Here is a 1,112,532-nt window from a genome sequence, read left to right as displayed (position 1 = left end):
TCCCCCCCCCCACTCCAATCCCCCCCCCCCCCACTCCAATCCCCCCCCCCACTCCAATCCCCCCCCCCCACTCCAATCCCACCCCCACTACTCCCTCGCACCCCCCACTCCCTCGCCCCCCCCACTCCAATCCCCCCCCACTCCCTCGCCCCCCCCACTCCCTCGCCCCCCCCACTCCCTCGCCCCCCCCACTCCAATCCCCCTCCAGTCCCTCGCCCCCCCCACTCCAATCCCCCCCACTCCAATCCCCCCCCACTCCCTCGCCCCCCCCCCACTCCCTCGCCCCCCCCCACTCCCTCGCCCCCCCCACTCCCTCGCCCCCCCCCACTCCCTCGCCCCCCCCCACTCCCTCGCCCCCCCCCACTCCCTCGCCCCCCCCCCACTCCCTCGCCCCCCCCCACTCCCTCGCCCCCCCCCACTCCCTCGCCCCCCCCCACTCCCTCGCCCCCCCCCACTCCCTCGCCCCCCCCCACTCCAATCGCCCTCCAGTCCCTCACACTCCCCGCCCTACTCGAATCCCCACCCCACTGCAATCGTTCTCCAATCCCTCACGCTCCCCACCCTACTCCAATCCCCCTCCACTCCTCACCCCACTCCAATCCCACCCAACTCCTGATATTCCCCACCCCAGTCTAATCCCCCTCCACTCCCACCTCACACTCCGCACCCGGCTAATCCCACTCTCCTCACTCCCCATACCCTTTAATATCCCATTCAGTCTAATCCCACTCTCCTACTCACTCCCCTTTAATATTCCTCTTTTTTCAGGCAACTATCTAATTCCCTTTTAAAGGAATTTATCAATTGCTTCAACAATGATTTTTGGCAGAGAATTCCACATTCTAACTTTGTAACGAAATTATTTCTAACCTCCCCTTTAATTCTTATTGTTTTAAATTCATGCCCCATGGCCACACTGACTGGTGGGGACAATTTATCCATTTACTTCATCATCTTGAACACCTTTACCACATGACCTCTTAACCTTCTCAGCTCTGGTGAGACAAGCCTAGCTTCTAACTTTTAATAGCATTATATCATGTACAGTGTTCGCTATGAATAATGTTCTCACTATAGGACCTACAAACTGATAACCTGTCTCTTTCCAGATGCTGACTGACCGGCCGTGTATTTGCAATACTTCATGTTTTTATTTCAGATTTTTTTTAAATTAAGCATCTTGCAATTATACCACACAGACTGGGCAGACTCTAAAACACGTACATAATAGAAACATACAAACATAGAAAATAGGAGCAGGAGTAGGCCATTCGGCCCTTCGAGCCTGCTCCGTCATTCAATATGATCATGGCTGATCCTCTATCTCAATACCATATTCTCACACTCTCCCCATACCCCTTGATGCCCTTTGTGTCTAGAAATCTATCTATCTCCTTCTTAAATATATTCAGTGACTTGGCCTCCACAGCCTCCTGTGGTAGAGAATTCCACAGGTTCACCACCCTCTGAAGAAATTTCTCCTCATCTCAGTCCTAAATATCCTAACCCTGAGACTGTGCCCCCTTGTTCTGGACCCCCCCAGCCAGGGAAAACATCCTCCCTGCATCCAGTCTGATAGCCCTGTCAGAATTTTATATGTTTTAATGAGATCCCCTCTCATTCTTCCAAACTCAAGTGAATACAGGCCGAGTCGACCCAATCTCCTCATAAGACAGTCCTGCCATCCCAGGAATCAGTCTGGTGAACCTTCGCTGCACTCCCTCTCTGGCAAGTATATCTTTTCTTAGGTAAAGAATTTAAAACGATAAGAATTAAATGGGAGGTTAGAAATAATGTGAGTGATGGTGGGGATGGATATCGATTCCAGCATCATTGACGTGATCAAGTGGACTACACTGTCCTGGGTGTGTCGAGCTTTTTAAGTTTGCTTGAGTGTTGTTGGGGCTGCACCCATCCAGGCAGGAGCTGAATCTTCTATCACACTCCTGATTTGACCCTTGTAGATGGTGGAGAGGGTTTTGAGGGGTCAGGAGATGAACCACTCGTTGCAGAATACTCAACCTCTGCCGTGCTTTTGTGGTCATGTTGATATGGCTGGTCCAGTTAAACTCCCGCTCAATGGTGACCCCCCAAGATGTTGATGGTGGGGGATTTGGTTATGGCCATGCCCTTGAAGGTCAAGGGGAGATAACTGGACTTTTTCCTGTTCGAGATGGTCATTACCTGGAACTTCTGTGGAGCAAATATTGCCTGTCACTTGTCAGCCCAAGCTTGGATGTTATCCAGGTTTTGCTGTAGGTTGACATGGGCTGCTTATTATCACAGGTTTGGATCTGAACATGTGGAATTATCAGGGAATAGCTTTTTTTATTCGTTCATGGGATGTGGGCGTCGCTGGCAAGGCCGGCATTTGTTGGCCATCCCTAATTGCCCTTGAGAAGGTGGTGGTGAGCCGCCTTCTTGAATCGCTGCAGTCCGTGTGGTGAAGGTTCTCCCACAGTGCTGTTAGGAAGGGAGTTCCAGGATTTTGACCCAGCGACGATGAAGGAACGGTGATATATTTCCAAGTCGGGATGGTGTGTGACTTGGAGGGGAACGTGCAGGTGGTGTTGTTCCCATGTGCCTGCTGCTCTTATCCTTCTAGGTGGTAGAGGTCGCGGGTTTGGGAGGTGCTGTCGAAGAAGCCTTGGCAAGTTGCTGCAGTGCATCCTGTGGAGGGGACACACTGCAGCCACAGTGCGCCGGTGGTGAAGGGAGTGAATGTTTAGGGTGGTGGATGGGGTGCCAATCAAGCGGGCTGCTTTGTCCTGGATGGTGTCGAGCTTCTTGAGTGTTGTTGGAGCTGCACTCATCCAGGCAAGTGGAGAGTATTCCATCACACTCCTGACTTGTGCCTTGTTGATGGTGGAAAGGCTTTGGGGATTCAGGAAGTGAGTCACTCGCCGCAGAATACCCAGCCTATGACCTGCTCTTGTAGCCACAGTATTTATGTGGCTGGTCCAGTTAAGTTTCTGGTCAATGGTAACCCCCCCAGGATGTTGATGGTGGGGGATTCGGCGATGGTAATGCCATTGAATGTCAAGGGGAGGTGGTCATTGCTCCCCCCACTTCTGACCTTTTGATGGAGGGAAGTTCACTGATGAAGTAGCTGAAGATGGTTGGGCCTAGGACACTGCTCTTAGGAACTCCTGCAGCAATGTCCTGGGGCTGCAGTGATTGACCTCCACCACCATCTTCCTTTGTGTCAGTTAGGACTCCAGCCACTGGAGAGTTTCCCCCTTGACCCCAGTTGACCTCAGTTTTGCTGGGGCTTCTTGGTGAATGCTGTCTTGATATCGAGGTCAACTTCTCTTGCCTCATTCCTGGCCTGCAGCTCTTGCACCCACGTTTCAATCAAGGCCATGACTCGGTTTGGAGCCAAGTGGTTCTGGTGGAACCCGAACTGCCTGTCTGACTTTTCCTGTGGTTCCGATTCCTTGGTACTATTCGAAGGTGGAAAATTCTCCTGGTATCCTGATCAAACAGTGTTCTCTTAATTAACACCACCAAAGCAAGGTCATCCACTTCTAGTTTGTGGGATCTTGCTGCATGCAAATTGGCTGCTACATAGATAGATAGAATCTTACAGCACAGAAGGAGGCCATTCAGCCCATTGTGCCTGTGCTGGTTCTTTGAAAGAGCTGTCCAATTTATTCCCACTCCCCAGCTTTCTCCCCCATAACCCTGCAAGTTGGTCCTCTTCAACCACATGTCCAATTGCCTTTTGAAAGTTCCTATGGAATCTGTCTCCACCGCCCTTTCAGGGAGTGTGTTCCAGATCTTAACAACCCTCTGTGTGAAAATATTTCTCCTCATCTCCCCTCTAGTTCTTTTGCCAATTATTTTAAATCTACGACCTCTGGTTACAGACCCACTAAACAGAGGAAACAGTTTCTCCCGACTCGCTCCATCAAAATCCCTCATTATTTTGAACACCTCTATCAAATCTCCCCTTAACCTTCTCTGCTCTGAGGAGAACAATCCCAGCTTCTCCAATCTCTCCACATAACTGAAGTCCCTCATCCCTGGTACCATCCTGGTAAATCTCCTCTGCACCCTCTCCAAGGCCTTGACATCCTTCCTAAAGTGTGATGCCCAGAATTGTACACAATACTCCAGCTGAGGCCTAACCAGTGATTTGTAAAGGTTTAGCATGACTACCTTGTTTTTGTATTCAATGCCCTTATTTACAAAGCCAAGTATCCCATACGCTTTCTCAACCACCTTATCAACTTGCCCTGCCACCTTCAACGATTTGTGAATATGCAACCCCCCCACCCCCCAGGTCCCTCTGCTCTTGCACACCCTCAAAATAGGACATTTAGATTATTTTGCATCTCCATGTTGTTCCTCCCAAAGTGCATCACTTCACACTTACCTGCATTAAATTGCATCTGCCATGTGTCTGCTCATTTCACCAGTCTGTCTCTGTCCTCCTGAAGTCTGCTACTATCCTCCTCACTATTTACTACATTGCCAAATTTTGTATCAGGTGCAAATTTGGAAATTATACTCCCGATCCCCAAGTCCAGGTTATTTATATATAACAAGAAAAGCAATGGTCCTAATACTGACCCCTGAGTGACCCCATTGCATACTTCTCTCCAGTGAGAAAAACATCCATTACCACTACTCTCTGCCTCCTATCCCTTAGCCAATTACGTACCCAAGTTACCACCATTATAATCCCATGTGTTTCTATTTCCCAAATAAGTCTGTTATGTGGAACTTTATCAAATGCCTTTTGAAAGTCCATATAGACAACATCCACTGCACTACCTTCATCAACGCTCTCTGTTACTACATTTGCCTACAAAACAAGGAAGTCCCCTTCAAAGTAATTCACTGCATGTGAAGTGCTTTTGGATGTTTCTGGGGCATGGAGAAGGTGCTATATTGGTGCAAGTCTTTCTTTTATGCACACATCATACACACGCTGACACAGGCTCACACTTGTACATCCACAACCATTCACACATTCCTGGATGCATTACATGCACAGACTTGTCATATAACAAAGACTCAACACGTGCTTAACACGGATAACGAACAAGAGATGGAGAGGCGAGAGAGAGGGAGAAATGGAGACAATAGATCCTGAAGGAGGGAGGGAGAGGTGGAGAGAGAAAGAGAAATACAGAGAGGGAGGGAGGAGCAGCAAAGGTGAAGTGGTTTTAGAAGAAATTCCAGAAGGCAATGGTCAGGTGGCTGATGGTACGGTTCGTGTTGGTGAAAAGGAATGAACGTTGGCCAAAAGACCAGGAGAACTCCTCTTCATGCCGAGGAATATTTTATGTCTGGCAGATGGGACCTTGATTTAATGTCTCATCTGAAGAATGGCAGCTCTGACAGTGCAGCACTGCCTCAGTACTGCACTGGAGTGTCAGCCTAGATTATGTGCTGAAGTCTCATACGATCATCAGTTCTTTCTGTGCTTTCTGAGAATGTTTGTATCACAATCTTCTCCATTTCATCTCCCTGACTGAGCAGGCAAATTTAATCCCTTGTTTTTGCAATCGCTGTAATTTCAGTGCACACCTATTTCAACATAGACCATAGAGCAGCTGAAAACTGCAAAGTAAGTTGCGCTCTACAGAGCAAGACATAGATGAGATGTGCTTAAGTTTAGTGTAGGAACCTAGTTTCTGTCTTTATAGCAGTTAGAAAATGCATTATATTTAATGCATATAATGCATTATATTTAAACGGGCGATGGCGAATCGGCCCTCTCAAGTGGACGTAAAAGATCCCATGGCCACTAATTTGAAGAAGAGCAGGGGGAGTTCTCCCGGCGTCCAGGCCAATATTTATCCCTCAACCAACACCACTAAAAACAGATGATCTGCTCATTATCACATTGCTGTTTGTGGGATCTTGCTGTGTGTAAATTGGCTGCCACGTTTCCTACATTACAACAGTGACTTCCACATCATGCACTTCAAAAGTACTTCATTGGCCGTGAAGCGTTTTGGGACGACCTGAGGTGATGAAAGGTGCTGCAGAAATGCAAGTCTTTCTATTTTTATAACTAATAAACAGAAGTCTTAAAAGGAACTGAAAACAAAGGCACAATTTTTAATGCCCCAATTTCTCCCTGGATTATCTGCAGCAGTGCCCTGAAGATTGCTGGAGATTTCAGGAGAAGCCTAAAGGGGGAGTTGGTGATCTGCCAGAGAGCGGGTCGCTTCTCCCCGCACTCTGGAAGTGAGCTGTGTTTAGCCCGGACTCTCTCGCTCCTGGATTGGAGCCTGGGAGGAATATCCAGCCCTCCCGGCTCAGCTGATGGGCTGCGGTTCATGCGCAGTGCTGGGACCTGCCTGCAGTGACTTGGCGTTTGCAATGTCGGTCTCAACTGCACTTTATTGGAATTTCCAGCAGGATGTTTGGTGGGAAGTGGCGGCGGAGGGAGAGAAGAGTTTGAAGAGGAAAAAGTAAAAAGAGAGAGAGAGAGAGAGAGAAGGGGAACAAGAAAGGGGGAGAGAAAAAGTTTCAATGCAGGAAAATTAGGGATAGGGAGAAGATACTAAACAAAGGGAAAGGGAGAGAGGGAAGGAGGAGATAAAGGGAGGAGGAGGAGGAGGGAGAGAGGGAAAGAGAGCAGAGTGAGGGAGGAAGGGAAAGAGGAGAGGAGAGGGAGGTAGAGGAGGGGGAGGAGGAGGGAGACAGGAAGGAGGAGGAGGAGGGAGGGAAAGAAAGAAGAGAGGGAGGAGGGGAGAGGGAGGAGAGGAGGGAGCCGGGTCCGGGCCGGGGGCGGGGGCGATGTCGGCGGCGATGTCGGCTCTGGAGAAGGCGGCGGGCGAGCTCTCGGTGATGGATGTTTACGATATTGCGGCGGTGGTCGGCCAGGAGTTCGAGCGCATCATCGACGTATTCGGCTGCGAGGCGATCGCCAAACTGATGCCCAAAGTGGTGCGGGTCCTGGAGATGCTCGAGGTGCTGGTCAGCCGCAACCACATCAACCCGGAGCTGGACGAGCTGCGCCTGGAGCTGGACCGGCTGAGGGTGGAGAGGATGGACCGCATCGAGAAGGAGCGCAAACACCAGCAGGTGAGCGGCCGGGACCCCGACCCGACCCGGGACCCCACCCCGACCCGGGACCCAGACCAGGACCGGGACCCCGACCCGACCCGACCCGACCCGGGACCCGACCCGACCCGACCCGGGACCCGACCCGACCCGACCCGGGACCCGACCCGACCCGACCCGGGACCCGACCCGGGACCCGACCCGACCCGACCCGGGACCCGACCCGACCCGACCCGGGACCCCGACCAGGACCGGGACCCCGACCCGACCCGACCCGGGACCCAGACCCGACCCGACCCGGGACCCCGACCAGGACCGGGACCCGACCCGACCCGGGACCCGACCCGACCCGACCCGGGACCCCGACCAGGACCGGGACCCCGACCCGACCCGACCCGACCCGGGACCCGACCCGACCCGACCCGGGACCCGACCCGACCCGACCCGGGACCCGACCCGACCCGACCCGGGACCCGACCCGGGACCCGACCCGACCCGACCCGGGACCCGACCCGACCCGACCCGGGACCCCGACCAGGACCGGGACCCCGACCCGACCCGACCCGGGACCCAGACCCGACCCGACCCGGGACCCCGACCAGGACCGGGACCCGACCCGACCCGGGACCCCGACCCGACCCGACCCGGGACCCCGACCCGACCCGGGACCCAGACCAGGACCAGGACCGGGACCGGGACCCAGACCAGGACCGGGACCGGGACCCGACCCGGGACCCAGACCAGGACCGGGACCGGGACCCGACCCGGGACCCCACCCCGACCCGGGACCCCGACCCGGGACCCAGACCAGGACCGGGACCCACTCCCGGTTTGTTTTAAACCCCACAGGGGAGTGGACTGTGAGCAGCGGGAGAGTAACCCGGCCGAGCCACAACAAAACAAGGCTTTGCTAAACCTCTGTTATAATATCTCGGATTAATAGTCTGATGGAAGCTGATTGAAGGATTGTAAATGTTCATTAGATTTAATTTGGATAATAGTGTAGAATGTGTTCTCATAGATTGTCCCAGCACAGCAACTGGGGCTATCAAATCAGTCCCACCCAGTCTAATCCCACTCTCCCCCTCGCTCCCCGTACCCTTTAATATCCCACCCAGTCTAATCCCACTCTCCCCCTCGCTCCCCGTACCCTTTAATATCCCACCCAGTCTAATCCCACTCTCCCCCTCGCTCCCCGTACCCTTTAATATCCCACCCAGTCTAATCCCACTCTCCCCCCTCGCTCCCCGTACCCTTTAATATCCCACCCAGTCGAATCCCACTCTCCCCTTCACTCCCCGTACCCTTTAATATCCCACCCAGTCTAATCCCACTCTCCCCCTCACGCCCCGTACCCTTTAATATCCCACCCAGTCTAATCCCACTCTCCCCCTCGCTCCCCGTACCCTTTAATATCCCACCCAGTCGAATCCCACTCTCCCCTTCACTCCCCGTACCCTTTAATATCCCACCCAGTCTAATCCCACTCTCCCCCTCGCTCCCCGTACCCTTTAATATCCCACCCAGTCTAATCCCACTCTCCCCCTCGCTCCCCGTACCCTTTAATATCCCACCCAGTCTAATCCCACTCTCCCCCTCGCTCCCCGTACCCTTTAATATCCCACCCAGTCTAATCCCACTCTCCCCCTCGCTCCCCGTACCCTTTAATATCCCACCCAGTCTAATCCCACTCTCCCCCTCGCTCCCCGTACCCTTTAATATCCCACCCAGTCTAATCCCACTCTCCCGCTCACTCCCCGTACCCTTTAATATCCCACCCAGTCTAATCCCACTCTCCCCCTCGCTCCCCGTACCCTTTAATATCCCACCCAGTCTAATCCCACTCTCCCCCTCACTCCCCGTACCCTTTAATATCCCACCCAGTCTAATCCCACTCTCCCCCTCACTCCCCGTACCCTTTAATATCCCACCCAGTCTAATCTCACTCTCCCGCTCACTCCCCGTACCCTTTAATATCCCACCCAGTCTAATCCCACTCTCCCGCTCACTCCCCGTACCCTTTAATATCCCACCCAGTCTAATCCCACTCTCCCCCTCGCTCCCCGTACCCTTTAATATCCCACCCAGTCTAATCCCACTCTCCCCCTCACTCCCCGTACCCTTTAATATCCCACCCAGTCTAATCCCACTCTCCCCCTCACTCCCCGTACCCTTTAATATCCCACCCAGTCTAATCCCACTCTCCCCCTCACTCCCCGTACCCTTTAATATCCCACCCAGTCTAATCCCACTCTCCCCCCTCGCTCCCCGTACCCTTTAATATCCCACCCAGTCTAATCCCACTCTCCCCTTCGCTCCCCGTACCCTTTAATATCCCACCCAGTCTAATCCCACTCTCCCCTCACTCCCCGTACCCTTTAATATCCCACCCAGTCTAATCCCACTCTCCCCCTCACTCCCCGTACCCTTTAATATCCCACCCAGTCTAATCCCACTCTCCCCCTCACTCCCCGTACCCTTTAATATCCCACCCAGTCTAATCCCACTCTCCCCTTCGCTCCCCGTACCCTTTAATATCCCACCCAGTCTAATCCCACTCTCCCCTTCGCTCCCCGTACCCTTTAATATCCCACCCAGTCTAATCCCACTCTCCCCTTCGCTCCCCGTACCCTTTAATATTTGTCTTTCTCAGGCAACTATCTGATTACCTTTTTAAAATAACCTTTTGGACTCTGCTTCAACAATAGTTTGCGGCAGTGAATTCCACATTCTAACCATCCTCTATGTGAAGATTTCTTTCTCTCACCTGCTCTTTAATCTTTGCTGTACGTTATACACTAATGTAATTTACAAGGTGTTAAATGAGATAGAACAAGAATCTAAAAAACATAAATATTGAATAAAAAGTATCGATACACTTTAACAAAACTGCCATCTTTGCTCCTGTTCACACTACAGCCGCTGGGTCACTTCTGGATCCCGTGTTCAGATAAACCAGCCCTCTATGGCCAGGAAACTCTGTCCTATTTGTGTTTGTTTCTTACTCGCTGGTTTGTCCTGTTTTGAATTTTGTGGACCTGGGGGTTTTGGAAAGGGCTGTTCTTAGTGCTGTTGCCTCATTGGTGGATAAATTCTAAATCCGAGCCCTGAGATCGGTTGGTATCAGTAACTCGAGATATCTGAAAATGAATGGGATTGTTGATTTAAACTTTATACCTGGACTCGTGAGACACAAAGATAAAAAGCCAGATCACACCTGTAGATACTGTCTGCTCCTCACACCGGCTCTGTTAATTGGCCAGTGTCTTCTGTGCAGCATATTCAGGATTTTGGTTGCAGTTTCTCCAGTCATGTGCAGTATTAACGTTTGCGTTTTTTCCACTCAAACAGTCTCCTCTCCTGAAGGTGCTGACTCATTTGCTGGGCTTCAGTTTCATGACTGTCAATTGCCTGAGTGACCGTTATTTATTTGTGGGTCTTCTCAGTGAGTGTCAGCAAGCTATTCGGTCACGGTTGCTTCACAGTGGCGCCTGACTTCAACCAAAGTGATCACATTCATCGCAGGGGCTCCCCGGGAGGGCGTGCGTATCTGCGGGGGCTCCCCGGGAGGGCGTGGGTATCTGCGGGGGCTCCCCGGGAGGGCGTGGGTATCTGCGGGGGCTCCCCGGGAGGGCGTGGGTATCTGCGGGGGCTCCCCGGGAGGGCGTGGGTCTCTGCGGGGGCTCCCCGGGAGGGCGTGGGTATCTGCGGGGGCTCCCCGGGAGGGCGTGGGTATCTGCGGGGGGCTCCCCGGGAGGGCGTGGGTATCTGCGGGGGCTCCCCGGGAGGGCGTGGGTATCTGCGGGGGCTCCCCGGGAGGGCGTGGGTATCTGCGGGGGCTCCCCGGGAGGGCGTGGGTATCTGCGGGGGCTCCCCGGGAGGGCGTGGGTCTCCGCAGGGGCTCCCCGGGAGGGCGTGGGTCTCCGCAGGGGCTCCCCGGGAGGGCGTGGGTCTCCGCAGGGGCTCCCCGGGAGGGCGTGGGTCTCCGCAGGGGCTCCCCGGGAGGGCGTGGGTCTCCGCAGGGGCTCCCCGGGAGGGCGTGGGTATCCGCAGGGGCTCCCCGGGAGGGCGTGGGTATCCGCAGGGGCTCCCCGGGAGGGCGTGGGTATCTGCAGGGGCTCCCCGGGAGGGCGTGGGTATCTGCAAGGGCTCCCCGGGAGGGCGTGGGTATCTGCAGGGTTGTCCTCAGGTTTTGGTAACTGCTGCTGTAGTTTGTATGAACTTTGTATCTGAAGCTCTGTTGCTTACATGAAATATTCTCGTGCAAAACAAAATTCTCAAGGTCAGTTATAGTGAAAACAAAATTCTCGTGTTGCTTTTGGTATTTTTGGGAACATTGGGTTTGCAGAGTTATCAGGAGGGTATAGGTGAGGGGTGTTGGTGGGTAGATTCATTATTTGCGACTTGTCTGTGGAATTGTGAAAACAGCCAGCAGTGAAGGTTTGCTGAGACAGATTTTGTCCTTTTTGAGGTTGGGTTGTGTGGGGAGGAAGCTGTTGCCCTGGGGTCCAGTACTGGTCACTCTGTCGTGGTCGGAGGAATTAGAGCTGATGGATTAAAGGTGTAACCCCGCCCCAGAAGCATATTAGCACAGCATTGAAGTGTTTTGGCTTCACTGCAACATTTCCTGTGGCATGTTGGTCCTAAACTGCTAAATGAGTGAAGTGGCAATTCTGGTTTTGTACACAGCATTCCTGTGGAAAGTAAGTGACCCATTGCCCCTCATCTCATACCTTGTTTACTGTGTCTGTCATTGTTTCTGGGTTACCTGGGAAACCGGGCCAGAGTTGATGCGAGTGGGACTGTGCAATTGAAATCTGCCCAGATACCAAACTGCAAAAGGAAGTTCCCAACAGAGAAACAGGAGAGTCGCCTAGATAACAAATTGACGTACCTTTATCTGGCCAACTATTAATGAACACATCTCTGTTCTCATCAACAGCAATGCCATTTTAATGAACAGGAACAGGAGGAGGCCATTCAGCCCCTCGAGCCTGTTCCACCATTCAGTTAGATCATGGCTGATCTGCCCCTCCACTCCACTTACCCGCCTTTGCTCCGTATCCCTCGATACCCAACAAAAATCTATCGATCTCAGTCTTGAAAGCTCCAATTGACCCCCAGCACCCACAGCTTTTTGAAGGAGTGTTCCAGATTTCCACTCCCCTTTATGTGTGGAAATGTGCTTCCTGATTTCACTCCTGAACGGCCTGGCTCTAATATTAAGATTATGTCCCCTTGTTCTTGACTCCCCCACCAGAGGAAATAGATTCTCCCTATCTACCCTATTGAATCCTGTTAACATTTTAAACACCTCGATTAGATCACCCCCTAATCTTCTAAACTCAAGGGAATACAAGCCCAGTCTGTGCAACCTGTCCTCATGTTTTGATCCTGTTAGCCCCGGTATCATTCTGGTGAATCTGTGCTGCACCCCCTTAAGGCCAATATATCCTTCCTGAGGTGCAGGGCCCAGAACTGAACACAGTGTCCAGATGGGGTCTGACCAAGGCTCTGTACAACTGAAACATCACCTCCTCCCTTTTGTATTCCAGCCCCCTTGAGATAAAGGCCAATGTTCCACTAGCCTTTTTGATTGTTTTTAGTACCTGTCCACTGGATTTCAGTGATTTGTGTACCTGGACACCCAAATCCCTTCACTCCTCCACACCTCCTAGTCTCTCGCCATTAGAAAATATTCCGATTTGACTTTCTCTGATCCAGAGTGGATGACCTCCCACTTCCCCACATTAAACTCCATCGGCCAGAGTTTTACCCACTCACTTAGTCTGTCTACGTCCCTTTGCAACTACCTGCTCCCATCAACACTACTTACTGTGCCTCCTAACTCAGTGTCATCTGAAGACTTGGATATACAACTCTCTATTCCTTCATCCAAGTCATTGATAAATATGGTGAAAAGCTGAGGCCCCAGTACGGACATCTGGAGAACACCACTGGTCACATCCCAACAATCAGAGAATGTTCCCTTTATCCCCACTCTCCTGCCTCTCAACCAATTTCCAACCCAAGTCAAAAGGCTACCTCCAATTCCATGCGCTCTCACTTTTGTTATTAATCTCTTGTATGGAACCATATTGAATGCCTTCTGGAAGTCCTTACAGACAACACCCATAGACACTCCCTTATCTACCTTATTAGTGACCTCCTCAAAAATTCAACTAGATTAGTCAGACATGACTTACCCTCAACAAATCCATGCTGGCTCTCTCTGATCAGCTCATATTTGTTCAAGTGCTCAGTCACGCAATCCCTAATGACAGATTTAGTAGTTTCCCCACAACTGATGTTAAACTGACAGACTTCTGTTCTGTTTTTCTTCCTTTAAAATTCTGGGATTGCTGAATGCCAGTTGTGAGTGTATCTAGATATTTTATAGGCCAGTGATACCACCAGGATTGTGTTGATGCGAAGTAGCTCAAGATATGTGTCAGTGCACCACTGAAAGTACAACTCAGGTATCAGTTTAGTGATCTGACTGTGGGCCCGCTCTCTGGGGAGGGGGAAGGTGGCCCTGCTGTCTGGTGGGGGGGGGGGAAGGAGGTGGGCCTGCTGTCTGGGGAGGGGGAAGGTGGCCCTGCTGTCTGGTGGGGGGGGGAAGGAGGTGGGCCCGCTCTCTGGGGAGGGGGGAGGTGGGCCCGCTGTCTGTTGGGGGGAGGTGTATCAACAGTCTGTTTCAAAGCTAGTTTTAAAACGTTGTCCAACTAGACATGTTTTTGGGCCAGTTTTGTCTCTTTCCCCTGTGTGGGCCTAGACGTTGACTGTAGGCGGGCGATCTGTTCAGGGACGTCGGTAATTCACGCCCTCCCCCCTCCACCCGGGCTCACTGGACAGTGACCAGGAGTGGGAAAACCAGCTGATTTTCCTGTTCCTAGCCCAGGGATGCTGGGAACGATGGCAGTGCTGATCCTGCACCCGGCGATGAGCTGGCACCTTGGGTTGGACGGCCTTCGCCAACCGAGTCAATGGGTCAAGTGCCTCAAGCTTGCGTAGAATTTACAGCACAGAAACAGGCCATTCGGCCTAACTGGTCTATCCCGGTGTTTATGCTCCACACGAGCCTCCTCCCTCCCGACTTCATCTCACCCTATCACCATATCCTTCTATTCCTTTCTCCCTCATGTCCCTTAAAGGCGTCTACGCTATTCGCCTCAATACTCCTTGTGGTAGCGAGTTCCACATTCTCACCATTCTTGACTTAAACTTGATGTTTAACTCCAGAAGAGAGCAAACGGGACAATTCTAACAGGCACAGAACCCTGTAAGCAAAGCTGTAAATGTTCAGAGCTCCTTCCAAGGGCCACAGGGAGGGATACGGAGCCAGTAATGGAGCTCGGATCAGTCAGCCCCAAGACTATTTCACATGTAATTGGCACCTTAAGAAGGTACCTGCATTATTTGGAGCCTTATCACATTCTCAGAAACATTTTAAAGTGATTCACAATGAATTGTTATGAAGGCAGTTTTCAGAGTCATGCAGAACAGTGCAGGGGGGAGTCACCAGAAAGATGGCCCCTCCGGCAGTGCAGCGCTCCCTCAGTACGGCCCCTCCGGCAGTGCAGCGCTCCCTCAGTACGGCCCCTCCGGCAGTGCAGCACTCCCTCAGTACGGCCCCCTCCGGCAGTGCAGCGCTCCCTCAGTACGGCCCCTCCGGCAGTGCAGCGCTCCCTCAGTACGGCCCCCTCCGGCAGTGCAGCGCTCCCTCAGTACGGCCCCCTCCGGCAGTGCAGCGCTCCCTCAGTACGGCCCCCTCCGGCAGTGCAGCGCTCCCTCAGTACGGCCCCTCCGGCAGTGCAGCACTCCCTCAGTATGGCCCCCTCCGGCAGTGCAGCGCTCCCTCAGTCCTGCAATGAAGTGTCCGCCTGGATTTTGTGCTCAAGTCTTTGGCAAACGACTCAAATCAATGACCTTGTGCCTCGGAGGTGAGGGTGGGAGTGCTGCACAAAACTCATCTCACATAGAAAGTGATCTGATGAGAAAACAGTCTAACTTTGTAAAGTTAGAATAAAAAGTAGCTGAGTTAGTTTGAATGCCTGGAGTCTCTGGTTTAATTTTAGCAGTATGCCAGTCACAGACCCATTTTAACATGATTGCATGTTTGGTCTTGAGCTGTGATTATGGGATGACGTACACATCTAAACAACTGGCAGCAGTTCCAGTGTCGTGCCAGCTCCCGAAATAAACATCGGCCTGGAGGAAAATACTTGACACGGTCAGTAATAGGTTACAGGGTAAACACCCGTCTCCAACCATCCACTTTCATCCTGGGCACTGCGTGTTTTTTTAGCACATCTCAGCTGGACGTTAGAAACACCCACGTTTCGACACTTGTGTTTTGATCCAGATATAAAGGAGCCAATCTCTACATAACTAACTTTCCTGTCTGAGAGAAATTTCCTGAAGAGTGTGATTGGATAACTGACTGTCCTTCTCTGATACGTCAGTCTTGTGCTGTTTCTAAAACTGCCATGTGTGTCTGAAAATCAAATTACTGAATACAGATGCTGCTGCCGGTGATCGCACAGCTGCTGCCGGTGATCGCACAGCTGCTGCCGGTGATCGCACAGCTGCTGCCGGTGATCGCACAGCTGCTGCCGGTGATCGCACAGCTGCTGCCGGTGATCGCACAGCTGCTGCCGGTGATCGCACAGCTGCTGCCGGTGATCGCACAGCTGCTGCCGGTGATCGCACAGCTGCTGCCGGTGATCGCACGGTTCCTGTCTGCATTGGCCCTAATTACACAAGCTCAGTAACAACACAGATTTACCATCGAGCGGTTTTCAGTGTGTTAATGACTGATGTGCAGGGATGTCAGTCGGTTTAATTGCTGTTTTTTTTTGTTGCTTTGGTGTCTCTATTAACTTAATTTGTAAATTTGTTTACAATATATTAACAGTGATAGATTGTATTGTCATCTGAGAACACACACCGTTTCATTTGATTTATTTTTTGCCGGCGAGTCTGGTTACTGGGCAATAAGGTATAACTGCCCATTTTTCATGTTGGATGTCTTCAGAATATTGTAGGACACGACATGCCCCTTGGCCAAGATAGAAGACACTTCCATCCGCTGCAGCTGTACTTCAGGCCCCGCTGTAAGTGTCAGATAGTCACTGTACAGAGTTGTCTGTTCATTCCAGGACACGTCTGTGCCCATCGCTAAACAAAGACCAAATCTCTGGAGGATAATCTATTATGTCGGAGTAATTTTGTGCCTTGGGGTACATCGATTCCTGTGTTCAGAGTCCTGACTTCCCATCTGTATAGTCGTTGTGTATCTTGTGTGTACACATCACACTCGCTCGCATCGAAGGTAAAGGCTAGTGCCCCGTTATAGCTGGGCAGTCTCCGATCCAAGTACAAACCGAGCCTAACGCTGCTTAGCTTCCGAGAACAAACTGGACCGAACACAACCAGAGCACCGTGGAAGTGGGTTAGAAATGACGGCGACTGGACTGGAACCTGTGATCTTCTGACAGCATCACGATTAACACCACAGTCAGACACCTTATACATTAGACCACACGGTCACTTTTTAAATGGCATGAAGTGCGATGGCCAGGCTTGCTGTTTAATTGACAGGAGATGGGGAATTTGATGAATTTTGAAAAGACCGTGAATTTGTGGGCAATAATCGCTCACCTTTTTTCTGGTGTTGATGAATCAGGGAAACTAAATGTCGAGACGGTTGTTTGCAACTCCCAGCTTCATCGGACGCAGATATTTTCAGAATTATTTGATGTTCCCATTTTATTCTCTCCTTTTCTCATTGTCCTTGTCTGAAGTTGCTGACCTGTGTCGAGGGATCGCTGGGGGCTGTCAGACCCTATAATCCCGCTCCCCGACTGCCTGCCCGTCCCCCCCGACTGCCTGCCTGCCCGTCCCCCCCGACTGCCTGCCCGTCCCCCCCGACTGCCTGCCTGCCCGTCCCCCCCCGACTGCCTGCCTGCCTGTCCCCCCCCGACTGCCTGCCTGCCCGTCCCCCCCCGACTGCCTGCCTGCCCGTCCCCCCCCGACTGCCTGCCTGCCCGTCCCCCCCCCGACTGCCTGCCTGCCCGTCCCCCCCCCGACTGCCTGCCTGCCCGTCCCCCCCCCGACTGCCTGCCTGCCCGTCCCCCCCCCGACTGCCTGCCTGCCCGTCCCCCCCCCGACTGCCTGCCTGCCCGTCCCCCCCCCGACTGCCTGCCTGCCCGTCCCCCCCCCGACTGCCTGCCTGCCCGTCCCCCCCCCGACTGCCTGCCTGCCCGTCCCCCCCCCGACTGCCTGCCTGCCCGTCCCCCCCCCGACTGCCTGCCTGCCCGTCCCCCCCCCGACTGCCTGCCTGCCCGTCCCCCCCCCGACTGCCTGCCTGCCCGTCCCCCCCCCGACTGCCTGCCTGCCCGTCCCCCCCCCGACTGCCTGCCTGCCCGTCCCCCCCCCGACTGCCTGCCTGCCCGTCCCCCCCCCGACTGCCTGCCTGCCCGTCCCCCCCCCGACTGCCTGCCTGCCCGTCCCCCCCCCGACTGCCTGCCTGCCCGTCCCCCCCCCGACTGCCTGCCTGCCCGTCCCCCCCCCGACTGCCTGCCTGCCCGTCCCCCCCCCGACTGCCTGCCTGCCCGTCCCCCCCCCGACTGCCTGCCTGCCCGTCCCCCCCCCGACTGCCTGCCTGCCCGTCCCCCCCCCCGACTGCCTGCCTGCCCGTCCCCCCCCCGACTGCCTGCCTGCCCGTCCCCCCCCCGACTGCCTGCCTGCCCGTCCCCCCCCCGACTGCCTGCCTGCCCGTCCCCCCCCCGACTGCCTGCCTGCCCGTCCCCCCCCCGACTGCCTGCCTGCCCGTCCCCCCCCCGACTGCCTGCCTGCCCGTCCCCCCCCCGACTGCCTGCCTGCCCGTCCCCCCCCCGACTGCCTGCCTGCCCGTCCCCCCCCCGACTGCCTGCCTGCCCGTCCCCCCCCCGACTGCCTGCCTGCCCGTCCCCCCCCCGACTGCCTGCCTGCCCGTCCCCCCCCCGACTGCCTGCCTGCCCGTCCCCCCCCCGACTGCCTGCCTGCCCGTCCCCCCCCCGACTGCCTGCCTGCCCGTCCCCCCCCCGACTGCCCGCCTGCCCGTCCCCCCCCCGACTGCCTGCCTGCCCGTCCCCCCCCCGACTGCCTGCCTGCCCGTCCCCCCCCCGACTGCCTGCCTGCCCGTCCCCCCCCCGACTGCCTGCCTGCCCGTCCCCCCCCCGACTGCCTGCCTGCCCGTCCCCCCCCCGACTGCCTGCCTGCCCGTCCCCCCCCCGACTGCCTGCCTGCCCGTCCCCCCCCCGACTGCCTGCCTGCCCGTCCCCCCCCCGACTGCCTGCCTGCCCGTCCCCCCCCCGACTGCCTGCCTGCCCGTCCCCCCCCCGACTGCCTGCCTGCCCGTCCCCCCCCCGACTGCCTGCCTGCCCGTCCCCCCCCCCGACTGCCTGCCTGCCCGTCCCCCCCCCGACTGCCTGCCTGCCCGTCCCCCCCCCGACTGCCTGCCTGCCCGTCCCCCCCCCGACTGCCTGCCTGCCCGTCCCCCCCCCGACTGCCTGCCTGCCCGTCCCCCCCCCGACTGCCTGCCTGCCCGTCCCCCCCCCGACTGCCTGCCTGCCCGTCCCCCCCCCGACTGCCTGCCTGCCCGTCCCCCCCCCGACTGCCTGCCTGCCCGTCCCCCCCCCGACTGCCTGCCTGCCCGTCCCCCCCCCGACTGCCTGCCTGCCCGTCCCCCCCCCGACTGCCTGCCTGCCCGTCCCCCCCCCGACTGCCTGCCTGCCCGTCCCCCCCCCGACTGCCTGCCTGCCCGTCCCCCCCCCGACTGCCTGCCTGCCCGTCCCCCCCCCGACTGCCTGCCTGCCCGTCCCCCCCCCGACTGCCTGCCTGCCCGTCCCCCCCCCGACTGCCTGCCTGCCCGTCCCCCCCCCGACTGCCTGCCTGCCCGTCCCCCCCCCGACTGCCTGCCTGCCCGTCCCCCCCCCGACTGCCTGCCTGCCCGTCCCCCCCCCGACTGCCTGCCTGCCCGTCCCCCCCCCGACTGCCTGCCTGCCCGTCCCCCCCCCGACTGCCTGCCTGCCCGTCCCCCCCCCGACTGCCTGCCTGCCCGTCCCCCCCCCGACTGCCTGCCTGCCCGTCCCCCCCCCGACTGCCTGCCTGCCCGTCCCCCCCCCGACTGCCTGCCTGCCCGTCCCCCCCCCGACTGCCTGCCTGCCCGTCCCCCCCCCGACTGCCTGCCTGCCCGTCCCCCCCCCGACTGCCTGCCTGCCCGTCCCCCCCCCGACTGCCTGCCTGCCCGTCCCCCCCCCGACTGCCTGCCTGCCCGTCCCCCCCCCGACTGCCTGCCTGCCCGTCCCCCCCCCGACTGCCTGCCTGCCCGTCCCCCCCCCGACTGCCTGCCTGCCCGTCCCCCCCCCGACTGCCTGCCTGCCCGTCCCCCCCCCGACTGCCTGCCTGCCCGTCCCCCCCCCGACTGCCTGCCTGCCCGTCCCCCCCCCGACTGCCTGCCTGCCCGTCCCCCCCCCGACTGCCTGCCTGCCCGTCCCCCCCCCGACTGCCTGCCTGCCCGTCCCCCCCCCGACTGCCTGCCTGCCCGTCCCCCCCCCGACTGCCTGCCTGCCCGTCCCCCCCCCGACTGCCTGCCTGCCCGTCCCCCCCCCGACTGCCTGCCTGCCCGTCCCCCCCCCGACTGCCTGCCTGCCCGTCCCCCCCCCGACTGCCTGCCTGCCCGTCCCCCCCCCGACTGCCTGCCTGCCCGTCCCCCCCCCGACTGCCTGCCTGCCCGTCCCCCCCCCGACTGCCTGCCTGCCCGTCCCCCCCCCGACTGCCTGCCTGCCCGTCCCCCCCCCGACTGCCTGCCTGCCCGTCCCCCCCCCGACTGCCTGCCTGCCCGTCCCCCCCCCGACTGCCTGCCTGCCCGTCCCCCCCCCGACTGCCTGCCTGCCCGTCCCCCCCCCGACTGCCTGCCTGCCCGTCCCCCCCCCGACTGCCTGCCTGCCCGTCCCCCCCCCGACTGCCTGCCTGCCCGTCCCCCCCCCGACTGCCTGCCTGCCCGTCCCCCCCCCGACCGCCTGCCTGCCCGTCCCCCCCCCGACCGCCTGCCTGCCCGTCCCCCCCCCGACCGCCTGCCTGCCCGTCCCCCCCCCGACCGCCTGCCTGCCCGTCCCCCCCCCGACCGCCTGCCTGCCCGTCCCCCCCGACCGCCTGCCTGCCCGTCCCCCCCGACCGCCTGCCTGCCCGTCCCCCCCCGACCGCCTGCCTGCCCGTCCCCCCCCGACCGCCTGCCTGCCCGTCCCCCCCCGACCGCCTGCCTGCCCGTCCCCCCCCGACCGCCTGCCTGCCCGTCCCCCCCCGACCGCCTGCCTGCCCGTCCCCCCCCCGACTGCCTGCCTGCCCGTCCCCCCCGACCGCCTGCCTGCCCGTCCCCCCCCACATCTCTTCCTGCTCTATGTGGGAAATCAGGGACCCTTCCGGTGTCCCTGACGACCATGTGTGCAGGAAATGTATCCAGCTGCAGCTACTGACAAACCGCATTGCGGCACTGGAGCTGCGGATGGATTCATTATGGAGCATTCGCGATGCTGAGAACGTCGTGGATAGCACGTTTAGTGAGATGGTCACACCGCAGGTAAAGGTTGTACAGGCAGGAAGTAATTGGGTGACCACCAGGCAGAGTAAGAGGAACAGGCAGGCAGTGCAGGGGTCCTCTGTGGCCGTCCCCCTCTCAAACAAATATACCGCTTTGGATATTGTTGAGGGGGATGACTTATCAGGGGAAGGCAGCAGCAGCCAACTTCCTGGCACCAGGGGTAGCTCTGCTGCACAGGCTGGGAGGAAAAAGAGTGGAGGAGCTATAGTGGTAGGGGATTCTATCGTAAGGGGAACAGACAGGCGTTTCTGTGGCCGTAAACGTGACTCCAGGATGGTTTGTTGCCTCCCTGGTGCCAGGGTCATGGATGTCACTGAGCGGCTACAGGGCATTCTCAAGGGGGAGGGTGAGCAGGCAGAGGTCGTGGTCCACATTGGGACCAATGACATAGGTAGGAAGGAAGATGAGGTCCTGCATCAAGAATTTAGGGAGCTAGGTAGCAGATTAAAGAGCAGGACCTCAAAAGTTGTAATCTCTGGATTACTCCCAGTGCCACGGGCTAGTGAGTATAGAAATAGGAGGATAGAACAGATGAATGCGTGGCTAAAGAGTTGGTGCAGGAGGGAGGGTTTCAGTTTCCTGGATCACTGGGCCTGCTTCTGGGGAAGGTGGGACTTGTACAAGTCGGACGGGTTGCACCTGAACCAGAGCGGGACACATATCCTTGCGGGGAGGTTTGCTAGCACTGTTGGGGGGGGTTTAAACTAACTTGGCAGGGGGATGGGATACAGAGTGGAGCTACAATAGGGGGTGATGTGCAGCCAAATATAGAGAAAAAAACAAGTCAGCTTGGAAGACAGGGCAAATATGTAAGGGCAAGGCTGAATGGCATCTATTTTAATGCAAGGAGTCTTGCGAATAAGGTGGATGAACTGAAGGTGTTGATAAACACATGGGAGTATGATATTGTTGCTGTCACAGAGACATGGTTGAGGGAGGGGCAAGACTGGCAGCTCAATATTCCGGGGTACAGAATCTTCAGGCGAGACAGAGGGGGAGGTGTAAGAGGAGGGGGGGGGTCGCAATATTAATTAAAGAATCAATTACTGCCATAAGGAGGGATGATATATTAGCAGGTTCCTCTAATGAGGCCATATGGGTGGAGCTTAAAAACAAAAAGGGGGCAAGCACTTTGATGGGAGTGTACTATAGACCCCCAAACAGTCGGGGAGATAGAGGAACAGATATGTAGGCAAATCTCAGAAAATTGTGCAAATAATAGGGTAATAATAGTGGGGGATTTCAACTTCCCCAATATTAACTGGGATACTCAGAGTGTAAAAGGCTTAGAGGGTACAAAATTCTTAACGTGCATCCAGGAGAGCTTTTTGAGCCAGCATGTAGAAAGTCCTACAAGAGAGGGGGCGGTACTGGACCTAATTCTAGGGAATGTGGCCGGCCAAGTGGAAGAAGTGCTAGTAGGTGAGCACTTTGGTGACAGTGACCATAATTCAGTGAGATTTAAGGTGGTCATGGAAAAGGATAGGGAGGGGCCGGAAATAAAGGTTCTAAATTGGGGGAAGGCCGATTTTAATAGGATAAGGCAGGATCTGGCCAAAATGGACTGGGATCAGCTGCTTGTAGGAAAATCCGCATCGGAACAATGGGAGTCTTTCAGAAGGGAGATTGAGACCATACAATGGCAACATGTTCCCGTAAAGGTCAAGGGTGGTTCCAAGAACTCCAGGGAACCTTGGATGTCAGGGGATATACGAGAATGGATTAGGAAAAAAAGGAGGGCTTTTGGCAGATACAAAAGGCTAAAGACGGAGGAAGCCCTAGAGGAGTACAAAAAGTGCAGGGGGATACTTAAAAAAGAAATTAGGAGATCAAGGAGGGGCCATGAAATAACACTGGCGAGCAAAATAAAGGAAAATCCTAAGATGTTTTATAAGTATATTAAGGGTAAGAGGATAACTTGGGAAAAAATAGGGCCCATTAGGGACAAAAATGGCAATCTGTGTGTGGAGCCGGCAGATGTAGGAGGGGTTCTAAATGAATTTTTTGCATCTGTTTTCACTATGGAGAAGGACGATGTAGACATAGAAATACGGCAGGGGGACTGTGATATACTCGAACATATTAACATCGAACGGGAGGAGGTATTGGCGGTTTTAGCAGGCCTAAAAATGGATAAATCCCCAGGCCCGGACGAAATGTATCCCAGGCTACTGTGTGAGGCAAAGGAGGAGATTGTGGGGGCTCTGACACATATATTCAGAACCTCTCTGGCCACAGGGGATGTGCCAGAGGACTGGAGAACCGCTAATGTAGTACCATTATTCAAGAAGGGGAGTCGGGAAAAACCGGGGAACTACAGGCCAGTGAGCCTAACATCAGTGGTAGGAAAATTATTGGAAAAAATTCTGAAGGACAAAATTAGTCTCCACTTGGAGAAGCAAGGATTAATCAGGGATAGTCAACATGGCTTTGTCAAGGGAAGATCATGTCTGACTAATTTGATTGAATTTTTTGAGGGGGTGACTAGGCGTGTGGATGAGGGTAACGCAGTGGATGTGGTATACATGGATTTCAGTAAGGCCTTCGATAAAGTCCCCCACAGGAGACTGGTCAAGAAGGTACGAGCCCATGGAATCCAGGGTGCCTTGGCACTTTGGATACAAAACTGGCTTAGTGGCAGAAGGCAGAGGGTGATGGTCGAAGGTTGTTTTTGTGACTGGAAGCCTGTGGCCAGTGGGGTACCACAGGGATCGGTGCTGGGTCCCTTGCTGTTTGTGGTCTACATTAACGACTTGGATATGAATGTAAAAGGTATGATCAGTAAGTTCGCTGATGATACAAAAATTGGTAGGGTGGTAAATAGCGAGGAGGATAGCCTCAGTCTGCAGGACGATATAGATGGGATGGTCAGATGGGCGGAACAGTGGCAAATGGAATTTAACCCGGAAAAGTGCGAGGTGATGCACTTTGGAGGGACTAACAAGGCAAGGGAATACACAATGAATGGGAGGACCCTAGGCAAGACAGAGGGTCAGAGGGATCTTGGTGTGCAAGTTCACAGATCCCTGAAGGCGGCGGAACAGGTAGATAAGGTGGTAAAGAAGGCATATGGGATACTTGCCTTTATTAGCCGAGGCATAGAATATAAGAGCAAGGAGGTTATGATGGAGCTGTATAAAACACTGGTTAGGCCACAGCTGGAGTACTGTGTGCAGTTCTGGTCGCCACACTACAGGAAGGATGTGATCGCTTTGGAGAGGGTGCAGAGGAGATTCACCAGGATGTCACCAGGGCTGGAGCGCTTCAGCTATGATGAGAGACTGGGAAGATTGGGTTTGTTTTCCTTGGAGCAGAGGAGGCTGAGGGGGGACATGATTGAGGTGTACAAAATTATGAGGGGCACAGATAGGATGGATACTAAGGAGCTTTTTCCCTTCGTTGAGGGTTCTATAACAAGGGGGCATAGATTCAAGGTAAAAGGCGGGAGGTTTAGAGGGGATTTGAGAAAGAACTTTTTCACCCAGAGGGGGGTTGGAGTCTGGAACTCACTGCCTGAAAGGGTTGTGGAGGCAGGAACCCTCACAACATTCAAGAAGCATTTGGATGAGCACTTGAAATGCCATAGCATACAAGGCTACGGACCAAATGCTGGAATATGGGATTAGATTAGACTGGGCTTGATGGCCGGCGCGGACACGATGGGCCGAAGGGCCTCTATCCGTGCTGTATAACTCTATGACTCTATGACATCGGTGAGTCTTTGCCAACCGCTATTTCACTGTTGAGCAAATCACAGCTGAACTTATCAGCAATGACGGACAGGATGGTCCTCACAACTGAGATACCTTGTGTATCACAATATATACACTCCCCAACCCACCCAAAACCATGTGATCTCCTGGGAGAGGCGAAAAACCAGATTAAAAACTCAGACGAATTGTTGGGGGTGGGGGCAGGGCGGAAATCTTGGAAATTCCTTTCTGAGCCCCCCCCCCATGTGATTGAAATTAGTCCAGGAAATCACTCTGGCCCTGAATTCTATACATTATCTACCCTTTTAAACGAGGTGATCTCCGCCACAACCAGAAACAGGTCCAGCTCTCCAGCTCTCGCTTGAAGGAATTCAGCGAATCGGTGTCCACTGCACGAGCCGACAGCCTGCTCCACTGGTCTTGGGACTGATTACATCCGACGTCTGATCGAGAACGTTTTCCAGCATAGGTCACGGGATGGTGATCAGACCCAGAACACTGGTTGACTTCTCTCACTCCCCACCCCCACCCCCGGGACACTTGGGCAAGTTATAAAGCTCCAATCTCAGCCACAATTGAGATCAGCTGACAGCCGTGTCTCGATTATTGACGCATCCGTCGTCAGCACAAAACATCCAACTATCTGCAGTTTAATGGGTAGTGTAATGTATCGTTCCCCCACTTTGACTGGTTTCAGTGTAGATTATCATCGTTCTGTTAAGTCGGGTCACTGGAAGAAAACTCCATACAGAAGAACTGTAGCAAAATAGCAACATGGGTGATAAAATGGAGGATTTAATAATAACCCTTCTGCTTATCTCTGGTCAGGTGGCGGTTTCTTGGGACAAACATTGAGTTCGGTTTCTGGGGAGCGGGTGTACTTGTAATGTGCCCTGCGCTCTTAAAAATGACCAAATTGTCCTAGAAATGCTAGGATTGTTGATGGACAAATCTATGATATTCAGCCATTCTCGGGATGTGCGCGTCACTGGCAAGGCCGGCATTTATTGCCCATCCCTAATTGCCCTTGAGAAGGTGGTGGTGAGCCGCCTTCTTGAACCGCTGCAGTCCGTGTGGTGAAGGTTCTCCCACTGTGCTGTTAGGAAGGGAGTTCCAGAATTTTGACCCAGCGACGATGAAGGAACGGTGATATATTTCCAAGTCAGGATGGTGTGTGACTTGGAGGTGGTGTTGTTCCCATGTGCCTGCTGCCCTTGTCCTTCTAGATGGTGGAGGTGGCGGGTTTGGGAGGTACGGTCAAAGAACTCATGAAGGAAGAGATCTAAAAACTCTCCATCTTTAGAAGGACAAAACCATGGATGTCAACCAGAGAAAGCGAAAGGAGAATGTTGGGGTGTGGGATCAAAGGCATGGCTCAAACAGCAGGGTTTGGAGGAGGTTTTTGAATGAGGAGAGGACGTAGGTGGCAAGGCAGAGGGAAGTAGGCAGGAATGATGTGCACCAACAATTGGCCACCAATACTGGTGAGCGATACAAGGAGAAACCCGTGTCAGCAGAGCGGAGAGTAGTTCCAATTACCAGGATTTACCGATTCAGGTGATCTCCCCATCGGGATACTGGAGCATTGGCCTTAAACTTCATCACTGTTACCAACTACACCTGACAACTGTAATCGAGACCCATGATCACCCTGTGCCTTGAGTCCTGCCAGTAATTCTGTTTATGACTTAGTTAATGGTGGAACGTCCTATATTCTTAAAATGGTTGATCATGTTCAGGGGCTGACAGGACAGTGTGAACAATAGAATCCGTGGCAAATATTTATTACTTCCCCTCTTCAGGTGCCATGGGACCAGTTTACTTCCTCCTGCCCAGTAAGGGGGCGGTAGTGTAGTGGTTATGTTAATAAGTGGACTAATAATCCAGAGAACATGAGTTCAAATCCCACCAATGGCACTTTGAGAATTGGAACCCTAACCTCTTTCCAGAGACTTGCCCGGGCCTCGATTTTCCTTCTTGCCTGGAGCTTCGTTACCTGGTTGTGTCTTGTTACCAGGCCAACTTCCGCAGACCGTACTGATGTAAGCAAAGTTTTGCCTTCTCTACTTTTTCTATGTTGCAAATTGAATTGTAATTCCCATCGGCACACTGTACATATTTGAGGTTCTCTCTGAATTGTCTAAGCTCTCGACCTGGACCATTGCAAGACTCCAGTGTGGGAGGGGAGCAGATGTAGAGGATCGGAGTCTGAGGAACTTTGTAACGTTGCTGTCTTTGATCAGGAGCTGGTGCTGGTGGAGGATGTATGGAGAGGGGAGGCTCAGGATTTGCTGACCCAAATCGCCCAGCTTCAGGAGGAGAACAAACAGCTGCTGACGAACCTTTCTCACAAAGACGAAAACCTGACCGAGGAAGAAATCCTGAAACAGGAAGGTAAAAACAAAAAAAAGTTTTCTTTACCGACTAATCCAGCAATCACCCAGGGAAACCCAAACTCAAACAGCAGAATGATTCAGTGCAGAACGTAGTTAGTTAAGTGTTCGGTGCTGAAATTATGTGCTTATAAACCACCCAAATTAACACAAACCAGATATTCAAGATTTGAAAGCAAAAAGCATTCATGTTCAGGGGCTGACAGAACAGTGTGAACAATAGAACCTGTGGCAAATATTTATTACTTCCCCTCTTCAGATGCCACGGGACCAGTTTACTTCCTCCTGCACAGTCAGGGGACGATAGCGTAGTGGTTATGTTACTGGACTAATAATCCAGAGAACATGACTTCAAATCCCACCAATGGCACTTTGAGAATTGGAAGCCTAACCTCTTTCCAGAGACGGGCCCGGAGCCTGGGCCTGCGATTTCGATTTTCCTCCTTGCCTGGAGCTTCATTCATCTGGGCTTCATTGCCTGGTTGTGTCTTGTTGCCAGGCCAACTTTTGCAGACCATTTTTGTGTTTTGTCCACCTCAGCAGCACGAGGCTGAGGGAGGGACAGGCTATGGGGCAGGACGAGGCTGAGGGAGGGACGGGCTATGGGGCAGGACGAGGCTGAGGGAGGGACGGGCTATGGGGCAGGACGAGGCTGAGGGAGGGACGGGCTATGGAGCAGGACGAGGTTGAGGGAGGGACGGGCCAGGGGGAGGATGAGGCTGGGGTAGGGATGGGATGGGCTAGGGGCAGAGGAGCTACCTACTTCTGCTGGGTTCCAGGTGACCTTGATTGAGAGCCCACAACACATGTGGTGATGGCTATTGAATTGCACTCAACCGAGGGAAAAAGACGAGGTATGCAAAATAGAAATAAAATTAAAATCTATTCAACCCGATTATTGAAATAGTCAGTACACTGACGACACCCAGCTCGACCTCCCCACCACCTCTCTCGACCCCTCCACTGCCTCGATCCTGGATGAGCCACAATTTCCTCCAATTAGACATTGGGACGTCTGAAGCCACCAATTCTACATTGCCTGTTTTTGCCCCTGCCTCTGCTCACCTGTTGCTGAAATCCTTATCCAGGCCTTTGTTACCTCCAGACTCGACTATTCCGATGTTTTCCTGGCCAGCCTTCCACCTTCCACCTTCCACCCTCCACAGACTCTCGCTCATCCAAAACTCTGCTGCCCGTATCCTAACTTGCACCAAGTCCCTTTCGCCCATCACCCCCTGTGCTCGCTGTCCCACATTGGCTCCCGGTCCGGCAGCACCTCAATTTTTTAAATTCTCCATCGTCGTGTTCAAATCTCTCCGTGGCCCTCACCCCCCTCCCTATCTCTAACCTCCTCCAGCCCTACAACCCTCCGAGATCTCTGCGCTCCTCCAATTCTGGCCTCTTCCACCATTGGCGGCCGTGCCTTCAGCCAGCTAGGTGCTAAACTCTTTAATTCCCGCGCTAAACCTCTCCGCCTCCCTCTCCCCCTTTAACACTTTCCTTAAAACCTAACTCTTTGTCCAAGCTTTTGGTCACCTGTCCTAATATCTCCTCTTTGGGCTCAGTGTCAATTTTTGTCTGATTTCGCTCCTTTGACGAACCTTGGGAGGTTTTCCTATGTTAAAGGTGCTGTATAAATACAAGCTGTTGTTTCTAGTGAAATTATGGATTTGATGTTTCCAGGTACACTTTCCTTTCACAAACACGGCCATTCTTGGTCAAGTTGTTAGATAGAAATATAAAACTCCAGGCTCTTTTTTTTTTATTCGTTCACGGGATGTGGGCGTCGCTGGCAAGGCCGGCATTTATTGCCCATCCCTAATTGCCCTCGAGAAGGTGGTGGTGAGCCGCCTTCTTGAACCGCTGCAGTCCGTGTGGTGACGGTTCTCCCACAGTGCTGTTAGGAAGGGAGTTCCAGGATTTTGACCCAGCGACAATGAAGGAACGGCGATAAATTTCCAAGTCGGGATGGTGTGTGACTTGGAGGGGAACGTGCAGGTGGTGTTGTTCCCATGCACCTGCTGCCCTTGTCCTTCTAGGTGGTAGAGGTCGCGGGTTTGGGAGGTGCTGTCGAAGAAGCCTTGGCGAGTTGCTGCAGTGCATCCTGTGGATGGTGCACACTGCAGCCACAGTGCGCCGGTGGTGAAGGGAGTGAATGTTTAGGGTGGTGGATGGGGTGCCAATCAAGCGGGCTGCTTTATCTTGGATGGTGTCGAGCTTCTTGAGTGTTGTTGGAGCTGCACTCATCCAGGCAAGTGGAGAGTATTCCATCACACTCCTGACTTGTGCCTTGTAGATGGTGGAAAGGCTTTGGGGAGTCAGGAGGTGAGTCACTCACCGCAGAATACCCAGCCTCTGACCTGCTCTCGTAGCCACGGTATTTATATGGCTGGTTCAGTTAAGTTTCTGGTCAATGGTGACCCCCAGGATGTTGATGGTGGGGGATTCGGCGATGGTAATGCCGTTGAATGTCAAGGGGAGGTGGTTAGACTCTCTCTTGTTGGAGATGGTCATTGCCTGGCACTTATCTGGCGCGAATGTTACTTGCCACTTATCAGCCCAAGCCTGGATGTTGTCCAGGTCTTGCTGCATGCAGGCTCGGACTGCTTCATTATCTGAGGGGTTGCGAATGGAACTGAACACTGTGCAGTCATCAGCGAACATCCCCATTTCTGACCTTATGATGGAGGGAAGGTCATTGATGAAGCAGCTGAAGATGGTTGGGCCTAGGACACTGCCCTGAGGAACTCCTGCAGCAATGCCCTGGGGCTGAGATGATTGGCCTCCAACAACCACTACCATCTTCCTTTGTGCTAGGTATGACTCCAGCCACTGGAGAGTTTTCCCCCTGATTCCCATTGACTTCAATTTTACTAGGGCTCCTTGGTGCCACACACAGTCAAATGCTGCCTTGTTGTCAAGGGCAGTCACTCTCACCTCACCTCTGGAATTCAGCTCTTTTGTCCATGTTTGGACCAAGGCTGTAATGAGGTCTGGAGCCGAGTGGTCCTGGCGGAACCCAAACTGAGCATTGGTGAGCAGGTTATTGGTGAGTAAGTGCCGCTTGATAGCCCTGTCGACGACACCTTCCATCACTTTGCTGATGATTGAGAGTAGACTGATGGGGCAGTAATTGGCCGGATTGGATTTGTCCTGCTTTTTGTGGACAGGACATACCTGGGCAATTTTCCACATTGTCGGGTGGATGCCAGTGTTGTAGCTGTACTGGAACAGCTTGGCTAGAGGCGCAGCTAGTTCTGGAGCACAAGTCTTCAGCACTACAGCTGGGATGTTGTCGGGGCCCATAGCCTTTGCTGTATCCAGTGCACTCAGCCGTTTCTTGATATCACGTGGAGTGAATCGAATTGGCCGAAGACTGGCTTCCGTGATGGTGGGGATATCGGGAGGAGGCTGAGATGGATTATCCACTCGGCACTTCTGGCTGAAGATGGTTGCAAATGCTTCAGCCAGAACACACGTGCTGGACTCCGCCATCATTGAGAATGGGGATGTTTGCAGAGCCTCCTCCTCCCGTTAGTTGTTTAATTGTCCACCACCATTCACGACTGGATGTGGCAGGACTGCAGAGCTTTGATCTGATCCGTTGGTTGTGGAATCGCTTAGCTCTGTCTATAGCATGTTGCTTCCGCTGTTTAGCATGCATGTAGTCCTGAGTTGTAGCTTCACCAGGTTGGCACCTCATTTTTAGGTACGCCTGGTGCTGCTCCTGGCATGCTCTTCTACACTCCTCATTGAACCAGGGTTGATCCCCTGGCTTGTTGGTAATGGTAGAGTGAGGAATATGCCGGGCCATGAGGTTACAGATTGTGCTGGAATACAATTCTGCTGCTGCTGATGGCCCACAGCGCCTCATGGATGCCCAGTTTTGAGCTGCTAGATCTGTTCTAAATCTATCCCATTTAGCACGGTGGTAGTGCCACACAACACGTTGGATGGTGTCCTCAGTGCGAAGACGGGATTTCATCTCTACGAGGACTGTGCGGTGGTCACTCCTACCAATACTGTCATGGACAGATGCATTTGCGACAGGTAGATTGGTGAGGACGAGGTCAAGTAAGTTTTTCCCTCGTGTTGGTTCGCTCACCACCTGCCGCAGGCCCAGTCTAGCAGCTATGTCCTTCAGGACTCGGCCAGCTCGGTCAGTAGTGGTGCTACCGAGCCACTCTTGGTGATGGACATTGAAGTCCCCCACCCAGAGTACATTTTGTGCCCTTGCTACCCTCAGTGCTTCCTCCAAGTGGTGTTCAACATGGAGGAGGACTGATTCATCAGCTGAGGGAGGACGGTAGGTGGTAATCAGCAGGAGGTTTCCTTGCCCATGTTTGACCAGATGCCATGAGATTTCATGGGGTCCAGAGTCAATGTTGAGGACTCCCAGGGCCACTCCCTCCTGACTGTATATCACTGTACCGCCACCTCTGGTGGGTCTGTCCTGCCGGTGGGACAGGACATACCCAGGGATGGTGATGGAAGAGTCTGGGACGTTGGTTGAAAGATATGATTCTGTGAGTATGGCTATGTCAGGCTGTTGCTTGACTAGTCTGTGGGACAGCTCTCCCAATTTTGGCACAAGTCCCCAGATGTTAGTAAGGAGGACCTTGCAGGGTCGACTGGGCTTGGTTTGCCGTTGTCGTGTCCGGTGCCGGGTGGTCCGTCCGGTTTTATTCTTATGATGACTTTTCGTAGCGAGATTTTACAACTGAGTGGCTTGCTAGGCCATTTCAGAGGGCAATTAAGAATCAACCACATTGCTGTGGGTCTGGAGTCACATATAGGCCAGACCGGGTAAGGGCGGCAGGCTTCCTTCCCTAAAGGGCATTAGTGAACCAGATGGGTTTTTACGACAATCCGGTAGTTTCATGGCCATCATTACTGATACTAGTATTTTAATTCCAGATTTTTATTTAATTGAATTTAATTAATTAATTGAATTTAAATTCGCCAGCTGACGTGGCGGGATTTGAACTCATGACTCTGGATTTAGTCCAGGCCTCTGGATTACTAGCCCAGTAACATAACCACTATGCTACCGTACCCTAATCTTGTAATAATATCCACTTTATGTAACGCCCTTTATCCTAAAACGCCTCAAACAATGATTGACATTTTGAAGTACGTTGTAACTACAGGCTGCATTTTCAATATCTTGGGATGTGGTGTGAGAACTAAAATAGCAACAGAATTAAAAAACTGTATCTAAAATTTGTCTGCTATTAAATTGTAATGTTATTTTTGTTCTTGGGGTGCTTTAAACTGGGAATCAGTCTCGTGGCCCTCCTCTGCACCTTTCCAAAGCCTCCTTAGGTTCATGGATGTTAGAACCTGATGGAGAGAGTCCTTTTTCCTCAGTATGGTACAGAACTCTGACAGTGTGAGTGTAAAGTCTACGCCTCAATACATAGATCTGCAATCATGCTTCTGCACAGACCCTGACTTATATTTGACCTGCTGTACGTGAAAAGACGTTAAAATACCAAAGGTCAAGTCATTGAGCAGTGTGTGATGCAACCCCTGTAAGTAATATTCTGTGTATTTTTACCTCCAGCAGAATGTCTAATAATAATTGGTGAAGTGAATTTGAGTGCTGTCTGTCTGTGGGATCTGATTCCAGCCCAGTCTGATGCGTGGCAGATCTCCCCTCTCCTGACTCTCTAAGGGGGTGATTTTAACCTGACTCGCGGGGTGCGAATCCCATGGGATCGGGTGGAAAGGCTGGTTTTACACCCCGCCCAATATTACACCCACTCCAGGGGAGAGTAGAACCGGACAGGGTGTAAAACCAGCAGTGCACCCGATCCTGTCTGTTCCCCGACGGGCGGCTTAGATTAAAATGGACCTCGAAGGGTCCTAAATGAAATGGACTCGGGCAGTGAGTTCAGCTCCAAGTTCAAAACTGCCCATAACTGGGCACCGATCACTCTCACAGGCCAGGAAGGAGAGCAGGTGGGGAATCATTGTGCTGTTCTCAACAGGTCGTTGCTCCACCGAGAATGTGGATAAAAACCAGATCCACAACCAAAGGCTGATTATTCCCCGACTAATATGGACCAATAATATACCAATAATCGTAGAAAATCAAGGGGCAAAGGGGAGGGAGGAACTAATAACTATCACTAGAGAAAAAGTACTAGGTAAACTAATGGGTCTAAAGGCTGACAAGTCCCCTGGACCTGATGGCTTGCATCCGAGGGTCTTAAAGGAAGTGGCTACAGAGACAGTGGATGCATTGGTTGTAAACTTCCAGAATTCACTAGATTCTGGAAAGGTCCCAGCGGATTGGAAAACCACAAACGTAACACCCCGATTCAAGAAGAGAGTGAGACAGAAAGCAGGTAACTATAGACCAGGTAGCCTAACATCTGTCATTGGGAAAATGCTAGAATCCATTATTAAGGAAGTAGTAGCAGGACATTTAGAGACTCATAATACAATCGAGGCGAGTCAACATGGTTTTATGAAGGGGAAATCACGTCTGACAAATTTATTAGAGTTCTTTGAGGAAGCAACGGGCAGGGTGGATAAAGGGGAACCAATGGATGCAGTATATTTGGATTTCCAAAAGGCATTCAATAAGGTGCCACATAAAAGATTACTGCACAAGATAAGAGCTCATGGTGTTGGGGGTAATATACTGGCATGGATAGAGGATTGGCTAACTAACAGAAAACAAAGAGTCGGGATAAAAGGGTCATTTTCAAAATGGCAATCTGTAACTAGTGGGGTGCCGCAGGGCTCAGTGCTGGGGCCTCAACTATTTACAATATATATCAATGACTTGGATGAAGGAACAGAGTGTCTTGTGGCCAAATTTGCTGCTGAAACAAAGATAATTGTAAACAATTTTACAACACCAAGTTATAGTCCAGCAATTTTATTTTAAATTCACAAGCTTTCGGAGATTTTCTCCTTCCTCAGGTAAATGTTCAGGATCTCCTTGAAGCCTACGCATTTATACATATTGAACAATACATGGTGTTTACAGACTGCCCCTGCAACTGCCCGTTGCCAAGGCAATCACCGTGTTCAGACAGAGAGGTGTCATCTGCAGAACCCCCGAATACACATTCAACAAAAAAACAAACAGGGAAAAAAAACAGAGAAAAAAAAAAACACAGAGAGAGGCAGAAACATCCGGAAGGCAGAGAGAGCCAGCAAATGACCCATTATATTAAAAACAGATAACATTTGTTCGCTGGTGGGGTAACGTGTAGCGTGACATGAACCCAAGATCCCGGTTGAGGCCGTCCTCATGGGTGCGGAACTTGGCTATCAATTTCTGCTCGACGATTTTGCGTTGTCGTGTGTCTCGAAGGCCGCCTTGGAGTACGCTTACCCGAAGGTCGGTGGATGAATGTCCATGACTGCTGAAGTGTTCCCCGACTGGGAGGGAACCCTCCTGTTTGGCGATTGTTGCGCGGTGTCCGTTCATCCGTTGTCGCAGCGTCTGCATGGTCTCGCCAATGTACCATGCTCTGGGGCATCCTTTCCTGCAACGTATGAGGTAGACAACGTTGGCCGAGTCACAGGAGTATGAACCATGCACCTGGTGGGTGGTGTCATCTCGTGTGATGGTGGTATCTGTGTCGATGATCTGGCATGTCTTGCAGAGGTTACCGTGGCAGGGTTGTGTGGCGTTGTGGACGCTGTTCTCTTGAAAGCTGGGTAGTTTGCTGCGAACGATGGTCTGTTTGAGGTTGGGTGGCTGTTTAAAGGCGAGTAGTGGAGGTGTGGGGATGGCCATAGCGAGGTGTTTGTCCTCATTGATGACATGTTGAAGGCTGCGGAGAACATGGCGTAGTTTCTCCGCTCCGGGGAAGTACTGGACGACAAAGGGTACTCTGTTGGTTGCGTCCCGTGTTAGTCTCCTGAGGAGGTCTATGCGATTTTTTGCTGTGGCCCGTCGGAACTGTCGATCGATGAGTCGAGAGTCATATCCCGTTCTTACTAGGGCGTCTTTCAGCGTCTGTAGGTGTCCATCGCGTTCCTCCTCGTCTGAGCAGACCCTGTGTATTCGCAGGGCCTGTCCATAGGGGATGGCCTCTTTGACGTGGTTAGGGTGGAAGCTGGAAAAGTGGAGCATCGTGAGGTTGTCCGTGGGCTTGCGGTAGAGTGAGGTGCTGAGGTGCCCGTCTTTGATGGAGATTCGTGTGTCCAAGAAAGAAACTGATTCTGAGGAGTAGTCCATGGTGAGCTTGATGGTGGGATGGAACTTGTTGATGTTATCGTGTAGTCTCTTTAGTGATTCCTTGCCGTGGGTCCATAGAAAGAAAATGTCGTCGATGTATCTGGTGTATAGTGTTGGTTGGAGGTCTTGTGCAGTGAAGAAGTCCTGCTCGAACTTGTGCATGAAAATGTTGGCGTATTGGGGTGCGAATTTGGTCCCCATGGCTGTTCCGTGTGTTTGGGTAAAGAACTGGTTATCGAAGGTGAAGACATTGTGATCCAGGATGAAGCGGATGAGTTGTAGGATGGCTTCCGGAGATTGGCTGTTGTTGGTGTTGAGTATTGATGCTGTCGCAGCGATGCCGTCATCGTGGGGGATACTGGTGTATAGTGCCGAGACGTCCATCGTGGTGAGAAGTGTCCCCCACGATGACGGCATCGCTGCGACAGCATCAATACTCAACACCAACAACAGCCAATCTCCGGAAGCCATCCTACAACTCATCCGCTTCATCCTGGATCACAATGTCTTCACCTTCGATAACCAGTTCTTTACCCAAACACACGGAACAGCCATGGGGACCAAATTCGCACCCCAATACGCCAACATTTTCATGCACAAGTTCGAGCAGGACTTCTTCACTGCACAAGACCTCCAACCAACACTATACACCAGATACATCGACGACATTTTCTTTCTATGGACCCACGGCAAGGAATCACTAAAGAGACTACACGATAACATCAACAAGTTCCATCCCACCATCAAGCTCACCATGGACTACTCCTCAGAATCAGTTTCTTTCTTGGACACACGAATCTCCATCAAAGACGGGCACCTCAGCACCTCACTCTACCGCAAGCCCACGGACAACCTCACGATGCTCCACTTTTCCAGCTTCCACCCTAACCACGTCAAAGAGGCCATCCCCTATGGACAGGCCCTGCGAATACACAGGGTCTGCTCAGACGAGGAGGAACGCGATGGACACCTACAGACGCTGAAAGACGCCCTAGTAAGAACGGGATATGACGCTCGACTCATCGATCGACAGTTCCGACGGGCCACAGCAAAAAATCGCATAGACCTCCTCAGGAGACGAACACGGGACGCAACCAACAGAGTACCCTTTGTCGTCCAGTACTTCCCCGGAGCGGAGAAACTACGCCATGTTCTCCGCAGCCTTCAACATGTCATCAATGAGGACAAACACCTCGCTATGGCCATCCCCACACCTCCACTACTCGCCTTTAAACAGCCACCCAACCTCAAACAGACCATCGTTCGCAGCAAACTACCCAGCTTTCAAGAGAACAGCGTCCACGACGCCACACAACCCTGCCACGGTAACCTCTGCAAGACATGCCAGATCATCGACACAGATACCACCATCACACGAGATGACACCACCCACCAGGTGCATGGTTCATACTCCTGTGACTCGGCCAACGTTGTCTACCTCATACGTTGCAGGAAAGGATGCCCCAGAGCATGGTACATTGGCGAGACCATGCAGACGCTGCGACAACGGATGAACGGACACCGCGCAACAATCGCCAAACAGGAGGGTTCCCTCCCAGTCGGGGAACACTTCAGCAGTCATGGACATTCATCCACCGACCTTCGGGTAAGCGTACTCCAAGGCGGCCTTCGAGACACACGACAACGCAAAATCGTCGAGCAGAAATTGATAGCCAAGTTCCGCACCCATGAGGACGGCCTCAACCGGGATCTTGGGTTCATGTCACGCTACACGTTACCCCACCAGCGAACAAATGTTATCTGTTTTTAATATAATGGGTCATTTGCTGGCTCTCTCTGCCTTCCGGATGTTTCTGCCTCTCTCTGTGTTTTTTTTTTTCTCTTTTTTTTCCCTGTTTGTTTTTTTGTTGAATGTGTATTCGGGGGTTCTGCAGATGACACCTCTCTGTCTGAACACGGTGATTGCCTTGGCAACGGGCAGTTGCAGGGGCAGTCTGTAAACACCATGTATTGTTCAATATGTATAAATGCGTAGGCTTCAAGGAGATCCTGAACATTTACCTGAGGAAGGAGAAAATCTCCGAAAGCTTGTGAATTTAAAATAAAATTGCTGGACTATAACTTGGTGTTGTAAAATTGTTTACAATTGTCAACCCCAGTCCATCACCGGCATCTCCACATCGAAACAAAGATAGGTGGAAAAGCAAGTTGTAATGAGGACACAGTGTCTGCAAAGGGATATTGACAGGTTAAGCAAACGGGCAAAAATTTGGCAGATGGAATATAATGTGGGAAAATGTGAAGGAATCACTTTGGGAGGAAAAATAAAAAAGCAAAATATTATGTGAATGGAGAAATACTACAAAATGCTGCGGTACAGAGGGATCTGGGTGTCCTCGTACATGAAACACAAAAAGTCAACATACAGGTGCAGCATGTAATCTGGAAGGCAAACGGAATATTGGCCTTTATTTCTAGGGGGATGGAGTATAAAAGCAGGGAAGTCATGCTACAATTGTACAGGGTGCTGGTGAGACCACACCTGGAGTACTGCGTACAATTCTGGTGCCCTTATTTAAGGAAGGACATACTTGCATTGGAGGCAGTTCAGAGAAGGTTCACTAGGTTGATTCCGGGTATGGAAGGGTTGTCTTATGAGGAAAGATTGAACAGGTTGGGCCTATACTCATTGGAGTTTAGAAGAATGAGAGGAGATCTTATCGAAACATACAAGATTCTGAGGGGACTCGATAGGGTAGATGCTGAGAGGATGTTACCCCTCATGGGGGAATCTAAAACTAGGGGGCATAGTCTCAGAGTAAGGGGTCGCCCGTTTAAGACGGAAATGAGGAGGAATTTCTTCTCCCAGAGGGTTATGAATCTTTGGAATTCTTTACCCCAAAAAGCTGTGGAGGCGGAGTCATTGAATATATTCAAGGCTGAGTTAGACAAATTTTTGATCAGCAAGGGAGTCAAAGAATATGGGGAAAGGGCGGGAAAGTGTAGTTGAGGTAAAAATCAGATCAGCCATGATCTCATTCAATGGCGGAGCAGGCTTGAGGGGCCGAATGGCCTACTCCTGCTCCTATCTCTTATGTTCTTATGGTCTTATAACTGTATTAACTGTCTGATTTGATAGAGAATGGGGGCGATATTAGAATCAAACTGGCAGGAATGTGGCAGCATAAGTGGGACATTAGGATATGAAGTCAGAGGCTCACAGCTTGAACTGCAGACTGAGGAATTCCCACCCAAAGATATCCTTTGGATCCACAATTTCTAATCGTTCTAAAACTCTTACTGGCAATATGACCAGATGGAATATTATCTATCGATTGATCATAAAAACAATGTCCAGTATGCATTTCCTGTCTGATACATTTCAAGTTTCACAATCAAATTTCTCTGTCAACCTTCCAAAAAAGTGTATTTTAAGAAAGCAGCTCTCCTGGGACCAGAGCCGGAATATCTGACTGCTGCATGAACTCAGAAATGATTTAACAGAAATTAATCTGTGTAACTTTAAAGGGACTCGCATCCACACTTCAGCTCAAGAATAATTTATTGTGTTTTAAAAGATATCTTCCTGTCCTTATGACATTGTCCAACTTGCCATAAGCTCAACAGATGTGTGTATTTATACCGTCCTCTTAATTCAAAGATCTGATAACTCGATCTGCTCACATTTACCGCTGTCATTATTGGTGCTTAAGCTGTCGCTCGATGGATAGCATTTCTCATCTGAGTCAGAAGGTTGTTGAAGTGGTCGAACAAGCTACTGAGTGTAGAAAACCGCTAACTTGGTAACGAGGGATGGGCAATAAACGCCGGCCTTGCCCATGACGCCCACATCCCAAGAATGAGTTTAAAAAGAACTTAATGGAGAGTAGGAACAGAAAGTCTGATTGTCAGCTCTCTCTTGCTAATATTTCTCATTTCTCTTTTAGCCGGGATGTCAGAAAGGGAACGGCAAGTGATGAAGAAGCTAAAAGAAGTGGTTGATAAACAGCGGGATGAGATCAGAGCGAAAGACCGAGAACTAACTCTGAAAAATGAAGATGTCGAGGCAGTAAGTGCTCCTCCCCCTCCCCCCCCCCCCCCTCCCCCTTCAGCACAGACCGAGACTGGCAGGACCTCCGATTCAGGGCACGTCATGTGTAATTGTCTTATCGTTTGGTCTTCCACTATAACATGCTCCCAAAGACGTCGTAATAGGGAGAGTCTCCCACCATTAATCGAAGCTGAACACTTTGGGTAAAGTGTATTAAAATCCCAGACGTTGCTACGTCCTATTTACATGTGCCCGGCCCATTGCAATGAAGAGAAAAGAAAGACTTGGACTTAGAGACCATGTTATCGCGTCTCAGAAACGTTCCAAAGCTTCTCTCTCAATGATTTACTTGGGATTGTATTTACTGTTGTACTGTGGGACCTTTGACAGCCCTGAACCAGCAGAGCAGGTTGTTGGGGCCCAGTACAGGAGCACAGGTCATAGAGTAAGGTAGTGGATATGTTACTGTAACAGTATTCCAGAGACATGGACTAATCATCCAGAGAACATAGGAACAGGAGGAGGCCATTCAGCCCCTCGAGCCTATTCTGCCATTTGATAAGATCATGGCTGATCTGTGACCTAACTCCATATACCCACCTTAGCCCCATAACCCTTAATACCTTTGTTTAACGAAAATCTCTCAATCTCAGATTTAAAATTAACATTTGAACGAGCATCAACTGCCATTTGCAGAAGAGAGTTCCAAACTTCTCCCACCCTCTGTGTGTAGAAGTGTTTCCTAACTTCACTCCTGAAAGTCCTGGCTCTAATTTTTAGTCCCCTAGTCCTAGACTCCCCAACCAGCGGAAATAGTTTCTCTTTTTACCCCATTAGATCCCCTTAATATCTTGAAAACTTCAATCAAATCACCACTTAATCTTTTAAATTCCAGGGAATACAACCCCGGTTTGTGTAATCTCTCCTCGTAATTTAACCCTTGAAGTCCAGGTATCATTCTAGTAAACCTACGCTGCACTCCCTCCAAGACCAATATGTCCTTCCTAAGGTGCGGTGCCCAGAACTGCTCACAATACTCCAGGTACGGTCTAACCAGGGTTTTGTATAGCTGTAGAGTAACTTCTGCCCCCTTGTACTCCAGTCCTCTAGATATAAAGCCAACATTCCATTAGCCTTTTTGATTATTTTCTGTCTGACATTTTAATGATCTATGTACACAGACCCCTGAGTCTCTTTGGACATCCACTGTTTCGAGCTTTTCACCATTTAGAAAGTACTCTGATCTATCCTTTTTAGGTCCAAAGTGGATGACCTCACACTTGCCTACATTTAAATCTATTTGCCACAGTTTCACCCATTCACTTAATTCATTACTATCTCTCTGTAATTTTATGCTTCCATCGACACTGCTTACAATGATGCCTATCTTTGTATCATCGGCAAACTTGGATATGTGGCGCTCGATCCTGTCATCTAAGTCGTTAATAAATTCAGTGAATACTTGAGGCCCCAACACAGGTCCCTGTGGGACACCACCAGTCACATCCTGCCAATTTGAGTACCTGCCCATTATCCCTACCCTGTCTCCTGCCACTCAGCCAATTTCCTAAGATGAGTTCAAATCCCACCATGGCAGTTTGAACCACTGCAGTCCGTGTGGTGAAGGTTCAGTGTTCAGTCACTCCCACTGGAAAATGCCAGCAGGTGAGGACAGGATTGGGTTCTGCTGCGATGCCCACTGTGGTCAAATAGCCAGCTCACACACTTACCCTCCAGTCTCGTCCACGAAGAATCTGCCTTTGGCTGCGGAGCCAGAGGGTGGGAATTGAATCCCGCAAGGGTGTGGGAGAAAGTTTGAATTGTTAACACAGCGGAGTGTACAGATTGAGAGCTCAGGTAGTGGTGAGTCTCCTGTACGATGAGTGTGTACAGATTGTGAGGTAAGGTTGTGGTGAGTCCCCTGTACGGTGAGTGTGTACAGATTGTGAGCTCAGGTTGTGGTGAGTCTCCTGTACGGTGAGTGTGTACAGATTGTGAGCTCAGGTAGTGGTGAGTCTCTTGTACGGTGAGTGTGTACAGATTGTGAGCTCAGGTAGTGGTGAGTCTCCTGTACGGTGAGTGTGTACAGATTGTGAGCTCAGGTAGTGGTGAGTCTCTTGTACGGTGAGTGTGTGCAGACTCTTTCTGCCATCGATTTCATTACAGTGAACCCTGGAGGGTGAGGGTAGCAAGAATGTACTCTGGTTGGGGGGACTTCAATGTCCATCAAGAATTTGTTGTGCTTAGGATGGGATTGAAATGCGTCACTGAGCGACTCACTGACCCTCCCCTTTCAGTTACAGCTGCAGCAGAACCGGTTGATGAAGATAAACCACGACCTGCGGCACAAGATAACCATGATCGACGCCCAGGGGAAAGGGCTAATCGAGCAGAAGGTGGAACTTGAGGCGACTTTGCAAACCAAGGAGCAGGAGATGGGAAACATGAGGACTGAGATTGGGAGACTGAGGGAGAAATTCCAGGGGCAACCCACACAAAATGGAGACGAGGAAGTGAAGGTAATGGTCGACAGATATTTTTCTTGGATGTTTGTGATCGTCTGTTGGGGCTTCTCGCTGGCTCGGGGGGTTCCTCCAATGAGTAGGAAGGTTCCAGGTTTGATCTCTGGCCTTCGCCGTGTTGACTAATCTCAGCTGGGGCTTAACACCCCGAAGTGAGCAAAGAGAAATTGGGTGAAGGAGAATCCAGCGGCACCTCCTGGAAAGTGCGTTTTGTGTGGTCATCGGGCGACGGCAGGTTCGGGTCAGGCGTGATGCCCCCATGGTCAAAAAGCTCAGTCAAGGTTCATGCAGGAAGAATGGAATATTAATGCCTTTCGGATGGAACTGGCGAGGGAAAAGTAGTTGAATAGTCTTGGATCTGGTGCCTTGCCTCTGTGTCCAATTCATCCTAAACTAGGCCAATGTATCCAAATGGTGGGCATGGGACCAAACGTGGGCCTGGTCCTGGTCCTTTATTTGTGCACTTGGAAAGTGGGCAGTAGGAGAGACTTGAGGTCCCTTCATTCCCGTTGGATGCTCCCAGGTCGAGCCTCGCCTCCCGGGAGATCATGGCCGCGCTCCCGACAACTTCCCAACCTCCTGCTCTCGGGCGAGGCTCGGCATCACAACGACCCCCTCGGGAAACTGGCCCTTCTATTTCATTAGTTCCATTTACCTGCATTAAAGACTTGAATTTCTACAGTGCCTTTCCCAACGCCAGGATGTCCCAAAGCACTTTACACCCAATGAAATACTTTCTGATGTGTAGTCACTGTTGTAGGAAACATGGCAACCAATCTGCACACAGCAAGATCCCACAAACAGCAATGATAATGACCAGATAATCTGTTGTGACTACACTTCAAAAGTACTTCATTGGCTGTAAAGCGCTTTGGGACGTCCTGAGGTTGTGAAAGGCGCTGTAGAAATGCAAGTCTTTCTATTATTTATGGTTTCACTTTATGGTCCAGCTTGCCCTTGACCTGATGTCCATCTTTGCATTTATGGCCAGGGTCACTGGAACACAATTGGGAGCAGGAACTGATTTGTTTTTTCCCCTTTTCCCGAAGCCTGGGCACGGAGGCCAAATGTCTCCTCTCCCATGGTCACACAAGCTCAGCTCAGCTGATTCACAGAGCAGCAATCAAACCTCGGAGCCTATTCGAGGTGTTCAGGATGATGAGGGGTTTTAATGAGGTAAACTGGGGAAAAACTATTTCCCCAGGTGAGTCGGTAACTAGAGACAGAAATGTAAGATCATCACCAAAAGAACGAAGGGGGAGGGTAGGAGAAACGTGTTCTTAAATTCAAGGGTTTTTAGGGAGTGGAATGTCAGGCCAGAAACAGCATAACCCAGAACAGAAGAGTGAATCAATATTTGAAAAATAAATATTTAAAAGGACAGGGGAGTGGGCCTAATTGGATGGCTCCTTGCGAGAGCCAGCACAGGCAGGATGGGCCGAATGGCCTCCTGTGCTGTTTTAAAACAAAAAGCAGCTGTTTGCAGCAATTTCAGAAATACATTTGGTGTAATATTGCCTCGGGCTCAGAGACAATGCTGGGATCCATTTACCACACTGCCCGTTTATAATCCGGAATGGTTTCACCAACAAGAGGAGAGAAAACCCAACTTCTTCAGTCTTCCACTCTCGCTGAAGCACTGACCATAAAACTGGCCCCCCACCATTGGACTTAAAAAATAGATTTAATTTAAAAACAGGCAAGTTGCACACACATATCTGTGGCTGTGAAGTATATTTCCAGAATGTGAGTAAGATCTGGTTCATTATCCCCCCCTCACAATACGCCAACCTTAAATCCGTTCCGTGAAGGGTTTCGCTGTCCACAAACAGTTGTCTCGAGAGTAACCTGTTGTTATTGCCTCTGTTCATCACCTTCAGGTACAGCAACTGGTCGTCTTCCCCACCTTTGAGGAATATGAAAGGGAGTATTTCCTGGTAATCATTTGGATGTGTTTGGTTATTTTGCATTATTTCATTCTGCTGTGATTGCCTGTGTGCACGGACTGCCTGTGTTCGGGTTTTAAAGCTGATCTCTGTCATTGTCAGTCATGGCCAAGAAAAGCTTGAAAAATAATGTGTGTCGTTTGTTTAGCTCATGATGGAAAACTATCAGAACTTCAATCATTTTAAACTTTTTTTAAAACTTCTTTACTCTGAAAGCAAAAGAATGCTGAATGTTGCAATACTGGCATCAGCCGATCCCAGGACTGGTTGGACCAATGGACATAGGCATCTACCATTTTTTGCGGGCTGGGGGGGTTTGGCGGTGATTGGTCTATGGCAAAGGTAGAACCAAAAAAACCCAGGGGGGAGTTTAGAGAGATTGGATGTGTGCCTCCTGCATTTAACTGTTTCTTGGAGATGCAATTAACAATTTTAAAATGCCATGTGTTTCAGCTCCCTCGCTCTAAAAACATACTGGGTCTACAAATTTTTAATTGATCTAGGTACAGGAGGAGGCCATTCAGCCCCTCGAGCTTGTACTGCCATTCACCTGACGAAGGAGGAAGCCTCCGAAAGCTTGTGAATTTAAAATAAAATTGCTGGACTATAACTTGGTGTTGTAAAATTGTTTACAATTGCCATTCATTTAGATCATGGCTGATCTGTAACTAAACTCTATTTTCCCGCTTTGCTCCGTATCCCTCGATACCCTCGCCCAACAAAAAAATGGGAAGTTTCAGCTCTTCAAACTTCCTGAGCCTGGGGGTCTGGGAAAGGCAGCTTCCTGATTGGTGGATTTTGACTATTGAAGTTGACTTTGTCCCCCAGTGTAGAGATGAAAGTTAAGGCAGGAGCTTCAGATTCTGGAGCGAAGGATTCAGCCACGTTACCCACAGCCTGGACACCCCCAGAGTAGGGGGTCAAACACCTTCCCATCTCCCCCCACCCGTGACTCAGTGCTGGTCCATCTGCTGCGTTACTAAGCTGACTTTGACAGCACCTGCCAGCCCCACGATCTCTACCACCAAACAGGACCTGGGACCACCATCACCTCCGAGTCACTCACCATCCCGACTTGGAGATATATCGGCCGTCCCTTCATCGTCGCTGGGTCAAAATCCTGGAACTCACTGCCTAACAGCACTGTGGGAGCAACCCCTCCACACGGACTGCAGCGGTTCAAGAAGGCGGCTCACCACCACCTTCTCAAGGGGCAACTAGGGTTGGACAATAAATGCCGGCCTCGCCAGCAACACCCACATCCCGAATGAATACAAAAAAAAGACCATCATATCCATATCAATTCTGTATGAACTTATGGACAGGGAGAGCAGTGTTACATAGTATTTGAAATCTTCTGTTCTGCAGCAGGTAAAGAAACCTCATCAGCAGCGTTGTATAGTGCTGCAGACAGAATTAACCTTGTCTGCCCTCATACTGTGCTCAGACAGAATGATTCAGACATTCCTGTTGTCCTAGTGCAGTAACTGCAGTATTTTTCTCTGTTCTGAAACAAAAGGCCGACTTTCTGGTTGGTGCAGAAAATTAAAGTGCTGCCGTTGACCTACGCCTGACGTGAATGATTGGACGTCTAAAATCTCCCAGGGCCTCCGATATCGCTGCGGGAACTTCCAAAAATACGGCACAATCTAAGAGTGTTTGATCTCGCTTTTCAAAGTTCTGATACACTATTAATTTGGAAAACATAACTATATATAGAAATAAAATCAACTAATATTAGTAATTATGACTTTCTGCTTGGCCAGATGCAAATTACCTATACTATAAACATTTAATTTGGAAGCAGTTTTAACTTTTCATAGAATTACATGGAATGTTCAGCACAGAAACAGGCCATTCGGCCCAACTGGTCTATGCCGGTGTTTATGCTCCACACGAGCCTCCTCCCTCCCTACTTCATCTCACCCTATCAGCATATCTTTCTATACTTTTCTCCCTCATGTGTTTATTTAGCTTCCCCTTAAATGTATCTACACTATTCATCTCAACTACTCCTTGTGGGAGCGAGTTCCACATTCTCACCACTCTCTGGGTAAAGAAGTTTCTCCTCAATTCCCTATTGGATTTATTAGTGACTATCTTTTATTTATGGCCTCTAGTTCTGGTCTCCCCCACAAGTGGAAACATCTTCTCTCCGTCTACCCTATCAAACCCTTTCATAATCTTAAAGACCTCTATCAGGTCACCCCTCAGTCTTTTTTCTAGAGAAAAGAGCCGCAGCCTGTTCAATCTTTCCTGATAGGTATAACCTCTCAGTCCTGGTATCATCCTAGTAAATCTGCTCTGCACCTTCTCCAGTGCCACTTGTTTGTAATGGGCGGTTTTCAGTCACAATATAGTCACTTTATGCTTAATTATGTTTAATACTTTTGTGATGTGAAAAATCTACAAATGTTGTTCTAATGCAGTTCCAAAATGATGGGATGGCTTAGCTGCACTTGTAGGGGACAGAAACCATTAAACACCTCAGCATCGCTACATTGTCCTGCTCCTCCCTTCACATCATGCTGCACAAACCACTGGCCCCAGTGCCACAAGTGTCAGCCGTGGCTCAGTGGGTAGCAGGCACGCCTCTGAGTCAGAAGGTCGTGGGTTCAAGTCCCGCTCCAGAGACTTGAGCACACAATCTGGTCTGACGCTCCTAGTGCAGTACTGAGGCAGTGCTGTACTATCAGAGGTGCCGTCTTTCGGATGAGATGTTAAACTGATGCCACTATTTCGAAAAAGAATTCTCCCCGGTATCCTGGTTAATATTTATCCCTCAACCAACATCACTTCAAAAAAAAAAAAGCAGATTATCTGGTCATTATCTCATCGCTGTTTGTGGGATCTTGCTGTGCGCAAATTGGCTGCTGCGTTTCCTACATTACAACAGTGACTACACTTCAAAAGTACTTCATTGGCTGTAAAGCGCTTTGGGACGTCCTGAGGTTGTGAAAGGTGCGATAGAAATACAAGTTTTTTTTTTATTGCTTCTATCTTCAGAATGTGTAGATTTGAAGGACCCCCCACCCCAATATCTGCAACCTGGAGCTACCCAGGTCTATTCTACTCAGCTCTGATCTCCTGTCGTTTTCCTATTGGACTTGCTCCTCTGTGGCCCGTGTGTGTGTAACATTGGTCTAATTTATAACCCACCAGCAGTTCTTCTCCTTTCTTTCCCCCGACTCACCGCTCTGCCCGCCTGATCTCTGCTTCCTCCCTCAAACTTTTTACAGTTTCTGTTCCTTGAACTCCATTCCAACTCTTCCATCATACCCTGATCTCTCGGGGCTGCTTCGCTCCTCTGCTGACTGGGAATTGTTTCCAGGTGTTTGTTGTACTGCTGACTGAAATATTTCATCTTCACACATTCTGGCAGCCGAGCGTTTTTTGGAGGAGGGGCTGTGCCCTGCGACTTTGAGCTAGAATGTCACCTAATACCGCCCATCGCAGCCTGTGCAACTAACTGTCTGTGAAGATATTCCTGTGCTTGTATTTTTTAATTTGTTCTTGGTATGTGGGTCACGCTGACAGTCGCAATAAGAAGATGACAGCTTATCCCTAGGCCTGTTGCTTGTGCAACTGAATCGGTTGCTGGGTCACTTCAGAGGGTATTAAGCGTTAACCACACAGTGTGGGTAATGTCGTCAACCCTCCAGGATTGTCCTGGAGTCTCCAGGAATTAAAGGTTAATCTCTAGGGCGCTCCCGGGAGAAAAATCATAGGGATAGTAAAAAAATAAATTCTGCGGGACTTTCTCATTTACTTTGAGCACTTTCATTTATTTATTAGTTATAAAAAATATTGCCAACAGGATAAAAAGGTTGTTTGGATGATTCTTGACTTTGTCAATCAGATAATTAAGAGCCTGTTTGCGTTCCAATTGGCTGTGGGAAGGTGGAGTGCAGTGAGGATGGATGTGTCGGGCGACCAATGGCGGGAGAGTGGAGGCGGGGCAATTGGAGGCAGGCAGTCATGTGATGAAACCTCCAGGAATACATCCAATCGGAGTTGGCGACCCTAAGTGTGCGACTGGAACCATATGGCAGTCAGGTCGGGTTAGACGATGGGTTCCTGCCTCTGAAGGTCATTAGTGAACCAGTTGGGATTTTATGACAATCCGACAGCTTTTACAGTGATTTTGTTTCTCGTAGTGCCAGTAGATTTACTGAATTTAATGAACCTGCCATGGTGGGATTTGAACTCTCCACCCGGGGGTTACTGGTCCACTGTATCTGTACCACCCGGTTCAAACTGGAACGACAGTGATTTTCATGGTGTTCCTGTGATACTGGGGAGGAGGGGGTTAATATTCTCTGTGTTTCACCCCACTGGTTGTGCTTATTATTTTATTGCTTCAAATATAGTTGTTGATATTGAGGTGCTTTTTCTGTGGGATCCTGTTTCACCCCCCGCCCACGCGCACAGGGGTTGGGGGGTTTGGGGGGGGGGGTGGGGAGACGTTTCTCAGGTTTCAGAAGCAGAATATGTTTGGCAGTCGTGTCCTTTGTCCAAAACAATGTGCGTCTGATGCTGCCTCACGAGGTGATCAGCTCCCCCTTGCTCCGTAATGGAGTCCGCGGGGAGATACACCCCATCAGACCGGCCGCACCTGCTCAGTAATCGGATTCCCTGTTCCCAGGTCCCACTGTCAGTTTGTGACAAACAATATAACGGAGACCAAGCCTTCGGGAGAAGTTTGTGTGATTACGAGAGGCAAAGACGACCATTGTGTAATTAGCAAACCTCTTTATTTTCCTTTGTTGGGGGAGATGTGAACTTGACCCCACCTGAGTGAGAGGTCAGTGCCAGAAATAATAATACTTCGGCACGTGCAGCAGTTCAAGAAGGCCCACCAGCACTTCAGGGTAACTCGAGATGGGCAATAAATGCCGACCTCCCCAGAATGAATTTAAAAACAAAAAATACTGCACACAATGAACATGGGTTTGTTTTAAACTCTCACAGTCTGTGATGGACTCCTGACGATATCTACCTTCCTCCATTTTCTGCTGGTACATTGCTGGGGTTAAGTGAAAAATATTTAAATATTATTTGAGTCTGGAGTTTCTGAAAGATCCCTTTTATTTCCGGTGGCCTCTGCGGGCAACAGCTCTCCTCCAAAAGGAAATGCACCTTGTTACTCGTGGTCATTTAAGTTCAGTTACAACATTAGAAGGAATGTAACCCAGCCAAGTGTGAGGGAGAGAAGCCTTACCATTCAACAATGTTATTGTACAAACAGCTTTAAAGTAAAGGCCTTGGTTAAAAAGGCAGAGAGCAGGAATGTGGTGACCTTTGCTCACCATGAGAACATAAGGAGCAGGAGTGGGCCACATGGCCCCTCGAACCTGCTCCACCATTCAATAATGGCTGATCTTCAACCTCAACTCCACTTTCCCGCCCGATCCCCATATCCCTTGATTCCCCTAGAGTCCAAAAATCTATCCATCTCAGCCTTGAATATAATCAACGACTCAGCATCCACAGCCCTCTGGGGTAGAGAATTCCAAAGATTCACAATCCTCTGAGTGAAGTATTTCCTCCTATCTCAGTCCTAAATGGCCGACCCCATATCTTGTGACTAGTTCTAGACTCTCCAGCCAGGGGAAACAGCCTCTCAGCATCTACTCTGTCCAGCCCCCTCGTAATCTTATACGTTTCAATGAGATCACCTCTCATTCTTCTAAACTCCAGAGTACAGGCCCATTCGACTCAACCCTCGCCTCCACAGGCCAACCCTCTCATCCCAGGAATCAATCGAGGGGGTTGTTCCTCATTAAGCATCGATTTATACATCGAGATTTTAAAGGAGAAATGTGCAGGGCTATGGGGGAAGAGTGGGACTAATTGGATAACTCTGAGAGCTAGCACAGGCACAGTGGGCCAAATGGCCTCCTCCTGTGCTCAAAAGATTGTATGGAGAGGAGAGTGTGAGACGATGTTTGCCCCATTGTTCAGATCTCTCTAATCCTGAGCTACTGCTGTGTGATTGGTGCGTTTGACCCTTTTAACTTTGTGAATAATTTCATGTACGGTTTGTTTCCCTTCCCTTTGCATTTTGCTGAACTGTGTGATGGTTTTTTTTTTGTAACCCGAAGAAACTTCCTATTGCGTTACTCTGATATGACTGTTAATCTGCTTGCACTAACCAGTTCTTTCCCTCTTAAAGGGACACTGCCTTTACTCTGAGGGTTGGAACCGCTCGGTGTTATGACATTTGCTGTCAATAGGTGTCACTGCATTGCCCCGGACATCATGACCAATATTAGATGCAGTTCTTGACCGTCTCCACTCTGGAGCGAAAGAATTTAAATTGGTTTGTTGTTGTGTTTTCTGCCGATGGTGCGGTAGCTTTAGAATCAGAGAAAAAGTAGCAAGCCTGAGGATTGGGAGCAACTTAGAATTCAGCAAAAAAAGACCAAGAGATTGATTAAGAGGGGAAAAATAGAGTATGAGAGTAAACTTGCAAGGGACATAAAAGTGGACTGTAAAAGCTTCTACAAGTATGTAAAAAGAAAAAGATTAGTGAAGACAAATGTAGGTCCCTTACAGTCAGAAACAGGAGAATTTATAATGGGGAACAAGGAAATGGCAGAGCAATTAAACAAATGCTTTGGTTCTGTCTTCACGGAAGAGGACACAAATAACTTCCCAGAAATGCTAGGGAACCAAGGGACTAGTGAGAAGGAGGAATTAAAGGAAATTAGTATTAGTAAAAAAAAATAGTGCTGGAGAAATTAATGGGACTGAAAGCCGATAAATCCCCAAGACCTGATAATCTGCATCCCAGAGTACTAAAAGAGGTAGCCGTGGAAATAGTGGATGCATTAGTTGTCATCTTCCAAAATTCTATAGATTATGGAACAGTTCCTGCAGATTGGAGGGTGGCAAATGTAACCCCACTATTTAAAAAAGGAGGGAGAGAAAACAGGGAACTACAGACCGGTTGGCCTAACATCAGTAGCGGGGAAAATGCTAGAGTCTATTATAAAGGATGTGATAACAGGACACTTAGAAAATATCAATGGGATTAGACAAAGTCAACATGGGTTTATGAAAGGGAAATCATGTTTGACAAACCTACTGGAGTTTTTTGAGGATGTAACTGGTAGAATAGATAAGGGAGAACCAGTGGATGTGGTTTATTTATATGATCAGAAGGCCTTTGATAAAGTCCCACATAAGAGGTTAGTGTGCAAAATTAAAGCACATGGGATTGGGGGTAATATACTGGCATGGATTGAGAATTGGTTAACAGACAGGAAACAGAGAGTAGGAATAAATGGGTCTTTTTCGGGGTGGCAGGCAGTGACTAGTGGGGTACCGCAGGGATCAGTGCTTGGGCCCCAGCTATTCACAATATATATCAATGATTTGGATGAGGGAACCAAATGAAATATTTCCAAGTTTGCTGATGACACAAAACTAGGTGGGATTGTGAGTTGTGAGGAGGATGCAAAGAGGCTTCAAGGCGATTTAGACAAGTTGAGTGAGTGGGCAAATACATGGCAGATGCAGTATAATGTGGATAAATGTGAAGTTATCCACTTTGGAAGGAAAAACAGAAAGGCAGAGTATTATTTAAATGGTGATAGATTGGGGAATGTTGATGTACAAAGGGACCTGGGTGTCCTTGTACACCAGTCACTGAAAGCAAACATGCAGGTGCAGCAAGCAGTTAGGAAGGCAAATGGTATGTTGGCCTTCATTGCAAGAGGAATTGAGTACAGGAGCAAGTATGTCTTACTGCAGTTATACAGGGCCTTGGTGAGACCACATCTGGAGTATTGTGTGCAGATTTGGTCTCCTTACCTAAGAAAGGATATACTTGCCATAGAGGGAGTGCAGCGAAGGTTCACCAGACTGATTCCTAGGAAGGCAGGACTGTCGTATGAGGAGAGATTGGGTCGACTCGGCCTGTATTCACTCGAGTTTAGAAGAATGAGAGGGGATCTCATTGAAACATATAAAAATCTGACAGGGCGAGACAGACTGGATGCAGGGAGGATGTTTCCCCTGGCTGGGGGGTCCAGAACGAGGGGTCACAGTCTCAGGATACGGGGAAGGACATTTATGACTGAGATGAGGAGAAATTTGTTCACTCAGAGGGTGGTGAACCTGTGGAATTCTCTACCACAGAAGGCTGTGGAGGCCAAGTCACTGAATATATTTAAGAAGGAGATAGATCAATTTCTAGACACAAAAGGCATCAAGGGATATGGGGAGAGAGCGGGAATATGGTATTGAGATAGAGGATCAGCCATGATCATATTGAATGGCGGAGCAGGCTCGAAGTGCTGAAAGCCCTACTCCTGCTCCTATTTTCTGTTTCTATGTTTCTATGTTACAGCACAGAAGGAGGCCATTTGGCCCATCAAGCCCATGCTGGCTCTTTGTAAGAGCAATCCAGTTAACCCCGTTGCCCCGTTCTTTCCCTGTAGCCCTTCCCTTCAAGTATTTATCCAATTCCTTTTTAAAAGCCATGATTGAATCCGCCTCCACCACCCCCTCGGGCAGCGCATTCCAGATCATAACCACTCGCTGCGTAAAAAAGTTTTTCCTCACATTCCCTTTGGTTCTTTTGTCAATCACCTTAAACCTGTGACCTCTGGTTCGCGAACCTTCCGCCAATAGGAACAGTTTCTCTTTATTTACTTTATCTAAACCCTTCGTGATTTTGAGTAATTCTATCAAATCTCCTCTTAACCTTCTCTGCTCCAAGGAGAACAACCCCAGCTTCCAGTCTATCCACGCAACTGAAGTCCCTCATCCCTGGGATCATTCTAATAAATCTTTTCTGCACCCTCTCCAAGGCCTTCACATCCTTCTGAAAGTGCGGTGCCCAGAACTGGACACAATATTCCAGCAGTGGCCGAACCAGTGTTTTATAAAAGTTCAACATCCTTGCTTTTGTACTCTATGCCTCTATTTATAAAGCCCAGGATCCCGTACGCTTTTTTAATCGCTTTCTCAACCTGCCCTGACACCTTCAAAGATTTGTGCACCTATACCCCCAGGTCCCTCTGTTCCTGCACCCCCCCCTTTTAGAGTAGTACCATTTAGTTTATTTTGCCTCTCCTCATTCTTCCTGCCAAAATGTATCACTTTGCACTTCTCTGCATTAAAATTCATCTGCCATGTGTCTGCCCATCCCACCAGCCTGTCTCTGTCCTCTTGAAGTCTATCACTATGGAACTAGGGGAGGGGGGTGAAGTGGAGGGGGTTTCCAAGCTCTGATTGGCCCGGCTTGGCAGGAAGGGAGGAAGGGGGTCGAGCTGGGGACTGGGGAATGCCGACTTACCTAGGCCGAAGGTCGAGCCGAGAAACGCACAGTCCTGGAGGCCAAAGACGGGGTGACAGCGGTTTGTGGGAACAAAATGGAGGTGTTCCCCAAAGCTGATTGGGGGTGGGGTCATGACCCTTACAGGTGCCGCTACTGGTGTGGAGTTCCGTGTTACTGAGCGTAATGTTGACTTCGAACTGTCAGCGAAGCTCTCCGTTGGGTAAAGATTGGCAATTACTTCTGTTCTTTTTTTAAAGGCGGAACCCATGAGCGAAGAGGACTTTCGATCAGATAAGACGCTTGTAGATTTAAATGACCCTAACCGGCCTCGTTTCACGTTGCAAGAGCTGAGAGATGTTTTACACGAGAGGAATGAACTGAAGGCGAAGGTTTTCCTCCTTCAGGAAGAGATGGCTTATTACAAAAGGTAGCGACGACCTCCTCCCACCCGGCTTTTCGCGCTCGGATTGTCGGCGAGCCCTCTGTCGCAAGCAGCTCCCGTTAATTGTCCGCCTTGTTTTCACAGCGAAGAATCGGAGGAGGACAACGGACCCCCAAACCCTCCTCCCTCCCCACTGGTGCAGCCGAGAGCAGCGAGCCAGCCAGAATCTGGCATCAGGCGACTGTAAGTAAAGCCAAGTTGCCTCTTTGCATGACTTGTGCCCTGAAGATGAATTGACTGGCTCTGCTGCTCTTTTGATGCAGGTGTCTGGTTTGAATGGAAGTTGTGTAGCACGGGGAGCTGCAGGTCACTGGTCCAGTTCTCGTTCTTCGGTAGAGGCCTCGGCCCCAACTGGTAAACAGCTCTCTAATGGTCGCCAGCTTTCCTTTCTGTTCGTTGGTCCACACTCAAACAGGGTTCCACACTCGTTTGTACACTAGCATCGTCACAAATATCAAATAGCTTTTCAGCCAGTGAGCGCTGGACAGCTGGTCCTTTCTGGCACGGAATCTGATAGACCTGCTTTGCCAATACAGTGATATCAGCACAGATTACGTAGGAACAGGACGAGGCCATTCAGCCCCTCGAGCCTGCTCTGCCATTCGGTCAGATTATGGCCGATCTGTATCTGAACTACATTTATCCGCCTTGGTTCCGTCACCCTTAATACCCTAACCCAACAAAAATCTATCAATCGCAGTCTTGAAAGCTCCAATTGACCCCCGGCCTCAACAGCTTTTTGGGGGAGAGAGTTCCAGATTTCCACTCCCCTTTGTGTGAAGAAGTGCTTCCTGACATCACCCCTGAACGGCCTGGCTCTAATTTTAAGGTTATGCCCCCTTGTTCTGGACTCCCCACCAGAGGAAATAGTTTCTCTCCATCTCCCCTATCAACTCCTTTTAACATTTTAAACAGCTCGATCAAATCACCCCTCAATCTTCTAAACTCAAGTTTATGCAAACTGACCTCATAATTTCCACTCAGAGATATTTAAAACTTGCTTTAATTGCTGATTTACATGGAATACTCAACTGAGGAAAAAATCCTGAGTGTAAAAAATCTTTTTCCAAATTGTTACTGGTGAGTTTTTATCAAATTTCTATTTTAAAAACTTGAAACACACCATTCAAGATTATCAATTCCATTTAGTTTTTTTTTCTTGGATGTCCAAAATGATTTGAAACCAATTTCCATTAAGAGCCAATGGGGTATGTTTTTAGGAGGAGGTGAGCCATTCATCGCCTGCCCCTTTAAGAGCAATTGTCTGGTACCGTCAACAAACGAGTCCCGTTAATGGACCGGCTGCACCGCGAGCACGGAGTGCGGTGACCTCCGGTGATAATCGCACCTCAACTGCAATAACTTGCTTCCTGTCACCCTCGGGCAGGTCGTCCTCCTCCGGGTGACGTTAGTGCAGGTAAAATAAAGGTGGTGACCCCTTCCTGATTGCATGCAGATGCTCAACTGGCCAATCACTTTGAAGCAGCATCGTCGTACTGATTGTCTACATCCCATAATGTCTGCTGCCTGCTATGTTTTACGGTGGAAAGCAAGGCATCTGAAATTTATTAACTCATTGAGTAACAAAGGATCTTCAGCCCTTCAGCTGTTCACATCTTTCTGGTCATTATCACCGTAGACAGAACATCTGTCTGGTCAGTGCGGAGGGGCCGCCGCGCTGTGGGAGGGGCCGCCGCGCTGTGGGAGGGGCCGCCGCGCTGTGGGAGGGGCCGCCGCGCTGTGGGAGGGGCCGCCGCGCTGTGGGAGGGGCCGCCGCGCTGTGGGAGGGGCCGCCGCGCTGTGGGAGGGGCCGCCGCGCTGTGGGAGGGGCCGCCGCGCTGTGGGAGGGGCCGCCGCGCTGTGGGAGGGGCCGCCGCGCTGTGGGAGGGGCCGCCGCGCTGTGGGAGGGGCCGCCGCGCTGTGGGAGGGGCGGTGCAGAGGAGAGCACCTTTTGGATGAGACGTTAAACTGAGGCCCCGTCTGGCCACTCAGGTGGATGTAAAAGATCCCATGGCCACTATTTTGAAGAAGAACAGGGAGATCTCCCTGGTGAATATTAATCCCTCAACCAACATCACTGGTCATTACCACATTGCTGTTTGTGGGATCTTGCTGTGCGCAAATTGGCTGCCATGTTACCCACATTACAACAGTAACTACACTTCAAAAGTACTTCATTGGCTGTAAAGCGCTTTGGGACATCCTGAGGTGGTGAATGGCGCCATATAAATTGAAGTCTTTCTTTCTATCCTATAATTAACCTATAGGTTTTACATTTTTTTTAAAAAGGCAAGTTTAGAGAATCCAATTGATTTTGCCCTCCCTTATTGAGTTGTGCATCTGGACCCCATCAGTATAACCTGCTTAGCACATCCAGAATTCACGAAACGTTTGAATTACAGCTCTGGAGGAGTTGTAGCAGTTTGAGATTTTCAAGATTATCAAAGGTTTTGAGAGGGAAATGAGAACAAATAGTGTGTGTCTGTGTGTGTGTCTGTGTGTGTGTCTGTGTGTGTGTCTGTGTGTGTGTCTGTGTGTGTGTCTGTGTGTACGCACCTGTGTGTGTACTGCCCTTAAGTTAAAAATTTCCTGTGTTTTAGCTAAGAGTTACAGACTATAATCTACAAGAACTGGTTTTGTCATTTTATATTTTAGAAATATCCCACCAGGGATCAATAAATTAAAGGAAAGATTTATAGGGCCACAGGGAAAGAGCAGAGGGAATGGGACTAATTGGATAACTCTTTCAATGAGCCAGCACAGGCACGATGGGCCGAATGGCCGCCTGTGCTGTATTCTATTAATACCTAAATACACTGGGTTTATACTTTTTTTTTAAACCTCTGCCGTTGATTGTACAGCCAGGAATTCGTAATGAGGACCAAAAAACAGCAAAATATTAATATTTGAAGCTGAATTTAATGTAAATTATATAGACTTTTCCTCTGTGTGACTGTAGAACAATTTTTCAATTTGAGCTTTGACTTTGTGTAATGGATTGAGGATGTCGATGGGCTGATTCAGTGGCTGTGAGGAAGGGCATGCATTTCGTGTACCAGCAGATCGTGTGTTTGTGTGAAATTCCTTTGCTCCTCCCTTTAATGGGATGAGAACATTTTGCCACCTGTGTTTTTAAGGCCCAGCGAGACCTCCCTTAACTGAAGATACTTCTCTTTGAAAAGAGCATGTTTTATGTATAAATAGAAATTATACCTGCTCTAAATAAGGATTCTCTTTCCTGAGGTTCTGCCTGAGAGTTGTTTGGACATCTGTTCAGTGTCTGCTTATTACGACTTGCAATGAAAACTCCTGTATGGTTTATGGAGAATAATGGATGTTTTAAAATAATTTTGATAAACCAAACCATTTAAATTTTTAAATTTATTATAACACCAAGCTTCTTGATGAATATTTAATTCGGGTGGCCCTTTTTGTAATTCTCCCTGATCACCTTGAGCAAGAAGAACACAAAAGACTAGCCTGAATTGCTGAATTCCACAGGGAGCGTTGTCACATATAGCTCCATGTGACTTTTCAGTTATAGGCTGAGCTCCCCAGGCAAGTGCCCCGTCCTGTGATTATAACTGGAACATGTTATTTTCCTATTCCTAAGTAAGAAGTTTGGAAATAAAAGATCCCTTGAACCCGAGTGAGAACGAACAAGTGGTCAGAGGGAATTAGTCACCGGAACACTGACCTTCCTTCCCCATCTACACTTATATTTGTAACAGTGTTTGTTTTATTCCTGTCGCACTCGATGTTTCTCACACTGTTCGACTGCAGGTAGCTGGAGTATTGTTGGGGAGAGTGTGCTGTACACACAATAATTGCAGCACCAGTCCCCTGTCGTGATGTTTTTGACTGGGCTCTGATGCTTTGTGTTTATTATTTCTGGGGACTGCAAACAAAATGAGCAAGAGGTTTTACTTGCTTTGTCACCAACTTTCCGGGGTCCAGTCCACGGAGTGGGTACAGGCAGAACTCTGGTACCTCACTCACATGACCACTGTCAGCAGGCTATTTGACCATGGATTGCATCGCAGCATCATCCTGCTCTTGTTCCATGTTCGTGTACACGTTCCGGCAGGAGTCATCGTTCAGGAGGAATTGCCGACACTGGAGGGCCAATTGTAACATCCCGGCTGGTGCTGTGGCTGAGTGGGCAGCACTCTCTCTCCTCCGAGTCAGGGCCATGGGTTCAAATCCCACTCCAGGGACTTGAGCACATAATCCAGGCCGACACGCCCAGTGCAGTACTGGGGGAGTGCTGCACTGCTGGAGGTGCCGTCTTTTGGATGTGACTTTAAACCGAAGTCCCATCTGCCCCCTCGGGGTGTAAAAGATCCCACGGCACTATTCGAAAGAGAGCAGGGGGGAGTTCTCCCCGGTGTCCTGGCCGATATTTATCCCTCAACCAACATCATTAAAAACAGATTATCTGATCATTATCACATTGCTGTTTGTGGGATCTTGCTGTGCGCAAATTGGCTGCAGCATTTCCTACTTTACAACAGTGACTACACTTCAAAAGTACTTCAGTGGTTGTAGAGTGCTTTGGGATGTCCTGAGGTCGGGGAAGGCGCTATATAAATGCAAGTTAATTCGTTCTTTTAACTCCACCCACACCAAGGGTTGAAAACAGGCCCGTCTGGCATCTGGGGCTCAGTATACATCGTGCACTGCAGCAGCCCAGGGAACGGTTAAAATTAATTTTATTAAGTGCTTCAGTTCCCCTACCCTTGCACATCCTGTGTTGGAGTGACCTCACCAGCTCACAAGTGCTGATAAGACGAAGCACATCAGCAGAACAAGCAATGAGTCACCTCCTGATTCCACCCCTGTGCAGCAGCCTGGCAAATCCCCCAGCTCTGGACCCACTTGCTCTCGCACTGTACTGCCTGACTTCTACTGTAACCAGATTGAATCACGTTGCTCAGGAACTGCAACTTCTGATTTATATCATAGAATCTTACAGCACTGAAGGAGGCCATTCAGCCAATCGAGCCTGAGCTGATTCTTTGAAAAAGCTATTCAATTATGCCCAAACTCACGCCCTTTCTCCATGTGCTGCAGATTTTTCCCCCTTCAAGTATTTATCCAATTCCCTTTTGAAAGTTACTATTGAATCTGCTCCCACCGCCCTTTCAGGCAGCGCATTCCAGATCATCACAACTCGCTGTGTAAAAAAAATTCTCCTCATCTCCCCTCTAGTTCTTTTGCCAATTATCTTAAATCTGTGTCCTCTGGTTACCGACCCTCCTGCCACTGGAAACAGTTTCTCCTTATTTACTCCATCGAAACCCTTCATGATTTTGAACACCTCGATCAAATCTCCCCTTAACCTTCTCCGCTCCAAGGAGAACAATCCCAGTTTCTCCAGTCTATCCACATAACTGAAGTCCCTCATCCCTGCAATCATTCTGGTAAATCTCTTCTGCACCCTCTCTAAGGCCTTCACATCCTTCCTAAAGTGTGTGGCATATTTTGTAGATCAAAGAAACTCTTTCAGCCCAAGTGATGATCTTTGAGGATATGATGTGATTTCTGGGGTTGCAGATGCTCTCGTTGTTTAATACGGGTGATTTCTCACTGCTTGTCCCATCTCGGTCACTGTCTGTTTGGATGTTGCCGGGTGTCCTGCCGTGTATTTAAATGCATTCAAGATGATAAGATGGACAAACACTTCTCTCTCTCCCTTTTAAATATAATGCTGAAAAAATGATTGAATGATTTGAGCTGTACCTACTCCATTTTTCTGCAGACTGTGGAATGTTCTTCATGTTTATTCCATTTTTTTTCTACATCAATAAGTTAGCTTCCATCATTTTACTGAACATAAGAACATAAGAAATAGGAGCAGGAGTCGGCCGTACGGCCCCTCGAGCCTGCTCCGCCATTCAATCAGATCATGGCTGATCTTCGACCTCAACTCCACTTTCCCGCCTGATCCCCAAACCTCACTAATGTTTTGAATTTCTTTAAACTGTGAGTGAGTGATTCCCCAATGTCCCTGTGGGTCTGATCACACCTCACTTTATATATTGTACGTGTAGGTTGCAGGAACTCAAATGCAGAGAAGGGTTTTCTCTCTTTGTACTGGAACTAATTTTGAAAGCAGTAACTGTTCAGTCACAATCTCTTGCTGTGCTGTACTGGAATGAGCATCTGTTTGACCTTTTTCCTGCTGTTTATTCTGTGTCTGTTACTCCCTGACCAGGATCTTTACTGCCATAATGCCTATGGTAGCAGCTGGATTGATTCCAGATGATCCCACATTACAACCAATCAGAAGACTTGTTTCCCTTGTAGGATCATTTTTTTTATTATCTTCCCATTTTTTGCATGAAACTGACCTCGGCTTTGACCTCCACTAATCTCATTCTGATTGGCTGATCGTAAAATGCAAGGGTTGATAAATCAGCCAATCAGAACTATGAATGCATGTGATTGCTAATCAGACACTTTGTCTTCAGTGTTTTCACCTTTGACCTGCGTCCTTCTGTGTTTTCACCTTTGACCTGCGTCCTTCTCTGTGTTTTCACCTTTGACCTGCGTCCTTCTCTGCTTTTTAATGCATCTGATTTAAGAAATTGACCAGTGTTGGTGAATTTGGTTTAAAAATAACGAAGTTATTTGTAGAAGTAAAGCAAGAGATTTAAGTCTTTTTTTGTTTCTTTGACAAGTTGCTACATTTCCCAGTCCCATAGCCGGGGCCCGTTGGATCAGACTCTGTATTTAACGGAGTGTAGGACGCAGCTGGCTGCTCGCACACACTCTGCTCACACTCGGTCGCTGAGTCTGTCACCGAAAACTGCAGCAGTTCTTCCGGTTATTATGTGTGTATTCCTTACGGGGAGGTCCTTCTGTCCCGTTATAATGGCCGAGATATTGTTTGCGGTGGGGGGAGGGGGAAGGTTGTGCTGCATCTCATTTCCAATGTAATTATCCAATTCATAGAATGATACAGCACAGAAGGAGGCCATTCGGCCCATCGTGCCTGTGCCGGCTTTTTGAATGAACTGTCCAATTAGTCCCACTCCCCCAGAGCCCTGCAAATTTCTCCTTTTCAAGTATTTATCCAGTTCCCTTTTGAAAGTTACTATTTATTATTACCCTAGTCTCTCTGTTCCTGCACCCCCTTTAGAATTGTACCATTTAGTTTATATTGCCTCTCCTCATTCTTCCTTCCAAAACACATCACGTCACACTTCTTGAAGTTGTGAGTTAATGTATTCATAAAATTGTCTGTATTCATAATTTTTTTTCATTTAGAAGTACTTAGTGATTTTTGTTTCTATATTGCGGGTAAATCATTTCAGAGTGAATGAGAAGTTCCTAAGTTGTATGAGGACCTGGGTCGGGTTAAGAACACTCTGAAGATTTTGTATCTTTGGAATCAGTTCACTCCGGGTAGAGAGCAGAAGAGAAAGACATTCTTTGAAAATGTTTATAATAAACCACCTCGGACACTTGTATGTGAAATTTAGTAGCCCGTCAGTAGGAAGCTAAACTTTAATGTTTGGAGTGAATTTAGTTAGTCCTGCTGTGCGTCTGAAGCCAGTAACCCTATATAATGACTTAAAATATCAAAACCATTCATGTGTGCAGATCCTACCCACCACATTTTGTTATGGCTGCTTCTGAAACTGACCAGCACACCTTCCCCTTTCTGTACATCACACTGTTAAAACAAGCATAATGAACTCAAGGCAGGCAGTTGATGCAGGAGCCCCTGAATGAGCTCACTCAATCATCACATATTATTTTAAAAAAAGAATGAAAGCCAGGGTTTAAACCTGCGTCCTGAACAGCAATTAAACTCTGACCTCACCCAGTGCTTACTTAACAGCAGCTGGGTTTTGGGTCCTTAAAGGGGCAGAGCTTGAACTTAGCAGCAGATGAATACATTTTGCATCACATGGTCCTTTTAAATCAGTGTATCATTGGCTAATTGTCCTCAAAGCCAATTGTTGACCTGGAGCTTGAAATTTACAACTAGTTTACTGACCTCTAATTGACCTGAGCAATTTATGGGCTGCAGCAAATCTGCATTCCCACATGGAATGCTTGAGTCATGGCCTTAACGGGACAGGCCATGTTAGAAGCGAAAGATCACAACTGTACTCCAGACCCCAGAATACACATGAGCAACTCCATGGGAGATCTGCTAGTGGTTAATAATAACAGAAAACCTTTGGCATGAATAAGCACCTTCACCCAGTTAAAGTATCAAACAGTCTGCCAAGACATGAAATTTAATAGAAACATAAGTGTTTAGGCCATTCGGCCCTTCTTGCTGTGTGAAATGTAAGCCCTTCACAGAGGCTGAAGTTTTCCATGGGCCCATTTTCCTGTCTCTCCAGACCCATTTATATTCTTTAAAGTTCTCCAGTGCCGTTTTGATGCTGTAATTGATTCATGATTGAGCACTGCTTGTGGGAATTCATTGCCCATTCTGATAACTCTTTACAGGAAAGTTTTTTTTTCTGATCTCCCCCGTTTATGTATTGAATGCTTCTATTGAGATCGGAGCCTCGATTCTTCAATTTACGAACCATTTGAAATTAGCTACGTTTACCTCGTTGATTCCTTTCCCTGTTTTGAACCTTTATCAGTTTCCCCCCTTAATATTTTCAGTTGAAGAAAGTACAGCCTTTGTTGCTTTAACCTTTCTTTGTAATTCAAACCTCTCATTGATGTTTACAGCACAGAAGGAGGCCATTTGGCCCATCAAGTCTGTGCTGGCTCTTGGGCTGGAGAATTCCAAAACTAACCCCACCCCACTGCCCTGTCCCCATAGCCCCTGTATCTTATATTTATCCAGTTTTTAAAAGATGCAATGGTCTCTGTCTCACTCACTCCCTGTGACAAAGCATTCTATACTCTGACAATCTGTGTATAGAACCTCAGAACTTTACAGTATCAGCCCTGCTATTCTCCTGCTAAATCTGTTACTATTCTATCTTTCCTGTAGTGAGGAGCCTAAAATAGTCCAGAGTAATCCAGATGTGGCCTCACCATTGTTTTATGCAGAATTACTTTGACCCCTTTACTTTTGTATCCAATTCCTCTCGATATAAAAACCAACATCTAATTTGTCGATGCCTTTTTCTACCTCTTCATTCTGCCAATTGAGGGTTTATGTAACTGTCCACCCAGCTCCCTCTGCCCCTCCATATTATGGTGTATTTCCATTCATTACGCACATTCTCAAAATACATTAGATTTTTCACACTTTTTTTTCCTATTTAATAGCACCCTCCACTCACTCACCACTGTCTTCACCTGGCTCATTACAGAGAATATCCAGTATTGTTAGGATCTAGACACTCAGCGCCAATAATACGGGCATTATGATGTTTATGGATTTTCCACACCTTTTTGTTTTAAAAATCCAAGCTGTGTTGCCTTATAAACCACCAATTACCATCTCCCACTTTATAACCTCCACTGGTGCATATTTACCAGCAAGTTCACCCACAGAATAATGCTGCTTCCTCTTGTATTTTTCCTGTTAATAAATCATACGAAAAAGTATTCAATTCTCACCAGGTAATTGGTTGTAAATTTATTGTGCTTTAAAGTTTAACATTTTTTGAAACAGTAATACTACGTCAAAAATATATATTTTTTAAAAAGGCCGGGGCCTCCCATTGACTGACTCAGTGGGTGAATGCACCATCGATGTGCACTGAGGTTTGTGCTGAGTTAACTGATCTGACTGGGTCAGCACTTGGGCTGCTGATGTTTCCCATGGTGACCTCAGCCTGCAAAGTGCAAACATCAGCCAGGCTTCCTGCTCCTGATTCCAACAATGAACCGGTTCCCACTGCCCATCTGTAGATTTCACCTCCGGGCTTAGCAGTAAATGCCCTCCACAGTCGAATAGTTAACACTCACTCTTGAGGCACGAGGAACGCTCCCTCGGGCGAGGAGCCAGCGGGTGGGCAGCTCCCAAGCGACTGTGCCCCAACGAGAGTCACCACTTCGGGAAATGGGGGAGGGGAAAATCAAAAAAAAAGTTTATTTTAAAAACCCAAGAGTTAAATATTGATAGAATATTCTAGATTTACTTTTAAATTATGGAACATATATATTCACCTCCACAATCACCTGAGTAAATATAAACCCGATTTGTAACAATACTTGGGGCATGTATGTTAAACACAGCTGTGTTTTATTATAGTTTCTGAAAGCCTTTGATTGCAGCAATAATTTTTTTTACGCAGCGAGTTGTTCTGATCTGGAATGCGCTGCCTGAAAGGGCGGTGGAAGCAGATTCAATAATAACTTTCAAAAGAGAACTGAATAAATACTTGAAAAGGAAAAAATTTGCAGGGCCATGGGGAAGGAGCCGGGGAGTGGGACTAATTGGATAGCTCTTTCAAAGATCCAACACAGGCACAATGGGCCGAATGGCCTCCTTCTGTGCTGTGCTAAATGGAAACTGTCATTTTTTTTTTAAAAGCCCTTGCAGTAAAGGAGAGTAGTATTTTTTTTGTAAGATAAACTTTCTGAGTGTGAGGGACGTTGGAGAGAAATCCAGCCTTTCGTTACTGGGTGCTCGGTATACGAGTTGTTCAAAACCGAGCAATGGTGATAAAACATCCTGCTCTCTGCTGAATTATTTTATAGTCGAGTTCGTTTTGGTTCCATTTTTATTTTGAATGGAATATGAGATAGTAAATAAGGAGGACTTTGAAATACACTTTGCTGTGAAATAATCGGTTTTTTTGTCTCTTGTCCAGGTTTAATTTATTTTCACGGGACAAACGAGCAGAAAACCGCCTCCGATTGCAGGGATCAGGTGGAGTTTGGGGAATTTCAGATCAGGAAGGGATCGTCACAGAACAAGGTCAAGAAGCATTGCAACATTTATAAGTGCCCTCCACCCCTGGACACTTCATTGGTTTAAGAATCTTTTTGCAAATGAATAATGCGAATAATTGGAAGTTGACTTTTCTCACACATTTAACATTGAAAGTCCAAGTGCAGGTTAACTGTTAATGGGTCACTGGCTCTGGATTACCTGCGGTGGTGAATCGTTGTATTCTAATCACTAACCTTTGGAAAGGTAAATGGATGTGGTGACCTTATGGTATCACGATAGTAACAGTATTGGCTTTTCTTTTGTATGTAGAAACTGCAATGTTATAAACCAAACCCAGAAGGTATTTATCTGCGGATTATACAGCTGCTGTCCTCTAATAACCGTCTTCAAAAGGCAATTCTAACGCGTGCTTTCTGAGGAATTATGCAGTCTATTTCCCAATTGTATATTGATTCAGATGGTTCAAGTAATGGAGTCCGGAGGAGAGAGATTGATCAACAAGTTTGCGAGTTTCAGGTGATCATAAGGAACTGAACAGGATTTTAATTTGAAGCTTTCTCAGTTTCCAGCAAACCTTTCTGTGTTGTGTATCATTCAACTCAACACGATACATCGGCAGTCACCTGTGTACAGATGTTTCACATTTTATTTAATTTTTTTATTATCCTTATACTGTAAGTTACTAGTTTGTAGATCACCTGCACATTCTACAGATCTTCGGCTGAGGAAAGCAAAATAAAATATGCCAAAGTTTGTTAAAACTGCTCAGAAACATTCATGTTTTATGTCCTACGTCAGCAAAAAAAGTTCATTGAAAAAAATTATAAGATAAAAGTTGTATTTTTTTCCCGCTAAAGTTACAACTACATCACTAGATTCCTAACTTGGAAAAACTGAGTATCAAATAAATTAAATGGAATATTTCCTGCTGTAATTGCACCCTCCTGGCGGTGGAGGCGCAGCAGCATCACCACTGGTGGGAGGATGGAATTACAGCGTGACATGTTTACACAGGTACTTTCCATTGTAAATGTGTGTCGAGCCTGTAACTGACTTCAGTGAGGATGACTGTATCTGACCTCTGAACTAACCTGAGTGCTTGCTGAAGGTGTCTAATCAGTAAAAGTTGAGGGCTTGTTCCATTTATTTAACTGCCATGTAGTTCAAAGCCTCATTACGGCACAGCTACACTTAGCTTTAAATTTACAGCTGGCGATATAAACGGTTGGCGGGGTAAATTACTCATCGGCAGTAGAATCTCCCCCCGTGACCCTGGAGGCTGTCTCGAGCAGTGAAGCAGATTCTCGGCAAGGTCCTGTTGCCAAAACTGCCATTGTTTTCTATGGAGGCGACAAGAAGTAACTGGCTCGATCCTGGACCAGATGTTTAACGCTGACCTAATCAGTCAGGACATTGGTTAATGGAACCCAGGACACTGCGATCAATTCACTGTGTCCTGATCTGTACTCGATGCGAAACTGATGGAAGCACAGCAGATTTCTGCTTAGTTATTATACACCTTGAAAGAATAGATTATAAACGAATGTTCATCCACAAATTAAATCTATACTTAAGTGGAATAGACTGTGTAGATTCACTTCTGTTATTTTGTAAACTGTAGGTTTTAACTGTGCCTTTTAATATTTCTTCAAACAGTGTAGATAATGTAGATACTACATGGAAGCTCCATCTCACATATACCTTCTGTTTTGCCAAAGTAATTGTGAAGTATTAACTAATAACTGGCTGCTGAATAAAGTACAATGTAATCTTTTCATCTGTCGGCATCTAATGTGTATCCACCTGCAACAAAAATCTTGCATCAGCAAGCATTTCCTCTTAAATTTTGTGTGTAATTACAGCGTGATGGTTTACATAGGCAGTTTCCATTGTAAATATGGACATAGGAATTTATAATGGAAATATAAAAATAAAGAACAGAGAATATACGAATTTCAAATGGGGATTGAATTATACTGTCTCCTGGTCCAATTACGCCTGACTTTTATCCCCACTTCATCTGAAGACCACGCTTGTTCTTGACTCCTCGTGTGCCATGGAGATTGACTAGTATTTATGAAAAGTGCAATTCACTTAATTATTTTATTCATGCTCATATGGTTGGTTTAATTATTAAGTTGAAATCATTTTCAGAAATGGATCGAATCCAAAATGTCTACCAATTGATCTAAACTTTAGTTGGAATAAATTGTGAGCAAGTGGCCAATCTATGGAACTGGCTTCCTGGGGAGATGGTGGGAACATGTAGCATTGATTCATTTAAATGCAAATTAGATAATATTTTGGGGATCCAGTATTTGAGTAACTTCAGACATGACGTGTGGTGAGTAACAGGTGACTTTAGACCTCTGGTTCCCAAAGCTGTCCACCACTGGGGGTTTTCCTCACCTCATGTCTGGGTCTGTTGGAGACTCATCGATAGAGATTGATTAGCCAACAACTCCATTATCGTTGCATCGCGCGATGGTAGGAGGTGAATTAGTTGGACCTTAGTCATAGTCATCCAGTAATTCCTCCAGCCTTACATGCTTGCTCTTCTAACACTCAGGACACTGGGAGATCTCCCTGCTCTTCAAAATGGTACTGTGGGATCTTTCACATCCACCCAAGAGGGCAGACGGGGCCTCGGTTTAACGGCTCATCCTAAAGACGGCACCTCCGAGAGTGGAGCGCTCCCTCAGTACCGACCCTCCGAGAGCGCAGCGCTCCCTCAGTACCGACCCTCCGAGAGCGCAGCGCTCCCTCAGTACCGACCCTCCGAGAGCGCAGCGCTCCCTCAGTACCGACCCTCCGAGAGCGCAGCGCTCCCTCAGTACCGACCCTCCGAGAGCGCAGCGCTCCCTCAGTACCGACCCTCCGAGAGCGCAGCGCTCCCTCAGTACCGACCCTCCGAGAGCGCAGCGCTCCCTCAGTACCGACCCTCCGAGAGCGCAGCGCTCCCTCAGTACCGACCCTCCGAGAGCGCAGCGCTCCCTCAGTACCGACCCTCCGAGAGCGCAGCGCTCCCTCAGTACCGACCCTCCGAGAGCGCAGCGCTCCCTCAGTACCGACCCTCCGAGAGCGCAGCGCTCCCTCAGTACCGACCCTCCGAGAGCGCAGCGCTCCCTCAGTACCGACCCTCCGAGAGCGCAGCGCTCCCTCAGTACCGACCCTCCGAGAGCGCAGCGCTCCCTCAGTACCGACCCTCCGAGAGCGCAGCGCTCCCTCAGTACCGACCCTCCGAGAGCGCAGCGCTCCCTCAGTACCGACCCTCCGAGAGCGCAGCGCTCCCTCAGTACCGACCCTCCGAGAGCGCAGCGCTCCCTCAGTACCGACCCTCCGAGAGCGCAGCGCTCCCTCAGTACCGACCCTCCGAGAGCGCAGCGCTCCCTCAGTACCGACCCTCCGAGAGCGCAGCGCTCCCTCAGTACCGACCCTCCGAGAGCGCAGCGCTCCCTCAGTACCGACCCTCCGAGAGCGGAGCGCTCCCTCAGTACCGACCCTCCGAGAGCGCAGCGCTCCCTCAGTACCGACCCTCCGAGAGCGCAGCGCTCCCTCAGTACCGACCCTCCGAGAGCGCAGCGCTCCCTCAGTACCGACCCTCCGAGAGCGCAGCGCTCCCTCAGTACCGACCCTCCGAGAGCGCAGCGCTCCCTCAGTGCGGTACTGGGAACGCCAGCCCAGACTTTTGTGCTCAAATCTCTGGAGTGGGGGCTTGAACCCATGACCTCCTGACTCAGAGGTCAGAGTGCTGCCCACTAGGATTTCATACAATAAATGTTGGCATCCTATGAAGACATCCCTTCTTATGGTTTCCTTATCTTCCAATCATGCCTTCTAGTTCTATAGAGAGTGGGAATAATGTTCACCTTCACCGCCTGTGTGGTAATCAGACAGAGTCCGTCACTGCCCATTGTAGAATCCGCCCGGTTTTCATCCCATTCTCAGCAATAGAATGAAAATCGGGCGGGTCCGACAGTGGGCTGGCGATGGGTGAGCTCAGTTTACTGGCCAGCTGATGTAGGTGAGAATTACCTGCAGAATCTCTCTGCCTTGACCATTATCCCTTTGGCATCAGAAAACTTTGATCAAATGACCGTAAAAATTGTCACACTCAAATTATCCTGATGAAACCGAGCTTAAAAATTAAAACGTTATTTGCAGGGGGTTAGGATACAATGTGAGGAAGTTATGCTTCAGCTGTACAGAGCCTTGGTCAGAACCCCTCTGGAGACTGCGTTCAGTTCTGGGCACCGCACCTCAGGACAGATAGATTGGCCTTGGAGGGGGTGCAGCACAGATTCACCAGAATGATACTGGGATTAAATTGAAGACGGGTGCATGTATTCCCTTGAGTTTAGAAGATTGAACGGTGATCTAATTGAGGTGTTTAAAATGATAAAAAGGTTTGATAGGTTAGATACAGAGAAACTATTTCGTCTGGTGGAGACGAGGGGGTATAATTTTAATTCATGGGTGAAATCAGGAAGCACTTTTTCACACAGAGTAGTGGAAATCTGGAACTCTCTCCCCAAAAAGGCTGTGGATAATGAGGGACAAATTAAAGTTTTAAGACTCAGATCGATAGATTTTTGTTGGGTGAGGGTATTGAGGGATACGGAGCAAAGGCGGGTCAATGGAGTTGAGGTACAGATCAGCCATGATCTAATTGAATGGCGGAACAGGCTTGAGGGGCTGAATGGCCTCCTGCTGTTCCTATGACAATATCCCAGTACTAGCACCTGAGCACAAAACATAGGTGGTTTCTCTGAGAGTTTGTGGGTGAGTTCATTTCCGTTAAACTGCAACTTACTAAATTCTTTGGAAGATCAGGGATGCGAAGGGAAGCTTGTCCATCTGCTTCCTGTGAGTCAGCCACAGCTGGACGGTTCTTGGAATTCCACACAAAGGCTCTGAGTTTTTTTCTTCCTCAACTGTTTTCTTCTCTCCCGCAGACATTGGTTCCTGTTATGGGCGGTAGGAGCCCTCAGACCAGTGGGCATTGTTCATGTGTGAATTCGGCAGTGAGTTGCCAGTGGGCTTTTAGACTGTAGAAGACATCACAGCCAATCCTGTCGATTTCCAACACGTGCGCGATTATATAAATCACAGATGTAAACATTCAATACTTCATTCTCCCACAAGGGTTGCTGATTAATGATCAGGAGTAAGAACCCTGGACAACTTTCCCTTCTTTAAACCCGGGGAGCCGGGACCAATTGTAACACCCCTACTGCTGCTCAGCTAAAGATCACTTAACTCAGGACAGACCCAGCATCGAACCTGGGCCTTTTCCGGTCTGTACATCCCAGTTACTCACTGATTGAATCTCGTTGACCTTTGGGAGAGGACGGTAACTCTTTCCTGATTGTTTATGAATCTATAAATGAACTGATAGTTCCACTATCCTCACAATCCCCTCAATTTGTGATAATTGCAAAGAAAGTGAAGTGTTAGAGATTGAGATTACACCAAATGTAAGGGAATCCATTTTATGCTCATCGAAAATTCTAACAGGACGAGACAGACTAGATGCAGGGAGGATGTTCCCGATGGCTGGGGAGTCCAGAACCAGGGGTCACAGTCTCAGGATACAGGGTATGCCATTTGGAACCGAGATGAGGAGAAATTTCTTCACTCAGAGGGTGGTGAACCTGTGGAATTCTCCACCACAGAAGGCAGTGGAGGCCAAGTCATTAGATGTATTCAAGAAGGAGATAGATATATTTCTTAATGCTAAAGGGATCAAGGGATATGGGGAAAAAGCGGGAACAGGGTACTGAGTTAGACGATCAGCCATGATCATTTTGAATGGCGGAGCAGGCCCAAAGGGCCGAATGGCCTACTCTTGCTTCTATTTTCTATGTTCTATGTTTCTATGTGAAAAAATCACTTATTTTGCTTCCATTTTATGTTAGTTCCATAGTCAAAACACTTCGAACCTAAAAATCAGCAAATGTAGTTAACAGTATCTGCAAAGGTCAGATCAGCCTACTTTCTAGGCCTGGTTACACATTGTTTACATTTGGAGATTAGGCTATCTGTAACTAACCATAATAATATCTGGGTATGGTAGACTCGTGTTTATGTTACTGGACTAATAATCCAGAGTTATGAGTTCAAATCCTGTCATTCAGTTAATTAAAAATAAAATCTGGAGTGAAAAGCTCGTATCAGGTATCAGTAATGGTGAGGATGAAACTACCGGATTGTCGTAAAAACCCATCTGGTTCACTAATGTCCTTTAGGGAAGGAAACCTGCCGTCCTTACCTGGTCTGGCCTATATGTGACTCCAGACCCACAGCAATGTGGTTGATTCTTAACTGCCCTCTGAAATGGCCCAGCAAGCCACTCAGTTATACAATCTCACTACAAAAGGACATAATAAGAATTAAAAAACCAGATGGACCACTAGGTACCGGACATGACAAAGGCAAACCAAGCCTTGTGTCAAAATTGGGAGAGCTGTCCCACAGACTAGTCAAGCAACAGCCTGACATAGCCATACTCACAGAATCATACCTTTCAGCCAACGTCCCAGGCTCTTCCATCACCATCCCTGGGTATGTCCTGTCCCACCGGCAGGACAGACCCACCAGAGGTGGCGGTACAGTGATATACAGTCAGGAGGGAGTGGCCCTGGGAGTCCTCAACATTGACTCTGGACCCCATGAAATCTCATGGCATCAGGTCAAACATGGGCAAGGAAACCTCCTGCTGATGACCACCTACCGCCCTCCCTCAGCTGATGAATCAGTCCTCCTCCATGTTGAACACCACTTGGAGGAAGCACTGAGGGTAGCAAGGGCACAGAATGTACTCTGGGTGGGGGACTTCAATGTCCATCACCAAGAGTGGCTCGGTAGCACCACTACTGACCGAGCTGGCCAAGTCCTGAAGGACATAGCTGCCAGACTGGGCCTGCAGCAGGTGGTGAGCGAACCAACACGAGGGAAAAACCTACTTAACATCATCCTCACCAATCTACCTGTCGCAAATGCATCTGTCCACGACAGTATTGGTAGGAGTGACCACCGCACAGTCCTCGTGGAGACGAAGTCCCATCTTCACACTGAGGACACCATCCAACGTGTTGTGTGGCACTACCACCGTGCTAAATGGGATAGATTCAGAACAGATCTAGCAGCTCAAAACTGGGCATCCATGAGGCGCTGTGGGCCATCAGCAGCAGCAGAATTGTATTCCAGCACAATCTGTAACCTCATGGCCCGGCATATTCCTCACTCTACCATTACCAACAAGCCAGGGGATCAACCCTGGTTCAATGAGGAGTGTAGAAGAGCATGCCAGGAGCAGCACCAGGCAAACCTAAAAATGAGGTGCCAACCTGGTGAAGCTACAACTCAGGACTACATGCATGCTAAACAGCGGAAGCAACATGCTATAGATAGAGCTAAGCAATTCCACAACCAACGGACCAGATCAAAACTCTGCAGTCCTGCCACATCCAGTCGTGAATGGTGGTGGACAATTAAACAACTAATGGGAGGAGGAGGCTCTGCAAACATCCCCATCCTCAATGATGGCGGAGTCCAGCACGTGAGTGCAAAAGACAAGGCTGAAGAGTTTGCAACCATCTTCAGCCAGAAGTGCCGAGTGGATGATCCATCTCGGCCTCCTCCCGATATCCCCACCATCACAGAAGCCAGTTTTCAGCCAATTCGATTCACTCCATGTGATATAAAGAAACGGCTGAGTGCACTGGATACAGCAAAGGCTATGGGCCCCGACAACATCCCGGCTCCAGTGCTGAAGACTTGTGCTCCAGAACTAGCCACGCCTCTAGCCAAACTGTTCCAGTACAGCTACAACACTGGCATCTACCTGACAAAGTGGAAAATTGCCCAGGTATGTCCTGCCCACAAAAAGCAGGACAAATCCAATCCGGCCAATTACTGCCCCATCAGTCTACTCTCAATCATCAGCAAAGTGATGGAAGGTGTCGTCGACAGTGCTATCAAGCGGCACTTACTCACCAATAACCTGCTCACTGATGCTCAGTTTGGGTTCCGCCAGGACCACTCGGCTCCAGACCTCATTACAGCCTTGGTCCAAACATGGACAAAAGAGCTGAATTCCAGAGGTGAGGTGAGAGTGACTGCCCTTGACATCAAGGCAGCATTTGACCGAGTGTGGCACCAAGGAGCCCTAGTAAAATTGAAGTCAATGGGAATCAGCAGGAAAACTCTCCAGTGGCTGGAGTCATACCTAGCACAAAGGAAGATGGTAGTGGTTGTTGGAGGCCAATCATCTCAGCCCCAGGATATCGCTGCAGGAGTTCCTCAGAGCAGTGTCCTAGGCCCAACCATCTTCAGCTGCTTCATCAATGACCTTCCCTCCATCATAAGGTCAGAAGTGAGGATGTTTGCTGATGATTGCACAGTGTTCAGTTCCATTTGCAACTCCTCAGATAATGAAGCTGTCCGAGCCCGCATGCAGCAAGACCTGGACGACATCCAGGCTTGGGCTGATAAGTGACAAGTAACATTCGCGCCAGACAAGTGCCAGGTAATGACCATCTCCAACAAGAGAAAGTCTAACCAACACCCCTTGACATTCAATGACATTACCATCGCCGAATCCCCAACCGTCAACATCCTGGGGGTCACCATTGACCAGAAACTTAACTGGACCAGCCACATAAATACTGTGGCGACAAGAGCAGGTCAGAGGCTGGGTATTCTGCGGCGAGTGACTCACCTCCTGACTCCCCAAAGCCTTTCCACCATCTACAAGGCACAAGTCAGGAGTGTGATGGAATACTCTCCACTTGCCTGGATGAGTGCAGCTCCAACAACACTCAAGAAGTTCGACACCATCCAGGACAAAGCAGCCCGCTTGATTGGCACCCCATCCACCACCCTAAACATTCACTCCCTTCACCACCGGCACACCATGGCTGCAGTGTGTACCATCCACAGGATGCACTGCAGCAACTTGCCAAGGCTTCTTCGACAGCACTTCCCAAACCCGCAACCTCTACCCCCTAGAAGGACAAGAGCAGCAGGTACATGGGAACACCACCACCTGCATGTTCCCCTCCAAGTCACACAGCATCCTGACATGGAAATATATCGCCGTTCCTTCATCGTCGCTGGGTCAAAATCCTGGAACTCCCTTCCTAACAGCACTGTGGGAGAACCTTCACCACACGGACTGCAGCGGTTCAAGAAGGCGGCTCACCACCACCTTCTCAAGAGCAATTAGGGATGGGCAATAAATACCAGCCTTGCCAGCGACACCCACATCCCATGAATGAATGTAAAAAAAATATTCTGTGGCTTGTTGACCCTAAACACCAGCCCGTTAGTTTTGGGACCATAAGGTGCCAGAACAGAGAGATACATGTTTAGGTAGCCTGCAACATCCTGATACACATTGATATGGCCTGGTCACAACAGTGGGTCAAGGGTTATGGAACGCAGAGGCCTACGGGTTAGTGCAGCTCGAAACAGAATAAATGAGGTGAGCTCATAGCATAAGTGGGAAGAAATCAGAAAGAGTAAGTTCAGTTGTAAGGTGTGTACTTCTTGGTGACACCTTATGTTTGTTTAACCGGTAATAAACCTCCAAGTGTTTTTGACTCCCATGTTTGAACTCATTATTATTAGTCACAGGACTGCAGCCTTTTTCTATGTACTGAAACAAAAATACATTCCTAACGAAAGTGAAGGCCATCGGATTATGATTTGCAGAAGAATTAACCTCTGGAGCGAGGGTAAGAAAGGGATGTGAGCATTCATAACAAAATAATTCCCATCACAGGAGAGAGCACTTTTTTATTCAACAGCTGTTAATTTATCAAATTCAAAAAGTCACCAATGCTGTCGGGGACTCTTATGTGTCCATAGAACTCAACGCTGTTCATGAAAACTTTACAGGGATCCACACCATCGAGGTGTACTGCACGGCTCTGCATTCACAACCATATAATTCTCCAATTACCATCCCTGTGCTCGCTGACAATTGGCTCCCAGTCCGGCAACGCCTCGATTTTGAAATTCTCATCCTTGTTTTCAAATCCCTCCATGGCCTCGCCCCTCCCTCTCTCTGTAACCTCCTCCAGACCCTAAAACCCTTCAAGATCTCTGCGCTCCTCCAATTCTGGCCTCTTCACAGCCCCAATTTTAATCGCTCCACCATTGGCGGCCGTGCCTTCAGCTGCCTGGGCCCGAAGCTCTGGAATTCCCTCCCTAAACCTCTCCGCCTCTCTCTCCTCCTTTAAGATGCTCCTTAAAAACCTACCTCTTTGACCAAGCTGTTGGTCACCTGTCCTAATATCTCCTTATGCTGCTCGGTTGCAAATATTGTTTGACAATATTTCTGTGAAGCGCCTTGGGATGTTTTATTACGTTAAAGGCACGATAGAAATGCAAAATACAATGTACCAGTTTCTACATTTAGAACGCTGATTCATTTGCTTCTTTTCAGGGTCATTGGGTGAACTCTCCCCCCGAGTCAGAAGGTCATGTGTTTGAGCTCCAAGGCCATTCTTGAACCATAATCTAGGCGGCCACTTCAGTGCAGTTGGGTGAGGGGTGAATGTTGGGCAGGGCACTGGACATTTTCCTGCATGTACTGGCCAACAATCACCTCTCAACCAACTCCACCAAATACCAGTTGACCTGGTCATTCATCTCGTTTGCTGTTTGTGGGATCTCACTGTGCGGAAATTGGCTGTCACGTTTCCCTACAGAACAATGAATCAAAGTAATTCATTGGTTGTGACGTATCGCGCCCCCCCGGGGTAGGTCCAATGCTTGTGAGCCCTCTGACTCACTCAGAAAGTCTGTGTGCCTAAACCAGACGCACCGCCACCAAAACACGCTTGGAATCCACAAGCTGCGCGGACCCCTGGCCGAGAGATGTGAAACCCAGCCTGTGCCTGGCCACTCAGGGACGCCTTGCACCAACTACACTTCCTCTCATTGTGCAGCAGGAGGCGCCCCTGCATTGGCTTGCAGGCCCAGAATTACCTGTGCTCCTCCTGTGTTTCCGACTCCCCATTCCTCAACAACAACAACTTGCATTTATATAGCGCCTTTAATGTAGTAAAACGTCCCAAGGCGCTTCACAGGAGCGCAATCAGAGACAGTTTGACACCGAGCCTTGGAGACATTAGGACCGGTGACTGAAAGCTTTGTCAAAGAGGTAGGTTTTAAAGAGCATCTTAAAGGAGGAGAGAGAGGCGGAGGGGTTTAGGGAGGGAATTCCAGTGTTTAGGGTCTCGGCTGCTGAAGGCACGGTCACCAACCCAATCTTGAAGCTTTGCTCTGATAGTTTATGAACCTCATTTGAACCCCTCACTTGGAGCATGGTCACGTAACTTCCTTATAGGTAAAGCATTTTAATTATTTTATTCCAAAATACCTCCCATGATAACACGCACAGATAGTCTGGGGTCTGGAGCACGTTTATAATCCTTAGCTGATAACATGGTCTGTCCCTTTAAAGTCACTGCTTAGCCCACCTAGTGGGAAGGTGGTCTACATTGGTCCTGAGGTTAAACACAGGTTAATTGCTGCTTGCTGAGGAAAGTTTGCAAATTACCAGGTGGTGATTGTAAGTTTCCATTTCCAGGTCAGAAAAAGACGGCTTGAAATTACTTCCTTTTTCTTTTTAAACTTTTGACACTTTGAAGTGTGACCTCTGGACTGTGACAGGTGACAGGGATAGAAAGTGCTGAAACTCAGATGTGTTGTGCTGGAAGGGACTTTGGACCTAATCATGTCTCGTCTGTAACCTTCACCTGAGGAAATCCAACCCCTTCTCTCCAACCTCTGTTACCAGGCAACTGGCATCAACACAACTCCTCAGTCTAAGCCAGTCAACAAAAGGTTCCATCCCGCCTGCTTCCACTGACGTGAACTTTCAGTAAAGGAATAAGGAAGTCAAGGGGGGAAAATCGCTCAGGTGATCGTGTGAAAAGAGTTTTGTGACTGGATACAAAAAAAGTTACTTCTCCAAACGACGTTATTATCTGTAAAAATTGTAGTGAATGTTTAACACGGATCAGTGCTTTGGTTTTGTTTCAATTGCACTTCCTGTAACTTGAGATCGGTGAAAGAGTGGAGGAGATGGAGACTGGATCCAGTTCAGCCTTTGATAAAGATCCATTCGAGCTGACTGTGGAAGATGTCTATGACATGTCCTACGTTATTGGCCATCAGTTAATGAAAATTAGCAGCTCGCAAAGTTCATGTGCAATTTCTGAATTGCAGTTCAAAGTCCTCAGAGTTTTAGAAATGTTTGAAACGTCAGTAAACAAATATAACCTGACTGTGGAAGAACTAAAACTCGAGCGAGACAATCTTAAAACAGAAGCAGAAAGACTTATTGGAGAACTTCAGAATAAAGCCAGTGACACAGAGGAAGAGGTATGTATGGATTTTAAAATTTTCAATTATTACTAGCTGATCCCCTGTGGCATTGCTCGTGGATAGTACAGGATCTGGGCCCCGGTTACAATATTTCACTGCTGAAGTAGAGGAGCCTTAACCTGGCCTGTCCCTTTAAAGCCATTCCTCTGTGTGTGTGTGTGGGGGGGGGGGGGGGGGGGGGGGGAGGAGAAGGGAAGTAGTCTAAACTGGCTGATTGCTGACTGATTTCTGTAGATTGGCAGCTGCTTGTAAATTCCTGGCTTTTAATCTTGGACATAAATCCAGGTTATGAAAAGGTTAAAAAAACAGGATATAACTGGCTTCCTTCTTATTTTATATATACCTTTGACACTTGGAAACGTGACACCTCAGGTGTGATGGAGAGGCAAGTCTTTTGTCTGTATATCATAGACTCATACAGCACAGACCATTCAGCCCATCCTGCCTGTGCTGGCTCTTTGAAAGAGCTATCCAATTCGACCCATTCCCCTGCCATTTCCCCATAGCCCTGAAAATCTTTTCCCTTCAAGTATTTATCCAATTCTCTTTTGAAAGTTATTATTGAATCTGCTTCCACCGCCCTTTCCAGATCATCACAACTCTGTGTAAAAAAAATTCTCCTCATCTCCCCTCTGGTTCTTTTGGCAATTATCTTAAATAGATGGATATCTAAATATCCTTTAACACCTTAAAAAATATATTATACTTCTTTTCCACCCCTGAAGTCAGCACCCTTCATCCACATTCTCCTTCTTGGTTGGGACCCAAAGGCTAGAATGATCCAGAACAGAGACATCTCCACAAATGTCACTGCTCATCCACTCGGGCTACATGGTTAAGTGGCAGGGTAAACAATACCACCCTGGTGAGTTTCTGCTCCTGCCTTGAGACAATCTGGCCAAACCTGGCACTCCTATTATCTCTAGAAACCCTGACTGTGACTGCCAACTAAGATTGGGATTCAGAATTGGGTTTTCTAGTTGACAGTCTAAGACTCCTATGTTTTAGTGAGTACCTGTCCCGATAGATGTAACATTTTTAATGTTAAATGTCTCCTTGCTTTGTTTGAATAAACTACCTGCTCAGTTTTCTACCCAGCCATTGGGATGCGCGCGGGACCTGCCGCTGACCAGTCCTCCGTTGGGACGTGCGCGGGGACTGCCGCTGACCAGTCCTCCGTTGGGACGCGCGCGGGACTGCCGCTGACCAGTCCTCCGTTGGGATGTGCGCGGGACCTGCCGCTGACCAGTCCTCCGTTGGGTTGTGCGCGGGACCTGCCGCTGACCAGTCCTCCTGTGCTGATGAGTTTTCACGTGGCGTTTTCATCAGTTTAAAGTTTGATTTCCGTTTGCAGCAAAGTGTTGGGCCTGACAAGCTTCTCATAGATCTGAAGAACTCAAATCGTCCACGGTTCACGTTACAAGAACTGAGAGAGGTGCTGCAGGAACGCAATTATCTTAAAGCTCAACTACTTGTTACACAAGAAGAACTCCAGTGTTACAAAAGGTGGGCACAACCTCAGGAGATATTCTTGCTGCAGTCAACGTTCATTATTACTAATGTTTCCAGTCAATGACCTTTCAACCATTCTGATGAAAGGTCATCGACCTGATCTGTTAACTCTGATTCTCTCTCTCCACAGAAGTTAACTGACCTGCTGAGTGTTTCCAGCATTTTCTGTTTTTATTTCAGATTTTCCAGCATCCGTGGTTTTTGATCAATGATTATTTGGTTAGATTGGAACACAGGCCCTGAAGGGAAAAACCTGTGACACTGTTACTGTCTGTCCCGGCTAGTACTTTCTCTAACATAATCGTTCATGTTGTACGTAAGTGAGAATCATTAACCACTCCTGAAGAAACAAATGACTCTTTAATGCTCTTCCACTGCCTGGTTCCCTGCTCCATAGCCCCATGTCCCGAATTCCATCGCTATCAACTACAAATTGTTCTTTTGTTACTTTCTCAGCTGCAGGATATTTATTTTAATACCTTTCTGAGTGAACACCTGGGTTTGTTTAATTTTGTATAACCGAGCAGATTTTGATGAATAGGGTTGATGGAAAGCTGGTGCTCTGATCAGTGCCAATGGAACTGTGCAAAGTGTCTTCACCGCCATCTCCTGAGGAGGGGAAGTTGACCAGGATTCCTGCTCATCACTATCCAGTAACCCCCGCTGGAAAAACGTGCATGAGTGTGCAGTTATCACATCCAATGGACAAGATCATTAACCACATGGTGCAAATCTAATAGACAGCACCTCCCAAACCACCGCCCTCTACCACCTAGAAGGACAAGGGCAGCAGGCACATGGGAACACCACCACCTGCCGTTCCCCTCCAAGTCACACACCATCCCGACTTAGAAATATATCGCCGTTCCTTCATCGTCGCTGGGTCAAAATCCTGGAACTCCCTTCCTAACAGCACTGTGGGAGAACCTTCACCACACGGACTGCAGCGGTTCAAGAAGGCGGCTCACCACCACCTTCTCAAGGGCAATAAGGGATGGGCAATAAATGCCGGCCTTGCCAGCGACGCCCACATCCTGAGAATGAATAATTTAAAAATTTTCCAATTTAATATAAGTCATGGTACTTGTTTATCATTTGTTGGAGTTCAGTTGAGATGGGGCCACTATGTTATTTAGCAATATATTGAGCTGCCAATTTCTGAGTGAAGGGACAGAGAGATCGAGGAATTTAGATACATGGATCTTTAAAGGAGAGAATACCAGTAGAAAATAGTTTTCTAATGTGTTTTGCGATTGGGATTCATGTTTACAAGTACAAAAGATGTCACTTTTAACAGACAGTTAGTTACCTGCATGCTTCAGTCACATAGCACAGTGAATTAATCTTTAGTCAATTCTGTTGAGGTGACGTCCATGTACTTGTCTCAGTGGAATCATCGCTCGAGACGAGTCTCAGGTTGTGGAGATTGACAATGAACCGAGTACTAGCGATGGAAATGGATAAACTACACCTACCAGAATGTGAGTAGATGGTATCATCGTATCCAGTTGTAATTGGGTGTTTACTATGGGGACAATTCCATGGGAAGCTACAATCACATGGAACACGAGTCAAGTATCCTCCCATGTACAGTCACAACTTCACACACGTACAACTGAATTACCAAGAAAAGTTATATTTTGATCTGGGAATTCTAGAAGTTGTTGGTAAGCAAGAACTAATTGCTAAATCTTTGTCCAACACCCCATTTAATAATTCGCTCAACTATTCAATGCAGCCAAAACCAACAGAAAATACTTATGGTAGAAAAACTTGCATTTATCTGCTTGTTCAGATTTCTAAAGTATATTGCTGTCTCCAGATGAAGTTTAACAGTGAGCTTTAAAAAATGCAAATGCTGGAAATCTGAAATAGAAACAGAAACCGCTGGAAATACACAGCAGGTCAGTGCATCAGCAAATAAGATCAAAGCAGCGAAAAATGGTAAAAAGTTAAAATTAAAGGCTCTTTATCTGAATGCACAGAGCATTCGCAACAAGATAGACGAATTAATTGCACAAATAAAGATAAATGGGTTCGATCCAGTGGCCATGACAGAGACATGGTTGTAGGTGACGAAGGTTGGGAACTAAATATTCCAGGGTACTTGACATTTCGAAAAGACAGACAAAATGGAAAAGGAGGGGGTGTAGCCCGAATAATAAAGGAAGAGATAAGGACAGTGGTGAGAAAGGATCTCTGCTCGGAGGATCAGGAAGTAGAATCAGTCTGGGTGGAAATAAGAAATAACAAGGGACAGAAAACACTGGTGGGGGTAGTTTAAAGGCCCCCTATTAGTAGCAATACCATTGGACAGAGTATTAATCAAGGAATAATAGGAGCTTGTTACAAAGGAAATGCAGTAATCGTGGGGGACTTTAAACTTCATATAGACTGGGCAAATCAAATTGGCAAAGGCAGTCTGGAGGACGAGTTCATGAAATGCATTCGAGACAGTTTTCTAGAACAATACGTTGTGGAACCAACCAGGGAACAAGCTATTTTAGATCTTGTATTGTATAATGAGACAGGGTTAATTATTCTCACAGTAAAGGATCCTTTGGGGAAGAGTGATCAAAATATGGAAGAATTTCACATCGAGTTTGAGAGTGACGTACTTAAGTCCGAAACTAGAGTCTTAAACTTAAATAAAGCCAATTACATAGGTATGAGGGGCGAGTTGGCTAAGGTTGATTGGGAAATTAAATTAAAGGGTATGACGGCTGAAAAGCAACGGCAAATATTTAAAGAAATATTTAAATATTCTCAATGAATATACATTCCATTGAGAAATGAAAACCATGGGAAAAGTAATTCATCCATGGCCAACTAAAAAAGTTAAGGATAGTATAAGATTAAAAGAGGCTTATAATGTTGCGAAGAAGAGTAGTAAGCCTGAGGATTGGGAGAGTTTTAGAAACCAGCGAAGGACGACCAAAAAATTGATAAAGAGGGAGAAAATAGAATATGAAAGTAAACTAGCAAGAAATATAAAAATGGATTGTAAGAGCTTCTACAAGTATGTAAAAAGGAAGAGAGTAGCAAAAGTAAACGTTGGTCCCCTGGAGGCTGAGACAGGAGAAATTATAATGGGGAATAAGGAAATGGCAGAGACATTAAACAAATATTTTGTATGCTCAGTCGTTGAATATATTCAAGGCTGAGATAGATGGATTTTTGGATTCTAAGGGAATCAAGGGATATGGGGATCGGGCGGGAAAGCGGAGTTGAGATCAAAGATCAGCCATGATCTGATTGAATGGCCGTGTGGCCTACTCCTGCTCCTATTTCTTATGTTCTTATCAGGGTCTTTGTGAAAACAAATTCTAACTTCCCTTCATTCCTCTCGTGACAATCCTCAGTATGTACCCCCCTTGTTACTGATTCGCTAACCAGTGGAAACAATCTCTCACTATTTCCCTCCCAAACCTTTTGGTATCTTAAATCAGATTCTACTTCATCCTCTCTGTTCCAGTGTGAAAACAATCATTCCAGCAAAATCTTCACTGTCCCTTTTCCATGGTTTTAATTGCCTTCCTATAATGGGGTGTCCAAAACTGCACACAATACTCCAACTATTACCGAACTAATATCTCCCTCAAACTCTATCTCTTCCTTGCTTCAATATTCAATGCCCCCTTGTATAAAAACCTAGAATCCCATCTGCCTTTTAATGGCCTTTTCTACTGGCACTCTCATCTTTAAAAGATCCAGCTATCCAAATCTCTAGATGTCTTTGTTCCTCCATCAAGAATCTCCCCATTTGAGGTACATTTCCTTTCACTAGTCTTTTTCCACATTTCTCTGCAATAAACTGCATCTGCCACCTTTCTGCCCACTCCACTAACTGGTTATGTATTCCTGCATTCTTCCTCAGTTTTCTAGGACCCCTAATTTAGCATTAACAGATTTCACTTGTTGATATGTCCAAGTCATTTATATCAATAGAAAATGGAACTGACTGTACTATAGACTTCAATAAGCAAAAAAAAATCTTCAACATAACTTGACTTGCAAATAACTTGCAAATAATGGTTGTACTAGGCACTGACTACCTCAGCAACAAATCAGCACTTGGAAAAATTGGCTTCGAATCACTGGATGGTTTATTCATTTGGGTTAGGATGGATTTCACAGTCAATGAGCTGGCACAGTACCATTGTGGAAATACATGGCTGTGATCTAATGTTTTTTCTCTTCAATAGTTACAGATTTTCATTTGGAAAAGACACTTAATGTTTGAAAATAGTTTGCAAAATCAAAATACTTTTTCAGAAAGAATTGATTTTTGTTAATTGGCAACAGAATGGGCTTCTAAATAATTTGAATCCAAATTGGGGCCACTAACAAGATGATTGGTCTTCCTCCTGTGATTGTCCTTTCAGCCCATCTCAAGTCATCCATCCTACAGTCCCCCCATCAGGGCATTCGATTTGTCTCTCAGACAATTCCCTTGTTTCTACCCCCACTGCTATCAGGAAGCCCACTGCATTTATTGATCACTCTTTGTGAAGAACTTCCTGATTCAGGTGTATGGATTTTTCAGAAATTGCACAACATTAATGCATGTTTCTTGTAATTACAGCTCCAGAGTTTTGAATGTGAGCTTAACTTCAAATAAACCTCTGAAGGTGGACAAGAAAATTATTCGAATGTGAAGGAATCAGAATCATTCAGCACAGTAGGTGGCCATTCGGCCCATTGTGTCTGTGCTACGAACCCAATTAAACCACCTGGGATTAAGTTACTTGAACACTTCGTCTTGTTCAGAACCTTGGAATAATTTTGCATTATTTTACAATTTTGTATAAATTCAATCCCAATGACAGTGCTCAGAGACAGAGTAAAACAAAGTAGAGTTGGATTATAATTCTGAAAAAAAAATTAAAATGTGTATTTAGTTGACTATTAAAAATGCTTAATTTCTCTAAAATGCTGCTAATTATACTGATTTACAATGTAGCTGGGAATGTAAATTGTTTCTGCTCCATTAAATAGCAATGAGATCAAGAGTGACTTGGGGGAGGGTAGTCCTGATCAACACTGGGCTACCAAGGGTGGGGGCAGAGGGGAAAGTTGCATTTGGAGATTCCATAATCAGACGCAAAGCTAGCACGCCGTAGACCGTAACCGCGAGTCCCACTCGGTCTGGTGCCAGGGTGAGGGGTGTCATAGGAACAGGAGGAGGCCATTCAGCCCCTCTAACCTATTCCGCCATTCAATTTGATCATGGCTGATCTGTACCTCAACTCACTTTACCTGCCTGTTTCATATCTGTTGATACCCTTACCCAACAAAAATATATCAATCTCAGTCTTGAAAATTTCAACTGGCTCAGAATCCAGTCTTTTGGGGAAAGAGATAATCTAATCACAAATAATTACATAGAAAGTAGAATATCATAATGTGCAGCTTCAAACTATAAACAGGATACTTGTTAGGATCATAGAATCACAAAATGGTTACAGCACAGGTGGCCATTTGGCCCATCGAGCCCGTGCCAGCTCTTTGCAAGAGCAAACTAACTAGTCCCATTCCCCCGCCCTTTCCCTGTAATTTCTTTTCCTTCAAGTATTTATCCAATTCCCTTTTGAAAGCCACAATTGAATCCGCCTCCACCACCCTTTCAGGCAGTGCATTCCAGATCATAACCATTCACTGCGTAAAAAAGAATTTCCTCATGTCGCCTTTGGTTGAGTGGTGAGAAAGGATCTTGGCTTGGAAGATCAGGAAGTAGATTCGGTCTGGGTGGAAAAAAGAAATAACAAGGGGCAGAAAACACTGGTGGGAGTAGTTTATAGGCCCCTCCAATAGTAGCTATACTGTTGGACACAGTATTAATCAAGAAATAATAGGAGCTTGTAACAGAGGTAATGCAGCAATCATGGGGGACTTTAACCTGCATATAGACTGGGCAGATCAAACTGGCAAAGGTAGTTTGGAGGACAAGGTCATGGAATGCATTCGAGACCGTTTCCTAGAGCAATACATCATGGAACCAACCAGGGAACAGGCTATTTTAGATCTTGTAATGAGTCAGGGTTTAGTAATCTCACAGTAAAGATCCTCTGGGGAAGAGTGATCATAATATGAATTTCACATTGAGTTTGAGAGTGATGTACTTAAATCCGAAACTAGAGTCTTAAACATAAATAAAGCCAATTACGTAGGTATGAGGGTTGAGTTGGCTAAGGTAGATTGGGAAATTAAATTAAAGGATATGATGGCTGAAAAGCAATGGCAAACATTTAAAGAGATATTTCAATATTCTCAACAAATATACATTCCATTGAGAAATAAAAACTCCACGGGACACGTGATCCACCCGTGGCTAACTAAAGAAGTTAAGGATAATATTAGATTAAAAGAGGCCTATAATGTTGCCAAGAAGAGTAGTAACCCTGAGGATTGGAAGGATCCTCAGGGTTACTGAGCAAAGGATGACCAAAAAATTAGAATAGGAAAGTAAACTAGCAAGAAATATAAAAATGGATTGTAAGAGCTTCCACAAGTTAAAAGGAAGAGAGTAGAAAAAAAACATTGGTCCCCTAGAGGCTGAGACAGGAGAAATTATAACAGAGAATCAGGAATTGGCGGATGCGTTAAACAAATATTTTATATCTGTCTTCACAGTGGAAGACACAAAAAACATACCAGAAAGAGTGCTTGGGCCTCATTTATTTACAATCTATATTAATGACTTGGATGAAGGGACTGAGTGTAATGTATCCAAGTTTGCTGACGATACAAAGCTAGGTGGGAAAGTAAGCTGTGAGGAGGACACAGAGTCTGCAAAGGGATATAGACAGATTAAGTGAGTGGGCAAGGTGGCAGATGGAGTACAATGTGGGGAAATGTGAGGTTATTCACTCAGGTGGGAAGAATAGAAAAACAAAATTTCTTCTTTAAAAATGGTGAGAAATTATTAAATGTTGGTGTCAAGAGAGACATGGATGTACATGAAACACAATAAGTTAGCATGCAGGTACAGCAGGCAATTAGGAAAGCAAATGGCATGTTGGCCTTTATTGCAAGGGGTAGGAGTAGAAGAGTAAGTAAGTCTTACTACAATTGTATAGGGCTTTGGTGAGTCCTCACCTGGAGTACTGCAAGGTTTTGGTCTCCTTATCTAAGGAGGGGGTGCAACAAAGGTTCATTGGATTAATTTCTGGGATGAGAGGGTTGTCCTATGGGGAGAGGTTGAGTAGAATGGGCCTATACTCTCTGGAGTTAAGAAGAATGAGGGGTGATCTCATTGAAACATACACGATTCTGAGGGGGCTGGACAGGGTAGATGCTGAGAGTTTGTTTCCCTTGGCTCGAGAGTCTAGAACCAGAGGGCATAGTCACAGGATAAGGGGGTCAGCCATTTAAGACTGAGATGAGGAATTTCTTCACTCAGAGGGTTGTGAATCTTTGGAATTCTCTACCCCAGAGGGCTGCGGATGCTGAGTGATTGAGTATATTCAAGGCTGAGATGGATAGATTTTTGGACTCGAGAGGAATCAAGGGATATGGGGATTGGGCAGGAAAGTGGAGTTGAGGTTGAAGATCAGCCATGATCTGATTGAATGGCGCAGCAGGCTTGAGGCTGTATGGCCGACTCCTGCTCCCATTTCTTATGTTAGTTACCTTAAATCTGTGTCCTCTGGTTCTCGACCCTTCCGCCAATGGGAACAGCTGCTCTCTATCTAGACCCCTCATGATTTTGAACACCTCTATCAAATCTCCTCTCAACCTTCTCTGCTCTAAGGATGCCAAACAAAAGAAGGAAAGATGAAGACCACAATAAAATAGATTTCTCAAGTGAAATCAGAGACTTTTATATTCAGCAGGAAGTTTTTAACATGTTCTATCTGTTCATCATCCAGACCCAGACAAGGGAAATCTTTAAGATTATGAATTCTCTGAGCCCTTAATCACAGAGCAGCTGCATTCAATCAGTTCATTCTACTTCTCCTTTGACACTGAGACTTTCAAGCATGAGCTGAAGTTTCTATTTATCTAATGGGTCAAAGTGTTTCACCCTGAAGAAATAGACTTAGTGAACATACATTCGAATATACCTGCAGAATTTACACCACTGTTACCAGCCGTTACCCCCATTGTGTTTGACCCTACTCATCTCAGTGCACAAACCCCTCACTGCACAATATAGATTAATCTTTCATCACATTAATAAGATGACACGTCAGCACATGTAGAATTCAAGCAGGTCATGGACGTTTGTTACATTTCAATGAAAAAACATCAGTTAAAAAAATCTGGAAGTAAAAAGCTGGCATCAGTGAAAGTGATCATGAAGATATCAGATTGTCATAAAAACCCAACAGGTTCACTAATGTTCTTTGAGAGAAGGAAACTTGCCGTCCTTACCTGGTCTGGGCCGACATTTGACTCCAGTCCCACACCAACATGGTCGACTCTTAACTGCTCTCTGAAGTGGTCTAGCAAACCACTCAGTTGTATCAAATCCCTAATTGCAACAGGTCAAGACGTCCCGCTACCTTGCTGACCCTGCCAGCGATGCCCATATCCCGAGAATTTTTTTTTAAAAAAGCACAAAGTTAGTTAAACAGTAATTAAAACTAGCAAGGCAGCTTTCCTCAGAAGTACATCATTTGATCATTCAGCAACACGGATAGCACCTGCGAATAAACTACAGCGTTCAATTCCAGTGCGGTGGAAGACACTGAAACAAGCTCTATGCCGAGTGTTTCCACGAGCTCTCTTTAGGGAGGTGGATGGATAGACTGGATCACCACAAAGGCCACATTATAATTAGTTGCTGAGCTTAAGTTGCACCAAATGGCTTGGTTCCCCGTTGAGGCAATGAAGCATACATCGGAGTGTATTCCATTCTGGTCACCCAGGCTCCCCAAGGTCCAGTATAACACCGCACGTTGCTGAGTAAGGCTCCCTCACTCTCCTCCAGCATCACTTAGCCAGACCGGAAGGGCACCCACTAACACACCAGTGTAACAATCCATCCTTTTCGACTGTCCGAGAAGGCAGATTTATGCAGACAATCCATGCCACGCCACCAAGAACTGGATTAAGATTGCCAAACCCCTTTTGACGCTGGCTCGTCACAGCTGGCAGAGGGAGGAGACCATCATTGTCCCACTGGGGACATATTCAAACCCAAGTCTGTGGGGTGGAATGTGTGGAACCCACTCCAGCTACAGTACATCTCCTAACTCTCCATTAAAACTAAGAACCAAAACACTGCTGCAATGCAATTAAGTCACAGAGTTTATTTAAATATTCTTCAACATGAAGCTTCTGTATACAAACTTTAAATAGCTGTTTACAACAGAGGTACAGGCATGTGCTGTGAAGCCCTGCTTTAAAACTGAATCTCAGCTAACGCAATCAAACGTTAATACTTAGTATTTCAAAACGTCCAATCGCAGTTGGAAGAGATTCACCAAGTTCATTATCCAGCATATGGAGGCTTTCTAAAAATGGTTCATGACTTTATAAATGATACCATTCGATTTTTAAATATGCAAAGTAAATTTCTAACGCAGAGCACAAAAGTAGACCTAAGCTGCGAAAACTGTACAACAGCTGGACATTCTGAAATAGTTTATATAAAAAACATAACTTGCCTCATGACTGCAAGCTCCTAAAGCACACCTGTGTACAAAATATACAAAAGCATTAAGATATAAAAGTTCCAATGATGCAAGACCACCTCCTCTGTGCTTCTCATAGAATCCAGTAGCCTGTGTTGGTGGTTATGATTAAATGCCCGTTATAGCAAGCATCAAACCAAATACTTTAAACAGTTTTTCTTTCTTTTTTTTAAAAAAAACCTGAAGTTTGGCTCACTGCTTCAGCCAGGGATGGGCTGCAATCGAGGCCTTACTTCGATCTCCGTAATCATAAAGCAGCTCCTCGCCCTTTTCGATGTCTCGCGAGGCGACAAGTATAAGGTGTGGCTTCCCGTTGAAGTCATGTAACTTGGTCTGGCAGTTCCCATTCTTGCTGTGGTTGATCAGCCGGCCAAGGCGGGCAGTTTCTGCTGTCGCATCCACGCTAAAAAAAGTTACATTTAAACTTTAAACAATATATTAAAAAAGAGAAAAAACTACCCCTCAAAAAAGGTGATAAAAACATTTGGCAGACGGCGGGATAATGTGACACAGCAGTCGACCTGGACTCGTGCACGATTCCCCAGCAATTTCAGCTGCTGGTCTCGAGATGATACCTACAGATGAGGCAGAGGTGACATCCCGACAAACAGAGTAATACAGACCAAAGCTGCTTCGTCTTAAAAACAAAAACTGTCAAAATGAATGTTCTGATGAAACAATCCACTAAAAACTGATAGTTAATATTGTAAATGAAAATAAGGAAATGGCGGACATGTTAAGTAATTACTTTGCATCAGTATTTACAGTAGAGGAAGAGGATAACATGCCAGACACCCCAAGGAAACTAATTTTGAATCAGGGACAGGGACTTGCCACAATTAACGTAAGCAAATTAACAGTAATGAAGAAAATAATGGCACTAAAGAGTAATAAATCCCCAGGACCAGATGGTTTCCATCCCAGGGTTTTAAAAGGAAGTAGGTGAGAACATTGCAGATGCCCTAACTATAATCTTCCAAAGGTCTCTCGATTCAGGAACCGTTCCTTCAGATTGGAAAATTGTACGTCACTAGATCCAGGACTTTCAGGAGCGAAGTTAGGAAACATTTCTACATGCAAAGGATGGTAGAAGTTTGGAACTCTCTTCTGCAAATGGCAGCTGATGCTAGCTCAATTGTTGCACTACCACCCGGATCCCCAGGCAGGTCAACTTTTAAATCTGAGATTGATAGATTTTTGTTAACCAAAGGTGTTAAGGGATATGGGGCTAAGGTGGGTCACAGATTAGCCACAATCTCTTGAGAACAGACTCGAGGGGCTAAACGGCCTACTCCTGTTCCTACAATCATCGGCACATAGTCCAGCAGAAATTGGGCGACAGCGAATTGGCTGGCTGCTTCACACCGTGCCCGATTTACACCGCGCAACGATAAAAGTCAAAATTACCCCAGGGAATGACAACCAAGTGTGGTCTTCAGGTGAAGCAGGTTAGAGGGCAGGGGATAATTGGACCAGGGCCTGCAGGCATAAGTCAGCCCCCATTTTCAAGTAATACATGCCGTCCTTATTTTTATTCTAAATTCGACTGTCCACATTTTAGGTAGGAAACTGCCTATGTAAATGTCATTTTTTAAAATGAAAATATACAAATAAGGAAAGAATGAACGAATAAAATAATCATCTGTGTCAAATGGGTGTAATTACACTGTGACAAGTTTACAAAGGCAGGTTCCATTATAAATGTGGACATAGGAATTTATAACGGAAATACTTGGCAGCAAGTACGTGCAGATACAAGATTTTTAATATATTCGAAATAGAAACAGCGCTGCCCGAGTGAATTCAGCAGATGTAGTGCGAGCACGGCGTACTTGTGTTGATCCAACCACGAGGGAAGGAGAAAAGGCCAACAAATACACAAGGACACAGACAGCGAGTGCAGGATGGAGGGCTCACCAGTAAGTTTTACTGAGGTATTGGAAGTAGTACATGTAGCAGCCAGTCGAGGGATCTTGTGCATACTTAGCCTCTCGGTCCTTGGCGGCTGTAAATTCAATGAGCTCCCCGTGGTACTCCACCACAAACTCTCCGCGTTTAAACGGCTTTGTAGCCATCACTCCACGACCTTTCCCGTCAATTACACCAACCTATCAGAATGGACACAGTTAGAACAGGGTTATCCGATAGAAATCGCTGACTCGCCACAGGCGACACTATTTGACCACATGCACTAATTTTAGTAGAAAACACCTCACACACAATCCAGGTAAATATACTTCACACGTGGATATTTACTTAACAAACATCTCCCACCATTCAGTAACCAAGGAAGTGAAACACTCAAAGATCAAAAACACTCGAACAACCTGCTTTACATATTATCATTTACCAATAAACACACAAAAAAAGGTTAAAATACACACACACACACACACACACACACACACACACACAGAGAATCAGCGTCAAGCAGGTGGGTGCAGAGTAAAGCTCCCTCTACGTTACCTCTTGTGACGTGTTTCAGCCCCAACTTCAGGACAGCACCCTGCCCATTATTGCACCAGTGCAGCATTTGCCATCCCCAAAACCAACTGTCCCCAGGTACCGGAGAATGGCAATTAGTACCAGTTTTGTGCAGGCCCAAACCCAAAATAGATAATGGGCCAAACTGCTTTCACATATCGCCCTTACAGCTAGCACACACGCTGGCATCCCATCAATCTGGGCTAGGTTTGAACCCATGACCCAGAGGTGAATGGCGAGAGTCCAGCCCATTGCACCACCACCACCCGGATCCCTGGGCAGGTCAACTTTTAACGTCACACTTTTCAGCATTTTAACTGTACCTTCATTCCTTCTTCTTTCGCATTCTGAATCAGTTCATCGATTATTTTCTTCTCTTCCGACTATTGGAAAAGAAAGCAGATTGAGTCACTGGGTCTTTTGAGTTTCAAATGCCAGTCTGTTTTCAATGTGCAGGTTACAGGCAGTATATGTTGCTCCAGCCCCACCATCACAAAGACCCACGTGTGTCTATGATCCCACACAAGAGTAGCACTGTGAAAGGCCGAGGGATCACTGCAATGCAATAGGCCGGGGAGTGGGGGGTAAGAGGTTGCCGCAAGGCACAGTGCGAGGATGCACATCAGCGTTATTAAATGAACCTTTGTGTAAATGGAGATGGAAGTGGTAGGACCCACTCCCTCAACATCACTGCACCGAACTCCTAACCGCTCTCCCCGGCAAAATCAGGCAGTGGCCGGAAGCACCCTCCCTGGGGGAAGCTGACTGAAAGCTGTGACAGATGATCCATAAAAACAAAACTACAATTCAAACTCCCAGACACCGAAAGGATAGAGAAATCCAAATCTCACAAACATGCAAGCATTGGCCGTCGATTGGGGTCAGGTTCAAAACCTGCATCTTTCCCAGAAATTATTTCGATACTGCCCCGCCTGAAGCTCTGGCCCAGGGGCACGAGCAAACCTCTGGCAATATAAGAGCACAAAGCGATTCAGAGCAGCGCAGCCACAGATTTCCATCTGTCTGTGGGCAGCTCCTGGTCAATTAAGCCAAGTCTGGGAACTTAACACGTGGGGAAATCGCAGACACAAACTGACATCCCATCCCAGCGGCACGGAGGCCGACACATGTGACTTTAAATTAGGACCCGACCTCTTGTGCCACACCATGAGTTCCAAATAAAGATTTACCTTCAGTTGCCCTTCACACTTCCTACAACTCCTTCGAATAGGATAGTAATCAGTGACCTTGTGATACTGGCCTGCTGGGCTTTTCGCACTGATCGGGGGTGGGGGGGGGGGGGGAAAAACAAAAAAGGAAAAATTTGCTTAAAGGAGAAAACAGTCAGAGGAAAAACAGTCATTGTAGGATGGCAGCCAGAGAGAGAGAGAAATCCAGCCAAATAGGTGTTTAAGTCACTCCCTCCATCTGCTAAATAATTAAACAAGAATGACTTCCCCTCAGCCAAACAGAACCCAGATCTGGTCCGTGATCTGCGCTGAGTCATCCGATTTCAGCCAGGGAGCTCCAACTGGCCTTAGTATTTGCAGCTAGTGAGGGGGAAAATATCAGCCAGGGTTCCTACTCCTGCTCGCTACCCAGTGACCGTCCTGCTTCAAAGTGGGCGTGTGTAGATGTTGGGTGAAAATAGGAGCAGGCTAACAACGAAGCCCCACTCTGGTGAGCTGCCGATCAACACACACTGTCCAGACTCTCATCAATAATGGGATAATGGGCACATCATCGTAGATACAGCAGAGACAACCATTCGGCCCATTGAGCCTGTGCTGGCTCTTTGAAAGAGCTATCCAATTAGTTCCACTCTCCTGCTACTTCCCCATAGCCCTGTAAATTTTTGAAAGTTATTATTGAATCTGCTTCCACTGCCCCTTCAGGCAGCGCATTCCAGATCATAACAACTCGCTGCGTAAAAAAAAATTCTCATTGCCCCATATTACCATAAATCTGTCCCCTCTGGTTACTGACCCTCTTACCAGTGGAAACAGTTTCACCGTATCTACTCTATCGAGACCTCATCATTTTAAAAAAAACACCTCGAAGTTGTGCCCTTCGCTGGAGAGAAAAAAGCTCAAACACAGCAGAGGACAAACAGCATCATCATGAATAGATAAACTTACGGTGTGCGGCTCGGAGGTTTCCCTTTACCCTTCCTCCGAACATATTTTGCGTTTGTTTTAGCATCATTCTTGCCCACAGAAGGCTGAGCAGTGGACTTCTTTTTAGCGATTTCACAGCCGGTGTGGGGAACAGTTGCTGCAGTCTCCGCTCCTTCCTCGCTGGCCACGTTTCTCTCACTGTTCGGCTCCTTACTGGACTTAGTGGAACTGTCAGCATCGAACACGCAAAGGTTTTGTTCATCTGCAAAAACAACAGATTTATTAAAATTACAAGCCTAAATAAATTAAAGGACCAATTCAAAATGCACAGTTTTGCTCTCAGTAATCAGCTGTATGTTTTTGTCAGCAGAACTAAGATAAGGACCAAATCTCTTATCAAGACTATGACTAAAATGGGAAAGAGACGAGACTAAACCTAACCTAGAATTACTATTTCCAGGAATAGTGACTCTGGTTAGTGGCCCCAACGTTTAGCACAGACGTTAGAAATTGAAACACAAGCAAAGTCTCAGTTATCATTCAAATCCTAGTTATTATTTCTCAACAGTTCTTGGATTGAGTGAGGAAAGTAAATGGTGAAAGAAAAATTCCAAAATATCAGAACAAACATAGAAAGCAGAAACTACACTTCTTTTGGCTAATTTCTTCTCGTTGCAAAAGGCTAAATCTAAAGTCACTTCTAGGACGAAGCCGGTAACTTTGTAACTTCCCTCAGTCCTTGCTGTGTCTGGAGAACTTCTGAAGCAGTTAGTGTAAGTTTTAATAGGTGAGGTTACACCGAGATGTATATCTCCAAGCTCGTACAAATCATTAACCAACACAAGGTAGAGGTAACAAAGTCTACCTCCAGCCCTCCCCTCCCCCACAACAGACCACGGTCACCAGTTTATCGCCATGAATCACTGTGTCCCTGCTCCAGTCTGATACACCATCAGCCAGTGGAGTCTTGTTGGAATAAATAAGTGTGTGAATAGGTGGACAGATAACCAGCTGGAAATCTGCCCGATAAGCCTACTCACAAATCCTACACGGTTATGTTAAGGAACACAGTTGGGTATTTGACTGTGAAGTACTTTACTAAGATGAGGAATGTATGGCGTACTATTTCTGTTTAGCACTGCTCCAAAGTTGTTCCACTTCCTTGAGGAGCTCATGTTACAGTATAACTGGAGCCAAAGCCTAACCCAACTCTGGAGAGAAGTCGCACAAAACCACTAATTGAGCTCTTTAATATCATAAAAGGATTTGACAGGGTAGATACAGAGAAACTATTTCCTCTGGAGGAGGAATTGAGGTCAAGATGGCGCAATCTTAAAAATTAGAACTAGGCCATTCAAGAATGAAAACAGGAAGCATTTTTCCAGACAAAAGGTAGTGGAAATCTGGAACTCTCTCCTATGGATACTGGGGGTCAATTGGAGCTTTTAATACTGAGAGTAATAGATTTTTGTTAGGTAAGGAAATCAAGGGATATAGAGTTGAGATACAGATCAGCCAGGATCTAATTGAAAGGCGGAACAGGCTTGAGGGGCTGAATGGCCCACTCCTTTTCCGATCTTCCACTTGGGTTTGAACTGGGTTTCAAAATGCTGTAGAGCTCTTTGGATCTCCCAGGCACTTTTAAAATCAAGTTGGAACAGATTTATTTAAGTGGTTAGAGTTCAGGCTCTCACTGTCGGGATGTTTGAATTTTAAACTGGAGCTCTCTCCCACGCAGGAGAATTGCAGTTCAAGCCAAGCAGCATACACAAGGCAGGCCTGGCTGAAAGCCACGCTCAGCAACCAGTCTCAGACCATTATTAATGCACCATCACTGCAGAGTACGCAGCAGGCAAAACTATAGGCCACGCAACTTAAGTCTTCTTCATTCAACTCAGAATAAATCAGAATAATGACATTACATCTGTCGTGATAGAAAGCTTTTTTTAAAAATTCGTTCATGGGATGTGGGCATCGTTGGCGAGGCCGGCAATTATTGCCCATCCCTAATTGCCCTTGAGAAGGTGGTGGTGAGCTGCCTTCTTGAACCACTGCAGTCCGTGTGGTGACAGTTCTCCCACAGTGCTGTTAAGAAGGGAGTTCCAGGATTTTGACCCAGTGACGATGAAGGAACGGCAATATATTTCCAAGTCGGGATGGTGTGTGACTTGGAGGGGAACGTGCAGGTGGTGTTGTTCCCATGTATCTGCTGCTCGTCCTTCTACGTGGTAGAGGTTGCGGGTTTGGGAAGTGCAGTTGAAGAAGCCTTGGCGAGTTGCTGCAGTGCATCCTGTGGATGGTACACACTGCAGCCACTGTGTGCCGGTGATGAAGGGAGTGAATGTTTAGGGTGGTGGACGGGGTGCCAATCAAGCGGGCTGCTTTGTCCTTGATGGTTTTGAGCTTCTTGAGTGTTGTTGGAGCTGCACTCATCCAGGTAAGTGGACAGTATTCCATCACACTCCTGACTTGTGCCTTGTAGATGGTGGAAAGGCTTTGGGGAGTCAGGAGGTGAGTCACTTGCCGCAGAATACCCAGCCTCTGACCTGCTTTTGTAGCCACAGTATTTATATGGCTGGTCCAGTTAAGTTTCTGGTCAATGGTGACCCCCGGGATGTTGATGGTGGGGGGATTTGGTGATGGTAATGCCGTTGAATGTCAAGGGGAGGTAGTTAGACTCTCTTGTTGGAGATGGTGATTGCCTGGCGCGAATGTTACTTGCCACTTATGAGCCCAAGCCTGGATGTTGTCCAGGTCTTGCTGCATGCGGGCTCGGACTGCTTCATTATTTGAGGGGTTGCGAATGGAACTGAACACTGTGCAATCATCAGCGAACATCCCCAGTTCTGACCTTATGATGGAGGGAAGATTATTGATGAAGCAGCTGAAGATGGCTGGGTCTTGGACACTGCCCTAAGGAACTCCTGCAACAATGCCCTGGGGCTGAGATGATTGGCCTCCAACAACCACGACCATCTTCCTTTGTGCTAGGTATGACTCCAGCCACTGGAGAGTTTTCCCCGATTCCCATTGACTTCAATTTTACTAGGGCTCCTTGGTGCCACACTCAGTCAAACGCTGCCTTGATGTCAAGGGCAGTCACTCTCATCTCACCTCTGGAATTCAGCTCTTTTGTCCATGTTTGGACCAAGTCTGTAATGAGGTCTGGAGCCAAGTGGTCCTGGCTAACATCTCCCACTCCCAACAGCATCCTGACTTCAACGATTGCCCAGATCCCAATTTAAGTCGTCCATGCTATTTATTTCAGTATTTATATAGTGTATCTGTAATTATTAGCCCCACTAAGCAACACTGGCTTTGATGTCCTGCAACAACCATTATAGCTTTACAGTAAATTAAAAACAAGGCATTTTTGAAACAACAGCTGTGTTTGCTTTCTTTACAGAAACACTCCTGAATCATCCGCAGCTGTTAACCTCACGTACCTCCTTCCTCTTTCTGCATTTCACATTTTACAGTACATTTGACTTGGGACTTCATTTGATTATTTGAAGCAACAGAGTTTTCATCTTGAAGTGGGGCACGAGGAGCAGGGGTTTTTGCAGGGCTCAAGCGATGAAGGATCTTTGATTTAGCGTGCACATTCTCCTGTTGAAACACATACATTGGTTAGGAAGAAAGGGAAAGAGTCTGCAGTCATAGCGCCTTTCATGTCCTCAGGTCGTCCCAAAGTGCTTTACAGCCAACAAATTACTTTTAAATGCTTTCATGTGGGCAAACGTGACAGATAATTTGCATGCAAGGTCTCCCAAATAACAATGAGCTAAATGCCCACTAAGGCCGACTAAATGACCATCTTGATCAATTAGATATTGGTTGGAACATGAAAGTCACAGCCGATAGGCATCGTTGTTTGTAAACAAGCAAAGATCAGACTTGGTTACTAGGGTATGGAGGAGTTACCACACATGGCTAGGTGGGACATCCCATTTTAAAACACCAAAAAAGTGAATTTTAATGAGCATTTATAATTTTTGCAGCCCAAAGAATGAAGCAGAAAGTACTGTGCCATGAACTATCAATGGGAAGTGGAGAATCCAAGAGCTGGGTTTTTTGCTTTAACTAGTATTTTAGCCCAGAAGTAATGAATTTGTATTCCAAGAGTTTAAATGCTAATCTGCCCCAGTAATTCTGCATTTAAAACTCACACTGTACACATTCCCATATTTTTCCATGAAAGAAATATGAAATAACCAAAAACTACTCAGTTATTAAGCTACTTTGAGGTGGTGAGGAAACTTCCGTGATATGAGCATTTGTAAGTAATTGAATACCGGATTCTCCTCCCAACTAACATGCTTTACAACTCAAAAATAACTTTCTTACTTGTATCTGCCTGTCATTTTAACAACTACGTCACCTTTAACAGAAAAAGAAACCCCACAGAAGTGCAATCAGACAAAAATCAACAGCACTCCTTGATGCTTAAATCGATGTAATTTCAGTATAAAACAAAATCACTTGCCTGGGGGCATGAACTGAACTAAGGGACTGGGCAGAGGTCGGGAAGAGAGAGCTGTCATGGGGTGTCCTGCATTGTGATGGCGAGACGCTCCTGCTGGAGAAGGAAGGGAAGAAGCTGACGGGGCAGCTCATCCCACTCCGAGCCCACACCCCATGCAGCAAAGCAGCAGCCTGGCTGTGGGCCGAGGGAGCTCGGCCGCAGTGACAGGCGGGCGCTTGTAGCAGGTCGAGGTGGTGGTCCCCACCGCCACCATTCGCAGGGCAATCAGCAGACGGGCGATAAATGCCAACCCCAGAAATCTTCTTCAAAAAGGGGCAAAATATCAGAAGTAAAACTTCATTATTTTAAAAGTTAATTTTACAAACTCAACTCTTCTTGAAGATGACCAATTATATTTATGCTTTTAACGCTGGTTTTATGATTCTTTTGTTTTTAATTATGATTAATAACTGCACCCTTTTTAAAAAAGTTTAAAAGCAGCAATAATAGTCAAATAATGTCAATCACCTGAGACACAGCAGCTTGTAAATCGCTCACCCTCGGTTCACATTAAATGCTTTTTAAAATAAGTATCATTAAATAGAAAGTTAAATTTATTTATTTATTTATTGTTTATCGGCCTCTCCTCATTCAGGGGAGCGAGGAAACGGTGCGTTCAACACCCAGGGCTTTAAATGAAGCGAGAAGCCCGGGGGTTCGGTGACGGGCCTCGGGTGCCGGGCCTCCCTTCCCCCCCCCCCCCCCCGCCCCCCGCCCCCCGCCACACGTACCTCGTTCATGGCCCGCTGGTTCTCCTTCGCCGCCGCGGCCTTGCCTCCGCCGCTTTTTTTCTCCGGCCTTGGAGCCGCGGCCTTGGTTTTCCCTGAAGGATTAAAACATGTTGAGAAAGCTCACCGCATTGTGAAGGAGCGCAGTAACACCGGGCGGGGCGGGGAGGGGAGGGGCGGCTCGCTTTCCTGCCGGGAAGCTGGTCCGGGGCCTACTAGCGCAACGGCTCCGCCATTTTGAAAATTACCGTATTTACTCGAAACAACAAACACTTTTTTAAAAAGCGAACAAGCTGCAGCGCCGCCCGTCGGCCACCAGATGGCGCCGGTCACATATAACGGCAACAGAAATTACATAAAATAACAAATATTCTTTTTACCCATTTCTACTGCAAATAATTTACCAAAGGAATAGCAAATAAAAAGCTACAAATTCAACTCCGGTTTGAAGAACACACAATTTTTCAACCCCTTATAGTCTGAGCGCCCAAAACCTTCATCAATTTAAATGGCCGCTCTGTCCCTCACCCTAACTTAATACCTTCCCTTAATAAAAAAATTGTTATCCGCACAAAAAGGCCCGCCTCAGGCCGCCTCTGATTGGACATAGCTAGCTGGCAGCGCCCGCCGCCGCTCCGGATATTCAATGCCCGTTGGCCGGCCGAGCCGTCAATCACGGGTGTCCCCGCCCACTCCCCTTGCCAGCAAGTTAGGCTGATCCCAACGGCCCCGGTGATTTTTGAATTACGCGCTCGTTTTCTATTGGCCACGCTGACGTCAAGGCGGGCGAGGATTGGCCGCAGTGGGCGACTCGCTGCCTTGGCAATCGGGGACGGTCACGTGACCGGGAATTGCCGCCGGTGATTTGGGGAGATTTAGAAAACGTAAATTCAACAAAATTATGCCACATCTTTTAACTTTTTTACGCGTTTGTCTGATTCCGGTGGCACCGCGTCTGGCTGAAACCGTCAGCAGCCCGGAGCCCGAGCGGACCGTTGGGGGAAGCGCTCGGCCGGGGGTCACGTGATGGGAGATGGCGGCTGACATGGCGGCGACTGGCTAGAGAGCGACGGGCGGGCGGCCGAGCGGATCCTGCGCGCACTGTGTCCTCGCCTCAGCGGAGCTGTAAGTGTCACGGCCGCTTTCTTTTCCCGGCACCGAATTGTACCTAAACCCACCGGGACACCGACAGGAGGGGAATTAGCGCGAGTCTGAAGTAAAAATCATGAGGAAAAAGGCCGTTTTTCGCTTCCCTCTCCTGACGGAGCGCAAGGCGCCGCTCGGTCGGCTCGGGATTTTTTATTTGTCATCGTGCGGTCCCGGGCGGGGTGCGCGGGGTCTTTTTTTTTTGTTTTTATTTACGTATAAATTTTTTTGTAAATGTCGATTTTAGGTCAGTACTCGGCGTGAGGCTCTGGGCCTGGTTCTATTGGAACTCCACCCTTCGTGTGAGTGGGTTGCGATCGGTTTATTTTATTCCAGTTTCTCCCCCCTTCCTGTTCTCGGTTGCCCGAAGTCTCCCAGTTTCGACCACGCTTCCCTCTAACCACCATTACGCAGCCACAAAACAACCCGGAAGTTTGTAGTGAGCACGTGTTATAAGTAGAAGGTTACGGTTTCACTTTCTTTAAATGATCTTCCCCCTCCCCTTTGTATTAATTTATTCTCCTTCCCCAGCCCCCACCCAATTTAAGTAGGATCTACTTTATCCCCCCCCCCCCCCCCACTCTCCACACTCTGGGACGGTCGCGCGTTTAATAGTTTAACCGTCCTGAGAATGTCTATCTTTGTATGAACGGCCAGGGTTCCAGAATTGGGCAGCGAGGGCTGTAAACAAAGTTACCCGAACCCGAAGGAGGGTACGGGTGGAGCTGAGTGTTTGCTCAGGAGGGGGACTAAGTGGCTTGGGGGAACCACAAAAGTTGAAACTTTTTCTGTGTTTTTTTTTCTAATTAAATGTAAGGAGTCCTCTCTCTCAAAACAAAAACGTGAGGGTTGTTGACATGTTTCAGTCTACTTTTTATAGGATGGCCCATGAACTAAGCTTTAAATCCCCGTGTGTATAATTCACCCCAGGCAGAGAAAAATAAACACCCTGGTTTAATAAGATAATTGTGTGTGACTTTTAAAACGCGTGGGTGTGGAATGGGGCGAAGGCGGCGTGGGAAAGAGTTTGAAGGTTTACTTTGACCCTTTAGGTCTGTTTGCTTTAGACGGTATTCCGAATTACCAGTTTTGTGGTTCTGATTAGTTTCTGATGGGAAAGTACAAGTGAGAGAAACTGGTGTTTTATTGAAAACTCCTCTTCTAATGCGGGGGTAAAGAGGGGAGGTCTGCAAAACCTCAATTACTGGTGACCTTGTGCTCAACACGTGGACAAAATGTTTTTCGTGATTCATAACAATTTTCAAAGGGACCACGCCATTTATGGACAGTGGAGCACTTATTTCAGATTATTATTTGAGCAGTTGGAGTGTTTATGGATTTAAATATCTGGGCAGATTCCAGTTATGTTATGTTCAGATCCTTGAATATCTCTGGTTACAGTGTAGATGTTATCTCAACAGGATGCTTTTTAACTTGCTATTCCATCATCTAGATTTTAAGATTATGTATTCAAATGTTTTTTGAAAAGTGGCTGTTTTCAAGTTTTGCACATAGGAAAGTTAATACTTCCAAATAGAATCAGCTTCATTTTTTGTTAATTTGGCTGTCTGGGGGGCTATACATTATTTTTGTTAGAGATGTGGATGAAACTTGCGAGCCAGTATTGCCCATCCTTACTTGTCCTGCCGGTATTAAGCTACGTAATGTGAGACTGGAGTCGGTGTAGGCCAGACTGGGTAAGGGTGGCAAGTACGTCCCTTAAGGTTCCAATTGGGTTTTTCTGACAATCTGGCAGTTTTCATAACTTGCCATAGTGGGATTTGAAGTCGTGACTTCTGGTTTGCTGGTCCACCAGCTAAGATCCCTTGGGCTGTCATACCTACTAATGGTTTTTGATTGAAGGGTGACCAACTATTATTTTCTCGGTGTGTGTCGCTCTCCTTCGCAAAATAAAAAGCTTCCAAGCAAATTTAATTATAACGCCACAATAGAAGTATGTTGAATTCTGATCAACGCAACTCAGTTCAACTATGCTCAACAAAATATGATCAGGAGCAGCCTATTTGGATGTACTGTATCATGGCTTTGCTCTGCCTGTCATTGGGGCACGCGTCTATCTCGAGAGATTTCTCCCATTGTCTCTTTTTCCATGGATATGCCCCAATTCTTTTGTGTTGTGGATGGAATTATATCCTTTATTGTGGTTTGTGAGGAATGCCCCCCTTGATTTTGTGGTTCAGTTTACATTTTGGAGTTTTCTGAATTGATGGCCGAGAGATTAGGAGACTGCTCATTTTTTTGAGTAATAAACGGCTAAGTTTCACACACACCTTTCCTCTGAACTTTTTGTAACGTGTTCTGTTGGTATCCTTTATTAATAACAAATTTGTTGGGAGGGATCTATGCCAATTGGTGTGGATGAAGTGCATTTACACAGTAGTTTGGTTGTTAGATTTACTTTAATTGAAGTTGCATTGAATATATTTCACAAAGTGATTTAGATTAAAGGAAATTATGCCTCAACTCACTTTACAAGTTCACTTTAATTTTAAAGAAACATTTCCATTTTGGTCTTAACAAAAAAGCACATTGGTTTGGAACTGCAATGTCATTAAAATTTTAATTTAAAAACCTGTGCTGTCATTGGCACCTCTTCTCCTCAGTTGTGAGTAGATAACCTGCTCTGTTCTTTGCTTAATTTGCTTTTAGTGTACCAATCTGAAATTGGGAGCTCAATATCCTGGGAAACAAACTCTAAGTGAGGTTAACATTTCATTGCAAGTTGGTTGAATTTGACAGCAAAGCTATCACCAAGTTAAAATTAAAAGACTAGCTCTGCATATGGAAATGAATTGTGACAATCATTAATGGGCGGGGCACGCTTGGATTTAGTTATTGAAGATGTGTTTAAACTTACAAATAATATAAATGGATTCAACAGAAGAACTAGATTTTTTTTCTGGGAAAGTACGGGTTTGAGTGATATGGTGGGAAGGTGGGGTTGAGAACTGAAAAGAAATAGGCTTGTTGGACCAAATGCCCTTGTGGTTTCCTAAAATTTCCCTAGTATATATATTCTTCATTGAGCAATTGTTTTAGCTGAGCTGGTTGATTGTGGACGCTGGGCCTGATTCCTGCTGACTGGTGCAGCGTTTGTTTGGGGATGCCATTGTTCCAGTGCTAGATCTGGTTGAGAAGGTGATCAACCTGCTTTCGGGCCTCCAATAATGGTGCTTAATCCAGCTGCTAGAAGAGAACCTGGAATATTTTTCCATTTTCCCATGGCAGTACAGTTACACTACATGGTGCACCAGGAAGTTTTGCCATTGCTATACCCCATCCAATGCTGTCCATCTTGGGTACGGACCACTTCAGTACTCTTGTGACTGCAGAAAAACTAAAGCAATTGCAGAATATGGATTCAAAGCTGCTGCTTTTAACAGTCACTTTTACTTTGTCTAATCAGTAAATGTCATTTTTTGGGTGGGCCTACTATGCCTAATGGAGGCTTTTTAAAAAAAAAATCCCAATGTAACACATTCTACTGTTAATCTACAGATGACAGACCCAGGCCAAGATCTTCTACTTGCTGCTTTGAGCGAAAGTGGAATTAGCCCTAATGACCTCTTCGATGCAGACCCACTTGACACTGGCTTGATGTCGCCTCTGTCATCCAGTGGCATACAGCAGGTAAAGATGGCTTCCTAATCTTATTTGGTATTTGCATTGTTATTCATTTTAGTTAACATTTAGATAGTATTTTTCTTTCTTTATCTTGAATGTGAATTTATGCAATCAGTTGCCATTCTACATTGTAACTTTTCTAATAGTTCATGCTCTTCATTGAATTGAAGAGGAAGCTGAGGATTGAAGCATCAATATTGTATGCATCTTTGGCCCATATTTTAATTGTGGAATTCTTGTAAATGCATAATATGCAAAAACATGTTCTGGTGCAAATTTGGGCCAGATTACCTGCCATAAACTTCTTACAGATCATACATGTTTCCTGGGTTGTACTGCTATTTGTATTGTTTCGTCGTATTATGATAGTGCTCTGACTTTAGTCTTGAAGTGTATGTGATTGGTCCATCTACAATTTGCTTCAAAGGAAACTTATTGTAGCTTTGTGTATTTTTAGCCATAGTTGCAGTTTCCATTATTTAGAACTCATTGAGTCAGTTCCTGTTTTTTGCTAATAATTTCTGCATTTTAACTGTTACCTCTAGCCCTACAACCCACCGCGAGCTCTACGTTCCCCCAACTCTTGCCTCTTATGCATCCCTGACTTCCTTCGCCCCACCATTGGCGATTGTGCCATAAGCCGTCCATAATATCTGGAATTCCATCTCCATCTCCCTCTTCCCCCTTTTAAGATGTTGCTTAAAACCTATCTCTTTGACCAAGCATTTGGTCACCTGTCTTAATGTCTCCTTTGGCTCAGTGTCAATTTTTGCCTGGTTACACTTGTGTGAAGTGCCATGGGATCCTTTACTATGTTAAAGGAGCTATATAAACGCAAGTTGTTGTTAACCGATATGTAACATAATGAAAGTTGTTGCACACATCATGTATGATGTCAACTGCATCAAGAAGCTTGTACTTTTAAATTAAAATGAGTTGGTTAACACTCAACAGGCCTGGCTTTCATTATATTTTTAAATAAATGATATTTTGATATATTCATGCGATGCTGATAGATTTCAAAAGTGGATGGAAGATGTTTTACAATGTACAGAGTCTTTGGTTTAGTTTGCCCTTTTTTATGTAAATTTTGCTTTAAAAGTCATTGGGTTAAGCATGGATACCGACTTGAAATTTCAGGTATTTCTCTCAGTGGTGAGTCAAAATCCCACCAACTGATTCCAGGTAGAAATCATTTCAAACTTATTTCAGGGGCTAGGATTGGAATATGTGTGGCAAAACTTGTAGGAGGCATGTTAACAAAAATAACATTTTGAAGACCTCATTTCTAGAGCTGCCTATGTTTTTCCATGTGGGACAAGGCAGCTCCAGACTTTAAACTGCAGTATCACTGAAAGGCAGGATCAGTAGCTAACAGAAGTTGCTTCTCTGTAGTGTAAATCATTTGATATACTTGACAAAATCTAAAACAATAATGTGTGTATTGGGGTGAGTCCTGTTTGAGAGAACAGTGTGCAGGAGGTATATAATGACAGAAAAACGTTACTAGTTTGTTGGATCAGTCACAATTAGTGGGATGTTGCTAACACTATTTGTCTCTGGCTAAGTAACGTTGACTTTGATAATATGATGGGTAAGGCTGCGACGTCCTGTGATTTTTATACCAAACTGTGACTGGTACGATTTTTACTTCTATAAATTTGACAATTCATATGATTTTGTTCCAGTTTTCTGGCGCATTTGATCATAAAAATGAATCTGAAATACAGTGTGTTCCGTATAAGTTTTCATGTATTTGTGCACACTTTGTACGACCATTGCAGTATGCTGTTACATAGGAACATGAAGCCATTTAGCCCCTCGAGCCTTTTCCGCCATTCAATGAAATTATGGCTGATCTGAATCCTAACACCATTTAAGGGCTCCATATCCCTTAATACCCTTGACTAACAAAATTCTATCCATCTCAGATTTAAAATTATTAATTGAGCCAAGATCTACTGCTTTTTGTGGGAGAGTGTTCCACACTTCTACCACCCTTTGCGTGAAGTGTTTCCTAACTTCTCTCCCGATTGTCTGCCTCTGACTTTAAGACTATGTCCCTATGTCCTAGACTCCCCCACCAGCGGAAAAAATGTCTCTCTATCTACCCTATCATTTCCTTTCAAAATCCTAAAAACCTCAATCATATCACCCCTTAACCTTCTACATTCCACAGAATACAAACCTAGGTTATGTAAAATCTCCTCATAATTCAACCCATGGAGCCCTGGTAACATTCTGGTGGATCTGCGCTGCACTCTTTTCAAGGCCAATGTATCCTTTCTAATGTGCAGTGTCCAGAACTTTGCACAATACTCTAAATGGTGTCTAACTAGGGCTTTGTATAGCTGTTGCAGAACTTCCACCTCTTTATATTCTAGCTGTCTAGATATAAAGGCTGACAGTCCATTAGCCCTTTTGATTGTTTTGTACCTGATCATGTACATTTTCGTGTACATGGACCGCTAAATCTCTTTGGACCATCACTGTTCCTAGCTTTTCATAATTTTTAAAAAAAGGTTACCCTTACCATGAGCAAATAATATGCTTCGACCTGTAAATAAAAAATAAAGTAGATTTTATATTTGCCTTTTATTGCATATTAATTGACTTTAGCACGACTTTTCTGAATGTGGTCACGACTGGCCTCCTGATTTTTGACATTTTCTTGTGACAGAAGTTTAATGATAGAGTGTCGCCCACTCCCCCTTCAAAGTGGCAGTGAAGAGTTAGTTACCTGTTAGTCAGGCAGCAATTGTCTTCAAAAGCTACACAGTCAGAATAAACTGTATTTTGATCAAAGCATAACAATTTTTAGCATGGTTAAAGACAGTAAACCATTTGACGGTTGATGTTGTGTATATGGACATTGAAAAGGCGTTTGATAAAGTGCCACATTATAGGCTTGTCAGCAAGATTGAAGCACATGGAATAAAAGGGGCAGCAGCAGTATGGATATGAAATTGACTAAGTGACAGGAAACAGAGAGTAGTGGTAAACGGTTGTTTTTCGGACTGGAGGAAGGTATTCAATGGTGTTCCCCAGGGATCGGTACTAGGACCACTGCTTTTTTGATATATATTAATGACTTGAACTTGGGTGTACAGGGCACAATTTAAAACTTTGCAGATGACACAAAACTTGGAAGTGTAGTAAACAGTGAGGAGGATAGCAGTAGATTTCAAGAGGACATAGACAGACTATGGGCAGATGAAATTTAATGCACAGAAGTGCGAAGTGATACATTTTGGCAAGAAGAATGAGGAGAGACAATATAAGCTAAATAGTACAACTCTAAAGTGGGTGCAGGAACAGAGGGACCTGGGGGTTTATGTGCACAAATCTTTGAAAGTGGGAGGACAGGTTGTGAAAGTGGTTAAAAAAGCTAAATAGAGGCATAGAGTACAAAAGCAAGGAAGTTAGGTTGAACCTTTATAAAACACTGGTTCAGCCACAGCTTGTGTATTGTGTCCAATACTGGGCATCGCAATTTAGGAAGGATGTGAAGGCCTTAGAAAGGGTGCAGAAAAGATTTACGAGAATGGCTCTAGGGATGAGGGACTTCAGTTAAGTGGATAGACTGGAGAACCAGGGTTTTTCTCCTTAGAGCAGAGGAGATTTGATAGAAGTATTCACAATCATGAAGGGTTTAGATAAAATAAATAAAGAGAAACTGTTCCCATTGGTGGAAGGGTCGCGAGCCAGAGGACACAGATTTAAGGTGATTTGCAAAGAACCAAAGGTGACATGAGGAAAAATGTTTTTACGCAGCAAATAGTTATTATGTGGAAGATGATTCGATCATGGCTTTCAAAAAGGAATTGGATAAACACTTGAAGGGAATAAATTTGCAGGGCTACGGGGGAATGAGACTAACTGGATTGCTCTCACAAAGAGCCGGCACGGGCTGAATGGCCGCCTTCTGTGCTGTAACCGTTCTATAATTCTATGACAAGCTTAGTGTTTCTTCAATTGCCAAAGCCTGGAAATTGTTGTATGCAGTATTATCGTACAAAAGTGGAATGTGTTGCAGTAAGCTCTCTTGACCACTGTTTTAGGAGATAACTCGTTAGAACTAAACTGGTAGACAGAATAGTTTGGTACAAACACATTAAGCTTCAGTGCAGAAATATGGCACAGTTTAATTTCTAGCCTCTGGTTATTACTCTATCTGTCTCTTCAGTTTTTTTTTTTGTTTCCTCTCCTACAGCTTCTTTTGTAAACAATTTTACAACACCAAGTTATAGTCCAACGATTTTATTTGAAATTTACAAGCTTTCGGAGGCTTCCTCCTTCCTCAGGTAAATGTCAGGAACTCCCTGACATTTACCTGAGGAAGGAGGAAGCCTCCGAAAGCTTGTAAATTTCAAATAAAATCGTTGGACTATAACTTGGTGTTGTAAAATTGTTTACAATTGTCAACCCCAGTCCATCACCGGCATCTCCACATTACAGCTTCTTTGTCATTGTTCTGTACTTTTCTTTGCTCACCTGTGGGTTGAGATGGCTTTCAGTAAGGAGAGCATAGGCTTCATCACTCTGCCAAGTGGAGGTTTCAGATTATTCCTGTATTGGGCTGGAAAATTAGACTATACTGCCTGGCTTGGTACCTTGATCCTCCTGGGTCTGGCCAAAGGAGGTATTGGTGGAGGTCTGCAGCAGGCCATTTGCCCATTCATCATGTCAGCAGTGGAAATGAGAGTCTAGAAAGACTTCAAAATAAGCGGATAAAACATTTTTTTAAAAAAAGTCCCCTTATTGATGTGTTTTCTCTCTCTTCCATCCTGGTCTTTGGTGAATGCTGTAGATCAATCAAGTCTTGAGCAGGAATGGTTTATCTCAAATTAAAGGATAGCTTGTGTCATGTAGTATTCCCCCAGTCCTTATTTGGAGAGGGAATGGAGCTGCTCAGACCTCAATCAGTACAAGGGTGGTACCACATTATTCACAAACTAATTACTTCAGATTGTTGCTGGTCTCCTTGTAGTAAGCTTGTGTTAATTTGGAGCCCTAAGGCCTGTAATTGTCATAGTCCCCAGATAATTTTATTAGGAGATCACGCCACTGGAATCACTGAACAGAATTACCTTCCCTTCCACCATTAAAGCAGCATCTAGATTTCCTGCTAGTCTACTTAAAGCATGCAATTGTTCTTTATTTGCCAGGTAACTGCACATACTAATGTTCTGTTTTGTACAATGCAAAAACACAGTGAAAAGAGCATCGTGGAGTGTTTTTGTTAGGGTTGCGTACACCTAATTCATCTACAAAATCTGAGTCTACAAAATGAACGGACTAAGAATATTGAGATTTTGATCGGTACTGTTGGAAATTTCAGTAGCACCTCATTTTTCCAAGCCGCCCTATTAAACCAATTTAGTTTATCATAGAAAGGTTAAAGCATGGAAGGCGGCCATTTGGCCCATCGAGTCCGCACCAGCTCTATGCAAGAGCAATCCAGCTGGTCCCACTCCCTGCCCAATCCCCGTAGCCCTACAAATTTTTTCCTTTCAAGTACTTATCCAGTTCCTTTTGAAGGCCATGATCAAATCTGTCTCCGTCATCCTCTCAGGCAGTGCATTCCAGATCCTATCCACTTATAGTAGATGGAAAAGTTTGCCCTTGCTTACACATAGTTTGTGATTATCTGAATTGAAGCATGTCTTGGTTTGTCAGCCTCTCTCTTTTTAAAAAAAAACGCCCTCCATCTTCTGCAACTACTACCCAATACCTAACCCTCACTTTCCTTTCTGCAGTCCTCAAATGCGTTGCTGCCACCCAGCTCTGCACTCTGCCACAATTTCATGTTAAAATCCCATTTTCGTTTCCTCCATGTCAGTATCACAGATTACCCGGATCAACATCACCACTGACGTTCTTGGGACTGCATCTGTAACACATGAACCCACCTTGCCTCTCGTGAACTCTGCATTTGCTGCAGCCCAACCATTGCATCGTTCTCCATAGTCTCTCCTCCATGGCAGAACTGTCACTTGGTTCTACTTTGCCTGCCCTAATATAGCCACCAAATCTCCTTCAATAGCTGCCACCTCGGAAATGCCAAAGTTCCATAACAACTCGACAAGGCTTCTTCGACAGCACCTCCCAAACAAACATGACTTCTACCATCTAGAAGTAAGGAATCTTACAACACCAGGTTATAGTCCAACAATCTTATTTTAAAATGTGACACATTGTGTATTCAGCATACTGGGACCTACTGTTTTCCGTGGCTAACCTGTCTGAACACCAATGACACCTTTGATTGGTGTGATGGTGTCCCAGCCTAATATAAGATATGCGATTTGAGAACCTCTCCTTCACTACTCACCTGATGAAGGGGATAATCTCCGAAAGCTTGTGATTTTAAAATAAAACTGTTGGACTATAACCTGGTGTTGTAAGATTCCTTACATTTGTCCACCCCAGTCCATCACAGGCATCTCCACATCATCTAGAAGGACAAAGGCAGCAGACATATAGGAACACCATCACCTCTAAGTTCTCCTCCAAGTCACATACCATCCTGACTTGGACATATATTGCCGATGGGTCAAGATCCTGAAACTCCCTACCTTACAGGACTGTGGGATCACTTTCACCATACAGACTGCAGCAGTTCAAGAAGGTTCATCACCACCTTCCCAAGGGCAACTGGGGTTGGGCAATAATTGCTGGCCTTGCCAGCGATATCCATATCTCAAGAATGAATTAAAAAAAAATTGTTGGCCGCCTCCTATTCCTTCTTTAGATGCTGCCCCTTGGTAACATTATCCACAGGCATGGGACCAGTTTCACAGTGTGTCAAGGCCAGCTCAGGCTACTGTCCAGCATGAGTCCACGATCACCATTAAGCCATCTGATTGCTTCTCTGACATGGAGTAAAGGATGAGCCAGAATTTGCAACTTAACATTCGACAAGACCCAGCTATCCTGTTGGGCTTCTGTTTTTAAAAATTCCCCACCCTAGCCGGATTGTGTCCTCCTTACTGGTTGTTTGCTTAGGCTGAACTGAAGGTGCACAGTCTCAATGTCCTGTTTGAACCCGAGCTTCAAACACCATATCCAATCCATCATCAAGAGTTGCTACTTCCACATCTGCAATATTGCGCTCCTTCACCCTTAACCTCAACCCCACCACTGCTGAAACCCTCATTAATGCCTTTGTTGGTTCCAGGGTCGACTTCTCTGGCATGTTCTTTGCTGGCCTCCCCAGCTGCACTCTACATAACCTCCAACTCATTCAGAACCCTGCTCCTTGCATCCTATCCCTCAGGTACATACTGCTTGCCTATCACCCCAGTGCTCGCTGAGCTCCATTGGCGCTCTCATGCCTCCCACCAAGTCCCAACGCACTGAATTTAGGATTCTTGGCCCCACCTTACCCAACTGTAATCATTTGTGTATCTCCTCTGCTCCACCCTCAGTGGCCAAGTGTTTGGCTGTCTTAGGTGTACAATCAAATTTTGTTCACAAATGCATGTGTCCTGTTGTGTCTCTCCCACCTTCAAATCTGGTCCACCAGGCTTTTAATCATCTCTCCTAACTCCTCTTCAGTTTGTTTCTACTTTGGGGCTTGAAATCGTTACCATATTAAAGGTGATAAGTTGTAATTATGAGCACTACTTAACAGTATTTCGAGTGTAGTACAAAATGAGTGATTTTTTTAATGAATTCTATATGTATTCAGATATATAAATATAGAGGAACTTTGGTTATCTGCTTTGGAATTGACCTTGCAGTTGTGAAAACAGGCAGTTACTGGGTACTCTTGCTTTTCCACTGTTTTTATTGTGCACGTGCACGCTGTGTAATTACAGTCGGCATGCAATATGCAGATAGAGGCCAATTCTTTTTTAGCAGTGCATCCAGCGTAAGATTTTAAACCGGCACTTACAGCTCTAAGTGCAACAAATGCCATCACTCCCCGGGGCGCTCGGGTAAACTGAGCTGCTCAAAAAATGGATCTAACAGCAGTAATGGTGGTCGGGATGGTCACAGTCACTTCATTTGTAGCATTAGTCACATGGTAGATGAACGTGCAAATAAACCAGTTCTACTGTATTAGATGTTGAGAATGGCCACATGAATCGCAGTGCTCATTTCTGGTCCTGTACATTGCCCTGTCCCGTTTAATATGCTGGAATATTTACATAGTATATAGAATACTAGAACTGAATAGCACACTATGTAATTATGTTAGCGGAATGCATTCTTGTATTTAATTTATTGTGTACCTAGGAAGGGGGGACAGATTTAGTCCTAACACCTTTTCACAGAGAATGTAGTCTAATACTTCAAATGGTTTTCCTGTCTCTTCAGTCAGTGCCTATCAGTTCTTTAGAGCTTGGTATGGGAACAGGACCACTTTCTGCAGTGAAATCAGAGACTGTGACGGGTACAACAATGCTTAATGTGCAGGTAGGCGTTTCTTAAACTTCACGATGAGTTCATATGTTGAGGTTGTGCAGTTTTTGTCCCCAGAATCCGTACACCCATTTCCCAGCAGGGCTTGTTGGATATTGATCGGCAGCAGGAACTCTAGCTGCCTTTTTTCCACATGTTGGTGTTGAGACCAATTACAATGCAAACTCAGCACAGAATAAACTTGGGACTCCTCTGGCCGATAGGAATCAGCTACTCATGGGATAAAGTTGGTAACCATCAGGGCAGTGGAGATAAAGCTATATTTAACTGGACATCATGCAACCTAATTCGATCAAGTGCAGCATTTGCAATGTATAAAATCTAATTGTGGTCTTAGTATAAATGTTGTACTGTTTGGTCTTGTTGAATTTTAATTGGAAGTCATGTGTTGATGTTATTGAAGGAGAATATACTAGCTGTTTGCACTTTTAAAAATACATCTCTCAATTGGTGAATTGGACAAAAGAACTCCACTTTATACAGCGCTTTTCACAACGCGCCAAGGCGCGTTACACTGAATTAAGTACTTTTGTTTTGAAGTGTGGTCACTGTTGTAGTGTAGGAAATGCAGCAGTCAATTTGCACACACCGAGATCCCACAAACAGCAATGAAATATATGACCAGATAATCTGTTAGGCATTCGGTGAGATAAATCTTAAAAGAAAGACAGACTTGCATTTATGTAGACTTCAGGATGTCCCGAAGCGCTTCACAGCCACTGAAGTACCTTGGAAATGTAGTCACTTTTGTAATGTTGGCCAGGACACTGGGAGAAATCCCCTGATTTTCAAAAAGTGCCATAGGATCTTTTATATCCACTTGCGAGGGCAGATGCAGCCTAGGTTTACTGTCTCATCCAAAAGACTGCATCTCAGACAGTGCAGCACTCCCTCAGTACTGCACTGAAGTGCCAGCCGATATGTTCAAGTCTCAAGTGGGACTTGAACCTACAACTGTCTGACTCAGGCATGTGTGCTACCACTGACCCAGGGCCTAAAGAAGACTTCACTTTGTTTTTTTAAAAAAATTGTTCCACATGTGGGGTGCACATACATAAATCTTTGAAGGTGGTAGGACAAGTTGAGAAGGCTGTTATAAAAGATCCTGGGCTTTATTAATAGAGGCATAGAGTACAAAAGCAAGGAAGTTATGTGAAACTGTTATAAAACACTGGTTAGGCCTCAGCAGGAGTATTGTGTCCATTTCTGGGCATCACACTTCAGGAAGGATGTGAAGGCCTTAGAGAGGGTGCAGAAGAGATTTACTAGAATTGTGCCAAGGATATGGCACTTCAGTTACGTGGATAGACTGGAGAAATAATGAGGGGCACAGATAAGGTAGATAGTCAAAATCTTTTCCCAAAGGTAGAGGAGTCTATAACGAGGGGGCATAGATTTAAGGTGAGAGGGGAGAGATACAAAAGGGTCCAGAGGGGCAATTTTTTCACTCAAAGGGTGGTGAGTGTCTGGAACGAGCTGCCAGAGGCGGGTACAATTTTGTCTTTTAAAAAGCATTTGGACAGTTACATGGGTAAGATGGGTATAGAGGGATATGGGCCAAGTGCAGGCAATTGGGACTAGCTTAGTGGTATAAACTGGGCGACATGGACATGTTGGGCCGAAGGGCCTGTTTCCATGTTGTAAACTTCTGATTCGAAGCTGGGGTGGTTCTCCTTAGAACAGAGAAGGTTAAGGGAAGATTTAATAGAGGTGTTCAAGATCATGAATGGTTTTGATAGAGTAAATGAGGAGAAACTGTTTCCAGTGGCAGAAGGGTCTGTAACCAAAAAACACAGATTTACCGGTGATCAGCAAAAGAGCCAGAGGCGACACGAGGAAACATTTTTTTATGCTGCGGCTTGTAATGATCTGGAATGCACTGCCTGAAAGGATGGTAAAGCAGATTCAATAGTAACTTTCAAAAGGGAAGTTTTTAATGAATCCTGTGCTGTGCCTACTATGATGTAGCCTGGGTATTCTCCAACCTAATTGATACCACAGGAACCATAATTTTAGATGACTGTTTTATTTTAAGAGGCAGGCATCCTGTTTCATTACTTTGTGTTTACATGTTCAACATACAGCACCCATACCGAGTCATGCTACACCCATGTTGTGAAAAAGCTGTTGAACAGGCTTTATAATCTGCTTGTGTGCTGCAGGTACTAATCAGAGATGCTGCTGCTCTTGTAAAATGAGATCACATATAGCACCAAATTGCTTCCCCATGATCTTCATTAATAAAGTGGCAAAACCTTGAGCAGTTACCCGATGCCATAATGAGGACAGGTGCTTTGTAAAACTTGACCTGGTGATTATTTGAAGCACAATACAATTTGGAGAAATAGCATTGGGGTTTGTTGCAGATTTGTTGCAGCCCAGTGTACACAGCAGTTGACTCTGTACTTAAACTTCCTTATCCATGTGATAATAGTGGGACTTAGTTCCAATAGTAGGGAAAGTTGTGAGAGAAGTTCTGCTGCTGGTATGGAGATGGAGGGCTGGTTTGAAAAGTAGTAAATCTTGTAGCATTGTTCCAGCCATAAGTTCCACAAAGGACCAGGCTGGCCACATCTCCAAAGTTGTAAAGCATGAGATAGATTGTGCTCATCAAATCACTGAAAGTTAGGATCAAGAAATACAGCTTGATAACAGTATTCCTGCCATAAGGTTCCCGTGGATTGAAAGGTAGTAAATGTAACCCCGCTATTCAAGAAAGGAGGGAGAGAGCAAACAGGGAACTATAGGCCAGTTAACCTGACATCATTAGTAGGAAAAATGCTAGAATCTATTATTAAGGACATAGTAACAGGGCACTTAGAAAATCATAATATGATTAGGCAGAGTCAACATGGTTTTATGAACCTTGGGAAGCAGTGATCATAACATGATAGAATTTCACATCCAGTTTGAGAGCAAGGATCTTGGGTCTGAAACTACTGTATTAAACTTAAATAAGGGCAATTATAAAGGAATGAGGGCGGAATTGGCTAAAGTGAACTGGGTAAACAGATTAGATGGTATGATGGTGGATAAGCAGTGGCAAATAATTAAAAAGATATTTTATGACTCGCAACAAAAATATATCCCTGTGAGGAGGAAAGACTCCACAAAAAGGGTGAACCAACCATGGCTAGCTAAGGAAGTAAAGGATGGTATCAGGTTAAAAGAAAAAGCGTACAACATGGCAAAGCTTATTGGTAAGACCGAAGATCGGGAAAACTTTAAAAACCAGCAAAGGATGACTAAAAGGGGGAGAAAATAAATTGAGAGTAAGCTAGCAAGAAATATAAAAACTGACAGTAAAAGCTTCTACAAGTATATAAAAAGGAAGAGGGTAGCTAAAGTAAACATTGGTCCCTTGAGGATGAGACTGGGGAGATAATGGAAAACAAGGAAATGGCAGAGGAATTGAACAGATATTTTGCATCTGTCTTCATAGTAGAAGACACTAATAATATACCAATAATAGTAGAAAATCAAGGGGCAATGGGGAGGGAGGAACTAAAAAACTATCACTAGAGAAAAAGTACTTGGTAAACTAATGGGTCTAAAGGCTGACAAGTCCCCTGGACCTGATGGCTTGCATCCGAGGGTCTTGAAGGAAGTGGCTACAGAGACAGTGGATGCATTGGTTGTTATCTTCCAGAATTCACTAGATTCTGGAAAGGTCCCAGCGGATTGGAAAACCACAAACGTAACACCCCTATTCAAGAAGGGAGTGAGACAGAAAGCAGGTAACTATAGACCAGTTAGCCTAACATCCGTCATTGGGAAAATGCTAGAATCCATTATTAAGGAAGTAGTAGCAGGATATTGAGACTCATAATGCAATCAAGGAGAGTCAACATGGTTTTATGAAGGGGAAATCACGTCTGACAAATTTATTAGAGTTCTTTGAGGAAGTAACGGGCAGGGTGGATAAAGGGGAACCAATGGATGCAGTATATTTGGATTTCCAAAAGGCATTCGATAAGGTGCCACATAAAAGATTACTGCACAAGATAAGAGCTCATGGTGTTGGGGGTAATATACTGGCATGGATAGAGGATTGGCTAACTAACAGAAAATAAAGGGTCATTTTCAAAATGGCAATCTGTAACTAATGGGGTGCCGCAGGGCTCAGTGCAGGGGCCTCAACTATTTACAATATATATCAATGACTTGGATGAAGGATCAGAGTGTCTTGAGGCCAAATTTGCTGCTGATACAAAGATAGGTGGAAAAGCAAGTTGTAATGAGGACACAGTGTCTGCAAAAGGATATTGACAGGTTAAGCGAATGGGCAAAAATTTGGCAGATGGAATATAATGTGGGAAAATGTGAAGTCATCCACTTTGGGAGGAAAAATAAAAAAGCAAAATATTATTTGAATGGAGAAATACTACAAAATGCTGCGGTACAGAGGGATCTGGGTGTCCTCGTACATGAAACACAAAAAGTCAACATACAGGTGCAGCAGGTAATCCGGAAGGCAAACGGAATATTGGCATTTATTTCTCAGGGGTGATTGAGTATAAAAGCAGGGACGTGTACAGGGTGCTGGTGAGACCACACCTGGAGTACTGTGTACAATTCTGGTGCCCTTATTTAAGGAAGGACATACTTGCATTGGAGGCAGTTCAGAGAAGGTTCACTAGGTTGATTGCGGGTATGGAAGGGTTGTCTTCTGAGGAAAGATTGAACAGGTTGGGCCTATACTCATTAGAGTTTAGAAGAATGAGAGGAGACCTTATCGAAACATACAAGATTCTGAGGGGACTAGATAGGGTAGATGCTGAGAGGATGTTACCCCTCATGGGGGAATCTAAAACTAGGGGGCATAGTCTCAGAATAAGAGGTCGCCCGTTTAAGACGAAAATGAGGAGGAATTTCTTCTCCCAGAGGGTCGTGAATCTTTGGAATTCTTTGCCCCAAAAAGCTGAGGAGGCTGAGTCATTGAATACATTCAAAGCTGAGTTAGACAAATTTTTGATCAGCAAGGGAGTCAAAGGATATGGGGCAAAGGCGGGAAAGTGGAGTTGAGGTAAAAAATCAGATCAGCCATGATCTCATTGAATGGCGGAGCAGGCTCGAGGGGCCGAATGGCCTACTCCTACTCCTATCTCTTATGGTCTTATGAAAGGGAAATCGTGTTTGACAAATCAGTTAGTTTTTTGAGGGTGTAACTGGCGGGGTAAGTCAGGGGGAACCAGTGAATGTAGTATATTTGGATATTGAAAAGGCATTCGATAAGGTGCCACACAAGAGGTTGTTACACAAGATTAGGGCTCATGGGATTGGAGGTAATATATTACCATGGATAGAGGATTGATAACTGACAGAAAACAAGAGGGTAGGGATAAACGGGTCATTTTAGGGGCGGCAACTGTAACTGGTGGGGTGCCGCAAGGATCAGTGCTTGGGCTTCAGCTGTTTACACTTGGTCTCCTCATCTAAGTCATTGATATAGATTGTAATGTATCCAAGTTTGCTGGTGATCGAAAGCAAGCTGTGAGGGGGATGCAAAAAGGCTGCAAAGGGATACAGACTGGTTAAGTGAGTGGACAAGAAAGTGGCAGATGGAGTATAATGTGGGGAAATGTGAAATTACCCACTTTGGTAGGAAGAATAGAAAAGCAGGATATTTTTTAAAAGGTGAGCCATCAAGCAATGTTGGTAGTCTGGGATTTGGGTGACCTTGAACACGAATCACAAAGCTAACATGCAGGTGCAGCAAGCAATTAGGAAGGCAAATGGTATGTTAGCCTTTATTGTAAGGGGTTTGGAGTATAAGAGTACGGAGGTCTTGCTGCAATTATATAGGGCTCTGGTGAGACCGCACCTGGAGTATTATGTACAGTTTTGGTCTCCTTACCTAAGGAAGGGTATGCTTATCTTAGAGGGGGTGCAACAAAGGTTCACTAGATTGGTTCCTGGGATGAGAGTGTTGTCCTATGAGGAGAGGTTGAATAGAATGGGCCTATATTCTCTGGAGTTTAGAAGAATGAGAGGTGATCTCATTGAAACATATAAAATTCTGAGAGCTTGACAGAGTAGATGCTGAGAGGCTGTTTCCCCTGGCTGGAGAGTCTAGAACTAGGGGTCATAGTCTCAAGATAAGGGGTCGGCCATTTAGGACTGAGAGGAGAAGGACTTTCTTCACTCTGAGGGTTGTGAATGTTTGGAATTCTTTACTCCACAGGGCTGTGTTGCTCAGTCGTTGAGTATATTCAAGTCTGAGATCGATGGAATTTTGGACTCTAAGGAAATCAAGGGTTATGGGGATAGGATGGGAAAGTGCAGTTGAGGTCGAAGATCAGCCATGATCTTATTGAATGGCGGAGCCGACTCGATGGGCTATGTGGCCTACTTCTGCTCCCATTTCTTTTGTTCTTGAGCAGGTAAGGATCACTCTAAGTGACGTGCATTGGGTAGGTCCGCGTTTGATTATAACCGACAGATTACTATGTCCGTGCAGTATAACTGTCTGAGTGGAGTACATTGTTGAACGGAAAACCAGTTGGTTGCTGTATGTTCAACAAGATGTTCTGCTCACTTTAAACACACTCCTGTTTCGAATCAGAGTTTGAAACACTGAAAAACATGTTAAGTTACAGGAACGTATTGGTGTTGCATTCAACAATGGGCTGAACTCACTAGCACTTCAAAATTTTAAACTTTAATTTCAAAGAAGAGCACAGTTAAAGTGCTGGTGAGTGGAGTGTATATTGATTGCTGTATATTTAACCACTGTGCTCACTGGATAACGAAGCACCATTTCCAGACTTGACATTACAGTCTGGTGGGTGGACGGGGAGAGGCAGAGCACTGCGAGTCAGGCCATGAGCACTCCCAAGCTTCAGTTGGATATCTTCTTTACTTAGTAAAAACAACTAGATTAGCAGCCGTGTACCTACAATCATGGTCCATTGTTTCAGGACAGGAAAGAATTTCAAATATCTTTCCAATGGTGAAAAAAATACCATGATTAGAGATACAGTACCACATCAATAAATCCAAAACCCACTGAAATTAATGCAACACAGTCAAGGGCAGATCAATTACAACCAGATGATCACTATATGTGGTGATCATGAAAACTGAATTCCATTCTAGGCTCTGTAGAACTAAAAATTACAGATGAGGTGGTTATGGTCAAGCTTTTTTTTTTAAAAAAGAATTCCCACTCTTAAATTTTTTCACTCTAGTGTAAATGAAATATGATTCTAAAGCTAGGTACGTCAATACTTGTGATCTTGAGTACAGATGGATCTTGTGATCTTGAGTAGTATTGCAATGATCTTCCTTCATAGTGTTATTGGTTTTCTCGACACTTAATGGTCTTTACCTAGGTGCATAGGCCAAACAAGAGGAGATAATCCTAGAGAGAAGCTTGGTCTTATATCTTGGACATCCTTTAGATCATAGTTTTTTTTTAAGCGGGTCCCTGCCAACCAGTTGGTTTCTGTACGTTTCTATATTTGTTAAAATGCATGTTATTTCTGTTATATACTAATGTTTGCTGCAGTGGTCGCACAGTTTTCCTTTTGGATAACTGACTATCTTTTGGCATGATGTGGAGATGCTGGTGATGGACTGGGGTTGACAATTGTAAACAATTTTACAACACCAAGTTATAGTCCAGCAATTTTATTTTAAATTCACAAGCTTTCGGAGGCTACCTCCTTCCTCAGGTGAACGATGTGGATCTTTTGGCAGTTAGAACTAGTGGTCTCTGGGAATCTATATTAGTGGGATAATCCCGAAAAGAGGAAAAATTGAAACCATTCTTGTATCTAGCTGAAAGAGCTCCGCTTTGATTGCGAAATAGTCTTTGAGGACACTGTCACGGTATGAAGCTGTTCATTCTGCTCTGAGTAGTCCAGCTGCTTAACCGTTAGAATTGTCTAGTGCAAGAAGTTTGGCACAACCAATGCCATATCTCTGCGCACAAAAGGTTTCAGTGTGCTAACTTAGGCGTTACCTGCTTTCAAAGGCAAGAAGTTGCAATGCCCTGCTGCTGCCTCCAACCATGAGGGAAAGTCATGCATTGACACAGGTACCGACTGTCTGGAAGAGGTGGGTGGCTAATACTGTTTTTTTTTACATTGGGATTTGTTGGATTGAAAACCACCATGAGCACATAGAGAACTAAATTTGAAGAATGCATACTTATTAGCTGTGATGAATAATGTCTCTTTAAAACAATTGACATTTAGGTTTTTTTTTAACATGTAACATATATACTTTTAGATGTTGTATTTAGGTTGAAAATATTTTGCATCCTGCTGCTTAGAACTGAAGCCCTTACAAAAAAAAATTGCCCAGGATTCCAGCTCCGGATTGCTACCCAGCTATTCCTGCTTGAAGTTTGGATGTTGGGTGAGAATGAGATTGGGCTTGGCTGTGATGCCCCCAAAGGTTGTGTGGAATGTGTGGAACTGTATCCCAGCAAGTCGGTGCCTCTCTGGAAGGAGGGGACTAGGTGGTAATCATGTCCCAACATCAGATCTTTAAACAGCCAATTTAATTTCTACCAAATTCTTTGCTGGTTTATGTTCCTTTGTCCCTTCTTTCATTTTTCAAGCTGTCAGATTAAGTAGGGGAAGTGATTTTAAACAAAAGTGCTTTTTTCTGCATTATTTATAAATGCAAAAGAGTCTTTGTAAACCAACTATAAAATTGTGACTTGAGAACAATACGGCTGCTGTTTTGCTTCCCGACAATATAATTCACATGCTACAGTTGTGGCCCCTTCAGGATTGTAATGAGTGGGAAGAGTGCCCTGCTGAATTGTAAATACAAAATTGATAATGCTTCTTCAAAGAATATTGAGCCACATTGCATGTGATTTCTATTTCCTTGTATTAATCTGGAGGATTGTAAGGCAGTTTTGAGTAAGAAAGTCAGGTATACGTTCGAATGAAGAAGCAGTCAGAGCCAAGCAGATATCGGAGTAGGCCCCTGATTACATGGATTTTGGTCTGACTAAATGGGAGGAGGGCACATTGGGTTTTGAAAGCGCTATGATATCCAAAAAGAGAATGATTTGTGTTACAGGGGAAATTAATCAATCCCAACGCAATAGCATAAATTCAGTTTCTGAGCGCAGCTGAGGGAGTGGTGGGATGGCTGGTGAGCTAACAAACTGGAGTCTATAATACATTAAGGTCTTCAGGGACCTTGGAAGCGAAAGGTGGGTGAAGCATTACTCCATTGTATGATAGGGGAATAATTAAGAGTGATATCCCATGTTTGTATATATGGTATACCGACATTTGTATGTTTATTACTGTGAAACTAGGTTGAAAGTAAAAATAGATACTAAATAAAAGGAATTAAAAATTATGGGGGAAAATTCAAGTACTGAAAGTTAATTGTGCCACTGGGGAAGTGATTCCCATGTTTTCCCAGTTTGTAGATTTAGAGTTTGTTAGTCGGTGACATCCAATGTAAGGCTGACTGGCCTGTGATTGCTGGAGGATGGGAGGCTACTAAGAGGTGTAGAGGATGAGCGGGACATTGGAATGCATGTCCACAGATCCCTGAAGGTGGTAAGACAACATGCGCAATACTTTCCTTTATTAGCCGAGGCATAGAATATAAGAGCTGGGAGGTTATGCTAGAACTGTATAAAACACTAGTTAGGCTACAGCTTGAGTACTGCGTACTCTACATTACAGGAAAGATATGATTGCACTAGAGAGGGTACAGAGGAGATTTACGAGGATGTTGCCAGGACCGGAGAATTTTAGCTATGAGGAATGATTAGATAGGCTGGGGTTATTTTCTTTAGAACAGAGGAGGCTGAGGGGTGACTTAATTGAGGTGTGTAAAATTATGAGGGGCCTAGATAGAGTGGACAGGAAGGACCTATTTCCCTTAGCAGAGAGGTCAATAACCAGGGGGCATAAATTTGAAGTGATTGGTAGAAGGATTAGAGGGGAGCTGAGGAAAAATGTTTTCACCCAGAGGGTGGTGGGGGTCTGGAACTCACTGCCTGAAAGGGTGGTAGAGGCATCACATTTAAAAAGTACTTGGATATGCACTTGAAGTGCCATAACCTACAAGACTAGGGACCAAGTGCTGGAAAGTGGGAATAGGCTGCATCGCTCTATTTCGACCGGCACAGATATGATGTGCCGAATGGCCCCCTTTGCTGTAATTTTTCTATGATGTGGAGATGCCGGTGATGGACTGGGGTTGACAAATGTAAGGAATCTTACAACACCAGGTTATAGTCCAACTGTTTTATTTGAAAATCACAAGCTTTCGGAGGCTTTCTCCTTCGTCAGGTGAAGTGACGAAGGAGAAAGCCTCCGAAAGCTTGTGATTTTCAAATAAAACAGTTGGACTATAACCTGATGTAATTTTTCTATGTTCTTGTGCTGGGTTTATGCCTCCCCCCTTTTTTGAACAGGGGCGTAACATTTCCAATCCTCTGGCACCACCCTCATCCAAGGAGGATTGGCAGATTGTGGCCAGAGCCTCCACAATTTCCACCCTCGCTTCCCTCAAGAACCTAAAATGCATCTCATCTAGATCGGGTGACTTTTCTACTTTGAGTGCTGTCAACTTTTTAAGTACCTCCTCTTTATCTATTTTTATCCTATTCAATATCGCTACTATCTCCTCCTTCCACAAGATCTCCTTTTTTGTCCCTAAGTGGGCCCACCCTTCCTTTGACTACCCTTTACTATTTATATGTTTATAAATACTTTTTGGTTCCCTTTTATGTTAGCCGCTAATCTATTCCCATACTCTCTTTGCCCCTCTTATTCCCTTTTTTAGATCTCTTCTGTGCTTTCTGATATATAGCTTGGTTCTCTACTATATTACATACCTTACATTTGTCATAAGCTTTCTTTTTCTGTTCCATTTTAATCTGTATATCTTCAGTCATCCAGGGAGCTCTAGCTTTGGATGTCCTTCCTTTCCCCCTCGTGGGAATGTGTCTACTCTGTACCCAAACCATCTCCACCTTAAAGGCCCCCCATTGTTCAATTACGATTTTGCCTGCCAATTTTCAATTCCAATCCACCAGGGCAAGATCCTTTTTGAAATTAGTCCTCCTCCAGATTGTTCCTTGTCCTTTTCCATAACTATTCTAAACCTAATGATATGATCACCGTTTGTCAAATTCTCCACTTCATTCCCCAGAACTAGATCCAGCACTGCTTCCTTCCTCATTGGGCTGGAAACACACTGCTCAAGAAAGTTCTCTTGTATACATTCTAAGAATTCCTCCCCCTCTTTGCCCTTAACAGTTACTATCCTGGTCTATATTGGGATTATCACGACTCTATAGTTCATGCATTTTTCTGTAATTTGCCTGGAAATTTGTTCCTCTTTCTCCTTCCCACTATTTAGTGGCCTATAGTATACGCCCAGTAGCATAATAGCTCCTCTGTTGTTCCTTAATTCTAACCAAGTAGATTCTGCTTTTGGCCCTTCAACTACTTTATCCCTTTCCAGTGTTATAATAGTATCTTTGATCCATATTGCCACCTCCCCACCCCTCCTATCTTGCCTGAATATCTTGTAGCCAGGGATATTAAGTACCCAAATCCTCCCCTACTTTGAGTCACGTCTCGGTTATTGCCACTATATCATAGTCCCATGTAGTGACTTTTGCTTGTAGCTCACCAACCTTATTTACCAAGCTTCGTGCATTTACGCACACGCACTCCAAACTCATCTTAGACTGCCTCGCATTTGCCCCCTATTTGATCCTCCATTTCTGAACTATTCTTTACTCAAGTGCTATTTGTCTCTCCCTGTCCACTGTGCACCTTATTTCTCCTCTCTCATGTTTCATCCTGGTGCCCATCCCCCAGTCAAATTAGTTTAAACCCGCTCCACAAAACTAGTTAACCACCCCGCGAGGGCATTGGTCCCAGCTCTGTTGAGGTGCAACCTATCCGTCGTGAATAGATCCTTCCTGCCCCAGAACCGGTCCCATGCCCCAGGAATCTGAAGCCCTCCCTCCTACACCATTTCTCCAACTATGCATTAACCTGTCTTATCCTACTATTCCTATACTCATTAGCATGTGGCACTGGGAATAATCCAGAGATCGCTACCTTTTGAGGTCCTGCTTTTTAACTTTCTCCCTCGCTCCTGATGCTCTGCCTGCAGGACGTGAATCCTTTTCCTTCCTAGGTCATTGGTTTCCACATGGACCATGACTCCCGGCTGTTCTTCCCCCCCCCCCCCCCCCTTCAAAATGTTCTGCATCCTCTCAGTGAAGTCCTTTACCCTGGCACCAGGAAGGCAACACACCATGCAGGACTCACGTCGGCAGTTGCAGGAACGCCTATCTGTCCCTCTGACTATTGAATCCCCTATAACCACTTCGCTGTGCAGTCCTTTGCCCCACGGTGCCGTGCTCTGGACTGGCACTCCTTTGAGGTGCGGTCACCCCTCAAAGGAGTGCCAGTACTGGAAACCGGTTAGTGAGCGCCACACACCTTCCAGGCCAATGACAGAGTGTAACCGCTCACTGGGAAGATCTGTATCGCACTGGATGACCAGGCTCCCTGATCCCTCCTTGTGGAAAGGAGCCTGTCCTAAAATCTCAGAACAATGCAGCTGGAGATTGAGCACTCCACATGTTGTAGGTTGTCTCTGCCATTCTGGCCCAGTATTTTAAAATCCCAACGTACTGAGTTGATACCATGTAATTGGGCCAATGCTGTGGCTGTCGGAACCAGCTCGTAGCATACAATTGTCTGGACCATGGGTTTTTGATTGAACCCAGTTTCACCACCCCCCATTCCCCAACGAGCAAAACTTCAATTTTCATTTCTTACATATATTTAGTTAAGTTAAAAATGATTGTAATTTCTTTTGAAGTTTTTGAAATGGTGCTCGTTATTGGTAATTACCATAAATTGTGAAATTGTGCAAAGAACATTTTGAGCAACTCTGTTTTCAAACTTCAGCACTAAATTTAAATAAATGAATGAGGCAAAATTTGACATCACGAATAACCTGATTTACTGTAGTGTCCTGAAGAGTAGAGAGTGACCAAAAACCATTAACAAATGTTGCTCAAGCCTAATTTAAGTAGTGTAATTTTGAATTATTCAGTGTAGTTCAGCACGCCTACTCTTTTAGGTACCTAATTTTTTTAGCGCTTTTTAGTTTTTCACTGAGTTTAGATTTACTAGAACGCTTCCAGGAATGAAGGACTTCAGTTGCGTGGATAGAATGGAGAAGCTGGGGTTGTTCTCCTTGGAACAGAGAAAGTTGAGAGGAGATTTAATAGAGGTATTCAAAATCATGAAGGGTCTAGACAGAGTAGATAGAGAGAAACTGTTCCCATTGGCAGAGGGATCAAGAACCAGAGGACATAGATTTACGGTAATTGGCAAAAGAACCACAGACGACATGAGAGAGAACTTTTTTACACAGAGGGTGGTTATGATCTGGAATGCACTGCCTGAGGGGGTGGTGGAGGCAGACTCATTTGTGGCTTTCAAAAGGGAATTGGATTAGTACTTGAAGGGAAAAAAATTGCAGGGCTATGGGGAAAGGGCGGGGGAGTGGGACGAGCTGGATTGCTCTTGCAGAGAGCTTGCACAGGCTCGACGGGCCGAATGGCCGCCTTCTGTGCTGTAACCAGTCTATGATTCTAACTATGATTCTATTGGAATCATACCAGCTAATTTATTTCTAGTAATTCTTGCAAATGCTTTGGCCATTTATTACCACATGACCTATGTCAATCCATCCTATAAAGCAAACCTTGATGTCAAGCACCTTTTGAATGCAGTGAATGGGAAATGGTTTATGTGGAGCCACATAGAGTAATTGATGTTGAGCAGTGATCTCAAGACTGCAGTTTAATTTCCAGGTTGGTATATAGGTATCCTTTAAACCCAGAGATTTAGATTACAGGACAGAAAAATGTATAACGCAAGGAGAGTGCATCAAGTCCTAATCTGTGCCTGCTGGTCACTTCCTTTTATGTTGTAAATATTATTTTTTTTTCTGTTTTGTCATGATGGTCTGGTGTCCAGAAGTTCTGGATAGGTTTCATTTTGACAGTTGTTTTAAAGCACTTGACTATGAAAAATATCTTTCTCCCAGCAATAGTGATGAAGGAAAATTGGTGGAAGATGATGTATCATTTGGTTATTCTTGATGTATCTCTGTGTTAGTCTCTTTATGGGATTCTGTAAACTGACTGCAAAGTCGTGCAGGAGGAGGTTCCCACAAAAGTGTGAAGTGTTTGATTACCACAAATGTAGGAGAAAACTGCAAGGACAGAATATAGATAAGGATTATCTCTTTCCTTTTTCCAGGGAAAAAGGCAAGGAAGCAGCTTATTCCTTATCCATTGTGTTATGTTTGTCTGTATTTGGACTCTGAATAATTAGATGTTTTCAAATTCTATGTATAATCACTGCTTCATTTTATTGAACCGACAGCCTCAAGAGAATTTAAATTTTAGAGAAGGATGAGAGGTGTAACCTTTTGAGCTGTTAGTATATAATGTGATATGTTTGATCTATTTCTGAACTTTCTGCTTTTTGTTTCCTAGTTATATAGAATTTCATAGAATTTTACAGCACACAAACAGGCCATTTGGTCTATGCCAGTGTTTATGCTCCACACAAACCTCTTTCCACCTTACTTTATCTAACCCTATCAGCATATTCTTCTTTTTCTTTCTCCCTCATGTTTATCTAGCTTCCCCTTAAATGCATCTATGCTATTCGCCTCTAGTGAGTTCCATATTCTCACCACTCTGACTAAAGAAGTTTCTCCTGAATTCCTTCTTGGATTTATTAGTGAATATCATATGTTTATGGCCCCTAATTTTGGACTCCCCCACAAGTGGGAACATCTTCTCTACGTCTACCCTATCGAACCCCTTCATAATTTCGAAGACCTCTTGACACATCACTTCTTGGTCTTCTCTTTTCTAGATAAAAGAGCCCCAGGCTGTTCAATTTTTCTAGTTATTCTAGTTGTAACATGAGAAAATTAGCATTTTTATAATTATTTATATTTTTCTCAACAGCCACCAACAGCTACCACTTTTGTGTTAAATCAGCTGAATCAGCTGCCAAACCTTGGAACAACATTAATTGTGACAAAGGCACCCATTAATGCGGTGTCTCGTCCCACAGTTAGTGTAGCAAAGATTGTTCAGACCAGCTCACTTGCACTAACATCTACAGCTGCTCCAACAGTAGCTACAGCATCAACCAAGGACCAGATACAGCTTAAAGACTTACTTAAAAGCAACAGCTTATCTGAACTGATGAAAATGAAGCCGCCGTCCAATATTGTTCAACCCATTTCAACAGCAGCCAGTAAGTTATTTTCATTCAATCCCATTTTATTTGAAATTGTGTATTTCGTGTAGTTTTAGAAATATTCAAACCTATAAAATACAAAAGTATCCGCTTAAATGTTGTTACACAGCCTCTTCATTGGTAGCTTTGTTTACATGTGGTTCAGAAAAACTCTTATTCAATGAATAGAGTGGGCAAGTTGCATTGGATGCAAGTAGGTTCCATTGGTGTATCTGGCATTTAACAGTTTTTTGATCACAGATTTGTTTTGGGAAAGGTACTAAGGTTTGGCTGAATCTGTTTGAATATGGTGCCATATATGCCTACAATCTGCTTGATATTTATTATGCATGTGCATTTGATAACAATTAACGCACAAATATGACACACAACTGGAAATTGTGGTTTACTGAAAATAAATTGCACAGTGACATGGAATGCACAAGCCCTCAATCCCAAGCCATGTAAGTTAATGAAGGCTCCACCTTTTCTATAAGCCTTTAAGCTCTGTTGCATATCTCACTTATACAATGGCTGATTGTACACATGCAAAGTTTTTCAAAAATCGAGACAACACAGCAGCTTTCTCCTTTTTGTATTTGAAGGCTGATGCATGCTCCATGATCACTGGCCTACGAAGCAGTCGTGTGGCTGTTCATTAGTTTAGTGTGAAGAGGCTGTGTGGTTGTTGTCTGGAAAGAAGTCACTTTGTTCTAATTTTTCCATCTTGTCCAGATTAAAAACTAATGGAGACAAAACGTTAGTGAGAGCACTTTATATGGTTGCTGTTGTTAGATGTATGCATGTAACATATTGTGCAATCCATAGTCCACAAAATGTTTCAGAAACAATCCACAGCAAAGAAGTCATTCGGCTCGATACGGTTTGAAACATTAATGCAAAGTTTTTATCTTTTTAATCTAGCGATTATTTAGTTTTATGTTTAGCTATTTAACTGAAAGAAACATTTAATATTAATGATGCAAGCTACTTAATAGTACAAGAGAATTTCCAGCACTGGGTATTAGAAACCTTTTTTCCTAATTAACTTTCTTACAGAAATTGTACTACTCACTTCTAAGATGATGAATAAACCAGGTAAGGTAATGATGCCATCAAACCATAGGAAACAGATGGGTGCACGCTTCATTCCTGTATGGTGGGGAGATCTCCAACTTGATAGCAGTTAGCTGCATAACATTTCTTATAGAAAGGACATCGATCCACTCTGAAGCCTTACTCTGGTGTTTATCGGGTGCACGTTAATAAGTAAAGATCTAAAGTGCTTTTACAGTTTGAAGGTTTGAATTATACTACTGTTTTCACACTGGCAGTCTCCTGAATCTACTTTCAGGAACAAAACTGCGCACTCGCTACATTTCTTCTGGAATCTGAGAATTCTCACTTGTGTCTCTTGCCTTATCTGGGTGTCACTTTTTCCATTTTGTGTTTAGGCATCACTTATAGAATAGGTTGTTCTTGCACATGGTGTGGGGGTGAAGTATATTTTCCTAATTAATTGTACTTGACCATTTTTATATTAGTTCCAGAGTGTGCGCTTTTCATGCAACATCATTTAGTAAGCTGGAAAGGATATGTTAAATGTTTTATTGAATAAGACAACCCTGGTTGAGGGGCTGTGGAATGCACTGCCAGAATTAGTGATTGTAGCAGAGATCATGTCAACATGTAAGAATAGATTGTTGAAGGAAAGGTCAATTAAAAGGATATGGGAACAGGGCAGGCACATAGGATGAAGACTACTGTTCATGTGTAGGATAAACACCAACACGAACTAGTTGGGCTGATTGGCCTGTATCCATGTTGTGTTTTTTTTATGTAATTGTATGTAAGTTTTATAATAGACGATCGGGTTCAAAGCAGCCTTGTGACTGCCTATAAATGTAGTTATAATCTAATTCTGGTATTTTATTTAACCATATTGCAGCTGTTTGTTAATATTGACTATGTGTAGCTGAGTTACATGAATAGCATGAATGAGAAAAGCCAAAAGTTATATGCCATTTATATTTGGATTTGTATCTTCTGTGTACTTTTTTTGTTTTCCACCTGAAATCAGTTATCCCATGTCTAGGGGCCTAAAAGTTTAGAGAGGGCAGTTTTTAGTGAAGTTGCCTTATTGGGAGATAAGTCTTAAATCAGAACACCAAGATATGTTAAAATCAGCATCTTGAGATGTATGCAAATTTGTGCAATCATGGATTAAATCTTTATCAGTGACTGCCCAGCCAACTTGATGTGAACTATGCAAGTCACAAAGAGAAACCTTGGACACTCTTGCTGTAGGCCATTCCATTGTAGAGGAACTGACATTCCAAAGCATTCTTTTCAAGAAATCAATGTGCAGTGATTTATGTATCAATTTTCCCTTTTCTACTTGCTCCTCTCCTAAAGGCACTGACTCACTTTGGCGTACAATCCCCCAGACATTGGTTGTGTTCTGGTGTCTCACCCAAATGAGCACTCTTCCCATGTGAATTTTGGCTTATCCTGCCTCCACTCTTCAGCCTAGGTTCTTGCAGCATCTAGCATCCTCAATTATGTTCTCTTGCAAAATAGACTTAACAAAAAAAATTGTTATAGCCTAGACTGTAAACTTATTCTAAAATAATTTTAACATAAAACAGCTGGAAATAAAGACAGTGGTCGACACTGAAGTTTTATAGTGTACTTTAAGACGATTAGCAACCTGTCTACTCTGTGTGTGGTAGCATGGTGCAAGTTTAGGATCTCCAGTTGTGTAGTGGAGCTCTGAAACAGATGGATAATGATTAGGATTGTAATACAAAATTTTCTGACTTTGTTTATTCAGATTTAGAATTTTTTTTATATTGAATGGGGTTAAGTTTACACGGTATATAATCTGATTGCACCAATTTTAGAAAAATATGGGTGAATGTGCTTAAAAATACAAGTGACCAGTAAATCAAATTAGGTACATAGTACATCAAATACAAGTGGAGATCTCTCAGTAATGTGTGTTGGAAAATTCTGAAAGTGCAAAGGTAGGAACTTTCATAAAACAAAAGCAAAATACTGCAGATGCTGGAAATCTGAAATAAAAACAGAAAATGCTGGAAACACTGAGCAGGTTGGACAGCATCTATGGAGATAGAAAGAGATAATGTTTCAGGTCGAAGACTGTTCATCAGAATGGTTGAAAGGTCAGCAACCTGAAACGTTAACTCTGTTTCTCCCTCTGCAGATGCTGCCTGACCTGCTGTGTTTCCAGCATTTTCTGTTTTTATTTGTGAACTTTCATATCCAGACTCATTCACAAGAAAACTTGATTGATACAACATGTCTTTCTGAATGCAATCCTAAAGATTCATCCCACGTAGGTTAAGTCTCCTTCACTATTGTTGGATGAGCAAGATTTCTGATTAAATGCATTTTTTATTGTTTAGTCTAAATACAGTCAAATGCAACCCTAACAAAAGTGTTCTTGAAACTTGGGTTTAGTCACTATGTAATGCATAAATTTCAAAGTACTATCAACAATATTTCATAATTGGAATGATTTATGCAGTCTGTTTAGAGTTTAAACAGTTGTACTTTATCTGCAGCTGACTTGAACAATGGTGTTGTAAAGAAGGAATCATTGAGTAAAGAAGTGACTCGGATATGGGTCAATGAGGATATTAAAATGCGAAGCTTTTCTCCGACTCCGGTAAATACACCTTTATTCAGAATTTTGAAGTTCATTTTTACCAATTTTCTGCCTCTGCTACAAATTTTCAATAGGAACATTCAAACAGAGGACTTTTCTAAGCATGCTTCTATTGAGAGTGCTAGTTTCATGATCAGTAACTCTCCATTTAAAGCTGTGTGTATGTGTGTGGTGATCTAACATTTATTTCTTGTGTAGAGATCCTTGTGCTGACAGCCTGGCTCACAAATGCAGCACCCACTTAAAAGTTGATTAAATTGGAGTCGGATGTTGTGCTGCTTCACCTCCTCTCCGTGAGCATGTGAAATAAATGTTCTGCTGTCGTGTGAACGTATTCATTTCATGGATGGCTTTATAATTTGTAATTCTGTGCAAATCTGAGTGAATTTATCTTAAAGCTAAATTGCAACACCTGAGTTAACACATGATTATGGATTCCCACTTAAATATTGCCTTCATCAACTTGTGTAAACTGTTTCAATTACATTTTTAAATTAGTGAAAACCTGATTTTTTTTTTTGTGTGTGCATTCACAGAGGAGTCCATATCATTATAGAAGCATTTTCTCCACCTCTACAATCCTCAGCACCCCCTCCTCCCAAACTCTTTGTTCTTCTGCTTCTGGCCTCTTGTACACCCCCACTCTCCACTCCACCATTAGCAGCTGTAGGCATCTCTCATCTGTGCTTATTTTGATCTATTAAGGTAGTATCAGCATTACATTAAAATTGATGTTTAAACCCTAATAATGTGGTTGTTTACCACTATAAAAAGTTCATGTACCAGTAGTATTGGACAGAACATTGTTCTTGTCTAACTGCTATTCCTTACAGAAAAGAGAACCCTGGTAACATGAATGAGATTTCCCCCCCCCCCACTCACATCATAGCAACATCTAATTGAGTGTAGCTTTTCACTGAACAAACTTCACAGTGATATTCATTTTTGAAGTCAAAATTTGTGCCATTTATTCTTGGTGGGGAAATTTGTGCTGTGCATGGAGATATACAACGTGCATGAGTTCATGGTTGCCTTTGCCCAGAGATGTCTTGACTGGCAATCCTGGGTGTCAGCCAATTCAGAACTACTTTTAATGCATGTAAAACTAGTAAAATTTGGTAAAGTTAGCTTTCACAGTTGATGGGATGAAGGAAATGGAAGCTTCAGTTCAAGTAACATTAACTTCTCTGGAGTAGGTTACCAAAATGCTCCATCTATCCACTCTTGAGGTAAAGAAACTTCAGACTATGGATTCAGCTTGTACTCCTATTCTCTTATTTCAAATGATTAATAGAAATTGCCTCCGAAAGACGAAGACGAACCCGAGGAGGAAGATGATGAGGAATTGGGCCATGCAGACACATATGCTGAATATATGCCAATGAAATGTAAGTCTCCCCCAAAAAGTGCAAATTGAATTGTCCACGTCCAGGGTATCTGCTTGTTTTAAAGTAATGATTGGTCCATTATAAATTGCATTGTTGAATGTGTGGTACTGTAATTAACGTCACTGAAATTATCGCTGTTGAGAGAACGGAAATTGAAGACTGCATTGTGTTCTTTTTGTTAATTAGATTATAGGTAGTAACTTGTATTAAATGGAATTTCTTTTGGACCGTATACATTTTTACAGCCCAAATTTCAGTTGTATTTTGATATGACTAGTTTCTGACTTTTCCCCCAAATGAATGAAATACCATACCATCTGTTTTGGTGGAATATATTTTACAACTTATTAATGCGGTATATCGTAGCTCTAGCGTTGGGGTGTCCAAACTATGGCTCGTGGGCTTTCTGTATGCAAGCCTGGGCAATCCGGTACGCAGACTCCAGTGTCTCAATTTTATATATTTCTTATGCTGCTAATTTGGCCTATTTAAATTTCTGATAGTTTGGAAATGGTTGATGTTTCACTTGTGGATTTGGGATTTATCTACCAATGAGGGAGCAGTGACTGATAAAAGTAGTGCCCTCTTCAGTGAAGTTCTTTTGTATTTTAATTGTGTATGTGGCCTGTGGCACTCTATGGTAAGCAACACATTGGCCCACGAGAGAAAGTTTGGACATCCTGCTCTAATGTCAGTGACAACAGGGGAATTCATGATCCTGATTTTACATAGTTTCATATCAGTCAAGTTACTATGAGGTGGTCAAATGGCCCAACCATTCAGTGACCGAATTTTGTGTAAGTGTCAGCCTTGGCTCAGTGGTAGCACTCACCTTTTGAGAAGGATGGTCGTGGGTTCATGTCCCATTCCAGAGACTTCAGCACATAATCTAGGCTGACACTTCATTGCAATGCTGAGGGTGTGCTGCACTGTCAGAGGTGCCGGCTTTGGGATGAGACATTAAACCAAGGCCCTGTTTGCCCCCTCGGGCACTATTTGAAGAAGAGCAGGGGAGTTCTCTCCAGTGTCCTGGCCAATATTTATCCCTCAACCAACATCACTAAAACAGATTATCTGGTTATTATCTCATTGCTGTTTATGGGACCTTACTGTGTACAAATTGGCTGCCACATTTCCCTACATTACAACAGTGACTACACGTCAAAAGCACTTAATTGGCTGTAAACCACTTTGGGATGTCCTGGGGTCGTGAAAAACGCTATATAAATGCAAGTTCTTTCTGTAATTATCTGTTACGTATACAAAGAACATTTTTTGCTTACCCCTTTTCAAGTTTGAATTCTTTTCTGAAAATTACTACTGTTTTTGGTGGGACTCTTGACTGATAAAATATAGAACTTACATGTAAAAGTAGTATTCCCAATGTTAGGTACATAAAAATACTGGAAATCCAAATAAAAACACAATTCAGGAAATACACAGCATAAGTAAAGGTCGTCAATATAAGTAAAGAAACACGGGTTAGAGTTTTGGGTGCACACTCTTCTAATGAAAGGTAAACACCCATAATGTATTTTTCTCTTTACAGCTCTTAAGTGACCTGCTGTGTATTCCCATATATAACAGTCTGGTGCTTGTTGTTTTTGAAGTTCTTCAGTGAAGTGCCCCATATATGTGAATAAAATATATTAACTTTCCAAACGTAAATTCAACATTGCTATTTATAGAATGCCATTGTGGAATATCATAGTTACCTAAAGCCGAAATATGTTAGTAGTTTAATGCATTCAGTTCACCAATAAACTTATATGCATTTATTTACAACCTCAAATGTCTGCACCGTGTTGTTAATAGTGAAGGTTGGTTTGCGCCATCCTGATCCAGTTGTGGAGACCAGTTCCTTGTCAAGTGTAACACCTCCTGATGTTTGGTATCGGCTGACTGTACAAGAGGAGACCATCGACAGTGGTTGGCTCTCTGCTTTGCAGCTGGAAGCAGTTACATATGCTGCTCAGGTATTACGTTTTTTTAAAAAAAACATTAGTTTTACTTACAAAAAAAAAATGATATGCAAAGATCTGTGGTATTTTCATAATTTAGTGTGTAGCTATTGTTAGACCAGGTACATTGATTGTTTGTTGTTTGAACCATAGCAACATGAAACATTCCTCCCCAATGGGGATCGAGCAGCCTTCCTGATAGGGGATGGTGCTGGTGTGGGCAAAGGAAGAACCATTGCTGGCATTATTTTTGAGAATTACCTTCTAGGTAGAAAACGATCAATATGGTAAGTGGAAATGAGCATTTATTCAAATTCTAAAAAACAGATGTATTGTAGTTAGCTGCAGTTGTTGAAGTTCTGTGCTTATTACAGGTTTAGTGTATCCAATGACCTGAAGTATGATGCTGAAAGGGACCTGAGGGACATTGGAGCAAAAAATATCCAGGTTCATGCATTGAATAAGGTAAATTACTGAACAATCCCTCCTTTTATAAAAGAACTCCTTCATATTGAATCAAAAATGGTCCATGTGTTTCATGCCTGCTACACTCTCATCTTTCTCCTCTGCTACACACTGTCCTAGATAGCAGGTTTTTTTTAAAAAAAAATTCTTATTGCCCTCCCAGGGACTAAGTTCATTAATATACCCCTCCACCCAAAAATAATTATCCTTCCCTTCCTTTCCTGACAAATGTTTTTCTTGTTCCCATGTTTCTGTTCATGGCTCCTTGAATCACCCACAGGAATGCCTGGGTTGGGTTAACTTGACTTAGCCTGGCCTATGAGTGGATATTTTTCTCTGTGGGACGTTCCTCTTTGGATAGTCAAGAATTCCTAGTGAAGGCTCCATCCTGCCACTCTCTGGCCAGTGAATATTACAATATTGCACATCATTTTAACTTAGATGTTACTCGCTAAATTTTAACCACATGTTTAGTGATGCTTCTTTAAAAAGCGACTAATTGCTGTAGTTTTTATTTATAAACACTTGTTGCAGTAAGCATTCTTTGAGATGTGCTCCCTGCGTTACTTTTGCTAAAAATGTGTGCTGTCATAAAGCCCTTTTTAAACTCTTTTAGCTTTAAAGTCAGCTGAAATCTAGCTCAGAAATGGAGCCCATATTCAATAACTCAAAGCTGCTTAATGTGAAATCACAAAATCTGTTTGGCCAGGATCTGAATGCAGTATAACTGCAAGTGGGATTTGGGTTCCAAAATGTGTTACGATGTCATGATATTGTGTATTGTATTCCGGGGTGTCTAGAAATTTACTGCACCTCTTCTCCACCCCACTCGTGAAGGTGCTCACTTACGTGATTCCACGGATGAAGGTTGCCCTATGGTGCCTTGTTCAAGTGGCCATTTTTATTGTGTAAACCTAAACGGTGATTGGTTATTTGATCCCTGGGGGCAGGGGTACTGCAGCTGGGTGCACATTTTCCAGCACAGTGCAGTGGATACCCTGACTGATTTTCCCTTTCCTAGCCTGGGGTGCTGAGGCCAACTGTAATATCATTACTGCAGTTATTGCAGCTGACCCAGTGCAGATCAGAAATTGAACTGGCGAGTTCCTGTGGCTGTTGGATGTAGCCTTTGCCAACAGCGTTTATTGAGGCATGTGATCCTACCCACAATTGAACAGCTTCCCCACACTCACTGTCAATCAAACTTGGGTCAGGTACTGGAGTGTGGAATGGTTTGCTGGCAGCAGTTAACCCTCAGAGAAGAGAAGGGCAGAAAATTGAAAGTTTTTGTTAGACTAAAAAGCATGGGGTTGGGTGGGGGGGGGGGGGGGGGGCGGGTGGATTGGTTTCGCCCATTTTTTGTGACCATGGTATCTAACTTTCTCAAGTGCTTTCACACTTGACTTGTGGCATATTGTTAACTCATTGCCAGCTGCTCCAAAGATTCAAATCATCATAGACTCAACATTGTAAGCTTTTTGCTCACATTCTGACTCAAACTAAAATTTACAATAAAAGCTGCTTCCTATGACAGCATTAGTTTTATTAGTCAATATTTTACCAAAATAAATGCTTAAAATTACATTTATTATTTGTTCTCCAGCATTCTTCCCAATTTATTTTAAATTCACATGTGTAACATACTGTGTTCTTTGTTTTGAATCTTTCCTTCAAAAATATACTTGCCTGGTTTTCTTCATGTCCTGGATCCTGCCATCCAGTGTTGGAAATGTGTAGGTTAACAACCATGCTGCTGTCTCATTGCTGTGTCAAATCACTGTAGAGATGTTAGCGTATTGGCAGATTGCAAGAATGAAATTTAATGATTACAATTGCAGTATATTATATCAGTGTAAATGTGCTGTTTTTATTTCAGTTTAAATATGGAAAAATCTCTTCGAAACAAAATGGAAGTGTAAAGAAAGGTGTAATTTTTGCGACCTACTCTTCACTAATCGGTGAAAGTCAGTCGGGTGGCAAATATAAAACTAGGTTAAAACAGCTTCTGCACTGGTGTGGTGAAGACTTCGATGGAGTGGTATCCTTTTTGGTTGTGCAGAAATTGAAGTATAATGGATGCACTGCATTACTGAAACATGCGTCTGCAAGTGACTTTCTGAAATCAAAATGTCCATTTTGCACAAAGATCTGTTTAATGCAGAAATCAAACATTAATTAGTTGCCGTAATTACTAGCTGCTTCACAGGCACTCATTTCACTTAATTATGAAGTATGTGATTATTTAATTTGTTGTCTGTAGTGGACGAGAGGATCCACTTTCTCTCACTGTATCTCTACAGGGACACTGTTGACTATATCATCCTCCTCCAAAGTTTCTCTGTTCTCCAGTTCAGGAGGTACTGTCCCTCACTTGTATCTACTCTTGCCTATTGGACCATAGCCAGAGCATCTCTACCACTAGCTTGTCTTCCCACTCCTGTGCCGCTATCTCGGAAGCCGTCCAAGGATGCATCCTTGGCCCCCTCTTCCTTGTATACACGCTGCCCCTTGATAACACCATTATCCGCATATATAGAGTCAACTTTGACACAATGACACCTAGCTCTATCTCTCCGCCACGTCTCTTGACCCTAGCACTCTGTGCTGTCAGACTGCTTGTCCGTCATCTAGTTTTGGATGAGCTGCAACTTCCTCCCGATTAAACATTGGAATGACTGAGACCGTCGTCTTGGGCCCTCACCACAGATTCTATTCCTGTCTCAGGCCAAACAAGACTTTTGGCAACCTCTGTCCTATTCAAGCTTGAGCTAAGCAGCCAACCCCATATCTTCTCCAATTCAAAGACCACTTATTTTAACCTCAGTAACGTTGCCTGCCTTCGCCCCTACCGTAGCCCATCTGCCGCTGAGACCCTCATCCATGCAGTCGTCGCCTCTAGGCTTATCTATTTTAATGTTCTCCTGGCCAGCCTCCCATCCTGCATGCTCTTTGCTGCCTGTATCTTATCCCACGCACAGTCTTGCTTACCTTTCACCACAACGCTTCCAATTTAAATTCTCATCCTGTTCTTCAATCCCTCCATGGCTTTTCCCCTCCCATTCTCTAATCTTGCCCAGCACTCAAACCTCCCACCATCAAACATTCCATTCCTCTGACTCCAGCCTCTTGTGCACCTCCCTCCTGTCACCCCAGCATTTGTGGCTGTGCTTTCAGCTGCCTAGATCATGCTCTCTGAAATGCCTCCCTAACACTCTGCACCTGCGTCTCTCCTTTAATACCCTCCTTAAAGCCCATCTCTTTGACCAAGCCATTCGTCGACCCACCTGATATCTGTTCCTTTTGGCTTGGTGTCTATTTTCTTCCTTGCATCTCTGTGAAGCGCATTGGGACATGTTAGTAGTATGGAGTGGAATTCGGCCATGGAGCTGCAGCACCTCGCCATTGTGTGTGTGCATCTAAGACATCTGTTCAGAACACCAGTGAAGCTTCATGCATTTCTTCTGTCTCTGTACACTGCAGACATTCAGCTGCAGTTTATTACAACCTTTCATGGTGAATTTGGGTTGCTGGAGATGCTGCAAGAAGCCTTTGACATGCTGTTGGTACCACAGTGAAACTGCTTCAGCACTTGGTGCTCAAACATAAGATAAATCCTCATTATAGTCGCCTCAAGTTGCATGGTCACATGCTATTTATGGTACATAAGTATAACTTTAAAAAAAAATCCTTGACTGCATCATTTCAGATAGTGTTTGATGAATGTCACAAAGCTAAAAACTTGTCTCCGGTTGGTTCCTCAAAACCCACAAAAACAGGTCTGGCTGTATTGGAACTGCAGAACAAATTGCCAAAGGCCAGGGTGGTGTATGCCAGTGCTACAGGTATACAAACTCCATTATGTTTTTTTGAATTTTGTTCAGCTGTGTAAAAGTAAATTGTAATGACACGCTGTTGCATTTTTGAGCACTACAAAAAATAGTGCAGGAATGTTGGAGAGAGTTTTTCTGTAAAGCTTCTTCACATTTCAGGACATGGTTCGTCTGTGATCTGTTAACAATGTAGCAGTTCCCTTTTTGTTGGGGCAGTATTTTGGAATGCTGAAGTCTTTGGGACTTTAGAACAGTGGATTCTTCTGTTGCACTTCAATAAACTATCATTCCTCAATAGGTGCATCGGAACCACGAAACATGGCTTATATGAATCGACTTGGAATCTGGGGTGAAGGCACACCCTTCAAGGAATTCAATGATTTTATTCAGGCTGTGGAAAGGAGGTAAAATAAGACCCACTATGTTCAAACAATACAATACCCAATTTCACATATTCCTCTGAATTTCATGATGAGTTGCAATGGCTGTTCTCTGATGTTTCTGACCATTGTTTCCCAGTGTAGTAATTGCTGAAGTCCCTTAATCATGGCAGCCATGAGTTCAGATCCCATCATGGGTTTTAAAATTGAATTAAATAAATAAATCTGGTGTTTTGAGGGCAAGTACATAAATTATCATGAAAGCTGCTGCGTTGTCTTAAAAACTCACTAATGATCTTGATGGAAAGGAGCCTGTCATCCACCAGGTCTGGCCTACATGTGATTCCAGTCCCACTCTACATAATTGACTTTTAACGTCCTCAGGGCAACTGATGGGCAGTAAATTCTGCCTTGCCAGTGTTGCCCATATTCCAAGAACAAATAATTTAAAAATCTGTGAACCAAATCCTGTCCTTGCATACATCCACACACATGTTCTTCAGGGGTTGCTGCTTGATGACTCTTCCGTGACCCAGAAGCATAGAGGCTAGTTGCAGTGCTAACTCCACAGACTGATGGAACCTTGAAACCTTCCTGGTCTGTGTGACTCAGTGGTACCCTGGAGAAACTTTTCAGTAGTTATAGCAGTTTGTATATAGTTTGTGAGGGTTTCAGTGGTTTAATTTCAGTTTCCTTTTGAAGTATAGCATTCAGCCAATCTTAAGTCACCTCAAATTTCTTAACTAGAACTCTTTGTTGTGTTAAGATTAAAGGTGATGTGCATTGTAATGGTTTGTAATTTTGTGTTTCCAGTTTAATTATTACTGGCTGAACATCATGAAACTATTTCATTTTAAATTATATTCGAATTAGTCCGTTCCACAAGATATGTGGCACTTTTTCCTTTTTTTTTAAACTCTGAATTAAATAGGTTGTAAAAATGTCTCACAGCAACTTCATGTATAAATAATTACTGGAGGGAGGGGAGCAGAAGAAATGATCCCCACAGAGTGCTGATTTTACCTTAGCTCCGAGGATTCTTTGGAGACCTGCTCCTGGGGCTACTCTTTCGGCTGTTGCCATTAAGTGCCCCTAGTGGACTTGGAGGGGAGCGTGGAGAGAGAATCACTGTTCCTGTTTGTGTTTTGCGGGGAAAATACCTGGCCCCTCCTTGGCAGCACCTCATAGCAGCCCAGTGCGATTGGTAATCCTTATCTGATCAAAATTGTAGACTTGAATCGTACTCTTCACTCTGGAATTCAGCTATTTTTGAAAAAAAATTATGATGTTTTCACAACGCCTATTTATTTTGTGTGTGATATAAATATAAAATTATTAGAAATATATGTATGCAATGATTTTGTTTATAATTTGTTCTTCAATAAACTAGAGGTGTTGGGGCAATGGAAATTGTTGCCATGGACATGAAGCTAAGGGGCATGTATATAGCAAGACAACTGAGCTTTTCTGGAGTAACGTTCAAAATTGAAGAAGTTCCCCTCAGCCAAGATTACATCAAGATGTATAATAAAGCAGTTAAGCTGGTAAGTCATTGTATAAACTTCAGACTTTTCATTGGATACTTGTAAAAATAGGAAGTGAAAGTGCTGTGGCCCATAGTCACCACTTTGTTCGTGTAAGGCTCTTTAGCAGTTTTGTGAACGTTTAAGTTTAAACGGGCAAAGTCCATTTTAGTAGCATCTGGTTTGTGCTTTGAAGCCACTGATTTTAGATCTTCACTGTTGGTGGTTTCCATACATGGTCATAAACCCCTGCTCCATAGTGTTAGGGAAGTAAGAAATCAAAGCTGTAGCAATAAGTTGCCTGTAAACAATTTGAATTTACCCAGCACCTGAACAGAATACACCATCTCCTGTGAACATCTCGTACCAGGGATATCATAAGAGCTTTGCATGGTGCTGAAGTGTGGAGTAGATGAATTAGACCAGTCTCTGAATCTGAGATAAATGTTGGATGAATCTAAAAACTATTGCTGACTTCTGTGATCCTTCCAAGATGGGAGGCAGTGATTGGGTCGTCTAGGGTATGGTAAGAGCAACCTAACTATTAGCCTTAGTGTAGGGAGCACTACTCTTGAATTTCCTACATAAGAAAGCATGGCGCTATTTTCTGCTTCTACAGATAATATAAATAGTATTTCCTACTTATTTATCTTGCGGGAATGTTCTGTGTAAATCCTTTCTGGACTGCAAAGGTAATTAATCAAAACAGTAGATTATGTATAAAGAAAAGGTAAGGACTTGCATTTATACGGTGCCGTTTTAAAATAAAGCGCCTTACAGCCAAGGAAGCACTTTTGAAGTGCGGAATGCATTGTTGTAATGTAGGAAACATGGCAGCTAATTTGTGCATAACAAAGTCCCAGAAACAGCAATGTGATGACCAGATAATCTGTTCAGCGATGTTGGTTGAGGGATATTGTCTCATCTGAAGTTTGGGTGGAGGAGTGGAAAGTGAGCGATTTCTTCTAATGTCTGTTGAGACTTGTTAATTTTGAGCTTGCAGTCCAAATGAAATAGTTTGCTTCCATCTACAGTATCTATGCCTCTGCATTTTAAAGACCTAAATCATGCTTTCCTAATGTCTCAGTTGGTCAAGTTAGAGATTAGCCGAGCGTTACCGACCAGCCGTGTCCCAGGTTCGATTTTTGGTTCGTGCTGAGTTAGCTGATTTCAACCTGGTAGCAGACGGGGTGCAGCAGTTGACCTTGATGCCCCTAAGGAGAAACAAATTAGCCAGGGTTGCCACTCTTGGTACCCAGCAACCACTACAGGAAATGCATGTGTGGACATTGAGTGAAAACTGGGTGTGGCTGTGATGCCCCCATGGAGGACCATGCATCAATGACATGAGAGGTATCTTTGAGAGGAGGAAGGAAGAAAATTAATGGAAAAGGTGGAAGTAAAAGACCTGAATCATATTTTAATCTTTTTCTCTTCTCCACACCCCCCCCGCCCCCCCACCAAATTAATGTGCAATTTAATCATAAAACTGCAATTTAACAGCACCGAAGGAGGTCATTTGGCCGTGGTCACTGTTGCTACACAGAGGTCTACTGTAATCCCATTGCTCTATCGCTGTAGCCTTTTATATGTTTTGAATATTTATCTAATTTTTCTTTAAATGATTTATTGTCTCTGCCTCAATAGCTATTAATGGTAAAGCACTCCATGTTCTAATAACCTGTGTGAAAACATCTCTTGTAGAATTTACTGATCAGTCTAAAACTTTGTACTATAGCAGTGATGGGAATATTAGGACTGGAAGGCAGTGACATACTGAATGAAGCAGTTTTCTTTCCCTTGTAGAATGAAACTGTCTTGAATTGTGTAAAAGTTTAGATTTCAAAGCTGACTCGTTTTCCTTTTCAGTGGGTGGAGGCCAGGGAGAAATTTCAGATGTCGGCGGAGCTAATTGATGCAGAACAGCGGATGAAGAAGTCCATGTGGGGACAGTTCTGGTCGGCACATCAGAGGTTTTTCAAATATCTCTGCATAGCTTCCAAAGTTAGGAGAATAGTACAACTCGCCCGGGAAGAAATCAAAAATGGAAAGGTAAGGGGACACAGGTTCAAGCTAATGAACGACAAATTTAGGACTGATGTCATGAAATTCTCCCTTACGCAGAGCGATCAGTGTGTGGAATGGAATCTCCGGATAGACTTGGAAACCCTGGTATTAAGGAGCAATTGGATATTGAAGATAAACAAATTAAACGGACCGAATGGTCGTCTTTGTAATTGTCTTGTGAATGTTATATTTAAGCATCTGTTTTACCTTCAACTAGAGTAGATACTAACTGTGAAATTAATTTGAGCTTAAAGGCTGTGTACAGTTTTTTTTTACCCTACTGGGAAGAGCAAGTCTAAATTATGGAAAAATGTTATTGCCCACAGGTGAACTCTGCATCCATAGTTCCAGTAAGGCTGAAAATGCTGCAGGTTGTCATCATACAAAGCAAAATGTAGCAAACTTAATGCCAGCAATATTACTCTTCAGCTGTAAATCACAGTTGCCAGTAACAGCACTGTAAAATGCCTATTAGTGTTGGACCTTTGATACAAAAACCTGCTTGGGAATGTGACTTGCCCAGTGCAATTTTCTAGCAAGTTGTTCATTGTGGTGCATTTGAAATGGTATTGAATTTGGTTGGGGGGGATTAAAGAATTTCCACAGATTGGTTTTAAAGAAAACTGACCCCTTTTTAGAGCATGTTATTTTTGCTTTACACATTTTAGTTCCAGATATCTGCAGCAGTACGAGGAGTATTTCCACTACTGCAGAGGTGACTAAGAAGAGGTCTGTTAGATTTTTTTTAAATTGAGGTTTTGAGAGTGAATAGAGAAAAACATTCTCTTTGGGGGAGTCATCACTTCAAAATTGTCACAAATAGTGAGAAAAGGTTAGGAAATATTTCTTTACACAGAGCGTTGGAGCATGAAATGCTTTGCTATAGGTAATGGTTGAGGCACAGACCATTGCTCTTTGAATGAATAGTTGAAGCAGGGAAAGATTCAAGGCCATGGGGAGGCAGTGGGGCAGTAGAGTAGTTTGGATTGCTCCAACAAGTGTCAAAATAGGCAGAATGTGGGTTGACTGACACACTCTTGTGCTATAAACTTTTATGGTTCTATAGGGTAGGGTCTTCATACTAGCACATGGGTTTACTGTGCTTGAATACATTGCGGTCATTCATTTTCAAATGCCCCCCTCTATGCAGTATGTAGCCCCTTGTTTTGAAGAGTCTGTATAGCTATTCAATTACATTCCTGCAACTACACCTCAAGATCTGTGCAATGAACCCGTCTGGTCCTGGAGCTTCATTGCGATGATGGCTTCACTAACCATGGCAGTTGTAGGAATCTTAGCCGGGTTATGCTGTGGCTGCAATGTGACTTTGTTGAGGTGTTTGTCACAATGATGGACTGTCCATTCAAAACTTTATCAAAAGTGCTTGTGCCATCTCTGCCTTGCCAGTGAAGAAAGGTGACACTATCCATACTCTTTAGAGTTGTACTATTGGTATACTTGGGCCTTTAGCGTATCATGGAGCTTTTTGTCATTCTGATCTGGATTGGATTTTGCAGCTTTTATATTCTCACCAATGATCTTTCATTTGCCACAACTTAACTTGGGCCAGTGCACTAATATTTCTGTAGGGTGCTTTCTTTGCAGTAGAGTTGGCTGTTCTGTGCCCTCTTCAAGGAATGTTTTGATTGGAGTGGTCGTTTTTATCAAGCCAATATTTGACAACGCTGATTGTGGTAGCAGTAGCCTTGTAAGTCTTCCACTTGCTCTCACTGTCCTGAGTTCGACACTGGGGGCAAGCACTGCAGTGACTGTGATGCATGGCTCCTGTTCGGGTCCTTCAGCTGCTTCACATCTAATGGGTTTTGAGGCAGTTTGAACCAATGTGGCTGGATTGTCAGCAGCGGTTTGGATTGTATCTAATATTCATTGGTCCAAGTTCTGATCCACACATGGCTCTGAGTTTTTTGAACCATTCAGGTCAAATTACTGTACAGTGGTGCAATCGATCAGATGCCAGTTCTTGGATCGAGGATCCACCCACTATGTTCAGTGTGTCTCATGATTGTGAAAATTGTTGACTGGCTCGTCCTTGATGCATTTTGTTGTCCTAGGAGTGCCCAATGACACCTCCCCAAGAGAAGCCATCATTGTTAACCTGGTACATTAAGGATTCATGATGATTGGTTTGTCTGCTGGCGGTGGTGTTAGTCAGCCTTGCCTCAGTGGTAGCAGAAGGCTCTGGGTTCAAGTTCCCCTCCAGAGATTTGAGCACGTAATCCAGCCGAATGCTGCACTGTCGGAGGTGCCCTCTTCCAGATGAGATGTTAAATCGAGGCTCTGCCTGCCCCCTCGGGTGGGCATAAAAATGATGCCATTGTGAATTGCAGTACTACACCAGTAAAAGATATAGTCACTCCTATCACCTACCAGCTGTGTGTCTCCAGCCAGTCGACTCCATACAGCAACATTGATGTCTTAACAAATCACCTGTTAAGCTGCTGGCTCCATTAAGACCTTTATGTCGTGGCTGTCTAGAAAAATTCTGTTACTCCATGAAGCCAATGTCGAGTACAGCCCTTAAGGTCATGGAGGCACTCTGGGTGCTTCATCTCTCAGATTGTAATCGAGGGCCATAGAATGGGTAGGGATATTCTGGTCATTAGACGTCAAACTGAATTGTACTGCAGTATTTATAGGAACATCATGCAGTGCTTTTGAAAATCCACCCTGCTGGTATAAACACATGTCTGTTGATGGCCTCTTAAAAGGAATTGCAGTGAGTAATATTTGCTCCCGCTAGTGAGTTTTAACTGTTTTGGTTTTTTTCTATAGAGGCTGTTTGTAACTATATGAACCATGACTCCATGGTAGCATTATTGTCTCTGAGTCAGAAGGTTGTGGGTTTAACCCCCACCCCCAAACTTGAGCACACCATCTAGACTGACACTTCAATGCTGTCCTGAGGGCTTCTGCTGCATTGTTGGTGCTAGCATCTTTCAAATGAGATATTCAACTAAGGCTTGCTTAAGTGGATGTAAAAAAAAACCCATGCATATTCAGAAGAGAGTTAGGAAGTTCTCCTAGTGTCCTGGCCAATAGTTATTTCTCAACCAATACCTAAAACAGATGATCTGGTCATTCATCTCATTGGAATTTACGGGACCTGCTGTAAGCAAATTGCCGACAAAGCAAGTGACCCGACGTCAAAGTAATTCATTGGCTGTGAAATAGTCTGAGATGCCTTGAGCTAGTGAAAGGCCCTATATAGATTAAAGTTTGTTCTTTCAGTTTAGAGGAGAGGGTGATAAATGAGCCAACTGTGTCCTATTTTTCAATGCTGTGGCTCCTCAGTACCCCAGCTGCCAACCAGTGAAAACTGGATTTCACTGAAGACCATTATTGAGACTTGAGATAACAGCATTTATATTTCAAGACTCATTTGATGTGGCTTGTTAGTGCATTTTATGAAAACAATTTATGAGCATTCATTAGAAACCATCAGAGTTTCTATGAGCTTTTCCATTAAAGTGAAAGGTGCACTGTACTTTCATGCCAATGAAAGTTACTTTGAGGTAACTGACCCAGTGCATGTGGTTCTTTCATCCTTGGGGTGTGGGTTTGAATCTGGCCCAGATTTGTGGGATAAAAGTCTCTGCTCATTGTTAGTGCCTACTTGAAAGGAGTTTGGTGATCTAAGCCCAGTTAATCATGAACATGAATCTACAGCATGAAAAAGCCCATAATTTAACACTAACTCTTTAGTGTCAGAGATCACACAGATAGCTGATGTGGACAGTGGAACGAAAGTGGTACTGTGGGTGCTGTTCTGAAGCTGGAGTTAAAGTATATTGTTGGGACAGAGTAGAGAGCTTTGCTCAGAGTCTGGCCTGTGCTATACCTGACCGAATACTATCACAGTAAGTGGTAAATGGGAAATTGTACAGACAGCTGTAAATTAAAATGATGTAACTTATTCTAATAGCTTTATTTTGGAATTACTTTTAGTGCGTGGTTATTGGTCTACAATCCACTGGAGAAGCAAGAACTCTTGAAGCCCTGGAGGAGGGTGGTGGTGAACTGAATGATTTTGTTTCAACTGCTAAGTATGTTTACACAGCATGATTGCCTGTATTTGTAAAATATTCAATAATGTTTTCAAAAAAACTAGTAATTTATAGAAAAACTATTGACTGAACTCTTCTGTATAAATGGAATGTGGGAGTTATTCTGTCTACTTGAGATTTTTTCCTGCAACCGTTGCCAACGAGAATTTTATTTGTTTGCTACCTGTGCTTCTATATGTAAATAACTAACGCAAGGAAGGATAGGTTTGTGTGAAGGGCTAAGTCTAGCCTTGATGGCTGCTGCATTTGCCGTTGTAAGTTCATAAAGTAATTAATTAGCTGTGAAGCCCTTTGGAGTGTCCTGCAGATGTGCTAAAAGCTCTATATAAATGCATGTACCTAGCATGCTTTGTAAACGTTCTGAAGTATCAGAGGGATGGTAAATGTAAGGAAGTTTCTTAAATAGCTGTTCACATTGAAGTACAGTGTAATTATTTTGTTTAAATAGTTTGCATTATAAGATCCAGCCCTTGTCAAACATTTGAAATTATATGGATTAATGTGGTTTGTTAGGACAATTTATGAATGCCGTATAGTTTTAGGATTGCTAACAATTACTTCCTGCACTAATTTTTGTTACAAAAACTTGCCATTTCATAGATGGAAGTTAAGTATTCTCTTTTGCCCAAAGTTTCCCTAATACCATGTATGGGTGGATCTGAGGCTCACTACTGTCCATGGATCAACCTGAACGCGCACAGGACTGGTCACTTGAAAGTGCACTCGTATAAACAAACTTTTAAAAAGAAAGTCTTGTGTTTATATAGCTGCTTTCACAACCTCAGGACATCCCAAAGCGCTTTACAGCCAATGAAGTACTATTTGTAATGTAGGAAACGCAGCAGCCAATTTGCACACAGCAAAAGAAAAATCTTCTGGTTTTAATTAGAAGACCCACTGGCAAGGATTTCTTCTTTACAAATGCACAAACTTAATCATTATTAGCAGGTCTTCTGTTGCTTGAAGCATCGAGATATGTGCTTTGTTCTTAAATTATGTATTACATTTTTTTATTATTTGGTTGAGGCTGCCCATGGCTCTGAGTGTCAGCCGTACAGACCAGGAAAGATCCATCTCTGATCTGTGCTGAGTTTGCCTTTCTCAGCCAGGGCAGTCGTGGGGGTTCTACAGTTATCCTAACTGTCCAAGGGCTGGGGCTAGGAAGGAGAGGGGGAAATCATCCCCAGTACCCAATCCTGATCATTATTCACTGACTCCTTCGGGAAAGTGCATGGATTTGAACACTGAAGGACAGGATTGGGCTCAGCCCTTAGGACAAATAACCTGTCAACTCACTGAAGACTGGCATGTGAATAATGGCAACTAGATGAAGCTGAGAACACCCATAGAACTAGACCCCACTACCAGTTGTGGTAGGAGGAAGCTGAAAATCTGTTCAAATTGAATAATGTAGGATTAATCCTTTAAAGCAATCCTTCCACGTAGAGTTGAGTTAGTTAACTATTTTATATCTACAGGTGTTAATGGGTTGTATTACCATTTAATGGTATTTGTTTTACATAATTCACAGTTCTCAGCAAGCAAGCACAAGGCACTGGCATACAGCTGTTGAACACAAACTTAAATGTATTTGTTTAATTATTGCAGAGGTGTCCTTCAGTCTTTAGTTGAGAAACATTTCCCGGCACCCGACAGAAAGAAGTTGTACAGTTTGTTGGGGATAGATATGAGCATGCCCAGCAATCATAACTCTCCCATTGACAGTCCATCAAGACCGAACAAAGGAAAAAAACGAAAAGGTATGACCTTTCCAAATATTTATGTTGATGTTGGGATGCTCATCAGTGTACAAAGCCCAAGTTCTTCCAATTAAGATCGCACTTTGTTTGATGGAATGAATGCAAATTCTGCAGCTCATCAGATGAGGCAAAGTTATTTAGTGGGATTAGATTATATCCAAACTATATAAAATATACAAGAATGATCCTTGAGAATCTACTAATTGCTGCTTATCTAGGAGTTCCTCGTGTGATATTTGTATAGGACCAACCAAAGGCTAATTTACAGAGAAACCTGTTAATAGACTGCATGGAATCGAACATGGTGTGTAGACTTATAAATATTGCAAGAGAAAAAGCTGCAGCTTGTCAAAGACAGGGTGCAACAGAGCTTTGAAAAGCTGTTCCAAACGCTGTTCTAAATCAGATGGAATTATATTCAGCAACACAGTAAATAGTGGGCGTGGTTTGAGATCTATTGAGGAATGTAGAAATATTCCAAGAGTTCCTGTCGTATTTTTTCTAATAATTGAATATACAATTTGTACATTGTATGGCAGCACAATATCTTATATCCATACAGTTTCTTTCTATTTGATTAATATTACTTTGGAAAGTTTCTTTCCCCTACCACTTCCAATTCTCCCACTTTACCCGATGTGCACACGTTCTGCCATGGAGAAAAAATTACGGGCCTCTGCAAATATTCTATGGCCACCAGCAGGAGCACAGGAACAACCAAGGATCATTCTCTGATTAATGTAAACTAAATCATTGATTTGTTAAGCCATTTCCAGTAAAAAATGAATCTGAATACATGTAATACAGACATTAAAATTATTGTGTAAGTGAGCTGTTAAAAATTTTGTAGGTTTCACAAGATACTTTGGTTCAGGGTAACTGGCATTCCCATAAGCGGATGTCATATCTCCTACTTTCTAGTTAAATGATAGTGTGACTGGGGGGGGGGTCATAACATAGAGCACTTGTTGCATATGCTGGCTACTGTGATCTCGCAAATTTTCTCTGTGCATTCTCCTGTCTTTACAGAAAGTGGATTGAAAAGCACTAACAATACAAGACACATGTAAACCAACAAACTAATTTATTTCACATAAAATATGTGATTGGATAGAAGACAGCTTTCACCATGAAATCCAACAATTTGTTTTATTCGTTCATGGGATGTGGGCGTCGCTGGCAAGGCCAGCACTTATTGCCCATCTCAAATTGCCCTGGAGAAGGTGGTGGTGAGCCGCTTTCTTGAACCGCTGCAGTCGTTGTGGTGAAGGTTCTACCACGGCGCTGTTAGGAAGGGAGTTCCAGGATTTTGACCCAGCGATGATGAAGGAACGGCGATATATTTCCAAGTCGAGATAGTGTGTGACTTGGATGGGAACGTGCAGGTGGAGTTGCTCCCATTGTGCCTGCTGCCCTTATCCTTCTAGGTGGTAGAGGTTGCGGGTTTGGGAAGTGCTGTCGAAGAAGCCTTGGCGAATTGCTACAGTGCATCCTGTAGATGGTACACACTGCAGCCACGGTGTGCCGGTGGTGAAGGGAGTGAATGTTTAGGATGGTGGATGGGGTGCCAATCAAGCGGGCTAAATTGTCCTGGATGGTGTCGAGCTTCTTGAGTGGTGTTGGAGCTGCACTCATCCAGGCAAGTGGAGAGTATTCCATCACACTCCCGACTTGTACCTTGTAAAAGTTGGAAAGGCTTTGGGGTGTCAGGAGATGAGTCACTCGCCGCAGAATACCCGGCCTCTGACCTTGTAGCCACAGTATTTATGTGGCTGGTCCAGTTAAGTTTCTGGTCAGTGGTGACCCCGAGGACGTTGATTGTGGGGGATTTGGCGATGGTAGTGCCGTTGAATGTCATGGGGAGGTGGTTAGATTCTCTCTTGTTGGAGATGGTCATTGCCTGGTGCAAAGGTTACTTGTCACTTATCAGCCCAAGCCTGGATGTTGTCCAGGTCTTGCTGCATGCAGGCACAGACTGCCCATCACCCGTTGCATAAAATCAATAAAAAGCAGAGCTCCTGTTGTTCGAGGCGAAAACTCACTTTTGAGATGACTTGCTATGCCTCTGTTTCAAGCTATATGTGCTCATATATCAGTTGGATTACTTGGCTAGAGACAAAAAAATCGTTCTCTGACCCCTCTTGGCAGCTCCGTGGAGGAGATTGGCCTACCAAGCTATCAAAGTTACGTGGCCCCCCTTTGACGTGGGAGCTTGGAGTACTCGTTTGCCTGTTTAGCTAAGCTCCCTGAATGAAAACCATTTTATCACAATGGTGAGAAATGCTTAGAATTACATTGTAATAATCCTCGTTATCTCGAGGCTAAAGCAACATGCAAATGTAAACAGCTGTTCCACCTCTCTTTGGGAAACTTATTAATGTTTCCAGTCACTCAGGCCTCCACCTATTTTCCTATTTGACATTCCAAAACACCGTAGCTCCATGTCTGCTGGTTAATGTTGCGTCAATAAAATGTTATATTTAATAATATGTAAGGAATATAATTTGACAAAATTCTGCTCAGGAAATACTGAAAATTCAATGCTACATGAGTTAATAGCTATAAAAGTACTCTATTCTGCACAATTTGGCTGTTACTGGGAAATACGATATCCACATACACATTTCTCAGCAGCAGTTACAGGATAGTAATCAGACATAAGAATCTTGGTTCATCCTTCTTTTCCCCTCACTAGTTGAGAGATGTTGAGGTCAGTTATAGTACTTCAACTGCTGACCTAGCTAGGATTAGCTTAACTCAGTACAGGTCTGGTACCAAACTTGGGACCTTCTGGTGTGTTGTGACTCCTTTATATCATTTGGGGAGGGGTTCGCTTTTGATATGTGCACTTTTGACCACATAACCATCTAAAGAACATTGCAGAGGGTTTCAAGTTCAGTATGACCAGATGGTTACAGAACCTGGGGCTCTTGTGAAGGGAAGACAATAAAGCTGAACTTTTATCTCCTCAAATCTTTTTTCAAAAAAATGTATATTTTTAAAATGCCAGGAGGAGTAGATAATGTATAGAATCATAGAATGGTTACAGCACAGGAGGAGGCTATTCTGACCATCGAGCCCGTGCCGGATCTGTGCAAGAACAATCCAGTTAGTCCCACACCCCTGCCCTTTCCCCATAGCCCTGCAAGTTTTTTTCCTTTCAAGTACTTATCCAATTCTCTTTTGAAAGCTACGATTGAATCTGCCTCCACCACCCTTTCAGGCAGTACATTCCAGATCATAACCACTCGAGGTGTTTGGCAAAAAAACCGAAGGCGACTTTTTTTTTAAATCACCTTAAATCTGTGTCCTCTGGTTCTTGACCCTTCTGCCAATGGGAAGAGTTTCTCTATCTACTCCCCTCATGATTTTGTACACCTCTATCAAATCTCCTCTCAACCTTCTCTGCTCTGAGAACAACCCCAGCTTCTCCAGTCTATCCATGTAGCTGAAGTCTCTCATCCCTGAAACCATTCTAGTAAATCTTTTCTGCATCTACTCTAAGGCCTTCACATCCTTCCTGAAGTGCCCAGAATTGAACACAATACTCCCACTTGTGGCCAAGCCAGTGTTTTAAAAAGGTTCATTGTAACATCCTTGCATTTGTACTCTATGCCTCTTTATAAAGCCCAGGATCCCGTCTGCTTTTTTAACTGCTTTCTCAACCTGCCCCGCCATCTTCAATTACCTGTGCACATATACCTCCAGGTTTCTCTGTTCCTGCACCCCCTTTAGAATTGTACCATTTAGTTTATATTGCCTCTCCTTGTTCTTCCTACCAAAATGTATCACTTCGCACTTGTCTGCATTAAATTTCATCTGCCATGTGTCCATCCATTCCACCAGCCTGTCTGTCATCTTGAAGTCTTATCACCACCCTCCTCACTACACTTCCACGTTTTGTGTCATCTGCAAATTTTGAAATTGTGCCCTGTACACCCAAGTCCAAGTCATCATTATATATCAAGAAAATCATAGAATCATAGAAGTTACAACATGGAAACAGGCCCTTCGGCCCAACATGTCCATGTCGCCCAGTTTATACCACTAAGCTAGTCCCAATTGCCTGCACTTGGCCCATATCCCTCTATACCCATCTTACCCATGTAACTGTCAAAAGCAGTGGTTTTAGTACCAACCCCTGGGGAACACCACTATGTACCTTCCTTCAGTCTGAAAAACAACCGCTCACCACTAGTTCTGTTTCCTGTCTCTTAGCCAATTTAGTATCCATGCTGCCACTCCCCCTTTATCAAACGCCTTTGGAAGTCCATATACACAACATCAACCCTCGATGTTACCTCATCAAAAAAATCAATCAAGTTGGTTAAACACGATTTGCCTTTAACAGATCCGTGTTGGCTTTCCTTAATTAATCCACACTTGTCCAAGTGACTGCTAATTTTGTCCTGGATTATCGTTTCTAAAAGCTTCCCCACCACCGAGGGTTTCTGGGTTTATCCTTACACCCTTTCTTGAACGAGGGTTAGGGTAAATTCAAGCAAATTAATTAACTTGGATTGTGAGCCCTGAACTTAAGTTCAAGATTACAAAATTCTTGATCCTTGAGCTAGATTTTAGATTAGTTTTGGAAAAAAGAATTCTCCCCCCACAGTGAACATCTGCCTGGATAAATCTGTCTGCTTAGGAAAGAAAGAACCTTCATTTATATAGCACCTTTCATGACCTCAGCCAATGAAGTACTTTTGAGGTATAGTCACTGTTGTAATCTAGAGAAATGCAGCAGCCAATTTGTACACGGCCAGGCCCCACAAACAGTATTGAGATAATGAAAGGCAAGATTTTTATGATGGTTGAGGGATAAGTGTTGGTCAGGATACCAGAAGAACTCACCTGCTCTTCTAATGTCCCATTTAGTTTATGTATTTTCTCAGGTTTATCATTCATTCTGGCCCTTTCATACCCTCCAACAACCACCCCATCTCCAACCTCCATTTTATCTTTATAGGTTCTTGACAATATTGTCACCTCCTAGCTCTATGTCCATCTCTGCCGGAACTCCCTGTCCAAATCTCTCCATTCCAATCCTCTGCCCTTCTCACACAAAGTTCTGTTTACCCATCACCACTGTCCTCGCTTCTATATTGGCTCCCTGTCCCCAATGCCATAAATTCTTAAGCCCTCATCTCTAAATCCCTCCATGGCCTTGCCCACCCTATTTTTGCATTCTCCTCCAGCCCTATCTCTTCTCTCTTCACCCCCACCCTCCCAAAATTCCATTCCTCTGGGCTGTATATTGCCTCTCCATACCCCACCATTGGCGGCAGAGCCTTCAGTGGCCTGTGCCCTAATACTTGGAATTCCTCTCCGTGACTTTGCAAACCTCTTCAAAACCCATCTGTTTTTAGTCCATCTCCTTTTCGTGGCTGGATGTCTTGTTTTCTTTACGCCTACCTGTGAAGCAATCTTGTTTAAGGTGAACCTGATAGGTAGCTTTCTACAAGTAAGCACATGCATGTAAATTCAGGAAGTATTTTGCTAGGTTTTATTTTGTAGTAATTTTTTTTTACATGGGAACCTTTTTAAATTGTTTTATTGGTTTTTAGCTAATGAGGACAAAAGGGAAGTTAAAAAGGCCCGCAAGAGCAAAGGTCTTGCTGGGAGCAGCTCTTCAGAAAGTGAATCTGAAGTATCTGAAAGTGAAGGCAGCGATGAAGAAAGCTTTCACTCAGTCAGCTCTGGCGACGATGACTTCAACCCTTTCAGAGATGAATCTTCTGATGAAGAAGATGGTAAGTTGGTGAAAGTAACAGATGGAATTTTGGAAAATGTTGTGATCTTTAAAAAAAAAATTGTAAGCATAATTCAGCATTGCCAACCTTATGGAAACTCACTTTGAGCTCAGCATAAAATGGAGGCTTAACTAATGTCGGAAAGCTAACAGAATTTAAACCATACTGTGAGCAACTTGCATAGTATCTTTACTATACCAATCAACAAAAGACATACTTGCTCTCGAGGCAGTACAAAGAAAGTTCACTCTGTTAATCCTGGGGATGAGGGGGCGGACATATGAGGAGAGGTTGAGTAGATTGGGACTCTGCTCATTGGAGTTCAGAAGAATGAGAGGCGATCTTATTGAAACATATAAGATTGTGAAGGGGCTTGATCGGGTGGATGCGGTAAGGATGTTCCCAAGGATGGGTGAAACTAGAACGAGGGGGCATAATCTTAGAATAAGGGGCTGCTCTTTCAAAACTGAGATGAGGAGAAACTTCTTCACTCAGAGGGTAGTAGGTCTGTGGAATTTGCTGCCCCAGGAAGCTGTGGAAGCTACATCACTAAATAAATTTAAAACAGAAATAGACAGTTTCCTAGAAGTAAAGGGAATTAGGGGTTACGGGGAGCGGGCAGGAAATTGGACATGAATTTAGATTTGAGATTAGGATCAGATCAGCCATGATCTTATTGAATGGCGGAGCAGGCTCGAGGGGCCGATTGGCCTACTCCTGCTCCTATTTCTTGTGTTCTTATGTTCTTATCCCACGTCCCTGAGCAGAAATTGGTTGAAGAGTTAGGAGGTGAGCAAAGGTGGGGTGAAGGAGTAAGATTTTAGAAGGCTTTGGATGATGGTGAGGGAGCTATCAGTGTGGATTGGGTTTCTTACAACACCAGGTTATAGTCCAACAGTTTTATTTGAAAATCACAAGCTTTCGGAGGCTTTCTCCTTCGTCAGGTGAGTGTGGGATTCCATGGAAGGTACCGCATATATAGTCAGAGAACACTCACCTGACGAAGGAGAATGCCTCCGAAAGCTTGTGATTTTCAAATAAAACTGTTGGACTATAACCCGGTGTTGTAAGATTCCTTACATTTGTCCACCCCAGTCCATCACCGGCATCTCCACATCATGGATTGGGTTTAGGAGAGACAGCACAGCTGAAGACTCTGCCACCACAGGTGGTGTCTGAAGTGAGAAGGAGTATCACATAGTTGGCCAGACTGTGAAGAGTGCAGACTGATATTCAAAGATGGAGGTGGTTTCAGGAGTAGTGTGAGGTCAGGAATGATTTGTAGGTGAGAACAATAATTTTGGAATCTATATGTTGAAGAATGGGGAATCATTGGCGACCTATGGATTGGGGGGGGGGGGGGGACGATGTTGTGGGACTGGGGATGGTGATCAGGACTTCGTAGAGGTGGGTGTTACTGATGTGGAAATTCTACTGTTTCAAATAGATCCTTGGTTAGTGAGGAAGGACCGCAAGAAAGACAAAGACAAGAAGAAGAAAAAGAAAAGTATTGATCCAGATTCTATCCAAAGTGCCTTACTGGCATCTGGCCTTGGGTCAAAAAAAACGAGTTTCTCCACAACCACAGTCAGCAGCACAACAAATAATGCACTTCCTTCAGGTACGAAGTTTGCAAATATCAATCATGGTGAGGAATTGAAAACTGATTTGGTGCGATGTTCTGTATTAGGTGGAATTGAGTTGGCATTAATACATATTTTCTGGCATTGATATTCAGACTAAGGACTTTTAAATCTATTTTAAAATTAAGTCCCTTCCTAATAATGTATTTTAATTTTTTTCTTCCCCACTTTCCTCTTGTCTCCCAAAAAACACCCTAGGTAACAGCAGCCACAGTATTGTAGCCAGCCAGGATGCAGTAGAAAGAGCCCAGCAAATGAAACGAGAGTTGCTGGAGAAGCTGGAGAGGCTTGCTGAGGATCTGCCTCCCAATACGCTGGATGAACTAATAGATGAGCTTGGTGGTCCAGATAATGTAGCAGAGGTTAGTTTGAAGAAATTATAGTAGGAATATGCGTGCATTTAATGTATGTTAACACTTGTTAGCATTGAAATATGAAGTGCGTCATTGCATAACCTGTTTTTTCAATGCGCCTTCATGTTTGTGGTGCCATTTTAGCTCTGCAGATATCACTGGAGCGTTGAAACGATGCACGTTTGCCTTATGGTGTTTCAGTACACTCAGAAGTAACTTCAAGTAGTTAAGTGACTTGCTGCTCCTCTCTTGTTGCCACTGCCACACACCACGTTACTGCTGCTGCTCCCAGCTCTGCAGAAAATGCTGGTGCTCACTCCCACCCCATTCCCCAGTCCCCTTCTTGGACTGCAGCGGTTCAGGGAAATTAGGGATGGGTATTTAATGTGGCCTTGCCAGCGTCATCCACATCCCAAGAACAAAAATGATTTTTTTTTTTAAAAGTCTACAAAACAGCAGGACTTGCTCCGCACTGCTGGCTAGGCTGTGCCTTCTCCCTCTTCTGTTCTCCCTCCCCACCCCCAAATCCGTGTTCCTAAACAAGTTAATTGTATTCCATTTTTAGTACAGTACCAGCATTTTTAGTGATTTCATAAAATAACTATGTAAGTTGGCTGAATCAACAGGTTACAGCACGGAAGGTGGCCATTCAGCCCATCAAGTCCGTGCCGGCTCTATGCAAGAGCAATCCAGCTAGTGCCACTCCCTCACCCTATCCCTGTAGCCCTGCAAATTTTTTCCTTTCAAGTACTTATCCAGTTCCCTTTTGAAGGCCACGATTGAATCTGTGTCCATCCACCCCTTCTGGCAGTGCATTCCAAATCCTAACCACTCACTGTGTAAAAAGGTTTTTCCTCATGTCACCTTTGGTTCTTTTGCCAATCACCGTAAACCTATGTCCTCTGGTTCTTGACCCTTCTGCCAATGGGAACAGTTTCTCTCTATCTACTCTGTCTAAACCCTTCATGATTTTGAATATTTCTATCAAATCTCCTCTCAACCTTCTCTGTTCCAAGGAGAACAACCCCAGCTTCTCCAGTCTATCCACGTAACTAAAGTCCCTCATCCCTGGAATAATTCTAGTAAATCTCTTCTGTACACTTTCTAAGGCCTTTGCATGTTTCCTAAAGTATGGTGCCCAGAACTGGACACACTACTCCAGTTGTGGCCGCACCAATTGTTTTATAAAGGTTTATCATGACTTCCTTACTTTTGATGTGGAGATGCCGGTGATGGACTGGGGTTGACAATTGTAAACAATTTTACAACACCAAGTTATAGTCCAGCAATTTTATTTTAAATTCACAAGCTTTCGGAGGCTTCCTCCTTCGTCAGGTGAACGATGTGAAAATGAAAACCTCGAAATGAAATCGCATTTATAATTCACAAAACAATGCTTGGTGAGTACAGACAGTTTTTTCAACTGCCCGTTGCCAAGGCAATCAGTGTGCAGACAGACAGGTGTTACCTGCCAGCTCTCACAGAATATACAAATCACCAAAAAAAAAACAACAAACAAAAAAAACAGAGATAGAGAGGTAGAAACATAGAAAAGACAGCAACTGACCCGTTATATTAAAAACAGATAACATTTGTTCGCTGGTGGGGTAACGTGTAGCGTGACATGAACCCAAGATCCCGGTTGAGGCCATCCTCATGGGTGCGGAACTTGGCTATCATCGTCGACCAGAAATTGAACGCCAAGTTCCGCACCCATGAGGACGGCCTCAACCGGGATCTTGGGTTCATGTCACACTACACGTAACCCCACCAGCAAGGGGAAAAATTTTTTATCTGTTTTTAATATTCTCTCTCTCTGCCTTTCGGATCTCTCTCTGTCTGTGTAATTTGACACATTGTGTATTCAGCATACTGGGACCTACTGTTTTCCGTGGCTAACCTGTCTGAACACCAACGACACCTTTGATTGGTGTGATGGTTCCCAGCCTAATATAAGATGTGCGATTTGAGAACCTTTCACCCACTCACCTGACGAAGGAGATAATCTCCGAAAGCTTGTGATTTTAAAATAAAAATGTTGGACTATAACCTGGTGTTGTAAGATTCCTATAATTAAAGGGTTGTTAGACTTGGTTAATCGTAACTTTGTTTCCTAGATGACAGGCCGGAAAGGCAGGGTTGTAAGCAATGATGATGGCAGCATATCTTACGAATCTAGATCAGAACTTGATGTCCCTGTAGAAATCCTCAATATCACAGAGAAACAGCGGTTTATGGATGGAGAGAAGGTACGAGTAATGGATTTCAGCTATTCCTTTTAGAAAGGAAGCTATGCATACAATAACAAACTGTCCTATTTGCTTATCAGAATATTGCAATCATTTCGGAAGCAGCCAGTTCTGGTATTTCATTGCAAGCAGATCGCAGAGTTAAGAACCAAAGGCGGCGAGTGCATATGACCCTAGAGCTGCCTTGGAGTGCTGACCGTGCGATTCAGCAGTTTGGTGAGATATCTGCAATTTTGAGTTTATTTCCCTAATCTTTTTAAATCTTGTATATCTGTGTAGTTTAGCAAATAGTGTACTTCAAACAATTAGTAGTTATTGAAGAAGGACTAGGCCATTTAGGAGTGACATCAGAAAGTGCTTTTTCACGCAAAGGGTGATGGAAACCTGGAACTCCCTCCTCCAAAAGGCTGTGGAAGCTGGGTCAATTGAAACTTTCAAATGAGATCGATAGGTTTTTTGTTAATGAAGGTTATCAACAGAAATGGAGCAACAGCAGGTAAATGGAGTTGAGCTACAGATCAGCCATGATCTAATTGAATGGTGGAGCAGTCTCAAGGGGCTGAATGGCCTACTTGTGTTTCTATAATTGCATGCGTGCTAAGGATAACGATACACAAAATGATAAGAGTATACTGGGACCCAATGTATACAGGCATCTGGAGCAATTCTGGTATGCCTTGCTGCAGGTGTTGTTTAGATCAGTAAATGTACTGGCATTTTACTGTGACTTAACCTTTGATAGTTTTTTGAACTATGTAAAGTTTCATTACTGCCTAACAGATGATGAGGTCTGTAGCATGCCTATTGCTACCATGATGTGGAGATGCCGGTGATGGACTGGGGTTGACAATTGTAAACAATTTTACAACACCAAGTTATAGTCCAGCAATTTTATTTTAAATTCACAAGCTTTCGGAGGCTACCTCCTTCCTCAGGTGAACGATGCGGAAATGAAGTCCTCGAAATGAAGTCGCATTTATAATTCACAGAACAATGCTGGTGATAACAGACAGTTTTTTCAACTGCCCGTTGCCAAGGCAATCAGTGTGCAGACAGACAGGTGTTACCTGCCAGGTCTCAGAATATACAAATCACCAAAAAAAACAACAAACAAAAAAAAACAGAGATAGAGAGGTAGAAACATAGAAAAGACAGCAACTGACCCGTTATATTAAAAACAGATAACATTTGTTCGCTGGTGGGGTAACGTGTAGCGTGACATGAACCCAAGATCCCGGTTGAGGCCGTCCTCATGGGTGCGGAACTTGGCTATCAATTTCTGCTCGACGATTTTGCGTTGTCGTGTGTCTCGAAGGCCGCCTTGGAGTACGCTTACCCGAAGGTCGGTGGCTGAATGTCCTTGACTGCTGAAGTGTTCCCCGACTGGGAGGGAACCCTCCTGTTTGGCGATTGTTGCGCGGTGTCCGTTCATCCGTTGTCGCAGTGTCTGCATGGTCTCGCCAATGTACCATGCTCTGGGGCATCCTTTCCTGCAACGTATGAGGTAGACAACGTTGGCCGAGTCACAGGAGTATGAACCATGCACCTGGTGGGTGGTGTCCTCTCGTGTGATGGTGGTATCTGTGTCGATGATCTGGCATGTCTTGCAGAGGTTACCGCGGCAGGGTCGTGTGGTGTCGTGGACGCTGTTCTCTTGAAAGCTGGGTAATTTGCTGCGAACGATGGTCTGTTTGAGGTTGGGTGGCTGTTTAAAGGCGAGTAGTGGAGGTGTGGGGATGGCCATAGCGAGGTGTTCGTCGTCATTGATGACATGTTGAAGGCTGCGGAGAACATGGCGTAGTTTCTCCGCTCCGGGGAAGTACTGGACGACAAAGGGTACTCTGTTGGTTGCGTCCCGTGTTAGTCTCCTGAGGAGGTCTATGCGATTTTTTGCTGTGGCCCGTCGGAACTGTCGATCGATGAGTCGAGCGTCATATCCCGTTCTTACTAGGGCGTCTTTCAGCGTCTGTAGGTGTCCATCGCGTTCCTCCTCGTCTGAGCAGACCCTGTGTATTCGCAGGGCCTGTCCATAGGGGATGGCCTCTTTGACGTGGTTAGGGTGGAAGCTGGAAAAGTGGAGCATCGTGAGGTTGTCCGTGGGCTTGCGGTAGAGTGAGGTGCTGAGGTGCCCGTCTTTGATGGAGATTCGTGTGTCCAAGAAAGAAACTGATTCTGAGGAGTAGTCCATGGTGAGCTTGATGGTGGGATGGAACTTGTTGATGTTATCGTGTAGTCTCTTCAGTGATTCCTCGCCGTGGATGAACGGACGGATGAACGGACACCGCGCAACAATCGCCAAACAGGAGGGTTCCCTCCCAGTCGGGGAACACTTCAGCAGTCAAGGACATTCAGCCACCGACCTTCGGGTAAGCATACTCCAAGGCGGCCTTCGAGACACACGACAACGCAAAATCGTCGAGCAGAAATTGATAGCCAAGTTCCGCACCCATGAGGACGGCCTCAACCGGGATCTTGGGTTCATGTCACGCTACACGTTACCCCACCAGCGAACAAATGTTATCTGTTTTTAATATAACGGGTCAGTTGCTGTCTTTTCTATGTTTCTACCTCTCTATCTCTGTTTTTTTTTGTTTGTTGTTTTTTTTGGTGATTTGTATATTCTGAGACCTGGCAGGTAACACCTGTCTGTCTGCACACTGATTGCCTTGGCAACGGGCAGTTGAAAAAACTGTCTGTTATCACCAGCATTGTTCTGTGAATTATAAATGCGACTTCATTTCGAGGACTTCATTTCCGCATCGTTCACCTGAGGAAGGAGGTAGCCTCCGAAAGCTTGTGAATTTAAAATAAAATTGCTGGACTATAACTTGGTGTTGTAAAATTGTTTACTATTGCTACCATGAAAGTGGGTTTGTAGTAACTTGATCATGGTGGGAATTGTATGATTATCATGCTCAAGGTCAACTTTAAAACTTCTACCCAACAAAGTCAAACACAAGTTAGAAATAGTGTATTGTTTATTTTGCCAACTGGCTTTGAACAGCTGACTTTCTGCACGTTAGTGGGAAAATTGGGGCTGTTTCTGTTAGAACAAATGAGATTACAGCATGATTTGTTAGGGATGGGACAGAGTGGATAGAAACATTGTTTCCAGTGATCGAAGGGTCTAGAATGAGGGGGCATAGATAGAAGACTAAATGCAAGAGATCTAGGACAGAGAACAGTTCAAACTTTTTTTAAACACAGGCTTGAGGCTGTGGAATGCACTGCAAGAGTTAGTGATTGAAGCAGAGACCATATCAATATTTAAGAATAGGTTAAATAGGTGGTTTATGGGGTACAGGAATAAAGGGATATGGGAACAGGGGAGGCACATGGGATGAGGATATTGCTCACGTGGAGTATAAAAACCAACACTGTTCAGCCCATCTAGGTTGGGCTATAATTGGCTGGGGCTGCGGAGTGTATAGATACAACATGGTACTGCTCCCTTAAAGTAACAGAGTGTCCTAAAATGCTTTGCTGCTAGTTGAGGTTGATTACAAAGTACTGGCATATCACAGGTGCCATTGAATCAATCCTTGATGTTTTTAAGTGTCCAGATGCAAACATTGCTATGAAAGGAATGGCTCCTCAGTTCAACAACACCTGGGCAAGTGAGCTTGTTTTTTATTTGGAACTGTGAAAATGATCTGATTTTTATTTTGTTCACAGGTAGAACACATAGGTCAAACCAAGTAAGTGCTCCCGAGTACGTTTTTCTCATCTCAGAATTGGCAGGAGAACAGAGATTTGCTTCTATTGTTGCAAAAAGACTTGAAAGTTTGGTAAGTTGATGCCTTTCAAAACAATACTTTAAACGGGGTTGCATTTTCTCTGTTTCACAGTAAGTTCAACTGCTGGGTCAGACAGAAACAGAGCCCTAAAATTTTGCCAACCTCTGCTCAGTTATTTGTTTGCTTATTTGCCCTGCCTATCTTTCTCCCCCATGCTGTGTAGAGATGACTGACTACACTGCAAGGGCATAAGATCATTCCTTTGTTGGCAAGATATGTTTGAGTCATATGTTACCTTTGCCTGAACAGAAAGGGGTCCTTTCTGATGTGGTTCATGACATGTTCTCAAGAGTGTAAAAAATGTACCAGAGCTTCCATTGAACTTTCTTTCCATCACAAAAATACGGGATGGGAAGAGAAAGGAAATAAACATGCAAATTCACATCTTATCCCTTCTTCTGAAAGTCATACTGGTTCTACAAGTCTGACTTCCAGCAGAGAGAAGAAAGAACTTGCTTTCTTGTAGTGTGGAAGATCTATTTGGGCAGAGATTGAGATATCCTTTCATAGGTTGGTGTTTAGGAGACCATTAGAGGCACTTGGCATAATGATTCACTGATATTTGACGCCCTGTTTTCAAAAGAACTAAATGTTAGACCAGCTTCATAGAAAATAAGTTTATACAGTCGTGAATAAATATGTATTAGATTTTTCCCATTGCTCTATCATTGCCCCTTTTGTATTGATGGGATACAAATGTCTATTCTGCTATACTTAGCATAATCAAAGGAATTGATACTGAGGCGGGGTTAATGAAATTTCCACTGGTTCGAGAGATGTTTGTGCTAATTCTCCATTATACCAAAGTTACTGCTTTGAGTCAGTCATTTTAATAGAAAACTGCATTGATAATATGGCGCCGATTTACAAGATGTCTGGGCCAATGGGGTAGGTTCTGTATTTTAATTTAACACCAGAGGGCATGATGAGCAGCGAGGTCTGTTTTATGGGGAAAACTTGCATATCAAAGTTTTTTTAAAATTGATATTATAGAATATTGACTTTGTTTTGCCTTTTGGAAAGGGTGCTCTCACACATGGTGACAGACGAGCCACTGAAACCAGAGATTTGAGCAGGTTCAACTTCGACAACAAGGTAACGTTCTAGTTATCTTGACTAGAAGCAGTTAGTAGGATTTTACTGTTACGTATTTATCTTGACTAATCTTTTTCTTTAACGACGGCGTTTATCTTGTATTCGATCACTTCTGCGTAAGTCACTTTGTGCACTTTGCCTGCTTCAAAATTGGATGATGTGAAATCATACAGCCTGCACATGAATACCGACCAAAAAGGATTAACAAATGTATTTGTCCAGCATCCTGAACACTAGAAAAAAATTGGCCAGGCTGCTGCAATGCTACTCCATGTTAACTTTAACATGAATAAAATAATATTGTTGTAATGTATTGCATGTATAAGATTCTTGCTTTTAATGAGCCGCCAGTATTATAATGTGGTGACTGACTGTTTGACACTTCTGCAGTATGGAAGGAATGCCCTGGAAATAGTAATGAAGTCCATTGTAAATCTGGATACTCCACTGGTGTCACCACCTAAAGACTTTCCTGGGGAATTCTTCAAAGGTAGAGTACAGATTCTTGTTCAACCTTTGTCCGTTTGGATCAGAGTTAATGAACTCCATACCATTTTCACTTCGTTTAAGCTGTTTCCTGTACAATACTAGTTACTGTCCATTAATCTTGTTAATATAACTTATTGCCTGCAGCAATTGTGGTAAAATTATTCATAGGAATCGCCTGTATTTTTTACATGCTGATACTTGTTCCCTATAATGTTCTTTCCGAAAAGTGCAGTCTTGGTTCAGTTGTAGCACTTTCACCTCTGAATCAGAAAGTCGTGAGTTCAAGCTTCACTCGAGAGTTGAGCACGTAATCTAAGCTGACACTTCAGCGCACTACTGAGGATTGTTGCACTGTTGGAGGTGCCGTCTTTTGAATGAGAGGTTTAACCGAGGCCCCGTCTACCCTCACGTGGATGTAAAAGATCCCATGGCCTATTCGAAGAAGAGCAGGGGACCCCTCCTGGTGTCCTGCCAACATTTTATCTTATTGCTTTTGTGCGACCTTGCTGTGCACAAACTGGTTGCTGCATTTCCCTACTTCATAACAGTGACTACGTTTCAAAAAGTACTTAATTAACTATGAAGTGCTTTTGAACGCCCCAAGGACATGAAAGGCGCTATATAAATGTTTTTTTAATTGTCCAACTTAGAGCAGCAAATTCTGGTAATCCACCTCACTATTTCAGTTCAGTAGAGGGAGCCACATCATCACTGCACATAAACTCAAGATGTTTAGTACATTGTTTATGGTGAAATCAGACTGCTTTTTTTTTAATAAGTCATGCTTTATCTGTCTAATTGATAAACAATGCAGGTTTCATGTGCAGTTTGTTTTAAAAAGATGTATACTTGAATTAGGTGCCAATATTAGATTTTTGGATTACCTATGTTGATTTCTTCCTCTTCACTTGGTAACTTTCAAACTGCTTTTCCCATTATTATATTCCTTTTCCTTGTATTTGTTCAACAGTTACACATCATGCATTCAAACACTGTAAAATCTTTCTGTCCTGCTAAGGCCTGGAACAGGTTTGCTGGTCATTGTTGATGAAGTAGATATGATTGAGAACTTTCTCTGCAGTGCTCTGGCTTCGAAACAAACTTGTTCCATGTTTCTTAAAAGCATGTCTTTTTTTTAAGAAAAAGACAAACTTGCCTTCTTTCCAACAAAGCCCACAAGTGTTTAAAAAGGGAGAAAGGGATAGACCAAGTAATTACAGGCCAGTCAGCCTAACCTCAGTGGTGGGAAAATTATTGGAAAAAATGCTGAGGAACAGTATTAATTGTCATTTAGAATGGCAAGGCTTAATCAAGGACAGTCAGCATGGATTTGTTAAGGGAAGGTCTTGTCTGACTAACTTGATTGAATTTTTTGAGGAGGTAACAAGGAGGGTCAATGAGGGTAACACGTTTGATGTAGTCTACATGGATTTTAGCAAGGCTTTTGACAAGGTCCCACATGGCTGACTGGTCAGAAAAGTAAAAGCCCATGGGATCCCAGGGAAAGGGCAAGTTGGATCCAAAATTGGCTCAGTGGCAGTAAGCAAAGGGTAATGGTCGACGGGTTTTGTAACTGGAAGGCTGTTTCCAATGGGTTTCCGCAGGACTCAGTACTAGGTCCCTTGCTTTTCGTGGTATATATATCAATGATTTGGACTTAATCATGCCCCCTATATTTAAGAAGATTGCAGATGATACAAAAATTGACCGTGTGGTTGATAGTGAGGAAGAAAGCTGTGGACTGCAGGAAGATGTCAATGGACTGGTCATGTGGGCAGAAAAGTGGCCAATGGAATTCAATCCAGAGAAGTGTGAGATAATGAATTCGAGGAGGTCAAACAAGGCAAGGGAGCGCACAATAAATGGGAAGATACTGAGCGGTATAGAGGAACAAAGGGACCTTGGAGTGCATGTCCACAGATCCCTGAAGGTAGCAGGACAGGTAGATAAGATGGTTAAGAAGGCATATGAGATACTTTCTTTTATTAGTCGAGGCATAGAATATAAGAGCAGGGAGGTTATGCTAGAACTGTATAAAACACTTTAGGCCACAGCTAGAGTACTGCGTACAGATCTGGTCGTCACATTACAGGAATGATGTAATTGCACTAGACAGGGTACAGAGGAGATTTACAAGGATGTTGCCAGGACTGGAGAATTTTAGTTATGAGGAAAGATTGGATAGGCTGGGGTTATTTGCTTTGGAACAGAGGAGGCTGAAGGGAGATTTAATTGAGGTGTATAAAATTGAGGGGCCTAAATAGAGTGGAAAAGGAGGACCTATTTCCCTTAGCAGAGAGGTCAATAATCAGGGGGCATAGATTTAAAGTGATTAGTAGAAGGATCAGAGGGGAGTTGAGATTTTTTTCACCCAGAGGCTGGTGGGAGTCTGGAACTCACTGCCTAAAAGGGTGGTAGAGGCAGAAACCCTCATCACATTTAAAAAGTACTTGAAGTGCCGTAACCTGCAGGGCTACGGACCAAGAGCTGGAAAGTGGGATTAGGCTAAATAGCTCTTTTTCGGCCATCACAGACACGATGGACTGAACGGCCACCTCTTGTGTGTAAATTTCTGTGATTCTCTTCTGTACCTCCACAGGCTGACTTTGCCAATCATAGAAACTCCACACAATTCTTCCTCCATAGTTATTGGAAGATGGAATGTTTTACCACATTGGGGCAGGGCTATAATATAATTTCAAATGGGACTGGGTTAATATTTTAAAATGAAACCTATAAAATGATACAAGAAAAGGCCAGGAAATTGCATTAGAGTACATTGCTCCATTTAAAAAGCTAGCAACACCATGTGAGATGGGCCGAATGGTCTGGTTCTGTGCTGTAATTTCCATCATTCTGGGATAATGGAAGGACTCTGAGAAGGCACTGGGGGTGAATTGGCATCTTTAAAAATGAACTGGATTGATTTCTGTTGACAGTGGGGACGGAAATCAGTGCTCCCTAAAGTAGGGGTCAGTAGGTGATAGACCCCTATTGTGGGCCCTGGATGGAGTGGGCTTGAAGGGTTAAATGGGCTTTTCTCGATCTGTATTTTCTTGTTACATATTTTGATGAAGTGGGAGAAGTTGGGTTGGTGACGGTTGAAGGGTGGCTGTTTCTTGTTGAACGTGGGCAGTACAGACCGTATTGTAACTGAATAACAAATGGTCAAAAATTTCAAAGCTCAGAAATGTTGCCTTTTCAACATATAAAAGTAATTTGTGGCTGCTCATTTATGTTAATTTTGTCTAGTTTTGTAATACTGTACTGAGTCTATCATTGGTCCAAGTTAATGGCATGACATCACAAACAAGTACAAGAGGGTTTTTTTGGATTTCAACTTTTATATTTAGGTTTTTTTACTTTTTTTAAAAAACAAAAACTGTCTTGGTGACCAGGTCCTGACCCGTTCAGCCTCTGCTCTGCCCAACTTGAATCTCCTCTTTTTATACAGCCCACTTGGCCTCCGTGTCCTGTCTCAGCCTAACACAGCCTCTGCCTAATCTGACACTTGTAAACAATTTTACAACACCAAGTTATAGTCCAGCAATTTTATTTTAAATTCACAAGCTTTCGGAGATTTTCTCCTTCCTCAGGCAAATGTTTCAAGATCTCCTTGAAGCCTACGCATTTATACATATTGAACAATAAAACATGGTGTTTACAGACTGCCCCTGCAACTGCCCGTTGCCAAGGCAATCACCGTGTTCAGACAGAGAGGTGTTACCTGCAGAACCTCCGAATACACATTCAACAAAAAAACAAACAGGGAAAAAAAACAGAGAAAAAAAAAACACAGAGAGAGGCAGAAACATCCGGAAGGCAGAGAGAGCCAGCAAATGACCCATTATATTAAAAACAGATAACATTTGTTCGCTGGTGGGGTAACGTGTAGCGTGACATGAACCCAAGATCCCGGTTGAGGCCGTCCTCACCCATGAGGACGGCCTCAACCGGGATCTTGGGTTCATGTCACGCTACACGTTACCCCACCAGCGAACAAATGTTATCTGTTTTTAATATAATGGGTCATTTGCTGGCTCTCTCTGCCTTCCGGATGTTTCTGCCTCTCTCTGTGTTTTTTTTTTCTCTGTTTTTTTTCCCTGTTTGTTTTTTTGTTGAATGTGTATTCGGAGGTTCTGCAGGTAACACCTCTCTGTCTGAACACGGTGATTGCCTTGGCAACGGGCAGTTGCAGGGGCAGTCTGTAAACACCATGTTTTATTGTTCAATATGTATAAATGCGTAGGCTTCAAGGAGATCTTGAAACATTTGCCTGAGGAAGGAGAAAATCTCCGAAAGCTTGTGAATTTAAAATAAAATTGCTGGACTATAACTTGGTGTTGTAAAATTGTTTACAATTGTCAACCCCAGTCCATCACCGGCATCTCCACATCATAATCTGACACTGACTTATCTTCCCAGCCACATGATCCCGAATAGCTTCACATATGGAGTTACACAGATAAGTGTTGCACCGTTTGTTTTTCATCTGCCTGGTCCACGAGCAATATAGGAGGGCGTAAATTTATATTTGAGCAGTAAATTGCTTCCCAAATGTTAACTAAATTTCACTTTTTTGTTTGAGTTTTTGCTTAAGTTTAAGTTTTTTTTTTAAAAATCTATTATCTGTTCGTGGTATTTCTTGTCCAGTAAGAGTAGATCCTCTTGTGCTGGAAAGGACATTGAGATTTAAAAAAATTTGTTCCTCGGTGGTTGGCAAGCGCTGCATTTATTGCTCCTTCACAGCTATCCTGAGAAGGTGGTAGTGAGCCATTAAGATCAACTACATAGTATGGAACTGGAGTCACGTGTCGGCCAGACCGGTTCCAGGTGGCAGGCCCCTTCCCTGAAGGACATTGGTGAACCAGCTGGGTTTTTATGATAATCTGACATCTTTATACTTGCATGGTGCCAGCTTTATTGAGTTCAGTTTCACAACTTGCCTTATTGAACTCTAGCTTGTTAGGCCAAGACTATAACCACTATACTACAGTACACAACTAATCTTTCTACTTTAAGATTTATTGCAATGGAGTATGCTCTTACCCAGCATGTAAAAACAAATATGGATTTCTGATAGAATAGTGTCAGGGATCATTAATGGTCATCGGAATGGATAGATGGGCCTGGGTTTAATGTAAGAATTGTCGGGTGGCATCTTCAGCAATGCATTTTTTTTACTTTACTCGAGCATCACTCTAGATTATGTGATCAAGTCCTGGGGTGAGGCTTGAGCTTTCAGCCTTCTAACTCCGAGCAAAAGTGTGAGCAACTGCCATGGAGCTCCCCCCATTGTCTAGTGAGCGGCTTTACGCACTCTGCCTTTGGAACAGCTCCACAACTGCCAATGATCTTCCTCGTACACTTCATTGTTCCCATTTTTTATTGAGTACATTTCATGCAACGTAATGTTGTGCTTTTGTGTCCCTAGATGTTCGACAGGGATTAATTGGTGTGGGTTTAATAAATATGGAAGACCGTTCAGGACTGCTCACGCTGGACAAAGGTAAAATTTGCATCAAAACTTGGCCTCGTTGCTGCTGGTATTTTTGTAACCCAGGTCCCTTGTCTAACTATGTAATGGATCTATTTCAGATTACAACAATATTGGCAAATTCCTGAATCGAATCCTTGGTATGGAAGTACACCAACAGAATGCACTCTTCCAGTATTTTGCAGACACATTAAATGCTGTCATTCAGAATGCTAAGAAGAATGGAAGATATGATATGGGAATCTTAGGTAAGTCCTTAGTTTTACACTATCCTAATTAAAAGTTTCTTATACGACACCTGCTGAATTGCTTTTGATTTTGGATAGATCTGGGTTCTGGGGACGAGAAGGTGAAGAAACTAGAAGCGAAGAAATTCTTAACTCCGGGGTATTCAGTATCAGGACGTGTTGAACTTTATACTGTAAGTGTTTGACCGTAGTGCTTTGTATTTTGCATCCTCTGTTGCTTTCCTCCCCTTTACCCTGGAGATGCTGACTTCTTACTGAGGTACAGTTCCGCAGGTCTTCCAAGGTAATGCCAAAGCATTAATGGAGCCAGGTCCTCATTTGAGGCCCACGTGCTGGCGCGAGTCGCTGGGCAGCGAGACCCAGGTTAACTTAACCTCCCTAACTCTGGATGCTGAGGCCAATTGCAACTCTGTCCTGCTGCCCAGCTTGGGTCCTGGTCTGTGCTAATCCCAAGACCTACCAGATCTGCGTAACTCAGCTATTTACTGGTTGTTCCAAGTGGGAAAGTATCCCTGAGCACACAATTACCAAAAAAAAAAATTAATGTCTTAAAAGGCATTAAGCATTCGAATAGAATTTGTGGTATATCAACTTATATGGCTAACTTTTTGCTTTGTGAACTGTAATGGGATGTGTTAACAAAACATTTTATTTTTGTAGATAAGTGTTGAAAGAGGGATGTCCTGGGAAGAAGCTACAAAGATTTGGGCAGAGCAAATGGGAACAGATGATGGCTTCTATCTGTCAATGCAGGTAACCAGAAAGAGAAATGGAAGGGACGCCAGCTCTTGTGGTTGTTACATGAGATACATTGGTGTCCCAAGAGTCCCATTCAAGTTAATGTGGTGATAGTTACCCTTTAGTAAGGTGGAACTGATGAAATTAAGCAGTGCACAGTGTGGTTCAATTTACTCTGACTGCCTGTGTGGTTTATTTCCCTGTGTGATTCAGTGTGGAAATTGTTCTGCAGTAGGAATAGATGGAACCTTCCATTAACCAAGTGGTATGTGTGTGGTTTGCAATCCTGTGGTAAATTCAAGCCCCAGGGTTGATGGAGCTTCTAGTCTGCCAGTTTCGGTCACTGTCTTATCCATTCTTGATCTGGATTTCAAGTAGACTGCATTTCCGAGGATGTGGAAAAGCTAGTAAGGCATGACGCAAAATCAGAGAGCTGTACTGGTAAGGTCTATAGTTGGAGTTAGTACTGCTGATGAATACAGCATGGAAATTGCAAAATACTACAGGTGCTGGAAATGAAACAAAAAGAGCCGGTCGCGGGAAACGCAGCTGGTCAGTCTGCATCTGTGGAGAGAAGTAACAAGCTGGTTTCGCTGTAACCCTTGGGAACAGTAGAGGGGCCTGCACCGGAAATGTAAAGTTGTCTGCTCTCCTCAGATACCGACTTACCTGCTGCATATTTCTAGCCTTTTCTGTGTTACAGCATGAAAATTGTAGTGGGGGAAGTGAATGATTGGGTGGAGGAAATGGAACAAGGATATTTTATTCCCAAAGAAATCAATTACTCGCCTTGAACATAATAAAATGTCCGAAGTTACACTTCACATAGGAGAGAACAGACTGAGTGGTAAAAGAATTGTAAGAGTTGATTGACAGCATGATTGGAAAAATAGGTTTTGAGGAGGCTTTTAAAGACAGGGAGAGAAATAACGAGTGGGGATGGAGGAGTTTGAGTTTGAACCTGAACCCTTCAGTGCTTAACCTCAGTTCTGAGAAGCTTCCCTGATTCAGCATCATTATTCAGAATTGACAGAGATCCAATTCAATTGGAAAAAAGTTGGTCGCTCTGAAGCTAGTTAATTTTCTAGTTTAACTAACTACTGTTTGCTGAAATTGAGTGTTTTGTGCTTAGCAGTGGTAGAAAGCTACTTACGAATTGGACAATTTCCCAAAATATCTTTTTTGGAAAACCTTCTGTTTTCTCAGACCAGAGGATTTGGGGGAAACCAAAGCAGGTAGAACAACCCAAGTGCACATTTTGCATCTTAATGGCATTTGCTGCTTTGCTCTTGTTATCTCCGTTAGCTGGGAAAGGATCTAGGCTTCTCAATGTTGACTGAAACCGATAAATTCTCCATTATGGAGTTCTATACCTGTAAAAAGAACATTGAATCTTGGGCATTGAGCTCAAATAACTCAAAAGCAGGAACTACTGAAACCCCTGGATTAGAGTCAAATGCACCACAGTGAGAGCTTGTTGAGCTACTATGTACATCCTAACTGCCTTGAGTTTTTTTTTAAATTGCAGCAGACAGTTTTATTAGACTTTAAGGTGTATTGGAATTATTTGGACTTACTACCGATAACTAGCAGCGTGAGGAAAGACCAGGAACCCCACCAATTCTCACTGGTGGGTGGTGAATTCTCCATCACCAACCTGATGACTGTTTGGGGAGATGCAAAACCTGTAGCTAACTCCAGGAAAAACTTGGAGGAAAATCCTCCCCGACTCCCTAAGGCATTGAAGCAAGCTCCAAGAGACCAGTTGCCATGAAGCAGCACCAAATCCTAGCTCTCCTGGAGATATCAGTCCTGTGGAACGCAGGATTACATAGGCCCAAAAAGGACCAGATTTTATCCATGTAAATCCCCTTCAGAATTGGTCTTTGGGTTCTGGAGTCAGGTTTAATTCGCCAGGGCTTAGTCATACGAAAACATTGGTGTTTCTGGGGTTTATAAAAAGCGCCTGGCACAGAAAGCAGCTGGAACAAGGTTGGTTATTGTTTGTTGCTGAAAGGCAGTGTCCCAATATCCTGGGTCACTGCATGACTCTGGGTTTAACATTCTTGGAATTTAAATTTATTTTGGGAAAAGCATCAGCACGGAAGGAGGCCATTTGGTCCATCGAGTCCGTGCCGGCTCTATGCAAGAGCAATCCAGCTGGTCCCACTCTCCCGCCCTTTTCTTCTGGCATAGAAAATAGGAGCAGGAGTAGGCCATTCAGCCCTTTGAGCCTGCTCTGCCATTCAGTATGATCATGGCTGATCCTCTAGCTCAATACCATATTCCCACACGCTCCCCATATCCCTTGATACCTTTTGTGTCTAGAAATCTATCTAGCTGCATCTTAAATATATTCAGTGACGTGGCCTTCACAGCCTTCTGTGGTAGAAAATTCCACAGGTTCACCACCCTCTGAGTGAAGAAATTTCTCCTCATCTGAGTCCCTAAATGTCCTACCCCGTATCCTGAGTCTGTGACCCCTCATTCTGGACCCCCCAGCCAGGGGAAACATCCTCCCTGCATCCAGTCTGTCTCGCCCTGTCAGAATTTTATATGACTCAATGAGATCCCCTCTCATTCTTCTAAACTCGAGTGAATACAGGCCGAGTCAACCCAATCTCTCCTCATACGACAGTCCTGCCATCCCAGGAATCAGTCTGGTGAACCTTCGCTGCACTCCCTCTATGGCAAGTATATCTTTTCTTAGGTAAGGAGACCAGAACTGCACACAATACTCCAGGTGTGGTCTCACCAAGGCCCTGTATAACTGCAGTAAGACATCCTTGCTCCTGTACTCAAATCCCCTTGCAATGAAGGACACCATTTGTTCGCTGGTGGGGTAACGAACAAATGTTATCTGTTTTTAATATAACTGGTCAGTTGCTGTCTTTTCTATGTTTCTACCTCTCTATCTCTTTTTTTTGTTTGTTGTTTTTTTTGGTGATTTGTATATTCTGAGACCTGGCAGGTAACACCTGTCTGTCTGCACACTGATTGCCTTGGCAACGGGCAGTTGAAAAAACTGTCTGTTATCACCAGCATTGTTCTGTGAATTATAAATGCGACTTCATTTCGAGGACTTCATTTCCACATCGTTCACCTGAGGAAGGAGGTAGCCTCCGAAAGCTTGTGAATTTAAAATAAAATTGCTGGACTATAACTTGGTGTTGTAAAATTGTTTACAATTGTCAACCCCAGTCCATCACCGGCATCTCCACATCAAGTATATACAAAGGAAGAGATTAGTGAAAGTAAACGTGGGTCCCTTAGAGGCAGAGACAGGAGAAATTATAATGAGTAAGGAAATGGCAGAGACATTAAAAAATATATTTTGTATCTGTCTTCACAGTAGAAGACACAAAACATACTGGAAATAGTGGGGATCCAGGGGTCTAATGAGAGTGACTCACTTAAAGTAATGAAAAAGAACTGAAGAAACTAGTGGGACTCAAAGCTGACAATTCCCTGGACCTGATGGCCTACATCCAACGGTTTTAAAAGAGGTGGCTGCAGAGATAGTGGATGCATTGGTTTTAATCCTCCAGCATTCCCTAGATTCAAGAACAGTCCCAGTGGATTGGAAGGTAGCAAATGTAACCCCGCTATTCAAGAAAGGAGGGAGAGAGAAAACAGGGAACTATAGGCCAGTTAACCTGACATTAGTAGGGAAAATGCTGGAATCTATTATTAAAGACGTAGTAATAGGGCACTTAGAAAATCATAATATGATTAGCCAGCGTCAACACGGTTTAATGAAAGGGAAATCGTGTTTGACAAATTTATTAGAGTTTTTTGAGGATGTAACTCGCAGGGTAGATAAGGGGGAATCAGTGGATGTCGTATATTTGGATTTTCAAAAGGCATTCGATAAGGTGCTACACAAGATTAGAGCTCATGGGATTGGGGGTAATATATTAGCATGAACTGAGGATTGGTTAACGGACAGAAAACAGAGTAGGAATAAATAGGTCATTTTCGGGTTGGCAGGTTGTAACTAGTGGGGTGCCACAAGGATCAGTATTTGGGCCTCAGCTATTTACAATCTATTAAAGACTTAGATGAGGGGACCGACTGTAATGTATCCAAGTTTGCTGCTGATACAAAGCTAGGTGGGAAAGTAAGCTGTGAGGAGGCACCAAGAGGCTGCAAAGGGATATAGACAGATTAAATGAGTGGGCGAGAAGGTGGTGGATGTGGGGAAATGTAAAATTATCCACTTTGGTAAGAAGAATAGAAAAGCAAAATTTTTTTTTAAAGTGAGAGACTAAGAAATATTATTCAGAGGGATTTGGGTGTCCTTGCACACGAATCACAAAGTTAACATGCAGGTACAGAAAGCAATTAGGAATGAAAATGGTATGTTGGCCTTTATTGCAAGGGGATCTTGCTGCAATTATATAGGGCTCTGGTGAGACCACATCTGGAGTACTGTGTACAATTTTGGTCTCCTTACCTAAGGAAGGATATACTTGCCTTGGAGGGGGTGCAGTGAAGGTTCCCTGGATGGATTCCTGGGATGAGAGGGTTGTCCTATGAGGAGAGATTGAGTAAAATGGGCCTATGCTCTCAAGTTTAGAAGAATGAGAGGTGATCTCATTGAAACATATAAAATTCTGGCAGGGCTTGACAGGGGAGTTGCTGAAAGGCTGTTTCCCTTGGCTGGAGAGTCTAGAACTTGGACTAGGGGGTCATAGTCTCAAGATAAGGGGTCGGCCATTTCAGACCCAGATGAGGAAAAATTTCTTCATTGAGGGTTGTGAATCTTTGGAATTCTCTACCCCATTGGGCTGTGGATGCTCAGTCGTTGAGTATATTCCAAGATTGAGATCGATAGATTTTTGGACGCTAAGGGAATCAAGGGATATGGGGATCGGGTGGGAAAGTGATCTTGTTGAATGGCGGAGCAGGCTCGAAGGGCCATATGGCCTACTCTCGCTCCTATTTCTTATGTTCTGAAAAAAGGCACTCACTTTTTTGAGAAGTTTGAAGTTAAATCAGAAACGTTTTTGAGAAGGTGGAATGAATATAGCATTTATGTAAAAACCATTGAAAATGATTATGAATATCTTTTATAATTGCATTTATAAACATTGAAATTGAGAGTCAGGCCCATCAAGGATCACACTGTCCATTAGGCAGTGCATTACACATCCCTCCCCCCATATTCCTCATTTATGTTGGCTCGTGTGGAGCATAAACCTGTTGGGCCAAATCGCTTGTTTCTGTGCTGCACATTACTTTGTAATTCTATGCTAATACCTGGGGGGAAGGCAAGGCATGTACTGCAGAAATCTCATCTCGAAATCCTAAACCCAAATTAACAAATGTACTTAATAGATGATCTCTGGGAATTCAGTTTGTTGGTTTTTTGAGCTTGCCACAAAATGAGTTACAGTGGAATACTGTGGAAAAAACCAGCTTATCTTCAACCGCGAATAACAGCACCTTTTAATTGTCCTTTTTGTTCCAGATAAGGAATAATAAAAAGACGGCAATTCTGGTCAAGGAAGTTAACAGCAAGAAGAGACTGTTCATGATGTACAGACCAAACACTGGCAAACAGCTCAAACTAGAGAATTATATTGATCTAAAAAAGAAATACAAAAAGGTGAAGGAACATGGACTAAAATTAGCTAATTAAATGCATTAAGCAATAAGCAGGCATGGTTGTGTTACAACATTGAATTGCGTTCACTTTTGAAATAATGTTGCCTACATCCTGAATTACCTTGTTTCCTTTATTCCCACCTGTCTGGAGTTTTGAGTTCAAGACAGGATGGTTAGGATCCAGATTAAACATGTTGAACAAAAAATAAATTGTAGGGCTTGGCAAAGGTGGAACACTGCTGCATTAGTAGTGTTTATTTTAATTCTTGAGAGAATGTATTGATGGATGTCAGCAGGTCTATTGCCATAGTAGTAATTCTGTAGCTGATGAAAACTGGGGAAGGGAGCTGCATGTTTTTTTTACAATTGAGAAACATTTCTGATTTAACTTCAAACTTTTTTATAACTATCTTCACAGGTTGCCTCTGGGGAAGCAGAGTCACATTGGGTAGAACAGTACAAGTCATCTGCAGACACTTGTACTCATGCATATTGGTTAGTATGGTCATGTTTTTAGAAAATGGTAAAAAAATTTGTACTATTTTCCTCCAATTGTGCAAACGGTGCCTCAAATCCCCCCTGACTCCTCTGTCCTTGCAAACTACAGCCCTGTCTCCAACTTCCCTTTCCTGTCCAAAGTCCTTGAATGTGTTGCCTCTCAAATCTAGGAACATCGGAACAGGAGTAGGCCATTCAGCCCCTTGTGCCTGCTGCGCCATTTGATAAGATCATGGCTGATCTGTGATCTAACTCCATATACCTGCCTTTGGCCCATATCCCTTAATACCTTTGGTTGCCAAAAACCTATCTATCTCACATTTAAATTTAGCAATTGAGCTAGTATCAATTGCCGTTTGCGGAAGAGAGTTCCAAACATCTACCACCCTTTGTGTGTAGAAATGTTTTCTAATCTCGCTCCTGAAAGGTCTGGCTCTAATTTTTAGACTGTGCCCCCTTCTCCTAGAATCCCCAACCAGCAGAAATAGTTTTTCTCTATCCACCCTATCTGTTCCCCTTAATATCTTATAAACTTCGATCAGATCACCCCTTAACCTTCGAAACTCCAGAGAATACAACCCCAATTTGTGTAATCTCTCCTCGTACCTTAACCCTTGAAGTCCTGGTATCATTCTAGTAAACCTACGCTGCACTCCCTCCAAGGCCAATATGTCCTTCCGAAGGTGCGGTGCCCAGAACTGCTCACAGTACTCCAGGTACGGTCTAACCAGGGTTTTGTATAGCTGCAGCATAACTTCTGCCCCCTTGCACTCTAGTCCTCTAGATATAAAGGCCAGCATTCCATTAGCTTTATTGATTATTTTCTGCACCCGTTCATGACACTTCAATGATCTATGTATCTGAACCCCTAAGTCCCTTTGGACATCCACTGTTTTTAACTTTTTACCATTTAGAAAGTACCCTCTTCTCTGCCCATCTTTCCTGCAACTATAAGACCATAAGACCATTCTATGTTTGAATCCCTCCAATCAGGTTTCCACCCTACACAGTAGTGAAAAGGTCCTTACCAAAGTCTCAACCGACACACTGTGGCTGTGGTGCAATATCCCTCCTTGTCCTTCTCAATCTCTCTGCAGCCTTTGACACGGTTAACCACACCATTCTCCTCCCACACCTCTTGTCTGTTGTCCAGTTCATTGGGACTGGTTTGGCATGGTTCCACTCTTATCTATCCGATCGTAACCAGAGCATCTTCAGCATTGGTTTCTCTTACTGCCCTTGTACGCTTGCCTGCAGAGTCCTTCAACCATCTCTCTGTGGTCCCCTTATCTACATTCTCCCCTTGGCGACATCGTCTGGAGACTTGGGATTCAGTTTCCACGTGTATCTGATGATATCCAGCTCTGCCTCTGTGTTGTCAGCCTGTTTATCCAACGTACATTCTTGGAAGAGCCGTGGTTTCCTCCAGCTACACATTGGGAAGATCAAAGCCATTCTCTTGCCCTATAACCTCCTCCTGCCTTATCACCCCCCACCCCCCCCAAGAACTCTTGTGTAACTCCTCTGCCTGCGTTCCACCTTGATCGGCCATGCCTTTTGGCTGATTGAGCCCCAAGCTCTGGAATTCCCTCCCTAAACCTCTCCACCTCTTTCTCCTCCTTTTAAATGTAAGGAATCTTACAACACCAGGTTATAGTCCAACAGTTTTATTTGAAAATCACAAGCTTTCGGAGGCTTTCTCCTTTGTCACCTGACGAAGGAGAAAGCCTCCGAAAGCTTGTGATTTTCAAATAAAACTGTTGGACTATAACCTGGTGTTGTAAGATTCCTTACATTTGTCCACCCCAGTCCATCACCGGCATCTCCACATCATCCTCCTTTTAAGACCTGTGTAAAATCCACCTCTTTGACCAAGCTCTTGGTCACCCTCCTGATATCTCCTTCTTTGGCTCAATGTCCACTTTTTAAATTACATTTCTCTGAAGCACTTTGGGGTGTTTCTCTGTTCAAGGTGCTATATAAATGCATGTTATACCTTTTTTATAATGGATAGTTTCCAGCCCTCTGTCCTTCAGTGTCCGAGCAGATGTAGCAGTACTGTCAGTTGACTTGCCTTCTGTTATAGACTTTCAACGTACAAAGTTAAGCACATATGTCTCAAGATATGATTCCAGGTATAGAAGGGTTGTCTTATGAGGAAAGATTGAACAGGTTGGGTCTATACTCATTGGAGTTTAGAAGAATGAGAGGAGTTCTTATTGAAACATACAAGATTCTGAGGGGACTCGACAGGGTAGATGCTGAGAGGATGTTACCCCTCATGGGGGAATCTAAAACTAGGGGGCATAGTCTCAGAATAAGGGGTCGCCCGTTTAAGACGGAAATGAGGAATTTCTTCTCCTAGAGGGTTGTGAATCTTGGGAGTTCTTTAACCCAAAAAGCTGTGGAGGCTGAGTCATTGAATACATTCAAGGCTGAGTTAGACAAATTTTTGTTCAGCAAGGGAGTCAAAGGATATGGGGAACAGGCGGGAAAGTGGAGTTGAGGAAAAATCAGATCAGCCATGATCTCATTGAATGGCGGAGCAGGCTCGAGGGGCTGAATGGCCTACTCCTGCTCCTATCTCTTATGGTCTTATTTGATTGCAGGAATTAATTAATGGACAAGTCATTGGGTGGCTACTTACATTCTCTAAAGGTAATGTGCTGTCATTGCATAGACAACTCCAGTTTAAATCACTAATCATTCAAGCCTAGTTCCTCTCAACGAACTAGTTCTGTTGCTTTTGGTGGTTTACTGGATGGGTCAGAGTTTGAATGAAAGCTGTACTATGGGAGTATACCCCTTTGAGTGTCAGAATGCAAACACTATCACACATGCAGAACCAATGAGGTGCCTAAAAGAGGAATAGATATTTGGGAAACGGATGGGGAATTGGAATTAAAAAGATACAGCCAGTCATATCTAAGTGAGTTCCAGAACAGGGTGAATGGGCCGTGTTGATGTTGTGAAGGAACTCCTGTAATTCACCAACAAGGGGGTGTGTTTATTTGGCTTGGCTTTTGATTTTGATTGAATGGTACCAGTGTGCTGTCTCACAGTGCCTTATTTTCACTTGTTTTAAAAAATGTAATTCTTTTCCTGGCTTTACACTTCACTGACTAAATTTCCCAGGCAGAGGCGACATCTGTGTTTGTTCTGTTAACAATTGCGTCATGGTCCATCTAGTAGTTACCCATAGGTTTAGTAGATATCAGATGTGGTAATTTGGACGTAGGCTGCATGTGTTGGAGCTGGAGCTATATAGCAGCCAGTTTAATTTAGTTATATCTTAATAAAATTCATCAACAATGTAATTCTGTGTTAACATGGAAAGAAGTTGTGATTAAATTTATCCCCTTGTATTCGTTTCATACCACAGACACAATTGAATTTCAACAAAAGCTCAGCAAAGTAATGAGCCAGAGTATCCACCTCATTCCTCCGGATACAGGCTTCATGATGATGGACCAGTGTGTGCATCATCAACTGCAGACAAGTCCTTGTGGACTTCTGATCCAGAGGCTAATATCTTTGAAGAGTGAAACTGCTTCTTTTGTAACCTATTGTTTTATCTTCATAGGCGTGGAAACTGCAAAAAAGTAAGCCTTGGAATGGTTTGTGAAGTTGGGCTACGGTGCCGCACATATCACGTCCTCTGTGGTTCAGTTCTTAGTGTCTGGACAAAAGTGGAAGGAGTTTTGGCCTCAGTGAGTGGGACAAATGTAAAAATGCAGATTGTACGATTAAAAACAGAAGATGCACAAAGGATTGTAGGTGAGTGAGTGCAATGGATTAGTTTTCTACTGAAAGTGGAAGCATATTATACGTGCAGGTTTGCTTTATAGTAAGGCTGGCTTGTAATTTGCTTGTCAAGAAATACAATGAACCAGTTACTTTCGGCTAATTAATCATCATTGGTGTGATGAATGCCACGATTGTGCCTGTGGGGGTCTTGTGGAATGATGACTACACATAAGGAATTCCACTGCCTTGTAGGGAATTTGGGTTTGTAAAATTAGGACTGTTTCTCTTTGATCCATGTTCCCATCACGAGTTCCATTCTGGATTTTTTTTTGTGATTTGAGTAGGTGGTTTCAACCCTTGGAGTGGAAAATCCCTTTTACCTTCTATGTGTTCAGGACAGAAACAAATGTAAATGTTTGAGCACTTTAGCTGTACTCAATTCCTTTGATCACTTGACTTTTTTTAAAAAGTACATTTCCTAAACCAGCCTATCTAACACAATCAAGATATCCTGCACCTGTAGAACTGTATGTGTTCAGTGCTTCATATAGTGACTTGAATGTATACCAAGTGGAATGTTGTATCTGGTCATCAAGCAGATGTGATTTTTGGTGCAGTTTATTTTCTAGAATTTGAAGTATTGGTTCAAAGATGATTTTAAACCCCCTCTATTCCTAATGGCCAGGCACAGCCTCATTGGGAAATTACCGTACTCAGTTTCTCATCAAGTAATGCCCATCAGAGGCGAAATCTATATGCACAAGATACACTACAAGCTCACAATACTAACTGTCAGTTTACTGCCAGTTTGGGACACTTGCAACCTCGTTTGCAGGTATAAAATCCAGTTTGTGGGGCAGCTGTTCTCTATCGGAACTCTTTGAATTGCATGTAGGTCCATCCTTCAGTTTGCCCAAACTGAGGTGCTCACATGCCACAGCACTGATAGTTTTGAGGTAAGAGCTTTATGGCAAATTTACTGTTTGGCAAAAAGATACTTGATACAGGCTGGTGGAAAACCTGTTTTATTGAAGATAGGAAGACAATTTGATACAAGCTGTACTTGGATTTCTCTGGCGCCTTTTCATTTTTTTTTTGAAGAACTTGACCCAATCAATTACCTTTTGAAGTGGAATGGTTGGTGTGTAGGCCACAGAGACCAAAACTTTCACAAGAAAAAACATATTTAGAACAGGAGTCCTTTCTCAGCCAGATTTGAACACCCTGTTCTAGTTACAGCATTACAAAGAAGAGTCAACGGATCCAAGTACATCGCTTGCCTCCCAGTAATGCCAGAGCTTGGCTTCTCAGTAGGGATTATCATCATCTTACTCCCAGTTGCAGATTAGTAATGTTTTAGTTTGAAAGATTGTGTTTATAGGCTACTCTGCTTTGGGGGAGCATATCCAGAGGTTTTGCTTTGTCCGTGCAAGGTTCCTCCTAGTCCAGCTTCATACTTGTACCAAGGTTCAGAGAAGCGAGCATTGTGTAGGTTTCGGGAAGTGAGAGATCAGACCGAAAAATTCATCAAATTCCTCACAAGTGTGCTCAGATTCCATTGATCTCATTGTTTGGCCTTCCTCTGTCCTGGAGAGATTCCTCCTCACTGACCAGTGTGACCGGCAAGGATGGAGATTTATTTCTGAGATTGAAACCGCGGGTGATTACAGGCTACTGACAAAATCACGTGACTGAAGCAGACAGCCGTGAGAGACTCCTCCGTGTAATTTTGTATATTTAATCCCCACATCTTAATGTTTGAACATTGTGTTTTGGTTTATCGGTTGGTAACTGATGTAAAGCTTGTGTTCGATATCTTCACTAAAATGCTTGGGTTTGATGTAAACCGGAAATCTGACCAGAACGTTACTTTTTACTCTCAGAAAATGAAGCTTGTAATCGTACTGAAGTATTTTTTTATTGTGTTTAACCTACATTTTCTAACTTTGTTTAACAGGTTTGATCATTCCTCAGAACTGTGTCTCGCCATTGATGAACATTCTGTCAACATCAGACCAGTCACAGCAGCTGGCACTGCAGCAGCAACAGATGTGGCAGCAACTCCACCCTCAGAGTATGAGTCACATGAGCAACACATAGTGACTGGCCACACATACCGGGGGCTAACCTTACTTGAAAACTGTAATTTACAGAAGTGCAACACCGTGTGACCTTCACTATTTTCAGGAATTCAGGGTCGTGTTCCAAAGAGATTCCTTGATTAGTGAAGTATCGGTGAAAATAGTGAATCTGGGATTACCTGTAATTAAATCAGAGGCTGAAGTTCTGATTAACAAACGGGCAAGAGTTGAAGGCCAAGAAGTTTGGACGTTTTATTTGTTTTTTTCTTTCCCCTCCTGAGTCTATTCATGTTAGCACTTTGTTCTTTACTGACACTAGCTGCTATAATTCTCCACTTCCATTTCCACTGTTCAAGTAATGGAAAGCAGTGTGTGCACTTGCACACCAGTCAAATGCGTCATCTTCGAATTAATTTCACTTTTCATTTCCTATGTCCTGTTTTGTAGCATAAGTGAGGACATTTGTAACTACTTTGTTACAAATGTGAGTGCACTGGTTGTGGAGACATGCCGAGGGCTACGTCACTGCTGTACGTACCTAGAATGTTTCATGTTAAATACAAGCTTATTGGAATTACAACCCTGTAAAATTCTTCCTAACTCTGGGCTGGGTTTGTAAACCTTGCAGTCTTAAAAGTGAACAAGCTTTCATTCAGGGTTTGATTATCATGTATGTCCTCTGAGCAGGATGTAAATATGATACAAAAAATTACAAAAATCCTGCCCTATATTAAAAAAAGCAGTATAATTGAAAATTTATGGGGGGGGGATTTAATTACTTTATACAGAAGCTGTTTTGAATATGTTGGTATGCTTTCTTTCTCCACAATGTGTAATTTCTGGGTAACTGCAAAATGTATGTTCTGTATTTCAGTGTTTCATGGCACAATCTTAAATTATCTGGTGATTTTATATTAAAATTCTGAGAACCACTTTAACAGCTCCATCATATTTAATCACTCATCTAGTATTGGTTACTTATTTTCTACAGTGCAATTTTCTGCAACATTTGCTATAGTTTAGACAACATCTTTAAACATAGTGGATTGCAGTTTTTAAGTAAAAACTAATTTGTGAAGCTTAATTGAATATTCCAGATGAAGATTAATCTCAAGTGCATGTAAGCTGTGGCTGGTGTGGGAAGTTCAGACATGGCCACCAGTCAGTCATAAAGTATCAAAGCTAATAATTCAAGTTTTAAAAAAAAGTACATCTAGTACTCGTATCTTCGTACGATTCACAATACGTTGGTTGCACGTTTTAATTGTGCTGATAAAGCCAATTACTTAGTCAGGTGTAAAATGTAAGAAGGGAGCCTCTCTGAAGACAACTAACTGCACCATGTGCGGTTTCCTCAAGTGCTGTTCACACAGTTCAATGCTATTAAGTATTCAACAGAGCGTAGATATTACTTCAGTTAGTAAGATTTGTACTGTACAAATGTGTATAGTCTCAGCTATGATATCAATACTTTGTTTTGACTATAAATAGTTTTGTCAACTTTATCAGAATAGTGAAGGAAGTTTTGCCATTTCATGCTGGCACAAGTTGCACTACTAAAGATACTGAATTGTTTGTAACTGTATATTTAAGTTTAGAATTGTCAACAAATAAATTACTGCAAGACACGGGCTCTTGCAGCAGACTATTAATAAATCATATTGTACTAATGGAAACTAGTGGTGTAGAGTTTTTAAAAATGAGAAAAGTGATAATGTGCATTCTTGAGGATACAGAGCAGGATCCTGTTTGGTGTGTGTGTCTATCCCAACTAAACAACATTGAAGTGGTTAAAAATACAGTGGAATGTTCAATGTGAACTGGTTACGTTTTCTAGTTTTGCTAATGTTGCTGTGGTAAGTATTGACATTGTATGGATTTTTTCCTCATTATCCAGTAGTCCAATTGGGGAAAAGGGGAGAGAGTGGAGAAATGTTGAGTTGTCATTTCTTTTGACTTTATCACCATTTGGGAGACATTATGATCTCTTTTTCTAGAGGCATACTTCCCCCTCTCTGCTCCCTGTAACTGGAGAAGGTTTGCCTCTGGAATTTAAATCTTATTTTGCACCAATTCATGTCTGAGCCATCGAATCCATGGACCAGTCAACTTTGTGATGCTAGCTCTGATTTTAGCCTGAGATTTGTAAGCTTTATTCTCCACTAGTAGGTCCATCTTTATTTGACATTTGAATAGGACACTCGCAAAGCTTTATACTTCAATGTGTATCCCAGTTTAATTTCCCTCCGACATGGTGTCTACTCCACGGATCTGTATTAAAAAGAAGCTGTTTTGTTTACGGATCTTTGCCATTATATTGACCAGAATGAAGGACATTCGGTCTTGGTAGTTTTGGAAATGTGCCCTCCCCTCCCCCAGGTATTTCTGACTTGCTGCATTTGGAGCTTCCTGTTTCTGTTTCAGTTCTTCATGTTGTCCTCAACTACTATCTTTTTCAAAATAACTAGTGTGCTTCTAAAATAAAACCGTAGATACCTACAACAGGTTTGATACCAACAAAGTTTCTATGTGGTATCAAATTCTTGGGAGCAGTGTATTTTATTCTTTTTCCTCCCCCTCTCCCTTTCCGAAGAGAATTTCTTGGTGACCTATATATGGAGGTTAAGCTACATTCAAAGAATAAGGAAGACCAATCAGAGTAGGTAAGGTATTCTGAATATACTGGTTTACTTCAGCTAAATATTGAGGACCTTGTTTGATTAACTGTACAGCAATTGATATGCCAGTGTTGTGTTTGGGAGGGAAATTTGGTGACCAGTGTTGTGCAGTTTTTGCAGTGTAGATTGTGGCAATTGAACATTGAGCCTGCGACGGAAGCTTTGAGACGACAGGGAACTCACACTGAGGTAAAAACAGAAAATGCTGGAAACACTCAGCGGGTCAGGCAGCATCTGTGGAAAGAGAAACTGAGTTAACGTTTCAGGTCGATGACCTTTCATCAGAAGATTGAGGAGAACGAGCTTTATAAGCCAAGATGCTCAATGTGACATGTATTTTTGAAATCCCAATTTATGATGGGCCACTGTGTTGAAGTTTGTGTAAATGTTTTAACTCTGAAATCGAAATATCTTGTGGGAGGAAATCTTAGCTGGATCCATTGTGCAAATGTAAAAGCATCTTAACCTTTAGTCTACTAAATTGTACACGTGAAAATAGATCAGTTGACGTTTACTGATAAAATCTTCACCAAAACTCTCATTTATTTCCCTTCGAATCCCCTCTGCCTCCTTTTAATGTACGCATCAGCGTTTTTTTAATCCTCCAACTAGCTGTATAGAGACATTCACAGGTACCAAAAATATCCCTAAACAGCTACAACAAATGCTTCCCGTGTAATTGTATGTCCTGATCTGAACATCCCGAAGTGATTGCCTTATTAGGTGCATATAACAATGCTGTACTTAGATCTCCAAAAGATCAGGCCACAATTTCAAAGCCCTCAAACTAGGACAAAAGAGGCCACCTGGCTATTGCATAGAATTAGAGAAATTACTACGTGAAAATGGACCATTTGACCCAACCAGTCTGTGTTGCTGTTTATCCTCCACACGAGCAGTATCCTAATCCCATGTACCCACCCTGTTCCAATATCCCTTAATTCCCCTTCAATCACCTATCCAACCTATTCTTAAATGTTGACATGGTCTCTGATCAATCACTAACTCGGGTAATACAGCCTTAACCTGCTGTGTATTTTTTTTTAAATCTTGCTCTTTATCTTAATCTCTCATTTATTCTTGTATTGATGTCCCCTTGTTCCACACCCCTCAATCACTGGAAAAGGTCTGTTTCTATCCACTCTGTCCCTCTCATAACCTTAAACTTCTCAAATTATAGCATAATCTCTGCTAACAGGCCCTTAATTTTCAAGTCTTCATAATTGTGTTTCCTCATTCCACTCAGCATCCTAGTGATTCTGCTCTGTACTCTCTCTATTGCCTCAACCTTCCTATAGTGTGGAGCCCACAGTAATCCACCCGTGGCCTTACTAAGGTTTTATTTAAATTCTATGTTACATCCTGACTTTTATATTCTATGCCCTTTGCCATAAAACCCAATATTCCATTAGTTTTTTTTATGGCCTCATCTACTTGAGATGCAGATCAGCCATAATCTGATTGAATGGGCTTAAGGGGCTGAATGGCCTATTCCTGTTCCTATTTATCTCTCTGCTCTTCCACATCACCCAGCTTTCCCCCATTCACAGGATAGTTATTACTTTTACTTTTATTTTTATTACCAAAATATACCATCTTGCTCTTGCATTGAATTCAATCTGCTACTTTTTTCCCCCATTCCATCATCTTATCAATATCCTCTGACAGCTCCCTCTGATCCTCAATTATTTATTGTGCCTCCTATTTTGTATTGTCTGCAAATTTGGACATCAGTCCCTCTAACCCTATATCCAAATCATCGGTGTACACGGTGAACAGAAGTAGCCCCAGAACTGAACCCTCAGGGACACCATAACCCACTTGCAGCCACTCTGAGAAACTGCCCTTAACTCCTATTTTCTGTTTCTTCCCTTCTAGTCACCTGTGTGGTACCTTGTATGACAGTCCATGTAAACCACAGACACTGCATTTCCCTAATTCACCAAATGTCACCTCCTCAAAGGAATCTATCTGTTTTATCTCGTTGCTCTAAAGCTGGTCAGTGTGTTGGTGCTTATCGCTGGTGGCCATAATAAACTTCAGCAGAAATGCATACATTGGTGGTAGAGATGTTTCAAGCTGTTCTGTTGCGAGGGACTTTGAACATTCCTTATGCTCCCCAAAATAACTTGCCAAACTATAGTGCCTACTTCACACCAAAGCTTATAATTTATAAACAAAAATTTAAAAACCTGAGGCTGGAAATCTGAAACAAAAACCAAAAATGCTGGTAATACTCTGCGGGTCAGGCAGTACCTGTGGGGAGAATAGACCAGTTAACATTTTGAGTGCAAGCTGAAACAGGTTGCCTGAAGGCGGTGGCTGAGGTGGGGATACTGAACTCATTTAAGAAACAGCTGGATGCCATAATGGGAGCAGGTGAGGTCAAAATGGGCCCGATAACTTCATTTCAGTCTGAATTCTGATCCCGTCCTCCATTTCATGAGCATATAGGTGGAAGGCCACGTATTCTGCTTGTAACTGAGCAATAAGAAACAATTGGTACATAGTAAATACAACATCAAATTCCCTCCACTCACCAAACTGCTGGAGATTATACAATAGAACTAACCTCCTTCAGCATGTGCTTTGGATTGGTCCGAGTTCCAAAACACAAGTTTTAATGCTGTACAAGAACTTGGAGGGGGAGGATCCAGTTATCGTGGTCCACGTAGGAACCAATGACATAGGTAGAACTAGGAATGAGGTTCTGCTGAGGGAGTTTGAGGAGCTCGGGTCCAAATTAAAAAGCAGAACCTCAAAGGTAATCTCTGGATTGCTATCTGAGAAATGTGCAAATTAGCACAGGGACAAACAGATTAGATGGTTAAATGCATGAGTGAAAGAGTGGTGTGGGAAAGAGGGAGCTGTTCTGTTGGTACGGGCTCCACTTAACCAGTGGACTGGGACCAGTGTCCTGGCGAATTGAATAATTAGGGTGGTAGATTGGGTTCCAAACTAATGAGGTGGGGAGAGGGTTCAGGTAAGGGTAAATTTATAAGTCTAAAGAGTCTAAATTGTATAGATTTTGGAACAGTTCCTGCAGATTGGAGGGTGGCAAATGTAACCCCACTATTTAAAAAAAGGTGGGAGAGAAAACTGAATTACAGACCGGTTAGCCTAACATCAGTAGCAGGGAAAATGCTAGAGTCTATTATAAAGGATGTGATAACAGGACACTTGGAAAATATCAACGGGATTAGACAAAGTCAACATGGATTTATGAATGAGAAATCATGTTTGACAAACCTACTGGAGTTTTTTGAGGATGTAACTGGTAGAATAGATAAAGGAGAACCAGTGGATGTGGTTTATTTGGATTTTCAGAAGGCCTTTGATAAAGTCCCACACAAGAGGTTAGTGTGCAAAATTAAAGCATGTGGGATTGGTGGTAATATACTGGCATGGATTGAAAATTGGTTAACAGACAGGAAACAGAGTAGGAATAAATGGGTCTTTTTTGGGGTTGCAGGTGGTGACTAGTGGGGTACCGCAGGGATCAGTGCTTGGGCCCCAGCTATTCACAAAATAAATCAATGATTTGGATGAGGGAACCAAATGTAATATTTCCAAGTTTGCTGACGACACAAAACTAGGTGGGATCGTGAGTTGTGAGGAGGATGCAAAGAGGCTTCAAGGCGATTTAGACGAGTGAGTGGGCAAATATGTGGCAGATGCAGTATAATGTGGATAAATGTGAAGTTATCCACTTCGGAAGGAAAAACAGAAAGGCAGAGTATTTAAATGGTGATAGATTGGGGAATGTTGATGTACAAAGGGACCTGGGTGTCCTTGTACAACAGTCACTGAAAGCAAATATGCAGGTGCAACAAGCAGTGAGGAAGGCAAATGGTATGTTGGCCTTCATTGCAAGAGGATTTGAGTACAGGAGCAAGGATGTCTTACTGCAGTTATACAGGGCCTTGGTGAGACCACACCTGGAGTATTGTGTGCAGCTTTGGTCTCCTTACCTAAGAAAGGATATAGTTGCCATAGAGGGAGTGTAGCGAAGGTTCACCAGACTGATTCCTGGGATGGCAGGACTGTCGTATGAGGAGAGATTGGGTCGACTCGTCCTGTATTCTCTCGAGTTTAGAAGAATGAGAGGGGATCTCATTGAGACATATAAAATTCTGACAGGGCTAGACAGACTGGATGCAGGGAGGATGTTTCCCCTGGCTGGGGGGGGTCCAGAATGAGGGGTCACAGTCTCAGGATAAGGGGTAGGACATTTAGGACTGAGATGAGGAGAAATTTCTTCACTCAGAGGGTGGTGAACCTGTGGAATTCTCTACACAGAAGGCTGTGGAGGCCAAGTCACTGAATATATTTAAGAAGGAGCTGGATAGATTTCTAGACACAAAAGGCATCAAGGTGATGTGGGGAGAGTGTGAGAATATGGTATTGAGATAGAGGATCAGCCTTGATCATATTGAATGGCAGAGCAGGCTAGAAGGGCCGAATGGCCTCCTGCTCGTATTTTCTAAAGAGAAAAATCAAGCCTGTAGAGCAGAGTAGCGATTTGGGTAAAAACAAGCAGTGTGTCAGGAAAGACCAGAGTTTAACAGGTAATAAGGCAGTAGTGTAACATCAGGGAAAAATAGTTGTTAAAATCAGAGGAATTATATCTGAATACATGAAGCATTCATAATAAGATAGACAAATTAGTTGCACAAATAGAGATAAATGGGTTTGATCTAGTAGCCACTACTGAGACGTCGTTGCAGGGTGACCAAGTTTGGGAACTAAATATTCCAGGGTACTTGACTTTTAGAAAAGAGAGGCAAAATGGAAAAGGAGTGGGGGCAGGGTAGCCCTGATAATAAAGGATGAGATGAAGACAGTAATGAGAGAGGATCTTGGCTCAAAATCAGGATGTAGAATCAGTATGGGTGGAGCTAAGAAATAACATGGGGCAGAAAACACTGGTGGGAGTAGTTTACAGGCCCCCCTAACAGTAGTTATATTGTTGGACAGAGTATAAATCAGGAAATTAGAGGAGCATGTATCAAGGTTATTGCAATAATCGTGGGGGACTTTAATATTCATGTAGACTGGGCAAACCAAATTGGCAAAAGTAGTTTGGAGGGCAAGCACATGGAATGCATTCGAGACCGTTTTCTAGAACAATATGTCGAGGAACCAACTAGAAGAGGCTAATTTGGATCTAGTATTGTGTAATGAGACAGGGTTAATTAGTAATCTTATAGTTAAGGATCCTCTGAGGTAGAGTGATCATAATATGATAGAATTTCATATTGAATTTGAGAGTGGTGTAATTAAGTCATAAAATGTTTTAGATTTAAACAAAGCGAATTACGTAGGTATGAGGGGAGAGTTGGCTCAGGTAGATTGGGAAATTAGATTAAAAGATATGCCGGTAGATAAGAAACGGTGAACATTTAAAGAAATAATTCATAATTCTCAACGAATATACATTCCCTTGAGGAATAAAAACTTCACAGAGAAAGTGATCCAACCGTGGCTAACTAGAGAAGTTAATAGTAGGTTAAAAGAGGCGGCATATAATGTCAAAAAGAGTAGTAAACCTGAGGATTGGGAGGGCTTTAGAAATCAGCAAAGGATGACCAAGAAATTGGTTATAGATAGAGGGAGAAAATTGAATGAGAGTAAACTAGCAAGAAATATAAAAACATTGTAAGAGCTTCTACAAGTATGTAAAAATGGAGAGTAGCAAAAGTAAACATTGGACTCTTAGACAGAGATGGGAGAAATTATAATAGGGAATAAGGAAATGGCAGACTTTAAACAAATATTTTGTATCTATCTTCACAATAGAAGACACAAAAAACATACCGGAAATAGTGGGGAACCAAGGGTCTAATGAGGCACTTAAAGTAATTAAGATTAGTAAAGAAAAAGTACTGGAGAAATTAATGGAACTAAAAGCCGACAAATCCCCTGGACCTGATGGCCTCCATCCTAGGGTTTTAAGAGGTGAATGCGTTGGTTTTGATCTTCCAGAATTCCCTTGATTCTAGAACGGCCCCCATGGAATGGAAGGTTGCAAATGTAACCCTGATATTTAAGAAAGGAGGGAGAGAGCAAACAGGACTACAGGCCAGTTCGCCTGACAACATTAGTAGGGAAAATGCTAGAATCTATTAAGGACATAGTAACAGGGCACTTAGAAAATCATAATATGATTAGGCAGAGTCAATGTGGTTTTATGAAAGGGAAATTGAGTTTGACAAATCTATAAGAATTTTTTGAGGATGCAACTAGCAGGGTAGATAAAGGGGAACCAGTGGATGTCGTATATTTGGATTTTCAAAAGGCATTCGATAAAGTGCCACACAAGAGGTTGTTACACAAGATTAGGGTTCATAGGATTGGGGGTAATATTAACATGGATAGAGGATTGGTTAACAGACAGACAAGAGAGTAGGAATAAACGGGTCATTTTCTGGTTGGCAGGTTGTAACTAGTGGGGTGCCGCAAGGATCAGTGCTTGGGCCTCAGCTGTTTATAATATATATCAATGACGTAGATGAGGGGACCGAATGTGATGTATCCAAGTTTGCTAATAATACAAAGCTAGGTGGGAAAGTAAGCTGTGAGGAGGACACAGAGTCTGCAAAAGGATATAGACAGGTTAAGTGAGGTGGGCAAGAAGGTGGCAGATGAAGTATAATGTGGGGAAATGTGAAATTATCCACTTTGGTAGGAAGAATAGTAATGCAGAATTTTTTTTATATAAGGTGAGAGACTAAGAAATGTTCGTTCGTCAGAGGGATTTGGGTGTCCCTGTATATGAATCACAGAAAGTAAACATGCAGGTACAGCAAGCAGTTAGGAAGGCAAATAGTCTGTTAGCCTTTATTGCAAGGGGGTTGGAGTATAAGAGTAAGGAGGTCTTGCTGCAATTATGTAGGGCTCTAGTGAGACCACACCTGGAGTACTGTGTACAGCTTTGGTCTCCTTGCCTAAGGAAGGATATACTTGCCTTAGAGGGGGTGTAACAAAGGTTTACTCGATTGATTCCTGGGATGAGAGGGTTGTCCTATGAGGAGAGATTGAGTAGAATGGGCCTATGTTCTCTGGAGTTTAGAAGAATGAGAGGTGATCTCATTGAAACATATAAAATTCTGAGGGGGCTTGACAGGGTAGATGCTGAGAGGCTATTTCCCCTGGCTGGAGAGTCTAGAACTAGGGGTCATAGTCTCAAGATAAGGGGTCGGCTGTTTATGACTGAGATGAGAAGGAATTTCTTCACTGAGGGTTGTGAATCTTTGGAATTCTCTACCCCAGAGGGCTGTGGATGCTCAGTCATTGAGTATATTCAAAACTGAGATTGATACATTTTTGGACATCAAGGGATATGGGGATAGGGTGGGAAAGTGATGTTGAGGTAGATGATCAGCCATGATCTTATTGAATGGCGGAGCAGGCTCGAGGGGCCCTATGCCTACTCTTATTTCTTATGTTATGTGAACATTTCCTGGTAGAAATGACTATTTACCAGAAATCTGCCACCTGACTGAATTCACCAGCACTGGAAAAAATTAATTCCTTTGGTTTGTTATTTTGGATCCAACCCTCCTGTAATCTGATTTTTGTTTTCCTCTCCTCACTTTGAAATCCATTTTATGTGACCGATTGATTCTGGCCGTGAACCCTTGCAACACACCCTCTGCTCCTCTAACACTGCAATTTATCCTATCGTTTGCCTCATCATTCATGGCTGCCCCTGCAGCTACTGCACTCCTGACTCTTGCCTGGTTCCCTCCACCTTGCTACCTCCCTCCCTGCTTTCAAAAACCTCCTCAAAACTCTTTTCTTCATTTGTGTCTTTGGCCCCCAATCTGAAATTTGAGTGCCAGCCGTGGCTCAGTGGTATCTCTCACCACCCGAGTCAAAAGATTGTGGGTTCGAGCCCCACTCCAGAGCTTTTTGCACGTAATCCAGGCTGACACTTCAGTGCAGTATTGAGGGAGTGCTGCACTATCGGAGGTGCCGTCTTTCGGATAAGATATTAAAGCAAAGCTCCGTCTGCCAGTGCGGATCAACAATACGGATCCCTGGCAACTATTCCTCCCTCAACCAACACCTAAAATGGATGATCTCGTCTTTATTTCATTTCTGTTTGTGGGATCTTGTACACAAAATGGTTGCCGCATTTCTTCTAAAGTACTTTATTGGCTGTAAAGCGCTTTGGGACGTCCCGAGTTCCTAAATATACTGGTTATCCACCTGTTCACCTCATGGTCCGTGGCTCAGTGGTATATCTCTCCTTCGGAGTCAGAAGGTCATGGGTTCAAGCCCCACTCCAGAGCCTTGAGCACATAATCCACGTTGACACTTCAGTGCAGCACTGAGGGAGTGCCTCCCTATCGGAGGTCTTTATGTACATAATAGACACTCCATGCCAAAGTAATTTGTTGTATGTGATCAGGTACAATATTGAAGGTGCCTTTCTTGATACTCATGGTCCTGGTGATCTTGAGTCAGGTGGTCCCAGCAGTTTCTCCTCGATTATGAAGCAATGTCCTCTCACTGTACGCGTCTAGTTTTAAGGTACGTTTATCTGTCCAATATTCACAAGTTATTTATCTGGGACAAGTGGCACAGGCCTTGAGGGAACAAGGACAAAATTCATAAGCTCCAGGCAAGGTTAGAGATTAGAAAAAACTTATTGACTATCTTGTAGGGGAAAAATATGTGGAACAGACCAACAGAAGGAGGTTGACTCCAGGTCAATTGGCACCTTTAAATGGAGCTGGATTGATACCTGTTGAGGGATTGAAGAATAGAGAGAGATTAACAGTACTGTGAATTTTTTCAGGGATGTTGGGGAAGGAAATTAGTGCCCATAAAATGGGGGATTAACAGGTTGAGGGATGGGAGAGACCATGATAGAAAAATCAGGCATGGACTCTGGATAGAGTGGGAAATTATTGGGCCAAATGGCCATTCTCACTCCAGATTTTCTAATGTCCTTAATAATTTTGAACAATGAAGCATATATGAATTGTTCTACAACTTAAATCCACCTTTAAAAGATATAAATAACAAGAGTTTCTGCAGATTAGTGTTGAATATTGTACCATGGACTCTTGATCACAGGAATACCTAATTGCTATTTAAAGAAAATATAATAAACTTATGCACAGCCTTTATTTATACAACAGTTAGTCCCACATAAAGTGACTGTTGCCTTTTGTGACCCAGGTCATAACCTGCAGTAAATGCCAGAGATGCATCAATTGGATTGCAACGAGTGCGATTATGCAGGGGCCAGTGTCCGGGGGTCAGAGCCCTTGTGCAGGGGTCAGGGGTCATTGCCAGTGTCCTGAACCCCAGCACCACTGGAGGTTTTTTGGTGCCATATTTACTGGCCCGAAGACAGGTCTCTGGAACACCAGGTCTTCAAGGATGTCTCACAAACCAAGCCCGGGCCCCAGCCTGTCCATAAGCCAGGGTAATGTCCCCGCTTTGAGCTCCCTCCCTCCGATCTCAACCTCACTTCGGCCGCTGCTTTGTATGTTTGTAAAGTTGAACGGCCCATGGGGGGCACCAAAGACTCTGGCTGGGCAGGGGTTGGGCGGGGTAGATGTTGGGTGGGTCCGGATACAGAGTTACTCTGGGAGTAGTGGGTCTGGATACAGAGTTACACTGGGAGTACACTGCGCTTACAAATTTCCAACAGTCTAGCCTTTGGCCCTTCATTCACCATAACATTCCTGCAACCAGCAATCTGCTCAATTACATCCTCACCTTCACCTTGGATGTCCCCGTCCCCAATAAAACCATTACTCTCACCCGGGTCGTTCCCTCTGGTATGGGCCCCATTTCCGCTCCCTTATCTCCAAGGGAAGCAGACTTGAACGTTTTTTGGGGGACAACTGGTTTAGCCATTCATCGTCTGTGCTTTATGTGGTCCAGCCAGATCTATCAGGTCCTGCTCTCTTCTGCCAAAACTGCTCGCTATTCCAGATAACCCCGGCTTCTCTTCATTACAAACCGTTATCTCAGACCCCTGTCTCCTGCCCCCTCCAACGAAAAATGCAAGGAGCTCATGGACTTCTTGGTCACTAAGATTGAGACCATCCGTTCAGCTGCCTCTACTGCTTCCCTCCCTTCTCCTAGCCCACCAAGCCAAATTTCCCCTACGCTTCCCCCCTGAACTCACATCTTAAGTTTCTGTCCTAACTCCCCTCATGCCCTCTCTGAGCTAATCTTGACCATGAGAACCACCTCTTGCTCCCTCGACCCTATTCCCACCAAACTGCTGACCACCAAATTTCCTTTCCTGGCCCCTATGTTAACTGATATTGTTAACGGTTCCCTCTCCTCAGGTACTGTCCTCCTCCCCTTTAAATCTCCCTCCCGCCCTCCTTCAAAATAAACTCCACCCTTGACCCCTCTGTCTTTGCAAACTATCACCCCATCTCCACCCTCCCTTTCCTCTCAAGTCCTTGAACGTGTTGTCGCCTCCCAAATCTGTGCCCATCTTTCCCGCAACTTCATGTTTGAATCCCTCCAATCACGTGTCCGCTCCTGTATTGAAATGACCCTTATCAAAGTCACATGAGATCCTATGTGACTGACGATGGTAAACAATCCCTCCTCAACCTCGACCTGTCTGCAGCCTTTGACACAAGGATGGTTGACCACACCATCCTTCTCCAACGCCTCTCCTCTGTTAACCTGCTGGGAGGGACTGCACTCGCCTGGTTCCATTCTTATTATCCAGTTGTAGCCAGAGAATCACCTGCAATGGCTTCTCTTCCCACTCCCCCAAGGATCTGTCCTTGGCCCCTTCCTATTTCTCATCTACTTGCTGCTCCTCGGTGATATCATCCAAAAACACATCTGGTTCAACGTGTACACTAATGACACCCAGCTCTACCTCACCACAACCCCTCCACTGTCTCTCATTTGTTACACTGCTTGTCTGATGTCCAGTACTGGATGAGCAAGAATTTCCTCCAACTAAATGGGAAAACCGAAGCCAGTGCCTTGGGTCCCCATCGCAAACTCCGCTCCCTAGCCACCAACTCCAGACATCTCCCTGGCCGTTGCATAAGGCTGAACCAGACCATTCGCAGCCTTGGCATCCTATTTGACCCTGAGATGAGCTTCCGACCACATATCTGATCCATCACCAAGACCGCCTACTTCCACCTCGGTGACATCGCCCGTCTCCACCCCGCCTCAGCTCATCTGCTGCTGCAACGCTCGTCTATGGCTTTGTTACCTCTAGATTCGACTATTCCAATGCTCTGCTGGTCGGCCTCCTATTTTCCACCCTCTATAAACTGGAGCTCACCCAAAACTCTGCTCCCCGCATCCTAACTCGTATCAAGTCCTGTTCCCCCTTCACCCCTGTGGTCAATGACCTACATTGGCTCCTGGTCCAGGAATGACACAATTTTAAAATTCTCATCCTCCCCTCCCTATCTCTGTAACCTCCTCCCACCCTCCGAGATCTCTGCGCTCCTCCAATTCTTTCCTCTTGCGCAGCCCCCATTTTAATCGCTCCATCATTGGCGGCCGTGCCTTCAGCTGCTTAGGCCCCAAGCTCTGGAATTCCCTTCCTAAACCTCTCTACTTCTCTCCCCTCCTTTAAGATGCTCCTTAAAACCTACCTCTTTGACCAAGCTTTTGGTCGCCTGTCCTAATATCTCCTTATGTGGCTCAGTGGCAAATTTTGTTTGGTATCCCTCCTTGGGACGTTTTACTACGATAAAGGTGCTATAGAAATGAAAATTGTTGAGGGCTAGAGAGAGACAGCAACAGCGGAAGAGAAAGAGAGGGAGACAAACAGAATTATCTCATAAAATTGAAGGAAATAATGCCATTGTTTATTTCAGCAGCTAACTCCGATTGAGTTGGGTTAATTTAGTGAATTGACTGGTGTTTAATGCGGGAACTGCAGCAGCTCTGACCCATTCTCATTAAATGAGCCACAGATGGTGTGTTATGGAGAAAATAAAGTCAATCCAATTAAATCGCTGCAATTAACCGCACCTTGTTTAGATTTATTGTAAAACGAATTTTCAGCAAGTCGATCGTTTGTGTCCGAGAGCGAAAGCTGCAATAATAGAGAAGTGTTGAATAATTTGCCAATTTTGTATCAATAAAAATGGCATTAGTATCTGGTTAAGTCTGAGCACCGCCCTGGGACCCTCACACCGTCCACATTAACCGGGTAACAGACTCACCACAGACAGGGACACATTCTCAGCCTCGCAAATCCGCGTGAACCATGTCATCAATGCCAATAAATCAGGTTACATGGAGTTTTTGTGTGTGTGATGTAGCCCATAATATGAAGGCACATTCACCTGGTAATAAAAAAATCTCTGATCACAGCCAACTGGCAACATTAACCAAATGATCCCTTTTTATTGAACACAGATTTGTCGAGTTTATACCAATAATTACAGAACTGCTGTAAAATGGGAATGGTTAGAATTGAATAATCTGTAGTTTAATTTTAAAACCCAGGGATAGAAAACATAAACTCAAATATTGCAGAGAGGCTGAACCTTTCTCGCGGACCAGCAGCAAAATAACTTGCTTCCTGAAATTATTGTTCAGAAATAATGTTTTATTCGCGTTAAACTTGACCCGAAGATTTTTATTTTTCACATGTTTTTGAATTGTGCTGGGCGAGGCGACTAGTGTCTGTTTCCAGCAATAGCAGCACATCTGGTGGTTTAAAATGTGCACCGATTCTGCAGCGGAGGGTCGAGATTTAACGACAGGTAAGGTCAGGATCCGCTCTCAGGGGGGGGTTTAAACAGGAGGGGCTGAGACTGGGGGGGTGGTTCTGGGCGGTCGGTGTGAGGATTTCGGAGAGCGGTTTGGGACCGGACCGGACCAGGTCGCATTGCTGGAAAATATTTGAAGCAGAGGGTGAGGACTGGGTTGTGAGATTTAACCGTGATGGGGAACAGGGCGATGGGCTGCAGTCTGGGGGAGCTTCGCAGAGGTTGCAGATTTCGAGGTTGTAATTGTGTTTAAAATTGTCTTGCACCAGCTCGGGTGTTGCTGTGACTGAGTGTTCTGCAGGAGACTCTTTATCTGCTCCATTACCTCGTGTCACATTTACCCCATCGAATGATGGTCAAAGCTTTGCTTAGAATAAAACGAGCTGAGTGAGTTTTCCCCTCTTAGTGTCGCAGTTAAATCCTTCTCATCGCTCAAGAACCCTGACGTTTTACAGCAGAATTGTAAAATGATCTGGAATGTTCTTCAAATGTCACGCCACTGAGTGTCAGCAACAAACTGGGAGGAATTGGGAAGAGGCAGAGTTACTGGTTACTAGTTAGTGTTCTCACCATCTGCTCAGTCTTTAACCCCTGTGTGTATTATATGGTGTGTTGTGTAATATAGTGTCTGTTAATCTGCTTAAATATAAAGCTATTCTAATACAATAAAACTGGAATTTTAAAGAGTATGTTTATGTAAGTGAGTATTAGACGAAGGGTTAGATACAGAGTAAAGCTCCCTCTACACTGTCCCATCAAACACTCCCAGGGCAGGTACAGGGTTAGATACAGAGTAAAGCTCCCTCTACACTGTCCCATCAAACACTCCCAGGGTCAGGTACAGGGTTAGATACAGAGTAAAGCTCCCTCTACACTGTCCCATCAAACACTCCCAGGTGGTGCTGCAGTGGTTGAAGCTGGTAGAAGAAAAATTGGGACTTAACATTAAAACACCCCTGTCTGATCTCCATTTACTGCCCCCTCCAATAGCCGGGTCTGTCATTGAGGATGGGGAGATCCCTTACTCAGCAGGTTAGTCCAGCAGCCGTGAGCTTCCTTGGTATTGGGGAAGTGGCAGTATCATTTTAACAGTTGTGTCAAGCTGTGGAGATGCCAGTGTCAGTACTGATGAGCCGGGGGAGGGTCCCAGGAATTCAGGCTTACGTGGCCATTCTTCTCATGTGCCTTACCCATGAATGTCAGTGGGCTATTCAACTTGGGGATCTTCACAACCCAGTCTGAGCTGATCCCATGCTCGGCTGCACATTTTCTCGCAGAAGCCATTGTACAATTCGTGATCCTGGTTGATTTATTTTTTGCTCCCACTCTCTAACATTGAGGCCAATTATAGCAACACTACTCCCTATCACAACACAACAACTTGCATTTATATAGCACCTTTAACATAGTTAAATGTCCCAAGACACTTCACAGGAGCGTAAGCAGACAAAATTTGACACCAAGCCCCGAAATATTAACAGGTGACCAATTGCTTGGTCAAAGAGGTAGGTTTTAAGGAGTGTGTTAAAGGATGGGAGATAGAGGTGGAGAATTCCAGAACTTGGGGCCTAGATAGTTGACAACACAGCCACCAATGGAGGGGCGATTAAAATAGGGGTTGCTCAAGAGGCCAGATTTGGAGGATGCAAGGTCGGAGGCCGGCCAGAAGAGCTGTCTAAAGGTAATGCGGTCATGGTGAGAGTTTCAGCAGCAGATGAGCTGAGACGGGCGATGTTACAGTGTTGGAATCACCGGTCAAAATCAACTCTTGCAGCACAGACTGGGTTGCACCCAGGACTTCATGGTCTGAATTGCTCAATTCTACACTAGGCAGGGTACAGCTGAATCATCAGACCCCCTCTGGCTATGTCAGCTTGCTATCTTGGATGCTCATAAGCTGCAGCACATTACAAAATGATGGGTTAGGTAGAGCTTTTACTTTTTACAAAATAATATATTTGAGAACTTGTGTTGTTTCATAGAGAAATTGGTGAATGTTCATTATTTACAAACTGATAGTCATTAACCCACCTCCTTCTCCAACAGTTGGGAGTGTTCCATCTCCTTCTACGAGTATGGGGAGCTCAGTGCAGTCGTTTAGGCCACTGTTCAATGACTACGGACCTCCATCTATGGGTTATTTGCAGGTACAGTTAATATTTGCATCACATGTATAGGGTACAGTAGCATCATGAGTAGGCACTGGATCAGCAATCAATTGGTGATTGGTTCAAATCCCAAATAGTGAAATTGAATTGATTGAAATCCAGAAATTTGTGAGCTGTTACCAGAAGAAAATGACCATAAAGCTGGCGGGTTGTAGTGAGAATCTAACTGGTTCTCTAATACTCTGCCACACCCTCTCTGGCTTGTATGTAACTCTAGCTACTCCACATTATGTGATTGATTCTTAACGTCCTCTGGAATAGTCTAGCAAGGAGTGATCCGCACTCAAGTCTCAAGTCCCTGAGGTCAGAGCAACTTGGCAGACATTTTATTGGACAGCACACGAGTGATACAAACAAACAATACTCACCAGCAGGAGACTCATCGGAGGCTCGGAACGTCACTGAAGCAGGCTGGTCCGTATGTGGAGATCGCCTGAGCTAAAGGTTTCATACTACAGTTATACCTTTTCTTGTAACACACCTACTTGTCTGCAGCTGTCACATGACTTGTTTGTGTGAAACTGAGGCCCAAATTCTTGTCTGTACTTCTGAAGGCTGCTGAATCCAGCACTCCTTACCTTGCTATACTGAACTCTTCCATCAGTACTTTTCAATATAATATTGTATTTAATTGCCTAACTCTGGCATTTTTAAAATTTGTTCATGGGATGTGGGCGTCGCTGGCGAGGCCGGCATTTATTGCCCATCCTTAATTGCCCTCGAGAAGGTGGTGGTGAGCCGCCTTCTTCAATCATCTCTTCACATTGTTCATTTTATGGTTATCTAAACCTAATTCTAAGATTATCTAACACTCATTCTAGCCCTACCTATCACTTAATTTAATTATAAACAATTTTACAACACCAAGTTATAGTCCAGCAATTTTATTTTAAATTCACAAGCTTTCGGAGGCTTCCTCCTTCGTCAGGTAAATGTTCAGGAGCTCCTTGAAGCCTACGCATTTATACATCACAGAACAATACATGGTGTTTACAGACTGCCCCTGCAACTGCCCGTTGCCAAGGCAATCACCGTGTTCAGACAGAGAGGTGTCACCTGCAGAACCCCCGAATACACATTCAACAAAAAAACAAACAGGAAAAAAAAACAGAGAGAGGCAGAAACATCCGGAAGGCAGAGAAAGCCAGCAAATGACCCATTATATTAAAAACAGATAACATTTGTTCGCTGGTGGGGTAACGTGTAGCGTGACATGAACCCAAGATCCCGGTTGAGGCCGTCCTCATGGGTGCGGAACTTGGCTATCAATTTCTGCTCGACGATTTTGCGTTGTCGTGTGTCTCGAAGGCCGCCTTGGAGTACGCTTACCCGAAGGTCGGTGGATGAATGTCCATGACTGCTGAAGTGTTCCCCGACTGGGAGGGAACCCTCCTGTTTGGCGATTGTTGCGCGGTGTCCGTTCATCCGTTGTCGCAGCGTCTGCATGGTCTCGCCAATGTACCATGCTCTGGGGCATCCTTTCCTGCAACGTATGAGGTAGACAACGTTGGCCGAGTCACAGGAGTATGAACCATGCACCTGGTGGGTGGTGTCATCTCGTGTGATGGTGGTATCTGTGTCGATGATCTGGCATGTCTTGCAGAGGTTACCGTGGCAGGGTTGTGTGGTGTCGTGGACGCTGTTCTCTTGAAAGCTAGGTAAGTTGCTGCGAATGATGGTCTGTTTGAGGTTGGGTGGCTGTTTAAAGGCGAGTAGTGGAGGTGTGGGGATGGCCATAGCGAGGTGTTTGTCCTCATTGATGACATGTTGAAGGCTGCGGAGAACATGGCGTAGTTTCTCCGCTCCGGGGAAGTACTGGACGACAAAGGGTACTCTGTTGGTTGCGTCCCGTGTTGGTCTCCTGAGGAGGTCTATGCGATTTTTTGCTGTGGCCCGTCGGAACTGTCGATCGATGAGTCGAGCGTCATATCCCGTTCTTACTAGGGCGTCTTTCAGCGTCTGTAGGTGTCCATCGCGTTCCTCCTCGTCTGAGCAGACCCTGTGTATTCGCAGGGCCTGTCCATAGGGGATGGCCTCTTTGACGTGGTTAGGGTGGAAGCTGGAAAAGTGGAGCATCGTGAGGTTGTCCGTGGGCTTGCGGTAGAGTGAGGTGCTGAGGTGCCCGTCTTTGATGGAGATTCGTGTGTCCAAGAAAGAAACTGATTCTGAGGAGTAGTCCATGGTGAGCTTGATGGTGGGATGGAACTTGTTGATGTTATCGTGTAGTCTCTTTAGTGATTCCTTGCCGTGGGTCCATAGAAAGAAAATGTCGTCGATGTATCTGGTGTATAGTGTTGGTTGGAGGTCTTGTGCAGTGAAGAAGTCCTGCTCGAACTTGTGCATGAAAATGTTGGCGTATTGGGGTGCGAATTTGGTCCCCATGGCTGTTCCGTGTGTTTGGGTAAAGAACTGGTTATTGAAGGTGAAGACATTGTGATCCAGGATGAAGCGGATGAGTTGTCGGATGGCTTCCGGAGATTGGCTGTTGTTGGTGTTGAGTATTGATGCTGTCGCAGCGATGCCGTCATCGTGGGGGATACTGGTGTATAGTGCCGAGACGTCCATCGTGGTGAGAAGTGTTCCTGGTTCAACTGGTCCGTGGGTACTGAGTTTTTGTAGGAAGTCTGTAGTGTCGCGACAGAAGCTGGGGGTTCCCTGTACGATGGGTTTCAGGATGCCCTCGATGTATCCAGAGAGGTTCTCACACAGGGTTCCGTTGCCTGATACGATGGGACGTCCGGGTGTGTTGGCTTTGTGTATCTTTGGGAGGCAGTAGAAGTCTCCCACGCGGGGATCACGTGGGATGAGAGTGCGTAGGATGCTTTGAAGGTCTGGATCGAAGGTCTTGATCAGTTTGTTGAGCTGGTGGGTGTGTTCTTTGGTCGGATCTGCGGGTAACCGTCTGTAGTGTTCCTGGTTGTCCAGTTGTCGGTATGCTTCTTTGCAATAGTCTGTTCTGTTCTGTATGACTATGGCTCCTCCTTTGTCCGCTGGTTTGATGACGATGTTGCGGTTGGTCTTGAGAGCGTTGATGGCGTTGCGTTGTGCTCGGGTGATATTCTGGACTGTCTTCTGAGTGCGGCTGATGAAGCTGGAAAAGTATGTCCTCAGCTGGACATGTATGCTCAAGCTGTCAGGAAATGCGTCAATGCCAGATTCATCAGCCGCACTCAGAAGACAGTCCAGAATATCACCCGAGCACAACGCAACGCCATCAACGCTCTCAAGACCAACCGCAACATCGTCATCAAACCAGCGGACAAAGGAGGAGCCATAGTCATACAGAACAGAACAGACTATTGCAAAGAAGCATACCGACAACTGGACAACCAGGAACACTACAGACGGTTACCCGCAGATCCGACCAAAGAACACACCCACCAGCTCAACAAACTGATCAAGACCTTCGATCCAGACCTTCAAAGCATCCTACGCACTCTCATCCCACGTGATCCCCGCGTGGGAGACTTCTACTGCCTCCCAAAGATACACAAAGCCAACACACCCGGACGTCCCATCGTATCAGGCAACGGAACCCTGTGTGAGAACCTCTCTGGATACATCGAGGGCATCCTGAAACCCATCGTACAGGGAACCCCCAGCTTCTGTCGCGACACTACAGACTTCCTACAAAAACTCAGTACCCACGGACCAGTTGAACCAGGAACACTTCTCACCACGATGGACGTCTCGGCACTATACACCAGTATCCCCCACGATGACGGCATCGCTGCGACAGCATCAATACTCAACACCAACAACAGCCAATTTCCGGAAGCCATCCTACAACTCATCCGCTTCATCCTGGATCACAATGTCTTCACCTTCGATAACCAGTTCTTTACCCAAACACACGGAACAGCCATGGGGACCAAATTCGCACCCCAATACGCCAACATTTTCATGCACAAGTTCGAGCAGGACTTCTTCACTGCACAAGACCTCCAACCAACACTATACACCAGATACATCGACGACATTTTCTTTCTATGGACCCACGGCAAGGAATCACTAAAGAGACTACACGATAACATCAACAAGTTCCATCCCACCATCAAGCTCACCATGGACTACTCCTCAGAATCAGTTTCTTTCTTGGACACACGAATCTCCATCAAAGACGGGCACCTCAGCACCTCACTCTACCGCAAGCCCACGGACAACCTCACGATGCTCCACTTTTCCAGCTTCCACCCTAACCACGTCAAAGAGGCCATCCCCTATGGACAGGCCCTGCGAATACACAGGGTCTGCCCAGACGAGGAGGAACGCGATGGACACCTACAGACGCTGAAAGACGCCCTAGTAAGAACGGGATATGACGCTCGACTCATCGATCGACAGTTCCGACGGGCCACAGCAAAAAATCGCATAGACCTCCTCAGGAGACCAACACGGGACGCAACCAACAGAGTACCCTTTGTCGTCCAGTACTTCCCCGGAGCGGAGAAACTACGCCATGTTCTCCGCAGCCTTCAACATGTCATCAATGAGGACAAACACCTCGCTATGGCCATCCCCACACCTCCACCACTCGCCTTTAAACAGCCACCCAACCTCAAACAGACCATCATTCGCAGCAAATTACCTAGCTTTCAAGAGAACAGCGTCCACGACACCACACAACCCTGCCACGGTAACCTCTGCAAGACATGCCAGATCATCGACACAGATACCACCATCACACGAGAGGACACCACCCACCAGGTGCATGGTTCATACTCCTGTGACTCGGCCAACGTTGTCTACCTCATACGTTGCAGGAAAGGATGCCCCAGAGCATGGTACATTGGCGAGACCATGCAGACGCTGCGACAACGGATGAACGGACACCGCGCAACAATCGCCAAACAGGAGGGTTCCCTCCCAGTCGGGGAACACTTCAGCAGTCATGGACATTCATCCACCGACCTTCGGGTAAGCGTACTCCAAGGCGGCCTTCGAGACACACGACAACGCAAAATCGTCGAGCAGAAATTGATAGCCAAGTTCCGCACCCATGAGGACGGCCTCAACCGGGATCTTGGGTTCATGTCACGCTACACGTTACCCCACCAGCGAACAAATGTTATCTGTTTTTAATATAATGGGTCATTTGCTGGCTTTCTCTGCCTTCCGGATGTTTCTGCCTCTCTCTGGTTTTTTTTTCCTGTTTGTTTTTTTGTTGAATGTGTATTCGGGGGTTCTGCAGGTGACACCTCTCTGTCTGAACACGGTGATTGCCTTGGCAACGGGCAGTTGCAGGGGCAGTCTGTAAACACCATGTATTGTTCTGTGATGTATAAATGCGTAGGCTTCAAGGAGCTCCTGAACATTTACCTGAGGAAGGAGGAAGCCTCCGAAAGCTTGTGAATTTAAAATAAAATTGCTGGACTATAACTTGGTGTTGTAAAATTGTTTACAATTGTCAACCCCAGTCCATCACCGGCATCTCCACATCTTAATTTAATTAAACTTGGCTACCCTTTACACCAGCTGTGCTTGTTTATCTCTATCTCCGTGTCAACCATTCTTTGTGCTGCATTGCATGTACACACTTTGTTCCTTCACATTATATGCTAACTATCCCATCTTGCTGTCTACTTATGCCAAGCCATTGTACGCGATCATGGTACATGATCCTACATATCCCATCACCAGCTTCTCTGGACTATCTGGCAGCTTTCAATGTTATTTCTTCTAATGCGAGTGATTCCAATTTCACAACTAGGGACAGGCAATAAATGCAGCCTTGCCGACATCTTGAGAACTTGGAACAGGAGGAGGCCATTCAGCCCCTTGAGCCTGTTCTGCCATTCAGTTAGATCTTGGCTGATCTGTATCATAACTCCATTTACCTGCCTTTGTTCCATATCCCTTAATACCCTTACCCAACAAAAATCTATCAGTCTCGGTTGTAAAATTTTCAATTGACCCTCCCCCGCCAGCTTCAACAGCTTTTTGGGGGAGAGAGTTCCAGATTTCCACTCCCCTTTGTGTGAAGAAGTGCTTCCTGACATCACCCCTGAACGGCCTGGCTCTAATTTTAAGGTTATTCCCCCTTGTTCTGGACTCCTCCCCCCCACCAGAGGAAATAGTTTCTCTCTATCTACCCTATCAAATCCTTTAATCATAAATACCTCAATTAGATCACCCCTTAATTTTCTATACTCCAGGGAATACAAACCTAGTCTATGCAACCTGTCCTCATAATTTAACCCTTTAGCCCCCTTTTATAGAATAGAATGATACAGCACAGAAGGAGGCCATCTGTGCCTGTTCCAGCTCATTGAAAGAGCTATCCAATTAGTCCCACTCTCCCTGCTCTTTCCCCATGGCCCTGCAATTTATTTCCTCTTCAAGTATTTATCCAATTCCCTTTTGAAAGTTATTATTGAATCTGCTTCCACCGCCCTTTCAGGCAGCGCATTCCAGATCAGAACAACTCACTGCGTTTAAAAAAAAAAAATTCTCCTCATCTCGTCTGCGGCTCTTAGATTTCAATTATCTTAAATCTGTGTCCTCTGGTTACCGACCCTTCTGCCACTGGAAACAGTTTCTCCTTATTTACTCTATCAAAACCCTTCATGATTTTGAACACCTCTATTAAATCTCCCCTTAACCTTCTCTGCTGTAAGGAAAACAACCCCAGCTTTTCCAGTCTCTCCACATGACTTTAGCAGAATAAATATTTTTTTAAAAACTTCCAAACAGAAGGCCACCTCAGTAGCTATTTGCTGATGTTGAATATTTGTTTAGTTTGTCACTTTTTAGAGAGAATAACAGTTGACGAGGCTGCAACTCAGGAGGGTAAGTGGTTTATAAATGTCTTCCAGACCTCGAGTTGCAGCCTTGAACACGATTTTTATTATGATTTGTAACATAGGTTTCCAGATTTTACTGTTTGGGTTTTATCGGTGGTGAATTTTGCCGGGCGGCTTCATGTCTTGTCCTACGTCCTTTGTTTTTAAACTTATAAAATCAGCAGACACAATAAACTGATAGCAAGCGTACGCCGCAACTGAATGGTGCTTCCACACAGCTGAGGTGCTCAGGAACGATGTATCTCCTGGGAGTTCCCTCCCTCCAGGAAAAAAAAAGTGCTGTGTTAAGAGTTGGATCTAAAGAATTGCTCCAGAATATAAATTATCTACAAAACGAAACAAGTACTGCTGGAAATGTTGTTTTGGTAATTGGAAACTGCATGTGTTCGGTGCCTTGGGACATTTTACTGTATTAAAGGTGCTATATCTTTGCAGGGCTATGGAGGAAAATCAGGGCCATGGGACTAATTGGATAGCTCTTTCAAAGCACAGTCACAATGGGCCGAATGGTCACCTCCTGTGTCCTATGATTCTATGATGTAAATGTCACTGCTATCTCTGGTACTCAATATTCAGTGTTAATTGTGCATTTCCTGGCTTGTAATTCTTTATTTTCTGTTAGGGAATGAGCAGTAGTCAGGTGCCACAGAGTAAATATGCAGAGTTGCTCGCTATAATCGAAGAACTGGGGAAAGATATCAGACCAACATATGCTGGAAGTAAAAGTGCGATGGAACGCCTGAAACGAGGTATATAACATATCAACACTGCGCTTTCTTAGTGTTTGTAATCGCATGCCGTATTGTTTCTGATTGATCAATTACTTAACAGATTCTACAATTTGTTTAATAGATTGTAGAATCACAGAAGTGTAAGCACAGAATTGGGCCATTACACTGGGTACAGTAGTGTAGTGGTTATGCTACTGGGCTAGTAATCCAGTGGCCTGGACTAATAATCCAGAGAATGTGAGTTCAAATCCCACCACAGCAGTTTGAGACTTTGAATTCACAATTAAAAATTTTTTAAAAATCTGGAAATAAAAAGTCGGTTTAAAAATGACCATAATGCTGTTGGATTGTCGTTAAAAACCCAACTGGTTCACTAATGTTCTTCAGGGAAGGAAACCAGCCGTCCTTACTCGGTCTGGGCCTATATGTGACTCCAGTCCCACACCAACATGTTTGACTCTTAACTGCCCTCTGAAGTGACCGAGCGAGACACTCCATCACCAGTGGTTCAAAAAGACCCACCAGCTCCTCTACCTCAGGGCAACTAGGGATGCTTGCAGTAAATGCTGGCCTGGCCAGCAATGCCCACATCCTGAGAATGAGTTTTTAAAACTTCAGCACATCATGGCAGCGTTGGTGCTTTCTGCAGACTGGAGCGAGCTACTCTTAAACCCATTTTCCTGCTCTCTTCAAACCCTTTGATGTTTTTCTTCATGCGATTGACTTCGCTTCAATAATTCCTTCTGGCATTATATTCCTTGCTTTAACAACTCTTTCCCTCAATTTAAAAAAAAATATCTCTTCCCCCGCCCCCCCCTTCATACGTCCTTGCACTGATCCCAATTCTGTATCCTCTTGTTACCAATTCACTGACCCAGTGGAAATTATTTCCTATTTACCCGATCAGACGCTTTCATAATTTTGAACAATTCAAGGTTGCAGGACATTCTGTCTAAAATCTGTTAAATGAGATGTGCTGTACTGAATGGTGCCAGTTTGTGCTATGATACAGTGCAAGGTCTGTGAATTCTGTGCTGAGTTGACTGATCTCAGCTGGCCCTGGATGGCAGTTGAGGTGTTACATTTGGCCTTGTGTTAGGGACAGAATGAATCCACTATGATTGCCTCTTCTGAACACTGTCCAGTGACTTCTGCTGGAAATGATATAGAGGAAGAGTTGTGTGAGGACCAGAGGGTTTGATCCTGTTCCCATGGTCAACACTTGCTGCCTAAACTGACACATGAAGATTGTTGTCCTGGGAGGGAGAGAGGAGCGAGCTGTTAGTGACCCATTTATGTGTCAGGAGATGAGAGAAGAAAAGTAGGGAGGCAAAAATGGGTGAATGCTGCTGTTTAGTTCTTAGGACCAATCGATTTTAGTTTCTGAACTCCTAAGTAGGCTAAATACTTGTCTTTCTCTTTATATTTAGGAATTATTCATGCTAGAGGATTGGTGCGGGAATGTCTAGCTGAAACTGAACGCAATGCAAGATCATAGCTTTAGCATTGTTTTGAGGTTATAATGGACTTCCAAGAAGATTGGCAAAACTTTTGAGCAGTTTATTTCTGGAGAAGTGTTACTACTTTTTGTAACATTCTTTTTGACCACAGTGTTTTCTGTAAGTTTAGGTATTTATCATTTTTTGCATTTGAGCCAAAAGAAAAAGGTGATGTATGTTTTACCCCAGGAGATACTCGAAGAAAACTTTGGCATCTGACTTCTCAATCCAACGTTCCTTCTTCACAACTGACAATCGACTCATTGTTGCAAAGGCCAAGTTTGAACAAACACACAGCCTGCCGGAAACGACATGTCTCGTGGTTGTGTTTAACATTGCCAGGCCAATCGGTGTGTGAGTTTATTGGAAGCAAGGTACGGGGATGCGATTGGGGGGAAAAATAAATATTTTTGCACACTTCAGAAGAAACTGGAGGATTGGATCTGCCTGGAACTTTTCAGTACAGGATTTAGTTTCCATGGAATTATAATTTACATTTTGCTACTGTACAGAAGGTAAACTGGCATCTTTGTATTTATTTCTTGATGTAATAAAGCTTATTTTCATTACTTTTTTCTGCTCCTGACTTGAAAAAATTGCAGGTCTCTTATTTTAATAGTCCAAGGTCACCCCAGGTGTTCTGGTTAAATGGGTGCTGAGTTTAGTGCGGTGTTCCATTCATGCTGATTTCACCTGAGAATATTAAAAAAACTCAGCCCATTGTGCCTGTGCCAAGTCTTTGAAAGAGCTATCCAATTAGTCCCACTCCCCCTTCTCTTTCTCCATAGCCCTACAAATTTTCCTTCTCAAGTATTTATCCAATTCCCTTTTGAAAGTTACTATTGAATCTGCTTCCACCGCCCTTTCAGGCAGAGCATTCCAGATCATCATAACTTGCTGCATTAAAAAAATTCTCTTCATCTCTCCCCTGGTTCTTTTGCCGATTATCTTAAACCTCTGTCTTCTGATTACTGACCCTCCTGCCACTGGAAACGGTTTCTCCCTATCAAAACCCTTCATAATTTTGAACATCTCTATTAAATCTCTCCTTAGCCTTCTCTGCTCTAAAGAGAACAATTCCAGCTTCTCCAGTCTCTCTGCATAACTGAAGTCCCTCATCCCTGATATCATTCTGGTATATCTCTTCTGCACCTTCTCTAAGACCATCACATCTTTCCTTAAAGTGCGGTGCCCAGAATTGAACACAATACTCCAGCTGAGGTCTAACCAGTGTTTTATAAAGGTTTAGCATAACTTCTTTGCTTTTGTACTTTGTGCAACTAAAATGATTTCTTTTCATCTCCCATCCCTGCCAAAACAAAATTTTTCTGATTTTTAATCCTGTGCTATTTCCTGTCAACTTGGCTGTAAGCAGCACCCTGAGTCAGAAAATTAGGGGTTCAAGCCCCACTCCAGAGCTTGAGCACTAAATCTAGGCTAATGCTTCAGTGCAATACCAAGAATGGTGTAGGAAGAGTCCTTCAGTTGAGATGTTAAACCCAGGCTTTGCTTGCCTGTTCCACTGGTTTAGGACAGATTTAACCCATGCACTTTTTTGAAGAGCGAGGAGTTCTCGCTGTGTTCTGGTCAATATTCCACCCTTAATTACCACTACCAAATTCTGGTCATTCTTCTCGTGACTGTGGGATTTTATCATATATAAGTGGCAGGGGGTTGGGAACCTGAGCAGGGAGAGAGAGGAAAGCGTAACAGGAAGGGACAGAAGGTATGGAGTAATAGGTAAAGTGTTAAAAAAGGAAAAAGCAGGAACTAAGCGTCACAAAACAGATTTGAAAGTTCTTTATCTGAATGCACGTAGCATTCGTAATAAAATGGACGAGTTAACGGCACAAATAACTACGTATGGGTATGATCTTGTGGCCATTACAGAAACATGGCTGCAGGGTGACAACGACTGGGAATTAAATATGCCAGGGTATTTAACAATCAGGAAGGACAGGCAGGAAGGAAGGGGAGGTGGGGTGGCTATGTTAATAAAGGAAGGAATCACTGTAATACAGAGAAATGATATTGGGACAAAGCATCAAGATAATGAAACAGTTTGGGTGGAGATAAGGAATAATAAGGGAAAAAAAACATTAGTGGGCGTAGTATATAGGCCTCCTAATAGTTGCAACTCTGCTGGAAGAAGTATTAATCAGGAGAGAGTCGGGGCATGTAATAAGGGAACAGCCATAATTATGGGGGATTTTAATTATCATATTAACTGGACAAATCAAATTGGGCAGAGCAGCCTTGAGGACGAGTTCATTGAGTGCATCAGGGATGGATTTCTTGAGCAGTATGTAACTGATCCTACAAGGGGGCAGGCAACCTTGGACCTGGTCCTGTGTAATGAGTCAGGATTAATTAATAATGTCCTAGTTAAGGATCCCCTTGGAACGAGCGACCACAACATGGTTGAATTCCATATCCAATTAGAGGGTGAGAAGGTTGATTCTCAAACAAGCGTACTGAGCTTGAATAAAGGAGACTATGATGGTATGAGAGCGGAATTGATTAAAGTGGACTGGGAAAATAGATTAAAGGGTAAGACGGTACATGAGCAGTGGTGTTCATTTAGGGAGTTATTTTACAACTTTCAAAATAAATATATTCCACTGAGGAAAAAAGGGTGTAAAAGAAATGACAGCCATCCGTGGCTAAGTAAAGAAATCAAGGATAGTATCCGACTAAAAACAAGGACATATAAGGTAGCCAAACTTAGTGGGAGGATAGAAGATTGGGAATTCTTCAAAAGACAGCAAAAAGTAACTAAAGGATTGATTAAGAAAGGGAAGTTAGATTATGAAAAGAAATTAGCAAAAAATATAAAAACAGATAGCAAGAGTTTCTATAGTTATATAGAAAGAAAAAGGGTGGCTAAGGCAAACATAGGTCCCTTAGAGGATGAGACCGGGAAATTAATGGTGGGAAACATGGAGTTGGCAAAAATGCTGAACAAATATTTTGTTTCAGTCTTTACAGTAGAGGACACTAAGAATATCCCAACACTGGACAAACAGGGGACTCTCGGGGGGGAGGAGCTAAATACGATTAAAATCACTCAGGAGATGGTACTCAGTAAAATAATGGGACTCAAGGCGGATAAATCCCCTGGACCTGATGGCTTCCATCCTAGGGTCTTGAGGGAAGTGGCAGTAGGGATTGTGGATGCTTTGGTGATAGTTTTCCAAAATTCCCTGGACTCAGGAGAGGTCCCGGCAGATTGGAAAACTGCTAATGTAACACCGTTATTTAAAAAGGGTAGTAGGCAGAAGGCTGGAAATTATAGGCCAGTTAGCTTAACATCTGTGGTGGGTAAAATTTTGGAGTCTATTATTAAGGAGACAGTAACGGAACATTTAGATAAGCATAATTTAATAGGACAAAGTCAGCATGGCTTTATGAAGGGGAAGTCATGTCTGACAAATTTGCTTGAGTTCTTCGAGGATATAACGTACAGGGTGGATAAAGGGGAACCAGTGGACATAGTGTATTTAGACTTCCAGAAGGCATTCGACAAGGTGCCACATAAAAGATTATTACTTAAGATAAAAAATCACGGGATTGGGGGTAATATTCTGGCATGGGTGGAGGATTGGTTATCGAACAGGAAGCAGAGAGTTGGGATAAATGGTTCATTTTCGGACTGGCAACCAGTAACCAGTGGTGTTCCACAGGGGTCGGTGCTGGGTCCCCAACTCTTTACAATCTATATTAACGATTTGGAGGAGGGGACCAAGTGCAACATATCAAAATTTGCAGATGATACAAAGATGGGAGGGAAAGTAGAGAGTGAGGAGGACATAAAAAACCTGCAAGGGGATATAGACAGGCTGGGTGAGTGGGCGGAGATTTGGCAGATGCAATATAATATTGGAAAATGTGAGGTTATGCACTTTGGCAGGAAAAATCAGAGAGCAAGTTATTTTCTTAATGGCGAGAGACTGGAAAGTACTGCAGTACAAAGGGATCTGGGGGTCCTAGTGCAAGAAAATCAAAAAGTTGGTATGCAGGTGCAGCAGGTGATCAAGAAAGCCAACGGAATGTTGGCTTTTATTGCTAGGGGGATAGAATATAAAAACAAGGAGGTATTGCTGCAGTTATATAAGGTATTGGTGAGACCGCACCTGGAATACTGCATACAGTTTTGGTGTCCATACTTAAGAAAAGACATACTTGCTCTCGAGGCAGTACAAAGAAGGTTCACTCGGTTAATCCCGGGGATGAGGGGGCAGACATATGAGGAGAGGTTGAGTAGATTGGGACTCTACTCATTGGAGTTCAGAAGAATGAGAGGCGATCTTATTGAAACATATAAGATTGTGAAGGGTCTTGATCGGGTGGATGCAGTAAGGATGTTCCCAAAGATGGGTGAAACTAGAACTAGGGGGCATAATCTTAGAATAAGGGGCTGCTCTTTCAAAACTGAGATGAGGAGAAACTTCTTCACTCAGAGGGTGGTAGGTCTGTGGAATTTGCTGCCCCAGGAAGCTGTGGAAGCTACATCATTAGATAAATTTAAAACAGAAATAGACAGTTTCCTAGAAGTAAAGGGAATTAGGGGTTATGGGGAGCGGGCAGGAAATTGGACATGAAGCTGAGTTCGGATCGGTCAATGCCCTGTGGGTGGCGGAGAGGGCCCAGGGGCTATGTGGCCGGGTCCTGCTCCGACTTCTTGTGTTCTTTAGATTTGTGGTTGGGATCAGATCAGCCATGATCTTATTGAATGGCGGAGCAGGCTCGAGGGGCCGATTGGCCTACTCCTGCTCCAATTTCTTATGTTCTTATAAATATAATCCAGCCAATTACCGCCCCATCAGTCCACTCTAAATCATCAGCAAAGTGATGGAAGGTGTCGTCGACAGTGCTATCAAGAGCCACTTACTCACCAATAACCTGCTCACCAATGCTCAGTTTGGGTTCCGCCAGGACCACTCAGCTTCAGACCTCCAAATATGGACAAAAGAACTGAATTCCAGAGGTGAGGTGAGAGTGACTGCCCTTGACATCAGGGCAGCATTTGACCGAGTTTCGTACCAAGGAGCCCGAGTAAAATTGAAATCAATGGGAATCAGGGGAAGACTCTCCAGTGGCTGGAGTTGTACCTAGCACAAAGTAAGATGGTAGTGATTGTTGGAGGCCAATCATCTCAGCCCCAGGACATTGCTGCAGGAGTTCCTCAGGGCAGTGTCCTAGGCCCAACCATCTTCAGCTGCTTCATCAATGACCTTCCCTCCATCATAAGGTCAGAAATGGGGATGTTTGCTGATGGTTGCACAGTGTTCAGTTCTATTCGCAACCCTTTAGATAATGAAGCAGTCCGTGCCCGCATGCAGCAAGACCTGGACAACGTCTAGGCTTGGGCTGATAAGTGGCAAGTAACATTTGTGCCAGACAAGTGCCAGGTAATCACCATCTCCAACAAGAGAGTCTAACCACCTCCCCTTGACATTCAACGGCATTACCATCGCTGAATTCCCTCATCATCAACATCCTGGGGAGTCACCATTGACCAGAAACTTAACTGGACCATAAATACTGTGGCTACAAGAGCAGGTCAGAGGCTGGGTATTCTGCGACGAGTGACTCACCTCCTGACTCCCCAAAGCCTTTCCACCATCTACAAGGCACAAGTCAGGAGTGTGATGGAATACTCTCCACTTGCCTGGATGAGTGCAGCTCCAACAACACTCAAGAAGCTCAAAACCATCCAGGTCACAGCAGCCCACTTGATTGGCACCCCATCCACCACCCTAAACATTCACTCCCTTCACCACTGGCGCACCGTGGCTGCAGTATGTACCATCCACAGGATGCACTGCAAGAACTCACCAAGGCTTCTTCGACAGCACCTCCCAAACCCATGACCTCTACCACCTAGAAGGACAAGGGCAGCAGGCACATGGAAACAACACCACCTGCACGTTCCCCTCCAAGTCACACACCAGCCTGACTTGGGAATATATCGGCCGTTCCTTCATTGGCGCGGGGTCAAAATCCTGGAACTCCCTAACAGCACTGTGGGAGAATCCTCACCACACGGACAGCAGCGGTTCAAGAAGGCGGCTCACCATCACCTTCTCAAGGGCAATTAGTGATGGGCAATAAATGCTGGCCTTGCCAGCGACGCCCACATCCCATGAATGAATAAAAAAAAGATAGTCAGCAATAAATCTAATAGGGTTTTCAGGAGAAACTTCTTTACCCTGAGAATGTGGAACTGACTACCACATGGATTAGTTGAGGCAAATAGCTAGATAAACACATGAGGGAGAAAGGAATAGGATATGCTGACAGGGTTAGATGAAGAGGGGTGGGAGGAGTCTCGTGTGGACCATAAAAGCCGACAAAGACCAGTTGGGCTGAATGGCCTGTTTCTGAGCTGTGGACTCTTAATTCTATGTAATAATGGCTGCCACATTTATCTATAGAACCAGTCGCTGCACTTCAAAGTAATCAATTGTATGCAAAGCGCTTTCAGGTGTTTCTGGGAGACACGATGAGATGGTTTACAAATACAAGTTGCAAAAAGTAATTTGCATTTTATTTTGGTGCCTGGAAACCTTTCAGTTAATTTGGACTAATCTAACGCATGCAATGATCAACCATACCGATCACATTAATTGAAACATAGTGTTTAATATTTGCAGTTTTACAAATATATTTAATCAGATGTGGTAATGTATTATATAAATGGAAGTTTTATTGTTAGTTTTACAAACCTATTTAATCCTTTTGACATCAGAGAGAATATATCGATTTGAAAGCTGTTACTAGCAGGAGTGTCACTAATGAGCTGTGCACAAAAATTGCTTTTTAACATTTGATTTTGCTTACATGGATCCACGATGAAAAACCGGCCAATTCATCTCATGATTGTGGGATTTTACTGTGTACAATGGCTGCCACATTTGTGTACATAACAAGTCACTGCACTTCAAAGTAAATCATTTCTAGTAAGTGAACAATGCAATCTTTTACATCAATCAGCTCATTCTAACTTAGGACACAATACAATTTAATCGCTGAGGTAAGCAGGAAAGACCGTCTGCGTATGAGTTGGGCATCAGCTTATCAACCGTACACAGATTCAAGTCCTAGTTTGCCTGCTTGAAGCAGTCAGTCACAGCTGTGATCGGAAGGCAGCCTTTAATACTGACTGAATGTGGTTGTTAGGTTTATCATTGTGGAAATTAAGTTGTGGAAATATAATGTTCTGTTCCTAATCAATTAGTTAGTAACAAACTGCTGTGGAAGAGAGACTGGGTGGCACAGTGGGTCAGAGAATTGGGTTTAAATCTAGCTTAAACTGATAGTCTGAATGTCTCCTTTGTATTCAATCCATATGGTCTTATGTGAAATGAATTAGGCATTCTCAATCCAGTTCCAATAGGATAGCATTTAGCTGCCCCTAACTTGGCACTATTTAACACTAAACTGACATTCTCTTACATAAAGGCTGTGATGAAAATGAGAAAAAGTCACATGGGTAACACTGAAGCATATTATTAGACTAATTAGAAGGAGCTTTTCTCTGACTAATTCTGCTATACCTGGGCTGGAACTGCTTAATGCTGACAATGTGTCCCAGCACTTCTATTGACCAGCATAAAAATTCACACTTTAAAATGGAGAAAAACTGCCGTGGGTTCCTTAGCCTCTAAAATGTAACACATTCCTGCATCACTATTTTATACCAGCAAACCTACTATGCAAATCACAAAGAGGTGGATGTCTTGCATTCTGTGAACAGCTCCCTTAGTTTTCTCATCGATAACCATCCAGTACCTCACAGGAGATCAGTGCCTGTAGCCTCAGTCAATGCATGTTTAAAACTGCAAGGAACATGGACAAAAGAAGTCTATGTTCACGACACAGGTGCTCAATAGTTTTGCTGGCATTTATGAATGTGTGTACGTTCACGAGACGCTGGCAGCTATAGTTTGAAACTATAAAAATATGGGTGAACACATGGCAACAGAAACTGGGAAAATGAAAAGGAAAATGGAGGCAGATCAGACACCACCTCAAATATTAGGTCACCTTCATCCCCAGAATGTCAAAATGTTGACTCCGAGTCATCCTTAAAGTACCACATTTATCATGTTTACAAACAAAAGTCAAAAATAAAGTCCAATCTTATTTGGTTGCCAAGCTTCAGCGTACTGATATCTAATTTTAAGCAGTTTGTGTTTTTACAGCACTAGCTGATTTCCTGTGGTGTTGGTCACAAAAAATAAAAGCGAAGTAAAATTTGTCTTCCTGTAACTGTGTCGCTATATATCTCCTTTTCTCTTGTCTTGTTTTCTTTCTGTCTCAACATTCTTTCCCTCTTTCTCACATTTTCTCTATTGTCTCCTTTTTAGTGAACCTGAAACGCTTAAGCTGACTGATTTTTTTTTAATGACCGCATATAAGCAAAAAAGAAAATTCTATTTGTTGCCGATCTTGTGCTGAGGTGCTTCAAGTACAGATTAAGATGAGATTGGAAGTATTCTGGATGTATCAAAACACACATACTCCTTCCCAGCCTCAACTTGGCAGGCGAGATCTCCATCAAGATGGAAGTGCGCAAGATTATCTCGGCTGTAGTGGTTATCTCCCTCTCTATTAGTTTTGATTCGTAAATGTATGTATAACAGATCAGTCAGCTAGTACAAAAAAAAATGCAATTCAACTAGCGTAACTATTTTTAGGTGAGTATTTATTGTAAACTATAATGGGTCCACTTTAGGTTTTTTCCCACAATTTTAGTGTTGACATCCTAAAATTGTAGCAGTGACTTTTTCCAATTTTTATCTCCTGAATGTGGCAATTCACACTGGCATACGGTTGCACAGTCCCTCTGCTACCTAATACAATCCACACTAGCGTACGGTTGCACAGGCCCTCTGCTACCTTATACAATTCACACTGGCATACGGTTGCACAGTCCCTCTGCTACCTAATACAATCCACACTAGCGTACGGTTGCACAGGCCCTCTGCTACCTTATACAATTCACACTGGCATACGGTTGCACAGGCCCTCTGCTACCTAATACAATCCACACTGGCGTACGGTTGCACAGGCCCTCTGCTACCTAATACAATCCACACTGGCGTACGGTTGCACAGGCCCTCTGCTACCTTATACAATTCACACTGGCATACGGTTGCACAGGCCCTCTGCTACCTAATACAATTCACACTGGCATACGGTTGCACAGGCCCTCTGCTACCTAATACAATTCACACTGGCGTACGGTTGCACAGGCCCTCTGCTACCTAATACAATCCACACTGGCGTACGGTTGCACAGGCCCTCTGCTACCTTATACAATCCACACTGGCGTACGGTTGCACAGGCCCTCTGCTACCTTATACAATCCACACTGGCGTACGGTTGCACAGGCCCTCTGCTACCTTATACAATCCACACTGGCGTACGGTTGCACAGGCCCTCTGCTACCTTATACAATTCACACTGGCGTACGGTTGCACAGGCCCTCTGCTACCTTATACAATTCACACTGGCGTACGGTTGCACAGGCCCTCTGCTACCTTATACAATTCACACTGGCGTACGGTTGCACAGGCCCTCTGCTACCTAATACAATTCACACTGGCGTACGGTTGCACAGGCCTTCTGCTACCTAATAAAATCCACACTGGTGTAGGGTTGCACAGGCCCTCTGCTACCTAATACAATCCACACTGGCGTACGGTTGCACAGGCCCTCTGCTACCTAATACAAGTGGCTATGCATCATGTGTACACCTGAGCAAGGAGTATCAGCATATATCGTAACTATATCTATGGACTTTCCAGCAAGTTACTGGGGTGCAATCTGCAATGTAAGCCTCCTGGTTTCCACCCCCTGCCATAGCCCAGGACACAGGCCAACTGTAGCAGCTCGATTGCTGCTCCAGTTGATATCAGTTCCACACTACAGCATTGACCCACTGAGTTATCAGGCAAACCAACTGATGCTTGATCCATACGTGAGGGATACAAGGGTAGAGAGGGAGGAAGCTCGTATGGAGTATAAACACTGGCATGGACCGGTTTAGGCCGAATGGCTTGTTTCTGTGCTTTGGATTCTATGTAACATACCCAAACACACGAAACAAGTTAAATAGCCAGTTAATGTGTTTTTGGTGGTGTTGGTTGAAGGATAAAGTTGGCTAGGACCACCCTTGCTTTTTCAAATACTGCCATGAAATCTTTTATGTCCATCTGAACACAAAAGCAGGGCTGTAGTTTAACATCTCATCCAAAAGACAGCTCCTCCAATATTGCAGCACTCCTGGCACTGCACTGAAATATCAGACTGGATCATTTGTTTAAATCCTGGGGTGATACTTGAAGCTACAACCTTCTAACTCATAGGTGAAGATGCAAAGGTGAAACTGTTTATGCTTTAAATCTACATCTTAAATATAAATTTATTACATTTCCAAACCTAGCCAACACATTAAGGTAAGTTTTCACTTAAATATACAACATAGATCTTGTGCACAGTCTTAGACACTAGGCTTCAAATATATTGTTTATTATTGGTTAAGTAGATGCTATGGTTTGCACTCTGCCTTTGCTTACACTGAAGAAAAGTCATTCCACAAATGACCAAGTTACTTTTTCAGTTCAGTGTCATCAGAAGATTCCTTTAAAATGTCTTTAAATTGTCTTTTTCTTTCTAAATTCTCTTTTGCTTTTCTTTTCTTCTCTTGTTTTTTCCACTGCTGTTCTTGTTTTTGCTTCACAATTTCACTCTTTGCTCCTTTGTAATGGACATCGAGTTTTTCTTGCAAAATTGCTCTGGCTATTTTTCTGTTTTGATCTACTGATCTGGTTTGATGGCACTGAAAAGGAAATGCATACAATGACTTAATACGTAGAGTAGAAAGCCTATTTATTTACTGTTTAAAAATATTTGAACTTACAACAATAAGAAGCATGCTACTTCATTACCAGCGTTTATGTTACCCTGAATCCATTTTACAAACAGTTACCTTCACTACAATCCCAGATGGAACATGCTTGAGCACAACGCAGTTACTGGTTTTATTGGTTGCCTGACCTCCAGGTCCACTTCCTCGAACAAACTGTTCGTCTAATTCATCTTCAACCACAATGTACAGGTCTAGAAAGCCCTTTTTCCCAGCAATAGGCAACAATGAAGAAGAACGTTTGAAACCCAGAAACTGCTTTGTCGAATTGCTTGAATTCCATTGCCGCACAGAAAGTGCCTGTGCTCTTGTTAATGACAGTAAGAAATTGTATAAAATGGAGGAAGTCATTGGGTTTTGATGGCAGTTTTCTGAAAAAAAACAAAATCATGTTAGTGAACAATGCAGGGAAGCAGAGCCTGAAATGCCGTCTATTATCTCTCTGGTATGGTCAATGCCCCTTTTGTCAGTTCCTGTAACATTCTATTGGATGTAGTTCAAGTGTGATCGGCTTGATCATTTGTCCTGGAATCACTGCCTGCTAACTGCAGAAGCAAAAATCACTTCCATCTTTGCTTGGTTCTCAGCTATTCTTCCAGCATTGTTTCCTACAAAATACCTTGTTCTTAAATGTTTCTTGCCTCAAGCCTACACCAACTGCTGACACAAAATTCTAACCATAAGGCCATCCATTCCTTCAAAAAAAAACTCTCAAATGATTGGTCCTACTGGAGAAATACAAGTTAATGTACAACAAAAAGCTAACAGCAGCTTACTTTGAAGAAATTTACTCACCTTAAATTCCTGTGGTAAATACTTTCCTGCAGATAAGGACATCCCTCTAATATTTTACTGTTATTGAGATCTCTGGCTTTATTCTTGCAATCTCTGTTATTGTATTAGCAGCAAATGCCTGCTATTTCCACAATCTGCTCCCATTGCTTCCTGGCGCTCTCTAGAGTGGTCACTTTCTTGTCCAAACTCTCTCCTTCTCAACCATGCGTTATTCTCCCTCTTCACTTTCTGTTCTCTCGTCATAAGCTGTCAGTTTCTATTATACCACGAAAAACATTGCTCCCATTTATTGCCGCTACAGTATTATTTTTATACACCATTAAATCTATTGTACTGGTTACATTTGGACTAGCCTGCAAAAAACTCAAGACTAGTGGATTAGCTGTGCTCCAGGTTTGCTAGCCAAAGAAATCCACATGGAATGTGATCTCTACTTTAAAATGAGCAATCACCAAAATATCAGTGTATACACTTATTTATATTAGAAATTGAAAAAAGTATGTTTTAGTTTGGATTAGCTCAGTAGCCAGACTGAGATGCAAAACCTGCTCCAGGCACATTTTCTACCTGCTCCATTGTAAAACATAATTGTACACAACTCATTGCACTACGAGACCAATCTTTATAAAGCATATAGAAAGCACAGGGAAAGCCTGGCTTATCTGTAGGGAAGTGGATGTCAGTATTATCAAATTCCATCTTCAATCATTGGCTTATTAAAAGTTTACCTAGTTAAATGTCTGTTACACACAAAGTGCCCTCCTGAAAGTGGTAACTCATGGTGGGATACGGTTCCATGGCTCAGTACCTCAACCAAATAAGTTCTTCATTTTGAAATCTGTGCAGTGATGGTGAGACACAAACACATTGCAGCTTTTATTTTAATGGACCATCTTTTCTTAATTCCACTTGTCATTGTTAGTAGGCTACACTACTGGAGCAAGAGGGCACAGTCCAGCCTGACTGAGCCACATATGCACTTTCCAGCCGGGAATGCTCTCGAGACGGAACACTTGCCTTTTTCCTCTCCCTCCCTGGCAATGAGGCCAACTGTAGCATATCTAGTACATGCTGTAAAAATAGAAATTGCTGGGGCAACCTAGTGTTAGCCTTATTTGATTAACTTAAAAAAAATCTGTGGAATGAACAGTGAAGTTAATGTTTCAGGTGTAGACCCTTCATTAGAATTGAAAAAAATTAACAGTACAAAGGGAAAGGGGAGGAAAACTAAAACACACGGGAGAGGGGAAGTACAGGGAGAATGAACTGTAATGTAAAAAGACTTGCATTTATATAGCGCCTTTCACAACTCAGGACGTTCCAAAGTGCTTTATATCCAATTAAGTACTTTTTGAAGTGTAGTCACTGTTGTGATGTCGGAAATGCAGCAGCCACTTTGCACACAGCAAGATCCCACAAACAGCAATGTGATAATGACCAGATAATCTGTTTTAGTAATGTTGGTTGAGGGATAAATATTGGCCAGGTCCGAAAAGATGATGAGATAATTCACAGTGAAACATGGAATTTTGTCACAAGATCAAGACACTGCTTGCAGGTGACATCAAGACAAGTATCACCAAAGCCACAGGTCTGTCACTTTGACAGATAAAATGGATGGGGACTGTGGAATTCAGTCCTCAAAACACCAGTGAAAATGCCAGTATCCCAAGTAATTTGAAGAAGTCAGTCACCGTAAGCCGAAGGCCTGAAAAAGGACGACGTCGCCTTTAAGTACAGCGCAGCTCCGCAAAATTAACCATCGTCGTTTCTTCTGCTGTATCGTCGCTTCGGAGTTCACATCGAGATTAGAGCCGAGTACAGAACAGGAGGGTTACTGTTCGCTCAGCGACCGTAGAGAGGAGAGGCAGCGGCTTGGAGCCCGACGCCCCGAAATGGGGCCCGCCGGAAAGCGCGGGCATGCGCACGCGCACGGGCACGGGCCAACCCAGGCAGCCAATCGGCTTCTGAGGAACGTTTTACCGTTGGCGGCTCGAGAAGGTTGAAAAACAAACGGCCGCGCGCGCCCGGGATTCGAAATCTAACGGCCGGCGGGCGGGCGGCCTTCTAGATATACAATTACTTGGTTTAAAAGTCGCCCCTGGCATCCGTTTTGTTTGACGTGTTTACTGCACTGGAAAGTTTAAGCTGGAACCCGTTAGATGCTGTACCTGATCCTGCGTATTTTCAGCGGGGAGGGGGGAGGGGGGGGGGGGAGGGCGTGAGGCGATTACCGCCAGGGCCCCGGCTGCAGCTGGCCATTTGGCGGGTGATTGACAGATCGACCGGCCACTCAAGAAGTGCGACCTACCTGGAAACGTTCTAAAATAGAATGTTGAGGCGCCGTCTAGCGAATGGGCGCAATGGGGGGCGGGGCTTCCCCCTCCTCTGAACCGAAATTCGGTTGAAACGTGGGCCCGAGTCAGACGCAGGTTGGTGCAGGCGATCAAGTCCAACGAACGAACGAACGAACGGGCGGTGCCATTTGTTTTTTTTCCCCCATGTCCAGCGAGATGCTTATTAAAGTCACGGGGCACGTAAGCGATCTGCATTGGTGTGGAAGTGCGGTGTTTTGCTGTGTTGGTCACGGTCAATGAACAGGGCATCTTTCCCAGCTTCATGAATGCTCGCCTCCTCTGGACCTACTGGCACGAAACGCGGGCGTAATTTTCATTAACTTTCAAACCTCTCAGAAAAAAAGTTTGTGAATGAAATTCTCTCTCTGTACATTGTTGCCTGCTGACAGGAATGTGCATTCTCTGCCTACGCACGTTCTTGCCTCACTTGTGATCATCTATTGCCACCCAGCTTATGAAAGAAGCATCTGCACGCAGTGTCTTGCTCTAATTCAAACGCTTTTGGAAGTCCGCAATTTACGCTAGGAGCTGAGGGCACCGACAGGAGCTGGTGCAGCGATTGGATAATCGTCTAACTTAACATATCTATCTGTTGCTTTTAGTAGATGGCCTTCGAGTTAATACAGACAAACTCTCTCGTAGATGACGATATTCGTCCACACTCCGGAGGACCATGGGGGACTCTGATTCTGAGTCCGTGCGAACTGCTAAAGAACAGGCCAACAATTCACCGAAAGCTGCAGTTCATCAAGATCTTGATTATAAATCCGTGGCACAGCGCACGGATGCTGCACCGCCTGCAAACAGGTATGAGCAGAACACTGATCTTGGAGGCTATTAATCAACCCTGTACTGGGTTTCTTTAATTATGCATGGCTTTAAAAGTTTTTTAAAATCTTATTGAGCAAGTCCGATGATTCGTGGTTTTCGCTCATAATAGGTAGAAATGTGGAATAGAATAGCCAAAATACCATGACTGAATGACTAAAGGACGTTGATAATGCGCATTATCAATCTTCATTGCAAGATGTTACTGTGTAAAAGTGGGGTTACAATGTGTCTTTCTCCTAACCCTCACTTTTAATATAAGGGTATGGTAATCTAGTGTTTACGGAACTGGTCTAATAATGCAGGATCATAAGTTGAAATCCATCATGTTACGTTGAAATTGAATTTGATACCAGAAAAAAGCTCTGATTATTGTAAAATCCCAATTTTACAACTAGTTCACTAATGTCCTTCAGGGAAGGGAACCTACCATCCGTACCTGGTCTGGCCGAGATGCGACTCTATTCGGACACTCCATGATTGACTGTTAATGCCTTTGCCAATGTTCATTTCGAGGTTTTCATTTTCACATCGTTCACCTGACGAAGGAGGAAGCCTCCGAAAGCTTGTGAACTTAAAATAAAATTGCTGGACTATAACTTGGTGTTGTAAAATTGTTTACAATTGTCAACCCCAGTCCATCACCGGCATCTCCACATCATGCCAAGAACAAATAGCTTAAAAAACACAATCAGTTTTTTTAGGTTTTGAATAGGAAAGAGTTTTTGAGACGATTCCGTGGCTAGTCTGATATTTGTTTTAACTGAATGTTGCTTGAATGTTTTTTTTACATAGAATTTACAGCACAGAAACCGGCCATTGGGCCCAACTGTTTTTTTTTGAAACCCTGTTCCTTGTTTTGTTTTTTTCTTCTAACGTGTGAGCTGCTCAGTTGTATTTAATCTTGAGTGTTCCTTTTCATATATATGTGAAAATTTCTTAATCCCTTCAACATGCATTCTGTTGGATTTAATTTGACCGTTTTTCTTTAAAAAGAGGGAATTCCTCAAATTGTTTATCTTTTTCAGGGATTGATCCACCTGAGCACTTTGCACCCAAGTCCTAGTTCCACCATCATTCTATTTTTAAACTTTCATTGTAAATAAAACCATAATGTCATGGCAGAACTAGACACCAGTTGGAAAGACTTGGAGAGGCAAAAATGAGAAGGGATTGTAAAAAGCAGCGATTTCCTCTCCAGGCCAATAAAGAACCAAAGCAGACATGATAATTATGTCGAATTTCTGAAAAATGAACTGAAAGTAAATAGAAAACATTGGAATGAAATGCAATTAGGAAGAAATCCCACTTGGGAAGAGAGGAACAGTACAAAGATCGACACTTCAGTGGTATTTTTAGAGTGTGATCTAGTCAAATCAGTAGAGAAGTCCCTTTGACTGTTCCCTGACCGTTGCCTGACCTCTGAGAGGTTGAGCAAGATATTCTCCTGGAGCCTCTGATAGCATTCTATTCCATTACACTTGCTTCTAGAAGGGTATTTCAAGAGGTTGAGAGCAATGGGAGGGCTGAAAAGTTGACCAGCACTGGGAGAAGTAGTGTTTATTGCAAGGGGTGAAAATCTATCCTTATTCCCAGTAGTGAATGCTGCAGCTACGTACCAAAGCCCAATATGGTAGGAGTGCACAAAAAAGACTTTTTCCTGGGAGAAGGAAGAAAGATAAAAGAAATGATAATTGGATTCTCAAATTATTTTACTGTATTTGTTCAAGAAGATTCCTATTTCTATAATAGAATTATTTAAATCCACTTTAGTAGAATCATAGAATCGTTACAGCACAGAAGGAGGCATTCGGCCCATCGAGCCTGTGCCGGCTCTTTGTAAGAGCAATCCAGTTAGTCCCATTCCCCTGCACTTTCGCTGTAGCCCTGCAAATTTTTTCCTTTCAAATATTTATCCAGTTCCTTTTTAAAAGCCATGATTGAATCTGCTTCCGCCACCCTGTCAGGCAGCGCATTCCAGATCATAACTACTCACTGCGTAAAAATGTTTTTCCTCACGTTGCCTTTGGTACTTTTGCCAATCACCTTAAATCTGTGTCCTCTGGTCCTCAACCCTTCCGCTAACAGTCTCCCAGCGACTGGGAACAGTTTCTCTTTATTTACTTTATCTAAACCCGTCATGATTTTGAACACGTCTATCAAATCTCCTCTTAATCTTCTCTGATCTAAGAAGAACAACCCCGGCTTCTCCAGTCTATCCACGTAACTGAAGTCCCTCATCCCTGGAACCATTCCAGTAAATCTTTTCTGCACCCACTCTACAGGCCTTCACATTCTTCCTAAATGCCGTTCCCAGAATTGGATGCAATACTCCAGTTGTGGCCAAACCAGTGTTTTATAAAGGTTCAACATAACTTCATTGCTTTTGTACTCTATGCCTCTATTTATAAAGCCCAGGACCCCGTATGCTTTTTTAATTGCTTTCTCAACCTGTCTGGCCACCTTCAAAGATTTGTGCACATATACCCCCAGGTCTCTCTGTTCCTGCACCTCCCTTTAGAATTGTACCATTTAGTTTATTTTGCCTCTTCTCGTTCTTCCTACCAAAATGTATCACTTCGCATTTCTCTGCATTAAATTTCATCTGCCATGTGTCCGTCCATTCCACCAGCCTGTCTATGTCCTCTTGAAGTCTATTACTATCCTCCTCGCTGTTTACTACACTTCCAAGTTTTGTGTCAACTGCAAATTTTGAAATTGTGCCCTGTACAAGTCATTAATATATATCAAAAAAAGCAGTGGTCCCAGTACCGACCCCCGGGGAATACCATTGTATACCTGCTTCCAGTCTGAAAAACAACCGTTCACCACTACTGTTTGTTTCCTGTCATTTAGTCGATTTCATATCCATGCTGCCACTGTCCCTTTTATTCCATGAGCTTCAGTATTGCTGACAAGCCTATTATGTGGCATTTTATGAAAGTCCATTTACGCAACATCAACTACATTGCCCTCATCAACCCTTTCTGTTACCTCATCAAAAAACTCAATCGAGTTAGTTAAACACAATTTGCCTTTAACAAATCCATGCTGGCTTTCCTTTATTAATCCACACTTGTCCAAATGACTCTTAATTTTGTCCTAGATTGTCGTTTCTAAAAGCTTCCCCACTACCGAGGTTAAACTGACTATCCTGTAGTTGCTGGGTTTATCCTTGCACCTTTTAAAAAACAATTTGCAGTTCTCCAGTCCTCCGGCATCACCCTGTATCTAAGGAGGATTGGAAGATTATGGCCAGCACCTCTGCAATTTCCACCCTTGCTTCCTTCAGCAACCTTGTATGCATCCCATCCGGACTGGATGACTTATCTACTTTAAGCATAGCCAGCCTTTCTATTACCTCCTATATCAATTTTCACCCCATCCAGCATCTCAACAACCTCCTTTTACTGTTGACTTTTTTGGCAGCATCTTCTTCCTTGGTAAAGACAGATGCAGAATACTTTTTTAGTACCTCAGCCATCCCCTCTGCCTCCATGCATAGAGCTCCTTTTTGGTCCCTAATCCGCCCCACTCCTCCTCTTACCACCCGATTACTATTTATATGCCTGTAGAAGACGTTTAGAGTCCCATTTATGTTAGCTGCCAGCCTATTCTCAAACTCTCTCTCTTTGCCCCTCTTATTTCCTTTTTCACTTCTCTTCTGCACTTTCTATATTCAACCTGGTTCTCACTTGTGTTATCAACCTGACATCTGTCATATGCCCCCTTTTTCTGCTTCATTTTACTCTATCTCTTTCATCGTCCAGGGAGCTCTGGCTTTGGTTGCCCCACCTTTCCCCCTTTTGGGAATGTACCTAGACTGCACCCAAACCATCTGCTCTTGAAAGGCTGTCCAATGTTTAATTACAGTTCTGCCTGCCAATCTTTGATTCCAATTTTCCCCGGGCCAGATCTACTCAACCCACTGAAATTGCCCCACCTCCAATTAAGTATTTTTACTCTAGATTGCTCTTTGTCCTTTTCCATAACTAATCTAAACCTTATGATACTGTGATCTCTGTTTCCTAAATGTTCCCCCACTGACACTTGCTCCACTTGACCCACCTCATTCATAGAGTCATACAGCACGGATAGAGGCCCTTCGGCCCATCGTGTCCGCGCCGGCCATCAGATCCCCAGAACCAGATCCAGCAATGCCTCCTTCCTCGTCGGGCTGGAAACATCCTGATCAAGAAAATTCTCCTGAACACACTTCAGAAATTTCTCCCTATCTTTGCCCTTTACACTATTACTATCCCAGTCTATATTAGGATAGTTGAAGTCCCCCATTATCACTACTCTATAGTTCTTGCACCTCTCTGTAATTTCCCTGCAAATTTGCTCCTCTGTATCCTTCCCACTAGTTGGTGGCCTATAGAATACACCTAGTAGTGTAATGGCACCTCTATTGTTTCTTAACTCTAACCAGGTAGATTTTGTCCTTGCCCCCTCAAGGATATCCTCTCTCTCTCCAGCATTGTAATATTATCCTTAATCAGTACTGCCAACCCCTCCCCTCCTTTTTCCTTCTCTATCTTTCCTGAACACCTTGTATCGAAGAATATTTAGTACCCAATCCTGCCCTTTTTTGAGCCAGGTTTCCTTTATCATATTCCATGTGGCTATTTGTGCCACATGGGACATTGACATTGTGATGGAATTTAGTTTTGGAACCCAACTGAAATTCACATGGAGCAACAGACAGCATCACACTGGTAGTACTATACAGTGCCTGTATTTTGCTAATCCATTGCCAACAGAAAATATGGAATTGAGCCCATTTCATCCACTATACACATACAGTTTACCCTGCTGTAGTCTCCAAACAAACCATTTAATCCCACGAAGGAGGCAACCAAACATCAGTTAAAGTTCTTAAATTTCTTAACACTCAAAAAGTAATTGTGCAAAATGGCAGGACATTAAATCAATGTTAAACTTTACAACCCCCATTATTCAGCTTTGGCCAGTACTATTCACAGGTGAAGTATTAATCATAGAATGGTTACAGCACAAAAGGAGGCCATTCATCCCATCGAGACTGTGCCAGCTCTTTGTAAGAGCAATCCAGTTAGTCCCATTCCCCTGCTCTTTCTCTGTAGCCCTGTAAATTTTTTCCCTTCAATTATTTATCCAATTCCTTTTTGAAAGCCATGATTGAATCTGCTTTACCACCCTTTCAGGCAGCGCATTCCAGATCATAATTACTCGCTGCATTAAAAAAAAGTATTCCCTCACGTGGCCTTTGGTTCTTTTGCCAATCACCTTAAATAAGTCCTCTTGTCCTAGACCTTTCTGCCAGTGGGAACAGTTTCTCTTTATTTACTTTATCTAAACCCATCATGATTTTGAACAGTTCTATCACATCTCCTCTTAACCTACTCTGCTCTAAGGAGAACAACCCCAGCTTCTCCAGTCTATCCATGTAACTGAAGTCCCTCATCCCTGGAACCATTCTAGTTAATCTTTTCTGCATCCTCTCTAAGGCCTTCACATTCTTCCTAAATTGTAGTGCCCAGAACTGGACACAATACTCCAGTTGTGGCTGAACCAGTGTTTTATAAAGATTCATCATAGCTTCCTTGCTTTTGTACTATATGCCTCTATTTATAAAGCCCAGGATCCCGTATTTTTTTTAACCGCTTTCTCAACCTGTCCACCCACCTTCAAAAATTTGTGCACATATACCCACAGGTCTCTCTGATCCTGCACCCCCTTTAGAATTGTACCATTTAGTTCATATTGCTGCTCCTTATTCTTCCTGCCAAAATGTATCACTTCGTACTTCTCTGCATTAAATGTCATCTGCCATGTGTTTGCCCATTCCACCAGCCTGTCTATGTCCACTTGAAGTCTATTACTATCCTCCTCACTGTTTACTACACTGTCACCAGTGTAGAATATGTCCTTTTCTTCATTAGATATTTATCCAGCCTATGTTCTTACAGTTAATAAGCAACACTGACTGTTGCATAATCTCAGCAGACCTGTGTTGCACTGCCCTGGTTGTATATTCCTACATTTTATTGGCTTTTTAATGGTCTAGCCACATTGTTCAGTTATTGAGTTACAAGTCCACAATTACTCTCAAGATGCTTTCTGAGTCAGCCTGAGCTAATTCTAATCCATTCATTATGTACTTGTTTTGCAAATTATTTAATTTCAGTATTAAATTTTGGTTGAAATCAGTTTGCCTATTTGTAAAAATGATCCAGATCCTTGCTGCATCTCCTGTTTTCTGCCACTAGATGTTGCAAGTGCGCTGGCAAATATAGTCGAAAGGGAAATGAACGGTACAAGTAATTTGTGCAGTTGTCCTGATGGAGACATTGAAACTATATGTTGTGTTTAATGCATTGAATCACATATCCATTAGTGAGCATGTTCCTCCGATTCGGTAAGGGAAGGTGATCATCGAATTACAGACAGTTACGGCACAGAAGGAGGCCATTCAGCTCATCGTGTTGGTGCCGGCCGAGAAGGAGCTATCCAGCTTAATTCCACTTTCCAGCACTTGGTCCATAGCCCTGCAGGTTACGGCACTACAAGTGCACATCCAAGTACTTTCTAAATGAGTTGAGGGTTTCTGCCTCTACCACCCTTTCAGGCAGTGAGTACCAGATCCTCACCACCCTCTAGGTGAAAAAATTTCTCTTCAGGTCCCTTCTAATCCTTCTACCAATTACTTTAAATCTATGCCTCCTGTACACTGACCTCTCTGCTAGGGGAAATAGGTCCTCCCTATCCACTCTATCTAGTCCTGTCATCATTTTATATACCTCAATTAAATCTCCCTTCAGCCCCCTTTTGTTTCAAAGAAAACAACTTCAGCCTATCCAATCTTTCCTCATAGCTAAAATTCTCCAGCCCTGTCAACATTCTCATAAATCTCCTCTGTACCCTCTAGTACAACCACATCTTTCCTGTAATGTGGTGACCAGAACTGTACGCAGCACTCAAGCTGTGACCTAACCAATGTTTTATACAGTTTGAGCATAACCTCCCTGCTCTTATATTCTGTGCCTCTGCTAATAAAGGAAAGTATCCCTTATGTCTTCTTAACCACCTTATCTACCTGTCCTGCCACCTTCAAGGATCTGTGGACATGCACTCCAAGGTCCCTCTGTTCCTCTACACCTCTCAGTATCCTCCCATTTATTGTGTACTCCCTTGCCTTATTTGCCCCCCCCCCCAAATGCATTACCTCACACTTCTCTGGATTGAATTCCATTTGCCACTTTTCTGCCTACCTGACCAGTCCATTAACATCTTCCTGCAGTCTACAGTTTTCCTCCTCATTATCAACCACACAGCCAATTTTTGTATCATCCATAAACTTCTTGATCAAGCCAAGTCCAAATCATTGATATATACCACAAAAAGCAAGGGACCCCACTGGAAACAGTCTTCCAGTCGCAAAAACACCCATCAACCCTTTGCTTCCTGCCACTTAGTCAATTTTGGATCCAACTTGCCACTTTCCCTTGGATCCCATGGGCTTTTACTTTTTTGACCAGTATGATCAGTGATACCATATGTGATGAATGGTAAACCTTTGTTTTGTGAAGTAGGTTGAAACCTATTGGCTGCTTCCACCTGATTGGAGAGATTTTTTTTGTACCAGTGCTTTACCTGCAGCCTTATAGGTTTTTATATAAAAATGCAAATTTTGCAGAAACTTTTACAGTAATGGTAAATATTGTATATTTAACAATTCAAGTTTTTAATTTGTTTACTGGAAATGTAAAGGACACCTCATGAAGAACACTTTGAAAAACTATGGATCTCTCTCTTCTCCGGTCTCCCAGGTCCCAACTCTCTCTCGTATGTGTGTGATCACCTCTTGAGGGTTGGGTAATCCACTCCCAAAATCTTAGCTTTGAGTCTGCTACTGAGTGTGACAGTAGTACAAGAATGATACCCCATTTCTTCTCTTTTCATCCCTCTTCCATGCCTGAGATTGGAAAGTTTGACATCTCTAAAGTCTTTGTCAACCTTTCCAGCCATTATCTTAATTATGTAATTATTAAAAAATCAACAGAAATAGATATTGGTAATTTTTTGCACTTTTTTCACTTTTTGCAAGTTCTGATGGTAAGACTCCCTCTTAAGATGGGAACATGGCTACCACATTTCAGACCTTGAAAGTTTTGAAGGGCATTAGGGTTTAATCTTAACTAAAATAAAGTTGTTGCTTGAATACTAACCCTTGGTATTACCCAAAAGCAGTCCCTTTTGAAGGAACATGCTATAAATTTTAAAGCACAGAGAAAGATTTCCTTTGTGCTATTTGTAGGAAGATAATATATTTGTAAAGAATGTATTTACAATTTTGTTACAAATAGTGAACAGAGGACATCTCTCTCTATATGTTACTATTCATTCAGTAACTGTATAATGGGATATCATAGCTGTTTGGAGTCTTGAGGGTAGAAGTTACAGCCGGAGCTATTCTTGTCTGGATGCTGAGAAAATGTCTCTATTTTAACACAGGCATTAACACATTTTGAGTTAATGCCTCCATTAAAATAACAAAATTTGGTACGAGTTTGTACAAGAACAGTGCTGACTGTAACTTTGTATCCTTTGACAATTCCAAAATGATTGTCAATGTTTAGCTGAGGTCAGGTCATTATATCTTTTTAAAATATTAATAACTACTGTGGTTAACTTTTTAAACAGATTATTAAGAACATAAGAAATAGGAGCAGGAGTATGCCATACAGCCCCTCGAATCTGCTCCGCCATTCAATAAGATCACGGCTGATCTTTTTTATTCGTTCATGGGATGCGAGCGTCGCTGGCAAGGCCAGCATTTATTGCCCATCCCTAATTGCCGTTGAGAAGCTGGTGGTGAGCCGCCGCCTTGAACCGCTGCAGTCCGTGTGGTGAAGGTTCTCCCACAGTGCTGTTAGGAAGGGAGTTCCAGGATTTTGACTCAGCGACGTTGAAGGAACGGCGATATATTTCCAAGTCGGGATGGTGTGTGACTTGGAGGGGAACGTGCAGGTGGTGCTGCTCCCATGTGCTTGCTGCCTTTGTCCTTTTAGGTGGTAGAGGTTGCGGGTTTGGGAGATGCTGTCGAAGAAGCCTTGGCGAGTTGCTGCATTGCATCCTGTGGATGATACACACTGCAGCCACTGTGCGCCGGTGGTGAAGGGGGTGAATGTTTAGGGTTGTGTATGGGGTGCCAATCAAGCGGTCTGCTTTGTCCTGGATGGTGTCGAGCTTCTTGAGTGTTGTTGGAGCTGCACTTATCCAGGCAAGTGGAGAGTATTCCATCACACTCCTGACTTGTGCCTTGTAGATGGTGGATAAGGGTTTAGGGGAGTCAGGAGTTGAGTCACTCTCTGCAGAATACCCAGCCTCTGATCTGCTCTTGTAGCCACAGCATTTATGTGGCTGGTCCAGTTAAGTTTCTAGTCAATGGTGACCCCCAGGATATTGTTGGTGGGGGATTCGGCGATGGTAATGCCGTTGAATGTCAAGGGGAGGTGGTTAGACTCTCTCTTGTTGGAGATGGTCATTGCCTGGCACTTGTCTGGCGGGAATGTTACTTGCCACTTATCAGCCCAAGCCTGGATGTTGTCCAGATCTTGCTGCATGTGGGCATGGACTGCTTCATTATTTGAGGGGTTGCAAATGGAACTGAATACTGTGCAATCATCCTCACTTCTGACCTTATGATGGAGGGAAGGTCATTGATGAAGCAGCTGAAGATCGTTGGGCCAAGGACACTGCCCTGAGGAACTCCTGGGGCTGAGATGATTGGCCTCTCAACAACCACTACCATCTTCCTTTGTGCTAGGTATGACTCCAGCCACTGGAGAGTTTTCCCCCTGATTCTCATTGACTTAAATTTTACTCGGGCTGCTTGGTGCCACACTCGGTCAAATGCTGCCTTGATGTCAAGGGCAGTCACACTCACCTCCCCTTTGGAATTCAGTTCTTTTGTCCATGTTTGGACCAAGGCTGTAATGAGGTCTGGAGCTGAATGGTCCTGGCAGAACCCAAACTGAGCATCGGTGAGCAGGTTGTTGGTGAGTAGGTGCCGCTTGATAGCACTGTCAACAAACCTTCTATCACTTTGCTGATGATTGAGAGTAGACTGATGGAGCGATAATTGGCCAAATTGGATTTGTCCTGCTTTTTGTGGACGGGACATACCTGGGCAATTTTCCACATTGTCTGGTAGATGCCAGTGTTGTAGCTGTACTGGAAAGTTTGGCTAGAGGCGCGGCTAGTTCTGGAGCAGAAGTCTTCAGTACACGCAGCTGGGATGTTGTCGGGGCTCGTAGCCTTTGCTGTATCCAGTGCATTCAGCCGTTTCTTGATATCACATGGAGTGAATCGAATTGGCTGAAGACTGGCTTCTGTGACGGTGGGGATCTCTGGAGGAGGCTGAGATGGATCATCCATTCGGCACTTCTGGCTTAAGGTGGTTGCAGATGCTTCAGCCTTGTCCTTTTCACTCGTGCTGGACTCTGCCATCATTGAGGATGGGGATATTCACGGAGCTAGGCCATTTCAGAGGGTGATTAAGAATCAACCACATTGTTGTGGGTCTGGAGTCATATATAGGCCAGACCGGGTAAGGACGGCAGGTTTCCTTCCCTAAAGGGCATTAGTGAACCAGATGGGTTTTTACGACAATCCGGTAGTTTTATGGCCTCCATTTCTGATGACTAGTTTTTTTTAAATTCCAAATTTTATTTAATTAATTGAATTTAAATTCCCCAGCTGCCGTGGCAGGATTTGAACTCATGACTCCGGATTACTAGTCCAGTAATATAACCACTATGCTACCGTACCGTACTTCAATCTCAACTCCACTTTCCCGCCTATCCCCACATCCTTTGATTTCCTTAGGGTCCAAATGTTAGTGGGAGTAAATAACTAAAATATTAAGGACTCCATTAATGGTAAGGAACCGTATGTGTTTAGTAAATTAGTGGGGCTGGGGTGGGGAGGAGGAATCATACATCTGGCTGTATTGTGGATTCACTGCTGTTGCCCACGGGAATATTATAGATATTGCAAATTCATTTCTAATTCTGGTCAGGAACACTACTCAGTGAGTAAACCTTAACTGTTTCCTTGTATCTGATACTTATAACTTTCCCCCCTCCAATTAGGTACCCCTTTCATGAAAATTTGAGGAAAAATTTACCATCGATTAATCCAAGTGCTCTTGAAACCTTGGGCACTCTAATGCAAGAGATTCAAAACATCAGTGGGGCAGATCCTGAGATTCTGAAGAAATGTGAGGTTAGTTGTCAGGTTTAGTTTTGGAAATTAAATAATATTGTTTACTATGCTGTGTTATTGAGAATTAATTTATCTCTGGGCATGTGGGTAAGCCCAGACCAGCTAGGTTGCAGGCTTGATTCTTGGTCTACCTTGAGTTAGTTGATCTCAGAAGTAGCCTTGGCATTTTTTTTTAACATTTTGGATGACATGCACGTTCTCGAGGTGACCTTTCTAGTTTGCCTTTTTATCTGTCTAATATAATTGGAATGGTAAACCTCAAAACACTCAATTTGTTGCTTCATATAAGGATTCACTTGATTTAAATTTGCTCCGTTCTGAAATTTCTTTGCTTCCCTTCCACCCTTCAAAAAAATTGATGGAAAGACTTTTTTGAAATTTAAAAAAAATACCAGTTTTCTGCCTCCTCCCCTGAAGGAATTGACTGTTGCTGGGTTACAGTTAGAAAGAAAGAACTTGCATTTCTATTAAGCCTTTCACGTCCTCAGGATGTCCCAAAGTGCTCCACCGCCAATTAATTACTTTTGAATTGTAGTCACCATTGGTTTGTAGGCAAATGTGGCAGCCAGTTTACACACAGCAAGGTCCCACAAACATCAACTGAGATGAAGGATCAGTTAATGCATTTTGGTGGTGTCATTTGCGGGACAAATGTTGGCCAGGAAATTGGCCAACATTCCCTGCTCTTCTTTGCAAATGTGCCTTGGAATCTTTTTATGACCATCTGAACGAGGAGTCGAGGCCCAGTTTAGTGTCGCATCTGACAATGCAACACTCCCTCAGCATACTGAAGATGCTACTTGGATTATGTGCTGAAGTCCTGGAGTGGGACTTGAACCCACAACCTTCTGACTCCGAGTGAGTCTGCTCCCACTTAGTCAAGCTGACATGAGCACTGTCAGCCCTCCAATACCTCTCCCAGTAAGCATCATTTATAGTACTGAGTTGCAGAGCGATCTGTGGGAGAAAATTCATTGGTGAGGAAAAATTATCATATATTCTTATCATTGAATAACCTTTGGTATAGATAATATATGTTACATATTTCTTTTTGTGGGTTGTTAGGCAAGATGGCTGCAGCTGTTTAAACTAGTGGAAAAGCAATACCAGGACCAGATATTGTCTCAGCAGGACCAATACCAATACCAGATCCAAGTGAGTAAAGCATATACAGGAAAAAGGATGCTTTAAAAATGTATTTTTGGTGAATATATTGAGCTCATTAAGGTGAGGAATGTCAGTAGTGGCTAATGGAGCACTCTGCGGTCAGATATACCATGGGTGGATACAGAGAAAACCTCTGCTCCTGTGTAACCTGAGCATTCCCTACTGCACCAGTTCCTTTTTCCTCCTCTTTCTAGCTATTCCTTGTGGTATTTCTGATTGCAGTTAATAATTTGGTGCAGATTCTGGGTGCGAAATGGTACCTTCTAACCACATTAAGGCTGTCAAAGTAATTTCACATTCCTACCTTTTTTGATCCTAGCTAGTATTCAAGCTTTTTGTCTTCATGAGCCACATGGGTGCTTACCATGGAGCCTTGGGTACATAGGAACAGGAGTAGGCCATTCAGCCCCTCGTGCCTGCTCCGCCATTTGATAAGATCATGGCTGATCTGTGATCTAACTCCATATACCTACCTTTGGCCCATATCCCTTAATACCTTTGGTTGCCAAAAAGCTATCTATCTCAGATTTAAATTTAGCAATTGAGCTAGTATCAATTGCCGTTTGCGGAAGAGAGTTCCAAACTTCTACCCCCTTTGTGTGTAGAAATGTTTTCTAATCTTGCTCCTGAAAGGTCTGGCTCTAATTTTTAGACTGTGCCCCCTACTCCTAAAATCCCCAACCAGTGGAAATAGTTTCTTTCTATCCACCCTATCTGTTTCCCTTAATATCTTATAAACTTCGATCAGATCACCCTGGGTGGATATAGGGTGGATACAATATATTCACCCTGGGGTACCATCTATAAAGTTTAAATCAGTGTGCCCATTAATTTGTATATATTTCTAGTTGGGAATACTATTAGATCTTGGTGTTCTGAGTTAGGGAAAATCCACCCATCATGCAAAAGCTCTTGGGAGAATCCTTTCCAGACATCCAGGCCCACAAAATTCAAACGGGACAAACCAGCGAATGAGGAATAAAAAACACAAATAATAGAGTTCCCTGGGCTTTGTGGGCTGACATGGTTACGGTCATTCTTGTTCCAGTTGGATTTGAACGCAGATCCTGGAGGGGTTGGGGGAGGGGGAAGGGGAAGAGAGGCGAAGGAAAAAATGGTGGTGTCAGTTCTTTACTAAGTGTGGAAAATGAGTTTTATTTCCTCTGATCAAAGACTGCGCAAGTATTCAGCTGGTTTTAATAGTTGCAAGTTTGTCCAGTGAATTGCTAGAAAAGAGGAGTGTGTTTCAATAAGGACAGATTGAATGAATTTGTAATGGATAGTCAAATTATTTGTTGTACATGTTGATACAAGAGGATAGTATTTCGTACAGTGCTATAGCATTTCTTAGTATGTTGGCAAAAGTTCCCTTCAGAGGGCTGAGTGAAGAACTTTTAAAATTAGTGACAATATTTTCCATCCTATGTGAAGTAAAGGAAACATTTTCAATTTGTTTGGTGAACTTTTTGCATTGTCCTTTCAACTCGGGTATCTGGGCAAATCAATCTCCGAAGAACTAAGGGGAAAAAAAAATAAAAATGGGAAGCACAATGGTTTAGAGCACTGGCTCTGGTTATAGCCCAGACTGATGGAATAGAAGTCTCCTCTCTGATGGGTGTAAAGGTCGTCTCAAATGAATTAGGGCGGTGTCACCCCAGTTCCCGGTGGGTATGAATTTGCAGGAAAGACAGACCATAATTTGGTACTAACTGATTAGGTCTCACATTAACCACAGTGATTAAGAGAAGTGAATTGGCATAGCATAGCATGGCGCAACATTTATGACCGTGCCACATGTTTCTATATTTGCCAAGTGTAGAGCAGTTTGCTGTCCGAATATCAGAATTTTGTAAAGAAAATCTCCGAGACGGTGAAAATGCTGATACCCGAGTGGTAACAAATCATCTAATAATGATAGATTGTGTGAGAAATGAAAACATTGCCCTGCAAGAGTGCTCTGCTGATGTTGAAGTACAGGTATGCTGGAGCAGTGTAAGGAGGTTGGGGTACAGAACATACCACATCTTTACATTTATATTTACCACATTGAGCCATATTAATTTTAATATGCTGACTTTCTTCATTAGGGTGTGGTATTTATTTTAGAACTTTTATCCCCAGATTTCTGGGAATCTGTTTCCCAGTAGAGCCAATCCCACCTCCCTCCAGGTCAGCAGGAGTGATGAATGCAATAGTGAACTTGTTTGACCTGTACCACGTGCTGGCAATGTAATAGGGTACTTTTGAAGTGCCCTGTGTAATTTACACCCCCACACATTACAGTGCTTCTGTTCAGCAACCCATTCACCCACAGTAATTAGTGGCATTAATGGAAACTAGGTGCAGGTGGGAATAGGATTGTAAATAATGTCAGAAAATGTATATTAAAAGAAGTGACATCCATTAGCTTAATCTTAAAAATGTTTTGCTGTGTCTGAAATGTTGAGCACCCACCCAGTGGTTGCACATTGAAGCATTTATCACTGCTTGGTGCTGTATTCAATGTAACCAAGCAGGGGTAGGGGTGGGGTGGGGGGGGAGGGGAGGGGAGGGAGAAGGATAGTTTATTCCCCCTTCAGATAACTGTAAATTGAATTTTAATGGAGTGTTTTAAAACATTATTGAAATAATGTGAATACAAAAAATTATCTAATGCACTAATGTGTAATACTATTTGCAGCATAAATTGTGCAATCTGGTTTTCACAGAATTGGTACAATGGATACGGGCAAACTGAATGCTGCAAATAGTATGAATTAAACCTTTCTTATATAAAAAAAATTTGGTATGATCAATGTAGCAGCTACCTCATCGTATTTTTTCATCCTGTTATTTCTAGCTTATCCAAGATGAAATCAAAGCACTAGTTCAGCTACAAAATGACATCGGTGTCACACACTGTACAGCCAGATTACCATCCTTTTCAAAACTCTCAGGTGACTCAACTGCATTTGTTCTCAATGGCCACCACTTGGAGGAGCTGGAATGTAAAGTAGAATCTGATGTACAGTCTGATTGCAGCGAAGCAGAGGAACAACTAATAGCTACCAGCCAATGTAATCATGAACAGAAAGAATTTCAGGACAACACACAACTGACCAGTGGGTATGGGACATTTTCAGTGTCTGCACAATCTAGTTTTCACAGTCTTGATACAGTGAATAAGGCCAGATTGAATGCTGCAAACAGTATACAGACTATGAAGGAAAAAGATTCAATTCAGTTCCAGCATAACCTCTCCAGTTTTCCTCATCTAAAAGAAAATGGACAAGGATCATTCACTTTTGCCGTTGAAGATGAGCACGCTTTCACACTGAAATTTCCAAGCAAACCAATTCAAGACTTGAGGACTAATCAGGAAGCAAGTAACAATAAATCTACTTTGGAAAGTAAAGCTGTGACTGAAAGTCTGCTTGGAGAGCAGAATAAGACCAATGGGTATGTATCAAAGTTTTGAATGAAATATGGAAGAGCTAATATTTTTTTAATTAATACTTGTCTCAATCTAACTTTCACTTGTCCAATTAGGAATTGGTAATAGAATCTGTCTTTTGGAAGATAGAAGTATCAAACTGGATAGTCTGTAATTGAAATGCTTAAAAAAAACCCCAAATGGGCCTCCTCTAATGGCATATGTTTATTAGTAATAATTTTTTGAGACTTTGCTCCTAGCATGGAGCCTTGCTAATGTCTGGAGAGGGTTGGAAAATAGGGGCTACAATGTTGTCACCCTGTCTCCACTATCACACTCCCTGCTGGTGAGGCTCTATACCAAGCGCAGAGCCTCGCAAAATGAACCATTGTACTGTCTGATGTGGTTCTGATGCAGAACAGCAAGGTGTATGGTTTGATCCCTGGTGTGTATTGAGTGATGTGATCGCAGCCAGACTCTCATTGGACACTACAACTTATCTATCTCTTAAGTTAGGGAATGGATTCTCTCCCCTGACTGTAATCAAGCAATGTCCTGCTGAAAAGTGTTGATTGCTTAAGGACAGGAGTGGGTTCTGCTGATATTCTCTTTCACCCCCCACTTCCCAAACCGTCAAAAAGCTCGCCAACAATCAATGTTGATGTGATGAATCAAGTTGCTAGTACCTGTGAAAGTATTTACCATGATTTGACATTGTCAGAAGAGAAGAGAAAAACATATGGACACTACAAGCCACACATTACACATTTGTGCAATAAGACTGGGTATGTTGTTTATCTTTTAAAATCCTATTTTGCTTCAGCCATTTATTCTGTCGATGGTTGTTCTTTGGCTGTGCAGCAGTTGTCGGCACACTCCATGCTCTGATGTAGAGGATATTGTGACAGAAGATGTAGAACCTATTCTGATAACCTAGTTCCTAACACCTGAGGTTCTTGATGCTCTGATTACAAACAGCTGCAAACTATAAATGAAGATCCTCTGAGCTTCTATAAGCACCTGCCTGTGGATGCACATCAGACATTCTTTCGTGCAAGTCCACAGGAGATTATCAGAATAAGTGGTATTTTTGCCTTTCTGGAACTAGTCATGATATCCTTTTATCCATAAAAGACAAAGAAGCCTCTCCATTCTGAAATGTTTCCCCTGCTCTGTGTATTTCTTTTTAATGGATTGGAACCTGGTGCCACTGCTTTTGGATGTTCACTGAAACAGCCAATGCATAATAAAAATTTCCAACTTCAAAATGACACATTATTGTAACTGAGAGTTGTAGCCTGATATACATGTCCTACCCTGTACGCAAGAAATGTTGCTGCCAGGCACTTGTGAGCTGAAACTACATTGGATCATAAGAACATAAGAAATTGGAGCAGGAGTAGGCCAATCGGCCCCTCGAGCCTGCTCCGCCATTCAATAAGATCATGGCTGATCTGATCCCAACCACAAATCTAAAGAACACAAGAAGTCGGAGCAGGACCCGGCCACATAGCCCCTGGGCCCTCTCGGCCACCCACAGGGCATTGACCGATCCGAACTCAGCTTCATGTCCAATTTCCTGCCCGCTCCCCATAACCCCTAATTCCCTTTACTTCTAGGAAACTGTCTATTTCTGTTTTAAATTTATCTAATGATGTAGCTTCCACAGCTTCCTGGGGCAGCAAATTCCACAGACCTACCACCCTCTGAGTGAAGAAGTTTCTCCTCATCTCAGTTTTGAAAGAGCAGCCCCTTCTAAGATTATGCCCCCTAGTTCTAGTTTCACCCATCTTTGGGAACATCCTTACTGCATCCACCCGATCAAGACCCTTCACAATCTTATATGTTTCAATAAGATCGCCTCTCATTCTTCTGAACTCCAATGAGTAGAGTCCCAATCTACTCAACCTCTCCTCATATGTCCGCCCCCTCATCCCCGGGATTAACCGAGTGAACCTTCTTTGTACTGCCTTGAGAGCAAGTATGTCTTTTCTTAAGTATGGAGACCAAAACTGTATGCAGTATTCCAGGTGCGGTCTCACATCATGAAATGTCTGATCACTTGGATTAATGCCCACACTGTACAATGCTGTATTTCTATTTCCCAAAGGGAGAAGAAGAATTAGATGCAGAGGATCAGCTCTTTTTGCTGCTTGAAATCACAATACTCTGATTATACATAGTCCCCTGATGAAACATCTGGATAGGAATGTTCAGACAGGACCTGTGCACCTGTTTTGCCTTGAGTTAATAGTTGTGATTCTCCTCTCAGCAGTGGTGCTCCAGCGGGGTGTGACTTCCGCTCACCCCTCCAACACTGCCGGGACCCGGATTATTTCCCTGGGTCAGGATTCATCGGATATGCATGGTGGGCTTCCAGCGGGATTCCCGCTGCCATTGTCCACCTGTAAAATCCCGTGATGCTGCAGTAAGACTGCCACTGCAGCATTAGAAGAGTCGAGAGCACCATTAAAGGGGTGGAAATGCCCCAAGGATTGAACCAGCAGTCCCACTGAAGACCATGGCTGAGACTGGGGCATTCAGCAGCTGAGTGCTGGAGGCAGAATGGAGAGAGAAGAGGCCGATACAAGGCCTTCTCTCTCCATAGTGGAATGTCAGCCGTTACTGTTGCTTTCCGGGGCTTACTATCACTTCCTCCATGGTGGTCCTAGAAAGCGGTGGCCAGGAGGGAAATCCGTTGGGGACCTGGGTCCTGCCCTCACCGCTATTTACATGCAGCAGGTGGGGAAGGAAAGGTTAGCAGTAATCCCGGCAGCAGCCAGAGGGTGGGTGGGGGGGAATGTAGTTCAGGCAGTGAGGCAGCAGCAGGCCTCACCGACCAAACTTTCCCTTATTTTCTGCTGTGATCCTCCCTGATTCTGGGTGGTATTGTCAAGGAGAATCAAGCCCATTGTGTCCTAAAGTAGAAGAAAGCAGGGACCCAATTTTATAGACAGCCTAACTTAGTTTACTTGGGCAAGTCTGTTGGCATTAAATTAATTTTCATTTTTTTAAAGTTTGACATCATGGGCACAAAAAGTTAAACCGAAGAATCGGAAGTCAAAGTTTGTAAAGGGAGCTGTAGCAGAGAGAATAAAGCCACGAGGATCTGGGCAATCACAGGAGATTGAAACATCAGAAGATGTAAGTGTTCTGACATTATTTGAGCTACAATTAAAATTCCTCTTCAGGGAATTTTCTCTAAGTATTCATGAAGTCTGCAGTCATTATTGCTTATTTATGCCTATGAAGCAGAAGACTGCTTTTGAATGATTTCGATGCTCGTCAATTGTAATTTTATGCTGTTTATAATGCTTTTTTGATGTTTCATAGCTTTATGCAAATTTGCATCACAATAGACCAAATTCCATTTAAAAAAAATAAAATTTCATTGATTAAATCTTAATTGCTTCCTATTGTTGTTGTTCCCTCAGTTAGGAGAGTGGGCTGATCAACCATGGTGAGCCTTCACTGAGTCAATGCCACTTAGGTGATGCATACTGCAGGTTGCAACTAAATTCTGCTAACTCCATTAGCAAAATGCTCTATCTAGTTGTGTGTATTTCCTGTACTATACTCCATGTATTAGTTGATCTATGGAGGGATAATTGGACCAGGCCCATTTTGAAGCTATGCCTTACTTTATATTTCCAGTATAAATTCAGTGTCCACATTTATAATGCAAACTACTTAGGTGAACTTGGCAAGTTCTAATTGTACTCTCCCACCAGTGGTGGCACTGCTGCATTAATGGAATGAGGTGAAATTTCTGCTCTGTCCAAAGTCAAACAGTGTAATGGGCAATTTTCACTGAAGACTGGATAAAATCTTCCCTCTACCCTAAGTTTGCACTGAGTATTGGCTAAATATTTACGTTGACAGGTTGCGATTCTGTGAAATGGATGTGCTGAAGGGAATTTATCTGACTGGTTTGTCCCCAACTGAGGTTACTGTGTACCAAGGGTAAGACATGGATGTGGATTAGCAACTGGTTAAAGGGAAAGAAGCAGAGGATAGTTATAATAGGAGCTAAATCACAATGGAGGTTCCAGGTCTGTGCTGGGACCTCTCATGTTTCCATGTTCCTGGAATACATAAGTGACATGGAATTACAATGTTCATGTAAAGCAGTTAAAGACAGATGACATTAAGCTGAGGTGAGGTGGGGGGAACTGTGACTCTGAGTAGGCAGCTAAGATCTCACAAAGGGAGCATGATAGGATTTGCATCTGGGACGATAAGTGGCAAATAAAGTTTGTGCATTTTTGCATTTTGGAGTTAAAACAGGAGGCACATGTACTGTGTGGGTGGGATAGAACTTGCCACAAATGTAGTTCAGAGACCCACAGAATAAGGGGCCTTCCATGCCCTAGAGGCAGTGCAGAGTATAGCCACAATGCTGATCTCCAGATTCAGGATGGTGCAGGGCAAAACTAGGACAGAAAGGAAGAATTATTTTTATATAGAGAGTGTTTGGTCGGGGGGTGGGGGGGGGGGGAGTTTCTAGGGAGAGTGTTTGTAGCCAGGTAGTTGAGAAACAACTAGATTTTGTAATTGGAGAATAGTAGTGTTAGGTATTCTGGAAGAATGAGATCAAATAGGTTGAAAGGCCACCTTCATCTAAGTCTAGTTTGTATAATCTTGTCCTTCTGCTTCACACAAATTTCCTGAAATGAATATTTGAGAGGAAATCTGTAAATGAACATTTAATTATTGTGGGTTGTGAAGTACTGACTGGTGATGAAACTTCCTGGAGGGTTAAAGCAGCTGTTGGTTAACTAGTTTTGATGAGATTTGTCAATATATCTTGAGCTTTATTTAAACATGAATCAACCAAAGGCTCTCTGTTTAACAGCTAGTTTCCAGGAATTGTTGATTCCATGTAAAAGAAGCAGGTTTGTTTCTTCTTTAAATAAATTTTAATCAACTTCTTGACCAGTTCATTTTCTTGACTCAATTGAAAGAAGTCCTGCTCTACTGCACACTATATGGTTATAACTTAACTGGACCAACCATATAAATACTGTGGCTACAAGAGCAGGTCAGAGGCTGGGTATTCTGCGGCGAGTGACTCCCCTCCTGACTCCCCAAAGCCTTTCCACCATCTACAAGGCACAAGTCAGGAGTGTGGTGGAATACTCTCCACTTGCCTGGATGAGTGCAGTTCCAACAACACTCAAGAAGCTCGACACCATCCAGGACAAAGCAGCCCGCTTGATTGGCACCCCATCCACCACCCTAAACATTCACTCCCTTCACCACTGGCGCACAGTGGCTGCAGTGTGTACCATCCACAGGATGCAATGCAGCAACTCGCCAAGGCTTCTTCGACAGCACCTCCCAAACCCGCGACCTCTACCACCTAGAAGGACAATGGCAGCAGGCACATGGGAACAACACCACCTGCACGTTCCCCTCCAAGTCACACACCATCCCAACATGGAAATATATCGTTGTTCCTTCATCGTCACTGGGTCAAAATCTTGGAACTCCCTACCGAACAGCACTGTGGGAGAACCTTCACCACACGGACTGCAGCGGTTCAAGAAGGTGGCTCACCACCAACTTCTCAAGGGCAATTAGGGATGGGCAATAAATGCCGGCCGCGCCAGCGATGCCCACATCCCATGAACGAATAAAAAAAATTATTCAAATACTCGATTCAAAAAAGGAAATAAGAGGGGCAAAGAGGGAGTATAAGAATGGACTGGTGGCCAACATAAAAGGGAATCCAAAAGTCTTCTATAGGCATGTAAACAATAAATAGGTATTAAGAGGAGGGGTGGGGCAGATTAGGGACCAAAAAGGAGATCTACTCATGGAGGCAGAGGGCCTGGCTGTGGTACTAAATGAGCACTTTGCAGCTGTCTTTACCAAGGAAGAAGATGCTGCTAGAGTCTCAGTAAAGGAAGATGTAGTTGCGATACTGGATGGGCTAAAAATTGATAAAGTGGAGGTACTAGAAAGGCTAGCTGTACTTAAAGTAGATAAATCACCTGGTCCGGATGGGATGCATCCTAGGTTGCTGAGGGAAGTAAGGGTGGAAATTGCGGTGGTACTGGCCATAGTCTTATAATCATCCTTAGATACAGGGGTGGTGCCAGAGGACTGGAAAATTGCAAATGTTACACCCTTGTTCAAAAAAGGATGTAAGGATAAACCCAGCAACTATAGGCCAGTCAGTTTAACCTCAGTGGTGCGAAAACTTTTAGAAATGATATTCTGGGACAGAATTAGCAGTCACTTGGACAAGTGTGGATTGATTAGGGAAAGCCAGCACGGATTTGTTAAAGGCAAATCCTGTTTAACTAACTTGATAGAGTTTTTTGATGAGGTAACAGAAAGGGTTGATGAGGGCAATGTGGTTGATGTGGTGTTTATGGACTTTCAAAAGGCTTTTGATAAAGTGCCGCATAATAGGCTTGTCATCAAGATTGAAACCTATGGAATAAAAGAGGCAGTAGCAGCATGGATACAAAATTGGCTAAGTAATAGGAAGCAGACAGTAGAAAAACGGTTGTTTTTCGGACTGGAGGGGGGTGTAGAGTAGTGTTCCCCCGGGGTTAGTACTAGGACCACTGCTTTTCTTGATTTTATATTCATGACTTGGACTTGGGTGTACAGGGCACAATTTCAAAAATTTGCAGATGACCCAAAACTTGGAAGTGTAGTGAACAGTGAGGAGGATAGTGATAGACTTCAAGAGGATATAGACAGGCTGATGGAATGGGCGGACACGTGGCAGATGACATTTAATGCAGAAAAATACGAAGTGATACATTTCGGTAGGAAGAACGAGAGGCAATGTAAACTAAAGGGCATAATTCGAAAAGGGGTACAGGATCAAAGAGATCTGGGGGTATATGTGCACGAATCGTTGAAAGTGGCAGGGCATGTTGAGAAAGCGGTTAAAAAAGCATACGGGATCCTGGGCTTTATAAATAGACATTTATAAATAGAGGCATAGAGTACAAAAGTAAGGAAGTTATAATGAACCTTTTATAAAACACTGGTTCGGCCACAACTGGGGTATTGTGTCCAGTTCTGGGAAAGATGTGAAAGCCTTAGAGAGGGTGCAGAAAAGATTTACTAGAATGATTCCAGGGATGAGGGACTTTAGTTATGTGGATAGACTGGAGAAGCTGGGGTAGTTGTTCTTGGAACAGAGGAGGTTGAGAGGAAATTTGATAGAGGTATTTAAAATCATGAATGGTCTAGACAGAGAGAAACTCTTCTCATTGGCAGAAGGGTCAAGAACCAGACGACATATATTTAAAGTGATTGGCAAAAGAACCAAAGGCGACATGAGGAAAATTTTTTTTACGCAGCGAGTAGTTATGATCTGGAATGTGCTGCCTGAAAGGGTGGTGGAGGCAGATTCAATTGTGGTTTTCAAAGGGAATTGGATAAATACTTGAAAGGAAAAAAATTGCAAGGCTATGGGGATCGGGCAGGGGAGTGGGACTAGCTGGATTGGTCTTTTATAGAGCCGGCACAGACTCGATGGGCTGAATGGCCTCCTTCCGTGCTGTAACCTTTCTATGATTCTATGTCACCAAACTTGTCAATTCCCTGCCTAGCACCATCACAACAAGGACTGCAGCGATTCAAGAAGGCCCACCACCATCTTCTCAGGACAAGTATGGATGGGCAATAAATGCAGTTTTGCCAGCATTAGGTAATTTAAAATGACTTTATGCAAATATCTTTGTTTAGAACAAAGTTTAACACTTAAATTACTTTTCTGAATTTCAGGTTCATTTGCTATCTGCAGGCTCGTCTCCCAACTGCTCCTTCTACCTCAGCAGACCTTCGAGCAGTCCAAATTCTTTGGTATCCAGTGTTTCAGGTAGATACAAACTTCAGCTTCTCTGACCCATTGAGTTTAACTTCTGGATTATTGTGATTGGTCCTTGTATCCTTTTACATTCACCTGCCTAGAATAGGCTGTTTCCAGACCTTTGCAGTGCTTCCTTTTACTGGATCTTTGGAGACCAAGCTATTGTTCCGACATAATGCATATCTGTTTATCCGCGACCTCTGATCTGGGTACTATTGCACCTCTCACCGCTTAGAGGGGAACTAAACATAGTGGGGAATCAGACCTGCTATGTTTCCGTTCCAGAACTGTACAAGTTGGTGTTCAACATACAGCATAACTACACCATTATATTGAGCTTAATCTTTATTAGTAGGGGGAGTGCCTTTTCTAATAGAGAATTAAAATATTTAAATCTGAATACAATATTTGTGCATGCATTGGAACTGCAATGTACAGCCAGTGGTGCACCAGACTTTCAATATCTCCCTTTGTTCTTTTGATGGTAGTCTTATACTTATCACTGTCTAGTTACTGACACACTGACCAGTGGAAATAGTTTTTCCCAACTTACCATATCAAAACTGTTCATAATTTTGAACACTTCGATCAGATCCCCTTAATCTTGTCTGCTGTAATAAAAAGAGCCCCAGTTTCTCTGGTCTCTCTGATACCCCTGGGTATTATAGTGAATTGCTTCTTCAGTCTCCCCATAGCTTTGACATCCTTCTTGCAGTGAAGCACCCAAAACTTGGTAAAATATTCTTGCTCTCGCCAATGATTTGTGCAGGTTTAACATTACCTCTTTGCTTTTATACTTTATGCCCCTATCTATAATACCTAGGATTCTATGTGATTTATCAGCTTGCCCTCTCTCACTTAAAGATTTGTGTTCCTGAACCTTTAAATCTCTCTGCTCCTCTACTTCATTTAATGTTTTACTATTTACTGTATATTCTTATATATCTCCCTAATTGCCTCCCATTTCTCTCTTGAATTCTAACTGACATCTGTCTGCCCAGTCCTCAAATCTGTTTATGTTCTCCTGAAGTTGCATACAGCTCTCTTCACAATTAACCGTGTTGTCTGCAAGTTTTCATGTTGCGCCTCCTATGCTCAAGTCCAGATCATATATGTTGAGAAGCGTTATGATCCCAACCCTGACCCCTGGGGGACACCGCTCCAGAACGACAAACATTTATTAACCACTACTGTCTGTTTTCTGTCCTTTAGCCAACTTGGTTTATGCTGCACCTTATCAAACACCTTCTGAAAATTTGTCAGACTAAACTTGCCTTTGTGCTGGCTATCCTTAATTAACACATAATTTTCCAAACGAGTATTCATTTCATCCCATATTATGACCCCCAGAAGCTTATCCACCACCGACGTTAGCTAAGTGATCTGTACTACTACTACAACTACTAAATTCCCATCTGTCAGCTCAGCAACGATGATGAGGTTGAATAAATTCACTCTACTCGCTTCTGAACTAGCCTGGTCACTTCAGTCATCAGTATCCCTTTCTGTGAAAGTCACTCTTGACATTGTCTATCCAGCACTTCCTTGGTCTTCCTCGGCTTCTTGTTCCACGTACCTCTATATGCAGGGCTGTGAAAGGTATTTTAGCTGTTTATATTCTTGACACATGCCCAGAACATCACAGTTGTCTTTCCTGGATCTTCTGTAGAAGTGTTGTTTCTTGTCCAAGCCACGTTCGTATTAAATCATTCTTGATTCTTTGCATCCCAGGTACTCCCAGTACTGACCTACATTGGCTCCCGGTCTGGCAACACCTCGATTTTTGAAATTCTCATCCTTGTTTTCAAATCCCCTCCATGGCCTCGCCCCTCCCTATCTCTGTAACCTCCTCCATCCCTCCGAGATCTCTGCACTCTTCCAATTACGGCCAGTTAAGCATCCTCAATTTTCATCACACCACCATTGACGGCCGTACCTTCAACTGTCTAGGCCGTAAGCTCTGGAATTCCAACCCTAAACCTCTCCTCTCTACCTCTCCTTTTTAAGACTCTCCTTAAAACCTATCACTTTGACCAAGCTTTTGGTCACCTGTCCTAATACCTCATTGTGACTTGGTGTCAAATTTTGTTTGTAAATCGCTCCTATGAAGCACCTTGGGATGTTTTACCACGTTAAAGGCACTATATAAATGCAAATTGTTGTTGTTTGGACTAGTTATTGTTGGAACCTCATTGCCCCTGTGTTTATGTTTAGTTTGTTTTACTTTTGTTTTTAGGACTAACGTATTGGAGGCTGGATGAAGGGGAGCTGTACCACTCTTTACCGAAGAATAAGGAGGTTGACCTTGCTGACATTTTCTCTCCCTCCAAAGGTGTTGACAGATGTCAGGTATGTCGGGAAAGTTTTATTAATCAGTCAAATGTTATTAGTTATGTGAAGTAGAAGATCTGTGTACCTGAAGAAAAGCAGGAAATTGAAAAGACTGCTAACTCTCCCAAATAAGTTAATTTTCTTTACAACAGTTTCTTCTTGTATGCCTTGAATTCTCAGTGCATTCACATATATTTTATGAAGCCATTATACATTTTGATTGCTTGTGGTGGGAATGCAGCAATACAGCCAGATTTCTTGGCATTATTTGCCTTCTATAATTTTTCTTCATGATTTAATTTTTCTCTTCCTCTTGAACCTAAACAGAATTATGAATGTGCTTAGCTGCAATTGAGTGGAAAAACAAAGAGTGAGAATAAGATCTATTGTGTGGGTGGAGATTAATGGGGATGGACCAATGGAAATGAGAATAGGTAACAAATTGAAATGTTGAAGCTGAGGATTGGGTGCAGAGTAAAGAAAACCGTTGTTAACTCCATCCTGATTGCTGTTGTCATGATAATGTTAAGTCAGATGCAGCAGAATACATTTATTTTCTGTATCTGATGAGCCCTGATAACTGGATGGAACATAAAACAAAGTGTGGTGGTGCAACTCTCAAAACTTTTGGCTTGGATTGTTTGTTTTTTCAAAATTGGGTTGGTTTGATCAGGAAAGTTACAGATTATTGGAAGTCATGCGGCGTTAATGGCTTAACTTTCAAATTCCCCATCATAGAGAATGCACAAGTGGGCATCAGTCAGCTAGTGAAAATAAACAATTGGTAAGGTAAAAATCATAAATTAGCTGGCACAGTGCTGGACCATGTCATAATTGTGAGAAAAAAAAAATCAAATTTATTTTTAGCTACCAACAGGCTCCCAGCGGCAGGTCCCTTCGCTGAAGGAGATTTATTGTATGAAGCAGAAGGACAAAAAGATTCTACCTGGCTGGGGATTGGGTTCTCCTCCACTTCATCAGTCTCCCCCAGAGGTACGACAGTTCCAGGCAATAACTGCAACTTGCCCTTGTATAGTAGCTTCAACATAGCAACACAGCTCAAAGCACTGGGGGGGTGGGGGGGTTGCTGCTGATTAACAAGCATGAATTGCAAGAGCTGAGAACTAGATTTTGAGGCTTTGAAGGTGGGGTAAGTGTAGCAAGGTGGATGGGTTTAGGAACAGAATTTCAGAAAGCAAGGCCATTATTATTAAAAGCTGTGGAGCAGAAGGAGATGGGACGCACGCATGTAAGGTCATAATCTGAGGAGTGGAATGTGTGAGATGGGGCGTAGGGCAATATTAGTGTGGGGCAAGACCATTGCGGGGGATGGGGGGAATGGGATTTATAGATCGGGACAAAACTTTTGAAGTCGATGGGCAAACCAATGGAAGTCGGCAAGGGCATGGTAGTGGGTGAGGGATACTTAGTACTGGAGAGGATGGGCGAGCTGAGTTTTGCAAGTAGCTTGAGTTTAAGTAGGGTGGAAGTTGGGAGGCTGACGTGGAGAGAGTTTTGGAAGTCAAACCTGGAGGTAATGAAGGTGTGATTGAGGGTTCTACTGGCAGTGAGGGCGAAGTATGGACTGAATGTTAAAGGAGGTAGAAAAGGTGATCTTAGTACCTCCAGGTCTTGAACTGAGCTTTAAATATCTTCCATCCATTTAAATAAAGCCATTCTAAATCTCTGATGTTTATATATGTTGTACCTGGCTGCAGGTCTACTTACTGGTACAAGACTACAACCTAAGGGAAGGGTTGGAGGTTTGGACTTGTGCTGGGAGGTAGATAGATGAATGCAAATTGGCTTTATGGGGTATCACGCTGAATGTTGCTTTGCTATTTGGGAATGACCACTACTGTAGTATTAAGTCATCTATTTCGTTGGTATTAGTGCAGGTGGAGCATGCAATCTGAGTCACTTAGATGGTTTCTACTGATGTTTTAGAGTTCAATGTATGCTGCTAATAATGGTGCGAAAAACACCTCCTAATGTAGCAACATGTCAGAGTCACACTACATGGATTGTTTACCAGCAGCTAGGCAATATAATGTCCAATATTTCATTTGAAAATGTTGAAATTTACTTTTTAGAAATGTACCTGTGTTAATTTAGAATGAGATTTTACTTTAAAAATTAATCTTTCAATTTTTCTCTCCCCTAAATAAGGTTTTAACTCTTGACCCCACTCTTCATATGAAGCCATCTGCTGCATTTTCTCCACGTTATCATTTTAGTACTCCAGTAGCGGTTTCAGAATCTGATACTCTATCTTCAGTTAGCCCAGACTCTATCGTGGGTGTAACCATACACAGCTATTCTGATCCTAATTCAGATTTGCGTGTAGATACTGCTCCGGGATCAGAATTGACCAGTACTTCCAGATGTTGTCCACAGAAAAGCTCATCACCATTGCAGAACTGGAATCTCCATCCTGTTCCTCAGTCTTCCTCTGCTATGCATGGTCAACATTCTATAACCTTAAAGCACACTAAGAATGCAAGCTCATCACACGAGCAAGGGGAGGATAGTAGTTCCACATTGACTCCACCAGCTGTGCCCTGTGTTGGGCAGTCAGGGATTACAAATAGTGTAAGTGGCTCATTGGACCATAATGTATCTGCATCATCTCTTGAAGATCCTATCATGTTATCCATGTAAGTGACTTTTAACACTTTATAAGAAATTCCAAAATTTAAGAAACTTTTTATTTTTGTATTGCTAAGAATCTGTTCAGACCTCCCAAATGCTTTTAGACTACTTTTGATGTGTAAGAGCACTTTAATGTGCTGTGACCTAGTGCCAGCTATTTTCAGTGGGTGCTAACTCCGACCTTCATCACGGTAGCCCAGTACACAATTGCAGAACTTGAAATTTGCTAGATATTGTTTGCATAAACAGATAATATTTCAAATGTTAAATGTGATAATACTGTACAGTCAATCCAATTTGCTTCTGCACTGTAAACTTAAATTCAGATTCTCTTTTTAATGGAATTTTATTTCCAGAGCGCGCCTAAACCTACGTGAGAAACATGCGCGTCATGTGGCCGACATTAGAGCCTACTATGAGGCAGAAATCAACAGCCTTAAGGAAAAACTGGAAACCTTAAAAGGACCTTCTGTAATATTTGAAGCAGAGAAACACAACAAGAATCTTTTAGAAAGGTGATTTTTGCATTCATAGCAATAAAAAGGTACATTTAAAGTGATTAAATATATTTAATTTCCTTTACCTCACTTGCTGTTCCTGCGTTTAATTTTTTGTTCAAATGTGTAACCAAGATATATATTTTTCTATAGTGATTAGTCATAACTGAAGATCATAGAAAAATATTCCTTGTACTACATGCAAATTAAAAATACCTTACTTGCTTAAAATAATCAGCATTGAAATAAGCGATTTAAAGCCCCCCAAAAGAACAAGTGAATTTGGACCTGCTTTATAGTTCGCCAATGCACTCAAACAGTGTGTTACGGGGCAACTACAGATGTGTTGGAGGAGCTACAGATTTTGTATTCTGTCAGATTGCTATTGCTGGAGAGTGTAGGTAGGTATAGATTACTGTGATATGAAGAGAACTACAGAATTTGCGAAAATGGGGATGAAAAAAATCTGGACTCAGTATCAGTTGAGGCAAACTCTGCCACATTCTGGAATCATGATGTGGAGATACCGGTGATGGACTGGGGTGGACAAATGTAAGGAATCTTACAACACCAGGTTATAGTCCAACAGTTTTATTTGAAAATCACAAGCTTTCGGAGGCTTTCTCCTTCGTCAGGTGACAAAGGAGAAAGCCTCCGAAAGCTTGTGATTTTCAAATAAAACTGTTGGACTATAACCTGGTGTTGTAAGATTCCTTACATTCTGGAGTCTTAGTGAACTTGAAGAGCAAATAAATCGATGAAAACTTGATGACAACCTTCAAGAGACAACGGCCAACGCAGTTTAAAAATATGAGATGGCCATTGTTTATATTTTGTCCCAACTTTCTCTCCTGAAGATGTGGACTAATGCTAGGGTACAGTTCCATGGGCATCGCCAGCCCTCTGGTACCTTATCCAAGTGGCCATTCATTATACAGTGAGTGATAGCAGGCTATTCAACTTTGGGGGAGGAGGGCCATCACAGCTGATCCTGTTTTCTCCAGATATCCACAAGTGTACGTTTCGCAGCAGTGACAGTGATCAGGAATCAGTGACCTGCTAATTATTTTTTGTTTCTTCCCCACATCCTTAGCTTAGGGTCACTGAGGCAGATTTGATTACCCAAAATACATATCTTGTGAGTAATATTGTAATTAGCATTGTTAATAACTTTGTGTAATCCTTTGCAATAGTTGTAACAATTATTTTGAATTTTTAGATGTGAACAACTAGAAAGAGCTTTAACTGAAGCTGGAAATCGTATTCGAGACCTAGAGAACAAGAATTACTTAATGGAAATGCAACTGGTGGGTAGAAGTCCTTGAACAAGAGATCAGCACTACCTCGAGCAGGAGATTTGTGCATAATGTTAAGCAAGTACTTTAGTCAGAAATCTTGAGGAAGCTGACCTCATCAGTCCTGAGTGAAGACTGTATAATAGCTTGGAAAGTATTTGTACAGTGAATAGAGCCTGGAGAGTATTTAAACTGCTTGTAGCATTCATGAAAAAGCCAATACTAACTGGCCAGTTTATATGTTTCAAGTCATTTTATTTCCTAACTGTTCAAGTTTACTCTTGTATTTTTGGTTAGGTTGACTGGCCAGGGCGCTATGATGTAGTTAGTACCACGGCCCAGGCTTTACAACAGCGTCTTGATGAAATGCGAAAAGACAACAAGGATAAAGATAACGTGATCAACAAACTTAATGGCAGGCTGAAAAACCTAGAAGAGGCTTTTGAGAAAGCTTACAAACACTCTGATAATAAAGACGCCAGAATGAAACATGAGCACAAAATATTACAGGATGTAAGTTGTGTATTCATTTCCATGAAATAAGTTGGTTTGAGAGAGTAACCGAGCCAGTATCTACTAATCTGTTCATCTTACTTTGATACAGAATTTATGCAAGAGTCCACCACTCTTTAAGTTAACAGAATTTGTAAATGCAGCATTTCATTTTTGGTTCAAATGTAAAATCTAAACTCCTTTTTCCATTGCAGCTGCTTACAGAATATGAGTCACTAGGAAAAGAGCATGAACGAGTAAAGGTAATTTCACATCCTTGCAGAGTTTGGGAGACTGCATATCCGCCCCATCATCAAGACCGTCTACTTCCACCTCCATAACATCGTCTGTCTCCATCCCTGCCTCAGCTCATCTGCTGCTGAAACCTTCATCCTTTGTTACCTCTAGACTTGACGAGTCCAATGCTCTCCTGTCCGGCCTCCAATCTTCCACTCTCCGTAAACTTGAGCTCACCTAAAACTCTGCTGCCCGCATCCTAACTCGCACCAAGTCCCTTTCACCCATCACCCCTGTGCTCACTGACGTACATTGACTCCCAGTCCAGGAACTCCTTGATTTTTAAAATTCTCATCCTTGTTTTCAAATCCCTCCATGGCCTCTCCTCTCCCTATCTCTGTGATCTCCTTCAGTCCCACAACCCTCCGAGATCTCTGCGCTCCTCCAATTCTGGCCTCTTGCGCATCCCCGATTTTAATTGCTCCACCATTGGCGGCTGTGCCTTCAGCTGCCTAAGTCCTAAGCTCTGGAATTCCCTTCCTCTACCTCTCTCCTCCTTTAAGATGCTCCTTAAAACCTACCTCTTTGGCCAAGCTCATGGTCACCTGTCCTTACGTGGCTCGATGTCAAATTTTGTTTTGTTATTTGCTTAATAATGCTCCTTGGGATGTTTTGCTACGTTAAAGGCGCTGAATAATTACAGGTTGTTGTTATAATATGAAAGTTACCGTTTATTGCCATAAATCCTGATGATTTTGCCCACATGGAACATATAAATGTGGACATCTTTTTGCACTGTCAGTAAATGTTTTTTTTCCCCTTCTTGACTAGGAGACATTGAATACCACAGAAGATAAACTATTTGATGCAAATTCTCAGATCTCGGAGCTGAAAAGGTTGCATGATCAGATCTTGCTTTTGTTACATGATGCTGTATAAGTCTCTTGGGAAGCATGCTTGATTTAGACAAAAGTTGTTTTCTTTATATACTTTGAAAGTGAGGGGATGCTCTTGGCAGCAATGATGTATGGGAAGATTTTCTTTTGAGTTAAGATCAGGCCAAAGAATTCATGATCATCACATGTGTCCCATGGTGTTGAGGCACACTGTTACTTGTCATATTGCCATGGTTACCCACTGTATTCTTTACAAACTTAATATTTACAATTCTAATGTTTTTACAAAATAGGCATACAGAGTCTAGATGGTGGCCCTTCAATATTTTAGTTTGGGAAATGTATAACTGGGTAATGGAATTGTTTTAGATTGCTGTACTAAAGTGTTGTCACAGGAACAGTGGGCCAAGCAGCCTCCTCCTGTACTCTAAACTTTTATGGTTCAACCAACCAGCTGCAGCTTATATCTTAACACATCTGTAGTAGAGATTTCACCTTTGTTCCCACTCTTGTGCGTTCAGTGACCAATAGTGCTGCTATAAATAATTGTGATGTGGAGATGCCGGTGATGGACTGGGGTGGACCAATGTAAGGAATTTTACAACACCAGGTTGTAGTCCAACAGTTTTATTTGAAAATCACAAGCTTTCGGAGATTATCTCCTTCGTCAGGTGAGTGAGTGAAAGGTTCTCAAATCGCATATCTTATATTAGGCTGGGACACGATCACACCAATCAAAGGTGTCGTTGGTGTTCAGACAGGTTAGCCACGGAAAACAATACATCCCAGTATACTGAATACACAATAGGTCAGATTACACAGACAAAGGGAGAAAGAGACCTGAAAGGCAGAGAGAGAGAGAATGAGAGAGAGAGAATGTCCAGTTGTATTAAAAACAGATAACTTTTTTTTCCTGCTGGTGGGGTTACGTGTAGCGTGACATGAACCCAAGATCCCGGTTGAGGCCGTCTTCATGGGTGCAGAACTTGGCACCCATGAGGACGGCCTCAACCGGGATCTTGGGTTCATGTCACGCTACACGTAACCCCACCAGCAGGAAAAAAAGTTATCTGTTTTTAATACAACTGGACATTCTCTCTCTCTCTATCTCTCTCTCTCTCTATCTCTCTCTCTATCTCTCTCTCTATCTCTCTCTCTATCTCTCTCTCTATCTCTCTCTCTATCTCTCTCTCTCTCTCTATCTATCTATCTATCTATCTATCTATCTATCTATCTATCTATCTATCTATCTATCTATCTATCTATCTATCTATCTCTCTCTCTCTCTCTCTCTCTCTCTCTCTCTCTCTCTCTCTCTCTCTCTCTCTCTCTCTCTCTCTCTCCTCTGCCTTTCGGGTCTCTTTCTCTCTTTTTGTCTGTGTAATCTGACCCATTGTGTATTCAGTATACTGGGATGTACTGTTTTCCGTGGCTAACCTGTCTGAACACCAACGACAACTTTGATTGGTGTGATCGTGTCCCAGCCTAATACAAGATATGCGATTTGAGAACCTTTCACTCACTCACCTGACGAAGGAGATAATCTCCGAAAGCTTGTGATTTTCAAATAAAACTGTTGGACTATAACCTGGTGTTGTAAGATTCCTTACATAAATAATCGTATATACAAACAGTTAAATCTGGGAAGTGGTTCAGTATCTAATCCAAGTTATTTTTTATTCGTTCATGGGATGTGGGAGTCGCTGGCAAGGCCAGCATTTATTGCCCATCCCTAATTGCCCTTGAGAAGGTGGTGGTGAGCCACCTTCTTGAACCGCTGCAGTCTGTGTGGTGAAGGTTCTCCCACAGTGCTGTTAGGAAGGGAGTTCCAGGATTTTGACCCAGCGACGATGAAGGAACGGCGATATATTTCCAAGTTGGGATGGTGTGTGACTTGGAGGGGAACGTGCAGGTGGTGTTGATCCCATGTGCCTGCTGCTCTTGTCCTTCTAGGTGGTAGAGGTCGCGGGTTTGGGAGGTGCTGTCGAAGAAGCCTTGGCGAGTTGCTGCAGTGCATCCTGTGGATGGTACACATTGCAGCCGGTGGTGAAGGGAGTGAATGTTTAGGGTGGTGGGTGGGGTGCCAATCAAGCGGGCTGCTTTGTCCTGGATTGTGTCGAGCTTCTTGAGTGTTGTTGGAGCTGCACTCATCCAGGCAAGTGGAGAGTATTCCATCACACTCCTTGTGCCTTGTAGATGGTGGAAAAGCTTTGGGGAGTCAGGAGGTGAGTCACTCGCCACAGAATACCCAGCCTCTGACCTGCTCTTGTAGCCACTGTATTTATATGGCTGGTCCAGTTAAGTTTCTGGTCAATGGTGACCCCCAGGATGTTGATGGTGGGGGATTTGGCGATGGTAATGCTGTTGAATGTCAAGGGGAGGTGGTTAGACTCTCTCTTGTTGGAGGTGGTCCTTGTCTGGTGCGAATGTTACTTGCCACTTATCAGCCCAAGCCTGGATTTTGTCCAGGTCTTGCTGCATGCGGGCTCGGACTGCTTCATTATTTGAGGGGTTGCGAATGGGACTGAACACTGCAATCATCAGCGAACATCCCCATTTCTGACCTTATGATGGAGGGAAGGTCATTGATGAAGCAGCTGAAGATGGTTGGGCACTGGTCTGAGGAACTCCTGCAGCAATGTCCTGGGGCTCAACAACCACTACCATCTTCCTTTGTGCTAGGTATGACACCAGCCACTGGAGAGTTTTCCCCCTGATTCCCATTGACTTCAATTTAACTAGGGCTCCTTGGTGCCACACTCGGTCAAATGCTGCATTGATGTCAAGGACAGTCACTCTCACCTCACCTCTGCAATTCAGCTCTTTTGTCCATGTTTGGATCAAGGCTGTAATGAGGTCCTGGCGGAACCCAAACTGAGCATTGGTGAGCAGGTTATTGGTGAGTAAGTGCCGCTTGATAGCACTGTCGACGACACCTTCCATCACTTTGCTGATGATTGAGAGTAGACTGATGGGGCGTTAATTGGCCAGATTGGATTTGTCCTGCTTTTTGTGGACAGGACATACCTGGGCAATTTTCCACATTGTCGGGTAGATGCCAGTGTTGTAGCTGTATTGGAACAGCTTGGCTAGAGGCGCAGCTAGTTCTGGAGCACAAGTCTTCAGCACTACAGCCGGGATGTTGTCGGGGCCCAGTGCACTCTGCCGTTTCTTGATATCACGTGGAGTGAATTGAATTGGCTGAAGATTGGCTTCTGTGATGGTGGGGATATCGGGAGGAGGCCGAGATGGATCATCCACTCGGCACTTCTGGCTGAAGATGGTTGCAAACGCTTCAGCCTTGTCTTTTGCACTCACGCACTGGACTCTGCCATCATTGAGGATGGGGATGTTTACAGAGCCTCCTCCTCCCGTTAGTTGTTTAATTGTCCACCGCCATTCAAGACTGGATGTGGCAGGACTGCAGAGCTTTGATGTGATCCGTTGGTTGTGGAATCGCTTAGCTCTGTCTATAGCATGTTGCTTCCGCTGTTTAGCATGCATGTAGTCCTGTGTTGTAGCTTCACCAGCTTGACCCCTTATTTTTAGTTATGCCTGGTGCTGCTCCTGGCATGCTCTTCTACTCTCCTCATTGAACCAGGGTTGATCCCCTGGCTTGTTGATAATGGTAGAGCGAGGAATATGCTGGGCCATGAGGTTACAGATTGTGCTGGAATACAATTCTGCTGCTGCTGATGGCCCACAGCACATCATGGATGCCCAGTTTTGAGCTGCTCGATCTGTTATGAATCTTTCCCATTTAGCACTGTGTATGGTGTCCTCAGTGCAAAGATGGGACTTCGTCTCCACAAGGACTGTGCGGTGGTCACTCCTACCAATACTGTCATGGACAGATGCATTTGCGACGGGTAGATTGGTGAGGACGAGGTCAAGTAAGTTTTTCCCTCGTGTTGGTTCGCTCACCACCTGCTGCAGGCCTAATCTGGCAGCTATGTCCTTCAGGACTCTGCCAGCCCGGTCAGTAGTGGTGCTACCGAGCCATGCTTGGTGGAAGGCCATTTATAAATTTTTTTGATCTTTCAGATTTATAGTTCATGACTTTCTCTGAGCCCCTTAGCTACATATTTCACTACCCTATATACAATGTGATACTTTATTCAACATCTGTTACAACAGCCTGTCAGCAACAAATCAGTGTCATTTCCACACTAGTTTTAACAGTCCTTAGAATTGTATTTGGTTTGTTGAAACCATACTGTGTATTTTCAAAATGAAACTATTTTAATGTGTAGCAAAAGGCATTAATATAATTTGGGATTATGCAGTGTCCAGAACATAACCCAGAATAACTCTTGAAGGTGTGGGCAGAGGTCAAGCATTTCCTAATTCGGGGAGGGAGAGATCTCTGCTTTGGAGCAGCTTTTAATGATCAGTTCATTGACTATTTAATAAACATTCCATTATGGACTTCCCTGCATTTCAATATGTAACTTTTGAGGGTGGATTTTGTTTAATTGAATATTAATATAACCTAAATTTTAAGTAATCATTGTATCTTGCCAGTCATGAAATTGCTATTCTTGCACTTCAGGGTTGCTTCAAAACTTGAGGCTCAGATTAGACAAGTAGAACATGAGAGAAACTACATGAAGGTCCGGCCTGGTGCAGATAGCTGTTCACGGACATCAAGCACTAGGTAAATGCAAATTTGTCTTCTAAATAAAACATAAGCAATGTGTCACATCTGCTGATTTCACCATCAAGGGAGCTCATAACTTTTACCTCTTTTAATATGATGGCTAATGCAAAGAATGTATTTTAAATATTTTGAGTGTTGGAGCATTAACACACATTAGTACAGCAGTAGTGAGATACAGCTTTAATTTCCCAAAGGTGCTGAATACTTGGTCGCCAGCCCTGTTGCTGGAGAGAGGAACTGACCAGAAACCAGGTGCTTCTTTAATGGGAAGGAGGTTACACTAGACGACAAGTTACTTCTTAGCTGCTGTTTAGCTTCTCCTAGTGTCTGGTTATAGAGGAAGCCTGAGAGCAGGTAACCCTCCCTCTTTGTAACAGTTAACATATGGCCCAGATGAGAGAAGTGAGTTTAATCTCCTGACATCAGTTGTCGGGAAAATGCTGAAATCCATTATCAAGGAAGTGGTTACAGGGCACTTAGAACATCATGATATGAGTAGGCAGAGTCAACATGGTTTTATGAAAGTGAAATCGTGTTTGACAAATCTATTAAGAGTTTTTTGATACATAAGAACATAAGAAATAGGAGCACGAGTAGGCCAATTGGCCCCTCGAGCCTGCTCCGCCATTCAATAAGATCATGGCTGATCTGATCCTAACCTCAAATCTAAATTTATGTCCAATTTCCTGCCCGCTCCCCGTAACCCCTAATTCCCTTTGCTTCTAGGAAACTGTATTTCTGTTTTAAATTTATTTAATGATGTAGCTAATAGTGTAACTAGAATCATAGAATGGTTGCAGCATAGAAGGAGGCCATTTGGCCCATCGAGTCCATGCCGGCTCTCTAAGAGCAATCCAGCTAGTCCCACTCCCCAGCCCTTTCCCCGGAGCCCTGCAAATTTTTTCCTTTCAAACATTTATCCAATTCCCTTTTGAAGGCCACAATTGAATCTGCCTCCACCACCCTTTCAGGCAGTGAACACCTATCAAATCGTCTCTCAACCTTCTTGCTCTAAGGAGAACAACCCCAGCTTCTCCAGTCTATCCACATAACTGAAGTCCCTCATCCCTGGAACCATTCTAGTAAATCTTTTCCGCGCCCTCTCCATCTTTCCTAAAGTGCGGTGCCCAGAATTGGACACAATACCCCAGTTGTGCCCGAACCAGTGTTTTATAAAGGTTCATCGTAACCTCCTTGCTTTTGTACTCTATGCATCCATTTATAAAGCCCAGCATCCTGTATGCTTTTTTAACCGCTTCCTCAACCTGCCCTGCAACCTTCAATGACCTGTCCACATATACCCCCAGGTCTCTCTGTTCCTGCAACCCCTTTAGAAAAGTATTATTTAGTTTATATTGTCTCTTCTCAGTCTTCCTAACAAAATGTATCACTTTGCGCTAAATTTCATCTGCCACGTGTCTGCCCATTCCACCAGCCTGCCTATGTCCTCTTGAAGTCTATCATAATCCTCCTCACTGTTCACTGCACTTCCAAATTTTGTGTCGTCTGCATATTTTGAAATTGTGCCCTGTATACCCAAGTCCAAGTCATTAATATATATCAAGAAAAGCAGTGGAACACCACTGTACACCTCCCTCCAGTCTGAAAAACAACCGTTCACTGCTACTCTCTGTTTCCTGTCACTTAGCCAATTTCAAATTCATGCTGCCATTGCCCCCCTTTATTCCATGGGCTTCAACTTTGATGACAAGCCTATTGTGAGGCACTTTATCAAACGCCTTTTCTAAGTCCATATACACAATATCATCCGCATTGCCCTCATCGACCCTCTCTGTTACCTCATCAAAAAACTCAATCAAGTTAGTTAAACACGATTTGCCTTTAACAAATCCATTTGGCTTTCCTTAATTAATCCACACTTGTCCAAGGGACTATTAATTTTGTCCCGGATTATTGTTTCTAAAAGCTTCCCCACCACTGAGGTTAAACTGACTGGCCTATAGTTGCTGGGTTTATCCTTACACCCTTTTTTGAACAAGGGTGTAACATTTGCAATTTTCCAGTCCTCTGGCACCACCCCCGTATCTAAGGGTGGTTAGAAGATTATGGACAATACCACCGCAATTTCCACCCTTCCCTCAGCAGCCTCGGATGCATCCCATCTGGACCTGGTAACTTTATCTACTTTAAGTACAGACAGCCTTTCTAATACCTTCTCTACCTAGCAGGGTAGATAAAGGGGAACCAGTGGTTGTAGTATATTTGGATTTTTAAAAGGCATTCAGTGAACATAAGAAATAGGAGCAGGAGTAGGCCAATCGGCCCCTCAAGCCTGCTGCGCCATTCAATAAGATCATGGCTGATCTGATCCTAACCTCAAATCTAAAGAACACAAGAAGTAGGAGCAGGACCACACAAAAGGCTGTTACGCAAGATAAGGGCTCATGGGATTGGGGATGATATATTAGCATGGATTGAGGATTGATTAACGGACAGAGAACAGAGAGTAGGAATAAACTGGTCATTTTCAGGTTGGCAGGCTGTAACCAATGGGGTACCGCAAGGATCGATGCTTGGGCCTCAGCTATTTACAATCTATAATAATAACTTAGATGAAGGGACCAAGTGTAATGTATCCAAGTTTGCTGTCGATACAAAGCTAGGTGGGAAAGTAAGTTATGAGGAGGACACCGAGTCTGCAAAAGGATATAGACAGGTTAAGTGAGTGGGCAAGAAGGCGGCAGATGATGTATAATGTGGGGAAATGTGAGGTTATTCACATTGGTAGGAAGAATAGAAAAACAGAATTTTTTTAAATGGTGAGAAACTGTTAAATATTGGTGTCCAGAGAGATATGGGTGTCCTTGTACACAAAAGTTAATATGCAGGTACAGCATGCAATTAGGAAGGCAAATGGTATGTTGGCCTTTATTGCAAGGGAGTTGGAGTACAAGAGTAAGGAAGTCTTTCTACAACTGTACAGGGCTTTGGTGAGACCTTACCTGGAGTTCTGTGTTCGGTTTTGGTCTCCTTACCTAAGAAAGGTTATACTTGCCTTAGAGGGGGTGCAACAAAGGTTTACTAGATTGATTCCTGGGATGAGAGGATTGTCCTATGAGCAGAGATTGAGTAAAATGGGCCTATATTCTCTGGAGTTTAGAAGAATGAGAGGTGATCTCATTGAGTATATTCAAGGCTGAGATCGATAGTTTTTTGGGCTCTAAGGGAATCAAGGGATATGGGGATTGGACGGGCAAGTGGAGTTGAGGTTGAAGATCAGCCATGATCTTATTGAATTGCGGAGCAGGCTCGAGGGGTCGTATGGCCTACTCCTGCTCCTATTTTTTATGTTCTTAAAGGAAAAATCCTGTCTTTAGAGGTAAATTCTAATCATCCACAGAATCCCAATTACTCCAAATGAACAATGTGGCTGCTGCAAATGCCACTGTAATTATATTTATAAACTTCATGCTCCTAGCTTTCTTTGCGTAGGAGTAAAGAAGAGTTGATTTTCACTCCGTGTGCTTATGTTAAGTTCAAAAACTACGATTTCTTCAAAGTGTTCTGCCAGTAGTCCAAGAAATAATTTCTGTAATTTAAGTTTTACCTGTAAACCTTAAAATTTGTGTAGTGATAAATGAGTTAGTCTGGCATTGCAGTGCTCCTCCCAGCGGGAGGCTTAATATTTAAGAGGCAAAGTGAAGTAATATCTTGTTTTGTGGAGAGTCTGTTTTACCAAATGGTATAATTGAAAACATTTAAGCATAACTGCATTCTACAGTGTTAATTTGATGCATTAACTTTTAGACTGGTGGCATCAGCCCAATATTTCTTGTCCCCTGGACTGTCTAGATTTTTGTAACCTTGCCCTGTAACTCAAGTAGACCATCTGTATAGTAAGTCTTAAGATTAATCCATACAATCAGCTGTATGCAAGATCTTTTGGAGGTTTTAACTTTATCAGTAACACAGGCCTTTTTCAGGATGATTTTATGTAAAATTGTAATGAACTACATTTGCAACCACTGTTGATTGTTGTTTATATGGAAGCATGCATCCTGTCACTCCTTCAGGCAACCACAAACTAATTTAAAAATTATTTTTCACTACCTGAAATTTAATCTCCTTGTGTCCCCTCTTCAAAGCTGAAATCTAGGGCAAATGCTGGCTTTTCTCCTCTATCAGTAGAACCAAGTTCTGACTCTTGGTCCCTCCACTATAGTTCTCCCATGCAGCATTTTCTCTGAGAAAATTACAAAGCCCAGGACCTGATTAAATTAAATTGGTTGGGCTTTGACTGGCTTCAATGGGTTTTGTAGTTATTGTAAACAATTTTACAACACCAAGTTATAGTCCAGCAATTTTATTTTAAATTCACAAGCTTTCGGAGATTTTCTCCTTCCTCAGGCAAATGTTTCAAGAGCTCCTTGAAGCCTATGCATTTATACATATAGAACAATACATGGTGTTTACAGACTGCCCCTGCAACTGCCCGTTGCCAAGGCAATCACCGTGTTCAGACAGAGAGGTGTCACCTGCAGAACCCCCGAATACACATTCAACAAAAAAACAAACAGGGAAAAAAAAACAGAGAAAAAAAACACAGAGAGAGCCAGAAACATCCGGAAGGCAGAGAGAGCCAGCAAATGACCCATTATATTAAAAACAGATAACATTTGTTCGATGGTGGGGTAACGTGTAGCGTGACATGAACCCAAGATCCCGGTTGAGGCCGTCCTCATGGGTGTGGAACTTGGCTATCAATTTCTGCTCGACGATTTTGCGTTGTCGTGTGTCTCGAAGGCCGCCTTGGAGTACGCTTACCCGAAGGTCGGTGGATGAATGTCCATGACTGCTGAAGTGTTCCCCGACTGGGAGGGAACCCTCCTGTTTGGCGATTGTTGCGCGGTGTCCGTTCATCCGTTGTCGCAGCGTCTGCATGGTCTCGCCAATGTACCATGCTCTGGGGCATCCTTTCCTGCAATGTATGAGGTAGACAACGTTGGCCGAGTCACAGGAGTATGAACCATGCACCTGGTGGGTGGTGTCCTCTCGTGTGATGGTGGTATCTGTGTCGATGATCTGGCATGTCTTGCAGAGGTTACCGTGGCAGGGTTGTGTGGCGTCGTGGACGCTGTTCTCTTGAAAGCTAGGTAGTTTGCTGCGAACGATGGTCTGTTTGAGGTTGGGTGGCTGTTTAAAGGCGAGTAGTGGAGGTGTGGGGATGGCCATAGCGAGGTGTTTGTCCTCATTGATGACATGTTGAAGGCTGCGGAGAACATGGCGTAGTTTCTCCGCTCCGGGGAAGTACTGGACGACAAAGGGTACTCTGTTGGTTGCGTCCCGTGTTAGTCTCCTGAGGAGGTCTATGCGATTTTTTGCTGTGGCCCGTCGGAACTGTCGATCGATGAGTCGAGCGTCATATCCCGTTCTTACTAGGGCGTCTTTCAGCGTCTGTAGGTGTCCATCGCGTTCCTCCTCGTCTGAGCAGACCCTGTGTATTCGCAGGGCCTGTCCATAGGGGATGGCCTCTTTGACGTGGTTAGGGTGGAAGCTGGAAAAGTGGAGCATCGTGAGGTTGTCCGTGGGCTTGCGGTAGAGTGAGGTGCTGAGGTGCCCGTCTTTGATGGAGATTCGTGTGTCCAAGAAAGAAACTGATTCTGAGGAGTAGTCCATGGTGAGCTTGATGGTGGGATGGAACTTGTTGATGTTATCGTGTAGTCTCTTTAGTGATTCCTTGCCGTGGGTCCATAGAAAGAAAATGTCGTCGATGTATCTGGTGTATAGTGTTGGTTGGAGGTCTTGTGCAGTGAAGAAGTCCTGCTCGAACTTGTGCATGAAAATGTTGGCGTATTGGGGTGCGAATTTGGTCCCCATGGCTGTTCCGTGTGTTTGGGTAAAGAACTGGTTATCGAAGGTGAAGACATTGTGATCCAGGATGAAGCGGATGAGTTGTAGGATGGCGTCTGGAGATTGGCTGTTGTTGGTGTTGAGTATTGATGCTGTCGCAGCGATGCCGTCATCGTGGGGGATACTGGTGTATAGTGCCGAGACGTCCATCGTGGTGAGAAGTGTTCCTGGTTCAACTGGTCCGTGGGTACTGAGTTTTTGTAGGAAGTCTGTAGTGTCACGACAGAAGCTGGGGGTTCCCTGTACGATGGGTTTCAGGATGCCCTCGATGTATCCAGAGAGGTTCTCACACAGGGTTCCGTTGCCTGATACGATGGGACGTCCGGGTGTGTTGGCTTTGTGTATCTTTGGGAGGCAGTAGAAGTCTCCCACGCAGGGATTACGTGGGATGAGAATGCGTAGGATGCTTTGAAGGTCTGGATCGAAGGTCTTGATCAGTTTGTTGAGCTGGTGGGTGTGTTCTTTGGTCGGATCTGCGGGTAACCGTCTGTAGTGTTCCTGGTTGTCCAGTTGTCGGTATGCTTCTTTGCAATAGTCTTCTGTTCTGTATGACAATGGCTCCTCCTTTGTCCGCTGGTTTGATGACGATGTTGCGGTTGGTCTTGAGAGCGTTGATGGCGTTGCGTTGTGCTCGGGTGACATTCTGGACTGTCTTCTGAGTGCGGCTGATGAATCTGGCATTGACGCATTTCCTGACAGCTTGAGCATACATGTCCAGCTGAGGGCAGCGACCCTCCGGAGGAGTCCAGTTTGACTCTTTCCTCTTCGGTTGCTGTACCGCGGATCCCTCTGTCTGCTGTTCCGGATCGTCGATTGTCTCATTGGGTTCGCTGCTGAAATCTTGGGGTTTGTGGTAGAATTCCCGGAGCCTCATTCTCCTGATGAATTCCTCTGTGTCCGCCGCGAGACTAGTGGGGTCCATTTTGGTAGTGGGGCAGAAATTGAGCCCTCGGCTGAGAACTTCGATTTCGTCTGGTTGAAGGGTGTGGTCGGATAAATTGACAATAGACTTCCCTGTAGTTATGGGAGGGAGAACAATGGTGCGAACAGCTAATCAGCAAACTTGTTAAACTTTGACCTGATTGCATCGTGAGAGTGACAGGCCATATTCTAACAAAAGATTTTGGGTGCCAGAAATAGAAGCAGCACTGCAGAATAAGAAAACTTGTCAGCAGCCCGGGTAGGGATTTCATTGAAACAGTTTCTCTTTGGTTACAGTCAGTTAAGTTACAATATTCTGAATGTTGAAAATTTAGAATACAACTTTACGTATGGGTGAGATGATCCTTCACATTTAGACTTCTGGAGATCCCAGGATTATTGCCGCTAGCAAAGATTATAGGAAGAATGACTTTTTGTTAATGCCACCTTCAGAGAACTTAATGCATACAAATCCTAACTGAAAATATGGATTAAAAATTAAACAAAATATACCGAGTTATAAGGTCCACAGGAGAGATGGGGAAAATGGAAGAGGGGGAGGAGTAGCCTTAGTGATTAGAGATGAAATCACTTCAATGATAAAGCAGGATATAGAATCATAGAATCATGAGAAAGGATCTAAGGCTATAGTGGGAGTTGTGTATAGGACCCCTGGCAGCAACTCTGAAGTGCTAGATTATGTAAATGCAGAGATTAGACAAGTGTGTAAGAAAGGCATAGTGGTCTTAATGGGAGTCTTTAACCTTCACATAGAGGAAAAGCAGACTGGCAACAGTCAGAAAGGTAGTGAATTTCTTGAGTGTGTCCAGGATAGTTTTCTACAGCAGTATGTCCTAGAGGCAACAAGGGGCAAGCCATACTAGATTTAGTAATGAGTAATGAACCAGATTTAGTTAACAGCTTAACTGTGCGTGAACATCTATCCAATAGCGATCATATCATGATCGAGTTCAATGTAGTGTTTGAAAGGGATAAAAGTGAATCAGCTGCTAAGATTCTAGACTTGGGCAAGGCCGACTTCAATGGGATGATGTGGAGATGCCGGTGATGGACTGGGGTTGACAATTGTAAACAATTTTACAACACCAAGTTATAGTCCAGCAATTTTATTTTAAATTTCGTTTCGTTCACCTGAGGAAGGAGGAAGCCTCCGAAAGCTTGTGAATTTAAAATAAAATTGCTGGACTATAACTCAATGGGATGAGACAGAGACTGTCCACAGTAAACTGGGCAAATCTGTTAATGGGTAAAACGACTGATGATCAGTGGGAAATGTTTAAAGAAACATTTAACGTGATACAGAATCGGTTTATACCCCTGAGGGGCAAGAACTCTACTTGCCAAAAAAAACAGCCATGGACAACGAAAGAGGTAAGGGACAGTATAAGACATAAGGAAAGGGCATACAAAAAGGCAAAAAATGGCACAGATCCTGGCGAATGGGAAAGATACAAAGATCAACAAAGGGTCACAAAACAGATAGTAAGAGCTACAAAAAGAGAGTATGAAAAGAAACTTGCAAGGGATATCAAAAACAATACGAAGAACTTTTATAGTTGTATTCGGAAAACGAGGGTGGTCAGGAGCAGTGTTGGCCCCTTAAAAACAAAGTGGGGATATTGTCATTGACAATAGGGAAATGGCGGACATGTTGAACAATTAGTTTGCTTCAGTATTTACAGTAGAAAAAGAGGATAGCATGCCGGAAATCCCAAGAAAACTAATATTGAACCGGGGACAGTGACTCAATAAAATTAACATAAGTAAAACAACAGTAATGAAGAAAATAATAGCATAAAGAGTGACAAATCCCCAGGACCAGATGGTTTCCATCCCAGGAAGTAGGTGAGCACATTGCAGATGCCCCAACTATAATCTTTCAAAGTTCTCTAGATTCAGGAACTGTCCCTCTAGATTGGAAAATTGCACATGTCACTCTGCTTTTTAAGAAAGGAGAGAGAGGGAAACCAGGGAATTATAGACCAGTTAGCCTAACATCTGTTGTGGGGAAAATGCTGGAGTCTATAATTAAGGATAGGGTGACTGAACACATCGAGAATTTTCAGTTAATCAGAGAGAGCAAGCATGGATTTGTGAAAGTAGGTCGTGCCTGACAAACCTGATTGAATTTTTTGAAGAGGTGACTAAAGTAGTGGACAGGGGAATGTCAATGGATGTTATTTATATGGACTTCCAGAAGGCATTTGATAAGGTCCCACATAAGAGACTGTTAGCTAAGATAGAAGCCCATGGAATCGAGGGAAAAGTACGGACTTGGTTAGGAAGTTGGCTGAGCGAAAGGCGACAGGGAGTAGGGATAATGGGTAGGTACTCACATTGGCAGGATGTGACTAGTAGAGTCCCGCAGGGATCTGTCTTGGGGCCTCAATTATTCACAATATTTATTAACGACTTAGAGGAAGGCATAGAAAGTCTCATATCTAAGTTTGCCGATGACACAAAGATTGGTGGCATTGTAAGCAGTGTAGACGAAAACATAAAATTACAAAGGGATATTGATAGATTAGGTGAATGGGCAAAACTGTGGCAAATGGAATTCAGTGTAGACAAATGTGAGGTCATCCACTTTGGATCAAAAAAGGATAGAACAGGGTACTTTCTAAATGGTTAAAAAGTTAAAAACAGTGGATGTCCAAAGGGACTTCGGGGTTCAGGTACATTGATCATTGAAGTGTCATGAACAGGTGCAGAAAATAATCAAGAAGGCAAATGGAATGTTGGCCTTTATATCTAGAGGACTAGAGTACAAGGGGGCAGAGGTTATGCTACAGCTATACAAAACCCTGGTTAGACCGCACCTGGAGTACTGAGAGCAGTTCTGGGCACCGCACCTTCGGAAGGACATATTGGCCTTGGAGGGAGTGCAGCGTAGGTTTACTGGAATGATACCCGGACTTCAAGGGTTAAGTTACGAGGAGTTACACAAATTGGGGTTGTATTCTCTAGAGTTTCGAAGGTTATGGGGTGATCTGATCGAAGTTTATAAGATATTAATGGGAATGGATAGGATGGATAGAGCAAAACTATTTCTGCTGGTTGGGGATTCTAGGAGTAGGGGGCACAGTCTAAAAATTAGAGCCAGACCTTTCAGGAGTGAGATTAGAAAACATTTCTACACACAAAGGGTGGTAGAAGTTTGGAACTCTCTTCCGCAAATGGCAATTGATACTAGCTCAATTGCTAAATTTAAATGTGAGATAGATAGCTTTTTGGCAACCAAAGGTATTAAGGGATATGGGCCAAAGGCAGGTATATGGAGTTAGATCATAGATCAGCCATGATCTTATCAAATGGCAGAGCAGGCACGAGGGGCTGAATGGCCTACTCCTGTTCCTATGTTCCTAAAAACACCAAATAAACAAACATGGTCTTAGCATAATTATTTTGATTTTGTTTTTATGTGGCTTTCCTGAATTGTTCTATTATTGTGTTTCCAAAAACAGCCTTTTCCATCATCCTGATGAATATCATTCTCCTACAAAAACTGCTGCTGATAACGTTGCAAGACGGAAGTGGCTGACTCCAGGTTCTGACTATTCCATCTTCACAGGACAACCTTTAGAAAGTAACTGCAATACTTCTGGGAATGGATTTGAGGAGACCCACCTGCAGCCCAGAAGGTCAGCCCAACATCCTATTCCAGTCATTCTTTCAGCTTTTTGTGCTGTTAATATTTTAACCCAAAGAACATTTTCAAATATATATATATGGTGTGTAATATCTGTAATTTTAAGGGACTAGTAGATCTCTCAGGCTGTGGGACAGTGGTACCCAGCATTAAGTACTGGCTTTCTTAAAAAGATTGTTTTGCGACTGTAATAAAGTGGAATATTTGGTACAGCCTAAATGTACCTTTTGGAATTTTTTTCCTTGGTTTGCTCTGTGCATCATACCATTGGGTGGGCGTTTGCTCCTTGGTCTCTTGTCAAAATTACTCTGATAATGGCAGCAACAAGTGTTTGGCAGCATTGGGGATGAGATCCCAGGCCTCTCTGTTCCTGATCCTCTTTTTAAAATTGTACATCTCCTCATTCTTCCTCCCAGAATGAATCACTTCACACTTCTCTATTAAATTTCATCTGTCATATGTCTGTCTATGTCCTCCTGAAGTCTGCTACTATCCTCCTCACTTAACTATATTTCCAATATTTGTGTCATCTGCAAACTTTGAAATTGTGGTCCCTATACCCAAGTCCAGGTCATCAATATATATCAGATAGAGCAGTGGTCCTAATACTGACCCCTGGGGAACACCACTGTACACTTCCCTCCAGTCTGAAAAACAACAGTTCACCACTACTCTCTGCTTTCTGACCCTTTGCCAATTTTGTATCCAAGCTGCCACTGCCCCTTTAATCCCATGGGCTTCAATTTTGCTGACAGGTCTATTATGTGGTACTTCATCAAAAGTCTTTTGAACGTCCATATACTCATCAACTGCACTACCCTCATCCACCCTCTCCGTTATTTCATCGAAGAACTGAATTACGTTTGTCAGACACGACTTACCTTTAACAAATCCATGCTGGCTGTCATTAATTAACACACGTTTTGCCAAGTGACAACTAATTTTGTCCCGGATTATGGTCTCTGGAAGTTTCCCTACTACCGACGCTAGGCTGACTGGCCTGTAATTACTGCGTCTATCCCTCTCCCTTTTTTTGAACAGGGGTGTAACATTTGCAATCCTCCAGTTCTCTGGCACCACTCCCATGTCCAAGGAGGATTAAAAGATTGTGGCCAGAGCCTCTGCTATTTCCACCCTTGCCTCCCTCAGCAACCTGGGATGCATCCCACCTGGACCAGGTGACTTTTCTACTTTCAAGTACCTACTCTTTATTTATTTTTATCCTATCCAATTTCTCTACCCCCTCCTCCTTTCCTGTGACATTGGCAGCATCCTTTTCTTTTGTGAAGACAGATGCCATCTTCAGCCAGAAGTGCTGAGTGAATGATCCTTCTGCGCCTCCTTCTGGGGTCCCCACCAGGACAGATGCCAGTCTTCAATTTGATGCACTTCACGTGACATCAAGAAACACGTAAGTGCACTGGACATAGCAAAGGCTATGGGCTCCGGCAATATCCTGGTTGTAGTGCTGAAGAACTGGTGTTCTGAACTAGCCGCCCCCCCTAGCCAAGCTGTTCCAGTATAGCTACAACACTGGCATCTACCTGACAACGTGGAAAATAGCCCAGGTATGTCGTGTCCACAGAAAGTAGGACAAATCCAACCCGGCCAATTACCACCCTATCAGCCTAATCCCAATCATTAGCAAAGCGATGGAAGGGTGGAATACTCTTCAATTGTCTGGATGGGTGAAGCTGGAACAACACTAAAGAAGCTCAACACCATCCAGGACAAAACAGTCTGCTTGATTGGCACTACATCCACTGGCCTAAACATGCACCATGGCTGTAGTGCCTACTATCAACAAGTTTCATCGCAGCAACTCACCTAGGAAGCACCTCCCAAATCAGCAACCTCCACCACCTTGAAGGACAAGGGCTGCAGGTGCATGGGAACACCATCACCTCTTATTTCCCTTCCAATTCTTCATACCATACTGAATTGGACATATATTGCAGTTCCTTCATCGTCACTGGGTCAAAATCCTGGCACTCCCTACCTAACAGCACGGTGAGAGAACCTTCACCACACGGACTGCAGCGGTTCAAGGGGACCACCACCATCTTCTCAGGACAACTCAGGATGAGCAATAAATATCAGCTTTGCCAGTGATGCCCGCATCCCGAGAATGAATACAAAAAAAATTATGGTTTACAGCCCTAATAACTGCCTGAAGCACAGTGCAACCTTGGTATAGTGGCCTTTGGAGAGCGGGACATTCCATTTCAATGGCCACATTTTAGTCACAAGGAACATGTTTTTTTAACACCTTTTATAGTAACTAATTATGTTACCAAGTATATTGCTTTCTGTTATTCCCTTCCTATACTAAGGGTCACAACATTATTACTGCTTCCTCTGATCATAGAATCATAGAAAGGAGGCCATTCGGCCCATCGAGTCAGTGCCAGCTCTATGCAAGAGTATAGTTGTCTATTGTCTTTGATAGTCGTCTCTGTCCCTCTGGAAGAAGTGTGAAGTGGCATTATCTGCTAATGTCTTTGCATTGTACTCTGGATCGGATTTACTGTATTTGTGGTGTGGAAATCGTGGTTAGTTATGTTCAGCTTTAATCATTGTTGGGTCCCACTAATTTGGGATTTTACTTACCACCCTAATAATGTAAATTGAAGACCGAACTTGGATGGGAAAGCAATAACAGTCTGTCCAAATCTCCAGAGGGTTCTCCATTATTATAGATCGAGTCAATATGCTTTCATTGAGTTTGTTTTTGTTTCTGCTCTTTTGTTATAACTGCTGTCCTGGGTTCAGTTCCTTGAAAAGAACTGACAATTATTAATTGATGTGGTATTTATGGAAGCATCAACAACCGTTCAGGATCTCTAGCAAACAGGCACGTTAGTTTTTTAAAATGGGTTCCTAATGGGGTGTAGTGTTAAACCAAACATCTGTATAAATTGTGTAAATAATAATCTTTCCTGTTGCTGAGCAGCAGGATTTTTAAGTTTTACTTTAGTAAAAAGAAAATTTGAACAAAATTAACTGCAGCAAGTTTTTATTTTAGAATTTGGTTTAATTGAAGTCTACAAAACTAGGTATTGCATTGGAACGAAACATAGGTGTTAGTTAAGAACAATGTGACTCCACACAAACAACATTTACCATTTACACTGCGTAAACCAGAGAAACCAACCACTCTTATTGGCTTATTGATTGCCAAAAATGACTCCTTGTGTTAACAGAGGTATATGATGGACCCATGCGATATGATTTCTGTTCCACAACACTTCATAACTTACAAGTGATAAAGTCACAATTGAGTTGTACTTGGTGCCATGAATGGGATATAGACTGAATTTCATGGCTGCTCATCATATAATATGATGATGCAATTGTGAGGTAAGTAATTGAAATGCTGCAAATTGGATGTGAGATTTTAATTCTAAACTAGTTGATTTCCTGTGACATTGCACATGGTGAGTGGAGATAAATCGTAGTCTTCAGGTGAAGCGAGGTTAGACAGTGGATAATTACAAATGTGAGTAGATATAATTCAGTCCCCATTTTAAAGTCATATATTTTATATTTCCATTATCAATTCCTGTGTCCACAATTATAATGGAAACTGTCTACGCAAACCTATCTTGCTATAATTACACCTTCCTGGTGCTGTTGCCCCTCTACTGGTGGGAGGGTGTCATTACATCATGACAAATTTATATAGGCAGTTTCCATTATAAACATGAACGTAGGAATTTATAGTGGAAAAAGTTGACAAAGTGCCCACAGACTTCAGATTTTTAATATATGGATGATGGGAACTAAACTGTTTGGCTGCAGTGACCTCATTGAAACTTTTTTTGCCTTTTGTTCTCCATTGTGGCACAATCTCCAGGAAAATTATTTCCTGGGGAGACTTATGGTGTAAATATTATTGCACTAATTTAAAATAAAGGTCATCAACCTGAAACGTTAACTTTGTTTCTCCACAGATGCTGCCTGACCTGCTGGGTGTTTCCACCATTTCTGTTTTATTTCAGATTTCTAGCATCTGCAGTACTTTGCTTTTGTTAAGGTATTTGTGTTAGTTTTAACTTCCATGTATGTGAACAGGGTTGCAGAACCACAGATGATACTTAGAAATGGCCCCATTTTTCTCTTGCTGTTTTGCTTAGGTATCATTCTCCCCCAGAGAAGGATCGTCCTAGTGGTGAGCAAGATCCTTCCATTGGTTTGGAGGAACCAATCCCTCCCATTCTGAAAGCATTAAAAAAGCTTGATGCCAGAAAAATGTCTGAAAGCTGGAGTGTGCAAACATCATTACATGATGTCTCAGAAGCAGGTACAAGTAAGGCCCATTTTTTGTGTGGTTTTATTCTGCTCATCTTACTGCACTTTATATGCTGTTTAGCCAACTGTATGGGGATTGAAAACTAAATCCATTAAGTTTCATTTTTTTTCTTAAAACAGAAACTTATAGATTACTTGGATTGCCATTGTATAATCACAATATATCTCAATAACTTGGATTTCTTTTTTTAAGACTGTCCTGTGTGAATTCTCTCCCCTGATGCATGGCAGCATAACCTTCTCTTAATGTGAGATGCTTTTAGTAGTCTAGTGAAGTCTTTGGACCACCACTATTGTAATAATAAAAACATCGGTTGCAGGTTAAATATTATGTCAGTGTATTGTACAAGATGTGGGAATGGGCTAAATAGTGACGGCTAGAATCCAATGTCGGTAAGTGTGAGATGATGCATTTTAGTTTTAAAAAAAACACGAGTAATTATACTCTGAAAGTAGGCTTGGTGCTGCGGAGGAGCAAAATGATTTGGGGCAACAGGTTCACAGGACGTTAAAGGCAGCACGTCAGGTTGATAAGACTGTAAAAAAGCTAATGCAATTCTAGGTTTTATCTCATAGAATGGTTACAGCACAGAAGGAGGCCATTGAGCCCGTGCAGGCTCTTTGTAAAAGCAATCCAGTCAGTCCCACTCCCCCGCTGTTTCCCCGTAGCCCTGCAAATTTTTTCCCTTCAAGTATTTATCCAATTCCTTTTTGAAAGTCAAGATTGAATCTGCTTCCACCACCTTTTCGGGCAGCGCATTCCAGATCATAACTACTCGCTGCGGAAAAAAGCTTATCCTCATGTCGCTTTTGGTTCTTTTGCCAATCGCCTTAAATCTGTGTCCTCTGGTTCTCGACCCTTCTGCCAATGGGAACAGTTTTACTTTATCCAAACCCATCATGATTTTGAACACTTCTATCAAATCCCAACCTTCTCTGCTCTTAGGAGAACAAACCCAGCTTCTCCAGTCTATCTTTCATAGAGCCGGCTCGATGGGCCGAATGGCCTCCTTCCGTGATGTAACCTTTCCATGATTCTATCCATGTAACTGAAGTCTCTCAACCCTGGAACCATTCTAATAAATCTTTTCTGCACCCTGTCTAAAGCCTTCACATCCTTCCTAAAGTGCGGTGCCCAGAATTGGACACAATACTCTAGTTGTGGCCGAACCAGTGATTAAGAAAGGTTCAATATAACTTCCTTCTCGAGATATAGAATATAAAAGGCACAAGGTAATGATGAGAATATATAAGACCTCAGTTAGAGTATTGTATGCAGTGGGAGTTGTGTATAGGACCCCTGGCAGCAGCTCTGAAGTGCTAGATTGTATAAATGCAGAGATTAGACAAGCATGTAACAAAGGCATAGTGGTCTTAATGGGGGACTTTAACCTTCACATAGATTGGGAAAAGCAGACTAGCAACAGTCAGAAAGGTAGTGAATTTCTTGAGTGTGTCCAGGATAGTTTTCTACAGCAGTATGTCCTAGAGGCAACAAGGGGCAAGCCATACTAGATTTAGTAATGAGTAATTAACCAGATTTAGTTAACGGCTTAACTGTGCGCGAACATCTATCCAATAGCGATCATAACATGATCGAGTTCAATGTAGTGTTTGAAAGGGAAAAAAGTGAATCAGCTGCTAAGATTCTAGACTTGGGTAAGGCTGACTTCAATGGGATGAGACAGCGACTGTCCACAGTAAACTGGGCAAATCTGTTAATGGGTAAAACGACTGATGATCAGTGGGAAATGTTTAAAGAAACATTTAACGTGATACAGAACCAGTTTATACCCCTGAGGGGCAAGAATTCTACTTGCCATAAAAAACAGCCATGGACAACTAAAGAGGTAAGGGACAGTATAAGACATAAGGAAAGGGCATACAAAAAGGCAAAAAATGGCACAGATCCTGGCGAATGGGAAAGATACAAAGATCAACAAAGGGTCACAAAACAGATAGTAAGAGCTACAAAAAGAGAGTATGAAAAGAAACTTGCAAGGGATATCAAAACCAATACGAATAACTTTTATCGTTACATTAGGAAAAAAGAGGGTGGTCAGGAGCAGTGTTGGCCCCTTAAAAACTGAAAGTGGGGATATTGTCATTGACAATGGGGAAATGGCAGACATGTTGAATAATTAGTTTGCTTCAGTATTTACAGTAGAAAAAGAGGATAGCATGCCGGAAATCCCAAGAAAACTAATATTGAATCGGGGACAGGGACTCGATAAAATTAACATAAGTAAAACAACAGTAATGAAAAAAATAATAGCACGAAAGAGTGACAAATCCCCAGGACCAGATGGTTTCCATCCCAGGGTTTTAAAGGAAGTAGGTGAGCACATTGCAGATGCCCTAACTATAATCTTTCAAAGTTCTCTAGATTCAGGAACTGTCCATCTGGATTGGAAAATTGCACATGTCACTCTGCTTTTTAAGAAAGGAGAGAGAGGGGGAAACCAGGGAATTATAGACCAGTTAGCCTAACATCTGTTGTGGGGAAAATGCTGGAGTCTATAATTAAGGATAGGGTGACTGAACACCTCAAATTTTCAGTTAATCAGAGAAAGCCAGCATGGATTTGTGAAAGGTAGGTCGTGCCTGACAAACCTGATTGAATTTTTTGAAGAGGTGACTAAAGTTTAGGCACAGTCTAAAAATTAGAGCCAGACCTTTCAGGAGCGAGATTAGAAAACATTTCTTCACACAAAGGGTGGTAGAAGTTTGGAACTCTCTTCCGCAAAGGGCAATTGATACTAGCTCAATTGCTAAATTTAAATGTGAGATAGATAGCTTTTTGGCAACCAAAGGTATTAAGGGATATGGGCCAAAGGCAGGTATATGGAGTTAGATCACAGATCAGCCATGATCTTATCAAATGGCAGAGCAGGCACGAGGGGCTGAATGGCCTACTCCTGTTCCTGTGTTCCTAAGTAGTGGACAGGGGAATGTCAATGGATGTTATTTATATGGACTTCCAGAAGGCATTTGATAAGGTCCCACATAAGAGACTGTTAGCTAAGATAGAAGCCCATGGAATCGAGGGAAAAGTACGGACTTGGTTAGGAAGTTGGCTGAGCGAAAGGCGACAGGGAGTAGGGATAATGGGTAGGTACTCACATTGGCAGGATGTGACTAGTGGAGTCCCGCAGGGATCTGTCTTGGGGCCTCAATTATTCACAATATTTAGTAACGACTTAGATGAAGGCATAGAAAGTCTCATCTAAGTTTGCCGATGACACAAAGATTGGTGGCATTGTAAGCAGTGTAGATGAAAACATAAAATTACAAAGGGATATTGGTAGATTCGGTGAATGGGTAAAACTGTGGCAAATGGAATTCAACGTAGGCAAATGTAAGGTCATCCACTTTGGATCAAAAAAGGATAGAACAGGGTACTTTCTAAATGGTAAAAAATTAAAAACAGTGGATGTCCAAAGGGACTTAGGGGTTCAGGTACATAGATCATTGAAGTGTCATGAACAGGTGCAGAAAATAATCAATAAGGCTAATGGAATGCTGGCCTTTATATCTAGAGGACTAGAGTACAAGGGGGCAGAAGTTATGCTGCAGCTATACTAAACCCTGGTTAGACCACACCTGGAGTACTGAGCAGTTCTGGGCACCGCACCTTCGGAAGGACATTTTGGCCTTGGAGGGAGTGCAGCGTAGGTTTGCTAGAATGATACCCGGACTTCAAGGGTTAAGTTACGAGGAGAGATTACACAAATTGGGGTTGTATTCTCTAGAGTTTCGAAGGTTAAGGGGTGATCTGATCGAAGTTTATAAGATATTAAGGGGGACAAATAGGGTGGATAGAGAGAAACTATTTCCACTGGTTGGGGATTCTAGGAGCAGGGTGCACAGTCTAAAAATTAGAGCCAGACCTTTCAGGAGTGAGATTAGAAAACACTTATGCACACAAAGGGTTGTAGAAGTTTGGAACTCTCTTCCGCAAATGGCAATTGATACTAGCACAATTGCTAAATTTAAATCTGAGATAGATAGCTTTTTGCCAACCAAAGGTATTAAGGGATTATGGGCCAAAGGCAGGTATATGGAGTTAGATCACAGATCAGCCATGATCTTATCAAATGGCGGAGCGGGCACGAGGGGCTGAATGGCCTACTCCTGTTCCTATGCTCTGAATGGGAATAAGTCGGGTAAATGTGATTAGGAATATTTGGTAGTTGCATTGGCTTTGCCAACTCTGTGGAATCTTGCTTTTGAAATTCTTCATTTGTAAGCCTAGATAATGAATGAATTTTCGCAGGCTTTTCAATTGTGGGGCATTACAGCTGATCTAATCTTATCCTCAGCTAGCGTCCACATATACACACTTTCCAGCAAGGGTAACTGAGTAGAAGGCAGGAGCAGTGTTAATCTGGGGACAGAGGGGTCAGCTGTAGTGACCTAACTAAGATAACTAACTGAACACAGACCAGAGACCAAACCTGAAACCTTCCTGGGCTCAGTAAAAAGTGGTTCAAAAATGAAACTCCCTCTGGTAAATGTAGAAGCATCATTCATTCATTTTGTTTTAAACAGAATTCTTGAATCGCAGACAGACTGTAGGCTTTGTGGACTCCACCTGTAGTAGAGGCCAGTCTATGGACTCATATAAAGATCGAACCAGATCAAAAGGCAGTAGTTCTCCCCCAGCCCAAAGATCATCTTCTGTACCCCCTTCAAATAGGAGGTCAACACCCACTTCCACACCAAGTAAGAATGTTTTTGTGGACCCTTTGAAAATGTTTAAAAGTTTGATTGTTGACTAATTCTTCTTCTCCATTTTTGTTAACCTATCTAGCAACTTTTCCTGTATTTCCCGTCAGACGTGGCAAAAATACAGTAGCAAAGAGAAAAGAGCAAAAATGAAGATTGAGTATTTTTTAGTAAAATCCTAATATTGATTTATGTGTAATGTAATTTCATAATAGCAATCCTTACCTCCAACTTCTCATTAATATTGCACATCTTGCTTAACAACTCCATTATGAATCCTGGTAGACAACAAACTAGATGGACCTTGGTCTTTTATCGTTTAGCAATTCCTTTGTTAAAATGGCCACAAACTGAGTGTATGTTGCATGGACCTCACTGGACCCATAATGCAATACACTAAAATTAAATGGTTGTGATTATGCGGTCAAGAATCTTGGGGAGTAAAGGGAGGTTGGAGATGGGGTGGTGATTGAAGAGGATGGATGATTTGAGGGTAAGTTTTCGCGAGGGGGTGATGGGAGTTTTGGGAAAGTGACAGTGTCAGAGGAAAAAGAACCATTGATATCAGCTAGCATGTGGGCCAGGAAAGGGAGTTGAGTGGTCAGGAAGTCGTTCTCATTGAGGTGATCAGCTTAGAGAGGGCAGGAGGGGAGATGGGTGAGAAACTGCAAAAGAAAAAAGGGGATCCTGAGTTAGAGTGGGTGGGAGGCTGAGGGCTGTGGGCAGGAGGAATGAGAGGAAGAGGTGGAGGCAGTTGCACGGTTGGTCTTGATTTTGAAGACAAAGAGCACTGGTGAGCTTTCTGCTGTTTGCCCAGCCACAACCAGCCTTCCTAGTGGGGGAAAAAATGAAATCCTGTTTGTGTTCCACACCTAGTACCGAACTTCCTTGGTCGAGGAGGTCTCTGATAGACTGTGTAGGAAGATGTTTTTGGATATATGAATTGAATCTCTTATGATATTCAGGAGCACAATGCCTTTTATTTCCCCCCCTCCCTGTTAGCAGTAATGATTGACGGCAGTTGAAGCAAAGATGTTTGCCGTACTTTTTTGGGTGTTTATGGATTTTGTTATGAGTTTGTGCATTTATAAAAGAACAGCTTGAACTTGCCTTCATGGCTAAGATACTCTCTTTGTGGGTGTACAAATCCCACTGGAATCTTAAATATTTTCTAAAATAAACTCTGGAACACTGCGTGACATTGCTATTGTATTTCAGATGGATGAAATACAACTGCAGTTACCAGAGTTGGCAACTACATTTATATAAAATAAAAAATCAGCAAAAATTAGGATGTTATGAAACCTTGTCCTCGATGGAATCAATAATTTGAAAAATAAAATCTTTATCTACTTTATTGTTCTACTATATGACTTTGCCATTAAGGATTGACTCAGTAAGGGTTACTACAATTAGATTTCATGGTGAGGTTGACTGTAAGATGGCAGTGACATCAAACTTTGTTGAAAATTTGTCCTGCAAAGCAGTGAGTGATGGACCGAGGGGTGAACGTGGGTACGATTCCTGCTCTTGAGCCGTGCTATGTGGTGAGTTACTGAGAGTGTGTGGTGTTTGCCTGCAGAGGACTGGGAAAATCAAAGGAAAGTCATATTAGGGCCGTCAGTGGTATCTCTTGGCTTTTAGCTGTAGGACATGTTAACAGTCTGAGAACAGGCAACTTGTCTGCCCTGTCAGTAGCAAAGATACCAGGACTTGGGGACTGAAGATGGGGAATAATTTACCCGAAGAAAATGGCATTTAAAACATTTGGCGCTAGTATCTATAATGGCTAGCAGCTGATGTCTTTTACCTGGAAAATGCTGTAACCCAGCCAATGAATTTTAAAATGCACTTGTTCAAATACTGATATTTTTCCTTTGACAGCTAAAAGAAACACTTTACTAACATCATTGTCTGCTAAGTCCAGTCCCAAGCGCTGTCCTAAAGAGAACCTGTCCCCTGGGTTTAATCACCTCCTTGGCAAAGAAGAAAACACAGTGACAAGGTAACTAACGTCTCTCCATTAGGTAAAATCTAAACCTCATAATAACAGGTCACTATCCATGAGTTCTTTATCAAATAGTGAGGCAGTGGGGCTTGTCAGTGCAACATAGGCACTAGTGGTGGTGGTGACGGCGGCGGTACAGGTGGTGGTGGTGGTGACGGCGGCGGTACAGGTGGTGGTGGTGGTGACGGTACAGGTGGTGGTGGTGACGGCGGTACAGGTGGTGGTGGTGACGGCGGTACAGGTGGTGGTGGTGGCGGCGGTACAGGTGGTGGTGGTGGCGGCGGTACAGGTGGTGGTGGTGGCGGCGGTACAGGTGGTGGTGGTGGCGGCGGTACAGGTGGTGGTGGTGGCGGCGGTACAGGTGGTGGTGGTGGCGGCGGTACAGGTGGTGGTGGTGGCGGCGGTACAGGTGGTGGTGGTGGCGGCGGTACAGGTGGTGGTGGTGGCGGCGGTACAGGTGGTGGTGGTGGCGGCGGTACAGGTGGTGGTGGTGGCGGCGGTACAGGTGGTGGTGGTGGCGGCGGTACAGGTGGTGGTGGTGGCGGCGGTACAGGTGGTGGTGGTGGCGGCGGTACAGGTGGTGGTGGTGGCGGCGGTACAGGTGGTGGCGGCGGTACAGGTGGTGGCGGCGGTACAGGTGGTGGCGGCGGTACAGGTGGTGGCGGCGGCGGCGGTACAGGTGGTGGCGGCGGCGGTACAGGTGGTGGTGGTGGCGGCGGTACAGGTGGTGGTGGTGGCGGCGGTACAGGTGGTGGCGGCGGTACAGGTGGTGGCGGCGGTACAGGTGGTGGCGGCGGTACAGGTGGTGGCGGCGGTACAGGTGGTGGTGGTGACGGCGGCGGTACAGGTGGTGGTGGTGGTGACGGCGGCGGTACAGGTCGTGGCGGCGGTACTGGCGACGGTACTGGTGGTGACGGTGGTACAGGTGACGGCGGCGGTACAGGTGACGGCGACGGTACTGGTGGTGGTGGTGATGGTGGTACAGGTGACGGCGGCGGTACAGGTGGTGGCGACGGTACAGGTGGTGGTGGTGACGGCGGCGGTACTGGTGGTGGTGACGGCGGCGGTACAGGTGGTGGTGGTGACGGCGGCGGTACAGGTGGTGGTGGTGGTGACGGCGGCGGTACAGGTGGTGGTGGTGACGGCGGCGGTACAGGTGGTGGTGGTGACGGCGGCGGTACAGGTCGTGGCGGCGGTACAGGTGACGGCGGCGGTACAGGTGGTGGTGGTGACGGCGACGGTACTGGTGGTGGTGGTGATGGTGGTACAGGTGGTGATGGTGGTACAGGTGGTGATGGTGGTACAGGTGGTGGCGGCGGTACAGGTGGTGGCGGCGGTACAGGTGGTGGCGGCGGTACAGGTGGTGGCGGCGGTACAGGTGGTGGTGGTGACGGCGGCGGTACTGGTGGTGGTGACGGCGGCGGTACAGGTGGTGGTGGTGACGGCGGCGGTACAGGTGGTGGTGGTGACGGCGGCGGTACAGGTGGTGGTGGTGACGGCGGCGGTACAGGTGGTGGTGGTGACGGCGGCGGTACAGGTGGTGGTGGTGACGGCGGCGGTACAGGTGGTGGTGGTGACGGCGGCGGTACAGGTGGTGGTGGTGACGGCGGCGGTACAGGTGGTGGTGGTGACGGCGGCGGTACAGGTGGTGGTGGTGACGGCGGCGGTACAGGTGGTGGTGGTGACGGCGGCGGTACAGGTCGTGGCGGCGGTACTGGCGACGGTACTGGTGGTGACGGCGGTACAGGTGACGGTGGTGGTGGTGACGGTGGTACAGGTGACGGCGGCGGTACAGGTGGTGGTGGTGACGGCGACGGTACTGGTGGTGGTGGTGATGGTGGTACAGGTGACGGCGGCGGTACAGGCGGTGGTGGTGGTGGTGACGGCGGCGGTACAGGCGGTGGTGGTGATACAAGGGGAGGAAGATGTTCACAAGGCATTCATGAGAAGATGCTTCAGCCCAGAGTATTAAATCCTTTTTATGCCTGACCTGTTTAAATCTATCACATGATGCTATGTTAATACAAAGATTGGCTCTTGTTAAAATTTAAAATACATTGCTATTTAAAAAAAAATGAAACATATTGTGAATTAAGCCTATATTTAGTCAGGATGTCATGAAGCAGTTATTCTAGTTGCCTGTGATGGTATAGTTAGTTCTCTGGCAGTTGGGGACAGTTACTTGTGGTGTGAAGATGTTTGAGAGGCAGCTGTTGTGATTTGAAAGGTGTTTTTATATAACCTTTCCAATGGTTAATTTTATTCAAAATGTTTTCTGGTTAGGTTGGTTGCGTATTTGATTTTCAGTTTTTTTTTAAACCAATATTTGACTAGAGAGTGCTGGCTATATGAGCGTGGTCATGTGACAGTGCTCCTGTCTAGTGCAGTGCCATTGTGTAAGGCTGAATATACTCCTAGACGGTAAATACTGCTCAGTACACTCGGTTGAACCCATTAGAACATCGCCTACAGAATGAAGCTGTGGTGATTAATAATGTAAGTTTTATATTGTTTAGTACATGATGTGAAAGTACCTGTAAATTTTGTACAACTAATGCCATATGGATAGAAACACGAGTGTCAGAAAGGAAAGTCTGTGTCCTATTGAAATAAGACTGAGCAAGTCTGAAACAAATGGCCCATTGGTTTGTAGACACGGTGTTCTATATAGCTTCAAACTGTAAATGAGATCCACGTCAAGGCAGTAATGGGTCTGTTCTAAGCATGTAACCTGCAGAACACCGGAGAAGCAGCCACGTGTATAACCCATACTCTAGTACCAAACTTCAGTGTTTAAATTCGGCAGAGGAAATGCCAAGTATAAAATTAGACATTTTCCTAACCTTGCCCAACTATCAGGGTTGCAAGATTGGTTGGTTAGTGTTGTATTTACTCAAATGTATCAGCACATTGCTTGGGCCTGTGTAAGTGGCACATGGACTACTACAGTGACAGCACTGAAATGGCCTGGGATGTTCCAATTTCTGGAGTTCTGACTTTGGAACTAAACTAGTGCTCTGTATAGAGAGGGTTTTTTTAAATTCAGAGAATGATTATTATGTTCTCAGTGTGAAATCTTCCTTTTTATGAATCATTTTATTTTTAGATTTGATGTGAACTTGGATAACGTGGAGCTTCCAAGTTCAGCCCTCTCTCGCAGTTCAAGTCCAAGAAAAAGACTTCAGTTCTTTCCACTGGAAAATACAGAAGGTAAACATTTATAATTCTTTGACAAGTAGTCAAGGGGGTGCAGGAACAGAGAGACCTGGGGATATATGTGCACAAATTATTGAAGGTGGCAGACAGGTTGAGAAAGTGGTTAAAAAAGACATACAGGATCCTGGGCTTTATAAATAGAGGCATAAAGTACAAAAGCAAGGAAGTTATGTTGATCTTTATAAAACACTGGTTTAGCCACAGCTAGAGTATTGTGTCCAATTTTGGGCACCAGACTTTAGGAAGGATGTGAAGGCCATAGAGAGGATGCAGAAAAGATTTACTAGAATGGTACTAGGGATGAGGGACTTCAGTTACGTGGATAGACTGGAGAAGCTGGGGTTGCTCACTGTAGAGCAGAGAAGATTGAGAGGGGATTTGATAGAAGTGTTCAAAATCATGAGGGGTTTAGGTAAAGTGAATGAAGAGACACTGTTCCCATTGGTGGAAAGGTCGAGATCAAAAGGACACAGATTTAAGGTGATTGGCAAAAGAACCAAAGGTGACATGAGGAAAAACGTTTTTAAGCAGCGAGTCGTTATGATCTGGAATGTGCTGCCTGAAAGGGTGGTGGAAGCAGATTCAGTGGTGGCTTTCAAAAAGGAATTGGATAAATATTTGAAGGGAAAAAATTTGCAGGGCAATGGGACTGACTGGATTGCTCTTGCAAAGAGCGCCACGAGCTCGATGGGCTGAATGGCCTTCTGTGCTGTAACCATTCTATGATTCTAGTAAGTTAAAAGTAAAGATAATTAATTGTTTTGCAGCAAGACAAAGTTCAAGGTATTGTGTTGATGACAAGTTTCAACTTGAATCGCATTCAGAATCTGTACTAAACGCAGTGAAGCTGGGCTCTGTTATTAGTCGGCCTGCCTGGGAAGACAAGACTACCACTTTTCTTCAGAAAGAGAAGCAAATTCCTGTGCTACAAACACCCTATGAGACTGAGCTGACATACAAAGCAAGAATGGAGGCATTAGGAGAAACTGAGAAACTTTTTGATGCACTTACACAAGAAAAGCAACAGGTAATGAAGCAAATTACAATTCATGCCCATAAATTAGGAACATTTTCAATTAAAATCTTTTGTTAGTAATTACATCTTGTATTAACGTTTTGGGACTTAGTGAAGCCCCTCTGCAATTAGCCATGTTTCAGTGCTGTATTAGGTAATGTGCACATAAAAATCGTTGCATTATTTTTACATGCAGTAGATTATACAAATAGTATCCTTTAGAGCCAGATAAAAAAGGAACTGTGTAGAGATCCAACAAAATATGGATAGTTTAAACTGCAGCACTTATGGCAACTGTATTTCACTACAAATGAACAGGGATTGCCAGCCTACAGTGGAACGGGTTTGATTGATTGATCTTTTGCTTTTGTTAACCTCAGCAGAAATGTAGATGGGCAGAAGGACTATTTTACTAAATGGGCTGCAAAGCCAAATTAATCTATTAAAGGGATACCTGACCATTGAGAGTCAGAATTCCTTTGCAGTTAATGTCGGATGATGTGATGAAATAAAGTGTTCAAAAACGTATAATTCTAATATGAATTCTGGATTGCCTACTGTCATAGTTTGGGATTCAATTTTTTTCCACAAATTGGACCCAGTCATGAACTGTCTTAAAATGGGCTTTGGAGAGAAGCTTGCCCAATGTGGTTAGCTGCCCCAGAGAGTCCTGTGATGAGCTCTAAATCTAGTGGCAGTGGACAGGTGATTTAAATAGGGGATGGAAGAGTTCCCAATGACCCATTTGTTAGCAATATCTGGTCATTCAGGAGACATCCAGCATCTTGGTGTCAACAACATTTTTTGATCTCTGCTAGTCTTTGAAGAGAGGCTTTTAAAAAAAATCACCACACAACACCAGATGGGGAGTGAAGCAACAGAGAGGCTGCGAGGGGCATATAATCTCTGCACTGCTGGAAGGACAGATCGCGGAGCAGATCTATTCCCAAAGTGGGCTAATGTACGCATGTTCTTTATCTTTTGTTACGGTACACAAACATAGGTTGAACTGATTTTTTAACATACGCTTCTGTATGTTTTGTCGACTGGAATAAAGCAGCTTATGAACCAAGCTAAATGAGGCCTTGCCTAGTGTTAACTCAGTCCACCTTTGGAGAGATTAAAGGAGTGTGCAATCTGGTCCAGATCACGAGAGTTTCATTGTTCCACTCCCAGGTTTCGCTATCATGCTGGCAGATACAGTGCAGCAGGAGTCAACTTCCATAAAAGGCAGGCAACCAGACTGCTTAAGGGAGCGACTGACTCCACTGAATCCGAGTAGGTACCTGCAGACAGACCCAAATTTGTAACGCCTGCACATTGGGCATTCCTTCTGACACTGGTTATTCATAAGTGCACGTGCTGTTTCTTCGTGATGAATAGATTACATACGGACAGTAATGCTGGGGTGGAAAATCTGAATAGCACTGGTACAAAATACAGGAATCATTACATAAGATCATGCACACTATGAAAATGTGTTTTCCTTTTATAAAGCAGATTTTTCTAAGTTTTAAGAGTAACTGATATTTTTGGAAGTGCTTTGTGCAGGATCTGCAGAGCTGAGCTGGCTATTTGGACTAGTATACATGTGAATGGCTGGAATGAACAAATTGCCATAAGCAAACTGCACAGCTGAACAGATGGTGCTGTCGAAAAATGATGACAAGGGATATTGGAGAGCAAAAATCACAAATTTAGCGTTTTTTACTTTTAACTCTGTAGCTTAATTTAGTATCTAATTTTTCACTGCAGATTGAAGCTGCATTAAGTCGTATACCTGGTTCTGCAGGTAGAATGACCCTGCAAGCAAGGCTGGAAAAGGTAAGATGTAATCTGGTTTGCAGGATGTGTTTTACTGTAATGCAACCGCAGTTCAGTGAAATCTTTTTCTTAAGAATATTTTTTACTTGTGAAAAACAAGCAATAATTCATAAAGTGGAGACTACATCACACAACATACAATAGATTAGCAGCGTTGCAACACAACAAATTTAAGTACAAGTTTTCAATGGTCAAACAGCTAAAATGATATTAACCTAGTCACTGATAGTTTATATGATCTTTCAAAGTTAAGACAAGCTATTACAATGAGAATCTTAATGAAGTTGAAGGGAATGAGAAAACATCTATTCAGGCCCAATAACAGGTGGTGTGGTTGGGACCAGGACATCAGGTGGTGATTATGATACTGGTCTAGTGATACAAAGGTCATTAGTTCAAATCCCACCATGGCAAGTAGTGAAATTGAATTCTATAAATCTAGTAATTTGTAGGTTGGTATCAGGAAAAAAATGAAAACTGCCAGATTTTTTTTTTATTCGTTCACGGGATGTGGGCGTCGCTGGCAAGGCCAGCATTTATTGCCCATCCCTAATTGCCCTTGAGAAGGTGGTGGTGAGCCGCCGCCTTGAACTGCTGCAGTCCGTGTGGTGACGGTTCTCCCACAGTGCTGTTAGGAAGGGAGTTCCAGGATTTTGACCCAGCGACAATGAAGGAACGGCGATATATTTCCAAGTCGGGATGGTGTGTGACCTGGAGGGGAATGTGCAGGTGGTGTTGTTCCCATGTACCTGCTGCTCTTGTCCTTCTAGGTGGTAGAGGTCGCGGGTTTGGGAGGTGCTCATGAAAGCCCAATTGTTTCACTAATTTCCTCAAGGAAGGGACCTTGCCACCACCTCATAGTTCTGGCCTACACATGGATCCAGGCCCACATGTTGTAGTTGACTCCTAGTGCCCTCTGAAATAACTAGGCAAACCAGTCAGTTATACAAGGCAGCCCATCTGGGTAACTAGAGATGGGCAATAAATGTGGATGTGCTAGTGTTGCCCACCTCCCCAGAATAAATTTTTAAAAATCATGGAATTTACATTATGAATGGCCTTAACATCAGTCCAGTAAAAGCGAAAGGATATTTGTGGCAGGCAAATGGATATGGCACATACTAGAAGATAGAAATCTGAGGAAAATGGGCAGACAACAATATGGAGAGGGCACAGATGCAGCTGGTGAAGAGTATGGGCTGGGTGCTGTATAATGAGATGGAGAAGGAAGAAATAGAAAGCTTTCCAAAACAGAACCAAGGTCAACTGAGAACACTGGGACGGGCACAGCCAGCAATCACTTAAGGGGAAACTGTATGTGTATAAATATTTAGCCTGAGATAGATACATAATTTTTGTACAGTACTGTTGAATCAAATTTTCAAAATATTTTTCTGCATTTTCCAGCTATCTAAATAATCCTTGGGAAAGATGCAGAAATGTGAAGTCTGTAGTCTAAATCGCGGAGAAACTATGTAGCGAACTCTACTGTTTATGGAAGAAAGCTGTTTGTAGAAATCTATTTGCTTGGAAATGTTACTTGGTTGAGATAAACTGGAAAACTTAAATCTGTATAATCAGCATAATTGTCTGTCCCAGTAGGGTTGGGAAACAGATCATCCTCTCATCACAAACCACATCTAGTGTGTTTTTTACCCATAGAGTTGCTTGTGCTCAAAGTTCATATTATTCTGTACTAGATGTACTGGGCACTCATATTATTCTGAACTGTGTATTCACAGGAAGCTTTGGAAGATCGTTTGGAAAAGATTAATCGCGATCTAGGATCAATCCGTATGACGTTGAAGCGGTTTCATGTTTTACGAACTTCTGCAAATTTGTAAACTGTTTCCCATTCTTCATTTGACCAGATCATTACTTGCACTAAAACTACATTTGTAGGCACAATTATCACTGGCAGAAGGTGCGTTTATTTTGGATCATCTTGAGCCTGAATGATGGCCTTAATATGTATGTCTACACATTAGAGTTCACACTGTTGTATATGTAAAGCAAAACATTCTGTGCCTTTTTAGGAAGTGTAGCCCATAATTCACAACTAGTTTTGTTATTAAAAATTGAAACCAAAACCCATAAGATATATTTTAGTAATGTTTAGAGAGTGCACAATATCTGTACTTTTGTAAATTATATAGACCATATGGAAGTGGTTACTATTTGTTAAAACATGCATTAAGGTGTAAAGTGTCTGTCACAAAATATTTTGCAGAATTAGGATGTTTGTTTCTCAGAAATTTTTAATATTTTATATTTGAAATTTAAATACTTTTTCTTGAACTAATTTTTTTAAAAATATTAAAATACAGCATTGAACAGACTTGTTACGATAAAGTGTCTTAATTCAGAGGATATCTCTGAATGAAAAGCCACTTTTTTTTGGTAACTGCAACAAGTTTCATAGAGTCTATGAAAGTGGTGGCAGTAACTTCAACAGTGTGCACATCACACAACCTCCAAGTTTCTTTATGATCACTAAACCATGTCAAGTTATTTTAGTTTGGCAAAACATGTTTACAGAATATGTAAGACCATCTATTGCCGCATGGACAACTGATTAAAAATGTAATGCTGATACTCTAATGACTCATTTTTTGACCTACAAGAACCACAACTAACAAACCATCAGAACAAAGTTCTCTCTGACCACTGCACTTTTTGATATATATTAATGACATGGACTTGGGTATCGAGGGTATAATTTCAAAGTTTGCAGATGACACAAAACTCGGAAATGTAGTAAACAATGTGGAGGATAGTAACAGACTTCAGGAGGACAGAGACCGACTGGAGAAATGGACAGACAGGTGGCAGATGAAATTTAACGCAGAGAAGTATGAAGTGATACATTTTGGTAGGAAGATTGGGGAGAGGCAATATAAACTAAATGGTACAATTTTAAAGGGGGTTCAGGAACAGAGAACTGGGGGTGCACATACAGCTTTATGAATTGAGGCATAGAGTACAAAAGCAAGGAAGTTATGCTAAACTTTATAAAACACTGGTTAGGCCTCAGCTGGAGTATTGTATTAAATTCTGGGCACCACACTTTAGGAAGGATATCAAGGCCTTAGAGAGGGTGCAGAAGAGATTTACTAGAATGGTGCTTCAGTTATGTGGAGAGACTGGAGAAGTTCTCCTGAGAACAGAGAAGGTTATGGGGAGATTTGATAAATGTGTTCAAAATCATGAAGGGTTTTGATAGAGTAAATAAGGAGAAACTGTTTCCAATGGCAGAAGGGTCAGTAACCAGGGAATGGAGTTTTTACAATATGTGCAGGACTCATTTCTCTCCCAGTATGTAAAATGCCCAACAAGAGAGGAAGCGCTGCTGGATCTAGCAATGGGAAATTAACCAGAACAGATAAGAGGAGTAAGCGTAGGGGAACATCTAGGCAATAATGATCACAACATAAGGTTTAAGATAAAGACTTGAAAATGACATAAGTAAGACAAAGATCAAAGTAATAAATTGGGAAAAAAAGCTGATTTTTGAGGGGATGAGAATGGAAGTAGGAAAAATAAACTGAAAAAATTTACTGACAAATAAAGAAATAGAACAGCAGTGGGAAACATTTAAAACGGTGATCAATAGCATCCAGGAGAAATATATCCCATTAAAAAGCAAGAATGAACTAGCCAATAATGACATGGATGAATAAAGGCAAAATTGAAACTAAAGAAAAAGGCATACACTAAGTACGTGGACAACAAAGGAGAGGATGACAAAAAGGAATATGAAAAGGTTGGGAATGAAGTCAAAAAAACAATTTGGAAGGCAAAAAGAAACCATGAAATTAAATTATAGAGGAATATCAAAAAAGAGTAAAGTATTCTACAGACACATAAATAACAAAAGAAAAATCAGGATAAGCATAGGGCCACTAAGGGATAGACATGATAAACTCACAGGTAATGACAGTGAAATTGCAGAAATATTAAATAATTACTTTGCCTCAGTATTTACCAGGGAGACTAACATGGTGGGCATGACATCAGAAGAGGAGATCAAAAAAGATATAAAGACATTTAAGATAGAAAGGGGGGGAAGATAATTGATAAACTAATCAAACTTAGAGAGGATAAAATCCCTGGTCTGGATGGATTGCATCTGCACAAAGAAGTTAAGGAAGAGATAACAGAGGCACTATTACATATATATAAAATGCATTAGAGAAGGGATTAGTGCCAGAGGACTGGCGGATGGCTAATGTTATTCCTATATTTAAAAAGGGAGATAGAAGTCCAGAGAACTAGAGACCAATCATCTTAATGTCGGTGGTAGGAAAGATAATTGAATCCATACTCAAAGATGTAATAGAGAAACAACTAGCAACTGAAAATATAATCGAGTAGTCAGCATAGATTTCATAAGGGAAGGTCATGCTTGACCATCCTTATTGAATTCTTTGAAGTAACAGAAAGTGTGGACATGGGTAATGCAGTAGATGTAATATATTTGGAATATGTAATATATAAGGTACCGTTTAGTAGACTCATGACTAAGGTCAGAGAATGGATAGCAAGCTGGCTACAAAACAGAACAGAGAGTAGGGGCTAAAGGTAGTTACTCAAACTGGCAAAGGTGGGAACTGGTGTTCTACAAGGATTGGTGCTGGGACCACTGTTGTACACAATTTACATTAACGATTCGGACTCGGGAATCGGAAGTACAATTTCAAAATTCGTGCTCGACACCAATTTGGGGGGTACAGTTAATACTGAGGAGGACTGTGTCAAAATACAGGGAGACATTAATAAACTTGTAGAATGGGTGTGCAATTAGCAAATGAGTTTCAATATAGATAAGTGTGAGGTGGTACATTTTAGTAGGAATAATGAGGTCACATACCCCTTGGAAAATAAGGGTCTAAATGAGGTGGAGGAGCAGAGGGATTTAGGGGTACAGATACACAAATCACTAAAAGTAGCAACGCAGGTTAACAAGACCATCTTTAAAAAAAAAGCAAACCAAACACGGGTTCATTTCTAGAGGGATAGAATTGAAAAGCAGAGAAGTCATGCTAAACTTGTACAGAACCTTGATTAGACCACACTTGGAGTACTGTGAACAGTTCAGGTATCCACACCATAAAAGGGATATAGAGGCAGTGGAGAAGGTACAAAAAAGATTTACTAGGATGATACCAGAAATGAGACGTTATACCTATCAGGAAAGATTGAATAGGCTTAGGCTGTTTAGAAAAGAGAAGACTGGTAGAGGTCTTTAAGATTATGAAAGGGTTTGACAGGGTAGACCGAGAGATGTTTCCACTTGTGTGGGAGACCAGAACTAGGGGCCATAAATATAAAATAGTCACTAATAAATCCAATAGGGAATTCAAGAGAAACTTCTTCACCCAGAGAGTGGTGAGAATGAGGTACTCGCTACCACAGGGAGTAGTTGAGGTGACTAACCGATGCATTTAAGGGGAAGCGAGATAAACACATGAAGGAGAAGGGAATAGAATGTTGATAGGGTTAGATGAAGAAGGGTGGGAGGAGGTGCACGTGGAGCGTAAACACTGGCATGGACCTGTTGGGCCGAATGGCCTGTTATTGTGGTGTACATTCTATGCAATCCTTTGACACAGATTTAAGGTGATCGGCAAAAGACCCAGAGGTGACATTTTTTTTACACAGCGAGCTGTAATGATCTGGAATGCACTGCCTGTAAGGTCAGTGGAAGTAGATTCAATACCAATTTTCAAAAAGGAATTGGATGAATACTTAAGGGAAAAAAATTACAGGGCTATGGGGACAGAGCAGGGGAATGGGACTGATTGGATAGCTCTTTCAAAGAGCTGGCATAGGCACGATGGGCCGAATGGCCTCCTCCTATGCTGTACCTGCTACGGTAACCTGCCCACCCACTCAAGAATGATGGTGGGTTAAGCAACTAACAAGGAGAAGTGGTTCCATGAGCATCCCTATTTTCAACCATGGTGGAGCACAGCATATGAGTGTAAGAGACGAGGCTGAAGTGTTTGAAAGTGTCTTCAGCCAAAAGGGTTGAGTGGATAATCCTACCCGGCCTCCCCCCGAGGTCCCCATCATCATACCAGCCAATTCATTTCATCACGTGACGTTAAGCAGCTAAGTCTATGTCCCCTGAGAACGTTCTGGCTGTAGTGCTGGGATGCCAGATAGTGCTGTGTGCCCTCTCAGATCCCAGGGCACTATTGGAAAAAGAGCAGGAGTGTTTTCCCGGTATCCTGGCCAATATTTGTCCCTCAGTCAACTTTACTAAAACAGATGATTGGAACAGACTCGGAGCGGAGCTACAGGCGGGAGCGGACCTAGGAGAGACCTACGTGAGTCTTTTTCCCCAGCGGGGAGGGAGCTTCGCGGGCTTTTTCAAAGGCAGGGGGCGGGGCCAATTCATTGGTACCTGTATATAGGTGGAGCGGTTGCTAAACCCGAGACACTACACTAGTAGTGACTCCCACCCTCCCACCTCCTCTAACCTTTTGGGGGGTAGAGGGAATTTAAAGGGTAGTTTCGTTTTTTATATTTTGTTTTCAGGGACTTAACTCCTGGACCTAAGATAAATAAGAAGCAAAAAGTAATCCAAAGTGGGACGTCACCAAGGAAGAGGTAAGTGATTGGTTGGTGAGTATTTTCCTGCTGAATTTGTCTAAGGTTAGAGTTTGTGGATTCTCTGGTCTCTGTTGTGTAGTGGGGGACTGCTATTCAGCAAGGGCCCTTGAGTATACCTTTTAATTGAAGTGAAATTGGTGGGATTCATTTAATTTGAATTAATTAGTTAAAGGGTAAGTCATGTCAGGACAGCCCAGCCTCGTGTTATGCTCTTCCTGCTCTATGTGGGAAATCAGGGACCCTTCCGGTGTCCCTGACGACCATGTGTGCGGGAAATGTATCCAGCTGCAGCTACTGACAAACCGCATTGCGGCACTGGAGCTGCGGATGGATTCATTATGGAGCATTCGCGATGCTGAAAACGTCGTGGATAGCACGCTTGGTGAGATGGTCACACCGCAGGTAAAGGTTGTACAGGCAGGAAGTAAGTGGGTGACCTCCAGGCAGAGTAAGAGGAACAGGCAGGCAGTGCAGGGGTCCTCTGTGGCCGTCCCCCTCTCAAACAAATATACCGCTTTGGATATTGTTGAGGGGGATGACTTATCAGGGGAAGGCAGCAGCAGCCAACTTCCTGGCACCTGGGGTAGCTCTGCTGCACAGGCTGGGAGGAAAAAGAGTGGAAGAGCTATAGTGGTAGGGGATTCTATCGTAAGGGGAACAGACAGGCCTTTCTGTGGCCGTAAACGTGACTCCAGGATGGTTTGTTGCCTCCCTGGTGCCAGGGTCATGGATGTCACTGAGCGGCTTCAGGGCATTCTCAAGGGGGAGGGTGAGCAGGCAGAGGTCGTGGTCCACATTGGGACCAACGACATAGGTAGGAAGGGAGATGAGGTCCTGCATCAAGAATTTAGGGAGCTAGGTAGCAGATTAAAGAGCAGGACCTCAAAGGTTGTAATCTCTGGATTACTCACAGTGCCTCGGGCTAGTGAGTATAGAAATAGGAGGATAGAACAGATGAATGCGTGGCTAAAGAGTTGGTGCAGGAGGGAGGGTTTCAGTTTCCTGGATCACTGGGCCTGCTTCTGGGGAAGGTGGGACTTGTACAAGTCGGACGGGTTGCATCTGAACCAGAGCGGGACAAATATCCTTGCGGGGAGGTTTGCTAGCACTGTTGCGGGGGGTTTAAACTAACTTGGCAGGGGGATGGGATACAGAGTGGAGCTACAATAGGGGGTGATGTGCAGCCAAATATTGAGAAAAAAACAAGTCAGCTTGGAAGACAGGGCAAATATGTAAGGGCAAGGCTGGATGGCATCTATTTTAATGCAAGGAGTCTTGCAAATAAGGTGGATGAACTGAAGGTGTTGATAAACACATGGGAGTATGACATTGTTGCTGTCACAGAGACATGGTTGAGGGAGGGGCAAGACTGGCAGCTCAATATTCCGGGGTACAGAATCTTCAGGCGAGACAGAGGGGGAGGTATAAGAGGAGGGGGGGTCGCAATATTAATTAAGGAATCAATTACTGCCATAAGGAGGGATGATATATTAGCAGGTTCCTCAAATGAGGCCATATGGGTGGAGCTTAAAAACAAAAAGGGGGCAAGCACTTTGATGGGAGTGTACTATAGACCCCCAAACAGTCAGGGGGAGATAGAGGAACAGATATGTAGGCAAATCTCAGAAAATTGTGCAAATAATAGGGTAATAATAGTGGGGGATTTCAACTTCCCCAATATTAACTGGGATACTCAGAGTGTAAAAGGCTTAGAGGGTACAAAATTCTTAACGTGCATCCAGGAGAGCTTTTTGAGCCAGCATGTAGAAAGTCCTACAAGAGAGGGGGCGGTACTGGACCTAATTCTAGGGAATGAGTCCGGCCAAGTGGAAGAAGTGCTAGTAGGTGAGCAGTGACCATAATTCAGTGAGATTTAAGGTGGTCATGGAAAAGGACAGGGAGGGGCCGGAAATAAAGGTTCCAAATTGGGGGAAGGCCGATTTTAATAGGATAAGGCAGGATCTGGCCAAAATGGACTGGGATCAGCTGCTTGTAGGAAAATCCGCATCGGAGCAATGGGAGTCTTTCAGAAGGGAGATTGAGACCATACAATGGCAACATGTTCCCGTGAAGGTCAAGGGTGGTTCCAAGAACTCCAGGGAACCTTGGATGTCAGGGGATATACGAGAATGGATTAGGAAAAAAAGGAGGGCTTTTGGCAGATACAAAAGGCTAAAGACGGAGGAAGCCCTAGAGGAGTACAAAAAGTGCAGGGGGATACTTAAAAAAGAAATTAGGAGATCAAGGAGGGGCCATGAAAAAACTCTGGCGAGCAAAATAAAGGAAAATCCTAAGATGTTTTATAAGTATATTAAGGGTAAGAGGATAACTAGGGAAAAAATAGGGCCCATTAGGGACAAAAATGGCAATGTGTGTGTGGAGCCGGCAGATGTAGGAGGGGTTCTAAATGAATTTTTTGCATCTGTTTTCACTATGGAGAAGGACGACGTAGACAGAGAAATACGACAGGGGGACTGTGATATACTCGAACATATTAACATCGAGCGGGAGGAGGTATTGGCGGTTTTAGCAGGCCTAAAAATGGATAAATCCCCAGGCCCGGACGAAATGTATCCCAGGCTACTGTGTGAGGCAAAGGAGGAGATTGCGGGGGCTCTGACACATATATTCAGAACCTCTCTGGCCACAGGGGATGTGCCAGAGGACTGGAGAACCGCTAATATAGTACCATTATTCAAGAAGGGGAGTAGGGAAAAACCGGGGAACTACAGGCCAGTGAGCCTAACATCAGTGGTCGGAAAATTGTTGGAAAAAATTCTGAAGGACAAAATTAGTCTCCACTTGGAGAAGCAAGGATTAATCAGGGATAGTCAACATGGCTTTGTCAAGGGAAGATCATGTCTGACTAATTTGATTGAATTTTTTGAGGGGGTGACTAGGCGTGTGGATGAGGGTAACGCAGTGGATGTGGTATACATGGATTTCAGTAAGGCCTTCGATAAAGTCCCGCACAGGAGACTGGTCAAGAAGGTACGAGCCCATGGAGTCCAGGGTGCCTTGGCACTTTGGATACAAAACTGGCTTAGTGGCAGAAGGCAGAGGGTGATGGTCGAAGGTTGTTTTTGTGACTGGAAGCCTGTGGCCAGTGGGGTACCACAGGGATCTGTGCTGGGGCCCTTGCTGTTTGTGGTCTACATTAACGACTTGGATATGAATGTAAAAGGTATGATCAGTAAGTTCGCTGATGATACAAAAATTGGTAGGGTGGTAAATAGCGAGGAGGATAGCCTCAGTCTGCAGGACGATATAGATGGGTTGGTCAGATGGGCGGAACAGTGGCAAATGGAATTTAACCCGGAAAAGTGCGAGGTGATGCACTTTGGAGGGACTAACAAGGCAAGGGACTACACAATGAATGGGAGGACCCTAGGCAAGACAGAGGGTCAGAGGGATCTTGGTGTGCAAGTTCACAGATCCCTGAAGGCGGCGGAACAGGTAGATAAGGTGGTAAAGAAGGCATATGGGATACTTGCCTTTATTAGCCGAGGCATAGAATATAAGAGCAAGGAGGTTATGATGGAGCTGTATAAAACACTGGTTAGGCCACAGCTGGAGTACTGTGTGCAGTTCTGGTCGCCGCACTACAGGAAGGATGTGATCGCTTTGGAGAGGGTGCAGAGGAGATTCACCAGGATGTTACCAGGGCTGGAGCGCTTCAGCTATGAAGAGAGACTGGGAAGATTGGGTTTGTTTTCCTTGGAGCAGAGGAGGCTGAGGGGGGACATGATTGAGGTGTACAAAATTATGAGGGGCATAGATAGGATGGATACTCAGGAGCGTTTTCCCTTCGTTGAGGGTTCTATAACAAGGGGGCATAGATTCAAGGTAAAAGGCGGGAGGATTAGAGGGGATTTGAGAAAGAACTTTTTCACCCAGAGGGTGGTTGGAGTCTGGAACTCACTGCCTGAGAGGGTTGTGGAGGCAGGAACCCTCACAACATTCAAGAAGCATTTGGATGAGCACTTGAAATGCCATAGCATACAAGGCTACGGACCAAATGCTGGAATATGGGATTAGATTAGACTGGGCTTGATGGCCGGCACAGACACGATGGGCCGAAGGGCCTCTATCCGTGCTGTATAACTCTATGACTCTATGAGATGACCTGGCCATTTATTTCATTGTTGCTTGTGGGACCTTGCTGTGTGTAAATTGGCTGCCACATTGCCCTACATTACAACAGTGACTACGCTTCAAAGGTACTTCATTGGTTGTAAAGTGCTGAGGTCGTGAAAGCTGCTTTTTAAATGCAAGTTTTTTTTTTGGTTACGATGTTCCACACAGTTAAATTACTCACTGGCTAGGCTCACACATGAAGAATGATTACTTGGGTGAGGTGCCAGATAGTCTGTCAGCCCCTGGAACTATACCCTAGCAAGGAGTCAGTACCTTCAGGAGAGGAGGGAAGAAAACTGATGACAAAATTAATTAAAGAGTGTGAATGTTTCAACAGGTTGTGTGACTACATTAATAAAACTTTTTTGTTTGGAAAAAAAAATTGCCATTGTATGTGCATTCATTATATTTTAATTGGCTTATGATTTCACATGTTAAAACAAATTTTAAAAAATTAAATGTAGGAATGATAAACTTGTTTGACAGTTGATATCGATGTCACAATCTCAAACTATTCAGGGCTGCAGGCTCTGAGGGAGGGAGGTGCACGACCCCACATTCCATGCTTTGCAGATCACCATTTTGCAACATCTTTAACTAAAAGTATTAAAAGACTTTTAAACCTCACCATAGGTCCATAAAATGACACATAATGATGGAAATACACCACGGGGCCACTAGCATCTGAAAAGAAAGATCAACGATTTGAGAACTGACACCATTTTCTCTTTCTGGATGTTGATAGACCTGCTGTGTATTTCCAGAAATTTCTGGGTTTATTTCAGATTTCCAGCACTAGCAGTTTTTTTTAATATCTTGTTCTGTGACCACTTTGTACAACAGTAAACAAAAACAAATCCCAGTTTTTAAATATAAAACTTGTATATACATCAGCACACACATAATAAAAGGAGCAACTTTGCAGGCAAAAGTAAGGCAGTTTATTTTACTCAATCCATGGAGCCTGAGAGTCACCAACCTATCCCATGTGAATTAAACTCCATTTTTTCCATTAATTATTTTTATTTGATGTTGTGCAGTTAAACTCACTTGTATGTAACTCTAATGTTTATTGTATGCAAGCTACCTTTACAAAATTTAATATTCAGACCTTTTATGCACAAGTTGTATTCTGTTTTCCATCCAGCCTATTGTATATAACAAAGCAGCGACTACATTGTGTTTAAAAAGCAAAAATACAAAAGAGCTATTATCTACGTATATCAGGCTAGAACAACCCGAGGACTAAGGTGGAACTCAGCCTCAATCCAGCTGTGATGTGCTTAAAAAAATTTGCAAGTGCTGCTCTGGGCACAGAGAGCATTTCATCTGAATGATAATGGATTTTTCATTATTATAAAGATCTAATACACTTTCATTATTAGGACTTTATACTAACAGATGTGTTTCTTCTCCCTTCCCACTCTTGCCCCCAAGTCGAGGGTCCTGGGTTCAGGCATCACTCCAGAGACTTAAGCACATAATTTAGGCTGACGCTTCAGGGTAGTACTGAGGGAAGCCTGGGCTTTATAAACGGAGGCATAGAGTACAAAAGCAAAGAAGTGATGCTTAGCCTTTATTAGTCACTAGTTAGGCCTCAGTTGGAGCATTGTGTCCAATTCTGGGCACCAACTTTAGAAAGGATGTCAAGGCCTTGGAGAAGGTGCAGAGATTTACTAGAATTGAACCAGGGATGAGGGACTTCAGTTATGTGGAGAGATTGGGGAAGCTGGGGTTGTTCTCCTTGCAGCAGAGGTGATCATTGTGCCTGTGCTGGCTCTTTGAAAGAGCTATCCAATTAGTCCCACTCCCCCCTGCTCTTTCCCCATATGCCCGTAAATATTTCCTTCTCATGTAGAAAATCCTATTCCCTTTTGAAAGTCACTATTGAATCTGCTTCCACCACCTTTTCAGGCAGTGCATTCCAGATCGTAACAACTCGCTGCGTAAAAAAAATTCTCCTCATCTTCCCTCTGGTTCTTTTGCCAATGATCTTAAATCTGTGTCCTCTGGTTACTGACCCTCCTGCCAGTGGGAACAGTTTCTCCCTACCTACTCTTATTAAAACACTTCATAATTTTGAAAACCTCTGTTAAATTTCCCCTTAACCTTCTCTGCTCTAAGGAGAACAATCCCAGCTTCTTCAGTCTCTCCACATAACTGAAGTCCCATGGGGTGGGGTCGCTCTGGCTGCCTGCCTCTCTTCCCCACTCTAGTCTGTGCCTGGGTGACCCTGAGAGGGAGCATGCAGTGTACGCTTGATGCCTTCCATGACAGGTGGCTACCGCAGGGTGCAGAGTGTCTTGTAGACATCGATAATATAATCCTGATCTAGTTGGGAAGTGTATCCCTTTATTTTTGGTGGCATTTAATGCTTATGTTGGCATCTTTTTAGTTTGATTGGACCATCCAATAGTAGTGGTACAGGTATGGTAGCATAATGGTTATGTTACTGGACTAGTAATCTAGAGGCCCGGACTAATAATCCATGTAGATGAGTTCAAATGCTGCCATGGCAGCTGGGCAATTTAAATTCAGTTAATTAAAATAAAATCTGGAATAAAAAATGAGTATCAGTAATGGTGACCATGAAACTACCAGATTTGTTGTAAAAACCCATCTGGTTCAATAATGTTCTTATCCAGTCTGGCCTATATGTGACTCCAGACCCACAACAGTGTCATAGTCATAGAGTCATAGAGTTATACAGCACGGATAGAGGCCCTTCGGCCCATCGTGTCCGCGCTGGCCATCAAGCCCTGTCTACTCTAATCCCATATTCCAGCATTTGGTCCGTAGCCTTGTATGCTATGGCATTTCAAGTGCTCATCCAAATGCTTCTTGAATGTTGTGAGGGTTCCTGCCTCCACAACCCTTTCAGGCAGTGAGTTCCAGACTCCAACAACCCTCTGGGTGAAAAAGTTCTTTCTCAAATCCCCTCTAAACCTCCCGCCTTTTACCTTGAATCTATGCCCCCTTGTTATAGAACCCTCAATGAAGGGAAAAAGCTCCTTAGTATCCATCCTATCTGTGCCCCTCATAATTTTGTACACCTCAATCATGTCCCCCCTCAGCCTCCTCTGCTCCAAGGAAAACAAACCCAATCTTCCCAGTCTCACTTCATAGCTGAAGCGCTCCAGCCCTGGTAACATCCTGGTGAATCTCCTCTGCACCCTCTCCAAAGCGATCACATCCTTCCTGTAGTGTGCCGACCAGAACTGCACACAGTACTCCAGCTGTGGCCTAACCAGTGTTTTATACAGCTCCATCATAACCTCCTTGCTCTTATATTCTATGCCTCGGCTAATAAAGGCAAGTATCCCATATGCCTTCTTTACCACCTTATCTACCTGTTCCACCGCCTTCAGGGATCTGTGAACTTGCACACCAAGATCCCTCTGACCCTCTGTCTTGCCCTCTGTGTGGTTGATTCTTAACTGTCCTTGAAATGGCCTAGCGAGCCATTCAGTTGTACAATCCCGCTACCTTCACCACACGGACTGCAGCGGTCCAAGGAGGCGGCTCACCACCACCTTCTCAAGGGCAATTAGGGATGGGCAATAAATGCCGGCCTCGCCAGCGACGCCCACATCCCATGAACGAATAAAAAAAAGGGACACTTGTTGAGATGATTTTTGCGTGGTGACTCTGGGGTCGACCGAGTGTCACCCTTATTGTCTAACAAGAAAGGTCCACATCAGTGAAGTCCCTCATCCCTGGGACGCAAACCCTGGCGCGCGGGGGGGGGGCGTGACTGAGCCTCCTGGGCAGCAGGTGGCGCTGTCCTCCCGGGAACCGGCCCGCCTTGGCTGAGAGTTGAGCCGGAGCCGGCGGGCGGGCGGGACAGAGAGAGAGAGAGACAGGCGGGCGGGCGGGCGGGACAGACACAGAGAGAGAGAGAGAGAGGCGGGCGGGACAGACAGACAGACAGACAGACGGGCGGGCAAGGCTTCCGCGGGCGCCCGCAGCTTCCCGTCACTCGGGCAAGGCGGGAACCCGCCCACCTCCAGCACCGACCGACGGACGGACGCGGCACTCAGCACCATGACTGACGCGGCTTCCCAAGGACGTCCCGCGGCTCGGCGCCGCTACTCGGGGAGATGAGGTGAGGTGAGGGCGGGGGGTCCGGGCTTCGGCCGTTCACCGAATAATATTTACCGGGCGCGCCGAGACCTGTGAGGGAAGTATTTTTTGGGAGGGGGGAGGAGAAGCCGCCCGGTTCCGGGACTGGGTCAATAAATCCCGCTTTAAAATTAAACCGAGCCGGTCCCCGGTCTCCGGGTCGGACGGTGGAGCCGGTCCCCGGTCCCGGGTCGGACGGTGGAGCCGGTCCCCGGTCTCCGGGTCGGACGGTGGAGCCGGTCCCCGGTCTCCGGTCTCCGGTATCGGGCCCCCGGCCGGCGGTTCAAGGGCAAGTTTTTCAAGTGAAAGCGGCCGGCCCGGGATCGGTTGCTAGGAGACGGGTTAAAGCGGCCGCGCTGCCTGAGACTCCGCCCGGCCCCGGAGCTGCAAACCCGGAGTCCCCAAATCCATCCACTCCCGGAGCTGCAAAAACTAACGGTTTGACCCGGAGTCGGTGCAGGAATCCGTGCCTCATCTCTCCGCTGATTAAAAAAATGTACAGCACAGAAACAGGCCATTCGGCCCAATAGTTCCATGCCGATTCCTGGTTTGTTTTTATTTCCTTTACTAAATGTGTTCTGATGTTTAATTGACGTCTTCACGGTTTAAAGTATCCTTGAGGACGAATTCTGGTTTGAATTATATGGTCTGATTTTGACCAAAATTATTGCTTGTCGTGACATTCACAGAGGCTGGAGATTGAGGAAGCTGTACACATAACTCTGTGAACTCTGTCCTTTCCCAATCCAGGGTCATGTCCGACAGCCGCTCGGATCCCAACAACTAAGGAATAAAGTGCCTCGTCGGACATGCCGGATTTTGTACCATTTCACTGTGAATGGTTTCCAGAAAGGAAAGCTGTTCATTTGAATTGTATTTTACCTCTAACATGATGCTTCAAGTCGGGCCATTTTCTTTTATTCATTCATGGGATGTGGGCGTCGCTGCGAGGCCGGCATTTATTGCCCATCCCTAATTGCCCTTGAGAAGGTGGTGGTGAGCCGCCTTCTTGAACCACTGCAGTCCGTGTGGTGAAGGTTCTCCCACAGTGCTGTTAGGAAGGGAGTTCCAGGATTTTGACCCAGCGACGATGAAGGAATGACAATATATTTCCAAGTCGGGATGGTGTGTGACTTGGGGGGGAACGTGCAGGTGGTGTTGTTCCCATGTACCTGCTGCCATTGTCCTTCTAAGTGGTAGAGGTCGCGAGTTTGGGAGGTGCTGTCGAAGAAGCCTTGGAGAGTTGCTACAGTGCATCCTATAGATGGTACACACTGCAGCCACTGTGTGCCGGTGGTGAAGGGAGTGAATGTTTAAGGTGGTGTATGGGGTGCCAATCAAGCGGTCTGCTTTGTCCTGGATGACGTTGAGCTTCTTGAGTGTTGCTGGAACTGCACTCATCCAGGCAAGTGGAGAGTATTCCATCACACTCCTGACTTGTGCCTTTTAGATCTTGGAAAGGTTTTGGGGAGTCAGGAGGTGAGTCACTGCTCTTGTCGCCACAGTATTTATATGGCTGGTCCAGTTAAGTTTCTGGTCAATGGTGACCCCCAGGATGTTGATGGTGGGGGATTCGGCGATGGTAATGCCGTTGAATGTCAAGGGGAGGTGGTTAGACTCTCTCTTGTTGGAGATGGTCATTGCCTGGCACTTGTCTTGTGCAAATGTTATTTGCCACTTATCAGCCCAAGCTTGGATGTTGTCCAGGTATTGCTGCATGCAGGCACGGACTACATTGTTATCTGAGGGTCTGCGAATGGAACCGAACACTGTGCAATCATCAGCGAACATCCCCATTTCTGACTTTATGATGGAGGGAAGATCATTGATGAAGCAGCTGAAGATGGTTGGGCCTAGGACACTGCCCTGAGGAACTCCTGCAGCAATGCCCTGGGGCTGAGATGATTGGCCTCCAACAACCACTACCATCTTCCTTTGTGCTCGGTATGACTCCAGCCGCTGGAGAGTTTTCCCCCGATTCCCATTGACTTCAATTTTACTAGGGCTCCTTGGTGCCACACTCTGTCAAATGCTGTCTTGATGTCATGGGCAGTCACTCTCACCTCACCTCTGGAATTCAGCTCTTTTGTCCATGTTTGGACCAAGGCTGTAATGAGGTCTGGAGCCGAGTGGTCCTGGCGGAACCCAAACTGAGCATCGGTGAGCAGGTTATTGGTGAGTAAGTGCCGCTTGATAGCACTGTCGACAACACCTTTCATCACTTTGCTGATGATTGAGAGTAGACTGATGGGGCGTTAATTGGCCGGATTTGATTTGTCCTGCTTTTTGTGGACAGGACATACCTGGGCAATTTTCCACATTATCGGGTAGATGGCAGTGTTGTAGCTGTACTGGAACAGTTTGGCTAGAGGCGTGGCTAGTTCTGGAGCACAAGACTTCAGCACTACAGCTGGGATGTTGTCGGGTCCCATAGCCTTTGCTGTATCCAGTGCACTCAGCCGTTTCTTGATATCACGTGGAGTGAATCGAATTGGCTGAATACTGGCTTCTGTGATGGTGGGGATATCGGGAGGAGGCCGAGATGGATCATCCACTCGGCACTTCTGGCTGAAGATGGTTGCAAACGCTTCAGCCTTGTCTTTTGCATTTACGTGCTGGACTCCACCATCATTGAGGATGAGGATGTTTATAGAGCCTTCTCCTCCCGTTAGTTGTTTAATTGTCCACCACCATTCATGACTGGATGTGGCAAGGCTGCAGAGCTTTGATCTGATCCGTTCGTTGTGGAATCGCTTAGCTCTGTCTATAGCATGGTGCTTCTGCTGTTTAGCATGCATGTAATCCTGTGTTGTAGCTTCACCAGTTTGGCACCTCATTTTTAGTTATGCCTGGTGCTGCTCCTGGCATGCTCTTCTACACTCCTCATTGAACCAGGGTTGATCCCCGGCTTGTTGGTAATGGTAGAGTGAGGAATATGCCGGGCCATGAGGTGACATATTGTGCTGGAATACAATTCTGCTGCTGCTGATGGCCCCAGTGCCTCATGGATACCCCGTTTTGAGCTGCTAGATCTGTTCTGAATCTATCCCATTTAGCACGGTGATAGTGTCACACAAAACATTGGATGGCATCCTCAGTGCTAAGATGGGACTTCGTCTCCACGAGGACAGTGCGGTGGTCACTGCTACCCGTACTGTCATGGACAGATGCATCTATGACAGGTAGCTTGGTGAGGATGAGGTCAAGTAGGTTTTTCCCTTGTGTTGGTTCGCTCACCACCTGCCGCAGGCCCAGTCTGGCAGCTGTGTCCTTCAGGTTAGTAGTGGTGCTATCGAGCCACTCTTGGTGATGGACATTGAAGTCCCCCACCCAGAGTACATTCTGTGCCCTTGCGACCCTCAGTGCTTCCTCCAAATTGTGCTCAACATGGAGGAAGACTAATTCATCAGCTGAGGGAGGGCGGTAGGTGGTAATCAGCAGGATATTTCCATGCCCATGTTTGACCTGATGCCATGAGATTTCATGGGATCCGGAGTCAATGTTGAGGACTCCCAGGGCCACTCTCTCCTGACTGTATATCACTGTACCGCCACCTCTGGTCGGTCTGTCCTGCCGGTGGGACAGGACATACCCAGGGATGGTGATGGAAGAGTCTGGGACATTGGCTGAAAGGTATGATTGTGTGAGTATGGCTATGTCAGGCTGTTGCTTGACTGGTCTGTGGGACAGCTCTCCCAATTTTGGCACAAGTCCCCAGATGTTAGTGAGGACTTTGCAAGGTCGACTGGGCTTGGTTTGCCGTTGCTTTGTCCAGTGCCTAGTGGTCCGATGCCGGGTGGTCCAACCGGTTTTATTCTTTTTGACTTTTTGTAGTGAGATTGTACAACTGAATGGCTTGCTAGGCCATTTCAGAGGGCGATTAAGAATCAACCACATTGCTGTGGGTCTGGAGTCACATATAGGCCAGACCGGGTAAGGACGGCAGGTTTCCTTCCCTAAAGGACAAAAGTGAACCAGATGGGTTTTTACAACAATCCAGTAGATTCATGGCTACCATTACTGATACTAGTATTTTTTATTCCAGATTTTATTTATTAAAATTGAATTAAAATTCCCCAGCTGCTGCGGCAGGATTTGAACTCGTGATTCTGGATTATTAGTCCAGGCCTCAGGATTACTAGTCCAGTAACATAACTACTATGCTACCATACCCTGCACTTGAAGTACCCTGTACTTCAGATATATTGTCTTCATAGATGGGTGCAGGGGGACGAAGATGGTGGCAAACCTTACTTCTTAGACAGGGAAGGGTTAGGGTTAGCAGCATGGCAAATATTCTTTTTAAATGAATTTATAGTGTTGCTACATAAATGATCAGCGCAGCTCTGTTCCATTTCCCCTAAAGACTATGCTTTATTTTTACTATAATGGTACCCTGCACAATTGCCACACTGATGCTCTGTTATCACGATGGGTGCTTCCAAACAAAAGTTTGATGTCCCTTTAACAAAGTCTTTATTTTTACAAACATCCTGTGTACCCCTAAATTTTAGCACAGAGGCATAAAGAAAACAAAGAGAGAACTTGCATTTCTCTGGCGCTGTTCACTACCTCAGGACGCCCCAAAGTGCTTCACAGCCAATGAAGTACTTTTAAAGTGTCGCCACTGTTGTAATGTAGGTAAACGTGGCAGCCAATTTGTGCACAGCAAGCTCCCACAAACAGCAATGAGATAAATGACCAGATCATCTATTTAATGATATTGGCTGAGGGATAAATATTGGCCCAGGACACATAGGAACATAGGAATTGCGAGATGAAAAAAGACCAAGGTCCATCTAGTTTGCCTTCTACCACCCTGGTACCAGACAAATAACTCTGTTACCAGCAGTGATTATTGATGCTGGATATCATATAATTCATGTACACCACGTGGCACTGGACTGTGTAAGTGTGGCGTTTACAGCAGTACTGAGCACTGGATCAATCCGTCCTTTGTATTCTGCCCTAGGTCGTATAGTGTAGAAGGGGTAGAACACTGCATGGGGGCATGTCGCATCCCTTGGATGGTCCCCAATCTTTGGTTCCTCACTGCTGACACAACTCTCACCTTTGGCTCCAAGTAGTTGCTTGTGCCACGCCCCAGGAAAACTGAGGCAAATTGGGCAAATTTCCCTCACTTAAATCAACCTCATGTGCAAGTGCCATTCATCTCTGCCCCAGGGCAGGTCCTAACTCAAGCCGCACATTAGATTCTTGAGCTACTTACTAGGCAAGAGTAGCTGAAGTGGTTTCCCGCCTTCCTCACGGCTTTTGACTTTGAAGTACCTTCTCCCAGGTGGGCTGCAACTAAGGCTAAAGAGCCCCACCTGTCTCTAGATTGAGTAGAATGGGCCTATACTCTCTGCAGTTTAGAAGAATGAGAGGTGATCTTATTGAAACATACACGATTCTGAGAGGGCTTAAGAGGGTCGACGCTGTTTCCCCTGGCTGAGAGTCTAGTGTTCATTGTATCCATATGATTTATATCAATTGGTGTTAATTGTATTCAGGTGGTGCGTATCAATTGGAGGGGTGTAGAGTGGGAATTGTTGATATCCGTGAATAAAAGCTTGGAAGCAACTGAAGATCAGGCTGTAGTGTTACATCCTTCACTACCTGGCTATCCAGTTTATAACATGGCAGCAGAGAATGGTTGCCTAAAGGTGGAGGTTGGAAACTATGATTTTTTTTGGACATTAGAAGCAAAATTTGAAAGCCTAGTGGCCATTGTGGAAAATGGAAGAATGAAAGTTTAAATCGTCGAGGTACGATTTCCCTCGGATGTTCTCGGAGTTTGAATCGTTTGACCAGTGGAAGAATGAGGTTGATACGTGGACACTGGTTACTACTCTACCAAAGAGAAAACAAGGCATGGCCATGGCGTTGTCGCTTCCTGAACAAAGTAAAATCAGAAGTAAGGTATTTTCTGAGTTGGATGCAGATCTTTTGGATAATAGTTTTACCTTCCTAATAGAATTTCTGGATCAAATCTACAAGAAAGATGACCTGTTAAGTGCCTATGAGGCCTGGTCAGCATTTGATGGATAGATTTTGGAAAACGGATGGTCATTCAATGGAGGAGTATATCATGGACTTTAACAAATTGTGCAAAAGGTTGACAAAGTTCAAATTGGGAATCCCCGGATTGGTACTAGCGTTTAAATTACTAGATATTGCTAAGGTGTCTCATGGACAGGCAACTGGTCCTAACTGGTGTCCAGTTCTTGGAAAAAGAGACTCTGTTGGATCAAATATCTGCTGCCTTAAAAAAATTTTCTGGGGAAACAGTCATTCCCTTCAGCCTTCCGCTGTGTCACAAAGAATAAAAGATTCGGTGGTTACCAGGTTTCGAAATGTTCCAGATACTAAATGCAGGCGCCAGACCAGGTTTCAAAATTTTCAAGAGACTGGACGCAGGCGTCAATATAACTGAAGGATTAAAGATCGCCAGATTGGTGATGAAAGCAGGTACAGCAAATCCACTTATATCAACAGAAGACAAAAAATTGGGGCAGTAATAAAGGACGAATGAATTCCAGGAATGCCCAAGGAAAAATCGGGAGATGCTTTCGATATAACTAGGTATCACTGAGGCGAATTGCCCAGAGCGAAGACGCAGGAAGAAAGTAGTTCTGAGGAAAAGGATGAAGGTAATGATCGCGAACTAGAGATGAAAGAGGGAGATCTAGCAGTAGTAGTCCCTACAGACATGAAAGTGGAAGATGTAGCTTGACTAGGTCAGACAATGAAACAAAGACCACAGAACAGTCATGTAACAGAACTAGAAGCAGAAGTCCTTGTGAGCGTGAAGTTTTGGTGGCTGCTAATGAACTTGAGGCTAAACGAGTAAGAGAGGTAAAACAAAGGGAGTTAGATGGTTGGAAAGAATTTGGAGTTTATTCTGAGGTAACAGATAAGGGTCAACTGGCTTTGTCACGTAGGTGGGTTTGTATTGAAAAAGTCCTTGCAGAAGAGACTTAAGGCTAAAGCAAGGTTGGTAGCTAGGGGTTTTGAAGAGAAGCTGGGTCATCCAGATGTTCGAGTGGATTCTCCCACTGCTGGAATGGTAATGTTAAAAATCTTTTTGGCTCTTTTGGAAACATATTAATGGAAGTGGAGGTCAATTGACATAAAAGCTGCATTTCTGCAGGGCGATTCTTTTCAGAGAAGTGTTTCTGAAACCGCCTAAAAAGGCAGCAGATGTGAAAGGAAAGCTATGGAAACTAAACAAATGTGCCTATAGCCTGAATGATGCTTCAGGGTATGGTATTTTTCGGTGAGATCTGTTTTGCTGAAAATTGGTTGTGTTCAATTAAAAGCAGATCCCGCAATGTTTTATTGGAACCATAACGGAAAACTTTCAAGCATCTTCATGAAGCATGTTGATGATTTCTTATGGGGTGATACCGCGGAATGTGAGAAATTCGTCATTAATAAGATTAGAATAGAATTTAAAATTGGGAGTCAGGCCTGTGGGGCTTTTAAATATATTGGTTTAGATATTAAGCAGAATGTGTCTGATATAACTTTAAATCAACAGTCCTATTTAGAGAGTGTTACTCTTATCCCGGTGAATCGTACTAAATTATTGCAGAAAGGTGATGTTATATCTAAAGAAACAGAGCAATTATGAAGCTTGATTGGTCAGTTGAACTGGTTGTGCACTCAGACTAGACCAGATGCTAGTTTTGATGTGTTGAGTTAAGTACTTCAATGAAGCACCCCATAGTAGAGAATGTTTTAAGGGCAAATAAAACATTATGAAAATTAAATATAAAATGCGTACTTAAGTTCCCATCCTTAGGTGACCCAAAAAAAATGAAGCTAGTTATCTTTAGCGATGCTTCACATGCTAATCTTTGTGATGGGTATTCTAGTGCAGCTGGTTTCATAGAGTTTCTTATGGGTAAGAATGGGAAATGTTGTCCTTTAGCTTGGGAAGCTAAGAAAATAAAAAGGGTTGTTAAAAGTACTCTGGCTGCTGAAACACTGGCTCTCGTCGATGCAGTGGATATGGGATTCTATTTGGCAAATATTTGGGGTGATATCCTGTGCAATGGGAGCACTGAAGATTGTCTACATAACATTCAATGGGTATACTATCGTTCATTGTGGGTTAATGTACACTCTAAGAAAAATGTGAGTGAGGAGAGATTACGGATTGACCTTGCTGTCTTGAAACAAATGCTGGAGAGAAAGGAAATCTCTAAAATTAAATGGGTGGATTCAAGCCATCAACTGTCAGACTGTTTTACGAAAAGAATTACACGTACAAAGAAATTATATGGGGTCCTGGAGAAGGGTCACCTCACGATGTAATGCTTTGAATAGTATAAGAGTATGGAAGTTTTTGATTTTTGAATTTTTTTGTTTGTATTGTATGTATATATAAAGTTCAATTTTTGTTGGAGAGCTAAGAGAATCTGTTAATTGTATCCATATAATTTATATCAATTAGTGTTAATTGTATTCAGGTGGTGGGTATCATTTGGGGACTCTCGTATCCATTTATATTAGAGCTTATCTGGGGTGTGAAGTGGGTATTGTTGATCTGTGAATAAAGGTTTGGAAGCAACTGAAGATCAGGCTCTAATATTCTATCCTTCACTGGGCTATCCAGTTTATAACATCTAGAACTAGGGGGTATAGTCTCAGGATAAGGGGTCAGACATTTAAGACTGAGATGAGGAGGAATTTCTTCACTCAGAGGGTTGTGAATCTTTGGAATTCTCTACCCCAGAGGGCTGTGGATGCTGAGTCGTTGAGTATATTCAAGGCTGAGATCGATAGATTTTTGGACTCCAGGGGAATCCAAGGATATGGGGATCAGACGGGAAAGTGGAGTTGAGGTCGAAGATCAGCCATGATCTTATTGAACGGCGGAGCAGGCTCGAGGGGCGTGTGGCCGACTCCTGCTCCTATTTCTTATACCCTTTATAAGGGGGGGGGCCCCTGTCGGACAGGGGTCCCTCCACTGGACATCAACCCAGTACTCTGAGCTGGTGCTCCAGTCTCTGTTTGCCGGGGCTGTCTGGAGTGGGGCCTGAACCTAACTCTCTGATTCAGAGGTGGGAATACTGCCCTTGAGCCCTTAGTCACTCCGTCACTGGGTGCTGGGCCTTAAATTAGTATGACCTATAAAGACAACACTTCCAATAAAAGGAATATTTTTTATTTAAAATTCACTGTGCTAGCAACCCTGATATTTCAGTGTGTTCAGATTGAGATAGGGAAGAATTATAATTTTTTTTATGGCAACTCACATCAAAGGGGTCGTGGATCATTTTGTAAAAGTTACATCTTTCCAGTAATAAATAATGAATTGCTAGAAGCATGGAGTTCTGTGATATTCTACTGTGACAGCTGTTGCTGGCCTGCAAACTCCATGGGGTGACTTCAAGGCTACTTTTTCTCCCTGGGGTTTAAAGATACGTGATAATTGGCTAAATATTTGAAAAACAAGAATATAAAAGGATATGGGAAAAGAGCAGGAAAAGGGATTAGGGAAGGTAGCAGCAGTGACAGCACAGGCACACTCTATAGAACCTATTGGAACTGGAGTTCAGCCCCTCGTGCCTGTTCCACCATTAAATTAGATCATGGCTGATCTATATCTTAACTCCATCTACCCACCTTGGTTCCATATCCCTTAATACCTCTACCTAACAATTTATCAACCTCCGTTTTGAAATTTTCAATTGACCCCCAGCCTCAAAAGCTTTTTGGGGGAGAGAGTTCCAGATTGTCACTATCCTTTTGTGTGAAGAAGTGTTTTCTTGCATTACCCCTGAATGGCCTAGCTCTAAATTTAAGGTGATGCCCTATTGTCCTGGACTCCCCCCTCCCCCCCCCCCCCCCCCCCCACCAGTGGAAATAGTTTTTCTGTATCTACTCTATCAAATCCTTTTATCATTTTAAACACCTCAATCAGATCACTCCTCGATCTACTAAACTCAAGGGAATACAGATTCATGGCTAAGGTCAGAGCATGTGGAGTCAGGGGACAGGTAGCAGAATAGTTGGCTACAAAACAGAAAGTAGTAGTTAACGGTAGTTAATCAGACTGGCAAAAGGTGGGAAGTGGTGTTCACAGGGATCGGTGCTGGGACCACTGTTTTTCACCATTTACATAAACGATTTGGACTCGGGAATCGGAAGTACAATTTCAAAATTTGCGCAAGACACCAAATTGATAGAATGCGTCAAAGTGGACATTAATAAACTTGCAGAATTGGCGCGTAATTGGCAAAAGAATTTCAATATAGATAAGTGTGAGGTGGTGCATTTTGGTAGGAAGAATAAGGAGACCATGTACTGCTTGGATAATAGTCTTAATTTAGAGAGAGGAGCAAAGGGGTACATTTACACAAATCACTGAAATTTACGGCGCAGAAGGAGGCCATTTGGCCCATCGTGTCCGTGCCAGCCGAAAAAGAGCTATCTAGCTTAATCCCACTTTCCAGTACTTGGTCCTGGTTACAGTACTTCAAGTGCAGATCCAAGTACTTTTAAATGAGTTGGGGGTTTCTGCCTCTACCAACCTTTCAGGCAGTGAGTTTCGGATCCCCACCACCCTCTGGGTGAAAACATTTCTTCTCAGCTCCCCTGTAATTACTTTAAATCTGTGCCCTCTGGTCACTGACCCCTTTGCTAAAGGAAATAGGTCCTCCCTATCCACTCTATCCAGGCCCCTCATAATTTTATATGCCTCAATTAAATCTCCCCTCAGCCTCCTTTTGTTCCAAAGAAAACAACCCCAACCTATTAAATCTTTTCTCGTAGCTAAAAGTCTCCAGTCCTGGCAACATCCTCGTAAATCTCTGTATCTTCTCTAGTGCAATCACATCCTTCCTGTAATGTGGTGACCAGAACTGTACTCAGTACTCAAGCCGTTGCCTAACGAGTGTTTTATACAGTTCTAGCATAATCTCCCTGCTCTTATATTCTGTGCCTCAGCTAATAAAGGAAAGTACCCCGTATGCCTTTTTGCTACCTTCAGGGATCTGTGGACATGCACTCCAAGGTCCCTCTGTTCCTCTACACCTCTCAGTACCCTCCCATTTATTGTGTTCTCTCTTGTCTGGTTTGCCCTCCCCGAATGCATTACCTCACACTTCTCTGGATTGAATTCCATTTGCTACTTTTCTGCCCACCTGACCAGTCTATTGATATCTTCCTGCAGACTACAGCTTTCCTCCTCACTATGAGCTCCATGGCCAATTTTTATATCACCTGCAAACTTTTTGATCATGCCCCCTACATTCAGGTCCAAATCATTAATATATACCACAAAAAGCAAGGGACCTAATACTGAGCCCTGCGGAACCCCACTGGAGACAACCTTCCAGTCACAAAAACACCCGTCGACCATTACCCTTTTCTTCCTGCCACTGAGCCAATTTTGGACCCAACTTGCCACTTTCCCCTGGATCCCATGGGCTTGTACTTTTTGACCAGTCTGACACGTGGGATCTTGGCAAAAGCCTTGCTAAAGTCCATATAGACTACATCAAATGCACTACCCTAATCGACCCTCCTTGTTACTTCCTCAAAAAATTCAATTAAGTTAGTCAGACACGAACTTCCCTTAACAAATCTATGCTGACTGCCCTTGATTAACGAGTGTCTTTCTAAATGACGATTTATGCTGTCCCTCAGAATTGGTTCCAATAATTTGCCCACCACTGTGGTTAGACTGACTGGCCTGTAATTACTCGGTCTATCCCTTTCTCCCTTTTTAAAGAACGGTACAACATTAGCAGTCCTCCAACCCTCCGGCACCACGCCTGTAGCCAGGGAGGATTGGAAAATAATGGTCAGAGCCTCCTATTTCCTCCCTTGCTTCTCTCAACAGCCTGAAATACATTTCATCCGGGCCTGGCGATTTATCTACTTTCAAAGATGCTAAACTGCTTAATACTTCCTCTCTCATTATAAAAAAGGCAAGTCAAGCACTAGGGTTCATTTCTAGAGGAGTAGAATTGAAAAGCAAATTGAAAGTTAAACTTGTATAGAACCTTGGTTGGACCACACTTGGAGTATTGTGCTCAGTTCTGGTCTTCATATAACAAAAAGGATATAGATGCATCGGAGAGGGTGCAAAAAAGATTCACAAGGATGATACCAGAACTGAGGATATCCTTATCAGGAAAGGCTGAACAGGCTTGGGGCTCTTTTCTCTAGAAAAGAGAAGGCTGAGGAGAGACCTGGTAGCGGTCTTCAAGATAATGATTGTGTTTGATAGGGTAGACGTAGAGAAAATGTTTCCAATGTTGTGGGGGTGCCCAAAACTAGAGGTCAGAAATATAAAATAGTTGCTAATAAATCCAATAGGGGATTCAAGAGAAACTTTTTTACCCAAAGAATGGTGAGAATGTGGAATGTGCTACCACAAGGAGTAGTTGAGCCAAATAATATATATGCATTTATGGAGAAGCCAGATAAGCACATGAGGGAGAAAGGAATGGAAGGGTATCCTGATAGGGTCGCTAACTTGGGCCTAGACATTAGTGTGCGGCCATATTGGGGGTTGCCACCACAGAGAAATACTGGCTTAAATTACAGCTTCAAAGTCCATTGTTTACCACAGCCACACCAATTGTAGTTCGTGTTAGTGCTATTGCTGTGCGGTTCAGGGCACATAGTTAAGTTTTGTGCGACAGCATTTTGGCTGGTTGGATTCCTCGTGCTGAGATTGGTCAAAGGCCCAGTGTGCAGGCCATGTCTCAGCAAAATGAGTGGTGTACCATTCAGTTTAAAGAGCTATGCTTTGGTTGAAGGCGCCTAGTAAATGAGTACGTGACTAAAAAGAGAGTTGTGACGAACTTGCTGCTTTAAGTGTTGGCTACGACAGGCCGCCTCCCTGTGAATTACTACTGAAACAAAGCTGGCAAATGGGTAGAGATCGGGAGACAGTGTGGATCCAAACAGCAGTAATGTGCTAACTGACTTCATTCAATTTTACGTGTTTTTTGATATGTCTGGAGTGTAGTATTTGGCCAAATAACTGACAGTGTCTTTTTGATGTGGACTTTGTGTGTTAAGGACCCATTTCGTGTTACACCCGCAATACACTGGATGGCTGCAGTGCCTCAGTATCTACCTTCCCATAAAATGCTCACTTGACATTGTGCTTTTTGATTATTTAGATTGATTGTACACAGATTTGTGTACAATCAGAAAATAATGCTACAGGTACCCTGTTCCATATCATACAGAAGCAGTGAGAATTGCAGGGGTCCCAGAAAAGATTCCCGTGGAACTCCACTGGTTACATTACTCTGGCAAGGCCTTTTTTGTTTATTGTTACCCTTTCTTCTGTTGCCAAACTAGTTCTTAACCCCTCTAGGCAATTCAACAACGATTCTGAGCCTTAAACTTGCTTTCCACCCTCACCTGAGGAACTTTGTCAAACATGTTTTGAAAATCCAAGTCGCCTGCATCTGCCAAGTCACTGCCATTCACCAGCTTATTTCCCCTTTAAAAAACAACTCCAGTATGTGTGAAATGACTGTGTGGTTGTTTGTTAACCCGGCTCCACCTGTCACTATTTTGCATATTTGCAGATTGGTCGTGACAAGTATAATGTCAGTGAGATGACGATCTGTATTGCTAACAAACGGATCGAGAAAATGATTTCGTGCTGTGATCTTTGATACAAGTATAAGCCCATAATGAGGGGACATGATTTCTTATCGCTCGAACTGCGTTTGTCTTGATCTTGTGCTGCTGGCTGATGACCATGGGTCTCGCGTAGTCAGTGACACTTGAAAGCTAAACAGCCCGGGTGTTTTTTAAGATGGGTGGGTCAGAAGACCTTCTGGGGTCGGTTATTCTGGTGACAGCAGTAGGTTAATGGACTGATGCCATCTACGATTGCAAGCCGTCATGACGTCACTCTCTGATGTTATGGTGAGGGTGCTTCGGGTACGCAAGTTGCACACTCCCTGCAAGTGTGAAATAAGGACAGGTGCCGCTGGTTTGTGAGGAGATCAGCTGCACAGAACACAAGTAAAATTCAGAGTGACTTGCACCAGCCTCTGTCCGAAGACCTGGGCCGCAGTGTTGAAGCAGCTTCAGGATTGTGCAGTTGCTGCATATCCACTGCCTCTGGTTCTTTTTGTGTAAAATTGTGGGACTTGGGCAGCAGGCCACACTGCTGGTGGTGAGGTGTAGAGATTGACAAGATTTACAATGGGAATTCATGCAGCACCACATCACTTGTCCCACTCTTGATGTACTGACACATTATGTCTCCTCATGCTATTTGCGATCACGGTGTGTGCCTTGAATCAAATAGTGATTTGCTCCTTTGCCTCAATTTACAAAGAATTACATATAACTTACAGCACAGAAACAGGCCATTTGGCCCAACAGGCCTGTGCTGGTGTTTATGCTCCACACGAGCCTCCTCCCACCTTACTTTATCTCACCCTATCCACATATCCTTCTATTCCTTTCTCCCTCGTGTACTTATCTAGTTTTCCCTTAAGTGCATCTATGCTATTCGCCTCAACCACTCCATGTGGTAGCGAGTTCCACATTCTCACCACTCTTGAGTAAAGAAGTTTCTTTTGAATTCCTTCTTGGATTTATTAGTGATCATCTTATATTTATGACCTCCTAGTTTTTGATTCCCCCACAAGTGGAAACACCTTCTCTGCGTCTAACCTATTAAACCCCTTCATGAACTTAAAGACCTCTATCGGGTCACCCCCCCCAGTCTTCTCTTTTCTAAAGAAAAGAGCCCTAGCTTGCTCAGTCTTTGAGTCTTGGCCAGTGAATCAGAGACAGAGGAATAGAAAGGCTGCCACTCATCCAGTTGCTACATACTCGGGATGTGCTCCTTGCTGCTGTGCTTTCTCCTAGCCTATTCCTGCCATTCTGTTTAAAGGCATTGAGGGTGAAATCTGCCTTGTACAGTAGCGCAAAATGGGCGCTAGTGAATCGGCGGCCCGCATTGACTTCAATGGAAACGAACATCGGGCGGAGTGTAAAACGGGCTGCTGATTCACTATCGCCGTTGTACACCACTGCCCAAGTTGAATTTCACTCTCTTTGTCTTCTGTCCTTAAGGGTGTAAGGTTCCTTAATTTTCTCGCTCGGCACGCTTGGTGTCCCTGGGCCGTATGCTGACTGACCAGGAATTCAGAAAGACCAGCTGTCCCGCTGCCTCTGCAGGTCTGCTGCAGCTACTTGAGATGGACGGGAATGGTCCGGTGATAACATTCTCCACTGGGGAAGAGCGGCTGAGATAGGGAATTTGATGGAAGGAGGGAATTGAACCTGCGTCACACTGCTCCGGGATTCTACGCATTGTTGCCTCATCGCATTATCCAAAACCATGTCTTGAAACTACCATTTTTAAGATGGCTCTCTGCCAGACACAGCAGTCTTACAGGTGAGGTGGATAGGCGTAGAGGAACAGGAACGACTTGCTTTGTTTTTTGTCACGGTTATTATGTTTGTGAAGTCCGGAGTTATATTGGGGGCTCCGTGTTTGAATCTGTATCAGTGGATTTGACATTTCACATGCTGATGTGCAAATTATCCCCCATTTGTTGATAGATGTGATAAAGTTCACTAGGAATCTAGGAGGGAAGAAACGTCAGGTGCTAAAGATAAAATGAGCTCATGCTGACAGATATCCGCACTCATTCAAATCAGCACTGACGTGTTCCTGAGGCGGGACTGATTCAGAACAAGGGATTTATAGTAGAAACTGGGATTGAATTTGAGGCTGAACCTGATCTATAAATGGCTTTGCTGATTATGTAATTTTTTTTGTCTAATCTGAGATCGAGTTTGGGGTGGGGAATTGGACCCTTTTGTCATTTACGTTACATGGTTACATAGTCTTCTAGGTCATGGAGTGAACTAGGCATCCATTGTACTTCTCTTCATGCCAAGAGAATTATTACTTAAGCTATAACTTGCATTTGTCAGGTGTGCATGAAGCAAGAGCCATCTCTCACGCTGAGTAAATATCAATGCTGCAGGGCCAGGTTTTTAATCCAAGGGCAGGAGATATTTTTTACCAGCCCAGCTCCTGACACAAATATCTTTTTCTGAATATCAATTAACAGGGAAAACAGTGCTGAATATTTACTAATCACCTGACTTTTGCTGTCTCTTGAAACATATGCCCAATATATTTATGATGTAAGCTTGCAGTAGGAGCCAAGTGCTGCAAAACAAATCTACAAAAATGGGACTTAGCAAATGGGGCATCTGGAATGGTTCCTGCAGATTGGAGGGTAGCAAATGTAACCCCATTATTTAAGAAAGGAGAGAGAGAAAACAAGGAACTACAGACATGTTAGCTTGACATCAGTAGTAGGGAAAATGCTAGAATCTATTATAAAGGATGTGATAACAGGACACTTAGAAAATAATAATAGGATTTGGCAGAGTCAACATGGATTTATGGAAGGAAAATCATGTTTGACAAATTTATTGGAGTTCTTTGAGAATGTAACTAGTAGAGTAGATAAGGGGGAACCAGTGGATGTGGTGCATTTGGATTTTCAGAAGGCTTTCGATAATTCACACAGGAGGTTGGTGGACAAAGTTAGAGCACATGGAACTGGGGGTAATATACTGGCATGGATTGAGAATTGGTTAACAGACAGGAAACAGAGAGTAGGAATAAACGGGTCTTTTTCAGTTGGCAGACTGTGACTAGCGGGGTACCGCAGGGATCGGTGCTTGGGCCCCAGCTATTGACAATCTATATCAATGATTTGGATGAGGGGACCAAATGTAACATTTCCAAGTTTGCTGATGACACAAAACTAGGTGGGAATGAGAGTTGTGAGGAGGATGCAAAGAGGCTTCAAGGCAATATACACAGGCTAAGTGAGTGGACAAGAACATGGCAGATGGAATATAATGTGGAAAAATGTGAAGTTATCCACTTTGGTTGGGAAAAACAGAAATGCAGAGTATTTTTTAAATGGTGAGAGATTGGGAAATGTTGATGTTCAAAGGGACCTGGGTGTCCTTGTATATGAGTCACTGAAAGCTAACATGCAGATGCAGCAAGCAATTAGGAAGGCAAATGGTATGTTGGCCTTTATTACAAGAGGATTTGAGTACAGGAGTAACAATGTCTTACTGCAATTGTATAGGGCCTTGGTGAGACCGCACCTGGAGTATTGTGTACAATTTTGGTCTCCTTACTTAAGAAAAGATATACTTTCCATAGAGGGAGTGCAACGAAGGTTCACCAGACTGATTCCTGGGATGGTGGGATTGTCGCATGAGGAGAGATTGAGTAGACTAGGCCTGTATTCTCTAGAGTTTAGAAGAATGAGAGGTGATCTCATTGTAACATACAAAATTCTCACAGGGCTTGACAGGGTAGATGCAGGGAGGATGTTTCCCCTGGCTGGGGAGTCTAGAACCAAGGTCACAGTCTCAGAATAAGGGGTAGGCTTTTCATGACTGAGATGAGGAGAAATTTCTTCACTCAGGGTGGTGAATCTTTGGAATTCTCTACCCCAGAGGGCTGTGGAGGCTCAGTCGTTGAATACATTTAAAACAGAGATCAATAGATTTCTAGATATTAAAGGGATATGGGGATAGTGCAGGAAAATGGCGTTGAGGTAGAAGATCAACCATGATCATGTTGAATGGCGGAGCAGGCCAGATGGCCTACTCCTGCTCCTATTTCTCACATTCTTAAGAATTACCAAACATCACCGAAAATGTTGATTTTTGTCTGCTAATATGCTAAGGCATCAGTTGAGTGCGCAAAGGGAAAGCCAAAACTAATAACGTGCAGCAAGCTGTTAACCACAGCACCTGGTGTCACGAAGCATGGCCAAGCTTCAGGGTTCAGTTCATCAGGACTGATTGTAAACTTTTTATTTCCCAGGATACTGCACCCACCTGAGCAGAGTGTGAGTCAAAATCTTTTGTTCCTACCCACTCTTCCCATTCTTCTGGAGAAATACTCGTGCTTTCTTGACAGTGGTCTTGAACGGGACAGTTGAACATGTGAACTCGTTGGATTTAGCAGAGGCTAAAACAAATGTATTGATTTACAAACGGCAATGTCATTGAACCTCGTGACCCTTGCACACTATTTCCTTCTGGAACCTACTGCTTTAATTATCTGTCCAGGATGTGTTCTCCAGCGTAACTCGTGAGCTGCTCTGTTCAAGTACTTATATCAGCTTTCTTTGAATTGATAGTTGTTCGTCTTTGTATAGTTGAGAAGATTTACTGTTTTCTAGCAGGAAGTGAGGGTGGGGTTATAATTGATGAACGGAAATGAGACAGAGTGATGTGTTCTGATACTGCAGACAGCTGCAGGTTTGCTAAGGTTTCTGAATACAGATGTCACAACAAATATTCCAGTTCAACAGAAATTCTCTATTAATAAATGTCTCTTGATGGAAGCCAGTATATGAGCTGTCAACATGATGTGTGCTTAAATTTATATAATTTCATTTCTGGTTCATGTTGGTGTGTAGGGCTATTAAAATATGTTTAGACATTTGTGGCTGTAAAAATGATAGAACATTCAATGATTATTAAGTAAGAAACGGTTTTATTAGCTGCATTGCATGGAGAGAAATGGAAATGGTCCCATTGAGATTGGTTTAAGGCATGTTGGCAGAGTAGAAGGAAGGAAAGAACAAACTCGCATTTATATAGCACTTTATCATTTCCTCAGGATATCCTGAAGTCTTTACAGCCAATGGATTACTTTGAAATATCGTCACTGTTGTATTAACCTATCTTGTATGAGGACCCTTGGTGATGCGTTGCTTTCTAAAGGACCATGTGGTGTAGTGGCCCTTGCATGACATTAGTTAAACTGCACTTATCCCTTGTACTGCAAGAACAGTTGAATCAATTTTTTAATATGTAGAATTTTTCATATATAATATATTAAACCAGTAATTCACCTTGACTCTGTTAACAAAATCACAAAAGTAATGCCTTTTTGTGCACTGTGTTATAACCAAAGCACTGAACATTTTATTGGAGTTTGTTTCACAGAATATTTGTTACAACTGTGACTTGTAAATAAAGAATTCCAGTTCCAAAAATAACATTAAAATAAACTGCAGGTTATATAAATAATAGATGTTCAGCGCTGTTTAAGCATCAATTTAATTTTTTCATTGCATCTAAACTCCAGTAACTCTGAAGTGACTAGTATGTGCTGTTTCTGAAGGAGAAAACATCAGATTTAAGTATGAAGTTCTAACATGTAACAATAGTGTTTGGATCATACAAAGTTGCCCTGTATTAAATGTGTGTCAATTAGAGCTTAATATTTACATTTTACCCCTATGACTTTATGGAGTAATACTGCAGGTATTGCTGATTGCTGTAGCCAGTCATTTTAAATTAATTTTAGGTCAGTAATTCTTGGAAAATATTGAGGAAAGTGCTGCCGTTTGTTGGTGTACTAACGCACTCCATGGTGGGATACAGGTTTGTATCTGCCAGGTTTATGTGTGGCATTGGCACAAGAGAATAAGAATTTTTATGAACAGGAAAAGACCATTAGGCCTGACAAACTTGCCTGCTCTTTTTTATTGAGGGAACGAAGGTGTAACATAATTTAACACTGAGCATAGTAGGCACATTATATGCTGAATTTAATAATGAAATTGTAGTTTTCACAAGTTTAAGTTGTTAGCCATTAGTTGTCTCAAATGCTCATGAAAACCCATGTGGCTGTAGGGAAAAAAAAAGCAGAAGAGATGTAGGAATGATCTAAAACTGTTGACTGAATCGCCTTACTGTACTCTTTAAATGAACTCCACATCAAGGTTCTCACACCCCTGGATGTCCATTGTACATGGGCATAAATTGCACGCGGTGTTGTGCACGCATGAACTTCAGGAAATAACAGTGTGTAGGATGAAGTGTGTGTCTCTCTCCCTCCCCCCCGGGTTCTTGTCCTGTTTGTTTGCCCAGCAGAGGTGTGCGTGGTGTACACATGAGGCAGAGATGAGGCATTGTGGATCTCTGACAAATATTCCTCTCTGTTATGCTGTGTGTGTTTTAGTTTATGGGGCTTTACAGAGACAAAAATAGCCCCATGGTCTCCTGTACAATACACTGACAACCCCAAAACCGAAGGTGATTTCAGGCCATGGAACAATCTGTCTTGTATGAGGATCCTTAACGATGGGTTGCCTTCTAAAGGACCAACAGCAACCATGTGATGTAGTGGCCCTCACATGATATTAGTTGAACTGCACTGTTAGTAAAGTGAAACCCCTGATATAAAAGCATTCAGTTTTCCTAGAAAATACAAGGAATAATGAATGTTGGAAGAGGGTTTCAAGGTTGTAATTTAATCTTGAGGTAGAGATGATTCCATAAACTGAGGCATAGTCAAATGATTTACAGACCATTTCTTAACTCTAAAATGTAATTACTGCCTTATACTTAATCCTTTTGTAGTGTTTACTAAATAAACCCAGTCTAGCAAAACCAAGTGCCATTTCAGCTGTGGAGGCTCAGTATGTGAGGTCATTATGATAAAGTATTTGCATTGTAACAGGAGAAAACATTATGAAGACCAATAAGATATGATTTTCCAGCCACAAATAGGCTGAGCTGACAGTGATCACTCCTGAATGATAGTCAATCCAAGGATTGGAATATAAGTGAGATCCCTTGGCACTTCATAAAGATGTCTGTTTTACAAAACGTGAAACATAATGTTTAACTGTTTTATAGTATGTGAAAAGTGAATTGGGCGATGTATTAGGTGATGTTGGGGCCAGTTATGTTACTGGTGCAGTTCTTGGACCTGTAGAGTATGACATGGAGCTGTTAGTACAACTCTGGTTTCTCATGACTCTCTGCCCAGGATGGACACAGCTCTTAGTTTTAAATGCTGGCTACATTTTTAATCTTAATGAGCTGATGTGACAGTTGGCCTCCTGAGAGCTTTTTAAAGTTGGCATTGCACCAGAGTGTGTTTCTACTGCAGCCAGTGTAAGCCAAACAGCTAGATTTGGGCAGCAAAGGTCCTCTCGATCGTAAGGCTCGCAGAGTCCACTTACAGGAGTGGCCAGTGATGCTGAACCTGAGAATATCTGGTGCAGACCCGTGAACTTTGTAACAGTAATATAACTGGCTCATTAAAGAAAGTCTTTAATGGTTTTCAGCCTTCCTCTATGGTCCAATCCTAGTTCAGCTAGGGCAGCATAAGAGCTAATCACCCATTTGTGGAAGGATTTGGATTGTTTATACTTCCAATATTCTCTTCCAGTTAAGCTCCAAAGGAAAATTTGGTTGCAGTAAGCAGCAAGTGCTTGGGAGGAACAGGTGACTTTGGACCGAGGGTTCCCAAAGCTTTTCACCACTGGGGGTTTTCCTCGCCTCATGTCTGGGTCTGTTGTAGACTCTTTGATAGAGATTGATTGTTATGATTAGTCAACAACTCCATATCGTTGTATCGTTTGACTACCAGGATGGTAGAAGGTGAACTAGATGGACCTTGGTTTTTTTTTGTCCAGCAATTCCTATGATATAAAATTAAATTTAAATTTCAATGCATTCACAAATGTTTCAAAACCAGAAAATGTAATTATCTTACTGTTGTAATGCAAAGTTAAAAGGAAATGACTAGTGTCTCCTCCCTTTCACTTGAGTGAATCTCCTGGCAAGTCGCCAATGAACGTTACTAATGACATTCCCTGATCAGCCCAAAGACAGATAATTCCTCTTAGAGGAGAAATATATAATAGCTGGATAGGAACAACAGCTTGCATTTATGATTCTATGATTTATAGAGCACCTCGAACATAGTAAAACATCCCATGGCGTGATCAGACAGAAATTGACACCGAGCTGAAGAAGAGAACATTAGGACAGGTGACCAAAAGCTTGGTCAAAGAGGTAGGTTTTAAGCAGCACCTTAAAGGAGGAGAGAGAGGTAGTGAGATGAAGAGGCAAAGAGGTTTGGGGAGGGAATTCCACAGCTTGGGTAAGGCCTAGAATAACACAAATTACGTGAACTGTAGCACCATACTTAGTTTCAAACAAATTTTACTTGCTCTGTGTACTCAAATGTGGAAAAAATTGCATTATTACATATGTGAAAGATTACTTTAGGCAAGAGTCCAGAAATAAGCTTGAAATCAGTGAGATATTGACTGTTCCAAAACATTAAATAGACATGTTGATGGGGAAACTCTTGTAATGTCTCTACAAACAAAGACTTTATTCTTTTGGTATCAGCACTGTTCAGAATGTACACTGCAATGCCAGAATCTCTAACATTCATATTCTAAAGGTCTCCTTGTTACAAAATGTCAGGTTACTGCTTTAAGCTCCAGTCAAGAAAATGGATGATGTTATTTATAGGAGCTATAGTTTTCTTGTCTGATAAAGAAACAATACTGTGGAGGGTAAGGTTGAAGTGAAATTTTGCAACTGCTAAGAGGTGCCTGGCCTGGAGTTTTCTTTTAAATCAGCCCATGGTATTCACTTGTGAAATGCAGATTGTCTCAAGAACATGGATGATGTACTCCATCTGTGAGTCGTGCAATCTGTATAAAACACATCTGTCTGTAAACGCACTTTAAACTGAAGAACGACGTGTACAGTCCATGTAGGTATTGTTCCTCATAAATTCATTGGGTCAGTGAACTGAATGAACAAAAAAAATTCTCCTTTTCTTGCTTTTATCTTGAATCCAATATCCTTTCCCGAGGTCTCTGTTAATCCTGCTCTCTAACCAGCTGCTGTTAGGTGAGGATGGACGTTGTATGCTTTTAATTTTCTGAAGCACAGAGTGAACGGAATGGATTGTGAACAGAATGGAAACTTGAGAATTTGGTGAGAGGGGGAATTAGGTGCAGAGAGGAAGAGCTCTGAGAGCAGGCGAGGACCGGAGCGGCAGAGGCAAGTAAATAAAAGTTGGGATCAAAGGCTTAAACTCACTTGGAGCAACGGAGGCGGCAAATCTTTAGGATAAATTCAGTGGGATCGATAAAAATATCAAGGAATGATGTCACAGGACAGCAGGTTGGTGAGTATTACTGTTTTTCTTTCTCTTTAAATTAGGGCAGGGGTTCAACTAAGAGCTTAAATCAAGAACTTAACTAGATTAATTGGTTAATAAAACTAAGAATAGCGAGAGATTAAAACTCTAATAAAGTAAATAAATTCTGGTTCGACAAGCGATGGCAGGGCAGGTGGTGCCGTAACTGCAGCATGTGGGAGTTTGAGGAGAGCAGCGTGATCCCAGGCAACCACATCTGTAGTAAGTGTCTGCAGCTCAAGGAACTTCAGCTCAGAGTTGTTGAGCTGGAGTCCGAGCTGCAGACATTGCGATGCATCCAGGAGGAGAGTTACCTGGACACTTTGATCCAGGAGGCAGTCACACCCCATTAGATTAGGTAGTAGTTTAGATTTGTTCAGTGGTCAGGGACAGGAGGGTGTGACTTCGAGTCAGGCAGGTATGGGGACCCAGGATCTAGTGATGGAGGAGCCTCAACCCTTGACCTTGTCCAACAGGTACGAGGTACTTGCTGCCTGTATGGATGGGAGCAAAGACTGCAGGGAGGATGGGCAACCTGACCACGGCACTGTGGTACAGGGGGCCATTCAAGTGGGGGGAGTACAAAGGAATGTGGTAGTGGTAGGGGACAGTATAGTCAGGGGGATAGACACTGTTCTGTGCAGCTGCGACAGAGAGTCTCGAAGGCTGTGTTGCCTGCCCGGTGCCAGGGTTAAGGGTATCTCCTCGTGGCTGGAAAAGAACTTGGAGCATGAGGGGGAGGATCCAGTTGTCGTGGTCCACATAGGTCCCAGCCCAGTTTAAGTGGAGCCCGTCCTTTCAGAACAGCATTATAGGCCTCTTCTTTTAATCAAAAACTCACCTTAACTTCTTTAGTTAGCCATGGGTCATAGAGTTATACAGCACGGATAGAGGCCCTTCGGCCCATCGTAGATCACTTTTCCCGTGGAGTTTTTATTTCTCAATGGAATGTATACTTGTTGCGTCCTGGCGAATCGAATAACTTGGGCTGTAGATGGGGCTTTAAACTAAAAAGTCGGGGGGAGGGGTCAGGTGAGGGGAAGTTTAGAAATCTAATGAGAAAAGTTAAGACAATAGAACAGTGTGGTGACTTGGGTAAAGATAAGCAGAGTGTGGCAGGAGGGGACAGAGAGTTTACCAATAATAGTGCAACAACAAGTAAGGTCAAAGCAGGAAAAAATGGTAAAAACTCAAAATTAAAGGCTCTTTATCTGAATGCACGGAGCATTTGTAAGAAGATAGATGAATTAATTGCACGAATAGAGATAAATGGGTTTGACCTAATAGCCATTACAGAGACATGGTTGCAAAATGACCAAGGGTGGGAATTAAATATTCTAGGGTACATGACATTTAGAAAAGACAGGCAGAATGGAAGAGGAGGGGGTGTAGCCCGAATAATAAAGGATCATATAAGGACAGTGGTAAGAAAGGATCTTGGCTTGGAAGATCAGGAAGTAGAATCAGTATGGGTGGAGATAAGAAATAACAAGGGGCAGAATCAGTATGGGTGGAGATAAGAAATAACAAGGGGCAGAAAACACTGGTGGGGGTAGGTTATAGGCCCCCTAATAGTAGCAATACCATTAGACAGAGTATTAATCATGAAATAATGGGAGCTTGTAACAAAGGAAATGCATTCATCATGGGGGACTTTAATCTGCATATAGACTGGGCAAATCAAATTGACAAAGCTAGCTTGGAAGACGAGTTCATGGAATGTATTCGAGACGGTTTCCTAGAGCAATACGTCATGGAAACAACCAGGGAACAGGCTATTTTAATCTTGTATTATGTAATGAGATAGGGTCTATTAGTAATCTCGCAGTAAAACAACCTCTGGGGAAGAGTGATCATAATATGATAGAATTTCACATTCAGTTTGAAAGTAACATACTTAAGTCAGAAACTAGAGCTTAAAAATTAAATAAAGCCAATTACGTAGGTATGAGGGGCAAGTTGTCAAAGGTAGATTGGGAAATTAAATTAAAATGTTTCACAGTTGAAAAGCAATGGCAAATATTTAAAGAAATATTTCAATATTCCCAACAAGTATACATTCCATTGAGAAATAAAAACTCCACGGGAAAAGTGATCCACCCATGGCTAACTAAAGAAGTTAAGGTGAGTTTTTGATTAAAAGAAGAGGCCTATAATGCTGCCAAGAAGAGTATTAAGCCTGGGGATTGGAAGAGTTTTAGAAACCAACAAAGGACGACCAAAAAATTGATGATAAGGGAGAAAATAGAATATGAAAGTAAACTAGCAGGAAATATAAAAACGGATTGTACGAGCTTCTACAAGTATGTGAAAAGAAAGAGAGTAGAGAAAGTAAACATTGGTCCTTTAGAGGCTGAGACAGGAGAAATTATAATGGGGAATCAAGAAATGGCAGATACGTTAAACAAATATTTTGTATCTGTCTTCACAGTAGAAGATACAAAAAGCATACCAAAAATAGTGGGGAACCAAGGGGTAAATGATAGTGAGGAACTTAAAACAATTAATATCACTAGAGAAAAAGTACTGGACAAATTAATGGGACTAAAAGCCGACAAATCCCCTAGACCTGATGGCCTACATCCTAGGGTTCTAAAAGGTGGCCGCTGAGATAGCGGATGCATTGGTTGTGATCTTCCAAAATTCTCTAGATTCTGGAACGGTCTCAGTGGACTGGAAGGTAGTAAACGTTACCCCACTATTCAAGAAGGGAGGGAGAGAGAAAACACGGAACTACAGGCCAGTTAGCCTGACATCAGCCGTTGGGAAAATGCTGGAATCCATTATTAAGGAAGTGGTAACAGGGCACTTAGAAAATCATAATATGATTAGGCAGAGTCAACATGGTTTTATGAAAGGAAAATCATGTTTGACAGTTTTATTAGAGTTTTTTGAGGATGTAACTTGCAGGGAAGATAAAGGTGAACCAGTGGATATAGTATATTTGGATTTTCAAAAGGCATTCAATAAGGTGCCACATAAAAGGTTGTTACTCAAGGTAAGGGTTCATGGGGTTGGGGGTAATAGCTTAGCATGGATAGAGGATTGGTTAAAGGACAGAAAACAGAAACTAGGGATAAACAGGTCATTCTTAGATTGGCAGGGCATAACAAGTGGGGTGCCGCAAGGATCGGTGCTTGGGCCTCAGCTATTTACAATCTATATTAATGACTTAGATGAAGGGACCGAGTGTAATGTATCCAAATTTGCTGACGATACAAAGCTAGGTGGGAAAGTAAGCTGTGAGGAGGACACAAAGAGCCTGCAAAGGGACATAGACAAGTAAAGTGAGTGGGCAAGAAGGTGGCAGATGGAGTATAATGTGGGGAAATGTGAGGTTACTCACTTTGGTAGGAAGAATAGAAAAAGAGAATATTTTTTAAATGGTGAGAAACTATTAAATGTTGGTGTTCGGAGAGTCTTGGGTGTCCTTGTACAAGAAACACACGAAGTTAGTATGCAGGTACAGCAGGCAATTAGGAAAGCAAATGGCATGCTGGCCTTTATTGCAAGGGGGTACAAGAGTAAGGAAGTCTTACTACAGTTTTACAGGGCTTTGGTGAGACTTCACCTGGAGTACTGCATACAGTTTTGGTCTCCTTAACTAAGAAAGGATAATACTTGCCTTGGAGGCAGTACAACGAAGTTTCACTAGATTAATTCCTGGGGTGAGAGGGTTGTCTTATGAAGAGAGGTTGAGTAGAATGGGCCTATTCTCTCTGGAGTTTAGAACAATGAGAGGTGATCTCATTGAAACATATAAGATTATGAGGGGGCTTGACAGAGTAGATGCTGAGAGATTGTTTCCCCTGGCTGGAGAGTCTAGAACAAGGGGGCAAAGTTGCAGGATAAGGGGTCGGCCATTCAAGACTGAGATGAGGAGGAATTTCTTCACGCAGAGGGTTGTGAATCTTTGGAATTCTCTACCTCAGAGGGCTGTGGATGCTGAGTCATTGAATGTATTCAAGGCTAAGATAGATTTTTGGACTCTAGGGGAATCAAGGGACATGGGGATTGGGCGGGAAAGTGGAGTTGAGGTCGAAGATCAGCCCAGATCTGATTGAATGGTGGAGCAGGCTCGACGGGCCAGATGGCCTACTCCTGCTCCTATTTATTATGTTCTTATCAATTTTTCTTGTCCCTGTGTATATGTGTAGGAGGGAAGGGATTGGGGACGTGCATGCAGTTTACTTGAAAGAATTTACTTGGCAGAATTGGTGCTGAAGGCAGCCCCGACCTCAGTGGTAGGACTGCTGCCTCCACAGGGCCCCAGAAACTACAGAAAGGGGTGTGATTTTTGCAGGACGCTTCTAAGCAGCACCACCCTCAGAAACGCAGGTAGCCATCTTCTAGAGTTGTTGGCAGGGAGCAGCTCGGTCCATCCAGGCCAGAGATGTGGTTTGATTTGCTCGCTGTCTGTACGGACCCCCAGCCATCAGTGCTTCTCGAAGTGTCCTACAGTGTAAATGTCACAGGAAAATCGTTTACCACAGCTCAGTTAGTTCAGATATGGGGGAAAGAAAGTGACATTTTGGACTAGTTTCATTCAACTAGTTTCTTTTGGATGGAACCCTGTGGGCAAGCCATGGCTCAGTGGATAGTACTCTTACCTCTGAGTCGGAAGGTTGTGGGTTCAAGTCCCACTCCAGAGACTTGGGCACATAATCCAGACTGACACGGGAATTCTACACTGTTGGAGGTGTCGTATTTTGCATGCGACCTAAAACCGAGGCCTCGTCTGCCCTCTCAGGTGGACATAAAAGATCCTACGACATAATTCGAAGAAGAGTAGGGGAGTTCTTCCTGGTATCCTGGCCAATATTTATCCCTCAACCAATATCACTTAAACAGTTTATCTGTTCACAATCTCATTGCTGTTTGTGGGAACTTGCTGGGTGCAAATTGGTTGCAGGAGGGACCTGGTCTTGGTGTGGACAAATGACTTGAAACTGCAGTCAGTCTCAATGTGAAATTGCCTGCATTACAACGTAGTACTTAATTGGCTGTAAACGCCTTGCGACATCCTGTGGTTGTGATAGATGCTATAAGAGATGGAAGTTTGTTCTATCTTTCTCAGTTGAAGTCTTTAAATCTCACTTCACTGACAGCATAACACTTCTATAAATGTTTTAAAATAATTCTATGGATTATTTTGTATATATTGTCCACATAAGGGGTAAATTTGCAGGACTATTGGCAAAGAGCAGGGGAGTGGGACTCATTGGATAGCTCTTTCAAAGAGCCGGCACAGGCACGATGATCTGAATGGCCTCCTCTTGTGCTGTATGAGTCCACAATGAAAATGTACACTAGGGAAAAGCACTTTTTGATATTTCTGTGTAACAGCTTATGAACAATGTAAACTTAATTACTATTGTAAAATTTGACACTAAGATGTTACTAAACTAAACAAATTTTGTCTGATAACGCTCCTGTGAAGCGCCTTGGGACATCCTACTACGTTAAAGGCACTATATAAATGCAAGCTGTTGTTGTAAGCCAGTACAGATCGTACCTTTTAAGTATTGTTGTATAGCAATAACATTCAATTTTTAAAAATCACAGCTGTCAGATGATAGCTAAAATGATTTGATTGAATCAACCCTCACTGCCTTAATTCCCAGTATCTTCGTGATAAATGAAGAGGTGTCACTTTGTTGCATGCGCACATCACATGCAGTGCGTGTGTATATATACCAAATGACACAATTAAACCAATTTACACATCAAAACCATGGACAACCTATAATATCCAGAATTACCACTGTGCTTGCAGCTGTGCACCAGAGCCTCCTCACTGATCACTGATTATTAATCCCAATCACCATAACAGGATCACGCCCTTCTTGACTTTTTGTCACTTGATTGTTCAGAACTTTGAACTATTTGATGAGTCAGTTAATTGCTGATTACTTGGGTGTCAAGAGGCTGTAACCGGTCAGGTTTGAATTCAGTCCTGCTGTTCTATCTGATAACGCCCACATAATTATAGGTTCATATAAACAAAGTGTATGATTACTTTGCTGGGAAAGTGAATGTGGCAACCTCTAGTATATAGAGTAAACACATTTACTATGTAGGGCTTAAGAGGCCATCAATAATTGTCTTTATTTTCACAAGACTAATGAAAATTCATCATAATATTTATGCTGTGCATACAATGAGCATTAACAGGCTCTTCCAAATACTCTTTGCCCTTTTATGAAAATGACAATTAGACATAGCTCTTAACTGCCAGTATAAATGATATCAGGTAAGTGTTGAAACAATAACAAGGTAGTGACTGACTGTAAGCTCCCTAGTATACTCACTTGGAAACTTCATTTTGAATTGCTGTTCTTTTCATGTATACAGGATCCTGCTGCTGGTACCAAAGAACTGTGGAAGTTTACAGTGCAGAAGGAGGGCATTTGGCCCATCGTGTCTGTGCTGGCTCTTTGTTAGAACAATTCAAAACCATTCCCACTGCCCTGCACGCTCCCCATAGCCTTGTGTCTCCCTCTCCTCCAAATATTTCTGCAGTTTTCGCTTAATAGATGCAATGGTCTCTGCCTCAGTCACTCCCTGTGGCAAAGCATTCTGTGCTCCAACTATCCTCCATGTTAAAAATCCTTCTAACCTCTTCTGTTCTAGAAACAATTTTAAATTGACTGCCCCTCGTAAGTGTCTCTCCCAACAAGAAGAAATAGGCTTTCCCTCTCAAAACCCTTCATTAAATTTCCTCTTAGCTTCCTCTGCTCCTGTCTTTGAGGAGCTACTTCCTGGCTCTTGGAATTTTTTTTGAAGGACCTGAATCCTATTTTTCCCTATGCCATCGGTACTGACATGAACCAGACTTCTGCCCGATCCCTCCCCTTCCGCAAGAGCTTCTGCACCCACTCAGTTCTGACCCTTACCCTGGTTCCTGGGAGATAACACACCACTTGCGTGTTAGTTGGCATCTAAACAGGTTAAGACCAATGGCTAATCTTACTAACCCTATCTACCCTGCCCTGTCTAGATGTAACCCACCTCTCCTGTACTAAACAATTGGCTAGTCACATTACCCCATCCTCTATTCTTCTCATGAACTCCCGACCTCTACCAAAGAAAGAACACCTTTACAGCCCATATCTTTTAATTTCCAGGTGAGATGCCCAAATCTATTTTTGACTACCTTTGACTGTTTTTCTGTTAATTCCCACATGAGTTACCAGCACAGGCTCTCTTTCCTGCTCTGCACCCATCCGCAATCTCCTGTGTTTTTTTATTCATTTGTGGGTTGTGGGCGTTGCTGGCAAGGCCGGCATTTATTGCCCATCCCTAATGGCCCGTGAGAAGGTGGTGGTGAGCCGCCTTCTTGAACCGCTGCAGTCCGTGTGGTGAAGGTTCTCCCACAGTGCTGTTAGGAAGGGAGTTCCAAGATTTTGACCCAGCGACGATGAAGGAACGGCGATATATTTCCAAGTTGGGATGGTGTGTGACTTGGAGGGTATTAGCAACCTTAGCTCCTGGTAAAAAGTTACCACCCTATCAACTTTATCTGTGCAGCAAAGGTATGTCCAAAAATCACACTACTTTAACCTTTTTCCTCCCCTCTGGCTGCTCGCATTTTCACTCAATTTCCCCATCCTTAGTGAGTAACATCCTTAGTGTTATTCATCGCCTGAAACCTATTTGATGCTGTTACTTGCTGTATTTATTCTGTGCTTTTCTTACTGCAGTTCCTTGTTTGTAACCCAGTCCTTGCCTCCTCTATCAGTCCCCTGATGTGCTCTTTATTCATGCCCTCCAGGTGATCCCTGGACCGAGCTCTCTCTCCTATTAAGTCCAGTGCCAGCTACAAATGTTCCATGAGCTTGTCATGCTCAGTCCCCATGAGCACATTAACCCTGCTCTCCAATTCCATTATCCTCTCCTTTACCTCCTTGATTAGCAGACATTATTCACCGTAGCAGTCTTGTCAGAAGTCCTTGTTCCAGCGACTCGATACAGATTGTAATTCTATTTCCTTTTGAGACCTGATCTTCAAGTTGCGATTGACCCCAAAAATATTTTTTATGCTTAGTGTAACTTAAAATTTCAGTTGTTGGTCTCTTAAACCTGGTCTCTCCAACAAACCTGGGCCCCTTCATTGAAATTAGGCTCTCTTTGTTGCTTAGCCATTTGAAAAAAAGTAACATTTCACCTTTTGCATGAGAGAAAGCAGCATAAAAACCACTGGTGATATTTAATGATCTGGTTCCAAACATACAGCAGTAGTTTGTCTTGATGATGGATTGTGAGTAAATTGAAAATGTAGGAGGTGTGCTATACTGCCAGTCAATTAGCCATGACTCACAATGTATACCAATGGAAAAATAACTTCAAGCCATGAACATAATATGTGTATGTATTAAACTGTTAAACATTTACTTGTTTTGATCTATGATGCGCATGCTTTTTGCTGCACTGGTTGAAGATCAAATTACAGGGCTATGGGGAAAGAGCAGACGGGTGGGACTATTGGGTAGCTTTTTCAAAGAGCCAGCACAGGCATGAAAGGCTGAATGGCCTCCTTCTATGCTGTACCATACAATAATACTATTGGGGTGGTTTAGTTCTAGTATTTAGTGAGGTTGCACTGCAAAAGGCCATTCTAGTAGATATACAACACTTACACTAAAATGACAATAGTCACTCGCTTGACTGAAAATTTGGTTGAGCTTTCATCCCTCTAAAGAAATACAAATTTACAAAAACTAGGCCCAAGCAGAGCATGAAATTCTTGACTAATGAGCAGTTCTAGTTAGGATTAAGGTTAATTTGGATATCCCACAGTGTGTTTTTAGAGAGTCTTGATTATTCTCCCTCCCTATTTTTGAATATTGCTTCTCATTAGGACAGTGTAAACCATTCTCTAGGCAAAAGGTCAGGGTGCATCCTCCCTTCGGGCCTTTGCCAATGTTATTCTATGATTGGATGCTGGGTGCTTCTTAAAAATGACCAAGCCTGACTCATCACCTTGTTAATCTTCAGAGGCATTTTTTTCCTTTCTCTCTTTCCTTCCCTTCCTCTAGGCTAGAAAATCACTTCTACTTGATTCCACCCACGATGGCTCACTGGCTACTCTCACATTTAAACCTGGGTCCTTCTGTTATTTACAGCTAAGAGCCACACCATGAGGGCTTTGATGGGTCCAAATCATATTCAGACCTTCCAACTCACCCTCATTTCTGAACAGTCATTGGTATTTTATTTATACATATACAGGCCCCACCACTTACACCGTCCACACTTATCACAGACAGCCGCCTATCTCTGGCAAATAGCGTTAACCATTTGTCAGCACCATAGGAGTTGATTACAAAGCCACCGTTTATAACGTATTAAATGTGTTGGCTATTTTGTGCAGTTCAATAAATTCTTCGCACCGCCATGGGAGAAACCAAATTATGATTATTTGCTCAATGTGTTAATCCTCTGTGGTTACTGATTTTAAAAGGTCCGCTGATTTCAGGCAAAGTCAGATCTTCAAGTAGCTTCAATCAGCTGTTTGAACCTTGTTAAAGTGCGATTACCTTAGTGATGAGATTCTCAGCATTGGTATTGATTTGAATGCAACTGTTAACAATTACGGTAGCTAGTTGGAAAGTGGAGACTTCAGGTGTTCTGTGTCAAGCCTAATTTTTTAAAAAAAGATCTGCAGGGGAATTGTCTTAAGATGTCCAGCCAAACTGAACAAAATACTTCGAATGACTTCTGACCAACATTCTGTTTAACTGCGGTTACTACTTTACCTTTTCTAACTTGGTTTACTGACATATTTTGTATTGAACAGAATAAATGAAGGGTTTATCATCGTCTAAAACTTCTGGGCCTAAAGTAGCCCTTGAATCCCCAGGAAATTTGGCTGCACCTCACTTGTTTTGCACTTGACTGAGTCCTCAACCGTAAAATTTTCCTGAGGTTGGAAGATCTGAGGAACCTATTATTGAATGGCGTGTTGGTGCACCAGCACAGGGTGCAACTGGGTCACCATCAGTTGATTTTTTACAAGTTGCCTGATTTTTAAGTTACAGATATTCGGATCATAGTGGGCTCTCCTGACCATATTTGTGCTTTATTGTCTGTGTGGAAATTGGTACATACAAACATAGAAACATAGAAAATAGGAGCAAGAGTAGGCCATTCGGGCCTGCTCCGCCATTCAAAATGATCATGGCTGATCGTCTAACTCAGTACCCTGTTCCCGCTTTTTCCCCATATCCCCTGATTCCATTAGCATTAAGAAATATATCTATCTCCTTGAATACATCTAATGACTTGGCCTCCACTGCCTTCTGTGGTAGAGAATTCCACAGGTTCACCACCCTCTGAGTGAAGAAATTTCTTCTCATCTCTGTTCTAAATGGCATACCCCATATCCTGAGACTGTGACCCCTGGTTCTGGACTCCCCAGCCATCGGGAACATCCTCCCTGCATCTAGTCTGTCTAGTCCTGTTAGAATTTTATATGTTTCAATGAGATCACCTCTCATTCTTCTAAACTCGAGTGAATATAGGCCTAGTCGACCCAATCTCTTATACGTCAGTCCTGCCATCCCAGGAATCAGTCTGGTAAACCTTCGTTGCACTCCCTCCATGGCAAGGACATCCTTCCTCAGATAAGGAGACCAAAACTGCACACAATACTCCAGATGTGGTCTCACCAAGGCCCTGTATAACTGCAGTAAGACATCCCTGCTCCTGTACTCAAATCCTCTTGCAATGAAGGCCAACATACCATTCGCCTTCCTAACTGCTTGCTGCATCTGAATGCTCGCTTTCAGCGACTGGTGTACAAGGACACCCAGGTCTCGTTGCACCTCCCCTTTTCCCAATCTATCACCATTCAGATAATAATCTGTCTTTCTGTTTTTGCAACAAAAGGGATAACCTCACATTTATCCACGTTATACTGCATCTGCCATGTTCTTGCCCACTCACCCAACTTGTCTAAATCACATTGGAACCTCTTTGCATCCTCCTCACAGCTCACATTCCACCCCAGCTTTGTGTCACCTGAATAGCTGGGGCCCAAGCACTGATCCCTGCGGTACCCCACTGCCTGCCACCCGGAAAAAGACCCGTTTATTCCTATTCTCTGTTTCCTGTCTGTCAACCAATTCTCAATCCATGCCAGTATATTCCCCCCAATCCCATGTGCTTTAATTTTGCACACTAACCTCTTGTGTGGGACCTTATCAAAAGCCTTCTGAAAATCCAAATACACCACATCCACTGGTTCTCCTCTATCTATTTTACATCCTCAAAAAACTCCAGTAGATTTGTTAAGCATGATTTCCCTTTCATAAACCCATGCTGACTTTGTCCAATCCCATTAATGCCCTCCAAGTGTTCTGCTATCACATCTTTTATAATAGACTCGAGCATTTTCCCCACTACTGATGTTAGGCTAACTGGCCTGTAATTCCCTGTTTTTTCTCTCCCTCCTTTTTTAAATAGTGGGGTTACATTTGCCACCCTCCAATCTGTAGGAACTGTTCCAGAGTCTATAGAATTTTGGAAGATGATCACCAATGCATCCACTATTTCCAGGGCCACTTCCTTTAGTACTCTGGGATGTAGATTATCAGCCCCTGAGGCTTTGTCAGCCTTTAGCCCCATTAATTTCCCTAGCACTATTTTTTACTAATATTGATTTCCTTCAGTTCCTCCCTCACTCTAGACCCTTGGTTCCCTAACATTTCTGGCAGGTTATTTGTGTCCTCCTTTGTGAAGACAGAACCAAAGTATGTGTTTAATTGTTCTGCCATTTCTTCCCCATTATAATTTCCCCCATTTCTGACTGTAAGGGACCTACATTTGTCTTCACTAATCTTTTTCTCTTGACATTTATATAAGCTTTTACAGTCAGTTTTTATGTTCCCTGCTAGTTTACTCTCACACTCTATTTTTCCCCTCTTAATCAATCTCCTTGTCCTCCTTTGCTGAATTCTAAACTGCTCCCAATCCTCAAGCTTGCCGCTTTTTCTGGCAATTTTATATGTCTCCTCTTTGGATCTAATACTATCCCTAATTTCTTTTGTAAGCCACGGTTGAACCACCTTTCCTGTTTTATTTTTGCGTCAGACAGGAATGAATAATTGTTGTAATTCCTGCACATGTTCTTTAAATATTAGCCATTGCCTATCCAACTTGCACCTCATACTTTCGTAATTTCCTTTATTTAGATTCAGGACCCTAGTTTCGGATTCAGCTCCTTCACTCTCCATCTTAATGAGGAATTCTATCATGTTATGGTCGCTGTTCCCTAAGGGACCCCACACAACAAGATTGTTAATTAATCCTTTCTCATTGCACAATACCCAGTCTAGGATCGCCTGTTCTCTCGTTGGTTCCTCAACGTATTGGTCTAGAAAACCATCACGCACACACTCCAGGAATTCCTCCCCCACAGTATTATTGCTAAGATATTACAAATTGATATCCTGTAAATTACATTTTTATTCTTCCTTCCAAGTAGTTTTTTTTATTCACTGGCTTACAGGAAATTCTTTGCAGTTTTAAAAGAAGGGTACGGTAGCCTAGTGGTACTGGACTAACAACCCAGAGTTTATCAGTTCAAATACCATTCAGTAAACCTGGTAATTTGTGGGCTAGCACCCACAAGCTTCTGGATTGTTGTAAAAAATCATTAATGTCCTGTAGAGAACTTGTTACTCCTGCCTGGTCTGGCCTACTTGTGACTGTAGTCCCACAACATGTGTTTGGCTCTTCATGCCCTCAAGGTAACTCAGGATGGGCAATAAATACTCCTTTGCCATTGTTACCCCTATCCCAAGAGTGAATAAAACCCCATAGTAATACAGTATGTTGTGGGGCAGTCCTGAAGGTTCTAGCTTTGATCTTTGATCTGAACTGAGTTAGCTATTGTCAGCACGGTGAGAGTGGAGACACTTCAACTGGACTTGTTGTCCCAAGCTACAGAGAGGGAAGAAAAATTAGCCTAGCTTCTGGCTCTTGATTGTTGACTTGCGACTACTCATTGGCTGGCTATGGGGCAGTATCCAGCTGAGTGATGGCCCTTGCTGTTGAATGGCCTGCTGATACCTAATATCCAGCATTGCAATGAAGATTTGGGTGATGTGCAGTAGGGTCGTTGCTGGCTGTGGAACTGGAGTCCACCATGAGTTGCTACCTTCTGGAAGCGGATGAGGGTTGTAGGGAAGGAAGTAAGGGGAATATAAAATATAAAAGGACAAAACACTAATGCCACCTCTGGGCCTCATTTCTGATGTGTTTCTAAAACTATGTCTAAAGGATCTAGAGACCCAACAAATCTGTTGAACAGCACATTCCATCTTGGTTGCAAGGGGTGTAGGGTACAATCACTCTCTAGTGTGTTGAAATCTAAGGGTGGCATGTTTCATCATGTTTGAAGCTGTATCTACTACAGGTTAACATTCTGAACCTGGTGTGATGAGCAATCACACTGCTGCTTGTGGGTGGAGAAGGGAATGTCACTTGTCTAAAGTATGACTCTAGCCGAGAACCAACGGAGAGCAGGGAGATCAATCACGTCTGGGTATTTCATCTCAACGCCTTCATGTTGATGGGGACGTGGGGGTTGGGGGAGTGGAAGCTAACAAAATGAAATTACATTATTTCATAGAAGCTAAAGCCTTGAGCTGCTTCATATTCGAGAAGGAGCATTTTTACTGACTCTTATGAAAGGCAGCAGATGATTTCTGAAGTCTGGTACTTCCATTCTAATTCACTATATTTGAAATCCTTTTGTTTTAAAGCATGGCTTAGCTAGAGGATGTCAAATATACGACAGAGTTCTTGTGAATGTCATCGACAACCACCTGTATTTCTGTGCTTATATATTTTTTTTATTCGTTCACGGGATGTGGGCGTCGCTGGCAAGGCCAGCATTTATTGCCCATCCCTAATTGCCCTTGAGAAGGTGGTGGTGAGCCGCCTTCTTGAACCGCTGCAGTCCGTGTGGTGACGGTTCTCCCACAGTGCTGTTAGGAAGGGAGTTCCAGGATTTTGACCCAGCGACAATGAAGGAACGCCGATATATTTCCAAGTCGGGATGGTGTGTGACTTGGAGGGGAACGTGCAGGTGGTGTTCCCATGTGCCTGCTGCCCTTGTCCTTCTAGGTGGTAGAGGTCCCGGGTTTATATACAATATGTACTAAATATTAGGTTGGTGTGGTGGGTTTTTACGAAGAATTTACTGCACAGAAACAAACTGTTCGGCCCAACTGGTCTCTGGGTGTTTATGCTCCACACGAGCCTCCTCCCAACCTACTTCATCTCATCCTATCAACATATCCTTCTATTCCGTTCTCCCTCATGTACTTATCTAGCTTCCCCTTAAATCTATACTATTCACCTCAACTACTCCTTGTGGTAGCAAGTTCCTCATTCTACCTACACTCTGGGTAAAGAAGTTTCTCCTGAATTCCTTATTTATTAATTTGGATTTTTTATGTTTGATGGGAGGGTAGGGTTGGGGAATGGTATCGTTACTCAGCTCTGACTTCAACCGGGTGTTAGAAGTGTCCTATAAACATGGGTTTGATTAGCTATGTGCAGATTTGCTTCAGATTGTACTGTATAGATCCATTCCATATTTTGTTTCTGATACTAGCACAGCCTAATCACTAGAGGTCAGAAGTGAAAAAGTGACCGCAGGAACTAGTTGGTAATGAGCTGAGGTGTTGAACATTGTCTTGAACTGTTTTCAGCCATACACTGTTCTGAATTACATCTGGTCTGAGTTTTCATTCACAGTACTGATTACCTCTCTTGTCCAGTTGCTAGCTACCATATATCCTCCGTACATACAAGCAATAAATCTCAAAAGATGTCTTGTATATATTGGTAATAAGTTCAATTCCCATCCTATTCTTTTCCTCCTTCATGTTCCTTATTCCCAAAATACTTGTCCTTGCAGCCTGGAGACTATGGGGGACATCAATGGCTGAGCCTTACCCTGTCCTCACCTGAAATTGCATACATGTAGTTTCCAGGAGGGGTTCACTGGAGAGCAATCAGTATTTGTTATAAATTGCCATAATATTTCATTTAAAGAACCCCTCCCTTACAGGCTCCAGCTCTTGTTCTGCTGCAGGTCGAAGGTAAGTTGATGGGTCAGTTTCTCCACACATCCCACTTTTGTTGCCTAATAAAAGCTGCTGAAAGTATTGATTTGGTTGTGGAATTACTGAGATTGGTAGATAAATATTTTATAATGTGTGCTCAATAGGAATGATTGGGCAAAAGAAATGTCATTGATGTGGACATTCTACCATTATAGTATCTATGAAACAAGTTGGAAACTCCAGACGCTATTAGTGTTGTCTGTGTCTCCTGGAAGTTGTGTCGGGAAGAGTTGCTGTACTTTATTCAACAAGACCAAAGAAATTTGAAAAACAACCGTTTCACTCTTGGGATACTGTAGCACTACTTCAAATAACTTGTTGGGCCATAATTTACTGTAGCTAGCAAACTATTTCATGAGCTTTTGCACGGCAAGTTGCTGTAAGTGGGAGATGGAAATGGCGCACACCCTCTACAGGGCATCTGCGACCTGTGTGAACAGGGCAAGTAACTGTGTATTTCCTTAACCGATCAGATTGAAGAATTGTTAATGAACAGCGCAGAGTCTGAACCAGGAAGTGTACATTGGGATAGTGAATTCAATGTCAATTAAGGTAAAGAAAGATTAGATTGAGAGAGAGAGAAAATAGAAACAGAAAGAAAAAGTTTTTTAAAAATGTAATTTAAACTTAAAAAAAACTCCAACAATTAAAAGCTGAAGGAATGAGACTCCACACTTGTAGAAGTTATTTTCAGTGCCAGAGAGGTTGTTTGGCAGTAATTAAGACTTGTCACGTTGTTAAAAAGGATACTTAGACTGAAATGGCCAAGCCCTAACTTTCTGTGGCGAGTTTAGTTCGTATCTGCTGCGCAAGTACAGGAACTTCAAGCCGTTCAATGCATTTGAGTGGTGAGTCAGACAGCGAGATGCCATTTTCAGGAAGCTAATGTTGCAGTGGCGCATCTCGAACAGCAACTTCTGGATTACCACGTTTAACTGCGCATCTGCCCTCGTCTGAAATTGCGGTGCGATTTGCCCATAAATAACAGTGAACGCTGTTAGCCTCACTGTTGCTTTGAAAGTAAATTCTGGCCCATTATGTTTGACGTTAACCTGTTCTGGAGATCCAGCCCATTCTGAACATCCAATTGAAGTGTTTAACTGTATGTTTGTGAAAGTTATTCAGATTAAGTCCTTGTAAGAAAGAAATTTAAATATAGAACAAGTCAGTGTTACTGAATTTATGTACGAGGGTATGCGGGCTTGGGAAATGGTGTATTCTGTAACTCAAAGAATTATATCGATTACTGGGTAGCACAGTTAATCATCATGCTAATTCAATTTTTAAAAATTGTACTGTGTCTACATTGCTTAATGTCTAGCCCTGTAGTACAGTGCAGTATGTTGGGCATTCTGTTTTGTTTGAGGTTTTTTATATGATGGTCACTCCAGCCAGGCTTCTGAGATTAAATTAAACAATGTAGTTCATGTCTCCAAATGATGATTGTTTCACCTCAAGCAACAACTAATTTATGTAGCTAATAAGCGTATAGAGCAGTCTAAGATCTTAGTACTAACCTATTTCTGTGGTATTGTACAGAATACTTCAAAAGTAATAGATGACTCACTATTTGTTTGCCTTCCTTGATTTGTGTCCTTCTAAAAATTCCACTAAAAGGCGATAATTTTTAAAGTTTATTTTGGATGTTTGGTTTGTACATAGGAGAAAGCACTGGTGGGAGTAGTTTTTAGGCCCCCTAACATTAGTTATAGTGTTGGACAGAATATAAATCAGGAAATTAGAGGAACATGTAACAGGGGTAATGCAGTAATCGTGGGGGACTTTAATCTTCATATAGACTGGGCAAACCAAATTGGCAAAAGCAGTTTGGACGATGAGTTCATGGAATGCATTTGAGACAGTTTTCTAGAACAATATGTTGAGGAACCAACTCAGGAACAGGCTATTTTAGATCTAGAATCATAGAAAGGTTACAGCATGGAAGAAGGACATTTGGCCCATCGAGTCCACGCCAGCTCTATGCAAGAGCAATCCAGCTAGTCCACTCCCCCACCCTTTCCCCATAGCCCTGCATATTTTTTCCTTTCAAGTACTTATCTAGTTCCCTTTTGAAGGCCATGATTGAATCTGCCTCCACCACCCCCTCGGGCAGTACATTCCAGATCCTAACCACTCGCTATGTAAAAAAGTTTTTCCTCATGTCACTTTTTTGTTTCTTTTGCCAGTCACCTTAAATCTATGACCTCTGGTCCTTGACCCTTCTGCCAATGGGAACAGTTTCTCTCTCTCTATTCTGTCTAGACCCTTCATGATTTTAAATACCTCTATCAAATCTTTCAATCTTCTCTGTTCCAAGGAGAACAGCTCCAGCTTCTCCAGTCTATCCATGTAATTAAAGTCCTTCATCCCGGGAATCATTCTAGTAAATCTTTTCTGCACCCTCTCTAAGGCCTTCACATCTTTCCTAAAGTGCGGTGCCCAGAACTACACAATACTCCAGTTGTGGTCGAACCAGTGTTTTATAAAGATTCATCATGACTTCCTTGCTTTTGTACTTGATGTCTCTATTTATAAAGCCCAGGGACCCTTTTGCTTTTTTAACCGCTTTCTCAACCTGCCCTGCCACTTCCAACAATTTGTGCGTGCAGATATACCCCCAGATCTCTCTGTTCCTGTAGCCCTTTTAGAGTTGTTCCCTCTAGTTTATATTGCCTCTCCTTGTTCTTCCTACCAAAATGTATCACTTTGCATTTTTCTGCATTGAATTTCATCTGCCACCTGTCTGCCAATTCCACCAGCCTGCCTATATCCTCTTGAAGTCTATCACTATCCTCCTCATTGTTCACTGCACTTCCAAGTTTTGTGTCGTCTTGAAATTGTGCTCTGTACACCCAAGTCCCAAGTCATTAATATATATCAAGAAAAGTAGTGGTCCTAGTACCGACCCCTGGGGAACACCACTGTACACATCCCTCCAGTCCGAAAAACAACCGTTCATCACTACTCTCTGCTTCCTGTTACTTAGTCAATTCTGTATCCATGCCTCCACTGCCCCTTTTATTTCATGGGCTTCAATCTTGATGACAAGCCTATTATGCGGCACTTTATCAAACGCCTTTTGAAAGGCGATATTCACCACATCAACCACATTGCCCTCATCGACCCTTTCTGTTACCTCATCAAAAAACTCTATCAAGTTAGTTAAACATGATTTGTCTTTAACGTATCCGTGCTGGCTTTCCCTAATCAATCCACACTTGTCCAAGTGTCTGCTGATTCTGTCCCGGATTATCGTTTCTAAAGGTTTCCCCACCACCGAGGTTAAACTGACTAGTATTGTGTAATGAGACAGGGTTAATTAGTAATCTTATAGTTAAGAATCCTCTGGGGTAGAGTGATCATAATATGATAGAATTTCATATTGAATTTGAGAGTGATGTTGTTAAGTCCGAAACTAGGGTCTTAAATTTAAACAAAACCAATTACGCAAGTATGAGGGACGAGTTAGTTAAGATAGATTGGGAAATTAGACTAAAAGATATGACTGTAGATAAACAGTGGTGAACATTCTAAAGAAATAATTCATAATTCTCAATGAACATACATCCCCTTGAAGAATAAAAACTCCACGGGATAAATGATCCAACCGTGGCTAACTAGAGAAGTTAAGGATAGTATTAGATTAAAAGAAGTGTATAATGTTGCCAAAAAGAGTAGTAAGCCTAAGGATTGGGAGGGTTTTATATATCAGCAAAGGATGACCAAGAAATTGGTAGAGAGAGAAAATTGAATATGAGAGTAAACTAGCAAGAAATATAAAAACAGATTGTAAGAGCTTCTACAAGTATGTAAAAAGGAAGAGATTAGCGAAAGTGAACGTGGGTACCTTTAGAGGCAGAGACTGCAGAAATTATAATGGGGAATAAGGAAATGGCATGACAAATATTTTGTATCTGTTTTCACAGTAGAAGACACAAAAAACATATCGGAAGTAGTGGGGAACCAAGGGCCTAGCGAGAGTGGGGAACTTAAAGTAATTAAGAATAGTAAAGAAAAAGTACTGGAGAAATTAATGGGGTTAAAAGCCGACAAATCCCCTGGACTTGATGGCCTACATCCTAGGGTTTAAAAGAGGTGGCTGCAGAAATAGTGGATGCATTGGTTTTAATCTTCCAGAATTCCCTAGATTCTAGAACGGTCCCTGTGGATCGGAAGGTAGCAAATGTAACCCCGCTATTCAAGAAAGGAAGGAGAGAGAAAGCAGGGAACGACAGACCTGTTAGCCTGACATCAGTGGTAGGAAAAATGCTAGAGTCCATTATTAAGGATGTAGTAACAGGGCACTTAGAAAATTATGATATGATTAGGCAGAGTCAACACTGTTTTATGAACGGGAAATTGTGTTTGACAAACCTATTAAGAGTTTTCTGAGGGTGTAACTAGCAGGGTAGATAAAGGGGAACCAGTGGATGTAGTATATTTGGATTTTTAAAAGGCATTCGATAAGGTGCCACGTAAAAGGTTGTTGCACAAGATTAGGGCTCACGGGATTGGGAGTAATATATTAGCATACATAGAGGATTGGTTAACGGACAGAAAATAGAGAGTAGGAATAAACATGTCATTTTTGGGTTGGCAGGTTGTAACTAGTGGGGTGCCGCAAGGATCAGTGCTTGGGCCTCAGCTAGTTACAATATATATCAGTGACTTAGATGAGGGGACTGAGTGTAATATATCCAAGTTTGCTGACAATGCAAAGTTAGGTGGGAAAGTATGCTGTGAGGAGGACACAGAGGCTGCAAAGGGATATAGACCGGTTAAGTGAGTGGGTGAGAAGGTGGCAGATGGAGAATAATGTGGGGAAATGTGAAATTATTCACTTTGGTTGGAAGAATAGAAAAGCAGAATATATTTTAAAAGGTGAGAGACTAATAAATGTTGGTAGTCATAGGAATTTGGGTGTCCTTGTACATGAATCACAAAGTAAATATGCAGGTACAGCAAGCAGTTAGGAAGGCAAATAGTCTGTTAGCCTTTATTGCAAGGGGGTTGGAGTATAAGAGTAAGGGGGTCTTGCTGCAATTATATAGGGCTCTGGTGAGACCGCACCTGGAGTACTGTGTACAGTTTTGGTCTCCTTACATAGCGATGGGCATAGGAAGGGCATACTTGCCTTAGAGGAGGGGGTGCAACAAAGGTTCATTCGAGGGTTGTCCTATAAGGAGAGATTGAGTAGAATGGGCCGATATTCTCTGGAGTTTAGAAGAATGAGAGGTGATCACATTGAAACGTATAAGATTCTGAGAGGGCTTGACAGGGTAGATGTTAAAAGGCTGTTTCCCATGGCTGGAGAGTCGAGAACTAGGGGTCATAGTCTCAAGATAAGGGGTCGGCCATTTAGGACTGAGATGAGGAGAAATTTCTTCACTGAGGGTTGTGAATCTTTGGACTTCTTTACCCCAGAGGGCTGTGGATGCTCAGTCGTTGAGTATAATCAAGCCTAAGATTGACGGATATTTGGACACTAAGGGAATCAAGGGACATGGGGATAGGGTGGGAAAATGGAGTTGAGGTTGAAGATCAGCCATGATCTTATTGAATGGCGGATCAGGCTCGAGGGGCAATATGGCCGACTCGTCCTATTTCTTATGTAAAGGGAAAGATAATTAATGCATAAAAAATAGGGGTGGTCACTAAAATAGTTAAATCTTTTTGTGTAATTGGCTCTGAGGAAAGGATTGGTTGTCGAGTACTATGCCCCTCTGTTTGAAACTAAATGTGCTGGTTCAGGAAATATGACTCATCTCTGCCTTCCATGCCCAGTTTGAGGGCATTTCTGGGTTTATTGGACTAAAGAAAAGAACTTGCTTTTATAAAACCTTTCACAACCTCAGGATGTCGCAAAGCATTTTACAGCCAATGCAGTACTTTTTGAATGTAGTCACTGTTGTAACATAGGAAATGCGGCAGCCAATTTGCGCACAGCAAGGTTCCACAAACGAGAATGAGATAAATGACCAGATCATCTGTTTTTGTGATGTTGGTTGATGGATAAATATCGGCCAGAACAATCATGGATAAGTCATTAAAAGCTTGATCATAAAGGTACATAAAATGAACTAAAAGGCTGATAGGATGCTGAGCTTGATGACAAAATATATATGAGATATGCACGCACACACATGTTGCCGGTAAGGCTTGCATTTATTGCCAATCCCTAGTTGCCGTTGAGAAAGGTGGTGTCATTTTCATTCAACTGAGTGGCTCGCTCAGCCACTTCAGAGGACAGTTAAGAGTCAACAACATTGGTGTGGGATTGGAGTCACATTTCGGCCCACATCGGGTAAGGACGGCAGGTTTCCTTCCCTATAGGGCATGAATGGACCAGTTGGGTTTTTACAACAATCTGACAGCTTAGTCATTTTTACTGAAACCAGTTTTTTATTTCCAGATTATTTTAAAATTGAATTCAAATTCAGAAACTACTGTGATGGGATTTGAGCTCACGGTCCAGGCCTCTGGGTTACTAGTTCGGTAGCATGAAAGGGGCATGGAGACTTGAGAAACCTGTTTTTTTTCAACCATACCATGACCACCTCCTCATACTCCACTAAAATTGCTTAGCATCTGTTTTTTCCCTCCTTTGTTGAGCACCCTACATTAAAGGTGCTATATAAATGCAAATTGTGGTGTATTATTAAAGGTGGAAAAGGGAGTAAGATTTCGAAAACAATGATCAAAAATTCACTTAAAGTTTCCAGTTGATATTAAGCTTTTATCAATAAAGCGAATCAAACAATAGGACACGTCTTGAGAGCATTTGACTACTTTGAAAATTATTCTAATTTTGCATGGATCATTGAGCCCATATTTGAATTTTTATAGGCACACTTCCTTCAAAAGGACATTAATGCATTGGAAAGGGTTCAGAGAACAGTGGGAATGATTCCAGGAACTAAAGTTGTAAGTTTCGAGGAGACACTGGAAGAATTGAGCTTGTTTGTGTTCACAAAAAGAAGGAACATGGTGCAGGGCTTTAAAATTCTAAGATAAGGTAATGTAGGTGTATGCGGGCTATTTTCTTGCACTGTGAACGTAGCACTAGAGGACACTAGTTAAAATAAGCCAGCCTAATGCAAGATTAGAGATTAGAAGAAATGTGTTTCCTTTTCGAGTAGAGGATATGTGGCCCAGCAAAACTAGATGATGCAGCATCGTTATGTAGAATTTACAGCACAGAATCAGGCCATTCGGCCCAACTGGTCTGTGATATTTATGCTCCACAAAAGCCTCCTCTCACCCTACGTCATCTCATCCTATCAGTATATCCTTCCATACCTTTCTACTTCTCCCTCAATTGTATCTATCTATACTATTTGCCTCAAACACTCCATGTCGTAGCAAGTTCTGCATTCTAACATAGAAACATAGAAAATAGGAGCAAGAGTAGGCCATTCGGCCCTTCAGGCCTGCTCTGCCATTCAAAATGATCATGGCTGATCATCTAACTCAGTACCCCGTTCCTGCTTTTTCCCCATATCACTTGATCCCTTTAGCATTAAGAAATATATCTATCTCCTTCTTGAATACATCTAATGACTTGGCCTCCACTTCCTTCTGTGGTAAAGAATTCCACAGGTTCACCACCCTCTGAGTGAAGAAATTTCTCCTCATCTGGGTTCTAAATGGCATACCCCGTATCCTGAGACTGTGACCCCTGGTTCTGGACTCCCCAGCCATCGGGAACATCCTCCCTTCATCTAGTCTGTCTAGTCCTGTTAGAATTTTATATGTTTCGATGAGATCACCTCTCATTCTTCTAAACTCGAGTGAATATAGGCCTAGTCGACCCAATCTCTCCTCATACGTCAGTCCTGCCATCCCAGGAATCAGTCTGGTAAACCTTCGTTGCACTCCCTCCATGGCAAGGACATCCTTTCTCAGGTAAGGAGACCAAAACTACACACAATACTCCAGATGTGGTCTCACCAAGGCCCTGTATAACTGCAGTAAGACATCCCTGCTCCTGTACTCAAATCCTCTTGCAATGAAGGCCAACATACCATTCGCCTTCCTAACTGCTTGCTGCACCTGAATGCTCGCTTTCAGCGACTGGTGTACAAGGACACCCAGGTCTTGTTACACCTCCCCTTTTCCCAATCTATCACTCTGTCACTCTTTCCCAATCTATCACTCTAACCACTCTGTGTGGAGAATTTTCTCCTGAATTCCTTCTTGGATTTATTAGTGACTATCTTCTATTTATCACCTCTAATTTTGGTCTCCCCCACAAGTGGAAACATCTTATCTGCATCTACCCCATCAAACCCCTTCATAATTTTAAAGACCTCTATTGGGTCACCCCTCAGCCTTTTTTTCTAGAGAAAAGAGCCCCACTCTGTTCAATTTTTCTGATAGTTATAATCTCTCAGTTCTGGTATTCTTGTAAACCTCTTTTGAACCTTCTCCAGTGAATTTATATCCTTGTAATATGGCGACCAAAACTGTGCACATACTCTGTGATCTAACCAAGGTTCAAGATAAGTTGAACAAAACTTCTCTGCTGTTCAATTGTGTTACTGTAGAAATGAACCCCAGTGCTTTGTTTGCATTTTTATGGCCTTGTTAACCTGAATTCCTACTTTGAATAATTTGTGAATCTGTACCCCAAGATCCCTGACTCCTTTACCCCATTTAGACTCTTATTTTCCAAGGAGTATGTGGCCTCCTTATTCCTCATACCACAATGTACCACCTCACACTTATTCTATATTGAAATTAGTTTGCCATTAACATGACCATTCTGTAAGTTTATTAATGTCTTGTATTTTGTCGCACCTCCCAAACCCGCAACCTCTACCACCTAAAAAAAAAGACAAGGGCAGCAGGTGCATGGGAACACCATCACCTGCACGTTCTCTTCCAAGTCATACACCATCCTGATCTGGAAATATATCGCTGTTCCTTCATTGTCATTGGGTCAAAATCATGGAACTCCCTACCTAACAGCACTGTGGGAGTACCATGACCATAGGGACTGCAGTGGTTCAAGAAGGCGGCTCACCACCACCTTCTCAAGGGCAATTAGGGATGGGCAATAAATGCTGGCCTTGCCAGAGGTGCCCACATCCCATGAATGAATAAAAAAATGTCTTCCTCTGTATTAACTATACCCCCCAATTTGGTGTCATTTGACTTCTTCGAAAAGGAATGCAGCCACAACAGCACTCAAGAAGCTCAACACCATCTCGGCAAAGTAGTTCGCCACTGGACTCAATATATAGCCGCACCATCACAGGCGCACTGTAGTATGTATGACCTACAGGATGCACTACTGTAACTCACTAAGTTTACTTTGGCAGCACCTTCCAGCCCTGCGACCTTTACCACCAAGAAGGACAAGAGCAGCAATGTCATGGGAACACCATCATCAAAGTTCCTCTCCAAATTACACACCATCCTAACTTGGACATTTATCACCGTTCTTTCAAAATCACTGTTAAAATCCTGGAATTCCCCCCCAACCCTATCATGGGAACACTGCCACCACAGCACACACCGCTACAGTGGTCCTAGAGAAAGCTCACCTTCACCTCCCGGGCAACTAGGAATGAGTAATAAATGCAGCTTTGCTTATCTGATTTGTCTTGTAACCCATCACATGATGTATTTACATGATGTTGAGCATTAGTATCTCCATCATGTGGGTGTGGCTGATCTTTGTCCCACGACCAGTCCCTGGATGGGCCTGCACTGCTATTCATTTAAAACTAAACCTGAATTAAACATGAATTGAAGAATGTTATGAACAGACTTCATTATGCATTAATAAGAGCAACTATAACTTTAATGCATTCCAGTATGGCTTGCTAAACATATAAATCCAAAGGTACTGTAACTAAAATAAATAAATCTCCAGACGTACAGCATTTATGTAGATCCCTACATTAAAGTTTGTGCATTTTTCATTTCAGTCATAACATATTTAATATATTTTAATTATGCATTCTATCTGCACTTTTGAACTGAAAAATGCACAAACTTTAATGTCGGGATCTAGATAAGTCACAAAAACAAACTATTGCGATTGAACTTTATAAGATCATCTTACAGAATAATCCATTTTGCTGTAAGTCCGCGATACTTCTGTCATAATTTGTAACTGTCGATGGTCACAGTCACATTATTCCACAAGGCTATCAGTCCCCTCGTTACAAGATTTCCTTCCTGTTGACATTTCTCTCATCATGTTTTCAACGAATCTTCTGTTTTCAATCTGATTTTTTACTGACGTAGCCCACTTATAGATTAACTTTTATTTTAAGACACCATAAAATTATAAAACTATTTTTTGCCACATCGGTCAGATTGAAGCATTCATCCTTCTAAAAAGGGTGGTTGTAATCAACGTCTCCGCATAATTCAATGATGGTCCCTGCGAACGGTGATTTTAACTATATTTCAGTGATTGTTTTTGAACAATTCTTCATCAATTCTCTGAAGAAAAATTATAGTGTTTCAATGATATTATTTATTTCCACTTACTGTCTCTTTTATTTGTGCACTGTTCTTTCACCTCTGGAACCCAGTTTGAACCGCAGTGATAGGCCAGTGGTCCCTGCGTGAAATGGGTTTGGGCGGTCTCCACTCTAGTTTCTTGCAGGCATGAGTATTTCGCAGCTAACTGAGCACAAATTGCTACTAAATTGGCAATCTCTTTCAGAGGCTGTAAGGATGGCTGATGTGGAAAAATGGTGCACTGGGAATGTGCTACTGATTTGGAGGTTAAGCTATGCTGTTGGAATTTAATAGAAAGGAAGTTTCCTTTATATTTAATCTGTGTTGCACCTGAAGTGGAAGTACTTGGTCTAATACTGGATGCCTGAGGTGGAAGAATTTTCCATTCCCCAGCACTGAAATCCATTGCAGAAAGTAGGCACCAAATCCAAGTTTGACTTTTCTTTGGAGCAAACTGTGCTCAATTTCACCAAAGTAAAACGGTAGGAAAGATTTTTTTTGTTGAGAAAAATGATGACCTAGGTTGCAAACTCATTGCCATGAACCGAGCTGGTTCTAACCCTTGGAGCACTATGAAAAAGTTTACTCGTCCGGGTGCTTTTGCTCTTGAGCGGAGAATATGTGGGCCACAGGTGAGTGTACTTGGTCAGTACCTATCTTCTCGGTTTGGTCTTTCCAGTCTGGGCTTTTGTTTGACTGAGCCAGTTCTCAGCCAAGAAAAAAAAAGTGTTTCTTATAAAGCGGATAACTATAAGCTCTATAAGGCAACTTTGTAGAGGCAAAAAAAAACTTAGCAAGGTGGGGGACAGTCTAGGTTATGTAGGAAAAAGTAGCACTGATGTTTAAGAAGTTGAGAGAATGGGTGAGAGAACAGTAGAGAATGACAACGGGCCATGAACTGTTCTGTAAAATATATTTTAAAAATGAAATTATGGTTAGTGTTTTAGTGGCCAGAGACTAATGGTGCAGTAATAAAGATATTGCTGATATTTCAGTAATTTTATGACATGAATAGTATATTCCATGTCATAAAACTGTCTCAATTTTCCAATGTCGCCAAGGTAGAGGGAGCCATTGCAAGCAGTCAGGCAGGCTGATCAGGTGCAGAGGGAACGAGATTGATTGTGACGTGGTACTGTGAAATGGCAAATGAAAGTTAGGTTGACAAGTAGATAGTGATGAGGCTGGGAAGGGGAATAAAGTTTGGAACTACAAATGGTGCTAGCTTACAGGATCAGGCACAGGAAGAGAATTTGGAGGTACTGGTGAACAAATTGTTAAATCCATCAGTTCAGTGTGCTGCAGCTGTAAACATAGCAAAGAGGATCTTCGGTTGTACAGTGCATGGACTAGACCACAAATCACAGGATGTGACACAGAACTTATAAAAGGCTTTGGTTCACCCCCTTCTGCAGTTCTGGTCACCAAATTACAAGACGGCATCATGGCACTGGGAAAAGTACTACAAAGGGTTACCTGTCTGATACCAGGCACCAGGCATCTCAGCTACAAGGAGCGTATTAGATATGCTGCTGGAGAGGCAAGCTTGGAGCTGTTGTCTCTGTGCCAGGAATGAGAGTTCTAGACTCAATGTTTTATTAGAGGAAATAATACTCACAGACAACACACACGATGATGGAAAGTCTACAGGAGACTTCATGTTACAGTTGCTGAGCTCAGCCCCCCCCCGGTCTTCTTAACTTGGCATTACTATGGTCTGTCTTTTATTGGGATTTAGATTGGGAAATTAAATTAAAGGGTTTGACAGTTGAAAAGCAATGGCAAACATTTAAAGAAATATTTCAATATTCTCAACAAGTATACATTCCATTGAGAAATAAAAACTCCACGGGAAAAGTGATCCACCCATGGCTAACTGAAGAAGTTAAGGAGAGTGTTAGATTGAAAGAAGAGGCCTATAATGTTGCCAAGAAGAGTATTAAGCCTGGGGATTGGGAGAGTTTTAGAAACCAACAAAGGATGACCAAAAAATTGATGATAAGGAAGAAAATAGAATACAAAAGTAAACTAGCAAGAAATATAAAAACGGATTATAGGAACAGGAGTAGGCCATTCAGCCCCTCGTGCCTGCTCCGCCATTTGATAAGATCATGGCTGATCTGTGATCTAGCTCCATATATCTGCCTTTGGCCCATATCCCTTAATACCTTTGGTTGCCAAAAAGCTATCTATCTCAGATTTAAATTTAGCAATTGAGCTAGTATCAATTGTCGTTTGCGGAAGAGAGTTCCAAACTTCTACCACACTTTGTAAGAGCTTCTACAAGTATGTAAAAAGGAAGAGAGTAGCAAAAGTAAGTGTTGGTCCTTTAGAGGCTGAGACAGGAGAAATTATAATGGCAGATGTGTTAAACAAATATTTTGTATCTGTCTTCACACAAAAAGCATATCAAAAATAGTGGGGAACCAAGGGGTAAATGAGAGTGAGGAACTTAAAACAATTAATATCACTAGAGAAAAAGTACTGGACAAACTAATGGGACTAAAAGCCGACAAATCCCTTGGGCCTGATGGCCTACATCCTAGGGTTCTAAAAGAGGTGGCTGCAGAGATAGCGGCTGCATTGGTTATGATCTTCCAAAATTCCCTAGATTCTGGAATGGTCCCAGTGGACTGGAAGTAGCAAATGTTACCCCACAGTTCAAGAAGGCAGGGAGAGAAAAAACACGGAACTACAGGCCAGTTAGCCTGACATCGGCTGTCGGGAAAATGCTGGAATCCATTACCAAGGAAGTGGTAACAGGGCACTTAAATCATAAATCATAATATGATTAGGCAGAGTCAACATGGTTTTATAAAAGGGAAATCGTGTTTGACAAATTTATTAGAGTTTTTTGAGGGTGTAGCTTGCAGGGAAGGTAAAAGGGAACCAGTGGATATAGTATATTTGGATTTTCAAAAGGCATTCGATAAGGTGCCACATAAAAGGTTGTTACACAAGGTAAGGGTTCATGGGGTTGGGGTAATATATTAGCATGGATAGAGGATTGGTTAAAAGACAGAAAACAGAGAGTAGGGATAAACTGGTCATTCTCAGCTTGGCAGGCTGTAACTAGTGGGATGCTGCGAGGATCGGTGCTTGGGCCTCAGCTATTTACAATCTATATTAATGACGTAGATGAAGGGACCGAGTGTAATGTATCCAAGTTTGCTGACAATACAAAGGTAGGTGGGAAAGTAAGCTGTGAGGAGGATACAAAGAGTCTGCAAAGGGATATAGACAGGTTAAGTGAGTGGGCAAGAAGTTGGCAGATGGAGTATAATGTGGGGAAATGTGAGGTTATTCACTTTGGTAGGAAGAATAGAAAAACAGAATATTTTTTAAATGGTGAAAAACTATTAAATGTTGGTGTTCAGAGAGATTTGGGTGTCCTTGTACAAGAAACACAAAAAGTTAATATGCAGGTACAGCAGCCAATTTGGAAAGCAAATGGCACTTTGGCCTTTATTGCAAGGGGGTTGGAGTACAAGAGTAAGGAAGCTTTACTACAGTTGTACAGGGCTTCAGTGAGCACTGCATACAGTTTTGGTCTCCTTATCTAAGGAAGGATATACTTGCCTTGGAGGCGCTACAACATAGGTTCACTAGATTAATTCCTAGGATGAGAGGGTTGTCCTGTGAAGAGAGGTTGAGTAGAATGGGTCCATTCTCTTTGGAGTTTAGAGGAATGAGAGATGATCTCTTTGAAACAAAAAAGATTGAGGGGCTTGACAGGTTAGATGCTTCATCAATGACCTTCTCTCCATCATAAGGTCAGAAATGGGGGTGTTCGCTGATGATTGCACAGTGTTCAGTTCCATTCGCAACCCCTCAGATAATGGAACAGTCCGTGCCCGCATGCAGCAAGACCTGGACAACATCCAGGCTTGGGCTGATAAGTGGCAAGTAACATTCGCACTAGACAAGTTCCAGGCAATGACTATCTCCAACAAGAAGAGTCTAACCACCTCCCCTTGACATTCAACGGCATTACCATCGCCGAATCCCCCACCATCAACATCCTGGGGGTCAACATTGACCAGAAACTTAACTGGACCAGCCACATAAACACTGTGGCTACAAGAGCTGGTCAGAGGCTGGGTATTCTGTGGCGAGTGACTCACCTCTTGACTCCCCAAAGCCTTTCCACCATCTACAAGGCACAAGTCAGGACTGTGATGGAATACTCTCCATTTTGCCTGGATGGGTGCAGCTCCAACAACGTTCAAGAAGCTCGATACCGTCAAGGGGAGGCGCTTGATTGGCACCCTATTCACCACCCTAAACATTCACCCCCTTCACCACTGGCGCACCGTGGCTGCAGTGTGTACCATCCAAAGGGTGCACTGCAGCAACTCGCCAAGGCTTCTTTGACAGCACCTCCCAAACTTGCGACCTCTACCACCTAGAAGGACAAGGGCAGCAGGCACATGGGAACAACACCACCTGCATGTTCCCCTCCAAATCACACACCATCCCGACTTGGAAATATATCGCCGTTCCTTCATCGTCGCTGGGTCAAAATCCTGGAACTCCTTACCCAACAGCACTGTGGGAGAACCTTCACCACACGGACTGCAGCGGTTCAAGAAGGCGGCTCACCACCACCTTCTGCAGGGCAATTAGGGATGGGCAATAAATGCTGGCCTTGCCAGTGATGTCCACATCCCATGAACGAATAAAAAAAGATTTTTTCCCCGGCTAGAAAATCTAGAACTAAAGGGCATAGTCTCAGGATAAGGGGTCGGTCATTCAAGACTGAGATGAGGAGGAATTTCTTCACTCAGAAGGTTGTGAATCTTTGGAATTCTCTACCCCAGAGGGCTCTGGATGCTGAGTCATTGAATATATTCAAGGCTGTGATGGATAGATTTTTTGGACTCCAGGGGAACCAAGGGATATGGTGATCGGGCGGGAAAGTGGAGTTGAGATCGAAGATCAGCCATGATCTGATTGAATGGTGGAGCCGGCTCGAGGGGCCGTACGGCCTGCTCCTGCTCCTATTTCTGATGTTCTTGTCCCTCAGCTAAAATGCCTTTACAATGTGTCCTGCATTTCTTGAATTTTACCTTTGGTTTACACTAATTACTATTAGCTCATCATTCCAGATTTGGTATCATTGGGTGAAAGTTCCATTGTGGGCCTCAGTTAAGAAAGTCAATTGAGGAATATCGAGTTACATCGAAATTACAGCACAAAAACAGGCCATTCGGCCCAACTGGTCTATGTCAGCATTCATGCTTCACATGAGCCTCCACACTCCCTACTTCATGTAACCCAATCTGGATACCCTTCTATTCCTTTCTTCCTCATGTGCTTATCTAGCTTCCCCTAGAGTATGAATAATGAATTATTCTGATTTTGAACTCTGAGCGGCCAGATGGACTGGAGTTGCCTTTTCCGGCGCTGTGCATTCCTATATTAAGAAAACCAATTGGCCTGAGAAATGGGTATTTCCCTGGACCAGTCTAATGATTAAAATCATGGAAGAGGTAACTTTTTTTTCTACAACCACAATTGTAACTGGAAATAAGAGAGACTTTAGATGTCTGTACTGCACTCTAGTTCATTAGCAATACATCGACCGTCAGTGTAATCAAAATCTTCGTAATGAATATTTTTTGCTCTGTGATGTAGAAGAGTAGATTTATAGCTCACTGCATTAGGAACATTAAGTGCATCAGCTCAACAGTGTACCTTTTACTGCCTTTGAGACAAAATGGCTGCATGCAGTCCCAGTACTGCTGGAGGTTGTGAAATTGAAAGCTGACTGAAATTTCGGACAACCAAAGTCTTGTTCTGTTAGACACAAAGGAACACATCTTTAGCCGTAATGGTTAGGTGACCTTTAAGTTCACCCGCAATTGCAATTGAGGCTGAATTATTCTTTAACTACAGCGGACAGAATTACTTCACTATCAACACAACTAAAAATAACTACGTTTTAATGTGACCACGTATTTTTCAGCAGAAGGATTGAATATTTGCATCATGTTAAATTGTTCTAACATCTGTCCTTTGGGGCAGGTGAGTCATGCTAGTATTGCAGTTTTTAATGTTTATTTCAAATTACTTATGACATTTAATTTGCAATTCAGTGGCTGTGGTGGATGCTGTTTTGACTATATTGAATGAGCTTATGTTCCAGTGATGATTAACGACCAGAGTTATCGGCTGCTGGTTGGTTACAAGGCTACGGATGAAGATCAGTGTTGCAAGGATCCATTTTTATTTTTATTTTTATTTTTATTTCTTTTGGGTAATGAATTTGTGTGGCAGGTTTTCACATGAGCTGAACAAATGTCAGCATATTAATCATAGAATAGTATTTCTAAGTGCTTTTTAAATGAGATAATCCATGCCGTGGCAAACGATTCGCCTTTGTTTTCTGCAGATGATTTAAAAAAAAAAGTTTCCAACTTCTGTGGAAAGGGTTTGAAAAGGAGAAACTAAGGTTGATTGGATGGAACTTTCAAAGTGAAAGATGCGCAAGTTATTTTGTGGCATGCACCACTGAGTGCAAAGTGCTGTTGCACCACCAGCGAATTGTGCTGTGGCTTTGTACAATGATTTTTTTTTCTCAGCTGGGTGGTGGAAGCAGATTCAATAATAACTTTCAAAAGGGAATTGTATAAATACATGAAGGGAAAAATTTACAGGGCTACAGGGAAAGAGCAGGGGAGTGGGACTAATTGGATCGCTCTTTCAAAGAGCGGACACAGGCATGATGGGCCAAATTGTCATCACCTGAGCTGTAGCACACTGTGGTTGGTGTAGAGGAGAAAACCTTATTGAGCTCAACTTGTCTACTTGAATTGTGACAGTATTTTAATTGGACCAGTGGATGTGGCACCGGACAGAAGTCAGTATCACACATGCCCCCTTTTGGAGGGCACTGCCAATAAAATAATCTAACCCAATTAATTGTTCCATGTGGAATGGTAGTAATGGAATGGTAATAGCAGTCGTTTGGAGGAACAGTGCAGTTTTCAAAACTGAAGGAAGTTAGGGTACAGGGGATGGAAGCAGAGCAAAATCCTCGATCTTGAGGATTTCTTGAGTGCCATTTTTGAATTGATCTCAAATGTTTGCACGGTTTGTATACAAAATATACATAGTCTTGCATATAGTATGCACTTCCTGTAAGTGGAATATTTATTTCTTGTAATAGTCTCCTGTCAAGCTATTTTTACCTACTTATTATACTTGCTTGAGTCCTCCCACCTTCTGATTTGAGTTACCAAGATAAAACAGGCTTGATGGACCCGAACTCATGCTATCTCTCCCTGTGAATTGGTCCCCTTTTGCCATTACCTCGAGCCACACTTCCTTCCCTTCACCTGGACTGTCATGGCATCTCCCCTCTGCTTCCTGGTGGACTTAGTTCCCTGCCTCCTTCCTCTCCTGCTGGAACCTGATGATCGGCCTTTGATGGGTGGTCACATGAGGCTTTCCCAACCTTGACCCAGGAACCATGTGTATCTTACGAAGGCACATTGTGCGCCACCAGTTACTGTATAAGTAGACAATCGGCAAATACAACATAACACTGTGTGTTTTACAGAGCCAACACAGGGTTCCAGATCACCAGACACTCTTACCAATGGCTCCAGAATGCAGCGCCCCCTCTGTAGTCCTATACACAGACACCCCATCTGTTGCATCCAAACCTAACCATTCACCATGTTGCTCCCAGACCCCAGAACCATAATTCTGATGCTCCCATACCCTGCAATCCCCACTTGGTTGACTCTTCTTGGTCTCTGAAGTAGTCCAGCAAGTTACTTAGTTGTGCAACCAATCACTTAAAAAAGCGGCCAACTAGGAATGGGCCTGCTAGCATCGCCCACATCCTGAGAACAAATATCAATAAGACATACTGGAACATGAGAAAACTTATTGACCAATAGTTGCCTATTGAAGATTTCACAGCTGGAATTTTGTCAAATGTCCATGTACCCATCCAGAGGCCGATCTCATTGTACCATTGACCACTTCAGTACCTCAGCCTATGGGAGGCTCTGTGGGGTGTTGCGGAGTGAATGATTTTCTATAAGAAAGAACCTAGTTACCACGTCTTAACTATTGAGAAAATGCCTTACTTACAACCACCTCTATTCAGTGGCTTAGATGAGACTGCAAACTCTCATTGTGTATGACAACTGACGGGCCAGAGCCATGTCACTACTATTTCATGATAAAGTTGCACCATAGGAAGAAGAATAGGCCATTCAGCCCCTTTAGTTTGTTCCACCATTCAATTAGATCATGGTTGACCTGCACCTCAATTCCATTTACCCGCCTTTGATCCATATCCCTTGATATTCTTACCTAATAAAAATCTGTAAATGTAGGAGTAGGCCATCTAGCTAAGGCTGTCTTATTTTGCCTCAATTTTTAAGTGCCTTTTTTTTCCCCCTCTATTTTTGGCAAACCATTCTCCAGTCAGGAGATTGATTTCTGGCTCCTTGCTTCAGGGCTCCTAATTGAGATGGACTGTGGTGACTCATTTACTGAATTACTCTTTAATGACCAAAAAAAATTTTTTTTTCAATCTCCCTCCCTCCCAGTTGAAATCACAAATTGGTTGTGTGGGGAATCAAATGTATCATTTCATGGCTGTGTGCATTAGTGCTGATATTAAGCCTCAGGATAGTATCACACGAAAGCTTACTGTGCTTGTCTGAAATCCTTTTATTGCAATTTAGTGCAGGCTTTAACCCATTATAAAATAAATGGATCAACATCTTCACTAAGATAACAGATGGGAATGTCAGACAAAGGCTTCGACATTCACATGGTGTCATTTCAGGGCCAATGTTTCTTCTTTCTATTATTTCCAATGTTTAAAGATTCTGAGCTTACATATTCTTTTGTGAACTTTGCTCACTGTAATAGTTGAAGTAATTTTGTTTTCAAAAATGAAGATTAAGTGAATGAATGCTTTGATTTCTGGAAAGCCTGTAGCCTGTTTCTTGCCAGGATAATATGACTGTTTGAATTTTGTTAATAATTCTATGTTTATGCAGAGATGTTTGGATCAATCTGTGACAGCTGACAGCAAAATCTGCCACTGGAGGAGGAAGTTAAGGATAGAAGTGAATTCATTTTCAGGTTGACTTGTTCCAGGAAATTCTAACAAAAAGCAGCAGAGCAAAAAAAGCAGCATCTTTAAACTCATTGGAACAAAAATATTCAGTATTATTAAAACATTGTAGTATCAGGCATTTAACTTATGGATTGAATGCATTTTTTCCCCAATAGTTTTTTTTTATTTCTAAGACCACAATATCATTCCTTAAAACCTGCCCTTTGAGACAGATTCTTCACTCCTTTTTGATTTTTTTTTCATCCTCGTGGGAGGATCCTGTTATACATACATTTGGAAAATTTAAATATTGCAGGTGGTGAATTCAAGACAGTCGATTGTAAATTTCTGACTGTGCGGCCTCTCACGTTGCAGTTGGCTTCTGATAACAGAAGGTGCTACATGGTAGACCTTGAGTAGGGAATTTGAAATTTCCCTTTATTGGACTATGCTTGTGCACGACAAGGAATCACAGTTTTTATACAGCCTTTGTTACCATGAATAGGCTTTTCATTTCACTAATCGTTATTACTGCTGCCTATCTCGGGTGTGCCAGCAAAGGATCTGCAAATGCTTTTCAATTGTTATACACTGACACCATTCACTGAATTTATGGTGGAAACTAACTAACCACTATGTTTCTCACTGTCAGGGGCTCATCAAGGATGTATTATAGTTCCATAAGTCTTCAGTGTGGTTATTGTGATGCTGGTTACTGGCTGGAATTGACATCAATTACACCTTTCATGGTGGATTTGTGCTATGTTGATAATATGGCCATTTCTGTTAAAGTGAGCCATATGTCCCTAAGACCCTCAGCGCTCTCTTCAAAGGAACTAGCAGTTTTGGAATGAGAATCCATGGGCCTAAAATGAACAGTTTCTTTGCATCAACAGCTGCTTGTCCGGATGTCGAATGGTTCATCTACCTTGGCGACAGAGTCCACTACAATAATGACATTACTATAGATGTGAACAGATGATTCTGTCTTGTCATATCCAACCTTGAACAACGTCTACAGAAAGATTCAAAAAGCTTTGAATCTTTCATATTGTGCTGCTCACATGGCTGAACGGCACCAAAACTTGGACCCGGTTTATGGTCCAGCTGTAGTGACCATCAGCCTTTGTTGTGTTGTGGATGGCACTTATTTCACATCAATTAGCAATAAATGATCACAGCTGCCACCATCTGCCAGTGGGCTAACCTTAGTCTAGGACCTGCAGTGCGGACCAACTGATCACAATACGATGTGGACAGCTGCTTGACATCCCCAGAAGGCACTCTTTAACCAGGTCTTCACTTAACCCTATCACCATTTACCGGAATGGAAAATTTGCAAGGACCAAGTGCTCACTCGGATAGTCAACAGTTCAAGATTGCCGGGTACCTGGTAAAACTTATTCTGCGAGCTGCCTGACTGACTTCTCACAGAATGGAAGCACCTGACATCGTCTTGTTTGAGTCCACCATGACCATTGATTGAAAGGGATGTGTGGCTAGTATGTTAAAGGAAACAAATTTTAGAAGAACAGGTTGCTGAGATATAGTATCATCTGTGTTGTATTTAGGGGTTTTAACAAGAATCTTTCTTGTAAATATTTTGCACACAGTTCAGAATTTCTCAAACGTTTTGTGTGTATTTTGAAAAACAAATTAAGTTTTCAAGGTACTGGAGAGAAATTTGTTTGAACCTAACTGCATTAGATTTCTATTTGCATTTCACTGGCAGGAGAGTATCACCAACGGAATGAATGTAAACCGTCACATTAGTACTAATATGCTGCTGATCCTAAAACATTCTAACTGCTTTCCTACTGCCCTCCTCCCTAGCCTTGTAGTTGATGTTGGAGACTAAGAAGTGACCACCTTCATGGTTTTGGGTGGCAGTGTTGTTTCTTGGAACCACCTGCTAGATTATTGGTGGAGCAGCATTGCACATCAGCATGGCAGTGGGATACATGGGCTTGACTTCTACACTGCTGAGTTCTTGGACTCCACATTGTTGCTCGGAGGGCTGAGTAACAAGCCAGCCATCTTCCCGTAGGTGGGAAGGAAGATCTGAGGAGGAGTTTTCACGGAGTTTTCACAGTCAAAACAGCCTATGTAGGAAAAGAATTAGCATAGTTATCAGTACAGTTTGGACAATCACCCCTTGGGTGCAGGAACTGGACAGTCAAGAGAGAAGGTGTTTGATCGAAAAAGAAAATACCCTGGAAGAATAAGTTGCATTACTTTTTATAGCAAAAAAAATCTAATACAAGGTGTCAGCCTTGGCTTAGTGGTAGCACTCTCGCCTCCCAGTCAGAAGGTTGTGGGTTCAAGTCCCACCCCAGAGACTTGAGCACATGGTCTAGGCTGACACTCCAGTGCAGTATTGAGGGAGTGCTGCACTGTCGGAGGTGCCGTCCTTTGGATGAGACATTGGCTGCCCCCCAGGATCTTGCCCAAGTGGCCATCTTCACTTGAGTTTAGGCAGCAGCATAGTGGTTATGTTACTGGACTAGTAATCCAGAGGCCTGGACTAATAATCCGGAGTCATGAGTTCAAATCCCGCCACGGCAGCTGGGGAATTTTAATTCAATTAAATAAATAAAATCTGGAATAAAAAAAATACTATCAGTAATGGTGGCCATGAATCTACCGGATTGTCGTAAAAACCCATCTGGTTCACTAATGTCCTTAAGGGAAGGAAACCTGCCGTCCTTACCCGTCCTGGCCTATATGTGACACCAGACCCACAGCAATGTGGTTGATTCTTAATCAGCCTCTGAAATGGCCCAGCTAGCTACTCAGTTGTACAGTCTTGCTACAAAAAGTCATAATAAGAATAAAACGGGACGGACCACTAGGCATCAGACACGACAAAGGCAAACCAAGCCCAGTCGATCCTGCAAAGTCCTCACTAACATCTAGGGACTTGTGCCAAAATTGGGAGAGCTGTCCCATAGACTAGTCAAGCAACAGCCTGACATAGCCATACTCACAGAATCATACCTTTCAACCAATGGCCTAGACTCTTCTATCACCATCCCTGGGTATGTCCTGTCCCACCGGCAGGACAGACCCACCAGAGGTGGCGGTACAGTGATATACAGTCAGGAGGGAGTGGCCCTGGGAGTCCTCAACATTGACTCCGGACCCCATGAAATCTCATGGCATCAGGTCAAACATGGGCAAGGAAACCTCAGCTGATGAATCAGTCCTTCTCCATGTTGAGTACCACTTGGAGGAAGCGCTGAGGGTAGCAAGGGCACAGAATATACTCTGGGTGGGGGACCTCAATGTCCATCACCAAGAGTAGCTCGGTAGCACCACTACTGACCGAGCTGGACTATCTCCTGAAAGGCATAGCTGCCAGACTGGGCCTGCGGCAGGTGGTGAGCGAACCAACACAAGGGAAAAACTTACTTGACCTTATCCTCATCAATCTACCTGTCGCAGACAGTATTGGTAGGAATGACCACAGCACAGTCCTTGTGGAGATGAAGTACCATATTCACACTGAGGACACCATCCAACATGTTGTGTGGCACTACCACCGTGCTAAATGGGATAGATTCAGAACAGATCTAGCAACTCAATACTGGGCATCCATGAGGCGTTGTGGGCCATCAGCAGCAGCAGAATTGTATTCCAGCACAATCTGTAACCTCATGGCCTGGCATATTCCTCATTCTACCATTACCAACAAGCTAGGGGATCAACCCTGTTTCAATGAGGAGCGTAGAAGAGCATGACAGAAGCAGCACCAGGCGTACCTAAAAATGAGGTGCCAACTTGGTAATGCTAGAACACAGGACTACATGCATGCTAAACAGCAGAAGCAACATGCTATAGACAGAGCTAAGCGATTCCACAACCAACGGATCAGATCAAAGCTGTGCAGTCCTGCCACATCGTCATGAATGGTGGTGGACAACTAACAGGAGGAGAAGGCTCTGTAAACATCCCCATCCTCAATGATGGCAGAGTCCAGCACGTGAGTGCAAAAGACAAGGCTGAAACCATCTTCAGCCAGAAGCGCCGAGTGAATGATCCATCTCCCGAGACCCCCACCATCACAGAAGCCAGTCTTCAGCCAATTCGATTTACTCCATGTGTTATCGAGAAACGGCTGAGTGTACTGGATATAACAAAGGCTGTGGACCCTGACAACATCCCAGCTGTAGTGCTGAAGACTTGCGCTCCAGAACTAGCCACGCCTCAAGCCAACCTGTTCCAGCACAGTTACAACACTGGCATCTACCCGACAATGTGGAAAATTGTCCAGGTATGTCCTGTCCACAAAAAGCAGGACAGATCCAATCCGGCCAATTACCGCCCATCAGTCTACTCTCAATCATCAGTAAAGTGATGGAAGGTGTCATCGACAGTGCTATCAAGCAGCACTTACTCACCAATAACCTGCTCACCGATGCTCAGTTTGGGTTCCGCCAGGACCACTTGGCTCCAGACCTCATTACAGCCTTGGTCCAAACATGGACAAAAGAGCTGAATTCTAGAGGTGAGGTGAGAGTGACTGCCCTTGACATCAAGTCAGCATTTGACCAAGTGTGGCAACAAGGAGCCCTAGTAAAATTGAAGTTAATGGGAATCAGGGGGAAAACTCTCCAGTGGCTGGAGTCGTACCAGCACAAAGGAAGATGGTAGTGGTTGTTGGAGGCCAATCATCTCAGCCTCAGGACATAGCTGCAGGAGTTCCTCAGAGTAGTGTCCTAGACCCAACCATCTTCAGCTGCTTCATCAATGACCTTCCCTCCATTATAAGGTCAGAAATGGGGATGTTCGCTGATGATTGCACAGTGTTCAGTTCCATTCGCAACCCCTCAGATAATGGAGCAGTCCGTGCCCGCATGCAGCAAGACCTGGACAACATCCAGGCTTGGGCTGATAAGTGGCAAGTAACATTCACGCCAGACAAGTGCCAGGCAATGACCATCTCCAACAAGAGAGAGTCTAACCACCTCCCCTTGACATTCAACGGCATTACCATCGCCGAATCCCCCACCATCAACCCCCTGGAGATCACCATTGACCAGAAACTTAACTGGACCAGCCGCATAAATACAGTGGCTACAAGGGCAGGTCAGAGGCTGGGTATTTTGTGGTGAGTGACTCACCTCCTGACTCCCCATAGCCTTTTCACCATCTACAAGGCACAAGTCAGGAGTGTGATGGAATACTCTTCACTTGCCTGGATGAGTGCAGCTCCAACAACACTCAAGAAGCTCAACACCATCCAGGACAAAGCAGCCCGCTTGATTGGCACCCCATCCACCACCCTAAACATTCAATCCCTTCGCCACCGGCGCACCGTGGCTGCAGTGTGTACCGTGTACCATCTACCACCTAGAAGGGCAGCAGCAGGCACATGGGAACAACACCACCTGCACGTTCTCCTCCAAGTCACACACCATCCCGACTTGGAAATATATCACTGTTCCTTCATCATCGCTGGGTTAAGACCCTGGAACTCCCTAGCTAACAGCACTGGGGGTGAACCTTCCCCATACGGACTGCAATGGTTCAAGAAGGCGGCTCATCACCACCTTCTCAAGGGCAATTAGGGATGGGCAATAAATGCCAGCCTCACCAGCGACGCCCACATCCCATGAATGAACATTAAAAAAAATCGGAGAGGGAGGAGGCTTGTGTGGAGTACAAATACAGTTGAGACCAATAGCCTGTTGATATGCTGTGGATTCTATGTAACACACAATGAGACTAAAACTGAATTTGGGGGCAAGATTGTGTAGAATATGTAACCATTTCAGAGTTGATTAATCTGTATATTTGCGTTAATAAACCCATTGCATGTGTTACAGTAGTACAGGAACAACATGAACTTCAAATGGTGCCTTTACTGTAACAAAAATATCCCATGGTGCTTCAGTTGAGGTGAAATGGACATCATACAAGAGTTAGGGGAGTGACTGAAGGCATATTTGAAGAACTACATTCTAAGGTGGCTTTTGAATATTGGGAAAGATGTAGGAAGCAGAGGAGGCTGTTTAGGAAAGGGAGTTCGAGAGAGCACGGCTATGATGGTTGGAAGCTGTGCCACCAATGGAATGGGGAGTCGGAGCACACAATAGGCCAGTTACAACATGCAAAAAATGACAGACAGGAAAAGACCTATTTGTTCATCCAGCCTGTCCCACACAGTTGTCTTGTGCATCACAACACAGACACTTCCCAACCCTGGCGGAAGTTGGAAGAGCGGAGTGTCCTGGACCTGGTTGTAGCAGTGGGATGGAACAAAGTCCTGGAGCGATGAGGACTGGGGTTTGCAGTCAATGCATTACCTTAAGACTTCTTGCTGTATTTTGTTTACTGTCTGTATATACTCTGATGTTTAACTTCCAGGACAAAGATGCAGCCAGAAAGATGTGCACTGAATACTATTTTGTCATTTTCTCCTCAATGTTCTCCATAAAATCAGATGGTTCTTTAAAAATGAATCAAAATTATATCTCTCCACACTTGTTTTTTCCCCTTTGTTGTGTTGTGATGTTTTTGGAACCTGTATTACCAGATTTCTCCAAATGTTTCACTAACCACCATACCAATAACACATGCAATAGGGACAAACCGTAAATAATGGAGATGGCACAGTAACATTATCTATAACAATACTCGATTGCCATTTAAAGGCTCCAAAGGAGAACAGATCTCTTTCATTCAAACTCTGCACTATAGTTAGTATTTTAGATGACATTCTTACCTCTGAGACAGCAGGTTGTGGGTTCAAGTCCCACTCCAGAGACTTGAGCACATAATACAGGCTGACACTTTCAGTGCAGTACTGAAGGAGTGCTGCGCTGCCAGAGGTGCCGTCTTTCAGATAAGACGTTAAACCGAGGTCCCTTCTGCTCTCAGGTGAATGTAAAAGATCCCGTGGCACTGTTCGAAAAAGAGCAGGGGAGTTCCTCCCGGAGTCCTGGTCAGTATTTATCCTTCAACCAACACCGCTAAAACATACTATATGGTCACTTATATCATTGCTGTTTGTGGGACTTGCTGTGCACAAATTGTCTGCCGTGTTTTCCTACATTACAGAAGTGACCGCACTTCAAAAGTACTTCCTTGGCTGTGAAACACTTTGGGACATCCTGAGGTTGTGAAAGACGCTATAGAAATGCAAGATATTACTTTTTTTTAAGTCAGTCCGTGAGTTTTTGTGCTGTAGAGTTTTTGTGTTGTGGAGTATTCATCAAAGCAAACCAGGTCTGGCCAGCCTCCCAGAATACCTGCTGGCAACTGATGGTAGTGCTAGAAAGCTCAGTGGAGTGTTGCATTCAACTTAGGTCCTACCACTGGGGCTGCATATTGGTGCACTGCAGCATAACACTCTTGTCTCAGTTCCCTCTTTTTAGGGTATTTACTTCCTTTTTCCTTCGTCCTTGTCCTTTTGCTGTGCCATCCCAGGCCTGGGCAGCCAGTCTTTTGTTTTCTTGGCCCAGGCCCCGACTTGAGGCTGCTGAGAGGTGTTTGTGCGAGAACTGGAGTAATTGCCCTGTTGTGTTCTTTTTTGCTTGTTTAGAATCTTAGAAAGTTACGGCACAGAAGGAGGCCATTCGGCCCATCGTGTCTGTGCTGGCTGAAAAAGAGCTATCCAGCTTAATCCCACTTTTCAGCACTTGGTCCGTAGCCCTGTGGGTTACGGCACTTCAGGTGCACATCCAAGTACTTTTTAAATGAGTTGAGGGTTTCTGCCTCTACCACCCTTTCAGGCAGTGAGTTCCAGACCCCCACCACCCTCTGGGTGAAAAGATTTCTTCTCAACTCCCCTCTAATCCTTCTACCCATGACTTTAAATCTATGCCCCCTGGTCACTGACCCCTCTGCTAAGGGAAATAGGTCCTCCCTATACACTATCTAGTCCCGTCATAATTTTCTAAACCTCAACTAAATATCCCCTCAGCCTCCTTTGTTCCAAAGAAAACAACCCCACCCTATACAATCTTTTCTCATAGCTAAAATTCTCTAGCCCTGTCAACATCCTCGTAAATCTCCTCTGTACCCTCTCTGGTGCAATCACATCTTTCCTGTAATGTGGTGACCAGAACTGTACGCAGTACTCAAGCTGTGGCCTAACTAGCGTTTTATACAGTTCTAGCATAACCCCCCTGCTCTTTTATATTCTATGCCTCGGTTAATAAAGGAAAGTAATCCCGTATGCTTTTTTAACCACCTTCCCTACCTGTTCTGCTACCTTCAGGGATCTGTGGACATGCACTCCAAGGTCCCTTTGTTCCTCTACACTTCTCAGTATCCTCCCATTTATTGTGTATTCCCTTGTCTTGTTTGCCCTCCCCAAATGCATTACCTCACACTTCTCTGGATTGAATTCCATTTGCTACTTTTCTGCCCACCTGACCAGTCTATTGATATCTTCCTGCAGTCTACAGCTTTCCTGCTCACTATCCACTACATGGCCAATTTTTGTATCATCTGCAAACTTCTTGATCAAGCCCCCCCCCCCCCCCCCATGTTCAAGTCCAAATCATTAATATAGAAGGCAGCTCACCACCACGTTCTCGAGGGCAATTAGGGATGGACAATAAATGCTGGCCTTGCCGGGACGCCCACATTCCATGAACGAATAAAAAAAACCCACAAAAAGTAAGGGACCTGGTACTGAGCCCTGCGGAACCCCACTGGAAACAGCCTTCCAGTTGCAAAAAACCATTCCCCTTTGCTTCCTGCCACTGAGCCAATTTTGAATCCAACTAGCCACTTTCCCTTCGATCCCATGGGCTTTTACTTTTTTGAGCAGTCTGCCATGTGGGACCTTGTCAAAAGCCTTGCTAAAATCGATTGCAGAGGTGAGGAATTGGGCTTCTGCTCAGTGTTTTCCCCACAGTGAGATCACTGAACCCACTTCTGTTTGTAGAGGATTAGGGAACATGCGTCCCCCACCCTGTGGTGCAGCCCCTCAGGCTCCAGTGTATGAAGCCCCACCTCAGAGTAGTGAAAGCATCAATACCACAGACACCACATCTCTGCTACCGTACAGATCAGAGGAACTAAACCTATCAGAAGCACATCTTGTGACCTGCCATTCTAAAATAAATCATCCTCAGTAAAATCATTTCACAAATGTGACTGGCCAATGACGTACAAGTCACAGGAGAGGAAGAGAAGCATGCCCACTCGTGTGTTAGTCTGTTATTTCATAGGGAGAAATGTATTTGCATAGCAGAAGGAGCTCCTTACTTTCTCACCATGTAATCTTCAATACTTTGGCTTCAACTATTGATTCAAAAAAATTTTTTTTGAAGTTTTTCCTCCCCCTACCCTCCATGCAGAAAAGTAATTCTCTGAAAATAAATTCCAGTGCAACAATTCTATTCTATAACAGCTGGGTACCTTCAGTCCTACAGCTCTCCTCACACATTGGGAGACAAGGAAAAGAATGAATGTCGAGCAGAAGGGGAAACTAAGAAGGTTGGGGAGGGGGTGGTGGGTGCAGAAGTACAGTTCAAGAGAAGGGTTTTGGGAGGTTATTGAAAGTGGAGGAAGAGAGCTGCCTAGGAAGAGGGATCTAGGAGAGACTTCCAGAGACCAGGGACATAGTGGCGGAATGAATGGTAGAGTGTAGGAAATAGGTAATGGGAATAACTTGGTATCAGGAGTGGAGTGTGCCTGTGGAACAATTGGCTGGAAGAACTCACTAAGGTAGGGAAAGATGAGGCCCATGAAGGGATTTTAATGTAAGGACAAGGATATTGAAGTCAATTTACTGGGGCAGGGAGAACTGGAAATTGGCAAAGATGAGGGAGTTTGGAGTGGAAGAGGCCATGGGCTGTGGCGCTCTGAGAGACTTGTAAGAACATAAGAATTATGAGCCTGCTCTGCCATTCAATAAGATCATGGCTGACCTTTGACCTCAACTCCACTTTCCAGCCTGATCCCCATATCCTTTTGATTCCCCTAGAGTCCAAAAATCTTTCTATCTCAGCTTTGAATATACACAACGACTCAGCATCCACAGCTCTTTGGGGTAGAAAATTCCAAAGATTCACAACCCTTTGAGTGAAGAAATTCTTCCTCATCTCAGTCTTGAATGGCCGACCCCTTATCCTGAGACTATGCCTCCTAGTTCTAGACACTCCAGCCAGGGGAAACAACCTCTCAGCATCTGCCCTGTCAAGAGAATATCGGCCCATTTTACTCAATGTCTCATCATAGGACAACCCCTCATCTCAGGAATCAATCTAGTGAACCTTCACTGGACAGCCTCTAAAGCAAGTATATCCTTCCTTAGATAAGGCGACCAAAACTGTACACAGTACTCCAGTTGTAGTCTCACCAAAGCCCTGTACAATTGCAGCAAGACTTCCTTATTCTTACACTCCAACCCCCTTGCAATAAAGGCAACATGCCATTTGCCTTCCTAATTGCTTGCTGTACCTACATGCCAACTTTGTGTTTCTTATATGAGGACACCCAGATCTCTTTGAACACCAACATTTAATAGCTTCTTACCTTTTAAAAAATATTCTGCTTTTCTATTCTTCCTACCAATGTGAATAACCTCACATTTCCCCACATTATACTCCATCTGCCACCTTCTTGCCCACTCACTTAACCTGTCTATATCCCTTTGCAGACTCTTGGTGTCGCACCTAGCTTTGTATCATCAGCAAACTTGGATACATTACACTCGGTCCCTTCATCTAAGTCATTAATATAGATTGTAAATAGCTGAGGCCCAAGCACTGATCCTTGCGGCACCCCACTAGTTACAGCCTGCCAAGCTGAAAATGACCCGTTTATTCCTACTCTCTGTTTTCTGTCTTTTAACCAATCCTCTATCCATGCTAATATATTACCCCCAACCCCGTGAGCCCTTATCTTGCTTAACAACCTTTTACATTGTGGAGGCTTTTGAGAAGTTGGGATTGAGGTGATTAAAGGCACAAATTAGGGTTTAGGCAATGGTGGGCGCAAGGTGCGGCAAAACATACACCGTGGTGGAGATGGAAGATGGTGGTCTTGGTAACGGAACTGGTGTGAGGGAGAAAGTTTAACTCGAGGTCAAGGGGCACACTGAGGTTCTGGACCTCCTGGCTCCGCTTGAGATGGCACCTGGGAGAGAGGTTGATTGGATTGGTACTGCTCCAAGCGCATACCGAGGGAGGAAAGTTGTGTTTATTTAATTATATAAGTGTTCCCCACAGTAAAAGTAAACAGCAGTAACCATGTTGTCTGGGTTTATTTCCTTAGCCACTTACGATGTATATGAGGGAGCTGTTGTGACGTCGATAAGCCAGTGATGCCTCTCTGACTTCCTCCTTGCGTCTTGAAACCGAGTGAAAGTTGCATACAATCAGGGTAAGTAGTTGTACTCTGAAGATCTACAGTTTTCCTTGTCAACTTGATGGATGTCTTGTGGTGAAGGAGGAGAAGGAGCACACACTGTAGAGCTACACAAGATTAGTAACTCCAGACTTCTGTTCTGCACAGTAACATCGTCTTATCTCTACTGTTCGCAGTTGTGTTCAGAAAGCTGTATTAACTAATTCAGTCTTAGTATAGAACAGGCTACATATAGGGTAGTTAGCAAAGCATGATGAGATTCTATGGTCCAGTAATTTACTGGTACAGACAGAAACACTATACTGATTTAAGGTTTTTCTCTAGCTACTGTACTGTAATTTCATCTGCACAGTTGAGCTAGGCTTCCTGTTGAAAATTACAATGTTCTTGGATAAATAACATTAAGTGTAATTAAAATTAGTGTTTTTCTGACTTAAAATAGCTTCCTAATCATTATAATTGCTACATGAAGCTGTGTGTGTGTGTGTGTGTGTGTGTGTGTTAAACACTTATACTTAAACACGTGAATGAATCAGAAGTAGTTTGATTCAGTCAATAAATATCGAGGAAAAACAAGTTAGCAGCAGAAAACTGAGCAATAATATCGTTCAATTTTTCCCCACCAAAACTACCAATCCGACACTGGCGAGTATCGAGTATCACATTTGGATGCAGTTTAAATTATTGAAACAAAATCAGAAAATGCCCGAAATGCTGCAGAGGAAATACGTATGAATGTTTTTTACAGATCTTATCTACATGCTGAATTTGTGGTTTGATTGTGTCTCTGTGCATCTTACCAACCAGTTGGTAAGTTGACAATGAGAGGATGGTGCTGCATAAATGAAGTTTGAATTTATAGCAACACAAACTTGAAAAATGTGTTAAGGTGTATAATGGAGAGAGATCATTTTAAATTCTACATGCTTTTGGAAAGGAGGCTCTGATTATTTCACAATAATGTACAGTAATTCTTGTTATACTTTTGGCTTTTCTATAGAGCTAGAAACCATGCTTTTTAAAAAAATAATTATTAAATATGAAAAAATCTATTGCCTGCATCCTGTGGCGAATGTGTTCAAAAAGCTCTAGTTCTGCTAATATTTGCAAGTAATCCTTAAACAATTGTGAATCCCACTTATAGTACTTTATATGATTTAACAAAATCCTACAGTAGAATTTTAAAAGGTTTAGTGTAACACAGCTTGGGAAGGGATAATTTACATTCTCGAGGGATGTGGCTGCCAAACTTCAGGCCTGCTGTGGCTGTAATTAATGTACCAAAGGAAGCTTTAGCAGCAAATAATGCAGATAAATCCTTCAGAAATCTGTTGCATCGAAAGCACCTTTCAAACAAAAATTCTACATAACAGAAGTTTATATGGAGTTTACAATAGAGCAAATTGCGGGTAAGTTCACACTTTTTTTTATTCGTTCATGGGATGTGGGCGTTGCTGGCGAGGCCAGCATTTATTGCCCATCCCTAATTGCCCTTGAGAAAGTGTTGGTGAGCCGCCTTCTTGAACCGCTGCAGTCCTTGTGGTGAAGGTTCTCCTACAGTGCTGTTAGGAAGGGAGTTCCAGGATTTTTACCCAGCGACGATGAAGGAACGGCGATATGTTTCCAAGTCGGGATGGTGTGTGACTTGGAGCGGAACATGCAGGTGGTGGTGTTCCCATGTGTCCTTCTAGGTGGTAGAGGTCGCTGGTTTGGGAGGTGCTGTCGAAGAAGCCTTGGCGAGATGCTGCAGTGCATCCTGTGGATGGTACACACTGCAGCCACTGTGCATCGGTGGTGAAGGGAGTGGATGTTTAGGGTGGTGTATGGGGTGCCAATCAAGCGGGTTGCTTTGTCTTTGTCATACTGCTTATTATTTAATAGCAATACTGGCTTATTATTCAATAGCAATTGGCACCCACAAATAATGTAACTTCTTTTAAACGTTTTTACAGAAGAAACTTTAAACTATTTGGTAAAATGTGCATGCAAAGTAAACAAAATAGGAAAATTAGGAACATGAGTAGGCTATTCAGCCCCTTGAGTCTGTTCTGCCATTCAGTCAGATCATGGATGATCTGTCGCTCAACTCCACTTACCCGCCTTGGCTCCATATCCCTCGATACCCTTACCCAACAAAAATCTACCTATCTTAGTCTTGAAAATTTCAATTGACCCCCAGCATCCAAAGCCTTTTGAGGGAGAGTTTTCCAGATTTGCTCTACTCTTTGTGTGAAAAAGTGCTTTCTGATTTCACTCCTGAATGGCCTAGCTCTAATTTTAAGATTGTGCCCCCTTGTCCTGGATTCCCCCACCAGAGAAAATAGTTTTTCTATCCACCCTATCAAATCCCTTTATCATGTTAATAGAGAATAGAGGTCAGAAGGGGAAATCAAAGGAAGACTTCTTAATGTGGGAGTGTGGAAGGTCAATATATTTATTAATGTCCTTTTTGGCATTCAAGGATATCAAGACATGGTATGAAATGCAGAGTAGATTACAATAAAATATAATAAGCTGCATACAGGAGAAGTAATTACATTGAAACTGCAAAATAAACTCTTAAGTAGGAATTGATTTAGGTGAGGAGGCTAGTGCTACAATTATAATCTAAAGCTGCATTTTCCCCTGCAATTTTTTCTGAAGAACACATGTACAGGAAACCTGTCTCCAAACTGCTTGTGGCTGGCTTAAACAATGGCTAAGAGGCTGGCTGCACTTTCATATTAAAGCATTTGATTCTGGATTTGTTTGAAAAAAGTTACTAGAGCTGTGGCAGGGGTAGAGAGAGAAAACATAGTGATTTACCGAGCAGCATGGCATTGCCCTTTGCTTGGATTACCCCCACCTATCTCAATGCAGCCAGCGCATCTCCGTCAACAGCTTCTCCAATATTTACCTCTGCAGTTCCCACAGAATCCACCCTCTGATTCTCCACTTTGTGATCTATATGTCACTACTTCTTAATGTGATCCATTGGACACAAAGTCAGCTTCCATGTGTATGCTGGTAAGTGTAAACAATTTTACAACACCAAGTTATAGTCCAGCAATTTTATTTTAAATTCACAAGCTTTCGGAGGCTTCCTCCTTCCTCAGGTGAACGATCATTTCCACATCGTTCACCTGAGGAAGGAGGAAGCCTCCGAAAGCTTGTGAATTTAAAATAAAATTGCTGGACTATAACTTGGTGTTGTAAAATTGTTTAAAATTGTCAACCCCAGTCCATCACCGGCATCTCCACATCATATGCTGGTAAGGACCAGCTCCACCTCTCCACCAATCTCTCTTTCCCTCCCCTTCCCACCCCGCGCCCACACACACCAAACTGCTTTACTGTCAGTCTGCTTGTCTGACAGTAAAGCAGCGTGAGGAACATCGGCAAGACTGAAGCCTTCGTTTTTAGCCCCACCGAATACTTCACTCCCTTTCGACTGACTCCATTGCCCTTGCTGGCTGCTCACTCAGGCTGAACCAGACTGTGCTCAACCTTGATGACCTGCTTGATCCAGAGCTGAGTTACCAACCTGATGTCCTATCCTGCACCAAACCCACTCACGTGAAGTCGCCACATTGCTGCTTTGTTCCTCTCCGCCCCCCACCCCCGACCACCAACCCGCCACAGCAGAAACCCTTATCCACCCTTCTGTCACCTCTAGACTCTGTTTTGTCGATGGCCTCCGCCCGAATTCCACCCTCCAGAAATTTCTAATTCCAAAGTGGTGGATATTGCTGGTGAGAGCAGGCCAGTGAATGATCTCTCACATAGTTAGGTCCTATTGTAAGACACAATCATTTTCTTTTAATATGGAGTATTCAAGCTGGGCCTGGACATGAATCAAATCAATAAAGCTCTAGTGATTTTTAATTGTGCCACCTAGCTTAATAACACTGCAAATTAGTCACTGCCGTCAAAAATCCAAATTTCCATTAAATCTGGAGGAAGAGAAACCTATGGCTGTGACATGTTTATTTTCCATCAAATGCTGTAATTTGTTTACCTCAAAAGTAACAATTTTGCAGTTTGGCATGCTGCCTTGTATAACTGTTTGAATACTGCTAAATATCATCCATAGTTCAGTTTTATAAATTATATAATATATTTCATATTCATATACAATCTAAAAAAAAATCTGAAGTATTTTCCATCTCTAAGGAACTATTTGAAAAGTCTGAATGGTGGAAGTGTTGTTTCTTACTCTACATTGAGAACAGTGCGTGGTTGCAACTCCTATAGCCTTTAAATAAAACAGTTTTATGCCTGAAAGTAATGTTCAGCCCAGTGCTTGTTCTTGTGTTTATAAGCCTGCATCACAAAGCAAACCATAAAGCAGCTTCATACTTATCCTGAGGTCATATGAAGTCCAATATATTTATGTCAACTTGATGTATTACTTATAAAATCATATTCCATAACTAGTACACTGAGTTAGGCCAGCCCTTCATGTATCAGTAAAACTAATAAATTTTTCTTGTTTTTTTTAAGCAAAAAAGATGTTATTGCTCATCCAAAGTGACAATGTACCTTGATTAAAAAGACATAATCAAAATTTAAAAGCATTGCCATCAGACCTAATGACCCCTCTAATCCTATCAAATGTTCATAATATGCAAATTGTTTTCATCACATTTACAAAATTAAGATTAATTATTTAAAATTGCCTCCCTCCCCCTTTCTCTCTTCCTTGCCTCCCCCACAAACCTGGCTCCGAGGGCAGCAGGTAACCTCCACAAGGGTTCTATCGTTGTCTCGAGTTGGCCTGTAAGTGTTTGAGAGAGCATCTAGACTGAACTCCCCCTCTGCCCATCTATCTACCTCTGCTCACTGCCTTTCATCTCACTGCAACAACTGCTCCTTGTATACAGATGCTCAAATGCAGCTCTAACTGTTGTTTGCTATATTAGGGTTGTTGGAGAATGTATACAAGGCCATTGTAAAGCTCAGATGTGTCCATTAAAACCAAATAAACTTTCTCCAGATCTTCTTTGCTCCTAGCAACTACCAGGGTTAAATTCAGGAACATCTTTTATCATTTACACTTTCTTCTGGCTGCCACGAAACTGCATTTTTAGTGCTAGTGTTGCACTGAGGGTTTCATAGTGCTCACACCAAAAGTACAGTTAACTGTGGCAGCCTTGAACACTGTTCAGTTTCCTTGTAAGTGGGATAAAAGCTCTTGGTCTCCTTAATGGTTTTTACTTTTCACTGGCCTCCTCAAAACGGCAGCTAGTTTGAAGTCTACCTTTTGTCTACTCAAAAATTAGATATATAGTAAGCTTCCTTTCTGTTTTTTTTTTAACTAATGCAAAAAACTAATTGTCCTATCAGCTCTTTTTAATCAGTAGAAAATATACCGTCAGTAGGAGGTCACTACGTCGCACTTTGTGTATTCACTCGAGTGCCTAGGTTTGGAGCTGTGCTGTTCTTTGTCTCCTTGGATGGTACTTTGAGTCGGCAGTATAACTGCAAGCTTCCTGCTTGTATTTCTGTTTAAGGGCACAATTATGCTACAACTGTTAACATTGGTATGAATCAAAACCACTTTGCACTGATACTGCAGTAATAGTGTAAATACAACCTGAGTCAGGACCTAACCTGACAACAGAGCAATAGAAGAGGGCGTCTCGCCTTGCTTCACCGTGGAGTCTTTACTCCAGTTTTACACTGAGAAATCGTTTCACACCGACACTAAATGTCGAGTGTTAATGTCTCCTAAAGGCTCTGAGTATTGCATTTACGCTGCCAGTATAAATTTGCTGATGACACAAAAGTAGGGGTTGGCCAGCAGCCAGAAGAGCTTTTAAAAAAAAAAACATCAGGAGTTCTTTGATGCAATTTAATGTGGGGAAGAGTCAGATAATGTCTTTTGGGAGGGATGGGAGGATACACTGAATGGGAAAAACACTGAATGGTGTGGAGGAACAGGGTGACATAGGGGTAGAAATAAGTAATTCCCTGAAAGTAGAAGTCTAGATAGATAGAACCATGAAAAGGTCAGTGACATTTTCGGTTTCATAAACAGGAGCATAGGGTACAAAAGTGAAGAAGTGATAAGGCAATGGTTAGGCCAGAGTTCAAGTAGTGTGTGCAATTTTGGGAGCCCAATATAGAAAAAACATTGAAGCCATAGGGAGTGTCCAGCCAAAAGGCTCCTAGTTGGAGTTGGCAGAAGGGAGGGACCAAGCAGAGGCCTGGAGTAATACATAATATAAAAAACAAAAATGTTAAATATATTGGAGAAAGGAAGTCACTAAATAGGGGTATCAGATATTGAGTAACCTAGCTTGATAAGCAAATGTCAACTCTTCGAATTTTAACAAAGAACTGTGAACTGATGACCCGGTGGCAAGTTTCCCCAGTTCTCACTGTTTGCTGAATGGGTTGCTACATTGCAACACAGCTCTTTGCGTGTAGCCGCAAATACTGGCAACCCATAAAAGAACCCTAACTAATAGCTAGTGTTACAAATTTTGGGTCTGCCTTAGATATTCTGTTGGGTTCAGCAGCGCTGGTCACTCCTGTAAGTGGTCTCCGTGTCTTCTGTTCAGGAGTACATCTATATTGCCCAAAAGCTAAGCATACAGTATTGTAACTCGATGTGTAACAAAGAACACGCTTGTGATCTAAACTAGACACCATTGGCTCGATTTTCGGACCTCCGAGCCAGTGGGTTCATGGCGGGGGGGGCTCCGAAAATCGGGGATTCCCGGGGCGGGTCCGGAGAATCCCACTTAAACCGATTATTTACATAGTTCAGGTCGTTAGCAGACCTGATTGACATGATATTTTAGGAGGGGTGAGATTTTCAACTCAACTGAGACTGTTTCCCGTACTGGGGGAAGCACTCCCAGTTGAAATGGACGTGTTGCAGTCACCAGCCTGTGGCAGCTGCAAAGGTCTATTTGACAGGTGGTGGGGGATTGCAGGAGGCCACTCTGTCACTTTGGACAAAGTTTGGCCTCCACCACCCTCATCCTAACAATAAAATTCACAAACTTGCAACCTCAACCCTGGTGTGCAGACACATTTACCTATCTTGCGGACCCCCTCAAATGTACATCTTCCGGATGGGGGCCGCCGTAGCTGCAGTCATGACCTCCTCAGAGGACAAACAGCATCACCAGCCTCGTTGGCCACGCCGTCCACCTCTGACACGTGGAGCTCCACAACACAGTGCTGTGACACATCCACCTGTACAGCAGGAGGGAGGGCAACCGCAGAGAGAGATGCGTTGCAGAAGGCACTACTCTCGGCACAGGGTCAGCTTCCTGGACCTCTCTGAGCAGCAGTGCACACGGAGGCTTAGAGTCACTCGACATGTAGTCGTGGATATCTGCAGCCTCCTTCATGCCGAGCTGCTCCCGGCTGGCCCGAGCACCATCTTCTCACCTGTCGCTGTCAAAGTCACCACTGCCCTCAACAACTTCTCCTCCGCATCCTTCTAGGGTGCCACCGGGGACATCGCCGATGTCTCTCAGTCGTCTGCACAAAAGAGCCCTGCAAATACACCTACACCCACTCTGCAGTGACACAATGGATGGCATCAGTTGTGGGCCTTCATAGTGATCCTTAGGAAAGGGTATTATTGCACAAACCAGACAAGATTTGCAAAGACGTGGCAGCAGTGGTGACAATATAATATGTAATGTGAGTTGATCAGAAATTAAATATAAGTAAAAACCATGACAAACCCTCAAACACCCTTGTGCATCCCCTTCATGCTCACAACACGTTTGCCTTACGCTTCCTACAACACATATGTGATCCATGCCCTGTGGCTGCAGCACAGGTAGTGGCAGGTTGAGTGAGGCTGACCGTGAAAGAGATGCATGAGAAGGTGAGTATGAGAGAGAGCCATGAGATTGTATGAGGATTGGGTTGAGTGGTAGTGGTGGGATGAGTACTGGCGAGGTGAGTAAGTGCAGGCAAGATGAGGATGAGGTTTGAGTGGGTGTGAGGAGTGATGTGATAGAGCAGTGTTGGCAGTGCAGAAGGAGATGTGGGGTGGGGGCGGTGATGTGGCAGACGGAGTGTAGGGGGATGAGTAAGTGTACTCACTTCGGCTGACCTACTGAGGTCATTGAAGCGCCTCCTGCACTGTATGCAGGTGCGCGATATGTTGGTGGTGCTGGTGACCTCCTCTGCCACCTCGAGTCAGTCCTCCATGGTGGCAGAGGCAGGCCACTTCTTCCCGTCCGCCGGGGAGAAGATCTCTGTCCTCCCCCTCCTCCTCATCCCATCCACTAAGACCTGGAGTGAGTGAGGCATCATTAAACCTGGGAGCAGCCTTTCCCTTGGGCTGCTCCATGCTGTAATTTTGGCTATTTTCTGCAGCATCAGTCAGTGGAGGACTGCCCCTTTAAATAGGGCTCCCCCAGCTGACAGCCTATGATGCGGCTGTGCAGTCCGCCCACTGCGCAGCTTTCCAGCGCGAAACCCGGAAGCCAAGGTAAGTACCTTCAATCAGGCTGCGATCGCGTGCGGAGCACCCCGAATTCACTGGGCGCGTTACCCACGCGCCCAGTCGACCCCCCGCTGCCAACCCGCCTCCCTCCTAAAATCGACCCCCCGCTGCCAACCCGCCTCCCTCCTAAAATCGACCCCCACGTCTTTCGCATGTGCCTTCACTTGCACTGCTCCAACCTCTCAGTAGGTGGACTGAAAACACTTTAGTGAGCGATGCTAAGTTGAAAAGCTGCTTTTTGTTATAAACAGCAAGTGAATGTACAGAGTGATACTTGTAATCAAATCTCACTTACTTAACTTCAACCCTCCACCCTGTGAATAAGAAAAATCTAATAATCCATACCACACTATCCCAGGTTAATGGGCTAGCTTAACTTTTACTGATCAGCTTTCTGATTATGGTCAGCCCTGAGCTTAAGTTGAGCGAGTTTTCCCTCGCCAGGTTAGGCTTCCTTTCTGAACATGGATTTTTCTCTGTTTCTTTTGAGCACAGGAAGTGGGTGGGCTGTCCCTCCAACTTCTTCCCCATTCAGTGATTCACCAACGGGCCTGTCCATCAAACTGAATAGTTTTGTCTTTTCCTCTCCCCACATTCTCAGCACACACCCCATGCGGGCTCAGTGAATAGGTCATCCCTATGTTAATAGTCATGAACGTTCACTGGAACCCCTAAACTAATTCCCATTGTGTAGAGAACACTGATTCAGATGGTTTGACTGAATTCTCATTTACATTTCCCAGCTCTTCTGTGAATTCAGCTCCTTGAGAGCTACATTTAACTTAATGGTATTATTAAATTAAGCCAAGATCCTCCCATAGAAATATAGTCAGTAATCCTGAAGCAGGACACTGGGGCTCATCATGAAACAGCACTGATGCTGATTATGAAGCCCATGACCCAGACTGTCCTAGCCTGCTGGGTGATGGAGGATACTTGCAGTGTTCAATACGTTAGCCACCAGCCACATGTGGCTAATTGGGAATCCAGATGTGGCTAATTGCATTTCTAATTAGTAAATAAAAAATGAGTAATAGACATTCCTTGGGCCTATGATCTCAATGCTTGTATTTGTATGTAATACTGTATGCATGTGAACTTTAACCTTTTGTGTGTTTGTTGATTAAATGGTAAGATGTAAATCAGAGTGTGTGAGTGTTTTTTGATCGTGGTGTGTTTTATTTCCTTGGTTGCTGAATGGTGATAGATGTTTGTTCAGTAAATATCCACGTGTGAAGTACATTTACCTGGATTGTGTGCAAGGCATTTTCGACTTAAATTAGTGCATGTGGCTATAGCGGTGTCACCGTAGCAACACCGTAGCTGGTCAGCGATTCTATTGGGCAGCACTGCTTTAGCAGACGAAAAGGGGATAAAAAAACAGGAGGTGATTGTGAACAATGTTCAATGCTGAAGGCTGCTTTGGACTGCAGTAAAGGACAGTGTTTATAGAAAGCTTTTCTGTGATCATCCCTGTTAAAACTGTGTAAGAATATTTTTTTGTAGATATGGATGTTGTCCACCTTCTTTGATCCTTCCAAAATGACAACTACCTAATTTTGAATTGTATGCCCAAACCAGACCCATCTACATTGGGAGAGTAAAAACTTAAGAAAGGATCAATTAATGAGAAAAGGTTAATCAGTCCGTTCAGTTTATAGTTTATTGCAGCATTAACTGTTTCCCAGATTGTGAAAAAATTAGATTGTTTATCTTTTTTTTTAAAAAAAACTTTCTCCCCTGCTCTCCTGAGGCTGTGACTCTAACTGGGGTATGGTACTAAAAGCAATGTCTTCATTTGGTGACTCATCCAGGTGCCCATTCTGCATGTATGGACCTAGTTTTGGCAGGCTGTTTGACTGTAGAGGCATCGCAGCCAAGCTTGACCCTGTTCTCCCTTGACGTCCACATGCACACTTTCCTGTAAGGATCACTGGAAGTGACCAGCAGAGGGAGTTTCAGCTGATTTGTTTTTCACTCCTTAGTCTAAGCCAATTGTAGCATCCCAACTGCTTAAATCAGATGACTCAACACTGGGTAAGAAGTGAAGCATAGAAACATAGAAAATAGGAGCAGGAGTAGGCCACTTGGCCCTCGGGCCTGCTCCGCCATTCAAAATGATCATGGCTGATCGTCTAACTCAGTACCCTGTTCTCGCTTTTTCCCCATATCCCTTGATCCCATCAGCATTAAGAAATATATCTATCTCCTTCTTGAATACATCTAATGACTTGGCCTCCACTGCCTTCTGTGGTAGAGAATTCCACAGAAGCTGGGACCATCGGATGAGCCTGACTTAGTGCTACTCCAGGACGTTCCTTTATCCACTTGACTATTGGGGGAGTGGGTTTGTTTACATTTTTAATATTCTCCAATAAAGTTTTTTGGGGGGAAAAATTCATAACAGATGCAGTGAATAATGTGATGACATAAATTTACTGTTTGTTGTGCACTCTGCTATATAAGAATCCAGTAAGTATGGAATTTCCTGGATGCTCATAAGTCAAATCCACTGGGATGGGGGGAGGGGTTTAAACCTTGGACTAGTGCATCAAGAGCATCAATGTCGTGGGAACGCCATCATCTCCAAATTCCACACCATCCTGACTTGGACACGTGTCGCTGCTCCTTCATTGCCATTGGCCTAACACCATTGTGGGAGCACTATCATCACATCGACTGTAGCGGTTCAAAAAGGCCCACGATCACCGTCACTATCTCAGGACAACTAGGGATGGGCAGCAAAATCGGCCTTTCCAGCGTCACCCACGTATTGAGAACACTTTTTTTAAAAAAGCATGGTACCACAAACTACAATGAGATTAATGACCAGGGAGCAAAGATGGGGGCCATAGCAGGGAGAACGACCAGGATGGGAGAGAGAAGGTTTTACTGGGGACAAAGGCATCAAAGATGGAGGAAAGGATGTGGTTGAGCAGATCAGCAGCTGCAGAAGTATCTTGACTAACGCGGGGCCAAAGGCAAGGCAGATGGCAGTTTGAAGATGTAGTTGGAACTGACTTGGTAGGGGGAAAGGAGTTTTATTTTTCAGAAGCGAATGTATAAGGAAGAGGGTTCGGGAAGGCTTGGGGATGTGGATGGTGAAGGATACAAGGAATTTTAAAGTTTTTACTTCAAAGCCATAGCGCCTCTCAAAAGCCTTGACTTCAGCTTGATATTTTTACTTCAGAGTTGGAGAGAGTTTTAAAATTTTAAATATATACCAGTTGATCCTCTAAGGTCTTGTGCACGTAGAGTCCGGACCAAGTGTTGTCTTCTGATTATCGTTGTTTTCGTATCTTCACACTTTCTCTTTGGAGAACAGTTGAGGTAGTGGGAGGATTCACAGGCTGATTAACAGTCTGACAGGCCGTGACGTGAACGCTGCTTCCATGGCCGTAACCAACTTTATTACCAGCAAATAGGGTGGTCAGTCCTATAGGTCGAGAGGGTTTTATGGGCTCCCACGACCCACATGATGATGGGGGTCACCCACGAGTATCCCGCTGGATGTCAACCCAGAATTCCGAGCCAGAGCTCCAGTCTCTACTCTTCGGGACATAAGAACACAAGAAACAGAAGCAGGAGTAGACCATACAACCCCTCGAGCCTGCTCCGCCAATCTATAAAACCATGGCTGACCTTCGACCTCAACTCCACTTTCCCGCTTGATCCCCATATCCTTGATTCCCCTAGCATCCAACACTCTTATCGATCTCAGCCTTGAAGATATTCAACGACTCAGCATCCACAGCCCTCTGGGGTAGAGAATTCCAAAGATTCACAACTCTGTGAAGAAATTCCCTATCATCTCAGTCTTAAATGGCTGACCCCTTATCCTGAGACTATGCCTCCTAGTTCTAGACTCTCCAGCCAGGGGAAACAACCTCTCAGCATCTACTGTGTCAAGCCCCCTCAGAATCTTGTGTGTTTCAACGCCTTCAAATATTTATCCAATTCCTTTTTGAAAGCCACGATTGAATCTGAATCCACCACACTTTCAGGCAGCGCATTGCCGATCATAACTACTCGCTGCGTAAAAATGTTTTTCCTCACATCGCCTTTGGATCTCTCTGAACACCAATATTTAAAGTTTCTCACCATTTAAAAAATATTCTGTTTTTCTATTCTTCCTACCAAAGTGAATAACCTCACATTTCCCCACATTATACTCCATCTGCCGCCTTCTCACCCACTCACTTAACCTGTCTATATCCCTTTGCAGACTTTTTGTGTCCTCCTCACAGCTTACTTTCCCACCTGGCTTTGTATCGTCAGCAAACTTGGACACATTACACTCGGTCCCTTCATCTAAATCATAAATATAGATTGTAAATAGCTGAGGCCCAAGCACTGATCCTTGCGGCACCCCACTAGTTACAGCCTGCCAACCTGAGAATGACCCGTTTATCCCTACTCTCTTTTCTGTCCATTAATCAATCCTCTATCCATGCTAATATATTACCCCCAACCCCGTGAGCCCTTATCTTGTGTAACAACCTTTTATGTGGCACCTTATCGAATGCATTTTGAAAATCCAAATATGCTACATCCACTGGTTCCACTTTATCTTCCCTGCCAGTTACATCCTCAAAAAACTCATAATAAATTTGTCAAACACGATTTTCCTTTCATAAAACCGTGTTAACTTGTTACCTCTTTCTTAATAATGGATTCCAGCATTTTCCTGACAACTGATGTCAGGCTAACTGGCCTGTAGTTCCCTATTTTCTCTCTCCCTCCTTTCTTGAACAGCAGGGTTACATTTGTTACCTTCCAATCCGCCGGGACCATTGTCGAATCAAGAGAATTTTGGAAGATTATAACCAACTTTCCACTTTCTCTGCAGCCACCCCTTTTAGAACCTTAGGATGTAGGCCATCAGGTCATGGGGATTTATCAGCTTTTAGGTCCATTAGATTCTCCAGTACTTTTTCTCGACTGATATTAATTTCTTTAAGTTCCTCACTCTCATTAGACCCTTTGTTCCTCACTATTTCTGGTATGCTTTTTGTGTCTTCTACTGTGAAGACTGATACAAAATATTTATTTAACGTCTCTGCCATTTCCTTATTCCCCATTATAATTTCCCCGTCTCAGCCTCTAAGGGACCAACGTTTATTTTTGCTGCTCTCTTCCTTTTTTCATACTTGTGGAAGCTCTTACAATCTGTTTTTGTATTTCTTGCTATTTGGACTGCCCGGAGCTCCGGCCTCCACTCGCTGCGACTGCCCGGAGCTCCGGCCTCCGCTCGCCGCGACTGCCCGGAGCTCCGGCCTCGGCTCGCTGCGACTGCCCGGAGCTCCGGCCTCGGCTCGCCGTGACTGCCCGGAGCTCCGGCCTCCGCTCGCCGCGACTGCCCGGAGCTCGGGCCTCGGCTCGCCGCGACTGCCCGGAGCTCCGGCCTCCGCTCGCCGCGACTGCCCCGCGCTCCGGCCTCCACTCGCCGCGACTGCCCGGAGCTCCGGCCTCCGCTCGCCGCGACTGCCCCGCGCTCCGGCCTCCGCTCGCCGTGACTGCCCGGACTGAGGATTTGAACCCTGCACCTTCTGACTCCGCGGTGGGAATGCTACCACTGAAGCAAAGGCTAGCTCCTGTCTTGTAGTGAGGGATAATTGGAGGACACGCTGATGTAATTCGGTCCTTATTTTCTTGTTGTACTTTGACTTTATATCATTGCTTGTTGCCTCGCTGACCTACATTGGCTACTGGTGGCCTAGTGACTCAAATTAAAATTTCTCATCGTTCTGCTTAAATCCCTCCATGCCTCGTCCCTCCCTATCTCTGTAACCTTCTCCAGCCCTACAACCACACCCATCCTTGAACTCTCAATTCCTCAGATGCTGGCCTGTTGTGCATCCCACCTTTCTTCACTCCTGCTATTTGTGGCCATGCCTTTAGCCGTCTTAAGTCCCATTCCCTTCCCAGCCCTTTCTGTTTCTCCAATTTCCTTAAAACCCACCTTCTGAGTCAACCTTTTGGTCGCTCCTTGTAATCACCTTTGGCTCAGCACCACTATTTTCCTCACACCTCTAACGCAACTTGGGGTGCTTTTCTACATTAAAGGCAGTATATAAATGCAATTTGTTCTTAAATGGCAACACTTAGGGCAATTTGGGGAGCAGGGAAACAGAGTTGGTTTGAGCATTGGAGTTTGCCTGCAGTATAGGCTGAAGGGCTGCGACATGCAAAACTGAGTTACAGTGTCACCACCGGCAGAAAGGTGTAATTACAAAGTAGGACATAGAAATATAGGAAGAAGAGTCCACCAATCAGCCCCTCGAGCCTGTTCCATCATTCAGTTAGATCATGGCTGATCTGTACATCAACTCCATTTACCTGCCTTCGATCCGTATCCCTTGATATCCTTACCCAACAAAATCTATCGAACTGAATTGAAAATTTCAATTGACCCCCCACATCCACAGCCTTTTGGGGGAGAGAATTCCAGATTTCCACCACTCGTTGTGTGAGGAAGTGATTTCATTCCTGAATGGCCTAGCTCTAATTTTAAGATGATGCCCCCTTGTTCTGGATTCTCCTGCCAGGGGAAATGGCATCTACCCTATTGAATCCATAGTTTATATAGGCAGTTTCCATTATAAATGTGGACATAGGAATTTGTAAGAGAAGTAGTTTACAGGAAGAACATGCAGATACAAGATTTTTCAGAAGCAGGCACCTTGGACGTTTTTTGTCCTCTTCCATTTGTAGCACCCTTACTGGCACAGTGGCTGAGATCAGCTAATTCAGGAGGAGACTGGGGATCAAATGGGATGTTTTATTTTTAAAAAATGCTTGTCCTGTTGATGTTTGCTTTGAGTGTGGCAAGTTATTTTAGAATCTCTTTTTATAATACACAGCAGTCGATTGCTTCACTCAGGCAAGAAATGAGGAACAGGATACCAATGATCCATTAAAGTACATCCACAAACCAGTAGACTGGATTTCAGAACAAAACCAAGTCAATGATAAATTTATTCAGGGTCATGTTCTGTGAACATGAAAGCTAATTACAGCATGGGATACCAATTTGTTACCATAATGTGGTTGAACATGTAGCACATAATAAAGAACGGTGTGCAAGCTTACAGTGAAGATACTGCAATTGATTCAGGTCGTATTTGCAGGGGGTTTTTTTTTGCTTATGTCCTGAAAGCAGTGCTGATATCCAGTTCCTGGGGTCCTTGCGGTATTCCAGTAGCTCATTCAAGTAGCCATTCTTCAAGTAGGAGCTTGGATAGTGAATAAAAAGCTGTTCTACTACAAAGGGCGTCAGATTTGAACCAGATCCTCTCTGGACTTAACATCTACACATACAGGTTCCAACTGGGCCACTGGCCAGTGATTAGGAGAGGAGTTCTGATTGTTTTCCTTTCCCCCTCCTTCCCTAACCCAGAGCTGCTGGGGACAATTGTAGTGTCCATACTGGAACCAGGATCCATGAACTCAGCACAAACCTGGGCCCTTTTTGATGCGTAATGTGCACTTCTGTACTGAGATTCATGTTGGCCGAGTCTTGTATTTGCAAAATTGCCGAATGTATTTTTAATTTGACCTTTATTAAATTCTGTTTATAACATGCAGATTTTTTTTCTCTGCATTTTTCTCTTTCCCTTTCTCCATCTCTCCTAAACATTGTCATAAAAGGAGTGCCCAATAGCTATGGTGTTCAGTCTTCAGAATGCTCGGGTTCAGATCCTAGCCTGAACTGAATTTGTTTCTGGGTGTGTTTCACAGGCTCTGTTGATTTCTCCTGGTAGCATCGATTCATGCAAGTGCCGTGTAAGAGATACACATGAGTCACTGTCCTTTTCTGGGGAAAGTGATGTCATGAAAATAGAGCTTTCAGCTTGTTTGACGTCTGTCTTGTAGGTATGTCTTTTAAAATCCAGTTCCAAAATGATTTCCAAGTGTTGCATTAAAAAGCTGAAATGACTTTATCACTACACCAGAAAGCTTTCATCGAGAACTAGTCAGGTTAAAGAGTACCTTTGAAGGGGAAGGAGTATTTTCAATGCTAATTCTATGACCAGCACCCTTGCCAGGAAGGTATGAGTATGCCAGGTTTAGTGAGTTACCTGCTGGAAATATATAGTCCCCTGATTCAATAATTGTCAAGCAAATGGAGCTCCATTGTAAACTTGGTTTACGATTGGCTTCGTTGTTGTGGAGAAATGCACCATTGTTACTTTAATGCTCAATGTAATCGAACTTGATGGGAAATACCACCTTCAAAAACAATTTTGAACTTTAAAGGAAAAGCATCCTTATAACTGAGCAACTTTCAAACCTCTGTTCAACGTGGTGCTCTGAATGGAATTTAGCAAGGTGCTGTAAACAGTGCTTAATCTCCCAATTTTCCTATGGCTCGTTCCATTTATCCTCATATCTCTGTGAAGTGCCATGGGAGATGTTTCTACATTAAAGGCACTGTATAATGCACAATGTTTTTCGCATATCAAGAAGATGGTATCTTTCTAAGAGTTTGTTGAGGAAAGCTAGAAGAATTATGGGCTCTTAACTATTGGTGCAGTTTTATCCAGTGGAATCGCCTAGCTCTGTCTATAGCATGTTGCTTCCGCTGTTTAGCATGCATGTAGTCCTGTGTTGTAACTTCACCAGGTTGGCACCTCATTTTTAGGTACACCTGGTGCTGCTCATGGCATGCTCTTCCACACTCCTCATTGAACCAGGGTTGATCCCCTGGCTTGTTGGTAATGGTAGAGTGAGGAATATGCTGGGCCATGAGGTTACATATTGTGCTGGAATACAATACATTGTCCTCTGGTCACTCTCGTCTACCTCTGGAAACAGTTTCTCCTCTGTCAAAAGTGTTCATGATTTTGAACACCTCTATCAAATCTCCCCTTAACCTTCTCTGTTCTAAGGAGAACAACCCCAGTTTCTCCAGTCTCTCCACATAACTGAAGTCCCTAGCACCATTATAGTAAATCTCATCTGCACCCACTCCAACATGGACAAAAGAGCTGAATTCCAGAGGTGAGAGTGACTGCCCTTGACATCAAGGCAGCATTTGACCGAGTGTGGCACCAACGAGCCCGTGTAAAATTGAAGTCAATTGGAATCAGGGGGAAAACTCTCCAGTGGCTGGAGTCATACCTAGCACAAAGGAAGATGGCAGTGGTTGTTGGAGGCCAATCATCTCAGCCCCAGGACATTGCTGCAGGAGTTCCTCAGGGCAGTGTCCTAGACCCAACCATCTTCAGCTGCTTCATCAATGATCTTCCCTCCATCATAAGGTCAGAAATGGGGATGTTCGCTGATGATTGCACAGTGTTCAGTTCCATTCGCAACTCCTCAGATAATGAAGCAGTCCGAGCCCGCATGCAGCAAGACCTGGACAACATCCAGGCTTGGGCTGATAAGTGGCAAGTAACATTTGTGCCAGGCAATGACCATCTCCAACAAGAGAGAGTCTAACCACCTCCCCTTGACATTCAACAGCATTACCATCACTAAATCCCCCACCATCAACATCCTGGGGAGTCACCATTGATCAGAAACTGAATTGAACCAGCCACATAAATACTGTGGCTACAAGAGCAGGTCAGAGGCTGGGTATTCTGTGGCGAGTGACTCACCTCCTGACTCCCCAAAGCCTTTTCAACATCGACAAGGCACAAGGCTTGAGAGTAAACTAGCAGGCAACATAAAAACTGACTGTAAAAGCTTCTATAAATATGTCAAGAGAAAAAGATTAGTGAAGACAAATGTAGGTCCTTCACAGTCAGAAATGGGGGAAACTATAATGGGGAACAAAGAAATGGCAGAACAATTAAACACATACTTTGGTTCTGTCTTCACAAAGGAGGACACAAATAACCTCCCAGAAATGTTAGGGCACCAAGGGTCTAGTGAGAGGGAGGAACTGAAGGAAACCAGTTTTAGTAAAAAAAAATAGTGCTAGGGAAATTAATGGGGCTAAAGGCTGACAATCCCCAGGGCCTGATAATCTACATCCCAGAGTACTAAAGGAAGTGGCCCTGGAAATAGTGGATGTATTGGTGATCATCTTCCAAAATTCTATAGACTCTGGAACAGTTCCTACAGATTGGAGGGTGGCAAATGTAACCTCATTATTTAAAAAAGGAGGGAGAGAAAAAACAGGGAATTATAGACCAGTTAGCCTAACATCAGTAGTGGGGAAAATGCTAGAGTCGATTATAAAAGATGTGATAACAGAACACTTGGAAGGCATTAACGGGATTGGACAAAGTCAACATGGGTTTATGAAAGGGAAATCATGCTTAACAAATCTACTGGAGTTTTTTGAGGATGTAACTAGTAGAATAGATAGGGGAGAACCAGTGGATGTGGTGAATTTGGATTTTCAGAAGGCTTTTGATAAGTTCCCACACAAGAGGTTAGTGTGTAAAATTAAAGCACATGGGATTGGGGGGAATATACTGGCATGGATTGAGAATTGGTTGACAGACAGGAAACAGAGAGTAGGAAAAAAGGGGTCTTTTTCCGGGTGACAGGCAGTGAATTGTAGGGTTCCGCAGGGATCAGTGCTTGGGCTCCAGCTATTCACAATATATATCAATGATTTGGATGAGGGAACTAAATGTAACATTTCCAAGTTTGCAGACGAAACAAAGCTGAGGTGGAATGTGAGCTGTGAGGAGGATGCAAAGAGGCTCCAATGTGATTTAGACAAGTTGGGTGAGTGGGCAAGAACATGGCAGATGCAATATAGCATGGATAAATGTGAGGTTATCCACTTTGGTTGTAAAAACAGAAAGGCAGATTATTATCTGACTGGCGATAGATTGGGAAAAGGGGCGGTGCAACGAGACCTGGGTGTCCTTGTAGCGAGCATTCAGGTACAGCAAGCAGTTAGGAAGGCGAATGGTATGTTGGCCTTCATTGCAAGAGGATTTGAGTACAGGAGCAGGGATGTCTTACTGCAGTTATACAGGGCCTTGGTGAGACCACATCTGGAATATTGTGTGCCGTTTTGTTCTCCTTATCTGAGGAAGGATGTCCTTGCCATGGAGGGAGTGCAACAGAGGTTTACCAGACTGATTCCTGGGATGGCAGGACTGACGTATGAGGAGAGATTGAGTCGACTAGGCCTATATTCACTAGAGTTTAGAAGAATGAGAGGGGATCTCATCGAAACATATAAAATTCTAACAGGACTAGACAGACGAGATGCAGGGAGGATGTTCCCGATGGCTGGGGAGTCCAGAACCAGGGGTCACAGTCTCAGGATATGGGGTATGCCATTTAGAACCGAAAATGAGGAGAAATTTCTTCACTCAGAGGGTGGTGAACCTGTGGAATTCTCTACCACAGAAGGCAGTGGAGGCCAAGTCATTAGATGTATTCAAGAAGGAGATACATATATTTCTTAATGCTAAAGGGATCAAGGGATGTGGGGAAAAAGTGGGAACAGGGTACTGAGTTAGATGATCAGCCATGATCATTTTGAATGGCGGAGCAGGCCCGAAGGGCCGAATGGCCTACTCTTGCTCCTATTTTCTATGTTTCTATGTTAAGTCAGGAGTGTGATGGAATACTGTCCACTTACCTGGATGAGTGCAGCTCCAACAACACTCACGAAGCTCGACACCATCCAGGACAAAGCAGCCCGCTTGATTGGCACCCCATCCACCACCCTAAACGTTCACTCCCTTCACCACCGGCGCACCGTGGCTGCAGTGTGCACCATCTGCAGGATGCACTGCAGCAACTCGCCACGGCTTCTTCGACAGCACCTCCCAAACCCGCGACCTCTACCACCTAGAAGGGCAAGGGCAGCAGGCACATGGGAACAACACCACCTGCACGTTCCCCTTCAAGTCACACAACATCCCGACTTGGAAATATATCGCTGTTCCTTCATCGTCACTGGGTCAAAATCCTGGAACTCCCTTCCTAACAGCACTGTGCGAGAACCTTCACCCCAGACTGCAGCGGTTCACCACCACCACCTGCAGGGCAATTAGGGATGGGCAATAAATGCAGGCCTTGCCAGCAACGCCCACATCCCATGAACAAATAAAAAAGCCCCACAGATTTAAGGTGATCGGCAGAAGAGCCAGCGGCGACATGAGGAATAATTATTTTACGCAGTGAGTTGTAATGGTCTGAAATGCGCTGCCTGAAAGGGCAGTGGAAACAGATTCAATAGTAACTTTCAAAAGGGAATTGGATAAATACTTGAAGGGGAAAAATTTGCAGTGCAATGGGGAAAGAGCAGGGGAATGGGACTAATTGTATAGCTCTTTCAAAGAGCTGGCACAGGCACGATGGGCCGAATCGCGATCTCCTGTGCTGTACCTACTATGATACTATGAAAACAGTCATAGACCTGCTAGTACAAGAGAGCTTGAATTGTCCCAGATGTATATATTCCTCCAGGTGTAGCCTGACAGAGTGCTGTGGAGGTCCAGCCTGACCTCTGGAGATTTGAACGTTAACCAATTTGGCAATATAATCCATTACCCTGTAATGTCTGGATAGAGAGTGATGGTCAATGCAACATAAGGGCCACCCAATGGAGAGCACAGCAATGAAGCCAGTCCCCAGAATCGTAGCGGAGAATTAGGAGCAACTACTTGTTAAACTGTAGCTCTCCAACTTTGAAGAGGAATTTCTGTTTTCAGTGGGTGTGGGGTTAAACTTCACCCCCTGCAGAGCTGTGTAAAATATTCTCACATTATTTGGAGCTTATTTACTCAGCTTAAATAGTGCTTTTAAATTTATAAGTGGCATTATGTTAAATATCAAATCCAGGGGCGGTGGTGCTTGAGGGGAGAGCTGCAATCTCCCCTCATGTTGTTTGGTGCTTCGAGTAAAAGGGAAGTGGAGAGACACAGCACTCATTGAAGCAGGAAAATATGGGTCTGTGATGCCATCAGCTCTCTCTGGAGGTCACCGGTTTTCTGTATGTTTCTGTATGCTGTTGACCTTGTGGGATGAGGAGAAGGACCATGTATCTGTACTTGGTGCCATCCCTTAAAATAAAAATGCATACATAGGAGGGGCGAAATCTCATTTGAAAGTTGCCTTGGAAAACATTGTCACCATTCACTGATTAAACAACTGTCTTTAACTATTCCATCTTGTAATGTGTTATACGTATTTCCAACTTACGTCTTTGTAATACATTAGCAATTACTTAACATTGCTTATAACTGCAAACCTAGTTTAGCATTTGATAAAGTTGTCCGTTCTAATGGAGCGGATTCAACTTTTCACAAACTGTTGATAGTTGAAATAAAAATGATGATATCTAAGTTTACGTTTGGTGGGAGAAGTTTATTCAAAACGTGAAATAATGCTGCACATTTCAGGAAATTACAGCTGGGAATCCGAGCTTGTCACTGTTTCTTTTTCCATTTGTTTATTACCCTGGCATTGTCTGACTTTTTTTATGTTACAAATTACATAAATTGCTGTCTTTTAACACTACTCTTTGAGATCGGGTCCTAATTTTCCTAAAAAAAATGGAGAGGAAAAGAGGAGAAAATAAATAATGATAGGAGTGAGTGAGTAATAAGGCTATAATTTAATTTTGATGATTGAGATGACTTAAAATGTTTACCATTGTCACGAACCCAGAGATTAAATTATGAACTTGCACGAACTCAGCAATATCTGTAATTTGTTTATAATCAGAATGAAAACTTGCTAAAAGTAGAGCTGAAATTACAGAAATTGAGACTATAAGACTCTTGTATGTGAATGCTGTCACATGATTGGCAGGGTGTAATCAGGGCATTGTGATACAGATCTAAAGCAAAGTTAGAAAGGTCTTTGGAGCCTGGTATGCACTGTGTATATAAAACAACCATGATAAATATTCCTATCGCAGGTTTGAAGAAGTATTCTGTTAGGGTGCAAATTAGATGGTGGTTTATTTAAAGAAAAAAGACTTGCGACATTTGAAATGTGTTCAAGCTGACTGTGGCAGTAACTATGTTTGTGCAGCTTGGCCTATTAGAATGTAAATAAATGTGATTCTGACACACAGCTGCAGTATTTGTAATAGCACAGGTGGGGAATGCATGGAGATCCTCATCGTTGGATCATCCTCAGCAATACCGCAGCAAACTCCACTCTTCCATTTTCACTGAAGTAGTCATTTGGAAAGAAAGAAAGACTTCAATTTATATGGCGCCATACACCACCTCAGGAGGTCCCAAAGCGCTTTACAGCCAATGAAGTACTTTTGAAGTGTAGTTACTGTTGTATTCTAGGAAATGCGGCAGCTAATTTGCACACAGCAAGGTCCCACAAACAGCAATGTGATAATGACCAGATAATCTGTTGATTGAGGGATAAACATTGGCCAGGATCAGCCATGATCTTATTGAATGGCGGAGCAGGCTCGAGGGGCCGATTGGCCTACTCCTGCTCCTATTTCTTATGTTCTTATGATAGCGGGGAAAACTCCCCTGCTCTTCTACAAAATAGTGCCATGGGATCTTTTACATTCACCTGAGGAGGCAGAGGGGGCCTCGGTTTTTATCGTCTCATTTAAAAGACGGCACCTCCGACAGTGCAGCACTCCCTCAGTACTGCACTGGCAGTGTCAGCCTAGATTATCTGCTCAAATCTCTAGAGTGGGACTTGAGTCCATGACCTTCTGACTTAGAGGCGAGAGGGCTACCCACTGAGCCACAGCTGATGCCGATACTGTTTTACTGATTTGGATCCCAAAGCTCTTTTGTTTTTATTTCATGAATGTACAATGTCTAAAAAGTGTGATAATAGGGTGAAGGCGTCATAAACAAGCTTATTGGCGCAGACTTAAGTAAGTATTGGCTTCATCTTTTACAATTACAGATTTAATCTGCAGTGAATTCAAGTAATCATACATAGCCTGACACATGTCAGGGCAATGCAATCTTTGAAGTTACTCGTAGAATGCCTTGTGCTTACTATAAAATGGAAATGTCAGTTGTCTATCATTGGAATGGAATATCCCATTAGTGTTTTGTTGATCTGACAGTGTTTTGAGCAGCAAGACTGGTGAAGGACCAGTAGAGTAAGGAGTTTAGGTTCACTGGGTGTGTTTGAGGCAAGTACTGAATTTCTACTTATTGTTTTGTACTTCAATTTACTTCATTTAGCTGTTCAATACTAGGAACTGTTGTAACTTACTTGTTCGGTTTGAGCTGGTAATAGGTTAATTGATTAAGTAGGTGGCGTGATTAGCTGTTTTGACTTTTTTTTCCTGTGGCAATTGAACAGATGTGTAATTGAGAGTGAACTCAAATTTATACTCTCAAGACACTTGGCTTGATCAGTGAGGGAGCAATGGAGTGCAAAGGGCTCTCACTGGAGCTGTAGAGCTTAGTCTCAGTGGGAGTTCAGCCTTGAGGGTGTATTTGTCCTAAAATTATATTTTAGAGGTGAAAACATTAAGTTTCTGTGTTTTATTTTATTAAATAGTTTAGTTTTGTATGGGTGGGGGAAGACAGCTGCAGCCCATGATGTGGCACCTGTCCTGGATGCTTTGTGTCCAGGATTACAATATGTACAAAAGTATCTCTGACTACTTGTGCTGGAGTTGATGTCTCTTTGTCACATTCGGGAGGGTTCCTGAATGTATCTTCTGGGAGGTGGTCACCCTGCAGGCAGAGCCAGCTAATGAGGAAGAGAAGTGGGTGACCATTTATCAGGGTTGGAGTGAGACTAGAGACTGGAAACAGTACAGAAATCTGCTGAAGCGCTGAATCGATGAACAGGTATGTAGTACTGATTAAAGTGGCAAAAACTTGGAAGAGAGCAAGAATGATCAACGCCATGGCGCTGTGCAGCAAGTGGTTGCTAAAGGTGAGAGGAGCTAACAGCAGAAAGGCAGCGGTCAAGGGAATGGGGTGGCTACAGGTGAATGTCCCAAATACTGTGTTAGATATCAGGGTAAAGGATATCATGGAGCAGGTGTGAAATTTAGAGAGGGAAGGAGGACAGCCAGAGGTTAAATTCATGCTGGCACCATTGACTGAGGAAGGAACAGATTTGTGGTCCTGCAATGGGACTTCAAGAATTAGATGGACTAAAGAACAGGACCTCAAGGTAGTTATCTCCGGTTTACTCCCAGTGCCATGTGCTAATCCGCTGAGGAATAGTCAGGTAAGGCCGGTAAATGTGTGGCTGGAAAGATGGTATAGGAGGGAAGGGTTCAAATTCCTTGGACATTGAGATCAGTTCTGTGGACCGGAGTGGCCTGTACAAGATGGACGGGGCTTCACCAGAACAAAGCTGGGACCAATATTCTCCCTGTGAGACAGAGACTAGTGCTGCGGGGAGAGTTTAAACTAACATGATAGGGGAAGAGAAAAAACACAAGATGAGTAGAAGAGGGAAGGAATGTAGGAAAGATAAAAGAAAGTTATAATAGATCAGAAAGAAGATGGGGTTAGTTTGAGTTGTATGTATGTAAATACACAAACTATATTCTGAATCAGTTTTGTGAGCTAGAGCCACAAATTGCTTTGGGGGTGTGATTGATATTGGCAATGTAAGACTGAGAACTAAATATTCCTAGTTACAAAATATTCAGGAGAGGTCAAGTAAAGAAAAAAGGAGAGCGGCAGTGTTAACCCAAGATTCCATTTACAACACTCATGATATAGAGGATGATGTAAATAATGAATCATTTGGTTTGAGATAAGAAACAAGAAGGGAAACTGTTACTCTATTGGGAGCTTGTTATAGACTGATGAACAGTGAAAAGGGGATTGAGGAAGAGACAAATTAGATTAAATGCAGTAATGACTGGGCCATAATATGAGGTGTCTTTATCCTGGCATTGTGTCTTAATGCGCGGAGCATTTGCAATAAGGTAGATGAATTAACAGCGCAGATAGATATTAACGGTTATGATATAGTTACGATTACGGAGACATGGCTGTAGGGTGACCAAGGATGGGAACTGAACATCCAGGGGCATTCAATATTTAGGAAGGACAGGCAAAAAGGGAAAGGAGGTGGGGTAGCGTTGTTAGTAAAGGAGAAAATCAATGCAATAGTGAGGAAGGATATTGGCTCGGAAAATCACGATGTGGAATCTGTATGGGTGGAGCTAAGAAACACAAGGGGCAGAAAACGTTGTTGGGGGTTTTCTATAGGCCTCCCCTCTGAACTTTCTATATTCAGCCTGGTTCTCACTTGTATTATCAACCTGACATCTGTCATAGGCCCCTTTTTTTCTGCTTCATATGAGGAAACCTTTTTTTTAAACTGCCTGAAAGGGAGGTGGAAGCAGATTCAATAACAACTTTCAAACGGGAATTGGATAAATACTTGAAGGGAAAAAAGGGCTACTAGGAAAGAGAAGGGGAGTGGGACTAATTGGATAGCTGTACCAAAGAACAGGCACAATGGGCCGAATGGTCTCCTTCTGTGCTGTAACATCCTATGATGAGGCCAGATGTGTGACTATAATCAGCATCATGGATCTGGCTGGATAGATCTTGTGTCGTTCTCCTTCCCCTACACATGCCTCAAACCATTCCTGTTTGAGGGCGAGTAGCCAACCCCAGCCAATGTTACTTTGGAGGTACTGACTGTAATATTTTACTTTTATTCCCTTTTCCTGGTAGGGTTACCAACTCTGGTTGTATTCCTGGAGGTTTCATCACATGACCTTCTGCCTCCAACCCTCCCACCCAATGGAAGCCTTTTTGCCCATTTCCAATATTTTTGTAACTAATAAATTAAAATGTTCAAAGAAAATGAAAAATGCACACTTTTTTATTGGCCCGATGATTTTTCTTCTGGGTTGCCCTCAGCGGTATCCAGGAGATCAATCTTTAATTCCTGGAGACTCCAGGACAATCCTGGAGAGTTGGCAACCCTATTTCCTAGAGAAGCACCCTCCCTCAATTTGGGCCTTTCCCAATACTGCATAACTGAGAGTGTATACCTGCCATGTGTGGATCTGACTGGATTCTACTGACACTCAACAGTATGGTTCCTTCCTTGAAGCTGTGTAAAGTAAAAGAAACACATGCACAAAGTGGGTACGGTAGTTTAGTGGTTGTGGTACTGGATTAACAATCCTATGTTCCTATGTTCCAGTGGTTGAGAGTTCAAATCTCACCATGGCAAGTTAAGAAATTCAATGCATTAAAATCTGGTGGTTTGTGGGTTGCCCAGAAAAAAGTGACCATGAGAGCTGCCGGATTGTCGTAAAAATCCACTGGTTTTCGAAGGTCTTTCAGGGAAGGGAGCTTACCACCAACCCATGTAGACCATACATGTGACTCCAGTCCCACATGGTTGACTCTTAATGCCTTCAGGGTAACTCGGGATGGGCAGTAAATGTGGCCTTACCAGCATCACCCACATCCCGAGAACTAATATTTTTCTTAAAAGTGGCTTACACGTGAACTTTCTTTTAAAAAAAAAGCTTTCATCCCACAACCGCACAGAGTTAACAGGAAAAAAAGCGAGGCATACATTTCTTTAGCGCCTTTCACCACTTCTGAGCGTCCCAAAGAGCTTTACAACCAATGAAGTACTTTTGAAGTGTCGTCACTGTTGCAATGTAGGAAACGAGGCAGCCAATTTGCACACAGCAAGGTCCCACAAATAGCAATGTGATAACGACCAGATAATCTGTTTTAGTGATGGTGCTAGTAAGACTACTGTATGGCTGGTAGTGGGATTAGTAGGGTTGCTTGAAGCAGTCAGGCAGGTGGCAGTGATTGTCTTTTTTTGAGGAAGGCAAAACCCAGAATGTACGAAGCTGATTTCAGGCATGGTTCTGTGCTATAAATGGGTGTAAGAAACCAGAGAATAGAGAGGGGAAAAACCTCCTTTATAACACATCCCACCCAAATCGAAGTTCTCACTAGCTGCTTAGGAGAAATCTCAGTGGGTATTCAGGAGAACTCGTCCTGCTGCTGTCACAGCCAATTTGCTGTGGTGTAAAGTGAGCAATACGGGGAGAAATTAGCAGAAAAAATTAAGCAATTAAAAAGAGCAATATTTTACTTTGTTAATAATTTAGTAGGACCTCAAAGGTAGTAATCTCAGGATTGCTACCAGTGCCACGGGCTAGTCAGAGTAGGAATGACAGGATAGCTAGGATGAATACGTGGCTTGAGAGATGGTGCAAGAGGGAGGGATTCAAATTCCTGGGCCATTGGAACCGGTTCTGGGGGAGGTGGGACCAGTACAAATTGGACGGTCTGCATCTGGGCAGGACTGGAACCAATGTCCTTGGGGGAGTGTTTGCTAGTGCTGTTGGGGAGGGTTTAAACTAATGTGGCAAGGGGATGGGAACCGATGCAGGAAGTCAGTGGGAAATAAAGTGGTGACAGAAACAAAAGGCAGTAAGGGAGAGTGTACAGAACATGACCGGACAGATGGTCTGAGAAAGCAGGGCAAAGACCAAGGGAAGTCTAGATTAAACTGCATTTATTTCAATGCAAGAAGTCTGATGGGCAAGGCAGATGAACTCAGGGCATGGATGGGTACATGGGACTGGGATGTTATAGCTATTACTGAAACATGGCTAAGGGAGGGGCAGGACTGGCAGCTCAATGTTCCAGGGTACAGATGCTATAGGAAAGATAGAGCAGGAGGTAAGAGAGGAGGGGGAGTTGCGTTCTTGATTAGGGAGAACATTACGGCAGTAGTGAGAGGGGATATATCCGAGGGTTCGCCCACTGAGTCTATATGGGTAGAACTGAAAAATAAGAAGGGAGAGATCACTTTGATAGGATTGTACTACAGACCCCCAAATAGTCAACGGGAAATTGAGGAGCAAATATGTAAGGAGATTACAGACAGCTGCAAGAAAAATAGGGTGGTAATAGTAGGGGACTTTAACTTTCCCAACATTGACTGGGACAGCCATAGCATTAGGGGCTTGGATGGAGAGAAATTTGTTGAGTGTATTCAGGAGGAATTTCTCATTCAGTATGTGGATGGCCCGACTAGAGAGGGGGCAAAACTTGACCTCCTTTTGGGAAATAAGGAAGGGCAGGTGACAGAAGTGTTAGTGAGGGATCACTTTGGGACCAGTGATCATAATTCCATTAGTTTTAAGATAGCTATGGAGAAGGATAGGTCTGGCCCAAAAGTTAAAATTCTAAATTGGGGAAAGGCCAATTTTGATGGTATTAGACAGGAACTTTCAGAAGTTGATTGGGAGAGTCTGTTGGCAGGCAAAGGGACGTCTGGTAAGTGGGAGGCTTTCAAAAGTGTGTTAACCAGGGTTCAGGGTAAGCACATTCCTTATAAAGTGAAGGGCAAGGCTGGTAGAAGTAGGGAACCTTGGATGACTCGGGAGATTGAGGCCCTAGTCAAAAAGAAGAAGGAGGCATATGACATGCATAGGCAGCTGGGATCAAGTGGATCCCTTGAAGAGTATAGAGATTGCCGGAGTAGAGTTAAGAGAGAAATCAGGAGGGCAAAAAGGGGACATGAGATTGCTTTGGCAGATAAGGCAAAGGAGAATCCAAAGAGCTTCTACAAATACATAAAGGGCAAAAGAGTAACTAGGGAGAGAGTAGGGCCTCTTAAGGATCAACAAGGTCATCCATGTGCGGAGCCACAAGAGATGGGTGAGATCCTGAATGAATATTTCACATCGGTATTTACGGTTGAGAAAGGCATGGATGTTAGGGAACTTGGGGAAATAAATAGTGATGTCTTGAGGAGTGTACATATTACAGAGAGGGAGGTGCTGGAAGTCTTAACGCGCATCAAGGTAGATAAATCTCCGGGACCTGATGAAATGTATCCCAGGACGTTATGGGAGGTTAGGGAGGAAATTGCGGGTCCCCTTGCAGAGATATTTGAATCATCCACCGCTACAGGTGAGGTGCCTGAAGATTGGAGGGAAGCAAATGTTGTGCCTTTGTTTAAGAAGGGCGGCAGGGAAAAGCCTGGGAACTACAGACCGGTGAGCCTGACATCTGTAGTGGGTAAGTTGTTAGAGGGTATTCTGAGAGACAGGATCTACAGGCATTTGGAGAGGCAGGGACTAATTAGGAACAGTCAGCATAGTTTTGTGAGAGGAAAATCATGTCTCACGAATTTGATTGAGTTTTTTGAAGGGGTAACCAAGAAGATAGATGAGGGCTGTGCAGTAGACGTGGTCTACATGGACTTCAGCAAAGCCTTTGACAAGGTACCGCATGGTAGGTTGTTACATAAGGTTAAATCTCATGGGATCCAAGGTGAGGTAGCCAATTGGATACAAAATTGGCTTGACGACAGAAGACAGAGGGTGGTTGTGGAGGGTTGTTTTTCAATCTGGATGCCTGTGTCCAGCGGTGTGCCTCAGGGATCGGTGCTGGGTCCGCTGTTATTTGTTATTTATATTAATGATTTGGATGAGAATTTAGGAGGCATGGTTAGTAAGTTTGCAGATGACAGCAAGATTGGTGGCATTGTGGACAGTGAAGAAGGTTATCTAGGATTGCAACGGGATCTTGATAAATTGGGCCAGTGGGCCGATGAATGGCAGATGGAGTTTAATTTAGATAAATGTGAGGTGATGCATTTTGGTAGATCGAATCGGGCCAGGACCTACTCCGTTAATGGTAGGGCGTTGGGGAGAGTTATAGAACAAAGAGATCTGGGAGTACAGGTTCATAGCTCCTTGAAAGTGGAGTCACAGGTGGATAGGGTAGTGAAGAAGGCATTCGGCATGCTTGGTTTCATTGGTCAGAACATTGAATGCAGGAGTTGGGATGTCTTGTTGAAGTTGTACAGGGCATTGGTGAGGCCACACTTGGAGTACTGTGTACAGTTCTGGTCACCCTATTATAGAAAGGATATTATTAAACTAGAAAGAGTGCAGAAAAGATTTACTAGGATGCTACCGGGACTTGATGGTTTGACTTATAGGGAGAGGTTAGACAGACTCGGACTTTTTTCCCTGGAGAGTAGGAGGTTAAGGGGTGATCTTATAGAAGTGTATAAAATAATGAGGGGCATAGATAAGGTAGATAGTCAAAATCTTTTCCCAAAGGTAGGGGAGTCTATAACGAGGGGGCATAGATTTAAGGTGAGAGGGGAGAGATACAAAAGGGTCCAGAGGGGCAATTTTTTCACTCAAAGGGTGGTGAGTGTCTGGAACGAGCTGCCAGAGGCAGTAGTAGAGGCGGGTACAATTTTGTCTTTTAAAAAGCATTTGGACAGTTACATGGGTAAGATGGGTATAGAGGGATATGGGCCAAGTGCAGGCAATTGGGACTAGCTTCGTGGTATAAACTGGGCGACATGGACATGTTGGGCCGAAGGGCCTGTTTCCATGTTGTAACTTCTATGATTCTATGATTCTATGAATTCTAACTTACCGAAAACTTCTTAGTTGTGGGAATAAAGAGGCTAGAATCCAGTTGACAAAATCAATTCATGACTTTGCTCCTTGTGGGATATGCAAGAGCTTTGCTCATCGAATATTTATGACATTTTCTCAGTGTACACTTTTATACAATGTAGTAAGACCTACAGATTTGCATGGTTAAGCAGTTCTATTCCATGTACTGGCTCCAAAACTCATAAATGTTTCATAACTCTTACCCAGAGTTCAACCTTTAAGGTTGCAAAAAGATATATTCTGACCCGAATCTTAACACAAACCAATTAACTAAGTGCCTTTCCTCCCCTCCCCTGCCCTGTATCTAATAAAACAAATATTGGTGCAATGACACAGATTTGATCCTGCACTTTGGCCTGCACTCTTTGTTCCCCATGTAGCACAGAATTCAGCAGACACCAACTCATAGAAAGAAAATTGGTGGGTTGTGGGGGGGCGGGGGGGGGGGGGCGGGCGAGTTGCCACCAGGGCTGCCTTGCATGCTTCCTTGTGGCCAGATCAGTGATGGCATTGGATTTAGACTGAAAGAAGGTTGGCTGTCCACTCTCTCAGCCACAGGAGCTGCATGGTTAGAGGAAACCAGCAAGAGAACAGTGCTGGATGTGCCTGAAAACAAAATCACAAAATATGTGGATTCATATTTCTCTAGAAAAGTCAGGAGTGTGATGGAACTCTCTACTTGCGTGGATGAGTGCAGCTCCAACAACACTCAAGAAGCTCGACACAATCCAGGACAAAGCAGCCCGCTTGTTGGCACCCCATCCACCACCCTAATCATTCACTCCCTTCACCACCGGTGCACCGTGGCTGCAGTGTGTACCATCTACAGGATGCACTGCAGCAACTCGCCAAGGCTTCTTCGACAGCACCTCCCAAACCCGCGACTTCTACCACCTAGAAGGACAAGGGCAGCAGGCACATGGGAACACCACCACCTGCACGTTCCCCTCCAAGTCACACATCCTGACTTGGAAATATATCACCGTTCCTTCGTCGTCATTGGGTCAAAATCCAGGCACTCCCTACCTAACAGCAGAGTGGGAGAACCTCCATCACACGGACTGCAGCGGTTCAAGAAGGCGGCTCACCACCACCTTCTCAAGGGCAATTAGGGATGGGTAATAAATGCTGGCCTTGCCAGCGACGCCCACATCCCATGAATGAATGAAACAAAAGAGACGGCTGAGGGGTGACCTGATAGAAGTCTTTAAAATTGTGAAGGGGTTTGATAGGGTAGATTTAGAGATGATGTTTCCACTTGTGGGGGAGTCCAAAACTCGGGGCCATAAATATAAGATAGTCACTAATAAATCCAATGGAATTCAGGAAAAACTTCTTTACCCAGAGAGTGGTGAGCGTGCAGAACTTGCTATCACATGAAGTAGTTGAGGCGAATAGCACAGATTGATTTAAGGGGAATCTGGATAAGTACATGAGAGGGAAAAAGGAATAGAGGGTTATGCTGATGGAGTTAGATGAGGTGGGGCGGGAGGAGGCTCGTGTGGAGCATAAACACCGGCATTGACCAGTTGGGTTGAATGGCCTGTTTCTGTGCTGATTGATCACCATTGGTGAGCTCACTCATTTCAAATAATGGCTTGCAGTTTGGATAATTTAATGTTTATTAGTTTTACCTTCCTGTGTATTTTGTAGAGTTGAGAACAACGTTCAATCATGTCTGCTTCAAGATACACCATGCTTCACACTCTTTCCTCCCCCCCCCCTCCACACATTGAAATCCCAGCCTCCTATTCTAATTCTTTTCAGAGTGTCAAAACTGTGGAATATTCCATACCTCCCCCTCTCTTCCCTTTCTCAAATTCCAGGCCATTTAATGCTGGAGGGTACTATAGTGTAGTGGTTATGTTACTGAATAGTAATCCAGAGGCCTGACATGGCAGATTGAGGAAGAGACAAATTAGATTAAATGCAGTAATGACTGGGCCATAATACTTGGTGTCTTTATCCTGGCATTGTGTCTTAATGCGCGGAGCATTCGCAATAAGCTAGATGAATTAACAGCGCAGATAGATATTAACGGTTATGATATAGTTGCGATTACGGAGACATGGCTGCAGGGTGACCAAGGATGGGAACTGAACATCCAGGGGTATTCAATATTTAGGAAGGACAGGCAAAAAGGGAAAGGAGGTGGGATAGCATTGTTAGTAAAGGAGGAAATCAATGCAATAATGAGGAAGGATATTGGCTCGGAAAATCACAATGTGGAATCTGTATGGGTGGAGCTAAGAAACACCAAGGGGCAGAAAACACTGGTGGGGGTTGTCTATAGGCCCCCAAACAGTAGAGGAGATGTAGGGGAAGGCATTAATCAGGAAATAAGAGACGCATGCATGAAGGGTACAAGTATAATAATGGGTGACTTTAATCTACATATAGATTGGTCAAACCAAATTAGCAATAATACTGTGGGGGAGGAATTCCTGGAGTGTGTACATGATGGTTTTCTAGACCAATATGTTGAGGAACCAACTCGAGAACAGGCGATCCTAGACTGGGTATTGTGCAATGAGAAAGGATTAATTAACAATCTTGTTGTGCGGGGTCCCTTAGGGAAGAGCAACCATAACATGATAGAATTCCTCATTAAGATGGAGAGTGAAGTAGTTGAATCCGAAACTAGGGTCCTGAATCTAAATAAAGGAAATTACGAAAGTATGAGGTGCGAGTTGGCTTTGATAGATTGGGGAACTTCACTAAAAGGGATGATGGTGGATAGGCAATGGCTAATATTTAAAGAACATGTGCAGGAATTACAACAATTATTCATTCTTGTCTGGCACAAAAATAAAACAGGGAAGGTGACTCAACCGTGGCTTACAAAAGGAATTAGGGATAGTATTAGATCCAAAGAGGAGACATATAAAATTGCCAGAAAAAGCGGCAAGCCTGAGGATCGGGAGCAGTTTAGAATTCAGCAAAGAGGACAAAGAGATTGATTAAGAGGGAAAAAATAGAGTATCAGAGTAAACTAGAAGGGAACATAAAAACTGACTGTAAAAGCTTTTACAAATATGTCAAGAGAAAAAGATTCGTGAAGATAAATGTAGGTCCCTTACAGTCAGAAATGGGGGAAATTATAACGGGGAACAAAGAAATGGCAGAACAATTAAACACATACTTTAGTTCTGTCTTCACAAAGGAGCACACAAATAACCTCGCAGAAATGTTAGGGAACCAAGGGTCGAGTGAGGGAGGAACTGAAGGAAATCAGTATTAGTCAAAAAATAGTGCTAGGGAAATTAATGAGGCTAAAGGCTGATAAATCCCCAGGGCCTGACAATCTACATCCCAGAGTACTAAATTGTAAACAATTTTACAACGCCAAGTTATAGTCCAGCAATTTTATTTTAAATTCACAAGCTTTCAGAGGCTTCCTCCTTCCTCAGGTGAACGTTCACCTGAGGAAGGAGGAAGCCTCCGAAAGCTTGTGAATTTAAAATAAAATTGCTGGACTATAACTTGGTGTTGTAAAATTGTTTACAATTGTCAACCCCAGTCCATCACCGGCATCTCCACATCAGAGTACTAAAGGAAGTGGCCCTGGAAATAGTGGATGCATTGGTGATCATCTTCCAAAATTCTAGACTCTGGAACAGTTCCTACAGATTGGAGGGTGGCAAATGTAACCCCACTATTTACAAAAGGAGGGAGAGAAAAAACAGGGAATTACAGACCAGTTAGCCTAACATCAGTAGTGGGGAAAATGCTAGAGTCGATTATAAAAGATGTGATAACAGAACACTTGGAGGGCATTAACGGGATTGGACAAAGTCAGCATGGGTTTATGAAAGGGAAATCATGCTTAACAAATCTACTGGATTTTTTTGAGGATGTAACTAGTCGAGTCGATAGGGAAGAACCAGTGGATGTGGTGTACTTGGATTTTCAGAAGGCTTTTGATAAGGTCCCACACAAGAGGTTAGTGTGCAAAATTAAAGCACATGGGATTGGGGGGAATATATTGGCATGGATTGAGAATTGGTTGACAGACAGGAAACAGAGAGTAGGAATAAATGGGTCTTTTTCGGGGTGGCAGGCAGTGACTAGTGGGGTACCGCAGGGATCGGTGCTTGGGCCCCAGCTATTCACAATATATATCAATGATTTGGATGAGGGAACTAAATGTAACATTTCCAAGTTTGCAGATGACACAAAGCTGAGGTGGAATGTGAGCTGTGAGGAGGATGCAAAGAGGCTCCAATGTGATTTAGACAAGTTGGGTGAGTGGGCAAGAACATGGCAGATGCAGTATAACGTGGATAAATGTGAGGTTATCCACTTTGGTTGTAAAAACAGAAAGGCAGATTATTATCTGACTGGTGATAGATTGGGAAAAGGGGAGGTGCAACGATACCTGAGTGTCCTTGTACACCAGTCACTGAAAGCGAGCATTCAGGTGCAGCAAGCAGTTAGGAAGGCGAATGGTATGTTGGCCTTCATTGCAAGAGGATTTTAGTACAGGAGCAGGGATGTCTTACTGCAGTTATACAGGGCCTTGGTGAGACCACATCTGGAGTATTGTGTGCAGTTTTGGTCTCCTTATCTGAGGAAGGATGTCCTTGCCATGGAGGGAGTGCAACAAAGGTTTACCAGACTGATTCCTGGGATGGCAGGACTGACGTATGAGGAGAGATTGAATCGACTAGGCCTATATTCACTAGAGTTTAGACCAATGGGAGGTGATCTCATCAAAACATAAAAAATTCTAACAGGACTAGACAGACTAGATGCAGGGAGGATGTTCCCGATGGCTGGGGAGTCCAGAACCAGGGGTCACAGTCTCAGGATACGGGGTATGCCATTTCGAACCGAGATGAGGAGAAATTTCTTCACTCAGAGGGTGGTGAACCTGTGGAATTCTCTACCGCAGAAGGCAATGGAGGTCAAGTCATTAGACGTATTCAAGAAGGAGATAGATATATTTCTTAATGATTAAGGGATATGGGGAAAAAGCGGGAACAGGGTACTGAGTTAGACGATCAGCCATGATCATTTTGAATGGCGGAGCAGGCCCGAATGACCTACTCTTGCTCCTATTTTTCTGCGTTTCTATGACTGGAGGGGAGGGTTTTGACAATGTGACCATGATTGTTTTTGAGATCAGTGTGTTTTCGTCTTAACGAGGAAGGGGGCAGTTCTGGATTTAGTTGTGGGAAATGAAGTTAGGCAAGTACGTAATGCAAGGGAGCAGCTAGGGAATGGTGTCCATATCGTAATTGGGTTTGATGTGAAAACTGAAAGTTACCCTGCAGCATTATGTTTTATTCAGAAGCTGAGCTACGTCGGCTGTGGCACATGGCTGAACATGTTCTGCGGTACATGGCTGAGATACATGGCTGAACATGTGCTGTGAGTATGGAAGCTCTGGGATCCAAAATGAACACCAATGCAGTTTGTTCCATTTCAATGATAAAGAGAGCCGTTGATCACAACCAGTGACAGTGGATTGATGGACAATACAAATATACTGGGAAACAATTTGGACTGCAAAATGTGAATTGGTTTGTACTAGTCAATCAGTCAAAACATAGCTTTCTGTGGAAATAAGTCTTTGCTTCAGCAATTGAAAAATTATCTGCGTCATTGCAGAAGAGCCACCCACAGTCTGTGAGCAAAATCGATCCAAGCACTGGATGTATAGCATGTTCCAAGAATAGTACATAAGTGTTCTAAATGATCACAGTGGCTGTGCCCCGACACTCATTGTGTGTTTTATCACTGATTTTGAAATTCAGTGAATACAGACCTAATCTTAAAGACTTTACAGTCTGTGAAATGAAAGTGGATTCTATTGATTCAACCAGTAATGGTCAGCTATGATTTCTCGCTGACAGAAGTGGAACGATAGCACGAAAATTGCTCTAAAAAACTGACCTATTAGCCATTTTTAACTATAGGGAATAGATGAATCTGAGTGTTTTGGAATCAGGGTTTGGTGAAAAGTTAATTTTAAAATGGTAAAATAAATAACAGATTTTTGCCAGGAGCTCTAGTTTACTGTGACTGAATAAGTCAAGTTTTGTTTTATCTCATGGATTCTAGGATTTTATCAGTGTTTTGTGAATTGCATTCTGTGATTCTGTCCATTTTTCTCAATGAAAACCATAAATCCATGGCTTAGCTTATCACCACAGTATTTGCCTTGATATCTGAATACATTGTGCAGCCCAAATACCATTTGCTGGCCAATAGCTGATTTGTTTCCAGGCCTCTGCCAATGCTATTCATAGCCGATGTGCAGGAGCAACATTGAGAAAACAAACATTGGGGATTCCTCAAACCGAGTGGAGCTCAAAACTTTGGAACATTGTTTGCCTTTGAGTCCAGTCCTTGCAGGTGTTGTCTTGTCTTGTGATGGGTGGATCAGGGTCCTTGACAAGTAGGGTTGCCACCCTCCAGGATTGGCCTGAAGTCTCCAGGAATTAAAGATTGACCTCCAGGACACTGCTGCGAGCAAACCCGGGAGATAAATCATAGGGGCATTTAAAAAAAAAGTGTTTTCTTCATTTTCTTTGAACACTCTTGTTTTTTTGTTATAAAAATATTGGAGATGGGTTAAAAAGGCTGTTTGGCTGGGTGAGGCAGTTGGAAATGGATCATATAATGAAGCCTCCAGGAATACGTCCAACCAGAATTGGCAACCCTATTGACAAGCAGAGCTTAGTGTTTGTTTTAATGTTGCCATCTTTACATATTTCACTGAAGGATTGAAGTACTATGATTCTGACATCTGTTCACTTGTCATTTCTGTCACAAGATCTGTGAATTGGCTTATCAGTTCCAGATCCTCATTGTGCGGGTCAAACATTTACTTTAGTGATCCTAAAGTTATACGCTTTAGCTACTGATTCACTGAACAGTGGAAGTTGTTTTTCCTTATTTACCTCATCAAAACCTTCATAAGTTTACACACCGATCAGATCGCTGCTTAACCTTCTCTGCTTTATTGGAAAGAGCCCCACTTTCTCTAGTGTCATAACAAAAACTCTCCTGGTATCATCTTCGTAAATCTCTTCTGCACCCTCTCCATGGCCGTGACATTCTTCCTAAAGAAAAGTGCAGTTAATACCCAAGTCCAGATCATTTATATACATTGAGAATAACAACGGTCCTGACACTGATGCTAATCCCTGGGAGACACCACTGTTTACATCCCTACAGTCTGCAAAACAGACATTAACTACAACCCTCTGCTTTCTGGTCTTTAAGCAGCTTCCTATCCATCCACACTCTGTTTAATACCATATTCCTTAATTTTATCAACAAGCCTCCTATGTGGCACCTTTTCAAACATTTTTTTGAAAACCCATATACGCAATATCCACTGCATTTCCGTTACCATCATACTTTATTGTTTCTTCAAAGAACACTATTAAATTAGTCAGCTGCAAAATGCTTTTGCACTGGCTGTCTTTAATTAAACCATGACTTTTCTGGGTGGGTTTTGAGTTTGCCGTAGATAATATCTCGGGTACAGCAACGTGTCAGAGGTGCCATCTTGCAGGTGAGAAGTTAAAATGAGGCCTATTCAGGCGGATGTAAAAGATCCCACAGTAGTATTCGAAGAGCAGGGGAGTTTTCCTAGTGTCCTGGCCAACATTTATCCCTCAACCAACATCACCAAAACAGAAAACTGGTCACTCATCTCATTTGCTGATTGTGGGACCTTGATGTGCACAAATTGGCTGCTGCATTTGCCTACGTAACAACAGTGACTGTACTTCAAAAGGTAACTCAATGGTTGTGGAGCACTTTGGTATGTCCAAAGGATGTGAAAGGTGCTATATAAATCCAAGTCCTTTCTTCAAAAGAATCTTGAGCATCAGAGATTAACTAGTCAAGCAGTGAATCGCCAATATAGTTTTCACAATATAAAATGCACAAACTTTGACATTTACCTGCAAGAATCATTTTCTAAATATTTCTAATTCTAAGTACATTCAGAAATTTCCACTAAGTAGAGCACTTCTTGATTTGCTGTATTCCAGGTATTCATTAGAGGGACTGCCATCATTTCATGAGGGGTTGTGATTACAATAACTGTGGCCATTATTTCACAAATAAACTATGCAATGTCCTCACAATGCAATATGCACATTTTTATATTCTGTTAAATAACAAAGAGAAAATTTGGATAACTTTCGTAGCAATGACCCCTCCTCTAAATTTATTTGTCCCAAGTGATACACTTTTCATCACCACCACTGTGAGCAGTCCAGCTTCCTGATTTAGCTCAACTCTAACTGTCACCAAGGCCAATTCTAACTACATTTCCAATAAAGGCAAAAACTATGAATGGACAAAATAGGTAATTTCACCCAAGTACAGTTTTCAAATTCCTATTTTAAATTGAAGTATTTGTTTTACACATCTGTTTTCTCACAACATACATCCTGCCAAGGGTTTCATACATTGATAAAAATTGATAAATAAAATGATTTAACTGCAAGAGGATTTAATTCCCATCAAACGCTCCCAAAAACATGAAAGATACTTTGGTCTGACTAGTTTAATCAGTGGGCAACAAAAGCAGCAAGATTATCGATTAAGAACATTTTCATTTCTATGCAGAAATGTAAGGGTTAAGGAAAGGGTTGAATCTGCACAAACACCAGTAGTGATTACTAGTTCTGATCATTAGCAACAACGCTTAAAACTTACAAAGCAGCACTCTCAATCAACTCCACAATTAATTTTCATAATAGTGTTAGGAAAATGGACTTGGGAAAGGGAATAATGCAAATCGGGGGTATTAACTGCATCAGTTCTTAGTTTCACACTTTCTTCTTGTTTTTTTTTAGATCCCCTGGACTTGTTTCGATCGCCTGAGGTTGGGGAGGGGGGGGTTAGAGAAGAATTTTCCAGATTTTTTTCCTCTTGTGGTTTTTTTTGCTTTGTTTAAAAAAAGTATAATTTTTTCTGCATAAACCTATTGCATATGAAAAATTCTTTGTATTTAGGGTTTTTACAGATCTAATGTTAGCATGCTTTCTCACTTCCAATGCCAATACAGCTTCAGTACATAATTTGTGTCTCCTTCTTTCCACTACCCAGCTCTGACCAAATTCCATTTTTAGGGAGCAATTACCTATGAGTACAATGGAGTTTAATACAGTGAGTGCGTCAGTGTTTTCAAATTACTGTGTGGTCAAGTGGTAGCAAAAAATCCTTAATTTGGTGATGGGCTGTCCAATTTGTACTTGCTGTTTGAGGCATTGATAGTTTTGCAATTTGTGCACAAAAGTGTTGGATATTAAACCAAAAAAATGAAAAAGCAGTTCGTATTTCTCACTGGCAAACGGAACAATCAATCTCTGCCTGTATTTCTCTGTCTGTGCGTGTCTCTTTCTCGTCCACCATCCTTATGAATCATGTGCATTAAAATAATTGTGTGAAATCAATAAACTAATGAAATTGCAAATGTTTCCAGCACTGCCCAACATTATTAAACTACTACAACTACATGTCCTTGCTGGAAGACCTATTGGTTTTGTACGAGAGTAACAGCACCTTCCACTTGCCATACATGCTCCATATAGAAAATAATTGACTCTAGCTGGTATGAATATTTGCCGCCTCAAAATTATTAAATGCGATTTCATTCAGGTTTCTGGATATCAAGCCTCGTAGACTGGTAGTTAGAGCACTAGTATCCAACCGGATGGTTGTACATTAACGTCTTAAGGTTGCTGTCACTTGAATCTGGATGCCTTTCCACAATCAAGTGAGTGTTACCAGTTTGCTTCTCACGTCCTTGATAAATTTAATCTTATGGATCAAGGCCAGAGTCAAAATCATAGACTGGTTACAGCAGGGAAGGAGGCCATTCGGCCCATCGAGTCCGTGCTGGCTCTCTGCAAGAGCAATACAGCTAGTCCCATTCCCCTGCCCTATCCCCGTAGCCCTGCAATTTTTTTCCTTTCAAGTACTTATCCAATTCCCTTTTGAAAGCCATGATTGAATCTGCTTCCATCAGGCAGTGCATTCCAGATCACAACCACTCGCTGTGTAAAAAAGTTTTTCCTCATGCTGCCTTTGGTTCTTTTGCCAATCTCCTTAAATCTATGTCCTCTGCACCAATGGGAACAGTTTCTCTCTATCTACTCTGTCCAGACCCTTCATGATTTTCAGTACCTCTATCAAAACCGCTCACAACCTCCTCTATTCTAAGAAGAACAACCCCAGCTTCCCCGGTCTATGCACGTAACTGAAGTCCTTCATTCCTGAAATCATTCTAGTAAATCTCTTCTGCACCCTCTCTCAGGCCTTCACATCTTTCCTAACGTGCGGTGCCCACAACTGGACACAATACTCCAGTTGTGGTCGAACCAGTGTTTTATAAAGGTTCATCATAACCTCCTTGCTTTTGTACTCTATGCCTCTATTTATAAAGCCTAGGATCCCGTACGCTTTCTTAACCGCTTTCTCAACCGCTTTCTCAACCTGCCCTGCCACCTTCAACGATTTGTGCACATATATTCCCAGGTCTCTCTGTTTCTGCACCCCTTTAGGATTGTACCCTTTTGTTTATATTGCCTCTCCTTGTTCTTCCTACCGAAATGTATCACTTCACACTTTTCTGCGTTGCATTTCACCTGCCACGTGTCCGCCCATTCCATCAGCCTGTCTATATCCTCCTGAAGTCTGTCACTATCCTCCTCACAGTTCACTACACTTCCAAGTTTTGTGTAACTTGCACATTTTGAAATTGTGCCCTGTACACCCAAGTCCAAGTCATTAATATATGTCAAAAAAAAGCAATGGTCCCAGTACCAACTCCTGGGGGACACCACTGCATACCTCCTTCCAGTCTGAAAAACAACCGTTCACCACTACTCTCTGTTTCCTATTACTTAGCCAATTTCATATCCATGCTGCCACTGCCCCCCTGTATTCCATGGACTTCAACTTTGATGACAAGCCTATTATGCAGTACTTTATCAAACGCCTTTTGGAAATCCATATACACCATAGAACCGCATTGCCCTCAGCGAGCCTCTCTGTTACCTGATCAAAAAACTCAATTGAGTCGGTTAAACACTATTTGCCTTCAACAAATCCGTGCTGGCTTTCCATAATCAATCCACACCTGTCCAAGTGACTGCTCATTCTGTCCCGGATTATTGTATCTAAAAGTTTCCCGACTACCGAAGTTAAACTGATTGGCCTGTAGATGCCGGGTTTATCCTTATACCCGTTTTTGAACAAGGGTGTAACATTTGGAATTCTCCAGTCCTCTAGCACCACCCCTGTATCTAAGAATGATTGAAAGCTTATGGCCAGTACCTCCACAATTTCCACCCTTGCTTCCCTCAGCAACCTAGGATTCATCCCATCCGGACCGGGTGACTTATCTACTTAAAATACAGCTAGCCTTTCTAGTACCTTCTCTTCATCAATTCTTAGCGCATCCAGTATCTCAACTACCTCTTCACTTACTGTGATTTTGGCAGTATCTTCTTCCTCAGTAAAGACAGATGCAAAGTACTCATTTAGTACCTCAGCCATGCCCTCTGCCTCCATGCGTAGATCTCCTTTTTGGTCCCTAATCGGTCCCACCACTCCTCTTAGTACCCGCTTACTGTTTACATGTCTATAGAAGACTTTTGGATTCCCTTTTATGTTTGCCGCCAGTCTATTCTCATACCCTCTTTGCCCCTCTTATTTCATTTTTCACCTCCCCTCTGAACTTTCTATATTCAGCCTGGTTCTCACTTGTATTATCAACCTGACATCTGTCATAGGCCCCTTTTTTTCTGCTTCATATGAGGAAACCTTTTTTTTAAACTGCCTGAAAGGGAGGTGGAAGCAGATTCAATAACAACTTTCAAACGGGAATTGGATAAATACTTGAAGGGAAAAAAGGGCTACTAGGAAAGAGAAGGGGAGTGGGACTAATTGGATAGCTGTACCAAAGAACAGGCACAATGGGCCGAATGGTCTCCTTCTGTGCTGTAACATCCTATGATGAGGCCAGATGTGTGACTATAATCAGCATCATGGATCTGGCTGGATAGATCTTGTGTCGTTCTCCTTCCCCTACACATGCCTCAAACCATTCCTGTTTGAGGGCGAGTAGCCAACCCCAGCCAATGTTACTTTGGAGGTACTGACTGTAATATTTTACTTTTATTCCCTTTTCCTGGTAGGGTTACCAACTCTGGTTGTATTCCTGGAGGTTTCATCACATGACCTTCTGCCTCCAACCCTCCCACCCAATGGAAGCCTTTTTGCCCATTTCCAATATTTTTGTAACTAATAAATTAAAATGTTCAAAGAAAATGAAAAATGCACACTTTTTTATTGGCCCGATGATTTTTCTTCTGGGTTGCCCTCAGCGGTATCCAGGAGATCAATCTTTAATTCCTGGAGACTCCAGGACAATCCTGGAGAGTTGGCAACCCTATTTCCTAGAGAAGCACCCTCCCTCAATTTGGGCCTTTCCCAATACTGCATAACTGAGAGTGTATACCTGCCATGTGTGGATCTGACTGGATTCTACTGACACTCAACAGTATGGTTCCTTCCTTGAAGCTGTGTAAAGTAAAAGAAACACATGCACAAAGTGGGTACGGTAGTTTAGTGGTTGTGGTACTGGATTAACAATCCTATGTTCCTATGTTCCAGTGGTTGAGAGTTCAAATCTCACCATGGCAAGTTAAGAAATTCAATGCATTAAAATCTGGTGGTTTGTGGGTTGCCCAGAAAAAAGTGACCATGAGAGCTGCCGGATTGTCGTAAAAATCCACTGGTTTTCGAAGGTCTTTCAGGGAAGGGAGCTTGCCACCCCAACCCATGTAGACCATACATGTGACTCCAGTCCCACATGGTTGACTCTGAATGCCTTCAGGGTAACTCGGGATGGGCAGTAAATGTGGCCTTACCAGCATCACCCACATCCCGAGAACTAATATTTTTCTTAAAAGTGGCTTACACGTGAACTTTCTTTTAAAAAAAAGCTTTCATCCCACAACCGCACAGAGTTAACAGGAAAAAAAGCGAGGCATACATTTCTTTAGCGCCTTTCACCACTTCTGAGCGTCCCAAAGAGCTTTACAACCAATGAAGTACTTTTGAAGTGTCGTCACTGTTGCAATGTAGGAAACGAGGCAGCCAATTTGCACACAGCAAGGTCCCACAAATAGCAATGTGATAACGACCAGATAATCTGTTTTAGTGATGGTGCTAGTAAGACTACTGTATGGCTGGTAGTGGGATTAGTAGGGTTGCTTGAAGCAGTCAGGCAGGTGGCAGTGATTGTCTTTTTTTGAGGAAGGCAAAACCCAGAATGTACGAAGCTGATTTCAGGCATGGCTCTGTGCTATAAATGGGTGTAAGAAACCAGAGAATAGAGAGGGGAAAAACCTCCTTTATAACACATCCCACCCAAATCGAAGTTCTCACTAGCTGCTTAGGAGAAATCTCAGTGGGTATTCAGGAGAACTCGTCCTGCTGCTGTCACAGCCAATTTGCTGTGGTGTAAAGTGAGCAATACGGGGAGAAATTAGCAGAAAAATTTAAGCAATTAAAAAGAGCAATATTTTACTTTGTTAATAATTCTAACTTACCGAAAACTTCTTAGTTGTGGGAATAAAGAGGCTAGAAACCAGTTGACAAAATCAATTCATGACTTTGCTCCTTGTGGGATATGCAAGAGCTTTGCTCATCGAATATTTATGACATTTTCTCAGTGTACACTTTTATACAATGTAGTAAGACCTACAGATTTGCATGGTTAAGCAGTTCTATTCCATGTACTGGCTCCAAAACTCATAAATGTTTCATAACTCTTACCCAGAGTTCAACCTTTAAGGTTGCAAAAAGATATTTTCTGACCCGAATCTTAACACAAACCAATTAACTAAGTGCCTTTCCTCCCCTCCCCTGCCCTGTATCTAATAAAACAAATATTGGTGCAATGACACAGATTTGATCCTGCACTTTGGCCTGCACTCTTTGTTCCCCATGTAGCACAGAATTCAGCAGACACCAACTCATAGAAAGAAAATTGGTGGGTTGTGGGGGGGGGGGGGGGCGAGTTGCCACCAGGGCTGCCTTGCATGCTTCCTTGTGGCCAGATCAGTGATGGCATTGGATTTAGACTGAAAGAAGGTTGGCTGTCCACTCTCTCAGCCACAGGAGCTGCATGGTTAGAGGAAACCAGCAAGAGAACAGTGCTGGATGTGCCTGAAAACAAAATCACAAAATATGTGGATTCATATTTCTCTAGAAAAGTCAGGAGTGTGATGGAACTCTCTACTTGCGTGGATGAGTGCAGCTCCAACAACACTCAAGAAGCTCGACACAATCCAGGACAAAGCAGCCCGCTTGTTGGCACCCCATCCACCACCCTAATCATTCACTCCCTTCACCACCGGTGCACCGTGGCTGCAGTGTGTACCATCTACAGGATGCACTGCAGCAACTCGCCAAGGCTTCTTCGACAGCACCTCCCAAACCCGCGACTTCTACCACCTAGAAGGACAAGGGCAGCAGGCACATGGGAACACCACCACCTGCACGTTCCCCTCCAAGTCACACATCCTGACTTGGAAATATATCACCGTTCCTTCGTCGTCATTGGGTCAAAATCCAGGCACTCCCTACCTAACAGCAGAGTGGGAGAACCTCCATCACACGGACTGCAGCGGTTCAAGAAGGCGGCTCACCACCACCTTCTCAAGGGCAATTAGGGATGGGTAATAAATGCTGGCCTTGCCAGCGACGCCCACATCCCATGAATGAATGAAACAAAAGAGACGGCTGAGGGGTGACCTGATAGAAGTCTTTAAAATTGTGAAGGGGTTTGATAGGGTAGATTTGGAGATGATGTTTCCACTTGTGGGGGAGTCCAAAACTCGGGGCCATAAATATAAGATAGTCACTAATAAATCCAATGGAATTCAGGAAAAACTTCTTTACCCAGAGAGTGGTGAGCGTGCAGAACTTGCTATCACATGAAGTAGTTGAGGCGAATAGCACAGATTGATTTAAGGGGAATCTGGATAAGTACATGAGAGGGAAAAAGGAATAGAGGGTTATGCTGATGGAGTTAGATGAGGTGGGGCGGGAGGAGGCTCGTGTGGAGCATAAACACCGGCATTGACCAGTTGGGCTGAATGGCCTGTTTCTGTGCTGATTGATCACCATTGGTGAGCTCACTCATTTCAAATAATGGCTTACAGTTTGGATAATTTAATGTTTATTAGTTTTATCTTCCAGTGTATTTTGTAGAGTTGAGAACAACGTTCAATCATGTCTGCTTCAAGATACACCATGCTTCACACTCTTTCCTCCCCCCCCCCTCCACACATTGAAATCCCAGCCTCCTATTCTAATTCTTTTCAGAGTGTCAAAACTGTGGAATATTCCATACCTCCCCCTCTCTTCCCTTTCTCAAATTCCAGGCCATTTAATGCTGGAGGGTACTATAGTGTAGTGGTTATGTTACTGAACTAGTAATCCAGCGGCCTGACATGGCAGATTGAGAATGTGAAATTTAGATTACAAAAATAAATAGCTGGTAACAGTAAAAGTGACCATGAAGCTGTCGGATTGTTATTAAAAACCCATCTGGTTCACTAATGTCCTTTAGAGAAGGAAACCTGCTGGCCTTTCCCAATCTGGGTCTATATGTGACTCCAGTCCCACACTTGGCTCTTAACTGCCCTTTGAAGTAGCCTAACAAGTCATTCAGTTGTATCAAACCCCTAGAAAGATCTCCTCTCCTACTCTTTTTGCTATTAGTGTCCTGCACTGTGGGCCTGAGCCACGCACCTAGATTCCTCAGTCAAATTTGTGAGTGATCCAGATAGCATTAGTGATTTATAATTTGTGTGGCTTGTATAATAATTAACTTGAACAAGTATGTTGTGATGAAACTTTTAAACTGTTTGGGTGTTCTGCTGCAGTTTATTTTTTGTTTCTACTGATCATCGACAGATACAGGTGAGGTGCCTGAAGATTGGAGGGTAGCAAATGTTGTGCCTTTGTTTAAGAAGGGTGGCAGGGAAAAGCCTGGGAACTACAGACCGGTGAGCCTGACATCTGTAGTGGGTAAGTTGTTAGAGGGTATTCTGAGAGACAGGATCTACAGGCATTTGGAGAGGCAGGGACTGATTAGGAACAGTCAGCATGGTTTTGAGAGGAAAATCATGTCTCACAAATTTGATTGAGTTTTTTGAAGGGGTAACCAAGAAGATAGATGAGGGCTGTGCAGTAGACGTGGTCTACATGGACTTTAGCAAAGCCTTTGACAAGGTACCGCATGGTAGGTTGTTACATAAGGTTAAATCTCACGGGATCCAAGGTGAGGTAGTCAATTGGATACAAAATTGGCTTGACGACAGAAGACAGAGGGTGATTGTAGAGGGTTGTTTTTCAAACTGGAGGCCTGTGACCAGCGGTGTGCCTCAGGGATCGGTGCTGGGTCCGCTGTTATTTGTTATTTATATTAATGATTTGGATGAGAATTTAGGAGGCATGATTAGTAAGTTTGCAGATGACAGCAAGATTGGTGGCATTGTGGACAGTGAAGAAGGTTATCTAGGATTGCAACGGGATCTTGATAAATTGGGCCAGTGGGCCGATGAATGGCAGATGGAGTTTAATTTAGATAAATGTGAGGTGATGCATTTTGGTAGATCGAATCGGGCCAGGACCTACTCCGTTAATGGTAGGGCATTGGGGAGAGTTATAGAACAAAGAGATCTGGGAGTACAGGTTCATAGCTCCTTGAAAGTGGAGTCACAGGTGGATAGGGTGGTGAAGAAGGCATTCAGCATGCTTGGTTTCATTGGTCAGAACATTGAATACAGGAGTTGGGATGTCTTGTTGAAGTTGTACAAGACATTAGTAAGGCCACACTTGGAATACTGTGTACAGTTCTGGTCACCCTATTATAGAAAGGATATTATTAAACTAGAAAGAGTGCAGAAAAGATTTACTAGGATGCTACCGGGACTTGATGGTTTGACTTATAGGGAGAGGTTGGATAGACTGAGACTTTTTTCCCTGGAGAGTAGGAGGTTAAGGGGTGATCTTATGGAAGTCTATAAAATAATGAGGGGCATAGATAAGGTAGATAGTCAAAATCTTTTCCCAAAGTTGGGGATTCTATAACGAGGGGGCATAGATTTAAGATGAGAGGGGAGAGATACAAAAGGGTCCAGAGGGGCAATTTTTTCACTCAAAGGGTGGTGAGTGTCTGGAACGAGCTGCCAGAGGCAGTAGTAGAGGCGGGTACAATTTTGTCTTTTAAAAAGCATTTGGACAGTTACATGGGTAAGATGGGTATAGAGGGATATGGGCCAAGTGCAGGCAATTGGGACCAGCTTAGTGGTATAAACTGGGCGACATGGACATGTTGGGCCGAAGGGCCGGTTTCCATTTTGTAAACTTCTATGATTCTATTGTTCCCATTCTTGTTGCTGTCAGCAATCTAGTCTGACAGTGTATGATGTGAGTTCTTACTCTGTTGTACTATTGTTTTGTAATATTTCATGGCATTTTCTGCTCTTAAGTGTGTCGTCTTTTGATTCCTCCCTCACATTCTATCGTGGTGTGTTAGCTGAGTAGCTTTAAGGCTGTGAAGAGGTTGAGGGCAGACAACTAACTACCTGCAACATGTATTTATATAAACTGCTGCTTTTTTAGTTATTAAGAAGAGCTCCATAAATTTAAAGTTATAAAAAGTGCACATTGCAATCAGCTTCAATTTTTTTTTAAAAAAGCTGATCATTTAAACCTGCAGACACCAAGACCATGTCTGTGAGTTGCTGAGCAATAGAACACGATCATTGGCGTGGAGGCTGCACATTCCTTTTGTTGTGAGTTTGGCTTTAGACACCAGTCCTTGTGATTTGAGACCTGCATATTACACAAGGAGCCATCGCTCCCGATAGGGCCAGAGTGACGTTAACATTTTCAAGGTGCTGTACGTGATTTAATGGCAAAACGACCATAATAAAACCATGTGTTAGGCATTCGTTGTAGGGAAACAAAACTGGATCCAGGGTCAGAATCTAGTGTTGCTGTTTGAGTACGAGAGTAGTGGGTGAATCTCTTGAGATCAGGTTGATGTAAAGTGTTTGGTATTTAAAGACTTCTCTTCACAAAGCAGTTGTTTTCTGATGGAGACGGCATTTGAAGATAAGTACAAGTGAGAAAAGGATCTGTGTGCTCATAGAGCAAATCACCCCACTAAATAAACCAGCAGCATTTACATTTTTATTCTGCCAGTTATTTAATTTTCTTTTACTTTTAAGTGAAGAATGCAATTCATGGCTGTACTAAATGCTTTTAACAAAAAATGCATCAATATATGTGAGTAGGAGCTTTTTTATTTTAAATAGCTGCATGCTTTGGCTTTGCATACAAATCACGGGCGCAGTCATTACTGACGAACTGAGGGAAGCTTCTGGTTGCAGTGAGATGTGTGGCGTTGCTGATTAGCCATTGCTGGCATATTGTCTCGTTCCTCCAGCCCACTGAGCAGCTCCTTTCTCCATGGCAACTTGGCCCAATGGTTCCAGCAGAGAAGAGAATCAGTTTTTCTGAATGTGGTATTCCCGTCAAAGTGACCTGCTTGCGTTATTATATCCCTCTGGTTTGCTTAATGTAATCGAAGAGTAATGGTGAGCACGGAACCGACAAGGGATGTAAAATGGGAAGCACCTCCGGTTCCTTAAGAAAGCCTTGAAGATACATGATTAACCAAGGCTTCAAATGTGTTTAAAAAGGTAATTTATTTATCCTGCTACTGTCGAATATATTACAGCTGTAGTTAAGTGTGTATTGCTTTTGCAGCAATGAACAGGAGCTGCTTCTATCTCCTCCAATATGTCATGTCAGCAAGTCAAATTTTAAAATAATTTGGTCACACCAGAGTGGATGAGATGTGTAATGTGAGCCATGCTTGCTCAGGCATTGTATTGATTATGCAATAATTACTGATAAGATTGATTGGGAAGCTTTTGAATGAAAATAGCATCCATATTAGAGGAAAAACTAAAGTTCAAGTAAATGTTCAGAGGGTTGTTGCAACCTTTCTGGTCTGAAATCTAGAGATCCATGAAGTAAATAATATACAATTTAATGGAAACAAAAATACCTTTCAGTTTTAACCAAGTGAAGGTTACTATTGGTCTTTGGTCTCTGTGCATGGCTTCTCATTACAACCTGGCAGAGAAGTGATAGCGTTCTTCAGAGAGGGTAAGAAAGAGCTGTAAGATTCCTCGGAAAATTTTATCCAAGACAATTTTTTTTTACAAAATGTTATGTTAGGCGACTTTAAGAGTATTCTAGATTGACTACAGGTGAGACGAAGTCCAGTTAGTAGCCTCAAAAAAAATTAACAACGTTCTGGTTTTCAGATCTATTAACCTCATACTGTTCAGTAGGTATGTAATGTCTGTACTTTTCCATCTGTGATAATAAGGTCTCCTTTTTTATTTAAAATGAGTATTTGCCTAAATGAACAGTTTATTGCTTATTTCCATCCCACTTCTGTTTATTTTCTTTACTTAATTTCTAAGTGAATTGTAATACCCAAGATTACGTTTCCTTCAGTCCTGTAAGTACTGCCACCTGTTTATATTTAGTTTAATAAGCAATTTCCTGATGACCACCCCATGTTTAGTTTGTTCTCTTTTTTGTGTAGCGGACTGGAGACAGAAGTGAAGATTCACAAAAATTTGCCATTTTCCATTCATTTCACAAACTGTAAAACAGATGCAGTTTTTAACCAGTGCCACTGAAATGACAAAGTAATAACTTGAATTTAGCTTTGTTTTTTAAAAAAGTCTGATTATTGTGCTATAATCGTGTATTTGCATAAAGTGCGTGGCTAATGTATAAATAGCTAATGCATACTTGTTTTGTTCAGTTCAGAGATTTGACATCTAAGAAACGAGTATTAGGTGAATTTATAGGAACCAAAAAGACTTCAATACATGAAGATTGGGCTGCAGTTCATGACTTCAGTTTTGCTCCAGTTCAGCCAAGTGATGTGATGTGCTATTTAAAATAGGAGTTCTGAAAATGACCACATGATGGCCCCTTGTTAACTAGTCACAGGCTATTACAAGCAAAGTATGAGCCACTTTGAGAGATTTAGCAGAAATCTAAAATAATCAGCACTTCACATGAGCCCTGGAGCAGAGTTGTACAGATTCTAGGTTCATGTCAGACCCTGTACAAGCTGATACTTGGGTTCGTGCCTGTAATGCTTGAGGAAATGAAGGCTGCGAGTTGGAATTTCTCTGGAAGATAACAAGACGATCATTTCCTACTCGAGATTCTGAACTCCAGGATAATTCCAAGGGTATGAGAGGGGTGGGTAACATCTCATGCACATTCACAGGATGTTTTCACTGTTGAAAGCAATAGATTATCAGAGCAATAGCAGAATTCCTAAAGTCATTTAATTTCACGTAGCGAACAGCATGCTATTGAATTGCTATCAGTTACATTGACTGGACACGGTCTCTATTGAGCAAAGCGGAGCTGTTGCAGCCTGTTAGAGATGTTAGTGCCCCATACTCTAGGCAAGGACTTGATGTCATCCCTGACACTGATGTGACATTGAACAGATGTTTAACCCAACCCCTCTTTCTCCTTGTACTGATATGAGCATCTGAGCCAGGTATGCAAGTTTGTTTCTGTGCACTGAACAGGCTTATCCTATTAGTCTTGATTAATTTTATAATTGAATCCATGCAGGATTCACCCCCAGAACAGAATGTTTAATGTAAGTAGGATACAGTATAACCACCAATGAAAACCTTGCCATGATTCAGCTTGCTAAGTGTTTTGATGCCAGTGCTTTTGTTTAGTGTCAACTTGGTACTGCAATAATATGGTTTCTTTGAGGCCATTAATTGCATGCAAAACTGGAACTGCAAGTTGTCCGATGGAGCACTTCATCAAACTGATATGACAAATTGAAAAATAATGTAAAAGTGACAGCCATACTAAAGCCTTAGTGATTCTGAAGCTTAGTGAATGGGTTATCTAATTCAGCCATCTCCAAGCTCTGATGTGCAGTGATTGTTTGAGCAAATGTATTACACTTGGAAAATGAATAGTTTATTTTCTAATGGCAACCTATCGTTTTGGTTGGTGATCCATCCAAAACCTATAGTTAAGAAGGGGCAAGTCCTCCATTAGAGCGAGGAGGCAGACCAGGCAGGGTTACTTTCTTTCCACTGTCATGCATAAGCATAGAATCTTACAGCACAGAAAACATAGAAAATAGGAGCAGGATTAGCCATTCGGCCCTTTGAGCCTGCTCCGCCATTCAACATGATCATGGCTGATCCTCTATCTCAATACCAAATTTCCACTCTCTCCCCATACCCCTTGATGCCTTTTGTGTCTAGAAATCTATCTATCTCCTTCTCAAATATATCCAGTGACTTGGCGGCCACAGCGTCCTGTGGTACAGAATTCCACAGGTTCACCACCCTCTGAGTGAAGAAATTTCTCCTCATCTCAGTCCCTAAATATCCTACCCCGTATCCTGAGGCGGTGACCCCTCGTTCTGGACCCCCCAGCCAGGGGAAACATCCACCCTGCATCCAGTCTGTCTAGCCCTGTCAGATTTTTATATGTTTCAATGAGATCCCCTCTCATTCTTCTAAACTCGAGTGAATACAGGCTGAGTTGACCCAATCTCTCCTCATACGACAGTCCTGCCATCCCAGGAATCAGTCTGGTGAACCTTCGCTGCACTCCCTCTCTGGCAAGTATATCCTTTCTTAGGTAAGGAGACCAAAACTGCACACAATACTCCAGGTGTGGTCTCACCAAGGCCCTGTATAACTGCAGTAAGACATCCTTGCTCCTGTACTCAAGTTCTCTTGCAATGAAGGCCAACATACCATTTGCCTTCCTAACTGCTTGTTGCACCTGCATGCTTGCTTTCAGTGACTAGTGTAGAAGGACACCCAGGTCTCTTTGTACATCAATCTATCACCATTTAAATAATACTCTGCCTTTCTGTTTTTCCTTCCGAAGTGGATAACTTCACATTTGTCCACATTATACTGCATCTGCCATGCATTTGCCCACTCACTCAACTTGTCTAAATTGCCTTGAAGCCTCTTTGCATCCTCCTCACAACTCACGATCCCACCTATTTTTGTTTTGTCAGCAAACTTGGAAATATTACATTTGGTTCCCTCGTCCAAATCATTGATATATATTGTGAATATCTGGGGCTCAAGCACCGATCCCTGCGGTCCCCCACTAGTCACTGCCTGCCACCCCGAAAAAGACCCATTTATTTCTACTCTGTTTCCTATCAACCAATTTTCAATCTATGCCAGTATATTACCGCCAATCCCATGTGCTTTAATTTTGCACACTAGCCTCTTATGTGGGACTTTATCAAAGCCTTCTGAAAATCTAAATAAACCACATCCACTGGTTCTCCCTTATCTATTCTACCAGTTACATCCTCAAAAAACTCCAATAGGTTGGGTCAAACATGATTTCCCTTTCATAAATCCATGTTGACTTTGTCTAATCCCGTTGATATTTTCGAAGTGCCCTGTTATCACATCCTTTATAATAGGCTCTAGCATTTTCCATACTACTGATGTTAGGCTAACCGGTCTATCGTTCACTGTTTCCTCTCCCTCCTTTTTTAAATAGTGGGGTTACATTCTCACCCTCCATTCTGCAGGAACTGTTCCATAATCTATGGAATTTTGCAAGGTGACAACCAATGCATCCACTATTTCCATGGCTACCTCTTTTAGTACTCTGGGATGCAGATTATCAGGCCCTGGGGATTTATCAGCTTTCAGTCCCATTAATTTCTCCAGCACTTTTTTTTACTAATACGAATTTCCTTTAATTCCTCCTTCTCACTAGTTCCTTGGTTCCATAGCATTTCTGGGAAGTTATTTGTGTCCTCTTCCTTGAAGACAGAACCAAAGTATTTGTTTAATTGCTCTGCCATTTCCTTGTTCCCCATTATAAATTCTCCCGTTTCTGACTGTAAGGGACCTACATTTGTCTTCACTAATCTTTTTCTTTTTACATACTTGTAGAAGCTTTTACAGTCCACTTTTATGTCCCTTGCAAGTTTACTTTCATACTCTATTTTTCCCCTCTTAATCAATCTCTTGGCCCTTTTTTGCTGAATTTTAAACTGCTCCCGACCCTCAGGCTTGCTACTTTTTCTGGTAACTTTATATGACTCCTCTTTGGATCGAATATGATCCTCAATTTCTTTTGTTAGCCATGGTTGGTCCGCTTTTCCTTTTGTGTTTTTGTGCCAGAAAGGAATGTATAATTGTTGCAATTCATGCATTCATTCCTTAAACGTTATTCATTGCCTATCCATCATCTTGCCTTTTAATGAAGCTTCCCAATCTATCATAGCCAACTCACTCCTCATACCTTCGTAGTTTCCTTTGTTTAGATTTAGAACCCTAGTTTTGGATTGGGCTATTTCACTTTCCATCTTAATGAAGAATTCTATCATGTTATGGTCACTCTTCCCTAAAGGACCCCACACAACAAGATTATTAATCAACCCCTTCTCATTGCACAATACCCAATCTAGGATAGCCTGTTCCCTGGTTGGCTCCTCAACGTACTGGTCTAAAAAAACATCTCGTACACACTCCAGGAATTCATCTGCCACAGTATTATTGCTAATTTGGTTTGGCGCGTCTCTATGTAGATTAAAGTCACCTATGATTACTATAGCACCCTTGTTACATGCATCTCTAATTTCCTGTTTGATGTCGTCCCCTACATTACTGCTACTGTTTGGAGGCCTATAGACAACTTCCACCAGTGTTTTCTGCCCCTTGGTGCTTCTTTACTCCACCCAGACTGATTCTACATCTTGATTTTCTGAGCCAATATCCTTTTTCACTATTGCTCTGAAGGAGCAATGTGCCTGTGCCGACTCTTTGAAAGAGCTATCCAATTAGCTCCGTTCCCCTGCTCTTTCCCCAGAGCCCTGCAATTTTTTTCATTTCAAGTACAAGCAATATGATGATTTTATTAATGCGCTAACATGCTCTATGGGAACCATGTCGTCACATTCGGTATGCACACTAACAGTTTGCAAATCAGTGTAGGGAGTTGTCTCTCTCCCCTCTCCCCACATCCTTCCCCTTCCAAGCTGTATTTATTTTCAGCAGTCTGGTCAGATGGAACCAACATCAGTCAAAACACCACTATGTTCTAAGCTGGAATCAGAGTAGGTGTCATTTTGCACAAAGAGGATAAACTAGGATTAAAGTATTTATTGGTAACGTACAGGGTGGATAAAGGGGAACCAGTGGACATAGACTTTAGACTTCCAGAAGGCATTCGACAAGGTGCCACATAAAAGATTATTGCTCAAGATAAAGAATCATTGGATTGGGGGTAATATTCTGGCATGGGTGGAGGATTGGTTATCTAACAGGAAGCAGAGAGTTGGGATAAATGGTTCATTCTCGGACTGGCAACCAGTAGCCAGTGGTGTTCCGCAGGGTTCGGTGCTGGGTCCCCAACTCTTTACAATCTATATTAACGATTTGGAGGAGAGGACCAAGTGTAACATATCAAAGTTTGCAGATGATACAAAGATGGGAGGGAAAGTGGAGAGTGAGGAGGACATAAAAAACCTACAGGGGGATATAGACAGGCTGGGTGAGTGGGCGGAGATTTGGCAGATGCAATACAATATTGGAAAATGTGAGGTTATGCACTTTGGCAGGAAAAATCAGAGAGCAAATTATTATCTTAATGGCGAGAAACTGGAAAGTACTGCAGTACAAAGGGATCTGGGGGTCCTAGTGCAAGAAAATCAAAAGGTTAGTATGGAGGTGCAGCAGGTGATCAAGAAGGCCAACGGAATGTTGGCTTTTATTGCTAGGGGGATAGAATATAAAAACAGGGAGGTATTGCTGCAGTTATATAAGGTATTGATGAGACCGTACCTGGAATACTGCATACAGTTTTGGTGTCCATACTTAAGAAAAGACATACTTGCTCTCGAGGCAGTACAAAGAAGGTTCACTCGGTTAATCCCGGGGATGAGGGGGCGGACATATGAGGAGAGGTTGAGTAGATTGGGACTCTACTCATTGGAGTTCAGAAGAATGAGAGGCGATCTTATTGAAACATATAAGATTGTGAAGGGGCTTGATCGGGTGGATGCGGTAAGGATGTTCCCAAGGATGGGTGAAACTCGAACTAGGGGGCATAATCTTAGAATAAGGGGCTGCTCTTTCAAAACTGAGATGAGGAGAAACTTCTTCACTCAGAGGGTGGTAGGTCTGTGGAATTTGCTGCCCCAGGAAGCTGTGGAAGCTACATCATTAAATAAATTTAAAACAGAAATCGACAGTTTCCTAGAAGTAAAAGGAATTAGGGGTTACGGGGAGCGGGCAGGAAATTGGACATGAATTTAGATTTGAGGTTAGGATCAGATCAGCCATGATATTGAATGGCGGAGCAGGCTCGAGGGGCCGATTGGCCTACTCCTGCTCCTATTTCTTATGTTCTTATGGTCTCGGTACTTTTCTTAACGTCCTTGTTGAAAACATCAAAATAAATAATTAGAAAATGATAAACCCCTCTATAAAAGGATCAATGTCCCTCAAATTAAATGAATGTAGATTGTGTAACAGTCTCTGCTGCTGCCGTTTCTGTAACATGCTGGAGGAACTTTTCCCTGCTCCAAACTATCTCAAAGTTGCTTTCTCCTTCTGAGAATTGTTTCCTTGCACCTCCAAATCTTTCACACTTCCTACCAATGTGTTAGTCTTAATGCTTCTTTACTTATTTAAAAAATGTTTTCTCAATTTTTTTTCTCCTTTGTTGAAAAGGTGCAGACTTGTTTGAAAGAAAAATCAAAAGTTTGTACATGGCTGGGGGTGGGGGGGGGACTTTTTAAACTTTTATTTGGAGAATAACTGAAGTACAGTTGAAGCTAATTCATGCAGTAGTGAGCATGAGCATTTTTCATATGAATGATGGTTAGAGTATAAATATTCAAAGTATTGTAAAGGGAAATTCAGGCTCATTTTATTGAAACAGTATTTGCACTCATTTTTAAAAATGTAAAAATATTAATGTTAACAGACAGTACTTACGTTAAATGTTTCTTAGTTTAAAATAACTCATCAAAATTTGGAAAGCTGTTGTTTCAATTGTTTCAGTTGCAATCCAGAATTTGAGTGCAGGGGGTACTGTCAGTATTGCCTTATGTCAAAATTGTAAACAATTTTACAACACCAAGTTATAGTCCAGCAATTTTATTTTAAATTCACAAGCTTTCGGAGGCTTCCTCCTTCGTCAGGTAAATGTGGAAGGAGGAAGCCTCCGAAAGCTTGTGAATTTAAAATAAAATTGCTGGACTATAACTTGGTGTTGTAAAATTGTTTACAATTGTCAACCCCAGTCCATCACCGGCATCTCCACATCATGTCAAAATACATCAACGTACATCGGCCCCTTAATTGCTAGGTGCTTTACTCACCTAAGATAAGGATGCCCAGAGTTTCCAAATAAAGCCAATCAGGGTGCCTGTTTTCTGTGAACTGTTCTTGGTTTACAACTTTAAGTTTTTGCAAAAAGTGTTTAATAGCAAGTGGAAAATCTGATGTGACATTTAGACAGTCACGTGCTGGAGCATGGGCTTATTCCCCAGCTGCTGGCTGATCTCTGTCACTGAGAGTGCAATGGAAAAGTAGCCCAAGCTGCACTTGAAAACCTGCGTAGTCCATTCCAAAGCTCTTGTGGTAAATGTAAAATGTGCTGCGACAGCCAACACCAGCAGCTTTCAAAACCTCACGTAAGCTCAGCATCAGATATGTTTTAAAGATGTAATTAAGTGTTTAACTTTTAGTTAAAACTAGTAAAGAAAGTAACCAAAGATCTCAGGAATTTACTGGTTTAACAACAGCTCAGCCATCTAGTATTGTGTGTGAAAAAGTGCCATCATAGAGGTTTAACCTGTTTTATAACCTGTGCAGTGGATACTTTGAGCTCTGGTGCTAAAACTGATAATTAAAATGCTACGTAATACATGTCCATTTAGTGCCACTATGCATGTCTTATATCTTATCTTGTTTCATGGGCAAAAGTTGTTCACTTTTTGTGAAGCTGAAAGCTCTTGCTTGTATCGTTTGCCTGCCCAGTATAATTGAGTTGCGAACAGTTGTAACAATTCATCGATGCAGTTAAATTTACCGAATTTATTCAACTGGAGGCTGATGCTGCCTGTGTCATCTGAGCATCACTGAGACCGTATGCCAATCCAATTCATCTACACCATTCATTCATTTAGAAGGCAATTATAAGAACATTAGCACGCTGTGCCATGGAGATATGCTACCACAAAGTGCGTAGATGCAGTGCTCATTTCTGTCTTTTTGCATAAGCGGTGTTATTATGGAGAGCTGCTGAGCAGAGGCTACAAAACATCCCTTCAAAAAGATGGGGAAAATCAGGAGAAGGGTTGACCCCAAGCCACTTTGTACACATCAGGCGGCTAAATCTGAGTGGTGTTGGCTGATGTTTGTGAGCAAGTCACTCACATGCAGTCTTGGCCTCGGATGATGAATGACGAGAGTACACTTGGGGAGAAGAATGAGGGCTGGGGGAAAGGAGAAGCTCATTTTCTTTTGAAGTTTTCACAGCTGTCTGTGAAAAGATATTATTGTAACTTTAATTGAAACATGTAAATTTAGTCCAGTAACAATCAGATCAGAAAATAGCTGCTAGCCACTTAAAAAGTGCTGCAAACCTTAAGTGGAATTCTTGGCAGTGGAGTAATTAACGTTGCAATTCTGTTATTAACAATCTGTCAAATAAAAATGCTTTAAAGGCAAGTGGTGTAGCTACCCTACGAGGGCTTGGAGTTTAGACACGGTAAGAAATGTGCAGCTGAGCTTTCTAAATCAATTGGAACCTGAATCTAGTTCCCAGTAGTGTGTTAGAGACGTAACATCCTCACATACATGTTTGTCAACCTGATCTGAAGACCACGTGGGGCAGCGTGCAGCTGAATAGTTTGTAAGTGTTTGCCTGACCAGCTCTTGTTATATATCTTTAAAAATTCTTTCTGGAGGGATGATTGCACATTATTTGATCATTTAAAAAAAAATTGTCCATTAATTTTGGTTCATCATTTTATATAGAGTATGAATTGCATCTCATTATTTTGAGTTTTTAAATGAAATGATCCAACTTAAGTGGATCCTTTACATTGCAGAACAACTTTAAGGTTATACCATGTGCTGGGATTGCTGGTGCTCTGGAATCTGTTCCATTTACATTCTGACATAAATTTCTGAGCATGAGTGGCAGTGGAGAAAAGTCATGCAGATGCTTAAAATTTGCAATTGAGACTTTTGTTTCCTGACTGTGGACCTTCCCCGATGTTCGGAGGGTTATGACAGGCCAGAGATGTGAAAGCTGCATTCTCAGAATGTCCTGGTGGCAGCACCTCAGAAAACCACTTCTTGAGGTGATTCTAGGCTCACCTGGGAACAGTAGTGACGCATCATCTACATTACGGTGTTGCTGAGGATTAAGCTGCTGTTGATGATTGTGCGAGTATATAAAGGGGGCACCAGATAGCAATGCAGTTTGTCTTTCATCCAGAACCAGCCATAATGTTCCACTTTGATTAGAATATTTTCTCTCTGGCAGTTGGGAGTGGCCTGTAGGACAAAACAGCTTAAAATAAGCCAGATTGTTTGGATAAAGAAGACTCAAGATGTTTGGCATGTACAAATATGAATTTTACTCTAGGGTGAAACTAACAATTAGCCAAATGTTCTGGTCTAATGGTTGATCTGTATGTACCCCTGGAAAAGATCACCCAGAAAGTGTTAACATTCTGCGTACTGCCCACCACTCTCGCTCAGTGAATTCGATTTCTGCTCTATTGTGCAGACTTAAATTCATCGTCCCAAGAACAGCAGTTTATTTTAGTATGTGGGTTTCCTGTTGCAGTGTGTGGCTGCTTCAGAATACATTGACATTTAAATATGTGACGGTCTTATTGATGTGCAAGTCAAGCTTTTTTAAGCATGGTACATATATTTGTAGGAGAATCTACAAAAATCAAATTCTCGCTTGACAGCACCAGCTCGTTTAGTTTCTGTTCGTCCAAGTAATTTTACTCTTGAGTTTTAGGGAATGGATGCTGAATCTTGTCGTGTAGTCTGCTGCCCTTCTGATGAATTTGACTAAAGATTAACTGCAGAGTCCAGAGGAAACGTAGGATAAACTTTAATACTTTGATCATGACAGCAGCATATTTGGATCAGCTTTTTAAAAGAGGGTATGCAGGGTTCAAGTTATCCAATTTTTGAGGTGCGTAGTGAATAGGCATTCATGTGTTTCTCCTTAATCTTTTCAGCCTTTTATATACAGTGTCAGCAGAATGTGGATTTTTTTCATACATTTTGGAAAGTTGAAGAGGTTTTAAATTTAAGAGAGGGCTAGCAGTAACAATTTAGGCAGGATGTAAAGTCTTTGTTGAGAAGAATATCGAGGTGCTTTCTAATCCTTGAAGTGCTGCAGCCCTTGTGGTGCTCCCACAATGGTGTTAGGTAGGGAATGCCAGGATACTGATCTAGCAACGATGAAGGAATGGTGGTCCATGCCTAAGTCAGGGTGGTGTGTAACTTGGAGGTGATGGTATTCCCATGATCTTGCTGCTCTTGTGCTTTTTGGTGGTAGAGATCGCAGGAGAGGGAGATGCTGTCAAAGTAACCTTGGTGAGTTGTTGCAGTGGATCCCATAGATCGTACATGGTGCGGCCACAGTGTGCTGGTGATGATGGGGTTGAATATTGAGTCTGGCGGCAGGAGGAACAGTCAAGCAAACTGTTCTGTCCTGGAAAGTGTTGAACTTCCTGACCATTGTTGCACATGCTCCCGCCCAGGCAAGTGGTGAGTATTCCATCACATTCCTGACTGGAGCCTTGTAGATGAGGTGAGGCACTTGCTGCAGAGTAACAAGTCTCTGTCCTGCTCTTGTAGCCACAACAACAACAACTTGCATTTATATAGCGTCTTTAACGTAATAAAACATCCCAAGGCGTTTCACAGGAGCATAATCAGACAAAAGTTGATATAGAGCCACATAAAGGGGCTGGTACGACTAGTGACCAAAAGCTTGGTCAAATAGGTAGGTTTTAAGGAGCAGCTTAAAGGAGGAGAGAGAGGTGGAGAGGTTTAGGGAGGGAATTCCAGAGTTTAGGGGCTAGGCAGCTGAAGGCACAGCCGCCAATGATGGAGTGATTAAAATCAGGGTTGCGCAAGAGGCCAGAATTGGTGGAGTGCAGAGATCTTGGAGGGTTGTAGGGCTGGAGGAGGTTACAGAGATAGGGAGGGGCGAGGCCATGGAGGGATTTGAAAATAAGGATGAGAATTTTAAGATCGAGGCATTGCCGATCATGAGTCAAAGTAGTTCTGTGAGCACAGGATGATGGGCGAATGGGACTTGATGCGAGTTAGGATACGAACAGCAGTGTTTTGGATAAGCTCAGGTTTACGGAGGGTGCAAGATGGGAGGCCGGCCAAGAGAGTGTTGGAAAAGTCAAGCCTAGAGATAACAAGGGCATGGTTGGAGGGTTTCAGTAACAGATGAGCTAAGGCAATGTTGATATGGCTGGTCCAGTTCAGCTTCTGGTCAATGTTGACCCCCAAGATGTTGGTGGGTGGATTTGGTGATGGTGCCATTGAAGGTCAAGGGCCGATAACTGGGATTTCCCCTCTTCATGGTGAGTTGTGCTGCTCACCATGTTGCATAATGGGTTCTTGGTATCTTATGCCTGCCTAGTGAAGGCTCAGTTATCTACTGACCAATTAGTGATTATCTTTCTTGGGGAGGGAGGGGGAAGTGACACCAAGATGAACACTTAGTGATGTGAAAGCTTGGAAGAAACACACCCTTTGCGACAGATTCATAATCAAATACCTGAGCCAGACAGTACATCAGAGAACTGTTGCACGTATACTGGACGTTCCTTCATCGCCGCTGGGTCAAAATCCTAGAACTCCCAACCTAACAGCATTGTACCTTCACCTCATGGACTGCAACGGTTCAAGAAGAAGGCCCACCACCACCTTCTCAAGGGCAACTAGGTGTAGGCAATAAATGCCAGTGGTGCCCATATCCCAAGAATGAATTTTTAAAAAAAAATTTACTAGCCAACCTGATAGGATAGACCTGTTACAGAGCAGAGTTCTTCCTACTCAGCTCTAGGTATTCCTGCAAGTCAGTGCCCCAATAGGCTGGTCCTAGCTAGGCAAGCAGTGGAAAATTATATAAACTCCAATAGTGCCCGTATGCACACTTGGGGGTCCTTAAGCTTTGGTAAACTTGCTGACCTGTACCTAAGCCATTGGAGTTAGGTAGGAGGGGTGTGTCCCTACGGCAAAGTATGCACCCTATATTGGGCAGATAGAAAATCTACCTGTGTGGATTTAGAGATTCTTGAACATGGCGATGCCTTTCCCCTGATGTGGTCAGACACCTGACTAACCAGATCAAGGTGACAATGTTTTATGTGGAGCAGAGGGGAGACGCTGAAGGAGGATGGAGATGTTGACCTAATTGAAGGCTGGGTAGAGGTTGAGGAGAACAAGCAAGACACAGTCAGCCACGGTCAGTATGATTATCAATTTGTACAGTATAGAATCAATCAAAATCTGCCTGAACTCAAAAAGATCGAAGAGAAGTTTGAAAACTGCTGTTTGTAATTGTGTGTGTCACATTCTAACAGGGACATTATAAAAGCTGTAAAATTTGGGAAACGGTTGGGAGCTCTGTTTTTAAACTGGTGAAATCCAAATTGCACCAAGCCAAACTTCCCCTAAGATTCCCCCCTGGCCTAGCCCTGAACTTTCATCTTTCTCTAGTTTCTCTCCTATTTCCCCTCATGCCCTCTCCGAGCTCATCGTGTCCATGAGACCCACTTCCTGCTCCCTCGACCCTATTCCCACCAAACTGCTGACCACCCAACTCTTCCCTTCTGAGCCTCTATGTTAGCTGATATTGTTACCGGTTCCATCTCCTCACGTACTGTCCTCCTCCCTTTCAGATCTGCTGTCATCAACCCCTCCCTTCTCAAAAAAACGCACTCTTGACCCCCTCGGTCCTTGCAAACAACTGCCCCATCTCCAACCTCCCTTTCCTCTCAAGTCCTCGAACATGTTGTTGCCTCCCAAATCTGTGCCCATCTTTCCCGCAACTCCATGATTGAATCCCTCCAATCAGGTTTCCGCCCCTGCCACAGTACTGTAACGCCCTTATCAAAGTCACAAATGACATCCTATGTGACAGTGACCATGGTAAACTATCTCTCCACATCCTTCTTGATCTGTCTGCAGCCTTTGACACGGTTGATCACACCATCTTCCTCCAATGCCTCTCCTCTGTCGTCCAGCTGGGTGGGACTGCCCTCGCTTGGTTCCATTCTCAACTATCTAGTTGTAATCAGAGAATCGTCTGCAAGGGCTTATCTTCCCACTCCCGCACCGTTACCTTGAGTCCCCAAAGGATCTATCCTTGGCCCCTTCCTATTTCTCTTCTACACGCTGCCCCTTGGCGACATCGTCCAAAAACACATCGTCAGGTTCCACGTGTACGCTGACGATACTCAGCTCTACCTCACCACCACTCCTCTCAACCCCTCCACTGTTTCTGAAATTTCCTCCTTATTGGGAAGACCGAAGGCATTGCCTTCAGTCCCCGCCACAAACTCCATTCTCTGGCCACTGTCTGAGGCTGAACCAGACCTTTCATAACTGTGGCATTCTATTTGACCTTGGGATGAGCTTCTGACCACACATCTGCTCCATCACCTTCTGCCTACTTCCACCTCTGTAACATTGCCTGTCTCCACCCCTGCCTCATCTCATCTGCTGCTGAAACCCTCATTCGTGCCTTTGTTACCTCTAGACTTGACTGTTCCAATGCTCTCCTGACCGGCATCCCATCTGCCATCCTCCATAAACTTGAGCTCATCCAAAACTTTGCTGCCCATATCCTAACTCTCTCCAAACCCTGTTCACCCATCACCCCTGTGCTCACTGACCTAGACTGGCTCCCGGTCCAGCAACGCCTTGATTTTAAAATTCTCATCCTTGTTTTCATATCCCTCCATGGCCTTGCCCCTCCCTATCTCTGTAACCTCCTCCAACCCTACAACCCTCCGCGATCTCTGCGTTCCTACTATTTTGGCATCTTACGCATCCCCGATTTTCATCGCTCCACCGTTGGCGGCCGTGCCTTCAGCTGCCTCGGCCCTAAGCTCTGGAATTCCCTCCCTAAACCTGTTGACCTGCCTACCTCTCCTCCTTTAAGACGCTTCTTAAAATCTACCTCTTTGACCAAGCTTTTGATCATTAGTTCTAATATCTCCTTATGTGGCTCTGTGTCAAATTTTGTCTGAATACGCTCTGTGAAGCGGTTTGGGATGTTTTACTACGTTAAAGGCGCTATATAAATGCAAGTTATTGTTGTGACGCCATTGGGATGTGCAACCACCAAAATAATTTTTGCCTCTTCAGAACCAAACAATCTAATTTCTCTCCTTATAACAGCAGGGACCTTTTTTAAAAAAAATAATGATTGAATTGAGCTGAGTGCTGCCTTGTGGTTTTTGAAAGAACATCCCATTAACAAGAGCATTTTACTTAAAAGAAAATAGAATGCTTCTTGTAGCAGAACTTGGCTCTGGTACAGTTCCAGAAATGGTACTTAAGTACACAAATATTAAATCAAACACTGAAGTATTACCTGTAATGCCCTTAGAGTTACACATAGTAATATTTTTTTTATTCGTTCACGGGATGTGGGCGTCGCTGGCTAGGCCAGCATTTATTGCCCATCCCTAATTGCCCTCGAGAAGGTGGTGGTGAGCCGCCTTCTTGAACCGCTGCAGTCCGTGTGGTGACGGTTCTCCCACAGTGCTGTTAGGAAGGGAGTTCCAGGATTTTGACCCAGCGACAATGAAGGAACGGCAATATATTTCCAAGTCGGGATGGTGTGTGACTTGGAGGGGAACGTGCAGGTGGTGTTGTTCCCATGTGCCTGCTGCTCTTGTCCTTCTAGGTGGTAGGGGTCACTGGTTTGGGAGGTGCTGTCCTACATAGTAATATTGTAGGCAGCTGGTATAGAATTTAATAAATCATTATCCACATGGAAAAAACTGGCCATTGGCCGACTTTCCCGGGATCATTTCTGAAATGATTGACCAAACAGAAATTTTGGCAGTGTGTTGCTAGATCGCCTTGCAGCATGGCAGCCATTCAGCAAAAGTCTACTTAAGCATAGATTTCACTTCACTCCGCAGCATGTTATTCAGTGACCACGCAATATATGGCTCACTTTCATTGTTTTATTTCTTAAGTTCTTCATCCAGAAACTGTTGAAAAATCTTGTGTGATAAAGATTGGTAAAAACAGATGGCTGATCCTCGGAATGCATGTATTTAAAAAAAAATTCTCACCTGAGAATTTTGAAGCCAACTAAACATTAATTGCTAAATCCTAGTCCGAACCTGTATAACATTTTTTAGATGGGTGTCTTGTAAACCTGTTGTTACAAGTCAGGAATCAATTGCTACAGTCCTTTTCTCGAAACAAGTGAAGAAGATCTTGCAGAAAACATTACGCCGTAGGCTTCCTGATTTCCTTTGGTGCCCTTTCCAACATTCTGACAATTCTGTGATTAATGTTCCCTCACAAATTGATGATGGAATGTTTTGTGGTAAAATACTTCCAGAAGCAGATGTTTGTTACTATATTTTTAATAGTTATAATTCCAAGATATAATTTTGCAGTGACTTCCTGTTTTTGAACTTTAAGTCCTGCGAGTATTGGTGAACTTTTATTAGTGTATTTTTGGTATGTTGAGGCTGCTTCCAGTTGTGATCTAATGAGTAACACAGCTTTTCTATACGGAATTCTCGATTCTCTGGCGTTTGGTTTGCCAGTCTGAGAGATTCAGCTATAAATGTGGTTTTGGCTCACAACCTAATCTTTGGGGTATTTACATCTTTCAGCTTTCTGATCTGAAATAGTTCTGTTCCTATTATTCATTCTCAGGATATGGGTGTCTCTGGAAAAGTTGGCATTTATTGGCCATCCCTAGTTGCCCTGATAGTACTAGGCTACTTCAGAGGGCAGTTAAAAGTCAACCACATTGGTGATGGTACTGGAGTCACATATAGGCCAGACCGGGTAAGGATGTCAGGTACCCTTCCCTAAAGTACATTAGTGAACCAGTTGGGTTTTTACAACAATCCAACAGTTTCACGGTCACTTTTACTGATACCAGTGTTTTTAATTTTCAGATTTTATTTTTTAACTGAATTCAAATTCTCAAACTGCCATTGTGGTATTTGAACTTGCTTTCTCTAATTTATTGCAGAATTAAAAAAATCTTTGCCACACATTTTGGCTTTAAAGTGCTGTCAGTTTTTATTTTGTGTTATCCTCCTCTCCATCCTGACCCCCAGTTTTATCAATAGCTTTTTTTTTGCTGGTATTCCATGCACTGTTCTTCAGCATCAAGGATGGGCAGCCAGCTGATCTGTTCCTCGGGCTGTGCCTAACAGTTAGGTGGAGTGTGAGCTGAGGCTACCTTCAAATTTCCCCCTTTCAGGGCAAGATCCTTTCCTCTCTGACACACCTTCCAAATGGTCAGGCCTTTGCCCTTGAGGAAGATTGTAGCATTAATAAATCTTTGCTTGTTGCTCATCAATGCCAGCATCGTAATATTGTTATGCACTCAAAGCCATTGGCTACTTAGGATAGAATTGTACAGCCCCGAAGGAGGCCATTCAGCCCATCATGCCAGTGCCGGTTCTTTGAAAGAGCTATCCAATTAGTCCCACTCCTGTGTACTTTCCCCCACAGTCCTGCAATTTTTTCCTTTTCAAGTGTACAATTCCCTTTTGAAAGTTACTATTGAATCTGCTAGCATTACCCTTTCAGGCTGTGCATTCCAAATCATAATAACTCGCTGCGTAAAAAAAAAAGTCTCCTCATGGACCTGTTGGGCCGAATGGCCTGCTTCTGTGCTGTACATTCTATGTAATTCTATGTAATATCCTCTCTGGTTCTTTTGCTAATTATCTTAAATCTGAGTTCTCTGGTTACCGACTCTCCTGCCAGTAGAAACAGTTGCCCCTTATTTACTCTATCAAAATCCTTCATAATTTTTAACATTTCTATTAAATCTCCCCTTAATCTTCTCTGCTCTAAGGAGAACAATCCCAGCTTCTCCAGTCTCTCCACATAACTGAAGTCCCTCATCCCTGGCACCATTCTAGTAAATCTCCTCTTCGCCCTCTCCAAGGCCTTGACATCCTTCCTAAAGAATTAAACACAATACTCCAGCTGAGGCCTAACCAGTGATTTATAAAGGTTTGGCATAACTTCCTTGCTTTTGTACTCTATGCCTCTATTTATAAAGCCCAGAATCCCTTATGCTTTTTTAACAGTTTATCAACTTGTCCTGCCACCTTCAAAGATTTGTGTACTCTCAGGTCTTTCTGTCCTGCACCCCTTTTAAAATTGTATCATTTAGTTTATATTGCCTCGCCTCATTCTTCCAAAATGCATCACTCACTTATGTTAATAGACCACAAAATGTTTCTACACAGATGACAGCGTGCTTTTAAATTTTGGGGAAGAACTAAGTTTTGATTGAGTAAAGATTTGTTTTAGTAGAAGCATTTTATTGTAATCTTTTGTTTGTCAAGTGAGCCTGTAATAGGTGTTATATGGAGCCTAAAGAGTCACTGTTGTCAGTTTTTCCTTTCATCATTTTTGTTGCTGTGAAATCGAGACATTCTGTCATTGTCAAACCCATTACATGTTGTAGCATGCATCACCCACACAGTACAAAATGTATCAACAAGCCCCATAATGCAGCTTCCCTGATGGTTCACTGGGCTTATTCAATAAGTAGCTAAGTCAAACTGATGAGAGGGTCTCAGCTTCACTCCCCGGCCTGTGCCGAGTTCTCGGCTTCACTCCCCGGCCTGTGCCGAGTTCTCGGCTTCACTCCCCGGCCCGTGCCGAATTTGCTGATTTTAGCCCTGATGGCTGTGGGTGTGCTACAATTGGCCTTAGTGTCTGTGTGTAGAAGTGGGGAAAATTGCTCCTGATCGCTATCTGATGAGTGCTGCTGGAAGTACGTGTGTGCAAGTTGAATGAGGGCAGGATCAGGTTTGAGTGTGATGCACCCTGCAATCCAATAGCTCACCCACATCTGCTGTCGAAGTTTACACATTGAGTAATGGTTATAAGGTGAGGTGCTGCAGGGCTTCAGTTGCCTCGGCCCTACACTTTGGAACTCCCCATTAATCCCGCCAGTTTGCAATCTCTCTCCACCTCTTCAAAAGCCTATCTCTTTGACCATGTTTTCGGTCATCTTCCTTAACTATTGTCCAAATACTGCTTGATATCTATTTTTCTTCTCTGTGAAGCACTGTGAGACATTTGTTACATTAAGGTGCTATATAAAGGCAGTTTCTGGGGGAATCTATTCAAGACAGTACTAAATAAATCTAATTGTGAGAAAGACATGAAAATATACTTCAGCGTTCACAGTACCTCATTTTGTTGTAAACATTACATTTAGCATTTCTGTGTACTGTCATGAAAATGCTCGACACTAAATTGAATCATTGACTATTGTTGGGCGTGATGTAAGGTGGTCACTGAAATCCATGTGTTTAATTGTGCTAGTTGCCCTGTATTTTTGTCGTTTGAAGGGACTTTCTGGTTTGCAGTGCAGAACTTGGGAGTGATGGGATTAACGTTCGTTTTACCTGCTGAAATTCTGATTTCAACTGTGCTGCTTTGGGTAGGTGGTGTCAGAGACCAGCATAAATTGCTGATGTTGGACAGTTTGTGTCACAGCAACAGAATTACATAGCATTTTATAGCATAGAAACAGGCCATTTGGCCCAACAGGTCTATGCCGGTGTTTATGCTCCACACGAGCCTCTTCCCACCTTACTTCATCTAACCCTATCTACATATCCTTCTATTCCTTTCTCCCTCATGTATTTATCTCACTTTCCCTTAAATGCATCTGTTACACGCCTCAACCACTCCTTGTGGTAGCGAGTTCCACGTTCTCACCGCTCTCTAAGTAAAGAAGTTTCTCCTGAATTATTTATTGGATTTATTAGTGACTACCTTATATTTGTGGCCTCTAGTTTTGCACAAGTGGGAACATTCTCTCTACGTCTACCCTATCGAAATATGACCTCTTCCTACTTCTGGTGAGAGATGAAGTTGCCTCCACTTTGACACTTCCCTGCTGAGCATGACTCAGATCTGGAATTGTCAGGAGCTGGACTCAAACCTGTATCCATCTAAACTCCATGACACAAGAGCATGAGTGCATCAGTGACACTTTGCCAGCCAGAGGCACAGTTTTGTCAAACTACTGGGTTAAAATGACCAATTTTAAAAGGAGTTACTGAATCTAAACTTTTCTGCTTGCAATCCAGAGGGAGGAACAGTGCACAGTTCTAATAGGTGCCTAGATGCCTTTGATTTTCTGAGTTCAGTGGCAAATACCCAGGTCAGTTATAAACTGAGTTGCTGGAATTACATATTTGCATAATAATGAGTTTTAATGCATCCCAAGAATGGGAGAGTTGGTTCCCAGATTTCCCCTTGCTGAACTTTTATTTTGAAGGAAGCTGTAACAAACTGTCAGCACTAATGCAGGTGGATGTGGGATGGGAGGAACCATGGGGGTGGGCATGATCCCTGACACCAGAGTCTCCGGTCTGAGCCATGTGACTGCAGGGAAATAGTGAGCCAAGGCTAAGCTATTCCCCACAGGATGCGAGTTATCCCTTGGTGTTGTTAGGAGCCTCTTGGCTGCTGGTTTCAGAGTGATATTGGTGCAGGCTGGAGAACACATTACTCATCCGGCCCCCTGGCTGGTGTGACAACATCCAATTGTGGAAAATCAGCAAAATCAGTTCCGAGAGATGCAGTGTTTACCCCCCTCCCCCCAACAAAATACAATGCAATTCTAAAGATCAGGTTATATCTGCTGCTGAGCTGCTATATCCCTCCATCACTGTGCCTTCCGCTGTGCTCGGTAACTTGACTATTAATGACTGGTATAGAAAGCTTGCCTTTCTACAGATAGCACAGAATAAATTGGTATTCTTATTAGTGGATGTCAGCTGTTTGTAATAGATTTTATAATACATGAATCACGAACACCTCCTGGAGCTTTGGTACCCTTGCCAGAACTAAGAACAACTGAGAACAGCTTGTAGGCTGTCATTTTTGTATTGTTTGATAAATGGAGGCAGATCTCACGCCGGCATAGACCAGTTGGGCCGAATGGCCTGTTTCTGTGCTGTACTTTGGATGTAACTTGATGTAACTCTCACTGAGCTTCACAGTGAGAGATCGGAGAGTCCCCATCTGTGTGAACCAGCCCATGCTGCTCATCGTGATTTTCGCTCAGAAAGAGGTACTTTGACCTTGCACTGTATTGTATTCTCAGGTGCTTTGAACACAAACAGCGTGTGTTCAGCTTCTCATTAATATTCTGTGGGACCATCTTCATGTTATTGTGCCTTTGAACGCAAGTTTCAGAATGATTCCAGGTATGAGGGGCTGTAGTTACGTGGATAGACTGGAGAAGCTTGGGTTGTTCTCCTTGGAACAGAGACGTTTGCGAGGAGATTTGATAGAGGTATTCAAAATCATGAAGGGGCTAGACAGAGTGGATAGAGAGAAACTGTTCCCATTGGCGGAAAGGTCAAGGACCAGAGGGCATAGATTTAAGGTGACTGGCAAAAAGAACCAAAGGTGATATGAGGAAAAACTTTTTTACACAGCGAGTGGTTAGGATCTGGAATGCACTGCCTGAGGGGCTGGTGGAGGCAGATTCAATCATGGCCTTCAAAATGGAACTGGATAAGTACTTGAAAGGAAACAATTTGCAGGGCTACGGGGAAAGGGCGGGGTAATGGGACCAGCTGGATTGCTCTTCCATTGAGCCGGTGCGGACTCGATGGGCCGAATGGCCTCCTTCCGTGCTGTAACCTTTTGATGATTCTATGAAGTGATTGACAATATGGCCTCAAAGGAATTGAACTATACAAAATCTATGGTTCTTGGTAGCTGTTGGTTCTGGAAAGATTATCCAGGCTCAGTGGGGATGTTTACAACTCGTGTAACATCTCCTCCTAAAAGACTGTCTATCAAAGAATGAAAAGGCTCTGCTAATTCAGCCAAGGAACTGTTACACTCCGAGAAACTATAAGAGGGTGTGCTTTCTGGGAATCATAGAATCATTCAGCACAGAAGGAGGCTTTATGAGAAGAGTATGTTTTTTTTAATGTATTGTTTCCATTCATTTTGCTTCAGTGTACTGTTTTACTTGTAAATAAATTTGGACAATAGTTTTAGCCTTCCCAAGTAGGCCAGCCTGCCCTGGCACTCCAGCATACAAAACCCAAGCAACTTGGTTTTAATTGGGCTTGTATTTTTTATGTGCTGGCCTGTCCTGCTTGATTTCACAGGCCCAGAAGTTTGGAAAGGGCTGTTCTTAGCACTGTTGCCTCATTGGTGGACGCATTCTAAATCGGAACGCCGAGGTCTGTCACCATCCGCAGATTGGGATACGTGCAAATTTAGGAGAATATTGATTTGAGCTTTGCATACGGCCTGTGAGGTTCCATGGTATGGACCTAAGGACCATGAATACAATAAACCTGGACATTGCTGATGCACACAGTGGTTCACTGTGGTTATTGCAGTTTGGGATTAACTGTTCAACCTGAGCTACACTAACCCAAGGGTGGCAAGGAATAAAGACAGATATCTCAGTTCATAGGAGACTTGGTTTGTTTATGGAAACTGTCATCTAGCCATTTATATGAGGCACGATGTAGAGGGGGGGAGAGGAGGAGCCTGAATTGTAACATGCAGTCCTCAGAATCCGAGGATTGCATTGTTGAAACTGCATTCACTGCGCATTTGTTTAAAGAAAAAGTTCCAATTTATTTTTCCTTGTTTGTTTTGTCCTGGTGATGCCTTTATTATAGCTTGAGATTTGCTTTGAGGGCTCATGTCATTTGACAAAGGGGGAAATGTTGCTTAGCAATATATTTTACAGGGATGTTCACTATTCTGTCTGTAATAACAAATGATAATGTATCCATCATCCTATAACCTACTTGATGGATTCTGATTAAGTTATAAACCATAACAGCAATGCTCAAGGGATTTACAAATGTCAGTGGAACCCCTCAAGTAGGTTACAGCTTTCAAACATTCCAGTCATGTTTTATTCATTTTATTATGATGCATGTGATTTTCAAAACAGGAGAGCTCAGAAATTCAACATTTTCCTATTCATTATCACGCTAATTACAGCTGACATCTTATGATGTGCAGTTTCATGTCATAGAATCATAGAATGGTTACAGCATGGAAGGAGGCCTTTTGGCCCATCGAGTCCCTGCCAGCTCTATGGAAGAGCAATCCAGCTAGTCCCACTTCCCCACCCTTTCTCCATAGCCCTGCAAATGTTTTCCTTTCAAGTACTTATCCAGTTCCCTTTTGAAGGCCATGATTGAATCTGCCTCCACCACCCCCTCGGGCAGTGCATTCCAGATCCTAACCACTCGCTGTGTAAAAAAGTTTTTCCTCATTTCACCTTTGGTTCTTTGGCCAATCACGTTAAATCTATGTCCTCTGGTTCTTGACCCTTCCGCCAATGGGAACAGTTTCTCTCTATCTACTCTGTCCAGCCCCTTCATGATTTTGAATACCTCTATCGTATCTCCTCGCAACCTTCTCTGTTCCAAGGAGAACAACCCCATCTTCTCCCGTCTATCCACCTAACTAAAGTCCTTCATCCCTGGAATCATTCTAGTAAATCTCTACTGCACCCTCTCTAAGGACGTTACATCTTTCCTAAAGTGCGGTGCCCAGAACTGGACACAATACTCCAGTTGTGGCTGAACCAGTGTTTTATAAAGACTCATCGTGACTTCCTTGCTTTTGTACTCTATGCCTCTATTTATAAAACCCAGCATCCCCGTATGCTTTTTTAACTGCTTTCTCAACCTGTCTTGCCACCTTCAATGATTTGTGCACATATACCCCCAGATCTCTGATCCTGTACCCCTTTTAGAATTGTGCTCTTTAGCTTGTGTTGCCTCTCCTTGTTCTTCCTACCGAAATGTATCACTTCGTGTTTTTCTGCGTTAAATTTCACCTGCCACGTGTCCGCCCATGCCATCAGCCTGTCTATATCCTGTTGAAGTCTATCACTATGTTCACTACACTTCCAAGTTTTGTCTCATCTGCAAATTTTGAAATAGTGCCCTGTACACCCAAGTCCAAGTCATTAATATATATCAAGAAAAGCAGTGGTCCCAGTACCGACCCCTGGGGAACACCACTGTACACCTCCCTCCAATCCGAAAAACAACTGTTCACCAAAACTCTCTGTTTACTGTTGTTTAGCCAATTCTGTATCCATGCTGCTACTGTCCCTTTTATTCCACGGACTTCAGTCTTGATGACAAGCCTATTATGCAGCACTTTATCACACGCTTTTTGAAACTCCATATACACCACATCAACTGCATTGCTCTCATCGACCCTCTCTGTTACCTCATCAAAAAACTCTATCAAGTTAGTTAAACACAATTCGCCTTTAAAAAATCCGTGCTGGCTTTCCCTAATTATTCCATTCTTGTCCAAGTGACTGCTGATTCTGTCCCGGATTATCGTTTCTAAAAGTTTCCCCACCACCAAGGTTAAACTGACTGGCCTGTAGTTGCTGGGTTTATCCATACGCCTTTTTTGAACAAGGGTGTAACATTTGCAATTCTTCAGTCCTCTGGGCGCCACCCTCGTATCTAAGGATGTTTGGAAGATTATGGCCAGTACCTCTGCAATTTCCACCCTTACTTCCCTCAGCAACCTCGGATGCATCCCATCCGGACCGGGTGACTTATCTACTTTAAGTACAGCTCGCCTTTCAAGTATATCCTCTTTATCAATTTTTAGCCCATCCAGTATCTCAACTGCATCTTCCTTTACTGAGACTCTGCAAGCATCTTCTTCCTTGGTAAAGACAGATGCAAAGTCTTTAGACCGTAAGACCATAAGACCATAAGAGATAGGAGCAGGAGTAGGCTATTGGCCCTTCGAGCCTGCTCCACCATTTAATGAGATCATGGCTGATCTGATTTTTATCTCAACTCCACTTTACTGCCTTTTCCCCATATCCTTTGACTCCCTTGCTGATCAAAAATTTGTCTAACTCAGCCTTGAATGTATTCAATGACTCAGCTTCCACAGCTTTTTGGGTAAAGAATTCCAAAGATTCACGACCCTCTGGGAGAAGAAATTCCTCCTAATTTCTATCTTAAACGGGCGACCCCTTATTCTGAGACCATGCCCCCGAGTGTTAGATTCCCCCATGAGGGGTAACATCCTCACAGTATCTACCCTACTGAGTCCCCTCAGAATCTTACATGTGTCAATAAGATCTCTTCTCATTCTTCTAAACTCCAATGAATATAGACCTAACCTGTTCAATCTTTCCTCATAAGACAATCCTTCCATACCCGGAATCAACCCAGTGAACCTTCTCTGAACTGCCTCCAATACAAGTATATCCTTCCTTAAATAAGGGCACCATAACTGTACGCAGTACTCCAGGTATGGTCTCACCAGCATCTTGTACAGTTGATGCATGACTTCCCTGCTTTTATACTCCATCCCCCAAGACCCAGGTCTGGTCCCAATGGCCTAGGAATCTAAAGCCCTCCCTCCTGCTTCATCTCTCCAGCCACGCATTCATCTGCTCTCTCCTCCTATTTCTATACTCGTTAGCGCGTGGCACCGGGAGTAATCCAGAGATTACTACCTTTTGAGGTCCTGCTTATTAATCTCTTTCCTATTTCCTTAAAATCTGCCCGCAGGACCTCATCCCTCTTTCCACCTATGTCGTTGGTACCGATATGGACCACAATCTCTGGCTGTTCACCCTCCCCCCTCCAGAATGTTCTGTAGCTGCTCAGTGACACCCTTGACCCTGGCACCAGGGAGGCAACATACCATCCTGGAATCACGTCTACGGCCGCAGAAACGCCTGTCTATTCCCCTAAATTTTGAATCCCTTATCACAGATGGAGTATAATGTGGGAAAATGTGAACTTGTCCACTTTGGCAGGAGGGATAGAAAAGCAGTATTTTATTTAAATGGAGAGAGATTGCAGAACGCTGAGGTACAGAGGGATCTGGGTGTCCTAGTACTTGAATCACAAAACGTTAGTATGCAGGTACAGCAAATGATTAGGAAGGCAAATGGAATGTTGTAATTTATTGCAAGGGGAATGGAACATAAAAGTAGAGATGTTTTGCTCCAGTTGCACAGGGCATTGGTGAGGCCACATCTAGAATACTGTGTGCAGTTTTGGTCTCCTTATTTAAGAAAGGACATAATTGCTTTGGAAGCAGTTCAGAGAAGGTTCACTCAACTGATTCCTGGGATGAGGGGGTTATCTTATGAGGAAAGGTTGGACAAGTTGAGCCTGTATACACTGGAGTTTAGAAGAATGAGAGGTGATCTTATTGAAACATATAAGATCCTGAGGGGACTAGAAGGGGCAGATGCTGAGAAGATGTTTCCCCTTGTGGGAGAGACTAGAACTAGGGGCCAAAGTTTAAAAATAAGGGGTCTCCCATTTAAGACACAGATGAGGAGAATATTTTTCTCTGAGGGTTGTGAGTCTGTGGAACTCCCTTCCCCAGAGAGCGGTGGAGGCAGGGTCATTGAATATTTTTAAGGCTGAGTTAGATAGATTCCTGATTAACAAGGGAGTCAAAGGTTATAGTAGGTAGACAGGAAAGTAGGGTTGAGGTCACAATCAGATCAGCCATGATCTTATCAAATGGCAGAGCAGGCTCGAGGGGTCGAATGGCCTACTCCTGCTCTTAATTCGTACGTTCGTTCTATTGCTGACCTGACCTCCCCCCCTACCCTGTACAGCTGAACCACCCACGGTGCTGTGGTCTTGGCTCTGGCTGCCCTCTCCTTCACCAATATTCAGAACTGACCTGAAAGTTATAATACACAGCAACGTTGTACAGTACTGTGGGACTGAGGCAGAATCATGCATTCAGTGCTAAGCTGAGACAGATACAGTGTGCCTGAGGTTGCAAAAACTTATATATGCAGGACAATGACACAGTTCGTGAGGTTTTTTTTGAACAAAGTAAAACAAATAAACACTCTCTTCCGGTCACATGAAAGCAAATTTTATTGGTTTAAAAAAAACCCTGGCCTTGTAAAGTTTTGCCCCCCCCAACTTCCAGGTCATACAGGAACAGGAGGAGACTATTCAGCCCCTCGAGCCTGTTTCACTATTCAGTTGGATCATGGCTGATCTGTACCTCAACTTTTACCCGCTTTTACTCCATAATCCCATGATAACCTGACCTAACAAAAATCTATCAATCTCAGTGTCAAAAATTTTAATTGACCTCCAGCACCCACAACCTTTTGGGGGAGAGAGATCCAGATTTCCGCTACCCTTTGTGTGAAAAAGTGCTTCCTGATTTCTTTTTTTTTATTCGTTCATGCGATGTGGGCGTCGCTGGCAAGGCCAGCATTTATTGCCCATCCCTAATTGCCCTTGAGAAGGTGGTGGTGAGCGTGTGGTGAAGGTTCTCCCACAGTGCTGTTCGGAAGGAGTGCCAGGATTTTGACCCCGCGACGATGAATGAACGGTGATATATTTCCAAGTCGGGATGGTGTGTGACTTGGAGGGGAACGTGCAGGTGGTGTTGTTCCCATGTGCCTGCTGCTCTTGCTCTTCTAGGTGGTAGAGGTCGCGGGTTTGGGAGGTGCTGTCGAAGAAGCCTTGGCGAGTTGCTGCAGTGCATCCTGTGGATGGTACACACAGCAGCCACAGTGCGCCGGTGGTGAAGGGAGTGAATGTTTAGAGTGGTGGATGGGGTGCTAATCAAGTGGGCTGCTTTATCCTGGATGGTGTCGAGCTTCTTGAGTGTTGTTGGAGCTGCACTCATCCAGGCAAGTGGAGAGTATTCCATCACACTCCTGACTTGTGCCATGTAGATGGTGAAAAGGCTTTGGGGAGTCAGGAGGTGAGTCACTTGCCGCAGAATACCCAGCCTCTGACCTGCTCTTGTAGCCACAGTATTTATATGGCTGGTCCAGTTAAGTTTCTGGTCAATGGTGACCCCCAGGATGTTGATGGTGGGGGATTCGGTGATGGTAATGTCGTTGAATGTCAAGGGGAGGTGGTTAGACTCTCTTGTTGGAGATGGTCATTGCCTGGCACTTGTCAGCGCGAATGTTACTTACCACTTATCAGCCCAAGCCTGGATGTGGTCCAGGTCTTGCTGCATGCGGGCTCAGACTGCTTTGTTATTTGAGTGGTTGCGAATGGAACTGAACACTGTGCAATCATCAGCAAACATCCCCATTTTTGACCTTATAATGGAGTGGAGTGAATCGAATTGGCTGAAGACTGGCTTCTATGATGGTGGGGATATCGGGAGGAGGCAGAGATGGATCATTCACTCGGCACTTCTGGCTGAAGATGGTTGCAAACGCTTCAGCTTTGTCATTTGCACTCAGGTCATTGATGAAGCAGCTGAAGATGGTTGGGCCGAGGACACTGCCCTGAGGAACTCCTGCAGCAATGTCCTGGGGCTGAGATGATTGGCCTCCAACAACCACCACCATCTTCCTTTGTGCTAAGTATGACTCCAGCCACTGGAGAGTTTTCCCCCTGATTCCCATTGACTTCAATTTTACTAGGGCTCCTTGGTGCCACACTGGATCAAATGCTGCCTTGATGTCAAGGGCAGTCACTCTCACCTCACCTCTGGAATTGAGCTCTTTTGTCCATGTTTGGACCGAGGCTGTAATGTGGTCTGGAGCCGAGTGGTCCTGGCGGAACCCAAACTGAGCATCGGTGAGCAGGTTATTGGTGAGTAAGTGCTGCTTGATGGCACTGTCAACGACACCTTCCATCACTTTGCTGATGATTGAGAGTAGACTGATGGGGCGGTAATTGGCCGGATTGGATTTGTCCTGCTTTTTGTGGACAGGACATACCTGGGCAATTTTCCACATTGTCAGGTAGATGCCAGTGTTGTAGCTGTACTGGAACAGCTTGGCTAGAGGCGTGGCTAGTTCTGGAGCACAAGTCTTCAGCACTACAGCCGGGATGTTGTCGGGGCCCATAGCCTTTGCTGTATCCAGTGCACTCAGCCGTTTCTTGATATCACGTGGAGTGAATCGAATTGGCTGAAGACTGGCTTCTATGATGGTGGGGATATTGGGAGGAGGCCGAGATGGATCATTCACTCGGCACTTCTGGCTGAAGATGGTTGCAAACGCTTCAGCTTTGTCTTTTGCACTCACGTGCTGGACTCCGCCATCATTGAGGATGGGGATGTTTACAGAGCGTCCTCCTCCCGTTAGTTGTTTAATTGTCCACCACCATTCACGACTGGATGTGGCAGGACTGCAGAGCTTTGATGTGATCCGTTGGTTGTGGAATCGCTTAGCTCTGTCTATAGCATATTGCTTCCGCTGTTTAGCATGCATGTAGTCCTGTGTTGTAGCTTCACCAGCTTGGCACCTCATTTTGAAGTACGCCTGGTGCTGCTCCTGGCATGCTCTTCTACACTCCTCATTGAACCAGGGTTGATCCCCTGGCTTGTTGGTAATGGTGGAGTGAGGAATATGTCAGGCCATTAGATTACAGATTGTGGTGGAATACAATTCTGCTGCTGCTGATGGCCCACAGCGCCTCATTGATGCCCAGTTTTGAGCTGCTCGATCTGTTCTGAATCTATCCCATTTAGCACGGTGGTAGTGCCACACAACACGTTGGATGGTAGCCTCAGTGTGAAGACAGGACTTCGTCTCCACGAGGACTGTGCGGTGGTCACTCCTACCAATACTGTCATGGACAGATGCATTTGTGACAGGTGGATTGGTGAGGACGAGGTCAAGTAAGTTTTTCCCTCTTGTTGGTTTGCTCACCACCTGCCGCAGGCCCAGTCTGGCAGATATGTCCTTCAGGACTCGGCCAGCTCAGCCAGCAATGGTACTACCGAGCCACTCTTGGTGATGGACATTAGAAGTCCCCCACCCAGAGTACATTCTGTGCCCTTGCTACCCTCAGTGCTTCCTCCAAGTGGTGTTCAACATGGAGGAGGACTGATTCATCAGCTGAGGGAGGGCGGTAGGTGGTAATTAGCAGGAGGTTTCCTTGCCCATGTTTGACCTGATGCCATGAGATTTTATGGGTTCCAGAGTCAATGTTGAGGACTCCCAGGGCCACTCCCTCCTGATTGTATATCACTGTACCGCCACCTCTGGTGGGTCTGTCCTGTCGGTATATCCATACCGGGGCTACAAAGGTTGAATTATGAGGACCATTGCATAGATTAGCCTTGTATTTCCTTGAGTATAGAAGGTTAAGGGGTGATCTAATTCAGGTGTTTAAGATGATAAGGTAGATAGAGAGAAACTATTCCCTCTGGTGGGGGAGTCCAGAACAAGGGGGCATAACCTTAAAATTAGAGCTAGGCCGTTCAGGGGTGATGTCAGGAAGCATAGAGGGTAGTGGAAATCTGGAACACTCTCCCTCAAAAGGCTGTTGAGGTTGGGGCTTAAGTGACAAACTACATTTTTTATGATCAGTAATAAGATAGAGAGCTGGAGGTTCGATCCGGTCCTGGGAAGCAAGGTTGTGCCAGGCATAGTACAGCCTGGTTCCTGCTTGTTCTCGACATCATCAGCTCCTTCTTCACGTGGTAGTTGTGGGACGATGACAATGACTATGGAACATTCGGTGTCTGGTTGCACTGCTTAATCACTGGAAGGCAAACTAACCAGATGCTCACTGTTCTCTCTGTGAATGGTGTCGTCATCTCGTTGTTGTCCAAAGTCAGGCCTGCCAAGAATTCCGATCGGCATGTATACACAAGTGTGGTTCACCATCTAGGAAAACAGTACATGATAAAACTTGTACCATTCAGCTATGTCTGAGTTGACAAAGGCAGACTTGCATTCATTTAATTCAAATTTTCTTTGCTTTCAAGATGGTATTGTAAGTAAATGGGACTTAATTCACTGCTGCCTGTTTTTATCTGATCATTTGTTGTAGTGTTCTTCAGAGTTTGGAGAGATTCTAAAGCCCATAATTTATTTTATTTTGGAAGTAAAAAGCCTGGCACATGTTTTCCGATGAATAGCTAGCTTGAGACCTCGGTCTCTGTAGAAGCTTGGAATACTTGCAGCCAAATGAACTCGAATTTTTGAATTGCCTCTGAAAAAGGACTTCCAGTAACTTTTGGAAATCTCTTATTTTTCCTGCATCTGCTGATTTATTTCAAAAAGGTACGTTGTCTGAACTTAATTCTTGTAATGATTTTGAAATCATGGTCAGCTCGAGTAGTTAACCAAGGAGCTAAACCAGTATAATGACTGTTGACTATAAATAGTTTGGTAACTGGATTAACTCATCATTTGAGGCTTCATATTTATCCTTTTCTGATCAGGCAAACACAGTGGCTGCAAATCCAGTCTTTTTTTGTTAATATCTGTAGTTTCCTTCACAAACATGGCTCAAACTTCACTCCCTATTATGAAATGTGTGAGCTGAGGTGCTACCCAAAGCAGAGTGCCCTCTTCCCCCAACACAGACTATTTCTTTGACCGTGTAAATCCTGGGGTTAAACATCTCAAAGTATTGATATTATGTGTGTTTGTTTATATGTAATAATAAATATATACCTCCAAACCACTCGAGAACTAGATTGTAGTAAATGAGCATTGAACTGACTACATTCAGATGGTGGCACATTTTAATTCACACAAACTATTGCTGAGAAGCCCTGAAATACTAGAGAACCTTCCTTTAAAATGACTTTCCCTCTGATGTGTTATGAAACGGTTTTTGCTCTGCATGGAGGTAATGCCACAAGTAAGAAAAAATTGCGCTGAGGGGGGAGAACTTTTCAGTGATGTCATCAGAACCATTCCACAATCTGTACATCAATTTTTAGATCTCATTTAAAATTAAAATTGACAATTTTATTAACTTTTAATTTTAATTACTTTGATGTATGGTATGAACAGAATACACGATGAGAAGCTGAATGATATGATCTATATCCAACCATCCATCTCCCATTCTCCAATTCTTTCAATCGCTGCCTCTACTACTACTTTTACATACTTTCATTGATGTCACTATCTCTGTGATTATCTTGAAATCCTTTTTTCACCCTCTCTCCCTTTGTGTAAGTCTCTCTTTGTCTCTTCTCTCCTGTGTATGCCTCTCATGCAGCTTGTTTGTGTCTTTATTTTCTTTCTGTACGTCTGGCATTCTGCATATCACTCGTACACTTTCTTCCCCCCCATTTCTAGGTTTGTGTCTCGTTTTATTTCCTATGTTCTGTAATCTTTTAATTTCATTTCACCACCAGGGAGACCTAGGGTTCCAAAGCTCTCTGAGTTACAGAATTATTCTGTCGCTTGCTGTGAGTGAGGGACTGGGGGTGTCTGTAGCCTTGTGGCATTTGTATTTGGAAGTTGGGTGTGAGGGAGCAGAAGGGTGGAAGCTGGAGCTGGGACAGGTAAGGAATGAGGTGCTGGGGTTTGGGATGGAGCACCAGCTTCATTATTAATAACTTATCGTGTGCTGTTTGGGCTACAATTTTGGCTCTATTTATATACTGTTCCTGTTCAGTGTCCATTTTTTAAATATAAAATTGGAATGATATGCTTTCCTTATATGTGTTCCTATTACTGCCTACCTTATAATTATATGAATTCTTAGTATTGCTACCCAGGAGGAGTAAAATCCAGGAACTGGGACAGCTGGGAGGAATACCTGGCTCGAAACCAGGAAGCAAAGAGGGTAATGGCTGAAATAAATGAAGTTGGGAGTTTGTGCATATGAGTTTTCACATTACTACAATGTAGCCCAAATTTATTTAGAAGTGTAGATATTTACAGCACATAAGGAGGACCTTAGCATATCATGTCTGTACTGGCTCTTCACTAGAGCATTAAAACCTAATCCCACTACCCTGCTTTCTTTCTATAGTCCTGTCTCTTCCTCTGCTTTAAATATTTATTTCTCTGAGCACTAGTGACTTAAGACATGCACAGACTCCTGGCTTTATTTAGTACAGTAGTGAGTGAGATTCTGCTGTGTATAAAAGTGGCAGCCAGTTAATTGTCTCAGGCTGCAAACAGAGACATGGCATGCTCAGATCCTGGGAAATAGCAGAAAGCCCAGGAACCAAGAAGAATGCCAGATCCTGAATTCAGAGAACGATACAGGCCTGTGTGGAGCAAAGTTGCTGCGGACATATCAAGAGCAAATTAGTTAGATTTATGGCTATTCAGTGATTTCTTTGAGAATTATTGATAACAACAACTTGCATTTATAAACAGCCTTCAACATAGTAAAATGTTCTAAGGCGCTTCACAGGAGCGATTATCAAACAAAATTTCACGCCGAGCCACATAAGGAGGTATTAGGACAGGTGACCAAAAGCTTAGATAAAGAGGTAGGTTTTAAGGAGAGTCTTAAAGGAGAAGAGGGAGGTGGAGAGGTTTAGGGAGGGAATTCCAGAGCTCAGGGCCCAGGCAGCTGAAGGCACGGCCGCCAATGGTGGAGCGATTAAAATCTGATATGTGCAAGAGGCAAGAATTGGAGGAGCGCAGAGATCTCGGAGGGTGGTAGGGCTGGAGGAGGTTACAGAGATAGGGAGGGGCGAGGCTATGGAGGGATTTGAAAACAGGGATGAGAATTTTAAAATCGAGGCATGCCCAAACCAGGGATCCAATGTAGGTCAGCGCGCACAGGGGTGATGGGAGAACGGGACTTGGTGCGAGTTATTATTATAAATTTAATTTACAGATATATAGTCAGTAGCTCAAAAAACAGTTGGAGTTAATAAAACATTCTTTGAGTGATTTGGTTGTTGTTGTGGTGTTTGGTAATTTTTCTCAGAAGTTTAGTGAAAGAAACTGTTTTTTGATTGTTTCAAATATCCAATTGACTAAATGCAAAGCCAATCAGGATGGTTTACTTAGATTAGGTCAATTACCATTTTTTGGCCTATGGATGCTCTTTGAGCGACGTGTCACTGTGCGCTCACACTGTACACGAGGCTTTTAATTATATAAATATATTCAGTCAAACTTACCCAATTTACCTATTTTGACATTTCTGGGTCAATAACTGCTAAAAGCAGCAGAGATTCAATCACATTCTGAAAGTTGCACCATGCACAGGCACTCACTTGAAAGTCTTACCTAGGGAATGGTTGTGCTGTATGTGGCCCATTTATTTCTCTTGTTTTCAAGGTTAGTTGTGTTAGTCTGCCCTGTGCAACAGGTTATCATTTACAGATTAAGTAACGGCTCCCATTTTAAAAAGCACCTGAATTACACTTGCATTTTCTGTATCTAAGAGGAAACAACAGATAATGTATTGACGTTTCAAACTCATAACTGGTCGATAACAGTATATGAAGCCAAAAGACAAATATCAATTAGCATTGTGAATAATATAAGATCCTGCTTAGCTCAAGGTAAGTCAGGCCACCAGGGTAAGCTTAAAATGGGGAAAAGTCAATATAAAGCAAATCTTAGAAAAAGTATATTTACTGAAAGGGTGATAAATATGTGGAATACCTACTAGGTAAGGTAGTGGAGTCCATGATATTAGGGTAATTCAAACTGCAGTTGGATGCTAGACAGAGTTGGAGTATTGGAGGCATAAATGGCCTGTTCTTGTTCTTGATTTTTCCTTGTAACGCTCCTGTGTGTGTGATATTGTCCGGATTGTTCGTGTACATTCATTATTTCAAAAATGACAAGGGACCTTTTGAGTTTTATATTGCAAATTTTGTTCAACCTATCCTGTTCATTTGTTACTAATACAGCTACATAAAATACTTGTAGTAATTCAATCACCAAGTTTTCTATACTGCTTCTCCATTATCAATGTATTCCTGGAAAGGTAGAAAATACAGTGTGATTCAGAATCCTGGGAAATAGGTTGTCAAACAGTTGTAATATTCCATCACTGGCTTGGAGTGAGGGTGTGGCTTTGTGGAAGAGTGAAGTTGCAGATTGTGAGAGGTGGGTCAGTTCAAATCCCACCAGGGCAGTCTGAGAATTTGAAATCAGTTTTTAAAAAAAAACAAAATCTGGAAATAAAAAGCTGGCATCAGTAAAAGTGACCATGAAGTTATCCAATTGTCATAAAAACGCAACTGGTTCACTAATGTCCTTCAGGGAAGGAAACCTGCAGTCCTTACCCGGTCTGGCCTATATGTGACTCGAGTCGCACACCAACGTGATTGACTCTTAACTGCCCTCCGTAGTGGCTTCGCAAACCACTCAGTTGTGTCAATAGAAATGGGCAATAAATGCCCGCGGCACTCACATCCCGAGAATTAATAATAAAAAAAAGTCAAAGCTTTCTTGTGGACTTGCATTCTTCTGCCAGTTTTTCCATTTGTCTTTGCCAGTTGTTTACCTCGGTGTAGATGTAACTGGCAAGACAGCTGGTGAGTGTAACTGGAGATAATTTACAACTTTATATACTCTGAGCTGTAAATCCTCTTCGTGGGTAACGTTCCCTTTGTGTGTGGTGGGTAGATTTAATAACAGTATAACGCAGGCAGTTGAGCTACCAGTGGCCTCATTAAGTCTGGTTGTTTTAATTTGTACAAAGGCTCACTTACTATAATGGATCTGAGCACCATGCAATACTGAGGTATCTGGTTTCTCATTGCTTGAAGCTTTGCAAGCAGACTTGTTTAAATCCCTTGTTTGAAATTTTTAATTAAATGTTGTAAGAGGAATATTTGTATTGTATCATGCAGCGTTCTTCCAGCTGAGAGTAATAAATTCAAACTGTCAATTACTGTGATGTCAACCTGCATATCAAAATTAGCAGAAATAATGCTGAGGTTTAGAAATAGGAAGCCTGGTTGCCGATAATAGAAAATTTGATTATTTGCTTGGATGTGGGAGATGACGACTTTTCTTCCCAATATAAAGGAATGGTTTATTTATTTTATTGGGGAATTACAAATTAGCTGTCACTGTTGCAAGTTTTTGGTGTGAAAAGGAACCTTGTCTAGTCTGATCTGTTTGTTATTTATTTGCCAAATGATTTTGCATTAAGACAGTGCCATTTTAAAAGCACATATGCTAAGTATTCAATCCAAGGCCACTGGATATAGAACTTGTCTCAGGGTAAAGTGGATAAAATAACTCAGAAGCCCCACAGATGTAAACAAGTTGTGGGAGTCCTCACAAGCATAATCATTCTTGTGTTTGGTGGTTTATCACTGAGTTTTCATTGGGTTATTCAGTTTATCCTAGATTGCCATATCATAATGAAGTAAAATTTTCTTTATTCTGCACAGTTGTAAATGTCAAGGGAAATTTAAATCCTTTCCAATTTAGTGTGAAATGTCTTTCACTGCTCTCCAGACAGTGTAATCTACCATTTGAAATTCATGTTAGGGATTAAATCTTGAAATAGTGGTTAGCTGTAGCCTCACACCCGTACATTTTGACAATCTGACACGGCGCTAATTTGAATTCTTTAGCTATTTGACTTCGTACTAGAATTGAAAACATTGTTGCTGTATACTAACAGGAGCACAGTTCACTTAAAACAATGTATAAAAATGATACCTTCCATATCTCTCCATAATATGTTAAAAGTTTGGCATCCAGCTCACGCTTTCTGTTGATGTTTTGCTATTTCTGTCACTTTTGAATTTCCTACTGCTAGATCTCTGTTGCTTCACTCTTCCCTGCAACTTTTCCTGGCCACTCCATTAAAATTTGGAGCCCAGAGCAACTTGCTTCCCCTCCATCACTGGTTCCCCCTTTGCAAGTTTCAGACCATGGCCAACCCCTCTCATGGACCCAGTTTCCTCTCCTTCACTAGCTGCCCCTGCCAACTGCCTTTGCACTTCCCGTTGTGCAGCCTCCTCTGCATCCTACTGAGGACTTCAGGCCAGCTGTCCTCTTTCGCCCTACCTTCCGCTCAAAATTCCTCGCCATCGAGCCTCCTAGACCCTCCCCTCGCTCTCCTGACATCACACACAGCTCCGAGGTAGTCCTTTATAGTCATTTATAAATGTGGACATAGAAAAAAAATGTGACCTTCACATGTGATAGCAAAAGTGTTTAAAACTTGATGATTACTGTATTTGTACATATTAACTTTCTTAATATTATATTAATAAAAGGGCAGGATTGGGTACTAAATATTTCTGGATACAAGGTGTTTCAGAGAAGATAGAGAAGGAAGAAAAGGAGGGGTTGGTGGCAGTATTGATTAAGGATAATATTACAAATGCTGGAGAGAGAGGATCTCCTTTAGGGGGTGAAAGACAGAATCTATTTGATTAGAGTTAAGAAACAATAGAGGTGCCATTACACTACTGAGTGTATTCTATAGGCCACCAACTAGTGGGAAGGATATAGAGGAGAAAATCTGCAGGGAAATTACAGAGAGGTGCAAGAACTATAGAATAGTGATATTGGGGGACTTCAACTATCCTAATATAGACTGGGATAGTAATACTGAAAAGGGAAAAGAGGAGGAGACATTTCTGAAATGCGTTCAGGAGAACTTTCTTGATTGGTATGTTTCCAGCCCAACGAGGAAGGAGGCATTGCTGTATCTAGTTCTCATAGAATCATAGAAAGTTACGGCACAAAAGGAGGCCATTCGGCCCATTGTGTCCATGCCGGCTGAAAAAGAGCTGACCAGCTTAATCTCACTTTCCAGCACTTGGTCCGTAGCCCTGTAGGTTACGGCACTTCAAGTGCACATCCAAGTACTTTTTAAATGAGTTCAGGGTTTCTGGCTCTACCGCTCATTCAGGCAGTGAATTCCAGACCTCCATCACCCACTGGGTGAAAAAATTTCTCCTCAGCTCCTCTCTAATCCTTCTACCAGTTACTTTAAATCTGTGCCTCCTGGTTACTGAACCCTCTGCTAAGGGAAATAGGTCCTCTATATCCACGCTATCTAGTCCCGGCATAATTTTATATACCTCAATTAAATCTCCCCTTAGCCTTCTTTGTTCCAAAGGAAACAACCCCAGCCTATCCAATCTTTTCTCATAGCTAAAATTCCCAGCCCTGGCAACATCCTCGTAAATCTCCTCTGTACCTTCTCTAGTGAAATCACATCTTTCCTGTAATGTGGTCACCAGAACTGTACGCAGTACTCAAGCTGTGGCCTAACCAATGTTTTATACACTTCGAGCATAACCTCCCTGCTCTTATATTCTATGTCTCGGCTAGTAACATTTGCGCCAGACAAGTGCCAGGCAATGACCATCTCCAACAAGAGAAAGTCTAACCACTTCCCCTTGACATTCAACGGCATTACCATCGCCGAATCCCCCACCATCAACATCCTGGGGGGTCACCATTGACCAGAAACTTAACTGGACCAGCCACATAAATACTGTGGATACAAGAGTAGGTCAGAGGCTGGGCATTCTGCGGCGAGTGACTCACCTCCTGACTCCCCAAAGCCTTTCTACCATCTACAAGGCACAAGTCAGGAGTGTGATGGAATACTCTCCACTTGCCTGGATGAGTGCAGCTCCAACAACATTCAAGAAGCTCAACACCATCCAGGACAAAGCAGCCCGCTTGATTGGCACCCCATCCACCACCCTAAACATTCACTCCCCTCATCACTGGCACACCGTAGCTGCAGTGTGTACCATCTACAGGATGCACTCCAGCAACTCGCCAAGGCTTCTTCGACAGCACCTCCCAAACCTGCGACCTCTACCACCTAGAAGGACAAGGTTAGCAGGTATATGGGAACAACACCACCTGCACGTTCCCCTCCAAGTCACACACCATCCCGACATGGAAATATATCGCCGTTCCTTCATTGTCGCTGGGTCAAAATCCTGGAACTCTCTACCTAACAGCACTGTGGAGAACCTTCACCACACGGACTGCAGTGGTTCAAGAAAGTGGCTCACCACCACCTTAAGGGCATTTAGGGATGGGCAATAAATGCTGACCTTGCCAGCGATGCCCACATCCCATGAATGAATAAAAAAAATAAAGGAAAGTATCCCGTATGCCTTTTTAACCACCTTATCTACCTGTCCTGCTACCTTCAGGGATCTGTGGACATGCATTCCAAGGTCCTTTTGTTCCTCGACACGTCTCAGTATCCTCCCATTTATTGTGTACTCCCTTGCCTTGTTTGCCCTCCCCAAATGCATTACCTCACACTTCTCTGGATTTAATTCTATTTGCCACTTTTCTGCCCACCTGACCAGTCCATTGACTTATCTACTTTAAGTACAGCCAGCCTTTCTAATACCTCCTCTTTATCAAGTTTTAGCCCATCCAGTATCTCAACTATCTCCTCTTTTACTGTGACTTTGGCAGCATCTTCTTCCTTGGAAAAGACAAATGCAAAGCACTCATTTAGCACCTCAGCCATTCCCTCCATGTGTAGATCTCCATTTTGGTCCCTATTCGGCCCCACCCGTCCTCTTACTACCCATTTTCTATTCATGTGGCTATAGAAGACTTTTAGCTTCCCTTTTATGTTAGCCGCCAGTCTATTCTCTTGCTCTCTCTTTGCCCCTCATTCTTTTTACATCTCCTTTGTACTTTCTATATTCAGCCTGATTCCTGATGGGATGCATCATAAGAACATAAGAAATAGGAGCAGGAGTAGGCCATCCGGCCCCTCGAGCCTGCTCCGCCATTCAACAAGATCATGGCTGATCTTCTATCTCAATGCCATTTTCCTGCACTATTCCCATATCCCTTGATACCTTTAATATCTAGAAATCTATTGATCTCTGTTTTGAATGTACTCAGTCACCGAGCCTCCACAGCCCTCTGGGGTAGAGAATTCCAAAGATTCACCACCTTCTGAGTGAAGAAATTTCTCCTCATCTCAGCCCTAAATGGCCTACTTCTTATTCTGAGACTATGACCCCTGGTTCTAGACTCCCCAGCCAAGGGAAACGTCCTCCCTGCATCTAACCTGTCGAGCTCTGTAAGAACTTTGTATGTTTCAATGAGATCACCTCTCATTCTTCTATACAGGCCTAGTCTACTCAATCTCTCCTCATACGACAATCCCGCCATTGCAGGAATGGTGAACCTTCGTTGCACTCCCTCTATGGCAAGTATATCCTTTCTTAGGTAAGGAGACCAAAATTGTACCCAATACTCCAGGTGTGGTCTCAACAAGGCTGTAATTTTTTTTTTATTCGTCCATGGGATGTGGGCATCGCTGGCAAGGCCAGCATTTTTATTGCCCATCCCTGATTGCCCTTGAGAAGGTGGTGGTGAGCCACCTTCTTGAACCGCTGCAGTCCGTGTGGTGAAGTTCTCCCACAGTGTTGTTAGGTAGGGAGTTCCAGGATTTTGACCCAGCGACGATGAAGGAACGGCGATATATTTCCAAGTTGGGATGGTGTGTGACTTGGAGGGGAACGTGCAGGTGGTGTTGTTCCCATGTGCCTGCTGCCCTTGTCCTTCTAGGTGGCAAAGGTTGCTGGTTTGGGAGGTGCTGTCGAAGAAGCCTTGGCGAGTTGCTGTAGTGCACCCTGTGGATGGTACACACTGCAGCCACGGTGCGCCGGTGGTGGAGGGAGTGAATGTTTAGGGTGGTGGATGGGGTGCCAATCAAGCGGGCTGCTTTGTCCTGGATAGTGTCGAGCTTCTTGAGTGTTGTTGGAGCTGCACTCATCCAGGCAAGTGGAGAATATTCCATCACACTCCTGACTAGATGGTGGAAAGGCTTTGGGGAGTCAGGAGGTGAGTCACTCACTGAAGAATATCCAGCCTCTGACTTGCTCTTGTAGCCACAGTATTTATGTGGCTGGTCCAGTTAAGTTTCTGGTCAATGGTGACTCCCAGGATGTTCATGGTGGGGGATTTGGCCATAGTAATGCTGTTGAATGTCAAGGGGAGGTGGTTAGATTCTCTCTTGTTGGAGATGGTGAGTGCCTGGCACTTGTCTGGCGCGAATGTGACTTGCCACTTATGAGCCCAAGCCTGGATGTTGTCCAGGTCTTGCTGCAAGTGGGCTCGGACTGCTGCATTATCTGAGGGGTTGTGAATGGAACTGAACTCTGTTCAAACATCAGCGAACATCCCCATTTCTGACCTTATGATGGAGGGAAGGTCATTGAAGAAGCAGCTGAAGATGGTTGGGCCTAGGACACTGCCCTGAGGAACTCCTGCAACAATATCCTGGGGCTGAGATGATTGGCTTCCAACAACCACTGCCATCTTCCTTTGTGCTGATACGACTCCAGCCACTGGAGAGTTTTCCCCCTGATTCCCATTGACTTCAATTTTACTAGGGCTTCTTGGTGCCACACTCGGTCAAATGCTGCCTTGATGTCAAGGGCAGTTACTCTCACCTCACCTCTGGAATTCAGCTCTTTTGTCCATGTTTGGACCGAGACTATAATGAGGTCTGGGGCCGAGTGGTCCTGGCAGAACCCAAACTGAACATCGGTGAGCAGGTTATTGGTGAGTAAGTGCTGCTTGATAGCATTGTCAACGACACCTTCCATCACTTTGCTGATGATTGAGAGTTAGACTGATGGGGCGATAATTGGCCGGATTGGATTTGTCCTGCTTTTTGTGGACAGGACATTCCTGGGCAATTTTCCACATTGTCGGGTGGATGCCAGTGTTGTAGCTGTACTGGAACAGTTTGGCTAGAGGCGCGGCTAGTTCTGGAGCACAAGTCTTCAGCACTACAGCCGGGATGTTGTTGGGGCCCAGAGCCTTTGCTGTATCCAGTGCACTCAGCCGTTTCTTGATATCACGTGGAATGAATCGAATTGGCTGAAGACTGGCTTCTGTGATGGTGGGGATATCGGGAGGAGGCCGAGATGGATCATCTCCTTGGCACTTCTGGCTGAAGATGGTTGCAAACACTTCAGCCTTGTCTTTTGCACTCATGTGCTGGACTTTGCCATCTTTGAGGATGGGGATATTTACAGAGCGTCCTCCTCCCATTAGTTGTTTAATTGTCCACCACCATTCATGACTGGATGTGGCAGGACTGCAGAGCTTTGATCTGATCCGTTGGTTGTGGAATCACTTAGCTCTGTCTATCGCATGTTACTTCCGCTGTTTAGCATGCATGTAGTCCTCAGTTGTAGCTTCACCAGGTTGGCACCTCATTTTTAAGTTTGCCTGTGTTGCTCCTGGCATGCTCTTCTACACTCCTCATTGAGCCAGGGTTGATCCCCTGGCTTGTTGGTACTGGTAGAGTGAGGATATGCTGGACCATGAAGTTACAGATTGTGCTGGAATACAAATCTGCTGCTGCTGATGGCCCACAGCGCCTCATGGATGCCTAGTTTTGAGCTGCTCGATCTGTTCTGAATCGATCCCATTTAGCACGGTGGTAGTGCCACACAACACGTTGGATGGTGTCCTCAGTGCGAAGACGGGACTTCATCTCCACGAGGACTGTGCGGTGGTCACTCCTACCAATACTGTCGTGGACAGATGCATTTGCGACAGGTAGATTGGTGAGGACGAGGTCAGGTAGGTTTTTCCCTCGTGTTGATTCGCTTACCACCTGCCGCAAGCTCAGTCTGGCAGCTATGTCCTTCAGGACTCGGTTAGTAGTGGTGCTACCGAGCCACTCTTGGTGATGGACATTGAAGTCCCCCACCCAGAGTACATTCTGTGTCCTTGCTACCCTCAGTGCTTCCTCCAAGTGGTGCTCAACATGGAGGAGGACTGATTCATCAGCTGAGGGAGGGCGGTAGGTGGTAATCAGCAGGAGGTTTCCTTGCCCATGTTTGACCTGATGCCATGAGATTTCATGGGGTCCGGAGTCAATGTTGAGGACTCCCAGGGCCACCCCCTCCTGACTGTACGTCACTGTACCGCCACCTCTGGTGGGTCTGTCCTGCTGGTGGGACAGGACATACCCAGGGATGGTGATGGAAGAGTTTTTTTTTATTCGTTCACGGGATGTGGGCGTCGCTGGCGAGGCCAGCATTTATTGCCCATCCCTAATTGCCCTCAAGAAGGTGGCGGTGAGCCGCCTTCTTGAACCGCTGCAGTCCTTGTGGTGACGGTTCTCCCACAGTGCTGTTAGGGAGGGAGTTCCAGGATTTTGACCCAGCAACAATGAAGGAACGGCAATATATTTCCAAGTTGGGATGGTGTGTGACTTGGAGGGGAACGTGCAGGTGGTGTTGTTCCCATGTGCCTGCTGCTCTTGTCCTTCTATGATGTGGAGATGCCGGTGATGGACTGGGGTGGACAAATGTAAGGAATCTTACAACACCAGGTTATAGTCCAATAAATTTATTTTAAAATCACAAGCTTTCGGAGATTATCTCCTTCGTCAGATGAAGGAGATAATCTCCGAAAGCTTGTGATTTTAAAATAAATTTGTTGGACTATAACCTGGTGTTGTAAGATTCCTTACACTTGTCCTTCTAGATGGTAGAGGTCACGGATTTGGGAGGTGATGTCGAAGAAGCCTTGGCGAGTTGCTGCAGTGCATCCTGTGGATGGTACACACTGCAACCACAGTGCGCCGGTGGTGAAGGGAGTGAATGTTTAGGGTGGTGGATGGGGTGCCAATCAAGCGGGCTGCTTTATCTTGGATGGTGTCGAGCTTCTTGAGTGTTGTTGGAGCTGCACTCATCCAAGCAAGTGGAGAGTATTCCATCACACTCCTGACTTGTGCCTTGTTGATGGTGGAAAGGCTTTGGGGAGTCAGGAGGTGAATCACTCGCCGCAGAATACCCAGGCTCTGACCTGCTCTCGTAGCCACAGTATTTATATGGCTGGTCCAGTTAAGTTTCTGGTCAATGGTGACCCCCAGGATGTTGATGGTGGGGGATTCGGCGATGGTAATGGCGTTGAATGTCAAGGGGAGGTGGTTAGACTCTCTCTTGTTGGAGATGGTCATTGCCTGGCACTTATCTGGCGCGAATGTTACTTGCCACTTATGAGCCCAAGCCTGGATGTTGTCCAGGTCTTGCTACATGCGGGCTCGGACTGCTTCATTATTTGAGGGGTTGCAAATGGAACTGAACACTGTGCAGTCATCAGCGAACATCCCCATTTCTGACCTTATGATGGAGGGAAGGTCATTGATGAAGCAGCTGAAGATGGTTGGGCCCAGGACACTGCCCTGAGGAACTCCTGCAGCAATGTCCTGGGGCTGTGATGATTGGCCTCCAACAACCACTACCATCTTCCTTTGTGCTAGGTATGACTCCAGCCACTGGAGAGTCTTCCCCCTGATTCCCATTGACTTCAATTTTACTAGGGCTCCTTGGTGCCACACTCGGTCAAATGCTGCCTTGATGTCAAGGGCAGTCACTCTCACCTCACCTCTGGAATTCAGCTCTTTTGTCCATGTTTGGACCAAGGCTGTAATGAGGTCTGGAGCCGAGTGGTCCTGGCAGAACGCAAACTGAACATCGGTGAGCAGGTTATTGGTGAGTAAGTGCCGCTTGATAGCACTGTCGACGACACCTTCCATCACTTTGCTGATGATTGAGAGTAGACTGATGGGGCGGTAATTGGCCGGATTGGATTTGACCTGCTTTTTGTGGACAGGACATACCTGGGCAATTTTCCACATTGTCGGGTAGATGCCAGTGTTGTAGCTGTACTGGAACAGCTTGGCTAGAGGCGCAGCTAATTCTGGAGCACAAGTCTTCAGCACTGCAGCTGGGATGTTGTCGGGGCCCATAGCCTTTGCTGTATTCAGTGCACTCAGCCGTTTCTTGATATCACGTGGAGTGAATCGAATTGGCCGAAGACTGGCTTCTGTGATGGTGGGGATATCGGGAGGAGGCCGAGATGGATCATCCACTCGGCACTTCTGGCTGAAAGTGCCGAGTCTGGGACGTTGGTTGAAAGGTATGATTCTGTGAGTATGGCTATGTCAGGCTGTTGCTTGACTAGTCTGTGGGACAGCTCTCCCAATTTTGGCACAAGTTCCCAGATGTTAGTGAGGAGGACTTTGCAGGGTTGACTGGGCTTGGTTTGCCTTTGTCGTGTCTGGTGCCTAGTGGTACAATGCCCGGTGGTCCGTCTGGTTTTATTCTTATTATGACTTTTTTTTTAGCAATATTTTAAAACTGAGTGGCTTGCTAGGCCATTTCAGAGGGCAATTAAGAATCAACCACATTGCTGTGGGTTTGGAGTCACATATAGCCAGACTGGGTAAGGACGGCAGGTTTTTACGACAATCCGGTAGTTTCATGGCCGCCATTACTGGTGCCAGTTTTTTTAAATTCCAGAATTTTATTTAATTAATTGAATTTAAATTCCCTAGCTGCCATGGCAGGATTTGAACTCATGATTCTGGATTATTAGTCCAGGCCTCTGGATTACTAGTTTAGTAACATAACCACTATGCTACCGTACCCCTAATTGCTGTAAGACATCTTTACTCCTGTACTCAAATCCTCTCGTAATAAAGGCCAACATATAATTTGCCTTCCTAATTGCTTGCTGCATCTGCATGTTAGCTTTCAGTGACGAGGTGTCGTCCTTGGTTGCTTCAGTGACATCCTAGGTTGCTGAGGGAAGTAAGGGTGGAAATTGCAGAGGTGCTGGCCATAATCTTCCAAACCTCCTTAGATATGGGAGTGGTGCCAGAGGACTGGAGAATTGCAAATGTTACAACCTTGTTCAAAAAAGGGTGCAAGGATAAACCCCGCAAATATAGGCCAGTCAGTTTAACCTCAGTGGTGGGGAAGCTTTTAGAAATGATAAACCGGGACAAAATTAACAGGCACTTGGACAAGTGTGGATTAATAAAGGAAAGCCAGCACAGATTTGTTAAAGGCAAATCATGTTTCACTAAGTGTTTTGATGAGGTAACAGAGAGGGTAGATGAGGGAATGTGGTTGATGTTGTGTATATGGACTTTCAAAAGGCATTTAATAAAGTGCCTCATAATAGGCTTGTCAGCAAAATTGAAGCCCATGGAATGAAAGGGGCAGTGGCAGCACGAGTACGAAATTGGCTCAGTGACAAGAAACAGAGAGATGTGGTAAACGGTTATTTTTTGGACTGGAGGAAGGTATAATCGTCATGTTCCCCAGGTTCGGTACTAGGACCACTGCTTTTTTTTGATATACATTAATGGCTTGGACTTGGGTGTACAGGGCACAATTTCAAAATTTGCAGGTGACACAAAGCTTGGAAGCATAGTACAGTGAGGAGAATAGTGATGGACTTCAAGAGGATGTAGACACGCTGGTGGAATGGGCGGACACATGGCAGATGAAATTTCATAGAATCATAGAAAGGTTACAGCACGGAAGGAGGCCATTCGGTCCACCGGTCCGCGCCGACTCTATGCAAAAGCAATCCAGCTAGTCCCACTCCCCATTTTGATGCAGAGAAATGCAAAGTGATATATTTTGGCAGGAAGAATGAAGAGAGGCAATATAAACTAAATGGTACAATTCTAAAGGGGGTTCAGGAACAGAGAGACCTGGGGGTATAGGTGCACAAATCTTTGAAGGTGGCAGGACAGGTTGAGAAAGCGGCTAAAAAAGCGTACGGGATCCTGGGCTTTATAGATAGAGGCATAGAGTACAAAAGCAAGGAAGTTGTGTTGAACCTTTTATAAAACACTGGTTCGGCCACAGCTGGAATATTGTGTCCAATTCTGGGCACCGCACTTTAGGAAGGATGTGAAGGCCTTAGAGAGTGTGCAGAAAAGATTTACTGGAATGGTTTCAGGGATGAGGGAGTTCAGTTACGTGGTTAGACTGTAGAAGCTGGTGTTGTTCTCCTTAGAGCAGAGAAGGTTGAGAGGAGATTTGAAGGAACTGTTCAAAATCATGAAGGGTTTAGATAAAGTAAATAAAGAGAAAATTTTCCCATTGGCGGAAGGGTCGAGAACCAGGGAAACAGATTTAAGGTGTTTGGCAAAAGAACCAAAGGTGATATGAGGAAAAATATTTTTACGCAGCGAGTAGTTATGATCTGGAATGCGCTGCCTGAAAGGGTGGTGGAAGCAGATTCAATCGTGGCTTTCAAAAAGGAATTGGATATTTACTTGAAGGGAAAAAAATTGCAGGGCTATGGGGAAAGAGCCGGGGAGTGGGACCAACTGGATTGCTCTTACAGAGAGCCGACACGGCCCCCTTTCAGTGCTGTAACCATTGTATGATTCTATGATTCTACATATATTGATACCCAGTGGTAAGTATTTGATTGGAAGACATTTTTCCAACTGTAGCTAAATGCACTTGTTCACAGCAAAAGGATTCCTATAAAGCGTTTCCACATCTCTGCCATTTAGGTGCTTTATAGGTGCCTCGGGCTCGATACGAATTGTGCAAGAGATTCTGTTAATGATTTCACATGTCAAGCTTTTTCTGAGCAGTTTTAGTAGAGCATTAGTCGATGACCCTATATTTGCAGGAATTCCTGTAGAAAAATTACATTCTTAGAGAAGCAGGAGCTGGTAATTTTCAGATACGAGTGTGTGCAAGGAAGAGTGGGATCTTTCCTGGTGCCCCAATAATAACTCATTAACTGAACTGATTTAATAATTTGGACATCACAAATGGAATAGACAAATATAAGTGCATCCTACATTGAGAATTAACAAGGCATTGTTAATTCAATGCCTGGGGCCACTTACGGAATTTAATTTGTAGATTAATGAGGTGCACCAGTCTCAACTGACTAGAACGGTTGAATTTATTTTGCTGCTTCAGTGGATGTGACTACAGTATTTTCATACGTTCCTTGGTGAGATTTTGCTCTGTGGCTGCACAGGCAATATGCAGGACAACAATCAAAAATGTATTGTTCAAGTCCGTTCATGATCTCGAAAGGCAAGACCGAGTGATGAAAACTTGAAACCACAAGCTGAAGTACAAATTTCAGTCCCTGCCTATACAGTGTTGGCAAGTCCCGCTCCACTATCTCAGAAAGCTCATCATTCAAGAAGCTGAGTGCCTTGGCATTCCGTGCCTTACTTGAAGACATAGCAGTTTATCATTGAGACATAGCTATCCCGTGATGCAATGCACTCTTACAATCCAATACTTGCTTGGCCTCCAAAGTTGTTTCCTTGTTTTTCAAGCACGGTATCAATGCAGTCTCACTCCTGCTTGTGTCAGATGGCGTTGGTCTTCCCAGTATTTAATTGGCTCATCTATCATTTGAGGCCTGATAAACAGCCTGACAGTACAGGAATGGTTATAGAGTGAGGCTGTAGAGACCGCACTGTATGACCATATGGAAACCGACCATGCTTATGGATAGTGTCACAACCTGTATATCAGGAATACGGAGGAAACCAAGGAGAGAATCCTTGATGTGCTCTGGAGGCAATGATGCAGGATGGAAGGAGAAGCCAATGCTGGGAATGCGCTGACAGTCGACAAAACCGGTTTTTAAATTTTAATAAAATGGTATAGAGGTTATGGGGTCAGGGCCGAAGTTAGAAGAGGGGAAGCAGAGGAGGTGGGAACGGCTGAGACTGCTGCTTGGATATTTGTAATCTTAAAGATTTTTTTTTTAAATCTAGAAGTACCTTCCCTTTGCTGTAAGTGAGGAAGGAGTTACTGAGGGAATTGTTGAGAAGGTCCACAGAGGTTTTTGCATCTTGGAGAGTTGAAGCTCAGAGGAGCTGGGAGTTGAGAATATGTTGGTGAGGGTGTGGGAGGAGGGGTAAAGAGATTTTTCCCTGGATGAAGGTTGAAGATAGTGGAATTAGCAGTAGGCAGGGCGATGTGGATAGTGAATAGATGAGGTAGTGTAAGTAGTTTTCTCGGTCATACCAAAAACACACCTCTTACTATAAGTTCTGGAATGATAGGGATTATAAGGACAAATCAGATACGTGTTTTCGGGCTCAACCGTATTGTGTTTATTAGTGTCATTGTTAATCTTATTAAACAGTACAAACCGTACAGCCCTGGCTTGTCCAATAAGCCTTACCGTGCTAAATTACCACGGCCTAATAAGAGAACCCTCCCGTGAAATAAACTAGCATAGGACCCCCCAGCACTAAAACCCTCTAAGGTTTGGTTGGGACTTACAATCACCCCCTCACACAGCTAAGTGGTCTTGTGGATGTGTAGGCGCAGACAGTATGCTCACCCCGATTGCCCGTTGTCTTGCTTGCAGCTTCTTCCTGCATGTCTCACTCCTGGTTCCGTACCGCCGATGCAGTATCCAAGTTCCAGTTTGAGTTGAGGTCCGTTGATGAGAGATGAAGAGCAGCGCTCAGCTTCTGGTGGTGTTCCGTTGAATCAAGCCGAGCCCCACTCAGGAGACTCGCTGTAGATTGATACCAAGGAGCAGAGGGAAGAGAGCAGAGCGCAGCAGATCCTATTTTGATCGATGTATTAACTCAGGTGATCTGTCTGGTTATGAGTCACTCCAGGCCGTGGGGGGTGGGAGGGGTGGGGATGGTGTCCAGACCCTCTCAGATGGATGTAAAAGATCCCATGACACTATTTGAAGATGATCAGGGAAGTTCTCCCCAGTGTCCAGAGCAATATTTATTCATCAACCATCATCACCAAAACAGATTGTTTGGCCATTATTTCATTGCTGTTTGTTGAGACCTTGCTGTGTTTCCTACATAACAACAGTAACTACACTTCAGAAGTACTTCATTGGCTGTAAAGTGCTTTGGGACATCCTGAGGCTGTGAAAGGTGCTGTATAAATGCAAGTCTTTGTTTTCCTTACCTGTTTTGTTAGCTCCATTTTTAAATAATATCTGTTTTGTGTTGCCTTTTGGAAATGTAGAGTTCTTGTGATAACTGCTTTAATAGGTTGTTCATTCAATAACTATTTTGAATTGTGGATTGACACATGCATAGCAGAATCAAGGCGTTGGGGATTGCCTGCTCGTTCTGATCATTCAAAACATTTGCCTGTGTAAATAGTGAATCCTTTGAGTATGAATACAAGTAATGTGATATTTATGGGAAAGCCCTTGTTTTAACTACATAACATTCACTGATTTGCAAAAATGTGGTTCCTGCAATTTTTCCACAATTGGTAATTTGCGTAACGGCTGCCAAAAAATTAATTTGCTGAAGAATGTGGCTAATCTCAGTTTTGCAGCTCCACACAGTTTGGTGGTAGGAAGATGTGGGTAACATCCCACATTTACAGACCATTGCTTGCACTGATTCAAGTGGCATCGAGAGTTAAGTCAGATAATGCTGAGCTTCATTACACTGCAGCGGTGACCGATTAAAACTAAATGGGGTATGTTGCTCGTTCTTCAAGCAGCAGCCAGCGAGATGAAATACAGAGCCACAGCATGGTATCCCATTGGTTCCCAGCATACAAAATTTAGGAATTGGCATCTAAAAGCTCCATATTTACTCACCACTGGCGCATTGATTCATTGGAGCCTGTGTCACTCCCTATATGTCTAGGGAGAAAATTGACATTTTAAATTCAACTCCTGGAGGCAATTCTTGGGCAAAATATTAACTTTGTTGCCAGGAATTTTTGTAGTTTCCTATTTTAAAATAGAAAGCCAGAAGCACATTTGCTGTAGTTTGACTAAATTGTCTTCAAAAATTATTGGCTGGGGAGCCCCTGAAATTGATTTTTAAATTGTTCCTAATTTTGAAAATTCTACCAGATAACATTTATTAGATGCATTCTTGATAGAAAAATAATGATGTGAAATTCACACATTCAGAACTGCTCAAAAATGTCTCAATGGTAGATACTGCAGCAGAGGCACTGTTCTGAACTGGTTGTTGTTTGAAAGAAACGTGACTTTCACATTATAACCTGCTGCTGACGGGAGATTTAAACGCCTGCCTTTCACCTGGACAGAGTATTGTGCTGAAAATAACAATGAATCAAACTCAATTTTGATGGTGGTGAAAAATTTGAAGCAAAAAAATTGGGGAAATTAAATTTTGAGGAAATGGAAACAGTCTTTGCAATGTTGTGTTTTCAGAACTGAGAGCGTTTTGATTGTTTCACGTGTGACTTTACCTACATCCCAAAAGTACATACAACCGTATTTTATGTTGAGCCCTAAATGTCTTCTGTTGTAATTTTGTTTCCACCAAAATTAAGATGCTACCATAATGTCTGTTATAATTATTAATCCTAGCCAACAGCACCACCACCAAACAAACTATCTGGTCATTTATTTCATTGCTGTCTGTGGGACCTTGTATGCAAATTAGCTGCCATGTTTGCTGACAAACCAACAGTGACTGCCCTTCAAAAAGTGATTCACTGGCTGTGTGATATAAATGCAAGGTCTTTTACTTTCCCTGCAGTAATAGTTAAAATGTGACAGCTGATCAGTACATCAAACCGAGGAAATCCGCCCGATTCTGTGTGCATACTTGCAATTATATAGTTTAGGTGATGACTTGTTAGCTGCCCAACCTTCTTAAAACAGGAACTGACTGTCAATTAGATGCCACCTAGTATTGTAGTCAGGCAGGAAGTAGCAAAACTGTTTCTCTTTGAAGAGAGTGGAGTCTCGAGATGTTAAAGAATCGGACATGACAGATACTATTCGAAGCTGACCGGAGTGAATTCGTAGACTTTCCCTGTTGGTCCATTTGAATCTCCTGGGATTCAAGATGACATAAGATAAGTCAAACAGAGACCTTTCTGAGGAGGGGCTTCAACCTGGGGCTGCAAGTATATGTTTCGAAGCAACGTTTCGAAGAAATATGAAAATTGCTCTAAGTTCAAGTTCTTCCAATGATCAAGCCCATTGATTGTCGCAGGATTTGAAAGCATTAGGGAAGAGATTAAGTAATACAAAATTGTTACAGAAATAAAAGTGCTGAGCACAAAACATTTTTTTAAAAATTCCATACGACATTCTGCAGATGCTTCAAAGACTGGATAAGAACTGATGATGCAGCAAATCCTGAAGATTGGTGAAGCGTAGGAATAAACAAGGTTTTCTGTGTAAACAGCTATGAAAATTGGCAAAAAGAGGCACTAGAACAAATTACGCAGCTATTGAGAATTTTATTCTGTTTTAGATAGGATTTTAGAGTATTAAAATCTGAAGCTACAAGTGGTTCAGGGGATTCCAAGGTCATTCCAAGGTCATTTCCACTTCCCAGAGCTTACTGAAAAAGCCTTTGACAGGAATAGAGAGGAGCCTTCTGTGGAATTAAGTCAATTTGCAGCAGTTCAGCCTGGTTGCAGTAGATGGAGAAGGGGTCCAAGTCTATTTTTTAAATTAATTCTCAGGATTTGGCATCTCTGGCAAAGCAGTCATTTATTTCCCATCCCTAGTTGCCCCTTGAGAAGGTGATGGTGAGCGTTCTCCTTGAACAGCTGCAGTCCATGTGGTGAAGGTGCTCCCACAATGCTGTTAGGTGGGGAGTTCTAGGATTTTGACCCAGCGACGATACATGTCTAAGTCGGGATGTTGTGTGACTTGGAGGGGAACTTGGAGGTGATGGTGTTCCCATGCACCTGCTGTTCTTGTCCTTCTAGGTGTTGGTGGTCACGGGTTTGGAAGGCGCTGTCGAAGAAGCCTTGGCGAGTTGCTGCAGTGCATCCTGTCGGTAGTACATACTGCAGCCACAGTCTGCCGGTAGTGGAGGGAGTGGATGCAGAAATGTCCACAAGTTACATGCTTTTAGTTAGCTACAGTTTAACTGGGCTCTTGATATCAATATTTTGGCACTACAGTGAGGAGACGAAGAATGCATCCACTGTAATGAATTAAATTTTTAGTAAATATGGTTCAGTGGACATTAATGTGCAATAAAAGCTGGCTTTTTAGAACAAGATTAGCAGATTGTGAGTGGTGCCTCGTGAGCTCTTAAACTGCCGAAGTTGGCTCACGTTTGTTTTGCTCAAATGGTCTGACTGAAAGTTGCAGCATGTTAATGGTGGAATATAAGGACCTTATCTACACCGTATGTCTTAATCAGATCCACGCCTCAGCACAGAACAATGCCAGATTGTGTTTTTTAATAATTAAGGAGATTAACTCGATAATCACAACTAGGCAATAACTAGCAGATTTAACAGTTGTTGTCTTTTGTACTTTGAAATAAGTCACAAGGTTTACTATGTTTCTAAATTATTAATGGGCAACTTTTAAAATGGGAAAACTAGTAAATAGCGCCTTATTATGAAGAAGATCCCTCAACAGCAAATAGGGATACTTAAAGGGTTCTCATCAATAATTTTAGACCTTTAAATTTCAAAACCATCCTTCCCTCAGTGACCAGATGTAAAAAGGTTTTTAGAAATTAAAAATTGCTATTTTGAGGATTTGTCTTTCTTGGATTCAATTTCCCTATTCACCATCACCTTTTCTTAAATAGTTTTATATTAAAAACTAAAACAATTTTGAGGATAATTTTGTTTTCTGCTTCTAAAACTTAAGTGTTTCAAAATAAATCCCTGAAATGTCAGAGAGGCATTGGGACTCGGATTAAATTTAACTTAGGGATTTAACAACTGCAATACTAAGGGTGTCTGCTATTCTGGAGCGCGGGTGAGAATGGGGGTGAGTGAGCTGCCAAAGCAGTGTGGTGAGCAGTCACTGGAGAGCCAAGGCAGAGACGAGATCCGTAGGAGAACAGGCAGCGTGGGAGAGCCAGAGTTGGTTAAAGGGAGCCTGAAGATTTTGTGTAGGATTCCATTATATAGTGGAACGTTCCTTATTTGAGGTTGATTTATCACGTAATCCACATTCCTGGCCTGCTTTCCTGGAAGTGACTGTGACCATCCCAATGACTAGTGCTCTCCTGCTGCACACTCTACACCAACTCCTGGGCAGCTCGGGGGTTTCGGTAGTTTTTTCACATTTGGAGCAGTGAGTGCCCTTTTTTAGTTGGGTGGGGGGGAGGCGGGTTGCAACAACAAGGTTGGAGATAAGTAATAGCCTGCTATAAATTCTGATGCATTCGCTTCTCCATATAACTGTGCGTGTCAGAGAGAAAGAGGGAGATTGATTGGAGGCTGGAAGTGCGAGACAGATCGTCTGTTAATGAGCAGCTGCTTCTTGTATCCTATTAAGAGCAGAATGAGAGAAATGCTAGAAAAGCTTCCCAAGATAGGGTAGAATAAGAATATTGAATTTGTAGGATAGGGAAGGAGAAAGCAAGCTTTCAAACAATTGCATTTACGAACAATTGCACAAAAATAAACTCTCTTAATCCAGTTAACTCTCTTAATCCCCGACAACATCCCGGCTGTAGTGCTGAAGACTTGTGCTCCAGAACTAGCCGCGCCTCTAGCCAAACTGTTCCAGTACAGCTACAACACTGGCATCTACCCGACAATGTGGAAAATTGTCCAGGTATGTCCTGTCCACAAAAAGCAGGACAAATCCAATCCGGCCAATTACCGCCCCATCAGTCTACTCTCAATCATCAGCAAAGTGATGGAAGGTGTCGTTGACAGTGCTATCAAGCGGCACTTACTCATCAATAACCTGCTCACCGATGTTCAGTTTGGGTTCCACCAGGACCACTCAGCTCCAGACCTCATTACAGCCTTGGTCCAAACATGGACAAAAGAGCTGAATTCCATAGGTGAGGTGAGAGTGACTGCCCTTGATATCAAGGCAGCATTTGACCGAGTGTGGCACCAAGGAGCCCGAGTAAAATTGAAGTCAATGGGAATCAGGGGGAAAACTCTCCAGTGGCTGGAGTCATACCTAGCACAAAGGAAGATGGTAGTGGTTGTTGGAGGCCAATCATCTCAGCCCCAGGACATTGTTGCAGGAGTTCCTCAGGGCAGTGACCGAGGTCCAACCATCTTCAGCTGCTTCATCAATGACCTTCCCTCCATCATAAGGTCAGAAATGGGGATGTTCGCTGATGGTTGCACAGTGTTCAGTTCCATTCGCAACCCCTCAAACAATGAAGCAGTCCGAGCCCGCATGCAGCAAGACCTGGACAACATCCAGGCTTGGGCTCATAAGTGGCAAGTAACATTCGCACCAGACAAGTGCCAGGCAATGACCATATCCAACAAGAGAGAGTCTAACCATCTCCCCTTGACATTCAACAGCATTACCATCGCCGAATCCCCCACCATCAACATCCTGGGGGTCACCATTGACCAGAAACTTAACTGGACCAGCCACATAAATACTATGGCTACAAGAGCAGGTCAGAGGCTGGGTATTCTGCGGCGAGTGACTCACCTCCTGACTCCCCAAAGCCTTTCCACCATCTACAAGGCACAAGTCAGGAGTGTGATGGAATACTCTCCACTTGCCTGGATGAGTGCAGCTCCAACAACACTCAAGAAGCTCGACACCATCCAGGACAAAGCAGCCCGCTTGATTGGCACTCCATCCACCACCCTAAACATTCTCACTCCCTTCACTACCGGCGCACCGTGGCTGCAGTGTGTACCATCCAAGGCTTCTTCGACAGCACCTCCCAAACCCGCGACCTCTACCACCTAGAAGGGCAAGGGCAGCAGGCACATGGGAACAACACCACCTGCACGTTCCCCTCCAAGTCACACACCATCCTGACTTGGAAATATATCGCCGTTCCTTCATCGTTGCTGGGTCAAAATCCTGGAACTCCCTTCCTATCAGCACTGTGGGAGAACCTTCACCACACGAACTGCAGCGGTTCAGGAAGGTGGCTCACCACCACCTTCTCAAGGGCAATTAGGGATGGGCAATAAATGCTGGCCTTGCCAGCAACGCCCACATCCCATGAGCGAATTTTTTAAAAATCCCATTAGTGCTCAGTGTGATATTTCTGGATAATGTACAGCTCATTCCAGTACGTATTACCCAGTGCTATTTATTTCACAAATGTTCAGAATTGATGTCGTAAGAGTGCCCATGGATAATTCTTCAATATTTCTTTCTTCACGGTGTGTAGTTTCCAGCTTGTATTTTTGAACACCTTCACAATATGTTGCAAGGGCAATGAACCAAGTCCTTCAATCTACTGCGAGGTACAGTAAGCTAACAGTAAACGCTGCTTCAATTACAGGAAAACTTGCCTAGAATCATAGAATGGTTACAGCACAGAAGGAGGCCATTCGGCCTGTTGAGCCCGTGCTGGCTCTCTGGAAGAGCAATCCAGCTAGTCCCACTCCCCTGCCCATTCCCCGTAGCCCTGCAATTTTTTTTCTTTCAATTACTTGGCAAATTCCCGTTTGAAAGCCACGATTGAATCTGCCTCCACCAAGGATTATCACAGATTCATACAATTTTACAGCACAGCAGTTACTGGCTCATCGACCAGTGATGATAGTTATTCCCAATTTATCTCATCAAAACCCTTCATAAGTTTTAACACCTCCATCAGGTCCCCACTTAATCATCTTTGTTGTAATGAACAGTCACAGTTTCTCTGACCTCTCCTCCGAACTAAAGCCCCTCATCCTCCGGTATCATCTTCGTAAATCTCTCCTGCACCCCTCTCCTTGTTATTGATATTCCTTTCTATAGTCAGGCACCTAAAACTGGGGCAACGTTCTACCTGCATCCTAATCAATGATTTATATAGGTTCAGCACTACCTCATTTTCCATTTCTTCCTTTTGCACACCCTTGTTTATTTATCCATAGCTGACAAGAGGAAGAGAACACTGGTGTTATTTGAGATGAGGTTACAGGCATTTGTGAGGGTTGCAAAGTGCAAATCACAAAAGTGTATAGCACCGGAGAGTCCAGCAGTGAGGCCATGCTAATGTAGAGGCATGGTGCAATGAACCTGCCTCCAAGTCTGTGTGTAATATGAGGAGGCTGAGAGCACCCATTTAACAGTGCAAATCTGGACAAAGCGTATTTCCTGCACACTGCAAAATGGGCATTCTCATTAGTGGCAACATCTTACAGGAGAAAGTATTAGAATTCAACAGATATTGAATGGGAATCGAAACTTCACATTCAGCCGAGGATAGATGAGAAAAATGACACAATGTAGAAGTACCGCAGGGAGTGCCCAGCAAACAGTGCCAGCTGAATGCTGTACTAGTGACGGCCCAGCTTTTAAAAGTCTTAACCTTCACTCTCGTCTCACTCACTACAAGGCCCAGTCTAGTGCTTGGTGATTGCCAAGTTGTTCACGAATAGTTCCATTCTCACTTGGTGCTGCACACTTCAGGAGCATAAACTTCTGATTTGAGCCGTCCTGATCACGACACTAGCGCATCCTGCAGGGACATGGGATCATTGACTCAAGCCATGCCACTTTCTCATCTCTAAATTACAGCACTGTACTGTAAGCAAACACAGCACCAGTGTTATTGAATTATTGCCAACCAAATGCGTCCTGGCCTGGATTACTTTGGGTGGATGGGGTCCAACTATAATATGTAATTTAATTTGTTTCAACACTGCGGAAAAAATAAGGTGAGCCTTTCAATGACCTCACTTTAGCGTTTAAATAAATGGAAAGTAGGGCGATGGGTCAGTAATTGTGCGTACCCATCTCTGAACACTCAGCTCTGTCTCTTGATTGTTAGTGGGGCAATCATTTTACATGCTAGCACCTTTTACTAAAAGATACAAATCTCTGAGCAAAATGAAGCACAGTTTGTTCAGATTTCCCAGTGCATGCTGCATCTCAGTTTATTTGTAATTAAAGAAGAAGGTGCTGAATTGGAATTTTAGGATCTTTCTAGATGGATTAATTAAGGTGGGCCAAATAGCCATGCTCATCCTTAATTATCTTATGAACTAGCAGATCAAACTTAAGTACCATCCCATGCTGTCAGGCTCAAGAAGATGATCAATAATTAAAGTCTTATTGCTGTAAAATATCCAGTCAGTTTTACTGTCTCAATTCTATTTGAATTTTTATTCCCAATTGATTCTCAGCTCCAGTAGCAATGTTATGAATTTATGGATGTCAAAGTTTAATGGTCTTGTATTTGATGTAGAGATTCTATCAAGCAACTGCACAAAAGGACCTCCTTTGTAATTCACAAACAGATTTTTGAATCTTTGTATTTGAACTTTCCAGTGCATCATACATAGATAGATTGACAAGATTATTGTTTGAAGGTACAGTAATTGACTGCTTTATTTCTCCTGTTTCATTCTCTGCTGCACATATGGATGGCATATTTTACCTAGTTGTCAATTATATTTGCTAGAAACTGTATAGCAATGTGCACTTAAGATGTTTAGATGTGGAGATGCCGGTGATGGACTGGGGTTGACAATTGTAAACAATTTTACAACACCAAGTTATAGTCCAACGATTTTATTTGAAAATCACAAGCTTTCGGAGGCTTCCTCCTTCCTCAGGTGAATGTGGAAATGAAATCCTCGAACCTTTCGCATTTATAAATCACAGAACAATACCTGGTGATTACAGATAGTCTTTCTAACTGCCCGTTGCCAAGGCAATCAAAGTGTTCAGACAGAGAGGTGTTACCTACAGGGCCACCGAATATACAAACAACCAAAAAAAAAAGAGAGAGAGAGGGGCAGAAACATAGAAACATCCGGAAGGAAGAGAAAGACAGCAAATGACCCGTTATATTAAAAACAGATAACTTTTGTTCGCTGGTGGGGTTACGTGTAGCGTGACATGAACCCAAGATCCCGGTTGAGGCCGTCCTCATGGGTGCGGAACTTGGCTATCAATTTCTGCTCGACGATTTTGCGTTGTCGTGTGTCTCGAAGGCCGCCTTGGAGTACGCTTACCCGAAGGTCGGTGGCTGAATGTCCTTGACTGCTGAAGTGTTCCCCGACTGGGAGGGAACCCTCCTGTCTGGCGATTGTTGCGCGGTGTCCGTTCATCCATTGTCGCAGCGTCTGTATGGTCGAGCTAATGTACCATGCTCTGGGGCATCCTTTCCTGCAACGTATGAGGTAGACAACGTTGGCCGAGTCACAGGAGTATGAACCATGTACCTGGTGGGTGGTGTCCTCTCGTGTGATGGTGGTATTTGTGTCGATGATCTGGCATGTCTTGCAGAGGTTACCGTGGCGGGGTTGTGTGGTGTCGTGGACGCTGTTCTCCTGAAAGCTGGGTAATTTGCTGCGAACGATGGTCTGTTTGAGGTTGGGTGGCTGTTTAAAGGCGAGTAGTGGAGGTGTGGGGATGGCCATAGCGAGGTGTTCATCGTCATTGATGACATGTTGAAGGCTGCGGAGAACATGGCGTAGTTTCTCCACTCCGGGGAAGTACTGGACGACGAAGGGTACTCTGTTGGTTGCGTCCCGTGTTAGTCTTCTGAGGAGGTCTACGCGATTTTTCGCTGTGGCCCGTCAGAACTGTCGATCGATGAGTCGAGCGTCATATCCCGTTCTTACTAGGGCGTCTTTCAACGTCTGTAGGTGTCCATCGCGTTCCTCCTCGTCTGAGCAGACCCTGTGTATTCGCAGGGCCTGTCCATAGGGGATGGCCTCTTTGACGTGGTTAGGGTGGAAGCTGGAAAAGTGGAGCATCACGAGGTTTTCCGTGGGCTTGCGGTAGAGTGAGGTGCTGAGGTGCCCGTCTTTGATGGAGATTCGTGTGTCCAAGAAAGAAACTGATTCTGAGGAGTAGTCCATGGTGAGCTTGATGGTGGGATGGAACTTGTTGATGTTATCGTGTAGTCTCTTTAGTGATTCTTCGCCGTGGGTCCATAGAAAGAAAATGTCGTCGATGTATCTGGTGTATAGTGTTGGTTGGAGGTCCTGTGCAGTGAAGAAGTCCTGCTCGAACTTGTGCATGAAAATGTTGGGGTGCGAATTTGGTCCCCATGGCTGTTCCGTGTGTTTGGGTAAAGAACTGGTTATCGAAGGTGAAGACATTGTGATCCAGGATGAAGCGGATGAGTTGTAGGATGGCGTCTGGAGATTGGCTGTTGTTGGTGTTGAGTATTGATGCTGTCGTAGCGATGCCGTCATCGTGGGGGATACTGGTGTAGAGTGCCGAGACGTCCGTCGTGGTGAGAAGTGTTCCTGGTTCAACTGGTCCGTGGGCACCTCAGCACCTCACTCTACCGCAAGCCCACGGACAACCTCACAATGCTCCACTTTTCCAGCTTCCACCCTAACCACGTCAAAGAGGCCATCCCCTATGGACAGGCCCTGCGAATACACAGGGTCTGCTCAGACGAGGAGGAACGCGATGGACACCTGCAGACGCTGAAAGACGCCCTAGTAAGAACGGGATATGACGCTCGACTCATCGATCGACAGTTCCGACGGGCCACAGCGAAAAATCGCATAGACCTCCTCAGATGACTAACACGGGACGCAACCAACAGAGTACCCTTCGTCGTCCAGTACTTCCCCGGAGTGGAGAAACTACGCCATGTTCTCCGCAGCCTTCAACATGTCATCAATGACGACGAACACTTCGCTATGGCCATCCCCACACCTCCACTACCCGCCTTTAAACAGCCACCCATCCTCAAACAGACCATCGTTCGCAGCAAATTACCCAGCTTTCAGGAGAACAGCATCCACGACACCACACAACCCTGCCACGGTAACCTCTGCAAGACATGCCAGATCATCGACACAGATACCACCATCACACGAGAGGACACCACCCACCAGGTGCATGGTTCATACTCCTGTGACTCGGCCAACATTGTCTACTTCATACGTTGCAGGAAAGGATGCCCCAGAGCATGGTACATTGGCGAGACCATGCAGACACTGCGACAACGGATGAACGGACACCGCGCAACAATCGCCAGACAGGAGGGTTCCCTCCCAGTCGGGGAACACTTCAGCAGTCAAGGACATTCAGCCACCGACCTTCGGGTAAGCGTACTCCAAGGCGGCCTTCGAGACACACGACAACGCAAAATCGTCGAGCAGAAATTGATAGCCAAGTTCCGTACCCATGAGGACGGCCTCAACCGGGATCTTGGGTTCATGTCACGCTACACGTAACCCCACCAGCGAACAAAAGTTATCTGTTTTTAATATAACGGGTCATTTGCTGTCTTTCTCTTCCTTCCGGATGTTTCTATGTTTCTCCCTCTCTCTCTCTGTCTTGTGTTCTGGCCATTTGTATATTCGGTGGTCCTGTAGGTAACACCTCTCTGTCTGAACACTTTGATTGCCTTGGCAACGGGCAGTTAGAAAGACTATCTGTAATCACCAGGTATTGTTCTGTGATTTATAAATGCGAAAGGTTCGAGGATTTCATTTCCACATTCACCTGAGGAAGGAGGCAGCCTCCGAAAGCTTGTGATTTTCAAATAAAATTGTTGGACTATAACTTGGTGTTGTAAAATTGTTTACAATTAAGATGTTTAGAATCATTGTATTAGTTTCAGACGGGAGAAGACTGTGTTACTATCAGTCCATCTAGCCCACCAACCCCCAGTATTCTGTTGATGCATTTCTTATAGCCCTGAATCCCATTTGTTCACCAGAACCCATTTAGTTTCTTCTTGAAACCCATTAAGCTTTCTTGTTCCACCACCTGTGCTGGTTCCATATTAAGTGGAGATGTCATTAAACTTTAAAGACCATCAGACATTACAGGAGATTGATTTAAAAATGCATTCTACAACTTTTTGGATTTTTCTTGGGACTGAAAATGAAAATTTGTAGTTTGTTGCATTCTGATTTGTGGTTTGGCTGAACGTATAATTTAGTTTGATTTTTACTTATTTTGGCTTTATTGCCCTTTTGATTAAAATCTCACAAGTGATTAAATTTTCGCAAGTGCCGAAAGCTACTGATCAAAGTGTGAAGATAGCTGGAAGGGTACCGTGGATCTGTTCAGAAAGTGTTGTCTTCACATTTGGTTCCTAATTCATGCCGACCTCAATAGCAGAAGTAGTTGACCCATTTTGTGATTATGGTTCAGCGCAAGAAATGTACTGAAGTTTTCTCGCACTTCAAGGAAAAACTCGCTAAAGAACATAAGGAAGAGGTGCCATAGGTTTCACACGTCTGAAAAAGCGGTGTTAAGAATATATAACATACAAAGTATGTAATGAAAAAGAGCATTGCAGCCTCTTAAACCCATTCCTTCCACAAACCATGTGATGTATGTTCTATAAATAGTTTTATAATTGTAAATCCTGCTTTTTTTTTATCTGTTCTTTCCTCTTCTCAAGGCTTCGACTCTTGCTAGTGTAAGTTCCACAGGCACCAACAATCCTCCAGTAAATCATTCACTTGGGTCATTCTTCATATCTGAGCCAAGCTGATGAGTGTTGGTAAACAATTGGAGTAAGAGCAGCACCAGAGCCAAGCCAATCCTTACCAGCAAGGATCCTGGATAACGATCAGGAGTGGGAAGCCTGGCTGTTTTCGTGCCCCTTTCGATTGAGAACTTAGCATTGGCCAATGAAGGAATATTTTTTCAGCACTTTTCTAAAATCAATTGACAAAAAATATGTTTTTAAATGTTTGCCACTGCTTATCCACCAACACCCATCTAATCTGTTTACCCAGTCCACTTTAGCCAATTCCGCCCTCATTCCTTTATAATTGCCCTTATTTAAGTTTAATACAGTAGTTTCAGACCCAAGATCCTCGCTCTCAAACTGGATGTGAAATTCTATCATGTTATGATCACTGCTTCCCAAGGGATCCTTTACTTTGAGATCATTAATTAATCCTGTTTCGTTACCCATTACCAGATTCAAAATGGCCTGTTCCCTGGTTGGTTCCCTGACGTATTGGTCTAAGAAACAGTCCCTAATACACTCTGTGAACTCCTCCTCAGGGCTATTTTTGCCAATTTGATTGGTGCAATCTATGTGAAAGTTAAAATCGCCCATGATTATTGCATTACCTTTTTTACAAGCCCCCCTTATTTCCTGATTAATATTTTGCCCGACAGTGTAGCTACTGTTAGGGGGCCTATATACTACTCCCACCAGTGATTTCCTTCCCTTGCTATTTCTTACCTCCACCCAAATTGATTCGACATCTTGATCTTCTGAGCCAAGATCATTTCTCACTATTATACCAATTTCATCCTTTATTAACAGAGCTACCCCACCACTTTTACCTTTTTTCCTATCCTTCCGAAATGTTAAATAACCCTGAATATTTAGCCCCCAACCTTGGTCACCTTGCAACCACGTCTCTGTAATGGCCACGAGATCATACCCATTTGTTTGTTTTTGTGCCATCAATTCATCTATCTTATTACGAATGCTGCGCGCATTCAGATAAAGAACCTTTAATTTTGTCTTTTTATCATTCTTTCCTACCCCGGCCCCATTTGCTAGTGCACTCTTATGTTTGTACGCTCTGTCCCTTCCTGACACACTCTGTTTATCATTACCCCCATCACTTTCCTGTACTACTTCCTTGTCTTTTCTCTTTATCAATCTAAACTTTGCCTCACCTGAGCCCTCCCCCCCTCTATTTAGTTTAAAGCCTTCTCTACCGCCCTAGTTATTCAGTTTGCCAGAACACTGGTCCCAGCATGGTTCAGGTGAAGCCCGTCCCAACGGAACAGCTTCCTCTTTCCCCAGTACTGGTGCCGGTGCCCCATGAATCGAAACCCATTTCTCCCACACCAATCTTTGAGCCACGCATTCATCTCTCTAAAGGTTAAAGGCTGACAAGTCCCCTGGGTCTAAAGGCTGACAAGTCCCCTGCACCTGATGGCTTGTATCCGAGGGCCGTAAAGGAAGTGGCTACATAGATAATGGATGCATTGGTTGTAATCCTCCAGAATTCACTCGATTCAAGAAGGGAGTGAGATGGAAAGCAGGTAACTATAGACCAGTTAGCCTAACATCTGTCATTGGGAAAATGCTAGAATCCATTATTAAGGAAGTAGTAGCACGACATTTGGAGACTCATAATACAATCGAGGCAAGTCAACGTGGTTTTATGAAGGGGAAATCACATCTGACAAATTTATTAGAGTTCTTTGAGGAAGTAACGGGCAGGGTGGATAAAAGGGAACCAATGGATGCAGCATATTTAGATTTCCAAAAGGCATTCGATAAGGTGCCACGTAAAAGATTACTGCACAAGATAAGAGCTCATGGTGTTGGGGGTAATATACTGGCATGGATAGAGGATTGGCTAACTAGCAGAAAACAAAGAGTTGGGATAAAAGGTCGTTTTCAAAATGGCAATCTGTAACTAGTGGGGTGCCGCAGGGCTCAGTGCTGGGGCCTCAACTATTTACAATATATATATCAATGACTTGGATGAAGGAACAGAGTGTCTTGTGGCCAAAATTGCTGATGATACAAAGACAGGTGGAAAAGCAAGTTGCGATGAGGACACAAAGTGTCTGCAAAAGGATATTGATAGGTTAAGCAAACGGGCAAAAATTTGGCAGATGGAATATAATGTGGGAAAATGTGAAGTCACCCACTTTGGGAGGAAAAATAAAAAAGCAAAATATTATTTGAATGGAGAAATATTACAAAATGCCGTGGTACAGAGGGATCTGGGTGTCCTCGTACATGAAACCCAACAAGTCAACATACAGGTGCAGCAGGTAATCCGTAAGGCAAACGGAATATTGGCCTTTATTTCTAGGAGGATGGAGTATAAAAGCAGGGAAGTCATGCTACAACTGTACAGAGTGCTGGTGAGACCACACCTGGAGTACTGCGTACAGTTCTGGTGCCCGTATTTAAGGAAGGACATATTTGCATTGGAGGCAGTTCAGAGAAGGTTCACTAGGTTGATTCCGGGTATGGAAGGGTTGTCTAATGAGGAAAGATTGAACAGGTTGGGCCTATACTCATTAGAGTTTAGAAGAATGAGAGGAGATCTTAATGAAATATACAAGATTCTGAGGGGACTCGATAGGGTAGATGCTGAGAGGATGTTACCCCTCATGGGGGAATCTAAAACTAGGGGGCATAATCTCAGAATAAGGGGTTGCCCGTTTAAGACGGAAATGAGGAGGAATTTCTTCTCCCAGAGGGTCGTGAATCTTTGGAATTCTTTACCCCAAAAAGCTGTGGAGGCTGAGTCATTGAATATATTCAAGGCTGAGTTAGACAAATTTTTGAACAGCAAGGGAGTCAAAGGATATGGGGAAAGGGCGGGAAAGTGTAGTTGAGGTAAAAATCATATCAGCCATGATCTCATTAAATGCCGGAGAAGCTCGAGGGGCCGAATGGCCTACTCCTGCTCCTATCTTTTATGGTCATATGGTTACAACACTGCTTTTTATGGAAGTCTGTTCCATAATGTACTGCTCTTGGTTGGGAGCGGGGTTCCTTCTAATCTCTGGTTTCTCTTGAGACTAAGTAATTTTTGTTCTTATATCATTGAGTTCTGTTGAAGTTAAATAACTTGTTGGCATCTACATTATCCAGGCATGGCGCACACTTATCCTGCTCACCTTCACCCCAGTTCTGTGAGTTTCCTGCTCTGATCCAAGGACTTCCAGCTCTAAATCATGTTTGTTGCTCTTCTCTGAAATCTCTCAAACGTGTCAATTCCTTTTTGAAGATAGAGTCCTCAAAACTCTGCCCAATACTCTAAATGAAGCCGTACCAGTGAGTGATGAGGTTAAAATAACCAAATGCCTTTGGGATGCTTCCCAATATTTGATTGGCCTTTTCTGATAACCGCTTCACATTGATTGCATTTTCTTCTGGATCCAGCTGTTAGCATCATTGTTCACCGTGGTGCCGGAGCAGATAGTAATGTTCTGGAATAATATTGAACCAGATACATTGTCGTCATTAATCTCTGTTTCATCTGTGACAGAAGTGAAATGGTCTATAAAGGGAACTCTTGAAAATATTTGTCTGATCCAAGATTGGTTGCTGAGGTGACATGAGAAATGGCTTGTACGGGCACAGTTGTAAAAAGTACACAAAGGCTATCCGTGTTTCCCCTGAATAGGATTTAATGTCCTTTTTTTAAAGGTAATTGGCAGAAGAGCCAGAGGGCAGATGAGAATTTTTTTACGCAGTGAGTTGTTATGATCTGGAATGTGCTGCCTGAAAGGGTGGTAGAAGCAGATTCAATAATAACTTTCAAAAGTAATTGGATAAATACTTGAAGAGGAGAAAATTGCAGGGCTATGGGGAAAGAGCGGGGGAGTGGGATTAATTGAATAGCTCTTTCACAGGCACGATAGGCCGAATGGCCTCCTTCTGTGCAGTAAGATTCTATGATTAATTCCTGCTTTACAAAAAAATCCCCATTATGGCTGCTGTGGAGTTTTTGCAAGATGCTGTTGTGTGGGTTTGAAGGAACAGGAAGGGTTGTTGGTAACAGCAGCCACCTGATAGCAGTATTACTCATTGTCATACCAATACCAACGGCAGCAACTAACACTTGTATAGCACATTTAATGTAGCAAAATATCTCGAGTCACTTCAATGGGGGAGAGGGAGGGAGGGCAGGCAAGAGAGGTAAACGGTAGAGGGGTAAACAGTGAAATGGCTCGAGAGAACTTTGAGGATTCATTTGGAAGTGTGAAGAGACATAGCATGGCAGGGGGATTCAAAGAACAAGAGGACTTGCATTTATATAGTGCCTTTTGTGTCCTCAGGGAGCCCTAAAGTGCTTCACAACCAAAGAATTACTTTGGAAGCATCATTGTTATTTAGGCAAACATGACACCAAATTTGCACATAACAAGAACCCACAGACAGCAGTGGGATGAATGGTCAATTCATCTGTTTTTTGGTAGTTAGTTAAAGGATGCATATTGACCAGGAGAGTTGGGAGAACTCTCCAGCTCTTCTTCAAATAGTGCCATGGGATCTTTAACATTACCTGAACAGGCAGACAGGACCTTGGTTTAAGGTCTCATGTGGAAGAAGGCATCTCCGACAGTGTAGCTCTCCCTCAGTACTGCACTAGAGTGTCACCTTAGTTTATGTGCCCAAGTCCTGGACTGAGCCTTCTGACTCGAGAGGAGAAGGGAGGAGAATTGCAGAATGCAGAGACTTGAAACTCTTTGCCCAAGATCTGGTGTATGAGCATATTATGTTGAGCTGTTATGAACTGAGTCCAGGCACTACAATTTAGTACCTTGCTTGTTTATGTAAGGCATTCATTCAGTGCCTCTAAACACAATGAACCATTTGTTCACTGCCCTCATATCTGGAGAATTAATTCCTATCACACAACGGATTTAAGGTTCGGCCAAGCTAACTTGGATTCAAGTTGAATTAACTGCCTGTAGATGAATGGAGCATCAGGACCCAGATTATTATTCAGCTGCTGTAGCTGTCACGTGAGCTGTGAGGTAGGAGGCCCTGAAAAACATGAATCCTAATGCATACCTTTCCACACCCTCTCAGAAGCAAAATCAAAGTCCTTTATAGGAAAATGAAGGCTTGGAAGTTCAATATTCAAACAAGAAATTGAGGAGATGCATTTTTTTGTGAATAAAAATTCTTTGATTGAATATACTTTTAAATGTTATGTTGAAAGGAATTTAAAATAAATTTGTTGGACTATAACTTGGTGTTGTAAAATTGTTTACAAATGTTGAAAGGAGGTATTTGACTAACTACGCAAAACAAATACCAAGTGTAAGCTAAGTACATGTTGCAGCCATAATTTCACTTTGTCAAGCTTTCATACATACGATACGTTACAATTTTGCTTTCAATGCGATTGGTGGGTCCGCATATCTGCGACCATATATGTGCATCCCAGATCGAGCTCTTCTCGCATCAGATCACCCACCACAACTGAGACTCCCTTCACATTACAAAATGGATGTGGAGGGAAAGCAAAGTGACACAGCTCCACCATGTACCAAAGACTGAAAAAGTGCAGGTCACTGACCTCCACTGTTGGTATTGGGAATTACTGAGTCGAGGCAGGAAGAGCAAATTGGAGGACCAGTCACCTTGGTTTGTGTCTCCATGTGGCCGACTATCTAACAGCGATGGCAGAGGTCTGGCAGCAGCTTCCTGCCCATAGTCAACTGAGTGGGGGGCTGGGGGGCGGTGCACATTGTGCAGGAGGGAGAAAATAATCAACAAAAGAACAAAATAGACGCTGCGCTCAGGATGCTCTTCTCCTTGGTGCTGCCCCAAGTTCTAGACCAACTATCCAATACTTGGAGCTCAAATAGTGGGGTTGCAGGATGGGCAGCAAACAAGTTCAAAGTAGAAAAATGTGAAGTAATGTTAAGGAAAGGAAATGCACCTTTAATGGTGAAATTTTAAATGGAGTAGAGGAGCAGAGAGACTTGTTTTGCAGAGTCACAGGTGATTACAGGTGGTGGTACAGGTAAATAAAGTCATAAAAAGGCAAATAGAATCCTTGGTTTTATAATGAGGCACAAGACTGTAAGATCAAGGAGTTACTGGAATATTGTGTACAGTTTCGGGCACTCAAATATGGGAGGATATAAAAACAATAGAAAAGGTGCAAAGTCGACTCAGTAGGATGTTACCAGGAGTAAGGGGTTGCAGTTAAGATACAAGGGGCTTTCTTCACTGGAGATGAGAATGTTCAAGGCCGATAGGGGATTTCAAGATTATGAAAGGTTCCGATGAGGTTAATAGTGATCGCTTGTTTGAATAGGTCAGAGAGATGATAACGAGGAGGCACAAATGTAAGATGATCATAAAAATATAATGGGGAGGTTAGAAAAAGTTTCTTGACCAAAAGAATGGTTAGAATGTGGAATTCCCTGCCACAAACCATTGTCGAAGCAGAGTCCATAAAATCCTTTAAAATGTAATTAGTAGTTGATTGAAAAAGGGGAATATTAAAGTGAATGGAGAGAGAGCAGGAGAGTGGGATACGAAAAGGGTATGGGGAGCAAGCAGGAAAGTAAGATTATACTAAAAGGCACACTTGGAGAAAAACACTGGACCAAATGGCCTGTTTCTGCTGATGGAGGCCAATCATCTCAGCCCCCGGCCATTGCTGCAGTAGTTCATCAGGGCAGTGTCCTAGGCCCAACCATCTTCAGCTTCTTCATCAATGACCTTCCCTCCATCATAAGGTCAGAAATGGGGATGTTTGCTGATGATTGCACAGTGTTCAGTTAACCCCTCAGATAATGAAGCAGTCTGTGCCCACATGCAGCAAGACCTGGACAACATCCGGGCTTGGGCTGATAATTGGCAAGTAACATTCGTGCCAGGCAATGACCATCCCCAACAAGAGAGTGTCTAACCACCTCCCCTTGACATTCAACGGCATTACCATCGCCGAATCCCCTACCACCAACATCCTGGGGGTTCACCATTGACCAGAAACTTAACTGGACCAGCCACACAAATACTGTGGCCACAAGAGTAGGTCAGAGGCTGGGTATTCTGCGGCGAGTGACTAACCTCCTGATTCCCCAAAGCCTTTCCACCATCTACAAGGCACAAGTCAGGAGTGTGATGGAATACTCTCCACTTGCCTAGATGAGTGTAGCTCCAACAACACTCAAGAAGCTCGACACCATCCAGGACAAAGCAGCCCGCTTGATTTGTACCCCATCCACCACCCTAAACATTCACTCCCTTCACCACCGGCGCACCGTGGCTGAAGTGTGTACCATCCACAGGATGCACTGCAGCAACTCGCCAGGGCTTCTTCGACAGCACCTCCCAAACCAGTGATTTTACCACCCAGAAGGACAAGGGCAGCAGGCACATGGGAACAACACCACCTGCACGTTCCCCTCCAAGTAACACACCATCCCGACTTGGAAATATATCGCCGTTCCTTCATCGTCGCTGGGTCAAAATCCTGGAACTCCCTACCTAACAGCATTGTGGGAGAACCTTCACTACCCAGACTGCAGCAGTTCAGGAAGGCGGCTCACCACCACCTTCTCAAGGGCATTTAGGGATGGGCAATAAATGCTGGCCGCGCCAGCGATGCCCACATCCCATGAACGAATTTTTAAAAAATGATTCTAAATGGCCTAAATTATATTAGCAAAATCCCTGCTTTGGGGATTTTCAAGATGACAGTCAATGTAATGCTGGGCAAGAATTGAAAGTAGATCTGTGAGATTGTTGCTACATGACCATACACAGGAGATTATTTTTATTCCATTTGTGAAAAAGCCGCAAAGTAATATTATGTTGAAGATTTATCAAAATGAATACCGTGACTGTACACTGTGTGAAGCTCTGATGCTAGAAAATGGCTGAACCAGACCGTTCACAATCTTGGCGTCCTATTTGACCCTGAGATGAGCTTCTGACCATATATCCGTTCCATCACCAAGTCTGCCTACTTCCACCTCCGTAACATCGCCCATCTCTGCCCCTGCCTCAGCTCATCTGTTGCTGAAACCCTCATCCATGCCTTTGTTACCTCTAGACTGGACTATTCCAATGCTCTCCTGGCCGGTCTTCCAACCTCCATAAACTTGATCTCATCCGAAACTCTGCTGCCCGTATCCTAACTCGCACCAAGTCCCGATCTCCCATCCCCCCTGTGCTCGCTGACCCACATTGGCTCCTGGTGTGGGAATGCCTTGATTTTAAAATTCTCATCCTTGTTTTCAAATCCCTCCATGGCCTCGCCCTTCCCTATCTCTGTAACCTCTTCCAGCCCTACAACCCTCTGAGATATCTCTGCGTTCCTCCAATTCTTGCCTCTTGCGCATCCCCGATTTTCATTGCTCCAACATTGGCGGCTGTGCCTTTAGCTGCCTAAGCCCTAAGCTCTGGAATTCCCTTTCTAAACCTCCCTGCCACTCTACTTCTCTCCTCCTTTGAGACGCTCCTTAAAACCTACCTCTTTGACCAAGCTTTTAGTCACCTGTCCTAATATCTCCTTATATGGCTCGATGTCAAATTTTGTTTGATAATGCTGCTGTGAAGCGCCTTGGGACGTTTTACTACGTTAAAGGGTGCTATATCAAGTTGTTGTTGTTGTTAACCACACTGATATTGGGATCTGGCTTGAAGTGAGTTTGAGTGAGTGATTTTTTCCAATGCAAACCCAAGCCTTGACCAGTCAAGTGCATCTTCACGAGATCAGTGTGAGCAGCTTTCACGTGAGCTGGTCACAGGTGTAATTTGGCTTGGATTAGTATTTAATGGTATTGGGAACTCATCTTAACTGTACTCTAAATGGAGTATTACCACAATAAGCTGTCACCATGCCCAATCCATTGTGGGAGGCTTGTTACTGGAATGTTGTTGGGTTGGATTAATTTTTGTTGTTGGGCTGACGATACCACCATTTGCATTGCTGCTTTTGAATTTTCCATTTGCTTACACTTGTGATACAGGAAACTGGCCTCCACCACGATATAACATTTATTATTTTGACTTTTACATTCATTATTCTCTGAGATTTGAACTGGATTTATGCCAACAATTAGACTGAATTGCAGACCTGGTGAGAGAAAGGACAGGTCATTGTAGTAGACAGCCCTTACAGACCATAATGATGAAGTCACTGAGATATGTTAATAGACTGGAACAATGCAGGACACTTCATCCTCTAATTTGTACTTTAACACCTCATAAAGTGATTAATAATGCATAAGCAGCGAATTAAATGATGTATGATGAATACAGCTATAGGAAATATGTCATTCTCATGTAAACGCATCAGAATGATTATTTGCTGTATCTGTGCCACAACACTGTCAGATGCCTAGTGAACATCCAGGAAACTGAGTGAGCATTAAAAAAACATTGCTTGTCTGGGCATCAATTTTGAAGGTGCTATTTGCAGCCTGACTGCAGAGGGGATCAGGCAAGTCGGAGGAGCTCCTCGTGGGTCTGCACCTGGGCCTGGCCAAGGTGGCCATCTACAGGTCTTGGTTGGGCGCGGCCCGTCGGGGTGGGGTCGCTCTGACTGCCTGCCTCTCTTCTGCGGTCTTGTCCGTGCCTGGGTAGTCCTGGAGAAGGAGCACGCAGTGTACACCAGTACATTTGAGGCCTTCCGCAACCGGTGGGCAGCACAGGGACTGGAGAGCGTGTTGGATAGTGTAAATAATATTTAATTTGATAAGTTTCTGTTGTTTTTTTATCATTTGGGTTTCTGTAGTTGTGCCCCTCTAAAAAGGGGGCACCTTTGTTAGATTTGTTTGATGACACTGGGCAAACCCAGTGTCTCCTTCTAGTTAATTAAAGAAAAGGCATCTTTAAATAAAAGACTTGGTCCAGCCAAAATATGTTGATTTTGGGATTGTGAATAATGTCAAATATGTATCCCCTAAATGGTTTAAAAATATCTAAATTCTCTGGTTGATTGATAGTTATGTGTGCTTTAATTATTCGGATGCAGAATCTCCACCAATTAGTCATCCAGATCTGCCCCTCTTTTGTTTGATTAAGTAGCCCTCTCGATAGTTAAGAGCAAAATACTGCTTCACTAAGTAAGGTGTGTTGGGTGGCTGTGAATCGGATCTTCAACGGGAATCAGAGAAGGGGAAATTTGAAGTGAACAATGGGGGAGTGGGAGAAGTTTGAGCTGAGGTACGAAGGTCAGTGGGGCCATAAACAGAAGGGTGAATGAGAGAATCTGAAGAAAAACCAATATAGATTAAAAGCTGCATATTAGAAAAATAGAATGATACAGCATAGAAGGAGGCCATTCGACCCATCGTGCCTGTGCCGGCTCTTTGAAAGAGCTGTCCATTTAGTCACACTCTTCTGCTCTTTCCCCTTAGCCCTGCAAATTTTTCCCCTTCTGGTGTTTATCCAATTCACTTTTGCAAGTTACTGTTGAATCTGCTTCCACCAACCTTTCAGGCAGTGCATTCCAGACTATAATAACTCACCGTGTAAAAAAAATTTCTCTTCATCTTCCCCCTGGCTTTATATTAAAAGCAATAAATTAGCAAAAACAAACTGTTCAGCAAGAGCAGGGGCTGGTAGATGACAGTTAAAATACAGCAGATAAGTGTGCGGAGTATAAGGATATGAGCACACAGGGAAATAATGGCAAAACAAACTCTTCAGTCAAGGGAGTGGGGGGAATGGATATGGAGACTAGAAATTGATCCAGGAACCCACATGAGCAGACGCACTGATGTTAAGTAATAACCAGGAGATTGTAGAGGATGTCAGGGAACAATGATCACAATATGCTGGAGTTTGTGGTTAGGCTAATGATGGAAAAGAGAGTGAGCACAATAAAAACAATCAACACTAGAACGGTAGATTTTGAGATCAGAGGTGAACGCAGGAAACTGGACAGGCAGCACTGTTAGAAAGGAAAATTATGGAAGAAAATTGGATCATATTTAGAAATAATACACACAGAGCACTGAACAATTACCACCAGGGAAGGAGGGTAACAGAGGGGAAGAAACTGATGTGGGCAACAATGGGAGAAATGCAGTGAATGTGGGGCAACAAAGAGAATCTAAAGGTACAGACAGCACAGTGAGACCGAGACAAAAAGAAACACTGTAAAGGAGCTTAATGCACTGGGTCAGCCGAGGTTGGTATGCTGGTCAGGAGAGATAAAATAGAACATGAGATTAGCGTAGTTGGGAGTATTAAAAGAAATGCCAAGTATTTCTATAAATATATTCCTACCAAAAAGTGAAAAAGGAAATGGTGTCTTGGAAAGGTCCCAAAGTAAATCTACGAAATGAATTCTTTTATGTGGTCACGGAAGAGAGGGGATTTTTCCGGTCCACCAAATCTGCTTTATGGGGAGATAATAGTAATTAATATTGGGTGGAATAAAAACAGAAAATGCTGAAAACAGTCAGAAGGTCAGGAAGCATCTGTGGAGAGAGGAAGGTAGGGATAATGGTTCAGGTCGATAACCTTTGGACAGAGCCCACCCTGCTGAGTGGTTCTAGCATTTTCTGTTTTTATACCAGGTTTCTGCAGTATTTTGGTTTCTGTAATATTGGGTGGAATGGGCTGTCCTCATTGCTGTGGTGACAGGAGTTATGGCTACCCTTAGCCAAACAGTGGGAGCAGCAGTACAGTAATAGAAAGGAAAATATACCAGCTGATGGTCAGGATTATCAGTTACTGAAGTAGTAAAAGAACTCAGGAAAATGGTAGGGTGGAAACTATGCTCAGAAAATTACCTGAAATCTTAACGGAATACATTTTTAACACCCAATTTCCAATGCCCTAGTGTCTTTATTTGTTCCATAACTGATGACCAGGGCATATATATAATATTTCAGTCCAGCTTCAAACCATAGATGAAGACCCATCTCTTGGGCCAAGCTTTCAGTTCGCCTCCTTTGGCTTGGCTTGGTCAATTTTTTCCTTACACCTGTGAAGTGCCCTGGGACCTTAGCTTATGTTAAAGGTGCTAAATAAATGTAAGCCGTACTGCTAGTTATTTTGTTGTTCTAGTTGTGGTAGTTCTAGTTTGAGTTGTAGTAGTTCTAGTTCAACTTGTAATTCTAGTTATATTAGTTGTAGTTCTAGTTGTAGTGACGATGAAGGGTGTGTGAGGTTCCTGTGGTTTCATACCACAGAGACATAATTTGGGTGTGTGACCTACACTTTGTATTTTATCTGGGATTACAGCGAAGTGACATTATTTATGGTTCAGCAGCATTGAACTTCAGAGCAGCCTCAAATTTAATACAAAGTTTTTGTATTTTTGGAAGGTTCACCACTCGGCCATTTTGCATTATGTAGGTGAGATATTATGGCTGTTGTGTTTTGCACACACATTGTGCAGTAGTAGTGAGTTCTTTTAGGCCTTGTTTTCCAGCTTTCTGGGATGTTCTGACTTCTAAAGGGATCTCCATAGCGAAAGGCCAGGAAGTCCTCCGTAATTGCAGTATGAGTCATCGCTCCACAGTTGTAATCACATTTTCTGCAATTGTTTACCATATTCCACACTCGACAGCAGACAGCCGTGTGTGTAACGGTTGATGCTGTGGGAGATACGCTTTCCACAGATTCTGACATTGCAGCTACTGTTGAATAATCGGGTAAATAACCTAATTTCTCTAAATGTACCATCACTAATTTATGCAGCAATGTTGTATGTATACAAAAATTTAAAAAAATAAATAATTTTTGACAGTATGAAATCAGAGGATTTTCTGTGTTCTTTTGAACAATAAATATATTTTGGAATGACCCCTAGACTTTAAAACCACTAACTGCAGCCCCACAGCTGATGTCGGCCAGATTTTCAGTGGACTTGGAGTTTAAATCATAGATGTTTACTGCTGAAAGCAAGAGGAGCAATGAGTGCCAAGTGTCCACCTTAAATGTAGCAGTGAAGCCAATATGTAGTTCCATTGACTGGTAGAGCAGAGCATTGTATCTGTTGAAAATTATTTCCCATCGTGGCTGGTCTCTTGGGATTTTCTGGGCGACAAGGGGTGATTCACCTACGGTCGCTTTTAATCACCCAGTCAGCTGCTAACTGGGACATGAAATAGATAAGGTAATAAAACTGCGCTAAACCCAGAGGAGCAGAAAATATTATTACGACCCTAGGAGAAGCTAAGGGATCTAGTTTGTGGCATTGAATTTCTGATAAATTCAGCTGAAATCATAGACAATTTTGATAACTTTTAATTTTGGCAATAACTTTTAGATTGTAAAGTTTTCATCTATTTTAGTGATTTTATATTATGGGTTGTATTTTTTTTAACTTGGGAGCCAGCAGGTATGTGAAATGCTAAACCATCATGATGCAGAATTGTTTCTCTCTTCCTATCTGTGATGTATTATCCTGTGATTACCTTCAACTGTTTCCCCTCAGAACTGATTGTTTCTAACTAAAGTGCATCAAAGTAAATCATAGTCACCCTGCCTGTAATTTTCACAAACCGTGCCTTAAGACTTCAGAATAGCCAATGAAGCACAAAAGAGATGTACCTTGGCAGGGGCATGCCATGTTGAAAAACAGATTCTGCAAGGTGGAAAATTTAGAGAGAAATGACATGGAAGCCTGTACAGTACAACACTGCATAGTTCTCAGCATTAGCTGTTGTACAAAATACAATGCTTAGCTGTATTAAACCAAGGACTAGTGCCCAGGGATTAGATGAATGGAGTGCAAATGGTGGGAGTAAGACCCAGCTTTGTGAATTCCAGCCAATGGATAGCGAAGGAAATGAAGGAGGTTTGTAATGTAACCTATAGAATTAAGAACATTATAAATATTTACTTGGAATAGTGTTTAATATGCTGCTGTTCCTTCCTTCTCTTTCAGGTGTGCTTAATGAATCACAAGCTCTGAGGATTTGCTGGCAGCCATTGGAATATTTTTTAAACTGTGAAAAGACTTTCCATAAGACAAAATGCTTATAAAGGAATACCACATCCCTCTGCCCATGAGTGTCGAGGAATATCGTATCGCACAACTATACATGATTCAGGTATGAGCTACGTTGGTCAGTGATTGTAACCGGCTTAGAATTAGACAACACCACTGATAATTTCACCGGTTCAACCAATGGAACATTCGGTACTTCTGGTCACACACAATTGGTTTGGGTCAGTGTGGCAAGGTGAATGTTTCCCAGCATTACATTTACAAAGAAGTGTTCAGTATCTCCAGGGGTGTCACAGTGCTAGTTTTGTTCTGTACACAGATTTTTTTTGAACAGGAAACATCCTTTGAAGTCTGATCTAAACCATATCTGCATGTTGCAAAAGAAGTAAATTCTCTGAATGTAAGCGATGTAAAGTAGCTGAATATTTGATCCAGAAACGATGATTAAGCTGACTGCTAAAGCAGATATTCTTTAGAATACCTGACATACCTTTTCTTTAAAGTACTATGACAGTCAGTGAAGCTGCTGCTCAGCTCTAGTTTGCTCTCGCAGATTAAAGGACAAATATTTGCATAGGGCTATGAGTAAGCCAGGATCCTATTTATACACCTTATGTTACCAAAGCCAAGGAGAGTGTTTCTTCTAATGTAAATTATTTTTAGCCATCCTGCATACAGATGACATATTGCATGATTTGAATAATTTATTTTTAAAAATTTGACTAAACATTTTTTTATCTTTTTAAAAACAAGTTATATATTAATGTCGTTCTTGATATTTAATATCCTGGTGACAGCTTTTCCATTGTTTGACTTTCATTTGCTTAAAATCCAATAAATCTGGACACTGAATATTCTGTTTGCAGCATTTCTGCAAAAACCTTCATTCTAATCTTTTCCACGTTTCTGTTGAACATTATTGAACTTAAATCAGCTTCTCAAATGTCAAATATAATTACACCATATGGCTTTCTAGTCTCCGAATCAGACCTTCAGAAATGATGCATAGTTGGGTATCTGTTCTATAACCCTGAATAGTGCTCCTTATTAAAGTAATATTACACAGCACGGTGGCATTGAGCTCCCAAGAGGGGGATGGTAGTTTGAGCCTTTGCGGCACTGACTTTCTGATTTGCATCTAGACAGGTGCTGGGCAAAAGCCTGACATTTCCCTGGAGCAGAGGGAGGGAGAGGGAAAATCTTATGCTGGTATCTTCACAGTGTGCTGCTGTCAAATGCCTTCTCACGACTCTTAAACACTGCCCCACTTTTACCTGCAGAGCCTGGGCGAGGATCTCTGCAATCCAACCGTAGCACAGAGACTGCACTAGTCCAAACCTCAAACGACTGACCATGATTCTCTTTCTCTCCTCATCCTCCTCAACCATACTGCTGCCTTTAAAACCTTTGGACTGCTCCATACTCTACCAGTATCTCTGTGGCAGTGGTCTCTCCTCGTCCTAGAGCACAAGTCTTAAGCACTATAGCCGGGATGCTGTCATGGCCCATAGCCTTTGCTGTATCCAGTGCACTCAACCGTTTCTTGATATCATGTGGAGTGAATCGAATTGGCTGAAGACTGGCTTCCGTGATGGTGGGGATATCGGGAGGAGGCCGAGATGCATCATCCACTCGGCACTTCTGGCTGAAGATGGTTGCAAACGCTTCAGCCGTGTCTTTTGCACTTAGGTGCTGGACTCTGCCATCATTGAAGATGGGGATGTTTACAGAGCCTCCTCCTCCCGTTAGTTGTTTAATTGTCCACCACCATTCACGACTGGCTGTGTCAGGACTGCAGAGTTTTGATCTGATCCGTTGGTTATGGAATCACTTAGCTCTGCCTTTGGCATGTTGCTTCCTCTGTTTAGCATGCATGTAGACCTGAGTTGTAGCTTCACCAGGTTTGCCTGTACTGCTCCTGGCATGCTCTTCTACACTCCTCATTGAGCCTAGGTTGATCCCCTGGCTTGTTGGTAATGGTAGAGTGAAGAATATGCCAGGTCATGATGTTACAGATTGTGCTGGAATACAATTTTGCTGCTGCTGATGGCCCACAGTGCCTCATGGATGCCCAGTTTTGAGCTGCTAGATCTGTTCTGAATCTATCCCATTTAGCACGGTGGTAGTGCCACACAACACGTTGGATGATGTCCTCAGTGTGAAAACGGGATTTCATCTCCACGAGGACTGTGTGGTGGTCACTCCTACCAATACTGTCATGGACAGATGTATTTGCGACAGGTAGATTGGTGAGGACGAGGTCAAGTAAGTTTTTCCCTCGTGTTGGTTCGCTCACCACCTGCCGCAGGCCCAGTCTGGCAGCTATGTCCTTCAGGACTCAGCCAGCTCGGTCAGTAGTGGTGCTACTGAGCCACTCTTGGTGATGGACATTGAAGTCCCCCACCCAGAGTACATTCTGTGCCCTTGCTACCCTCAGTGCTTCCTCCAAGTGGTGCTCAACATGGAGGAGGACTGATTCATCAGCTGAGGGAGGGCGGGAGGTGGTAATCAGCAGGAGGTTTCCTTGCCCATGTTTGACTTGATGCCATGAGATTTCATGCGGTCCGGAGTCAATGTTGAGGACTCCCAGGGCCACTCCCTCCTGACTGTATATCACTGTACCAGCCTCTAAAGGCTTCTCTCCTGCTCACTTGGTCATCTTTGGTATACCTTTGGTTCCATCTATGGTCCCCTCCTCCACATCATTTACAGAAACAGGCCGTTGGACCCATCAAGTCTGTGCTGGTGTTTTTCTCCACATGAGTACATTAACCCTACTCTGCTGCTCATTCCCCATATCATTCAATGTCCCACTGTAAAATCCCACTCTCTTGCTCCTCATACCCTTTAATATCCCACCTAGTCTAATTCCACTCTCCTGCTCACTCCCCACACCCTTTAATATCCCTTCCAGTCTAATCCCAATCTCCTGCTCGCTCCCCACACTCTTTAATATCCCACTGTCTATTTCCATTCTCCTGTGCATTCCCCATACACTTTAATATCCCACCTAGCCTAATCCTCCTCTCCAAATCACTCCCCATACCCTTTAATATTCCTCTTTTTCAAGCAACTAGCTAATTTCCTTTTAATAGAATTTATGGACTGCTTCAGCAATGGTTTGTAGCTGAGAATTCTGGATTCTAGCTACCCTCTGTCTTTTTTTTTAAAAAAAAGAGCCACTGAACTCAACTGTGTTAGACTGTATAAATTCCTTAATCAAAATAAACTGGAAATTCAAAATGGTGATTGAAATATTGACACAGACTAAATTAACTTTCAAAGGCCCCTTTTGGACCCTCATCCATGCTTTTGTTGCCTCCAGACTCAACCGTGCCAATGTTATCCTAGCCGGCCGGCCTCCCATCTTCCACTCTCCATAAACTTCAGCTCAACCGAAGTCTGCTGCCCGTATTCTGACTCGCACCGAGTCCCGTTCACCCGTCACTCCTGTGCTCGCTGGCCTACATTGGCTCCCGGTCCAGCAACGCCTCAGATTTAAAATTCTCATCCTTATGTTCAGATATCTCTATGCCCTCGCCCCTCCCTACCTCTGTAACCTTCTCCAGCCCTACAGCCCTCGGAGATCTCTGTGCTCCTCCAATTCTGTCCTCTTAGTCATCCCCGATTTCCTTCTCCCCACCATTGGCGGCCGTGCCTTCAGGTGTCTAGGCCCTAAACTCTGGAATTCCCTCCATAAACTTCTCTTCCTCTCTACTTCTGTCACTTTTAAGGTGCTACTTAACCAACTTAACCCAACTTGGTGTCAAAATTTGTCCGGTAACGCTCCTGTGAAGTGCCTTGGGACCTTTTGCTACGTTAAAGGCGCGAAATAAATGCAAGTTGTTTTTGCACTAAATATGACCTTATTAAAGCACTCAGTTATTTATTTGCTGCTTTTTAATAAATTTGTTTCTTCCTGCAAACAAGTTCTAAGTTTCCATGATAATTAAATCTTTTACCCAAGCAAATGTACAATGAAAATATGTTTCCTTGAAGGCATAATTATTCAGTTTTTCATCTTGCATTACTATCTTGCTTCCATCTTTTGATTGATATTTCATGTCTGTACATACGGACGTCCTGAGATCTCCAGCTTTGTTTTGGAATGGAGAAGGCTTGTTCCAAGTTTAGGCTGGGGGTTTTACTTGACGTTCGCAGAAGCTGGGGAAGGAGAGTTGGTGTTAGATATAAGTAAACGGGGGGCGAGGTGGGTGGTGGGTGGGTGGGTGGGAGGGAAGGGAAGGGAAGGGGAGAAACATGAAAGGTTTGAACAGAAGTACCTGCCATAATCTCAACTCAGTGATGTAATTAGCGTTCTCAATTAAACAGATGTGTCCTGACAAAAGGGCAGATTAATATTGTTGTTGCAAAATAGATAATTTGAGAAGTTATCTGAGATAATTTTGCGTAGATGCTATTAAGTGCCTTTTTAAAATGTGTTCTGCCTTAAAATCACTTGCCACTTAGAAATAGTGGGATGGTTACAGATGCCACTAAATGGATTCAGCATTAGGATTTGGAAGCTTGCTAGCATTAATAAATTATCATTTCAAGCACGGGTAAGTACTTAGCTACATAACCTAAAGTAATCCCTGGAGTTTTTAAATGGATATCAACGTTGTAAGTGAAAATTATTGAAATTACTCATGATTAAGGTTGGTCTCACTTACAATCAGAACAAGGTGTTGTGTTAAAATGTGAGGCAATGTTGAGATTAATTCCTGTTGAATGTAAAAAAAATTACAATTACGTTAAACTACTTAGATTGTGTATGATTTGTTTTTATTAAGCTGAAATTCAATTAAATACTTTTTCTGTTATTTTAGTACTAGTTACTCTGTATTGTAGTAGATACTTGAGAATAAGGGTTACGAGCCTATAGTTCAGTACACTGGCATCTATGAACATCAGCAAGACTTTCAAATTATACTCGTTCATTCATGGCCAGCTGTTTTCTGTTTTGTGCAATATATACTGAATGCTAATTTGAGGAAAGGAGCACTTGCTTCCTTGCTGTTGAATATAGTGTGCTGCGTGTGATTGCAAGGCTGAGCCAGCATGACGTAAATAGAAGTGTAATAAAACCTATTCGATGTTATCGCTGAAGATATACGCAACTAGTTTTTACTGCAACTGTAACCGTTAGTACGAACTAGGCGTTATCCAGGCACGACTGAATCATGTTGACAGAATCTAAAGTGAAATAGCCTGAGACACTGAAGTGCAGGATCTGCTGAGCCAATTGTATTGGTGTATTGTTCCACTGCAGCATTCTGTCAGAATATGAACCTACATCCATCTCTAGAAAGCTGCCATAATTTATGAGTTTTGTTTGGAAGTTTTTTGCTCCTCCTAATTGTCAAGTTAAATGACTGTTTGAAATGTCCACTGCAGATGGAAAATAGCAAAAAAAAATTAAGGAACAGGTTGTATGGACTAATTGTAGGGGAACATTTTCTGTGGTTGACTAAAGGGAGAGTCTATGCAAAAGTACTTCCTTTGGGCTCATATAATGTAGTAAAAATCTCTGACCTATCAGAAGAACTCTGTTCTCATCACTCTGCTGCTTCTATAAGGAAACTTGCATTTAAAATCAGCTGGATGCCTGGGAGCACATGGAATTTCATCAATCCTGGGATTAGTCACAAGCACCTGCACTGAAATGCCAGAGATCCACATCCTTTGTATTTCTGGATCCCAAGGGGTGTCAGTTAGTGGCAGATTATGGCGTATTTATGTGCTATGCCCATTAAAGACTGGTTTGAGACTTTCCAAACTCATTTTGTTTTGGGCTCTTACAGCAGACAAGAGAAAATTTCATCCAATCAGTCTGGGCTGGATTTGAAGCCAGGTCTCAGTGACTCTGCCGCTGCATCACCCAGTTCCCTGTTGATGGTTGTTGATTGAGGCCATTGATGGGATTGCCTGAGCTGGTCTCAATCCTCCACATAATTCTATTTGTAAGTGCTGCCGAATTATGTAAATAAAAGGTAAGTGATTAGCAGTGGGATATGATTTGTATCCTGTGAGTGGGCTGACCTGATGATTCACTAGTGAGTACTGGTGATTGGATCCCATGATTTCTTCTTATTAAGTAGGTAATTAAAATAACGTTTAAACGTTTTTTCCCCTTTCGTGGCATTGGTTCTCAATCGTGACATCCCTCCCTTGAAGTCTGGAAACATTTGTGGAGATAACTGCTTTGCATGTTGTTTATTGATTTCTGTTAATATTTGCCCTGCTGGTCTTGGAGAACCTCCATCTGTTCATATTTTTTTAAAGGGAAGAAGACAGAGAACATTGGATTTGGATTCAGATCGTTGAAATTTTCAGGACCTTTTCTGAAGTCCAAATCAATCTTATCATATCCCACCTATGTACTAATAAAGAAAAACACCAACTTATGTTTGTGATGCTCCTCAAGTAAAATAACATCTGAATATTCCACAGGGAGGGAGTGGACACTGAGCAGGAAGTAAAAGAATTTGGAGTGGGAAACACCCAAAGCACAGTCGAAAAGATAGATTTTTAGGAGGCTTTTGAAAACTGGATGAGGGACAGAGAAGTGTCTTTGCAGAGAATTCTATAGAACAGGGGTATCATTGGGCTCCCTGTGTCCCAGCAAATAGACTTTCGTCACTCTGAGGCCTGGGCCCATTGGTAGGTCATCTTCTCCAGCCATATGTCCCAGCTCACTGCAGGGAATGTCTGGAGAGGATTACCAGAAAAGGCAAGGAACAAGTAGCAATTCAGAGCCAGAGGAATGGAGCTGCAGGCTGAGACTTGTACCCAGAGAAGATTACATGAATGGGATGCGCAGAGCCGTGAAATGACTTGGAAAAGAGATTGAGGAATTGTGAACATGTGTTTGAACATTAGGTGAAAAAAAAGGCAGAAAAAGACCGAGTGATCTCGCAAGCCTTTCCTGTCTGGACATAATGCAACCATGGGGTCCCTCTCTCCCAAGTCAAGCACTCACCTGGGAGAGGCAAAGAAACCTGTAGCCAATTGAAGTCTATTTGCTGGAGCAGAGGGAGCCAATAAAGCTGGGCAGGGATGGTAAAGATGAGATGAGGAAAATAGAGGACTCAGGCCACAGAGTTCTGGATCAGCTGAGGTCGGTGACAGGTGGAGAGCATTGGAGAAACTGATCATCTAGATGGCCTTGGCAGTGAGGTAGAAAGCTCAGCTCTAGAGTCAAGCAGTACGCTGAGTTTTCCTTTCACTTGTTCAGCCTCAGAGGTCGTTGAACTCAGGACCATCCGAGTATAATACAGTCCCTTTATTTAAATCCGAATGAGCTTTTCCTGAAAGTACATGGTTGAAGTGCCCATTCATCCTTTTCACATGATGAACCACACTTAAAGGTCAGGCAGGATTCTACATTTTTTTATTGAGCCGGCACTTTCTGTACAGAAGCTGATGATTGAACACAGCTTAAATAGTACCTTATGTAACCTAAATAACACATTTATGAGACAGCTTTTTCAGTAAAGAGCTTATACAGGGCTCTGTGTGAAGTGGTTGTGCTGCAGGGCTTGAATGAGCTTAACTTGTAATAATATTTATTATTCAGACTTTGAATTTAACAAACTACAGAAGAGACTTTCTTCAGCTACCAATTGTTTTCTTTTCTTGTCCTTGCTCCGTCCTGTTGAGGTCACTCATTACTACCTCATTTCTCCACATCACCTTCCTCTGGAGAGCTGGGCTTACTGGGCTGTGCTATTCTCTCTCATTGCTCTTTGCTAACTGACAATTCTGCAGGCCAGATCATCCATTACAAGTTTTGCCAACGCACAGTATTACAATATTTATTCTGAGCAAATACTATGATACTTTATGACCCATTACAAAGAAAAAAGATTAAAGGAGGGTTTCAATCAGACACTCATACATTTACTGTGGCAAACTGTGGCTCAGATATCACTCTCACCTCTAGGTTAGCAGGCGTCGTTCGTTCAAGCCCCACTCAAGAGACTTGAGCCTAATCCAGGCTGACACTCCATTGCAGTATAGAGCGAGTGCTGCACTGCTCTTCCAGATGAGACATTAAACTGAGGACCTGTCTGCCCTCTCTGGTGGACGTAAAAAGATCCCATGGCATTATTTGAAGAAAAGCAGGGGAGTTCGGCCAGGGTCCTGACCAACAATTATCCCTCAACCAACACCGCTGAAGCAGATTATCTGGCCATTTATCTCATTGCTGTTTGTGGGACCTTGCTGGGTGCAAATTGGCTGCCGCATTTCCTACATTACAACAGTGATTACACTTCAGGAAAATAGTCCTCCATTGGCTGTGAAGCCCTTTGGGATGTCCTGAGGGTGTGAAAGGTGCTCTATAAATGCAAATTCTTTTGTTCATTCGTTCTTGCTTTCAAAATAAAGATACACTTGCCAAGATGGGGTACATAAATGTATAAAGGGGAGTAGAATCCATTGCTGAAGGAACCTTATGTGTGCATTACTAAAGAAGAATTTGTGCAGTGCACACATGCTCTCTCTGACTCAACTGTGGCTCCCTGGTGTGTCTGTAAAGCACAGTGGTTGATGTGTTAAAATATTCAGCAAGGAAAAACTCAATCGCCAAAAATTCTAAAAATAACTGTCTCCCTGTTAAATTATTTAATTCTTTTTCCAGTTTTCCATCTGATTGCTTCTCCTCAGCCCTCCTCTCTCAACATCAACAGCTCCTGCTGGTCTGTACTTCACAGGTGGCACCAGTTCTCCAGTAGCTCAACTACATGATCACTCTTGATGAATGAGCTTGGGCAGTGAGGGTCATCAGGCTAGTCAACCATAACTGAGTTAGAACTTGTTCTTTCTCAGCATTCACTCACACACCCTGTCAACAGTAATCACTGGATAGCGATGAGCAGCAGGGTTGATTTTCTGCTGCCAAGCTCAAAGACATTGAAGCCACTGTTAGCATCTGCGTGACTGCTCAGATTGAGATCAGTTAATCCAGCATAGAAGGGGGATTGAACCCGAGACCTCCCTGCCCATGCATGGCTCACTGCTACGTAGTGACTCGGGTTCAACAAAGTACCATAAGGAGAGAAAGAGGAGGTTAAAAATGGAAATAATAACACCAAAACAATAGAATAGAAGTAGCAGATGCTCAGAGATAAATGAGTTGGAGGACCGTCCAACACCCATTCAAAATGTATTTTTAGGCTGCCCATTGGTGCATCGTGCACCAATACTCGGTGTTAGGTGGAGGCAGCCCGCTTCCAGATTGGAACAAGAGGTTCCGTATTTCCCAATGGAAAGTATTCAAGTAGTACTGAAATAGGGAGTTTCTTGGGTAGGAATTGTAGCCATATCCAAGTGCAGCATGCAACGTGCTGCCCATGTGTCCAATTTAGTGTGTTGATGAGATGGGGAAGGGAAACACTGAAGGAGAAAAAGTACAATATTAGGAGGGATGTGAAGAAAATACCAGACATCTTAACATTCTTAGTGTTGCAGGATTAAAAAGCAAATAAAAGTTGATGGCTAATGTAAAACAGAAAATATTAGTATCATTTTTAATGTCAATAGTTTTAAAGTTCAAAGAAACCTTTGAGAAAGTTCAGCACATCCTCTGACTCATCATGAGGAGATTTGCTTGTTCAAAAATAAAAGGGTCAAAAGGACAGCAATTTATTGATGAGCTTTTAATGTGTTCGATGTAATTGTGTCTAGTGTGGTACTTAATGTGTGAAAAGCAAAAAAACTGCAAATGGAAATCTGAAATCAAATAGAAAATGTTTGAAACATATAGCAGGTCCCCAATTATCTTTTTCCTCTCTCTAGCATTTTCTGTTTTTGCTTAGATCGTGCTCATGACATTTTAAATTAGAAGGTACATATAAGTAAGTGGAGATTGTTGGTGAGGTTAATTCTATCCCTGGAGCAGATACACTCAAATAAAAGCTCTATAAAGATTCATTTATGAGAATAGGTATAAATCTTATGTAAAAATTAAATAAAAGCTATTTGAAAATTTCCATTTGTTTACTGTGCTTATGAATGTCTCTATTTTATTGATCAGTACATTACTGGTAACCATCATGGCCACCTCCCTCCTCAGAAAGTCTACCCATAACCTGTCCATTCCCTTTAACTCTCTAACCTCTTCTTCTTGACCAGGGTCTATGAATCTTAAAGCTGTTTTCTCTCCTCTCCCACAGCTTTTGTTCAAATCCCTTTGGACTGTTCTCCACTCTGACCACTCCTCTAAAATGACCTTTGTCTAAGTCAATGCTAATACACTCTGTCACTGTGATCGTGGTGTTTTATTCCTCCTTGACCTCTTTGCAGCATTCAACGTAGTCAATCATGCCTTCCATTGACCCTCCTCCATGCTTCACCTCAGTGAGACTACCCTTGCATGGTTTCACTCTGACCTGTCCCAGCGCATCGCCATCAATGGCTTCTCTTTGAACCTTACATGGTTACCTCTGGAGTTCCCCGAGGATCTATCATTAATTCCCCGTTTCCTCATCTATATGCTGCCCCTCAATGACGTTACCTATAGACACAGAATCAGCTTCCATATCTGTGCTGACCATACCCAGCTCTACTTTTCCACCCTTTTCTTCAGGCCCACGGCCATCTCTGTCTTGTCAGATTGCCTGTCTGTCGATAATACAAAGCAAAAATCTGCAAACGCTGGAAATCTGAAACAAAGTCAGAAAATGCTGGAAACACACAGCAGGTTAATCAGTGTCTATGTAGAGATCAGGCAAGTTAATGTTTCAGATGTAGACCCTCCATCAGAACGGGAACTCAGTTCTCATGCAGAGTTACATCTGAAACATTAACTTGTCTGTTCTCCCCACTAATGCTGACTGACATGTCTGACGTTAAGCTGTGAATGAGAAAGAACTTTCTACTGTTGAACATAGGGAAGAGCAAAGCCATCATTTTCAGCCTCTGCCACAAACCCTGCACATTTTCCATTCGCTCCATTTCCCTTCCTGGTTACTTACTCAGACTGAACCAATCTGCACGCAACCTCAGGTTCTGTTTCACCCAGCTTTGAGCTTCAAATCCCTCTACTACCACACCCCACCCAATCTTTTTATAATTCATTCTCAGGTTGTGGGTGTCGTGGGCAAGGCTGGTATTTATTGTCGATCAGTAGTTGCCCTGAGAAGGTGGTAGTGAGCCGCTGCCTTGAACCGCTGCAGTCCATGTGGTGAAGGTTCTTCCACAGTGTTGTTAGGTCGGGAGTTCCAGAATTTTGACCCGGTGGCGATGAAGGAGCGGCTGATATATGTCCAAGCGTGGATGGGAACTGGGAGGTGATGGTGTTCCCATGTTCCTGCTGTCCTTGTCCTTCTAGGTGGTGGAGGTTGTGGGGTTTGGAGGTGCTGCTGAAGAAGCCTTGTCGACTTGCTGCAGTGCATCCTGTGGATAGTACGCACTGCAGCCATGGTACACCAGTGGTGGAGGGGCTGGATGTTTAGGTTAGTTGATGAGGTGCTGATCCAATGGACTGCTGTGTCTTGGATGGTGTCGAACTTCTTAAGTGTTGTTGCAGCTGCACCTATCCAGGCAAGTGGGGAGAGTATTCCATCACACATCTGACTTGTGCTTTGTAGCGTCTGTAAATTTCTCCTGCTTCATGTTCTCTACCGTGTCCTCCAGTTCTCTTCTGTGCATCCCCCTAAGTTGTGCTCCAGCTTTATTGGCAGCGCCTGCAGCTGCCTTGTTCCTACTCCTTGGAATTTACTCCCCAAACCCCTCCACTTCTCTACCTTGCTCCCCACCTTTGAAGTCCGCAAAATACATCTCTTTGATCAAGCTTTCAATCGCCTCTCCTCACTGCCCCAAAGGCTTGGTGCCTGCACCTTTTATCCTCTGTGAAGCACCTTGGGGCCTTTTCTATGTTAAAGGCATGTAGAAATTCAAGTTCTTACATTAGCACATCACTGCACCCTATGCTTTGAAATAGCAGACTGATTCAGTCCCTTCAGGTCATTAGGAATGTTTACATTGAGTGAAAACAGGCACCTGTTTCACTTCATGTAATTATTACATCGTTTTTTTATTCTAAAGGTTATTCAACTTTATTTCCAGTAATCTAATTCCTGATGGTTTTGATACTTAATCAGCCTAATCAGTATTTGGACATTGCTTATGGATAAATTTTAAATCAAAGAAATTACTTAAAATTGGCAAGGAAATAATTGGAAATGGTTTGTGACAGTCTTAGAGTTTCTGGCTTGTGATTTTGCTATTGCAGACAGCACTTATACCCTGTGTTAATATAATCTAGACTAGTCAAGTAACAGCCTGACACTGCCATGCTCACAGAATCATACCTTTCAGCCAACGTCCCAGACTCTTCCATCACCATCCCTGGGTATGTCCTGTCCCACCGGCAGGACAGACCCACCAGCGGTGGCGGTACAGTGATATACAGTCAGGAGGGAGTGGCCCTGGGAGTCCTCAACATTGACTCCGGACCCCATGAAATCTCATGGCATCAGGTCAAACATGAGCAAGGAAACCTCCTGCTGATTATCACCTACCGCCCTCCCTCAGCTGATGAATCAGTCCTCCTCCATGTTGAGCACCACTTGGAGGAAGCACTGAGGGTAGCAAGGGCACAGAATGTACTCTGGGTGGGGGACTTCAATGTCCATCACCAAGAGTGGCTCGGTAGCACCATTGCTGGCTGAGCTGGCCGAGTCCTGAAGGACATAACTGCCGGACTGACCCTGCGGCAGGGATGAGCGAACCAACACGAGGGAAAAACTTACTTGACCTCTTCCTCACCAATCTACCTGTCGCAGATGCATCTGTCCATGACAGTATTGGTATGAGTGACCACTGCACAGTCCTCGTGGAGACGAAGTCCTGTCTTCGCACTGAGGACACCATCCAACGTGTTGTGTGGCACTATCACAGTGCTAAATGGGATAGAGTCAGAACAGATCTAGCAGCTCAAAACATGAGGCGCTGTGGGCCATCAGCAGCAGCAGAATTGTATTCCAGCACAATCTGTAACCTCATGGCCCGGCATATTCCTCACTCCACCATTACCAACAAGCCAGGGGATCAACCCTGGTTCAATGAGGAGTGTAGAAGAGCATGCGAGGAACAGTACCAGGCGTACCTAAAAATGAGGTGCCAACCTGGTGAAGCTACAACTCAGGACTACATGCATGCTAAACAGTGGAAGCAACATGCTATAGACAGAGTTAAGCGATTCCACAACCAACGGATCAGTTCAAAACTCTGCAGTCCTGCCACATCCAGTCGTGAATGGTGGTGGACAATTAAACAACTAACGGGGGGAGGAGGCTCTGTAAACATCCCCATCCTCAATGATGGTGGAGTCCAGCACGTGAGTGCAAAAGACCAGGCCGAAGCGTTTGCAACCATTTTCAGCCAGAAGTGCCGAGTGGATGATCCATCTCAGCCTCCTCCCGATATCCCCACCATCACAGAAGCCAGTCTTCAGCCAATTCAATTCACTCCACGTGATATCAAGAAACGGCTGAGTGCACTGGATACAGCAAAGGCTATGGGCCCCGACAGCATCCCAGCTGTAGTGCTGAAGACTTGTGCTCCAGAACTAGCTGCGCCTCTAGCCAAACTGTTCCAGTACAACTACAACACTGGCATCTACCCGACAATGTGGAAAATTGCCCAAGTATGTCCTGTCCACAAAAAGCAGGACAAATCCAATCCGGCCAATTATCGCCCCATCAGTCTAACTCTCAATCATCAGCAAAGTGATGGAAGGTGTCGTCGACAGCGCTATCAAGCGGCACTTACTCACCAATAATATGCTTACCGATGCTCAGTTTGAGTTCCACCAGGACCACTCAGCTCCAGACCTCATTACAGCCTTGGTCCAAACATGGACAAAAGAGTTGAATTCCAGAAGTGAGGTGAGAGTGACTGCCCTTAACATCAAGGCAGCATTTGACCGAGTGTGGCACCAAGGAGCCCTAGTAAAATTGAAGTCAATGGGAATCAGGGGGAAAACTCTCCAGTGGCTGGAGTCATACCTAGCACAAAGGAAGATGGTAGTGGTTGTTGGAGGCCAATCATCTCAGCCCCAGGATGTTGTTGCAGGAGTTCCTCAGGGCAGTGTCCTAGGTCCAGCCATCTTCAGCTGCTTCATCAATGACCTTCCCTCCATCATAAGGTCAGAAATGGGGATGTTCGCTGATGATTGCAGTGTTCAGTTCCATTCACAACCCCTCAGATATTGAAGCAGTCTGTGCCTGCATGTAGCAAGACCTGGACAACATCCAGGCTTGGGCTGATAAGTGGCAAGTAATATTCGCGCCAGACAAGTGCCAGGTAATGACCACCTCCAACAAGAGAGAGTCTAACCACCTCCCCTTGACATTCAACGGCATTACCATCGTCGAATCCCCCACCATCAACATCCTGGGGGTCACCATTGACCAGAAACTTAACTGGACCAGCCGCATAAATACTGTGGCTGCAAGAGCAGGTCAGAGGCTGGGTATTCTGTGGTGAGTGACTCCTCACTTGACTCCCCAAAGCCTTTCCACCATCTACCAGGCACAAGTCAGGAGTGTGATGGAATACTCTCCACTTGCCTGGATGAGTGCAGCTCCCAACAACACTCAAGAAGCTTGACACCGTCCAGGACAAAGCAGCCCGCTTGATTGGCACCCCATCCACCACCCTAAACATTCACTCCCTTCACCACCGGCGCACTGTGGCCGCAGTGTGTACCATCCACAGGATGCACTGCAGCACCTCCCAAACCCGCGACCTCTACCACCTAGAAGGACAAGGACAAGGGCAGCAGGCACATGGGAACAACACCACCTGCACATTCCCCTCCAAGTCACACACCATCCTGACTTGGAAATATATCGCCGTTCCTTCATCGTCACTGGGTCAAAATCCTGGAACTCCCTTCCTAACAGCACTGTGGGAGAACCTTCACCACACGGACTGCAGCGCTTCAAGAAGGCGGCTCACCACCACCTTCTGCAGGGCAATTAGGATGGGCAATAAATGCTGGCCTCGCCAGCGACGCCCACAACCCAGGAACGAAAAAAAAATCTGTGCTTGAAGGTTTTGGAAATGAAACTGTTGAAAATACGTCCCCACGAATTTGTCGACAGTTTCAATCGAGAAATGTCAATTGTCCCTATCATTGTGGTTATTTACTTAGTGAATTTAACTAAATGGAGAATTTTCATGGGAGCTTCCCTCTGATTTTTTTTGGTTTTTGCTCTTCACAATTAATCGTGGAATATTTTGGGCTTATTCAAACCCCATCAGGAAAACTTTACATCAACTTGTTATTCATTAAATATCCTCTTTGCACCTCAATGTTTCACGGAATGCTTCTACATAAAAGAAAATGACCGCCAAAGTATCTTTTTGCAGAAATGTGTAAGAACATTGGAATGTAAGAAACAGAAAAAGACATTTAATCCTTCAAGTCTATTCATTACAATGATGTGAGGCATTCCAGCTCGGTCCCTTTCCTGCCAAGTTGACCAAATCTTGAGTTTGATATCCACCCCCCCACAGTTGGCCAAACCTAGTTCCGCCAGTGTTACTGGCCCACCATACTGACCAGGGGTTCCAGTGACACTATAACAATGGTTTGTGCTTCATGTTGCCACCATGTGCTCAGCTGTGGGCACATCATTAATATTCATTATACATGACATTTAGTTGCGGAGGTGAGACTGGTCAAAAGCTCCTGTACATCTGTTGAAATTATCTCATGTAATGTTACAGTTTTGTTTCACCACAGTGGGTGATGTAACCCATGAGAAGTGATTTATGAATTCCTAAAAAGCAATACTAAGGTGTCATTGGCAATGTTCCATGAGTTCCCCCATTAAAAAACGATTGATTTGTCAAATTGTGGTTGCATAACTGCTTATATAGCATTGAGGTTTTTAGGGTTTTGAAAGGAATTGACAGGGTAGATAGAGTGAAACTTTTTCCGCTGGTGGGGGAGTCTAGGACAAGGGGACATAACCTTAAAATCAGAGCCAGGCCATTCAGGGGAGAAGTTAGGAAACACTTCTTCATGCAAAAGGTGGTAAAAGTGTGGCACTATCTCTCACAAAAAGCAAGGGATGCTCGCTCAATTAATAATTTTAAAGCTGAGATTGATAGATTCTTGTTCACCAAGGGTATTAAGGGATATGGAGACAAGGCGGATGGATGGAGTTAGGTCACAGATCAACCATGATCTCATTGAATGACGGAACAGGCTCGAGGGGCTGAATGGCCTACTCCTATTCCTATGAGTCTTGTGCTGTACAGTAATTCCATTCCACTTAATTACATTGCATGCACTTAGAGGTAGTGGGTTGATTCAGATAACGATTTATTTGTCAGCTGTAGTCATCTTGATGGAACTGCGCATGTCTTGAGCAATTTTTTTCCCTTTGGTGCTAGCAGGTTTGCCGTTTAATTAAACAGGATTGGCACCTAGATTAAACAACTAACTGTTCATATTGGCAAAATTACTGACTTAAACAACTTATAAAAAAAATCAGGCCAGCTGTTCAAGTAAATTAAACCCGTACTTTAATTAAGTGGACACTCTTAAACAATTATAATTGCTATTTAAACATTCAAATAAGTTTTATTTGTAGAGAACTATTTATAGCCAGTAGGTAGTTAGGATGGAAATCAATCAAAAAAAACAGTAAGTCTCGTGTTCCTGTGCTGGAAGCAGAATGTTTCCAGCTTATTCTGTTTATGTTTCAGATTTCCAGCATCTGCAGTATTTTGTTTCATATATTTTTTAATGGGTCTTTAAGATAAAAATAGATTTTAAAATCAACTCCAATTAGCTGTATTCTTGGAATCATAGAATGATATAGCACAGAAGGAGGCCATTCGGCCAATTGTGCCCATGCCAGCTCTTTGAAAGAGCTATCCAATTAGTCCCGCTCTCCTGCTCTTTCCCCATAGTCCTGCAAATTTTTCCTCTTCAAGTATTTATCTGCTTCCCTTTTGAAAGTTATTATTGAATCTGCTCAGGCAGTGTATTCTAGAATATCTTTCAGACTTTGAGGAAGTAAGCTAATACACCAATTTGTCTAGAAATAGCTGTTGATTTTGGGGGACGTGATGTGGAGATGCCGGTGATGGACTGGGGTTGACAATTGTAAACAATTTTACAACACCAAGTTATAGTCCAGCAATTTTATTTTAAATTCACAAGCTTTCGGAGATTTTCTCCTTCCTCAGGCAAATGTTTCAAGATCTCCTTGAAGCCTACGCATTTATACATATTGAACAATACATGGTGTTTACAGACTGCCCCTGCAACTGCCCGTTGCCAAGGCAATCACCGTGTTCAGACAGAGAGGTGTTACCTGCAGAACCCCCGAATACACATTCAACAAAAAAACAAACAGGGAAAAAAAACAGAGAAAAAAAAACAGAGAGAGGCAGAAACATCCGGAAGGCAGAGAGAGCCAGCAAATGACCCATTATATTAAAAACAGATAACATTTGTTCGCTGGTGGGGTAACGTGTAGCGTGACATGAACCCAAGATCCCGGTTGAGGCCGTCCTCATGGGTGCGGAACTTGGCTATCAATTTCTGCTCGACGATTTTGCGTTGTCGTGTGTCTCGAAGGCCGCCTTGGAGTACGCTTACCCGAAGGTCGGTGGATGAATGTCCATGACTGCTGAAGTGTTCCCCGACTGGGAGGGAACCCTCCTGTTTGGCGATTGTTGCGCGGTGTCCGTTCATCCGTTGTCGCAGCGTCTGCATGGTCTCGCCAATGTACCATGCTCTGGGGCATCCTTTCCTGCAACGTATGAGGTAGACAACGTTGGCTGAGTCACAGGAGTATGAACCATGCACCTGGTGGGTGGTGTCATCTCGTGTGATGGTGGTATCTGTGTCGATGATCTGGCATGTCTTGCAGAGGTTACCGTGGCAGGGTTGTGTGGCGTCGTGGACGCTGTTCTCTTGAAAGCTAGGTAGTTTGCTGCGAACGATGGTCTGTTTGAGGTTGGGTGGCTGTTTAAAGGCGAGTAGTGGAGGTGTGAGGATGGCCATAGCGAGGTGTTTGTCCTCATTGATGACATGTTGAAGGCTGCGGAGAACATGGCGTAGTTTCTCCGCTCCGGGGAAGTACTGGACGACAAAGGGTACTCTGTTGGTTGCGTCCCGTGTTAGTCTCCTGAGGAGGTCTATGCGATTTTTTGCTGTGGCCCGTCGGAACTGTCGATCGATGAGTCGAGCGTCATATCCCGTTCTTACTAGGGCGTCTTTCAGCGTCTGTAGGTGTCCATCGCGTTCCTCCTCGTCTGAGCAGACCCTGTGTATTCGCAGGGCCTGTCCATAGGGGATGGCCTCTTTGACGTGGTTAGGGTGGAAGCTGGAAAAGTGGAGCATCGTGAGGTTGTCCGTGGGCTTGCGGTAGAGTGAGGTGCTGAGGTGCCCGTCTTTGATGGAGATTCGTGTGTCCAAGAAAGAAACTGATTCTGAGGAGTAGTCCATGGTGAGCTTGATGGTGGGATGGAACTTGTTGATGTTATCGTGTAGTCTCTTTAGTGATTCCTTGCCGTGGGTCCATAGAAAGAAAATGTCGTCGATGTATCTGGTGTATAGTGTTGGTTGGAGGTCTTGTGCAGTGAAGAAGTCCTGCTCGAACTTGTGCATGAAAATGTTGGCGTATTGGGGTGCGAATTTGGTCCCCATGGCTGTTCCGTGTGTTTGGGTAAAGAACTGGTTATCGAAGGTGAAGACATTGTGATCCAGGATGAAGCGGATGAGTTGTAGGATGGCTTCCGGAGATTGGCTGTTGTTGGTGTTGAGTATTGATGCTGTCGCAGCGATGCCGTCATCGTGGGGGATACTGGTGTATAGTGCCGAGACGTCCATCGTGGTGAGAAGTGTTCCTGGTTCAACTGGTCCGTGGGTACTGAGTTTTTGTAGGAAGTCTGTAGTGTCACGACAGAAGCTGGGGGTTCCCTGTACGATGGGTTTCAGGATGCCCTCGATGTATCCAGAGAGGTTCTCACACAGGGTTCCGTTGCCTGATACGATGGGGGAGGCAGTCAGCTTGCTTCCCACAGTGCTGTCAATTGCATATATTACAAATTAATTGCATTAGCAATTCTATCATTGTTTTGAGATGTTAATATGTGAAAGACTTGCAGTCTTGTATTGGTGCCAAGCTCTCTGTTTGAGGACAGCTGATTTATTTGATACGTAACTCAGGTGCCAAAAGCTATCAACCCGTCAAATGTCCGAGGCCTGTGGGCTACATATTATCCACGTGAAAGGTAAAATTGTTCAATCACAGTCAATAGAACATAACTGATTAATTGCATGCCCAGTGTGAGAGGACAGCTTCAATCTCGGGCATGAAAAGCCTGCTTAGAGTAGTATCAATGGTGGCTTTCACTATTCAAACTGTGGGGTTTCCACATTGTGGCAGTGAGACAGGACTCCATGAAGCCAAGAAGCACCGACATAATATTCATCAAAGTCTCAGCTGTAAGATTCTGAAAAGACTCAAAGTTCGGGACACTTATTTATGAGACAGTTTAAAGTATTGCTAATTATCTGCTGTATTCTTTTTGATATAACAAGTGTCATAAATAAATTCAAATGCTAGTTTTAGTCAGAACAGTGTGGTGTTTTCAGCCTCTGAATGGTCAGGAGGGCAGCCTTTGGAATCTCTGGTGTGAAATTTCACAGTGAAATGGTAATCGTTAACCCTGAGGCATGCTACTCGCATACATAAGGATGTCGATTTCAGATCAGGAAAGGTACTTTACAGTGAACAGAAAGGTTGGGAGAGAATCTGAATTTTGACAGTCTATTTCATATACATAAAAATACTTTGACTTTCATTAAGTATCCCAATTTATAACTGTTCACAATGACTACTGCTCAGAATCATTCCATCATTAACTGTTTCCAGTTTTATCTTTCTGATCCTATCACAGGCATCAGACTAGCTAGGATTCATATACACAAATCTTTAAAAGTGGGACGACCGGTTGATAAAGCTGTTCTTAAAAAAAAACCAGATATGTTCCTAGGTTTTATAAATAGAAGCATAGAGTACAAAATCAAAGAGGAAATGCTAAACCTGCACAAATCATTGGTTCGGTTGTAGTTAAAATATTGTGCCTAGTTTTAGGTGCTCTATTTTAGGAAAGATGTCAAGACCATGTAGAGGGTGCAGAAAAGATTCACTAAGGTGTTAATCAGGGATGAGAGGCTGTAGTTCTGTGGAGAGACTGGAGAAACTGGGAGTATCTTCATCAGAACAGAGAAGGCCAAGAGGAGAGAGATCTGACAGTGGGGTTTAGATTGAGGGGTTTTGTTCAGGTAAATCTGGAAAAGCTATTTCTACTGGTTGGTGAGTTAGTAATTGGGGGGCATCAATTTAAGATCATCAAAAGAATGAAGGGGGTGGGTGGGAGAATTCTTTTTATGCAGAAGGTTGTTAGGATATGAAATGCCTGACCACAAACAGTGGGGGAAGCAAAATCCATAATAGCTTTTAAAAGGAAAATATTTGAAAAGGAGAAATTTGAACGGTTATGGGGAAAGGGCAGGGTAATGGGACTAACTTGATGTATCTTTCAGAGAGCCAGCACATGCATGATGGGCCGAATGGCCTCCTTCTGGTTGTAGAATTCTCTGTTCTGATTCTAGCTGCCGGTTGCAGGATCCAAAGAATAAGAATCATCGATCCTTTCTAAAGCACAGTCATTTTCCGCATCTATCTGATGTTGTCAACATGACCTGCCAATGTCTACGGAGAGTAATTGCTCAGTTTTACCGGCTGTTTCAAAGTGCTTCATTACTGCCGCTGTTTTATCCTGCTCTATGTTGCTATTGTCACATAGCAACCAACAAAAGTCCAAGGTGACTGCAGTTGCCAAACCTGCTGAGAGTGCCAGAAAGAGTGTAAATTATATTTCATTGGCATGATGGGACAGTTTTCACAACAGATGTGATTATGATCTGTTGAAATAAATACAAGTTGAATCCATCATTTGTGTGTGTGAGTTTTCACTAGACTTATCATAGAGTCATAGAGTTATACAGCATGGATAGAGGCCCTTCGGCCCATCGTGTCGGCGCCGGCCATCAGCCCTGTCTACTCTAATCCCATATTCCAGCATTTGGTCCATAGCCTTGTATGCTATGGCATTTCAAGTGCTCATCCAAATGCTTCTTGAATGTTGTGAGGGTTCCTGCCTCCACAACCCTTTCAGGCAGTGAGTTCCAGACTCCAACCACCCTCTGGGTGAAAAAGTTCTTTCTCAAATCCCCTCTAAACCTCCCGCCTTTTACCTTGAATCTATGTCCCCTTGTTATAGAACCCTCAACGAAGGGAAAAAGCTCCTTAGTATCCATCCTATCTGTGCCCCTCATAATTTTGTACACCTCAATCATGTCCCCCCTCAGCCTCCTCTGCTCCAAGGAAAACAAACCCAATCTTCCCAGTCTCTCTTCATAGCTGAAGCGCTCCAGCCCTGGTAACATCCTGGTGAATCTCCTCTGCACCCTCTCCAAAGCGATCACATCCTTCCTGTAGTGTGCCGACCAGAACTGCACACAGTACTCCAGCTGTGGCCTAACCAGTGTTTTATACAGCTCCATCATAACCTCCTTGCTCTTATATTCTATGCCTCGGCTAATAAAGGCAAGTATCCCATATGCCTTCTTTACCACCTTATCTACCTGTTCCGCCGCCTTCAGGGATCTGTGAACTTGCACACCAAGATCCCTCTGACCCTCTGTCTTGCCTAGGGTCCTCCCATTCATTGTGTATTCCCTTGCCTTGTTAGTCCCTCCAAAGTGCATCACCTCGCACTTTTCCGGGTTAAATTCCATTTGCCACTGTTCCGCCCATCTGACCAACCCATCTATATCGTCCTGCAGACTGAGGCTATCCTCCTCGCTATTTACCACCCTACCAATTTTTGTATCATCAGCAAACTTACTGATCATACCTTTTACATTCATATCCAAGTCATTAATGTAGACCACAAACAGCAAGGGACCCAGCACCGATCCCTGTGGTACCCCACTGGCCACAGGCTTCCAGTCACAAAAACAACCTTCGACCATCACCCTCTGCCTTCTGCCACTAAGCCAGTTTTGTATCCAAAGAGCCAAGGCACCCTGGATTCCATGGGCTCGTACCTTCTTGACCAGTCTCCTGTGGGGGACTTTATCGAAGGCCTTACTGAAATCACTGTGATAAGAAATGCTGAAACAGACACCTGTGTTTTTCATTTATTTAATGGGAGTACGGAACTAGAGCTTTATCCCCCGCTCCCCCACACTCCCAAACTGATAATAGCAATGAATTAATTTCTTCAAGGCGATGGCCAAAACCTCTCACTTCAGCTTAAGGTCAGTGAGCCATCTTCCCACATGAATAAGCAGCTGTTAAATCCTAATGAAGAACTGTGAGGAGAAATACTTTACGGGCCTGTGTGCAACAACCACCTTTGTTAAATGCCTTAAAACTGCAGAATGCTGTGTCTTTCAATCCTCTTGCAACCTGCATCAATATTCAGTAATGTGGAAATTTAGGATTTTTTTTACACAATACTTCAAAGAGGCCATGATTGGATTTTTTGTAAATTGTCATCTAAGTTTTTCCTTATTTCCTGGCTCTTTTTCTGGAAGTGTGAATTTCAGCACAGGCCCAGTGGAATATCTTCTGTGCTTTCATGTCTAGAAATTTTTCATTTCCTTACATGAAAATACATTAAGAACAGTAATTTAAATTACTATATTTTATTAGTAAATAAATGCAATCTACTATGTGCTATTTGTATTTATTTTGGCTTCTACCCATTTCTCTTGCTCTCCAGATGAGGTGGGGAGTTAGATTTAAGGCACAGGAGATGTAGCTTTCTTATCCTTGGGTAAAGTATTGGATGTCCTCCTACACCTGCATGCTGCAGTGATGCCCTTAGTGCAATGTTGGTACTTTGAGTGATGTGGATGGGGAGCTGCTGCCTGTTTGTATCAGTCCATAAAGCTACTGCTGCCGATTCCACAGACCACGTGCAATCACATCCAAGTATCTTCTAGTCGATTATGAAATCGTGAGTTTTCAATTACATCACGAATAGCTCCAGATTCTGCAGTCCCTAGTCCTCTTTAGATGTACTATTCTCACTGACTGACCAGTCTGATGCTTAGCTTTGGTTGAATGAGGGCTACTGCTTCTAAATTAGTTAATTAACATTTGGAAATCTCGCCATTCATAACAGATAGCTCTATTGGATTATATTCCCTTTTGTGCACCATCTAAAACTTGAGTTTAATCTGTAGCAGAGTTTGGAGACAAAATACAGTTCCTGCAGTGGATGTGCCGTAAAGTCATGTGTTGTTTTGACACCTAACTGCACACAAGCCTCCCTTCCTGCCCAGGACATGCGCTTCTAACAGCACTTTGGAGTGATTCCTGACCCCTAGTGGCACTGCACAAACACCAGAATTCGGTGCAAAACCACGACCACACTGAACTATTGCAATCATTGTGGAATCTGGGGATAGTATAACATAGAATTACATAAAACTTTACAGCACAGAAACAGGCCATTCGACCCAACAGATCTATGGTTATGCTCCACACGAGCCTCCTCCCACCTTACTTCGTCTCACCCTATCAACACCTCATTCTATTCCTTTCTCCCTCATGTACTTAAATGCATCTATGCTAATTGCCTCAACCACTTCATGTAGTAGCGAGTTCCACATTCTAACCACTCTCTGGTTTCTCCTGAATTCCGTATTGGATTTATTAGTGACTATCTTATATCTTTGGCCCCTAGTTTTGGTCTCCCCCACAAGTGGAAACATTTTCTCTACGTCTACCCCACTGAACCACTTCATAATTTTAAAGACCTCTATTCGGTCACCCCCTCAGTCTTCTATTTTCTAGAGAAAAGAACCCCAGCCTGTTCAAACTTTCCTGATAGTTGTACCCTCTCAGTTCTGGTATCATCCTTGTAAATCTTTTTGGCATTTTCTCTAGTACTTCTATATCCTTTTTGTAGACTCATGGGGGTTGCTTTTAGGAGGCAAATGCGGGTGCATTGGGGTGGACGGACTCCGAAAATCGCGCAAATCCCGTCCGTGTTCGGAAACCGGCTCCAACCCGCCGGCTTTGGAGTTTCCCAGGGACCCATCTGTGTGCACGCGGGCGACCCGAAAATGGAAGTCAGCGGGATGACAGTTAAAGAGTCAAATGTACCGCATTGAGGTACTTAAGGCACATTACCTGTGACAAATGAAGGGATTAGAAAGATTTTTAACTTACTGGGCGGCTTGCCCACCTCTTCTGATTCATGCCTGGTGAAACCAGACGTGAAGGGCCGGATCAGGGAATAAGAAACAAAATAAATTAAATAAAAAACCATGCAATTAAGTGAAAACACTAAATGCACCTACCTTTGAAACCTTGTCCGATGTCCCCCTCTTCACCCTCCCGATGTCCCCCCAGTCTCACCCTCCTGATGTCCTCCCAGTCTCACCCTCCCGATCTTCGCCTCTCTTTTCCCCCCCCACCCCGATCTTTCCCTCTCTCCCCCACCCCCGATCTTCCCCTCCTTCCCCCCCCCCCCCCGATCTTCCCCTGATCTCCCCCCGGTCTTCCAGTCCAGCGCCAGATGACGTTTGGCTCTCTCTCTTTCCCGCCCCCCACCCCTCCTTGGTTGCAGCTCCTGATGACAGCCAGCCTGTCAATCAGGCTAGCAGCCGGGCGCGAAACCCGGAGAGGACGTTAATCATTATCAATCAACGTGCGATCATGTTGGAAACGGTAAGTTTGGTTCATGCGGGTTTGCCACGCGCCCAATCGCCCCCTCCCCCCCGCTGCCGTCTCGCCTCCCTGCTAATACTGGAGCCATGGAGAACAAAATCAGATTTTTTGCAAACAAATTGAGATGTGCAGCACACAAGCATGGAATGTTGCAGCTTCTCTCACCATGCAGCTCGTCGGGTGTTACCGGCGATGATTGGGGCTTTGACACAACCGCTCAACCTGGGAAGCCAGCTGGAGGGGCACCAGCGGATCTCCCACCAAGGCCCAGTGTACCCTTCCCCCTGTCTTGTGATGGTTAGCAATGCATCTTGATGTCTTTCCGCTGTGCTGCTGATTCTCTTCATTAACCTTTCTCCTTCTCATTCCAACTGTAATAACCATCCCAACCACATTCCCACAGATCCCTGACATCCTGCCTGCACTCTGCACATCTCCCACCTCTCAGCAGTCAGTCACTATCTTTCCTTCTCAGTGCTTTTCTGACCCAGTCTCTGGGAACGAGGACAGCTCCACCGTAAGCCACTCTTTATTATGGCCTCAGGTTGGTGCCAATTAATTGCACTGAAAATATAAATCAGTTATAACTTATCCAGCTCTTCCAGATGTAGTCTGGGGGATAAAATTTTCATGAGGCCATGTCCACAAAGTTGTATTCACTACTGCTATGGAACAGAAGATTAAAGGATTTGAGGGAAGTTGCTAGTGATTATGCACTAAAGATAATTTCTTCCCATAGGCACTTAAAAAAAATCTAGTTAACGCCATAAGTGAACAGCCAAATCTTTTCAATAAGCTTCTGTAGAAAAGTTCAAATGAGGAGGTATTTCACTCTGTCTGTTCAATGTATTGTCGATCATGGGAATAACTCCATACATAGCTAGGGAATTGTTATATGTAGAGATTTCTAATATATATATACCAGACATTTAAAATGATGTACAAGTCCTTTTTCATACATACTGTCTTCAGATACGAAGAAACTAATAAGATTTTTAGTCAGCTTTCATCATGAGCAAAGCAAGCATCAGATTTCAACCCATGTCCCCTCACCCCTATCCTGGTCCCTCTTCAGTTTTGGACTTAACTATTGGTTTGCTGTCCATTGCTTTTAAAAACATGTCAAATTATTTTTTGAAATACAAGGAGGTAAAGCATAAGTTAAAAATGCTGTGTGTTATCAACATTTGTATTTGCCTATAGAGGAAGTACACCAATGAGTCAAAGCAATAAACTATGGAAAGGGTTCTTTGTTTTTTCTTGGCAAGATCATAGCAGCAATCTTGCTAAGTGAATTCACTGATTTTTACAGTGAGTTGACTGGGCTTGGGTTTATTTTGTTTCTATTGAGATTGACTACTGCAGTCCTCAGTTCATCAAAGCACGAACCAACATTCGCCAACATTGGTTTATCTCACTTTCTTTCATTTTTCTCAGTCTCTTTTTTTCCTTATTATTTCCCTCTCTTCCCCCCCCCCCCCCCCACCCCCACCCTACCACTCTGGTAACCAGCTGCCTGTAGTCCAATATTCAGAATCAAGGCTGAGCCTCCATGGTGTTTTCAATACCATTGATGGTCCATTTTACACACACTCCCATCTAACTTTGTACACTCCAATTCTAGCCTCTTGCGCATCCCCAATTTCGCTCCACCATTGGCGGTCGTGCCTTCAGCTGCCTAGTCCCTGAGCTCTGGAATTCCTTCCCTAAACCTCTCTGCCTCTCTAGGAACATAGGAACAGGAGTAGGCCATTCAGCCCCTCGTGCCTGCTCAGCCATTTGATAAGATCATGGCTGATCTGTGATCTAACTCCATATACCTGCCTTTGGCCCATATCCCTTAATACCTTTGGTTGCCAAAAAGCTATCTATCTCAGATTTAAATTTAGCAATTGAGCTAGTATCAATTGCCGTTTGCGGAAGAGAGTTCCAAACTTCTACCACCCTTTGTGTGTAGAAATGTTTTCTAATCTCGCCCCTGACAGGTCTGGCTCTAATTTTTAGACTGTGCCCCCTACTCCTAGAATCCCCAACCAGCGGAAATAGTTTCTCTCTATCCACCCTATCCTTCCCCTTAATATCTTATAAACTTCGATCACATCACCCCTTAACCTTCTAAACTCTTGAGAATACAACCCCAATTTGTGTAATCTCTCTTCGTAACTTAACTCTTGAAGTCCGGGTATCATTCTAGTAAACCTACGCTGCACTCCCTCCAAGGCCAATATGTCCTTCCGAAGGTGCTCACAGTACTCCAGGTGCGGTCTAACCAGGGTTTTGTATAGCTGCAGCATAACTTCTGCCCCCTTGTACTCTAGTCCTCTAGATATAAAGGCCAGCATTCCATTAGCCTTATTGATTATTTTCTGCACTTGTTCATAACACTTCAATGATCTATGTGCCTGTACCCCTAAGTCCCTTTGGACATCCACTGTTTTTAACTTTTTACCATTTAGAAAGTATCCTGTTCTATCCTCCTTTGATCCAAAGTGGATGACGTCACATTTGTCTACATTGAATTCCATTTGCCACAGTTTTGCCCATTCACCTAATCTATCAATATCGCTTTGTAATTTTATGTTTTCATCTACACTGCTTACAATGCCACCAATCTTAGTGTCATCGGCAAACTTAGATATGAGACTTTCTATGCCTTCCTCTAAGTCGTTAATAAATATTGTGAATAATTGAAACCCCAAGACAGATCCCTGCGGGACTCCACTAGTCACATCCTGCCAATGTGAGTACCTACCCATTATCCCTACTCTCTGTCGCCTTTTGCTCAGTCAACATGCAAACCAAGTCCGTACTTTTCCCTCGATTCCATGGGCTTCTATCTTAGCTAACAGTCTTTTATGTGGGACCTTATCAAATGCCTTCTGGAAGTCCATATAAATAACATCCATTGACATTCCCCTGTCCACTACTTTAGTCACCTCTTCAAAAAATTCAATCAGGTTTGTCAGGCACGACCTACCTTTCACAAATCCATGCTGGCTCTCTCTGATTAACTGAAAATTCTCGAGGTGTTCAGTCACCCTATCCTTAATTATAGACTCCAGCATTTTCCCCACAACAGATGTAAGGCTAACTGGTCTATAATTCCCTGGTTTCCCTCTCTCTCCTTTCTTAAAAAGCGGAGTGACATGTGCAATTTACCAATCCAGATGGACAGTTCCTGGATCTAGAGAACTTTGAAAGATTATAGTTAGTGCATCTGCAATGTGCTCACCTACTTCCTTAAAAACCCTGGGATGGAAACCATCTGGTCCTGGGGATTTGTCACTCTTTAGTGCTATTATTTTCTTCATTACTGTTGCTTTACTTATGTTAATTTTATCGAGTCCCTGTCCCCGATTCAATATTAGTTTTCTTGGGATTTCCGGCATGCTATCCTCTTTTTCTTCTGTAAATACTGACGCAAAGTAATTGTTCAACATGTCCGCCATTTCCCCATTGTCAATGACAGTATCCCCACTTTCAGTTTTTAAGGGGCCAACACTGCTCCTGACCACCCTCTTTTTCCTAATATAACTATAAAAGTTCTTTGTATTGGTTTTGATATCCCTTGCAAGTTTCTTTTCATACTCTCTTTTTGTAGCTCTTACTATCTGTTTTGTGACCCTTTGTTGATCTTTGTATCTTTCCCATTTGCCAGGATCTGTGCCATTTTTTGCCTTTTTGTATGCCCTTTCCTTATGTCTTATACTGTCCCTTACCTCTTTCGTTGTCCATGGCTGTTTTTTTTGGCAAGTAGAGTTCTTGCCCCTCAGGGGTATAAACCGATTCTGTATCACGTTAAATGTTTCTTTAAACATTTCCCACTGATTATCAGTCGTTTTACCCATTAACAGATTTGCCCAGTTTACTGTGGACAGTCTCTGTCTCGTCCCATTGAAGTCGGCCTTCCCCAAGTCTAGAATCTTAGCAGCCGATTCACTTTTTTCCCTTTCAAATCTACCTCTCTCTCCTCCTTTGAGATGCTCCTTAAAACCTACCTCTTTGACCAAGCTTTTGGTCACCTGTTCTAATATCTCCTTATGTGGCTTGGTGTCAAATTTTGCCTGATAACACTCCTCTGAAGTGCCTTGGGACGTTTTACTACGTTAAAGGCGCTATATAAATGCAAGTTGTTGTTGTTTCACAAATTCCCTTGCTTTGCACGCAACCTGTCCTTACCACGTTAACAGTGTGCATTAACTGTGTCCATGGCCAAAACCGAACAGCTACCCTGATTCTCTGACCAGTACTTCACTACTGCAGCCTAGGAAGATTATATTTGGTATCTGATCAGGTGTGGAATTTTATTTAACTTGTGAATTAGATAAAATGGTTTTGTGGTGCTAAATATAGTTTGGAGGATTCTTCAGGACTGACAGGGGATGTCCAAATTTCAGTTTGGCGCAGACTTTAGCATTTTTGTAAACTACCTGAAGGCTATATAGAAGATACGGGGTCAGGATTTGGTTGGGTTGGATATTTACTTAATGAGCAGGCCCATGTGAATACTTTGTGAAGGTCAGAGTCACACAAGTTGTGATTTAGAGCTGTCCACTTACCTTATCCCCTGAGATGTTGACACATTTTCTATTTATAGCTTACTCCAATTAGGTTTAGAAGAGCATTCTATTTTCATTGAATATACAAAAATTGGGGACTAGTGGGCAGGTTAGTATTATTATGCTGAGTCCAGCAGATACCTGGCGTGTCAGCCTGCTGTGGAAGGGTTGGACCTAGTGTGTTATGGAATCATTGGTTGGTTTAGTGGTAACTACAGGCCAGTCAATCTAACGTCAGTGGTGGGAAAACTACTAGAGACCATTATCAAGGACAAAATTAATTCTCACTTGGAGAATTTGGGGTTAATAAGGGACAGCCAGCATGGATTTGTTAAAGGCAAACCGTGTGTGACTAACCTGATTGAGTTCTTTGAAGTCACAGAGAGGGTTGATGAAGGTAGTGCAGTAGTTGTCTATATGGACTTTCAAAAGGCATTTGATAAAGTTCCACATAACAGACTTATTTGGAAAATAGAAGCACATGGGATTAAAGGGACGGTGGTAATGTGGGTATGTAATTGGCTAAGGGATAGGAGGCAGAGAGTATTGGTGAGCAGTTGTTTTTCTCACTGGAGCAAAGTATACAGTGGGGTCACTCAGGGGTCGGTATTAGGACCATTGCTTTTCTGGTTATATATAAATGACCTGGACTTGGGTTCAATTTCGAAGTTTGCAGATGATACAAAACTTGGCAACGTAGTAAATAGTGAGGAGGATAGTAGCAGACTTCAGGAGGACAGAGACAGACTGGTGAAATGGGCAGACACATGGCAGATGCAATTTAATGCAGATAAGTGTGAAGTGATGCACTTTGGGAGCAACAACATGGAGATGCAAAATAATCTAAATGTCCTATTCTGAGGGTGTGCAAGAGCAGAGGGACTTGGGGGGGACATATTCACAAATCGTTGAAGGTGGCAGGACAAGTTGATAAGGTGGTTAAGAAAACGTTTGGAATACTTGGCTTTGTAAATAGGGGCATTGAATACAAAAACAAGGTAGTCATGCTAAACCTTTACAAATCACTGGTTAGGCCTCAGCTGGAGTATTGTTTACAATTCTGGGCATCACACTTTAGGAAGGATGTGAAGGCCTTGGAGAAGGTACAGAGGAGGTTTACCAGGGATGAGGGACTTGAGTTATGTGCAGAGATTGGAGAAGCTGGGATTGTTCTCCTTAGAGCAGAGAAGCTCAGGGGAGACCTAATAGAGGTTTTCAAAATAATGAGGGATTTTAATAGAGCAAGTAGGGAGAAACTGTTTCCTCTGGTTAGTGGGTCGGTAACCAGAGGTCGTAGATTTAAAATAATTGACAAATGAACTAGAGGGGAAATGAGGAGAAATTTTTGGGATGCAGTACCTGAAAGGGCAGTGGAATCAGATTCCACAGGAACTTTCAAAAGGCAATTGGACATGTAGTTGAAAAGGACCAATTTGCAGGGTTGTGGAGGGAGAAGCTGGGTTATGGGACTGAAGTGGACAGCTCCTTCAAAGAGCTGGCACAGGCACAACGAGCCAAATGGTCTTCTGTGCTGTAAGATTCTATGAAAAGCCTTGTAAACGGCCCTACTCCCATCCATGTTAACCAGGGAAAAAGAAGAGAATTTTTAAAAAAATGGAGACATATGATTGTACAGAACTTTAAATTGCATAGCAGATCTGCATTGGGGTTGGTTATGGTGCTTTAAGAGGAAAGTGGAATTGTACCATGGCACATAATATTTTAGTTATGTGGAGAGACTAGAGAATCTGGGGCTGTTCTCCTTAGAGCAGAGAAGTTTCACGGGAGATTTGATAGAACATAAGAAATAGGAGCAGGAGTCGGCCATACGGCCCCTCGAGCCTGCTCTGCCATTCAATCAGATCATGGCTGTTCTTCGACCTCAACTCCACTTTCCCGCCCGATCCCCATATCCCTTGATTCCCTTAGTGGCCAAAAAAAAGGTGTTCAGAATTATGAAGAGTTTTGATAAAGTAAATAAGGAGAAACTGTTTCCAGTGGCAGAAAGGTTGGTAACCAGTGGACACAGATTTAAGGTAATTGGCAAAAGAACCAGAGGCAACATGGGGAAACTATTTTTTACACAGCGAGTTATGATGATCTGGAATGCGCTGTCTGAAAGGGCGGTGGAAGCAGATTCAACAGTAACTTTCAAAAAGGAATTGGATAAATAATTGAAATGGAAAATATGCAGGGCGATGGGAAAAGAGCAGGGGAGTGGGACCAATTGGATAGCTCTTTCAAAGAGCTGGCACAGGCACAATGGGCCGAATGGCTTCCTTCTGTGCTGCATCATTCTATGATTCCATAATATATTCTGGTGAGCTTCAGCTGTGTGTAACTGGTGTCTCTGTTCAAAGCAACAAGTTCTAATTACTGTAGATTGGCATATCCTGAGGTCAATTAGAGGATAACCATTTCCCTCCAGATTGCCTGTCTCTCTCCCTCTCCCTGTGTGCCTGTCTCCCTCTCTCCCCGTGTGCTTCTCTCTCTCTCTTCCCCCCCGCCCCTGTGTGCCCGTCTCACTCCCTCTCCCCGTGTGCCCGTCTCACTCCCTCTCCCCGTGTGCCCGTCTCGCTCCCTCTCCCCGTGTGCCCGTCTCGCTCCCTCTCCCCGTGTGCCCGTCTCGCTCCCTCTCCCCGTGTGCCCGTCTCGCTCCCTCTCCCCGTGTGCCCGTCTCGCTCCCTCTCCCCGTGTGCCCGTCTCGCTCCCTCTCCCCGTGTGCCCGTCTCGCTCCCTCTCCCCGTGTGCCCGTCTCGCTCCCTCTGTCCCCCTGTGCCCCGTCTCGCTCCCTCTGTCCCCCTGTGCCCGTCTCGCTCCCTCTCCCCGTGTGCCCGTCTCGCTCCCTCTCCCCGTGTGCCCGTCTCGCTCCCTCTGTCCCCCTGTGCCCCGTCTCGCTCCCTCTGTCCCCCGTGTGCCCGTCTCGCTCCCTCTCTCCCCCTGTGCCCGTCTCGCTCCCTCTCTCCCCCTGTGCCCGTCTCGCTCCCTCTCTCCCCCTGTGCCCGTCTCGCTCCCTCTCTCCCCCTGTGCCCGTCTCGCTCCCTCTGTCCCCCTGTGCCCGTCTCGCTCCCTCTCTCCTCCTGTGCCCGTCTCGCTCCCTCTCTCCCCTTGTGCCCGTCTCGCTCCCTCTGCCCCCCTGTGCCCGTCTCGCTCCCTCTGTCCCCCTGTGCCCATCTCGCTCCCTCTGTCCCCCTGTGCCCATCTCGCTCCCTCTGTCCCCCTGTGCCCGTCTCGCTCCCTCTGTCCCCCTGTGCCCGTCTCGCTCCCTCTGTCCCCCTGTGCCCGTCTCGCTCCCTCTGTCCCCCTGTGCCCGTCTCGCTCCCTCTGTCCCCCTGTGCCCGTCTCGCTCCCTCTGTCCCCCTGTGCCCGTCTCGCTCCCTCTGTCCCCCTGTGCCCCGTCTCGCTCCCTCTGTCCCCCTGTGCCCGTCTCGCTCCCTCTGTCCCCCTGTGCCCGTCTCGCTCCCTCTGTCCCCCTGTGCCCGTCTCGCTCCCTTTGTCCCCCTGTGCCCATCTCGCTCCCTCTGTCCCCCTGTGCCCGTCTCGCTCCCTCTGTCCCCCTGTGCCCCGTCTTGCTCCCTCTGTCCCCCTGTGCCCGTCTCGCTCCCTCTGTCCCCCTGTGCCCGTCTCGCCCCCTCTGTCCCTTTCTCTCTTTCCCCCGTGTGCCTGTCTCTCTTTATCTCTCTCTCCGTGTGCCTGTCTCTCTTTCTCTGTCTCTCCCCGTGTGCGTCTCTCTTTCTCTGTCTCTCCCCGTGTGCGTCTCTCTTTCTCTGTCTCTCTCCGTGTGCCCCTTTTTCTCTCTCTCTCTCTCTCTCTCTCTCCCATGTGCTTGTCTCTCTTTCCCTCTGGCCTCCCTCAGACTGAGAGGGGCCACGATACAGTGGATCCTGGGGAATCACAGTCTTTCAGATCAGAAATGAACTCTTGTATGTGCACGGTTTGTTTACAACGGGCTTCATTGTGCAGAGACGGATGGCAGGGTAGGGGTGGGGATGGGAAGTGTGGGCAGACGGGAATCCTCAGTGACTTAGTCTCAGAACCTCCTTGTGGGGGGTGGGGGAGTTGTAGGAGACAAATTTCTAGGTAACTTTGTGATTATTTTTGTTGTTTTTTCTGTTTGTTATGTGATGCTTTTTATTTACTTTTGAGGTACACAGTGGAGTTGGTAAGGAACTGTTTGCTGGATGTAATTGTAAATTTCCTTTTGCTGGAATGCGATTCGGTAGATTTTTTGTGGAAGATGATGGAGATAAAATTGAAATTGGCGGATTTTGCATATTGTGATCGGTAGATAGCAATAATAGAGAATAACCAATGACAAAGGAGAAAATCAGAGGCTTAAACAAGTCTCCTCAAGTGGATGAAAAAGATCCCATGGCACTATTTCGAAGAGCAGGGGAGTTCTCCCCAGTCTCCTGGCCAATGTTTATCCCTCAACCAACATCACTAAAAAACAGATTATCTGGTCATTCTCTCATTGCTGTTTGTGGGATCTTGCTGTGTGCAGATTGGCTGCTACGTTTCCTACATTCCAACAGTGACTACACTTCATTGGCTGTAAACCGCTTTGTGACCTCCTGCGATTGTGAAAAGCGCTTTTTAAATGCCAGTCTGTTTCTCTGTCTGTCTGTCCATCCATCTAAGTTAATTTTTCTGTAACACGGTAGAAGACAGAAGCAGTTTAATCGTTTTGTGTTTTACGTGAAGTATGTACATTATACCTTAAAGGGCATGAGGCAGCCTTAACTCCGGGTGCCATGGTTACCAGTGACGGTATCCAGCGTAATATTTACAATGATTTGTGTGCAGTGATGCTGTCTGACAGGCTGGTCTGAGCTAAATGAACCAAGGATGGGTTGCTGATGTAGTCATGTTGTCATAGCAACAGATGCTGGTTCAGAAACATGCCTATATCTGTGATCTAGCTGCTTCCTGTGAATAAGCAGGCCAACCAACCGTCCTTAAATAGCATCCGAATGTTCTGATATGCAAAAAAAGCACATTTGATTGAATCAAAGATTAAATTAATTCCATATTAAAATAGCGAACCTAACATTTTATGAGGAAATCAATTCGCAAATAGTTTTGAGAAATTCAGAATTTATCGTTTTGACGTCAACATTCCCTCGCATTCCTCACACCAGCCATAAAAAGGATATTTTGGGTGCGTTGTTTATGTTAAATGAATGCTGCGCTTCAAGCACTATCTCGTCTGGAATGCATCGATCACAAAAGGAACGGCTGAGAGGCAGAAGCGTTGAAAGCAGGTTACTGGTAATGAATTAGCTGTCAGAGCCAATAAAGGAATAGGATCGGTCACAGTCTGCAGGGATCATTTGAAGCATGGAACAAGACCTCGGGTCAAGCGTCATTCCTTCTCCTTCACTGTGTAAAACAACCTACTTTTTTAAGTGGCTATCTTTCACTAATTTTTCCAGCTCTAATTATTGTAACCTTAAATAACTCCCCTATGCCACTCCACACATGACGGTTCATTTTCTGATGAAAAAGGGCAGGCAAAAAGCCTGTTTTGAAGCTTCATTCTGTTATTCTGATTTGGCTGCTGGAAGTTGACTCATCCACTTCTGTATCTTTCTCCTGCTCCCTCTGGGGAAGTGCACTGCCTGAGCTTAGCTCTTCGCTCAAATTCCCCAGTTGGCTTTCGGAATTTGTGGTGTGAAAGTCACAGGAGAGAACCTGCATTGCAAAAATCCATGGGATAAGTACAGATAAGGAAGACTATTAGTACAGCTAGTTCATTCTGCTTTAGAAATCTACAGTTAGAATCATAGAAAGATTACAGCACGGAAGGAAGCCATTCGGCCCATCAAGTCCGTGCTGGCTCTGTGCAAGAGCAATCCAGCTAGTCCCACTCCCTTGCCCTTTTCCCATAGCCCTGCAAATTTTTTCCTTTCAAGTACTTATCCAGTTCCCATTTGAAGGCCATGATTGAATCTGCCTCCACCACCCACTCTGGCAGTGTATGCCAGATCCTAACCACTCGCTGTGTAAAAAAGCTGTCCCATCACAGCACCTAACTGTCTCTTGAATGGTTCAAATATTTCCCTTCACTCACATCCCAGGAAGACTGTTTCAGGTGTTGATCACTCAGTTTGAAGTGCTTTCTGACATCAGTCCTGAACTTGCCTTTTACAACTTTATACCTCTGTCACCCTGTTCTACAGTCATGAGTTAGCCTGTAATAGTGTTCCTAGTTAAGTTTGCTATTCCATTCAGTACCTTGTATACCTTTATAAGGTCACGTCTCAGTCGCTCATTTTAAAGGTTGTAGAGTCCCAAGTTTTTCTAGTCTTTCCTCACATCTCAATTTTCTCTCGCTAGGGGCCAGCCTTATGGCCCTTCTGCCAGGGTTTGGATATTTCCCTGGTGCCCCAGTGACCAAAGGTACTCAAGATGAAGTTTAAGCAGAGCACTATACTACTTCCGCATAATCATCTTATAACTACACTCTACATATAAGGTGCTATATTAATGCAATTGTTTCTGAATTTATTTGAATGAACTTCCTCATTCTACAGAAATAGATTAGACTGTATCTGTAGGACCTTTTTATTGTTTAGGTGGAACTAAGGACATTTGGAATTTGACGCATTTCGAACAGCACATCAATCTGAGGTACTCCGTCTAGTGGTCTGGTTGAGACTTCCTAATGTCCATTATACTCTAGAATATAAACAGAAGATGCTGGAAAACACTCAGCAGATCAGGCAATATCTTTGGAAAGAGAAACAGAGTTAATGTTTCAGGTCGCTGACCTTTCATCGGAAATGGAAGATGTTAGAGATTAAACAGTTTTTATCTAAGTACAGAGCCAGGGAAGGGACGAAGGAAAGAGCAAAGGGAAAGGTCTGTGATAGGGTTAGGGCAGAAGTGATTAAATCACAAAAGTGATGGTGGTGCAAGACAAAGTGGGGTGGTAATGGAACAAATAAAGTAAACAAAAGATGCATCCAGAGGAGGTGTAAATGGCCACAGCAGAATAGCAGAGGGGGAGGGAAACACGGAAAATCCAGCGTAGAGGAGAAGGCTCCCGTGGCCCAGGAATGTGGCAGAGAAAGGTGGGTAGACCCCAGGGGTGCGGGCCACCCCACTGACAGTATACCGATAGGGGATTCCACCCCCACACCCAGTGGCTCTGGTGCAGCCAATCCTCCATTACCAACTCCTGCTGTTCAAGAAAATGGGAGCGGTGGTGAAGATCTAAAGTTATCAAACTCGATTTTAAGGCCGGAAGGCTGTAAAGTGCCCAATAGAAAGATGAAAAACTCTAGACTATATTTGAATAATCAGAAGCTCTCGGGTTCGAGCTCTGCCACAACTATTTACTCAGCTCTGCCACAGGCATTATTACTGCGGACATAAAGATGTAAATCATTGTACCCTTCAGTCCATAATTCTCATTTGAATTCTGTGCACTGACCTGTGATTGTTCTGTTCTTCGCGCAGCAGTGGAGAAAGCAATGAGACCAGTCTTTGAATTGGTTTGTCACATAGATCTTCGGGCATGTGCCACTGATTCTGTCAAGCCATCAGAGCACCAGGAAAGGTCACTTGTCTCGAATCAGTGAGACCTTTTGTACAGGAACTTTTAATATTCTTTTTACAAGTAATGCAAGATATTTTTCAATACAGTCTGAAACTTTGTACAGACCGTATCTCCGTTATGATCACTTCTCATTCTGTGAAATGGAGGCTTGCAGGTCTCACTGATACTTCAGAGTCATATTCCTGGTCAGTGGATTCTAAAGAATAAAGTATCCCTCTTGAGGTCCAGAGTAATGAGATGAGTGTCCAACAGGTATAGAAATGGGATTAAAATCTAACCATGGCTCCTGAGAGCAGTGCAGCCTCCTACTTGATGGACTGGGATTGCTTGTAGGATGACCAAAGGTTTCCGATGAATCATCTGTCTTGGATTCTCTGCTTATTTTCTTTTCCTTATTTTGTTTTATTTCCTTCACCATTTCTTTTCCTTTCTCCTCATCACGCACCATTTCTTGTCGGAGGGGTGCCATGAAATCACTTCCTGTGGCTGTGGGATGCGCCTGCTGGACTTGGAATGCTCTTATACATTCCCGTGCTGGTTTTGAAGGAAATTGGAGCGCCTGTGCTGCAGGCCTGAATAACCTAACCGCCGTAAGAGAGGCAGCATTGGTTCATGGCCCACTGGCACCTGCAATATTACAGCAGCTTTTAATATTAGGGAGCTGTTATGATGGTTAACAAATCATATTTGACAGTTACATTGGAGCTAATGGTTTAGTCTGTGGAATCTCCTAAAAGCATCAATTTTCCATAGTTTACAAGGCAGCATTTGTTTTAATTGACTCCTAATTCTAGTGTGTATGTTTACCGGATGACAACTCACTCAGATTGCTTGCTGCAGTGTTGAGCTGGCAAGTAAAGAAAGAAAGACGTTTCGTGCCTTTCAATACTTCAGGGCATCCCAAAGCGCTTTAGAAATATTTCATTAGTTGTAAAGTGTAGTCATTGTTATAATGTAAGTATAGTACAGTCCCATTCCAGTATCTTTGTTACGGACCATGGTAGCTCCTTTTTACATCACTTTTTCTTTTCCCAATCTCAACAATGCTGTATCTTGCACAAGCTATCACTAGTTGCATATTATTTAATACCTAGAAGTTACATTGATATAGTGCCTTTAACTAGAAGGATATTTCCAGGCACTTCACAGAGCAAAACGGGATTGGATGGTGAGCGAGTGGAAGGTTTAGGAGAGATGACCGAAGACTTGGTTGAAGAGATGGCTTTTAAGAATTTATTTTTTGAAGGTGAGGAGCTGACTGGCTAAAAGCTCTGACATCAAAGATGGAATGGAGGAAGGGACAGAAGTCTAGCAACATAGCCGGATGGAATTCCAGGTTGCAAAGGTAGAGTGCACTGAAGCTATGGATTGATTTGTTGTACGAATGAGGATTTTAAATTCGATGGTTGTTGAATGGAGAGCTAGTGTAGATCAGTGAGGATGGAGCGAAGTGTGACTGAGGCTTGAGTGTGGCTTTTTATCCCCTCAAGAAGACTCCCGGGCTGGAAGCTCCTTACTCTCTACACCCCACCCCTTCCCCATTACTTCTATCCCTTTTTTTTCCTCTTGGTCCCTATTGACCCTTCTCTCCTGTCGCCTCCCCTTCTTGTCACCCAGTCATGCCACGTTTCATCTCTACTCTCTCAGGTACCTTGCACCCCCCACCCCCACCCCAATCCTTACCTCAATCCATCACTATTCCTCTACTTTCCTACTCTCTTTCTGCTATCCGAGACTTGAATGCCCCTTGGATATGCCCATGGCAACCCTGTGTGCCTCTTTCATCAATCTCTGAATTGCCCATCGAGGTACATGTCACTGCCTCCTTAAGAACAACAATCTCAGCTGTCCTATCCTCCGCTCTCCCTGACCTTAGCGCCACTGGGGGCTTAATTAGCCAATCTCCTTCCCGTCTCGCTCACACCATCCACCACTGTCCCCTCCGATTCTGCCAGCTGATCAACAATCACTGTCCCTCTTTGCATTTCCCTCCAGAATCTCTGTTCCCTCACGAACAAGACCCTTGCCATCCATGACCTTATTGTGGATGATTGCGTTGACATCATGGCTTTAACTGAAATTTGGCTCACGAGTGGCAACATCTTGACCCTTACTGAAGCCTTCCGGCCTATACTATGCATCACCTGCACTACCCAAACTGCCTCAGTGATTACCAAATCACACCTTGGTGTCTCCCCCTTCTGCTTTGGTCCTTCTTCAAGCCGCTCACCTTGTTCCACCCCTCTTACCTCTGCTTCAGCTTCAAACCCCATATCGTTCCATCACAAAGACCATCTACTTCCTGCCTTCATCCCTGCCTCACCCATCTGCTGCTTCAGCAACTCTTGTGTTTGTCTTACAATTGAGACACCATCAGGTTCGATGCATTCATTCATATTCTTGTTTCTGCGTTTAAAATATATGCGAGGGAGTGTGTGCAAATATATTATTTATTAGTCGATACGTGGCATTGTTCATGATGAGATGGTGGTATGCAGTTTTATAAATAAGGATATCAACAAAATGGGAATGTACTTTATGCAAGACTATACTAATTGTCAGTAGATACTATTTAACTCTCAGCAAATGTTGATTATAATTATAATTTCTTTTGAAGAAAAACTGTTAAATTTTGCTATAATTGTTCAAGAAGTGAAGGTGGTGTGATGGGTGGGACGTGATTGACAGATTCCTATAAATATTCACCCTCACATTTCTGCGTGATCCCGTCATGTGTTTTTTTTCATTTATTTAGTCAGCAGCAAATACTATAAATTGAATTTGTTGCTATTCAGCTTTGTGGTGCACAGAGTGGTCACAAAGTGTACATCAGGAGCAGAAGGTGCACCGATGGTGAAGTGGATTCCTACTTATGTATAACTGAATGGCTGGGTCATTACGGCGATTTCAAAAAAAGGCAGCTATCTCCCAAATAACAAAGATGTCCATCTGTTCCAACACCTGGATCTGGTCATTAATTGGCAGGTGGCCCACATCACACCAACATAAGGATCAGGTCTATACAGGAACTTAGTCTAGATGTTGGAAAGGTGCAGCGAAGGAAATCTAAATTGATAGCTGAGATTAGGCACCTGAGTTACGAGGAGAGGCTGCAGAAACTGGGAGTGTTTACACTTGAAGAGAAGGCTCAGGAGTGACCTCATTGAAGTATTCAAGATCCCAAAGATATGTGTCAATATGTTTAACATAGTCACAGATTCCAGAAGAGGGCACAGCCTCAAACTTAGAAGAGAGAGGGTGAAAAGACAATTCAGACTTAATTATTTTACACAGAGTGTGGTGAATATATGGAATGGACTGTCCAGGGAGGCAGTGAGGCCTGATTGGATAAGAACCTGGAGAAACATTTGATAGACAGGCGTGAGAGGTATTTATAGATCATAGAATCATAGAAGTTACAACATGGAAACAGGCCCTTCGGCCCAACATGTCCATGTCGCCCAGTTTATACCACGAAGCTAGTCCCAATTTCCTGCACTTGGCCCATATCCCTCTATACCCATCTTACCCATGTAACTGTCCAAATGCTTTTTAAAAGACAAAATTGTACCCGCCTCTACTACTGCCTCTGGCAGCTCGTTCCAGACACTCACCACCCTTTGAGTGAAAAAATTGCCCCTCTGGACCCTTTTGTATCTCTCCCCTCTCACCTTAAATCTATGCCCCCTCGTTATAGACTCCCCTACCTTTGGGAAAAGATTTTGACTATCTACCTTATCTATGCCCCTCATTATTTTATAGACTTCTATAAGATCACCCCTTAACCTCCTACTCTCCAGGGAAAAAAGTCCCAGTCTATCTAACCTCTCCCTATAAGTCAAACCATCAAGTCCCGGTAGCATCCTAGTAAATCTTTTCTGCACTCTTTCTAGTTTAATAATATCCTTTCTATAATAGGGTGACCAGAACTGTACACAGTACTCCAAGTGTGGCCTCACCAATGCCCTGTACAACTTCAACAAGACATCCCAACTCCTGCATTCAATGTTCTGACCAATGAAACCAAGCATGCCGAATGCCTTCTTCACCACCCTATCCACCTGTGACTCCACTTTCAAGGAGCTATGAACCTGTACTCCTAGATCCCTTTGTTCTATAACTCTCCCCAACGCCCTACCATTAACGGAGTAGGTCCTGGCCCGATTCGATCTACCAAAATGCATCACCTCACATTTATCTAAATTAAACTCCATCTGCCATTCATCGGCCCACTGGCCCAATTTATCAAGATCCCGTTGCAATCCTAGATAACCTTCTTCACTGTCCACAATGCCACCAATCTTGGTGTCATCTGCAAACTTACTAACCATGCCTCCTAAATTCTCATCCAAATCATTAATATAAATAACAAATAACAGCGGACCCAGCACCGATTCCTGAGGCACACCGCTGGACACAGGCATCCAGTTTGAAAAACAACCCTCTACAACCACCCTCTGTCTTCTGTCGTCAATCCAATTTTGTATCCAATTGGCTACCTCACCATTTGTGGGATAAATGCCCTCGACACTGGGATTGGACAGATGGGCTGCAATGGCCTTTTCTGTTCCTGTACATTCTAAGTTCTTTGGTTGATTTCAGATAGTTAAGAGGATAGAAATTTCTGTGTTATGTATGAACACTAAGGCACTCTGCATCATTCCTCTCTATCCAATTCCTCTCTCTGTTCTTTTAAAGGGGCATTAACCCATCAGAAAATGAATTGCCTAATACCTTGATAAAATAAGAGGAATTTGATATGAGCTGTCAGGTGTTTGTATGATAACATATCTCATCGTAATTTCCAGGCTGCAGTATCTTTACCTTGAGGAATTCATTACTGGATTTTGGCCGGAATCCAATCTGACTACATGGCAAGGATAGAGCCTCAAGGAGAATGGCAGTTTGAGGAGATAGCAGGTTTATAGCCCATTAATGGAGATGGGGAGTTGGGAAGCTTAGAGCCCTGTAATGGAGATGGGGAGTTAGCAGGCTTAGAGCACATTAATGGAGATGGGGAAATAGCAGGCTTAAAGCCCATTGATGGAGATGGGGAGTTAGCAGGCTTAAAGCCCATTGATGGAGATGGGAGGCTTAGAGCCCATTGATGGAGATGGGAAGCTTAGAGCCCAGTAATGGAGATGGGGAGTTAGCAGGCTTAGAGCCCATTGATGGAGATGGGGAGATGGGAAGCTTAGAGCCCACAGATGGAGATGGGGAGTTAGCAGGCTTAGAGCCCATAGATGGAGATGGGAGGCTTAGAGCCCATTGATGGAGATGGGGAGTTAGCAGGCTTACAGCCCATTGATGGAGATGGGAGGCTTAGAGCCCATTGATGGAGATGGGCAGAGTGGGGAGATGGGAGGATCAGTGCCCATTAATGGAGAAGGGTAGAATTAGGAAATACCAAGACAGCTAGACAACTTAGAGATTACTTGGATGAAGCTGATGGTTGGGGATGAACTGAGCCCTGGAGATAACAGGACTGTGTTTTTAAAAAAAAGTAACAAATAAGGTGAAACCAAAATTAAATTGGGTCCAAGGGATTGGGCCAGCAGCAAGGGAAATGGAAAGTAAAAAGTTATACATTGGAAAATGAGAACAAAAAGCCACAGCCATTTGGTTCGCTGAGAAGGTCTGATGTTGGGCACTGTTGGGTGAAAATAAATTCACATCTAATCTGTAGTAAAGTAAAAGGTGCAGTTTATTAAAACCGAGCTCTGGGAGAAGGGTCTCTGACCCCCCGGTCTGTGCGAGCACCTTCTCCCCAATCAACAAAAATTCAGAAGCTTATAAACAGTACAAGACTGGAGCACACCGATAGCCGTTACTACATTACTTATTCCTTAGCCAATCCGGCTCCGTGGCAACATTCAAAAACAACCTAATTATAACTTTACATCGTTAGCTAAACCCCTTCTTTTAGTTCTGTCTTTTATCCAGTTATCTGGACAGTAGGGTCCAATTTTGCTATATCGTGGCTTTTGGCCGATCTGAGTCAGTGACTCGTGATTGGACATGGCTCAAAGGTTAATCAAATATACCCTGCGTACACCCACGTGACAGTTGCTACTTCGTAACCCGATTGTTCTACAAATTTTAACCTTGTCTCCACATGCTTAATCACTTTTGTCTCAACTGAAACTAGGTTGTTATGCTGTGTCGCTTGACTGCAACATTCAGCTGGTTCAAATTCCAACCCATCAGGCACAGTTGTCAGTTCATCTGCAGGATTAAATTTTGTTTGATTACGCGTGTGAAGCACCATGGGACATTTTGCTACGTTAAAGGTGCTATATAAATGCAAGTTGTTGTTGTTAAAGGGTTAAAAAGTTTTGTGCTGTGATGACTCCACGGATACTACAGGTTTTTAGATACACACTGATTTAGATGTGAAATGGCGATCTTTATTCTCCCCCTTTGGCTTTTGCAGACTTGTTATTTCATGTGCTGCATCTGTGGCTGCAGAATGTGAGCTCAGAGGCTGTGATTTCTGAAGCCTACAACGTATATGTTCTGCTTCAGTGGAAATGGGTATCCATCCTGAAATATATCTTCAAAAGTGTCATATTTCAAAACAAAACTGGCCCCTGATGGTTGAGGACATTGACTCATATCTGCATGATGTTTGCGGAGGGGATGTGGCACATGAATACTAGGTGCTTCCCCACAGGGACGGAGTCGATTAGAACACGTCTCTTCAGCTGCTATTGTGCACCCCGCTAGCAGCCAGTTGGTGTGCTGCCTGGAAGTAGTGTGGGGCGGAAAGAGGAACAAAACTTAAGTTCTGATGAAAGGCCATCAACCCGAAACGTTAACTCTGTTTCTCTCTCCACAGATGCTGCCCGACCTGCTGAGTGTTTCCAGCATTTTCTGTTTTTATTTCAGATTTCCAGCATCTGCAGTATTCCGCTTTTGTTAAAACTCAAAAAGTGATGCACTTGAAGAAAAAAGTTAAATACCATCAAAGTATGACCACTTGCTTTCAGGGGCAAAACAGTATATTTGCTTGGAATTTAGGGAGTTTTTATTTACACCTTACCAGATGTAAAAGTTTTGTGATGTTGGGGTACACTTTCCTATCGGTGACATTTTCATATCAAAGCTTAAAGGTTTTGTACCAAATTCCATCTGCTTTATTTTAGTGGCAGGAAGTTGTTACAAGGCTGTGAAATATTCAGCCGCAAACAGTGACGGTCAGAAAACATAGTTACATAGTGGTTTAACAGCCACGTTGCTGGTTGTTTTAAATTGTATACATTGCAATAGACGGATTGTGTCCCCGTGTTACTTAAAGAAGACTAAATTCCTAGTCGAATGTATGCCGGAAACTTGCTTCATGACAATCTGAGCACTAGAAACCATCTATGTTGCCAGATTATCTCTACGGTGTATGTCTCTAAATGTTTCTGTATGCTACCAAGTTGTACACTAAAACAAAAATGTGCTGCATTTTATTGGTCCGATATCTTACAGCAGACAGTATGGGTTTCACAAAATTATATGACAAATTGGCTTCCTTTTGCTCAATTTGCAGTCGCATTGCTTTTGCTGAGATTAGTAAAAGCTTTTGATCTCTGCAAGAAGCAATATAAATCCATTAATGAATCCTTTGTACCTCAGCACATACGTTAGTATTTACCACTCTTGTTTACTGAGCAGTATTCTGAGCTTTGTCTCTATAGAAGCCTTTAAGTAACTACCGTTCTCCCTAATTAAAATTTGTTTGCTCCCTGGGTTTCCCATTGCATGTAATTTAATGCCATTAGTTTAGCCAGGAGGTATCTGTCGCCATCTGTTCTGTACGACTATCAATGGCCCTGACGGTACATGAGGTGTATTTGTTGTTCAACACAAGAACTAAAGAGATGACTAGATTTCCTTCTCTAATATTGATTTGGAGTTCTTTTTATAAACACATGGCATAATAATCATCTGTGATGTGATGGCGCCAATTGCACTGCAAAAACATTGTCACAACACTAAAGCCTGGTGACCCATCATGACACAAGCAGTGTTTGGGCCAGGATCCTAATCCTGTGCAGTCAAATGGGGGGAGGAAGAGAGAAGTAAACAGCCTAGTAAAACCCATCGCCACCAATTTCAGCTCGGAGTAGACCCAAAGGCCGATCATTTGAATGGGCGACCATATGTGAGTAGGTTTAGCCTGGGATCGATAGAAGGAGCGCAAAGAATGTACAGCACAGAAACAGGCCATTCGGCCTAACAGGTCCATGCCAGTGTTTATGCTCTACATGAGCCTCCTCCCACCCTACTTCATCTAACCCTATCAACATATCCTTTTATTCCTTTCTCCCTCATGTTTATCTAGCTTCCCCTTAATGCATCTACGCTAGTCGCCTTAACTACTCCTTGATGCAGCGAGTTCTACATTCTCACCACTCTCTGGGTAAAGAAGTTTCTCCTGAATTCCCTATTGGATTTGTTAGTGATTATCTTATATTTATGGCCCCTAGTTCTGGTCTCCCCCGCAAGTGGAAACATCAGGGGTGATTTTAGGAGGCAAATACGGGTGCATTGGGGGGGGGCGGGGGGGGGGTTCTGAAAATTGCGCAAATCCCGTTCGGGTTCGGAAGCCGGCTCCAACCCGCTGGCTTCCAAGTTTCCCAGGGATCCACCTGTGTGTGCGCAGGCAACCCGAAACCGGAAGCTCCGCTGGCAATTAAAGCCTGCGGGGTGACAGTTAAAGAGCCAAATGTACCTCATTGAGGTACTTAAGGCACTTTACCTGTGACAAATGAAGTGATTAGAAAGATTTTTAACTTACCTGGGCGGCTTGCCCATCGCTTCTGATTCACGCCTGGTGAAAGCAGGCGTGAAGGGCCGAATCAGGGAGAAAGAAACTAAATAAATGAAATAAAAAACCATGCAATGAAGTGAAAACACTAAATGCACCTACCGTTGAAACAAGCTCCGATGTGTGATGTCTCCCGCTCCGATCTCCCCCTCTTCACCCTCCCGGTCTCCCCCTCTTCACCCTCCCGATCACCCCCTCTTCACCCTCCCGATCTCCCCCTCTTCACCCTCCCGATCTCCCCCTCTTCACCCTCCCGATCTCCCCCTCTTCACCCTCCCGATCTCCCCCTCTTCACCCTCCCGATCTCCCCCTCTTCACCCTCCCGATCTCCCCCTCTTCACCCTCCCGATCTCCCCCTCTTCACCCTCCCGATCTCCCCCTCTTCACCCTCCCGATCTCCCCCTCTTCACCCTCCCGATCTCCCCCTCTTCACCCTCCCGATCTCCCCCTCTTCACCCTCCCGATCTCCCCCCGATGTCCCCTGATCTCTCCTCCCCACTCCCCCACACTTCCCCTCTCATCCTACCCCCCCCCCCCCCCACCCCCGACCTTCCCCTCACCACCGCCCCCCCCCACCCCGGCCTTCCAGTCCAGCATTGGATGAAGTCTGGCTCTCTCTCTTTCCCGCTCCCCCCCATCGCGTTGCAGCTCCCGATGACAGCCAGCCTGTCAATCAGGCTAGCAGCCGGGCGCGAAACCCAGAGAGGACATTAACCACTATCAATCAACGTGAGATCGCGTTGGAAACGGTAAGTTTGGTTCATGTGGGTTTGCCACGTGCCCAAACGCCCCCACCCCTGCTGTCAACCCGCCTCCCCGCTAATATCGGAGCCATCTTCTCTACATCTACCCTATCAAACAATTTCATAACTGTAAAAGACCTCTATTAGGTCACCCCTCAGTCTTCTCTTGTAGAGAAAAAACCCCCAGCCTGTTCAATCTTTCCTGATAGGTATAACCTCTCATTTCTGGTACTTTCCTAGTAAATCTTTTTTGCACCTTCTCCAGTGCCTTTATATCCTTTTTATGGTGTGGAGACTAGAACTGTTTACAGTACTCCAAGTGCGGTCTAACCAAGGTTCTGTACAAGTTTGGCATAACTGTGTTTTTCAATTCTATCCCTCTAGAAATGAACCCCAGTGGCTTTTTAAATGGCCTTTTAAGCTGCGTCGCTACTTTTAGTGATTTGAGTATCTGTACCCCCAGATCCCTCTGCTACTCTACTCCATTTAGATTCTTACTTTCCAAGCAGTATGTGGCCTCCTTATTATACCTACCAAATGTACCACCTCACACTTACCTATATTGAAATTCATTTGCCAATTACATGGCCATTCTGCAAGTTTATTGTCTTCCTGTATTTTGTTGCAGTCCTCCTCAGTATTAACTGTACCTCCCATTTGGTGTCATCTGCAAATTTTGAAATTGTACTTCTGATTCCCGAGTCCAAATTGTTTATGTAAATTGTAAACAACGGTGGACCCAGCACCGATCCTTGTGGAACACCACTTCCCACCTTTTGCCATTTTGAGCAACCATCTTTAACCCCTACTCTCTGTTTCCTGTTTTGTAGCCAGCTTACTATCCATTCTGCTACTTGTCCCCTGACTCCACATGCTCTGACCTTGGTCATGAGTCAACAATGCGGTAGACTATTCCTATGATAAGCTTTGTATTATTGAAAAACAATGAGAAACTGCTACAAGTAAATGGTTCACATTTGACAAGATATTTTGTCTTTTTTAATATGTTAACTGTAATAGTGTTGGGAATGCGGTCTGTGTATTTACTTCAGTTGTAAACAATTTTACAACACCAAGTTATAGTCCAGCAATTTTATTTTAAATTCACAAGCTTTCGGAGGCTTCCTCCTTCGTCAGGTGAACGATGTGAAAATGAAATCCTCGAAATTTACTTCAGTGCACATTTTGCTGAGAAAATTGTGAAGGATTGTGAAAATCTGGCATTTGATATATCTACACAGACCATGTTGCTCAGAGCCTTTCCAATTGATCACTTGTTCATGTGCTCATATGTTTCGGTCAGTGTTACTGTTTGATTGTTGAATAGTTTTGGTAGGAGCAAAATATTAAAATATTAACACTGATGTTGGTGCACTAATGGTATTGATATATTTCACTATCGGGCAGGGTATAGATTTTGGAAACTTAATGTGTTGTATCTAACCTTGAACTGCTGGTTAATTTATTGGAGAGATGTGCCATGTACTGCAGAGTAGATTTTCCCTGCTGGCCTGGATGTCTGCCAGTTTAGAGTACTTCTAGGAAATGAAACTACGAAGGCACATCCCATGAATATTATTAAACACTTCCTGCTGTAAATATGTCTGTTATTATATTTGCCTCTTACAGAATTATGATTAGATATTGTTGTGGCCTGATGTAATAAGGCTCATTTCTATCCTCCAGTTAGTTATCTGAGCAAAACAAAGAAAATAAATGTCTTAACCATAAACCATTAACAGTACAGTAATTACCTTTTGTTTGAGTCCCGAGAGGTGGGAGATGAAAAGAATTCAGTTTCCGGTGGTTTCTGTCCCTCTGTCGATGTGCACTCTCGTCACCTGAGTAATGTGAACACTTCCACCAAACTCAAGTGATTTTTAGTGCTTATGAACAACGACGGACTGGAAAAGACCCTCGGGTCCACCCAGCTTGTCCCACACAACTGTGATACCTTGTGTATCACAATATATACACTCCCCATCCCACCCAAAATCATGTGATCTTCCGGGAGAGGCGAGAAAACAGATAAAAACGCAGGCCAATTTGGGGGAAAAATATCTGGGAAATTCCTCTCTGACCCCCTCCACCCTCCCCCCCAATGGTGATCAAAACTAGTCCAGAAGATCACTCTACCTTTTATACGAGGCGATCTCCGTCCCAGCCAGAAGCAGGTCCAGCTGTCGCTTGAAGGAATTCAGCGATTCGGCGCCACCACATGAGCCGGCAGCCTGCTCCAGAGATCCACTATTCTCTGGGAAAAGAACCACCTCCTGACATCTAACCGAGATCTAGTATTTTTGGAGGTACAGATACACAAATCATTAAAAGTAGCGACACAGGTTAATAAGGCCTTAAACAAAAAAGCACACCAAGCACTGGGGTTCATTCTAGAGGGATAGAATTGAAAAGCACAAAGTTATGTTAGGAACATAGGAACAGGAGTAGGCCATTCAGCCCCTCGTGCCTGCTCCGCCATTTGATAAGATCATGGCTGATCTGTGATCTAACTCCATATACCCGCCTTTGGCCCATATCCCTTAATACCTTTGATTGCCAAAAAGCTATCTATCTCAGATTTAAATTTAGCAATTGAGCTAGTATCAATTGCCATTTGCGGAAGAGAGTTCCAAACTTCTACCACCCTTTGTGTGTAGAAATGTTTTCTAATCTCGCTCCTGAAAGGTCTGGCTCTAATTTTTAGACTGTGCCCCCTACTCCTAGAATCCCCAACCAGCGGAAATAGTTTCTCTCTATCCACCCTATCCGTTCCCCTTAATATCTTATAAACTTCGATCAGGTCACCCCATAACCTTTGAAACTCCAGAGAATACAACCCCAATTTGTGTAATCTCTCCTCGTAACTTAACCTTTGAAGTCCGGGCATCATTCTAGTAAACCTACGCTGCACTCCCTCCAAGGCCAATATGTCCTTCCGAAGGTGCGGTGCCCAGACTGCTCACAATACTCCAGGTGCGGTCTAACCAGGGTTTAGTATAGCTGCAGCATAACTTCTGCCCCCTTGTACTCTAGTCCTCTCGATATAAAGGCCAGCATTCCATTAGCCTTATTGATTATTTTCTGCACCTGTTCATGACACTTCAATGATCTCTGTACCTGTACCCCTAAGTCCCTTTGGACATCCACTGTTTTTAACTTTTTACCATTTAGAAAGTACCCTGTTCTATCCTTTTTTGATCCAAAGTGGATTACCTCACATTTGTCTACATTGAATTCCATTTGCCACAGTTTTGCCCATTCACCTAATCTATCAATATCGCTTTGTAATTTTATGTTTTCATCTACACTGCTTACAATGCCACCATTCCTTGTGTCATCGGCAAACTTAGATATGAGACTTTCTATGCCTTCATCTAAGTCGTTAATAAATGTTGTGAATAATTGAGGCCCCAAGACAGATCCCCGCGGGACTCTACTAGTCACATCCTGTCAATGTGACTACCTACCCATTATCCCTACTCTCTGTCGCCTTTCGCTCAGCCAACTTCCTAACCAAGTCTGTACTTTTCCCTCGATTCCATGGGCTTCTATCTTAGCTAACAGTCTCTTATGTGGGACCTTATCAAATGCCTTCTGGAAGTCCATATAAATAACATCCATTGACATTCCCCTGTCCACTACTTTAGTCACCTCTTCAAAAAATTCAATCAGGTTTGTCAGGCACGACCTACCTTTCACAAATCTATGCTTGCTCTCTCTGATTAACTGAAAATTCTTGAGGTGTTCAGTCACCCTATCCTTAATTATAGACTCCAGCATTTTCCCCTCAACAGATGTAAGGCTAACTGGTCTATAATTCCCTGGTTTCCCTCTCTCTCCTTTCTTAAAAAGCAGAGTGATGTGCAATTTTCCAATCTAGAGGGACAGTTCCTGAATCTAGAGAACTTTGAAAGATTATAGTTGGGGCATCTGCAATGTGCTCACCGACTTCCTTTAAAACCCTGGGATGGAAACCATCTGGTCCTGGGGATTTGTCACTCTTTAGTGCTATTATTTTCTTCATTACTGTTGCTTTACTTATGTTAATTTTATTGAGTCCCTGTCCCCGATTCAGTATTAGTTTTCTTGGGATTTCCGGCATGCTATCCTCTTTTTCTTCTGTAAATACTGACGCAAAGTAATTGTTCAGCCTGTCCGCCATTTCCCTATTGTCAATGACAATATCCCCATTTTCAGTTTTTAAGGGGCCAACACTGCTCCTGACCACCCTCTTTTTCCTAATATAACTATAAAAGTTCTTCGTATTGGTTTTGATATCCCTTGCAAGTTTCTTTTCATACTCTCTTTTTGTAGCTCTTACTATCTGTTTTGTGACCCTTTGTTGATCTTTGTATCTTTCCCATTCGCCAGGATCTGTGCCATTTTTTGTCTTTTTGTATGCCCTTTCCTTATGTTTTATACTGTCCCTTACCTCTTTAGTTGTCCATGGCTGATTTTTTGGCAAGTAGAGTTCTTGCCCCTCGGGTATAAACCAATTCTGTATCACGTTAAATGTTTCTTTAAACATTTCCCACTGATCATCAGTCGTTTTACCCATTAACAGATTTGCCCAGTTTACTGTGGACAATCTCTGTCTCGTCCCTTTGAAGTCGGCCTTACCCAAGTCTAGAATCTTAGCAGCTGATTCACTTTTTTCCCTTTCAAACACTACATTGAACTCGATCATGTTATGATCGCTATTGGATAGATGTTCGTGTACAGTTAAGCCGTTAACTAAATCTGGTTCATTACTCATTACTAAATCTAGTATTGCTTGCCCCCTTGTTGCCTCCAGGACGTACTGCTGTAGAAAACTATCCCGGACACACTCAAGAAAATCACTACCTTTCTGACACTTGCTAGTCTGCTTTTCCCAATCTATGTGAAGGTTAAAGCCTCTCATTAAGGCCACTAAGACTTTCTTACACGCTTGTCTAATCTCTGCATTTATACAATTTAGCACTTCAGAGCTGCTGCCAGGGGTCCTATAGACAACTCCCACTATAGTCTTAGATCCTTTCCTATTTCTCAATTCAACCCATAAGGCCTCTGTTGGCTGCTTACCTCTCGTTATATCCTCCTTTATCATTGAAGTGATTTCATCTCTAATCATTAAGGCTACTCCTCCCCCTCTTCCATTTTCCCTATCTCTCCAGTAGACCTTATAACCCGGTATATTTAGTTCCCAATCCTGACCATCCTGCAGCCATGTCTCAGTGATAGCTATCATGTCATACCCTCCAATTTGAATTTGAATGTGTAGTTCATTTAATTTATTCCTTATACTCCGTGTATTTGTATATAGAACTCTTAGTTGGGCCACACACCCTAGCCTGACCTTCAGCTTTGATGCTGGGTTAATCGCCTTACGCCTTCTAGTTTTCACTTTATCTGTAGTGTCTAAAGTACACTTTCTTTCTGCTGCTCTACGCTTTTCCCTTTCACTTGTTCTTGAACAACTGTTTGCACTATTTGTATTGTAGATTTCCCCTGGGTCTTCCCCTCTCTTGCTGCTCTCAACTTTATTCCCTTCTGACTCCCCACTCAGGTTCCCATCCCCCTGCCACTCTAGTTTATACCTTCCCCAACAGCACTAGCAAACACCTCCCCGAGGACATTGGTCCCGGTCCTGCTCGGGTGCAACCCGTCCCGCTTGTACAGGCCCCACCTTCCCCAGAACCGGTCCCAATGTCCCAGGAATCGAATATTAAACCTGTATAGAACCTTGGTTAGACCACACTTGGGATGTCGGGCTGGAGGAAGTTGCAGAGGGAAGGTGAGGCAAGGCTGTGGAGAGATTTAGAACAAAGACGAGTATTTTGAAATTGGAATGCTTTGAAGACTTTATACTTCGGTGTTTTTCTGCCACACGTGTCTCACAGTTGTTGTAAATGTTCTACATGTCTGTCACATGACATGACGTGGGTTGTCCTGGTCAAATTCACAGAGGGGAATGAAATAAAATATTGTTCAATGATGCACATGTGGGTGTACATCTTTCTCTCTTTCTTTCTACTTTTTTTTTCTTTCTCATTCTTTTTTTTTGTTTTCCTTTTCTCGTGGTGCATTTAGGGTATTGTAGATCCACAGGATCAGGGTTGGAACTGAGTTACAAATCCCGAGCACTCAAGGCTCCGTTGAAATTCCTGACTTTGGGTCTGAAGCAGAACTCAAGCCCCCGGCCTCTTCAGGGATTTCTAACAATTCATTCATTTTGAGTTTTTCTTGTGAATTCTTGAAATTTTTATGTGTTGTGTTAGAAATCTTATTTTTAGTTACTATATCCTTGGGTACTGACAAAGCAAGATAGCTTCTGAGAGAACTTTCAAAAAAATATTTCAAGTGACTTCATTGCTCCCCTTGCCAATTGTTTATCAGTGGCTGTTTCCTGACTGGTAGTTTTCCTTCCTGCTTTCCTACTTCAGAATATTTCAGGCAATCAGTATCATTCAGTTAACATCAGTTGGTTGCTTTTTAAATCATAGAATCACAGGTTACAGCTCGGAAGGAGGCTATTCGGCCCATCGAGTCTGCACCGGCTCTACGCAAGAGCAATCCAGCTCGACCCACTCCCCCTCCCTATCCCCGTAGCCCTACAAGTTTTTCATTTCAAGTACTTATCCGGTTCCCTTTTGCAGCCACGGTTGAATCTGCCTCCACCACCCACTGTGGCAGTGCATTCCAGATCCTAACCACTCGCCGTGTAAAAATGTTTTTCCTCGTGTCACCTTTGGTTCTTTCGCCAATCACCTTAAATCTATGTCCTCTGGTTCTTGACCCTTCCGCCAATGGGAACAGTTTCTCTCTCTCTATTCTGTCTAGACCCTTCATGATTTTGAATATCTCTATCAAATCTCCTCTCAACCTTCTCTGTTCCAAGAAGAACAACCCCAGCTTCTCCAGTCTATGCACATAACTAAAATCCCTCATCCCAGGAATCTTCTAGTATATCATTTCTGCATCCTCTCTAAGGCCTTCACATCTTTCCTAAAGTGCGATGCCCAGAACTGGACACAATACCCCAGTTGTGGTTGAACCAGTGTTTTATAAAGGTTCATTATGACTTCCTTGCTTTTGTACTCTATGCCTCTATTTATAAAGCCCAATATCCCGTATGCTTTTTTAACCACTGTCTCAACCTGTCCTGCCACTTCCAATGACTTGTGCACATATACCCCCAGATCTCTCTGTTCCTGTACCCCTTTTAGAATTGTGCCTTCTAGTTTATATTACCTCTCCGCGTTCTTCCTACCGAAATGTATCACTTCACATTTTTCTGTGTTAAATTTCATCTGCCACGTATCCGTCCATTCCACCATCCTATCTATATCCTCTTGAAGTCTATCACTGTCCTCCTCACTGTTCACTACACTTCCAAGTTGTGTGTCATCTGCAGATTTTGAAATTGTGCCCTGTACACCCAAGTCCAAGTCATTAATATATATTAAGAAAAGCAGTGGTCCCAGTACCGACCCCCGGGGAACACCACTGTACACCTCCCTCCAGTCCGAAAGACAACCATTCACCACTACTCTCTGCTTCCTGTTACTTAGCAATTTGAATGATATTTGAGGTAAGATGAATGTCCAAGTCTGTCATATTCTTTGCATGTGTGACACTTTGAAGTGTGAGATGTGTGCTGGACACAAAACCTTTAAGTAGATAATTTACAGCCCATTTGATCAGACTGGAGATGGAGAATCCGAGCTCGGCATAAGAAATCTCCTGCAGGGATTTCAAACACGATTAATTTTAAATATTCGTATGAATTATTGAAATTTGTGTGTGTTTGTTAGAAACCTCAAGTCCTGCTCACCTGGCGTAGCAGAAACATAATGATAGAGGAAGTATTAAGGGGTTTAGCATCCCTGAAAGTAGATAAATCACCAGGCCCGGATGAAATGTATCCCAGACTGTTAAGAGAAGCAAAGGAGGAAATAGCGGAGGCTCTGTCCATCATTTTTGAATCCTCTCTGGCTATAGGCATGGTGCCGGAGGACTAGAGGACTGCTAATGTTTTACCGTTGTTTAAGAAGGGAGAAAGAGATAGACCAAGTAATTATAGGCCAGTCAGCCTAACCTCGGTGGTGGGCAAATTATTGGAAAAAAATTCTGAGGGACAATATTAATTGTCATTTAGAAAGGCACGGATTAAGTGAGGACAGTCAGCATGGATTTGTTAAGGGACGGTCATGTCTGACTAACTTAATTGAATTTTTTTGAGGAGGTAACAAGGAGGGTCGATGAGGGTAGTGCATTTGATGTAGTCTACATGGATTTTAGCAAGGCTTGTGACAATGTCCCACATGGCTGACTGGTCAGAAAAGTAAAAGCCCATGGGATCTAAGGGAGAGTGGCAAGTTGGATCCAAAGTTGGCTCAGTGGCAGGAAGCAGAGGGTAGTGGTCGAGGAGTGTTTTTGTGTCTGGAAGGCTGTTTCCAGTGGGGTTCCGCAGGGCTCAGTTCTAGGTCCCTTGCTTTTTGCGATATATATCAATGATTTGGACTTGAATGTAGGGAGCATGATTAACAAGTTTGCAGATGATACAAAGATTGGCCATGTGGTTGATAGTGAGGGAGGAAGTTGTAGTCTGCAGGAAGATGTTAATGGACTGGTCAGGTGGGCAGAAAAGTGGCAAATGGAATTCAAACCAGAGAAGTTGGAGGTCATGCATTTGGGGAGAGCAAACAAAGCAAGGGAATACACAATAAATGGGAGGATACCGAGAAGTGTAGAGGAACAAAGGGACCTTGGAGTGCATGTCCACAGATCCCTGATGGTAGCAGGACAGGTAGATAAGGTGGTTAAGAAGGTATACGGGATACTTTCCTTTATTAGCTGAGGCATAGAATATAAGACCAGGGAGGTTATGCTAGAACTGTATAAAACACTGGTTAGGCCACAGCTAGAGTACTGTGTACAGTTCTGGTCACCACATTACAGGAAGGAGGTGATTGCACTCAAGAGGGTACAGAGGAGATTTATGAGGATGTTGCCAGGACTGGAGAATTTTAGCTATGAGGAAAGATTGGATAGGCTGGGGTTGTTTTCTTTGGAACAGAGGAGGCTGAGGGGAGATTTAATTGAGGTGTACAAAATTATGAGGGGCCTAGATAGAGTGGATAGGGAGGACCTATTTCCCTTAGCAGAGAGGTCAATATCCAGGGGGCATAGATTTAAAGTGATTCGTAGAAGGATTAGAGGGGAGTTAAGGAGAAATTTTTTCACCTAGAGGGTGGCGGGGGCTGGAACTCATTCCCTGAAAGGGTGGTAGAGGCAGAAACCCTCATCGCATTTCAAGGGTACTTGAGGTGCCGTAACCTACGAGGCTACGGACCAAGAGCTGGAAAGTGGGATTAGACTGGAAAGCTCTTTTTCGGCCGGCAAAGACACGATGGGCCGAATGGCCTCCTTCTGTGCTGTATGTTTCTATGATTCGATGAAACTATTTGCATTTGTATGTGCATCAGTGAATACTTCACCTGTAACCTTGTTATTAAAACACAGAAGTGATCTCCTCTGATCAGACCCCAGATTGCTTCAAAGTTTTACATTTCTCAGTGCTTTCATGGTATAAATATACCACCTGGAAGATGAAGTACGTGGTGTTAAACCATGTTTTCACAACCACTAATCTCCCTATTCTAATAAAAGAAAGAACTTGCATTTATAAACTGTTACTATGCAGGTAAACTTGGCAGCTATTTTGCACTACTTTGGGTATTGATAACTAAGGACGTTTGACTGTATAACTAAGACCTTGAAAATAGAATAGCCGAATATGTTTTTCTACCCAGAGTCTCAAAGATCATGTAATATATCTTACACTGAGATGTTGAACTCTGTCTTCAAGATGATGTAAAGCTCAGGAAATGTATTAAATGCTGAAATTGTATTAGCTGTTTGCAAGATTTACAGTGCAGCATTGATAGTGACTTTATAGATTGGTCTATAGAAAGAAAGAATTTGCATTTATACAGCACCTTTCACAGCTTCAGGACGTCCCAAAATGCTTCACAGCTAATGAGGTTCTTTTGAAGTGTAGTCGCTGTTGTGATGTAGGAAACACAGCAATCAATTTTGCTACCTGAAGGTCCAAAAACAGCAATGACATTAATGACCAGATAATCTGTTTGAAAGTAATGTTGGTTGAGGGATAAATATTGGCCAGGATACCGGGGAGAACTCCCCTGCTCTTCTTCGAAAAGTGCCATGGGATCTTTTACATTCACCTGAGAGGGCAGACAGGGCCTCGGTTTAATGTCTCATCTGAAAGATGGATATGTAACATGTTGCTTTACTGTGTGCTGCTTAAGTTTTTGTAAAAGGAATATTATCTGAAATAATATGCCACATAATAATTGGATTTAAAGAGGTTTGTCAGCTTTTACAGCTACTTTTCCATTACTATTTCAAACAGCATTGACAATGGCAGGCCATTAGCTAAATTGCTGAGAAGTGTTCTGTTTTCAGCCATTGTGTTTATGTGGGAAGATACTACAGGCGAGTTCTTACTTTTTTTATGTCTTACAGAAAAAGAGCAGAGAAGAGACTTGTGGAGAAGGGAGCGGAGTGGAAATCCTTGAGAACAGGCCCTATAATGATGGTCCGGGTGGCTCTGGCCAGTATACCCATAAAGTATACCATATTGGTATGCACATCCCCAGCTGGTTCAGATCTATTTTACCAAAAGCTGCACTGCGTGTAGAAGAGGAGTCGTGGAATGCCTATCCCTACACAAGGACAAGGTACATGTTCATAAATATTTGTGTCCAAATATATCATTGATAAACCTTGTATATAAAAAAAAATCACAGGTTTTATTACTGAACATTGAATGAAATCAATTTAGACCACTTCTTCCAACACAAATCTTGCTTCCTGATTTTAAAATCAGTGATGTTCTGGCTTTTGATGTTCTGAAGTCGCTGCCATCACGCTGTTTTAGGGATGGGCCTTTACTAGACTGCATTCCTGAACCCAAGCTGCAGGGACTGGGTCAGGCTGTGGTGTGAAGCCCCTTGCTGCTGGGAGTGCGATTATTGGATGATTCCTCCTTAAACAGCTACTTTAGTCTCACAGTAAAGGGGAAGCCACTTTGCTGGAACACTAATGTTGGTGTGTAAATCAACCCTAAGTTCATCAGTGGACTTCTGCAGGATCAAATGAAAGAACCATTTAAGAAAAATAAATATGATTTTTCTAGAATAAATTTCTACTGTTTCAAGTTGGCTTTTTGTGGTCTGAGATAGGTTGCATAAACTTGGTTTGTATTCCCTTGAGTTTAATAGATTGTGGGGTGATCTAATAGAGGTCTTAAATAGTAAAGGAATTTGATAGGGTCGATACAGAGAAACTATTTCCTCTGGTGGGGGAATCCAGAACAAGGGGGCACAATCTTAATATTAGAGCTTGACAGTTCAAGGGTGATGTCAGGAAGCACTTCTTCACACAAAGGGCAGTGGAAATCTGGGACCCCTCCCCCCAAAAAAGCTGTTGAGGCTGGGGGTCAAATGAAAATGTCAAAACCGAGATTGATAGATTTTTCATAGGCAAGGATGTGAAGGGTTATGGAGTTAAGATCAACCATGATCTCTAATTGAATGGCGGAACAGGCTCAAGGGACTGAATGGCCTACTCCTCTTCCTATGGGCAGGTCCCATCAGTTACAGTGAGGTGATTGAGCACCCAACTTAATAAACCCCACTTCAGTCACTGGTGATGGGAACAGTAGCTGACCACAGCAGTGACTGTGATAATTTTGGCATGAATACCTGACTCTGCGGGCACCCAAGGTCTTTTGGTGGATTTGAGACCCTTTGGAGCCAGAAGCACTGCCACGTTTACTTTATTGTGTTGTCAAATTAGTTGCCACTGACACCATAACATATTTGAAAAGATTGCAAATGCTGAAAATCTGAAATAAAAACTGAAAATGCTGGAAATACACAGCTGGTCCATCGATAAAGAGAAAAGACAGTTTCATGTCTCAGATGTAGCCCTTGCGTTCTGGCCCCTTTTTAACCATTGCTCATCACTTCATCACCAGGAATACAACGGCCGCCCCTCTCCATGATTAGTTCCACTCTAAGCCCTGCTACCATTACCAGTGGAGAACCAATCATTGCATTTTACTACTGAGGAAATGCTGGCTCTTCCTAGATGTTATGACTCAGCAAGAAAGAAGCTTGTCTGAAATCCTTTCATAATACATCCTGATGATGGACTGAGCACCATCTGTGCACATTACTTTTGATCTTTCCATCGCCAATACTTGTAATGTGGAAATAAATGCACCAATATGATGCCCGAGCGATTCTTTTGTTGCATGGCACTCGGTGAAAGTGGCAATTATGAAGTGATGGATTTTGATGACGTGGATGAACCAGAGAATAGTTGTTCACTTATCATTGTCAGCCCTGAGGTGTGTAGGAAGTGTAAGGAATCTTACAACATCAGGTTATAGTCCAACAGTTTTATTTGAAAATCACAAGCTTTCGGAGGCTTTCTCCTTCGTCAGTACACTCACCTGACGAAGGAGAAAGCCTCCGAAAGCTTATGATTTTCAAATAAAACTGTTGGACTATAACCTGGTGTTGTAAGATTCCTTACATTTGTTCACCCCAGTCCATCACATTGTGTGTAGGAAGTGGCAGTAATGCTCTCTCTGCCTTGCCATTGATTTCTGTTTCTGTTGCTGTTGCTATTTTTTGGCCCTGGGAGCAGATCTCTGCAGATGTGAAGATCAGCTAACTATGTAATCACCAAATAGTTTCAGAAACATCTCCCGACTCTTTCCAGGGCTATTAAAGGTGCATTTATACTGTAGCTATCAGTCTGAGACTGAGAGCTGAAGTTCAGGATCCATCCAAGTCAGGCAGGACTCTGCTTACATTGCTTGGCTACTCCTGCTGACACTTCAATTGTACTGTTGAGGAGGGAGCTCTGTGCCTGCCTCAATACACAAAGAGGCACAGCGGTCTCCCCACAGCTAAGAGATTGAAATGTTTGGGAGTGATGAGAGAGAATCTCTGCTCTCTCAACATTTAAATTTAGACCTGGCAGGTTCGAGACTGCCGCCTCCAGACTTAGACTATGGTGGGGCTTTTTTGCACAGTGGGAAACCCTGGACAAGTATAGCATCGGTGCAGAGCTGAATTTGCAGCATTAGTGTTAAATCACCTCGCAAACAATCAGTGGCAATTTCACCAGTACCAGTACAACCTGCAGTAGTTGTGAAAGATCTGTAAAGGCCATCAGAAGCAAAATTACCTTGCTGGTCTATCTGGAGGAAGCCTGGCGTGTTCCAGTCACTCAGCTCCAGCATAGAGCTCCTTTGCATTTCTGAGGTGGTGCTGCCTCCAGGCAAGGCTTCCCGCTGGGAGTGTGAATGCATAAGATTGACCCTCTAATGTAAACTTGATGCTTAACTGAAAAATAGCCGAATGTGATATTTTGTGCTGTGACTTGAGGGTTGTAAAAGTGGAGCAGGGATGGGTTGGAGAAGTTGTAATAGTCCAATTCTGGCCTCTTGCACATCCCCGATTTCAATCCACCATTGGTGGGCGTGCCTTCAGCTGTCTAGACCCTAAGCTCTGGAATTCTCTCCTCCTCTCTATGTCCCTGTCCTCCTTTAAGACCTGCCTCTTTGATCAAACATTTGGTCACCTGTCCTAATATCTCTTTATGTGGCTCGGTGTCAAATATTGTTTGATAACACTCTTGTGAAGCGCCTTGGGGCATTTTACTCAGTTAAAGGTGCTATATAAATACAAGTTGTTGTGGGCGGAGATGGATTGGAAGTGTTGTTAAAGTGGGGATGGGTTGGAGGAGTTGCAATAGTGGGGATTGGTTTTAGAAGTTGCAATAGTGGGGTTTTAGGATTGTAATAGTGAGGATGGGTTTTAGGATTGTAGTAGTGGGGATGGGTTTTAGGATTGTAGTAGTGGGGATGGATTTTAGGATTGTAGTAGCGGGGATGGGTTTTAAAATTGCAATAGTGGGGATGGGTTTTAGGATTGTAATACTGGGGATGGGTTTTAGGATTGTAATAGTGGGGATGGATTTTAGGTTTGCAATATTGGGGCAGGGATGGGTTTTAGGATTGTAATAGTGGGGTGGAGATGAGTTGGAGTTGTAATAGTGGGATTGGTTTGAAGTAGGTAATGAGAAGGACACAGTCTTCAAATGAAAATGTTTGAATTCTTTTTGTGCATGTACATTTTTTTTTTATTCGTTCATGGGATGTGGGCGTCGCTGGCAAGGCCAGCATTTATTGCCCATCCCTAATTGCCCTTGAGAAGGTGGTGGTGAGCCGCCTTCTTGAACCGCTGCAGGCGGGTGCTGAAGGTTCTCCCACAGTGCTGTTAGGAAGGGAGTTCCAGGATTTTGACCCAGCGACGATGAAGGAACGGCGATATATTTCCAAGTCGGGATGGTGTGTGACTTGGAGGGGAATGTGCAGGTAGTGTTGTTCCCATGTGCCTGCTGCTCTTGTCCTTCTAGGTGGTAGAGGTCGCGGATTTGGGAGGTGCTGTCGAAGAAGCCTTGGTGAGTTGCTGCAGTGCATCCTGTGGATGGTACACACTGCAGCCACTGTGCGTCGGTGGTGAAGGGAGTGAATGTTTAAGGTAGTGGATGGGGTGCCAATCAAGTGGGCTGCTTTGTCCTGGATGGTGTCGAGCTTCTTGAGTGTTGTTGGAGCTGCACTCATCCAGGCAAGTGGAGAGTATTCCATCACAGTCCTGACTTGTGCCTTGTAGATGGTGGAAAGGCTTTGGGGAGTCAGGAGGTGAGTCACTCGCCACAGAATACCCAGCCTCTGACCTGCTCTTGTAGCCACGGTATTTATATGGCTGGTCCAGTTAAGTTTCTGGTCAATGGTGATGCCCAGGATGTTGATGGTGGGGGATTTGGCGATGGTAATGCTGTTGAATGTCAAGGGGAGGTGGTTAGACTCTCTCTTGTTGGAGATGGCCATTGCCTGGCACTTGTCTGGTGCGAATGTTACTTGCCACTTATCAGCCCAAGCCTGGATGTTGTCCAGGTCTTGCTGCATGCGGGCTCGGACTGCTTCATTATCTGAGGGGTTGCGAATGGAACTGAACACTGTGCAATCATCAGCGAACATCCCCTTTTCTGACCTTATGATGGAGGGAAGGTCATTGATGAAGCAGCTGAAGATAGTTGGGCCTAGGACACTGCCTTGAGGAACTCCTGTGGCAATGTCCTAGGGCTGAGATGATTGGCCTCCAACAACCACTACCATCTTCCTTTGTGCTAGGTATGACTCCAGCCACTGGAGAGTTTTCCCTCTGATTCCCATTGACTTCAATTTTACTAGGGCTCCTTGGTGCCACACTCGGTCAAATGCTGCCTTGATGTCTCTCACCTCACCTCTGGAATTCAGCTCTTTTGTCCATGTTTGGACCAAGGCTGTAATGAGGTCTGGAGCCGAGTGGTCCTGGTGGAACCCAAACTGAGCATCGGTGAGTAAGTGCCGCTTGATAGCACTGTCGACGACACCTTCCATCACTTTGCTGATGATTGAGAGTAGACTGATGGGGCGGTAATTGGCCGGATTGGATTTGTCCTGCTTTTTGTGGACAGGACATACCTGGGCAATTTTCCACATTGTCGGGTAGATGCCAGTGTTGTAGCTGTACTGGAACAGCTTGGCTCGAGGCGCAGCTAGTTCTGGAGTTCTTGATATCACGTGGAGTGAATCGAATTGGCTGAAGACTGGCTTCTGTGATGGTGGGGATATCTGGAGGAGGCCGAGATGGATCATCCACTCGGCACTTCTGGCTGAAAATGGTTGCAAACGCTTCAGCCTTGTCTTTTGCACTCACGTGCTGGACTCCGCCATCGTTGAGGATGGGGATGTTTGCAGAGCCTTCTCCTCCCGTTAGTTGTTTAATTGTCCACCACCATTCACGACTGGATGTGGCAGGGCTGCAGAGCTTTGATCTGATCCGTTGGTTGTGGAATCGCTTAGCCTTGTCTATAGCATGTTGCTTCCGCTGTTTAGCATGCATGTAGTCCTGAGTTGTAGCTTCACCAGGTTGGCACCTCATTTTTAGGTACGCCTGGTGCTGCTCCTGGCACGCTCTTCTACATTCCTCATTGAACCAGGGTTGATCCCCTGGCTTGTTGGTAATGGTAGAGGGAGGAATATGCCAGGCCGTGAGGTTACAGATTGTGCTGGAATACAATTCTGCTGCTGCTGATGGCCCACAGCGCCTCATGGATGCCCAGTTTTGTGCTGCTAGATCTGTTCTGAATCTATCCCATTTAGCATGGTGGTAGTGCCACACAACACGTTGGATGGTGTCCTCAGTGCGAAGACGGGACTTCATCTCCACGAGGACTGTGCGGTGGTCACTCCTACCAATACTGTCATGGACAGATGCATTTGCGACAGGTAGATTGGTGAGGACGAGGTCAAGTAAGTTTTTCCCTCGTGTTGGTTTGCTCACCACCTGCCGCAGGCCCAGTCTAGCAGCTGTGTCCATTAGGACTCGGCCAGCTTGGTCAGTAGTGATGCTACCGAGCCACTCTTGCAACGGCTTTATTTTGAAAAAAACAGATAGAGATCAAATTGACTGCTCTGTAATGCTTTTTGTAATGTCTATTATAAGTAGAAATGTTAGCATAAATTATCGGAACAACGTACAATACTTTAAAGTATCTTTTGGGCATGGATGGCTGTTAAAAGATCAGCCCTACCTGGGTTTCCTGAATTTGCACCACATCATATTTTAAAGCCAGCTGCTGATTTCCTGCCAACAGAATAACACCCACTGTTGGTTGTACTTTTGCATGAGGAAGTGCACAAGTTCTCAGCATGATGCAGCAAACCTCCCTGCCTTGCCTTATTACTCTAATTGGTTAATTATCCAGATATGGGCAACTGTGTGATTCTATTGTAATGGGTTGTAATACAGATGTTCCATTCTGAGATGCAGATTGTAAGCAACACTGAGGGCAATAAATAAACTACATTATTTTATTATTGATACTTAATCGGCATCATGATTCATAATATTGATCATTGTCGTATGGTTTATCTCTTGTTCAAAGTGAAGCTGATGGTACTCTCTTACATCAATTTCCATTGTAACCTTCTATCCTCAGATGACAAAAATAATTTGATGCCTGTAGTCATAACCTTATCCAAAAAAGATATTTATCCAAATAACATTAGTTGCACTTGCTACAATATTATGCTGTCATATTTCTCCCTCTGGCAAGGTCGAAATTTACTGTATATTACCATTGATATTGCCATGTAATGAAAGTTCGGGCTGGATTTATAACTCGCAGACTACATGCATTGTAAGCAAAAGATTTGCATCTTTTATATAAAAAAAAGACTCAAAGTCTCATCTTAATGTTCCAGTTAAGAGCATTTTCCACTGGACAACCTAGGCATTTAACCAAAAAAAAGTTTACAACACATAAGGCGGCCATTCGGCCCATTGTGTCTTTGCTTACTCTTTGGTGGAGCAATCCAAAAACGAATCCCAGTGCCTTGCCCTCTCCCCATTGCCCTGTATCTTCTGCTTCAAATATTTATCCTTTTTTCCTGTAAAAGTTGCAATGATCTCTGCCCCAGCTTTCCTTATGACAAAGTATTCCATGCTCCAACGATCTGCAGTGTAAAGAAATTTCTCCTAGCCCCTCTCTGACGGTTATAAATTTGATATCCCTCGTCACTATCTCCCCAACCAGAGGAAAGAGTCTTTCCTTATTCACCCCATCAAAACTCTTCATAATTAAAAAAAAAACTCTTATTAAATCAAGCCTCTCCTCATAACTATAATTTTCCATCCCAGCCATCACCTTGGTGAATTCATTCTGTGGACTCGGTAGCTTTAATGTCCTTTCTATAATGGGGCACTCAAAATTGTAAACAATGCTCTAACTGTGGCCTAACCAGTGTGTTGTACAAATTTATCATTACATCTTTACTCTTGTACTTGCATTTATATAATACCTTTAACATAGAAAAACATCCCAAGGCGCTACACAGAGGCGTAATAAGACGAAAATGGATGCTGAGACAAAGGAGGAGGTGTTAGAAGGAGTGACCAAAAGCATGGTCAAAGAGGGTGTAAAAGGAGGAGAGAGAGGTGGAGGGGTTAAGGGAGGGAATTCTGAAGTGTTGAGGCTTGGATGACAGATGGCACGGCCACAGTCAGTGGAATGAAGTGTTCAGGAGGGTAGGGGAGAGTTGTACGACTGGAGAAGTTACGAAGATAGGGAGGGGCAAGACCGTGAAGAGATTTAAGCATGAGGATGAGAATTTTAAATTTGAAGCACTGGGGGACTGAGAGCCAACATAGGTCAACAAGGACAGGGGTGATTGGTGTGTCAGACTTGGTGCGAGAAAGGGTACGGGCAGCAGAGTTTTGGATGAGCTGAAGTTTATGGAGGGTGGAGAATGAGGCCTGATAGCTTGATGTGGTCCAGTCAGATGTAGTGAAGAACTGTGGTCTTTTCAAACTTCTAGATCTGTTCAAAGCGGTCGAGATTTAGCATTTGCTATTAGAACTAGGAGCAGGAGAAGGCCATATGGCCCCTTGAGCCTGCTCCGTCATTCAGTAAGATTATGGCTGATCTTCCACCTCAACTCCATGTGGTGAATCCTGCCCTCTTGCTTCTCCAGTGTAAACCTGATTTTAAAGGAACAATCCTATGTTCTTAAGGACATTGGAAGATATCAGGAATGGGGAAGGGGGAATTTAGCATTACTAGCAGTTGGGGAGGGTGCACAAGTTTGCACTATCTAATAGGTAGGGTGAGCATTGATGGACCTCAGCCTTTTTTTGCCTAATATCAAGTAATTCGGATCCCATTGTATTTTTGATACAAAATTAAGGAGTAGAACACCATCAGTGAATCTTATGTGGCCAATACGGTCATTGTGGACTCAAATCAAGATGATGCCACGCATTTGTGTATGATGTGGATCAGGCTGCGTGCAGAATAAGTCTCACGGGTTTACATAATCTTCAGTTGTCGATTAGCCCAGTAATCACATGTCGTTCTTGTGGCCAGGGATTGGTAAAAGTCTGGCTGTTGCTTATTTAGCTGTACTAGTTCTAGGTTTAACTTACTTGCTGTCATGCTGGAAATGATAATGTAATAAACCTTTGGATCTTCTTAAAGTGACCAAGATTTGGAGTTTGCTATATGGTGAATCCTGCCCTCTAGCTTCTCCAGTGAAGTCCTGCTTTTAAAGGAATGGCATTTAAGCTGTTTGTCAAAGATTGAAAGGTCAAGCAGTTAGTTTTCTTTCTTTTTGCAAAACTGATTGTGCATCTTTGCACTTTTTGTTGCAGGTATACCTGTCCCTTTGTGGAGAAATTCTCCATCGATATCGAAACGTATTATAAACCTGATTCAGGAGATCAGGCCAATGTATTTAATCTCTCAACTGCTGAAAAAAGACAGAGGATGCTCGGTACAGTATTTGCTTTCTATCTTCTAATGTAGATTCGTCTAAGCTTTGGTTATGGAGGGGAATCTAATTATAACAAGATGCCAAGTAAAGTTCACCACAGTCAGTGTATTATTTCTATTAAATGCATTGTAGGTATGCAGATCTATATATTAAGCGGTACAGTGCTAGGTAGCCCAATGCTAGTCTCTTGGGTTGATGGTTATGGGCTAGAACTGGCTGCTCAGTTCCACTGGTCACAGTTTGCTGGTCGGGCCACACTGTGGTAGCACACGGCAGTTTGAATGAGGAAGACAGGAGACATTACTTACACGTTATTCCCTGCTGTGTGTGCATCCTGTGAGTCACGTTAGTTATGAAGACATTTACAGCCCAGTGTGTCTAATCCGAAGGGGCCTTTATGCTTTCAACTGGAGAATTTGCAATGTTGCTTAAGAGTTTTATTGAACTAAAAAAGTTATTTAGAATCATAGAAATTTAGAGCACAGAAGGAGGCCGTTCAGCCCATCATGTCAGTGCCGGCCGAAAAAGAGCTATCCAGCCTAATCCCACTTTCCAGCTCTTGGTCCGTAGCCTTGTAGGTTACGGCACTTTAACTGCATATCCAAGTACTTTTTAAATGCAATGAGGGTTTCTGCCTCTACCACCCTTTCAGGCAGTGAGTTCCAGCCCCCACCACCCTCTGCATGAAAAAATTTCTCCTCAACTCCCCTCTAATCCTTCTACCAATTACTTTAAATCTATGCCCCCGGGTTATTGACCTCTCTGCTAAGGGAAATAGGCCCTCTCTATCCACTCTATCTAGGCTCCATATCATTTTATGCATCTCAGTGAAATCTCCCCTCAGCCTCCTCTGTTCCAAAGCAAACAACCCCAGCCTATCCAACCTTTCCTCATAGCTAAAATTCTCCAGTCCTGGCAACATCCTTGTAAATCTCTTCTGTACCCTCTCTAGTGCAATCACATCTTTCCTGTAATGTGGTGACCAGAACTGTACACAGTACTCAAGCTGTGGCCTAACTAGTGTTTTATACAGTTCTAGCATCAACCTTCCTGCTCTTATATTCTGTACCTTGGCTAATAAAGGGAAGTATTCCATATACTGCCTTAGCCACGTTATCTACCTGTCCATTCAGGGATCTGTGGGCTTGCACTCCAAGGTCCCTCTGTTCCTCTACACTTCTCAGTATCCTACCATTTATTGTGTATTCCTTTCCCTGGCTTCTCTTAACAGCCTGGGATACATTTCATCCGGGCCTGGCAATTTATCTACTTTCAAAGATGCTAAACCCTTTAATACTTCCTCTCTCACTATGTTTATCCCATCCAATATTTCACACTCCTCCCCCTTAACTACAATGTCTGCATCATCCCCTCTTTTGTGAAGACAGAAGCAAAGTATTCATTAAGAAACATACCCACGTCTTCCGCCTCCACACACAAGTTACTTTTTTGGTCTCTAATAGGCCCTACCCTTTCCTTAGTTATCCCCTTGCTCTTTATTTATTTATAAAACATTTTTGGGTTTGCCTTGATTTTACTTGCCAATATTTTTTCATGCCCTCTCTTTGCTTTCCTAGTTTCCTTTTTAATTTCACCCCTGCACTTTCTATACTCCTCTAGGCTTTCTACAGTATTGAGCTCTCGATATTTGACATAAACTTTTTTGCCTTATCTTACCCTGTATGCCCCTTGAAATCCAGGGGGCTCTAGATTTGGCAGTCCCACCCTTTTTCTTTGTGGGAACATATTTGCTCTGAAACCTCATATCTCCTCCTTGAATGCCTCCCACTGCTCTGACACTGATTGATTTACCTTCAAGTGGCTGTTTCCAGTCCACTTTTGCTAAGTCATATCTCAGCTTAGTAAAATTGGCTTTTTCCCAGTTGAGAACTTTTACTCCTGTTCTATCTTTGTCCTTTTCCATAACTATGCTAAATCAAACTGAATCATATGATCACTACCACCAAAGTACTCTTCCACTGATACCCTTTCCACCTGCCCAGCTTCATTCCTTAAAACTAAATCCAGAACTGCCCCCTCTCTTGTTGGACTTGCTACATACTGGCTGAAAAAGTTCTCCTGAATGCATTTTAAGAATTCTGCGCCCTCTATACCTTTTACACCGATTGTATCCCAGTTAATTTTAGAGTAGTTGAAATCCCCTACTATTACTCTCCTATTATTTTTGTACTTCTTAGAAATTTGCTTACTTATTTGCTCTTTATCTTCCACTGACTGTTTGGGAGTCTATCGTACGCTCCCAACAGTGTGACTGCCCCTTTTTTGTTCTTCAGTTCAACCTAAATGGCCTCATTTGATGATCCTTCTAACATATCATCCCTCCTCACAGCTGTAATTGTTTCTTTAACCAAAATTGCAACTCCTCCTTTTTTATCCCTCTCTCTATCTCGCCTGACAATCCTGTAACCAGGAATGTTGAGCTGCCATTCCTGCCCTTCTTTAAGCCATGTTTCAGTAATAGCCCTGTTATCAACTTCCATGTGTCTATCTGTGCCCTCAGCTCATCTGCCTTATTCACTAGACTCCTTGCATTGAGGTATACACCATCAAGCACTGCCAAACTCCTTTGTTGTCTATTTTCTAGCCTTTGTTTCCTCTGCCTTTGAATCTGGCTTATTAATTTTCTGCCTTCCATTTGCAGCTCTGCTGCTCTCCCTTCTGAATCTACGCTCAGGTTCCCATCCCCCTGTCAAGCTAGTTTAAACCCTCCCCAACAGCACCAGCAAACCTCCCCGTGATGATATTGGTTCCGGCCCTGTTGAGGTGCAACCTGTCCGGCTTGTGCAGGTCCCACCTCCCCCAGAACCAATCCCAATGCCTCAGGAATCTAAAGCCCTCCCTCCTGCACCATCTCTCCAGCCACGCATTCATCTGCACTACCCTCCTATTTCTGTACTCACGAGCACATGGCACCGGGAGTGGTCCAGAGATTACTACCTTTGAGGTCCTGCTTATTAAATCTCTTTCCTAAATCCCTAAAATCTGCCTGCAGGACCTCATCCCTCTCTACCTATGTCATTGGTACCAATATGGACCACGACCTCTGGCTGTTCACCCTCCCCCCCCCCTCAGAATGTTCTGCAGCCGCTCAGTGACATCCTTGACCCTGGCACAAGGGAGGCGACATACCATCCTGGAATCATGTCTGCGGCAGCAGAAACACCTGTCTGTTCCCCTAACTATTGAATCCCCTATTACTATTGCTTTCCTGACCTCCTTCCTTCCCCGCTATACAGCTGAGCCACCCATGGTGCCATGGACTTGGCTCTCGCTGTACTCCCAGAGGAACCATCGCCCTCACCAGTAAAATACTGGTTGGAGAGCGAGATGCACTCGGGACTCCTGCACTACCTGCCTGGTCCTCCTTGTCTGTCTGGCGGTCACCCATTCCCTCTCTGCACACTCTTACACTGTGGGGTGACCACCTCCTGAAACGTGCTAACCACGTAGCTCTCAGCCTCGCGGATGCACTGCAGTGACACCAGCCGCTGCTCAAACTCCGAAACCTGTAGATAGTGATATTTCATTTTGCATCCCCTTAGATATATATGAAATTATGTATTATGAAGATTTTTTTTCTGAGGGCACTTCGCATCACTTCACATTATAAGTAAATTGAACTGTAACAAAGCATTATATTAAGGGATCACTGTAAAAACAATCTAGCAAATTAGCATATTCTCAGTTATAGGCCACATTCACCGTTTTTATTACCTCATTCCCATTTAGCCATTCAGCCTGAACAATAATTGGCATTATTAATGGAATGACATTGATTATTGGCAATACTGTCTGTTTTAAATGCTACTCCCAGCTTTTGCTGTGTCAAGCATGAGGGATCAATATTCAGAAGGGCCAAGGTTAACACCGTACATGCAAGATGAACGCTCTCATTATGTTGGAGCTAACACAAGACTCATTCACTTCTTCAGTGTCCTTTTAATATTAAAACTAAATATTGGCTTCATTTCGCATAAAATGCGGTACACCCAAAAACCACAAGAACTGAAGGTCAGGGAGCTTCAGTTTTGTGCAAAATACCCATTACATTGCAGTCAACAAATCCAAATATGATCAACATCTACAGCTTTGGGTGCAGGTACATAACCAGGGCAAAGTTTTGTATATACATAATTGTACACAAATCTGTGCATGTGTTCCGTATTGTGCCTGTTTGAATATACCAGTAAAATCCAACATGGACCTTTTGTAGACTGGTGTCACTTTTGCAGTAATTACAGCATATGTTTTTAAGATTATTTCGTGTGTAAGTGAATTGTTGTGATAACATTGTCCTATTCTGTGATTTGTGTTGCATTTCATTTAACCATTCACAAATATTATAAACCAACAGTCTTATCAAAAATTCAATGTGTTTGTTGTTAATGGCACAATGCAGGACTTTTAATCTTCTGTTTGTTGTGACGTTTATTGGATAAACCCATTCCGATTTACGATGTACATCATTGTTCGGGAAATTTCCTGTTTACGTCTGATAAAATCATAGCGATATTCAGATTGAAACCTTCTTTATTCAGTTAGTTAGATGTGTGGCATTTGAAATGTATTGTGAAAAAAGGATGAAATTGCAGATGCACTCTAGAATGGTTAAACTTCTGCCTTTTGCTGTTGGCTAATACCTTGCAGCTGATAAACAAATCAGGCCAGGTGGCATGATAAGTGTTGAATTTCATTGTACATGATAATCAATATTGTGTTGACTGGAATTAATTTGCCACTTAAGATGTGCTGCATTATAACTGACTTTTGTGCAGCATTAGAAATAAGTATGTCACCTGATAAGTACTTACTTTGTGTCTCTCTGTACCAGATCCCATTGATATTGTCAAAGACCCCATTCCTCCCAATGAATACAAAACAGAAGAGGATCCTAAACAGTACAAGTCTATCAAGACAGGAAGGGGACCCCTGTCTGATGACTGGATAGAGGAGTGCAAGAATAGGCCTGGAAAAATGCCAATCATGTGTGCGTACAAACTCTGCAAAGTAGAGTTTCGATACTGGGGAATGCAGTCCAAAATAGAGCGATTCATTCATGATGTAGGTGAGTGTGTGTCAGTTGCAATTTGCACACTTATCAAGAATAGATAGCGATGTGTTTTTCCACACTATCATTAAAAACGTAAAATATAATTAATTCAGTATCTATAGTGTTTTCCAGTCTTCTTAATATGAGTGGTGGGACATTTTCAGGCTTGTGATTCTTTACTCTACATGTTCCTGGTCTCAATGAGCTCTGCTTGTCCACACTCTCGGGCACTGAATGATGTACCACTTGAGTGGGACTGAATATGAATTGTGATGAAATTAGCTTTATTTGCACTGGTTACCAACTTGGTAAGTAATCAGTAAAAACCACCTATGAAGAATTTATCAGACCAACATAGACTATTGACTAGAGAAGCCTCGAGTTTAAAATTTGCTTTGTAATGTTTTATATGACATATTACCTTAGTGTGCTACCCACGGGAGTATACAATTTAGCAGCAAAACCATAGATTGCATATAAATAGCCTCTGTGTCTCACTCTCTGAAATGAACACAGCTGGTTACTTCGAAATTGGTTTGTAAATCACCTCCTGCTTTTTGTTCTGTCCTGTTTGGAAATTTTCATGCAAACATTAGCTCACTAAATGAATCTAAACCAGCGGACTCAAAAACAAATTAGTTTGAGCAATTGAGTGCGATTCCCATGCAGTGTTGTGAAAGCATTTAGACTTGGGATACGTTCTACTGATCTGGGCCTTAACGTCACAGCCTGGGTGAAGTTTCTGATTCTTGGAACTGATCAGGAGCTGCAGGTTTATTTGGCCTTTGACTTCAGTTATTTATGAAATTATAAGTTTAAATTAATGCCATATTATCACCAGTAAACCTCCAGCAGAACCTGATGCATTCTTCATCCCAAAGTAGCTTGGTCGCAATCAGATGAATAACTTCTCCACCCTAACCCAGCACATGAGCTGCCACAGGGAACAGAATTCCATGGGACACCAACACCTCCCCAACTTCACTGGACAATTGAGGAACATGCACCTCCCCCTCCCTCCAGGACTGTCAGTGATTGGTTGCTTGCACCATCACTGGACTGGACACCTAACCATGTCTGCTTCAACTATGGTGTCTGGGACGAGAAAAGACTTTGGCCCCACAAAGCTTTCCCCCATGTACATTACTCTCCATTGTAGCACCTAACTGTATTTTGAGCAACTTCAGTGTTTTTAATCTGCCACAGAGGCAGTTTCCACGTCTACCCCAGTTCTGTTTTATAATGACAAGTTGTCTACTAAGTTTAATTTTTTTCCTACAAATCAAGATGAGCGATGTCCAGTATCTGGGAATCTGGAACTTTTTTTTTTACTTCTGTCACCCAGTGCCAGCTGTTGAGGACAGCCAATGCCCCAGTCCCACTTTGGAGATCACCACTAATGCCCAGCATGATTTTTTTTTTCATATCAACAAAGTTAGAGAAGCCTTCTGGCTGATTTGTTACATCCAAAAAAAGTAATTTACACAGCAGATTTCATTGGTATTGAAAGGTATTGATGCAGGATTGTTATTTATGACAGTAACCAGTGAGTTGTACTTACTTTAATAAGCAGTTTTAATTAAAGTGCAAGTGCGGATGTGTTTTTCTGTTGAGCAGGGATGGTTTGCTTAGATTGATGAAGAAAATGTTTCTAACAGTAGTGTGGTAGCATTTCCAATAATTGGTTACGTGAACAATGACAGACAGGACAAATGAAAGCTCATTGTGTTGCTCATATTCATCAAAGAAAAGCACATATGTGATTCTTCTTTTAAGGTAAGAGTTACGGCATATGTCTGCCTTGTTATTAACTGTGTTATTTATGGAACTTCTCTGATAGCTTCGTGCTGGATGTGCCACCTGGTGTATTGAGGCATATAAACTGTCTATATCCTTTTGCATCTAGAACTAGATTCTAGAATAGTGTCAGTGGATTGGAAGGTAGCAAATGTAACACTGCTATCCAAGAAAAGGAGAAAACAGAGAACTACAGGATGTGGTATTAAGGACGAGGTAATGGGGCGCCTAGAAAGTCATAATATGATTAGGCAGAGTCAAGATGGTTTTATGAAAGGGAAATCGTGTTTGACAAATCTATTAGAGTTTTTTGAGGATGTAACCAGCAGGCTAGATGAAGGAGAACCAGTGGATATAGTATATTTGGATTTTCAAAAGGTATTCGATAAGGTGCCAAATAAAAGGTTGTTACACAAGATAAAGGCTCGTGGGGTTGGTGGCAAAATATTAGCATGGATTGAGGATTAATGGACAGAAAACAGAGTAGGAATAAACTGGTCATTTTCAGGTTGGCAGGCTATAACTAATGGGGTGCCGCAAGGATCAGTGCTTGGGCATCAGCTGTTTACAATCTATATTACACTCAGTCCTTTCATCTAAGTTTGCTGAAGGTACAAAGCTAGGTAGGAAAGTAAGCTGTAAGGAGGACACAAAGAGTCTGCAAAGGGATATAGGCAGGTTAAGCTAGTGGGCAAGAAGGTGGCAGATGGAGTATAATGTGGGGAAATGTGAGGTTATTCACTTTGGTAGGAAGAATAGAAAAGCAGAATATTTTTTAAATGGTGAGAAACTATTACATATTGGTGTTCAGAGAGATTTGGGTGTCCTTGTACACGAAACACAGAAAGTTAGCATGCAGGTACAGCAAGCAATTAGGAAGACAAATGGTATGTTGGCCTTTATTGCAAGGGTGTTGGAGTACAAGAGTAAGGAAGTCTTGCTGCAATTGTACAGGGATTTGGTGAGACCACAGCTGGAGTAAAGTGTACAGTTTTGGTCTCCTTACCTAAGGAAGGATATGCTTGCCTTAAAGGGAGTGCAACGAAGGTTCACTAGATTGATTCCTGGGATGAGAGGGTTGTCCGATGAGGAGAGATTGAGTAGAATGGGCCTATACTGTCTGGAGTTTAGAAAAATGAGTGGTGATCTCATTGAAACATATAAGATCCTAAGCGGGCTTAACAGGGTAGATGCTGAGAGGCTGTTTCCCCAGGCTGGAGAGTCTAGAACTAGGGGTCATAATTTCAGGATAAAAGGGTTGAACATTTAGGACTGAGGTGAGGAAAAATTTCAGAGGGTTGTGAATCTTTGGAATTCTCTATCCCAGAGAGCTGAAGATGCTCAGTCATTGAATATGTTCATGACTGAGATCGATAGATTTTTGAACTCTAAGGGAATCAAGGGATATGGGGTTCAAGCGGGTAAGTGGAGTTGATGTCGAAGATTAGCCATGATCTTATTGAATGGCGGAGCAGGCTTGAGAGGCCATATCGCCTACTCCTGCTCCTGTTTCTTATGTTCTTAAACCGGGAAGGTCCCGGCTTCACTCCCTGTCCTGAGCTGTGTTTACCTGTTATATCTTTATCTCTCAACTGCATGTGCTTCCTGTCTGTACCACTTGACGACCTGCTGTCATGTTTTAATCACACCTTCGTGTAATCTTTTTTCCTTTATAAATTCCTGGGTCCACATTTATTATGGTTTGTTTATGTGGACTTATCACTTTGAGTAGGGCTGAGAGAAAAAGATGGAGTGGGGATAGAGCGAGGGGTGTGAGAGAATCTCTGTTCATGCTAGTGTTAAATTTTCTTTAAAGAGTTGAATTTTGAAGCCAACTAATTATCTCCACCTGGTTTTGTTGAGTTAGAAAAGGTTATTTGTTAATGGATTACAGAGGTTCCAATTTCTAACCTATGAGACAGAGGTAGAACAAGAGACAGAGGAAGACACCAATAGAGAGAAAGGCAGGCAGCAGCTTCTTTCATTATTCAGACCTGATTAAAACACTTTTGTGAGCAATCAGAGCCTCCTTGAGGGAAACAGATAGGAAGGGAGAAGACAATTGAGAGAGAGGGAGGTGAGAGAGATGGAGCAAAAGAGGGGAGTTGGAAGATAGAGAGCAGTTTACAGGGACAGAGAGACATAAGTAGATAAGCAGACAGTTTCTTAATCTAATTTGATTTCTTTTTTTAAAAAAAAGTTTTAAAAGTTAACAAAGCAGCTTTGAGAGAAACAGATAAAAAGGATGTGTAGAATGAGGAGGAGAGGAGAGAAATTGGTTGAGAGTGAGGACTCTCCCCACTGGCCACTCATCAGCCACCCGTGAGGAGAGCAAGTCGGGGGGAGAGGATGAAGGGGTACGGTGAGTGACAGCGGAGCAAGAAGGGGATAATACAGGGGTTGAGTGGGTAGTGCAAAAGGGTAGAGGTGGGGATGGGGTGAGGGGGTGGAATGAAGGGGTAGGGCGCGCAATGGGAGTGAAGGAGTGGGGAAAGCACAGGTGATTGTAGGAGGGGATTGGAAGAAAGCTACTAAGTGCCCACTTTCCACGGAAACCGCACCCCAATTGCAGCCTGTGTCCATGGTGACTTCATTCACCACTTACAACATCTATCACCTCCCACTCAAAAGGAAAGAAAAGAAAAATAGAGAGAGGCTGAAGAGGACAGAGAGAAGCCAAAAAAAATGTTAGAGAGAGAAGCAAAGGGGAGAAAGAGAAGCAGAAGGAGAAATAGCAACACAAAGACATCCAAGAAAGTGACCATATTCCCTGACTTAACGTGTTCAATGCTAAGGAGATTGACTAGTAATATATTAAAAATCTTAAATCTTCATGTCTTTCCAGTCAACCTTTTCCATCATAAATTTGGAGACCAACATTTAGAATTGAAACTACCTATGTAAACTTGTCACGTGGAATTAGACCTTCCCTCCCTCCCCCAGTGGAGGGAACTGCAGTACCACCACTGGCAGAAGGGTGTAATTACAGCGTGACAAGTTCACATTGGCAGTTTCCATTCTAAATACAAATATAGAGAATGTTTGACTTTAAAATGGGAACTAAATTATATCTGCCTCCCTGGTGCAAAAATCCCTCCCGGCCTCCTCTTAACTCTGTGTACAACACCACAAGAGATTGACAAGTAATAATCGTAGAATCATACAACACAGAAGGAGGTCATTCGGCTCATCGAGCCTGTGCTGGCTGTTTGAAAGAGCTATCCAATTAGTCGCACTCCCCTGCTCTTTCCCCATAGCCTTGCAATTTTTTCCTTTTCAAGTGTATACATTCACTTGCTTTTGAGAGTTACTATTGAATCTGCTTCCACCACCCTTTCAAGCAGCGCAATCCAGATCATCACAACTATCTGCATAAAAAAAATTCTTCTCATCTTCCCACCCCCCCCATACTGGCTTTTTTGCTAATTATCTTAAATCTGTGTCCTCTGGTTACCGACCCTCCTGCCTCTGGAAACAGTTTCTCCCTATCTACTCTATCAGAGCCCCCTCATAATCTTGAATGCATTCACTAAATCTCCCCTTAACCTTCTCTGCTCTAAGGAGAACAATCCCAGCTTCTCTAGTCCCTTAACCCTGGTACCATTCTGGTAAGCCTTCTCTACACCCTTTTCAAGGCCTTGCCATCCTTCCTAAATTGTGGTGCCCAGAATTGGACACAATACTCCAACTGAGACTTAACCAGTGAAATGCTTTAACCATGAAGTTCTATTTTCGATGGTACAGTGTAGATATTTTGAACCAGAAGGAGCAACTGTGTCACTTGGCTGATACGAAGCAAAACATTTTAAAACTGAAGATTGAAATGTGGCCTTATTTGAACTGAAGGATGAGGACAGATCCACTGTGGAATCTGCTGTTATATAGTGTCCTAACATTACATCACAAGACTGACATTTGTTGTGAGAGAGTCAAATCTTTTGTGATAATTTGAGTGATCTGATTGTTGCTTGGTGATATTTGCTGGGTTAAAAACTTGGCAGTTTGCAGTTGAACCTAAAAATCTGTTTAATTAACTGAGGCCTGGATTGTATAAAGTCAATAAAGCTGATAAAAAGCATTTAATCATGTCACAAAATTAAACTTATTCCCAGACAGAAGTACAGTAATATGTGTGGGACAATTTAATCTGTGGTCTTTTGTTTTTGATGGACCGAGCAGCAAATATATTCAAAACCTCTTATCTTGAAAGATGGTTATTTTTCGGTATTTGAGGTTTTTTGACAGCCTGGATGTATTACTGTCAGGTGGTTCAGCAAGATTACATGGGTCATAGACAAGCTGGTGAAATGGCAGACAGTCACTGGGCTAGCCGTGTCAATGGAAAAACTGTTAAATATAAATTTACACATTTTATTACAGGTGGCTAGCAGAGTAAGCTTAACAAAAACAGAAGGTACTGGAAAGCTGCAGTGTGTCAGTTAGCATCTGTGGAGGGAACAGACGAGCTAACGTTTCGGGCCACTGCCCTTTGTCAGAGCCCAGTTATGCTGTAGCATGAAACGTTAACTTGTATATTCTCTCCACAGATGCTGTGTGACCTGTCTATTTCCAGCACTTTCTATTTCTGTACCAGATTTCCTGCAGTTGCAGTTTTTTTTTTGCTTTTTATTAGAATTGGCTTAACAGTTTTTCATTGTGATAATTAAGTTTTCATCGAACCAGCTATATATTTTTGGAGAAAGTTTTTGCTGTAAATCAGCCAGCTCACTGTGAAGTCGCAGGAGGAGACAGAGGAGTGTGATTTCATTCAGATGATAAATACATACGATTTGTATTTATTTTGTGCTAATGATGGGGATATTCAGTACTGGGGAATGGAACACTCTACATTTCAGGTATCTGATGTCAGCATCTAGCACTGCCAGGTGAGATTTAACCCAGCTAGATTTAACGTAAACCTCACTCTGTTCTGCCGCAGTAATATACCTCAGTCCCAACCTCAGAAGAGCACCTCCTACTGCACTAATGCGGCATTTTTTCCCATTCGCCACATCATCTATCATTAGACTTCTCTGAATAATATTGCCAATTATTGCTAAACGAGGGCTAGTTTTGTGCTGTAAGTCCAAGCCCACTAGATACAGATTGAAACTGGCCAAACTCATTTCACACAGGGCCCTTGCTTGAGCAGATGGACAAGACTTTTATCCCATCAGTCTGGTCTAGACTTGAACTCAAGTCCCAGGGGTAAAAAGTCATCATCATTTCGCCCACTGTGTCTTCAGCTACATGAGAGATTCTAACGGACAGGAACCAGCTTCAAAATGGTTTCTGTTAGCTGGTGGAGTTGACACGTTACACCCCCATGCAGTTACAGGTGAAACGTGTTGAAGAGCCAACACTGGCCTGATGGGTTGAATGGCAGTTCCAGTGCTGTCATTTCTATAACTCTGGAATGTTAGGGCACAGAGCCAGGCTCTTTGGCCCATGAGGTCTGGTGAAATCTAATGCACCGAAGCATTTTTGTACTTTTCACTCAGAGCATCAGCCATAAGATTTGATGATGTGTTAACATTGCATTCCGTAATGTAAGGTGATGTTTGTGACACTGAATACAATTTGGACAAGTTATTTGGAAAGAATATCCAGATTCTGATCCAATATTTGTTATTATCATTTGGTCCCTGCGTGAGAAATACAGGTCTTGTTTTGGCCTGGTTTGTTAAACAATGGTTGTCATTTGTTGTTGACTGTGTTCCAGAGACTTTCTTGAATTGATCAGGGCTTTTGTTCTGTTTTGTATTGGTTTACATAAATGAAAAACACCTCTTCAGTTGTATTTTTTTTCCAGTTTCTTCTGTATATTCAGTGTTCAAAGTTTCGAGAAGTTATAGACTGAGAATAATGAAAGGTGCTTCTTGCCAAACGAGTCAGATGTGGTAAAATGTAAGATTTTTGTAATCGTTTAATGTTTGTGTAACGGAACCGCTAGATCCTTCACTGATACTTCATGACATGAATGCCAGGTAAAATATGCCTGAATTTAGCAAATCACGTTGAGTCATTAGCCAGAGGAAAGTTACTGTTGTAAGTTCCCCTCCCCGTCATTGACCGTGCCAGGCTGTGTGGATGCCTGGCCAGGGAACGTCAAGGCTACTCTCATCAACAGCAGTGCCCAGGTGAAGGGTCTGGTCTCTCCTCCCTCAGCATATTACCTCTACTCAGTGAGCAGAGTGAAGGGATGGGCCTGCTCTCTCCCTCGATTCAGTGCTTCGTGGGGTAAACTTTAAATACATTAGAACTCAAAACAACCAGTTTTAATTGACCATTTCCCAGTCCTAGCGCTTTTATGATCTTATAATGTAGTTAATGACTACTTTGTTCAGCAGCATGCTTAACATGATTGGACCGAGTTGATGAGTAAAACCTTTTAATTATCACCCGAGTGCACAGCGATCTCCATTTTAGCTGCTTTGTAACATTCTACCCAACTGCTTGTATGATTGCAGCCATTTCACACATTCACCGAGATAACTAAACATGGCTAAAGGTTTAAACGCAATAATCTGGGCTGACATATTGAGCTCGTACTTTTTATTTGTTGTGGTCAAGAAAAATTCACAACATGTAAATTGAAAACAGTTGGGTGAAGAGTTCAACAATTTACTTTTCAAACTTGGCCACATAATGAATTTTAAACCTCAAGCATTCTTTCCGAAAAGCCAGAATGTACTTGGCACCATAATCAAAAGAAAAGAAAGAAGAAAGACTTGCATTGTTATATCTCATCTTTCACCTGCTCCAGACATCCACTGAAGAATAAACACACGGTCCAGTAAAAGGGCCCGTCTTGCTTGCTTTTCATTGTTCATCACAAGAGTTGTAAGAGAAAGATAATTGACGGCATTTTACAATGTTATCTACATGTTATCCACATGGAGGTATGAAAGTAATTGGAGACCGTACATATCTGTGTAATTCATCCTGTGACCATCTGCTATGTTTATCATACGTGCAGTCACTCCAATTGTAAACAAAAACTGACAAACTGGTTAAATTGAGCTCACAGGTGAACAGGCAATCTCTATTAATAATGAATGAACTTGAATAAAGAAAAGGGAACTGTTTCAAGACTAGTTTCTCCACTTCTACTGCACCTTACTCCCCAGATGTTGGGTTATGCCGAGCGAGTTATTTTGAAACCTAGATAGTATGCTGATTATAACTTCACCAGGGTCATAAATTGTACCAGGATGATAATTGATGACCTGTAATTACATACCTGCCCCTCTGCTATCAGTAAGGTAATAGGTGGGATAAGTGAAAACAATTTTGTTCATAAGACTGTTAATTGGCCCTTTCTGACCATATGATTTGCTGAATTATTTTCTATTAATAAATAGAAGAATTGTGTCATTATCTATATAACGACACAATAATGGAGTGTGGGGTTTTTCTTTTGGTTAGCCAAATGTCTGATACTTGTGGAGAATGATCATGCAAACCAAGTTACAGAGAAATCCACACAGGTAGGGTTTCTGTTTGCCTGATATGGAATTTTACACACTCCACATAACCTAAATTCAAAACTGTTTTCTGTCTTTCTCTGTTACCTTGTGAAGTTGACATCTCCCACATTGAATCCCATGCAGTCAGGATAAAACATGTGGAATAGCCAACACTGGCCTGACGGGCCGGATGGCGGTCCCAGTGCTATAATTCCTATCGTTCTATGTATTTCGGTGCATTGATAATTAAAGGGGATTAGAAAGAGGGAGAATGTGAGAGAGTTTCTGTATATGTATGCTTTATTTAAAATTGAAATTCATTTCTGTGGTGAAATTTTCTTTTAGGCAATTGCTGTGAAAGTGATTTTATTAGAGAAAGGAAGGCAGTATATTTAATTTGAATTTTTGTTGCATTGCTGCATCTAGATTCATATGGAGAAGGCAAGAGAAGGGAGTTCAGGCCCAGTGGGACGAGGAGGGAGCTCATGCCCAGGGGGCAAGAGGCACGATAGGGACCCCAGCATGCTGGAGCTTAATACGCTGTAACCTCACAGCTTCACCTATAAAGACCACTGAAAGGCATTCTGCTGCATGTCCGGCCAGGACTACATTACCCATTAGGACACTGGCTTAGAGGGTTATACTGAGCCATGTAGGAAGAATCCCTGCCCCAGTGACGGGTCTACCCCTCCAGGTATCATTAATGCACCAGGCTGGCTGCTCAATCATCACTATCCTGATGTACTGGAGAGCAATCTGGCTCAGTTATCTCAGCCTGGCTGAGTCAATCATGGAGGGATGAGTTGGGACCAAATATCCATTTGGTATGTGATGTTGGAACCATCTCGACTCCAAGGAGATCCTGCTTCTCTCTCTTCCTTCACCTCACCCTTCAAAGAAGGAGAGTCATTAAAATGCATGGGTTGAAGCCCTTGCTAGATGTATACCAGAACAGGTATGATGCATAGCACAAATCACCATCAAGTGCATCACCGCCATCTTGCTGACCCCAGCATGGACCTCATCGAATGAGGATTCCACCAGTTAAACATGTGGATCTTCAGAGGCAACTGCTTACCTCTCTAACTGTTAGCTGAAACCTTCTGTTGAGCCATAATTGAATCATCTTTTTCCTTGTTTAGGAGGAGATAAATTCTGAGCTCTCTCTATACATTCCAACATTGCTCTTGCATCAGTACTAGAAATAATCACAACATAACATACTTCCATCTATGTTTGTGAAAAACCTTTTGTGACCAATGAGTTGTCTGTTTTATATAAACTGGCTCTGTTTGGATCACAGCCTTCAGCCCGTGGAATTTTTTTTATTGCACCAACTTGTGTTTGTTTAATCCAATCTTTCTGTTATTTTGGAATTTCAGAAATATGCTCTAATATTATAGCTCAAGTCTGTTCAAACTTATTTAGATTCATGCGTCTGATTGATTTAAAACTGTTTACGTGCATTACAGGCTTAAGGAAAGTCATGCTGAGGGCTCACCGACAGGCCTGGTGCTGGCAAGACGAATGGTATGGTCTGACCATGGAGGATATCCGGCAATTGGAGTGGGAAACGCAGCTAATGTTGGCCCAGAAAATGGCCCAGTTTATGGCACAGTTCAAGTTAAATGACAATGAAGTTGAACAAGTCGGTGCGAGTCAATCCTCCGGTGAGAAAGATCTGGACACCAACAACTCCATGGTTACCCTCGATACAGAATCCAGTAGTGCCAACCTGAAGGACTACAGTGGCTCATTAACGGAAAGAGTGCTGACTAAACAATGGTCTACATCATCCAAATCATCACGCTCATCAAAAAGAGGAGGTAAGGTCTGGCAACTCACCACTTACTGCTTTCTCAGGAACTGTAAATTCATTATTGTTTACAGGGTAGTACCGGCTAATATTTATCCCTCAATCCAACATCAGTTTAAAAAAAAAACAGATTATTTGGTCATTATCTCGTCTTTGGGAGATTGCTGTGTGCAAATTAGCTGTTTCCTACATTACAACAGTGACTACACTTCAAAAGTACTTCATTGGCTGTAAAGTGCTTTGGGATGTGAAAAGAGCTATGTAAATGCAAGTTCTTTCTTTGGTCACTTTTGTAACTTTCTTGTTCTTTCTCCACTAATTCCGTCTCCCCTCCTATTCTCTCCTCTCCTCCTATCTTAAAAGCATTGACTTCTTGCTGGGTTATAGGTTCCACAGCTGCCAGTTACCCCTCTGGCACCTCATCCAAGTGACCATTCTTCATGTATAAGCTGAGAAAATGAATGTCATTGGGCTGTTCAACCACATGGGGCATCACACTGGAAATCAATCCTCCTCTCACCTGACATCTGACAGCCTCGCAGTTCCAACAAAGGTCATGTGATAACTGCTAGGAGTAGGAATTTTGATAATTTTCTTCCCCCATCCCCTCACTTTTTTACAGCTTGTCCTGGATAAACTTGTACACATCTATCAAGATGAGTTTTAGTATTTTTTTTTCCAGGTGGAGTTTCATGCTTGAAATATGAATATAATATTGAATAGGAAAAGGTTATACAGTCCACCTGGCTTGATCCCTCAGTCATATTTTTGTTTCAGGGTCTAATCTGACCATTTTGCATTGTCGAGAACCAAGTGGAGAATTCTTAATTGTTATTTGGGGATGAGTTTACTGGCCTTGGTTTAGATATTAATTTGTATTGACCCAGCTCTCCAAGTCTAACTTGAGCCATTAAAGTTGTGATCAGTCAATAGTACAAGTGATAGAATAGGTTCTCCCTAACAATGGAAGTTTATTTTCTTTTCACTTCATGTGTTGCATTGTGCAAATATGTTATATTACTAAACAAATATTCCACGGCAGTGTGTTTCCACCGATCTTTTGAATTACCGTTGTGATACAGTTCATTGCTGCATCACAGAGCTAGAATAGCTGTCCTCTTTCACCACACATCTGCATATGTAGAGCTGAGCTCCTTTATCTAGCAGCAACTGGAGAGACAGACCTGATTTGTTGAATTGTGAGATAATGGAATATTATGTAGTGCCCAACGGTGTAAATGAGTCACAAGCTAGGCCTCGGGGAGAGGGCGAGGAGGGAATGAGCTCTGTGCAGCACAACAACCATTGTCCAAAGCATCTTTGATGCAGTGGGTACTTATTGAAGAATTATTTCCCCTGAAGAGACATTTGCAGGGCCCTTTCTGCAGTGAGAAGGACAGAATTCAGGATGTTGTAAATATTTTTTTATTTTGAAAAGCCCTTCCATTTTTTTTCTCAGTTCTAAGTTTTTTTTTTGGAATAATTTTTTTTTAAATGTAAGGACTGAAATATTATGGTGCTGAGCATTTATTTTTATTAATTTGTGTAGTCTGTTTAATATGCTGCACTGCTATTCTGTCCCCTTGTGCTATGTGTACTGGTGCTCTGTATTCTTTCCTGTGTTCTAATCCGAAGTGACGTTTGTTTGGAAGGAGTAGGTGTGGAGGGTTCCTGAGCGGCCGCCTACAATTCAGCTGACCACTTATATCAGATCCAACTGTTGGAGCCTTGTGTGCTCTGGGTGCATCTCCTGTCACTTAGCCAGAGGCAGGTGCTGGAAAAGGACTAGCATTGACTTGAGAACTACCTTCCTGCTCCTGTGCTTCTACGTCATCACCATAGGATGACTTGAGCTTCATATGATTCAAAACTTACAACCGTCCGCATGGATTAGCGCGTCGTAGGATTAACAGTGACCTTTTCACTGAATTCCACGTAGGTTGCTGTTGGCCTCTCCCAGAAGTGGAAAAAGGCCATGTTGTTGGGACCACATAGTTCAGGGAAAACCACCAGACAAATTTCCTACCTGAAAGAAATTCACACACTAGCAAAATGAACACAGCAGAATAATGTTGAACTTACACACTATTTCCTGTTTTGAAAAGTATTCTGGAGTTTTTGAAAGTACCTTTTCAGAACCTTCAAAATTAATCCTTTTATGATTTTTGTATGTGACCACAGCAGTCCCCACAGAATGCTTTACCTTCGCAGTGACGCAAAAATAATTGGTTAAACTAAAAGATCTAAAAGTAAGCCATTATTCCAAGGTTAAAAGAAGCCTTTCATATCACAAATGTTCATTTTGAGTCGAATGTCTTCCTTTCGGAGGTCTCCTGTTAGGCGAGGCATTACACATAGCAGCCTGGTCTGTTCCCTATTCGCTCCATTTACATTCATGCTGCATTTCAAAAGCTTGAGGTATTTGGCCAAAGCATTCTGCATTTGATGCACTCCCTGTGTGTACGACTTTCATGAAAGATTTTGACTGTCCATTGCATTGCCTGTGTTTGATGCACACTCCCCTTAACCATAACCCAGCACAAAATGAGGTATGAATGTGTTAAAGATTCCTATTCTAATCATAGAAATGCAGGCCTTACATCTTTTAAACTATTTATATTCTGTCTTCAGCTTGATTTTTACAAAGTTCCAGTAAGCAGTATAAATAATGTGTATCACGAACTGTTGGAACTGTTGGCATGATCAAGCTTGGCATGTTTCTGAAGATAAATGGATCCTTCACTCTGCATTGAGCCGTGGTTGCCCATATCCCAGATTGATTTCAGACAGCATGAGCTACGACTTTGCTGAAAGCCTCCTGGTGGATCTGTAATATTGACACCATCTGTTACTTGCAATGCGGTTTATTTATAGACACTATTAGCAACGTGGTGCTGACGTCTTTTGCTGCGTGATTTAACTTTGTCATTCAAACTGGCTCCTTGTATTTTCTCAAATGAGCAGGGCTGTTCAGTCAAGAACTGTAGCTGTGAAGGAAAACCAAATCCCTGTTCTCTGTTTCTCCCCCACTCCCAGCCCCTTGGTCTGCAATAATGCTACAATAAACTCAGCTTGAGATTTAATGGGGAAAAATAAATTGGACTCTTTAGTGAACTGAACAGACTAATATAATAGTCCAGTACCAATATTCTGAAGGTAAACAGCTTAATATATTGACTTGCTTTTTATGGCCTTGTTGATGTGGAATATTGCACACAGAATAATTCTGCTAATCCCAGAATAATGGAAAAGGTGACACAACATTGAATATTTAGGAAATCTATTGCTACCAAATTGATGTTGATACATGTAATGAGTTTTATTCAGTAAGGTTTCTGCTTCTCATTTGGGATCCAATGCTTAATTCAGGATGGATTTTTTTGGTGTCTCCCTGTAATTATTGGATATTCTATTCACTTGTTTTAAAATGTAATTTTGGTTATGCACTTGTTGTTCCTTGCCAAAATGCTGCTGCAGTTCGTGAAGGATTTAAAAAGTTGTACAGTATACACTTCAGCATTTGGAAAAATTATTCCAGGTGCTGTTTTTTCAACTCTTTATGCCATTGATTCGTGACTGCTTTTGAGCTTACTTCCAATCAAACGATAGATAATGCCAGTCTTTATAATGTCGTCTATCTAATACGAAATTGTCTCCATCATGTTTGGACGTCATACTTTTCTACAATCAGCTTTTGCATCACACTTCAACCGGTCGGCTCATGTTTTATAAAACAGTAACAAATCACTAATAAAAAATAGGCAACATACCAATCGAGGAAAGGAAAAGGAGGTAGTCAAACTTCCAATAACAAACTCCTAAAGATGTATAAGCAGTACACTAAATATGGAATAAGTAGTCAGCAAAAGGTACCAATTTTTTTAAAAAGGCAAACCAGTGAAATTGCTGAAAATATTCTTAGAACATCTTTTGTCATCTTGTTTTGTCAGTAACATGGCACATTATAATAAAGGAATGGTTTGCAACACCAGGCATAAAAAAAACATAATTTACAACAAAAGCATTAAATTTGCATTTGCCATCTTTAGACTGACTTCCTCTAATGTCCTTGTTTCTGGCTTCCCATTCTCCATAAATTCAAAATTGTCCAAAAGTCAGCTACCACTCTTCCCTCCCCTCCCCTAGTCCTTACTATTTTTTTATTCGTTCATGGCATGTGGGCGTCGCTGGCAAGGCCAGCATTTATTGCCCATCCCTAATTGCCCTTGAGAAGGTGGTGGTGAGCCGCCTTCTTGAACCGCTGCAGTCCGTGTGGTGAAGGTTCTCCCACAGTAATGTTACGAAGGGAGTTCCAGGATTTTGACCCAGCGATGATGAAGGAACAGCGATATATTTCCAAGTCGGGATGGTGTGTGACTTGGAGGGGAACGTGCAGGTGGCGTTGTTCCCATGTGCCTGCTGCTCTTGTCCTTCTAGGTGGTAGAGGTCACGAGTTTGGGAGGTGCTGTCGAAGAAGCCTTGGCGAGTTGCTGCATTGCATCCTGTGGATGGTACACACTGCAGCCACAGTGCGCCGGTGGTGAAGGGAGTGAATGTTTAGGGTAGTGGATGGGGTGCCAGTCAAGCGGGCTGCTTTGTCCTGGATGGTGTCGAGCTTCTTGAGTGTTGTTGGAGCTGCACTCATCCAGGCAAGTGGAGAGTATTCCATCACACTCCTGACTTGTGCCTTGTAGATGGTGGAAAGGCTTTGAGGAGTCAGGAGGTGAGTCACTCGCCGCAGAATACCCAGCCTCTGATCTACACTTCCTCCTTATCCCCCCAACGTATTAAATTTAAAGTCGTCATTCCTCAAATCCTTCCCCCACCCAATCTCTGCGACCAACTCCAGCCTTCTATCCACTCACCCAACGGAGCTCTGGCTTTCTGGCCTTTTATTCGCAACCTGTCCTTCCCCAAACCATTGATGTCAGTGTTCAGCCATCTTGGCTACACTCTCTGGAATTCCCTCCCCAAACCCCTCTGCTTCTCCCCTTCTCTCTCCACCTTTTAAAAAGCTTCTCAAAATCTTTATTTTCCAACAACATTTTGGTCACCAGGGCTTAAAGGGTTAAGTTATGAGGACAGGTTTCATAAACTTGGCTTGTATTCACTTGAGTTTAGAAGGTTGAGGAGTGGTTTAATTGAGGTGTTTAAAATGATAAAAGGATTCGATAGGGTGGATACAGAGAAGCTATTTCCTCTGGTGGGAGAATCCAGAATAAAGGTAGGCCATGAACTACCTGTTCACACAAAGAATAGTGGAAATATGGAACTGTCTCCCCAAAAGGCTGTGGGTCAATTGAAATTTTAAAGATTGAGATCGACAAATTTTTGTTAGGTAGGGGTATCAAGGGATATAGATCAAAGGCAGGTAGAGTTTAAAAAAACATAAAACTTGCATCTATATTTAGTGCCTTTCATGAATTCAGGATGTCCCAAAAGCACTTTACAGCCAGTGAAGTACAATGGAGTTGAGGTACAGATCTGCCATTATCTGATTGAGTGGTAGGAACAGGCTCGAGGGGCTGAATGGCTTCCTCCTGTTTTATTGTCCCTGTGTCGTCTCTCCTAATTTCTCCCTCCATGGCTCAGTGTCCGTTCCCTTATTCTTTGTAAAGGCACTTAATAAATGTAAGTTGTTATTGAATTACGAATGGTAGCACAGCCTCAGCTGCTGAAACCTGCCCCCCTGTAACCCCCGGCTGTGCCTTCTGCCTTGTATTACAAATAATTAATTACAAGTAAAGTACCTCAACTCATTAACATCGTGAAAGGCAGTCAGTGCCTAATTAGTACGAGAAACAGGCTCTCGTTTTAAATAACTGTTCACGAAACGATAAATGCTCAGGACTTAAGTGAACCCCAATGTCACCTTGATTGATGGCTCCTTGATACATCACCACAAGGAAACCCAATCTTAAAATAAAAGTATTGAAAAGCAGCCAGAGGCTTCAGTGTTTACATGAAGCTATAGGAGGGCAATTCTCCCCTCTTGGACAAATACAAAGGCCCTGTAACTATAGCGACACAACACCAAGCAAAGGATGTTTGAAGAACTTACAAAATAAGGGAAAGAAATGTTGATCCTAATTAGATCAGACTTCTAATTTATTCTCTCATATCCCAGCCCTTCCTCCATTCTGCACCCTGTGCTGTATCTGCAATTATCCTTTTATGTTCTTTGATTTGTTCAGGTTTGTTTCAGTTTTGATAATCCTCTCTCCCCTTCTTTTTCTTTACTCTCAATTTTTCTTCCTTCTTTCTCTCAAATTAATTTTCTTTTTATTGATCATTGATTGGGAACTGCCAACAGCAATACCTGGTGAGAAAGATATAAATCAGAAACTGACACACAACTGAAAAGAGCCACAGAACCAATAAAGATACTCGTCTGAGAGCCACCAACAAACCAGGTCGGTCAGTGGGATAAACACTGTGGCTGACTGGCCTGTGGTTGCCGGGTTTATCTCTCTCCCCTTTTTTGAACAGGGGTGTAATATTTGCAATCATCCAGTCCTCTGACACCACTCCCATATCGAAGGAGGATTGGAAAATTGTGGCCAGATTCTCTGCTATCTTCACCCTTACTTCCCTCAACAACTGAGGATACATCCCATCTGGACCAGGTGACTTTTCTACATTGAGCACAGCCATCCTTTTAAGTACCTCCTTTATTTTTATCCTAATGATATGGGGGCTTAAAGGGTTAAATTATGAGGACAGGTTGCATAAACTTGAATTTGGAAGGTTGAGGGGTGCTCCAATTGAGGTCTTTAAAATGATAAAGGGATTCGATGGGATAGATACAAAGAAACTACTTTCTCTGGTGGAGGAATCCAGAACAAGGGGACACAATTTAAGATTAGAATTAGGCCATTTATGAGTGAAATCAGGAAGCACTTTTTCATACAAAAGATAGTAAAAATCTGGGAAACTCCCCAAAAGGCTGTGGATGCTGGGTCAATTGAAATTTTCAAGAATTGTTGGATAGATTTTTGTTGGGTAAGGGTATCAAGGGATATGGATCAAAGGCAGGAAAATGAAGTTGAGGTACAAATTAGCCATGATCTAAATGAATGTTGGAACAGGCTCGAGGGGCTGAATGGCCCACTCCTGTTCCTATGTTGCTAACCCTTCCCACATCCCATCCCCACCATCATACCTGCGATAGATTTTGTCCTTGGTCACTCCAATTCTGGTGCGCACAATAAATGTCTACAAATCATGATTGCAGAATATTTCTGTCCAAATTCTGCATCAATTTTTAAAAAAATCTTGTGTACTATGATATAATTATCTTACATTATCTTAGGACTGCTTGAGTATTGCTAAGGTAAATGCAATAACATTTGCAAAAGTCACGTGATCAAACATCCAAGAATATGTCCAACCAGAGTTATAGAACCGTAGAAAGGCTACAGCACGGAAAGAGGCCATTCGGCCCATCGAGTCCGCGCCGGCTCTATGCAAGAGCAATCCAGCTAGTCCCTCTCCCCCGCCTTTTTCCCCATAGCCCTGCAAATGTTTTCCTTTCAAGTGCTTATCCAGTTCCCTTTTGAAGGCCATGATTGAATCTGCCTCCACTATCCTCTCGGGCAGTGCATTCCAGATCCTAACCACTCGCTTTGTAAAAAAGTTTTTCCTCATGCCACCTTTGGTTCTTTTGCCAATCACCTTAAGTCTATGTCCTCTGCTCCTTGACCCTTCCGCCAATGGGAAGAGTTTCTCTATCTACTCTGTCTAGACCTTTCATGATTTTGAACACCTCTATCAAATCTCCTCTCAACCTTTTCTGATCTAAGGAGAACAACCCCAGCTTCTCCAGTCTATCAACTTAACTAAAGTCTCTCATCCCTGGAATCATTCTAGTAAATCTCTTCTGCATCCTCTCAAAGGCCTTCACATCTTTCCTGAAGTGCGGTGCCCGGAACTGGACACAATACTCCTGTTGTAGAATTTAGAAATTGTGCCCTGTACACCCAAGTCCAAGTCATTAATATATATCAAGAAAAGCAGTGGTCCCAGCACTGACCCCTGGGGAACACCACTGTACACCTCCCTCCAGTCCAAAAAACAACTGTTCACCACTACTCTCTGTTTCCTGTCCCTTAGCCAATTCTGTATCCATGTTGCTACTGCCCCCTTTATTCCATGGGCCACAATCTTCATGATAAGCCTACCATGCGGCACTTTATCAAACGCCTTTTGGAAGTCCATATACACCACATCAGCTGCATTGCCCTCATCTACGCACTCTGTTACCTCCTCAAAATACTCTATCGGGTTAGTTAAACACGATTTGCCTTTAACAAATCCGTGCTGGCTTTCCCTAATCAATCCACACTCGTCCAAGTGACTGTTTGTTTATTCTGTCCCGGATTATCATTTCTAAAAGTTTCCCCACCAGTGCAGTTAAACTGACTGGCCTATAATTGCTGGGTTTATCCTTACACCCTTTCTTGAACAAGGGTGTAACATTTGCAATTCTCCAGTCCTCTGGCACCACCCCCGTATCTACAGATGTTTGGAAGATTATGGCCAGTACCTCCGCAATTTCCACCCTTCCCTCGGCAACCTAAGATGCATCCCTTCTGGAACGGGTGACTTATCCACTAAGTACAGCTAGCTTTTCAAATACCTCTTCTTTATCAATTTTTAGCCCATCCAGTATCTCAACTATATTTTCCTTTACTGAGATTCTGGCAGCATCTTCTTGGCATCTTAGAGTTGGCAACTCTAAGACCCTAAAGTCCCCCATTGGAACATCTGTTTCTTAAGTACCTTCTCCAATCTACTTGGGAGTCCATTCCATGTAATGATCACACTTTGCATAAAGAAGAACTCTATGATTTCAGTCCTAAATTTGCCTTTTGCTATTTTGAATCTGTGCCCTTTTGTTCTACTTTTGCAATTTAATTTGAAGTAATTTTCTGGATTTGCCTTTACCTTTCTCTTAACTATCTTGTGTATTTCTCTATAAGATTACCTCTGATGCCTCGTTTCAAGGATGAAAAGCTTACATTTCTTAAGTCTTTCTCATAATTCAGACCTTTGCCACTGGGAATTAGTCTTGTACTGTAGTTCTTCTCTGCATTGTCTCGAGTGCTTGACTGTCTCCTTGTGTCTCAGTGACCAAACCTGGACATGGTACTTGATGTGGAGTCTAATCAGAGCATTGTGGGGTTTGGCCAGGACGTCCTCTGACTTGTATTTCACTGTCCTGGCAGTGTAATTCAATGCTCTATTGGCTTTGTTGATTGCTGCTCTGCATTGGATGGACATGTCGAGAGTTGAGTCTACTAAGACACCTTGGTCTCTTTCAACTTCTTCCTTAGCTTAGCTTAGTTTGGGCCACTTGGGCCAATAGTTTTTGTAAGTTTTGATACAAAATTATATTGTTGGCCACCCAGACCAACTATCCCCCTTCCTCCCAAACCCCACCATGTTAAAGAAGCGGGATGACACAAGGATAGTAAAGGATGAAATGTGCGGGGCAGGAAGAAGGAGAAGACTTTTTAATTGGGGTAGCAGATTGACCTTTGTGGTTGTTGTTACTTTTATTCCTTCCTCAGCTGTCGGGAGCAGCACAAATGACTCTGCATATTGCCCCCTCCCCTGTAGGTGAAATGGTTTGTTCCCACCTAGTGATCTGACTGAGAACTGTTGGAATTCATGTGGTGAAAGCAAAAAAAAATTAAAGTGCCAAGTAGTTCCGGGAACCGAGCTCTTGACTGGATGCGAGTTGAGTTCATCCTCTTAAGATTCTAGGTCGCCTTTTGTGTCCCATGCTTTTTTCTTGCATTATATTATTGCTTGCAAACCAGTTCACAGACTGATATGATGTTATTAACACTAGGACTGATGGTAAGAAAGCAAGTAACAAGAAAAAGCAACTTGGTTCAAGTTTGAGGTGTCTGAAGTAGCCAAACTATCTGGCTTATTTGGTTTTGAACCTTTAAAACTGACCTGAAATTGACTGGCAGAGTGCGAGAGGAGAGACACGGTGACTTACTTGACACTATTCTGAGGCTTTTCTTCGATTCTATGGTCCTGAAATGTTTGATATCCAAATGTTTCCAATTGCACTGTGCGCGGCACTATTTTCTCCCAACTGATTGTTACCGCAGCAGCAGAATGCCGTGCATGCTCATCAGGCACTGAATCCACTGCCCCAACACGTTACCCAAATACCTGTAATTCATGGCAGACTCTTGGGTAACTGAAGCATCACATGACTTAGAGTCACCCTGGCAACAGGATCACCTGCCTAAAATACACCAATTGCATCTAGGTATCCAAAATAAACATCCAAGTTTGCTAATCTAAACACGGCCTAGCCATTACAGCAAATGAACTAATTATAACAGGAAGGTAGCAGATAAAATGGGATCTGATTGCTAGTTTATGTACAGAGGGTCTTATGACCTTCATTTAGCACCTGATGCTGTAAATCTTTCAGTGTTGACAATTAATGAGGAACCAAACATGGGTTATGATCATAGAACAAAAAATTGTACAACCAAAATGTTATTAGTTTATGTTTGACGTAACATTGAACTTTTCTCAGTAGAATATTACATGCAATTTTTACACCAAATTTTTGGACGTGTGTAATATAAGTTGTGCGATTGTCTTGGCGCACAATGTAATACTTTATAACGGCACTTTTCAAAAGTTATTATTTTGCAGCATGCTTGAAGCGACGGTGTGTTGTCCTCTAACAGATGTTTCTTTGTTTCTCAGCAAGTCCTTCGCGTCACAATATAGCAGATTGGCGAATGCAGAGTATTGCTAGAGATTCTGAAGACAGCTCGGATGATGAATTCTTCGATGCACAAGGTACAGAGCAGCCAGTACTAAGAAAAAGGCCTGAAACCTTGATTACTTGTTCTGTGTAGTGATGGGTGTTAGTGCAGGTATCCCTGGTACCTGCATTAAATCATGGGGAGCTCAGAGGTACATTTTGGATATACTTTATGTATATTTTATCACTGATTAATTTGCGTTGCCTTTGCATCAGGCCAATGGTTTGTCAGCATCTACACCAATGGATATTGAAGGGCAGGCGGTTTATAATTTCTGTATAATTCTATGAAGGAGTTCCAAACAAAACTGGATTAGCTAGATACCATTGTATTCACCAATATTAGTCATACTTTGCTGATATCAGATTTGTATTCATTTTACAGAAAAGAATTCAAAGCGAGGGCTGGAGATTGGTCAGTGACCCGATCTCTCCATTGCCTGGCTCACACAATTGCCATCATTTCATGTAACAGAGATTTAGACTTACCCTAAATAGAAAGGCCTCATTTTGTCGATGAAATGTAAAAGCCCAGACTACAGCAGCACATGGGAGAATTCAAGAAGTCTACCAAAGTGATTTGCTGCAAATCTGATGCACTATTCTGATGGTTTGAGTATAACATGGATTATTTATAAGTATTGTTAATTGAAAGTGCAGTTGGTGAGGTTTCATAGCCAGTATCATTTAATATTTAGCCCTAATGGTTAATTGAAAACTTGATTCAACTTGTTAATGTTACACAGCATTAAAGAAACAATATTTTTTTTTAGCCATTTCCTCACTTGTTTGATTGAATTTCAGAATGCTGATAAATGTAAAGAATGTTGTACAACACATTGCTGACACGGTATCCAGTTATCAGCACTGGTATAATCAGACCTACCTGTGATTCCGTATACTGCTCAGACCAATCCTGCACTTAATGTGGTTCAGCTGACCTGCTCTTACCGATGGTTCTCACAACTGAACCGTTTTAGGCCCCTACATCGGTTCAGAGGCACGTAGAAAATTCTTGGTGAGAAATTGTAGAAAATGGGAGGTTGATGTCTGATCATTCCATTTCTCTTATTCACCAGCACTTAAGTATTCTATTTTCACTTGTGCTTGTTGGCTAAATTACGTTACATTTCTGCAAGTTTGTTTTGCTACTTTCCCTGCACTCCTTATTGCTGAGGCCTTGTGAAAGGGATGGGATGTAATCTGGAATAGGTAATGTGTGTTTGAGGGGTGTACGGTTGATTTTAATGCTCCTCGATGCCGTGTAACTTGCTGCTCAGCTGTCCCGATCCAGGAATCTCGGCAAAGCTGTTTTTGTGGTTATTATTGGCTGGTTGGTGCACTGTCTGTTGATCACTGCTATGTGAGTTAGTCGATGATAAATGTTCTGGTTGTGGGCAGACGGCAGAGGGCAGAGGTTGGATGAATAAAGAAAGATAGCACGGTGGTGTTGTGTAATAGGGAAAGCAGATCAAGGGGATTCGGTGACTATTGAGGGGTAAGACTGGCCCATGAGAATAGGAAATGGATGATGACAAGAAAGTGACTATATGGGAAGGGCTAGTCATACTGTGCACCATTTTGGGTTTTAGCCTCTTTAGATCACCTTGATAATAGCCCATCACGAGTCGGGAACACGCTGAAGACCTGACAGTTTTCACAAGCGGTGCATAATAGCTGTAAAGTAGATATACTTGTGAGAAGTGTGAGCCATCTGTTCAGTCCACCGCCGCAGCCCTGCTGTGTAATATAAACATATAGTACTCATTATTTATCAAGTGCCACAGTTCATACAGTTTGTGTTTGTTTGAAAGACAGGATACACAAGGCGATACTGGATGGCTGTCATTACCTTACCTGGGGTGCTGGAGAATGTGTAACAACTTTTTTGAGTGGTGGCAAACTAGAGCCCATTTTTTTTCAACTGAGTACATATTATTAATCCCTACACTGGATGAGGATAAAATATTCCCGAGGCTATCAGTGAGCCCTCGTGAAACTGGAACTGCAATTTATTGCATGGGGAAAATAAACATGCAACTCTTTGCTTCTGTTAGCTTGATCAAAACCAAATACAAGAATGCAAAATTCATGCTCGTGTGTATGGAGTCACCCTGCAATCCCACACGTGTGCAGCTGTGATTGCTCGGTTCATGCTGTAGTGTAGGATTGGCAGCATCTCCGTAATGAGCAATCATTAGCTCTGTCAGCTGAGCGTACTGAAAGAGGACAGAGCATCCAGCAACACATCGTTAAACTGCCCTGTCCTATGGATGGAAATTCTATTTGCTGGAGTTGCTATCTGCAGCCTGCAGTGGACCCAACCATTGATGGTGTGTGCCCATTACTGAGCTATATTGGGTGCTCATTGTTAGCTGCATTACCAACTAGTGTTATCTATGGTGCCAGCTGGGATCTGGAGTGATGCAGACGTACTCTGCCTCTCTACACAGCTTTGGAGTGAGGTCCTCCAGCATGTAGACCTTTCCATCAAAGACGGGCACCTCAGCACCTCACTCTACCGCAAGCCCACGGACAACCTCACGATGCTCCACTTTTCCAGCTTCCACCCTAACCACGTCAAAGAGGCCATCCCCTATGGACAGGCCCTGCGAATACACAGGGTCTGCTCAGACGAGGAGGAACGCGATGGACACCTGCAGACGCTGAAAGACGCCCTTGTAAGAACGGGATATGATGCTCGACTCATCGATCGACAGTTCCGACGGGCCACAGCGAAAAATCGCGTAGACCTCCTCAGAAGACTAACACGGGACGCAACCAACAGAGTACCCTTCGTCGTCCAGTACTTCCCCGGAGCGGAGAAACTACGCCATGTTCTCCGCAGCCTTCAACATGTCATCAATGATGACGAACACCTCGCTATGGCCATCCCCACACCTCCACTAATCGCCTTTAAACAGCCACCCAACCTCAAACAAACCATCGTTCGCAGCAAATTACCCAGCTTTCAGGAGAACAGCGTCCACGACACCACACAACCCTGCCACGGTAACCTCTGCAAGACATGCCAGATCATCGACACAGATACCACCATCACACGAGAGGACACTACCCACCAGGTGCACGGTTCATACTCCTGTGACTCGGCCAACGTTGTCTACCTCATACGTTGCAGGAAAGGATGCCCCAGAGCATGGTACATTGGCGAGACCATGCAGACGCTGCGACAACGGATGAACGGACACCGCGCAACAATCGCCAAACAGGAGGGTTCTCTCCCTGTCGGGGAACACTTCAGCAGTCATGGACATTCAGCCACTGACCTTCGGGTAAGCATACTCCAAGGCGGCCTTCGAGACACACGACAACGCAAAATCGTCGAGCAGAAATTGATAGCCAAGTTCCGCGCCCATGAGGACGGCCTCAACCGGGATCTTGGGTTCATGTCACACTACACGTAACCCCACCAGCGAACAAATGTTACCTGTTTTTAATATAACGGGTCATTGACTGTCTTCCTTCTCTCTCTCTCTCTTTTTTTTTGTAAACAATTTTACAACACCAAGTTATAGTCCAGCAATTTTATTTTAAATTCACAAGCTTTCGGAGGCTACCTCCTTCGTCAGGTGAACGATGTGAAAATGAAATCCTCGAGATGAAATCGCATTTATAATTCACAGAACAATGCTTGGTGAGTACAGACAGTTTTTTCAACTGCCAGTTTTTTTTTGGTTGTTTGTATATTCGGTGGCCTTTTAGGTGACACCTTTCTGTCTGCTCACTGTGATTGCCTTGGCAACGGGCAGTAATCACCAGGCATTGTTCTGTGATTTTCAAATGCGAAGGATTCGAAAATTTAATTTCCACACCGTTCACCTGACGAAGGAGGAAGCCTCCGAAAGCTTGTGGAATTTAAAATAAATTTGTTGGACTATAACTTGGTGATGTAAAATTGTTTACAATTGTCAACCCCAGTCCATCACCGGCATCTCCACATCACACCTTTGCTTTTGGTAGTTACGATTTAATTGCGGGGCTTGGGACAATTCACACTTCCAGCTTATTTATCTGCTAAACCTTTGAGGTTGGTTATTGCCTGTAATTCACTGACACCATCCAGTATTATTTATACCACTGCATAAGGGAATTGTACTAAGGGAGTAAGCATGGTGAATGTGGTGCCATTTATAAAATGGGATGGAGGGATAAGCCAGGAAACTACAGATGTGAGCTGGTCATTGTTAGTGGGTAAAATAATAGGAAGTGTCCTGAAAGACTGAATAACGAGACATCAGGAGAGGTATAGTATAAGAAATAGTCAACACAGATTTACAGATCTTGCTTAACAAATCTGCTCGAGTTTGTGGAAGATATGTTGTTAATTGACAGAGGAACTTGTCTGATTGCCGTGGGAATTTCCCAGAGATTGCCTGAAATTGGCTACATGTCTTTTTCTCTCCTCCCAGGAGTTAGCATCACTGGTGATTGGGGGAGGGTAGAGTAGGAGACAGATAGTGAGGATTAATGGGCCCGAAGGTCTCTTTACTCTAGTTGTATATTCATATCTTATATAGAGGTTAAGGAATTTTGGATTTATCTTTGTGTTCACATCCAAAGAATTCTGTTGCCTTTAGAAGTGTCAATAAAATAATTCATACTTAGTCCTCATGTTTTTCCCTTCATCTGCACAGAAGATTTTTCGGACAATGAGGAGATCTTCCCTCAAGAAATCACAAAATGGAATTCGAATGATCTTATTGATAAAATTGAAGCGACTGGAGAAGCTGAGGAGGGCCAGAGTAAGCTCAATTTGTTCACAAAGTTATTTAAAAACTTTAAAGAATTTGCATCGCTCCAGTTCCATATTGTTTGGATTAATATATTTAGATATGTTTTGGATGGTTGTGTCTAAGACATTGGTTTGTTTCCCCTCCCCATTTTTGTAAGTTATTTTCTTCCACTGGACCTGTCCCATGATTGAAAGTGTCGATCTCCAAGGCCTTGCGAATGGCACTTTTGAAACAGCAGCTAGGAGGGTATGCAGGTGTTCCATGGGATCACTCTACTCCAGTTTACCTTCAATTTGCACCCCCCCCCACCCCAATCCATTCTCCTGAAAAACAAACGCTTGCTGGCATATGGTTGTATGGGATTCAGTGAGTGGGCAAACCTGTGGCAGATGGTGTTCAATGTGAGGAGGTGTGAGGTTATCCACTTTGGACCTAAGAAAGATAGATCAGAGTATTTTCTAAATGGCGAAAAGCTAGAAACTGCAGAGGAACAAAGAGATTTAGGGGTCCAAGTACAGAAATCACTAAAAGCTAGTGGACAGGTACAAAAAATAATTAAAAAGGCTAATGGAATGATTGCCTTTATCTCAATTGAAGGATTTGATAGGGTAGATGGTGAGAAACTATTTCCTCTGGTGGGGGAGTCCAGAACAAGGGGGCAGAACCTTAAAATTAGAGCTAGGCCGTTCAGGGGTGATGTCAGGAAGCACTTCTTCACACAGAGGGGAGTGGAAATCTGGAACTCTCGCCCTTAAAAAGCTATTGATGCTGGGGATCAATTGAAAATTTCAAGACTGAGCTTGGTAGATCTTTGTTGGGCAACGGTATTAAGGGTTACAAAACCAAGGCGGCAGATGGAGTTAAGATACAGATCAGTCATGATCTAATTGAATGGCGGAACAGGCTCGAGTGCCTGAATGGCCTCCTCCTGTTCATATGTTGGTAGCTCGATAGTCATTATTCAAGTATGGCCTAGACAGTTAGTGTTGGTGGGCTATTCGTCCACGAATGGCAGACCCCAAAGCCCCCACACAAAAGCTTTCTAGCGAGAGTGGTAGGGATAGCGATCACAGAATGACCTATGCTGTCCCCTGGTGTAGGGCTGAAACCAATTTTAACACCGACCTCTGGTCTCAGCTTAGATCGGCCACCTCAGCGCAAGCTGGGGATTGAACGCGGGACCTTCCTGGACTGTGTATTTCGGTGCCTGTGCTTCATGGTAGTGGAGGCAAAATATTCAGAATGCGGCTAGGTGGCTTAATCGGAGAGTTGGGGTCCTGGAGGGCTGAGTTTTGGTGGGTTGAGTGGCCATTCCTTGTCCGTGACTTCTCTTACCTTCCTGTGGTGCGTTTACACACTACGCCATTGGTGGGTGCTCAGGTTTCCCCTCCACTTGATGATCTGCCTGAACCTAAGAACTCAGCATGTGGGGAGTAGTCTGAAAGAAGCAGCAGCCATGGTGCTTTGGCTTAGTGTACCCACACACTGTGCCTCCAGTACCAGCTGTACTTTCAGGAACAACATTTGTTGTTGTGAATTGTGATAGAAAGAAAGAATTTGCATTTATATAGTGCCTTTCATGACCTCAACGTCCCGAAGTGCTTTACAGCCAATGAAGTACTTTTTGAAGTGTAGTCACTGTTGTAATGTAAGAAAAGTGCCAGCCATTTTGCACACAGCAAGGTTCCACAAACAGCAATGAGATAAATGACCAGATAATCTGTTTTAGTGATGTTGATAGAGGGATAAATATTGGTCAGAACACCATGAGAACTCTCCTGCTTTTCTTTGAAATAATGGCCATGGGATCCTTTACGTTCACTTGAGAGGGCAGACGGGGCCTCGGTTTAACGTCTCACCCGAATGATGGCACCTCTGACAGTGCAGCACTCCCTCAGTACTGCACTGGGAATGTCAGCCTAGATTATGTGCTCAAGTCTCTGGAGTGGGACCTGAACCCACGACCTTCTGACTCTGAGGCAAGGGAGCTACCCACTGAGCCACAACTGATTTCATGAGTTAGATTAATAAGTTGTCCTCATGAGTAAGTAAAATATGTAGAAAGTAACAAATCTACAACTATAATAAGGGGACATAAAGTGTTAAAGGAGATTTATCTTTAGCAGGATTTCTGTGGTGGTTTCCGTCGGTCTTTCCCCCGTTATTGAAAGTATGAGTGTGCTGTTACGGGATCATTTTTCTCTTCCAGGTGACTTGTATCAAGGACAGTTGACAGACTATGTTCCTTCTAGTGCGGAGCAGCTCAGCCAGATTGAGGTATGTTACTTTAATATCAGTACTTTGGAGTGGAGAGGACTAAGATGATAAAGACTATGTATGGGAGAAAGATTGAAGAGCAGGAATGTACAGGATAGTAATTCAGTTGAGTGGTTCTGATCATGGCAGAAACCACAATAGTGCCACGGGATCTTTCATGTCTAACTGAGCGAGCAGATGTGGCCTCTGTTTAACGTCTCACCTGAAAGACAGCACCTTCGACATTGCAGCACTCCCTCAGCACCTAGATTATGTGCTCAAGTCTCTGAAGTGGGACTTGAACCCACAACCTTCTGACTGAGGTGAGAGTGCTACCACTGAGCCACAGCTAACACCTGTGGCAAGGTGTTCACTGTCTCTTTCTATACTACTGTTTGATCAGTTGGCAACAGGTCCACTTCCTGCTATTCCCTGAGCTGTGAGATGAGGTGTTTCACTGCCACGATTGGTGTTCCATCTTGTACATGGTCAAGAACCGGAAATTCCGACCCCATGACTTGAAATATTAGACACACCTAGGATTCAAATTGGCAATGTTTTGTTGCGAAGCCTACATTCTACTACTCTAGCTGAAGCCTAGTAGTGACATTCAAAAGCACAGCACTTTCACAATATTTTAGCCCATAATTTAAAGTTTAAAAAAATCCTCCCCCTCCACCTCCCCCACAATGAAACAATAATTGAAATAGATCATTAGTTTAAGATTGTTTTGTCTATGAAGGTCGACATATCAATGTAAGTTTCCAGTTAATAAGTTTACAGTACACAATATTTGTAACTGCTGATTTTCGATCCAAGGACCTTTGATTGACTCTTAAGTCCTTGGCGCAGCAGAGGCTGTTTCTCAGGATCCCTTGAAGCTGGAGGTTCTAGGTACAGCAGCTGGCCTGCACCACATGTACTCATGACTGAGGAGGGTTAAAGGTTGGCAACAGCACAACTAACCTCCATCTATTAGAACCCACCAACAGAGAAAGTGTTTCTGTTATCTATAATATCCACTTTATTAGATTTTGGGTGTCCACAAAGGGAACCGGAACCATCACAGTTTGTGTTCGTTTGTTTAGAGCCCACATCATTGAAACTCTCCACAGATGTGCCTGACCTGCTGAGTATTTCCAGTATTTTCTGTTTTTACATCATTGAAACTTAAATCTGTTAGTTGTAATAATGTTTTCATACTTTTATTGTTGAGTAATTTAATTTACTGACCAAGTTTCAAGATTTCAGTGTTAGTAGTTTGTAAATGGCTATTGCTGACAGTAGTGGTTGAACACATAACGCAGGTGTTAACCTGTTTATTTTCAAACAGATCAAAGCCTCTGCTGAAACAGCAGACCAAGGAATGTCATACCAATGTGCTAATATCACCTACAGTCATTTCTGAGCTAATACTGATGCTGGGGTATATACTATTTTGGAAATGCTACTGTTATTGCAAACCTTGTGTAGAAAAGTGCTGTGAAGGGTTACAAATTTTAATTGCATGTTCATTTCAGTGCCCATGTGACTGACAGTTTGCATGTGTGAAGATTAAAATTACATGGAACAACAATTAATGGTTAGCAGGAATGTGATTCCATACATGTTGCTTACGGAACTGGAACTATAACCTGTTCAGGGTGCAATAACTTCACTGATTCACCTTATTGCAAAGGAGACTTTTTAAACCTGGCATTTAATTAGCTGCATTAATGCACCATTATTTTTTAGGTAGATAATTTACGATCTCACAGATTTGTATGGTTTGTATACTGTAAAACAATTCAAAATGCTTCCATATTAATAGCATTTGTACATGGGTTTCTATCAATTTCATCCCTATCATGTTACGTATTGCAATATTGCAAAGAGTGGATTAGCCTTTCTGAGAACCTTTGTTGACATTATGATGTACTTTCTGCAAGAACACAATTCATGTGGTTTTCTGTGGTCTCCTGACTGGCCTGTATTCTCATGCAGATACACAGCCCTGTTAAAAATAAGAGTGTCAGTACCTATATACCAAAGATTACGGTTACAAGTGTTCCAGCAGTAAGTAAGATTAAAGCTGTAGTTTTAGTGCCCTTACTGCTTTCTGACTGTATTGACTGGAGCAATATACTAACTAAATCGATCGATAGTTAAACTTTTCTGCTATAAGCAAGATAGAAAGCTTTACTGAGAGTGCATTTGCTTGCAAGCAGAATTTAAGCTTTTAACATTTGTGACTGGCTCAATTGACATTTATTTTTCTCCTTCCCGTCCTCTCCTCTCCCGTCCTGAATGTTTTACTTCCTTCCCTGGGCTACGATACCACAGGCAGTTATCACCCTCCAGTACTTCGTCCATGTTTGAGCCAATGAGTGCCAGCAGGCTATCCAACTGGAGCAAGCATCACAGCGAGCTCGACCCTTGGCGTACATACACCCTTTCTGCTGGGGTTACTAGATAGGAGCAGGAATCCTGACTCATCTCTTTCCTTCCCTAACCCCTGTGTGGTGGCCAATTGTAGCCTGCCTGTTTACTGCCCTGGCTGACATCAGCTAACCGCACAGACTGGCCATCAGACCTGGGATTTCCCTGCTCTGTATGGCTCCGAGATGGCGTTATTACCTCGGAATCACTACTTCTGAGCTATGCCCTGTAATTACTTCACAAGAAGTTGCTGTTTTTTGACATATTGGGGTGCTTGCAAGATGGTGGGGAAAGTGCAGTCTTTTTTCAGTAGATGCTGTAGAAAATTCCAGGAAGCTGGTAAAAGTGGTCTAAACTACACAGAGGTAGGAAGGTTATATGTGCGCTAAATCCCTAATATGTCTCTTTAATGTACTGTCATCATCATAATTTACAGATTTGCCTTCTAGGCTAGCAACTGTCTTGTTAAAATAACTTCTTTTGATACCCAATTGTATTGCTGCTCCACAATCTGTAGTGATAGAAATGCTTCTCCCTCCCTCAGAGTTATTTTGACCTGTCTCACCTTACAACCTGTTGACAACTGACTAAACTAATTACAGCGTATACTTGTGATTATGTATATGGAATACCTGCTTATTTACCTTTTAATCTTCTGCCTTCCCTGGCTTAATGTTTCATTAAAAGTTTGTTTTATGATCATTTTAATATTTTAACTGAGCAACTGTTTGAGTTTTATTACAATTTAAAGTAATAGTGTGACATGTTGAAAGGACAGTTGCACTCCTTTATTCAAGATAAGTTGACAACCTGCCTTTAAAATTCTTATATACCCTTTGTTAAGTTTAATGACTTTTAGAGTTTTTATATATATCCTTTACTAATTTCGGAGAAATGTACATAGTACACTATTATTTACGGCTAGACTTCAAAATATGGCATAGAACCTAATCAAAAATCATTGCAACGAAATATCTCTGATTACATTAATCAGGGGATTGCAACATTAATGAAGAGTTTATTGAGCATGGGGTATATAATGTGTAGGCTTTTAATTGGTGTGTTTGGCTTGGTTTACATAAGAACATAAGAAATAGGAGCAGGAGTCGGCCACATGGCCCCTCGAGCCTGCTCCGCCATTCAATCAGATCATGGCTGATCTTCAACCTCAACTCCACTTTCCCGCCCTATCCCCATATCCCTTGATTCCCTCAGTGTCCAAAAATCTATCGATCTCAGTCTTGCATATACTCAATGATTGAGCATCCACAGCCCTCTTGCACAATATCGTTTGTGATGTGATTCTGAGGACACTGAAGTTGTATGATTGGATACATTACTTTAACCATCATGATTGCGTATCCTACAGTTGTAGCTTTGGAAAGGATTTTTATTTCTGGTTCTCAGGTGTGAATCATTGGAGTATGATGAACCAGAGTGATAGTTTGGAAACTGCAGCTTTAACCTAATGTTTTGAAGTTGTATGGTCTAAGATGAGGCTTTTGCAAGTGTGGATTTGTTTGATAACTGTCAGAAAATCAAATTGAGAATTTGTTTGTATTTGTTTCATCACAGCCCTCGTGACTCACCTAAAAAGATGTTAAACAATTTAAGCTTATTGGCACTGGATGAGCTGTTGCTATCTATCAGACTGGTGTCTCTTTCAAATAATTTACATCATAAGAACATAAGAAATAGGATCAGGAGTAGGCCACACGGCCCCTCGAGCCTGCTCTACAATTCAATAAGATCATGGCTGATCTTCGACCTCAACTCCACTTTCCTGCCCGATCCTCCTTAGAGTCCAAAAATCTATCGATCTCAGTCTTGAATATACTCTGACTATTTGATCCAAGATAGTCATCCACCATCTTGGATCATAATTTGCCAGAGTTGTTAAACAGATCTAAACTGTTAATATAAACGCACTAACTCTACCCTCCATGTAGGACTCCATTATTAAAAAAATCTTTTTGATGCTGAACAGTGTTGTTGTAGTGTGCTGAAATCAATCATAGCAATATTTCCCCCCTCACTCTATTACCACTAGACCATATTTGTCACATCAGTGGTGAGTATCTTAACCAAAATGTTTGTCTCTGTACAATAGTAACTTAGAGTGAGTGGATAGGAGAAAAAAATGTTCTGTTATAATTTGTTGCATTTTTCTATTAGGATGGACTATCGCAGCAAACGTTGCAGTCTTGCAAGATTCACGTCCTTGTCCTCATCCTGCATGGCGGCAACATTCTGGACCTTGGCAGTGGAGACCAAACCTCTAAGCAGGCTGATGTAAACACCATAACCTCTGTGTTTGACACTGTGATGAGAGTACACTTCCCTGCGGCTCTTGGCCACATCACGGTTAAGCTGGTTCCGTGCCCAGCCATCTGCTCGGAAGCCTTTTCACTGGTATCAAAGTGAGTTTTCCAGCTGGTGTGACGCACAGGAATATAGTTAGTGCCCATGATAAATACACAACCATTCTAATGTGTAGTGTACACCATCCTTAGCAGCTAGAAAATGTTTGCTATTATTGTATATGTAACCCACTTTACTAAATGCACAGAGATTTTATATTTGTGTTTATGTTGAAAAGGCAGGGGCTATTTAAATGCTCTGTCCCATTATTTAGAATCTGTCATTGTACAGAAAGCTTTTCCATTGCATTTCCATATTACTAACAAAATTATTGAGCATGGTAAATTGTACAAAACTAAACAAACCACCATCCGGGACATTGTGAAATTCCAATTGTTTTGGATTATGGTATCGAAATGCTCATGTTTTTAAATAGTTCAAACTAGGAAAGCATGAGCTTTGTATTTTTTAAGCTAATAACACAATAACTTTATATTTTCCTTATCACTAAATATGCCTAGACACATCTACCTATTCATACACCGTTATACCTATACAGATCCAACTGTTCATACGCTGACCGACTGTGCACCTATACAGATCCACCTGTTCATACACTGAATATACCTATACATACAGGTTTTCATAAATTGTACAATCATTGGGATATTTGTGCACCCAGAGCACTATCAATAAAACAAAATATTAAAACTTGTTCTTTCTGTGAGTAAGAGAGAGAACCAAACTATTGCATGTTATAATTGAAATATTGTATAGTCGAAACTTATATTATAAACCAAGCACAGGCAGATGATGACAGGAGTGCATCATTGCATTCTACCTGGTATTAATCAAGGAACAGCTGCTTCACACAAGCAGATTTAAACCACATTTATCTTTATATTCAATATTTGCTACTGGCACCTCAAAGTATTAACTTGGGATTAATCACTGCAAACATGCCACACAATACATGCAAAGAATCCTATTGGTCTTTTAATTCTTTTAAGTGCAGTTTGAAGTGTTTATGAGCTTTGCTATTTCAAGCACTTGTTTCTCATTTGCCATTGGTTCTTGGTGTGAAAAATGTCATCACTGTGCTTAAATATTGTTTAAACTAATTGCTTTGTTAGCTGAACTTCAGTATTCAAAGTAGGTCAAGAAGATAGCAAGTGTCAGTTTATTTCATCCTTGTAGCTTTTGTCTTTTCAAAGAACTTTCACTCTTACAGCCTCAGCCCCTACAGCTACGATGAAGGCTGTTTGTCAAGCAGCCAGGATCACGTTCCGCTGGCGGCACTTCCTTTGTTAGCAACGTCATCTCCTCAGTACCAGGAGGCTGTTGCTACAGTGATTTTCAGAGCAAATCAGGTGTATGGTGATTTCATCAAATCACAGGAGGGCGTCTCCTTCACTGGCCAGGTCAGTAAAAGTAAAGGGAAAATCTTTAATTTCTCCATAACGGATAACGTTGAGGGGGAATGGGGAAGGGTAAATTAATGATTGATTTTCATTCATAATGTTGTATATATGGACTTTCAAAAGGCATTTGACAAAGTACTACATAGTAGACTAGTAAACAAAATTAAAGCCCATGGGATTAAAGGGACAGTGGCAGCGTAAATACGAAATTGGCTAAAGGACAGAAAGCAGAGTCCAGTGGTGAACGGTTTTTCAGACTGGAGGGAAGTATACAGTGGTGTCCCCCAGGGGGGTCAGTATTAGAACCACTGCTCTTTTTGATATATATTAATGACCTGGACTTGGGTGTACAGGGCATAATTTCAAAGTTTGCAGATGACACAAAACTTGGAAATGTAGTAAACAATGTGGAGGACAGTAACAGACTTCAGGAGGACATAGACAGACTGATGAAATGGGCAGACACATGGCAGATGAAATTTAATAGTGAGAAGTGATACATTTTGGTAGGAAGAATGAGGAGAGGTAATATAAACTAAATGGTACAGTTTTAAAGGGGATCCAGGAACAGAGAGACCTGGGAGGTGTATGTAGACAAATCTTTGAAGGCGGCAGGACAAGTTGAGAAGGCTGTTAAAAAAGCATACAATATCCTTGGCTTTATAAATAGTGGCATAGAGTACAAAGGCAAGGAAGTTGTGCTAAACCTTTTTATAAAACACTGGTTAGGCTTCAGTTGGAGTATTGTGTTCAATTCTGGGCACCACACTTTAGGAAGGATGTCAAGGCCTTAGAGAGGGTGCAGAAGAGATTTACTACAATGGTACCAGGGATGAAAGACTTCAGTTTTGTGGAGAAGCTGGGATTGTTCTCCTAAGAACAGAGAAGGTTAAGAGGAGATTTGATAGAGGTGTTCAAAATCATGAACGGCCTTGACAGAGTAAATATGGAGAAACCGTTTCCAGTGGCAGAAGGGTCAGTAACCAGAGGACACAGATTTATGGTGATCGGCAAAAGAACCAGAGATGATATGAGGACATTTTTTTTTAACGCAGCGAGTTGTTCTGATCTGGAATGCGCTGCCTGAAAGGGCGGTGGAAGCAGATTCAATAATAACTTTCAAAAGAGAATTGGATAAATACTTGAAGGGAAAAAATTACAGGGCTGTGGGGAAAGAGCAGGGGAGTGGGATTAATTGGATAGCTCTTTCAAAGAGCCGGCACAGGCATTTTGGGCCAAATGGCCACCTTCTGTGCTGTATCATTCTATGATTTGTCCTAAAGATATTTGTGATTGATAATGCAACTCTTGAAGGTTCTAATAAAATCTGGTATAAGGATGACGAATCGGGCTGGGATATTTTTCCAGAGCAGTTATATTGGTGTAATTTGCAGCTGTTGAGCTTCATATCACTGACTGCTGATATAAGCTTTTGCAAAGCCAAATGCAGAGTTCCATAGAACCTAATGCAACTGATCATGCAACTATATATGCGGTAATTTTCAAGGAATCTGACACTCACCTGACGAAGGAGAAAGCCTCCGAAAGCTTGTGATTTTCAAATAAAACTGTTGGACTATAACCTGGTGTTGTAAGATTCCTTACATAAAAAATAGGAGCAGGGGTAGACCATACAGCCCCTCGAGCCTGCTCCACCATTCAATCAGATCATTGTAAACAATTTTACAACACCAAGTTATAGTCCAGCAATTTTATTTTAAATTCACAAGCTTTCGGAGGCTACCTCCTTCCTCAGGTGAACGATGTGGAAATGAAGTCCTCGAAATGAAGTCGCATTTATAATTCACAGAACAATGCTGGTGATAACAGACAGTTTTTTCAACTGCCCGTTGCCAAGGCAATCAGTGTGCAGACAGACAGGTGTTACCTGCCAGGTCTCAGAATATACAAATCACCAAAAAAAAACAACAAACAAAAAAAAACAGAGATAGAGAGGTAGAAACATAGAAAAGACAGCAACTGACCCGTTATATTAAAAACAGATAACATTTGTTCGCTGGTGGGGTAACGTGTAGCGTGACATGAACCCAAGATCCCGGTTGAGGCCGTCCTCATGGGTGCGGAACTTGGCTATCAATTTCTGCTCGACGATTTTGCGTTGTCGTGTGTCTCGAAGGCCGCCTTGGAGTACGCTTACCCGAAGGTCGGTGGCTGAATGTCCTTGACTGCTGAAGTGTTCCCCGACTGGGAGGGAACCCTCCTGTTTGGCGATTGTTGCGCGGTGTCCGTTCATCCGTTGTCGCAGTGTCTGCATGGTCTCGCCAATGTACCATGCTCTGGGGCATCCTTTCCTGCAACGTATGAGGTAGACAACGTTGGCCGAGTCACAGGAGTATGAACCATGCACCTGGTGGGTGGTGTCCTCTCGTGTGATGGTGGTATCTGTGTCGATGATCTGGCATGTCTTGCAGAGGTTACCGCGGCAGGGTTGTGTGGTGTCGTGGACGCTGTTCTCTTGAAAGCTGGGTAATTTGCTGCGAACGATGGTCTGTTTGAGGTTGGGTGGCTGTTTAAAGGCGAGTAGTGGAGGTGTGGGGATGGCCATAGCGAGGTGTTCGTCGTCATTGATGACATGTTGAAGGCTGCGGAGAACATGGCGTAGTTTCTCCGCTCCGGGGAAGTACTGGACGACAAAGGGTACTCTGTTGGTTGCGTCCCGTGTTAGTCTCCTGAGGAGGTCTATGCGATTTTTTGCTGTGGCCCGTCGGAACTGTCGATCGATGAGTCGAGCGTCATATCCCGTTCTTACTAGGGCGTCTTTCAGCGTCTGTAGGTGTCCATCGCGTCCCTCCTCGTCTGAGCAGACCCTGTGTATTCGCAGGGCCTGTCCATAGGGGATGGCCTCTTTGACGTGGTTAGGGTGGAAGCTGGAAAAGTGGAGCATCGTGAGGTTGTCCGTGGGCTTGCGGTAGAGTGAGGTGCTGAGGTGCCCGTCTTTGATGGAGATTCGTGTGTCCAAGAAAGAAACTGATTCTGAGGAGTAGTCCATGGTGAGCTTGATGGTGGGATGGAACTTGTTGATGTTATCGTGTAGTCTCTTCAGTGATTCCTCGCCGTGGGTCCATAGAAAGAAAATGTCGTCGATGTATCTGGTGTATAGTGTTGGTTGGAGGTTTTGTGCAGTGAAGAAGTCGTGCTCGAACTTGTGCATGAAAATGTTGGCGTATTGGGGTGCGAATTTGGTCCCCATGGCTGTTCCGTGTGTTTGGGTAAAGAACTGGTTATCAAAGGTGAAGACATTGTGATCCAGGATGAAGCGGATGAGTTGTAGGATGGTGTCCGGAGATTGGCTGTTGTTGGTGTTGAGTATTGATGCTGTCGCAGCGATGCCGTCATCGTGGGGGATACTGGTGTAGAGTGCCGAGACGTCCATCGTGGTGAGAAGTGTTCCTGGTTCAACTGGTCCGTGGGTACTGAGTTTTTGTAGGAAGTCTGTAGTGTCGCGACAGAAGCTGGGGGTTCCCTGTACGATGGGTTTCAGGATGCCCTCGATGTATCCAGAGAGGTTCTCACACAGGGTTCCGTTGCCTGATACGATAGGACGTCCAGGTGTGTTGGCTTTGTGTATCTTTGGGAGGCAGTAGAAGTCTCCCACGCGGGGAGTACGTGGGATGAGAGTGCGTAGGATGCTTTGAAGGTCTGGATCGAAGGTCTTGATCAGTTTGTTGAGCTGGTGGGTGTGTTCTTTGGTCGGGTCTGCGGGTAACCGTCTGTAGTGTTCCTGGTTGTCCAGTTGTCGGTATGCTTCTTTGCAATAGTCCGTTCTGTTCTGTATGACTATGGCTCCTCCTTTGTCCGCTGGTTTGATGACGATGTTGCGGTTGGTCTTGAGAGTGTTGATGGCGTTGCGTTGTGCTCGGGTGACATTCTGGACTGTCTTCTGAGTGCGGCTGATGAATCTGGCATTGACGCATTTCCTGACAGCTTGAGCATACATGTCCAGCTGAGGGCAGTGACCCTCTGGAGGAGTCCAGTTTGACTCTTTCCTCTTCGGTTGCTGTACCGCGGATCCCTCTGTCTGCTGTTCCGGATCGTCGATTGTCTCATTGGGTTCGCTGCTGAAATTTTGTGGTTTGTGGTAGAATTCCTGGAGCCTCATTCTCCTGATGAATTCCTCTGTGTCCGCCGCGAGACTCGTGGGGTCCATTTTGGTAGTGGGGCAGAAATTGAGCCCTCGGCTGAGAACTTCGATTTCGTCTGGTTGAAGGGTGTGGTCGGACAAATTGACGATAGACTTCCCTGTGGTTGCAACCGTGGTACCAGGGGAAGCTTGGTCGATGCTGGTGGTGATGCCGAGTTTCTCAAGCTTCCTGCTCTTGGTTTTCATGTAGGCAGCGTAGTTCCGTTGCCTCGTCTGTTTGGCGGTATATCGTAGCTGGTCTGCTGTGTCCTGAGTACAGGTTGAGAGTATGGACTCTATCTTGGTTTCGAGGTTGTGGCGTCTGCTGTAGAGTTGGTGTACGAGATGGTTGCGGAGTGTGCGAGATGTACGGCGGCAGAGTCTCTCAGCGTAATCCGAGTTGTATGTGGACCTGAGTGGGTTCGTGATCTGGAGTCCTTTCGGGATCTTGTCTGCTTTCTTGCAGCTCTGTAAAAACTTGATGTCTGTGTCTAAATCAGATCATGGCTGATCTTCAACCTCAACCCCACTTTCCTGCCCGATTCCCATATCCCTTGATTCCCCTAGAGTCCAAAAAATCTATTCATCTCGGCCTTGAATATACTCAACGACTCAGCATCTACATGCAGTCACCAGCAAGCTTTTTACTGGATAAGGGGCAGGTGAATGCACAAGGCAGTGGGGAGCTAGCTGTTTTGTTTGAAATCTGCCCCTGTTGAACTTCACTGTTTTAAGCAAATAAAGAGGAAGACTTATCATGGAAAAGTTTAAAAAGTAATCATTTCCTGATTTGCATGCCCTACGTAAGCAATGTTCAAAGAAAGAAGAAACTTACATTTATATAGTGTTATATTATAGTATTAAGGTGAGAGGGGAGAGATACAAAAGGGTCCAGAGGGGCAATTTTTTCACTCAAAGGGTGGTGAGTGCCTGGAACGAGCTGCCAGAGGCAGTAGTAGAGGCGGGTACAATTTTGTCTTTTAAAAAGCATTTGGACAGTTACATGGGTAAGATGGGTATAGAGGGATATGGGCCAAGTGCAGGCAATTGGGACTAGCTTAGTGGTATAAACTGGCGACATGGACATGTTGGGCCGAAGGGCCTGTTTTCATGTTGTAAACTTCTATGATTCTATGATTCTATATTCACGACCTCAGGATGTCCCAAAGTGCTTCACAGCCATTGCAGTACATTTTAAATTATAGTCACTGTTGTAATGTAGGGAAATGTGGCAGCCAATTTGCACACAGCAAGGTCCTACAAACAGCAATGAGATAAATGACCAGGCAATCTGTTTTAATGATGTTGGGTGATGGAAATGTTGGCCAGAACACCAGGGAGAACTCCATGCTCCTCTTCAAGTAGCCCCATGAGACTTTTTATGCCCACATGAGAGGGCAGACAAGGCCTCAGTTTAACATCTCTTCCGAAAGATGGCACCTCTGACAGTGCAGCACTCCCTCACTACTGCACTGGAGCGTCAGCCTAGAATATATCCTCAAGTCTGGAGTGAAGCCTGAATCCATGACCTTCAGACTCATAGATGAGAGTGCTACCCACTGAGCACCAATATGACACCAACATATTCAGTCATGACTGGTAGATACACTCTGCAAGCACCTGGCACGGGTTTCTGAGCTGCTTCTATTTCACTGGAATATCGGGGAGCAGGACTCCTTGAAGGAGCAACTGAGTAGTTGAAACAAATGTGTTTTGAAGGGAGGGGAGTGCAAAAAGTAGAATATGCTGACCTAATTGATTCATAGTATCAGGACAGAAGGAGGCCATTCGGCCCATCATGCCTGTGCCGACTCTTTGAAAGAGCTATCCAATTAGTCCCATTACCCTGCTCTTTCCTCATAGCCCTGTAAATTTTTTCCCTTCAAGTACTTATCCAATTCCCTTTTGAAAGTTACTGTTGAATCTGCTTCCACTGCCCTTTCAACCAATGTATTCCAGATCATTATAACTTGCTGCGTAAAAGAATGTTTCCTCATGTCGCCTCTGGCTCTTTTGCTGTTATGATTCATCTTAACAAATATGCAGTCACTTGTACCTGAAGCTTCAAAAACCTGAATTTCATGGTGCCCAGTGCGGTTTTTCAAATCTATAAATACAACCCTGGGAGTGATGTGGTATCAGCGAAGTATTAAGGTGTAAGGATGAGCATGCAAGTTTAAAGCATACATTTGTCTATTTTCATTGTATATTTCTTGTTGTCTCTGCCGCTGCAGGTATGTTTGATAGGAGACTGCGTTGGGGGAATCCTGGGATTTGATGCGCTCTGCTTCAGCAATCAGACTGTATCTGAGAGCCAGAACAGCAGCAGGAGAGGCAGTATTGTGAGTGTGCAGGTAATGGACAAATCAGATGATACCTCACTTCAAGGGCACTGTTTTATGGTGAATAACTTAGATTTTTTTTAATCACATGGGTTCCTTACTTATGAGTCCAAGAGGTGAACGCAGTGTAAAAGGAGAGTCCGAGAGCGAGAGGAGAGTCCGAGAGGTGAGCGCAGTGTAAAAGGAGAGTCCGAGAGTTGAGTGCAGTGTAAAAGGAGAGTCCAAGAGCGAGAGGAGAGTCCGAGAGGTGAGCGCAGTGTAAAAGGAGAGTCCGAGAGCGAGAGGAGAGTCCGAGAGGTGAGCGCAGTGTAAAAGGAGAGTCCGAGAGTTGAGTGCAGTGTAAAAGGAGAGTCCAAGAGCGGGAGGAGAGTCCGAGAGGTGAGCGCAGTGTAAAAGGAGAGTCTGAGAGCGGGAGGAGAGTCCGACAGGTGAGCACATTGCAAAAGGAGAGTCCCAAGAGGTGAACGCAGTGTAAATCTAAGGCAAGTCATGGCAGCAGAGCTCGCACCCGTGATATGCTCCTCCTGCACTATGTGGGAAGTCATGGACACTACCAGTGTCCCTGGCGACCATGTGTGCAGGAGGTGTGTCCAGCTGCAGCTACTGGCTAACCGCATTTCGGAGCTGGAGCTGCGGGTGGATTCACTGTGGAGCATCCACGTGCTGAGACTATCATGGATAGCACGTTCAGTGAGGTGGTCACACTGCAGGTAAAGATTACGCAGGCAGAAAGGAAATGGGTGACTGCCAGGCAGAGTAAAAGGACTAGGAGGTAGAGCAGGAGTCCCCTGGGGCCATTTCCCTCTCAAACAGATTTACCGCTTTGGATACTGTTGGGGGAGATGGCTTATCAGGAGAAAGCAGCAAGAGCCAAGTTCGGGGCACTACGGGTGGCTCTGCTGCACAGGAGGGGAGGAATGAAAGTGACAGGGCTATATTGATAGGGGATTCAATTGTAAGAGGAACAGACAGGCGTTTCTGCGGCTGCAAACGTGACTCCAGGATGGTATGTTGCCTCCCTGGTGCTAGAGTCAAGGATGTCATGGAGCGGCTGGAGGGCATTCTGGAGGGGGAGGGTGAACAGCCAGTCGTTGTGGATCCATATTGGTACCAACGACATAGGTGAAAAAAGGGATGAGGTCCTGCAAGGTGAATTTAAGGAGTTAGGAGATAAATTAAAAAGCAGGACCTCAAAGGTAGTGATTTCAGGATTATTACCAGTGCCACGTGCTAGTGAGTATAGGAACAGGAGAATAGACCAGATGAGTGCGTGGCTGCAGGGATGGTGTAGGAAGGAGGGATTTAGATTCCTGGGACACTGGGACCGGTTCTGGGGAAGGTGGGACCTGCACAAGCGGGACGGGTTACACCCGAGCAGGACCGGGACCAATGTCCTCGCGGGGGTGTTTGCTAGTGCTGTTGGGGAAGGTTTAAACTAGAATGGCAGGAGGATGGGAACCTGAGCAGGGAGACAGAGGAGGGGGAATCAAGGATAGAAACAAAAGACAGAAAGGGAAGAAGCAATAGTGGAAGGCAGAGAAAACAAGGGCGAAAAACAAATAGGGCCATAGTGCAAAATTAAACTAAGATGACTAGCAATCTTAAAAAGACAAGTCTAAAGGCATTGTGTCTTAATGTACGCAGCATTCGCAATAAGGTAGATGAATTAACAGCGCAGATAGATATTAACGGTTATGATATAGTTGCGATTACGGAGACATGGCTGCAGGATGACCAAGGATGGGAACTGAACATCCAGGGGTATTCAATATTTAGGAAGGACAGGCAAAAAGGGAAAGGAGGTGGGATAGCGTTGTTAGTAAAGGAGGAAATCAATGCAGTAGTGAGTAAGGATATTGGCTCGGAAAATCACAATGTGGAATCTGTATGGGTGGAACTAAGAAACACCAAGTGGCTGAAAACGTTGGTGGGGGTTGTCTATAGGCCCCCAAACAGTAGTGGAGATGTAGGGGAGGGCATTAAACAGGAAATTAGAGACGCATGCAAGAACGGTACAACTATAATCATGGGTGACTTTAATCTACATATAGATTGGTCAAATGAAATTAGCAATAATACTGTGGGGGAGGAATTCCTGGAGTGTGTACGTGATGGTTTTCTAGACCAATACGTTGAGGAACCAACTAGAGAACAGGTGATCCTAGACTGGGTATTGTGCAATGAGAAAGGATTAATTAACAATTTTGTTTTGTAAACAATTTTACAACACCAAGTTATAGTCCAGCAATTTTATTTTAAATTCACAAGCTTTCGGAGATTTTCTCCTTCCTCAGGCAAATGTTTCAAGATCTCCTTGAAGCCTACGCATTTATACATATTGAACAATACAAGGTGTTTACAGACTGCCCCTGCAACTGCCCGTTGCCAAGGCAATCACCGTGTTCAGACAGAGAGGTGTTACCTGCAGAACCCCCGAATACACATTCAACAAAAAAACAAACAGGGAAAAAAAAACAGAGAAAAAAAAAACACAGAGAGAGGCAGAAACATCCGGAAGGCAGAGAGAGCCAGCAAATGACCCATTATATTAAAAACAGATAACATTTGTTCGCTGGTGGGGTAACGTGTAGCGTGACATGAACCCAAGATCCCGGTTGAGGCCGTCCTCATGGGTGCGGAACTTGGCTATCAATTCCGCACCCATGAGGACGGCCTCAACCGGGATCTTGGGTTCATGTCACGCTACACGTTACCCCACCAGCGAACAAATGTTATCTGTTTTTAATATAATGGGTCATTTGCTGGCTCTCTCTGCCTTCCGGATGTTTCTGCCTCTCTCTGTGTTTTTTTTTTCTCTGTTTTTTTTTCCCTGTTTGTTTTTTTGTTGAATGTGTATTCGGGGGTTCTGCAGGTAACACCTCTCTGTCTGAACACGGTGATTGCCTTGGCAACGGGCAGTTGCAGGGGCAGTCTGTAAACACCTTGTATTGTTCAATATGTATAAATGCGTAGGCTTCAAGGAGATCTTGAAACATTTGCCTGAGGAAGGAGAAAATCTCCGAAAGCTTGTGAATTTAAAATAAAATTGCTGGACTATAACTTGGTGTTGTAAAATTGTTTACAATTGTCAACCCCAGTCCATCACCGGCATCTCCACAACATAACAATTTTGTTGTGCGGGGTCCCTTAGGGAAGAGTGACCATAACATGATAGAATTCCTCATTAAGATGGAGAGTGAAGTAGTTGAATCCGAAACTAGGGTCCTGAATCTAAATAAAGGAAATTACGAAAGTATGAGGTGCGAGTTGGCTTTGATAGATTGGGGAACTTTACTAAAAGGGATTACGGTGGATAGGCAATGGCTAATATTTAAAGAATATGTGCAGGAATTGCAACAATTATTCGTTCTTGTCTGGCACAAAAATAAAACAGGAAAGGTGGGTCAACCATGGCTTACAAAAGAAATTAGGGATAGTATTAGATCCAAAGAGGAGACATATAAAATTGCCAGAAAAAGCGGCAAGCCTGAGGATTGGGAGCAGTTCAGAATTCAGCAAAGGAGAACAAAGAGATTGATTAAGAGGGGGGAAATAGAGTATGAAAGTAAACTAGCAGGGAACATAAAAACTGACTGTAAAAGCTTCTATAAATATGTCAAGAGAAAAAGATTAGTGAAGACAAATGTAGGTCAGAAATGGGGGAAATTATAATGAGGAACAAAGAAATGGCAGAACAATTAAACACATACTTTGGTTCTGTCTTCACAAAGGAGGACACAAATAACCTCCCAGAAATGTTAGGGAACCAAGGGTCTAGCGAGAGGAAAGAACTGAAGGAAACCAGTATTAGTAAAAAAAATAGTGCTAGGGAAATTAATGGGGCTAAAGGCTGACAAATCCCCAGGGCCTGATAATCTACACCCCAGAGTACTAAAGGAAGTGGCCCTGGAAATAGTGGATGTATTGGTGATCATCTTCCAAAAGTCTATAGACTCTGGAACAGTTCCTACAGATTGGAGGGTGGCAAATGTAACCCCACTATTTAAAAAAGGAGGGAGAGAAAAAAACAGGAATTACAGACCAGTTAGCCTAATATCAGTAGTGAGGAAAATGCTAGAGTCTATTGTAAAAGATGTGATAACAGAACACTTGGAGGGCATTAACGGGATTGGACAATGTCAGCATGGGTTATGAAAGGGAAATCATGCTTAACAAATCTACTGGAGTTTTGTGAGGATGTTACTAGTAGAATAGATAGGGGAGAACCAGTGGATGTGGTGTATTTGGATTTTCAGAAGGCTTTTGATAAGGTCCCACACAAGAGGTTAGTGTGCAAAATTAAAGCACATGGGATTGGGGGGAATATACTGGCATGGATTGAGAATTGGTTGACAGTCAGAAAACAGAGAGTAGGAATAAACGGGTCTTTTTCCAGGTGGCAGGCAGTGACTAGTGGGGTATCGCAGGGATCAGTGCTTGGGCCCCAGCTATTCACAATATATATCAATGATTTGGATGAGGGAAATAAATGTAACATTTCCAAGTTTGCAGATGACACAAAGCTGGGGTGGAATGTGAGCTGTGAGGAGGATGCAAAGAGGCTCCAATGTGATTTAGACAAGTTGGGTGAGTGGGCAAGAACATGGCAGATGCAATATAGCATGGATAAATGTGAGGTTATCCACTTTGGTTGTAAAAACAGAAAGGCCGATTATTATCTGACTGGTGATAGATTGGGAAAAGGGGAGGTGCAACGATACCTGAGTGTCCTTGTACACCAGTCGCTGAAAGTGAGCATTCAGGTGCAGCAAGCATTTAGGAAGGCGAATGGTATGTTGGCCTTCATTGCAAGAGGATGTGAGTACAGGAGCAGGGATGTCTTACTGCAGTTATACAGGGCCATGGTGAGAGCACATCTGGAGTATTGTGTGCAGTTTTGGTCTCCTTATCTGAGGAAGGATGTCCTTGCCATGGAGGGAGTGCAACAAAGGTTTACCAGACTGATTCCTGGGATGGCAGGACTGACGTATGAGGAGAGATTGGGTCGACTAGGCCTATATTCACTGGAGTTTAGAAGAATGAGAGGTGATCTCATCAAAACATATAAAATTCTAACAGGACTAGACAGACTAGATGCAGGGAGGATGTTCCCGATGGCTGGGGAGTCCAGAACCAGGGGTCACAGTCTCAGGATACGGGGTATGCCATTTAGAACTGAGATGAGGAGAAATTTCTTCACTCAGAGGGTGGTGAACCTGTGGAATTCTCTACCATAGAAGGCAGTGGAGGTCAAGTCATTAGATGTATTCAAGAAGGAGATAGATATATTTCTTAATGCTAAAGGGATCAAGGGATATGGGGAAAAAGCGGGAACAGGGTACTGAGTTAGACGATCAGCCATGATCATTTTGAATGGCAGAGCAGGGCCGAATGGCCGAATGGCCTACTCTTGCTCCTATTTTCTATGTTTCTATGTTTTGGGGTTCGTTTTCTGTGATTCTGGCGATTTTTCTAGGAAAACTATTGGCCTTGATCATGTCTTGAGTTGACTTTTGGATAATACAGTGAATACGCCAGTGTGGACAAGATGGGCCGAATCGCCTCCTTCTGTGTTGTATCTTTTCTATGGTTCAATGGAAACCAAATAGCTTTATATTGTTCTAAATTATAATCCGGTTATATTATCATAGAATTTCAAATCATAAGCCATTTTCTATTCATTCTTCACTCTCCCCATTGCTCAGTGTCAGTATGTGTGAATTTTAATAGTGAATGTCATCATCAGGGCCCTTTCAAATCTGTTCTTGTCTTTGTCTTTAAGTTTTGTTTGTTACTCTTGGTTTTCTGGCATTGCACTCCAGCCCCGAGCTTAAAGGCCTCCACTTGATTTGGCTACTAGGAGGTGCTTGACCGCAGTCTGGGTGATTTGCCTCCTCCTTCCCCGTTAACCTGTGTTAACCCCTCTCTGAAAATACTAAGATTGGGACCTCACTACAGGAAATTGAGTGTCAAATTGTGCAATAAAATATTTAACCTTGAACATTTTGGGGGGATAAAAATAACCAGGGTCGTGGCATACTCACGGTAAGCAGCATCTATCTCCCTTTCCCTGTTGGTGCAGCTGACAACTGGTGACTGAAGTTGAGCAGAATCTCTGCTTCTGTGCCAGTAGCTGACTTGAGTATCATTAACAAAGTCAGCACTGTGGATGAGAACCCAGTTTTTGCTCTTTTGTGCAGTATTTATGCTGGGAACTGACTGCACTGCTGCTGAAGGAGAACAGTCAACAACAACAACAACTTGCATTTATATAACGCCTTTAACATAGTAAGATGTCCCAAAGCGCTTCTCACGAATGTAATCAGACAAAATTTGACACCGAACCACAAGGCAATATTAGGACAGGTGACAAAGAGGTAGGTTTTAAAGAGCGTCTTAAAGGAGTGGAGAGAGGCGGAGAGGTTTAGGGAGGGAATTCCAGACATTAGGGCCTAGACAGCTGAAGGCACGGCCGCCAATGGAGGGGCAAAGGAAATCAGGGATCCTCAAGAGGCCAGAATTGGAGCAATGCAGAGATCCCGGAGGGTTGTAGGGCGTGAGGGGTGAGGCCATGGAGGGATTCGAATACATGGATGAGAATTTTAAATTTGAGGCTTGCTGGACCGGGAGCCAATGTAGGTCAGCGAACATGGATGAACGGGACTTGGTGTGAGTTAGGGTACGGGCAGCAGAGTTTTGGATGAGCTGAAGTTTACAGAGGGTGGTAGGTGGGAGGACAGCAAGGAGAGCATTGGAATAGTCGAGTCTGGAGGTAACAAAAGCATGGATGAGGGTTTCAGCAGCAGATGGGCTGAGGCAGGGGTGGAGATGGGCAATGTTATGGAGGTGAAAGTAGGCGGTTTTGATGGCGGAGAGGATATGGGGTCAGAAGCTCAGCTCGAGGTCAAATAGGGCGCCGAGTTTGCGAACACGCTGGTTCAGCCTCAGATAGTGGCCAGGGAGAGTGATGGAGTTGGTGGCAGGGGGCTGAAGAGAATGGCCTCGGTCTTCCTAATATTTAATTGGAGGAAGTTTCTGCTCCTCCTGTACTGGATGTCGGACAAGCAGTGTGACAAATCAGTGGCAGTGGAGGAGTCGAGAGAGGTGGTGGTGAGGTAGAGTTGGGTGTCGTCAGCGTACATGTGGAACCTGACGAGTTTTCGGATGGTGTCGCCGAGGGGCAGCGTGTAGATGAGAAATAGGAGGGGGCCAAAGATAGATTCTTGAGGTTCTCCAGAGGTAATGGAAAAGAAGCCATTGCAGGAGATTCCCTGGGTATGACTGTAGATAAGAATGGAGTCAGGGGAGTCCCACCCAGCTGGACAACGGAGGAGAGGCATTGGAGGAGGATGGTGTGGTCAACTGTGTCAAAGGCTGCAGACAGTTTAGGTATAACTAGATTGTTTGGCTAAGGTATAACATTGCTACTGCCTATTTGAAATTTCCAACTAGTTGCAGTGCCGACCTGGCTTAGTGCTGCTTTTTTGCAATTTTGCAATCACTTTTTAGGAAGCCCTTTCTGCTGATAGCAGCTACCAATCGCCTGTATGCTGTAATTGATTTACAGGACACTGATCTATTATCTCCTGGTATAGTTGTGAACAACAGCTATATTTCCAGTGGTTCCAACCTAGAAGCCAGCAGGCATCTCAGTAGAAGCAACATCGACATTCCTCGAAGCAGCATGGATAATCCAAATAAGCAGCTGCCAAGAAAGAGAAGTGATTCTTCAACATATGAGCTAGACACAATTAAACACCACCAAGCATTTCTTTCCAGGTAAGTGCTTAAAAGATCCAACGGAACATGAATTAACTTGGGGCAAAATGTGTAAAAGTGTCGATGTGACAGCCTTTTGTGTGGTAGCAGAGGCAGAGCTAGATTTGGCCATCGGAGGTCGAACTCGAGATTTGGCCGACTCGGCAGGAAAGGGTCGCGCTGGGAACTGGGGAATGCCAACTTACCTGGTCCGAAGGCTGAAATGGGAACAGCGCAGACTCGCAGGCTGGAGCTGGAGGCTCAAGAAGGGTGACACAGGTTCCTGGGAGTGAAATGGAGGCGGCCCCCCAAAGCCTCGTTGTCCGATCTCAAACGATTGGGGTGGGGGGGGGGAATCATGACCCCCACCCTCCTGACCGTTGCACTGGCTCTGTGGTGGGACACAAGTGGTTATTTCCTGGGTAACTCAAACTCAACCTATAACAAGAATCCCCAGATAACTGAGTTCAGTTTACCTTCTCTCTTTGGTACGTAGTTCAGGAAGGAATCTTAAAATGGGAAATAGGTGGAAGGGGGAAATTTAAATCCATCTCCATGCAAAGTACCTGTTCAGATTAGCCTATTTACAGTCCAACCCCACTGGACAAGATATTGGCTGAACAAGTTTACTGGGTTAATGAACCATCACTTTAAGGACACCGTGAATTGGTCTATTTTTAAAAAGAAACACATAATGACAAATTACATTTATATAGCACTTTCAACGTAGAAAGATTCAGAGACATGAGAAAAATGGATATCGCTACTGATCCCTGTCCGGTAAGACCGTTATTAAGACGCTAACTAATTTGATTGAAATTTTTGAGGCGGTAACAAGCAGGTTCAATGAAGGTAGTGCGTCTGATGTAGTCTACATGGATTTTAGCAAGGCTTTTGACAAGATCCCACATGGCAGACTGGTCAAGTAAGTACAATCCCATGGGATCCAAGGGAGAGTGGCAAGTTGGATCCAAAATTGGCTCAGTGGCAGGGAGCAAGAAGACGGGTGTTTTTGTGACTGGAAGGCTGTTTCCAGTGGGGTTCTGCAAGGCTCAGTACGAGGTCCCTTGCTTTTTGTGGTACATATTAATGATTTGAACTTAAATGTAGGGGGCATGATTAAGAACTTTGCAGATGATACAAAAATTGGCCTTGTGGTTGATAGTGAGGAGGAAAATTGTAGACTGCAGGAAGATATCAATGGACTGGTCAGGTGGGCAGAAAAGTGGCAAATGGAATTCAATCCAGAAAAGTGTGAGGTAATGCATTTGGGGAGGTCAAACAAGGCAAGGGAATACACAATAAATGGGAGGATACTGAGAGGTGTAGAGGAAGTGAGGAACCTTGGAGTGCATGACCACAGATCCCTGAGGGTAGCAGGGCAGGTAGATAAGGTGGTTAAAAAGGCATATGGAATACTTTCCTCTATTACCCGAGGCAAAGAATATAAGAGCAGGGAGGTTATGCTAGAACTGTATAAAACATTAGTTAGGACACAGCTTGAGTACTGCATACAGTTCTGGTCACTACATTACAGGAAAGATGTAATTGCACTAGAGAGGGTACAGAGATTTACGAGGATGTTGCCAGGACTAGAGAATTTTAGCTATGAGGAAAGATTGGATAGGCTGGGGTTGTTTTCTTTGGAACAGAGGAAACTGAGGGGTGATTTAATTGAGGTGTACAAAATTATGAGGGGTGTAGAATGGATAGGAAGGACCTATTTCCCTTTGCAGAGAGGTCAATAACCAGGGGGCATAGATTTAAAGTAATTGGTAGAAGGATTAGAGGGGAGCTGAGGAAAAAAATTTTCACCCAGAGAGTGGCGGGAGTCTGGAACTCACTGCCTGAGAGGGTGGTAGAGGCAGAAACACTCAACTCTTTTAAAAAGTACCTGGATGTGCACCTGAAATACCATAACCTACAGGGCTACGGACTAAGTGCTGGAAAGTGGGATTAGGTTGGGTGGCTCATTTTCGGCCGGCACGGACACGATGGGCCAAATGGCCTCCTTCTGTGCCGTAAATTTTCTATGATTCTATGCTTTGCTTTTACAGTGACGTATTTTTATATCTGCTAGAATTTATTTTAAATAGTTTGAATACATAAGTATTCTGTACAGTGTCACTGTATTAAAAATTTTGATACTTCACTGCTTCTGAGAAGTACAAACAAAAATTATTCTGCGCTAGAGTTTATGTATTGTGGATTGAAATTGACTGTCAGTTTGGTTCCCTAATATTTTGTATGGGAAAGGTGCTCCACAGTACTAGTCTTCAGTATCAATACATGGAACTGATTTAAACACAATGATCCTTGCATTTAATTTTTGAATTAGATTTTGTGCTTGATTCAAATCTTCAGGCTTGAACTCAATGTGATGGTCACAGCTAACGAAAGTGCTTCTCCTGCCACATGTGGTTTATTGTGATCCTGTGAGTTTTTGTCATTCGTTTCCGCATGCTGAGTAATTTGCCGGCATTTATTGGCTGTCCTAAGCCTCTGCATTCCCCCCTACACTCAGGTTAGGCAGCAGCAGTGGTTGAGACCTATTAAAGGACAGAATGGACCTGACTTACCAACGCTGCTTGTAGCAGTTTCCTTAAAATATACGTTCCCTTTAATAGGTAAATGGATTGACCATCTGAGGTGTAATGTTTACAGGAAAATTATTATTTTTTAAAAATTGTAATATGAACACTTGTGTTTTTTCTGATAGTTTGCATTCTAGTGTTTTAAGGAATGATCCTTGCTCCAGGCGATCTAGTAGTTCGACCATGCTGGAAGGAGTCAGCCCTGGAAAGTTTGAATTTGAAGTGACGGACTTCTTTCTGTTTGGTTCCCCCTTGGGACTGGTGCTGGCACTGAGGAAAACTGTTATCCCCAACTTGGACGGTGGGTAGCTTGGCCAATCCACTTCCCTCTGTTACAGTGAAGCTGAAAGATCGTCTGCCACCAGAGTTTGTTTTACGATTCTGTGTCCGGCTGAGAAAGTCTAGTGGTGTCAGACCCTTTGCAGCCTTTTTTGTTCAGTATCATGCTCAGGAAGTGCGTCTGCGTCACTTAATGTAGCAGACATATGAGAAAGGACAGGAAAAGACCAAGTGGTCCATCCTCCCTGTCCCATCCAGACATCATGCACCATCCTGAGTCACACAATCTGCTGGGAGATGTAACAATAACCTGTGGCTAATTTAGGAAAAAACTCTGGGGAATTCCCCCAAAGACAATCAAACTCTGGAGACCACAGTGACTGGCAGCACTGGTCACAGTTAACGCACCCACTTACCTTCTGTGACTTGAAATGTCTTCCACTCACAGGATCTTGTCCAGCTCCCTTTTGAAGCTCTGTAGCGAATCCATATTTGCTACACCTTCTGTCCAGGTTGATGACGCTGTGAAAACAAATACTTCCTGACATCTAATCTAACTGTCTGCATTTGGATTTTGTGCTGATTTCCCAATTAAATCTCCCCACCCTATCCAGCTCAAATAACCAAGGCGTGTAGACTTACTGAGGGTCATTTTGACTTTGTGTGATAGTGTAAAGCAGATGATGGCGAATGGACAACCTTTTACATCTTTCCTGATTTTATTTCCATTTACGTCAATCGGGTGAGATGTAAAACAGGCTGCCGATTTGCTATCACCCGTTTCACACTATCGCACAAAGTCAAAATTACCCCCAATGTATTGAAACATTTTGTTTGATTTTTGCTGTCATTTTTGAGAAGGAAACTGTTTACATTCGGTAAAGGTGATGTGAAATCAAGGGTCCCAATAAAGCTTTTTCAAAAAAGGCAAAGTTTCCTCCTATCTTTGGATGTCCAAAGTACCCCCAGTGGATCTGCTGGAGGGTTCTGTTACCATTAGTTTTACTCATTTATTTAGGAATAGGAAGGACTTGCATCAGATACATACTTTATAAGTCTGTTACTGTTCTAAATATGTTGCATTTTTAATTTTTTTAAATTAAGGATTTATTCAGTAGGTAACATAAAGGCAACTGAACGAATTTAATTGACTTCAGTTTTAAAACAATTTGAATGTTTCTTTTCCAATAGCTGGTTTGAATGGTGGGAGATACTTGCTGATGTACCTTTCCTCAATAATGTGTTAACTTATGTCATGAAAATCAATGTTCACCGTTCAAGACATTTTGTCAAACAAATGTCAGCTAATTGTCACATTTATTCCATTCTTCACTAGTCTCCCAGTTGAGACCAGCATGTCAGCAGGTTTACAATCTGTTCCATCCAGCGGATCCTTCATCTTCCCGCTTGGAGCCACTTCTGGAAAAGAAATTTCACCTGCTGCCACCATTTAATGTTCCGCGCTACCAGAGGTTCCCACTGGGTGACGGTAACTCTGCTCTTCTGGGTATGTACACTTTGAATCAGCTTCTGCAGCAACAGACAGCTACCAGTTAACGTAGTTAGGTACTCTGTTCATATAGCATTGTTTATGTTTAGCAGTAAGTATTATGTAGGATGGTTTGTGAGTAAATTATTGGGCCATAATTTACTGTCAAAATAACAGTAAGGCTAATGGTGCTCACAATGCTGCAGCAACTTCAGGCGAGGACAAATGCGTGGTTAAACGCCGAAATCCATAAGTTGCTGTCCGAGATGCGCCACTCCTACATTAGCTTCGCGAAAATAGCACCTCATTGTCTGCCTCACCGTTGAAATGCATTGAACGGCGTGAAGTTGCTGTAATTTTGCAGTAGATACGAACCAAACTCGCCACAGAAAGTTAAGTCTTGTCCATTTCAGTTTTAAGTACCCTTTTAATGACGTGATAAGTGTTAATTACTGCCAGTCAACTTCTCTGGCACTGAAAATTAACTATTACAAGCGTGGAGTCTCATTCCTTCAGGTTTTAATTGTTGTTGGAGATTTTTAAAATGTCAGATTTTAAATTATTTTTTTAACTTTTCCTTTGTCTCTTTTTTCTCTCTCTCAATCCAATCTTTCTTTCCCTCTCACTATATCTCTTTCTGTACCTGATTTGACATTGAATTCACCCACTCTAATTTACACTCCCTTCTCAGCCCTTGCGCTGTTAATTTCACAATCCTTCAATCTGATTGGTGAAGGAGATACCCTGTTGCTTGCCCTGTTCACTCAGGTCCCAGATACCCCGTTCCTCTTACTGTGCCGTTATCAGCTCACGTTTTCAGCAACCTGCCACGCAAAAAATTTAAAAACCTAAACATGCAAAAGGCAAGTCTAACTGAAGGCAGACGCCATTAGATGCTCTGCCACAGCAAATTATGGCCCACTAATAATTAGCCAATGTGATCGTAGCTGTACATTGCAACAGCTGCTGTGTTTCGAAACTGTTTCAATCAACTACAACATGCATGAGGCAATAAAATTTCCAGTATTGTGTACTAGTCAACAAATAGACTTGATTTGTTGATCTTTTCTATGAACTGTTGAATGTTTCTGGATCTAAGTAAAAGAAAACTGCAAGGCTGATGTAATAGGAATAGCATTTTGTATGCAAAGGACCCAGGCTCTGTGCAGTGGTAAACAAAGCATTAAATAGACCATTCCTGTCATAAATATGTAAATCTTCCTACAATACAGTAAGAAATGGAAACTTGTAATGGAGAAGCTGTTTAAGCATTAATAAAAACTGCAGGGGACTGTACTTGAATCTCCATTTTTATTAACACAGTAGTAGCTAAGAGACTATGTACTGTATCTGTTTTATGTTTCAACAAGTTTGCCCTTGTCCTCAGTTTTAAACAAATAAAGTTGACCCTTACAGTATAGAACATTTAAAACCACTTGGATAAATCCTTGAAGGGGAAAAATTTGCAGGGCTATGGGGAAAGAGCAAGGGAGTGGGACCAATTGGATAACTCTTTCAAAGAGCCGGCACAGGCACGATGGGCTGAATGGCCTCCTTCTGTGCTGTATCATTCTATGATTCTACTTAAGTTAAAATATGTAAAGCCTGATCTATGAACTATTTCAATAGCATGAGGGGAAAATAAGAAACAATCTTTATTTTAATTATAAAATGCAAAAAATAAAATGTCAGCATTATCCCTCAAAGCTGTTGACTGTATTGTTCATGGTATGGTTTGTGGCTAGATGTCTGTCCTTTTGTTTTTTCCGTCTGCTTCTAGTTGAGACAGTCCAGAGCAATCCCATCCTCATCCTGGAAACCCCATTTGTGGCTCTCCAACGACAGGAGAGTGTAATGGAAACTAGTATACCAGTTCCTGTCCTTAACTGGCAAGATGGTTCCAGTCGGAATCCAGCTGTTACAGAGTGTGTGTAGTCTCTCCTTCTGTACTGTTGTGATCTGTGCTTTGTGCCTGCTTCTTTGCTTAGAGACGATGTGTTTTGCGACTTGAATGGACTTGAAAAATTTTCACTGTTGGGGATGGGGGTATGTGCAGGAAGAGCCTGACACTGCAAGAGTAGTACACTGATGGTAATAATCGTTAGGGAAACACGTGTACCTACACGCGCACACACCTATATATATACACACACACCCACACCCACACCTACGCCATCCCGACGCCCACACCCACACCTATGCCGTCCCGACGCCCGCACCCGCGCGCACACCCACGCCTAGGCACCCGCACGCACACACCAACACCTACATGCCCGCGCGCACACCCACACCTACGCGCCCGTGCGCACGCACCCGCGCGCACACCCACACCTACGCGCCCGCGCGCACACACCAACACCTACATGCCCGCGCGCACGCACCCGCTTACACACCCACACCTACGTGCCCGCGCATGCACACCCACACACCTACGCACCCGCCCGCGCGTACGCACCCACACCTACGTGCCCGCGCATGCACACCCACACCTACGCGCCCGCACGTGCACACCCACACACCTACGCGCCCACGCACAGACGCACACACACACCTACGTGCCCGCGCGCGCACACCCACGCACAGACACACCTACGTGCGCATACACAAACACTGTACTGTAAGAAATCAGGTGGAATCTAAATCTAGGAATGAGAATAATCACTAGTAGGTACCTGGTATTTAATAATTATATTACTAGATTCCTTTCAGTGCAGTTGAAATTCTTTCAAGTCCAACATGATGAAATGTTCGATTTTTGTCTGTACCTGATAAAGCATCCATTTTAATTCGTAATACAACATCTGTTCATTTGAACTAAATTCAAGATGACATTGGGCAGAGTTTTCCAAGTGTTGGTGCGAGTGTGTAGAATGTACAACTTTAAAAGGGGGACTGAGTTGCATTTTTGCTCCCTGGTCCAATTATCCCCTGCCTTCTAACCTGCCTCACCCCAAGATTACACTTGGTCCCTGACTTCAATGCCACGGGAGATCGATTCATACTTTTTAAAGAACTGCTGACCAGCTTCAATCACTGCTGTCCCTGACCAATGCCCAGAGGGTATTTGACACACTCTGGCATCACTGCAAAAACCTAGATATAAGGAATCCTTCGCTTTGGTGCCAGATTAATTCTGGCTCGCGTACTGTGGAGTCATCCTCCCATCAACAAAAAAAACAAAACATGCCTAATAAGTCTTTGATTTCATCTGACTACGGCTTATAATTCCATTTTTGCATGCAGTTAATTTCTTTTACAAATACCATATTAATGGAGTAACAGATTATTCCAATTCTGCTTATGTGTAATGAATTTGAGGTTTACTTTGCATTTTGTGCTTTGGCATGTCATCACTGCTGAGAATTTTGTACTGAAATAATTCGTACTGCTTGAAATTCAACTTGACTGTTAAATGTACATACAATAATTATTTTTTATTTTGTTTTCCTTGAACAGATAAACCAAGACATAAGCAAACACAAAATAAGCTAATTGTATGACACAAAAGTAACTTCTAATTGATTTTAGTCCAATTTATGGCATTTTAGGCAATTGAAGAAAAGAAATATAGTGGAATATTATATCAATCAATGAGTGAGAATATATAGAATTCTGCTGTATCTCTGATGCAACTTTTTAATAGGAGTAATTATGCAGATTTTGTTGGTCCTTCTTTGAGTTTTATCAATGAATCCCTCCATCAAATGCTTCTCGTCTAGTAGTGTAATATTTCCACTTCATTTTGGAAATGGGCAATAGTCAGGCCACAGGTCTCTCTATTACTGCTTGTCAGTTCTGCTCCTCGGTTGTACAGAAGGCTTGGAGTGAAGTGAGACAGGCAATGTCCATTTCTTTGACTCCACCCCAATACAGAACACTCTCGTTTCACAAGGCACTCGACTCTACAGTCTAACAAAGAAATGGCCAAACGGGCCAGCCCTGGCAATCAAACCCATGGTTTTCTGATTGGGAGCTCATTTTTCATCATTTTTACTGGTCTGTTTTATTTCCATTAGTGCAAATCAGAAGGGGAAAAAGAGTATAATAAATGAACAACCCTTCCAAATAAGGAAGATGCTTGGAATTTTTTTTGCATCATTTGTTTAATCCAAAATACTGTTGTGAGCATTTAGCAAGTGAAAATATGCTAAACACAATTAATGGGAATCATGAGTGTCCAGTTAGTATTGCTGTGACTAGCACTTGGAGTTAAAGTCCAGTGACCCAGTCAAGCAGTGTACAATTTCCCATGGCTTGGGTTTGACATCCCGTTACTCCATGCTGCCTCCCACCTTTACAAACTGAGCCAAATTTGGCTCTTGTCTTGTTTATTTTTCCCCTTCTGTGTCCTGTGTGCCTTCACCAACATTGACAAGTCGGCTGTTTGTCTATTACCTTTTGCTAATTGGTTTCCTTTTTGTCTCAAAACTCAGATGGAATGTATTTTCCCCCCTAAAACTGACTAAAAAGATTTGCATCTGAGATAGTTGATGCCTTTTCCTTGAGTTTGTCTGTTGTCCTGTTGGGTCTAATTTTAATTTCCTTGTTTCGACTCAATAGCAGATGTTGTTCAGTCTCATGCTGGTGTCTTCATGGAAAGCTCGTCCCCTTCCTCCCCCTTAACAGCCCCAATCTTCAGGGGATTCCGGAGGGCGAGTGAAGTCAGCATTGCCAGCCAGGTGTCGGGAATGGCAGACAGTTACACAGCTTCCAACATAGCCAACAGTAAGTGCTGCAGTACATTGAAACATCCTGCGTCACATTGCTAAACAAGAATACCTACCATTCTACTGGGCTGTTCCAGAGAACCCTATCCAGCCTAGTCCTGGGGCTGCAACGGGATCATGCAACCTGTGCAATTGCACGGAGCCCCGAGTGGACCCACTGATAGGCCCTGTGCAATGGTAAAAGTTGATCCCTCATCGTTTTATCAACTATTTTTATGTTACCTGTGGCAAACACTCCTTTTCACAATCGTATGTGTCCGGATTTGGCACCAGATTAAGTAGATAGCATTTAGTATCTTCATCTAGCAAAATGTAGGGGCCCAAACCGAACCTTTGCAGGTTGTCCCTCGCTAGGCAAATGTAGCTCCTGCCCCTTCCATTCAGCTAGCTTACCCAATATCAAAAATCTAGTAGGCTGTATATAATTACTAATGTATTTAATATTGTTCTTGCATTCTAGGCCAATATTTTATAAATAGGAATTTGGGCAAAATTTTGGTTGATCAAATTCAAGTCCTTTGGTATTTTAAATCAAATCCTCTTGATGGAGGTTAGATAACTAGTTTGAGTATTTGTCTCAGATAAAGACAAGTCAAATTTTCCCAAGTCCTTTTCTCACCACCTCTCTCTTCATCCCATATCCATTGATATATTCAGGCATTAATGCATCCAGTCAGTTGAATTGTATTGCTTCTCACTAATATTACTGTATTCCATTAGTTGTTCTAATGCACTGTTGTGCTATCTTTGTAAGAGATCCATTTCCTGTCGCCCATTTGATTCACATTGGTGTGGCTGTTGTCGCGTCATTTGTTACAATATTCAAGGTGACAGAGCCAGACGATTTTGTCGCATTGTGGTGTGGTAGATTGAAGAGCTGATATACTGAGCCAGAGACTGTGAGCACACAGGCTGCTGCTGACAGTTCTTCACATGGCCAGTTCCTAAACTCAGGAGCAAACACAGAAAAACAGTAGGAACACACAGCGTCGGTGGGCAGAAAAGATAAGTTAACTTTTCGGATATACAGCCCTTCATTAGAACTTTACAGGCTGTACGCCTGAAATGTTAACTCCCCTGTTCTAGATGCTGACTGACCAGCTGGGTGTTTCCAGCATTTTCTGGTTTTGTTTGATCTCAAGTGTGTGATCACGGGGAGATGTTAAGTTGAGACTAAATTCTTCCTCACAACAAAGGAGAGAAAGTCAGAGGGAGAGTTTGTGCCTCCCTCCCTCTGATAGCTGCTCGGAGAGCTGCTTTGGCAGGAGCTTGAGATCAAGTTACCTGTCTACCCTCCTAGCAGTTAATGGAGCAAATGTTTACGAAATAGAAAGATTCTTGTACCACTTGGCATTATGTATTTCGGGAAGTACTGTGCCTCTCCAAATGCCTGAAGCAGTGTGGTATTTGTTTGTACAGTTTTGACCACTTCTTTCCCTGACCTGCTCCCATACACATCATTTACGTTTGATGTGGCTGTGTGTAAAATGCTTCACTTCTTTTCTATATCTTTGTGATTTTCACATCGCAGCAATAAAACAGAACACAGACAACATTCCCATGTTACATGGGGGAAAAAGAACATTTTTCTTTACCAGCTGTTCTATCTGTGATCTGTCTACAGTGGAGGCATTAGTGGTTTTTAAAGGCCTTGAAGGTGCAATGATTTTGGAGCATATTGTAAAGTTCTTTTGGAACCCCATCGTATTCATCAGACCAGTCAAAAGGACAATTTCTTTTTTATTTTCAATTACTTGTTAAATACTGGTTTGTGATTGATCATTGTTTTCAGATACAAACCTCAATACTAATTTGAATACTAAGCCGTTTCAAGTATCTGACCGCACGTATAATAACATTTGTAGTCTCAAGGGCCCAGTAACTAGAATGCTTAACTCACATCTTGAAAGTCCTTAGTTTGGGTGACAGTCTGCCTGTTAGCCTGTGGCCGAGTTGAGTTTGTTCATTCTAAGCCGGGACACGAGCTGTTAGTACCATGCGGTGACAAGGTGAGGTAAGTGGGAAAAGGCGGAATTGATGTCGGTCCAGTCCTTACTGCTCCTCCCAGTGGGAGGCTGCCGAGGGTATTATTAGAGGTGCTGAATGCCCAGGTCAGGTTTCATTCATGATGAGCAGTTCATAAGTTGGAGAAAGAGGGAAGTTTAAAAAGATCAATCACACCAAACCCCATTGCAAGATTCTGTCATAATTCGAACAAATACACTTTAAAATGTTCTTAAAAATAGAAACCAAAGTCTTTGGTGTTTACTTGCTTGTTGTATAATATGAATTTTGTTTTACTTTCATTTCTCAGAGCAAAAATATCACCCAAACCATTGCAAAAAGTTGGCTTTCTTGTCCAAACTTGTCCCCTACAACAAAGCCCTTCCAAAATGCATTTTCCCTCAGGACAATAAACAGTCCAAACCCGTGCTGTCACAGAATCAGAACAAGCAAAGGCTGAAACAGAATTGTGTGAATTCTGCTGAAAAACAGAGTCCAACACAACAGAAAGTCTCAAAGGTGGACGTCCAGAAAGGTATTCGGATCATAGAACCAAACCTAGTTTAACATAGCTTTTAGATGCATCCTCGCTTATAACCCCCCTCCCCCAGACAAATTTCCTCTCCCTTTTAAACCCCTAGAAAGAAACTGCTAGGTTACCAAACCCTGTCAAAATCTGTCATTAACACAAATTTGAGGTATATAAGGTGTAATTTGAACCTTTTCTTTTACTAATTGGGTACATACGTGAGTGATGGACGTAGCACACTGGAAGTCATGCTTCGAAGGGAGTGACCACAAACTCGATCGATTTCTATGAATTTCTAACAAGTTTGCGAACTCTTTCTTCCAAATGAGATTTTGGCGACCTCTTGCTAGGGTAGGTTTTCCAGTTGGTGCTGTTCTCGTACAGATGCTTACTGTGCTGGTACTGAGTTCCTTTCTGCACTATTAGAGTGCAACTATTAAAATACAGCAGGGAGGAATTTGGCAGCAGCACTTAAAGCATTTGCATGAGAATAGAACCGACTGAAAAATCTACCTCACTTTCTCTGAGGGGAACTGGCCTACAGTTTAGGTGTAATTGTCTCTACACCAGTTTCTCAGTCACTGATACTGTGATAAAATTAGCTGCAGCTATGTTTTATTTCTACTTTTAATAAGAAATAACAACTTTAGACTTTGAGTGAAATTTGTTACGCATATGAAAACCTCTACAGTAAAAGGATTGATCAGTGTATTACGCACAACTCTTCACAATAATAAGAAGCAAACTGACATGTGAGCTCATTCACCTTTAAACTAATCCCTAGATTCTTCTAAGTAATTTATTTTTTGACTTAAAAAGGATTTCTTTTTGTTTCAGTTGCAGCAAGGTGGTGGGGAACTAAGAGGGTTGACTATGCTCTCTATTGCCCAGATGCTCTAACAGCTTTTCCAACTATAGCCTTACCCCATCTATTTCATGCAAGTTACTGGGAGTCAACAGATGTCGTCTCATTTCTGCTACGACAGGTAAAAGAAGAAATAACTTACATTCATATCACACTTCTCTTGACCACAGGATGTCCCAAAATGCTTTACAGCCAATGAAGTACTTTTCAAGTGTAGTCACTGTTGTAATGTAGAAAACGCAGCAGTCAATTTGTTCCATTGCAAGGCCCCACAAACAGCAATGAGATAAATTATTGATCATTTTGATGTTGGTTGAGGGATAAATATTGCCCAGGACAGCAGGAGAACTCCCCTGCTATTCTTCGAATAGTGCCATGGGATCTTTTACGTCCACCTGAGAGGACGGACATTTTACACCTCATCCAAAAGACGGCACCTCCAACAGTGCAACACTCCCTCAGTACTGCACTGGAGTGTCAGCCGAGATTATTTGCTCAAGTCTCTGGAGTGGGACTTGAACCCACAACCTTCTGACTCAGAGGCGAGAGGGCTGCTCACTGAGCCAAGGCTAACACCTTAGGTAAAAAGAAAATACATTTTCTATTAACAATCTGTGAAATTCTCTGTTACCATTTTATTTTGATATAGATATATCTGCAATTCAGCCTTCAGACACGATTAAAAAGTAATTGACATTCTCACAATAGACATATGGTGGAAAGACGATGAAGGAATAATAAAAAGAAAGAAAGATTTGCATTTAAATAGCGCCTTTCACAACCTCAGGATGTCCCAAAGTGCTTTACAGCCAATGAGGTACTTTTGAAGTATAGTCACTGTTGTAATGTAGGATAATAAAGTATAATAATATTTACATATAGGTTATGAGACATGAAAGTGGAAGTGTTCTGGAATTGGATGGGAAGGAAGTTTCTGTATTCAGTCCTTCAAAACCACGTGAAAAGTGGCTTCGTAAGAGGACACAAGTTAAAATAAGGGTATGAAAATATCTTTAATATCCTATGGTGTGTGTAATGTGCGATCTGATTTATTTATTTCTTGCAGTTAACTGAACAGTTGATATGGAAAATAAATGTCCCTTTGCACACTGTGTTACACAGAATGTTACAGCAAATCACCGAGTGAGTGATGTTATTGTTACTGAAGATGGTCCTCAGACACTGACTGGGAGATTTATGTATGGGCCCCTGGACATGGTCACACTGACTGGAGAAAAGGTGAATATTCAAGACTTGGCACTATTGCTGCCGTGTATGATGCAAATTACTTGCTGTATTTATGACTCGCTTGGGAAAGACAAGTACAACATCAGGTTGTCTGATGAGAGAAACTTTTGTTAGGAGAAACATTTTTAAGCAGAGGGCTGTTTGAACAAGAAATGCTCCACCAGAAATCGTGGTTGAAGCAGAATCCATAAAAGGTTTTAATAGAGAACTAGATAAAAATTTGAAGAATAAAAATTTTAAAAGGTACAGGAAAAGTGCAGGGAATGGGACTAAGTGGTTAGCTCTTTCAGGGAGCCAGCATAGGTGCAGTGGGCCGAATGGTCTCCTTCTGTGCTGTAAAATTCTACGATTCTTTTCCTTGACTAGATACAAGTAGCTGCAGATACGAGTACAATAAATAATCAATGGTGGAGCTCTATAATGAAATAGAGAGGGATCCTGTACTGTTCAGAATAGTGCCTTTCTTACACACACAAACATTGCTAACACTGACACTTTGCTTTAAAATGCCAGGCATTTTTATGCAGCCTACACTGTAGCTGTGTGGCACATGACGGTGTTGTATTGTGTGTCTTGGTCAGTGCCCCTGTAGGTATGGTTTAGGCATCCGGTTCCTTTATGTAGCACAGCAGCAGTGTGATTGCCGTCAGCCACAGATTGAGAGTTTCCAGAAAGTGGGTCTGTTCCATGAACATGCAAGTGTTTTGTGATGTCAAGTGTAAAATATTTCCTCCAAACCATGAATGCTTGAACTGGAGGTGAAGTTGATTGCGTGCTCTCTTCCTCGCTGGGGGTTTGTTGGACTGGCTGATCTGTCAGATCCATAAATGGAATGCTTTGCTTGGGTAGCTACACTGACCTTTCCTGACCAAACCATCACATGTTCTCCGAGAAAAGCTGAAGTGTGCCTGGGGACCTCAGAACTGAGGATGCCATTATTGGCAAATCTGCACTTCCTTTTCCTACACTCAAGAATAGCAGCAGCAATTCAGCAAGTTAATAATGACAGTGACTATAAATATCCACATTGCAGTTGGTTTTGTGTCTTTATAGTAATTAGTATTCCATTGTCCTTACACACACATACACACACACACACACACACACACACACGGGCCTTAGAATTCAATCTGTGTCTTCGTGACTGATGACATCACAATTTCTCTTTGTCGTGGTGTGTGCTTTATAAAGTTCAGTATCTGGCAAGGCTCAAGTTGCTATGTTAGGGGCTTCCTGCAGTCTCTAAGACCTGAGTGATGTGCACCATGGTGAACCAGCACAGTTTAAACCAAATCCACACTCAACCAGAAGCCACATGATGATTAATTGATAGAGACGCTTCAGTTATGCAGCATAAGAAGTTTGCTATAGACCTACCTGCTTCCAATTCTACTTAAGCGTACGAGTATTAAATAGAGGAGTAATGTCAGGATTGAGGGCATGTACTGAGTGGGGTACCCCCGGGATTGGTGCTGGGGCCCCGACTGTTGCTGATGTACGTAAAAGACTTGGATTTAGAAGCGTAAATTGGGCAAATTCGAAGATTATACCAAATGGGGAGCGGGGGAGAGGCGGTTGAGTTTGATTAATTGAGGTGGTTAAGATGATTAAAGGATTTGATAGGGTAGAGAGAGAGAAACTATTTCCTCTGGTGGGGGGAGTCCAGAACAGGGGGGCATAATCTTAAAATTAGAGCCAGGCCGTTCAGGGGTGATGTCAGGAAACACTTCTTCACACAAAGGGTAGCGGGAATCGGGAACTCTCTCCCCAAAAAGCTGTTGAGGCTGGGGGTCAATTGAAAATGTCAAAACTGAGATTTTTGTGAGGCAAGGGTATGAAGGGTTACAGAACCAAGGCGGGTAGATGGAGTTAAGATACAGATCAGCCATGATCTGGTTGAATGGCGGAACAAGCTCAAGGGGCTGTCTGGCCTCCTCCTGTTCCTACGTTCCTACTAAGCAACCAAAGAATTACAAAAGGACATAGACAATATTTGCAAATGGGCAAAACTGCAACAGGTGAAATTCAACAGTGGAAGGTCTTACACACTGGAAAAAAATGGGGAAATATGTTGTACTAACTGGAAGAGAAGCTGAAAGCAGTCTGGGATCGTAACCTCAACACTAACTGTCCAGTCATTGCAGCAAGCAACAAAGCAAACAGAAGTCCGGATGTATTGCTGAATAGGTAGAGTATAAGTCTGAGAATACCGTGGCGAAGCTCGACAGAGCTCTGGTCAGGTCGGATCTCAAATGTTCCATTTTGCTCACGGAGGCACAAGGGAAACACCAAGCCCTGGAACCAGGGCTGAGAAGGGTCATGAGGCTGATCCCATGTGTCAGGGACCTGAGTTGTGAGGAAATGTTTGACAAACGTGGACTCTTCAGCCTTGAAAGGAGATAAATGTGAGAGGACTTTTATTTTTTATTCGTTCATGAGATGTGGGTGTTGCTGGCAAGGCCAGCATTTATTGCCCATCCCTAACTGCCCTTGAGAAGTTGGTGGTGAGCCGCCTTCTTGAACCGCTGCAGTCTGGGTGGTGAAGGGTCTCCCACAGTGCTGTTAGGAAGGGAGTTTCAGGATTTTGACCCAGGAACGGTGATATATTTCCAAGTCGGGATGGTGTGTGACTTGGAGGGAACGTGCAGGTGGTGTTATTCCCATGTGCCTGTTGCTCTTGTCCTTCTAGGTGGTAGAGGTCGTGGGTTTGGGAGGTGCTGTCGAAGAAGCCTTGGTGAGTTGCTGCAATGCATCCTGTGGATGGTGCACACTGCAGCCACTGTGCGCCGGTGGTGAAGGGAGTGAATGTTTAGGGTGGTGGATGGGGTGCCAATCAAGGAGCTGCTTTGTCCTGATTGGTGTCGAGCTTCTTGAGTGTTGTTGGAGCTGCACTCATCCAGGCAAGTGGAGAATATTCCATCACACTCCTGACTTGTGCCTTGTAGATGGTGGAAAGGATTTGGGGAGTCAGGAGGTGAGTCACTCGCCGCAGAATACCCAGCCTCTGACGTGCTCTTGTAGCCACAGTATTTATGTGGCTGGTCCAGTTAAGTTTCTGGTCAATGGTGACCCCCAGGATGTTGATGGTGGGGGATTCGGCGATGGTAATAGCGTTGACTGTCAAGGGGAAGTGGTTAGACTCTCTCTTGTTGGAGAAGGTCATTGCCTGGCACTTGTCTGGCGCAAATGTTACTTGCCACTTATGAGCCCAAGCCTAGATGTTGTCCAGGTCTTGCTGCATGCGGGCACGGACTGCTTCATTATCTGAGGGGCTGCGAATGGGACTGAACACTGTGCAATCATCAGCGAACATCCCCATTTCTGACCTTATGATGGAGGGAAGGTCATTGATGAAGCAGCTGAAGATGGTTGGGTCTAGGACACTGCCCTGAGAAACTCCTGCAGCAATGTCCTGGGGCTGAGATGATTGGCCTCCAACAACCACTACCATCTTCCTTTGTGCTAGGTATGACTCCAGCCACTGGAGAATTTTCCCCCTGATTCCCATTGACTTCAATTTTACTAGGACTCCTTGGTGCCACACTTGGTCAAATGCTGCCTTGATGTCAAGGGCAGTCACTCTCACCTCACCTCTGGAATTCAGCTCTTTTGTCCATGTTTGGACCGAGGCTGTAATGAGGTCTGGAGCCGAGTGGTCCTGGCGGAACCCAAACTGAGCATCGGTGAGCAGGTTATTGGTGAGTAAGTGCCGCTTGATAGCACTGTCGACGACACCTTCCATCAATTTGCTGATGATTGAGAGTAGACTGATGGGGCAGTAATTGGCCAAATTTGATTTGTCCTGCGTTTTGTGGACAGGACATACCTGGGCAATTTTCCGCATTGTCAGGTAGATGCCAGTGTTGTAGCCATACTGGAACAGTTTGGCAAGAGGCGTGGGTAGTTCTGGAGCACAAGTCTTCAGCACTACAGCCGGGATGTTGTCGGGGCCCATAGCCTTTGCTGTATCCAGTGCACTCAGCCGTTTCTTGATATCACGTGGTGTGAATCGAATTGGCTGAAGACGGGCTTCTGTGATGGTGGGGATATCGGGAGGAGGCCGAGATGGATCATCCACTCGGCACTTCTGGCTGAAGATGGTTGCAAATGCTTCAGCCTTGTCTTTTGCACCCACATGCTGGACTGTGCCATCATTGAGGATGAGGATGTTTACAGAACCTCCTCCTCCCGTTAGTTGTTTAATTGTCCACCACCATTCATGACTGGATGTGGCAGGACTGCAGAGTTTTGATCTGATCCGTTGGTTGTGGAATCGCTTAGTGATGTCAATAGCATGTTGCTTCTGCTGTTTAGCATGCATGTAGTCCTGTGTTGTAGCTTCACCAGGTTGGCACCTCATTTTTAGGTATGCTCTTCTACATTCCTCATTGAACCAGGGTTGATCCCCTGGCTTGTTGGTACTGGTAGAGTGAGGAATATGCCAGGCCATGAAGTTACAGATTGTGCTGGAATACGATTCTGCTGCTGCTGATGGCCCACAGCACCTCATGGATGCCCATTTTTGAGCTGTTAGATCTGTTCTGATTCTATCCCATTTAGCACGGTGGTAGTGCCACACAACACGTTGGATGGTGTCCTCAATGTGAAGACGGGATTTCATCTCCACAAGCACTGTGCGATGGTCACTCCTACCAATACTGTCATGGACAGATGCATTTGCGACAGGTAGATTGGTGAGGACGAGGTCAAGTAGATTTTTCCCTCGTGTTGGTTCGCTCACCACCTGCCGCAGGCCCAATCTGGCAGCTATGTCCTTCAGGACTCGGCCAGCTCTGTCTGTAGTGGTGCTACCGAGCCACTCTTGGTGATGGACATTGAAGTCCCCCACCCAGAGTGTATTCTGTGCCCTTGCTACCCTCAGTGCTTCCTCCAAGTGATGCTCAACATGGAGGAGGACTGATTCATCAGCTGAGGGAGGGCGGTAGGTGGTAATCAGCAGGAGGTTTCCTTGCCCATGTTTGACCTGATGCTATGAGAGCCGGTGTCAATGTTGAGGACTCCCAGGGCCACTCCCTCCTGACTGTATATCACTGTACCGCCACCTCTGGTGGGTCTGTCCTGCCGGTGGGACAGGACATACCCAGGGATGGTGATGGAAGAGTCCGGGACATTGGCTGAAAGGTATGATTCTGTGAGTATGGCTATGTCAGGCTGTTGCTTGACTCGTCTGTGGGACAGCTCTCCCAATTTTGGCACAAGTCCCCAGATGTTAGTGAGGTGGTCTTTGCAGGGTCGACTGGGCTTGGTTTGCCTTTGTCATGTCCGGTACCAAGTGGTCCGATGCCGGGTGGTCTGTCCGGATTCATTCTTATCATGACTTTTCATAGCAAGATTGTACAACTTGCTCGGCCATTTCAGAGGGTGATTAAGAATCAATCACATTGCTGTGGGTCTGGAGTCACATATAGGCCAGACCGGGTAAGGACAGAAGGTTTCCTTCCCTAAAGGACATTATTGAACCAGATGGGTTTTTACGACAATCTGGTAGTTTCATGGCCACTATTACTAATTTTTTTAATTCCAGATTTTTATTTAATTCATTGAATTTAAAGTCCCCAGCTGCCGTGGCGGGATTTGAACTCATGACTCTGGATTATTAGTCCAGTAACATGACCACTATGCTACCGTACCCGAGGTATCATAGAGTTATAAAAGATACGAAGTGAACGCAAATGGTTAACCTCTGAGCATCACTTCATAGGCACAGAGTGGGAAAGTGCACATTCTGTATTGTCACACACATTGATTAATACCTGGAATGGTTTCCCAGTAGAGCAGAGGAGGGAAAAACTCTCAGCTCATTCAAGCGACAGTTGGATGGTGTTTTATTTTGGGGCAGCGTGCGGAAGAATGAGTTTAATAGGCTGATGGCCTGTTAAGGGTATGAAAATATCTTTAATATCCTACGGTGTGTGCAATGTGCGATCTGATTTATTTATTTCTTGCAGTTAACTTAACAGTTGATAATGAAAATAAATGTCCCTCTTGCACACTGTGTTACACAGAATGTTACAGCAAATCACCGAGTGAGTGATGTTATTGTTACTGAAGATGGTCCTCAGACCGTCTGACTGGGAGATTTACGTATGGGCCCCTGGACATGGTCACACTTGACTCATCTGTACCTGTCCTTGTGATGTAGAGGTTATTGCTTCCCCCACCATCCTCTGCATTCTTCCACTAGTGATGATGCTTTGCAACTTCTGTCAACATGGCCCATGGTCAAACCCAAGACTAAGCACTCATCATCAGGCAAAAAAGATGTTAAAATATCCAAGGAATTGGATGTTCATTTTTCCTAACCCCGGCTAATTTGCCCTTTTTTGTGTGTTATCTTGAAGAATCAAAGTGGCCCAATCACCCTATAACGACCTGCCATAAAGAAAGGCAACAGAATAGGTTCTTCGGGTTGTAAAATTTTGTTGGACAGGATTTTGCAGATTAGAATTTTCAGTTATTGGGCCTGAGTTGCCTCCTGCCAATCTGTCTTGTGAGAAATGATGCAAGGCCTGGCCATAGCCTTGGACTATCCCCATTCAATTAAAGTCAACATATTCAGTCTGTCAGTGAGCAACAAAATTAAAACTTCCAAATTCCAGCTCCAGGTGGCCAGCATTAAAACATTGCATTCCCGCACGATGTACCAATCTCCCCTGTTCTGTTGAAGATAGCCAATTTATAACCTAAAGTTTAAAGGGATTTTCTCTTTCCTGAAGAAAGCTTAGAAAACAAAAAATGATCCAACCACGGCTAACTAGAGAAGTTAAGGATAGTATTAGATTAAAAGAAGAGGCTTACAATGTTGCCAAAAAGAGTACTAAACCTGAGGATTGGGAGGGCTTTAGAAATTAGCAAAGGATGACCAAGAAATTGATAAAGAGGGAGAAAATTGAATGAGAGTAAACACGCAAGAAATATAAAAACAGATTGTAACAGCTTCTACAAGTATGTAAAAAAGTTAGAGATTACCGAAAGTAAACGTTGGGTCCCTTAGAGGCAGAGACAGGAGAAATTATAATGGGGAATAAGGAAATGGCAGAGACGTTTAACAAATATTTTGTATCTATCTTCACAGTAGAAGACACAAAAAACATACCGGAAATAGTGGGGAACCAAGGGTCTAATGAGACTGAGGAACTTAAAGCAATTAAGATTAGTAAAGAAAAAGTACTGGAGAAATTAATGTGACTAAAAACCAACAAATCCCCTGGACCTGATGGCCGACATCCTAGGGTTTTAAAAGAGGTGGCCGCAGAGATAGTGGATGCATTGGTTTTGATCTTCTAGAATCCCCTAGATTCTAGAATGATCCCCATGGATTGGAAGGTAGGAAATGTAACCCCACTATTCAAGAAAGGAGGGAGAGAAAACAGGGAACTACAGGCCAGTTAGCCTGACATCAGAAAAAAATGCTAGAATCTATTATTAAGGATGTAGTAACAGGGTGATTAGGCGGAGTCAGCACAGTTTTATGAAAGGGAAATCGTGTTTGACAAATCAATTAGAGTTTTTTGAGGGTGTAACTAGCAGGGTAGATAAAGGGGAACCAGTGGATGTAGTATATTTGGATTTTCAAAAGGCATTTGATAAGGTGCCACATAAAAGGTTGTTACACAAGGTAAGGGTTCATGGGATTGGGGGTAACATATTAGCATGGATAGAGGATTGGTTAACAGACAGAAAACAGAGAGGAATAAACGGTTTATTTCGGGTTGGCAGGTTGTAACTAGTGGGGTGCCACAAGGATCAGTGCTTGGGCCTCAGCTATTTACAATCTGTATCAATGACTTAGATGAGAGGACCAAGTGTAATGTATCCGAGTTTGCTGATGATGCAAAGCTAGGTGGGAAAGTAAGCTGTGAGGAGGACGCAAAGAGGTTTCAAAGGGATATAGACAGGTTAAATGAGTGGGCGAGAAGGTGGCAGATGGAATATAATGTGGGGAAATGTGAAATTATCCACTTTGGTAGGAAGAATAGAAAAGCAGAACATTTTTTTTGAAAGGTGAAAGTCTATGAAATGTTGGTAGTCAGAGGGATTTGGGTGTCCTTGTACATGAATCACAGAAAGTCAACATGCAGGTACAACAAGCAATTAGGAAAGTAAATGGTATTATTGTAAGGGGGTTGGAGTATAAGAGTAAGGAGGTCTTGCTGCAATTGTACAGGGCTCTGGTGAGACCACACCTGGAGTACTGTGTACAGTTTTGATTTCCTTACCTAAGGAGGGATATACTCGCCTTAGAGGGGATGCAACAAAGGTTCACTAGATTAATTCCTGGGATGAGAGGGTTGTCCTATGAGGAGAGATTGAGTAGAATGGACCTATACTCTCTGGAGTTTAGAAGAATGAAAGGTGATCTCATTGAAACGTATAAAATTCTGAGAGGACTTGACAGGGTAGATGCTGAGAGGCTGTTTCCCCTGGCTGGAGGGTCTAGAACTAGGGGTCATAGTCTCAAGATAAGGGGTCAGCCATTTAGAACCGAGATGAGGAAAAATGTCTTCACTCGGAGGGTTGTGAATCTTTGGAAATCTTTACCCCAGAGGGTTGTGGATGCTGAGCCGTTGAGTATATTCAAGACTAAGATCGATGGATATTTGAATACTAAGGGAATCAAGGGATATGGGATAGGGCGGGAAAGTGGAGTTGAGGTCGAAGATCAGCCATGATCTTACTGAATGGCGGAGCAGGCTCAAGGGGCTATATTGCCTACTCCTGCTCCTAGTTCTTATGTTCTTATGAACCACTTATTTCCGAGCAGTAGCTCACACTCCTTGAGGTAAAGGCGCTGAGCATCATTTTGAGGAGTGTGAACAAGAGCTGTGTATCTCACGCTGGAGTGTATTCCAGTACTCGGTTTTTTGTCCATATAAACCATGTACTTTTCACTTCCTCATCCTGGGGTGAGCCTTATCACTAAACAGTAGTATCAAAATAACTAGAGCATTAACCTCATCATCTGCCGTGGTGGGAACATGCTTAATTCAAATACAGATCTAAAGCAGTCACCTAGCTTTCTCTGCATAACTCACCAAATTTAATCTTGCCAGTTAAGTCCATGAATGAAGCCAGCCTTCAAAACAATCCAAGCTGTGTGTAAATAGTTTGCCCACATTACTGCATCTGGAGGTGTGCCTGTTCGCAGAAAATCCAGTCTGAATGCAAAGGGAATATTCTTCACTGTTAATACTCCAGTTTATTCAAAAGAGAGTTGTCCACACAGGCAAAATCTACTTGTCCTTCGATTCTTTAAATACTTTACTTCTAGTTTTTTTTTTGCTACTTAGAAATGGCTGTGCCCTGTGGTATAGGGTTTATAAAGGGAAGGATGTATGCTATTTGAGGTAGCATCATATCATTTCAAATGTAACCCATAACATCCTCTTTGTGGAGTGCCTTCCTTGACAGAAGCAGGGCTTTGTGTAGTAAATCCCTTCTCACAGGGTCGTGGATCTCTGCTGTTCAATTAGTTTCCTGTAAAGCAAACCATGTTTTAAGTCTATTAAATGAGTGGCTGTACAGGGTGTTGTTTACTGTCATTCTGCTTGTGGTCCATTTCTGTCTCATTCTCTGTTTAATGATCTTAATCCTTACTGCCCCAGGGAGGACTTGTCTCACCTGGACTGCTGGCACAGTCAACCAGATAGCTCAGCCTGAAATACCAGAAAATTGCATCAACGATCGACCTGCTCTTGTCTGTGCCATCTTTGTAAAACTGATTTTGTCAGAGATGAGTGATATTAGATTGTATTTGGTGCTTGTGAAATGTTTAAATTGAACCCTAATGAACGTAACATCGAAATGGTGCCTTGGAATATTCAATTTAGCAATTTCCACACGATATAATTTTGTTCTTTATTTTCTTTCATCAGGTGGACATTCACATTATGACACAGCCTCCCACCGGAGAGTGGGTTTGTTTTGACACTGACATTACAAACAACAGTGGCAGAATTTCCTATGTTATTCCAGAGAGCAAAAGACTGGGAATTGGTGTCTATCCACTAAAAATGGTGGTTAGGTAATTGTGCGGATTTTAGACTTGGAAATTGTTTGACTATCAATGTGCACAGTTATGGGAAAACTCCAGAAAATATATATTCTTTATGCAAACCCACCCTCCTTGGTATTTCTAAAATAGTTGCACAGTGTTTTAAACAGTTTAAAAAAAATAATTATCTAATTTAAGCATTTAGAATCTGGGTTTAAAATTCAAGGCTGAATGATGAAGTGAGTTTCCCCTCTCTAGCCAATGGCAACCCCTCTAAATGAAATAAATTTTGCCAATCTCAACCCAGTTCCGGCAGAAAAATGCCCACAATATAGTGCCAATTGGCAGCCCTCAGTGATCATTACTATTTCATCCATGGCTCAGTGGGTCGCACTCTCGCCTCTGAGTCAGATTCAAGTCCCACTCCAGAGACTTGAGCACAAAATCTAGGCTGACACTTCAGTGCAGTACTGAGGGAGTGCTGCACTGTCGGATGTGACGTTAAACGGAGGCCCCATTTGCCCTCTCAGGTGGAAATAAAACATCCCACAGCACTATTCAAAGAAGAGCAGGGGAGTTCTCCTGGTGTCCTGGCCAATATTCCTCAACTAACATCACTAAAACAGATTATCTGGTCATTTATCCCATTGCTGTTTGTGGGAGCTTGCTGTGCGCAATTTGGCTGCTGCGTTTCCTACATTACAACAATGACTACTCTTCAGAAGTATTTATTTGGCTGTAAAGCGCTTTGTGATGTCCTGAGGGTGTGACCGCGCCATATAAATGTCGGACCATTCAGTCACCTTACATCGATGGCCATAATTCTAATTCAATATCTTGCCAATTGGTGAATCCCATGAAGAGCAGTCCAAAAGTCGTTTGTATTATCTATGTACCATGGAGAAATATAGAAGAGTGTGCGAAGAGCTCTGTTTAATGAAGAAATTGGACCTCTGCATTTTGTCTCCATACACTGAGGGTCCCTGTACAGTAAATAGTCCTGCAAAAGTCGTCTCAGGGGGGCAGAAATTGATGGAAAAAATTGCCTTTTAATGCAAGATCTTTCCGCTCCAACTTAGCATTGATTGCATTAGCTGCAGCATCTCGCATCTTCCTTAACTCCAATATTTATTGCTATGGTAATGACTTGGTTCAGCATTCTCTTTAGTGCTCTCTAATGGTCAATTCAAATAGTGTAATTAAATTAATGATGGTTTATGTCTTCCTTGTCCATTCTTTTTGTTTGCTTGTTTTATTTTTCTATCTTAAATTATTTCTTTTCACATTTGTCAGCATTGTTTTGCTTTAACTTCCTTTTTACTTTTTATTGCATAACAGAATAGTCTCAGTTTAACTTCTACTTCCCTTCTTCTCCTCTTGCTGTACCTGCATGCTAAAGTTAACATGCAGGTACAGCAAGCAATTAGGAAGGCAAATGGTGTATTGGCCTTTATTGCAAGGGGGTTGGAGTACAAGAGTAAGGAAGTCTTGCTACAATTGTACAGGGATTTGGTGAGACTACACCTGGAGTACTGTGTACAGTTTTGGTCTCCTTACCTAGGAAATAATATACTTGCCTCAGAGGGAGTGCAATGAAGGTTCACTAGATTGATTCTTGGGATGAAAGGGTTGTCCTGTGAGGAGAGATTGAGTAGAATGGGCCTATACTCTCTGGAGTTTAGAAGAATGAGAGGTGATCTCATAGAAACATATAAGATTCTGAGGGGGCTTGACAGGGTAGATGCTGAGAGGTAGTTTCCCCTGGCTGAAGAGCCTAGAACTGGGGAGCATAGTCTCAGGATAAGGGGTCGGCCATTTCAGACTGAGATGAGGAGGAATTTCTTCACTCAGAGGGTTGTGAATCTTTGGAATTCCCTACCCCAAAGGGCTGTGGATGCTCAGTAGTTGAATATATTCAAGGCTGAGATTGATACATTTTTGGACTCTAGGGGAATCAAGGGATATGGGGATCGGGCAGGAAAGTGGAGTTGAGGTTGAAGATCAGCCATGATCGTATTGAATGGTGGAACAGGGTCAAGGGGCCATATGGCCTACTCCTGCTCCTATTTCTTATGTTCTCTTTAGATCCTTATTTCTGTTGCTCTTGTTTTCTTGCTTTGTTTACTTTTTTTGTCAATGTAAACTTTTCCATTAGGGAGATGTTTAGAACTGTTACTGTACATTAGGCCTCAAATTCGGGTACAAGCACATTAATCGCTCCAAAAGGAATGGCTAGGAGTCTCGGGATGAATCATTCCTATCCAGTTGTGCGTTTCCCCAAAGCGGCACTGGCAGAGTTTGAGAGTTCACCACTTGCCCGTGGTTTATAGTATGAGGAAAATCCAAACTAACTAAAAATTGAGGCCACCCAGTCAGATAAACTCTTGATGGTGAGATGCATTAACCATGTGTCTGTCTTTATTTATGAAAGTGATCTGAAACCTGTTTGTATTGGGACTGAGTTTAAGGGGTATGGTAGCATAGTGGTTATGTTACTGAACTAGTAACCTAGCAGCCTGGACTAACAAATTCAGAGAATGTGAGTTCAAATCCCACCATAGCAGTTTGAGATTTTGAATTCAGTTTTTAAAAAGTCTGGAAATAAAAATCTGGTATCAGTAAAAGTGACCATGAAGTTGTTGGATTGTCGGAAAAACCGACCTGATTCACTAATGTCCTTTAGGGAGGAAATCTGCCGTCCTTACCCGGTCTGGCCTACATGTGACTCGAGTCCCACACCAACGTGGTTGACTCTTACCTGCGCTCTAAAGTGGCCTAACAAGCCACTCAGTTGTATCTAACCCGCCACCACCTCCTCAGGGCAACTAGAAATGGGCAATAAATGTCGGCCTTGCCAGCGACGCCCACATCACGAGAATGAATTAAAAAAAGAACCATGATCACAGATACTTCGACACAGTTTTCAGCACCTGTTAAACACTCCCATGGGTTCTGATGATCAAGCACTAACAAAGCACTCTAACTAAAGGATTAAATGTACAAGAAGTACATTAAATGTAGGAGAACCTTGTAAGTAATAATATGATTTGCTCAAACAGTAAGAAATGCTTGAAAAGAGAAATCTTTGTAAATAATAATTACATTTAAAGCCCACTTGCCACCACTACTATAGTGTGAGCTGGTTTTGATTGCCTATGAAAAGAATTTTCTTTATCTTTTTTCTAGGGGAGATCATACATCTGGAGATAGTTACATAACTGTTCTGCCGAAAGGAACAGAGTGCGTGGTGTTTAGTATCGATGGCTCATTCGCGGCGAGTGTCTCCATTATGGGCAGTGACCCCAAGGTCAGAGCTGGAGCAGTGGATGTTGTAAGGTAAATGTAAATAATGGACCTGAACTAGTAATGTTGTCAGTGATATTGAGGAACCCAGATTGGAACTGGGGAATATGTTCCTCCATTCATTAATGTTAGCAAAAACGTTTGCACGAGTACAGAGCAAGGAAAACTATTTTACAACATTTTTTTTGCTAACTGTGATTGAAGAAACTGTGCTCCTTAATGTTAAGTAAACGTGTTTGTCCTTGGTAAAGCCTACACTGGTCAAGAACAAAAAGCAAAAGACTGCAGATGCCGCAAATCTGAAATAACAGAAAATGCTGGAAGCACTCAGCAGGTCAGTTAGCATCTGTGGAGAGAGAAACGTAGGGTAAATGTACATGTGAGAATTGAGCTCTGACAGAAGGTCATCGACCTGAAACGTTAACTGTTTCTCTCTCCACAGATGCTGCCTGACCTGCTGAATGTTTCGAGCATTTTCTGTTTCTAAACTCTGTTGTCATTTAGTGTTGGTCCTTTAATTTTGTTAATATAGTAAACATTTTGCACGTGCTCCTTTTATGTTTCGATGCAGAGAGATTTTTCGGGCATTTATATCTCTTCGAGCAGTACTGACTGAGAAATTGCTGACTAGTCACAGGTGGGACTAAGGTGACATCTTTTTAGCCACATTACATAGAATTACATCTGGAATTTCACCAGAGAATTTACATATGCACTAATTTTAGTAGAAAATGCCTCACACACAGTATGTGTAAATGTACTTCACGTGTATATTTACTTAACAAACATCTAACACCATTCAGTAATCAAAGAAATAAAACCCTTAACAATCAAAAAGCACTCACACACTCTGCTCTGCGTTTTACTATTTTACCAACAAACATACAAAAAGGTTAAAATATGCAGGACCATGGGAACAGGAGGAGGCCATTCAGCCCCTCACGCCTGTTCTGCCATTCAAATAGATCATGGCTGATCTGCATCATAACTCCATTTACCCGCCTTGGTTCCATGTCCCTTAATCCCCTCACCCAACAAAAATCCATCAATCTTGGTTTTGAAATTTTCAGTTGACCCCCAGCCTCAACAACTTTTTGGGGGAGAAAGTTCCAGATTTCCACTCCCCTTTGTGTGAAGAAGTGCTTCCTGACATCACCCCTGAACGGCCTGGCTCTAATTTTAAGATTATGCCCCCTTGTTCTGGACTCCCCACCAGAGGAAATAGTTTCTATCTACCCTATCAAATCCTTTAATCATCTTAAACACTTCAATTAGATCACCCCTTAATCTTCTAAACTCAAGCGGATACAAGCCCAGTCTCTGCAGCCTGGCCTCATAATTTAACCCTTTTAGCCCCGGTATCATTCTGGTGATGCATACAATGTGCAAATGAGTATTGAGATCACAGGTCCAACGACAGTGTCTATTACTCAATTGTTATTTACTCATTCCCAATTTGCTACATGTGGCTAATATATTGGACAACACTGTTTTAAACATTTATCTTACAGCACCATCTGGTGATGTAGAGCTTAGACAGAGAAGTGAATTCTCGGTATAGAATTTAGTAATTGTGTAAGAGCTGACATATTTCACATTTGCCAGCTGTGTAGATGTTTGAGAAATCATCAGCTCTGGAATGGGACTTGTGAATGAGTTTTCATACCACTTCGGTAATTACAATAAATGGTAATAACAATAAATGTGAACTTCGAGTTCCTCGAACAAAGTCTCAGCAGAGTGAGAGGGCAGTGAAAGGAAAGAGGAGGCGGCATCAGGATAATGGGACTGCTGACAAAATCTGGATGAGCGATGGATATTAATAACCTTCAGAGAAATAACAGCAGCAGTGGCCAGAGCGCAGAAGTCCCAGTGCCAGAAGTTACTGTAGGCTAGTCCAGTTTAGATCAACTGTGTTGTAGATTTTTTTTTAGTTAATAGTCATTTCGCATCTGAACATAAATATTTTGTCTCTGAAAATGGGCTGTGAATAAAGTTGAAAACCACTTTTGAAATACCTAGTAATGTTCAAACTACTGCATTCGGGGAGTAAGACACTAATCTGTTGTAGATATTGCAGATAATTGTCTTGAATGTGGGGTCTTGCCGATCTTTGTATTGCGTGCTTTATCCAGGTGGTATTACATTTTTACAGGCACATCTACATAAGAAACTAAAATCCACACAATATTTACATGTTAAAACTGGAAGATTTACAAATCATAAGAATGAGCTTAATCAATTTTAGTGCAAAATCCAAATCATGTTTACAGCCTTTAATACTCTCTTGCATATTTCTTTCTCATAATAAGCTGTATAGAAATTTGATCTCTAGATCAACAGGTTTATCCAGTGAGTAGTTGAGCCTTGCAGATCAGGAAGCTTTGGGCTGACGTAAGGGCTGCATATTTGGCCTTGGTGCCCCGGGATTAGGGGAGTGAAAATCAGTCAGTGTTCCCACTGCTGATCATTACCTAATGACCCCCGCTGAAAATGCACGTGTGGGTGTCCAGTGGAGACTGGATGAAACTCAACCGTGATGGCCCCCACAGTTCAATAAGCTGCCGATACTCACTATAATGGCCCGCCGTGAATGGTGCTCACTTGGATGAAATGCAATTTCATATAAAGCTGAACCCCAACAGCAAGTCAGCACCTTTGGGGGAGGAGGACAGTGCACACTGTCAGCAGGAGGATGAGAAAAGATGTGATGTTCACCCCGTTTTCATCGCTCCACCATTGGCGGCCGCGCCTTATAGCTGCCTAGACCCTAAGCTCTTTAATTCCCTCCGTAAACCTCTCCGCCTCTCTCTCCTCCTTTTAGACGCTCCTTAAAACCTACCTCTTTGACCAAGCTTTTGGTCACCTGTCCTAATATCTCCTTATGTGGCTCGGTGTCAAATTTTGTTTGATCGCTCCTGTGAAGCGCCTTGGGAAGTTTTACTACGTTAAAGGTGCTATATAAATGCAAGTTGTTGCTAATGTTTAATCATTTAAGTGCAAGATTCCTGGTTGCTTATGGGTTTTGGTTCTCCTGCAGCTCATTGTGGAGTGATGTCAATAAATGAATACAAGAGATTGTCACAGAACTAAATAAATGGTGTATTGCGTGATCTCGGGCATTTCTGCAGAATGGAACCAAACTCTGAATTATTCGCTGGATGTGTATATTGTAAAAAAAAAAAATTCAACTTGGGTAAAAGAGTTTCAGGCTTAACACTGTGATCATGTCGAGACCTATGAAAGTAAAGCCTTTTAACAACCCTGGTTAATCAGCTGTTGTACTCGCAGGCACTGGCAGGATCTTGGCTACTTCATTATATACGTGACTGGACGACCCGACATGCAGAAGCAGAGAGTGGTGGCTTGGCTGGCTCAACATAACTTCCCCCACGGAATCGTCTCCTTCTGCGATGGACTCGTTCACGATCCTCTCAGGCACAAGGCCAACTTCCTTCGCAGCCTCATGCAAGATGTAGGGAGTTTGTTTTGTTTTTAAACTGTACCTCACCTGACATCTAAATTATTATTGATCAGTGCTAATTTTATCCTTGTTCACACATCTGTTTTAGGTTAAACAGTGACTAATATTTTAAGTCTCAATCCCTAATGTGTCCAAGTATTAAAGCAGCTGTGTACTTCTGAAACTTGCCAGGTGTTGATGAAGATTCACGCAGCATACGGATCCACAAAGGATATTTCAGTTTACGGTTCCCTTGGCTTATCACCATCACAAATCTACATCGTGGGGCGCACAAATAAAAAGTACCAGCATCAGTGTCAGGTATTGTTTCACACTGTCAGAACTTTTTGAAGTAGATAGATAACATCCTTTAGATCATATGGGTATTTAATTGCCGCAGGCACTGCGCTGGAAGGGCAGACTGTTTGTTTTAAAAAAAAGGCTTGCAGTAATTCAGCACCTTATCATGTAGCTAATGAATGTCCCAGAGCACTTGGAGACAAATGCAGCAATCTATTTAGAATCATAGAAAGGTTACAGTACGGTAGGAGGCCATTCGGCCCATCGAGACCGCACCGGCTCGATGCAGGAGCAATCCAGCTAGTCCCACTCCCCCGCCCTATCCCCATAGCCCTGCACATTTTTTCCTTTCAAGTACTTATCCAGTTCCCTTTTGAAGGCCATGATTGAATCTGCCTCCACCACCCCCTCGGGCAGTGCATTCCAGATCCTAATCACTCGCAGTGTAAAAAAGTTTTTCCTCATGTCACCTTTGGTTCTTTTGCCAATCACCTTAAATCTGTGTCCTCTGGTTTTTGACCCTTCCGCCAATGGGAACAGTTTCTCTCTATCTACTCTGTCTAGATCCCTCATGATTTTGAATCCCTCTATCAAATCTCCTCACAACCGTCTCTGTTCCAAGGAGAACAGCCCCATCTTCTCCAGTCTATCCACGTAACTAAAGTCCTTCATCCCTGGAATCATTTTAGTAAATCTCTTCTGCACCCTCTAAGGCCTTCACGTCTTTCCTGAAGTGCGGTGCCCAGAACTGGATACAATACTGCAGATGTGGCCGAACCAATGTTTTATAAAGGTTCATCATGACTTCCATACTTTTGTACTCTATGCCTCTATTTATAAAAGTCTTCTACAGACATGTTAACAGTAAATGGGTAGTAAGAGGAGGGGTGGGGCCGATTAGGGACCATAAAGGAGATCTACTCATGGAGGCAGTGGGCATGGCTGAGGTACAAAATGAGTATTTGCATCGGTCTTTACGAAGGAAGATGCTGCTGCCAGAGCCTCGGTAAAGGAAGATATAGTTAAGGTACTGGATGGGCTAACAATTGAGAAAGAAGAGGTACTAGAAAGGCTGGCTGTACTTAAAGTAGATAACTCACCCGGTCCGGATGGGATGCATCCTCGGTTGCTGAGGGAAGTAAGGGGAGAAATTGCGGAGGTACTGGCCATAATCTTCCAAACATTCTTAGATACAGGGGTGGTGCCAGAGGACTGGAGAATTGCAAATGTTACACCCTTGTTCAAAAAAGAGTGTAAGGATAAACCCAGCAACTACAGGCCAGTCAGTTTAACCTCAGTGGTGGGAAAACTTATGGAAATGATAATCCGGGACAGAATTAACTGTCCCTTGGACGAGTGTGGATTGATTAGGGAAAGCCAGCACGGATTAGGGAAAGGCAAATCGTGTTTAACCAACTTGATAAGAGTTTTTTGATGAGGTAACAGAGAGGGTCGATGAGTGCAATGCAGTTGATGTGGTGTATATGGATTTTCAAAAAGCGTTTGATAAAGTGCCATATGGTAGGCTGCTATTAAGATTGCGGCCCATTGGAATAAAGGGGGCAACAGCAACATGGATACGGAATTGGCTAAGTGACAGGAAACAGAGAGTAATGGTGAACGGTTGTTTTTCGGACTGGAGGGAGGTGTACAGTGGTGTTCCCCAGGGGTCAGTGCTGGGACCACTGCTTTTCTTGATATGTATTAATGACTTGGACTTGGGAGTACAGGGCACAATTTCAAAATGTGCAGATGACACAAAACTTGGAAGGGTATTGAACAGTGAGGAGGATAGTGATAGACTTCGAGAAGATATAGACAGGCAGGTGGCATGGGCGGACATGTGGCAGATGAAGTTCAACGCGGAAAAATGTGAGGTGATGCATTTCGGTAGGAAAAATGAGGAGAGGCAATATAAACTAGAGGGCACAATTCTAAAAGGGGTACAGGAACAGAGAGATCTGGGGGTATATGTGCAAAAATCGTTGAAGGTGGCAGGACAGGTTGAGAAAGCGGTTTAAAAAGCATACGGGGTATTGGGCTTTATAAATAGAGGCATAGAGTACTAAAGCAAGGAAATTGTGATGAACCTTTATAAAACACTGGTTCGGCCACAGCTGGAGTATTGTGTCCAGTTCTGGGCACCGCACTTTAGGATGAATGTGAAGGCCTTAGAGGGGATGCAGAGGAGATTTACTTGACCGATTCCAGGGATGAGGGACTTAAATTACGTGGATAGACTGGAGAAGCTGGGGTTGTTCTCCTTGGAACAGAGAAGTCTGAGAGGCGATTTGATAGAGGTATTCAAAATCATGAAGGGTCTAGACAGAGTAGAGAGAGAGAAACTGTTCCCATTGGCGGAAGGGTCAAGGACCAGAGGACAAAGATTTAAGGTGATTGGCTAAAGAACCAAAGGTGACATGAGGAAAAACTTTTTTACACAGCGAGTGGTTAGGATCTGGAATGCACTGCCTGAGAGGGTGGTGGAGGCAGATTCAATCATGGCCTTCAAAAGGGAACTGGATAAGTACTTGAAATGAAAAAAATGTGCAGGCCTACGGGGATAGGACGGGGGAGTGGGACTAGCTGTATTGCTCGTGCATAGAGCCGGCGCGGACTCGATGGGCTGAATGGCCTCCTTCTGTGCTGTAACCTTTCTATTATTCTATAAAGCCCAAGATCCTGTATGCTTTTTTAACTGCTTTCTCAACCTGCCCTGCCACGATTTGTGCATATACACTCCCAGATCTCTCTGTTCCTGTACCCCTTTTAGGATTGTACCCTCTAGTTTATATTGCCTCTCCTTGTTCTTCCTCCTAAAATGTACTACTTCGCATTTTTCATCTGCCACGTATCCATCCATGCCACCAGCCTGCCTATATCCTCTTGAAGTCTATCACTATCCTCCTCACTGTTTACTACACTTCCAAGTTTTGTGTCATCTGCAAATTTTTAAATTGTGCCCTGTACACCCAAGTCCAAGTTATTAATATATATCAAGAAAAAGCTGTGGTCCCAGCACTGACCCCTGGGGAACACCACTGTACACCTCCCTCCAGTCCGAAAAACAACCATTCACCACTACTCTCAGTTTCCTGTCACTTAGCCAATTTTGTATCAATGTTGCTACTGCCCCTTTTATTCCATGGGCCGCAATCTTGATGATAAGCCTACCATACGGCACTTTATCAAATGTCTTTTGAAAGTCCATATACACCACATCGCCTGCATTGCCCTCATCGACCCTCTCTGTTACCTCATCAAAAAACTCAATCAGGTTTATGTATAGACTGCTCCCACAAATAGCGACGAGATTGCTGTCCTGTTGACCTGAGATTTTGTTGGTGGTATTGATTGAGGGAGGAATGTTTTCCAGACCTCCCCTGCTCTTCTTCAAACAATGCCATGAGATCCACCTGAGGGGGCCTGAGTTTAACGTCTCATCCAAAAGACGGCACCTCTGAGAGTGCAGCATTCCCTCAGTACCGCACTGGGAGTGTCAGCCTGGATTATGTGCTCAAACCTGTGGTGTGGGGCTCGAACCCACGACCTTCTGACTCAGAAGCGAGAGTGCCACCCACTGAGCCAAGTGCTGTAGGTTTTTTTTATTTTTTCCCATCGCATAATCCAGGCTGACATTCCCGGTGCTGTACTGAGGGAGTGCTGTGCTGCACTGTCAGAGGTTCTGTCTTTGGATGACACATTAAACCGAGGCCCTGTCTGCCCTCTAAGGTGGACGTAAAAGATCCGATGGCACTATTCGAAGAAGAGCAGGGGAGTTCTCCCTGGTGTCCTGGCCAATATTTGTCCCTCAAACCAACATCACAAACAGATTATCTGGTCATTTCTCTCATTGCTGTTTGTGAGACCTTGCTGTGGGCAAATTGGCCGCATTTCCTACATTACAACAGTGACTACACTTCAGAAAGTACTTTGTCGACTGTAAAGCACTTTGGGATGCCCTGAGGCCATGAAAGGCGCTATAGAAATGCAAAGTTTTTTTTCTTTCTTTTATATAACATTCCTTTTTTTTAAAGAGGTGGAAATTTCTGGTCTATGGCCATTTAATGAGCATTAATATATTTTCTTATGACCCAACCAAATCCACTTCTTGTTGATAGTTGTGTTGTGCTGCTCTAGTTTTTGGCAGATGGATATGCAACACATCTATCCCAGCTGGAGTACAACCATCGATCACGCCCCGCTAAAAGTAATTCCAGAATGGTGCTCCGAAAGGGGAGCTTTGGGTTACCTGGGCAGACGGACTTCCTGAGGAAACGAAACCATCTGCTGCGCACCATCTCCAACCAGCAAACGGCATCCACAGCCCCCAAGTCTGAGAGGACACACAGCCAGTCTGAAGGTGAGCGAGATCGAGACAAGGAGCGCAGCCAGAGGAGCATGAGCATCACTGCAGGGTGCTGGGGCCGCACAGCAGGCGTGCCGAAACTGGAATCTGGCGTTTAACTGAAGGGGCAAGACACTGGAAGGAGTTGCAAGTCGGCTTCAGGGAAATGGGCTGACACGGCAAATGAGAAATCTGCTAGTGAAGTAAGGATTGAAGCAAGCACTGCGGGTTAATGGGTACCATGGTGCTAACAAAAAGATACTGAAGACGTGAGCTCATTGTGTTTTGTGTGAACTGCAGGCCTTAATAATGCAGTGTTGCATTTGTGGAACACTAGTTCAAAAGTTAACCTTTAACTTAGTTGTAGAGATGTAGCTCAGACTTTTAGAACCTGCTTAATTCTGCATCTTTTCTATTCAGGTTTTGGCAATGACAATTGTAAATACCTTGCCTCCTTTCCACAGTAACTTCTGGTACCTTTTAATTCACTGGATTTCTGTTACTGACCACACGTTTTCCAAAAGTCTCTTGAAATTCAGCAGGAAATTGACATAAAATTAGCTGTTATTTTTCATGCAGTTTAGCTTTAGTAACTCGACACTGTAAAACCTCAGTTTTTGCACTGATTAACTTTAGATTGGAAGTCTGTTACCATCTCATGTCACTACACCATCCTTAGTAGTGCATGATCATTATTTAACATCAATGTCAGAATAATCCTCTTGTGTGTAGATTGTAATCGCGTCAGGATTCAGCCAAGGCAGCATGCCAAATCATCTGGAACCGTCCAAGTGAAAAGATAAGCCGTGCTTAGAAAGAACTTGGTCCTTTGCCTCCCTCATAAGAAACTCACCAATAATACCATCGGAAGGGACAGCATCCATTTTAACTGAGTAATCAAAGGTTAATTATAAATGAGATCTCATGCCAAAAGCTAGATAAATGAAATTCAAAGTTTGTATTTCTGTGATGGTCAGTTTCTGTAATTCTTTTGAAGACGTTGCTTCATTTAGAGAGATGTGCTGTCGGTTGAATTTTCATTTCACTTACACTGAGATTCTGTGATTCTAACTTGAATGCACAGACTGTAGTTCCCACTTGCATGAGAAGGCAGAGGGCAGCAGAAGGGAGAAAAGATGCAATGAAAGAACAAGTGTTGGGCTTCAGGTTAAACGATGGTCATTAGCCAGGCAGTTAGTCAAGTGTGCACCATCCCAGAAGGTCGAGAGCAACAGTCTTGCAAGTAGAGAACCAAGTGGGTGTTAATCTTGTAACTACAGTGCCAGAAGGTGGTAGTTTTAAAGAAAGTGTCAACGCAGAAGGAATTTCCCTGTTGAACAAATATGCTAAATCGGCAGTTACTTTTAGCTTCTGTCTGTTTTATAGATAGTTAGATTTACTGTTTATTAAATAAGACGTTTCTGCATGTTCACATTGACACTTTATTTTACTCCTTCCCTTGAAATACAGGTGCATAACTAATGCTTCGATTTTATTACAGAACTGACTAGCTATGCCAGCCATTGTGGACAGTGCGCCATACACGTATATAAAATTGTTTCTTTTTTTAATCAGTAACAACTGAATTCCACATTGCTGCAGGTATTGAGACAGTTGGCAGAAGCAGTTCATTGAGATCAAGTTTTGAAAGCAAGTCAAACCCAAGTGCTTCCAATAGTAACAAAAGTTTGAGTGGTTAGGGTCAGTTGGTTCATTTCAGTAGTCATAATTTAGTGGCTACATTGTTTTTGGAGGAAGGGGGAACTGAAAGCCATGGATCTCACAACCCTCGAGTCCTTGAAATCAACTGACTCACAGTTGGGCATCATTAAGAAAGAAAAAGTAACTAACCTCAACATTTCTCACAACGAAAATGGATCCTGTTTCTCAGTTGTCAATGGCAGGTAATGGCAGTGAATGGAATTTTTCCAAAGGATGTGTTTTAGTGAGTAAATTTCCGATTTGCAAAGCCTGGTCACTGAGTAGCTTTTTGATAATCTACTACTGATACTAGTTTCCCTCTTTTTAAGGTTCGTCTCCCTCTTTCCCCTTTCAATGGTATCCTTGCACCTCTCACCACCTATAGCTTGAGGCTGCCCTCTCGGCACTCTGCTCTCAGTCTCTGCCAATGCTCCTTTGAAACCAACCTTCAGGAGGTAGATGAGTGAGCTTAAAGGGAACTCTCCTCCCTCTGCTCGTGGGAGGAGCAGGGTTGTGTGTGGGACATGTTCCCACCATTCTGTACTGCAACACTTTACTGTTCCCATTCACTATAACTGCACATAAACCCACTTAACTCAACCTTAACAGTTTCAATCTAATTACTATTCATTACACTTTCCTGTCACTGAAAGGCATGTCCATTTATTTGACTGTTTAATATTAAGCACAGGGTCACAAACTAGATCAACGTGAATGATTAAATTGTTAAAAGCACGTGGAACTGAGATGATTTTTGGCCTTTTAAATCCCAAGCCCAAGCACACAAGAAAGTGAAACCAGGTAACCGATACACCCTGCAGGGGGATGTTGGAAATGTTCTGTAACAAATATTGTGTGTAGATAGTGTAAAGCAAAAGATATGTAAATGTAGGTCTAAATAAGGTGAGAGGTATTTATTTGTGTAGATAACTGCTGGAGGTGACAAATCCTTCAGATTTTATTAATATTTAAAACATAGAATTTTGTTTTGAACATTATATATAAAGTTATTTTATGGACCAAGAATAATTTAACTGTCATTGCACAAGTGCAATATAACCACTATTCAAAATCGGTAATCATGGCATTGACAATCAATGTAGTGGGTGTACTGGAATGAGTCTGTGACCTTTTGGTGACCCCAGGTTAAAGCATTAATTCCCTTCCTTCTACTGGGGCAGGGAGAGAAGGGGGAAAGGCATCTTCTTGAGTTAAGAATATGAACCTGATTGCATTCAGAAGTTTACAACCCACTGTGATAGGCATGGCAATCCAAAGCTTCCAAGAGGTGCCCTTTTGAATGGTCTCTGCACTGCACCAACAGTTTGCATTGGATACTACCTGCCTTTGCTTACCGACAGAACTTGTTGAAATGGGTTTGTTTCCCCTTATAATTTGAGATGCAGATCTTTTCATTCTGAAGCTATTAGATCCTTGTTATGAAGCTGCAAAATTCCATTTGTCCCAAAGATTGAAATAAGTTAAGCCATTACAAAACAGCAGGTTCCACTTTGTATTTTTGTGAAATAAGTGCAGGGGTTGCTAGTTGTGGCATAACTTAAAATAGTTAAGTGCCAAATACCATCTTGTGTTTATATTCCACCCTCAGATGGAGAAATATCTAAGGAGAGATCACGAACAGAGTTTACTTCCTCCCCTCCCTCCCCTACAAGTCAGCGACTGACCAAGTGGCATCACTGTCACTTGCATCCTGTGTAGGCTCCTAACAAATAGGAACAAGATTCAAAAGTCTGGCTTGAGCCTGTATTGTGTCTATCAGAAGTGGTGTATGTGGCCTTGGTGTGAACCATCAGAGTTGCACATCCCGGTCTCTACCATTAGACACACTAGGTACATGTCTGACACTTGTACTGCCTGATCAGCAATACAAGGAGGGCAGCAGCATTTGGCACCACTGAAGGTCTTGCTTTCATCTTTGCATTTCTGTGCTCTTACACAATGCCATTATGTAAATGGATACTGATTCTTAATATAATTTGTACTGCTGCACTGAGAATTAAGTATATTTTTCCACAAGATTTTCTGAATTAATTCTAAATCACAAAGCCTAGTCCCTTGCTATTTATTGTACTGTAATTTTGATTTAAGGCCCTGTAAAGTTGTAATCGATGCTGAGGGATAATCCAGCACTTGCTTGTAAACTGGATTTAGCCATACGAAGTTTATAAGTATTTATTTTACCTCAGCTTGTTTTATTTACACTCTGCAAATAAGCAGAATGTTGCCAAGCTGTATGCAGCATTGTTAAAGAAATAGGAATGAGTTTATTGTACTGATCGATAGCTCCCGAGTATAAACGATGCATGACTGCCGAACAATGGTGCAAGTTTGTAGCGCTCTTTACGACTCACCAAAGGGTCACTAATAAATCCAGCCATACCATTCACAAGCGTGTGAACACTTGGTCGTCTTGCTGATTTAAGGTAAGACAACCTGCTGCATTTAAGCATTAGCTGCTGAAGCCTCACATGTACTCTGTTCTGTGCAAATTCCATGGATATATTGATAACTTTGACAGTAATTTTTTTATTCAGAAGTGTTTTGTTATATTTTATTTATAGAAATGTTACATATGGACACAAGTTAAATATTGCAACTGAAAAATGTGTACAATTTGCTAGACCAGTTAAATAGCTGCACACCCCAAATGAACTAAATACTGTATTAGATTTAATCTGCTGCCCCTGAGTCTCCATTCCTTAGATTTTAGTTGTGTAAGTATGTAGAGAGAGAGGTGTTTGGAGATCTGTTCATTTGTATGTAAAACTCCACACTTGCACAAACTTCTTCTTCTGGCTGTTGTAGAACATTGTTATAATGCCTGGGTGTGCTTTTGTGCATAATTGTACGTTATATGGATTAAATGAAAATGGGACAGCATTACTTTCCTTTGTATTTTATTCATTACTTCTGATTAAAATGACCAACAAATTCTCAGAAAGGGTCAGTGTAGGTAATGGGGGTTTAAGCAGCAGTGCGCTAAATGTGGGACGACTTGATTTCAACATGCTGTTTCTTAAGTCAAACATGATTGTAATGGAAGGGGGGGAGGTTAACAGTTGACAGAGTAAACTGCTGACTATTTTAGTCCACTGTAAAAAGTCAAAGCTGGTTCAATAACCATTCTTTTGGGAAGAAATTTTGGCATGTCTAATTTTATGGCTGGAACTGACATTAGGTGGTGACTGTAACTTCCGTGTTAGCCTGGATTATGGGCTCAGGTCTCTGGATTATGGGCTTGAACCCATGACCTTCTGAGTCAGAGGCAAGAGTGCTACCCACTGAGGCAAAGTGATGCTGTGCCCTTCCCCATGGGGAAGAGATATTAGAAAGCTTTCCCTACCCCCTCCTAGGTTACTATCCAACCTATTAGCGTATTGTTCAGTAGCAATTTAGGCAGAGGCCTGTGATTCTTATTTTCTTTAAAAGGGCAACCCACTTTCTTTTGAATTAAATTTTATTTTTTTTCAGGAGAGAACACATGTTACTGGATCCCCCAGTCTCTTCTATTCCCCCCCTCCCCACAAGTGTTGGAAATTCTTCCAAATTTCCCATGTTCTGTATAATCTTTACTCCTCTTGCACTTTACACGATAAATTTAATGAAAGAAGGAATTCATTTAAATTGTTTAAAAATGAGAATGTTCTAAAAATAAAGCGATAAAATTAACACTAATTGATTTTGTAGACCTGTTTTTAATTAAAATCAACTGAACTTGACAAATGGTTGTGAACACTGAAATTAATTCCCCCACCCCCCACTTCTCAATGAGATATAAACTAGTGCAGTACAGACCGGACTGGTAATTATAGGATTGTGTGGGAAAGGTAGTCTGTCAGAAGCATTGCAGCCACTTTGTATTATAATGTTAGGGGATAACAGTCTGGACAGATTGGCAGAGAACCAAACTCTCCAGGGTCTGCGATATGTGAGTGATAACGAACAGGTGCAGGAGAAAATGTTGCTTAAGTAGCTGGTTTGGGGGAGGGGGGTGGTTATGGGTAAGTGGCAGGTTTTCGTGGGGGGGCTTGTTATGGGCTGGCCCAGTGGTTCTGTGTTCCATTCCAGGTCCACTGAGATAAATGTAGTGTCGGATTTAACAATAGTTAACAGATCCTGCTGTGTTTCCTTTTGAAATTTTAATATATATTAATGCATCAATATTGATCACCTGCTAGGACTGCAGGATGATCTAGACCAGTGTTGTCCCAATACGTCAGCGACCAGCCACATGTGGCTAATGGGATTTCTGATTAGTAAATAAAAACGAGTAATGGACACTGATCTCAATACTCGTATTCGCATGGCATATGCATGTGAACTTTAACCTTTTTGTGCATTTATTGGTAAAATGGAAAGATGTAAAGCAGAGTGTGTGAGTGATTTTTGATCATTGAGTGTTTTACCTCCTTGGTTACTGAATGGTAGCAGATGTTTAAGTTAATATACACGTGAAGTACGTTTACTGTATTGTGCAAGTGAATGCAAGGCATTTTCCACTGAAATTAGTGCATGTGGCTAAAGTGGTGCATGGAGGGTATTATAGTGCAGTGGTTGTGTTACTGGACTAGTAATCCAGAGAATGAGAGTTCAAATCTCACAATGGCAGTTTGAGAATTTTAATTCAGTTTATATATAAAAAAAAATCTAGAAATGAAAATCTCGTCATAAAAACCCAACTGGTTCACTAATGTCCTTTTAGGGAAGAAAACCTGCCGTCCTTACCCGGTCTGGGCCTATTTGTGACTCCAGTCCCACACCAACGTGGTTGACTCTAACTGCTCTCTGAAGTGGCCTAGTGAGCCCCTCAGCCGTATTAGGGATGGGCAATAAATGCCGACCTTGCCAGCGTCGCCCACATCCTGATAATGAATTTAAAAAACGCCTTTGTCTAGTCGGTGCTGTCTAATAGACAACACTGATCTGGGCCCTGTACTAACCCAGGAACAGTCACCAGATCTTCTCCCTTTCCCCACACACTGACGATTTGACAAGACTTACTTTCCATGTGTTGTTCGGGGCTTTGGAATTAACTGCTAAAGCAACCATGAAATCTCCATTTTTCCTCTTTTAATCACTTCACAAGTAATTACCGTGCAACACCTGGGGAGAAAAAACTGCATCCATTGGGTTTACGTAAAGCAGTCTCATTTGTTTGATTCACTAATGGTCTGTAATTCACCATAAAACTGAACAATCAGCACAACCAATCTCAGTGACTGATTACCGAGTCATTAGGAAGCTGAAACTTGCATTATTTTTGCAACACAAACAAATTGCAACTGCCACACAATTTATTAAAAGCTAATGAAGTGTCATCCTCAAAAAAAATTCTAAACCACAGCACGTAGTCGAGTTGAAAACTCCAGTGTTCGCAAAGACTTTCACCTCCCGTACGGGGCACTGTCACCTTTGATTGAGGCCCATTCTCACCTGGAAAGTGAATCCGTCGCCCACAGTCGCGTGCTACAAAACCAACACATTATAATTAGGACCACGAGTAAAGTACCTCACACAATCTAATCAACTACAGACCGAGGGCCTGGTGACTTTTAACCTCAACAACTGGGCCCAAGAAAAAGCTGGATTTGACAAGTTTAAAAAAAATAACTTCAGACGATTTTAAGAGAAAACTGATGTTATTCTTCTAGAATCCCAGTGAGATTCTACTGGAAGATTTCAGCCGTGTCTCTTGAACCCTCTACTATCCTATCCACTCCCTCGAAGTAGATACACACGCTCCTATACATACCCCTATACAAACATGCACACCTATTACATATACACATACATACCCATACACACAAACACCTCTTTACACACACACACACACAGTGACTACACATCAAAAGTACTTCATTGGTTGCAAAGCACTTTGGGACATCCTGAGGTCATGAAAGACACTATATAAATGCAAGTCTTTCTTATACATACCCATACACCCCTATATACACACCTACATATACATACACAAACATACCCATACACCCCTATATACACACCTACACAGACATACCCATACACCCCTATACTTACATACACACCCTTTATAAACATACCCATACACACCTATATACACACCTACATATACATACACAACATAACCATACACCCCAGCTCCAGAACTAGCTGCACCTCTATCCAAGCTGTTCCAGTACAGCTACAACACTGGCATCTACCCGACAATGTGGAAAATTGCCCAGGTATGTCCTGTCCACAAAACGCAGGACAAATCCAATCCGGCCAATTACCGCCCCATCAGTCTACTCTCAATCATCAGCAAAGTGATGGAAGGTGTCGTCGACAGTGCTATCAAGCGGCACTTACTCACCAATAACCTGCTCACCGATGCTCAGTTTGGGTTCCGCCAGGACCACTCGGCTCCAGACCTCATTACAGCCTTGGTCCAAACATGGACAAAAGAGCTGAATTCCAGAGGTGACGTGAGAGTGACTGCCCTTGACATCAAGGCAGCATTTGACCGAGTGTGGCACCAAGGAGCCTGAGTAAAATTGAAGTCAATGGGAATCGGGGAAAACTCTCCAGTGGCTGGAGTCATACCTAGCACAAAGGAAGATGGTAGTGGTTGTTGGAGGCCAATCATCTCAGCCCCAGGGCATTGCTGCAGGAGTTCCTCAGGGCAGTGTCCTCAGCCCAACCATCTTCAGCTGCTTCATCAATGACCTTCCCTCCATCATAAGGTCAGAAATGGGGATGTTCGCTGATGACTGCACGGTGTTCAGTTCCATTCGCAACCCCTCAGATAATGAAGCAGTCCGAGCCTGCATGCAGCAAGACCTGCATGCAGGCAGGTCTCTCTTGGCTAACGATTTCTTCCAGTCCGAGCCTGCATGAGCCCAAGCCTGGACAACATCCAGGCTTGGGCTCATAAGTGGCAAGTAACATTCGCGCCAGATAAGTGCCAGGCAATGACCATCTCCAACAAGAGAGAGTCTAACCACCTCCCCTTGACATTCAACGGCATTACCATCGCCGAATCCCCCACCATCAACATCCTGGGGGTCACCATTGACCAGAAACTTAACTGGACCAGCCATATAAATACTGTGGCTACGAGAGCAGGTCAGAGGCTGGGTATTCTGCGGCGAGTGACTCACCTCCTGACTCCCCAAAGTCTTTCCACCATCTACAAGGCACAAGTCAGGAGTGTGATGGAATACTCTCCACTTGCCTGGATGAGTGCAGCTCCACAACACTCAAGAAGCTCGACACCATCCAAGATAAAGCAGCCCACCACCCTAAACATTCACTCCCTTCACCACCGGCGCACTGTGGCTGCAGTGTGCACCATCTACAGGATGCACTGCAGCAACTCGCCAAGGCTTCTTCGACAGCACCTCCCAAACCCGCGACCTCTACCACCTAGAAGGACAAGAGCAGCAGGCGCATGGGAACAACACCACCTGCACGTTCCCCTCCAAGTCACACACCATCCCGACTTGGAAATATATCGCCGTTCCTTCATTGTCGCTGGGTCAAAATCCTGGAACTCCCTTCCTAACAGCACTGTGCGAGAACCTTCACCACACGGACTGCAGCGGTTCAAGAAGGCGGCTCTCCACCACCTTCTCGAGGGCAATTAGGGATGGGCAATAAATGCCGGCCTTGCCAGCGACGCCCACATCCCGTGAACGAATAAAAAAAATATATACACACCTACATATACATACACAAACATAACCATACACCCCTACATATACATACACAACATAACCATACACCCCTACATACACACCTACATATACATACACAAACATTTTTGGCCGGCGCGGACACGATGGGCCGAAGGGCCTCTATCCGTGCTGTATAACTCTATGACTCTATAACCATACATCCCTATATATACACATTCATACAGACCCCTAAATATACACATTCATACAGACCCCTATATATACACATTCATACAGACCCCTAAATATACACACACGCAAGTCTCCGTGTATATGGGAAAACCACATCTTTAAACTGAAAGGAGAGGGCTTCATCTGAGGGTGAATTTTATCAGAAATTTGTGGGTAGAACTTTACTGCCACGATGGTAGTTTGGTAACTGCACCTGTCCTGGTTCTCTATCCGTTTACTTCCGTTCCCATATCCTTTGAAACTTCTTTTTACCCACTTCCCTTTTCATAGAACTTTACAGTCTAGGAGGCTGGTGCTTTGAAAGAGCTTCCCTTTTAAAAAGCTGTTACGGATTCTGCTTCTCCCACTGTTTCTGCTCAGACATTCCATGCCTTAATAACCTGCATAAAAAATTCTATCTACTCCTACCGTTCTTGTGGTGATCCTAAATTCATGCCGTCTGGTTATTGTCATAGACCAGTAGAAATAGTTTTTCCCTATTTACTTTGTCAAAACACTTAATAATTTTGAATCCATCTATCAGATCTCCTCTTAACCTTCTCCGTTCTAATGAAGGGAGCCCAGTTTCTCTTGCCTCTCATCCCTGATAATCTGCACACTCTCCATGACTTTGACATCGTTCCTAATGTAGGAACTTAAAACTGGACCTAGTATTCCAACTGCAGCCCAACCAATGATTTTTACAGGTTTATATTACCTCTTTGCTTTTGTACTTGATGCCTCTATTTATAAGACTCAGAATCCCATATGCACTTTCTTTTAACAGCTTTATCAATTTGTCCGTGACTTCAGAAAATAAGGAGATGAGATTCTCTTATAAAACCTTCAGCCTCTTCGAGAGATCTGAGGATTCTCTAATACCCTAAACACGGTGTTACCACAATATCTATTGTATCTCTTTGGGCATTGTCTGTACAATCGTTATTCACAATCTAGTATAAAAGCAAGGAAGTTATGATGAACCTTTATAAAACACTGGTTCGGCCACAGCTGGAGTATTGTGTCCAGTTCTGGGCGACACACTTTGGGAAGGATGTGAAGGCCTTAGAGAGGGTGCAGAAAAGATTTACTAGAATGGTTCCAGGGATGAGGGTCTTCAGCTATGTGGATAGACTGGAGAAGTTGGGATTGTTCTCCTCAGAGCAGAGAAGGTTGCGAGGAGATTTGATAGAACTGTTCAAAATTATGAAGGGTTTAGATAAAGTAAATAAAGAGAAATTGTTCCTATTGGCGGAAGGATCAAGAACCAAAGGACCCAGATTTAAGTTGATTGGCAAAAGAACCAAAGGCAATATGAGGAAAAACATTTTTACGCAGCGAGTAGTTATGATCTGGAATGCGCTGCCTGAAAGGGCGGAGGAAACAGATTCAATCATGGCTTTCAAAAAGGAATTGGATAAATACTTGAAGAGAAGAAATTTGCAGGGCTTCGGGGAAAGAGCGGGGGAATGAGACTAACTGGATTGCTCTTACAAAGAGCCGGCACGGGCTCGATGGGCCGAATGGCCTCCTTCTGTGCTGTAACCGTTCTATGATTCTGTTACTTGGTACAATTCAAGCTTATCGGTGGGTTTTTTACCTTATTTATTTCTTTGTGTCTCTCTTGGCTAACGATTTCTTCCAGAACTTCACCGTCACCTTTAATAATCCTGCGAACAGTCATTTAAAGTGCAAGTTAACTCGTTTTGGTCATTTTTATCCTTTTTATCTAAAAGTAATAAAATCAGAAAGATTACCATTGTTCTCAAGCTTTTAAAAGGAAAACCGTTTACTCTGTGAATCGTGATTAAGATCTGATTACATGTGTTTCCAGCTGCTGTACCCGGATCAATCGAGCTTCATTCTTGTGGATTTATGTCCCATACAGGAGTGTCACATGATGCTTTATGAGCAACAATGACTTCTCCCTTGCTGTTATATTCCTAGTTCACTGTGATGTTTCAAAATACCACAACAGAAGTAGCAATAGTGAGGAAAGATCAAACATATAAACGGTAACACGACAAATACTTCAACTGAATCAAGCCGCTATGTTTGGGATGTTTATCCTGCGTAATTTACTAATTTTGTTGTAAGATTATCGTACTGATGTCACAAATGAGTAACTCCTTGGGCTCGGTGGCAGCATTTCCCACCTCAGAGTCAGAGGGTGCAGGATTCGAACCCTCGCTCCAGACAGCTCCGGAGACAGCCCCGGGGCGCGGAGACCGGAGCTCCGGACGGCCCCGGGGTGCGGAGACCGGAGCTCCGGACGGCCCCGGGGCGCGGAGACCGGAGCTCCGGACGGCCCCGGGGCGCGGAGACCGGAGCTCCGGACGGCCCCGGGGCGCGGAGACCGGAGCTCCGGACGGCCCCGGGGCGCGGAGACCGGAGCTCCAGACGGCCCCGGGGCGCGGAGACCGGAGCTCCGGACGGCCCTGGGGCGCGGCCCGGCTCCCCCCCCCTCATCGTTTGGGTTGTTGAAGCCCAGAAAACCGTTACCCCGGACAGGACTAACCCCACTACGGGCTGATATAAAGATGGTTACGGCCATGGAAGGAGTGTCATGTCGCAGCCTGTCAATCAGCCGGCGAATCCTCACACTGTTCTCCATGGGAAGCATCTTACAGCACAGAAGGAGACCATTCAGCCCATTGTGTCTGTGCCGGCTCTTTGAAAAAGTTTTCTAATTGTGATAACAATCTCCCTTCTTTGAAATTCGTTCACCAGAATCCTGAGATACTCAAATCTCCTAGAAACTGCAGGTAAATCCCAGAACACAATCAAAAACCAGAATTCTATAAATTGATCTGCTGGGGAGTGAAGCTCTGATCCTATCTGAGCCCTTGGTTAGATTACTGGGTTAGGATTCACTCCAAACGATCGGTGGTGTGGTACACACTGCCACCAAGTGGAAGCACTCTGTTCTTACAGAAATCATTACTAATTTTGCTGTCCTTGGATGTTCCATCTACTGCCCTTTGCTTTTTTGGAGGGTGCAGGCGGGGTTGAGGGTAAAAACTTATTTTCTTGTATCACATGGAGTCCCTGAACATTTTAAGCGGGCGGGTTGTTTGTACCACATTCCACGAAATCTCACACTCGGCCAGGTTTCCACACTCAAGCTGATGATTTGTGGTCTTCGAGGGAAAAAAAGGGCAGGATCCTGGAATACGATCCCCAAAACACAGGTAAATATCCTGAATTCCCACGCAACAAAAACAGAAGTTCACTTAATCAGCCTCCGTTAAACAGCGGCCCCAACTAACATCATCCAAGGGGTTCAGTAAAGTCTAACTACATCGACGATCTGAGCAGATTACAAATATGATCCAAACCTCATTATTATGTCACTTCTTTTAACATACTGTTATTCTATATAATCTACGTGTGGTGTATATAATTTTAAATTGCAGGTTTCATGAGCATTCCGCAGCCTCAGTGAAACATTGATCTCACAACAATTATACTGTAATCATGTCATTGCTGTAGGTACATTATCAAATCATTTACAGTAAGTTAAAAGCAAATTCTGTAAATTGCATATTATGAATGTCTGTGGAACTTTATAAAGAAGAAAGAACAAACTTGCATTTATATAGCACCTTTCAGGACCTCAGGATATCCCAAAGTGCTTCACAGCCAATGAATTACTTTTTGAAGTGTAGTCACTGTTGCAATGTAGGAAACGTGGCAGCCAATTTACAGACAGCAAGATCCCACAAACAGCAATGAGATAAATGACCATATCAGCTGTTTTACATGGTGGTTGAGGGATAAATGATGGCCAGGACACCGGGGAAACTCCCCTGCACTTTGAATAGTGCCTTGGGATCTTTTGTATCCACCTGAGAGAGCAGACGGGCTTCGGTTTAACGTCTCACCCGAAAGACCTTGCCTTGTCCTGCACTGGGTTAATCCAATAACTTTACCTTGTCCTGCACTGGGTTAATCCAATAACTTTACCTTGTCCTGCACTGGGTTAATCCAGTAACCTTACCTTGTTCTGCACTGGGTTAATCCAGTAACCTTACCTTGTCCTGCACAGGGTTAATCCAATAACTTTACCTTGTCCTGCACCGGGTTAATCCAATAACTTTACCTTGTCCTGCACTGGGTTAATCCAGTAACCTTACCTTGTTCTGCACTGGGTTAATCCAATTACCGTACCTTGTTCTGCACTGGGTTAATCCAATTACCGTACCTTGTTCTGCACTGGGTTAATCCAATTACCGTACCTTGTCCTGCACTGGGTTAATCCAATTACCGTACCTTGTTCTGCCAGTCTCCGGATCCACTACTCTTCGAATGATGCTCTGCCTGGCGTCCCACTCCTCTCTCGTCATTGGTCGCATGGCCTGAATTCGAGCTTTCTGTTCGTCTGTAATGACTGAAAAGTTAGTGTGTATTATAACGAGGCGCGCGCATGGTGTAGCAAGGCACATGCGGAATCTGCTGCCCCTTTCACATTCCCTACTTTAAAGGAAGACAATAAAATATAAATTATAACAACTTACATTTCTGCAGCACTTCTCGTGCGGAGGGTGATGTGGAGGTACTTTACATGAAAGAGGAGAAACAGTGAACTCTGAGCAGGCGGGAAAGGGTTTGGAGATTTTTGAAAACAGAGAGGGAGGTGACAAAGGCCAAGTTACTGGCAATAAAAATATTTCTTTATTACTGTTTTGTTTTTACAAATTTTCTTCTATTTGCTCTTGGGATGCGGGCGTCGCTGGCAAGGCCGGCATGTATTGCACGTCCCTAGACCCTGAGACGGTGGTGGTGGGCCGCCTTCTAGATCCAGTAGAGGTTTGATACATCTGAGGGGGCTTACTAGGCCACTTCAGAGGGCAGTTAACAGTTTATTACATTGGTGTGGGACTGGAGTAGGGCCAGACCGGGTAAGGACGGCAGGTTTCCTTCGCTAAAGGACATTAGTGATCCAGTTGGGTTTTTACAACAATCCAACAGTTTCGTGGTCACTTTTACTGATACCAGCTTTTTATTTCCAGCTTTTTAAAAAATCTGAATTTAAATTCTCAAACAGCCTTGATGGGATTTGACCTCACGTTCTCTGGATTACTAGTTCAGTAACACTACACTACTGATTCGCCTTGTTATAGTCACCGTATGCTTTATGTTCCTAGTATTGCACCTCCTGCCTCCATCCTTCCTCCGCCAGCACGAGGAGACTCGACATTCTGTGCAACGAATTTCTCCGACGCTGGCTGTGGGATTCGGAGAATTTTCCTGTCAGTTTTTACCCCCCCTCAGTCGGAATTGTTATGCAGCCCTCTCGATCTGGGAGCCCAGCCCAGAACTGTTCGAACTTGTGTCTGTTGAGAGTTGGTGATCTTACACACGTGCGGAAGCTGCAATTCGTTATCACCACTGGGGAGTTTGGTGCGTTACATTGAGGGCTGCTGAGTTTCGATGAGATTCAGCAACAGCCTGATAAAAATTCTGAGTATTGAAAATGTGAGGGATTAGGGAGATTTTACCATCATTGTCAGGCCAGAAAGCCCATAGAATTGGAACAAGCTGCCAGATTCTGATTCTATTTTCTAAAGTCCACCCTAGCCCACTGCAGCCTGCCAACTGCGGGGAAATGAAACCTGGGTTAAACGTAGAACAGAATCCAAGAGGGACGTGTTCACCTCAGACAGACCCAGGTTCAATCAGCCACAGTCTGCACCTGAACACATTATTGCTGAAAACTAATTCACTTTTAAATAAAACGTCGCAAGGCACTTCACAGGAGCGTTATCAGCCAAAATTTGACAAAAGCCACGTAAGGAAATATTAGGACAGGTGACGAAAAGCTTGGTCAAAGAGGTAGGTTTTAAGGAGCATCTTAAAGGAGGAGAGAGAGTAGAGAAGCAGAGGCTTAGGGCCTAGACAGCTGAAGGCACGGCCACCAACGATGGAGCGATTAAAATTGAGGATGCACGAGGCAAGAATTGGAGGAGCGCAGAGATCTCGGGGGGTTGTAGGGGTTGGAGGAGGTTACAGAGATAGGGAGGGGCGAGGCTATGGAGGGATTTGAAAACAAGGCTGAGCATTTTAAATTTGAAGCATTGCCGGACTGGGAGCCAATGTAGGTCAGTGAGCACAGGGGTGAAGGGTTAACGGGACTTGGTGCGAGTTAGGATACGTGTAGCAGAGTTTTGGATGAGCTCAAGTTTATGGAGAGTAGAAGATGGGAGGACGGCCAGGAGACCAATGGAATAGTCGAATCTAGAGGTAACAACGGCATGGAACGAGGCAGGGCAGAGATGGGCGATGTTATGAGGTGGAAGTAGGCGGTCTTGGTGATGGAGCGGATATGTGGACAAACAAGAGACTGAGCCCCAGAAGCTTCAGTAAGCGTCAACGTTACCTATTCCCGTGTCCTCTGGGCACTCGCTCAGCTCCTCCGAAGGTCCAGCTACTCCCCCACTTGGAATCCTCACATCCACGGGAGCCTCGCTCTTTATCTTCATTTTCTTCTTCATTTTCTTGAGTTTCTTTTTCGCCTTTTTAGTTTTTTTCTTTCCCTTTCTGTCCTTGTCTTTCTTTTTCTTTGAACTGTGACTCCTTTTTTTATACTTCCTTTCATCCCCTGATGAGGAAGAGGAGGAGCTGGAGGATGAAGATGAAGATGACGAATTACGTTTCCTTTTGACTTTATTCTTTGGCGAGTTTCCCTCAGACTTGCTCTGAACAGGATCGGAGCTGTGGGTACGTTTGCGTGAAGCTGATCTGCTGCTGCTGCTGCTCTTCCTTTTTCTCTTTTCCTCTTTTTTTTTGTCTTTACTTCTCGACCTTCGTTCACTCCTGCTCCTCAAATTCTCTCTCGAACGACTCTGATCCATTTTTGTTCGTTCCAAAGTTTACTTAAAACTGCTAAAAGAAACATATTGCAATATCAGTCACCTCCTCCGTTGCAGTACAAACCCACGGATGCAAATGCTGCACTGCACAATTCTGACAGCACACCAGTGAATTATTCACTCTCTTAAGCCGACAGATCAACAATTTCATGTAGAAAATCAGACACCATATTTTATTGACCATGAATAATTTATGTGTTCCTGAGCAGGGCCGTAGGATTTAAACCGAAACAGATGATATTGTGTACGGCACTGGTTAGACCCTTTCTGGAGTAATGTGAACAGTGCTAGTCGTCACACTGTAAGGGTATCTAGGTGTCAGCCTTGGCTCAGTGATAGCATTCTCGCCTCTGAGTTCAAATCCCACTCCAGAGACTTGAGCACATAATCCAGACTGACACTTCAGTGCTGCACGGTTGAAGGTGCCGTCTTTCGGATGAGGCATTAAACCTAGGCCCTGTCTGCCCTCTCAGGTGGACGTAAAAGATCCTACAGCACTATTCAAAGAAGAGCAGGGGAGTTCTCCCCAGTGTCCTGGCCAATATTTAACCCTCAACCAACATCGCCAAAACAGATGATTTGGCCATTATCTCATTGCTGTTTGTGGGATCTTGCTGTGCACAAATTGGCTGCTGTGTTTCCTACATTACAATAGTGACTACACTTCAAAAGTACTTCATTGGCTGTAAAGCACTTGAGGCGTCCTGAGGTCATGAAAGATGCTATGTAAATGCACGTCTTGTCTTTTTTTATTGTTAACTAATGAGGAAAACAACACTACTAAATACAGTGAATTCCCCCAAACTGCCTGATACCAGAACAATAATTACTGGGGTCTGGATTCTTTGCATAATGCGGATTTCATGCATTACCCTGCTGCTTTTGGCTCTAACTCTACGTAGGGTTTTTTCACACCTGTCGTAGTGTTGATGTGATGCTAAAGCTGGGATTGTAAACAGTCGGGTGGAGAGATGTGACTCCCCATCACACTGGGGACTCAGCAGTGAAACCCCACAGTGAGCTGGGCTACTCACAACTGAATGGTGCATACCAGCCGCAGTGATTATGGTCGCCTCCTGCAATTCAGGCTCCAAGACCGCATTTCCTTTAGGCCACAGCCTCGCGATGTCAGAAAGTAACTGGGTAAAAAAACTGGGATGACCGGTGTAGGTCTGCTCTCCATACCCGCAGCAAACTCGCTCTCCGTTGTGTGGAGGGAGAGGGGTAACCGCTGGCAACGGAGCCGATCCAAATATTGACATAATCGAATGCTCTGCACAGGAGTTGCTGCGATTAAGGTTTCTACGAGGTTCCTGTGCCTAATGACTTTGGTCCACACTCCGTGACTTAATGGGTTGAGTTGGAGCACAAAGATTTCAAAGCAGAGCCAGGGTAAGCTGCTATCGTTCACCTGAGGAAGGAGGTAGCCTCCGAAAGCTTGTGAATTTAAAATAAAATTGCTGGACTATAACTTGGTGTTGTAAAATTGTTTACAATTGTCAACCCCAGTCCATCACCGGCATCTCCACATCAGAGTATAGCAGAGGCACTGGATTGTACAACCCACGGAGCTCCGTTCTCGAACACTCAGTACTTGGAACGATGCCCAGCAATAGAGCTGACTGAATCTACTTATGCTAAATGCTCGTTTTACAGTGGAAGCCTTGAGAACTCAGCAAGTCACTGTACTTGTGATCTAGTGAGATGAAAACCACATTTCCAACTTCAAAATTCATACTTAAATAAGGTGAGAGAGCAGCTTAAACAGACGACCTTCCCAATCCTAAATCAGCTGAAGAATATCTACCAGTCTGGAAAGGTAAGGGGTTAGAATAAGATAGGAATAGTGCTCGCTATTCACTGGGTCTTTGATTTTGAGATTGTAAGAGACCATAATAACTATTCTATGTCCTCTTAAAGGCACGCTATCACACACTATAGAATCATAACACGTTCTAGCACAGAAACAGGCCATTCAGCTCATCAAGCCCGTGCTGGTGTTTTTCTCACCAGCCACCCAGTCTAATCCCACTCTCCCCCTCACTCCCCGTACCCTTTAATATCCCACCCAGTCTAATCCCACTCTCCCCCTCACTCCCCGTACCCTTTAATATCCCACCCAGTCTAATCCCACTCTCCCCCTCGCTCCCCGTACCCTTTAATATCCCACCCAGTCTAATCCCACTCTTCCCCCTCACTCCCCGTACCCTTTAATCTCCCACCCAGTCTCATCCCACTCTCCCCCTCACTCCCCGCACCCTTTAATATCCCACCCAGTCTAATCCCACTCTCCCCCTCGCTCCCCGTACCCTTTAATATCCCACCCAGTCTAATCCCACTCTCCCCCCTCGCTCCCCGTACCCTTTAATATCCCACCCAGTCTCATCCCACTCTCCCCCTCACTCCCCGTACCCTTTAATATCCCACCCAGTCTAATCCCACTCTCCCCCTCACTCCCCGTACCCTTTAATATCCCACCCAGTCTCATCCCACTCTCCCCCTCACTCCCCGTACCCTTTAATATCCCACCCAGTCTAATCCCACTCTCCCCCTCACTCCCCGTACCCTTTAATATCCCACCCAGTCTCATCCCACTCTCCCCCTCACTCCCCGTACCCTTTAATATCCCACCCAGTCTAATCCCACTCTCCCGCTCGCTCCCCGTACCCTTTAATATCCCACCCAGTCTAATCCCACCCTCCCGCTCGCTCCCCGTACCCTTTAATATCCCACCCAGTCTAATCCCACTCTCCCCCTCACTCCCCGTACCCTTTAATATCCCACCCAGTCTAATCCCACTCTCCCCCTCACTCCCCGTACCCTTTAATATCCCACCCAGTCTAATCCCACTCTCCCCCTCACTCCCCGTACCCTTTAATATCCCACCCAGTCTAATCCCACTCTCCCCCTCACTCCCCGTACCCTTTAATATCCCACCCAGTCTAATCCCACTCTCCCCCTCACTCCCCATACCCTTTAATATCCCACCCAGTCTAATCCCACTCTCCCCCTCACTCCCCGTACCCTTTAATATCCCACCCAGTCTAATCCCACTCTCCCCCTCACTCCCCGTACCCTTTAATATCCCACCCAGTCTAATCTCACTCTCCCCCTCACTCCCCGTACCCTTTAATATCCCACCCAGTCTAATCCCACTCTCCCCCTCACTCCCCGTACCCTTTAATATCCCACCCAGTCTAATCCCACTCTCCCCCTCACTCCCCGTACCCTTTAATATCCCACCCAGTCTAATCCCACTCTCCCGCTCACTCCCCGTACCCTTTAATATCCCACCCAGTCTAATCCCACTCTCCCGCTCACTCCCCGTACCCTTTAATATCCCACCCAGTCTAATCCCACTCTCCCCCTCACTCCCCGTACCCTTTAATATCCCACCCAGTCTCATCCCACTCACTCCCCGTACCCTTTAATATCCCACCCAGTCTCATCCCACTCTCCCCCTCACTCCCCGTACCCTTTAATATCCCACCCAGTCTAATCCCACTCTCCCCCTCACTCCCCGTACCCTATAATATCCCACCCAGTCTAATCCCACTCTCCCCCTCGCTCCCCGTACCCTATAATATCCCACCCAGTCTAATCCCACTCTCCCCCTCGCTCCCCGTACCCTTTAATATCCCACCCAGTCTAATCCCACTCTCCCCCTCACTCCCCGTACCCTTTAATATCCCACCCAGTCTAATCCCACTCTCCCCCTCGCTCCCCGTACCCTTTAATATCCCACCCAGTCTAATCCCACTCTCCCCTCACTCCCCATACCCTTTAATATCCCACCCAGTCTAATCCCACTCTCCCCCTCACTCCCCGTACCCTTTAATATCCCACCCAGTCTAATCCCACTCTCCCCCTCACTCCCCGTACCCTTTAATATCCCACCCAGTCTAATCCCACCCTCCCCCTCACTCCCCGTACCCTTTAATATCCCACCGAGTCTAATCCCACTCTCCCCCTCGCTCCCCGTACCCTTTAATATCCCACCCAGTCTAATCCCACTCTCCCCTCACTCCCCGTACCCTTTAATATCCCACCCAGTCTAATCCCACTCTCCCCTCACTCCCCGTACCCTTTAATATCCCACCCAGTCTAATCCCACTCTCCCCTCACTCCCCGTACCCTTTAATATCCCACCCAGTCTAATCCCACTCTCCTCCTCACTCCCCGTACCCTTTAATATCCCACCCAGTCTAATCCCACTCTCCCCTCACTCCCCGTACCCTTTAATATCCCACCCAGTCTAATCCCACTCTCCCCTCACTCCCCGTACCCTTTAATATCCCACCCAGTCTAATCCCACTCTCCCCCTCGCTCCCCGTACCCTTTAATATCCCACCCAGTCTAATCCCACTCTCCCCCTCACTCCCCGTACCCTTTAATATCCCACCCAGTCTAATCCCACTCTCCCCCTCACTCCCCGTACCCTTTAATATCCCACCCAGTCTAATCCCACTCTCCCCTCACTCCCCGTACCCTTTAATATCCCACCCAGTCTAATCCCACTCTCCTCCTCACTCCCCGTACCCTTTAATATCCCACCCAGTCTAATCCCACTCTCCCCTCACTCCCCGTACCCTTTAATATCCCACCCAGTCTAATCCCACTCTCCCCTCACTCCCCGTACCCTTTAATATCCCACCCAGTCTAATCCCACTCTCCCCCTCGCTCCCCGTACCCTTTAATATCCCACCCAGTCTAATCCCACTCTCCCCCTCACTCCCCGTACCCTTTAATATCCCACCCAGTCTAATCCCACTCTCCCCCTCACTCCCCGTACCCTTTAATATCCCACCCAGTCTAATCCCACTCTCCCCTCACTCCCCGTACCCTTTAATATCCCACCCAGTCTAATCCCACTCTCCTCCTCACTCCCCGTACCCTTTAATATCCCACCCAGTCTAATCCCACTCTCCCCTCACTCCCCGTACCCTTTAATATCCCACCCAGTCTAATCCCACTCTCCCCTCACTCCCCGTACCCTTTAATATCCCACCCAGTCTAATCCCACTCTCCCCCTCGCTCCCCGTACCCTTAAATATCCCACTGGTCGGCTCAGGCCCCTAACCTTTGGGCAGAGGTTAAACTTTAGTGAATTTCCAAACTGTTGACACCTCAACCTGAGCAACAGGAGGAGGCCATTCGGCCTATCGTGCCTGTGCTGCCCCCCTCCCCCCTGCTCTTTCCCTGTAGCCCTGTGAATTTTTCCTTTCAAGTATTTATCCAATTCCCGTGTGGTGGATGTGAATAAATCTCTTGGACCCGGACCCCACTCCCTGGGTTAAAGCCGCCGCCCGCCCCGGGGCCGCCCCGCTTCGTATCTGTTGGGGCAGCTGGGCGGGCGGGCCTGGTTTTATTCCCCGGGGCGGGCGGGCGGGCCTGGTTTTATTCCCCGGGGCGGGCGGGCGGGCCTGGTTTTATTCCCCGGGGCGGGCGGGCGGGCCTGGTTTTATTCCCCGGGGTGGGCGGGCGGGCGGGCCTGGTTTTATTCCCCGGGGCGGGCGGGCGGGCGGGCCTGGTTTTATTCCCCGGGGCGGGCGGGCTCCGAGCGCTCACCTGAACCGCCTCCAGTTTCGCTCCGAGCGCCGAGACCGTTCGTTTCGCGGCTTCTCGCGCCCTCCCGCACCGCCGCTTCCGGATATACTCGGTGCAACAGTATTTCGTGTTCGTCCGGAACACCAAACCCCGTGCAGAAAGACCCATCTGCTGCCCTGCGCTTTGCTGATCTTTCGAGGAGAGGGACCTTTCTGCTGATTTGCGAAAAACACAATTAAAGCAGAATTCCACTAAATGCTCTGCATTTAAAACAAATATTGAGTGTTGGAATAACTGCATCTTGTTACAAAGACCGTTCACCACCTCAGGATGTCCCAAAACACTTTACAACCAATGAAGTATTTTTGAAGTATAGTCACTGTTGTAATGTAGGAAACGCAGCAGCTAATTTGCACACAGCAAGATCCCACAAACAGCAATGTGATAATGAGCGGATAATCTTTTTTACTTATGTTGGTTCAGTAATAAATATTGGCTCAGGACACTGGGTAGAACTCCCCTGCTCTTGTTCAGAATAGTGCCGTGGGATGTTTTACAGAGAAGACGGACGGGGCCTCCTGCCAGTGGTGGTGCTCCAGCACTTCTACTGGTGGGAGGGTGTAATTACAGTGTGACAAGTTTACATTGGTAGTTTCCATTATAAATATGGACATACGAATTTATATTGGAAAAAGTTGATGAAAACTTGTGCAAGTGTGCTATTTTTAATATATACATATTGAAGCAAAATATAATTTACTATCATGTCAAAGCTCCTGTGCATCTTCTACCAGTCATTAATGAGTACACTCAAACTACTGGTTAAGAATCACAGGTCTTATGATAAAAAATGCAATACTTTGCACTGTTGCATTGGTGTTAATGCAGTTAGATGTCGGCTCGTTGTTGTGGCTTTGTCAGGTTGGTGAATAAATTGCTCAGTCACTTTGCACCAATTTTGTGTATTTCTTAGCAACCAGTTCAATAAACCGACTCCTGCCAGATCTCCCTCATAGTGGGTAATAATGGGGTACAAAACTGGAACAAATGAGAACCAAGTTGTGAAATGAGTTGGCCAGACTCAACAACCCAGTTATTGGTGATCATGACCCACAGCATAAAACTCTGCACATCAGTGATCTGTGTACGATTATTAACCAGTGCCAACAGGAGCAGAATTTTATGGAAAAGTGTGAGAAGTTAATGGGTGCTGCTGAGAGTTTGTAGACCAGAAGGAGCTTTTATCTGTAACCAGTTGTGTTATACCTGTCCTTTTTTAATGTATTTGTTCTTGGGATGTGGGCAACACTGGCAAGTATTATTTAATGCCCAATCACATACCGTGGGATTATAATTACATTTTGGCCAGACCAGGTAGGGATGGCAGGTTCAACTCCCTGAAGGACATCAGTGAACCAGTCAGGTTTTTACGATTCACTGAAGTCAGCTTCACAACTTGTTACGTTGTGCATCCAGTCCCAGAACCATTAGGGCAGTCACTAAGTGCCTAAAGTAGGAAAGTATCCCAATTCCCATCCTTCATCATGATGAGCACACAATTGTTCAAACATTTATTTAGAAATGTTTTCCACTTGTTCAATGCGACAATTGGCTGGATATTTAATGAGGCTAATAAAGCATACGCAAAATCACAGTTGTGACATGAAATTAATTAATTGGATCCACTCCCTCATGATGGTTTGTGATTGACTGTGCTTAATTGGTATCAAAAACACATTCCCTTTTATCCTATTCCCGTCCACATATCCGACACCTCATACTTGATTTAAATAGTGTTAGAATGCTAACCGGGAGCTTCCAAACTGGCACAACATTGGTTCAATTCTCAATCGGACCTGTGCCAAGCAAAGAGGTGCCAGTGGAGACTGTCCCATCGCTCTTGCAGGAGAGATGGTAAATCGGATGGAACTGCGGTTACCAACGATCATATCTCCCAACAGCTGCCAAAAAGATTTTTGATGGGAGATGAAAACCATCTGCCAGCTCTCTCATTGCAGCAACGTAGGACCCGAAACATCCGGGAGAAAGTGAGACTCCGTGCCCTTAAAGCACAAACACACACTGGAGTTACCAGACATTTAAGAGGAGATACCCGTTTAAATAAGGAAACGGAGTGAAAGTTTTCTACAATTCTTGATTACATATCTGCCGATATTTGTAAATCAGCTAAAATCTCCCAGACGTGCCTCCTGCTGCAGTAACTGAGCTCACAAACTGAGCAGGAAGAGGGTTTGATTGGCGATCGTTAGGTTTGTTCCCGTTCACTGATCCTGTCATCGCGAAGGGTAAAACCACTTGGAAATGACTAGTTCAAGGCACAGACGTCCACTGACTGCTGCCCGTCCTCTAGTGGCTCCAAGGTAAAACCATCCCCCAATCCAACTGCTTCTACCAACTGTGGCTTCTTGTCGCACATTGGGCACAGCTTATTGCGGACCTGTGACGATCGCATCCATATGATGAGATTCCAGCGTTCCCCCGAGGAGATGGGCAACGCGCCATGGCAGTGCTGCCCTCGGTGGATCAGGCCGTGACTCACTCTGTGCTCAATCTCTACACATTCTGCCTCACTTATTGGAACCTGCAACCACAAGGTACAGACAGACGATAAACTCATTTTTATATACGGGTCGTGTAACTGGACCAATAATCCAGAGACCGTGAGTTCAAATCCCACCATGGCCAGTTTGAGAATTTGAATTCAGTTTAAAAAATCTGGAAATAAAAAGCTGGTCTCAGTAAAAGTGACCGTGAAGCTGTCAGATTGTCGTAAAAACCCAACTGGTTCACTTAATTCACTGGCTCAGTCCAGAGACTTGAGCACAAAAGCCAGGCCGACACTCCCAGTGTAGTACTGAGGGAGTGCTGCACTGTCGGAGGTGCCGTCTTTCGGATGAGACGTTAAACCGAGGCCCCGTCTGCCCTCTCAGGTGGATGTAAAAGATCCCATGGCCACTATTTCAAAGAAGAGCAGGAGAGTTCTCCCTGGTGTCCTAGCCAATATTTATCCCTCAACCAACATCACTAAAACAGATTATCTGGTCATTATTACATTGCTGTTTGTGGGATCTTGCTGTGCGCAAATTGTCTGCCGCGTTTCCTACATTACAACAGTGACTACACTTCAAAAGTACTTCATTGGCTGTAAAGTGCTTTGGGACGTCCTGAAGTTGTGAAAAGCACGATAGAAATGCAAGTTCTTTCTTTCATTCCTTTGGCAAATGCCACAAAACCAGTATTTTATGGACTCAAGTCTCTGGAGTGGGACTTGAACCCACGACCTTCTGACTCAGAGGTGAGACAGCCCCCCCCCCACTGAGCCACGGCTAGTTCATGAATGGAAAATATTGAGCGATTCGATCTTGTTACCAATGAGAACTGAGATCCGGCCCCTTGTTCCCGATCAGTTTATTGCGTTACCTGAATCGATTTGTTCACAATTAGTAACTGAACAGATGGCGGCTGTTTGAGCCAAAACAAGAGTTTTTCTGCTCTGTGGGTGGCAACATTGCTGCTGCAGTCTGAGGTGTTAAATCAGATGCAAAATTTGAGTATTCGGGTTGACGTATTGAAATGGCCAAGAGTATCACACTTACTGGTTAAAGGTGAGTGGGACTGGAAGGGGAAGGAAGCAGAGGGAAGTGTGAGGGAGAGAACGACAGACTGTTATGAAACAACAGAAAACTTGACTATATTATCCACAGTACCTGTCTCATGTCTCCAAAATAGAGGTTCCCTTCATTAAAATCTTTCCCGAGTGACACGTTTAAAGTGACTTCAGCGTTGTCGTAATGGAAACTTAAATCAAGGTCTTGGTTTATGATGTACTTCACTACGAAAGCTTTGTGACTGTCCAACCTCCCACCCCCACAGTCTGGGTATAGAAGCGACGCGATCGGCTGAAGGTAATCCTCACGCAATGGTGTTATAAAAGTCTCGTCAAACCCAAGCTCGTTCAAAAGCACCTTGATCAGATGACAAAACAAAGGTGGTTTAATCTGTGCAGTTTATAGTCGGTTTATATTCGTACAATAAGCAGAAATTAAAAACCAAAAACATCAAAGCACAATGAATTAAAAATAATTATGTTAGTGTTTGTCCCTAAATTTCTTTACAACAATCAATACCATAGTGTTGCAAATTCTGGCCAAGCCCAATATCGTGCAGGAATATATCACACAGGTCGATCTCAGAGGAGGAGTCAAAACCAAGGAGAAGTGGGGTCAGAGGGCGAGATATAATTGGACCAGCAATTCAAGTTCTTGTTACCAATGAGGAATGAGCACTAGTTCCTCTTGGTACTTTGTTTTACCCGTCTAGTGACTGCAAGTGAATTGACACAGTCACATTAGTCAATTCGATACTTCAGTGGTAACTTAACCCTTAGTGATTATTTGAGCCAAACAGGATTTTTTTGCCCTGAGGATGTGTATTATATTCTGCCCCTGTTTAAAGTCATGCTGTTTGTCCTTATTTTTATATTTCCATCATAAATAAATTCCTATGTCCACATTCATAATGGAAGCTGCCTATGTAAACTGTCATGATGTAATTAAACCCTCCCACCTGTGGTCGTGTTGCAGGGCTTGCACTGTAATCGTGGTGTGACAAGCTTCTGTACGCAGTTTCCATTATAAATGATATAGGAATTTATAATAACAAGAAATGCGCAGACACAAGATTTACACACATATATATATTATATATAGGTAACCAAGGGCAATTAGGGATGGGCAATAAATGCCGGCCTCGCAGCGACGCCCACATCCCATGAACGAATAAAAAAAAATTAGGGGGGGGGGGGGGGGGGATAGACCGCGGTGGGGGGGGGGGGGGGGAATAGACCGCGGGGGGGGGGGGGGGGGGGGGGGGAATAGACCGCGGGGGGGGGGGGGGGGAATAGACCGCGGGGGGGGGGGGGGGGGGATAGACCGCGGGGGGGGGGGGGGGGGGGGGGGATAGACCGCGGGGGGGGGGGGGGGGGATAGACCGCGGGGGGGGGGGGGGGGGGGGGGGGATAGACCGCGGGGGGGGGATAGACGCGGGGGGGGGGGGGGGGGGGGGGAATAGACCGCGGGGGGGGGGGGGGGGGGGAATAGACCGGGGGGGGGGGGGGGGGGATAGACCGCGGGGGGGGGGATAGACTCCGGGGGGGGGGGGGGATAGACTCCGGGGGGGGGGGGGGATAGACTCCGGGGGGGGGGGGGGATAGACTCCGGGGGGGGGGGGGGGATAGACTCCGGGGGGGGGGGGGGATAGACTCCGGGGGGGGGGGGGGGATAGACTCCGGGGGGGGGGGGGGATAGACTCCGGGGGGGGGGGGGGGATAGACTCCGAGGGGGGGGGGGGGGGAATAGACTCCGGGGGGGGGGGGGGGGATAGACTCCGGGGGGGGGGGGGGGGGGATAGACTCCGGGGGGGGAAGAGACTGCGGGGGGGGGGGGGGGGGACAGACTCCGGGGGGGGGGGGGGGGGGAGAGACTCCGGGGGGGGGGATAGACTGATGTCAGCAGCTTCAGCTGGTGTGGAGGGAGGTGGGACCTGCGGTTTGGGAGCGTGTGTAACCCCCCCTCAAACCCCCCCCCCCTTCCCGCACGGGGTATTTAAAAGAAGAGAACATTCTGGAAATGCACTGCAGGCCATTCAGTGTCTGACAGAAAAAGCCAAACGGGGTCCTTCATTGGAACCTGTCTCTTTCAGACCTGCTGTGTGTTTTCTGAGTTTTTCTGTTTTTTAATTGATTTCTACATCCGCAGTTTTTTCTCTTTATCTTGACCCTTTTTTATTGAAATTTGTAATTTTGTTTTTACTTTGGTTTTGAAGGCTTTTGTTTTTGTGAACAGAAGTCTAGGTACATGAGGTGAAGACACAGGAACAGGGGAATTGCGAGACAGACCAAGGTCCATCTCGTTCACCACCTCCCATCCTGGTAATCACATGACACGACGATAATGGAATTGTTGACTAATCAGAGCAATCAACCTCGATCAATGAGTCTCCAACAGACCCAGACATGAGGTGAGGAAAACCCCCAGTGGGGGAGAGCTTTGGGAACCAGAGGTCCAAAGTCACCTGTTCCTCCCGAGCCTGTTACACTCACCACACGTCCTGTCTCAAATTACTCATATACTGGATCCAGAAATGTTATTTTCTGAAAGAAATCAATCTTATTTGCATTTGAATGGATCAACACGAACTGCTTCCACCGTCTCCCCCGGGGAGCCTGTTCCATAGTCTGACCACTCGCTCAGTATTTTCCCACCTACAAGCGCAGGCCACGTCCTCTGGTTCTACTGTTCTGGACAAGGTGAGTCAGCTGGTCACACACGTGGGATGCTGACCTGTAGCGAGGAGCACATCGGACGCCTATTGTGCGGGATCTGTCTCGCATGTGCACGACGTGTCGGAGGAGGGGTGCGGTTTTTCCTTCTTAAAACAGGGCATTCATTTGCTTGAACTGTTTTTCTGCACGTACAAAGAACTTCTCTGGAGTTTTGAAGAATGAGAGGTGATCTCATTGAAACATATAAGATTCTGAGGGGGCTTTACAGGGTAGATGCTGAGAGGTCGTTTCCCCTGGCTGAAGAGTCTAGAATTAGGGAGCATAGTCTCAGGATAAGGGGTCGGCCATTTAGGACTGAGATGAGGAGGAATTTCTTCACTCAGAGGGTTATGAATCTTTGGAATTCTCTACCCCAGAGGGCTGTGGATGCTCAGTTATTGAGTATATTCAAGGCTGAGAGCGATGGATATTTGGACTCTAGGGGAATCATAGAATATGGGGATCAGGCGGGAAAGTGGAGTCGAGGGCGAAGATCAGCCATGATCTGATTGAATGGCGGAGCAGGCTCGAGGGGTCGAATGGCCTACTCCTGCTCCTATTTCTTATGTTGTTCTTATCATCATTTTTATTGACCCGAGTCAAGGACACAGTTTTAAGATAATTGGCAAAAAACCCAGAAGGGAAAATAAGGAGAATGTTTTTTACGCAGTGAGTTGTTATGATCTGGAATTCATTGGTGGTGGAAGCAGATTCAATTTTCAAAAGGGAATTGGATAAATACTTGAAAAGGAAGAAGAGCAGGGGAATGGGACTAATTGGATAGCTCTTTCAAAGTGCTGGCACAGGCACAATGGGCCGAATGGCCTCCTTCTGTATAAGAAGATTCTAAGTAAGGACTTATCTTATATGGTTTTCTCATACTCTCAGTGTCAAAACGCCATTTGCATATTTTGGCTGTTTCACTGATTTATGAATTTTTAAAAATTATTACTCGCGGATCTCCCATGGCATTGCTCGGTTGTGATCTTTGAGCTGGTAACCTGGACTGTCCCTTTAAGGCTACTGCACTGAAGCGGCAGGTAATGGTCACTGCCTATAAACTGCAGAGGTCATTCAAAGGGCATCGGTAACTGCTGTAAATTTCAGGCTGTGGGTCAGTTTTCTTCCTCTTAAGATGGTTTTGTACCTGCTTCAAAGTCTGATGGACACTCACTATTCATGACTTTTATACAGATGATATATAAATGCACTACAGGCAGCTAAAGTCTTTATAATGTTACATCAGCAACTTTATAACACTTGTGTAAACATCAGTGCAAATAAAAATCATATTTTCACTGTCTTGCTGTTTATCTCTCAAATCCTGCCTTAAAACAGCCAGAACATTAAAAAAGTCAATTCGAGGCAAGCTGCAGGTTTAGATTCACAACATTTATAAAACACTGGTTTGGCCTCAGCTGGAGTATTGTGTTCAATTCTTTTTTTTTATTCGTTCACGGGATGTGGGCGTCGCTGGCGAGGCCGGCATTTATTGCCCATCCCTAATTGCCCTCGAGAAGGTGGTGGTGAGCCGCCTTCTTGAACCGCTGCAGTCCGTTCTGGGCACCGCACTTTAGGAAGGATGTCAAGGCCTTGGAGAGGGTGCAGAGGAGATTTACTAGAATGGTACCAGGGATGAGGGACTTCAGTTATGTGGAGAGACTGGAGAAGCTGGGATTGTTCTCCTTAGAGCAGAGACGGTTACGGGGAGATTTAATAGAGGTGTTCAAAATCATGAAGGGTTTGATGGAGTAAATAAGGAGAAACTGTTTCCAGTGGCAGGAGGGTCGGTGACCAGAGGACACAGATTTAAAGTAATTGGCAAAAGAGCCAGACGGGAGACGAGGAAACATTTTTTTTTACGCAGCGAGTAGTTCCGATCTGGAATGCGCTGCCTGAAAGGGGCAGATTCAAGAAAGATTCAATAATAACTTTCAAAAGGGAATTGGATAAATACTTGAAAGGAAAAAATTGATAGGGCGATGGGGAAAGAGCAGGGGAGCGGGACTAATTGGATAGCTCTTTCAAAGAGCCAGCACAGGCACGATGGGCCGAATGGCCTCCTTCAGTTTTGTAAAATACTATGATTTCATGGTGACCAGGTATTTTTTATTTCTAGTTGACAGGCTGACATTTGTAACTTAAAAAACGTCTCCCTCCAATTTCTGTCCCTTCCTCTCCTGAAGGAGCTAAATCTCCCTGGGGTGCGGGTCCCACGGGCGCCGGCCCACCCTGGGGTGCGGGGTCCCACGGGCGCCGGCCCACCCTGGGGTGCGGGGTCCCACGGGCGCCGGCCCACCCTGGGGTGCGGGGTCCCACGGGCGCCGGCCCACCCTGGGGTGCGGGGTCCCACGGGCGCCGGCCCACCCTGGGGTGCGGGGTCCCACGGGCGCCGGCCCACCCTGGGGTGCGGGGTCCCACGGGCGCTGGCCCACCCTGGGGTGCGGGTCCCACAGTTAGTGACCCTTCCTGGGGTACAGGCAAGACCGCCTTAAATACCCCACACAGTGACTGTGGGAGTTCACTCGCTGAGTGCCAGCAGAGTGTCCGACCTTTTTAGACAAGATCAAGTTCTGATCCTGAGCTCATCCACAGACCCACTGTCTAACAGAAGCGGGGGGGGGGGGGGGGGCCAAGTGTAACAGCCTCACTTCTCCCCCCCCTCAGAGCAACTAACTCAGCCCAGACTGGGTCTGTTTGGCTCAGTATCACAGAGGACCGTGTCATTACCCACTAATCCAGGAGGGGAGCTTTCTGTCTCTCACCATTTTACTTAGCTTCACTGTATGAAGTGAACAATATTTAGTACTAGAGAGTGTCCATTAAAGTATCAAACAGTTTGCCTGATCACAGCTATGGAGCTGACAATCCCAGAGCTGTTTTTCACAATCCCATGTGCATGATGTAATATAAATGTGTTGCTGGTGAATTATGGAGATGTTTATCGCAGCTGACTGCCCGAGTGTGTCTTCACATCTTACCCCGTAGTTATTCATGGTGTTGGGCCTGCCCTTCGGCATGTCAGACCGTTCAAAGTTCTCGAGCTCTTCAATGAACTGCCTGCAGAATTCCCCAGTGAACACTGGGATAGAATAAACTCTTTCAGCTACAAAGAAAAAAGGAGCACAGTTTAATAAATAAATTGGGTGTTTCTTTGTAAACATTTTATCGCATTAAGCCACTTAAATCATCTGTGCAAAAATTCAAATATAATCATCACAACGCAGATAAACAGAAACGTAGGAACAGGAGGAGGCCATTCAGCCCCTCGAGCCGGTTCCGCCATTCTATTAGATCATGGCTGATCTGTATCTCAACTCCATTTACCCGCCTTGGTTCCATATCCCTTAATCCCCTCACCCAATAAAAATCGATCAATCTCAGCTTTGAAATTTTCAACTGACCCCCAGGGTCCTCGGGTTTTTGGGGGAGATGATAGGTTTCGGGTTCTGTGAGGGGGGAGGGGTTTAGGATTACAGTGTAGCTCGAGCGACCATTCATCCCCTTACTGTTCCGTTCTCTGGGCCCTCAAGGTGAGATGCTCCCTGTGATATTCTGGCAGGAACTGGTTCGTTAGCTGCGCGAATCAGCCATGAACCCGTGCAGAGTCCCAGGGTCGAGGCTATCCTCAGTACCAGGCATTTTATCAGTGACTGCTTCACCAAACCTTCCATTTGGTCTGATAGGGTGAGATGAAGTAGGGAGGGAGGAGGCTCGTGTGGAGCATAAACACCGGCATAGACCTGTTGGGCCGAATGGCCTGTTTCTGTCTAACCTTCCAGAGTTATATTAAGGATTGTGGAGAATGACATCTTCTCCATGGAACCCACTGGATTTTTTTAACTGGCCTCCAATGACCTCAGAATCTAGTTTCCACTCACAGGAACGATTTGTTTTGCACTGTGAGTTTGACTCTGTGACTGTCAGGAACACATTACCGCAATAAAGTCACTCCCGGAACTATAGAAACTGTGTAAATATACAAGAGTCCACAGCTCGAGCTCCAGCCAGGGTGACTGACCCCCGTTTCACTTTACCCTCTCCTCTTCGTGTAATATGTTACAATTTTACCCAACTTGCCCTCAAGCTATGGTGAATTCATACTGGAATGTTTTATATTCTCGTCTATCAGACCTGATATCGATCTATATGTATAAAACACTGTCCTTATTTCTTGCTCTTGAACAAAATGTAACAGATACCTGCTAGTGACTGAATGCAATTCAGCAATCCTTCGAAATCTGCATCCCTACTTCTGCAGTAGGCGACTATTTCAAGGAATTCTGGAGCGAGGAAGTATCCCTGGAAGAATTCCAAAACACAGTATTCCTTTTTAGATACTGCTGTAATTTACAAGTGTGCCAACCTCTTTAATACAAGACTTACTGCAGCATGAAGCTAGTCACCATGAGCACCAAATATCCACCAATCTAACAGCAGGGTTATATGGTCACTGACAGACAACAGTGTGTATCTGACTCTGTCCCCACTGGCAGCACTAGTAAAAAAACAACTTGCATTTCTACAGCGCCTCTCACAACCTCAGGACGTCCCAAAGTGCTTCACAGCCAATTAATTACTTTTGAAGTGTAGTCACTGTTGTAATGTAGGAAACGCAGCAGCCAATTTCCGCACAGCAAGATCCCACAAACAGCAATGAGATAAATGACCAGATAATTTGTGTTGTTGATGTTTGGAGGGATAAATATTGGCCAGGTCACCGGGGAGAACTCCTCTGCTTTTCTTCGAATAATGCCATGGGATCTTTTACATCCACCCGAGGGGGCAGACGGGGCCGCAGTTTAACGTCTCATCCGAATGACAGCACCTCTGACAATGCAGCACTCCGTCAATACTGCACTGGGAGCGTCAGCCTGGATTTTGTGCTCAAGTCTCTGGAGTGGGACTCGAACCCACGACCTTCTGACCCAGAGGCGAGTGCGACCCACCGAGCCACGTTAAGGTTTTTTTTTTAAAAAGTACAACAATAAATCCAGCAAGAGTTTTCGAAAATGTAAATGCTCCAAACTTGTGAAACTGATTCCGGATGTGTAGCAGGTTAACGCCCCAGTTTGTGGGTCAGGGAAGCTTTATCCCCCTGTTACCACATTCTTGGTTTTGCGGTTGATGGGTTAGGAAGCACAGTTTAACATTTGACAATCATTAAATACGGTGCAGGATTAAGCCGCTGATTTTAGCCACTCTGGGGAAACAGGTGTTTAAACAGAAGGAGCGAAGGGAATCTCCAGGTTCTTGGAGCCCGACTCGAGAGCAGCAGCGATGCAGTCCCAAGATCAGGTTGTTCTGGCAGCACCCTCACCGCCGAGACAAAAAATGACAGAAAAACAAAGGGGAACATTACAGAGTAATGCACTCCGAAAAGAAAATCCTGCGTGTGCTTTCAGTTAATTAATCTAACAGAAATGAGAAACCAATTAAAGCAAACCCTCTGACACAGTTTGTACAAATTAATGAACATTGACTTCGCCTACGGTAAATACTTTGTGTTACATCAGACCGTCCTGCCCCTTACACGGTGCTGAAATCCTTTTACTGTTTCATGGTTCATAGCGTCAATCTTGTATAATTAGACCTGTGTCACTGCAAATTGTTTTCTTTATTTTATTTGGGTTACGTTCACACATTGGTTCAGTAATTAAACTGCTTGTCTCTCTTGAGTCTGACTATCCTTTTTCTCTCTCTCTGTAACACAAGTTTATAATCTGTTAAATAACACCCTCTGCCTACAACACAGAGTCTTTGGGTTGCAGGGACAGGCTGTAACAACAGCCCACGCGATCCTGTCATTCAGCACCTCTGGAGTCACTTTTGCTTTTGCGGAAATGAGAAACCAAAATTAAAATCCAAAGTGTTTTGCTTTCACAGCGTGAAGAAAACACAAACTATTTTAGAAAGACCTGACTCTAACATAACCCATTCACAATGTCTGTGCTGCTGCAATTCCCAGTTGGATAATCCTGGATGTTTCTGCAGTAACCTGTGTTAATGGTCTAAGTCTTTAAATGTACATGAAGTTGTAGAGTTAATTGGCACAGACCAGTTCATACCTGTAAAACATAAACCCCAGGATTCAGTGGTTTGTAACATGTTGAAATAATAGCCGTTCTCTCCAAACAACGCTGACCCAGTAACGTTCTTCTCTGAACTTCCTCATCGATCTGACGGGACAGAATAACTCAGTACGATAACCGATTATTAATCTGCTTTTCTCAGAATCATCTCAAATAACTTCACACAATGTGCTGTTATAACGTGGCAACCATTTTGCCCACAGCAAGATCCCACAAACAACAATGAGATAAATTCACAAGATCATTACAGACGAGGAAGGTCATTCAGCCCATCTTAATTAATCAAAGGAGATCCAAACATTCCCCTCATTGTTTCTTAAATGATTCCAGGGTTTTTGCTCCATCTAGAAGTTTATTCCAAGTATTGATCACTTTCTGTGTGAAGAAAAATCTCCTATCAGTCTGAAAATTACCTTTTACTAGTTTGAACCCATGACCCTCAGTTCCACGTTTAGTTTAATTTAAAGTAATATTCCAGGTTTTGTTGATACCTTTTTTCTCCCTCAATAAGATCACCTCTCAGCCCGAGTCTCTCCCCATGACTCAAACCCCTGACACTGGGAATCAGCCTCAAGGTTCTCCACCGCACTGCCTCCAGCAGTTGAATGTCTCTGGGAGTTCTTGGTGACCAGAACTGGACCCAGTACTCAAGATGCGGTCTGACCAGAGCCCTGTACAGTTTGATCATCATCGCGCACTCGTACTCTACGGTTATGGCCGTGCGGCTCTACGTCCTATTGGCTGCTCTACATTGGTTGGACATGTTTCATGTCGAAGCTGCTACGATTCCTGGGTCTCTTCGGGATTCATCCTTAGCAATGATTGTGATGATCTGTTTTTGGTTGAGGGAGGAATGTTGGCCAGGACACCAGGAGAACTTCCTGCTCTTTGAATAATGCCAAGAGATCGTTAGCATCCACTGAACCACTGGAACAGTTGGATGGGGCCTTGCTTAATGGCCAGGAAATTTCCCCAGACCTGCTCACACTCCGTCCCCTTTACTTCACCAGAATTTCCTCAGAGCCGCTCCCACTTCCAGCAAAGTTATGGCGGCAGAGAAGGAGCATCTCTAACCAATGTCTCATCTGAAAAACGGCCCCTCAGACAGTGCACCGGTCCCTCAGTACTGCCCCTCCGACAGTGCAGCACTCTCTCAGTACTGCCCCTCCGACAGTGCAGCACTCCCTCAGTACTGCCCCTCCGACAGTGCAGCACTCCCTCAGTACTGCCCCTCCGACAGTGCAGCACTCCCTCAGTACTGCCCCTCCGACAGTGCAGCACTCCCTCAGCACTGCCCCTCCGACAGTGCAGCACTCCCTCAGTACTGCCCCTCCGACAGTGCAGCACTCTCTCAGTACTGCCCCTCCGACAGTGCAGCACTCCCTCAGTACTGCCCCTCCGACAGTGCAGCACTCCCTCAGCACTGCCCCTCCGACAGTGCAGCACTCCCTCAGTACTGCCCCTCCGACAGTGCAGCACTCCCTCAGTACTGCCCCTCCGACAGTGCAGCACTCCCTCAGTACTGCCCCTCCGACAGTGCAGCACTCCCTCAGTACTGCCCCTCCGACAGTGCAGCACTCCCTCAGTACTGCCCCTCCGACAGTGCAGCACTCCCTCAGTACTGCCCCTCCGACACTGCAGCACTCCCCCAGTACTGCCCCTCCGACAGTGCAGCACTCCCCCAGTACTGCCCCTCCGACAGTGCAGCACTCCCTCAGTACTGCCCCTCCGACAGTGCAGCACTCCCTCAGTACTGCCCCTCCGACAGTGCAGCACTCCCTCAGTACTGCCCCTCCGACACTGCAGCACTCCCCCAGTACTGCCCCTCCGACAGTGCAGCATTCCCCCAGTACTAACGCTCCAACAGTGCAGCACTGCCTGGATTCTGTGCTCAAGTCTCTGGAGTGGGATTTGAACACACAACCTTCTGACTCAGAGGCGAGAGTGCTCCACACTGAGCCACGGATATCAAGTCTGTGATATCACTGTGGGTGCCAGCTACTAATGATCTAAAAGAAAATAAAAAATAGGAGCAGCATGGACCATACGTCCCCTCGAGCCTGCTCTGCCATTCAAACTTTCTGACTTTGTAGGCCACTTGGCTAAATATAATACAGCCTTGGGGCTGTTTCAATCCCTGTTCCCATTAATTCCCAGATATTCCAAGTTGCTAATATTAACAGATCTCAGTGTTCTTGTTTAGGATTTATTCACCAAAGAGGCAACAGCAGCAAGAACAGCCCCATCAACTAGAAACAGGACAAAACAGCGAGTAAGAAATGTGAATGCAAATAGGACTGGGTTAACGGGCAACAAGAGCCCAATTGGCAGAGCCTGGGGTTGACCCACAGCCATTGTCTAGACACCCGTCTAGTAGAGTACAGGACAGGACACCATCTTATGTTAACTTTAATTAATTAGCACATCCATTCTGTCTTTACTGTCAAATTATCGGCTTCCGATTCCTGGAATTCAAATTCAGAACCTGAAATGTTCACTAAAGAGTTAATGACTGACGTTTTGCACATTTCCTAGCGCCCACGTGTCTGTGTACAATCATCCGCTACTCCGTCATTTATTGCACTGATTGCAGAATAGTCTCTCATCTCCTGATTTGGTTGCTGGGCAGTGTGGTGCCTATATTGAAACAATGGGTTTTCCAGAGTTAAAACATAAAAACTTGCATTTCTGTAGCGACTTTCACAACCTCAACACATCCCAAAGCGTTTTACAGCCAATGGGGGTATTATTGAAGTGTAGTCACTGTTGTGATGTGGGGACTGATGTAACGATGGGAGCTGGGATACTGTTGAGCGAACTCGATCTCAGAAAGCAGCGGCACTAGTTATCGGCACTAGTTATCGGCACGTGCTCTGCAGTCTACGTTCCCCATGCTGGTGGTTTCACCTCCACCAACAGCATGGGTGAGAATCAGTACTATCTGGAGGTAAAATCAGAGCCTGTGTATGTTTGAGCCGGAGGGTGAGTGTGATAATACACAGCACACGTTGGGTGAGCCAGTCTTGTGTCAGTTTCTACCTTGGCTTCAACGTTTTTGAACTGTTCTTCGGTCTTGCACCCTTTGCTTCTTAAAATCTGGAACGTAAGCAAATGTTCAAAATTAATGAATGAAATTTGTTGGAATGGTACCAAGGATGAAGGACTTCAGTTATGTGGAGAGAACATAAGAAATAGGAGCAGGATTAGGCTATACGGCCCCTCGAGCCTGCTCCGCCGTTCAATCAGATCATGACTGGAGAAGCTGGGATTGTTCTCCTTAGAACAGAGAAGGTTAAGGGGAGATTTAATAGAGGGGTTCAAAATCATGAATGGTTTTGACAGAGTAAATAAGGAGAAACTATTCCCAGTGGCAGAAGGTTCCGAAACCAGAGGACACAGATTTAAGGTGATCAGCAAAAGAACCAGAGGCGACATGAGGAAACATTTTTTTACGCAGCGAGTTGTTCTGATCTGGAATGCGCTGCCTGAAAGGGCGGTGGAAGCAGATTCAATAATAACTTTCAAAAGGGAATTGAATAAATACTTGAAGGGAAAAAAATTTACAGGGCTATGGGGAAAGAGCAGGGGGAGTGGGACTAATTGGACAGCTCTTTCAAAGAGCTGGAACAGTTACGATGGGCCGAATGGCCTCCCCCTGTGCTGTACTTACTATGACACTATATCGAAATGCAGTGGACCCAATTACTAAAACACTGGAGCATGGATAAAAACCAAAAGCCCAACACTAGCCGCGACCCTGGGTAAAATGTATTGGTTGAGCCTTACCCATGAGTATCTGTGACGTGTGTTTTGCCCTCTCTCAGTAACCTCCTCCGGCCCTAAAACCCTCTGAGATCTCTGCGCTCCTCCAATTCCGGCCGCCTCCATCGCCCCGCAATTGGCGGCCGTGCCTTCAGCTGCCTGGGCCCTAAGCTCTGGAATTCCCTCCCTAAACCTCTCCACCTCTCTCCGCCTCTCCGCCTCTCTCTCCCCCTTTAAGACCCTCCTTAAAACCTCCCTCTTTGACCGAGCTTTTGGTCACCTGTCCTAATATCTCCTTATGCGGCTCGGTGTCAAATTTTGTCCGATTTACTCTTTTGTGAAGCTCCTCGGGACGTTTTACTACGAGTTCTCCCCGGTGTCCGGGCCGATATTTATCCCTCAACCAACATCACCAAAAAAAAACAGGTTAAATGGCCATTTTATCACGTTGCTGTTTGTGGGATCTTGCTGTGCACAAACTGGTTTCCTATTTTACAGCAGTGACTGCACTTTCCTGGCGGTAAAGCGCTTTGGGACGTCCCGGGGGATGGGACTGGCGATATATAAACGCAGAGGCTTTTCCTCACCGGCCAGAGTTCCCGCTCCCGCTGCTCCGGCCCCGAGTCACGGACATGGATCTTGTAATCTTCCAGGAAGATGTTGTCGGTGTAGAAACAGCGACAGGAACAGAATCGATCCCCAGGCCTCGGCCCCCGGGTCCGGCCCGGTCCCGGTCCCAGTCCCGCTCCTCCCGTCTCCATCTCCCGCCCGCCCGCCCGACAATAAACAGAAACAATCACCGCAAACCGGATAAACAAACCCGGGTCCGCGCCGCAGCCGCTCCGCCGGCCCCCGGGGTCCTGGACAAAGGTTCCGCCCGCGCCTCCCGGCCTTCTCTTCACGCCAACCCGCCGGCTGGAACACCCCGAGGATCGCCGAGCGCCGCGGGGCCGCTGTGCGGGGTGAGGCCCCCGGTCGGATCCCGTCCCTCCCCCCCCCCCCGGCGGCCGCTGCTCTACCCGGAGGGGGAGTTTATTCAGCCGGGCCTGGGCTGAAGGGCCCGTCCGCCCTTCTTGCTGAAATGGCCGACGGCAAACGCAGCGTCGCCACCCAGACCGAGCGGGGCCGCCCGGCTCACCCCGGCCCCGGGCTCGGTCTAGGCCCAAAAGCCGGCGCCCCGCCCCGGCCCGACGCGGTGGATCGGTACCGGCACGTCTACAAGTATCTGTCGAAAGGCGCCTATTCCAAGGCCCTGAGTCCGCTGCAGAAACGGAGCCTGAGGAGATACGCGGCCAACTTCGCGGTGGAAGGTGAGCGCCGTCCGGGGCGGGGGGGGGCAGAAACCCCGGGGCCCGGAACCGACCTGGGGGGGCGAGGCTCTCCCGGGAGCGGGCGGGCACACAGCGTCCACTTCCTGTCACACTCGTGTCACACCCACTTCCTGTCACACCCACTTCCTGTCACACTTTGTTGCGAACACCCTCCTATCGGAGCAATGCCACGGGAGGTGCCAGCGCGCTGTCATTGTTTATCACTGAACGTAAAGTTTCGTTCAGTTAACACAAGTTTTGTGAGGATTTAAATCTTTTTCTGGGAATTAGTGAAAACAAAAAACTCCAAGTCGGCTCTTTTACATCGTGAGAGGTTCTTGGTCTTTTTTTTTCAGTAGTTTTCAGGACTCGTCGATGTGTTGAATGTTTCTTCGCCTCCTTTTCTCTCCCGTCTCCCCTCACGTCTCCTCCGAGCTCACCTTGACCACGAGACCCACCTCCTGCTCCCTCGACCCAATTCCCACCAAACTGCTGACCGCCCAACTCTTCCTTTCCGGGACCCCCCGTGTTTGCTGATATTGTTACCGGTTCCTTCTCTTCAGGTACCGTCCCCCCCTCCCCTTCAAATCCGCCGTCATCACCTCCCGCCTCAAAAAAGCCATCCTTCCCCCCCCCCCCGTCCTTGGAAACTACCGCCCCATCTCCAACCTCCCTTTCCTCTCTAAAGTTCTTCAACGTGTTGTCGCCTCCCAAATCCGTGCCCGTCTTTCCCACAGCTCCGTGTTTGAATCCCTCCAATCGGATTTCCGCCCCTGCCACAGTCTCCCTCTCTCTCCTCCTTTAATTCGCTCCAGAAAACTTGTCTCTTTCACCAAGCTTTCAGTCACCTGCCCTAATGTCTCCTCCTTTGGCTCTGTGTCATTTTTTTTTGTCTGATTACGCTCCGGTGAAGGGCCTCGGGTCGTTTTACCATGTTGAAGGCGCTATAGAAATGCAAGTTGTTGTTGTTGAATGTGTTACGGGCTCCCTGAAATAAAACAGATAATGTCAGAAATACACCGATCTGTCCGCATTTGTAAACAGTGGAAGTACGCTAAGGTTTTCCGGTGTAGCTACTTGGGTAGAACTCAAGCACCTTGTATAACAGGGACTATAACAGACCTTCTACTGCCTCACTAAAATGATACCAGGGATGAAAGACCAGTTGCGATGAGAGACTAGAGAAACTGGGGCTCTTTACTTGAGAGAAAGGCTAAAAGAGCTCTGATGGAGGTGTTAAAAATGATGAGAGGTTTTGATAAAGTAGATCTGTTTTTCTGTATAAATGCTGTCCGATTCAACTCTGAGCTAAGTTTCCGACTTCATATCCACTCCATCACAAAGACCGCCTACTTCCACATCCGTAACATCGCCGGTCTCCGCTCCTGCCTCAGCTCATCTGCTGCCGAAACCCCCATCCATGCTTTCGTTACCTCTAGACTCAACTATTCCAATGCCCTCTTGTCCGGCCTCCCACCTTGCATCCTCCGTAAACTTCAGCTCATCCAAAACTCTGCGGCCAGTACCCTAACTCGCACCAAGTTCCATTCACCCATCACCCCCGTGCTCACTGACCCAGACCAGCAACACCTCAATTTTAAAATTCTCACCCTTGTTTTCAAATCCCTCTATGTCCTCACCCCTCCCTATCTCTGTGACCTCCTCCAGCCCTACAAACCCTCCACCCCCCAGCTCTCCGTTCCTTTGACACTGGCCTCTTGTACATTCCATCATCCCTATACCCCACAGTTGGCAGCCTTGAGGTAACTACACCCCTTCTCTGGAGCACCATCCCTAAACCCCTCCCTCTCTCTCCTTTTTTAAGACCCTCCTTAAAACCCACTCTTTTAGTCTTAACCCTAACCCTCCTAATATCTCCTTTGGTGCAGAATCAATTTTTTCCCCTTATGTCTCTGTGAAGCACCTTGGGATGTTTTTCTATCTGAAACACAATGTGCAAGTGCAGAGTTTATTTCCCCTTCAGATAGGATCTGACCAAGGCTCTGTACGACTGCTATATTCAAATAGGGACACAAAACAGCCACAGGCAACTACAGATCCATTTGTCTCTGTGTAAAATAATGGAACTGATTATCAAGAGTATATTTGAGGGTTATCTATTATAATAACCTAGTAGACAGCAATCAGTATCGATTTAGAAGGGGCAGATCCTGCCTGACCAACCTCCTCAACATCAAAGTGACAACACAGGTGGACTGTGGGATTCAGGGAATAGATAAGATACTTACTGATGGGTAGAAAACAATCGATAGTCCTGAGAGGAGATATGTCGGGTCGGGGTGGGGGGGGGTGGGGGGAGTACAGTGGATACCCCAGGGCTCACTGTTGGGACCCCTACTGTTTCTAATTTACATAAATGACCTAGATTCAGAAACTCGATGCAAAGTAGTGAAATTTGCAGATGATGCCAGACTAGGAGGGGCAGTGGAATCGGAAGAGGAAGCTCAGAAACTACAGAATGAGTTGGACAAAATACGTAAGTGGGCAGAAAAATGACCAATGAAATTTAATACCGTGCTGCACATAGGAAGAAAGAATGAGCAGCACACATAGCCCATGAATGGCCACAGATGAAGTTGAAAGAGATCTGGTTCTTAGTAGATGCGACTCTCAACATGTCCAACCAATCCAGAGTAGCAATCAACAAACCTGATCAGATGTTGAACTACATAATCAAAACAGTAGAATGCAAGTCAGAGGAAGTGGAGACCGAACTGTGCTCAGGTCACAATGTACCTTGCGTTCAGTTCTAGTCAGTGGGAAAGAGGGAAGAGGCTCAAGTATTGGAGGCAGTGCAGCGAGGAGGCAGATCCTTAATGTTCAAGATCTGCCTTATGAGGAAAGATTGGAGAAACTTGCTTTTGTCAACCTGGAAAGGGTTGGAATGGAGGCGTCTGAGAGGGAATCTTACAGAGGTATATAAGATAGTTAGGGATTTGGAAAAGTTAAATCTTCCTTTCAGTTATATTGAGAGGAAGACTAGGATACAGGTTTAAACTAGTAAAAGATAAATTTAGGACTGATAGGAATTTTTTCTCTTACACAGAGTTATCAACACTTGGAATAGACTTCCAGCTAGAATCCATCCATCCATTGTGTTCTGCCCTAAAGCAGGACCGAACTCAAGTCTCTCACGTGACATTCTTGAGCTACTTACTAGGGAAGAGTAGCTGAGGTGGTTTCCCATTGCCTTCCTCGCGATTTTTATCTTCAGATTACCATCTTCTAAGCGTGTTTTAAGTCAGACTGAAGAGCCCTCCCTACCCTTTACGATGGGGATCCACCCACATCTATCCTGGTGGAGCAGGCTCGAGGGGCCATATGGCCTACTCCTGCTCCTATTTCTTATGTTCTTATCCCCGCTGGATATGAATCCAGTAATCAGAGCAGGTGCTCCGATCTCCAAGGCTGTCCGGATTGGGGCCTGAACCCAGTCCTTCCCAGCAAGAGTACTACCAGAGCCAGTGGTCACTACATCTCCAGAAGGAGTGGAGGCAAAAACCCTGGGATCGTTTTATAAACAATTGGATGCTGCAATGGGGAGACTTGAAGTTCTTTGTGAGTGGATGAAGTAAGAAGGGTCAAACAATCTCCCTAATCTGTAATTATCTTATGATCTCAACTTGGGCATGAAATTCATTCTAAATTCACTTTGTGATTTTATTCAGATACTGGGACTGATCACCAGTATGGCTCACAGTGAGTTGGAGATTATGGAAGGCAATTGTAAGAGATGGAGAGAAGCAGTGAAATTAACTGTGGTAATGTGTTCTTTGATTGAAAGTAACAGGAGAGAGGTTTTTAAAATTATGAAAACACTGTAGATTTGGATATGTGGAATGGGGAGCGATAGGACTAGAATGCATTCCTGCAAAATATATAGTCAGGAGAGATACCCAGATGTATTTTCAATATCAGACGTGATCACTCAATGTGATAAATATGGGTATGTTACAGCGTTTAACTGCAGTTTATACAAAGTTTAGAGACTGGGTTGAATTTCTTAATTGACAAGTAAAAATGTCAGCTTGGCTCAATTCGTAGAATCTTTTTGCTCCGAGTGAGAAGGTGATGGGTTGAAATCTCACTCCAGGTCAGTACAGAGGGGGGGCTGCACTCTCCAGTGCCATCTTTCAGATGAGACCTTAAAACATGGTCATCTCTTCCTATTTGAAGAGCTGTAAAGAGTCGCACAACACCAGGTTATAGTCCAACAGCTTTATTTGAAATCACGAGCTTTCAGAGCTTTGCTCCTTCGTCAGGTGAAGTGAAGAGATGCATAAAGGCACAGCATATATAGTCAGAGAACAATGCCTGGTGATTACAGATAATCTTTCTAACTGCCCGTTATCACACCTCGGCAGAGAGATAATCACAGCAACGAAAGGAGTGAATGGTGCTCAGACAGGTTAGTCAGGGAAACATTACATCCAAGAATACTGAGGTGGGGAGTTTTTCTAGTGTCCTGGACAACATTCCTCCTTCTACCAACACAATGAGAAAACAGATTATCCGGTCATCGTGTTATTTATTCTCGGGATGTGGGTGAGACGGGCAAGGCTGCATTTAACGCCCATCCTCAGTCGCTGCTTCTCCGTGAACCGTCGCACTCTCTCAATTCCAGGATGTTGACCCAGCCATCACGCCCTTTAGTTGGGATCTTGCTGTGTGCGAATTGGCGGCCGGGGATTTCCCACTTAACAAACAGTGACTGGCCTGGCGGACCAGTCTGGGACGTGGACGTGAAAGACGCTAAATAAATGCAAAAGTCTCTCTTGACCGATGATATTTTTCTTGAAAGGCTCGGAGCTCGGGTCGGGCCCGCGATCCTCCTGCGGGTCCGGGGCTCGGGTCGGGCCCGCGATCCTCCTGCGGGCCCCGGGGCTCGGGTCGGGCCTGCGATCCTCCTGCGGGTCCGGGGCTCGGGTCGGGCCCGCGATCCTCCTGCGGGGTCCGGGACTCGGGTCGGGCCTCACCGCCCTGTGGAGGCCCGGTTACCGTGGCGACGCCTGACTCAGGCACTTCCGGTCTGTGTAACCATGAAATGTGCCCGGGCACTTCCGGTCCGTTGAAATGGAGTCCGGACTTCGCCAAGGAAGGAATTAAATTACCGCGTTCACTGAACGGCGGCGGAAGAGCCGCGAGTTTAGCGGGGCCTCTCCGCCCGCCCGCCCGCCCGGGGCCCGGGTTTACCGGCAGCGCCGCGGCCTTTACTCCCGTCATGGCCGAGCCGGGGAATAAATTCTGCGACATCCACGGGTACCTGTCTGAAGGCCGCTTCCCCGCCACCTTCTGCCCGGCCAAGAAGAAGAACCTCAAGCGGTACGCGCAGAAATTCATGCTGGAAGGTAGGTGGGTGGGTCCGGCCCGGGCAGGGCCCGAGTCCCGGGGCCCGAGGGGGTGAAGGTGGGACCCAAGTAATGGAGACCCGGGGGGGGGGGGGAGGAGGAGAAGAGCCGGGGGCCCGGGAATGTCTCCGGCTCCGGCCCGGGAGACGGCCCATAACCCCGGGGTCTCCCCCACACTTTACTCCCTGGATTCGGAGGCCTCCGCCTGTCGATTTATTGGACCCGCACCGTGAGCTGGAGTCTCCGGGGGCCTCTCGCCTCACGGCCGCCGGGTGATCAGACCCTGGGCCTCGCAATATTCTCACTGTGAGCCCGGGCTGTGAAACCACCGCTCCGGGTCCCCCGACTACCATCAGCTCCTCGTCCCACAGGCTCGGTATCAGTGGGTGCCGGAGCTGCAGGTCCGGAGAAGGTGAACACACGGAATCAACCCGGTAAATCCGTCCAGGAGGAGGTCAGAACCACACAGACAACAAAAGTTATCTTCCTGACAACAAAAGTACCAACTTTACAACTTTGGGTGGTTGTTTGGACATTTTGCAGATTCTGGGACAAAACAGAGTCTTTAATCGAACCTTTCCTGTGTTCCTAATAACAACCTGCATTTATATAGCGCCTTTAACATAGTAAAATGTCCCGAGCGATTATAAGACAAAATTTGACACGAGCCACGGTCAGGAGACATTAGGACAGGTGACCGAAAGCTTGCTTCTTATTACATTGAATTTTTTTTTTTTTCTTGCCCGTTTTCTCCTCCTCTCCGGAATGGCGTTGACTCCTTGGCCAAGTGAAGTGCCAGGAATGCTCAGTATTCTGCACATGGCCAGGTTTTACATGTGACCCTGGTGGGTGGGTTTGGCCAGCTATTCGACTGTAGGGGTACAGCCTGATCCCGTGCTCGCCTATAAAACAGCAACGTACTTTTCCAGGGAGTCCTTTAGATGGGAGTCAGGAGGATGTTTTTGTTGTTCTGTTCCCTAACTCGGGGAAACTGAAGCTGCCCTCGCTGTAGTCAGCTAACTCACACAGACCACTTGCTGCAGTTTGGGATTATCCACAACATCTTTACTCATAAATGGTTTGATAATTTATTTTCCATAAGCAGACAAATCTCCTATGAACTGAAACCCGAACCTTTATTCATTCCTGTGTTTGGGTTAGTGCAGCCCTCACTCACCTGACGAAGGAGGAAAGCTTGTGATTTTCAAATAAAACTGTTGGACTATAACCTGGTGTTGTAAGATTCCTTACATTTGTCCACCCCAGTCCATCACCGGCATCTCCACATCATCGGTCTAACAGCAGTGCCTAATGACAGTAAATTGCTTACTGGAGACCACACGGGGGATTCCCACCAGATTCTCCCCTCAGCTCTCAAGGTAGGAAATACCACACCAATAGACCACTGCGTACAGGCTAAAACTACTTTCATATTTATTTTCAGATAAAACAATGCACAGAAGCTGAATGAAATGGGCAAAATACTAAACCTCACAATGTGATTATATAATTAGAGAGCTAGAATCAGCCCAGGGCTAACTTACCCTCTTCAAAAAGGTGCCACTTACCTTTATTTGGCACCACTGGAGCCTTCTCTGGCCTTGGTACATATTCCGCAGTCCGTTGCGATGAGCAATTAAACGTTGAATACCTGAGCCTCACAAGCTCATGGACCCTGATATAATTTCAGTAGTTCTGCTGATCACTGAAAAATGCTCCAGTCTTAGAAATGCAGTTTAATCTTTTTAAAACTTGAATGTTCTCAACTTTGGCCATTTAGAAAAGAAGTTGGGTTGCAAACCATTTGCTAAATATATTTCTCGGTGGCTGTTTGTTTTATTCAACAGTTAGTAGTTTGGTAAAATTTGGTCTTTGTTTTAATCTTTGTTGAACCCTAGACTCGGCAATAGTGGTAGCTTTTGTACTTCTCGTGTGCCTGATGAAGACCAATTTTTTTTTAATAGTCGGCTATCTGATGTGCTCAAAAGCTATCATAGAAAATTTACGGCACAGAAGGAGGCCATTCGGCCCATCATGTCCGCGCTGGCCGAAAATGAGTCACCCAGTTTAATCCCACTTTCCAGCACTTGGTCTGTAGCCCTGCAGGTCAAGGCTCTTCAGGTGCACATTCAGGTACTTTTTAAATGAGTTGAGGGTTTCTGCCTCTACCACCCTCTCAGGCAGTGAGTTCCAGACTCCCACCACCCTCTGGGTGAAAAATATTTTCCTCAGCTCCCCTCTAATCCTTCTACCAATTACTTTAAATCTATGCCCCCTGGTTATTGACCTCTCTGCTAAGGGAAATAGGTCCTCCCTATCCACTCTATCTAGGCCCCTCAGAATTTTATATACCTCAATTAAATCACCCCTCAGCTCCTCTTCCAAAGAAAACAACCCCAGCTTATCCAATCTTTCCTCATGGCTAAAATTCTCCAGTCCTGGCAACATCCTCGTAAATCTCCTCTGCACCCTCTCTGGAACAATTACATCCTTCCTGTAATGTGACCAGAACTGTACTCAGTACTCAAGCTGTGGCCTAAACAGTGTTTTATACAGTTCTAGCATAACCTCCCTGCTCTTATATTCTATGCCTCAGCTAATAAAGGGAAGTATTCTATATGCCTTCTTAACCATCTTATCTACCTGTCCTGCTACCTTCAGGGATCTGTGGACATGCACTCCAAGGTCCCTCACTTCCTCTACACCTCTCAGTATCCTCCCATTTATTGTGTACTCTCTTGCCTTTTTTTGCCCTCCCCGAATGTATTACCTCACACTTCTCTGGATTGAATTCCATTTGCGACTTATCTGCCCACCTGACCAGTCCATTGATATCTTCCTGCAGTCTACAGCTTTCCTGCTCACTATCCACTACATGGCCAATTTTTGTATTATCTGCAAACTTCTTAATCATGCCCCCTACATTTAAGTCCAAATCATTAATATATATCACAAAAAGCAAGGGACCTAGAACTGAGCCCTGCGGAACCCCACTGGAAACAGCCTTCCAGTTACGAAAACACCTATCGACCATTACCCTTTGCTTCCTGCCACTGAGCCAATTTTGGATCCACTTTCCCTTGGATCCCATGGGCTTGTACTTTTTTGACCAGTCTGCCACGTGGGACCTTGTCAGAATCCACGTAGACTACGTCAAACGCGTCACTCTGATTCGCCCCTCCGTGTTACCTCCTCAAAAAATTCAATCAAGTTAGTCAGACACGACCTTCCCTTAACAAATCCGCACTGATTGTCTTTGATTAACGAGTGTCTTTCTAAATGACGATTTATTCCATCTCTCAGAATTGATTCCAATAATTTGCCCACCACTGAGGTTAGACTGACTGGCCTGTAATTACTCGGTCTATCCCTCGCTCCCTTTTTAAACAACGGAACAACTTTAGCAATCCTCCAGTCCTCCGGCACCACGCCTGTATCCAGGGAGGATTGGAAAATGATGGTCAGAGCCTCCTCTATTTCCTCCCTTGCTTCTCTTAACAGCCTGGGATACATTTCATCCGGGCCTGGCGATTTATCTACTTTCAAAGACCGCATGGCGCTATCTCTGTGTGTAGGAGTCTCCAAACCAAACCACTGAGGAAGCTTAATCCACATTTTCTCTGTGCTCACTGTAAGGACACATCCAGTTTATCTAAATCTAGAGATTAGCGAGAGTCAGGGTTTAAGAACTTGGGGACGGTAGTGTAGTGGTTATAATACAGGGCTAGTAATCCAGAGGCATGGATTAATAGTCCAGAAACCATGAGTTCAAATCCCACCATGTGCATTTTGAGAATTTGAATTCAGTTTCAAAAATCTGGAAATAAAAAGCTGGTATTATTAAAAGAGAGAAAGAATAATAAAAACAGGAAATGCTGGAAACACTCAGTGGGTCAGGCAGCATCTGTGGAGAGAGCAACAGAGTTAACATTTCAGGTCGATGAATCTAGTGAGAGGGTTGTCCTATGATTAATTAATCTCAATCAATCTAGTGAACCTTTTTTGCACCATCTCTAAGGCAAGTATATCCTTCCTTAGATGAGATCAAAACTGTACACAGTACTCCAGGTGAGGTCTCACTAAAGCCCTGTACAATTGTAGTAAGACTTCCTTACTCTTGTACTCCAACCCCCTTGCAATAAAGGCCAACATGCCATTTGCTTTCCTAATTGCTTGCTGCACCTGCATATTAATTTTTTGTGTTTCTTGTACGAGGACACCCAAGTCTCTCTGAACACCAACATTTAATAGTTTCTCACCATTTAAAAAATATTCTGTTTTTCTATTCTTCCTACCGAAGTGAATAACCTCACATTTCCCCACATTATACTCCATCTGCCACCTTCTTACCCACTCACTTAACCTTTCTATATCCCTTTGCAGACTCTTTGTGTCCTCCTCACAGCTTACTTTCCCACCTAGCTTTGTATCGTCAGCAAACTTGGATACATTACACTCGGTCCCTTCATCTAAATCATAAATATAGATTGTAAATAGCTGAGGCCCAAGCACTGATCCTTGCGGCACCCCACTAGTTACAGCCTGACAACCTGAGAATGACCCGTTTATCCCTACTCTCTTTTCTGTCCTTTAACCAATCCTCTATCCATGCTAATATATTACCCACAACCCCATGAACCCTTACCTTGAGTAACAACCTTTTATGTGGCACCTTATTGAATGCCTTTTGAAAATCCAAATATACTATATCCACTGGTTCACCTTTATCTTCCCTGCAAGTTACACCCTCAAAAAACTCTAATAAATTTGTCAAACACCATTTTCCTTTCATAAAACCATGTTGACTCTGCCTAATCATATGATTTTCTAGGTGTCTTGTTACCACTTCCTTAAAAATGGATTCCAGCATTTTCCCAACGGCTGATGTCAGGCTAACTGGCCTGTAGTTCCGTGTTTTCTCTCTCCCTCCCTTCTTGAATAGTGGGGTAACGTTTACTACCTTCCAGTCCACTGAGACCGTTCCAGAATCTAGAGAATTTTGGAAGATCACAACCAATGCATCCGCTATCTCAGCGGCCACCTTTTAGAACCCTAGGATGTAGGCCATCAGGTCTAGGGGATTTGTCGGCTTTTAGTCCCATTAGTTTGTCCAGTACCTTTTCTCTAGTGATATTAATTGTTTTAAGTTCCTCACTCTCATTTACCCCTTGGTTCCCCACTATTTTTGGTATTTTTTTGTGTCTTCTACTGTGAAGACAGATACAAAATATTTGTTTAACGCATCTGCTATTTCCTTATTCCTCATTATAATTTCTCCTGTCTCAGCCTCCAAGAGACCAACGTTTACTTTTTCTACTTCCTTTTTACATACTTGTAGAAGCTCGTACAATCCGTTTTAAAATTTCTTGCTAGTTTACTTTCACTTTCTATTTTTTTCCCTTTTTATCAATTTTTAGTCATCCTTTGTTGGTTTCTAAAACTCTCCCAATCCCCAGGCTTATTACTCTTCTTGGCAGCATTAAAGTCCTCTTCTTTCAATCTAAATACTCTCCTTGTGATGTGTGTTGTGTTATTTTAAGGTGGCTGTTTGTACTATGTGGGGCCAAAGAAGGACGAGAAGAGAGAAGTGGTGGCGGATCGCGAGAAACGGCGGCAAATATTCCTGGAATGTCATTTCTCTGATATCGGCTGTCACCTGGGACAGAAAAAGACAGTGCACAGGATTCAATGCCGATACTATTGGCTGGGGATAGTAAAGGATGTGGTAGACTGGGTAAGGAAGAAACCTTAAAAAAAAAAGTCAACAAATATGACAAGTTTTTTTTAATTAAGTTAACTTTGTAGAATCTTATAGCACAGAAGGAGGCCATTCGGCCCATTGTGCCTATGCCGGCTCTTTGAAAAAGTTATCCAATTAGTCCTACTCCCCCATCTCTTTCCCCATAGCCCTGCAAATTTTTCCCCTTGAAGTATTTATCCAATTCCCTTTTGAAAGTTATTATTGAATCTGCTTCCACCGCCCTTTCAGGCAGTGAATTCCAGATTAACAACAATTAACAACTCGCTGCTTTAAAAAATTTCTCCCCATCTCCTCTCTGATTCTTTTGCCAATTATCTTAAATCTGTGTCTTGTGGTCACCCACCCTCCTGCCACTGGAAACAGTTTCTCCTTATTTACTCTATCAGAACCCCTCATGATTTTGAACCCCTCTATCAAATCTCCCCTTAACCTTCTCTGCTTTAAGGAGGACAACCCCAGCTTCTCCAATCTCTCCACATAACTTTGTGTAACAACCTTTATAGTTTAAAGAGTTTTTACCTAACGTGACGATGTTTAATTGCTGGTTGAAAAGTGATTTTCTGAAGGATTGTTTCTCGTTTTTGTATTGAAACTGTAGATTAAAATGTGCGACACCTGCCAGCGAGCTGAGCAGTACAAGAATATGTCTCGCAAATTCCGACCCTTGAAAGTGACGAGACCGTGGGAAATTCTAGGGTTCGACCTCATCGGTGATGCAGCTTTTCAGTCGTGAATTGTTTTCTAATTTTTGGTTCATACATTTTTTTTAAAAAAAAACACAAAAACTGAGCGTATTTCTGGTCTCCTAGGTCCTTTCCCAGAAACCACCCGAGGAAATACCTACATACTGACGGTCACGGACTATTTCACTAAGTGGGTCGAAGCTATTCCAATACAGAAGAAAGATGCTTTGTCAGTAGCTAGGGGATTGGCTGCTACCTTTTACAGGTACACACTTTAAAATGTACTGGCCTGTTTTGCCTTTTTCTAGCGTTCTGGATAACAGTTCATAGAATGATACAGCCCAGGAAGCCATTCGACCCATCGTGTCTCTGCTAGCACTTTGAAAGAGCTATCCAATTAGTCCCACTCCCTCTGCTCTTTCCCCATAGCCCTGCACATTTTTCCTTTTCAAATATTTATCCAATTCCCTTTTGAAAGTTACTGTAGAATCTGCTTCCACCGCCCTTTCAGGCAGCGCATTCCAGATCACAACAACCCGCTGCGTTTAAAAAAAAAATTCTCCTCATTTCCCCCCTGGATTTTTTGCCAGTCACCTTAAATCTGTGCCCTCTGGTCATTGACCCTCCTGCCACTGGAAACAGTTTCTCCCTATCTACTTTATCGGAAGCCATTATGATTTTGAACACCTCTGATAAATCTCCCCTTAACCTTCTCTGCTCTAAAGAGAACAATCCCAATTTCTCTCGTCTTGCCATAGTTTTTTTTAATAAAAGGGATAAATTTCTTCTTATCAGTAGGAATGGGTGAAACTCTACTCTTTAGAGCAGGCGTGTTCAAGTTCCGTAGCTCACATGGAAACCCCGGGGTCACGTATAATGTTCCAGTTGATTTTCAGATATTTTGAGTTGCAAATGCTGCTCTCGAGGTTGTGGTTTAGGATTTATTTATCAGTGAGGTGACGCTTGCTAGAAACTGCCCTTTCCAAAACCTCCAGTCCCACAAAACTCAAAACAGGACAAAGTAGCGGGTCAGAAGTCTAAGTGTCATAGAGTCACAGAGTTATACAGCACGGATAGAGGCCCTTCGGCCCATCGTGTCCGCGCCGGCCATCAAGCCCAGTCTAATCTAATCCCATATTCCAGCATTTGGTCCGTAGCCTTGTATGCTATGGCATTTCAAGTGCTCATCCAAATGCTTCTTGAATGTTGTGAGGGTTCCTGCCTCCACAACCCTCTCAGGCAGTGAGTTCCAGACTCCAACCACCCTATGGGTGAAAAAGTTCTTTCTCAAATCCCCTCTAAACCTCCCGCCTTTTACCTTGAATCTATGCCCCCTTGTTATAGAACCCTCAACGAAGGGAAAAAGCTCCTTAGTATCCATCCTATCTGTGCCCCTCATAATTTTGTACACCTCAATCATGTCCCCCCTCAGCCTCCTCTGCTCCAAGGAAAACAAACCCAATCTTCCCAGTCTCTCTTCATAGCTGAAGCGCTCCAGCCCTGGTAACATCCTGGTGAATCTCCTCTGCACCCTCTCCAAAGCGATCACATCCTTCCTGTAGTGCGGCGACCAGAACTGCACACAGTACTCCAGCTGTGGCCTAACCAGTGTTTATACAGCTCCATCATAACCTCCTTGCTCTTATATTCTATGCCTCAGCTAATAAAGGCAAGTATCCCATATGCCTTCTTTACCACCTTATCTATCTGTTCCGCCGCCTTCAGGGATCTGTGAACTTGCACACCAAGATCCCTCTGACCCTCTGTCTTGCCTAGGGTCCTCCCATTCAATGTGTATTCCCTTGCCGTTAGTCCCTCCAAAGTGCATCACCTCGCACTTTTCCGGGTTAAATTCCATTTGCCACTGTTCCGCCCATCTGACCAACCCATCTATATCGTCCTGCAGACTGAGGCTATCCTCCTCGCTATTTATCACCCTACCAATTTTTGTATCATCAGCGAACTTACTGATCATACCTTTTACATTCATATCCAAGTCATTAATGTAGACCACAAACAGCAAGGGACCCAGCACCGATCCCTGTGGTACCCCACTGGCCACAGGCTTCCAGTCACAAAAACAACCTTCGACCATCACCCTCTGCCTTCTGCCACTAAGCCAGTTTTGTATCCAAAGTGCCAAGGCACCCTGGATTCCATGGGCTCGTACCTTCTTGACCAGTCTCCTGTGGGGGACTTTATCGAAGGCCTTACTGAAATCCATGTATACCACATCCACTGCGTTACCCTCATCCACACGCCTAGTCACCCCCTCAAAAAATTCAATCAAATTAGTCAGACATGATCTTCCCTTGACAAAGCCATGTTGACCATCCCTGATTAATCCTTGCTTCTCCAAGTGGAGACTAATTTTGTCCTTCAGAATTTTTTCCAATAATTTTCCTACCACTGATGTTAGGCTCACTGGCCTGTAGTTCCCCGGTTTTTCCCTACTCCCCTTCTTGAATAATGGTACTACATTAGCGGTTCTCCAGTCCTCTGGCACATCCCCTGTGGCCAGAGAGGTTCTGAATATATGTGTTTGAGCCCCCGCAATCTCCTCCTTTGCCTCACACAGTAAATTGGATGGAGTTCCCTCGGCTTCATGGAACGAATTGCTGGGGCTTGAGAGCTGGAAATGGTCCACGGGGCCATTGCTGGTTCACCCTCTGCTTTAGAGGTTCAAACATTAACCTTTAGCAGTGCGAATGCTGTCACTGTGTTTGTTTTTAAGCCCCTCTCACAGATTGCACCTTAAAAGATGTTTGTCTGATTTGTGTTATTTGTAGTTCAAATTTGCCATGGATTTTTTTTTCAGAAATGGTTAACATTAGCACTCTGACATCAGTGAAGACAGTTCAGTTATGTGCATCCTCCCTGTGGGCGTGTGCAGCGATTGGTGTAACTGGACCGTGATTGTAACTGCTCACAAGAAACACCTTTCCATTCTACAATATCTGTTCCTAAATCTAAGACTTGTGTTGATTAAGTGATGCTGTTTGATTGGACCATTCTCTTTTATCTCTACATCACTTGATTATTAGCCTCATGAATGTTATTTATTTGACACAGGTTTGGGGCTTCAAAAGACATATTCTCCAATGAAAGCAGAGTATTTTGTGATGAGGTAATGGGCATTTTCAGCCTGTCATATGGGTACTATGCGTGTGTGTGTTTAGTAAGTGTGTGTGAACTGGATGCAAACTGCAAACTTGTTAAAATCTGCAATCAGTCAGTATAACTACATTTTTGAAATTACTAAGTTCGAAGTACTTACCCTGGTTTGGCAATATGTGAATATACAGTCACCTTCTCCCATCCAGTGCTGCTGTTAAGTTTCAAAGGGATTGTCCATGTAAAAAGTGAGTGGCATATTTTGTTCTTGTATTTCACGCCTATAATTGTACATGATGTTGGCTAATTTAAAAAACAAATAGTACAAGAAAAAAAGAACTTGCATTTATATAGCGTCTTTCACGTCCTTGGACGTCCCAAAGTGCTTGACATTCAATGAAGTACTTTTGAAGTGTAGTCACTGTTGTAATGTAGGGAAACACAGCAGCAATTTGTGCACAGCAAGATCCCACAAACAGCAATGAAATAAATGACCAGATAATCTGTTTTTAGTGGTATTGGTAGAGTGATAAATGTCAGCCATGTCACTGGAAGAGCTCCCCTGTTCTTCTTCGAATCATCCCATGGGATCTTTTTACATTCATCTAAACAGGCAGAGTGGGCCTCGGTTGAACGTCTCATCTGAAAGACAGCACGTCTGACGATGCAGCACTCCCTCAGTGCGGCACTGAAGTATCACTCTAGACTGTGCTCCAGTCATGCAGTGATGTTCTGAACCCGTAACCTGACTAAAAGGTGGATGTGCTGCCTACCACTGAGTCAAGCTGACAAGTAAAATACTTTTTAAAATATTGACAAGGCATGAATATGGAGGTTGTGCCAGGGGACTGCACAGTTACCAATGTAACACCTCTGTTCAAGAAGGGAGATAGGGAAAAACCAGGTAACTGTGGACCAGTCAGCTTAATATTAGAAGTGAATAGCTTTCTAAAGGCCACAATATAGGATACATTAGTACTCGGCTAGAAAGACATAAGGCAATTAAGGACAGCCAGCAAGGGGTTTGTAAAAGGCAAGTTGTGTCTGATTTTTTTTGAGGTAATAATGGAGTGTATTGTTAAAGGGAATGCAGTGGATGTTGTGTATATGGATTGATAAAGTGCTACATAGGAGGCTCATTGATAAAATTAAGAGGAACGATGTCAAAGGGAAAACGGCAGCATGAGTAGGAAGTTTGATTACAGGGGAGAAAATAGAGAGCTGTGGTTAATGGATGTTTTTTAGGCTGGAGGGATGTAAACAATTATGTCCCCCAGGGGTCAGGATTGGGGGCCATTGCGCTCTCTCTATCTAATCTATCTATCTATCGATCTATCTATCTCTCGATCTATCTATCTCTCATTATATATCATATAGGGCACAATACAAACGTGTGCAACCATACCAAATAATTAACTGTGAACAGGACTGTAAGCAACGTAAGGACGGGTTAATAGATTGGCCAGATAGATATCAGATGGGATTTAATGCGCAGAAATATGTAGTGATGTATATTGGGAGGAAGAATAAGGAGGAGAGACGTACACTGAATAGTAAAACTTTAAAAGGGGTAAAGGAACGGAGAGACTTGGGGGTTCATATACACAAATCTTTAAAAGTGGGATCAAGTTAGGATCCTAGACCCTGTGAATAGAGTAACAGAAGCAAAAAGATAATGCTGAATCATTGGCCAGGCTAGTTAGAGCATTGTGCTGATAGGGTGAGATGAAGTAGGGAGGGAGGAGGCTCGTGTGGAGTATAAACACTGACATAGACCAGTTGGGCCGAATGGCCTGTTTCTGTGCTGTACAGTCTCTGTAATTACACTGAGCGATGTGATGGTTAAATTCTCCAGTGTGACATTACGAGTTAATAATTGGAAGATCTCCCCATGCATTAAGTTGCTATTTTTTTTTTGACTGCCCTCTTGCTCCCGTGTGGATTCATTACACATCCCACACCTCATCAGTTTGTGGGCCCGACATCAGATTTACCGACAGGTGTCCTTCAATCCAGCCTAGTTTTCCCAGTCTTGAATTCGAGGAGTGAAAAAAAACTCCCTGGTGTCTGGTTTTTCATTGAGCAGTTTTGTGCATATTTCACAGAACAATTTTTTGTTGAAATATTCTCATTTTTATCCTTGGCACATTTTTCAGTGTCTGGATTGTTTAATGGCGATGTGTCCAGAGTAGAGTTTGTGCTTTTCCAGGGCTGCATTCTAAGCTCTTGCTTCTGCCTCTTTTTTTTAGGTGAGCAAAAATCTGTTTGAAGGATGGAACATTAATCACAAAGTGACTCCTGCTGAACACCTGCAGCACACGGGTCTCGATGACAGAACCAACGAAATATTGAAAGGGGCTATTAGAAATGCAGTGAATTCCAAGCAGAGAAACTGGGATGACTGCCTAGATCCCATCTTGTTTGAATTTCGGACGTCAGTAAATTCAAGTACTAAGTTCACACCCTTTTTCCTGCTCTACAATCGAGAAGCAAGATTGTCTTCTGAGGTATGATTGCAGTCTGCTGCTGTTCTTCGGTTACAATGAAGACAATGTAGGTTATTGATGAGTTATTTATACGTGGTGTTACACAATATATTTTTGGTTGGTGAACTCGACTAGGTGTTTGCCCTGAAATGTTAACCCGACAATCCTCTCCCTCCCAAAAGCTGCGTGACCTGCTGAGTGTTTCTAACATTTTCTGTTTTTTATTCCACACGGGATTTGTTTTTGAAAAGGTAAATGTGGAGCGGCCGTTTGATGCAGTGGGTTAAATTGCTATTGCTGGATGTAATTTGTACTCTGACAGAACAGGGCAGGAGGGAGAAAGTGGAGAATCTGCGCCTGAGACTATCGAGAATTAGTCTCCACTCCGTTCCCAGTACAAGGCTGCCTGTAAGTCTCTCTCCCAAGTAGGGCTTGATAAACTGCCCTGAGTACCAGAACCTAGGGGCTACCAGAAAACAAGGAGGCACCAAATCCTTGGCCAGTTTTCAAGAAAAGCACTTGCAATTCACAAACATGAGCCAGGAGTGGCTGTGTGTGAAGTTAAAGTGTGTCTAAATTAATAATAAACCCAGTAAGTGTTTATTTAAACAATCAGCTTTTAGGAATTATAACCTTTTAAATATCATTCTCAAAGCCAAGTGCATAAAAAAGCAGTCTGTAGTGTCACAAATTGTGTCAGACTGATTACTGCCTTCCAATTCAATGGGATATTCTGATTTATGAGGATCTCATCAATGTTAGAAGTGAGAAAAAAACCTTTTCTGAAGTTTAGTTAATGTTTTTTTTGGGAGTTCTGCTGTGACATAAATCTAAATTCAGTTTTCATGTCCTTAGTTTCCTTGATTTACCCCCCAATTTTGAGAGCCTTTCTCCACAAGTTTAAACTCTTATTCCTGGCTTCATTCTCGTGAATCTTCACTGTGATCTTTCTGTGACTAGTAATATCGTTCCTATAATGGGATACCTGCACTGCATGGAATGCAGCAACTGTGGTCTAACCATTGTACTGTATAATCGTTAATGAGCGTGAGGGAAATGGACAAAGTATGATCTAAAGATTACAAAGAACTAAAACTTTATCCCCAAACTACTACTGTACTAAACTAAATGGCCACCGAGAGGATAAACACCAGTGTGGACTGTTTGGGTCAGACGGCCTCTTCCTGTGTCCTATTCTGAGTTTACTTTAACAGCCAGTTTATTGTTTAAAAAATTCAGAATATTCACCTGAACTTAGGTCACGAGTTTTAATAACACTGCCTGTCTTTATTAATGCACAGTCCTAACAAATAACCCATAGCTGGGAGCTATAGTTACTTTACGATCATGTTTTATATTTGTAGTAGATTTAAGCACCAAAACTGGATAAATATTTGTGTGTTTTCAGGGAGAGTTTGAAATTGCACACGCGTACAGATTGCCAGAAACCTGTGCCATCAAATCTGAAAGCATCGACGAGTTCACCAGTTCTGTGAGTGAGCAGCAAAATACAGTGAAAGAAATGGTGAGTGGCAACAAACCTCAACATCTCATCCACCTGGGGGGAGCCGCAGAATAGGTGATTTATTTCTGATGAGGTTTGCCGGTTTTGATGGTGGGTATCAGTTGGTAAGGGCCTCTTTCATTGGACTCTGGTGGGGGGGGGGGGGGGAGCCTGAATTTTGAGTCCAGCGTAGGTCATCGATCCAACCAGGGGATGGTCATGGATATTTGCAGGGTTGGTGAGCAGAGCGAAAGTGAGCGAATTGTGTTGAGGCAACATCACAGTTCCAATCTGCGAGTCTTTCATACAACAACAACTTGCATTTATATAGTGCCTTTAACGTAGTAAAATGTCCCAGGGCGCTTCACAGGAGCGATTATCAAACAAAATTTGACACCGAGCCACATAAGGAGATATTAGGACAGGTGACCAAAAGCTTGGTCAAAGAGGTAGGTTTTAAGAAGCGTCTTAAAGGAGGAGAGAGAGGCGGAGAGGTTCAGGGAGGGAATTCCAGAGCTTAGGGCCCAGGCAGCTGAAGGCACGGCCGCCAATGTTGGAGTGCTTAAACTGGAGAATTGGAGAAGCGCAGAGATCTCAGAGGGTTGTAGGGCTGGAGGGGGTTACAGAGATAGGGAGGGGTGAGGACTTGAGGGATTTGAAAACAAGGGTGAGAATTTTAAAATCGAGGTGTTCCCGGACCGGGAGCCAATGTAGGTCAGCGAGCACAGGGGGTGATGGGTGAACGGGACTTGGTGCGAGTTAGGATACGGGCAGCAGAGTTTTGGATGAGCTCAAGTTTATGGAGGGTGGAAGATGGGAGGCCGGGCAGGAGAGAATTGGAATAGTCCAGTCTGGAGGTAACAAAGGCATGGATGAGGGTTTCAGCAGCAGATGAGCTGAGGCCGGGGCAGAGACGAGCGATGTTACTGAATTGGAAGTAGGCGGTCTTGGTGATGGAGTGGATGTGTGGTCAGAAGCTCATCTTGGGGTCATATAGGACGCCACAGTTATGAAGGGTCTGGTTCAGCCTCACACAATGACCAGGGAGAAGAACGGAGTTTGCAACTCCACCTGTCACAGATGCATCTGTCCATGACAGTATTGGTAGGAGTGACCACCACACAGTCCTTATGGAGACAAAGTCCCGTCTTCGCACTGAGGACACCATCCAACGTGCTGTGTGGCACTACCACCGTGCTAAATGGATAGATTCAGAACAGATCTAGCAGCTCAAAACTGGGCATCCATGAGACCCTGTGGGCCATCAGCAGCAGCAGAATTGTATTCCAGCACAATCTGTAACCTCATGGCCCGGCATATTCCTCACTTTACCATTACCAACAAGCCAGGGGATCAACCCTGGTTCAATGAGGAGTGTAGAAGAGCATGCCAGGAGCAGCACCAGGCGTACCTAAAAATGAGGTGCCAACCGGGTGAAGCTGCAACTCAGGACTACATGCATGCTAAACAGCGGAAGCAACATGCTATAGACAAGGCTAAGCGATTCCACAACCAACGGATCAGATCAAAGCTCTGCAGTCCTGCCACATCCAGTCGTGAATGGTGGTGGACAATTAAACAACTAACGGGAGGAGGAGGCTCTGTAAACATCCCTATCCTCAATGATGGCAGAGTCCAGCACGTGAATGCAAAAGACAAGGCTGAAGCGTTTGCAACCATCTTCAGCCAGAAGTGCCGAGTGGATGATCCATCTCTGCCTCCTCCCGATATCCCCACCATCACAGAAGCCAGTCTTCAGCCAATTCGATTCACTCCATGTGATATCAAGAAACGGCTGAGTGCACTGGATACAGCAAAGGCTATGGGCCCCGACAACATCCCGGCTGTAGTGCTGAAGCCTTGTGCTCCAGAACTAGCCGCACCTCTAGCCAAACTGTTCCAGTACAGCTACAACACTGGCATCTACCTGACAATGTGGAAAATTGCCCAGGTATGTCCTGTCCACAAAAAGCAGGACAAATCCAATCCGGCCAATTACCACCCCATCAGTCTACTCTCAATCATCAGCAAAGTGATGGAAGGTGTCGTCGACAGTGCTATCAAGCGGCACTTACTCACCAATAACCTGCTCACCAGTGCTCAGTTTGGGTTCCGCCAGGACCACTCGGCTCCAGACCTCATTACAGCCCTGGTCCAAACATGGACAAAAGAGCTGAATTCCAGAGGTGAGGTCTTCGACAGCATCTTCCAAATTCGCGACCTCTACCACCTAGAAGGACAAGAGCAGCAGGCACATGAGAACAACCTGCACGTTCCCCTCCAAGTCACACACCATCCCGACTTGGAAATATATCACCGTTCCTTCATCGTCGCTGGGTCAAAATCCTGGAACTCCCTTCCTAACAGCACTGTGGGAGAACCTTCACCACACAGACTGCAGCGTTTCAAGGCAGCTCACCACCACCTTCTCAAGGGCAATTAGGGATGGGCAATAAATGCCGGCCTCGCCAGCAAAGCCCACATCCCATGAACTAATTTTTTTAAAATGTGGACCGAAGACAATGGCTTCAGTCTTCCCAGTATTTAGTTGGAGGAAATTTCTGCTCATCCAGTACTGGATGTCTGACAAGCAGTGTAACAAATGAGAGACAGTGGAGAGCGTGGGAGATGGTGGTGAGGTAGAGCTGCGTGTCGTCAGCGTCCATGTGGAATCTGATGTTTTGTTTTAGGGTGATGTCACCAAGGGCCGGATGTAGATAAGAAATAGGAATTGTGGTGGAATCAATGTTCTAATTTCTCTCTCGTTTGAGGCTTAATTAGTCTTGTACTCGAGAGAAAGTGTCACTTCAGGAGCTAACTTGTGTGACTTACACAAGGAGGCTACGTGGAGTAATCGACAGGAACGACCTGCAGTTTGGCGGGGCTGTACGTACATCAGCAATTCTCGGGTCAAACAAATTCTACCTGTGTGGATTTCATGGTGACTTTGATTCAAAAACTTCAAAACACGTTGATGGTTTTCTGTGTATGTCAGACGCACGGCCGACTGAAACTCTGATTTAATGCAACCTTCCCACCCTCTCCCTCTCCCGCCGTTCAGTAAACAAATGAACCTACACGCAGGTTCCAAAATATGCCTACGTTTGAAGACCAACACATTAGCTGTCTGCTGAACTTCAACACAACTTGTATCTCAGTTTGAAATCTGCTTAAAAGGCTTTTTAAAAAATTGAATTTCCCCGCTGACTCTGAGGTGGTTTTATGTTGGAAAGACAAAGGGCGAAAGAATTGTTGGAGGCCCTGCTGACAGTTGTGCTTTACCTCTTTAGGTGATCGCTAACATAGCTGCAGCACACAAACGGGAGAAGAAGAACACGAAGAGGAAAGCCAGGAAAGGAATTAATTTCATCGCTGGTGAGGAGGTGTTTCCAGGGAGCACCAATCCAACAACTAAAAAGCACAAGAAAAGCCACTTTCTTTCTTTTCAAATTGAAACGACTTTGTCCTCTGAGCACAGTGTGACTGTGTGACGTTGCTTTTCAGTGATTTATAATAACTCCCGAGGAACTGAAGAGAGAAAATGTTGAAATGAGTACTCGGAATTTCATCCCCAACAATGGCGTAGGCAGCAGTGGAGAAACCAGGGCAGTGATCCCCGGACCGAGTTCCTGGTACTGAGCAGTCCGACTGCTAACAGTGAAAGCGGTTCATTCAATCTGATCAAAAAAAACCTGGTCAGAATTACTTGGTACAAACGTGACATTAACTCTTCCATTGTTAGTGCTGAATTTGATTTACAACTTGTACCATGTAATTATCTAACACCTACTGAAATTAATCACAGTAAAATTATGATGTGAACTATAAAAAGTGGTTTAGTAAATTTACAGATTTATATGTGGTAATCTCTTCAGAAACTGAACTGATCTAATAACTTAGTTTAAAAAAAACAGCGCTGAAATCTGACCTTCATCCTGAAAGTGCTGAGATCCACATTAACGACTGGACATCGTCCCATCCTGTTTCGCTGTGGGACAAGTACAGCTAAAAGATCTTTAAGGATATCAGGGAGATTGAATGGGCTGTTCGTTTAGAAATGGATATTTATTTAATTGTGGGCACCTCTAACTGAGCAACGTTAGTGCTGGAGATTGACTTTGTCCCAGTGTCCGCATCAAGCACTCCAGGTTATCTGTAGGACAGCAGGTGCAGAGTCGAGTCCCTCTACACTGTCCCAGCCTCAGACAGGTGCTCCTACTGCACCAGTGTGACATTTCTATTTCCTACACTGACTACCCTGAGACCCCTCTGAGTGAATTAGAAGCAGCTTTAGAGCAGAGTTGTATAATACATTAGTCACATGTGGCTAATTGATTAGTACATTTCTAAAAACGAGTCATAGACGCATTCCTTGGGCCTGTGATCTCAATACTCATATTCGCACAGCATATGCATGTGATCTTTAACCTTTTGTGTGTTTGTTGATTAAATGGTAAGATGTAAAGCAGAGTGTGTGAGTGTTTTTTGATCGTGGTGTGTGTTTTATTACCTTGGTTGCTGAATGGTGATAGATGTTTGTTCAGTAAATATCCACGTGTGAAGTACATTTACCTGGATTGTGTGCAAGGCATTTTCGACTTAAATTAGTGCATGTGGCTATAGCGGTGTCACCGTAGCAACACCTGTGGCTGGTCAGCGATTCTATTGGGCAGCACTGCTTTAGACTGATGTCCACAAGGAACTGCCCAAACTTCTTTCATTCAGGACCGATTCAGCCAACAGACAGAGGGGACTGAACCCAGATCTCAGAGACAACTGCACCATTCAGTAACAATAATTGTTGATCGGACAGGAAAAGACCGGCCACTCCATTCAGCCTGTCCTATCCTGGCATGGTGTAACTCCTGCACACCATCTCCCCCCGCCATCCCCCATTCGCTCACCCACACAGCCATCCAAACTCCAGGGAGAGACAAAACCCCCCCAGAAAACACTCGGGGACATTCCTCTCTGGCCCCTAAAGATGATCAAACAAATTCTGGGGGAGGAGACACGGGGCGACTGGGGGAGGGACACAGGGTACTCGGAGGCACACATTTCCCATGATCCACCTACCTTCGATGGGCAGATACCATCACCTAAAATCAACCCTGATGTACCAGTCGCTGCCTTTACTGTGCTAATCACATGGCGTTCCTTATTCAGCTGGGTGAGGGCTAACAATCTAGAATTGGTAAAGTTTTTTGCCATCTGTAGTGAGGGAGGGGAAAGAGAAATCAACAGTCAGAAAATCAGGGAAACTACTTTTAACTATTGCTGCAGGCACGGTGAGAGTGAGCGGTGCATTTTAATGAGCTCCATCAGGCGATAGCAGATACTGTGCATTGGGCTCAGGATATGGAATAATCCAAAGTTTAATCAGAGTTTTATAATCGCTAACCCTGCAGTATGGAATTTTCTCTTTCCTATTATAATTTAAACATTTCATCTGGGAACTGAATATTCAATAAAATAAATTAAGGAACGCTACTGGGAGCTTTCCAAGTATTGGAGCATTAGACATACTGTGCATTGTACGTCGGTAAGTGTCACTGGAAGAGTGGTAAGTGTGTCGATTAGAGTCTCTTTCTTGTTCCTGTTCATTACCCAGCCCACTACAAAAGCAGAGAAGTTGTGCCCTGCTGCCTGGCTGTGTGTGAACAGTCGCTTGTGTTGGGAATAATGTGATACTTCATAAGATCTTAATGGAACTTCGTGTACCTTTCTCTCGTACACTGGATCTGCACCATGTCTTGTCATGTTTGGAGCAGTACATTTATTCATACAAACACTGATAAACCCGAGATCAATTTTTGAGATGTGCTGTATTATTAGTGGTTTATTAATTCCATTATTTGTTCTGTATAAATAATTTTTGGAAATTAAAAACAAAACTTAAAATATGATAACCATCACAACTAATTTTGTTTCTTCACACACTGGGGTTACTAGATGAGCGGGCTGCATTTTAATCTTGAAATTTTAGGTGTAAATCTCCTGTCTTTCCTTTACCCAAGAACATGCAAATGACTAAAGGCATCTGCACTGTGCATATATGGGGTGTGTTTTTTCGGGTGGGGGGGGGAGCCAAGTGTTTGCAGTTGTCTTGTTCTAAATTATTAAGGGGTGAGTTAAATCTCAGGATCTACCAAAAATACAAAACACTCAAATCTGGATCACCAGCTGAAAGTGGTGAATTTTGAAAAAAAAGACCTTGCATTCATCTAGCGCCTTTCACATCCTCAGGACGTCCCAAAGCGCTTAACGGCCAGTGAATTACTGCTGTTATGTGGAAAATGGATTTTGGTGCAAAATCCCAACTCCAAAGTTTTTAAAAAAATTTAATTAAGAATTGTAACCAAGCAGGGAGAGGTTCCAAAGTGAAGTCTGAGGATCAAGAGGAAAGTATATTGGAAACATATGGGCTAATAAATGAAAGTCAGCACGGATTTGTTAAAGGAAAATTGTGTTTGACTAACTTGATTGAGTTCTTTGATGAAATAACGGAGAGGCTGGATGAGGGGAGTGTGGTTGATGTGTATATGGACTTCCAAAAGGCATTTGATAACGTACCACTTGTTAGCAAAATTAAAGCCCATGGGATTAAAGGGACAGTGACAGCGTGGATACAAAATTGTCTAAGGGGCAGAGAGTAGTGGTGAACGGTTGTTTTTCAGACTGGAGGGCAGTATACAGTGGTGTTCCCCAAGGGTCAGTATTAGGACTGCTGCTCTTTTTGATATATATTAATGACCTGGACTTGGGTATCGAGGGTATAATTTCAAAGTTTGCAGATGACACAAACTTGGAAATGTAATAAACAATGTAGAGGATAGTAACAGACTTGAGGAGGACAAAGACAGACTGGTGAAATGGGCAGACACATGGCAGATGAAATTTAACGCAGAGAAGTGTGAAGTGATGCATTTTGGTAGGAAGAATGAGGAGAGGCAATATAAACTAAATGGTACAATTTTGAAGGGGTGCAGGAACAGAGAGACCTGGGGATGTATGTACACAAATCTTTGAAGGGAGCAGGACAGGTTGAGAAGGCTGTTTTTAAAAAAAAGTATATGGGATCCTGGGCTTTATTAATAGAGGCATAGAGTACAAAGGCAAGGAAGTTATGCTAAACCTTTATAAAACACTGGTTAGGCCTCAACTGAAGTATTGTGTTCAATTCTGGGCACCGCACTTTAGGAAGGATGTGAAAGCCTTGGAGAGGGTGCGGGGGAGATTTACTAGAATGGTACCAGGGATGGGGGACTTCAGGTATGTGGAGAGACTGGAGAAGCTGGGATTGTTCTCCTTAGAGCAGAGAAGGTTAAGGAGAGGTTTGATAGAGGTGTTCAAAATCATGACCGGTCTTGATAGAGTAAATAAGGAGAAACTGTTTCCAATGGCAGAAGGGTCTGTAACCAGAGGACACAGATTTCATGTGATTGGCAAAAGAGTCAGCAGCAACATGAGGAAACATTCCTTTAGGCAGCGAGTTGTTATGATCTGGAATGCGCTGCCTGAAAGGGCGGTGGAAGCAGATTCAATAGTAACTTTCAAAAGGGAATTGGATAAATACTTGAAAAGGAGAAATTTGCAGGGCGACGGGGAAAGAGCGGGGGAGTGGGACTAATTGGATAGCTCTTTCAAAGAGCCGGCACAGTGGGCCGAATAGTCTCCTACTGTGCTGTACCTACTATGATATTATGACATTGTTCCTATTCAATGATATCTTTAATGGTGTCAGCCATGGCTCAGTGGGGAGCACTCTTGCCTCGGCATTGGAAGGTTGTGGGTTCAAGTCCCGCTCCAGAGACTTGAGCCTGTAATCCAGGCTGACACTCCCTGTGCGGTGCTGAGGGAGTGCTGCACACTCGGAGGTGCCGTCTTTTGGATGAGACGCTAAACCGAGGCCCCGTCTGTCCCCTCGGGCGGATGTAAAAGACCCTCTGGCACTATTACAAAGAAGAGCAGGGGAGTTCTCCCCAGTGTCCTGACCAATATTTATCCCTCAACCAACATCGCTAAAAAACAGATTATCTGGTCATAATCACATTGCTGTTTGTGGGATCTTGCTGTGCGCAAATTGGCTGTCGTATTTTCTATATTACAACAGTGACTACACTTCAAAAAATACTTCATTGGCTGTAAAGTGCTTTGGGATGTCCTGAGGTCGTGAAAGGCAAGTCTTTTTTTTAATCATAGAATCAGAGATAGTTACGGCATAGAAGGAGGCCATTCGGCCCATTGTGTCTGTGCCAAGAGCTATCCATCTTAATCCCACTTTCCAGCACTTGGTCCGTAGCCCTGTAGGTTACGGCACTTCAGGTGCACATCCAGGTACTTTTAAATGAGTTGAGGGTTTCTGCCTCTACCACCCTTTCAGGCAGTGAGTTCCAGACTCCCACCACCCTCTGGGTGAAAATAATTCTCCTCAGCTCCCCTCTAATCCTTCAACCAATCACTTTAAATCTATGCCCCCTGGTTATTGATCCCTCCGCTAAGGGAAATAGGTCCTTCCTGTCCACTCTATCCAGGCCCCTCATAATTTTATACACCTCAATCAAATCTCCCCTCAGCCTCCTTTGTCCCAAAGAAAACAACCCCAGCCTATCCAATCTTTCCTCATAGCTAAAATTCTCCAGCCCTGGCAACATCCTCGTAAATCTCCTCTGCACCCTCTCTAGTGCAATCACATCTTTCCTGCAATGTGGTGACCAGAACTGTACACAGTACTCAAGCTGTGACCTAACTAGAGTTTTATACAGTTCCAGCATAACCTCCCTGCTCTTATATTCTATGCCTCGGCTAATAAAGGAAAGTATCCCTTACACCTTCTTAACCACCTTATCTACCTGTCCTGCTACCTTCAGGGATGGGTGGACATGCTCTCCAAGGTCTCTCTGTTCATCTACACCTCTCAGTTATGTATTGGATGGTCCGAGTGTGTCTGTTCCATGCATTTTTGAAAGAATTCGGGAATTCCTTTTTGTATCTGCTGGCAGATTTACTGATGGATCCAGGGTGCTTCCAACCATCTGGAGCAATGGGCCTCACCAGTGAGATATGGTGGGGGTCCATGTCCATTAGATTTGCACAGCTCAAGAGGGGACCTCAAAAGAATTGATCAGAAGATAAAAGGCACTTTAAGGGCGGAGACAGGTTTAGTAATTTTTTTTACAGATGTTGTGCGTGTGTTTCTTTTTGCGGGGGGAGGAGTTGTCATTTTACCGACGATTCCAAAACCAGGAAGATGGACCATCCGAGGTTTATGATCATAATCCGCCTCCGCAGGAAACGCCTTTGCAGCGAGGATCAGGAAGGTGATCCGGCAAATCTTCACACACAGGCTTGGATTAAAAGCAATATTGTGGACAGGAGACCCGCAGAGTAAAGGGACAGGAACAGAACGGACCTCCTGCTGGCGAGACAGGTAGAAAGAAATAAACAGACCGCGGCTTTCAATGAGATGATGGAATTTCACAACATTCCCACTCCTGACTGGGGAGCGGTGAAAGTACGAGGCTGTATCTGGGATTTAACTGGGATCTGTGTCAGGATAGGCGAGAATCTTGCTGAATAAATCAATTAATAATTTAAAAAGCAGAGTTGTTCCTCTGTCTCATCTTCAGTGATGTGTATGGTGGTCTCACTGTGTGTCTGTACCAGGCATGTTTGAAAGAATTGAGGGCTTCCTTTTTGTAGATGACAGTAGAGCTTTCCCAAAGTGCTTCATTTGGGGAATGGTATCCAGCCCTTTTTATCATCTTGAGGTGGAGATGCCGGTGATGGACTGGGGTGGACAAATGTAAGGAGTCTTACAACACCGGGTTATAGTCCAACAGCTTTATTTGAAAATCACAAGCTTTCAGAGGCTTCCTCCTTCGTCAGGTGACTATAACCTGGTGTTGTAAGACTCCTTACATTTATCATCTTGAGCAAAGGGCCTCAGCAGTTAGATATTGTGATGGGTGTTGGTGGATTTTCGCTGCTCAAGAGGGGATCTCAAAGGAATTGATTAGAAGATAAAAGGGATATTTATTTAAGATATTGATTCCTGGGGATCCTGCCGATTGTCAGCTTCAGCTTGGACAGAATTCTTCAGAGCTGTGGGTGGACTGGGCTAAAGGCATTTTAGTTTTTCCCACTATTCTGCAATGACAACAGAGTCCCTTTTTAAAAAAAATAATTCATTCTCTGGATGTGGGCGTCACAGGCAAGGCCGGCATTTATTGTCCATCCCAAGTTGGCCAAATAGTAGTTTGATACAACTGAGGGCCTTGCTTGGCCACATCAGGGGGCAGTTAAGAGTAGACCATGTTGGTGTGGGGACTGGAGTCACATATAGGCCCAGACCGGGTAAGGACGGCAGGTTTCCTTCCCTGAAGGACATTAATGAACCAGTTGGATTCTTAACAACAATCTGACAGCTTCACGGTCACTTTCACTGAAACCAGCTTTTTGTTTCCAGATTTTTAAATCTGAATTCAAATTCTCAAACTGCCTATGGTGGGATTTGAACTCATGTTCTCTGAGATTATTAGTCCAATTAACATAACCACTACACTATTGTACCCCCAGCAATGTAGGTTATGCTTGTGGACCAAGCTGTGAGGTGGAGATGTTTCCAATTGTGGGGGAGACCAGAACTCGGGGCCATAAATATAAGATAGTCACTAATAAATCCAATAGAGAATTCTGGAGAAACTTCTTTACCCAGAGAGTGGTGAGAATGTGGAACTCGCTCCCACAAGGAGTAGTTGAGGCGAATTAGGGATGGGCAATAAATGCTGGCCTCGCCAGCGACGCCCACATCCCGTGAACGAATAAAAAAAAAGAATAGCAGAGATGCATTTAAGGGGAAGCTGGATAAACACATGAGGGAGAAAGGAATAGAAGGATGTGTTGATAGGGTGAGATGAAGTAGGGAGGGAGGAGGCTCGTGTGGAGCATAAACACTGGCATAGACCTGTTGGGCCGAATGGCCTGTTTCTGTGCCGTACATTCTATGTAAAATGGGGAAACTGCTTCAGCGAAAGAAACTGGTCCCCAACCTGCGGCTCAGCACCCTGGGGCGAGGGGGGGTTAACTTTATCGGCACGTCTACTTTGCCAAAGCTTTTTGCATGAGGACCAGGATTAATCAGCTGTTGATGAGCAGGCCTGATGTGGAGCTCTGGATTTCATCCCATCTGTCCAGTGTAGATCTGTCCACCTTGCTTAAGGCAGATGTTCATCATATATTAGGTGTCAGCCATGGCTCAGTTGTAGCGCCCTCGCCTCTGAGTTAGAAGGTCATGAGTTCAAAGATCTACTCCAGAGACTTGAGCACAAAATCCAGGCTGACACTCCCGGTGCAGTACTGAGGGAGTGCTGCACTGTCAGAGGTGCCGTCTTTTGGATGAGAAATTAAACAGAGGTCCCGTCTGCCCCCTCGGGTGGATGTAAAAGATCCCACAGCACTATTTTGAAGAAGAGCAGGAGAGTTCTCCTCAGTGTCCTGGGCCAATATTTATCCCTCAACCAACATCACTAAAACAGATTACCTGATCATTATCACATTGCTGTTTGTGGGATCTTGCTGTGTGCAAATTGGCTGCTGCGTTTCCTACATTACAATAGTGACTACACTTCAAAAATACTTCATTGGCTGTAAAGCGCTTTGGGACGTCCTGAGGTTGTGAAAGGCGCCATATAAATGCAAATTCTTCCTTTCTTTTCTGTTTCTTTGCCTTTTTCCAGTCCAGCACCCTCATCTTTGACTATTCATTTTCATTTTCTATTTTATCATTATGTTGAGGTCGCTATTTTCCGAATGTTCCACTCCAACATAATCGGTTCGCCACACTTCATCTCCCAAAACTAAATGAAGCAATGCCCCTTTCCTTATTGGTCCAGAAACACCTAGGAAGCAGTGCTGGGTGAATTCTAAAACGTGTTCTCCACTCGGACCCTGTGCGTTCGATTTATTTTAGACAAGGAACAAATTATCTGAGTACTTTGGTTATTTACCCTCCTTGTACTCAAAAGATGTCAGAATAAAAGTGCAGTAGATCTTGTTCACGGCTTCAACCAACATTTATTGAACAATAATAGGAGAAGTGGATTGCAGCGGTGAGACTGTATATATTCATTCGCAGTAGTTGCTAAACTAGCTCGCTCCTTGTAAAGTGAGGAATAATAAATAGTTTGCCACTCTGGAAACTATGGGACTTATCAAATAATTATTTTTAGAAGTTCCAGACAGATTGTACAGGGGTACAGAATCTTCAGGCGAGACAGAGGGGGAGGTATAAGAGGAGGGGGGGTCGCAATATTAATTAAAGAATCAATTACTGCCATAAGGAGGGATGATATATTAGCAGGTTCCTCTAATGAGGCCATATGGGTGGAGCTTAAAAACAAAAAGGGGGCAAGCACTTTGATGGGAGTGTACTATAGGCCCCCAAACAGTCAGGGGGAGATAGAGGAACAGATATGTAGGCAAATCTCAGAAAATTGTGCAAATAATAGGGTAATAATAGTGGGGGATTTCAACTTCCCCAATATTAACTGGGATACTCAGAGTGTAAAAGGCTTAGAGGGTACAAAATTCTTAACGTGCATCCAGGAGAGCTTTTTGAGCCAGCATGTAGAAAGTCCTACAAGAGAGGGGGCGGTACTGGACCTAATTCTAGGGAATGTGGCCGGCCAAGTGGAAGAAGTGCTAGTAGGTGAGCACTTTGGTGACAGTGACCATAATTCGGTGAGATTTAAGGTGGTCATGGAAAAGGATAGGGAGGGGCCGGAAATAAAGGTTCTAAATTGGGGGAAGGCCGATTTTAATAGGATAAGGCAGGATCTGGCCAAAATGGACTGGGATCAGCTGCTTGTAGGAAAATCCGCATCGGAGCAATGGGAGTCTTTCAGAAGGGAGATTGAGACCATACAATGGCAACATGTTCCCGTAAAGGTCAAGGGTGGTTCCAAGAACTCCAGGGAACCTTGGATGTCAGGGGATATATGAGAATGGATTAGGAAAAAAAGGAGGGCTTTTGGCAGATACAAAAGGCTAAAGATGGAGGAAGCCCTAGAGGAGTACAAAAAGTGCAGGGGGATACATAAAAAAGAAATTAGGAGATCAAGGAGGGGCCATGAAATAACACTGGCGAGCAAAATAAAGAAAAATCCTAAGATGTTTTATAAGTATATTAAGGGTAAGAGGATGACTAGGGAAAAAATAGGGCCCATTGGGGACAAAAATGGCAATCTGTGTGTGGAGCCGGCAGATGTAGGAGGGGTTCTAAATGAATTTTTTGCATCTGTTTTCACTATGGAGAAGGACGATGTAGACATAGAAATACGGCAGGGGGACTGTGATATACTCGAACATATTAACATCGAGCGGGAGGAGGTATTGGCGGTTTTAGCAGGCCTAAAAATGGATAAATCCCCAGGCCCGGACGAAATGTATCCCAGGCTACTGTGTGAGGCAAAGGAGGAGATTGCGGGGGCTCTGACACATATATTCAGAACCTCTCTGGCCACAGGGGATGTGCCAGAGGACTGGAGAACCGCTAATGTAGTACCATTATTCAAGAAGGGGAGTAGGGAAAAACCAGGGAACTACAGGCCAGTGAGCCTAACATCAGTGGTAGGAAAATTATTGGAAAAAATTCTGAAGGACAAAATTAGTCTCCACTTGGAGAAGCAAGGATTAATCAGGGATAGTCAACATGGCTTTGTCAAGGGAAGATCATGTCTGACTAATTTGATTGAATTTTTTGAGGGGGTGACTAGGCGTGTGGATGAGGGTAACGCAGTGGATGTGGTATACATGGATTTCAGTAAGGCCTTCGATAAAGTCCCCCACAGGAGACTGGTCAAGAAGGTACGAGCCCATGGAATCCAGGGTGCCTTGGCACTTTGGATACAAAACTGGCTTAGTGGCAGAAGGCAGAGGGTGATGGTCGAAGGTTGTTTTTGTAACTGGAAGCCTGTGGCCAGTGGGGTACCACAGGGATCGGTGCTGGGTCCCTTGCTGTTTGTGGTCTACATTAATGACTTGGATATGAATGTAAAAGGTATGATCAGTAAGTTCGCTGATGATACAAAAATTGGTAGGGTGGTAAATAGCGAGGAGGATAGCCTCAGTCTGCAGGACGATATAGATGGGTTGGTCAGATGGGCGGAACAGTGGCAAATGGAATTTAACCCGGAAAAGTGCGAGGTGATGCACTTTGGAGGGACTAACAAGGCAAGGGAATACACAATGAATGGGAGGACCCTAGGCAAGACAGAGGGTCAGAGGGATCTTGGTGTGCAAGTTCACAGATCCCTGAAGGCGGCGGAACAGGTAGATAAGGTGGTAAAGAAGGCATATGGGATACTTGCCTTTATTAGCCGAGGCATAGAATATAAGAGCAAGGAGGTTATGATGGAGCTGTATAAAACACTGGTTAGGCCACAGCTGGAGTACTGTGTGCAGTTCTGGTCGCCACACTACAGGAAGGATGTGATCGCTTTGGAGAGGGTGCAGAGGAGATTCACCAGGATGTCACCAGGGCTGGAGCGCTTCAGCTATGAAGAGAGACTGGGAAGATTGGGTTTGTTTTCCTTGGAGCAGAGGAGGCTGAGGGGGGACATGATTGAGGTGTACAAAATTATGAGGGGCACAGATAGGATGGATACTAAGGAGCTTTTTCCCTTCGTTGAGGGTTCTATAACAAGGGGACATAGATTCAAGGTAAAAGGCGGGAGGTTTAGAGGGGATTTGAGAAAGAACTTTTTCACCCAGAGGGTGGTTGGAGTCTGGAACTCACTGCCGGAAAGGGTTGTGGAGGCAGGAACCCTCACAACATTCAAGAAGCATTTGGATGAGCACTTGAAATGCCATAGCATACAAGGCTACGGACCAAATGCCGGAATATGGGATTAGAGTAGACAGGGCTTGATGGCCGGCGTGGACACGATGGGCCGAAGGGCCTCTATCCGTGCTGTATAACTCTATGACTCTATGATTGTCCAAGCTTCAACCACAATTCCACCTCCATATTCCACTTCAACCGCTTCCACCTCCGTAACGTCACCCGTCTCCGCCCCTGCCTCAGCTCATCTGCTGCTGAAACCCTCATCCATGCCTTTGTTACCTCGAGACTGCACTATTCCAATGCTCTCCTGGCCGGCCTCCCATCTTTCAACCTCTATAAACTTGAGCTCATCTAAAACTCTGCTGCCCCGTATCCTAACTCGCACCAAGTCCCGTTCTCCCATCCCCCCCTGTGCTCGCTGACCTACATTGGCTCCCGGTCCGGGAACGCTGCGATTTTAAAATTCTCATCCTTGTTTTCAAATCCCTCCGTGGCCCTCGCCCCTCCCTATCTCTGTAACCTCCTCCAGATCCTACAACCCTCCGAGATCTCTGCGCTCCTCCAATTCTGGCCTCTTGCGCATCCCCGATTTTAATCGCTCCACCATTGGCGGCCGTGCCTTCAGCTGCCTGGGCCCTGAGCTCTGGAATTCTCTCCCTAAACCTCTCCGCCTCTCTCTCCTCCTTTAAGACGCTCCTTAAAACCTACCTCTTTGACCAAGCTTTTGGTAAGTTTTCCTAAAAGCTCCTTATGTGGCTCGGTGTGAAATTTTGTTTGATAATCGCTCCTGTGAAATGCATTCGGACATTTTACTACGTTTAAGGTGCTGTATAAATGCAAGTTGTTGTTGTTCAAAGGCTTCAGATCAAACTCCTTGATTTTAAAAAAATTCATTCTGGGGATGTGGGCGTCGCTGGCAAGGCCGGGTTTATCGCCCATCCCTAGTTGCCCCTTGAGAAGGTGATGGTGAGCCTTCCCCTTGAACCCCTGCAGACCGTGTGGTGAAGGTGCTCCAACAATGCTGAGTATTTTGCTGGGGCCACTTCGGAGGACGGTTAATAGTCAAACACCTTGGTGTGGGACTGGAGTCACACATAGAGAGAAAGAAAGACTTGCATTTATATAGCACCTTTCACGAGATCCAGGGGCTCAAATTCGTAATCCTTTGAAAGTGAATGCTGGTAGATAAAAAAAGGCCAACCGTATTTGGGGTTTTATAAATAGGGGTACAGATTATCAGGAATGATATATTTGTACTAAGCATTATTTAGGTCACTGTTGGAGTACTATGTGCAGTCTTGGGTTCCCCATTATAGGAAGGACATTAAAGTCACAGAGAGTGGACAGCATAGATTCACCAGGATAATGCCAGGGAAGGAGACCATGGTTATGAGGAGGGGCTTGAGATACTGGAATTGTTTCCACTGGAGTAAAAGAGGAGATTTCATTGATATTCTTAAAATTGTAGAGAGTTTTGATAGTGAATAGGGAAAGATTATTTCCTCTGGTTGCGGAGTTAGTGACGATTTAAAATTGTCACCGAGAGGAAGCAGAGAATTGAGAAATTTCTTTACGCAGGGAATGTTTTGCCACAGGGAGTGGTTGAGGCAGAGACCATTCTTTCAAGGGAACATTGGATAAATATTTGAAGCAGAGGAAGGTACAGGGGCTATGGGGGAAGAGAGCAGAGCGAGGGGGTTAGTTTTCGATAGCTTTAGCACAGAGACAGGAGGAATGGCCAAATCTACCGCTGCCTAAAGGGATAATGGCAGCACCGGAGGAAGCAGGTAGACTGGGTGAGGGAGAGGAAACGAGCAGCAAACTCAGTGAGCCGGACCTGCAGGTCCCCATAATCTCCCACCGAGCTGCTCGTGGTGATCAGATGATGTTAAGCTAAAGGAGAACAAAGTGCTGGGATCTGACCAGATACATCCAGGAATCCGGAGGGAAGTGTGGGAGACAGACATAACCCTGAGTTAGTTTAACATCTTTGTATTGATAATCTTTGGAAAGGACTAAATATCCAGATGAAGAGAAAATCCATTCGAAGCAGCCAACATGGATTTCAGAAAGGAAGATCGTGTTTAGCATACCTGATCATGTACTTTGAGGAGGTGATCGACACGGTGGATGGGTGTGATTCACATGGACTTTTAGGGAGCCTTTGACAAGGTCCCATACAGGAGACTATTGGAGAAGATTAAGGGGTATGGGATTGGGGGCGGTAGAAAATTGGATTAAAAACTGGTTAGAATAAAGGGCAGTTTCTCAGTGGTTGGCAGTGGGCAGTGATGTCCCATAGGGTTCAGTTCTGGAATCACTTCTGTTCACTGAGCACATCAATGATTTGGATATAGGGTTAGAGGGAGTGGTAAAAGAATTTGCAGACGATACTAAAATAGGAGGCACAGTAACTAATTCTGAGGACCAATGAAAGCTGCGAGGGGAGATTGACAAGATGGTGGAATGGGCAAAAAAGTGGCCGATGGGATTCAATGTCAGTAAATGTGAGGTGATACATTTTGGCAAAAAAAATAAAATAATTATGCTCTGAATAGGGGAAAGCAGGGTGAGGTGGATGAGCAGAGGGATTTGGGGATTCAGATTCACCATATTAAAAGCAACACCTCAAGTGGAAAAGGCCATAAAAAGCGAATGGAATACTGGGTTCTGTGGCAAGAGGTTTAGAATATAGAAGTTGAGATGTAACGGTGAATCTGTATGAAACCTCAGTAGGACCACAGCTTTGGGCGCCACACTATAGGAAGGATATTGAGGCAAGAGAGAGGATTCACTGCCTGGTGTGAGGAAATACTAATATGAGGCAAGGCCTGCAAATTTGAACAGATGGGATCACAGGGCAACATGATAGAGGCGTTTAAAATCATGAAGGATTGGGACAGGGGTTGATGGAACCAGACTGGGGGAGATTTTCAACTGCCTGCTGCCTGTTTCTCGTCTGACAAATGGGGAACTGGCTAATTCAATTTTCAGGCAGGCCTTTGAATGGGCACCCAAAACAGGCGGGGGCTGTTTAAATATGCAAATTGTGGTCCAACGCTGATTGCAATTTTAATGTACAGGTGAGCAAAGCATGGGCCATGTACATTAGTCAAAGTTACCTGGTGTGGAGTGGCCTGATCATCCCCGAAGGGGCTGCTGGGAGCTGTGCAGGAAAAGGTAAGTTTTTGAGTTGTATTTTAGAAAGAATTTTTGTGGAGCCGAAAGGAGCATTCATTAAAGGGTACGGGGAGTGAGGAGGAAAGTGGGATTATCCTGGGTGGGAGATTAAAGGGTACGGGGAGTGAGGGGGAGAGTGGGATTAGACTGGGTGGGAGATTAAAGGGTACGGGGAGTGAGCAGGAGAGTGGGATTAGACTGGGTGGGATATTAAAGGGTACGGGGAGTGAGCAGGAGAGTGGGATTAGACTGGGTGGGATATTAAAGGGTACGGGGAGTGAGGGGGAGAGTGGGAATAGACTGGGTGGGATATTAAAGGGTACGGGGAGTGAGCAGGAGAGTGGGATTAGACTGGGTGGGATATTAAAGGGTACGGGGAGTGAGCAGGAGAGTGGAATTAGACTGGGTGGGATATTAAAGGGAATGGGGAGTGAGCAGGAGAGTGGGATTAGACTTGGTGGGATATTAAAGGGTACAGGGAGGGGGGAGAGTGGGATTAAACTGGGTGGGATATTAAAGGGTACGGGGAGTGAGCAGGAGAGTGGGATTAGACTGGGTGGGATATTAAAGGGTACGGGGAGTGAGCAGGAGAGTGGGATTAGACTGGGTGGGATATTAAAGGGTACGGGGAGTGAGGGGAGAGTGGGATTAGACTGGGTGGGATATTAAAGGGTACGGGGAGTGAGGGGGAGAGTGGGATTAGACTGGGTGGGATATTAAAGGGTACGGGGAGTGAGGGGGAGAGTGGGATTAGACTGGGTGGGATATTAAAGGGTACGGGGAGCGAGGGGGAGAGTGGGATTAGACTGGGTGGGATATTAAAGGGTACGGGGAGTGAGGGGGAGAGTGGGATGAGACTGGGTGGGATATTAAAGGGTACGGGGAGTGAGGGGGAGAGTGGGATGAGACTGGGTGGGATATTAAAGGATACGGGGAGTGAGGGGGAGAGTGGGATTAGACTGGGTGGGATATTAAAGGGTACGGGGAGTGAGGGGGAGAGTGGGATTAGACTGGGTGGGATATTAAAGGGTACGGGGAGTGAGGGGGGAGAGTGGGATTAGACTGGGTGGGATATTAAAGGATACGGGGAGTGAGGGGGAGAGTGGGATTAGACTGGGTGGGATATTAAAGGGTGCGGGGAGCGAGGGGGAGAGTGAGATTAGACTGGGTGGGATATTAAAGGGTATGGGGAGTGAGCGGGAGAGTGGGATTAGACTGGGTGGGATATTAAAGGGTACGGGGAGTGAGGGGGAGAGTGGGATTAGACTGGGTGGGATATTAAAGGGTGCGGGGAGTGAGGGGGAGAGTGGGATTAGACTGGGTGGGATATTAAAGGGTACGGGGAGTGAGGGGAGAGTGGGATTAGACTGGGTGGGATATTAAAGGGTACGGGGAGTGAGGGGGAGAGTGGGATTAGACTGGGTGGGATATTAAAGGGTACGGGGAGTGAGGGGGAGAGTGGGATTAGACTGGGTGGGATATTAAAGGGTGCGGGGAGTGAGGGGGAGAGTGGGATTAGACTGGGTGGGATATTAAAGGGTACGGGGAGTGAGCGGGAGAGTGGGATTAGACTGGGTGGGATATTAAAGGGTACGGGGAGTGAGCGGGAGAGTGGGATTAGACTGGGTAACTTGTGGCCTGTGTATGATTCTGTGGTAATAAACCCAGAGAAAGCACAGAAATCCCCCCCCCGCCCCGATCGGCCCAGTGTAAAGGAGCAGCAGAAGTAAGTAGTGTAAGTATTTAGTTTATAATATATTGGAGAAACTCAGCAAATCAGGCAGCATCTGTGGGGAAAGAAACAGAGTTAACGTTTCAGGTCAAAGACCTTTCATCAGAACTGCCAGTTCTGATGAAAGATCTTTGATCTGAAATGTTAATTCTTTCTCTCTCCACAGATGCTGCCTCATTTGCTGAGTATTTCCAGCATTTTCTGTTTTTATTTCAGATTTCCAGCATCCGCAGTATTTTGCTTTTGGTTAATTATTTAGTTTATTGGTTAAGTGTTGTAGTGTTAGTATTTAGTTTATAAAAAACTGACAGTAAAAGCTTCTACAAGTGTATAAAAAGGAAGAGGGTAGCTAAAGTAAACATTGGTCCCTTAGAGGATGAGACTGGGGAAATAATAATGGAAAACAGGGAAATTGCAGAGGAATTGAACAGATATTTTGTATCTGTCTTCACAGTAGAAGACACTAATAATATACCAATAATAGTAGAAAATCAAGGGGCAAAGGAGAGGGAGGAACTAAAAACAATCACTATCACTAGAGAAAAAGTACTTGGTAAACTAATGGGTCTAAAGGCTGACAAGTCCCCCGGACCTGATGGCTTGCATCCGAGGGTCTTAAAGGAAGTTGCTAGAGATAGTGGATGCATTGGTTGTAATCTTCCAGAATTCACTAGATTCTGGAAAGGTCCCAGCGGATTGGAAACCGCAAACGTAACACCCCTATTCAAGAAGGGAGTGAGACAGAAAGCAGGTAACTATAGACCAGTTAGCCTAACATCTGTCATTGGGAAAATGCTAGAATCCATTATTAAGGAAGTAGTAGCAGGACATTTGGAGACTCATAATACAATCAAGGAAAGTCAACGTGGTTTTATGAAGGGGAATCGTGTCTGACAAATTTATTAGAGTTCTTTGAGGAAGTAACGGGCAGGGTGGATAAAGGGGAACCAATGGATGCAGTATATTTGCATTTCCAAAAGGCATTCGATAAGGTGCCACATAAAAGATTACTGCACAAGCCAAGAGCTCATGGTGTTGGGGGTAATATACTGGCATGGATAGAGGATTGGCTAACTAACAGAAAACAAAGAGTCGGGATAAAAGGGTCATTTTCAAAATGGCAATCTGTAACTAATGGGGTGCCGCAGGGCTCAGTGCAGGGGCCTCAACTATTTACAATATATATCAATGACTTGGATGAAGGAACAGAGTGTCTTGTGGCCAAATTTGCTGCTGATACAAAGATAGGTGGAAAAGCAAGTTGTAATGAGGACACAGTGTCTGCAAAAGGATATTGACAGGTTAAGCGAATGGGCAAAAATTTGGCAGATGGAATATAATGTGGGAAAATGTGAAGTCATCCACTTTGGGAGGAAAAATAAAAAAGCAAAATATTATTTGAATGGAGAAATACTACAAAATGCTGCGATACAGAGGGATCTGGGTGTCCTCGTACATGAAACACAAAAAGTCAACATACAGGTGCAGCAGGTAATCCGGAAGGCAAACGGAATATTGGCCTTTATTTCTAGGGGGATGGAATATAAAAGCAGGGAAGTCATGCTACAACTGTACAGAGTGCTGGTGAGACCACACCTGGAGTACTGCGTACAGTTCTGGTGCCCTGATTTAAGGAAGGACGTACTTGCATTGGAGGCAGTTCAGAGAAGGTTCACTCGGTTGATTCCAGGTATAGAAGGGTTGTCTTATGAGGAAAGATTGAACAGGTTGGGTCTGTACTCATTGGAGTTTAGAATAATGAGAGGAGATCTTATTGAAACATTCTGAGGGGACTCGATAGGGTAGATGCTGAGAGGATGTTACCCCTCATGGGGGAATCTAAAACTAGGGGGCATAGTCTCAGAGTAAGGGGTCGCCCGTTTAAGACGGAAATGAGGAGGAATTTCTTCTCCCAGAGGGTCGTGAATCTTTGGAATTCTTTACCCCAAAAAGCTGTGGAGGCTGACTCATTGAATACATTCAAGGCTGAGTTGGACAAATTTTTGATCAGGAAGGGAGTCAAAGGATATGGGGAAAAGGCGGGAAAGTGGAGTTGAGTTAAAAATCATATCAGCCATGATCTCATTGAATGACGGAGCAGGCTCGAGGGGCCGAATGGCCTACTCCTGCTCCTATCTCTTATGGTCTTATTGGTTAAGTGTTGGTGGTTAGTGTTAAGTTAGTGTAAGTATTTAGTTTATTGGTTAGTGATTAGTGTTTTTTGTGATTACTGTTTTATTTTAGTGGTTAGTGATTTAGTGTTAGCTAAACAGTTAAATAGCCTTAAAGCTAAACAAGCAGTTTAAATAACTGTAACTAACATGGCAGGTCAGCTGGGGCCCGTCACATGCACATCCTGTCTCATGTGGGAACTCCAGAACACCTTGTGTGTCCTGGAAAACCACATGTGCAGGAAGTGCCGCCAACTGCTCGAGCTCGAGCTCAGAGTTTCTGAGATTGAGGAGCGGCTGGCGTCACTACAGTGCATACAGGAAGCTGAGAGTTTCGTGGATAGAACGTTTCAGGAGGTGGTCACCCCGCAGCTACAGAGAGTTCATGCGGAGAGGGAGTGGGTGACCATCGGACAGATTAGGAGGAACAGGCAGGCAGTGCAGGAGTCCCCTGGGAGTGTGGCACTCACTAACCAGTATTGAGTGTTGAATCCCAGTGAGGGTGTTGACACCTCGGGGGAGTGCAGTCAGGAGCAAATCCACCGCACCCTGGGAGGCTCGGCTGCACAAGAAATGCAGTGGTTATAGGGGATTCAATAGTCAGAGGGACAGACAGGCGTTCCTGCAACTGTCGACGTGAGTCCTGCATGGTGTGTTGCCTCCCTGGTGCCAGGGTAAAGGACGTCACTGAGAGGATGCAGAACATTTTGGGGGGGTGGGGGGGAAAGGGGAACAGCCAGGAGTCATGGTCCATGTGGAAACCAATGACTTAGGAAGGAAAAGGATTCACGTCCTGCAGGAAGAGCATCAGGAGCGAGGGAGAAAGTTAAAAAGCGGGACCTCAAAAGGTAGTGATCTCTGGATTATTCCCAGTGCCACATGCTAATGAGTATAGGAATAGTAGGATAAGACAGATTAATGCATAGTTGGAGAAATGGTGTAGGAGGGAGGGCTTCAGATTCCTGGGGCATGGGACCGGTTCTGGGGCAGGAAGGATCTATTCACGACGGATAGGTTGCACCTCAACAGAGCTGGGACCAATGCCCTCGCGGGGAGGTTAACTAGTTTTGTGGAGCGGGTTTAAACTAATTTGACTGGGGGATGGGCACCAGGATGAAACATGAGAGAGGAGAAATAAGGTGCACAGTGGACAGGGAGAGACAAATAGCACTTGAGTAAAGAATAGTTCAGAAATGGAAGGATCAAATAGGGGGCAAATGCGAGGCAGTCTAAGATGAGTTTGGAGTGCGTGTGCGTAAATGCACGAAGCTTGGTAAATAAGGTTGGTGAGCTACAAGCAAAAGTCACCACATGGGACTATGATATAGTGGCAATAACCGAGACGTGACTCAAAGTAGGGGAGGATTTGGGTACTTAATATCCCTGGCTACAAGATATTCAGGCAAGATAGGAGGGGTGGGGAGGTGGCAATATGGATCAAAGATACTATTATAACACTGGAAAGGGATAAAGTAGTTGAAGGGCCAAAAGCAGAATCTACTTGGTTAGAATTAAGGAACAACAGAGGAGCTATTATGCTACTGGGCGTATACTATAGGCCACTAAATAGTGGGAAGGAGATAAAGGAGCAAATTTGCCAGTAAATTACAGAAAGATTCAAGAACTACGGAGTAGTGATATTGGGCAACTTCAATTATCCCAAAATAGACTGGGATAGCAACAGTGTAAAGGGCAAAGAGGGGGAGGAATTCCTGGAATGTGTTCAAGAGAACTTTCTTGATCAGTGTGTTTCCAGCCCAATGAGGAAGGAGGCAGTGCTGGATCTAGTTCTGGGGAATGAAGAGGGGCAGGTGGAGCATGTTTCAGTGGGGGAGCATTTGGGGAACAGTGATCATAATATCATTAGGTTTAGAATAGTTACGGAAAAGGACAAGGAACAATCAAGTGTAAAAATACTTAACTGGAGGAGGGCTAATTTCAGTTAAATAGAGATCCTGCCCTGGTGGATTGGAATCAAAAATTGGTGGGCAAAACAGTTATTAAACAATGGGAGGCTTTCAAGGAGGAGGTAGTTTGGGTACAGAGCAGACACATTCACACAAGGGGGAAAGGAAAGACATCCAAAGCTAGAGCTCCCTGGATGACTAAAGATATAGAGACTAAAATGAAACAGAAAAAGGAGGTTTATGACAAGTGTAAGGTTCATAATTCAGTAGAGAACCAAACTAAATACAGAAAGTACAGAGGAGATCTAAAAAAGGGAATAAGAGGGACAAAGAGAGAATATGAGAATAGATTAACAGCTAACATATAAATACTAAAAGGGTAGTCAAAGGAAGGGTGGAGCTGATTTGGGACAAAAAATGGGATGTTCTTGTGGAGGCAGAGGGCATGGCTGAGGTACTAAATGAATACTTCATATTGGTCTTCACTAGAGAGAGGATGCTGTCATTGTAGCAGTAAAGGGGGGGGGGTAGTAGCAATATTGGATAGGATAAAAATAGATAAAGAGGAGGTACTTAAAAGTTTGGCTGTACTCAAAGTAGAAAAGTCCCCCAGTCCGGATGGCATACATCCCAGGTTACTGAGGGAAGTAAGGGTGCAGATTGTGGAGGCTCTGGCCACAATTTTCCAATCCTCCTTAGGTATGGGGGCAGTGCCAGAGGACTGGAGGATTGCAAATGTTACACCCCTGTTCAAAAAAGGGGAGAGGGATAAACCCGGCCATTACAGGCCAGTCAGCCTAACGTCAGTGGTGGGGAAACTTTTAGACACAATAATCCTGGACAAAATTAATTGGCACCTGGAAAAGTCTGGGCTAATAAATGAAAGTCAGGACGGATTTGTTAAAGGAAAATTGTGTTTGACTAACTTGATTGAGTTCTTTGATGAAGTAACGGAGAGGCTCGATGAGGGGAGTGCGGTTGATGTTGTGTAAATTCACTTTCAAAAGGCGTTTGATAAAGTACCATATAATAGACTTGTTAGCAAAATTGAAGCCAATGGGATTATAGGGACAGTGGCAGCGTGGATACAAAATTGGCTAAAGGACAGAAAGCTGAGAGTAGTGGTGAACGGTTGTTCTTCAGACTGGAGGGAAGTATACAGTGGTGTACCCTAGGGGTTGGTGTTAGGACCACTGCTTTTTTTGATGTATATTAACGACTTGGATTCGGGTATAATTTCAATGTTTGCAGATGGCACGAAACTTGGGAATGTAGTAAACAACATGGAGGATAGTAACAGACTTCAGGAGGACAGAGACAGACTGGTGAAATGGGCAGACACATGTCAGATGAAATTTAATGCAGAGAAGTGTGAAGTGAGGCATTTTGGTAGGAAGGATGAGGCGAAGGAATATAAACTAAATGGTACAATTTTAAAGGGGATGCAGGAACAGAGAGATCTGGGGGTGTATGTACACAAATCTTTGAAGCTGGCAGGACAAGTTGAAAAGGCAGTTCAAAAGCATATAGGATCCTGGGCTTTATCAATAGAGGCATGGAGTACAAAAGCAAGGGAGTTACGCTAAACCTTTATAAAACACTGGTTAGGCCACAGCTAGAGTATTGTGTCCAATTCAGGGCACCACACTTTAGGAAGGATGTGAAGGCATGAGAGAGGATGCAGAGGAGATTTACTAGGGATGAGGGACTTCAGTTATGTGGAGAGACTGGAGAAGCTGGGGTTGTTCTCCTTAGAACAGAGAAGGATCAGGGGAGATTTGATACAGGTGTTCAAAATCATGAACAGTTTTGACAGAGTAAATAAGGAGAAACTGTTTCCAGTGGCAGGAGGGTTGGTAACCAGAGGACACAGATTTAAGGTAATCGGCAAAAGAGCCAGAGGCAACATAAGAAAACATTTTTTGACGCAGAGAACTTTAATGATTTGGAATGCGATGCCTGAAAGAGTGGTGGAAACAGATTCAATAGTGACTTTCAAAAGGGAATTGGTTAAATACTTGAAGGGAAAAAATTTGCAGGGCCATGGAGAAAGAGCAGGGAAGTGGGACTAGTTGGATAGGTCTTTCAAAGAGCTGCCATGGGCATGATGGGCCGAATGCCCTGCTGTGCTGTAACACACTAAGATACTACGATTGCTAAACACAGGCAATAAAGTGCTATTCCAGATTTTAGATATGTCTTAATTTTTCAGCATTGCAGTGGTGGGGAGTCCCACAGGACGATATCTACACCCTGTGATGATTCCAGCTACAAACATTCTGTAACGCAAGAAATACAAGATGAGAGCCTGGAAGGTTGTGACGTGTACCCTGGTCTGTATGTCCCTGGATATTTCGGCGACGACAGTGTTTTATGTTCATGGCACTGAATGGGATCGGTTCATATCTGACACCATCAACTTTGATATTTTTTGTTCCTTTTTGGATGTCTGGGCAATGGTTGTCCTGAGGTTCTGTTTGTTGTTTGGGGCTATGATTGGAGTTTGCCTCAACACAACCTATGGGCCTGTGAGAGTGAAGGCATCAAAATCCTGCGTTAGTGTCGCCTGCTTGGTAATGGTCATCTACGCAACAGTAAAAATGCTGCTTTACTCCGAGATGGAGAACTTTTCAAAGGACTTTTGGTTTTGGTGCTTGTTTGCATGGACCTGCATATCTTCACCTGCAGTGTGCTTACTTTGGCATCTGCTTTCGTCTGTAAAAGCGATACCAGAATTGTCAATTAATTCCGAAGTAGGAAGTGATGAAGAGAAGAAGCATCTGCTGAGTGACAACAGTCAAGAAATGGAGGATGCCAAGAATGACGTGAGCTCTGGAGCTACAATAGGGAAGCTCTTGGTTTTATCGAAACCAGATGCAGGCTTGCTGGCAGTCGCTTTTTTCTTCCTTTTGGTCGCTGTTATCGGTATGTAACGCCGTTTCTAAAAAACAGTTTGACATCATCCAAATATCTCTTTTAATGGTAGGACAATCAACTCTGCACGAGATGTGACAGAGTACAGAGAAACAGACTGTTTCCAGTGGTTGAGGAGGTCTAGAATGAGGGACACAGATATAAGATTAAATGTAAGACATTCAGGATGGACAGCAGGAGAAATCTTTTCACACAGCAGGTTCCTAAGGTGTGGAAAGCACTCCCTGAGTTAGTGAGTGAAGCAGAGACCGTGTCAACATTTAAGAAAAGGCTAGATAGGTGGTTGAAGGAAAGGAGGATAAAGAAATATGGGAACATGGCACATGGAATTAGGATACTGCTCACGTGGAGGATAAAGACCAACAGGGACTAGTGGGGCTGAACGGCCTGTTTCTGTGTTGTAATTTCCAAGTCATTCTTTGTAGATGATTGGGAGCCTCAGTTGTCATTGATGTGATGACACTAAAACTGGGAGGAGCAAGGAACTGGTAACAGTCTGAAGGAAGGTGATCAGTTGGAAATCGCTTTTCATGTTGGTAAGTAACAGTGTAGGGTAGAATAGAGACCAGGGGCTTCATTTTAGCACCCGCTATCGGGTGCGTTCCTGGCGGGGGGGGCTCCGAAAATTGGGGAATCCCGGAGCGGGTCGAGAGCCCGGCTCCAACCCGCCCACTTCTGGGTTCCCCACAGACACGCCAGCGTGCGCGCGCAGCCCCCGCAGGTGGGAATCCTGCAGGCATTTAAAGCCAGCGGGGTGCCACTTAAAAGTATTTACTTAGGTATTTCAGGTCATTAATTGACCTGATTAAGTGAATATGTGAGGAGGGGTGGGATTTTAGAAATAACTGGGACTGTTTCCCATACTGAGGGAAACACTCCCAGTTGAATTGGACGTGTTGCAGCTGTCAGCCTGTGGCAGCTGCAAAGGTCCATTTGACAGGTCGGGGGGGAGACCCTCACTCATTGCAGGAGGCCACTCTGTCACTTGGGACAAAGTTTGGCCTCCACCACCCTCCTCCTGACAATAAAATTCACCAACTTGCACACTTACCCCGGGGTCCAGAGACATGTGCCTACCTTGCGGACCCCCTCAGATGTACATCTTCCGGATGGGGGCCGCCATAGCTGCAGTCATGACCTCCTCGGAGGGCGAACAGCATCACCAGCCTCGCCATCCACGCCGTCCACCTCTGACACGTGGAGCTCCACAACACAGTGCTGTGACACATCCACCTGCACAGCAGGAGGGAGGGCAACCGCAGAGAGAGATGCATCGCAGAGGGCACTACCCTCGCCACAGGGTCCACAGACCGAGGCTCAGCCTCTCTGAGCAGCAGTGCACACAGAGGCTCAGAGTCACTCGACATGTAGTTGTCAACATCTGCAGCCTCCTTCATGCCGAGCTGCTCCCGGTTGGCCCGAGCACCATCTTCTTACCTGTTGCTGTCAAAGTCACCACTGCCCTCAACAACTTCTCCTCCGCATCCTTCCAGGGTGCCACCGGGGACATCGCCGACGTCTCCACAAAAGAGCCCTGCAAATACACCTACACCACTCTGCAGTGACACAATGGGTGTCATCAGTTGTGGGTCTTCATTGTGATCCTCAGGAAAGGGCATTATTGCACAAACCAGACAAGATTCGCAAAGACGTGGCAGTAGTGGTACCAATATAATATGTAATGTGAGTTGGTCAGAAATTCAATATAAGTAAAAACCATGACAAACCCTCAAACACCCTTGTGCATCCCCTTCATGCTCACGACACGTTTGCCTTACGCTGCCTACTGCACATATGTGATGCATGCCCTGTAGCTGCAGCACAGGTAGTGGCAGGTTGAGTGAGGCTGACCGTGAAAGAGATGCATGAGAGGGTGAGTATGAGATAGAGCCATGAGATTGTATGAGGATTGGGTTGAGTGGTAGTGGTGGGATGAGTACTGGCGAGGTGAGTAAGTGCAGGTAAGATGAGGATGAGCTTTGAGTGGGTGTGAGGAGTGATGTGATAGAGTAGTGTTGGCAGTGCAGGAGATGTGGGGTGGGGGCGGTGATGTGGCAGACGGAGTGTAGGGGAATGAGTAAGTGTACTCACTTTGGCTGACCTACTTAGGTCATTGGAGCGCCTCCTGCACTGTATGCAGGTGGGCGATACGTTGGTGGTGCTGGTGACCTCCTCTGCCACCTCGAGCCAGGCCTTCCTGGTGGCAGAGGCAGGCCGCTTCCTCCCACCCGCCGGGGGGAAGATCTCTGTCCTCCCCCTCCTCCTCACCCCATCTAATGATACCTGGAGTGAGGCATCATTAAACTGGGAGCAGCCTTCCCCCTGGGCTGCTCCATGCGGTAATTTTTTCTATTTGTTGCAGCATCTGTCAGTGGAGGACTGCCCCTTAAAATAGAGCTCCTCCAGCTGACAGAGCTTACTGCGCATGCGCAGCCCGCCCGCCGCGCAGATCAGCAGCGGGGAACCCGGAACAACAGGTAAGTGGATCCAATTAGGCTGCGATTGCGCGGGGTTCAGACTAATTTCACCAGGTGCGTTACCCACGCGCCCAATAGCCCCCCCGCCGCGAACCCGCAGCCCTGCTAACATCGAGCCCCAGGTCATAAATGAAAGGAGTTAGGAAGGAGATTAAGAAGCAGGACCTCAAAGATGGTAATCTAACGATTATTGTCAGCGCCACAAACTATTGCAGCAGACGGATTAGGAAATTAAATCCGTGGCTAGAGACAGGGGGGGGTGGGGGGGGGGGAAGGGTTCAGATTCCTGGGGCACTGGGACCAGTTCTGGGTCAGGAATGAGCTGTACAGATACGATGGGCTACACCCAAACAGGGTGGGGAGAGAGTCAATATTCTCGCAGGGAGGTTATTTAGAGCTGAGGGGGAGAATTTAAACTAATATAGCGGGAGTGGGGGAGGGGGAAGGGGAAAGACGAGATTACAGTGGGCAGCTGGGAAGTGGTAGTAAACTGTAGGGGGCCGATTCCCCGATGAGCTTGGGGCAGTGGTCACCCTCTGGAACATGGGACCACCGAGCGAGCACACTCGCTGCTCAACTTTCAGCTCCGTGAGAGAAAATGTACGTACAGTTTTTTGAGGCCTTCATCACAGGCCTCATTAGAGTCACAAAAGTTTGACATTATCCAGGGATCATGGTAGGACATTCCACTCTGCACAAGATGGGACAGAGTAGAGAGAAACAGACCGTGTGCAGTGATTGAGGAGGTCTAGAATGAGGGGACATGGATATAAGATTAAATGTAAGAGATTCAGGACTGACAGGAGGAGAAACTTTTTCGGGTTGTGAGGGTGTGGAAAGCAACAACAGCAACTTGCATTTATATAGCGCCTTTAACGTAGTAAAACGTCCCAAGGCGCTTCACAGGAGCGATTATCAAACAAAATATGACACCGAGCCACTTAAGGAGATATTAGGACAGGTGACCAAAAGCTTGATCAAAGGGGTAGGTTTTAAGGAATGCCTCGAAGGAGGAGAGAAAGGGGTAGAGAGGCAGAGAGGTTTAGGGAGGGAATTCCAGAGCTTAGGGCCCAGGCAGCTGAAGGCACGGCCGCCAATGGCGGAGCGATTTAAAAGCGGGGATACACAAGAGGCAAGAATTGGAGGAGCGCAGAGATCTCGGAGGGTTGTTGGGCTGGAGGAGGTTACAGAGAGGCCCATGGAGGGATTTGAAAACAAGGATGAGAATTTTAAAATCGAGTCGTTGCCGGACCGGGAGTCAATGTAGGTCAGCGAGCACAGTGGGTGATGGGTGAACGGGACTCGGTACGAGTTAGGGTACGGGCAGCAGAGATTTGGATGAGCTCAAGTTTATGGAGGGTGGAAGATGGGAGGCCGGCCAGGAGAGCATTGGAATAGTCGAGTCTGGAGGACTCCCGGAGTTCACAAATGCTAATGGGTCCCACAACTTATTCCTCATGGCCTTTTGCAGAAAGCTCCTCATTCGCTGGGTGCCTGTACAAGTTGGGTACTTAACCCTAACTATTTGCTGCAGATCAGTTCTACCTAAAGCCCTGAGGTCATTGGGCACGCTGTACCCCAAGGATCAGGAGTGGAGTCCAGAAACAGACACAGAAAGTGCCCTGCCAGGAATGCACAGAGTTCGAGAATCCCAGCCTAACGGTATAATACAGGAACAGTTAGACTGGGAAGTCAGATTTCGACTTGAACAGCTTTCATCTGCTGTATTTATTTATATGCACACAGGAGAAACCTTTATTCCATTTTTTGTGGGCAAAGTAATTGATGTGATGGTGATCCAGAAAAACCTGAGGACTTTCTCGGGAGTGATTTTTAACATGGCACTGCTTGCCATTGTAAGGTACGCACTTGACAGATTGTTCATCAAAACTTGCTGTTCATAATCACAATCAATTAGTAAAACATTATGGTGTCAGCCGTGGCTCAGTGGGGGGCACTCTCACCTCTGAGTCATGAAGGTCATGGGTTTGAGCCCCACTCCAGAGACTTAAGCACAAAATCCAGACTGACACTCCCAGTGCAGTACTGAGAGAGTGCTGCACAGTCAGAGGTGCTGTCTTTTGGATGAGACGTTAAACCGAGGCCCTGTCTCCTCTCTCAGCTGGGGCCTACTGCCAGATTTAGGCTCCATTGCAGAATTGGATTGCAATGAGTGGAGCAGGAGCCAGGCCTGTTCTGCTCAGGAACCTTTGGGGGCCTAAACTGTGGAGAAGTGACCATTGCTGGCTGATCGCCCAAATAATGTAAATAAGGCCCAATTTCAGACCGGCCTTGGGCCTCATGGTTCAGGCCAGAACCAATTTTTACCCTGTAGTCACTGTTGTTTTGTAAGAAAACACAGCAACCAATTTGCACAAACAGTAATGAGATAATGACCAGGTTATCTGGCTTTGATGCTGCTGGTTGAGGGAGAAATGATGTCCTCAGGACACCGGGAGAACATCGCTGCTCTCCTTCGAATAGTCCCATGGGATCTTTTTTGAGCACTTAAACAAGCAGTTTAAAGTCTCACCCGAAAGACGGCACCTCCGACAGTGCAGCACTCCCTCAGTACTGCACTAAAGTGTCAGCCTAGATTATGTGCTCCAGTCTCTGGAGTGGGACTTGAACCCATGATCTTCTGACTCAGAGGGGCGAGAGTGCCAGCCACTGAGCTCAGCTGACAATTTTTAGATGCTGATAATTTGTATGATTCATGAGAGGTATTTACGCTGTCACAAGTAACCCTTCATTACATCTTTGTAATGTCCCAAACCGTATGTTGTAAGGAAAGATAACTCAATGAGCATTGTAATTTGCTGAGCTGATGTGACCCTATCTTGTGTACAGTGCTGGGTCAGCTGGTGTTCGCGGAGGCCTCTTCACACTTTCGTTTGCCAGGCTAAATATCAGAATCCGGGGGCTGCTGTTCAAATCTCTCCTCCGACAGGAAATTGGTTTCTTTGACTGCAATCACACAGGTTAGTGGATCTGATGGAAACTAAATTAAAGTTGGTGTCTGTGTGGGAGTAAATTGCACCTCTGTGCAAGTGACCTTCAGTAACTTTACATCTTTCGTTCAACCTCAGCATTTTAAAATCTGGACCAAGCGTTTTTCATCTCAAGTCCCAGATATATCCCCACAACTTTCCGCTGGGCCACCTTCACTGTGACTACCACTTTGAAGACAGATTCCCAAAAGTGCACCCAAACGTGGCCTTGCCAATGCCCAGTCTAAGGATGGCTTGTTTCACTTACATTGTCTGGATCGATCAGTCAGTGGTCAACAATCAGCCCTAGTCCTTTTCCATCTTTGCTGATGGATATTCCTTCATCTTAAATAGGTTTCATGCTGTTGGTTCTAATGTGTGTTGACTTGTGTTTATCCAAATTGAAATTAACCTCCCATTTCTCGGCCCTCCACTTACTTGGCTCAGATCTTTGCAATACTAACAGTGTGTCTTTTACTCAAGGTGGGGTATTGTCGTTTCCAGCTGTTACTGGAGCCAACACAATGTGGCTGCATTGCTGATCGCCTCCTTTAATGCTGACCTTGGCTCGTTGGTAGCACTCTTGTTTCTGAGTCAGAAGGTCATGGGTTCAAGCCCAACTCCAGAGACTTAAGCACAAAATCCAGGCTGGCACTTCAGCTCAGAACAGAGGGAGTGCTGCACTGTCGGAGGTGCCGTCTTTCATTAAACCGAGGCCTTGTCTGCCCTCTCAGGTGGACATAATCGATCCTATGGCACTATTTGAAGAAGAGATGGAGAGATTCCCCCAGTGTCATGGCCAATATTTATCCCTTAACCAACACCTAAAAACAGATGATCTGGTCATTTATTTCATTGTTGTTTGTGAGACCTTGCTGTGTGCAAATTTTCTGCCGTGTTTCCCTACTTTACAACAGTGGCTACACTTCAAAAGTACATCATTGGCTGTAAAGCGCTTTGGGACGTCCTGAGGTTGTAAAAGGTGTTATATAAATGCAAGTCCTTTTTTTGTTTGGGGGTTTATTTGGTGGAGACGGTGCAATGATCTTGGAATGATTCTGCAGCCTCATTCTGCAACTTTCATGCCAAGTTTACAGCAGCAAGGCCCGTGAGCAAGTTGGTTTCATGTACGCAATCTTACGGATGGATGGTGTATGATGGAGAGACCTGAATTTCAGCGTTGAGTTCAACAACGCTGAAAATAACAACAGGATGTTGGATCTTTGAGAAGGATTTTTTTTTAAATGGGAGGGCAGACACGATTTGCCAGTTTTCTAACCCTATTTTTCGGGATGAGTGGGTGCTCCATGTTCTGGTGTGTAACACGCTGCACTACAGCAGATTGACATTGCAGCCTTTGCCAGACCTCAGAACAGATTGCTGTACATTCCCAAGTGAGATGTTTGGCTGGGAGAAACAAACTGAAACGATTCTGACGGTAATTTTGCGTCAGGTGAGAAGCCTCACTGCACAAACCGGAAATTTGGCGCAAACCGCCCACTGTTTGGTGCATTCTGCCCACGATTGGCTGCATATACCGCCAGTGGTTTGGTGCGTACCGCCTTCTTGAAAGATGAACGAAAGATTTGCATTTACACAGCGTCTTTCACAATCTCGGGATGTCCCAAAGTGCTTTACAGCCAATGAACTACTTTTGAAATGTAGTCACTGTTGTAATGTAGGAAATACAGCAGCCAATTTTCACACAGCAAGATCCCATAAACAGCAATGTGATAATGACCAGATATTCTGTTTTAATGATGTTGTTTGAGGGATGGATATTGGCCCAGGACATCGGGGAGAACTCCCCTGCTCTCCTCTGAAACGGTGCTGTGAGATGTGAAGGACGGTGGCTGGTGCTCTGTGACTAATGTTTTAAGTCCCATACTGTCCAGCTGTTATTTGTAAAAACAATCTAATTTTCACGTTAAATCACCACCTGGCATTTTGACTAAAATAAACAAAAGTTACCAGAATACGTTAAGTAATCTAATAATAACTGATAGAATAGAGAACTGTCCCTAAGTCCAGCACATTGGGAGTGAAATCCATCTTGGGCAATAGTGAATCGGCCACCCATTATACACTCCACTGAACATGGGATAGAAAATTGGGCGGAGTATAAACGAGCTGTCGACTCACTATCACCCAAGACAAATTCCACCCCCACCCACCCTCGTATAGCTAACATGTTAAGTCTGTCTGTGGCAGTGTCCTTTATACAGTAATTCAGTTGCTTTGACATCTCAGTCCTACTCTCCAGAACTCCCTTCCTAAACCCCTCTGCTTTGCGACCTCTCTCCCACCTTTAAAAGCCTCCTCAAAACCTTGGTCACCCCTCAAACTCTGCCCCACTGCTCGGCATCCGTTGCTCCTCTGCGGAGCTCCTTGAGAAATTTTCTACGTTTGAAGTTGGGATGCGAGCGAACACGAGTTGCTGTATTGCCTTGGAGTAACTCGGTCTGGTTACTGTTACAGGGGACATCACATCTCGTCTCACCTCTGACACGACGGTCGTGAGTAACATGATCTCACAGAACATTAACATTTTTTCTCGCAATTTGGTCAAAAGTGTTGGGATGTGTGTTTTCATGTTCACCCTGTCGTGGAAGCTCTCTGTGGTTACACTTTTGGGATTTCCTGTTGTGGTGATGGTTTCAAAACTCTATGGAAAGTATTATAAGGTATGTTCCATTACAGGCACTGTGTTTGGTTGTAATCTACATGTAGCCCAGAATTCCGCTAGGTTTCAGGCAATCTGTTTCTTTCGAATGCATCTCGAGCAGCTCATGTGCTTACCATTAATTTCAACGGACTTTGCCACCTCCCTATCTCAGTAACCTCCTCCAGCCCTACGACCCTCCAAGATCTCTGTGTTCCTCCAATTTTGGCCCCTTGTGCATCCCCGATTTCCTTCGCCCCACCATTGGCGGCTGTGCCTTCAGCTGTCTAGGCCCCAAGCTCTGAAATTCCCTCCCTAAACCTCTCAGCCTTTCTCTCCTCCTTTAAGATGCTCTTTAAAACCTACCTCTTTGACCAAGCTTTTGGTTACCTTTCCTAATGTCTCCTTATGTGGCTTGGTGTCAAATTTTGTTTGATAATCGCTCCTGTGAAGCGCCTTGGGACGTTTTACTACGTTAAAGGTGCTATATAAATTAAAAGCTGTTGATGATTGGGAAAAGCTCCCTCAGTATTGGTTGTGATCACTGTGTTTTTCTCCCCAGGGCTCAGACTATATCAATAGATTTTAAAAAATGATTGACAACTTGTTTCAGCTGGTGTGTGACTGACCTGTATAGACGATTGGTTCAGTATTGAAGTGCTGACAAAGTCCTGCTATTTACTCCTGTAATTAACTTCTTCAATCTTGTACATTACCAAAGTCAGACATATCCCCTGGACTCAAGGATTAAAGAACAGAAAGAAACTTCTTTTCCCATTAGCACTCGCCTCTCACAGCAAAGGGGATGACCCAGCAGATCGACAAGCTACCCACTCACAACACTCCCTGTGTTACCGGGTATAATAGCCCGGGTTAACTACCATTGGCTATCTCCTCTCCTACGACTCAGCCTTTGGAGAGCTAGCTGTCTATGGCGAACTTCATAAACCAGTTCTAATCTGGGTCACCCATCCACACAGGTTTAATCCTGTAAACTGGAGTAATGCAAAGCACAATCACTCGGGGACGCACCACATCTCTCCTTACATAGAATTTACAGCACAGAAACAGGCCATTCGGCCCAACAGATCCATGCCAGTGTTTATGCTCCACACGAGCCTCCTCCCACCTTCAACTAACCATATTAGCATAACCTTCTATTCCTTTCTCCCTCATCTATTTATCTAGCTTCTCAAATGCATCTCCTGATTCTTTTTTTAATATTAATTTATGGGTGTCGTTGGCAACGCCAACATTTATTGCCCATCTCTAGTTTCCCGTGAGAAAGTGGTTTTGACAAAACTGAGTGGTTTGCTAGGACACGTCAGAGGGCAGTTAGGACTCAACCACATTGTTGTGGGACTGGAATCACATATAGGCCCAGACCGCATAGGAATGGCAGGTTTCCTTCCTTAAAGGACATTAGTGAACCAGTTGGGTTTTTACGATAATCCGACAGCTTCACGGTCACTTTCACTGATGCCAGCTTTGTATTTCCAGATTTTTTTAAAACCAAATTCAAATTCATAAACTGTCCATGGTGGGATTTGAACTCACGATCTCTGGATTATTGGTCCCGGCCTCTGGATTACTAGTCCAGTGACACCACCATACCCCCAGCAATGTAGGTTATGCTTGTGGACCAAACTGAGAGGTGAATTTGTGGCAAAAAAGGGGAAACTGCTTCAGGAAAAGAAACTCTGGCCAAGTTCAACCTGCAGCTCAGCACCCATAGGAACAGGAGGAGGCCATTCAGTCCCTCGAGCCTGTTCCGCTATTCAATTAGATCATGCTGGGGAGTTAACTTTATGGGTGTGTCTCTTTTGCCAAAGCATTTTGCTGTTTTTTTTTTACTGATACCAGCTTTGCCCAGGTAGCTGTGCTGGATGACACCAGTGAATGTATTGATTTATGGGCTTCTTTAGAGTGCTGTGTTTTGACAGATGTCAATCGCTCAAAGCCTTGCTTCTGTTATTATTTTAATCTATCTATGTATTTAACTCCATTTCTTAGGGACTGGCACGGCAGGTTCAGGATGCTTTGGGAAAGGCCAACAATATAGCAGAGGAGACCATGTCCTCCATGAAAACCCTGCGAAGTTTTGCCACTGAACAAACTGAATTGAAACTTTACAAAGAGAAACTACATGACGTTTACAAGCTGAACAAGAAGGAAGCTCTAGCCTACGCCTGCTACACATGGTCCAGCAGTGTAGGGAAACATTTTGCAAAAAAACAGTTTTGAACTCAATAATCGTTGAGACAGACCTACTGACTGGTCCCAAGAGTGGCCAGAGTCCATGCAGATGCTTTGTGATTTTTGTGTTGTAGTTTTTAATTTGGGTGTTGACTTTTTGCTCCATGTCCAGGACCCAAAGGTCCACTGCTACCAACATCAGTCCAGCTGCCAGACCAGGCCAAAAGCACTCCTGTACAGCCCTGTAATCTGAATTTACTAAAAGTTGAGGGGGAGGGTCAATCTCCCAGTGCCAGTGCAAAGCTATTGGACAGGGAATGGAAAGAAAGAACTTGTATTTATATAGCGTCTTCCTGGATCTTAGGACGTCCCAAAGTACTTTACAACCAATGCAGTACTTTTGAAGTGTAGTTACTGTTGCAATGAAGGAAACACAGCAGCCAATTTACACACAGCAAGGTCCCACAAACAGCAGTGAGGTAAATGACCAGATAATCTGCTTTTAGGTGTTGGTTGGGGGATAAATATTAGCCAGGGCACCGGAGAGAAATCCGCTGCTCTTCGTCAAATAGTACCATAGGAATGAGAGGGCATACGGGGCTTGTGTTTAACATCTCATCTCATCCCTCAGCACTGTACTGGAGTGTCAGACGAGATTATGTGCTCAAGTCTCTGAAGTTGGACTTGAGCCCATGACCTTCTGACTCAGGCAAGAGTGCTATCCACTGAGCCAAGACTGACACCTGGAACCAGCATGATTGAAATGGAAAATTCAGGCCACTTTGTTGAAATGGTTTAATTTCACAATCAGATGGATTAAACAGCAAAAAGTAAAATAAAGACGCCCTCTGGTTGATTGTAATAGATTTTAAAATCTCTGTTACTTACATATTGCACGTAATAGCCAGCTTGCTAAAATATTTTGAGAACTTATTTCAGTGATGTGACTAGTGATAAAATAGAATTTTACAGCACAGAAGGAGGCCATTCTGCCCATTGTGTCTGAGCCGGCTCTTTGAAAGAGCGATCCAATTAGTCCCACTCCCCCGCCCTTTCCCCATAGCCCTGCAAATTTTTCCTTTTCAAGATTACATCCAATTCCCTTTTGAAAGTTACTATTGAATCAGCTTTCACCACCCTTTCAGGCAGCGCATTCCAGATCAGAACAACTCGAAATTCTCCTCATTCCCTACCCTCTGGTTTTTATGTATTCGCCAATTATCATAAAAATAATGCCCTTTAATATCTTCCTTTCTTTAACGAATGAAAACAAAACATTTAATTATTTTTCTCCTTTCTTTCCAGCTCATCGGGCTTTCTGTTCAGGTCGCTATCTTGTACTATGGCGGATATCTTGTTGTGTCAGATCACATGACAGGCGGCAGTCTGATTTCGTTCATCATTTATGAGCTGGAGTTGGGTGACAGTCTGGAGGTGGGTGAAGAGTCTGGGGTCGGGTGAGAGTCTGGAGGTGGGTGAAGAGTCTGGAGGCGGGTGAGTGTCTGGAGGCGGGTGAGTGTCTGGAGGCGGGCGAGAGTCTGGAGGCGGGCGAGAGTCTGGAGGCGGGTGAAGAGTCTGGGGTCGGGTGAAGAGTCTGGGGTCGGGTGAAGAGTCTGGGGTCGGGTGAAGAGTCTGGGGTCGGGTGAAGAGTCTGGGGTCGGGTGAAGAGTCTGGGGTCGGGTGAAGAGTCTGGGGTCGGGTGAAGAGTCTGGGGTCGGGTGAAGAGTCTGGAGGCGGGCGAGAGTCTGGAGGCGGGCGAGAGTCTGGAGGCGGGTGAAGAGTCTGGAGGCGGGTGAAGAGTCTGGAGGCGGGTGAGAGTCTGGGGTCGAGTGAGAGTCTGGGGTCGAGTGAGAGTCTGGGGTCGGGTGAGAGTCTGGAGGCGGGCGAGAGTCTGGAGGCGGGCGAGAGTCTGGGGTCGGGTGAAGAGTCTGGGGTCGGGTGAAGAGTCTGGAGGCGGGTGAGAGTCTGGAGGCGGGTGAGAGTCTGGAGGCGGGTGAGAGTCTGGGGTCGAGTGAGAGTCTGGGGTCGAGTGAGAGTCTGGGGTCGAGTGAGAGTCTGGGGTCGGGTGAGAGTCTGGAGGCGGGCGAGTGTCTGGAGGCGGGCACACTGGATGAGCAATGTGATATCAAGCGAGGCGCTGCGGTTGGAAGAATTCTGGCGATGGATTTAATTTATAAGCAGCTTGTTTCCTGTTTCAGAATATTGGTTCTGTTTACACTGGACTGATGCAGGGAGTTGGAGCTGCAGAGAAGGTTTTTGAATACATGAACCGTCAGCCCTCTGTGCCAAACAGTGGAACCTTTGCCCCAGAAAAGCTGACAGGTGAAGTTACATTCAGGAACGTGAGCTTCGCGTACCCGACCAGACTTGACACTCAGGTCTTGAAAGTGAGTTGCCCTAATTAATGCAGCAATGTTACAATTTTTATAAGGTTGGATATCAGTATAAATTATCAATATTGCCCCAAGTACGTGGTGTAGACAGGGTTGTGGTTAAGCCCCTGAAACTTTGCTGTTCAAGTTAATTGTTAAGACGTGCTTCGATTTATTGTGTTTTTTTTACAAACTTCTCCAACACCTGAAGGTTCAGTGCTGATCAGAGCTTCAGCAGTTCATAGAATCATGGAATTGTACAGCACAGAATGAGGCCATTCAGCCCAACGTGCCTGTGCTGGCTCTCTGAAAGAGCTGTCCAATTAGTCCCACTCCCCTGCTCTTCCCCCATAGCCCTGTAAATTTTTCCCCTTCAAGTATTTAACCAATTCCCTTTTGTGGCGGAGGAAAGGTGGGTAGACCCCAGGGGTACAGACCACCACCCCGGCCGTGTACCGATGGGGGACCCCACCCCCAAACTCCAGACCACACCACCCCTACTTCCCTCCATCCCTCCCCCACTCCACTCCCCCACTCCTCCCCACCCTCCTCGCACCTCCACACCTCCCCCACAGACCTCCCCAACCCCCTCGCACGTTCCTCTCTCCCCTCCACCTCCCCACCACACCTTCCCACACCTCCCCCACACCCTCCACACCCCCTCGCACCTTCTCCACTCCCTCCACACCCCCTCGCACCTCCCCCACACCCTCCACACCCCCTCGCACCTTCTCCACTCCCTCCACACCCCCTCGCACCTCCCCCACACCCCCTCGCACCTCCTCCACTCCCCCTGGCCATGTTCCGAAAGGGGATCCAGCATTTCCTGTTTTTATTTCAGGTTTCCAGCATCCACAGTACTTTGCTTTTGAGAATAGAATGTATGTTGTTTTTACAGAATGTGTCCTTCACACTACGCCCTGGTGAAATAACAGCTCTGGTGGGTCCTTCTGGGAGTGGAAAGAGCTCGTGTGTGCAGCTGCTGGAGAATTTCTACACTCCACAGGCTGGTGAAATTCTACTGGATGATCACCCAGTTCAAGAATATGATCATCAGTACCTTCATTCTAAGGTGGTTCCTACAAACTAAGGAATAAAACCTCCGGTATTTGTACTGTTAATCTGTAGCTGGGCGCAGGGAGGTCTAAGTTTTATTATTTAATGGGCTGATGGGGTGGATTGATGTTCCCGCTCTCTGTCCTCACAAACTAGTTTGTGCTTCCAAACTGAATTTAAGGAGCTCCAAATCCAAATCTAGTTTCAATTATGTGCATGATCTGCCCCGCTCTTGATCTAATTATAATGAGCTCCTCTTAGGCTGAATTCATATACAATCGTAGTGTTGCTACAAAACATCTTGCTTCACACTGAAATTACAATTATAGTGTAAATACAGAGACCTAAATCCGAGTCGGGGCTTGACCTCCTGACATTAGACTCAGGCTCCCTAGATTAATCAAGTTGAGCCTTAATTCCTGGATTCACACTACATAAATGTAATATTAGTGTAAAACAGAAACACTCAGCATCAATGCTAACCGAGTAGCGTAAATGCCCTTCAATCCATTTACAGATTATTGTGCTTCTAGTTCTTTTTGTTATTGAGTTACTCAAACACTAATAATAATGATCAAAAACATCTGCTTCCTCCTCGGAATTCTCTTCCTCCTCCTCCTCTTCTTATTAAGTGTATTTTAGTTGACTTTAGTTTACTCGTCTTTGTTTTTAATCATCAGAAGAAAAAAATCTAACTCATGCTCAGGGAAGTGAGTGATGATTCCAGATAAAGGAACAGTTTTGCTCTTGGTGCTAAGCGTCACCATTGAACATTCCCCAGGTCAGATAGAAGTGATGTTCCCCAGGGGTCTGGACTGGGGCCTCAGCTTTTCACCATTTGTCAATGATTTGGATGAAAGAATAGACAGCTGTATATCCAAGTTTGCAGATGACATTAAATTAGGAGACATGGTAAATTGTGAATGGGAGTAGGAAGTTACAAAGGGATATAGTCAGATTAGGCGAGTCGGTAAAACTGTGGTAGATGGAGTTCAATGTGGGGAAGTGTGAAGTCATCCACTTTGGATTTGAGAAAGACAAATCAGAATATTTTCTTAATGTTGACAGACTGGGAGCTGTGAAGGAACAGAGAGATTTAAGGGTCCATGCACACCAATCAGTAAAAGCTAATGCACAAATACAAAAAGTAATCAAAAAGGCTAACGCAATATTGGCCTTTATCGCGAGGAGATTGGAATTCAAAAGTGAGGCAGTGATGCTTCAGTCGTAGAGAGCCTTGATTAGACCCCATCTGGAGAACTGCATTCGAAGGATATATTGGCCTTGGGGAAGGTGCAGTGCAGATTCACCAGAATGATACCAGGACTTAAAGGGTTAAATTATCAGGGCCGGTTGCATAAACTTGGCTTGTATTCCCTTGAGTTTAGAAGAGGGTAATCTAATTGAGGAGTTTAAAATGATAAAAGGACTCAATAGGGTCGATGCAGAGAAACTATTTCCTCTGGTGGGGGAATCCAGAACAAGGGGGCACAGTCTTATAATTAGAGCTAGGCCGTTTCGGAGTGAAATCAGGAAGCGGTTTTTCACAAAAGGGTAGTGGGAAACTGGGACTCTCCCTCAAAAGGCTGTTGATACTGGGTGAATTGAAATTTTCAAGACTGAGATCAATAGATTTTTGTTGGCTAAGGGTTACCACCACTGGGGTTAAACTGACTGGCCTGTAGTTGCTGGGTTTATCCTTACACCTTTTTTTGAACAAGGGTAATATTTGCAGTTCTCTGGCACCACCCCCATATCTAAGGAGGATTGGAAGATTATGACCAGCATTTCTGCAATTTCCACCCTTACTTCCCTCAGCAACCTGGGGTGCATCCCATCCGGACCGGATCAAAGGCGGGTAAATGGAGATGAGGTACAGCCATGATCTAATTGAATGGTGGAACAGGTTCAAGGGGCTGAATGGCCTCCTCCTGTTTCTATATAACATTTCTGAGCCCCTTCTAGACCATCTAACAATGACAACATTTCGACTAGGAACCATCTGGGGACTCACTCTAAGCTGCATTCAAATAACACTCTGATGTGCTGCCAGACTGTGCTCCATCTGGTTCACTCATTTATCAACTTTTCCCTCTAATACATATACCTTGTTTATTATGCTTCATTCAAATATTCATTGAAAAAAAATGTCCACATTCTTGTTAAAGGTTGCTGTGGTTGGTCAGGAGCCAGTGTTGTTTGCTCGTTCAATACAAGAAAATATCTCGTACGGCCTCCAGGAGTGTTCCATGGATTTAATAGAGCAAGCTTCGCAGATGGCTAATGCACATGGGTTCATCACTGAACTGAAAGATGGCTATGACACAGGTAAAACATGAAACTGTTGTGCTAATAGCTCTGCATATTGGGTATGGAATAAGAAGGAACTTGCATTCATATCATGAAACTCCAAAGCGCTTCACAGCCAATGAAGTACTTTTTGAAGTGTAGCCACAGTTGTAATGTAGGAAACGCAGCAGCCAATTTAGAATCATAGAATCGTTACAGCACAGAAGGAGGCCTTTTGACCCATTGAGCCCGTGCTGGCTCTTTGTAAGAGTTAGTCCCATTCCCCTGCTCTTTCCCTGCAGGCCTGCAAATTTTTTCCCTTTAAATGTTTATCCAATTCCTTTTTGAAAGCCACGATTGAATCTGCTTCCACCGCCCTTTCAGGCAGTGCATTCCAGATCAGAACTACTCGCTGTGTAAAAACGTTGTTCCTCATGTCTCCTTTGGTTCTTTTGCCAATCACCTTAAATCACCTCTGGTTCTCGATCCTTCCGCCAATGGGAACAATTTCTCTTTATTTACTTTATCTAAACCCTTCATGATTTTGAACACTTCTATCAAATCTCCTCTCAACCTTCTCTGCTCTAAGGAGAACAACACCAGCTTCTACAGTCTATCCACGTAACTGAAGTCCCTCATCCCTGGAACCATTCTAGTAAATCTTTTCTGCACCCTCTCCAAGGCCTTCACATTCTTCCCAAAGTGCGGTGCCCAGAATTGGACACAATACTCCAGTTGTGGTGAACCAGTGTTTTATAAAGGTTCATCATAACTTCTTTGCTTTTGTACTCTATGTGTTTATTTATAAAGCCCAGGATCCCGTATGCTTTTTTAACCGCTTTCTCAATCTGTCCTGCGACTCTCAAGGATTTATGCACATATACCCCCAGGTCTCTCTGTTCCTGCACCCCATTTAGAATTGTTTTTATATTGCCTCTCCTCATTCTGCCAGAATGCATCACTTTGCACGTCTCTGCATTAAATTTTATCTGCCCATGCCACCAGCCTGTCTATTTCCTCTTGAAGTCTATCACTATCCTCCTCACTGTTTACTACATTTCCAAGTTTTGTGTCATCTGCAAACTTGGAAATTGTGCCCTGTACACCCAAGCCCAAGTCATTAACATATATCAAAAAAAGCAGTAGTCCTAGTATCGACCCCTGGGGAACACCACTGTACACCTCCCTCCAGTCCGAAAAACAACCGTTCACCACTACTCTCTGTTTCCTGTCACTTAGCCAATTTTGTATCCATGCTGCCACTGCCCCTTTTATTCCATGGGCTTCAATTTTGCTGACAAGCCTATTATGTGGCATTTTATCAAACGCCTTTTGAATGTCCATATACACCACATCAACTGCATTGCCCTCATCGACCCTCTCTGTTACTTCATCAAAAAACTCAATCAAGTTAGTTAAACACGATTTGCCTTTAACAAATCCAGGCTGACTTTCCTTTATTAATCCACACTTGTCCAAGTGACTATTAATTTTGTCCCGGGTTATCGTTTCTAAAAACTTCTCCACCACCAAGATTAAACTGACTGGCCTGTAGTTGCCGGGTTTATCCTTACACCCTTTTTTGAACAAGGGTGTAACATTTGCAATTTTCCAGTCCTCCGACACCACCCCCTGTATCTAAGGAGGATTGGAAAATTATGGCCAGCACCTCTGCAATTTCCACCCTTACTTCCCTCAGCAATTTAAGATGCATCCCATCCGGACCGGGTGATTTATCTACTTTAAGTACAGCCGGCCTTTCTAGTACCTCGCCTTTATCAATTTTCACCCATCGAGTATCTCAACCACCTCCCCTTTTACTATGACTTTGGCAGCATCTTCTTCCTTGGTAAAGATAGATGCAAAGTACTCATTTAGTATCTCAGCCATGCCCTCTGCCTCCATGCGTAGATCTCCTTTTTGGTCCCTAATCGGCCCCACCTCTCCTCTTACTACCCGTTTACTATTTATATCCCTATAGAAGACTTTTGGATTCCCTTTTATGTTGGCCGCCAGTCTATTCTCATACTCTCTCTCTTTGACCCTCTTATTTCCCTTTTCACTATTCCTCTGTACTTTCTATATTCAGCCTGGTTCTCACTTTATTATCAATCTGACACTTGTCATACGCCCCCTTTTTCTGTTTCAACTTACTCACTATCTCTTTCGTCATCCAGGGAGCTCTGGCTTTGGTTGCCCTACCTTTCCCCCTCATGCGAATGTACCTAGACTGTACCCGAACCATCTCCTGTTTGAAGGCGGCCCATTGTTCGATTACAGTTTTACCTGCCAATCTTTGATTCCAATTTACCCAGGCCAGCTCCGTTCTAAACCCACTGAAATTGGCCCTCCTCCAATTAAGTATTTTTACTCTAGATTGCTCCTTGTCCTTAACTAATCTAAACCTTATGATACAATGATCTCTATTTCCTAAATGTTCCCCCACTGACACTTGCTCCATTTGACCCAACTCATTCCCCAGAACCAGATCCAGCAATGCCTCCTTCCTCGTCGGGCCGGAAACATCCTGATCAAGAAAGTTCTCCTGAACACACTTCAGAAATTCCTCCCCCTCTTTGCCCTTTACACTATTACTATCCCAGTCTATATTAGGATAGTTGAAGTCCCCCATTATCACTACTCTATAGTTCTTGCACCTCTCTGTAATTTCCCTGCAAATTTGCTCCTCTATGTCCTTCCCTTTAGTTGGTGGCCTATAGAATACACCCAGTAGTGTAACGGCACCTCTATTGTTTCTTAACTCTAACCAAATAGATTCTGTCTTTGACCCCTCCAGGACATCCTCGCTCCAGTACTGCAATATTCTCCTTAATCAATACTGCCACCCCCCACTACTTTTTTTCCTTCCCTATCTTTCCTGAACACCTTGTATCCAGGAACATTTAGTACCCAATCCTGCCCTTTTTTGAGCCAGATCTCCGTTATCGCCACTACATCATATTCCCATGTGGCTATTTGCGCCTGCAGCTCACCGACCTTATTTACTACTCTTCATGCGTTTACACACACGCACTGTAAACCTATCTTAGACCTTCTCGTATTCTCTCTTAGTCTGAACCCACCTAATACTGTACTATTTTTTTACTCTAGTGCTATCTGTTTCTCCCAATCCTTTGTGGACCTTGTTTCTCCTTTCTAATGCTACATCCTGGTGCCCCTCCCCCAACCAAATTAGTTTAAACCCCCCCCCCGCAGCACGAGCAAACCTCCCCGCGAGTACATTGGTCCCGGCTCTGTTGAGATGCGACCCGTCCGTCTTGAACAGGTCCCTCCTCCCCAGAACTGGTCTCAATGACCCAAGAATCTGAAGCCCTCCCTCCTGCACCGTGTCTCTAGCCACGCATTAACCTGCCTTATCTTCCTATTTCTGTACTCACTAGCGCGTGGCACTGGGAGTAATCCAGAGATTACTACCTTTGAGGTCCTGCTTTTTAGCTTCCTCCCTAGCCCCTGAAATTCTAGCCACAGGACCTCATCCCTTTTCTTTCCCATGTTGTTGGTACCCACATGGACCACGACTTCTGGCTGTTCCCCTTCCCGCACAGAATGTTCTGTGTCCTCTCCGTGATGTCCTTTACCCTGACACCAGGGAGGCAACACACCATGCGGGACTCACGTCGACAGTCTCAGAAACGCCTGTCTGTTCCCCTGACTATCGAATCCCCTATGACTACTACATTTGTACACTTCACTGTGCCCCCCAGTGCAGTCCTTTGCCCCATGCTGCCATGCTCAGGATTGTATTCCTTCGAGTGGTGAATTCCAGTTTGAGAGTGGCACACACCCTGAAGATTTGCACACAGCAAGGTCCCACAAACAGCAGTGAGATAAATAACCAGATGATCTGTTTTTGGTGATGTTCGTTGAGGGATAAATGTTGGCTAGGACACCAGGGAGAACTCCCCTGCTCTTCTTCAAAATAGTGAGATTAAATATTCAGTGCTGGTCTGAGTGAGACTAGTCAGTTATAACAAAAAAAATACTCTCTTCAGAGAGGAGAGAACAAATTGGTAAATAAACTGATCTTTTAAGGTGTTTCTTAGCAGTCTTGTGGAGTTTAACCCTTGTAATATTTAAATAAGTACATGATTGCATATCAATTTTAAATAAATTGCAGCTCCAAATGAACCAACTTTAGATTCACTGAAAAAGGACTATAATGAGTGATCCACAAAAATGGATTCTTATAAGATCAAATTCAGCCGACAGCCCCCAACATTTAATCTGTAGGCAGAATGAAATAAATATTCTGTTAAAGAGTTAAGAAGATTACATACTTACCTTATCTACTGAAAATACTTGCTAAACAACTGCTGAGTTAGCTCCAAACCTAACGTAATTCTGTAAGAGACTCAAAGAAATGGAGTGAAATTAGATAATTTTTATTGTGTGTTATATATATTCTATACATATATTAAAAATCTTGTGTGAGGCATGCACTGTTTGTCCACAAACCTTACTTCCTGCTGTCACAATTTCTGGTCATATTTTCCTTGTAAATTGCCATGTCAACATTTCCCATTCAATTTTCTCTAGTAACTGTCACACTGTAGTTGCAGTCTCTGGCCACTAGGTGATTCCATGGAGCAGGTTTCTCTTCCGACCTCTGTCACCATCTTGTGCGTTAAAAAGAAAGTGTATATTCATCAACATCATGGGAAATTTACTGGTATAATACTAAAAATTTACATGTCTGACCAAGTCTCATCTCTCTCAGTTCAGAAGTCACATTTCTTGTGTTGCAATTTCGGTCACACTTCTCTGTCACACAAGTATAGGCAAATTCTTGCAATTGATGACCTCGTGCAAATTTCTTCCAGCAATTACAAGGGAAAGAAAGCCAGTCATTTGGAATGTAGAGAAATCCCTCAGCAACACAAAATACTTATTAATACAATGTCTGTCTGTACTCTATAACTTCAAAAATAATCTTAACAATTACACTTTAAAGAAAATCAAAGCAACTTAGATATTTCATCCTGGGCTCTGACTGACAGGCTTGAGTGCAAACAATCTTAAAATGCTAGATCCTGAGCTGCATGCTGAAACTGACAAGTTTTTTTTTATTCGTTCACGGGATGTGGGCGTCGCTGGCAAGGCCGGCATTTATTGCCCATCCCTAATTGCCCTCGAGAAGGTGGTGGTGAGCCGCCTTCTTGAACCGCTGCAGTCCGTGTGGTGACGGTTCTCCCACAGTGCTGTTAGGAAGGGAGTTCCAGGATTTTGACCCAGCGACAATGAAGGAACGGTGATATATTTCCAAGTCGGGATGGTGTGTGACTTGAGGGGAACGTGCAGATGGTGTTGTTCCCATGTGCCTGCTGCTGTTGTCCTTCTAGGTGGTAGAGGTTGCGGGTTTGGGAGGTGCTGTTGAAGAAGCCTTGGCGAGTTGCTGCAGTGCATCCTGTGGATGGTACACACTGCAGCCACAGTGCGCCGGTGGTGAAGGGAGTGAATGTTTAGGGTGGTGGATGGGGTGCCAATCAAGCGGGCTGCTTTATCTTGGATGGTGTCGAGCTTCTTGAGTGTTGTTGGAGCTGCACTCATCCAAGCAAGTGGAGAGTATTCCATCACACTCCTGACTTGTGCCTTGTAGATGGTGGAAAGGCTTTGGGGAGTCAGGAGGTGAGTCACTCGCCGCAGAATACCCAGCCTCTGACCTGCTCTCGTAGCCACAGTATTTATATAGCTGGTCCAGTTCAGTTTCTGGTCAATGGTGACCCCCAGGATGTTGATGGTGGGGGATTCGGCGATGGTAATGCTGTTGAATGTCAAGGGGAGATGGTTAGACTCTCTCTTCTTGGAGATGGTCATTGCCTGGCACTTATCTGGCGCGAATGTTGCTTGCCACTTATGAGCCCAAGCCTGGATGTTGTCCAGGTCTTGCTGCATGCGGGCTCGGACTGCTTCATTATTTGAGGGGGTGCGAATGGAACTGAACACTGTGCAGTCATCAGCAAACATCCCCATTTCTGACCTTATGATGGAGGGAAGGTCATTGATGAAGCAGCTGAAGATGGTTGGGCCTAGGACACTGCCCTGAGGAACTCCTGCAGCAATGTCCTGGGGCTGAGATGATTGGCCTCCAACAACCACTACCATCTTCCTTTGTGCTAGGTATGACTCCAGCCACTGGAGAGTATTCCCTCTGATTCCCATTGACTTCAATGTTACTCAGGCTCCTTAGTGCCACACTCTGTCAAATGCTGCCTTGATGTCAAGGGCAGTCACTCTCACCTCACCTCTGGAATTCAGCTCTTTTGTCCATGTTTGGACCAAGGCTGTAATGAGGTCTGGAGCCCAGTGGTCCTGGCGGAACCCAAACTGAGCATCGGTGAGCAGGTTATTGGTGAGTAAGTGCCGCTTGATAGCACTGTCGACGACACCTTCCATCACTTTGCTGATGATTGAGAGTAGACTGATGGGGCGGTAATTGGCCGGATTGGATTTGTCCTGCTTTTTGTGGACAGGACATACTTGGGCAATTTTCCATATTGTCAGGTAGATGCCAGTGTTGTAGCTGTACTGGAACAGCTTGGCTAGAGGCGCAGCTAGTTCTGGAGCACAAGTCTTCAGCACTACAGCTGGGATGTTGTCGGGGCCCATAGCCTTTGCTGTATCCAGTGCACTCAGCCGTTTCTTGATATCACGTGGAGTGAATCGAATTGGCCGAAGACTGGCTTCCGTGATGGTGGTGATATCGGGAGGAGGCCGAGATGGATCATCCACTCGGCACTTCTGGCTGAAGATGGTTGCAAACGCTTCAGCTTTGTCTTTTGCACTCACGTGCTGGACTCCACCATCATTGAGGATGGGGATGTTTGCAGAGCCTCCTCCTCCTGTTAGTTGTTTAATTGTCCACCACCATTCACGACTGGATGTGGCAGGACTGCAGAGCTTTGATCTGAACCGTTGGTTGTGGAATCGCTTAGCTCTGTCTATAGCATGTTGCTTCCGCTGTTTAGCATGCATGTAGTCCTGAGTTGTAGCTTCACCAGGTTGGCACCTCATTTTTAGGTGTGCCTGGTGCTGCTCCTGGCATGCTCTTCTACACTCCTCATTGAAACAGGGTTGATCTCCTGGCTTGTTAGTAATGGTGGAGTGAGGAATATGCCGGGCCGTGAGGTTACAGATTGTGCTGGAATACAATTCTGCTGCTGTTGATGGCCCACAGCGCCTCATGGATGCCCAGTTTTGAGCTGTTAGATCTGTTCTGAATCTATCCCATTTAGCACGGTGGTAGTGCCACACAACACGTTGTATGGTCTCCTCAGTACGAAGACGGGACTTCATCTCCACGAGGACTGTGCGGGGGTTGCTCCTACCAATACTGTCGTGGACAGATGCATTTGCGACAGGTAGATTGGTGAGGACGAGGTCAAGTAAGTTTTTCCCTCGTGTTGGTTCGCTCACAACCTGCCGCAGGCCCAGTCTAGCAGCTATGTCCTTCAGGACTCGGCCAGTAGTGGTGCCACCGAGCCACTCTTGGTGATGGACATTGAAGTCCCCCACTCAGAGTACATTTTGTGCCCTTGCGACCCTCAGTGCTTCCTCCAAGTGGTGCTCAACATGGAGGAGGACTGATTCATCAGCTGAGGGAGGACAAAAAGGGGATGTGAGATTGCTTTGGCAGATCAGGCAAAGGTGAATCCAAAGAGCTTCTACAAATACATAAAGGGCAAAAGGGTAACGAGGAAGAGAGTAGGGCCTCTTAAGGATCAACAAGGTCATCTATGTGCGGAACCACAAGAAATGGGTGAGATCCTGAATGAATATTTCACATCGGTATTTACGGTTGAGAAAGGCATGGATGTTAGGGAACTTGGGGAAATAAATAGTGATGTCTTGAGGAGTGTACATATTACAGAGAGGGAGGTGCTGGAAGTCTTAACGCGCATCAAGGTAGATAAATCTCCGGGACCTGATGAAATGTATCCCAGGAGGTTAGGGAGGAAATTGCGGGTCCCCTAGCAGAGATATTTGAATCATCCACCGCTACAGGTGAGGTGCCTGAAGATTGGAGGGTAGCAAATGTTGTGCCTTTGTTTAAGAAGGGCGGCAGGGAAAAGCCTGGGAACTACAGACCAGTGAGCCTGACATCTGTAGTGGGTAAGTTGTTAGAGGGTATTCTGAGGGACAGGATCTACAGGCATTTGGAGAGGCAGGGACTAATTAGGAACAGTCAGCATGGTTTTGTGAGAGGAAAATCATGTCTCACGAATTTGATTGAGTTTTTTGAAGGGGTAACCAAGAAGATAGATGAGGGCTGTGCAGTAGACGTGGTCTACATGGACTTCAGCAAAGCATTTGACAAGGTACCGCATGGTAGGTTGTTACATAAGGTTAAATCTCATGGGATCCAAGGTGAGGTAGCCAATTGGATACAAAATTGGCTTGACGACAGAAGACAGAGGGTGGTTGTAGAGGGTTGTTTTTCAAACTGGATGCCTGTGTACAGCGGTGTGCCTCAGGGATCGGTGCTGGGTCCGCTGTTATTTGTTATTTATATTAATGATTTGGATGAGAATTTAGGAGGCATGGTTAGTAAGTTTGCAGATGACACCAAGATTGGTGGCATTGTGGACAGTGAAGAAGGTTATCTGGGATTGCAACGGGATCTTGATCAATTGGGCCAGTGGGCCGATGAATGGCAGATGGAGTTTAATTTAGATAAATGTGAGGTGATGCATTTTGGTAGATCGAATCGGGCCAGGACCTACTCCGTAAATGGTAGGGCGTTGGGGAGAGTTATAGAACAAAGAGATCTAGGAGTACAGATTCATAGCTCCTTGAAAGTGGAGTCACAGGTGGATAGGGTGGTGAAGAAGGCATTCGGCATGCTTGGTTTCATTGGTCAGAACATTGAATGCAGGAGTTGGGATGTCTTGTTGAAGTTGTACAGGGAATTGGTGAGGCCACACTTGGAGTACTGTGTACAGTTCTGGTCACCCTATTATAGAAAGGATATTATTAAACTAGAAAGAGTGCAGAAAAGATTTACTAGGATGCTACCGGGACTTGATGGTTTGACTTACAGGGAGAGGTTAGACAGACTGGGACTTTTTTCCCTGGAGAGTAGGAGGTTAAGGGGTGATCTTATAGAAGTCTATAAAATAATGAGGGGCATAGATAAGGTCGATAGTCAAAATATTTTCCCAAAGGTAGGGGAGTCTATAACGAGGGGGCATAGATTTAAGGTGAGAGGGGAGAGATACAAAAGGGTCCAGAGGGGCAATTTTTTCACTCAAAGGGTGGTGAGTGTCTGGAACGAGCTGCCAGAGGCAGTAGTAGAGGCGGGTACAATTTTGTCTTTTAAAAAGCATTTGGACAGTTACATGGGTAAGATGGGGTATAGAGGGATATGGGCCAAGTGCAGGCAATTGGGACTAGCTTAGTGGTATAAACTGGGCGACATGGACATGTTGGGCCGAAGGGCCTGCTTCCATGTTGTAACTTCTATGATTCTATGAGTAGGTGGTAATCAGCAGGAGGTTTCCTTGCCCATGTTTGACCTGATGCCATGAGATTTCATGGGGTCCAGAGTCAATGTTGAGGACTCCCAGGGCCACTCCCTCCTGACTGTATATCACTGTACCGCCACCTCTGGTGGGTCTGTCCTGCCGGTGGGACAGGACATACCCAGGGATGTTGGCTGAAAGGTATGATTCTGTGAGTATGGCTGTGTCAGGCTGTTGCTTGACTAGTCTGTGGGACAGCTCTCCCAATTTTGGCACAAGTCCCCAGATGTTAGTGAGGAGGACCGTGCAGGGTCGACTGGGCTTGGTTTGCCGTTGCCGTTGTCGTGTCCGGTGCCGGGTGGTCGGTCCGGTTTTATTCTTATTATGACTTTTCGTAGCGAGATTTTACAACTGAGTGGCTTGCTAGGCCATTTCAGAGGGCAATTAAGAATCAACCACATTGCTGTGGGTCTGGAGTCACATATAGGCCAGACCGGGTAAGGACGGCAGGTTTCCTTCCCTAAACGACATTAGTGAACCAGATGGGTTTTTACGACAATCCGGTAGTTTCATGGCCACCATTACTGATACTAGTATTTTAATTCCAGATTTTTATTTAATTAATTTAAATTTAATTAATTGAATTTAAATTCACCAGTTGCCACGGCGGGATTTGAACTCATGACTCTGGATTACTAGTCCAGTAACATAACCACTATGCTACCGTCCCCTCTAAATATTCAATCTCAAAGTTCCTTGACCAAACAACAATTAAACTCTGAATGATCTTTGAGCTTGTGTTTACTTTACATTAAATAGACTTGTGGTGGTAGCCCCACTTTAGGAGAATGATCAGTTCTCTATTACATGGTATACCACTTTGTCCTTGTATAGCAGTGCATCATCTAACTTACCATAGCAACACCATGAAAGATCAGCTAATAAATATATTTTAAAATATACAAAAGGAGCGATGCAGGTTAATAAGGCCATAATAAAAGCAAACGAAGCACTGGGCTTCATTTCTAGAGGGATAGAATTGAAAAGCTGACAAGTTATGGTAAACTCGTACAGAACCTTGGTTGGAGCGCACTTGGAGTACTGTACACTGTTCTGGTCTCCATGTTATAAAAAAAAGATATAGAGGCACTGGAGAAGGTACAAAAAAGATTTACAAGGATGATACTATAACTGGGAGATTATACCTATCAGCAAAGATTGAACAGGCTGGGGCTCTTTTCTCTAGAAAAGAGAAGGCTGAGGGGTGACCTGATAGAGGTCTTTAAGATTATGAAAGGGTTTGATAGGGTAGACGTAGAGAAGATGTTTCCACTTGTGGGGGAGACCAGAACTAGAGGTCATAAATATAAGATAGTCACTAATAAATCCAATAGGGAATTCCAGAGAAATTTCTTTACCCAGAGAGCGGTTAGAATGTGGAACTCGCTACCACAAGGAGCTGAGGAAAATAGCGTAGATGCATTTAAGGGGAAGCTGGATAAACACGAGGGAGAAAGGAATAGAAGGATATGTTGATAGGGTGAGATGAAGTAGGGAGGGAGGAAGCTCATGTGGAGCTTAAATAACAGCATGGACCAGTTGGGCCAAATGGCCTGTTTCTGTGCTGTACGTTCTATGTAATTCTATGTAACATACATAAACGCCAATACAAAAAGTATAAACCTTTCTCTTTATATTTTAATCAGAGACTGGAGAGAAAGGCACACAGCTGTCTGGCGGTCAGAAGCAAAGAGTGGCCATAGCTCGTGCATTGGTTCGTGACCCTCGGGTTTTACTACTGGATGAAGCTACAAGTGCACTGGATGCAGAGAGTGAATATAATGTAAGCAAACATGACATTGAGATATGCTATAAGACTAAAAGTATTTCCCATAAAATATAATCTAATTTACTTCCCCAAAATGAAAGTCATAGTGCTGTGGACTTTTAAGATTGTAGGTCAGTGTCGACATAGAATTCATGCAGCTAATATTCACTTTAGATACTATGCTGAAAGCAAGGGGAAGGGAAAGTCTTAGGAGAAACATACTGCCAACTTTTCATTGCTTGGGCACAACTTGGAGAAGTCCTAGCAGCAACTTTGGCAGGACATCATCCTCATATGAGCTATGTCCAAAGAGTAGTAGCAGGACCCTCCTCCCAGAGAATGGATTGCTGGAACTCCAAGATCATGAAATGACATCTAGGCCATGCAGTTTTGTGACTGATGGTGAGAAGTCTCTTTTTCTTTTATTCATTCTCAGGACTTGGGCATTGCTGGCGAGGCCAACATTTATTGCTCATCCCTAGTTGCCCTGAGAAGGTGGTGGTGGGTCTTCATCTTGAACCGCTGAGCAGTTTGATACCACTGAGTGACTTGCTAGGCACAAGAGTCACCCACGTTGGTGTGGGGATTGGGGTCGCGTATAGGCCAGACTGGGTAAGGACAGCAGGTTTCCTTCCCTAAGAAAGAAAAGAAAGAACTTGCATTTATATAGCACATTTCACAATCTCAGGACGTCCCAAAGCGCTTTACAGCCAATGAAGTACTTTTAAAGTGTAGTCACTGTTGTAACGTAGGAAACGCCAATTTGCGCACAGCAAGATCCCACAAACAACAATGTGATAATGACCAGATAATCTATTTTAGTGATGTTGGATGAGGGATAAATATTGGCCAGGAGACTGGGGAGAACTCCTCTGCTCTTCTTCGAATAGTGCCATGGGATCTTTTACATCCCCCTGAGAAGGCAGACGAGGCCTTGGTTTAACATTTCATTCAAAAGACGGCACCTCCGACAGTGCAGCACTCCCTCAGCACTTTACAGGGAGCGTCAGCCTAGATTATGTGCTCAAATCTTTACAACCTTCTGACTCAGAGGTGAGAGTGCTACCAAGGCTGACACCTTAAATAAACAAAGAGGGGGGAAAAAAGATTGGATAAGGCCTATTATTGGGAGCGGTTAGCTCGATCCACTATCAACCCATAAGACCATAAGAGACCATAAGAGATTGGAGCAGGAGTAGGCCATTTGGCTCCTCGAGCCTGCTCCGCCATTCGATGAGATTACGGCTGATCTGATTTTTACCTCAACTCCACTTTCCCGCCTTTTCCCCATATCCTTTGACTCCCTTGCTGATCAAAAATTTGTCTAACTCAGCCTTGAATGTATTCAATGACTCAGCCTCCACAGCTTTTTGGGGTAAAGAATTCCAAAGATTCACGACCCTCTGGGAGAAGAAATTCCTCCTCATTTCCGTCTTAAACGGGCGACCCCTTACTCTGAGACTATGCCCCCTAGTTTTAGATTCCCCCATGAGGGGTAACATCCTCTCAGCATCTACCCTATCGAGTCCCCTCAGAATCTTGTAAGTTCAGTAAGGTCTCCACTCATTCATCTAAACTCCAATGAGTATAGACCCAACCTGTTCAATCTTTCCTCATAAGACAACCCTTCCATACCCGGAATCAACCTAGTGAACCTTCTCTGAACTGCCTCCAATGCAAGTATGATGCCCGATGGCCACTGGACATTCGTCCAGACTCAGTACTTACTATCAAGCAGCATTGAAATCTAGGCCTAGCACGACATTTGAAGTAAATGAGCACTTTCCACCAGGGGGAGCCCCAATCTCTTAAAGGGAGGATGTCTTTTAAAGGCGGCCAATATCTGTTATTTGCTAAAAATAACAGTCTGTTGTCTGCATGAAGTTCAGACATAGCACACGTAAAACACAGATGCAGGTGCTGTCCCTATGTTTACAAACTGATGAGTTATGTTAAAACATTGAATAAAGGTTGTGCACTACTAAATCCCACATCCTCCAATCTGCATGCCAGACCTCACCAATCTGCTGATCTGAGTTGGTACAGGCCTGCGAGAGTGCATGTACCAAGGTTCTCTGCTGATGCACTAGAGGCCTTGGTGCAAGAGGTGGACAGAAGGAGGGGCATCCTATATCCGCGGAGGAGGGGTGGGGGGGAAAGAGGCCCTCCAGACATATGCCCAAAAGTCAACGAGAGGCAGTGGGTGACGAAGTCAATGCCAGGCACATAGCACCATGAACATGGATGCAGTGCAGGAAGAAGTTCAATGCTTTGACACGAGTGGTCAAGGTGAGTGAGGTCAACTGTCAAGTGGCGTCTCCTACCAACTGCACCACTGGCCACATCCACTGCTCCACACTCGACACCCCCATCACCCACATATCAACAAACGCTTTCAATCAGATGCTTCCTCTCACCCTTACATATTACCACTGTTGCAAGTCGCCCACCCACAACTCACAGGCCATATACAGTGGCAACTATTCAACCATGACAGGAACATCACCAAGACACACGTTCCGCTTTCTTGCAGGAGAAGGTGGCAGCAAGTGGCAGTGGCATTTAGCCCCTCCAGCCTGTTCTGCCATTCACTGATATAATGGTTGATCTGTGACCTAACTCCATATACCCGCCTTAGCCCCATATCCCTTAATACCTTTGGTTCACAGAAATCTATCAATCTCAGATTTAGAATTCACAATTGAGCTAGCATCAGCTGCCGTTTGCAGAAGAGCGTTCCAAATTTCTCCCACCCTTTGCGTGTAGAAGCTTTTCCTAACTTCACTCCTGCATGTCTTGTCTCTAAATGTTACGCTATGTCCCCGCGTCCTAGTATTCAAGTGTAGGAGACCTCCAAAAACAGTTACAAATGCATCAGCAGCCAGAAGCAATCATCCAGCCACTAACCTGTAAATCCTGCATGGTCTCTTTAAATAGTGCTGATGGGGGGTCCTCCAGGTACTCTAAGACATGTTCAGATCGTTGTGCACGCTGATTGTATCCATTTTCTCCCTACTTTACCTGCTGCCGGCGTTCGGTATTTGCACATGCGCTGGAAATGAGCGTGCGTAGCCAAGATGTCATCCTGGCTCTTCGGGAGGCTGCGAAGCGCTGAAACAACGGGCGCTACACGGCCCAATTTCTAGCCCATTAGCATCACTGGCCCCATAGGTGCAATATAACGGGCATTGGAAACCATGATGTGCACTGGTTTAAAGGGAAGGAAAGTCTGCGGGTGGAGGGAGTGTTTGTTGTTCCATTCAGTTCAAAGGAAGTCGTGACTTTGAACCAGTCCAACAGCCCAATCTGAAACTGACCAACTCTGGAAGCCTCAGTACTGGTTGGTCACTTTGCCCCCTCGGCCTTCCTGTGACGGAGCTCCACATCAGTTCTTGGGCTGATCCAAAGTTGTGGACCTTGTTGCATTGAATGGAGCCACATTGGGATCGTCTCAAAGCAGGGACATCACCAGAATAACCAAATGGCAAAGCGACATCTGACCACCTGGAGCTCAGAGAATGGACATTCTAAAGGTTTCTTTTGTCCCACTTTGGGTATTATTGTTTTTTCTTTTCCAGTCTGTGTATGGTTGCTGACTTTAAAATATATGAATCTCAGATTTGCATCACATAGAGTTGCATAGAGCCTACAGCACAGAAACAGGTCATTCGGCCCAACCGGTCTGTTTGTGCTACATGCGAGTCTTCTCCCACCCCTCTTCATTTAACCCTATCAGTATATCTTTCTATTCCTTTCTCCCTCGTGCGCATATCCAGCTTCCCCTTAAATGCATCTATGCTAGTCGCCTCAATTACTTCTTGTGGTAGCGAGTTCCACATTCTAACCACTCTCTGGTAAAGAAGTTTCTCCTGAATTTCCTATTTGATTTATTGGTGACTATTCTCCAGTGCGTCTATATTCTTTTTATAATATGGAGACCAGATCTGTTCTCAGTAATCCAAGTATGGTCTAACCAAGCTTCTACACAAGTTTAATATAACTTCTCTGCTTTTCAATTCTATCCCTCTAGAAATGAACCGCAGTGCTTGGTTTGCTTTTTTTATGGCCTTATTAACTTAAGTCGCTACTTTGTGATTTGTGTAGCTGTACCTCTAGATCTCTGCTCCTCTACCCAATTTAGACTCTTATTATCCAAGCAGTATGTGGCCTCATTCTTCCTACATTCCTCACACTTATCTATATTGAAATTAATTTGCCAAATGCACGCCCATCCTGTAAGTTTAATAATGTCTTATATTTTGTCGCAGTCCTCCTCAATATTTACTATACCCCCTAATTTGGTGTCATCCGCAAATTTTGAAATTGTACTTCCGATTCCAGAGTCCAAATCGTTTACGTAAATTGTGAACAACAGTGGTCCCAGCACCGATCCCTGTGGAACACCATTTCCCACCTTTTGCCAGTCTAAGCAGCTACCCTTAACCCCTACTCCCTGTTTTCTGTTCTGTAGCCAGCTTGCTATCGATTCTGCGGCAGCGTTTATCACGGCTTAAACTACTGAGCAGGTGCAGGTTCAAAAGGTGCTATTCAAAATCTGTTCAATATTTCAGGTCCACCAAGCACTGTGCAAGTTGAAGGATCACTGCACCATCCTCATAGTAGCACATCGTTTGAGCACTGTGGAAAAAGCACAAAACATAATCGTCATCGACAAGGGCACAGTGGTGGAACAAGGAACACATGAGGAATTGATGAGGAAAGGAAATCTGTACTTCAAGTTGGTGCAGCGGCAGATCCTTGGGCTGGAGACTGGGACTGGAGACTATTCACCTGCGCTGAATCATTCAGGCAAAACTGTTTCCGGGGGAGTATCAGCCCGAGGGCACAGGGACTCTGATGAAGAATTGGAATTCAGGGATAATCTATCAATAATGTGAGAGGAACAAACAATGGATCAATGGATTTGACGAAAGTCAGAGATGATCTTGGTTGGCAGATAACCGAAGTTAGTTCTATCCATTGGGAAGTAACACAGTGCCAGACAGTCACATGGCGTCAGACGGTCACAGGGAGCTGGGTGGTCACGCGGCGCGGACGGTCATGCAGCTCCCCACCCGAAGTCCTGTGCATGTTGGCTGGGGATTGGGTGTAAACACCTGTGGGAAAATCTTGGCCCTGAGAATAGAGAAAATTCTATTTTGATATAACCGTCCAGGAACTGACCTGGAGGAGCCTGGCACCCACAAGCAATGGACTGTACCTGTGTTGCTCCAAATGGATTGAAACAACAAAGCAACCCAATAAAATTAGAACCCATCCAGGGCAGATGCTTCTCATTGAATTGGCTGTCTGGGTCTGATTACTCCGAGCTGGCTGCAAGCATTCATCTGTCACAGAACAAAACGATTCTCAACATAAAGCCACCCAGACTGGGCTAGCTTTTAAATTCAGATTTACCCCGAAAACACATCAAATAAAGACACAAATGCATGTTTTTATCTCTCACAGTTCATCAGGTTATAATAAGATAGTGTTTTTCCTTCTTCTTGCACAACATTTTTCAAAGAGTTTTGGCCCATTTTAATTTTCTCGTCCCCAAAAGAAAGGGCAGCTGATGTGATTCAGCCTTTTTCCAGTGCTCTGAGACTTAGCTGATAAATGCTTCTTTGGCAGCACCTCCTAAACCCATGACCTCCACCACCTATAAGAACAAGGGCAGCAGGTGCATGGGAACACCATCACCTCCAAGTTCCCCTCCAAGTCACACACACCATCCTGACTTGGACATAAATCGACCGTTTTTCCATCGTCGCTGGATCAAAATCCTGGAACTCCCTACCTAACAGCACAGTGGGAGCACCCTCACCACGCGGACTGCTGAAGAAGGTTCACAACCACCTTCTCGGGCGGGAAAGTGGAGTTGAGGTAGAAGATCAGCCACGATCTTATTGAATAGCAGAGCAGGCTCGAGGGGCCATATGGCCTACTCCTGCTCCTATTTCTTATGTTCTCAAGGGGCAACTAGGGATGGGCTATAATTGCTGGTCTTCGATTACTGCTCTTCACTATTCTCTCACTCTGCACTTACTTCCCAAGTTCCTACTACCTGAGACGCCATTGTACAGCCCAGGAGGCTGAGGCCCTCCAAGATTCTGAGAGATAATACAAATTCACAGGTACACCAGAACAAAACATGCCAGCACTGCAGAAACTCCCGCCAACAAAGACCTGTTTTTTTTTATTCGTTCATGGGATGTGGGCATCGCTGGCGAGGCTGGCAATTATTGCCCATCCCTAATTGCCCTTGAGAAGATGGTGGTGAGCCGCCTTCTTGAACCGCTGCAGTCCGTGTGGTGACGGTTCTCCCACAGTGCTGTTAGGAAGGGAGTTCCAGGATTTTGACCCAGCGACGATGAAGGAACGGCGATATATTTCCAAGCCGGGATGGTGTGTGACTTGGAGGGGAACGTACAGATGGTGTTGTTCCCATGTGCCTGCTGCTCTTGTCCTTTTAGGTGGTAGAGGTCGCGGGTTTGGGAGGTGCTGTCGAAGAAGCCTTGGCGAGTTGCTGCAGTGCATCCTGTGGATGGTACACACTGCAGCCACAGTGCGCCGGTGGTGAAGGGAGTGAATGTTTAGGGTGGTGGATGGGGTGCCAATTAAGCAGGCTGCTTTATCTTGGATGATGTCGAGCTTCTTGAGAGTTGTTGGAGCTGCACTCATCTAAGCAAGTGGAGAGTATTCCATCACACTCCTGAATTGTGCCTTGTAGATGGTGGAAAGGCTTTGGGGAGTCAGGAGGTGAGTCACTCGCCGCAGAATACCCAGCCTCTGACCTGCTCTCGTAGCCACAGTATTTATGTGGCTGGTCCAGTTCAGTTTCTGGTCAATGGTGACCCCCAGGATGTTGATGGTGGGGGATTTGGCGATGGTAATGCCGTTGAATGTCAAGGGGAGGTGGTTAGACTCTCTCTTGTTGGAGATGGTCATTGCCTGGCACTTGTCTGGCGCGAATGTTACTTGCCACTTATGAGCCCAAGCCTGGGTGTTATCCAGGTCTTGCTGCATGCGGGCTCGGACTGCTTCATTATTTGAGGGGTTGCGAATGGAACTGAACACTGCAATCATCAGCGAACATCCCCATTTCTGACCTTATGATGGAGGGAAGGTCATTGATGAAGCAGCTGAAGATGGTTGGGCCTAGGCCACTGCCTTGAGGAACTCCTGCAGCAATGACCTGGGGCTGAGATGATTGGCCTCCAACAACCACTACCATCTTCCTTTGTGCTAGGTATGACTCCAGCCACTGGAGAGTTTTCCCCCTGATTCCCATTGACTTCAATTTTACTCAGGCTCCTTGGTGCCACACTCGGTCAAATGCTGCCTTGATGTCAAGGGCAGTCACTCTCACCTCACCTCTGGAATTCAGCTCTTTTGTCCATGTTTGGACCAAGGCTGTAATGAGGTCTGGAGCCGAGTGGTCCTGACGGAACCCAAACTGAGCATCGGTGAGCAGGTTATTGGTGAGTAAGTGCCGCTTGATAGCACTGTCGTCGACAACTTCCATCACTTTGCTGATGATTGAGAGTAGGCTGATGGGGCGGTAATTGGCCGGATTGGATTTGTCCTGCTTTTTGTGGACAGGACATACCTGGGCAATTTTCCACATTGTCGGGTAGATGCCAGTGTTGTAGCTGTACTGGAACAGCTTGGCTAGAAGCGCAGCTAGTTCTGGAGCACAAGTCTTCAGCACTACATCTGGGATGTTGTCGGGGCCCATAGCCTTTGCTGTATCCAGTGCACTCAGCCATTTCTTGATATCACGTGGAGTGAATCGAATTGGCTGAAGACTGGCTTCTGTGATGGTGGGGATATCGGGAGGAGGCCGAGATGGATCATCCACTCGGCACTTCTGGCTGAAGATGGTTGTTAGAACCTGTTAGAACAGCAGCTGTCAATAATGTGTGTATATGTGAGTGTTTGTGTGTGTGTTCATGCACATTTGCCTAGCAATATTTTTCTATGTTGAAGGCACTGAGTACAATTATTGTGTGTGCGTGTGTGTGTATGCATGCATGTGCCTAAAAGAAAGACTTGCAATAAGACCATAAGAGATAGGAGCAGGAGTAGGCCATTTGGCCCCTCGAGCCTGCTCCGCCATTCAATGAGATCATGGCTGATCTGGTTTTTAACTCAACTCCACTTTCCCGCCTTTTCCCCATATCCTTTGACTCGCTTGCTGATCAAAAATTTGTCTAACTCAGCCTTGAATGTATTCAATGACTCAGCTTCCTCAGCTTTTTGGGGTAAAGAATTCCAAAGATTCATCATGACCCTCTGGGAGAAGAAATTCCTCCTCATTTCCGTCTTAAACGGGCAACCTCTTATTCTGAGACTATGCCCCCTAGTTTTAGATTCCCCCATGAGGGGTAACATCCTCTCAGCATCTACCCTATCGAGTCCCCTCAGAATCTTGTATGTTTCAATAAGATCTCCTCTCATTCATCTAAACTCCAATGAGTATAGACCCAACCTGTTTAATCTTTCCTCATAAGACAACCCTTCCATCCCGGAATCAACCTAGTGAACCTTCTCTGAACTGCAAATTTGTCCTTCCTTAAATAAGGGCACCAGAACTGTACGCAGTACTCCAGGTGTGGTCTCACCAGCACTCTGTACAGTTGTAGCATGACTTCCCTGCTTTTATATTCCATCCCCCTAGAAATAAAGGCCAATATTCCGTTTGCCTTCCGGATTACCTGCTGCACCTGTATGTTGACTTTTTGTGTTTCACGTACGAGGACACCCAGATCCCTCTGTATCGCAGCATTTTGTAGTATTTCTCCATTCACATAATATTTTGCTTTTTTATTTTTCCTCCCAAAGTGGATGACTTCACATTTTCCCACATTATATTCCATCTGCCAAATTTTTGCCCATTCGCTTAACCTGTCAATATCCATTTGCAGACACTGTGTCCTCATTACAACTTGCTTTTCCACCTATCTTTGTATCAGCAGCAAATTTGGCCACAAGACACTCTGTTCCTTCAACCAAGTCATTGATATATATTGTAAATAGTTGAGGCCCCAGCACTGAGCCCTGCGGCACCCCACTAGTTACAGATTGCCATTTTGAAAATGACCCTTTTATCCCGACTCTTTATTTTCTGTTAGTTAGCCAATCCTCTATCCATGCTAGTATATTACCCCCAACACCATGAGCTCTTGGCTTGTGCAGTAATCTTTTATGTGGCACCTTATCAAATGCCTTTTGGAAATGCAAATATACTGCATCCATTGGTTCCCCTTTATCCACCCTGCCTGTTACTTCCTCAAAGAACTCTAATAAATTTGTGAGACACAATTTCCCATTCATAAAACCATGTTGACTCTCCTTGATTGCATTATGAGTCTCCTTAATAATGGATTCTAGCATTTTCCCAACGACAGATGTTAGGCTAACTGAACTATAGTTACCTGCTTTCTGTCTCACTCCCTTCTTGAATAAGGGTATTACGTTTGTGGTTTTCCAATCCGCTGGGACCTTTCCAGAATCTAGTGAATTGCATTTATATAGTGCTTTTCCCGACCTCAGGACTTCCCAAAACACTTTACAGCCAATTAAGTACTTTTTGAATTGTAGTCACTGTTGTAATGTAAGAAACACAGCAACAAATTTGCACACAGCAAGGTCCCATAAACAGCAATGTGATAATGACCAGATAATCTTTTTTTAGTGATGTTGGTTGAGGGATAAATATTGGCCAGGACACCGGGGAGAACTCCCCTGCTCTTCTTCAAAATAGTGCCATGGGATCTTTAACACTCACCTGAGAAGGCACACAGAACCTCCATTTAACATCTCATCCGAAAGACAGCACTCCCTCAGTACTGCACTGGAGTGTCAGCCTAGATTATGTGCTCAAGTCCCTGGAATGGGGCTTTAACCCACAACCTTCTCATTCAGAGACTAGAGTGCTACCAACTGAGTCACAATGTTCAGGACCTTTTGTAGCATTGCTGAAATGTTTGTTTATAACGTGCAAAAGATAGTGTCATCTTTTCGATGACACATTAACTTTTACTTGTGGGAGAGACGGGGTAGAACATGAAGAGCTCCAATACCACGGACTCTTCTACATGATCGGAGAATTTTGAAAGTTAAGCCATTTCTACACCATTTTTGTGGAATTAGGTCATATCACAAGCCGGATGGTGCAGTTAGGGTTTGGAAGCGGTTATAGAATCATAGAAGTTACAACATGGAAACAGGCCCTTCGGCCCAACATGTCCATGTCGCCCAGTTTATACCACTAAACTAGTCCCAATTGCCTGCACTTGGCCCATATCCCTCTATACCCATCTTACCCATGTAACTGTCCAAATGCTTTTTAAAAGACAAAATTGTACCCGCCTCTACTACTGCCTCTGGCAGCTCGTTCCAGACACTCACCACCCTTTGAGTGAAAAAATTGCCCCTCTGGACCCTTTTGTATCTCTCCCCTCTCACCTTAAATCTATGCCCCCTCGTTATAGACTCCCCTACCTTTGGGAAAAGATTTTGACTATCTACCTTATCTATGCCCCTCATTATTTTATAGACTTTTATAAGATCACCCCTTAACCTCCTACTCTCCAGGGAAAAAAGTCCCAGTCTATCTAACCTCTCCCTACAAGTCAAACCATCAAGTCCCGGTAGCATCCTAGTAAATCTTTTCTGCACTCTTTCTAGTTTAATAATATCCTTTCTATAATAGGGTGACCAGAACTGTACACAATATTCCAAGTGTGGCCTTACTAATGTCTTGTACAACTTCATCAAGACATCCCAACTCCTGTATTCAATGTTCTGACCAATGAAACCAAGCATGCCGATTGCCTTCTTCACCACCCTATCCACCAGTGACTCCACTTTCAAGGAGCTATGAACCTGTACTCCTAGATCTCTTTGTTCTATAACTCTCCCCAACGCCCTACCATTAACGGAGTAGGTCCTGGCCCGATTCGATCTACCAAAATGCATCACCTCACATTTATCTAAATTAAACTCCATCTGCCATTCATTGGCCCACTGGCCCAATTTATCAAGATCCCGTTGCAATCCTAGATAACCTTCTTCACTGTCCACAATGCCACCAATCTTGGTGTCATATGCAAACTTACTAACCATGCCTCCTAAATTCTCATCCAAATCATTAATATAAATAACAGCGGACCCAGCACCGATCCCTGAGGCACACCGCTGGACACAGGCCTCCAGTTTGAAAAACAACCCTCTACAACCACCGTCTGTCTTCTGTCGTCAAGCCAATTTTGTATCCAATTGGCTACCTCACCTTGGATCCCGTGAGATTTAACCTTATGTAACAACCTACCATGCGGTACCTTGTCAAAGGCTTTGCTGAAGTCCATGTAGACCACGTCTACTGCACAGCCCTCATCTATCTTCTTGGTTACCCCTTCAAAAAACTCAATCAAATTCGTGAGACATGATTTTCCTCTCACAAAACCATGCTGACTGTTCCTAATCAGTCCCTGCCTCTCCAAATGCCTGTAGATCCTGTCCCTCAGAATACCTCTAACAACTTACCCACTACAGATGTCAGGCTCACCGGTCTGTAGTTCCCAGGCTTTTCCCTGCCGCCCTTCTTAAACAAAGGCACAACATTTGCTACCCTCCAATCTTCAGGCACCTCACCTGTAGCTGTCGATGATTCAAATATCTCTGCTAGGGGACCCACAATTTCCTCCCTAACCTTCCATAGCGTCCTGGGATACATTTCATCAGGTCCCGGAGATTTATCTACCTTGATGCGCGTTAAGACTTCCAGCACCTCCCTCTCTGTAATATGTACACTCCTCAAGACATCACTATTTATTTCCCCAAGTTCCCTAACATCGGTTGGCCGACTACAGCAGGCTGCTGTATAACTACATAGAATGTACAGCAAAGATAAAGGCCATTTGGCCTAACAGGTCCATGCCGATGTTTATGCTCCACAAAAGCCTCTTCCCTCCCTACTTCATCTCACCATATCAGCATATCCTTCTATTCTTTTCTCCCTTGTGTTTATCTAGCATCCCCTTAAAGGCATCAATGCTATTCATCTCAACTACTCCCTGTGGTAGCGAGTTCCACATTCTCATCACTCTCTGGGTAAAGAAGTTTCTCCTGAATTCCCAATTGGATTTATTAGTGACTATCTTTTATTGATGACCCCAAGTTTTGGTCTCCCCCTCACAAGTGTAAACATCTTCACTATGTCTACCCTATCAAACCCTTTCATTATCTTAACGACCTCTATCAGGTCACCCCTCAGCCTTCTCTTTTCTAGAGAAAAGATCTCCAGCCTGTTCAATCTTTCCTGATAGGTATAACCTCTCAATCCTGGTATCATCCAAGTAAATCTTTTTTGCACCTTCTCCAGTGCCTTTATATCCTTTTTATAATACAGACACCAGAACTGTTGACAGTACTCCAAGTGAGGTCTATATAATAACATAAGAAATAGGAGCAGGAGTAGGCCATCCGGTCCCTCGAGCCTGCTCCGCCATTCAACATGATCATGGTTGATCATCTACCTCAACGCCATTTTCCTGCACCATCCCCATATCCTTTGATGCCTTCAATATCTAGAAATCTATCGATCTCTGTTTTGAATGTACTCAATGATTGAGCTTCCATAGCCCTCTGGGATAGAGACTTCCAAAGATTCACCACCCTGAGTGAAGAAATTTCTCCTCATCTCAGTCATAAATGGCCTACCCCTTATTCTGAGACTGTGACCCCTGGTTCTAGGTTCCCCGGCCAAGGGAAACATTCTCCCTGCATCTACCCTGTCGAGCTCTGTAAGAATTTTGTATGTTTCAGTGAGATCCCCTCTCATTCTTTTAAACTCTAGAGAATACAGGCCTAGTCTACTCAATCTCTCCTCATACGACAATCCCGCCATCCCAGGAATCAGTTTGGTGAACCTTCGTTGCACTCCCTCTATGGCAAGTATACACTTTCTTAGGTAAGGAGACCAAAATTGTACACAATACTCCAGGTGCGGTCTCATCAAGGCCCCACATAATTGCAGTAAGAATCTTTACTCCTGTACTCAAACTCTCTTGTAATAAAAGCCAACATACCATTTGCCTTCCTAATTGCTTGCTGCACCTGCATGTTAGCTTTCAGTGACTCATGTACAAGGACACCCAGGTCCCTTTGAACATCAACATTTCCCAATCTCTTACCATTTAAAAAATACTCTGCATTTCTGTTTTTCCTACCAAAGTGGATAACTTCACATTTATCCACATTATATTCCATCTGCCATGTTCTTGCCCATTCACTTAGCCTGTCTATATCGCCTTGAAGCCTCTTTGCATCCTCCTCACAACTCACATTCCCACCTAGTTTTGTGTCATCAGCAATCTTGGAAATATTACATTTGGTTCCCTCATCCAAATTATTGAAATAGATTGTCAATAGCTGGGGCCCAAGCACCGATCCCTGCGGTACCCCACTAGTCACAGTCTGCCAACCTGAAAAAGACCCGTTTATTCCTACTCTCTGTTTTCTGTCTGTTAACCAATTCTCAATCCATGCCAGTATATTACCCCCAATTCTACGTGCTCTAACTTTGTGCACAAACCTCCTGTGTGGGACCTTATCAAAAGCCTTCTGAAAATCCTAATACACCACATCCACTGGTTCCCTTATCTATTCTACTAGTTACATTCTCAAAGAACTCCAATAGGCTTGTCAAACATGATTTCCCTTTCATAAATTCATGTTGACTCTGCCAAATCCTATTATTATTTTCTAAGTGTCCTGTTATCACATCCTTTATAATGGATTCTAGCATTTTCCCTACTAATGATGTCAGGCTAACAGGTCTGTAGTTCCCTGTTTTCTCTCTCCCTCCTTTCTTAAATAGTGGGGTTACATTTGCCACCCTCCAATCTGCAGGAACCATTCCAGGATCTATAGAATTTTAGAAGATGACAACCAATGCATCCACCTCTTTCAAAACCCTGCGATGTAGATCATCCTTGGGATTTATCGACTTTCAGTCCCATTAATTTTTCTAGTACTATTTTTTTTAACTAATACTAATTTCCTTTAGATCCTCATTCTCTCATATTTCTGGGAGGTTTTTGTCTAACCAAGGTTCTATACAAGTTTAACATAATTTCTCTGCTTTTCAATTCTATCCCTCTAGAAATGAACCCGTGCTTGATTTGCTTTTCTCATGGCCTTATGAACCTGCGTCGCTACTTTTAGTGATTTGTATATCTGTACCCCCAGATCCCTCTGCTCCTCTACCCCATTTAGACTCTTATTATCCAAGCAGTAAGTGGCCTCATTGTTCTTACCAAAATGTAATACCTCACACCTATCTATATTGAAATTCATTTGCCAATTACACACCCATTCTTCAAGTTTATTAATGTTTTTGTTTTTTGTTATTCATTCATGGGATGTAGGTGTCGCTGGTAAGGCCAGCATTTATTGCCCATCCCTAATTACCCTCGAGAAGGTGGTGAGCCGCCTTCTTGAACTGCTGTCTTTTTTTTGTAGCGGGATTGTACAACTGAATGGCTCGCTAGGCCATAAGAATCAACCACATTGCTGTGGGTCTGGAGTCACATATAGACCAGACCAGGTAAAGACGGCAGGTTTCCTTCCCTCGAGGACATTAGTGAACCAGATGTGTTTTTACAACAATCCAGTAGTTTCATGGTTACCCTTACTGATACTAGCTTTTTATTCCAGATTTTTATTCTTAATTAACTGAATTTAAATTCCCCAGCTGCTGTGGTGGGATTTGAACTCATGTCTCCAATTATTAGTCCAGTAACATAAGCACTACGCTACTATACCTGTTAAATGTGTATTTTGCAGCAGTCCTCCTCAGTATAAACTATATCCTCAATTTGGTGATGTGGGGCAAATTTTGAAATTATACTTCTGATTCAGGAGTCCAAATCATTTATGTAAATAGTGAACAACAAAGGTATCAGCACCTATCCTTGTGGAACACCACTGAAGCTACAATATTGGCAGCTGAGAAAAGCGTTTCTTTTAACAGAAATATGGTAAGAGAAAACCTTTTTTTCCCCTGAAGTATTTTCCAGGCTATTTCTTCTTACATCAAAAATACGCGCCTTTTTTGTTCCAGCTGTTCCAACTAGGCATGCGCAGAGCAATCACAGCCGCATTTCCCCGAAAGAAAACTCTTTCACTTGCTCAGGCGTAAAATAGATCCAGTTTCTTTTTTTCAAAAAAAATATATTTATACTTAAAGCAACACAGTTGTGAGATGAAAATCGATTACCAGCACGAGCAGTGATACAAATAATAATTTAAGAACAAGATTTAAAAACTGAAGACGGTATTGCGGAGGGTTACAGATCGACGGACTAAATGTGCGGCGCGAGCACGTGCTGCTTCTTACCGGAGGGAGGAGGCGACGGGCGGTTAGTCCCCGCGCGGCGCGGGCAGCGGACGGGACTGGGTGGTTGCTGGTGGAGCTTTCACTAACTGAAAGGCGAGTGTGGAAAATACTCGTTTATCTTTCAGTTGGTTAAAAATGTATTTTGTGTAGGGTGGGGCAACGATAATTCGAGCCGAAGGAATGGTTCGCTGTCGTGATTCACTAGACTGTCCCCCCTCAAAACCGGCCCTAATCCGGATGAGCCATTAATTACAGCACAAAGTGGTTTGAAAGGCGACCAGTTAGCTGTGGCCATAACTTTAGTGGGAGTACCTTGTTTAGAAGTGCAGGATCTCCAAAGCCTTTGACAAATGGCAGGGATATGATAGTTTTATTGGATGAAGTTTAGAAAACTGAAGGTCCAGTGGGAAAAGTTAACTCTTGATGTCATCGTGTAGCAAGGTAACATTGGTGGGAGGCTCTTACCAACAGCAAGATTAGAGCTGGTGGGAGCGAAGGGTCAACATTATAGGAAAGCGGGCAGCTGCATTCAGGGCAAAACAGGATGGAAAAGAGCATTGACACATGTTTAGAAGAATGAGAGGTGATCTTATTGAAACATAAGATCCTGAGGGGACTAGAAGGAGTAGATGCTGAGAGGATGTTTCCTCTTGTGGGAGAGACTAGAACTAGGGGGCCACAATTTAAAAAAATAAGGGGTCTCCCATTTAAGGCGGAGATGAGGAGAATTTTTTTCTGAGTGGTGAGTCTGTGGAACTCCCCCAGAGAGCGGTGGAGGCAGGGTCATTGAGTATTTTTAAGGCTGAGTTGGATAGATTCCTGATTAACAAGGGAGTCAAAGGTTATAGTAGGTAGACTGGAAGGTAGGGTTGAAGTCACAATCAGAGCAGCCATGATCTTATCAAATGGCAGAGCAGGCTTGAGGGGCTGACTGGCCTACTCCTGCTCTTAATTTATATGTTTGTATGTTTTGAGATGGTTTTGCCAAGGGATCAGATGAGATTGCTGCAGGAATTGGGAGACGTCAGATACTGCTTTTCAATTGTGTTTAGCAGTTCCATTAGATAGAGGTTATAAACAGAAATAAAGCTACTTTGGGATGCTTCAGACTGCCTGAGGGGGCTGAATGGCCTATTAATGTTCCTAGTGTGTTGATATTCAAAGTGGTACTGAAAACAAGCCAAGCCTGTGTTTAGCTGGCCAGCATGGTGACATCACCCAAGTTTGCTTTCTTTTCTCTCCCTCTGAGATGCCTGGGCTCTGTCCAATGTCTCTGTACAGTAGCATGATAGAAGTGGTGTTGAACCCATGTTCCACAGCTCTATCTGAAAAGAAAACTGCTCAGTCAGCATCTGTGAAGTGAAAAATCAACTTAAAAGTTTTTGTGATAACCCTTAATGAGAATTGAAAGATAACCATGCCCCATACTAGGGTTTGGCTCTCTTTCAACTTTTAAGTCTGACAAAGGATTAGACCCAAAATCTTAAACTGTTTCTTTACAGATGTGGAATGACTTGTTTATTTGCAGCATTTTCTGTTACCACAGCTCAATGGTGTGGTGCATTGGCACTTCCAGTGTACAGTGCTGTCCAGCAATGCTGCTTTTTTTTGTTTCCTGCCCTTTAGTACAGGGTGGTGATACTTTTTGTGGGAGACTACTGGTCCATCACTCAAGTAGCCATTCTTAATGTGTAACCCTGCAGTAAATGCCATTCTGTGATTGTGGTGGCCATGACAACAAAGCATGATGCTCATCTAATGTCCATGTGTAAATTTCTAGATATTTATTACATTTATCTATCTCAAAAGTGGGTACCACTGCTCTTTGTCTCCTTTTCTATCTTGTTCTTATTTTCCTGGTTCTCTGCTCTTTCCTCTCCTCCCTGCCATACTCTATGATTCATATACCCACTGAGACCATTGAAGTAAGGGGATTTTTCCAAAAATGTTAGTGATGGTGGCTGTGTAACTATTTGTTCTGTGTAATGCTAGTGCTTTGAAAATCGTTTGCTTCATGTACCACCCATTTGTTGTTTTTTTCCAGACAGATTTCAAGTCAAATTTTTCAAGTTGACCTTTTAAATCAATGATTTAGATAACTATAGCAGGCAAGACTTTATCCAACAGCAAAAATACTGGAAACACCATCTCCCTTGTGGAATTTGTAGCTTCAACAATTTTTTTGTGTAAACCTATGATTTTGTGTGTTCCACTCAGCAGGGAGCCATTCAGCTGATGTCAGCTTCAGGACTGTCAGCAAGTTGCTCGGTAGGAAATGCTATAGCTTGGCATCCTTTCACATAATGGATGCTGATCGGGAAGTATCCTCCAGGAAAGTTTTGTTTTGGTTATTACCATGTGTCTGAGACCCTTGTCTAACAGCACACAATGCTGGCATTCCTAGAGATCTAATACATTAGGTTTTCAGCTCGGGCCTGACTAATTGGATTTACACTTTTTTTCCTCCTCAGGCAGAAGCTGTAGGAAGTTGGGAAGTTTATAAAAATGACTGGAAGAGCCCGTTCTCGGGCTCGAGGGAGGGCACGTGTCCCTGAAGTAAGTGCCCAGCCTCTTGCCCCAAGGCTGGTAAGTCATTTTGCTGGTTACGCATAAACATATTTTGGATTTTTGCCAAGAGGTTCTAGTTTACAACAATGCCTGTAGAATATAAGTGTTATAATATAGTAGAATTGTTCATGGGCAGCTGTCATGTGTTAGCAAACAAACCAATTCTTGATGAGAAATGTACTTTTTAAAAAAAAACTAATTTGGACACACCAGTAGTAATGATTGAAATGTAATTTGTCTAAAATATGGATTTTCATCTATGAAGTTGATTTTAATTAACAGGATTTTTTTTTTGGAATTGGTATATTACCTGATTAAGCACCAAGGATGCTTGGTGAACTCTGATTTTAAGGAGCAGTATTCATAAAAAAAAATTCTTATGTAACAGTTCCTAGGTATAAGTGTATTAAGACCAATTGCTTTCTAAAAGGTTTCAGTCGCCTAGGTTTAATGGTCATGAATAGTGATATTTTGCATTGTACTGATTTGGTAGTTTCCTGTACTATCTTGCTTAAATGTTTATGTCCCTGATGTTTTCAGATTCATTGGATTACAGTATCTTCAATTAAGATGGCATTAATGAGTTAAATATTGATTTACTTTAGCAAGCTATTTTTAACTTGGATCAATTCTATTTTGCTTTTTACGTGCTGATGTGTGGGCCATCATGGTTTGATTTAAACATTTAATACTTGAGCAATCTCTATAAAGTCTTACTGGATTTCTTTGTACTTGAATTCTGTCCTTGATGTTCCTGTCTTCATTATTATAGTTAATCTCCAATTAAAACAGCTTCCACCAATATTCAAATAACTAGCTTGGGAGGTAGATTCCCCCCCCTCCCATTTCACAGCTGCATTTTTATGGCTTGATTTCACTACATTTTCCAAATTGCTCAATGTTTAGATGTTTTTAAAAGTGGCAGAGGCTTGATTTTTCACTAGAATTGTATGTTTTTTCTTGCATGGTTTTGTTTTGTGGTTTTAGCATGGTTGGGTCATATTAGTGTTGAAACATTGTATATTCCTTGCATAAAAGGCATTTTGTGCTCTATGTAGTGTCTGTCAAGCTGTATGGCCTCAAAACCTAAAGTGTTTTACAGCCAATGAAGTACCTTTTGAAGTGCAGTCACTGTTGCAGAGAAGCGTGGCAGCCAATTTGCACACAGTAATGTCCTACAAACGCCAATGAGATAATGATCAGCTAGTGATGGTTGAGGAATAAATGTTGGCCAGGACACAGGGAGAACTCCCCTGCTCTTCCAATATTGCCATGGAATCTTTTATGTCCACCTGAGAGCGCAGATTGAGCTTCAGTTTAACATCTCGGCCAAAAGACTACCTCTGACAATGCAGCACCTCCTCCGTACTACCCTGAAGTGCTTAAGTCTCGAATGGTGCTTGAATCCATGACCTCCTGATTCTGAGGCAAGATTGCTACCACTGAACCAAGGTGATTCTCTTGTTAGATGTGGTTGAAGTATGTATGCAGAACAGGAAGCTCTGCCACCTCTCCTTGGTTTGTCTTGCTATGATTGTGAACTGATGCTCAAACCTACACTTGTTCCTCACTCCATGATCTAGCAATTAGTGCCAGTGCAGTGTCTAGCTGTCTCTTTTGTATACTTGTACTTATGGGGTATATAATGGAATTTTAGCCTTTCTCTCAAGGGGATTGGAGTACAAAAGTGAAGTGATGCTTCAGTTGTGCAGAGCCTTGGTCAGACCCCACCTGTACTATGTTCAGTTTTGGGCACTGAACTTTAAGATAGATATATTGGCTGTGGATTGGGGTACATTGCAGTTTCACTGGAGTGATAGGGCTAAAGGGGTAAATTGAGAACAATTTGCATAAACTAGGAATGTAATCTGTTGAGTTCAGAAATTTGAGGGATAATCTATTCAAGGTCTTTACCCTATAAAAATCATTTTAGTATTTTGGTGTGGTGGGGGAATCTGGCATAAGAGGGCATAATCTTAAAATTAGAGCTAGGCCATTTAGGAATGAAATCAGGAAGCACTTTTACACAGAAGTGGAAATCTGGAACTTTCTTCTCCCGAAAGGCTGTGAATGCTGGTTCATTTGAAATTTTCAGGACTGAGATTGACAGATTTTTGTTGGGTAAGGGTATTGAGATATGGAGCAACGGCAGATAAATGGATTTGAGGTACAAATCAGCCATGATGTAATTGACTGGAACAGCCTCGAGGGGCTGAAAGGCCTACCCCTGTTCCTATTTAACCTTATACCACTGTTGTCATTCTTGAGTTGAATATTTTTGAATTTGGTTTGCATTTTTGCCAGGAAAACCAAGGAACACCAAGATTGACTGCAGATGATTTCTTAATGTCTGTTTCAAATCTGAATATTGAGTCTTTGTAGAGTAATATTATATCTATCTATCCTTGGGATGTGGGTGTAGCTGGCAGGTTCTGGTTTTGAGAGGTGCTGCTGAAGAAGCCTTGGTGAGTTGCTGCAGTGCATCCTATAGATTGTACACACTGCAGGCACAATAAGTTAGTGATGGAAGGGATGATTGAATTGAACTTAACATCATTGAATTCTTTAACTTAATATCTTTCCTACCTGTATCTGAACTTCTGCAACGCTAGCATATAAAGAATGGGGCAGTGGGGTTACTACTACTAATTTGCTAATTGCTTCAGAAATAAGTGCAAGAATATGTTATTTTGAAATGTAGGCACCTGCTCCAATACCACCTCCCACAAGACCTGACACTGCTAGGGAGCCTGAACTACTTGGACGTGGTCGACAGCGAGGGCCCTCTGGACTAGTAGGACGCAAAGATGGTGAGGTTTGATTAAAGTATGTCTAGATATCTAGACATTACTACTATCATAGGTCTTACGAAAGATACTTTATAACATCTTTATAACATAAATGTTGTAACCATCTGAATAGCTATCTAGCCTTTGTATAGTTCTCTATGCAGTCACTTGGATGGAAAATAGGGGCAATCGCTTGTGAGCGAAGATACCTGTTCAGAGGTCTCGCAAGTACGCCTTGATCAATCCTGAAGCCATATAATGTCATGAAGGTTTTGGTTCATTGAGTCTCATCGCTAGCCTCTCTTGAGGCATTTCTAGCATAGCCCAATCAATCCTTAATGGTTTCAACCAGAGCATTAGCCAGTTAAGAGGTTGGTGTTCAGCATGCATTTATGTTCCTGATATTGAATCTGGGGTATCCTCTGCTCTTGCACTTTACCAGCTTTGCATACTATACATGGTGTTTGGGCTAAAGAAAGCAAATGCTGCATTTCTTTTCACTGGTTTTCCCCTATCAAGTAAAGTATAAGGTTAGGCCACTTGCTATCATTCTGAAGACTCCAGGGCATGAAAAGAAGTGCATATAGATACCTGGACATGTAGTGCAAGAAAACACTGATCAAATGTTTCTGCTATAAAAGTTCCTTGATGGATGTTCTTCCTGTTATATATGGAGCAAGCTTGTGACCACATCTAAAAATTAATATTTTGCCTCATGTCTAAAATTGTAATGAGATTCTGTAACTGTGAAGGTTGAAAGTATCGCTGTCAGTTGGTTTAGAGTTTGTTGAATAGCATCCAATGCAAATGCAAGTTAGACACGACAGGACCTCATTATAGTAATTTCTCAAGTCTGGTAAAATGAGGAACGTAGTTCCACTGCACTGGATTTTACATTATACGATTTATTCTTGTTTCCTGAAAATGTGGCAGCCGTTGAGGTGGTATCTGCTGGATTTAAAGAGTTGTCATTGACAGAAAGAGGTGGACGGCGGCGAGATTTTCATGATCTTGGAGTTAACACCAGGATGGCTATGGAGCATGTCAAGGAGTCCAAAACAGGTAAGGACTAATGTGGGGCAGTTCGGGGAACAGGATTTCATTTGAGGTTGCTTGTATTGGTGATCACTGTTTCTATAGTCAAATCTTAAGATCTTTATCTTCTAACCCCATTTAGCTCTCTAATGGACAAGTGATTAAACTTGTGTCCAAAAAAGTAAAGTTTCTATTTTATTTTCCTCTATTATTGTCTCATTTCTACTTTCACCATTTCATTTTCTGTAACTTGTTTCTTTTACTATGTTTTTCATACTGGTTTTGTTTCCTGTCCCTAATCTTTCAGCTTTAAAGGAATGGGGAATTTCTGTTAAAAGCCACTCCTGTTCTGCAGAGTTCAGCACTATTTAGAAACTGACTTTTCCTTGTATATCTGAATAGTCTGGGACTCCAGTTTTTGGCATGGCTTTTGCAGTAGTGCAAATAGAGAGAGTAATTCCTAGACTTAGAGGTGACCTGATAGAGGTCTGTAAAATAATTAAAGGCTGTATACCATGCCTATTGATAAATTAGTCCAGTTTAACAGATTGAGGAGGACCAGGAGACATGAGTTTAAACTATAAATGTAGGAATAGATTGGGTTTTAGGCAGTTCTTTTCCCAGAGAGTAGTGAGCCTCTGGAATACATTGCCGGCTGGTGTGGTGGGCACTGACTTTCTATATGCCTTCAAGAGAGAGCTGGACTGGTTCTTGATGGGGCAGAGATCGCATCATATACAAGATCAGTGTCGTCTTAGATAATACTTGGTCCATGTGATCTCCTGGACTGGTTTCGATCACCTGAGGGGGTCGGAGAGGAATTTCCAGAGTATTTTTTTCCCTTATTGGCTCTAGGTTGTTTTCTTTTTTTTTGGTCTCCCAGGAGATTACATAGCTGCGGAGGGAGGAAGTGTCTTGTCGTTATCCTCTGGCCAAGCGTGTGTGGCAGCCTTGATGGACCAGCTGGTCTTTTCCTGCCTGTCAATTTTGTATGTTTGTACCTTGTGGTGCAATATTCAAATTGCTGTAGTTGACACCAACAATCCCAGGATAGAGCAGCTGGTAGAGTTCTAATGGCACTTTTGTGAAGTCATGTGAATCAAATGTAACACTGGATCAGCACAGTGACGAGGAATCACTATGCGTTGGCACAACCATTACACTTGTCGGACCTGTGTTGATTTGCCATGCACCATTAGATAAGTAGTTGTCAGATGGTTAACATTGGGTGCTCTGGTTTCCTCTGAATTTTTATACCGTATTGCTGTACATGTTATGATTGCAAATGTAGTAATGCTCAGTTTTGGGGGAAGCCAGAATGCCTTGTATAATCTGGCTAAAACAATGAGATGCATGAAGGCTTTTGCCACTTGGGAGTTGAAATTGCACCACAAGGTAAATATAGCAATTTTAGTCATTTCAGTTTTTAAAAAGCTAGTATTGAGATTGAGCTGGGGAGATTAGAATCATAAACGGTTATAGCACAAAATCTGGTCTTTTGGCACTGCATGTCAGTGCTGGTGTTTTTCTTTAAGCCACCTGGTCTAATTCCACTCTCCTGCTCAATCTCCATGCCCTTTTTTTTTCAAGCAACACCCATTCCCTTTATGGATTCTGCTTCAACACTGGTTTATAGCAGAAAATTCCCAACTTCTAACCGTTCTCTATGTAAAGATTTTTTTTCTAATTCTTTCTTGAGTTCTCTTGTGACCATCTCACTGACCAAGAGAAACAGTCTCAGTATTTTCCTCATCATAACCCATCATACTCTCGTCTGGGTGCCCAAAATTGGAGAGTACTCCAGTCATGGCCTGAGTCTTATACATGTTCAAATTACCTCTGCTTTTGTGTTTTATGCCTCTCGATACAAAACCAAGGATTCTGTTTGCCTTTTTATGACCTTATCTACTCATGCTCCTGCCTTTTTAAAGACCTGTATATCTGCAAACCGCAGTCCCTCTACTCTTAAATAAGGTGTATTTTGTTTTCCTGCTCTTCCAAGATATATTGATTCTCATTTTTCTACATTGAACTGGATCTGCTACCTATCTGCCTATCCTATGTCCTGCAGTCTTTCACAGTCCTCGTCACAATTTGCAACAGTTTATCAGCAAATTTCAGTATTGGTCCTCGATTCCTAAATTCAGATCATTTACTCGTATATAGTTAAACGAGAAAGACCCCAACACAGACCTCTGTGCAACACCACTTGCTATAATTCTTCCAAACTTCTGTTTACCTCAACTTCTACTTTCTGCCCTCCAACCATTCAGCATATTCCTCTTAATTCCATGTGCCATTATCTTTGCCATAAGTATCTTACTTGGTATCCTTTTTTGAAGAGGGGTAACATTTCCTACCCTCCAGTATTCTGACACAATTTTCCTTTTCAGAGTTTTGGAAAATAATTGTTAGAGCCTTTGCTGTTCCTTAGTTTCCCTCAGGATGGAATCATAGAATGATACAACACAGAAGGAGGCCATTTAGCCCATCGTGCCTATGCTGGCTCTTTAAAAGAGCTATCCAATTAGCTATCCTGCCCTTTCCCCATAGCCCTGCAAATTTTTCTCTTTTTCAAGTATTTATCCAATTCCCTTTTTGAAAGCTATTGAATTTGCTTCCACCACCCTTTAAGGCAGTACATTCCAGATCATAACTCGCTGCTTAAAAAAAATTCTCCTCATTTCACCTCTGGTTCTTTTGCCAATTACCTTAAATCTGACCTCTGGTTACCAACCCTTCTGCCACAGGATACTATTTCGTATTTGTGGTATCAAAACCCTTCAAAAGGATCCTTTAACTTTAGTACCATCTCTTTGAATAATAATTTCTGCTAACTATTACCAGCTAAGTTGCTGCTAAATATCTGATTTGTACGCTTTCTGTCTCCTGTTTTTAAAATATTTCCCATTACATGAGCTCCCTCCATATACTCTGTGCTTTAGGTAAACACAGATCTTTAAATGTTTATCATAAGAGAAAAAGACTTGCATTTATATGGTGCCTTTCATGACCTGGATGTCCCAAAGCACTTTACAGCCAATTAGGCACTTTTGAAGTATAGTAATGTAGGAAATCATATTAATCTTTTGTATTTTCAGGTGTTTCTGGGAGTCTAATACGTCTCATAACAAACTATATTCGCCTAAACTCACGCCCCCAGTGGGCTTTGTATCAATACCATGTGGACTATAACCCCCAGATGGAATCAAGACGTCTGCGTACTGTACTGTTGTTTATGCATGACAAAATCCTTGGTACAACTCGTGTTTTTGATGGTTCTCTCTTATTCCTTCCTAAAAAACTGGAAAACAAAGTAAGTTCTAAGTTAAATCTTATATGGTACTATATTGGGAATGTAACTATATTTTGTCTTAAAAGCAAAAAATTGAGCCTGGTGTTGGAGCAGAAAGAAAAGAAAAGGATAACAGAATGCAGTGAACTTTTTCTCAAGGCAAACTCGCGGTTCGCCCACTGCTGATTGTAATATAAAGGACTCAACTGCCTTGACAACCCCACGTTTTGGGTGGGTCCTGTGAGGTCTCTACTTAAAACGAAGCTGGTGGAGCTGGTTTCCCTCCGTTTTAAGAGGTTTGAGGTTTTCCAGCCTCCAAAGGGCGCTTGTAAAATATTGTAGCATAAAAGGAGGCCATTTGACCCATCGTGCCTGTGCTGGCTCTTTGAAAAAGCTATCCAATTAGTCCAGTGGATGTAAATGGGAGCATTGTGTAAGGAGCTTGGGGCCTGAGTGTCTGTGGCTTGGGATCCTTCAGAACTGTGCTAATAAAACAGTTATAAGAATGTGGATACACCTCACAGGGCTGTGGGAGATGGCAGTGGGGAGGAATAGAAGGTCACTGGAATATACCAATCTATGTTCAACCCTTGCCACCCTCATTTGAGCCACCTATATTAATTGAGCATGGATTTTGTTTAAAATCTTTGGCAGTCAACATACATGCTGGAAGAATCCAAATTAAAACACACATGCACAGCAGGTTTAGAGAGATTGACATTGGGTGTGATAGTTGATTAGAAGTGGAACTGTTGGGCTGGATAATCCTCTTATAGCGGTGAGAGATTTGAAGCCTGAAGAAGCTGAGAGGGGAGAACAGTGTATCTAGGTGAGAGTTCAAATCCATTAACTGCTGTCAGAGTGTGGAAGCTAGTGGGTTTAATGCCTATCAACAGGTTCGTAAAGTGAGTATTGACACCACTGTCAGCCAGTGAGTTCAAGGTGGAGCGAGACTTACAGCAAACAGAGTCTATTTAATGAGTCTCTATGAACTACAGTAAACAGAACTCATGATCGAAATTACAGCTGAGCATCCTGATAAAAGCAGGGTTATTTCTCCAGCAAGATGCAGTGCCTGAAGGATTGTTACATAATACGAATTAAGTGCGTAAAATCAATCCCAGTAATTTACAGCAGTGATTGATGGGGGAATTACCCCATCATTTCCATTCTGGCCAGGATGTGACGTCACTGTATGCAGCCCTTTGAAAGGCAACGAGAAAGCGAAGAGGAGTTAGTACGGCTCCAAAATGTAAGGGAAATTGTCAATGTTAATGGCATCTATTGGGGGGAATCCAGAGCGGAGAGTTATGATTTGAATTTAAATGTGAATGAGATCTGTGTGAAGTTCAGTGAATTTATTTGAGGATATCTTTTTTTTTAAATGAGTGAGAATCTGAGAGGTTGTTAACTTAGTGGCAGATAGTTTAGTGCTTTGAGGATACCTACTAGGAACTGCATTGAAACTGTCCAAATGCCTCTTGCTGGGATCAAAGGACTGCATTCAATCAGCTGAGCAGGATTTAAGCCCAGGTGAAATTTGCCTGCTGCGCCCAATTTGAAGTCCAGTCCTTCAGTAGGTTGACATTGGACAGAGGATTTTTTTCAGTAAACTTTAGAAGGTGCTAATTTCCATCAAAAGCAGTGATGATCTCAGGGTAAATGTTTGAGCTTTAATGTGGCAGATTTTTAAGTTAATAAGATTTGAGACCTTTCTTCAATCTTAAGGTTACTGAACTACTCAGCCAGACACGCGATGGCCAGAATGTGAAGGTAACAGTTACTTTGACCAATGAATTGCCCCCGACCTCTCCAACGTGCCTTCAGTTTTACAACATTGTGTTCAGGAGGTAAGTGACCGTAAAGGTATGTTAATCTGTCGACCTGGCACCTTTTAAAGATTGTGGGGATTCGAGTGGATAGCCCCAGTTGTTGAGCTAGCACAGGCATGATGAATGTCTGTGCTATAAGCTCTGTGATTCTAGGAGTTAATTAACAATTGCTTTCAAATTGAAGTGAGCCTCCTTCCTATTGGATGGAATCTTTTTTGTATGGATACACTAATTATTTCAAATCAGCCAAGCACAGTTTGAAGTGCAGGTGCCTAAGAAAAGTCTGGGATTGCCAATCAAGTTGATCTTGGCATGTTTAATTGTAATTTTGAGATTTAAATAATTTACAACTGGTCTAATAATTTTCTTCCAAGGATGAAATGTTGCCTCAGGAGAAAGTTGAAATTGGAATAGAATAGAAATTTACAGTAGTAGTATTTGCAGTTAGACTAATTTAACTAAAATTCCTTTTACGTTTGCTACTATATTCAGTAGATTTGATTGGAATTGTCACATTTGTAGAAACACTGTTTCCTAAACACACATTCTGAAGTAACTTTTTTTTTTAAACAGACTTTTAAAGATAATGTCCTTGCAACAAATTGGACGAAACTATTACAACCCTCAGGATCCCATTATGATTCCACAGCACAGGTATGTGACCATTTCTTGCAGATGTTAACACTTAATTTGATTGTACTAGTTACTCTTCCTTGGTGTTGCACCTGGGGAGTCAAGACTAGGTTTGGTGTGCAGGTGAAGGAGGGTTAGAAGGCAGGGGATAATTGGTCTAGGGTATGCAGACTTAATACAGTCCCCATTTTAAAGACCTGCACATTCTGTCCCTATTTTATTTCCACTTGTAAACTTCAATGTCCATGTATTACAATGGCAGCTGCATATGTAAACGTGTTATGTTGTAATTATACCCTCCCACTAGTGGTGGTGGTGCAGCGGCTACACTGATGGGAAGGTTTAATTACAGCACAAAGTTATTTTGGCTGTTGCTACTATAATGGAAAAAGTTGACAGAAATTGTGTACTGATGTAAGATGTCCAATATAGATTCAAAAATAGATTGCATTTAACTAAAAACAAACTAAATTTAAGTAGACTTTAAAACACTGTAGGAAAATTTAAAATAATGGAAGATGTGAACATTGCACTTTTTTCCCCCCGTGACAGAATCATGGTTTGGCCAGGGTACACCACTTCAATTCTGCAGTACGAGAACAGTGTCATGCTATGTGCAGATGTCAGTCACAAGATTCTGCGTAGTGAAACTGTACTTGACTTAATGTATCAGTTGTATGAGCAGTTTGGTGAACACCGGTTTCAAGAGGCGTGCTCCAAGGAACTGGTCGGAGTGATTGTTCTTACCAGGTACGACATGAATGATATTGTGGCAGTTGCGTAACTGAACTTAATAGGAAAATTGGTTTAGTTGTTCCTTAGAGACTGAGCAATTTTGTAGTGAGTGGAGATTGAGCTAAACTAACATTTTTAAAAGGAATATGTGGTTATTTATAGTGGGTATATGAGTGTGTAATACAATCCAGTTATTTTGGAAATTGTTCCAGTGCACTCTAATTGAGATGGTTAGACAGATCAACTGGAGTAATAATGTGTTGGTGAAATAAATTGCTTCCCTACTGTATATTTCCTGGTGTGGAGGAGGAAGGAGGAAGTCTCCGAAAGCTTGTGAATTTAAAATAAAATTGCTGGACTATAACTTGGTGTTGTAAAATTGTTTACAATTATATTTCCTGGGAAATGGGATCAGTTTTCATGTGGTTAGGAATGTGTAGCTGATGGGTTTTTAAAAATTGACCAAAAGGGAAAATGTTTGAAAGTTAAGTAAATGTTCAATAGTCATTAGAGCAAGTTTGATTTGTGTGGCAGTGATGCAAAAAAAACTCATTGTCCAATAGTCAAATGCTCTGAACCCTTGTTACAGTACTTCCAAATTCAACTGAGGTATTCCTGTTGTACTACAGAAGTTTGGCTCTTGTTGAAATATACATTTTAAACAGCTTGATCTCCAAATGTACCTAAGACTAGTTTAAAGAATTGTGCAGAAGAATAGCCAGCAGAATTTTTTTCCATCTGTTAATATAGCCATAAGTGCTAACATGCTGTGGGGCATCAGCTCTGTGTGCAGCTGTACATCAAGTAACTGAGCCGCATTATGGAGTTGGAGGTTCCTGGGTTACTGGTCTACAGAGGCAATTTTGTGATGCTTAGCCAATCGCAATTCTGTAACTGCGTAACACAGCTTAACTGAAAACTCCTTTATTGGAGCTATTCATGAGGTTTGATCATTGGGAAACTTGCTAAACTTACTTTGACAGCACCTCTCAGACCCGTGATCTCTACCACTGAGAATGTCGTGGGAACACCATCACTCCTGAGTTCCCCTCCCAAGTTGTACACCATCGTGGTGTTGATGTATATTGCTGTTCATTCATTGTTGCTGCGACAGTATCCCGGAATTCCCTGCCTAACACTACTGTGGGAGTACAGTTAGCACAGTGACCGCAGAGGTTCAAGGAGAAGGCCCACCATCACTATCTCAGGGCAACCAGAGAGAGGCAATAAATGTGGCCATGCCAGTGTCAACCAATCCTGAAAGCAAATCAATTTTAAAAAAAAAGTCTAGCAATGACCATGTTTCTTGAATTGTTTAAATCTTGCAATAACAAGTAAATCCCATAATTTCTGTTCTGTATGTAATCATTTAAAATGAAGATACTGAAGAAATAAATTGGTCTATATTTGAAGATGCAGGAACTTAAATTTTCTATTCATCAGCCTTGTGTCCATGTGGAGATAAGAGATGGATTGAGTCATTAGGGACTGGTTCTGTTAGTCATGTCTGTACAATTGCAAGTTTTATATTGGTCAGAATTGATATTCTACAATCATAAAATTTTATTTAGTCTTCAACTAAAATTGACTACATTAATGTACTAAATCACTTGTGCAGTGGACCTTGTGTGTAAGGTGTAGACAAACTATGAAAAGCTCAGAGTAATACATTAGAATGAGTTTTGGGAAGTAAACTAAAACTCATTTATAAAAATCTACCTCTTCCTTTTTTGTCTCTTGCCTGGCATAATTTAGAATGTTTTCAGGCCATCTTAATGCGTGTTGATTTAATTTACATAGTATCTACATGTGCTGTACTAAAGAGATTTTGCTGACTAGAGACGTAACCTCATCCTTGAGCTCTTCTGTGCTGCTGATGATGCAAAGACCTTTCAGCAACAGCTCACATTGAAATCGACACCAGCAGCGCTTCAGTCCCGGCAGATTTGCAATGAAAAGTCACTTAGTTTCTGCGGTATTTTGATGTTTACGTGATCCTGCTGCAGCTTAAACTTGATAGTTTACCTATTGCTGTAATGCAGCAAATATACTGAGTATAGATCATGTGACAAATCAGATTTAAAAATATTGCCCATCTTACTGATAGTGAAGGGTGCAGGGTATAGCAGGACTCTAGGAAAACAAACTCCTAGTAGATTTTCACTGCAGATATAAATTCATACTATTTATCTACCACTTTATAAAAGTTCAATAGAGAGAAATATGAAGTAGTACATTTTGATGGTGGGGGGGGGTGGTGGAATAGTGAAAGGAAGTATATCCTAAATGATATCCTTAACAAGTGACGGAACACAGAGATCTAGGGGTGCTGGTTATCTTTTAACAGTGGAGTGCAGACAGAAAAGGCTATAAAATGGCTTTTGGGATTCTGGGTTTTATACAGGGGCATTGAGTGTAAAATCAAGGAAATTATATTGAATTTGGAGAAGACCATTAGTACAAAGGGCTCTTGGGTTGATGTACATGAGTGGGAACTTTACACCTGGGTCTTGCAATATTATACCTCTGAATGCCTGATGCTAATTTTTCCTTCTGCTTATATTTTTTTCATGTATTTTAGGATTTACTCATTCGTAAAGTAATTCATCTTCATTACTTCTAGGTACAACAACAAGACTTACCGGATTGATGACATTGATTGGGTTCAGAATCCGCGAAACACCTTTAAAAAGGCAGATGGGTCTGAAATCAGCTACACTGATTACTACAAAAAGGTACAACAGTATATTTTCATTGATCTCCAGTAAAAAAAAAATTATAATATGCCTGCTCTTCATTTCTACATGTAATTATTTACTACAAAGTATGTTGCTAAACTAGCTTTTGTGTTGTGGGAATGTGGAATGGGAAGATGTGAGCTATGTGTTTTTTTTCCCACAGCAATACAGTACAGACATCACTGATCTGAACCAGCCGGTGCTCGTTAGTCAGCCCAAACGGCAAGGACCTAGTGGTACTAGTATAGGACCAATCTGCCTCATTCCAGAGCTGTGTTATCTTACAGGTAATAGGAATTTAAAAGGTGCCTAATTTGAAGCAGCATCTAATAGTTATGTAATGTGCATCACTCCTTGTAGGTGCTGAAGTATGTACTAAAGTCATATGCTACATTTTGTTCATGTAGAGTAACATTCCGTTGGCATGGTGGTGCAGGATGTTAAAATGTTTCACTGCCATCAAATGGCCATTGAATCATGAAGAATGGTGAGAGTGGCTGGTTTCCCTTTTTTTTAAGCCTGATTGGCTAACTGCACTGACAGGAATTAAACCTGAGACCTTCCTGGTCTCTGGTTTCATGCCAGTTCACGTGGATTTAGCCAGCGAGTGATTGAGGGGAAATCTTACGGCAGTAAACCAGTTAAAAAATTTCAAAATTGTCTGTTAATTAGTGAGTGTATAATTTAGAGTATACTGACGAAATATATTGTACAGATTTGCCACAATATGGCTGTCTATGCTTAAATATTGAAGGCAGCTGCTCCCAAGGGCTGCTAGTTTGTTCAGTGAATCTTTGATCTGTACAGAAGAGAAGTCCTGGCTTGAATTGGTGGTCTGCACTGTACATGCGGAGTGCAGCACGTGACTGCAAGGGCACTTAACATGTTTGCACGCATCTTCATCAAAAAGTTGAGTCCTTCTCTGCCTCCTCCTAAAGCCCTTAACATCTCACATGACCCTGTCCTGGCATTTGGGTTCACTCCATGTGACATTAAGCAGCAGCTGAGTGCACTTGACACAGCAAAGGCTGTGGGCCTTGACAACATCCCAACTAGTGCTAAAGACCTGTGCAACAGAACTAGCTGTCCCTCTAGCCAAGCTGTTCAAATGCTAGTGTCATAGAGGCGTCTACTTGACTGTGAAAATTTACTCAGGTATGTCCTATCTACAAAAGCAGGACAAATCTAACCTGGTCAATTACTGCCTTATCAGCTGCCTCCCAATTATCAGCAAAGTGATGGGAGTCATCAAGCAGCACCTCACTGACTCTCTGTTCAGATTCTGCCAGAACCAGTTGGCCCCAGACCTCGTCGCAGCCTTGATTTAGACATGGAAGCAAGAGGTGAGAATAACTGCCCTTGAAATCAAGGCATTCGTCCTGGTAAAGCACCAAGGAGCATGAGCAAAACTACGGTCAGTGGAGGGTCAAGGGGAAAATCCTTCAGTGACTGGAATCGTATCTGACGTAAGAAAATGGTTGTGGTAGTGGAGGCTTGTCATCGGTGAAGGAATTGCACAGGGCAGTGTTCTCTACACAACCATAGCTGCTTTCAGTTATCTGAAAGATGCTGCCAGTGTTTTTTTTTATTCGTTCATGGGATGTGGGCGTCGCTGGCACGGCCAGCATTTATTGCCCATCCCTAATTGCCCTTGAGAAGGTGGTGATGAGCTACCTTCTTGAACCGCTGCAGTCAGTGTGGTGAAGGTTCTCCCACAGTGCTGTTAGGGAGTACCAGGATTTTGGCCTAGTGAAAATGAAGGAACGGTGATATATTTCCAAGTCGGGATGGTGTGTGACTTGGAGGGGAATGTGCAGGTGGTGTTGTTCCCATGTGCCTGCTGCTCTTGTCCTTCTAGGTGGTAGAGGTTCGGGTTTGAGAGGTGCTGTCGAAGAAGCCTTGGGGAGTTGCTGCAGTGCATCCTGTGGATGGTACACACTGCAGCCACTGTGTGCCGGCAGTGAAGGGAGTGAATGTTTAGGGTGGTGGATGGGGTGCCAATCAAAAGCGGGTTGCTTTGTCCTGGATGGTGTTGAGCTTCTTGAGTGTTGTTGGAGCTGCACTCATCCAGGCAAGTGGAGAGTATTCCATCACACTCCTGACTTGTGCCTTGTAGATGGTGGAAAGGCTTTGGGGAGTTAGGTGAGTCACTCGCCGCAGAATACCCAGCCTCTGACCTGCTCTTGTAGCCACAATATTTATGTGACTGGTCCAGTTGAGTTTCTGGTCAATGGTGACCCCCAGGATGTTGATGGTGGGGGATTTGACGATGGTAATGCCGTTGAGTGTCATGGGGAGGTGGTCAGACTCTCTTGTTAAAGATTGTCATTGTCTGGCACGATGTAATACTCCAGTAAAAGAGGAAGTAGTTGAGATACTGGATGGGCTTAAAAATTGATAGAAGAGGTACTAGAAAGGCTGGCTGTGCTTAAAGTAGATAAGTCACCCGGTCCAGATGGGATGCATCCTAGGTTGCTGAGGGAAGCAATGCTGGCCATAATCTTCCAGTCCTCCTTAGATACGGGGGTGGTGCCAGAGGACTGGAGAATTGCAAATGTTACACCCTTGTTCAAAAAAGGGTGTAAGGATAAACGTGGCAACTACAGGCCAATCAGTTTAACCCCTGTTGGGGGCTGGGGGGGGGGGAAGCTTTTAGAAATGATGCTCCGGGGCAAAATTAATAGTCACTTGGACAAGTGTGGATTAATAAAGGAAAGGCAAATTGCGTTTAGCTAACTTGATTGAGTTTTTTGATGAGGTAACAGAGGGTTGATGAGTGCGGTGGCTGTGTATGTGGACTTTCAAAAGGCATTTGATTAAGTGCCACAATAGGCTTGTCAGCAAAATTGAAGCCCATGGAATAAAAGGGGCAGTGGCAGCATGGATACAAAATTGGCTAAGTGACAGGAAACAGAGTAGTGATGAATGGTTGTTTTTTGTACTGGAGGAAGTTGGTGTTCCCCCAAGGGTTGGTAATAGGGCCACTGCTTTTTTTTTGCTGTGTATTAATGACTTGGACTTGGGTGTACAGGGCACAATTTAAAACTTATCAGATGACACAAAACTTAAAGTGTAGTAAACAGTGAGGAGGAAAGTGATAGATTTCAAGAGGGCATAGACAGGCTGGTGGAATGGGCAGACCCACGGCAGATGATATTTAACGCAGAGAAGTGTGAAGTGATACATTTTGGCAGGAAGAACAAGGAGAGGCAATATAAACTAAATGGTATAATTCTAAAGTGGATGCAGGAACAGAGATATCTGGGGGTATATGTGCACAAATATTTGGAGGTGGCAGGGCAGGTTGAGAAAGCATTTTTTTTTTTAAAAAGCATTCGGGATCCTGGGCTTTATAAATAGAGGCATAGAGTTCAAAAGCAAGAACGTTATGTTGAACCTTTTTATAAAACACTGGTTTGGCCACATCTGGAGTATTGTGTCCAATTCTGGGCATTGCACTTTAGGAAGCATGTGAAGGCCTTAGAGAGGGTGCAGAAAAACATTACTAGAATGGTTGCAGGGATGAGGGACTTCAGTTACATGAATAGACTGAAGAAACTGGGGTTTTCAAAGCAGAGAAGGTTGAGAAGATTTCATGAAATCATGAAGGGTTCATCTTACAACTCAGAGCAAGACCTTGAACATCCAGGCTTGGGGTGGCAGGTAACTTTTATGCCATGTAAGTATCAGGCAATGACCATCTCAAGAGAAAAAGCCCAACCATCCCCCCCTGTCCTTCAATAACAACCATCAATAGAAGCTTAACTGAACCAGCCATATCAAGACTGGCTACAAACGCAGGGCAGAGGCTGGATACTGTACAAGTGTAATTTTTCAAAGCCCCTCCATCTACAATGCTGAAATCAGGACTGAGGGAATATTCGCCACTCACCTGGAACTGGCTGGCTGGAGTTACCGGGGGTGAATATTGAATCCAGTGGCTGGTGTGTTGAACTACTTCTGCACTTTATAGTGAGAGGTTTACAGCATGTGTGTGCTGGCTCTTTGCTAAAGCAAAATAGAACCATAGAACATTACAGCACAAAAGGAAGAATATGTTCCAGCAGCTTGTGATTATTTGACCAAGATGGTGCCATACCATGATAGAATGGACCAAATTGGCAGCTCCACCGGAGACCCAGGTTTTTTTTTTAAAAGCACTAATGTTTTTTAACCTTTTCAATTGATTTTTTGAGAGTTTGAACTTCTAAAGAACAAAAATTGTAGTTTTATCTTTTGTTCAATTTCCTATTTGGCCAAGCTGAAGAATTGTTTTGTTAATTTTATAGGTATGACAGATAAAATGCGTTCCGATTTCAATGTTATGAGAGACCTGTCTGCGCACACAAGACTAACGCCAGAACAGAGAGAACAGCGGTTGTGGCGTTTTATGGACTACATCCAAAAGTATGTTTATGGAATGAAAGTTGGAAAGATCCTTGACCTTGGTTTTCATAAGTACTGAAAGATCAAATTCTGTAATGTAACTTGGAAACATTGAAGCAAATTCTTTCAGCAAACTATAATAAAATATAGATTCAGCTCATTGTTTTAATTCTGGAGCCCTTTCTACTTCAGTATTTGTTGCTTGGATTAGTAGATAAGCTCTCATCTTAGTTTGAAAAGCTTTGTACCTCAAGTTTGGTCCTGGCCAGCACTGGGGTTGGAATGTGAGCCAGCTCTCGATGCTTACGTTGTAGAATATGTAACATTATTTTAAGAATTCTTGATTTAGAGTAAGCCAGATGTTTGGATACTAACTGTTACAGAATACAGAATTAGTTTTTAAAAAAATTTATTAGTTTAATTTGTTAATGTAATTTATTTGAATGCAGCCAATGCAGAAAAGAAACAAGTTTTACAGACTTGAAATTATTAGGTTGCAATGAGTTTTTAACCTGTAATATGTTTTTTTAAAAAACAGGGATGATAATGTACAGAAAGAACTCTCAGATTGGGGTCTCCAGTTTGATTCCAAATTACACTCATTGTCTGGCCGAGTTGTGCCTTCAGAGAAGATCCAACAAGGTGGAAAAATGGTAATGTGGAAGTGTATAATAGAGCAGCAACTCTTGTCCTAATTTAAGCATTTGAAATCTCTTGACTAGATGTTGTAAAATTGGTTGTGAATTACTGTGAACAGTATTTAAATCCAATGTAACTAAGAAGGAATCACTACATTTCCATCAAGTTAAATGGTTCTTGATCTACCTCATAGTATTGAGTTGGTTCAGCTTTGTACTTTGAAGCACAGTTGTGATGGTTAGGCCTAGTGTGAGGATACCTTCAGGAGGCCTACAAACATGTCAGTGGCAATTAAATGTTTTCAGCTACTGGCCAGCAATGCACTGTTTGAACCTAGTTACCTTAGGTTATTACAAGAGTGTGCGATATAAGCTACAATAGGCAGAAGATGGTGAAATTAGGTGTATAAAAGTATTAAATGTATTGCAAATAGCCTTTGTGATGAGAAGGCTTGTTGGTAGGTAAGTGTAAAGGTGGAAGGCTCCCAGAAGACTGAGATTACATTAGCATTACTTAACTTAGGAACATAGGAACTGGAGTAGGCCTTTCAGTCCCTCGAGACTGTTCTGCCATTGAATTAGATCATGGCTGAACTGTATCTCAACTTAATTTACCCACCTTGGTTCCATATCCCTTAATGCCCTTACCCAACAAAACTCTTATCGATCTCCGTGCTTCCTGACTTCGCCCCTGAACAGCCTAGCTCTGTTTTTAAGTAAATAAACACAGAAATTGTTGGAAAAGCTCAGCAAGTCAGGCAGCATCTGTGGAGAAAGAAACAGAGTTAACGTTTCAGATCAAAGACCTTTCGTTAAACTCTTTTTAAGGTTATGCCCCTTTGTTAGGGGGCAGAAGTTATGCTGCAGCTATACAAAACCCTGGTTAGACCCTGGAGTACTGTGAGCAGTTCTGGGCACCGCACCTTCAGAAGAACATATTGGCCTTGGAGGGAGTGCAGCGTAGGTTTACTAGAATGATACCCGGACTTCAAGGGTTAAGTTATGAGGAGAGATTACACAAATTGGGGTTGTATTCTCTGGAGTTTTGAAGGTTAAGGGGTGATCTGATCGAAGTTTATAAGATATTAAGGGGAACAGATAGGGTGGATAGAGAGATTGTTGGTTGGGGATTTTAGGAGTAGGGGGCACAGTCTAAAAATTAGAGCCAGACCTTTCAGGAGTGAGATTAGAAAACATTTCAACACACAAAGGGTGGTAGAAGTTTGGAACTCTCTTCCGCAAACGGCAATTGATACTAGCTCAATTGCTAAATTTAAATCTGAGATAGATAGCTTTTTGGCAACCAAAGGTATTAAGGGATATGGGCCAAAGGCAGGTATATGGAGTTAGATCACAGATCAGCCATGATCTTATCAAATGGCAGAGCAGGCACGAGGGGCTGAATGGCCTACTCCTGTTCCTATGTTGTTCTGGACTCCCCACCAGAGGAAATCATTTCTTTCTATCTACCCTATCAAATCCTTTAACCATCTTAAACCTCAATTAGATTACCCCTTTATCTTCTATACTCAAGGGAATAGAAGCCTGGTCTATGCAACCTGTCCTCAAAAAGTAAGTGAGCACTCTCGCCTTTTAAGTCAGAAGGTTGTGGGTTCACGTCCCACTCCAGAGACATGAGCGCAAAATCCAGGCTGACCTTCCCAGTGCACTGCTGAGGAAGCGTGCACTGTTGGAGGTGCTGTCTTTCGGATGAGACATTAAATAGAGGACCCATCTGCCCCCTTGGGTGGATGTAAAAGATTGCAAGGTGCTATTTCACTGAAGAACTGGGGAGGCCTTCCCTGTGTCGTGGCCAATAATCATCAACTAGCATCACTTTAAAAATAGATTATCTGGTCATTGTATTATTGCTGTTTGTGGGACCTTGCTGCGTGTAAATTGGCTGCCACATTTCCTACATTGCAACAGTGGCTACGCTTTATATATTAAAAATTTAATTGGCTATAAAATGTTTTGGGACATCTTGTGGTCATGAAAGGTGCTATATAAATGCAAGTTCTTTTTATAATTCAACCCTTTTAGCCCCAGTATCATTCTGGTGAATCTGTGCTGCACCCTCTCCAGTGCCAATACATTCTTCCTGAGTTGCGGTGCCCAGAACCAAAGGCAGTAATCCAGATGTGATCTAACCAGAGCTTTATACAACTGAAGCATAACTTCCCCCCCTTTGTTATGCAGTACCCTTGAGATAAAGGCTAACATTCATAGAATCATAGAAATTTATGGCACAGAAGGAGGCTGTTCAGCCCATCATGTCTCTGCCGGCTGAGAAAGAGCTATCATGCCTAATCCCACTTTCCAGCACTTGGTCCATAGCCTTGTAGGTTACGGCACTTCAAGTGCACATCCAGGTACTTTTTAAATGTGATGAGGGTTTCTGCCTCTACCACCCTTTCAGGCAGTGAGTTCCAGACCCCCACCACCCTCTGGGTGAAAAAATTTCTCCTCTGCTCCCCTCTAATCCTTATACCAATTACTTTAAATCTATGCCCCCTGGTTATTGACCTATCTGCTAAGGGAAATAGGTCCTCCCTATCCACTTTACCTCATCCCGTCATAATTTTATACACAACAATTAAATTTCCCCTCAGCCTCCAACGTTCCAAAGAAAACAACCCCAGTCTATCTAATCTTTCCCCATAGCTTAAATTTTCCAGTCCTGGCAACATCCTCATAAATCTCCTCTCTAGTTCAATCACATCTTTCCTTTTAATGTGACCAGAACTATACGCAGTATTCAAGCTGTGGCCTAACTAGTGTTTTATACAGTTCTAGCATAATGTCCCTGTTATATTCTATGCCTCGGCTAATAAAGGAAAATATCCCGTATGCCGCCTTAACCACCTTATCTACCTGTCCTGCTACCTTCAGGGATCTGTGAACGTGCGCTACAAGGTCCCTTTGTTCCTCTACACCCGTCAGTATCCTCCCATATATTGGGTACTTCCTTGCCTTGTTTGCCCTCCCCAATTGCATTACCTCACACTTCTCTGGATTGAATTCCATTTGCCACTTTTCTGCCCATCTGACCAGTCCATTGATATTTTCCTGCAGTCTACAGCTTTCCTCCTCACTGTCAACCACATGGCCAATTTTTGTATCATCTGCAAACTTAATCATGCTCCCTACATTTAAGTCTAAATCATTAATATATATCACAAAACGCAAGGGACCTCGTACTGACCCCTGCGGCACCCCACTGGAAACAGCCTTCCAGTCACAAAAACATCCATCAACCAATTACCCTTTGTTTCCTGCCACTGAGCCAATTTTGGATCCAACTTGCCACTTTCCCTTGGATCCCATGGGCCCAACATTCCATTGGCCTTTTAAATTATTTTTTGTACCTATCCACTAGCTGTGTGATTTCTGTACATGAACCCCAAATCTCGGCTCCTCCATAGTTCCTAGATTTGTACCATTTAGAAAATATTCTGATCTGTCGTCTTTCTTAGATCCAAAGTGGATGACATCACACTTTCCCCACATTGAACTCCATCTGCCACAGTTTTGCCCACTCACTGAATCTATTAATGTTCCTTTGCAACTTTCTGCTCCCATCTACACTACATACCGGGCCACCTAATTTAGTGTCATCAGCAAACTTGGATATACAGCTCTATTCTTCTAAGTCATTGATTTGACTTGAGCTCGGTAAGAGAGAGTGCCACATCTGGAGACTCTTCACTTGGTTGCGACTTGAGTATGTAATTTGTGCAGTGCTATTTTCTACAGTATTCCAGTCTGGCAGTATGTAATAGTAATCCTGTTTGTTGGCAGAGGGTGGGGATGCACCATTCGACAACACAAAGGAGGGGGTTGACCTGTTTGCCTGATACGCCATTGCAATGAGGAAAGAGATCCAGTGGCCTTGAGGCAGTGGAACAGATCAAGGGCAGCCTTAATAATTTTGGTGTACTTGCATACTGAGGTATAGGATGTGTAACGAACGGTGATGAAGTATTCCATGCTTGACTGTGACTAGTCATGTGACAGGACACCTGTATATAAAACTCCTTTCCCTCCCCTAAATTGTATTAGTTACATTGCAACAATGACCGCACTTCAAAGGTGATTCCTTGGCTGTAAAGCACTTTGGGATGTCCTGTGGTTTTGAATGGCACTGTAGAAATGGAGGTTTGCTCTTACCAATTCAGAGACTATTGATGTTATACAGCACTTCTGCTGGTGTGGCCGAAACTCTGATTAAATACAAATGAGCTCTGCCTGTACTGAAAGAGAAACTTGCAAGTACACAATGCTTGGGTTTGGGATGTGCCATTACAGCATAAGTGCTTTACAACCAATTGATTACTTTAAGTGCAGTCACTGTAATGTAGGCAAAATGCAGCAACTAATTTGAGCACATAGGTCCCACAAACAGTAAATGAATGTCCAGATAATTGCGTTTTGGTGGTTGAAGGAGGTATGTTGGTCAAGCCTTGGGAGAACTCCCTGCTCTTTTAGTGTCATGGAATCTTCTGCATCCAGCTGAGCAGCAGACAGGGCTTCATTTGTACATTGCATCCAATACCACCTTTGGTAATGCAGCACTCAGTACTGCACTGAATTGTCAGTTAGATTATGTGTCCAGTCTGTAGTGGGACTTGTACCTACAATCTTCTCACTTGTGAGTGTGCTACCTCAACAGCTACTTAAATTTATATAGAGCCTTTAACTTAGAGAAATATCTCAAGGCACTTAACAGAGGTGTAATCAGACAAAAATGGATGATGAACCAAAGATGATATTGGGGCAAGGTGACCAAAAATTTTGTCAGAGTTGGATTTTAAGGCAGGTCTTAAAGGGGGAACAAGATGGGAAGAGGTTTAAGGAGGAAATTCCAGAACATGGAGTCTAGAAGGCTGAAGGCACGGCCGCCAATGGTGGAGCAAAGCAAGAGAGGGATGCACACAAGATCAGAGTCTGAGGACCAGAGAGTTCTTTGGGGAGAGGTGGAGAGGAATGAGGAGGGGTGAGGTCATGAAGGGATTTGAACACAAGGGTGAGAATTTTAAGTTTGTGGTACTGGAGAACCGGGGGTCAAAGGGACTTGATGTGGAATGGGACACCTACTGAGCAAAGCTGTACTAAAGTTTTTTTAATGGTGAATTGAAGGACTTGATCTGTTTATCAATTTTGAGTTACAGCGTAGGTGAGCATCCGTTGCTGTAACGTCAACAGATGAATAACTGAAGTGCATTCATTCATACATGATGCTTCAAGTCACAATACACCATAATACGTTCAGAATGAGTAAATGGCAGATTATCATGCAGAATTTATTTAGCCTATTTCACAAGTAGGCTCCCATTTTGTCCCTATTTAAATCTTGGAGGCGCTTTAATTGACTCAACACTGTGGAGTCAATGGACTCTGATACCACAGAAAGTTTGAAGGGTCACTGTTTGCACATTGACCTTGCATGTAGTGCAAACTAGGAAAATCATTTGACATTTTTCCTTGACTATTTGGCTGTAAGGGCAGCATAACTGAATCGGATCCTGTCCTCACCTCGTCTCCATTTCCATGTGGTGAGCAAGGGTCGTTGATAAGCAACCTGGAGGGGCAAGCCTGGGTGTATTTTTTGTTCCTTTTCCTGAGAAAATGTAATTATTTGCCATGTAGCCACTCTTGAATTAAAAATAGTACTGTTTTTCTTGTTCCTTCTCCCTGTTGATGCTTGGAATTCAAATTGGTGGAAACCTTTTTTTTCAGGTTATGGTTTGTTTACATAACAAATCGTTTTGAAAGATACTAATCCGGTGCTGCTCCTGCATGTGAATAGTTGGGTGTTTTGTATGATTTTTTTTTATATTCTTTGCCATTTTTTACTAACCATTAAATTTTATTTAAAATATGTTGATCCTTGTTGTGAATGGGATTCTAGTGTATTTTAAAGGCTGTTCTCCAGTCTATAGGTCATAGGAATGTTTATCAAGTCTTTGTAAAATTGTACTAGGATGCTTCTGATTTAAAGAAATTAAGCTAAGTTATGGGAGGAAGTTTGTTTGAGATATTGATGATATGGCTGAAGTTTGTGTTTTGGATATTTTGCCGTTCTTGGAAGAATGTCTGACAGTCATTTTGTGTTGTCTTATCTTTCTGCTTGGTGCCAGAAAAAACAATTATTTGAATCATAGAATCGTACAGCACAGAAGGAGGCCATTCAGCTCATTGTGCCTGTGCCAGCTCTTTGAAAGAGCTGTCCAATTAGTGCCACTCCCCTGCTCTTTTTCCAAATGCTGCAAATTTTTCCTTTTCAAGTACATATCCAATTCCCAAATTGAAAGGGGGCTGTGCCAGTTAGAGCTATGGCTTCATAAATCTACTTCCCACATGGTTATTGGGGGGGGGGGGGGGGGAGGAAAGAAGAAGAGGTGGAAGGTTGGTGTACAACAACACTCTTGACTTTCTTTCTATGCCAAAATAATAGGGTTCTATTCATGCAAACAAACTACAGCACTGCTAATGTAAGAATCAAAATAAATTGTATGGATGTACTCTTGTGAACTGAATTAGTATCATTAATAATGACTACACAATTTATATTGTGTGAAGGTGCCTTCTCAAATTTCCCATGGTTGCACTTCTTACCATAACTGTATTGTATGCTGACCATTTTTTAAAAATACAGTTTAAAGGAGAAATGAAACTAAGGATCTGCAGATTAGGTGTGTATTGTGAAAAGCAATTTGTATGTTGAATTGTACTTCATGTTCTGACTACATTGTCAATGAATGGGCCTCATTGTGTTTCAGTTTGACTATAATCCCCAAGTAGCAGAGTGGTCCAGAGAAACCAGAGGTGCTTACCTGATTAATCCTATTCCGTTGGAGAATTGGGTACTGGTTTTTACCCGAAGGAATGCTGATGTGGCTAGGAGCCTTTTCCAAACTCTAGGCAAAGTAGTAAATGCAATGGGCATTAGGATGGAGAAGCCGTTAATGTAAGTATTCAACCATGCTGTATATATGGTACACTTTTTGCACCATTAGTCTTGCTTTTCTTGGTTAAATAACACACAAGAAATACCACAAATACTCCTGCTGAGTTTTAGTGGGCTGGGAGGGGAAAACACAATTGGTTAGAAATTTGCTGTAGGCAGCCACGCCAAACGGGCGATAGCGAATCAGTAGCCCATTTTACACTAGGCCCAATTTTCTTTTCCATTAACATCAGCTCCATTAGGAATTCCTCCGATAATGAAGCGGACCATGGTCGCATGCAGCAAGACCAAGACAACATCCAGGCTTGGGCTGACGAGAGGCAAGTAACATTCATGCCACACAGGTGCCAGGCAATGATCATCTCCTAACCACCTCCCCTTGATTAGTGGCATTACCATCACCGAGTCCCCCTTCATCAAGCTCCTGGGAGTCACCGTTGACCAGAAACTCAAACAGACCAGCCACATAAAGGCTGTGGTTATTAGAGCAGGTCAGAGGCTGGGTATGCTGCGGCGAGTGGCTCACCTCCTGACTCAAGTGTTTCCACCTACAAGGATGGAATACTCTGCACTTGCCTGGATGGGTGCAGTTGCCTGACCCGCTGAGCGTTTCCAGCATTTTCATTTAAAGCTGCACTTAATGTTCAGGTGTTTGTTTTGAATTGGCAAGTTGCCTGTTTTTTTTGGGGTGGCATTGTTGGAGAAAGAGGAAGTAGTTTTGTCTTCGTTCAGTCATGTAATCTTTTACATGGGTAGGTTCCAGTCATGATTGTAACCACTTTCTGTGGTTGGGGTTATGCTTCACATAGTTGTCAATTTGTTCTGGTTGCTCCGTTGTCAAAATAAACCATGTTTTTATTGCTGTTCTGAAATATGCATTTTTCATTGCAGGATTGAGGTTGAAGATCGCAGTGAGGCATTTCTGAAGGCATTGCAGTCTAATGTTACTCAGTCTACAAGAATTGTAAGCGGATACTGAAGAGATTTCAGTAGATCAACTTTATTATTTAACATTGATTGTCACTGATTTCATTTAACTTGCAATTGTGTATTGGGTGAGTTGAAGAAATGGCAGAAGTCCTTACCCCACTTGGAGCCATGTAATCTCCTGGGAGAGGCGAGAAACCAGATTAAAAACCCGGGCCAATAGGAACCCAGGAATCTGGAAAATTTGCCTAGAGGCGATCGAAACTCATCCAGGAGATCACATTGACCATGACGTATTAGAGAGTACCCAGTGACCTCCTCCCCAGCCAGAAATGGGTCCAGCTCTCCCTCAAAGGTATAAAGCAATGTTGGGTGTAATGTGGAGAAATTGAGATGATGCATTTGGGGGAGTGTCAAGAATAGAGCAGAAATCCCTAGTAATTGGCAAAACTTCAAAAAGAGCAGAGAAACAGAGACTGAAGATTCAAATTCAGAAATCTTTAAAAGTGAAGGGACAAGTTAATACAGCGTAAAAGAATTATGTTCATGCAATCCTAGATTTTATAAGTACTGAGTATACAATCAGCTTTAATGCTAAATTGAGGACATGAGGGTGCAGAAAAGATTCATTAAGATGATACCAAGGATGAACGGCATTAGTTATTAGAACCCAGAGAAACTGGAGCTCTTCATTAAAGCAGAGGAGATCTGATAGAAATGTTAACTGTTTTGATGAGGGAAATGGGGGGAAAATCTAATTGTTTGATGAGTCAGTAATTTGAGGCATAAATTTCATCAATGTAAGAATGAATGAATTTATTTTAAGAGGTTAGGACATGGAATATCCTTCAGAAATGTTGGTGGATGCAGAATCCATAATGCCTTTTAAAAGAAGTGGGTAAATATTTAAATAAAAATTAAGTGTATGGGGAAAGGGCAAGATAAAGGGGCTAAATGGATAGCTCCTTCAGAGAGCTGGCAGAGGTACAATGGGCTGAATGGCTGCCTCCTGTATAATGCGTTTCTAGATTGTCCTTTCAACTATGGAAAGATGGTATTGGTAAGAGTATTTTATAAAAAATGAGATCTGATGAGTAGCAAAGATGGAAGTACTTTAACTATTCAAGCAAGTATCTTTAGCAGTGAAAGACATGTATGAAGAAAAACAAAGTGCCTAAAAGTGGTAGTTCTATGTTCATATTAACTTTCCTCCCCTCAACAGGTTGTTTGTGTCCTTCCATCTAACCGCAAAGACAAGTATGATACAATCAAGAAATACTTGTGTGTTGAGTGCCCTACCCCGAGTCAATGTGTCGTTGCCCGCACCTTGAGCAAACCACAGGCGCTGATGGCAATTGCTACAAAAATTGCTTTACAAATAAATTGTAAAATGGGTGGTGAACTGTGGAGTGTTGAGATACCAGTAAGTATTTGCACTAAAATAAAAATGCACGTTTGCTGTATTGCAAAGTAAACTATTTCTTTAAAAGTTGCTGTCTTATTAAATCCCAAGACAGAATATAATATATCTAAGACTAGTTTGTTGAATCGCAGCAAAGAAAGAGACTTTTATACTATTGTCTCAGTCCTCCTGTATTGTGGATTCAAATGTTCAACAAACCAGGAATGCAATGTATCAACTAGTCAGTAATGTTGTAATGCAAGTTGGTACAAACGGGTATGGTACTGGACTAGCAATCAGGGTGAGTTCAAATCCCACCATGACAAGTTGTGAATTTGTTTTCAATAAATGTGGTAATTTTTTGATTGGCACCAAAAGAAATGACCATGAAAGCTGCCTGTTTGTTGTAAAGACCCAACTAGTTCACTGAAATCGCCTTCTCTACCTGGTCTGACCTACATGTGACTCCAGTCCCACACTGGTTGCCTCTTAATCCGTTGCCAGTGTTGCCCACGTTCCACAAGATAACATACTTGATTGCATACAAGGTAACGTACTTGCAGGAACATGGAGGACTGAGTGTTATAACAATCGGAGGTTAGAATACTAATCCTGTATGAGTGTCAATTTGGCAATACTTCAATATAAATTTGAGTCTCTTTTCTCTGGTTTCCAACTGATGAGATATAAAGATTTTGTGTGCCTCATTTGAAAGACCTTTGAATAGGGACAAAGCTTGGGTATCAGCGAAGGTTCACCAGACTGATTCCTGGGATGGCAGGACTGTCGTGTGAGGAAAGATTGGGTCCACTCGGCCTGTATTCACTCAAGTTTAGAAGAATGAGGGGGGAATCTCATTGAAACATAAAATTCTGACAGGGCTAGACAGACTGGATGCGGGGAGGATGTTTCTCCTGGCTGGTGGGGGGGGTTCCAGAACGAGGGGTCACAGTCTCAGGATACGGGGTAGGACATTTAGGACTGAGATGAGGAGAAATTTCTTCACTGAGGGTGGTGAACCTGTGGAATTCTCTACCACAGGAGGCTGTGGAGGCCAAGTCATTGAATATATTTAAGAAGGAGATAGATAGATTTCTAGACACAGAAGGCATCAAGGGGTATGGGGAGAGAGCCAGGAATATGATATTGAGATAGAGGATCAGCCATGATCATGTTGAATGGCGGAGCAGGCTCGAAGAGCTGAATGGCCTACTCCTTGCTCCTATTTTCTATGTTTCTATCCAAGCTACCAAGATCTGGCTCATAATGTGGTTTTGAAAAGTTTGAAGATACTTGAGTTATGAGCTGTAGGCCTCCATCCTCAATGGTGGAAGGGTTGCCAGTCTTCTCTAGGTGTCCCACATCTCAGTTTTTCATAGAACATTGAAACTAAGGGATTCATTTACTAGGAGCATGCTGGACACGTGTAGGGCTGTTTGTGGGTTTTTTTGTTTTTGCTGCATTTCCCACTTGCTTCCTCAAGTGAATATAGTGAGCAGTGAAGTTCATGTGAAGTATTGGAAGAGTTCAGATTGCCATACTATTAGCCGGAGTTTTAAAGACTGTGGAGATTTGATAGAGGTATTCAAAATCATGAAGGGCCTAGACAGAGTGGATAGAGAGAAACTGTTCCCATTGGCGGAAGGGTCAAGAACCAGGGGGCATAGATTTAAAGTGATGGCAAAAGAACCAAAGGTGACATGAGGAAAATCTTTTTTACACAGCGAGTGGTTAGGATCTGGAATGTACTGCCCGAGGGGGTGGTGGAGGCAGATTCAGTCGTGGCCTTCAAAAGGGAAATGGATAAGTACTTTAAGCGAAAAAAGTTTGCAGGGCTATGGGGATGGGGCAGGGGAATGGGACTAGTTGGATTGCTCTTGCATAGAGTCGGCATGGACTCGATGGGCCGAATGACCTCCTTCAGTGCTGCAACCTTTCTATGATTCTTTGATCTGGCGATTAACCTTGCTTGAGGATTTGGGAAGATCCTGCAGGAATGGATATTTTTAACTTTACTGGATCTTAAACCATGGGTCATTTTTTTAACATGATGAATGTTTTACAGCTCAAACACCTCATGGTGGTTGGTATAGATTGTTACCATGATAATGCAGCTGGAAGGAAGTCTATTGCCGGATTTGTAGCCAGTCTCAATCAAACAATAACGAGGTAAGCTCCAATTAGAGGGTATCCTCCAGAAGCTATAACTAAATAACTAATTAGGATATATCAATGTGTCTCAAACATCACCCCCCCCACCCCCGCAACTAAATCTTTAGTTTCAAATCAAATGAAGTTTTCACATTTTCAGAAGCTTGGACTAGTGAAAATGTTGCTTTTGAAGAGAAGCCTATTCAGCGGCTGTGAACAGTGGGGAAAGTGGAAGGTATTCAACTGCACGCATTTCAAATCCTAAGGGAATCTTTCAGATTTTATTTATTTTCCTCTTCACCCCCTGCCCCCCTCCCCCCAATTTCAGAGTTCTTTTTAAAAAGGGACAGTGTGGTGACCAGATGCGTAGGGCAGTTATTTCCAAATAATTGTATTAAGAGTGCAGTGTATTCCTGTGGTGTACCTTCATCTCTTCTGTTGAGAATCCTTAGGCTTAGGGACCCTAAAAGAATGCTGACATTACCCCTTGCTAAATAGCTCACGACCACTGTATTGCAACATGCTGAGAGTAGATCAATAGAACAATGTGCTTCATTCATTACAAAGTATCCTGTTATGTCCTAACAGTGCAGGTGACTTGATAAGATCAAGGGTCCGGTTGAGTTGTTTACTGGACATTGTGCAGGTGGAACATTCTGTGGTTTGGAGATGATTGTCTTGTTAAGTTGTTTACGGGACATTGTGCAGCTGGAACAGGTTAATGATTACCTTAACCTTTAAGTGTTTTGAACTATGTAACCGGGGCGTGACTACCAGAATACTGCTTATGATTGGCCCTGATGATTGTCAGTTATGTTAGTGCTCTTGCAAAAACTGTATAAGAATGTAACCCTTTGACTGTAGTTTTGCCTTGCTCTGCTGGACTCGACGGACTCCGGTAGGAGTCACTGCCGATGCACTAGAGTAAAGCCCCGCGGAAAATAAAGATCTGTTTAATTCTGAAGGTGTGTTCGAGTCAGTGTTTGCTGAACCAGACTGAGGGAAAAGAAACCAGATCATCACTGTTGCTTTCGGATGAAAGGAATACCTTGTACTTAAATGCCTTGAAATTAATATTGTGAAAACCTTTGATAAATAAGCTAAATCCTGAAGGCTAGTAGACCCTACAAGTAGTCCAGCACTTAAACCATTTTCCGCAATTTTCATCTGCAGTTTTAGTTTTTACACTGACAGCACTGAGGTCTCAATGAAATAAAAAGTAGCCTGGTCCTTGCAAGTCATCGTAGCTATGGAGCAAGACTTGTTCTTGGAAGGATTTGGTACTTTGAAATAAAAGTTTCTTTGGAACTGTCCTAGCCACATTGTTGGCGGAGCTGCAGACACATTTAAAATAATTTAGTGGGGTTGCAGAAATTTTGATGGAGTTCTGCTCTCTCTCCTCCTGTACTAAGCACTGTTCGCTACCCCAGAAATATGGGAGCTCCTTGTTTTATGATCAGGACCTTGTAGCTGTCTGAAGAGTTGTCAACATTTAAAAAGTAGAAGTCTAAACTGAACGGTGTGTGAGATTGTGGAAGTGCTGGGCTAATAGAATTTGGTGAGGGATGATGCAGTCGTTTTTAATTATAGTGTTTACTTTTTGTAATTCTGGAGATTTTGACGAATGCCTTTTAGAATTGAGGTTTTTTAATATCTGATCAAACTATTAAAGATGGGAATCTTTATTTGCAATCTATTAAACTTGGTTGATTGCAGTATGAGATCTGTGTGAAGGATTACACTGCCAACTTTTCTTCAGATTGAAGAACTTAAGATGAATAACTCATTGAGCTTTGTGATTAGGTGGTTTTCTCGCTGCATCTTTCAAGAGCGTGGACAAGAACTTGTAGACGGATTAAAAGTTTGCTTGCAAGGTAGGTTTATACCAGAATCAGAGAAAACCTATGATATACTTAAAGCATTTAAAGTATGCATAATGGGACAGTGTTGAATACATTCATGATAGGTTCCTAGCTCCCAAATAAAGATGCTACGTTCCATAGTAGTTAGTGTGTGTGTGCAGGAAATTTTTTTGTATTGTGTTCTCAATGTAGTGTGAGATCACAATTTGACAAAAGCTCCATTTTACTTTAACTTGCTTGTATGGTGCTGGAATTGTGTGAATTATCCACTGCCTCTCCCCAGAGATGACGACTGCTGAAGTTACAGCAACTGAGCGGGAGAACCCCTGCAGATATTCACCCTCGATGACTTTGACCACTTGTAAGGAGGTCCTAGGCAGGCTCCGTAGGGACACAATGTTGAATGAGACTAGGGAACGAGATCTACAAAGTGCTGACAGCTGGCTTGAGGGAATCTTGATATGAGAGTTCCCACCGAAACGGCCAAAGTGGGATCTAAAATGATGAAACAAACCTGGGCAGCTAAAAACCCTTTAGTCATGCATCAATAACTGACAAAATATTTGAATTGATCATTAGGCACAAACTTGAAGATTATCTAGATGCAAATCGCCAAGTTCTCCACCAGTAAGAGCAGCGGGGAAGTTCAGTCAAGTACATTTTCAAGCCAAGTTCACAATGAAAGAATAAGGTTGATAGTTGTTCATGCGTTTAGATATCACTGAAGGGATGTTCCCTATTAGTAATGATGTGGAGATGCGTTTAGATATCACTGAAGGGATGTTCCCTATTAGTAATGATGTGGATGTTCCCTATTAGTAAGTTCAATAATGTTACTTGAGTGAACTTGTTGCTGAATTTTGATTCCTCAGCTGCTTTGAAGACATGGCATGCATATAATAAGTGCCTGCCTGCTCGTATCATCGTGTACCGTGATGGAGTTGGTGATGGACAGCTCAACACTGTGGTAAATTATGAGGTTCCGCAACTGCTGGATTGTTTGAAATACCTGACTGACTACAAGTAAGTTATGCAAATTCTCAAACACCTAAGCAGTGTGAAAAAGTTTTGTTTTATTAACACATGGAGCATTTTCTTTTCAGTCCGAAACTGTCGGTGATTGTTGTAAAGAAGCGTGTCAATGCTAGGTTTTTTTCGCAAGCTGGTGGAAGATTACAGAATCCACCGCCTGGCACTGTCATTGATACAGACGTCACAAGACCAGAATGGTAAAGTACAGTTTCAAAGGTTCAAGTATAATCTTCCAATAGCTTAAAGGATTTTAGCTGACAAGTTAATATATATTGGAAATAAAAATCAAACTCCTGAACGTATGCTTTGTTTTTTGAATCAGGTACGACTTCTATATAGTCAGCCAATCAGTGAAAGTTGGTACAGTTACACCGACTCACTATAATGTAGTGTACGACAGCAGCAACTTGAAACCAGATTATATGCAGCGACTAACCTACAAGTTGTGCCACATGTATTACAATTGGCCGGTAAGTGAAATGGGCTCTGCTTTATTTGCTAAAACTGATAAGGCCGGAGGCTTTAACCTTCACTGGACCTATACTCTCGAGTTTAGAAGAATGAGAGGTGATCTCATTGAAACATAAGATTCTGAGGGGGCTTTACTGGGTAGATGCTGAGAGGTTGTTTCCCCTGGCTGGAGAGTCTAAAACTAGGGGGCATAGTCTCAAGACAAGGGGTCAGCCATTTAAGACTGAGATGAGGAGGCATTTCTTCACTGAGGGTTGTGAATCTTTGGCATTCTCTACCCCAGAGGGCTGTGGATGCTGAGTCGTTAAATATATTCAAGGCTGAGATGGATAGATTTTTGGACTCTAGGGGAAATCAAGGGATATGGGGATCAGGCAGGAAAGTGGAGTTGAGGTTGAAGATCAGCCATGATCTTATTGAATGGCAGAGCATGTTCAGTGTTTTAAAGCAGCCCTCAGCCCTATCTAAATATACAAATTAAACACTGCTCGATAGTAGTCACCTGCTAGGCTTTTGAGGCCGGTGATCACTTTCATTTAGTCACAGCGGGGGGTGGTGGGGGAGTTGTCTTTTTATTTGCAAAACTTAACATCTGCACATCATCCATTTATCACTAAAGACCTGAATCATGTTTCCTCTTAATTATCATTTGGATTCTTCAATCTAGTCTTACAATTTAGTTTTAAGTTCTGGTATTATCCTAGTCATTCATCTCTGTAGCCCTGAAAACTTTTTAATCAACATTCAGTGAGAATAAATATGCAGTGGAGGTTACAGGGAGAGCAGCAAGCTTGTTTGAAAGTGTAAATGGGGATGGACTATGAGGACAGGGAGAAATTCAATATTCAGATAGGAAAGATGGTGTGTGGGTTAATCAAATGATATGAACATATTTCAAACTAACCAAGGAAAGTTGGACCAGAAGAAGAAAATTGGATGAAAAGTACATTCACCTGTCAAGAAGAACCTTACTTTGTAGTAAACACTTCAAATAATATGCTAGGCAGGGTTGAGGCAGAAACATTGGTTGTTCATGATGCTGTGATGGGCGAGCTGAACTTTGGCTGAATGAATCTCTCATCAGTGCCTTTTCTTAATGTAGGGCACATTGTCATTTGGTAAAATCCAAATAAGATGTAATTGAATCATGTTTGTTTTCCAGTTGTACAGTGGCTAAAAAGTTTATTATATCCATACATCTCTGCTTAATTTGTCTCTAAAGAAACAAAGTGAATTGTTTTACTGCTGCCTCAGGTTAAGGAAGATCTTTCAGGTCAAATGAGGCCGTAGGGGTGCCATTTTGTAGTTCGGAAAGAAATGACATGATTCCACCCAGAAGTTTTTAAAACAAATGTATCTACATCTTAAGATGCTGAATTTAACTTAGTTTTTTGTTGCAACTTTTGTGAAAAAACTGATTGTTTTGTGTGTTTTTATAGGGTGTCATCCGTGTGCCTGCCCCTTGTCAGTATGCCCACAAGCTGGCATTCTTGGTAGGACAGAGTATTCATCGAGAACCCAGTCTGGCATTGGCAGACCGACTTTATTACCTGTGAATGTAACAAGAATCAATGTTTCCTATTGTGGTCATTGCTTTAAAAAGCATTTACCAAAGATACTTTTATTAGGCCAGGGAAATTTTCAAATGCTTGTGCAGATTTGTATATGAATGGAGAGCCTGATCTAATTGTGTTAAGTCTATCTGGATATTAATTTGTTTGAACATTGTCTTGCAGCTTTCTAAATGCCCTGTGTCTTGTGCAACTACAGAAGTTCAGTATTTGTGGCAAATGCTCCTCAGTTCTCAAATTCAGACACCGCCCCCCACCCCCCCAGTACTTGCACAAGTGGCCATTCTTAGTGAACCTGAACAGTGTGGCAGCAGGACATCCACGCACAAGTGAATGGAGCCCGATCGTCTTCACAAATATGCACGTTCCTGCAAGGGTCACTGGATGAACAGCTGAGATGCTGTTTGAATTTTCCCTTCCTTAGGCAGGGACATACTGCACTATAGTGCCCTCACTACTGCTGTGGCTGAGATATACCTCTCCTTGGATCAGGAATCAAAACTGGGTTCACCTAATTTGTATGATTCTGTACTGATTGCATTTTTCCATTGAGCCATTCAGGAACAGATTCCTTGAACAACCTTTGATGTATTTGCTAATGTTTAGTTCCCTGGATTAATGCAACATAATCATTGAAATTGGAGTGCAGAAAAAGGCCATTTGGCCCATTGAGCCTCTGCTGGTATTAGCTCAACTGGAACTGCTCTAAACCCTTTCCCTGGTGTCCCTTTGTATTTCTTTTCAAATGCTTATCCATTTCCCTTTAAATGCGGTTGGTCTCTGCACTCCATGTTCTAATAACCCCCAAAAAAAAAAATTCTAACTTCCTGCTTAGTCACTGATAAAATCAGAGAATTTTACAGCACAGAAGGTGGTCATTTGGCCTATTGCATCAATGCCAGCTTTCTGAAAAACTTACCCACTTAGTCCTATTCCCTGTCCTTTCCCCATAACCTTAAATTTTTCTTAAGCTTTTGTTCACTTCCCCTTTAGAAGTTATTGTGGATTCTGCTTCCCCTACTGAGTGCATTCCATGTGCTTATAAATAAATAAAAATCTCCTTTGTTCATTTGGTGATTCTTTTAATATGTAAACCTAGGTCTAGGTACCATTATTTAACCTCCTTGAAGCTTTTCAGAATTTTGAAAACTGCTTTTCCATTTGAGAAGAAACCAATTCTTTATATCCATGACCCCATATTCCTGGTACTGATCTAGTGAGTGTTCACACTCACCTTATAATGCAGTGCCCAGTACTACATACAGTACTCTGTGGCCTAACTAATGTCTTGTACAAATTCTGTATTGCTTGCTTTATATAGTGACCCAATGAATAAAACGCAGAATCCCATTTACCTGTACTACCGGCACACCCCATTTTTTAATGGACTGTGCATCCACACCTCTAGTTATCTCTGTTCCTCTACTGTTTACAGTCTTACTGTTCAGGGTAGACTTACTTTTGCTGTTTTCCCCAAAATGTACTGCATAATCCTACAGTTTCCTCCCTTGAGTCAATCTTTCAGTATGGTTCCACTAACACCAGTACCCCTCTGGCTACTCACCTGTGCTCATTATTCTTGTGTGACCCTGGAGGGTGAACATCTGTTTGATTATAAAAGATGTGCAGCTGAGCCTGGTCCTGGCTTCACTTAATGTCCACACGCGCAAACTTCAGGGGTCACTGACTAGCTGACAGGAGCCTAAGCAGGATTTCACTTCTTACCCCCAGGGCTGGTGAAGCTGACTGCCATACAGCAGCCCTGGCTGCGATCATATACCTCAGCGCAGACTGGGCAATTGAGTCTGGACCTTCTGGTCTGGATGATGCACAGCAGTGCCTTTCACCACTCAGCAACCCTTTGGTCTTATTATTTGAAGTTCCACAGTAAATTTAATTTGACGCTCATTTGATCTCTATGCTCAAACTGAAATATGTTAAAAATTTTAGGCAAGGCTGGACTGGAGCTATGAACACTATCTTTCCCTCCCCAATGCTCTTGGGTACGTACAAATTTCAGCCTCGCTGGATGCCACTCAGCAGGTCATGAGGTAATGTGTAAAAGCTGCCTATTGATGGCCTCTGATTGTTCACTGGGTAGAAAGCTGGTCTTTTGCCCATACTAACACAGCTGAGGTTATGGACTTGGGATTGTGGACAAGGATCCCACTCCCTCACTCCATAATGTAGTGCATTGGAGCCCCAGTGTATGGATCTTTTTAATCAAATAATTTTGTTTTAAGGGTGGAGATGGATGTTGGATGTCAAGCTTGTGCTATGTCAGATTTACTTTAGCATTTTACAAACTACGGGAATCAGCTTGTTTTACTGTATTAACTTGTATCTTGTCCAAGTGGACATCAATTGGACAAATTACTTGGTAAATAATTCATAGCTTTTCTGTGTAAAGTACTTTTCTGAATCATTTTGCATGTCTGTGACTTTTTGAAGCCCTGTCCTGTGTATTGGATATTGCTGTGTTTCTGCTTTGATTAGACTGTATATAATTTAGTTACTTAAAGTGTGCATTTTGCAATTGTCGCTTTTTGACTATTGTCACTGTTGGGATGTTGAATTTATTAGGATGCCAAATACTGTAGACCTTTTGGAGAAACTTTGTTTGGTAGAAGCATAAAAATAATGCGGTTATATGGCAGGAAAAGTTCAGGGATTGTTGTAAGCCAAATATTTACATATCTTTGATTTATGATTTTGTTAACATTACAGGAGTTTAACATGGGCAGAATTGTTAAATGTGAATATTACACATTTACTTCTGAGCACAGTGGCAAAATTAAGAGTTTCAAATCTTCAGCAATAATACTTGTTTTTAGTTCTTTAGTTGGCTCGATTGTTAATTTTAAGGAATGTTCAGTGGTTCTGTGATGGCTGAAGTCAGCAGTCAGGAAATGACTAGGTTTTTAGAGAACAGATTTTGCAAACACCATGCAAAGTCAGTAATAAAATGTTAGTGTTTCAATATGCTAGAAACTGCTGTGACATGATGGAGTTAAAATGGACCCCAGCTTGCTAAGGTGTAAATGCACATCCCTTGAATGATTATTGGCATTTGATTATGGTATTTTTGGCTCCTATGCAGAACAGCAGGTTTGAACTAAATTAGTTATTAGGAGTTTTACACCTCAGCCAATCAATAGCATAAAGTCATGTGGTGAATGTTACAGAATTCAGTGTTAAATGTGTAAGATTGAATTACACTTTTTTTTAATAAAAGGGGTGAGTTTGAGATGTACCTGGAAAGGATTTACTACCCCCTCCCTTGGTTATGTACTAGTTTTATTTAACTTGGCGAAAGGACTCAGTATGCATCAGTTTCTGTGAGTGAACTCAGCTGACCTCAGCCACAAGTATCATCAGTGCACGTGCACACTTTCTCAGGACACGCTTTTGCGAGTGCCCTTTCACCGAGATATGTGAAGTCCGTGGCACTGATCACTACTGATACCTTTAACATGGTTCTGGTTGAACTGTTTTCTGCTGGTATGAGTAATACCAAATGTCTAATGATGCTCAACTAAAATGGTCTTTAAAAGGATAAAGATTGTTGTTTTATGCAGCTGTAAACTTTTGTACCTTTTCATTTATTTCTGCATGTGCATTGCATCAATTCATAGCTGGTTCAAAATAAAAGTGTTAATAGTTTTTGAAGTGATGGTTAGTATGCTGCTTCACACTAACATTCAATGCACAAATGACGCATCCAGCCTGAATATGCTTGAGGTTGCTCTAGGGAGTCACTAAATGCGTCTTGCTCATGCTGGAAGGACTGGTGTGACATTATTCCAACACAGCATCCTGGGGATTTATGACCCTGTGCTCGTTTAGGACATCAACTAGATTGCTAATGTCACCTACTCCGCGCTCTGCAGCTTTAGGTTAATTATTCTTCTGCACTATGAACCTGGTCTGGGAATGAACTGATAGTTTCTGAAAGAGACAAAATACTTGTCAGCAGCTGCTACTAGGGTAGTGTACTGAGCACAAACTAGATGTGGTGGTGAACCTTCCTCCTGTGCCTCAATTTGGGGTGGGGGGGGGTGCAGTAAATGTAACCAGAGATCTTTGTTCCTGATTATAATTAGCCACTGTCTCAGTTAACCTGTCAACATCTGCAAGTATGTTCTGGAGTGTGCAGTCACTGCACCAAAATGCCCAAAGAACTTTTATGGGCTGTGAATACTGTTACCTGATAGTAAAGGATCCATATGTTCAGCAAGAACTACTTTTAAAACACGTTTATTGGTAAATTACACCAAATCCCAGTGCACACGACCCAATGATGCAAAATATGCACCATGCATGAACAACTGCTTTTTATTATTGGAAAACTCCAGTTAAACATTGCTGCCTACACATTCATAGAAAGAATCATCGAAAATCTATGGCACGGAAGGAGACCATTCGGCCCATTGTGTCTGTGCTGGCCGAAAATGAGCCATCCGGTCTAATCCCACTTTCCAGCACTTGGTCCGTAGCCCTGCAGGTCACGGCTCTTCAGGTGCACATCCAGGTACTTTTTAAATGAGTTGAGTGTTTCTGCCTCTACCACCCTTTTCAGGCAGTGAGTTCCAGACCCCCACCATCCTCTGGGTGAAAATGTTTATACCACTGGCTGAGAAAAACAACAATAAACCAAATTCCATGTTTCAGCATTTAGGTTTTATTTGCAGTGACAATGCACAACATCTAAATTTCTGAATGTGGGAGCCTGAAATCTCAATTTTATGAACTAGGGCCATTTTATCTACCAAACATTCTTGTAACTTTTTTTAAAAAGTCATTCATTTAAACAGCTGATTGTATGTGAAGTGTCGAATTTTACCATTGTGATCGTCATGGTAATAGGATCTTTTGACTACTTTTTCCACAGAGGATTTGGGAAGAAAAGAAGTGACTTTAAATATTGAATAATAAAGCCTGATATATCCCTGTAAAAGAGAGAAGGGTTTTGAGACAGTAGGCTGTTCCGATGCCAGTGGACTAGCTTTGATGTTTCCTCATAGACTGCAAATAATAAGCAATTTATTAGCTTATCTTAGTAATTAATAAACACCTCACACCCATTACGTTGGTAGGTTTTTGATCTGGGTACGAACAGTTAGAGAATAAAGCAGATTCACTGACAGACATTCTGGCTTTGAAACGGGATGCTTCGCAGGCGATGGGAAGCTGGAGAGAAGAGTTAGAAAATCAGTTTAAATCGATCAAGTCCCACTAAAATGGGGTAGTGTAGCATAGTCATAATTTTTATAGTATTACACTAAGGTTGTATTGATGGAAATAGTTGATTCTGATAAGTTGATCTATATGTCCACCTGACACAAATAAAGCAGCTTATTGGTTTTTCTTCTTTCAGGATGTGGACATTGCTGGCAGGAATGGCATTTATTGCCCATTCCTAGTTGCCCCTTGAGAAGGTGGTGGTGAGCCACATTCTTGAACCACTGCAGTCTGTGTGGTAAAGGTGCTCCCTAAGTGATGTTAGGCAATGAGTTCCAGGATTTTGACTGACTAAGGAAAGGTGATATATGTCCCAAGTCAGGATGGTGTGTGATTTGGAGGGGAATTTGGAGATGACTGTTGTTCCCCTGCACCTGCTGCCCTTGTCTTTCTAGGTGATGGAGGTTACAGGTTTGGGAGTTGCTGCACACTGCAGTCATAGTACTTTGATGGTGGAGGGAGTGGATGTTTAAGCCAGTCAGTGAGGTGCAATCAAGTAGACTGCTTTGTCCCAGAGAGTGTCAAGTTTCTTGTGATGATACAGCTGCACCTATCCAGGAAAATGGAGAGTATTCCATCACGCTTCTGACTTGTGCCCTGTAGGTGGTAGAAATGCTTTGGGGAATCGAGAGGAACCATTTGCTACAGAATACCCAGCCTCTGACCCCTAGTAACTGGCATTTTGAGACTGGTTCAGTTGAGTTTTTAGTCAATGGTGACCCCCAGGATGTTGGGGTATTCAGCAATGGTGATGTCATTGAATGTCATGGGGAAGTGATTAGACTCTTGGAGATGGTCATTGCCTGACACTTAGTGGCATGAATGTTACTTGCTACTTATCAGCCCAAGCCTGGATATTGTCTAGGTCCACTGAATTGCAATTAGAGCTGAACACTCTACAATCATCAGTGAACAGTCCCACTTTGGACCTTATGATGGAGGGAAGGTCATTGACTGAGCAGCTGAAGATAGTTGGGCCTAGGGCACTGCCCTGAGGAACTCCTGCAGCAATGTCCTCTGGCTGAGATGATGACCTCCAATAACCATGGACATCTTCCTTTGTGCCAGGTATGATTCCAACCACTGAAAAATTTTCCCCTGATCTCCATTGACTTCAGTTTTACTAGGACTCCTTGGTGCCACACTCGGTCAAATGCTGCCTTGATGTCAAGGGCAGTCACTCTCACCTCACCTCTGGAATTCAACTCTTTTGTCCATGTTTTGACCAAAGCTGTAATGAAGTCTGGAGCCAAGTGGTCCTGGCAAAACCCAAACTAAGCATCAGTGAGCAGGTTCTTGGTGAGTCAGTGCTGCTTGATGGCACTGTTGACAATGACTCCCATTACTTTGGGAGTAGGCTGATGGGGTGGTAATTGGCCAACAACTTTTAGATAGTACCTTTAACATAGTAAAATGTCCCGAGGTGCTTCACAGGAACCTGATCAAAGATTGACACCAAGCCAAAGAAGACATTAGGACAGGTGACCAAAAGCTTGGTCAAAGGTAGGTTTTAAGTAGCATCTTAAAGGAGGAGAGGGTTAGGGAGGGAATTCCATAATTTAGGGCCTAGATGGCTGAAGGCCCAGCCGCCAGTGGTGGGACAAAGGGAGTTTGGACTTGTCCTGCTTTTTGCAGACAGGTTATGCCTGGTCAATTTTCCACATTGTCTGGTCGATGCCAGTTTTGTAACTGTCCTGGAACAGCTAGGGGTTCAACGAGTTCTGGAGCACAGGTCTTGAGCACTACAGCCAGGATGTTGTCAGGACCTGTAGCCTTTGCTGTGTCCAGGGCCTTCAGCCGTTTCTTGTCATGTGGAGTGAATTGTATTGGCTGAATACTGGTATCTGTGACGGTGGGGATCTCGGGGAGGCCAAGAAGCATCTTTGACTCAGCACTTTTGGCTGAAGATGGTTGCAAACACTTCAGCCTTCTCTTTTGCACTCACCTGCTTGGCTCCACCACAATTGAGGATAGGCTGTTAATGGAGCCTCCTTCTCCTGTTAGTTGATTAATTGTCCACCATTATTCACAACTGGATATAGCAGGAAGTGAAGTCATTGCAGGACATTCCTTGGCTATGACTAGGTAGACAAGAATGGAACCAGGCACGGGTGGATCCATTCAGAGCTTTGACCTGATCTACTGGTTGTCTCTCCACCTGTTCTGTCTACCTTCAGAAAGATTAAAGCAATACATGTGCAGAAGACAGAGTATTCGTTCTAGATGATGAGGATATATTACCTGTGCCCATATCTCCTGCATCTCCATGTTTGAACCCCTCCAATCAGGTTTCTGCCTTTGCCACAATACTGAAATGGCCCTTATCAAAGTCACAAATGACCTATCTGACTGTGGTAAATGATCCTGCCTCATTCATCTTGACCTGTCTGCAGCCTTTGACATGGTTGATATGCCCCTCCTCCATTGTCCAGCTGAATGGGTCCACCCTTGCCTGGTTCCATTCTTGTCCACCTAGTCGTAGCCAAGGAATGTCCTGCAATGACTTCACTTCCTGCTCCCATACTGCTACGTCTGGAGTCCCCCAAAGATCTATTCTTGGCCCCCTCCTATTTCTCATCTACATGCTGCCCCTCGGTGACATCATCCATAAACACATCAGGTTTCACAAACATTAATCACACCCAGCTCTACCTCTTGACCCCTCCACTGCATCTGATTTGTCACGCTACTTGTCCGACACTCAGTACTGGATGAGCAGCAATTTCTTCCAACTAAATATTGTCAAGACCAAAGCCATTGTCTTTGGTCTCTGCCACAAACTCCGTTCCCTAGCCACCGACTCCATCCCTCTCCCTGGACACTAGCTGAGGCTGAATCAGACTGTTTACAACTTTGGTATCCTGTTTGACCCTGAGATGAGCTTCTGACCTCATATCCTCTCCATCACCGAGACCACCTACTTCCACCTCGCCCTTCTCTGTTCCTGTCTCAGCTCTTTTGCTGCTGAAACCCTCATCCATGCTTTTGTTACCTCCAGACTTGACCATTCCAATGCTCTCCTGGCCGGCCTCCCATCTTCCACCCTCCGTAAACTTGAGCTCATCCAAAACTCTGCTGCCCTAATCCTAACTCTCAAAGTCCCGTTCACCCATCACCCCGGTCTGGCAACGCTTCAAATTTAAAACACTTAGCCTAGTGTTCAAATCACTTCATGGCCTCGCCCCTCCCCCTCTCTGTAACCTCCACCAGCCCCCCCCCCCCCCCCCCCACAAAGACGTCTGCGCTCCTCCAATTCTGGCCTATTAGGAATTCCTGATTTTAATCGCTCCACCATTGGCAGCCGTGCCTTCAGGTTTTTAGGCTCTAAACACGAATTCCCTCCCTAAACCTCTTCAGCTCTCTACCTCTCCTAAGTTGCTCCATAAAACCTACTACTTCGACCACGCTTTTGGTCATCTGTCCTAATATCTCCTTAAGTGGCTTGGTTTCAAATCTTGTCTGGTAATGCTCCTGTGAAGCGCCGTGCGATGTTTTACTACATTAAAGGCACTATATAAATGCAAGCTGTCGCTGTGTTACACTATTGTACAAGTAGATACAAAGAGGGTGTAAGTTAACTCCTATAAAAGATGCTCAGATCACTTAAGAGGAATAGACGCCACTGAATGTTAGAAGGTATCTACGAAGTGCTGAATTTGCAATAAGTGATCTTTTGACAAGTTTTAATGTTCTATATAAGTCAAATGTAGTATCTAGTCAATAACTACACTGTGACTTCTGCCACAATATAGATGTGAGATCTCAATATGATTCAATAGGGACAATCCCTTACTGTTTAGTATCCTCACATGAAAGATAATTGCCAATAAAAACAGAAAATGCTGGAGGAGCTCAACAAGTGAGGCAGCGTCTGTGGAGAAAGAAACAGAGTTAACATTTCGGGTCGAAGACCTTTCGTCAGAACTGGGATTTTTTTTCAGATTTCCAGCATCCACAGTATTTTGCTAAAGATAATTGCCAGTTGCTCCAGAATGAGGAATAAGGACCAGGCAAGCAATTTTCATTTCAAAGGGCCTTCAATCTTTCAGAGCATTGTGTCATTGATCATGTTGGTTCAGTTCTCAGGATGATGGGCAGAAGATTTATTGTGCACCGATGTTCTTAAGGAGGTAGGGTCCAAGAGGGTAGGTTTCCAACAAATTCTTAATCTCAAAAAGATAGCTGTAATCCATCTTGGCTCAGTTGTAACACTTCTGCTTCTGACGCAGTAGGTCCTGGGTTCAAACCCCACTGCAAGACTTCAGCACATAATCAAGGCTGACACTTCCATTTAGTACTGAAGGATTGTTGCAGGTGCCATCTTTTGGATGAGATCTCTGCCTGCTCAGGTGGACATAAAAGATCCCACAGCACCATTCAAAGAAGAGCAAGGGATTTCTCCTGTTCTGGCCAGCAATTATCCCTTAACCAATGCCACTGAAACCAATTAACTAGTCATTTATCAGATATGCTGCTTGTGGATCTTGCTGTGCGCAAATTGGCTGCTGCATTTACCGACAAAGGTGACTGCACTTTTAACAGCATTTCATTGACCGTAAAGCACATTGCAATGTCCTGAAAGGTGCTATATAAATATACGTTTGATTGTTTTTTCTGAAAAGCTCAAACCTGTCATCATTTATAATCATGGACCCTACCTTCAAGTTGGATAATGGAGGGAGTCATTGCAGTATTTTGAGTGGGATTTGATGCACTTGGGCCCATGCCTCAGCAGATTGGATATTGGTGTTGGGCAAACTCCATCAATATAATGCTAGAGCACCTTCCATTAATGCAAAAGGAATGGGTGCCCTTAGCAAGGAAAGGGTACATCGTCTGAATGGAATCTCCAATTTGAGTTGCTTAATCAGTTTTCAATTGAGTTGAACTCTGGAGATGCAGCTCATGATGGCTACAGATCAGAACCTTCTGGAATCTTGTTGCAAACACAAAATAATAATATGCAGGGTGTTTAATCTGCCTGCCAATCTCTTGGATTGTAGGTCTGTATGAACTTTCCTTTTACTTCTGTTCACAGCACAGCTTTTGTACACGAGCGATGGGTGGAAGAAACTGGCCATCTTCATGACTTGTTGGCTGAGGAGAATTTTGTCCTTGGACCTTTTGGTGCTCAGCATTGACCCACTTGGGTCTTCTACAGTTGCCCTCTCCTGGTGTGCTGACAAAGGGTTAAATTCAACACTCTGCCCCCTGGAACTTTCAATTGCTGACGCAGCCCTCCAGAAGACTGGCTTAGTAGATCTAATCTCGATATCTAAAGCACCATATGCTTTAAAGGCTTAGATTATCAAGTGGGAAGTATTTGATCCTGGGGCCCATCAGCTTCAATCCATGTGCACCAGCAGATTTTTCATTAACAAATATCTAGTAGATTCAGGATCTCTGGGAGCACTTTTTTTTCCAAAGAAAATTGCAGTGTTGGTTTTGTATTATGGGGGTAAGACTCGAGTCTCCCTAAACTCAAAATGATATTTGCTGCACTGATTGGTGGATTATTTTCCCCTTTGTCACCCTTTTAGCAAGACTACAATCATACGGCAAGATTTGTGCAAACTTCAAAATAGGTCGCAATGAGGAATATTTAGAATAATTTGCACATGATAACCAAGAGTTTCTGCCTTAGTATTTTTCTTCCGAGACTGTTTTTAAAGGCGTCTTTTCTTTTTCTCCCTCCCTTCCGTCAAAGTTGTTCAGTGTACACTTCAGAGTTTTTGGTGGAAACTTGTTGATGGTTAATGGAAGCATTCCGAAAGGAACTATACAGATTTGGAAGAGCACTAGATGGGGTCAGGGTGGGGAAAAGATGGGGGAAAAAAGCTAGATTGGGTTCGGAGCAGGAGTGGGTGAGTTAGATGGAGACTGAACAGCTTTATGTTCTGTTGCCAATTTTTGTTGCTGAAAACATTATTGGTACCAATGTTTTCATAGAATGATTCGGCCCATCGTGCCTGTACTGGCTCTTTGAAAGAGCTATTCAATCAATCCCACCCCCCCACCTTTCCCCATAGCCCTGCAAATTTATTCCTTGTATAGTTTGGGGGGGGGGGGGGGGGTGCAGTTCTTCTAAGTTTGAAGTTTTATTTTTCATGAACCTTTCAGTCTGCAAAGTTATGGGTTCTAAAATGTGGATGGACCTAAACTGGATTAGACAAAGAACTCCTGGAGTCGATCCGGCTCACACAGGGCAGCTTCGTGTGTTGGGAGCTCTGCTCGTGTTGTGCCCACACGGACAGTCTTGTATCATGTTTTTGTTGAAGATCCAGCCGTTGGAACGTGAGTTCCACAGATTCCCTTCCCCTGAGACACAGGTCTCGCCATGTTTTGGCTGTTTTTTTTAATATGCTCACTTGAAAGGCCGATGTAGGATTAGCGAAGAGGAAAGAATGAAAGAGCAATTATTTAAAATAGGAGTTAGTCCTTCAATAAACATGAGCTAGTGCCTTGCAGTTTGCCTGTGTCCTTTCTTCCTTCCTTTACTCTGAAAGGTCATTAACGAAGCAGTAAGTCCTTATTTGGTGATGTTAGCCAAAGAATTGCAATTCCACAGTCGATTCCCAATTCAAATCCTGCACACAGCGAGTTTCCAGCCTTTCAGTGTGAATGGGCTGGGCAGATGGCAGCTCCTATTGCAGATAGACCCTGTTTCACAAGCCATGATAGTCTCACCATCACATCCATTGCTCCATTTGATTGGAAAACAATTGGGTTAGAAGTTTGCTGGAGCAATTTGTAACAAAAATATATATTTTTAAAAACTGCTTTTCTTTTTAAAAAAAAATAGCACCCTCCAGATGGATGGAGAGATCCTCAACGTAGACCCAATTTTTTAATAAGAAAAAGCAAAAAAAAAATGAATGCTGTTCCTTCAAGTTTACTGTAGAAGAACAATCTCGACCAATAGATGGACCGCTGATGTCTTCCGTTTGCCTCTTGCCTATGATTGGCTAGCTCCATCCACCTGAAGTGAAAGAAGTCAAGATTAGTGAAACTGACAAAAACAGGTCGAGTTAATGTTCTCAACACCACAAAAATGGTCAAACATCCTAATTATTGATAAAACTGGCACGTTTGAAAATTGTTATTTGAATTATGGAAAGCAGATGATGGATTAATAGTGTTACATTGATGAACTCGCCCTTCATCGCAACATTTCATTCATGATTAACTGCCGAGCAATGATGTGCCATTCATGGGGCCGTGTAACGTTACAAGTCTGTTTATTCTATCCTACTTGACTCATAACCATTTATATTCTTTTCATTGGGCCGTTATCAGGGCGATTGCAATGGGGTCAAGCTTCCAGTATGAATTATTCGACAAGTCCCAGGATGTCAGAACTTGCTATTCCTCATCTCCCTCAGGATTTTCTCCATCCCACAATCCTGAAAAGTCAAGCTTGGCAACATCTAATGGCTATTTCCTGATTTATCTCGTTTATCCCCGTTACTTTATTCAACCTTGGTGTCCTTGGGCTATGGAAAAAGCACTTAGCCTTTCACCACAGCTTGTCAATAAAAGAAAGTAGAAGGTACTTCTCACTACAATCACAGGTCTTTCATTAATAAGGTGACTACTGACCAATTGCACCTGCTCCCTGGTATTAATACCGCTCCCTGGTATTAATACCACTCCCTGATTACACTCCCGCCTCCTCGATCTGATATTGTGATAATCAATCTTAGCTCATATTTTCCCAATTCATCATTGTATATATAGGTTTGAGCCAACTATTAATAGTTATAAACTGACTTTTTATTAGAAATTCTGATGAATTGCTGTAATGTTTTGCTGGCTGTTGTATATAAACAGACTCAATAAATGTGAATGTTTAAACAGAAAAAATACCCTTGCTTTAGAAATGGGATGAAGGTAGATAGCTGCAGGTGAAGAGCTAGCAGCAGCATAGGTGTAATGGGCTGAATGGCCTCCTGCGCTGTCATTTCTATCAGTGGCTAATGAGCATCATTTGTAATTCGAGCTTGGTGACTAGCAAAAACACGATGGGTCTCATGAAAATGTTTGTAGACATAATTTTCCAAGTTATGAAATCCAGTTGCCAGTAAATGCTCAACGCATAGAGTGCAGAACATAAACAATACAGAAGTAGGTTATTCTACAAAAAATCAAATCATTTATTTATAAAAACTTTTTACACATGAATAAATTTACACATGCACGCACCCACATCTGTTACCACAAACATATTAAAGGCTGATTAGCTCTTCAGTAAGGATAGCACGTGAATACAGCAATATTATACAATACTTTACATTGTAGTCTGATTGTTATAGTCACAATCTGGGGAGGGAGTATCATCATTTCATTGGAAGGACATTTTACAAAAAGAAAGGCAATCTGTAAATAATGTATAGAAACAGTAAAAACAAGAATTTACAAATGATCGAAGTACAAAAGAGAAACATTAGTTAAATGCTATTGTACTAAAGTAAAAGTATGTACGAAATTTGCTTCATTGGCTGGTTAATGTTCAGTTGCATACTTTCATAGCCATACCTGGCAGGGTGGAAAGAACACATTATCCAGCCAACCAATTGTTTTTTGTTTTACAAAAACTGCGTTGCACTTAAAACAACCCATCAGCTGCAATTGAAAGTGTTTCATGGGGCGGGGGAGGGAAAGGTATGGAATAAAAATTCTGGGATGTAGCAATGAACACATTAAAGGTATGTTTTATTTAACATTGGTCTTTCACCTGCTTATTTTTTGCAGTTTGCATGCCATTAATTATCAAGAACATATATCAATTTTAACCAGTTTATGACACAAAAACTGATATAAAATATACATTTTGAGGGAAAAGCATGCATTTTCATGTATGTGGTATGAAATGCATTAAGTAACAAAGAGAATGGGGGTTGCTAATTGCTTTGCTCTTCAATTGAATGCCATTTTATGTCGCTAAGACAATGAAAGTTCACTGTGGAATGGACAAGTACAGCCATAATCCAGGGGGGGGGGGGGGGGGGAGTACAGCCATAATCCAGGGGGGGGGGGGGGGGGAGTACAGCCATAATCCAGGGGGGGGGGGGGGGGAGAGGGGGAACATTGGACATCAACCCAGGAAGGCAACACAACACTGTCACAGTTTTGAACTAATGGCTTTCGGTGGAAAGAGGAATTATGAATACAGACACGACATACAACGTGTACCTTCTCCACCACTGGGCGATGTGGAAAGAGATGATCATTGTGCATCTCTAAGGCAAAGCTGGAAAAGGGCGCCTATTACACCATGTGAAAAGAAGAATGTGGAAGTGCACGGTTATTCAGAATACACAAGAATCACTTCACTCCACCAAGCTTTCTTAGTAGGTTCTTTCCTTTTGATAACAGTCCCTTTTTCTTTTTGGAAGCCATATCTCTGGGCCACATTGGGCTACGTGCCCCGCCTACTATAGCAGCTCCAGAGTGCTGGTGGTGGTGATGGTGTACAGTTGGAGACGGAACCCTCCTTGGAGTGTTTTCAGCAAGGACCTAGTGTGCATCATACGATTTGATTAGTTTTCTTTCAATGTAGGAAGGGATTGTGTTACAGGATAAATGAAAACCAGAATTCTGCACACCGATTCTACAATGCACAAAGGGCTATTCTGTGACTCAGTTACAGCACCCAAATATTACACACCTGAAGATACCATAGACGAGGTTTGTCTAATGCACCTGCGCAGCTCAAACTGAACTAGTCTACTTCACGAGGAAAATAAACACAAGGTCCTGAAAGAAAAAGTGTTCCCCAAAGTCTTGGATTCTTTGCTTTTAACTAAAGAGAGACCAAATGAATAAATAATGTTCTACATTGGGAGAGTTTGCTGATCAAAATAGTTTCTTATGATCTCAGGCAAATCAAAATTTAAAAATCTATTTACGGTTCATTTAGTGTGCGGGATTAGTGATGAATTTTCACAAGATCACATGGGGAAGAATGTTTTTCTTTCACAATCATTTCAAAATGGATTGGTCTCAGCTGCATCAGAACTACAGGAGCTCCTGTTATCGGTATCTTCAGTTGCTCACTTACGTGAAGGTTACAGTGCGTTTATTAAGATGTGAAATGAACACTCTTCTTCTGTTCCCAGCAGATGAGCAAAGAAACAAAACAGAAAAGTTTGCAATGATGATGCTGAAATGGAAGAAAATCAAAACCCCAACAAACATCGTTACCCATAATAAAAAACACACATATCATCCATTAGGGCTCAATCCCAGAAAGATTTGTTTAAATCTATTTTAACACTTTGAAGTTAGGTCCAGCACACACAGGAGTTGACTTGAGTTTTTTCTCCCCCCATGTAATTTTTTAAAAATTGGTTTGCTGACCGCTTCAATTCTGCTTTTTGGGTGACTTAAAAAAAAAGTGTACTTTCAAAACAAGCATCTTCTTCATCTTCTCAAAAGGACAGTCTCTGAATGTGAAAGGACTGATTTAGTTGTATTTATACAGCACCTTATCTCATCTCTCAGAAACATTTCTATGTGCTTCACACATAACGAATTACTCTGAAGTGCACTCACTGTTATTATATAGGTTTGTATGAAGAGAATACTGACATTCCCAGGAAAGCAATGTTTTGGATTTATTCAGGCTTAGTTTTTCAAGCCACTGCCCAAGATACTCGATCATTTTGGGGACTGGATTTCTTTAATTCAATTTAATGAAAATAAATTGTTAGTTCTAATTCGATTGGCAATGAATCCCCTCAGTAATCGGGGCACATGCTACTTCACACCTTCACAATACTTCGCTTGTTTGTTGAATGAAAGCACACAGATCTGCTTCATGTTCTGTTACTTAAGTACACTTTTGCACCCCAGAAATCGGATCCAGGGTAGAATAATTAAGTATTTTTAAAATGACAGATAATGCTGCTGCTGAGCAATAAATGAAAACACTGGACAGTAAAAACATATAAAGCACTGGATTCACACAGACTGAGCTTTGAGGAATCTATAATCAAAGGGGACTTCCAGATTGACACCAATCAGAAGGAAAAAATACTAAGTACAACAACAAGAACTTGCATTTATATAGCGCCTTTAACGTAGTAAAACATCCCAAGGAGCTTCACAGGAGCGATTATCAAACAAAATTTGACACCGAGCCAAATAAGGAGACTAGGACAGGTGACCAAAAGCTTGGTCAAAGAGGCAGGTTTTAAGGAAGAGAGGGAAGGGGAAAGGTTTAGGGAGGGAATTCCAGAGCTTAAGACCAAGGCAGCTGAAGGCCGGCCGCCAATGGTGGAGCGATGGGAATCGGGGATGCGCAAGATCACAATTGGTCATTTTCCTCCTCTATTAATGTCACTGTGTCCAGATTAATGATGAATAATTATTTTATTCAATCAATTCATTTTGGCTTGAATTTCACGCCGTTGCAACAGGCACAAGGTGTGAGGGTAAACTGTGAGTGAAAGACATCTGGAGTTACAGAAGGTCAGTGGGTTGACAAGGACGGTGATATCAGTCACTGCAGTTAACCAGAGCTTGCTTGATTGCCTTTGGGAGTTGAAGAGGAATTTCCCAGAGTTTTGTTCTCCCTAAACTTGCTGTGGGGTTTTGTGGTGGTCTTTTTCCTCGACCAGGAGGCTGTGTGACGGGGTGGGGTGGGGGGAGGTTTGCTGGTGCTGGTAGGGTGTGTAGGAATGGCCTGGCCGGCCAGTTGGTCATTTCCTGCCCTTTATCGTATGGTTTGTAATTTTTGACCAATGAAGTTCACATTGCTAAACGCATTCATTCCCGCGTGTACTTCTTTTAATTAAGGATTTAACCAGGGGTTAATGCGAATTCTGCCACAAAGCAAGGCACAAACTGTCATCTTGAACACAAGCAAAAGGCAACTGAACCGAACTTAATCCAAAAAAGATGTGTTTACAGCAAGTTAAATTTATACCAATTTTAAATAAACTTCCAGAAAATATCCCCCTTTTTGAGGGAAATTGCAGACTTTCAATGAACTAAATGTCTGGAAGCAAAAGAAATAATTTGCCGATTGATTCAAACAACAATATGGAATTACAGATGTTGTGAGAATGAGCTGTCTTCGAGTGCAAGGGAAGGATGCATTAACCAGCAATACCACAGAAAGCAAATATTGCAGCGACTTCCACCAGACAAAGATTGTGAATTTTACTCTTTATCCTTTTATTGTTCACAGTTGAGAGAAAATTTTACAAAAGGCTAAAGTAATAGTTAAAATGAACTCCCATCACCGCCATAACATCAAAACCACCAACATTTAGTGCCATCAGAATGGAATACTATAAGGTGCCTCATTAATATCTGATTCAAATATTGTGACTGGTTAATTAGGTACTTTAGAAAAAATATCACATCCTGATTCCAACTTTTATGGAGTGACCGAGTCATTTAAAAAAATCATATCCCGTTGCTACTCCCTGTGTGTAATGTTCCTGCTTCCCCCCATTTCTCTGTCCCTTGTCTCCTCCCTCACTTCTTCACATTGCCCTTTCTAAACATCCTGGGTTAATTTAAGGATCCAGCACAGTTCACATTACAAAAGGAAGCCACAGAAAGCAGAAAAATAAATCAGTGTCTGCACATCAGCTGACTGGATTGCCACACAGAAAGGAAGGAATTGATCAATTAAAACTGATAAGAGTGCGTCACTAAACCCCGTGCGTCACTAAACCCCGTGCGTCACTAAACCCCGTGCGTCACTAAACCCCGTGCGTCACTAAACTCCGTGCGTCACTAAACCCCGTGCGTCACTAAACTCCGTGCGTCACTAAACTCCGTGCGTCACTAAACCCCGTGCGTCACTAAACCCCGTGCGTCACGAAACCCTGTGCGTCACTAAACTCCGTGCGTCACGAAACCCCGTGCGTCACGAAACCCCGTGCGTCACTAAACCCCGTGCGTCACTAAACCCCGTGTGTCACGAAACCCCGTGCGTCACTAAACCCCGTGCGTCACTAAACCCCGTGCGTCACGAAACCCCGTGCGTCACTAAACCCCGTGTGTCACGAAACCCCGTGCGTCACTAAACCCCGTGTGTCACGAAACCCCGTGCGTCACTAAACCCCGTGCGTCACTAAACCCCGTGCGTCACTAAACCCCGAGCGTCACTAAACCCCGTGTGTCACGAAACCCCGTGTGTCACGAAACTCTGTGCGTCACTAAACTCTGTGCGTCACTAAACCCCGTGCGTCACTAAACCCCGTGCGTCACTAAACCCCGTGTGTCACGAAACTCTGTGCGTCACTAAACCCCGTGCGTCACGAAACCCCGTGCGTCACTAAACCCCGTGCGTCACGAAACTCTGTGCGTCACTAAACCCCGTGCGTCACTAAACCCCGTGCGTCACTAAACTCCGTGCGTCACTAAACCCCGTGCGTCACGAAACTCTGTGCGTCACTAAACCCCGTGCGTCACTAAACCCCGTGCGTCACTAAACTCCGTGCGTCACTACCCTGCGTCACTAAACCCCGTGCGTCACTAAACCCCGTGCGTCACTAAACCCCGTGCGTCACGAAACTCTGTGCGTCACTAAACCCCGTGCGTCACTAAACCCCGTGCGTCACTAAACTCTGTGCGTCACTAAACCCCGTGCGTCACTAAACCCCGTGCGTCACTAAACCCCGTGCGTCACTAAACTCTGTGCGTCACTAAACTCCGTGCGTCACTAAACCCCGTGCGTCACTAAACCCCGTGCATCACTAAACTCTGTGCGTCACTAAACTCTGTGCGTCACTAAACCCCGTGCGTCACTAAACCCCGTGCGTCACTAAACTCTGTGCGTCACTAAACTCCGTGCGTCACTAAACACTGCGTCACTAAACACTGCGTCACTAAACCCCGTGCGTCACTAAACCCCGTGCGTCACTAAACACTGAACAGGGGGGCTCAGGGAAACCTGTTGATGCTCTCCTGCCCATTAGGGTTTGGCAGGTCAGTTTTATTCCCTTACATTTTAAACTCAGGTCAAAGGTACATTTTTTGAGACAATGCGATAGTCAGATATCGGCTGATCCCAGAGTTGTGTGATTGGAATCTGAAAGGGAAGGAAAGTCTTGGGAAAAGTACTGACTGAAGCTTAGAAGAATGAGAGCTGATCTCATAGAAACATATAATATTCTGAGGGGGTTTGACAGGGTAGATGCTGAGAGGCTGTTTCCACTGGTTGGAGAGTCTGGAACTAGGGGTCATAGTCTCAGGATAAGGGGTCGGCCATTTAAGACCGAGATGAGGAGAAATTTCTTCACTCAGAGGGTTGTGAATCTTTGGAATTCTCTACCCCAGAGGGCAGTGGATGCTGAGTCATTGAGTACATTCAAGGCTGAGATCGATAGATTTTTGGACTCCAGGGGAATCAAGGGATATGGGGATTGGGAGGGAAAGTGGAGTTGAGGTCGAAGATCAGCCATGATCTGATTGAATAACGGAGCAGGGTCAAGGGGCCGTATGGCCGACTCCTGCTCCTATTTCTTATGTTCTTACTTGTCCGATATCGAAATAAAATTAGGTTGTTATAAAAATATATGTCGACATTTTGAGGTCCAGTTTCTCATCCTGATGAAGAACTGCCATATTGGGTCTGCTTTCCCTTGGATCAGATGAGGTCACTGATGGGGATAGGAGGTAATTCCTTTCCTTTTAATAGGGACTGAGATTCTGGACTGGTTTGGGAGCCAATCTGCAGCCAACGGCCCTGGTAAAAGGCACTGCCAGGTGGGTAGCAGGAACTGAGCAGAGACCAGGAGCTTTCTGCACAGACGTTTGGGACAATTTTTGAACTTCACGATTGCGGAAAGGGCCTGGGCCTCCACGATCAGCTTGTTTAGAGATTTGCAAATCACACTGATGACTGGTGCGTGAAGCAATAAAATCATAACTGGTAACTTTTAAATCCCAAAGGATAATGTTTAATGTTACATCACAAAGAATATCGAAAAGACAAAAACATAAAACCAACAAAACAGCCATGAAATGAAGCAAACCCTGAAGGTACTTTTAGTCGATGATTTATTCCCCGTCAGTAAAGCCAGTTGTGAGTACAGTACTTGCCCTTTTTCCTTTTATGCGCCCTGGTGTATCTGGCGGATATCTGGACGGTGCATCAGAGAGATAGACTTCAACATCATCAGGCACTTCTTCGAGGAAGTTTGAAGGAACCAGACCTTTCTGTCCATTGATCTCACCCTGCAAGTTAATCACACAATATTACCTCATAGAATCATTCAGCACTGGAGGCCATTCAGCCCATCGTGCCTGTGCCGGCTCTTTGAAAGAGCTATTCAGTCAGTCCCACCAACCCCACCCCACCCCCACTTCCCCCATAGTCCTGCAAATTTGTTCCATGTGTAGTTTTGGGGGGGTGGGGGGGAGAATTCTTCTAAGTTTGAAGTTTTATTTTTCATGAATCTTTCAGTTTGCAAAGTTCTGGAGCTTCTAAAATGTGGATGGACCTAAACTGGATCCATGTTGGTGATCAAGCTCCAGGAGACAGGTAACACTGTCCTTGTCAACCCATCCACCTTCTAGAATTCCTGATACCTTCCACTCGCAGGAACTCATCCAGTTCCCTTTTGAACATCTATTATTTGCTCTCTTTTGTTGTTTGTGGGATCTTACTGTGCTCGCATTGGCCATCTCATTTACCTTCATAACAACAGCAACTACAACTCAAACAGAAATCATTGGATCTGAGGCACTTTGGGATATCTTAAGGATGCGGTAACGTGCTTTTTCTAAACGTTCACTCCCTTCACCACCGGCGCACTGTGGCTGCAGTGTGTACCATCTATAGGATGCACTGCAGCAACTCGCCAAGGCTTCTTCGACAGCACCTCCCAAACCCGCGACCTCTACCACCTAGAAGGACAATGGCAGCAGGCGCATGGGAACAACACCACCTGCACGTTCCCCTCCAAGTCACACACCATCTCGACTTGGAAATATATCACCGTTCCTTCATCATCGCTGGGTCAAAATCCTGGAACTCCCTTCCTAACAGCACTGTGGGAGAACCTTCACCACACGGACTGCAGCGGTTCAAGAAGGCGGCTCACCACCACCTTCTCAAGGGCAATTAGGGATGGGCAATAAATGCCGGCCAAATATCCCCAAGACAAAAGGCTTATATACTCAGACTGTACTTTTCATGTCCCAAAACAGTTCACAACCTTTTTGAAGTGTAGTCACTATTAACGTAGGAAACACAGCAGCCAATTCGCGCACAGCAGGATCCCACAAACGACAAATTAATAGTGAGAGCTGCATTTACACACGATAAAGCTAATTCTTTTTCTCCTGTTGAATAAAAAAAAATGACGCCTTTTAAGTTTATTTTAAATACAGTTAAAGATAAACCTACATAATAAAATCCATCTTCATCCAGTTCTCCCCAGACAGTAATGATGTCTCCAGCACAAAACGTCAGCTCAGCCTGAAACACAGAAACGTCAACCAATTTTGAAAACATTTCCGCTTATTTAAAAAACAGATGATTGGAGGTCTCAGGAACAGTGGTCAAGGAGGGAGACGGCTGGTTAGTCCTTCCATTGATAGATATTTTCACAACCTCAGGACGTCCCAAAGTGCTTCACAGCCAAAGAAGGTACTTTTGAATTGTGGTCTCTGTTGTAATGTAGGAAACGCAGCAGCAAATTTGCGCACAGCAAGATCCCACAAACAGCAATGTGATAAATGAACAGATAATCTGTTTTCAGGTGTTGGTTGAGGGATAAATATTGGCCTGGACACCAGGGAGTACTCCTCTGCTCATCTTCAAATAGTGGCCACGGGATCTTATACGTCCAGCTGAGGGGGCAGACGGGGCCTCGGTTTAACGTCTCATCCGAAAGACGGCACCTCCGACAGTGCAGCACTCCCTCAGTACTGCACTGGGAGTGTCGGCCTGGATTATGGACTCCTCGAAGATCATCGGGTGAGTAAAGCTGTGGTGCTGTAGAGCACCTCCTGAGTAAGGTGAGGAGTTCACGGTCGGAGGCCTGGAGACAAATCAGCTGTCAGACTGTCGGCCTAGCAAGGCCGTGCAGTGTGGGAAATATAAAGGGAATCAGAGGAGGCCATTCAGCCCATCGTACCTGTGCCGGCTCTTTGAAAGAGCTATCCAATTAGTCCCACTCCCCCCCACCCCACTCCTCTGCTCTTTCCCCATAGTCTTGTAAATTTTTGCCCTTCAAGTATTTATTCAATTCCCTTTTGAAAGTTATTATTGAATCTGCTTCCAACGCCCTTTCAGGCAGTGAATTCCAGATCAGAACAACTCGCTGCGTAAAAAAACATTTCTCCTCATCTCCCCTCTGGCTTTTATGCCAATTATCTTAAATCCGTGTCCTCTGGTTACCGACCCTCCTGCCACTGGGAACGGTTTCTCCCGATTTACTCTATCGAAGCCCTTCATAGGGTGGAACAAAAATACCGAGGGAATAGGATCAACTTTCCTCTGTCGTTCTCGAATGTCCAGATTGGTTAGAAAAGCACCTTAAAAATAGACGTTTTTATAGAGAACTTTAGAATGGACAGTTAGCAATGTGGATTATTTGAGGTCACTACCTCCACATCAACGTTTGGTGAACTCTCCCTCGGGTCGTAGTCGTACAGGGCCACCATTCTCCGGGTCGCGATGGGATGTTGCCTGCTGCTCCGTCGATTCCTTTCTGTTGTGAAATACACAGGAAATGCAGATTTTAAAATAATACATTATTAATGTTTCCTTCGCGTGTGGAAGTTATTTGGATTAACTCTTCCCCGCCTGACCCCCCCCTCCCGCAATTTGAATCTAAGTGGGATCTCGCCGGAAGGAGTGAACCAATCATTGAATTGGTACAACGTCATTAGAATCATAGAATCATGGAATCATAGAAGTTTACAACATGGAAACAGGCCCTTCGGCCCAACATGTCCATGTCGCCCAGTTTATACCACGAAGCTAGTCCCAATTGCCTGCACTTGGCCCATATCCCTCTATACCCATCTTACCCATGTAACTGTCCAAATACTTTTTAAAAGACAAAATTGTACCCGCCTCTACTACTGCCTCTGGCAGCTCGTTCCAGACACTCACCACCCTTTGAGTGAAAAAATTGCCCCTCTGGACCCTTTTGTATCTCTCCCCTCTCACCTTAAATCTATGCCCCCTCGTTATAGACTCCCCTACCTTTGGGAAAATATTTTGACTATCTACCTTATCTATGCCCCTCATTATTTTATAGACTTCTATAAGATCACCCCGTAACCTCCTACTCTCCAGGGAAAAAAGTCTCAGTCTATCCAACCTCTCCCTATAAGTCAAACCATCAAGTCCCGGTAGCATCCTAGTAAATCTTTTCTGCACTCTTTCTAGTTTAATAATATCCTTTCTATAATAGGGTGACCAGGGTCATTGGAAAGGCAAGAGGGACACAGCTCAAGAACATAACTCAAGACTGACATTCCTCATCTTTCAAACAACCAGGTGAGGGGACGGCCTCCTCTGATCACCATTGCTAGCAAAACCATAAATTCCAACGTTTAGTGATTCCAGATAGGATAAGGGAACACTGGGAATCTCCCTGCTAGATTTACAATATCAGTAACATGCACGGACCAGAGGGAATCTGCCCTGACCGTTCTAGGTCTGTGTGTACTTGGCCATTGGACAGGACGTTGGACAGGAAAAGAGCAGCTGGTCCATCCAGCCCGTCTCACACAGTCGCACATGTCGCGATTCAGACACTCCCCGACTCACCCGGAGACACAGAATCTCCCGGGAGAGGCAGGGGAACAGATAAAAGACAATTAGCGAAGAAAAAAAAATCTGGAAAATTCATCTCCCACCCACACCCCACCTGACAGGCAATCAAAACTGGGGGGGGGGGCGGGGAGAGGGGGAGGGGAGGGGGAGGAGAGGGAGGGGGAGGAGAGGGGAGGGGGAGGAGAGGGAGAGGGAGAGGGAGAGGGAGAGGGGAGGGGGAGGGGGAGAGGGAGGGGGAGGAGAGGGGAAGGAGAGGGGAGGGGAGGGGAGGGGGAGAGAGGGGGAGGAGAGGGGGAGGGGAAGGAGAGGGGAGGGGAGGGGGAGGAGAGGGGAGGGGGAGGGAGGGGGAGGAGAGGGGAGGGAGAGGAGGAGGAGAGGGGAGGGGGAGGAGAGAGGAGGGGAGAGGGAGGAGAGGGGAGGGGAGGGGAGGGAGAGGGAAGGGGAGGAGAGGGAGGGGGAGGGGGGGGAGGGTCACGCCCAAAAAAGTGAACTGATGGCCGGTGTGCACGAGTGAAAGCCGAGGAGCCTCCCTGTGGGAATATGTTGCTCCGGTGGGAGTTAGTGAGGTCTACTGGCTCTGTTTTTATTGGCTCACCTCTTTGAAGTTGCTTAGATACCAGTTGGCAACGAGGTGTGTGACTGATCATTGGGGGGGTGAGATTAGATGTGAACAGGGGGGAAAGTAACTCTTGTAACTGTGATGGGTAAAAATTCTACTTGTCCTATATTTGCAACTATACATAACCCTGGTTAGACCGCACCTGGAGTACTGTGAGCAGTTCTGGGCATCGCACCTTCGGAAGGACATATTGGCCTTGGAGGGTTTACTAGAATGATACCCGGACTTCAAAGGTTAAGTTACGAGGAGAGATTACACAAATTGGGGTTGTATTCTCTGGAGTTTCGAAGGTTAAGGGATGATCTGATCGAAGTTTATAAGATATTAAGGGGAACAGATAGGGTGGATAGAGAGAAACTATTTCCGCTGGTTGGGGATTTTAGGAGTAGGGGGCACAGTCTAAAAATTAGAGACAGACCTTTCAGGAGCGAGATTAGAAAACATTTTTACACACAAAGGGTGGTAGAAGTTTGGAACTCTCTTCCGCAAATGGCAATTGATACTAGCTCAATTGCTAAATTTAAATGTGAGATAGATAGCTTTTTGGCAACCAAAGGTATTAAGGGATATGGGCCAAAGGCAGGTATATGGTGTTAGATCACAGATCAGCCATGATCTTATCAAATGGCGGAGCAGGCACGAGGGGCTGAATGGCCTACTCCTGTTCCTATGTTCATCAGTCAAATAGTGTCTCCATCCAGAACAGCAGCAGAAAACCCAGCCCCAACACGACAGAGATAAGTTTCAATGTTTTACAATTAAAAAAAGTGACTGAAAAATGAGGAAATTAAAATAAAAGGGAATCGTAAACTCGCGCGCCGCACACACTCGCGCACGGACACACGCACACACGCACACACTCGCGCACGGACACACGCACACACTCGCGCACGGACACACGCACACACGCACACACTCGCGCACGGACACACGCACACACGCACACACTCGCGCACGGACACACACCTTTTGTTTAAGGAGTTAGACAAGCATCGAAATACAAAAATAAAATTAAAAGATACACAACTTTGCAATCAGCCCAAATCAGCACATGCAAGAATAAAAACAGCACACGACTTTTATTAAACAAATTAGTTTACACAGACCTCGTTTCGACTTTCGGGACCTGCGGTTAATAGAGCGCGCGCTCTCTTTGTAACGCTCAGAGTTGACTTCAGGAAAGGGATGCGTACAAATAAAAACAAAGAAGAAGAAGAAACGTGAAGCAACCAGAGGATTTTCTACGACACCTTCACGGGCGTAAGATGATGTGTTAAAATAGACGGTCAGAATCGAAGAGGCAAAGCAGGAGTTTCAAGTGAATCAGCACAAGGTGTTACGGACTAGACTGGGAACAGGCTGTTGACTGCGGTGAATCCTGCTTCCAAATACTTGGGATAACACTGGGGGAGGATTGTGTGTCTGTGACAGCTGTGACCTGAGATGGTCCCAAATGAAATGTTGCTGCAATGAAATGCCTTGTCTGTGAGGCATGTCGAATTGTAAAAACACTCATTTAACTGGAATCATCACATTAATATCATAATTACCTGGAGAGGTCATTTCGCAAGAGTCTAATTTTGCTAACACTGTCATTAATAAGTCCATTCTCCCGTCCCTCTCACCGCTGTGTATCTAAAACTATCCCATTGCAGCCAACCGGTTGTAAAGTTTGAAATAAAAACAGGAAATGCTGGAAATACTCAGCAGGTCAGGCAGCATCTGTGGAGAAAGAAACTGAGTTAACGTTTCAGGTCGATGACCTTTCATCAGAACTGGAAGATGTTAAAAGAGTGGTTATAATCTGAAGTTATTGAAATCAATGTTGAGTTCGGAAGGTTGTAAAGTGCCCAATCGAGAGGCGAGGTGCTGTTCCTCGAGCTTCTGTTGAGCTTCACTGGAACAGGGTAAGAGGCCGAGGACAGAGAGGTCAGAGTGGGAGAGGGACGGGGAATTAAAAAGGCACACTTCGACCTGAAATATTAACTCTGTTTCTCTCTCCACAGATGCTGCCTGACTTACTGAGTATTTCCAGCATTTTCTGTTTTGATTTCAGATTTCCAGCATCCGCAGTATTTTGCTCCTGATTGTAAGGTTTGCTATCTTAGCAGTGATGTGGGAAAGTTTTCTTCTAGTTTTTGATGTCGGTGGTTTTTTCCTGAATTACGTGCTGAATATTTCTTTAGAATGTACCAAATTCAAATCTGATTGGATTAAGCCATAATTAATGTGTTAACAATCAGAGACACAGAAAGTCTCCCAACCATTATCCAATGTACACATAACAACCACCGTCTAATGCAAATGTGGTTTGGTGCATCTAAAGACCGCAAATGGATGCAGATCAAACACAATCAGGTAAAGTATCTCTTTTAATTTGAGAGTGAGTAATACCAATTTTCTCCACCGGGGTGTTGAGGGGCAGATAGCCCTGGTTCACCAACTGGTCCATCATCTCCTCATCATCCGTCTGGATCTCAGAGACCATATTACACGGGATGAGGCCGACTCTTCCATTTGTCTCTCCATGGTAGAATCCATCCACATCCTTAGTCCCACGGACCTGAAAAAATAGCCATTTTAAAAAAAAAACACAGACCATCAACTTTCACCCATGGAAAACCCGCCTATCATCACAAACATGATGCGCGGAAAATACACCCAGCAAATAAAGGAGGATGAACTTGCGTTTCTATAGCGCCTTTCACATCCTCAGGACGTCCCAAAGCGCTTCACAGCCAATGAAGTACTTTCAAAGTGTAATCACTGTTGCAACGTACGGAAACACGCAGCCAATTTAGAAAAAAGACTGAGGGGTGACCTAATAGAGGTCTTTAAAATTATGAAGGGGTTTGATAGGATAGACGTATAGAAAATCTTTCCACTTGCGGAGAGACGAAAACTAAGGGCCATAAAGATAAGATAGTCACCAATAAATCCAATCGGGAATTCAGGAGAAACTTCTTTACCCAGAGAGTGGTGAGAATGTGGAACAAGGAGTAGCTAAGATACATTTAAGGGGAAGCTGGATAAACACATGAGGGAGAAAGGAATAGAAGGATATGCTGATAGGGTGAGATGATGTTGGGAGGGAGGAGGCTCATGGGGAACATAAACACCGGCAGAGACCAGTTGGGCTGAATGGCCTGTTTCTGTGCTGTAAAATTCGATGTAAACTGAACTCTTTCTCATTTAATTGAAACAAACACAACAATTTAGTCATTTAATCCCTGAAATCTAGTTTTAGGCCAAGTGCAACTCAAGGCTAAACTCCCACCGAGGCTAAACTCCCACCGAGGCTAAACTCTGTACTTTCCTGGCTTATTGTTGCTCAAGAATATTCTCTCACTAGTAAACTCAAACTTATACTTTCTTAACTTTCACATCAGCCCAACTACCACAGAAAAACAGCCAATTAGGGAACAGCTAATCATACTACCTACTTAATAAATCAATCAGTAAAACAAATACCAGCTCAAACCAGTCCATACTGAATTAACTGTTCCGAGCTAAAAATAAGCAAATTAAAATATTCTCCCCTGAATTTGTTTTTGAGGCTTGACCTATGAAATTGCAATAAAGATTGTGTGTTAATTAAATGTGGTCCTGGCCAACCAAAAACATTTACATTTTGATTTGTGGGACCTTCTGGGTCCCAGTGGGTCAGGTAGTCACCTGGTTAATGGCTGAACCATTGTGGGAGTGGTTTTAATCATTTGGACATCTCATGATTTGCTTGAATTCCAAATTGTTATGGAAATGCTTCATTAAGGAGGTGTTGTTATTTCAGAACTGACAGTTTGGAATCTCAGAACATCCACCAATTCTTCCTGCTATTTAACTTGGCTGAACAAATCAGGTTTGAATTTTTTAAAGATTCTTTCTCGGGATTTGGGCGTCACTGATAAGGCCGGCATTTATTGCCCATCCCATAGTTTCCCTGAGAAGGTGCTGGTACAACTGAATGGTTTGCTAGGCAGTGAAGAGTCGACCATGTTGGTGTGGGGGCTAGAGCCACATATAGGTCCAGACCGGGTAAGGACGGCAGGTTTCCTTCCCTAAAAGGACATTAATGAACCAGTTGGGTTTTTATGACAATCTGACGGCTTCATGGTCACTTTTACTGAGACCAGATTTTTATTTCCAAATTTTTTTTAAACCTGAATTCAAATTCTCAAACTGCCCTCGGTGGGATTTGAACTCATGATCTCTGGATTATTAGTAAAGTAAAAAATAATTATAACAAGCAGCCCAAAAAAGGAGTCAAACAATGAACACATTTAATATAACAAACTTTTGTATAACTATAAAAGGTTTATAACTATTTTAAAATCGTACAGTTAACCAAATATACTGACACAGTGCATCGTAGGAAGATAGGAATTGATAGACGGAAAAAGACCAAGGTCCATCTAGTTCACCGTCTCCCATCCTGGTAATCACATGATTCAACGATAATGGAGTTGTTGACTAATCAGAGCAATCAATCTCGATCAATGAGTCTCGAACAGACCCAGACATGAGGTGAGGAAAACCCCCAGTGGGGGAGAGCTTTGGGAACCAGAGGTCCAAAGTCACCTGTTCCTCCCGAGCCTGTTCCACTCACGACTCGTCATGTTTGGATTTCTGCCGATAATTAGGGGGCATTACCTTAATTATTTGTCCCTCCTTGAATGGAAGTTCTTCCTCTGCTGCGTCAGGATTGGGCGACATTGATAATGGATCATAGTCAAAAAGAGCCACAAAAACTCGAGCTGGGAGATCTTCAGCACAAACATCGGCCTCTGATTCTTCATAAATCTCCGGAGACAAGTGCTCTGTCCCACAGTACCTGTCTGCAAAAACCAGATGGTTCATACAGTGAGTTATGCAATTGGGGTGAAGTCATTTGTTGCAGTATTGGACTGGTTGCTGTCAGACTGAAAATGCTGTAACTATTCACGAAAGGCGCTATAAAAATGCAACTCCTTTCTTTCGATAGTGGCAGTTTCTATATAACAGAAAGAAAGAAAGAAAGAAAGACAGAAAGAAAGACTTGCATTTCTATCGCACTTTTCACAACCTCAGGACGTCCCAAAAGCATTTTACAGCCAATGAAGTGTAGTCACTGTTGTTAAGTAGGAAACATGCCTGCCAATTGGTGCACAGCAAGATCCCAGAAAGAGCAATGAAATAATGACCAGATAATCTGTTTTAGTTGTGTTGGTTGAGGGATAAATATTGACCCAGGACACCGGGAAGAACTCCCCTGGCTCTATTTTTTTATTCGTTCATGGGATGTGGGCGCCGCTGGCGAGGCCGGCATTTATTGCCCATCCCTAATTGCCCTTGAGAAGGTGGTGGTGAGCCGCCTTCTTGAACCGCTGCAGTCCGTGTGGTGAAGGTTCTCCCACAGTGCTGTTAGGAAGGGAGTTCCAGGATTTTGACCCAGCGACGATGAAGGAACGGTGATATATTTCCAAGTCGGGATGGTGTGTGACTTGGAGGGGAACGTGCAGGTGGTGTTGTTCCCATGTGCCTGCTGCTCTTGTCCTTCTAGGTGGTAGAGGTCGCGGGTTTGGGAGGTGCTGTCGAAGAAGCCTTGGCGAGTTGCTGCAGTGCATCCTGTGGATGGTACACACTGCAGCCACAGTGCGCCGGTGGTGAAGGGAGTGATTATTTAGGGTGGTGGATGGGGTGCCAATCAAGCGGGCTGCTTTATCTTGGATGGTGTCGAGCTTCTTGAGTGTTGTTGGAGCTGCACTCATCCAGGCAAGTGGAGAGTATTCCATCACACTCCTGACTTGTGCCTTGTAGATGGTGGAAAGGCTTTGGGGAGTCAGGAGGTGAGTCACTCGCCGCAGAATACCCAGCCTCTGACCTTCTTCAAATAGTGCCTGTGGGATCTTTTACACCCACCGGAGAGGGCAGACAGGGCCTCGGTTTAACGTCTCATCCGAAAGACGGCACCTCTGACAGTGCAGCACTCCCTCAGTACTGGCACTGGAGTTGTCTGTCTAGATTTTGTGCTCAAATGTCTGGAATGGGACTATGAACGCACTGCCTCGGGACTAAGAGGTGAGAGTGCCCCCCCCACTGAACCATGACTGACACCAAAGAACAGTAAATGGGGAAATTAATATTCCTTGTGTATTTTTTTTAAAGTCTAGTATTGTTTGGTAAGGGGCAGGTGGTCAGAAAAATCAGCCTCCAGCCTCCCTCGTCTCCCACACAGCGATGCTGCTCCTCGTCATTGTTGCTGTGAACAAAGGAATTACAATAATCGCGAACGATTCGTATACAATTGTCCCACATCGTAATTTCAACACCAATGTCTCATTCTGCTAAGGAGCAGCTTTATTTGAGTGGCCTGTCCCTTTAAGGCCACACAGTCTAATAAATAGGGACATCCTGAGATCAGGTGGAAGTTAACTGGTGATTGAGTGGGAAGTTTGCTGATTGGCTGGTATTTGTAAATTTCTGGCTGCAGGTCAGAAGAAACCAGCACAGAGTGACTGTCTCTCTTTCTCATTTTTTGTTCATGTGCTCTTAACACTTGAGCTGTGAGGTCTGGAGTGTAACTGATGAGTGTGAGATGCCAGACTCTTGTTTACAAAGTTGAATCCGATTTTCCTGATCACTATTTGCACTGATTGTGTGAGTGTAATGCTCACACTGAGTCCTACAACCGGTTTGGGCTAGACTCCTCGTTACACGTGAAGAATTTCACAGATTGTCTGTACATTGGGCCATTAAGTTCTGTTTGAATGTCGGCTGTGACTCAGTGGGGGGCACTCTCACCTCTGGGTCAGAAGGTCGTGGGTTCAAGCCCGACTCCAGAGACGGGAGCACAAAATCCAGGCCGACACTCCCAGTGCGGTACCGAGGGAGTGCAGCACTGTCGGAGGTGCATTCTTTCAGATGAGACATTAAACTGAGGCCCCGTCCGGCCTCTCAGGTGGACGTGAAAGATCCAATGGCACTATTTCGAAGAAGGACAGGGGAGGCGTCCTGGGGCCATTATTTATCCCTCAACCAACATCACTAAAACAGATGATTGGGTCATTGTCAAATTGCTGTTTATGGGATCTTGCTGTGCGCAAATTGGCTGCTGCGTTTCCTACATTACAACAGTGACTACACTTCAAAACTACTTCATTGGCTGTAAAGCACTTTGGGACATCCTGAGGTCGTAGAAGATGCTGTATAAATACAAGTCGTTCTTTTTACTGCTGCAAAATTCAAAGTGACAGTGTGAGGAGCAGACTCACCTGCTCAGTACAAGGACTCACCGCATGGAGTAGAAACACAGCGAGAGGTGAGTCACAGGGATTCGGCTCTGACTCAGGAGCTTTTTAAAGTTTTAAAAACTTCTTCAACTTTTTAAAACTTAGCAGTTTTTTAATGAAAATGTCCAGGATTTTTTTTAATGAATGAAATGATAACTTTGGTGCAATGGCAGAGATGGTGGGTCTGGAAGATTATGGGATACCTGCCATCTGCCATGACGCTCAGCCAGTTACAGCGATCATTTGCACTATTTACTAATGAGGATTTATCTGTTGTCTAATGTAGGTGGATCGGAGAACGTAACGGTCGCCAACTACTACTTACCGTATCGATTCTCGGACACTACGCTGCGTTGGAGCGGCCATTTCCTTCGTCCAGCAACACTGCGATAATAAGCGTCCTCTTTCCCCTGGGAAACGTTGCCTTCACTCCCTGAACGGGAGCGGCCGCCCTCACTGTTACTGTCCACCGTGATTTCTACCCGGGGCAGAGATACAACAGGAGACGTTACCAAGTCAAAGTAATCTGCATCGTAACACTGCCTGTAGCTGGGTCTTTACTGAAATCCGGCGTCCAGTGATTTTACCCATTTTGCTGTAACTGTGCAGTGATTTTAGCCATTTCCCTGTTTCTGTCCAGCTCAGAGTCCTGGAGTGCGAGTTAGAGACACTCTGACACAATAGGGAGGGGGAGGAATTTCTGGGTAATTTTCTCCAGAGTACAGTCACACCTCGGAGTAAAGCACAGGTACAGGAAGGGGAGAGTGTGACTGTTAGTTAGCAGGGTAAGGGGAACCAAGGGAAGGAGGTCCCACAGATACTGGTCCTGTCCAACAGGTACAAAGTATTTGCTACCTGTGAGGATAAAGATGTAGGCTGCGGGGTGGACGGCCAGAATGCTAATCATGGCACCATGGAGAGGGAGGCAGTCCAAGGTGGAGGTGGGAGAGGAGCAGAATAGAAAGGTTGCAGTTATAGGGTATTCTGTAATCAGGGGGATAGATGGCGTCCTCTGCAGTCGCGACCGTGAGTCCAGGAGGGTGCGTTGCCGACCTGGTGCCAGGGTAAAGGACATCATGGAGAAGAACTTGGAAAGGGAGGGGGAAGATCCAGTTGTCGTGGTCCATGTTGGGACCAATGACATAAGGAAGAATAGGGAGGAGGTCCTGTCGAGGGAATATCAGAAGTTAGGAACTAAATTAAGAAAACAGGACATCATGGGTGGTAATCTCAGGATTACTACCCGAGCCACGGGCTAATTGACATGGGGATATTCAGATCAGGAAGGTGAATGTGTGGCTGAAAGACTGGGGTGGGCAGGAGGGGGTCCATTTCATGGGACACTGGCACCAGTACTGGGACAGGAAGGAGCTGTACCACTGGGACAGGGTCCACCCCAACCAGAATGGGACCAGAGTCCAAGCGGAAAGGATAAGAGGGGGAGGGGGGAAGGGGAGGGGGGAAGGGGGGGAGGGGGGAGGGGGGAGGGGGGGAAGGGGGGAGGGGGGAAGGGGGGAGGGGGAAGGGGGGAGGGGGGAGGGGGGAAGGGGAGGGGGAGGGGGGCGGAGGCGGAGGAGGGGGAGGAGGGGGTTTTGGGGGATCTGGTGAAAATAACGTAAGTCTGAAGATAAAAGAAATAGGAGATGAGAGTAAAGGTCAGACCAAAGGTGAGGAATAAAGTTAACAGAAACAGACAGGGAACAAACACAGTTATAGAACATAAATATAAAATGGCTGTTAAAAATAAAGTGAGAGGAACAATTAGTAAAAACAAATGAAATTGCCTGTCCAGCGATGTGCACAGCACCTGAAACAAAACGGGGGAAGTGGAGGCAATAATTCTTAGTGAGGAGCCAGGTGTAGTGGGGATAACTGAAACATGGACACAAAGAACAGAACTGGCAACTAAATATTGCAGGTTATAACGTATTTTTAGAAAGGATAGGGAAGGAAGAAGGGGGGGCGGGTAACAGTGCTAATTAGAGATAATATAATGACAATAGAAAAAAGGGACATAATTAACATTAAGATAGAAACAGAATCCACATGGATTGAGACAAAGGATGAGAAGGGATCGATCACGTTAATTGGGATATTCTACAGACCACCTGATAGTGGGAGGGAAATGGAGGATGAAATGTGGAGCCAAATCTGTGAACTGAGTAAAAGACATCGAATAATAATCCTGGGAGATTCCAACTCCCCCCAAATAAACTGGACAGAAGAGATAGGGAGAGGGGAAAAGGGAATGCGGTTTTTACAGTGTGTTCAGGACTCCTTCCTTACCCAGTATGTGAGAAGCCCAACAAGAGAGGGATCACTGCTGGATCCAGTAATGGGAAATGAACCAGAACAGATAAGAACATAAGAACTAGGAGCAGGAGTAGGCCATACGGCCCCTCGAGCCTGCTCCGCCATTCAATCAGATCATGGCTAATCTTCTAACTCAACTCCACTGTCCCTGCCCTATCCCCATATCCCTTGATTCCCTTAATGTCCAAAAATCTATCGATCTCAGTCTTGAATATACTCAACGGCCCTCTGGGGTGGTGAATTCTAAAGATTCACAACCCTGTGAGTAAAGAAAATTTTCCTCCTCTCAGTCCTAAATGGCCGACCCCTTATCTTGAGACTATGACCCCTAGTTCTAGACTATCCAGCCAGGGGAAACAGCCTCTCAGCATCTACCCTGTCAAGCCCTCTAAAAATGTTATGTTTCAATGAGATCACCTCTCATTCTTCTAAACTCCAGAGAGTATAGGCCCATTCTACTCAATCTCTCCTCATAGGACAAACCCTCTCATCCCAGGAATCAATCTAGTGAACCTTTGTTGCGCCGCCTCTAAGGCAAGTATATCCTTCTTTAGGTAAGGAGACCAAAGCTGTACATTGTACTCCAGGTGTGGTCTCACCAGAGCCCTGTACAATTGCAGCAAGACCTCCTTGCAATAAAGGCTAACATACCATTTTGCCTTCCTAATTGCTTGCTGTACCTACATGTTAACTTTCTGTGATTCGTGTACAAGGACACCCAAATCCCTCTGACTAACAACATTTCTTAGTCTCTCGCCTTTTAAAAACTATTCTATTTAAAAAAAAAGAGAAATAAGTGCAGGGGAACCTCGAGGCAATAGCAATCATAACATGATAAGGTTTAAAATAATGATTGAGAAAGACATAAGTAAAACAAAGACCAAAGTATTAGATTGGAACAAAGCTAATTTTGAGGGGATGAGAATGGGATTTTGACAGACAAAGAGATAAACAGCAGTGAGAAATATTTAAAACCGTGAACAATAAGAGTTCAGGAGAAATATATTCCTCCATGAAACGAGAACAAACTAACCAATAGTGCAAGACCATGGATGAATAAATAGATAAGGGTAAGATTGGAACTAAAAAAAATATACCAAGTACACAGACAATAAAGGAGTTACATCGAATCAGGCCATTCGGCCCAACTGGTCTATGCCGGCGTTTATGCTGTACACGAGCCTCCTCCCTCCCTACTTCATCTAACCCTATCAGGACACACTTTCTTCCTCGTGTGTTTATCTAGATTCCCCTTAAATGTATCTCTGCTATTCGCCTCAACTACTCCTTGTGGGAGCGAGTTCCACATTCTCACCACTCTCTGGGTAAAGAAGTCTCTCCTGAATCCCCTATTGGATTTATTAGCGACTATTTTATATTTATGATCTCTAGTTTTGGTCTCCCCCGCAAGTGGAAACATTTTCTCTACGTCGACCCCATCAAACACAATCATTATATTAAAGACCTCTATTAGGTCACCCCTCAGCCTTTTTTTTTCTAGAGAAAAGAGTCCCAGCCTGTTCAGCCTTTCCTGATAATTATATCCTCTCAGTTAGAATCATAGAAAGGTTTCAGCACGGAAGGAGGCCATTTGGCCCACTGAGTCCGTGCCAGCTCTATGCAGAGCAATCCAGCTAGTCCCACTCCCCCGCCCGATCCCCGTAGCCCTGCACATTCTTTCCTTTCAAGTACTTATCCAGTTCCCTTTTGAAGGCCATGATTGAATCTGCCTCCACCACCCCCTCGGGCAGTGCATTCCAGATCCTAACCACTCGCTGTGTAAAAAAGTTTTTCCTCATGTCACCTTTGGTTCTTTTGCCAATCACCTTAAATCTATGTCCTCTGGTCCTTGACCATTCCGCCAATGGGAACAGTTTCTCTCTATCTATTCTGTCTAGACCCTTCATGATTTTAAATACCTCTATCAAATCTCCTCTCAACCTTCTTTGTTCCAAGGAGAACAACCCCAGCTTCTCCAGTCTATCCACGTAACTGAAGTCTCTCATCCCTGGAATCATTCCAGTAAATCTTTTCTGCACCCTCTGAGGCCTTCATATCTTTCCTAAAGTGCGGTGCCCAGAACTGGACACAATACTCCAGTTGTGGTCGAACCAGTGTTTTATAAAGATTCATCATGACTTCCTTTGTACTCTATGCCTCTATTTATAAAGCCCAGGACCCTGTATGCTTTTTTAACCACTTTCTCAACCTGCTCTGCCACCTTCAATGATTTGTGCACATACACTCCCAGATCTCTCTGTTCCTGCAAAAAAGATTTACAAGGATGATACCAGAATTGGCTAAGTAACAGGAAGCAGAGGGTCGTGGTGAACGGTTGTTTCTCGGAGTGGAGGGAGAATTTAGAATTTTTAGAATTGTGCCCTCTAGTTTACATTGCCTCTCCTCGTCCTTCCTACCGAAATGTATCACTTCGTATTTTTCTGCGTTAAATTTCATCTGCCTTGTGTCCGCCCATTCCACCAGCCTGTCTATATCCTCTTGAAGTCTATCACTATCCTCCTCACTGTTCACTACACTTCCAAGTTTTGTGTCATCTGCAGATTTTGAAATTGTGCCCTGTACACCCAAGTCCAAGTCATATTAAGAAAAGCAGTGGTCCCAGCACTGCACCCTGGGGAACACCACTGTACACCTCCCTTCAGTCCGAAAAACAACCGTTCACCACTACTCTCTGTTTCCTGTCACTTAGCCAATTTTGTATCCATGCTGCCACTGCCCCCTTTATTCCATGGGCTTCAATCTTGATGACAAGCCTGCCATGCGGCACTTTATCAAACGCCTTTTGAAAGTCCATATACACCACATCAACTGCATTGCCCTCATCGACCCTCTCTGTTACCTCATCAAAAAAACTCTTTCAAGTCAGTTAAACATGATTTGCCTTTAACAAATTTGTGCTGGCTTTCCCTAATCAATCCACACTTGTCCAAGTGACTATTAATTCGTTCCCGGATTATCGTTTCTAAAAGTTTCCCCACCACCGAGGTTAAACTGACTGGCCTGTGGTTGCTGGGTTTATCCTTGCACCCTTTTTTGAACAAGGGTGTAACATTTGCAATTCTCCAGTCCTCTGGCACCACCCCGTATCTAAGGATGTTTGGAAGATTATGGTCAGTCCCTCCGCAATTTCCACCCTTACTTCCCTCAGCAACCTAGGATGCATCCTATCCAGACCAGGTGGTTCTGGTATCATCCTTGTGAATCTTTTTTGCACCTTCTCCAATGCCTTTATATTCTTTCTATAATATGGAGACCAGAACTGTGAACAATACTCCAAGTGTGGTCTAACCAAGGTTCTAAAGAAGTTCAAAATAATTTCTCTGCTTTTCAATTCTATCCCTCTAGAAATGAACCCCAGTGTTTGGTTTGCCTTTTTTATGCCTTATGAACCTGCGTCGCTACTTTCAGTGATTTGTGTATCTGTTCCCCCAGATCCCTCTGCTCCTCTACCCCATTTAGACTCTTATTATCCAAGCAGTTTGTTGTCTCCTTATTCTTCCTACCAAAATGTACCACCTCACACTGATCTATATGAAATTCATTTGCCACTGAATATTGGCAGGAGGATTGGCAACCAGAGGCACAGATTTAAGATAATTGGCAGAAGAATTAGGAGGGAGATGAGATTTTTTTTTAACGCAGCGAGTTGTTCTGATCTGGAATGCGCTGCCTGAAAGGGCGGTGGAAGCAGATTCAATAATAACTTTCAAAAGGGAATTGGATAAATACTTGAAAAGGAAAAATTTGCAGGGCTCTGGGGAAAGAGCAGAGAGAGTGGGACTAAATGGATAGCTTTTTCAAAGAGCCGGCACAGACATGATGGGCTGAATGGCCTCCTTCTGTGCTGAATGATTAAATCCAATAAGGAATTCAGGAGAAACTTGTTTACCCAGAGAGTGGTTGGAATGGAACTCGCTACCACAAGGAGTAGTTGAGGCGAATAGCATGGATGCATTTAAGGGGAAGCTAGATAAACACATGAGGGAGAAAGGAATAGAAGGATATGCTGATAGGGTGAGATGAAGAGGGGAGGGAGGAGGCTCGTGTGGAGTTTAACCACCGACATGGACCTGATGGGCCGAATGGCCTGTTTCTGTGCTGTAAATTCTCTGTGATGATTCTATGTACAGGGACATTGCCCTTCCCGCTTCCTGACATCGTTATTTAGGGGTTCAACTTACCGATCGAGGGCACGGTCATGACCCTTCCCCTCTGTACAGCACTGCCATGTGACGACCTTCGACCCGAATGATCCATTCTGTCTGATGAGCGACCAGAGCCCGATGGGTTGCCTAAAATCTGGAGAGAAAAATCCAGACAGAGCGAGGTAAATCGTCACTACGGAAACATGCTCAGTTTTCATTCTACAGCAAAGAAACTTAAAGAAACAAAAGAAACAGGTCTACTTGGGTAAATTCTAGTCTACAGAAAAGCAACCGGTCAAATCAACAACAGCGGCAATGGGCAAAAATAAACCCAGTGCAGAGTCGAGCTGTTTGCAAGCGAATGGAAATATCGACATTGATGTTTTGACTGTGTGCTGACCAAGCCAAGCAGAGCAGAAATAAATCATGAGAAGTACTGAAAAAAAAGGAAATAAATAAGCAGAGAAAAAAGAAAAAAGTCTAGGAAAGATGAACGAGTCTGATTGGCAAGCAGATGGGAGGAGGGATTTTTTATTCCACACACCAGTGATCTTTCCTTGTCCCTGTGGACACAAATTTCAACTGCATTTGGCACACTAGTGTTACTGGTTTTTAATTTAGTTGTCCCGGCAACCTGCTTCTGTTCACTTGAGAGAATGTCCCTTCCATTATTGTTCTCTGTGACAATCTTCTCAGCTCTGTATTCTGGTTTGTCCCTACTTGCAACATCTGAGACTGACACGGACCTCCCGCTCGTAGTATCCTCACTGAAGAAATCCTCTTCGACGCTAACCTGCCTTTGTAAAGGTCTTTTGCGTCCCGCTGACTGCACGGGGCCACATCTGTTCGGGCAGCCAGTGGTTCCTGAACCATTGTCCTGTCCTGTAGTCGAAAGGCTCAGAATTACACAGCTCTGTCTGTTACTCAAAGATCGTGCGACCTCTTCCCCACTTCCACAGTCTAATCCGCTGCCTGGGCTCAGTGTGGCCTCTCTACTTAGTCTGCTAACCCCATCTTCCCACAAGTAATCATCCATACTGGGAGCAGCCTTTGAGGATCTGCTCTGTCCCCAAGCGTGTCTCTTTGATGTTATGGGGAATGATTGCTGTCTGTTGTCTTGGATGTAGGGTTTGCACGTCCTATTACTCTGCAATCCTTTCTCCATTTTTGATTGCACCTCTACCTTTTCTCTACCAGCCGAGTTTGAGTTTCCTTCTACTGTTATTGACGGCTCTGCTCCTGCATTTCCTCCATCTTCCTCCACTAGCTCAGGAATACTGAAAAGTTTTTTACAGTGACGTTTCTGTGATGAAATCTCAAGATGCTCCTCCTGAGCTTCTTCAACACTTTTATTCTGAGGGGAGATCTACAATTGGTTTGTTAAACAAGACAATAGACAGTGTGGTAAAACAATAAAATGGGGAAAAGAAAATAAAGACAGAATTAGTTTCTAGAGCCAATGGGAAACGGAAAGCATGCAGTCCATCCCATGTGGGTGATGCCATGCATCTTAATGGGGAATCTGTAAAAATAAGATCATGATACAGAAGTTATTTGAAGTATTAAACACGGAGGGTCTAAAGCTTGATACGAACACAAGGGTCTGGCTGCTCCGTGATTTATCCAATGAGGCAGGCAAAACCAATACAGCATTAGCATAACGCAAGCAAAACTGCAAACATATAGAACTAATGTGCACCCCTGAACTCGGCTGAACAAGCACTGAAACGGAAAGTATCTGCCCAATTGCCCCATGGCTCTAAGACCTTGTGTGCAACGTTAGTCAGAAACATTCATGTCTTTTTAACTGTCATGTAGAACTGGAGCATTTGGAAAAGGCCATGAAGAGGAGCAGGAAAAATTAAATCTGAAACACGAGGAACAAATGGTTTGACGGGTTTCAGACGAAGATAATTACAGTGGTGCACCATTGAGGTCATTCATTTAGACAATATCCAGATATGCAGATCAAAAAGAAAACAGCCAGATGTGCATGCTGAAGACATCCAGATGTGCTTGCAAATTGAAAACCATGGGAGAAAAAGACGGTGGGGTAGATTTTATGCTTTAGTGCTTCCAGTGTAGTGCTTTGCACAATGGGAAGTGCACACTGGGAATTGGGTTCGAATTTCCAATCTGCATTCCCATCGCGTGTAGCTCCCCGCCAGGATTGCTAAGTTGTAAAACCCGCCCCTCGGGCAAATGTATCTTGTGTGTGTGTGGAAAGTAAATATTTACAGGGCTATGGGGAAAGAGCAGGAGGGGAGTGGGACTATATGGGAGAGCTCTTTCAAAGAGCCGGCACAGACACGATGGGTCGAATAGCCTCCTCTGTGCTGTAAGATTCTATGATTCAATGGGAGTTGAGGGTATTCAGGCACCACAATAAAATAGGGGGTAGAAAATAAAGACAGAATTAGTTTCTAGAGTGGGACGTGGGAAGGTGTTGTTTATACCAAAATGTGCATTGTCTAAATGATTACAGCTCATTCGTTAAAACAACTGGTTTAAATAACAAAATAACACCGATTACTTCAACAAATAGACAGATCTTGACAACAGGTCCCATCCTATGTAATGGGTTCACTGATCATCTTGGGTTTCCTAGCGATCAGTCAGCCGTGGGTTAGATTGTGATTTAAGGGTAAATTCACTTTAGGAATAGGGGGCCTGGGTTGAAGTGGTGGGAGTGGGAGAATCAGCCTTATATTCCTATCTCCAGCCCCATTCCCTTTGAGCGTAGCTCTCTGCCAGGAGGGCAGAATCAGAGGATTTACTCTTTAAATCAATAACAAAATATTATTTGATGTTTGTGTCAACTTGCAGGAGAACCTGAAGGAGAGTCAGCCCCTCACTGCAATCAGGCACTTCAGTGTTCTCTCACACAATCACAGTGACAGCAGAGTACAGGAATCCCAAGCCTGTAACTCTCCGTGGAAAGGATAAACTATCGGCTTCAGGAATGTTGCACTTCGATGCACCTGTTTGGGGCTTGGAATGGGAAACGAAGGCTTGAGTTGGGAATGCAGTTGAGTTCGGCCACACTCATTCCCAAAATATAGCCCCGTTGCTCCATTTAGAGGCAAAGAAATCAACACCAAACCTTGCCACCGAGTTCTTGCACAGCTCTGCCTCGTCCTCTTCAATGGGAGGTTTGATGGAATTGCGCTTCTGGCTAGAACTTTGTGGGCTGGACGTGTGTATTGGGATTTCAGGCAAAGAGGCCAGTGGGTGGAAAGTCCGGCAGGGTATCCTGAGTTTCCGATGCACAGTCCCAGTGCGTGAAGCTCTACGCCAGGAGAGCAAATTCATAAAATTTGCCCTTAAATTCCTGACGAATAAGTTCTTGCTCATGGCCTTTCCCAGGTGAGCCTGGTCATGGCCTTACCTGATATCTGTTTATAGGAGGGTGACTGGATGGTGATGAGGAACACTGGCTGAGCTCGGGAAATACCGTGACCAGCTTCACACCCTCATCGCCGCCTCAATTGAGATCAGTGAATGCAGCAGAGTCTACAGACCGACTCCCTGGTCAGTAATGCTCGGTACCACATTGTGTGCTGCTTTTACACAAACAACGTATAACAGTGAGCTACGCCCCATCTTGTTGGTCTGAGCAGGAATAGACTCCACAAGGATATCAAGTTGAACTACCACAGACAATCAAGACCATCTCCTAGCTGGTCTCGTCTCTGGCCGTAGTATTACATAGAATTTACAGCATAGAAACAGGCCATTTGGCCCAACTGGTCTATGCTGGTTTTTATGCTCCACAAGACCTCCCACCTTACCTCATAGGTTTATCCAGCTTCCCTTTAAATGTATCTACACTATTCGCCTCAACCACTCCTTGTGGGAGCGAGTTCCATATTCTCACCACTCTCTGGGTAAAGACGTTTCTCCTGAATTCCCTATTGGATTTATTAGTGACTATCTTATATTTATGGCCCCGAGTTCTGGTCTCCCCCACAAGTGGAAACATCTTCTCCACGTCTACCCTATCAAATCCTTTCATAATCTTAAAGACCTCTATCAGGTCACCCCTCAGCCTTCTCTTTTCGAGAGAAACGAGCCCCAGCCTATTCAGTCTTTCCTGATAGCTATAACCTCTCAGTTCTGGAATCATTCTTGTAAATTTTTTTTACACTTTCTTCAGTGCCTCGATATCCTTTTTGTAATATGGAGACCAGAACTGATCACAGTATTCTGTGTGGTCAAATCCAGGTTCTATATAAGTTTAACATAATTCTCTGCTTTTCAATTCTATCCCTCTAGAAATGAACCCCACTGCTTGATTTGCCTTTTTTATGGCCTTATGAACCTGCATCACTACTTTTAGTGATTTGTATATCTGTACCCCCAGATCCCTCTGCTCCTCTACCCCATTTAGACTCTTATTATCCGAGCAGTTTGTGGCCTCCTTATTCTTCCTACCAAAATGTACCACCTCACACTGATCTATATTGAAATTCATTTGCCCTTCTCCAACATGAGAAGGGACTGTAACTGGTCGGAGCCCTGACTGCTGAACCTTTGCAAGCTGCCTCTTCACACCCCCAACTCTACTTCGAGCTTCCAATCATCAGAGCTTGAGCTGGGGGAGAGGGACAGCTGGAAAACCCACTGCCACCAATAGTCGGACCACTTGCCGATTGGAGAACCAGTGCCACAGCAAGGTCAAGGAGGACGTTAAACCAGTGAAGGGAACCAGATTAAAACCTTACATTTACAATGTATTTCCTTAAACTCAGAAAATAAAACGTTGTTTCTGTAATTGAGGACTTTGCGATATCTAAGCAAGGAAGACAGATTTGCATTTATATAGTGCCTTTTCTCTGAAATGCCCCCAAGTGTTTCAGTACGATCGGAGTGCAGTCAGTGTTGTTAAGTATGTAGAATATGCCTTACCTTCAGTGCGTTATGTGAAGTTACACTGTGCCTTCTCCTACCCGCCTCATCGAGCTGCATTTCTGAATACAGCTCCTCTTCATCCTCCTCCATGATGTCCGATAAATCCGATCCCCGGCTGCTCTCTGTGTGGTAGTCATCGGCTTGGCCGTAGTGTTGCTGTTGACACCAAAAAGTGTAAAAGGTAAACTTGTCTCTGTGTTTCGTCACACCAGGAACGATCGTTACTTTCTTACAGGATCTGCAGTGTAGGTAAGAATATGTCACCACTGCCTGGTTTATTATATGGTAATGGTCACCCAATCACAAACACTGGAGGAACATTCTAATGAGGTAATGGTTACCCAATCACAAACACTGGAGGAACATTCTAATGAGGTAATGGTCACCCAATCACAAACACTGGAGGAACATTCTAATGAGGTAATGGTCACCCAATCACAAACACTGGAGGAACATTCTAATGAGGTAATGGTCACCCAATCACAAACACTGGAGGAACATTCTAATGAGGTAATGGTCACCCAATCACAAACACTGGAGGAACATTCTAATGAGGTAATGGTCACCCAATCACAAACACTGGAGGAACATTCTAATGAGGTAATGGTTACCCAATCACAAACACTGGTGGGATATTTTAATGCTGACCCCCGCCACAATCAACTAACTAAAGGAATATTTAACTTTTTTTGGAGACTTGGTTCCTCTCATCTCCCAATCATGATTCATCACCAAATCCAAACTGGGCTCCGTGACTGAATCTATGATGTTGTTCAAGTCAAACTAACTCTGACACAACTTGAAATGAGCTGCTGATTCCTGCTCCTCCTAAGCAGGCCCGTAGACAATTCTCACCAATGACCAATCCCTCTGTTTATTCTCCATGAACAGGCCACTTAACTGTCTGGTCTATTAGCAACTGTGTGTAAGAAGTAACATGAGAGCTTTAAGAGTCGAAGGCTTGAGTGAGTTTCTGTAGGGCTTTAGCAGAAATTGGAAGTGCCAATTAATTTCTTGTAAATGGAGTGTAGAAAATCATCTTTAGCAGAAATTCTGAAGCAAAAAGAAGAAGTGTCTGATTCCAATAAACCACATGTATGGGCAGCTTTCTGTAAGAACATTAAACGTCCCAAAACATCTACAAAGGCCATGAACATGAACACGTGCACTGGGAAGCAGGGATGTACTGAGAATAGGCACCAAAAGGCTGACCATGTGCTTCAGACAGAATCACACGAGGGACCAAAGGCCTTCTCAAAGTGCTGAGGGAGAGACACTCTTGGGAGGTATCAGAGGATTCCAATCTCCTCCCCATGGAAACTTCTCTTTATAACATCCCACAAAACGGCGATACATGGGATGAAATGGGTCCCTTCCCCGGAGAGCACATGGTCAGTCCGTCTGTTCCAACATTCACATCCCAAGCTACAGCTCGGAGAAGTGAACACGGCCCCACAGCCATCTCACCATTCGACCAGAAGACGGGGAGAGTAAAGGCAGAGAGTCAAAAACTTCAAATTCCCTAAATCAGAGAACCGAGCTCTCATTGGCTGCAGTCTAAGGATCTTGGAAAGCAAAGGGAGTGGAGGGAAAAGATAAATGATGGGGCTGCTTCCCTGGGACTGAGTGTTGTTTGTAAACACAGGATCGCGTCGCACTTGTTCCTGTTTAGGGACATAAGAACATAAGAACATAAGAAATAGGAGCAGGAGTAGGCCAATCGGCCCCTCGAGCCTGCTCCGCCATTCAATAAGATCATGGCTGATGTGGTCCTAACCTCAAATCTAAAATCATGTCCAATTTCCTGCCCGCTCCCCGTAACCCCTAATTCCCTTTACTTCTAGGAAACTGTCGATTTCTGTTTTAAATTTATTTAATGATGTAGCTTCCACAGCTTCCTGGGGCAGCAAATTCCACAGACCTACTACCCTCTGAGTGAAGAAGTTTCTCCTCATCTCAGTTTTGAAAGAGCAGCCTCTTTCTAATCATCACAGGAAAGGGGACGAGGGGTTAACTTCGGCTTGTCACCTGGTGTGGCCGGTGCTTGGTCTCTGCGGGCTGTACGGGTCCTGGTGGACCTCACCTTGGTGCAGCCTTTACAGTTTTGTGCTCGGGTAAATAATCACTGGGACAGAGGGAGGTCGATGGAGTGAGCAGGATTCCACGTTCCCAATAGAGCTCCTTCGATTTTCCATCCATTCACTTAAATCGGACGATAAATGTGAGGGGATTCTCTGGTGGTTATTGATGCCCAAACGCAAAAGCGGGAAATTTGCCCCAAGAGGCTGAAATCCCTGTTCCCATTAATTCCCCGAGATCCCAAGCTGCTGATACTAACGGATCTTGCTGTTTTGATTAAGGATTTATCCGCCAATCGGGTATCAGCCTTTTCCAAACCTCCTGGACCATGAAACTCAAACAAGACAAATCAGCGAGTGAGAAATGTTTTTTTTTATTCGTTCATGGGATGTGGGCGTCGCTGGCGAGGCCGGCATTTATTGCCCATCCCTAATTGCCCTTGAGAAGGTGGTGGTGAGCCGCCTTCTTGAACCGCTGCAGTCCGTGTGGTGACGGTTCTCCCACAGTGCTGTTAGGAAGGGAGTTCCAGGATTTTGATGCAGTGACGATGAAGGAACGGTGATATATTTCCAAGCCGGGATGGTGTGTGACTTGGAGGGGAACGTGCAGGTGGTGTTGTTCCCATGTGCCTGCTGCCCTTGTCCTTCTAGGTGGTAGAGGTCGTGGGTTTGGGAGGTGCTGTCGAAGAAGCCTTGGCGAGTTGCTGCAGTGCATCCTGTGGATGGTACACACTGTAGCCACAGTGCGCCGGTGGTGAAGGGAGTGAATGTTTAGGGTGGTGGATGGGGTGCCAATCAAGCGGGCTGCTTTGTCCTGGATGGTGTTGAGCTTCTTGAGTGTTGTTGGAGCTGCACTCATCCATGCAAGTGGAGAGTATTCCATCACACTCCTGACTTGTGCCTTGTAGATGGTGGAAAGGCTCTGGGGAGTCAGGAGGTGAGTCACTCGCCACAGAATACCCAGCCTCTGACCTGCTCTTGTAGCCACAGTATTTATATGGCTGGTCCAGTTAAGTTTCTGGTCAATGGTGATGCCCAGGATGTTGATGGTGGGGGATTCGGCAATGGTAATGCCGTTGAATGTCAAGGGGAGGTGGTTAGACTCTCTCTTGTTGGAGATGGTCATTGCCTGGCACTTGTCTGGTGCGAATGTTACTTGCCACTTATCAGCCCAAGCCTGGATGTTGTCCAGGTCTTGCTGCATGCGGGCTCGGACTGCTTCATTATCTGAGGGGTTGCGAATGGAACTGAACACTGTGCAATCATCAGCGAACATCCCCATTTCTGACCTTATGATGGAGGGAAGGTCATTGATGAAGCAGCTGAAGATGGTTGGGCCTAGGACACTGTCCTGAGGAACTCCTGCAGCAATGTCCTGGGGCTGAGATGATTGGCCTCCAACAACCACGACCATCTTCCTTTGTGCTAGGTATGACTCCAGCCACTGGAGAGTTTTCCCCCTGATTTCCATTGACTTCAATGTTACTCGGGCTCCTTGGTGCCACACTCTGTCAAATGCTGCCTTGATGTCAAGGGCAGTCACTCTCACCTCACCTCTGGAATTCAGCTCTTTTGTCCATGTTTGGACCAAGGCTGTAATGAGGTCTGGAGCCGAGTGGTCCTGGCGGAACCCAAACTGAGCATGAGCATCGGTAAGCAGGTTATTGGTGAGTAAGTGCCGCTTGATAGCACTGTCAACGACACCTTCCATCACTTTGCTGATGATTGAGAGTAGACTGATGGGGCGGTAATTGGCCGGATTGGATTTGTCCTGCTTTTTGTGGACAGGACATACCTGGGCAATTTTCCACATTGTCGATGCCAGAAAACGTAAACACAAACAGGACTGAACTGTCTGAGCCTCAAGGGCCAGATTACCGTACGTGAGCTCCGCAGATTTAGGTTACGGTGCACATGTGGCTAAGTATCTGAGCCGGCATGGAGCAGATCAAATGGTGCAGTGATGGCCGAGGACTTGAAGCAACAACAACTTGCATTTATATAGTGCCTTTAACGTAGTAAAAACGTCCCAGGAGCGATTATCAAACAAAAATTGACACCGAGCCACATAAGGAGATATTAGGACAGGAAAGAGTTCGATTTTAAGAAGCAGTGAGCTGTCTCCTGCTCACTCACAAACCTTGGACAAACTTCCAAATCATTTCCATTTTAACTGGTTCAATGTTTTTTGTTCGACTTTGATTTAATTCTAAAGCTGCTTACAAGTTGCTTATTAAATCCAACACTTCCTAACACCAAATAAAGACTGGGAGTCAACCAAACAGAATCCTAATTACATAAAATCTACAGTCTTACTTTAACTCTGAGGTCTTCCATTGACAAAAGAAAAAGATTTGAAATCTTTAAATGACAAACAGAAAATGCAGCGATTATTCCTGAATTCCCACCTGTCTCCCGAGCTCCGAACCCCTCAGGAAATCATCTACTGACACACCGGGTCGTTTGATGCTTTGGGCATCGTAAATATCTTCTTCATCATCAGAGTTTTCCTGGTGCAACGAGCTGCTCCTCTCGCTAAATATACTTCTTTTCTCAGCCTGAAAATGATGATCGTTAGTTAGTGATGGATATACAGGACCGAGTATTAATCCAGCAAGACATGCAGACATTATCTGATTCAAAGCAAAGATTGAGGGAACACGATAATTCAGTAAGAATTTGCGAGAGGTAACAGAATTGGGACTCCTACTTAGCAGAAAATGCAAACAGAAAGATTTAATGGTCTCACGTACAATCACAAACTACAATATAACTCAGAGTTACCTGTTATTCCTCAGCAATGAAAGATTAATCAAACATCTGTCAGTCGTATGTTGCATTTAAAACTAGTACAGTTTTTTAAAAATCCATTCTCGGGGATGTGGGCGTCGCTGGCGAGGCCGGCATTTATTGCCCATCCCTAGTTGCCCTGAGAAGGTGATGGTGAGCCGCCTTCTTGAACCGCTGGTCACGGTTTGATACAACTGAGGGGCTCGCTGGGCCACTTCAGAGGGCAATTAAGAGTCAACCACATTGGCGTGGGACTGGAGTCACATATAGGCCCAGACTGGGTAAGGACGTCAGGCTTCCTTCCCTGAAGGGCATTTGGGAACCAGTTGGGGTTTTACGACAATCCGACAGTTTCACGGTCACTTTTGCCGATGCCAGTCTTTTTATTTCCAGATTTTTAAAAACTGAATCCAAATTCTCAATCTGCCCTTGGGGGGATTTGCTTCTCTATAACACACGGCTTCACAAATCTCTGACAGACCAGGGAAGGGTCAATTCTGCATCAGGAATGATCGCATTGTGTTAATTCATGAAGCTAAACAAGAGCTTCGGGCTAATCTCAATAAAAAGAACTCCGTTAGGGAGCTGAGTCACTGGTAAGGACAGCAGATCAAGGCAGAAGCTAAGGGACTCGGAGCATATCACTCGGAGAAACCGAAACATGGGAACAGGAGGAGGCCATTCAGCAACTCGAGCCACTCAATTAGATCAGGGCTGATCTGTACCTCAACTCCATCTACCCGCCTTTGCTCCACGTCCCTCGATACCCAACAAAAATCTATCGATCTCAGTCTTGAGAGCGCCAATAATCCCCCAGCATCCACAGCCTTTTGGGAGGGAGAGAGTTCCAGATTTCCACTCCCCTTTCCGTGAAAAAGTGCTTCCTGATTTCACTCCTGAACGGCCTCCTCCTGTTCCTGATGTTCCTTTGCTCCTCCCCTCAGACCCTCGCAGTAATCCCGAGTTCGGGGGGATTCGAATTCACGCAAATGAGCAGTGATATTGGTGCAATGTTTAATTTATGCTCCCACACACAGCCCGATTACCGGTGGGAATGTGATTGGCCCCCGTCACGAAGCGAGAGAAAATCCCATAAAAATGTGTGAGTGTTAAAAGCGAGACAGTGCCGCGGAATTGGTGACGGAGCTGGAGAGAAAGAGAAAGAATTTACCCTGTTGCTCTCTGCGACCCGTTGAGCTGCTTCTCGCGCGATGGCTTTAGCGACGGTGTTTGGGATAGGTGCTCCCTGGGGCTGTGGGAGAATTCTCTGGGGAGACGGGGATCTCCCGTCCCCCCTCCTGTTGTTGGAGGGCCCGTGGTAGTTGGGCAAAGTGGGCTCCAAAGAACGTCCATGGAGAGGAGATGGTGAATGTGTTTGCTCCCATGGCTCATCCCTTCTCAGAGTCGGGCCCATTGGTTGGTCTTTGGTATCGGGAGATCTGGCACTTGCTGATGGCTTGGTTCTGGGAGCAGCCCAGGGTCGAGGAGTTGGAGGCACCAGTAGGTGAGTTGGAATGGCTGCAGCCGAAGAGTCCTCAGACTCCCCTTGGGCAGATACTGTCCTTACGATTATCTCTCTGGTTTCCAGATTTTGTATCCTTAAGTAGTCCACAGTCACACCATCTGCTGTAGCGAGCATCACTTCTGCAACCTACAGATTACAACAAAACACTATTTATACAGTGCCTTTAACATCGGAAAACGGCCCAAGGAGCGACACAGGAGGGTAATTAGACAAAAACCGACACCGAGACACATAAGGACATGTTAGAAATAAAAAGAGAAAATGCTGGAAATACTCAGCGAGTGAGGCAGCGTCTGTGGAGAGAGGAACAGAGTTAACGGTTCAGGTCGATGACCTTTCATCTGGGGGTTGAAGAGGAATTTTCCAGAGTTTTTTTCCCTTATTGGCTGTGAGATTTTATTCTGTTTTTTTGCCCCTCCATAATAGGAGTCTGTCTCAGAACTACAAGTGGTCACCCAGTGAGGGAAGGTCAGCGTGTACCTTGGAAGGGGTAAACTGTCTGGGCCGGATACCGTCCGGGTCTGATACCGTCTGGGGCCGATACTGTCTGGGTCCGATACCGTCTGGGTCTGATACTGTCTGGGGCCGGATACCGTCTGGGTCTGATACTGTCTGGGGCCGATACCGTCTGGGTCTGATACTGTCTGGGGCCGATACCGTCTGGGTCTGATACTGTCTGGGTCTGATACTGTCTGGGGCCGATACCGTCTGGGTCTGATACCGTCTGGGTCTGATGCTGTCTGGGTCCGATACCGTCCGATACCGTCTGGGGCCGATACCGTCTGGGGCCGATACCGTCTGGGGCCGATACCGTCTGGGTCTGATGCTGTCTGGGTCCGGTACCGTCTGAGGCCGATACTGTCTGGGTCTGATGCTGTCTGGGGCCGATACCGTCTGGGGCCGATACCGTCTGGGGCCGATACCGTCTGGGGCTGATACTGTCTGGGTCTGATACTGTCTGGGGCCGATATTTTAGCCTCATTCTTTTCTTTTAAAACTTGCCATCAGAAGTTTTCAAATTTTCTCACCCAAACCCGACGCTGACTGGTTGCTGTGATTATTTACCTTTTGGCCTTTAGCGCACACGGTGTAGCCCGTGACTCTCGCTCCATTCGACGTTCCCGATGAGCTGAGCAGTGGCGGTTTCCAGCTGACCTGAATTGTTCCCGGTGTTGATCCGACCTTGACTATAACATCCTGAGGAGGTGCTGGTGGACCTGGGACACACAAGGACACTGGTCACCCGCACAGCAACTCAAATTCCCCCCCTTCAATTCAGGACAATCGGGCTCTAACCCCAGCTTCACTGTCAGGGAAATGCTCTTGCATCTTCTCACCCTTCCCTGTGAGGCTGAGTAACAGTCTGACAGGTCCTGACGTCTACACTCCTACCATGGCCGTAACCATCAGTATACCAGCGAATGGCGGGGGGAGGGGGGTCAGTCCTATCCCGGAGGGTTTTATGAGCTCCCACGACCCACACAATGAGGGGGGGCCACCCACACCCACTGGACACAAGGATCCCGCTGGATCTCAACCCAGAATTCAGGTCCGGAGCTCCGGTCTCCGCTCGGTGGGACCGTCTGGAACTCGGGTCTCCACTTGTGTGGGGGGAGTGGGGGGAAGGAGTGGGGGAGGTGTGGAGGGAGGAGTGGGGGAGGTGTGGAGGGAGGAGTGGGGGAGGTGTGGGGGGAGAGTGGGGAGGTGGGGGGGAGGTGGGGGGAGGAAGTGTGGGGGGAGGAGTGGGGGAGGTGTGGGGGGAGAGTGGGGAGGTGGGGGGGAGGAGTGGGGGAGGTGTGGGGGGAGAGTGGGGAGGTGGGGGGGAGGAGTGGGGGAGGTGTGGGGGGAGTGAGGGGGAGGAAGTGGGGGGGGGAGAGTGGGAGAGGTGTGGGGGGAGGAGTGGGGGAGGTGTGGGGGGAGAGTGGGGAGGTGCAGGGGGAGGAGTGGGGGAGGAGTGAGGAGGTGTGGGGGGAGTGGGGGAGGTGGGGGGAGGAGTGGGGGAGGAGAGTGGGGGGAGAGTGGGGGGGAGAGTGGGGGGGAGAGTGGGGGGGAGAGTGGGGGAGGTGGGGGGAGGTGCTGGGAGTGGGGGTGGAATCCCCTATCGGGTGGCCCGCACCCCTGGGGTCTACCCACCTTTCTCTGCCACATTCCTGGGCCACGGGAGCCTTCTCCTCTACGCTGGATTTTCCGTGTTTCCCTCCCCCTCTGCTATTCTGCTGTGGCCATTTACACCTCCTCTGGATGCATCTTTTGTTTACTTTATTTGTTCCATTACCACCCCACTTTGTCTTGCACCACCATCACTTTTGTGATTTAATCACTTCTGCCCTAACCCTATCACAGACCTTTCCCTTTGCTCTTTCCTTCGTCCCTTCCCTGGCTCTGTACTTAGATAAAAACTGTTTTAATCTCTAACATCTTCCATTTCCGATGAAAGGTCAGCGACCTGAAACATTAACTCTGTTTCTCTTTCCAAAGATATTGCCTGATCTGCTGAGTGTTTTCCAGCATCTTCTGTTTATATTTTATGATTTTATGATCAGCACAGAAAAAACTGCAGTAGCAAATTCTGCTGGGATACCCTACAGGCACGTAGCTGCGATACAGTCCGTCCGCAGGCACGTAGCTGCGATACAGTCCGTCCGCAGGCACGTTGCTGCGATACGGTCCGTCCGCAGGCACGTAGCTGCGATACAGTCCGTCCGCAGGCACGTAGCTGCGATACAGTTCGTCCGCAGGCACGTAGCTGCGATACAGTCCGTCCGCAGGCACGTAGCTGCGATACAGTTCGTCCGCAGGCACGTAGCTGCGATACAGTCCGTCCGCAGGCACGTATCTGCGATACAGTTCGTCCACAGGCACGTAGCTGCGATACAGTCCGTCTGCAGGCACGTAGCTGCGATACAGTCCGTCCACAGGCACGTAGCTGCGATACAGTCCGTCTGCAGGCACGTAACTGCGATACAGTGATGGGAATAAGGCATTGGTATTTTTAACCAATTAGACTCAAAATCACTCCCCTGGAGTTTTCTACGGTCACCTGACGTAACTCTAAGGGGCGACCAAACCCCCCCACCCCCCCAGCTCCCCCCCCCCACACAGATGGGGGACGCTGGGCTACTGCCACGTTTTGTGGGGGCTCCGCTAGTCTCCTGCCGGACAACTGGGACAACCCCTGCGGAAATCCAGGGCCTCAGCCTTTGTTACAGTGAGAGACGGGGACGATACATTCGGAGGTGTCGGTATTTTAAAGCGTGTCATTTGTAAAGAAGGATCGTCACATTTTTGTAGGTTCTGATCGACAAGACAGACGTGGAAAAATAAGGAGTTTCCTCAGAGACGTGCCCACACTGACGTCATAACTTTCGTCGGAAGTGCGTCGTAAACCCTGTTACGTGGACAGATTGGGAACACATAAGAACATAGGAACAGGAGGAGGCCATTCAGCCCCTCGAGACTGTTCTGCCATTCAAATAGATCATGGCTGATCTGTATCCTAACTCCATTTACCCACCTTGGTGCCGTAACCCTTAATCCCCTTACCCAACAAAAATCGATCAATCTCAGTCTTGAAAGCTCCAATTGACCCCCGGCCTCAACAGCTTTTTGGGGGAGAGAGTTCCAGATTCCCACTCCCCTTTGTGTGAAGAAGTGCTTCCTGACATCACCCCTGAACGGCCTGGCTCTAATTTTAAGGTTATTCCCCCTTGTTCTGGACTCCCCCCACCAGAGGAAATAGTTTCTCTCTCTCTACCCTATCGAATCCTTTAATCATCAACACCTCAATTAGATCACCCCTTAATCTTCTATCCTCAAGATCCAAGGAGATTCTGAGCCAGTGTCTCTGTTTAAAGAATTCATTTCCAAAGTTTACACCTTTGTTTTATTTCAAATCAGTTGCTTTCGTCATTAGGATTTGAATTGGAAATTGCTGTTTCAGGCAGGCAGTGTGAACTAGGCCCAATCCCAGGCAGCGTGTTTAACCAACAACAGCAACTTGCATTTAAATAGCGCCTTTAACGTAGTAAAAGGCCCCAAGGCGCTTCACAGGAGCGATTATCAAACAAAATTTGACACCGAGCTGTAAATATAGGGGCAACGATGAATAAATCCCTTCCCTTTCCATCGGCCAGTGAGACAGTACAACACAGGGCCTTCAACGGATCCACAAGAAAATTCCCAACATGAAACATTTCAACAAATCGCAAGGTAGATTCTCCTTGTTCTGGTGTATCAGATGGTCTGGACAAGAAAACAGGAACAGTGGGCACGGGGGAGTGTGAAAGAATGAAAGAATGAACTTGCATTTCTATAGCGCCTGTCACAACCTCGGGACGTCCCAAAGCACTTTACAGCCAATTTGCGCACAGCGAGATTCCACAAACAGCAATGAGATAAATGCCCAGATTATCTGTTCATTAATGATGTTGGTTGAGGGATAAATATTGGCCCCAGGACACCTCCCCTGCTCTTCTTCAAAATAGTGCTGTGGGATCTTTTACGTCCACCTGAGAGGGCAGACAGGGCCTTAGTTTAACGTCTCATCCGAAAGACGGCACCTCTGACAGTGCGGCACTCCCTCAGTACTGCACTGGGAGTGTCAGCCTGGATTTTGTGCTCAAGTCTCTGGAGTGGGACTCGAACCCACAACCTTCTGACAGAGGCGAGGGTGTTGCCCACCGAGTCATGGCTGACACTAAGCGTGCGTTGCTAAGGGATTTCGGGCAGGCTCCCCCCAGGCCCCTCTGGCCTGATTGTCCTGTTTTTTTTTTTACTGGGCCCAAGCGATGAAATAAACCCAGGGAATCTCCTCCACGTTTGTCGTGACTCTACTGGTGGATTAAAATATAAAACTCTGGCCGATATCAAACCTGCGGGGAGTGTGCAAAACTCGACAAACCCTTCCTTCCTTTCCCGCTGTTCCAGGGGAAGCTGCCAGGGCACTTGATGGGGCTGAGCGACGGTCTTTATCTTACAGGTCATGCAGGGCTTTAGATTAAAAAACTGGTACTTGTAGCTAGCAGCTTTGACCATGTCATACTCCTCCTCATTGAGGAAAATCACGTGACTGTAGTTGCTGTTGCTGGGCAACCAGGAGACCTCAGCAAACGTCTGGGTGATGTTGTCCACTTTCAGATGGGAAGGGGCCACACAGACATCCTTCCCAACCAACAAGGTGCACCTCAGGCGGTCCGAGTTTCCTCGGTCTGTCACGCTCTGAATCGATATCCGATAGGTAACATTGGTCAGATTGAGCTTCTCTATCAGGGCTTTAGTCCTGCCTCCAAAGGGTATATTAATTCTCACTTCCTTGTCCACTAGAACATTGTAGCTGTTGATGGTTCCCCATCCTGGAGGCACGACTGACGGTTCCCATCCTACGATCACACTTTTGGCTAGTTGTTTGATCAGGTTGATTTTCCTGGGATAAGGCACAATATCTTCACCAATTTCGTCGATATTCACGTCCAGTGTTCCTGTGCCGTTATTATACATGGTGGTCTCCGTCTGACTGGGCAACAGACTATCTGCCTTGGAATCCTGCAACGTGCTTTCGCTGTGGAGATTGAGGCCCACGTGATTCCCGTCTGAATTGAGTAAATTATTGTCCAGCTCGGTGTCCACAGAATGGAACAGAAACAATTCTTCATCTTGCAACAGAGCAACAAAGTTGGAAGGGACGAGTCCTCTTCGGCCATCCATCAGTTCACCTGTGGAGAGAGGGAAAGGCAACACAAAGTCAATGCACTCGCAACAAGGAGGCAGGTCAAAGAGCAGCACGACTGGAACAAAAGAACTTTATAAGATGATACAGCACAGAAGGAGGCCAATCAGCCCATCGTGCCTGTGCTGGCTCTTTGAAAGAGCTATCCAATTAGTCCCACTCCCTGCTCTTTCCCCATAGCCCTGCTAATATCTCATTTTTGTAAACTTCTATGATTCTGTAAACTTCTATGATTCTTGTAAACTTCTATGATTCTATAGAGGCAGTAGTAGAGGCGGGTACAATTTTGTCTTTTAAAAAGCATTTGGACAGTTACATGGGTAAGATGGGTGTAGAGGGATATGGGCCAAGTGCAGGCAACTGGGACTAGCTGAGTGGTATAAACTGGGCGACATGGACATGTTGGGCCGAAGGGCCTGTTTCCATGTTGTAAACTTCTATAAGTATTTATCCAAATCCCTTTTGAAAGTTATTATTGAATCTGCTTCCACCGCCCTTTCAGGCAGCGCATTCCAGATCATAACAACTCGCTGCGTAAAAAAAATTCTCCTCATCTCCCCTCTGGTTCTTTTGCCGATTACCTTAAATCTGTGTCCTCTGGTTACCGACCCTCCCGCCACTGGAAACAGTTTCTCCCTGTTCACTTTATCAAAACCCCTCTCATCCTCAGGATGTCCCAGAGTGCTTCACAGCCAACAAAGTACTTTTAAAGTGTTTCTTACTCAGACAAGCTATTTCCAACAGTAAATCCTACAAACTCTTTCCTTCATTCTTTCTGATTTTCCAGTTTAAAGTACTGAGATTATTGCCTGTGATATCGGACGAGCCTATCACACACTCACCTGACACTCCCCACCTGTTATTTGAACACATTTACTGTATATGAGTTAGTACCTCTGAAAAAATAGCAAAGGAACATCGCACAAATACGCTAAGAGTTTGGCCACTAATGTTGTCAGTTGTCATGTCCAGGCTTTGGTCACTGTCAATATTGCAGGATGTTACTTGGTCCATTGGCTCCTAGTGATGGGACAGGGACAGCAGATTTAATTCATTTTCATCGTAAAGCTGAACTCTTAAACTAAACATTCTCGGGATGGGCATCGCTGGTAAGGCCGGCATTTATTGTCCATCCCTAGTCACCCTGAGGGGTGTGAAGAGTCAACCGTGTAACGTGGGACTGGAGTCACCTATAGGCCAGACCTTTCCTGAAGGATATTAATGAACCACTGGGTTTATATGACAATCTGGGAACTCTCGTGGTTATTTTATATGGAGCCAGCCCACAAATCATCAGATTTAATAAATACTGTTTCCCAACTTGCCATGATAGGATTTGAACTCACAACTGGGATAGGTTTGATGGGCCAGTTGGTGTTTTCCTGCCCATTAGTTTCATATGTTCATAACCTCTGGATTTCTGGTCCAGTACCCTAACCACTACACCAGCGTACCTGTTACCAAACTGGCACAAACTTCTTGTTCAGTCCAACATCAAAACCGATCTACAACTCATTTAGTGACCTAAGGGCGTCAGAGAACAAAGAGCGATATGGGAAAAGGACGGGGAAATGGGATTGGAGTACTTTGCTCCAGTTGAAGAGATAGCACCAACACAGGCAGGATGGGCTGAATGGCCTCCCTCTGTGCTGTAGTTTCTGTGATTTTTTTTGCACATTGAGTGGATCCCCCTATTATTACCATTTAATGGACCTGCCCCCAGCCCCGAGGTAGTTAATGGGAATCCCGAGTCCTGTTGGTACAGCAATACCCTGGGCAAGAGATGAAGGGGAGTGAGATGATTCTATAGGGTTAACTCTACAATCCCCGCTCCCTGCAGGGAAGCTATGCTCGAAGGGAATGTGGGTGGGGATAGGGCTCGTGAACTGTACCCCGATTCTGTATCCAATCCTCACAGTGACCTGCTGGGACGTGGGACTAACCCTTAAATCAGACTGGTGTTAGCAGGCTGTGTAATGGGGCCACGTCTTGTACAAAGGTTGATAATTTGGAGGGTGGATAATGGGAATAATGGGATCCTGGATATTGGGAGCTCCAATTATTGAGGTTTTAACATGGTGGGAATTCTTTTAGTGCCCAGTTTTGCCTCATGCCAAACCAATCAGCAGCATTATAACATCGAATCCCATACCCACACCTTGTCATTCCTGATCACCCAAATTAGAATTCCTATCAGATGCTGTTTTTGGCCTTTTATCTGATGCATGAGAATAGCATCACCTCCAAGCTCCCCCCCAAGTCTCACACCATCCTGACTTGGACATATATCAACAACAGCAACTTGCATTTATATAGCGCCTTTAAAGTAGTAAAACGTTCCAATATCGGATTTAGGAGGATGAGTAACTCCAACTTTGCAATGAGACAATAATTGGTGGAGGGTTTGAAGTTACATTATCTGCAAAGAATTTATTTTCAAAGCAATTAGTGCTGATGGGAACGTGTGAAAGTTTGGGAGGTAGAAATTTCCATTCCCCTGTTTTTGGAAGAATACTTAACAGAGTTGAGCCCATAATCCAGGCCGATACTCCCCAGTGCGGTGCTGAGGGAGTGCTGCACTGTCGGAGGTGCCGTCTTTCCGATGAGACGTTAAACCGAGGTGCCATCTGCCTTCTCAGGTGGACGTAAAAGATCCCAAGGCGTTATTTCGAAGATGAGCAGGGGGGAGTTCTGGCCAATATTTATCCCTCAACCAATACCTAAAAAAGCAGATTATCGGGTCATTTTCTCATTGCTGCTTGTGGGATCTTGCTGTGTGCAATTTGGCTGCTGTGTCAGCTACATTACAACAGTGACTACACTTCAAAAAAGTACTTGGCTGTAAAGGGGCTTTGGGACGTTCTCAGGTCATGAAAGGCACTATATAATTGCAAGTCTTTTTTATCATTCAACCAAGTTTTGCCTGAATTAAAATAGCACAAAGAGAAATGTGATACAAGTGTGTCAGGTGTTTGTACAAGAACTGTAGTGAACAGTCACAATGCTCCTTATTTGTTATTAGTTACTGTTCTCTTGCCATCAGCTGACAGGAGAGTTCAGGACAATAGAGTAAAAAATGACGGGGGCCACTTTTGTGTTTTGGATCTGACATTCTCCTGGTTTTCAGATGTCAACACAACGAACCTTCATAAAAACCATCTTCATCCATGTCTCCATAAACGTACAGATATTTCCCAGCTTTGAGGGGCAGTTCTGCTTCTGGATTCTCATTAGGTCCCTCATAAGGGTTGTAACTAGATTCAAAAAGAGAGATAACAGGAGTTAGTTAAGAGAAGTCTTGAACTGTGGTGTGAAATCTGAGGCTTAATCTATTGTTTTTTGATGAGTGCGAAACATAGAAACATGGGAATTGCTGGACAGAAAAAGACCAAGGTCCATCTAGTTCACCACCTCCCATCCTGGTAGTCCCATGATACAACGATAATGGAGTTGTTGACTAATCAGAGCAATCAATCTCAATCAATGAGTCTCCAACAGACCCAGACATGAGGTGAGGAAAACTCCCAGTGGGGGAGAGATTTGGGAACCAGAGGTCCAAAGTCACCTGTTCCTCCCGAGCCTGTTACCACTCACCGCACGTCCTGTCTCAAATTACTCATATACTCTAGAGAAAGAAATCTATTTCCGTTTGCTGCATATTTGGCAGGGTGAATAACAGTAACACGCCAAAATATATTTTTGTTCATCATTAAACGTGTCGAACTAGGCAGGTGAAGGTGCTGAGGTCACTGTAATTTACTCTGCTCTTCTTATATCGGTAACCACAGGATTCAGATTCAAAGTAATCGGCAAAAGAACCAGGGGGGAGATGAGGAGAATTTTTTTTTTACGCAGCGAGTTGTTCTGATCTGGAACGCGCTGCCTGAAAGGGCGGTGGAAGCAGATTCAATAATAACTTTCAAAAGGGAATCGGATCTATATTTGCAGGGCCATGGGGAAAGTGGAGGGGAGTGGGATTAATTAGATAGTGTGTTTAAAGAGCTGGCATAGACACGATGGGCCCAACGGCCTCCCTCTGTGCTGTACGATTTTATGATTCTGTGAACACTGCCAATGTGTCTCCTCCATAATTCGTTGTAAACCATCATTACAGTAATGAAATCAATAAAAGGTGCGATATAATTGAGGTGTTTAAAATGATAAAACGATTCAGTAAGGCAGTTACAGAGAAACTATATCCTCTAGCGGGGGAATCCAGAACACGGGGACACAATTTAAATTTAGAGCTCGGCCGTTTAGGAGTGATATCAGGAAGTGTTTTTTTCACACAAAGGGGAGTGGGAATCTGGACCTCTCTCCCCCAAAAGGCAGTGGGTGCTGGGGGCAATTGGAACTTTCAAGACTGAGATCGGTAGAGTTTTTTTTTAGGAAAGGAAATCAAGGGATATGGATGGAAGACGGGTAAATGGAGTTGAGGTACAGATCAGCCATGATCTAATTGAATGACGGAGCAGGCTTGAAGGGCTGAATGGCCTCCTCCTGTTCCTATGTTCCAACCAGTGATGTCACCAGAATTATACTGCAGCAAAAAAAAAGTCTGATTGAAAGGATTTAATCTGCTGGGACAGCATGGCCCAAGATCCTTCCAGGCTCATTATTTTATTGGATCTTCGACTAACTGGTGTCAGCTTGGCTCAGTTAGTAACACTCTTGATGCTGAGTCAGAAGAAAAGAAAGCCTTGCATTTATATAGCACCTTTCACAGCCTCAGGACATCCCAAAGTGCTTTACAGCAAGTGAAGTACTTTTGAAGTGTAATCACTGTTGTAATGTAGGAAATTTGTGCACTGCAAGATCCCACAAACAGCAATGTGATAATGAGCAGATAATCTGTTTTAGTGATGTTGATTGAGGGATAAATATTGGCCAGAACACCGGGGAGAATTCCCCTGCTCTTCTTCGAATTAGTGCCATGGGATCTTTTCTGTCCACCTGAGAGGGCAGACGGGGCCTCGGTTTAACATCGGAAAGGTGGCACCTCCGACAGTGCAGCTCTGCCTCAGTACTGACCCTCCGACAGTGCAGCATTCCCTCAGTACTGACCCTCCGACAGTGCAGCTCTCCCTCAGTACTGACCCTCCGACAGTGCAGCTCTGCCTCAGTACTGACCCTCCGACAGTGCAGCATTCCCTCAGTACTGACCCTCCGACAGTGCAGCGCTCCCTCAGTACTGACCCTCCGACAGTGCAGCGCTCCCTCAGTACTGACCCTCCGACAGTGCAGCGCTCCCTCAGTACTGACCCTCCGACAGTGCAGCGCTCCCTCAGTACTGACCCTCCGACAGTGCAGCGCTCCCTCAGTACTGACCCTCCGACAGTGCAGCGCTCCCTCAGTACTGACCCTCCGACAGTGCAGCGCTCCCTCAGTACTGACCCTCCGACAGTGCAGCGCTCCCTCAGTACTGACCCTCCGACAGTGCAGCACTCCCTCAGTACTGACCCTCCGACAGTGCAGCGCTCCCTCAGTACTGACCCTCCGACAGTGCAGCGCTCCCTCAGTACTGACCCTCCGACAGTGCAGCGCTCCCTCAGTACTGACCCTCCGACAGTGCAGCGCTCCCTCAGTACTGACCCTCCGACAGTGCAGCGCTCCCTCAGTACTGACCCTCCGACAGTGCAGCGCTCCCTCAGTACTGACCCTCCGACAGTGCAGCGCTCCCTCAGTACTGACCCTCCGACAGTGCACCGCTCCCTCAGTACTGACCCTCCGACAGTGCAGCTCTCCCTCAGTACTGACCCTCCGACAGTGCAGCTCTCCCTCAGTACTGCACTGCGAGCGTCAGCCTAGATTACGTGCTCAAGTCTCTGGGGTGGGGCTTTGAATCCGCGGCCTTCTGACTCAGAGGCGAGAGTGCTGCCCACTGAGTCACAGCTGACGTTCCAGGTTTTAAGCACATAATCCAGGTTGATACGCCAGTGCTGCACTGTGAAAGGGACTGTTTTTATAATGAGCCATTGAATGGAGACCCTATTTGCTTGTTCAGGTAAACGCAAAAGATCCCACTGACACCGTTTGAAGGGGAGGTCTCCCCAGGGTCCTGGCCAACATTCATCCCTCAACCAAAACAGTTTAACTGGTTCTTCATCTCGCTGCTCTTTCTCGGTCCTTGCCATGTTGGCTGCGTTTGTCTTGAAAACAAACTTCAAAATATAATTCATTGGTTGTGATGCACTTTGGGATGTCCTGAGGACGTGGAAAGGTGCGAATAAAACACAGCTTCTCTCGTTCTAAAACTTTCAGTGCTTTGAGTTCAGTCCCTTTACCAACTGCGGGAGACACTGAGATGTAACATCACTTGTAGTTTTCATTTAATTCTGGAGAGGGAGACATCGTACAGGAGATTAGTGTGTGTTAGCTTCTTTGGAATTCTCTACCCCAGAGGGCTGTGGATGCTCAGTCACTGAGTATATTCAAGACTGAGATCGATAGATTTTTGGACTCTAGGGGGAATCGAGGGATATGGGGATCGGGCGGGAAAGTGGAGTTGAGGTTGAAGATCAGCCATGATCTGATTGAATGGCGGGGCAGGCTCGAGGGGCCGAATGGCCGACTCCTGCTCCTATTTCTTATGTTCTTTCATGCATTGGGTCTGATTTCTAAATTAAGGAAGGGCAGCAAGTATTGTTTGGTGAGATGCTGAAAACATCCTTGTGCCTCATGATCTATTTAGAACTGAACTGAGGCAATGAATGAAACATCGCCCGAAACACGGCCTCTTGCTCATCCCCGATTTCCTTCACTCCACCATTGGCGGCCGTGCCTTCTGCTGCCTGGGCCCTATGCCCTGGAATTCCCTCCCTAAACCTCTCTCTCCTCCTTTAAGACGCTCCTTAAAACCTACCTCTTTGACCAAGCTTTTGGTCACCTGTCCTAATATCTCCTTATGTGGCTCAGTGTCGAAGTTTGTTTGATAATCGCTCCTGTGAAGCACCTTGGGATGTTTTACTATGTTAACGGCGCTATATAAATGCAAGTTGTTGTTGTTAAAGCTCCTGTCTCACTGAACATGCGTTCAATCCGTTGAAAGCTGTTCAAGGAGATGTCCCGTTGTTTCATTTGCTGTTTGTCACTTTGTACAAGCCCATTGGACAAGAGTCTTCTGCAGTATGTGTGGAGTATGGTGCGTGTGACATCCCCCCACTGCAATCACTCCTGACACTGTTACCTGCTTCTACCCTATCCGAGTCACCCCAAGTATCAGGAATTTAATTATTCATTGCAGGACACTCTCAATTACAAATATTTCAAACGGTGGGATGTACATTTAAAAAGTTTTGAAAATAACATTTCGTGTAAGCACCAAGGAAATACCCAATGCAATAGCCAGTGCTGCCAGTTTTTAAAAAAATTGTTCATGGGATGTGGGCGTCGCTGGCGAGGCCGGCATTTATTGCCCATCCCTAATTGCCCTTGAGAAGGTGGTGGTGAGCCGCCTTCTTGAACCGCTGCAGTCCGTGTGGTGAAGGTTCTCCCACAGTGCTGTTAGGAAGGGAGTTCCAGGATTTTGACCCAGCGACGATGAAGGAACGGCGATATATTTCCAAGACGGGATGGTGTGTGACTTGGAGGGGAACGTGCAGGTGGTGTTGTTCCCATGTGCTTGCTGCTCTTGTCCTTCTAGGTGGTAGAGGTCGTGGGTTTGGGAGGTGCTGTCGAAGAAGCCTTGGCGAGTTGCTGCAGTGCATCCTGTGGTGTTGGAGCTGAAGGACTTGCAATAGATGCCTGGGAAACAAGCTGAATATTTTTAATAATGTCCATCCACAGGACTGGCTGGTCCTTGGACTCCGAGACTGAGGCCTGTACCACAGGATCCTTCCCTTTCTCTACACGCCCCTGTATGTGAAGATTCTGACTTGTGTTTGACTGCTCTGTTATAATCTATTTTTAAACACACAAACTCTTTTTCTCTCTCTCTTTTCCCCCCTCTCTCTTTCCCTCTCTCTCTCTCTATTAGGCACAGAAGTCAGAAAGTGTAGTTTATTCACCCATAAAGCCCAGGCCAACATTAACATTGCTGGGTAGAATATCAGAGTATCACATTCACAAAATAGACATCTTCTCGGGGAATCAAAAGTCAAAGTTATACTATAAAATGTACATTTATTTGATGTGTATTAAGTAAACTATATTATACAATCCGTATTGTGGACCCCTATTTTAATCAACACTTTTCTCTCAATTTCAAAGTCAGCTTTTAACATTAATACTTTGCCTTGCAGTTCCTTCTACGATTCTTTCAGAGGTATAAAATTCAATGTTTTGAGCAAAAATATATGAATTACATTTTCTATCAAATGTTTTCTGAGTAAGACTGATCACAGTAACTCCTCACCTAGAATATCAGGTGGGCAGACTGTCCCATCCGTTTAGGATCTGGATTTTTATAGGGAAAGACCAGAAATATAAAACTTTAAGAAATTAAATTAATTTGCATTTTGCTACTTTCCCGAATATTTCCAGTACTTTGTGCAACTTAAAGGTTCTCCTTAAATAAACATATTGAAATTCAGGACATTGATTCAGGACCTCCCTCCAAACTAGAATTAAGGTACAGTCCCTCCAGAATCTCCTGCTCTTCCATCAACCCTAATATTGCTGGTTGCTTTTGGCCTGTCCTCAAAATACATGTGGACATAGGAAACATAGGAACAGGAGGAGGCCATTCAGCCCCTCGTGCCTGCTCCACCATTTGATGAGATCATGGCTGATCTGTGATCTAACTCCATATACCTGCCTTTGGCCCATATCCCTTAATACCTTTGGTTGCCAAAAAGCTCTCTGTCTCAGATTTAAATTTAGCAATTGAGCTAGTATCAATTGCCGTTTGCGGAAGAGAGTTCCAAACTTCTACCACCCTTTGTGTGTAGAAATGTTTTCTAATCTCACTCCTGAAAGGTCTGGCTCTAATTTTTAGACTGTGCCCCCTTCTCCTAGAATCCCCAACCAGCGGAAATAGTTTCTCTCTATCCACCCTATCTGTTCCCCTTAATATCTTATAAACTTCGATCAGATCACCCCTTAACCTTCGAAACTCTAGAGAATACAACCCCAATTTGTGTAATCTCTCCTCGTAACTTAACCCTTGAAGTCCGAGTATCATTCTAAAATACAATCACTGTAACTGTTTATATGATTTATAAAATTAATAAACAAAGGTAACACTTCAAAGTGCAAAATTCTGCTTGTTGCACACATAAGGGGGCCTGAAAAGAATCAGGAGAGAAAGCTGAGCTGAACAAAGGAATTCCAATACAGAGCAAGACTCAAGAGAGGTCGTGGGGTAATCTCAAGGGCTGGATTTACAAAAGGACATGGACAATATCACGGGTGAGTTCAAAGTTTCTTTTCTTGTCGGGTAATTACATTTTATGTCTCTGTCACGATATAAACTTTATTTTTAGTCCACTTGTTACTGTCAAGGCCTTGGCGAGGGTGCAGAAAAAAGATTTACTAGAATGGTACCAGGGATGAGGGACTTTAGTTATGTGGAGAGACTGGAGAAGCTGGGGTTGTTCTCCTTAGAGCAGAGAAGGTTAAGGGGAGATTTAATAGAGGTGTTCAAAATCATGAACGGTTTTGACAGAGTAAATAAGGAGAAACTGTTTCCAGTGGCAGGAGGATTGGTCACCAGAGGACACAGATTTAAAATAACTGGCAAAAAAGCCAGGGGGGAGAGGAGGAGAATTTTTTTTACGCAGTGAGTTGTTCTGATCTGGAATGCGCTGCCTGAAAGGGCGGTGGAAGCAGATTCAATAATAACTTTCAAAAGGGAATCGGATAAATACTTGAAAAGGAAAAATTCACAGGGCTCTGGGGAAAGAGCGGAGGGAGGGTTGGGACTAATGGGATAGCTCTTTCAAAGAGCCGGCACAGGCACGATGGGCCGAATGGCTGTATGATTCTAGGTGCTATGACTCAACAACAACTTGCAATTATGTTTAAAGTAGTAAATATCTTAATGGTGTCAGGTCAGGTGTTAAAACCTGTTACCGTAGTGACAGAAGACGGTGCTACCTGTGATTGGTGAAGAATAAGCTCTACGTGGAGGTTAAATGACCCGGTCACCTCCAGAAAGTTCCAATGGTTTTGGCCATTTGACCCCTGGGGGAGGGGGCAGTGGGACCAAGGTCTGAGGGGAGGGGGCAGTGGGACCAAGGTCTGGGGGAGGGGGCAGTGGGACCAAGGTCTGAGGGGAGGGGGCAGTGGGACCAAGGTCTGAGGGGAGGGGGCAGTGGGACCAAGGTCTGAGGGGAGGGGGCAGTGGGACCAAGGTCTGGGGGGAGGGGGCAGTGGGACCATGGTCTGAGGGGAGGGGGCAGTGGGACCAAGGTCTGGGGGAGGGGAGTGGGACCAAAGTCTGAGGGGAGGGGGCAGTGGGACCAAAGTCTGGGGGAGGGGAGTGGGACCAAAGTCTGGGGGAGGGGCAGTGGGACCAAGGTCTGAGGGGAGGGGGCAGTGGGACCAAAGTCTGGGGGAGGGGAGTGGGACCAAAGTCTGGGGGAGGGGCAGTGGGACCAAGGTCTGGGGGGAGGGGGCAGTGGGACCAAGGTCTGGGGGAGGGGCAGTGGGACCAAGGTCTGGGGGAGGGAGCAGTGGGACCAAGGTCTGGGGGGAGTGGGCAGTGGGACCAAGGTCTGGGGGGAGGGGCAGTGGGACTAAGGTCTGGGGGGAGGGGGCAGTGGGACCAAGGTCTGGGGGAGGGGGCAGTTGGACCAAGGTCTGGGGGAGGGGGCAGTGGGACCAAGGTATGTGGGGAGGGGGCAGTGGGACCAAGGTATGTGGGGAGGAGGCAGTGGGACCAAGGTATGTGGGGAGGGGGCAGTGGGACCAAGGTCTGGGGGAGGGGGCAGTGGGACCCTCGATGGAGGAAATGACATCAAAAGGCGTATGATCTAATCCTTGAATTAGCCCTGACCTCTGACCTGCAAACCGTGATCCAGCCTCAGTACGGAACGGGTCAATGAAAGAGCAATCGCGGACAGTCCCGAACACAACCCCAGGGTTCATGTCCCTGCCTTTCAGAGGTGTGGTGGACAGTCACAGGAGCTCTGACGATGATGATGAAACGTCCTATGATGCTATACAGAGGAGAAAATGTGGGGAGTGGACTGGACGTCAAGAGGCAGCACCAGCGCCAGGGACGGTGACCCTCAGGTAGGTTAAATTGAAGAGGCTTTTGAAGATGGGCAGAGAGGTAGCAATGGGGAGGGGTCTAGGGGGAGTGTGTAGGGTCCTGACAGCTGAAGACTGCACCTGATGGAGTGGAGGGGATGGCGGAGCGGATGCACAGTAGGCCAGAGTTGGAAGAGTAGAAGGCAAGAGTTGGGACGTAAAGGAGGAGGTTGCAGAGTTAGGGTGAGGAGAGTTTGTGGAGAAATTGGTAAACAAAGGTGAAGAATTTGAATTCAGTGTGTTGGGGACAGAGGAGCCAATGAAGGTGGGTGAGGACAGGAGCGATGGTGAGTGAGATTAGGGGATAGGATAGGGGGGAGTGAGACTGATTATGTGCAGGGTGATATGATAGAAGTGTTTAAAAGTATGAAAGGGTGAGACAGGGTAGATAGAATCAGACTGTTCCCAGTAATCGAGGGGTCAAGAACGAGGGGCCATCGATACAAGATTAAATGTAAGATTCAGAACAGAGGGCAGGAGAAACGTCTTCACAGAGAGAGTCGTGAGACACTGGGATTCACTTCCAGGGTTAGTGGTTGAGGCTGAAACAGACTGGCAGTGGGACCAAGATTGGGCTGAATGGTCTGCGTCCAAATTGTAATTCTGTGTATTTCTGGTCTTGCGCCTTTCTCACTTGGGAAAGAACTTTGGCAGAGCTTTATCACCTCCGTATATTGTACATTTGGAGACACAGATCTGCCCGAAACTCTGACTTCATAGCTTGATGTGAAATACAATTCTTCAGAACTCACCTGAGCCTCACCCTGCTCTGATCATCGGCATCAAGTAAAATTGAAGTTAAAATTCACAGAGGAGCAAACGGCCCATTTGCTTCGATTCACAACTCGAGGAGTTGTGCTGAGTTTAACAGATCATATTTTCAAGTGATGGAAAAATATCCACCCGGCAGAACACAGAGTGAGCGGCTTACCTGTAACGTGCAACACACAGACGGACCTTCCCGGTATACTTCATTTTGGGGTTACCAGAGTCTAGATCACCGTCCATCTGTTGTCGCAAAGCAAATTGGGAACAAAATCAATTTCCTCACAGGTAACTTGAAAGAAAAAAAAGAAAAGAACTTTCACAGTTCACAACCTCAGGGCAACAAACCAATCAAATCCAAACAATTCAAACCAATCAAATCCAATCACTCCAAACCAATCCAAACCAATCAAATCCAATCACTCCAAACCAATCCAATCCAAACAATTCAAACCAATCCAATCAATCCAATCAATCCAATCAATCCAAACCAATCCAATCAATCCAAACAATCCAAACCAATCCAAACAATCCAATCAATCCAAACAATCCAATCAATCCAAACCAATCCAATCAATCCAATCAATCCAAACCAATCCAAACCAATCCAATCAATCCAATCAATCCAATCAATCCAATCAATCCAATCAATCCAAACAATCCAATCAATCCAAACCAATCCAAACCAATCCAATCAATCCAATCAATCCAATCAATCCAAACAATCCAATCAATCCAAACCAATCCAAACCAATCCAATCAATCCAATCAATCCAATCAATCCAAACAATCCAAACCAATCCAATCAATCCAATCAATCCAATCAATCCAAACCAATCCAATCAATCCAATCAATCCAAACAATCCAAACCAATCCAATCAATCCAAACAATCCAAACCAATCCAATCAATCCAATCAATCCAATCAATCCAATCAATCCAAACAATCCAAACCAATCCAATCAATCCAATCAATCCAATCAATCCAAACCAATCCAATCAATCCAATCAATCCAATCAATCCAATCAATCCAAACAATCCAAACCAATCCAATCAATCCAATCAATCCAAACCAATCCAATCAATCCAATCAATCCAATCAATCCAATCAATCCAAACCAATCCAATCAATCCAATCAATCCAATCAATCCAATCAATCCAAACCAATCCAATCAATCCAAACCAATCCAATCAATCCAATCAATCCAAACCAATCCAATCAATCCAATCAATCCAATCAATCCAATCAATCCAAACCAATCCAATCAATCCAATCAATCCAAACCAATCCAATCAATCCAAACCAATCCAAACCAATCCAATCAATCCAATCAATCCAATCAATCCAAACCAATCCAAACCAATCCAATCAATCCAATCAATCCAATCAATCCAATCAATCCAAACCAATCCAAACCAATCCAATCAATCCAATCAATCCAATCAATCCAATCAATCCAAACCAATCCAAACCAATCCAATCAATCCAATCAATCCAATCAATCCAATCAATCCAAACCAATCCAAACCAATCCAATCAATCCAATCAAATCCAATCAATCCAATCCAATCAATCCAATCCAATCCAATCAATCCAATCCAATCCAATCAATCCAATCAATCCAAACCAATCCAATCAATCCAAACCAATCCAATCAATCCAAACCAATCCAATCAATCCAATCCAATCAATCCAATCCAATCCAATCAATCCAATCCAATCCAATCAATCCAATCAATCCAAACCAATCCAATCAATCCAAACCAATCCAATCAATCCAATCAAATCCAATCAATCCAATCCAATCAATCCAATCCAATCCAATCAATCCAATCAATCCAAACCAATCCAATCAATCCAAACCAATCCAATCAATCCAAACCAATCCAAACCAATCCAATCAATCCAATCAATCCAATCAATCCAAACCAATCCAAACCAATCCAATCAATCCAATCAATCCAATCAATCCAATCAATCCAAACCAATCCAAACCAATCCAATCAATCCAAACCAATCCAATCAATCCAATCAAATCCAATCAATCCAATCCAATCAATCCAATCCAATCCAATCAATCCAATCAATCCAAACCAATCCAATCAATCCAAACCAATCCAATCAATCCAAACCAATCCAAACCAATCCAATCAATCCAATCAATCCAATCAATCCAAACCAATCCAAACCAATCCAATCAATCCAATCAATCCAATCAATCCAATCAATCCAAACCAATCCAAACCAATCCAATCAATCCAAACCAATCCAAACCAATCCAATCAATCCAATCAATCCAATCAATCCAATCAATCCAAACCAATCCAAACCAATCCAATCAATCCAATCAATCCAATCAATCCAATCAATCCAATCCAATCCAAACCAATCCAATCAATCCAATCAATCCAATCAATCCAATCAATCCAAACCAATCCAATCAAATCCAAACCAATCCAATCAATCCAATCAAATTTTAAAGAATCACTGGATTGGGGGTAATATTCTGGCATGGGTGGAGGATTGGTTATCTAACAGGAAGCAGAGAGTTGGGATAAATGGTTCATTCTCGGACTGGCAACCAGTAACCAGTGGTGTTCCACAGGGGTCGGTGCTGGGTCCCCAACTCTTTACAATCTATATTAACGATTTGGAGGAGGGGACCAAGTGTAACATATCAAAGTTTGCAGATGATACAAAGATGGGAGGGAAAGTAGAGAGTGAGGAGGACATAAAAAACCTACAAGGGGATATAGACAGGCTGGGTGAGTGGGCGGAGATTTGGCAGATGCAATACAATATTGGAAAATGTGAGGTTATGCACTTTGGCAGGAAAAATCAGAGAGCAAGTTATTATCTTAATGGCAAGAAACTGGAAAGTACTGCAGTACAAAGGGATCTGGGGGTCCTAGTGCAAGAAAATCAAAAAGTTAGTATGCAGGTGCAGCAGGTGATCAAGAAGGCCAACGGAATGTTGGCTTTTATTGCTCGGGGGATAGAATATAAAAACAAGGAAGTATTGCTGCAGTTATATAAGGTATTGGTGAGACTGCACCTGGAATACTGCATACAGTTTTGGTCTCCATACTTAAGAAAAGACATACTTGCTCTCGAGGCAGTACAAAGAAGGTTCACTCGGTTAATCCCGGGGATGAGGGGGCGGACATATGAGGAGAGGTTGAGTAGATTGGGACTCTACTCATTGGAGTTCAGAAGAATGAGAGGCAATCTTATTGAAACATATAAGATTGTGAAGGGGCTTGATCGGGTGGATGCAGTAAGGATGTTCCCAAGGATGGGTGAAACTAGAACTAGGGGGCATAATCTTAGAATAAGGGGCTGCTCTTTCAAAACTGAGATGAGGAGAAACTTCTTCACTCAGAGGGTGGGAGGTCTGTGGAATTTGCTGCCCCAGGAAGCTGTGGAAGCTACATCATTAAATAAATTTAAAACAGAAATAGACAGTTTTCTAGAAGTAAAGGGAATTAGGGGTTTCGGGGAGCGGGCAGGAAATTGGACATGAATTTAGATTTGAGGTTAGGATCAGATCAGCCATGATCTCATTGAATGGCGGAGCAGGCTCGAGGGGCCGATTGGCCTACTCCTGCTCCTATTTCTTATGTTCTTATGTAATCCAATACAATCCAATCCAATCAATCCAATCCAATCAATCCAATCAATCCAATCCAAATAATTTTTAGAAACGATAATCCGGGCAGAATTAACAGTCATTTGGACGAGTGTGGATTGTTTAGGGAAAGTCAGCACGGATTTGTTAAAGGCAAATCGTATTTAATTAACCTGATAGAGTTTTTTGATGAGGTAACAGAGAGGGTCGATGATGGCAATGCAGTTGATGTGGTGTATATGGACTTTCAAAAGGCATTTGATAAAGTGCTGCATGGTAGGCTTATCATCAAGATTGCAGCCCATGGAATAAAGGGGGCAGTAGCAACATGGATACAGAATTGGCTAGGTAACACGAAACAGAGAGTAGTGGTGAACGGTTGTTTTTCGGACTGGAGGGAGGTGTACAGTGGTGTTCCCCAGGGGTCAGTGCTGGGACCACTGCTTTTTCTTGATATATATTAATGACTTGGACTTGGGTGTACAGGGCACAATTTAATTTCAAAATTTGCAGATGACACAAAACTTGGAAGTGTAGTGAACATAGTGATAGACTTCAACAGGATATAGACAGGCTGATGGCATGGGCGGACACGTGGCAGGTGAAATTTAACGCAGAAAAATGCAAAGTGATACATTTTGGTAGGAAGAACGAGGAGAGGCAATATAAACTTGAGGGCACAACTCTAAAAGGGGTACAGGAACAGAGAGATCTGGGGGTATATGTGCAAAAATCGTTGAAGGTGGCAGGGCAGGTTGAGAAAGTGGTTAAAAAAGCATACGGGATCCTGGGCTTTATAAATAGAGGCATAGAGTACAAAAACAAGGAAGTCATGATGAACCTTTATAAAACACTGGTTTGGCCACAACTGGAGTATTGTGTCCAGTTCTGGGCACCGCACTTTAGGAAAGATGTGAAGGCCTTAGAGAGGGTGCAGAAGAGATTTACTAGAATGATTCCAGGGATGAGAGACTTTAGTTACGTGGATAGACTGGAGAAGCTGGGGTTGTTTTCCTTGGAACAGAGAAGGTTGAGAGGAGATTTGATAGAGGTATTCAAAATCATGACGGGTCTAGACAGAGTAGATAGAGAGAAACTGTTCCCATTGGCGGAAGAGTCAAGGACCAGAGGACATAGATTTAAGGTGATTGGCAAAAGAACCAAAGGTGACATGAGGAAAAACTTTTTTAAGCAGCGAGTGGTTAGGATCTGGAATGCACTGCCCGAGGGGGTGGTGGAGGCAGATTCAATCATGGCCTTCAAAAGGGAACTGATAAGTACTTGAAAGGAAAAAATTTGCAGGGCCATGAGGATAGGGCGGGGGGAGTGGGACTAGCTGGATTGCTCTCGCATAGAGCCGGCACGAACTCGATGGGCCGAATGGCCTCCTTTAGTGCTGTAACCTTTCTATGATTCTATGATTCTGATCCAAACCAATCCAAACATTCCAAACAAATCCAACCAATCCAATCAATCCAATCAATCCAATCAATCCAATCAATCCAAACAATCCAAACCAATCCCCAGCCAATGTAACACTTTTGAAGTGCAGTCACTGTCGTAATGTAGGAAATGCAGCAGTCAATTTGCGCACAGCAAGATCCCACAAACAGTAATGAGAAAATGACCAGATTATCTGTTTATTAATGATGTTAGTTGAGGGATAAATATTGGCTCCAGGAGATCGGAGAGAACTCCCCTGCTCTTCACTGTTGTAAAGTAGAATAGAAAAGCTACCTCTTCATCTATTATTCCAACACAAACCTTTATTTTATGGGGCATTTTTTTGTATATGGTCAAAGATGCAGCTTGCTGTGATCGTAGAATCATAGAATGATAAAGCTCAGAAGGGCACCATTCGGTCCATTGTGTCTCTGCTAGCACTTTGAAAGAGCTATCCAATTAGTCCCACTCCTCCTGCCCTTTCCCCGTAGCCCTGCAAATTTTTCCTTTTCAAGTATTTATCCGATTCCCTTTTGAAAGTTATTATTGAATCTGCTTCCACCGCCCTTTCAGGCAGCGCGTTCCAGATCAGAACAATTCACTGCGTTAAAAAAAATTCTCCTCATCTCTCCCCCTCTGGTTCTTTTACCAATGATCTTAAATCTGTGTCCTCTGGTTACTGACCCTCCTGCCACTGGAAACATTTCCTTCTTTCATTTCGTTAGTGGTTTGTTAATTATGGAGAAAGCATTTCCCCGTTTTTGATAAAAGGTAAATTTCTGCCACAGTGCCAGTATCAAGCAGACCTCGGTGAGATGAAGCACTGCGGGGGGTACAGAGAGCTCGTGGTATTCTGTTTTACCACAGTGCCTTATCCCCAACCTCAGAAGATAATCTCCAACTGCACTGACTTAAATTTTTCCATTTTTCACATAAGCTTCTGAATGCGATTGTCAATTAGCACTGAATTAAAAGAAAAAGGAAAGGACTTGCGTTTCTATATCACCTTCCACAGCCTCAGGACATCCCAAAGTGCTTCACAGTCATTACTTTTGAAATGTTGTAATGTTGGAAACGTGGCAGCTAATTTGCGTACAGCAAGGTCCCACAAGCAGCAAATTAAAAAAAAATTTTAAAAATTCATTCACGGGTTGTGGGCGTCGCTGGCAAGGCCGGCATTTATTGCCCATCCCTAATTGCCCTTGAGAAGGTGGTGGTGAGCCGCCTTCTTGAACCGCTGCAGTCCGTGTGGTGACGGTTCTCCCACAGTGCTGTTAGGAAGGGAGTTCCAGGATTTTGACCCAGCGACAATGAAGGAACGGCGATATATTTCCAAGTCGGGATGGTGTGTGACTTGGAGGGGAACGTGCAGGTGGTGTTGTTCCCATGCGCCTGCTGCCCTTGTCCTTCTAGGTGGTAGAGGTTGCGGGTTTGGGAGGTGCTGTCGAAGAAGCCTTGGCGAGTTGCTGCAGTGCATCCTGTGGATGGTACACACTGCAGCCACAGTGCGCCGGTGGTGAAGGGAGTGAATGTTTAGGGTGGTGGATGGGGTGCCAATCAAGCGGGCTGCTTTATCTTGGATGGTGTCGAGCTTCTTGAGTGTTGTTGGAGCTGCACTCATCCAGGCAAGTGGAGAGTATTCCATCACACTCCTGACTTGTGCCTTGTAGATGGTGGAAAGGCTTTGGGGAGTCAGGAGGTGAGTCACTCGCCGCAGAATACCCAGCCTCTGACCTGCTCTCGTAGCCACAGTATTTATATGGCTGGTCCAATTAAGTTTCTGGTCAATGGTGACCCCCAGGATGTTGATGGTGGGGGATTCGGCGATGGTAATGCCGTTGAATGTCAAGGGGAGGTGGTTAGACTCTCTCTTGTTGGAGATGGTCATTGCCTGGCACTTATCTGGCGCTAATGTTACTTGCCACTTATCAGCCCAAGCCTGGATGTTGTTCAGGTCTTGCTGCATGCAGGCTCGGACTGCTTCATTATCTGAGGGGTTGCGAATGGAACTGAACACTGTGCAGTCATCAGCGAACATCCCCATTTCTGACCTTATGATGGAGGGAAGGTCATTGATGAAGCAGCTGAAGATGGTTGGGCCCAGGACACTGCCCTGAGGAACTCCTGCAGCAATGCCCTGGGGCTGAGATGATTGGCCTCCAACAACCACGACCATTTCCTTTGTGCCAGGTATGACTCCAGCCACTGGAGAGTTTTCCCCCTGATTCCCATTGACTTCAATTTTACTAGGGCTCCTTGGTGCCACACTCGGTCAAATGCTGCCTTGATGTCAAGGGCAGTCACTCTCACCTCACCTCTGGAATTCAGCTCTTTTGTCCATGTTTGGACCAAGGCTGTAATGAGGTCTGGAGCCGAGTGGTCCTGGCGGAACCCAAACTGAGCATCGGTGAGCAGGTTATTGGTGAGTAAGTGCCGCTTGATAGCACTGTTGATGACACCTTCCATCACTTTGCTGATGATTGAGAGTAGACTGATGGGGTGGTAATTGGCCAAATTGGATTTGTCCTGCTTTTTGTGGAAAGGACATACCTGGGCAATTTTCCACATTGTCAGGTAGATGCCAGTGTTGTAGCTGTACTGGAACAGCTTGGCTAGAGGCGCAGCTAGTTCTGGAGCACAAGTCTTCAGCACTACAGCTGGGATGTTGTCGGGGCCCGTAGCCTTTGCTGTATCCAGTGCACTCAGCCGTTTCTTGATATCACGTGGAGTGAATCGAATTGGCCGAAGACTGGCTTCCGTGATGGTGGGGATATCGGGAGGAGGCTGAGATGGATCATCCACTCGGCACTTCTGGCTGAAGATGGTTGCAAACGCTTCAGCCTTGTCTTTTGCACTCACGTGCTGGACTCCGCCATCATTGAGAATGGGGATGTTTGCAGAGCCTCCTCCTCCCGTTAGTTGTTTAATTGTCCACCACCATTCACGATTGGATGTGGCAGGACTGCAGAGCTTTGATCTGATCCGTTGGTTGTGGAATCGCTTAGCTCTGTCTATAGCATGTTGCTTCCGCTGTTTAGCATGCATGTAGTCCTGAGTTGTAGCTTCACCAGGTTGGCACCTCATTTTTAGGTACGCCTGGTGCTGCTCCTGGCATGCTCTTCTACACTCCTCATTGAACCAGGGTTGATCCCCTGGCTTGTTGGTAATGGTAGAGTGAGGAATGAGATAAATGATCACGCAATCTGTTTCAAGAACGTAAGAAATAGGAGCAGGAGTCGGCTATTCGGCCCCTCGGGCCTGCTCCGCCATCCAATCAGATCATGGCTGATCTTCGACCTCAACTCCACTTTTCCGTCTGATCCCCATATCCTTTGATTCCCCTAGAGTCCAGAAATCTATCGATCTCAGTCTTGAATATATTCAACGACTCAGCATCCACAGCCCTCTGGGGGAGAGAATTCCAAAGATTCACAACCCTCTGTGTGAAGAAATTCCTCCTCATCTCAGTCCTAAATGGCCGACCCCTTATCCTGAGATTATGACCCCTGGTTCCAGACTCTCCAGCCAGGGGTAGTGATATTGATTATAGACATAGATAAATAAGCAGATGATGACAATGATGTAAGACAATCATATGATTGAAATTGCCAGATAAATGAAAGCAAATGAGTTGAAGTGATGGTTTTATCTGGTGATCAGGATATTTTTATGGTCTGAGTTACGGTCAGTTATAAAACAGCCCTGCTCCTCAGACTGCCAGTTTATGAGACGTTTATTACTTGGGGTATTTTGACAATTTCCCTTCATCTACACAGCAAACCTTCATTTGTCTTGTGGGAAGGGAAATTCTCAAAGTGTCACCAGTGGTTCTACTCCCTGGGGATTCCAGGCTCTCACATTTAAGCAAGAAAGTGCCTGGGGATTAAACTGCTCGATGGTGATAACTGATAGTTCACTCAAAAGGCATTAGTTATCTGTCATCTTGCCTTCTGGTGCTACTCTCTGTAGAATGGTAACCCACCCACAGTGAGTCATCAAACCACCACATGTACAGAGAGCACTAAGGACAGAGAGTGGGCCGGGCCGTGAGGTGGTGACTGAAAACTCAACTGTCATTTCCAATCCTTCGGGGAATACTTTGAATTCAGCAGCCTAGAAACTGCTGTTGGTTTTATCCCCGGGGCAAACTGTGAGTTACTGATGATTTCTGGGAGGATTCCCTCCTGCTGGGTTACCCCAAGATACTGGTCTCGGCAATCTCGGGGCTGAAAGTGTGGGATCTTGCTGTGCGCAAATTTCCCGACAGATTTTGCTGTTTTTCGACATTACAACAGTGACCTCACTTCAAAAGTACTTAATTGGCTGTAAAATGCTTTGAGACATTTTAAGGTTATGAGAGGAGCTTTATAAAAGCAACTACAGTTGCTGGTTTGTTCGATTGTGGTGGGCCAGCTCGTGAAAAGGGGGTAATCCATTATTCTCCAAATCTGCTGAAAACTGCAATTAGGAGCCCATTACACACCTGGAAGGTCAAATCCAGATGTTTGCTCAACAGAATTGGTGTAAGAAAATGAAAGGACTTGCATTTATGTAGTGCCTTACATGACCTCTGGAGGTCCCAAAATGCTTTACAGTGAATGAAGTACTTTTGAAGTGCAGTCACTGTTGTAATGTAGGAAACGTGGCAGCCAATGTGCGCACAGCAAGATCCCACAATCAGATAATCTGTTTTAGTTGGTTGGGCACCGGGGAGAACTCTGCTGTGCTGCGGGATCTTTTACGTCCACCCGAGAGGGCAGACGGGGCCTCGGTTTAATGTCTTATCTGAAAGACGGCACCTCCGACAGTGCAGCGCTCCCTCAGTACTGCACTGGGAGTGTCAGCCTGCATTTTTGTACTCAAGTCTCTGGAGTGGGACTTGAACTCATCATCTTCTGATTCAGAGGCGAGAGTGCGACCCACTGAGACACGGCTGGCGCCTAAGTCACATGGGTAGTATAACACACGGTGAAAATCTACCCTAACGCCTTTCCAGCACTGCTGGTGGGCCAGGAGGAGTAGGAATGTTTCCCGCGGACCCCTCAAGCTAACCTGCTTCCCCCCCCCACCCCACGATCTGCTGACCACCCCCCCCTGCGATCGGACCCACCCCCCCCAACCAATGTCCTCCCCACCCATGATCTCCCCCTCCCTCCTCTCCACTCCCGACAGCCAGACAGTCTCTCAATCTGGCCGGCTGCCAGTCGGGAAACAGAGTCAAAAAATTTAAATCAAGCCGTGCCATTAAATTCGGCAGAGCCTCCGGGGGAGCCGTATCTCCGGGTTTCCCAACTGCTACGAGCTCCCTCTCCCCCCTGTAAATATTGGGGCCAAAGACTTGGATTATACACCGTCTTTCACACAACCTCAGGACGTCCCAAAGCGCTTTACAGCCAATGAAGTACTTTTTTGAAGTGTAGTCACTGTTGTAATGTAGGAAACTACATTATAAAATTCTCCTTTTGTGAATGGAACACCATGTGGGGTAATTAACTTTTGGTGATGGTGTAAAACAGGGACTATCCGATTTGCTGCCTGTTACACCCCTCTCCCCACTGCCCTCAATCAGATTGAAAATCAGAAGAGGGGGCTGATCGATACCCTCAAAAATTAAAACAACCCCCCAAGCATGTTACAGAGAGCATTTAATGCAGGTTTTGCTATTTAGGACCAACTAGTTTCTCAGATATTTAATATGGGAAACCCCAGTAAAAACTGTCTCTTAATGTCACATGACACTAACGTCACGCGTCTCATTCCTGACAACTGTGAGAGCTCCTTTAACGTCCCGCAGTCAATAATAAGAACTATACGGAGTCACAAACACTGCAGAATACCAACTCTGGACTAAATAACCCCCAAAAGAACCAAATAAATACATTTTAAAAAAGGCACATGCTGGGAATTCAAAATAAAAACAAAATGTTGGAACTGCTCAGGTGAACTGATCAGCTGAAGGAGACCAATGGGTTAATGTTTCAGATGTGATGCTACGTTAGTTGGTACGAATTTAGATTGAGCACTGAAAGCATGGGGAGAGTTCGAGGGAATGTTCTCCCACAATGGGTTTAGGGTATGGGACCCACTACCTAGAAGGTTATGCTGATAGAGTGAGATGAAGTAAGTTGGGAGGAGGCTCTTGTGAAGCATAAACTCCAGCAGAGACCTGTTGGGCCGAATGGCCTGTTTCTGTGTCGTAAATCCCATGTAATTCTATGCAACATATAATGATGGGTTCAAGGGTCATTGCTAGGAAACAGCGGAATGATTGCCAGGAAACTATTGGTTAAGAATTAAATGTTAGCAAAAAAAAAATCTCCAAAATTGGTGACGATTAGTTGGGTTCGTCAATGTGCAGAACGATGAGAGTTACTTTAACCGTCATGAGAGTCGATTTTACACAATGGCGTGAGTTTTGATCTTTCTTTTGTCTCTTAAACAATGACACGTTATCGAGTAACGTAAGACCGACTGACCTCGGAGAGGTAGCCCAGCCTCTGGTTGCTGGGCCGCGACCTCGACAGGAAAGTAGGTTTGACAGAAAGGAGCTCTGGTTTTCCACCAGACATCGGTAGGGGTCTGATATACTCGGCAATCACTGATCTGTTACCAGAAGAACTTTCATTGCCTGAAAGTAGAGCAAAAAGAAGAAGCAGCGATTGGTCCTGAGATTGACTGAAGAGTCGTCTATCTCACTGGTTCACAGTAACAGAAAACTCACAGCAGACAGAAGCAGCCTGAGGTCTAAGTCTGTATTTGTATTTTTTAAACCATGCTGTGATCTGAAAAATTCCACCGACACATGCAACTGTAGTTCTCGACTAATCCTACTGCAAGTTGTTCAGCCAGGTCTGTGTTAAGATCAAGACCATTTCATACAAGAGGACTAAGCCGGGCCTATCTCAGTCCCTTTTTGGTTCCAGACTACATCCCAATTATTTCAGTCAAGTCAAGCGTCAATCTACAGTGCAGTTTTGATGCTCAGTATTGATTTGCTCAGAGTTAATCTTGAGTAGAAAATGTCAATGGTAATTTATTCTCAACTGATTCGAGAAATACCGTATTAGTTCAAACATATCTAACACTTAGCTTCTTAACCTCAACAACAACTTGCATTTATATAGCGCCTTTAATGCAGTAAAACGTCCCAAGGTGCTTCACAGGAGCGATTATCAAACAAAATTTGACGCCGAACCACATAAGGAGATATTAGGACAGGTGACCAAAAGCTTGGTCAAAGAGGGAGGTTTTAAGGAGAGTCTTAAAGGAGAAGAGAGAGGCGGAGAGGTTTAGGGAGGGAATTCCAGAGCTTAGGGCCTAAGCAGCTGAAGGCACGGCCGCCAATGGTGGAGCGATTAAAATCGGGGATGCACAAGAGGCCAGAATTGGAGGAGCGCAGAGATCTCGGAGGGTCGTAGGGCTGGAGGAGGTTACAGAGATAGGGAGGGGGCGAGGCCACGGAGGGGTTTGATAACAAGGATGAGAATTTTAAAATCGAGGCGTTGCTGGACCGGGAGCCAATGTAGGTCAGAGAGCACAGGGGGTGATGGGTGAACGGGACTTGGTGCGAGTTAGGATACGGGGGCAGCAGAGTTTTGGATGAGCTCAAATTTACGGAGGGTGGAAGATGGGAGGCCGGCCAGGAGAGCATTGGAATAGTCGAGTTTGGAAGTAACAAAGGCATGGATGAGGGTTTCAGCAGTAGATGAGCTGAGGCAGGGGCGGAGACAGGAACCTCCGAACTTGGATATTTTTCTATGAAACATTATAGACCCCAAACTCTCCTTGCACGCAAGACAGCAGAAGCAAATTTCTTCATTGCCAATCCAAAGCTCAGGGCAAGAATACAGTTGACAGAGAATAGGGAGATGTGGGCAGTTACCGTTAAATGTTGAGAATGGCATTTTCCAGTCACCCACAGGCTAAGCTCATGATCCACTTGGAATATGGTCGCTGTACCTCTCTGACCCCTAACTGACCCCTTCAATGGCTGGGTGGAATGCTGCAAAATGTTGCCTCTATGATGGTGGGTTTCCCTGTTTTTCCATTACTAGTTCACTTTTGGCTTGGGTTCTACTGTTTAATTCATCACTAGATATAAATCATATCAAGGCCTCCATTACCAAGAGTAATTATCATAGAATCATAGAAGTTACAACATGGAAACAGGCCCTTCGGCCCAACATGTCCATGTCGCCCAGTTTATACCACTAAGCTAGTCCCAATTGCCTGCACTTGGCCCATATCCCTCGATACCCATCTTCCCCATGTAACTGTCCAAATGCTTTTTAAAAGACAAAATTGTACCCGCCTCTACTACTGCCTCTGGCAGCTCGTTCCAGACACTCACCACCCTTTGAGTGAAAAAATTGCCCCTCTGGATCCTTTTGTATCTCTCCCCTCTCACCTTAAATCTGTGCCCCCTCGTTATAGACTCCCCTACCTTTGGGAAAAGATTTTGACTATCGACCTTATCTGTGCCCCTCATTATTTTATAGACTTCTATAAGATCACCCCTTAACCTCCTACTCTCCAGGGAATAAAGTCCCAGTCTGTCTAACCTCTCCCTGTAAGTCAAACCATCAAGTCCCGGTAGCATCCTAGTAAATCTTTTCTGCACTCTTTCTAGTTTAATGATATCCTTTCTATAATAGGGTGACCAGAACTGTACACAGTACTCCAAGTGTGGCCTCACCAATGCCCTGTACAACTTCAACAAGACATCCCAACTCCTGCATTCAATGTTCTGACCAATGAAACCAAGCATGCTGAATGCCTTCTTCACCACCCTATCCACCTGTGACTCCACTTTCAAGGAGCTATGAATCTGTACTCCTAGATCTCTTTGTTCTATAACTCTCCCCAACGCCCTACCATTAACGGAGTAGGTCCTGGCCCGATTCGATCTACCAAAATGCATCACCTCACATTTATCTAAATTAAACTCCATCTGCCATTCATCGGCCCACTGGCCCAATTTATCAAGATCCCGTTGCAATCCTAGATAACCTTTTTCACTGTCCACAATGCCACCAATCTTGGTGTCATCTGCAAACTTACTAACCATGCCTCCTAAATTCTCATCCAAATCATTAATATAAATAACAAATAACAGCGGACCCAGCACCGATCCCTGAGGCACACCGCTGGACACAGGCATCCAGTTTGAAAAACAACCCTCGACAACCACCCTCTGTCTTCTGTCGTCAAGCCAATTTTGTATCCAATTGGCTACCTCACCTTGGATCCCATGAGATTTAACCTTATGTAACAACCTACCATGCGGTACCTTGTCAAATGCTTTGCTGAAGTCCATGTAGACCACGTCTACTGCACAGCCCTCATCTATCTTCTTGGTTACCCCTTCAAAAAACTCAATCAAATTCGTGAGACATGATTTTCCTCTCACAAAACCATGCTGACTGTTCCTAATTAGTCCCTGCCTCTCCAAATGCCTGTAGATTCTGTCCCTCAGAATACCCTCTAACAACTTACCCACTACAGATGTCAGGCTCACTGGTCTGTAGTTCCCAGGCTTTTCCCTGCCGCCCTTCTTAAACAAAGGCACAACATTTGCTACCCTCCAATCTTCAGGCACCTCACCTGTAGCGGTGGATGATTCAAATATCTCTGCTAGGGGACCCGCAATTTCCTCCCTAACCTCCCATAACGTCCTGGGATACATTTCATCAGGTCCCGGAGATTTATCTACCTTGATGCGCGTTAAATTATGGACATTAAAATCAAAAGATGAACAGTGAGTTCCCTATCTTGGCTGTGCTGTCAGTGAGATGTGAATATGGGGCCATGGGAATCGCTGGACAAGAAAAGCCCTCGGTCCATCCCTGCTCCCCCAAACCTGTCACACTCACCAGCTGTCCTGTCTCAAATCCCTCAAATACCGTCTCCCAACATGTCATTTTCTGATCTGATTTGCATTTGAGTGAATCGATGCTGACCTGCTTCACCGTCTCCCCAGGGAGCCTGATCCACAGATTGACCACTCACCCCGATATTTACGGGGAGGTGGGGAGGGACCGGGGGAGGGTGTAGGAGAGGGGGAGGGAGTGAGGGAGGAAGTGAAGATGGAGGGGGAGGGAGTGAGTGAGGGAAGGTTCGGGGGGGGACTGGGGGAGGGAGGAGGAGGGGGGGAGGGAGCGAGGGAGGAAGTGAAGATGGGGGGCAGGGAGGAGGGTGTAGGGGGGAGGGAGTGAGTGAGGGAAGGTCCGGGGAGGGACCGAGGGAGGGAGGACGGTGTAGGGGGGAGGGAGCGGGGGAGAAGGGAGGATGCGGGGGAGGGGGAGCGTTTGGGGGCGGGTGGAGGGTCCAGAGGTGGCTGAGGAACCCGGCAAGGTTGGGGACGCGCGGATTCTGCCAAACTTAACGGCAGGACCTCATTATCATTTTTCAGATCTGTTTGCTGCCCGACAGCCGGACAAATGGACAGGCCGGCCCGGCGAGAGGTCGCAGTCGGGGGGCAGTCCTCGGCAATCGGGAGGGGGGTGGGGGGGGGGGGGCGGGGAGAGGCTGCGATCGGCGGGGGGGGGGCGGGGGCCTGGGAGGGGGGAAGCACTCCTGCTCCTCCTGGCCCACAAGGAGTGTAGAAAGAGTCACTTACCCTGCGGAGCCGACAGCTCCAGCCTCCCGATCACCACCGAGATTCCCGACCCTGGGAAACCCCCGCAGCAGCAGGGAATTTCACTGCGGGCTCCCAGTCACACGGTGAGAGCCCGGTTTAAATGTGTTAATGACGGAGCCGCCTCTCCCCAGCACAACTCTCCAAAAACTTGTAACCCCGTCACCGTAAAAATACCCACGGGCCCGTGCTCCATGGGTTAGGGTCGCATTTTGCGCATTTAAGGGTTTAGCTCCCCCCGCCCACCTCGACCCTCTCCTACCCGTCTTTGGGGGGCTTAATATCGAGGCCAATGTTTCACCTGAATAGTTTTGAATTGACCCCCCTCCAAGCACAGGCCGTGTCCTCTGGTTCTACTGTCCTGGACAAGGTGAAACAGTTTGTCTCGGTCAACATTATCCAGTCCCTTTAGAATCCTAAACCCAGCGATCGTATCCCCTCCCCACCTTCTCTTTTCCGTGCCCAATTTACATCATCGCTCCTCATAACCCAATCCCTCCATCCCCTCGATCAATCGTTCAGGTTGCTCGCTGCTGTGTCCTTTCAATAGCAGCGCTGTGCAGAGCGGAGATTGTCAATGGTCCCATTTTATATTTCCATCTACACCGTGCTTCCTGAATTGGCATCACCTCATCACTCAGGTTTCACCTGCAACAATCGTCCTAAGATGTTATTACACATTGATGGGCAATGTGTACAATGAATCGCATTTATATAGCACCTTTAACGTAGTGAAACGTCCCAAGGTGCTTCACAGGAGCGATTATCAAACAAAATTTGACACCGAGCCACATAAGGAGATATTAGGACAGGTGACCAAAAGCTCGGTCAAAGAGGTAGGTTTTAAGGAGCGTCTTAAAGGAGGAGAGAGAGGCGGAGAGGAGGAGAGAGAGGCGGAGAGGTTTAGGGAGGGAATTCCAGAGCTTAGGGCCCAGGCCGCCAATGGTGGAGTGAAAATCGGGGATGCGCAAGAGGCCAGAATTGGAGGAGCGCAGAGATCTTCACCCTCTGTTGGGCATTTTTAAAGGAGCGACAAAGTGTTGGATATTTATTTCCCGCACTTTCTGGTTTACATGAAGAAGGCAGCACCGAATTTGAAGTTGTCAAAGAATTCTGTGAAGCAGGAATTGATGGGACACCATTAGAGCCTGAGATTGCACATGCCAGCCTGATTCATTTTCCCAGCGCAATTTTAATTTGAGAACCCGGCAGCTTTAAGTTTATTGACACCAGTACGGGTGTCGCAGTGAATAAGATTAATCACGTCGATTCCTGCTATGGTGAAGTGACAGATTCATCCCTGTGATATCTCTGCCGTTTAATAATATACTGGGGTCCTGCTCCAGCACCAACTCATTTTGCGTTCACTGAGTGTTTTTTTTATAAATGAACTGACAACTTTCTCCAATCACCAAATAAACAAAAGATCAGTGATCAGACTATCCAGAGGCTTTGTGCTGACGCAGTTTCTGTTTTTTTTCTGACACCTGATTCACGCTTATTGCTCGAACACACTGTGCTCTTTAACACAACTTGCTCTTTTCCCGTGGACGGGAATTCTGATTGGAGCCAATGGTCCAATCCCAGCGGAATTCCTGGACCTGGAGTTGGAAAATCGGGCAGGTTCTGCCTGGGATTCAGCCCCATGTTTTCGATCGGGGATGGGGGTTTGGGGCGGGGAGCTGGTCTGGGCAAATCCTCTGCTAACCCAGTCCTACGTCGATGGGGAATGTGGGGATTTCCTGGGATGCGCCAGGAATTCCACCTAACCTGCCCTGTTATGGCCTCAGTGGGATTCAATAGTCGCGAGCCAAATGAGGTATCAGGAAAGGCCCCGAAGGTCATTGAGTTGGGTAAAGGGCATCGAGGATTATGGGGCCAAGGTGGGTAAATGGAGTTTATGTACAGATCAGCTATGACCTAATTGAAAGGCGGAACAGGCTCGAGGGCTGATTGGCCCCCTCCTGGTCCTGTGTAAATGGAAAATAGAAAAGAATGCAAAGTCCTCGTCCTCTGAAACCGCTACCTTCTCTCTTACCTGGATTTCTGGGTCCTGACAATTCAGGTCTCATCTTTTGTAATTTAAGAGTGTCAGCTTGGCTCAGTTGGTAGAATCATAGAATGATGCAGCACAGAAGGAGGCCATTCGGCCCACTGTACCTGTGCCGGCTCTTTGAAAGAAGTTTCCAATTAGTCCCACACCCCCTGCTCTTTCCCCATAGCCCTCTAAATGTCTCCCCTTCAAGTATTTATCCAATTCCCTTTTGAAAGTTATTATTGAATCTGCTTCCACCGCCCTTTCAGGCAGCGCATTCCAGATCAGAACAACTCGCTGCGTAAAAAAAATTCTCCTCATCTCCTCCCCATGGATTTTTTTTTGCTAATTACCTTAAATCTGTGTCCTCTGGTTACCGACCCCCCCGCCACTGGAAACAGCTTCTCCCCATCTACTCCATCAAAACCCAATGGGGAACTTTAATACAGAGCAGGGTGGGAGGGAGTTACACTGGGTTCCTGCCCCAATGTGACCAACAGTGATTTTAAATTGAAGGTGGCACCGACACCTGTCCCAAGCTGATGGGGTCCTTCTTTAAATAGACTGGGTATATTGGGCGCGGTTAGTGCAGTGGTTCTGTTACTGGACTAATAATCCAGAGATCGTGAGTTCAAATCCCATCGAGGGCAGTTTGAGAATTTAAATTCAGTTTAACAAAATCTGGAAATAAAAACCTGGTCTCAGTAAAAGTGACCGTGAAGCTGTCGGATTGTTGTAAAAACCCAACTGGTTCACGGATGTCCTTTTAGGGAAGGAAACCTGCCGTCCTTACCCGGTCTGGGCCTATATGTGACTCCAGACCCCACACCAACGTGGTTGACTCTTAACTGCCCTCAGTTGTATCAAACCGCTTCAGTTCAAGAAGGCGGCTCACCACCACCTTCTCAAGGGGCAACTAGGGACGGGCAATAAATGCCGGCCTCGCCAGCGACGCCCACATCCAGAGAATAAAGAAATCTGCAGATCGGGTTCTGATGATGTCATTGGGGCCTGCTCTGCTACTTTAGCTCGAGGCCTGAGCGCGGGGGAAGCTGGGTCGGTTTCCACATCAGGCCAAACCCGCCAGAAGCCGGGGTCAGGAGCATTTCTCCGGGCCCCACACGGAGGCCTTGGGCCTGCACTTTGGCACGCCCACCCCTCACCCCCGCTCCCCCCCAGATAGGGGTTCCCTTCCCTGAAGATTCACCTTGTGTCGGGGAACAGTTTCTCCTGGTTCCCCCGGGCCGTGCAATTTAAACAGCGGGTCAGCCGACCCCTGCCAATATTTCGGCCATTTTTTTTGGTCAAGAGGACTCAGCCAGGGCGATGTTAATGAGGCCCGGCTGTTATAATCGGGCGAGCCTGCCTGTTACCTACTCCCAGATGGGCCCAGCCGCTCACTAGGCCCGCATTCCCTCCCGGGAGTTAAAATCGAGCCCTCAGACCCAGAATGAGACCCAACTGATCGCCCGTCAGAGAGACCAAGGCATGTGACACTCCGATCCCTCAGCACTGATCACGTGAAGAGGTGTCCATCCCATCCCATCCCATCACATCCCATCCCATCACATCCCATCCCATCACATCCCATCCCATCACATCCCATCCCATCCCATCACATCCCATCCCATCACATCCCATCCCATCCCATCCCATCACATCCTATCCCATCCCATCACATCCCATCACATCCCATCCCATCCCATCCCATCACATCCTATCCCATCCCATCACATCCCATCCCATCCCATCCCATCACATCCTATCCCATCCCATCACATCCCATCACATCCCATCACATCCCATCACATCCCATCCCATCCCATCCCATCACATCCCATCACATCCCATCCCATCACATCCCATCCCATCCCATCCCATCCCATCCCATCACATCCCATCCCATCCTATCCCATCCCATCACATCCCATCACATCCCATCCCATCCCATCACATCCCATCCCATCCCATCACATCACATCCCATCCCATCCCATCCCATCCCATCACATCCTATCCCATCCTATCACATCCCATCCCATCACATCCCATCCCATCACATCCCATCACATCCCATCCCATCCCATCCCATCACATCCCATCCCATCACATCACATCACATCACATCACATCCCATCCCATCACATCACATCACATCCCATCCCATCCCATCCCATCACATCCCATCCCATCCCATCCCATCACATCCCATCACATCCCATCCCATCACATCCCATCCCATCCCATCCCATCCCATCACATCCCATCCCATCCCATCACATCCCATCACATCCCATCCCATCCCATCACATCCCATCCCATCCCATCACATCACATCACATCCCATCCCATCCCATCCCATCCCATCCCATCACATCCCATCCCATCCCATCCCATCCCATCACATCCCATCCCATCCCATCACATCCCATCCCATCCCATCCCATCCCATCACATCCCATCCCATCCCATCCCATCCCATCCCATCCCATCACATCCCATCCCATCACATCCCATCCCATCCCATCCCATCCCATCCCATCACATCCCATCCCATCCCATCCCATCCCATCACATCCTATCACATCACATCACATCACATCACATCCCATCCCATCACATCACATCACATCCCATCCCATCCCATCCCATCACATCCCATCCCATCCCATCACATCCTATCCCATCCCATCCCATCCCATCACATCCCATCCCATCCCATCCCATCACATCCTATCCCATCCCATCACATCCCATCCCATCACATCCCATCACATCCCATCCCATCCCATCCCATCACATCCTATCCCATCCCATCACATCCCATCCCATCCCATCCCATCACATCCCATCCCATCCCATCACATCACATCACATCCCATCCCATCCCATCCCATCCCATCACATCACATCCCATCCCATCCCATCACATCACATCCCATCCCATCACATCCCATCACATCACATCCCATCCCATCACATCACATCACATCCCATCCCATCCCATCCCATCACATCCCATCCCATCCCATCACATCCCATCCCATCACATCACATCCCATCCCATCACATCCCATCACATCACATCCCATCCCATCACATCACATCACATCCCATCCCATCCCATCCCATCACATCCCATCCCATCACATCCCATCACATCACATCCCATCCCATCACATCACATCACATCCCATCCCATCCCATCACATCACATCCCATCCCATCCCATCCCATCACATCCCATCCCATCCCATCCCATCCCATCCCATCCCATCCCATCACATCCCATCCCATCACATCACATTTTGATTCTTTTATTTCCTCCCTTCTCTTTTCGACCAGGAGGAGAGGAGAATGACATTCTCACAGGGCTCCTAGTCGGTGGGCAAGAGTGGAGTGACCTCACTCCCTCCATCCCTCTGCAAGTCTGCGGTGGACAATTCATGACTGGGGAAGGAATCAGTGACTAAAAGCCACGTACTGATAGAGTAATTTCATTTTACTTAGATTAACTCTCATAAAGGAAATCAGTAAGAAAGAGAGAATTTGCATTTTTATAGCGCCTTTCACAACCTCAGGATGTCCTAAAGCACTTTACAGCCAATGAAGTACTTTTGAACTCACTGTTGTAATGTAGGAAACATGGCAGCCAATTTGCGCACAGCAAGATCCCACAAACAGCAATGAGATAAATGACCAGATAATCTGTTTTTTTTTTAGTGATGTTGGTTGAGGGATAAATATTGGCCCAGGACACCGGGGAGAACTCCCCCCTGCTCTTCTTTCAGTGAGGGCCGTGGGATCTTTTACGTCCACCTGAGGGAGCAGACGGGGCCTCGGTTTAACGTCTCGTCTGAAAGACGGTAATCCTGGGGACTACAGTGGGGCATCCAGAAGACATTAACTTGGACGGTGAGATGTACAACCCAGTCCTAGTGTGTAACATCAATCACAGATTATCCATTGGGAGCTCTGAAGTTCCACTGGGTTGCCACCGAGACAGAAAGGGACAAGAACCAAAAGAATAATCTACGCTGTTGACCTACACCGCCCTGTTCTCAATAGTTGGAAGCAGTTTCAACATTAAGGGCCGCTTGAGATGATCAAAAGATGGACAGTTAACCTCATGAAGATGCAAATATTGCCTCCAAATAAGCTCCTCCTACCTTTGGTGATGGGTGTGGCCAATCCGTTCATCAGCTCGGGCTGGGACTTGCTGGGTGAGACTGGGCTCCCGCAGACTGACGAAGGATTGCTCAGGAGTTCGATTTTACCAGCGGTCTGACGGAACTTCTCCAGCTCCCTGGAGAGGAGGTTGAACTGTTCGCTCTGATTCCGACATTTCTCCTCCAACTCTCGCACCTTGGCCTGCACAAAACACACACGCACACGCACACGCACACACACACACACACACACAGGGACTTTCAGCACTTCCGCAGACACCGGCACAGAACAAACTGCCCAGCCCGAGCCACAGGCAGAGAGTTCTCTCATTTCATTCTTTAATCTCACATTATTGATTATAGCACACAGTAAACCGTTCCTGCTCATCCCTCTGGTTTATTGGTTATTACAGTGATAGATAGGTGATGGATAGGTGGATAATTTAGTCTTGAACTGAAAGATAATTCAGTCCATTTGCAGGCAAAGCCCCCGCCCCCCCTGCCGACATAATTCCTTTTACAACAGACTATTTAAAGTTAAATCTGTAAACGGTCTGTTTCATCTCTCCCTAAAGACGGTGACGGGGGGCGAGTCCACCTGTGGTGATCTCTAACCCTCCACTTTGAAGATGAAAGGCCTTCAGGATCACAGCACCTGGCTCAGTTACAGACTTAACAATCAATCGAGGCCCAGACATTCAATCGCCCCGGAAACGGGCCCTGGGTGGAGGGGCATGAGGGGGAGGAGCATAGAGGGAGGGGCGCAGAGGGGGAGGGGCGCAGGAGGGGAGGGGCGCAGAGGGGGAGGGGCGCAGAGGGGGAGGGGCGCAGGGGGGGAGGGGCGCAGAGGGGGGTTGGAGTGCCTGGGGATGTGGGGCGGTCAGGGGACGGGGCAGGGGCAGGCGGGGGTCATGTGGGACCAGCAGCCAAACAGGGCAAACCAGCACCTGACCTGCATGGAGTGGGTGAGCCCTTTAAATAACACTCCTGTAGGGCCCTCGCTGACCAGTAGCGCCACGAGTGGGTTTATCACGGGGGGAGTTCATAAAGGGGGGGGGTGTATTACGGGGAGAGTTTATCAGAGAGTGAGTTTATTACGGGGTGAGTTTATCACAGGGTGACTTTCTTATGGGGCGAGTTTATTACGGGGTGAGTTTATTATGGGATGAGTTTATTATGGGATCAGTTTATCACAGGGCAAGTTTATTGCGGGATGAGTTTATTATGGGGCGAGTTTTATTACAGGGTGAGTTTATCGGAGGGCGAGTTTATTACAGGGTGAGTTTGTTATGAGGTGAGTTTGTTACGGGGTGTTTTATAGTGGGGTGAGTTTATTAAGTGGGTGTTTTATAATGGGGTGAGTTTATTAAGTGGGTGTTTTATAGTGGGGTGAGTTTATTAAGTGGGTGTTTTATAATGGGGTGAGTTTATTAAGTGGGTGTTTTATAATGGGGTGAGTTTATTACGGGGTGTTTTATAATGGGGTGAGTTTATTACGGGGGAGTTTTATAATGGGGTGAGTTTATTAAGTGTGTGTTTTATAATGGGGTGAGTTTATTACGGGGGAGTTTTATAATGGGGTGAGTTTATTACGGGGGAGTTTTATAATGGGGTGAGTTTATTAAGTGGGTGTTTTATAATGGGGTGAGTTTATTAAGTGGGTGTTTTATAATGGGGTGAGTTTATTACGGGGGAGTTTTATAATGGGGTGAGTTTATTACGGGGGAGTTTTATAATGGGGTGAGTTTATTAAGTGGGTGTTTTATAATGGGGTGAGTTTATTAGGGGGGTGTTTTATAATGGGGTGATATTATTACGGGGGAGTTTTATAATGGGGTGAGTTTATTAAGTGGGTGTTTTATAATGGGGTGAGTTTATTAGGGGGTGTTTTATAATGGGGTGAGTTTATTATAGGGGGAGTTTTATAATGGGGTGAGTTTATTACGGGGGAGTTTTATAATGGGGTGAATTTATTAAGTGGGTGTTTTATAATGGGGTGAGTTTATTACAGGGTGAGTTTTATAATGGGGTGAGTTTATTAGGGGGTGTTTTATAATGGGGTGAGTTTATTACAGGGTGAGTTTTATAATGGGGTGAGTTTATTAGGGGGTGTTTTATAATGGGGTGAGTTTCTTACGAGGGTGTTTTATAATGGGGTGAGTTTATTACGGGGTGTTTTATAATGGGGTGAGTTTATTAGGGGGTGTTTTATAATGGGGTGAGTTTATTATAGGGGGAGTTTTATAATGGGGTGAGTTTATTATAGGGGGAGTTTTATAATGGGGTGAGTTTATTATAGGGGGAGTTTTATAATGGGGTGAGTTTATTAGGGGGTGTTTTATAATGGGGTGAGTTTATTAGGGGGTGTTTTATAATGGGGTGAGTTTATTATAGGGGGAGTTTTATAATGGGGTGAGTTTATTATAGGGGGAGTTTTATAATGGGGTGAGTTTATTACGGGGGAGTTTTATAATGGGGTGAATTTATTAAGTGGGTGTTTTATAATGGGGTGAGTTCATTAGGGGGGTGTTTTATAATGGGGTGAGTTTATTACGGGGTGTTTTATAATGGGGTGAGTTTATTACGGGGGTGTTTTATAATTGGGTGAGTTTATTCGGGGGTGTTTTATAATGGGGTGAGTTTATTACGGGGGAGTTTAATAATGGGGTGAGATTATTATGGGGGAGTTTTATAATGGGGTGAGTTTATTACGGGGGAGTTTTATAATGGGGTGAGTTTATTAAGTGGATGTTTTATAATGGGGTGAGTTTATTAGGGGGTGTTTTATAATGGGGTGAGTTTATTAGGGGGGTGTTTTATAATGGGGTGAGTTTATTACGGAGAAGTTTTATAATGGGGTGAGTTTATTAAGTGTGTGTTTTATAATGGGGTGAGTTTATTAAGTGGGTGTTTTATAATGGGGTGAGTTTATTACGGGGGAGTTTTATAATGGGGTGAGTTTATTAAGTGGGTATTTTATAATGGGGTGAGTTTATTAGGGGGTGTTTTATAATGGGGTGAGTTTATTAGGGGTTGTTTTATAATGGGGTGAGTTTATTACGGAGAAGTTTTATAATGGGGTGAGTTTATTAAGTGTGTGTTTTATAATGGGGTGAGTTTATTACGGGGGAGTTTAATAATGGGGTGAGTTTATAACGGGGGAGTTTAATAATGGGGTGAGTTTATAACGGGGGAGTTTAATAATGGGGTGAGTTTATTATGGGGGAGTTTTATAATGGGGTGAGTTTATTAAGTGTGTGTTTTATAATGGGGTGAGTTTATTAGGGGGGTGTTTTATAATGGGGTGAGTTTATTAGGGGGGTGTTTTATAATGGGGTGAGTTTATTAGGGGGGTGTTTTATAATGGGGTGAGTTTATTACGGGGGTGTTTTATAATGGGGTGAGTTTATTAGGGGGGTGTTTTATAATGGGGTGAGTTTATTACGGGGGAGTTTTTTATGGGGTGAGTTTATTACGGGGTGTTTAATAATGGGGTGAGTTTATTAGGGGGGTGTTTTATAATGGGGTGAGTTTATTAGGGGGGTGTTTTATAATGGGGTGAGTTTATTACGGGGAGTTTAATAATGGGTTGAGTTTATAAGGAGGGAGTTTAATAATGGGGTGAGATTATTATGGGGGAGTTTTATAATGGGGTGAGTTTATTAGGGGGTATTTTATAATGGGGTGAGTTTATTGAGTGGGTGTTTTATAATGGGGTGAGTTTATTAGGGGGGTGTTTTATAATGGGGTGAGTTTATTACGGGGTGTTTTATAATGGGGTGAGTTTATTAGGGGGTGTTTTATAATGGGGTGAGTTTATTAGGGGGGTGTTTTATAATGGGGTGAGTTTATTACGGGGGTGTTTTATAATGGGGTGAGTTTATTATGGGGTGTTTTATAATCGGGTGAGTTTATTACGGGGTGTTTTATAATGGGGTGAGTTTATTACGGGGTGTTTTATAATGGGGTGAGTTTATTAGGGGGTGTTTTATAATGGGGTGAGTTTATTAAGTGGGTGTTTTATAATGGGGTGAGTTTATTACAGGGTGAGTTTTATAATGGGGTGAGTTTATTAGGGGGTGTTTTATAATGGGGTGAGTTTCTTACGGGGGTGTTTTTAATGGGGTGAGTTTATTACGGGGGAGTTTTTTATGGGGTGAGTTTATTACGGGGTGTTTAATAATGGGGTGAGTTTATTAGGGGGGTGTTTTATAATGGGGTGAGTTTATTAGGGGGGTGTTTTATAATGGGGTGAGTTTATTACGGGGAGTTTAATAATGGGGTGAGTTTATAACGGGGGAGTTTAATAATGGGGTGAGATTATTATGGGGGAGTTTTATAATGGGGTGAGTTTATTAGGGGGTATTTTATAATGGGGTGAGTTTATTGAGTGGGTGTTTTATAATGGGGCGAGTTTATTAGGGGGGTGTTTTATAATGGGGTGAGTATATTACGGGGTGTTTTATAATGGGGTGAGTTTATTAGGGGGTGTTTTATAATGGGGTGAGTTTATTAGGGGGGTGTTTTATAATGGGGTGAGTTTATTACGGGGGTGTTTTATAATGGGGTGAGTTTATTATGGGGTGTTTTATAATCGGGTGAGTTTATTACGGGGTGTTTTATAATGGGGTGAGTTTATTACGGGGTGTTTTATAATGGGGTGAGTTTATTAAGTGGGTGTTTTATAATGGGGTGAGTTTATTAAGTGGGTGTTTTATAATGGGGTGAGTTTATTACAGGGTGAGTTTTATAATGGGGTGAGTTTATTACGGGGGTGTTTTATAATGGCGTGAGTTTATTACGGGGGTGTTTTATAATGGGGTGAGTTTATTAAGTGCGTGTTTTATAATGGGGTGAGTTCATTAGGGGGGTGTTTTATAATGGGGTGAGTTTATTACGGGGTGTTTTATAATGGGGTGAGTTTATTACGGGGGTGTTTTATAATGGGGTGAGTTTATTCGGGGGTGTTTTATAATGGGGTGAGTTTATTATGGGGGAGTTTAATAATGGGGTGAGATTATTATGGGGGAGTTTTATAATGGGGTGAGTTTATTACGGGGGAGTTTTATAATGGGGTGAGTTTATAACGGGGGAGTTTAATAATGGGGTGAGATTATTATGAGGGAGTTTTATAATGGGGTGAGTTTATTAAGTGGATGTTTTATAATGGGGTGAGTTTATTAGGGGGTGTTTTATAATGGGGTGAGTTTATTACGGTGAAGTTTTATAATGGGGTGAGTTTGTTAAGTGGGTGTTTTATAATGGGGTGAGTTTATTACGGGGGAGTTTTATAATGGGGTGAGTTTATTACGGGGGAGTTTTATAATGGGGTGAGTTTATTAAGTGGGTGTTTTATAATGGGGTGAGTTTATTAAGTGGGTGTTTTATAATGGGGTGAGTTTATTACGGGGGAGTTTTATAATGGGGTGAGTTTATTACGGGGGAGTTTTATAATGGGGTGAGTTTATTAAGTGGGTGTTTTATAATGGGGTGAGTTTATTAGGGGGGTGTTTTATAATGGGGTAATATTATTACGGGGGAGTTTTATAATGGGGTGAGTTTATTAAGTGGGTGTTTTATAATGGGGTGAGTTTATTAGGGGGTGTTTTATAATGGGGTGAGTTTATTACGGAGAAGTTTTATAATGGGGTGAGTTTATTAAGTGTGTGTTTTATAATGGGGTGAGTTTATTACGGGGTGTTTAATAATGGGGTGAGTTTATAACGGGGGAGTTTTATAATGGGGTGAGTTTATTAAGTGTGTGTTTTATAATGGGGTGAGTTTATTACGGGGGAGTTTTATAATGGGGTGAGTTTATTAAGTGTGTGTTTTATAATGGGGTGAGTTTATTAGGGGGGTGTTTTATAATGGGGTGAGTTTATTAGGGGGGTGTTTTATAATGGGGTGAGTTTATTAGGGGGGTGTTTTATAATGGGGTGAGTTTATTACGGGGGTGTTTTATAATGGGGTGAGTTTATTAGGGGGGTGTTTTATAATGGGGTGAGTTTATTACGGGGGTGTTTTATAATGGGGTGAGTTTATTACGGGGTGTTTTATAATGGGGTGAGTTTATTACGGGGTGTTTTATAATGGGGTGAGTTTATTAGGGGGTGTTTTATAATGGGGTGAGTTTATTAAGTGGGTGTTTTATAATGGGGTGAGTTTATTACAGGGTGAGTTTTATAATGGGGTGAGTTTATTAGGGGGTGTTTTATAATGGGGTGAGTTTCTTACGGGGGTGTTTTATAATGGGGTGAGTTTATTACCGGGTGTTTTATAATGGGGTGAGTTTATTCGGGGGTGGTTTATAATGGGGTGAGTTTATTACAGGGGAGTTTTTTATGGGGTGAGTTTATTACGGGGTGTTTAATAATGGGGTGAGTTTATTAGGGGGGTGTTTTATAATGGGGTGAGTTTATTAGGGGGGTGTTTTATAATGGGGTGAGTTTATTACGGGGAGTTTAATAATGGGGTGAGTTTATAACGGGGGAGTTTAATAATGGGGTGAGATTATTATTGGGGAGTTTTATAATGGGGTGAGTTTATTAGGGGGTGTTTTATAATGGGGTGAGTTTATTGAGTGGGTGTTTTATAATGGGGTGAGTTTATTAGGGGGGTGTTTTATAATGGGGTGAGTTTATTACGGGGGTGTTTTATAATGGGGTGAGTTTATTAGGGGGTGTTTTATAATGGGGTGAGTTTATTAGGGGGGTGTTTTATAATGGGGTGAGTTTATTACGGGGGTGTTTTATAATGGGGTGAGTTTATTATGGGGTGTTTTATAATCGGGTGAGTTTATTACGGGGTGTTTTATAATGGGGTGAGTTTATTACGGGGTGTTTTATAATGGGGTGAGTTTATTAAGTGGGTGTTTTATAATGGGGTGAGTTTCTTACGAGGGTGTTTTATAATGGGGTGAGTTTATTACGGGGGTGTTTTATAATGGGGTGAGTTTATTACGGGGGTGTTTTATAATGGGGTGAGTTTATTAAGTGGGTGTTTTATAATGGGGTGAATTTATTAAGTGGGTGTTTTATAATGGGGTGAGTTTATTAGGGGGTGTTTTATAATGGGGTGAGTTTATTAGGGGGTGTTTTATAATGGGGTGAGTTTATTAGGGGGTGTTTTATTATGGGGTGAGTTTATTACGGGGGTGTTTTATAATGGGGTGAGTTTATTAGGGGGTGTTTTATAGTGGGGTGAGTTTATTAAGTGGGTGTTTTATAATGGGGTGAGTTTATTAGGGGGTGTTTTATAATGGGGTGAGTTTATTACGGGGGTGTTTTCTAATGGGGTGAGTTTATTACGGGTGAGTTTTATAATGGGGTGAGTTTATTAAGTGGGTGTTTTATAATGGGGTGAGTTTATTAAGTGGATGTTTTATAATGGGGTGAGTTTATTAAGTGGGTGTTTTATAATGGGGTGAGTTTATTAAGTGGGTGTTTTATAATGGGGTGAGTTTATTACGGGGGTGTTTTCTAATGGGGTGAGTTTATTACGGGGGAGTTTTATAATGGGGTGAGTTTATTACGGGGTGTTTTATAATGGGGTGAGTTTATTAAGTGGGTGTTTTATAATGGGGTGAGTTTATTAAGTGGATGTTTTTTAATGGGGTGAGTTTATTAGGGGGGTGTTTTATAATGGGGTGAGTTTATTACGGGGAGTTTAATAATGGGGTGAGTTTATAACGGGGGAGTTTAATAATGGGGTGAGATTATTATTGGGGAGTTTTATAATGGGGTGAGTTTATTAGGGGGTGTTTTATAATGGGGTGAGTTTATTGAGTGGGTGTTTTATAATGGGGTGAGTTTATTAGGGGGGTGTTTTATAATGGGGTGAGTTTATTACGGGGGTGTTTTATAATGGGGTGAGTTTATTAGGGGGTGTTTTATAATGGGGTGAGTTTATTAGGGGGGTGTTTTATAATGGGGTGAGTTTATTACGGGGGTGTTTTATAATGGGGTGAGTTTATTATGGGGTGTTTTATAATCGGGTGAGTTTATTACGGGGTGTTTTATAATGGGGTGAGTTTATTACGGGGTGTTTTATAATGGGGTGAGTTTATTAAGTGGGTGTTTTATAATGGGGTGAGTTTATTAAGTGGGTGTTTTATAATGGGGTGAGTTTATTACAGGGTGAGTTTTATAATGGGGTGAGTTTATTACGGGGGTGTTTTATAATGGGGTGAGTTTATTACGGGGGTGTTTTATAATGGGGTGAGTTTCTTACGAGGGTGTTTTATAATGGGGTGAGTTTATTACGGGGGTGTTTTATAATGGGGTGAGTTTATTACGAGGGTGTTTTATAATGGGGTGAGTTTATTACGGGGGTGTCTTATAATGGGGTGAGTTTATTAAGTGGGTGTTTTATAATGGTGTGAATTTATTAAGTGGGTGTTTTATAATGGGGTGAGTTTATTAGGGGGTGTTTTATAATGGGGTGAGTTTATTAGGGGGTGTTTTATAATGGGGTGAGTTTATTAGGGGGTGTTTTATTATGGGGTGAGTTTATTACGGGGGTGTTTTATAATGGGGTGAGTTTATTAGGGGGTGTTTTATAGTGGGGTGAGTTTATTAAGTGGGTGTTTTATAATGGGGTGAGTATATTAGGGGGTGTTTTATAATGGGGTGAGTTTATTACGGGGGTGTTTTCTAATGGGGTGAGTTTATTACGGGGGAGTTTTATAATGGGGTGAGTTTATTAAGTGGGTGTTTTATAATGGGGTGAGTTTATTAAGTGGATGTTTTATAATGGGGTGAGTTTAATTAGTGGGTGTTTTATAATGGGGTGAGTTTATTAAGTGGGTGTTTTATAATGGGGTGAGTTTATTACGGGGGTGTTTTCTAATGGGGTGAGTTTATTACGGGGGAGTTTTATAATGGGGTGAGTTTATTACGGGGTGTTTTGTAATGGGGTGAGTTTATTAAGTGGGTGTTTTATAATGGGGTGAGTTTATTAAGTGGATGTTTTTTAATGGGGTGAGTTTATTAAGTGGGTGTTTTATAATGGGGTGAGTTTATTAGGGGGTGTTTCATAACGGGGTGAGTTTATTAAGTGGGTGTTTTATAATGGGGTGAGTTTATTACAGGGTGAGTTTTATAATGGGGTGAGTTTATTACGGGGGTGTTTTATAATGGGGTGAGTTTATTAAGTGGGTGTTTTATAATGGGGTGAGTTTATTAGGGGGGTGTTTTATAATGGGGTGAGTTTATTAGGGGGTGTTTTATAAAGGGGTGAGTTTATTAGGGGGAGTTTTATGATGGGGTGAGTTTATTACGGGGTGAGTTTTATAATGTGGTGAGTTTATTACGGGGGAGTTTTATAATGGGGTGAGTTTATTACGGGGGAGTTTTATAATGGGGTGAGTTTATTAGGGGGTGTTTTATAATGGGGTGAGTTTATTAAGTGGATGTTTTTTAATGGGGTGAGTTTATTAAGTGGGTGTTTTATAATGGGGTGAGTTTATTAGGGGGGTGTTTTATAATGGGGTGAGTTTATTAGGGGGTGTTTTATAAAGGGGTGAGTTTATTAGGGGGAGTTTTATGATGGGGTGAGTTTATTGCGGGGGTGTTTTCTAATGGGGTGAGTTTATTACGGGGGAGTTTTATAATGGGGTGAGTTTATTACGGGGTGTTTTGTAATGGGGTGAGTTTATTAAGTGGGTGTTTTATAATGGGGTGAGTTTATTAAGTGGATGTTTTTTAATGGGGTGAGTTTATTAAGTGGGTGTTTTATAATGGGGTGAGTTTATTAGGGGGTGTTTCATAACGGGGTGAGTTTATTAAGTGGGTGTTTTATAATGGGGTGAGTTTATTACAGGGTGAGTTTTATAATGGGGTGAGTTTATTACGGGGGTGTTTTATAATGGGGTGAGTTTATTAAGTGGGTGTTTTATAATGGGGTGAGTTTATTAGGGGGGTGTTTTATAATGGGGTGAGTTTATTAGGGGGTGTTTTATAAAGGGGTGAGTTTATTAGGGGGAGTTTTATGATGGGGTGAGTTTATTACGGGGTGAGTTTTATAATGTGGTGAGTTTATTACGGGGGAGTTTTATAATGGGGTGAGTTTATTACGGGGGAGTTTTATAATGGGGTGAGTTTATTAGGGGGTGTTTTATAATGGGGTGAGTTTATTACGGGGTGTTTTATAATGGGGTGAGTTTATTGGGGGTTTTTTTATAATGGGGTGAGTTTATTACGGGGTGTTTTATAATGGGGTGAGTTTATTATGGGGTGAGTTTTGTAATGGGGTGAGTTTATTACGGGGGAATTTTATAATGGGGTGAGTTTATTACGGGGGAGTTTTATAATGGGGTGAGTTTATTATGGGGTGAGTTTATTCCGGATCGAGTCAGGCACTGGGGCCAGCCCAATTTCCCCTAAAAGGGTCCTACAGCTCGTGCAGTTGGACCCTTATTTGAATATTATAATGAGCTTTCAGAATTCTTCCGTTCATGTCTTGGTGCTAATGGGGGCCCTGATTCAATATGGCGGGCAGCGCATTCACAGCGCAGGGTACGCGGCGCGCACCGTCTGCCATATTGGAAGTTTGGCAGCCGTTTCAAGCCTGATAAGCTGGCGCGGCTCGATCCAATTTCTAGGCCTGCTTGTAGATTTTTCCATCTACCTTTTACAACATCAGTGGAAACACAGAAACGGCAAATTAATCAGATTTTAAACACTCAGATCCAAGAAGAATCTGTCCCTGTTTCAGTCCAATCCAAAATGGAAATAATTTAGTCAAGAGTTCAGTGTCTGATAGAATTTGTGATCATATTTTCTATCAGACAATCGCTTGCAGTTAACAGCTGTAACATATTGATCTTTTTTTTTGTGCTAATTTATTCATTAAGTATTCATACACTTAACACGGTAACATGGTAAAATAGAAATCTTTACATTCACAATTGATGTGCAATCAGGCCTTGTTAACTTCGGTTACTCGCTAAAGACGGATTAATTCCTCGATCTTTAGTGCATGCTGACCCAAGATCGAGGCTTGTATACCGAGAGACAATTTAATCGCGTAGATCCCTGCCTGCAGGCTGGTTAGCAAATCACATGCCAACTAGGAAAGTAAGGACAGTGCATTGCAAAGCCAACCATGTGCGATACCCACAAGTATATGTACATATACCCTAATTTCTGGATTGAACATACATCTTTAAAAAGTCTAAAATCAAAGGTGACGGAGTAAGAGATTAACCACTCGTTGCTCTCTTGTGATGTTGGACACGGGGAGTAAAAACCAAGTGTAATCTTCAGGTGAAGCAGTGATCGAGGGCAGGGAACACAGCAAAAAGGACCTCAACCCCAATTTACCCACCTTCACTCCATATCCCTCGATACCCTCACCCAACAAAAATCCATCGATCTCAGTCTTGAAAAATTCAATTGATATTGGGACCAGGGCATGCCGTCAGAATTCATTTTAAAGTCATACATTCTGTCTTTGTTTTTATGCAATCCTTTGATTTTATTTTATTTTTTTGTGTAGTTAAATAGCAAAACTCAGAGCAAGCTGGGAGACACAAAACTGAGACGCCGGGGAGAGTTTCAAATCTCCAGTTCCCTGGTACGTTTCCCATTATAAATGTAGATGTTGGAATTTATAATGGAAATATAAAAATTAGGATGGAATGTCTTACTTTAAAGTGGGGACTGACTTACATCTGTGTTCTGGTCCAATAATCTCCTCCCATCCAACCTCGCTTAACCTGAAGACCACACTTGGTTTTGACCTAGGGGTTGCCAACCCTCCAGGATTGGCCTGGAGTCTCCGGGAATTAAAGTTTAATCTCCGGGGACACTGCTGCGAGCAAAAACCTGGGGAGAAAAATTATCGGGGCATTAGAAATTGGTGCTGTTTTTAAAATTTTCTTTGAACACTTTTATTGATCAGTTATAAAAATATCGGACAGGATGAAAATAGGGTGTTTGATAGCGAAGAATGATCCAATCAGGTAATGAAGAGTCTATTCGCTTTCTGATTGGCTGTGGAAGGAAGGGCACTGTGAGGATGGACATGTCGGGCGACCAATAACGGGAGTGGGGGGCGGGGCACGCGAAGATGGACGTGTTGGGCGACCAATGGCGGGAGTGGGGGGCGGGGCACGCGAAGATAGACGTGTTGGGCGACCAATGGCGGGAGTGGGGGGGTGGGGTATGTGAAGATGGACGTGTTGGGCGACCAATGGCGGGAGGGGCACGTGAAGATAGACGTGTTGGGCGACCAATGGCGGGAGGGCTTGGCGGTTGAAGGTCATGTGATGAAACCTCCACGAATATATGTGACCAGAGTTGGTGACTACGTTTTGACGCCCTGTGTACAACACCACAGGAACTAAACTAGTATTTATCATAAAAATACCAGTCTAATTTAATGACTGAGAAGTGTACACCTGCAGTCAATCTATGTGGAATGTTATTAACAGTAGAACTGTCCCGGTGCAGGGTCATCTTTCCCACTGCCAACAACAGAGGTGGGAAGACATCGAGGCAGGAATATTTTTTTTTCATTGGTTCACAGGATGTGGGCGTTGCTGGCAAGGCCGGCATTTATTGCCCATCCCTAAGAGGGCAATTAAGAATCAACCACATTGCTGTGGGTCTGGAGTCACATATAGGCCAGACCAGGTAAGGGCAGCAGGCTTCCTTCCCTAAAGGACATTAGTGAACCAGATGGGTTTTTACAACAATCCGGTAGTTTCATGGCCATCATTACTGATACTCGTATTTTAATTCCAGATTTTTTATTTAATTAATTGAATTTAAATTTGCCAGCCGCCGTGGCGGGATTTGAACTCGTGACTCTGGATTTTAGTCCAGGCCTCTGGATTACTAGCCCAGTAACATAACCACTACACTACCGTACCCATTATAAAAGAGGGAAGAACGGGGAAAGTAGATGTTTCTTGATGCGCCATTTCTAAATCTTACATTAGATGCTAGTCCTGATCAAGAAATTAGGGTATTTTTTCCCAGCAGATTAAAACTAGGAAATCTCTAGAAGCAAATTCGAGAGAGTTTCACGTGTCTCTCTCTTAGGTGTCAAAGTGCAGGCAGCAATGATAAAAGCTAAACACTGGTGCATTACTCGAGAATCCTTTTTGCAAAACCATTCCATTTATCCCGTGGAGCTGTTTCTTTTGCTGACGCATTAATGGTAAAAGTTTCATGTGCATTAAATGGCAAAGTGCAAACAAAACAAGATTCTTGGGGGAGAAAAGAAATCACAAGATTGTGCTCGTTCTGAACACACCACAGTTTATAAACCAGTCACCAGAATCATTCTCATCCCTTGGTCTTGCTCAGATTGCCTCACCCAGAACAAGCACATTGTTGTTTGTCTCTGCATTTTCCTCTTTTGAAAGTTTTCATGTAAAATCTGCAGTGTACAGATTGTTGTTTGGAATTTACTCAGGTCCTGGGCTCAGGGCCCCTCCGTCTGTAAACTCTCTTGAGTTTTTTTAACATTTTCTGTGTGTTTATTTTTACCTGGGTTTGTAGCTGAAAGGCTACAATTAAAAGGAAAAAGTGGCAGGAAAGTGATTTTCTGTTGAATATTACTTCAAACACCCACAAGTTCAAATACCACAGGCACGATAGACCAAATGGCCTCTTTCTGTGCTGTATTGCTGGACGGCTCTAAGTAACTTGCTCGTTGGGATACCCAAATCCATCAGTTTTTTTTCCCAATGACTTTGCATTTTATCGATTCTGGCCATTGTGGGCAAAACTTACAAAACAGGAAACAGCAGCTTCCCCAATAGGTTAAACGGCTAAATGCAAGGAGAAATCTAACTAACACATGGGGTTTAAGCCTGGATACCTGCATGCTGTCCAAGGTGTTCTGGATTAGGTGCAAAGCATTAAAGTAAAAAAACATCAGGACACAAAATTTACACATCTGGACACACGTAACAAATACTTTTTCTCACATGTTTGACTGGTACAACTTTGCATCAAGCCAGCACATACAATGGGTGCAAATGTGTCTCTGCTCTTTTGGGGCAAGGTTTCACTTCTTGGTGATACGTTTTTTTTCCCCTCTCTATCAAATCCTTTCCTCTTGTCTATATTTCCCTCATCTCCCCAAAGCAGTTCACCTTCTCCTGCCCTCCTCCACTCAGTAAGGAGAGGGCAGGCTGCTTGACAGATACCTCTCCGAACCCACTCTCAACACAGCCTGTGAGCTGCCAATCTGAGGCCAGATTAAAGCAGGAAGGTTTACGTCTGCTTTTCACACAGAATTTACAGCACAGAAACAGGCCATTCGGCCCAACTGGTCCATGCTGGTGTTTATGCTCCACACGAGCCTCCCTCCCTCCCTACTTCATCTCACCCTATCACCATATCCTTCTATTCCTCTCTCCCCCATGTGTTTATCCAGCTTCCCCTTAAATGAGGGAAGTTTACAGTGGTGTCCCCCAGGGTCAGTATTAGGACCACTGCTCTTTTTGATATATATTAATGACCTGGACTTGGGTATACAGGGCATCATTTCAAAGTTTGCAGATGACACAAAACCCGGGAATGCAGTAAACAATGTGGAGGATAGTAACAGACTTCAGGAGGACAGAGACAGACTTACAGAGACAGACTGGTGAAATGGGCAGACACATGGCAGATGAAATTTAACAGAGAAGTGTGAAGTGATACATTTTGGTAGGAAGAATGAGGAGAGGCAATATAAACTAAATGGTACAATTTCTTTACACAGCGAGTTGTTCTGATCTGGAATTCACTGCCTGAAAGGGCGGTGGAAGCAGATTCAATAATAACTTTCAAAAGAGAATTGGATAAATACTTGAAAAGGAGAAATTTGCAGGGCTAGGGGGAAAGAGCAGGGGGGAGTGGGACTAATTGGATAGCTCTTTCAAAGAGCCGGCACTGTACGATGGGCCGAACGGCCTCCTCCTGTGCTGTAACGTACTATGATACTATGATAAATGCATTGTGATGAAATTCTAATGCATAATTTGCATTTAAACAAACCCGTATCACCAACAGAGACAGATCAGAAACACTTTATGCAGTGGATAATAAAAGTGTTGAGTTGCATCAATAAGCAATGAGTTCGAATACACAGCATGGGACCCAGTGTTATACGGGGTGTTCAGAAACAAGCTACGTTTAGTCTGGGCAAATGAACATCAGTGATAAACACAACAGTCCTTCTACAGAGAAAATCTCTTGAAAAGAAACCCTCCAGAAATGATGAATTAGGCGGTGACCTGGTGATCTGTCCTGTGGAGTGCGTTAAAAAATGGACATTTCATAGTTGCAGCAAATATTAATTTCAATATTTAAATGATGTCGCACAGTGATATGGTGCAAAATAAACACAGTAAAGAATTTGTCCTCATATTAATGGAGACTGTTAACACTGTGAGAGCATCGGGTCTCCAGAGTTCTGTTCTTTCATCAGTTTTATGACATTCCAAGAGCTTTGCTGAGCTGATATTTCATTATACTTTTGAACTGTGCTTGAGAACAATATACACACGACATGAAAATACACGAATGCTGCCGACCGCTTCACATGGTCAAACATTCTCTGAGAGCACAGGAACAGGAGGAGGCCATTCAGCCCCTCGAGCCTGTTCCGCCATTCAATGAGATCATGGCTGATCTGTATCTTAACTCCATTTACCCGCCTTGATCCCCTTATCGATCTGAATCTATCGATCCCCAATTCACAGCCTCATGAGGGAGAGAGTTCCAGATTTCTACAACCCTTTGTGTGAAAAAGTGCTTCCTGCAAAAAAGGTCAGCTGCTAACCACTGGTGAGGGGGGAGGGGAGGGGAGGGAGGGGGAGGAGGGAGGGACGGGGAGGGGGAGGGGACGGAGGGGGAGGGGACAGGGAGGGGGAGGGGTGGAGAGGGGGAAAGGGAAGGGGAGGGAGAGGGGGTGGGGAGGGGGGAGGGGAGTGAAGGGGAGTGGAGGGCGAGGGACGGGGAGGGGGAGGGGTGGAGGGATGGGGAGGGAAGAGGGAAGAGGAAGGGGAGCGGGAGAGGCAGGGGAGCGGAGGGGAGGGGAGGGAAGAGGAAGGGGAGGGAAGAGGACGGGGAGGGGGAGGGGGAAGAGAGAAGAGAGGGGAGGGAGAGGGACTGGGAGGGATGGGGAGGGGGAGGATGGGGAGGGGAGGGGGAGGATGGGGAGGAGGGGGAGGGGGTGAAGGATGGGGAGGGGAGGGGTAGGGAGAAGGATGGGGAGGGGGAAGGATGGGGAGGGGAGGAGGGGGAGGGATGGGGGGAATGGGGGGGTCGGGGAGGAGGAAGGGGAGGAGGGGGAGGGATTGGGGAGGGATTGGGTGGAACGGGGGGTCGGGGAGGGGGAGAGATTGGGGGGTCGGGGAGGGGGAGGAGGGGGAGGGATGGGGAGGGACGGGGGGAGGGGGAGGGGGAGGGATTGGGGGAGGGGGAAGGATGGGGAGGGGGAGGGATTGGGGGGATGGGGGGGTCGGGGAGGGGGGGAGGGGGAAAGATGGGGAGGGGGAGGGATTGGGGGGGGAGGGGGGAGGGGGGAGGGGGAGGGGGAAGGTAACTCACCCGATTCCCTCAAGTAGTGTTTTGGGATTTTTAAAAATGAATTACGAGATTTGTCTGCTCCCCTTTTCTGGGGACAGATTTCCTTTAAAACAAACCCCGGAGGGTTTTACACCATTAACGAATGTCATTGTACAAAGTGCGAGACCAGGCGCCAAAACTGGAAAACAGACACTTGGAGGGAATCGCGATTTCACCCTCGAAACACTAACATGGCAGGAAACTGTCACAAATTCCCAAAAATGCACCAATACTGCTGTCGTTAACAAAACTTGACTTAAAAATCCTTGTTTACACCGGTAACCAACAGAAAATACCGTTTATCCAGGAACAGAACATGAGGGAGGTTTAAAGAAAGACTCCAAAGGTTTCCTGAGTTTCCTGGGAAAGGGGACTGATGATTTACTGTCTCTTAATTCTCAGTTAAAAACTGATCTCTGATTTGTTCAGTGATTCAGTGGTTGTGTTACTGGACCAGTAATCCAGAGAACATGGGCTCAATTTTAATACTGAGCCGGGAAGGGGGTGGGGTCAGTCCGGGCTTCCCGGACCTTCGTACGATTTTGCGTAAGGACGGCTTTTTTTTTGTCGGTTTCCCGTTTGACTGACCGGCCTGACTGATTGGTCTGACTGACCGGCTGGTCTCAGACGGACGGGAGAGCAACCTGGGAGAGGACGTGTTCAGTTAGTCTTTAGGTAAGTCTTTGATTGTATGGATGGGGGGTCATGGGAGGGGCACAGGGGGCATGGGAGGGGCACAGGGTCGGGAGTCATGGGGGATGGGATCGGGGGTCAGTCATGGGGGGAGTGGTTGTTGGGATTGGGGGTTGGGATTGGGGGTCATCGCGGGGGTCCGCAATCATTGAGGGGGAGGATTGGGGGTCGGAGGATCGGAGTGGGGGGGGGGGGGGGGAGGATTGGAGTGGGGGAGGATCGGGGTCGAAGGTCGGGGAGAGGACCGTGGTCAGAGATCGGAGGGTCGGAGTGGGGGAGAGGATCGGGGTCGGGGGTCAGCAATTGGGGGGAGGGGGTCCGTGACCGTTGGGTGGTCGGTGCAGGTGGGCTTGTTGGGCCTGGGGGAAGCACTCCTGCTCCTCTGGGCCCACAACCTGTGCCTTTCTGGGCACCTACCTGTTAGTCTCGGGCCTTCTCGCCTCCTTACACGAGGTGTAAGACAGAAGGCCCCGGGACCCGGGGTTGAAATCAGGAAGTCCAGAAAAATGGAGGCCCAAAGCCTCCTTGAAAGGTTTCAAGGCCCGGCCTGCTCCCTGGGATTGGGTTGGTCGCCCGCCCCTCTTCCAACCCCAGTGAAAACCGGAAATGAGCGGGTTGGAAGCTGGCCTGAAATGGTGGCAATTTTTAATGTTAAAATGGAGCCCCACGAGTTCAAATCCCACCACGGGCAGTTTGAGAATTTGAATTCAGTTGAAAAAAATTTTGAAATGAAAAGCTGGTCTCAGTAAAAGTGACCATGAAACTGTCAGATTGACATAAAAACCCATCTGGTTCACTAAAGTCCCGTTAGGGAAGGAAACCTGCCGTCCTTACCCGGTCTGGGCCTATATGTGACTCCAGTCCCACACCAACGTGGTTGACTCCTAACTGCCCTCTGAAGTGGCCCAACAAACCCCTCAATTGAATCGAACCTGCTACAAAGATTCAAGAAGGCGGCTCACCACCACCGTCTCAGGGTCAACTAGAGAACGGCAATAAATGGCGGCCTCGCCAGCGATGCCCACATCCCAAGAATGAATAAAAAAGCAATGTTTTCTGCTGGTGATGCAGGTGAAGAATTCAGTTGCCATGTCTTCAGGGGATATATTTGCTCGAATTAAAGGCTATGACCCTTTTTTAATTGTTATTTTCAACCTGCAAACAAAATGGTGGACAGCCATTTTGTTTTCAATGGGAGATTTCACACAGTGTAATTCTATCAGCCGCTAAGAACGAGCTTTAGAGTTTTTAAGGTTGGCACCAATGTACGTCAGACACTGGGGAGAAATGAGAGGAAGTGAGCAGCACATTACAATCAACAGCTGCCTTAAAGTCCAGGGAGCTGTGGGGATCTACTGGCTTCCTGTAGAGCAGGAGATCTGATTCACAGGCAAGAGGTTCACTGGAACATAGGAACAGGAGGAGGCCATTCAGCCCCTCAAACCTGTCCCACCACTCAAATAGATCAGGGCTGATCTGTACCTCAACTCCATTTACCCGCCTTTGCTCCGTATCCCTCGATACCCAACAAAAATCCATCGATCTCAATCTTGAAAGCTCCAATTGTCCCCCAGCGTCTACAGTGTTTTGGGGGAGAGAGTTCCAGATTTCCGCTCCCCTTTGTGTGAAATGTTTCCTGACTTCACCCCTGAAAGACCGGCACGTTCTGTTAATGAGCCCATCGCCGCTGACTCAGTGAGGTGTTGCCTTTGCTTGGGGTGGGCTTGTTACTGCCGTTAACTCAAGAAATTCAACCTTCCCGTGTTTCCGGCAGCTGTCCCAATCCCTCGACCACCAATCCCAGAGAAGGGAATATTTGAGTCCACTAATTTTAAAATACAGAAACACTAATAAACAGGTCACCTTCCGGCAAGTTCTGGCAATGACGCTAAAAGCAGCCATCTCTTTTAACATGGGGAGGCTTCCTTGTCGGGGGTCTATGGGGTGGGAAACGGGGGTAAAAAGGAACAATTTTGTGGAGCTATGTCCTGCGCCCGAGGGCGACTGAAATATTCAGGTCGGGCAAAATTCAAGCATCCCTGGCGGCCGCCTAAAACAGGTGTTAACGAGGGGGCCTAACACCTGTTTAACGACCATTCCAGGTGTTCGGCACCGAGGACTGGCCTGGGCCGGGTGGGTCTTCTCTCTGACCCCTAACCACAGGTCATTAAAGGGGCTGCTGCAGGCCGCAGGCCGCCACCAGAGAGGTAAGTATCAAACCTCCCTAAACGTGGAGGGGCGGAGGGGGGAATCAGGAGGCTGCAGGCCACTATCGTCTCCCCTCCCCCGCTCGCTCCCTCCCCACCCCGGCTCACTCCCTCTACCCCTCCCCTCTCACCCCTCTCCCCACCCCCCCTCCCCACCCCCCTCTCGTCCCCCTCCCCATCCCCCTTTCCCCCCCCACCCCGGCTCACCACCCTCTACCCCTCCCCTCTCACCCCCCTCCCCATCCCCCTCTCCCCCCAACCCTGGCTCGCCCCCCTCCCCCATTCCAGGGACCTAACAGACGGTCGAAACCAATCCACTTCAAACCCCGAGCTGCGCCCAGACGCCCGACTGGTCTCTGGCTGCTCGCCTGAAGTAAGCAGCTGAAGCCTGGGGTGAATTTTGGATGAGCCTCGGGCCTCTGGCTTCTGGTAGAGTGCTCAGGAGCACACGGCCTATTTCAGGCTCGACAACGGGCCTAAACAAATATCGAGCCCTACGATTCTCAAGCAGCAAATGAGTCATTTGTAACTCGTAAGATTTACTGATCCAGCTGTGCAGTGCTGAACACCTCTGCTCAGTCCGCAAGTGTGACCCTGACCTGCCGGTCACTTGTCATTTTAATTCCCCGTCCCACTCCCACTCTGACCTCTCCGTCCTCGGCCTCTTACACTGTCCAATGAAGCTCAATGGAAGCTCGAGGAACAGCACCTCATCTTTCGATTAGGCACTTTACAATTTTCTGGACTCAACATTGATTTCAATATCTTCAGATTATAACCACTGCTCCCATTTTTTTTGGACAGCAGATGCTGGTAATGGTTCTGCTGTTGCCATTTACAGCTCCTCTAGACCCATCTTTTGATTCTTTACTTGTCCCATTCCCACCCTCCTCGCCTCGCACCATCATCCCTTTTGTCATTTAATCACTCCTGCCCTCCACCCTATCAGACACCTTCCCTTTCGTTCTTTCCTCCTCTCCCTCCCTCTTTTCCCGGCCCTCTGTACTTTGCTCAAACACTTTAACATCTTCCAGTTCTGACGATGGGTCATTGACCCGAAACGCTGACTCTGTGTCTCTCTCCACAGATGTTGCCTGACCTGCTGAGCTTCTCCAGCATTTTCTGTTTTTACTGCAGTGCACAATGTGTGTTACAAAACAGCTGGATGGCCGTGTTTGAAATGGCATCAATGGATAAAAAGGCCTTTGGGGCAGAATACTGAAGCAGATGTGTCTGACTGAATAAACTCTGCTGTAGGTTAAAATCAACCAAGAGCAAAAAAAAGAGCAGAATTCAGAGAAACTTAAAAAGGGCACAGGGAAAGGGCAGGGGAATGGGACTCAGTGAAAAGCTCGTTCAGAAAGCCAGCACAGGCATGATGGGCCAAATGGCCTCCTTCTGTGCTGTAAAATTCTACAACTCTGTGAAGTGGGATATTTAGATTTCTAAAAGGCATCCCATAAAGTTCCAGAGAAACCCAAGGATGTGGGAAGAAGAAATTGCAGAAACTCCACACGAGCCTCCTCCCTCCCTACTTCATCTCACCCTATCACCATATCCTTCTATTCCTTTCTCCCTCATGTTTTTATCCAGCTTCCCCTTAAATGCATCAACTATTCCCCTCAACTACTCCTTGTGGGAGCGAGTTCCACATTCTCACCACTCTCTGGGTAAAGAAATTTCTCCTGAATTCCCTATTGGATTTATTAGTGACTATCTTATATTTATGGCCCCCCAGTTCTGGTCTCCCCACAAGTGGAAACATTTTCTCTACGTCTACCCTATCAAACCCTTTCATAATCTTAAAGACCTCTATCAGGTCACCCCTCAGCCTTTTCTTTTCTAGAGAAAAGAGCCCCAGCCTGTTCAATCTCTCCTGATAGAAATAACCTCTCAGTTTAACCTCTCAGTTCTGGTATCAACGTAGCAAATCTTTTTTGTACCTTAATTGCCTCCATTTTGGAGACTAGAACTGTGCACAGTACTCTGCAAGTGTGGTTTTATACTTCAAACCAGACACTGAGACACAAGAGAGACATTCAAGAGGCAGAGCAGAGACGAGCCACAAGGCTGATTCCCAGTTATGAGGGAGGACTGAAGAGACTAGGGCTTGGTGGTCCAGTAGGGAGGAAGTCTTAGAGGTATGTGAGATATAAACTTTAAATTAAATTGTGAGAGTAGAACAGGAGAACACAGGGTCAAACTAATAAAGAGTGACTTTAGCACTGATATCAGAAAGTTTTTATTTACGCACAGACTGATCACGGTGTGCACTCCCAGGTCGAATAGCAGGAGCAAATCAACCAGGGATCATTGAAGAACCACTGAATCAGTGTTTGAAATCATGGAGGGTCTAGATAAAGTAAATAAAGAGAAACTGTTCCCATTGATGGAAGGGTCGAGAACCAGAGGACACAGATTTAAAGTGATTGGCAAAAGAACCAAAGGTGACATGAGGAAAAACTTTTTTACGCAGCGAGTGGTGATGATCTGGAATGCGCTGCCCGAGGGGGTGGTGGAGACAGATTCAATTGTGGCTTTCAAAAGGGAATTGGATAAATACTTGAAGGGAAAAAATTTGCAGGGCTACGGGGAAAGAGCGGGGGAGTGGGACTCGCTGGATTGCTCTCACAAAGAGCCGGCACAGGCTCGATGGGCCGAATGGCCTCCTTCTGTGCTGTAACCATTCCATGATTCTATGACTGTTCCAATGGCCAGACTGTAGGACCTCTCTGATTGGATGAATCAAGAAGGGCTGTATGGCCTTCCTCGTCTCTGACGATCTCGTCAAACGTAAGGCAGAATATTAATGTTTAAAGCCACTTCTAGAGTCGAAAGAGAAAAAAAAAAACCAGGTTAAAGTGGAGAGAGCTGGAACTGGGTCCACGGGCCATGGATTGGAAATAACGGTCAAGGGAATAGAGGCGTTTATATCATCGGAAAGTCTTTGCCAAGACCGTGTGCCGCCCAGGACGAGGTGACTCACTGCTCACAGGGCTGGTTGTGTCCAATTTTCTGAGGGCGCTTTATTTATATAATTATCACAAACTCCACGACAACTCCGAGCTTGCAGGCCGGGTAATGGGCAGAGGAAAGCTGGGGCCAGCTGGTCAGTTTTAAAGGAGGTCCATCCGGTTAAAGGTAAGTGGTTGTAAATTGCTTCTACTGTTTTTTTTCAAAAACGGGTACGAGATAGCTCGTCGGCCTTCGCTCGGGGGCTCGGGGGAGGGGGCGGGGGCCGGGCTGGAGACCCCGGAAAAAAAAAATCAAATGCGAGATAACTTGACGTGGAGGCACAAGAAGGGGTCTTGGATGGTGCAGCATCTCACCCCCAACATGGTGCGGGGGGGGGCTGTACCACCGATTGAGGTGGGCCGGAGCCGGATAGACTTGTACGATGATTCAGGGCACTCTCCCCAAAGGATGGCAGTGCTCCAGGCCTGTCAGTAGGCCTCAGCCAGCCTTAATGGTCTGAGCTGAACGTGGTGGTCGCCAACTACCAGGCTCTGCCCTCGGGGAAATCTGGGAATGGTTCTGTTCACTGTCAATGAAGTGCTCGAATACGGGCATCTTGCCCCCATTTTGTTAAGGGTGGAATTACACAGCACTGTGCCAAGCCGGGGTGGGGGGTAGGTCCAGCTTTACGGGTCTCCGTCTAATATTCCACTTCTACTGGACCGTGTTTGTGCCCATTTATGAGATGTAACTCCATTTAAGTTTCTCCAGTTAAATATTGGGAAGACCAAAGCCGCCACCTTCGGTCCCCACCACAAGCTCCGTTCCCTCACCACCGACTCCATCCCTCTCCCTGGCCACTGTCTCAGGTTGAACCAGACTCGTCTATTCCAAGGCTCTCCTGGCCGGCCTCCCATTCTCCACTCTCCATAAACTTCAGCTCGTCCAAACCTCTGCTGCCCCGTATCCTAACTCGCACCCAGTCCTGTTCACCCACCTCCCCTCGCTGACCTACGATGTCTCCCGGTCCCACAGCGTCTCAAATGTAAAGTTCTCATCCTCATGTTTAAATCCCTTTGTGGCCTCGCCCGTCCTTATCGCTGTAAACTCCTCCAGCCCTCCAACGCCCCCCCACCTCCGCCCACCTCACTCCACTCACTCTGGACTTCAATGAATTCCCACCCCCCCTTCGGCCCATCACTGGCGGCCATGCCATGCCTTCAGCTGCCTAGACCCGACGCTCTGGGATTCCCCTCATGCACCCCTCCGCCTCTCCGCCTCCCTCTCTTCCTTTAAGACGCTCCTTAAAACCCTTTTTGTCACCCCTTCTAATATCTCCTTTGTTGGTTCAGCGCCACCTGTGAAGAGCCTGGGGACATTTCTCTACGTTAAAGGCGCCATATAAATGCAAGTTATTGTTGTTGTAACAGAGACAAGACTCAGCATCACACCTGGGGAGGGGAGGGGTTGAGTTGGAGGCAGGGGGGAGGGGGTTTGATTTGAAACAACGGGAAAGACTCACAGGGCTGAGGTTGGCATCAGATGAGCTGCTGATTCAGTAAGAACGGAACTCACTGACAGCTCAGTGTCTGTCACATTGGCAGGGCTGCGGTTTCTGGCTGAAAGTGACACTTCTACCCTGGCTGCACGGACACTGCGTCTGCTCACACTCAAACAGGCCGGCAATAGTTGCAGGAGCGGGTCTGTTTTCTGAACACAGAATCGATCCACTCTCTGGTCGGCCCCTGTCTGACTCTGGGCTCCAATCTAGGCGCCAAGTGGAGGGTCCAGAGGGAGCGAGGGATGGAAAATCAGAGGGGACAGAAAACTCACCTAAAGCTCTTCTGTAATCCTGCTCACACCTGGTTATAGAGTGCACTCCTGCTCACACCTGGTTATAGAGACCACTCCTGCTCACACCTGGTTATAGAGACCACTCCTGCTCACACCTGGTTATAGAGTGCACTCCCGCTCACACCTGGTTATAGAGACCACTCCTGCTCACACCTGGTTATAGAGTGCACTCCCGCTCACACCTGGTTATGGAGTGCACTCCTGCTCACACCTGGTTATAGAGTGCACTCCCGCTCACACCTGGTTATGGAGTGCACTCCTGCTCACACCTGGTTATAGAGTGCACTCCTGCTCACACCTAGTTATAGAGTGCACTCCCGCTCACACCTGGTTATAGAGTGCACTCCTGCTCACACCTGGTTATAGAGTGCACTCCTGCTCACACCTAGTTATAGAGTGCACTCCTGCTCACACCTAGTTATAGAGTGCACTCCCGCTCACACCTGGTTATAGAGACCACTCCTGCTCACACCTGGTTATAGAGTGCACTCCCGCTCACACCTGGTTATGGAGTGCACTCCTGTTCACACCTGATTACAGTGTGCACTCCTGCTCACACCTGGTTATAGAGTGCACTCCTGCTCACACCTGGTTATAGAGTGCACTCCTGCTCACACCTGGTTATAGAGTGCACTCCCGCTCACACCTGGTTATAGAGACCACTCCTGCTCACACCTGGTTATAGAGTGCACTCCCGCTCACACCTGGTTATGGAGTGCACTCCTGTTCACACCTGATTACAGTGTGCACTCCCGCTCACACCTGGTTATGGAGTGCACTCCTGTTCACACCTGATTACAGTGTGCACTCCTGCTCACACCTGGTTATAGAGTGCACTCCTGCTCACACCTGGTTATAGAGTGCACTCCCGCTCACACCTGGTTATAGAGACCACTCCTGCTCACACCTGGTTATAGAGTGCACTCCCGCTCACACCTGGTTATGGAGTGCACTCCTGTTCACACCTGATTACAGTGTGCACTCCCGCTCACACCTGGTTATGGAGTGCACTCCTGTTCACACCTGATTACAGTGTGCACTCCTGCTCACACCTGGTTATAGAGTGCACTCCTGCTCACACCTGGTTATAGAGTGCACTCCTGTTCACACCTGATTACAGTGTGCACACCTGCTCACACCTGTTTTTGGAAAGCATTGAATGAGATCTGGAACTGGTGGTAATTCTCACTGGACCTGCCCGCTGGGAGAGTGATGGGACTGGGTCCCTGCTCGGTTTTTAAACTCCGCCCGGGGTTTATTTTCCACCAAAATGACCAGAAAGTAAAGTTGAGACTCGGTATAAATCGGGCAGCCAATCAGATCCCATCAGTCCACCGGCAGCCACATTAGGTTAAAACGATTGGCCAGCTTTACATTTACAACAACAGCTTGCATTTATATAGCGCCTTTAACATGGTGAAACCTCCTGAGGCGCTGGGATTTTACGGGGAGGCAGGGAGGGAGCGGGGGTGAGGGGGGAACACGGCGGCCCTGCCGAATTTAACGACACGACCTCATGTGAACTTTCCTTTCGCCGTTTCCCGTCCTGCTGCGGCCAGATTGAGAGGCTGGTGTCAGGGGTCACCAGCGGTAGAAGGAAGCAGTCGGGCACTGGAGAGGAGCTGGGGGAGAGGATCGCAGGGGGAGAGGATCGGGTAGGGGGGGGAGAGGATCGCGGAGGGGGAGGGTCGGACGATCGCGTGGGGGGGAGGGTCGGACGATCGCGGGGGGGGGGAGGGTCGGACAATCATGGGGGGTTTGCTTGAGGGGTCCGGGATGGGGGGCGGGGGAACACTCCCGCTCCTCCTGGCCCACGTGCAGAGCCGGAAAGTTATTTACCCGCTGGGTCCGGCCGTTTTCGCCTCCCTTCACCTGCCGGGTTTCCTGAGCCCCGGGGACCCGGCCCGCAGCCTCATTAACATATTATAATCACTGACCCGCCTCTCTGGAGCAGGTTACTCGCCCACCCCCCAAACCCGCACCCGGTTAATCCAGAAGTGGGTGCGTTCGCAGCGGGTTGGGGTCGAGTTTCAATTTTTAACAAATTAACCCCGCCCCCCGACCCTCTCCCGCCCGGCCTGGGGGGTTAAAATTGCCCCCAGTTTGTGTGATTGGGGGAAGGTTTAAGAAGAACTGCAGAAAACGCTCAATGTATTAAACTCATGTCCCATTAAAATCAACTGAGGCATTCGGACCGACAGGAATTTATGTCATTTTCAGATGTAAACTATGAAGTAGAATTCCATCACACTGACCTCGATTCTCCAACTGTTATTTGCTTGTCGATCAGTAGTTTCAGCCCATCGAGTGTCGCAGTGACTCACACACTGCAACAATAGAATTAAGTTTCTATAGAATCACAGAATGATACAGCGCAGGAAAAGGCCACTCGGCCCATCGTGCCTGTGCTGGCTCTGTGAAAGAACTGTCCAATTAGTCCCACTCCCCCGCTCTTTCCCCATAGCCCTGTGAATTTTTTCTCCTTCAAGTATTTATCCAATTCCCTTTTGAAAGTTATTTTTCCAAAACCTTTTTAAGTTTTCTGAACATTTTGGCAAGGTGATGGGACAGGGTCTAAAAGGCATTTCACTTACTTCAATACTTAATATTTTGCATTTGCTGTCAAGAAAATACAGGAATTTCTGATAATATTAGACCTGGTTCTGGGCCTGACATACCTTTAAAATAAAATGGATTTCATTTCAGATTAGAAGCTAATTCACACATGTCCCCGAGACTGACACACCCCAAGTACTGGAACAAAACTCTCCCCCATAAGGAGGGATTTCCAATAACAGGGAAAAAAACTCCATCTAATCACCTGAAAAGTTTTAGGATGTAACAATTTTAACTTTTTCCCTAGAATCTGTGAATCAGAATACAGAATCTCTGGACAAAATAGCATAGAGACACACCCGATTCTACTTAACCAACTTAAAATAAAAACACAAAGAACAAATACAGCAAGTCTGGATGTAGAAACAGGCTGATTATCTGTGGCAGTGAAGGTCGGTGAAGGACGGTGAAGGTCGGTGAAGGTCGGTGAAGGTCGGTGAAGGTCGGTGAAGGACGGTGAAGGTCGGTGAAGGACGATGAAGGACGGTGAAGGACGGTGAAGTTCAGTGAAGGATGGTGAAGGTCGGTGAAGGATGGTGAAGGTCGGTGAAGGACGGTGAAGGTCGGTGAAGGACGGTGAAGGATGGTGAGGGACGGTGAAGGACGGTGAAGGTCGGTGAAGGACGGTGAAGGTCGGTGAAGGATGGTGAAGGTCGGTGAAGGATGGTGAAGGTCGGTGAAGGACGGTGAAGGACGGTGAAGGTCGGTGAAGGATGGTGAGGGACGGTGAAGGACGGTGAAGGACGGTGAAGGTCGGTGAAGGACGGTGAAGGTCGGTGAAGGACGGTGAAGGACGGTGAAGGTCGGTGAAGGTCGGTGAAGGACGGTGAAGGTCGGTGAAGGACGGTGAAGGTCGGTGAAGGTCGGTGAAGGACGGTGAAGGTCGGTGAAGGACGGTGAAGGACGGTGAAGGACGGTGAAGGTCGGTGAAGGTCGGTGAAGGATGGTGAGGGACGGTGAAGGACGGTGAAGGACGGTGACGGTCGGTGAAGGACGGTGAAGGACGGTGAGGGACGGTGAAGGTCGGTGAAGGTCGGTGAAGGATGGTGAGGGACGGTGAAGGTCGGTGAAGGACGGTGAAGGACGGTGAAGGTCGGTGAAGGATGGTGAGGGACGGTGAAGGTCGGTGAAGGACGGTGAAGGACGGTGAGGGACGGTGAAGGTCGGTGAAGGACGGTGACGGTCGGTGAAGGACGGTGAAGGTCGGTGAAGGACGGTGAGGGACGGTGAAGGTCGGTGAAGGACGGTGAAGGACGGTGAAGGTCGGTGAAGGTCGGTGAAGGTCGGTGAAGGATGGTGAGGGACGGTGAAGGTCGGTGAAGGATGGTGAAGGACGGTGAAGGACGGTGAAGGACGGTGTTACTCACCTCTAACAGCTGAACTGCTCCTTCATGTTCCTTCTTAGCTGCAACTTGAGCCTGAATCAGAACAGATGAAAAAAAACATTATTCTAAAATTTATTAATAAACACCAACAAAGGAACAGGAGTGGGCCATTCAGCCCCTCGAGTCTGTCCCACTGTTCTAGTGGGTCATTGGCTAATCTGCACCTCAACTCCCACCTTTTCTCCACATGCTTTGAAATGGCAAATGTCACTCCCTTATTTAAGACAGGAGAGAGGGAGAAACCAGGTAACTACAGACCTGTCAGTTTAACATCAGTGATGGGGAAGTAAGTGGAATTTATCATCAGGGACAGCGTGACTGAGCACTTGGACAAATATCAGCTGATGAGGGAGAGGTGGTGTGTGACGGGTAGATCATGTCTGACTAATCTAGTGGAATATTTTGAGGAGGTCACTAACATGGCGGAAAGCATGTGGGAGTTTGAGGAGAGCAGCGTGATCCCAGGCAACCACATCTGTAGTAAGTGTCTGCAGCTCAAGGAACTTCAGCTCAGAGTTGTTGAGCTGGAGTCCGAGCTGCAGACATTGTGATGCATCCAGGAGGAGAGTTACCTGGACACTTTGATCCAGGAGGCAGTCATACCCCATTAGATTAGGTAGTAGTTTAGATTTGTTCAGTGGTCAGGGACAGGAGGGTGTGACTTCGAGTCAGGCAGGTATGGGGACCCAGGATCTAGTGATGGAGGAGCCTCAACCCTTGACCTTGTCCAACAGGGTACAAGGTACTCGCTACCTGTGTGGATGGGAGCAAAGGCTGCAGGGAGGATGGGCAACCTGACCACGGCACTGTGGTACAGGGGGCCATTCAAGTGGGGGGAGTACAAAGGAATGTGGTAGTGGTAGGGGACAGTATAGTCAGGGGGATAGACACTGTTCTGTGCAGCTGCGACAGAGAGTCTCGAAGGCTGTGTTGCCTGCCCGGTGCCAGGGTTAAGGGTATCTCCTCGTGGCTGGAAAAGAACTTAGAGCATGAGGGGGAGGATCCAGTTGTCGTGGTCCATGTAGGAACCAACGATATAGGTAGAACTAAGAATGTGGTCCTGCTGAGACAGTTTGAGGAGCTAAATTAAAAAGCAGAACCTCAAAAGGTAATAATCTCTGGATTGGCGAGTGGTGTTCCCAAGGGATCTGCACTGGGGCCTCAGCTTCTCACCAGATATATCGGTGACTTGGGAGAAGGAATAGAGAGTTGCATGTCTAAATTTGCAGATGACACTGAGTTAGGAGGCACAGTAAGTAGTGTTGATGGGAGCAGGAAGTTACAAAGGGACTTAGACTGACTAAGTAAGTGGGTAAATCTGTGGCCGATGGAGTTCAGTGTGGGGAAGTGTGAGGTCGTCCACTCTGGATCAGAGAAAGTCAAATCGTAATATTTTCTCAATGATCGGAGACTAGGAGGTGTGGAGGAGTGAAGGGATTTGGGTGTCCCAGGTACACAAATCACTAAAACCTAGAGGGCAGGTACAAAAAATAATCAAAAAGGCGAATGGAATGTTGGCCTTTATCTCAAGGGGGCTGGAATACAAAAGGGAGGAGGTGATGTTTCAGTTGTACAGAGCCTTGGTCAGACCTCATCTGGACACTGCGTTCAGTTCTGGGCACCGCACCTCAGGGAGGATATATTGGCCTTGGAGGGGGTGCAGCGTAGATTCACCAGAATGATACCGGGGCTAAAAGGGTTAAATTATGAGGACAGGTTGCACAGACTAGGCTTGTAACAGAACACTTGGAAGGCATTAACGGGATTGGACAAAGTCAGCATGGGTTTATGAAAGGGAAATCATGCTTAACAAATCTACTGGAGTTTTTTGAGGATGTAACTAGTAGAATAGATAGGGGAGAACCAGTGGATGTGGTGTATTTGGATTTTCAGAAGGCTTTTGATAAAGTCCCACACAAGAGGTTAGTGTGCAAAATTAAAGCACATGGGATTGAAGGGAATATACTGGCATGGATTGAGAATTGGTTGACAGACAGGAAACAGAGAGTAGGAATAAATGGGTCTTTTTCGGGGTGGCAGGCAGTGACTAGTGGGGTATCGCAGGGATCAGTGCTTGGGCCCCAGCTATTCACAATATATATCAATGATTTGGATGAGGGAAATAAATGTAACATTTCCAAGTTTGCAGACAACACAAAGCTGGGGTGGAATGTGAGCTGTGAGGAGGATGCAAAGAGGCTCCAATGTGATTTAGACAAGTTGGGTGAGTGGGCAAGAACATGGCCGATGCAGTATAACGTGGATAAATGTGAGGTTATCCACTTTGGTTGTAAAAACAGAAAGGCAGATTATTATCTGAATGGTGATAGATTGGGAAAAGGGGAGGTGCAACGAGACCTGAGTGTCCTTGTACACCAGTCGCTGAAAGCGAGCATTCAGGTGCAGCAAGCAGTTAGGAAGGCGAATGGTATGTTGGCCTTCATTGCAAGAGGATTTGAGTACAGGAGCAGGGATGTCTTACTGCAGTTATACAGGGCCTTGGTGAGACCACATCTGGAGTATTGTGTGCAGTTTTGGTCTCCTTATCTGAGGAAGGATGTCCTTGCCATGGAGGGAGTGCAACGAAGGTTTACCAGACTGATTCCTGGGATGGCAGGACTGACGTATGAGGAGAGATTGGGTCGACTAGGCCTATATTCACTAGAGTTTAGAAGGATGAGAGGTGATCTCATCGAAACATATAAAATTCTAACAGGACCAGACAGACAAGATGCAGGGAGGATGTTCCCGATGGCTGGGGAGTCCAGAACCAGGGGTCACAGTCTCAGGATACGGGGTATGACATTTAGAACTCAGATGAGGAGAAATTTCTTCACTCAGAGGGTGGTGAACCTGTGGAATTCTCTACCACAGAAGGCAGTGGAGGCCAAGTCATTAGATGTATTCAAGGAGATAGATATATTTCTTAATGCTAAAGGGATCAAGTGATATGGGGGAAATGGGAACAGGGTACTGAGTTAGACGATCAGCCATGATCATTTTGAAGGCGGAACAGGCCCAAAGGGCCGAATGGCCTACTCTTGCTCCTATTTTCTATGTTTCTGTGTATTCCCTTGAGTTTAGAAGGTTGAGGGGTGATCTAATCGAGATGTTTAAAATGCTTAAGTAATTAGATACAGAGAAACTATTTCTTCTGGCAGGGGAATCCAGAACAAGTGGACACTGTCGTGATCTTGTATCCGTTATCGTTGTTCAAAGTACAGGCATGGAATAGAAACGGTGGGATTGTAGAGAGCTTTCTGGAACATAGGAATTGCTGGACCAAAATGCCGTCTCCCATCCTGTGCTGTTGCCAAGTTGTAATCTCAGGACATTCATCAACAAGGCACCACGACAGAAAATCAATGCCATGAGTCCCATAAATATTTTAACTCTTTCTGTGCAAAAACAATCTACAATTTAATCGATAATTATTGCAGGAAACGGTTGAAATGCAACTAATGGAATTTAAAACAAAACCAATTGTTTTGTCAAAAACTGGAAGGTGATTTTCAATCCATCCAATCAAACTGTTGGAATTGCTCTGGGTCTCATATATCAGTCTATGATTCTATATATTTCAGTCAGGCAGCTTATGTGCAAGTTCAGATTGACCAGGAAAATGCTGCACACAAGTGGAAATAAAGAACCTTCATTTATTATCAGGATGAACGATGAGGGAACCTCAGTGGCCAGTTACAGGAGCACCAGGTAGGAAAGGGTCTCGGATGTTTTGTACCGAAGCCTCCTGTCAGCATCAATGTGGAAAACCATTAACTTGGTCATTTTGAGCCTTCCCGCCATTGTATACCGAGGGGCTGCAATCAGGGAAAAAACCCCCCCTGGGCAGAATGTAAAATTCAAATTGCTGTAATGTACCTGTAATGAATCTGTAATGTACCTGTAATGAATCTGTAATGTACCTGTAATGAATCTGTAATCAATAATCTGTATTGAGTGTAATGCAATGAGACACCCCAGAGTGTCATGAACCGTAATTATGTACAATGTGTTCATTGAACTGTACTTGATGTAATCTGCAAATTGTATCGTATTGTGTACGTTTGGAATGTGATATGACAACTGTTTTGCTGCAAATTTTATGAATGAAGTATATTTTTTATTTTTTTTTGGAAAAAAAAAGTTATGTAACAGAACAACCTTCTCATTTTCTTTCACCTGCCACCTGACAGTGTAATCCTTCCATGATTATGCCATAAAGGGTGTCATCATATAAATGACAGACAGAAGGGGGGCCATTCGGCCCATCATGCCTGCTGTTCAATTGGAGTTCTCTACTTTAATCCCATTCCTCTCCCCTTCTCCTTATATCCTTCTGTGCTCTTCCTTTTCAAATATTCGCTGAATTCCATCTTAAACGATGTTGTAGTCTCGATGGCTGCTTATGGTTTGTTCCTCTGTATCAACGTCACAATCTCACAATTTGCAAACAGCACTAGCAGCGCGCAATGCGTTGGCTGGCAGTGTCTCAGCTCGAGCTAAAACAGTGGGTTTTACATATTTTATGAATAGTTTAAGTTTCACTCTTGTCGCACTCCGAACCCTTTGGTTGTGTTACAGCTTGGTGACTCGCTGCTGACGCTATATTCACAAGACTTCACCCCTCCCACTGGATCCACAGGTGTGGACAGTCCTGTGTCACAGGAAGAACTTGAAAGAACACAATCCCAGTTACTTCCCAGTAATGGGGATCGATATATCTTTTCCTGGTCTATTTTTTGCTTCTTTCCACTCCCTTTTTGATCTCCCCGTGATAGACACCAGAATAGGGATGGACAACCCTCTCCCAACACTCAACCTGGCCAGTTTTGAGCCAACACCAACCTGCATTTATATAGCGCTTTTAACGTAGTGAAATGTCCCAAGGAGCTTCACAGGAGCGATTATCAAACAAAAAATGACACTGAACCAAAGAAGGAGATATTAGGACAGGTGATCAAAAGTCTGGTCAAAGAGGTATCTCAAAGGAGGAGAGAGAGGTAGAGAGGTGGAGAGGTTTAGGGAAGGAATTCCTGAGCTTAGGGTCTAGGCAGCTGAAGGCACGGCCGCCAATGGTGGAGTGAAGGGAGTGGGGGACACGCAAGAGGCCAGAGTTGGAGGAGCGCAGAGATCTCGGAGGGTTGTAGGGCTGGAGGAGGTTACAGAGAGAGGGATGTGGTGAGGCCATGGAGGGGTTTGAAAACCAGGAACGAGAATTTTAAATTTGAGGCGTTGTTGGACGCGGAGACAATGTAGGTCAGTGAGCACAGGGGGTGATGGGTGAACGGGACTTGGTGCAAAGAAAGACCAAAAAGTATCTTTGGGCAACAGATCCTTCTCCTTATGGGGAATATCCGATCGGCATCTGATGTCCTTCCCCGACGGTAGAATCAATGGAATTGCTCCCAGCTGCTGTAACCCTTTGCTCCTCCAGCTCACAGGTCTCAACATTTTTAAAAAGAAAATCATGTTTTCAATGTTCAGAAACGTAAGAAATCTCCCACAGGATAATCTTCATAGAAGCTGCTGATTTCCCACCCCCATCGAGCCTCGAGCCCCCCCGCCCCCGCTTACCTTCTGCAACACCTCAATCTCTTGCTGCTTTGTGTTGAGAACGACCAAGGCTTCCTCATGCTCCAATTCCAACTGTTGCCGTCGCCCTGCAGCTTCTCTCATATGCTGGAAGACAAGGGTCAAGGCAACATCAGTAGTAGCTCGCAGTTTGGATCAGAGTCGCACTGCGCTTATAGAGGGAGAGGGAGAGAGAGAGAGCCAGAGAGAGAGAGAGCAATCTGACCCCACCCACAACATGCCTAGCAATAGTTTGGCCTCGGCCCCTCCCTGTCTCTGTAACCTCCTCCAGCCCCACAACCCTCCGAGATCTCTGCGCTCCTCCAATTCTGGCCTCTTGCGCATCCCCGATTATAATCACTCCACCATTAAGCTGCCTGGGCCCTGAGCTCTGGAATTCCCTCCCTAAACCTCTCCGCCTCTCTCTCCTCCTTTAAGACGCTCCTTAAGACCTACCTCTTTGACCGAGCTTTTGGTCACCTGTCCTAATATCTCCTTATGTGGCTCGGTGTCAAATTTTGTTTGATAATCGCTCCTGTGAAGCGCCTTGGGACGTTTTACTAAGTTATATAAATGCAAGTTGTTGTTCACTTCATTACGGGAATAAAAGGTAACAGGTAGAGTTTAGGGAGCGAGAACAAACATCAAAGCTGGACACGTGGTGGACGATCCCGAGATCAGGAAAAATATATTCAACAGCCCAGAGAAGCTCAGTAATAAACAGCTGGTGAAGGGTCCTGTTTAACTGGAGTGTCAGGCTGTAATTACTGTCTCTTGTATTCATCACTTCCTACTCACAGTCTGGTTTTGTGAATTAGAAGCAAAGTAGATGGGCTATTTCAACAACACGGAACTTATGATATGGGCTTCAATTTGGTACTCCATTTTTGACGATGCTCGATATAGTTCAATGATTTTAAAATCTATTATAATCCAATTCATCAAATAATGGTGCAAATAGTGAGCTGGTAATTGTACCTTTAACAACAGTATTTCCTCTGAATTACATAGAAATTACAGCACAGAAACAGGCCATTCGGCCCAACTGGTCTATGCTGGTGTTTATGCTCCACACGAGCCTCCTCCCTCCCTACTTCATCTCACCCTATCACCATATCCTTCTATTCCTTTCTCCCTCATGTGTTTATCCAGCTTCCCCTTAAACGCACCTATGTTGTTCGCCTCAACTACTCCGTGTGGTAGCCTAACCAGAGTTTAGCCCCTTCCCTTGTTCTATTACAAACTTTCACTCTCTGTTACAAATAAATAGATTAGGAATCTTCCATTTACATTTTGCTCTCATCAGTATTACCTTAATGTCTCTGTCACACAGCGCTGGAGAGATACAAGAGTTAACCATTACCGATCCGAGAACACGTCAAATGGAATATAACCTCAGTTAATTCTGAAGTAAAACAATTTCATCTGGGTAGACTTTAGCAAAAAATAACCATCGTCAGGGGAACGCACTGCCCGAAAGGGCAGTGGAATCAGATTCAATAGTAACTTTCAAAAGGGAATTGGTTAAATACTTGAAAAGGAAAAATTTTGCAGGGCTATGGGGAAGGAGTGGGGGAGTGGGACTAATTGGACAGCTCTTTCAAAGAACCAGCACAGGCTCGAGGGGCCAAATGGCCTCCTTCTGTGATGTACAATTCTATGACTCAGCCTTGGCTCAGTGGGTAGTTGGCTTGGCTCCAGGTGTATGGTAGTCACAGTGTCAGCTGTGGCTCAGAGGGCAGCCCTCTCGCCTCTGAGTCAGAAGGTTTTGGGTGCGAGCCCCACTCCAGAGACTTAAGCCCATCATCCAGGCTGACGCTCCCAGTGCAGTGCTGAGGGAGTGCTGCACTGTCAGATGGTGCCGTCTTTCAGATGAGGCTGTAAACTGAGGCCTTGTCTGCCCTCTCAGGTGAATATAAAAGATCCCATGGCACTATTTGAAGAGCAGGGGAGTTTGTCCTGGTCAATATTTATCACTATCTGGTCATTTATCTCATCTGGGATCTTGCTGTGCACAAATTGTCTCCTGCATTACAACAGTGACTACACTTCAAAAGTACTTAATTGGCTGTAAAGCACTTTGGGACATCTGGAGTTTGTGAAAGGTGCTGTAGAATTGCAAGTTCTTTCTTATGAATAAAAGGCAATCACTGGTCTCAAAGCTGGTTATTGCTGAGGGGACTCCCGACAATGGGAATAATTGCTGTTAAGCTGTGAAAGCAATTAAAGGTTTCATTTCCTAATAACTAACTGAATGTTTCAAATGATCGTTCACCGTTGGTGTCACAATGTGAGGAAGCTCGCAGTGGTTGCGGTTAAAATAGATGTTTGTTGGCAACAGAATTTGCCTTTTAGAGTGTGACAAAATAGGGAAATTTCGTCCTTTACTTCACAGTTTTGAAATAGCTCGAGTTAAAATGGAAGCTGTTGTCCGTCAACAAGTTTCAAAATGGAGGACAGGAGATGGGTAGAGGGTTGCCAACTCTTGTTGGACATATTCCTGGAGGTTTCATCAACTGACCGCCTGCCTCCAACTGCCCCGCCCCCAAACTCCTGCCATTGGTCGCCCAACACATCAATCCTCACAACGCACTGCCTTCCGACGCCAATCGGAAAGCAAGGAATCTTCAGTCCCCGATTGGATGATTCTTGGCGGCCAGCCAAACAACCTTTCTTTCCTCATCTGCAATATTTTTGTAACCAACAAACAGAAGTGTTTGAAGAAAATGAAAAACACACAATTCCTTTCAATGCCCCTATGATTTTTCTCCAGGTTTGCTTACGACTGTGTCCTGGAGATTAATCTTTTAATTCCTGGAGACTCCAGGCCAATCCTGGAGGGTTGGCGGCCCTAGACGGTTGACAGACCTGGACGTTATTAACATTAGGTGGCTTGGCTCTCAGTGTATGGTGTTCACACCGTGGCTCAGTGGGCAGCACTCTCGCCTCTCACTCAAACGGTTGTGGGTTCAAGTCCCACTCCAGAGACTTGAGCGCAAAAACTCCCAGTGCAGTGCTGAGGGAGTGCTGCACTGTCGGAGGTGCCGTCTTTTGGATGAGACGCTAAACTGAGGCCTTGTCTTCCTTCTCAGGTGGATATAAAAGATCCCATGGCACTACTTTGAAGAAGAGCAGGGGAGTTCTCCCCGGTGTCCTGGGCCAATATTTATCCCTCAACCAACATCACTAAAAAACAGATGGTCTGGTCATTCTCTCATTGCTGTTTGTGGGACCTTGTGCATAAATTGTGACTACACTTCAAAAACGTACCTCATTGGCTGTAAAGCGCTTTGGGACGTCCTGAGGTCATGAAAGGTGCTATAGAAATGCAAATCCTTTCTTTCTAAGCAACCCCCTTCGTGATCGATTACCTTAGTCTGAGTAAAGTTCGGGATTTTCAAAAGGCCTCAATGGCGACTTACACTAGTTCTCAGGGTTCAGCTGAGTCCGTCTAGGATCTTATAGCACAGAAGGAGGCCATTCGGCCCATCGTGCCTGTGCCGGCTCTTTGAAAGAGCTGTCCAATTAGTCCCACTCCCCTGCTCTTTCCCCGTAGCCCTGCAAATTTGTTCCCTTCAAGTATTTATCCAATTCCCTTTTGAAAGTTATTATTGAATCTGCTTCAACCGCCCTTTCAGGCAGCGCATTCCAGATCAGAACAACTCGCTGCGTAAAAAAACATTTCTCCTCATCTCCCCTCTGGTTCTTTTGCCGATTACCTTAAATCTGTGTCCTCTGGTTACCGACCCTCCTGCCACTGGAAACAGTTTCTCCTTATTTACTCTATCCAAACCCTTCATGATTTTGAACACCTCTATTAAATCTCCCCTTAACCTTCTCTGTTCCAAGGAGAACAATCCCAGATTCTCCAGTCTCTCCACATAACCGAAGTCCCTCGTCTCCGAATCCATGAAAAGGGTAAAATCCCCAGGGTTCTTTGGTAACTCCCCCGGACTCACCCACTGGCCGTGGGGGGGGGGGGGGGTGGGGGAGTTGCTGGAAGATTCACCCATGGCCACCCCGTCAGAAAATAGCCACCCAAAGAGGATGGGCAGAAACCCTGTTGGGATTGGCTCCCAACCCATCTTCTGGCTCCCGGATCCATTGGGATTCCGTGGGGTAAAATGATCCGTTTGATTTTAACTCCTGTTCTTGGCCGGGCGGGCAGAGGGCATTAAAATCCCACCCCCGCCTTTAAATAACCACCTTAATATCAGACTCTTTAAATCAGTCATGGTCACTGGCAATAATTTCATCCTACACATCAGATGAAGTGGGAAGTGCAATAAACTAACTGTAAGGACATTATTGCTCTGTATCTGTTTCATTATTGTTTCTTCCTTCCTTTTAGGCTGGCTGGTGCGGATAGGATCTGCTGCCGCTTAGATTTTAATAACCTGTAATATCACATTTCCTATCAGCAGCACTTTATTAATGGTTTGTGAAATATCATCACTGAGAGCACAACCAACAAGGCTTAAGAGAGTCTTGGTTCTTGTTGCTTTTGGCGATTTGAAGTATTTAGAAGCAATGAAAGCTGAATCAAATTAACAAGAAACTCATTATCCTGCTGGGTTCAGAGTTGTAGCTGGCACCAATGTCCTGGTAAACCTGACCTTTGTTAGTTTGGGCACTGCTGAATCTGTCTTTCCATTAACACCTTCTGGGAGCAGTTCTGCAGCACAGGCGGGGCCCAATCTACTGAGGGGGTGCTGCACTGTCGGAGGTGTCGTCTTTCGGAATGAGACTTTAAACCGAGACCCTGTCTGCCCTCTCAGGTGGATGTAAAAGATCCCACGGCCACTATTGGAAGAAGAGCAGGGGGAGTTCTCCCTGGTCTCCTGGCCAATCCCTCAACCAACATCACTAAAATCTCTGGTCATTATCGCATTGCTGTTTGTGGGATCTTGCTGTGCACAAATTGGCTGTCACATTTCCTAGATTACACCAGTGACTACACTTCAAAAGTACTTCATTGGCTGTAAAGCACTTTGGGGCATCCTGAGGTTGTGACAGGCGCTATATAAATGCAAGTTGTTGTTGATGTAGAGCCAGAAGGCACAGGAGCTCGCCCCCCTCCTCCGCTGGCCCCCCTCCTCCGCTGGCCCCCCTCCTCTGCTCCACTCCCCCCCCCCAATCCCCCCAGCAGGTCGGTTGTGTCCTGATGATGCAAGAAGACCAATTCAGAGTTTTCCTGCTGTGGGTGAGTTTTGGCCGGGTTCCCTGAGCTCGGGGATTCGTTATTGTGGAGAGGAGATGGACGAGATTAGCCACGGATTCAAGGTCCTCAAGGGTTTAGATAAACTGGACTCTGAGGGTATGTTGGAGATCGGCACAAACTCTAGAACCGGAGGACGGAGGCTCGAGCTTAGAGGAGAGAACAGGCCCAGACAGTTTAGATTTAACCACTTCACACAGGGGCAGGGTGAGTGTATGGAGTGGACTCTTTAAGGGAGAATCAGATGGACATCAGAGGGAGTGGGTGACTGAGAGGCGATAGTTTCTGGGACTAGCTGGTGGTGGTTGGAGTCTCTCCTGGTCCCGTTGCTCCCTACGTCCTTATATAAGCTGCATTACCAGTAATCTGCGCGTTAGGGATTACTTAACATGATGCCCAGTCAAGAATTAATGAAAGTTATTGAATGGTCACAACTTCCACATTGGTCTCGGTGCAGCTTCCATCGTAATAGGGGTGAAATTCAACTTCAGTGGGTGGGGAGTTAAACGGGCGCCCCGCCACGCACCCCGTCACGCACCCCGCCTCGTCACGCACCCCGTCATGCACCCCGCCCCGTCACGCACCCCGTCACGCACCCCGCCCCATCACGCACCCCGCCCCGTCACACACCCCGTCACGCACCCGCCCCGTCACGCACCCTGCCCCGTCACGCACCCCGCCCCGTCACGCACCCCGTCACGCACCCGCCCCGTCACGCACCCCGCCCCGTCACGCACCCCGCCCCGTCACGCACCCCGTCACGCACCCCGCCCCATCACGCACCCCGCCCCGTCACACACCCCGTCACGCACCCGCCCCGTCACGCACCCCGCCCCGTCACGCACCCCGCCCCGTCACGCACCCCGTCACGCACCCGCCCCGTCACGCACCCCGCCCCGTCACGCACCCCGCCCCGTCACGCACCCCGTCACGCACCCCGCCCCGCCACGCACCCCATCATGCACCCCGCCCCGTCACGCACCCCGTCATGCACCCCGCCCCGTCACGCACCCCGTCACGCACCCCGCCCCATCACGCACCCCGCCCCGTCACACACCCCGTCACGCACCCCGCCCCGTCACGCACCCCGCCCCGTCACGCACCCCGTCACGCACCCGCCCCGTTACGCACCCCGTCACGCACCCCGCCCCGTTACGCACCCCGTCACGCACCCCGCCCAATTCTCCTTTCCATTGAGGTCAATCGAGCAGGGCGTAGAACGGGCAGTCGATCCGGTCCCGCCTCCTTTGCGGCCCCCCCCCCCCACCGTACCATGGAAGATAAAGGAGGGTTTGCCTCAGTGCCACCTGTAGGGACTCAGTTTGGTTGAGGTAGAGGGAGCCACAGGCAGTAAATGGCAGAGACGCCCCCCCCAGTGCCAAGCTGTAATGCAGTCTCACACTCCATAGGCCAATCAGGAGGAGGCTGTACTTTATCTGACCCACGAAATGAGAGATCAGCATTTTCATTACAATCGGGGGAAAACATGTTCTTTAATTTGCTCACAGATCCATGCAGTGATGAGATGTGTTACCATCTGGAGATCAGGCTGGTGAGTCGGTGCAATAACTCCTGGCCCAGAGAGTCTCTGAATTACTGACAGACGTTTTGTGACCCTGTCAATGCTCAGGATTTGAATGGATGACCATTTGTAAAACCCGGGCTGTGATCGCTCTCACTGAAATCTTCTCAAGACTCAAATAATTTCACTCACATTTCTTATGTTTACCAAGAACAAGTGCTTTAATTTGGTTATGAATTCAGGTTTGTCGTAGATTCCCTCACAGGTGTTTACGGTTTTACGGTGTTGGCGGTGTTGGGAGCGGTTTACGATGTTGGCGGTGTTGGGAGCGGTTTACGATGTTGGCGGTGTTGGGTGCTTTGGTGGTGTTGGGTGCGTTGGCGGTGTTGGGGGTGTTGGGTGTGTTGGGGGTGTTTACAGTGTTGGGAGCGATTTACGGTGTTGGGAGCGGTTTACGGTGTTGGCGGTGTTGGGTGCGTTGGCGGTGTTGGGTGCGTTGGCGGTGTTGGGTGCGTTGGCGGTGTTGGGAGCGGTTTACGGTGTTGGGTGTGTTGGGTGCGTTGGCGGTGTTGGGTGCGTTGGCGGTGTTGCCGGTGTTGGGAGCGGTTTATGGTGTTGGGAGCGGTTTACGGTGTTGGCGGTATTGGGTGCGTTGGCGGTGTTGGGTGCGTTGGCGGTGTTTATGGTGTTGGGTGTGTTGGCGGTGTTGGGTGTGTTGGCGGTGTTGGGTGTGTTTACGGTGTTGGGTGTGTTGGTGGTGTTGGGTGTGTTGGCAGTGTTGGGAGCGGTTTACGGTGTTGGGTGTGTTGGGTACGTTGGCGGTGTTGGGAGTGGTTTACGGTGTTGGGAGCGGTTTGCGGTGTTGGCGGTGTTGGGTGCGTTGGCGGTGTTGCCGGTGTTGGGAGCAGTTTACGGTGTTGGGAGCGGTTTACGGTGTTGGCGGTGTTGGGTGCGTTGGCGGTGTTGCCGGTGTTGGGAGCAGTTTACGGTGTTGGGAGCAGTTTACGGTGTTGGCGGTGTTGGGTGCGTTGGCGGTGTTGCCGGTGTTGGGAGCAGTTTACGGTGTTGGGAGCGGTTTACGGTGTTGGCGGCGTTGGGGGTGTTGGCGACGTTGGCGGCGTTGGGGGTGTTGGCGGCGTTGGGGGTGTTGGTGGCGTTGGGGGTGTTGGCGGTGTTGGGTGTGTTGGCGGTGTTGGGTGTGTTGGCGGTGTTGGGTGTGTTGGCGACGTTGGCGGCGTTGGGGGTGTTGGCGGCGTTGGGGGTGTTGGCGGTGTTGGGTGTGTTGGCGGTGTTGGCGGTGTTGGGTGTGTTGCGGCGTTGGGTGTGTTGGCGGTGTTGGCGGCGTTGGGTGTGTTGGGTGTGTTGGGGGTATTGGCGGTGTTGGCGGCGTTGGGTGTGTTGGCGGCGTTGGGTGTGTTGGCGGTGTTGGGTGTGTTGGCGGTGTTGGGTGTGTTGGGTGTGTTGGGTGTGTTGGCGGTGTTGGGTGTGTTGGGTGTGTTGGGTGTGTTGGCGGTGTTGGGTGTGTTGGGTGTGTTGGCGGTGTTGGGTGTGTTGGGTGTGTTGGCGGTGTTGGGTGTGTTGGGTGTGTTGGGTGTGTTGGCGGTGTTGGGTGTGTTGGGTGTGTTGGGTGTGTTGGCGGTGTTGGGTGTGTTGGGTGTGTTGGCGGTGTTGGGTGTGTTGGGTGTGTTGGCGGTGTTGGGTGTGTTGGCGGTGTTGGGTGTGTTGGCGGTGTTGGGTGTGTTGGCGGTGTTGGGTGTGTTTACGGTGTTGGGGGTGTTTCTGGTGTTGGCGGTGTTGACGGTGTTGGGTGTGTTTCCGGTGTCGGGTGTGTTTATGGTGTTGGGTGTGTTTACGGTGTTGGGGGTGTTTCTGGTGTTGGCGGTGTTTATGGTGTTGGGTGTGTTTACGGTGTTGGGTGTGTTTACGGTGTTGGGTGTGTTTACGGTGTTGGGTGTGTTTACGGTGTCTGTTGTGTTTTTTTCCTTTGCGATGTCCCTGAGATCAGACACCTGTCCAGTTTGCTGTTCACTTTATCCTGTACAATATTTTATAGCAGCTGTTTACATTTGGCTCTGTTAATATATTTGATGTTTTGTAATATTACAATAGAACAACCAGACTAGTGAACTAACAAGTAACATTTTTAAACAGCTCTGAAAGTCCACAGACTATTTTCACTTTAGCCAGCTTCTAAATGTTAACTTTGAACGTGAAATCTGGTGTAGACACTTGAACAAAACAAACAGGAAAAATGACAGAAAGACCAGTGAACGATGGGAGCATGATTCTCACGTGACAGGTTTTATGTGACTGAAAGTGTTCAATGGGTAACCATGGAAACCACATTCACCTCACTGGTGTGGAAGACGACAGGATTACAAATGTCAAAGTCGTGATTGAATTATGAAGGTGCTCATGTAAGAGGGATAAACAATGGCCCAGAGTTACTCGTTGAATATTCTAGTTGTGGGATTAACTCAGTGGAAGGCTTGGTTTGATTAACTGTGTGCAGAAGACCCTGACCCATCGATCAAAAATTGATTTCTTCCCTCTCCCCGCCCGTCCTGAAGGTGTTGGCTCCTGGCTGGAATACAACACGAACGACATCGGCAGCCGCCCCTTTAAATAAACAGCGTGCCCACTAAAGTCAGTAACGGTGATCTCTGGCCCAACATTAATACAATTCAGAGGAAAGGAGGCAGCTGAGAGAAGATCTTACAAAGGTGTGGAAGATAGTGAAAGGTAAGGAAAAGATAAATCCAGAGCATTACTTTAAATTAAACAGTGGGAGTAGGACAAGGGGACACGGGTTCAAACCAGTAAAAGGGAATCCCAGGACTGATATCAACAACAACAACAACTTGCATTTATATAGAGCCTTTAACGTAGTAAAATGTCCCGAGGTGTTTCACACGAGCGATCATCAATCAAAATTTGACACCGAGTCACATAAGGAGATATTAGGGCAGGTGACCAAAAGCTTGGTCAAAGAGTTTTTAAGGAGGGTCTTAAAGGGGGAGAGAGAGGTGGAGAGGTTTAGGGAGAGAATTCCAGAGCTCAGGGCCCAGGCAGCTGAAGGCACGGCCGCCAATGGAGGAGCGATTAAAACCAGGGATGCGCAAGAGGCCAGAATTGGAGGAGCGCAGAGATCTCGGAGGGTTTTAGGGCTGGAGGAGGTTACAGAGATAGGGAGGGGGCGAGGCCATGGAGGGATTTGAAAACAAGGATGAGAATTTTAAAATCGAGGTGTTCCCAGACCGGGAGCCAATGTAGGTCAGCGAGCACAGGGGGTGATGGGAGAACGGGAGTTGGTGCGAGTTAGGAGACGGGCAGCAGAGTTTTGGATGAGCTTAAATTTATGGAGGGTGGAAGATGGGAGGTCAGCCAGGAGAGCATTGGAATAGTTGAGTCTGGAGGTAACAAAGGCACGGATGAAGGTTTCAGCAGCAGATGAGCTGAGGCAGGGGCGGAGACGGGCGATGTTATGGAGGTGGAAGTAGGCGGTCTTCGTGATAGAGCAGATATGTGGTCGGAAGCTCATCTCAGGGTCAAATAGGACGCCAATCATAGAATCACAGAATCAAAAAATGGTTACATCACGAAAGGAGGCCATTCGGCCCATCGAGTCCGTGCTGGCTCTATGCAACAGCAATCCAGCTAGTCCCACTCCTCCGTCCTATCCCCATAGGCCTGCACATTTTTTTCATTTCAAGTATTTATCCAGTTCCCTTTTGAAGGCCATGATTGAATCTGCCTCCACCACCCCCTCGGGCAGTGCATTCCAGATCCTAACCACTCGCTGTGTAAAAAAGTTTTTCCTCATGTCACCTTTGCTTCTTTTGCCAATCACCTTAAACCTGTGTCCTCTGGTTCTTGACCCTTCCGCCAATGGGAACAGTTTCTCTCTATCTACTCTGTCTAAACCCTTCATGATTTTGAACACCTCTATCAAATCTCCTCTCAACCTTCTCTGCTCTAAGGAGAACAACCCCAGCTTCTCCAGTCTCTCCACGAAACTGAAGTCCCTCATCCCTGAAACCATTCCAGTAAATCTTTTCTGCACCCTCTCCAAGGCCTTCACATCCTTCCTAAAGTGCGGTGCCCAGAATTGGACACAATACTCCAGTTGTGGTGAACCAGTGTTTTATAAAGGTTCATCATAACTTCCTTGCTTTTGTACTCTATGTGTTTATTTATAAAGCCCAGGATCCCGTATGCTTTTTTAACCGGTTTCTCAACCTGTCCTGCCATCTTCAAAGATTGGCACAAATACCCCCAGGTCTCTCTGTTCCTGCAAGTGCTTTAGAATTGTACCATTTAGTTTATATTGTCTCTCCTCGTTCTTCTTACCAAATTGTATTACTTCGCACTTTTCTGCGTTAAATTTCATCTGACACATATCCGTCCATTCCACCAGCCTGTCTATATCCTCTTGAAGTCTATCACTATCCTCCTCGCAGTTTATTACACTTCCAAGTTTTGTGTCATCTGCAAATTTTGAAATTGTGCCCTGTACACCCAAGTTCAAGTCATTAATATATATCAAGAAAAAGCTGTGGTCCCAGCACTGACCCCTGGGGAACACCACTGTACACCTCCCTCCAGTCCAAAAAACAACTGTTCACCACTACTCTCTGTTTCCTGTTACTTAGCCAATTTCCTATCCATGCTGCTACTGCCCCTTTTATTCCATGGGCTTCAACTTTGCTGACAAGCCTATTATGTGGCACTTTATCAAACGCCTTTTGAAAGTCCATATACACAACATCAACCGCATTGCCCTCATCGACCCTCTCTGTTACCTCATCAAAAAACTCTTTCAAGTTAGTTGAACATGATTTGCCTTTAACAAATCTGTGCTGGCTTTCCCTAATCAATCCACACTGTCCAAATGACTATTAACTTTTCCCGGATTATTGTTTCTAAAAGTTTCCCCACCACCGAGGTTAAATGACTGGCCTGTAGTTGCTGGGTTTATCCTTACACCCTTTTTTTGAACAAGGGTGTAACATTTGCAATTCTCCAGTCCTCTGGCACCATCCCGGTATCTAAGGATGTTTGGAAGATTATGGCCAGTCCCTCCGCAATTTCTACCCTTACTTCCCTCATCAACCGAGGATGCATCCCATCCGGACCGGGTGACTTATCTGCTTTAAGTGCAGCTCGCCTTTCAAGTATATCCTCTTTATCAATTTTTAGCCCATCCAGTATCTCAACCACCTCCTCTTTTACGGTCTGCGAAAGATCTGGTTCAGCCTCAGACAGTGGCCAGGGAGAGGGATGGAGTCGGTGGCGAGGGAACGGAGTTTGAATCAGGAGATTCTTCTTCACACAGAGAGTGATGGACACATGGAATGGACTCTGGGAAGAACGATGGAGGCAGAATCCCTGGAATCATTTAGGAACAACCAAATGAAGCAATGGGGGGGGGGGGAATGGAGGGCTGTTGTGGATCAATTAAGATGGGCCAAATGGCCTTCCTTATCTTCAGGCACCTTGTGATGATCTCAACACAAAGGGCTAGAAACTTCATCTTGAAGTCAATGGAAAAGTAAATCAGGCAGAAAGCAAACCTGGCTGTCGATTCGCTATCGCCCACTGTCCCAAAAGGTTGTCATTGGCAAGAAACGTCTTCACAATAAGAAAAAAAGAAAAGAACTTGCATTTCTATAGCGCCTTTCACAACCTCAGGATACCCCAAAGCGCTTCACAGCCAATCAAATACTTTAGAAGTGTCGTCACTGTTGTAATGGAGGGACATGGATAACCGTCCCCACCAATCAGTGAGACGAATGCTGCTCATCCTCTCCTGTGTTTGTACATCTGATATTGTCTGGTCAGACTGCCACTCCACCAAACGTACATTCTGGAAACTTCCTGCTGTGATGGCGCCATTAGAAAGATTTTGACGAATTAATGATTTTTCAGGTTTAAACGTTGGGAGGATGTGAGGGGGTAAATTCCAGTTCAGTGACAGTCCCGGATCAGACGGCCGTTATACCTTCGCCCGACTGACGGCAATGGAGCAGGAAACTGGGCGGGGTTTATACCGTACAGCCAATCCGCTATCGCCGTTTTTTTGCCCCCACCCCGACTCCTCTTCCTAAAGCGAATGTTTCACTCCTGGAAAAGGGCTGAACTGTGACCTCTCCCCATCCCATAATAGTCAGGAAACACCCAGCCAATGGGCAGAGCCCAGCCCTCTGGTCCCCTGCTCCTCACCTTCAGAACTTGCTCTAAGTTCTCCAGCTTGTCTCGGAGCCGATGTGTCTCCTTTACGGCCAAATCTCGTTCTTGTGTCACAACAGTAAGGGTTTTTTTGAGATGATCATACTCTGGTTTCACCTGAAGAGAAAAAAATAATTACATCAACAACTGTAACTTGCATTTATATAGCGCCTTTAACGTAGTAAAACGTCCCAAGGTGCTTCACAGGAGCGATTATCAAACAAAATTTGACGCTGAGTCACATAAGGAGATATTAGGACAGGTGGAGGCAGGTTTTAAGGAGCGTCTTAAAGGAGGAGAGAGAGGCGGAGAGGTTTAGGGAGGGAATTCCAGAGCTTAGGGCCCAGGCAGCTGAAGGCACGGCCGCCAATGGTGGAGCGATTAAAATCGGGGATGCGCAAGAGGCCAGAATTGGAGGAGCGCAGAGATCTCGGAGGGTTGTAGGGTCTGGAGGAGGTTACAGAGATAGGGAGAGGAGAGGCCATGAAGGAATTTGCAAACGAGGATGAGAATTTTAAATTTGAAGCATTGCTGGACCGGGAGCCAAAGTATATCAGCGAGCACAGGGGGTGATGGGAGAACGGGACTTGGTGCGAGTTAGGATACGGGCAGCAGAGTTTTGGATGAGCTCAAGTTCACGGAGGGTGGAAGATGGGAGGCCGGTCAGGAGAGCATTGGAATAGTCGAGTCTGGAGGTAACAAAGAATTGGATGAGACATCAATCCACAAAAGTCACCCAGCTTCAGGAAAAGGAGAGTAACAGCAACTGTGGGGGGTGGAGTTACAAGGCCACAATGGACAGGAAGGTTTAAGCCTTCGAACATGAAGCATGAGGTGCTTCAAGAAACTTGACTGGACCCTGGGGTGAAACTGCAGGTTTCAACCTCCCTCACAGTAGCTCTTATTTCACCGAGTATCACCGAGTATCACTGAGTATCACTGAGTATCACCGAGCATCACTGAGTACCACTGAGTTTACATTGAGCATCACTGAGTATCACTGAGTTTACACCAAGTATCACCGAGTATCACCGAGTACCACTGAGTTTACACCGAGTATCACCGAGTACCACTGAGTTTACACCAAGTATCACCGAGTATCACCGAGTATCACTGAGTTTACACCGAGTATCACCGAGTATCACTGAATTTACACCGAGTATCACCGAGTATCACTGAGTTTACACCGAGTATCACCGAGTATCACTGAGTTTACACTGAGCATCACTGAGTATCACTGAGTTTACATTGAGCATCACTGAGTATCACTGAGTTTACACCAAGTATCACCGAGTATCACTGAGTTTACACTGAGTATCACCGAGTATCACTGAGTTTACACCGAGTATCACCGAGTATCACTGAGTTTACACCGAGTATCGCTGAGTATCACCGAGTTTACACCAAGTATCACCGAGTATCACTGAGTATCACTGAGTTTACACCGAGTATCACTGAGTTTACACAGAGCATCACCGAGTATCACCGAGTATCACTGAGTATACACCGAGTATCACTGAGTATCACTGAGTTTACACCGAGTATCACTGAGTTTACACTGAGCATCACCGAGTATCACCGAGTATCACTGAGTATCACCGAGTATCACCGAGTTTACACTGAGCATCACCGAGTATCACCGAGTATCACTGAGTTTACACTGAGCATCACCGAGTATCACCGAGTATCACTGAGTATCACTGAGTTTACACTGAGCATCACCGAGTATCACCGAGTATCACTGAGTTTACACCGAGTATCACTGAGTATCACTGAGCATCACCGAGTATCACTGAGCATCATTTTGAAACACTGGGGTTGATTTCACCTCCCCCGCCCTAGCCCGCCCGGTGCAAACCAGACAAGGTTCATCCTGAGCACTGTTTCACATTAACCCACGACTGTGGGATAAGGGGACAATGCTCTATTCCAGTGCTCTCCTGGCCGGCCTCCCATCTTCCACCCTCCATAAACTTCAGCTCATCCAAATTTCTGCTGCCCGTTTCCTAACTCGCACCAAGTCCCGTTCACCCATCACCCCTGTGCTCGTTGACCTACTCGGTCCGGGAATGCCTCGATTTTAAAACTCCCATCCCTGTTTTCAAATCCCTCCATGGCCTCGCCCCCTCCCTGTCTCTGTAACTTTCTCCAGTCCTACAATTCTCCGAGATCTCTGCGCTCCTCCAATTCTGGCCTCTTGCGCATCCCCGATTTTAATCGCTCCACCATTGGCGGCCGTGCCTTCAGCTGCCTGGGCCTTAAGCTCTGGAATTCCCTCCCTAAACCTCTCCCCCTCTCTCTCCTCCTTTAAGACATTCCTTAAAACCTACCTCTTTGACCGAGCTTTTGGTCACCTGTCCTAATATCTCCTTATGTGGCTCGGTGTCAAGTGTTGTTTGATAATCGCTCCTGTGAAGCACCTTGGGACATTTTACCACAAGTTCAGTGCTGAAGGCAGGGAGCCCACCATCAAACACATACTGACCAAAACCTGGAGTGAGCGCTGGGTAGGGGAGTGGAGTCCGAGAATCTGGAGTCATTCAAGAGGCGGTTAGGCTCTGTGATGGGAAGAATGGGTTAGATGGACTGAATGGCCTCCCTCATTTGAACTTTATCTTTGTGAAGTTTGAATATAACACAAAATGAGCCAAAATAAATAAGAAAGAGTGGGGCGGTTTAATATTTTAGGATATTTCTGATCTGGATTGGAACCAAACAGCCCAGAAACCCAAGGAGCACGAGGTCTAAATTGGTAAGTTCTTCAGCTGCTCTCTGTGGGGAATATGCTAATTGCTCAGTGATTCTCCTTTCAAAACAACAGCTAGAAACTAAATCTTCAACAGGCATCTGATATAAAAAAATACAGCCAATCGCACACCATTAACCCTTCCACCACTGAAAGGCCATCAGGTTTTGAGAGATGTGAACCTTTTGTTTCATCCAGCATGTATTAATAGAAAGAATTCTGTAAATCTGTGCATTATTAAATACAATTACATATTGCTTAATTGGTAGAATCGTTTTTTAAAAGACATAAATGGTGCATCTTTTAATTAAGTGAAAACTACTGTAAGGGATAATCTGATTTCCATATGGGATGTGTTTGAGAAATCTTTTTGTGATTATTTTATACAACAGTGTAATTCATCTCACTGTTAGCACAGCAAGATCCACGGCCCAGGTGAGGGAGTGTTAGATTGTCCCCTGCTTCTAAGCCCTTATTTCGAGCATCTTTCCTTAATCACTGTAATGATCAGGGAGGTTCTGAAACATGTTCATTCCAGCAACCAAACCATCCTGGCATCCTCTTCATTGTCCAGTGACATTCCTAATCCATCGATACAGGATATCCAAAATCTTACATCTGCACACACTCCCCGTCAACCTTTTTAATCATAAACTCTCGTGTCCATATTTCAAATGGAAAATTCCTCTGTAAACTTGTCACACTGCAGCGCCTCCACTGATGGGAGAAGGTAATTACAGTTTGCAGCGTGACAAGTTTACATAGGACGATCCCATTATAAATCCGGACATCGCAATTTATAATGGAATTACAAAAATAAGGACAAACCGTATCATTTTAAAATGGGGGCCAAACGTGTGGTCTGAAAGAAAGAAATATACAGTGCTGTTCATGCCCTGGGACGTCCCATAGCTTTACAGCCAATGAAGTACTTTTTTGAAGTGTAGTCACTGTTGAAATGTAGGGAAATGGGGCAGCCAATTTGAGCACAGCAAGATCCCACAAACAGCAATGAGATAAATGACCAGATAATCTCTTTTAGTGATGTTGGTTGAGGGATAAATATTGTCCAGGACACCGGGGAGAACTCCCCTGCTCTTCTTTGAAATAAAAAAATACTATTCACTTAAATATACAAAATGAGGTAACAAAATATCTTGATATGTAATAAATGACTGATTAAATAGAATAAGATTAATATGTACTGATTATATATGCTGTGGGATCTTTCACCTCCAACTGAGAGGGCAGACGGGGCCTCGGTTTGACGTCTCATCTGTAAGATGGATGAGACTCGGTTAGACTTTGCTCTGTGCGATGCGGTGGGAGATTGATTCATGTGCTAATATTTGTGTTTCTGTCCTATCACCACATTCACTGGGTGCCTCGTGCCTTTCGTGAGCCCGTGGATTACCTGATCGTATTGCAGGGCCTTCTGGGAAAGGCCAGTTGATTGGAGACTCAAGTGACACTTTTCTTGAAGAACTTCCTTCAGCTCATTCTCCTGAGAAAAGACACAAAAAATAATAACCAGGCCGTGAATAAAATGAATTCAACAATCTTGGCACAAAAAGATGACATCATTTGTTTCCCTTAACTATCTGTCCAAAAGTGATCTTTTCGAGAAACCAGTGGAACCAGGGATCAGTGCTGGGACCACTGCTTTTCTTGATATATATTAATGACTTGGACTTGGTTGTACAGGGCACAATTTCAAAATTTGCAGATGACACAAAACTTGGAAGTGCAGTAAACAGTGAGGAGGATAGTGATAGACTTCAAGAGGACTTCAGAGGGTGGTTGTAGAGGGTTGTTTTTCAAACTGGATGCCTGTGTCCAGCGGTGTGCCTCAGGGATCGGTGCTGGGTCCGCTGTTATTTGTTATTTATATTAATGATTTGGATGAGAATTTAGGAGGCACGGTTAGTAAGTTTGCAGATGACACCAAGATTGGTGGCATTGTGGACAGTGAAGAAGGTTATCTAGGATTGCAACGGGATCTTGATAAATTGGGCCAGTTGGCCGATGAATGGCAGATGGAGTTTAATTTAGATAAATGTGAGGTGATGCATTTTGGTAGATTGAATCGGGCCAGGACCTACTCCATTAATGGTAGGGCGTTGGGGAGAGTTATAGAACAAAGAGATCTAGGAGTACAGGTTCATAGCTCCTTGAAAGTGGAGTCACAGGTGGATAGGGTGGTGAAGAAGGCATTCGGCATGCTTGGTTTCATTGGTCAGAACATTGAATACAGGAGTTGGGATGTCTTGTTGAAGTTGTACAAGACATTAGTAAGGCCACACTTGGAATACTGTGTACAGTTCTGGTCACCCTATTATAGAAAGGATATTATTAAACTAGAAAGAGTGCAGAAAAGATTTACTAGGATGCTACCGGGACTTGATGGTTTGACTTACAGGGAGAGGTTGGATAGACTGAGACTTTTTTCCCTGGAGAGTAGGAGGTTTAGGGCTGATCTTATAGAAGTCTATAAAATAATGAGGGGCATAGATAAGGTAGATAGTCAAAATCTTTTCCCAAAGGTAGGGGAGTCTATAACGAGGGGGCATAGATTTAAGGTGAGAGGGGAGAGATACAAAAGGGTCCAGAGGGGCAATTTTTTCACTCAAAGGGTGGTGAGTGTCTGGAACGAGCTGCCAGAGGCAGTAGTAGAGGCGGGTACAATTTTGTCTTTTAAAAAGCATTTGGACAGTTACATGGGTAAGATGGGTATAGAGGGATATGGGCCAAGTGCAGGCAATTGGGACTAGCTTCGTGGTATAAACTGGGCTACATGGACATGTTGGGCCGAAGGGCCTGTTTTCATGTTGTAAACTTCTATGATTCTATGATTCTATGATATAGGCAGGCTGGTGGCATGGGCGGAGACATGGCAGATGAAATTTAATGCAGAGAAATATGAAGTGATTCATTTCGGTAGGAAGAACAAGGAGAGGCAATATAAACTGAAGAGTATATAATTCTAAAAGGGGGTGCAGGAACAGAGAGATCTGGGGGTATAGGCGCAGAAATCATTGAAGGTGGCAGGGCAAGTTGAGAAAGTGGTTAAAAAAGCATATGGGATCCTGGGCTTTATAAATAGAGGCATAGACTACAAAAGCAAGGAAGTCATGATGAACCTTTATAAATCATTGGTTCACCCACAACTGGAATATTGTGTCCAGTTCTGGGCACCGCACTTTAGGAAGGATGTGAAGGCCTTAGAGACGATGCAGAAGAGATTTACTAGAATGATTCCAGGGATGAGGGACTTTAGTTACGTGGATAGACTGGAGAAGCTGGGGTTGTTCTCCTTGGAACAGAGATGGTTGAGAGGAGATTTGATAGAGGTATTCAAAATCATGAAGGGTCTAGAAAGAATAGATAGAGAGAAACAGTTCCCATTGGTGGAGGGGTAAAGAACCAGAGGTCATAGATTTAAGGTGATTGGCAAAAGAACCAAAGGTGACATGAGGAAAAACTTTTTTACACAGCGAGTGGTTAGGATCTGGAATGCACTGCCCGAGGGGGTGGTGGAGGCAGATTCAATCATGGCCTTCAAAAGGGAACTGGATAAATACTTGAAAGGAAAAAATTTGCAGGGCTACGGGGAAAGGGCGGGGGAGTGGGACTAGCTGGATTGCTCTTACGTAGAGCCGGCACGGACTCGATGGGCCGAATGGCCTCCTTCCCTGCTGTAACCTTTCTGTGATTCTATGGCCTTTTTTTCTCCATCTCCAATATTTCTGTAATTAATAAACAAACGTGTTCACAGAAAATGAAAAAAAAAACATTTTTTTTCAATGCCAGTGATTTTTCGCCTGTAGCTCACAGTAGCTTTTAATTCCTGGAGACTCCAAGAAAATCCTAGAAGGTTGGCAACCCAGGTCTGACTGGGAAGGTTTCCAAGAGCAGTCGATATCCGTGAGTACGTTTGTGGTGAAATCTAGATTGTTTTAAGCCACGTGGTGAAGTTCTGACCAAACCAAGTCCTTCAAAACATAAAGTGAGTAACAGAACTCCACTTTACCCAGTTGAAGTGTTTAACCATCAATATCTCCAATCTATCCTCATGCACAAAGGGGACATCTCCTCTCCACCTGCTCACCAGGCAATGGCCCTTACAACAGGCATTTGGTGTCTATTTTAAAATTCTCATCCTTGTGTTTAAATCCCTCCACGGCCTCGCCCCCTCCCTATCTCTGTAACCTCCTCCAGCCCTACGACCCTCCGAGATCTCTGCGCTCCTCCAATTCTGGCCTCTTGCGCATCCCCGATTTTCATCGCTCCACCGTTGGCGGCCGTGCCTTCAGCTGCCTGGGCCCCAAGCTCTGGAATTCCCTCCCTAAACCTCTCCGCTTTTCTCTCTTCCTTTAAATCGCTCCTTAAAACCTCCCTCTTTGACCTGTCCTAATATCTCCTTTTGTGGCTTGGTGTCAAATTGCATTTGATAATCGCACCTCTGAAGCACCTTGGGACGTTTTACTACGTTAAAAGGTGCTATATAAATGCAAGTTGTTGTTGTTATTTATTACTTCTTGGGTGGTTCCTTTTAGACTGCACTCCCGCACATTCCTAGGAATTTTAAAATCCATATTTAGAGATTGGCAGTAGGACTGAAAGAAAGAAAGAACTTGCATTGATATAGTGCCTGTCCCAACCTCAGGATATCCCGAAACGCATCACAGCCAATGAGGTACTTCTTGAAGTGTAGTCACTTATTTAATGCAGCAAACCACACAGCCAGTTTTATTTATTGATCACATGCAGAGGTCGTGGATTCAAGACCTGCTCCAGAGACTTGAGCACATAATCCAGGCTGGCACTCCCAGTGCAGTACTGAGGGAGTGCTGCACTGTCGGAGGTGCCGTCTTTCAGATGAGATGTTAAACTGAGGCTCTCTCTGCCCCCTCAGGTGGATGTTAAAAATTTGCACCATTCAAAGAAGAGTGGGAGTTTTCTTGATGTCCTGGCCAAGCATTCGTTCCTCAATCAAAACCACCAAAAACAGATGCACTCAAACTGCCACTGTGGGATCTTACTGTGCACAAAATGGCTGCCACGTTTGCTTACATAGCAACAATGTCTGCACTTCAAAGGCGATTCATTGGATGTGAAGTGCTTTAGGATGTTTCTGAAAGATTTGATAAGGTGCTGTATTAAAAAAAGTTCTTTTTTACTCAGTGAATTTAATAAAAATAAATGACTCAAAATGACAAAATGCCTGGTTTGTGGAGATAAACCTCTTCACTGCAGTCAGTTATTTTCCACTAACCTCATTTGCTGTCAATGCAGAACTGATGACAGCGAGGATGAATATATTTGCCATCTTTACAAATCTAATTAAAGATTTTGCAGATTATTTTTTAGACGATCCATGAATTGTATATAAAAATGTAACTCAGCTGGGTGACTTCAAAAGCACATTCTTGGGCTAAACTGATTGAAAAAGATTTCATTTCCCCCCGCTTCTTATTATCAACTTGTTTGCAAAAATTAGAAAGACTTAAACTTCATAATAAGTGGTCAGTTAACCCTTGAATGTCTGTATTGGTGCAATGGAAAGCCCAGAAGAATGCAGAATGTTCAGACTCTCTTATCCCAGTAAGTTAGTAAAACCCTCAGGACCCTGCTGGAGTTGATGAGGAATAATAATGTGTCAGCCGTGGTTCAGTGGGTAGCACTCTCACCTCTGAGTCAGAAGGTCATGGGCTCAAGTCCCACTCCAGGAATGTGAGCACACTCCCAGTGCAGTGCTGAGGGAGTGCTGCACTGTCAGAGGTGCCGTCTTTCAGATGAGATGTTAAACTGAGGCCCTGTCCACCCTCTCAGGTGGATGTAAAAGACCCCATGGCCACTATTTCGAACAAGGGATGGGGAGTTCACCCCAGTGTCCTAACCAATATTTATCTCTCAACAAACATCACTAAAGCAAATGATCTGGTCATTTATCACAGTGCTGTTTGTGGGATCTTGCTGTGCGAAAATTGGCTGCCGCGTTTCCTACATTGCAACAGTGACGACACTTCAAAAATACCTGTAAAGTGTTTTGGGACGTCCTGAGGTTATGCAAGGCGCTGTAGAAATGCAAGTCTTTGTTTTTTTCTGGGCTCACCCTAGTTCAGTAATCCCATTCCCAAATACTTCTTTTGGGGTCTCAAAATTCATGATTTGGTGAAGCTACAGTTATGAGAAGTGTCCTTTTGTATTTCCACCATCAATCAGGCAATGAGGAACAATGCTGTTCGCCTTGCCTCCCTTTAATGCACGCCAGTGTTATTAAACAGAGGGCTTACTACAGGTTACCAAATAAATCATCGCCTCCAATGGAGACCAGATTTGCTCCTGACAATTCTGACCTACAGATTCAGCAATTAAATTTACAATTCAGTGGCTTTTGCCCTGTGAATTTCTGTAACTTTAATGGATTTTATTTTTCTTGATTTCACTTGAAGCTCTGGTGGACAAATGGCCTGGAGCTGCTCCTAAACAACTCTTTCTAACTCACTCGGTCTCCCAAGGCAACCGACCGCCGAGCTGGACCTCTCGCAAAGAGAAGACAATTCTCTCTGATCTCTTAAAATCAATCAACTGTCAAAGATGGCAAGGCCTTGGAGAGGGTGCAGAGGAGATTTACTAGAATGGTACCAGGGATGAGGGACTTCAGTTATGAGGAGGGATTGGAGAAGCTGGGGTTGTTCTCCTTACAGCAGAGAAGGTTAAGAGGAGATTTGATAGAGGTGTTCAAAATCATGAAGGGTTTTAATAAAGTAAATAAAGAGAAACTGGTTCCAGTGGCAGGAGGGTCGGTAACCAGAGGACACAGATTTAAGGTAATCGGCAAAAGTACCAGAGGGGGAGATGAGGAGAATTGTTTTTAACGCAGCGAGTTGTTCTGATCTGGAATGCGCTGCCTGAAAGGGCGGTGGAAGCAGATTCAATAATAACTTTCAAATAACTATGAGGAAAGAGCGGGGGAGGGGGACTAATTGGACAGCTCTTTCAAAGAGCTGGCACAGGCACGAAGGGCCGAATGGCCTCCTCCTGCACAGTACGATTCTATGATTCTATGAACTGAAACTCCAGGGTACGAATCCACACTTACAGCCCACACTATCCTACACTGACGAGCTGGTTTGCACCAATGGTGGGTACGCTGCGTTCCATGGGGAGTTTGATTGCCTGCATTGGGCCTTGCAACATTTTGATTGTTACAATCGCTCACAAGGCAAATAAATAAAGCTGATGTGAAATTAAATTTAGCAATTATTGGTTGTGGGAGTTTGCTCACTTATCAAGTCAAGTTTCCAAAAGACGAGGATTATCCGGAGTGGTGATCAGAATTAATTTTTCTTTATTCATTACATTCTACCCTGCATCAGTAAAACCTCAGAGGAGCGTTTCTCCGCTGGGAGGACGAACAATATCAATCACCGTGTTTGGGTTTAGAAATTGAATTCCCATTTTTAAAAAAAATCTGGAAATAAAAAGCCGGGAAGCAAAAGTGACCGTGAAGCTGTCGGATTGTCATAAAAACCCAACTGGTTCACTGATGTCCTTTAGGGAAGGAAACCTGCCGTCCTTACCCGGTCTGGGCCTATTTGTGACTCCAGACCCAGACCAATGTGGTTGACCCTTAACTGCCCTCTGAAGCGGCCGAGCAAGTCACTCAGTTGTATAAAACCAGTTACTAGTGATTCAAGAAAAAGGCCCAGCACCTTCTCAGGGCAACTAGGGATGGGCAATAAATGCCAGCCTTGCCAGCGACACCCACATCCCCGAGAATGAGTAGAACAAAAAGAAATGAAGATTGCAGCGTCGGTCCCCAGTCTGTGCCGAACTTGTTGAGTTTAGTTGGGGACATGGTGGGTTTCTGTGATTGGCCTCAGTTACTAATGGGGAATCAACGGCCAGGTGTCCTGGTGATGTTATTACGCACCTTGGTGTAGATGTCAGGTGTGAACAGCACTGGGCTCCTCTATCATTCAACCCTTGGCTACTAACTCTCTAGGGCCGTGGCTCAGTGGGCAGCATTCTCGTCTCTGAGTCAGAAGGTTGTGGGTTCAAGTCCCACTCCAGAGGCTTGAGCACAAAATCTAGGCTGACGCTCCCCGTGCAGTACTGAGGGAGTGCTGTCTTTTGGATGAGGCATTAAACCGAGGCCCCGTCAGCCCTCTCAGGTGAGTGTAAAAGATCCCATGGCCACTATTTGAAGAAGAGCAGGGGAGTTCTCCCCTGTGTTCTGACCAATGTTCCTCTTGCAACCAACACCACAAATAAAATTGGGGGGTTTGGTTAATAATGAGGAGGACTGTGTCAAAATACAGGAAGACATTAATAAACTTGCAGAATGGGCGTGTAATTGGCAAATGAATTTCAATATAGATAAGTGTGAGGTGGTGCATTTGGTAGGAAGAATAAGGGGGCCACATACTGCTTGGATAATAAGAGTCTAAATGGGGGAGAGGAGCAGAGGGATCTGGGGGTACAGATACACAAATCACTAAAAGTAAAGTCGCAGGTTCAAAAGGCCATAAAATAAGCAAACTAAGCACTGGGGTTCATTTCTAGAGGGATAGAATTGAAAAGCAGAGAAGTTATGTTAAACTTGTATAGAACCTTGGTTAGACCACACTTGGAGTATTGTGCACAGTTCTGGTCTCCATATTATAAAAAGGATGTAGAGGCACTGGAGAAGGTGCAAAAAAGATTTACTAGGATGATACCAGAACTGAGAGGTTATACCTATCAGGAAAGACTGAACAGGCTGGGGCTCTTTTCTCTAGATAACAGAAGACTGAGGGGTGACCTGATAGAGGTCTATAAAATTATGAAGGGGTTTGATTGGGTAGAAACACAGAAGATATTTCCACTTGTGGGGAGGCCAGAACTAGGGGCCATAAATATAAGATAGTCACTAATAAATCCAATAGGGAATTCAGGAGAAACTTCTTTATCCAGAGAATGGTGAGAATGTGGAACTCGCTCCCACAAGGAGTAGTTGAAGCAAATAGCACAGATACATTTAAGGGGAAGCTGGATAAACACATGAGGGAGAAAGGGATAGAAGGATATGCTGATAGGGTGAGATGGAGTAGGGAGGGAGGAGACTCGTGTGGAGCATAAACACCGGCATGGACCAGTTGGGCCGAATGGCCTGTTTCTGTGCTGTACAGTCTATGTAATTCTATGTAATGATACCAGGATTGAGAAATGATACTTATGAGGAGATTGTTGAGATACTGGGACTATTCCCACTGGAACAGAGAAGACTGAGGGAAGATGTAAGAGAGGTTTTTAACAATTATGAAGAATTTTGATGTAGTGAAAATCTGGGCATGTAAGAAGAGTTCCCATACTTGGTCCAGGATTAAAGCTATTGTTTTAAAATTGTTTGGGGTTGTTTGCTATCCCAGATTGAATGAAAATGGAATCATTTAATGAGTTTTAAGAACATTATACACAGCAGCTGTCCAGAACTCCACCTCCAGTGCTCTGGCTGGATCTGTCTGCCTCATACAGAAGGCATTCGACAAGGTGCCACATAAAAGATTATTGCTCAAGATAAAGAATCACTGGATTGGGGGTAATATTCTGGCTTGGGTGGAGGATTGATTATCTAACAGGAAGCAGAGAGTTGGGATAAATGGTTCATTCTTGGACTGGCAACCAGTAGCCAGTGGTGTTCCGCAGGGGTCGGTGCTGGGTCCCCAACTCTTTACAATCTATATTAATGATTTGGAGGAGGGGACCGAGTGTAACATATCAAAGTTTGCAGATGATACAAAGATGGGAGGGAAAGTAGAGAGTGAGGAGGACATAAAAAACCTACAAGGGGATATAGACAGGCTGGGTGAGTGGGCGGAGATTTGGCAGATGCAATACAATATTGGAAAATGTGAGGTTATGCACTTTGGCAGGAAAAATCAGAGAGCAAGTTATTATCTTAATGGCGAGAAATTGGAAAGTACTGCAGTACAAAGGGATCTGGGGGTCCTAGTGCAAGAAAATCAAAAAGTTAGTATGCAGGTGCAGCAGGTGATCAAGAAGGCCAACGGAATGTTGGCTTTTATTGCTCGGGGGATAGAATATAAAAACAGGGAGGTATTGCTGCAGTTATATAAGGTATTGGTGAGACTGCACCTGGAATACTGCATACAGTTTTGGTGTCCATACTTAAGAAAAGACATACTTGCTCTCGAGGCAGTACAAAGAAGGTTCACTCGGTTAATCCCGGGGATGAGGAGAGGTTGAGTAGATTGGGGCTCTACTCTTTGGAGTTCAGAAGAATGAGAGGCGATCTTATTGAAACATATAAGATTGTGAAGGGGCTTGATCGGGTGGATGCGGTAAGGATGTTCCCAAGGATGGGTGAAACTCGAACTAGGGGGCATAACCTTAGAATAAGGGGCTGCTCTTTCAAAACTGAGATGAGGAGAAACTTCTTCACTCAGAGGGTAGTAGGTCTGTGGAATTTGCTGCCCCAGGAAGCTGTGGAAGCTACATCATGAAATAAATTTAAAACAGAAATAGACAGTTTCCTAGAAGTAAAGGGAATTAGGGGTTACGGGGAGCGGGCAGGAAATTGGACATGAATTTAGATTTGAGGTTAGGATCAGATCAGCCATGATCTTATTGAATGGCGGAGCAGGCTCGAGGGGCCGATTGGCCTACTCCTGCTCCTATTTCTTATGTTCTTATACTGTTGGCTAATTGTTACATTATAAGGTACTGAATGTTAAGGGATAGTCTCTAATTTACACAATCCAACCAGGAATCTGAAGTAAGGGAGCATCGTTAAATGGTCACATTCTATTACGCTCTGATCATTAGATTCTCACATTGGTTGAATCCTGCAATGCCTCGATTTAAGAATTCTCATCCTTGTTTTCAAATCCCTCCGTGGCCCTCGCCCCCTCCCTATCTCTCTAACCTCCTCCAGCCCTACAACCCCCTGAGATCTCTGCGCTCCTCCAATTCTGGCCTCTTGTCCATCCCCGATTTCTATCGCCCCACCATTGAAGGCCGTGCCGTCAGCTGTCTTGGCCCCGAGCTCAAGAATTCCCTCCCTAAACCTGAAGGACGGCAGGTTTCCTTCCCTAAAAGGACATCAGTGAACCAGCTGAGTTTTTATTTGCAGATTTTAAAAACTGAATTCAAATTCTCAAAGAGTCACGGTGGGATTTGAACTCATGATCTCTGGATTGTTAGTCCAGGCCTCTGGATTACGAGCTACCCAGGAACATTTTGAAGAAGTTGTGAGAATTTTAAAAGGAAATAAGATGTCTCAATGGAGGTTGCGACCTATTGAACCTGGAACTGAGGTAGAGTTGCAGGGCATTTAAACTAGAAACAGAGGGGAGGGGGGAATCATTAGTGGAAACGATAATAAGGAATCCAAGGAGAATCATGATTCACCAACACAAGTAAAAATTCAATAAACAAGTCCAGCCGACAGAGATCATTCGAGTATCGAGTGAATAATGTGTTCACTCCAAGGAGAGAATGAGGCGAAGGTGTTTGAGGGAAGTGGGAGTCATGTCAGTGGTTTAACAGAGAGCTTGTTAAAGACAGAGGGTGAATGTGACGGGGTTTAATATGCTCAGAAGAGCGGGAGAAACAAACTCGGGGAAGGTAATATTTCCAGCAAGAACATTTATTGAACTTTGGATCAAGAAAAGTCTGAGGCAGTTTTGGCTGGAAACGTGCCACACCATGAAAAGGGGAAATATAGCAACAACAGTGTTCCCCAGGGTCACTATAACACACTCACAGTGTTCACCGGGTCACTATAACACACGCACAGTGTTCCCCAGGGTCACTACAGCACACTCACAGTGTTCACCGGGTCACTACAGCACACGCACAGTGTTCACCGGGTCACTATAGCACACGCACAGTGTTCACCGGGTCACTATAGCACACGCACAGTGTTCACCGGGTCACTACAGCACACGCACAGTGTTCACCGGGTCACTACAGCACACGCACAGTGTTCACCGGGTCACTATAACACACGCACAGTGTTCACCGGGGTCACTATAACACACGCACAGTGTTCACCGGGGTCACTATAACACAGGCACAGTGTTCACCGGGTCACTATAGCACACGCACAGTGTTCACCGGGGTCACTATAACACACGCACAGTGTTCACCGGGTCACTATAACACGCACAGTGTTCACCGGGTCACTATAGCACACGCACAGTGTTCACCGGGGTCACTATAACACACGCACAGTGTTCACCGGGGTCACTATAACACACGCACAGTGTTCACCGGGGTCACTATAACACACGCACAGTGTTCACCGGGTCACTATAACACACGCACAGTGTTCACCGGGTCACTACAGCACACGCACAGTGTTCACCGGGGTCACTATAACACACGCACAGTGTTCACCGGGGTCACTATAACACACGCACAGTGTTCACCGGGGTCACTATAACACAGGCACAGTGTTCACCGGGTCACTATAGCACACGCACAGTGTTCACCGGGGTCACTATAACACACGCACAGTGTTCACCGGGTCACTATAACACACGCACAGTGTTCACCGGGGTCACTATAACACACGCACAGTGTTCACCGGGTCACTATAACACACGCACAGTGTTCACCGGGTCACTACAGCACACGCACAGTGTTCACCGGGTCACTATAGCACACGCACAGTGTTCACCGGGTCACTATAGCACACGCACAGTGTTCACCGGGGTCACTATAACACACGCACAGTGTTCACCGGGTCACTATAACACACGCACAGTGTTCACCGGGTCACTACAGCACACGCACAGTGTTCACCGGGGTCACTATAACACAGGCACAGTGTTCACCGGGTCACTATAGCACACGCACAGTGTTCACCGGGTCACTATAGCACACGCACAGTGTTCACCGGGGTCACTATAACACACGCACAGTGTTCCCCAGGGTCACTATAACACACGCACAGTGTTCACCGGGTCACTACAGCACACGCACAGTGTTCACCGGGTCACTACAGCACACGCACAGTGTTCACCGGGTCACTATAACACACGCACAGTGTTCACCGGGTCACTATAACACACGCACAGTGTTCACCGGGTCACTACAGCACACGCACAGTGTTCACCGGGTCACTATAACACACGCACAGTGTTCACCGGGGTCACTATAACACACGCACAGTGTTCACCGGGGTCACTATAACACAGGCACAGTGTTCACCGGGTCACTATAGCACACGCACAGTGTTCACCGGGGTCACTATAACACACGCACAGTGTTCACCGGGTCACTATAACACGCACAGTGTTCACCGGGTCACTATAGCACACGCACAGTGTTCACCGGGGTCACTATAACACACGCACAGTGTTCACCGGGGTCACTATAACACACGCACAGTGTTCACCGGGGTCACTATAACACACGCACAGTGTTCACCGGGTCACTATAACACACGCACAGTGTTCACCGGGTCACTACAGCACACGCACAGTGTTCACCGGGGTCACTATAACACACGCACAGTGTTCACCGGGGTCACTATAACACACGCACAGTGTTCACCGGGGTCACTATAACACAGGCACAGTGTTCACCGGGTCACTATAGCACACGCACAGTGTTCACCGGGGTCACTATAACACACGCACAGTGTTCACCGGGTCACTATAACACACGCACAGTGTTCACCGGGGTCACTATAACACACGCACAGTGTTCACCGGGTCACTATAACACACGCACAGTGTTCACCGGGTCACTACAGCACACGCACAGTGTTCACCGGGTCACTATAGCACACGCACAGTGTTCACCGGGTCACTATAGCACACGCACAGTGTTCACCGGGGTCACTATAACACACGCACAGTGTTCACCGGGTCACTATAACACACGCACAGTGTTCACCGGGTCACTACAGCACACGCACAGTGTTCACCGGGGTCACTATAACACAGGCACAGTGTTCACCGGGTCACTATAGCACACGCACAGTGTTCACCGGGTCACTATAGCACACGCACAGTGTTCACCGGGGTCACTATAACACACGCACAGTGTTCCCCAGGGTCACTATATCACACGCACAGTGTTCACCGGGGTCACTATAACACAGGCACAGTGTTCACCGGGTCACTATAGCACACTCACAGTGTTCACCGGGTCACTATAGCACACGCACAGTGTTCACCGGGGTCACTATAGCACACGCACAGTGTTCACCGGGTCACTATGGCACACGCACAGTGTTCACCGGGTCACTATAGCACACGCACAGTGTTCACCGGGGTCACTATAGCACACGCACAGTGCTCACCGGGTCACTATAACACACGCACAGTGTTCCGGTCACTATATCACACGCACAGTGTTCACCGGGGTCACTGTAACACACGCGCAGTGTTCCCCAGGGTCACTATATCACACGCACAGTGTTCACCGGGGTCACTATAACACACGCACAGTGTTCACCGGGGTCACTATAACACACGCACAGTATTCACCGGGGTCACTATAACACACGCACAGTGTTCACCGGGTCACTATAGCACACGCACAGTGTTCACCGGGTCACTATAGCACACGCACAGTGTTCACCGGGTCACTATAGCACACGCACTGTGTTCACCGGGGTCACTATAACACACGCACAGTGTTCACCGGGTCACTATGGCACACGCACAGTGTTCACCGGGGTCACTATGGCACACGCACAGTGTTCACCGGGTCACTATAGCACACACACAGTGTTCACCGGGGTCACTATGGCACACGCACAGTGTTCACCGGGTCACTATAGCACACACACAGTGTTCACCGGGGTCACTATGGCACACGCACAGTGTTCACCGGCTCACTATGGCACACGCACAGTGTTCACCGGGTCACTATGGCACACGCACAGTGTTCCCCAGGGTCACTATATCACACGCACAGTGTTCACCGGGTCACTATAGCACACACACAGTGTTCACCGGGGTCACTATGGCACACGCACAGTGTTCACCGGCTCACTATGGCACACGCACAGTGTTCACTGGGTCACTGTAGCACACGCACAGTGTTCACCGGGTCACTGTAGCACACGCACAGTGTTCACCGGGGTCACTATGGCACACGCACAGTGTTCACCGGGTCACTATAGCACACGCACATTGCTCACCGGGTCACTATAGCACACGCACAGTGCTCACCGGGTCACTATAACACACGCACAGTGTTCCCCAGGGTCACTATATCACACGCACAGTGTTCACCGGGGTCACTGTAACACACGCACAGTGTTCCCCAGGGTCACTATATCACACGCACAGTGTTCACCGGGTCACTATAACACACGCACAGTGTTCCCCAGGGTCACTATATCACACGCACAGTGTTCACCGGGGTCACTATAACACACGCACAGTGTTCACCGGGGTCACTATAACACACGCACAGTGTTCACCGGGGTCACTATAACACACGCACAGTGTTCACCGGGGTCACTATAACACACGCACAGTGTTCACCGGGGTCACTATAACACACGCACAGTGTTCACCGGGGTCACTATAACACACGCACAGTGTTCACCGGGGTCACTATAACACACGCACAGTGTTCACCGGGGTCACTATAACACACGCACAGTGTTCACCGGGGTCACTATAACACACGCACAGTGTTCACCGGGGTCACTATAACACACGCACAGTGTTCACCGGGGTCACTATAACACACGCACAGTGTTCACCGGATCACTGTAGCACACGCACAGTGTTCACCGGGGTCACTATAGCACACGCACAGTGTTCACCGGGTCACTATAGCACACACACAGTGTTCACCGGGGTCACTATGGCACACGCACAGTGTTCACCGGCTCACTATGGCACACGCACAGTGTTCACTGGGTCACTGTAGCACACGCACAGTGTTCAGCGGGGTCACTATAGCACACGCACAGTGTTCACCGGGGTCACTATGGCACACGCACAGTGTTCACTGGGTCACTGTAGCACACGCACAGTGTTCACTGGGTCACTATAGCACACGCACAGTGTTCACCGGGGTCACTATGGCACACGCACAGTGTTCACCGGGTCACTATGGCACACGCACAGTGTTCACCGGGTCACTATGGCACACACACAGTGTTCACCAGGGTCACTATAACACACGCACAGTGTTCATCGGGTCACTATAGCACACGCACAGTGTTCACCGGGGTCACTATAACACACGCACAGTGTTCACCGGGTCACTATAGCACACGCACAGTGTTCACCGCGTCACTATAGCACACGCACAGTGTTCACCGGGTCACTATAACACACGCACAGTGTTCACAGGGTCACTATGGCACACGCACAGTGTTCACCAGGGTCACTGTAGCACACGCACAGTGTTCACTGGGTCACTACAGCACACGCACAGTGTTCACCGGGTCACTATAACACACGCAGTGTTCACCGGGTCACTATAACACACGCACAGTGTTCACCGGGTCACTATAGCACACGCACAGTGTTCACCGGGGTCACTATAACACACGCACAGTGTTCACCGGGTCACTATAGCACACGCACAGTGTTCACCGGGGTCACTATAACACACGCACAGTGTTCACCGGGTCACTATAGCACACGCACAGTGTTCACCGGGTCACTATAGCACACGCACTGTGTTCACCGGGTCACTATAACACACGCACAGTGTTCACAGGGTCACTATGGCACACGCACAGTGTTCACCGGGGTCACTATAACACACGCACAGTGTTCACCGGGTCACTATAGCACACGCACAGTGTTCACCGGGTCACTATAACACACGCACAGTGTTCACAGGGTCACTATGGCACACGCACAGTGTTCACCAGGGTCACTATAGCACACGCACAGTGTTCACTGGGTCACTACAGCACACGCACAGTGTTCACCGGGGTCACGATAGCAACAACACAGTGTTCACCGGGTCACTATAACACACGCACAGTGTTCACCGGGGTCACTATAACACACGCACAGTGTTCACCGGGGTCACTATAACACGCACAGTGTTCACCGGGTCACTATAGCACACGCACAGTGTTCACCGGGTCACGATAGCACACGCACTGTGTTCACTGGGTCACGATAGCACACTCACAGTGTTCACCGGGTCACTATAGCACACGCACAGTGTTCACCGGGTCACTATGGCACACGCACAGTGTTCACCGGGGTCACGATAGCAACAACACAGTGTTCACCGGGGCACGATCGCACGCGCACAGTGTTCACCGGGTCACTATAACACACGCACAGTGTTCACCGGGGTCACTATAACACACGCACAGTGTTCACCGGGGTCACTATAACACGCACAGTGTTCACCGGGTCACGATAGCAACAACACAGTGTTCACCGGGTCACTATAGCACACGCACAGTGTTCACCGGGTCACTATAGCACACGCACAGTGTTCACCGGGTCACTATAGCACACGCACAGTGTTCACCGGGTCACTGCAGCACACGCACAGTGTTCACCGGGTCACTATAACACACGCGCAGTGTTCACCGGGGTCACTATAACACACGCACAGTGTTCCCCAGGGTCACTATAACACACGCGCAGTGTTCACCGGGGTCACTATAACACACGCACAGTGTTCACCGGGTCACTATAACACACGCGCAGTGTTCACCGGGGTCACTATAACACACGCACAGTGTTCACCGGGTCACTATGGCACACGCACAGTGTTCACCGGGTCACTATAACACACGCACAGTGTTCACCGGGTCACTATAGCACACGCACAGTGTTCACCGGGGTCACTATAACACATGCACAGTGTTCACCGGGTCACTATAGCACACGCACAGTGTTCACCGGGTCACTATAGCACACGCACAGTATTCACCGGGTCACTATAGCTCCAGAACGAGCTGCGCCTCTATCCAAACTGTTCCAGTACAGCTACAACACTGGCATCTACCCGACAATGTGGAAAATTGCCCAGGTATGTCCTGTCCACAAAAAGCAGGACAAATCCAATCCGGCCAATTACCGCCCCATCAGTCTACTCAATCATTAGCAAAGTGATGGAAGGTGTCGTCGACAGTGCTATCAAGCGGCACTTACTCACCAATAACCTGCTCACCGATGCTCAGTTTGGGTTCTGCCAGGACCACTCGGCTCCAGACCTCATTCCAGCCTTGGTCCAAACATGGACAAAAGAGCTGAATTCCAGAGGTGAGGTGAGAGTGACTGCCCTTGACATCAAGGCAGCATTTGACCGAGTGTGGCACCAAGGAGCCTGAGTAAAATTGAAGTCAATGGGAATCAGGGGGAAAACTCTTCAGAGGCTGGAGTCATACCTAGCACAAAGGAAGATGGTAGTGGTTGTTGGAGGCCAATCATCTCAGTCCCAGGGCATTGCTGCAGGAGTTCCTCAATTGTAAACAATTTTACAACACCAAGTTATAGTCCAGCAATTTTATTTTAAATTCACAAGCTTTCGGAGATTTCCTCCTTCCTCAGGCAAATGTTTCAAGAGCTCCTTGAAGCCTACGCAAGGAGTTCCTCAAGGCATTGTCCTAGGCCCAACCATCTTCAGCTGCTTCATCAATGACCTTCCCTCCATCATAAGGTCAGAAATGGGGATGTTCGCTGATGACTGCACAGTGTTCAGTTCCATTCGCAACCCCTCAGATAATGAAGCAGTCCGAGCCCGCATGCAGCAAGACCTGGACAACATCCAGGCTTGGGCTGATAAGTGGCAAGTAACATTCGCGCTAGATAAGTGCCAGGCAATGACCATCTCCAACAAGAGAGAGTCTAACCACCTCCCCTTGACATTCAACGGCATTACCGTCGCCGAATCCCCCACCATCAACATCCTGGGGGTCACCATTGACCAGAAACTTAACTGGACCAGCCATATAAATACTGTGGCTACGAGAGCAGGTCAGAGGCTGGGTATTCTGCGGCGAGTGACTCACCTCCTGACTCCCCAAAGCCTTTCCACCATCTACAAGGCACAAGTCAGGAGTGTGATGGAATACTCTCCACTTGCTTGGATGAGTGCAGCTCCAACAACACTCAAGAAGCTCGACACCATCCAAGATAAAGCAGCCCGCTTGATTGGCACCTCATCCAACACCCTAAACGTTCACTCCCTTCACCACCGGCGCACCGTGGCTGCAGTGTGTACCATCCACAGGATGCACTGCAGCAACTCGCCAAGGCTTCTTCGACAGCACTTCCCTAACCCGCAACCTCTACCACCTAGAAGGACAAGAGCAGCAGGCACATGGGAACAACACCACCTGCACGTTCCCCTCCAAGTCACACACCATCCCGACTTGGAAATATATCGCCGTTCCTTCATCGTCGCTGGGTCAAAATCCTGGAACTCCCTTCCTAACAGCACTGTGGGAGAACCTTCACCACACGGACTGCAGCGGTTCAAGAAGGCGGCTCACCACCAGCTTCTCAAGGGCAATTAGGGATGGGCAATAAATGCCGGCCTCGCCAGCGACACCCACATCCCATGAAAAAATAAAAAAAAGCACAGTGTTCACCAGGGTCTCTATAGCACACGCACAGTGTTCACCAGGGTCTCTATAGCACACGCACAGTGTTCACCAGGGTCTCTATAGCACACGCACAGTGTTCACCAGGGTCTCTATAACACACGCACAGTGTTCACCGGGATGCAAATCTTCCTCAAATCCAGGCGCCAGGTGAGTCCAACACCTTCTCACCTTCAAACACTCTGCCTGGGCTGTTTGGAATATATAAGAGGTTATTTGCAACGGAATACTAGATTATGCAGTCTCTTTCCGCATGTTGCGCATCGAATGACAGCTCATTGATATGTGTTCCCTGACTGTCATACAATCAAGCAGTTCTGACAATCTACTCAAGTGCTTGCACTGTCACTGAGGTTGTATTACCTGCCACAACTCACTCATCACAACTCTCTTCTGGATATAATAACTGGAGCACATTATGTACCTTTGTAAGAAACTCCGACAGCAGACAGCATAATGCAACATGGCAAGGAGATAGCAAAGATTTTTGAGGCACAATCACTTCAGATTTACAGGAATATGATATGTGACTGGGGAAAGGGAAACTTCATCCTCTGTTCCAGCAAACTGGGACAAGAGCAGAAATACCCTGGGAACACAATCGCCTCGAAGTAAACGAGCCGTGCTGTAATTACACCCTCCCATCAGTGGAGGTACTGCAGCTAAATACGGACCCACCTCAGGTGGATGTTGGGGATCCCATCACACTATTTGAAGAAGAGACGGCCAATAGTTCCGACCCCGGCCAACATTTCTCATCTCAACTAATGTCACCAAAAACACTTTGTTGAGATCTTGTTCTGTGCAAATTGGCTGCCACGTTTGCCTACAGATCTCCAGTGGCTAAACTTCAAAACAATCGGATGGGTGTGAAACGTTTTGAGACGTTTCTGAGAGTTGTGGTAAAACATTATCTAAATTTGTGAGATTGGTAATGTTGGGCTCGCATTTTTTTAAGATAATGGGCAAAAGAACCAGGGGGGAGATGAGGAGAATATTTTTTTAATGCAGTGAGTTGTTCTGATCTGGAATGCGCTGCCTGAAAGGGCGGTGGAAGCAGATTCAATAATAACTTTCAAAAGGGGAATTGGATAAATACTTTAAGGGGAAAAATTGCAGGTCTATGGGGAAAGGGCAGGGGAGTGGGACTAATTGGATGAAACATAAGAAATAGGAGCAGGAGTAGGCCATTTGGCCCCTCGAGCCTTCTCCATCATTCAATCGGATCATGGCTGATCTTCGACCTCAACTCCACTTTCCCGCCCAATCCCCACATCCTTTGATTCCCCTCGAGTCCAAAAATCTATCAATCTCAGCCTTGAATATATTCAATGACTCAGCATCCACAGCCCTCTGGGGTAGAGAATTCCAAAAATTCACAACCCTCTGAGTGAAGCAATTTTTCCTCATCTCAGTCCTAAATGGCCGACCCCTTATCCTGAGACTATGCTCCCTAGTTCTAGACTCTCCAGCCAGGGGAAACAACCTCTCAGCATCTACCCTGTCAAGCCCCCTCATAATCTGATATGTTTCAGTGAGATCACCTCTCATTCTTCTAAACTCCAGAGAGTATGGGCCCATTCTACTCAATCTCTCCTCATAGGACAACCCTCTCATCCCAGGAATCAATCTGGTGAACCTTCATGGCGCCGCCTCTAAAGCAAGTATATCCTTCCTTAGATAAGGAAAGCAAAACTGTACACAGTACTCCAGGTGGGGTCTCAAAGTCCTGTACAATTGCAGCAAGACTTCCTTTCTCTTGTAATCCAAACCCCTTCTTAATTGCTTGCTATATCTGCATGCTAACTTTCTATGTTTTGTGTACAAGGACACCCAAATCCCTCTGAACATCAACATTTAATAGTTTCTCACCATCTAAAAAATATTCTGTTTTTCTACTGTTCCTACCAAAGTGAATAACCTCCCATTTCCCCACATTATACTCCATCTGCCACCTTCTCGCCCACTCATTTAACCTGTCTAAATCCCTTTGCAGACTCTGTGTCCCCCTCACAGCTTACTTTCCCACCTAGCTTTGTATCATCAGCAAACTTGGATACATTACACTCGGTCCCTTCATCTAAATCATTAATATAGATTGTAAATAGCTGAGGCCCAAGCACTGATCCTTGCGGCACCCCACTAGTTACAGCCTGCCAACCTGAGAATGACCCGTTTATCCCTACTCTCTGTTTTCTGTCCGTTAACCAATCCTCTATCCATGCTAATATATTACCCCCAACCCCATGAGCCCTTATCTTGTGTAACAACCTTTTGTGCGGCACCTTATCGAATGCCTTTAAAAAATCCAAATATTCTACATCCACTGGTTCCCCTTTATCTACCGGGTTAGTTACACCCTCAAAAAACTCTTAATAGATTTGTCAAACACAATTTCACTTTAATAAAACCATGTTGACTCTGCCTAATCATATTATGATTTTCTAAGTGCCCTGTTACCACATCCTTAATAATGGATTCCAGCATTTTCCCGACGACTGATGTCAGGCTAATTGGCCTGTAGTTCCCTGTTTTCTCTCTCCCTCCTTTCTTGAATAACGGGGTTACATTTCCTACCTTCCAATCCACTGGGACCGTTCTAGAATTTTAGATCACAACCAATGCATCCACTATCTCTGCAGCCTCCTCTTTTAGAACCCTCGGATGTAGGCCATCAGGTCCAGGGGATTTGTTGGCTTTTAGTCCCGTTAGTTTCTGAAGTACTTTTTCTTTACTGATATTAATTACTTTAAGTTCCTCACTCTCATTAGACCCTTGGTCCCCCATTATTTCCAGTATGCTTTTTGTGTCTTCCACTGTGAAGACAGATACAAAATATTTGTTTAACGTCTCTGCCATTTCCTTATTACCCATTATAATTTCTCCTATCTCAGCCTCTAAGGGACCCATGTTTACTTTCTCTACTCTCTTCCTTTTTACATACTTGTAGAAGCTCGTACAATCTGTTTTTATATTTTTTCCTGGTTTACTCTCATTTTCTATTTTCTTCCTCTTCATCAATTTTTTGGTCATCCTTTGCTGGTTTCTAAAACTCTCCCAATCCTCAGGCTTATTACTCTTCTTGGCTTCATTATAAGCCTCTTCTTTTAATCTAATACTATCCTTAACTTCTTTAGTTAGCCACGGATGGATCACTTTTCCCATGGAGTTTTTATTCCTCAATGGAATGTATATTCGTTGAGAATTATGAAATATTTCTTGAAATGTTTGCCATTGATTATCTACCGTCATATCTTTTAATCTAATTTCCCAATCAACCTTAGCCAACTCGCCCCTCATACCTATATAATTGGCTTTAAGTTTAAGAGTCCAGTCTCGGACTTAAGTACATCACTCTCGAATTCAATATGAAATTCTATCATATTATGATCACTCTTCCCCAGAGGATCTCTTACTATGAGATTACAAAATAACGCTGTCTCATTACACAAGGTTTAAAATAGCCTGTTCCCTGGTTGGTTCCACGATGTATTGCTCTAGGAAACTGTCTCGAATGCATTCCATGAACTCGTCCTCCAAACTACTTTTGCCGATTTGGTTTGCTCAATCTACATGAAGATTGAAGTCCCCCACAATTATTGCATTACCTTTGTTATAAGCTCCTCTTGTTTTTTGTTTAATTCTCTGTCCAACAGTATTGCTACTATTAGGGGGGCCTATAAACTACCCCCACCAGTGTTTTCTGCCCCTTGTTATTTCTTATCTCCACCCAGACTGATTCTACTTCCTGATCTTCCGAGCCGAGATCCTCTCTCACCACTCTCCTTATCTCATCCTTTATTATCAGGGCTACACCCCCACCTCCACCCCAACCTCCTTTTCCATTTTGTTTGTCTTTTCGAAATGTCAAGTATCCTGGAATATTTAGTTCCCAACCTTGGTCACCTTGCAACCATGACTCAGTAATGGCCACTGTCAAACTCATTTATCTCTATTTGTGCCATTAATTTGTCTATCTTGTTACGAGTGTTTTGTGCATTCAGATAAAGCGCCTTTAATTTTAACTTTTTACTATTTTTCCCTGATTTGACCTTATTCACTGATGCACTATTACTGTTAAACTCTCAGTCCCTTCCTATCGTAGCTCGTTCAAAGAGCCAGCAAAGGCACGATGGGCCGAATGGCTTCCGTCTGTGCTGTATCATTAAATGATTCTATGAATCAAGTCTCTTCCTTTTGAAATGGTAGCCAAGGGTGTGAATGGGAACAGCCTTTAGATGAATTCTCCACAATGGAGTGCCAGGAAATACAAGGGTTGATAGTCTGATTGTGGGCGCCCCTTATTATTGGCACAGAGGTGCCCAAAACCTGTGTGTGAGGTTCACTAAAGCCCCAAATCTTGATCAAGCTCGGGGGCCTGGTCAGCCTGCCAATGGCACTGCAGGGTGGTCGTCTCCTTCTTTAAGGGCCACCCTCACCTCCCCAACACCCCCAGCGCTTTTTACCCCTTCGAACGGCCTCACCCGCCGGACACCCTGGCCCCCAAACCACGCGATACGCCCAGCACGTCAAGTGATCCTCGCTGGCAGCCTCACGCCAGCATTTAATTGCAACGGCCTGATGTCGTTGAGTGAGGTTAGTTCCATTTTGCTGCAGGTGCCTGGACCCCATTAGCGAGCCCGTAGAGTCAGTCTGCCCCTCTTTCCCAGACGGTGACAGAAATCATCGGAAGGGGTGTGGTCGTGAGCAGGTGTGGGGTTGAGGGAAAAACATATGGAAAAAGAAATTCATCCAGCAACATCATATCGAGGGATCATAGAATCGTACAGCACAGAAGGAGGCCATTCGGCCCATCGTGCCTGTGCCGGCTTTATGAAAGAGCTATCCAATTGGTCCCGCTCCCCTGCTCTCTCCCTTTTGAAAGTTATTATTGAATCTGCTTCCACCGCCCTTTCAGGCAGCCCATTCCAGATCAGAACAACTCGCTGCGTAAAAAATTTCTCCTCCTGTCCCTTCCGGCTCTTTTGCCAATTATCTTAAATCTGTGTCCTCTGGTTACCGACCCTCCTGCCACTGGAAACAGTTTCTCCTTATTTACTCTGTCAAAACCCCTCATAATTTTGAGCACTGCTATTAAATCTCCCCTTAATCCTCGCTGCTCTAAAGAGAACAATCCCAGCTTCTCCAGTCTCTCCACATAACTGAAGTCCCTCATCCCTGGTACCATTCTAGTAAATCTCCTCTGCACCCTCTCCAATGCCTTGACATCCTTCCTAAAGTGTGGTGCCCAGAATTGAACACAATACTCCAGCTGAGGCCTAACCAGTGGTTTATAAAGGTTTAGCATAACTTCCTTGTTTTTGTACTCTATGCCTCTATTAATAAAGCCCAGGATCCCATGTGCTTTTTTAACAGCCTTCTCAACCTGTCCTGCCACCTTCAAAGATTTGTGTATGTGAACCCCCAGGTCTCTCTGTTCCTGCACCCCCTTTAAAATAGTCTGATCCTGAGTGAATGGATTTACACAGACTGAATGCAAACCAACTAATCGTTCCAGAATTGAGCTTAATGTTTCTGAGTATCTGGATTTTGGACCAATTCAGACCAATCTGAAAACAGGGTTCACCTTCAGGATTAATCCCTCGTAAAAGAAAATTAAATCCCTCCTTGTTCTGTTTAACATTCCAATGCTTTGTCGCAGTGTTCCTGCTTTGCAGTTGTCACACTGTTTGACTACAATGGGTGAATTGCATTCTGTTTAATCTGCCCAGAAATATAGTCAGACATCCCCAGGAAGTGCTTTCAAACCCAGTGCAAAACAGAATGGTGTCCTGATAGACAGCAGAAGACACAGGGATTCCCAGCGCACAAACTGAGCATCAGAGGAACTTAGCAGCCCACCTGCGAGAAGGCGAGCTCCCTCCCCGTTTATCCCTGTCCCTTACACATCTGTGGGTGGCAGACATTGGAAAACAAGCTCGACAAAAACACAGCCCTGCTAACCTGGCAGAGGCTGAGCGAGATTCTGGAGCAAATTCAACACATCTCATGTTTCCGGACTCTAGCACAGTTTTGTTTCCAATATCGGATCGTGGAAAAGAAACATCTTTTCCTGACTTGCTGACAGCAGAGCAATCAGGGTGAAGTGGACCGCAAAATAAAACTTCCAATAATTAGACTCGGCGATGTTTAAATATCCACTGATGCAATGTGATAATAATGACAGATTTCTTGGAACGAATATATTTTGTTGTTTCCACCTGTTGATCTCCAGCAGTGATAATGGAAAAAAGCAGCGAGACACCTCCATTTACATACAACAACAACAACTTGCATTTATATAGCGCCTTTAACGTAGTAAAATGTCCCAACGCGCTTCACAGGAGCGATTATCAAACAAAGTTTGACACCGAATCACATAAGGAGATATTAGGACAGGTGACTAATATTGGCCAAAGAGGTAGGTTTTAAGGAGCGTCTTAAAGGAGGAGAGAGAGAGGGGGAGAGGTTTAGGGAGGGAATTCCAGAGCTCAGGGCCCAGGCAGCTGAAGGCACGGCCGCCAATGGTGGAGCGATTAAAATCGGGGATGCGCAAGAGGCCAGAATTGGAGGAGCGCAGAGATCTCGGAGGGTTGTAGGGCTGGAGGAGGTTACAGAGATAGGGAGGGGCGAGGGCCGTGGAGGGATTTGAAAACAGGGATGAGAATTTTAAAATTGAGGTGTTGCCTGACCGGGAGCCAATGTCGGTCAGTGAGCACAGGGGGTAACAGGTGAACGGGACTCGGTGCGAGTTAGGATACGGGGCAGCAGAGTTTTGGATGAGCTCAAACAATGATCCCTTTTGCCAATTAATCACTTCTGCTCCCCACCCTATCACAGATCTTCCATTTTGTTCTTTTCCTCCTCCCCCTCTTTCCCCTGACTCTCTACTTTGTTTATTAACTGTTAAATCTCTGACATCTTCCAGGTCTGATGAAAGGTCATCGACCTGAAACATTAACTCTGTGTCTCTCTCCACAGTTGCTGCCTGACCCGCTGAGTGTTTCCAGCATTTTCTGTTTATATTAAAGATTAGTGGCTGAGTAAACATTTCAGATCCATTTGATGCATTATTAATCACTAGTTTGTCTTACACAAGCTGAAAAATTACATATCCACATCAATTTTTCTCTCTAGAGTGAGAGCCTTAAAGCCATACACTGTGATTTTCAGAACAGGCTGCAGACACTGATTCAATGTTTGCTGTTACTGGGATTCAGTCACATTATTGAATCACACGTCTGTGGGAGAGCCTTGTGGGAGCGCTGGTTGGTAACTCTTAACTCAGGGATGAATCTGGGAATTGTCACAACACGCTGGGAATCTTAAACACAAAAGGAACGATTGATGCAGGCAGAGAAAACCTCGGCTCCGTATAATTCGATCTGGTATTGACGTGGAGCAATACGTGTGAATTTGATCAAACGGCCGTTGTATTTAAAATCAGAACGGCACGGAGTTCACCCTCATTCACATTCTGGAGGCAGTACCGTGAAAAATGAACAGGCCAATTTTCCAGCCACAGATTACAATTTAATGTCTGCAGCTTTATAGACGAAACGTAATCGTACAGTCAGCAAGTTAAGTCTCGCGACAAATGTGCAAACAATTCAATTGCAAATGTGTATAGACTGCATCCAGAAAACCAGCGCATCTACCCTGTAAATGGACAAATTACTTACCACTAAATTTAGACGACTATAAATGTTACTAATTATACCCGGTACAGTCACCACATTGTGTCACTGCACTGTCTAATGTGAGAAATGCATCTAAATACCGACATTTCATTTTACTGATTTCTCTTGGTTTTTTTTTCATCGAAACCTCAGCTCGTTGGGAGTTTGATTTTAGAAATGACTTCAGAAGATACTTTATAAATCTCTTCTGGACTGATTCTTGCACACAGTCACGTCACAGAATCCCAAACAAAGCAGGGAAAATGGGCAACAGAATTAATGTAACTGAGCTGTTAGATTAAAGGTCACCAACAAGACGATGAAGGGAGAGGTCACGAGGATATATCTTTACTCACACAGGATTGCTCTGCTCAAACAGTGGCAAAAGCAGAATCCAAAACTGCTTTTAAAAGGGAAAATATTGGAAAGGGTGAGGGAAAAGGGCAGGGAAATGGGACTGAGGGGATAAGTTCTTTCAGAGAGAGGGGTTACTAGCACGATGGGCCGAATGGGGAAAGGGCAGGGGAATGGGATTGAGGGGAGAGCTCTTTCAGAGAGAGGGTGCAGGGATGAAGGGGCGATGGGCCAAATGGGCCCCTTCAGTGGTACAAATTTCTATAAATGCCCTCCCTGTTTACAGGGCAGTGAGGTAACCAGTACCCTGTAGCTGACATGAGTTTAGAGCAATCGAGCCCACACTTCTTTCAGCAGCTGCAGGCAGCACCGAAACCAACTCGCAGATAAAGAAAGAAAGACTTGCATTTATATAGCACCTTTCATGACCTCAGGACATCCCAAAACACTTTACAGCCAATGAAATACTTCTTGACGTGTAATCTCTGTTGTAGGAAACACGGCAGCCAATTTGCGCACAGCAAGATCCCACAAACAGCAATGTGATAATGAGCAGATAATCTGTTTTAGTAATGTTGGTTAAGGGATGAACTCCCCTTCAAAATTGTGCACTGGGATCTTTTCTGTCTAACTGAGAGGGCAGACAGGGCCTCAGTTTAACATCTCATTTGAAAGACGGCACCTCCGACAGTGCAGCGCTCCCTCAGTACTGACCCTCCGACAGTGCAGCACTCCCTCAGTACGGACCCTCCGACAGTGCAGCGCTCCCTCAGTACTGACCCTCCGACAGTGCAGCACTCCCTCAGTACTGACCCTCCGACAGTGCAGCGCTCCCTCAGTACTGACCCTCCGACAGTGCAGCGCTCCCTCAGTACTGACCCTCCGACAGTGCAGCGCTCCCTCAGTACTGACCCTCCGACAGTGCAGCTCTCCCTCAGTACTGACCCTCCGACAGTGCAGCGCTCCCTCAGTACTGACCCTCCGACAGTGCAGCGCTCCCTCAGTACTGACCATCCGACAGTGCAGCGCTCCCTCAGTACTGACCCTCTGACAGTGCAGCGCTCCCTCAGTACTGAGCCTCCGACAGTGCAGCGCTCCCTCAGTACTGACCCTCCGACAGTGCAGCACTCCCTCAGTACTGACCCTCCGACAGTGCAGCGCTCCCTCAGTACTGACCCTCCGACAGTGCAGCGCTCCCTCAGTACCGACCCTCCGACAGTGCAGCACTCCCTCAGTACTGACCCTCCGACAGTGCAGCGCTCCCTCAGTACTGACCCTCCGACAGTGCGGCTCTCCCTCAGTACTGACCCTCCGACAGTGCAGCGCTCCCTCAGTACTGACCCTCCGACAGTGCAGCGCTCCCTCAGTACTGACCCTCCGACAGTGCGGCTCTCCCTCAGTACTGACCCTCCGACAGTGCAGCGCTCCCTCAGTACTGACCCTCCGACAGTGCGGCTCTCCCTCAGTACTGACCCTCCGACAGTGCGGCTCTCCCTCAGTACTGCGCTGGGAGCGTCAGCTTAGTTTTGGTGCTCAAGTCTCTGAAGTGGGACTTGAACCTACAACCTTACCGATACAGTGACTCCCTGTCACCTCTTGTTACACCAACTCATGCCCGCGAGCAGGTCTCTGCAGAACCTTGCCTTCACTACATAAGAGCACATCAAAAAAAGCAACTGATTGGATGTACAGCACTTTGTGGTGTGTCCTGGGGATAGGATTGGGCATTATATAAATACAAGTTGCCTCTCCTTCCTCTGATATCTCAGAGCAACATACGGGAGATTCCAGCCACAATTCAGTGCCCTGCCAGCTTCTTATAGCACGATGTTCAGTTCACCATCCTTCCCCTTTAAAGGAGTCATTTACACTGTCGAGAATGCAGCCTTATTTTCACTTACCAAAGTCTGGCATGTTCTCTGTTTTTTTTGCACCTCCTCTGCAAGAATCTCACATTCCTTCCTTTTCTTGTTCAGCTCTGTCTCCTGTTGAGAAAGGGACGGGGTTTAAATGCTTCGACAGACCTGAGTGATCTGTGCAGTCCTTGGCCATGGGAAGAGGTCACGTGGGCTCATCAGCCCAGATGTGCAGGGTGGAGAGGGTCTGCGAATTCCCGATGACAGCATGTAATGAAAATAATGACTTGCTAAACCTTCTCGAATTTGCTTTTTCCTTGTTACTTCAGTGCAATGATTACTGAGTTTGCTGATCTGACCTTTACTAATGAGTGGAGGCTGCTTTAAACAAAACATATTAAGCGTAATATCAGTCCGAGGTCAATGCATAATTTATAATATATAAAACAGGCTGCTGTGTGGTCAAAGCATCAAGCTTTATTATCCAGGATTCAACTAAATCCATCTGACAGACACAGCTCTGAGCTTCTAATAACAGTTAAATGGTAATAATGTTCATATCAGTACAGTCGCTATATATCGACACTGAATAGCAACAAAGAAATGAAGTCCAGCATTAAGTCCCACTCCCACTCTGACCTCGGCCTTCTGCGCTGTTCCAATGAAGCTCAACGAAAGCTCGAGGAACAAAACCTCATCTTTCTACCGGGCACTTCAAAGAAAAGGGAAGATCTTGCATTTATATAGCGCCTTTCACAACCTCAGGACGTCCCAAAGCGTTTTACAGCCAATGAAATACTTCTGAAGTGAAGTCACTGTTGTAATGTAGGAAACGCGGCAGCCAATTTACGCACAGCAAGATCCCACAAACAGCAATGAGATAAATGACCAGATAATCTGTTTTAGTGATGTTGGTTGAGGGATAAATATTGGCCCCAGGGCACCGGGGAGAACTCCCCCTGCTCTTCTTCAAAATGTCGTGGGACTACACTTTAAAAGGCACTATATAAATGCAGGTTATTTGTTCAGACCCCGTGTTTTCTCCAAATGTTTTTTTTGGAAAAAGGACAGGATTCATAAAAACTACATTTCAACCTTTGTACTTCACGGTGGGGCGGGGGGGTAAATTCCAACTTTACCTCCTGGGTGGTACCTGGTGGGTTGGATTGCTCGCCTCGTGTCCAGCCTGCCTGATCTTCATGCCATTGATTTCAATGGAACAAAACTCGGACGGGTTCTACAAGGTGCGGACGATTTGCTCCACCCAGTCAGCCTCTTGCACATCCCCGATTTTCATCGCTCCACCATTGGCGGCCGTGCCTTCAGCTGACTAGGTCCTAAGCTCTGGAATTCCCTCCCTGAACCTCTCCGCCTCTCTCTCCTCCTTGAAGACGCTCCTTAAAACCCACCTCTTTGACCAAGCTTTTGGTCACCTGTCCCAATATCTCCTTAGTGGGTCGATGTCAAATCTTGTTTGTAAACAATTTTACAACACCAAGTTATAGTCCAACAAATTTATTTTAAATTCCACAAGCTTTCGGAGGCTTCCTCCTTCCTCAGGTAAACAATGTTTTCCACACTGTTCACCTGACGAAGGAGGAAGCCTCCGAAAGCTTGTGGAATTTAAAATAAATTTGTTGGACTATAACTTGGTGTTGTAAAATTGTTTACAATTGTCATCCCCAGTCCATCACCGGCATCTCCACATCAAATCTTGTTTGATAATCGCTCCTGTGAAGCATCTTGGGACGTTTTACTACTTTAATGGCGCTATATAAATGCAAATTGTTGTTGTTACCACCCAGTGGGTGAAATCGAAAGTTACCCCCCTCCCTTGTTTTATGTTCATTATTCACCTGTTATCAGGATCTCTCTATGTTAACGTCTCCAGCAGAAACAAAACCCAATAAATATACTGAATGGAACAGGATACCAGTCTCGCAGCCTGAACTAGAGCTGAGCATGGAACAGTCGACATCAGTGAGTCATTGCATGGGTCAGATGGTATTGTACAAGTCAGTGTTCCCAAACAAAGCTTCAAAAGGAAAATGACTGGGCTCCAACCCTGGCATCATCACAATACTGAGCCGTAAATCCCGAATTTTAACCTAATCCGCTTGGGGGGAACTGGGTGGGTTTGAGTCTGACGCCCAATTTATACCCATCCGATTTTACGTTCGATTAAATTGACATCTTCCCTCCGATATGACCGGATCTAACCCCTGCCTAAGCTGCAACTCAAAAAATAGGAACCAAAAAAAAATAGCACTTCACTGAAATAGAGTTACAGGACATTTGAATGTTGGGAGGGAGTTAGTTATTCACCGGAATTAGGAGGGAAATTTAACACACAGCTTTAGGGCCATTCCCTGGGGGAAACGCCAGGCGCAGGATTGTTAAAGAAGGACAAGAAACAAAATTGTTCAGCTCAAAAGAAATTGGAATGCCTCACAAAAAGAAATCTCCAGAGACGGGAGTAAATTAAAGTAATTCCTGTATGTAAACAGCAGGTTTGATTAGCACAATGCTGTTTGTAGAATGAAGCAGGCAACAAGGTACGAAACACATGGGAGGGCTGTTTCTTGGATTCAGCAGTTTGTCAACGAGCCCATTGAGTGCGATTGTGCCAGGATTCTCCTGGTAACACACCGTTACACACCGCCGTTACACACCGCCCTTACACACCGCCGTTACACACCGCCGTTACACACCGCCCTTACACACCGCCGTTACACACCGCCGTTACACACCGCCCTTACACACCGCCGTTACACACCGCCGTTACACACCGCCCTTACACACCGCCCTTACACACCGCAGTTACACACCGCCGTTACACACCGTGACAAGTGTCGGGTTTCACAACTGCACCAGAAATGTTGACACCCACTAAGGGTTGCCAACTCTGGTTAGATGTATTCCTGGAGGTTTAATCACATGACCTCCCTCCTCCAACTGCCCCACCTCCATGTTCCTGCCATTGGTTAATTGGTTGCCCAACACGTCCATCCTAGCACCGCACTGCCTTCCCACGCCAATTGGAAAATGGACAGATTCTTCAGGATGATACTTGGTGGTCAGTCAAATTGCCTTTCCCCCTCCTTCCCATCAAACCCCACCCCCCCAACAATCTCCAATAATGAATAAGCAGAAGTGCTCAAAGAAAATTTTTAAAAACGGACAATTTTTTTTACTGCCCCAATGATTTTTCCCTCTTTCAGCAGTGTCCTGGGAGATGAATCTTTCGTTCCTGGAGACTCCAGGGCAATCCTGGAGGGTTGGCAACCCCTACTCCAATGGAAGCAAGTGATTGGTAACTTCTGGGAAACAAAAATTGGGAAAGGAGTTATTGAGAGCAGCACTGTGGGTGGCCCGGAGGAGTTTGAACGGCCCTTTTCCCAATGTAATTAGCGAGAGCGGCCAGGGTTATCATGAGTGAAAAACTGGATCCAATCCTTGTTGATTAAGGGACAAGAGAAAGATTCAATAAAAAAAACTATTGTATGTCAAGAAATGCAAACACATGGTAAGCTTTCGGTAATTAATTTGAGGACTGTGGGTTTTGGAGTCCAAGTACTGATGGAACACATAATCCATCTCAATGAAATATTAGGTGCTTAAAAACCGGTTACTATCTCAAACAAGTCACCCGATGCCTTATATATTCACGACCCACAACACCTGCCCCTTTATCACCTTGCTTGACATGTTAATAATACAATGTCAAGCACTAATTATATTTTTCAAAGAATGTTTTAAAAACACTAAACAGTAAAAGTGACCAGCAGACCAGTGCAGGACACTCAGCCCGGAATTGTGGTGATGTGTCAGGAAGTACTCGAGCTCCAGGCTCAGAGGGTAAAGCCCACCGGACTGAACCGTCGCCTTGGAACTTGCCAGCCGGACATCGACCTCTGACACACAGGCCCCTTCATCAGGGTTTGCTACAAATCTTCAATTAATTCAAATCTTTCTGCACAAATGTTGAAATTAGAGGAGGCACCACATCGATTGCAATGGGCAGTAATCAACAGTATTTGACTATCTCCAAGGTGATTCTGTGAAGAAATCAGATTATTTCCACGACATCCCCGAGCTATTGGACAGTCCACTTATCGCAGGTTGAATGGTAAAATACAGCAGTTGCCTTTTCAAAGCTGCACAACCACTGTAAACATCTCAATGATTACAGGGAACATTTTATCCCCGTATACCATGGAACTTGTTATCAATTACATCGAATGTTCAGCATCGAAACAGGCCATTCGGCCCAACTGGTCTATGCCGGTGTTTATGCTCCACACGAGCCTCCTCCCTCCCTACTTCATCTCACCCTATCAGCATATCCTTCTATTCCTTTCTCCCTCATGTGTTTATCCAGCTTCCCCTTAAATGTATCTCTGCTATTTGCCTCAACTGCTCCTTGTGGGAGTGAGTTCCACATTCTCACCACTCTCTGGGAGAAGAAGTTTCTCCTGAATTCCTTATTGGATTTGTTAGTGACTATCTTATATTTATGGCCCCTAGTTCTGGTCTCCCCCACAAGTGGAAACATCTTCTCCACATCTACCCCATTAAACACAACCATTATCTTATAGACCTCAATCAGGTCACCCCTCAGTCTTCTGTTATCTAGAGAAAAGAGCCCCAGCCTGTTCAATCTTCCCTGATAGGTACAATCTCTCCGTTCTGGTATCATCCTAGTAAATCTTTTTTGCACCTTCTCCAGTGCCTCTATATCCTTTTTATAATATGGAGACCAGAACTGTGCCCAGTGCTCCAAGTGTGGTCCAACCAAGGTTCTGTACAAGTTTAACATAATTTCTCTGCTTTTCAATTCTATCCCTCTAGAGATGAACCCCAGTGCTTGATTTGCTTTTTTTATGCCTTATTAACCTGCGTCGCTACTTTTAGTGATTTGTATATCTGTACCCCCAGATCCCTCTGCTCCTCTCCCCCATTCAGACTCTTATTATCCAATCAGTATGTGGCCTCATTATTTCTCCTATAAGACCAATCACTCAGGTTACCAGAGGAAGCAAAACATATTTAGAGTGATTTGATTGGCTCACCAGCTCCTTTATTTTATTTTGGTTGCTTCTGGTGAACCAATCAACTGCCATGAATTTACATATTAGACATAACAACTGTAGTGTGAGGGACAAACTGAGCATTAGATTATATAAATAATCATAATATATTTTTGTTATATACTTATTTATTAAAATTTATATATATACACACACAAACAGATCTTCCATGGCATTGCTCATAGTAAGTTGGATGATGCTGATTTATAAGGACAGGAATATTATTCTGCAAAGCTGTATCTCTTCAAGCCTGAAAAGGCTAATTGCTGTTAAGTAAACACAGGCTCAGCTCATTAAAGTTTAATTGCAACTTGGAAAGGAAATTTTGCAGATTGGAACGTGCTTGTGAGTTTTGTGCTGTGGCTCAGCAGCACCCAGCATCTTCAGACAGTTTCGCAGCTGTAACGTCCAGAGTGTGCCGTCTTGTGTTAGCCGTTCCTCTCAATATATACAGACAGAGAGATGAGCCTGATTGCAGAGCCAACTGCGACAAATACGGCCTGTTTTTCATCTGCAAGCAGCTGAACTATACGTCTGAAGTCAGCAATTTAAACATCCTTGGTCAGTCAGTGTGACGATAATGGAAGTGAAAAATCCTACATGGTACATTGCTTCTGCTGAAAGCTGCTTCAGCAAACCCTGGTCCATCACAGGCACTGTGCAAATCTGCATTCAGCCCTTGTGAGCACTTACGAGTGATCGTTTCATTCCCATTGCTTGTCTCCCTCTTGTCACCACACTGCTCTCTCACAGACACGCAGCAAGTGGAGAATTAGAAAGAAGTCAATAAATCAGCAATAATTGCAGCAGAAACCAGACTCTCAGTTGCTGTTTTTGTGCGATTTTTAAAGCGTGCGGCCCGACAAGATCATTCCATTGATTCTTGCCTCTGGCAACTTCTCCTTCAGCTCAGCCCTCGTTTTACAGAGAAAGCTCTGGGCTCTTACATAGAATTACAGAGACTGTACAGCACAGAAACAGGCCATTCGGCCCAACTGGTCTATGCCGGTGTTTATGCTCCACACGAGCCTCCTCCCTCCCCTCTTCATCTAACCCTATAAATATTTCCTTCTATTCCTTTCTCCCTCGTGTGTTTATCGAGCTTCCCCTTAAATGTATCTCTGCTATTCGCCTAAACTGCTCCTTGTGGGAGCGAGTTCCATATTCTCACCACTCTCTGGGTAAAGAAGTTTCTCCTGAATTCCCGATTGGATTTATTAGTGACTATCTTATATTTATGGCCTCTAGTTCTGGTCTCCCCCACAAGTGGAAACATCTTCTCTATGTCTACCCTATCAAACCCTTTCATAATCTTAAAGACCTCGATCAGGTCACCCCTCAGTCTTCTCTTTTCTAGAGAAAAGAGCCCCAGCCTGTTCAATCCTTCCTGATAGGTTTAACCTCTCAGTTCTGATATCATCCTAGTAAATCTTTTTTGCACCTTCTCCAGTGCCTCTATATCCTTTTTATAATATGGAGACCAGAACTGTTCACAATACTCCAAGTGTGGTCTAACCAAGGTTCTATACAAGTTTTAAAATAACTTCTCTGCTTTTCAGCTCTAACCCAGTGCTTGGTTTGCTTTTTAAAAAAATGGCCTTATTTAAGTGTGTCGCTACTTTCAGTGATTTGTATATCTGTACCCCCAGATCCCTCTGCTCCTCGACCCCATTTAGACTTATTATCCGAGCAGTTTGTGGTCTCCTTATTCTTCCTACCAAATGCACCACCTCACACTTATCTATATTGAAATACATTTGCCATTTACACGCCCATTCTGCAAGTTTATTAATGTCTTCCTGTATTTTGTCGCAGTCATTGAATCACAGAATAGTTACAGTGCAGGAGGCCTTTCAGGCCATCAAGCACGTGCCAGCTCTTTGTAACAGCAATCCTGTTAGTCCCATTTTCCTGCTCTTTGCCCTTAGCCCCACAAATGTTTCCCCTTCTCTGCTCTAAGGGGAACAACCCCAGCCTCTCCAGTCTATCCACATAACTGAAGTCCCTCATCCCTGGCACCATTCCAGTAAATCTCCTCAGTATTAATCATACTTCCAATTTGGTGTCATCCGCAAATTTTGAAATTGGACTTCCGATTCCCGAGTCCAAATCGTTTATGTAAATGGTGAACAACAGTGGTCCCAGCACCGATCCCTGTGTAACACCACTTCCCACTCTCCGCCAGTCTGAGTAACTACCCTTAACCCCCCCTTAACTACTCTGTGTTTTCTGTTTTGTAGCCAACTTGCTGTCTGTTCTGCTACTATCAGACACGGCAGTAAATCTACCCTTATCCCATAATCCATCATTGGGACTTTGCGAAAATCCTGTCATTTCAAACGGGAGGGGGACGGGGGAAGGGGCTGAGTGAGGACGAGGGCGTTGCTATGGGAACAACAAAGCACCGTCAAGCGAAAGAGAACGAGCTGGGACGAACCTGAAGGTCCCTTTCGACGATTGTTACGTTGAAGTGGCTGTGGAATCTTGGTCGATCGCTCTGAGCAGCGAGAGTCTGACCCAAAGCTCTTTCTTTCAGACTCTTTCCATAACCTTTGGTGACACAATGTTCCTCTATCGGTAGTTTATGGTAACCAAATATTAACTTACCGCCCATGGCACAAAGTGTGCAGCAAAACGCAACTTAGGTAATAAATTCCATGATGTGATGAGACATTAGTAGAGGGGGCACCTTCCAACTTCACACAGCCAACAGGGAGCACCTATCGGGAAGTTGGGAGCACACTGCAAACTCATTTCTGATCTTCAGTTGGAAGGTGGAAAATCCCCCCTTAAATCTACAGTAAAGCACCTCTGACCATGCCTGAAATGGAAGAGAATTTTATCCCATTGGTATCTCTCCACTCTTTCTCCATTTCTAAATTTATTAATTAAATTGCCACCCCCCACCTCCCCCAAACTAAAAGTTTCAGGCAAGTATTGGTGTAAAGCCCTGTACCCCATCAGGCGTTGGGCATGTCTGAGATTCATGAAGTGTGTGGCTGCTGCACCCAAGGTCCAGAATCCTCTGCAGCATAAACGTAACATCACAGCACCGGGTTTGGGAAACGTGCTGTCACTTTACTGAGGATCAGGCAACGTTTCATGAAAAATGACAGTGTCAACATTGACTCAGTGCTCTGAGTCAGAAGGTCGTGGGTCGGGAGACTTGAGCACACAAACTAGGCCGACACTCCCGGTGCGGTACCTGAGGGAGGGCTGCACTGTCGGAGGTGCCGTCTTCCGGATGAGATGTTAAACCGAGGCCCCGTCTGCCCTCTCTGGTGGACGTAAAAGATCTCATGGCTCTATTCGAAGAAGAGCAGGGGAGTTCTCCCCGGTGTCCTGGCCAATATTTATCCCTCAACCAACACCACTAAAATGGATAATCTGGTCATTTTTATTATTGCTGTTTGTGGGATCTTGCTGTGCGCAAATTGGCTGCTGCATTTCCTACATTACAACAGTGACAACACTTCAAAAGTACTACATTGGCTGTAAAGCGTTTTTGGACCTCCTGAGTCTTTCCTTTTTTCTTTGCTTATTGACAAGCGCGATCCCATTATATTGAACAGCTCGTGGCCACGGAGGCCCAGTGGCTGGACGGCTAGAAGTGAAGGGGATTCCTGCTGGTGACATTAAACGTCTCAGCCTCTGTACCAGATCCCCCGATGCCCTGTACCAGATCCCCCGATGCCCTGTACCAGATCCCCCGATGCCCTGTACCAGATCCCCCGATGCCCTGTACCAGATCCCCCGATGCCCTGAACCAGATCCCCCGATGCCCTGTACCAGATCCCCCGATGCCCTGTACCAGATCCCCCGATGCCCTGAACCGGATCCCCCGATGCCCTGTACCGGATCCCCCGATGCCCTGCACCGGATCCCCCGATGCCCTGAACCGGATCCCCCGATGCCCTGAACCAGATCCCCCGATGCCCTGAACCGGATCCCCCGACGCTCTGGTGAATCCATCGAGCCCCCCGACCCACCCTCCCTCCCGAAATAAACACGCGCCTTCAACAAAACAAAGTCCCATCCCGAAATAAATGCAGCCCAGCCAAAAATCTGACCCTAATCTTCGCCCAGAGGCCAATCTCCAGCCCTGGTCACAGCCGATATCACCAGTACCAAACAGCTCAACGTTGACTGGATCAGAATTCTTACAAACAAAACATTTCTCACTCAGTCCCTGCAGTTTAAACATTTCATAACCTCACACAGACTCTCTCAAATGGTCACATCCTGCAGGTGTTGTACACGTAGGTGCAGTTCAGAAATAGAATTAATCTTTAATCTTCAGTAGCCAGCTCTGACCGCAGCGTGACTAAGTGGAAAAAAGACATTAGTCCCACGGGATCAGATTGGCCCCTCCCCCCACTCGCTGACATTACCAACCTCACATGAAGGCAATTATTCTTAAAGCTGGGTTAGCTGTATTAACCTGGTAAAGTCTGAATAAAGACTTACTTAAAGTTCAGAACAATGCTCTTGTGTAATTACTTAACAGATGAGAAGGCATTAGGGAGATTTTAAGTAATTGCAGTGAGTGACACTGATTGGCTGGAGATAAAAACCCATCCAGGAAATTGCTATGATATTCACAGAGATCTTGCAATAAAATCAGATTGTGTGTGGAATTAAAGCATTCGTTTACATCATGGGTAACTAAGCTTTTACTTTTATCAACCACATTGGTGCTGACAATGGAGGCAACGTACAAAATTTAACTCCACACTTCCATTAATTACTACATCATAACACATTTCTTCAATTTTAAAAAAAAGAATGATTACAATCCTTCACCTATATTATATACAGTGTAAACAAATAGACTAGAGTTTGGAATCAGACACCTGTAGGTGGCACCATCCAATCCGGTCAGGTAAAGGCCATAGGCCTCGATCCACAGTCCCTTTCACAACAAATTCCTGGCCAAGGACACACCAATGGGGAAATCCTGAAATCAAACTTGCATTTCTATAGCGTCTTTCATAACCTCAGGATGTCCCAAAGTGCTTTACAGCCAATGAATTACATTTGAAGTGTGGTCACTGTTGTAATGTAGGAAACACAAGCAACCAATTTGCGCACAGCAAGATCCCACAAACAGTATGGGCAGTTAATCTGTTTTAGTGATGTTGGTTGAGGGATAAATATTGGCCAAGTCACCGGGTAGAACTCCCCTGTTCATCTTCGAAAAGTGCCATGGGATCTTTTACATCCGCCTGAGAGGGCAGATGGGGCCGTGGTTAACGTCTCACCTGAAAGATGGCACCTCCGACAGGGCCAACACTGGACGGCCAGCCTAGGTTAGGGGTTGAAGCGCTGGAGTGAGGCTTGAACCCTCAACTTCTGAGTCAGAGGGGAAAGTGCCTTCGACCGAGCCATTCTCCCACTCACTATCGGGGCTCACACGTGAAACTACGGAATTTGCTCAAAGTTCCCAATGCCAAGCACGGAGACCAGGTGGAAAATAAGATTATAAAGAGAATTCTCTACATGGTAACCGGGCAAGGGAGAAGATCAGGAGTGTTGAACACAACAGGACGTCAAGCATGGAAGCACTCTGGTCTTCAGTAAAAGCAAATCAATACAGAGGGAAGTGCTCGGGAATAAAAGCAAAATGGACTTTATTTTCTGTACAGGTTATAAACACCGGGAGGCAAACTACAGAATACTCACCTTCACTTAGTTTCCAAGGGAGCCTAGTTTAGTTATTTAAAATCTTCAGAAAGCGATGAGCTGGAAACAGTGGCTATAAAATGAACTTCGACCGCAGATTATCACCAGTATTTCAGAAACTTTCTGCCTCTTCATTTTCATTGTATAATAGTGTGATTTTTCAACCTGTCTGCTGATCCCATCATTGTAAACACCCTGGGGGTGAGCTGTTAAATCCCTCGGGGAGACTGGATACCAGGGAGCTACTCTTGTTTATTTCAAAATTCAAAGCTTTTACATCTTTGCAGCGGTGAATCATGGAAATTGTAGCACAGGAGAAGGCCACTCGGCCCATTGTTGCTGTTCTTCAACTGGAGATCGCTCCACTAATCCCGCTGTGCCTCAGTGGGTAGCACACTCACCTTGGAGTCAGAAGGTCATGGGTTCAAGCCAGACTTCAGAGACTTGAACTCCATAATCTAGGCTGACAATCCCGGTGCCAGTACTGAGGGAGTGCTGCACTGTCAGAGGTGCCGTCTTTCAGAGGCCCCATCTGCCCTCACAGGTGGACATAAAAGATCTTATGGCCATCATTTGGAGAAAAGCAGGGGAGTTCTCCCTGGTGTCCTGGCCAATATTTATGCCTCAACCAACTACACCAAAAAACAGATTATCTGGTCATTTATCACATTGCTGTTTGTGGGACCTTGCTGTGCGCAAATTGGCTGCCGCGTTTCCTACATTACAACAGTGACTACAATTTAAAGTACTTCATTGGCTGCAAAGCGCTTTGGGACGTCCTGTGAAAGGCGCTATATAAATGCAAGTTTGTTCTTTTCTTTTAATGGTAACCATTATACGTTTAACATTATTAAGGTCCTAAGATTACACTGTGTGAATATCCGTGTACAAACACTTTTTAACGGAGGTCCCAAAATAAACAGGGCACCTCCTCCATTAAAGTTGCAGAGAGGAATTTCCTGCAAATGGCCTCACTCATCCCGACGCTGATATTCACACTGCGTCATTGGAAGATTGGGGTCTTACACTCTGACGATTGGTCCAGCTCGTGTCAGATTGTTTCAGGGTTAACGAAGTAGGCCAGTCATCGAGGAATGGGTCTTACCAGAAAGATGAAACACTGCGTGCCCACACCTCCCCCTTCATCGCACCGATGCCAGCCCAGGTTTGTCAGGACCGATGCTTTCTTTCCACTTGGCACGCTCGGAGAGCATGGCTCCTTGCCAACAACGATCGCAACCTTTAATCACACAGAGCTTGGCACAGTATGTCTGCAACTCGCATCGCAACATGGAGAAGGGAACGGGCAGGCAGGCTTCAAGGCAAGTCCATAGCATTCTGCACATCCACTGGCAGCTGGCGTCACCCTCACTGATAACTCACTTGATCACATGTAGTTGCTGACGTCTTTAAACTAGTCTTTGCTTGGTGTAAATACAGCACTATGCCAGATAGATACCTTCCATCACAAACAAACAAGGACCGAATTTACAAACAGGGGCAGCCTCCTCCCAGTCCTCCTGCACCCCGGAGCTCCCCACCACCGCCCCCACCACCGCCCCCCCGCCCAGATCCCGGCACCCTCCTGAATGGGACACAACGCCACCGCAGCAGAATATACTGTATAAGACTCCGGACCCTTATAAAGCAACACATCATGCAACTGACTGGGAGCAGCACCATGGAACATCTGTTGGTTATATATCAGAAACAGTAGTCACAGCATGCACACGGCACATCTGGTTACAGATGCAAAACAATCTTTAGAAAGGGGGGAAAAAAAATCCATCCCTTAACGCTGCCAACCTCTGACCTACACCAAAATCTGGAGAGTGACCATCAAGCTACTAAATTTCCCGGAAATTAAACTTTGATTCAATCATTAACTTGACAATTACACTTTACGGCCCCTTATACACTGGAACGGAGAAAGGACGTTTGGCCTGTAAGTGACTCGAGCGTCGATATCTGTAACAAGGTGCAAAAAGGATATAGAGGCACTGGAGAAGGTGCAAAAAATATTTACAAGGATGATACCAGAACTGAAAGATTATAATTATCAGGAAAGGCTGAACAGGCTGGGGCTCTTTTCTTTAGAAAAGAGAAGGCTGAGGGGTGACCTGATAGAGGTCTTTAAGATTATGAAAGGGTTCGATAGGGTAGACGTAGAGAAAATGTTTCCACTTGTGGGGGAGACCAGAACTAGGGGGCCATCAATATAAGATAGTCACTAATAAATCCAATAGGGAATTAAAGAGAAACTTCTTTACCCAGAGAGTGGTGAGAATGTGGAACTCGCTACCACAAGGAGTAGTTGAGGCGAATAGCAGAGATACATTTAAGGGGAAGCTCGATAAACACATGAGGGAGAAAGGGATAGAAGGATATGGTGATAGGGTGAGATGAAGTAGGGAGGGAGGAGACTCGTGTGGAGCATAAACACCGGCATAGACCAGTTGGGCCGAATGGCCTGTTTCCGTGCTGTACATGCTCTGTAATGTAATTCTATGTAAAAAGAACTCGGAGCAATGATGCCTACAGATTTAAAGGGACCCACACCGACTCTGAGGAACACTACAGGAGATAACTGTTATACAATTAAAGATCTTTAAAATTGGGTTTAGGTAAGGCTCTGAGTTAACACACTTTTGGGACCAGGTTTAGAAGTTAGTCTCAATTGATGGAATGAAAGGTTCCTCTCTCTGCTGATTGTAGTTTCTAAGTGCAATTTGTTTGGATAATTACAGCAGTAACAGCAACAGCAGCAATTTGCATTTATATAGCTTTTGTTTAACGTAGAAAAATGTCCCAATATACTTCACAAAGGCAGAAGGAAAAAATGGAAGCTGAGCCAAAAAGGGAGAGAGATTAGGAGGGGTGACCAAAAGATTGGTCAAAGTGGTGCCTTTAAAGGAGTAGAGGGAGGGAAAGAGGTGGCAGGGTTTTAGGAGGGAATTCCAGAGCTTGTCGGCCTGGACAGCTGAAGGCACGGCCGCCAATGGTGGAGCTTTGAAAATCAGTGATGCGCAAGAGGCCAGAATTGGAGGAGCGCAGAGATCTCGGAGGGTTGTAGGGCTGGAGGAGGTTACAGAGATAGGGAGGGGGCGAGGCCATGGAGGGATTTAAACACAAGGATGAGAATTTTAAATTTGATGCACTCGGGGACCGGGAGCCAAGGACAAGGGGGTAATGGATGAGCAGGACTTGGTGCGAGTTAGGATACAGGCAGCAGTTTTGGATGAGCTCAAATCTACGGAGGGTGGAGAATGGGAGGCCGGCCAGGAGAGCATTGGAATAGTTGAGTGTGGAGGTGACAAAAGCATGGATGAGGGTTTCAGCAGCAGATGGGCTGAGGCCGGAGATTCCAAAGGGGCCCAGATCCACATCACAAAACAGCCCGTTACTGTGCTTTAAATTGCCACTCTCTCTGAGAGAAAGCTTAAGAATGGCTTAAATGAAAAGAACAATCAAGGTGGGGCACTGGGAGCGTATTAAGGATTAAGGCATGGTTTTGGGGCAGAGAAGATGGAACTTTATTCTGCGTCCAGCTTGTGATGGTCTTAACTTTAATACCGGGGGTGGGGGGTGGGCGAGAGGTAATCGAGTGAGGCTCCAATTTCAACACAAAGTCTCGTTAGCAGGAACGCAGGGTCGGCAGGTCAGGGCTCCAGCGGTGCTGCCCGATCGCCTTGACCGTTGCCCATTGGCAGAACTCAGCAGCTAGTCTGATCTGGCAAAGTTACTGGCAAATGGTGTAAATAGAACGATCCAATCTCTCGCTCCGCTGACCTCAACCATGACGAGCACAAACACGGGGGGCAAAATATTTGAGGGGACAAAGGCTGCTCTTCGCCGATACACAAGCTTTTAAAAGCCGTTGAATGTTCTGTCTCTACTGTCTGTGCGAGTTTGGAATCCTGCGCTACGCCCCAGCTGTGGTCAGATGGGAGTTTGCCACACTGGTCGTAACGGAGGGAATCTTGAAATGATTGCTTCAGATCTCACCGTACTTTTTTATCCCCATCAGCTCTGAGTGAGAAGCAGCAAACAGTTAAAGGAAACAGAGAAAAAGCAAATCGAGAGAGACACATCTGATAAAAGATGCGGTGGTCCTAAATCAGAGAACGACGGGAGCGAAAGGAACAGCTAAAGGCGTGGGAAAGGACTGGAACATAGGAGCAGCAGGAGGCCATTCAGCCCCTCGAGCCTGTTCTGCCGCTCAATTAGATCATCACTGATCTGTACCTCAACTCCATTTACCCGCCTTAGGTCCATATCCCTTAATCCCCTCACCCAACAAAAATCTACCCATCTCAGTTTTGAAATTTTCAATTGTCCCCCAGCCTCAACAGCTTTTCGGGGGAGCGATTCCACTACTCTCTGTGTGATGAAGTTCTTCCTGAACGGCCTGGCTCTAATTTTAAGGTTACGCCCCCTTGTTCTGGACTCCCCCCACCAGAGGAAATAGTTTCTCTCTCTCTACCCTATCAAATCCTTTAATCATCTTAAACACCTCGATTAGATCACCCCTTAATCTTCGACACTCCAGGGAATACAAGCCCAGTCTGTGCAACCTGTCCTCATAATTTAACCCTTTTAGCCCCGGTATCATTCTGGTGAATCTGGGCTGCACCCCCTCCAAGGCCAATATCTCCTTCCTGAGGTGCGGTGCCCAGAACTGAACCCAGTCTCTCCAGATGGGGTCTGACCCGAGCTTTATATAACTGGAGCATAACTCCCTCCCCTGTGTATTCCAAGGTAGCTTTTTATATTAATGTATCAGAAACAGCAACAATAATGTCAAACAGCAAAGTTAAAAGCAGTGTGAGTTCACTCCACTAATTAAGGTATTAACTGGGTATTTTCAGAAACGATATGAAGAGCAGACAAGTTAAGGTTGGTGGTTTTCAGGCTATAATACTCTTCCTTAGGACGATATCTCCTACCTGGACTGGGAGGGATTTTTTTTCCACAACTTGTAGATACAATGAAGAAATTCCCAGTTGGATTTTAAAAATATCACAGGTCCACAGAGAGACAGCAGGTTCAGGTCTGCGACTCACTGGAGTGTCAGCCGCCAGGTACTGTTCACAACCCAGCTTCAGTGTCCTTTTCAGTCCTGGATGTCAGTCTTTGATAATTTAGTAACTCAGCACTGACCCAGTGCCCAGTGACGGAGGACCAGCCTCCAATGGGTCAGTTTTAACAGGGCTGCACCATCAGAGGCAAACACCATCACCAAGGCTGGAGGGAGAGGCAGTGAGGGAGGGGCAGTGAGGGAGGGGCAGAGAGGGAAGGGCAGAGAGGGAAGGGCAGTGGGAGACGGGCAGTGGGGGAGGGGTGGAGCCCATCAGGACATTTCCAATGCATGCCAGCAAAGTCTGCAGCCCAAAACAAGTGAAAGCAACTACTTGTCTTGACAGAGTGTAAAGAAAGAATGACCTTTACATAGAATGTACAGCACAGAAACAGGCCATTCGGCCCAACTGGTCTATGCCGGTGTTTATGCTCCACACGAGCCTCCTCCCTCCCCTCTTCATCTCACCCTATCAGCATATCCTTCTATTCCTTTCTCCCTCATGTGTTTATCTGGCATCCCCTTAAATCCATCTATGTTATTCGCCTCAACTACTCCCTGTGGGAGCGAGTTCCACATTCTCACCACTCTCTGGGTAAAGAAGTTTCTCCTGAATTCCCGATTGGATTTATTAGTGACTATCTTGTATTTATGGCCTCTAGTTCTGGTCTCCCCCACAAGTGGAAACATCTTCTCTACATCTACCCTATCAAACCCTTTCATTAGCTTAAAGACCCCCATCAGGTCACCCCTCAGCCTTCTCTTTTTTTTAAAGAGAAAAGAGTCCCAGCCTGTTCAATCTTTCCTAATAAAGTTTGTGATTCTCCCTATCGCACACGTCGGAAAATCGAAGGCGTACTGGGCTAGCTGTGCGCTCGACAGGCCCTGGCAAATCTACCCTGGAGTCTGCATCAGGTTCCCAACTCTGGTTGGACCTATTCCTGGAGGTTTCATCACATGACCTCCAGCCTCCATCTCCCCATCCAATCAAATGTCCTTTCCCCCACCATCTTCAATAAACAAAACTGTTCAAAGAAAATGAAAATAAATGAACACAGTTTTCTTAACATCGTGGCTCAGTTGGGGGGCACTCTCGTCTCTGAGTCAGAAGATCGTGGGTTCAAGTCCCACTCCAGAGACTTGAGCCCATAATCCAGGCCGACACTCCCAGTGTAGTACTGAGGGAGTGCTGCACTGTCAGAGGTGCCGTCTTTCAGATGAGATGTTAATCCGAGGTCCCGTCTGCCCTCTCAGGTGGATGTAAAAGATCCCATGGCACTATTTTGAAGAAGAGCAGGGGAGTTCTCCCCGGTGTCCTGGACCGATATTTATCCCTCAACCAACATCACTAAAACAGATTATCTGGTCATTTATCTCATTGCTGCTTGTGGGATCTTGCTGTGCGCAAATTGGCTGCTGCATTTCCTACACTACAACAGTGACCACACTTCAAAAGTACATCATTGGCTGTAAAGCGCTTTGGGATGTCCTGAGGTCATGAAAGGCGCTATATAAATGCAAGTTTTTTCCTTTAAATGGAACTCACGTGAGCTCTCAGCTGGTGAGAGTTGTGTTGGGCCTAATGGGGGTAAAGGGAGGAATTCCTGGAGTAAATAAATAACCACTTCAATGTGGTAATCTACATCGATTTCTTTTGAAATTCCAAACTGCATGCTTTACCTTGTTCCGATGACCTTATTTGCTCCCTACAATGGTTTCTCCGGGTCTTTAGTCTTTCTCTGTTGATGGGCAATAGGGGAAATGAGAGAGCAGGGCTTATAGACAGCAAGTCCCAGCATGCGCTGCGAATGGCCAGTCTTGCTGTCAATCATGGGAGTTGTGCATGGACACCAATCCTCCAGGATTGCCCTGGCGTCTCCAGGAATTAAAGATTAATGCCCAGGACACCGCTACGAGCAAAAACCCCATGGAGAAAAAGCATAGGGGCAATAAAACAGAATGTTTTAAAAAAATTTTCTTTAAACACTTTTATTTACTAGTTATAAAAATATCAGACATGAGAAAAAAGGCTGTTTGACTGATGGTGAAGATTCATCCAATTGGGTAAGGAAGAGTCTGCTCACTTTCTGATTGGCTGTGGGAAGGCAGGGCACCGGGAGAATGGACACGCCGGGCGACCAATGACGGGAGAGTGGAGGCGGGGCAGTTGGCAGCGGGAGGTCATGTGATGAAACCTCCAGGAATGCGTCCAACCAGAGTTGGCAACCACTCTTAATACAGATGTGCACTGGGAAACGTGGCTTGCTACCTTGCCCAAACAGTTAAAGCTTTGTCAATCTTTGTTGTCCTGTGAATATGAAATTTGAGGCATTTAAATGCAAATATACACGGAAATTTGCATATCTACAGGCGGGACACGCAAGGTAAGACACTTAAAGTGTGATGGGGTTAACATGTGTGAGATGCAAGATATATAATATAAATATAGAGAATGATATATAATTTCGTACCATTATGTGTGCCTTGAAAACAAAACAGTGCCATCTAGTAGAAGATTATAATCGATAAACATTAAACTAAAGAAAGAAAATGGCTATCCATCTAAAACTCATTCGTGAAAACCGATTATTCCGCTAACTAATCTGTCTTCCAATCTCTCTTTGGCTTATGACTGGATGTTATTTACTCTGGTGAAGGTACAAAACTCAGCATTGACTGTCCTTCAGCCTCTGCTGCTCTCCTCTGGGGAGTCCCATCAACACCTGACCCAGGGCTTTGATGAATCTCCTCTCCGTGACAGAGCGCAGCTTCCCCCGAGCGAATCACCCAGCGGATAGATTCACACCGGGCCGCAGTCAACCATTCTGGAGTCGCATCGGGCAGTGGGTCACGGGAAAGGCACCAAACAGTCTAACTCACCCCTTCTGGATTAATGAAGCTGGGACGGGGGCACAGAGAACGGAAGAGAGAGTGGGCGGGACCAAGGTACATGTAACAAAAAAACGATAATATAAATGTAAACACGGACACTAATAAACGGACTGCTCTGCACAGCGTCTTTGCCAAACGAACACCATGATTCAGTCACCATTACAATGGGGGCCATTTTGACTCTCGGTCAGCCGCCCGTTTCGGTGACCCCCCACCCTGTGATTTTGAGGCTCCGGCCTCACTTACATTCGACAGGCAAGCGGCGGGGAGCCAGACGGGAACCTGGTGTCACTCCTGCTCCTCCGGGGCCCACAAAAATAATTCAAGATCTAATCTTTGGCCGGGGCCCATCGCCCACGGAACCGGTCGGAGTGAGTACATCGCAGGCCCCCACCTAAAATGGCGATTGGACGTCCCCATTTATGTCAACAGGACCCAGGTTTCCATATTAAATGGGGCATAGATTCACCAGGAAGTTCCTGAGATGAGGGACTTCAGTTATGTGGAGAGACTGGAGAAGCTGGGATTGTTCTCCTTAGAGCAGAGAAGGCTAAGGGGAGATTTGATAGAGGTGTTCAAAATTAAGAAGGGTTTCGATAAAGTAAATAAAGAGAAACTGTTCCCATTGGCGGAAGGGTCGAGAACCAGAGGACACAGATTTAAGGTGATTGGCAAAAGATCCAAAGGCGACATGAGGAAAAACTTTTTTACACAGCGAGTTGTTCTGATCTGGAATGCGCTGCCTGAAAGGGCGGTGGAAGCAGATTCAATAATAACTTTCAAAAGGGAATTGGATAAATACTTGAAGGGAAAAATTTGCAGGGGTAAGGGGAAAGGGCAGGGGGAGTGGGACTAATGGGATAGCTCTTTCAAAGACACAGGCACGATGGGCCGAATGGCTTCCTTCTGTGCTTAAGTGCTGAAACATACTGTGCTTTGGACACCCAGCGCTAGGCCCAATTCAAAATGGTGCCGGGCACATCATGGGTATTAACAGGCTGTTACTGACCCACGAGCGCTGGGTGAAGGGATGTATTGGATGGGTGAAGAGAATGGTTGCCCCTGAGACTTACAGCCAGTTACATCGAAACTACAGCACAGAAACAGGCCATTCGGCCCAACTGGTCTATGCCGGCGTTTATGCTCCACACGAGCCTCCTCCCTCCCTACTTCATCTCACCCTATCAGCATATCCTTCTATTCCTTTCTCCCTCATGTGTTTACCTAGCTTCCCCTTAAATGGGCCAAATGGCCTCCTTCTGTGCCATAAATGTTTCTAAATGTATCTATACTATTCGCCTCAACTACTCCTTGTGGGAGCGAGTTCCACATTCTCACCACTCTCTGGGTAAAGAAGTTTCTCCTGAATTCCCTATTGGATTTATTAGTGACTATCTTGTATTTATGGCCCCCTAGTTCTAGTCTCCCCCACAAGTGGAAACATCTTCTCCACGTCTACCCTATCAAACCCTTTCATAATATTAAAGACCTCTATCAGGTCACCCCTCAGCCTTCTCTTTTCTAGAGAAAAGAGCCCCAGCCTGTTCAGCCTTTCCTGATAGGTTTAACCTCTCAGTTCTGGTATCATCTTCTTATAACACGAATGTGACATCTAGTGTCCTTGTGAAACTTGCTTTAAAAACCTTCCCAATTGAGGGTATTGGATGTTTTCCTGCATTCCCCACCTGCCCCCTCCCCCAGAGTGATTCCATTTCTCTCACTTTTTGCTCAATCACCACATGTTCACCTCCCCGAGCGGCTTTGAGATTTGGTTACTCAATGGCCCCTCGCTTTGAGTTCCGCTCAAGTCACCTCATCCCGCTTTTCCACGTGCTGCTCCCGCTGAGGTTTGGGGGCGAGGTGAGGAGAAGCAGGGTTTCTGTGGCCCGGGGGACAATTCTGTGGGGTTCTCACCCAGTCAAAGACCCAGGAATCCCCCACAGTACTTAGTTGGCCAGGTGGGGAGGGGGGGGGGGGGGGGAGTGGGGGGCTGGGGCGAAGAGGGGGTGATTGGTTCCCACCCTGCCAACCCCACACCATCACCCCTCCAATATCACCCCCCCACCCCTGGAGAATAATCTGGGTGCCCCTGCAGTTTCTCTTTACAAAGGGGGCTGCCTAAAACCCTCTCCCCACACAAAAAAAAATTCTTGGCCCCCTCACCTTTGACCTGGAACCCCCCCCCCCCCTTCCGCCCCCCACCGAGTGGGTCCCACTTCCACCCTTTTTGGGTAAAGGCAGGGGCCTGTGGGCCTTGGGAGCACTGGGGAAGATTATAGCCCGAACTAGCAGGCCATTGGGCCAGGTTTATTGATAGTCCTTTCTTCCCTTTGTGCTTCTACAGATGTTGAGCAGCCGGTGAGATACCTGGAGATGTGTTGGATGTTGGTAACTCAGTGCAAAGCAAATGATGAGGGTTAGCAGATGATTCAAATGATGCAGAAGCCTCACTCTGGAGGGTTGAGGCAGCAGTTACTGGAATGTGATCAAATGTGACAGACTTAAGCTTCAGGACATGGTTACATAAACATTGTGACTACTCGACCATCCCACACACTCCAAGGACAATCTTCCTGAAATATCTGCGTAGGCACATCACTTCCAGAACAGCACTGCAAATATATTCCGTCCATAAAAATGCGTTACTTTAAACTGTATATGCAACGCATTTTAAAATGAACCCAACATAATCACTGTGATTTGAATAAATTTAGGTAAATAAACCAGTCACAGTTGCTTTGTTTTGCATCATAACAAAATCCTCTGTGGTGTAATATCTCTTTCACCAACAGTTGGAATTCTAACTGGCCCCTCGCCCAACATAAAATCCCACCAGGACAACGCACACCCAGTGGGTCTGTTCCTCAAGCACACACTCCCTCCACCTCAAACACACACTCTCTCCACCTCAAACACACACTCCCTCCACCTCAAACACACACTCTCTCCACCTCAAACACACACTCCCTCCACCTCAAACACACACTCTCTCCACCTCAAACACACACTCCCTCCACCTCAAACACACACTCCCTCCACCACCTCAAACACACACTCCCTCCTCCACCTCAAACACACACTCCCTCCACCTCAAACACACACTCCCTCCACCTCAAACACACACTCCCTCCACCTCAAACACACACTCCCTCCACCTCAAACACACACTCCCTCCACCTCAAACACACACTCTCTCCACCTCAAACACACACTCCCTCCACCTCAAACACACACTCCCTCCACCACCTCAAACACACACTCCCTCCTCCACCTCAAACACACACTCCCTCCACCTCAAACACACACTCCCTCCACCACCTCAAACACACACTCCCTCCACCACCGGTGCACTGTGGCTGCAGTGTGTTCTATCTACAGGATACTTCGACAGCACCTCCCAAACCCGCGACCTCTACCACCGAGAAGGACAAGAGCAGCAGGCACATGGGAACAACACCACCTGCACGTTCCCCTCCAAGTCACACACCATCCCGACTTGGAAATATATCGCCGTTCCTTCATCGTCGCTGGGTCAAAATCCTGGAACTCCCTTCCTAACAGCACTGTGGGAGAACCGTCACCACACGGACTGCAGCGGTTCAAGAAGGCGGCTCACCACCACCTTCTCAAGGGCAATTAGGGATGGGCCATAAATGCCGGCCTTGCCAGTGATGCCCACAGCCTGAGAATGAGAGCAGGATTGGCACAGGCCTAGATTGAGTCAGCACCTGTGGTCAGGAGTGGGAAATGGGGATGGCATTTACAGCCTAATTAATGAAGAAAAATTATTTTAGTTAGGGGTGGGTGGGGGCCAGGAAGCCAAACTTTCTGTCTCTTCATTGTCCAGTTACCACCTTTTTGATCAGGGAAGAAGATTATCTGTTAATTTGTTTTTTTGGATGGAAAGGAAAGGACGGAACTTGCAATTATATAGCGCCTTTCATGAGCTCAGGATGTCCCAAAGCTCTTTACAGCCGAAGTATTTTTGAAGAGTAGTCACTATTGTAATGTGGGAAATGTGGCAGCTAATTTACGCACAGCAAGATCCCACAAACAGCAACATGATAAATGACCAGATAATGTGTTTTTTATTTAGTGATGTTGGTTGATACGGGAGTTGTCATATATTGACCTTTGATTTTAGTGACCCAGCAGATGAGTTTCTGTTCTAACTTATCGTCAAATACAAGGAAAGGTTTGTAGTCAGAAATAGCCCATCACTGACTGCATGCAACACTGACAAATGCAGTTCTACCCTTTAAGCTATCAACTCATGTGTATAACAGAAAATCACCAGGCACTAGTCTTACTGACGACATCCCAGCTACAAAGGACAATCACATTAGCTCACACATGCACATTCTTGTGTGAGCAGGTGCATGTGCGATAGAGAGGCAGAGGTTAAAGTATTTTTCCTTCTATGTAAACATTTTAATTTATTCCATTATATAATAATTGGCTATAAATCTAGGCAATTTTATAGATAGAAATCTCTTAGCCTTTCATTTCCTTTATTTAAGGTGACACGTTCCAACGTTCTGGGACGCTGACGTGATCCCACGGGATTGGACTCGATGAGCGAGATGCTCCTCAAAAATCCAAAAAGACTAATTCTACGAAATATGATTGGAGATATCCAGAAGTATTGTGTTGAGCCTTAATGGGGAAAAGGAGCATGAGAGGAACACAAGAGATAAAGCTGTGGAAAAGAAAGCTTGCAATATGGAAACAAAGTATTATTTTATCAATTCTATTATTGATTACCGTGCACAGTATATGGTTGATGCTCAGAATTAATAATTAATGCAACATCACTGTAATTCACTTTACAATACGTGCATTTTATTTACTGTGTTGGTTTCAAACAATGAATCAGTGACTAATAAATACTTCACCCTGAGCCCAGGGACAGTTCGTACAAACGGCACTGAGACAAGAAAGGTAGCATGGGGGAATGGGGGAAGAGGAGGGGGTCAGTCAGCGAATGGGGAAGGAGGGGGGTCGGTCAGCGAATGGGGGAAGAGGGGAGTCAGTCAGCGAATGGGGGAAGAGGGGAGTCAGTCAGCGAATGGGGAAAGAGGGGAGTCAGTCAGCGAATGGGGAAAGAGGGGAGTCAGTCAGCGAATGGGGGAAGAGGGGAGTCAGTCAGCGAATGGGGGAAGAGGGGAGTCAGTCAGCGAATGGGGAAAGAGGGGAGTCAGTCAGCGAATGGGGAAAGAGGGGAGTCAGTCAGCGAATGGGGGAAAGAGGAGAGTCAGTCAGCGAATGGGGAAAGAGGGGAGTCAGTCAGCGAATGGGGGAAGAGGGGAGTCAGTCAGCGAATGGGGGAAGAGGGGAGTCAGTCAGCGAATGGGGGAAGAGGAGAGTCAGTCAGCGAATGGGGGAAGAGGAGAGTCAGTCAGCGAATGGGGGGTGAGCTTCCTGCTGAGCATTTCTCCCCTTCCTGTGCTGAGCTTTCCCTCACACTCCCTGAAACAGGGTCTGCCCATTGGAAATACTTTCCAAACTGATCTACAATAATGAACAGATTTTGATGAAAAGGAACAGTTAAAACAAAGACAGCAGGCAAGGCAGAAATTCAAACAGGTTTCAGAATACGCTGATCGTTAACATCTGGATGGCAATTTATGGCGTTTCATTCACTTCAGTTGCTGTGCGACCGACAAAATGGCCACTCGGGTTTGAATGGTCAAACTCCTCCTTTCAAATAATGTCATTCCAGTCACCGTGATCAACTTTGGGAGCTCATTGTCTCCTTTTAAAAGTCTTTCCAACGTGTAATATGATCTGATGCTCCATTCCAAGCAGCATATTTGAAATTCTAGTTTTGCTTAAAGGCACTCGATAGAAATAAAGTCTGAAATTTGGCCAGATGATGTCATATGAGCTTGTACATGATGGGAATCAGAGCATCAACAAAAGCTTGAAAATGAAAAATTATCCTTGAAATTAATTTTTATGTTAATATAACTGAAAAATTCCAACATCTAATGATATCTACAGTAACCTATACTTTTTATAACGTACCCCAGCCTCAGCTTTTATTTCAGCGTCTTTTTCCTGCTTAACCTTTTTTAGCTCGAGTAATTTGTTAATGATCCAGTTCAATGAAACAATCCATCGAATGCCATGAATTCAACTGGCCAGAAGTGAGACCATTCAAAAAAAACGTTTTGCATACAGAGAACAACACTCGGACTGAGAGGTTACACCGATCAGGAAAGGCTGAACAGGCTGGGGGCTCTTATCTCCAGAAAAGAGGAGACCGAGGGGGTGACCTGATAGAGGCCTTTAAGATTATGAAAGGGTTCGATGGGGTAGACGGAGAGAAGATGTTTCCACTTGCGGAGGAGACCAGAACTAGGGGCCATAAACATCAACCACTGCAAGACCTTTGCAGTCAAACATCAAGACTAACACTGCAATCGACACGAGAAATCCTACAAATCTTTATGGACACTTAGTAATGAGTGAAAAGTAGATCCTCGTGGTCAAAGACAACACTAATTATTTATCTTAGTTCCCCAGTTACTATTATCGTTTAAGTTAAGTTTTTGCTGTTAGTAGTAAAATGTAAATGATTAATGTGATGTAGTATGTATCTTGGGCATGATAATTGATTGTTACTTTCATTAAAATAATAAAATGCACCAACATCGATGATGATAAGGGAAACTGGCATATATTGCCACTAGCCTATCGACTAATGGACCCAGTATGCTCTCTGTGTGGTTGGACTTCAGCACTTGGTGAAATTTTGAGACTCAGTGATACAACTTTCCCCTAAAAACAGCCCCCCCAACTCTCCCCATCACAGTACCCGCTGTCCCCTCCCCTTGGCTGTTGTGTAACTGGACTTTACCATGTGGACAAGCCACGTAAAAACTCGAAACAGACACTCATTCAATGGATTAATGTTCCAAGAGTGTATCTAAAACAGTCACTAATAAATCCAATCGGGAATTCAGGAGAAACTTCTTTACCCAGAGAGTGGTGAGAATGTGGAACTCGCTCCCACAAGGAGTAGTCGAAGAAAATAGCAGAGATACATTTAAGGGGAAGCTGGATAAACACATGAGGGAGAAAGGAATAGAAGGATATGCTGATAGGGTGAGATGAAGTAGGGAGGGAGGAGGCTCGTGCGGAGCATAAACACCGGCATAGACCAGTTGGGCCGAATGGCCTGTTTCTGTGCTGTACATTCTGTGTAACTGGATCCACAGCCCAGGACCAGCAATACTGGCCAACAACAACCAACCAGAGGAAAGTCACACTGCTCGAATAACAAAATCACACATTTAAAACCCGAGAGAAGTATAATGCTTAAAACAGACAAGTACATTTTAAGACAGAAACTGGAAATTTCCAACAGTGCAGGGGCTCATTAACACCAATTCCTCCAAAGAGGCTTCCTACACAGACACCATAGGTCGTCAACAACTGAGCTTCCACTAATTAACATGCTCTGAAACTAAGTTAAAAGGCAGCTTTTTAAATGAAAGGAAGGAGTTGGAAATTAATTCCTCACAGAAAAAAGGTCTTAAAAGTCAATAATTTTTCAAAGGGAAAAAAAATCTATATACAAACTCCAACAGCAAGCCTGAAAAGAGCAGGTCGCAATTAAGGGTCCTGGCAGAATGGACAGCAAGTTGGCTACAAAACACAAAACAGAGTAGGGGTTAAAGGTAGTTATTCAGACTGGCAAAGGTGGGAAGTGGTGTTCCACAGGGATCGGTGCTGGGACCACTTGTTGTTTACAATTTGGATTCGGGAATCGGAAGTACAATTTCAAAATTTGTGGACGACACCAAATTGGGGGGTGCAGTTAATGCTGAGGAGGAGTGCAACAAAATACAGGAAGACATTAATAAACTTACAGAATGGGCGTGTAATCGGCAAATGAATTTCAACATAGATAAGTGTGAGGTGGTACTTTTGGTAGGAAGAATAAGGAGGCAACATACTGCTTGGATAATAAGAGTCTAAATGGGGGAGAGGAGCAGAGGGATCTGGGGGTACAGATACACAAATCACTAAAAGTAGCGACGCAGGTTCATAAGGCCATAAAAAAAAGCAAACCAAACACTGGGGTTCATCTCTAGAGGGATAGAATTGAAAAGCAGAGAAACATAGAAAATAGAAGGAGTAGGCCATTCGGCCCTTCGAGCCTGCTCCGCCATTCAATATGATCATGGCTGATCCTCTATCTCAACACCATATTCCCGCTCTCTCCCCATACCCCTTGATGCCTTTTGTGTCTAGAAATCTATCTAGCTCCTTCTTAAATATATTCAGTGACTTGGCCTCCACAGGTGGTAGAGAATTCCACAGGTTCACCACCCTCTGAGTGAAGAAATTTCTCCTAAATGTCTTACCCCGTATCCTGAGACTGTGACCCTCGTTCTGGACCCCCAGCCAGGGGAAACATCCTCCCTGCATCCAGTCTGTCTCGCCCTGTCAGAATTTATACGTTTCAATGAGATCCCCTCTCATTCTTCTAAACTCGAGTGAATACAGGCCGAGTCGACCCAATCTCTCCTCATGCGACAGTCCTGCCATCCCAGGAATCAGTCTGGTAAACCTTTGTTGCACTCCCTCTCTGGCAAGTATATCCTCTCTTAGGTAAGGAGACCAAAACTGCACACAATACTCCACGTATGGTCTCACCAAGGGCCTGTATAACTGCAGTAAGACATCCCTGCTCCTGTACTCAAATCCTCTTGCAATGAAGGCCAACATACCATTTGCCTTCCTAACTGCTTGCTGCACCTGCATGTTTGCTTTCAGTGATTGGTGTACAAGGACACCCAGCTCCCTTTGTACATCAACATTCTCCAATCTATCACCTTTTAAATAATACTCTGCCTTTCTGTTTTTCCTTCCGAAGTGGATAACTTCACATTTATCCACATTAAACTGCATCTGCCATGTATTTGCCCACTCACTCAACTTGTCTAAATTGCCTTGAAGCCTCTTTGCATCCTCCTCACAACTCACGATCCCACCTAGTTTTGTGTTGTCAGCAAACTTGGAAATATTACATTTGGTTGCCTCATCCAAATCATTGATATATATTGTGAATAGCTGGGGCCCAAGCACTGATCCCTGCGGTACCCCACTAGTCACCGCCTGCCACCCCGAAAAAGACCCATTTATTCCTACTCTCTGTTTCCTGTCTGTTAACCAATTTTCAATCCATGCCAGTATATTACCACCAATCCCATGTGCTTTAATTTTGCACACTAACCTCTTGAGTGGGACCTTATCAAAAGCCTTCTGATCATATAAATAAACCACATCCACTGGTTCTCCCTTATCTATTCTACCAGTTACATCCTCAAAAAACTCCAGTAGGTTTGTCAAACATGATTTCCCTTTCATAAATCCATGTTGACTTTGTCTAATCCCGTTGATATTTTCTAAGTGTCCTGTTATCACATTGTTTACAATAGACTCTAGCATTTTCCCTACTACTGATGTTAGGCTAACCGGTCTGTAGTTCCCTGTTTTTTCTCTCCCTCCTTTTTTAAATAGTGGGGTTACATTTGCCACCCTCCAATCTGCAGGAACTGTTCCATAATCTATAGAATTTGGGAAGATGACAACCAATGCATCCACTATTTCCATGGCTACCTCTTTTAGTACTCTGGGATGCAGATTATCAGGTCTTGGGGATTTATCGGCTTTCAGTCCCATTAATTTCTCCAGCACTTTTTTTTACTAATACGAATTTCCTTTAATTCCTCCTTCTCACTAGTCCCTTGGTTCCCTAGCATTTCTGGGAAGTTATTTGTGTCCTCTTCCGTGAAGACAGAACCAAAGTATTTGTTTAATTGCTCTGCCATTTCCTTGTTCCCCATTATAAATTCTCCCATTTCTGACTGTAAGGGACCTACATTTGTCTTCACTAATCTTTTTCTTTTTACAGTCCACTTTTATGTTCCTTGCAAGTTTACTTTCATACTCTATTTTTCCCCTCTAAATCAATCTCTTGGTCCTTTTTTGCTGAATTTTAAACTGCTCCCAATCCTCAGGCTTGCTACTTTTTCTGGTAACTTTACATGACTCCCCTTTGGATCTAATACGATCCTTAATTTCTTTTGTTATCCATGGTTGGGCCGCTTTTCCTTTTGAGTTTTTGCGCCAGAATGGAATGTATAATTGTTGCAATTCAAGCATTCGTTCATTAAATGTGAGCCATTGCCTATCCACCGTCATGCCTTTTAATGAAGCTTCCCAATCTATCATAGCCAACTCACTCCTCGTACCTTCGTAGTTTCCTTTGTTTAGATTCAGGACCCTAGTTTTGGATTGGACTACTTCACTTTCCATCTTAATGAAGAATTCTATCATGTTATGGTCACTCTTCCCTAAAGGACCCTGCACAACAAGATTATTAATTAACCCCTTCTCATTGCACAATACCCAATCTAGGATAGCCTGTTCCCTGGTTGGCTCCTCAACGTACTGCTCTAAAAAACCATCTCGTACACACTCCAGGAATTCATCCTCCACAGTATTATTGCTAATTTGGTTTGGCCAGTCTATATGCAGATTAAAGTCACCCATGATTACTGTAGTACCCTTGTTACATGCATCTCTAATTTCCTGTATGATCCCATCCCCTACATTACCACTACTGTTTGGAGGCCAATAGACAACTCCCACCAGTGTTTTCTGCCCCTTGGTGCTTCTTAACTCCACCCAGACTGATTCTACATCTTGATTTTCTGAGCCAATATCCTTTCTCACTATTGCCCTGATTTCATCCTTTACTAACAACGCCACCCACCTCCTTTCCCTTTTTGCCTGTCCTTCCTAAATATCGAATACCCCTGGATATTCAGCTCCCAGCCTTGGTCACCCTGCAGCCATGTCTCTGTAATCGCAATTATATTGTATCCAAATACATCTACTTGTGCTGTCAATTCCTCTACCTTATTACGAATGCCTCGTGTATTCAGATACAGTGCCTTTAGATTTGTCTTTTTAGCATTTTTAGACGTCATAACACTTTTTTTGTACTACGGCCCTATTTGTCTTATTACCATTTTTCTTACCCGGACCCTATTTGTTAGTGCACACTTTTGTTTGTACGCTCTGTCCCTTCCTGACACAATCTGGTTATCCTTACCCCAGTCACTTTTCTGCACTGCTTCTTTGTCTTTTCTCTTTAGCATTCTAGATTTCTCTCCCTCCCTAGTTATTCGATTCGCTAGAACTCTGGTCCCAGCATGGTTCAGGTGAAGCCCGTCCCGACGGAACAGCTCCCTCTTTCCCCAGTACTGGTGCCAGTGCCCCATGAATCAACACCCACTTCTCCCACACCAATCTTTGAGCCACGCATTCATCTCTCTGATCTGATTCACCCTGTGCCAATTTGCTCGTGGCTGAGGCAATAATCCAGAAATTATTACCTTTGTTGTAATAAGAAGTTTTGTTAAACTTGTACAGAACCTTGGTTAGACCGCACTTGGAGTATTGTGAACAGTTCTGGTGTCCGTATTATAAAAAGGATATGGAGGCACTGGAGAAGGTGCAAAAAAGATTTACTAGGATGATACCAGAACTGAGAGGTTATACCTATCAGGAAAGATTGAACAGGCTGGGGCTCTTTTCCCTAGAAAAAAGACTAAGGGCTGACTTGATAGAGGTCGTTAAGATTATGAAAGGGTTTGATAGGGTAGATGTAGAGAAGATGTTTCCACTTGTGGGGGAGACCAGAACTAGAGGCCATAAATATAAGATAGTCACTAATAAATCCAATAAGGAATTCAGGAGAAACTTCTTTACCCAGAGAGTGGTGAGAATGTAGAACTCGCTCCCACAAGCAGTAGTTGAGGCGAATAGTGTAGATGCATTTAAGGGGAAGCTGGGTAAACACATGAGGGAGAAAGGAATAGAAGGATATGCTGATAGGATGCGATCTTCTCAAGGGCAATTAGGGATGGGCAATAAATGCCGGCCTCGCCAGCAACGCCCACATCCTATGAACGAATAAAAAAAAAACGTCCTCGCTGACCTACATTGGCTCCCGGTCCAGCAAATCCTCGATTTTAAAATTCTCATCCTTGTTTTCAAATCCCTCCGTGGCCCTCTCCTATCCCTATCTCTGTAACCTCCTCCAGCCCCTACAACCCTCTAAGATCTCTGCGCTCCTCCAATTCTGGCATCTCCCATTTTAATCACCCCACCATTGGCGGCCGTGCCTTCAGCTGCCTAGGCCCTAAGCTCTGGAATTCCCTCCTAAAACCTCTCCGCCTCTCTGCCTCTCCTCCTTTAAGACGCTCCTTAAAACCTACCTCTTTGACCAAGCTTTTGGTCACCTGTCCTAATATCTCCTTATGTGGCTCGGTGACAAATTTTGTCTGATAATCGCTCCTGTGAAGCGCCTTGGGATGTTTTATTACGTTAAAGGCGCTATATAAATGCAAGTTGTTGTTAATATTTTGGGTGTGAGCTCTCTGTCAGAACAGCTCTTTCTATCTCATCAGACAATCCCTGTCGTTGGATTCAGTGATACGGTGGTGATATAATGCAGTGTGATTGGGTTTGCTTTTATCACAGAATATAATAGAATATCACCACATACAAACGGCCAATTGTGCATCTTGTGGCCTGGTCTTTATCTCCTCACTGGTCCAATCCCACTCTCCTCCTCACTCCCCGTACCCTTCAATGTCACTCTTCTTCAAGGAGACTTCTGTCTCCCTTGGAGCATGTTCATGAACTCTGCTTCAACTGCAGTTTGTGGCAGAGGGCCCTGTGTATTTTTTGGATTATCTGCATGTAATCTCCCCAACCAAGTACAGCTGGAAGCCTGCTGGAGCCAGAGCTCAGACTGAAATGCAAAAAAACCCTCATCCTCTGCATCTGCAATTGAATCAGGAAGCTGAGAGCAGAAATTAAATTGTCCTGATGTTTTCTGTGATAGTCAGAGAACAGAGGTTACAGAAAAAGACCATTTAATCCGTGAATCTGTGTAAAGTGTCATCACCTTTTGGTCATAACTATGGGTGGGGGGGATTTAACTGGGTTTTGGGTGAGCGAGGGGTGGGCGGGGTTATCGTCAAACTACCCGGCCCCCAGCTACAAGTGTTGGGAGTTAAAGGTTCTCCCACAGTGCTGTTAGGTCCGGAGTGCCAGGATTTTGACCCAGCGACGATGAAGGAACGGCGATATATTTCCAAGTCGGGATGGTGTGTGACTTGGAGGGGAACGTGCAGGTGGTGTTGTTCCCATGTGCCTGCTGCTCTTGTCCTTCTAGGTGGTAGAGGTCGCGGGTTTGGGAGGTGCTGTCAAAGAAGCCTTGGGGAGTTGCTGCAGTGCATCTTGTAGATGGTACACACAGCAGCCACAGTGCGCCGGTGGTGGAGGGAGTGTGTGTTTAAGGTGGTGCCGATCGAGCAGATTGATTTGTCCTGGATGGTGTCGAGCTTCTTGGGTGTTGTTGGAGCTGCACTCATCCAGGCAAATGGAGAGCATTCCATCACAATCCTGACTTGTGCCTTGTAGCTGGTGGAGAGGCTTTGGGGAGTCAGGAGGTGAGTCACTCGCTGCAGAATACCCAGCCTCTGATCTGCTCCACTAGCCAAGGCATTTATGTGTCTGGTCCAGATGAGTTTCTGGCCAATGGGGACTCCCAGAATGTTGATGGCGGGGGGATTCAGTGATGGTAATGCTGTTGAAAATGGAGAATTGAGTTTGGATTTTGTACTCTCGTTGGGGGGGTGGGGGTGAGTTAATTTTAACTTCAATCATCTGATGAAAAACGAGCGACAGCAAGTCGGCTGCCCATTTTATACCCCGCCTGATTCTCTTTTCCGTTGAAATTAATGGATAAGAAGAAAGGGGTGAGGCGAGAATCAGGTGGATAATTGGGTGTTGCCCCTTTCTCACTCAGCGTTAAAAGTTCAAATTGCCCCCTCTGACCTTTGGTTACTGTTTTCTACTCCTCACTGTGAAGGGGATGAGAGCAGTGATTATCAATGAGGCCGGGGTATTTTGGAGATCAGGAACTGCACCCCCCCACCGAGCCCTGGCAATCTGGCCCTTGAAGCCAAGGGTACTTGGGTTGATAGTTTCCTTCTTACCGGTTTGCCTCCGAGAGGAGAGGACTGGGTCGTACAGTGGGGGGGTACACTGTCCCCTCCAACCTCTGACCTCAGCCTCCGGGTCCAGCCCACGGTGGACACATCTCCTTAAATGAGTTTGGTCAGTCCCGGCGCAGTTCTTATTGTGGCATTGATTGGCAGCGGCGGTTTTGGGAGAATGCAGGGGATCGTGGGTATAGGGAAGAGTTGTCGCCTGAGGTCAAATTGTTCCATTCTCCAGCAGCTGTGACGTTTCTCAATCAGCACAGAACTCCCAGGGGAAAAGAGGTCTGAATCAGGAAAATCATAGAATTACATAAAATTACATTGGCCTGTTTCTGTGCTGTAAATTCATTCCGCCCAACTGGTCCATCCTGATGTTTATGCTCCACATGAGCCTCCTCCCTCCCTACTTTTTAAAAATTCGTTCACGGGATGTGGGCGTCGCTGGCGAGGCCGGCATTTATTGCCCATCCCTAATTGCCCCTTGAGAAGGTGGTGGTGAGCCGCCTTCTTGAACCGCTGCAGTCCGTGTGGTGAAGGTTCTCCCACAGTGCTGTTAGGAAGGGAGTTCCAGGATTTTGACCCAGCGACGATGAAGGAACGGCGATATATTTCCAAGTCGGGATGGTGTGTGACTTGGAGGGGAACGTGCAGGTTTGGGGGGGTGTGATGGGTGAACGGGACTTGGTGCGAGTTAGGATACGGGCAGCAGAATTTTGGACGAGTTCAAGTTTATGGAAGGTGGAAGATGGAAGGCCGACCAGGAGAGCATTGGAATAGTCCAGTCTCGAGGTAACGAAGGCATGGATGATGGTTTCAGCAGCAGATGAGCTGAGGCGGGGTGGAGACGGCAATGTTACAGAGGTAGAAGTAGGCGGTCTTGGTGATGGAGCAGACATGGGGTCAGAAGCTCATCTCAGGGTCAAATAGATCGCCAAGGTTACGAACAGTCTGGTTCAGCCTCAGACAGTGGCCAAGGAGAGGGATGGAGTCGGTGGCTAGGGAATGGAGTTTGTGGCGGGGACTGAAGACAATGGTTTTAGTCTTCCCAATATTTAATTGGAGGAAATTCCTGCTCATCCAGTCAGACAAGCAGCGTGTCAAACCAGAGACAGTGGAGGGGTTGAGAGGCGAGGTGGTGAGGTCGAGCTGGGTTTCGTCAGTGTACACGTGGAATCTGACGATGTGTTTTTGGATGTTGTCGCCAAGGGGCAGCGTGTAGATGAGAAATAGAAGGGGGCCAAGGATAGATCCTCGGGGGACTCGAGAGGTAACAGAGCGGGAGCGGGAAGAGAAGCCATTACAGGTGATTCTCTGGCTACGGTTGGATAGTTAGGAACGGAACCAGGCGAGAGCAGTCCCACCCGGCTGGACAACAGAACCCGAGTTTTGCTTTTCCAACACACATTGGCCTGTTGTGCATTGCTAGATCTTTCTGTTCTTACTTCAGCATACATTTCGGTTCGGATTAGTAAAAATAGACGCTAGAATAGATTGGGCAATACAATTTTTTTTCCAATTAAGTTTTTTTTTTAAATGAATATTAGCAATGTAATTTTGCTCAACTCTTTGTATTACATCACTTCTCAAATAGCATCATCTTCCGGCCCCACTCCAGAGAACTGAGCCCATAATCCAGGCCGACACTCCCACTGCAGTACTGAGGGAGTGCTGCACTGTCGGAGGGTCAGTACTGAGGGGGTGCTGCACTGTCGGAGGTGCCGTCTTTCTGATGAGACGTTAAACCGAGGCCCCGTCTGCTCTCTCAGGTGGGCGTAAAAGATCCCATGGCCACTATTTGAAGAAGAGCAGGGGAGTTCTCCCCGGTGTCCTGGGGCCAATATTTAATCCCTCAACCAACATCATTAAAAAAGATTATCTGCTCATCATCTGATTGCTGTTTGTGGGATCTTGCTGTGCACAAATTGGCTGCTGTGTTCCCTACATTACAACAGTGACTATGCTTCAAAAGCATTTAATTGGCTGTAAAGCGCTTTGGAACATCCTGAGGTTGTGTAGTAACAGAGACCTTAGTTTAACGTCTCATCCTCATGGTGGTAAAGCGGGAATCACCTTAAATTTTGATTTCTGTGGGAGAAAAAAAATCAGCTTCGGATTGTGCAGAGGCACGATGGGTCGAATGGCCTCCTTCTGTGCTGCATCATTCTGTGATTCTATCGAATGGATTAGATGGGATAATGTTTTTTTTTGGTGTTGTAATTTGTTTAATTTGGATGATGTCAATGATTCACAGTGCCGTGGTTGGCGAGCCAGACTGGAGCAGGTGGGCTTTATTCACACTGATCACTGTCTGGCAGCTCAAAGGGGTCACTCTGTGCTTCCTCACGTCCCATTTGAAGTGTCATTTTCAAACTGGGACGCTTCCCATTTCTGCTGCCATCTGCTGTGTGGAAAGCACGGTCTGGACTCCTGGTGAAGGGGATTCGGAGGCCAGTGGTGGCCGACCGGTTTGGTTAGAAACTGGGATGAAACAAGGAATCGTCAAGACAAAGGCGTCCTGTTCTGTAACTTGCCCAAAATCAATTTTAACAGAGACTCTTCATTAAACAAATGATTGAGAAAATCCTCCTTGAAACTAACCTCTTTGACCAAGCTTCTGGTCACCCCTCCCAATATCTCCTTCCTCGGCTGAGAAGGTCGGGAATTCAAGTCTCACTCTGGGGAGCACATAATCCAGGCTGAACTTCAGCGCATACTGAGGGAGAGCTGCACTGTCGGAGGGTCAGTACTGAGGGAGAGCTGCACTGTCGGAGGGTCAGTACTGAGGGAGCGCTGCACTGTCGGAGGGTCAGTACTGAGGGAGCGCTGCACTGTCGGAGGGTCAGTACTGAGGGAGCACTGCCCTGTGGGAGGGTCAGTACTGAGGGAGCGCTGCACTGTCGGAGGGTCAGTACTGAGGGAGCGCTGCACTGTCGGAGGGTCAGTACTGAGGGAGAGCTGCACTGTCGAAGGGTCAGTACTGAGGGAGCACTGCCCTGTCGAAGGGTCAGTACTGAGGGAGCGCTGCACTGTCGGAGGGTCAGTACTGAGGGAGCACTGCCCTGTCGAAGGGTCAGTACTGAGGGAGCGCTGCACTGTCGGAGGGTCAGTACTGAGGGAGCGCTGCACTGTCGGAGGGTCAGTACTGAGGGAGTGCTGCACTGTCGGAGGGTCAGTACTGAGGGAGCGCTGCCCTGTCGGAGGGTCAGTACTGAGGGAGCGCTGCCCTGTCGGAGGGTCAGTACTGAGGGAGAGCCGCACTGTCGGAGGGTCAGTACTGAGGGAGCGCTGCCCTGTCGGAGGGTCAGTACTGAGGGAGAGCCGCACTGTCGGAGGGTCAGTACTGAGGGAGCGCTGCACTGTCGGAGGGTCAGTACTGAGGGAGAGCCGCACTGTCGGAGGGTCAGTACTGAGGGAGAGCCGCACTGTCGGAGGGTCAGTACTGAGGGAGAGCCGCACTGTCGGAGGGTCAGTACTGAGGGAGTGCTGCACTGTCGGAGGGTCAGTACTGAGGGAGCGCTGCCCTGTCGGAGGGTCAGTACTGAGGGAGTGCTGCACTGTCGGAGGGTCAGTACTGAGTGAGGGCTGCACTGTCGGAGGGTCAGTACTGAGGGAGCGCTGCACTGTCGGAGGGTCAGTACTGAGGGAGCGCTGCCCTGTCGGAGGGTCAGTACTGAGGGAGCGCTGCACTGTCGGAGGGTCAGTACTGAGGGAGAGCTGCACTGTCGGAGGGTCAGTACTGAGGGAGCGCTGCACTGTCGGAGGGTCAGTACTGAGGGAGCGCTGCACTGTCGGAGGGTCAGTACTGAGGGAGTGCTGCACTGTCGGAGGGTCAGTACTGAGTGAGGGCTGCACTGTCGGAGGGTCAGTACTGAGGGAGCGCTGCACTGTCGGAGGGTCAGTACTGAGGGAGCGCTGCACTGTCGGAGGGTCAGTACTGAGGGAGCGCTGCACTGTCGGAGGGTCAGTACTGAGGGAGTGCCGCGCTGTCGGAGGGTCAGTACTGAGGGAGCGCTGCACTGTCGGAGGGTCAGTACTGAGGGAGCGCTGCACTGTCGGAGGGTCAGTACTGAGGGAGCGCTGCACTGTCGGAGGGTCAGTACTGAGGGAGCGCCCCACTGTCGGAGGGTCAGTACTGAGGGAGTGCTGCACTGTCGGAGGGTCAGTACTGAGGGAGCTCTGCACTGTCGGAGGGTCAGTACTGAGGGAGAGCTGCACTGTCGGAGGGTCAGTACTGAGGGAGCGCCGCACTGTCGGAGGGTCAGTACTGAGGGAGAGCTGCACTGTCGGAGGGTCAGTACTGAGGGAGTGCTGCACTGTCGGAGGGTCAGTACTGAGGGAGAGCTGCACTGTCGGAGGTGCTGTCTTTCGGACGAGATGTTAGATTCAAGTACAGGGCCTCGATTTGTTTCCACCGCCCTTTCAGGCGCGGCATTCCGTTTCAGATCACAACAACCCGCTGCGTAAAAGTTTTGTTCCTCATGTAGCTTCAGTGATGACACTATATCCACCTCACTAACAGTGTCTTTTTTACTGTGTTGAGAGAGAGAAATATAAAGAGAAAGAGGAAAATATAAAGAGAAAGAGGGAAAGATAAAGAGAAATATAAAGAGAGAGAGAGAGAGAGACAGACAGAGAGAGAGAAAGAAAAGGAGAAAGATAGAGAGAGAAAAAGAGAAAGATAGAAAGATAGAGAGAGAATGGAGGGAGAAAGAGTTACAGGCAGACAGAGAGAAGCAGACCAAGAAAAAGAGAGAAAAAGACAGTGGCAGAGACAGAGACAAAGAAATAATGAAACAGAGAGTGAGAGAAAGAGAGGGTCAGAGAGAGAGAGGGTCAGAGAGAGAGAGATAGAAGAAATGATCCACGCTGGATACGTGATATCTGAGTGGTAACAAAGCCGTGTTGTAAAAAAATAATAGGGAGAGTGGAAAGTAAAAGATCAAAGTGATTCCCTGTGGAGGAAAATGAGCCAATCACTGGCCGGGAACTGTAGGGAAGACATCGGGCCAGAAATCACCCCGAGTGGCGAGGCCACCCTCACCCGCGACTCCTGCGCATTTAATTAACGAAAATATCTACTGCGGGCTCTGTGGCGTCGAATTGCTTGAATTTGAACTTTAAACAAAACGCGCGCCATCAACCCAGCCTCTGAGCAGCGTGAGTCGCCGCACAGCTGGAAACATCTGTGAGGAGAAGAAACACCCACAACATCTGTCAGGAAGAGAAGTCCTGCCCACAGATTCAGGCTGCGTTGCTCAAACAGGCGAGCAGACTTCATTCATTTAAAGTTAGTATTCTGGATATTAATATTAAAAAAATGTTAATTTTTTTTTGAGAGAAAGCCAAAGAAATAATTGAATTAAATTAAAGAGACAGAAGGGAAAAGTAAAAAAATATTTAATGTTTTAATTTAATTTTTTAAAAAAATGACCAAAAACTATTAAAGGAGTAATATGAGACTGCACATTTTTAAAAGTTAATTTTTAGTTGTTTGGCAGTCATTAAGGCTGACCGCACTGTCTAAAGACCTGATATTTTTAAGCGTTCCTGTTTGGTGGTGTAATTAGTTACTTTCCTGCTGGGCAGATGAGCAAGTTTGCGCTTTTTCAATGATTTCTCTGATTGCAGCGTGCGATGGCCATTTAATTCGAAGCAGCAAGTTCACGATTTCCACGTTTTAGTGAGCACGTGCAAACACGGGAAACTTGCTCTTTCAATTCACCACTATTTTGGGAGCGATTTCTGGCCCAATTAGTCAGCACTGAGATCATTACTGGGCCTGGAGTTTGGGGGCTTATTCATTATGAAGTTCAATTGGATTTAACTATGCTTAAAATGTGATTAAAACACAATTATTGATTTGTGACATTCGAAGCTTTGAAATTGTAGCAAACCAGATCCCCCCAGATCAGCTGAGGTCGTGACCTGGAGCCAGATTCAATTTAAAGTCTGTTCAATACTCATTAAGGTTACCACAAACTATGGCCTTTCAAACTACAGGAACCAATTAGATACGTAGTAGTCGTCACTGGGGAGGCAAATCAATAAACAAGCAAGAAATGGGTGTCTGGCTCTTATGTTAGAAATCGAATATTTATTTTGAAGGCAAACAAGCTTTTTTCCATGATTTATAAATTAATATCCTCTGCTTCATTGCGATAAATATTGGAAACACAAATTAAGAAGAATCTGTCAATTTGATTGATTGGTTGAAGGAGCTGCCTCTGATTCAGAAGGTCATGGGTTCAAATCCCACTCCAGAGACTTGATCACATTATCCAGGCCGACACTCCCTGTGCAGTACTGAGGGAGCGCTGCACTGTCGGAGGGTCAGTACTGAGGGAGCGCTGCACTGTCGGAGGGTCAGTACTGAGGGAGCGCTGCACTGTCGGAGGGTCAGTACTGAGGGAGCGCTGCACTGTCGGAGGGTCAGTACTGAGGGAGCGCTGCACTGTCGGAGGGTCAGTACTGAGGGAGCGCTGCACTGTCGGAGGGTCAGTACTGAGGGAGCGCTGCACTGTCGGAGGGTCAGTACTGAGGGAGCGCTGCACTGTCGGAGGGTCAGTACTGAGGGAGCGCTGCACTGTCGGAGGGGCAGTACTGAGGGAGCGCTGCACTGTCGGAGGGTCAGTACTGAGGGAGCGCTGCACTGTCGGAGGGTCAGTACTGAGGGAGCGCTGCACTGTCGGAGGGTCAGTACTGAGGGAGCGCTGCACTGTCGGAGGGTCAGTACTGAGGGAGCGCTGCACTGTCGGAGGGTCAGTACTGAGGGAGCGCTGCACTGTCGGAGGGTCAGTACTGAGGGAGCGCTGCACTGTCGGAGGGGCAGTACTGAGGGAGCGCTGCACTGTCGGAGGGTCAGTACTGAGGGAGCGCTGCACTTTCGGAGGGTCAGTACTGAGGGAGCGCCGCACTGTCGGAGGGTCAGTACTGAGGGAGCGCTGCACTGTCGGAGGGTCAGTGCTGAGGGAGCGCTGCACTGTCGGAGGGTCAGTACTGAGGGAGCGCTGCACTGTCGGAGGGTCAGTACTGAGGGAGCGCTGCACTGTCGGAGGGTCAGTGCTGAGGGAGTGCTGCACTGTCGGAGGGTCAGTACTGAGGGAGCGCTGCACTGTCGGAGGGTCAGTACTGAGGGAGCGCTGCACTGTCGGAGGGTCAGTGCTGAGGGAGTGCTGCACTGTCGGAGGGTCAGTACTGAGGGAGCGCTGCACTGTCGGAGGGTTAGTACTGAGGGAGTGCTGCACTGTCAGAGGTGCTGTCTTCTGGGTGAGACGTTAAACAAAGGCCCCGTCTGCCCTCTTAGGTGGACGTAAAAGATCCCATGGCCACTATTCGAAGAAGAGCAGGAGAGTTCTCCCAAGTGACCGGGGGCCAATATTTATCCCTCAACCAACACCTAAACTGGCTACTCATCTCATTGCTGTGTGTGGGATCTTGAAGTGCGTACATTGGACGCGCATTTCCCTACATAACAGTGACTACACTTCAAAAGTGTTTCATTGGCTGTAAAGCTCTTTGGGGTGTCCTGCAGATGTGACAGGCCCTATATAAATGCAAATTCTTTTTTTTTACTATCGCTTCATTCGCAGTCTCTTTCAACTTCTGAACCTGTTGTGTGGAGAGTGTAACGAGAGTGTAACGAGAGTGTAACGAGTTCACCAGCAATACTTTTCTCACTTGTCTTTGTTTAAAATTATGGGTAATTATCTCTCCCTTTACTGATATTGAAAATGAGCAGTCAGCACATTGCAATACATAAACAACGCTGCTTACTCCAGCACCCATTTACAAACTGGAATTTGAAAATAACCCACTGTAAAACTGTTAAACAAAAACGGTGAATTATATCATTTCAAGAGTAGAATGTGTCAAAATCACATTATTCTAAAGAGCTGAAATTCACTGGTGAGGCGAAATAGTTTTACTCCAAATGGATCCAGTTCTTTGAAGAAAGCTCCCTACGCTGAATAATCAATTGCAGAGCAGGTTAAGGCTAGCCTTTAACCTTTAACCCCCATAGTTATGATGATCTGGAATGCGCTGCCTGAAAGGGCGGTAGAAGCAGATTCAATAATAACTTTCAAAAGGGAATTGGATAAATACTTGAAAAGGAGAAATTTTCAGGGTTTATGGGGAAAGAGTGGGGGGAGTGGGACTAATTGGCTAGCTCTTTCAAAGAGCCAGCTCGGGTATGATGGGCCGAATGGCCTCTTACTGTGCTGCATCATTCTATGATTCTTGGTATTTTGAGAACCAGCGTTGCTCAGGGGGGCAAATGACCGGAAACATGTCGGATGTGGTAATGTTGCGGTTTGAATCCCGTTGAGTAGCCCACCCAAATTTGGGCAGATGTGTTCAATGTCCGGGGAGCGGGGATCTGGCAGCCTGGCTCCGGAAGAGATTTCCCATCCCAGTCCACTGGAGACACACCAGGGGAAGCAGCAAAATTCCAGGAGAAAATCCTGGTCTTGGTGTCAATATTGTTCCAGCAACTTCAGCAGGTTAATATGTCCAGGACAACCAGCTCATTCAACACAGAGGTGGTTTATTGTGGGATGGTATTTCAGTGAGTGTTCTATCTATAGAACAGGCTCCCTAGGGAGACGGTGGAAACAGTTAGTATTAATTCATTCAAATGCAAATTAGATAGATTTCTTTTAGCAAATAACATTTTGGGATACAATTTAGGAGTAATTTGAGACATGACGTGTGGTGAGTGTAACAGGCTCGGGAGGAACAGGTGACTTTGGACCTCTGGTTCCCAAATCTCTCCACCACTGGGGGTTTTCCTCACCTCATGTCTGGGTCTGTTGGAGACTCATTGATCGAGGTTGATTGCTCTGATTATTCAACAACTCCATTATCGTTGTATCATGGTGGACTAGATGGACCTTGGTCTTTTTTACGCCAGCAATTCCCATGTTCCTATGTTCAGCGAATGAGATGATGCCATGTTTACACTGGTTGGATGCAACGTTGAGTGGGACGATACACATAAAAAAGGTTTAGAACATAGGAACAGGAGGAGGCCATTCAGCCCTCGAGCCTATTCCACCATTCAATTAGATCATGGCTGATCTGTACCTCAACTCCAATTACCCGCCTTTGCTCCATATCCCTTGATACCCTCACCCAACAAAACTCTATCGATCTCAGTACTGAAAATTTCTATTGACCCAAATCCACTGCCTTTTGGGGGAGAGAATTCTAGATTTCCACTCCCCTTTGCCTGAAAAAGTGCATCCTGATTTCACCCCTGAACGGCCTGGCTCTAATTTTAAGATTATGTCCCCTCGTTCTTGACTCCCCCCATCAGAGGAAATAGTTTCTCTAAATCTACCCTATCGAATCCTTTTATAATTTTAAACACTTCAATTAAATCAACCCTCAATCTTCTAAACTCAAGGGAATACAAGCCAAGTTTATGCAACTTGTCCTCATAATTTAACCCTCTAAGCCCCCGGTATTATTCTGGTGAACCTGCGCTGTACCCCCTCCAAAGGCCAATATATCTTTCCCGAGGTGCGGTGCCCAAAACTGAACCCAGTCTCCAGATGGGGTCTGACCGAGGCTCTGCTCAACTGGAGCATCACTTCCTCCCCTTTGTATTCCAGCCCCCTCGAGATAAAGGGCAACATTCCATGAGCCTTGTACCTGATGACAACCTGCATTATTGATCAACCAGTATAACAGGATATAGAAAATGAATGTTGGAAAATTTACAATACCAGTCTATAAGATACACAAGATTATGTAGAATTATATAGAATTTACAGCACAGAGACAGGTCTATGCCGGTGTTTATGCTCCACACGAGCCTCCTCTCTCCCTACTCCATCTCACCCTATCAGCATATCCTTCTATTCCTTTCTCCCTCATGTTTATCCAGCTTCCCCTTAAATGCATCAACTTCACCTTAAATGAGGTGTGAAACAGTTTGCTCAACTGTTTAGCATTTTTGTTTGATGAGGAAGACTTTTTCTCGGTTGCTCAACTTCCCCTCCTCTCCCCCCACGGGGAAGGAAAGAAATTCCATACCCGTGTTTAGCAGAACAAGTTAACAGCGACAGATCGGTCCTGCGTCGCAGAGCAATGCAATTAATTGCCCCGCCATCGAGGCCTCGTTTTGCATGATGGGGAATGTATTGAGTAACTCTACATATAACGTGATGTGACACAACACACAGGAGCACACACCGTACTGAGCTCTGATGAATGGTCCCATCTGAAACATGAACCTATCTTTCTCTTTCAGATACTGATTGACCTGCTGTGCAGTGGTTCAGACAATAGACACTATGATGTTGTAGCTCCATCTCTGACTTGTGCTCCTTTTCGGTATTGCTCCCCACCGGGAGCGAGGGGTGGGTATGTTTATCCTGTCGTTCAGTCAGGACAATGTTGATCAACATCTCAACACCGCAGCCCTCATTCTCCACCCTGCGCTCCCTTCAAGTTTACTTTCATGTTGTTTCTTTCCTGAAGTTAGCAGTCTCTTGTCTGTAAACTATGGTTAGAAATAAATCAATAGGAGAATTTATAAGAGTTTCTTGTTCACAGTAGTTGAGAAACCTAATTTCAGGGGAGGGAAGTGTTGACACTGTTCATCACTCTCAGACCCCACAACATCCACAGCTTGCATTTATATAGCGCCTTTAACATAGTAAAACATCCCAAGGCACTTCACAGGAGCGATTATCAAACAAAATTTGACACCGAGCCACATAAGGAGATATTAGGGCAGGTGACCAAAAGCTTGGTCAAAGAGGTAGGTTTTAAGGAGGGTCTTAAAGGGGGAGAGAGAGGCGGAGAGGTTTAGGGAGGGAATTCCAGAGCTTAGGGCCCAGGCAGCTGAAGGCACGGCCGCCAATGGTGGAGCGATTAAAATCGGGGATGCGCAAGAGGCCAGAATTGGAGGAGCGCAGAGATCTCGGAGGGTTGTAGGGCTGGAGGAGGTTACAGAGATAGGGAGGGGCGAGGTCACGGAGGGATTTGAAAACAAAGATAAGAATTTTAAAATCGAGGCGTTGCTGGACTGGGAGCCAATGTAGGTCAGCGAGCACAGGGTAATGGGTGAACGGGACTTGGTGCCAGTAAGGATACGGGCAGTAGAGTTTTGTTGATCAGTAAAAATTATTTCTGGGTTCTCAATATTTCACAGAAATCAAACCATGTAAAAATATTTCAGCTCTGTTAAAAAAGTGAAAAGGATAAGTTAAAATGAGTCCAAAATATTAGGTAAAAACATTAGAGAATTTAAGATAAATCTTTCTATACAATCCTCCTTTTGTACAGCGGCTGATGAATTCCATCTTGGAACATCCCCTGTAGTGAAGTATTCCCAGTCTGTTCTTTCAGTGATTGTACAGGAAGCACCGTCTCCTTGAATCAAATCTCAGTGAGCTACAAACTTAACCTTTGTGTCTTTGCAAGGTTAGGTTATGGAATTAGTGGGTGACGTCAAAGAAAACCTTCATCTTAGCTCTCACACAATGGTTTGATTCCCTCTTCCTCATTAATGACTAATGTATTCTACCTCACTGTATTGTTCAATCAATACTGGATTATATTTTCTAACACGTCCACTTGCTGTTATCTATTGATGTCGCTGTGTTTTAGAGTGAGCAATTACTCTGATGGATTTCCCACTGTGGTTTGACTTGCAACCTTATCGAGCTCAGCAGACACAGCACTCGATCTGTGAGCGCGCGTCGGCTTTCTCCCCCCGCAGTGGCCTTCGTTCCACTGCCGACACGGGCTGGACGGGCCGAATGGTCAGTTTCCGTGTTGTGACTTTGATCTATTTCTTGCATTTACAGTTCTTTAATTGGTGATTGTACTTTCCAAATTAAAATATCAAACCGCATTTATATCCTTTACAGTCCCTGATAGAGTGTAAACTCAATCAGACCCAACCACTGCTTCATGGGGATGACAGCGCTGGAAGAGGCCACTCAGCCCATCGCCCTGTGCTAGCTCTTCCACGGGAGCCACCTACTCTAATCCCAATTTCCTTTCCCCGTAACATAGAAAGTTACGGCACAGAAGGCGGCCATTCGGCCCATCATGTCCATGCTAGCCAAAAAAGAGCTATCCAGCTTAATCCCACTTTCCAGCACTTGGTCCGTAGCCCTGTAGGTTACGGTATTTCAGGTGCACATCCAAGTACTTTTTAAATGAGTTGAGGGTTTCTGCCTCTACCACCCTTTCAGGCAGAGAGTTCCAGACCCCCGCCACCCTCTGGGTGAAAACATTTCTCCTCAGCTCCCCTTAATCCTTCTACCAATCACTTTAAATCTTTGCCCCCTGGTCACTGACCCCTCTGCTAAGGGACATAGGTCCTCCCTATCCACTCTATCTAGTCCAGTCATAATTTTATATACCTCAATTAAATCTCCCCTCAGCCTCCTCTGTTCCAAAGAAAACGACCCCAGCCCATCCAATCTTTCCTCATAGATAAAATTCTCCAGTCCTGGCAACATCCTCGTAAATCTCCTCTGCACCCTCTCTAGTGCAATCACATCTTTCCTGTAATGTGGTGACCAGAACTGTACACAGTACTCAAGCTGTGGCCTAACCAATGTTTTATACAGTTCTTGCATAACCTCCCTGCTCTTATATTCTATGCCTCGGCTAATAAAGGAAAGTATCCCATATGCCTTTTTAACCACCTTATCTACCTGACCTGCTACCTTCAGGGATCTGTGGACATGCACTCCAAGGTCCCTTTGTTCCTCTACACCTCTCAGTATCCTCCCATTTATTGTGTATTCCCTTGCCTTGTTTGCCCCCCCCAAATGCATTACCTCACACTTCTCTGGATTGAATTCCATTTGCCACTTTTCTGCCCATCTGACCAGTCCATTGAGATCTTCCTGCAGTCTACAGTTTTCCTCCTCACTATCCACCACACGGGCAATTTTTGTATCATCTGCAAACTTCTTTCATATTCTTTCCTTTCAAATGCTTAGCCAATTCCTTTTTAAATGATGTTACATTCTCTGCCTCTAGTAATCATTCAGTCTATTCACTAACCAGTGGGAACAATCTCTCAGTTTCCCCTTTCAAACTTTTATTAGATCCCACCCTGTTCGACTGAAAATAGTGATCGTTGCTCTGGCATTCTTCGATTTTCTTTCCTGATCCCCCTCCCCCCACCCCTCTAACTCTCCTCTGCCCTATTAATATGCTCTACCTTCTCTCTCCCCCACCCTGCTCTACCTTCTCTCTCCCCCACCCTGCTATACCTTCTCTCTCTCTCTCCCACCCTGCTCTACCTTCTCTCTCCCCCACCCTGCTCTACCTTCTCTCTCTCTCTCCCACCCTGCTCTACCTTCTCTCTCTCCCACCCTGCTCTACCTTCTCTCTCCACCACCCTGCTATACCTTCTCTCTCTCTCTCTCTCCCACCCTGCTCTACCTTCTCTCTCCCCCACCCTGCTATACCTTCTCTCTCTCTCTCCCACCCTGCTATACCTTCTCTCTGTCTCTCCCACCCTGCTCTACCTTCTCTCTCTCCCACCCTGCTCCACCTTCTCTCTCCCCCACCCTGCTCTACCTTCTCTCTCTCCCACCCTGCTCTACCTTCTCTCTCCCCCACCCTGCTATACCTTCTCTCTCTCTCTCCCACCCTGCTCTACCTTCTCTCTCCCACCCTGCTCTACCTTCTCTCTCCCACCCTGCTCTACCTTCCTTCTCTCTCCCACCCTGCTCTACCTTCTCTCTCTCCCCCACCCTGCTCTACCTTCCTTCTCTCTCCCACCCTGCTCTACCTTCTCTCTCTCTCTCCCACCCTGCTCTACCTTCCTTCTCTCTCCCACCCTGCTCTACCTTCTCTCTCTCTCCCCCACCCTGCTATACCTTCTCTCTCTCTCCCACCCTGCTTTACCTTCTCTCTCTCCCACCCTGCTATACCTTCCTTCTCTCTCCCACCCTGCTATACCTTCTTTCTCTCTCCCACCCTGCTCTACCTTCTCTCTCCCACCCTGCTATACCTTCCTTCTCTCTCCCACCCTGCTATATCTTCTCTCTCCCACCCTGCTCTACCTTCTCTCTCTCCCACCCTGCTCTACCTTCTCTCTCTCCCACCCTGCTCTACCTTCTCTCTCTCCCCCACCCTGCTATACCTTCTCTCTCTCTCCCCCACCCTGCTATACCTTCTCTCTCTCTCCCACCCTGCTCTACCTTCCTTCTCTCTCCCACCCTGCTATAACTTCTCTCTCTCCCACCCTGCTCTACCTTCCTTCTCTCTCCCACCCTGCTATACCTTCTCTCTCTCCCACCCTGCTCTACCTTCCTTCTCTCTCCCACCCTGCTATACCTTCTCTCTCTCCCACCCTGCTATACCTTCCTTCTCTCTCCCACCCTGCTCTACCTTCTCTCTTTCTCCCCCACCCTGCTATACCTTCCTTCTCTCTCCCACCCTGCTATACCTTCTCTCTCTCCCACCCTGCTCTACCTTCCTTCTCTCTCCCACCCTGCTCTACCTTCTCTCTCTCCCACCCTGCTCTACCTTCCTTCTCTCTCCCACCCTGCTCTACCTTCTCTCTCTCTCCCCCACCCTGCCAAACCTTCTCTCTCTCCCACCCTGCTATACCTTCCTTCTCTCTCCCACCCTGCTATACCTTCTCTCTCTCCCACCCTGCTCTACCTTCCTTCTCTCCCCCACCCTGCTATACCTTCTCTCTCTTCCACCCTGCTCTACCTTCTCTCTCTCTCCCCCACCATGCCAAACCTTCTCTCTCTCCCACCCTGCTATACCTTCTCTCTTTCTCCCCCACCCTGCTATACCTTCTCTCTCTCTCCCACCCTGCTCTACCTTCCTTCTCTCTCCCACCCTGCTATAACTTCTCTCTCTCCCACCCTGCTCTACCTTCCTTCTCTCTCCCACCCTGCTATACCTTCTCTCTCTCCCACCCTGCTCTACCTTCCTTCTCTCTCCCACCCTGCTATACCTTCTCTCTCTCCCACCCTGCTATACCTTCCTTCTCTCTCCCACCCTGCTCTACCTTCCTTCTCTCTCCCACCCTGCTATACCTTCTCTCTCTCCCATCCTGCTATACCTTCCTTCTCTCTCCCACCCTGCTCTACCTTCCTTCTCTCTCCCACCCTGCTCTACCTTCTCTCTCTCCCACCCTGCTCTACCTTCCTTCTCTCTCCCACCCTGCTCTACCTTCTCTCTCTCTCCCCCACCCTGCCAAACCTTCTCTCTCTCCCACCCTGCTATACCTTCCTTCTCTCTCCCACCCTGCTATACCTTCTCTCTCTCCCACCCTGCTCTACCTTCCTTCTCTCTCCCACCCTGCTATACCTTCTTTCTCTCTCCCACCCTGCTCTACCTTCTCTCTCCCACCCTGCTATACCTTCCTTCTCTCTCCCACCCTGCTATATCTTCTCTCTCCCACCCTGCTCTACCTTCTCTCTCTCCCACCCTGCTCTACCTTCTCTCTCTCCCACCCTGCTCTACCTTCTCTCTCTCCCCCACCCTGCTATACCTTCTCTCTCTCTCCCCCACCCTGCTATACCTTCTCTCTCTCTCCCACCCTGCTCTACCTTCCTTCTCTCTCCCACCCTGCTATAACTTCTCTCTCTCCCACCCTGCTCTACCTTCCTTCTCTCTCCCACCCTGCTATACCTTCTCTCTCTCCCACCCTGCTCTACCTTCCTTCTCTCTCCCACCCTGCTATACCTTCTCTCTCTCCCACCCTGCTATACCTTCCTTCTCTCTCCCACCCTGCTCTACCTTCTCTCTTTCTCCCCCACCCTGCTATACCTTCCTTCTCTCTCCCACCCTGCTATACCTTCTCTCTCTCCCACCCTGCTCTACCTTCCTTCTCTCTCCCACCCTGCTCTACCTTCTCTCTCTCCCACCCTGCTCTACCTTCCTTCTCTCTCCCACCCTGCTCTACCTTCTCTCTCTCTCCCCCACCCTGCCAAACCTTCTCTCTCTCCCACCCTGCTATACCTTCCTTCTCTCTCCCACCCTGCTATACCTTCTCTCTCTCCCACCCTGCTCTACCTTCCTTCTCTCCCCCACCCTGCTATACCTTCTCTCTCTTCCACCCTGCTCTACCTTCTCTCTCTCTCCCCCACCATGCCAAACCTTCTCTCTCTCCCACCCTGCTATACCTTCTCTCTTTCTCCCCCACCCTGCTATACCTTCTCTCTCTCTCCCACCCTGCTCTACCTTCCTTCTCTCTCCCACCCTGCTATAACTTCTCTCTCTCCCACCCTGCTCTACCTTCCTTCTCTCTCCCACCCTGCTATACCTTCTCTCTCTCCCACCCTGCTCTACCTTCCTTCTCTCTCCCACCCTGCTATACCTTCTCTCTCTCCCACCCTGCTATACCTTCCTTCTCTCTCCCACCCTGCTCTACCTTCCTTCTCTCTCCCACCCTGCTATACCTTCTCTCTCTCCCATCCTGCTATACCTTCCTTCTCTCTCCCACCCTGCTCTACCTTCCTTCTCTCTCCCACCCTGCTCTACCTTCTCTCTCTCCCACCCTGCTCTACCTTCCTTCTCTCTCCCACCCTGCTCTACCTTCTCTCTCTCTCCCCCACCCTGCCAAACCTTCTCTCTCTCCCACCCTGCTATACCTTCCTTCTCTCTCCCACCCTGCTATACCTTCTCTCTCTCCCACCCTGCTCTACCTTCCTTCTCTCCCCCACCCTGCTATACCTTCTCTCTCTCCCACCCTGCTCTACCTTCTCTCTCTCTCCCCCACCCTGCCAAACCTTCTCTCTCTCCCACCCTGCTATACCTTCTCTCTTTCTCCCCCACCCTGCTCTACCTTCCTTCTCTCTCCCACCCTGCTATAACTTCTCTCTCTCCCACCCTGCTCTACCTTCCTTCTCTCTCCCACCCTGCTATACCTTCTCTCTCTCCCACCCTGCTCTACCTTCCTTCTCTCTCCCACCCTGCTCAACCTTCTCTCTTTCTCCCCCACCCTGCTATACCTTCCTTCTCTCTCCCACCCTGCTATACCTTCTCTCTCTCCCACCCTGCTATACCTTCTCTCTCTCCCACCCTGCTCTACCTTCCTTCTCTCCCCCACCCTGCTATACCTTCTCTCTCTCCCACCCTGCTCTACCTTCTCTCTCTCTCCCCCACCCTGCCAAACCTTCTCTCTCTCCCACCCTGCTATACCTTCCTTCTCTCTCCCACCCTGCTATACCTTCTCTCTCTCCCACCCTGCTATACCTTCTCTCTCTCCCACCCTGCTCTACCTTCTCTCTCTCTCCCCCACCCTGCCAAAACTTCTCTCTCTCCCACCCTGCTATACCTTCCTTCTCTCTCCCACCCTGCTATACCTTCTCTCTCTCCCACCCTGCTCTACCTTCCTTCTCTCTCCCACCCTGCTCTACCTTCTCTCTCTCCCACCCTGCTCTACCTTCTCTCTCTCCCACCCTGCTCTACCTTCCTTCTCTCTCCCACCCTGCTATACCTTCTCTCTCTCTCTCCCACCCTGCTATACCTTCTCTCTGTCTCTCCCACCCTGCTCTACCTTCTTTCTCTCCCACCCTGCTCTACCTTCTCTCTCTCCCACCCTGCTCTACCTTCTCTCTCCCCCACCCTGCTATACCTTCTCTCTCTCTCTCCCACCCTGCTCTACCTTCTCTCTCCCACCCTGCTCTACCTTCTCTCTCTCTCTCCCACCCTGCTCTACCTTCCTTCTCTCTCCCACCCTGCTCTACCTTCTCTCTCTCCCCCACCCTGCTATACCTTCTCTCTCTCTCCCACCCTGCTCTACCTTCTCTCTCCCCCACCCTGCTATACCTTCTCTCTCTCCAACCCTGCTATACCTTCCTTCTCTCTCCCACCCTGCTATAACTTCTCTCTCTCCCACCCTGCTCTACCTTCCTTCTCTCTCCCACCCTGCTATACCTTCTCTCTCTCCCACCCTGCTCTACCTTCCTTCTCTCTCCCACCCTGCTCTACCTTCTCTCTCTCTCCCCCACCCTGCTATACCTTCTCTCTCTCTCCCACCCTGCTTTACCTTCTCTCTCTCCCACCCTGCTATACCTTCCTTCTCTCTCCCACCCTGCTATACCTTCTCTCTCTCTCCCACCCTGCTCTACCTTCTCTCTCCCACCCTGCTATACCTTCCTTCTCTCTCCCACCCTGCTATATCTTCTCTCTCCCACCCTGTTCTACCTTCTCTCTCTCCCACCCTGCTCTACCTTCTCTCTCTCCCACCCTGCTCTACCTTCTCTCTCTCTCCCCCACCCTGCTATACCTTCTCTCTCTCTCCCCCACCCTGCTATACCTTCTCTCTCTCTCCCACCCTGCTCTACCTTCCTTCTCTCTCCCACCCTGCTATAACTTCTCTCTCTCCCACCCTGCTCTACCTTCTCTCTCTCCCACCCTGCTCTACCTTCTCTCTCTCTCCCCCACCCTGCTATACCTTCTCTCTCTCTCCCCCACCCTGCTATACCTTCTCTCTCTCTCCCACCCTGCTCTACCTTCCTTCTCTCTCCCACCCTGCTATACCTTCTCTCTCTCCCACCCTGCTCTACCTTCTCTCTCTCTCCCCCACCATGCCAAACCTTCTCTCTCTCCCACCCTGCTATACCTTCTCTCTTTCTCCCCCACCCTGCTATACCTTCTCTCTCTCTCCCACCCTGCTCTACCTTCCTTCTCTCTCCCACCCTGCTATAACTTCTCTCTCTCCCACCCTGCTCTACCTTCCTTCTCTCTCCCACCCTGCTATACCTTCTCTCTCTCCCACCCTGCTCTACCTTCCTTCTCTCTCCCACCCTGCTATACCTTCTCTCTCTCCCACCCTGCTATACCTTCCTTCTCTCTCCCACCCTGCTCTACCTTCTCTCTTTCTCCCCCACCCTGCTATACCTTCCTTCTCTCTCCCACCCTGCTCTACCTTCTCTCTCTCCCACCCTGCTCTACCTTCCTTCTCTCTCCCACCCTGCTCTACCTTCTCTCTCTCTCCCCCACCCTGCCAAACCTTCTCTCTCTCCCACCCTGCTATACCTTCCTTCTCTCTCCCACCCTGCTATACCTTCTCTCTCTCCCACCCTGCTCTACCTTCCTTCTCTCCCCCACCCTGCTATACCTTCTCTCTCTCCCACCCTGCTCTACCTTCTCTCTCTCTCCCCCACCCTGCCAAACCTTCTCTCTCTCCCACCCTGCTATACCTTCTCTCTTTCTCCCCCACCCTGCTATACCTTCTCTCTCTCTCCCACCCTGCTCTACCTTCCTTCTCTCTCCCACCCTGCTATACCTTCTCTCTCTCCCACCCTGCTCTACCTTCCTTCTCTCTCCCACCCTGCTATACCTTCTCTCTCTCCCACCCTGCTCTACCTTCTCTCTTTCTCCCCCACCCTGCTATACCTTCCTTCTCTCTCCCACCCTGCTATACCTTCTCTCTCTCCCACCCTGCTATACCTTCCTTCTCTCTCCCACCCTGCTCTACCTTCCTTCTCTCTCCCACCCTGCTCTACCTTCTCTCTCTCCCACCCTGCTCTACCTTCCTTCTCTCTCCCACCCTGCTCTACCTTCTCTCTCTCTCCCCCACCCTGCCAAACCTTCTCTCTCTCCCACCCTGCTATACCTTCCTTCTCTCTCCCACCCTGCTATACCTTCTCTCTCTCCCACCCTGCTCTACCTTCCTTCTCTCCCCCACCCTGCTATACCTTCTCTCTCTCCCACCCTGCTCTACCTTCTCTCTCTCTCCCCCACCCTGCCAAACCTTCTCTCTCTCCCACCCTGCTATACCTTCCTTCTCTCTCCCACCCTGCTATACCTTCTCTCTCTCCCACCCTGCTCTACCTTCCTTCTCTCTCCCACCCTGCTCTACCTTCTCTCTCTCCCACCCTGCTCTACCTTCTCTCTCTCCCACCCTGCTCTACCTTCCTTCTCTCTCCCACCCTGCTATACCTTCTCTCTCTCCCACCCTGCTCTACCTTCTCTCTCTCTCTCTCTCTCCCCCCACCCTGCTCTACTTACTTTCTTTCTCTCTCTCTCTCTCTTCCCCTACCCTGCTCTACTCTCTCTCCCCCACCCTGGTGTGCACAAAATGGCTGCTATGTTCACCCACATAACAGTAGCTCAGTGAGCAGCCCTCTTGCCTCTGAGTCAGAAGGTCATGGGTTCAGGTCCCACTCCAGAAACTTGAGCATAAAATCTAGGCTGACATTCCCAGGGCAGTACTGAGGGAGTGCTGCACTAGGATTATAGAAAAGATACAGCACAGAAGGGGGCCATTCGGCCCATCATGTCTACGCCGGCTCGAAGAACAACCAGGTGCCCATTCTAATCCCACCTTCCAGCACCCGGTCCGTAGCCCTGCAGCTTACAGCACTTTAGGTGCAGGTCCAGCTACTTTCATACAGCGAATTCCATACACCCATCACCCTCTGGGTAAAAAAGTTTTTCCTTGTGTCCCCTCTAATCCTTCTGCCAATTAGCTTATATCTATGTCCTCTAGTTCTTGAACTCTCTGCTAGGGGAAAAAGGTACTTCCTGTCTACTCTATCTGGGCCCCTCATAATTTTGTACACCTCAATCAAGTCTCCCCTCAGCCTCCTCTGCTCCAAGGAAAACAACCCCAGCCTATCCAATCTCTCCTCGGAGCTGCAATTTTCAAGCCCTGGCAACATTCTTGTAAATCTTCTCTGCACTCTCTCCAGAGCAATTACATCCTTCCTGTAATGTGGTGACCAGAACTGCGCACAATACTCCAGCTGTGGTCTTACCAGCGTTTTATACAGTTCCATCATTACATCCCTGCTTTTGTATTCTATACCTCGGCTAATAACGGAGAGCATTCCGTATGCCTTCTTCACAACCTTATCTACCTGTACTGCCACCTTCAGGGACCTGTGCACGTGCACTCCAAGGTCTCTCACTTCCTCTACCCCTCTCAATATATTCCCGTTTACTGCGTATTCCCTTTTACTGTTTGCCCTCTCTAAGTGCATTACCTCACACTTCTCCGGGTTGAACTCCATTTGCCACTTTTCCTCCCACTCCACCAACCCATTGATATCTTCTTGGAGTCTACAGCTATCCTCTTCACTATCAACTACACGGCCAATTTTTGTGTCGTCTGCAAATTTGCCAATCATGCCTCCTACATTCAAGTCCAAATCATTAATATATACCACAAACAGCAAGGGACCCAACACTGAGCCCTGTGGCACACCACTGGAAACGGATTTCCATTCGCAAAGACATCATCGACTTTTACCCTTTGTTTCCTGTTACTGAGCCAATTTTGGATCCAATTCGCCACATTTCCCTGTATCCCATGGGCTTTTACCTTTCTGACCAGTCTGCCATGTGGGACCTTGTCAAATGCCTTACTAAAATCCATGTAGACAACGTCCACTGTACTACCCTCATCAATCCTCCTTGTCACTTCCTCAAAGAATTCAATCAGATTTGTAAGGCATGACCTTCCCTGAACAATTGTAAACAATTTTACAACACCAAGTTATAGTCCAGCAATTTTATTTTAAATTCACAAGCTTTCGGAGATTTTCTCCTTCCTCAGGCAAATGTTTCAAGATCTCCTTGAAGCCTACGCATTTATACATATTGAACAATAATAAATGGTGTTTACAGACTGCCCCTGCAACTGCCCGTTGCCAAGGCAATCACCGTGTTCAGACAGAGAGGTGTTACCTGCAGAACCTCCGAATACACATTCAATAAAAAAACAAACAGGGAAAAAAAAACAGAGAAAAAAAAACACAGAGAGAGGCAGAAACATCCGGAAGGCAGAGAGAGCCAGCAAATGACCCATTATATTAAAAACAGATAACATTTGTTCGCTGGTGGGGTAACGTGTAGCGTGACATGAACCCAAGATCCCGGTTGAGGCCGTCCTCATGGGTGCGGAACTTGGCTATCAATTTCTGCTCGACGATTTTGCGTTGTCGTGTGTCTCGAAGGCCGCCTTGGAGTACGCTTACCCGAAGGTCGGTGGATGAATGTCCATGACTGCTGAAGTGTTCCCCGACTGGGAGGGAACCCTCCTGTTTGGCGATTGTTGCGCGGTGTCCGTTCATCCGTTGTCGCAGCGTCTGCATGGTCTCGCCAATGTACCATGCTCTGGGGCATCCTTTCCTGCAACGTATGAGGTAGACAACGTTGGCTGAGTCACAGGAGTATGAACCATGCACCTGGTGGGTGGTGTCATCTCGTGTGATGGTGGTATCTGTGTCGATGATCTGGCATGTCTTGCAGAGGTTACCGTGGCAGGGTTGTGTGGCGTCGTGGACGCTGTTCTCTTGAAAGCTAGGTAGTTTGCTGCGAACGATGGTCTGTTTGAGGTTGGGTGGCTGTTTAAAGGCGAGTAGTGGAGGTGTGGGGATGGCCATAGCGAGGTGTTTGTCCTCATTGATGACATGTTGAAGGCTGCGGAGAACATGGCGTTCCCTGAACAAATCCATGCTGACTATCCCTGAACAAATCCATGCTGACTATTCCCTGAACAAATCCATGCTGACTATCCCTGATTAAACCATGCCTTTCCAAGTGACAGTTTATCCTATCTCTCAGTATTGATTCTAATAGTTTGCCCACCACCGAGGTAAGACTGACCGGCCTATAATTGTTCGGCCTTTCCCTCGTACCCTTTTTAAACAATGGTACTACGTTTGCAGTCTTCCAGTCCTCCGGTACCTCCCCTGTATCTAGTGAGGATTGGAAAATGATCCTCAGAGCATCCGCTATTTCCTCCCTGGCTTCCTTCAATAGCCCAGGAAACAATCCATCCGGTCCTGGTGACTTATCAACTTTCAAGGATTCCAGTCCCTCCAGTACTTCCTCTCTCATTATGTTTACCTTATCCAATATTTCACACCTCTCCTCTTTAACTACTACGTCCAGATCATCCCTTTCCTTTGTGAATACGGAGACAAAATATTCATTTAAAACCCTACCCACATCTTCTGCTTCTACACACAAGTTACCCTTATCATCCCTGATAGGTCCCACCTTTTCCTTAGCTATCCTCTAGTTCTTAATGTTTGATAAAACATCTTTGGGTTTTCTTTAATCTTACTGGCTAATATTTTTTCACGCTCTCTCTTTGCTCTCCTTATTTCCTTTTTTACATCATCCCTGTACTTTCTATACTCCTCTAGGCTTTCTGCAGTATTTAGTTTTCTGTGACAGTCATAAGCTTTCTTTTTCTGCTTTATCTTGCCCCATATACTTCTAGACTACCAGGGGGCTCTAAATTTGGCAGTGCCACCCTTTTTCTTTGAGGGGACGTGTCTGCATTGTACCCGTAGAATTTCACTTTTTAGTGCCTCCCACTGGCTTGCCACTGATTTCTCCTCAAGTAGTTGTGTCCAGTCCACTTCTGCCAAATCACCTCTTAGTTCTGTAAAATTTGCCTTCCCCCAATTTAAAATGTTTACTCCTGATTTAACTCTGTCCTTTTCCATAATAATGCTAAAACTAACTGAATTGTGGTCACTATCCCCAATATGGTCACCCACTGTCACTTCACCCACTTGCCCATCTTCATTTCCCAGGACTAAATCTAGAATTGCATCCCCTCTTGTTGGGCTTGTCACGTACTGGCTAAAAAAGTTCTCCTGGACACCGATCAAGAATTTTGCGCCCTCTGTGCCCCTCACACTGTTTGAATCCCAGTTGATGTTCGGGTAGTTGAAGTCCCCTACTATTATTGCCCTCTTATTTTTGCACTCAGAAATTTGCCTACATATTTGTTCTTCCATCTCCCTCTCGCTATTCGGGGGTCTATAGTTCACTCCTAGTTGTGTGACTGCCCCTTTTTTATTTCTTAGCTCAACCCATATGGCCTCGATTGATGATCCATTTAGCATATCATCCCTTCTCACAACTGTAATTGATTCTTTAACCAATAATGCTACCCCTGCTCCTTTTTTATCACCCACTCTATCCTGCCTGAAAACTCTATATCCAGGGATATTGAGCTGCCAATTATCCCCCTCTTTAAGCCAGGTTTCCGTTATAGCAATGATATCATGCTGCCATGTGTCTATCTGTGCCCTTAGCTCATCTGCTTTGTTTGTAATATTGATGTGGAGATGCCAGTGATGGACTGTGAGCCGGCAGTTTGTGGTGTCGATGGTAGCCATGATGTGGAGATGCCGGTGATGGACGTCTCGGCTCTCTACACCAGTATCCCCCACGATGACGGCATCGCTGCGACAGCATCAATACTCAACACCAACAACAGCCAATCTCCAGACGCCATCCTACAACTCATCCGCTTCATCCTGGATCACAATATCTTCACCTTCGATAACCAGTTCTTTACCCAAACACACGGAACAGCCATGGGGACCAAATTCGCACCCCAATACGCCAACATTTTCATGCACAAGTTCGAGCACGACTTCTTCACTGCACAGGACCTCCAACCAACACTATACACCAGATACATCGACGACATTTTCTTTCTATGGACCCACGGCGAAGAATCACTGAAGAGACTACACGATAACATCAACAAGTTCCATCCCACCATCAAACTCACCATGGACTACTCCTCAGAATCAGTTTCTTTCTTGGACACACGAATCTCCATCAAAGACGGGCACCTCAGCACCTCATTCTACCGCAAGCCCATGGACAACCTCACAATGCTCCACTTTTCCAGCTTCCACCCTAACCACGTCAAAGAGGCCATCCCCTATGGACAGGCCCTGCGAATTCACAGGATCTGCTCAGACGAGGAGGAACGCGATGGACACCTACAGACGCTGAAAGACGCCCTCGTAAGAACGGGATATGATGCCCGACTCATCGATCGAAAGTTCCGACGGGCCACAGCAAAAAATCGCATAGACCTCCTCAGAAGACAAACACGGGACGCAACCAACAGAGTACCCTTCGTCGTCCAGTACTTCCCCGGAGCGGAGAAACTACGCCATGTTCTCCGCAGCCTGCAACATGTCATCGATGACGACGAGCACCTCGCTAAGGCCATCCCCATGCCTCCACTACTCACCTTCAAACAGCCACCCAACCTCAAACAGACCATCGTTCGCAGCAAATTACCCAGCTTTCAGGAGAACAGCGTCCACGACACCACACAACCCTGCCATGGCAACCTCTGCAAGACATGCCAGATCATCGACACAGATACCACCATCACACGAGAGGACACCACCCACCAGGTGCATGGTTCATACTCCTGTGACTCGGCCAACGTTGTCGACCTCATACGTTGCAGGAAAGGATGCCCCGGAGCATGGTACATTGGCGAGACCATGCAGACACTGCGACAACGGATGAACGGACACCGCGCAACAATCGCCAGACAGGAGGGTTCCCTCCCAGTCGGGGAACACTTCAGCAGTCAAGGACATTCAGCCACCGATCTTCGGGTAAGCGTTCTCCAAGGCGGCCTTCAAGACACACAACAACGCAAAATCGTTGAGCAGAAATTGATAGCCAAGTTCGCACCCATGAGGACGGCCTCGACCGGGATCTTGGGTTCATGTCACGCTACACGGAAATCCACCAGCGAAAAAAGAGTTATCTGTTTTTAATACAACTGGTCATTCTCTCTCTTTCTCTTCCTTTCGGATGTTTTTCTCTCTCTCTCTCTCTCTATCTTTGGGCTCTGATCGTTTGTATATTTGGTAGTCCTGTATGTAATGTCTCTCTGTCTGATTGCCTTGACAACGGGCAGTTGGAAAGATTATCTGACTATATATGCGGTAACCTTCATGGAATCCCACACTCACCTGACGAAGGAGAAAGCCTCCGAAAGCTTGTGATTTTCAAATAAAACTGTTGGACTATAACCTGGTGTTGTAAGATTCCTTACATTAGTTTGTAATTCTCCTTGCATTGAAGTATATACCCTTTAACCCCGTCAAATTCCTGTGCTGAACACTATTTAACCTTTGCTTCTTTTGCCTTTCTGAGTCGCTAACTACGTCACTAACTGCTTTTCTACTTCCTGTTTCCTGGTCTGAATTTGTCCTATCTGTACCTGCCCTTTGGTTCCCATCTCCCTGCCATACTAGTTTAAACCCTCCCCAACACAACTAGCAAATGCCCCCGCGAGGATATTGGTCCCGGTTCTGCTTGGGTGCAACCCGTCCAGCTTGTACAGGTCCCGCCTTTCCCAGAATCGGTCCCAATGCCTCAGGAATTTAAACCCCTCCCTCCTGCACCATCTCTCAAGCCACGCATTCATCTGGTCTATTCTCCTATTTCTGCTCTCGCTAGCATGTGGCACTGGGAGTAATCCTGAGATTACTACCTTAGAGGTCCTGCTTTTTAATTTATTTCCTAACTCCCTATATTCTGCTTGCAGGACCTCATCCCTTTTTTTACCGATGTCGTTGGTACCGATATGGACCATGACTACTGGCTGTTCACCCTCCCCCTTCAGAATGTCCTGCAGCTGCTCCGTGACATCCTTGACCCTGGCACCAGGGAAGAAACATACCATCCTGGAGTCACGTCTGCGACCGCAGAAACGCCTATATCTGTTCCTCTTACGATGGAATGTTGGAGGTGTCGTCTGTCTAATGAGACGCTAAACTGTCTGCTCTCCCACAGCACTATTTCGGAGAAGAGCCCGGGAGTTCTCCCCTGGTGTCCTGTGGCCAATATTTATCCCTCAACCAACATCACTGAAACAGATGATCTGGTCATTATCACAGTGCTGTTTGTGGGATCTTGCTGTGCGCAAATTGGTTGCTGTGTCTCCTACATCACAACAGTGACTACACTTCAAGAAGTATTTCATTGGCTGTAAAACGCTTTGGGACATCCTGAGGTTATGAAAGGCGCGACAGAAATGCAAGTTTTTCTTTTTTCCCCCCAAAGTAATTCATTGCATGTGAAGCACTTTGCAATGATTCTGAGAGATGATACAATTCTCTCGAAACATGCTGCTTTTTATGCTTCTTCTTCCTTTGTTATTTTTCCCTTGAAACCTCTCATTGTTTATTTGTTCGTCTTTTCATCTTTTTCTTGGGCCGTCTTTGACCAGAATTTGATTTTCCCCCCTCAGTTATCTGAGGTATTGACAGGAGTTCCACATAAATAGACCCCCAATTACTCCGGGAATTGGAAAAATCTGGGAATTAAATCCTCAGCAGGAGACCAATTCCAGCTCTTGGTTAAACTCCCAGCTTTTGGAAAAGCAGAGTTCTATTCTTTGAGACAGCTAACGTAAATCCATGGTGCTCAAAGAACTTTTAAAATTTTGTGATATGAACAAGGGATCAAATTAAAAACCCAGAGACTTAACACCTGCGGGTCAGACCCCCTCTGGAGACTGGGTTCAGTTCTGGGCACCGCACCTCAGGAAGGATATATTGGCCTTGGAGGGGGTGCAGTGCAGATTCACCAGAATGATACCGGGGCTAAAAGGGTTAAATTATAAGGACAGGTTGCACAGACTAGGCTTGTATTCCCTCGAGTATAGAAGATTAGGGGGTGATCTCATCAAGGTGTTTAAAATGGTTAAAGGATTTGATAGGGTCGATAGAGAGAAACTATTTCCTCTGGTGGGGGAGTCCAGAACAAGGGGGAGTAATCTTAAAATTAGAGCCAGGCCGGTCAGGGGTGATGTCAGGAAGCACTTCTTCACACAAAGGGGAGTGGGAATCTGGAACTCTCTCCCACAAAAAAAGCTGTTGAGGCCGGGGGTCAATTGAAAATCTCAAAACTGAGATTGATCGATTTTTGTTGGGTAAGGGGATTAAGGGTTATGGATGCAAGGCAGGTGGATAGAGTTAAGATACAGATCAGCCGTGATCTAATTGAATGGCGGAACAGGCTCGAGGGGCTGAAAGGGACAGGAGGAGGCCAATGTTCCCAAAAGGCTGATTTTAAACTCTTAGAATCAGGAGCATTAAATGGATTCCATCTGCAGCTAAAATTAACATTATCCATACTGAGCACAGATAAACCTCTGGGATTCCACTTGTGAAATATCAGAGGATTAAAGCAGAACTGTGGCAAATGCATTGGTACAAAGGTCATCAGGATTAACACAAAAGACGACAAGTTTCTGAAGAGATAACACAACCTATTTTAGATCCAAATATTTCCGTTGCAGTTTTACCATCATCTTTCCCACGTTCTTCATCTCGTCTTTTAACATTCTTACACCAGAAACAGGCTGCTTTACTGTGATTGCCGAGGGCACATTTAGTTGGACAAAAATTAAGCTTACGGTGGCGTTACGCCGTTGAAAGGTGCAACGTATTATTCTGCTGCTAAAGTAGAACTTTGTGGGAGCTGGCCTGTCCCTTTAAGACCACAATTAATTGTTCCAAAAAAGCAGCAGCCTGAGATCAGTTAGGGTTTAATTGCATAGCATGGTGGGAAATGTATTTTTTCTGTACACAGGTCCTTGTGTACAAGCACAAAGAAACTTCTGTAACTTGTGAATGACGAGTGTGTGTGTGTGTGTGTGTGTGTGTGAGAGAGGTACTGTCAGTTCTCGAGAAGTACTGTTTGTGCGTCTAGGCGGGTGGGTGTGACAGTGGGGAGGGAGGGGTGCGAGTGTGAGCAGAGGGGTGTGAGAGTGTGAGCATGTGTGATTGAGTGTTCATGCATGTGAATGTTAGTGAACGTAAGTGAGCATGTGAGTGAGTGTGAGCGTGTGAGTGTGGGTGTGAGTGTGAGGGTGAGTGTGGGGGTGAGTGTGAGCGTGTGAGTGTGGGTGTGAGTGTGGGGGTGAGTGTGGGGGTGAGTGTGAATGAGCATGAGTGTGTGGGGGGTGTGCCTGAGTGAGTAAGCGCATGTGAGTATGAGCGAGCGAGTGAGTGTGAGTGTGAATGAGCATGAGTGTGGGGGTGAGTGTGAGCGTGTGAGTGAGTGTGTGAGTGTGGGGGTGAGTGTGAGTGTGAGGGTGGGTGTGAGTGTGAATGAGCATGAGTGTGGGGGTGAGTGTGAGCGTGTGAGTGTGAGTGTGGGGGTGAGTGTGAGTGTGGGGGTGAGTGTGGGTGTGAGTGTGAGCATGTGAGTGAGTGTGTGAGTGTGGGGGTGAGTGTGAGTGTGGGGGTGAGTGTGAGTGTGAATGAGCATGAGTGTGGGGGTGAGTGTGAGCGTGTGAGTGTGGGGGTGAGTGTGAGTGTGGGGGTGAGTGTGAGTGTGGGGGTGAGTGTGAGTGTGGGGGTGAGTGTGCCTGAGTGAGTAAGCGCATGTGAGTATGAGCGAGCGAGTGTGAGTGTGAGTGTGAGTGGTTTGGGGGAGTAGTTCGAGGGATTGTGTTGTTCTTTAGGATATTACAAATAACTGAGGTTAATATTTGAATATTCGGCCCATCGAGTCTGTTCTTCCATTTTGTTCTGGCTGCTCTATCTTTTTAATCCCATTTCTCACCTTCTCTCCATGCTATTTACGAAGAGCATTCAATCTGTGCAGTGACGGAAAGAATCACTTTCTATCCAATGTTCCCTGCCTGTTAATTTAATTCCCTTTCTTATTTTTCTGTCTCTCCGCCTGAATCTCAGGTTGAGGATAACTGACAGGTGGCAGAGACACCGAGACAGCTCAGGACGGCGGAGAGATCAGAGTGACAGGATTCAAACTGCAGCAGGAAAAGCAGCAACCTCAGTCGGAGAGCTGGAGATCCCCAGGTCAGCCTGCTCCCTGAAGTAAAGTGATGGGCTTGGAAGTGTAAAATCTGACAGGACCATTGCTTGACAATGCTCACTGGCCAATGGTTAAACCATGAATTAGATACTCCCAGGGGGACTATTTCCATATGAAGGACAATTAAGTGACACTGAAAGCCGACGACTCTTCCTTAAATATTTCTTGCTTGCCTCTGGCAAAAAAGTACAGATAGCCAGTATTTTGCGTTGGGTTTAGATCATTATATGGTTCAAAAGATTAACTTTGAAAACCTGCTTAGCTCGTTTCATTTGCACTTGTGTTTAAAATTTCCTGCGAATACACCCATTGGCTTCTTGTCACATTTCCATTGTCCCTTAATGTTTCCCGCTCAGGGTCAAGATTTCTACCCGATGGGTCACCAGGGTCAACTTCACTGCAATTTGTTTTATTCATTCTTGCGATGTGGGCATCACTGGCAAGGCCGCCATTTTTTGCCCATCGCTGGTTGGGGTGAGACGGTGGTGGTGGTGGAGTGTCAGCCTTGGCTCAGTGGGGGGGGGCTCTCTCACCTCAGAGTCGAAGGTCGTGGGTTCAAGTCCCACAACAGAGACTTCAACACAAAATCCAGGCTGATTCCCTCAGTACTGCACTGGGAGCATGCTGCATTGTCAGAGGCGCCATCTTTCAGATGAGACATTAAACCAAGGCCCCGTCTGCCCTCTCAGGTGGGTATAAAAGATCCTACAGGCACTGTTCAAAGAAGAGCAAGGGAGCTCTCAGGTCATTATCACATTGCTGTTTGTGGGATCTTGCTGTGCATAAATTGGTGCCACATTTCCCACATTACAACAGTTACTACACTTCAAAAAGTACTTTGTTGGCTGTAAAGTGTTTTAAGACGTCCTGAGATGGTGAAAGGAGCTATAGAAATGCAAGTTCGTTCTTTCTTTCTTCTTGAACCGCTGCAGTCCGTGTGGTGACGGTTCTCCGACAGTGCTGTTAGGAAGGGAGTTCCAGGATTTTGACCCAGCGACGATGAAGGAACGGCGATATATTTCCAAGTCGGGATGGTGTGTGACTTGGAGGGGAACGTGCAGGTGGTGTTGTTCCCATGCGCCTGCTGCCCTTGTCCTTCTAGGTGGTAGAGGTCGCGGGTTTGGGAGGTGCTGTCGAAGAAGCCTTGGCGAGTTGCTGCAGTGCATCCTGTGGATGGTACACACTGCAGCCACAGTGCGCCGGTGGTGAAGGGAGTGGGTGTTTAGACCAGTGTTTAGACCAGTGGATGAGGTGCTGAACAAGCAGACTGCTAAAGTAAATAGACCGAGCTCCTTGAGCCTATCTGAGCAACTAAGATTCTTTAAGCTTCAAATTATTCTTATAGCTCTCCTCTGAACCTTTTCCAAAGCCACTATATCATCCACCATGTGAGGGGAGCAAAAGTGGGCCCAGCATTCCACATGCCATCTAACCAAGGAGCTGTATCATGACAGAATGGTGTCCTTTGATTTGCACTGAGGGATTGTATTAATACAACCCAATACCCTGCTTGCTGCGGCCACGGCTTCTCTGCATGAACCTCGAGTGATCTGTGCACAATAACACCAAGATCCCTTTCTCTCTCAATCACTTTCAGTATTGTTCCCTGTAAGCGGTAAGTACATTCTGTGTTGGTCCTACCTACATGCATCGCAAAGCAGTCATCTAGGTTAAATGCCATTTGCCGTTGTCTGGCCCATTTCCTCAGCCCATCTAAATCTTTTTGTAGGAGACTGTACTCCTCTACAGTGTTAATCCTTGCACAAATTTGCATTTGCAAATGTGTACATGAAAACTGTTCCATTTCAATGAAAGGAACAAACTCGCTATTAATAGTTCACAAACACAGCGGTTTTATGTGTGCACGAGTGGTTACTGATCCCAGATAAAAGCCCATAGTCTAGCAAGTGATGTTTAGCCCAAAGTGATGCCACACATATTCCCAACTTAATGCAACATTCTAAAATTACATTCCAAAGGGATTCACAGTTTGGAACGCTAAAAGAAAATATACACTGAGGTCACGTTGCAGTTAAAGCAGCCTGTTATAACAGAGGACAAGAATCATTGATTCGATCTTGTAACCAGGGCTGATAGTGGAGCTGAGGATAAAAGATAATGAACTTGCATTTCTATAGCGCCTTTCACAACCTCAGGACATCCCAAAGCGCTTTACAGCCAATTAAATACTTTAGTCTAGTCACTGTTGTAATGTAGGAAACGTGGCAGCCAATTTGTGCACAGCGCGGTCCCACAAACAGCAATGAGATAAATGACCAGATAATCTGTTTTTAGTGGTATTGATTGAGGGATAAATATTGGCCAGGACACCGGGGAGAACTCCCCTGCTCTTCAAAATAGTGCCAATAGTCCACAGAAAGGGCCTCGGTTTAATGTCTCATCCGAAAGTCGGCACCTCCGACAGTGCAGCTCTCCCTCAGTACTGACCCTCCGACAGTGCAGCTCTCCCTCAGTACTGACCCTCCGACAGTGCAGCTCTCCCTCAGTACTGACCCTCCGACAGTGCAGCTCTCCCTCAGTACTGACCCTCCGACAGTGCAGCTCTCCCTCAGTACTAACCCTCCGACAGTGCAGCTCTCCCTCAGTACTGACCCTCCGACAGTGCAGCTCTCCCTCAGTACTGACCCTCCGACAGTGCAGCTCTCCCTCAGTACTGACCCTCCGACAGTGCAGCGCTCCCTCAGTACTGACCCTCCGACAGTGCAGCGCTCCCTCAGTACTGACCCTCCGACAGTGCAGCTCTCCCTCAGTACTGACCCTCCGACAGTGCAGCTCTCCCTCAGTACTGACCCTCCGACAGTGCAGCGCTCCCTCAGTACTGACCCTCCGACAGTGCAGCTCTCCCTCAGTACTGACCCTCCGACAGTGCAGCGCTCCCTCAGTACTGACCCTCCGACAGTGCAGCGCTCCCTCAGTACTGACCCTCCGACAGTGCAGCTCTCCCTCAGTACTGACCCTCCGACAGTGCAGCTCTCCCTCAGTACTGACCCTCCGACAGTGCAGCGCTCCCTCAGTACTGTCCCTCCGACAGTGCAGCGCTCCCTCAGCACTGACCCTCCGACAGTGCAGCTCTCCCTCAGTACTGACCCTCCGACAGTGCAGCTCTCCCTCAGTGCTGTACTGCGAGTGTCAGCCTGGATTATGGGCTCAAGTTTCTCAAATGAGGCTTGAACTCATGACCTTCTGACTCAGAGGTGAGAGTGCGACTGAGCCTCGGCTGAGCTGGATCACTGAAGCAGTCATCTGAATTTTGATCATAACCAGCCAGAGCGCTGACTGTTAAGTATCCTGGGATAGTTTGGTGAGTTTAATGCCAATCATTCACTTGTCTAAATAGCATTAATAATGGAAATTCCCACTCGGCTTAAGTTAATTTGTTTAAAAACTCAGATTCTTTGGATGATCTGTTCCAGTACGTTGATCAGGAGTCTTCCACTCTGCCTAGTCTGTGCCTTTCGTACTTCATCAACCACAGAGATGACTTTGGAGCAAGAATTCCAGTAACACCATTCTCATCTTCTCAGATCCACGTAGTGTTACTGGGTTCAAAGTCAGACACGAGCGATCCTGAGGGGCCAGCCAATGAACGGGAGAACCTCCTTCCAAAACTCTCCGACGATATCCCAGTCCCAAAGCCTGCACTTCTCGGCATTGTCAGCACAAGCCATGTGGCACAGTCTGAATGGGACACAGTGGAACGTACCATACAATGGAACGCACATTGTCTGAGTACTTCCCTTAAGACGAGGCAGGACATTGTCCAGAGGACTTAAGGGCCTCAAACTACCAGAGTGTCATCGGCTACCTCTTGTAGCTGATTCAGACACTAAGTACCGACATTAAAGCATGGTTTAGTTTCCTTTATATAGCTGTAAAATATATTTTTTTAAATCGTTCATGGGATTTGGTGATGGTAATGCCGTTGAATGTCAAGGGGAGGTGGTTAGACTCTCTCTTGTTGGAGATGGTCATTGCCTGGCACTTGTCTGGCACAAATGTTACTTGCCACTTATCAGCCCAAGCCTGGATGTTGTCCAGGTCTTGCTGCATGCGGGCACGGACTGCTTCATTATTTGAGGGGTTGCGAATGGAACTGAACACTGTACATTCATCAGCGAACATCCCCATTTCTGATCTTATGATGGAGGGAAGGTCATTGATGAAGCAGCTGAAGATGGCTGGGCCTAGGACACTGCCCTGAGGAACTCATGCAGCAATGTCCTGGGGCTGAGATGATTGGCCTCCAACAACCACTAACATCTTCCTTTGTGCTAGGTATGACTCCAGCCACTGGAGAGTTTTCCCCCTGATTCCCATTGACTTCGATTTTACTAGGGCTCCTTGGTGCCACATTTGGTCAAATGCTGCCTTGATGTCAAGGGCAGTCACTCTCACCTCACCTCTGGAATTCAGCTCTTTTGTCCATGTTTGGACCAAGGCTGTAATGAGGTTTGGAGCCGAGTGGTCCTGGCGGAACCCAAACTGAGCATCGGTGAGCAGGTTATTGGTGAGTAAGTGCCGCTTGATAGCACTGTCGACGACACCTTCCATCACTTTGCTGATGATTGAGAGTAGACTGATGGGGCGGTAATTGGCCGGATTGGATTTGTCCTGCTTTTTGTGAACAGGACATACCTGGGCAATTTTCCACATTGTCGGGTAGATGCCAGTGTTGTAGCTGTACTGGATCAGTTTGGCTAGAGGCGCAGCTAGTTCTGGAGCACAAGTCTTCAGCACTACAGCTGAGATGTTGTGGGGCCCGTAGCCTTTGCTGTATCCAGTGCACTCAGCCGTTTCTTGATATCACGTGGAGTGAATAGAATTGGCTGAAGACTGGCTTCCGTGATGGTGGGGATATCGGGAGGAGGCAGAGATGGATCATCCACTCTGCACTTCTGGCTGAAGATGGTTGCAAATGATTCAGCCTTGTCTTTTGCACTCACGTGCTTGGACTCTGCAATCATTGAGGATGGGGATGTTTACAGAGCCTCCTCCTCCCGTTAGTTGTTTAATTGTCCACCACCATTCATAACTGGATGTGGCAGGACTGCAGAGCTTTGGTCTGATCCGTTGGTTGTGTAATTGCTTAGCTCTGTCTATAGCATGTTGCTTCCGCTGTTTAGCATGCATGTAGTCCTGAGTTCTAGCTTCACCAGGTTGGCATCTCATTTTTAGGTACGCCTGATGCTGCTCCTGGCATGCTCTTCTACACTCCTCATTGAACCAGGGTTGATCCCCTGGCTTGTTGGTAATGGTAGAGTGAGGAATATGCCGGGCCATGAGTTTACAGATTGTGCTGGAATACAATTCTGCTGCTGCTGATGGCCCACAGCGTCTCATGGATGCCCAGTTTTGAGCTGCTCGATGTGTCCTGAATCTATCCCATTTAGCACGGTGGTAGTGCCACACAACACGTTGGATGGTGTCCTCAGTGCGAAGTCGGGACTTCGTCTCCACGAGGACTGTGCGGTGGTCACTCCTACCAATACTGTCATGGACAGATGCATCTGCGATAGGTAGATTGGTGAGGACGAGGTCAAGTAGGTTTTGACCTGTAAAATATTGGTATACTATCAATCAGGTGATGTGATATCCAGTACTTCCCATTCCGAAAAGATTGATTTTCCGCACAGCGCCATTCTGATGCACTATTTTATTGCCGACATTAACACAACTTGTTCCCAAAAAAAAGAAAATGTTTTTATTTTTCATTTCTTCAGGAAATCCCAAAGTTCTTCACAATCCTCCCAACTGCAAGGCCCACATAAATCATATAATCTATCTCTAATAATATATTAAAAATCTTATATCTGCATCGTAGGGGTCGCCAACCCTCCAGGATTGTCCTGGAGTCTCCGGGAATTAAAGATTAAAGATTAATCTCCTGGACACTGCTGCGAGTAAAATCTCGGGAGAAATATCACGGGGCATTAACAAAAGTGTATTTTTTACATTTTCGTTTTATTTGTTATAAAAATATTGGAGAAGGATTAACAAAAAGGCTGTTTAACTGGGCGGGGCAGGTGGAGGCAGAAGATCATGTGATGGAACCTCTTGGAATACATGCAACCAGAGTTGATAACCCCCAGTGTGCACACTTCCTGCAAACTTATCCATTATAAATTCCTATGTCCACATTTATAATGGGAACTACCTATGTATTGGAGTTCTGTGTTCAGTTCTGGGCACCGCACCTTAGCTTGGACATATTGGTCTTGGAGGGAGTGCAGCGTACATTTACTGGAATGACAACTGGACTCCAAGGGTTAAATTACGAGGAGAGGTTACACAAATCAGGGTTGTCGTCCCTGGAATTTAGAAGATTAAGTGGTGAATTGATCGAAGTTTTCAAGATATTAAGGGGAACTGATAGGGTAGATAGAGAGAAACTATTTCCGCTGGTTGGGGAGTCTAGGACTAGGGGACGTAGCCTAAAAATTAGAGCCAGGACTTTCAGGAGTGAAGTTCGGAAACACTTCTACACACAAAGGGTGGGAGAAGTTTGGAATTCTCTTCCGCAAACGGCAGTTTAATTATTAATTTTAAATCTGAGTGATAGATTTTTGTTAACCAAAAGGTATTAAGGGCTATGGGGCTATGGCGGGTATATGGAGTTAGGTCATAGATCAGCCATGATCTCACTGAATGGCGGAACAGGCTCGAGGGGCTGAATGGCCTCCTCCTGTTCCTATGTAATCTTGTGTATCACCTCTACTGGAGGGGGTAGTCATTACACCGTGACAAATTTACATAGGCAATTTCTATTCTAAATGTGGACATAAGAATTTATAACGAAAATACAAATGTAAGGACAGAATGTATGACTTTAAAATGAGGAGTGAATTACATCTGCACCCCCCCGATCCAATTATCCCCCGCCCTTGAACCCAAAGACTAGATATATGTGCTCTCTCCCATGTGCAACGTTATGGGACATCGACTGATGTATTGTACAAGTTAAAACTGTCTCCTAGTAGGACCCAGGCTGTATTTAAATTTCAGGTGTTCTGCTGGCATTAGTAAGTCGCTTTATCCCTCTACTTCATGACATTACCAGCAATGCTCTTTATTAAATTACTCCCACGCATCCCACTGATATATTGGAGTATGTACACAATGATGGATCACTATGTGCTTTTGAGCAGAAAGCAAAATCAAATGATGGGCCTCTGTGAAACTCGGAGTGTAGCTCAGTCTTAAGTGTTTAGAGCTGAGAAACGCCATTTGAAAGGAACATAGGAACAAAAGGAGGCCATTCAGCCCTTCAAGCCTGCTCCGTCATTCAATTAGATCACGGCTGATCTGTATCTTAACTCCATTTACCCGCCTTGGTTCCGTAACCCTTAATCCCCTCACCCAACAAAAATCTATCGATCCCAGTTTTGAAATTTTCAATTGACCCCCAGCCTCAACAGCTTTTTGGGGGAGAGAGTTCCAGATTTCCACTCCCCTTTGTGTGAAGAAGTGCTTCCTGACATCACCCCTGAATGGCCTAGCTCTAATTTTAAGGTTATGCCCCCTTGTTCTGCATTTCCCCCACCAGAGGAGCCAATTTCTCTCCACCTACCCCAGCGAATCCTTTAATCCTCTTAAACACCTCGATTAGATCACCCCTTAACCTTGTCTACTGAAGGGAATAAAAGCCTAGTCTATGCAACCCATCCTCATACTTTAATCCTTTTAGGTGAATCTGCGCTGCACCCCTTCCAAGGCCAATATATCCTTCTTGAGGTTCTGGTATGGAAACGTGCAAAGAAAGTCAAAGGGATAAAAAAAAAAATTTAAATTGCGTTAAGATCTTTGAAAAAATATCTGGGCAATGTCTGGGTATCATCAGTGAACGCAAGCAATCTGACCCCGTGCTTATAAATCATCTCACTGGAAGAATGGCAGAGAGAGAGGTAATGAGTAGGGTTGGAACTCTGGCTGGACAATTTCCTGGAGGTTTCATCACATGACCTCCCGCCTCCGATCCACCCGCCCCCACACTCCCGGCATTGGTTGCCCGACATGTCCATCCTCGCAGTGCCCCGCCTTCCCATGGCCAATTGTAAAGCGAAAGACTTCATTATCCAATTGGCTGATTCTTGATCGCCAGTCAAACAACCTTTTATCCCCATCTCCAGTATTTTTATCAATAATAAACAGAAGTGTTCAAAGAAAATCAAAAAGTTTTTTTAATGCCCAGTGAATTTTGTGGAGACTCCAGGCCAACCCTAGTAATGGGTCAGATCAAGATGAGACATTGAGAGTTGAGCTGGGTTGGTGCCCTGGTACCTGGGCGGGGAGCAGCGTGCCCTGGGTATCTGGGAGGGGAGCAGGGTGCCCTGGGTACCTGGGCGGGGAGCAGCGTGGCCTGGGTATCTGGGCGCCCCGGGTACCTGGGCGGGGAGCAGGGTGCCCTGGGTACCTGGGCGGGGAGCAGGGTGCCCTGGGTATCTGGGTGCCCCGGGTACCTGGGCGGGGAAGTCTGAGTCAGGGGGAAGAAGAATCACCGTTGGTAACCCAGATATGGGTCAGGTCCAGGAGCTGATGGACTCCCAGGGCAAGCCTGTAGATGGGGAGGACCTTGTTCGCAAGGGAGCGGATTTATTTTCAGAGTGCGGTGCAACTTAACAGAGGCGTGGTTAAACCTTAAGTGATCGGAGGTAAGTTTCACACAGAAGAGTAATGGGATGGAAATAATAAGTAAGAAAGAGACAGTGAAGAAAGCACCACGGGCTATGGAATAGCTGAGTGTCCAAGGCAACTTTGGTAGAAATCTTTAACAAGGGAGGTGCCACATTATAATGTGGAACTGTGTTTGGACAGGAAGGTCCAAGTGTTCACCTTTGTGGACTGTGCAGGTTCATAATACGGGGGTCCTAAATCACGTTTAATCCACACTGCCATTAATCTGCATATATCTCAAGTTACTAACAGATCTTGGCATTCCGATTTAGGGTTGATCCACCAATGAGGTAACAGCGCTAACAACAGCCCCTTTCCAAAATTCCAAATGGGATAAACCAGCCAATAAGGAATAGGATTGAGCTGCCAGGACCTCGAGTGGTCAGATGGGAAGAGCTCGGACCCAGGTCAGAACTATCGAGCACCAGCAATCCTCGCAGAGACAGGGTGTGCCCATGGTAAGGATGTAAAGAGATGAAGGTGATGGGAAAATCAAGCTGGTTTAAGACTCATTCCTGTTAAAGAAATCAGACCTAACATTTTGCAGTGAGCCTGAGATGATTGAAAATTCTGGTGTGGGATCAGTTGAATATCCCTAAATATTACAACTCTAAAGGGGGTGCAGGAACAGAGGGACCTGGGATTGTATGTACACAAATCTTTGATGGTGATTTCAGGACAAGTTGAGAAGGCTGTTAAAAAAGCATATGGGATCCTGGGCTTTATTAATAGAGGCATAGAGTACAAAAGCAAGGAAGTTATGCTAAACCTTTATAAAACACTGGTTAGGCCTCAGCTGGAGAATTGTGTCCGATTCTGGGCACCGCACTTTAGGAAGGATGTCAAGGCCTTGGAGAGGGTGCAGAGGAGATTAGAATGCTACCAGGGATGAGGGACTTCAGTTATGTGCTCTCCTTAGAGCAGGGAACGTTTAAGAGGAGATTTGATAGAGGTGTTCAAAGTCATGAATGCTTTTGATAGTTTCTCCCTATCGACACTGTTTCCAGTGGCAGGAGGGTCGGTAACCAGAGGACACAGATTTAAGGTAATTGGCAAAAGAATCAAAGGTGACATGAGGAAAAAAAAAATTTATGCAGTGAGTTGTTCTGATCTGGAATGCGCTGCCTGAAAGGGCGGTGGAAGCAGATTCAATAATAACTTTCAAAAGCAAATCAGATAAATACTTGAAGGGAAAAAATTACAGGGCGATGGGGAAAAAGCAGGGGAGTGGGACTAATTGGATAGCTCTTTCAAAGAGCCGGCACAGGCACGATGGGCCGAATGGCCTCCTCCTGTGCTGTATCACTCTATGATTCTATAATTCTGTGATCACTCAACATGTTCAATCAAACCTGATATTCTGAGAAGAACTAATTTTAAAACCAAGAGAAAGCAACTGTAAGAAAACACATTGAAGGGAAATCTGTTTTCAAGTGTGTAGCAGAAAGGGAAGTAAATTCAGTTTTTAATGTACAGGAGCAGAAGCTTGTTATGAATAATAAAACCCAAATGATTAAATTGGAGGGAGAAAGCACACACGTAAAAGGAAAAAGTAATTGAGTTTTTATTACTTTTTTCAGTTGAATAACTTGCAACCACATCACATGACATTTTTATTCTGTTATACACATCGAGAGTGAGAGTTACGGCAACGTGGGGCAGGATGATAGATATGTGGAAAAAAATTACCAAAAAAGGCAAAAGAAAGTAAGAAATGAGAAACCAAACTACAATGCACATCAGGAAGAACGTGAGTTTCCAGTTACATCGTGGTTGAGAAACACTTAACCTCAAGTCGAGTTCTTAAACCTGACTTAAAATGACTCCTGTTAATATCTACAGTCCAAGATGGTAATATTAACCCTCGTCCTATCAGGGGAAACATCAGATCACAATCAAATACCGGGCAGCAATTAAAAGGTTAATTGAGAAACTGGAACGGATTCAGCCCCAAATGGAATAAATCGAGAGCAGGGAAGTGAATGGCAGGTCAAGGGTGAGTGGCCTGGAGGAGGTTTTAAAATCAGGTTTTCTGGGTGTAAGACTGGAAACGGATTTCGAATCCTTGAAACCCAACAGAAGCACAAGGTTGGGAATGGGAGAGAAAGAAGGAACTTGCATTTATATAGCGCCTTTCACAACCTCAGGACGTCCCAAAGCGTTTTACAGCCAATGAAGTACTTTTGAAGTGTAGTCACTGTTGTGATGTAGGGAAACACGGCAGACAATTTGTGCACAGCAAGATCCCACAAACAGCAATGAGAGAAACCAACTAGCTGGGACACTTATGAGGGAGGATGGAGGGGGAGATACTGGTGTTTGCTTATAAAAGAAGGCAATTCAGGATGATCGAGTGAGGCTGACATTAATTAAAGAAAAATCAAGGTGGGTTCATTAAATGGGAAGCGTTGCTTGGGGATCAGAGATATAACATGATTAGCAGGGAATAGCAGCACAGTTGATTTTATATGTCATGACTTTTATTAAACATTTGATGACGTCCCTCATGAAAGGCTTATTAAAAGGATGAAAGCTCCTGGGATGAAGGGAAATTGCTAATTGGACAGAAAATCAGCTTGATGATGAGTAGCAGAGGGTACTTATAACTGGGAATAATTGGAGTTGGGCACTCACTATTAGTGAGAGCCCCACAGAGATTAGACCCAAGGTGACAGCTGTTCGTAATATTTATTAGACGCCAAAATTACTGTTGGTGCTTTTCGCACATGAATGCTTTTGCGTCACATCCCTGTGCCCACTTTAAGGAGTCATTAACCCATTCATTTTAAAGAGTTTAGCGGCTCCATTACAATAGCAGACAGAGGACTGTCCCACAGATAGTGTTGTGCGCTGTAAGTAATTTCTGGGCTCCAATTGCCATTAACCATACCTAGATAGTCTAAAATTTTTCATCAAAACACCCATAATATATGTAAACAACTTGCATTTATTTAGCGTTTTTTAACGTAGTAAAACGTCCCAAGGTGCTTCACAGGAGCGATTATCAAATAAAATTCGACACCGAGCCACGTAAGGAGATATTAGGACAGGTGACCAAAAGATTGGTCAAAGAGGGAGATTTAATGAAAACAGCAGCAGGTGGGGGGCAATTCTAACCTTCGACCCCTGGGTGGTGTCCTGACAGAACACCTGCCCGTTGTAGAACCCACCCAATTGACATCCTATCGATTTCCATCACTTCTTCACTTTCTTTCGTACACTTCTAAGGGTCACCGTCAAACTTCTGCATCACACTTTGGTTTTTTTGTAAAGAAACAAGCAGGGGTCGTGGGGGGGGGGGGATAATTTGGAATTTACAGAGAAAATACCAGAGTCAGAATTTCTGCAGGCTTAGTTACCAATTTTGACTGGTAGTTCAAATAGCAATTAAACTCTAAATGTACTCACCCAGTGTTTGCTTAACAGCAATGTTGTCTTGTGCCCTTAAAAGGAGCACAGCTTCACCTTAGCAGCAGAATATTGCATTCAGTGTTACATGACAAAACATTGCTATCTTTTATAAAAACAGTACATCGTCTAACTCACTGCCGGCAATCCCACGAGTTTTACATCTACTGCATCCCATCGCACGCCAGGTGTCGCGCCCGATATACAAGGGATGTGTCGCGCCCGATATACAGGGGATGTGTCGCTCCCGATATACAAGGGATGTGTCGCTCCCGATATACAGGGGATGTGTCGCTCCCGATATACAGGGGATGTGTCGCTCCCGATATACAGGGGATGTGTCGCACCCGATATACAAGGGATGTGTCGCTCCCGATATACAGGGGATGTGTCGCTCCCGATATACAGGGGATGTGTCGCTCCCGATATACAGGGGATGTGTCGCTCCCGATATACAGGGGATGTGTCGCTCCCGATATACAAGGGATGTGTCGCTCCCGATATACAGGGGATGTGTCGCTCCCGATATACAGGGGATGTGTCGCTCCCGATATACAGGGGATGTGTCGCGCCCGATATACAGGGGATGTGTCGCTCCCGATATACAGGGGATGTGTCGCTCCCGATATACAGGGGATGTGTTGCTCCCGATATACAGGGGATGTGTCACACTTGCACTAGGTTGGATCAAGTTTCATATTTAGAAAACAGCAACAGATTACAATGGATGAGGAAAGCAGTGTTCCAATCAAATGCAGGAAAAGTGTGTAGACAAACCTCGATTCAAAAGCTCAGAATGAATTAGAACAACCAATCCAGAATCACCAGTCAGCAAAACAGGAAACCAACAAAATTGCTGAAAAATACTTTTCCTTCACTGTCTTTCACAACTTCACTGGGCACCACTCTCCCACCCCAGCACATGTCCCTCCTGGAACACCGTAATCTCCAACTCACCACAAGCAACACAATGGGGAATCTGCTCCTATCTATCCATTAAAAACCTTACATCTGTGCACACTTCCTGTCTACAAAGTTCCATTTCCTGTTGTCTTGTTTTTGTCCCGTCTTTTGTGTCAATTTTTTTTCCTATTATAAGTTTCAATGTCCACATTTATAATGGGAACTGCCTATGTAAACTTGTCACGCTGTAACTGCGCCCTCCCACCAGCAGTGGCACTGCAGTACCTCCGTTTTGCATTACCCAGCTCCTCCCAGCCTAGACTACAGACAAACTCCAGAACTCTTAGGCTTCCCCAATTGCCCTAAATTTTGCTATTTAACTATAAATAATGAGACAAAAATCAAAGTATCAAAAATAAGGACAGATTTTAAAATAGAGACTGAATGAAAATCGACCCCACAATATAATTTTAATGTGAATAAAACTACTGGAACTGACCAGAGATAATGAATAAATTAAGAGAGTGCAAAACAGAAACAAAAAGAGAAAGTGTTTAAGATAATTGGCAAAAGGACCGGAGGGGAGATGAGGAGAATTTTTTTTATGCAGTGAGTTGTGATGATCTGGAATGCGCTGCCTGAAAGGGCGGTGGAAGCAGATTCAATAATAACTTTCAAAAGGGAATTGGATAAATACTTGAAAGGGAAAAATTTGCAGGGCTCTGGGGAAAGAGCAGGGGGAGTGGAAATAATTGGATAGCTCTTTCAAAGAGCCGGCACAGGCACGATGGGCCGAGTGGCCTCTTTCTGTGCTGCATCATTCTATGGCTCTATGTTGGAAGTATACTGTAGGTTAGTCAGCATCTTTTATCTCTGACTGGCCTGCTGCATATTTCCAGCATTTTCTCTTTATTGAGATATTGACTGTAGAGCAATGAGATCAGGTAACCATTTTTAGAAAGTCTGAACTCAAGCTGTTCCAAGACATAAATTATTTTATTCAACTTGTCCAGCTGTTTCATTCTCTTTCTTTCCCCCTCAGTCTGGATAATCACATACTGATTAAAAATAGATCAATAATTTCATGATATTTTCCGCACAGCTGAACAGCAACAAACATCGGCTCCACTCTGAACTCACATTATAAAATCTTTCAATTATGGACAATTCCAGAACACAATCCAAGGAAGCAAAACGCAGGCAGAAGGAGAGAAAAGGATACGATCTTTGCCACAACGTGAGCGTCTTTTACTGAGAGGCAGACTCATCCTCTTCCCTCGCCCGCTACGCACATCACCTGAGCAGGTAAACTGCAGGACAATCCATGTCCTTCACAGCTTTCCTGGTTAGAAATCACAATTGTTTATGGTGCATTCACTGTTGTCATCTAGGCAAATGTAGCAGCCAATTTGTGCAGACAGGGTCCTTCAAGGAACAGATGAATGATTGACCATTGGTTGTGGGATGAACATCAGCAAAAGAACAGATTATCTGATCATTATCTCATTGCTGTTTGTGGGATCTTGCTGTGCACAAATTGGCTGCTGCTTTATCCTACATAACAGTGACTACACTTCAAAAGTACTTCATTGGCTGTCCTGAGGTTGTGAAAGGCGCTATATAAATGCAAGTTCTTTCTATTTCCTGGAGCCGGCAGACGGGGCTTTAGTTTAATATCTTGTCCAAACGATGAGCTGGGCCTCTCAGGACCCTGTAGGGTGACTGTGATCAAGGTATGGAGCAGGGGAGCCAAGCAGTGTGTCTTCATGAACCCCAGGGGTCCCATATAAATCCATATCTCCATTAATTCCCATATACACCTCAAGTTGCTGATACTGACACATCTTGGTCTTCTGATTTCAGATTGATCTGCTAATGAAGCAACAGGATTAAGAAAAGTCATAGAATCTTACAGCACAGAAGGAGGCCATTTGGCCCATCGTGCCTGTGCTGGCTCTTTGAAAGAGCTATCCAATTAGTCCCATTCTCCTGCTCTTTCCCCATAGCCCTGTAAATTTCTCCCCTTCAAGTATTTATCCAATTCCCTTTTGAAAGTTATTATTGAATCTGCTTCCACCGCCCTCTCAGGCAGCGCATTCCAGATCATAACAACTCACTGCCTAAAAAAAATTCTCCTCATCCCCCCCTCTGGTTCTTTTGCCGATTATCTTAAATCTGTGTCCTCTGGTCACTGACCTTTCTGCCACTGGAAACAGTTTCTCCTTATTTACTCTATCGAAACCCTTCATGATTTTGAACACCTCGATCAAATCTCCTCTTCACCTTCTCTGCTCTAAGGAGAACAATCCCAGCTTCTCCAGCCTCTGCACATCACTGAAGTCCCTCATCCTTTCCAAACCTCATGGCCCATGAAATGCAAACAGGACGACCAGCGAGTAAAACGATATCAGCCGCCACAGGACTGAGGTGCCTGAGGGCCGTGAATTGCCAGAGCTCAGGGACTGCACGCAGCCCCTGGGCTGCGACGATTTGGGAGACAAGCCCCATAGCCCGAGACTTTGCAGTCACCCAGGATAAATTAGAACAGTAAGAATTTCTGAGCCCAGAATGAAATGATTCCGAACATAATTCAAAACGGAAGATGACAGTGAATCGATGGCATGGGGTCTTGTGTACCAGAGTATGTTACCGTGCGAGGGGTTGCCAACCCTCCAGGATTGCCCTGGAGTCTCCAGAAATTAAAGATTAATCTTCAGGTCACTGCTGCGAGGCACAAACCCAGGAGAAAAATCATAGAGCTGTTAAAAATTGTGTTTTTAAAAAATTTTCTTTGAACACTTTCGTTTATTAGTTATAAAAATATTGGAGTTTGGGGAAAAAAGGCTGTTTGATTGGATAATTCTTGACTGTCAATCGGGTAACAAAGAGTCTATTTGCTTTCCAACTGGCGTAGGAAGGCGGGGCACCGTGAGGATGGACATGTTGGGCAACCAATGGCAGAGGTCAGGGTAGTTAGAGTCATGTGATGAAACCTCCAGGAATACGTCGAACCAGAGTTGGCAACCCTTAGCCATTTGTGGTACATTGATATTTATGGAAAGCCAATGGTGTCACTGTGATGTGACGCACGTACCTTTCATTATAAATATATCCGCACGGTGGGGGTTAGCACGGGCTCAGGTGCCGGGGACTGGAGGATCTGCGGACAGGTCACATCTCCAAACGCGGACCCTTTAGAAACTGCAGAACAGCCAGCGTCAGTCAACGGAAGAGACAAGGTCAGGTTGTGGGTGAGACGCCCTTCAGTTGAACTGAGAACGAGACGGTGAGCAAGGAGTTTAGTAAAATCGAGCAAAGAAAACAGAGAGTGGGGCAAAAGAAAGCCCAGATAAAGCCAATTGGATTGGATGACCTGTGAACTGTTTTAAAAAAGAGAATCCACTCAGACACTTCACATTTCATTTCTCAGATCAATTAAACAAAAAAAACCCCCAAGATTTAAGCAGGTTATCTGCCCCGTTTATCAATCGATATATCCCTTGGTATCCTCCCAGGCGATAGGCTGTCAATAGTGTTTAATTGGAAAGTCATTCAGTTGGAATGTCATTTTGCAATTTAGTGGCAGTTGACCGTGGTGAGACCATGTACGTGCTTTGACCAATGTGGACTGAACAACCTTCACACTCACCTCCTGCAAGACTGTAATGGAATTAGCTGCATGAATCAGACCTTGTGGCTGACTGGCAATCTCTCAGCCTTCAAACTAAGTTATCGGTTTACATTTTACTTCAGTAAATACATCAAAAATTGCAAACAGCAATTAGGGGGGTGCGTCTTACTGACTCAAAATTGATTTCATTTAAACATTAGAAATGCAGAGCAGACGCAAGGACATTGTCCAGATCCCCGAGATTGAAATGTCAGAATTTGATGAGCCACAGATCCATGTGGTATTTTTCTAAAATATTAAAGAATATTCAACTGCTGACAGACTCGTGCAAATGTCCACCTCCCTTCCATTTCAACACTTGCATTTATATAGCGCCTTTCACGACCTCAGGACGTCCCAAAGCGCTTTACAACCATTGAAGTGCTTTTGAAGTGTAGTCACTGTTACAATGTAGGAAACGCAACGGCCAATTTGCGCACAGCAAGATCCCACAAACAGCAATATGATAATGACCAGATAATCTGTTTTTTTTTAAGTGATGTTGGTTGAGGGATAAATATTGGCCCAGGACACCGGGGAGAACTCCCCCCTGCTCTTCTTCAAAATAGTTCCATGGGATCTTTAAATCCACCCGAGAAGGCAGGCGTCCCATCGGAAAGACGGCACCTCCAACAGAGCAGCACTCCCTCAGTACCGGCACTGGGAGTGTCGGCCTGGATTACAGGCTCAAGTCTCTAGGATGGGACTTGAACCCACGACCTTCTGACCCAGAGACGAGAGTGCGACCCACTGAGTCACGGCCGACAAAGTATTGGAGAGCTATTGGTATCGTTGAGCTATTGGTATCGTTGAGCTATTGGTATCATTGAGCTATTGGTATCGTTGAGCTATTGGTATCGTTGAGCTATTGGTATCATTGAGCTGTATCCTGAGTCGGCAACCTCAGAGCACGAGGGGGAGAAATGGAGAGAAAAAAAAAGGTATAAAAAAATAAGTTTGGGAACACTTGGCACCTTTTTCTCAAGAAAATTGGTCAAATAGAGCCAGGTGCTGATTAAAAAGCAGATTCTGTCACTTTGAGTACCTGCCCATATTGATGCCTTTTCTGTAGTTCCAAATACTGCATCGTATCAGACAGGAGCTAATTACCATCACACAATCCCTGCAGCTTCTGGTTGTCGGAAGGTTATAACCCAACGGTGCCAATTTGTGCACAGCAAGATCCCACTGACGGCAATGAGATACACGTGACCAGCGAACGTGTAGGTTAAAGACAGATTTCTCCATCATATTCTTTTTTTTAAAAAAGTAAATAATTATGGTGAAATCAATCATTTTCCAGCCTATTTTTATATTTTTGGCCGGATATTCTATTTAAGCAGAGACTGCTGATTGTGTCATTACAGGAGGAGTTAATGACATTAATGATGCAAGAAAGATGAACTAATTAAAACCACTCAATTAGTCACCTTTTGTTGGGCATTTTTATATTTCATATTAGAATGGCTGCAGCATTTATCACACATCAAGGCTGCTCGTATAAAAAGCAAATTTAACAATAATTGCAATGAGTCGACTGATGCAGCCATGATGATCTAAACATGTTCCACATTTCAGGTGATGAGCACAGTTACTGAGAGAACATTAGATTAGCAGAGTTGTGAGAATGTGTGTGAGGGATGGCAGTTAAGGCTGTCAATGTGGGCAGAGATACCCAGGAAGTAACAGAGTCTCTTTTTTAACCCGCACCTGGGTCTATCTGAACAATTATCTTGAGGAAAAAGGAACAAATATTCCCAAACTTTCTTTCTTTGAGACTATTTCTTTCCTCATGTCCCGACGGTGCTGACTCAGGCTAGGGTACAGTTCCAAGATGAAATATCTCTCCCATACTCCAGTTGTGGCCGAACCAGTGTTTTATAAAGGAAGTCATGATGAACCTTTTATAAAACACTGGTTCGGCCACAACTGGAATATTGTGTCCAGTTCTGGGCACCGCACTTTAGGAAAGATGTGAAGGCCTTAGAGAGGGTGCAGAAGAGATTTACTAGAATGATTCCAGGGATGAGGGACTTCAGTTGCATGGATAGACTGGAGAAGCTGGGGTTGTTCTCCTTGGAACAGAGAAGATTGAGAGGAGATTTGATCGAGGTGTTCAAAATCATGAAGGGGCTAGACAGAGTAGATAGATAGAAACTGTTCCCATTGGCAGAAGGGTCAAGAACCAGATTTAAGGTGATTGGCAAAAGAACCAAAGGTGACATGAGGAAAAACTTTTTTACACAGCAAGTGGTTAGGATCTGGAATGAACTGCCCGAGGGGGTGGTGGAGGCAGATTCAATCATGGCCTTCAAAAGGGAACTGGATAAATACTTGAAAGGAAAAAAATTGGAGGGCTACGGGGATAGGGCGGGGGAGTGGGACTAGCTGGATTGCTCTTGCATAGAGCCGGCACGGACTCGACGGGCCGAATGGCCTCCCTCCGTGCTGTAACCTTTCTATGATTCTATACCTTGCCCATTCTGTGTGTGTGAGGGGGCAAAAAAGGAAGAGAGACTTGCATTTACATAGTGCCTTTCGCGACCTCAGGACATCCCATAAAGTACGGCCAATGAAGTATTTCTGAAGCGTGGTCACTGTTGTAATGTGGGAAACGCGGCAGCCAATTTGCGCACAGCAAGATCCCACAAACAGCAATGAGATAATGACCAGATATTCTGTTTTGAGTGATGTTGGTTGAGGGATAAATATCGGCCCCAGGACACCGGGGAGAACTCTCCTGCTCTTCTTCCATTAGTGCCGTGGGATCTTTTCCATCCACTCCCTCGGCACGGCACTGGAGTGGCAGAATGGAATCGGAGGCAGGGCTGAAAAGGTGCTGGAAGAGGCCGTTTCAGAGAGCAGGGACGTGGTAGCTGAAGGTGTGGCTCCCAATGGTGGAGCAAAGTGGAAGGGGACCAAGGTGTAAAGGATGAGAATGGAGACAGAGGATTGAACGTGGTCTTTGAGGTTGGGTAGGGAGGGGGCTCTGTCGATAGAGACATCGGAAGGTAAAGGGTCTTTAAGTTCTTTGTAGGTGGGGGCAGGAGCCTGAGCGGGGAAGGACATAGACAGCAGTGTTCAGAATGAGTCACAGTTCCTGGAGGGTGGAAGCAGGTAGGCTACATTAGAGAAATTAGGCTTCGAGGTGACCAAGGTCTGTATTAGGTCTTCGATAAGGTCAGAGCATGTGGAGTCAGGGGGTAAGTAACAGAATCGATAGCAAGCTGGCTACAAAACAGAAAACAGGGAGTAGGGGTTAAGGGTAGCTACTCAGACTGGCAAAAGGTGGGAAATGGTGTTCCACAGGGATCGGTGCTGGGACCACCGTTGTTCACAATTTACATCAACGATTTGGACTCGGGAATCAGAAGTGCAATTTCAAAATTTGCAGATGACACCAAATTGGGGGATATAGTTAATACTGAGGAGGACTGCAACAAAATACAGGAAGACATTAATAAACTTGTAAAATGGGCAGGTAATTGGCAAATGGATTTCAATATAGATAAGTGTGAGGTGGTACATTTTGGTAGGAAGAATAATGAGGTCACACACTGCTTGGATAATAAGAGTCTAAATGGGGTAGAGGAGCAGAGGGATCTGGGGGTACAGATACACAAATCACTAAAAGTAGCGACACAGGTTCATAAGGCATAAAAAAAGCAAACAAATCACTGGGGTTCATTTCTAGAGGGATGGAGTTGAAAAGCAGAGAAGTTATGTTAAACTTGTATAGAACCTTGGTTAGTCCACACTTGGAGCACTGTGCACAGTTCTGGTCTCCACACCATTAAAAAAAAATATAGAGAGACACTGGAGAAGGTGCAAAAAAGATTAACTAGGATGATACAAGAACTGAGAGGTTACACCTATCAGGAAAGATTGAACAGGCTGGGGCTCTTTTCTCTAGAAAAGACTGAGGGGTGACCTGATAGAGGTCTTTAAGATTATGAAAGGGTTTGATAGAGAAGATGTTTCCACTTGTGGGGGAGACCAGAACTAGGGGCCATAAATATAAGATAGTTACTAATAAATCCAAAAGGGAATTCAGGAGAAACTTCTTTACTCAGAGAGTGGTGAGAATGTGGAACTCGTTACAAGGAGTAGTTGAGGCGAATAGCATAGATGCATTTAAGGGGAAGCTGGATAAACACATGAGGGAGAAAGGAATAGAAGGAGATGCTGATAGGGTGAGATGAAGTTGGGAGGGAGGAGGCCCGTGCGGAGCATAAACACCAGCATAGACCAGTTGGGCCGAATGGCCTGTTTCTGTGCTGTACATTCTATGTAATTCGAGTTTTAATAAAGGGGAAGGGGAGAAGTGGGGTAGAGCAGGGTGATATCGGGAAGGTAGAGGTCTTGGGGATGGAACTGATGTGGGATAAGAATGCTTTCATAAAGGGAGTTATTACAACATGCAATGCTTTCCAAGGAGCTGTGGAAGGAGAGACTATAACATAATTTAAAGGGGAATTGGATAAGCATTTCAAACAATATAAAAGGGTGCGGAAAGATCAGGGAGGTGGGAGTAGAACGATGGCTTCAATTGCAGAGCAAGCACAGGGCCAGGCACGATGGGCTGATCGGCCTTCCCTTCAGCTGTGATTTCTACGAACGGCACGGTCTGTGGAGCGATCCCCGACAAACCCGAATGTGTTTATGGTCCTTGGTTTGGACAGTGTGTTGGGGCACGTCTCAGGGATGAGATCACTGAACTTTACACACTGCAGCGATGATGTGTCATTTTTAATTACATTGCACCAGTTATCACATTGTCGAGCAGCGAGACAAACATTTACGCACACTGAATAAGTACACAAGACGTGAGGGTATAAATCAGCCTGTTTAACATGAAACAGTGCAATAAATACCAGAGCCTCTCTGTTACAGAATCACCCCCACAACAAAATGGCCTCAGAAAATCCTCAAAAATAATATGAAACATCAACGTATATAAAAAAAGGAATTGCTGTTAAATTGTATCACAGGTGACTGGCCAAGTTTGAAGCAAACATTGGTAAAATGATTAGATTTGAGAGTAGCCCAGATTATATTTACCAAGATGGGCGATTTGTGTGTCTGTGAGCTCTGGGAATTTATTGCACATTTGTCCCATTAAGCTGTGTCTCACAACAGTGCTGATGTGCTGCTCAGCCAATGCCTCTGTGAACAACACACATCAAAAAGAAATATGTGACAATATGTAGGGTAAACGCACACTAGCAATGGGCCATTTGGCCCATCGAGCCTGTGCCAGCTCTTTGAACGAGCTGTCCAATTAGTCCCACTCCCCCGCTCTTTTCCCCATAGCCCTGCAAATGTTTCCTTTTTTAAGTATTTAACCAATTCCCTTTTGAAAGTTATTATTGAATCTTTCAAGCAGTGAATTCCAATTCATAAAATCTCTTACAGTCGGGATTACTGACTGCTTTCAATGTAAAGTGTAAACCAATCAATGCTGAGATATCCCAGTTCATTAAAAAATTGTAGGCTGTTGTACTTAGAACAAGTATCTGAGTTCGAGTGTGAGCGTATTTAACAGTGTAAATGTGAGATGTGTGTGAGAGAAAGCATCAATGGTAGAACATAAGAAATAGGAGCAGGAGTCGGCCGTCTGGCCCCTCGAGCCTGCCCCGCCATTTAATCAGATCATGGCTGATCTTTGACCTCAACTCCACTTTCCTGCCCGATCCCCATATCCCTTGATTCCCCTAGAGTCCAAAAATCTATCCATCTCAGCCTTGAATACATTCAATGACTCAGCATCCACAGCCCTCTGGAGTAAGAATTCCAAAGATTCACACCCTCTGCGTGAAGAAATTCCTCCTTATCCCAATCCTAAATGGCTGAACCATGAATGAGAGCTCATGGTGTAGGGGGTATTAGCATGGGTAAAGGATTGGTTAGCTAACAGGAAACAGAGAGTAGGCATAAATGGGTCATTTTCAGGTTGGCAAGATGTAACGTGTGGAGTGCCACAGGGATCAGTGCTTGGGCCTCAACTATTTACAATCTATATCAATGACTTGGATGAAGGGACCGAATGTATGGTTGCTAAATTTGCTGATGACACAAAGGTAGGTAAGAAAGTAAATTGTGAAGAGGACATAAGGAGCCTGCAAAGGGATATCAATAGGTTAAGCGAGTGGGCAAAAATTTGGCAGATGGAGAATAATGTGGGAAAATGTGAACTTGTCCACTTTGGCAGGAGGAATAGAAAAGCAGTATATTATTTAAATGGAGAGAGATTGCAGAACTCTGAGGTACAGAGGGATCTGGGTGTCCGAGTACATGAGTCACAAAAAGTTAGTATGCAGGTACAGCAAGTGATTAGGAAGGCAAATGGAATGTTATTATTTATTGCAAGGGGAATGGAATATAAAAGTAGAGATGTTTTGCTACAGTTGTACAGGGCATTGGTGAGACCACATCTAGAATGCTGTGTGCAGTTTTGGTCTCCTTATTTAAGAAAGGACATAATTGCTTTGGAGGCGGTTCAGAGAAGGTTCACTCGACTGATTCCTGGGATGAGGGGGTTATCTTATGAGGAAAGGTTGGACAAGTTGGGCCTGTATACACTGGAGTTTAGAAGAATGAGAGGTGATTTTATTGAAACATATAAGATCCTGAGGGGACTAGAAGGGGCAGATGTTGAGAGGATGTTTCCCCTTGTGGGAGAGACGAGAACTAGGGGCCAAAGTTTAAAAATAAGGGGTCTCCCATTTAAGATGGAGATGAGGAGAATATTTTTCTCTGAGGGTTGTGAGTCTGTGGAACTCCCTTCCCCAGAGAGCGGTGGAGGCAGGGTCATTGAATATTTTTAAGGCTGAGTTGGATAGATTCCTGATTAACAAGGGAGTCAAAGGTTATAGTAGGTAGATGGGAAAGTAGGGTTGAGGTCACAATCAGATCAGCCATGATCTTATCAAATGGCAGAGCAGGCTCGAGGGGCCGAATGGCCTACACCTGCTCTTAATTCGTATGTTCGTATGACCTCTTATCCTGAGACTATGCCCCCTAGTTCTAGACTCTCCAGTTGGTGAAACAACCTCTCCATGAGATGTGTGTGTGTGTAAATGTGAGATGTGCGTGTGACAGTGTGTGTGTGAGAGTGTAAATGTGAGTTGTGCGTGTGAGTGTGTGAGTGTAGATGTGCGTGTGACAGTGTGTGTGTGTGTAAATGTGAGATGTGCTTGTGACATTGTGTGTGAGGGTGTAAATGTGAGATGTGCGTGTGACAGGGTGTGCGAGAGAGTGTAAATGTGAGATGTGCGTGTGACAGGGTGTGCGAGAGAGTGTAAATGTGAGATGTGTGTGTGACAGTGTGTGTGAGAGTGTAGATGTGAGTTGTGCGTGTGACAGTGTGTGTGAGAGTGTAGATGTGAGTTGTGCGTGTGACAGTGTGTGTGAGAGTGGGGGTAATTCTAACTTTTATCGCGGGTGGAAAACGGGTGATAGCAAATCAGCCGCCCGTTTCACATCTCGCTCGATTTTCCTTTGGGTTGAAGTGAATCGGCAGGGGTGTGAAACGGGCTGATTCGCCATCACTGGGTTTCACCCCACAATAAAAGTTAAAATATTTCCCCAAGTATGCGAGTGTGCACATGTCAGCATGTAAGGGAGTGTGTGTAAGTGTGTAAGTGTGTGATTGTAGGCGTGTATGTGAAAGTGGGGTAATTTACCCCCAGTGTGGCCCTCAGCCGCCCAGTCTGTGCTGTCCACCATTCGCCCAGTACCGTCCTAAAATGGCAAACGGGGTCTTAGGTACAGCATTGGACCCTGCTTTGCACATTAAAAAGGGCCCATCGCCTGACTCAGGGTAAGGGGGGGGGCACTCCGACACCCAGCGCTGGGCCCGGGGGGGGGATAACAGCGACCACAGGAATGGGAGAGGGGAACGGGGCTGCAAGTCTTTCCCCACCAATCGCGGGGAGCTACTGTCCTGTTTCTGTTCACAGACTATCCCAACAACCCGCTGTGGAAGGAAATTTTTCCCAATCTCGCTCCTCACTCTGAGTATTTTAAATCGATGGCCCCTCGTCACCAACTCTGCAACCAGAGGAAACGGCCTTTCCTTATCCACAATTTAAAAAAAAAACTCTATTAAATCTGTTTTTAGCCTTCTCTGCCCCAATGGGAACAGTCCCAGTATCTCAAGTCTCTCGCAACTAGAGATCCCCATCCCTGGCATCACCCTGGTGAATCTACTCTGTCTGATCTCGATGGCTTGCCCCAAACTTCAAACAGTACTCGGACTGTGGCCTAAACAACGCTTTGCATGAATTTTTGTTACCTCTTTAATCTTGGACTCTACGTCCCTATTTATAAAGCCCAGAATGCGACTGGTTTTATAACCCAAGCTCACTGCCAATCACTGTTTTTCATTTACCTAATCTTCTTCCTCTTTTAAACCTAACTGATGTGCTCTGTAACCGTGCTGGACTCTATACTTGGGTTTCTCAATGTTAAAAAAAAAAATCCCCTCCCAAATCGGCATGAAGCGTCTTTGAACAAGTCAAACAGCCCTTCCCTGACTGACACTGATGAACCTGTGATTGACACAAGACATGAACACTGTCGAGTGCCAGTAATGGATTCTGGCCAATTCCTGTAGTAGGCAGCCCTGAAACTTGAATCTGTGACTGAGATTCTGAAGTCCACATTCTTTACCAAATGCATCTCAGTTCAAAAATCCTCGGTTCTAACAACTTCAAATAAGAAGTAATTAAATTCTTTCAACAAGTCTTTGATACAAATTCAAAAATAGCTGAAACTCACTAAGTGCGATGCCACAATGTACAGATTCAATCCAATTCCACCAATAATTACAGAAAGTTAATTATAGGAAACTACGCACACAGACTACGCACACAAAACGAGAATTTCCTCTGTAAACATCTGAATCAACTGGAATAAAACCAACTGGCCCCACTGTGATCAGACGGTTATATCTTCCACCTGACCCTGTTCTTTCAAATTTATATCTTCTGGTGAAAATTGGCTGCCCATCAAATTAAGGGATGTCAGAACTTTGGGTGAACTAGGTTACCAGGCACCCAGTGTCAACATTAAGCACAGATTGGGTCTTTCACAGTCAGACACTAAACAATATGCCCTTAGCCCCAATCTTGGCCCAGTATCTCCTTGTCAACGCTGGTGAATTTTCTCTTTTCCCACGTTGACCATCCACACAGGCTTTGACAATACGACGACAAAGCTGGGGTGGAATGTGAGCTGTGAGGAGGATGCAAAGAGGCTCCAATGTGATTTAGACAAGTTGGGTGAGTGGGCAAGAACATGGCAGATGCAGTATAATGTGGATAAATGTGAGGTTATCCACTTTGGTTGTAAAAACAGAAAGGCAGGTTATTACCTGAATGGTGATAGATTGGGAAAAGGGGAGGTGCAACGAGACCTGGGTGTCCTTGTACACCAGTCGCTGAAAGCGAGCATTCAGGTGCAGCAAGCAGTTAGGAAGGCGAATGGTATGTTGGCCTTCATTGCAAGAGGATTTGAGTACAGGAGCAGGGATGTCTTACTGCAGTTATACAGGGCCTTGGTGAGACGACATCTGGAGTATTGTGTGCAGTTTTGGTCTCCTTATCTAAGGAAGGATGTCCTTGCCATGGAGGGAGTGCAACGAAGGTTTACCAGACTGATTCCTAAGATGGCAGGACTGACGAATGAGGAGAGATTGGGTCGACTAGGCCTATATTCACTAGAGTTTAGAAGAATGAGAGGTGATCTCATGGAAACATATAAAATTCTAACAGGACTAGACAGGCTAGATGCGGGGAGGATGTTCCCAATGGCTGGGGAGTCCAGAACCAGGGGTCACAGTCTCAGGATACGGGGTATGCCATTTAGAACAGAGATGAGAAGAAATTTCTTCACTCAGAGGGTGGTGAACCTGTGGAATTCTCTACCACAGAAGGCAGTGGAGGTCAAGTCATTGGATGTATTCAAGAAGGAGATAGATATATTTCTTAATGCTAAAGGGATCAAGGGATATGGGGAAAAAGCGGGAACAGGGTACTGAGTTAGACGATCAGCCATGATCATTTTGAATGGCCTACTCTTGCTCCTATTTTCTATGTTTCTATGTGGGCAATTGATGCCATAGCCTGCATGGCTGACTTCTCAATACTGCAGAAAGCCTAGAGGAGTATAGAAAGTGCAGCGGTGAAATTAAAAAGGAAATTAGGAAAGCAAAGAGAGGGAATGAAAAAAGTACTAGCAAGTAAAATTAAGGAAAACCCAAAAATATTTTATAAAGAGCAAGAGGATAACTAAGGAAAGAGTAGGGCCATTTAGAGACCAAAAAGGTAAACTATATGGGGAGGCGGAAGATGTGGGTATGGTTCATAATGAATACTTTGCGACTGTCTTCACAAAAGAGGGGGACGATGCACAGATTGTAGTTAAGGGGGAGGAGTGTGAAATATTGGATGGGATAAACATAGTGAGAGAGGAAGTATTAAGGAGTTTAGCATCTTTGAAAGTCGATAAATCGCCAGGCCCGGATGAAATGTATACCAGGCTGTTAAGAGATGCAAGGGAGGAAATAGCGGAGGCTCTGACCATCATTTTCCAATCCTCCCTGGCTACAGGCATGGTGCCGGAGGATTGGAGGACTGCTAACATTGTACCGTTGTGGCAAATGGAATTCAATCCAGAGAAGTGTGAGGTAATGCATTTGGGGAGGGCAAACAAGGCAAGAGAATACACAATAAATGGGAGGATACTGAGAGGTGCAGAGGAAGTGAGGGACCTTGGAGTGCATGTCCACAGATCCCTGAAGGTAGCAGGACAGGTAGATGAGGTGGTTAAAAAGGTATACGGGATACTTTCCTTTATTAGCCAAGGCATAGAATATAAGAGCAGGAAGGTTGATGCTAGAATTGTACAAAACACTAGTTAGGCCACAGCTTGAGTACTGTGTACAGTTCTGGTCACCACATTACAGGAAAGATGTGATTGCACTAGAGAGGGTGCAGAGGAGATTTACAAGGATGTTGCCAAGGCTGGAGAATTTTAGCTATGAGGAAAGATTGGATAGGCTGGGGTTGTTTTCTTTGGAACAAAGGAGGCTGAGGGGAGATTTAATTAAGGTGTATAAAATTATGAGGGGCCTCGATAGAGTGGATAGGGATATTTACCCTCCCCAAATGCATTACCTCACACTTCTCTGGATTGAATTCCATTTGCCACAACGGTACAATGTTAGCAATCCTCCAATCCTCCGGCACCATGCCTGTAGCCAGGGAGGATTGGAAAATTATGGTCAGAGCCTCCGCTATTTCCTCCCTGGCTTCTCTTAACAGCCTGGGATACATTTCATCCGGGCCTGGCGATTTATCTATCCATATCTTTCCCTTAGCAGAGGGGTCAGTGACCAGGGGGCATAGATTTAAAGTAACTGGTAGAAGGATTAGAGGGGAGCCGAGAAGAATTTTTTTCACCCAGAGGGTGGTGGGGGTCTGGAACTCACTGCCTGAAAGGGTGGTAGAGGCAGAAACCCTCATCACATTTAAAAAGTACCTGGATGTGCACTTGAAGTTCCGTAACCTACAGGGCTACGGACCAAGTGCTGGAAAGTGGGATTAAGCTGGATGGCTCTTTTTCAGCCAGCACGGACATGATGGGCTGAATGGCCTCCTTCTGTGCCGCAACTTTCTATGATCCTAGCCTCTCATTTGCTCACTGGGAACTGGGCTGAGGAGGCTTGAACCCTTTTCAAGAAGATTCTGTGCAGCCAGCAACGAGAAAGGCAACGTTCACCTCAACAAAGAAAGAACTCGCATTTATATAGCACCTTTTCGCGACCTCAGGACGTCCCAAAGCATTTACAGCTGATGAAACGGTTTTGAAGTGTAGTCACTGTTGTAATGTAAGGGAATGCGGCAGCCTATTTGCGCACAGCAAGATCCCATAAACAGCAATGAGATAAATGACCAGATCATCTGTTTTTAGATGTTGGTCGAGGGGTAAATATCAGCCAGGATACCAGGGAGAACTCCCCTCCTCTTCTTTGAACAGTGCCATGAGATCTTTTACATCCACCTGAGGGGGCAGACAGGGCCTTGGTTTAATGTCTCATCCAAAAGACGGCACCTCCGACAGTGCAGCACTCCCTCAGTACTGCACTGGGATTGTCAGCCTAGATTACGGGCTCACGTCTTTGGAGTGAGTCTTGGAGCCCCGATCTTCTGATTAAGAGACGAGAGTGCGTTCCCCACTGAGGCACAGCTGACACCCCTGGAGGCACAGCTGACACCCCTGGATTGGATTTGAACCCAGACCCAAAAGTTAAAAATGGCAGTGAAATAATCAACCACAGCACCTAGTTTGAATCATTACCTTTCCGGCCTTGAATTCAACCATTGCCCCACCTGCAGTAAGTTCTAGAAAATGTGGCCAGCAATTCCGCAAGTAAACAGATTATTTATCTGGGATAACGTTGGACTTGAGGAGACAAGTCTTGGGCAAGGTTCATGATGAAATGTTTTCCACCATAGGTCAGTGAACATGGGATAAACTCCCAGAAAAGGCGGGTAAAGTGAGTTAATTGCTTCCAGGACAATGACTGGCTTTCCCGATGTATTTTGTTTACACCTGTATCACGTGAGGTCCCTGGTGCATGATATCGAGATGTGCAAGACTTTCTTTGCTGTTTCGTCTCCCTTCTCCTGCCCATTTCTACACACAAAGGGTGGTAGAAGTTTGGAACTCTCTTCCGCAAACGGCAATTGATACTAGCTCAATTGTTAAATTTAAATGTGAGATGGATAGCTTTTTGGCAACCAAAGGTATGAAGGGATATGGGCCAAAGGCAGGTATATGGAGTTAGATCACAGATCAGCCATGATCTTATCAAATGGCGGAGCAGGCACGAGGGGCTGAATGGCCTACTCCTGTTCCTGTGCTCCACTAGCCCATCCTGCACCATTGTCCTTCACCTCTTCGGGTTGAGACAGCTGGACAGGACGGGGGCTTTGTGCTGTTGAACAGTCCGTGCACTTTAGTAGACTGAGCCCACAATGAGAAGAGTGGAGGCTGTGCAGTGGTGTAGTTACTAAGTACCAAACCAGAGATCTGGACTAATAATCCAGAGATTGTGAGTTCAAATCCCATCGAGGGCAGTTTGAGGATTTGAATTCAGTTTAACAAAATCTGGAAATAAAAAGCTGGTCTCAGTAAAAGTGACCATGAAGCTGTCGGATTGTTGCAAAAACCCAACTGGTTCACTAATGTCCTTTAGGGAAGGAAACCTGTCGTCCTTACCCGGTCTTGGGCCTATATGTGACTCCAGTCCCCACACCAACGTGGTTGACTGTTGGTCTGAAGTGGCCTAGCAAGCCCCTCTTTTGTTAGGGATGGGCAATAAATGCCGGCCTTACCAGCGATGCCCTCATCACAACAATGAATTTCTAAAAATTGCAAACATTTGCTGAGAGAGGAAATGTACCAAGGCGGGGAATGAAATGTAAGAAAACTGTTTAATAAAAATAGATGACTTCAGTACGTTATTTACTGAAAATTACACATTCCCTGTGAGTAAAATGCCCTTTCAAAACATTAAACTCTCCGGCTATATATAGCCAACATATATAGTCAACATCTCTCGGCCAACGTTGTCTACCTCAGCAGACGCCGCAACCTCGAAACTAAGATAGAGTCCATACTCTCAACCTGTACTCAGGACACAGCAGACCAGCTACGAGACACCACCAAACAGACGAGGCAACGGAACTACGCTGCCTACATGAAAACCAAGAGCAGGAAGCTTTAGAAACTCGGCATCACCACCAGCATCGACCAAGCTTCCCCTGGTACCACGGTTGCAACCACAGGGAAGTTTATGTTCAATTTGTCCGACCACACCCTTCAACCAGACGAAATCGAAGTTCTCAGCCGAGGGCTCAATTTCTGCCCCACCACCAAAATGGACCCCACTAGTCTCGCGGCGGACACAGAGGAATTCATCAGGAGAATGAGGCTCCGGGAATTCTACCACAAACCCCAAGATTTTAGCAGTGAACCCAATGAGACAATCAACAATATGGAACAGCAGACAGAGGGATCCGCGGTACAGCAACCGAAGAGGAAAGAGTCAAACTGGACTCCTCCGGAGGGTCGCTGCCCTCAGCTTGACATGTATGCTCAAGCTGTCAGGAAATGCGTCAATGCCAGATTCATCAGCCGCACTCAGAAGACAGTCCAGGATGTCACCCGAGCACAACGCAACACCATCAAAGCTCTCAAGACCAACCGCAACATCGTCATCAAACCAGCGGACAAAGGAGGAGCTATCGTCATACAGAACAGAACGGACTATTGCAAAGAAGCATACCGACAACTGGACAACCAGGAACACTACAGACGGTTACCCGCAGATCCGACCAAAGAACACACCCACCAGCTCAACAAACTGATCAAGACCTTCGATCCAGACCTTCAAAGCATCCTACGTGCTCTCATCCCACGTACTCCCCGCGTGGGAGACTTCTACTGCCTCCCAAAGATACACAAAGCCAACACACCCGGACGTCCTATCGTATCAGGCAACGGAACCCTGTGTGAGAACCTCTCTGGATACATCAAGGGCATCCTGAAACCCATCGTACAGGGAACCCCCAGCTTCTGTCACGACACTACAGACTTCCTACAAAAACTCAGTACCCACGGACCAGTTGAACCAGGAACACTTCTCACCACGATGGACGTCTCGGCACTCTACACCAGTATCCCCCACGATGACGGCATCGCTGCGACAGCATCAATACTCAACACCAACAACGGCCAATCTCCAGACGCCATCCTACAACTCATCTGCTTCATCCTGGATCACAATGTCTTCACCTTCAATAACCAGTTCTTTACCCAAACACACGGAACAGCCATGGGGACCAAATTCGCACCCCAATACGCCAACATTTTCATGCACAAGTTCGAGCAGGACTTCTTCACTGCACAGGACCTCCAACCAACACTATACACCAGATACATCGACGACATTTTCTTTCTATGGACCCACGGCGAAGAATCACTAAAGAGACTACACGATAACATCAACAAGTTCCATCCCACCATCAAGCTCACCATGGACTACTCCTCAGAATCAGTTTCTTTCTTGGACACACGAATCTCCATCAAAGACGGGCACCTCAGCACCTCACTCTACCGCAAGCCCACGGACAACCTCACGATGCTCCACTTTTCCAGCTTCCACCCTAACCACGTCAAAGAGGCCATCCCCTATGGACAGGCCCTGCGAATACACAGGGTCTGCTCAGACGAGGAGGAACGCGATGGACACCTACAGACGCTGAAAGACGCCCTAGTAAGAACGGGATATGACGCTCGACTCATCGATCGACAGTTCCGACGGGCCACAGCGAAAAATCGCATAGACCTCCTCAGAAGACTAACATGGGACGCAACCAACAGAGTACCCTTCGTCGTCCAGTACTTCCCCGGAGCGGAGAAACTACGCCATGTTCTCCGCAGCCTTCAACATGTCATCAATGACGACGAACACCTCGCTATGGCCATCCCCACACCTCCACTACTCGCCTTTAAACAGCCACCCAACCTCAAACAGACCATCGTTCGCAGCAAATTACCTAGCTTTCAAGAGAACAGCGTCCACGACACCTCACAACCCTGCCACGGTAATCTCTGCAAGACATGCCAGATCATCGACACAGATACCACCATCACACGAGAGGACACCACCCACCAGGTGCATGGTTCATACTCCTGTGACTCGGCCAACGTTGTCCACCTCATACGTTGCAGGAAAGGATGCCCCAGAGCATGGTACATTGGCGAGACCATGCAGACGCTGCGACAATGGATGAACGGACACCGCGCAACAATCGCCAGACAGGAGGGTTCCCTCCCAGTCGGGGAACACTTCAGCAGTCAAGGACATTCAGCCACCGACCTTCGGGTAAGCGTACTCCAAGGCGGCCTTCGAGACACACGACAACGCAAAATCGTCGAGCAGAAATTGATAGCCAAGTTCCGCACCCATGAGGACGGCCTCAACCGGGATCTTGGGTTCATGTCACGCTACACGTAACCCCACCAGCGAACAAAAGTTATCTGTTTTTAATATAACGGGTCATTTGCTGTCTTTCTCTTCCTTCCGGATGTTTCTATGTTTCTGCCTCTCTCTCTCTGTTTTTTTTTTGGTGTTTGTATATTCGGTGGCCCTGTAGGTAACACCTCCCTGTCTGAACACTTTGATTGCCTTAGCAACGGGCAGTTGGAAAGACTATCTGTAATCACCAGGTATTGTTCTGTGATTTATAAATGCGAAAGGTTCGAGGATTTCATTTCCACATTCACCTGAGGAAGGAGGAAGCCTCCGAAAGCTTGTGATTTTCAAATAAAATCGTTGGACTATAACTTGGTGTTGTAAAATTGTTTACAATTGGCTATATATAAGACAGACTGATTACGATAGTTAAAAAAAGTGTATTTTCGACAGTTCCTTTGTTAAGTGTTTGAATAGTAAACACAAAAGTAAAGAAGATAACAGCTGCTGCCATGGAAATGCTTCGGGAAGTGCAACAAATTAACCTTTATTCTGAACGTCACTGGCCCATATTTGAGACACTTTGCCACTTCAAAAGGAACCATTTTCTGCTCCCATAAAGCTGAGATCCAGAAGCTAATAGGTTTACACAGAAACAATTTAAATATCGATGTCTCCTGGGAACTAAGTGACCAAAATAACAGCAGCACATTAGAGAGAGTGATAATCCAGTGAATGCAGGGCTTAATGGAAATACAGCCATTACATTAAAGAATTTGTAACCTAGGAAAACAGTATAGTGTAGAGCAGGCAGTCCATTGATCGCACTGCACTTAAGACTGCACAGCAAATCGGGACAAACAGGTGACAGCACGCAAGCTGCTTTAGTGATGGAAGAGTTGGCATTCATATGTACAAAGAAAGAAAAGGAAAAAAGTATATATTTTTATACACAAACATACAGACAGAAAGCGAGACAGAAAGAGAGAGGAGGGACAGACAGACAGAGGGACACCCTATTGACTTGGGTAGGGAATTAGTTAGGAGGTAGGAGACAGAGAGTAGGGGTAATGGGTAAGTACTCAAATTGGCAGAATGTGACTAGTGATGTCCCCCAGGGATCTGTACTGGGGCCTCAGCTTTTCACTATATTTATAAATGACGTGGATGAAGGCATAGAGAGCCGTGTATCTCAGTTTGCCGACGACACTAAGTTAGGTGGTGCAGTAAATAGTGTCGATGGCAGCAGAAAGTTGCAAAGGGACATTGGTCGATTCAGTGAGTGGGCAAAACTTGGGCAGCTGGAGTTCAATGTGGGGAAGTGTGAGGTCATTCACTTAGGACCCAAGAAAGATCGATCAGAGCATTTTCTAAATGGTGATAAGCTAGAAACTGTGGAGGAGAAGAGAGATTTAGGTGTCCATGTACAGAAATCAATAAAAGTTAGTGGACAGGTACAAAAAGTAATTAAAAAGGCTAATGGAATGTTGGCCTTTATCTCAAGGGGGCTGGAATACAAAGGGGTGGAAGTGATGATACAGTTATACGAAAGGTCTGGTCAGACCCCATCTGGAGACTGGGTTCAGTTCTGGGCACCGCACCTTAGGAAGGATATATTGGCCTTGGAGGGGGTGCAGCGCAGATTCACCAGAATGATACCGGGGCTAAAAGGGTTAAATTATGAGGACAGGTTGCACAGACTGGGCTTGTATTCCTTGAGTTTAGAAGACTAAGCGGTGATCTAATTGAGGTGCTTAAGGTGATCAAAGGATTTGATGGTTTCTCTCTATCTACCCGATCACCTCTGGTGGGGGAGTCCAGAACAAGGGGGAATAACCTTAAAATTAGAGCTAGGCCGTTCAGGGGTGATGTCAGGAAGCACTTCTTCACACAAAGGGGAGTGGAAATCTGGAACTCTCTCTCCCAAAAAGCTGCTGAGGCTGGGGATCAATTGAAAATTTCAAAACTGAGATTGATAGATTTTTGTTGGGTAAGGGGATTAAGGTTTACGGAACCAAGGCGGGTAAATGGAGTTAAGATACAGATCAGCCATGATCTAATTGAATGGCGGAACAGACTCGAGGGGCTGAATGGCCTACACCTGTAGATAGAGAGATGGATATCACACCTTTCGCATCCATTTGTTATTTTTTTTTTGATGCCGAGCGCTTTTACTAATTGTTCAAATTTCTCCCCCCTCCAAGCACCATTACTGACGCCAATGGGCTTCCCAATGGGAATTCATCTGTCAGAGGCGTTTGGAAGAGAACCATGAAAGGGAAAGCAGGCAGGTCAAGGTCCATGGGGAATACTCTACACCCAACCCAAGGGACCTCACAACTGCATCTACAGAGGTGACCTTGCTTTGCCAGACAATGAGTGCCGGCAGAAGCTCATAATCCCAAAGGAAGATCAGGAGATACATAAAGAAACAGGTTAATCCAGGGCACTGCTTCACGTTAAGCCAACATACCAGAACTGAGGGAATAGGCAAATTAGTTGTCCAGCAGGTGATTACATCAAAGATAAAACGTAAGTGGTAAAACAAGTTTAATATCCCCAGTGTATCTCATAGAATTAAGATTCATAAACTTTAATAGAGCGCCATATTCTAAGTGAAACTTTTTATTCTTAATGCAGAGTTACTGTGCTATTAGCATTAACAGATTTATTAACATCTTCACTTCAGGCAGTAATTCTGATGATTAAACTGTTTCAATTTCCTTCAAGTAAATGTCAGCACAACCAAATCCATTCTCTTCCATTCCTGCAAACAACTATAAACATCCAGCCTAGAATCCAGCAGCAACAACAACAACAACAACTTGCATTTATATAGCGCCTTTAACAGTAGTAAAACGTCCCAAGGCGCTTCACAGGAGCGATTATCCAACAAAATTTGACACCGAGCCACATCGAGTTGCATAGAATGTACAGCACACAAACAAACCAACCATTCGGCCCAACTGGTCTATGTTGGTGTTTAAGCTCCAGCCGAGCCTCCTCCTCCTCCTACCCCTCTTCATCGATCCCTATCAGCACCCCCTTCCAATTCCTTTCTCCCTCATATGCTTATTGGGCTTCCCCTTAAGTACATCTTTGCTATTCGCCTCAACTACTCCTTGTGGGAGCGAGTTCCACATTCTCACCACTCTCTGGGTAAAGATGATTCTCCTGAATTCCCTATTGGATTTATTAGTGACTATCTTATATCTATGACCCCTAGTTCTGGTCTCCTCCACAAGTGGAAACATTTTCTCTACATCTACCCTATCAAACCCTTTCAGAATCTTAAAGACCTCTATCAGGTCACCCTGCGGCCTTCTCTTTTCTAGAGAAAAGAGCCCCAGCCTGCTCAACCTTTCCTGATGAGTATATCCTCTCAGTTCAGGTACCATCCTTGTAAATCTTTTTTGCACCTTCTCCAGTGCCTCTACATCCTTTTTATAATATGGAGACCAGAACTGTGCACAATACTCCAAGTGTGGTCTAACCAAGATTCTATATAAGTTTAACATAACCTCTCCGCTTTTCAATTCTATCCTTCTAGAAATGAACCCCAGTGCTTGGTTTGCCTTTTTTATGTTAACCTACGTCATTACTTTCAGTCTGTGTATCTGCACCCCGAGATCCCTTTGCTCATCTACCCTTTGATGAAGTAACGGAGAGGGTTGATGAGGGTAGTGCAGTTGATGTTGTGGATATGGACTTCCAAAAGGTGTTTGATAAAGTACCAAATAATAGACTTGTTTGCAAAATTGAAGTCCATGGGATTAAAGGGACAGTGGCAGCGTGGATACAAAATTGGCTAAGAGTCAGAAAACAGAGAGTAGTTGTGAACAGTTGTTCTTCAGACTGGAGGGAAGTATACAGTGGTGTTCCCCAGGAGTCAGTATTAGGACCACTGCTCTTTTTGATATATATTAATGACTTGGACTTGGGTATAGGGACCACAATTTCAAAGTTTGCAGATAACACAAAACTCGGAAATGTTGTAAACAGTGAAGAGGATAGTAACAGACTTCAGGAGGACAGAGACAGACTGGTGAAATGGGCAGACACATGGCAGATGCAATTTAATGCAGAGAAGTGTGAAGTGATTCATTCACAGCAGGAAGTTTGAGGAGAGGCAATATAAACTAAATGATACAGTTTTAAAGGAGATACAGGTATAGAGAGGCCTGGGAGTTCACATACACAAATCTTTGAAGGTGGCAGGACAGGTTGAGAAGGATGTTAAAAAGGCATACGGGATCCTAGGCTTTATAACTAGAGGCATCGAGTACAAAAACAAGGAAGTTATGCTAAACCTTTATAAAACACTGGTTCGGCCACCGCTGGAGTATTGTGTTCAATTCTGGGCACCACACTTTAGGAAGGATGTCAAGGCCTTGGAGAGGGTGCAGAGGAGATTTACTAGAATGGTACCAGGGATGAGGGACTTCAGTTATGTGGAGAGACTGGAGAATCTGGGGTTGTTCTCCTTAGAGCAGAGAAGGTTAAGGGGAGATTTGATAGAGGGGTTCAAAATCATGAAGGGTTTTGATAGAGTAAGTAAGGAGAAACTGTTTCCAGCGACAGAAGGGTCTGTAACCAGAGGACACAGATTTAAGGTGATTGGTAAAAGAACCAGAGGCGTCGAAGGAAAAAATGTTTACATAGCAAGTTGTTCTGATCTAGAATTCACTGCCTGAAAGGGTGGTGGAAGCAGATTCAACAATAACTTTCAAAAGGGAATTGGATAAATACTTGAAGTGGAAAAATTTGCAGGGGCTATGGGGAAAGAGCAGCGGGGGAGTGGGACTAATTGGATAGCTCTTTCAAAGAGCCGGCACAGGCACGATGGGCCAAATGGCCTCCTTCTGTATGATATCATTCTATGATTGTATACCTCATTTAGACTCCTTATCCAAGCAGTATGTGACCTTCTTATTCTTCCTACCAAAATGCATCACCTCACACTTATCTATATTGAAATTCATTTGCCAATTACACGCCCATTCTGCAAATTTATTAATGTCTTCCTGTATTTTGTCGCAGTCCTCCTCAGTATTAACCGTACCCCCCAATTTGGTGTCGTCAGCAAATTTTGAAATTGTACTTCTGATTCCCGAGTCCAAATCGTTTATGTAAATTGTGAACAACGGTGGTCCCAGCACCAATCCCTGTGGAACACCACTTCCCACCTTTTGCCAGTTTGAGTAACTACCCTTAACCCCTACTCCCTGTTTTCTGTTTTGTAGCCAACTTACTATCCATTCTGCTACTTGTCCCCTGACTCCACATGCTCTGACCTTAGTCATGAGTCTACAATGCGGTCCATTATCGAAGGACTTTTGAAAATCCAAATATATTACATCTACTGCATTACCCTTGTCCACTCTTTCTGTTATTTCTTCAAAGAAATCAATAAGATTAGTCAAGCATGAACTTCCCTTTTGAAATCTGTGCTGACTGTTCTTTTATTATGTTTTGTTTTCTAGATGTTTTTCTATTACATCTTTGAGTAAAGATTCCATTATCTTTCCTGCCACCATTAGGAGATATTAGGACAAGTGGTCAAAGAGGTCGGTTTTAAGAAGCATCTTAAAGGAGGAGAGGGGTAAAGAGGTGGAGAGGTTTAGGGAGGGAATTCCAGAGCTTAGGGACTAAGCAGCTGAAGACACGGCCGCCAATGGTGGGGCGATTAAAATCGGGGCTGCGCAAGAGGCCAAAATTGGAGGAGCGCGGAGATCTCGGAGGTTTGTAGGGCTGGAGGAGGTTAGAGATAGGGAGGGGGCGAGGCCATGGAGGGATTTGAAAACAAGGATGAGAATTTTAATATCGAGGTGTTCCTGGACCGGGAGCCAATGTAGGTCAGCGAGCACAGGGGGTGATGGGTGAACGGGACTTGATGCAAGTTAGGATACGGGCAGCAGAGTTTTGGTTGAGCTCAAGTTTACGGAGGGGCCGACCAGGAGAGCATTGGAATATTCTATTCTCTGCCTCTCTCCCTGCTCAGAAACATGGAACCTTGGCGGGCTGATCAGTCGTGTGCTCAGCTTTCTCCCCCACATTCAATTATTACCAAGATCCTTTTCTTTCACCTCCAAAGCACTGCCCGTCTCCGCCTATATCTCTGCTGCTGAGACTCTAACCCACCTCTTCTGACAGGCTTGATTTCTCCAATGCTCTCCTTACTCATGACAGCTGTGGCTCAGTGGGTCGCTCCCTCACTGCTATGTCAGACGGTCGTGGGTTCAAGCCCCACCCCAGAGACTTGAGCACATAATCCAGACCGACACTGCCAGTGCAGTACTGAGGGAGTGCTGCACTGTCGGAGGTGCCTTCTTTCAGATGAGATATTAAACCGAGGCCCCGTCTGCCCTCTCAGGTGGATGTAAAAAATCCCATGGCACTATTTTGAAGAACAGCAGGGGAGTTCTCCCCGGTGTCCTGGAGCCAATATTTATCCCTCAACCAACATCACTAAAAACAGATGATCTGGTCACTCTCTCATTACTGTTTGTGGGATCTTGTTGTGCGCAAATTGGCTGCCCCGTTTCCCTACATTACAATGGTGACTACACTTCAAAGCGTTTCATTGGCTGTAAAATGCTTTGGGACGTCCTGAGGTTGTGAAAAGGTGCTATATAAATGCAACTTCTTTCTTTCTTTCCCTGTTTGTGAGAGAAATCTGAATTAAACTTACTAAAGTTAAAATTAAATGTAATTAGTGGCAGGGTTTATGACGGAGACAAAAGACGTAGAGAAAGTTCTTGAGTAACAAGCAGGAATGCAATGAACGGCGGCAGGTCGATGAACCTTGTGTTCACGTGTGCCCATGTGCTGCACCACCCTCGGGGCAGAGATTCAGGAGACCCTTCCATTATCTTTGAAGCATTTCCTAAAGGAGGAGGGTTTGAATGTTTATTTTTACAGAATTTTAATCAGATTTCTACAAACTTCACAAAGTTTAAACTTTGATACAAAGGAAAGACCCTCACATAAAGACCCTGGGGTGAAGGTCATGCTGGTGCATAAAAGGCAATAACATATACATAGAAATTACAACTTGGAAACTGGCCATTCGGCCCCACCATTCCCTGTTGGTGTTTATCCTCCACATGAGCAGTATCCTAATCTCATCTGTCCTGTTCCCATTTCCCTTTATCCCCCGTTCCTTCAACCACCGATCGAACCTATTCTTAAATGCTGACATGGTCTCTGCTTCAATCACTAACTCTGGTAGTGGACAGCGTCACAACTCTCTGTGTGAGCATGTTTCTCCTCTGTTTCGTAAATCTCTTACATTTAAGTCCCCTCAATCTAGACCCCATCAATCACTGGAAAGAGTCTGTTTCTATATACTCTGTCCCATCCCTCCGAAGCTTTAAATACTTCGATCAAATCACCCCATAATCTCCTCAGTTTTAACAAAAAAAAGCAACAATTTTTCAAGCCATTTTTCATGTTTTTATTTCCTCAAACTGGGCAACACCCCAGTGAATCCGTGCTGCACCCTCTCTAGTGCCTCTACACCATTCCTATAGTGTGGAGCCCAAAACTGCACCCAGTCCTCCACCTGTGGGCTCACTAAAAGGTTTTATATAAATTCACTATTTACATCTCAACTTTATATTCTACACCTCTTGCCATCTGTGAATATAGCCTCAGTGCTCACTCATTGCACATTGATAAATCACTGGCCTTGAAATTATACCCTGCGATGTTAGTGTAGAAACTCAACGTGTTTTGAAATTCTTCTCTCGAACTCAATGAGCTGTAACAGCAGTGGGGAATTTCAGACCAACACAGTAAGTGTACACTAGTTGCCCACGGTGGAATTTCAGGACCTGTGTTTGTAACAATTCAGTTAATTAGTAAATTTAAACAACCTTTACAGCCATCTTGAATCTGTGACCTCGAAGCACCAAGCACCAAAAGCAGCAACGTCACAGGAACACCATCACCTCCAAATCACACTCACCGTCCTGACTTGGACGTACAATTTCATTCCTTTATCACTGCTGGGTCAATATCCTGGAATTCCCTAACACCAGGGCAGAGGGCACCATCAGTACTGGAACTGCAGCAATTGAAGGAAGGACCCACCACCACCGTCTCAGAGCAACTACTGATGGGCAATAAATGCCAGCCTTGCCAGTGACACCTACATCCGAGATCAAACATTTTAAAAACGCATGCAACACGGAAGAACGTAGACTGGCATCAGACCAGTGATCTTCCCTCCCAAGCAGTCCAACATTTTCATGTAGCGTTCTCTTCAGAAATGATTCCTGTCTCAATGTGTACTGCAATACTTCACCTTAACGTTCTCTTTCTAAAAAATAAAATGGCACATTAGTCTCTGCATTGTTTGCTTCTTTCTAGCCAGGAGCCAATAAGGAAAGGGATAATGAATTGCATTTATATAGTGCCTTTCACAACCTCAGGAAGTCTCAAAGTGCTTTACAGCCAATGAAGTTCTTTTCAAATGTAGGAAACACAGGAGCCAATTTGTGCACAGCAAGCTCCCACAAACAGCAATAAGATAAATGACCAGATCATCTGTTTTAGTGATGTTGGACAAATATTGTCCAGGACACCAGGGAGAACCCCCCTGCTCTTCTTTGAATCAGTGCCATGGGATCTTTTACATCCACCTGAGAGGGCAGACAGGGTCTTGGTTTAACATCTTATCTGAAAGACAGCACCTCTGACTGTGCAGCACTCCCTCAGTACTGCACTGGGAGTGTCAGTCTGGATTATGTTCTCCAGGCTCTGGACAGGGACGTGAACCCAAGACCTTCTGACTCAGAGGTGGGTGTGCTACCAAGTGAGCCACGGCTGACAATCATTAGTGCCTACAACAAAGCACATATATACAGCCATTAGGTAAATATAACAACATTTGACGTTCGCTGAAGTCTTCATGTGACCGAACCTCCAGGAACAGGTCCAACCAGAGTTGGTAACCGTAGATCCAGCGGGCACTGTGCCCGAGGGGCTCAGTCCTGACTCTGCTGGGGTCACATCACTGGTCCCTAGGTCACTTTTCATCCCACATGACACTAGCTCGAACTCTGAAGAAGTTGTGACAAAAATGGGAGTATTTTGTCCAAGTTTCATTTTGTTCTTCACTTTAACTGTGGAAATATGATCAAGTGGATCCCTTAAATTACACAATCTGGGGCTGGGCACTTAATAAGCTAATATTTTGGTTTTATGACAATTTTCATCCATTTGCATAGCTCCTTCACTTTTCATAGAATCATAGAATCAAAGAATCTTAAGAACATAAGAAATAGGAGCAGGAGTAGGCCATTCAGCCCCTCGAGCCTGCTCCACCATTCAATAATGTGAGTGGACGGAGATTTGGCAGATGCAATACAATATTGGAAAATGTGAGGTTATGCACTTTGGCAGGAAAAATCGGAGAGCAAGTTATTATCTTAATGGCGAAAAACTGGAAAGTACAGCAGTACAAAGGGATCTGGGGGTCCTAGTGCAAGAAAATCAAAAAGGTTAGTTTGCAGGTGCAGCAGGTGATCAAGAAGGCCAGTGGAATGTTGGCTTTTATTGCTAGGGGGATAGAATATAAAAACAGGGAGGTATTGCTGCAGTTATATAAGGTATTGGTGAGACCACACCTGGAATACTGCATACAGTTTTGGTGTCCATACTTAAGAAAAGACATACTTGCTCTTGAGGCAGTACAAAGAAGGTTCACTCGGTTAATCCCGGGGATGAGGGGGCGGACATATGAGGAGAGGTTGAGTAGATTGGGACTCTACTCATTGGAGTTCAGAAGAATGAGAGGCGATCTTATTGAAACATATAAGATTGTGAAGGGGCTTGATCGGGTGGATGCGGTAAGGATGTTCCCAAGGATGGGTGAAACTCGAACTAGGGGGCATAATCTTAGAATAAGGGGCTGCTCTTTCAAAACTGAGATTAGGAGAAACTTCTTCACTCAGAGGGTAGTAGGTCTGTGGAATTTGCTGCCCCAGGAAGCTGTGGAAGCTACATCATTAAATAAATTTAAAACAGAAATCGACTGTATCCTAGAAGTAAAGGGAATTAGGGGTTACGGGGAGCGGGCAGGAAATTGGACATGAATTTAGATTTAGGTTAGGATCAGATCAGCCATGATCTTATTGAATGGCGGAGCAGGCTCGAGGGGCCGATTGGCCTACTCCTGCTCCTATTTCTTATGTTCTTATAAGATCATGGCTGATCTTCAACCTCAACTCCACTTTCCCACCTGATCCCCATATTCCTTGATTCCCTTAGAGTCCAAAAATCTAGCGATCTCAGTCTTGAATATATTCAATGACCGAGCATCCACAACCCTCTGGGATAGAGAATTCCAAAGATTCACAACCCTCTGAGTGAAGAAATTTTTCCTCATCTCTGTCCTAAATGGCCGACCCCTTTCTTTGAAACTATGACCCCTAGTTCTAGACTCTCCAGCTAGGGGAAACAACCTCTCAGCACCTACCCTGTAAAGCCCAAGAATTTGATATGTTTCAATGAGATCACCTCTCATTCTTCTAAACTCCAGAGAATATAGGCCCATTTTACTCAATCTCTCCTCATAGGACAAACCTCTCATCCCAGGAATCAATCCAGTGAACCTTTGTTGCACCCCCTCTAAGGCAAGTAAATCCTTCCTTAGGTAAGGAGACCAAAGCTGTACACAGTACTCTGGGAATGGTCTCACCAGGGCCCTATATAATTGTAGCAAGACCTCCTTACTCTTATACTCCAACCCCCTTGCAATAAAGGCTAACATTCTATTTGCCTTCCTAATTGCTTGCTGTACCTGCACATTAACTTTCTGTGATTCCTGTGCAAGGACACCCAAATCCCTCTGACCAGCAACATTTCTTAGTCTCTCACCTTTTAAAAAATATTCTGTTTTTCTAATCTTCCTACAAAAGTGGATAATTTCACATTTCCCCACATTGCACTCCATCTGGCACCTTCTCGCCCACTCACTTAACCTGTCTCTATCCCTTTGCAGACTCTTTGTGTCCCCCTCACAGCTTACTTTCCCACCTAGCTTTGTATCATCAGCAAACTTGGATACATTACACTCGGTCCCTTCATCTAAGTCATTAATATAGATTGTAAATAGCTGAGGCCCAAGCACTGATCCTTGCGGCACCCCACTAGTTACAACCTGCCAACCTGAAAATGACCCATTTATTCCTACTCTCTGTTTTCTGTCAGTTATCAATCCTCTATCCATGCTAATATATCACCCCCAATCCCATGAGCCCTAATCTTGTACAACAACCTTTTATGTGGCATCTTATCGAATGCCTTTTGAAAATCCAAATATACTCCATCCACTGGTTCCCCTTTATCTACCCTGCGAGTTACACCTTCAAAAAATTCTAATTGATTTGTCAAAACACGATTTCCCTTTCATAAAACCATGTTGACTCTGCCTAATCATATTATGATTTTTTAAGTGCCCTGTTACTATGTTCTTAATAATAGATTCTAGCATTTTCCCAACTATTGATGTCAGGCTAACTGGCCTATAGTTCCCTGTTTTCTTTCTCCCTCCCTTCTTGAATATCGGGGTTACATTTGCTACCTTCCAATCCATGGGGATCATTCTAGAATCTAGGGAATTCTGGAAGATAAAAACCAATCAGCCACCTGTCTTAAAACCCTAGGTTGTAGGCTATCAGGTCCAGTGGATGGGCCAAATGGCCTCTTACAGCACAGGAGGAGGCCATTCGGCCCATCGAGCCTGTGCCAGCTCTTTGAAAGAGCTATCCAATTATTCCCACTCCCTCTGCTTTTTCCCCATAGAGCTGTAAATTTTATCCCCTTCAAGTGTTTATCCAATTCCCTTTTGAAAATTTCTATTGAATCTGCTTCCACCGCCCTTTCAGGCAGTGAATTCTAGATCATAACAACTCGCTGAGTAAAAAAAAATGGAAATTTATTCTCCACAATTTTAGCTTTGGTGAAGCAGCTCCAATACCAACTGAATGAAATGAAAAGCAGACCATAGCTTACAATCAAAGACTAACGAGACACGAAACACTTAATGCGATGAATCCAGTATGGCGATGAGGAGCGTGTAGGCTTTCTCTAGTTGAGAGGCTTGTGAGCGATCCCTCTGCATTATTTACACCTGCCTTCCTCTATACACCTGCAGAGTGCGAGAGGTACAGGTGTGTTGTGGAACATAACCAATTACAGGTCTCAGGATAGAAGTACAGCACCATCTGCTAACCAGCACATTCTGTCTGTGGTGTCCTTTAACCAGATTTGTACACATCTGTAACATCCTTCAACCCAGGTGTTGCTAAGTCAGGTTGGGATTTTCACACATTTAAAACAATATTTGTTTGCATGAGTTGAGCGTCACTGAGTGATCTCGATCTGTACACATCCACAACCAATTCAGATAGGTTTCTCTTTCACCGAAGTTATTAACAGCCTGTCTTTATGGATATGGTGGCGTATGTTACTAGTAATCCAGAAGCTTGGATTGATAATCCAGAGATTGCAAGTTCAAATCCCACCATGGGCAGTTTGGGAATTTGAATTCAGTTTAAATGATCCAGAAATAAAAAAGCTGGACTCAGTAAAGTGACCATGAAGCTGTCAGATTGTGGTAAAAACCCAATGTCCCTTTAGGGAAGGAAACCTGCCGTCCTTACCCGGTCTGGGCCTATATGTGACTCCAGTCTCACACCAACGTGGTTGTCTCTTAACTGCCCTCTGAAGTGGCCCAGCAAGGCCCTCAGTTGTATCAAACCAGATACTAGTGATTGAAGAAGGCCCAGCACCTTCTCAGGGCAATTAGGGATGGGCAATAAACGCAACCTTGCCAATGACACCCAGATCACGAAAATGAATTTTTAAAATTGTAATCAATTAAATAATGTTAGATTTCTTTTATATTACAAATATCCATTTACCTATCACATTACTATAATTACAATGTAAGATCATTTTTACTTAGAATATGCTGCACAGAAACAGGCCATTCGGCCCAACTGGTCTAAGCCGGTGTTTATGCTCCACATGAACCTCCTCCCTCCCTATTCCATCTCACCCTATCAGCATATCCTTCTATTCCTTTCTCCCTCGTGTGTTTATCTAACTTCTCCTTAAATGTATCTACACTATTCGCCTCAACCACTCCTTGTGGTAGCGAGTTCCACATTCTCACCACTCTCTGGGTAAAGAAGTTTCTCCTGAATTCCCTATTGGATTTATAGAATCATAGAAGTTTACAACATGGAAACAGGCCCTTCGGCCCAACATGTCCATGTCGCCCAGTTTATACCACTAAGCTGGTCCCAATTGCCTGCACTTGGCCCATATCCCTCTATACCCTTCTTACCCATGTAACTGTCCAAATGCTTTTTAAAAGACAAAATTGTACCCGCCTCTACTACTGCCTCTGGCAGCTCGTTCCAGGCACTGACCACCCTTTGAGTGAAAAAATTGCCCCTCTGGACCCTCTTGTATCTCTCCCCTCTCAACTTAAATCTATGCCCCCTCGTTATAGACTCCCCTACCTTTGGGAAAAGATTTTGACTATCTACCTTATCTATGCCCCTCATTATTTTATAGACTTCTATAAGATCACCCCTAAACCTCCTACTCTCCAGGGAAAAAAGTCTCAGCCTATCCAACCTCTCCCTATAAGTCAAACCATCAAGTCCCGGTAGCATCCTAGTAAATCTTTTCTGCACTCTTTCTAGTTTAATAATATCCTTTCTATAATAGGGTGACCAGAACTGTACACAGTATTCCAAGTGTGGCCTAACTAATGTCTTGTACAACTTCAACAAGACATCCCAACTCCTGTATTCAATGTTCTGACCAATGAAACCAAGCATGCTGAATGCCTTCTTCATCACCCTATCCACCTGTGACTCCACTTTCAAGGAGCTATGAACCTGTACTCCTAGATCTCTTTGTTCTATAACTCTCCCCAACGCCCTACCATTAACGGAGTAGGTCCTGGCCCGATTTGATTTACCAAAATGCATCACCTCACATTTATCTAAATTAAACTCCATCTGCCATTCATCGGCCCACTGGCCCAATTTATCAAGATCCCGTTGCAATCCTAGATAACCTTCTTCACTGCCCACAACGCCACCAATCTTGGTGTCATCTGCAAACTTACTAACCATGCCTCCTAAATTCTCATCCAAATCATTAATATAAATAACAAATAACAGCGGACCCAGCACCGATCCCTGAGGCACACCGCTGGTCACAGGCCTCCAGTTTGAAAAACAACCCTCTACAACCACCCTCTGATTATTATTAGTGACTATCTTATATTTATGACCCCTAGTTTTGGACACCCCCAACTTTTACAACTTGTATCACAGTGTAATCCCTCTCAGTCCGATATTCTGCGAGTTAATCCATTACAGAAATGTGCCTTTGCCTCTCCTGTCGAGATGGCCCACTCTCGGCTGGATTAGGTTACACAATAGCTCATTAGAACAGTTCTTTGCTTCGCCATGCTTGTAAGAGCAGTCACTTTACGGTATCAAATAGAAATTAATTAGAAAGCATTAAAAGATTGTGGCCAGACTGGTTGGCAATTATAATCGAAATTAATTGGAATTAGACTGTGCTAGAGTGAAAAAAAATACAGACACGCAATACAGTGAAAAGATGGTCTTTCGAAAAGTCAGTGCCAAATGATACTTCAGAATTACAAACACCAACTTGCATTTATATAGCGCCTTTAACATAGTAAAACATCCCAAGGCGCTTCACAGGAGCGATTATCAAACAAAATTTCACACCGAGCCACACAATCAGTGAGAATGGTGATTAAAAACCTCGACCTACCCACAGTGCAAATTAAAAAGTGCAAAGAACATCTTAAAACTATGAAGAGCAACTCGAATGTCATTATTTCAGTCCAGTTTCTAATCCATAAATCCACACCAATATATTAGAACAGGTGACCAAAAGCTTGGTCAAAGAGGTAGGTTTTAAGGAGCATCTTAAAGGAGAGAGAGAGGCGGAGACTTTAGGGAGGGAACTCCAGAGCTTAGGGCCCAGGCAGCTGAAGGCACGGCCGCCAATGGTGGAGCGATGAAAACCGGGGATGGGCGAGAGGCCAGAATTGGAGGAGCGCAGAGATCTCGGAGGGTTTTAGGGCTGGAGGAGGTTACAGAGAGAGGGAGGGGGCGAGGCCATGGAGGGATTTGAAAACAGGGATGTGAATTTTAAAACTGAGGTGCTCCCGGACCAGAAGCCAACGTAGGTCAGCGAGCACAGGGGGAGATGGGTGAATGGGACTTGGCTCGAGTTAGGATATGGGGCAGCAGATTAAAGAGAGCAAAAGATCACACCATCACACAGGAGAAAAGCAATGATGTGTTACTCACTAAAAAGCTGGCCTGCTGTCTTTCATGATTCTGGGCAGTGGCCTGGGCTTTAAGAGCTCTGTTCTCCACCTCTAGCAGTTTAATCTGCTGGGTGCTGTTCTGTGGCGCGGGAGGCTGCAGGGCCAGCAACTCGTTCCTCAGCTGCAGGGAGCGAAAAGATAAAAGTCGACCGGTTATCAGTCGCTGGGCAGTTGCAGGAATTCACAACAAGTTTCCCCCTTTTCCTGGCTCTTGTACTATTTGTACAGCAGCAGGGGCTCCCCGCATCTGTGGCCCTGGATAAACAGGCTGGTGTCAGACACCGATTAATTAACACCTCACTTACTCTTCAGAAAAAGGTGTCAATATTCGTGATATTTCCACCCTTGTTCTACTCTGATTTAACAGGTGGGTTTCAATTTAATTAAGGGTGAAACTTAACGGAGGGGGAGGGAGTTACTGACCTTCTCAGGTTTGACATTTTCACAAACTTTGATCTCACCCACATGCATTTTCCTGTACAAAGACCTACTAACACTGTTTGACGTTATAGGGATGATTGTGTGAGGTGAGATCTGGATTTTGGAGCCTCCGTATACTCGAGCATGGGTCTTAAAGTCAACCCTAGTGTTACAGCCAGGAGAGGGGCCTGGCCTATAAACCCCCCTTATATACAAAGCTGGGATAGGCTGCAATAAAAGCACAATTCCACTTAGTTAACAATCATGAAACACTATTCCCTGCTTTGCCGCTCAGTGAATCCCAGCAATTTTTCTTCTCCGCCCCCAAGTCAAAAAAAAAATGGTTTCAAAAAAATGTGATGATAAAATAATTCTAAGCAGTCACGCATCATCTGTCTTCCAAGTGTAAGGAGTCTTGCTTCATATCTCCCAACTATCCATCTGCACACAGCCCTGTATTGTCAGCGTGATTACTTATTCATGTGCTTCTCGGGTCGAACTAGTTGCTGTCGTTATTGTGTTTGCAGAATACAAATGTAACCCAAGTCCCCAAAGGAGCACACTGAACATTTAATATCTAATGAGACAGTCCGGTGAAAACTCCTCTCCCAGCAATTGACTTTCTGTCTTTCTTTCTTAATAGAATCATAGAATCTTACAGCACAGAACACGGCCATTCGGCCCATCGTGCCTGTGCCGGCTCTTTGAAAGAGCTGTCCAATTAGTCCCACTCCCCCTGCTCTTCCCTATTGCCCTGCAATTGTCTCCTAAGTATAATAGATACTGTTTTAAAAATGAAACGTGTGAATCTATTGTGCAGATATCATGCTGGTTATAAACAATACATTACAAAATAGTGAACAGCCTTTCTTTTATGATTAAACCCATTTTTTGGTTGCGTTGAATTATGGTGAATGAAGTTTCAATCTGGGGTATGAATTCTACCCGAGCACGAAGGCAACACATTGAGGGGGAGACGCCTCGCTCCCCAGCAGCTTGTTATGATGAGCAGCATTCCCACACGTGCTTTGTCAAAGCCCAACTGAAGGTTTGGTTTGTAGAATTTTGTCTATCACAATGATCACAACTCCCCTCCCCCCAAATTGTGGCCATTCTTCTCTTGAACGTTGTGACTCGTGCTAGGTTATGGTTCATCCAGCCAATGGTCATCCTGTATTTCTCTCCATTTTCAAACTTCTCCACAAACCCATCTGTTTGACCAGGGTTTCTCTCACTTCACAAGATGATTAAGGATGAGGAAGACAATTTGGCCCATCATGATTCATCCATCCAGAGAGATCCCAACGTCCCTCCAATTGTTTCTCAAAACATTCCAGGGTTTTCCCGTCCACTACATACTTTCATACCTTGAAAGGTTGGATCCAGCGGAATCATCTCTCCACCGTGTCACACTTTACACCTCAAAAAACGGTATAAAGCAGAGAAGGTTAAGAGGAAAATTTAATAGAGGGATTCAAAATTATGAAGGGTATTGATAGAGTCGAGAGAGAGAAACTGATCCAGTGGCAGGAGGGTCGGTAACCAGAGGACACAGATTTAAGGTAATTGACAAAAGAACCAGAGGGGAGATGAGGAGAATTTTTTTTTTTAAAAACACACAGCGAGTTTTCTGATCTGGAATGCGCTGCCTGAAAAGGGCGGTGGAAGCAGATTCAATAATAACTTTCAAAAGGGAATTAGATAAATAGGGAAAAATTTGCAGGGCTATGGGGAAAGAGCAGGGAGAACGGGATTAATCGGACAGCTCTTTCAAAGAGGCAGCACAGGCACGATGGGTCGAATGGCCTCCTTCTGTGCTGTATGATTCTATTAAAAACAGTGACTACACTTCAATAAGTACTTCATTGGCTGTAAAGCACTTTGGGACGTCCTGAGGTCATGAAATGCAAGTTCGTTCCATTCTTTAGAAATTATTTTTACAAGGATCTTTTCCTCTTTTTTTTGTACCAAAACCACAAATTCACGGCACACTCACAGGGACAGGGGTAATGCGGAGGATTGTGAGCAGTGCATTTCTCAGGCCCTGCCCAGACATGGTATGTATCCAATATTTGTAACCGTGGCGTAAAACGAGCTGATGGAATATTTAGAGCTGAACACACTCGAACCTGCTGATAATCTGTGAGAGTGGCTGCACGTCACCCTGTGTAAGAACACACACGTCATATGGTCCCTCAGAAAACAAAGTTCTCCCTTTACAACAGAGAATTGGAGCGTAAAATAATGAGGCTGGTGGCTATATTCAGACAATCCAATCTGCGAGAAACTCGTGAACCTGAAAATAGCAACAGCAGAACTTAATTTTTGAAACAAGGCATTAGGTGCACTGAAACTCAAAGCTCCAAGCAGGAGGAACACCATGCTCTTCTGGCCATTCAGCCCCTCAAGCCTGTTCATTCATTCTATTAGATCATGGCCGATCTGTACCTCAACTCCATTTCCTAATGAACTGGGTGCAAATAGACCCGAGGTATTAGAAAGGGCAGAAAGATAGATTACAATTGTACACAATTACTTCATGTCCATTGGGTAAGGAGTGCCTGAACTTTGGACCCTTGCACTCAGAGATCTTGAATCGTGTTGGACCAAACCATTTGAACGCAGTTTCCAGTGCTCTCGTTGCCCCACGATAAAGTGCTTTTGTTGCCAATGGGAGAAAGGGGGAAAAGGAAAAGGGGAGGGAGGGAGGGAGATGAGGAGAGAAAGAGATTATATAAATAAATATAAAAGGTGTCGCGATGAGGAGGCATTTCTTCACTCAAATGGTTGTGAATCTTTAGAATTCTCTACCCTAGAGGGCTGTGGATGCTCAGTCATTGAGAATATTCAAGGCTGAGATGGATAGACTTTTGGACTCTAGGGGAATCAAGGGAAATGGGGATCGGGCAGGAAAGTGGAGTTGAGGTTGAAGATCAGCCATGATCTGATTGAATGGCGGAGCAGGCTCGAGGGGCCGAATGGCCAACTCCTGCTCCTATTTCTTATGTTCTTATGTGAGGAGAGGAGAGGGGAGGGGAGGGGAGGGGAGGGGAGCCAAGGATTTCCTCTGCATGATGGGTGTAGCAAAGTTTGAAATGCATTCTTTTCAAAAGGGGCCGAAAGACAATGGAAAGAGAAGGAAAGTTTAAGCCTCTGAGATAAAGGACAATTAGAGTCAAGGTTTTCCCCCTAAATATTTGGCGAGAGTTCAGTACATACATCAATGATTTGTTAGAAATTATTTATAATGGATAGAAGGCAAACAGGTGGTGATAATACTACTTCTGTCATCAGTTTAATAATCGCACTCTACTGGCTCCTTTCAAACCATCGCCCATACGTGTCTTTTTCTTTACTTTCTTACTCCATTCATCCATCATCTCTTAGCTCCATCCTTCTTCACCTTCCAGTGCTAGTCCTAGGATCCTTGGCTTTGGTCCATTTCTCATATCGAGGTCCAGACTCTCCCATCGCCTACCTTCTCCACCGTTTCCCGTTTCCCCTATAATCCGCTGGGCAACACTGTGACCCAAGTGCCATTTTTGACCTTCAGCAGCGCTCTCTGCATCTCTGGTCCTGCACCCCAGCCCACCAGTCCTGGGATTATGTGCACATGGAGCATGAAGAGAGACAAACTGACTTTGTGATCATCAATATTTAGCGAGCAACCCTAGTGTGAGTCATCGGTCCATCAGTTTACCAGCTGACCAGTGACCCACAGCACACTGCTGTCACCATTCTGACATCAAACCACCTCTAGTACACCTACGTTCTCACTTGCACTATCATTTGTCAAAATCTACGCCAAGTATTTATGTAACGTGTTCACCATAGCTTCATCCTCTGCATTAGACCCCCGGTTTCATCTCTGAGTGGTCCTACCCTCTCTCTGACTATTCTTTTACTTTCTGTGTGCTTATAAAAGCCCTTACTATTTTCTTTTATATATTATCTGCTCGCCTTTTTCATATTCCCTGAGGAACATAGGAACAGGAGGAGGCCATTCAGCCCCTTGAGCTCGTTCTGCCATTCAGTGAGATCATGGCTGATCTGTATCTTAACTCCATCCACCTGCCTTGGTTCCACATCCCTTAATACCCTTGGCTTCGAACCTCCCCACTATACTTTCAATGATCACGATTGATACTGTCAGCCCTAACTTTATCAACTGCCTCGCTTAAGTTTGTCTAATTTTATTTTTTCTAGTTATCCATTAACTCTGTACTTTGATGCATCCTTATTTTGTAGGACAGGAGACTTATTTATTTCGTACTCCACGCGTCTCATAGTTGTAGATTTCCCACTGCTGATTTGTCAACCTGTTTGTTAACTTTTCCGCCTACTTAATTTAAGACAGATCCTCTTATCTCTCTGAACTTCGCCTTTTTCTCACCAGTCCAGCTCCCCCATAAAAGACCAATGGAATGTTGGCCTTCATCTCAAAAGGGATTGGAATATAAAAGTGAGGAAGTGATGCTTCAGTCACACAGAGCCTCAGTCAGACCCGGTCTGGAGAGACTGCGTTCAGTTCTGGGCACCGCCCCTCAGGAAGGATATATTGGCCTTGGAGGGGGTGCAGCGTAGATTCACCAGAATAATACTGGGGCTTAAAGGGGTAAATTATGAGGACAGGTTGCACAGACTAGGCCTGTATTCCCTTGAGTTTAGAAGATTAAGGGGTGATCTAATCGAGGTGTTTACAATGATAAAGGAATTCGATAGGGTCGATACAGAGAAACTATTTCCTCTGGTGGGGGGAATCCTGAACAAAGGGCCATAATCTTAAAATTAGAGCCAGGCCGTTCAGGGGTGATGTCAGGAAGCACTTCTTCACACAAAGGGGAGTGGAAATCTGGAACTCTCCCCCCCCAAAAAGCTCGGATGCTGGGCGTCAATTGAAATTACCAAGACTGCGATTGATAGATTTTTGTTGGGTAAGGGATATCGAGCAAAGGTGGGGTACAGATCGGCCATGATCTAACTGAATGGTAGGACAGGCTCGAGGGGCTGAGTGACCTGTTCCTATGTACCATAAACGTGGCCTTCATGAAAGAAGTGACAACAGTAATTATGAAAAATGATGGAACGGACCATTAAAATTACACAACTGGCTCACAATATGTGCAGCAACATAACCCAAAAAGATGCCAAGTAACACTGTCGATCTACTCTTAAGTATAGCACCAGGACGGAGGATGGGCCAACTCTCCTGGCACCTGCCCTCCACTCCTACTTTGACAGACACCAACCAAGTCTCAAGTCAAGATACGTTGTCAGTTTGAACACAGGTTTAACTATCCGGCTTTAGTAACTGCTTAATCTGTACAACAAAGCCCCGAACTATACAAGAACAGCAAGGAGGCATCAGTGGTAACAAGTCAAATTAACTTGAGCTTCATTCATCTAGTGTTGGTATTCGCAGTTTATTCGTGCAGAAAACAGAGGTTTTTTAAAATTCTCCTCTAAACTGTTACTTTGACAGAACAATACCTGGACTAAAAGAGTGCAATTAAATTATGAGGACAGGTTGCACAGACTAGGCTTGTATTCCCAAAGAGTATAGAAGATTAAGTGGTGATCTAATTGAGGTGTTTAAGAGGTTAAAGGATTTGATGGGGTAGTCACTGTTGTAATGTAGGAAACGTGTCAGCCAATTTGCGCACAGCAAGATCCCACGAACAGCAATGAGATAAATGGCCAGATAATCCAATTTTTAGTGATGTTGGTTGAGGGATAAATATTGGCCCCAGGACACCGGGGAGAACTCCCCTGCTCTTCTTCAAATAGTGCCATGGGATCTTTTACGTCCACCCGAGAGGACGGACGGGGCCTCAATTTATTGTCTCATCCGAAAGACGGCACCTCCGACAGTGCTGCACTCCCTCAGTACTGCACTGGGAGTGTCGGCCTGGATTATGTGCTCAAGGCTCTGGAGTGGGACTTGAACCCACGACCTTCTGACTCAGAGGTGAGACAGCCCCCCCCCCGAGCCGCGGCTGACAATTTCTGATTACACTCCTGTGAAGCGCCTTGGGACGTTTTCCTACGTTAAAGGCGCTATATAAATGCAAGTTGTCGTTATTTACCTTGCACTACTTGGTTTTTGAAGTCACATAATAAGCTGACTCGAACGTTTCGATGAAAACATTCAGGCAGATTGTGAGACGCATTACATCAGAGTATTTTCTTCACACCTCCGGTGCTGGGCTGCAACTAGTTCCAGACTAATAGGACGGCCGTCTGCTCTCTGTCGACACAAGGAGACTAAGCAAGCGGCCAAGTCTGTCAGGAACACTGCTCGTAATTCAGCATTAATTGGTCAACTAACAGTCTCACTCGGAGACCACCTGAACAGCTTGTGCACGAATTAAACAGTCTGAGCGTTGCTGTGATGGGCGGTCCTCCAAAATTGAGATTATGGATATAGAGGCACTGGAGAAGGTGCAAAAAAAAGATTTATAATGACGATACCAGGTCTGAGAGGTTATACTCATCAGGAAAGACTGAACAGGCTGGGGCTCTTTTCTTTAGACTGAGAGGTGACCTGATTGAGGTCTTTAAAATTATGATGGGGTTCGATAGGTTAGACGTAGAGAAGATGTTTTCACTTGTGGGGGAGACCAGAACTAGGGGCCATAAATATAAGATGGTCACCAATAAATCCAATAAAGGAATTCAGGAGAAACTTCTTTACCCAGAGAGTGGTGAGAATGTGGAACTCACTCCCACAAGGAGTAGTTGAGGTGAATGGTGTAGATACATTTAAGGGGAAGCCAGATAAGTACATGAGGGAGAAAGGAATAGAAGGATATATTGATAGGGAGAGATGAAGAGGGTTGGGAGGAGGCACATGTGGAGCATAAACAAGATGGGCTGAATGGCCTGTTTCTGTGTTGTGCTGAAAGACGGCACCTCCGACACTGCTGCACTCCCTCAGTACTGCACTGGGAGTGTCAGCCTAGATTTTGTGCTCAAGTCTCTGGAGTGGGACTTGAGCCCACGACCTTCTGACTCAGAGGCGAGAGCGCTGCCCACTGAGCCACCGTTGACACCGTGTTTAGAGAGAAAATGCCAGAGAATAGGGCCACGGTGGTTGAACTAATGGAGAGGGTGAAGCGGGGAATGCACAGAAGGCTGGAATCAGACACATGGAATGTTGAGGAGGAGATACACAGCCAGAGAAGATTGTAAAGATAAGATGGGTGAAGCCATAGACTTATAAACAAAGATGAAGATTTTTGGGGGAAGGGGAGCCAGTGTAGATCACGAGGATGGGAGTGATGGGTGAGCCTCCATCTACCCCTTCACCAACCTTCCTTCCTCTCCGAACCCTCAAACAGTCCATGCGAGCCAAAGTTAAGCAAATCCCCAGATGTTTATTTAAGAATATAGATATGTTTTTAGATTACATTTTTTCTAATAAAGATAGAATAGTAATGCGGACAGAATTGGTTTGAACTGTGTTCTCACAAATCCTGTCTTTTTCCCTCAATGACACAGGTAACATTGGAGAGGATGAGTATCAGGGCCGAAGACATTGTACTGTAAGGGTAGGCACATATAGATTAATAAATAAATATTGAGCTTAAAGGGTTGTTAGGATTAAAACACATTGGCTTTTGATCACAACGGCGGGGGTAGTGCAAGAGAGGAGGTTGTTACAATAAAGGCAATAGGTTACTATAGAGCATACATCAAAGGTTTTGTACAACAGAGCAATGGCTCTGGAAAAGGAATGATAGGAAGTAACAGTCTGGTATGAAAAGGCATGAGGCCTCTTGGCCCTATCTAGTTACTTGTTCAAAGAACTGGGGGCCATAACACATCAGATAATGTTGCATCCAGCAGGGAGCAGAAAATGGCAGAGAAGAGATTCAACATTTGACACCCTGGGAGGAATTTTACCTTCAGGACCAGGCAGCATGGACAGGCAGAGAAGCCAGTTTCACGGCTCCTCACTGAATCCTGAGTTTTAGACGTAAGGCTGATGTGTATTGCTCTGTAGGGGGCTTTAAGATGTATATTTTGTAACAATAATAAATTAAGTTAATCATCAGACATATTACTGTCTCTAGCTTTTGGAATCTGTTAAAAAGGATAAGAAAGGAATTATCCCAACAGTTTCTCTCTAGCGTGTGGGAAAGTTCCTTTGCCTCCTTGGTAACATTACCTGCAAACTGGAGATCAGCTTCCTGGTGTGTGGTTCACGACACCCAACTCTCACTCTCTCGGTCAGCCCTGTAACGCTACAACTCCTCTCTGACGGCCGGTATATCATCAACGGGCCGATGGTCCAATTGGACGGTATCTCGGTGAGGAGAGGTGCTCCTGGGGACGCTGGCTCGCAATGTTCTGTCCGTTTAAATTTAATGGATGGACCATCAGAGGCTGCGATCTCCTGACCAGGTGTAGTATCTTCCTCAGGACACTGGGCTCTGACCAAAGGGTCTCCACCAGAGATGTTAATCGGTCTTGGGTCTCTTCACGGACGCTGCTGCATCTGCTGTGGACTTTCACTTGCAGTCAGGAATTCTTTCACTGGCCACTGACTCCTGTCCCATCCCACCTTGCAACCCCCCAACTCATCTTACAACACCCACCGTGCTCTATAGTTACCTACCATTATAACACTGGCTGCTAATTAGGGTCGGAAAAGGCCAGATCAAAATACGTAGCCTATCACAGCGTAACACTGCAGGAGCGCGAGGGAGGGAGGGAGAAGGGGAGGGGAGCTCTCCCCGGTATCCTGGTTAATATTTATCCCTCAAACAACGCCTAAAAATAAACATTATCTGGTCAATCGTCACATTGCTGTTTGTGGGAGCTTGCTGTGCACAAATGCAGAGTGCAATCTTCATTTTTCATTAAAATGAAAACTGTTCCAGCATTTGAAATTTGCATTTTTCTACAGCCTCAGTTTGATTTCCCAAGGGTTTCTCTCCGAGTTCATTCACTTTCTTCGCTCTTCCCTCACAATATAATGAAGACAGCCGGCACGCATTCACTCGCCAAGACATCGGTCGCTCGCTATTCGTGGGATTTGCTGCCAATCACAATCACTAAAGGGTGCTGACATCTCATTTAATACACCGGCACTTTCAGTTCTACATATTGGCGAACTCCAGCAAAAACTCACTGGGAAGGAAGATAAGGACACTGTGGGTGGTCAAATAGTTATTTCATAGGATAAGCTCATTGATCTGAGAGATTAATGGCCATTAATCCTGGTACCCCAATGGCCAGCTCAAACTATAGAGAAAGCCACGAGTAGAGTCCCTGTTTGATCTGTATGGAGCCATTCAGCCCCTCGAGCCTGTTCCACCATTCAATCAGATCATGGTTGATCTGTACCTCAACCCCATTTACCCCTCTTTGCTCCATGTCCCTCGATACCCTCACCCAACAAAAATCCATCGATCTCAATCTTGAAAATTTTAATTGACCCCCACCGTCCACGGCCTTCATACTTGTTAAATAGCTCATCGGCTACGAGTAGCATTGAAGCATGATTATTCCAGGTGTGTTGAGCTTTGCTGCTTCTTTAGTTGTTCATATTGTCAGAAGTTGTATACTTTCAATCTGCAATTTCCCACAATTATTATGAGAAAAATGCTAGAGGAGAAAATTGCAGGGCTGTGGGGAAAAAGAGCTGGGGGAGTGGGACTAACTGGACAGCTCTTTCAAAGGGCCAGCACAGGCACGATGTGCCGAATGGCCTCCTTCTGTTCTGTATGGTTCTTCCATTTTCATGAAAGAAGGAACACTCTGGAAGACGGAGGGTAGATAATCCTCAGGTCATCATTTATTGTACTTCCACCACCATATCTCGTAAATATCTTGTGTAAGAATTATGTAATTGATGCACTTTCACTTCTGAGGATATTTGTGTGATGAAAGCGGAGTTCCGTCCTACTTCAGTCTGAAATCTCTCTTACGTCTTTGTCACATGAAATTTTACATAGTCCTTACTCTGTGGATTTGGAATGAAACTCTTAGCTGTTTTCTGAGAGGAATTTCTGTTATCTTTGCCTGGGGTAGGATGAATTTACAAATACAGTCTGGGGATATGTATAATTTCTGTGGGGATAATTAGGCCATCTGACCTGCCAGAGGGAAGTCATTATAAGTTAATTACATCAGAAATTCTCTCCTGGCTTTGAAATGCTGGTTTGCAATGCAAAGCTTGCAATGCATATCAGTCGCTAAATTATTCTTAAGGTAAAGCAATGTGGCATGGACATCAACTGTTCAAAGATAACGAGATCCATTCAAATCACTGCCTGAAAACTAAAATTGACTAAAAATACGCTGGCAGACCTAATGGGAGAGGTCCTTTGATCCGGAGCGTCTAAAAGTTACGTGAGCTAGAAGTGTGAGTTGCAATTCCCAGTTCTCTCATTTCAGCTGTTTTCCAGGTCACGGCAGTGAAACTCCATGGCGTGAAGGAGCCTCCATGTTACTATCTTCAAAGAGTCAGTTAATAGGGTTCTGAAAAGGACTGTTAAAGATTTCCAGCACTTTTATTATTTTGGTACATAAAGCATTGTCTTGCGATTTATCTGCTGTAGGATCTTTTTGCTTCTGTATAATTATAAATCATAAATAAACTTGACGTAGTTTTAGCCTGAACAATATAGTCCGTCAGAGTGTAAAGGAATGCTTGATGAGCAACCTCCAATGAAGCGTATCACAGTAATGGGGTAATTGTTAATCCTGTGGTATGTTACGTCCGAGGACATGAGTTTTGGGTGAATGGGGACCCAATCCTGAATATGGAAACTGCATCTTGCTGCAAACGCAAGTAAAGAAACTTGGACACAGCCCAAACTTTAAAACCCTGCACGTGGCATCGATCCTTATATGAACCATCGGGTCGGTATGCTGTCAGTCAAAACGTTAAAAATGTTTTTTTTTTAAACCAACAGTCGAGAATCACAACGTGATGAGTCAGTGGCATCGAGTTTAATTAATTTGCACATACTCGAGCTGAACTTGAAGGTTCTGCCTTCAGATCTTCAACGGTCAGCAGTCATGGCTCCACACTCGAGCTCCCTCACTAAACCCCTCACCCTAGTAAACATCTCTCTCCACCTTCAAAAGCCCTCATAAAATCACTCTCTTCAATCCACTCTCTGACCACCTTACCCGGCTCTCCTCTTGTCACTTGCCGTCCGTTCCCCCCTCCCAGTTTTTTTTTGTTTCGTGATGTGTCTTGGAGCATTTACCAGATTTGGCGTCAGCCATGGCTCAGTGGGCAGCACTCTCACCTCTGAGTCAGAAGGTCATGGGTTCAAGTCCCACTCCAGAGACTTGAGCACAAAATCCAGGCTGACATTTCAATACAGTACTGAGGGAGTGCTGCACTGTCAGAGGTGCCATCTTTCAGATGAAAAGTTAAACTGAAGCCTCGTCTACCCTCTCAGTTGGACGTAAAAGATCCCACGGCATTATTGGAAGACGAGCAGGGGAGTTCTCCCCGATGTCCTGGACAATATTTATCTTTCAACCATCACTAAAACAGATTACCTGGTAATTATCTCACTGATGTTTGTGGGATCTTGCTGTGCGCAAATTGGCTTCTGCGTTTCCTACATTACAACAGTGACTACACGTCAAAAGTTCTTCACTGGCAGTAAAGCGCTTTGGGACGTCCTGAGCTCATGAAAAACGCTATATAAATGCAAATATCAAACTGTAAATATATACTTACTTGTAGCTAAAGTGTTATTTCATTTAAAACTTATGTTCTGTTGTACTTTGAGTGTAAACACTGTTTTTGCGCATTCTGTTTTTGTTTTAAAAAAAAATAGAGCTGCAGTGAACTACATCTGTTATCAAATTATATTTTGATGATACAAGTAGGAGCTAAAGGAGGCAATCCACATCCTCCATTAGAGAGACGGCCAAGGTTTTAATGTGAATATAGATCTCCGTAAGAATACATTGCTGACATACTGGAACCACAGATCTCACATCCTAAATTTGTGTCAATCTCAGAGCCAGGAGCATTCTGAGTCAGGACTCCACTGTGAAAACTAAAATATTTCTCATAACACGTTTGTGAAGTAAAAGTTGGAATGAACTTGTATTTCTGTCGCGCCTTTCATGGCCTCAGGACATCCCAAAATGCTTTACAGCCAATGAAGTATTTTTGAAGCATAGTCACTGTTGCAAATACAGAAACAGGCCATTCGGCCCAACTGGTCTATGCCGACATTTATGCTCCACATGAGTCTCCTCCCTCCCAACTTCATCTCACCCTATCAGCATATCCTTCTATTCCTTTCTCCCTCATGTGTTTATCCAGCTTCCCCTTAAATGTATCTACACTATTCGCCTCAACCACTCCTTGTGGGAGCGAGTTCCACATTCTCACCACTCTCTGGGTAAAGAAGTTTCTCTGGAATTCCCTATTGGATTTATTAGCGACTATCTTATATTTATAAGTTGCAGGGGCAGTCTGTAAACACCATGTATTGTTCTATATGTATAAATGCGTAGGCTTCGAGGAGCTCCTGAACATTTACCTGAGGAAGGAGGAAGCCTCCGAAAGCTTGTAGATTTCAAATAAAAATTGTTGGACTATAACTTGGTGTTGTAAAATTGTTTACAATTATAACTTCTAGTTTTGGACTCCACCAAAGTGGAAACATTTTCTCTATGTTTACCCTATCAAACGCTGTCATTATCTTGAAGACCGCTACCAAATAACACCTCAGCCTCCTCTTTTCTAGAGAAAAGAGCCCCAACCTGTTCAGCCTTTCCTGGTAAGTATATCCTCTCAGTTCTGGTATTATCCTTGTTAATCTTTTTTGCACCCTCTCCAGTGTCTCTATATCCTTTCTATAATATGGAGACCAGAACTGTGCACAATACTCCAAGTGTGTAGTTTTATACAAGTTTAATATAACTTCTTTGCTTTTCAATTCTATCCCTCTAACAACAGACCCTAGTGCTTGGTTTGCTTTTTTAAAAAAGATGGCCTTATTAACCTGCGTCGCTACTTTTAGTGATTTGTGTATCTGTACCTCCAGATCCCTCTGCTCCTCTATCCCAATTAGACTCTAATTGTCCAAGCAGTATGTGGCCTCATTGTTCCTACCAAAATGCACCACCTCAACCTTATCTACACTGAAATTCATTTGCCAATTACACGCCCATTCTGCAAGTTTATTAATGCAATCAGACGCATTCCACCTCAGCATTAACTGCACCCCCCAATTTGATGCCTTCCGCAAATTTTGAAATTGTACTTCTGATTCCCGAATCCAAATCATTAATGTAAATTGTGAACAGTGGTCCCAGCACCGATCCCTGTGGAACACCACTTCCCACCTTTTCCCAGTCTGAGTAACTGTAATCCCTACTCCCTGTTTTCTGTTTTGTAGCCAGCTTGCTATCCATTCTGCTACTTGTCCCCAATTCCACATGCTCTGACCTTAGTCATGAGTCTACTATGTGGTACTTTATCAAAGGCCTTTTGAAAATCCAAACATATTACATCTACTGCATTACCCTTGTCTACCCGCACAGACATGACGGGCCGAATGGCCTCCTTCTGTGCTGTAAATTTTCTATGTTTCTACTCTTTGTTACTTCTTCAAAGAATTCAGTAAGTTTGGTCGAGCATGACCTTCCCTTCTGAAATCCGTGCTGACTACACTTTATTATATTTTCATAATGTAGGAAACGCGGCCGCTAATTTGTGCACAGCAAGATCCCACAAACAGCAATGAGATAAATGACAAGATCATCTGGTTTGGTGGTGTACTCACTTCTCACATAAGTTTTGTTCCAGCTGTACTACATCTGATTGATACCTCATGCTGATACTGGGTGCTCAAAATGGAACAGTGTTCCAGCTCAGATATCACCCTCCTCCTCCCCCTCCTCCTTTCCTTCCCCTCCTCCTCCCCCTCCCCCTCCCCCTCCTCCTCCCCCTCCCCCTCCTCCTCCCCCTCCTCCTCCTCCTCCCCCTCCTCCTCCTCCCTCCTCCTCCCCCTCCCCCTCCTCCTCCCCCTCCTCCTCCTCCTCCCCCTCCCCCTCCTCCTCCTCCTCCCCCTCCCCCTCCTCCTTTCCTCCCCCTCCCCCTCCCCCTCCCCCTCCTCCCCCCCCTCCTCCTCCTCCTCCCCCTCCTCCTCCCCCTCCCCCTCCTCCTCCCCCTCCCCCTCCTCCTCCCCCTCCCCCTCCCCCTCCTCCTCCCCCTCCTCCTCCTCCTTCTCCTCCCCCTCCTCCTCCCCCTCCTCCCCCTCCTCCTCCTCCTTCTCCTCGACAAACACAAACAGCACCAATTACATTTTTAAACCATTAAGGTGAACCAATACCAGCTGTTTGAGTAATTACCTGTCAGATTCACTCCCTTCCTCGACTCGAGTGGGGGATGCACAAAAGGCCAGAATTGGAGGAGCGTAGAGATCTCGAGGGGGGGGGGTTGTAGGGCTGGAGGAGGTTATAGAGATAGGGAGGGGCGAGGGCCAAGGGCCATGGAAGGATTTGAAAACAAGGATGAGAATTTTAAATTTGAGTGTTGCTGGACTGGGAGCCAATGTAGCTAATTCTTCATGTTAAAGGTGAGATATATATGCAGGTTGCTGTTTTTAACCATTGAGTACACACATTCCAGCTCTTACTACAAGCCGACACTGTCTCATTTACTGTGTATGTTCAGAAATAATTCGACTTAAACGGAATTGCTTTTTTTAATCCAGTCAAATATTTGGCTGTTTGGTGAGAGGGGTATTTAAAGTCAGTCAGAATTGTCCATTCCCAACATGTACCTTATACCTTAGTACAGAGAGATGGGCCTGTGAAACTGCGCCACACAAGTAATTGCTCACTCCTATTAATGCTCATTATTGGTGTCAGCCGTGGCTCAGTGGGTGGCACTCTCACCTCTGAGTCAGAAGATTCTGGGTTCAAGTCCCACTCCAGAGACTTGAGCACAAAATCTAAGCTGACACTCCCAGTGCAGTGCTGAGGGAGTCGGAGGTGCCGTCTATCGGATGAAATGTTAAACCGAGGCCCCATCTTACCCTCTCAGGTGGAGTAAAAGACCCCACAGCACTATTCAGAAGAAGAGCAGGGGGGAGTTCTCCCCGGTGTCCTGGGCCAATATTCATCCCTCAACCAACATCACTAAAAAACAGATTATCTGGTCACTATCACATTGCTGTTTGTGGGATCTTGCTGTGCGCAAATTGGCTGCCGCATTTCCTACATTACAACAGTGACTACACTTCAAAAGTACTTCATTGGTTGTGAAGTGCTTTGGGACGTCCTGAGGTCGTGAAAGGTGCTATATAAATGCAAGATCTTCCATCTTTCTTGTCTATCACCTCTTGGCTTCCAACAAAATCTGCCTTTTTGACGCAAGAAACTAAGGTTTATGGGAATTTGTTGTAACCAGAGAGAGGGGGAGGGGGACTAGAAGTTACATTTCAGTGCTGTCCACTTGTTCTGGAATCAAACACGTCTACATAAAGCAGACTCCTGTGTGAGCAAATCTCTCCAAGATTAACCAGAAATGGTTATCCAACCTGTCTGGCCACGAGAGAGAGAGAGAGAGACTCAGTGGAACTGACACTCAGCTCTTTTGTCAACCTGTGCATTTCGACAAAGAAATGTGAAATTAATTGCTTTGTGGTGCTGCATGGAATGATATTATTTAAATAAAACTTAAATTGCTAGTTATGGCAGTTAAGAGTTTCCATTGCATTAACTAACTTTGACCTTTTGTACTTGATGCTTGGTCACTGCTGCAGTACTGTTCATTTTATGGTGTTGCATTATTTAAAGACATCTCCTGGAGGACCACATCTGCCAAGGGTTCAGAGTAAAGAACCACCATTGCAAAGCAGGATCCAAAATCATTCTGGTGACAGAATAACATCAGCATCCTGCTCGAAAGATGGGAATCCATTTTGCAGTTTGTCTTTTATTAAAGAAAGGGAGATCAGTTGCATTTTTTTCTTCAAAGATGCTGATTCCAGAGTTGTGTTTGAACTACTGGATAAAGGTTACCCGGTACTGAGAGTATTTTACATTATTGATGATGCTCAAAATGATCAAGATTGGTCAATCAAGGGGTAAAATAGCATTCATTTTGGCAGCTTTTCATCTTGTTTCTGAGATATTCACTGTAACTCCTGAATCTCACACTAGCACTGTGTGTGTGTGTGTGTGTGTGTATACAGCAATGCAGAGGCAAAACTGAACTGTCTTTCTACCTGGTGTACTGGGTTCGGTTTTTAATACACTGGGGGAGGGGGGAGGGGGGGGAAGGCATATCCTCAGCAAACAAAACAGGGAGACAAAATCCTTCAGCGGCCGAGAGGGAATCGGATTCTGTTGCTGAAAGCCTGGATATCAGAAAAAAAACATCACCCCAGCAACAGCAGAAAGCGGAGATTAAGATCCAGCCACGGAGGAGCTCTGGGATAATCTACTCGCTGCATTAGGATCTGGGCATTAGGAGGGTGCAGTGAAAAGCGTAAAGTAGCACATTTAAAATTACTAAACCCCCCACCCCACAAACACTCACCCCCACCCCACAAACACTCACCCCCACCCCACAAACACACACCCCCACCCCACAAACACTCACCCCCACCCCACAAACACTCACCCCCACCCCACACAAACACTCACCCCCACACACACTCACACACACACCCCCACCCCACAAACACTCACCCCCACAAACACTCACACACAAATCACACGCCTGCATCAACATATTTCTGGTTGAGAATTGAACAGCCTACCTTGGAATGAAGGGCTCCCGATGAGAACTGCACTCCACTGGGTCGAATTACAATCTGGCTGAGACAGCGGCGATGTGTTTTTTTTTTGCAATGATTGTGTTCAGCTAAAATGATTCATTAGTTGTCAGGAGACGGCCAGAACAGGCGGTGCAAATTGCAGCAACAGAAAGATGGAGTTTTCCTTATTTGTCAGTTTCCTGGCCACCCCATGGCGTTTCTAGGATGTGGGAACAGCACAGACAGACAGACAGACAGACACAGACTCCCCTTCTCCTGCACAGTTTTTACAATCGCCGCAGATTTTTTTTTTAAACCACGGGAATTTCCTGCACTCACTTCCCCCAATATCCCAGAGGGATGAACCAATGAGATGTACATG

General features: G+C 44.6%; 14 protein-coding genes across 38 annotated transcripts; 9 read left to right on the top strand and 5 right to left on the bottom strand.

The window, feature by feature from the left end:
- Positions 1 to 6,698: 6,698 nt before the first annotated feature.
- rilpl1 (Rab interacting lysosomal protein-like 1) lies at positions 6,699 to 65,798 on the top strand. 4 transcript variants are annotated; one of them, XM_068006234.1, is made up of 9 exons: positions 6,699 to 7,047; positions 26,628 to 26,778; positions 38,892 to 39,013; positions 41,293 to 41,514; positions 43,398 to 43,454; positions 53,010 to 53,179; positions 53,279 to 53,377; positions 59,412 to 59,499; positions 63,943 to 64,031. In XM_068006234.1, exons 1-9 carry the CDS (start codon positions 6,760 to 6,762, stop codon positions 63,946 to 63,948), a joined length of 1,203 nt encoding a protein of 400 aa, XP_067862335.1. In that variant the 5' UTR covers positions 6,699 to 6,759; the 3' UTR covers positions 63,949 to 64,031. The 4 variants fall into 4 exon arrangements, with proteins under 4 accessions (XP_067862335.1, XP_067862337.1, XP_067862333.1 ...); XM_068006236.1 differs by lacking the exon at positions 43,398 to 43,454 and having other exon boundaries at positions 6,703 to 7,047; XM_068006232.1 differs by lacking the exon at positions 59,412 to 59,499 and having other exon boundaries at positions 6,705 to 7,047; positions 63,943 to 65,798.
- A 9,862-nt stretch (positions 65,799 to 75,660) lies between these two features.
- On the top strand, positions 75,661 to 82,839 carry rilpl2 (Rab interacting lysosomal protein-like 2). 2 transcript variants are annotated; one of them, XM_068006343.1, is made up of 4 exons: positions 75,661 to 76,424; positions 77,782 to 77,933; positions 79,328 to 79,420; positions 82,525 to 82,611. In XM_068006343.1, the coding sequence occupies exons 1-3, from the start codon at positions 76,125 to 76,127 to the stop codon at positions 79,401 to 79,403; spliced, it is 528 nt and encodes a 175-aa protein (XP_067862444.1). In that variant the 5' UTR covers positions 75,661 to 76,124; the 3' UTR covers positions 79,404 to 79,420; positions 82,525 to 82,611. The 2 variants fall into 2 exon arrangements, with proteins under 2 accessions (XP_067862444.1, XP_067862445.1); XM_068006344.1 differs by lacking the exon at positions 79,328 to 79,420 and having other exon boundaries at positions 82,525 to 82,839.
- Positions 82,840 to 87,181: 4,342 nt separating this feature from the next.
- kmt5aa (lysine methyltransferase 5Aa) lies at positions 87,182 to 97,679 on the bottom strand. The gene is made up of 7 exons (XM_068006231.1): positions 97,438 to 97,679; positions 95,628 to 95,790; positions 92,203 to 92,443; positions 91,255 to 91,342; positions 90,388 to 90,447; positions 89,498 to 89,688; positions 87,182 to 87,983 (listed from the first exon to the last, which is right to left on the bottom strand). Exons 1-7 carry the CDS (start codon positions 97,444 to 97,446, stop codon positions 87,773 to 87,775), a joined length of 963 nt encoding a protein of 320 aa, XP_067862332.1. The 5' UTR covers positions 97,447 to 97,679; the 3' UTR covers positions 87,182 to 87,772.
- Positions 97,680 to 98,271: 592 nt separating this feature from the next.
- Positions 98,272 to 182,569, top strand: sbno1 (strawberry notch homolog 1 (Drosophila)). Of its 3 annotated transcripts, XM_068006228.1 has the most exons (33): positions 98,272 to 98,559; positions 102,100 to 102,231; positions 110,551 to 110,649; positions 125,669 to 125,963; positions 127,005 to 127,043; positions 129,533 to 129,636; positions 130,931 to 131,024; positions 132,840 to 133,000; positions 133,139 to 133,272; positions 133,360 to 133,450; positions 135,327 to 135,488; positions 137,157 to 137,292; positions 137,579 to 137,684; positions 139,051 to 139,204; positions 141,053 to 141,235; positions 145,217 to 145,314; positions 146,944 to 147,095; positions 152,663 to 152,848; positions 154,296 to 154,469; positions 154,690 to 154,853; positions 156,962 to 157,093; positions 157,174 to 157,309; positions 160,769 to 160,881; positions 161,914 to 161,985; positions 162,376 to 162,475; positions 167,909 to 167,983; positions 168,073 to 168,219; positions 168,298 to 168,392; positions 168,880 to 168,972; positions 174,431 to 174,568; positions 174,986 to 175,062; positions 178,649 to 178,842; positions 180,770 to 182,569. In XM_068006228.1, exons 2-33 carry the CDS (start codon positions 102,100 to 102,102, stop codon positions 180,910 to 180,912), a joined length of 4,179 nt encoding a protein of 1,392 aa, XP_067862329.1. In that variant the 5' UTR covers positions 98,272 to 98,559; the 3' UTR covers positions 180,913 to 182,569. The 3 variants fall into 3 exon arrangements, with proteins under 3 accessions (XP_067862329.1, XP_067862330.1, XP_067862331.1); XM_068006229.1 differs by lacking the exon at positions 127,005 to 127,043; XM_068006230.1 differs by lacking the exon at positions 110,551 to 110,649 and having other exon boundaries at positions 98,273 to 98,559.
- A 13,508-nt stretch (positions 182,570 to 196,077) lies between these two features.
- On the top strand, positions 196,078 to 208,081 carry LOC137342417 (cyclin-dependent kinase 2-associated protein 1). Of its 2 annotated transcripts, none has more exons than XM_068006340.1 (4): positions 196,078 to 196,305; positions 198,358 to 198,458; positions 205,905 to 206,031; positions 207,702 to 208,081. In XM_068006340.1, the coding sequence occupies exons 1-4, from the start codon at positions 196,263 to 196,265 to the stop codon at positions 207,914 to 207,916; spliced, it is 486 nt and encodes a 161-aa protein (XP_067862441.1). In that variant the 5' UTR covers positions 196,078 to 196,262; the 3' UTR covers positions 207,917 to 208,081. The 2 variants fall into 2 exon arrangements, with proteins under 2 accessions (XP_067862441.1, XP_067862442.1); XM_068006341.1 differs by having other exon boundaries at positions 207,444 to 207,794.
- An 8,124-nt stretch (positions 208,082 to 216,205) lies between these two features.
- On the bottom strand, positions 216,206 to 221,359 carry mtrfr (mitochondrial translation release factor in rescue). 4 transcript variants are annotated; one of them, XM_068006223.1, is made up of 4 exons: positions 220,938 to 221,359; positions 219,972 to 220,081; positions 218,512 to 218,819; positions 216,206 to 218,361 (listed from the first exon to the last, which is right to left on the bottom strand). In XM_068006223.1, exons 3-4 carry the CDS (start codon positions 218,797 to 218,799, stop codon positions 218,131 to 218,133), a joined length of 519 nt encoding a protein of 172 aa, XP_067862324.1. In that variant the 5' UTR covers positions 218,800 to 218,819; positions 219,972 to 220,081; positions 220,938 to 221,359; the 3' UTR covers positions 216,206 to 218,130. The 4 variants fall into 4 exon arrangements, with proteins under 4 accessions (XP_067862324.1, XP_067862327.1, XP_067862326.1 ...); XM_068006226.1 differs by lacking the exon at positions 220,938 to 221,359 and adding an exon at positions 220,531 to 220,931; XM_068006225.1 differs by lacking the exon at positions 219,972 to 220,081 and having other exon boundaries at positions 220,938 to 221,358.
- A 135-nt stretch (positions 221,360 to 221,494) lies between these two features.
- On the top strand, positions 221,495 to 289,337 carry LOC137342295 (M-phase phosphoprotein 9). 8 transcript variants are annotated; one of them, XM_068006218.1, is made up of 24 exons: positions 221,496 to 221,675; positions 222,206 to 222,407; positions 233,567 to 233,699; positions 234,765 to 234,854; positions 237,706 to 238,304; positions 241,296 to 241,422; positions 246,034 to 246,127; positions 248,355 to 248,467; positions 249,317 to 249,442; positions 250,619 to 251,106; positions 251,458 to 251,616; positions 252,818 to 252,905; positions 253,191 to 253,406; positions 253,601 to 253,648; positions 254,454 to 254,518; positions 259,071 to 259,175; positions 269,456 to 269,632; positions 273,777 to 273,949; positions 278,503 to 278,676; positions 280,564 to 280,684; positions 283,794 to 283,897; positions 284,671 to 284,930; positions 286,674 to 286,742; positions 288,485 to 289,337. In XM_068006218.1, the coding sequence occupies exons 2-24, from the start codon at positions 222,274 to 222,276 to the stop codon at positions 288,584 to 288,586; spliced, it is 3,765 nt and encodes a 1,254-aa protein (XP_067862319.1). In that variant the 5' UTR covers positions 221,496 to 221,675; positions 222,206 to 222,273; the 3' UTR covers positions 288,587 to 289,337. The 8 variants fall into 8 exon arrangements, with proteins under 8 accessions (XP_067862323.1, XP_067862319.1, XP_067862318.1 ...); XM_068006217.1 differs by having other exon boundaries at positions 222,203 to 222,407; XM_068006216.1 differs by having other exon boundaries at positions 221,496 to 221,780; positions 222,203 to 222,407.
- Positions 289,338 to 301,403: 12,066 nt separating this feature from the next.
- LOC137342290 (membrane-associated phosphatidylinositol transfer protein 2) lies at positions 301,404 to 655,733 on the top strand. 4 transcript variants are annotated; one of them, XM_068006207.1, is made up of 27 exons: positions 301,404 to 301,602; positions 370,591 to 370,698; positions 495,548 to 495,713; positions 552,625 to 552,839; positions 561,438 to 561,559; positions 566,412 to 566,645; positions 577,369 to 577,722; positions 588,456 to 588,551; positions 593,172 to 593,279; positions 595,480 to 595,547; positions 600,120 to 600,364; positions 601,537 to 601,726; positions 608,102 to 608,221; positions 615,777 to 615,988; positions 618,687 to 618,862; positions 620,177 to 620,347; positions 622,110 to 622,256; positions 624,890 to 625,054; positions 627,371 to 627,595; positions 628,427 to 628,575; positions 629,337 to 629,453; positions 629,577 to 629,693; positions 639,599 to 639,747; positions 642,904 to 643,053; positions 646,312 to 646,495; positions 646,676 to 646,804; positions 650,924 to 655,733. In XM_068006207.1, the coding sequence occupies exons 3-27, from the start codon at positions 495,636 to 495,638 to the stop codon at positions 651,248 to 651,250; spliced, it is 4,248 nt and encodes a 1,415-aa protein (XP_067862308.1). In that variant the 5' UTR covers positions 301,404 to 301,602; positions 370,591 to 370,698; positions 495,548 to 495,635; the 3' UTR covers positions 651,251 to 655,733. The 4 variants fall into 4 exon arrangements, with proteins under 4 accessions (XP_067862308.1, XP_067862306.1, XP_067862305.1 ...); XM_068006205.1 differs by lacking the exon at positions 627,371 to 627,595 and adding an exon at positions 406,765 to 406,844; XM_068006204.1 differs by lacking the exon at positions 627,371 to 627,595.
- A 795-nt stretch (positions 655,734 to 656,528) lies between these two features.
- arl6ip4 (ADP-ribosylation factor-like 6 interacting protein 4) lies at positions 656,529 to 673,268 on the bottom strand. 3 transcript variants are annotated; one of them, XM_068006213.1, is made up of 5 exons: positions 673,159 to 673,268; positions 667,098 to 667,603; positions 664,991 to 665,099; positions 662,319 to 662,388; positions 656,529 to 658,319 (listed from the first exon to the last, which is right to left on the bottom strand). In XM_068006213.1, exons 2-5 carry the CDS (start codon positions 667,570 to 667,572, stop codon positions 658,260 to 658,262), a joined length of 714 nt encoding a protein of 237 aa, XP_067862314.1. In that variant the 5' UTR covers positions 667,573 to 667,603; positions 673,159 to 673,268; the 3' UTR covers positions 656,529 to 658,259. The 3 variants fall into 3 exon arrangements, with proteins under 3 accessions (XP_067862314.1, XP_067862312.1, XP_067862313.1); XM_068006211.1 differs by having other exon boundaries at positions 664,991 to 665,108; positions 673,159 to 673,267; XM_068006212.1 differs by having other exon boundaries at positions 664,991 to 665,108; positions 667,098 to 667,600; positions 673,159 to 673,263.
- Positions 673,269 to 674,695: 1,427 nt separating this feature from the next.
- ogfod2 (2-oxoglutarate and iron-dependent oxygenase domain containing 2) lies at positions 674,696 to 690,095 on the bottom strand. The gene is made up of 7 exons (XM_068006210.1): positions 689,922 to 690,095; positions 688,612 to 688,668; positions 685,549 to 685,659; positions 683,683 to 683,782; positions 682,462 to 682,586; positions 676,866 to 677,123; positions 674,696 to 675,739 (listed from the first exon to the last, which is right to left on the bottom strand). Exons 1-7 carry the CDS (start codon positions 690,093 to 690,095, stop codon positions 675,464 to 675,466), a joined length of 1,101 nt encoding a protein of 366 aa, XP_067862311.1. The 3' UTR covers positions 674,696 to 675,463.
- A 142-nt stretch (positions 690,096 to 690,237) lies between these two features.
- Positions 690,238 to 714,026, top strand: zgc:113436 (uncharacterized protein LOC503528 homolog). 2 transcript variants are annotated; one of them, XM_068006208.1, is made up of 8 exons: positions 690,238 to 690,644; positions 701,554 to 701,747; positions 702,373 to 702,484; positions 702,584 to 702,722; positions 705,530 to 705,584; positions 707,821 to 708,078; positions 709,466 to 709,582; positions 712,852 to 714,026. In XM_068006208.1, exons 1-8 carry the CDS (start codon positions 690,416 to 690,418, stop codon positions 713,050 to 713,052), a joined length of 1,305 nt encoding a protein of 434 aa, XP_067862309.1. In that variant the 5' UTR covers positions 690,238 to 690,415; the 3' UTR covers positions 713,053 to 714,026. The 2 variants fall into 2 exon arrangements, with proteins under 2 accessions (XP_067862309.1, XP_067862310.1); XM_068006209.1 differs by lacking the exon at positions 690,238 to 690,644 and adding an exon at positions 695,472 to 696,013.
- Positions 714,027 to 718,880: 4,854 nt separating this feature from the next.
- On the top strand, positions 718,881 to 768,981 carry abcb9 (ATP-binding cassette, sub-family B (MDR/TAP), member 9). Its single transcript, XM_068006339.1, has 12 exons — positions 718,881 to 718,991; positions 735,609 to 736,321; positions 740,554 to 740,668; positions 741,658 to 741,788; positions 744,276 to 744,481; positions 746,473 to 746,670; positions 747,961 to 748,089; positions 748,854 to 749,042; positions 749,926 to 750,099; positions 752,252 to 752,411; positions 763,558 to 763,694; positions 768,251 to 768,981. The coding sequence occupies exons 2-12, from the start codon at positions 735,697 to 735,699 to the stop codon at positions 768,575 to 768,577; spliced, it is 2,391 nt and encodes a 796-aa protein (XP_067862440.1). The 5' UTR covers positions 718,881 to 718,991; positions 735,609 to 735,696; the 3' UTR covers positions 768,578 to 768,981.
- A 12,596-nt stretch (positions 768,982 to 781,577) lies between these two features.
- piwil1 (piwi-like RNA-mediated gene silencing 1) lies at positions 781,578 to 829,227 on the top strand. The gene is made up of 20 exons (XM_068006201.1): positions 781,578 to 781,674; positions 784,358 to 784,466; positions 785,379 to 785,507; positions 788,582 to 788,796; positions 790,504 to 790,625; positions 791,181 to 791,261; positions 791,793 to 791,990; positions 794,599 to 794,710; positions 794,877 to 795,000; positions 799,003 to 799,120; positions 799,638 to 799,752; positions 806,520 to 806,707; positions 807,599 to 807,671; positions 808,857 to 809,057; positions 811,102 to 811,205; positions 812,991 to 813,061; positions 813,922 to 814,072; positions 814,153 to 814,278; positions 814,404 to 814,551; positions 828,167 to 829,227. The coding sequence occupies exons 1-20, from the start codon at positions 781,594 to 781,596 to the stop codon at positions 828,263 to 828,265; spliced, it is 2,565 nt and encodes an 854-aa protein (XP_067862302.1). The 5' UTR covers positions 781,578 to 781,593; the 3' UTR covers positions 828,266 to 829,227.
- A 7,068-nt stretch (positions 829,228 to 836,295) lies between these two features.
- Positions 836,296 to 1,112,218, bottom strand: rimbp2b (RIMS binding protein 2b). Of its 2 annotated transcripts, XM_068006203.1 has the most exons (24): positions 1,112,154 to 1,112,218; positions 984,461 to 984,544; positions 956,368 to 956,457; positions 952,202 to 952,324; positions 939,243 to 939,347; positions 933,651 to 933,701; positions 919,176 to 919,238; positions 905,388 to 905,589; positions 895,025 to 895,176; positions 883,641 to 883,717; positions 874,661 to 874,770; positions 870,663 to 871,502; positions 866,857 to 867,008; positions 865,438 to 865,917; positions 863,885 to 864,034; positions 859,396 to 859,554; positions 854,524 to 854,641; positions 848,334 to 848,486; positions 845,391 to 845,575; positions 843,135 to 843,303; positions 841,847 to 841,912; positions 838,942 to 839,045; positions 837,737 to 837,808; positions 836,296 to 836,562 (listed from the first exon to the last, which is right to left on the bottom strand). In XM_068006203.1, exons 5-24 carry the CDS (start codon positions 939,342 to 939,344, stop codon positions 836,386 to 836,388), a joined length of 3,582 nt encoding a protein of 1,193 aa, XP_067862304.1. In that variant the 5' UTR covers positions 939,345 to 939,347; positions 952,202 to 952,324; positions 956,368 to 956,457; positions 984,461 to 984,544; positions 1,112,154 to 1,112,218; the 3' UTR covers positions 836,296 to 836,385. The 2 variants fall into 2 exon arrangements, with proteins under 2 accessions (XP_067862304.1, XP_067862303.1); XM_068006202.1 differs by lacking the exons at positions 836,296 to 836,562; positions 837,737 to 837,808; positions 838,942 to 839,045; ... (11 more) ...; positions 984,461 to 984,544; positions 1,112,154 to 1,112,218 and adding an exon at positions 859,560 to 859,636 and having other exon boundaries at positions 905,388 to 906,043.
- Between the last annotated feature and the right edge of the window lie 314 nt (positions 1,112,219 to 1,112,532).

The sequence above is a fragment of the Heptranchias perlo genome, chromosome 25, assembly GCF_035084215.1.
Source record: "Heptranchias perlo isolate sHepPer1 chromosome 25, sHepPer1.hap1, whole genome shotgun sequence".
NCBI classification, from domain to species: domain Eukaryota; kingdom Metazoa; phylum Chordata; class Chondrichthyes; order Hexanchiformes; family Hexanchidae; genus Heptranchias; species Heptranchias perlo.
This window is presented reverse-complemented; position numbering and strand designations above follow the sequence as displayed.

Excerpts from the sequence above, each read along its gene's own strand:
- abcb9 (XM_068006339.1), top strand. The coding sequence starts at position 735,697 with ATGAGAGCCTGGAAGGTTGTGACGTGTACCCTGGTCTGTATGTCCCTG. Across the intron at positions 736,322-740,553 it reads CCTTTTGGTCGCTGTTATCG|GAGAAACCTTTATTCCATTT; the intron begins GTATGTAACGCC and ends ATATGCACACAG. Across the intron at positions 763,695-768,250 it reads ATGCAGAGAGTGAATATAAT|GTCCACCAAGCACTGTGCAA; the intron begins GTAAGCAAACAT and ends TCAATATTTCAG.
- zgc:113436 (XM_068006209.1), top strand. The coding sequence starts at position 695,710 with ATGTGCCCGGGCACTTCCGGTCCGTTGAAATGGAGTCCGGACTTCGCC. Across the intron at positions 702,723-705,529 it reads TTGGCTGCTACCTTTTACAG|GTTTGGGGCTTCAAAAGACA; the intron begins GTACACACTTTA and ends TATTTGACACAG. Across the intron at positions 709,583-712,851 it reads AAAATACAGTGAAAGAAATG|GTGATCGCTAACATAGCTGC; the intron begins GTGAGTGGCAAC and ends TTACCTCTTTAG.
- kmt5aa (XM_068006231.1), bottom strand. Across the intron at positions 92,444-95,627 it reads AATGCAGAAAGAGGAAGGAG|ATGAACAAAACCTTTGCGTG; the intron begins GTACGTGAGGTT and ends TTGTTTTTGCAG. Across the intron at positions 91,343-92,202 it reads AAACCTCCGAGCCGCACACC|TGCGAAAAGCCCAGCAGGCC; the intron begins GTAAGTTTATCT and ends ACCCCCGATCAG.
- piwil1 (XM_068006201.1), top strand. The coding sequence starts at position 781,594 with ATGACTGGAAGAGCCCGTTCTCGGGCTCGAGGGAGGGCACGTGTCCCT. Across the intron at positions 781,675-784,357 it reads AGCCTCTTGCCCCAAGGCTG|GCACCTGCTCCAATACCACC; the intron begins GTAAGTCATTTT and ends TTTGAAATGTAG. Across the intron at positions 799,753-806,519 it reads TCCAACAAGGTGGAAAAATG|TTTGACTATAATCCCCAAGT; the intron begins GTAATGTGGAAG and ends ATTGTGTTTCAG.
- arl6ip4 (XM_068006211.1), bottom strand. The coding sequence starts at position 667,572 with ATGGATCAGAGTCGTTCGAGAGAGAATTTGAGGAGCAGGAGTGAACGA. Across the intron at positions 665,109-667,097 it reads CCCAGAGGACACGGGAATAG|TCATTACAGACGAACAGAAA; the intron begins GTAACGTTGACG and ends CTAACTTTTCAG. Across the intron at positions 662,389-664,990 it reads CCGGAGACTGGCAGAACAAG|GATTATTAAAGGTGACGGTG; the intron begins GTACGGTAATTG and ends GACTGTTCGCAG.
- rilpl1 (XM_068006232.1), top strand. The coding sequence starts at position 6,760 with ATGTCGGCGGCGATGTCGGCTCTGGAGAAGGCGGCGGGCGAGCTCTCG. Across the intron at positions 26,779-38,891 it reads AGAAATCCTGAAACAGGAAG|CCGGGATGTCAGAAAGGGAA; the intron begins GTAAAAACAAAA and ends TTTCTCTTTTAG. Across the intron at positions 53,378-63,942 it reads GAATCTGGCATCAGGCGACT|GTTTAATTTATTTTCACGGG; the intron begins GTAAGTAAAGCC and ends TCTCTTGTCCAG.
- sbno1 (XM_068006228.1), top strand. The coding sequence starts at position 102,100 with ATGACAGACCCAGGCCAAGATCTTCTACTTGCTGCTTTGAGCGAAAGT. Across the intron at positions 102,232-110,550 it reads CATCCAGTGGCATACAGCAG|TCAGTGCCTATCAGTTCTTT; the intron begins GTAAAGATGGCT and ends CTGTCTCTTCAG. Across the intron at positions 168,220-168,297 it reads ATATGATATGGGAATCTTAG|ATCTGGGTTCTGGGGACGAG; the intron begins GTAAGTCCTTAG and ends GATTTTGGATAG.
- ogfod2 (XM_068006210.1), bottom strand. The coding sequence starts at position 690,095 with ATGGAGACGGGAGGAGCGGGACTGGGACCGGGACCGGGCCGGACCCGG. Across the intron at positions 683,783-685,548 it reads CTGGGGTTTATGTTTTACAG|GGATACTTCCTCGCTCCAGA; the intron begins GTATGAACTGGT and ends GAATTCTTCCAG. Across the intron at positions 675,740-676,865 it reads ATTTTGGAGACATGAGACAG|GTTCCAATAAGTGAGGCAGA; the intron begins GTACTGTGGATA and ends TTGTGGTTGCAG.
- rimbp2b (XM_068006203.1), bottom strand. The coding sequence starts at position 939,344 with ATGAGAGAAGCTGCAGGGCGACGGCAACAGTTGGAATTGGAGCATGAG. Across the intron at positions 865,918-866,856 it reads TGTGCGCTAAAGGCCAAAAG|GTTGCAGAAGTGATGCTCGC; the intron begins GTAAATAATCAC and ends TGTAATCTGTAG. Across the intron at positions 843,304-845,390 it reads AGGAGGGACAAATAATTAAG|GTCCGTGGGACTAAGGATGT; the intron begins GTAATGCCCCCT and ends CTATTTTTTCAG.
- LOC137342290 (XM_068006207.1), top strand. The coding sequence starts at position 495,636 with ATGCTTATAAAGGAATACCACATCCCTCTGCCCATGAGTGTCGAGGAA. Across the intron at positions 561,560-566,411 it reads AAAAAGACAGAGGATGCTCG|ATCCCATTGATATTGTCAAA; the intron begins GTACAGTATTTG and ends TCTCTGTACCAG. Across the intron at positions 627,596-628,426 it reads AAAGGTGGACGTCCAGAAAG|TTGCAGCAAGGTGGTGGGGA; the intron begins GTATTCGGATCA and ends TTTTTGTTTCAG.
- LOC137342295 (XM_068006218.1), top strand. The coding sequence starts at position 222,274 with ATGGGGGACTCTGATTCTGAGTCCGTGCGAACTGCTAAAGAACAGGCC. Across the intron at positions 234,855-237,705 it reads AATACCAATACCAGATCCAA|CTTATCCAAGATGAAATCAA; the intron begins GTGAGTAAAGCA and ends TGTTATTTCTAG. Across the intron at positions 273,950-278,502 it reads TGTCTCAGAAGCAGGTACAA|AATTCTTGAATCGCAGACAG; the intron begins GTAAGGCCCATT and ends TGTTTTAAACAG.
- LOC137342417 (XM_068006340.1), top strand. The coding sequence starts at position 196,263 with ATGTGCACCGATTCTGCAGCGGAGGGTCGAGATTTAACGACAG. Across the intron at positions 196,306-198,357 it reads GGGTCGAGATTTAACGACAG|TTGGGAGTGTTCCATCTCCT; the intron begins GTAAGGTCAGGA and ends CTTCTCCAACAG. Across the intron at positions 198,459-205,904 it reads CATCTATGGGTTATTTGCAG|GGAATGAGCAGTAGTCAGGT; the intron begins GTACAGTTAATA and ends ATTTTCTGTTAG.
- mtrfr (XM_068006223.1), bottom strand. The coding sequence starts at position 218,799 with ATGACTTCCTCCATTTTATACAATTTCTTACTGTCATTAACAAGAGCA. Across the intron at positions 218,362-218,511 it reads CATCTGGGATTGTAGTGAAG|TGCCATCAAACCAGATCAGT; the intron begins GTAACTGTTTGT and ends TTTCCTTTTCAG.
- rilpl2 (XM_068006343.1), top strand. The coding sequence starts at position 76,125 with ATGGAGACTGGATCCAGTTCAGCCTTTGATAAAGATCCATTCGAGCTG. Across the intron at positions 76,425-77,781 it reads CCAGTGACACAGAGGAAGAG|CAAAGTGTTGGGCCTGACAA; the intron begins GTATGTATGGAT and ends TTCCGTTTGCAG. Across the intron at positions 77,934-79,327 it reads GAACTCCAGTGTTACAAAAG|TGGAATCATCGCTCGAGACG; the intron begins GTGGGCACAACC and ends TACTTGTCTCAG.